The sequence below is a fragment of the Notechis scutatus genome, chromosome Z (genome assembly GCF_049901735.1).
Source record: "Notechis scutatus isolate UNSWTSFEM ecotype Mainland chromosome Z, rNotScu1.2, whole genome shotgun sequence".
NCBI lineage: Eukaryota > Metazoa > Chordata > Lepidosauria > Squamata > Elapidae > Notechis > Notechis scutatus.
The window spans coordinates 10,113,998-11,162,258 of NC_142025.1; the positions used below are offsets into that span (position 1 = coordinate 10,113,998).

Genomic DNA, 1,048,261 nt, shown 5'->3' on the forward strand with positions numbered 1-1,048,261 from the left:
GGAAGCTCAAAGGCAAGGCCCAAAAGAGGGTATACATACGCGCGCATGCACACACACACACCTCTCTCTCCATGTGGTCAGCTACCCAGGACTTCAAACCCATGTGGTCCTGTCCACCATTAAGCCAGCCTTCCAAGCAGCCTCCATGTTTCCAGTGTGTGTCTCCCCACTTGGAATTGAACCCAGATGGACATTTCTTCCAACAGCAGAAAACACAGTATCAAGTAATATTTAACACTTTTGGGGGACTGTAGGAAGTTAACACCCACCCCTCTCCTAGAAAATTGAAATATCCTAGGAAATATTAAAAAGGCAGAATATTTCCTCTAAAGAGTAGAAACTCAAGGCAGAAACTGACCCCCACCTTTGTTAATGGGTGGGCCATTAAGGCCTGGGCCAGAATACTTTACATAACAAAGATCTCCAGGTAAAGCTACAACAATTGCTCAAAAGCCCTTTCAGTGCATCATCATCCAGCAAGGCTCAACCAAGCCTGGGACTCAGGACAGCCTATAGAGTTGCCCCTGCATGGCCCCATGGGAGCTTGGCAACCAATTAGAAACAAGCTTCAATTCAAATCCCAACAAAGGTTATAAAATCCAGGCACTCTCAGCACCTCAGCCTTTTTTTTCTTGATCTCTTCCTTCACCTTGAAGCATGTGATCATCCTTTTCACTCTGCAGCTCCAGAGGCCATAAAACCTTCCAAACAGCCTTCATGTTTCCAGTGTCTTTTTCCCCACTTGGAACTGAACCCAGAAGGGTATTTCTACCAAGGGCAAACCCTAGAAAGCTGCAGGGATTAGTCGAGGCAGCCGCCGTGACTTAAAACGCGCACACAATAATTTAAAAAAATATTTTCTCCCACTCTCCTGGGCTTGTCGCCATCCTTTCCATGAGATGCTACTTTCGAGGCAGCCACTAGGGGGCAAGCGCAGCACTAACTTTCCCCAAGAGGAGGCGGGAAGGCGGGTAAACATTCGGACAACTTATTCCAGAACCTTCCGGAACGTTGAGGCCGTGACGAAATTCCTCGGCGGGTCTCCCTACCTCCCCTTCCCCGGAAGTAAGTTAACATAGACACGCGTAGTTTAGAGTGACTCGCCCCATGACTTCAGGGGAATTTCCGGATCCAAAACCACTCTTGCTTTCCCACACCCGCCCTCCTTTGTTGCCGTTTCCTTCCAGCCTTCTCGAGGAGGAAGTGAAACCGGGAAGAAATCCCAAGTTTCCTCACAGCTGTGACCGGGAACAGCCCCGTAAACAAGTTCCGGCCCAGAGCGGTGGGCTTCTTTCTAATGAAGCCCTTCCTTTCTGTGGGGCGAGGAATTCTAGCGGCAGAGCGAGGTAGCGGCCCTCCTTGCTCCTCATAGGCCTAAGGTGAGGAGGAAGGTTCAAGCATCCCTGTTATCCTCATCTCTCCGGCCCTTTCTCAGTTGACCTCCAATGTGCCGCTCTCAGCCCACCTCGAGCTTTAGAAAGACGTTGTCAGTCCCGGAAAAGGCACCTCGGGCCCTCTCTTTGCGGGAGTTTCCCCGGAAAGGGGTGTAAACCTCTTGTCCCGGAAGTCCTCGTATTTTTCTTCTCTCTCTCTCTTCGTATTTTTCTTTTTGTTAACTCGCTCTATAAACGCGCGGAACAATTAAGGACGGGGGTTCTTCCGCTGTCTGCGCGCGACGCACTTCCTGTTTGCGGCCCTGCCAGAAGCTGTGGAACTGCTCTTTCTTCTTCTGCTGCTGCTGCTGCTGCTCAGCGGGAAGGCAGGCGATCTCCGAGAGTTAGAAGAAAAAGAAGAAGAAAAAGAAGAGATCGGGGTGCGGCGATCGCTGCTCGCAAAGGGGGAAACGAGCGGGTGAGCGCGGAGGAGGCCAAAGGCGGGAAAAACAGTTACGGGTTGTCACCAATTCAGCGCGCCCGCGGGGGTGATGGTGTGGTGAGGTGGGGGGCGGTGTGGTGAGGTGGGGGGGCGACCCCACAGGGAAATTGTGGGGGGGTCGTCTCAGCAACGGGTTTTGCGTCGCCCTCCCCACCCCGCCCTTTTTCCACCTTTGGCTCGTGCTCTCTGCGGATTGGCCAAAGCGCGCCGCGCGCTGTGGAAAGGAGGGGAGTAGTCGTCTGCAATACAAGGGTTTTGTTTTTTTTTTGAGGGGGGGGGGAGGAGGATTAGTGACGTCCCGCCCTGCTTTCCTTCGGTGGGAAAACTTGGGAGGAGGCCGGCGCTTGCCTTTCTTCGTCTTCGATGCTTGCCTTAGATCCAGGTGCTTTTCTTTATTTATTTTATTTATTTATTTATTTATTTGATTTGCCAATTGTTTACAAGATAATAAGTATAAATGTATACATAGTTGTGAATACATGAAATGGGTACATATAAGAAAAATAAAAGAATAAGAATAGGACAGGGACGGTAGGCACGTTGGTGCGCTTATGCACGCCCCCTACTTCTTGCCGTTCTCTCCCTTCCCTTCTGTGCGGCGTTGCCTTTGGCCTCAAGGCGCTAAGTGGGCAAGAAACCAGGGGCTTTCTCGAGAAGCACAAAAGGGGCCTGGCCTGCAGGTGGGAGAGTCCGCCGGAGCAGAGTTTTTTTCCGAATAGGGTGCCTTTAAAGACGGCTGGGCTTCGACCCGGGAACTCTCCAGCCGACATGGGGTGGGAAACTCTGGGATTAAAGTTTAAACGTGCCAAGATTGGAAAAAATACGGACCTGGAAGGAAAAAGATGGCCATGAAGTGAAATGCCAGTACTGACTCGCCTATGGTGAAATTAAATTATATTATAAATATATAAATTAAATTATATATTTCTAATTAATCCACCTATGGTGAGATAAAAATGCCAAGATTGGAAGATTATAGGACAATTGGGCAAATGATGGCCATGAATAATTGAAATATCAGTAGGGGTGAATTAATTAGAAATATATAATTTATATAGAACAGCCAGTTAGTAGTAAATGATGGAACATTTGCTTGTCAGAGAATTCTGGGAGTTGAAGTCCACACCTCTTGAAAGAGGTATAGGTTGGAAAATGTTGCTTCAGCACCGTCCTTTATAAACGGGTGAAGAAGGGAGCTAGGGTGCTGCAACCAAACAAAAGGTTGTCTTATTTCAAGGGAAAGATGTTGAGGCAGGTAAAATAATGCCAAGTATCCATTCTTTTGGGGGGTAGGAGGTACTTTTTTAATTTCAACTGCTTTGTTTTTAAATGAAGTGCTTCACCTTGGGGTAATGCGGGTGGAAAGTTTGGGGTGGCTCAGGATTTGTTGGTAGGCCACAGGCAGCTGATCACAGGAGCACAACAAGGATTCAGTGCTGTTGCAACAAGGTAATGTGATGGTGTGTGGAATTTATTGCTGATAGCAGTGTTTCTGTGCGTTGCCCAATGAAGTGGAGGAAGGGAACTTTCTGTCCTTTTTACTCTAGCCAGGGTTAGTTTTTGTTCTTTGTCGTAAAAATTTCTATTGTTATAAGAAGGCGTCAGCCAGAAATGATTCTATAACACTTTGTCTATTATGAATTGATAGCTATTTTTTTCCCAAAGCAGTAAATGGTTTTAGCTGAAATGGGAAAGAACTATAAATTTGCCTCACACATCATACACATAGAATATTCACACATCATGCACATAATTATTAATATTACATTGAATGTATTTTTTTAAAATATCAGTGATAGAAATTCAGAGAATAGATGGCCATTAAAATTTCCTCGAAGTAGGAAAGAAACATTTTGTAGACAGGATTTAATGAGTTTTAATGCTAGATGTTTGTTTTATAGATAATATTACAACATATTTCAGCTAACACTACAATTTCAGTAAATAATCTGGAAGAAAAAATATACAGCTAATCCTTAATTTATGACCACAATTGAGGCCAAAATTTCTGTTGCTAAGTGAGGCATTTGTTAAGTGAATTTTGCCCCATTTTGCAACCTTTCTTGCCACAGTTAAGTGAATCACTGCAGTTGTTAAATTAGTAACACCATTGTTTAATGAATCTGGCTTCCCCGTTGACTTTGCTTGTCAAATGGTTGCAAAAGGGGATCACATGACCCCAGGACACTGCAAGTAGAAGTATATAAAAGTCAGTTTTTAAGCGTCTGGTCTGAATTTGGTCATATGACCATGGGGATGCTGCAATTGTAAGTATGAGAAATGATAAGTCAGCGCTATGTTGAATGGTCACTAAATGAACTGTTGTAAATTGAGGACTACCTGTATAAGTATTAAAAAATCTTCCTGTGTATTAAAAATACCCACATCCATCTCTATTCTGTCTAATAACTCTTGACAGTAATTGTTCTAAATAATACTTTGTTTAGTATCTTCATAAAGCTTCTGAATGATGTCATTTGTCCACATGGAATGAAATATGCTGATGACATTCAGTTGTCTGACTTTGCCTTGGGCTACTCAGATAATCCCAGCAAGTTCCTCTCTGTCTGGATGCTGTAGGGGCCTGCATAGGGAAGAATGGGCTTTAACTCAGTAAAGTGAGTCCAGCTAGCTATGGGATTTTAGCTCACCTGTACCTGGAATTGGAGATTTTGCACCTTTGCTTCTGGAGGGGTTTACAGTCCCCCACTCAGAACCAGTGTACACTTTGGGCAGCCTTCTGGGTTCACAGTTCCAACTCAAGGAGTAGAAGACATTTGTGGTCAGGCAGGTCTTTGCACAACTCTATCTTGTGCTCTGGTTGTGCTTGTTCCTGGAGCATGTTAGTCACCTCTCATTTTGGGTAGTGCTTTTTATGGGTTGTTCTTGAAAGCTGTCTGGAAGCTGTATTGGTCCAGAGGTCTTCTCTGAGGGTTTTTTCTTTTCTTTTCAGTTGTTATACCAATATCTTCACGGTTCACAGACTTTATGCACTCTTTGTGATGGATATTAGTTATCTCATAGTAATGGTATTCATGGTAGAAAAAAATAGTATGAAATTCCAGATTCTGCAGTTTTTTTCCTGCTAATTAAAGAAGCTTCGGTCAATTAGAGTCTTTTTATTGAAAAAAGATATAATTACCTTTTGTAATAGGCATATATAGCTTCTTCTCCCAGGTTGTTCTAGAATTTTTTTTAGCCTTTTGCAGATTGAATTTTCAAAAGGGTACAGAGGAGGGCACAACTAGTACAACATTCTTTTTCAATCTAAGATGTAATGTTAGAGAATATGTTAGCAGTTCATAATTCTGTTATTTTAAAATTATATGGAATAGTAAACTAATATTCCATGGAAAATAGAATTTGCAGAACCAATGGATTTGCAGTACCAGGAATTGTATAATTATTAATCTATGCTCTGAAGCAACCTTACATTCACATCTTCTTTGCTTTTGGTCATGTAAGTTTTGAAACAATGAATCATGTCTGATTTTGATGAAACAGAAGTAAATGACAATTTGTGCAATAGTCATTCATCTGCATTGCTGTATTGCTTCTTTGCCTTCAGTAGCTACTATTTTTTAGTGTATCATCCTTCCAGATGTCCATAGATATTTTGTGTAGTCTTCTCTCCCATAGCCCTTTTCTTAACCATCATTTTGCCTTTTAATAGCTATTCCTTCTATTTCTTGGCTCCTTCCCTTTTATTTGTCATATATTCTTCAGCCTCTTCTGACAACAGAACACACACACATTTTAGAAGAAACAAAGTACCTTGCTTTTTGCTCTCCCAGATCTGTTGCCATTAGTTATACTGATCAGTTCTGGACCATCTGGAGGCAACCAAATTGCCAACTTCCGATATAATACTAGGGACATATTCAATATATTATCTTAATTAGCAATGGCTCCTAATATGTAATTATTATTGAAAGATGTTTGTGAACAGCTGATTTCAATGAAACTGGATTGCCTATCTAGTTTCATTGAAATCAGCTGTTCACATCTTTCAGCATACGGTGTTGTAATTAGAAAAACTATTTAGGCTGTCTTCAGTATAGTTTCCAAGATGTAATTCTGTAATATTAGAAGAATGTTTACTTTTGTATTGAGCATTTGCAAGATAAATACTATTGAAGCACATCAATATTTACAATGTTTTAAATAGGTACAATACATTATTTGATATACATTGTCACCTAATTGACCTTGGCTGAGCGCAAAAATTTTAGCTGGCTTGCACATGCTATTTGTTAGCGATTTATACCGGTTTAATTATATCAGTTATCTATTCCAATATTCATGCTTGCTTAAAGCAATAATAATAATACTAGGTTTGCAAGTTAGATTTAGATATTGGAAAAAACGCTGGAAGCTTAAAAATTAATTTCATATTGCTGTCAAGAAAACTACATTCCATGTTCCTAATGTAATCAAATGTCACGTTTGACTTGGGAACTTGTATTTTATATGGTTACCAAGTTATTTCATAAGGAATTAGATTGTGAATGGATGCATTATGATAAATCACAATATTACTTCCTGTGGTTTGCTTTTTTGTTTTTTATCAACCAGTCTTGCACTTTTCTTCTCAGTAAAGGAAAAAGAGATCATCTTTTCTTTCTTTTATGGTAGCTTGCAGCATGTGGGAGCTACTGGGATGCATTTCTGCTGTTTTCCTAGTCTAATTTTTATGCAAATGAAATAAATTTTTATCTTCTGCACTTGATAGAAGACATGAGGGAAGGTGGAATTCTGGTGTCTGAAAGCAAAGTAACAACAGGAATTCTCCAGTGTATCTTTGTCTCATAGAAACATTGCCTAAATGAGGGAAGACACTGCCCCCCCCCTCAATAATGAGGGGTCCTACAGGATTGCCCATACATTTTAAGTGTTTGGTGGCCTTTCTGCATAACCAAAGCCCAAATTGGCCACATTGCTTGGTAATGATGTGATTATAAGCTTTAAGAATGTGTCACAACCCTAGGAAGAAGGCAGTGGCAAACCATTTCTGAAAAACTTGCAAAGAAAACTGCAGGGATTAATCCAGTCAGTCACCAGGAGTCAATAACTGACTCAACAGGACATTCCCACTCTCCACAAAAGGAGGGATTACTTTCAGGCCATACATTCAGTTGTGCACACCTAATTTCCTTTGGCTGCCTGAGGGAGAAGACTTGTTTGATGGTGCTTTCCCCAGAATTATTTCTCTTTAAGTCAGTTTATTTTTCTTTTATTCCCCATCTCTTCTTTCTGTACAGGTAGTGCTCGATTTACAAATGTAATGGAACCTACAAATTACATTTGTAACCCGAGGATTTGTTGGAGTGAATAACATAAATGAACGTGAAAACTTCCTGTTTCTCCTCTGAGTCGATGGTAGATTCCAGGTTGGTTAGGGGTAGTCTCTAGCCTCGTTGCTCTACAGACTGAGTCTGAGGACATGCCTCCAAATGCACAGGTCATTAAGTGCACATGATGGATCTTAGGGTGGGGAAGGCCATGGCGGGCTAATGATGAAAGAGGACATCTGCCTAAGATCATCCAAGGCCTCCCCTCGACCTACTGAGATATCTTATGCTCCCCACAATTGCTTCCCTGCCTATCCTGCCGCGTAGGGTTTCCACATGCATTGGGCCTTTGGAGACTCCCCTTGCGAAGATCTAGGGAGCTATCTCCTCTCCAGTTTCTCCGCCACAGTTTCTTTGCCTGGTCCCAGCGCTCCAAGAGCAGAGTGATGAGAGCAGAGGGAGAGAGGGATGGGCTTGCTCTGCTCGGCTTCTCTGACTCACTGGGACTGCCTGCTGCTTCTGGAGGGATGGGCAACCTCAGTAAATCTCCACCAAAGGCTTTCAATCTCAATGCAGAAAAATGTTTGCACACCAGGCTTCGGGGTAGTGAAATTGCAGATCCTTCCCTTCAACTTGCAAACACTTTTTGCATGGAGACTGCAAAAATTTTGGACTCTGTGATCTTGCAGAACTTCAGGCCTCCATTCTCTGCAAAACCGGATGCGTGCCTGAAGCTGCATCAGATCACGGCCCTTAGAAAAGCTCCCAGTCTTGGCAAGCAAAATATTTGAAAACCAATAGGAAGCTTTGAGGCAGCGAAAGTGCATCCTTACATGTAAGATTCTATAAGTAACTCTTATCATATGTCATTCTTTCATTATAACTTTTATCAAAACGGATAATTCTGGTACATGTTTAATATGGCTAAAACATGTAGATGTTAAACATAGTTTTACAAATAGGATGTTAGTATAAAATATTAAAATGTTTTCACTCATTATGGAAGCTTGCAAGCATCTGTATTTGTATCTCTGCTTGCTACTAATGCGGTGGTGAGGGCTGATGGTCCACGGGAGCAGCTGCAGCCCGCGCAGTGCAGGTAAGTTGATTACCTGTCCAAACAGCAGGCAGGGACAGGGGGAGGCATGTGATCTGGACATACTGTGTGGGCCGCAGAAAAGCCGAATGTTGATGGGCTGTAGTGGGCAAGTGGCCAAGGGAGGCTTGTCTTTGCATGGTAGCACCATCAGCAGACGGAAAAAGAGCCATGGAGGGAAGGCAGGCGATCCAGATGCATGGGATGCAGCACAGTCGAAAGTGGCCCGGAGCAGCCGGCCAGCCGCGGGAGGCTCGTCTTTGCACGGGGACACTGATAGCAGGCAGAGGTGCAGGGGAGAAGGCAGGCGATCCCAATGCGCTATACGGGCCACACGCAAGCTGAGACACAGGTGGAGGGGGCGGCCAGCTGTGGGAGCATCGTCTTGACATCTCTCAGCTTGCAGCCCATGTGGTGCGTCAGGATTGCCTGTCTTCCTCCCATGCCTCTGTCTGCTGATGGTGCTTCCGTGGGAAGATGGACCTCCCATGGCTGGCCACCAGTTCCGGCCCACCAACTTGGCTTTCCTATGCAGCGTGTCGATATCGCATGACTCCCCCCATGTGCCTCTCCCTCCGTCTGCTACTTGGACAGATAATCAACTCCCCTGTGCTGTGCTGGCTGTGCAGCACTCCACTGATCAAGGGGCCGACGGGCTGCAGTTGCTGCCGGACAACATCAGCCCTTGCACGCTCACCACATCTTGCCTGCATGCTGGGAGAGTGGGTCGCCCAGCCAGGCTGATCATTCTGATATCGTTTATCCCTGAAAATAAGCCATAATACTTACTTTGGAGGGCCCCCTCAAAATATAACACTGGGTCCTATTTTCAGAGCAACATGGTATGTGCTTATCAATAAAGGATAAAATGACATAATTCTGTTTCAGTTTTCCCTTATGAGGGTATGATTCATAAGGGTGGAGATATTAGATTATTTGAATTTGTGTTTGGTATTAAGGAAGATTGAAAATAATAGTCTTCTAAAGTAAAGGAAAATATTGTATTCGGAGAAAGATTTGCAGAATAACATTTTTTTTCATTAATAATAGTTTATCAACCTAATAAAATACTGAATTCTTTTTGTGACTTTTCTTCTGCTTTTCCTAGCTTTGGCATTAGATTACATTTCATTTGGTTAGCATATTCTTTGTTCTAATGTAACAATCATTGTAGGAAGCCTTTGGACCATATTATAAAAAAAGTGGAAGGTTTGTCAAGGATATGAAAAATTAGGATACAAGAACTAGTGTTATATTTTGGATGAAAATATAGCAATATAATTGGAAGATGCAGTAAAAGAGGCCCTATAGCAGTGGTGGTGAACCTATGGCACATGTGCCAGAGGTGGCACGCAGAGCCCTGTCTGTGGAAATGTATCCCGTTGCCCAGGTCAGCTCCACTGCATTTCTCCATAGCGTTTCTCTCCATCGTTTGCAGGGAAACAAAAGTTTTCCTGCAAACGACAAAACAAGCTCATAAAAGAAAAATATCTCACCTTTTGCAGAGCTGCTGGTGTTGGGATGCCTTGCCTCCCACCAGCCAGCTGGTCTTTGGATGTCTGCTGCGGGTGTGCGCATGCGCCCGCACTCCCGCACTTCGGGCACTCGATGCCTAAAAGGTTCGCCATCACTACCCTATAGCTAAAAAAAACCACCTCAGTTGTAATATTCTTCAGAAGAATATGATGAGTTCGTTTTATTTTTTTCTAAAAGTGCTCCTTATCTGATATCTTCATAATTTCAATGGAATAAGAAATTTTTCAGATTGTCTAGTTGAGCCTTCTCAATTTATTGGCAAAAGTTAAGACTCAGATACTATTTTACCTGATTAAAAACTTCATTAAAAACAGTTTTATTAAAAAAGATGCTAATTTTTGGGGGGTCACCAAGACCAGCAGTTCCTGGGCCATGGATTGGAAGCGGGGAATGGCATGCCAGGAACTAGCTGCGCATGTGAGCAAAGCCTTATCTGTACATGCACAGATTCCAGACAATGCACAAAACTCTGCTTTCCCATCTATGGAAGAACTGCCCTCCATAGAATCAGTTCCTGATGCCCAAAAGGTGGAGGTCGCTGATCTAGATGACAAAGCTCTTTTCCTACTATGATTTTTTTTTTTTTTTCTGGCAGTCATTTAACAATCCACATTTTCATAGGGCGCATCATACTTTTTAAGAGAAATTTGTGTTTTTATATTGAAATAAAATCTTGTTTTACAGGATTCTTACCCGAACGCAATAAAACATGGTGGATTATTATGAAGTTCTAGGAGTGCATAAACATGCCTCCCAAGACGACATTAAAAAAGCGTAAGTATTCATTTTTAAAGCTATGGAACGTAATATTGTATTCCTTGCATTAGCCGTTTTTTGAGGGAGGCTTTAAATCACATAAAACTGTGTGTGTATAAACAGTTTTCCCATGCTTCCTTTACTGCCACAGGAATGCTTATTTATATGTTTACCTAGAATTAAATCTTATAATTGAAATAATTATTGGTCACTCAGCCTGATATTTATTAGCTGCAAAAGATTGTTTAAAGCAGAAATATTTTAAAACATTGAAACAAATATAGTTGCAGAAAAAAATCATATGTCAGGAACTTATATCAAGAATAAATACCAACCTTACAAAAATTACTCCCTAGAAGTGGGACAAGTTTATTGATCAGCTGATAAATTGAGAAATTGGTGGGTAATACTGGTTTCCTAATCATTCCTTCCTATGTTTCATTAGTAGATCGATAAAATTATCAGAATAGAAGCCAGTAAATAGTTAATACTATAACTATTATGGCACTTTGTATCCTATTTAGAACTGCAGAGTATGGATAATTTAATTAAACAATTTAATAATTAAGGTTTTGTACTTTTTTACATATTCTGCTTATAGAATTTAGAACGCCTGTGAATTTTCTGTACTGTATTTCCCCCCTATTTCCTTCTATTGTGCTCTTTTGGGACTTGCAGTGCAAACCATCCAAATGGTTTATCCTTAGAGTAGCTCTTGCAGAGTGCTACAATAGGTCAAGATAATTTCTCAAGCTTGAGCAATCCATTAGGGGCAAATTATTATATTGATCATGCATTAGGAAATTAACATTTGCAATCAATATTTCTGTAGATGTTTAAAAATGTTAAAAATTCTTAGTTCATCAGGCTAGCTTGTTCTTCTATTATTTTTTATGCACTGTTGTCCTTGAATAAAGTATCTTTGGTTTTGATTTCAGATACCGTAAACTTGCGTTAAAATGGCACCCAGACAAAAATCCAGATAATAAAGAAGAAGCTGAGAGACAATTCAAGCAAGTTGCTGAAGCTTATGAAGTGCTGTCAGATAGTGAGTAATAATATGAAAGACATCCACCTCAGTGTGGAAGTTAGAATATGCCTAAAACTATTGAATATATATTGTGGTCTCAGAACGTCAAATAAATTCTGCAAGACTGGATTGGGTGGAAATGTTCTCCTCCTCTGGAATTTCCCTGAAAAAATAGACACATGCTGCACTGGATAATTGTACACAGTGTGGTATGGAGAGGGAAGGAAAGGAAGTTGCTGTTAAGATGGGGAGCAGGTGGGATATTTAAGGGAAAGATAATTTATATTTATATAATTTGTAAACAGGTAGACATAGGTAGTCTTTGACTTACAACAGTTTGTTTAGTGGCAGTTCCAAGTTACAATGACACTGAAAAATATGACCTATGACCATTTTTCATAGTTATGACCTTCACAGCATCCCCATCATCATATGATTAAAATTCAAATACTTGGCAACTAGTTCCTATTTATGTCCCAAGATCATGTGATCACCTTTTAGGAGCCTCTGGTGCAGTGGTTAGAGTGCAGTACTACAAGCTACTTCTGCTGCAGTTCAAATCTCACCAGGCTCAAGGTTGACTCAGCCTTCCATCCTTCTGAAGTGGGTAAAAGGAAGACCCAAATTGTTGGGGACAATATGTTGACTTTGTAAACTGCCTAGAGAGGGATGTAAAGCACTGTAAAGCGGTATATAAATCTAAGTGCTATTGCTATTTTGCTTCTTTCAGACAAGCAAAGTCAATGGGGAAGCCAGGTTCATTTAGCTGGGTTATTAACTTATCAACTGCAGTGATTCGCTTAACTGTGGCAAGTAAAACCATAAAATGGGGCAAAACTCACTTAACAAATGTCTCATTTAACAATGGAAATGTTGGGCCTCAATTGTGGTTGGAAATAGACAACTACTTGTAATGTAAATTATATAAATTAGGCCAAGATGAGCAGCTTGGTCTACTTGCACTCTCCCCTACCACCAATATGTCAGTTGACATTTTTAGCAAATATTTAGCAAATATCATATGCTAGGTTTTCCCAAAGTATAATCTCCCTTGGGGAGATGTGGAGAGAGCAAGAGAAGGTGTGAAGAACCTCTTAGTTGTAGATTGTTGCAATAAATCTATCTTTCCCAGAGTTTCATTGTATCCTTTTCATATCATTTGTGTTCACTTTGGTGTTTGGATTTTTAGGGGAGATGTATAAATTAAGATTGCAGATAGTCCTTGATTAATGATAGTAATAGGAACTAGAATTTCTCTTGCTAAGTAACATTGTAATAAAATGTGTGATGTTATGTGGGCAGTCCCCAGTTACTATTAAACAAATTACTGCAGGTTCTTAAGCACCTAATGTGACCATGGCTTCTGACTTCCTGCAGTCTTTCCCATTGACTTGTGGGAAAACAATAGGGAAATGGTGAACATGGGACTGCAGGGTGCTTTGTGAGCCAGAAAGTCAAGACCTGGTCATAAGTGCCAACTGTAAGTTTGAATGATACATTAAGGGTAGGTGAGATGATGAAAGATTTAGGAACTCCTGTGGTATTATTAATCTATAGGTCCTGAAAAAAATGATACATGTGGAACCTGTCATATTGAACATTTTGCTAACTTTTAACTGAATTTAAGAAGAAATAGTATTTTGCTGTATAACCCAGAATCAAATTATTTATTTGGAAAAAGATGTCAGTTTTGTCACATATTTCATCCTACTTAAGAATTTATATTGATGAATCGTTATGAATGAAATTGTAATGCATTCCCTAAAACTTTTTCATAATCTTCAGACTTATGGCAAATACCAAAGATTGATTTAAAAGAAGTACTCAAAGAAGAGGCTGGCTTGTTTTATCTTTTTCCTTTGGATCCTCAACCTGGTCTTTTAAAAGTCAGGGAATTTTGCTGAATAGGATTGTTACGCTTAGAGATGTTTAGAGGGGAATCCATAGAACAAAGCAAATATGAGATCTTCAAAATAGTTGTCTTGGATTTATAGTTGCAGTTTAAGTACTTCTTTTCTTTGCAGCTAAAAAGCGTGATATCTATGACAAATATGGAAAAGAAGGGTTAAATCCCAGTGGAGGTATGTAAGGATTTAATACTGGTGCTCCTATTTTTTTAATGTTAAATTTTTGTGAAATTCCTTATAGCTTTAATAATTAGAAAGGATAAAATATGGGAAGAGTGAGAAGATAAAATAAAATAACTGATAAAATAATTGCAATAAAGAAAGTTCGAACCTTCTTCTTTATATCTTATTTTCTTTTCTGTATTTTTTATTTATCATTTTTAAAAATATGTATTGTTTTTATGTATAAAAATTCTTCAATAAAAATTAATTTAAAATAGTAAATATTCATGGAACAATCTACCACTGGTTTTTTAATAGATGTGTGTACTGATTTAAATAGAACATTAGAAATTTAAATCTCGATTCTGGCTTAGAAATAGGGATTCTGATAAATATGACATGTCTAATTGATTTCAGTAGTCTGCTCCCAAGTATGGCTACATCTAAGTCAAATTTTTACATCCTATCCCTGATCTGGCAAGGATTTTGAGAAAGAAAAATAAGATATCACATGCTATGTTGAGCTTGATAAAATGACAAAAATTCAAGAAATACAATTATTGCAACAATTTGTTATTAAAATGGTACTCTTGCTAAATTATATAAGGGATGATTTATTATTCTGGAAAACGATATATTGAATACTCTTTTTATAGGTGGAAGCCATTTTGACAGTCCATTTGAATATGGCTTTACATTCCGGGATCCTGATGATGTCTTTAGGGAATTCTTTGGTGGACGAGACCCATTTTCTTTTGATTTCTTTGGTGAGTACTTTTAAATTAAATTTTCACTTTTCCCCCTACTTTTAAGAATTCTCATAATTGCTGTTTCTAATCCTCTGTGTATATATGTTGGCAAAAAGATACTCTCAGTATGTCCAAAATCTGATTTGGTGTCTTTGTTTGGATATGTTGGAGTTTTTTGAAGATTTGTGCAGTAAGCTGTGCCTATATCGGAAAAATCCTTTAAAATATTTCAGAATTAATTTCTTTTGATGGTATCCTTGAAATTGATTAATTCATAGAATCACAATGCTGAAAGGGACCTTGGAGGTCTTCTACTCTCAGGATAGGAAATCACATACCATCCTGAATAAATAGTTGTCCTGTTTTTCTTGAAAATTGCAGCCGTATCTTCAGGAGGCAGGGTGTTTCATTACTTAATAGCTCTAATCTTTTATAGATTTAGTTTTATAGATTTAGTTCAAGATTTTAGATGCAAGTTCTAATGCTTTCCAATGTATACAAAATTAGAATGAATTCACCTTTTTTCTCTGTTTGAAATGAATGGCAAATTACATCCTACATTCTCCTATTTATTGGTGCAGTGGTCAAGAGGTGAAGATGCTCACCTCCTACTCAGAAGGTTGAGAGTTCAATTATATGCAGCAACAGATATTTCTCCACCAGGGCACAAAGAGAAAATAACTGCTGTGAACCACACATAGACATCAGGAAGGTCATCCAGCCAGTAAACGTTCAGCTTCATTCAGTTGCCCTGATTCCACCCTGAAGCAAGGGATTAAGAGTCATAAAAAGGGGAAAAAAATCTTTGTATGTGGGGATATGCTTACATGCATTGAATAGGCTATTTGCCTATTTTCTGTCTATCTGGCATCCATACTAGTAAGAATACACTTAACATTTCTTTAAAAAGGACCACAGTATAAAACAGTGGTGGCTTACCTTTTTGGGCTCCTGTGCCAAAAATTGTGCTTGCAGTCACGTGCCAGCACCCAGAAGGCAATGCGTGCGAGGCCCCCATGCCCCCTGCGCATGCGCGCGTGATTTCCCCTCCTGCCTCCTTGCACTGCACCTCCCAGCTGATTTTCGGCCCATTTGAGGCCTTTTTCGGCCTCCTCAGCATCTTTGTAGGTTGAAAAAATGGGCCCGTTTCGTCACTTCCGGTATTTCCGGAAATACAGGAAGTGACAAAACGGGCCTGGTTTTCAGCCTATAAAGGCTGCAGAGGCTTCCCCTGACCCTCTGGGAAGCCAAAAAAGGCCTCAAATGGGCTGGGAGGTGCGCGCATGCGCAGTGAGGTAAATTTGCCTGGGGCTCATGTGCCCACACATATGGCTCTGTGTGCCACCTGTGGCACACGTGCCATAGGTTCGCCATCATGGATATAAAAGAACCAGAAATGTCACAATTCTACCGTTGCTTTTAATCAAGATGCAGAAGTATTTTTCCTCAAACAGGCTGATTTGAATAGCTTTAGTTTTAGCGGGTTATAGACATAAATACTAAAGAGAAAAATATTTCCCAGTAACTACCAAATTTCCCAACTAGAGCAAGACATTGTGACACTTAAGCATTGTAGTTCACAATTGAATGAAATGGCATATACACACACCATCAGTTAATCTTGATCAGTGGATTTCTCAATCGGGGCTATGTCAAGATGTCGAAATGTTGACTTCCGGTTTGAGCTTCTTCAGCGACAGACTGAAACCTCGATTCTGCAAGGCTTCAATCCGTGCTCGATGCTGGAGCGCCCCGAGCCGGCTGGTTTCGGGGCTAAGCCACCCAGTAGAGGTGGTTGAAGAGGGGGGGAGACTGCCAGCAGGGTTGAGGAGAGCCGCATCTCTCCTCCCCAGCTGGCCATTACTCCCTTTCCCGAAGGCAGTTGCAGCAGTGGTCAGAAATGGCCACCACAAAGAAGAACTCGACCGGAAAAGAATGTGCAGGAGGAAGATAAGAAGAGAAAGTTTTGGTTGACCGGGTCAAACAGCAAAAGCAACAAATAAGGTACCCTGGAATTGAAACTGTTAAAAAACAATAACATTGTTCCCTAAGAAGATTTTTAAGCTGCGAAGGAGAGAGAAAAGGGAAAAGATTTGGTTTTCTCCTTTTCCTATACTGACAGCTAAGAGATTTAAGCAAGAAACTGGAAAAAAAATCCACTTTGACATCAATAGGCATTTAATGCTGAAAATAAAAAGTCAAAGGGATAATAAAGATTTCTGGATAATTAAAAGCTTTTGAAAACAGGAAAGGAGAGAGGAAGAATAAAAGGGCAGGATCTGGAAGGGAGGAGACTGCCTGGAATTAAAAAAGAACTTACAGCAAAATCTCAAGAAGATTTCCAAAGATACATTCTAACTGAAATATCGCAACAAAAACCCCAGGAAGAGAAAGTCGAAAAAGAAATAAGAACATATAACTCGGGACTATCTGGATTACTTGATGATTTCTGGATTCTTGGTTATTGTTTTGAATGACTAAAATCAATTGGGTGGTTGTTTAAAACTTTTTAAAATGGCTCCACTTTTAGAAGAATTGAAAATGGAACTTAAAAAGTACAAAGAAGATGCACAAGAAGGGAGAGGTTCTTTTGGCTTCGTATTTCAGTTTTTAGAAATGGAGATTTGGAATTATGAGAAACAACAAGAAATGCCTGCAGAACAAGAAGATTGCGACGAAGAAGCCATCTTTAATGAACAAGTAATTTTAGATTGGGAAAAACAACTCCAAAAAAAATTAGAGTGAAAAATAAGTATAAAATCAGAGAGCAACAGAAGAGGGAAATGCAGAAGAGAGAATTAGAACTAGAGAGACAAGGGGGTAAAAAGGGGAGGGAGAAGATGAGAGGGAAGAAAGAAAGGAAAAGAAGTTATAAAGGACAGAAGCAAAATATAGAGAAACGGTCTATTTAGAGATAATGGGTGAAAACTTAATGGAAAAAGGGATTCTGCAAAGGTACATAAGATAGTATGGTTATATTAGAAGCAGAAATAATTTTAGAAAATATGAAACAATGTATGATTAAAATGTCTGATAAAATAGCTATCGTAATTCAGGGGAATGCTTGCCAATAAATAAATGTAACAAAAGGTATATTTAATGATTTATAAAACGTGAAGAGAAATAAGGGAAAAATTAATTATGGAGATTACATGTGTTTTTAAGGAAGTATGATATTTAATTGAAAAGTGTTAAAGATGTTATGGTTTTAATGATTATTAATGATAGAACTGGAATGGAATGAGGGTTTATAATTACATATATTTACAATCTTTCTTTTTTTTAAAGAATATAGTATGTATTATAAGAATGTGCCAAGCAGAATTCGATTGGAAGTTATGTATTATGTATTATATTGAAGGTCATAAACTTAAGGTATATATTGAAGTTTAAATAAGAGTTGAATGGATGTAATTAAAAGATATAAAGGTGTCATACTCCAATTAGTAACTACAGGAGAAAATTTGTTTAATGAGAAAAGATAATATGAAATTGAAACAGAACAGACAAAAGTATAAATATAATGATTTGATTTGAATTGAAATGAGATGAGATAATCAAAATAAAATTGAGAAAATTAAAAGGGGAAAAACTATATAGAAAATGTAAAATAGTATAAGATATGGAATAGAATACAAAAAGGAGCATGAAATTGAGTTTTGTGTCTGTATAAAGAAGTTCAACACGGGACCATGCTATTTTCAAAAAAGATGTTTTACTTGTATTTTGTGTGTGAAAACCCAAATAAAACTTTATTTTTTAAAAAAATGTCGAAATGTTGCTTGGAGATTGGAGGACACTTACTGTTTGTGGATTTTTTTCCCCTTACCTTGCTTTTAAAATTCAGCAGATAACAGTTTTGCTAGGTAGACTTTGGTAAAACTTGAATGCTTAAATGAAGTGGAAAATGTTCTTTTTAGAAAATTGACGTGGACTTTTCTGTTTTTGGGGTTGGTATAGAAAAACCTTGTTTGCTCTCTGATGGATAATATACTAGAGTTAGAGAGTGCAACTGGAGATTTTTTTCTGAGTCTTTTTCAATTGTAGATATGATCAACTGATTTTCTGTGTTGCAGTCAGGATAGATTTGAATAGCTTGACTTTTGTCCTTCTAGGCAGAAAAATATTTACTTTTGATACTTAAGAGATAATTTCTATTTTAATGTCTGGAGTCAGCCCTGAGAGCTTTGGGCTAAAGGTACCCTAAAACAGTGGTCCCCAACCTTTTTGTACCAGGGACCGGTTTCAAGCAGAAACATTTTTTCAAGGACCGGGGGAGGAGAGAGAATCTGACTTTGGTAGTTTGCTTGCAGACGTTTCATTACCTGACTAGGTAACATCTGATGTTGTTACCTAGTCGGGTAATAAAACGATCTGCCAGCAAACCACCAAGTTCAGGGCGCCTTGGTCCTGCCTCCCTCAGCCCCATCCCTCAGGTGTCTCCCTCCCTCCCTCCCTCAGGTGTCTGCCTCATTCCTCTCTCAGTCACTCTATCGCTCCTCCAGCAGCCCAGGAAGAAACTGCTTCAAAAAGCCGGGGTGGGGGGTGGGGTGGCTTTTCCTGTCGCCACAGCTTCCCGAGCGCCCGTTTCACCCCACCCCGCCCGCCCGCCCGCCGCGGTTCAATCCACAGTGCTCCGTTCTACCTGCCTGCCTGCCTGCCTTCTTCGTTTCGGAGCAGCTTCGGCTGATAAAAAGAGGCGAATAGTTATTATTCTCAGCGAAGCTGCTCCCAAACAACCAGACAGGCAGGCAGGCAGAACGGAGCACTGTGGATTGAACCATGAGCGAGCCGGGCGGGCGGGTGGGGTGAAAGCGGGCGCTTCGGGAAGCTGCGGCGACAGAAAAAGCCTCCGGCTTCTTTGAAGCAGTTTCTTCCTGGGCTGGTGGAGGAGCGAAGAAAGCGACTGAGAGAGCTGAGCCAGAGAGCAGGACAGGCTTCGGGTTGCTTCCTCCCTCCCCTTCTTTCATTTGTGTCCTTGATCCCGATCCCAGCAGCATTCACCGAAGGCGAAGAAAGCCGCCATTTTTTAAAATTTTTTTTTTCTTTGCGGCCCGGTAAAGAGTGCTCCACGGCCCGGTACCGGTCCGCGGCACGGTGGTTGGGGACCCCTGCCCTAAAATACTGAGAAATAACATAATTTTCACTAATAATTGCAGAGAGGCTATAGAACTTAAAAATAAAAAGTCTGTTTTGAAGTGAGTAAAGATATAGAAGTTAAAATCAAAGAGATTAAGTTATGTGGCCAGAGGTTATGAGGCTTGGGTAGATTTGTTTGATCTGTTCTTTAAGGTATTTATTCTCTAAGAAATATCTGCCTCTGTGATATTGTAATATCTGTCATTGATATTGAAGACTAACTGAAAATTTATTCATTTATTTTTGATGGGAATGCTTTTTATTACCTAAGACTGCAGGTCTTAGATTGCAGTATGCTGAGTTTGAAGAAAATTCAAAAAATTCAGATAATATAAAATATAGAAACCTGGTTGTTTTTGTGACCAGATATTCAGGGAAAATAGGAAGAGGAAGGAGTATTGCCTTAAGTTGTTTATAAAAATAATAAAGGTGGAATATAAATCAATCAATAAATCAAATTAAAAAATAAAAATGGATCTTATATAAAATGTTTTGGTTGTTGGATTTGTTTCGGTGTCCAAATCAAGCTGTAACTTTTGGGCTTAAAAACTTTTATTTTCATTCCAGGTAATTTGAATAATTTGCCTCAACTTTAGAACAAGGGATATATTGTCCTCCAGATGTTGCTCAACCAGCAGTGTTTAGTGCATATAATAAGCTCTCAACTTACGGCTTGACTCTTATCTAGGACCTCTTCAAAATTTTACATTATTATTTTAATTAGAAATATTTAAGAAGGAATAATTTTATCTAGTTAAAATTAGTCATTCTTCCAGCCCTACTTATGGGAACCCTGATGGATGAAGCTCTCAGATTAAACAAGAGTGTCTATTTCTGTTAATTTTAGTTACATCTTTTGATCTTGGCTGAAACATACTACATTGTTCTATTTTGGGACTGCTTAGGAAAGTGATTTTTTTCCCTTTGAATTCTAAATATAACAAACATGAAATTATTTTTCCTCTTTCCAATGGCATGGATATATTTTGGAGAAATTGTTCCCCAGAATTCATTTCCTATGTACAATAGGAATAAACATGGAAATGAATATGTTTAAAGAATAGTTTTAACTTAATTGATAAGTATGAATAATAAAATTGTCTAATACTTATTCCATTTATTCAGTAGTTGATATCCTAGTATTAGAATATGAATTTTGAGGATATCCAAAAAGCCAAGGGTATTTTTGGGTGATGAATCTGAATTTAAAAAATAGTTTAAAATTTAAAATTAGCAGTATTACATTTTGAGTATGAAAATGAAACAGGTTACACAAGAATTCTTAAACAGTGATGTGCTCATATCTTCAGAGAGTAGACAGAAATATTTAACTGTCATTCTTCTTCCTTCTTCCTTAAAGAACAAGCACATCAGATTATATAGCTTTAAAACTGAGCTTGGACTTCCGTTGAAATAGAACTTTTATTCACTGATGAATCTGAAAGTATTATCTTGCTAACCTTCTGAAAGTAATATATTTAAATTCATAGGAAGTTAAGTTTTTAAGAATATACTTGGGGACTTGCATTATTCAATCGTCTTTTATGTAATTACTGAACTACAATTGGTACTTTTCTTAGATACCTACTCATTGCTTATCAGTTGGCTGCCAGAGGATTCTAATGAAGGATCAGAAGAAAGGTCTATAGAGGAGCTCTTGGAGGAGTATAGTTATGAGTCGATAGGAGATATGGCAGAGGAGCTGGAGGAAGAGCTATATGAAGAGTATGATGAAGATTCTGTTGAGGCATTTGAAGAATATGAAGGATCTTTTGAGCTGGACGATGTGCTAGTGGAGGAAGAGGACTTTTTTGAAGGAACAGACGAGTCCTTAGAGGAGGAAGTGAGTTTAGTGTCAGAAGATTGGGTAGAAGAGCCTAGCAATATAACTGTGGAGGAGTTGGAAGAAGAAATAAGTATAGGATCAGAGTTGGAGGAATTTTACTAAATGAAAGTCTTTATATTAATAAATTCTGTTTTAAGCTATCTGAAATGTCTCTTCGCTTCTCTAATGGATGCTTACTTGGTATAATAAAAAGTCAAAACAATTTTGTTAATCAGCTAAATTTCAATGCAATTTTAACATTATTACAAACTTTTAGTAACTTTGAGAGCTTTTAGAGTCATTTTGTTGATTTCTAATTAGCAGAACCCTAATGATTATGATTATGGTATTGTAACTAGTCATTTTAAAACGAGAAAAAATTATACAAATTTGAAGCTCAGTTACAAGTAACTTTTTTCTAATTTTTTTCAAAGAAATAAGAACACTCTAAATATCAAATTAGCTGCCTTGTGTAGATGTACCAGGAATCTATTTGATTCATTTAAAAAAAAAACTCCTATAATTGTTCAGAAAAGTTAGTACAACAGAATAATGATACAAATAGCTTTGTTGTTACAAGCAATCAGAAAATATAATTTTAACCCTTACCCAGCTTGGATGCTAACAAGCATCTTTGTAAATCTTGCATTTTGTGCAGAACAAAAATAGGTCTTGAAACATGCTGGAGATATATATAGAATAGTCTTCCCTTAATTGTGATTCTTGGGATGGATGTCACATTTATTCTTTTTTTTTTTTGAACAAATTTTATTAATTTTTAAAGACATACAAAACATAAATACACAGAAACACAAAACATAAAAGCATAAAAAATCTCTTTTCTGAAAGTTGCTTAGTCCCGGTTAAAACTCTTGGTACAGACACAAATTCAAATTCATATTCATTTTACATACCATTCCATATCACATTTATTCTATTCTCATGCTAAAAGACACCAAACTATTACTCTTTTGCTTTGTAAATAAACAAAAGAACAAAAGTTCTTTAATTCCCAAAGAGCATAATTGGCTCTTTAACATGTTCATGTATCATATTTTCATAATATTGAAATACAAAATGAAACTGCTGGTTGCTGTAAATTAAATCATTGATTAAGATGGGTGGTCATAGAGATTGAGCAAACAATAAGTGAAGCTTTGTATTAGCATTCTAAAATCATTGGGTTCTATTCAGTGTCAATTGTTTATATATATTAAAGGTCAGCAAAGATTCATGTGGCACTTTAAAAATATCGTCATGTCTGTAGTTGAATGAAATTTTTAATAGGTGCAGCTGGGAACAATGTATATTTTCTTCTAAGTTTTGATGGAAAAAATTAAAAGAGGGACATATGTTGTAGAAACAATCTGAATAACTCAATAACTTCATTTCAGTTTGGTTCTTTATTGAAGATTTGTAAATGGATATTTTCTTAGTAAATCTAGAGATTATCAGTCTAGAGTAGATTACTCTGCTGTATATACAGTTTTAAATCAACCTAGCTTATTAAGGGGTTTCATTATAGAAAAAAATTATAGGCAATTTAACTTGAGTTTCTAGATTTCTAGATACAAAATATAGATGAAATTAATTGCATACAACTAAATGTGATTGTATATTTGAAGAATTATTTAAACTCCTGAGTTTCCCTAGGAATATTTTACGTACTCTGAAGTCATACTCATAGTAAAAACAAAACCTGAATTGAAAAAAATAAACAGCAGGTAACACATAAAAAATGTCTATTTATAGATCCATAATAGTGAGCAGTAATATAATATAGTTCATGGGTGCACAAGTGACCTTCATACTTTGTTCATGAGTCAATGTAATAAATTAGGCAGCTACACCAGTGGCTTTACCTGATAATATGCTGAAGTTCAATATATGAAGACTCTTGCTACGGGAATAGTATTTTATTTGAAAGATTCTTATGCTATTGGTGATGTTGGAAATATACTAAGATAGTACTAGTCATTAAAGAAAGCCAGGTCTACTACTACTAGTTATAGTTTAAGGTATTAATGCGGACTGATTTTCGTATTTTTTATGGTTGAAGACTTCCCTTTTATTTAATTATCCAGTGAAGCTGTTGGTCCTTGAGAGGTGTAACAGAATGTTATCTTAAGAAACTTGTATGTACAAGTATGAAAGTAAAATGAAAATGTACTGTTTCCCTTAATGTAAAAGGAGAGTTTCATGAAAATGAAAATTATTTGGATACAATGATTGGGATGACTGACCTGAAGCCAAGAGATCCACTTGAAACTAATTGTTGAGTTAAAAGGGCTGGAGGTTGAACTCTTTCATAAAAAAGAATAAATGCAAATCCATGAATTTGTTTGAAGCATCAAATATTAAAACTTTAGCTGCCTGGATAGGTACCTCTAGAAGTTGCTCATTTATTTTGCTTAATAATTAATTAATTAATTAATTAATTAATTAGATGGCTAAAACTAGAATCAGGGTGGATAAAATTGATGTAAAATAAAAATAAAATTGGATTTTTAAAAATTTAAATCAGATTTTAAAGGTAGTTTTTTGTTTTAGATGCAGTAATAATTTAATGTATTCAGCATAAAATGGCGCTTAGTTATGTAGCATGAAGCTGTATATTTTGCTAAACTCATTCAATGAATCCAAGCTCTGCAAGCTAAATAGGAAACTTTTATTTTGCTTGCAAATAATAATATTAAAGATTCTAACTACCATCAAGAATGAGTCCTTACATTTAAAGAGCACTTGTCATTTCACATCCATCATTGCAGTGCCTGTTAGTGGGCATCCACTCACCTGCCTGCCACATCCCTCACCTTGTGGCACTGCTGCAATATCAGCTGTCCCATTAAAGTGAATGGGACTGTTGGCGAGTCAACAGCAGGTCAGGAGCCGCTGCGGGACAGGAATGACAGTTGGTTTTTTAAAAATTATGATTTAAACCGAGTTGATTTAAATCAAGCCTTTTTACTAGTGATTTAAATCATGGTTTTATTTAAATCAATTGATTTGATTTAAATTTGATTTGATTTAAATCAAATCCACCCTGACTAGAATTGCATCATTTGAATGTTTATGGTAATATAATTGAAGTAAAAACCATTACAAATAATTCTAATCTTTGTATACATACTGTTTGTACAGGTAAAGCAATTTCTTTAGCAAAAAAAAAAAAAAACCCCACATGCAACCTACCTGTGGAATTCTTGCTCTTAATTAGATCCACCAATTGCAGTAACCATTTCCCCTATTGTTAATTTTTAAATTACATAATTCATCTAGGGACTGTTCAGAACCATGTTTTAAATGCGAATTTAATGTCTTGACGTCATTCTGAATATTTGATGAGATACACTTTAAACCATTTTAAAGACATGTATACCCATAAATATATTTCAGATCAGCTCATCTTCAGATATTCTAAAAATATAATAATAAACAGCTAAATTTTATGGTTTATGTTCCACTCTACTTACAGTTTGGTTCTAGAGTTTCAGCATGGTCCTATACAATAGCAGAAGAATGTCTTGCTATTTCTCTTCCTCTCTGCTTACAAGGTCTTTTTATGGTTTCATTTACTGATTTTAATACTTTTGTGCAATTTTTAAAATATTTATCTGGTTAAAACCTTATTAATCAGGATAATATAACATTCTTCATTGCAGCTTTTGTTCAGGTTCCCAAGTTCCTAAACCTACAAAAGAACATAGTTGAAGTGGGCAGTGAAACTCAAATGTCTTACTTTTTCACAGGTTGCTGTTTTCTTTCTTTTATTATAAAAATTACTCTTTAAATGCTGCAGTTCATGGCATATATCCTTGAGAGTTCTTGAAAAAAGGAAGGGTAGTGCAGTGATTAAACGTTCCAGGCTAGAAAGCAGAATATCATGCGTTCTAGTCCTGTCTTAGGAAGGAAGACAGTTGAATGACTGGTAAAAGAACTATTGTAAATTATGAGTAATACTTTTGTGTACATGAATATAATGTATTAAAATCTTTATGTGGCAATAATTATCAAATTATCAAACCTTGAAATAGATTATGCTGGAAATATATCTTAATATTTGAATAGAATTCTTTATTGGCCAAGTGTGATTGGACACACAAGGAATTTGTCTTGGCGCAAATGCTCTCTGTACATAAAAGAAAAGATACATTTGTCATGTATATCCATTATTAAATCGTTTACAACCATTTTCTTTAATTATTACAGAAATTCACCAGTTAATTCAAAACTTTTTAATTTTATTTGCAGAAGATCCTTTTGAGGATTTTTTTGGTAATAGAAGAGGACCACGTGGAAACAGAAGCAGAGGCGGTGGTTCATTGTTCTCTGCCTTCGGAGGATTTCCTGCCTTTGGGAGTGGTTTTTCTTCCTTTGATACAGGTAGGATGAACTTAATTACAATGTAGACATTGAAATGTGTGCAGTTCTCAAAAGTTTATATCCTGAAAACCTGCAAACTGTGATTCTGCTTTGGACACCGTTTATGCAAGCTAGAATTATAGGAATAGGCAGCCAAAAAAGAGTAGGAGTTGCTGAGATGGACCCAGTAATTTGAGTTTTTCATGTTTATTTCAAGGTTGAAGAGCCTTTGCTGCTCAAAAATATTACTGATTTACACCATTTGGCATCTCTGTCAAGCACGGGAATCAGCAATATTTGGATTTCCATATGTTTCCATACATTTCTATTCCTTCAAAGATGTAAAACATTATTTGGTATTTTGAATGTATTCAGAACATGGAGTATTACTTAATACTTCTCATTATTGATGAACAAATATGGTTTAAATAAGAGGCCTGATAGTTCCAAACATTGGTCCGTCCATTAATCTAAAAGCAGAAGTATGCCTTGACCAAATACATTTTGTCACTTTTTCTTTCTTAGCAGGTTTCACTTCATTTGGTTCTCTTGGCCATGGAGGCCTTACTTCATTCTCCTCCACATCATTTGGTGGTAGTGGAATGGGTAATTTCAAATCTGTATCGACTTCAACTAAATTAGTTAACGGCAGGAAAGTCACTACAAAGAGGTACAGTGATTTAAATTTAAATTTGTTAGTGAGTTGTTAATATTTCTTTTCATTCAAAACAAAACTAGAATATAGTAACTTTCACTAAGGTTTGACTCATTGTTTTTCTGTTGTGTTTGATTTTTTTTATCCTGGGGATAAGTCTAAATTAAGTTGGTGTCCCTGTGGCTGAAGTGCCTCAGATGAGCATCATAAAGAAAAAGTACATAGTGTGTTTGATTTGACTTGAAATCATAGTTTAAAAGGTAGCTCAGCTAAAAAATCTTGCAAGGATTTTGACAACCGGAGAATTAATTGCTTCAAATTTGTGGATAAAATGAAGCTTTCCAATGTAGTTTGCTCAGAAGTGGGATTCAGCCGGTTGTTAAATTTTTGCATAGTTCGGAGAACTGGCTAATCACACCACAGGCTCGCCCCACCCAACCTGCCCCGTCACTCCTTATCTCACCTTACCCACCTAGGCTTTTGCCTAGAGTCATGCCCACAGCATAGCAAAGCTGCTGCTCTCTGGCTCCCTTGCCTCAACCACGTGGCCCAGCTGATCTCTGCCTGGTGAGTCTTCCTTCGCTTCTCACCCAGCTACCTCCCACGCGGTATCTGCAGCCCAGCCTGTTTGCCTGCCTTCCCTGCGTTCCCCGTGGCCCAGCCTGTTTGCCTTTCCTGATGCCTCCCATATGGTCCCAGCGGCCCAGCCCACTTGTCTTCCCCAATGCCTTCCCCACGGTCCCCACAGCCCAGCCTGTTTGCCTGCCTTCCCCGTGTTCCCTGTGGCCCAGCCCGCTTGCCTGCCTTCCTTACTGCCTTCTCTGCCACCCAGCCCACCTGCCTGCCATCTCCTCCTCCTAGTTGCCCGCCTGCTGGGAAACAATGGATGCTGCAGAGACGGCAATTTGCTACATACCATTCCGAGCCCCTTTCCCCCCCTTGGGCTGACAAAATAAAATCCTATCTAAATATCGTGACTGCCTGCCAAGTCTTCCTGGTGCATGCTGGCAAAAGGAGTGGGGGGAAGGAGAAGGGCTGATGGAAATGCCCTGTTTAACACCACCATTGGGCTGTCTGCGCCATGATGAATTGAGATGGGGGGAAGCAAAAAGCCCACTTGGTCTGTACTTGTCAGCATGATGGCGAATCTCTCATCGGGCTCGCCGGTTCTGGCATTGGGAGCTTGAGGGTTAGATTGCACCCTAAAGTCTGTCTGCTGCTGCTCCAAGCCCGGCTCTGGCTGTAGAGGTCACCAGCGGGCGTGTTAATGCATGCAATATGCTGCCGCTAAGCTCCTTGGTTCCTCACATGAGCACTGGAAGTCCGGTATTCCTTCCCCGCCCAGTCAGCCTGCGCTCCCCTCTCACTCCAGGCACTGATTCCCCCAGCGCCCCACGTGCGCAACTCCCCAAAATATTTAAGAATTAGAGCCTAGGGGAGGCAAGGCACACTCATCTCTGTTTCCCTCTAGGACCGGCCTTGGAAAAGCCCGTCCTCACAATCAGACTCCCTTTCTTCCAGCACTCGTGCGAGGAACCCAGGGAGCTTAGTGGCAGCCTATTGCATGCTTTTCACTCAAAGGAGCCTGGGCTGGAAAATGCATGGTTGGGGCGGAGCTGTTAACAAGCTCCAAAAGGTTGCTGATACTCCAAGCCTGGGTCTGGCTATAGAGGCCACCAGCGGGCTTGGTATGGCATGTGAATGTGTGGGCGGGTTTTTCCAAAGGGAAACAGAGACGAGTGCACTTTGCCTCTCCGTAGCTCTAATTCTAAAAATTTTTGGGCGGTTGCGTACCTGGGGCGCTGGGAGAATTGGTGAGAGAGGAGAGCGCGGGCTGACTAGGTGGGGAAGGAGTACCAGACTTCTAGTGCTTGTGAGGGGAACCCAGGCTTGGAGTTTTTATTTTGACAGCCCAAAGGGGGGTAGGGAAGGGGCTCGGAATGGTACATAGAAATTGCCGTCTCTGCAGTATCTGCCCGCCTGTGCCGCCCCACCTTGCTGTAAGTGACATTGAGTTGGCCACACACACCCAGTCACATGAGCCCTCTCCAGCCATATCCATCTAGCCAGTCACTAAGAAGAACCGGTTGTTAAATTCCTTGAATCCTACAAGTCAGTTTCCTGCTCTAAGCTACCGTCTCATAGTTAATCACTATGGGCAAGATCTCTCTGTTATACTTTTACTGTTTAAAAAACAAAACAAAAACCAACACCCATTCTCTTCCGTGGATTTTTGTCCTGCAGAATTGTTGAGAATGGACAAGAGAGAGTAGAGGTTGAAGAAGATGGCCTGTTAAAGTCTTTAACAATAAATGGTAAGGAGCAGCTGCTACCCTTGGATAACAAGTAATTCATCGCACGCATTTAACAGAAATTTTAAGTTATAACAAGCACCCTTTGCGGATTAACAGGAACATTTTTTGAAGATTTCAGACGAACTCTCATTATACTATACGTAATCTAAAGTATTTTAAAATGGCTCATCAGAGCTCGTATGTCAGATTTTATGCGTTTTAATTTCTGGGACCACATGATTAGGACCATTTTAAAAATTGTTGTAAATTTCTGTACGCACTTTGCTTTATATTAAACATGATTTTAGGTAAGCCTTTACGCTATTGTTAGGGATTTGAATTGTACGATAATATTAGCATGAACCTTGCTTTTTGCTATTTTTTGTTTTTAGGTGTTGACATGTGAGCCAATTAATACTCTACTGTGAAGTTAACATTTCTGAGGCAAATTTAATTTCAAGCATTTAGCATTTATAGTGAATAATGTTAACATGTTACTGATGGTGCATTTCTGGTTTAAACAAATTAAGGATGTTTTTTTTTTTTTTTAGTTTTTGCATGATTGCTGGCAACTTAGCTTATTTTAACAAAAATGTGTAATGTTTAAGCCTAAGCTAATAAATTAAAACTATTGAGCTTAGGTATTTTGTCATTTTTTCTAAAAAGTTAAAAATGAATAAATGCTGATATTTGTGGTGCTTCTTTCTTGGGATAATACTTGTAGCTTTGATATGTGCCTGTGTAACTTGAAGGATACTAATTATATTTTGCTTTCAGCTCTTCCTGTGAGCTTTTCCTTTGCACACATTCTTTATATAAAACTTGGATTCCGCTTAATGTCAGACACAACATTCTGAACTAACACAAATATAATTTCTTTAAATTGGGTAAACTTTAACCTGATAATTTAAAAATTATTTTTTAAGACTAATAGAGGTCTTAAGTACAGTTTTATTACAGGTAGGTCTCAACTTACAACCATTCGGTAATGGCACTGAAAGAGGTGGTTTATAACCAGTCCTTGCATTTTGCACTGTCACAGCCTCCCTTTGGTCATGTGATCAAAATTTGGGCTCTTGGCAACGAGCATGTATTTACGACGTTATGTGATTGCCATTTGTGATCTTCCCAGCCAGCTTCTGACTAGCAAGCTCACTGGGGAAAGATGGATTCACTTAACAACCATGTGATTCACTTAACAACTGCAGTGATTTGCTTAACAACCATGGGAAAAGGTTATAAAATCAGGCATAACTCACTGCCTTGTTTAGCAATGGAAATTCTGGTCCCAGTTTTGGTTGTAAGTTGAAGACCACCTGCACTGTGTTTAAGTACAATTTTCACCCAGAGGTCTTAAAAACTATTTTTAATAATGCAATCGAATCTTGGAAAAACATTAGTTTGCTTTTCATTTTATCCAAACCAATGGATGACAGCAAAAGGACTCCCCCAAATTATGTTTTGTTAAGACAAGGCAACTTTACAAGGCTGCTATGATTTTGAGATACCGCCCTTTGGATTATTGCTTGCCCTTTCCTAAGGAGAGAGTGACATTCCTTGAGAAGATGGGCTTCCCTTTAAGAAATAAAGCATTCACTTACAAAATAAGGAGCGTTCAGCAGGCTTATGCTATAAGGAAATCTCAGTAACAAAATAACAATAGATAAAAATAATAAATACTAACATGGAAACACATTACCTATCTCCAGTTTATTTCTTTCAGAAGTAAGTGAGCAACAGATTTCAGATTAAGTTCTAAGCTATTCATTGGCTGTTACTGAATGTTGGTTAGAATTACTGAGATTTTAGTAGAAGTTTCAGATAAACTCACAGATCAGCTTTATCAAGTTGTAACTATCTGTGCACTTAAAACATGTATGCATACCATATGCATGTTCCAAGATTATGCTCAATCTAATGTCTAGTGACAATTGTGTTTAAAAAGCATTGTGCTTTCAGAGGGCTACCTGAAGGCCCATTAAAGCCCAAATATACATTTGTCAATGGGAGAAAATCTTTATATTAAAATTATTGGAAGTTAAAATTCTTTGAAAGAGTTTTCTTATAATAGAATTTATCTTGACTGGTGAGCTAGAAGAAACAAATCAGAATAAAACATGCTTCTGTTTAATTTTTAATTAAGTCTATGAAAATTGCTGAAGTATACCATGAATGAGCTATTTTTGTTGAAAATGTTCCTGTTTCTTAACACACACAGAACAGTTTTATATACATAAAAATTCTTCTACTAGGCAAAACTTACCAGGAAACAGAAGAGTAACTTACCAACTTTTGTGCTACTTCATCACAGCATAGTATATTCCACAATATATTCCCAGCAGCACACAGAGCAGGTTTAATATGGGCACTTTGGCTTGACTGGTGCATTGAAGTTAATCTAAGGCTCTGTGTGTACTGAAGTTCAAATATCAGAACTGTATATCAAAAATGCCAAATTATGCATCCTTCCCTCCTAATACAGTTTGACATCTTTGTTATGCAAAGTTTTTCCCCCATATCATTTGAAATTTCATCAGATATGGATTATTTATTTGCAAAGCATTCATCTCCAACCTTTAAATGAAAGCACAGCCTTAAGAGGGTTTTGTCAAAATACCTGATCAATTACTGTTATTAACAAACATACCCTATATGTGATGTTGCCTTCCAAGAACAGATATCGTCAGAATGCTGAATCCATTGCCAGTTAATTTCTGCATTTGCACTGCATGATCATAGCATTGACAAAGCCCTGGCCACCTGCTTGCCTGGCTTGCTTGCCTGACTTGTTTCAAATATATTGCCTACAGGTAGTCCTCACTTAGCGACTATGTTTGGAACTGGCAACTGTCGCCATGGTTGCTCAGCAGAAATTCATGTGATTGTGTCAGGCTAACTTCCTCTTTTGTTAAGTGAATCACTGGTCATTAGGTAAAAACATGTGACTGTGACTTACAACTTCTGCCTTCTCTATTAACTATGCTTGTTACAAACCAGTTGCAAAGCACACAAATGGCAATCGTGACTGAGAGATGCTGCAATGGTTGTAAATACACACTGGTTGCAAAGCATCTGACTGGCAGTCGTGTGGCTCTGCAATGGTCATAATTGTGAGAACTGCTCACAAAGCTATTTTTACACTAGTAACTATACAGTTGCTAAATGAGGCAGTTGGTAAGTGAGGACTATATTGGCACCTAATCATTTGGATCTAACTCTTAGTTACTAATCTTTCTGACAGTGCAAGCGGATCAGATTTTATGTTGCTTCTTTGTACAGAACATTAAATTTAACTGGATACATATGTTCTTGGAATGTCAAAGAGTGAAAGTCACACAGAGTGAAGGCATGGGATCTTTAAGGACATTTATTTGGTTCGTTTGTTTGCAATTCTCACATTCTGATGAATCTGTTGCTATAACCACATCGTGAAATATCATTTCCCAGTAACTGTTTATAAGCAAAATATTAGATTCTGCCCCTGAAAATTGCTGCTAGGAAAAGAGTAATGGGTGATATTATCCACTGCTTGAGCTAGTGAAGGAAGCATACAACTGTTTGCCTTTGATGGATTTTGATCTGATTTTGTGATAAAAGGAAGCACTGTGCATGAGTAATAGAAATATTATAGGATCTGAAGAGAATGCCTATAGTAGAGACACAATTACATCAACCAGGTTCTTTGAAGGCAAGAAGACCCCCTTCCAGGCATAAATATTTGCTCCAGCTGTCCTGGTTATTTCTTTCATCTGTAGGTCCTCCCTTCTACTTATATTTTTTTCTTCAGTTCTATCTAGTTTTCAACATATGAAATCCTTGGTTGATTTCTTGAGTGAAGCAAAATGCACTGCCTACTAAGCTTAATAAGAGGAACTAGACAGTTATTTGGTGCTCTCTGATCTTGGTTGTTTCCTTGCAGATGTTTCATTACCTTACTAGGTAACAACATCCAGATTAGGAAATAAGATTTTGATTTCTAGAGGACATGGAGTCTAATGTGGAGGGGAAGTGATAGAAGGATAACTTGTTTTTTTTCAACATTTTCTTAACTATAGCTCCAGAGGTACCAGACAAATGGGTAGGAAAGCACACTACACAAATCCTCCTTTCTGTTTACATCTTCCACCCATATTTCCATTACAGTACATCCTACTCTTTTCTCCCAGTAACCCAATTGTATCAAATTCTATAGTAAAAAGTTACTGTTCGTGAACAATCTTTCATACTGTGTTGATTTTTTAAATCTGAATTTTGTCCTGCCTTTACTGTTTTATAAAAACTCAAAGCAGTGAACATACATATTCCTATTTTCCCCACAATAACAATTCTCGCAGATAGTTCAGGCTGAGAGAAGGACTAACCCATCTGGCTTTCATGCCTAAGGTGGGACTTAGTTGCATCTAATTCTATTTAAATACCTGAGGCAAATCACTTATTTGTCTTACTAATTTCAACTGAACTTACGTCCATTTAACTTGAATGGACTGCATCCAGCCTGTTATTTATCACTGTATTTCAAAACACAGTGTTTTGGCATTATTTTGCCTTCAAACTTAGGTAAACTTCAAAATATTTTATGGACAGCTACTATTTTGATTTAAAAGTAGTCCCAAACAGCTGCTACAATCTATTTTTTTTAATTTGTTCTACTTCGAAATAGAGCTTGCTACCTTTAGTTCTGATACTCGGTTCTGCTATTCCATTGTCTACATTGTGAACAAAGTGCAGTTCTTAAGTGCATTTCATTAACCTGTCTTTTATCCAGTTGCTAGATTGAATGCTTTCGTTGTAACTTTGGATTGATTTCCGACAAGGTATTGCTAAATTGTTCGGTTTTTTTAAAAAAATGGGGTGTTTTTTTTTTTGGTAAAGGAAAAGTGTTTCTGCCAATTGTTTAAGAGAAAATTTTTTCGTTGTTGAATATTGTTACATTCATATTTGGGCCTTTTTTGTTCTGCCTGCTGAGCTATGGTTGATTTGTAATTGACAGTAATTGTAATTGTGTCAGTATATTTCAGTTACTATGCTGTAATGTATGTCTGGAGTATTTCTGTTGGCTGACTTATTTGCAGGATTGTGTCCTCAAACTCTTTTTTAAGTTGCTTAGCTTCAGTTTCTTCATCTGTAAAATTATTTTACTGACTTTAAAACATCTCACTGATTAATATGTGTTTAATAAAATGTATCAGGTTATATAATATCATGACAAAAGACTTTTGATTTAATATAATTTATTTATAGCACTTATTCCCAAGCAGGGTATTACTCTATGAAATATTAATTTAGCTTTTAATTGGGAATATTTTGGACTACTAGATCTCAGCTCCAAAAATCTGACCAATTGTTAGACAAAAGCAAAGAAACTGTAGAAATACTGTGCTATCCACTTATCTGGTTTTTGCAGCTCAAGTCTGGTAGTTCTAGAGGTGTTGAATTACTATCTTAAATAAGTAGAAATTCTTATTAGAATCTCTTCTGGCTCCTTTGTTTGGCTATCTCCTTTCCCCCCCCACTTTTGCTTGCAATTTGAAACTATCATGACAGTAGGATGCTGATGAATATTTATTTGATTGGTAGAAATAGCCATCTGTGCCTCAAAAAACTTTCTCACACAAAATAATAAACCAACATAAGATCCCTGGTACCCAGGCATAAACAATAACCCTGGTAATAGGGAAAAGCACACCAGCAGAATTCATCTACTATCTGATCCAAATGGCTAGGTATTAAGCCTTCCAAAAGGCTAACTTGGATTAAGATCACTTATTTGTTCACTTATTATAGCTACAATTTTAGACAAGTGATTGTGGATGGCAAACAATAATAAAACAATTAAAAATTACAATATCATACAAAAGCAAATAAGCCTGGTAGCCAAAAATTATGATCAACAGAGTTATAAATATAGCAGGAAACAAGGACATTCACACCCTTGGAATCCCTGGCCATGGCACACAGGTCTTCAAGGTCTTAAGGAGAGGTCAGTGGAGTTGGGGTTATCCTAATTTCTGGAGGGAGAATGTTAAAGAGGGCAGAGGCTACAGCAGAAAAACATCTCTTAGTACTTACCAGCTGACATTCCTTGGCTAAGGGATCCATAATATGCCCAACATACTGGATTGAATTGGTTGGATAGAAACAGCTGGGAGAAGATGGTCGCTCAGGTAAGGTCATCCCAAGCTATGAAGGGCTTAAAAAGTGACAACCAGAACTTTGAATTGCACCTCAAACCATATTGGCAACCAATGCAGCTCACGGAGTAGTGATGTTACATATGCTGAATGTCTAACACTATTAACTGTGCAGCCATATTTTGCATCAGTTGAAGCTTCTAAATGCTTTGCAAGGGCAGCCCCATGTAGACTGTGTTGCGGTAATCCAAGTAAGATGTCATGAGGCATTAGTAAGGGTGAGCAAAGAAACGGGGGAAAACTAGTGCTTAACCTTAAGATGCACAAAGGTCCTCCTAACTATGGCTGCCACCTTCTAGCAGGAACTATGTCTAGGAAATTGTGCACTGGGTCTATTTGGAGCAGTGCCACCCCATCCAGGAGAAAGAGGTAGAAGAACCTTGTCACTGGAAGGCCCAAAGGCCTAGTAAAAGCCCATTGCTCCTCATCCAGGCCTTTACAGCCTCCAGACATTGGAAAAAGACATCCACAACGTTGCTCAGATGCCCTAGGATGGAGATATAAAGCTGGATATCAACAGCATATTAATTATATCTCCACTCAAATTGTCAGATCAATTAGTGGCCTCACATTGATGTTAAATAGGAAAGGAGAGGGAACTGATCCTTGGAACACTCCACAAAATAGGGGCCACAGGCTGGCTCTCTCCCTTCTATCAACATCAATTGAAACTGACGCATGAGCAAAAAGGAGAATCAGTGCGGTATATTGCTGCTCACCACCAGCTCCTGAAGTCTGTCCAAGAGAACACCGTGATTGATAGTATTGCTGAGGGGTCAAATTCAGTCCTGTAACCTGGCCTGAACCCTGAGAGGAAAGGATCCAGATAATCTCTTACATTCTTAAGTCTACATCAGAAGACCTTTGATTAATTTGTTTTCATATTACACAAATGGTTTTTGCAATTTCCAAAAGAATTTTACCATAGGGAATGGAGAATTGTTCTCTGAAGGAAAACTAACACAAGCGCATTTCTGGCTTTTTGTTTCTTGGATCCTAGCCACTGCTTTCTGGACACCTTTTTTTAAAGCACAGAGTTATTTTAGTTACTCTGAAATTTGGTATATCAAGCCTCTAGGAAAAATATACATATTTAATGAGATGGAAAAATAATATTTGGTAAAGGCTGATCAAGATAAATAATTTCACTCATCATTTAGTATTCACAAAATACTACGTCTTGTCCTAACCATTTTGAAATTGCCAGTAATTTTGAATATTCACCTGGGAATAATTCTTAAATCGTCATTAGCAAAGACACTATTTTAATCAAGTGTGGTGTATAATTTTATTTTATAGTACTTGATTATATTAGACTCCAGGTAGCCTTGCCTTCCATTTGAAAGGGCTGCTGCATTCAGTAGTCATTTTGGTGAACTTAGTTACATTAGAGTTTACTGAGCAGCAGTAGGCAATAGTATTAACATTCACTGACAAGACAAGGCTGAAAAGTTCATTTTGTTGACTTAAAACATGAGGTTTGTATTAATCCCTTAGGCTGCCATGAAGAATTGGGGGTCAAGTTGCTGGGCAGCCTATTATTGTGTTTCATAAGAACCAACTTGAATTATGTGACACACTTCCTTAGGATAATTCTCAGCATGGCTTATCTATATAGGTTAATCTCAAATCCATCTCATCTGTGTTCCTGACATAATTCTTTTGGTTGCTATGGATTAGCAAGGAAATATATTCATCTGGTTTCTTCACTTGCTTTTTTTTAGAAAGAATTCTAACATGCTTGTAGTCATTTTTCCAATTCATAAACATTTGTGGTATTTTTTCTTTCTTTATTGACCAGTGACTTTAATTTTGAAGAATAAGAGTGGGATTTAGGTAAGATGAAATAGCCATAGAAATAGCAGAAATATGATTTCCATAGATACCAGGTCAAACTCAAATTTATCTGAATGTAGACTGCAATTAGAATAATGAACATATCATAAAATGGAATCATAAAATGCAAAGGTTGCAACACACCTTCTAGTCCAACACCCTGATCAATATGCCTTAAATGAAAAAAAAGGAAGTCTCGGTCCCGCATCCATCTTGAGACAGATGCCAGGCTGCCATAGTGGGGGATGGGCAAGCTGTGGGAACGGGAGTGTAGCAAAGGGAGTATAACCACAACGATATTCTATCACCAGATATCAAGGACAAACTGCTGGCATCTGGAGGGAGTGACTGAAATTTGGCGCAGTTGACACATTGAGAGTTTCGCAGCAATAATTCAGCGCCAGAAAAATAAACACAGATGGCTGATGCTTCATTTAACGTCTTTACAAACATAGGTAGATTTTACAAACCAGTTGTAGATTTCTCCAACATGGACCAAACTCAAACAGAAACATGTTGCAAGGTCAGAACAGAGCTCCAGTCTTCAGCAAGCAAGCAAGTTAGTTTTTTCTTCAATAGACACACTCAGAGCTTCACATTAGGTACAGAGTTGCAGAGCTTAACAGTAGAGCAATGCCTAGGCTACTTTTAGTTTCAGTTTCCAGCCTAGGCTAATTCTAGTTTCAGTTTCCAAAACAGTCCTCATTGGCAGATTTGGTTGCTATGCCTATTCATTGGCTGACCTTGTTACCATGCTCTATTCCAATTCATGAATATACTCTGACAACACAGAAGATTGATTGGCCAGTGTGACCTGGGAATCACTAAATGGGGCAGGGTGTGAGTTTTAGTATGGAGCGGGTGGGAACACAGGAATTCAGGTTTTCCCCAGAGGTGCCAACATGACTTCTCTAATAAATTCTTACTTTGATGGACTTGTCTTGGAGTTCTGAATTGTTTGGAGAGTTTACTTGGAACGCTGATAAGGAAGTATATTACCAGGCTCTCCAATACTTACGTAAATGATACTTTTTTAAGTTTGTGCATTATAAAAAGGATAGCCATATGAACTTCTCAACTATTAACAGTAGTTTCCTTGGCTGTTTTGTTGTTGTTGTTTTTGGAGGTTCTCTGCCAAAGATTGGATGGAATTCAAAATTAGGAGAGTCAAATCAGAGATCAGCTGACAAATTTCTACTAATATCATTGCTCTAATAAATGGATTTTCTGTGTGCAGAATTGGCATTTAGTCTTATGAAACAAGCATGTCAACATCTCTATATCCATTATCACATGAAGGAGAGGAGGCTCTATATAGACTCTTCCATAGCCAATGAAGTTTGGAAATATGTGTATGTGTGTGTTTAACAACCTGACATGTTGTAATGATGCATTGGTGATAGTTGAGAGCCTGGTAATATATATATATATTATATATATATATATTATATATATTATATATATATTCATTTAAGGCATACTGTTCTTAAGATTTTTTTTAAAAGAGGTGTAACATGCCTTTTGAACTATAACCGTATCACTTGGTACTTAAAAAGGCAATTAGCTTATTTTCTTCTGAACTGTCCATGGAACATTTACTTAAGATTGGGGCCATGGTAATACTTCTTTTCTTCCATAAATCATCTTGGTTGGATGCAAAAATATTGCCTTCCCAAATAACATACTTTCCTGTTGTAAGATCTCTCAAATAGAGTGATGAATTAAATTTCTGACATGTGTAAACTAAGTATAATATTGTATCTAGGCTTGGAAAGAGATCAAAGTTTATTCTGGGTGTGTTGATAAAAATTCCCCAAATTATTGCTGTCTCACACATCATGTTTAGGCCTGTTGATGGCAGTCAGCAAAAATTGGAGTTTGAAATAATGTTGTGGTATGTATGGAATAGTGGGTGATGTTCGTTAGTAGATGCTAAATAGATCCCACAATAAACCATAATCTGGAGCATTTCCTGCGAAAAAGATACCTTCCCTTGCTTTGCTCTTTGATCTGGAATAAGAGACATACTGCTCTGTGAAAGAAGTGGCAGAAATTGACAGTATGGATGGCACAGTTCACTAAGTATAAAATTTACTTGTCGGAGAGGACTTTCTGTTAGTAATGCTGATTGTGCCTTGGGTTCTTATTTGTCTTTGAAAAACAATGGGTTTTTTAAATACTTACCTTAAGCTTTGCCTAGCATATGATAATCGATGGTTGTTCTCAGGATAGTCCAGATAAAATTCTGCAAAGAACAGACAAATCACTTTATTTATGTTTGAAATGAAAGGTTCTGTAGATATGGAAGTACTATCATGAGGAATGGATTTTGTGTATTTTCATGTTTCTGGAACAAGAAAATGTTTTTTAAAAGATTGATTACATTTGATTGAGTGAATAGGCTTTGGTTGTTCTCATGTTTTGCATTCCAAAAGAACTATCCTACTCCATTCCTTCTAATTTTAGTCCAGATCTGTGCAACAGACCCCTGTTAAATATGGCTATGGTTAAATTGGGACGATACCAAATCAAAAATTGTTTGTGTCCAACTCTTTCAATTCCACTGATAGCTTTTTGGTAATAGAGTATGGAACTTACATGCTACTTAGGTATCACTGATTCAGGTTTAGCAGAAAATTGTAGTAAAGGTGTTCTAAAGTATATTAGTCTGCACTGTAAGCTACTGAATTCTGGAATGGAAAAGAACAGGGTTGTTGCTCCTTGCAGAAAAGCTAGATAAACCAGTCCTTGTTATTTTCAGCTGCATTTAGCAACATGCCATAAATATATATATTGTAATTGCATTGATTTTGTATGCAACACACACACACACACACACACACACACACACACACATGCACACACTATTTATAGACATTATGTAACTTTCTGTTATCTAATTCATTTTCTCTAAGATCTAGGACTAAGATTTTCTCGACAGGGAAAGGACAGACTGTGCTTTGAACCCAGCTGAGCAGAAGCAGCTCTTTTGAGATGAAACGAGAAAGGTTTTAAATGGGATACAAGACATCTTTTTACAGAATTGAGCCAGGATTGAAGATAGTGGAAGAGATTAACCCACCTCTTCAGATTGCTTTGTCACTGAAACAAGATGTTTAAGGAATCCTATGCAGTTCTGAGCATAATATTTGTTGTCAGATAAGGTGGAAGAGGGGATTCAGTGAGGGCTTAGCTTGGAGACTTTGAGTAGCTACAAACCTGGGCGTCTGTCCCCCAAGACGTGGTCATTCTCAGGGGAAGGCAAGCAAGCAAGTAGGCCGTGAGGGGTTTGTAACTGGGCTGTGGAAACAGCTAAACACGCATTCTCATTTGCATGAGCAGTGGGCAAGCATGTGCGCGTGCACTCCATTTGTTTGAGTGGCAGGTGTGCGTGCATGCCGCTTGTAGAAATGGAGTTGGGGAACTCTGATATAGATGATAGACATTGAAGTTATTCATTTGTAGCTCTAGTTGCTGGCATCTGACATTTGTCTTGTTTGAAAGTATTCTAGGTCTTGATGACTATTTGGGCTATATATGTCATCTACCGCTAATTTTGTCCTTTCCCTTAGAATTACTCTCTTACTCATCCCTAAAAATGTGTAGCTGAATGTACAATAAATAGATGGTCTCGAGTAGGACAGAACAGAAGGTTTTCTGGCCTCTCTAGATAAGCTTAATAGACTAGTCTTGCCAGTTGCACAAGTTATGAAGAAATGAGTTTGGCATTCTTAACTGTTTTTCCTGATCCTGCAGAATGTTTCAAGGGTGAGAGAGAGATATTGAGGACAGATGGTACAAGTTGAGGCTTGGTTGCTTATCAGCTGATATCTGGGTTTAGTAAAAAAATAAGGATTTTCAGACAATATGACATCTGCAGTCTGTACAGTGTCTGCCAGATCAAGGAAGAGTTCTGCATTCACTGGAGAGATAATTTGTTTTTTCTCAAATTATGAAAGCTCCCTGAAGAATATCACGTCTTCTAGAGGAAGCGAAATTACTAAGCTTGCAAACCTCACAGCCTTCTGTGGTTGAGGAAGGTGTGAGGAGCCCTGGGTTGCTGGTTTTTCAGGATGCCTCTTAGTGATATTTTATATGAAACCCTGGGGCAAGTGTTCTCTTAAAGGTTTGGAGCAGTAATTAGGAATATAAGGCTATTCAGCTATTTCATGTAGAATGGTTGAAAATAATTGGGACTAAAAAGCATTTCAAAGTACCATAACTTACTTGAAAGCTGATGACTAAATAAATATGGCTTAATTTTAAAAAAAATATTCGCTTATTTGCTCCTGTGATAAAAATCCAAGGGCTTACATAGTATCAGGGGTCTTCAAACTTGACAGCTTTAAGACTTCTGGACTTCAACTCCCAGAATTCCTCCTCCAGTCATGTTAGCTCAGGAATTCTGGGAGTTGAAGTCCAGAAGTCTTAAAGCTGTCAAGTTTGAAGACTCTTGTCTGTATCATGTCCTACTTGTTTGTTCTTATAGAGCAGGGGTGGGACACCATGGCCCGTTTATGATTAGTGGACTTCAACTCCCAGAATTCCTGAAACACAGGTCATAAAAGTGCCATGGGTCTCCACCCCTGCTATAGAGCACCGCAACCAAGAGCCAGTTTGGTGTAGTGCTTAAGACACCAGGCTAATAACGGGGAGATCTGGAGTTCTAGTCCCACCTTGGGCACAAAGCCAGCAGGGAAACCTTGGGCCAGTCACTTTGTCTCGTTTGAAAAATGTTGCCAAGAAAACGGCAGGAACTTGTTCAGACAACTTCTGAGAACTGGACACAATTGAGAAGAAGAAGAAAAAGTAGGGTATGGCAAATGTAGCTTTTTTTTAAAAAAACATATTGTTTAATGTAGGACGAGTGAAATATATGAATCATTTTATAGCGATATAGATTGCTGAGAACCGCCGTAGCAATACCAAATACTAAACAATTCAGAAGTATATTACAGCATGTTAAAATTATTCTTTACCCAAATTATGATACCATAAAAACACGTAGTGTCAGAGATGAAAAATCATATTTGTGCTGGTTGTGACAAATGCTCTGTTGTGCAGACTCCAACCTTCCTTTCCAATTAAAGTTAAGAAAAAAGTTAGAAAAGAAGCTATAATGTAGCTTCAAATGTTCAAAAACATTTGAAGCTATATTATATCCTGGGAGTTCACCCATCGTAAAGTTGCTAAAGTTAAGAAGCACTGAACTATAAGAATGCTTTCAAACCTAGCTTTAAAATTAGGAGGGTTGCTGGCATTTAGCATTCTTCAGTGGTGTTTATATTTTCTCAATGCAGAAATAGATGTTGATGCAGTCTTCCCCTTCCCCTTTCTCAACTTGAAGCTGAAAAAGAGCAGTCAGAGTCATGCCCAATTTTGCCAAAAATATTTCATTTTCTCTGCCAGACCATCATAATGAGAGGTCAGTATTGATCACTATTCTGTCTCATCCTAAAAAATGTTCTTCACTGTAGGAATTCGTTCACTGTGACCATGCATTTGTGTTTTATGTCTTAAAACTTCCTTCCTTCCTTCCTTCCTTCCTTCCTTCCTTCCTTCCTTCCTTCCTTCCTTCCTTCCTTCCTTCCTTCCTTCCTTCCTTCCTTCCTTCTTTCTATGTGTATTTTCCAGAGTATGAATCTGTATTGTGTTTGTAGTTCTATAATCTAAGTAACTTTGCATGTTGCCTAGTAAGCAGCTCCATACGGATATTCCAGATTAATGTAACATTCACCTTTAAGCATCAGAACTGGTTTATCTGCTGGGAAATGCTAACTTATTCACAATACCTGAAAGCATAGACATGACTCAATGCAAAGTTTCTCAAGTGAGGACATTTATTAGGCTACCACATTAATGGTGGCAATCTTCCCACATTTCAAAATGTTTCCCCTAGTTGATCATTTATTAGTTTTGTTATCCCACTAATGCATAGATCTATAGTCCTGACGTTATGAAAATAATAAGTAATAGAAGTAATATAATGACTTTGCATCATCAGATATTTGAAAAGAAGTTCATTTGGCTTCATTAGGAATATAAAGGACTTTCCAATTTTATTTGGCACAAAAGCATCTCTCTGCATTTTGATAATATCAGATGGAAGGAAGGAAGGAATACTTGTTCCAGTTTTCAAGAGGAATTAAACTAATGGAAATCAAACTGATCATAGTACAGAATTGCAGCATAAGTTCTGACATAACACTGATGCACATACACATTTTCCCCCCATGAGAGAATAAACTTCAGAAAAGGAGTAAGAAATAGAAAACAAAAGCAGTTAAAGGAATGAGAAAAGGTGTATTTGTTTTCCTTTTTTCCCCTTAATATATGGAGCCATTGATAGCCATTTGGGCAATGGTCAGTTGAGGCTTTCATATAATGCCTTTAGTGAGAAAATGTGTAGACTTAATACATTTCATTATTTCTTTGAAGAAAGATACTTCAAACAATGAAGATCAAACGGGTAAACACCTTTTTATTCTAATGAAAAACAGAAGTATTATCATAACCTCTTACACACAGGCCTTGAGAACAGGGATGTTAGATAAGCTCTCCTTCATTTTTTTTGAGATCCATTTTAGCATGCTGATTTTAATTTATAAAGCATTATAAAACTTGCTCAGCTTCATGTCGTACATCAGTTATACACCCTTTCCTGGAAAGGGCGGCTCTCTGCTTTGTTACTCATACTCTGGTCTTCTCCTCTTTAGAGTATTGCAGTGCAATCTGCAATCCTATCTGGAAGCTTCATCTGCTACAAAATTTGGTTATGGGAGCAATCTTGGGTGCCCAAAGATATGGTGTACGTTACACTTTTGCTGCGCAAGCTGCATCCGTTTGCTTTTGGTTCAATTCAAGGTGTTGGTTGTGACCTTTAAAGCCCCGTGTGTCACGGGGTCAAGTTACCAACAGAACTATCTGAGCCCCATCACATCAGCCTGTCCCACCTGGTCATCCGGGGAAGGTGTTTATGATCCCCATCAGCTAAAGAATTCTCACGGGGGAGGGGCAAAGTGGGGGTGTTCCAGGAACAGAGACTCTTTCTCTCTGCTATTGCCCCATTGTATAGAACATCCCCCCCCCTGCTCATTTCCCAGGTAAGCCAGGCCTCTATTCTCCTGGCCTTCTGGAAAGGCCTTGCTTGGCACTCCCAGAGAAATGGGTCATGGCCTTTGTTAGCATCATTGGCAAACAAAGAAGACAAACAAATATATTGAGTAACTGATATGGCCTTTAGCTCTCCATTTAAAATGTTTTATTTTTATTTTCTGTTGTGCTGTAATGTTCAAAGTATCTGAATGCAACATGCATAAAAGTCTGTGCAATGAAATAGGCAATTGCAGTACATTGTTTTTTAATATATTTCTAGAAAGTTAATGATAAAAATAAATAAAAAAACCTATAGAAATAAGAAACAAACATTTTAAATACATTTGATACAAGCAGGTTAATCAGTTGGAGATAGAGAGGAAAAAATAGCTTTCATATACAATATTCAGGGTCGTGGTGGCTCAGTAGCTAAGAGACTGAGCTTGTCGATCAGAAATGTCAGCAGTTCGGCGGTTCGAATCCCTAGCACCGTGTAGCGGAGTGGGCTCCCGTTACGTGTCCCAGCTTCTGTCAACCTAGCAGTTCGAAAGCACATAAAAATGCAAGTAGAAAAATAGGGACCACCTTTGGTGGGAAGGTAACAGCGTTCCGTGCACCTTCAGCATTTAGTTATGCCAGCCACATGACTACGGAGACATCTTCGGACAGCGCTGGCTCTTCGGCTTTGAAACGGAGATGAGCACTGCCCCCTAGAGCCTGAAACGACTAGCACGTATGTGCGAGGGGAACCTTTGCCTATACAATATTCACATCAGGAAAATCTGGATGAAGAGCAGATGCCTACAATTTATAATCAGTGTGCATTTCAATAAAATATGAATACTTGCATAGTTCTCAACATATGACCCATTGCTTAGTGACTGGTTGAAGTTACGACCAATAGAAAAAAGGGGACTTAAAACCCAGATTCAAAGTTCTGATGGTGAGACCGCCTCTGTGGTCATATGACCAAACTTCAAACACTTAGGAACACAGTCGTATTTATGGCTGCTTACATCATCCAATAGTCAGGACACTCTTTTTTTACAGTGGTTTTGCCTGAAAACTGGCGCCCATAGCAGAACACTGGTTTACTTAGTGACTGGTCCCTGGGATCCCATTCAGGTCCCCTAAGTACTTGCAAATGATTGGTTGAAATTGGATGTGTGATCTTTGACTTCAAGATGCAAATATAAGGGCAGAAGCAGGGGTGCCAAGTTTTCCATTCCCACTGTTCATAACCCTGAAAGCCTGAACAATTATTTTGAAATGGGATGAATTCACTTGGTCCCACCCTTTAGTGACAACTTTGTATCGTTCTGCAATTCACTAAAGTTGTGAGCGTCAAAGGCTGGAAAATTAAAGAATCTCTGTATATGTTGCCACTGAAAGGTGCTTTGTCACCACCTACTTAATTCCAGAAGGTAAGAACATACATAGGATTTATGGTGGGAAAAAAAAAACCTTTAAATTTATTTAATGATTTTACTTTTGACTTACTAGAGATTTTTGTATTAAAATAAACTTCCACTTTGCAGTCCTTGGCATAATGAACTGGTGTTAATAAAGCATTTTTGACTTTTTAAATTGAGACTCCCGGTGCATGGTTTCTATATATGATTTATGACATGTCTTATTGATTAATATTAAATAAATAAATACAATTTAAGGATAAGTGCCTTTGGAGGCCTGAAAGTGTCAATTATTACAATATTATACATAAAATTGGGGGTACATTGTCGATAGAAGGCCATCTTTTCTGGGAAATAGTGATGACCTACAGAATAGGAGTGGGCACCTCAAAGCTAAATATAGGTAGCCATGTTTCTACACAACTCCTATTGGGCCAATATCACAAAACATCAGCAGCTGAGAAGATAGGCGCTGATGGAAGGAATCAAGTTCCTGAACACATATTCCAGCAGATTTCTGAAGCAGATCACTTTCCTTTCCTCCACTCTTCTATTTCATCCTGCTGTTTAAAGAACCAGAAGTCTCATACCAGCTGTATTTTTTTAGGCTAAGAGCAGCTTTTTGAATATCAAATCCTGAGGTGTATAGCATAACATAGCCCCTAAAATACATTTCTCTGAGAGCATGTTCAAACTGGCAATAGATTTTAGTATTCCTCACAAATAAATTATGTTGAGCATTTTCCAACAGACCTTTACTATTAGAACCCAGGAATATAGGCTAGGACAATATTATTGGCAAAATAGGTGCAATCACATTCGAATTAATACTACACTGTCATCATTTTAGAGAAGGTTGCCTCTTGAAAAAGCACCTTTGGGACAACCATGACCCGGATGACTGAGAATCTCTATAACCCTCTCTATAAGTACTAATATACTTAATGTATATTACAGCTCAGTACAGGCAGTCCTCAACATATGACCACAACTGGAATCAGAACTAATATAATGCAGTAATTAAGTCAGCTGTGTCCAATTTTACGATCTCTTGGCCACAATCATTAAGCAAATCACATGGTCATTAAGCAAATCTAGCTTCTATTGACTTATCTTGTTGGGAGCCACCAGTGGGAAGCTCACAGGTGGCAATCAGGTAAGCCTGGGATATTGAAACTGTCATAAATACATACTGGTTGCCCGGTGCCCAAATTTTAATCATGTGACCATGGGAACACTGCAACAGTGCAAGGATTTAGTTGTAAGTCACTTTTTTCCAGTACTGTTGTAATTTGGAATGATCATTAAATGAATGGTCATAAGTAGTCTAGAATGAACCGATGTTAGGCTACTTTTTCATTCGAAATGTGTTTGAATATTAGTAGCTCGGCTTGGTGGTTAGGCTGTTGGTTGGAGCTCTGACCTTGGCAATTTGGTTGCAAACGTTTTGTCACCCTCTGAGGAGACATCATCAGTGCATTGTCTCCTTGAATGGTGACGAAACATTTGCAACCAAATTGCAAATTGCTAAATCTTTCATTTGTTCGACTGTATTTATCAGGTTAGCTCTAAGTGTGGCCCTATCTTGGCACTGAGGGATCTATGCTTAGATCCCGACATAATGAAAATTTGTGGAAATAAGCCTGTTTCTCTTTTTGGTGGAAGGAATCTACAAGGCTGAGTGGTTTTTATGTACGTTGTATTTCTGCAGCATATTCATGACAATGGGAGATAAGGAATGGTTGTTCTGTTCCTCAGGACTGTACATTTTTAGTATTCAAGTAGAGGAAAAGTCTTTTTAATGGATGAGAATCCATCTGATCGCATCTATCCACTCCCTACCAGAGACTGTCCTTGTCAACTAGGTAATTCAGCCCTTTTATAGATATATGCCCACTTTGGTGGGACGCAGTTGACACAATGTGGGAATTAATATTCTTGTGGTAGTGCAAGGATTTACTGATTCTGTCCTACCTAGCTACAAAGTAGAACATGGGCCTGGAAAAGCATTAATCCTTTAGAATTACAAGCACAGAGTTTGCTTTGTTTTGTTTGTGTTGGTACAATCATTTCACCATGTGACAAGAGCTGAACATGCTGAAATGAAACTTCTTCTTCTGACAGTAGAGACCTTTGGGAGACTGTGTGTCTTGCGAAGGTCCTTAGTCCAGCAGTGCTTTTGTTTGGCAAACTATTAAGCATTCTTCAACTGTTAAGCATTAGCTTGGTTTCAAAATAGTTTGCCTGAGGTTTACGCTTGCCAGATCAAATCTTCCAAAAATAGGAGCCTCTAACGAGTGCTGCAACAGGCTGTCAGAAGGTTTTTGCCTCATGGAGTTAAACATACCAAATGCTGTTTATTAGAGACTAACTCTGATTCTCTAACTATGAAGCCTCCTACATAGGAAGTTTATGGATTCTTCCTCCATGATTAAGCTAAGCTTGGAAACATTTATTTTTGGAAGAACTGTTTTAGTCCCATTTTTGCTAAGAGGGGAGGAAAAAATGTCTCATAGGAAGAGCGGGAATTGTCCAAAATATCTTCTTAATATTGCACACAGTTGTTAAGAATACTGTGAGCTGGTTTGAAAATGAAAGAAAGAAGAACATAGTTATTAAAACTTTCTAAAACTCATGAGAATTGAGGCTTGTCACAGAAATCATAATGCTGTTTTAACTCATTTGCTATATTAAGCCAGTATATTATAACTGCAGCTCATAGCCTCTTCTCCATAGCTCTTGGATAAATGTGATACATTCATATTTCAGCATATTCCACTCAGGTAGTGTTTATCAACCTTGACAACTCCACAACCTGTTAATTTCAACTCCCAGAATTCCCCAGCCAACATGCTGTTAAAGTGTACACATTTTAAAGTTGAAGTCGACAGACCTCATATCAAAGTCTTTGGCTCAGTTCACACAACATGCTAAAATTTGGCAGCCTTACTCATAGTTTTTTAAATAAATGGGGTTATTAAACAATATCTCACAAATCAAAGCCAAAAATCATGGTTAGAAGCCACAATGGCTGGGTTCATCCATCCCATTAAGCCAAAACTAAAGAAACCACATTACAACTTAGGAGTCAGATGAAACAAGAGCTGAATAGGAGACAGGAAGAGAGTTAGCATAGGCACTCCCTAGAATCTCCCAGGGTATATCTGTTGTGGTAAGATGCCTTAATCTGGCAATATTCTGTCTATTGGATGTAAGCAAGTAAAGAATTATACTTTGTTGTTCTATGATATTCTTGGGCTGGAGCTGACAATGTATTATAAATTAAATGAAATTTAATTTATCCATTATAAATTAAATGAAAATGTACTGTTCTGAACTCTTTAAATGAAGGGCTGGGGTAAATTATAAAATTAAGAAAAAAAAGATTATTGAAACAAGTCTGGAAATTTATTTATTTATTTTGTCAAGCAAGTATTAGATAACAGGTATATGTATAAACATGATTATGAGTGCATGAAGTGGATACGAATAAAAAGAAACATTAGGACAGGGACGGTAGACACGTTGGTGCGCTTATGATATTGCTTTGATATTTTTCATCCCATCATATCTTAGTTTCTAATGGAATTTAACAGAGATTTAACTAAGGCAAGATTCAAAGTAGATAATGCTAGTGGGGAGTAAGTGAAGTATAATTATTGGAAACTTATGGAAAAATGTTGATGTACATATATTCTTTGGTTTTGGGTATAAAGAAGAAATGGCATAGTAGCTTACGTATGATTTTTCAAAAGGAAAACATAACAAAATGCTATTCACCTCACTCCAAGGTCCATAATTTTCTACTGATGTTGACATTAGGTAATCTTCCTCAAACAGGAAATATAGCTAGCCTATCTGAACTAGTACCTTGTGCTGACCAAAATAATCATGTAGTCTGTGATAAAACCCTACTCATTATATTCTGAGCTGTTAATGACTTCCAGGAACCCAGAATAACAAACAGACAGTATCTGTACAGAGTAGGAATCGAAAAACCTGTGACTCCTATTTTTTCTTGTGGTCTTCAAACTCTTGTGCAAGGCCATGTCTTCGCTGGTGTCTTTAATGAAGTCCCTCTTTGTTTTGTTGAACCTTAGCTTTAATCCTTGAATGAAAAAGAAGAAAACTTTGTCATGGATTCTTCTCTCTTCTCTTCAGTGCTACAGAATTTATTCTGATGTTTGTTTTGGGAGCTTCTTTCCAATCTTATTTCTTCCATTGTGTTTGGGGTTCTATTGGATTAATCTTGGGTAGGAACTGCAGTACCGGCATTCATAGAAATGCATGAAACATTACAGAAAACTGGGATGGATCAGGGTGCAATGCAGACTGAACTTCCAATAAACGAAGGAGTAAATAATCTGATCAGGATATACTTCATAATTTTATTATACTGATATACTCGGGGATGAGGATATCTTGAATCACACTTATCCCAATTACAGAGATAATGGAGCTTATTTTTTTCCCCATTATTCCTTTGCCATTTGTCCCAAAAAGGATTCCCCATTGTTGATGTGGGAAGTCAAAAGAAATTTACCCTTTTAAAGTCCAGGGGAAAAATATTTAACAATAATTAAGCTGGAACAACAATAAGAAAGCTTTCATGATTAGTTATTTCTAAAGAAAGAATAGCTATCCATAATGGGAATCCACCATTTATAATCTACCCAAATCAAAACTAAAATTGTTTGTTTACATTTTTTTATGCAATAGTGAATATTTTACACATTCTCCAAGGGATAAATTCCAGTATTTAGGATTATTTTAACAAATGACCACTGCCTTTTAAAAAGCAATTAAATAGCTAGAAGGCTTATAAACTTCTAGCTTTTCAAACATTCCATAGATGTTTCTTAGATGGCTTCACTCTTTCTACATTTTGGTCAGGAACTTTTTGTCCTTGTGTGCAGTTCTTCTTCATAGTATATCTATAAGAGCAAATTCTTTTAAGAATAAGTCACAGAATATAATAAAACTGATGTTTTCTAAAAAGCAAATAGATTTTTTGAAATGTTGCCTTATTTGTAATTTCAGTGTTTGGTGGGTTTTCTTGGAATTTCAGACAGAGATTGTGTCTGAGACGGTGGATTTAATGTTCTGAAGAGCTTGCAAAAAGAATGTAGTTGACACTACTATAAATTCTAAAGGAACTCTGTTGGAAAACACATAGGAAAGTGGGCTTACAGCAGAAAGAAGGAGGCAGCAGACAATCTTTAGAAGGTGGTCTTCCGATTTCTTCCTAAATATAGCTAAAACCAGTCCAACAAGGACCTACTATTTTGACTTAAGTTGTTGCATTTTCACCCTGCTTTCTCAAATGAGCATTGTCTCCCAAGCCAAGCTAGATGACAGCATCTAAAGCACGCCAGAAAAAAAAAGGCTCAAAGCTATTGAAGTACAGTGAGAAGGCTAGAGCATATTCTGCTTTCCGATCTGTACTGTTTCTTAGAGCAAGATTTGGATTATTGGACTCCATCGGCAAACGTGGCCACTTCCACCACTTGCCATGTCACAATAGGATTTTCACATGCAGTACCTCAACCATTGAAAATATTGCTCATGTGTTGTTCATCTGTCAGTTATGTATATCCTTTAGGCTTAGGCACTTACAGTCTCTGTTGGTAAAAACAGCCCAAAGGGAACCGAATTACAGATTACTATATTTCCTCCTGGGCTCTCATGTACTGCACATATTATAAGCAGACTGTTAAGTTTATAATTCAAGCAGTTGTCCTATGAACCTGACACATTGAACAAATTGGAGTACCCTGTAAGGGATATTGTACTGATATATTTATATTTTATCACTTTATTTCCTCCTATCTACCTTATTCTGAAATTATATTATGTACTATATTTTATTTTATCAATAGGGCCTCAAGACTAATCAGTCAATAAACTACTACTAGGTCTACTATGTCTTCTACTACTATACTACTACTATTATTGTACTGTTGCCAAGAACACAAAATGAGTTTTTCCACGTGTTGGATTTGATTAAAAAAAAAAACCTCACCTGTTTGTGTTTGCCAAAGCATCCCATATTAGAAGGACATCTTTCCCCTCAGATTTAAAATCTAAAATAAATTAGAAGAGACAGAAGAGGAAACAATGCTTTTTCCTAAGGCCAGAATGATAGTAAGTACACTGGCCTTTACATTCACTTGCCTGGACTCACTTCTTATTATTGTTCAGGAGATGGATGGGGGTTGTCCTATTACTTTTTTTTTTTCCTTCTTATTTGGTGTAAGTAGGAAGAGAATAAAACATAAATTTCTGCTTTCCATCAAAAGAATAAACTCAGCATATTTCCACTCCCTACACACTCTCACTCCTTCACAATCTTTTAGCTCTGCAGTGCCTGGGACATATAGCATCATGATTTCTGCCAGAATAGTGAAGATTGGTTACATGCTGTAGAAAAGAATGGAAAGGCCACATAAAGTCTCCAATATTTGTTATTCCAAAATGAATCTTGATTGTTAAAATCAGGTTCTTTTTTCTAAAACTGAACCACAGAAATCTTTAGAAACATCTTCACTGTTAAACCGTTTAGTACAATGGTTGCCAACTGGTGGGCTGCGGCCCATTGGTGGGCCCCGAGAAAATTTTGGTGGGCCACCCTCAGAGCACTCTCCCCAAAGCAATTAATCCAGGCTGCACAAAGACACAAGGCTGCGCCACCCACATGGCCCACGGGAACCCACCCCGTCCACTCCTTACCCAGCAAACTTGCCTGTTTCTTTTTTCTGACCATCAGCTGTTCTACTCTGCCGGGAGATTTAGATTAGCAAGAAAGCAGGAAATCGTTGGATATCTTACTTTCTAGCTAGTCTTTAGATCTTCGGCTCTGCTTTTAAGCACAGCCAAACCTCCCTTAGGACTGAAGGTTCTATTATTCAGTGCAGACTCACGGCAAGCAAATTTTATGTGACAGACTGAGCTAGACGATGGCAGATAGATTTCTGAATGAATCCGTGATTCTGTGAGCAACTCAATCTGCCGGCCTGCTTTGCCTGATTTTGGGTAAAAGTTGCTCTTTTTTTAATGAAAAATTCAATATTTATATAAATATTTAAAATATTTACATACAGGCCATGCCCAGCCAGTCACATGACCACCAAGCCACACCCACAAATTAGGCCATGCCCACAGAACCAGTAAGTGGTCCCTGGGATTTAAAATTATGAGTTTGGTGGTCCCTGAGGTTCAAAAGGTTGGCGACTCCTGGTTTAGTATATTCCCGAACAAACATTTTGCTAGGCATCACCCATTTCTGTCCAATGATCTAAGGCTTGCTCCTTATTGTAATTTTGGTTGTGAATGGAGTCCCAAAAATCGTGAATTATCCTTGATTGTAATTTGACCACAACATAATTGCATAATTGTCAGACAGTTTTTCCTGTGTACATAGAACAGTGATGAGATTTTTCTTATATAAGAGGTATTTTCTTTGGCTCTGTGAGAGCTAAATGTCTGTCTGTCTGTCTGTCTGTCTGTCTGTCTGTCTTAGAAGTACAGGTATTCCTTGACTTACAATTTGTCGCTTAGCAGCCATTCAGAGTTCCGGAAGATTTACCTAGGAGGGATACTTATGATCTGGATTCAAAGTTCCAACTGTTTCCCTCGTGGTCACATGACGATTTCAGGCGCTTGCCAATATGGCTGCATTTGCAACCGTTTGCAATATCCCGCAGCACATGACCACAGTTTACAAAATTTTCCCAAAACTGACACTTCCCATAGTGAACCATTGATTTGCTTAACAACTGCAGTAATTGCTTAACAATGCTACAAAAAAATATTTGTTTAATTTAATGGGTAGGCTCCATTATAGTTGTAAGTCAGGAATTATTCGTAGGGAATGTTGTTGAGCTTTTCCTTATAGAACGTTTGGGACAAAACTTAATGCTTATTTCCATTCAGAGATAACATTTTCTCTCCTTCTCTAAAAATCACCCTTGTTGATCCATTCACTGGAGCCAATTTATTAATCTAAGCTTTCATTTTGCTTGTCTCTTTCAGACATAGCCTTGAAATATTGTTAATTTGGCCAAGTAATATTAATCTCGATATGTGGTTTGATATACTGTGTTTGAAGCACCAGCTTTAGGTCTTCTTGGACCGATGCATAGTTTTCTGTATTGGAGATTGTTTGATATCTCCATCTGGTTGCTGTGAGAGCAGAGTGGGGAGAGGAGCATGTTACAGATAAAATAAAAAGAATGCATGATTTATAAATTGTAACCTTGGGAGCTTGGCAAAGGGTACTTGAGAATCATTCTTGGGAAAGAAAAAAAATATATTGTTGGACAATGAGAAAATACATTGTTTTCAGGTTTACAACATGCAGTGATAAATAGTATACAGCTAAGGGTAGGATTATTTTTTCTCACAAGTCTACAAAACTTGCAATCAGTAATGGAAAGTATATCTTAAAATTATTACATCAATTGCCCCTTAAAGACTAATGAAGCTAATGCCACATAAACTTTTGTGGAGTATAGTCTACTTCAACCAAAGTTTAAGCAATATTAAACTTATTAATTTTAAGATACTCTGAGACTCTTCATTGTTGTACTATAAAATATTAAGACAGCGACACGTTTTGTAATCTTGAAGAGTGGCAGTGGGACTATTAAGAATGAGGTTTGGGAAATACATATAATTTTGTGGCCAATATAATGGAACTTTCTTGTACTCTTTTTAACTACTAAAGTAATAGTTGCTTGTATTAGAAATAACATATAAGGTGTTCTTGAAACTTAAAAATAAAGTGTTCTCTTTTTTTTTCATTTGCTTGCAAATGAGTGGATTTGAATGCTTATCTGATATGATTAATGTGGTCCAATCAGACCAAGGTGTGAAACACAATGTTGCCACACACAGGGAAAACATCCATCACACCTTGTGCTAAGATGATTCCTTTGCTATTTCACTCCAGAAATTACAAGCTCAGTCTTAATTCAACCATGCACCCTAAGTCTGAAATATCCTATGGGAATCTTGAAACTTATGTAGTATTAGAATTCATAGTTTTTGTACTATCACAATATATAAGCTTCTTCTTCTCCTCAAGTTGTACGCAGGTGGTGAATCTATGTATACTGAAAAATCATTTGTGCCTTTGACAAGCATTTCATAAGATGTATTTTTGGCAAATGGATATCTTCCCTTTCAACTACTTTGATAGCATACATGCCATGCTGAGTATGCATGTTTACAGAAACAGATGCTGTAGGGCCCATGGTTCTCTCTGAGCTTGATTATTTTCTTGCATACCTTTCATTACCCAACTAGGTAACATCATCAGTGCAAGAGGAGAATGGGGTTTGCTCTCTGTTTAAATAGCCACTGATATATAAACCACAAACCCGTCTCTTCTAGCACTGATTATATTATCTAGTTGGGTAATGAAACATCTGCAAGAAAACAGCCAAGCTCAGAGAACAACAGGGATCACTTAATTCAACAGAGCTATCTATATTCTCTTCTATCAGAAGCAAATGTTTCCTCTTGTTTCAGCTTGCTAAATTCTAGGCTGGAACCTGTAAAGTGGAGAGTGCTTTAATTTTCATATCCTCCCGTGCTTTTGGTTCCCAAGAGCATACTGAAATGTGAAGAACATGAAAAGGCAAATGACCCTATCCCACCAAAAGCTTACAGCAAGAGTATATGTATTATTAAGCTCATTTAAGTTAGTCATGGCACAGCCTGCTTAGTATGAAAGCATGGAAGAGTCCTGCTCAGGATAAATCCTGACAATTAAGCTTAGCAAATCCCAGGCCACTTATACATGGTACTGAACAGTGTGTAAGCCTGTGGTGAGATGGATGGCATACAAGTGTAACAAATAAAATAAATAGCATGGCCATTTCTTTAAAATGAAAGAAAGCCTATCTTTGTGCAGAAGTCTTGTCTCCAATAGTTCTTGGACATTTGGGGCTAATTCAGAAGTAGACAGCATTTACCTCTACCCATTTACAACTCAGCTGGTGCTTTCCAAGAAAGCAGAGCTTGGGATCTGTTTGCTAGCACTTTTGGAGTTTATACGTGAAAGGCGTTGGGAGAATAGAAACCTCCTACCCGAATATAGTAATTCCATTTAGTTGTCATTGCTTATATCCAGTCCTTTTTCCTTAAAACCTTTTGTAATGGCACTTGAGCAGAATATTACTACAACAAATAGAAGGCAAGAGAAAAGTCCCACTGAGGCCTTAGCAGCCCAAATATGACAACTAAAGCTGTGTGCTATAACCTTTTAAAAAAAAAGGAATATTTAGTCTATAACTGATATGAGCGGAATTTTGCTTCTGAAGTAAAATTGCCCGCAATAGAACTTGGCATTTTCAGCCAAGGGACAATCTTATCAAACACACCTTTGTTCAGAAAACACTAAAAACACACTCCTCTAAATACTGATTTCTTTGTTGATCTTCTTTTATTGTGCAATGTTGCCATCCAGTGGCTAGAAAGCATGATTCGTTCTATTGTATCACCTCCGAACACCAATTAATACAATAAGGAATATTATCTGGCCATTTGGATTAAAAACATTTGGCTGTTAATAGAATAGGCAGCTAGAATTGAAATTCTGAGAAATATGAAATATAGCCTCTCTGCAATTGAATTAGTTCATGAAAGTAAAAACATATAAATGTGGGGCCTTTTATTATGCTAGTAGCAAGTTCAGGATAATACCCACTACCATCATATATTGTAAGTACTTGTGTAGACGTAAACTTTAGATTTTTTTTTCAATCAGTCCAGGCACTATAGGAAATGAATGATTAATCTGTGTTGACTATAATTCATGGTTTGCTGCTTTTGGAGCAGGTTGAAAAAACATGGATCACAGTTAAACTCCCCTATGATTTTCATTCTGGTGTTTGCAGGGAGAAAAAAAACATTGTTCATGGATAGAGGTAACACAAAATTGGAGCAGAAGGATTAGTTTGTAAATATGTAATTTTGAAGCATATTCGTGGATTCCTTGATGCTTCTTTTGTTAACGTGAACTACTGCACTGATTTGGCTTAGAGATTCTACTCTCAATAAACTCTTAGCCAAGGGAATTTTCCACCAGACTGAAGAAATAACATGGAAACAATGATATCACCCAATTATTTAGAAACAATCCTGAGGTCTGTCATTACCTGTGAATTCATCAGTTTGTTCAAAATTGTCTTTTTAAGCCATTCTACAATTAAGTTAGACAATAAGAACTCGATGAAAGAGACAACTAGTTTTAATGTTAATATTTTCTGTTGCCTTGAGTTCTAGCTGTTAAAACTTTTAACTGGGGCAAAAAGGAATAAAGCCATGCTATTCTGTATTTTAATTTCAGGGTGATGTGGAAAAAAATACAGTTCTGAACTTTTTTTTGCAATTATTAACAGAGTAACAGAGTTGGAAGGGACGTTGGGATTTCCTAATCCAAGCCCCTGCCCAAGCAGGAAACCCTGTACCATTTTAGCTAATCCAGTTTCTTCTTAAAAACTTAAAAACCTCCAGTGTTGGAGCACCCACAACTTTTAAAGGCAAGCTTATATAAGGAGGCATGTGTAAGATAAAAGAATATTGCTAATTACTAACATTTTAAAACAATCCATATTCAATAATAAATAATACAATAGCTTTTTTGAATTCGAAAACAGACTATTTTGCAAGTCTCGCACATTTTGTTGGCCAGATCGTGGTAGCAAAATTATTGAGGCAAGAGTCCTTTTTAAAAAAATAATAATAATAAATTTCAGAAGCAAACATTAAATACATAAAGCGTAAAAGAAAAAGGGGAAATGAATAATAGTTAAAGTTAAAAAGTGCTAAAAATACGTCAATTTAGAAAAATAGTGTGGTTAGGAAAGATAACAACTCATTCTAGAGATAAATTTGCTGTTCCCAATGTAATGTTCATACCCTTTGATTTGCCTTTTCTGTTAAATGAGATACATACTTCCTCTTGTGACACTCAAAAGTTAGTCAGTTTTCAGGAAGTAAGAGATTGTAAATGAAACATTGGTTTCTGCCATCTCTTTCCACAAAATCTAAAAGGAAGAATGTCACAGTTCTTCCAAGATAGTGGGTTTCCTTCCCCCTTTTTTTCTGAAGCTGTCTGGTTGGCAGAGGAGGAAGTATCATCCTTAAAAATCCATTCAAGGAAATGGTGCTATAGAAGAGGGTTTCCAAGCTTGGCCACTTTAAGACTTGTGGACTTCAACTCCTAAAATTCCCCAGCTAGTGTGGCCAGCTGAGGAATTCTGAGTGCTAAATTCTACAAGTCTTAAAGTGGCCAAGCTTGGAGACCCTGCTATAGAATATTCTTTTGTTCATGAGCTTGTAGACTTTGCCATTATACTTTTTTTCATTTCATTGAATTAGAACTGAAAGTGAGAGAAAATAGCCTTGGGGAAAATATGCTGCTTTCATGATCAGAATTAAACCAATCAGAATTAAGACTAACATTTAATTTATATTTGACCAAAAGTTTTCATTTGAGCTAAGTAAATGACATCTCTGCATGTCTCTCCATTTTCAGTTGTAAGGGTCCAAAAGCATTGTTGGTCAAGCAAAAGGTTTTGAAAACTTGTTTTCAGCTTGGAATGTTTTTTTTTTATTTCTTAACATTATACAGTAACCACTTCTCTTTGCTGTGCTCCCTAGTTATTAACTCCTGCCTCCTCACCATCCTGGGCAGTTGATTCATGATTCAGCAAAGAAAACATGCACGTAATTTGGCACCACCTGGAATGACACCATGCTTAATCAGTATTATTAAGTGTGGTTAGGAACATGAGCTCAGCCATGTATTCGAAGTCTAACAACTCTTTCATTTCTAAAATGTTTCTTTCGTATTTAAATACTCTTATTTTTTTAGCCTATTTGACTTGTTCTATTTAATTTAGAACATACCGTATATACTCGAGTATAAGCCGAGTTTTTCAGCCCATTTTTGTGCTGAAAAATCCCCTCGGCTTATACTCGAGTCAGATTCCCTCTGAAAAAAAAAATGGTGTGGAGTCGCTGCCGCTGGAGCGGCCCAGTCCCGCCGCCTCGGGAAGGGAAAGGCAAAGCGCTTTTTGCCTTTCCCTTCCCGGTTGGCTGTTGGGAGTCGCTGCCGCCAGAGCGGGCCCAGTCCGCCGCTGCGGGAAGGGAAGGCAAAAGCGCTTTTGCCTTTCCCTTCCCGGCTGGGGCTGTTGGGAGTCGCTGCCGCCGGGCGGCCCCAGTCCCGCCGCTCCGGCGGCAGCGACTCCCAACAGCCCCAGCCGGGAAGGGAAAGGCAAAAGCGCTTTGCCTTTCCCTTCCCGAGGTGGCGGGACTGGGGCCGCTCCAGCGGCAGCAACTCCCAACAGCCCCAGCCGGGAAGGGAAAGGCAAAAGCGCTTTGCCTTTCCCTTCCCGAGGCGGCGGGACTGGGGCGCGCCGGCGGTAGCGACTCCTGACTCAGGGGGCCTCCGAGGAGGGGAAGAGAGTGACTCCTGCCTCCCGCTGTCATCATCATCTTCTTCTTTTGGGTTAGTGAATCAATTAAACCTTTCATGATAGTGAGATCGTTTCCCCAATTAATTATTTTTATTTTTGAAATTTACCAGTAGCTGCTGCATTTCCCACCCTCGGCTTATACTCGAGTCAATAAGTTTTCCCAGTTTTTTTTTTGTGTGTAAAATTAGGTGCCTCGGCTTATATTCGGGTCGACTTATACTCGAGTATATACGGTAGTTCAAAGAATGATACATTCATAAATCTTAGTCCTTTTGGGTATATGATGTTTTCTTTGATTTGGGCATCACTCAAATTCTTCTAACAGTAGTTTCCACATGAAGACCAAAAGAACATATGATAACAACTTTCAAGTATCACAAAGATTGTCATACTAAAGAGGGCAGGATCAGATCTACTGTGTTAACCCTACAAGGATGTAGGTTCATACTAGATGTCAGAAGGAACTTCCAAATTGTACAAGTGAATCAGACTGGCATAAGAAGTGGTGTGTTTTACCTTGCTAGAGATCTTCAGACAGGAGCTGTTATTGATACAATGATCCCATATTCAGCAAGGAGTTTGACTAGATAACTGCTGAAGTCACTCAGCTCAGTGAGTTTATGACAAACTTGTGTCGTCACATCGTCACGTGACTGTATCGTGACTTTTTCCCTTTCGCTAAAATGGTGGTGGTCATGGCTAGCGCGTGACACATCCGGCCTGTAGGCTGTGAGTAATTCTGTCTATGTCATTTCTTCTTATTTATAGCAAATATTCATATTTTGTTTGGGTTTGGGCTTTTTTTTTTTTTTTGGCTTTGTAATAGCTTGCCCACAAAGAGTTTCTCCTGGTTGGTAACCAATCTAGACAAATTCAAGATGTACAATATCTAAAATTCTGGTCCTTTAACCTACCACACTTTCTGACTTATTACAATAAAAGGGTACCCAGAATTGGATTCAGGAGCTTATGCATTTCTCAGATTGGAGGATAGAATCAGTTTAGTTGCTTCACAAGAAATGGAGCCTAGATTGTAAGATAGAAGCCACAATAGGTAGCAGGTTAGAGATGTATAGGTGGGAAGTCTGATATAACAACTATGATTCTTGTCTTTAAATCTTGTCTCATAAAATCACAGGGAGTCATAAAGGATTCTTTGGTTCTTTCCACCAATCTTACCAATTTGCATTCGTTTTTTTAATCTTTTCTTTTGCTCTACAGTTGGCTCTTTGTCACTACCGTGTTTCCCTGAAAAGGAGACCCTGTCTTTTTTGCCACCCAAAAAGGCACTGGGTCTTATTTTGGGGGGATGTCATCTACTGACTTACCTCACTTGCATGCATCACCCCCAGCCTCCTTTTTGCTGTCAGAGGCCTTCAGGAACTTCTTCTTCTGCAGCCAGCAAGGCTTTCCTGAGGGCCTCTGCAGCCGATAACAGAGCTCCGGATCAATCTGGAGCTTTGTTATCAGCTACAGAGGCCTTCAGGAAAGCCTTGCCAGCCTTGCTGGCTGCAGAAGAAATGGGCCGGCAAGGCAGGTGTTGGGGTGTGCGAGACCTGGCTACTACTGTCCAAAGGTAAGTAGTAGGGCAGCTCCACCACCATCCCGTCCACACCCTAGCTTAATTTTTACCCATCTACTCTGGAGTGGGCGGGATCTTAATTAGGGCTTATTTTGAGGGTAGGGCTTATATTGGGCGCATGTGGAAAAATCAAGCTAGGACTTACTTTCAGGGTAGGTCATATTTTTGGGGAAACAGGGTATTAGGGTGACCATCTTTTCTTTAAAAAAATCTTTTTCTTTTAAGAAAAAGACACCATTGTTAACTTCTTACTAATATTTCAGAATACTGGGTGCATATCTGAACTACCTGCTACATCACAACTTGTAGATTTTAAGATGATTTTTCTTCATATGGGTCTTATAATTCCACTTGGATGCTGTTCTCAGGCTGTGGCATTCTGTAGCAAGCACTCTTGTGGGTTGTATTATACCTTTTCATTGGTCTACCCACACTGTTGAAGGAACTGAGCATCTAGATGAATCACGGTGATTCCATTTGATTCATCACTATTATTGTGTGCTCATAGGTAGCTTCATCAGGAGTCAACCTGCAGTGTTTTCTCCTCTCTTAATTTCCTCCCCATTGTTCCAAATACACCAGTGTAGTTTCCGCTCACGGTGAGCGGGGTAGTGTCTTAACATAGACAAATGCTGCTTGGTTACACATGAAGAAACCGAAGCACGAAAAAACTGGAAGTGATTTGTTCCTTTCAACTTTCAACCCAACTCTGGATTAGGATTACAGACTTGGATGCAGAAGTGTCCAAAAGTCAGATGACATTGATGGTGATCAAGATGATGGTTTGATCAAGCCTTGTTTATTTGCAGTGCATCTCAAGCTTTTTGGCCACGCCCTTTGGCTATCTCTTAGATGGTGTTGACCAAACCCCTACGAACACCCTGCTTAGATGCTTCTTTGCTTTGCTTTTATTTTCCATGACATATGAAGTCTACCTGTTTGGCCAGCTCCTTCCTGTCTTGAATGGTTTTGTTTTCTTCCCTTCTTCAGGTGTCCCTAATGAAGAAGTTTTTGCAGCAGAATGTACCCGCAGAGGACAAAACGCCTTGCCTTTCCAGCCCGCTAATGTCCGTTCTCCAAAGTCCCTGAAGCCCACCACCCACCCCAAGCATGCCTTTCACTGTAATAGCGATGAGGATGACGACTTGGTGATGACCAACTGGGAGAGCCCCTTATATTCATCAGGTGTGCACAAAACGGGGCATGAGAAGCTAGTAAATAAACGGGAACTGGTGGGAAAACCAGGGGAAAAAGATTCGAGAAATAGAGAGGAACCGAAAGAGAAGAAGCGAAGGAAATTATGGGGCTGCATCCTGATTTAGAGCTAGCATTTCATGTGCGTTCTTTCACCCTCTGCCTTCAGAGGCACTTCAAAACGTTTCAAGTCCCATTCCCTCCCCAGCAAATTGTGAAAAATACCCAAGTAAAAATCCAGCCTCTATGCCCATAGCTATGAAGAGGTGGTTGCCAAGCTGCATTTTGTGCCTGTTAGTTGGCATTTTGTCTACTTTCCTTGCTTCAGATTCAGGCTTGGCAATTATTGAATAATCTGAGTTTTGGAGTGTGTGGGATCATCTTTTGTGTCTTTACTTTTTAAGGGTTCCCATCCAATCAAGACTTTTCATGGAAGGCTCACACGCATCTTTCTTTTGCAAATTTAAGTTGAGATGCAGAGCTACCTGCTCGGTATTTTATTCATTTCAGTCATTGTCAGATCTAAAATATCTAATTTTCGGATTAATGCTACAAGACTAACATTTTCTTTGGCATCCAGGAATAACAAGAGCTTTAACATGAGTAATCTATTGTTTATGCCCTATTTGTTTTACTGGCTGCCATCATAGGAGAGGCAAGAACATTAAATTGCTGTTTTATGAACATGCTGAAATGAGAAATTACAGCACTATGTACATGGCTACACAATCGGTTTACCTTTGCTCTACAGCTTAGAATTTCTGTTAGAAAATGGGTGGGTTTCCCCCCCACCCCCCAAGAACGCTCTCCCAATTTGCTATGTGGGGCATCCATTCTCCCTTCCAAGCCTTATGGAAATTGGGGAAAACTCATCTGTAGACCAAAAAGACAATAGGTAGTCTTTGTTTAGTGGCCCTATGCAGCAATGACAGCGAAGAAAAAGGAATCTTAAATCCAATCCTTACATTTACAACCTGTGTAGATTTGTAAGGCAAAGGAAAGTTGAAGCAAGATCATGGTTTCACTTAGTGGCTATTTTGCTTAATGACAAATTGATGGTCCTAATTGGAGTTGCTAAATGAAGACTATCTATTCCAGGAATCTTGGCCTACCCTCTGCTTACATATAGAAGAGCTGATGCAGCAAGCATTATTTATATACTCCTATTGCAGCTTGACAGCTTTTGATTGGTGACTCCAAATAGTTAGTATTCAGATCCCTGCACAACTTCCCACAACCTACTACTCATTGTTTTAAAACGCGGAACATACCACACTACAACAGATAGTGTCCATTCTATCAGCAGTGGACAAGCAAGGCGAGACGGGTTTGTGGAAATGACAATTGCATTCTTGCTGTGACTGTTAAAAATATTTAACTCAGTCTGTCAGCCCAGGTAGAAAGGTTATGGTATGTTTATTTTCAGACATAAAGAAAAAAACCTAGTAATTAAGGCTTTAAAATTCTCACATTTGATCAGGGCATTCATTCACCAGATAAACAATCATGATTTCTAAAGTGTGCGCCTCAGAAATAAGCTCCAGATGAATCCATTGCCAGGACTGGGAGGAATTTAAAGAAGTGACTGAATTTGCTGATCAGCTTTTTCCAGAATCAGTTATTAGAAGGTGGTATAGCATATTTATTAGTTGAACATCTAATTGTTGTCATCAGAATGTGACTAATTCAGTATCCAGCTAAAGCCACCCTTGAGTATTCATTGACAGGAATTGCTGTTGTCTTTAGGGAGCTGGTGGTAATTGGAAGAAGTAATACAAGCAGCCCTGACTTATAACCATCTGTTTAACAATGACTGAAAGCTAGAGCAGCAATGAAAAAGTGACTTATGATTTGCCCTCAAAGTTAAGATCGTTATACCACTCTTGTAGCATCATGATTGTGATTTAGGCACTGAGCAAGCAGCTCATATTTACAACAGTTGCAGCTAGCTTCTAACAAACCAAGTCAATGCGGGAAGCTGGATTTGCTTAATGACTGCATGATTCAATTAATGACAGTGTGATTCAGCTGTGTTAAAAAAGGGTTGTAAAATCAGGTCTGCTCAGGGAATTGCATTTCTTAGTGCCAAGTTGGGCTAAAAATCTGGGCTAACTACCTGTTAGATTCTCCTTTGCAAATTATCCAGCTGTCAGTCATAGCCCCAGCTTTGGAAGTGAAACTACTCTATTTTTGCTACTGACTCTTGCTAAAAATAAGTGAGAAATAGCTTGTAATAGAAATAGAAACTCAAGTATCAAAAGAAGAGTTGTGGGGTAGCTTGAAAGGACAAACTGAAATATTTGTTTATAGAGCAGTCTTTCTTTACTTGTCTTAACCATATATTTTTCTTTGGGGTAACGGAAGATTATAAATCATCATTTTCAAGATGATGATGACAATGATGGAGAAGAAAGAAATCCACTTGTTTTTGTATGTGGCATCTTCTCCAAAACGAAACTTCCTTTGCTTGCCTTTAATTTGCTTATGCTAACTGGTGAACGACCTGTAGCTTAGCTGAGCCACACTTTTCAGAAAGTTCTTAGGATAGAACTACTTAAAAAGGTGAATGTCTCTTGGTATTTAGAGATCACTAGTTCATGCAATGAGCTGAATTATGCCCAGATGTGAAGTTTTTAGAGAATTTTCCCAGCCTCCTGGGCACGAATTTTCCCTTTCCCCAACAGTATCATCCATCTCCTCCATGGTTATGGAGAGCAATGCATGGAAAAAAAGCTGGCTATACTTCATCTGCATCTCCTGTTTGCCCAGGAAAGGACAAGAATGGCCAAACAAAATTTTTTCATTCCTGTCCTTTCCTTTTCAACGGTTCACATTCTTCTGGAAGTATTGAAAGATGTACCTAGTTCATACCGTTTTGGCCGAGATTTAGAGTTCAATTCATTTTCCATGAAAAGGTCCATGACTAAAGCTCAGGCCATGATTCATACCATAGAATAAAAGCCATTGGTGGGATTCAAATAATTTAACAACCGGTTCTCTGCCCTAATGATTTCTTCCAACAACCATTTCACCAAACTGCTCAGAAAATTAACAACCTATTGTCTGAAGTGGTGCAAACTGGTTGAATCCCACACTGAATTAAAGTTTTACAAGATGGTTTCTTAAAAAAAAAAAAGGAAGGGATTTCTATGACAGGTATGCCTGTAGTGATGTCGGAGCTTCTAATATTATTTGAAGGTCCTACAGCAAAGATGTGCCTTATTGAGTAGAAGGCAACACTGTAGACCCAATATCCTTGCAGTTGCCTAAGAAATTTGCTTCTATGCCTCTTTTCAGAAGATCTGGCTCACATTTTGAGGGAACAATCTTTACATTGGGGTAGTTCTGCTATATGAACAATGTTTTACAAGCCATGTTTCCTCAGGACACAAAGAAGGCAGCAAGCGGAAGAAGCAGAAGCTGAGGGAGGAACAGAAGAAGAAGAAAGCGGCCAAGGCACCATATTAGAATGGATTCTGATGTCCCCAGATGCTATTCTTTTGTTGTTCTTCCATTTGATCCCACCCAGGTTCTTGGTGCATATATTTCTTACGGCTATTCTCACTTAGCAAACAAGATAACAGTTAAAATACACTAAAGTTGCACTATTATGCTTGAGCACCACATACTTGTTGAAGTTGTGATATAAGACACCCTAGTTAGAAACTCCATCCCTGTTAGAGTAAACCAGTATCAGGATGTCAGATACCATAAAATAGAGTAGATTTTGATTAAAATTGTTGAAGACATAGTAATGCAATGGGGCTGTTTCATCTCTTCCTGTCCTTCGCATGTTTATTCAAAGTTTGGTAAGGTTATTTTTTAAAAATAGCCATCATGAATTTATTTTTTATTTCTGAAGAAGCCCCAATAGAACCTTAACATATTTAAATTTATGTCCGATGGGATTAAATTATGCATTTAATCATACAGCTGAGAAATGTTTAGAGTTTTTTATTTTACATTTATTTACCCCCAGGGGAAAAGTGGTTGACTTTCCATTTTGACCTGTGCTATTATTTATGTATGTTGCATTACAAAGAGCATCCTGTAATGATTGAACTGAAAACATTCACAGTGAACTGTTTCAGGAACTAGATTCTTGTGAGCATGATATGACCCCCAAATTTCTATCAGGACAAATTATAGCTGGCCTTGGAAACAGCACGTAATTGTCATTGACTGGAAATAAGCAGTCATTGCAAATTGCGTGTATGCGCAAGTGGTATAAAATAAGAATCATAATTACATCTAGGCAGGCAAAATTCATTTTTTAGCACATGATACTATACGGCCAAATTGATCTATAATATCATTCGCATACTGGATATATCCAGATATAGCTAATTAGCTTGCATGAGTGGGTGGGGCATGCACATACATAATTGGAAATTTAAGGATATAAATATAGCAAGATTACATAATCCCACCTGTATACATGTGTAATATGCATGGTCCATGACTTCTTTTTAACCTCATAACAAAATACTAAGCCAGAACCTTCTTCCAAGCATGGTTACTATGAGCTGCCTTCCTGCTATTTAATCTACAAATTAAAATAGTTGAAAGTTTTGGTCTCCTTTTTTTAATTTCCCTTTCACCAATACATTGTGTTGCCTATTCTCTCTTATTGGAAAACCCACATTTTCTAGAGAAATTTAATTACAGAAATTTAATTACACCAAAATATTGTAGCTTAGGTCAGGAAGAAGGTGATGTAAGTGGACTTACGGTACTTATGTGGATTCAGTTGTAATGCTTCTATTATGAAAATGTAATCTTATGCAACTCATTAGGATATGTTTAAAAGGAACATGTCTGAATCAAGATGGAGAACCATTTTTTTTGTTATGGAAATACCACTGAATTGTTGTGCTGTGTGACTAATATTTAAAGAAATAAAGTAAGTTCCCTTATTACTTAGCTCTTATTTTTTTAATTTGAAATTTATTTATTTTTTTGAAAGCAGAGAATAACCTCATTGGGACATAAACACCAAATAGAAGATAATATATCTCAATCCATAAATAAAGTGTTGAATGTTTTCTGGTTTACACTAGAAAAATATTAATTGGGATTTTTGCTGAGATGATAAGAAACAATGAAAATGGTTGTGGGCCTAAAAATTAGTAGCTTTTATTTAACTGAAGATTTCTAAATATTAGACTTGCAGATAATCATAAAGCAGAAAATCTTACAAAATTTCCACAAATATTTAATATATTATTTATTTAATGTTATTTTTAAAGCTGACAGGTCAGGATGGTACCTATGGCTAAGCCTCTTTTTACTTAATACACCTAACAAAGAGCATAGTGTTGATGGCATGGTCACAGTTGCCACTATCTTGAAATTCCCACCATCAATTGATCGGTGGTGGGATTCAAATATTTTTATCACCGGTTCGGTGGGCATGGCTCATTGGGTGCGCTTTGCGCATGTGCACACACTTTGCATGCGTGCATGCGCCAAATGCACTTTGCACAGGCACAGAGGTGTTTGCGCAGGCGCAAAGGTGTTCTAACTCACCTCTTGCAAGCCTGCACTCTTCCGGTTGCTTCAGCAGCTGCCGCGCAGCACTCTGCTGTGCCACAAAAAGCAGCTGCGCTTCAAATTCAGAGGATAAAGGGGAGTATGGGAGCCCGGGCGGGCGGGTAGGCCCAACAGCAGAGCAGTGGAGAGAAACGGTTCGGTCTCCGCTGCTCATCGACACTACCGGCTTGGCCGAACCGGGCTGAACCGGTAGAATACCATCACTGCAGTTGATGCTTCTGATCCTAGAATTTCTCACCAAAGCAAAACCAAGTTAAGAGTTTTTAAAGATTTTGCAAGGAAAAGGGAGTGGGTATGGGAAAGAGGGAAAAAAGCAAATAGCCACTGATCTTTTAGCCACAAAGGGTTAAATTCAGAAGTTCAATAGCCTACCAACAATCACAGTCACAACTCTTGGGCAACACCCATTGGTTTAGGGTTGTCTAGCCATGTTTTAATGATTCAGTCATAATTGGCTGGGTTCCATAACAGACTAACTTGAAACCAGATCATGATTTAGTGCAGTCTGGGAATCACGATAATTTTCTTTTACCATGTCTGTGCAACGCCATTCTCCTCCAAAACAGCATTTAGAAGCTTAAATGTCTACTTGGTGGTAGATTTGATGGTTGGGCCACGTCTAGCTGGGAATATTGGTAAATTGTGGCCAAAGATGTACAGGTAATACTTGACTTAAAACCGGTCGCTTATGACCATTCAAAATTATGGTGGATCCGAAATAGGGGACCTATTGTTCAGAGTTTTGCAGCATAAATTCAGCGCCAGAAAAATAAACACAGATGGCTGATGCTTCATTTAACATCTTTATGAACATATTAAATAAATTTTACAATACCAGATTGTAGATTTCTCCAACAGGGAGCAAACTCAAACAGAAGCAGTTACAAGCAACTCAACTTCAGCAGTAGAGCAAGACCGAGAGAGAACTTCTAGTTTCACTTTCCAGGTCAGCTCCCTGTTTCTCACAAACACACTTCAGGCTTAGCAACACAGCCGCATTTACAGATTTTTGCTGAAAAGTGGCACTTCCAGTTTTTGTCAAAATTATGCCATGGATTTGCTTAATAACTACCTTAATAATAATACTTTAATAATATAAAGTGTTTGCTTTATGACTTCTGCAAAAAGGATTGTAAATGATTTTATGGCCATTACAATTTACAACCATGAAGGGCAGGCGCCATTACAGTTATAACTTGAGGGTGAAGTCCAGGCTGAGTAGAATTTTGGGAGGCCAACAGTTTGTCTGATTGACATCAATTGGAAAACATTTCAATCAGTCAATTTATCAGGACTATATGAAAATAAAAACAAACATTCCCACTTAATATATTAAACACCAGATTACACAAGACCACCTGGCATTTTAAACACAAACCATTCAATAGAACAATATATCAATATGCAAATGAGAGCAAATTACCTAATATACAGACTGGAGAGATATATATTTTGCAATCAGGAATGGGCTGATAATACAATGCCAAAGCAATAACCATGACTGACATACTGAAATAGTTGAGCTGTTACATCATACCATCACAATGGTTGGATTAATGCAACATGTAAACACAACTATGATGCACAATCTCCCAAAATTTGCTGTTGGACACATTACATTGCTGCTAGTAAAACCACTGAAGGTGAGTAGGAGAGAAGAGATCGTTTGAAGCCCAGAGGTTTTAGGTGATAGCAGAGACAATCAAATTTCTTATTAATTTTATTAGTTTCAAGTTGACCAACACCATAGACAATCTCTTCCACGATATCTACATTCAAATATAAGTAATTTTTAGACTACTGACTTCATCTCAGCTGTAAAATTACTTAGATACAATTGGGAATGTTATAGTTACAGCCTAGACCAGGAAGTCAAACTACATCAAGGAAAAAAGCAACCAATTTCTGTAGAATACTGTTGCCAAGGAAACTGCACGGACTTGTCCATGAAGCCACCAAAGACGCCTCCATTTAAAGGTTACTCTCCCTTTAGTCTCCTTCAACATATTGCACTCAAGTGTCTTTGCATACAACTCAGAGATTTGTCTGTTAGCAGGCAACAACAATTAATGAAGACTAGAACAGGGAATATTAATGCCTCAGCTGCTAAAAGCAGTGAGTCTGGAGATATTTCCTGTGATAATTTCCTATTAATAAAAGTGAAGCTCTTTTAAAAAATAAAATCAAATGCACCAAAAAGCAATACTTTGGCTTGTTTAACTTGTTTATTTTAAATGACTAGCAATATCAATGGTACTGTAAGTGCTGACCAGGTATTTCCTGCTCTTACCCATTTCTGTTGTGCAATATAGCATGAACTTCAAGGAAATGCCTGAAATAAACTTAATAATTTGGACCTCTCCCATTATCGCAGGCCTGAACACATACCCTCACATACATGTTTGATAAATGCTTAGAAACTTCACCACTTCTGTTTCTCTTGCGCCAAAAACTACTCACACAAAATTGCTTTGATTCTCTTACCCCCAAAAGTGTATGAAACAAGTACTTCAAGGCCTATTCCAATCCTTGTGCTGTTAAGAAGCTTCTCTTGAAGGTTGGAGTAAGGGTTCTCTGAGTTATTTCCAATATATTAAATCATTAAAACCGTTGTAGAGAGGAGAGTCAGAGAGGAAAAACTATTACAGATTAGATAGTTTGGAACAGGAAATTCTACTAGGATTAAACTGACCCTCTCCGACTTTAGTAAAATTACCCTTGTTCCCTGCTGAGGGTGGCTCCTTATGTCTTACTTTATGCCCTGTAATATGTCCAGCTCAACATCAGCTCCCTTGTTCATGCTGACCATTCATTCAAAGCTACTTAACTCTGAAAATCTGAAGATCAGCCAAATTCTTTATGCAGGCTAATCTAAAGAGTTCCCAAAGTGCTCCAAAGTGGATGAGCCAGCCATTCTGAAGTCTTTCTCTTTCCTATCACACGATAAAACGTACCCTGGACTTTTAACAAAATCTTGAAATGATGTATATTAAATGCTGTATAATAAGGCAGGCTCCAGACCCATATCTCATGAAACAGGATAATGCCAATTGGGAAAGATGGAAATCGCAGACATTGCAGATGGACATCTGGTTGTGACTGATTGTCAGCCCTTCAGCATCATGTAGCGGTAAAGTGGGCTCTTTCTGAAAGTGGCCTTAATTGCTTTTAAGTATCTCAGAATAGGAGGAAATTATTGACCAAACTGATTTTCAAATAACACAGCATCTGAAGGATCCTTGTCGCCTTGTGAGGTTGGTTGCTTTCTTGTATAAGAAATGTCTTGTAGACCTTTCATTACCCAACTAGGTTACACCATCAGTTCTAGTGAGTTTGGCATCAAAAACCCCTTATTTCAACCCTGAGTTACAAATATTCTCCTTTTTTGATACAGCATCTACAGTCCTTGTCTATACTAAGTTTAGAGGCCTGCCTGAAAGAGACAAAAATCCTTCCCCCCGCTCCCCCAAAAATACAAAAGAGAATGCAAGAAGCAAACTGCTATGAATTACTCAAAAGGATTTTACTGGATTTTTCTCCTGCTGTGGCTTTAACCCTTTGCTAATAATAAGCACTGAAGATATGTAGGTTTTTTTAATTGTCCAAGAATGGATCGCAGTTCAAAATGCTGCTTGAGAGTTTTATTAACTATACTGCCAATTTTCAGCAACTCTGGTTCAAAGATAATCCTAAGCAGTGGTGGGATTCAAATTTTTTACTACCGGTTCTGTGGGTGTGGCTTGGTGGGTGTGGCTTGGTGGGTGTGGCTTGGTGGGCGTGGCAGGGGGAAGGGTACTGTAAAATCCCATTCCCTCCCCACTCCTGGGGGAAGGATACTGCAAAATCCCATTCCCCCTTCACCCCACTAATCTGCTTTCCAGCTCCATTCTCCTGTGCAGGGCAACCAAAGAAGACCCAGCCGATCAGCTGGGACTCAATGGGAGGCAGAGAATAGATGGGGGCGGGGCCAATCTGAGGCGGCATTTGACGGTTCTCCGAACTACTCAAAATTTCCGCTACCGATTCTCCAGAACGGGTCAGAACCTGCTGAATACCACCTCTGGTCCTAAGTCTTGGTCATTTGCCATTTTTGTGGTTTTAATTACAAATTCCTGTTTAAAGACTATAGCAATCATATCAGCAATGCTTTCTTTCTCTCCCCATTCTTTCCCATTCTCCCAATTTTGATAAATAGTGGGAGTTGAGCCTTCAAGGCTAGGGTAGAGAAGGATATCCTAAATTGGTGTTTCTCAGTCCTGACAGTTTTGAAAATCACTAGACTTCCAACTTTTAGACTTCTCCAGCCAGTTGCTGACAGTTGAAGTTCAACCACCTTAAAGCTGCCCAAGTTGTAAAATCCAATCCTAAATCCAGTAGGATTACACTACCAGTGTAAAGTTGCTTGTGTTTCTTGGAAGTGGGGAGTGGATTTATCTTGTTTTTCAATTGCTCCTCCTTCCTGTCCATTAAGTGTCATGAAAAATCTACTTTGAAGTACAGATGAGTTTATTTTCATCTCAAATTATTATTCTTTATAATGGTGCCTGGACTCACTTGGAAGAGATGCAATGTGTAAATCATTGGTATACATACTGCATATCACATCCCATTATTTCAGTCCTTAAAAAAGTAAAGTGTGTGTGTGTCTAGGAAGTGAGATCTTGTCATTTCCACATGATATTTCCCTGGCATAAGCTATGCAGGACAGAATGCATCAGTAAGGTTTCAGAGATAACCTTACGTTTTCCTTAAATAAATAGGCAACAGCCAGTATCTTTTAGATGTCTTTTATTATTTTTCTGATAGTGAAAACAATCAACCAATGGAACAGAAGTTGCCTTCAGAAGTTGTGGGAGATTCATCACTGAAGGCTTTCAAGAAGAGACCGGACTGCCATCTGTCAGAAATAATGTAGGGCAGGGGTTGCCAACCTTTTGAACTTCAGGGACCACCAAACTCATAATTTTAAATCCTGGGGACCACTAATGAATTTTGACTGACTGTGGCTTGCTGACATTGGTGAGAGAGAGAGAGAGAGAGAGAGAGATAAGATCTAACCTCTCCCTCCCCCCCTCACACACACACACACACATACACACACAAACACACAGAGGTGGGGTGGAATTCAAATTTCTTAACAACAGGTTCTTGGGCAGGGCCTAATTTGTGGGTGTGGCTTGGTGGTCATGTGACTGGCTAGGCATGGCTTGTATGCAAATATTATAAATATTTATGTAAATATTGATTTTTTTATTTTAAAAAAGAGCAACTTTTACCCAAAATCAGGCAAAGCAGGCAGGCAGATTGAGTTGCTCACAGAATCACAGATTCATTCAGAGATCTATGATTCTGCCATCGGCTACCTCCACTGAAGCTTCAGTCCAAAGGAAGGTTTGGATCTGCTTAAAAGCAGAGCTGAAGATCTAAAGATTAGCTAGAAAGTAAGAACTACAACGATTTTCTTCTTTCTAGCTAATCTAAATCTCCTGGCACAGCAGAACGGCTGATGGTTGGGGGGGAAAAAGGAAAAATAGCAACTTAGTAGGCAAGTTTGCCAGGTAAGGAGTGAGTGATTCTGTCGGCCATGTGGGCGGCATAGCCTTGTGTTCCCGGGCAGCCTGGATTAATTGCTTTGGGGGGGTGCTCTGGTGGTGACGTTTCTCTGCAGACCACCAACATTTTTTCACCGACCACTAGTGGGCTGTGGCCCACTGGTTGGTGACTACTGGATTAGATGACCTACAAGATCCCTTCCAACTCTGTTAATCTGAGATGTGTGAAAATTATTTTTTCCTCCTCCTCCTCCCTTCCAATTCTGTTATTCCCTGAAGCTTCTGGGATAAGAGGCTCAATGTTTTTCTCCTCCTCCTCCTTCACGGTTTGAGACTCTGGCCTTGTGGTGAGAGGGAGGGAAGGGAGGGAGGGGGAGAGAGAGAGAGAGAAAAAGAGAGAGAGAGAGACCAAAGTCACCCAGCAGGCTTTCATGCCTAAGGCATTAACGTCTCCTGGCTTCTAGCCCAGACCTCTAGCCCAGATCTCCAGACCAAACTGGCTCTTAAACAAATTCCAGCCACTGTGTTGGGAAAATCTGCAAGGCATCATTATCTCTGAATGATTTCTTGTGTAAATGAGCCCCCATGTGGTGAACACACCCAACCCAGATGGGCAATATGGAAATAAATGCAGGGTTCCAGATGAGGATGGTTGAGTTGCACAACAGATCAGATTCCACACTGTTTCTCAACTTCTTAATTTTGCCGATATTCTGCTTGTGAAAAGAGTTACACTTAAAATACTTTTTTTGCACCCCATTTTTCCTTCCCAGAACTTTACATTTGTAAAATGTACTTCCTTTAGCATGTTGGTAAATAGTACAAGTTTCACCATCCATAAGAAAACTAGAGATACAGTCCCCAAACAGTGTTCATATTTCAACAAATTCAAGTCCAATTGTCAGCATGAACTTTTCAAAATAATTTCAGTATAAAGAACAATATTCTATTAAAATGTCAGGCTAGAGACAATATATCAACATCCTACTTATGAAAATCTAATGTACCTGTCAGTTTAGGTTGCTGTGCAAATATCACTAGTCAATTTAAAATATTATTGACAATGGTTCTAGTAGCTTCTTCCTATATTTGCAGAGTCTTGTAACAAACTTTATTGTAATAAAGTTGTAGTAAAGCTACTCCTTTTATTATTTTTAATTGGTATGCCAATCTTCCAGATAGTTTCCCCCCATATGCTTGCAACACTCCACATCTAATATTTACTCTGTTCTTTCCTCTTCCTATCCCAACAAAAAGGAGATTTTTTAACATTAAATGTTCTTTAAAAGGTAGAAAAATCATAGGGCCAATCTAACCACAAGAGTTAGCTTTGACAGCACTTCTCTCCTGTTCTGAAGAAATGTCTGCATATCTAAACTTACTTCATGGCTTGACTAGTCAGATTCTGTTTTTAGCAGATGCTTTCAAGGAGCTGTTTAAAAACATTCTGAAACTTGAGGTTGGGAGAGGAAAACATGTAGGCTGGCACACTCCTATTGTGGGTCTGCACTTCTTAAACCAGTTATATTTTTCCTGCAGCTGCTAAAGGACAGACACAGGACTTTAGAGGACAATTAGGACTTCAGAAAAAACAATGGCTACCAAACTGCCTTCCATCAAGGACCTGTATACTGCAAGAGTCAAAAAGAGGACTGTGAAAATATCTACAGACCCCTCACATCATAGAGTACTGCACACCAGAACAACTAAACACAAGGACAGTTTTTTCCCTAACACCATCACTCTGCTAAAAAATAATTCCCTCAACACTGTCCAACTATTTACAAAGTCTGCACTACTATTACTATTAACCTTCTCATCACTCCTTATCACCCATCCCCTCCCACTTGTGACTGTATGACTGTAACTTTGTCACTTGTATCCTTACGATTTATATTGACTGTTTCCTAGTATGATTTGATTGCTTATTGTACCCTATGACTATTATTAAGTGTTGTACCTAATGATTCTTGACTCTTGACGAATGTATCTTTTTTTTTAATGTACACTGAGAGTATTTGCACCAACGCAAATTCCTTGTGTGTCCAATCACACTTGGCCAATAAAATAATTCTAATCTATCTATTCTATTCTATTTACCTGCAGCACGATACTGGATAAAGTTGGGTTTGTGACATATGTGACATATTCCAAAGCCCTTTAAGCTCTTGGGATCCAATGCTTGGCCCTGTGATTTACTACTTCCTGAATCCTGGTCAGCAGACTTGAAATACTGGTGACCAAAGTGGAAAGGGCAAGCATCTTGCAACCAAGTTGTATGAGTTTTTCAGTTCCATCCAGTTGACCCCTGGGGAACAGAGATCCCTGGACTAGATGAATTCAGGGATCATCTTAAATTCTTATTCAGAAGGCTGACTGTCCACCTTCTTTGAAACCAAGAAGCACTCTTCTTTTTACTTCCTCATTCAGCTGTCCAAAAAATGCTAACCGCTGATAACTGTTCAATCCTTGTTGGAATCAGCTGACTACTGAAAGCCATTGTTCTAGGCAAATGCTTTGGATTCTTTTTAAAGCAATTGATTAATTTTTTTTATAGAAACGGAATCATTTGTTCAAATAGATAAACATTTGTTGTAACAGTTCTTTAATTAATTCGCACTATTTTAAACTAACTTGTGTATTTTAAAATATTTTAAATAATAAGATTTATTAGATGCACTAACATAATTATATATAATTAAGAAAAAAATAAGAAATACCATTTGCTACCAGCAAGAACTGGTGGGACCACAAAATAGAGAAAAGAAAAGAAAAGGAAGAAGCTAAATTGCTCTGGGACTTTAGAATTCAAACAGTCAGGCATCTACCACATAACACGCCAGATTTATTAATCAGTTGATAAGAAAAATAAAAAAAAAGTCTGCATAGTGGATATGGCACTGGTAAAGATAACAAAATAGAAATAGAACAACTGTGGCAAAAGAAAGCAAAGGTAGCACCAATAGTAATAGGAGACTTGGGCACAATCTCAAACAACTAGAGTATCACTTGAACACTATCGGCATTGACAAAATCACATCAGTCAATTGCAAAAGGTAGCTTTACTGTACTTGGAACAGCTTACATCCTGCAATGATACTTTAGTATCATCCAACATTAACACCTGTCTATCCCAGGTCCTTGGAAAGGACTCGGTAGGTGGACAGTAATGCCAAATCCAGCCTAAACATCTAGCTGACTGTGAAATGAAACATTATAATATAATTATAGCATTATATTTTTTTAAATAAAACCTTTTAACTCAAGTTACCTGGGTAACCAATTCATTGATTAATTATTCAACTACCATCTCTATGCTTAATCGCAATTCATTCTATTCATACTTTGATCAAGATTTAAAATATTCTTCGTATCAGTTCTTAACCTTCAATTATTAATCTTACTTTTCCTATTTTAATTTTAAGATTAAATATTCTACTCTCAAAGTCACAAAATCAGACCTTTTATTAAACTCTCTATTTATCACTTACCACAGCTCCTTTTGCAACCCAATACACTTAGCTCAGTCAGATGCCAGGTATGTTGCAAGGAGTTTAATATTAATGCAGTCATAAGTTGCTCACTTCAAACCAGTGTAAACTAGCTCAGTGAAGTACAATTAACAGGACTTTATTTTCTTGGCAATAATAGAACCTAAAGTCTAGCAGAAGGATTGTATTATAAGTTTCAGAGCCAGTGGCAATATTGAATCAAACACAATGTGTTTGCCGAGCATATACCTAGAGCATGCATATCAAACCCAATCTATTATTTGCAGCAAAGGGAAGACATAATATTCCCAAGATAAATTTGCTATGATGACTAAATTGTTTTTCTAGCTGAGATATGACAAGAATACAGCATCACAAATGCAAGACCATTTGTTAGGTGACCATAGCTGAGTTAAGAAAAACATATGTAGCAAGATGCAATTTTTGCCCCCCCCCCCCCAAAAAAGGAGGGGGGGAAATCTCAGCAAAAAAAATGCTGGATTGTTGATAGCTACAAATAGAGTGTTCAATTTCAAGGAAGTATTAAAAAAATTGCTTAGAGATGCCACTTTGATCGCCTATGGGACTAGGCGGAATGTGTCATGGCTAAAGACAAAGGAGGCACATGATGGACAATATGCAGCAACCTTGTGTATAAGATCCCTTTAGGAGAGGTAGATATCAAGGAATCAAGTCGTTAAGGATACAAAGAAAAATCAGACAAAAGAAGTTGGTACTGAACACATGGAAAACCCTTCTCCAAATCTCACCACCTCTGCTTTAAGTTTAGATGACCAGAAGGGAAAGACTAGCTCTTTCAAAAGAATGTTGTCAAATTCATTATTTCTATATTGTCAAGATCAACAAAAGGGTGATCAGCAGAAACAGAAGATATTTGTGACTGTTTTAAAATTGTTCCCATCCACAAGAACTTCCAGAAGCAGAGTCAAATGGTGTAAGTTGACCAACATTCAAAATTACTAGGTAGAGTTAGTACCATCAAAAGTTGAGCCTTCTAACCAACGCTAAACTTCTAACTATCACTGGACTCTTGTTTCTCCTCTTCAGTGCCTGAATTTGTGATTTCTAAAGACACAGTGAGCCCTCAGCCAGATCCTGGCAGTAGACAAATCTAGAAGACCAAGACAAGTTGAGTGACCTCCTCAGCTTTATTCATTCCACAAAGAAGAAGAATGAACAAATTCAGGAGAAACTGGGGGTTTAAAAATGGAACTGTATTTCTAATTAAACATTTAAGGATTGCGTCAATTATATGCTTTTACAAACATGCTTTCTCTTCATTGTTATCATTCCAGAATGTTGGCACAATGTCTTCCCACCCTCCTTCTCCTGGAAGAGAAAAAAGCTGTTTCTTGGCCACATTAAAGGAATGGTGTTCACTCAGACTTTTTTTTGTACTGGCAGTAAATAAAGCAAACTGGGTGGGACTTTAGAGAAGAAACTTCTGGTTTTTCTTTTTTGAGTTCAGCTCCAAATGTCCAATGCCATATGCTACCTCCGTCCACTATCCACAGGCATCTAGAGTTTGCAATTCTCTTTAAAAGGCTGGCCAAGTTTGCCAAATGCCAAGGGATTAAAATTGGCTCAAGAACCTGGCCTCCATCTGAAAATACAGATGAAGGGCTGGGCAAAGTTTGCCAGAAAAGTTTCCCCATCACAGCTGTTGTTGGCTAATACTATAATGCTATACAGTATTCTACCTCTTCCTCTCCAAAAAAAGATCCTTGAGATTTTTATCCATAGATTAGAATCTTTCATCAGCTGTTTTGGGAAGCGGGCTTATTGTTTTGCATGGGCTTTGGAGTAGCTGTACAAGACAATATAAGGTGGTATATAAGGAGGCAAGAAGGGAGACACACATTTCTTCTTCCCTCTTTTGGTTCCAATGTTGTGTCCAAAGGACTAAGTTCCATTTTCTTATGGGAAATGGCTGACTGGGAACACTGGTTGGTATTGAGATCTTGCTTCTTGATTCAGAATACAAAATAACAGATTGGAAGGGACCTTGGAGGTCTTCTAATCCAACCCCCTGCTCAAACAGGAGACCCTATACCAGTGGTCGGATTCCAAAAAATTTACTACTGGTTCTGTGGGCTTGGTGGATGTGGCAGGGGAAGGATACTGTAAAATCCCCATTTCCTCCCCACCCCACTAACCTGCTTTCCAGCTCCATTCTCCTGTGCAGGGCAACCAAAGAAGACCCAGCCAATCAGCTGGGACTCAATGGGAGACAGGGAATAGAGGGGGGCACGGACAGTCAGAGGTGGTATTTACCGGTTCTCCGAACTACTCAAAATTTCCACTACTGGTTCTCCAGAACTGGTCAGAACCTGCTGGATACCACCTCTGCCCTATACTATTCCAGACAAATGATTGTCTAATCTCTTCTTAAAAACATTCAGTGATGGAGCAGCCACAAAAATCTATTATACTTATTAATTGTTGTCATGGAAAGGAAATTTCTTCTTAATTCTAGGTTGTATCTCTCTTTGAAAAACTTCCATCCATTACTTCTTGTCCTGCCCTCAGGTGGTGAAGTGTTTCTACCCATCCCTGCTTGGATAGAAAACTAAAGGAGCTGGTCTGCCTGCTGGTACTTCTGTTTTCCCTGTTTCAAGCCACTGGTCATGGTATGTGGGAATGATTTTTGGAGATGGGGCAAGAAGATGCTTCTTAGGGAACAATCAGTTAAGAGGAAACACAAACCACAGGTTGATGAACCAATTACATAATGATTGGAGCAAAAGTCTTAGGAAGGACCATCCCTAAGTTATCAGGCTTTTAGGCGATAGTGGGAGATTTGTACTTTCAGACTTGCAAGATTCTGTTAATATAGCTTTATAACAAGGCAGAAGTAGGTTATCTGGATGTGTTTCCTGTCTTGTCTCCCTGGTAAGGCTGACATCAGCACAGTCCTCTAATTTCCCCCGAGGCTAGTGGTGACAAAGTCAAACAGATGTGTTACCCTGTTTTAGATGGTGTTCTGTCCTCACTCCATGTTAGTCTGTGTGCAGCTCGACCTGCAGCTAAACCCACCTATCCTCCAATAAAACAGACCATCTGCGTAGATCTGAATGTTTTATTGAAAGAACAGCATATGGTGAAATTGGGGAAAATAGGGATACATACAATGAGAACCAAATATAATATAGGCAGTATTGAGTTACCACTGAACATAACAATTAATAAATACAAGCAATTTAAAACTCACCAGCAATGCTCTGTGTATGGGATGTGGGTTTGTCCTTAGATGACCCTGTGCCACAGATTAAGATGGATTCTTCTTTGTGCTTCTGCCTTCCCCAAATGCTAAAGGAAATGGAGTCTGGCTTCCCAGCGTGCATTTGTTTTGAGAGTGCAGGCTGATGGGTAAAGAGGTGAGGTCAGTTTCAAACAATATACTTGGTATTTGTCTCTCTAGCCACTAGGTGGGCTAGAGAGCAACAACAGTATATAAAGATCATATGTTGGGCATATTTGTCCCTCCAGCCTCTAGATGGGGCTAGAGAGCAACAACAGTATATAAAAGTTATATGCTGGGGCGTGACAGAGGGAATTAAAGTGAAAAGGAAACACTGCTTTAATACCAGAATCTACGTATATTGAGTCCAAGTTAGAATGGACTCCTGGTGACTGCTGGGCTAATCCCTGCAGTTTTCTTGACAAAGTGTTTCAGAAGTGATTTACCATTGTTTCCTTCCTCGGACGGAGAGAAAGTGACTGGCCGAAGGTTACCCAACTGTCTTTCTGCCTAAGACAAGACTAGAACTCAGGATCTCCAGATTTCTAGTCCAGTGCTTTAATCACTACACTGAGCTGGCTCTAAATACCACTACAGCTGTCAGTGCAAAGAATCAGTCACATTCATAAAGTTGCAGTGTAGACAATATATTGATGCTTATACAATTATCTAGAATCCAGTCAATTATTGGTTAGTACTAAATTGGCACTATATAAGGATATATAAGGGTGGGGGCTGGACTTGGATCTCCTGGGGCAACACAAGGACTCTAAACCAATGGCATGTTTAACTCCACCTACAGCCTTGCCTGCTCTTTTCCTATAGTAGATAAGAACAATATAGCTCTCTCATCATTGATTCTCAATGGCCCAGAAAGTCAAGATGGTGGTTGCAATTGTGCATTCAAAGGAGTGCTTTTGTGACACATATTTAAAAAGTGCAGAGCTTTTATCCTGCTGTGGCAGCCACCTTTTAACTATTTAGACCAGGGATCTTCAAACTTGGCAAGTTTAAGACTTGTGGACTTCAACTCCCAGAATTCCTGAGCTAACATGATTGGAGGAGGGATTCTGGGAGTTGAAGTCCACAAGCCTTAAAGCTGTCAAGTTTGAAGGCCCCTGATTTAGACCATGCCTTGCCCACATCTTTCCTCTTGTGCTGATAGGCATGAAGTGAAGGCAAATTCATGGGAAAAAAGTGATTGCCAAGCCTTTTTGTATAATGATCAGATGCAACTCAGAAAAGGGCCCAAAGATTTAGTTTAGACATCCCTTTCTCGTGCTTTCCTTTCTTCTTATTAGTCTTCCTGTACAGATTGTCCTTGACTTATGATTGGTTGCCTAGTAACCATACAAAGTTAAAATGGACTGCCCTAGGAAATATTTATGACCCAGATTCAAAGTTCCAATGGCTATCCATTCCCATGGTTCCTTGATTACATTTTGGGCTCTCAGTAACTGGCCTGTATTCCGTGGACACATGACTGTGATTTATGATTGATCTTTTTTTTTGATGGAAGCTGTCATTTTCTTCTGTTTTATGGCAAAAAAAACTCATTGCAAACAATAGATTTACTTAATGACCATGACTCTTTATGGCTTTTGCAGTGGCATTTACTTAACAAGCATGCCAACAAGGTCATAAAAATTAGGCATGGTCATGTATGACTTGCTTAATGACTGGCACAATGGTGGGATTCAATTTTTTTTACTACCGGTTCTGTGGGTGTGGCTTGGTGGGCATGGCAGGGGAAGGATACTGTAAAATCTCCAGTCAGAGGTGGTGTTTGCCAGTTCTCCGAACCACTCAATATTTCTACTACCAGTTCTCCAGAACTGGTGAGAACCTGCTGAATACCACCTCTGGACTGGCAGGATTTACAACCATAATTACAGGCTTAGTTATGGTCATAAGTCAAAGTCTATCTGCAGTTTTTCTTCTCCTTCTCTCTTTTCTTTCAGCATCCCTACGTACTTCCTTTGCTACTCCATTAGTAGTTGGGTGTTGCAGACTAGAGGAATACGTCACTTGCAGCTTTCAGTCCAAGAATAAACCATCTGAATTAAGACAAAAACAATCCAGCATTTGGAATCAGAGCCTACCAGCGTATGCCAAACAACCCCTAACTATATTTTTCTTCAAAGCTGAAGCATCGTGCAATAAAGCCCTCGTTGAGACAGACTAGAAAAAATTTTGGGGAAAAATTGCACTCTCTCCTGACTTGTTAGAATAACCTTTAATAGATCAATAAGCTTACAAATCAGAAGAAAGGTGAATATCAAAACCCACAAAAGTATCAGACCTTTTATGTTTGAAATCTTTCATTAAGGTCACACAATTATTTAACCATGGCCTTTAGAAAAAACCCTCTACAATCAGAATTAAGCAGAGCGATTAAAATGCCATTTCTCTGCTACACTAAATGGCCAAGACCTCTTTTGATTAATTATTTCAAACTGCCTCTTTCTAGTTGCGGGATTCTGAAATTCACATTTACTTTCTAGATCAGGGGTGTCAAACTCAAGGCCTGGGGCCAGATCCGGCCCATGGGGTACTTAGATCCGGCCCATGGGGTACTTAGATCCGGCCCATGGGGTACTTAGATCCGGCCCATGGGGTACTTAGATCCGGCCCATGGGGTACTTAGATCCGGCCCATGGGGTACTTAGATCTGGCCCATGGGGTACTTAGATCCGGCCCATGGGGTACTTAGTTCTGGCCCATGGGACTGCCTGGAAATAGCAGAGGACCGGCCCGCGGTGCCTCTGTCAGCAAAAACGTGGCCCTCCTGAGCTCCATTTTTCCTGGCAGAGGGTTGCAGGAAGCTGTCTCAGCTGAAAACAGAGCTCAGGAACCCATTTTCTTGGGCCACAGCTGCCCCTGACATGAGTGATGTCAAACTGGCCACGCCCACCCCACCCAAGTCCCCGTGGTCTAACACAACCCTGATGCAACCCTCAATGAAATCAAGTTTGACACCCTTGTTCTGGATAAACTGCTCCCATTAGAAATAGTTGCATGGCACAGGGATAATGGCCTTTACTCTCATCTAAATCCAGTCTCTTAGGTATAAATTGCCACTCCCTTTGACTTTACCTAGAAGCGAAGGAGGCATTTTAACCATTTTTCTGCTTGAGTTTTACAGCAGACACTATATTGGACTTTTAAGGACATCAGCCAGACCTTGGTCCATGGTGACATCCCAGCTCATTGCAGGAATCCATACGTTGATCTTACTTTTAGGCAGAAAGATGGAGGATAAAGTAAAACATGAAGGACTAGATTTTTGTGAAAGATAGTCGACCTTACATCCTCAAAGTTCTGAGGGTCAAATGAAAAATAATAAATATATAAATTAAATGATTTAAAAATAAGCCCTATATAGCTTGGGACCAGATTATTTGAAGGTGTGTCTTTTCCTAGTCACACCCACACAATCCATGAGAGCAGGGAGGTAGGAAACCCATGTGTCCTCTCTCATAAGGAGGTACATCTAGTAGGACCAAAAAGAAGAGCCTTCTCCGTGGTGGCTCCCTCTCTGTGGAACATCATCCCTGAAGAAATAAAATTAGTCAACACCTTCCAGTGATGGGATTCAAATTTTTTTACTACTGGTTCTATGCCCATGGCTTGGTAGACATGCCATGGCTTGGTGGGGCATGACGTGATGGGTGTGGCAAGGGAAGGATACGGCAAAATCCCCATTCCCTCCCCACCCCACTAATCTGCTTTCCAGCTCCATTCTCTTGTGCGGGGCAACAAAAGGAGACCCAGTGGATCAGCTGAGACTTGGGAGGCAGAGAATAGATGGGGGCGGGGCCAGTCAGAGGTGGGATTTGCCGGTTCTCCGAGCTACTCAAAAATTTCCACTATCGGTTCTCCAGAACTGGTCAGAACTGCTGAATACCCACCTCTGCTTACAACCCAATTTCCAAGTTACAAAATCAGTCATCTGATTGCATTTTGGGTGCTCAGCAACAGCTTCTTACACTGTCTCAAAATCACATGACTGTGATTTTCGATGCTTTTTGCTGGTTTTCAGTGTTTACAGGTTATCCTTGACTTACCACCACAATTGAATCCAACATTTCTTTTGCTAAGTTAAGCATTTGCTAAGTGAATTTTGCCCGTTTTACAACCTTTCTTGCCACAGTTGTTAAGTGAATCACTGCAGTTGTTAATTTAGTGGCACAGTTGTTAAGTGGCTCCTCCATTGAGCTAATCTGAAGAAAGGTATTCGGAAGGCCAAGACTGATTATAAGAGGAAGATTGAGGCAGGTGCAGTGAGGGATTCAACAAATTACAAACCATCAAATGACCAATGTCATCCCTGCTGAGGGAGATGCTTCATTGGCAGAGGAACTGAATCATTTCTTTGCTCGCTTTGAAGCGGAGACATCAGAGACAGATAAAACACAACTACCAGCCAATTGTAGCCCCCACCTCATCGTGGAGGAACAGGAGGTGAGGAGCATTCTGAGGGCTGTGGACCCTAGAAAGGCTGCCGGTCCTGACGGTATCTCTGGCCGAGTGCTGAAAGACTGTGCTGATCAGTTGGCTGGAGTCTTTACCAGGATCTTCAATCGGTCTTTATGCCAGTCCACTATTCCACCTTGTTTGAAGGTTTCCACCATTGTTCCGCTGCCAAAGAAGTTCCCTATCAATAACCTCAATGATTAGAGACCAGTGGCACTCACTCCTATCATCATGAAGTGTTTTGAGAAATTGGTCTGCCGGCATATCATTTCTGGTCTTCCGCATACATTTGATAAACACCAGTTTGCATACAGAAGAAATAGATCCACAGAGGACGCTTTAGCCATCACTCTTCACACTGCTCTGACTCATCTAGAACAGTGGGGGGAGGGGGAGCTTTGTGAGGATACTTTTTGTGGATTTTAGTTCTGCGTTTAACACACTTCTTCCACATAGATTAGTGTCTAAACTTCTGGACCTTGGGCTTTCTAATTCAATCTGCCTTTGGATTATGGATTTCCTGTCTGGCTGCTCACAGAGGGTCAGATTAGGTAATCATACCTCTTCAGCCCTTATTATTAACACTGGTACACCACAGGGTTGCGTGTTGAGTCCCTTACTCTATACTCTTTATGTGCATGACTGCATTCCCACTCATGTTAGTAATACTACTGCCAAATTTTCAGATGATACAGCAGTGGTGGGACTTATCTCTGGATGAGTCTGCCTACCGAAATGAGGTGGACTGGTTGCTTTTGTGATGTTGTGCAGTAGCTCTTTTGAATTCTGCTGTATAGCGCAGTGTTGGTGTGGTGTCGGGGGTTTCCGGTTCAATGTGTGAAGGGTGAAGGATGTGTGTTTGTGTTTATTTTCATAGTCATGGTCATGATGTGCACTGAAAATGGTGTTTGATTTTGTTGTACAAGGTGCAATGACAATAAAGTAAACTAAACTAAACTAAACATTGACTTTGTTTGTCAGATATATGATCTTATAGACAACGATCTCTCATCCCTTGATTGGCAATTTCTATTCACTGGATGCAATACTGTTGAAGACCATTACAACATATTTTTACTTGAAGTCAAAAGAGTCATCAAATTATATGTACCAATAACAACTCCCAAAACCAGAAAAAACAGATTACCCATAACAATAAGGAAGCTTCAATCCAAAAAGAGATCACTTTGGTGGAAAAACAAATCTGGTCACGTTGCCAACTTCAAAAGCCAATACAAAAATTTATGCCACCAGATAAAGACTGAATGCACCAATTATCACATTAAACAAGAGGAAAACCTTCTACGCACCAATTCCACCTGCGCTTTCTACAATTTTGTAAACAACAAACTAAAAGACTCAAGGTCCATCCCACCCCTGAAAGGACCTAATGGTAAAGACTGCAATGATGACACCATTAAAGCCAACATCTTTAACACATTCTTTGGCTCAGTATTTGTAAACAGCAATGGATCATTCCCAGCATTTCCTAGTTGAACCACAGACAGCTACAATGATCTAATACATATCGATTTTACAGAAGACAATGTTGAAAAAGCACTAGGCAATCTAAAACCATCTCTATCTATTGGACCAGAGGGAATATGTGCCTACTTCTTTAAAAAGCTATCCACTGGAAGAAAGCAGAGCCTCCTCGCTAACGGACCATAGATCGTGACTCTCTGTGGCTATGGTCCGTGCTCTTTCGTTGGAGAGCCCCAATTATTACGATTAGGGGCTGAAGCTGCCTTGGAGGGGCGGCGGAGTAAGGGGAAGCGGCAAGCCAGGTTGAGGGGAGCCGCATTTCCCCCTCTGGGCTTGGTCTTTTTCCCCCTGAAGACGACTGCAGCGGTGATTTAAAATGGCCACCCCAAAGAGGAGGACTCAGCTGGATTAAGATTTGTGCAGGAGGGAAGAAAGAGGTGGATAACATCTGAACTGGGACAACTGGGCAATACAACTAAACAAAAGTACCCCGGGATTAAGGTAACATGGAATTTTTAAGAAAAGAAAAGTGAGCGGCGAAATTACAAAGGGACAGGGGAAAAAAAGGAAAATATTTTTTTTAAACAAATTTTATTAATTTTAAAGACAAACAAATCATCATTGACCATTACATACTTAAACCTTTTTCCATTATAAATTTTACAAGTCAAATAAAACCTTATTTTATACAATATAATTCTATTTTAAACCATTTCCATATGAGCATACAAATACCTCTTATCCAATTTCTCTTTACTTCTCTTTACTCTTATTCAATCTTATTCAATTTCACTATTATTATTTCATCTATTTCTTTCTGACTTGGTTACCATTATTGTCATTCTATATTTCTGCAAGGTTCTATTAATTCTCCCAAAAACATAAACACACAACACACAAACATATAAAAAATCTTTTAGGAAAGTAACTTGGCCCCAGGTACCTCTCTCTACATGAACTTCAATTATATTCATGCTCATCTTACATATCATTACCTATTTTATTTACCATTCTATATCTTCTATATTAGCTTCTCCACACATTTCAATCTTAATTCTATCTTATTTAATCCATCTTAATTTGAGTCATTATATTTGTATCTTTTGTCCATTCTTTATTATCCCCCTGTCTCATTCCTTATAATAAAAAAAAGAATTTCTCCTGAAATCACTAATCAGAGTATGATGCCTTTCTATCTTCCCCCTAAATTAATTAGATTAACATTTAAAATAACACCTAATACCCAATCTGATTCTGCTTGGTACATTCTATCTTCTTAATGTTTTTATTTTTTAATAATAAAAAATAATAATAATAATAAATCCAAAATGATTAAATACATAGTTAAATAGTAGATCTAAATATTAAATCTTATAATATTCCCATTGCCTTTTCCAAAATGCTACTATAATAATTTTATAATAACATCAATACCATAAACATATTAAACTCTTTAATTAAAACTCAGTATTCTAAACATTCCCTTTAATATTTTGTTAAATTTTAAAATCAATCATTTCTAAACATTTCAACATTTTAATCTCTTATCAACTCTTAAACCGTTCTAATTTTCTATTTCTAATACAAATGCTACAATACCATCTTATGTACCTTGCAGAAACTTTTTAAAAGAAATTGTACTTTACCCTTTGTCCCTAAAAAAAATTCCTCTTTTCCCATCTAATTTCAAAACTTTGTGGCTTTTCTCCACCTTTCTTTCTTTCTTCCCCCACCAGACCTTCCTACCCCACCTTCTCCTAGTCTCTGCCTTTGCCTTGCTGGTTTCCCTTCTCTGTTGTGTTCCTTTTTTCTAAAAAAGAAAATATTTTTGACAGCTAAGCGGGGCTTCGAACCGGGAAAGAAAGATGCTAAACTAAAGATTTAACTAAATTGGACTAAAATATTTTGGGAATAAACAGGCATAAAATAAAGGTGGACTTAAGAAAAATAATAAATAATAAAGTTTACTAAAGTCAAAAGTTTACTAAAGTTTAATAAAGACAAAAAATAATAATAATAAAGTTTACAAATTGGAGACTGGACTGTGTTGGAATATTGAGGTTCAAAAAACCCTAAATAAAAAAATAGGGGGAAAAGGTGAAGACTTTGTATAATGGAGAGTACCACCTTTTGACAAAAACTCGAGCTCAAACAAAAGAGAAAGCATCCTGTTTCTGAATGAAATATGTTGTCCACTAAAAAGAGATTTTTGTTTTTAATGTGAAAAACTGAATAAAATTTGTTAAAAAGAAAAAGCTATCCATTGCCAGAGCCAAACCTCTAAGCATAATCTTTGAAAAATCTTTCAGGACCAGCTCCTTGCCAAAACTAAGGTCACAAGCCACGGTCATCCCCATCTTCAAAAAGGGAAACCCCAGCCTAGTTGAAAATTACAGACCAATCTCTTTATGCTGCGTCACCTGTAAAGTCATGGAATAAATTATTAACCAATCCATCATCCTCCACTTAGAGACAAACAACCTACTCTCTAATAAATAATTTGGTTTCAGAAAAAAAAACTATCCTGCAATCTGCAACTCTTACACTGCAAAAACATATGGATTACACAACTCGATCAGGGCAAAGCAATAGACGCAATCTACATAGACTTCTGTAAAGCCTTTGATTCAGTGGTACACGAAACTACTCCTAAAACTAAAATCTTATGGTATCTCTGGACACCTGCATAACTGGATAGAAGCATTCCTGTCAAACAGACAACAAATGGTCAAAATTGGGAACATCCTATCAAATTCTGTACCTGTCAACAGTGGTGTCCCCCAAGGCAGTGTTCTAGGACCATTTCTTTTCATACTCTACATAAATGACCTCTGTGATCATATTAAGAGCAACTGCATCCTCTTTGCTGATGATGTAAAGCTATTCAACACCACAGACAATACTGCTACCCTTCAAAAAGACCTCAACTATGTATCAGAATGGTCAAACAAATGGCAACTTCAAATCTCAACAAATAAATGCTCTGTCTTACATATTGGCAAAAAAAATAATCAGAAAATAAAATACCGGCTGAATAGTCAAACTCTGTCTAGGACCTTGGAATACTCATCTCTAATAATCTAAGTGCTAAAGCCCACTGTAACTACATAGCCAAAAAGGCATTAAAAGTTGTGTAGCTTCTTCTCTGGTAATATCACACTACTAACTAGAGCATACAAAACATTTGCTAGACCAGTACTCGAATACAGCTCATCAGTCTGGAACCCACATTACGTATCTGATATTAGCACAGTTGGGAAAGTCCAGAAATATTTCACAAGAAGAGTTCTCCACTCCTCTACTCATTGCAGAATACCTTATGCCACCAGACTTGAAATTCTAGACCTAGAAAACCTAGAACTATGCTGCCTTCAGTCCGATCTAAGTATAGTATATAAAATCATACAATGCAATGTCCTACCTTCAGCTTCAACCATAACAATACAAGAGCAAACAATAGATACAAACTCAAGGTTAATCGCACCAAACTTGATTGCAGGAAATACGACTTCAGCAATAGAGTGGTCAATGTCTGGAATACTCTACCTGACTCTGTGGTTTCTTCCCCAAACCCCAAAAACTTTAACCTTAGACTTTCTACTATTGACCTCACCCCTTTCCTAAGAGGTCTGTAGGGGGCATGCATAAGCGCACCAACGTGCCTACCGTCCCTGTCCTATTGTTTCTTTTATTTTTCATATATGTATCCATGTATTCAAAACTATGTTTTTACTTATACCTATTATCTTGTAAGCAATTGACAAACCAAATAAAATAAAATAAATAAAAAGGTTGCCAAAAGTGATCACATGATGCCGAGACACTGTGACCATCATATATATGAATCAATTGCATCTGAATTTTGATCACATGGCCATGGGGATGCTCCAAGGGTTGTAAGTGTGAAAAAGGGTCATAAGTTACTTTTTTCAGTCCTGTTGTAACTTCGAACAGTCACTAAATGAATATCTGTAAGTCGATTACTATCTGTATTTCTATTTTCAAGCAAAAATGCCTGTTGGGTGTAATGGATTCACTTAATGTTCATGGTGTTTATTTAATAACTACAATACTTACTTTACTGTTACAGCATTCACAACCAGAAATGCCAGAATAATTGAATCATGTGCCACATCCACTTACCACCAATAATGACTTCGATTATGATAGAAAATTGAGGACTACCTGTAGGAATGTGTGAATACAAGAAATGTGAAATTACAGCTGCTACAATTTTCTATGCACAATTCTGGAAGCAAGAAATTGTACCACCAGAGTGTGTTGTTACAAAAAATTCTTTAGATTGTGCAGAGATGGACAGACTAACAATGAAATGGTTTAAGAATAAAAAGAAATCAAAATGGCAATTAAGTAAAGAATAAGAAACTATGTAAATACTTATATCTATATTCATATCTATCTATATTTATTTATATATTAAGTTGAAATTGTGTAATGAAAGAAATGTGTATATAGAAAGATGATAAGGAAAGATGTCTTGATGTTGATATAATGATGTATAAAGTTTTATTTTATGTTTTTAAATTTTGAAACTAAATAAAACTTACTAAACTAAAAAAAAGAAATGTGAAAATAATCTTTGAACAGAGTTCTTCTTTAACCTGTTTTTACTTCTTAAAGTTGTCACAAAAGTATTGTTAGTGGGAATGTAATCTAACCTTCCTAGAAAATAGGATTATTTAATATTACCATTTATAGTCTATATGTAATATTAGGAAAAGTTATGAGAATTTTGGAATATTGAAAATATTGGTGTAGAAGTAAGCTTTAGATTCACATATCACATTGGGCCATCAACAGGCCAGCAATGGCCATTAAAGATCCTTGTTTATCTGGCCTAAGTGTTCTTTTAATACTGATAGTCCTCAACTTATGACCAATTCTCACAGTCACATGATCATAATTCGGGCACTTGCAAAAAAGCTTGTATTTTAAACCATTGCAGCGTACTGAGGTCATTTGATCACATTTTGCCACTTGTACCATTCCAACAACTAGAGTCAATGGGGAAAGCTGGATTTGCTTAACCATGTGATTCACTTAACAATTCCAGTGATTTGCTTAATGGCCATGCAAAAAAGATCCTCAAATTGGGTGCAGCTCACTTAGCAACTGTCCTGCCTAGAACAGAAAATCTGGTCGCCATTGTGTTTGTGAGTCAAGGGTTATCTGTAGTTTTGCTCCCTCCCTCCCTCAGCACTCAAATGAGAATTTACAGTAAATGGTTTAAGAATGGTACTTTTTGTTCCCTATACTGCTGGAAGACATCTTCCCTCAACCTGGGACTCTTCAGAGATTGGATTGATGAGGCCAGATTGGTGGTTATCGTTCAGGACATTTTAAGAATACCAGGTTGCCCTCAAGATGTATGGACTTTAGATCGCAGGCTTTTTTCTTAAAGTGAACTCAATCAATGTGGACTTTTTTTTTGGTAAGAGAATTCTGGGAGTAGAAGTTCACCTATTTTAAAATGGTGAAGGTTGAGAAACCCTGCCCTAGAATGATATTGCTGTGGAAAGATCTCTGATCTGGCAATATCTCTAGATCTACTTCAAAGCGTTTATACATCTCCATCACTGACTGCAAGAGAAAGCCTGCAGTATAGACATCTGACTAAAATCTACTACCCTAAAATCGATTTTGCACAGGTATGGGATTACGTCCATAGCATCTTAGACGTTCTTCACCAGGGCTCCAAAAGTATTTATGGCTGCTACCTGAGAGCGAGAAGTGAGAGATTTCTCCAGCTCTTGCTGGCTTTCTGATGGTCACCTGCAGAGGTGACTATCTGTAGAGAAGTTTTGGTAGCTCTGATCCTAGACTTTGACTTCGTTCTATGACCTATAAAGCATCCAGTGGTCACTTTGTCTTCTGTAGTAAAGTTTTGGTAGCCCTGATCCTACATGCAGGCTTGGTTCTATGAGCTATAAGCAGCTAAGCCTTGGTTGAAGTATTTCAGCCTGAAGTTATAAGCTCATTTGAACACTTCTCCTTACAGAAACACAGTATATTGGCTGTTTTCCAGTTCTTTCTTCTATCTCAACCAAGTATGTGGAATATTTGTATGAAGGATTCAGGCCTGTGTTAGCTTTCCCATATGAAACCAGCCATCAGACAATACTCTAAACCTGGATTTGTCAGAAGGTTAGCAGCAGTCTCTATCATTTCCCATGAAAAATGCCACCATGTAATTATATTCTGTCATATTTAGTTTTACATATATTGACAGCAGCAAGGATTAGCTTTGCAAAGTACTGGAAAAATGAGAATACTCCGCCAGATGAGGAGGTAGTTAGGAAAATTCTAGGATGTGCTGAAATAGACAGATTAACCTTAAAAATAAGAGAGAAATAAGACTCTGAATACTACTTGATATGGAATAGATTCTACAAGTAGTTAAAGACAAGAGGTAGAAGTTAGAGGAAGAAAAATGGCGAATGTATGTATTAAAAACAGAGATGGTTTATATCTATAACTATTATAAGTACTAAAAATATGAATGAGTTAAGCATAAAAAGAAATCTATTTAAATTATTTGCTGATATTTATACTATAAGGGAGCTATCATAGTATCATTAGAGCTATTAATTTATGTGTTATTGTATTATTAATATGATTATTAGTTAATATTTACTATAATATTAGCTATAGTTTTTGTTCCTTGTAAATAGTATACTTGGACAAAGCATTGTATTCAAAAATGTTTATGAATAAAATTATAAAAAAAAGAAAAGAAAAATGCCACTTTTTGTTTTCTTCTCTGATGTAAGGCCTCCACGACTGAAACAACTTTCCCATTGGCTATATCAGTGTGGTTTTCTTGAGAACAACACTAAGATAATTCTTCTTGAATTTTTTTTCAGCTTTTCTGTCTAGCATATGATCCAAGGATTTTTTGATGGCCTCCCCTCCAAGTATTATTATCCAGATGTGATCCGGCTTAACTTTTTCAAACTTAATCAAGGTCACTTAGATATCAGAAATCTTAGAAGCAAACAATGAATTATTTTTTTGTTGCAGTTTCTGAGGAAGCCAGCAGAGGGACATGTTGACTACAGAAAAGAGAGGTTGAGAAAATAATTTATCTGGTATACAATAAAAGACTTTATTGCAGAAAAAGATCAGAGAATAAAAAAATGCTAGAATAATGCAGATTTATTAATAACAACCCATAGCTTTGCTTTACAGTATTTGCAGGGCATCTTCCTATATTCTCCCAGTCTCCTAAATCCCTGGATTTTCTTGCAAAATCCATTTGTGTTTTAACTACACAACTGACCCTGTTTTTAGTTTTTCCCACCTCAGGCAGCATTGCCTAAGTTTCTGTTGGCGGTGGTTTTTATTTTTTTAAACCATAATAAATATTACTAATTTGACATTAATATTGTCACTTGCTCTGCAGTCTGGGAATTAACTACTGATATACATAAGTAAAACATACAGTGGGGATCGAGTAGCAACTTTTCTTACCTTTAAAGTTCCTCTAGATCCTGATTTATTATTAGGGGAGTTGATTGTGACTATTTGTTGAACTATGGCTTCTTATGGTGTCCTAAGCTACAGTTCCAATTGTCTAGAACAGCATATGTCAGTTTTGGTTTTGTGGTTAAGGCATCAGGGTAGAAATAACAAGCTGGGTGACTTTGGGCTAGTCCCTCTCTCATCCCAATTCATTTCACAAGGTTGTCATGGAGAAAATAGGATGAGGAAGAAGGATTAGATATATTCACCATTTTGTGTCACTTATAAACCTACTAAAGGTGAGATAAAAATAAAATGTGAAGGATTAGATTCTTGACCTATTGGCTGAGGGTTAGAAATCTATGGTGGGCTTCCTGCCCATCTCCCAACTTCCTTAGAAGCTTATTTGTATATTAACAGGATCTATAGACTCTTTTGATAGATGCTTTCAGTGAATTTATATATCTGATGGATTCTGTCAAATCCATTATTCAAACTCATCTAGTATACAGAATATTCAAAGATGGGTACATGTATTCCCCTTGCAGAGAGGAGATTCTCTGAGACATGTTCTTTCATATCATATCTTTCATCAGAGGTTGTTTTTTTTTAATTACTTGGTGGGCAGGGAATCGCTTGACATTCCCAGGCATTTGTAATTTAATTTAATTTCAGAGTAAATAAAGCATGCACACTTCTGAACCAAGAGCTTAGGTGAAACAGACAGATTTCCAGCTGTATGTTAGCTTAAAGTACAGCCTGGTAGTCATGTATTTTTGTATTCAAAATAGTTAATTATTGGGGTGAAGCTGGTAATCTTGTCATAATAAATCTGGATTTCTTGCTGGTATGTATCTCATCTTTCTTCCCCTGCATCAGTAAAAAGGACCAAATTCAAATCATGTCTGAGGTAAATTCTTTTTTTACACACCTTGAATATATTCCCCAAATCTTTATAATCAATCTTATAAGGCAAAATGCAAAATATTCTTTGCATTGAAGAGACAACATGCAGCAACCTGAGAACTGTGCTGTATAAAGTGTGATAGCCAATCAAATGTGCAGGAAACCTACTGATATATACACCAGGCTAATAAATTCTGCTTTTGTCCCAGATACAGGCTTTTGACAGTTCCTGAAAACAGCTCCAAGGCTTTTCCAGATTAATGAAGGAGTGATAAAACTTTCACAGTCATAAATGCAATTCCAAATTTACTTTGATTTGCTGAAAACTACCTATCAATCTGATTCACATTGCCAAAGTGTAGTTTGTTGAATCATGGTTTGCTGAGTCAGTCACAGTTGGTTGTGCTCAACATAACACGAAGCCATAAATTAAAATTCTCAAAGAACCACAATGATTAGTTTTACACAGTCGTCCACGTCAAAGCATGCCACCCACTTTCCTTAGACACTGACATATATACACAAAAGGATGGGATTTCAATTGCAATGTCACACTTGTTTTTCTCCAGATTCATCTTTTCTTGGCAAAGATTCATAGCAAAAATATTTCTGACTTCATAAAATATTCTCTAAGAATGTGTACGGTTGCTTATCTTTCTGCAGGAGAAATGGTGAATCTAGTCAGGCTTTTCATTTGGGAACTGGGATCCTTAATGCACTCTGAACTTGGTGGCTTTCTCACAGACATTTCATTACCAAACCAGGTAATGTTATCAGCGCACTTTGTCCAGTGCTGCAAAAGGCAATAGTTGTCCCTTCTGCATGTAGTGTGATTTTTCCGACAGTCCAATGACTCAGTGAGATCTGAATTTCTTTGTATACGCCTGCGTTTTGCCAAGTATCAGGGCAGTCATCATTAAGCAGACTAGTAAATAAAAGGATTTTAAGCTTTATTCTTAACTCAAGCAAATAGATTTAAAAGCATAACTTAAAAGATCAAGCAAGTTGATACCCAAATCTCTTACAAGCCCCCTTAAGCTCCTTAATAATGGCAGTTAGAGATACTCCAAGGGCAGTCAGTTTTCACTGTACCAGTATTAGCTTCTGTGAACCCAACAATCAACAACAATTTTCTTTGCATTATTTCTCAGAAATGGTTTGTTTTTCCAGAAATAATAATAATAATAGTAATAATAATAGTAATAATAATAGTAATAATAATAGTAATAATAATGCAAAACTACTGTAGGACTTCCGAATACAGACTGACAAAGTTTTGGAACACAAAACCTTGGACATCATGATTGTGGAGAAGAAAAAAGTGTGGATTGTCAACATTGCCATACCTGGTGACAGCAGAATAAATGAGAAATAACTTGAAAAATATCACCAAATTATCAGGACTTGAGAATCGAACGGCAGAGACTCTGGCATAGACCAGGGCAGGTGGTTCCAGTGGTACTTGGCACACTGGGTGCTGTGCCTAAAGATCTAGGCAAGCACTTAAGAACAATTGGTGCTGACAAGATCACCATTGGTCAGCTGCAGAAGGCCACCTTACTGGGATCTGGTCATATAATCGGCTGAAATTCACGCAGTCCTAAACACTTGGGAAGTGTTCAACTAGTGATTTGTGATACAAAACCCAGCATGGTTTATGTGTATACTGTTTTACATTTACTGTGTATACTGTCATCTTTGTGTATAATAATAATAATAATAATAATAATAATAATAATAATAATAATAATAATAATAATAATAATAATAATAATAATAATAATAATAGTTATTATTATTATTTATTGATATCGCTGTACCAGGAGATGCCAGATTGCAGAAAAAGGAGTGGTAAAAACCACAATACATCGCCATCAAAACTAAGTGATTATGGATGAAATATGTAACAGTGATACCCATTGTTATTGAGGCACTTGGTACCATGTCTAAGAATTTTACAAAACACATCAAGAAATTGCAGCTTCCTGCAATAACACCAGCAGAACTGCAAAAAACTGCACTACTAGGAATATCGTACATCTTAAGAAGGTACTTGGTTAATACCTAGGACGCTGGCAGCAACCTATATCAACCATTAGCACCAGTCAATTAAATTTGTGATACAAATTTAAATGTTTAGTTGACTGAGTTTCATGTTTAATGAATAAAAGAGATAACAATAATAACAATAACAACAACAGTTGTTAAGTGAAAGGATCATGTAGTTGCCTTTCTTAACAACCAAGACAACTTACAGCATAGATTGAAGTTTATAATAGTTCATTGTTGTAAAGTAGGGGTGTCAAACTCGATTTCATTGAGGGCCACATCAGTCTTGTGTTTGACCTTGGGGTGTGTGTGGACGTGGCTAGGGTAAGTGTGGCCAGCTCAACATCACTCATGTCAGGGTGCCTGTAGGGGCCCAAGCATTCTGACAGCAAAAATGGCTCCTGAACTCTGTTTTTGGCTGCAATGGCCTCCTGCAACCCTCTGCCAGTGAAAATGGAGCTCAGGAGGGCTGCCAGTGAAAACAGAGCTCCATTTTCATTGGCAGAGGCACCACAAGCCAGTCCTTTGCTGTTTCCAGGATGGTCCCATGGGCCATATATAAGCACCCTGTGGGCCAGATCTGGCCCGTGGGCCTTGAGTTTGACACCCCTGTTGTAAAGGGGTGATAACTCTGATGGTAGGATGATTGAGTAGCTGTTACAGACTTTTCATAAAGATGAGATTAAATATCTTTTACAGATTCAAAATGGCAGCTCACCTGTTTTTATATATCATTTTGGACCATAGATGAGGTGGCTATGTATGCTTGTGTTTAATTTTAGTGCAGCAATAGAACAATCCTTGGAATTATTGTTAAGCAGGGGTGTCAAACTTGCATCGTCATGGCGGAGTCACATGACATATGGGGACTTCCCCCCTTTGCTAAACCGGGTGTGGGGCATGGCAGCATGTGACGCATCCAGCCCGCAGGCCATTAGTTGGACAACTCTTGTTGTAAAGTGACTCAAAAAATCTTGCTCCACTGTTGTCAGCTTTGGAAGCCATATTAACACTAGATGCTTCCACACTGCCACATTCTTGAGCCTGGGAAAATGGGAGGGGGGATTTTTTTGGAGTGTATGTAGTTAGTCATAATAACATTCTTTTCCTAAGTCAAGGTCATGTTATTTTGTGCATAAGTGAGAGAACGTCTCAAATTGGGATGGATGGTGACTGGGGCATGTGATGCGATGATGGGCGCAGGGGGTGGATTTGTAATTTTTTACTTATTGCAAGGAAACCCGGAACTTTCAGATATGGTATTCCCTAGATGTGCCAGTTTACTATCCAAATAAAATAAAACAGAATTTTGAGAAGATGTCTGTCTTGGAGTTATTTGTTGGAGTAGAGGTTTTCCGGAACACTGACAGCTACCTAATTGCATCTTGCAGCCTGATTGATCTGTTTCCAAGTAGGTTTTAATAATCTTCTCGCATCTTAACTGATACCTTGTTCTTCAAGGCTCTTTGATGGGTGATGATCTCAAGCGGAAGGTCAAAATAGGCATAGCAGCTGCCCATAGCATTGTGATTGAAGCGTCTCCATTTTGTAGAGTGACCCATTGCAGATGCTGCTGCTTCTGATCTGCCAAAACTACAGAATTTCTAGAATTCTGTAGTTTTGGCAGAAAAGAAAGAAAGAAAGAAACTTTGATTTAATTTTGAGAGAGAACAGGGAGGTAGAACTTGATTTATTTATATATTACAAATTAATGGAGAGTTACTGTTGCTTTAATTAATGGATTTCTTAAAACACCAGCATCATTTTATTTTCAGCTTTGCCTGGAAACCTGAAAAACTCTGAGGGCTTTGATGGGCAGGAGAGAACAGCTGTGGCTTCGTGATGTCCAAAGCAATTCTTCCAGATCAGTTTTGACGAATGGTGCCTCTGAAATACACCACCTCAGATGTCTGCTATGTTTCGGGATACATTTTATGAGCTCCCACCAGCATTGCTACAACCTAGAAAACTGTTATATTTGAGGTTCTGATACAGACAGAGTTAAGCCAAGAAATGTTTCTTGAAAGTAGAAAAAAATGAAGTTAACTTTTCCAATAATTCTCTCCCCTCAACCCTGCCGGTACTTTTATTTCCTGTCTGTGTTTTCAGCATTTTGGAATGACTTTCCTCAAGCCAATTAATCTTGAGTTATATGTATTCCTTGACCAACAACCACAACTGAAACTATAATTTATTTTGTTAAAGGCAATTGTTATGACTTTTTACAATGGTTGTTAACCAGATCACTGCAGTTGTGAAGAGAATCTGGTTTTCCCCATTGACTTGGTTTGCTGGAAGCAAACTGGGACGTTTGCAAATGACAATCTCCTGACCCAGGACACTATAACTGTTGTACATGCTGGTTTCCAAACACCCACATTTTGTTCACAGTGACTGTGGGGGATGCTATGTCAGTAACTACAAGGGCATGTTGTAGGTCACTTTTTTTTCAGTGCCATTGTAACTTTAAAGAGTCACTAAATGAATGGTTGTAAGTCAAGGAGCTGTAGTTTTGGCTACAACTATTTTGCTTCCTTTTTCTTTCCTGTCTTTCCTCTTTCTTCTTTCATTCATCAATGACACTTACATGATCAGTGCATGATCAAAACATGTGCCACAATTAAGAAATAAATGCTAGCTATGATTATTACTTCAGTATTTTCTTTCTGACTCTATAAATTGGCAGCAATCAATCTTTTGGGATGATAAAGCAGTGGGCTGCTCCGATTTCACAGGAAGAAATTTGGTACACGAGGCGTACATGGCTTTGATGCCTGAATCACATCAGGGCTGCTATTTCATTTAAAGGGCAATCCTCTTTAAAGCAAAATTTTGTATATAAGCAGGGATCCTGGGATTGATCCAGGAGCACTGAGTTTGTTCAGGAAGTAGAAATAAGAAGAAATGATGTTAGCTCTATTTTCATTTTGGGATTACAGGTTACAGATGGGCATTAGTTATATTTGAATGGGATATCAGTCCTTCTCTTCTGCTTCCTTCACCCTTTCTGCACAATTTTTGGACTAGTGGTGTTTGGTGGAGACTAAAACATATGAAGAACGGTTGCAGGAACTGGGCATGGATAGTCTAATGAAGTGAAGGAGCAGGGGAGACAGGATAGCAGTCTTCCAATATTTGAGGGGCTGCCACAGAGGGTCAAGCCATTTTCTAAAGCGTCTGTAGGCCAGACAAGGAATAATGGATGGAAACTGAACAAGGAGAGATGTAACCTGGAAATAAGGAGAAACTTTCTGACAGTGAGAACCATCAACCAATGGAACAGAAGTTGCCCTCGGAAGTTGTGGGAGCTTCATCACTGGAGGCTTTCAAGAAGAGATTGGACTCCCATCTGTCAGAAATGGTGTACGATCTCCTGTTTAGGCAGGGGATTGGATTAGATGACCTACAAGGTCCCTTCTGTTAATCTGCAGTGTCTTCCCTTCATTAAGGTTAGTTTATCATCTCTGTCACATGGAAACAAGAAAAACTAATCTGGACCACTAACTTGACAGGTTACTCTACTACAGGAGATTCAAGGAAAAACTTCTTTGAAATGAGATGATGCCTGTGTGTAGGTTCATTTCCCCATGAAGATACTTCTTTCACTGGGAGAGATGTTGTATACAGATGACTGTTTAGTCAACTTTTGTTTCTTGTTTATTATTCTAAACCTGACAGCAATACTGTCCTGATTTGTATGTCATTTATCAGTATTAACAGTAACAATGCAATCTCTCTTTAAAACCAATAATTTCTCACAAGTTTCTATCCTTGAATAGTTGTTGTTGTGCTTCTCCTGACTCTAATATCTCACTTTGATGCTCAGTTTGGTTAGCTGCTCAGTAACTAATTAAAATGCCTACCAGGATTCTCAGAAATTGATTTTTTTTTAGAAAAAATAAACTGTATGACTGTAATAATACTCTTTCCCCCCTTCTTTCAAGAGAGATTAAAAAAGAAGGAAAAAAAATCCTCTTACTTCAAAACATTGGTTTTTAGGCAGATAATATCATCATTAACTGCACTGTAAAACAAGTTTGTGCTATATAAACATGGAAGCAAGAAATAACTTTGGAACTGAATTGTCAGTAGCTACTTGAACTCTGTTGTAAATCAAGGATTGCCAATTCAGTGCTATGGTGCAGAAAAATGAATATTCAGAATTATTTCTGCAACCCAGCAACTTTGCATTAACATTTGCATTAAAAAAAAAAGTTTTACTATCTGGCAAGAAATAAAGCAATTGCTTTTCACGTTCTTGTGTTCTATCATCCAGCCTTCTACAAGTTAAAGCACAAAAGACACTCTTGATTTAAACTGAATTTCTGAGCGACATGTGGTTTTTCTGCCAACAAGACAGGAAAGATTCACCATTGACTTTTCCCTGAGATTTGTTTTAAACTTCCCATTCTAGCTTACAGCCCTTGTGGGGAGCTGAAATAGAACTCAGATTGAATAATGCCCCCAAATAACAAAATCACGTGTTTGGGCTTACTAATAGATAGTCCAAAATTATGATTATCATTTGTTGCTTGTGTGCACTGAAAGTTTATGCACCAGAGGCAAATTCCTTGTGTGTGCCCAGTCACACTTAGCCAATAAAGAATTCTCTATATCTATCCAACTATCCATCTATCCACCTATCCACCTATCCATCCATCCATCCATCCATCCATCCATCCATCCATCCATATCTATCTATCTATCTATCTATCTATCTATCTATCTATCTATCTATCTATCTATCTATCTATCTATCTATCTATCTATCTATCTAATCTATCTACCTATCTAATCTACCTATCTATCTATCTATCTATCTATCTATCTATCTATCATCTATCTATCTACCAATCTAATCTATCTACATATCTAATCTACCTATCTAATCTATCTATGTATGTATATCATCTACCTATCTACCTATTTAATCTATCTATCTATCTATCATCTATCTATCTATCTATCTATCTATCTCTATCTATCTATCTATCTATCTATCTATCTATCTATCTATCTATCTATCTATCTATCTATCTATCTATCTATCTATCTATCTATCTATCTATCTATCTATCTATCTATCTATCTATCTATCTATCTATCTATCTATCTATCTATCTATCTATCTATCTATCTATCTATCTATCTAATCTAATCTAATCTAATCTAATCTAATCTATCATCCATCAATCTATCTATCCACCATCTATCTCAACTTACAAACACAATTGAGCCAAATTTTTCCATTTCTAAGTTCACTTGTTAAGTGAGTTTTGACCTGTTTTACAACCTTTCATTCCACTGGGGTTAAATGTATCACTGCAATTGTTAAGTTAGTAACATGGTTCTTAAATCTGACTTCTCCATTGACTTTGCTTATCAGAAGGTCACAAAAGATGATCACAAGTCCCCAGGATTCTGCAACTGTCATAAACATGAACCAATTGTCAAGCATCCAATTTTGATCATGTGACCGTAGAGATGATGCAACTGTATTAAGTGTGAAAAATGGTCATAAGCCACTTTTTTCAGTGCTGTTGTAACTTTGAACCCTCGCCAAATGAATGGTTATAAGTTGAGATCTATCTGTACAACATTATGTCTCATTATTCATCACTGTACATTAGACCAGTTTTTACTGTATGTGCAGTGATTAACTGGAAACATTTCCAGCCTTTGAAATGGATGCCTCTGGATGCATATTGAGGCATATGACTGATCTCTCTGTTCCAAGTGCTAAGCACCATACAGCTGATTGGAAAAATTAAAAAATCCATGGAATTTGTGTAATCAAACCTGATTTCCATCCCCACTAAACAGGCTAGATAAGGAAATCAACTCCAGAGGCAGACTAAAGCTATTTTTATTGAGTGTGGTTATAAGAACAACAGAATCTTGCAGGCCTCCTTCTTATATCTGGGTCTTTTATATAATACTTGAAATTGTTTTATCCCTTATTGCTTTGGCACTGAAGTGTGATTGTCTCTGTGGAGTCCTGGATGCTTTCTGAGTTTGGTTATTTTCTTGCAGATGTTTTATTACCCAACTGGGTAACATCATCAGTGCTATGAGGGAGTGGTGTTTGCTCTTTTTTTTATATATATACTAGTGTTTTGCCCTGTCAATGTTTGTTTCTTCTTGCTAATTCCTTGATTGGGCTATACTGTACTCTTAGCTTTTTTGTCTTGGTTGGTAATTCCTTGATGTAAATACCGTGATTGAGGTATTCTTTTCTGCTTGATTATTGGTCTATTATTAATCTTGGTGTTAATCTCTGCTTATCTGAGTGTGGATTGCTGACTGGGAGGTGTTTTGGTCTTTTTGTTTCCTTTTGGCTTTTAATTGTTTCTTTTGAATGGTGTATAGATGTTGTTTATCTCTATCTGCCTGTTGATGGCTGACTTGAATGCCAGCCTTCCAGGGATTCTCTAGTGTTTTTTGATGTCATTCATATCTCTGTCAAGGCCATTATCCATAGTGCCATGTGTCATTTCCATGTTACTTTCTAACTATATCAACCATAATGTTCTAATATTCAATATTTGAACTGCTTTTGAACAATCTTCTGCAAAATAAATTTTGATTTTTTTTTCTGTCATGGACAGAAGAAACCACTGTCTCACTGTAGCCCACTAGCTTTGCACTAATTATTTTTATGCAATCCTTTTTCTTCACAACACCTTAAGATGGCGGACAACATCATAAACAATATTAATACCTAAAATATTTTTGGAATCACATTACCGCTTCTATCTTTGCTTTCTTTTGCCACAATTGTTCTCTAGTATTTCTATTTGCAGGTCTTTTATTTTGTGACACCCCCTCCCCCCAGTGGTAGTATTCAAATCTTTTTACTACAGATACTGTGGGCATGGCTTGGTGGACGTGGTGTGGCTTGGTGGGTGTGGCATGGCTTTGTGGGCATGGCTTTGTGGGCATGGCTTAGTGAACGTGGCAGGGGAAAGATACTGTAAAATCTCCATTCCCTCCCCACCCCATTAACCTGCTTTCCAGCTCCGTTCTCCTTTGCAGGGCAACAAAAGAAGACACAGCTGATCAGCTGGGGCTCAGGAGGCAGAGAATAGATGGGGGCAGGGCCAGTCAGAGGTGGTATTGTCCGGTTTTCTGAACTACTCAAAATTTTTGCTACCGGTTCTCCAGGACTGGTCAGAATCTTCTGGATACTGTTGTGTCCATCGTGGAAGAAGACTCGGAGCCAGTGACTTGGTTTCAGCTCTTTATTTGCTCCGAGATCGGCTCGGCTTGAAAAGGGAAAAACGGCGGCTTTTATTCTTTGGCCGCGGCGGCCGCGGCCAATGACACCGCTTTGAATCTCCCGCGATTAGTTTCCACCAATCGCGGGAGATTCTCGATGGGCCAATCACTGCGGCTTGCTCTGCCAATCAGCCGCGCGTCTTGTCCAATCACCGCGCGGCGTTTACGAGTATGTAAATGACTGTACAGAACACCCTCCCCTCTTGGTATGGTCCTACGTAACGTAGTCCCGTAAGTAGGCGGGGCTTCGTGCTTGCCTACTTGACCTGCGCAGGTTAGTTGGTGCTTGGCTCCCGGCCGGTTCGGTCGGGTTCTGTGTTGCTCTCTGCCTCGTTGATGGAACCGCCTGGAAGGTTGAGCCGGGCCTTTCGTCGCAGCTCCCTCCCGGTCTACCCGGGCTGGTTGAGCTGCGGTTGTTGCCGCTCCCGCCTGGTCTTTCTGGGCTGGTTGAGCTGGCCTGGCTGCTTCTTCCTGGTGAGGCTTCGAGCTGGCTGTTTGTTGGTGAGTATTCCCAGTTTCTTTCTGGTGTGGGTTGGTTATTGGGGTCTTCCCTCCCCTCTTGGTTTGTGTTGGGGGGGTCCCCTTCTTTTTCTGGGTATGTGTTCGTGTCTGTTTGCGTGTCGGTTGTGTTTCCCGTGGTAGTTCTTGACCTTAATTGGTCGATGTGTCGTTTCCATGCTCGTCCGTCGGTTGTCTGTAAACGGTACGAGCGGGGACCTGTCACTTGGGTTACGGTCGCTGGTATCCACAGTGGGTCCCCGGTAAGGTTCCTTGCGTATACTGCATCACCTGGTTTAAATGTTCGGTCTTTGCTTGAGGAGTTTGGGGTTTTTTCTGGGTTGTATGTGGGGTGCAGTCTGTCTAATGGGGACCTTAATTTCCTCCCCATTAATAGTTCTTCCGGGCTTTTGTTAGTTGTTGTGTTCGGGGTTATGTGTTGTATCAAAAGCATTTTATTTATTTTGTCTTGGATTTCCCCGTTTTCTATTTTCTGGATTGTTTTTTTTTTGTAAATTGAACCATCCATTCCACCCTCCCGTTCGCCGCCGGATGTGCCGGCACTGTTAATGCGTGTCGTATCCCCCGCTCTGCTAGGAATTTTCCGAATTCTAGCGAGGTAAATTGGGGCCCATTGTCAGATACGACGACGTCTGGGAGGCTGTGGGTTGCGAACAGCCTGCTGAGTTCTTTGGTAATGGCCTCCGTGGAGGTAGTTTTCATGTTGCTTACCTCCAACCAGTTGGAGTAAGCATCTACCGTAATGAGGAAGGTGTGTCCTTTTGTGGGTCCGGCAAAGTCTATGTGAATCCTGGACCATGGTCCCCTGGGGGTTTCCCATTCCAGGATTGGGGCGGCAGGGGGGCTAGGCCTGGTTTCCTGGCATCGGTTGCATGCTGCCACCCAAGCCTCGATCTGTTTGTCTATCCCTGGCCACCATGCGTAACTTCTGGCGAAGGCTTTAGTCCGCACGATGCCTGGGTATCCCTCATGCAGCAATTCCAATACCTTTCCCTGTAATTTTTCCGGAATGACAACCCTATCCCCCCAAAGTAAACAACCTTTTTGTAATGACAGTTCTGTTTGCCGGTTCCGAAATGTCCTGAATGTTTCGTCGACGTCTTTTTCGGGCCACCCCTTCACTACCCAATGTAACACTCGCGCCAGACGTTTGTCTTTATTAGTTTCGCGGGCAATGTCTGACGCGGTTATGGGTAGATCGGGCAAAGTCTCTATGCTAAGGGTGGTCATCGTGGGTGCTGGGTCGGTGTCCAGGTCAGGTAGCGGCGTGCGGCTCAGGGCGTCTGCGTGGGTGATTGTCTTACCGGGTCGGTGTATGAGCCGGTAACTGTAGGCGGCAAGGAATTCGGACCACCTTGTCATTCTTGGAGATAGAATGTTCGGGGTGGCCCTGTTTCCTGCCAGGATTCCCAGCAGCGGCTTGTGGTCGGTGACGATGGTGAACGTCCGGCCGTAGATGTATTCATGGAACCTTTTGACAGCGGCAACGATAGCCAGGGCCTCCTTGTCCAGCTGGCTGTAGTTTCTTTCTGGTTTGGTGAGGGTCCTTGAGAAAAAGGCGATGGGTGCTTCTTTTCCGTCGGTGATAGTGTGGCTGAGGACGGTGCCAACGCCGAAGGGTGATGCGTTGCATGTGACAGCTAGCGGTAGGGTCTCGTTGTATTGGATGAGGACAGCATCCGAGGTGAGTAGGTCCTTGGTTTTGTTGAAGGCGGCTTCCTCGCGTTTCCCCCAAGTCCAAGGGGCCGCCTTGTCCAAGAGCCTATGCAAAGGCTCTGCTGGTCGCCTTCTGTGGCAGGAAAACATTATAGAAATTAAGCAGCCCTAGAAATGCCTGTAGTTCCATTTTATTCTTCGGCCTGGGGCTTCCTTGATTGCTCTGATTTTTTTTCGGTTGGGTGAATTCCGTGCCGATCTAAAAGGTACCCTAGGAATTCGACCCTCTCGGTATGTAATTGGCATTTTTCCTTTTTAACCTTCAGCCCGCATTTTTGAATTTCGTTAGGACCTCCCTCAGGCGGCCCTCCAGTTCTTTTTGGTTGGCTGCCGACACCAGTACGTCGTCGAAGTAGGGCACCACCCCCTTGATTCCTTGCAGGAGTCTCTCCATGAGGCTCTGGAATATTTCTGGTGCCACACTGACTCCAAACTGGAATCTCTTACATCGGAAAGCCCCTGGTGGGTTACTATGGTTTTGCGCCTCCAGCGGTTTCTGCGTCGACCGGCAGTTGTTGGTATGCTTGCACCAGGTCGAGTTTTGCAAAAACCTTGCCTCCCCCAGTGAGTGTAGTAGATGCTGAACCACTGGGGACGGGATAGGCGCTCTGTTGTAATGCGCAGTTGAGGGTGGCCTTATAGTCCCCGCAGATTCTCACTGACCCATCGGGCTTGACTGGGGTGACTATGGGGTCTCCCACCTGGCGTGGTCAATTGGTTCGAGAACCCCCTGACTGACGAGCTTGTTTATTTGCTCGTCGATCTTGGGCCAGAGTGCGAAAGGTACCCGCCAAGGTTTTAGGCATCTTGGGGGAACGCTGGGGTCTAGGCTGAAAGAAATAGGGGGCCCTCGGTACTTGCCTAGGGTGCCGTCGAACACTTCCTGGAAGTCCCTTGCGAGTTGTTACTCCCAATCGGCTTCCCCGATGTGATCGATGCCCGTCACTTCGATCCCGAGTGGCGCGAACCATTGCAGTCCTAAAAGGCTGGGTCGGTCTCGGTCCACGATCGTCAAAGGGAGCCTTGCCTTTCGTCCCTTGAATTTTATTTCGAAATAGCCGGTTCTGACTACCGGGATGCGATTTCCCTGGTAGTCCTTGAGGATTAGTTTCTGGCTTTCCAGTCCCCTTCTTTGGATTTTGGGCACCAGGCGCTTGATTTCCTGCCATGCAACCATGGAGAGGTAGGATCCGGAGTCCACCTCCATCTTGCATGGCTCGCCCTCGATGCTCACTTCCACATATACCTTCCGGGCGTCTTCGCTGGACGAATGGCCGATGACGACCGTCTGGTGGGTTTCCTCTCTCTGCCGGTTCTCGCCATTTCGGTGGCCCCATCCATCTCTGCTCCAACGATTTTCATATTGGCGGTCTCTGGGCCTGGGTGGGGTGCCGTCTCGCCTCCGGTTGCTGTTCTCCCCCTCCGGGGGCTGTAGTTTTTCTTAAGTCGGCAGACTCGGGCGATGTGGCCTCTTTTATCGCAGTGCCGACATACCGCATCGAAAAATCGGCACTCCGATCGAGGGTGGTCGCCTCCGCACCCAGCGCATTGGGGTCCCGACTTACGACTCCGCCGATCGCGCCGGTCTCGTTCCATCTGGAGTCGATGGATGTCCTCTTCCTCATCCGTGGTGCCGGAACCAGAGTCGAGGTCGCCATGGTTTGTGGTAGTGGTCTCCCGGAGGCTTGCTTCGGCGCGTGTCTCGGTTGTCGTGCCTGCTTCGGTGGTCACAGTGGGGCTCCGCATTCGAGCCGCTGATTTCCGTGTCGCTTCGGCTGCGGTGGTGTCTGCGAGGACGTCGGCGAGGGCGATGTCACCTTTTGCCATCAGTCGGCTTTGCAGGACCGGATCTCTGAGCCCTAGGACGACGCGGTCTCGGAGTGCCTTGTCCATGTCCGTAAAGCCACACATGCCCCCGAGGTTCCGCAGGTCAGCCACAAAATCGCTGATGCTCTCGCCCGCTCTCTGGTCTTGCCGGTAGAAGTCGTGCCGCCTGATGAGGGTGGGCATGGTGGGGGCATAGTGGTTTCGGAGTAATGGCTCGAGATCGGCCCAGTCCATTGTTTTCACGTCTTCGGGTTTCGTGAGGGCTTTCGCCATCTTAAACACCGCGGGCCCGCAGTGTGTGAGGAAGACGGCTCTTTTCTTCTGCCCATTCGCGTCCTTTAGGTTGCTACTTTCGAGGAACAACAGGAATCGGTCGGTGTGCGATTCCCAATCCTCAGTAGCGGGGTTGAAAGGCGCTGGTGGGGCGATGCCGGCCATCTCGTTGGTCTTGTTTCCTCCGGACACGTGCTTTCGGGAATTAGGCTTGGAATCCCACCTTCGTCGCCAGTGTCGTGTCCGTCGTGGAAGAAGACTCGGAGCCAGTGACTTGGTTTCAGCTCTTTATTTGCTCCGAGATCGGCTCGGCTTGAAAAGGGAAAAACGGCGGCTTTTATTCTTTGGCCGTGGCGGCCACGGCCAATGACACCACTTTGAATCTCCCGCGATTAGTTTCCACCAATCGCGGGAGATTCTCAGCGGGCCAATCACTGCGGCTTGCTCGGCCAATCAGCTCGCCGCGCGTCTTGTCCAATTACCGCGCGGCGTTTACGAGTATGTAAATGACTGTACAGAACAGATACCACCTCTGTCCCCCTCCCAATTCTTTCTCTTCTCTTCTGCTGTCCCCAGATGCTGCCACTGTTCAATTTGCTAACATGCAAATCCGCCCCCTCCCTTGTTCCCCTTAACCAAATCAGGAAGTTTGAGCAGCCAAGAAGGTTGCAGAAACATGAATAAATTGCTCCGATCTTTTATCACCTTCCCACTATCAATTTTCGAAGAGTCAGAGAATGAAGGGGTTTAGAAGAAAATGTTCAATTGAAGGGGAAATTTGGTCCTGCTTGCTGAGTGAAAGGCACAGGCATGGAACATAACTTTTATGGTTTAGGACAATATATTTAATTTGATACTTTTGCAGATGCAGAGTTAGCTCACAGCAACTAACCCACTAAAGGGAGGCAGAAATAGAGGATTAAATCGTCCCCATTCTTCCCAAAAACTTCCTCTTGAGTCATAGCTGTGAGTGGGCAGAACAAGAAGCACCATCATTTGGAGTGGGCAAGCAGCTTTAATTAAATATTATCACGCTGGAGTGCTAGATTTTGTTATTCATGCAGCTCGATGTAATACATTTCCATTTTGCCTGTAAAATAATAAGGTGCACACAAAAATAGAAGAAGAGAACATTGAAGGCTATGAACCAAGCCAATTAAGACCAAAGTGAGAAAATTCTAACATTTGAAAAACTAGCAAGTACTTTTAAGCTTTAAAATGAACTATCTGCTCTGACTAATTATGCCTGATCATGATTCCTTTATAGGACAGGGAAATTCACTGTGAATCTAGGGCACCTTAAGCACCATTATATGCGTTGCGATATTCATGTCATGTTACTTTTGAATTTTGTTTGCAGATCAGGGGCTTGAAGAAAACAAGAGAAAACAACTTGTACCAAGAAATTTATCTGTTTATCTTTTTGAAGATGATCAGGAGCATGCTTTTTAAAATCCTGATAATGATTTTGATTATGAAATGTATTAGCTCTTTGAAAACTTCTAATGCATGAATATTCCCTGATACATAATACGGGGTATCCACAGGGAGATGAAAATTGTCAGGAAGATGGTTTCAACTGCACAAAACATTTTTTATGTGGATCATGCTCTTTAGTACATGATGAGAGAGAAGCACACATAATAATCACAAAAGTAGGATGATCCCATGGTTTTAGGCTGGGACACTTACCACTTCTGTGGTATTACTGTGGATAAGTTAGAGGCACCCAGAAGCAGGTAATAGAATGTTCCAGAATTGAACTGTTTTACAATTCGGGCTCTTGAAGTTCTCCCCTCATCTCTGATTCAGCAGCAGAGTGAGTTGGTGTGGACTTTGATGTCAATCCCTTCCTTGCCTTTCTTCAGAATCATTGCCAGTTCTTTGATTTTCCTCAAAAATAACGGTTGACCAAATTTAATAGATGTCAAGCACACTAAAACTGCCTCAGAACAAGGATAAAATGCTGCCTTAGTACCAGTTGGATATTAAGCCTTGTGAACTAAGGTTGAGATGAAGGCAGCATTATGGACAGGGTAGGTCAGATATAAAGGTACAGTAGCTAGGACATTCTTGCATCATGGTTAGTTACAGGTGAAGCCACAGCCCTCATTTGTAGTAGATATATAGCAATAGCAATAGCACTTAGACCTATATAACATTTCACAGTGCTTTACAGCCCTTTCTAAGTGGTTTACAGAGTCAGCATATCGCCCCCAACAATCTGGATCCTCATCGTATGACCTCAGAAGGATGGAAGTCTGAATCAAACTTTGAGCCGGTGAGGATCGAACTCCTGGCTATGGGCAGAATTAGCCTGCAAAGCTGCATTGTAACCACTGCACCACCATGGCTCCTAACTACTAACATTGTCACTGCCTTTATCTGTTTGTCTGTTTGTACCCACAAGTTAGCCTAAACAATGCACTACACTGCAATAACCTAATGTTGGCTAACTTAAAATTTGCAAGATCCATTACTCTGGTGGAACTGAAATTTCCATGCAGTTCAGACCAGTTTTATTCACATAGTTGTGGCCATTGCAGCATCATCACAGTCATGGTTTCATATGCTGCCTGCCAGCTTCCCACAAGCAGTCACTGGGGAAGTCAGCAGGAAGTTGCTTCCCCTTCCCCCTACTTTTTTTGTCCACTAGCGGTCTTCGATTTATCTGTTAAGGCAAGTAAATATTCACTTATTGAGGTTCATTTGCCACTATAATTATTTTATTATTCTGTTCTATTAATGATATATACTCTTTCTAGACAATCATAGGCCCACCCAGCATTGGGATAAAAAAAAAATTAGGTCAGTCTAAAATGCAATGTTCATTCTGGTCACGTCAGATTGTGCTACCTGGTCACATCCTTTTCTCAAACTTGTATGAACTTGCTTTAAACTTGTATGAACGTCCAATAGAAGGGGATATTTGTACCTTAGAATGGAACTGTGGAGTCCTTGGTGATCTCTGAGCTTGGTTGATTGCTTGCAGACATTTTACTACCTAACTAGGTAACATCATTAGTGCTACACCAGTGCTAGAGCAATGCTAGCTCTAATGATGCTACCTAGTTGAGTAATAAAATACTTGCAATGACAAAATGAAGTCTAGAGAGCACCAAGGATTTCACACTTACATGGCCTCATTCAGGGGTGGGATTCAAATTTTTTAACAACTGGTTCTGTTGGCGTGGCTTAGTTGGTGGGTGTGGCTTGGTGGTCATGTGACTGGCTGGGCATGGTCAACTCAACATCACTCACATTGAGGCACGCATCTCTTCACCTGGCCTCTCATGACTCTCATGCTGCAACAGTTGTAAGTGTGAAAAACGGTCATAAGTCACTGTGCCACTGTAACTTTGAATGGTTACTCCACACAAGCAAAGTACCAGCAAAGGAGGAAAAAAAACTCCAGAGAAGTTCCAGAGACAGGAAGTCTAGTCCTGCCAATAACGTAATAAGAGTTAATGGAGAGGCAGTTTCTGTAAGCAACACCAGAATGTTTCCTTCCTGCCTTCCTTACAGGATTAGGCCAGTAATTTCTTCTAACAAAAGGTTCTCCGAACTGCTTAGAATGTTAACAACCGGTTCTAGCGAATAGGTGCGAACTGGTAGAATCCCACCCCTGGCCTTATTTCATGGGATTCATGAAAGCAAGAATATTGAATTTCTTCTGATGCCTGCATCTCTGCTAGGGCTATCTTGAACTTCTTTTGTTGGAGATAATCCAGACAGCTAATGCATAGGGTCTTCTGTATATTGTCAATGGGAAAGATATATAGAAGGCAATTGGAATGGATGAGGGAATAGAAATGGTGTACATCCTACTTTGTGAATGGCATAACATGGTAATTCATTGTATTGAGTTAGTACTGGGATAGGATCTTAGGACTCATGCTCCCTTTCTAAAATTCCCTTATGTTATGCATTTGTTGCATTCAGCTCAGCACAACAGTAAGTTATCCAGCAAATATTTTGCTTTTCAAATTTACCTTGCCTATCAAAAGGATGGGTTTAACTGTAAAAACTGAACAGCACCTTTGAAGTCATTTATCCGTGATGTATGAAACATTTTTCAATTACTAAATGAGACATAATATATCCAAGGGATGACTCTAATCTCTCTGTTGTCAGAAACTCACTTTGAATTGAATTGCTTAAATATGGATTGACCAAGAATGACAGTTTGCTCTCTCCATCTGGCTTATGCCAGAAATGCACAATCAAATAGTGGCCCTTACTACATTATTCTGTGCAGTTATGGTCTATTAAGTAAATATTATCTTTCTCATGGATTTGTTGTAGCAATATGGTATACAGCCTTCCCTAATAAGCCATATGGTCTTCTAGAAAAATAAAATGTGTCTCTGGAAACTAGAAAATGATGCAGCTCCAAAGCTGATTTGATCTCCAAACCTTAATGGAATGAAGGAAGGCTGTAGCTTTGGCATTAGTTTAAAGTGCCATAAAATATTAATCAGCATTGCTATATATTTATACACCCCCAAAATATGTGTATTTATGATGTATTAAATGTGATTAAATGACCTGAAAAATACTAAATTTCATTTAATAGCTTAATCTCAGTGTCTGTAAGATGATTAAACTAGAAAACACAATTTGCTGCTGCTGATTGTGATTCCTGGTTATTGCTGGGTTCTAGGATCAAAATGTATCTGGTTAAATTCTACAACCTCAGTGAATCAAGTACATGAATTATTGGATATAACTTGTCCCATAAACTTTCCCTAGGTTATATCAGACTGTCCATCTAGCATGAAGTGTCTTCTGTAATGAATGCTTTCCCAAGAAAGATCTTTTCTATCATTACTACATGGTTTTAAAAACTTCTAGTACTACAATGCACTATGGACCTTTTGTATCCAAACATTTTTCCAACTGCTAGGTTGGAATTCCTGGTCAGACTAGCTATTTTCCCCTCTCTCTGTTTTGCTTATGAGAGCATGGTATTGAAATACTACATGTGATACCCAAGGCATGTTATAGCCACCAGAGGAATGCTTTCTACATTTAGACACATTAGTAGTTTTTCTGTAGCTGCTCTTAATGTTAAGAACTTGCAACTTTATAGAATCATATAAGTAGAAGGGACCGTGGAGGTTTTCTAGTCCAACCCCCCTGCCCATGGGAGGAGTCCTTATATTATCCCTGTCAAATGATTGTCCAAACTTTTCTTGACAACTTCCAGTGTTGGAACATCTACAATTTCAGATGACCAGCTGTTCCATTGATTATTCATTCTTGCTGTCATGAATTATTTCCAGGTTGGATCTTCTTCTGATAAGCTCCCATCCATTGGACAACAGTAGCACAGGGGCTAGAATTCAGTACTGCGGACTACTTCTGCTGACTGCCGGTTGCCTGCAATTTGGCAGTTCAAATCTCACCAGGCTCAGGTTGACTCAGCCTTCCATCCTTCCAAGGTTGGTAAAATGAGGACCCAAATTGTTGGGGGCAATATGCTGACTCTAAATACCACTTAGAGAGGGCCATAAAGCCCTGTGAAGCGGTATATAAGTCTAAGTGCTATTGCTATTGCTTCTTGTTTTGTCTTCAGGTACTTTGGAGAGTAAATTGACGGCCTCTTCTCTGTGACAGCCATTCAAATATTAGAAGACTGACATCTTCAATAGGCCCTGTCTTTGTTAGGCATACCATCAAAGAGTGTTTCAGATTAAAAAAAGAGGCAAAATAACTCTTCTATTCGTGCCTCCGCAGACAGAACTTTATATTACCATGAAGAATAAATGGTCTACTTACTTTCTTCACATGGAGAAGCGGGAAACAAAATACATTGATTAAAAAAAAAATCTTAACTGCCTTCCAATATACTTTGTCAGAAATCTTGTTGTAATTTATAATTTCTATGCTTCAAATAAAACACTCAAGAATATACCGACTGTCTTCTTATTTAGTTGGTTTTTACATATCCAAGCGGTACTTGTTATCTTGAGAGTTTCAATTAAGCAACAGACTGTTTAATTGGCAGACAGTCCTTAAAATCTCCTTTTCTGAATCTTAAATGGAATAAGAGAAGTTCTAACAATACTGCAATCTGTGGATGTGTCACAAGAGGTCCCCTTGGCCAAAAGGAAGGGCATTTTACACACACACACACACACACACACAGAGCTGGGAACTCATACGTAATAATTTCCATTTCTAACACCACATAAATACTTCCTCATGATCAAAAGATATTTTTTTTTTTGATATACTGATCAATGCCTGTTAAGTTTTGGATAAGAGTGGATTTTGATTTTGATTCCTTAATACAATATATTTATTTATTTTCTTTATGTATTTTTATTTGTCAATTGCTTACAAGATAATAGGTATAAGTAAAAACATAGTTATAAATACATGGATACATATAAGAAAAATAAATAAATATATAAAAGAAACAATAGGACAGGGACGGTAGGGACATTGGTGCGCTTATGCACACCCCCTACAGACCTCTTAGGAAAGGGGTGAGGTCCATAGTAGACAGTCTAAGGTTAAAGTTTTTGGGATTTGGGGGAAAAAAACCACAGAGTCAGGTAGAGTATTCCAGACATTGACTGTTGCTGAAGTCGTATTTCCTGCAATCAAGTTTGGTGCGATTAACCTTGAGTTTGTATCTATTGTTTGCTCTAGTGTTGTTATGGTTGAAGCTGAAGTATTCATTGACAGGTAGGACATTGCAATGTAAGATTTTATATACTATACTTAGATCGGACTGAAGGTGGCATAGTTCTAGGTTTTCTAGGTCTAGAATTTCAAGTCTGGTGGCATAAGGTATTCTGCAATGAGTAGAGGAGTGGAGAACTCTTCTTGTCAAATATTTCTGGACTTTCTCAACTATGTTAATATCAGATACGTAATGTGGGTTCCAGACTGATGAGCTGTATTCGAGTATTGGTCTAGCAAATGTTTTGTATGCTCTAGTTAGTAGTGTAATATTACCAGAGAAAACGCTACATAAGATTAGGTTAACAACTCTCAACGCCTTTTTGACTATGTAGTTACAGTGGGCTCTAGCACTTAGATCATTTGAGATGAGTACTCCAAGATCCTTGACAGAGTTTGGATCATCAACAAGGTCTTGACTATTCAGCCTGTATTTTATTTTCTGATTATTATTTTTTTGCCAATATGTAGTACAGTTATTTGTTGAGATTTGAAGTTGCCATTTGTTTGACCATTCTGATACATAGTCAAGGTCTTTTTGAAGGGTAGCAGTATTGCCTGTGGTATTGAATAGCTTTACATCATTAGCGAAGAGAACACAGTTGCTCTTGATATAATCACAGAGGTCATTTATGTAGAGTATGAAAAGAGTTGGTCCTAAAACTTTGCCTTGGGGGACACTACTGTTGACAGGTACAGAATTTGATAGGACGTTCCCAATTTTGACCATTTGTTGTCTATTTGACAGGAATACTTCTATCCAGTTATGCAGGTGTCCAGAGATACCATAAGATTTTAGTTTTAGGAGTAGTTTGCTGTGTACCAGTGAATCAAAGGCTTTACAGAAATCTATGTAGATTGCGTCTGTTGCTTTGCCCTGATCGAGTTGTGTAGTCCATATGTTTTTGCAGTGTAAGAGTTGCAGATTACATGATAGTTTTTTCCTAAAACCAAATTGTTTATTAGAGAGTAGGTTGTTTGTTTCTAAGTGGAGGATGATGGATTGGTTAATAATTGATTCCATGACTTTACAGGTGACGCAGCATAAAGAGATTGGTCTGTAATTTTCAACTAGGCTGGGGTCTCCCTTTTTGAAGATGGAGATGACCATGGCTTGTGACCATAGTTTTGGCAAGGAGCTGGTCCTGAAAGATTTTTCAGAGATTATGCTTAGAGGTTCGGCTCTGTCATGGGTAGCTTTTTAAAGAAGTAGGCACATATTCCATCTGGTCCAATAGATAGAAATGGTTTTAGATTGTGCAGTGCTTTTTCAACAATGTCTTCTGTAAAATCAATATGTATCAGATCATTGTAGTTGTCTGTGGTTCAACTAGGAAATACTGGGCATGATCCATTGCTGTTTACAAATACTGAGCCAAGAAATGTGTTAAAGAGATTGGCTTTAATACTGTCGTCGTTGCAGTCTTTACCATTAGGTTCTTTCAGGGGTGGGATGGACCTTGAGTCTTTTAGTTTGTTGTTTATAAAATTGTAGAAAGCAGGGGTGGAATTGGTGCATAGAAGGTTTTCTTCTTGTTTAATGTGATAATTGGTGCATTCAGTTTTTATCTGATGGCATAAATTTTTGTATCGGCTTTTGAAGTTGGCAACGTGACCAGATTTGTTTTTCCGCCAAAGTGATTTCTTTTTGGATTGAAGCTTCCTTATTGTTTTGGGTAATTTGTTTTTTCTGGTTTTGGGAGTTGTTAATGGTACATACAGTGTGATGACTTTTTTGACTTCAAGTAAAAGTATGTTATAATGGTCATTTACAGTATTTCATTCAGAGAATAGAAATTGCCAATCTAGGGATGAGAGATCGTTGTTTATAAGATCATAGTTGCCTTTTTTGAAGTTATCATTGGGGTTTCCGTCGTTGTGATGATTTTTGTGTGGACGTATGTTGAGACAAAAGTCAATCATGTTGTGGTCACTGTTGGAAAAGAGTTCTCTAATTTGTATTCAGTAAATTGAATTCAAACTATTGCAGAAGATGAGATCGAGGCAGTTGTTAAGTCTAGTGTTGTTGGTTACTAGTTGTTCTAGTCCCAGATTTGTTACTGCATTGTAGAAAGTTGCATGTGTGGGTTCAGTTGTACATTCGTTAAGGGTCCAGTTAATATTAGGTAGATTGAAGATAAAAGTGTGTGGGCAGGATGCTGCCCATGTTAGTAGTGTATTTAACTTGTTTGCATGTTCGATGTCATAATCAGGGGCTCTGTAACATAGTAAGAACCGAAATGTGATATTTAAGGACAGCTCACAGACGATGGTCTCAGGAATAGCAAGCTGCTGGGTAACTTGGATGTTTTTTAGATGTAGGGACTTTTTATAGAAGATAGCAACACCACCTCCTCTACGGATTTCATGATCTGATCAGTAAACATGATAGTCTTACTGTGGTAATGGAGTCAGGGAGAGATGCGTTGAGCCATCTTTCACAGACAAATATAATGTCGAATTTAGCCATATTTAGTAAGAGGAGAAATTCAGGTATTTTATTTACAAGGCTTCTTGCATTGAGTAGCTTGCATTTAAGACCAGTTGTGGTTGGAATAGAGGTAGTTAGGGGCGTGCGTGCCTAGTTTTAAGTGATGTTGGATTGGATGGGGTGGGGGTTGGATGCGGAGTTGTGGGGTGTGTGACTTTCTTTTGATGCAATCAGCTCTGTAGTCAATGTATAGGTCCTTTTCTCCATTGTCTAGACGGTTTTTGAGTTCTGTGCAGAGTTCACAGGAGCAGATTCTTTGCAGTATGGATAAGTCTGGTCTTGAGCAAAGTTTTTTGTGGTTGGGATTGGTTTTTGCAATGGCATTTATTGTATGAATGAATATGCGTTTGCTGGACTCATTTTTGCATACAACTCTACAAAATCTTGGGGCCACAGAGCCATCATTGTATTTGCACCCAGGGCCATCTCTGGTTATTTCAATGATATCTTCAGGAGAGATGTTTGTTGTATTAGAGTTGCTTATGATATCACGAACTTTGGTGGTGTCATCTGGTTCGTTGGTGTCTTCGAGACCAAATAAGATGGCATTTGGATGTTTCTGTTCACGTTCCATGGTGTCTTGGATGAGTAAGGAGATATTATTTGTGGAATTATTTGAAGGGATAGTAATTGTTTGTGGCTGTAGTTTGGTGGTTATTTTTGGTTGTAGTTGTGATTGTAGTTGAGGTAGTGGTTGTGGTTGTTGTGGGATTTGATTTTGAGCTGATAGGTACTCACTTATCTGTGCTCTATTTTTTTTTCAAGAGAGATTAGGCTTGCTTGAATAGTTGTTTCAAAACATGTTGCTAAGCGTTCTTCTATTAAGTGAATGAGTGATTCTATGCTTTCAACTCTGTCAGGTAGGGTACTCAGTTTGTTTAGCTTAGGAGAACACGATGGACATAGATAAAATAAGGTATCTGAATTTTTAACCATATCAGCTAGGTTTTTGTTTGCGTTTAAGCAATTATTATTATCTAATAATTTAATATTTAATAATATTAAATTATTAATATTTAATAATATTAAATATTATCCAGAGAATTTTAGTCAATGGATAATTCTATTTCTGTCTGAAATGTACATTTCACAAATGCATTACATCATGCAGAGGGTGCAATTCCATCAAAAGGACTATTTGGAGGGAGGTTCCCAAGTTTGCGATAGCGCTCTCTGTCTGTCTGTCTGTCTGTCTGTCTCTCTCTCTCTCTCCTTCCCTCCCTCCCTCCCTCTCCTAAGATTTAAGATTTCCAGGAGATAAGTGAAAATCATTCTGAAATTTTGCACTGATCATAAATTAGAAAATAAAAGATATAACAATAATATTGGACAAAACTAAGAACCGATTTTATTTAAATATGAAATTTTTAATGTTAAAAAAACTACAGATACTTAAATGATAAATTTCTCTTTCAGTACAATTTCACTGAGAGATGGTGATAAACCCTTCCAGCTAGGCTTCTAGGCAATACAATCCTGTATTATCAAAAGTAACATGGACAATATCAGACTTTTCTCCTTATGTCTTGGGTTTGGGTAGTGCAATGTAATCCCATTTCAAGAGTGACTTCTTCTCAGTTCCTCTGAAAGAAACTGGACAAGTGTGACTGATGCTTACAAAACATGTAAACAAAATATGGAATTGGGGAATGATGGTCAAAGAATTCTGATCCGAGGTCTATGTCTAAGCCCTATGCCATGTGGGAATGAAGGACAAAATTATCCCCTCTGGCAATTACAATGCCATAGTCTCCCCTTTTTTCTCATGGGCTGGAGAAAGGTAGAACAACTTAGCCAATATTGTTAATTTGGTGGCCACTTTGGTCACCCATTATCCATTGAATTACAATATGTCTAAAATCTGATACCCAGCCCATAATTAGCTAATACTCTTAATCACAGAGAAATACAGCAAGACAACCTAAGCCTTCTTCAGGTTGGTGCCCCCAGATAGGCTTTGGCGGCTGAAAACTATGGGAAATTGAATCAGTCCCATTTGGGAAACTGCCAGTGAGGAAGGCTGCCCAAATTTATAAGACCTCTATAATAACAAGGCATATCTGGCTTTGCTAGATATGCTTACTGTTCTTCTTTGTCTGTCCCTGCAATATTGATAGTGCTCAGCTGGGCCATTCCTTTCACTGTTTCGTTTCCCTTATTTGGTTTCAAAGGTGTCTTTGTGTATGGATAAATTAATCTCTATGACATACATAGCTGAGATGTAAACAGGGTCCTACTTTGATTCCGCGTGAAAATAGGGCTCATGCTGTTCCAGAAAAGGACATGCAAGTTTGCAGAAAATTGTGAAAATCAAAACGCTAATTATGAATCCAGATGGGAAAGAGGAAATTAAAATAAAGCGGAACAATAGACAGAAAAAAGAAGAACAAATGTCTTTCTTTGACTATCTTACGCAGCTAGCAGACATTTCTGAATAGAATCCAATCATTTTGTTGTTGTTGTTGTTGTCTGAGACTTATGCGGATGTCTGCATTTCTAGCCCTAGAAAATTAGGTTATATATTCCAAAGTGGAGAGGTGACTGCCATCTGCGAGTGTCTGCAGTTACTGAACACATGAAATTCAAGATGAGCACGATTCCAAGTTACTGACACAAGAATATGACCCATAGCTCAGGTTAGGCGAAAAGGATGACCTCAATTCCAGCTTTAGTTAGTTTAAGAAAGGATGTAATCGAAAAGAGTTAGAAATATATAGACATGAAAATTAAAATAGAAAGAAAGAGCCAATTGTATTAAAGCATATTGAATGTAGTTATCTAAATGTATCAAGGAACTTTATTTGAAAGATAATTTCAAGGTGGATCCTGAGCATCTCATGCAAAGTTTTTCCCCTTCCTTTCTTTTATCCTCCAAAGGCCAAGCATTTTGCCCTATAGAGGCAGGGCACAAGACCTTTCAATGGTGGAGCTGGAAGGGTAGTATTATCAGGACATGAGTCTTTCCAGGGAATCCCACAGCAGCATGATAAAGGTAGAGGACAACCATCCAGGGATGGAGATGCAGAGAATATAATACACAATAATACACAGGCAAACAATAGATACAAACTCAAAATCAACCACTCCAAACTTGATTGCAGAAAATATGACTTCAGCAACAGAGTGGTCAGCTCCTGGAACGCCCTACCTGACTTTGTTGTAACATCCTCAAACTCCCAAAACTTTAAACTGTCTACGGTGGACTCACTCCATTCCTAAGAGGTCTGTAAGGGGGCGTGCATAAGTGCACTAGTGGGCCTACCGTCCCTGGCCTACTGTTCCCATTTATTTGTACTCATTTATTATGTATATACTTATACCTGTTTATGTTTATGTTATGTTCATACTTGTTTTCTCATACATGCTTGACAAACTAAAATAAAATAAATAAATAAATAAAATAGAATGTCTGTGGAGCTTCACTTTTTCAAAAAGGCAACTGGACTTTGCTTTACCTTGAAGACATTTCACTTCTCATCCAAGAAGTTTCTTCAGATCAAGAACTTCCCCTCCAAGAAATTTCTTCAAGGAAAAACAAAGTCTGCTTACCTTTTGGAAAAAGAAAAAAGAAACAGCTTTGGGAGATGTAGAGAGATTTTGTCTTGGATCCATCTATTCCTCAGAGAAATGATCTAGCAAGTGAGGCAGGAATAATGAACTTCAAATGACTTTTAATGTTTCTGAATTCTCTGTTAGGCATCCAGAACTGTTTGTTCTGTGGTCATATAATTTTAAACAGCAACCAACCAACCAACCAACCAACTAAATAATCAATGATTATTTTCTAGTTTAGTTGTCCTTCATGCCTCCATATTTTCAGGTAATCTGTTTTATGACCGTTCAAAATTATGTTGCCACAGAATGGGTGTCTTACAACTGGTAAAGCAACCCCTGCCTTCATACCTGGTTGTACTGTCACCCCACAATCACATGACTGCAGGATGGGAATGTCAGCTTTGTGACTGGCCATGGCATTCCATAGTCATATGACCACAATTCGTTATATTTTTTGCTGATTTCTGGCCAAAAAACAACACCCATTCAAATGAATGGGTTTGCTTAATGATCTCTATGTTCACTTAGTAACCTCTGGGTTTGCTTAATAGCTGCTGTGAAAAAGAGTGAAAAATTACTTATGTGGGTATTTCAATTCATGGCCACAATGACTTATACCCATAATTCTGGGCTCGGTCACATACATGCACACGCATGCGTATGCATGCACACACATGTATACATAGATATGCATACACACATGCGCTCTAATTTATAATAAAATAAAAAATGCTTTGCAATTCTTACCTTGTTCCCAAATATAGACCTGTCCTGTTCGTGTTTGTTTATATCCTGCCTTTATTTTTAAAAATAACTCAAGAAGGCAAATATATCTAACAAATTTTTCTCCTCCTATTTTCCCCACAAGAACAACTCTGGGAGGACTTCGGCTGGGCTGAGAGAGAGCTCAAAGTCACCCAGGTAGCTTTCATGCCTAAAGCGGGATTAGAACTCAAGGATCCCAACTCTCTAGCTTGGTGGATTAACCACTGGATCACATTGGTTTCCTCCTCCTCCTCCTCTTCCTCCTCCTCCTCCTTCTCCTCTTCTTCCTCCTTTCTATCTTTGGTTGGATGTTACATTCATATAACAAAAATATAAACATGTTGAGAGGTATAAAAAAGGTTCTTGATAATTATAAACTATGGTTGGTTACAATAAAAGTATTGTTAAGCCACTGGAAGGAGAAATATAATTTTTATTCTGTCCTTTTGTGGTCATTTGGAGTTTTGTTACCAAATATGGGAGTTCAGTATTGCTGTACTGCTTTTTCTTTCTATGCTAATGGATTAATGTAATTGCAAAACCAATTCTTCCTAAACTGTTTGTTTTTCTGACCTTTTTTATGCAGAATGAATCATCTCCCTAAAGTCAAATTTCCCTTGCAAATTGAGACTCTATAGATAAAATGGTTAGGTGGCTTAATCATTCTTAATCATTTGCTGTGTGTAAGCGAAACTAGATATTTTTCTTCTATGTATTTTAGGTTGATAAATCTACTAGAGACACTGATTTTCTTTGCCTTGAGATCAGCGTTCCAAATTCTTATAAAATGAAAAATCTCAATGTCTATATTAAAAGGGTACACTTATTAGGTAAGTTAGTGCGTTACAAAATAGTGTATGAATTATGAAGTTTCAGATAAAATCTTTATCAGATAGTGGTTGAAGTACAGCTTGAGTCTTGCATAGGAATGATTTTCTTGAAAAATTTTGTTTATTATTACAATTGTTTCCTTGCTATCTATTTGAATGACAAAAAGTAGCTTATAATATAGGTAATCCTTGATTTATGACCTCAGTTGGGCCTGAAATCCTGGTCATTGAGTGAAGAGATTACCCATGTGGTTGCTTCACTTAATGTCCACAACCTTGGTTTACTCAATGGCAGTTGTTAAGTGACTGAATAGGCCAGTGGGTTGTTAAGGGAGCTTGGAGGTGTCTCAGAGAGTGGGGGAGGCCTGGGAGCCTCGGTGCCAGTGGTGGGATTCAATTTTTTTTACTACCGGTTCTGTGGGCATGGCTTGGTGGGCATGACTTAGTGGGCATGTCAGAGGAAGGTTACTGCAAAATCCCCATTCCCTTCCCATCCCACTAACCTGCTTTCCAGTTCCGTTCTCCTGTGCAGGACAACAAAAGAAGACCCAGCCAATCAGCTGGGACTTGGGAGGCAGGGAATAGATTTGGGGCGGGGCCAGTCAGAGGCGGCATTTGCCAGTTCTCCGAACTGCTCAAAATTTCCACTAGTGGTTCTCCAGAACTGGTCAGAACCGGCTGAATACCGCCTCTGCCTGGAAGCCATCCCTGATTTCAGAAGCCCGACGGTTCCACAAAGACTGGCGTTGAGCCACGCCGAGTGCAATTCTCTGGGTTTCATCCCTTTGATCATTCTAGGATACGCAACACCTTTTCCCTTTTGGCCAAACTATGCAGATTCTGCTCGCAGAAAGTGACCCAAAGATAGGAAAGGTGTCCCATGTACAAACAACTGTTTTCTGTTTTAGAAAGTTCTTGTGTGCCTCTGTGCAAATTCAAATAAGAGCTTCTGAAGAATGTCGAGATGCAGACCCAAGTTCAGAAGAAAGTAATTCTTGCTGGCCTCACTCAAAATTGCACTGCAAAGATCAAACCCAGCAGTTTGACTTGTGCCTGGAAATAAGAGGGAAGGAAGTCAGTTTGTGATAGAATTGCAACAACATGATTTGTGTTGCTTGAACATCTCTTAGAAGAAAGGCAGATACTCTAAATTCATTATAAACGCCAAGCAAATCTTTAAAGCAATGCAACCAATTTTGAACCATCAATCCAATAGATTGTATTTTTTAAAGTTAATACTGTATGTACATTTGCACCAATCACACTTGGCCAATAAAGAATTCTATTCTATTCTATTCTATTCTATTCTATTCTATTCTATTCTATTCTATTCTATTCTATTCTATTCTATTCTATTCTAGTGAAAACACTCTGGAGTTGTGTTCAGTTCCTGCTGATAACATGGAAACATCTATTTAATTTTCTTGGCAACAGGAATAAACTAGTTTGTCAGTGATTTTTTTAAAATTATTTTTACTAATTTCCAAGTCTAACCTTCAGTTCAGGAAATCTCTGATAGACTCCCATCCAAACAATAACCAGGACTTATGCTGCTTAACTTCTAAAACCAGGCAGATCAAATGATTACTGTATGATAAATTACCTGAGGCATTTTAAGTCATGGATAAGCAATCAGGACCCCATTATAATTTATATCAATAGACCAGGGGGTGTAAGCCAATCTCAGGGGCTTTGCTTCTGAGTTTTAACATAAGTAAAAAACACCCTTTGTCAAGCATATTTTATATCTACAAGAATTAACAAATTAAAGAACATATGACATTTTCCATATTTCCATGAGAAATTTGAAAGAGTCTTCCATAACTTTTTGTAAAACTTAACAATTCAATTCATTCACTTGCCACCTGATAAAGGCTAATGAAAAGTAAAATCCAGAGATATGGGGAAGACAACTTGTTACTTCTTCCTTCTTCAATATTAATCACCGAATGTAGATATAGATAGATAGGCATCTAATTCTGGTCCCTTACCTTGACAAGGCCTGGAGCAATATTTTAATTTTTTTAACAAAAGTTTTTTTTTTAAAAAAAACTGTTTCTGGTTTTTAAAAAGTTTTTAAAATCCCATTCAAAGCACCTAGCTTATTAATCAGTTGATTTCTGGAAGGAAACACAAATGGGAATTGGAAGCTTTCATTTGTAGACTTGATGATAATTTCCCATCGGATAATCCAGTGTTCTCCTCTAGATGATGTTATGTTTACTCAATGTGTCTGCAGAAAATAAGGTCTCGTTAAAACAAAACTAGCCTACTTAATTCTGAGCGGTTTCTTTAAGCAGAACTACATTGTCTGGTGTCTGGAAGGTTTGATTGCATCTCTTCAGAGGGAGCACTTTGGTTTTGAACTAGATTCTCTCTCATCCTTCTTTCCGTTTCATGATTTGCAGGTTAAGGAACCTGCAGGCTCATTTTCACTTGAAATACTTGTTTTTCAGTAATAGTAATTCCCCCTCCTCTCTTTTAAGGACTGAAAGTAAACATGCCATTTTCTCCTTTTGGTTCAAAAATAGCTCGGATTTCTACAGATCCCAGCCTCCTCCATTCTTGGGCATTTGTTTCCCCTCCCATCGCCTCGAAACCCCTGTGGGTTAAAGAGATTGGAGGGGGGAGAGCTTCCTCCTGACCTCTTCCACACTCCTGTTGAGCTAAAGGTCAGGGGTTATTTTCTCAAACTCCCTATAGAGAGCAAATGAAAGGTCATCCTCTTGAAGGACTCCAATCTGGAGGAGGAGGAGGAGGAGAAAGGAGGAGGACGGTGATAGTAACAGTGCAGTGCCTGCATGTGTTTGCGTTCCTTATAGCATTGCAAAAAAAGGAATGAAAACTATAGGTGAGAAATGCATTTGATCATACTGCGACTATTGTGTTTCCCAGCCGGGAGATGGACAAGGAAAGCATTTACCAGGTCAAGAAGAATATCCTTGTCTTACCCTTCAGCATGTAAATGGGGTTTCACTCTCACAGTTATGGTCGCCATCTTGACAAGGGAGGTACTAATGCCACTCTATAAAGCCTTAGTAAGACCACACCTAGAGTACTGCATCCAGTTTTGGTCACCACATTATAAAAAGGATGTTGAGACTTTAGAAAAAGTGCAGAGAAGAGCAACCAGGACGATTAGGGGACTGGAGGCTAAAACATACGATGAACGGTTGCAGGAACTGTGTCTGGCTAGACTAGTAAAGAGAAGGACCAGGGAAGACAGGATAGCAATCTTCCAATATTTGAGGGGCTGCCACAGAGAGGAAGGGGTCAAGCTATTTTCTAAAGCAGTGATCCCCAACCTTTTTTATGCCGCAGCCCGGTACTGGCATCAGCTGGGTGCCACGGCCCGGTACCGGCATCAGCTGGGCGCCGCCATCTTTTTTTGATGAAAAAATGCTTCCGGTGACCTCACCGGAAGCACTTTTTCATCAAAAAGATGGCGGCGCCAGCGCTCGGTGAGCTTTTCCGGGTAGAAATGGCTTTCTACCCGGAAAAGCTCACTGGAAGCTGGCACGCCATCTTTTTGATGAAAAAGTGCTTCCGGTGAGCTTTCTACCCGGAAAAGCTCATCGGAAGCACTTTTTCATCAAAAAGATGGCGGCGCCCAGCAACCAGCGGCCCGGTAGGACTTGTTCCGCGGACCAGTACCGGTCCGTGGACCGGTGGTTGGGGACCCCTGTTCTAAAGCACCTGTAGGCCAGACAAGGAATAATGGATGGAAACTGAACAAGGAGAGATTTAACCTAGAAATAAGAAGAAACTTTCTGACAATGAGAACAATCAATCAATGGAACAGTTTGCCCTCGGAAGTTGTGGGAGTGCCATCAGTTGAGACTTTCAAGAAGAGATTGGACTGCCATTTGTCAGAAGTGGTGTAGGGTCTCCCGCTTGGGTGGGGGGTTGGACTAGATGACCTATAAAGTCCCTTCCAACTCTGATTATCTGTTATCTATTATCTGACTTTTTTTTGACTCTCTCAACTCTCCCCTTTCCCCTACACTTCCAGTGTTGTTCTGAACCCAAAATTCTATGAAGTCCTCAACTTATGACCATTCTTGTAGTGATAGTTCAGAGTTACGATGGCATTGAGGACAATGACTTATGGCCAATTCTTGCACTCAAGACTGTTGCTGCCTCCCTCCCTCCAGTGACCTGATCACAATACAAGGAGTTTTGCAACAATTTCAGGGACACAAGCTTGACATCTGTACTCAAAAGTAGAGCAAAGTTATATCAGAGCCTATCGACACGGTGTGGAGATTTCAAAAGAACCATTTTTTGGGGGGGGGAGGAACCCAAAGACTTTTTAACAATGCAATTGAATGAGAAATTACTCAACTCACCTACATCGAAAGTATTTAGATCATCTCAGAAAATGTCAGCAAAGACAGGGTATTTTTAATACATTAGAATTGTCCATTGATAAGGTGCTTCTGATCTGACGAGGCAACTGATGATGTTTCCTAGTTGAGCAATGAAACATCTACAAGCAAACAACACAGAGGCACAGAGAGTACCAGGACTCCACGCTTCTAACCTGTCATGTTAACTGCAACCACATAATCCAGCTATTATCCTTCCCTTTCCCATTGCAACTTTCCCTCTCCATCTCAACTAGGGGTGGGCTTCAAAAATTTTAGCAAGGGGTTCTCTGCCTGGTTGCTGGTGGGTGTGGCCACAGTGGGCGTGGCCTAGTCAGCCTCCTGCCCAAGCTGGGGGGGGGATGTTTTTGCCCTCCACGGGCTCCAGAGGCTTTCCTCAAGCTTCCAGGAGGGTGAAAATGGCCTCCCGGGCTCCAGAGGAAGCTGGAAACGGGCTCATTTCTGGCCTTCCCGAACTTCCAGGAGACCCATTTTTCATCTTTCCTGAGCTTCTGAGCATGCCCTGAACTTACCTGCATCCAAAACGGGCCGTGTGGAGACTCCTAGGAGGGACAGGTGGGATGGGCGAGGCGGGGCCAGCCAGGAGTGGGATTTGGGGGTTCTCCAAACTGCTCAGCATCTTAGCTAGGGGCTCTCTCAAACTCCTGCGGACCCCCAGCAGCCTATCCTGATCTCAATTCCATTTAAAATCAAGTCCAGTCTGAAAAGTGCATGTCTATTCATACGATCGGTCACTCAAAAAAAGAAAAAAAAGAAGCTACCACATTCTTCCATTTGTTGTTTAGCTAGCACAACTTTAATCAAGAGTTCTCTCCTCTCCTGCATACTTTTCTTCAAATGGGCCTTGCTTTAGTCCATGCTGCTGTAGCCTTGTGGGGTTGTTGTGTGTTTTTTTGACATTCATTTTTTGGGAGAAAAGAAGAACCTTCAGCCGCTCCAGCAGAAAATGCCTTTGTGCTCCCTTTCCTGTTCCTTTTCTGCTTTATGTGTGGATGAATCGACTTTTAACTGATGCTTCATCTCCCACAAGGAACAGCGAAGCATCAAAAGGTTTCCTCTCCCTGTCACCCCTCTTGGCACTCTTGGGAGGTGGGGTGGGGGGGTGTAATGGGCACACACATTTTTGTTTTTGCCATCTTATATAAAGGGAGCAACAGAACAGAGGAAAATGTGTGTTTTGCTGAGTTCTTTTTCATTTCTCCAAAAGGGGAGGGAATTGCAACACAAGTGTCATTGCCCTGATTGCATTCCTCACTGAAAGAGTTGGTAAGGGTTAATTTCTTTGATTCTGCCCTATCAAAAGGGGAAAGGGGGAGGGGCTCTGCATGGCTGATGTGGAGTCTTTTCAGATTCCAGATTGCTCTGTGTCCTTTTTCTTTTTTCTCCTGCCTCCACCATATGCATAAGGGAAAAGCTTTCCCTTCCCTCCTCCTCCTCCTCATCTTCATCTTCTCCTCCTCCTCTTCCTCTTCCTCCTCCTTCCTTCCTTCCCTCCTTCCTTCTTATCATCCATCCATTATCTATCTATCTATCTATCTATCTATCTATCTATCTATCTATCTATCTATCTATCTATCTATCTATCTATCTATCTATCTATCTAACTATCTATCACCTATCACCTATCTATCTATCTATCTATCTATCTATCTATCTATCTATCTATCTATCTATCTATCTATCTATCTATCTATCATCTTCTATCTAACTATCTATCTATCTATCTATCTATCTATCTATCTATCTATCTATCTATCTATCTATCTATCTATCTATCATCTATCTATGTATCTATGTATCTATGTATCTATCTATCTATCTATCTATCTATCTATCTATCTATCTATCTATCTATCTATCTATCATCTATCTATCTATCTATCTATCTATCTATCTATCTATCTATCTATCTATCATCTATCTATCTATCTATGTATCTATGTATCTATCTATGTATCTATGTATCTATCTATCTATCTATCTATCTATCTATCTATCTATCTATCTATCTATCTATCATCTATCTATGTATCTATGTATCTATGTATCTATCTATCTATCTATCTATCTATCTATCTATCTATCTATCTATCATCTATCTATGTATCTATGTATCTATGTATCTATGTATCTATCTATCTATCTATCTATCTATCTATCTCTATCTATCTATCTATCTATCTATCTATCTATCTATCTATCTATCTATCTATCATCTATCTATCTATCTATCTATCTATCTATCTATCTCTCTATCTATCTATCTATCTATCTATCTATCTATCTCTATCTATCTATCTATCTATCTATCTATCTATCTATCTATCATCTATCTATGTATCTATGTATCTATGTATCTATGTATCTATCTATCTATCTATCTATCTATCTATCTATCTATCTATCTATCTATCTATCTATCTATCTATCATCTATCTATGTATCTATGTATCTATCTATCTATCTATCTATCTATCTATCTATCTATCTATCTATCTATCTATCTATCTATCTATCTCTGGAGGTGGAGAGAGGAACTAATCATGGGGCATTGATTCCCTGTTCTTTGAGGGATGGTGGTGGTGATGGTAGGGAGGATACTATAATAAAAACACCAGTGTTTTATTCCTTCGGCGAAGCTGTCTTTGTCTGGACAGCAATGACTATGGGCTGGTGAGAGATTCTAGTGCTACAGATCTTAAAGTTGAAGGGAGTAGAAATAATCATGTTGTACGTGACTTCACTATTGGAAATCCTAGTTCTAATGGCATCAAGCCTATTTTCTTTTGCCCTTCAAAAATAAAGCTTGAGTTGGGCAGTTGTCTCATGTGGCTACTTACAAAATGCAGATTAGCTATACTGAGCCCAGGCAAAAAAGTTAAGATGGGGACCATAACCATGCAGTTGAAGCTGCCCCTTTTTATGTAGGTATGGTTTTTGACACTCCTCTCCATGGAGACACCTTAAAAAGCCTGTAATGAAACAAAGCAAAAACTCCCACAAAAATTTATTTACATTTTTTTGTCTAGTCTCACGTCCATGCTATGAAATTACTAAACATATCAGCACAGAACTGGATCATGTCTCCATGGATCATGTCCTGAGTCCCTTGGACTTTCCTTTTATTCCTAGGCTCATCATGCTCAGGCTGAGAGTGAGAATACCAAGCAATGCCTTTGGAAGTCAACACACACAACAAGGGTGATGCGAGTGTTCTTCCATCCATCAGCAACCAATTCAGGCTTCTTGAACTCTCGCATAAAATGGTTTATAAATTGTGGAGATTTTGGGTTGATGGTCCCCAAAATGTATATTCTGCATATGTGCAAATTACAAGGCCTACAATGCTTGGCTGGCAGGCTGGAATTCCAGTGCCAATATATTTCAAGGACACTCAATTGAGGGAAAGCCAAAGGAAATAGTGGTAGATAGTTTTGTAGCAAAGATGCTTCCTATTGTTACAAAATGGTAGAATTCAAAAATATTGATTAATAGCAGAAGGTGATATATATCATCAACACAATTGTGGTAGGGAATCAGGTCTACCAATAAAAAAAAGAATATGTGGAGCTCAGAGTTGAACTGGGTGATTCTTGATGCTCTTTAAGTTTGGCTATTTTCTTGCAGAAGTTTTGTTGCCCAACTAGGTAACACCTTTGGTGTTGGAAGAAAGTGGGATTTACATTTCTAGCACTGATGATGTTATCTAGTTGGGTAATGAAATGTCTGCAAGAAAACAAACTCATAAAGTTCCAAGCACCCCACAAATCAGGACTAATTGGTTTGATCGATAGTATTTAATCTGCATTTTGGGTTCATTTTTCTAATAGCCAACACAATATTTGTATATTTTAAAATGTAATATTTTAAATCTGAAAAAAAAAAGATAGTTGCTAACCAGAAATGTATATGGTTTTGTAAAAGAATTTGGAGACTGCTAATGGAATTGCATAATTCTTCCTAATCAGATTAGGAATAAAATAAAAATAAAATGGAGCAATAAAGCAAAAACTACAGCTCTAAAAGATTAAATTCTTTAAGCTATTACTACAGTACAAAAACTACTAGGATAGGGATGCTGACTGGGGATTGTTGGATACATAATCCAACTGATCTACAGGGCCCTAGGTACAGAAGACATGCATTTTTAATGAGCTTCTGTAATGCCATTATCAAGGGTCATCTTGAAGGCTCTTGATACCTTCCAGTTATTTGGGACAAATCCTAGCAATTCCATCCAGTATAATCATTGACGGGGACTGTATCTAAAATCTTTGGAGTGTAATAAGTAACTTACATTGAGTTGTGACCTAAGATTTATGTTGAATCTTTGGAGTGTAATAAGTAACTTCTATTGAGTTGTGACTTAAGATTTATGCTGTTCTTGAGCAGTTAAATTAGAACTCCTTTCCCTTGTTATTTTTGGATGAAAATTATACTGTGGATTTTGTCCATCGCTGATCAAAAACACTTCCACCACTTTTTCTAACTTTTCCTCAATAGAAAGCTTAAAAAAAGAGGTCATTTTATAACAGTGAATTTTTTTGTCTTCTTCTAGAAAACTTTTTAGCAGCCTACAAGGATAACAAATTCATTAGTTTAAGTCATGCGATTCTGCTAGCTTATCAGAGAGCCCAGAAGCTGTCAAAGTTAAGGACAGAGATATGGGGCCACTTTAACCATCTGATGAGGCAATTTCTTATTTTAAACCGTGGATACCAAAGGGTTCATTAGATTAGCTTAATGAACAGTCATGGGCTGATGTATAAAACCCCCCATTTCATTAGTGTCTAATTGCATCCAAAATATGCAATTTCCAAATGCAGATACCCTAATAGGAAAATAAAATGTAAATGTTGCTTATAGAGAGTAATTAGGCTTTCAGAGTCAAGCTCCTAAGTTTGCTTTTATAACCAGGTGGTGCAAATGTTTTCATCTGAATGACAGTTGAAACTAGCTGAGGATGCTAAATGCATACACACTCTCATCCCCCAACTCCTAATAAATATTTCTATTTGGACATGGATGAGTATACATGGAACCCACTTTCTTGTGATGTGGCAAAGTACTTGGCAATTTCTTTTCATCTATGGCATCTAAAAAGTCCTGCTTGAAAAAGCACATATTGTATGAAATATGTAAAGGAAAATTGAAAAAAAAAAAGAATCCACTCATTCTTTGATGGTTTTAGGGCTCTGATCAATTTATGCATCATCTGGAAAGTTCAGAATAGACCAGACGGACCTAAAATATATTTTGAAACATCCTCAGCCAATTTTTAAATTTCTATTTTTTTTCCAGGGAGAAATGTGGATGCTGGAGAGGAATTTATGGAAGACTTTTAGTCTGTGACCCAAATCACTCAGTAAGATAACCTTTAGCAGCTTTCTTGAAGTGATAATGTTCAGGTAAAGATGATTTCATTTCCTCCAAAATATGTGATAAAAGATAAAGCCGTACAGAAAGATTTATAAATTCTCCCCCAACCCCTTTATAGCATACCATCATACACAGCAAGATCTTCATCTCCAAAAACAGGGATAAAAACAGCCTCTGGACTATTATTTCAACTTTCTTAGAGAAGATAAACTTTCAGAAATATGTAGAAAAAAAAATCTTTAATCAGAATCACAATGAATTTTGCCAATAATAATATTGCATGATTACAGTAGAACATTTTAATACTGTTGGAGAAAGACATAAGAGTGTGGATGAAACCATCTTTTTGGGTTTTTACAATTGAGGGTATTTTATAAAAGCATATTTAGCAAGTTTCAGGAAGCTTTTTCTGTCTCTCTTCATCTTTCCCATTGATTGTATAGTTCCTCTATTATTAAAATTACAGTTTCCACACACTCTTATACATTTTTGCTCCTTTGTTCTCAACAATGTCATTTCAGGACAAATGCTGTGTCACATGATGTTCAGTATAACATTAGCACCCCAAGGAAAATGCTACTAAAATTGTAATTACTAAAATAGCATAAATTAAGAGGATCAAAATGACAAGTATTTCAAAAGCATATAATTTTTGGATTTTGCTTAGCAGGAACTTGGTTATTGTGGCATTTTTGAGCTGCTCAACAGTCTAAGGATGCACTTACAATTTAAATGTCAACTAATATAGTTTTATATTCTGATTCTTAAAAGAAAGAAGAATGTTGTTTTCTGGGCAAGTATCCCATTATTGTTTTCCAAGTGTATTCAACCACACTGATGAAGCAGTTAGATTAAATAAGATAAAAGCTAATATTCTCTCTCTCTCTCTCTCTCTCTCTCCCTCCGTGCGCATGTGTTTAAAAAAAAAACTGCAGTCCCTATTGTGTACCCAAAGCACTCCCACCTTTTGACATGGGTTGCAACATGCATAAAATGGTGGGGCTTCATTTCACAGCAGCCATCTGAAGTTTTCGATGTCTTTCCTGACATGCTACATATAACATAGGCTGTACAATAATCTTATGAGCAGCTGCATTGGCAATAATACTATTTCGACTGTGTTTAAAGGCAACCACCCATAAATTAACTCAGAAGGGAACCGCCCTATTTTCACTGATATTCCTAGTTGCAAGCAAGGGGAATCTACCAATGGTGCTAACAATTCAGATACATGAAATATTTGCATGATTATTTTTGTTACATCTCTTTTGAATAATTCTACTTATGTGCCAGGCATTCAAGTCTCTTCCCAGGCACATTAGTGAAAACTCCTCTAGCACATTAATTAAAAAAAAAAAAGTAGGGCCGCAGCTGAATTACCAAAATGATGGCTGACAACATTTCAAGCTGATTTTCAGATTGGTCTGATTGGCTGTGTGGCACCAGAAAGCTTGATAGCAGATTGGGTCTTTTCACAGACGTTGCTAGGACTCTTGTTGCTAGGATCTGGGTTCTCTCTGAGACCCGCAGAAAACATGTAATGAATTATGGATGGTTGATTTTCTCAGAGAGGACTGAAATGTAATGCAGATGAGCTTCAAAGAACCCCATTTTTTCCCTGAACTCTGAAAAACAACCACAGAGTTTTAAATTGGGCATTTGCTAGTGCCCAATCAGAAAAGTAACTCTTGAATACTGACCTTAATTCTTACTCAGAAATGAAAGCCAAATCTGTCATGTATTCAAGAAAAACGTATAGAATTCATATTGAACTCTAACACCACTAGCTCTATTTCTAAAATTTACTAATTTTACTGTCCCTGTTGTTAGGGCTGGTGCATTAATCAGGAATGAAAGAGATCCTCTCTAGAGAGCTGAGTTATTCTCAGCTGAGATTCCAAATTTTCCATCTGGTTGCAAACCAATTAGCAGAATTTGTACATTCTTGGCATCTTTAGTTGACTAAGTTATGCCCAAATGTGACCTTGGATGTTTGCAGTTCCTGTCTTGATCAATAGCCAAAGACTTAGAAGTAGCTTTTTCTGCCGAAGCACTAACTTAAGAGCATTTTAACAACCCATGGAACCATTCTTTCTGACCTGGGCAACCTTTGCAAAACATCTGTTTCGAGTTTATGGGAATACGATTTTCTCCAGTGATTTTTTTTCATTCCATGTCTGTTACATTATACACTTTTTGGGGTGTCATCACTGAGGCCTGGAGTATTTAAAATGGTGGATGGCTGTATTTCAGGACTTTGGAAAACTGCCATTTTTTGCCCCAAACTGATAATATGGGACATTCCAGGGCTTAGGGGCAATAATAGCATGTGGGAATGTACTCGGGAGCAGAGGTGGTATTCAGCAGGTTCTGACCAGTTCTAGAGAATCGGAGCAGAAATTTTGAGTATTTCAGAAAATCGGCAAATACCACCTCTGGAGATTTTACAGTATTCTTCCCCTGCCACGCCCACCAAACCACGCCCACAGAACTGGTATTAAACAAATTTGAATCCCACCACTGCTCTGGAGACAATAGAAAGAGCTGCAGCAGAGGTGGTATTCAGCCAGTTCTGTCAGGTTCTGGAGAACCATAGTGAAAATTTTGAGTAGTTCGGAGAACTGGCAAATGCCACCTCTGACTGGTCCCACCCTCACCTCTTCTCTGCCTCCCATTGAGTCCCAGCTGATCTGCTGGGTCTTCTTTGATTGTCCTGCACAAGAGAATGGAGCTAGAAAGCAGGTTAGTGGGGTGGGGAAGGAATGGGGATTTTACAGTATCCTTCCCCTGCCACGCCCACAAAGCCACGTCACGCCACACCCACAGAACCAGTAGTAAAAAAATTTGAATGCCACCACTGAGCTGCACACTAGGTAATGGACAGAAAAGAGGCAACTGAATCTACAGATGGAAGAGGGAAATGGCAATTGCCTTAAAAGGGACTCTCTCTAGTTTCTTGGACTGTAAAGCTGATGGTATGAGATTTATATTCTGTTCCTAGAATTATGTTAATGTTACGTTGCAATAAAGATAAAGCTAGTAGTGCAGATCCACTTCCTGTCTACTTGCCTACTTTCAATGCTGTTGGGAGAGAGCAACAGGGATGGTGGGCCAGAATCCTACTTTGTTGTTGGTTATCTATGGTTCCATGACAAGCCATGCCCAATATGGCAGCCACATGAAATATTGTAAGGGTGTTTGGGTTATCGGTTCCTTCAGGAAACATTGAAACCAAAGATGTCATAAATTTTAGGGGATGTTTAACTTTTTTGAGAGATAGGAATGATCATCAAATGCTTCTCTATCTTGATTGTGGGCTCTCATTGTCTGTTCTCCTGGCCCAGTACTTGGCAAGAGGGGATTTTGCTACCTGCTTGGAAATTTAGGGCCCAGGTTTAGAGAGAGATTTAGTTAGCACCATAAATATTTTGGAAAGTACATTTGCTACATATAAACCAAAGCACCAGGATGAAGGACTATTTAGAGCTCATTCTTAAATACCATGGGAAGCCAATAAAAGGACCAGTTTTGGTGTAATTGGACATTATGATTCATGGAATGATTTTAAATATAGATGTAGATATATTAATGATGTAGATATAGATGATACAATTTTAGATATAGAGATATGTTGTAGATATATGTGATATAATTATAGATATAACATTCATTTATTCATTTTTATTTTGAACTTTGCAAGTTGAAGGTGTAAAATATACAAGATAGGATTGATTTCAGAATTATCCCCTTGAGACAACCAATGCTATTCACATGACCAGAGTAATCTATATTAGAAAACATTATACAGACTAAGATCTAGAAATTATGAATAAATCAAATAAAATTGATATATAAATAATCAAATAAAAGTATAAATCTATTGATGTAAAGTGTATAAAATAGCATATATACATGTGCACATATAAATAAGCCAACACAGCCACACTCACACACACAGAGAGAGATCTTGCTTATAATACAGAATACAGAATATTTAATTTTGTTCCAGAAACACTGAAAAATAGAGTATTCCGAATGCTGATCTACTTATTAATGATTGTGACATTCTTATGGCAGGCAAGACAGACTGTGTGTTGCTAGCAGCAAAACAAAGGCAGCTAGAGGTGAATTCTAAGAAAAAAAATAGTACATAATCTCTGATGGGTATTGTTCTTATTAGATACAAGGAAGTAGAGAGTGTTTATAAATATCTCTAGTATTTATACAAATAATATTATTCATTCACTCACATACACTGGACATAATACCTTGGAATACATTCTTGCTGAGATGCTTACTACCTCCAAACAGAGCAGTGTTTTATTGCTCCTTTTATGTAGGTACCATTTTGTTAGAAATCAAAATTGCTACTATTTTTTTTAAAGGCACCACAGTTGTTCATCTTGAGAGATGCTAAAGGTACCAACCCTCCAAATTGTTTTGAGTTGTGGATGCTATAAAAGTGTTATCAACAAATCTTCTCCATCATAGGCAGGAGTGGAGTATAGCAGTTATCTGATATGAATCTGGGATTTGGATACAGCTGGAGCAAGGTAGAACAGATCTTCATCAAGAGAGAAGCAATGTAAACAACCATTGCATGGTCTCTTTAGACAATATTATTGTATAGACAATACAATAATATGTGGATCTTTGGTTATTCGTAAAATTGGAAGTATCTTGGTGACGTTTCGACGAAATCTCATTCGTCATCTTCAGGCTTGTGTCCTCGGCTTTGTGCTTCTCGGAGTAATGTGAGCTTGCAGCTGCTTCTTCCTTTTAACTGCTGGTGGGGGTGTGACTTGATTGGGTGGGGCTTGGCTGTGTTCTGATTGGGTGGGGTGTGTTCTCATTGGTTGGGGTTTGGCTGTGTTCTGATTGGTTGGGAGGTTGGCTGTGTTCTGATTGGCTGGGGGTGTGTTCTGTTCAGGTGGGGGCTTGGTTGTGCTCAGGTTAGTTTTAGTTGCCGGGGGATTTGAGCTGGTGAGCTGTGATCCTGTTGTTTGGCTTCGCGTTCGTGGTCGTGCCACATCTTCATGGTGGGTGTCTGTTCGCTTCATGTATGGGTCGGAGGGCTTTGAAGCGGGTAGTGATGCAGCTGCGGTACGGCTTCTGGTCCGTGGTCGTGTCTCATCATCTGTGTGGGTGTGAGTCTGCTTTCTATGTGGAGGTGTGGTAGCATCTTGTGTGGCCCTCGTGGGTGTGGGTCTGGTGTCATTCTTCATGTTAGGTACTCGTTTGTTAATGAGGGCGGGTTTCCAAATGGCTGGTAGGCGGGAGGTATCACCTCGTTTATTCATGCTGTGTGGGCATTTTTCTATCTCTATGGCTTCTCTGATTATTCTGTTGTTGAAGTGTTCAGTTTTGGCGATAGTTCTGGTATTTTTAAAGTCAATCTCATGTCCTGTGGCTTTGAGGTGTTGGACCAGGGAAGAGGTCGGTTCTTTTTTGATTGAGTTCTTGTGTTCTTCAATGTGTGCACTTATTCTTCTGTTGGTTTGTCCGATGTATGTGGTGGGGCAGGTGGGGCATGGGATTTCATATACTCCTTGGTTTTCTAACTCGATTCTGTCTTTAGGGTTTCTTAGGATGGTGGATATTTTTCTGCTTGTGCAGAATGCTGTCTTAATGTTGTGTTTTTGAAGGATCTTGCATTTTGTCTGTAGTGCCTTTTATATATGGGATGAGGGCTTTGCCATTCTCTTGTTCTCTGTCTTGGATTTTGGTTGGGGTTTCTTTTTGGATTAGGTGGGTAATCTTCTTTCTTTGGAATCGATTGGCTGTTAGTACGTTAGTGAGAGTGTGTAGTTCGGTTTTTAGGTGTTGTTCGTTGGCTAAGCATTTTGTTCTGGAGATGAGTGTCTCAACTACGGAATTTATCTGTGCTGGGTGGTGGTGTGAGAATGCGTGTAGATAGCGGTTTGTATGTGTTTTCTTCTGGTAGATGGTGTGTCCTAGGGAGCCATTGGATTTTTTGTATACTAAGACATCTAGGAAGGGAAGTTGATTGTTAGCTTCTGTTTCCATGGTGAATTGTATTTAGGGTGTAGGCTGTTGAGGTGTGTGAGGAAGTTGTTCAGTTTTTCTTTCCCATGTGGCCAGATTATGAAGGTGTCATCTATGTATCTGAGCCAGAGTTTGGGTTTGTGATCATATTTTTCTAGAGCTTGTGTTTCAAAGTGTTCCATGTAGAGGTTTGCGATGACAGGTGAGAGGGGTGATCCCATGGGTGCTCCTTCTATTTGTTTGTATTTTTGTCCATTGTAGGTGAAGTATGTATTGGATAGTCAGTGGTTGGTCAGATCTAGGATGTGCTTGGGGCGGGGTTGTATTTGTTTTGGATGGCTGTCAAGGCTTCTTTTATAGGCACTTGGGTGAAGAGGGATATGACATCAAAGCTCACTAGTAGGTCACTGGGCTGTAAGTTTTGTTTCTTTATGATCTCAATGAACTGGAATGAGTTTCTTACGTGTGAGTTGATGGATTCTGCATAGGGCTGTAGTTGTTTGGTGAGAAATTTGGCTAGGTTTTGTAGAGGTGAGCCTATGGAGCTGACTATTGGTCTGAGTGGGGTTCCTTCTTTGTGTATCTTGGGGAGACCATAAAGCTTAGGGCATTTGGATGATTTCTCTCTGGGTATGATTCTTTGCTGGATTTCTTCATTGATGGGGGAGGCTTTTATTTTGGATCTGGTGGTTTTTTTCTAGGTAGGTGGTGGGGTCTGTGTTTAGGGGTTTGTATGTGGGGTCTTGGAGTAGGTTGGTTAACTTGGTTTGGTAGTCAGATGTGTTCATAACCACTGTCGCGTTGCCCTTGTCTGCTGGTAGGATTATTATGCTGGTGTCTTCTTTCAGGTTAGGTTGTGCAGTTTGTTCTTCTTTGGATAAGTTGCTTTTGGGTGGTTTGCTGGTGCAGAGGATATTGGTGATTTCGAGTCTGATTCTGTTAGCATCATCAGGGTTGGTTTTGGTCAGGCTGGTTTCAACTCCGCATATAATGGTTTCTGTGGGGATGTGTTTGGGAGCGAAAGCAAAGTTGAATCCTTTGGAAAGGACATTGGTTTCGGCTTTGGTGAGGATCTTGTCTGAGATGTTGTGCACTGTTTGTTTCATGTGTGGCTGTGAGGGGGGAGGAGTTTGTTTCTGGCGTTTTTGTAGTTTTCTGAGTTTGTTGGTGTGTGTGTTTGTCTTGAGGGTGGTCTGTGTTTCGGCTCTCCAGACAACGAGTTGTTTGGATTTGTCCCAAAGTGCGGGGTGAATCTTGTTGCTGAGTCTGAGGTGAAATGTGAGGAGATCTTTGTTGATTTGGCCTAGGAGGAATCTTTTTGTGTGAAGTTCATTTCTAATTAGGGGCAATTCTGTTCTTTTTAGGATGCGTTTGGTGGCTGCTGTGTTGGTATGGAATTTCAATTGGAAGCTTATGGGGATTAAATTTTGATCTCGGCAGTTGCGTAGGAATGCAAGGTCACATAAAATGGAAGCTCTTTGGACTTCAAGTTTTTCATAAGTCCTGGTCAGATGGTGGGTTTCCTCCCCGTAGAGGTGCAATATTTGTTTTCTGAGGTTTCATGGGTATTTGTATGTGGATCTTTGGTTATTCGGGTTTTCTCCTGCATAAAATTGGAAGTATCTTGGCGACGTTTCGACGAAATCTCATTCGTCATCTTCAGGCTTGTGTCCTCGGCTCTGTGCTTCTCGGAGTAATGTGAACTTGCAGCTGCTTCTTCCTTTTAACTGCTGGTGGGGGTGTGACTTGATTGGGTGGGGGCTTGGCTGTGTTCTGATTGGGTGGGGGTGTGTTCTCATTGGTTGGGGGTTTGGCTGTGTTCTGATTGGTTGGGGGGTTGGCTGTGTTCTGATTGGCTGGGGGTGTGTTTATTCAGGTGGGGACTTGGTTGTGCTCAGGTTAGTTTTAGTTGCCGGGGGATTTTTTACAATATTATTGTCTATATATTATTGACAATATATTCTTTCAGGTAGATGAGGTCTTAGCTGTTTATATTGGCCTGTGGGGAGAAACAGAACCAGCACAATGGATTTTGAACATGAAATAATTACCTCTTGAAAAATTTACAATGGGATGCCATTGTTAGTTTTGGAAGTAGCATCAGAAGCTTCCACGCTGCCACATTCCTGTGCCTGGGAAAGTAGGAAGGGGGAATTGCATGGAGCATATATAGGTGAAACTAGAAAAATTAGAATATTGTGCAAATGTTCATTTATTTCAGTAATGCAACTTAAAAGGTGAACCTAACATATGAGATAGACTCATTATATGCAAAGCAAGATAGTTCAAGCCGTGATGTGCCATAATTGAGATGATTATGGCTTACAGCTCATGAAAACCTGAAATCCACCATCTCAGAAAATTAGAATATTGTGAAAAGGTTCAATATTCTAGGCTCAAAGTGTCCCACTCTAATCAGCTAATTAAGCCATAACACCTGCAAAGGGTTCCTGAGCCTTTAAATGGTCTCTCAGTCTGGTTCAGTAGGAATCACAATCATGGGAAAGACTGCTGGCCTGACAGTTGTGCAGAAAACCATCATTGACACCCTCCATAAGGAGGGAAAGCCTCAAAAGGTAATTGCAAAAGAAGTTGGATGTTCCCAAAGTGCTGTATCAAAGCACATTAATAGAAAGTTATGTGGAAGGGAAAAGTGTGAAAGAAAAAGGTGCACAAGCAGCAGGGATGACTGCAGCCTGGAGAGGATTGTCAGGAAAAGGCCATTCAAAAGTGTTGGGGACTTTTACAAGGACTGGACTGAGGCTGGAGTCAGTGCATCAAGAGCCACCACACACAGACAGATCCTGGACATGGGCTTCAAATGTTGTATTCCTCTTGTCAAGCTGCTCCTGAACAACAAACAACATCAGAAGTGTCTTACCTGGGCTAAAGAAAAACAGAACTGGTCTGTTGCTCAGTGGTCCAAAGTCCTCTTTTCTGATGAGAGCAACTTTTGCATCTCATTTGGAAACCAAGGACCCAGAGTCTGGAGGAAGAATGGAGAGGCACACAATGCAAGATGCTTGAAGGCCAGTGTGAAGTTTCCACAGTCTTTGTTGATTTGGGGAGCCATGTCATCTGCTGGTGTTGGTCCACTGTGCTTCATTAAGTCCAGGGTCAACGCAGCCATCTATCAGGAGATTTTGGAGCACTTCATGCTTCCTTCCACAGACGAGCTTTACGGGGATTCTGACTTCATTTTCCAGCAGGACTTGGCACCTGTCCACACTGCCAAAAGCACCAAAACCTGGTTCAATGACCGTGGGATTACTGTGCTTGATTGGCCAGCAAACTCGCCTGACCTGAACCCCATAGAGAATCTATGGGGCATTGCCAAGAGAAAGATGAGAGACATGAGACCGAACAATGCAGAAGAGCTGAAGGCCGCTAATGAAGCATCCTGGTCTTCCATAACACCTCAGCAGTGCCACAGGCTGATAGCTTCCATGCCATGCCACATTGAGGCAGTAATTGCTGCAAAAGGGGCCCAAACCAAGTACTGAGTACATATGCACACTTATACTTTTCAGAGATCCGATATTGTTCTATGTACAATCCTTGTTTTATTTATTGCATGTAATATTCTAATTTTCTGAGATTGTGGATTTGGGGTTTTCATGAGCTGTAAGCTATAACCATCACAATTATGACAAATCATGGCTTGAACTATCTTGCTTTGCATGTAATGAGTCTATCTCATATATTAGTTTCACCTTTTAAGTTGCATTACTGAAATAAATGAACTTTTGCACGATATTTTAATTTTTCGAGTTTCACCTGTATAGTAGGCATAATAGCATTCTTCTTTAAGGTCTTTAAGGTTCTTCAAGGTCATGTTGTTCCTGCACCTAAAGAAGGAGTGGTTGAAGGGATGTTTTCTAGCTAGGGTGGATGGTGATTGGACCATGTGATGGACTGATGGGTGCAGGGGATGATTTTGGACTTTTGAATTACTAAGGGAAAACCCGGAACTCTCAGATTTGGGTTTTCCCAAATGTGCCAGTATACTACTTTAATAAAAGGAAACTTTGAGAAGATGCCTGTCTCGGGAGTTTTTAATTGGAGTTGAGTTTTCCTGGAATGCTGATAGCCACATGAAACTGAATGGTGGTCTCAGCACAAGAGGCTTGGCACATTGCTCTATTTTAGGCTTTTCTTTAGTCTATGATAAAATTTTCCAAATTTAAAGAAAGATTGGAATGATGCATTGCTTCAGTCTGTAAACAAACATCAACATCAATCTGTTTTTATCTCACAGGTAATTTAGCAACAATGTAATTTTGGACACCCATGATTTCAATTTAGAGTTGTTTTCTCTTGAATATCTAATTCAATTCCTTCCCTCCTTTCCAGGCACTATAGTTTGACATTTCTTTTTGAAGGATTTTCAAACCATTTCAGTTCAGTTCCATTTTATTTATGGTCCAAAGGTTCATGCAATTTCCTTGGCTCTTGTTCTAAGACTGGAAAGCACAAGTTGTATATTAAATCTGACATCTTGAAAACATTCTTCTGTTTTGTCCTTAGCACAACTTCAACATTGTGAAATCTTTGAATAGCACGAATCATTTCACTTAGAGATGCATAGGAGTGTCTTAAGCATTGAAGAATGGCTTAAACAAATGCACCTGAACTTTGGCAGCTTGCAAATGGGTGGACTTCAAATTCCAGAATTCCCGAGTCATGATCTAAGTGGTAGGCCAACAATGGTATTGGTTGAATCTTTACTCTCCTTTGCTGGGTCAAAAGAACCCCTATCCAAAAATGTCTTAAACACTGGTCATGTGGAATTGATTTTTGAGTAATATCTTTGCTTAATACACTAGTAACGCTGCTGTCATTACTGTTAAGCTGAAAATAATACAGCTAGATAAAGGAAGAATCCTCTACATCTTTGCTGATCATCTATGTATCTTGGACTGGATATATTAGCCCAGGCCTCTGTTTTAGCTATATTTGATTTTAAATATTAAGATTGTATTATACACATTATAATTTATTTGTGACTGGGCAATGATGTATTTTTCTTTATTCAGGTATATTTTCCTGCCTTAACATTTGTCTGAACTACCCATTACAATCTTTGTACTAAACTATCTTAATACCAATTTCCATAGACAGACAATGTATAATTTAACATATATATTTCTGAGTTTGGGGAGCAAGAAAGAATTGCAAGGGTCAGTTGGATCATCTTTTGCTGTACATCTTCCAGCTGAAAGATTTCAAACTGACAATCTCGTAAATTGATACTTGTCAAAATGTGATAATTTGCCATTCAATGGCTTTGCTAAAATCCTTCACTGGCATTGAGCACTATTTCTCCACTCCCACCAAATTGTCAATCAAAATTTTTTTCTTGGATCTGCTTTTTGAAAATCACAAATTTGCTTTTCTTTAGTTTATTTCAATTTAACTTTCTGTTTTGGTTTTCTACACAAAAGGCCAAATATATTATTGCTTAATTTTGCAATTGAGCTAAAAGTCATGTTGGTCCAATGTGTGCCCTGAGAGTCCTCTAACGTTCACCTAGCAGCATGGCTTTCATTGGTTGTGAGAGCTGTGAGCTGAAATCTTACATGTTTGGAGAACAGGGCAGAGGTGGTATTCAGCAGGTTCTGACCAGTTCTGGAGAACCGATAGCGGAATTTTTTTAATTTTTTTTTTATTAATTTTCAATAAACAAACATATACAAACAAAACATAAAACATGAAAACATAAAACTTCTTTTTGGAAAGCGGCTTAGTCCCGGGTTACATCTTTTTGTACAGACATAAATTCGGATTCATGCTCACTTTATATACCATTTCATATCTTATTTACCATTCTACATTTTCTATATAGCTTCTCCCCTCTTTTCACTTTCTTAATTCTGTTTTATTTATTTCATCTCAATTTAAATCATTATGCTTATATCTTTTGTCTGTTCTGTTTCAATTATCTATTATCTTTTCTCATTAACACAAAATTTCTACTGTAATCACTGATTGAGGTATGACACCTTTATATCTTTCCCCTAAGTTTAACACTTAAAATAATATATAATTTTCATTCTGATTCTGCTTAGTACATTCTAAAGCTACATACTATATTTTAAAATAAGAAAGAATAATAAGTTTATAATATAATTAAAACAATAATCCATAGCAAATTAAACTCTATCGTTAAGTCTTAAGTGTTTTACACATTTCTTTTAATATTTTATCCCATTTTATAATCATATAATGTTCCAGTTTTCTAACATTATTTAAAATATAAATACAATAGTCTTATGTACTTTTGCAGAATCTCTTTTTTAATTATATTTTTACCCATTATCTCTGAATAAATCCTGTTTCTTTACATCTTGTTTCAAACCTTTGTAACTTCTCTTCCCTTTTTCCCTTCCTTTCTTCTCCAATCTAGCCTTTTTACCCCCTTGTCTCTTGATCTCCACCCTCTTAATCTCCACCCTCTTCTGTATTCCTCTTTTCTGTTGCTTTCTGACATTGTATCGATTTTTCACCTTATTTTCCCCTTTTTTGGTTGTTTTTTTAAGTCTTAAATTCTCCATTCTCTTTCCCTTCTTTCCCTTTTCTTCCCCAGCTAAAGTTGCTTGTTCATTAAAGATGGCTTCTTCTTCATCCCAATCTTCTTGTTCTTGTAGTTTCTGATAGGTAGAAATCGCCATTTCTAAGAAATGGAAAACAGATCCAGAAGAGCCCTTCCCTTCTTGTTCCTCTTCTTTTAGCTTTTTAAATTCCATTTTTAATTCATCAACAAGTAATGCCATTGTGAAAAAAAATTTTTAAACAACCCAAATGTTTTTAGTCTTTCAAATAATAATTTCCAAAAGTCCCAAAGTCACCAAGCAATCCAAATACACGCAGACTGTTTCATTTAGCACTTTCTTCTTTTTATACTTTCTCTTCCTGGGGTTACAGTTCAGTTGCAAAGTTCCAATTAAAATGTATCTTTTAGAAGTCTTGTTACAATTTAGCTCTAGTCTTATAAGCTCCAACAAAATCTTAATATTAATTCTTTTCCTCTCCCTTCCCACTTATAGCAAAGAAAGTTTTTTTCCCCCCAGTGTTCAGAAATTCAGAAATCTTTATTGTCCCCTTGGCTTTAATTTTCCAATTTAATTACCTGCTGATGCCAAAACGGGTTTTTCCGATTTCTTATTCATCTGCTATCACCGTAAGGAAGGAGAGTGAGAAAAAACAAACTGTCCCTTTTTACTTTCGTTCGCTGCTTTTTCCAAGTCTTCTTTGGGAGCGATGTATCTTTAATGAAATTTAAATTCCAGGGTATTTAAATGTTACTTGTTATCCCGGTCAGCCAAAAACTTTCACTTCTCAGCTTCCTCCTGCACATTCTTATCCAGATGAAAGCTTCTTTGTGGCGGCCATTGCTGACCACCGCTCCACCGCTTTCGGAAAAGGGAGTTAAGCCAGCTGAGGAGGGGGGTTGCGATTCCCCTGGACCCCCTGCCGGATCTCCCCTATCTTCAGTTACCTCTACGGGGTAACTATAACCCCCAAATCCAGCTGGATCGGGGGCACTCCAGCGGCGAGCGCAGCAGAAACCGCGCATGATCGCGGATTCCTGCCGCTGCCGAAGCCTTGCAAACCGGAAGCCCCCGATAGCGGAAATTTGAGTAGTTTGGAGAACTGGCAAATACCACCTCTGACTGGCCCCACCCCCATCTATTCTCTGCCTCCCGAGTCCCAGCTGATTGGCTGGATCTTCTTTGGTTGCTCTGCACAGGAGAATGGAGCTGGAAAGCAGGTTAGTGAGGTGGGGAGGGAATGGGGATTTTACAGCATCCTTCCTCTGCCATGCCCACCAAGCCATGCTATGCCCACCAAGCCATGCCCACAGCCCCAGTAGTAACTTTTTTTGAATCCCACCACTGGAGCAGGTATAATAGAATAAGAGAGTTGGAATGTCAAGCCATTCCAGACAAAAGACTGTGCAATCCCTTCTTAAAACTTCCAGTGATGGAGCACCTCCAGTTTCTGAAGGCAACCCATTCCATTGATTCATTGTTCTTGCCTGTCTGGAAATTTCTCCTTAGTTCTATGTTGGATCTCTTCTTGATTAGTTTTGATCTGTTACTTCTTGTCTCGCCCTAAGGTCCTTTGTGGAATAGGGTGACTCCCTTCTTCTTCTTTATGGCAACCTCTCAAATATTAGAACATTGCTATCCTGTCACCCCCTAGTCTTATTTCTATATGCCTCCTGCTATTTCTGATGATGATTTCTCATGGCAAGGAAATTGAAATAGGGTGCTCCATTTTCCCATAGAAAATGGTGTTTCTTCTGCTGCTCATATATACTATGTCTAGTTAAAATTTTAGCTTCCTCAGAGTACACCAGCCTCTTTAATTCTCCTCCTAATTGACAATTTTCTCAAGAGATTTAATTCAAGAGTATTCCTCTTTCCCTTATATATCTTTGGCTTATACTAGGTCCATGTCAGGAAGACCAAGATATACATAAACATAACCCCTCCCCCATAAGGCAAGAAGTATAAACAACACATATTTGCTACTTCCTCACTGGAGAAACGGGGAGAAATGCACCAGCAATGGTATCTACCAGCTTTAACATGTAGAGCATACAGGAATGACCATACCATGAACCTCTAGTGGAAATTTTGAATAGTTCAGAGAACTGGTAAATACCCCCTCTGACTGACCCCACCCTCATCTCTTCTCTGCCTCCTGGGTCCCAGCTGATCGGCTGGGTCTTCTTCCGCTAGAGTGGGGGGGGATGGGGATTTTACAGTATTCTTCCCCTGCCACGCCCACCACTCCACATCACACCCACCAAGCCAAACCACGCCCACCACTCCACACCACACCCACCAAGCCACACCACATCACACCCACCAAGCCAAACTACGCCCACCAAGCCACACTACGCCCACTAAGCCACAGCACACCCGCCACGCCATGCCACGCCCACCAAGCCACGCCCACACAACCGGTAGTTTAAAAAAGTGCCTGGGACACTGCTACAATATTAAATACATGTCAGTTATGAAGTGGCTGGATTTTGATCATATGACCGTGAGAATGCTACAGTAGTTGTAACTGTAAAAAACAGTCATAACTCACCTTTTTCAGTGCCGTTGTAACTTCAAATACTTCACTAAATGAATGGTTGTAAGTTGAGGACTACCTTACAGTTCTCTTGCCCTCACCTTTGCAGTCCAATAGTTAAGACTGAGGGTTCCTTCTGAGCCTATTGCTGTGCCCACTGTGCAGCTGTGGGCTTAGCTCCCTCTTATTTCTCTAGGCAGCATCCCTTCAATTGATCCCATGATCAGTCCCACATACCATCATGCCATCTTAGTTAAAATGTCCTTGGAAACTATTCAAATGTTTGGGTTTCATCCAAACTACTGATAAGGTGAATCATCAAACCAGGTATAATTTTGTTATACTGTACTTCCTTTATTTTATAAAGGTATTAAAAATGACCCCCCATGTCAGGGGTGTCAACCTCAATTTCATTGAGAGACGCATTAGGGTTGTGTTTGACCTCAGGCACTGGGATGGATTGGCCAGGGAAGGCATAGTCAGCTAGACATCACTTGTGTTGGGGGCTCATATGGTGGCCCGAGCCAGTGGTGGTATTCAAATATTTTTACTGCTGGTTCTGTGGGTGTGGCTTGGTGGGTGTGATGTGGCTTGGTGGGTGTGGCAGGGGAAGGATACTGCAAAGTCCCATTCCCTCCCCACCCCACTAACCTGCTTTCCAGTTCCATTTTCCTATGCAGGGCAACCAAAGAAGACCCAGACAATCAGCCGGGACTCGGGAGGCAGAGAATAGATGGGGATGGGGCCAGTCAGAGGTGGTATTTGCCAGTTCTCCAAACTACTCAAAATTTCTGCTACCGGTTCTCCAGAACTGGTCAGAACCTGCTGAATACTACCTTTGGCCTGAGTGCAAAAATGGGCTCCCAAGTTCCGTTTTCAGCTGTGATGGCCCCTGCAACCTTCTGCCAGCAAAAATGGAGCTCAGGAAGACCACTCATAGCCCTCTCATGCTCCATTTTCAATGATAGAAGTACCCCAGGCCAGTCCTTCACTGTTTCCAGGGTGGCCTCATAGGCCAGATCTAAGCATCCCATGGGCTGGATCTGGGTCCTGGTCCTTGAGTTTGACACCCCTGCCCTATGTGTTCTTGGTACAGACCTATCTTGGAAAGTTGCATACATTCGTGCAGTGTTTTTCAAACTTGGCAATTTTAAGATGTGTGGACTTCAACTCCCAGAACAACCCAGCTAACATACTAGTTTGGGAATTCTGGGAGTTGAAGCCCACATATCTTAACATGTCCAAATTTGAAAAGTGCTGCAACTAGTGGGAATAATCTGGGGAATATTTGTAAAATGATGCCCACATATTAAAAATATGTAAAACTCTTTTCTATATTTACTCCTCTGTTGAATGTCTTATTTTGTTGACTTGTGTGTAGATATTCTATATTATGTTTTGCCATTTGCTCTTTTGTAAGGCTTTGCTTAATAAGCCCTTTCAGCTTTTAATTCATTCGTGCATAATTTTCTCTCCCCCCACCCCTGCATCGATGAACCTCCTGTGCATATTTTGGGGCCAGGTGATTCACTTCCTTCTGAATTTTGTTCTTGGTTTCTTGGAATCTTCGTGCTTATAGATGAATTTTTAGAGAATATTGCTTTAAATAAATAACCTTAAAATACATGAAATTAGCAGCAGGCTGACATTCTGGACCTATTTCCAGAAAATGAGTTTAATTAGCTTTGGACTACATATTTAAAGAAGTCACGGGGCTTAGCCATGGTAGGACATGTGTATCAAGGTTTGTCACATGGAATTGAGCAGCCTTCTATTTGCTATTCAAATTACATTTAGCAGGATTACATTTACCAATCCCTCAACATCGTTTCCTAAGTTTATTTCTAATGTCATGTTTGAACATGGAGCTGGTTTAGCTTACAAACTGCAAAACTGTGTAATCGTTTCCGAGACAACTGTTTTGAAATTTACTGCTTGGTGATTCTTTGAAAAGTTCTGCTCCTATATCTTTATTTTTTTCCCCCCAATATACCATGAAGAATTCATATGGAATTTATTTTTCGAATGTTAATTATTGCTTCTTTTAACTGTTCTTGCATATTTTCTCAGAGCTGGAGAATAATACGTGTATTGCTGTTATATTTTTGGAATGCAGATTTAGTGGATTGTACTACTCCCAGGTGCCTTTTACGAGGGCTTCAGATGTTGACTGAGAGGAAGAAAATAAAATGGAAATCTTGTTTCCTGTTTTACCTTTCAGACAATATCAAAAATGAGGTTTGCTCAGCTTCTTCCTTTAGACTTGCCTGCACTCCATGTGAGACGAGCTGGTACATTTTGCTGAAGGCGTTATCTTCACATTTATTTCTGTGATGAACAGATGATGTCTGTTGGGCCATGTAATCTACCACCCAGCCACTATTTTATCATTGCAGCCATCTTTTTGCCTTTCAATAAAATAATAAAACGTCCTATTGAATTGGATCTAAAGTGAAGTGAAATTAGCATTCTATTGCTGTGCTAACCAACCTCAGTTTTCCAAGCTAATTTCTTGGTTATAGCTATTTTTTCAATTTCTCTAGCTAATCTGCAATAAGTCTATGCACATGGAGAGTTTTCTCCTCAGTACTGATGGGCAGGGGTGGGATTCTACCAGTTCGCACCTATTCGCTAGAACTGGTTGTTAACATTCTATGCAGTTCGGAGAACCGGTTGTTAGGAGAAATTACTGATCTAATCCTGTAAGGAAGGCAGGAAGGAAACATTCTGGTGTTGCTTACAGAAACTGCCTCTCCGTTAACCCTTATTACATTCTTGGCAGGACTAGACTTTCTGTCTCAGGAAGTTTCCCCCCCCCTCCTTTGCTGGTACTTTGCTTGTGTGGAGTGACCATTCAAAGTTACAATGGCACTGAAAAAGTGACTTATGACCATTTTTCACACTTACGACAGTTGCAGCATCCCCACAGTCATGAGAGGCCAGGCGAGGAGATGCGTGCCTCAATGTGAGTGATGTTGAGTTTGCCACACCCAGCTAGTCACATGACCACCAAGCCAGACCCACTAACTAAGCCATGCCCACAGAACCGGTTGTTAAAAATTGAATCCCACCCTGCTGATGGGCCAAACATTATCTAGAAAAAGTGATATAATGAAGTTGTTATCTTCCTTAAATTCAGGGATTGTTCATTAAATCTTGAACATGTTCAATTCCGCCCCCGCAGGTGATATGAGAGGTTGGCTAGAGGGTGAACATGGAGAGGCATGACCATTGCTGGTAAAAATGATTATGAAATAATATTAATAGATAAAATAGTAGAAAATAAAGAAGCTAAAATCTCTGGGACTTTACAATGCAAAGATAGGCTTTACACTTAAGACAGGCACCTGCCACATAAGATCCCAGACTTAACAATTGTCAATAAGAATGAAAAAAAAAATGGATAGTGGACTTCCAAGTCCAGATAGCAATACCTGAAGATAACTGAATAGAAGAGGAAAAAACTGGAGAAGATAACAAAATACAAAGACTTGCAAATAGAAAAGTTGCTGTGTAAGTTATATAACTTTATGATTCTTTTTCCATAAAAATCCCTGAATAACAACTCTAATGTGAAGGTAAAGAGCATGATTCATATGTGACTCATATATCAGATTTATCTTATTTCCAAATATGTTCAACATAAGATGCTTAGAGCTAAACTACCAAATGCAGAAAAACTAAATACTGGAATCCTAAATCCATAGTTGTCACTATTATCAAATAATTCATAAAAAGAGGATCTGACTTAACTCATGTAATCTCATGTGAACTGAAAACTTTTTGGGGTAGAAAGTGGATTTGTAAAGAGTAAGAGAAAACACTGAAACGTTTTCTGTGTTGCAGGTTATGGAATTAATAGAAGGTAATATCTGTAGTTCAGGGTTGAATGGGGTCCTTGATGTTCTCTTAGCTTGATGGTTTTCTTGCAGGTGTTTCATTACCCAATTAGGTAACCGCATCATTGGTACTAGGGAAAGGGGTTTACTCTCAGTTTATATTCTAGTAGTTTGCCCTGTCAGTGTTGGTGGGAGTGTTCTTGGTGGTTTTTTGGTTGGGCTATTTACCATTAGCTTGTTTGCTTGTTCCTTGACTGGGGTACTTTTTGCTTCTTGATTGTTAGTAATGTTAATATTGGTATTAATCTTTGCTCATCTGAGTTTTGATTTCCAATGAGAAGGGTTTTAGATCTTCTTGTCCCCCTTTTGACTTATTGGTTATATTTTTTTTGAATGGCATGTAGGTGTTGTTTATATCTATGTACCAGTAGATGCCAGATTTGACAGAATGTCAGGATTCCTGGAGTTCTTTGGCATTTTTGGGTCAGTCTTGGTCTAGGATGGTCACAATTTCCCAGCTGAAACTATAGTTAAGTTTGTCTATTTGTTGAGAAATTAAGGTTTTTTTTATTATGCATTCTGACTGCTGGTTGATGTTCATGGATGTGTTCTGCTAGTCTTTTGCCTGATTGTCTTATGTAGGGGCTGTTGCAGTCCTTAAACACTATAGATGACTCCTGTTTTTTTCTTGGGGGGCTGCTGGCAGAGGTGGTATTCAGCAGGTTCTGACCAGTTCTGGAGAACCGGTAGCGGAAATTTTGAGTATTTCGACTGGCCCTGCCCTCATCTATTCTCTGCCTCCCATTGAGTCCCAGCTGATTGTCTGGGTCTTCTTTTGTTGCCCTGCACAGGAGAACGGAGCTGGAAAGCAGGTCAGTGGGGTGGGGAGGGAATGGGATTTTGCAGTATTCTTCCCCTGCCACGCCCACCAAGCCACGCCCACAGAACCGGTAGTAAAAAATGTTGAATCCCACCACTGGCTGCTGGGGCTATTGGTTTATTTAGGATATTTTGGAGGGCTTATTTGATTTGTCTGCTATGGTGATGCCATCTGATTGGTGGCTTCTGAGAAGTTCTTGAAATATGGCTTTGTTATTCTTTTCACAGCTTGTGTTGGTTGTGTTATCGTAGGTTGAACGGTCAGGCACTTTTTGGTAAAACTGCAGAGAGGGCCACTGGCATTAAAATGTTGTTTCAATCCACAGAAATGGGGATGGCAGGGGAAATGGTTCAGAAGAGACCCTACACTTATTTTCCAGAGAGTAAAAAGAAGAGGCAGGGAAATATGCTTTCAGTCTTGCAAGATTCTGTTCATGTAACCTTACAAAAAGGATAACACCAGTATCTTCTTGTCTAAAGTATTTTTAAGACGAAGACTTGAGATAGAGGTGGTGCCCGGGGATGCTGAGTTTCATTTCAACCAACATCCAGATAATTACAGGAAAATTTTAACCAAAAATATTGCTGAAAGGGTTTAATTTTCATTAAAATATTGAAAAGGAAAGCAGGGAGCCTGACAAGAAAATGGCTCAGGTACATTGGTACCCCTAAAGACAAGGTTGTATATTCTCCCCTGAGGAGAAAATCGTGCTCTGAAATATGTGCAAAGGAAAATGGAAGATCCTACTGTGCTGCCAATATTACTCCAAGGAATCAAACTGTGCTCTGTGGCAGTCAGCCAGGGCCCAAGCAATTTCAGTATAAATTAGTGATAATTTATTCTATATAGATTAAAGCCAAGAGGATATATTGGGTTTGCTTTTCAATATGTGTGAAAAAAAAGGAATCTGTCTTAAAGTAGATTCTGCATGCAAAAAAGAGACTTTATTAACTATCTTGAGACTTCAAGGTGATTAAAAAAATTAGTTGAATAGAATAGAATAACAGAATTTGGAAGGGACCTTGGAGGTCTTCTAGTCCAACTCCCTGCTTCGGCAGGAAACCCTACACCACATCAGACAAATGGTTATCCAATCTCTTCTTAAAAACTTCCAGTGTTGGAGCATTCATGACTTCTGGAGGCAAATTGTTCCATTCATTAATTGTTCTAAGTGTCAGGAAATTTCTCCTTAGTTCTAAGTTGCTTCTCTCCTTGATTAGTTTCCATCCATTGCTTCTTGTCCTGCCTTCAGGTGATTTGGAGAATAGCTTGACTCCCTCTTCTTTGGGGCAGCCCCAAGTCGCTGCTTGATGAGTAGACTTCCCTCATTAGAGAAAAGGTTCATGACTTGAGCTCTTTCAGGATTAAGGTTTTCTTTTGGAGGTGAAGCTGTGGCCAGAGGCTCAACTTGGGCTGGTGGACCAGATGCAACCTTCCTGGGGCAGAAGGATCGGTCTCAAGCCTTTATCAACATCTGGTTCAACTACAGCAATGGACTCTACTTTGGACTGCCCTTAAAGACTATCCAGAAACTACTGTTGGTCAAAGTGCCAGCCTGCATTCTTTTCAACTCCTGATAGTGGGAGAATATTGGATTGGTAGACCCCATATTGGTTTCTTATTGATTTTGGGGGTCCAATTTAAGGTGCTGATCTTGACCTATGATTCCACCTTCTCCTGTTACTATCGGTCAGAGCAGTTTAACCTATCAGAGAGAAACTGCTACTAATCAGGTAGTTGGAAGGATTTGGGGGTACTCCCTCCCTCCTGGGGCGGCTCCCTTCCCAACATTATGGGATAGCTTCCCTGTGGAGTTCAGAAATTTTGTGGTCTATAAGAAGCTGTTAAGAACTGAATTGTTTCAGAAAGCTTTCCTCTGATGTGAAACTTGCCGCCATTTTTATATATTTTATTTGCAATTTCTGTCATAGCCTATAGGACTTTATCTTTGTTCTATTGAAAGTGGTTTTTATTCGTGCCGTAGATTCTTGGTAAATCTAATTGGATTCTTGTGGCATAGGAATAAATAAAGAAAAAGATTGCAAAGAGCATGAATCTGAAGTCAGGCATGGAACAGCAAATGCAGAAGGAGTATCTACAAGGTCAAAAAAATCAAGACGGTTGATGCAACAATATGATCTAAGCTTCATCGGGTTTTTAAAATATGTTTGTTGCACTGTTGAGGTTGCCATCTAGACTTTTTTGACTACGTCCTGCAGACACACTTGAAATGTAGTTTTGCAAATATGAAGCAGTAGATTCTGAGGTAATCCTTCCCCTAAATTCATATATTTGCTAACGTTGGCTAACTGACCAGAAATGATTCCTCAACTTTTGGTGGATGGCTCAACAAAGAAGACCAACTGTTAAGCAGCAGGTGAATTCCATGTGAGAGATCAAGATGAAATGGATTAAAAATAAATCCTTGTACAGCTCAAAATATCTTTGATCAAAAACGTGTGATAGAAGTCAAAACAAAAGAGGACAACCCACTGATCAAGAAAAATAGTGGTGTTTGTTTTTAGCTTGGAAAGGAAAAAAGGAAAGGAAAATGTGTTGGGCTTACTTATGTTAAATTTGTATCCCACCTTCTGCCCAGGAGTCCTCCCCAACCCATTTTTCTCTATAATATCAACCCACATAGCTCTCCATCGACAACCATTCAATTAGCAATCATTCAAAGTTACAACAGCGCTGAAAATTATGACCAGTCCTCACTCTTATGAGCATTGCAGCCTCCCCGTGATCAAAATTCAGGTGCCGGTAACTGACATGTATTTAGGATATTTGCAGGATCCTGGGGTCATAAAATTGCCATTTGCGACTTTCCCAGCTGGCTTTTGACAAGCAAAGACAACAGGGAAAGCTGGATCCACTTAAAAACCATGTGATTCACTTAACAACTGCAGTGGCTTGCTTAACGACTGTGGCAAAAAGGTCATAGAATCAGGCATGGCTCACTTAATAACTATACTGCTTAGCAATGGAAATTCTGGTTCCAAGCTGAGGACTAGCTGTATTGTAGGTTGAGCTTAGAGCGTGACTGGCTGCTGTGGCTGAAGGCAGATTTGAATTTCCTAGAATGTATAGAATTGGACAAAGGTAGAGAGAGTAAATTGTTTCTAATATTTGGAATATAGATCTGTACATTCTACCAGTTTGGCCCAGTTTTGCTGAGCTGGTAGCGGCGATGAGCAGCGGAGACCGAACCGTTCTCTCCGACGCTCTGTGTTAGTCCCACCCGCCTGCCCAGGCTCCTATACTTACCTTTATGTCCTGCTTTTGAAGCGCAGCTGCTTTGCGCGGCAAAGCAATTGCTGCGCACAGCAGCTGCTGAAGTATCAGGGAGAGTGCAGGCTTGCAAGAGGTGAGTCAAAATGCCTCTGCGCTTGTGCAAAATGTGCATTTGGTGCGTGTGCGCACACAAAATGTGTGTGCATGCGCAAAGCACACCCACCAAGCCACACCCATCGAGCCAGTGGTAAAAATATTTAAAACACCCCACTGATCTAGTGATCAAAGATTCACATATCAAATATGGTGACTGATTCCTGCCTTCATTTTCCTTTTGGATGAATGGCTGGTAGCTTTATTTCTCTGCCAGGTTTTGAATGTGGGGACGAGATAGGAATCTTCTTGTATAGTTTTGATTATCCATTGAAGGATATTACAGTGTCTTTTCTTTTGATTCAGAAGAGACCTTATTTCTCAAATACCATTATTATTTGTGTTCTTGGTTTTCGATGGTTTCGTGGTATAAATGATGACATCCAATCCTTCTCTAAGGCCTCAGAGATTCAAATGCATTTCTCCCACTGTTTGTATCCAAGATATAATGATTAATAAGCTTCATGGGCAAGTGAAACAAATATGCTTTACTCAGCGCTGTCAAAGTGGGTAGTGTGCTTTGCTTGTTCTACTGGCAGAAACTTCATTTTCTTGATAGTTAATTAACCTTAGTTGGACTGCATATTATCAAAGGATGGAATCTAAAAATTATAGATAATCCTTGATTTACAACAGAGTTGGGCCTGGAATTTCCATTGCTAAGAGAGGCAGCTGTTAAGTAAGTTGCACCCAATATCATGACCCATGTTTGTTAAGTGAATCACCATGGTCAAGTGAACCATGTGGTCACTTAGTAAATCTGGATTTCCCATTGATTCATATCCACTGTAAATGAGTCCATTCACATTTTGTTGACGATCCTCTTCTTTTTCCTTCTGCCTTTTCCAGCATTAGAATCTTCTCCAGAGAAGCTGGGAGAGTTTGGGTTTACCAAGAAAATCATAGGGATACACCGATAAGAGGTCTTCGTATTGCTGAGAATGGGAGGGAGAGAAGAAAGCAAGGCATGCTTGTCCTGTGTAATCCCAATCTCTCCAGATTCAAAATCAAATCTTGATTTGAATCTTGTTTCTGAATCTTCATGAGCCAGTTTCTTAGTTTCTATGCATGGATTCTGTACATGGATCGGACCACTTTATAATGCCTTGGTAAGACCACACAGAGAATACTGCATCTAGTTTTGCTCACCATAATATATAAAAGATGTTGAGATTCTTAAAACAGTGCAGAGAAGAGATAATTAGAGGGATGGAGGCAGGTGTGGGATCCGACAGGGTTAACTACCGGTTCGGTGATTTACGATATGCTTCCCTACATGCTGCGCACACGTGTAAATCTTCGTCAGCTTGCTGCCTGGACAGCTGAGCAGTGCTGTGTGCAGGGAAGCAGCATTTGAAAAAGCAGCTGAGGTTGAAAAAGCAGGAAATAAACGTCAGGTAAGAGCGCAGGCGGGCGGGTGGGCCAAAACAGCAGCAGACATAGAACCGGTTCTATGTCTGCTGCTCTTCAGAGCTACCGGTTCTACAGAGCCAGACAGAACCGGTAGAATCCCACCCGTGGATGGAGGCTAAAACATATAAAGGAATTGGGTATGTCTAGTCTAATGAAAAGAAGGACTAGGGGTGGCATGATAGTAATATACCAGTGTTTGAGGGGCTGCCAGAAAAAAAGAGGCAGTCAATCTATTTTCTAAAACAACTGAAGGCAGGATAGGAAGCAATGGGTGGAAATTAATCAAGGAGAGAAGCAACTTAGAACTAAGGAGAAATTTCCAGACAGTTAGAACAATTAATCAGTGGAACAACTTGCCTCCAGAAGTTGTGAATGCTCCAACACTGGAAGTTTTTAAGGAGAGATTGGATAACCATTTGTCTGAAATGGTATAGAATCTCCTGCTTGAGCAGTAATTTGGATTAGAAGACTTCCAAAGTCCCTTTATCTCTTTTATTCTGGTTTTTTTCCCCCTCAAATCAATGTTTTTAAGCAAATTGAATTTAGAAATAGTCATTTGCTGGGAATTTTGGATGTTACAAGAACATTAAGATTTGGTAATTCTGATCCATAAAAAAAAAGTTAACACTGATGGTAAATTTCCTCTCAACGTTTGGACAATAAACCAGATTTTTCAAAGCATTTTTGGAAACATGACGATGCTACAGATGATAGCTGATCACACTGTGTATTTTTAAAGATTCTTCTGTGTGTTCTCAGATGAGTACATTCTTTTAATATTTTTAAAATGAGACCATTTGTTCTAAAGCCATTCTGGGTTGAAATCTTAGGTTTTGATTATATTTGATTTGAGGAGTGAGTGGGTAAATGATGATTTGAACAACCTGTAATTATACACTGTCACAGGTGACAGTATTACAAGGAAAAAAATGTGTTGGTATCGCAGCAGATATTTTTTAACAAAAACTTATTTAAAGGGTCATGTGGAGGGAATCTCCTTGGAAGGTGTCCAGAATGCGAGGCAAGAAGAACCACTGGAGACTTCAGAAGTTCATAGTCATAGTTCATATGACTCTGACTACATGTCACACTTCAGTGACATTGCAAATTATAGAGAAAGATTAGTGATGGTGGAAAGTAGGTTTAATGAAGCTGGGGATAAGCTTGAAAACCATCCAAGGAGTTTCAGATGGAGACGCCATTTCTGCAGTTGCCATAGAGTCAGCCTTTGGTGGGATCTTGAGAGATTGGCCTCACTCTTTTCATATCTTGATTTTGGATTTTATGGTCAAGAACTAGAAGTCAGATTCCAATGAATTGCTAGGAAACAGCTCCATAGCATGGGGTTGGGTTATCTGAGGGACCACTTTTCCCCTTTTATATCAGCCTACCCCCATCAGATCCTGCAAAGAACATTAACCAGGTAACATTAACCAGGGATCTACATGTGGTGATGTCCCAGGAGATGTGCCTTCTCTGCTGTGGCAGTCATCTTACGGAACATCCTTCCCTCTGAAATTAGATGGGCCCCATCCAAAAGGCCCTGATTATGTGACCAACCTTGGAACTCCAACCTTGGAGATCTAGATCAGGGCTCTGGCTGAGGAACTCTGGGGGTTGAAGTCCACAAGTCTTAAAGTTGCCAAGGTTGGAGACCCCTGACATAGATGGTCCTCCCTTCAGTTTTAGTTGTGCGTTAAGATATTTATTATGATGCTGTTTTTACATATTTTTTGTTTTATCTATTATGTGCTACCCAAAATCATCTTCAGTGAGATGGACAGCTATATAAATTTGGTTAATAAATAAATAAAATTGGTAAGAGAAAAAGTTGACAGAGGAGATATGGCAAGTTTCTTCTTTTTTTGGGATGTATTCAAGCAGCAGATAGATAGTCATCTGCTGGAGATACTTAAATCTGGATTATTATTCTTCCGATTCTAGATCAAAAGGTATTTTAATTTTTTTTTTAAATGTGATCATTATTATTTCAGATGGATTTTGTGTTCATCCATTTACTCTGCTGGTGAAGGCATTATCTAAAGAGACTTTCCTCAGACTGAGACATGACTTTGAATGGCTGGAGTTGTAACTCTGTGGGATCCTCAGCTTGGGCAAAGCTGCATTATCTGGTGGAAGAGATCCGAATCAGGCTTTGCCATAAATTGGATCCTTGCATCGAACAGATGTCATTGCTTTTACAGATGCTTCTCTGAATCCTTTGTGGTCAAATTAATGGGAAACCAAGCTTTATAATCTCCATTTTGAGTTTTTTTGGGGAACAGAGTAGGGATATACTTGTTCTCTTCTACATGTTTGACAAATAAATAAATAAAATAGATATGACTTTGTTCATATCTTTATAAATACCCTTTTTATTTTATCCATTAGTTCCCATTCCCCACCTCCAGAAAAGCAAATTTCTGACTTTGTTCAGGAAAGTTATGTTGATTCTGCCCAAACCCCATTTGTTCTTGCTGTGCCATCACATTAGGCTTTCTTCTCTACTCAACCTTCTCCCAGTTTATCTCCTTCAAATGGTTTCACAGTCTGACAATAACACCACCTACACATTTCAGCAGGAATGACAAAAAGGTGAATTGTGCAAGGAGGCTCATGCTCTCCTACAGCTGCTGCTTAGAAGCCAAATTTTGGAAGAAGAGGGAAGGTTAGGATTAATTATGGAAGCCCTCCCTCCCTTCCTGTCTCCTCTCTGCTATGTGGCTAATGGAGATCACAGACAAAAGTTGTATGTTGTGGAATTATCTGTACTTTCCAGAAACAAGTCCTACCACAGCACAGAATTGCTATTTTGCACAAATAGGGATTCTTTGAGAGGGAGGAGGGAGAGGGAAAGAGGGAGAGGGAGGGAGGGAGGGAGAAAGAGAGAGGGAGGGGGAGAGAGAGGGAGAGGGAAAGAGGGAGAGAGAGAGGGGGAGGAAAGGAGGGGGGAGGGAGGAAGGAAAGGAGAGAGAACTAGACAAAATTTAACAAACACCGCTCATTCTTTACATTTGGTTTTGAAATCTGTCACAGATATTAGATAAAGGATGGTACAAAATGACCTCTTTTTTCCCTCTCTTCGGTATTGATCCTCTTTCCTTTCCTGAGGGAAACATTTAAGAACATGATTGACTGCTTTAGAAGCATCACAAAGCAACCGATGCCAAACAACCATTTGGCTACTCTTTGTGATTCCCCCTCCCACCTTTCCGTCTCTTTCTGAAACAACCCCCTTTCTTTCCAGCTGCTCTCACTGGAGAACTTCTCCCCGCTTTTATTTCATAGACTACTCTCCATTGTATCCCCCCACTCCCCATTTAAGCTCTTATTGTTCCTTTTTCTGCTGGCCTCGGTCTCCTTGCAACTCTGTGCTGTTATCGGCACCGTTTACATCTCTGTTATGAGGGACAAAAAAGGTTGTCAAAGAAAAGAAGAGAGAAATTCCCAGATCAGTCTGGAGAAGGCAGAATCTCAAGAAGAGAAAATAAGTGGTTACCCACGAAGTCTTCTCCTGCATTTTACTAACACCCCGTGTATGACACTTTTCTCACAAAGGTTCCTGCATGGCTTGCCTAAAAAGCACTAATTTTATCCAGACCTCTGATCTCCATGGGGGATCCCAAGACTTGGGAAGGATGAGTTGGACAGTGTATGGAAGGCTGAGGGTTGGGCAGATGCCAATGGACCTGTTCCACAAAAGTAAGGCCTGTCTTATTGCATGTATGTGAAGACATCCAGGACCAAGATTAGGGATGTCAAACACAAGACTTGTGGGCCACATCTGGCCTACAATGTGGTTGGATCCAACCCATGGGGCTGTGGTTCGACACCCCTGAACTAAATTACCACTCCTTTTCCTAAACAATGGCATTTGAATGTTCACATCGAAACAATATATTAACACAGAGCATAGTGCACTGACAAACAACATAACTATGGTAATGCACAATGTAGCTGATGCACAATATAGCAATTTAATAACCAAATGAATGACAATTTACTAATTAAATATTTAATAGAAAATTACTTGAACAAATTATGGAATAGAAAATTTCCTGTTGGCTCCTTTAGACAGTCTAATCCAATTCCTTTGGGCTTGGCTGGGTTACCCATCCTACAGCAAAGCTCTTGTTCTGCCATTGGAATTTGACGACAGTTCTACCTTGAGAGCATTCTGGTCTATTCTTGGCCTGGTGATTCCTCCCTCCCCATTCTTTATATTTACAAGATTGGACAGACATTCATACAGAATTGGTTATGGTTTCCTGCTTGATAGGGGGTGGACTAGAAGACCTCTGAGATCCCTTCCAACACTGTTTTTCTGTAGTCCCATACTGCAGCAATGTCCTTGTGTCAGGCTTTTGGAGGCAAAAGTTGCCTTATTTGTACCGATCATTGTGAAAAGCAGAATTAAAAGTTGGAGAATTAAGTTAAAAATGGATAAGATAGAAAGTTGAATGTAGAAAATGAATAGATAATTATTGTCATATTTGCATGTAAAAGTGGTGAACCGGAATAATGTTGTGCACTGAAAAGAGCTTTTTTCTTCTTTGTTTTGGAAAAATTGAATAAAACTTGATTTTTTTTAAAAAAAAGCAGAATTAAAAGAAATGCATCCAGAGAATGTGTTGCTTCAGTGTTCTTTGGAGAGGAAGTGTTGGTCTGCAATAACATGGAGGAAGCTGGTGGTTGATGCTCAGGACTCCATGTTTGTATGGAGACTCTCTTGGCATGTGCGCCTCCTGGCTTCATTTATTTATTTATAGATTCTTTTTGATGCTCATTAAATTGAATGGCAAGGTGATATACTGCAAAGAGAATATATAGATATTTATTTAGTTGGAGAGCTACCTTGCAAGATTCAGAAAATAATTTATTTATATTTATATCCCACCTTTCCTGTTTTTATAAACAATTTGAACATCTAATTCTCTTTCTTCCTCCTATTTTTTCTAGAAGAACCCTATGAAGTGGCTAGGGCTGAGAGAGTGTGACTGGCCCAAGTTCACAAGATTTTGTGCCTAAAGTGGGACTAGAAGTTAAGGGCTCCTGGTGATTGGCCCCAAGTCATCCAATGTTTCATGCTTATGGTGGGACTAGAACTCACAGTCTCCTGGTGATTGGCCCAAAGCCATCTAGTTGGCTTACATGCGTAAGGCAATTAGAACACATCAAACTCCCAGTTTCTTGCTGGTGTCTTCACCAGAACTACCTTGCAAAATTCAGAAAAAGATAGCAAATAATTTGTTCATATGTTAGTTCAAAAGTGCAAACCATTTTTTCCACACAGATGGAAGCTGTATTCAGAAGCTACAGGTGTCCAGGATTGCAGCAATGTGCAATTTTGTTTTTGCTTTTTTAAATTTTATTTGGGTTTTTACAAAAACAAAATACAAATAAAACATCTTTTTTTGAAAATAGCATGGTCCCAGGTCATCACTTCTTCATACAGACATAAAACTCAATTTCATGCTCATTTTTATATTCTATTCCATATCTTATTACCGGTTTATATTTTCTACATAGTTTTTCCCCTCTTTTAATTTTCTCATCTCAATTCAAATCATATTTATACTTTTGTCTGTCCTGTTTCAATTTCATATTATCTTTTCTCATTAAACAATTTGTTCCCTGTAGTTACCAATTGGAGTATGACACCTTTATATCTTTTAATTTTATCCATTCAAACTCTTATTTAAACTTCAATGTATACCTTTAAGATTATAGCATTCAATATAATACATAACTTCCAATCGAATTCTGCTTGGTACATTCTTAAAATACACACTATATTCTTAAAAAGAAAAAATTATATATATATGTAAATAAAACACATATTCCATTCCAATTCAATTCTATCGTTAATATTCATTAAAATCTTAACATCTTTAACATTTCTTTTCAATTAAATATAATACTTCCTTGGGAACACTTATAAACTTTCCATAGTTAATTCTTTTTTTTCCATATTTCTCACTTATATTTTTATAAATCATTACTAATAATTAAAATGTTCCCATTTAATTCTCTCAATCACTTTAATTCATTTATTTATTAACAAACATTCCACTATATTTTATCCATCATTTTAGTCATATTTTCTAAAATTATTTCTGTTTGTAATATAACAATGCTATCTTATGTACCTTTGCAGAATCCCTTTTACAATTAATTTTTCACCCATTATCTCTAAACAAGCTTATGGTTACAATCCTTATATTTTTCCCTGTTTCTCTATTTCTTGTTTCTGTCTTTTACAACTTCTTTTCCTTGCCTTCTTCCCCCTCTTCTTCTCCCTCCCCTTTTTATCCCCTCGTCTCTCTACTTCTAACTCTCTCATCTGTAATCCCCTCTTCTGTTGCTTTCTAATATTATACTTATCTTTCAAATTGTTCTTCTTCTTTTTGGTTGTTTTTTCTAGTCTTAAACCTTTCACTCTCTTTCCCCCCTTTCCTTGCCCCCCCCACTTAAAATTATTTGATCATTAAAGATGGCTTCTTCTTTGTCCCAATCTTCTTGTTCTACAAGCGTTTCTTGTTGTTTCTCATAGTTCCAGATCTCCATTTCTAAGAATTGAAATACGAAGCCAAAAGAACCTCTCCTTCTTGTGCATCTTCTTTCCATTTTTAAAGTTCCATTTTCAGTTCTTCTAAGAGTGATACCATTTTAAACAACCACCCGGTTAATTTTAGTCATCTAGATGCAAAAACCAAAAATCACCAAGTAATCCAAATAATCCAAGGCTGTTTCTTCTTGCTTCTTTTTTCCCACTTTCTCTTCCTGGGGTTCTATTATTTTGTTGCCAAGTTTCAGTTAAAATGTATCTTTGAGGAATCTTGTTAAAATTTCACCATAAGTTCTTTTTAGTTACAGTTCAATTCCTTAGTTCCAGGCAGTCTCCTCCATTTTTCCAGATCCTGCCCTTTTATTCTTTTTTTTCCTCCTTTCCTGCTTTTAAAAACTTTTAAATATCCAGAAATCTTTATTATCCCTTTGACTTTTATTTTCAGCTTAGATGCCTATTAATGTCAAAGTGGATTTTTTTCAATTTCTTGCTTAAGTCTCTTAGCTGTCAGTATAAGGAAGGGAAGAAAAAAAACCCTAATCCTTTCCCTTCTCTCACTCCTTCGCAGCTTCAAAATCTTCTTTGGGAACAATGTTATTTAATTTAAATTCCAGGGTACCTTACGTTGTTGCTTTTTCGGTTTAACTCGGTTGACCAAAACTTTCTCTTCTTATCTTCCTCCTGCACATTCTTTTCCGGTTCAGTTCTTCTTTGAGGTGGCCATTTCTGACCACCGCTGCAACTGCCTTCGGGAAAGGGACTAATGGCCAGCTGGGGAAGAGAGATGCGGCTCTCCTCGACCCTGCTGGCAGTCTCCCCCTTCTTCACCACTTCTACAGGATGGCTTAGCCCCAAAACCAGCTGGCTTGGGGCGCTCTGGCAGCGAGCACAGATCAAAACCACGTACAATCGCGGATTTTGGTCTTTCGCCGAAGAGACTCAAACCGGAATCCTCAGCAATGTGCAATTTTGGAAGTCCCTAGAGTGGTACATGTAATGCCACTGTTGCACAAGCTATACTGGCTGCTGTTATGCAATTCAAGATGTTGGTTACTATCTTTAAAATTTTATGGCCTGGGTCCAAGATATCTGTTTTTCTCCAATGAGATTGGCCTGCCCACTCCTGCTGGGAGAAAGGGGGTGTACTGCAGATCCCACTAGTCAAAGAATTTCAGCTGGTGGGATTCAGGAGAAGAGTCTTTGCAGCTATGGCTCCTTCTCTTTGGAACATCTTGCCATACGACATAACATCTGCCCTCCCTCTTTAAGCTTCCAGGGGAAAGCCTTAAAATCTGGCCATTCCGGCTGGCACAGGGTCCTGTTCAGTGGTGGGATTCAAATATTTTTACTACCAGTTCTGTGGGCATGGCTTAGTGTGGTTTGGTGGGCATGGCAGGGGAAGGATACTGCAAAATCTCCATTCCCTCCCCACCCCACTAACCTGCTTTCCAGCTCCATTCTCCTGTGCAGGGCAACCAAAGAAGACCCAGCTGATCAGCTGGACTCAATGGGAGGCAGAGAAGAGATGGGGATGGAGCCAGTCAGAGGCGGTATTTGCCGGTTCTCTGAACTACTCAACATTTCTGCTACTGGTTCTCCAAAACAGGTCAGAACCTGCTGAATGCCACCTCTGGTCCTGTTTGCTAGAAGAGGTTGGTGAACTAATAGAGAAGGCGGCCCATCGCTCCCCTAAAAACCCTTGTATTTAGTTTGTTTTAATATTTGTAATTTTAACATGGTTTTGCATTTATAATTATTGGATATTTGTGTATTTTATCTTTCTGCAAGCTTCTCAGTCACCTTGAATAGCAAGATGGGTGGCAAATAAATTTGATAATAAACAAATAAACACAAACATAATGCAGTGAAGGGCATACCCTGTCTATACTTAACACATTCATAGTATTTTGTAGTTCTGTTGTGACATAGTTTGGGATTTGAATCTGCCTGTTTTCACAAACTGGAAGCCACCTTTTTTCCTTATACTTTTGAAGAGGGGCAGGATTTGCCATGCATGCACAGTTCCCACGTTCAAGCAGCTAGAGCCAGGGCAAGATGGCACAATGGTGTTGGCTGATATCCTCCTCTTTCTCTTTAATAGAAGAAACAGTTCTTTATAAGGATAGGTGATGAATCTCTATAGAGATTATGAAATTAGAGAAGGCTGTTTACCATCAAGTAACCTTCTATTCTCCTTCAGGAAATGCTTTGGAAAGAGGATGCTAATCAGCACTATCGCCCTCTTAAGATGCAGAGTGCTTAATTAAATGAGAATAGAAACTCTACCTTAGCTACCCAACTGTAGTGCTGGAATCTTGAGAGGAACATTAACAGAGTGTGAAGAGAATGCCAAGTAAGAGTTAAGTATATTTCACAAACCGGCTCTAAGAAGCAGAAGAGCTTCCTCATCGAATGCATTCTCCATCCACCTGATGCCAGCATGCCTGCTGATTATAATAATCCATGTTATTCATTTGGAAAAAATGGGCTGAATAAGTCTACTTTGGGATTTATTCCTAATAGCTCAAAACGGGAAGAAGGGCAGAAACCTGCAGGCTCCCGAGTATGATCCATTGCAGAAACACGGCTCTGGTTTCAGGATTAAGGAGTAGGGATCAGATTTTGGTATAAAGGGAGGAAGTATGAGAAGATAGTATTTGAGGTTCGGCAGAGGTTTAATTGCCCCCAATTGTTGAACAAGGTTTTTCAACCTTGGCTACTTGAAAATATGTGGATTTCAGCTCCCAGAATTCCTCAACCAGCCATTGAATTAAAGTTGACATGTTCAAGCTGTCAAGGCTGAGAAACACTGCAGTAGAGGGATACCTAGCAAGGACTTACAAAGGTTAGAAATACAGAATAGACCTACATGTTTAACCCTTGGCCAGGTGTACTATTTGTGAAGATGGGATGAATCACGCCCTTACTCAATCTTTATATTCTATTGCAGTGGGATTCCTCCGCTCCAGGCAAAAATGGAGCAAGACCTTCTTTGAATCTGTCCAAACTTTTGCCAACTATAAAAAAAATACTTACAGTACATTTGCACCCGAGTTTATAAAAGGTGCCTTCTGTGATTTGGGTTGCATAGAAATATTGTTGTTTTTTTTAAACCCACCTATTGAAAATGCCTCAAATGTTTTTTGCCCTCTTCTGATTCTTCTCCAAGTTTCCCCAAATATTTATTACAACAATATAAAGAACAAAACAGCCCTGGAGAATTGATAGCAAACAATGCCAATAAAGTAAAAGCTGTTTAATCCTCATAGTTTGCTTTAAAAACTGCTGTTCTGGCCAATCCAAAGTCCATTTAAGTCCCTTTAAGCTCTCTGTAAGTCCTCAGTTTCTTGAAAATGATAAGTTGGACAATTAATATTAGATCCTGCAATTTTCCCAACCTTTTATCTTGTAAGAGGACTGGAAATATTGAATCTTGTTTAAGAAGTTGAGAGTAAATGCTTTTGAGTGTGTTAGAACTATGATTTTCCAGAATTCCCTACCAATATCCGGAAGGATTCACAATTGTAGAAAGCATAGAATCATAGACTGGGAAGGCATCTTTAAGCCCATTGAGTTCAATCCTCTGCTTAGTACAGGAATCTAATCAAGCCAACCAAAGGCAAATGGCTTGAACACACCTTGCAAAGGAAATATTTTCACCTTTCTGCAGGTATATGGTGAGTCACCTTTCATCCATTAGGTGGGGTTCTGTGCATTGTAATAGTTGAATGACTGCTTACTCCATGGGGCCTTCCCAGTTAAACCAGATAGAAGACACAACCAGATGAGCTAGTTCTATTTTAGTGAAAAGCTATATTAACAGAAACATGCAAGTCTGACAAGCTACCTGCTGCCACTTTTAACTACCTGATCCATGAAGGTGTCTCATTCCTAAGTTTCTTTCTCTGGCTATTAAACCACTAAGGTTCCCGCCTCTCTAGTCGGATTGTTTTCTAGGCAGCCTTTTATTTCCTCATCCCCCAAGGCTGTTCACACATTTAATTACAATGGAGATCCCATTATGTATTTTATTTGCTGCAGTTTCTTAAAATCAACTACACAGGACTTACCTGGCGTTCAGTGGGACTCAGTTTCTGACACACCCATTGAAACATGCAGCCTCAAAAGAGGCTTTTTAAACAATTGCTTGGTGAGCACTTACTTTGGGAACTCTAGTATGGGAAAATGGGAAAATATTGGATGAAAACTAATCAAGGAGAGATCCAACCTAGAACTAAGGAGAAATTTCCTGACAATTTGAACAATTAATCAGTGGAACAACTTGCCTTCAGAAGTTGTGGATGCTCAATCACTGGAGTTTTTAAGAAGAGATTGGACAATCATTTGTCTGAAATGGCATAGAGTCTCCTGCCTAATCAGGGGGTTGGACTAGAAGACCTCCAAGGCAGGGGTGGGATGCTGGCGTTGTAACTGGTTTACTAATCCCGTGCTCTGTGCATGCATGCGCGCTCCAAGGGCATGCGCATGAACAGCTTTCAAAATTACTCACCTTCAATGTTACTTTGGGTAAGCTGAGGTGCGGCAATCAGTTCTGCCGCGTGAATCAGCTGAGCAGATATAGGTGAGTACACTGCAGAGGCGTGGGGGGTGTACAGGTCACATGATTGTCGTAGCGAACCGGTTCGGGGCCAACTGATCATCGGAGCTAGGGGTTCACCCAAACTGGTCTGAACCGCAGAATCCTGCTCCTTCCAGGGGTGGGATTCAAATTTTTTAACAACCGGATCTGTGGGCATGGCTTAGTTGGTGGGCGTGGCTTGGTGGTCATGTGACAGGGTGGACGTGGCTTGGTGGTCATGTTATTGGCTGGGCATGGCCAACTCAATATCATCGAGGCACGCATCTCCTCGCCTGGCCTCTCATGACTGTGGGGATGCTGCAACAGTCATAAGTGTGAAAAATGGTCATAAGTCACTTTTTTCAGTGCCATTGTAACTTTGAATGGTCACTCCACACAAGCAAAGTACCAGCAAAGGAGGAAAAAAAAACTACAGAGATGTTCCTGAGACAGGAAGTCTAGTCCTGCCAAGAATGTAATAAGGGTTAACGGAGAGGCAGTTTCTGTAAGCAACACCAGAATGTTTCCTTCCTGCCTTCCTTGCAGGATTAGGCCAGTAATTTCTTCTAACAACCAGTTCTCCGAACTGCTTAGAATGTTAACAACCGGTTCTAGCGAATAGGTGTGAACTGGTAGAATCCCACCCCTGGCCCCTTCCAACTCTGTTGTTCTGTTGTTCTGTTTAAAAATGCAGAAAAGTAGGTAATCATCAGAAAGGCTGAATTCAGTTGTCCTTCCAAGACTGCTTAGCAATGGGAGAAAAGAGTTTTTAAAAACTATGCCTTAGGAAGCTAGAATTGGCGTACTAACCTGTGCTGTTGATAACGAAGTGTCAAAAAGAGGAAAAAACTGTGAATAGAAATAGCTTTAGGTCTTATCCCCTAAATAACTGGATAACAGAAGAAAAGGGAGAGGCTGTATTTTCTGTATGATATACGGCATTCTTGTGTAAGATTTTTTTGGATTCTAATAGACTATTTTTACCTTCTCTGGAGAAAATCGAAATGGGCTTGCCCACAGCAGCCCATCTTATTTAATAACTTATCAGGCAGAAAACTGGAGATAGGGGAGAAGGAAAACTGAAAATAGGACAGTCCTAAGTCAAAAAAAAGAAGGAAATTTTTTGGAATAATCAGTTCTCTCAATTTTGGGAGGTTTGTAGCTCTTAAAATTGCTCCTGGAAATCTCATTCTACAATGCAGGAGAAAAAGAGTAATAAAGGTTGAGGAATTTGTGTTTTGTAATTGGACTATATGTTTTACATGTTTTAGCCTCCACTCCCCAAGTATCTTGGTTGCTGTTCTCTGCTCTCTTTCTAGAATCTCAACATCTTTTTTTACATTTTGGCAACCAAAACTAGGTGTAGTATTCAAAGTATGGTCTTGCCAAGACTTTATAAAGTAATATGAATACTTTATATGATCTCGATTGTATCCCTCTGTTAATGCAACCTAGGACTGTGTTGGCTTTTTTGGCAGCTGCACCACACTGCTGGCTCATATTTAAGTGATTGTCCACTAGGGCTCCAGTTTCTACTATTGAGTCACATCACCAAACTGACTCTCGTGTAGAATGGAAGTAGATTTATGTCTACCCTACTGTACACCTTGGAACTTCCTGGTCATCTCCTGTGCCAGCTGATTCAGCTTAATTTTTCTAATGATCAGTCCAGATTGGCTAGGTAGTGATTGGTTTAAGCAGGCACTAGGATTTAAACATTTCCTCAAGGGTATCCTTATCTAAAACAGAAAACAATAATCACCCAATAAGTAAAAATTATTATTGAATGTGGCACTGAAAGAAAGTTCTACAAACTTGACATCTCATTAACTATTAGTAGGACCAGCTCCGAAAGGTAAATAGATAGATAGATGAATAAAAAAATAAAAAAATGTCAGGTCGGCAAGGGAGCATGATGGCTCAGTGGTTAAAGATGCCACACTTGTCAGCTGGAAATCTGACAGCCCAGGTTTGAGACCCAAACGTTGCACAATGGGGTGAGCTCCCATTACTTGTCCCGGCTCCTGCCAACTTAGTGGTTCAAAAGCAGGCAAATGTGAGTAGATAAATAGGTACCACTTCGGTGAGATGGTAACAGTGTTCTGTATGCCTTAGGGCAGAGGCCCCAAACCTTTTGGCCCCCAGGGACTGGTTCCATGGAGAAAGGTTTTTCTGCGAACCGGAGGTGGCATGGTTTTGTGCGCTGCCTGCATCCCACTAATGGGACACTTGTTTGTGTGGTCCCATTTCTGGCATGCCACGACCCAGTCCTTGGTCCTTGGGATTGGGACTCCTGCCTTAGGGTACCCCTGCTGGTCACATGACTATGGAAGTGTCTGACTCCCTTGGCTAAGAAATCCAGGTGAACATTGCCCCCTAGTTGGACAAAACTGGACAGGGGGAACCTTTACCATTAATGTGTGCAAGGGAGGTCTTACTTGCTATATCAAGTTTCTTAACCTTAGCAGCCTAAAGATGTGTGGCTTCACTTCCCAGAATTCCCAAGTTAGCTAATTCTGTTTGATTTGCTGGGCACAGAATTCTGAATGTTGAAATCCATACATCTTTAAGTTGCCAATAGTGAGAAAAACTGATCTATGTAGCTGTGCACTGCACAATATAATACTTCTTTGGGGATAGCAAAACTGATGTGTTCATAGAGAATTGGAAGCAAGAAAAAGAGCTCTGTAAGGAATGTATTTTGATGGCAAAGAGTAGGCAAATTTTTATTTTGAACTGGGGATCAAGAGCTTTGCACAGGTCGATGCCTTGGGAGAGAGGTGCCAGAAGGTGTTGTTCCATTTTAGAAGGTAAAATATTTTAAGATGTTCCTGGTGGCTGGCTGGATTTGGGAATTAGGGATATATGTGTGTGTGTATACAGTATATTGTATATTTATGTATACGTATGTGTATCTGTGTGTGTCTGTGTATGTTCATCCACCATCAAAGAGAAAATTTCATATGCTTAGATTAGAGAGCCACTTATCTCTTCACAAATATACCCTGCTTTGCTTTTAATAAAACTTGCTAATATTTACTAAGCATCATAATGAGGATTTTATTTTCACTCTGAGATCTACTTTGTAGATTAAAAGTTATTCTGGCTTTAAAAAATGGTATTAAGGACAGATATTAGCATTGGTTGGTCAATTTAGAAAAACCTGGACATGAAACGCTGATGGTATTCTGCAGCTGCAGAAACAAGTTGAACCAAATGAAGGGATGAACTTTGGACCCGAAGCAGCAGATGGGGATGTCTCTGTTGCAGGTATATCAGGGCTTGAGGGAAAAAACATTTTACAAAGGTAAAGTGTAAATATCCCTCAACTGCATTCTTGTTAAGGTTTAAGGCTTTTTTGTGTGCGTGTGTTTTGTCCAAACCCTTCATGCTGGTTTGAAATCCTGGAAACTGTAGTTCAGATGCCCTGGAAAAAAAGAGAAAACTCAGGGTCTTAAATGCAAGAATTTTGCTCTGTGGCAGGGTTTATTTGTTTATTTAAAAGCATTTTTTTTTAAAAAAAATCCTGCTTTTCAGTTAAAAATGCTCCTGCAGAAGCAAAGAACCAATCAATGAAACCATTTCGTCTCTGCCTGCAGGCATAGCATCTGAAGAGACTCAAGTCAAAAAAAGAAACAAAGGGCTCGAGAGGAGGAAAAAAACACAGGTATCCCTTCTTGATGTTAAAAGTTCTCAGTCCAAAGCAACTTTTGTGATGATTTTTGTGTAGTTATGATGCTTAAAAGAAAAGAAGTGGTGATCAATGCAGACATGGAGAAATAGAACAGGGACTGTCCATGCTTATATTTTGTAAACTGATTAACAGGCTAGCAACATTGTGAGAATGTAAGCAAGAGCCTGAAGGGCTACACAGATTCATCTAATCAAGCATTCTGCATCCCACAGGGGCAAAACAAAGGAGCTTTATCTGCAAGAGATGAAATCAACACTTGCCTTCAGCCAAAGATGCAAGTGGAATGGTCCCCATCACAGTAGCAGCATGTGCTTATGTCCTCCATAAGTTTATCCCATTCGCCTTAGAACCTTAAGGGCCAATTTCCAACAGGATCTCCAGAAGTTTCCACCTACAAAGGCAGTATTTCTGAGTTTCTTTCCAGCTGAACTAACTTTCAAGCTATTTCTGTGATCAGTTCAAAAAGGATGGGTGATTATTTTTAAAACCTCGATTGGCTAGTGCCAAAGTATCTAAATCAATGTTTCTTAATCTCAGCAACTTTGGCCACCAGAAATCTCCCACAAACTCCTAGCTGGGTGATAATGCCTGCACATTTTATTGTTGCTGAGTCTGAGGAAGCACTGCTCTAAAGTCTTAAGTAATCAGCCAATGGTTTCCATAAGGTGCTGAACTATAGCTCCCAGTATCCCTTGCTTTGATTGTATGGTTGAGCGTTCTATCAGTCCCTGATGAAACAGCAATAATGAAATAGGACTCTTTATTATTGTTGTTATTCTGTTGTTCTTTTTCGCAAAGGACTTTACACTGTTAATATTCAATAGGATAGAGAAGGGTATTGTCTGTAGGCAGACAAAGGGGATATATTCTGTGTCCCAATACTTGAGTTAGTATGTTGAAAGGTTATGGGGCTTGGGAATGATTTGGGATCCTATTAGCAGAATTTGAGAGGGGGCTTATGGGTTTTATTAATGACCTCTTTTGCTCTCCTTATTCAATCACTTGGTGGAATTCATCAAGCATTTCGTCAGCATAGTGATACCTTTGTTGGGAGGTGGGTTTCCAGAAAACATATGTTTTTGTTTATTTATTAGAATAAATTAGAATTAGAATTAAATAATTTAACAACCAGTTCTCTGCCCTAATGACTGGCTGGGCAGGCGTGGCTGAGTGGGCATGTGACTGGGTGGGCATGGCCAGGATGGGCATAACACAGGACTCGTGTGGTGCTAAGACAGGACTTCCATGAGACCCTCCCTCACTCTCATTATGCAGGTAATCCTCCAGTTACAAATGTAATAGAGTCTGCCAATTACCTTTGTCACCTGGTGATTCATTTGATTGAATTACATTAAATGAGCGTGATCACTCCCTGCTTTCCCCAATGCATTTGTTAATCAAATGTGCAGGTCATGAAATGCACATGAGGCATCTCAGATTGAGGAACAGTATGGGGGGGGCTAGTGCTGGAGTAGACTATCCAAGGCCTCCCCCAATCCATTGAGACACCTCATGCTCCCCTGGGGTCCCCACAATTGCTTCCCCCACCTCATCCTGCCCCATTGGGTCTCCATAGACTGGCCCTACTTTGCTAGCATCTCAGATTCTACTTACTGCTCCCCGCCCCATTTCACATGGATTACTTACTTTTTGAAGATCTCCAGAGGTCCAGAAGAGGCTGACCCACTGGCAGAGAAGCCAAAGTGTTTTATTCAGATGACGGTGAAGCTGTAAGAATGAGAAAACTAAGGAAAACATTTTCATCAGCTTCTGAGTAAAAGACTTTTGCTTAGGGCCAGCTTCAGGGATTGAGGTTGCAACATCAGCCAATCAACAAGCAGCTTACTTCCTTTGTCTCATTGGGTTGAATGGTAAGCCCCTTGTTTATTGGCTGCCATGTCCCAATCCCTGAAGTTGCTCTTTCAAACTAGCCAGAGCAGCAAGCAGACTGGGCCCAAACTAAGCCTGCAGGCCCTCATGGCAGAGAAGCCGAACCCTTTTATTCAGATGGGGAAAGTCGTTTTCCTTACATCTCACATTCTTACAGCTTCACCAACTTCTGCATAATAGACTTTGGCTCCTCTGCCATGTGGGTCAGCCTCTTCGGCAGCTTTTCAAAAAGTAAGTACAGTAAAGCCATGGGAAATGGGGTGGGGAGAGCTGGATCAGGTCAAGGGAGCCTTCATTTCAGCTTGTAACAGGCCGGGGGAGCCCAAGGGAGGCCTGAACAGGGCCTGGGAGGGCTGGATCGGGGTCACAGAGGCTCCATTTTGGCTGAGAGAGGTCTACACAGGCCCAAACGGGGCCCTAGCAAGCTTGGGAAGTGGCCAGGAGATGAGACAAGCTTCCGGGTGAGGAAAGACTGAGAGGGAGGAGCAAGACTTCAGCTGGTTCAGTGAACTGAGCAAATGGTTAACAACTGGTTCTAATGAACCAGTCCGAACTGGCTGAATCCTACCAGTGCTTTCTCCCATTTCTCCATGTAACATTACTTCTTAGTTGTGGAATTCTGGGAGTTGAAGTTCACCCACCTTAAACAAGACGGTGGTTGAGAAATGCTGTGCTTCAACAACAATCTTGTCAGATTAGAAAATTGACAAAAATAGAGATGACTAGCCCAAACTCATCCAGTTTACTCTCATTCATGTCTGAGAGTGAATTTAAACATGGATCTCTCTCGTTAGCAGTTTAATACCTTAACCAGGTATTAATTGCACTCATTTAATCCCTTTCCTTCTTTGAGTTGTCTCTTAGTTACCACTTCTCCTAATTTATTGTTCCAGGAGAAGACCCAAAATTGCATCCAGTAATATTTATGATTGCCCAAATAACCATACTGTGCTTTGTTTTACTTCAATTGGGTTGTTATGCTTTGGGCATTCAATTATAATAAATTCATTACAAATAATCCATACTTCAGTTGACTCCAGTGCTCCTTCAAATAACAAAAGTGGCCCCTTTGGAACAGACATGAATGAAACAGAAGGCTAACCCAAGATTAAGAAAAGGTAAATATTAAGCACCATTAAATGGCATGCCAGAAAATATTTTAAAACTGATCATTGTTGCTAGGCAGATTATCTTTGTAGTTTGCTTATGATTTGCAGTGTTACCAGATGATAATGCCATCTGCAGGGTGTGGTTAATTAAATGAAGACGGTGGCCACAGAAGTGTAAATGAAGCTTCATCTTTGTTTTATGTGCATTGCATATAAAAGTCAAACAGACCTTTAAAATAAAGAATACTTATAGCTGAGAATTGAAATGAAGTTGAAATCACAACACTGATGACGTTACCTAATTTGGGTAATGAGACGTCCACAAGGAAAAAAAACAAGTTCAGAGAGCACCAAATGCCCATTAGACCTTTAAAATCACCATCACAGCTGTCATCTTGACTTTTGACCATGCTGTATGGTTACCCCCAAATGTGATAATAGGAAATAGAACCCTTTACTAACTTTCTGTTCTTCTTGGCTGTTTTGCTCAAGATCTCATGAGAATCTAAGCTTCACTCTCAAACCTCTCTGCCCTTTTTGGTAGCAATAATAATAAAAAATAGCACCTTTGCATGAGATGCAAGATTTAAGAATAAATTTTTCTCTGAACATAGTTAGATCAGCATTTAATACACGTGGGAGATGTTTTTAACATTAGATAAAATGCCTCCCCAGAAAAATTAAATTTAACCACTAGCAGAAATTACAAATAAGATGAACAATAAAAGGATCTTATAGTAACAGCACCCAGATGTTTAGAATACAGAAGAAGCCAGTCTAGTTGAAAGAAAAGTTACTGCATCAAGCAAATATGACAAGCTAAAATGTTAACCTACTTAGTGGAAAGTACCACTTACAGTAAGTCAAATCTACCCTAATATAACTAGCAGGTGGACATCCAATGGCTTGCCTTGAACATTCAACTATCACAGAAAATTCAAATTCAAAGCCCACATAGGCATATGCCTGCTTTTTAAGCCCTTTAGTAAACATATTTTAAGTTCAATTTAATAAATGAGAATTCTATAACCTTATTTCTGGACTGTAATTTATTTATTTCTGAGACAGTTATTTATTTATTTCTGAGACAGTGATCAAGATGATTTCCAAAGTGAAACATAGCAGAAGGTTCAGGCGGTTGCTGTTAACAAAATATAATCAAACGCATTACAATATGTAGCAGGAGACTCATTAGAAGACAGCAAGCAAAACGATCAAAATAGCTGGAGTCTTCTTTCCCTTTTTCAACTGTCAGAAGCTGCCCTAAATGACTAGGAAGGTATGTCTGGATCTAATTAGCAAAATTTAAATTGAGATCCAGTTGGATATATAATTATTGTGATAAATAAAACAGCCTTTTTGGTCAAAGATATCTTACACTTCTCTTTCTATTGTGATTGGTGCTGTAGAAGTAAAACAAGTGTTTGTCTTTGATGCTCCTTTAATTGCAATCATTTAACCCCACAGCCAGGCAAAGTGCCAGCATAACAAGCCATTGTAAACTCACAGGAAGAAAGCTCCATGCCATTCCAGTATGTCTTGGATACTTTATGTGAAGCAGCTCAAGCGCTGTTGCCAAGCTCCTTATTTATTTATTTTTTCCATAAATAAAACAGTCTGCTTAATTGTAATATTTTCCAGCTTGCGCATCTAAATCCATCAAAAGGGATGTCACCGAATGAAAAATATTAATGAGATCTGTGCTAAATTTGCAGCTTAAATAAGACGGCTTCCCTTATAAATTGGAGAGCTTCTGAACTGACCTCAAACAGCAGAGGAAAATCATCCCGTTTCAGCTGATTACTTAAGCAAATGTACTCTAGTTGCATTTGCCCAACAAATTTGAATTCCAATCATTTTGCATACATTTTCCAGCTATCTAATTGTCTGCTGGCCCTTCGGACTGATTATGCGACAGCCACGGCGTTGCCACCTTCCCTCTTTTGAAGCACAAAGAATGAAATGATTTTGTATGCAAACAGTTAAAACTCTCCAGTGTATTCCCATTTTCTCTGTGTTGATAAATTCACTTATGATGAGTGACAGTTGGAGGGTTTTGAGGGTCAGAATGGCGACTATTTCTGTGGCACTGATGGAAATGATAAACTAAATGCCAGAAGTGTCCCTGGTGCACTCTATGATGAATTGTGTGAAATGTCAGGGCCTAGGCAGGATCTATTAATAACTAAATATGATTGTGTGTAATGAACAGATATTTTCATGTTGATTGAAGTATGATTTCTTTTGATCCTCCAGATGTTGCTGCTTAGAAATTCATACTGCTCTTTGGCTGCTAAATGCATAATGACCTTTTAAAACCTTTTTAACTTAAAAAAAAAGACCCTTAGTGTTTTAAACGTAGAAGTCAACCTGGTGAGTTGTTTTTTTTTTAATGCAGGTTTGAAATTTCATTTTTCTTTTCTTTTTCTTCCTTTTTTCTTTTTGTCTTCTGATCTTCTTCTTTTTGGTCCTTTTTATCCACTCTGTCCTCTCACCAACTATTGTGGGAGAAGATGGGTTGTATGTAGAAAGAAAGGGAAGAAAAGCAATAGTTAAACTCACATGTTTTGATGATTGATTTGTTAGGTGTTAATTTTTAATCTTCTGCATATTTGTAAGTCTTAGGCCTGAAAACAGTCTTAGTCCCTGAACTTTCCTTAAGCAGAAGGACAATGCCCAATTTAATATACGTATAAAAGCAGCGTGTTCTTTTTGTGACTTTTTCAGACAAACTTAACTTTTATTAAGATTTCCTGGACTTCTGAAAACAAACAATGATTTGCAGTTTGTGCATTATCTAATTCATGCATAATTTGTGGGTAGCCAAAGATACCTTGAGTCTTATAGTAGATTGTGAGGGTTGTATCTGAAAAGTAAGCAAGTGATGACAAAAATATGCAACATACCTAAGAAAAAGGGAACAGCATTTTGAAAGGGCAGTTTTGGCTGCTATTTTGCCTTTTTTGACGAACCTTTGCAAACACCCCTGTACATTTAACTGTTTATGAAATATATATCTCATTACACAAAATATGCTGGGCTAACAACTGATCTCAAGGATTTGTGGATTATGAGCAAACTAGTTAAACAGGCAAAATGACCTGATCCATTATAAGTAAAATCAATAAATAAACTTCAGCTTTATTTTTTTTTTAAAAAAAGAAACCCTTAGGAGGTTTGCCCATTAGGATGGGGCTGAGAGACAAATGTTGTTTCTATTACATTCTTTATTTCCCTGACTGCTACAAATATGGCTGTGGGGAAATTTAATAATAGTTAGAGAATTACAGGAAATAATCCATGCTTAATTTCTTTCCACAAATGACATCCTTGAGGTTATAATTCGAGGCACAATCTTGTATGTTCTTTTAATTTCTTAGTGTTTTCAGCTTCCTCCATAAATGAGAAGAATATTTAGACCTGGGAGCAAACAAAAAAGCAGCGTCCTTTGATATCCTTTTTTCTGGCCATCTGAAGATTGAATTTAAGAAGGAGCCAGCAAGGATGTTTAGGTAATGGGTGGGGAGAGGGTTGAAGAAGATTAGCATCCAAGGTGTGTGTGATTTCAGGAGGCAATGATTTTTACTCTTGAGAGATGCCAAATGTGGGATTCAGCAACGAGTAAAAAAAAAGAGAGAGACTAAAATGGCAGATGTTTTCTTACAGGTGATCCTACATTGCTCTCATAACAACAGCACAACTCTGAGATCTGGTTCCATTTCTGCATAAAAGAAGACTATGCTAGGTTGTTCAGGACATTTAAAATGAAGAGGTGAAGATGGCGTCCTCAATAGTCCTTTGTCCCATGGTGGTACTTCCTTGAAGCTTTCAGGCAGGGGCAAGCAAGAGAAAGAGACAGCAGAATCCCTTGGCCTTCTGTTATGGCTCACCTAGACAGAGGCAGACATCAATAGAATCCTTTATGGCTGTGTTAAATCCCACAACAAATGGCCCTGCAATGGCCGGTGAGTCTGCACCCCACACTTCCCTGAAGTCAGTCGCCTTCAGTCACACAAACAAAAGCCAGTAAGCAACAAAACCAATTTCGCGAAGGCAAAGAGGAAGTCCAAAGAGAAGGTGCAAGCTCATGGGGCAAGAGCCAGAGTCAAGGTCCAAAGAAGGGCAAGGCAAGTCCATAAGGCCAAAGGCAAAGGCAAAGGCACAAACACAAGTCGAGGCTGAGTTTTTCCAAAGACAGGGGAGTGTAAGCCAAAGTAAACAATTGTTCTGGACAAAGACAAACTTAAGTCAGCCCACACCAGATGTTCCTTGTAAGGCAGGGAGACCTTCTCCCAAGCAGCCTCTATTTAACTAGACAATTCATAAGAAAAGGTATCAAGAAACCAATGTGGGTATTTGATCCAGAATAAATTAATCTTTTGGGACTATTTGGGATAGATAAATGCCATGTTAATTTTTTTATGAATTGATAACAACACTTTATTAACAGAGGGTTTGGAAAGTCTAATCATGTTCCTTTTCATGATTACTTCCTGTTAATTATTTTATCATTAATATAGCATATAGATGAGAGTTTACAAATGGATTTACTAATTTTAAAAAATGGGGAGGGAGGGGGGCTATTTCTCAAGGGGTGGGAACTTATATTGTAGTGATGTATTCAACATGAGGGGATAATGTGTGTGTGTGTTTGTGTGTGTGTATAAGGATTCTTCTTTCAGAGAAAGAATAAGCTTCCTTAATGAGGAAACTTGAAGTCTGACAAAAAAATTAATAAAGTGTTTGAATCTCTACCTAAACACAATGAAAGAAACCATAAAAATTAATGTAAATATATACAAATCAGAAAATCAGCCATAGAGGCAGTTGGTTTTTTTAAATCTGTCTTTACCATTGAACAATATTTTCCAACCATTCTCTCAACTTTAAAATTCAATTTCCAGAATTCCCCAGCCAGCATGCTACATAGCTGTTCAATGAAATTGATTGGAAGCGCTTTTAAAGCGGACAAAAGGAAACACAGCGTCATTCAGTGTGTAATTAACCTGTGAAATTACCTTAAGTAGTCATGACCACTTAACTACCTTAAGAAGCAGCCATGGCCACTAATGTAATTGGCTTTCAAAAGGAATTGTGTGAATTCATGGAAGGTGTGTCTATTAAGGATATAGGTCTTGAAGATTTGATTTTCATCTGTCCCCTTGTTGGACAGCAGGCTTCCAAGTACAAGTTGAGGGCTGTCATTAAACACTTCAGAGATTGCCAAATCTAAAGCACCTTTGATGAATGAGAGGTGTTCAGAGGGTGCTATAAAAAATCAAAATGGCAGCCAAGACTGTGATCAAAGCTCCATGTGTTTTTTATGTGCATTTTAAAAACCATATGCTGCAGAGAACCTGAAGAGAGAAATGCTTTATCAGATCCTGAAGTGAGCAAGGAATGGACTAGCAGATGGAAGTTCCTTTCAATTCTGATTTTGTAGTAATAGTCATCCTTCAATTTGCTCCCTTTTTTTGGAGCTGTAATATGCTAGGATGAATGACCAAAAATGTAAAGAAAAGACATCGTTGCTGGAGGATGATTGGGTAATGAAATAAATTTAAAAGATAAATATAAGGGAGACAAAAAGAAAAAAGCATCACAAATGGGACTGGTATACAATAGCTAGATATAACTTTCCAGTTGATTTTTATTTATTGTATATATAATTCTTCTATAAAATTATATATATATATATATATCCCAAAATAAAACTTAAGGTAGTATTTATCAAAATTACTGCTGATCAGTCCTCTAAATTTTAAGAAATAAAATCTCGTGAAATATATAACACATCCATATAAAGTAAAACAACAGCGCCCATTAGAGTAAAACTTAGTTTAGCAGTAATGCATCTTATACTACTAGTCACTTAATGAACGTCATATAAATTTAAGAAACATAAATCTTAAAACTCGTTTGAATATAAATGCTTTATTTAGCAGAAGGACAAAAAAAAGGTAGGTAACCTGATGTCCTTGGGTAATGGCATTTCAGCTCCTAATATTTGAGAAGGCTTTTTCTCATATCTCCACCAGAAATGAAGCAAAGGTTAGATGGTTAAGGGACTGATGTGGCAAATTCCAAACTGAGTAGGCTTCTACTAGACAATATTTCAAATGGCCTCAGGTGGAGTATATGCAGGTAATCCTTAATTTATTATCACAATTGGGACCAGAACCTCTGCTGCTAAGCAAGTCAATCATTAATAGAGAAGTGCTCAATTTTATGACCTTTTTTTGCTGTGGTTGTTAAGTGAATTACACAGTTGTTAAGCAAATTTGGTTTTCCCCATTGACTTCGCTTGTTGAAAGTCGGTGAGGAAGACAGCAAATGGCGACCATGTGACTCCCAGGATGCTGCGACTGTCCTAAATGCATGCCAGTTGCTAAGTGCCTAAATGTGATGATGTAACTGTGGGGAAGCTGTCATAGGTATGAGGACTGGTTGTAAATCTTTTCTTTTCCAGTGCTTTTGTAACTTGGAACAGCTGCTAAACAGTGAATGGTTGTTTACACTTTTCTATTGTTCTTGTTTAGAAATGAACATTAGCAGGCAGTGAAAGTGGTGCAGAAAAGGAGTTTGCCCAATTTCCTTTTACTGGTCTTAATGAACAACTCACCTTTAGCATTCAGGACCACTGGAGTTTGCAAACACTTTTGAAGATCCTCTCGTGCAGGATATTCTGCAGAAGTCCAATTTTCTCCAGTCAGTCCCTTCTGGGGATGTTGGGTGAGCAGGTTTCACATATTCCTAACCAGTTGACAGAAGACTGGAGAAAGATAAAGAAGTGCCCTATTCCAAAGGGTTATACTTTAATTTTCCTGTGGACATTGTGGAAACAGGCGTGTAACTTTTCTAGCTCTAGAGCAGGGGTGTCAAACTGACAGTCCACAGGCCGGATGTGTCACGCACAGGCCATGCCCACCCCAGTTCCGTGAAGGGGGAAAACATCACAAAACGTCGTGTGATGGCAGTGTGATGCCGTGAGTTTGACATCCATGCTCTACAGCAATTCATTGCATATTATCAGCTCCTCAGAAAGTGAGGTCAAAGAAAAAGATGTTTTGCAGGAATAAAAAGATACAGGGAGCTATATCGAATGACGGTATAGATTTACCCATATTTTCTGTCCTTCTTGCTATTTATCTCATGCTTCTAGTTTATTTGTCTTGTTATGTCTTAGTTTTCCCCCCCTATATTTTGTATAACAATGCTTAACCCAGCTGGGAATAGCACTATGGCTGTATAATCCACACACACAAAAACTGTATACAGAATGTATGATGGATCTCTCTATCTCTATTCTATCTATCACTACAGTATGTGTATGAATGTATGTATGTATGTATGTATGTATGTATGTATGTATGTATATGTATACACATTACACACATACACACACACAAAGACACATGTATGTATATTACACATACAATGTTACATATTATATATAATTGTGGTAAGTAAGATAGTGCCATCTGTATACACTATAAATCAGGCTTTCTTCAAATATTTCTTCTCTTCCGTTATTCTCTAATACAGCTTGATTAAACGAAGCATCTCATTTTTTCTAATATAAACAACAAATATCTAGCAACAGTACTTTTTAATTAGCAGCTTATTAAAAGTACTTTTTAATTAGCAACTTTCCGCCTTGTTTATGAAGACAGACATATTTATTAATAGTGCCTTCACCAGTGCTTCATGGTGGCATGAAAAACATTAACTGCCGAATGCAGGTTTCTATTGCCAAAGGAGCTGTAGAAGGTGGCAGAGGTCATCCCTGATGGATGTCAGACCTGACATATTACTAATTCCATTGGTTTGGGCTTTCTTGCCAGATATTTGTGCTCACCTTTGTTTAATCAAGAGAGATGGATTATGTCAGTTAAGGAGCTACTTGTTAAGAGTCTTCCTTGTGCAACCTTTAGTTGCAACTGCCAAGTCACTTAGACTTAGAGGCACCATTTGACTCTGTTCCCCAAACCCTGTCAGAACATTGCTACTCCAGGTAGAATCCTCATAATTTAGATCCAATGCAAGCAATCTGGAGATGCAGCTTGGTGTAGTGGTTAAGGCATCAGGCTAGAAATTGGAAGATGGTGGGTTATAGACCTACTTTGGGCAAAAAGCCAGCTGGAATGATCTTGGGCCAGTCCCTCTCAGCCCTTGGAAGTAGGCAATAGCAAACCACATCTGAAGACTTGCCAAGAAAACTGCAAAGATTTGCCTAGACAATTGCAAGGAGTCATACCTCACTTGAAGGCCACGGATATGCACACACAAGCAATCTGAGATGCTGATATGTTTAACTATTATAATAGACCTCCATACATTTTCTATTTAGGTCTCAACTCCAACTGTTTCTTCTTCCCAGAATACAGGAAATTGATCTGTGTTTCACCTGTGCTGGGTATTTGACTGGCTGCTATTCTCCAAACCAGATTGTTTTTCAACTGTATGTGAAGATGCTGGATTTCTTCATTTTGGGTTCTTAATATTAGGGCTGGTAGGCTTTTTCCAAGCCAAGGAGTCAATGGTGAGATTTGACTGGGCCTCTAGACTACATATCAACATTTGTGCCATTGCAGTCAAACACAGAAAATGATGAAAATTATTGATACATCCTGATGGGAAGATTGAGCTGTTTATCCATCAGCTAGAATAGAGCCTGGCTTTATCTGCTATTCCTTTTGCCCACAGAAGGGTCTGGCTTTGGGGATATATATTCCACTGCATGAAATCAAATCCTCAGTATCACATCCTTTCCCCATGGATTGAACTTCTAAAAGCCCACACTTCCAGATAGGAGGGGGAAAAATAGGTGACCAGCTTTCTCTGCCCATGTGAGGATCATTGCGTGTGGTGTTGGTGTCAGTTCAAGAGTAGAGTGAGATATGTCTCCACTCCTGCTAGATGAGGAAAACAATTGAAGTAGTAGATGGGATTTGGTTGGCTATTTTAGAAAAATGAGGACTGGCAATCCTCTGTAAGAGACATGACTAAGCAAAATATTAAGGCTGGATATCTGACTCCTGCAGAGTTCCATTCCTGCCATACATTAGGCATGGATGAACAAGCCAGCTTTCATTATCAGTTCCATCTCTCATGCTGGCTTTTGTGGTATAATAAAGAATTAGCTTTAGCAAATTAGATGAGAGAGGGAGAATTTAGAAATGACACCCCTGATGATTGATGATACTAATAAGCTGTATGCTAAGGAGATTCCCCTCGCCACCCCTCCTACTTTCAAATAACCTTTCTGTACATAGCAAAGAGCATGAGCATTTGGGTATAAAATGAATACTGAAGTTGAATGAGCAGTGGTGGGAACAGAAAGTGAAATACTATTTGGCATTTATTTCTGGGCTTTATTTTGCAGAATGATCTTGAAATAGTTTCTTTATTAAAACATTTATGTTACAGTGATTTTTTCCCCAATTCTGTAACAAATTCTGTTGAGTCAATGAGATTAGGCCACCTTGACACAGATTCTGTTTTGTTGCAGAATCTTTCCTGTGTTTTTCATTCCATCTTTTTTACTCTGTCTCTTGTGATTATTCAGTGCTTAAGTGCATTGAATGATGATCAACTGATGGGATTTTGCAGGGTTTTTCACTCTCCCCAACTGATTATGTGATTAACCAAAAAGAGACAGGATCCTTTCAGTCAATACTGCAAGAGCTAGTTCTAGCTGGATCAAAAGGAAACAGCCTAAAAACAGATGTTATTAAAATAACAAAGGGCAATAGCAGTTTTTCTTCATGCTCTAACCTGTGAGCCTTGAAGCCTATTTATTGTCTTCTCCAGACAAGAGAACGTAGCAAAAGAATTCAACTTTGGATTCACTATAAATGGTGCTTACCTTTAATATCCAGCAGCCAACAAATTTCATAATCCTTGCAATACGGTTGCTTCTCAATGTTGTTGAATCATTGGCCCTTCACTTCTAGTTCTAATATATCAGCAAAGAGAGTCCTGACAATCTCTGATTCCCATTGTGTTAATATTGGTTCATTTTTTCTTCCTTCAATTGCATGGAAAAAACAGGGGGGGAAATACTGAGGAATATTTATGCTAGAGCAACGCTTTGGATTTATTTTGCTTGCTCTAACATCCTTTGGCTGGATTGTGATGAAAGTAGATTCCCAGTTCGCCCTTCAGATTCAGATCTCTGCATAACCCTATGAGCTTTCTCTGCACTGCTTCCTTTTTTTTGTCCTTGGAGTCTGATCTTCATGTCTAATCTCTCTCTCTCTCTCTCTCTCTCTCTCTCTCTCTCTCTCTCACACACACACACACACACACACACACATCTATCTATCTATCTATCTGTCTGTCTGTCTGTCTGTCTGTCTGTCTGTCTGTCTGTCTGTCTTTGTGCATTCTGCTTAAATAAGAGTTGTTCTGATCCTCCTGTGGCCCAGGTTTTTTTTTCCAGTCAAGAAGACTGTGCTGGCAAAAAGGAGGAGGTGGAAGGAACATGCTGGGATTTTTTTTTAAAAAAAGGATAACTCTAGTGCTTTAAACATTTGTGTTTATGATATAAATTTAGATCTGAGTAAACTTCACACAGCATTAATGATACTCATCAAAAAGATTTGTGATATTCTTGGTTGACATTTTGTGTTTAGGACAGATGCTTGACTCAACATGTATCTGACTAGCATCAGTTATGAAAGTCCACATATCCCTGAATCTTTTATGATTTTGGTTGAAAATATCTTATATATGAAATAATCTAGTGATACAGTGGGAATAAATATGGTTTGCCAGTACAGAAAGAAATGGAATGATATCAGAATGGTATTAGTGTAAATTAGATCCAGTTTAAACTTAGTTTCTTTTCCCTGACTTCCTACCTTTAATTTTTTTGTTAATTATTTTTATTTCTTTTCTACATTCTTACCCTCCCTCCAAAAGGAATAGCATAATATACATACTCAAGCGAAACTGAATTATATCAAGATTGAAGGCAGATTGTGAGAGATCCACCATTATTATGGTTCTTAGTTGAGATGCAACTTTTACAAAAATGTTCAAACTGAGTCTTTGCTAATACTTTTCACTTTGAATGAAACTCAAGTAGCACTTCTTGTTTTAAATTTGTGGCTTTTAAGACTCCAAGTCTTCATTCCATATATTGTTTTCCCCTAGTTCTCTGCTTTGCTTTGCTGTGTGTAACCATTTATTCACTGCACTAGTAATGAATAACACAGCTGAGCCACCACACAAGCACATTGATGTTCCAAAGATTCTGCCTCCCAAATGTATTACTTATTTTTCATAGAACATTCATTGGCCACTTGGATCCAGTGGCAATAATGACTGAAAAAATCAGGGACCCTGAAGGATTAATGGGAAAGGCAGTAAACCAAGACAGAGTAATGGGACAATGCAATTATTTTTTTCCCCTGAATTGGGTGTTTTAATCTTGACTTTAGTCTGTAACTAACTGAATGATGCTTGGGAGCAACAATAACAGATGGCTACTTTACTGCTGGTTTTATCAGCTGAACCAATAACACACTCTGCGTGAGTTGAAAACACATACCACATCCAATTCCTTAGTGCTATAATCCTAAAATGAGCTAGTTCATGAAGGTTGTAATCCCATTATTGTCTTTAAAAGGAGAGATGAATGGGAGCTACTATCAAGGATTTTTGGCACTTGGATCTTCCAATAAAACTGGTGCTTCATCAAAGTTGTAATAATTCTAAGCTGTTTTGAATGCAAAATCTTGAAAAGAAGTCCAGGTAGTTTGCCATAAGTGGTTGACAGAGTGATGACCCAGGAGGTTTAAGATAGAGAAGGCGAATGGAGAATTTTTACTTAATTTACTTAACAACTATGACAAACATGTCACAACATTGGGCACGACTGCCTTGCTTAGCAACAAAAAGCCTGATTCCAATTGTGTTGAAGGCTACCTATAAATGTCCTCCTTTCCTAATTTTTTACCTCTGTTTTTGGAGATAGATATTTCTGACATGGGGAAATTTCAGGAAGGCTCAACACACAATTGAATGATGATTCCTCAAGTTTCAGTGATAGTCATCCTCTACTTTTCAATTCAGGGATTCCATCATTGGCTAATAACTTTTACAGCACAATCACTTCCCTTCACTCCAAAACTGCCAAAACTGTTTCCAGAGTGACATCCTGGGCATAAAACTGTTGAGAACAAATTGAAATTAATTTAGACACTGTTGTAATTACTTGTTCTTGCTAGCCTTTGTATCTTTTTCTTTGTTTAATGAACAAATGGTAAACTTACTTATGCAAAAAGGAGTTATTATATATGACAGTCCTATCAAAATACTGAGTACAAATTTTGTATACTGTAAGGACATTATACATTGTAAGTGTCCTGTCTAAATTACTTCAGGAGAGCACGAAGTATGGATTTAAACGTAGATTAAGCAGCCCAGTTTGCTCAAGGGAGCATATCCCTTATTACTGACAGTGGTAGGATTCAATTTTTTTTACTACTGGTTCTGTGGGCATGGTTTGGTGGGCGTGGCAGGGGAAGGATACTGCAAAATCTCCATTCCCTCTCCACTCCTGGGAGAAGGTTACTGCAAAATTCCCATTCCCTCCTCAACCCACTAACCTGCTTTCCAGCTTCGTTTTCCTCTGCAAGACAACAAAAGAAGAGCCAGACAATCAGCTGGGACTCAATGGGAGGCAGAGAATAGATGGGAGCAGGGCCAGTGAGAGGTTGTATTTGCTGGTTCTCCGAACTACTCAAAATTTCTTCTACCGGTTCTCCAGAACTGGCCAGAACCTGCTGGATACCACCTCTGTTACTGGAATTTTGTGTATCAGCCAACTGAAATTATCCATCTCTCACTCTTATTTCATCTGATATCATCTGCACATGTATTGTTTTGCAACCATGCAATGATCGAACACCATTTGTGCAATACCCCATTTTAAGGAGGTGGAGCAGTTATTGCAATGTTCAAGGGTGCCCTGTGTTTCAGCGAATGAGCTTTGGCTCTCTTTTAGCTGGCTGTTTTGTATTAAGCTCCTGGAATACATTAGTATGGTCGTAATTTTTTTCTTCTCTTGTCTCTTATATATTTATTTCAAGTATACTTCACACTTTAATGACAGATGTTGTTTCTTTCCTGTGCTTTGAGGGTGCAATGAACCCAGAAAAGGCTTCTCTGTGGCTTCCAGAAGTCAAAAGCTTTTGAGCTGTCAGTCTGAACCAGCTTTTCATTAATTCTCATTTGACGTGGTGTCTGGGGTCCAGCTTCTGTCTTCGCTGCAGTAAGAGCTCACAGCAGGCAGGAACAGCTTAATCGATTGGCAATATGGACACCAAGACAGTGTTAATTGGTTAGAACACTTCAAGCAGCCAGCAGGATTGACCTGATCAGTAGACACAGAGGAATTGATGAATTATAGTGAGGAGACAAGGAGGAGAATTAAATGTCCAATCCTCCAGATAAGAGGAGGATGAAGAAATTGAGGTGGGAGACCACAAGCAGAGGAATAGCAGTCACATTCTACAATATATAGGTACCCAAAGCATCTTGCACTCAAAATGAAGTTCCTTGGATATCTAGGGGACTCTTAAGTTTCGCAAAGTCAAGCCCCAGACTTGGGGCGTGCATAAGCGCACCATCGTGCCTACCGTCCCTGTCCTATTGTTTCTCTTATTCTTCTTTTATTTTTCTTATATGTACCCATTTCATGTATTCACAACTATGTATACACTTATACTTATTATCTTGTAAACAATTGGCAAATCAAATAAATAAATAAAATAAAAAATATGGTATAAGGCCACTGGGATGAATCTACTCTAATACAGAAATGGTACTATGCATCGTAGGTGCAAATAAGAACCAGAAATTAATTTATTTGTCAAAGTTTTAAAACTGCCCATCTACTTTTACTCTGGGACGATATACCAGTAAAAAAATATTAAAACATACAAATAGCGTAAGGAGGGATTAAAGATAATATTAGTTCGTTAAAAAGTGGAGGGAGGGCTTTCAGGGTGCTTAGCAAACTGTATGTCTGCCTGCTCTTCTGTAAGCCGCCAGCAAGGCCTCAGAGCCATGTTTTTTTACACCTTTCTGAAAGGCCAGGAGGGTGCTGCCCATCTCATCTCTAGGAGAATGTTCACAGGAATATATTTGTATATTAAGATAAAACATAGAATCATAGGACTGGAAGGGATCTCAGATGACTTCTAATCCCCACCGTGCCCAAGGCAAAAAAATTTACACCATCCTGGTCAAATGGTTGTTCAGTCTATTCTTTAAAGCCTCCCGAGATGGTGCGCCTAGAACTCCAGGAGGCAAGCTATTTCATTAACTAATTGTTCTTATTGTCAGCAATTTTTTTCCTTAGTTCCAACTTTGACAAGTTTCCTCTCACTGCTTCTTGTCCTACCCTTAGGTGCTTTGGAGAATAGTTGACTCCCCACTTCCCTGGGAGAGCACTTCAACTATTGGCAAATTGCTATTGAGGCAGCTCTAGTTCTCCTCATCATAAGACTAGACATACCTAGCTCATCACACAATTTAGCCTCCAGTCTTTTTATTATTTATTTATTTATTTATTTATTTGATTTGTCAATTGTTTACAAGATAATAAGTACAAGTGTATACATAGTTGTGAATATATGAAATGGGTACATATAAGAAAAATAAAAGAATAAGAGAAACAATAGGACAGGGACGGTAGGCACGTTGGTGCGCTTATGCACGCCCCCTACAGACCTCTTAGGAAAGGGGTGAGGTCAATAGTAGACAGTCTAAGGTTAAAGTTTTTGGGGTTTGGGGAAGAGACTACAGAGTCGGGTAGAGTATTCCAGACATTGACCACTCTATTGCTGAAGTCGTATTTCCTGCAATCAAGATTGGTGCGGTTTACTTTGAGTTTGTATCTGTTGTGTGCTCTTGTGTTGTTATGGTTAAAGCTGAAGTATTCATTGACAGGTAGGACATTGCAATGTATGATTTTATATACCATGCTTAAGTCGGACCGAAGACGGCGTAATTCAAGGTTTTCTAGTTTTAGAATTTCGAGTCTGGTGGCATAAGGTATTCTACAACGGGTAGAAGAGTGGAGAACTCTTCTTGTGAAATACTTCTGGACTTTCTCAATTGTGCTAATATCACATACGTAATAAGGATTCCAGACTGATGAACTGTATTCGAGTATTGGTCTAGCAAATGTTTTGTATGCTCTGGTTAGTAGTGTGATATTACCAGAGAAAAAGCAACGTAGGATTAGGTTAACAACTCTTAATGCCTTTTTGGCTATGTAGTTGCAGTGGGCTCTAGCACTTAGATCATTAGAGGTGAGTATTCCCAGGTCCTTTACAGAGCTTGGGTCATCAACAAGATCTTGACTATTCAGCTTGTATTTTATTTTCTGATTTTTTTTTTACCAATATGTAAGACAGAGCATTTATTTGTTGAGATTTGAAGTTGCCATATGTTAGACCATTCAGATACATAGTCTAGATCTTTTTGTAGGGTAGTAGTATTGTCTGTGGTATTGAACAGCTTTACATCATCAGCGAAGAGAACGCAATTGCTCTTGATATGATCACAAAGGTCGTTTATGTAGATTATGAAGAGAGTTGGTCCTAGAACACTGCCTTGGGGAACACCACTATTGACAGGTACTGGATTTGATAGGGCGTTCCCGATTTTGACCATTTGTTGTCTGTTTGACAGGAATGCTTCTATCCAGTTATTCAGTTGTCCAGAGATACCATAAGATTTTATTTTTAGGAGTAGTTTGTCGTGTACCACTGAATCAAAGGCTTTGCAGAAGTCTATGTAGATTGCGTCTATTGCTTTGCCCTGGTCGAGTTGTGTAGTCCATATGTTTTTGCAGTGTAAGAGTTGCAGATTACAGGATAGTTTTTTCTGAAACCAAATTGTTTATTGGAGAGTAGGTTGTTTGTCTCTAAATGGAGGATGATGGATTGATTAATAATTGATTCCATGACTTTACAGGTGACGCAGCATAAGGAGATTGGTCTGTAATTTTCAACTAGGCTTGGGTCTCCCTTTTTGAAGATAGGGATGACTGTGGCTTGTAACCATAGGTTGGGCAAGGAGCTGGTCCTGAAAGATTTTTCAAAGATTATGCTTAGAGGTTTGGCTATGGCAGTGGATAGCTTTCTTAAGAAGTAGGCACATATTCCATCCGGTCCAATAGATAGAGATGGTTTTAGGTTGCGTAGTGCTTTTTCAACGTTGTCTACTGTAAAATCGATATGTATTAGATCATTGTTGTTGTCTGTGGTGCGGCTAGGAAACATTGGGCATGATCCATTACTGTTTACAAACACTGAGCCGAAGAATGTGTTAAAGATGTTGGCTTTAATGGTGTCGTCGCTGCAGTCTTTACCATCGGGTCCTATCAAGGGAGGGATGGACCTTGAGTCTTTTAGTTTGTTGTTTACAAAATTGTAAAAAGCACGGGTGGAATTGGTGCTTAGAAGGTTTTCCTCTTGTTTAATGTGGTAATTGGTGCATTCGGTCTTTATCTGGTGGCATAAATTTTTGTATCGGTTTTTGAAATTAGCAACGTGACCAGATTTGTTTTTCCGCCAGAGTGATCTCTTTTTGGATTGAAGTTTCCTTATTGATATGGGTAATCTGCTTTTTTGTTTTGTTTTTGGAGTAGTTGTTGGAACATATAGTTTGATGACTCTTTTGACTTCAAGTAAAAATATGTTGTAATGGTCTTCAACAGTATTGCATCCAGTGAATAGAGATTGCCAATCGAGGGATGAGAGATCATTATCTATAAGATCATAGTTGCCTTTTTTGAAGTTACAATTAGGGATGACATCATTGTGGTGATTTTTGTGTGGACGTATGTTGAGGCAAAAGTCAATCATATTGTGGTCACTACTGGAAAAGGGTTCTTTGGTTTTTATTCCGTAAATTAAATTCAAACTATTGCAGAAGATGAGATCGAGGCAGTTGTTCAGTCTAGTGTTGTTGGTTACTAGTTGTTCAAGACCTAGATTTGTAATAGCATTGTAGAAGGTTGTGTGTATGATTTCAGTTGTACAATTATTTAGGGTCCAGTCGATATGAGGTAGATTGAAATCTCCAAGAAAGATAAAAGGGTATGGGCAGGATGTAGCCCATGTTAGTAGTGTATTTAGCTTGTTTACATGTTCGATGTCATAATCAGGTGCTCTGTAACATAGTAAGAATCGAATTGTGATATTTAAGGAAAGTTCACAGATGATGGTTTCAGGAAGGGCAAGCTCCTGGGTAACTTGGATATTTTTTAGATGTAAGGATTTTTATAGAATATAGCAACACCACCTCCTCGACGATTTTCACGATCTGATCGGTAAACATGATAGTCTCTTACTGTGGTAATGGAGTCGGGGAGAGATGCATTGAGCCATGTTTCACAGACAAATATAATGTCGAAGTTAGCCATATTTAAGAGGATGAGAAATTCAGGTATTTTATTCACGAGGCTTCTTGCATTGAGTAGTTTGCATTTGAGTCCGGCAGCAGTTGGGATTGAGGTAGTTGGGGCGTGCGTGCCTAGTCTTGGGTGATGGTGGGTGGTGGGTAGTTTTGGGTGATGGTGGGTGGTGGTAGGTGGTTGAGGTAGGGTGGTGGTTGAGGGTAAAAGTTGGGTATTGGGTTACGTGTCTTACTTTTGATACAGTCAGCATGGTAGTCAATGTACAGGTCCTTCTCTCCATTGTCTAGACGGGTTTTGAGTTCGATGCGGAGTGCACGGGAGCGGGCACGTTGCTGTATGGTTAAGTCAGGGCGGCAACGGAGGTTTTTGTGGTTGGTGTTGGTTTTGGCGAGTGAGTTTATAGTGTAAATGAGTTTACGTTTGCTTGATTCATTTTTGCAAATGATCCTGCACAAGCGTGGGGCCACAGAGCCGTCTCTATTTTTGAGCTCTCGGTCAATGCGGAAATGTCAAGTATTTCATCACCGGAGATGGTTGATGCTTGGTAATCTCTGATGATGTTTCGGACAGTTGTGATGTCATCATTGACAATGCTGTCTTCTAGTCCAAATAAGATGGCGTTTGGACGTTTCCGTTCACGCTCAACAGCTTCTCTGATGAGGATTGGGATATCAATATTTGTCTGGGTTGTGTTTATTTGTGGATTGGGTTTTGGATTGGATTGTGGTTGTTGGGTGGAGATGTGGTTTGTGGCTATTTGATGTTCAGGTTTTTGTGTTGTGTCTTTTTTTTCAAGGTTGGTTATTCTTTCTTTTACGGCGTCCAGGGATGCTAATATGGTGTTGAGGGATGTTTTAATGGTTTCGATGGTTGAGGATGTTTCAATGGTTTCAATGTTTGGGGATGTTTTGATGGTTTCGGCGGTATCATCTCTTTTAGACAGATCTAGTTTGGATATGCATAATTTGCAGAAATATGGAAACTCATTGGATGATTCTAGGTATCGAATCATTTGCTCAGGTAATCCCAAGCAGTCATGGTGAGTGTGTTTTTACACAGAGAACATTTGATGGAGTATTTATTATCTTTTAGATTTTTGCAGCATTTAAGGCATGTGCAGGAGTCTTGAAGTTCATTGGTGCAGGAGTCTTGTAGTTCATTGGTGGGGATTGTCTTCTCATTGAGTTGTGGTTTGAGGTAGGATTTTCTTTTTGGCATGGTAATATTGGTAAAATAGTACGTTGATTGAATTAATTAAATGAACAATTTTTATTCTATTCTATTCTATTCTATTCTATTCTACTGCTATTCTATGCTATTCTATGCTATTCTATGCTATGCTCTACCCTTGACCCTGGTTTCCCCCACTCCCTGGGTGTATTGTAATTCATATTCTCCAATGGGACACATCCATAGCCATAACTGAGCAATATCTGAAGTTTTGGAGATTCTAATTTCCAATATAGGATTTATGCATGAAGGGGAACTAGAAATAGATGGTAGAGTTCATTCTAGCTTGAATGTTGTTTTCATCCATTCAAATTTTGAAGCATATTGCGTTAACAATTAGAACAATCATCTGTAAGATAATAACTAGATGGCAGCAGTGAGATTCATAAGATTCTTAACCATCTGATGCCATCTAGTAGTTGACTAGATTTTTACAGCTCAGATATGGTAGCACTGATGTACGATACATATTTATATAGGTAGTCCTTGACTTACAACCATAATTGAGCCCAAAAATTATGTTGCTAAATGAAACATTGGTTAAGTGAGTTTTGCCTCATTGAGACTTTTCTTGCCATGGTTGTTAAGTGACTCACTGAAGCTTTTAAGTTAGTAACACAGTTGTTAAGTGAATTTGGCTTCCCAGTTGACTTTGCAAAAGGTGCTCACATAATCCTTGGGACACAGAAGCTAATGGTAAATATTAATCAGTTGCCAGCATCTGAATTTTGATTGCATGACAATGGAGATGCTTCAATGGTCAAAAGTGTATAAAATGGTCAAAAGTCACTTTTCTCAGTGCCATTGTAACTTTGAATGGTCATTAAATGAACTCTTGTAAATCGAGGACTACCTGTAGTGAGATACCAAAATAAATTTAGATGTTTATGTGAGTGACAGAGGAATGATATTAATTTTATCTTTATAGCTTCTGTGAAGGGTTATGGTTGGTTCTGGAAATGATCTATGGAAGCACCATTTAAATAAATAAAGCTCACATATATAACAATCTAATGTTAGAATAATTATAATTTAAAATTTAAGTAATTTAACTTTTGCCATTTTGTCAGCCAGGTTCTGAATCAATGTACCAGCCATGGAATAAAATGAAACCATTTTTAATTAGCAACTACAGTGATTCACTTAACAACTGTAGCAGAAAAGGTCACAAAATGAGCTACAAATTACTTAATAATTGCTTTACTTAGCAACATGAATTTTGGGCTCAATTGTGGTTGCAGGTCAAGGACTACCTATATTATAAGAATTTTTAAAAAGTTATAAAAATTCCTAATACTCTCTTTCCTCCTTGTTTTCAGAAAAAGCAAGTATTTCTGCTATTGTTATGTTCTAGACATGAATGGCTTATTTACGTTTGCCTTTGTGTTGTATTTGAAGTACCGCTTTTTCATTTTCCATATTTCCTTCTGTTAGTCATCTTTTCAAGGCCATATATGGGTATGGGAACATTTTCCTTTGATTCTCATTCTTTTTAAGAAGGATGTTGTTATCCCAACTTTGTTACAATGGCCCATTCTTCATTGACGTTCGTTTTAGGTTTCTAAAAAAAAATCTGTGTTTGGCATATCTATAGTTGAACGAGAATATCTGCATGATATCAAGCAGCTTAGTTAAAATGAAGGCAATTCCTACTGAGATAAATTTATTAAATAGGCTTTTTTTTCCTCATCAGACCTCTCTTTGAAGTTTGTATTGTCTCTCCCTATTTGCATGATAAGGAATCATCAAGCATTATAAGAAATGGGGTCTTTTAAAAGTAATCATAAAGATTCTTCTTCCATCCCCATCCTCCCAAATGTATAATTTTACATTCAGTTCCAAAAGTATAATGGAAGTGCCTTGGGGAATGAAACTAAACTTCCTGAAAAATCAAATGAAAAAAAAAAAACAGCTCCACAGCATAAGTATAGTTATTTTATTATCTCTGGGTGAAAATAATTGATGGGAGCACACATCTGATATAGACAATTTACAAATGAAGTCAATGAGGCATTCTGGAATTGGTTAAGAAGTGATTTGAGCATTAGTGTCCACATGAGTGGTAAGAGAGACAGCAAAAGATCCAAAACGGGACTTATTAAAGTGTGTTCAACCAAGATGCTACAACTTAAGTATTTAAGTTACAGGTGTGCAAATTAAATTAAGGTCAATAGCACTTATACATGACTACCATTAACAGGCTTTTCTAAAAGTGATTTTTAGAGTCCAGATATTGCCCACAACAATCTGGGTACTCATTTGGAAGGATGGAAGGCTGAGTCAACCTTGAGCTGGTTGGAATAGAACTTCTAGCTGTGGGCAGAGTTAGCTTGGCAATACTGTGTTCTAACCACTGTGCCATCACGGCTCTTAATGATATGTGGGAATGGCCTTGGAAGACACAGTGAGCTAAAGCTCCAGATTACAACTTAATTCGATCTACAAAGATGGGGATCCTGCAAGCATTGTGCTCAGGAAGGCACCTTCTCTGAGAAATACAGTTTCTATGGTCTGTATATGGGGAAGTTACTAGAGGAGAAAATCACAAAACTGTGTCTCACTTATTTTGGCCATATCATGTGGGGGAATTCATTGGAGAAAACAATTACACTTGGAATAGTCAAGTCCTCCATTGACCCTTGTGAGTTGATACTGATCACTTTGGAAACCCTGGTCTAAGGAGAGACCTTGCCCCAGGACCGAAATCTGATGATAATCTAAATTTTCAACCCCACAGCTTGGTCAGTGCCATACCCTCTCTCCAGACAAATGGACATATACATTCATGGAGAAAAGTTAGACAAATTATGTATTATCTTACAGAGTCACAGTATCACAAAATGTTAATATTCTGGCATTCGATCACAGAAGGAAGATAATATTTAAAGCTTATGCTACAATATATTGGGATTTTTGCCTAAAAACTAAAGCAAAAGAAATTTTTTGCCTAGAAATAAAATAAAATAAAATATTTAAGCAAGAGTCAAAATACAGGTCATCTCTGACAAGCTTTGATAATTCAAATTGCCTTCAGATAATAAAGCTCTCTTTGGTCTTTATTTCAAAGATTTACTGATGAAAGACCATGAATTTTGGTGGCCAAAAGTATTCAATAGCAGTGGCTTCTTTAGTTTATGAATGTGTCACAAATCATCTGGAAGTAAACAGAAATCTGGATGAATAATAAAATTGTATTCTCATATGACAAGGAATAGTTGAAACTAACCTATTATCCATCACAATAAGGGTATTTAAATTGACTTAAAGATTAACAGATGTGCAAAAATATATTCAAAAATCTCCCAAAGTATTCCTGTTAAGATGAAAAATGATGAAATGTGAGTCTACTTACTTCTACTAGTTCCCGTAGTTTCCTTGGTAAAGTTTTTCAGAAGTGGTTTGCCATTGTCTACTTCTAGGGCTGGAAAAGAATGACTAACCTACAACCATCCAATTGGCTTTGTACCTAAGATGGGACTAGAACTCATGGTCTCCTAGTTTCTAGCCCAGGGCTGTCAAACTCACAGCCCGTGGGCCAGACGCATCACATGCTGGCCACACTCATGCCTGGTTTAGGGAGGGGAAAAAAGTCGTGATATGTCACATGACGCCACGAGTTTGACATCCCTGTTCTAGCCTGATGTCTTAAACCACCACACTGAACTTGCTCAAATGTGATTTAGGTACATACAATTCTGAATCAGGTTATGACAGTCTCATCTGCATGAATTTGGAAATTTTGGGGTGGAAATATGTGATTTGAATATTCATATTTCCATTTTCCTTTTCATAAAAGAATTTTCTTCTCTAGGCTTGGCAAATGGTCTATGGGACTACTTTGTGCAATGCTCCAAGATTTTCCCTAGCTGTCTGTGTGGTTATACTCATAAAGATGGAGTTGACCTGAGAAGACCGTTGAAACAATCACACCAAGGGAAAAAAAGCTTCCTTACTACTCTGTACAAAGATGCCTTATTATGTCAATATGTTTCAAATGCCTTCTTCAAGCTTATTCTGCGGTCTGCACAAAATTTACAGAACAGTGGAAAAAGTTTCTAAAATAAATAACACCTTGCTGTACATTAATCATGTTGTCTCTTCAATAGTCATCTATTATCACTTGACCTTTCATCAGTGGATATATCTCTCTTTGTTTGGTGGTCCTTTAAAAAGGATTTTTTTTGTTCTTTCATTCTGTTTGTTATAGATGTCTTTGTAATTTGATTAATCAATTAATACTCGTCTCTAGGTTTAAAAGAACTTGTCATCCAGCAAAACTACAAAGACTGTTCCTAGATGATCATTTTGCTGCCAACTTCCTATTGTTATAACACCCAAATCCAAAGCTTATGATGCCTGTCTTATTAAATAATCTGATTATTTAACAGGGGGCATGTTCACTTGCAAATTGTTTCTTGGTTACATTTCTGCCTAGGGAGTTCTGCTTCATGTTTTTATTTATCATGAAAGTTTTTCTTCCACTTGTCAGCTTTTGCTGTTAGACTTGGTTGCTGCAGCCTTCTTCCTTCCATGCCAAAATTTCAAAATGATTGAGTTTACCTAACCTTTGTAAGCGTCCAGTTCCAAATGGTGATTCTTTTAAGCTGAGTTCTTTATTATTTCTATACCTATAGACAGAATCTTGCCAGACTAAGCACTCTACTATCTGTATATACCAGATACTCTGGGAACTGTTATTGTCTTCATCCTCTTTCTCTCACACAAAGTATCTCTACTGCATTGCCTCTTACTCCTCTGGAATGCAACCCTCCATTCTAGGACTCCATCCTACTATATTCCATCACTGTAAGAGGAAAATAGGTATTGATTAAAGGGCACTGGGAACATGCAAAATAGAGCAGAAGGGTGATACATTCACCACATTTGTCTGATGGGGTACCTAAATATTTTTGAGTAAGAGATCACCTTTGATTTTTCTTGATCATTCTTCTCGTATTCTGAAATAGCCATTCTGGAAACTGCAGAAACTTGGATTTTGTGTATTCATGCCAGCCTTTTGTAATCTGTTCAGTTTTGAACAATGCATAATTAAATGGGTGTTAATTTGAATGATTTGTAAATTATACTTCTAACATCTTGGAGCCCAATGAATACAGTTCCATTTTCAAACTGATATTTCTGCAGCCAGATTAGTTCTATAACACTACAACCAAGTTGTCCAGCTGTATATTTTTTTGGACTGTTCTCCTTGGTCCCTCTGGAAATGATGAAATTTATGGATCGCCTGTCTGAATTAGGACAATTATTAAATTCCTCATTGTTGCATTGATTCATAACAATATCCTATTTCATTTCTTCTTCCTACTTTTTTATTTGAATATATTGTTGTGCAAGAAATGATTTTGTGTTACATTTCTAGCCATCTTCTCTGTTTAAATATATATGTATTTAGTTCGTTAGTTGCTAGGAATCCATTCAAAATACATTTATTTTGTGCATCAATGACTTTGGCAACATGATTTGGTGTCATATAAAATTGCTCAACAAATGAGGATGATCTACCTTAATGTAGTTAAAAAGAGGGCCAGAGCAAATGTTCCAGAAACAACTATATGAATGGTTAGAAAAATTCAGTACCTCCCATAGTGAAGAAAATAAAGATATTAAGAGGCAAATTTAAATCTATCATGATTCTAGGATGCCATGCAAAGCAAATATTTCCATATCTTTTAGTTGCACAAAAAGATCTAAAATGATTGTTTTTTTCTTGCCTTTCTTGCACATTAAAAATTATATGAAGCAAAAATATGTTGTGCTCCCATCAGAATTGTCTGTTTTAGAGTCATATAATAATATCACATAGTATGGCAAATATAATCACTTAGGGTCTGGCTTCTAAATGTTTACAATCGGCAAATTAACTCAATTTGTAAAGCTCTGCGTGCTCACGCAAGCACCTGCTGCTTGTGCAAGTGCCCACCACTTGTGCAAGTGGAGTTTCATATGCACCTGCACATGCATGTTCACCACCCCCCTTGCACGGCCCGGTTCCGAACAGGCCACGGCCTGGGAGTTGGGGATTCTGAGCTATACCATGTAGTAGAAAAATTCTTTAATCTAGCAGATTTTTAACAGCAGATTCACCTTTTCCTCTTTCACATGAATTCTCTGGAAGAACCACTATATTGGATGCTCATGAGTATTTAGGACATGGGCTATCCAGTATGTGGTTAAAAGCAGTGGTGGGATTCAATTTTTTTTGCTACCGGTTTTGTGGGCGTAGCTTGGTGGGCATGGCAGGGGAAGGATACTGTAAAATCTCCATTCCCTCCCCACCCCACTAACCTGCTTTCCAGCTCCGTTCTCCTGTGCAGGGCAACCAAAGAAGACCCAGCCGATCAGCTGGGACTCGGGAGGCAGAGAATAGATGGGGGAGGGCCCAGTCAGAGGTGGGATTTGCCAGTTCTCCGAACTACTCAAAATTTCTGCTACCGGTTCTCCAGAACTAGTCAGAACCTGCTGAATACCACCTCTGGTTAAAAAGTTTCTCCCTTGTATTTAGGATATTGGCTACCCAGTTTAGTGTTAAAAGGTTTCTTTCTTGATTTTAATCACAGCTTATGTTTATGGTTTCAGACACTTGAGAGTTGTAATTCCCTTATATGCAATCTAATTTTAAAAATTTAGGGCTACATTGAATATGCTTGTGTTGACTTTTGATCCAAACAAATCACAGAAAATTCCTTCAATAGGCACTTAAACTGAGCACATATTCAACTTTTTCAGCCTGGTTCTATTGCCTTCCCATCTTTCCTTTTCCACTCCTGCTCTTTCTTCCCTGCAAATAATCAGTCATATGAGCAGTCTCATCTGCTCAGAATCCATGCAGTGAGAAGGATAAACAACACAACAGGATGTGATCAATCAGATCTGGCTCCATAATTATTTCATAGTGGGCAAAGTAAGGCAGTGGGAATTATTACTTGAAAAACCATCCAAAAAGAGAGTAACCTTTGGAAATTAACAAGAAGATTCAAACAGTTATGGCTTGGTTGTAGCTTAAAAAAAAATATGTGTTCCACGTGACTGTTCTTGTGGAAACTGAGCATATTTACAACTTTTGGTATGAGAATTTTGGGCTTCTTCCACCTTCAGGTTATGCTTAACAGTTATAACATGCATAGCAATAATGCTATCATTTATTAGCTTGTGAAAACACCTGATAAAATCCAGCCTAAGGATATCTACTCTTATTTTCAGGTAGTCAACAAAAGCCAACATACAGAATATGAATCTCATTTTGCTACATTCATATTCATAATGTTCTCTTTCATTTAGCTTTGAATGGGACATTGACTTCGGCAGTGCAGTATTGATGATAAGTAGTAGTCTATGAATCATGTTATCGTCCATGAATGTATCTGAACTCCTTAAAATGTTGTCCCTGTGAGTAACCTCTTTTAACAATTTCCACAGCTTAGTTGTATACTCAGAAGAGGTTCTTTCTTAGAACCATTCATCTTCATTGGATGAGTTGTATGGTCTAAAAAGCAGAAAAACATCATCCTTTCATTTTATTTAATCTCATAGACAACGGGAACCTTTAATTTACTTAATGTTTTAAATTTAAATACCTAACTTTATAATCATGGTCAATAAGTTACAAAAGAGACATATTGAAAACTCTTATGCAAGTGAAGAGCATTCCTCAGTTTAAGTGGACAGAAATCCTGATTATAGCTAGCTTGAAGCAGAAGTCAATGTCAGGTTGGACATTATGGGATTTATTTATGACACTTATTTCGGTCTCAATCCTTAAACAGATTGTAGTTGACATTTCTAGCTTATTTATAGATAAATTAGGGAATCTTAACTATTATACAGACACGGTACACTGCATGCAGCCATGTTGAAGCAAGCATGCGGCTTGAACTATTTGAGGAAGGATTAACATCATATTTTACCAAATCAATAGCATAAGGACCAAGCCGTACCCTCTGGAAAATTATTAGACATAAATTGTGTGTGCTAACACATGGTGTTAGTTAAATTGTATTAATAAGGGAACCAATGTAATCTTTATTGCAAAGAAAATGTTTCTAACCATGTTGATGCTGAAATATACCCCTTTACTGGGCATTAAGGAGTTTCAAGCTGGCTCATCATTTATTCCATATCATTATAATATGCTGCCATGGGTAATTCCAGCAGGCAAATGTTTGCATATCTTGTAATGTCTTTCCCCTTGTGGCCTGAGTTTGAGTTAGTGGACCATGTATTGTTGCTCCTCTTATTGAGAAATTGAAACTATTGATATCACATCTACTAGCAAGAATAAACTGGGAATGGCCAACCACATGAGTGTTTAATCAACTCTTTAGAAATGTACTCACCTATTATGAGTACATTTTTAACAGTGAAAATTAACTGTAATTATCCTAAGTATGTTAAATAAATGTTTGTATTTTAGGTCTGTCATGGAAGGATCACATGCATATAAAATGTTTTGTTAGGAATGTAAGCTACCTAAAAGCTATTTGGGTTGGAAATATATAAACCAGGATAGACATTTTAATACTGTCTCTTTAAGGGAATGCTAAAATTGTAATTAGGTGTGGTTTCTCAAATGGCCATAAGATGGAGCCAGCAACCTGGGTTTTTAGTCTTAGTCTTAGTCTCAGAAGAGAGTGTGTCTCAGTGAGTCTCTCTTTTTCCTTCTGTTGGACAGTATTGCCATTCCTCCTAATTGACTGCTATTCCTGGATTTGATGTAAATCTGATACTGAACTGTTTTTGATACTGGACTTTGTTATTGGATTATTCCTGGACTAAAAACTGACTGATCTTACCTGTGAATGACTTTGGACTGCCTATTTTGAACTTTGCTTAAACGTTTCTGGAAGTAAAAACCTACATTTACTGTACAGTGTACCTGTGTGCTGTGTGTGTATTATTCAAACACTACTCTCAAATACGTCTCCCTGTATGCGCTCATTCTCCTAATGGGGAATTACCTCAACATGTTTATAATATTACAAAATGTAATATTTCTGTGACTTCAGAATGATTATAAACATCTGATAATGACAATTCTATTACCAATGTACACATGCAACATTATATACTCTTAAGGAAGTTATTTTTGTACTAATGTCTCACTTTACATAAAAGGAGACTGATTTTTACATGTCAAGGATTATGTTCCTATTGATTTTATATATTAAAATAATAGAATAGAATCTGGAAGGGACCTTGGAGGTCTTCTAGTCCAGCCCCCTGCTCAAGCAGGAGAATCTATACCATTTCAGATAAGTGACAGTCTAGTCTTTTTAAAAAAAACCTCCGGCCCATAATAGTTGGGATAACATCCCAAGTTATTGAAAGTACTGACAAACCTCTTCTCAAATGCTAGTATGTCCAAAATGTAAACATACTGCTGTTTATAATGTTGTAGGATCCAATGAGTAAAGCAGAAGCAATTTTCTAATAATAGCTCACAAATCTTCACTATTAGCTTAATCAATACATACCACTAGATGACATATAGATTACAGAATACCACATTAACTAGGTTATATGATAAGGACACTCTTATTTTGAGGCTGTTGTAGATTTGGGCCCACTTCAGATAGACTGTATGGCAATACAGTACATGAAACCTGGTTGAGATGATTTGCCACCATGAACTGAAATATCATCAATATGCTGAAGATACTGGTGGTGATTTAAGGTGTTGCAGCAAATCTTGGTTCCAAAATCAGGACACAAGACCACGAAAGGTGGGAGAATACAGGTTTTATTTGCACAAAGTGTTCAGAGCATTAACATGACAGATTCTGAACCCCCAGCCCTTCCTGAGACAATACTTTTATACCCAATATGACATCAGCAAGGACTGGGGCGTTATTCGCATTGCATTTACCAAATAAGGACAAAATTACATACATATGAAGGAAGTATAAAGAGGAAATAACAAGTATATTTTTAATTTTCCGGTTATCTTACACCATCAGCTATTTTCCATGTTCACCCTTGTTTACAGTAACGTGGTTAGTTCAAGTTCCTTAGTTCAGCAATCTTGTGGGTTACACAATGTTATATTAAGCAAGGCTAAGCAAAGGACAGGGAAGCTGGGACCCTTGCTGAATATGACTTGTTGACCTATAATGAATATAAATTGTGCTTTATATCAGTGATCCCCAACCTTTCTTATGCCGCGGCCCGGTATCCCCAACCTTTTTTATGGCGCGGCCCGGTACCGGCATTAGCTGGGCGCCGCCATCTTTTTGACGAAAAAGTGCTTCCGGTGAGCTTTCTACCCAGAAAAGCTCACCGGAAGCACTTTTTCATCAAAAAAAGATGGCGGCACCCAGCAAACCAGTGGCCCGGTAGGACTTGTTCCATGGACCGGTACCGGTCCGCGGACCGGTGGTTGGGGACCCCTGCTTTATATGCTTTATATGAAAAGTGCTTTATATGCTCTTTTTCCACCGCTTCAAAGGGATGCCATGGCCAATCTCTCAGAGTGCTTGGAGGTGTTAAGGGCTGGATAGGGACCAATGGGTTGAAACTGGCAAGACCAGTTTGGGGTTCTTTGGTCCATGGAGAATTGCTGCCTTTGGACTTGGATGGGGTGGCATTGACCCAAACAGACCCAATGATTATCCTGGGAGCATTCCTGGACTCCTGCTCGAAGAGAAGTCTGACCAGGAGGGCCTTTGCGCAACTGTCCTTTCTTGGATAATACCTACTCATGTCACTCATGCTCCAGTCACCTCCCCTCTTACTACTGCAATTTAGCCTACATGCTCCAGTTGGTTCAAAGTTCAGCAGCCCATACAGTTCTGTGCAGAGCTCAGTGTGCACAGGTTCTCCTGTGGGAGCTACATTGGTTTATGATTTGCTTCTGGGTGCAATTTAAAGTGCTGGTTGTCACCTTTAAAGTTCTTCATGGCTTTAGTCTAGGTTATCAGGATTTGTCTCTTGCCAGTCACATCCATCTGACTCACTAGAGTGGGGAGGCAAGGAATGTTGCGAGTCTTATCCCCTAAGGAGGTACATCTGGTGGACCCAAAAGAAAGGCCTTCATTGTGGTGGCTCCCTTACTTTGGAATATCATTTCTTCAGAAATTAGACTGGTCCCCACTTTGACACTTTCATAAAGGCCTGAAGACTGGGTTGTGCCAGCAGGCCTGGGGAACTCAAGAGTGGGATGGAGCCCATCAAATGGCTCAGTTGATTGTGTTTTGTCTCCAGGGATGGGTGGGGATGGTTATTGTTTTTTTCCTTATACTGTTTTTATTGCTTGTAAGCTGCCTAGAGTCACTGTGACCAAATAGGCAGCTATAAAAAATTTTCTAAATAGTTACCTCTATGCTCATAGCTGCAAGAACTTACTGCATATAGAATATATAAAAATAGTGTTCCTTTGAATACTAATTTTTATGCTGTAGGAGCATTGCCTTTAAATCAACTAGCAATTAAAGATGTGATTTTTTAAAAATCACATTTATTTATTTATTTTGCTGACATAGTAAGAGATATAGTAAGAGCCGTTTTCTTCTTCTGAAGCATGAGTTGTAATGACTTGTTTCATTCAACTGTTATTATTCGTTCTATATTTACTTTTCTATAACACAAGAACTACATAAAGAAAAGGGCCACTGATCACAGCACAAAGATAAAGAAAAATATGGGATAACAACATCTCACTGTTAGCAACAGAAAAAGCTGCAAAGAGAAATATTGAAGGAAGAAAATAGCTGAGAAGGCAAAGGGTAGAGGTCCCTGGAAATGAATAGAATCGAGTTTTCAGAGATAAGCACATTTGGGAGATCCATTTGTTTAGTTTCAAGCCAACTCTTGAATCACACCAGTATTTCCCCCCACTGATATATATTGATTATGTGTTTTTTTGGGGGGATTTTCTTCTCTGGAGGTAGCACAAACTATTGTGTGTCTCTGTATAGATTTGTTTTCAAATTATATACATATAAATAACTTATCATATCAAACAGAACTCAAGAAATTGAAAATATCATAAATAGCATGGAGATGACCAATGTCCATAAATGCAATCTGCTAGAAAGGATTGCTATCATGACTCCACTTAACTGAAACAAAAGAATCATGGTTGGTGGATCATACTCATGGTTAAATTATCTTCTCTTAGTGCACAGCAGTCATTCCCAGGGTGAGGTTGTCCTTCGTCCTGCTAAATGTTGGGGAACCTAATGTTGAAAGGCTGATATACACAACACAACTATAACTTAGGGTAAAATGTGACATCTTTTTATGAGATGAAGACTTTAAGCCTTTGTTATGGGTTTTAGTAATTTAGGTTTGCCCAAAATTTAATGCTGCAATCCTATATTCCCCTAGAAATAAATAGGGCTTATTTTCAAGTAAGCATATATTGATCTCTACTGCACACTATGGAAAAAAACTTAAATTGTATATTATAATTTTCTATCTAATTTACCAAGACTGAAGAAACTTTGTTTAAAAAATGAATTATCATGGTGATTTCCCCAAGTATAAGTATAATCCCTAAATTTAGATTCCCTAAATATAAGTATAATTTAAAAAGGTATATATTTACAGCATATTTTATATTATTGAATTTGTAACCAAATTCATCAAACACTTGTGATTTCTACTTCAACAGGTTTTAGTCTTTTTATTAAAAAAACCCTATACCAATAATTATGTGTGGCTCTTACACTTGATTAATAAAGCACAAATTTACAAATTAAAGATAATATTGCAGTCATTTCTTTGTGGGTTGTGAAGGCAAAGGTTTATGCATCTATTTGAGGAAAGATGTACAATTAACATTTCTCCTCAGAGTTTTAATAATTGTGATGATGAAAGAAGACACTTCAAACTTTTTTTTTTTTAGTCTTTCAATACACCTTTCAAAATCCGGATTCACAATGGCATTCTACAATCCATAGATAAAATACTTAATTTTTAAAAAATAATAATTTGGTGCAGCAGCTGGCAGGTGATGCTCTGCTGGCTGGCAGATGTTTACTGCAGGAGCTGAGAAATGACTGTGTCTTTTGGGAAAATAGAATAAAATGGAACCTGTCCACAGCATATACCATTTTTCGAGCAATTGGGGATCCCTGTCCTCTGTCGGGAATGAGAAAGAGAAGCGCCTTTTACTCTTCCCTTTTTTCATACAGTGATATCAGTTGACAGTCTTCCCAAAGAGTGCACTTTTTAATAATTCAGGATAGCTCTGTGAACCAGCTGTGCCTTAGGCTCTGTGAACTTATTCTTTAGAAAGACGAGTAAAAGGTGGAACAGTATCTCCTACCAATTGCAAGAAAAGGTATATTTGTTTTCAACAAACCTGTGAACCAGAAAGATTGTAAATAAAATGCAAAAATTAATTTTTTATTTATTAGATTTGTGTGCCATCCAAATAAAATAAAAGGTAAAACAACCAACATTTCTTCAAGCTGTCAGAAACCTTGCTTAATATTTGCATGCACATTTGAGAAAGATTGTAGATTGGTATTAAAGCAGGTTCCATATTCATGTAACCCAACCTGTATACCACAACTATTACACCATAACCATTGGTTATCCTTCCTCTTTGAAAGCTATTGAAATCTTCAGACCTTTGTTTGAATATTGGCTTCACATTTTTCTTCCGTTTTGGTGATATGTTTGTTATAATTGCTAGTCTTTCTGTGTTTTATTTTTGTATGTTATTGCATTTTAAAAAGTCACTTTGACTGGCTTTTGCCTTAAAAGGAATCTGAGAAATAGTTAAATAATTATTTATTCAGGAATTGTCTGTGTTGTAATGTTGGACACATAGTACAGTGCTATCAGTTACCTATGATATACCACCCTGAGCGATGATAATGGGCTAGTTTGAGTTTACCCTAGTTTTCCTAAAGAAATTGATAGGATCTATTGTTTGGGGAGACAGTTGTATATATTAATCATATCAGAACCCTTCTGAATATATTTACCTTCATGTTAATTTTGAAATATTAACAAAATAACAAAATATTAACAAAATAATTGATGCATTACCTACTGTAGACGTTTGGACAATCATATCTCAAAAGATGATATGCAAATGCCTACTCTTCCCTAGCATGCAATTACCTCATTCCTTTTTTGTGTGCAAGCTATTAAGGAAAGTGAAAAATATGCCAGAAAGTTGCAGCAAGTGTAATTTTCAACAATGTTTGAATTACATTATATGATTTATGATCTCTAAATCAGCCAAGATACGAAGGATATAAACTGTGGTTTCATATTTTAGCTTATGGGAAACAACTAATCATAGTTTGCCTGTTGCTAAATGGTTGAAAGAAGACTTTGTTGCTAGGGGACTAGTCATTTTATGAGAGAGGCTGGTTTAAATTGTCTGGGCAAATTCAAATAGTAGAACCTTCTAGATCATGGGTGACAAACTTGACCATATCACGTAATGTATTGTGATGTATTATGCTGTTTCTGGCCTTTGTTGAGCTGGGGTGGGCATAGCCTGTGTGTGACGCATCTGGCCTGTAGGCTGCCAGTTTAACAGGCTTGCTCTAGGTGGTAAGAACAATGAGAAACAGAAAAAAAAATCCAAGATTCTATGCTTACCATGGGAAACCAGCCTTAATAGGCTCCTTTCAAATCATACTGAAATATTATTGGGATTCTAAGCAATTCAACATTGTTCTGGATCTTCTTAATGTAGGGCATTTGAATATGGCCTAAATTATTTCCTTCTAGTTTAGTAACACAATATTCCCAAGAATACTGTATCTTATAAAGAAGGACCGTATGTGATACTTGCCTCTTCAGAATATTTATCTTTATTTTGATGTAGAATAGATATTAATCTGCAAGGAATTCATATTATATTGTTTAATTCCAGTAAGCCTAATATACATTTTGACAGATATGACTGTAATTTTTGTCTTCCCCAATTGCTATTCTTTATTGTTAAGAATAAATTGTCAAATGAAAAGACATTTTTCTGCTTTTCTTTTACTTATTACTAGACTACTTGTAAAATGTTGATATTATCATACTACCATGTGATTGAATGTACAGAAAATAAATATACAAAGAGGATAAAGGAATCCACTTTGACTGCTCTGCAAGACTTATAATGAAACGTGAAAAGCATTTTATATATGTCACAATGTGCAGAAAAATACATACTGGTTAATACATCTAAATCTTTTTGAAACAATTCTTTAATTACTAGAAGGTTGTATTTAAGTTTACATCGAACAGTTGAGATAGTTGGGTTGAATACTCCAATTGCTGCTGCTACACGTTTTCTGTAGGTTTCAATGAAGCTTGCAAGAGAGAAGATGCCATAATAGCAGTTGGTGAATACTTATGTAAGCCCCAATGAAATTGTTTGATGAATTGTGCCCAAGAACTGCAATGTGTAATTTAATTCACAAATTGCTGTAATCTTCCTGGAAATGAATAGTCGTACTTTGGAATGAAATTCACAATAAATCCAGTAGCGTTAAAAGAAATAAATAGGTAGCATACTATACAGTAATTGAAGTGTATTTTTAGTTCACATTTCAAATAAATGTAATAAAATAAAACATGTCCTAAAAACCTTTCCATTCTCTTGAATCAACAAACGCTAGGCACATGGAAATGTTTTAAAAACATTATTGCATGTGAAAAGAAGCAATTGAGAGAGGAAATCTAAACATTTTCTTTTTCAGTATGATTCACAGGGCATTATCAGATTATTTTACAGTAGTAATAGTCCTGAAATAATTTACTTTCAAGAAATATAAGTGATAAAGAATGGAAAATCAGAAGGGAAAACAGATAATTTCACGTTTATAATTATTCTGCAAATTCAAGAATATATCAAAGAACTTGCTATAGTTTAAAAATAACAATGCTAGCAATTCAATCAGATAGAAGCAGTTAGAAGAATCTCCTTAAGATTTTTAGAACAGTGTACAATATTTGGTTGTTTAAAAAGATAAAAGTAATGTTAAGTTATAAAAATAGAAAGAAAACCAACAAGTTGTCAGCAGAGGGCTTTTAAAAATCTGTTGAGGTTAAATTATTTTTGCCTCCTTTCTTCCCATTAGGGCAGCAACACACAATAAAAGTTTGTTGTGCTTTTTGAACCTTGGGCTCCTACTAACTCGACTGACATTTCCTCCATAGCTGTTATAACCATGCAGGTCCCTGAATTGAGCTAAAGTTTTGCTTCTATTCATTACAGAAAGTTGAAAAAAACCACTTTGCTAAGACATAGCATGAAAGGCATAGTTTCTTTATATATAAATTGAACTAATGTTTATGAAAACGTGAGGAATTATATTATGGGCTTGCTTGGGGTCTTAGAGCAATCAGAATGATTTTAAAAATATTATTTTTTCCCACCCCCGTTTATATAGTTTTGGAAAACTTGCAAAAATGTAAGAGAATGCTATGTTGCTGGAGATAGATTGAATGCACTGCTTATCTAAAACAGTGTATATTTTCTACTAACAAGATGTGCATGTGCTTTCCAAGTGTGAAATTTAGGATTTCACTGATGTAAAAGAAGTAGAGGGATAGTTCTTGTCACTTAAGGTCTTGGTGTATTATTATTTCTGATTATCCTAACAAGAATAATATACAAATTTTGGGTTGAATTTAACCTGGCAATAGAGATTTAAAAATGACCAATCAAGATGTAGTTACAACAGCAGACACACAATTAGAATCAGGTCACATTTCCAACAACATTCACAGGGACCAGGAATAATGAAAGAGAGAAAGAGAGAGCGAGAGAGAGAGACCACTCAGCCACATTGGGAACCTCCAAGCAACAGACCACAGGCTGCTCACTGTGGAAGTGCCTTGAGTATTGCGTTCACTTCTTCTGCAACTGCTGTCAGGGCAAACTCAAACTGTTCCTGTGGACAGAACATTCAGAGTTGATATTCTGTGGCATTTCTAGAAATTTTCATGATGAAAACATTCAGGACATGACAGTTTGATTATTATTATTTAAAACATCACAGTTAGATTAGTGAGCAATCTTCCATATTGCTTGATCATTGTTATTAAAAATAACCTTAACTGAAAGAACCACTATTTAATACAGCAAGATGTTTACAGATATGAAAGGATTATGAACAATAAATAATATATGAAAATCTGGTCAGTATGGAGTGGATAACTGAACGGCAAGATATGAAAAATAGGTGTCAAACCTGTTTCCCAGATCTTTCTCTCCCTGTCACAAATCCCTAACAATATGAGGCATATTTTAATCCTTAGTTTTGGACTCCTAGTTTCTTTTTGGTCAGATATAGGTACCTGTAATCTTCACTTCAATAGTGGCGCTATTTTATTTAATCATGTGTTTCTGACTATTTCAAAAAACTGGATCATTGCTCTTTCTGATTTTTATGGTTTAACTCCCAGACTTGCCCTTATATATTCAATTTCATGAGTTATCTGGATTTATTGTTCAGGTAAAAAATAATGGAATTAAGTTATGGTTTAACCAGTATGTTAACCAACCAGGTTCTTGGGCCATCTTTAAAGTATGTAAATTCTGGTATAGCATTTTGTTTCTGCCACATGAAAAATGATCAAATATAAAACCCTCAATCCCTAAATTTTTGAAATTTCACTATTATTAATTATTATTATTATTAATTATTATTATTATTATTAATTATTATTATTAATTATTATTATTATTATTATTATTATTATTATTATTATTATTATTATTATTATTATTATTATTGAGGCACATTTTGAGTGAACATATACATTTTCATAGGACAGGAAAAAAATATATTACTCATACTCTTGCAATCTACTGTCATATCTCTATTTCCAAAATGTAGAATTCTTTCCTAATGGATAAATTCATTTCACACACACAGCATTGTACTTATTTATCTGAAACCTGGCAGTCTTATTCTATTCAGAAAATTCTATTGTGTATGAAAAAGCAAAAGCAAAATAGATACAATTACTTTTAAAAAGTAAGATAGTAAATATAAGTAAAAATAATATTTCTCAAAAGAAATTGAACTGGTTGATTATTGAATTACAGCTGAATTCTTATATTTTGGTAACCTATTGTTAATGTTAAATTAAAGGAAAGTTGATTAAATTTTAATGTTTTAACAATGTCAATGTTCTTCTGTTTATAAGGATTATGTGCGGTCAATAGGTCTTGTGTTAGTTACATCAGGTGAGGATCACGTCTTAGGGTTGATTTCTTTTTCATCCATTTATTTGTTTTCTCGGCTATCTATGGTATTCTTAGGAGTCTTCTCCAGCCCCAATGTTCAAAAGTATCAATGCTTTTCTATACTCCTTCAAAGTCCAACTTTAATTTCTATAAATTGTTACAGTTGCATGCTGGAACCTCGTTTTGTAAGCATGGATACATCCTGGCATCTGAATATCTCTTGTAAGGCCTTCATGGTTTTTTGATTTTTTTTACCAAGTGCTAGTCTATGCTGTATTACTTAATTGTTGATTTCTTTACTGTTGGTAATTGATTTTAAAAGGAAGAAGCTATTCAATACTTCAGTATTTTAATTGTTCTTTCTAAGGCTATTTGCAATATCTATTGCCCTGGCCTTTTTTATATTTAATTTTAGATCCACTTTTTCACTCACTGTGTTCTTTGGCTTTCATTACTAGAGATTGCAGATCATTTGCATTTTCAGCTATCAGAGTACTGTCATTGGCATAGGACAGGTTGATGGCATTTCTTCCCTCATTTTTAAAAAGTGGTAATGAGCCGAGTAATGCACTAAGTTCACATTTTTAAGATATCTTGGATGTTGACCACTTTACAATTCAATATTTCAGTATACCCCTTCCATCTTCATTTTAGCACATTTGAATCAGTTATTATTTGTCCATTAGTATATACTTTAGTGCACTATTTTAAGGATGGAACTTCCTTCTGAGTTCAGAAGTCTTTTGGAAGATTTTTTGTTTTGTTTTTTGGTCTATTTCCAATTTTAGTATCTTTATAAATTTATTTATTTACTTGTTTATATTCCACCTTTATTATTTTTATTTTTATATTTATTATTCAAGGCAGTGAACATATCAAACATGTCTTCCTCCTATTTTCCCTACAACAATCATCCTGTGAGGTGAGTTGGGTTGAAACAGTGTGGCTGGCCCAAGGTTACCTAGGTGGCAAAAAGGTTTACAGATATTTATTGCTTCTTGAGTCTTTTAACAGCTCTCAGAAATGGTTACCTTCCTAAGACCTTTTTGTTTCTTGTTTATGCTTTTCTTTATTATTGTCAATTTCCTCTGTTTGTTCTAATATTCATACTGCTTTCTTCTAATTCTTGATCTTCAGCTGATTTTTAAAAAATATTCATCCTTAACAACTTCTTTTAGTTCATTGCACAGTTTTGTTTTCCTATCCATGATGTTCAAAAGTGATTCTCTATATTCTCCTTAAAATGGTGGGATTGGAAGCATGCTGAAGATCATACTGTGAAAACTAGTTGCCTTTCTTTTCTTCTTTGGCTTATCTTGGAGCCTGTATACGAACAGTTTATGACCTGTTTCATAGATGGCCCCTGGTTATATTTTGGCTGTTTTACAGTTCTTTTAACCCTTTGGACCAATGATATAGTCAATCAGATTTTTGGTGATGCCCATATATATAAGTGGCATTTTGGTTGCTGGAAGAATATGTGAGCAATTAAAAAATAATTGGTTTGGCAGAACTTGATAAGTCCTTTTCCCGCTTCATTGCAATTTCCTGGGCCATTATAGGCCAAGTATTTTTTTCCTTAACATGTCCAAATTTTGCATTCTATTTTCCAATCACAAGCAACTTATTAGATTCCTGAGATTTTGAATTGAATTTTCATGTCTTGAGTAGTAAACAGTAATATCTTCTCCCTGAAAATGTTCAATTCCAATCTATCTCAATTTGCTGCTGCCTAAGATATCAATATGCAGCTGATGGCAACATCAGCAATTAGATGTGTTGCAAACAAAAAAGCAAATAAATAGCAAACAAGGCAAATAAAAAGAGCAGTGAGCTTTCTGCTGCAACAATGGAAGAAGGAGGATGAAAAAAATGGTGAAAAAGTCATTGTTTTGGTACTTTTTTCTCCAAAGAACAAACAGTTCATTTTTAGAATTGTCTGTTCTGATGGGAACACATTTAATATTAATGTTTGAAAGTTAAAATCAAAATGAGAACTAATTTATTTTAGAGGTTTTGGTGGTTTGGACTATATGATTCATTTCATTGCATGTTCCACTGTGGGAGAAAGAGGGAGTCAAGTCAATTACACTGTTTAAAACAATCTGTAATCTAGAAGCTAGAATCGTGCTGGTAGTTCTCAATTTACGACCATACTTGAGCCCGGAATTATGGTTGTAATCATGATGATCACTAAGCAGATCACCATTTCACCATGCCTAATTTATGACTTTTGCAGTGGATGTTAAGTAAATGCCATGATCATTAAACTAATACCATGGTTGTTAAAGGAACCTGCTATACTCAAAGGACATTTTTTGCCAGTTGGCTTAAAATTTTTTTTGCAGTGATGTGACCAAATGGCTGCAAATGACTATAAATGTGAGCTAATTGCCTAGTGCCCGAATACAATCATGTGACCAGGGAGGGCACTTGGAAACCAGGCCATAAGTAGCTCTGGGAAGGTCTGTTGTAATTTTGAATGGTTGCTAAGTGACTGGTTGTAAGTTGAGGACTACATGTAACTCTAATTATTTTTTTCCTGTAAATGAAATAAGTGAATGAAAAGGAAGCTGAGGAGGCAGATACATTCTGTGCAACACCTTTTTCTTAGTGAATTGTTTATAAATGCACATATAATGGTTATATTATATATAACTCTAAAAATGAAAACCTACTTGTGATGCAGCATTTTAAAAAATGCATTAATTTTCCATTATTGTTAATCTTGGAAATGATTTTATAGGCAAGAAAAATAAATGTAACTTAACACTCTAAATGTATTTTTGTAAATAATTTTATGCCTTTGATACAATTTAATTGTTTTTTTTAATCTGGCTTATAAAGCTATTAGTCAAATATCAAATTATGAGAATCTATTTTGATTTATACATCCTGCTGCTTCTATCTTAGTATTTTTATCATGAAAATTTTATGGGTATTTTTTGCAGATAATTTATTGGACCACAAATTTCTTTGACCTGTTCTACTTTCTTCAAATGTATCAATTATTCTTGATTAATTATCTTTTTTCAAAATAGCTTATGACAGAGGTGGGCAACATAACCCTTATATGACCTGTGGACTTCAACTCCCAGACTTCCTAAGCTAATACAGCTGGTTCATGAATTCTGGGAGTTAAGTCCACAGGTCATAAACCTGCCATAGTTCCCACCCCTTGGCTTATGGGAACATTTTTTGAATGTAACTGAGAGAAATAAATTCAGATAGATAGTTTGTTTTGGGTACTGTTTTATTTACTAATCTAAACATGTATTTAATTTCATATTAACAACAATAAGAATTTTACCAAAACTAAGAATGTGTTTATTTACATTATATAAAAAAGCTACATATGTTTAACCATATATAATTTAATTATACTTATTCCCAAATATCAGTATGTAGAATTTGTGTATTAGTATTTAAAATCGAACTCATTGTACCTTTGTCTGGACCATTCCAGGTCTTTGATCTCTCAAATGCTCCAGAGTAGCAGCAATATCAATTTCTTTAGCACCTGCAAAGTATGAAAAAAACCAGAAATATCAGTTGGGATATATTTAAAGCAATGATCACACATGGTGCATCTGCCAATCTTCTACTGGATTCTCTTTGGGCTTATAGCCCAGTAAAATATCTCTTGGTAGTCTTGGCAGGCTCATCAATTGGCATTCATAAAGTAAGGGAGAAAATCCAAGAGTAGCTTTTCTTAGTGTTAGCTATTTTTTTCACAATAATTATATCAAAAACTATTTCTTAAAGGAATATCTTTAATTATTGCTGTACATAAATGAATATGTATTTGTTAGCCTAAAAAACAGGGTTTAAAAATTACAAGATTTTTTGATTTTTATACTTGATACACTAACTGTGTGATTAACTATAGGATTTTTCAAACCTATATTTGAAAAACAATTGTTCAGGACTGTGATGGGGAAAAGAGGAACAATAATCACATTCACAAACTCTATATAAAGTGTAACTACTAACTACTAAGTAACCTAGCTAGTTGCCTGGTGATGGGGTGGGGAGGAATCACGTGACTGTGGGGGTGGGTGCAGTGTGATGTTTTATGGGAACCAGAAGTGTTTTATGGGCTGTAATTTGAAGACTTACTTTGAAATAATGTAATAACTAACATAGACACATGTTGAAACTGGGTCAATAAGAAATGGGTTAAGTCACCTGAACTCTATCATGAGGTTCACCTTTATAGACAAAACAATTCAGTGGGAGGAAAAAGTCTGCAGCAGAGAACTGCTTCCAAAGCACCAGCCATTCAGGCCAGTCATGTTAAAATGACAATTAACTCCAAAGTAAATATGTAAGCTGGTTTGCAAAGCTGATATTTCCCCTCCCACATTATAGTTACTAGTGGAAGTAATCTTTCATCTATACTAGCATGTAAAACAATGTTTCGTACACAGAAATTCTTTTTCAGATAGAAAATGGCAGCTCAACAATAGAGATGTTTAACATAAGCCTAAATCACCATTAAAATTGAGCATAACTGAAAATACAAACATGTATTCCAACCTCTTTGAATCCTGATAATTTGATAATACATCCATGTATTGGTGATGCCTTCTTTCAAGATGTTTTTGAACTTCCTAGTTTAGTCCAGAACCTAGTATTTCCTGAAGGTCTCCCAATCAATTACTAACCAGACCTGACTCTGCTTAGCTTCCAAGCCCAAACATGTTATCAATTATAGTATTATCGTGAAGGTAAGTGTTATCGATTATCGGAGTTCATAAAATATTAAGGTTAACAATATTTTAAAAGTTTATAAATGCTACCACTCTTGCAGAGTCAAATAAAAACCTCAATGTATAATTTTATGGTCTAATTTTGAATGGCAAATAGAAGCATGGGAAAACGCCTTCCAGAGAGAGGGGATTTCAGGGTAAGATAACATCTTTGTCTCCTAAGGAGGAAGAATATATCTAACTACCCATAACAGCTATCACAAAGGACAGGAATATACATGCCAAATGATTCAAAATTCTCAACAACACACTAACATAAAGTTGAATAAGTCAACACCTTATCTAACAGCTTTGATGAGAATGTGAATAAAGACTTATGTGCTTATTTTACAAAAAGCCAAATGTAGAAAACTAACCTGTTGATCTCAAAAGTTATTTTTCTCCAGAAATTGCTGGATAGGCCTCAACTACATTTTTTCAATCAACTTGCTCAGGATGGAGATTCAAGATTGACAGAAGGAAATATTTTTACTACATTGTATACTTAGTTAAAACTGTGGAATTTGCTGCCAATAGCTGTGGTAATGACAGCCAATTTGGATGGTTTTAAAAGGATTGGAAAGATTTGATGGAAGAGTATACCAATGGCTCCTAATTTTCACTACTGTTTACTGCTGCCACAAATAGTGGTTACAGGGACGTAAAAATGGCAAGCATCTCTTATCTAAATGTAGCATTAATTTATTCCAAATGCATTAAGTAGGTCACTGTATGAACCAAATATACTTCATTAGATGGGCCTATTATTGCCTGATCCAGCAGGACTCTATATTTATGAAGTTTCTGATGTCCTATTATCAAGAACATAAGCTAAAAGAGAACAATGAGTGTCAAGTGTCCTGATTCAGATATTCTGTTAGGTAGCATGACACAATCATCCACCTGTTCATTTTATGGCTGCTTGGATCTTTGGAGTGAAAGCAGAATAAAGCTTTCTTAGAAACAATGGAAAACTATCCTCAGAGAATCCTTACTCTTTATCTGGAAACAGAGAGTAGCAGATCAACTGAAAAGGCCTCAGTCTCTAACCCTTTAAGTAGTTGTTTTAATGGCAAGTAGCAAATCTGACTTGCTAAAATAGTATTTTGCATAGTATGGATGCCCCATAAGAATAGAAAACAATGTAGGAGAGAAATATCATAGAAGAAAGACTGATGGGTTATTAGATCACCTTGATGCAATGTATGTTCCCCTAGAACAAATGTTAATGCATAACCCCATTAAACAATTTCGCATTTAGGAGGGTGGAGCTGGCGTCGCGACGATACGGCATGCGATCTTGAAGGTCTGAGATCGCTGCCGATATCTTTGCTCCTGGACGGTCCTATCGGATCTAATCCATCCCAAAGAGATGGTGAAAGTGAAGAGCGCATCCTGTCAATCCCAGGGATACCACAAAGTCCCTGGTAGATCCAGGAGAAGCTCTTCTTGCCAGCGGCAAAGAGGCAGCCATTAAAGCTGCTGAAGATGGGACAGCTCCGAAACGGAAGAGAACAGAAAGAGAGAGTGTGCCAGTTTGGTGAGAACTTTATTTTTATTCTAAGATCTGAAAGGGCACCCTAAGGAAAAGAAAGAATCTGTAAAAGTTTTGACAGAAGTGATTAAGCGGCAATTTTAAACAGGAATGTCAAAGTAATTTTTTTTCTCATTGCTGGACTTTCTATACACGATCTTATATTTTGAAACTGGACTGGTTTTTTCTTTTACATCTATTTTTTTTCTCCTTTTTGATTTTGTAGTATTTTAGGCTAGAAGCTCCCTTTTAGTTATTTCTTTTTTTAAAATATCTTTTTCTTTTTTTTATTAATTCTTATTATATCTTGCTTGGAAAAGGAGGGGGAAAGTGAGAGCAAAGAAACTTTGTAACACTGCCAACTAGAGGCTTGAAAATATTCTATTTCCTGTGACCAGACAAAGCTGAGAAAGAAAGAACTGAGACTCTTTTTCAAGGACATTGCTATTTGATAAGATAGAGGGAAGAGCATGGGAGAGTATTATTGCAGGTGCTCTTCTGGGTTTCTATCAACAGCTGGAGTCTGGTGTTGAAACCTAGGGGGGGAAAAGTGATAAGTTTTTGGAGAAGAGAGCTATAATAAGAGCCTTGGATAATTAGACAAAGTGCAGTGTGCTCTTTTTACTTTTTCTAGTTATGCTATCCCTCCTCACCAGCTTTATTGTATTTCATTTTATCTTTTTTCTTGTAATAACTATTTGGGTTTTTGGCTTTGTTGGAGCTTGTCTTTGTTTTTCTTTTTTTCTTTGGAAGTCCAATCTCTACGTTTGCTTTTTATTTTAAAGGGAAAGCTTTAGTATTAATGTTTTTTTTTTTTTTTAAGGGAATAACCTTTTTTTTCCTTTCCTGGTATTTTTGTTTTTTCATCTACCTTTCTGGTTTATTCTTATGCACTCTTTTCTATTTGAGACCTTTCAATTGGATTAAAGTGTTGGAGAACCTGAAGAATTTTTCCTTTTTCTTTTCTTTTTTTTCCAAGCCGTTTTCTTCATCTAACTACTGATTGGATTAAGGTATACAAGAACCTGAAGAAATTTTGTCCTCCCTTTTTTTCTTTTTTTATTATTATTATTGGGCTTCTTTTTTCTACTATTTTTATTTTGAACTATAATTGGTTACTTCACAATTGGATTAAGGTTTAGAAGAACCTGAAGATTTTGAATTGCTTAAAATGAGTAGGAAATTTACAGCTCCTGTAAATTTCTTCAACTTCTACTTCTTCCTCTCCACCATCTGGAGGACAATGTTCAACACAGACAATGTTAAAGCAAGAAAAAGAACAAGAAAAAGTGACTCTGCAGATGATTATGCAAGGAATTCAAAATATTCAAGCAAGATCAGAGAATATTGAAAAGAGAATAGAGAACATTGAACAAAGAACAGAGAACATTGAACAAAGAACAGAGAACATTGAACAAAGAACAGGGAAAACCAATGAAAAAGTGGAGAACATCCAACAAATGATGTTGAAGTATGATGAGACATTCCAAAAAATTGAAGAAGATAAACAAAGAGACAAGAAGATTGGAGATATTGATAATAGATTAACGGTGGTTGAACAAGATAAAAGTGGTATGTTGAGATGGGAGATGGGAGAATTCTATCTTAGATTCCAAAACGTAGAGGAAGAAAAAGGACAAAACTTAGCTGAGACAATGATAGAAATACTGGCTGAAGCTTTGGAAATAACTCAAGAGAAGATGATGGATGGAACAGATGAGGTTTATCAAGTTTTCACAAGATATGCGATGAGAAATAGCTTACCAAGAGAAGTTCACATTAGATTTACAAAGAAAGCCATTAAAACGCAAATATTGCAAGTGGCAAAAGAGAAAACATTGAAATATAAAGACAAGGAGATTGTGGTCTTGAAACAAATACCCAGAAGAGTGAGAGAGATGAGAAGAGAATACCAATTCCTGACTAAAATGCTACTTAAAAAAGAGGTGAATTATAGATGGCTGATTCCAGAAGGTTTAATGTTCACATGGCAAGAACAGAGACATAGAATTGACTCAATTGAGAAAGCGGAATTATTTTATACAGAATTTTTTGGAGGGAAAGAGGAAGAGGCAGAAAAAGAGACCTCACTAACTGAATTCCAAGAGGACTGCCAAATGGTGACTGAAAAAGAAGAAGGTGCAGTAGGTGGAAAGGTGGAAGCCAAAGAACAACGTGAACTAAGATCTACGAGAGCTGTTAAACTTAACTACAAAATATAACCATGGAAGAGAAAAAAATGATTACAATTAATATAAATGGACTTAATTCAGCTATTAAAAGAAGGAAAACCTTTCATAAATTAGAGAAATTAAAATTTGATATAATTTGTCTACAAGAAGTACATATTAAAAAACAATATGAACAATTGTTGATACAGCCAAAATTAGGGAAAATATTTACTTCCTTGACACAATGTAAGAAAAGAGGAGTGGTTTTATATATTAAAGAGACCACCCCAGAAAAATTGATTTATACCGATGATGATGGAAGAATACTAATGGTGGAAATAATGGACAATAATACAAAAACACTCCTGATTGCAATCTATGCTCCGAATGACAAACAAGAAGAATTCTACAAAAAATTACATATGAAAATAATTGAACTGGTCTATGCTAATATAGTTATGATGGGAGATTTTAATGGAATTGTAGACAATATATTGGACTATACAGCACAGAAAACAATAAAGCAAAACAGAAAGACTCTCCCTAAATCTTTTTTTAAAATGGTAGATGAAATAAACTTAAAAGATACATGGAGAGAAAGAAATGCTAAAACTAAACAATACACCTTCTAGTCAAATAGACCCTTATCATGGTCCAGAATAGATATGATATGGATGTCAACAGAATTAATAACTAATATTCAAGAAATAAATATTGAAACAAGTACTTGGGCAGATCACAATCCAATGACAATTAAATGGAAAGGACAAAAAAGAAGGTCTAGATGGACGTTAAATAATATTATTTTAAAGGACTTCACACAGTGGATGGAGAAAGAATTGGCTTTTTTCTTTAAAGAAAACAAAAAAGAAGATACATCAATTCAGAATGTATGGGATACAATGAAGGCATATGTTAGAGGCTTGATAATAGACTATACAAGGAAAAGGAATACTATGAAAAGACTAGCCTCTAAGGCCTTAGAGGATGAGTATAAAAGATTTGAAAAAGAGCTACAGAAAATGCCACAGAAAAAGGACATCAAGCTAAAAATGGATATAATTAAACATAAAATGGGTCAAATAGAAAAAGAGGAATTAGCACAGAAAATTAGAGGTGCTAAACAGAACTACTTTGAAGACACAAACAAACCAGGTAGATGGTTAGCATACAAATTGAGAAAGGAGAAAGAATCAAGGAAAATATTGCAACCAAGGCCAAGTTTGCTATGGTAGTAAAGAGAAGAAGGAAATCATTCGAGACTTCTATGGGAAATTATATATGCAAGAGAATATTAATGAGGAAAGAGTTAAACAGTACTTACAGAATGCTAATTTACCTCAGATACCTAAAGAGATTGAAACAATGTTAGAAAGCAATATAACGATGATGGAGTTAACTGAAGCACTCAAGAAGCAAAATAATGGAAAGGCACCAGGCCCAGATGGACTTCCGGCAGAATTTTACAAAACATTAAAAAAATCGTTGAATCTTCCATTGCTAGAAGTTATGAATGAAGTTATGTTAAAGAAGAAGATACCTAAATCATGGTCAGAAGCCTATATTACACTTATTCCAAAAGAGGATCCATTACAAATTAAGAACTATAGACCCATTTCTCTACTAAATGCAGATTATAAAATTTTTGCTTCAATATTGGCAGAAAGACTTAAAAAATATTTAAATAATTTTATTCATCCTGATCAAAATGGATTTCTGCCAAAGAGACAAATTAAAGACAATATGAGAATAATCTTGGACACCTTGGAATACTATGAGGCACATCCTGAAAAACAAATGGCTCTGATATTTCAAGATGCACAGAAGGCATTTGACAATGTGAATTGGCGATTCATGTTATTATTGTTGGAACAGATGGGTTTTGCTAGAAAATTCATCCAAGCAATAGAAGCGATATACAATAAGCAAGCGGCAAAGTAATGATAGAGGGAGAACTGAAAGACTCTATCAATATAAGAAAAGGAACAAGACAAGGGTGCCCACTATCAACTTTGTTGTTTGTGTTAACTTTGGAAGTGCTAAACAGAAATATTAAAGATGAAAAGAATATAAAAGGAATGAAAATCAAAAAGGAAGAATTTAAGCTGCAAGCATTTGCAGATGATCTGGTTTTCATCTTAGAAGACCCTTTAGAAATAGCATCAAAATTGATAGAAAAGATAGAGACATATGGAAAGGTGGCTGGTTTGAAAATAAATCAAGATAAGACAAAGATCTTGACAAAGAATATGCTATTAAGACAAAAGGAAGAACTGGCAGACCTATTGAAAATTCAGGTCACGAATAAGATCAAGTACTTGGGGATATATCTGACAGCAAGATGTAGTACATTAAAAGAGAATAATTATATCAAACTTAAACAGCAGATAGCGCTAGATCTGGCGAAATGGGAAAATTTACAACTGTCACTAATAGGGAGAATTTCAACAATCAAGATGAATATATTACCCAGAATTTTATATTTGTTTCAAACAATTCCAATTAGGCTTGGAAAAGATTACTTTGAAGATTTAAATAAAATTGCGTTGAAATATATATGGCAAGGTAAGAAAGCGAGAATAAAGTTAAAACTTTTGCAAGATGCTAGAATTAGAGGAGGATTTGGTTTGCCTAATTGGGAATTGTACTACCAAGCTACAAATCTGATGTGGGTTAAGGAATGGATAACACTAAGAAATACTAGATTGTTGACATTAGAAGGACATGATTTGTTGTTGGGGTGGCATGCTTTTTTATGGTATAAAGGAACTAAAACACAGGGGTATTTTAGAAGACATTATATACGGGAGTCTCTGTGGTTAAACTGGGAGAAGATTAAAAGACAATGTTATTTGAAAATTCCAGTCTGGTTATTGACTATTGAAGCATTTTCTTATCCTATAATATACAAAAAGGAACAAACAGTTAGATATGGTGAAATATTGAATGAAAAGGGTGAACTCAAATCTATACAAAAGCTAGAGGAACAAGGTATAAAGATGAATTTGTTTTCATATGTGCAAATACATTCAAGGTATGATAAAGATTCTAAAATGGAAGGTTTCTATGATAAATTGACTGATTTAGATAAGATTTTGACAGGTACTGATGAAAAGGTGATTAAAAAACTGTATGGATATTTATTAGAAATTAAATTAGAAGTAGAACAAGTTAAAGAAACTATGATTGCTTGGGGGAAGAATTTTGGATATGGGATCGATTTAGAGAAATGGCAAAAATTGTGGTCTCAAAATTATAAAATGACAATGTCAACAGCATATAAAGAAGATTTGTATAAGATGTTTTACAGGTGGCATTTTCCCCCGACAAGAATAGCAAGAATGTTCAAGAATAAATCTGAAAAATGTTGGAAATGTCATCAGACACTTGGCTCATTTTACCATATGTGGTGGACTTGTGCGGATGCTAAAAAATACTGGACTAAAATCCACACGTGGTTGGAAAAAATGATGAAAAAACATATAGACTTGAAACCAGAGATATTTTTATTGGGAATTTTACCTGAAATATATAGTAAAGACTTGAAATACCTGATTGTAAATGTATTAACAGCGGCTAGGATTGTATTTGCTAAAACTGGAAAAATGAGAAAATACCATCACAGGAGGAAATCATTAAGAAAATATTGGAATGTGCTGAAATGAGTAGATTGACATTTGAAATTAGAGAACAAGAGGATAAACAATTTTATAAAATTTGGGATCTTTCCTATCAATGGTTAGACAATAAAATACAGTAATGAAATATGTGGACTTTTAGAAAATAATAAATATATAAAGATGTACTTCTTTCTTATTATATCTACAAAATGATTTTAGGATAGATTTGGGATGATAATATGAACTGTTATAAAATAAACTAAGTAAATTATGATTATCTTGTAAAACATGAATGAATAAAAGTATAGTCAAATGATTGATTAATAATGATACTAAGGTATTTAATTTTTGATTGAAAATATGAGATTATATGCAATGTAATTGTAATTGAAGACAACGAAATGGAAGCACAAAACAATTTGTAAACCAACCGGCACACTGTATGTACACATATGGAAGATAGCTTGATGTTTTTATGTTTTGTTTCTTTATGTTTGTTTTTAAAAACCAATAAAAAATAAAAAATAAAACAATTTTGCATTTACAGGTTGAATATGATTTGGACTAAATGTGCAAAATCAAAGACATCCTAATGGATTCCTGACAGACAGGACTAATGCTGTCAAACTGATTTACTTTTGCTTATGTCTTGAAGAAAGTAGCTGAGAAGGCACAACTGAAAAATATGATTAACAAACTTTTTGGGATGTGAACTGCATGTTATTTATCACACTGAATCCCATTTGACCATTTTCATTTCTTCCTGGTTCTCATAACTTGTGGATAGGCATACAGGTAGTCCTCAACTTATGACTGATTGAAGTAATGATGGATCCCCACAAGCTACTTTTCATCAGATAAGTTCCAGAGTTCTGACAGCTGCACACACTGCACAAATAACTGCATTTTAGATGCTTGGCAACTTGCTCCTCTTTATGGCAATTGCATGTCATGGTCATGTGACCATGATTTACAGTGTTTTTAATCTTTTCTGGCAAAAGAGCACTCACAGTACTAAATCGCTTAACACCCTCCAGAAAATAAATAAAATTGGGTCTGGTCAGGGGGGCATCTCAATTTACGACTGTCATCATTAACTGTATTATTTCCCCCCTATGTGCCTATGACAAGCAACATTTAGGCAGCCTTGGAAGCCAAGTATAGTGAGTTAATAAAAACAATGTTTTTGTCAGTAAAGTAGGAAGAATGTGTTGTTACCTAAATACATCTGCAACAATTTAATACTTAAGGCCTCTGTTGTGAAGCACATTTTCAGCATACATGGACATATGTAACAAAAGCTTATTGTACAGTAGAAGTGTAAAAATTCATTCCATCCACATACCTATTGCTTTAAATAAGAAAATGAAATTTAGAAGACAATAGAGGATACCTGGCTTTGTGCAAAAAGAAAAAAATAAGATTTTCATACACTGTAAGGAAGATGCTATAGAAAGGGGGTTGTTGGGAATTAGGAAAGATCATTATAAAACCATTATAATATTTTGGTTCATCAAGCATAACATTTATGAAAGACCTAAAGATTCATTTGTTTTCTATGTCCATTTTCTGTTTTATTTACCCCCACATTTGATTAGTGTTGATGTTTAGTATTGCTTTGCAATATAAATAAATTTGGAAAGAACTGCAATGTGAAGGCTTGTTAAAACTGTCTAGTTCAGAGGTCTCATTCTCGTGGCCCATGGGCCAATTGCGGCCCGCAGGACGATATCCTGTGGCCCCCACCGTGATATGAAAGTATAATATTAGTGTATAATATAAATATAAAGTATAATATAAAGTATATTATGCGGCCCAGCCTCACCCAGACTCTGCCTCCAGCGGCCCCCAGGTAAATTGTGTTTGAGACCCCTGGTCTAGTTAAATGGCATGGTTCAGCAACACAGCCCACAATTTGTGTCACCTTTAAGCTTTCAGCATCTTTCCTCAACTGCTTTGGCACATTCCTGTCTCCTAAGGCAAGCAAATCTTAGTGCTCTTTTGGCTTGCTCCTAACTGCAAGTAGTCTATGCTGTTGGGGAGCATAATTTCTGCTCGCTCTCATTCTCTCTCCATTTTATTAGTAATTCTGCATAAATTTGCTTCTCCCTTCAATAAGGTTTTATTAATTCTGGACAACTATACATTCTTCAGATGTTCTTCAGATGTTGTTAAATGACAACTTCGACAGCTTTGATTGGCATGTCTAATTGTGAGCAATACAGTTGTAGTTCAGTAACATCTGGAAGGCCACAGGTTTTCTGGATATTATTAGCATTTGCTGATTTTTATTGTTAAAGTAGTAGGAATTTCATGAAAGCAATCAACCTTGAAGAACATCAAGAATTACATTAGTTTCTACAAATTTCACATAGCATATAGCTTTGGTGACACTGATACCTCTTTTATCATTCTGACTAATGTCTATAAAGTATACTGACATATTTTCCTGTGATGAAACTATAAAGCATCCAAATCTTGTTCCAGCAGTTCCAGTATGTTTCAAAAGATTCAATGCTGTGAAGATGAGTAATTTTAAAATATATTTCTTATGATGAAAGAATTTGCTTTTTGGTAAACAATGTTATTTCTTTGTGGGTTCTTGCAACTATCTCTCTATCAATCCACAATCTCTTAAAGAGCTCACTGACAAGGAAGTCCATCCAAAAATCATGGAGTCAGTAAAGCTAGGGAATTGAGTAAATATTGGTAATTCAGGCTGATTTTGAGTTGCAAATGTCAAACTTAAATACACATGCATACTATTTTATGAAGAATATAATTCTTTTTCCTTTGCAACCACAGTTAATATAGGAAAAGAATCCTGTGTCTAAAAGCCAAGCTAAATTGTACAAAGAATCCTGTGAATAAAAGCCAAGCTATAATTAGATATTTTTTCAGAAAAACATTTAAACAATTATGCTACTGTAATAAATGACCCACATGTATTTCATTAGTTAAATAATGGAATTATTTTGTAAACCAATATTATATCACTTTAAGAATCAGATGACTATCCTGAGATTGAGATTGTCATCTAATAAAACAGCTGTAAGCCACACATGTTGAAAAAACTAGCTTCTCCCAATTTTTAGCTGCCGCTTCAAAAGTGACAGAACAAAATTTTTATTGCTAGTTTTTGTTAACTCAGCCCATAAAAATGTTTTTTGCATGTTCAGAGTGATTGCTTTCACAAGCTACTGACAGCACATAATTATCTGAAAGCATTTTAAAGATTCTAAATATATTAGCCAATTGTCATCAATTAATAGGCTTATCAAAATACAATTCCAAAATTTCTGCTATTAATTCCTTCCTTCCTTCGGTATTAAAGTAAAGAAATAAGCTTAATATTTCTTAATGTCTGGAAAATAACAAATTTTAAAAAACAATCATTGAACAAATCATGGTAAAAGATAGTGAACATTAGAAAGCATCAACTCTATTTAATTTTAATCCAGATAAACTTCCCTCCTCTATTTTTCTAATATTATCTATAATAATGTTTGAGGTTTCTAGGTTTATACAAATATGTGTGCATTTTAAATTATCTTTGCAGTAGTTATGTCTAATCTTGCTAAGAAATCGCTAAAATAGCTCAGTAGGGATCAGGTATGTCATGATATTCAGAAAACTAATAATTTCAACTGTGTTTTGCATGCTTAAGAATTCTGAACCTAAAAGGCAAGCTGGATCATAATGCAAATTTCAAATATTTCCACTGTTTTATTTATTCATGCTAGAGAAATATGTACATTTCAACAATTTCAACAGCAATGTGATATGGAGGATTCTTTTAAAAATATATTTTAAAATACAATATCTTGAATATCATACATATTTCTTTTAAATACATGCTTACCATTTACAATCAACCCCAACTTCATTGTTTCCATTTGAATATGGTTTAAGGCTTACATTAATTAAGTGATAGAAAAAAATTGCAACATCCATTATACTGAAAGTGTGCTGGAACTGATATATCTAATTGACAATTTGTCAGTTCACTCATGGATTACCTCTACAAATCTATAGGATTTTTTTTGTATGCAAAATAAAAGGATATATGTTCCAGTGAATACATATCTTTTGATTATATCAATGCACTTAAAATACCATTATATATTGAATTTGTGTGTATTAAAATGGCTTTTTTAAAAAAATGAAGACTCAGTATTTCCATGATCAAATACTATTATTAAATATGAAAGCAAGCAGCTATTTTTGCTGATTTTACTTCTCCAACCCCATTATGTGCTTGGTTCTAATGAGCTATAGAATTTGAAGTTTGAAAATCAATAAAATTTGAAGTATAAAGGCAAAGGTACAACAATACCATTTGTAAAAAGAGTCTTCAAACGCTTCTCTGTAATTAGGTCTTTAAAATAACTCACTCATACCTTTTAAAATATATTTTCGCTGAAACAATATATATGTTGCCAGATAAAATGTGGCAAAATGGCAAGGTCTCAGGAGATATTTCTTAATAAACAAGAAATTGGATCTTTAAAGTAAAAATATATATATCCATAATCACTTTTCAGTAGAAGCTTGAAAAATGCCTATACATTTTTCACATGTAGATTAGTGGGATTTCAGCCACAATATTACTAATTCAGATTCCCTAATCAAGCTTAAATTTGGGGGATAAAAATGTTTTAACACTACATATTCCAATGTGATTGAATTACTGGATTAGAAAAAAACAATTATAATTAAAATTAGTGTTATTAATATTCACCATATTTATATAAGCATAAGAGAAATGATGGAACTGAATTTCATAAAATTATAATTTTAACAAAATCTGGAATTCTAACTGCAATTTTTTAAATGTCTGTTTAAAATTAAATTTAATTGAATTCAATGAGACTTTTTTAAAAAACAAAAATGATTTTTGTTAAAAATAAAAGCTTTTCTCAAAATGTGACCACTTAAATGTGGGAAACAAACCATAAAAAATTATTTTCTGAAGAAAAGTTATATCAAAATTCAAAATCTTAAACACCAGTGTTTGTATAGCAGATATATGCATTTAAAATTATAATGAAAAGAAATACTATTTCATAAAACATTTTTAAAAATCACTGGTAAGTCCAAGAATTTTGATTGCTTTCTAGTTTCCAGCAACTGAAGCTAATTATTCCCTATTTGTTTGATTTTGAAATGCACTATTTCTCCTGTTAAAAATCAGAGAAGGGAACAGGAACTGACATTATTCTAAATTTCTTCTCCTAAAAGACCTTTTTTAAACAAAACAAACCTAAAGACCTTAATCCTTAACCCCCACCCCCCTTCTTGTTTTTTTTTTTTTTTTTTTGTAAAACATGTTCAGAGATGCTAGCAATGCAGCTGGGCTTAAACCAGAGTGCACTTGCATTTTTTTTTTGTTTAACATTGAAGGACTAGAGCTGGTGCACCACAGAAAAGCCATGGCAATGGTATTCTTTGATACTTGTGCAATTCATTCTTTTAAGAAAAGGAAATGGAAAGAAAGATTGGACTTCAGGCCTTTGATCATTTGAACAACACTGGATCCTTAACCTGGGCCTCAAACTTCTCAGGCCAGACAAAGGAGGAGTAGGCCTCACAGACCAGCCTAGATTCCTGGCAGAACAAAACCTTTGGTTGCCTCACAGTGTGACAGCCTGGGAAAGGCCCACCTCAGCAGGATGGGAGATGCCCGCTCTGCCCTTTGATCTTCCATTTAAACTGCCCATAGTCCAGGTCAGGGATTTCAGAGCACACACCCCCAATGGCAGAGGGGAGCAGGTCAAGAACAGAATGGGGCTCTATCCAATCTAAAAAAACCTTCCACTCTTTTCTCTGGCCAGTTTCACATGACTTACCTTGCATTGTAAGACACTAAACCCACACTTAAAATGGAATGTGACATTACATGCTACAATGGAGTCAATAAATGGCATTCTTCAGAACTCTTGCAACAAAATCAATCCTTCTCTTAAGTGGGTAAAAGAAAGAGGCTAGAAAATGTTTCTTGTTTACTATTCTATGCAAGAAATTGTATGCATTTTCCAATCTTGTTCTCATTGCTCTTATTGTAGTTTCTTATTGCTGCAAATAGGCTTTACAAATGTTTAATGTAAGTGGCCTATATTTTCTTTGCTGCCCCTCTCCACAATAAGTTTTATTTAGACTGAACAAAATACCACTTAAAATTCAAATGTTCCAACCATTTAAAATATTCTTTTTCACAATGAATGTACAATTCAGGGTATGCAAGACATGGGTACATGATTAGTTCATTTTTGATTTGTCTATTAATTCCTTAGTTTGCTGATGAGCATGTGGAAAAGAAACATTAGCTACTTACTATGTACAGCAAGGTGATAATATTAGAACCGAAAAGTGGGTCAATACTAAAAAGATTAATGTAGGATTATAATATCAGATTATAACTATAAGCTTGATCTAGTGGACAAACTGAATTTTCAATGAATTGAGTGAATAGTTTGTCCACTGCACCAAATTAGAATTAGAGAATTAAAATTAGAAATTGGATTAGAATTGGAGCAAAATTGGAAACATGCTGAGATCACAATAAATGTTCAATATGCGGAAGTTAAATGTGGTTGGCAGGCATTTGGCAAGCTAAGTGTAATTTTCAAGAACAACCTCTCCCTATGCCTGAAGATAAAAGTTTTTGATCAATATTTGCTACCTGTTCTAACATATGCCAGAGAAACACAGACACTTTTGTTGATACAAAAGCTATGAGTGGTGCAAAGAGCCATGGAAAAATACATGCTTGGCATCCTAAGACAAGATACGAAGATCCGTACATGGATTAGAAAACAAACAAAAGTATACAATATCATCAAGAGAGTAAAAGAATTGAAATGGAAATGGGCTGGTCGCACAGCAAGAACTGATGGCAGGTAAATTAAGGCAGCCATAGAATGACTTCCATTTGATAAAAAGATCCACAAAGGAGACCTAAAACAAGATAGACTGATGAATTCAGCAAGAATTGTGGGCCCAATGGGCAGGAGGAAGCTCAAGACCATATCGGTTGGAAACCTGTGGAAGTGGCCTTCATCTTGCAGCAAACAGACAATGACTAGAATGATGATGATGATGCAGATAGTATAAGGGTTGAGGGGTAGTGTTTCTCAATGCTTATAAAAATGTGCCTAAATGAGCATTTTCTGTTGATCACTTGGGTAGAAAGCTTATTTATTCCTACATTCCATATTGCAGATAATTTTGTATTCCATTTCAACCTAGATACCTTGGAGAATAATAATAATAACTAATAATCAGGAGAAAAGCACTGTAGAAAATTTAAATGTCTTATGTATCATTGGCATAACATTTTGAGTGCCTGCAGTTCATGTATAATTTTTTATTACATGATAGTTATTAATAACGATGGCTTTATTAATATTTATATGCCAGTTTTAAGATAAAAATAGATTTAAAAATTCCATGTGGCTAGCTAAGAAGTTAGGAGAGGGGCATATTCATATATGACACAATTGATGTGAACTTGTAATGGAAATGGAAGCAAATAATTTTTTTCTTTCCTTTAAATGCATGCATTTTAGGGTAAAATGATGCTACCCTAAATATATCATTAACAACCATGTGATAAACGTGTTTCAGTTTTCAATAGTTGGTTCACCTAAACACACAATTGTTGTCAAGATTTCAATGTAGCCATCCCAATAAAAAACAAATGATCCTTGACTCCACTGGTATTATTCTTGGAAGAAAAGCATCCATTGGTTCCATATGCACTACAGATTTAGGCAAGATGAAAGGATAAAAAATATAGACATGAATGCAGAAAATAGAAATGTAACAGTCTTATTTTCTAAAGTTTCTAGATGTTCTCTCTCACATTACTGAATTCCTCTCACATACATTTATCAGAAACAAAGCAGATATCCTGTCAACAACAGAAATCAAAACAGTACTGATATTTCTTCATCCAAGGGTCTCTGGATGACATACACAGAATTATAGTAACATTCATCGGCATGATATAATTGAATATGTGGATATAAAACAGCAATTCAGATGCGTTATTTTTGGCAGCATGGTGAGAGAATGCAGTATACCCTTCCTTTTACTATGTGATATAGTCCTTAAAAGTTGGTCTCCTGCACTTGCTATTGATTTTTCAAAGTCTACATAGATATTATTAATATAATAGTTAATATCATAATTAATCCAATACTAGTTAGAGGAAGGCAACAACATTAGAAAGGTTTGCTTTGTAGAAAAACAGGTTTGGAGAAGAAATCTGAAGAGACAGAAAGAAATGATACAAATGCCTGAACACGCATGTTAGGTATATAAGACCAAGGGAAAAGGTGGAGTTCCTCGAGAGAGAAGGATAACTTGAGATAGTTGAGGACAGTAGAACTAGTGAAGCAGTTCCATGATGTGCATTAGATCATGATGTGTAAAACAAATATTATATGCTGGATTTGTTGTTAATATTGAGTTTTTCTGGGTTTTTTAAATTTTTGTTTTTACAAAAAAAGTATTTATTTTTAAATATCCACTATGTACACTTTGGAATAATTCCCATAGAATTAGTGAGACCATGCAAAGTTCATTGTATGAAGTAAAATTAATATTAATTCAACATACACTACTCAACCAATATTTGATCAACATGGGAACAAAAGTGAAATCAGGTTTACCACAATACCATTTCTAAGTATGAAAAATCTCAAATACTACAATTGCTAGTCAATTTCATATAATTATAAATAATTAATATTTAAAATTAGGTAAGCTGTGAATCAGTAAAATTTAATTGCAAAGAAAAAAATGCAAAGGAAGCAGGCCATCCAAAAATGAGGTTTAAGTATTGGAAGTTCTCAAGCTTTCAACATTCACACTGCCAGCCACTGATAATAATTAATATATATGAGCACATTAAAAATTCTTACTTTCAGGAACAATTACATTTAGCATTTTCACTTTTTCAGCAATAAATTAGGAATTGCTAATGCAATTCTGGGAGATTTGTGCATAAGATAAAATGCATTTCTTTTTGGAAAATGGAGAGAAAATTTGGAGAAATGAACTTTTGGAAACGTCTGTTCTCCTTGCTGCTTCCATGTAGAAGAGACAGCTTTTGTCAGTAATTGATGGGTTTTCCAGGAGAAGTTTTTGATCTGAAGGGTTCAAAGTCTTTCTAAGCTTACACACATACACTTCCCAAAGAAAGGATGGGGTGGAATTGGAAGGGGGATTTGTATTGCTAGAATGGGCTTAAATATTTTTTCTTCCATTGCTTCTAAGAAAGGGAAATAGCTAAAAACAGAATACCTGGTAAAACAGAGATGAAAGAAAGCATAAAATCTTTCTTCCTGCCCAGTTGACAAGATTTAAAATTCCTAGAGACTCTAACATCAACCCAGTGGTATGTTAGTCTGCTGTAGAAGTTCTGGCATCAAGAGAAAGCCAGAAACAAATAAAAATAACCTTCGAAAATATATGTTGATTGTATTTGATTCACTACTGTAGTCATTATTGTAAAATTTAATGGCAAAAGCATTTAAGAAAATTACCTACTTTATTGGAAACAGTAATATGCAAAATAAGGATGAACTGAATTTTGGACTTATTATGTATAGTCCTTAAATATATGGGATTTTAAAGATGGGAGGATTATGAGATAATTCTCAAATGTTGTGGAGGCTAAGACAATTTTAAAAAATATTTGTGTAGCAGCACATCTCATATGAAGTGATTCTAGGTGGCATATAACCATTAAAATAAAATAATAAATATATAAAAACAATTGTTAAAATACAGACAATATAGCCATTTGGAACCAGATAGATTAGATTAACATAATGCTTGAATTTACAATATCTTTGGTTCTCTGGGACCCCTGAGCCTGATGACAGAGCCATGTTTTCAGGTACTTTTGGAACATTAAAAGAGACTAAACAACCAATTGTCTGGTCATTCTTCTTTCCAAATATAATATGGACTTGCATCATTTGCCTTCAATTCACAACTCTGAGAAAAGCTTCAGAGAAGTCTCTTCCTTCTCTTCCTTGGCTGTCCCATGGAACTGCTTGCTACTTTGTTGGAAGGAGGGAAACTATGGAGCAACAACTATGAGGAAAAATGTCCTCCATTCTGGCATATCCCAAGAGCCCCTTCTCTCACCCATCAACTGCCCGTGCCCCTCAGCTAGCTGGAAAGCATGGTGACTCTAAAGCAGATACAACTTTGCCAAATTTTGACCCTACAGAAGTCATAGCTCCTGGATTTTGGATGCATTTATAAGTTAGCATATTTGAGGTATGTTGATTCAAAATTGTTGCTCTGAAATGCCTTGTTTCACCCAATTGAAGGTTACAAAGTATCGGACACAAGAGTGAGTAATATAAAGACAGAGCTAAACTTACTTCAAGGGGGAGAATGTTCCATAAAATAGATGCCCTGGCACAGAATGCCAGTCTTCTGGGATCGGCCAGTTGTAAGCCCCTGGCAGATGAGATCTGAAGCATACCACCTCTGCCAGATCAAATGGGACAGGCAGATTAATTGGGCAAAGGTGATCCCTTAGATAACTGCGTCCCATGCTATGAAGAGCTTTAAAGATCGAAACCAGCATCTTGAATTGGACTCCAAATGCTTCTGGATACTCTTTAAGAGTGGACTTGATTTCATTTATATTAAAATTGAAACTAAATATACTTTATTTAATTTCTCTCTGGTCATATATTTTAACACAGGTAGTCCTTGACTTACAACAGTTCATTTAGTTACCATTCTAGGTTACAATGGCACTGAAAAAAGTGACTTATGACAATTTTTCACATTTATCACTGTTGCAGAATCCCCATGGTCATATGATCAAAATTTACACACTTGGCAACTGACTCATATTTATGATGGTTGCAAAGTCCCAGGGTCATGTGATCAACTTTTGTAACCTTCTGTCAGGCAAAGTCAATGGGGAGCTAGATTCACTTAACAACCGTATTACTAACTTAATAAGAGCAATGATTCACTTAACAACTGTGGCAAAAAATGAGGCAAAATTTACTTAACCACTGTCTTTCTGAGCAATTGGGCTCAATTGTGGTCATAAGTTGAGGTCTACTTATATTTTTCTCCTCTCACATTATAGCATTATAATTGGATTACATATTTCAAAAGTCTCTGAAGTCATCCACATTTTTTGAAGATTATGTGTAATCCTGAAGCCTTGATATGGTTGCTTTTGATTGATGACATTATACAAGCCACAGTTAAATAAATCATGACAATACAATGTATTAGTGAAATTATATTCCACTATTTTATTTCCATTTTCTATCCATGACAGTTTTGGCCCAAAATATTCCATAAAGTAATTATCACAGATCCAATAATCTAGCCTGCTCAACATAGATTGTCCTATCCATGTTAGTGACTGCAATCACTCACATCAAAACCAGTTAACTCTGACAATCTTTTGAGAGATAAACCAATTTTGATGCAATCTGATCTCAAGACTTCTCAGACTGCTCGCTTGTACTGTTATTAACATGTGATTGCCAGACCCCAGCAGTCCCCACCAACCTGAATTATTTTTAACCTTGTAATTTCTTGCCATTTTACCATTTCCTCCTCTGAAACAACCATCAACTACTGAGAACTGAGAGGATTTTATCTATAGAACATGCAAGTCAAACAGCTTTCTTTTTTCTATAACATAAGATTTAAGTTACCTTGAACATAAAAAATAGTAATAACAATAATAGGGTTGAATGTTATCTGGTCAGCAAAGTTTATGATCCATGGTCTTATGAGATCAGAATACTAAAAAGCAGTTTAAAAACAGTTCACTCTTTGATTGCAAAGCCTTCAGAATAATCACAGTCTACTTGACTAGCCAAAGTACCTCCTGCCTGAAACATCTCTTGCTGCCTCTGTTCATAAGCTGATCAAGGATGCACATAGTTCAGCCAGTTCTTTCTTAGTCAACTTTTCTAGCTGATTTGAGTGCCTTTGAGAAAAAGAAACAAAGCAGAAAACCCACAGAAGCATATGTCCATAAAAAAGCAAGCTTCAAGACTTTGCATAGAAATATGTGGCTTGCTGTTGCTAGGAGACAACCACAGCAAATTCTCTAGTGGCCAAAGTGAACGACAGTGTAAATGCTTCCTAGTGGCAATCATGTGTTCCACAAGACTTTGAAAACTTGACCTTCCTCTCAGGCTGGGGGGGGGGGCATGATTGCTGACCCCTGCCAGTTTTGGGATATTTATATTATTCCATTGTGTTCCCCCCCCCTCAATTTTGCCGGCATTTGCGGTGTTATTTTGCTTTTGCTTTACAAGACTGGGAATTTTAATACAGTATGTAAGCCACACAGAAATACTTGGAGTCTAGCGGCCTCTAAATCTTACAAAATAAATATATACAGTAGATAAGTAAACAAATAAATAAATCTAGTCACCCTCTAGTGGCCAGATTAAATAGCAACATATTTGGGAATTGCTGTAAGTTAAATTCAATCCAAATGATGTGGGTCACTGTTGATAAGTAACTTAGTAAAATTCCATCTTTCAAAAGCTTTACAGCAGTGAAACCCCAAACATAGACTATGCTGCTCTCCCAGGCCAGGAAAAAACAAAAATAAAAAAGGAGCCATGCTCAAAACAAGTCTGTAAAAGAGGTCTGTAAGGGGCGTGCATAAGTGCATAATCGTGCCTACGGTCCCTGTCCTATTGCCCTCATTTATTCATACCTATTTCCTGTATTCTTACTCATGTTTATACTTATACCTATCATCTTGTAAGTGATTGACAAATCAAATCAAATAAAAAAATAAAGTCTGGAAGACCCCAAGAAAAGAAGGAAAGCCCAAAGAAAGCAGAGAATGTTACAGAGCAAGAAGTTCTCCAAGGTTAAGATCAGCTTTGAACATCACTGAGAATCGTGGAGCATGGCAGTGCAAAAGATCCATATGGAACTTGAACATGCCTGGACCAGAAATGTGAACAATTTGAATGTAGAAACATAAAGAATCATAGGCAGTACGGTACAACCTTAGACATCTCAATGAGCAAGCATTATACTACACAAACACCATCCCACAAATTCTCAAGGAAATTCCATATTCCCAGTTAAATCTTCCCTCTCTTCCCATGATCTGAAAGTCTCCAGGACTTTCTGTACACATCTGCTACTCTGGGCAGTCCACATGCTCAAGTAATACCCCATTCTGTATTACTTGTATAGAGAGCAGAGGGCAGCATCTACTCACATATGTGGTTGAGTTCAATAAAAGGAAAGTCTCCCTTAGAATTGAGAAGAGCATGATCAGGTTCAGAAGCAGTTGAACCAAAAGCACAGGTGGAATGGAAGGCAGTTAAAATGAAGGTGGATCTAGCAGGCCAGAAAGAAAGGAAGGAAGCAGCCCAAACAACAATGAGACCTGACACACATTGCTGTCAAATGCTCATACAACTACCATACCAACACACAGTCATTGAAACATGACATAACTACAATCAGAACCAGAGGGGTTAGAAGGTCTGAGTATTAACAATGGAATTGTTTTCACAAATTGGACTAAAGAGTCCATTAGGTTTTGGGGCTTCATTAACAATTTCACAATTAAACTAAAGTAGCAGTGAATAAACAAGGAGGAGGTTCAAACTTCTGTGCCTGATATGTTCACTAATTTCTTATTTTGAATTTATAAGTAATTGAATATAAATAATAGGCATGCATTCATATCTGCAGAAATATGTAATGTTTAACATTGTATGATGTAGGAATGGTGTCAGTTTCTGTTAGGGACTCACGAAAACCCTTTGGTCAGGAATACCTAGTCTACTAAATTTAGGTAATAAAAACATGTAACTGATGGAATTCTTCACATTTCAGGCTGGGAATGATTTCATGATCTCAGAATAATCACCAAACCAGAAAAGCTATTGAATACAACTACATAGGTGAATGCAGCTGAAGATATGGATACTTATAGACTTAAGCAAATAATACTAATTATGTATCTTCTACTTTCTCTTATTTGAAGTTTCATAAATGATGAAAATACATAGCTTATACTTTTTTAAGCGTATGTGTCGAACCATTTATAAAAAAATTCTACAGGGAGAAAAATCAGCATCTAATTCAGGCAAGGGCAATTTCCCTCAAAATGTGTCTGAGGCCCTTCTATGAATAGGACAGAATATTGCAAAATTCTAAAGCAGCATCACTTTTTATTCTCACCTTTGACCATTTTATTGAGAACCATATCAATTAGGATGTAGGTTCCAGTTCTTCCTGCACCATCACTATAGACAATGAGAAAAAAATCTAATTAATTCAATGTGCACAAAATCCTAACAAAATTAGTGTTTATCTTGATATGATGCATATTTGAGTGGGGGACTAACCTGAGATGGAGGAGCACATCACATAATTAGGTAATAGTGATTGAAAAAACTTCTCTAAAAAATAAACTATTCATACATGATTATTTGGTTTGTGTGCATATGAACAGTAACACTTATTCCTCTAAAGACAAAAATACACATTTGGGAATAGTGTCATTTAATATTTTTACTTAACACAAATAAGTATAGAAAGCTGCATGCATAATGAACAGCTGTTCAACTTGGTCTGTAAGAAAAATCAAAAAGAGGAAAAAGCATTTTCCCCAAATGATAGCTTTCTCTAAATTTCCAGGAACTTTCCTGGCTCTGCAAGCTGACCTGCTTCTCCTCCTGCTGTGAAAAACCTTTTGTTATTTAAAGGGCATATTATTCTTCATGGAGAAATTGGATACTAGCCACCTGAGCCTGGAAAAAAGATATGGCTACTTTCTTCCTTTCATCTTTACAGAAAAACTGCTGCAATTAAAAAAGATGCTATTCATATTCTGCACATTATTTTTAACCTGCTCAGTTCAGGAATGACAACAAAGATGGAGATTTGTCATAGAAAGTGTAAATATGTCAAGATTTCTGATCTGAATAAAGTCTTCACTGCCTTCAAAGAAGGCCAGCTTTTATCTGGAAATGAGATGCTTTTTGTGCTATTGTGAGCAAACATTATTAAGATTTCAGCAATTTTCTTTTTGTTCTTTTCCTCAGTTTCTAACCTATTATGGGCCTTTTGACAATACTTCCACGAAAGAGAATGAGTCCATTAGAAGCTATTTCTGATTTTAATATTTTTTAAGATATAGAAGGTTTTGAGGCATTGCAGGAAGAAAAAAGATAGGACAACAATAGTGAAATGTGTTCAATTTGAGCGAAAAGTAATTTGCTATATCAGATTAATCAACCACAGAATCATGTGTCACTAGACAAGGGGCTCAAAATAAATAAAAAACAAAAAACAAAGAGACATTTTTGTTTATTAAAATAATAGATTTGGTCATAATAATATATAAATTTTTAAAAACCACATGCCTGCGCCTGTAAAAATCACTGACAAGATTATTTTAATGAATTTTTGGAAATAATGTGATTCTTGAATTAAATACTCAACCTGCATATTCAGATGATAAACCAAAATATATACAGTAATCTATTAGGAATCCATTTTCAGCTGGATTACAAAGTACTTCCTTTAGTCATACAGAATGACAAAAGTTATTTTACCATAAGTATTTCTATTCTATTCTATTCACAATATAAATAATGTTTCTTCTACTTCTTCAGGACTTGTTAAACTGTATGGCAAAACAGCCTCAAAAGATAAAGCCAGTCTGAATTTTCTACCAAAGATATAATTGTGAATAAAGAAAAGGGCTAATTTTGATAGTAGTATAATCCTATGCATATTTACCAAGAAGTAAATGTACAATTGCAGTACATATTAAACACATATATACATCTTCCTAAAAAGAAATAATTTCTGTAGTGGTTTGGGTAAGATCTGACCATTAGTTTTAGATAATTTAAGCTAAATCTTTTCTTAAGACATCATCAGTCTATTACATAAGAATTGTCAAGAATTTCTGCATTTATAAGAAACTCATCTCAGCAGAAAATATGAATGAAGTAGTTAGAATTAGAATGCATTTAATTTGATTATTAAATAAATCAATGTACAAAGCTATTAACATGTAAGTTTGATATGTGGTTTTTTTTAAAAAAAAATATACTTGCCTGCAATGCACAACTATTGGACAAGAACGGCCCCTGTAGCACTTGTTTATTTTTCTGCAATAAAACAAACACAGATGTTGATAAATATTAATAATTATCTAAGAACATATTTTTCATGAGTCATAAAATTTAAGGTTTTTCATGAGTCATAAAATTTAAGTTATAAAAACATATTTATTAAAATAACAGGTGTAATCCTTAAATATTATCTTGCACAAGAGTCACAGGAATTAGTAAGGGTGTTTTATAATGCTTACAGAATTATAATCTAGATTAATTTGTTATCAACTAAATCCTTCATTTCATTTTCACTGCTATTTAAATTATTATAGCTTGTTTAAACTATGTGAGTTTTAATATTATGTGTGAAATCACGCTTCTTCAACAATAAAACAAATTTTAGTTTAGCATAATTTGTGGTCCCAACATAGAGAATCATAATTTCCTCACAACCTTAAAATATCACGTTATTCCAAATGTTCCTTGTCCGTATATTCTCTTGATTGGTTGAACCAGAGACAGTGTGTGTTCTTAAACAGCAATAAAAAAGTAATAAAAGGGTGCTTTCTTTTTCTTCTGCATTTCCTACATTAATAATACAAATGACAACAAATCTGGCTTTAGTTAAAGTGTGTATTAACAGTTCACTTTCAGCCCTGAGGCAGTATTAGTAGAGTTCTGCTTCAAAAGCTAATACAGTTTCATTGAGAACTTTTGCTCTGAAAGGTGATACATACGTTCCTAAATAAATCAATGTTTAAAAACTAGTGTTTTAGGAATATATTTCTTAATTCACAGGACAATAAATGAAAAAACTTCCCTAATTTTGCATAGATAACTGCTAGATTTATATAGTACATTTTATTTTCTGATCTTTTCAAATATACAAATAAATATATTCTGAGACATAAAACTTAAATACCTGGAAACACAATTTCAGTTTGGACACACATGCACACACAATATTTCATAGGCATAATTCAAAATGTTGTTTTTAACTAATCCTAAATGACTTATTTTATTATTCCTCTTTTGTAGGTATACGTATATGTGTAAACTTACACATGCACACGTATATATCTAGCAACTAGTAGATTTCTTTTTTGTAGAAATCTTTTATCTATAAAATAAATATATACTTCCCTGTTTCCTAATTTGAGAATAATTGCCTCTGAGTAAAAAAAAATGGAATTAATAAATTAATAAATTAATAAATTCACATCATTTATTCCAGTTCATGAATGAAAAAATATAATTAGTTGGAAAAGACCAGGAAAGAATCAACTCAAATCAGTGTTAAAATTCTAATGATTTACAAGTTTACATAAAGAATATAACAAATCAATCGTTTTCCTCTAATGTAAGTATCTTCAGTTAAAGACAGAGAAGACAGAGTGAGAAATAACTGCATTTTGCTGAATAGGAGGAAGAAGAATGCTTTAGGAAAAGATCAAAATTCATTTTTGATGAGAATGAGCAGTTAGAGTTAGACATCAGAATGGAATAAAAATAAAGCTCTGTATAAATCATGCATAATTATGTAGGAAAATAATTTAATGTCAAATTGGAGATGTTATATAACGCTTAGTTGAAGCAAAGGCAATAGTAACTGATGCTGGCCTTAATAACAAGTATAACATTTCAAACAAAGGCTATATAGAACAATGACTTTGGGGCTGGGTTCAAGACATGTCAGAACAAAGAAAACAGATTTCCTATAAACTGATAGGTGAAGTTTGGAGTGGTTTGGTGGCTCTAATTTAAGATAGTTCATTGCTCATATAAAGGTTTTTTTTTTTTAAAAAAAATGTCTGTGAGATTAAAGGATAATCTCCTCTGTGCCATTGTGGGAAAGAAGTCAGCCCATTTAAATAAACATTCTCTTCCGTATACTAGGAATTCCACCATTAAAATGTACTAGTCACCACCTTTAAAACCCAATATGGCAAAAAGCCGGGCTACCTGTGGGAGCATATTTCCCTAAGGAAATCTACCTGTCCTACTAGATAAGATGGGCACATTTCTGGCTCCTTTCCCCTATACTGCCATCTAGTGAGAATCAGGAAAGATGCTTTTCCTATGGCAGCTCCAACCCTGTGGAATATTTTGCTCTCTGAAGTTTGGCAAGTGTTTGCCTTCCTAGCCTTCTATAAAGCACCTGGCTTTCTAATCCAAGCATTGGGAAAAGACCAGATAATCACACATCACCCTGGATTAATGCTATTTTTTTTTGTTTTTATCATTTTATGTTTTAATGGAGTGTTTTACAGTTTTTAAAATGATTTTATTGGAAGCCACCCCAGTTGCCTTAAAGACAGGTAGCTATATAAATGTTATAAATAAATAAATAATAAATAAATAAATAAATCCTCTTTGTGACTGTCACATCTATGTGCAATGTTAATTAAACAAAAAGCCAGTTGACATGGTAAATAAGTGGAAAAAAACACAAGGCCAACAATTTCAAATCCCAGAACACACTCTCTCTTTTAGCCATCCAGCTAATTGCAGTTTCTAATAATTCCTAGGGGGGTAGCTCTAGGGGTAAACAGAGGAAAGGTTTTTCTATCAAGTAACCATCCCCAATTTTGTAGCCTACTTTTAATTACTGTGATTCTATGCTATGCTCTCAAATAAAATTTTGCCTCAGCTTCAAACAATTCACCCCAAGTGTTCTTTTGAAGACTAGCAATCACTAGGCATCAGAGCTAAAAAACTACCCCGGTCCATGAGATTTGAACAAATCGATGAGACCCTGATAGGAGTAGCTCCCACCACACTCCTAACCGAACCAATAGGGTTAGAAATGGGCCACCACTGGGAAATGATGATTTATAGTGGTGCCAAAATGATGGAAGCAGTCATCCTAGGGCTGTCCTAGCTGGACAAATGGTATTAACCATCTAGTGGGAAGAGGAATTTGAGACTAAGAATAGACCCTTTCCCTCCCACCAACAACCCTGGAAGGGAGTTGTCCAGCACCCGAAAGACACTAAACAAAGTGAGAAATGAAAAGCCATGATGGAACAGCTACCAAGGACCCCCCAAATTCCCAAGGAATACCAGGACCAAGCCAGAGTTTTCAGTGAGACGGAATGTGATGCGCTACCCCTCCACTGACTGCGCAATAGAGATCTTGCCTGGCGCAAAGCTACACAAAATTGTACAAAGTACAAAGCCAAAACTGTACTCCATGATCCCTAGGAAAATAAAGGAACTAAAGGAGTACATTGACAAGGACTTGGCTAGAGGGTTTATACAACCAGCAAAATCATGTGTGGCAGCGCCAATACTGTTCAAAGAGAAAAAAGATGAGACAATGAGATTATGCATCGATTTTTTGGCCTCCAAGAGGCTCCTACAGTGTTCATGCAATTGATCAATAGTTGCTGCATGAGCACCAATATAAAGGGGTCCTTGTGTACTTAGATGACATTCTCATCTTCACTGAGACTATGGAGATCATGTTAAATTGGTCTGCCAAATACTTAAAAAACTTCTAGCAGCAAGCCTACATGCTAAGCTATCCAAATGTGAATTCCACAAGACCTGCCTTGACTATTTGGGATAATGGATCTCCAGTGAAGGGGTTGAAATAGATCCCAGATAAATCAGAGCCGTTCTGGAGTGACAACGCCCTTAGACCCACAAACAACTCCAAAGCTTCCTGGGGTTTGCAAACTTCTACTGGCAATTTATTCCTTCCTTCACAGAAACAGCCCTCCCAATCACTGAACTACCTTAAATGAGAGGAGGGGAGTAAAACCCCGACCAAGTCAACTCCTAAACTGAACTCTAAATGCCAAGAAGCCTTCGAGAAGCTCAAAAGACTTTTTGCCAAAGAACTAGTTCTCAAATACCCTGACCCAGTGAAGCCTTTTGTCATCCAAACAGATGCCAGTGACACAGCAGTGGCTGCAGTGCTCCTCCAGAAAAACCCAAGTGGGGGGATCTGCAGCCGTGCGTATACATCTCCCGGAAGCTTACTGAGGCCAAAGGGAGGCGTGGGAGAAAGAAGCCTACACAGTTTGCTGGGCTCTGCTAACTTGATGCCACTTCTTGGAAGGAAATAAATTGCCTTTTGAAGTATGGATTAGTCACAAAAACCTGGAGGCGCATATGACTCCATGGAAATTTTCACTCAAGCAAGTTCGATGGGCACAATACTTCAACCGTTTTAACTTCACCTTGAAGTACATCCCGGGGGAGAAAACCTTTTAGCAGATGCTCTGTCACAAATGCCACAATACAACAGCAAGTGCAAGGAGATAATCATGATTCTTCTCTTCCAGAAAGCGACCCAAGCTACGACCAGAACCTAAAAACTGAACTGTTGTCTGATCCTTGGTAGAGAGACAATAAAGAGCTACTAACCTCCGGACAGGGACTTAGCCTGGAAAGGATCTAAATTGTATGTCCCCAGTGCCCTTTGTCTTCACATGCTCCAAAGGAGCCACGATGCAAAGGAAATAGGACCCTGTGGATTCCTAAAAACCTTGCACTTTACAAGGAGGCAATTTTGGTGGCCAGGGATGAAGAGAGATGCTGAGAGCTATGTCAAGAGTTGTGTGGTTTGTGCCACTATGACAAAGCAACAAGGAAAGCCTCCTGGACTCCTCCAAGAAGTGACGGATCCATTGAAAGAAATCACCATGGATTTCATAGTGGAGCTTCCGAAAAATGGGGGAAACACTGTCATCTGGATAGTGATTGACCTCTTCTCTAAGCAAGCTCATTTCATAGCCTGCCCAGTCTCCTTCAGCCCATAAGCTAGCCAAGTTATTCTTAAAACACATACCGCCTGCATGGGTTCCCCAGGAAGATCATCTCAGATTGTGGGGTTCAATTTACAGATATGTTCTGGAGGGAATTCATTAAGTTAATTGGGTCCTGCCAAGGGCTTAGCTCAGCTTTTCATCTGAGCATGAAAGGGGCAGCAGAACAGACTAATGTGATGACAGAACAATATTTGAGGTGCCATGTCAACTACCAACAAACCAATTGGGTAGACTTGCATACAATATGGTAGCATACAATAATGCTGTACAAAACAGCACTGGGCTTATCCTGTTCCAAATAACAACAGGAATAGAGTTTGTTCCCATGCCGGAGCTTCCCCAGGAACCACCCTTCTTTATGATCCCCACCAAATGGATGGAATCACCAAGGAAAGCATGAGAAAACATGAAGCGGGCTCTAAACCCACAAAGATTGCAAAAACCCACAAAGCCCAAGCCAGCAAGCACCGATCCCCTCAACCACCATTCTGAGTTGGGGACCTACCTCTCCACCAAATATTTGAAGTTAAAACTGCCTTGCAAGAAGCTAGGGCCAAAGTTTCTAGGGCCTTTCCTGATTGTGAGAATTATTAAACCTGTTATCATAGAACTAAAACTCCCCCGCTTACTAGGGAAAGTGCATCCAGTTTTTCATAGCAGTCTGTTGAGACCAGTAATTGGGTCACTGCTGAGGCCAGTAGCCCGGGTAGATCCGAAATCAATTGTAGTGCAAGGAGAAACTCATTACGAAGTAAAAAAGATTTTGGATAAGAGAAAGCTGCAGTATCTAGTACAGTGGAAGGGATATCCCCTTTCAGAAGGCACCTGGGTAAAAAGTAAGGATGTGGAAGCGGATCGATCAACTAAAAAATTCTATGACAAGTACCCTCAGAAACCAAAAGAACTTCTTGGGGATGGGAGGTGAGGTTGAGGGTGAACTAATTCATTCTGTGCTTACACTTCCAGGAACTTCTTTTGATTTAAGAGGTAAATTCTGACTATCAACTCTGAATCAAGTCTGGCTAAAGTCATATTTTGCTGCTTCATAATTGCTTCATAACTGCCACACATGCTAAGGGCGGGTGGGGGGGGGGGATAGATAGACCATCTTCAGACATGAGTCTTCCAATGGGAACCAAGGTCATCCCAACAGGTGGCAGTTGAAGGAGGAGAGGAGTGATTGAGGAGCCTGCTGACCATTTTAATTGGACAATGTGACTTGGGACAATTGGGGAGGGAAACAGTTACTCTTTTAATTATGCTATTAGCGCAGGAAACTTCAGATTTGGTTTTCACTAACTGGACCGATATGATGCATCCAATAAGCATGTTCTTTGAGGGACCTGCCTACCTCGGAGTTCTAATTTTTTTGGATGGCAGTGTATGTGAGAGATTTCCCTTTCATGCTGCTCATAGATTGCATTCTGTGTCATTTTCAATTGTGCCCAAACTCCTGCAAGGTGTTGAATTGGTTTGAAGGATTCAGCAGATCATGAGAGAGATTGCATCCTCCAGCTTTATCTGGGTAACTGCCAACCTGGTCTTGGAATCCAAAAAGGAAAAGAGTGCCCAATAGAGATTCAGAAAATCTTCCTGAGTGCATGATGTCTGAAAATTGAAGGTAGAGAGGTGGTGGCAGTGCGGTCTCCCAGGCTCACAGTGCTTGCAAACTAAAGGTAGAAGGTAGAAAAGTGTACTTATTCCACAGAGTCCCCAACCCCAGGACACAGACCACTATCGGGTTGTGCCTATTTGGAATTGGGCTGCACAAGTGGATGTGCATCTTGGCTTGTACAAGCGGAGGGTTAGCATGTGCACACATGTGCACAGCTCAACTTGCACTAGTCAAGCTGTGAGCGCATGTGTGCGCGCACTAGCCTGCTGCTCAAGCAAGTCGAACTACATGTAAGTGCCAACTTGTCACTTGTGCAGCCTGGTTGCCTCTCCACCTTCAATTGGACCACCAAGTTTCAACAGTTGGGGACTGCTGCACTAGGAACTCTTTCCTGGTGTGTGACACTCCAAACCGTCGGAACACACATCTCACATAGAATGACTAAGCAAATCCTATATTGGAAATGTCCCCAGCTTCCCCTCTGAGAAAGTTGCTTGTTGCCTGGGACAGAGGGAAATTGCCTGTCCAGGCAGGAATGAAGAAAAGCCATGCATAGTGGTAGTATAGGAAATGGAAAAAATAGCAAATAGCAAACAAACAAACAAACAAAAAGACAAAAAAAATGAGGCTGATAATCTGTTTTCATCTGAGACAGGTGCTTTCAACTAACCTAACAGCTAAAGCCATCTCTTGAGCAGGAAGAGAATGCTTCTTTAAGTTGAAAAGGAGCTGTGGTGGTGCAATAGTCAGAATGCAGTACTGCCAGCCTTTTAATCCTTATCACCTCAAAGTTGAGTTATCCTTCCATCCTTCCAAGATTGGTAAAATGAGAACGCAGATTGTTGGGGGCAAAATAAACCACTTAGAGAGGGCTGTAAACCATTTAGAGAGGGCTGTAAAACACTATAAAGGGGTATATCAGTATAAGTGCTATTGCTGTTATTGAAGCAGAGTGAAAATTGCAAAGCAATTTCTATAGAAGAAAAACGTCTGTTCATAATGTTAAAGCTTAAGAGCTCTGGTCTATTCTTTCTTTCCTTCTTGTGTAAGCCTATTTTTCAGTTTTTGATGTATGTGAGGTGTGTGCCTTTGGAGTAAGGCAGAGTTGATGTGAAATGTTGATTGCATTGTTGGTAGCCAATGCACAAAACCTATAGGAAGACATATTGAGAGCATTCCCTTAGCTCCCTATTCTTATCTGACTTACAAACTGTCAAATACTTTGGAGGCTGAGAATGGGGGAGGGGGAACCTTTTGATTACTATCTTCTCTCTAAATGCATTTGGCGCTTTTTTATGGTATGGGAATACTAAAGGGAAATGAATAGCACCTTTATATATGATGCAGTTGTTTTGCCATTGGAGGAAATTACTGAAATAACCATTGCTCCAGTCCCTAGGTAAGTGATTCCCATCCTGTTTGGCCTATGGAACAAAAGGGGAGTGTAGGTTTTATCAGTTCTCTGAGGAAGGAATGTTTGAAATTCAAATAAAGTAGAACGTAAGAAATCCATTATTGATGGGAGGAGAACAGCTATTTGTACAATCTCTTCCTTCAGTTGCAACCCAGGCTTGTGGAAACCAAGAATTACCAATAGTTTTATATTGGTTTTGGTTTTCTAAAATCAAATATTACTTTTCAAAATATGGGAACTTCTGCCCCATAACCCAGCCTCCCCCTCCCAAATTTTAGCCCTATGTAAGGTTTTTTTTTCTACTTAAAGGTTTCCTTAACTGTATTCTTTCTTGCCTTCCTTGTAAAATTGTGCCTGTAAACCAGGGGTGGAATTCTACTGGTTCTGACCGGCTCGGGAGAACCGGATGTTAAAGTTGCAGTTGATTCACCGAACTGGTATTTCAACCAACCAGCTGGCCCCACCCCTCCCACCCCGCCCCTCCCAGGAGTCTCCACGTGGCCCATTTTCAATGGAGGTTAGTGCAGGGACCATGCGGAGGCTCTGGGAGGGCCTCTTTCCGGTTTCCGGAGAGCCTCCACAGCCCAGAGGAGGCTGTTTTCACCCTCCCAGAAGTCCGGGGGAGGCCTCTGGACCCTTGGGAGGGCAAAAAATAGCCTTCCCAGAAAAATCAGAAGGGGCAAACAGGCCTATTTCTGGCTTCCGATGGGCCTACAAAGGCCAGGGGAGGCTGTTTTCACCCCCTCAGAGGCCCAGGGGAGGCCTCTGGACCCTGGGGAGGGCAAAAACAGCATCCCCCAGGCTCTGGAGGCCCACCGGAAGCTGGAAACAGGAAGTTCTAGTAGGCCCCACCCACCATGTCCCCGCTCACCCAGCAACCGGGTAGCGAACTGGTTGCTGGGATTTTTGAATATCACCCCTGCTGTAAACTGTTCACATCACTTCAAAAAGTCTCATCTCAGCTGTCCCCCCCTTTTGTCCTAAATCTCCCTGTCTTCGCCCAATTTGCACATTCATTTCTATTCCCCATTTCTATTCATTTCTACCTGGGGTTGCCCTAGAGACTCTTACTTAACTAAACAAAAAAGGAAAGGGCATCATTAAGTATAACAGTTGACAACAAAGTCTGAATAATGCTCTATTGCAGTTACAGAACATTTTATTGCATTTAAATTTGCAAATAAAGTATGGGGATTTGAAGGAATAGGGAAACTTGGTGGTTGCATTGAATGGGCAAAACCTTTTTAAAAATGATGATGAGCTGCTCTTCAAATAGTTTATTTCTGCAAACTTCTAGGAGGGGAGGGCTTTGTGTGTTTTCATTTACTTTATAGTTCATCTCTGAGTCACTCACTGGTTTTCACAACCCCCATGCCTTTCCCCTAATTCTGTCCTCCCCTCCAAGCCTGAATAGAACTTGAGATTTCTAATCACTTCAAGGTGATCTGTTAAGAATTAAAAGATGGATGGGACAAGGTTTAGGTAAGACAAGACTTCATAGAGCTTCCATGAATTGGCATGGTCTATCTGAACTCAAATATCTTTTTAACAATTTCTGGCTTTGTAAGCAATGCAGATACTAATTGAATAAATTTCTATGCATAAATTTCCTTCTCCAAGATTCACAAATCACATTATTGGAGATTACTAGGAACAGGAAGGTACAGTACTAAATTTCTTTGCAGTTGAAATAGGAATATAATGGTTCACTTCACAGTTATTTGTATTTGCACATACCCTAAGCATACTCTCTCTACTTCTGAGCTTGAAGTGCATCCATTTGACTCTTCCTGGGGACTGTGGCAACAGGCTAATGCCTAAACCAGGTGCTCCATCATCTTCTGGCACAAGGTTGGAAAAAAACTCCTATCAAACATTTTAAAGGCTTCTTAAGTAGCAAATCTGCTTCCTGTTTCCTCCCTTCAATCCATCACTGAAAAGGTGGAGATCACTATGGAACCTGGCCATATTGAATTCCATTCAGCAATCTGTTGATCCTGTCCCAGTCTTTGCCTAATAATATAACTTCCCCCAGGAGAGGAAACTTTGCATTCTCCATTTGTGGAAGCTAGGAAGTTTTTCTGCTGGTGGTAACAACCGAGGAACAGATCTGAAAATGCCTCAAAACATCAATGTGAAACCTTGGAAGAAAACTCAGTAACAGAGTGCCATTACTAGGCTTGGATGTAAGGTCTCTCTCTCTCTCTGCGCATGTGTATATGTATATGGAAAACAACAATGGCCAATGTCTTTTTGACATAGTAGATTTCAATAGGAACCTATGTGGAAGACTACAATCACTTCAAGCTATTGAGTCTTAAACACTAAGCCTGTTTAAAGCAAGTCTGAGGGAGTCAGAATGCTTGCCTGGCCCTCTCCTGTGCCTCTTCTTCCTGCTGATCACTGCAAATACAGATAAGACCTACCTGCATTTCAGCTACCAGAATGCCATCACTGAATAGTAGTACAACTGTGGGATTATACACACAGACACACACCACAGTGTTATTGAGCAAATTTCTACCTCATCTATAAATTTCCCTCCTGTAAAACAGGAATAGTTGCAATCTCCTGGATAATGTTTCTGTAAACATATACTGTACATTTAAGTTTTTAAGAAATACAGTTTATATAAGAAATATTTATTTAGAAAAACAAATCCAACTATAGGCATTAATGCTTTTTAGGGTATAGTCTTCATATCTTTTCTTTTTATAAGAGATTATGGAGAGCAGCTTCTCTAAGCATAGTATTATAAAATAAATCTGTGACTTAGATCATTTTAAATAATAAAGTTAAAGACAGAAATCTTTAGCAGGAAAATCAGGCAGTGTGATACCTGCACTGAAGCTATTTGTTCATAGCCAATAATACTACCCATCCAATCCTCAGAAATATTTGCATGTTGCCTGGGAAGCATTCTCATTTTCAGAATGACTTCACAATTTTCAGTATTTCTTATAAGCCACCCAGCTTTTCTTCCAAATGACCAATGAGGAAAAAAACCTGGCACCTAGATTATTTTTCACTGCAAAAATAAAATAACATCTTCCTTCTTAATTCAGGAAGGCTGATGGCAAGGAGACACACCTGAACACCAGCAGGGAGAGAGACTGGGATAAGGCGAGAATCTCCATCAATGGAAAATTTTCTGCCTTGCAGCTCCAGCATTTTGTAGTGTAAAACTATCTTTGCAATACTAAAAGCAAAGTGGAGCTGAGTCAAAAGTTAATTAGCTCAGCTGCAGAAGATAACTGTACAGAAGGAGCTTTAGCCAGGCAGGTAGAAATGGCCTAAGGCTTATTAAGTAAAAGTGTTTGATCTAATGGAATAATACAACAGAGTAAATAACTGAACTGCATTTTAAAGAATAGGCATTATCTAACACTAAATACAAACTGAAATGAAATTGATCAGCAAGCAAAAGATGTAAACTGTCTAAATTTCAGGTGTGTGTGTATGTATACCTACCTATGTGTACCCACACACACACATATGCATACATACACACTATGGGCAATCTGTTTACACTTGTTATCCTTGGTATATAAAAGTCATTTTACTGTTGCAGTGACATTTAATACACAAAATGTGTAAGGAATGAAACAAATGCCTGGTGTTTCTACATTACTCTAAAATATTTTGAGACCATATATCTTCTTTCTATTTCATAGCAGCAAATGAATTAAAGCATTCATCAACACAGACTTGAACAGCTTTATTTCTGAAGATGGCTTGAGGCTTTAATAATTTTTTTCACATTTGTGCTCTCCATAATTCAACTTATCCGTTAATTTCTATTTGGCTCAGTCCATTGCTAAAATTCTGGCTATCTGATTAACTTATATATATCTTAGTTTTAAATTATGCTATCCTTTCAAAGATATGAATAATGACATATATCAAAACGCACATGGAAATAATAGCTTCAAATGAATTTCACTGATTGGAACGTTTTGATTATAAAAACAGCGTCATTTCCTTCAAATTTAGTTCTTCCAAATCCCACTAAAATGTATAAATAAAGCCCTGAATATTTAGTATTATTTTAATAAAATATATACATACATACATACACAAAGAGAGATGAAGAATTGACTAGAAAAAAATGATTAGTCATACAAACCAACCCTTGGTTCATTGAATAAAAAGAAATCACCATGCAACCATCAGCAACCAAAGGTCAAAGGTCCTTAGAGGCTCAGAAAAGGGGTTTCCTTAACGTCCCTGCAGCAGTCACAGTTTCCAATGATCACTTTTGTGACTATGCAACTGGGCTTATATTACTAGCTGCAACATCACAAAAATGACACTGGCAACTGCTAATTAGCTGGCAAAATAAGAATTTGACCATTTTTAAAGTGAGCAGTATTAATAAATGCCATTGCACACAGCAAGCAATGATAGCATAATATATATTTTAAGCAAAGCTCTCATGTGTGATGCTAATTATCTTTTAGCTTAGCAGTGTCCCTTTAAAGTGTAAATGCGCTCCCTCTGGGCTCAAGAAATATTTAATTACACACTATCAGTGCATGACTAACAAGCTGGTCCAGACTTAAAAAGCTTAGTCTATTGTGCAAAATGAAATTAGGATTCTGCAATCATTAAAGTGACCAGTATTTTGAGAAGAAGCAGCTTCACCTTTCAAACACTGCATTCTGTCTGGATATTTTAAGCTTACTGAGGGGAAAAAAAATCTTCCTTCCTTCATCAATATCTGAGAGCACAATATTTCAAACAATGAAGAGCTTTTAATCCCTTAGCTTTAATTCATCTATTTAACATAGTATAACCTATTCAACACAATAGTCTTTAGCGAGTAGGAACAAAAAAAGCACAAACTAGTTGTTTTCACTGTCCAACAGAATCTGCTTAATTAAAAATAAATAAAACAAAACAAATACATAGCTTTGAAGACTCTGGGGCAAATTTTTCTCGGTGATGGATTATGGTTCTAGGGAATGGGCTGTCTATATTAAATATCTCTACGTACAATACACTTAAAAGTAAATATGAACAGGTTAAAAGGAAATCAAACCACATAAAAAATAGGGATGGGATTGGGTTATGTTTTGTATGATTAATTTAAGAACCTAGTTCTATTGTAAGGCATTAATTTTTTCAAGAATGTAGAATAACATATTCAAATTGTTAAGATATAACTGTAGAAACAATTCTACTAAAGCAAGAAAATTAAGATTGATGAGAAACTAATATTAATATTCCTTAAAATTGCTTTTGGCACACAAAGAAGTATTTCATCTGTTTTGTCTTTTGAAAGATAATAGAATTATAATTTAAAAACAAAACAGAACTCATCCCCAAACACTTGTGGATAATTTGTAATGAAAATAAAAATAAATAAGTCTTACTGAAAGGATACACTTGGTTGTCTGATAAGATGCATATCCATAAAACTTTTAATAGCTTGTGTTTTTTTTCTTTTAAATCCAGATGGATTTCTTCAAGTCACTCTTTTATTTCCTTCAAAATGTCATTACACATTGAAGAACTTTGCATAAGGCTTGTGGATTTTATCCTTAGACACTGCAGTAAGAAGCAATTTTAGCCAAACTCTATCTTAGGGCTAGCATTCTGCTTATAGATAAGTACAGACTATTAGTTGGCAAATGTGTGTTGACTAGAAAATGAATACATGGAAAACAGCAGAAGATACCTGCTATAGTACAAGAAATGTATGGCACAATGACTGTGAATTGAACACAGATTAATCATCAATTTTAGAAATTATCTAAAATAGTTTGAAAAATTTCTCAAGACTTTGATTGATTGGGCTCTCAAGTCACTGAGAATTCTTAGCAACCACACAGACCTTCTCTGTGATGATCTTAAGACTGCTCATTGATCTAAATAATTAAATTAATGTTATCTGGATGAAATACTATACCTTGTGTATATGTAGTCTTTATCAATAACAGAAAAGCCTCTCAGGGGACATTTATAAACCATATAGATTTTATTAATCACTATTTTGATGCATATCATAATAATATTTATAAAGTGCTAATTCAACATGTTATACATTTATTTTAATTCTAACAGCATTATTTGGAAAAACTTCAATATAACATATTGAGACTTGCACATTTCAATATAATGTACTAAAATTAGCATTTTTCAATGAACCGTTGTGGGATTTTAATGAATTTGACTAGGTAACATTTCAGTGAACCTTAAAACTGATTCCTAGTGGAAGAGGAGTGCTTAGACACAGATAAGAGATTCAGAAATTATTTAAAATATTGAGATATAAAGAAAGAAATACTAATTCATTGTCCCAAACTATTTTCTCAATCACTTTAAAATAAATGAAAAAGAATTTAAATGTCATTAAAATAACCAACAAAACATGGGTGGGAAACACAAAGTGATTACATGTGGGAGAATGTAATTAATGATGTATCTCTGCATTACTAGGAGCTTGATGCGCAGATAAGTGCAAACAAGAGCCTTGAATCTGGGAGCTGGTAAAGAGGTTAAATTGGGTAGACTTGTATAGAAAAGATCTCTGTATAGCTTTTTTCTAATCTATGGAAATTCAGTTTGAGAGTATAGAACTGGGTGATGCTTAAGTATTCACCTGTCAATCTGCTTCAAAATAAAAAAAAAACTTTTGCATCTCCATTAGGCCTCAGTCATCTTAGCTGTGCTTTGATTATTCTAGATACAAGAAAGTATATTAGAGATGAAGTTGCTGAATGCCTAGAAAAATAGAACAATACAACATTGCCATATGAAAAATGAGCTTTATCTTGAGACAAACAAATATAGTAGCTTCGGTGTAAATTGCCATGACATACATAGATATTTCCACCTAATATGCTTGTGTATGTGTCTATTTAAAGAAAATAAACACTTTGTACTTACATGGAATTGTTGGTTTAGGTTTTTTTGCAAGTGCATTAATTATGATGTCATAAGTTCCAATTAGCAATTTAATTACTTATATTGGGAATGCTGGCTATTTATATCTATGTTATATTTATAGCAATGTTTCTTAAACTCGACAATTTGAAGATGTCTGAACTTCAAACCCTAGAATTACCAGTCAAGTTGCCACAGATGAAAAACATTGGTCTACATGATTTATAATTCTTCTATCATCCATTTTTAGAAGCAGTTGGCTTTCAAAATACTGGCTGACTGGTTTTAGAACTGTGATAGTAAATGGATCATTCTCTATGCCATATTTTACTATGTGAAACACTAGAAAACAGCATATTTTGACATAGGAGAAGGAAGAATATATTAAAATTCCTTAGTCACAGTACTCTATGTAACAAGTAAGTCCATGATTGCCTCATCATCAACTACAAATTGATTAAATTATTTTCAGGCAGTACACAATTTTTATAACCATTTTTTATCTTGGGAATTAAATAATTATTTCTACTGTACCTGCGAAAATCCAGAAGGGATCTTGTGGATGCAGGAACTTGTTGATCATGCCAGGTAAGGTAATGGAACTGGGTTACTGTCCTAGTCTCATTGCTTTGGAGATTTTTCAAGTAAAAACTTCTTACAAGGAAGTCTTCACACCAGATGTGTTCAGAAACCAGATTAACCTATCATAACATAAAAAGTGCAAAACTGAGTCAACTGTAGAATATAACTAAAAATGTAAAATTTTATATGCACTTAATTGGGGCATGACTGAAAATGTTTCAAATCAAAATGAAGTACACTGTATCAGTGATTTTATGGGAATTAAAGTAAAAATATATTTTTGATTATTTGCTTTGATAAAAAGAGCAAATATATATTTTGCTAAACACACTTACTATATTTTATATGGTTATTACTGCAGAAGTTAAACAGTGGGCATTTAAGAGTTACCGCTTCCCATCTCACCAGCAATAAATATAGCATCACAACCTTTCTTACAAATTATGAATCTGGTTGTTTTAAATTGAAAATGTATATGATGTTGGAGAGAATGTTAGGTTTGCAAATAGAAATGTATTTTCCATTTAACTCATTAAGCAGTTTAGGAAATCTAGCTTCTCTTAACTTACTCTATCCCATCTGGAATATTACAATATTAAAAGATATGTTAAATATAGTCTTCCAACTAACCCCCACAAATGAATTAACTAAACTGTTAGACTTAAATAAAATGTAAAACAGAATGATAAACTTTTAAAAATGAGATACATGGATGCATCATTTGCTCTTGGAAAAGTTGTAAGACTCAAGATATTTGCTAAGCAGCCTCTTATACTTATTTTAAGTATTTTGTATTTCAACCACAAACATTTGTGCTGCAATAATACTCACTTGTAAAGCAAATCTTTGTAGATGTAAAAGAGCATAGCTTTACTTGCAACACACCTTGATGTTTTAAAAATTACTTTCCGAATAAATAATGGAATGAGCCAATGGTCAAACTTAGCATCACAGTTTATGTATTCCCAATATAAAACTTCACATGTCCTTGCAAAAATAAATATTACTGTATTACAAAATGCTACTGAGCCACTGTCGTGGTTTATGCCACAGAAAAAAGGGTTTAAGCAGAAGCTTGTTTCTGTTAACCTTCTTAAATCCATATACTGCATCTCAACACAGTATCTAAAATTGGAGACACTACGGTAGTTCTTGGTTAACAATGATAATTGGGACTGGAATTCCCGTTACTAAGTGATGCTGCTGTAAATTGAAATGTCATGTGCATGCATTGCTTAGTGATGGCAATCTTAGCAGTTTTTGTTGCTGTTGTTTTGTGGATTATTAAACAAGGACCTTCTCATAACTTCCTGCCGGCTTCCAAAAACCAAAATCAGTAGGGAAGTCAATCAGAAGAAGCAAGTCCCAGGCAGTTTGCAAGTAGGTCTGTAAGTAGGTAAACGGTTACTATGGGTAGAATAGGGTGCATGGGGGTATAGTGAGGTGTGAGTGCAATGAAGCTTCGGATGGCTGTTATGGAGTGAGAGAGGGTGCTCAAGGGTGCGCTAACGTCAGGTGTGACACAAGCACAGCAAGGCTTGAAATGGCTGTGGTCGGGTACAGGAAAGCATGTGAGGGTGAGGCTGGAGCAGAAAGGTGTGATTGCAGCAAGGTTTGTGGTTGCTGCTATTAGGTGCAGGAGACTTACCAAAGTGACCTGTGCTTTTTCCTGCCACATTGATTTTGCTTGTGGGAAGCTGGCAAACAAAGTCACAAATGGCAATCACATGATTGTGGGATGCTGCAACTGTCATAAGTAATGCCCAGATTACAATTACATAACTATGGAAATGCTGGGATTACCACAACTTTAAGGATCAGTTGTGAGTGCCATTCCTTTAGCCCTGTTGTAACTGTGAGTCGCATTGCATGAGTTATTGCTAATAGTGGATTATCAGTAAGGAAATCACCCTCAATTAAGTCACTAAGTGAATTTGTTTTAAGGGTATGTTTGAATTTATTTATTTATTCTGTTTATGGCAATCTCCCTCATCCAGTAAAGAAATAAAGCTGAGTGGAATAGAAGAATGGCCTAAAATGTAAACCAAAGTTCCTGAAAACATTATAAAAGTAGAAATAGAAAAAATATGTGCTATCCTCAAGACAAATTCCTGCCCCCCAATCCTGAAATTTCAGCAATATAAGACCTAACAGTGGGTTTGCTTCTTCCTCATATGCAACGATAATGCTAGCTCAGGCAGAGTAGAGTAAGAGGAAATATTGCTGTATTCAATAGCTAGGACAATTTAACTTATATATGTAAAATTACTACAATTTGCCCATTAATTATCCAGCATTCTTTGCAACATAATCACAGAAAATAAGAACTTTCTGTAGTATGTTATATACAATAGTAATAATATGTTATATAGAGAACAAAATCTGCAGTTGATAAAATCACACATATACTGCAAAGGTCAGGCGAAGAGTTTTTAAAAATGTAAAAACAAACAAATGAAACAAACCCAGAAATCCTTTATAATAAAACTGAGACAATAGTCATGAAAAATAGGCTGAACAACACAGCCTTCCTTGCTGCCTAGGAATGATGTATAGATCAACAAACTTGGTGATTATAAAGCTGCTTATTCCTTTAGAAATTATATTCATCCCAATCTAGCACCAAAACGAGACAGTATTTTTAACTCATATAGCTTATGGTTACAAATCTTGGCAGAGAAAATTTGCTCCAATTTGCTTTGCAAAGCAAGTTGCTGTGATTACATCACAGCAATCTCTTTAAGTTCTCACTCTCTCTGTAAATAAATAGGTTTAACTTAAAAAAATTAATTATCAAAGAATAGAGATTTTGAAATATTGTGGAATTTATAGTAGATGTTAAATGTGTATAAGCTCTATACTATTATAAATGTTAACTCCCTTCTTATTTGTATTTTAAAGTCTTAGGAAGAAAATGCAAACTTTAAAAATCTTTGATACATTTACTTAAAATCAGAACAAAGTGGCTTTTCGGCTGAATATGCTATCAAAGATTTTCAATGAAGTTTAAATGATTAAAAAACACTCAATTTTTGAATGTTATGGTAGTCCTTAGTTCAGTTTATAGGCCCAATTCCATTAAACAATATTTTCCTCTGTACAAAACAAACTACACGCTTACTGTCAGGTTTACAAGCAGTTATTTTCTTTAAATACCTCATAGATATGGTAGAGATTTGACCCTTCATCTGGCCAATAGTGGTAGCACTGTTTGAGTCCATTTTCGGTGAGAGGGGTCAGCAGGACAATAACTACACAGCCGTTTTCCCAGACCATCTGCAGACAAAGAAAGACACCATGGTTACATTATGAGTGCCTAATTACTGCATGATGTGTTAATTACTGCACTCAGAAACACAATTGAGATTTATTCCATTCACAGGAAACGTATTTCATTTTCGACATTTTTCTGTGCAGCTGCTTCCAAATCATTAAATAAAATGGAATCATATCTCGTATGTTTCCATGAAATATTAAAGAATGTCCAAAGAATTTCTATAAATATTTAGATATATTTATATAAATATATTTTATATTTATAATATGTAGAGCATAAAGTTTATATATTTCCTCAAAACACATAGCTATTATCGATGTATGAAAGTAGGATAATTTCAACTATTTAATTATTCTGCTAAAATAGAAAAAAAATACAAAGGTTTGCAGGATGTTATTTAAGAAGACATTAAAAAAAGCTAAGACAGTGTTTCCAGATAGTTGTTGAATAACCCCCTCCTAAATTCTTAGGAATCACTCATCTGCATTATTAAGCCATACTTTGATGCTATATTTGTATGCAGTTTTGATTGTATTTTTATTAGCATATAAAATTACCTCATGAAAAGGAAACTGATCTTTGTGCAAAGGGTCACATTTATTCACATAAATGTTTATAAGCCATTGTACTGAGATGTAAATAGAGTAAACAACAAAAATGGATTGTTTGGATAAACAACATAAAGAGATTATATTCAATCCAAAGATTCGTTTTTATTTGTCTTAATTTCATTTGATTTGCAGGGCATTTTAAAACAAATATTTTGCTTAAAATACTTGACAGCATTAACCAAAGGCAAAACATACAAATCTAGCAATGCTTGAAAGTAATATATTTTTTTCTTTTTTGAAACATATCTGCCTTCAACTCAAAAATAAATTTTCAAAATTCTGTTGAAATCTTTGACTGTGCTTACATAACAGGCTAATCTAGTCACACATTAATCATAGCTCCATACCATTATCTAGCTTAATCATAGTTCCATACCATTGAATCTGGCATCACACAATCCCAAGGACATTTTTGGGGACATCTAGAGTTTGTTCCCAGTTCCATCAGTCCTGCCTCCCAGAAACCCTTGCATCAGGAAGGAACGGACCTAGCTTCATTTTGTAATGACATCTTCCTATCCACAATATATGTATGTATCAAAATAAGTATGATGGTCATGGCAATGTGATCGTACTCTACTCTTTTGAATGTTACATTGATTTACACACAGAAATAAGAGATAGAATCCTTATAGGGATACTGTGACTACCACATTTCCTGTTTTGAAACCCTTCCTGGTGCAGATATGACTATTACTTCTTCCTTTACTAGAGAAGCAGCAGTGAGTGTGGCTTAGGCAACACAACACATTAATCTTTCAGAAGAGCTTCTTCTGATTGCTGGAGTTTTTTGCTATGAGTTTCACAATGGAGCATTGAATTTTCATAGGAGTTCTAAATTCTATCTCTTCTTTACAGGTGCGAGGTATGAATTTAACTATTACCCACTTTCTAGAATTTAGGATTCATACAACCCAGGACTGGGAACATAATTGCCCAAACAGAAATTGAGATTAAACTGATTTTTCCTCTCTTGCTTTAATGCATTCACACAACAATTTTCCACAACTAACACAATGAATCCAGCCACTGACTTTGGATCATTTTTGTAGGTCCTAGGCCTGGAAAATGCCTGGAAGGAATATTTCTCTGTTATTGAAAATGGCTTGAACCTTTGGGTTTGAGGAACTGGACCTTATGACTGTGAGCTCAATCACCCGCTCTTTGCATCTAAAACTGCCAAGGAGGTATTGTGTGGGTGGATTCTAGCAGTAATAAATTCTTCTTTGAGTGGTTGTTCTTAAGGAGACACTGGTCTACCCTGTCCTCAATAAACTATTGCTGGATCCTATCATTTGCCCAGGAGTTAACATCTCCTTTGGAGAGGAAGTGATTGACAAGATTGTACAGCAGCTACAAAGGATTCTGGATGAACCAGGTTATGTGGGCCTGTTTAGTCAGGATTAAGAGCTGGGTATGGGACAGAAGCAACATTGGTTATGCTATTGGATGATCTCTTGACTCCTTAATGACCTTTGATACCATTGGCTATGGTATCATTTTGGATTGGCTCTGGAGATTGGAGGTGGATGGCACTATAATCATGCTGGTTCTCTGCCTTTCTCTTCCTTTCCCCTCAGTTCAATTCTAATCAGTGGTAATTGAAGGAGAGTGATCACACCCTTAGCCCCTGTTTTGTGGGATCCTGCAGGGTTGGGACTCTTTCCTATCCTATTCAACATCTACATGAAGCCACTGGATGATATAATCCATTATTATGGAGCGAGAGGTCATTGGTATAATGATGATATCCAACTATACCTTGCTGTCCCTTCCCACAGAATTAAGTGATGCTGTTGATATCACATGCTGGAGGCTCCAGGGGTCTGGAAGTGGAGCAAAAAGGCTTCTGCTGGACACTGACAAAACTAAATGGCTCTGGATTTTGGGGCCCTCCAGGTCATGCTTGGTACTGGACGGACTTGCATTTTCCCAAACATGTGTGATCTAGGATCTAAACTGGAAATCTCCTCTAAACTGGAGATTTCTGCTCAAAGAAAAGGTGGCAATCATGGCTATGAAGGCTTTCGTATAGCTTCGTTTTGTGTGTCAGTTGCACCTGTATCTGTACTGGAAGAGCCTGTATCAGTTGCACCTGTATCTGTACTGCTGACAGTCACTCATGGCCTGGTCATTTCCTATACAGTAGTATATATCTACTGTAATATGGTCTACAAGAAACTGTCCTTGAAGAAGATCAGAAAGCTTCAGCTGGTGTAAATACAGTATGACAGTTATGCATGCCCCTAGAATGGCTCATGTTACACTTCTGCTCTGCAAGCTGCACCATTTGCTAGTTTCCTTACAGGTACAATTCAAAATGCTTTACCTTTACCTTTAAAGCTCTCCATGGCATGAGGCCAAGTTATTTGAGAGACCACCACCACTCAGTACATCTGTCCATCCCATCAGATCTAGCTTAAGAGGTGTACTGTGGGTCCTATCCCAAAAAAAGATTTTCATCTGGTAGGAAACAGAAGATGAGCCTTTTCTGCCTGCACTGTGCAACATCTTCCTAATGCGAGATTGGCTTCATCCTTGATATCCTTCTGGAAGTCTTTCAAAATATGGCTGTGTTATTAGTATTGGAGATCTCAAATGGCTGCATTGTTTTTAACTACTATTTTTCTACTATCTTGCTGTTAATACTACTGATGTCTTTTTTTTTTAAATATTTTGATTTTATTATTATTTTTATTGTGCATCACCTAGATATGCTTTATTGTGAGATGCATGGCTACATAAATATGATAAATGAGTATGTTACATGTTCAGCAGTAAATACTGTATAAGAACTAGCTTTCTGCCTTCATAACCAATACTAATTGCACAAAAACGGAACACTCAACATTTCAAATACTAAACCCAGCTCCATTAATTTACATACTTTCTAAATTATTCACCTTACTTTTAAGGTATTAGTGCTAAACACATGCACATTCAAAAGATTGGAGAGAGAAGTTGGTTTTTCCAACATGTGACAATTTAATATGTCTTTAGAAGATACAGCAGCTCAATGAAGCCTTTACAAAAATGAGGAGAAACACTGTTTTTATGAGTGTAATAAAAGCACAATGATCTAGGTCATAAACTAATCATTGAGCAGTTGTCACCTAGGTATAATATTAGGCAAGCCTACTTATTCACAGAAAGGAAAGGAAAGGAAAGGAAAAGGAATTCTTATTCTTTTACAACCCTTCTTATTGGCTAAACATATATATTTCATTAGAGAAGCTGCCTCAAATTTCTTAAAATTTCCTTTGAGCATAAATCCAAATGAAGTTAATTTAAATGAACAATTTTGAAATTATCCTGAAGTATAATATTTCTTATATGTCATTTTATGAAGCAGCTGACACTCAAAGTTAATATTGTTGTGAATGCCTTGACTTCCATTACAACTATATGTTAACACTTTGATTTGTATAATTTTTCCATGTTTAAAACAGAATGATTTCTTAGCCTACTTCCTTGAGCTATTTGAGTAATACAAGTTTTCCTGCTTTATGTATTTCTTTCATTGTTATAAATAACCACATTCAACTCTTTGTTAGACGCTGATAATTTAGAGGGTTTATTTATTACATTTATAATTTAATTATTTGGAAAGGTAATCTAAACTGAAAAAATATTTTTTTGGATTACATTATCTGAAGCATTCTAACATTCATTCATTTTTTAGGGCAAGAACGTGAAATGTTATGTTTAAAATCTTATCTATCACATTATCTATCATTTTTTCTTTTAGGCCTTAAAAATTAATCTAAACCAGAAACAAGTTATAGCCTTCTTATTATATCTATTATATCCGAAAATGGCATTGTATCTTGGTCTTGCTCTATATGTGGGGAAAAAAGTAACCATTTTAGAATGACACAATGTGAGGATTGTTTCTTTCACTTTGATATAAGACATTTAATAGATCCTTCAAATTAATTTGGTTACAGTAACATAAAGATGAAAAGAGTAAATTGGCCTCTTCAGCAAACGTTAACAGGATTAGAGCTCAAATGATGGTTCCAAACTTGACTCCTGGATATATGTGATGTTCTCCACTGAGTTCAAAATCTGAGTCAAAAAGAGAGCAATATTACCTGGTGTTTGTGATTTGTATGCCAAAGGTTCTGTTTTGTCATCACTCATATATTGCTTGAAATTGTTAAATGTAGGAAAGTACTGCTGTTGCAAATTTTTTATTTAATTAGCCTAGACAATGATTTTTCAAATAGAAATTTGAACTTCATGCTTAATAAACATGAATTTTTCAATATGTTCAGATAATCAAAGAACAGAAAGAAATATAAATTTTCATAATATTATGGATGTTCAAATTCAAACATCTGGAAAAGCTAAATTTTATGTAAGCTAAGATGTATTTAATAATTCCTACTATTATAATTTACACCCCATTTCATAATTAGGGGGTTATATAGATTTACTTCTTATTACCAATTTGTAATTTATGACTTCACAGAAATAAATATGGGCTCAATTGTGACTGTGAAATATAACACTGGATAAATATCCAATTGAAACAATGACAAGAAATATTAAAAATGTTAATGAGCATTTTAAGGCTATTTTAAAATTTACTTTCCAGCTACTTTAAATTTTTTGAAGAATGTAAGACATACATCATATTGTATCCTTCATTTTCATTTAACTCAAGAGAAGTAATGCCAACAATATATCTTGCATTTCTAATTGGATGTAGCAAAACACGGTGAATGAAACCTTTGTTAGTTTCATGTACAGCCATTTGCTTCAGTGATAGGCCCATGGAAGTGATGGCTGTGCATACACATAAATACAATCACTGCTGACATATTTGAAAGTATTTGTGTGTATACACAGCCATCACTTCCATGGGCCTATCACTGAAGCAAAGTGGCTGTACATGAAACTAACAAAGGTTTCTTTGTGTGATCTTTGCAAAATATGGGACTGTTGTAATGATGTATCTCAAATCTAATCCAGATTAGGAAACTTTAAATGATTTGCAGAACTTGCTTCTTGATTACATGTTTGGCTCAACCTCAGGTTTCAGACTTTTGTTAAGATTTTGCAGATGTGGGGCCTTTAGTTGCTTTGAATTGTATTCCTATTAACAAGCAATTATGAATGAATGGAATCCAAAATATCCTAGAGAGGTTTAGGTTATCAACTAAGCTATATATATCACTCAAATATGCTGGTGCATATTATGTAGCTTAAACTAAGCAATATTATCAATTCTGAATTTAATAATTTACATTTTTATTTATTTAGAAATTTTAAGCACTCATTTAACTTTTCATTATAAACTCACATCTAACATAATTCTTAATGTTTAGTAAATATATTTGTGTTTAGAACTACAGCCATATATGGCGTTTGCAATGGCAACTGGATTAACAGTGGATATGCCAACTAGATATCAAATTCAATTAAAATAGAAGATAGAAACAAAAATATGTAAGTCACATTTTGCTGTTTTCCAAGAACAATTCTTTAGGCCAAGTGGGAAACTAAGGCATAAAAATTAATCCTGGCTACAAATCAAAGCACTGGGGAAGAGAGAATGCAGTAAGATAGAAAAGCAGAATTTAATTATTTTCTTTCGCTACACTAACTGGAATACATATTTCAAGAAAACAAAATGAGGGAATAAAAAAAGAAAAAAGAGCTGAACAATTATAGAAGTGAAAGATTTGTGAAAGCTGTTAGCCCTCTGGAATTAGTTTTTTAAATGAACAAAATAGCCTATTTGCACAATCCCCAAAACAAAATAATGCTTCCCATTGCCTACTTTCATTCTGTAAATTCCTGACTTTACTGCATCTTAGGATCCATATAAAGAAGCCAAATGTATTTGCTCACCCTGTCTCTGATAAGTTACTCAAGAATAATCAAATAGAAAGGCAAAGGCTTAATTTTCCTTATTTTTCCCAATTAAATAAAAGTCCAGTCAGATCATTGTATATGTTCTAGTATATAATTAGAAAATACAACATTGACTATGAATCTCTTATTGGACATCTGACTTAGTGACTCATTTTGGTTGGGGAAACATAGAGGGAAAATGTGAAGCAAAGCACTCTTCCTAGGCACCTGTACTTGTGCTCTCTGAAGCAATGTATTAAGCATGCATATCCATTTCCTTGAGATGTTTAATTATTAGGAGCCACTTTCCTTGGGGGGGGGGGGAGTTCTGTGTAAAAATGTACTTAAATGTAACTTTAAATAAAAGAAGATACAAAATTTTCTTTTCCATTTTTTTCCTGAGTTCACCCATCACACCAGCTTTCTCTTCTGTTGTTAGCCATCACTCAGCCAGCACAGGTGATGTTCAGGGTTGATGAAGCTCAATAAAAATTTGAAGAACTTAGGCTTTTCTTTCCTTACTTTAAAATGTAATGTATTATAAACTCTCATCGAAAAACAAATTAGGAACATATAACTTAAAACTCTGGGCAACTCTCCCAATTTGCTTGCAAATCTCATTCTCTTAGTTCTTAGGACTGTATCAAGAAAAGATATTTATGTATCTTCTGTGATTATGAAAACTCCCATAATACAACCAATCCAAGATGGTACCCTACAGATGTGTTACAAATTGAATTTTCATAATCAGCGATGATTGTGGGATGGGAATGGGGAGCAAGAAGAGTCACATAGATCACAACCGCTTCATGACACAACCACTACTCTTTTTGTACACAGATAGTCCTTGACCTACAATTGGGAGTCACAATAGAAACAACTAGCAGACTGTTACAACCATATGGAATCACTGTTGCACACTAATCGAAGCCCTCCCAAAATCTTAATAGTTTTAAACTGTGTTTCTCCAGTAGCACAAGAAGAAAAAACAGGAATCATCTATAACACACAGTTTAAGCATTATAAGACAGAGAGGCAGAAGTTTCGTAAAGTGCAGCTATGAACACCAACTAGCAGTAAAAAAAAAAAAAAAACTTGATGAAAACTCCTTGATTTCACAATGTATAGACGGACTTAATCAAAGTTTAAACTGTTTCAAATGTTTCAACTGGAACACTGTGAACACCCCAAATCTAGCTAATTTCAAAAAATGTTAAGAGAATTCCTGAAAGCTAGGTCCTCAGACAAGACAGTAATCAATAGGCTGATAGAAATAAACCACATTTACACGTTTCAAAAGATAGAATAAAAAAGCTAAAAAGGAAAAATAAATCAGAATACCTCTTTGCTAGCAATCAATGCCCATATAAACTGGGATTAACATCAGGAACAACAGCAGACATATAATCAAGCAACAAACCCTAATCAAGGAACTACTAACACAGACAAATCATCAAGCAGTGAACAACAGCCTAATCAAGGAACTACCAAGAAGAAAACAACATCCCAATCAACACGAACATAGCTTATTATTATTATTATTATTATTATTATTATTATTATTATTATTATTATTATTATTATTATTATTATTATTATTATTATTATTGTTACTATTTATAAACAAACAGAAAACCCCTCTTCCTTCTAGCATTGGCAATGTTAAATGGCTGCAGGAAAACAACAAGTTCAGAAAGTACCAAGGACCCCACAGTGAGATATCACATGTCCACATCATTTAGTAACCACAATCTCCACACTTCCTGTTGCTCTTGTTAACTGAGAATCATAGGTCATTAAATGAATATTCACCCCAATACAAGCCCTTATGGGCTTGGTTGCTCTCAGTTCTGAGCCTCAATAAGGTAAGCAGTACAGCCCTGGGAAAGCTTGTCAGGCCTTTGGAATCAGCAGCTGCCCCATCCCATCCCAGCTATAGTCCTGGACTCTCTTGCTCCAGCTGACCTTTGCTGTCTCCTTGCTCTGGCTGCTGACAAGACATGCCTGGCCTAACTGCCGCATCAGGTTGGAACTGGATTTTGCCCTGATGGAGTGGGGGAAAGCCAAAAGCAACTGTAGAATTGCAGTGCACTGGAATTCCCTTTGCTTTTGCTGCTTTTGGTTTTTCTCTTTTTTTTCTTTTTTGGAATACAAAGCCCTGTTCTGGTCAAATAGCCCCCACCTCATCGTGGAGGAACAGGAGGTGAGGAGCATTATGAGGGCTGTAGACCTTAGAAAGGCTGCTGGTCCTGACGGTATCTCTGGCCGAGTGCTTAAAGACTGTGCTGATCAGTTGGCTGGAGCCTTTACCAGGATCTTCAATCAGTCTTTATCCCAGTCCACTATTCCATCTTGTTTGAAGGCTTCCACCATTGTTCCGCTGCCAAAGAAGTTCCCTATCAATAACCTCAACAATTACAGACCAGTGGCACTCACTCCTATCATCATGAACTGCTTTGAAAAATTGGTCTGCCGGCACATCATTTCTGGTCTTCCGCATACATTTGATAAACACCAGTTTGCATACAGAAGAAATAGATCCACTGCTCTGACTCATCTAGAACAGGGCAGGAGGGCTATGTGAGGATGCTTTTTGTAGATTTTAGTTCTGCATTTAACACAATTCCTCCACAGACTAGCGTCTAAACTTCTGGACCTTGGGCTTTCTTATTCAATCTGTCTTTGGATTATGGATTTCCTGTCTGGCCACTCACAGGGGGTCAGATTAGGTAATTATACCTCTTCAGCCCTTATACAGGATTCTCTGAAGTGAGTGTATTAAAGTCTATTTTAAATAAACACATAATCATATATATACACAAGTAAGCTTATTTGGTATTTTATTGGAAATTCACATTATTATCAACATTTAACATGGTTTAAATACAAAGTTTTGCAAATGGAATTTACAAAAAAACCAACACTAAATTTACCTGCCAGAAGTCTGTGACAGTAGAAGGCAATGGTCCCTGGGCAGCTATATATGCAGGGTTTCTAGGATCATGGTCCATCTGTGGAAAAAAAAAGGGGGGAGAACCTAATTAAAATTGTTCAGCAAGAGAAAATGAATTCTGACATTCTGGATGAACTAAGTTAACTAGGAAAAGTATTTCTGCTATTACTTGAAGAAAACAAGAACTGTATTTCTTCCTTTATTAAAGGAACATTTTTCCTAAACAAATTAGTGGTAGTAATCTAATATTAAGATACCCAACAATTAACAATCTGGGTTTAAAATTTGCAGTATAGGATCATTTAAGGAACATTTGCTGATAAAATGCATTTATTCAAGAGGTTTTTAGTCTCATAGCAACATAGATGCTGCTTCAAACATTTTAAAGTATTGAGCATTAGGAATGTAGGACACATTTAAGTATTTCTTTTATTTTCATCATAGTATTCAGGGGCATAAGCATATAAAAACAAAGCAGAATTGAAGGAAAACCCCTTCAATCCTAACTCTTCTGCTTAGTTCATCTGATTAAAATACAGGCTTCAACCTTCAATAGAGGAAGTTCTGTTTAAAGAAATTAATTATTACATTTGCTTCAAAGAGTGGCTGAGCAGAAAAAAAAGGTATTTTCTCAAACAAAGCCATGAAGAGTAAAATAGGATTTTACGTGATTACAATGAATGTTTTCAAACCGATGGGTGTGTTTTCAGGTCCTAAATCTCTGGCCCCATTATCCTAATAAGGACAAGATCAATGTATGAGAATTAAACTATAATAAATACAACAAAACCATTGATAGTAACTCTTAAAAAGAATTAAATATACACACATGAAGAAGCACGGCTAATATTCTGCTTGTAGTTACAAGAACACTAGATCTCATTGAACAACTGCACTTATTAAATCCCCAAAATACAACAAAATTTAACACTAAATATAGATGAAAGAATTTAATAAACCAATGGGACATTTGCAAAATACAAATTAAAGCAGTCAAATAACTTTATATTTATATTTATATATTACATTATTATTATAGTTATTATAATAATGAGTAATTTTAAGATCCAAGTTTCAAATCTCAAAAAACAAAACATTTAAAATGCTGTTTTGAAAAGTTGCTGATATTCTTAGCAGCAGCTGTACTAAGAGAAAAACTAATAAAATTGAATACTTTTCCTTAAACTTTTCTCTTTAATTGAAATTTAACAGCAAAATTAAACAAAATGAAATTCTAGGACATCCTATCATGGCTTCATTATTACTGTTTTTAGTCTGTTTTTAGTCAGTTATAGATTCCTAATTAGGAAATATTTTCAGAAACTACTTGTAAAAGCAGTCAGATTAGGAATGCTGACTTTGTAAAGAACTTAGTCATTCTATCTATTTACATATATGTAATATATGCCACAGACTAATATTGTGTTGCCTAATTGATTATTGTGCTGACTACCTCCAATAAAAATACAACCTTATGGAAGCATTGCACATGTTGAAGAGGTTTTAGCCCTTATCCTCTCCTTCTGAGAACCCCTCCCTACCATAATATAAAAGTTATTAAAAATGGAAAATGATTTTCTTTATGCTAATATGTGAGCTTGAAGTCTCCTGTCATGATTAAAAGAATACATAGTTCTGTTATTGCTTATTTTAACATTCCTAGAAAGAATTTGGGAACTGAATGATTCTAAAATTTTACTTAAGATCCTTAGAGTCTACAGTCCTCAACTTACAACCAAAATTGAGCCCAAAATTTATATTGCTAAGTGACAAATTTTGCCCCATTTTACAACTTTTCTTGCCACATTTGTTAAGTGAATCACTGCAGTTGTTAAATTAATAATTAGTTGTTAAGTGAAACTGGCTTTCCAATTGACTTTGCTTGTTAGAAGGTCGCAAAAGGGGATCACATGGCCCCGGTATAGTGCATCCATCATAAATATGAACCAGTTGTCAAGCATCCAAATATAAATCACATGATGATGGGGATGCTGCAATGGTCATAAGTGTGAAAAATGGTTATCGGTGTCATAACTTTGAACAGTCACTAAACGAACTTTTGTAATTCGAGGACTACCCTGTATTAAATTTAAGATGGCATGACTTTACATGTACAACACTAGCAAAAAGTAATGTTTGCTCATTTAGCCAGGTGATGTTTGGCAAATTTAGAAATCTGTTCTGGTTTTGGACTAATTACTGTTAAAATCCATACTCTTATTTTGATACTGACTGCTGTAAACCCTGCTGGTCCATTAAGAAATACAACCCAGTATATGCATGTCAGCCCTTCCAAGTAAACATGACCAGATGTGTCAATTATACTTTAAGACCACAGTAGCAGAATTTTGCGAGTCTGAAGGTACACATTTTCCCACCAATTTTTAACTATCCGATCAGTTAGGACAGGTCCTTCCTAAATTTCTTTTTTTGACCATTATATAACTACAGGTTCCTCCCTCTTATGTCTGATCATTTCCTAAGCATCTCCTCCCTCTCTCCATCCCTCAGGGTCATTTCCACATACCATTACACCTAATATTTATACTTGCAACAGAATAATAGAAAATCAGTCTGTTGGAGAAGGCTAAGAAAAAACAATCTGTTAACGAGAATCATAACTAAGAGATATCAGGGCAAAGAGGTTATATTAATCATATAAAATTGGTAAATATTTCAAAGCATTTATGATAAGGATCTGCAATCAATAGGAAGAAAGCAGAAACAAAATGAAACAAGGAGCAGATTTTATGAAAATAAGTTGATACATTTTTTTCTAATCTGCCTATGAGTTGCCTCTTAGTATCGATCCAAGAATTTGAAAAATATAAATGGTGTAATATTTTCTGCATTGATAGTTCCATATTGACAGGAAGAGTATATGAGCCATGCTGAACCAGACCAAATACCTTATGAAGACAGCCAATTAACCCTACAACAGCCAATCGGAAGGCTTGAATAATAGAACATGAGCCTATTAGCATTTCTGCTCATATTTTTTAGTAACTAATACTGAGAAGAATAAATAGTTTTATCAACTATCTTTATTATTCAGTGGCAGAAATAACGAGCTAAAGGCAGTTTAAATAGTCCTCAACTTATTATCTGAATTGAACCCAAAAGTTATGTTGCTAAGTAAGACATGTGTTAAGTGAATTTTGCCCCATTTTATGACCTTTCTTGCCACAGTTGTTAACTGCATTTGTTAAGAACTGCAATTGTTAAGTTACACAATTGTTAAGAGAATCTGGATTTCCCACTGATTTTGTTTGTCGGAAGGCTGCAAAAGACGATCACATGACCCCAGGACACTGCAACTGTCATAAAGGCGAACCAGTTGCCAAGCATCTGAATTTTGACTATGTGACCATGGGGATGCTGCAATGGTCGTGGGAAAACTGGTTATAAGTCACTTGTTTCAATGCCATTGTAACTTTGAATGATCATTACATAAACTGATGTAAGTCAAGTACTACCTGTATAGACTTTGCCTTCCCATTTGGTATGATTTCTTCCTTCAGGATAGATTATAATGAAGTTGTAATATATATTTCATTGCAAATAGAGTACAAGTGCAATAGAGTGCAAGTGCAATGCTCAAAATAGGTAAAATGATGCAGAATAACAGAATTATTTAATTAATCATGAAGGCAATCTATATCTGTAATTCTGGCCTCTTGGGTAAACAGGTAGGATAAAAAAGTTGTATAGAAGTAGATGAATCCAAAGCATCTTATAATTAATTGTAGCATTCACATGTACAAATCATTCTCTATTGGGTAAGGGAAAAAATAGAAAAGGGCAGTAACAGCATTGATGGACATAATGATAAAGATCAAAGTATGGGATGCTCAAGGCAATATATAATAAAAGTTGGCTGAATTGAAACAGTTGCAGTAGAAAAATATGGTATTTTTTGCTTCTCAAAATTTTCATTATTGTGGCATGAAAAGTGACAATGTGAGCGAATCTGTCCACTTTTTTACATGATAACTATTATTAAGGACCACTTGAAACAAAACATAAGAAAGTTTTTAATTATAGCTATTTCTGCTATACAACATATTGTTATGTTTAGGGATCATGCTGAGGTATCTAGGAATCTAAGATGTTTTAATACCAAATTATATTAGTTTTATTTCAAACTGACCTGAAATAATTTAAAATTAGCTTGGTATTTGATATAAATTCATTACAGTAAATTATATTTGATTTGTTTGAAATTCTGATGTTAATTTTTACTGCATGTTTACCTTGCCCACAAGTTAACATTGTAGTGATAAATTCAGATTCTTATTTATAAAGAATAATTTATTTAATTATTTATTTTACCCTTCTGTTTTAACACATACTTCATGAATATTTATGTACACTGAAATAAAATCATTTTAAAAAACAAAATACTCAGCATTAAAAGAAAAACAAAAAAGGTCAAACCATACTGTGGATGTTTCATGATTGTTGTTGATGTGATTTTGTGATTGGAATGTGTTAACTACTTCAGACATTATAGGCTATTGTTGTAACTATTGGCTTTAGTCTTTCTATATTGCCCACAGTTTCTAAGTTGGGTGGTTGTAAAGTTAATTTAAATAAATTATATAATTTAATGTAAAAATATCCTACCTAAAAAGATACATATTTTCTGTATGATGCAATTCAATTCAAACCGTTTTCATACCAATTTAGGATATTTTTTTCTTCTCCTCTAGTTTGAAGTCACCAAAAGCCCTCCCAAATCTATCACGGTAACGGTGCGGAGGTCTGCTCTGTCACACCACCTTGGACATACCTCTTACTGCAATGCAGATTGACCCTCAGCCAATCTATTTCCAGCCTATCCAGACTGAAGCCCTGACTGATCATTCCTTTGACAGCCACTCAATTGGTAGACTGGGCCGGCTGTCACTTCGATAGCATTCAGGATTGGTTTAGCTATAATTTTTCTATTTAAAGTCATCTTTTTGGAGCAATCAAAAACACATCGTCCTAGCTGCTTGACTGAGTCAATTTCTGGGGACCCTTGGTAACAGGGGAGTGTCCTCACAGATCTGACAGACTCAGTCCAATCAGCTAGCAGCAACTGACAACCCAATCCTGGATGCTATCTCCACCACAAAGGAGAAGAAAATGTGCCCAAATCTTGAACATCTTCATTTAAAATAAAAGGAACAAAGATAATGTAAAAAATAAGATTAATTGTATTTCATTAAGTTTCTTTAAAAGAAGGTATTTAGAAGAACGAAATTAGAAAGGGAAAACTTTTTTTTAGAATGCAGAATAAGTGATAAACTATTTTTCAGTTTTTGTATTATTTTTATTTTTAAATACGGGGGGAAGTGATGCTATTAATTCATATATTTTGAAATGTATCCTCTGTATGTTATTATAGTATGTATTAGTTACATTGACACAATAATCCTCAGTATGTATTCACAATATTAAAACAAAGTATGTTGTGTTGTGTTTGAAAGAAATGTCAAGCTATTCACATTCTCAGTTGGCTAGTTCAACAGCAAGAAAACTGAGAGGTACCCTTTATTTTTTTAAAGTAGCTGTTGTTCTTCTCTTTCCCTCCAAAGCTCTTGAAGAAAAAACAAAATTCCCATTTATTTCCATGACCTCTGACTTATAAACAAAGGTTGCCTATTATTTACTACTGATTTCTCTGAAATTTAATGAGTACTAACTATAAATATGACAGATGTAATAGTGCACAGTCAGAGTTTCCTTGTGCTGTAATTGCAAGCTTTTTATTCAATTTCTGGCAGCAAAGTTATTACCACTGTATTTTATGATATTTCAGAAAATATGAAAAGCTTCCAACTTAATTTTATGCCAAGGAAATTTTAAGCATCTTTTCTAACTAGTTTTGCATTAGAATGTTTAAAGAATCAAGAGACTTCATTGGGTAGTTCTGCAGAGCTTGAACATGGAATATTTCATATTTTCTGAGAATGTGTATACATGTGTATACACTAAGTGGGAGTTGTAAGTGGTTCTGATAGAGAGATGTGGCCAGATGGCAAGTCATTATCTGGTGTAAAGAAGCCCTACCCCACTCTTCTAGTTCCCATATATAACTGTACTTATTTAGACTCAAGCCAAGATTGAGTGAGCCCCAGTTGGAAGCTGGACCACAGATCCTAAAGCTGGAAAATATACAATTATAAGTATACCTATGAAACCTTCTTTCCCAAAGCCTAGATATAACTGCATCATGTACCATTCTGGCTTTCTCAAGCATTTTGCACTCTGAAATAAACATTCTACTTCCATTCATATTTTTTAGTTTTAGTATTAATTCTTGGTTTGAGATATCCAAGTATTACAAAATCAATATGTATAACAAATCAATATGTTGCTGACATGATAATTAATGGAAGTTTTTTTTAAAAATGGGATGCCAATTTTTATTTTATAATAGATTTTTTTAACAGCAAAAAAATAAAGTTTCCTTGATTTTTATTTTTTTCCTGTTCACCACTGGCTTGTTACTAAAGTGGTACAAAGAAGACACGCTGAATTTATTATCTGGCCACAGAAACAATAACTTGTGCATATAGCTAAGGCTGATGACCTCCACAATTTTTCACCCTTCTTTCCCCTAATTTGGCACTGCAGCACACAATCAGGTTGAACAAGGAGCAGAGAAAATGTTCATCTCTGTTGCGGGGAAGATTATTGGAGAACTTACACAGAGGCAATTAGCTTTATTTATTAAATTTATATGCCATTCATATCATCTCCCTATTAATTGACTCTGGGAGGCTTACAATAATATCAGCTTTAGTTACCCTTGTGTTGTAGCCCTTGAATTTTGACTTTTGTTGGGGAAGGACAGCTCTTAGCTTTGGATAAAATTACTTCTGTAATTTCCTTATACTAGGATAGCCAAGTTAAGATAAAGAGAGCATTTAGCAGAGACTTAAAATGTTTGCAATTGTAGATTGATATTTCTGTTATCAATTTTTTGCCCACTCATTCTTTTAGCAATAGCACTTAGACTTATATACTGCTTCACAGTGCTTCACAGCCCTCTCTTTTGCAAATCAATTGGTCAATTTTTCTACAATAGAAGGTACTGCTGACAAATTATTGTATATATTATCGAAGACAAATAGATGGATTAAAATTTGATACTGTAAATGACACTCAATAATCCTGAAATGTTGTTACAAAAGTAATTATTGGAAAACAGAATAGTTTTCTGTGTTTGCTTCAGAATTCCTTTTATATTTGTGTGTTTTGTTATTGTTCAGCAAATATTTTAGGCTGGCTAGGTGTTTATAAGCAATTTCAGCCTGTAAAAACTGTAGCAGTGAAAATTAATTATAAGTAATATTGGTGGTATATTTTAATCTATAAGTGAAAAATCCGTTATTGTTTCCTTTTCTATTTTACATTCCTAGTTACTAGTTTGGATTTTTTTGATTAATCTAAATTTCATAGTTTTTAATCACCTGTAAATGATAATTAAATTAAAAAGATAGTGAAAAAATTATATTTACTGGGATTTTAAATCTCATCTAAAATGCACTTTTCTGCTACTCTGAATCAGTTCCTATCACCCAGTATAATTTACATTTACAAAGAGCACACATACACATATGTGCGTGCCTGCCCGCACATACAAACAATATTATCACTGTGAAATTGATTGCTTATCTGTAGAGCTTGCTTACAAAACAAAGCATCCTCACAAAATATTTTAAACATATTTTAAAAATGGAAGCAAGATAAAATAGTAAACATGCCTCATACAGTACAGCAATTTATTTCATCCAATGAAGGAATAATTTAATGCACTATAATTGAAGTAGAATATATTTATACAGCTTAGTGTTTGCTACAAAGTCTATTTTGTTATTGGAAAAAAATTGCAAGTAACAAGAGATTGCTTTCATGACACATGCATTTTAAAGCCAAATGAAGCAAAATTTTATTTGGGATTTAGTTTGTTACATATAATAATGGCTACAAAAATTGGCTGACATGCAAGGGAAAAGCTGAAATAATTCCCCGTAATGATGCATGAACTCTACGAAAATTTCACATTTTTACTGTGAGGCAGTTCACTTCTAGCAGGGCTTTTTATGCAATAATTTTTATATCTGAATAAATATGCAGCTGTTATTCTGTTGATGAGGATTAGATGTTGGATAATAAATCTTTCTGTGTCCAGAGCAGTTGGTAGCATATAGTAACCTTACTTTATCTGATCACAAGAAAGGCTAGTAATCTTCAGACTGTACGCTAAATAGAAATCAAAACAAACAAAAACCCAAAATAATTCAAATTACATATGAATTATTTTCAAGGAAATAATTGTAACAACTTCTTATAATCACCAGGAGTCAGTTTCAACTCAAGGAATATTACCTTTTTAAAGTTGATCTATGATATGTTTCCTAATAATATTCTGTTAATTGTGAAAAATCAGTTATGGGAAAAATCAAGTTGTCCTAAATTATTGAAGAGAAATGGTTATGTATGTGCTCCCTGTTGAAAGCACTTCATTTACTGTATGTTTTGGAGTATAAGGCGCATTTCCCCCCACAAAAAAGTAGGTGGAAATGTCTGTGTCTTAGCCTATTTTTAGCCTCCCAAAGTCTCTGCGCACCCTGTTTTTGCTCTCCCCAGCATCCAGAAGCACTCTGCAGGCCAAAAACACGCCCGTTTTTGGCCTGCAGAGTGCTTCTGGATGCTGGGTGGGGGCCGGGGGGGGGGGAATAATGGGACGCACGGAGGCAAAAAACTATTTTTTCTTGTTTTCCTCCTCTTAACCAAGGTGCATTTTATAGTCTGAAAAATACCATCTCTAAATTTGTACATACTAACATTGTTAGAAGAATGTATATTTCAACTATGGTAACTCTGAAGAAAATTTGCAACTAAATAACAAACATACCCCAAATCACAGAAAGAAGATAATGAAATTGTGTGGAATATGCATGATTACAAATTTTAGCTTGGACCTTAGGTGGCAATGTGAATACAGCCCAATTCACTTCAAACCAATATGGAGACTATCAGATTTAACTTATTCAGCTAAACTCCCATTGACTATTACTTAAATTTGATGTTTGAGAGCATAAAAACTGGCTAATTTCAAATAAGTAGGTAGAAGAGTCTTCATATTAGGCACTTGAAAAACAATTTTGTTTTTTAAATTCTAGAGTTCAATAATAAAGCATATTTGCACTTTCTGAAATGGACTTGTCACAGTACATAAATAGGTTTAGGAAGTTTGTATAAGCATACTTTTAGATTATAGAACTAAAATTAGCAACAAAAACATTTTCTTTAGTAAATATATAATTATTTCAAGGTACATGCAGATACCAGAGACTACAACCACGGCTTTCATCAAAATAAAACTTATATTTTTATTATAATTAATTAATTAACTGGATTATAATTAATCTTAATTCACTGTTCATAAGAAGTTTCTTTTATACTTACAATTGGACTTGCGTTGATGTAGTCTGAATTGTCATGACTATTTTCAGCTTTCAAACATATCCTGCAATGATCATCTTGCCCCGACCCCCAAAAAACATAGTTATTTATCCTGTGTTTATATGAAGAAATTAAAATATGCATATTAAAATAGCTATTTCAAAGATAGAACTCAAATAGAAAAAATATTTTTAGCTTGAAGAGAGAAATATTGTATATTTGAACTGCAGCATACTTGCTTTTAAACTTAGAATTCTCTGATTATTTTAGATAAAGCCCAAATAAAACATTCTTGTTGCTGTTAAAACAAAAACAGAAATAAAAACACCATATTGGAGTATGATACCAACCCATCTGCTTTACAGAACTGACTTATTTCCTTCCTTTTATTATTTGTTAAACTGAGATCCCACTTTTTCTTTAGGACAGAGGTAAGTGAGGATTCCCTTCATTTTATTCCCTGCAACAATAACCCTGTGAGATATGTTGAGCAGAAAGAAAACTATAGGCCCCAAATTACTCAGCTGACTTAAAACCAGGTTTCTTCCATCCTAATTCTTTAAAACTAAACCATTAAGATTTTGAAATGAAATGTATAAATGACATTGAGGGACAAGGGAAAGAGATGTTACCTAGAAAGCAATCAGAGAATAGAGGCAGAAGCCCTCATTGGTTTAAAGTAAAAGAAAGAAACTTAGAAAGGATCCATCTTGATGAATCAAGCAGTTAAAAGTAGCAGGTAGAAGTTTATATTTCAGACTTACAAGATAATGTAGCCTTATAATAAAGTAATATGACTTCATGTAGTTGTGTTTCCTGTCTGGTTTACCTGGGAGGACTAATATCAATCTTGCAAGTCTAAAAGTACAAATGTGATCCATTAGTGTGAGTCCTTCCTAAGTTTCTTTCTCTGCCTATTTAACCACTGGAGCCTCATGCAACTCTTAGCTGATTGCTTCCCAGGCAGCAACCTTTCCCCTTGTTCACCAAGAGTCATCCACCCATTCCATTACAGATATTTTATATTCCCATATCTCAAGCTCACTGAACAACTAATTAGAGAAAATAAGAACAGTATGATGTTGTTGATCTATTTGTTAGTATTGCTTGTTGGATGGAGCTATCAGATAGCATGACTATAATGCAAAAGCAAGATAATACATGACAATCAGAAGCATTGAAACATATATGCTAAAAATGTAACATCTCTTTCCCCAAGCATCTACATCACATCTCTAACTCTTCTGATGTTGCTAACTAATCATTAAAAAATCATTTTCATTAGCTATGTTGTCTGGAGTTGCTATGCATCATAAGCATGTATGGAGCCAAAGATTCCCCAATCCTAATGTAACTTTTATTCTTGTATAATAAAAAGGACGTTGGTACTTACCTGATACGCCCATTCTCTGTGAGCTGTGAAGAGCATCCAGAAGTGGGAGGTGCTTCAGTCTCTTCTGGAAAGGCTGGGCTTAAAACTCCGGGATGCTCCTCCTCCTCCACGGGACACCTCCTCAGCGTCCCCCAGTTTTGCGAAGACTGAGTGCCAAAGTCCGGAACTCATCACCTAATCTAGATCCCTGACCGGAACGGAAAGCCACCAGACGGAAAGAAATGGGTGGGGCTGGATGCTCTTCACAGCTCACAGAGAACAGGCGTATCAGGTAAGTACCAATGCCCTTTCTCCCATGAGCTGTTCAGACCATCCAGAAGTGGGACATACCAAAGCTTGGCCTGTCCTTAGGGAGGGACTCCGTCTGGATCGAAATCCACTCCTAAACTCTATGGACCCTCTGCAGGACTCTTCTGCCAAATGAAGCGTCCGCTGAGACATAGACATCAATTTTATAATTTCTGACAAAGGGCGATGGTGAAGCCCAAGTCGCCGCTCTGCAGATTTCGTCTATGGAAGCCCGAGTGGCCCATGCTGCTGATGTTGTCGCACTCATTGTCGAGTGGGCTGTAATGCCCTTAGGAACTGAGGTGGACTGGCATTCGTAACTTTAGCTATGGTGGCTCAATCATCTACCAATGGTCGTCGACGACACCCTGTGTCCTAAAGTGGATGGGTTGAAGGATAGGAATAGAGCCTTAGATTTTTGAAATGCCACCGTGTGGTCTAGATAGATGCTTAACGGCCTTTGAACATCAAGTCGATCACATTAATGCTCCAGTCTATGAGATGGTTTTGGACAAAAATTTAGAAGCACCAACTCCTGCGCTTTGTGGAAGGCTGAATTTACTTTAGGGATGAACGATGGATCCAATCTGAGAACCACTCTCTGTCCGCATGAAACATGCACAGGTCCTTTCTCATCGACAATGCTGCCAACTTGGAAATCCTCCTTGCTGATGTGATCGCAATTAAGAAGACCACCTTATATGTCAGGAATTTGAGACTAGCGGTTCTTAAAAGCTCGAATGGGCCAGTTGTAAGTGCAGTTAACACCTTGTTGAGCTCCCAAGTGGGATAGCAGTGAATTACAGGAGGTCGTAAGTTTGCAGCACCCTTAAGAAAGCTGCAGGCATGTGGATGGTGCACTATGGAACGAAGGTCACCCCAGGATATCACTGAAGCTAAGACCGCCACCTGTCTGTATAAAGTATTTGGAGAGAGGCCCTTGGTCAACCCCTCCTGTAAAAAGTCCAATAATTGTCCTATTGATGGGGCAGTTGGGTCGATCTTAGGCCCCCAGCACCAGCGACAGAAAGCGGACCACGTGGCCTCGTATATACGATTTGTAGAGGACCGTCTGGATGCTTGTATGGTGGCAATGGCATCCTCTGAAAACTGTTGGGTCCTTAAACGGTTCCGCTCAACCTCCATACAGCTAGGCTGAGCCATTGTGGGTCTGGGTGAAGTACCGGCCCTTGCGAGAGGGAAACCCTTGACGGTGGAATTTTCCAAGGTTGTTCTCTCGACAGGTCCTGTAAGTCCGCGAACCACGTTCACCTGGGCCAGTAAGGGGCGACCAATATCAGTTCCGCTCATTCCTCCAATAACTTCTGGATCAACCTGGGTATTACAGGGAGTGGAGGAAACGCATATAGAAGTCCGGGAGGCCACTGACATCGCAGAGTGTTGACGGCCTCCTCCCCCTGAGTCGGGTACCTTGAAATATACCGGGGCAATTGGGCGTTGAGGGGAGAGGCAAATAGATCGATCACCGGTTGCCCAAACCTCCGCACTGCTTCCTGGAAGAGAGACGGGTGTAGGCGCCACTCTGCCTGATCTATAGAGACCCTGCTGAGCCAGTCCGCTTGTGTGTTTAAGGCCCCTGCTATGTGCTCTGCCTTGAGCGACAACAGATTGGCCTCGTCCCACTTGAACAACCTGGCCGTCTCCAGCACCAGAAGTTTGGAGTGGGTACCCCCCCTGTCTGTTTACGTGGGCCTTGGTTGTGATATTGTCTGTCAAGATCAGAACGTGGCGTGATTGGAAAAGGGGTAGAAAACTGTGTAACGCTAGATGAACTGCTCGCAGCTCCAACAGGTTGATGCTTTGTGATTGTTCGGAAATAGTCCAACTTCCCTGTGCAGTGTGGGATTGGAAGTGAGCTCCCCATCCTACCAGGCTGGCATTGGTTGTGATCGTTGCCCTGCAAGGTTCCTTGAAAGGACACCCTTTGTTTATCGTGTTTTCCAACAACCAGCGTAGCGATCGGAGAACATTGCGTGGTACCTTTATCCGGACGTTGGAAGTGGCTCTTCCGGATCGCTGGAAAGGTAGCAGGAACCATTGCAGATCTCTAGAATGGAATCGAGCCCAAGGCACAATGGAAATACAAGAAATCAGTTTCCCTAACAGTTGAGACAGAACTGCCAGGGAAACCCTCTTTAAGACTCTGATCTCTCTGACTGGATACTATTCAACCTGTCCTGAGAGAGAAACACCTTGCCCTCCACGGTATCTATCACTGCCCCCAAATGAACTAACCTAGTTGAAGGGATCGAATGGCTTTAATCCCAATTTATGGAAAAGCCATGACCCTGAAGGGTCTCCAGAGTAATCTTGGTATCCAAATTTGCTTGATGTCTGGAAGATGACAAAATTAAAATATCATCCAGATAACATTGTAAACGAATAGATTTGATCCTGAGGGAGGCAGCCAAAGCCGCTAGGACCTTGGTAAAAGTCCTAGGGGACGAAGCCAGACCGAATGGTAGGGCGATATATTCGTAGTGCTGATCACAATAGTAAAATCTAAGGTATTCGTAGTGAGCAGGTCTAATTGGTATATGTAGATAAGCCTCTGTCAGATCTATAGAGGTCAGGACATCATTCTCTCTGATGGTAAGCAGAATGGACTGGAGAGTAGTCATTTTGAATTTTTGATAAACCAATGATCTGTTCAGACGTTTGAGGTCCAGAATTGCCCTCCAGCCCCCTGAACTCTTTGGGACCACAAACAATAGAGAGTAACAGCCTTGACCCCGTTGTTCAGATGGGACCTCTCTAATGGCCCGAATATGCAGAAGATGATCGATAGCCTCCTGCATCAACGCTCTCTCAATGGGGTCCGTGGACCTAGGGCTCCTAATGAAAAAGTTCGGAGGGGAGGATTGAAACTCTAGCGCCAAACCAAACCTAACAGAGTCCCTGACCCACGCATCAGAGGTGGAGCTGTCCCATTGATCAGCAAACAATTTTAGCCGCCCTCCAATGGGAGCTGCTGTCAAGGACTCACTTGGGACAACGAAAAAATCAGCCTCCGGTACCTGTGGGGTTTCTTCTGTTCTGGCCTCCCTGCTGACCTCTGTCGGAAGATTCCGACCTATCCTGTCTAAAACTGGGTCTGTAGCCTGATGTTCTTTGAGATCTGGGAACGTATGGGCCTTGATAGTAGGTCCGAAAGGAACCCTTTCGAAACGACTGGGGCGTTCTGTTTTCAGACCTCCGAAAAAGAGGGGGAAGCACTTTTTTCCTGTTTCTATTCTCAATAAGCAGGGGCTCCAAGACACTGCCAAATAATTTATCCCCCGATATTGGGGCTGATGCCAGCTTGCATTTATGCTTGGTATCCGCCTGCCAATGTCTGAGCCATAGCAGTCTCCGTGCTGATACGTGAGATGCTATGGCTCTAGACGAGAATTTGACTGCATTAAATGTGGCATCGGCGGAGAATTCTGCCGCTGCAATAATCTTAGCAATGTCCTGGTGGGCTTTGACATTTGACGCCGGCAATATATGCCTCAAGTGGAAGAGCCATCGTAGGGAGGACTGTGTAAAAAAGGACGCAGCTGTAGCTGCCCTAATGGCCCAGGCGTCAGAAACATGCGCCCTACAGAGTGCCAACTCTGCTCTCTTTTCCTCCGGTCTCAGGGCTTCCTCGGCCTCGTTGGGAAAGGTTGAAGAAGAGGCCAGTGCCACAATGGGCTCATCCACCTCCGGCATTTTGAGAAAATTTGAAAATTTTGGTGCCAAATTATAATATCGTTTATCATACCCTGTTGGGGCTGGGTAGGATGCTACTGATGCCCATTGATTTTGTACTAATTCAGCAAACATACGAGGGACAGGAATAGTTTCTGCCTCATTAGCCGGTTTTGAGAATATTAGATCCTCGGATTCGTCCTGAGACCCTGTTGACAATGGATGAGGGCTTAATGTGCCTAGTTTAGCGGTGTTCTTTGCTTTGAACAGTAAAGATTTAAAGAGGTGCGGACGAAAAAGGCCAGAAAAGGTAGGTTGGTCTGGAATGAGGCCATCGTCATCTGACATTCCTCATTCTTATGGGTCAGCCTCTGACAACCCCAAGTCCATCTGATGGATCGACCCCACCTCCATGGGAACATCCTGGTCATCTAATTCTACCTCCTCCCGAAGACCCTGGACTGGTATGTCAGGGATATTGGGGAATACCTGAGTTTGATGATGTCCCATATGCGCAAAGGATCGAGCAGACAGGGATCCTGCTTCCGAAGTAGCCAAAAAGTGTCTGGTCCGGATGGATTGCTGAACTCCAGCTGCAATGCCCCTTTGTATAGCCATCTCCATCCATTGCCTCATTTCAATGGGAATAGTCTCAGGTAATCCCTCCTCCTGTCTTAAACTGACAGCCGTAGGGATGAAGGTTGCCTCTGGGATTCGCCGGGCAGTGCTCATTGGAGGAGATATGCCTATGGGAGGCTGTCCAGAAATAGCCTGTCTGGACTGGGTGGATAAGTCCAAGGCCCCCAACAATGTACTTGGGCCCTGATCCGATTGTTGTGTCATAGCCATCTTGTCCGCCTCCCTGGTCCGTTTCTGCAACTGCCTTTCTAAGGCTTTGTGTCATCTATGGGCATCCTTATCCGCCGCCTTAGAGGCCTTTTTGGGGCCCACTGACTTATCTCGGGACTTATTTGGCTTGGAGTGGAAGACGTTGTCACCTTCCATTGTGGAGGACTGAATCTCGTGTCTCTAACTTTATTATTATTATTATTATTATTATTATTATTATTATTATTATTATTATTATTATTATTATTATTATTATTATTATTATTATTATTTGTACTTAGGGGTGATGCCTACCCCTGTGGTTGAAAGTAGAGCGCTTTCCAGGAGTGTAAGTCTATATATCTATATCTATATCTATATACAAACACACATATATATATATATACATATACCTATATCTATATGTAAGCCCATATATATGGGAAACAGTATCTAAGGGTCCCCAGCAAGGGAAACTCTCCAAGCGCTCCAAGCAAGAAATATTCAGGATCCCTGGTCCCCAACAAGGGAAACCAGCTATACAGGTCCTGGATGGATCCTTTTCTGTCAAAAACATCCCACTGTTTGAAATGGCACTTGAGGCTTCGCTCAAAAGCAATTGCGAGAGGGAAAAAAAGAAAATCCTGTTTAAGGACTAGCCTGCTTATCCAACGCTAGCAGGCTAAGAGAGAAATAATCCCAGGAAAGTGGAGTGGGAAAGTACTTGCCCCGGTCCCCAAGAAGGGAAACCAGCAGGGAATGGCACCTGTAATATTTAGGCGCGAACTTGAAGCCAGCTATTTAAAAAGGCGGCAAGGCAGAAACTCCGATGTTAAATGCCTGAGCAGTTTAACGAGCCACTGCTGCTGACTCCAAAATGTCAGACAAATGATCCTGTAAGGAGAAGTGAGCCGTGGCTGCGAGCGTTCTGGCAAGATCGCAAAGATAAGACAATCGGGGAATTAGATAGGCTAATTGCCTGAAGCGGCCATCTCAGACTGCCTGCGAAGTGGCAGGCTCCATCAGTCACAAAGAGCTGCTCTCAACTGATCAGGGGGATAACCTAATAGAGCCACAAGCCTTGAAATCGCCAGATTAATAGGGGGGAAAATTTGCAAGCTGAATTAACCCAAGACCAAACCTGAATCTTGACTAGCTGAATCAGAAACCGTTCCAGTCAGGGAGTGCACAACCTCTTACCACGAAGGCTGAGCTAAATCTGGGGGACGCTAAGGAGGTGTCCCGTGGAGGAGGAGGAGCGTCCCGGAGTTTTAAGCCCAGCCTTTCCAGAAGAGACTGAAGCACCTCCCACTTCTGGATGCTCTGAACAGCTCATGGGAGAACATCTCTTTTCATCAAAAGAATATAAAATTCACTAAAAACCAAGCATCCTCTTCACTGATCAGACTGAGTTTCAAACTAAAAATGTATTAATTAATTAATTTGATTTTGATACCAACAAACTTCAGATTGACTGTGAATAATCCTTACCATATCACCTTTCTGTATTTGGTGACTTTTGTAAACAATGAAATTTAGAATTTAAAAAAATATCTGCCCCAATGTTGCAGGTAATCTATATTACTGTAAAACACAGTATTTTTTGAATTGTAAGATTTATATACCATAATCTGACATACAGCAGATAGTGTCATCAGCTAATGAAATTGCCATTACCTATTGGAAGGAAGATATGGTGCTTTTAGACATACAAAGCCTTTTAGAAATGTGAACACCTAGATGGCTGTGCTTTCTATTGTAACCCAGAACATAGCATAGAAGCTTTGTAAGCTTATCTGTGGATGTCAACAGGCATTTATTTATTCTAAATGAGTAAGTTGTAATTGCAAACTGAATTAGATTTTTTCCTGATAGATGTAAATATGTCAAAAAGCTAAGATGAATTATCAACATAACCTCTATTGTATTCAACCAAACAAATGAATGCCTTTACACAAAGCTGCACAAAATATTACTTGCTATAATCAATGTAATGAAAAACAAAAATGTATTGTGGAAGTTGCACCAGTGTAAAAGATGTGATGCCCAGGGCAATGTATTATAACATTTTAACAAAATATCCCCTATTAAGTTACTTTACTAATACCTTTCTTTACCTGTCTCACAAAGATAAGAAAAACATTCCATATTAGATAAAGAGCGATGCAGTACTGAAAATATATTACTTAGTTTAAACTATACCTACATGCTAGTATAACTTGAGAGCGGTTTTTCTGGACATTTTCTTCCTTATGGGCAATGGTAGTTGCATTAGGCTCAGCTTGATATGCACAAAGTGCTTCCCACTCTTTTTCTAGGCGATTCTTGTTTTTCAAATGATCTTCCATGTAGGCCTGAAATTAAGAAGTCTAATCAGAAGTAGCAGGCTTAACATATTCAACACTTGCTATTTCAATCAACATGTAAATGAACTGTAAAGTAGAGAGCCAAATTGGTCTAGTGGTTATGATGCTGGTTTGGAAAAAAGGAGACTATGAGCTCCAGTTCTACCTTATGCATGAAAACTTCAAGGGGACTGAGCTAGTCATTCTCTCTCAGCCAACAATTAAAGCTCAGGTGACAAGCTAGTGAGTCAGTTTTTGAATAAACATAGTTGATCTGAAAAAAGCAGACCCTGCGCTTGTTGGGAATGCTAGGAAGAAAAAAAAAGTGAATGAACTGAAAAGCATTAAGGCACTTTGACTTGAATGCAAAGAAGTACTAGACTAGTTTCAATTGCATTTGCTGAACTGACCAAGATAGAAACATATTAAATGAACGAATGTTTTTGACTGAGTAGATATTTAATAAAAGGTTCCTGAAACTCAGCCTATATGGCTGCAGAAGAGTATCAAAATGAGCCTGTGATATTGTGCTAGAAGGCAGTTTTCCAAGTGTGGTCTTACCAATGCATTATAAAATGGTACTAAACTTCACATGATTTGATTTGATCCCTATGTTAATACAGTCTAGGATTGCATTGGCTTTTTTTTTTTTTTTTGTAGTTGCAGCTTACTACTGGCTTATATTTAAATGATTGTCCATTAGGACTCCAAGATCCCTTTCATAGTTAGTGCTATTGAGTCAGGTTTCTCCTATTCTATTCCTATACATTTGGTTTTTCTTGTCTAAGTGTAAAACCTTACTTTCTCACCACTGAATTTCATTTTATTACATAAGACCCAGTGCTCAAGTCTGTCAAGATCCTTCTGGACTGTGAACCTTTCTTGCTGGAGTGTTGGCTATTCCTGCCAGCTTGGTGTCACCTGCAAATTTAATGAGTTCCCTTACTATTCCCTCATCTCGATTGTTTATTAAGATATTGAAGAATACTAGGTTTAAAACAGAACTTTTGAGTACCCACTGTTTACTTCCCTCCATGTCAATATAGTTCCATTAAGGACTACATGTTGAGTGCAGTTTTTTAGCCAGTTACAAATTCATCTAGTGGTGATGCTGTCTATCCCACATTTTTCCAATGTATTAAGAAGTGCGTTGTGGCTTACTCTGTCAAATGCCTTACTGAAATACAAGTGTACTATGTCCACACCATTTCACCAATTCACTAATTTAATAACTTTGTCAAAGAATGAAATAATATTTGTTTGCATGATGTTTGTGACAAACCCTGTTGTAATTTTGCTTGCTTCTAGGTGTTTGCAGTCCTAGTGCAATAGTCATACTTTAATTTACTGAAATAGAATGCACATTTCTTAAAAATGTACCAAAATGAATCTAAAGAGTATAAATATAGTTGTCTTTTTTGTAATAAATATTGTCATTACAATCAATAACTAAAATAATTTATTCTTGAGTATTGAGTTGCCCAATGAGAATATGCCATTGCTTTGATCCAACATGGCAACTGACTAGCACACATTTATAAAGAAATTTTTTATTTCAGGTAAGCTGATTGTATCTTACTTATAAAATAAAAAGAGTAAGATAGTACTTATTATTCATTTATATATTGCCTTGGGATATTTATACATATATACTGTTGGGAGCTCTAGCATACAGAGTTCTTTCCTCCTGTTCTCCCCTCAACTGCCTTATAAGGTAGGCTGGACTGAGAGACACTGATTGACATTAAGTTACTCACTTAGCTTTCGTGGTTCTGAACTAAACATGAATCTTCCTTGTACCACTCCAACACCATGCACACAATAATGTGCTGGCTCTTTTTAATTTTAATCCAAATGTATTTCCATGGGGACAAAATATTATCAGATCACTGTACTGCATGGAAGTTTTGAACTCATTTATGGACAAGCAAGATAAAAACTGAGACATCAGAAGAAAAAGAGAATATAATAGAAATACAGAATTAATGCTAACAAGGTATTTTGGATTATAAGATTGTTTCAATGGAAAGAGGAAAAAATGCTGGTTCTGGAATACCATAATAATAGATACGTTTTTGGTGCTATGAAGCATAGGATTATTTTGATGTAAAAGGATTACCCCATTAGAATAAATGACATTTGGCTCACATAAGAGCAAAGACACTTATAAGAAAGCTTTTCAGAGATTATGTAACAATACACTGTGAAAACAAAAAGTTACACAAGATAGGCAGCATTTAAAATATTTCAATTTTCACTGGCCCAGTAAGCCTCCTACATTTATACAGAATCCAATTTCATTACAAATGAAGACTTCTGAGAACACCTGGATATGCCTTTGAAATTCTACATATGTTTATGTAGCAAAGAAGGTTACTTGATAGGCTTAATATATCTCTGGATCTGTGTTTTCAATAGCCAAAATAACAAAACCTAGTAATGCATCTTAGTATTGTCCTGATAGTAGAAGACTCACCTGCTGAAAAAAGTCCTTTCGGTACCAAATAAAATACTTAAGGCCAGTTCACACACAGAAATCAGCTACTTCAGAATGATGAACAACATTCATGTCTATGGTCTTCCTAATTCAGTTGTGTCAGTTCATATATTCAGTTCCGTAGATCAGTACTATCAAAAAGATTATATAAAATCTCTATGTATGAATTATGCCCATCTACGAGCTTCAACTCCCAAATGTTATGATTCCACAAAAGAATTGTTGGAAACATCCTTACATGGGTTTCTCCCAACTGCCAATAAGTTATGCCTGGAGTTTACATATGAATAACATTAGGATATAGGATCCTCAATGAATTAACTCATTGGGCTCATAATTCATTCTGTTTGTCACAGAAAATTGTTCTGAAGGTTCAAATATTTTCCTTCCATGGTAATACAGAAATTTGTATTCATACGACTTCAAATTCTAGAAAAAAACTAGAACAGATTTATCTTATTGACAATAATGGAGCTGAATGTGCATTGATATCTAATATTCTTTACCTGGCTCATGAACTACCCAGAAAAGAGAAGAAATACAAAATCCAGGGCTTTCTGTCTTCTGTTGGCATCTTTCTCTTCTGCCTTAGAGAACTTCTTGAATAAATGGCTTTGGCCTTAATCTTGTCAGCTGCATCTTTGCAAGCTGACCTAGACCTTTTGGAGCTAGGTTTTTTTTTGAATTGAGCTGATGTAGAGGCACTTTGGTGTTCCATGCTGTCTGCTGACACAGAGTGTTCAGCCATCTTGACAGCTTTAGCCCCAGTGAGACTGCCTCTTCGGAAGAACGTTGCGACAACGCTTTGCTCTGGTGAATGGCGAGGTGCCCAGGCAGTGACTCGAACCGTATGTAAGATGGATCGATCTGGGGCTCAGAGTGGTGGCGGCAAGACCAAAGAGCTGGGGTAGTTTGCACATGCACACATGTGGCTGCCTCTAGCGCGGTTAATTTGACAGCAGAGAGGCTGGCTGCTTAAGCTGGGGTGATCCGATCAGCTGGGAAGCGCTAAGGCCACAGGTAGCATTCCTGAAGTTACTCGGGTAAGCCAACTGAGAGTCTCAATTGAGGCCACCAGAGCTGCAAGGTTTAAAGAGTCTTTCAAAGCTGGACACCAGCTGTCAATCGGCACTGGAGTGCCGGGTGAGCAGCTTGGGTCCTACCTGAGAGGGATCCCGTTAGTGGCTGTTGAAATTAGCCAGCAGCCAAATAAGAAGGAAAGGCTGCGATCTCGGCAAAGTCAAATAGCCGGAAGCCGCGATAGCATTTTGACTGCACTTCACTTGCAAACCTGCCAACTAATTCCCTGTGTCGATGAAGAATCCGATGTCTTTCTGTCCAAAGTTTTTCTGAGCCAATCTTTGCCATGTCCCTATCGGGCCAAGACGGAGTTGAAAACTGGGACAGTAACAGTTGACGGAGAGGCGTGGCAAAAGATTGATGACTCCGTCTCTGGGCAGAAAGGCATATATCAATCCAAGTGTGGATTCTCCAATCAACGTGCTGGAGAAACAGCTGTTTTTAAGTCAAGAAAGTTGGTAATATTGAAACTCCCCCACCCCCAAAAAACTAGGAGTATTAGCTAGGTATTAGATGATGATCTTCTCCTGTTAGTCCCTCAAGTTAAAAAAAAAATCTATTTTTTTTTATATAACCCTCCAAGCAAAAAGAAAAAGAATTTCATTTTGTATTTTTCATCCAGAAAATACCATGTGGACTTTGAATAAGCCAAGAAGTTCATCACACAAGCACCTGTATGGCAATGCATTCCTTGAATAATGCCAAAACAATCATCTTATTTTAAACTGCCCTTACTGATGGTAAGTAGTAATTCTCAGTTAAAAATCTATATAATGAAATTGTTGCTCAGTTTGTAAATCATTTCTCTCTTTCTGTGTGTGTTGATTCTCAACCATTGCCTACACAAATCTTTGCAATTTTTGGCAAGATTTTTGGAAATTGTTTGTCATTGATTTCTTCCTAAAGTTGAAATAGAGAGACTGCTCTTAAATCTTTCATCTGAGTTTCGTGCCTGAGGCAGAACTAACATTTATGGTCTCCCAGTTTTCAGGCTGACCCCTTAACCATTACAATAAGCTAGCTCTCTTCAAATCATAATGTCTCATTTTCCTATTATTACAGCTACTGCAGACTTTAAAAGACCATGATATTATGATTTTTTAGATATTCTTTACTCCTTCATGGAAGAACATACTTGCTCCAATATGGTCAAATATTATTTTAAGTAATAATGATTGCTAAGATCATAGTAAACTATAATTACAGAGGCTGAAGCAAAGGCAGAAAACACATACACACACTATTATATTATGTACTATACTCTTTCAATGATGCAAAATTTTTCACCTCCTTTCGTATTAAATAATATACCAGTTGGAGGGATGACAAGGTTTACTGGGTTTCAATCATCTCTGTATAGAAGTTTCTTTTTTAAACAAGTATGAAAGAGAATTAAAATGGAGCCATTAACTTATCTCCAGCATCTTCCAGATAAATCAATCCACTAGAGGCAAATTAGCACTTTTGTATAAAGTGTCAGTAGCCATTCAGCATTTAATGTATGCATTCATACAAAGAAGCTACTCCCTTCTTTCCTCACAATTTCTGCCTTTGTATGAGATATTTTGCCCTTTTTACAGAATGCATTAAAATCTGTTTCCAATGAGGTAATCAAGGAAAACGTTATATGATAGCACATTGTTTTTTTTTAAAAAAAAACAAGTTTTATTAATTTTAAAAACAAACACAAATACATATAACATAAGACATAACATAAAGAAAATAAAAAAATCATCTTTTCTGAAGGTTGCTCAATCCCGGGTCAAAACTCTTTATACAGACACAACTTCAAATTCATATTCATTTTATATATAATTCATATCTTATTACCATCTTCACTTTTATATATAGTTTCTTTTCTCTCTTAAATTCTCTTAATTTTATTTTATTCATCTCATCTCAGTTCAAATCATAATATTTATTATTCTTTGTCTGTTTATTTCCTGCTATCCATTTGCTTTCTTCCTTAAAATAAAATAAAAAAACTTCTCCTGTCCACTAATTGGAGTATAACGCCTTTACCTCTTTCCTCTACATTTATAATATTTAATATAAAACACCTAACTTACATTGGGATCCTGCTTGGTACATTCAAAAATTATACAATATTATCACTACCAGAACTAATCTATTCATTAATATTCATATTCTTTTATAACATAAAAAACTTAGCACATTGCTTTTCAATTAATTAACATACTTTTGTGGGAGGACCTACTTTCCAATTATTCTCCCCCACATCACATATTTTAAATCATTATTTCATTAAGGTAATCCTCCTTCTCCTCCTCTCCCCAACATTCTTTTATACCTTAACCATTTTATCCATTCAATTTAATATCATATCTTTTTAATAATAGTTATATTTTCCACAATTATTCCCCACATCATATCTCCAATCTTTATTTCATAAAATGTTCCCCTTTCCTTAACACCAATTTCACTAAGTTATATTAAATATTTTACCACATTTTAAATTACACTTTATTTCCAACCTTCTAAAAGTTATTTCTAAGTACAAATATAAAAAACAATCTTGTGTACCTTTAGAATCCCTTCATCAATAAGATTACCCATTGTCTCTAAAAAAGATTTGTTTCTTTACATCTTGCTCTCTACTACTGAGGCCTCTCATCCCTTTTCTCCCTTGCTTGTTCTTCTCTCTGTCCTCATTACCCCTTCGTCTCTCCACCTCTCTTCCTCTCCAGCTTCCTCCCCTCTGCTGTTTTCTAACATAATACCTCCTTTTCATCTTATTTTTCTTTTTTTGGATTGCTTTTACAGATCTTAAAGTCTCTTTTTCCTTTTTCTCCTTCTCCTTTCTTTGCCCAGCCAAAGTGACTTGTTCCTCCAAGATGGCTTCTTCTTCCTCCAAATCTTCTTGGTATTCAATCCCTTCCACGTAAGCATAAACCGCCATTTCTAAATACTGACACAGAGTATCAAAAACATCCTTCCCTTCTCGCTTTTCCTCTTGAATTTTTTGACATAAAAGTTCCAAATCATCCACAAATGATGTCATTGTGAAGAGAAAAAGTTTTCCCAAACAACCACCGAGATGTTTTTAATCAAAGATAATTTTCAAAAGTAATAAAATCACCAAGCAGTCCAAGTAGATCATTTCTTTAGGCACCTTCTCCTTCCTCAATTTCTCTTTCTGGGGTTAAAATTGGATCACAAAGTTGCATTTAATATATATCTTCAGAAGCCTTGTTAATATTTATATCTCCTTAAAATTCCAGGCATACTCCTCATTTCCAAATTATAGTCCAGCTTTCACTCTCCCTTCCCACTCACAGCATAAAAAAAGAAAAAAATTTAAAAGCTTTTTTTTTTTAAGAAAGAAAAAAATCATTCAGAAATCCTTATCTCTTCAGTGTTTAATTATCTGGATTTTCAGATTTCTCTTACTATTCCACAGCTGTCACGTTAGGAAGGAGAGTGAAAAGAAAAAAAAAACTTTCCCTTTAAGAGTTCTATCCGCGGCTTGTAACTCTCTCTGGAAACAATGTAGCAACTTCTCCAACAGTTCTCCAATCCCCGGAGGTTCCTTGCTTAGCAACTTTATCCCGGACCATAGGCAACTCTCACAATTCTCCGATTCTCTTCCTCCTGCACATTCTTATCTGTCTGCAGGTTTCTTTGAGGTGGCCATTGCTGACCACTGCTCCTCCGCCTAGGGAAAAGGGGGTTTAGCTGGCTGGGGAGGGGGTCTGCGACACCCCCTACCCCCTTTCCAGATCCCTCCTGTCTTCAGCAGCCCCTACAGGGCAGCTATATCCCCCAAATCCAAGTGGATCGGGGGAACCTAGTCGATGAGCCCGGCAGGGATCGCACTGGATCGCGGAACCCTGTCGCCGCCGAAGCCTCGCAAACAGGAAGTCATGATAGCACATTGTTTTAATTATCTGTTCTCTAAAAAGCATCACAGGCACTGGCTGTCAATTTTTACCTCACTGTCTAGAAAATTGACTAAACTACATTTTTCAGTGCATTCCATCTGACAACATTTATGCCACAAACTATGCTTGGCCACCCAATATATGCCTACCATGGTATGGCTGATCACTCTATCAGGAGCTTTTATAGAGCAATTCATAATAGTAATCAATAAATGCTATCCTGGAAACCTATTGATTTTATGAAATCAGTATTTGAACAATGCAAACTAAGAATTATTTACCATATTTAATTGTACCTATGTTCTATGAGTTCTATGCATCTACATATGTGGACTATACATTGATGAATCTAGCCTCATTCAGATTTTCTAGAGCTTAATTAATTGCTTCCTCTTCCTGTGTTTATGTGTACTACATCAATGGGTAAAGCTCCTGTTTGCTTGCTTGTTTACAAAGCATTTGTTTAGTGACCATTCAAAGTTCCAACAGACCTGAAAAAGTGAATTATGAGTAGTCCTTGTAGTTATAACCATCATAGAATTTTTTTTGGCACTTCATTTCTAAAGACTTCAAACAGTTTACAATGATAATTAGTAACAAACCATCATTAATTAAAAACTACCATACATTCTTCAATTCCTACAGTTGCATATCAAATCCAAAGGAATAGTGAGATTATCTGGGATCCAGATAGGATGATGGGCTGTGTGAATTCAAAGACAATTACTATAAGATAAGCAACAAGTTCTAACGTAATATTTTCAAAGCGTTTATTTCTAGCGTGCATAAGCGCACCAACGTGCCTACCATCCCTGTCCTATTGTTTCTTTTATTTTTCTTATATGTACCCATTTCATGTATTCATAACTATGTATATACTTATACCTATTATCTTGTAAGCGATTGACAAATCAAAATAAATAAATAAAATAAAATAACTACTGTTGCAGAGTTGGGGAAAAATGGTAAGCAATATAACAACTTGATTCAAATGGAAAACATTATTAATTTGAGATAAAATGAAACATTTGGGTCTCCTCTATCCTGTCCCTATAAAAATAAAGAAGGGAGGACAGTGTCATAAGCCACACAGTTCTCCAGAATAGGTGTCATGGTTACTGAACAGATGTTATGGTTATTTTCCATAAGAGGACCTGAACTGGGATGGTAGTCTTGGGTTCAAAGTGAATAAATTAAAAAAAAAGGCAGTATAAAACTTCAAGTGTGAAATATTAGGGATCAGAGGAAAAAAATGTAAGACCTTTCATAAAGCACTTAATTGATGTAATAAAATAGGAGATTCTGATCGATGAGATAGAGCAGCAGGTAGCTTGCAAAACTCATCAAGGTGTGATGAGACTGCAGTTGGTCAAATATCAATTTATCTTTTTTCAGAAAGGGAATGGATTCAGACTGCAAGGCTCAAGAAGAAGTAACAGACACACTAATAATATATATTATATAATATATAATATATATTATATATTATATATTATATATTATATATTATATATTATATATTACATATTACATATTACATATTATATATTATATATTATATATTATATATATGTTTTCTTAAGTTTTTGCAGGTACTTACATGTATGGTATTCAGCTTTGTTCGGGTATTTTCCCATGTCATTATAGTTGTGCTTTTAAAGTTGTAGCTGTGGCCCTGGCTAATGCTACCCACAAACCCAAACTATGGTTACGATACATCGATGACACATTTATGATTTGGCCCCATGGAAAAGAAAACCTAAACAATTTCCTAACACACCTAAATAGCACACACCCCAAAATCAAGTTCACCATGGAAATGAAACAAACAAACAACTACCATTCCTACATGTACTAATCTACAAAAAAACAGATGGCACACTAGGACACACCATATACCAGAAGAAAACACACACTAACCGCTACCTCAACGCCCAATCCCACCACCACCCAGCACAGATAAACTCCGTGGCCAAAACACTAATCGCCAGAACCAAACGCCTGGCAGACAAGACACACATAAAGACTGAACTATGCACCCTGACTAAAGTACTGACAGCCAACGGCTTCCACAAAAGTAAAATCACTGGCTTGATCCACAAAAACACACTGAGACATAATGGAGACCTAGAAGATGAACAGACCTATGGAACAGCTGTCCTGCCCTACATAAGAGGTACTACAGACAAAATCAGTAAGATACTACACGGGCATCACATCAAGACTGCCTTCAAAACAGACAGAAAAATAGCAGCCATCCTTAGAAACCCCAAAGATAAAATTGACCTGGAAAACCAAGGCATATACGAAGTCCCCTGTGCATCATGCCCTGCCACATACATTGGACAGACCAATAGAAGAATAAGTAGCCGCCTGGATGAACACAAAAATGCAGTAAAAAAGCTGGAACACACTTCCTCACTAGTCCAACACATGAAAGCCACAGGTCATAGCATCGACTTCAATAGCACCAAAACCCTAGCCACTATAGAAAACCCCAGCCACAGAATTATCAGAGAAGCCATAGAGATTGAAAAAAGACCTGAAAGCATGAATAGAAGACATGACTCCACCAGACTGTCAATTATTTGGAAGCCTGCACTCACAAACAAAAAAATCTCCACACCACAAGCCAGGCAAACAACTGGGCACAAACAGATCCCCTCTGATACCTCCAGCTCAAACACACCCCAACCAGGCACCCAGATGAAACCTAGCTTCCTAATAAATGATAGCCGTCCATTTACTCGGAGCCAAGCTGCACTAAAAGGCTCCAATACAGGAACACAATGTTGCCAGCCAATCAAGACAAAAAAAGCCACAAAACAGACAGAAGATATTAGAAACACCAATCAAGCAGAACACAGCAAACTCCAAGACCAGTAAACACAGACCAAGACTCCCAACCAATCAGGATGAAGAAAAAACCATTCTGGCACAGCAGTAGGCTAGCCCCAAATTTAAAACTGAAACAACTGTAAAAGTCTGACTCACAGACGAACACAATACAGAAGCCTGATGATAGCAGATGAGATTCTGCCGAAACGTTGCTACAACTTTAAAAGCACAACTATAATGACGTGGGAAAATACCCGAACAAAGCTGAATTACATACATACATACATACATACATACATACATACATACATACATACATACATAATATAGGATTTTTCAAAATGGCCATCAGAGCATTAGTATTTCCTATATTGTTATTAACACTCTCTGATGCTAAGGAGTTCTATTCCCCCTCCCCACCTGAAAAGAAATCTGTTCCAAATGCAAACACAAGCAGAGGAGCGGAGTTTCAGTTTTAGTTTCACAACCGCTTTAGTACAGAACAGTGGAGCTAAGCCACACCCAGGCTCCTTGCTGTCTCCTTCTTGCTCACACAGCAAATACTGTTTCAGTTTCCAAACAGCCCTCAATTCTCTCACACACTGACAGGATGCTAGTGAGATGAATACCGATGGATGCTGGTAGGCAGAGGCACAATTTTTTCCTTATTTTCCTCCCCGAAAACTCAGCCGGATCATAGAGTTTTGTAGAGAAGCACGGGTATAGAGCTAGTCTGTCATATAATATGCAAAGAAGAGTTTATGTGTTCATGTATTACATATCTCTCCAATAGAAACTGGACAGTCTTGTTATGGTGGCATCCTTGGAAGGCCCAAAGTACCATCCAACTATGAGGGGCCTGAGTTTATTAGTATGCCATGATGGTTTGCATCTTTTTGTGTCTTTTTGTATCTTTTTGTGTCACGTGCAGAGGACTTGGAGATGAATTCCCCTTGGAGATAAGACATGAAAGCATCCTTGGTGAGGACATGAAAAAGTATGAAAGGAAACAGTGAAACTATCTGAAATCAGCCTCCAATAGAAGGATTTCTTGATGCAAAGCAAAACCAAGAACTATTTTATATCCTGAAGAAGCAAAAGAAAGGTACCATGTGTATTAGCAAATATCTGAAATGGTAGCCCATATATGATGAAGAATGACACAGACTTTGGTTCTTCCTAGGAAAGAAATCTTGTACACAAGCTCTTGGAAAGGAGGAAGTTACAGAAATCATAGGAAAAAGCCTTTTGCGGTATAGCAGCATTATATTTAGTGGTAGTTTATTGTTTTGCTATTGTTAAGTTTACATTTTTAATTACACCCCCCCCACCCCGTTTTATTGTTATAAACCTCCCAGAGTAGCTCCATGATGAGATGGGTGGCAAATAAATAGTAAATATCTATCATGAACTGGATAAGCTGTTAGGAAAGATCTGTGATCAACTTGAAAGGTTCTTATAATAGCAGGAAGATTGAAAGTATATGGTGAGATCATTTGGCATAGATATATATATTAGAATCAGTGGTTTCAAAAATACATATATTACAAGATCAGTCCGAGGCATAATTACATATTACAACCAGGGGTGGGATTCAAATGTCTTAACAACTGGTTTTGTGGGCGTGTCTTGGTGGTCATGTGATTGGATAGGCATGGCTTGCTGACTGGGTGTGGCTTGTGGTCATGTGACTGGCTGGACATGGCTTGTATGTAAATATTGTAAATATTTATGTAAATATTGAATTTTTTATCTAAAAAAGAACAACTTTTACGCAAAATCAGGCAAAGCTGGCTGGCAGATTGAGTTGCTCACAGAATCACAGATTCACCCAGAGATCTACCTTTCTGCAATCTATTGCATGAGGCTGCACTTAAAAATAGAAGCTTCAGTCCTAAGGAAGGTTCACCTCTGCTTTTAGATTAGCTAGAAAGCAAGAAATCCAATTTCCTGCTTTCTAACTAATCTAAATCTCCCAGTAGAACAGAACAGCTGATGGTTGGGGGGGAAGGAAAAATAGCAACTTAGCAGGCAAGTTTGCCAGGTAAGGAGTGAGTGGGCAGGGAGAGGCCAGCCAATGGTGCGATTTACCGGTTCTCCGAACTGGGCAGAATCATAACTACTGGTTCTATAGAACCGGTCCAACCAAGTAGAATCACACCCCTGATCACAACTCAAGAGGCTATGGAATAGAAGGACAAATGTACATTAACATATTGAGCTGTTTTAGAAGTCTAAGTCCATTGACTGGAATTGCCAAATTTTGTTAATAAAAGGAGCAATGATTCATAAGAGAGAAATGGCCTCTGGAAGTCAATTGAGCATGAAATATCCAAGCACAAATCTAGTGATCTTGCAAACAAGAGGAAATATTGATTTTGATTATGCCAAAGCATAATAGGGTTAAAAAAGGAAAAGACCTCAAATTTCTGTCCTGAATTGTCCCTTTGAAGATTAACTCCGGTTTTAAAGGGAAATTCATAACAACTTCAAAGAACAAATTGGGGGTTCTATTATTGACATCACTGGCAGTAACAGAGCTTGGAGAAATCTACCATAGAAAGGATCTCAAAGTTGTTGAGTTGGGAACAATGTTTTTTTTTAAATCTTAATAAGTGGTTTCCTCAGTATTTATCATAGTGCAGTGGAGGCCTGGAGAGTGAATTTGATCAAGAGACGAGGGCAACACCAGGCAAATTTGGAGACATGGTAAGGAGTTTAGAGAAAGAGGGGATTGTAACAATTTCAGAGTCAGCTACAGCTCTGATCTCACAAGGCTTAGAAAAGAGAACAATTGCTACAAACATATTTTGTAAATGCCTGATGATATTTTAAATATCTACAGCATACTCTTCACAACAGAAAAAAGCACAATTTATGTCCTTCTCAGGATTGAATTTTTTCTCATAACGTTTAAAACAAGCCCCTTAAAATCATAAGATGGAAAGCGAGATACTTGCAAGGATAAGATAAAATTCTAAGGAATTTTGAAGAGAAGATTAAGGAAAATAATATTTTCCTTAAATATTAAAGAATTCTGATAAACCAAAATGATTATCAGCCTAGAAGGAACATGATAAAGTAGCAGATGGAACAAACTGAAGAGGTTCAGTGAGAGCTTTATCTAGTTGTGTAGTAAATATGGGGACTAGGCCAAAGAATTATGTAAAATTGTTCTGATCACAGTTGTAGACAAATACACAATGAACATTTGTGAATCACAGAAATCACAATGCAAAGGAGCAGTTTTAATCAAACAACTTCAAACAAAGCCCTCAAAAAATAGAATCAAATGTTTTCTCTACTTCCTCCCTTTACTTAACTAAAGTACAGTATTGCAATTGCACGTGATAGTAAATGGCTATGTTTTTTCCTGCTATCAAAACAAACAAAAATACATCAATAACAGAATCTATCAGATCAGAATATTTATAATACACATTTTTTAATTTAGACTTTTGCTATAAAAGTAGAACCAGAAGCTCCATTTAGGAGAACTCAATACCCATAGTGAGAGAAATTTAAAACACCTTCCAGAAAGCAACATAATGAAATATTTACCTATGTGGAAACATGCATTCCATTTACTTAAATTAATATACTTGTGATGCAATAGCTATTGATGGCACAGATTTTTATGAAGTTTTGGTAATGGAGTTTTACAACATATAAAAGGATTATTAACAACCCAATCAACATATACTGGGATCAGTGTGTTTCAGACAAACATTTATTAATCTCCTTTCTTACAGTTCCCAGCTGCTGGAAGTACTCAGTAAAATCCAAATGAAATAGCTGGATACAATCTGGTATGGAGTAACACAGGACTTTATTTGACTTTTTCTGTGCTCTTGTAAAGCACCTGAAAATTACATCTTTCTGAAACTATTGTTAGCATTTCAAAAGAACAGTGTCATTTTTGTCTTTTCTCTCAGTGGAACAAGAAAGAGGAGGTAAAAAATATTTCAAAAAGCCTATAAATATGCCATGTGTTTATAATTGAGTTCAAAAGCAAGTTATAAACCTGATTTAAAAATAAATTGCTATTATTGGTGAACAAAATCCACCAAAGACTTGGCTTTGATAAGTATCCCACATTTTAACCCTTAAAATATTCCAAATAAAGCAATGAAATGTTACCCCTGTAATTACTTTATCTAAAACAATTTTTCAGCCAAAGGCAATATAAATATTCTTCCTTCTTTGTATCTTTCTTCTTTTCACATGAGAAATGCCCAGACATACACACACTTATGAAAAAATATTAATTTGGAACAAAGGCAGGTATTTTCCTTCTTTGTTTTGTTATTACTAAAATAAAAATGTCAAAATAAATGTACTGAATAGGGTTCTTGAATAATCAGTTGCCACCTATGGCTATGAAATTTCATTAACACAAGGTAGCAGGTGAAGAACTTTCATTTAAACAATTCTCACATGCAGTGTAGAGAGATCATAGTTTAGGATTACAGCTCAACCAAGGTGATTTAACTGAAGGCAATTTTGAAATCCATGTATTTTCCATATATACAAACATAGCTATTAGAGTATATGGGATATAATAAAATATAACCTTGATGAGGACCACAAGTATAATCTAACCATTTGTCTTATAGCCAAAAGCATTTTTGCCCTGCAAAATTAGGTTACTTAAGAAGCAGAAGATCTTTCTCTCAATTTGAACAACTGTAATACTTGACAAACATTTTTAGAAGTCCTATTGAACAAAGTAGATTTATGAAGACAGATGTACACACCCATAGTGGAAGATCACCATCTAGAAAATTTTATTAGTGAAGACTGGCCAAAACCAGATATGAGAATCAAATAGCCCTTTTGTGTAAAATTAATGTATGGGCAAAAAGAGATTATGGTAGCATGCCTTAATATTCCATAATTGATGTTATCTATCATTATCACTAGATTTAAATATGTTCTATCTTTCACTCACAGGATCAAGGCAGTGTTCATAGTACTCCTTCCTCCAGTTTTTTCCCCACACCAATAACTCTGAGGTCTCTGTACATGTAGAAATCCTGCTCCTATCCATGGGCATATACGTTTTTATCCTAATTACTCACTTCTTTTCTGCTTTTCTTGTTTCCATGTTAGATGATTTGTTTTAAAAAAAATATCTCATCTGGGAAGCAGAGTGAAATATTAGTAGAAGAATCATCTATTGGGGGTTCAATAAATGATCATATTATGGTAGACAGTAGCCTCCCCACAGTGACAGCAACTGTAAATTCTTTGTTAATTTGTTGGTCTAATAGAAAACAATAAGCTTAATTCTATGCTAACACTTACCTGAAACTAAGTTCCACTAAACTTAGTAAAGCTTATTTTTTTAGTATGTATATACAAAACTATATCTGCAATGTATATTTATGTTTAAAAATTATTTTTCTTCAAAGTGTTCTTGCCTCATTTCAAACTGTATCACTTTCCATCCAGATACTTTTAAAGATCTTTTTGATTTGCTGGTAAAAGACAGTAAGTGAATGTTTTAATGTATTTGTGTGTATTGTTTCCATTTCCTTTAAATGTTTGTTAGTTTATTTATAAATGGAAACACTTTTTAATTAAAAAACAAAATGGCAACATTTATGACTCAACTCACACCATTATTTTGTCTTCTTTTTGCTTTCTTTCTCAGCCATTTGGGAAATACAAAACCACATAAACATAATATTTATTGATTTTTTTAAAAATTTAGGCAATAGTTTTCTTCTACACATCTTCTAAAGCAATGCAGAATATTTTTCAATGAACAAAAACTATTGTAAAAATATAATAGTTCATTGATGACAGCACATAAAAGAACATTGAAATGTAAAATAAAAGATCACTGCATGGAAAAACTCTTGCAAATTAAAAGCTAAGAATATGATTTTAAAGAAACCCTGAAAAATGGTGTTTAACAAAGTAGCAGTTTGGTAATCAGGATAACTAGACTGCAGTAGCAGTCTGATAATAAGGGCAATACAAAAGATTATGATGCAGAGTTTAAAGTCTGATGTGTTTCAAATGGATTTTGACATGCTAATTATCAAGTACAAGTAGTCTTGAGTTACAATGCCAATTGGACCAGAAATTCTTTTGCTAAGTGATATCGTAATAAAATGTGATATCTCATCAACACAAGAAGCAATAGCTGTTACCAGTAGCAATCCTGGCAACTCCAGTTGCCATTGTTAGCCAAATCCCACTAGATGTTAGTTAAGGATCCACCCCGATCCAACTCATTCTTGCTTGGTTCCTCCCAGCCCCAAGCCTTGATAAGGTAGCCTCCTCTTCAACTTTCCCTCCCAGCTATTTCCCCTCCCAAACTCGCCTCCTTTTGGCTGTATTGCACTCCATTGTCCCTGCCGGACTTGTCCCCCTGTACTCATTGGCCCTGCCACCTCTGTTAGGCTTGCTGCCTGCCCCTATGTGGCCCTATGCTCATGTTAGAAATTTTGCAAAACTTCACAAGAAGACCCAAAGAAACAGAAGGAGGAAGTCAGCAAAGGTCAACTGGGGATGGCAAGGCTGACAGGGCCAACGAGTGCAGGGCATCAAGCTTGATAGTGGTGGCAAGGCCAGTGAGCACAGGGCAGCCAAACCGGCAGGCATATGAAAACAGGATGGCAGGACTGAAAGGCTTGGGGAGGGGGGTGAGGTTGGAATGGTCAACAAACCCAGCATCCAACTGTGATTAATTGAAAGGGACTTTGTCTGGTAAATATTGAACAAATTTTTCTCTATGCCCCAGCATGGGGTTCTCTGATCCATCTCTACTCAAGAGGATATGTGTCACCTGAGAAAGGGCTGTCAAATGGCTATCTCTAGATGCAACAAGGGAAGAGTAGTACTGATAACAGAGTAGTACTGATTATTACTGCTATAAGATAAGCTTTAATAGTGGCTCTAATCTGTGTTGTGTTTAGCTAGTCCCCTATTGAATGCTAACAATGCTGTAAATGGCTCTTCTCATTTCATCTCCTTTAATTCTTTCATGAATCATGGGGGAGTGGTAGGATCCATAAGCGAGAAGAGGTCATGAAGTGTGATCTAATCCAAAGCCTCAGCTGATTCCTATTCCAAGTAGTGACCTAGGCTTCAGATGGACAGGAATAGCCCACAGCTCCCTCTGAAATCCATAATAACCTGCCACTCCACTGTCTAGCCACTACCAATAGCTCCAGAGTGCCAATGCCTTAATTGGTGTCTCACAGGAGAGCTGCCAGGGTCCTGCTCCCAGCTGCCGCCACCAGACATACTGTCACAATGGACAGAAGACATTCTCCCTCATCCTCATGTAACTGGAATCACTCGGCATTGCTGACCAGCCACAAAAATTGCTTGGTCTTCTACCATCATTGGTCATAAAAACACCAGCCTGGCTGGCCCCAGTATCCAATCAAGGTTCTTCCAGCCACTCCTTCAACTCAGCTTCTGACAAACTCCCATCAAATAAAAAAGTTCATGGAAGGAGAGATGACAGTAGCAAAGAGCATCCAAAACCCAGATGGGCCACCTTTACAAGTGCTACCAGGTCCACAGGCATAACAAGTGCTATTAGCATGGCCTGTTCTTTGGCCCACTCCTCCAGGAACAGACTCTGAAACTGCTTTAACAGTTCCAAATTCTGATCCAAATCCAAGCAGAGCCTCAATCCAGGAAAATGCCAACCCAGACATTCTTCTGACATTCCATATGCCATGTAACTATGAATAAGTTGCCTGATTGGATAAGGCAATCAATGCAACTATACAAAGTACTTTAGTAGTCTACAATTTCTATTGTAGTAAAAACATGAATATCCAATACTAATTGTTAAGTTATAGGGAAACTGGTTATATTATCTCTACTGTATATTCAAGGTCTTCTTTAACCAACTAGATTTACATAACTCTAGTTTATAACTTGTCCTCTTCATATTTCATATCAATATCAGTGAGATTATAAGAAATGAGATTGCATCATTAGTATTCTGAAAATATCCAATTTAACCATTCAGGGTTATTATTTTACTGTAAGAAGGCATGTGGAACCTTTGAATCAGTTCATTTGGGTAAGGCTGAAATCTGAAATTTAATGGAATTCTGTAGTTCTGGATGAAGAGGATATAATATATAACCTTTTTTTGATTGAGGGTATGTATCTTCTAAATTATGAACTATACCGCTAAAAGAAGTTGCATTTAGATGGTAGCTAGCAGATTTTACCACTTAGCTTGCCAATGGTATTCTATCTAGAAAAGATGAATTTGGTCTCAGTTGTGCACCATCATTCAGCAATCTAAATGACTGCACTGGGTCTTTAGAATGATCCATAGTTTACAAATGATGCAAAACCTGGGTACTAGAGTATTGGCAGAACAAGTGAAAGAACAGAATCTTTCTATTCTATTCTAAAAAATCAATTTGAAATGGTAGTAGAAGTCTTTAAATATCTGGATTAGAGTTAGATTTCAGGTTGGATTTTGAAGACTGTATTTAACATCCATCATATTACTTTTTGACCGATTGTTAGCAAAGAACCAACAGTCACATTGTTTATCTCTATATGTAAGAAAGTATTTGTAAACCGAAGGATTTTAAAAACTGAAAACATAATTTCTCCTTTTATATTTCCAATCATATTTTTGTTAATTTATTTACTAAAGTAGTGTGATTGTATATTGTTATAATGACTTCCTCTATTTCTAATAAAAGCAATTTAGCTACATTCAAAACATAAAAGAAATGCATCATTGTATTTTGGGCAAACTTGAAGTTTGTAAATCCAACTTTATCATAAAGTAATCTCTAAAAAATTTGGAAAAACAAGAATGGTCCAAAAGGACTGAAAAAAATGCTTATTTTGAAAAGCGGAAAATACGGACAAAAGATTGGGAAGGTAAACAGAAAGAGATAAAGAATGGAAACACACATTAATAAATAGATAAATTACTGAAGAGGTTCACAATGAGAAGTTATTTTAATATTATATTTTCAGAAACAACAAGGAAGTTCCTATAAAATGAAAGAAAAATATAGCCAGATATATTAAATTAAGTTCAAAAGGAGAAGGGATCAAAGCTGTAGTCCAAGCAAACACTAAATGATACCTGACTTGGAAAAAAAAATTGGAAATCTTAATGATAGAATTAATATATTCCTGTGATAGGAGTGAAAACTGAATAATAATAGCACAACACACTTATGTATTATGGATTTTTATCTGTGTTATATGTTTATGACTTTGCATCATTTTACCAAAGCCACTTTAGAAAGTAGTATAATACGTAAAGTAAAAATCAGTACTTACTTTTGAATGTAGTTTTTTAAAAAATGTGTACAAAATACAATATCCTTTCTTTATTCAGAATACAGAAAAGAGAAAGCATGTGGTTTACTGAGTAGCAAAATGTAATCTAATAAAGATATTGAATAGACAAATAAATAAAAATGATAATTTATCTCCTGCTTATTTTTCTGCTTGTCTTTCCCAGATTACTCACTGCAATATTAGGGGTTGATGGGAACCAAGGTTAGATTTCTCCCAAAACAACTTGCACTGTTTCTTCTTTTGGGTCTTCGTCATATAAGAATTTACAGAAGTAATAATCTACTGGATTCAAAATTATATGCACTTATGGATATCTCAAGGCACATAGAAGAATAGCCTTAGCATGTTTCTACTGCAAGTATCAACTCTTTAAAAATATGTCTATGGATGTATAATTAGATGTCATATCAATTATGATATGATATGATAGCAGGTACATCAGTAATTTCCTTTCCTCAGAATTTTGTCTTCTCATCATATATTGCACAGTTAACCTGCAACTGGATCTGTCTAGGGTTTCTGATTACCTAATCTTCATGTTGTCAAAAAATATTAACACATTAATAAATATTTCTGTTGATAAACAGATAATTTCCTAAAGTATATAGGCAAATTCTATTTTTCTGAAAGAAAATTAAAGAGCCGCAAAAAAAAACCCCTTTCCCCGTGCTGTTTTTTCTTTGTCTGAAAAAAAGGACAAACACTTTTATCTCCACCTCATAGTCAGCTGGAAAACCTGCATAGTGTGGGGTTGCAAAAGATTAACATCTGGATTAAGTTGGTGGCAGAATGTGCATATATGCCAGACTTCTAAAATTGGACCAATATGTATAACAGAAAAAATTATATGGCTATTACATATTGTAGGCTATCTAGTTGTCCCAAACCAAGAGAAAAATGCTTCATTAAATGCAGCAATGATTTTGGCCCTTCCGGTTTGCGAGGCTTCGGCAGCGGCAGGGATTTGCGATCCAGCGCGATCCCTGCCGAGCTCACTGTTAAGGTTCCCCGATCCGTTTGGATCTGGGGGATATAGCTCCCTGCAGGGGCAGCTGAAGACAGGGGGATCTGGAAAGGGGGTAAGGGATGTCGCAGACCCCTCCCCAGCCAGCAAAACCCCTTTTCCCGAGGCGGAGGAGCGGCGGTCAGCAATGGCCGCCATGAAGAAACCTGCAAACGGATAAGATTGTGCAGGAGGAAGAAAATCGGGAAATCGTGAGAGTTGTTTCTGGACCGGGATAAAGTTGCCAAGGGATAAGAAAGTTTCCTGGGGCTTGAAAATTGCTACGGAGAAGTTGCTACATTGTTTCCAGAGAGAGTTACAAGCGACAGAATTCTAAAAGGGAAAGTTTTTTTTTTTTCTTCACTCTCCTTCCTAACATGACAGCGGATGGAATAACAAGAGAAATCTGAAAATCTAGGTAATTAAATACTGAAGAGATAAGGATTTCTGAATGTTTTTTTTTTTTAAAAAAAGACTTAAAAAAATTTTTTTTTTGCTGTGAGTGGGAAGGGAGAGGGAAAAATTGGATTAGAATTTGAAAATAAGGAGAAGATTGCCTGGATTTTTAAAGAGCTATAAATACTAACAAGGCTTCTGAAAAATATATATTAAATGGAACTTTGTGATCAAACTCCAATCCCAGAAAGAGAAAGTGAAGGAGAAAGTGCTTAAAAGAATTAACCTACTTGGATTGCTTGGTGATTTTACCATTTTTGAGAATTATCTCTGATTAAAAGCACTTGGGTGGTTGCTTGGGAAAACTTTTTCTCTTTATAATGGCATTACTTGTGGACAGATTGAAACTTTTATATCAAAAATATGAAAAAGAAAAGCAAGAAGGGAAGGACGTTTTTGATACTCTTTTTCAGTATTTAGAAATGGTGGTCTACACTTATGTAAAATTGAATGGACAACAGGACGACTGGGACAAAAAAGAAGCCATTTTTGATGAACAAGTGACTTTGGCTGGGGAAGGAAAGGAGAAAGAGAAAAAGGAAAAAGAGACTTTAAGGCCTATAAAAGCAATCAAAAAAGAGAAAAACAAGATGAAAAAGAGATATTATGTTAGAAGACAACAGAAAGGAGGAAAGCAGAGAAAAAGGGAGGTGGAGAGGCAAAGGGGTAAAGAGGACAGAGAGAAGAATAAGCAAGGGAGAAAGGGGACGAGAAGCCTCAATAGTAGAGAGCAAGATGTAAAGAAACAAAAGTTTTTTTAGAGATAATGGGTAAACGTTATTGATAAAGGGATTCTAAAGGTACATAAGATTGTTTTTTATATTTGTATTTAGAAATAATTTTAGAAAGTTGGAAATAATGTGTAATTTAAAGTGTGATAAAATGTTTAATATAACTTAGTGAAACTTGTCTTAAGAAAAGGGGAACATTTCATGAAATAAGGATTTGAGATATGATGTGGGAGGGGGAAATAATTGTGGAAAATATAAGTATTCCCAAAAGGCATGTTATTTAATTGAAATGGATAAAATGGTTAAGATATAAAGGAGTTGGAGAGAAAGATATAAATGAATGTCAATATTAATTAGATTGTGTTATTTCAGTGGAAATTTTTTTTTTTTGAAAGGAGAGATTTGAAGTAGGAGAAGCAGGAATACCTTAATGAAATAATGATTTAAAATATGTGATGTGGGGGGGAATAATTATGGAAAGTAGGTGCTCCCACAAAAGTATGTTAATTAATTGAAAAGTAATGTGCTAAGTGTTTATGATATAAAAGAATATGAATATTAATGAATAGATTAGTATTGGTATTGATAATATTGTATAATTTTAGAATGTACCAAACAGAATCCCAATGTAAGTTAGGTATTTTATATTAAGTATTATAAATGTAGGGGAAAGAGGTAAAAGGCGTCATACTCCAATTAGTGTACAGAAGAAGCTTTTTTTTTAAAGAAGAAAGATAAATCGATAGCTGGAAATAAACATACAAAGAATAATAAATATTATGATTTGAATTGAGATGAGATAAATAAAATAAAATTAAGAGAATCTAAGAGAGAGAAGAAGCTATATAAAAAATTGAAAATGGTAATAAGATATGGAATGGCATATAAAATGAATATGAATTTGAGTTGGTGTCTGTACAAAGAGTTTTGACCCGGGATTAAGCAACTTTCAGAAAAGATGTTTTTTTTTTTAATGTTTATATGTTTTGTGTTCTTATGTGTTTATGTTTGAATGAGCTAATAAAACCTTGGAGAAGGGTTAGAAAAGGACAATGGAGAGAAAGATAGAAGAAAATAAAGCGAGTTAGAAAGGGAAAATATGTGATTGTAAGGAAATGTGTTAATGTTGTAAAACTTTCAAATAATTTTTAGAAAAAAGGTTTATGTTTATCTTGTATGTTTTGCATGCTTTTAAAAATTAATAAAATTTGTTTAAAAAAAATGCAGCAATGATTTCATTAAATAATTGGATAAAATACAGGTAGTCCTCATATGATGACTCTCATTGGGGATAAAATTTTCTGTTGTTAAGCAAAGAGGTAGTTAGATAAAATATTATTTGACTGCACTACTTGGTGATATAATTTTAGCAATCCCATTTGTTCCTGTTGGGCAAGGATCACACCATTATTAGGATCTTATGCTTTTCCTCTCCTGCATGAACTGCTGACTCCATCTTATTGCCTCTTTCCCAGCTGGGCCCCTTTAGCAGCTGAGATTCAGCTACAAGTCCCCCACCCACAAACTCTCCAGGTCTGTGCTCTTTTGGCTACTCTACATACCATTGTTGCTCACTCCTGCAGCCCCCCCCCCACCCCCATTCTCTAGCTGATCTTCTCCATGTTCTTCCTCTTGCTGCTTGGATGAGCCCTGTAATACACAGTTAGTATTCCCAAAATTTATTATGTTATATGGTAATTATACCATATAACAACTTCTGAATCCTAACAACTTAATCAAAATACATTTATTTGATAACCTAAAAAACAAGGTTCACTGAATCGAACTGATACCATCTTAATATTAAATTCATCAGAAAAATGTAAAAAATATGTAAATTTCCATTTCCAGTTTAGTTGGACATTGATCACACATTAAAATTGTAAAGACTTTTAAGCATATTTATTTATGTATTTATTGCCAAAATTTCTACCAGATTGTAGAAGAGCAGGTAACCTCCCCATTCCCCCTCTCTCAGCCCAACCCACCTCACAGGTTGGAGAAGGAAAGAGGAGGAGGAAGAAGTATATGTTTGAGTTGAGTTACTTACAAAGTAACAAAGATGAGATAACAATCAAATAAATAAATAAAATATTAAAAATCACAGGAGAAGATTGAAGAAATATCTCTGAGTTATTTCACAAAGCAGAGGTACCAGATAGAACTCTTATTTCTTCCTTTCCCCCTGTGGGTCTATGACAATTCGCCATAGTCAACTTGCCATGACCAACTCACTACAGCTAACTCGCCATAGCCAACTCACTGCAGGACAACTTGCCATGGCCATCTCGCCATAGGACAACTTGCTGCAGGACAATAATTACACTAATATCAAAGAAATGGTGGAATAAAATAAAAAATGCAAAAGGAGGACAGAATGAAATGTGAATGGCAAAAATTAAAATTAATTTTTATTTATTTTAAATAATTAAATAGAATTGTTAAATTGTCCTGCAGCGAGTTGTCCCGTGGTGAGTTGGCCATTGTGAGTTGTCCTGCAGCAAGTTGGCAGTGGTGAGTTGACTACAGAGAGTTGGCTGTACGGAGTTGGCCATGGTGAGTTGCTGCAGCAAGTTAGCTGTGGAAATTTGTCTCATTTCCACCCCCACTTTCCAACTGGAACTGATTGGTCAGGAACCCTCACCCTGCCCTAATCCTTTGGTGATAGCCCAGAAGGATAACATGGTTGTTAATATCAAAAACTGCTCAGCAATCAATGAGGAACAGAGGGTGTAATTTCCCCTGAGCTTGATCTCTCTGAAGGTTATTCATAATGAGACCAATACAGTTACAGTTTGCAGGCTGCTTTCTATCCTGAGTTATGACTTATAAAGGTCCAGATAATCCACTTTCTCTAAAATCCTTTGCAACTAGGTACACACCACTTTCCCTACAACGTTTCTATGAAAAGGAAGATTGTTCAAGTTGATTGCCTTGAACAAAGGCTTCTAGATTGGATGTGCCATCTCCTTCTTCAGAGATAGAAAAAATATCCTTTCACTTAAAAAAAGCATTGATTTCTGCTCAAATTCAAGGTCCAGAATCATTAACAAATCATGAGAGGCAGGGATCCAACTGAGAATTGTTAGAATTCTCTCCCAGAGGGCCCTATTCATTTCTTCAGGGTTCAAAGACTTAAAATGATTCCAGGGCACTTTACAAGACAAGGCCTTGTCATCTCCATTCACTGCCCAGCTGGCATAAAGCTCATATTGGATTTGAAAAGTTTTGTCTATCAAATGCTGTGAAAATTCTTCAGAATTGTTTTGCAGAGTTTTTGACAATATTCCCTTAAATTGACACAATAACAGCAAAATATTTCTTGTCTACAACTCAAATCACCACTGTGTAGGTTCAAGATTGAACTTATAAAAAGACCACTTCAAAGCAACCCAATCTTTCATTCCTCTAAACAAGAGTCTTAGTTAAGCTGTCCCCTCCAGATTCTCAGAAAATTCCCAGAGAAATTTCTGAAAAACCAAGTGTATCTACGTCACATTTGGAATGGACTGCAGAGAAAGACTCATACTACAGAATTTCATAGCAATCAGATAATGATCTGTCCATAACCAGGAGCAAAGTTCAGTGTCTCCCAATTTTAAATCATTTGCTTCTTCCTTGAGACAAAAGATAAATACAGCATCCATACATCAAGTCCTCAATGGACTTCAACCATCGCCATGGTTGATATAGCAGTCATAAATAACTAGCACCCTCAAACTTCTTAATTGAGGAAGGTATGTTGAAATCCTGAAACATTATTATTAAGTTCAGGGAACTTTTCCACCACCTCAGCAATCAGGTTAAGCAGCCCAGGAAAAGGTACAGCTTTTGTAAGGAAAAGTCATCAAATACAAAAAGGGTATCCATACCACATCTGAAGTGTCCTTGCCTATTCTGAATACTGCATACACCTTAAACAAAAATTGGGGAAGTTATTTAACAAGAAAAGATGAAACCTTGTTTGACTTCTTTTAAATCAAATTCATAATTTAAAGAATTTATCAAGGTAGGTTTAGATAAATAGAGTTTGCTTATGAAAAAGAAATAACTAATTTCTTGTAATGCAAGAGGATTTGAGTTTCTTTGGATTCTTTATGAGTTTCCATTGGCATGATTCTTTCATAATTCTAGAGAACTTCGGTCATAATATTATAACATTCATTCAATTATATAAATAGACACGTTTGGGCTATCAATGTGACTTAAACCTGGAACCCTTTCATATTTCAAAATATGACTGTACAAATCATATTTCATCCGTTGAATTTATTCCCTAAGAATATTAACTTTTCTGAGGGACTATCTTAAATGGATTCATTGCCATATTATTATACATATATTTTAAATTAATTCTTTTTCCAACCCGCTTCAAAATATGTTCAGAAGATTTTCTAATAGCCACTTATCCCTACATATATCAATGATTGGAATTAGACATCATTGTTCCATGAGAACGATATACCACAGACTGCAGCTGCCTGGATTTATTATGAACAAATTCAGTAAAATAAAAACAAAAAATTGTCAATAAAGAAATGTTAAAGTTAAAATGATGGAAACAATAATAGTAAACATTGCAGGAATTTAAATCTTAAAGTTAAAATTCATTTATTAAATTTTATCTACTCTAATAAGAACCAGATTTTATTATAGTTTATTGATCATACAACATCCACAATAGAAATTACATTAATAATTTTATTATTAATATTACATAAAATTAATAGTACATCAAATACCAAATCTACAACAAGAAGTGAAACCAGAATAAATATGCCTAATAAGTATTTTTATTAAGTTGATGCTGTTGCTTTAAAAATTCTAGATTTGCTGTGCTTTCTGTAGTTCAAATAAATTCAAAAAAAGGTTAAAATGTTGCTTCAATGCCTTACCAATATCATGTGACCAGTGGAGATGTCCATATTAGACTGGACCGGTTCTTCGTACCAGGATGAAGTGCTGCTTCGAGTAGAAGGACTTGGAATAGGTCCATCGCTAAATTGTGAAGATATGCTATTAATACGAGAAGCATGTAGAGGTTCTGAACAATCTGATGTTTTCACCGCCATACGCTGACGGCATAATTCCTAAGAAACAGAAAGCAACAGAGGATTAAAATTTTAGCACTGAAGGAATTGACCTGTGAAAACATAGACTGAATTATCAATCTAAACTAAATACATATGGAATTCTGAAGCTGGAATGTACAACTCTGTGCCAGTTGATAAACACGAACATTTTCATGTTAATGTAAGTAAGACTGCAACCAGTATCATAGTCATATTTCCATAGTTAATACTTGATATATTTTAAAAAATGTATATTTGAAAAATATACAAATCAAAGGCTGAAATACAACTATTGCAACACTAATTGCAACATAACAACTGTTGCATGGCTTTGTCAAGGATATTTGGATTACAAAATGCACAGTTCTTTGTAGGAGTAACATTATATTTTTCCCTTTCTATAAAACACAGTATATTGTATCTGTGTGTAATGTACATCCATGATTACTGTACATTGTATGATTTAGTAGGATAAAAATGGTTATATTGGTAGATTTCTAACTAGCACTTAAAGAGCTTATTTTTCTATCCCACTGATTTGAAACAATGTTATTTTTGTGCATAAAATGTGCTAATTTCACAAAAAAAGAGCTTAGTACCAAATTTATGATCAGTATTTAAAAAAAAACCATTAGTATATTAGATTATGAGTTCAAATCTTCATAGTCATAGAAGCCACTAGGTAATTTTATACCAATCACCTTCCCTGACCTTAATCTAATTCGCAAGGATATTTCTAGATGGACTAAATGAGGAAAGTACAGTACCCATGAGAGAAATGCCTTTCCTCCATACATTGCATTATATTCCTTAGGTAAAAGACAGAATGCAGAAGCAATAAATACCAATAGCAAAGATATTACAAAGATAGCCAAGATGTACTAGTGAGAGAATGCAGAAAAAATATGAACTAATTCTTACCAGTGCATGCTGACCTTCCTCAAGAGGCAAATTCAGGAAGCCCCCATTGACAATTGCACAACATCTGCCCAATAACTTTTTTTCAATTCCCAATGGAAAGCCAAATGGGTTGCTGAACACAGAGACATAGGCTCTGAAGATGATCCCACAAACCTTCCTGCCCCAGGAGGAAATAGGTAATCCTGAACAGGGCTATCAGCTGACCATGCAATAAAGGTGGAGAAATAATGGTGTTTCACTGTTCTTACCAGGGCTTAATAGAAGCTCTAAAGTTGTGTCCTATTGGCTTTATCCCTCATTTTCCTCCATTTTAGGCGTCTCTTAGCCCTTTTCAGAATCTGCTGCTCCTCCATGAACTATGGGGTGTGTTGGGAGTGATGGGTCAAGAGAGGCTGCACAGGCAAGATCCTGTCTAAAGCCTCAGACATATTTGATTCCAGGATGTTACCAGGGCTTTGGAAGGACCATGTAGCAAAGCCCCCAGTTCCTTCTGGAACATCTATTTCATTTATTAGGCTTAAAACACTGTTGATGTTCAAACCACCATGAGGGTCATGCATGTAACAGTGAAAATGCTAAGATCTTCTCTGTCACTAAATAAACTGTTAGAATAAAAAAATATTTTGTACTCCACATGAAGCTTGTTTAATGATGGTTTGTTGAATAATCAAGCACAGGCTGAATTGTGAAGCTACAAACCACAAGATACAAACAAGGATGTCTGCTGGCTGGGAGAGGGAGTCAACATCACGTAGTAGGCTGACCAAGCAATCTAATCCCCCATCCCCTTTTTAACATTGTTATATACATTTCATAGGGCTTGTACATAAAAGGGGGCAATCATTATGTCACATATATTGTTTAGATACTGTTGTCTATCCTGACTGTTATCTAAATAAAACCAAAAAATATGAATAAATCCAGTCATACGTGCCTCTTGCTTTGTAATCCAAACATATTTTTTTTCAGCTGGAGCATATACATCATATTGTAGTGTGTATGTACATGCAAAAGAGTGCAACATTTTTAACTATTTCACCCATATTTTAAACTGTGCTGAAACTACAGTAATACCTATCTAAACTTAAGGCAGAGTCTGCTCTCAAGTAGCAATTAAAAGAATATATTAATATATGATTTGACGGTATTAACTGCTATCTTAGCAATCAGTGCAGTATTTCCATATAGTTATTATAAAACAAATAGGTAATACTGTATGTGCTTTTATGAGATGGAGAAACAATTGAAATATATTTTAGATTGTTAGATTTAGACTGAAACATAAAAGTTTTATAGGAGGTAGGATGTCTTATACCAAGGGTCTTCAAACTTGGCAAGTTTAAGACTTGTGGACTTCAATTCCCAGAATTTCTCAGTTAACATGACTAGAGGAGAAATTCTGGGAGTTGAAGTCCCCAAGTCTTAAAGCTGTCAAGCTTGAAGACCCCAGTCTTATACAATATCGCTGCAAATGGGAATTTTTCACATGACTCTATGGAGTAGAGCTATGATTTGATAAGAACTAAATGGAGGTGTGCTAACTGTTAAATTAGCAATCATATTCACAAAATAAATGCTGAATTAGTAATAAAATTGTTCTTATAGTTCATACCTGCCATTCTTCTAATTTACATTTTATTATTATTGAATTTATATCCCAGCTTTCTGTTTATCCAAACACCAAAAGCAACTCCGAACAATAAAAACTAATTATATTTTATTTACAGGCAAAAGGCCCAAAAGCAAGTTATAAATATAATCTAAACTTGACATTACACAAAAGTTTAAAAAGTAAAATATTTAACAAATAACATATAACAAAATTAAAGCCCCAATCCATTGATTTGTTATTAGAAGCCTTGTTTTTATAGTTATTGTTTAAAATCTGTTGTCATTGTAATTTTAGGATTTCTGCAAGTAAAACATTTTATCTACTCAGAAGTATCTCTTCCTGGTTTAGATTTAAAATCAGACCAGATGACTTCCTGCTGAAGATGTTTATAAAATTTGTAGTACCATGATCCACCATTTCAGAATCAGTACTGTTATAGGAAAAAAAACCTTTGGATTATGGGTATGTTTTGAAATTTACCACACTGTACAGCATATTTGATGGCAACAATTTAATCTGACTTTTGAAAAGGCTATTCTATATTTATTTAAATATAATCTATTCAAATATTTAGGATGTTGAAAAAAAAGAAACCTATCAAACTTAAAACTGGAGCATTTGTTCAAGAAGAGTGAGAGAAAGTGACAGTTGAGAAGTGTAGAAGTCTTGTTCAAAGAAAGCACTTGATTGTTGTTATTGTCCTATGAAATATTAGGATAAGGGAAACATGAAATGAAATAAAAGGAAATCAATGAGCTAAAAATGAAATAATTATCTCCATACTAATTTCTTTTATTTACAAGAACACAAATATATAACCCAGCACACATGCACATACACAAAGTAGATGCTCTATGAACTATGCAAAAAGAATGGCAGATACCATTTACTTTTGACAGTTCCAACATTTAAAAAAGGGACTTATGACTGCTTCTTACACTTACAACTGTTTACATTTTACCTTTTATGATAATACAAAATAAATATACTTAAAAAGAACAACTGGGGTAGTTATCCACATTTTTGATTTCTTCAAAATGAAAAGAATCTATTATGGACCTGGCAGATTTTTCTCAAGGCTACCATCCTGCAACATATCCCAAAATTGACCTGCTCCCTATGTCTCCTGAAAGCAGCCACAATTTTCAGCATCCTGACAATTCCTCGCAGAAAATGGAGGCTGCTTTTGGAGCTTCTGTTCCAGTCAGCTGGGCATTAGGAGGATGCTAACCTTTCCTGGCTCTTGTTATTTATTTATTTATTTATTTATTTATTTATTTATTTATTTATTATTTATTTATTTATTTATTTATTTATTTATTTATTTATTTATTTATTTATTTATTTATTTATTTATTTGATTTGCCAATTGTTTACAAGATAATAAGTATAAGTGTATACATAGTTGTGAATACATGAAATGGGTACATATAAGAAAAATAAAAAGAAGAATAAGAGAAACAATAGGACAGGGACGGTAGGCACGTTGGTGCGCTTATGCACGCCCCCTACAGACCTCTTAGGAAGGGGGTGAGGTCAATAGTAGACAGTCTAAGGTTAAAGTTTTTGGGGTTTGGGGAAGAGACTACAGAGTCGGGTAGAGTATTCCAGACGTTGACCACTCTGTTGCTGAAGTCGTATTTCCTGCAATCAAGTTTGGTGCGGTTTACTTTGAGTTTGTATCTATTGTGTGCTCTTGTGTTGTTATGGTTGAAGCTGAAGTATTCATTGACAGGTAGGACATTGCAATGTATGATTTTATATACCATGCTTAAGTCAGACCGAAGACGGCGTAATTCAAGGTTTTCTAGTTCTAGAATTTCAAGTCTGGTGGCATAAGGTATTCTACAACGAGTAGAAGAGTGGAGAACTCTTCTTGTGAAATATTTCTGGACTTTCTCAATTGTGCTAATATCAGATACGTAATGAGGGTTCCAGACTGATGAACTGTATTCGAGTATTGGTCTAGCAAATGTTTTGTATGCTCTGGTTAGTAGTGTGATATTACCAGAGAAAAAAGCTACGTAGGATTAGGTTAACAACTCTTAATGCCTTTTTGGCTATGTAGTTGCAGTGGGCTCTAGCACTTAGATCATTAGAGGTGAGTATTCCAAGGTCCTTTACAGAGCTTGGGTCATCAACAAGATCTTGACTATTCAGCTTGTATTTTATTTTCTGATTTTTTTTGCCAATATGTAAGACAGAGCATTTATTTGTTGAGATTTGAAGTTGCCATTTGTTTGACCATTCAGATACATAGTCGAGATCTTTTTGAAGGGTAGCAGTATTGTCTGTGGTATTGAACAGCTTTACATCATCAGCGAAAAGAATTATTTATTGGGAAGCTAACCTCTGCTTGGAAAGGCGGCAACTTTAGGACAAGCTTTTCAAAACTTTTCCCTTGCTTTAACTATCTCACCCCCAGAAAGCCACATCTCTGAAAAGAAAAGTAGAAAAAAAGGGAAAAAAGGAAAGAAAGAAAAGGAAAAGCTGGAGGTACAGATTCATGCTCTTTTCCCCTCCCCCATTACCTGCTAAACCTAAATTCCCTACTTCTATCATTTTTAAAAAAACCTTACCTTGACTCCAAACTGAAGAGTAGAAAGGAAGCAAGCAATCAAGGAAAATCTTTCTGTAGCTTTTCCAGCTTCAAATAGTTAGTTATAGCACACGTGCAGTAAAATGGGAAAAATAGGTTCTTATATCTCTCTTTTACTTTTTCTGTGACTGTCTGAAGGACCCAGCTAGGACTCGCCTTTTCTCATGTTGTCAAAAGCAACATGAAATAATATTTGCACAAGAGGGACAAGTCTTCCTTTATAAAATGTCATGTTCCCCATTAAAGTCAATATCAAATCACGTTTTAGGAATTTGTTTAAATTATATTTCTTCCCATATAAAAAGGGAAAAAATTTAACTTAAACATGTATTCTGGCTTTACTTCTGAACAATAAGTTCTGTATTGGATTCATAAATCACTCACTAAGAATCTGGTTTGGTTATCTGACCTAACCAAAATTAGGTGATGGCAGCCTTGGTTACCAATGATTATTTCAAAATAATTATAAAAATCATGTATCACACAACAAGTAACTGAAACCCTAAATATTAGAATACTTAATTATAGAATACTTAATTGGCCAAGCATGATTATACACAAAAAGAATTTGTCTCTGGTACAGTTTAAAAGAAACTGCAAACTAGAACTAACAAGTCTTATTAATTAATTCTCCTTACATTTATATGGCTGCCCATCTCATGAGATTCTCGTGCAATATCTTTTAGGTGACATATAAAACAACAATAAAACTATTTTAAAAACATTCAAAACTACAAAAAATTAACTGTTATAAAAAGCTTAAAAGAGAACATCAGATAAAGAATGGAGCCATTTAATTGAGTTACCATTCCCTTGTAATGCTCAGGCCTGTTGACATAACTAGCTTTTAAGGGATTTTCAGAAGCCTGGGAGAAATGGAACCAATCTCACTTCAGGGTGAATGGTGTTCCCCCAGGGCAGGTCCCATGGCAGAACAGGCTCCTCATCTCCTGGGTCCTGATGCAGGGCCTGAAACATTACCTCTTCTGTTTAACCTGATGGGATAGGCAGATGCAGTTGGGAATAGGCAGTCTCTCAATTTTACTGAATGTCACATCTTAAATTTGCATTTCATCTTTCCCACTGCTGTCCTCGAATGCTCAGTTTATAGCAGATCTTGAACTTCAAATGGCAGGATCTTTGAGGCTTTTGTAAAGCACAGTAGAACTGCACCACAGTACAGCTTTTGCATAGCTCTGGTTTATGCACTAACTGCAATTTTTCCTGAATCATGACTCTCTGCATTCAGTTACTTAAGCCCTAGTAATCTCTTGTCTGGAGTACTGCAAAGCTTTCTACATGGGCTGACCCTTAAAATCCTTTAAGAAGTTTCAAGTTGCTGCAAACTGCGGCAGCAAGACCTAGTCTTTGGGGGCCTCTAGGATAGTCCATATTACACCTCTGCTGCATTAATTCACTGGTCTGCTTCTGAGTGCAATTCAAGATATTAGTTATGACCTTTAAAGCACTTAATGTCATAAATCCAGGCTACCTGATAAACTGTCTTGTTCTGCTAAGACAAACCCATCCTATTTGTGCTGGCAGAGAGGGATTTCATAAATCAAAGAATTCCAACTATTGGGATCCAGAAGAAGAACCTTCTTTGCTGTACTGCCTGTCTTTTGGAACACCTTATCCTCTAAAGTAAGATCTGCCCTTGCCCTCCTATCCTTTCTCAAGAGCCTAAAAACCGGGCTCTACCGGTTGGCCTGAGGACTCAGTGGGGAATTCCATGCTGGAAGTGGCTTCTTGGATTGATGGCAGACTTTACTTCCAACCTTCCACCCCCCACATTGCTCTCTGCTCTCCACCTGGCCATCATGTTCTTATCATATTGAATTATTCTTATTTTCTTTTTCATTGTTTATTTCATGGTTTTTATTATTTTACTTCTGTTTTGTTTACACTCTTCATTTCTTCCTTTTAACTGTTGTAAGCTGCCTAGAAGAGCCCCAAGGTGAGATTGGCAGCAAATAAATAAATAACATAAAATAAACAGAGCTTTGTTTTCCTTTAAATCTCAAAGAAAAAAAATTGAGTAGCCAAATACTTTTGAACTGTCAAATCCAGAACAAGGACATAATGTGTATATTGCTTGCCAACTATTATCTAAGTGTCCACAGGATTCCATGCTTTCAGTAAAACACTTTTATACAACAGGGCTTAGAATCTGAGTTCCAATATTGCTTTATCATTGTCTTCCCCTATGGGCACATGTGTTTTTATCCACAACCTAACAATTCCATATTTACGAAATTTGGAACCAGGCAGATTTGTACCTCCTTTATGCAGGAGGTCCACACAGATGCCACCATAGGAAAGCAATTCATGTTTGGGCAACTGTGACACAAAAAAAGCAGGTCCATGAGTTCCTAAGGCAAATCAATAACGCATGTATTAAAATAATTAGCATCTAGATATGAATGGCAGAAAATAAGATTCTATAGGATGATTATCTCATGGAAATGGAAACTGGAATATGAAACTGATCACAAGATATTCAATGTACAATTCTTGTTTATAACATACTGGTGAAATATTTGGTTGTTGTTTTTCAAAGAAAAGGATAATCTACCTAAAGCTCTCTGTATTCAAAAGAATCTCAGTTAATATTTCTATTTGTGGCATATTCCATTTCTTTCAATTCTGCGTGAAAGGCACAAATTTCTGGCCATCATGTCAATCTTCCACTTTTCTACTATACTAAGTTAATAGTTTTTTCATCCCCTCCTTTCTCCAATCACAGACCCCTTTTGTATCAAGATAATCTTAAGAAATAGGTTACAAAGATACTATAAAGATACTATAAAGTAATCAACGAGTTTCCTAAATAAGTGAAAGTGAATAAGTGAAAGTTTTAACCACAATTATTCCATTCATATTACAGTAGTAACTGTAGCTCTGATGTAAAATACATTGTTATGACCCATACAATGTCAGATATTTTTATAAAAATTAAACTCTATCAAGTTCTCAATTCAAAATACGACCTATGCAAATAACAATAGCACTTACTTAAATACCACTCCACAATGCTTTACAGCACTCTCTGAGCAGTTTACAATGTTAGCATAGTGCACCCAACAATCTGGGTCCTCATTTTAACAACTTTGGAAGGATGGATGTCTGGGTACCCTGTTTTTAGATTTTACTTGCCCAATCAACTCCCTGATACTCTCCTGACGCTCCTGGGACAAGGACACCCTGCAGGAAATGGTATCTATTACAGCTCCCAGATAGAGCAAACTATTGGTGGGAGCAAAGTGACTCTTGGCCTCATTGACAGAGAAGCCATGCTCCTGGAGCACCTGAATGGTGATCTCCAAATCCTCTGCTGCTCAAGAGGGGAGGATGACTGGACCAGTATATCATCCAGATAGCACTGGACTCTGACTGGAATGGCCCTAAGGTGGGCTGCCAGGGCTGCCAATAGCTTTGTAAATGTTCTGGGAGCAGATGAAAGTCCAAAGGGCAAAGTCCTGTACTGAAAGTGCCTATCATTGTAGCAGAACCTGAGAAATTGTCTATGGGCCAGAAGAGTGGGGACATGAAGGTAGGCCTCAATTAAATCTATGGAGGTAAGAAAATCCCCCTCCCTAATTCCCTCCAGAATAGAATGGAGAGAGTGCATCTTAAACCTCCTGTATTTAACCCGACGGTTAAGACGCTTCAAATCCAGAATTGCCCTCTATCCCCTCGAGGCCTTTGGGATTACAAACAAGATGGAATAAAATCCCATGTCCTGTTGATCCTCAGGCATCGGTTGAATAGTCTGGATCTCCAGCAGATGCTGAATAGCTGTTTCCATGAGGACCTTTCTCTCTCTGTTTCAGAAACAGGACAACGAATGAAAAACCTCGGTGGTATGGATAGGAACTCTAGAGAGAGACCCAAATGGACCATTTCCAGGACCCAGGTGTCAGTGGTTACTTCCTCTCAATGTCTGGCAAACAAAGCCAGACGTCCCCCAATGGGAGAGTTGACAGTAGATTTATCTGGGGTGTCAGAAGGGATGACCCCCAGCCCCTCAAAAGGGCCGCTTGTTATTAAGTGGGCAATTTCTACCTGTCCTCTCCTGAGGTTGATCCTGCCTGGGGGTGAAAGGCCTCTGCGGTCTAGCAACCCCCCCTCCAGCTTCGGGTGTCCTACAGTAGGGACATCTGAAATAAGGCATCGATCGGAAGTCACCCCTCTGGATCTGGAAGGTAAGATCTTCCCCTTGTCTTTGGAGTCCACCAGCACTTTGTGGCCAACCTCCACTTATGTCTCATATCAGCCTGCCACTGCCTGAGCCAGAGCAGGCGGCGAGAGACTATAGCCAATCCTATTGCCTTAGAGGCAAATCTGGCTGCACTGAGGGTGGCATCAGCTGAGAACTCCATAGCTGCTAGGAGGTTATTTATATGCTAGTGTGACCTGACATCCTCAAGTGGAATTCTCTCTTGCAGCTCTTGTAATCAGATGAGAGATGCCCTGTTAAAAAAAGATGTGGCCGTGGAGGCCTCCACTGCCCATGATGCTGATGCGTTCTCTGTAACGTTTGTTCATCCCTCTTGTCCTCTGTCTTTAACAAATCCTCGGGCTCCCCAGGAATGTTAGAGTTGGATTGTAGGGCCGCTACTGGGGCGTCCACAGCAGGCACTTCCAGAGCTTTGGAGAGATCAGCTCCCACATTGAACAACCTTCTGTCCAGGGAGGAAGGGCATGGACTCGACCCAAGAGAAGACCACTGCTTTTGGATGGCTGTTGTGAACATCTTTGGCGCAGGGATAACATCTGCTGTTATGGTCTTTTCGAAAACAATGGGTCATTGGGGTCTTCAGAAAGATTTGTTGGATCCTGTGGTTCAGGAGCCATGCCTTGCCCTGTGGCATTCTTTGCCTTAAAGAGGAGCGACTTGTATATGGCAGGCTGGAAAAGGCCTGAAATTGTGGTTTCATCAGAATCAAGGCCCTCGTTGTCAGAATAATTTCTATCCATCAGCTGCCCCATGTCAGATGGGTTGGAATGAGTACTCCCAGCAGAAGCATAAGTAGTGGACCCTGAATGAATGGAGAGTTCATCCTCATAATGAGACCTTTGTCTCCTGCTATGCCTTGAGGAGGAAAATGAAGCCTCAGAAAGTGATCGCCTGGTTTGTTTTAAGACAGCTGATACACCCTGCTTCACTGCCTCAGCTAACAGAACCTGCATGTTAAATTGGAATTCAGGCTCTTGTCCCACTGAAGGACGAAGTCCCACTGATGTGAGAGTAAAGGTAGCCTCAGGGATCACTCTGGTTCTAAGGGCATCACATTCTGCTCTTCAGGTCCCCCAGTGGCTGCTTCTGATAAAACTCTCCTGTCAGATTGAAGAGACCTGGCTCCTCTTTGTAACGGTCACTCCTCGCTTTGGCGGAAATCTGTCATGGAGCTGTTAGGCACCATTTCTGAGCTCTTTTGGGCCCCTTTTTGTTCCTTAGCCCGCAATCTGTCTAGTGCTTTATCCCTGCGGCGCTCGCCCTGCTCAGCTGCCTTGGAGCTCTTTTGAGTCCCTGCAGCTCTATCCGTTGGCTTGGGACTTGCAGAGGAGGCTGAAATATTTGGGGCTGCAGGGCTGAGAGAGCATGATGGCCTGCGAGCTGTCTCCTCCACTCTCCTGTTCACGCGGCTAGCGTGTTGGATGGAATCCGCCTTGTTAACGATCCCCAGTGCTCAAGCTTGCTCAGGAATTATTGCCCTGTGGCTCTAAGGACATGAGAAAACTCCCCCAGACCAGTTAACCTGGAGAAGATCCGGCCGTTAATCGTGATTTTTATCTACAGCTGGTCTTTGGCCCCGTTTAAAGCACTGCCATAATAATTGCAGACTTCTGAGGCGGCCGTTTGAAGCTGCCAAAAGCCCTCCCAAGCCAAACACAGGGAATAGTGTGGATGTTTAGTCTAATACACCTCCCTGAAATACTTTACAATCGGTGCAGATTGGCCTTCAGCCGATCCATTGTCGGATAGTCTGGGCCAAAGCCCTGACTGATCTTTTATTCCGTTTTGACAGCTGCCTAAGTAGTAGACTGGACTGGCTGCCCAGGAAATAGCATACAGGATTGTTTTTTGAGTAATTTAGGCCTAATTTTCTATAGATTTGAGTTTTGTAGGAGCAAAAAAAATTTGTCGTCTAGCTAGCTAACCGAATAAATTTCTGGGGCACCCTTAGCCACAGGGGAGTGTTCTCAAAGATCTGACAGACTCAGTCCAATCAGCAAGCAGCGACGATAACCCAATCCTGATAACCCAATCTCCACCACAATGGAGAACAATGACATTTAATCATTATTAACTAATGTTCCACTTATTTCAGAGGTCTACCCTAAGGATAAATCTGGATTCAGTATACAGTATTATCAATACCCTTCTTGATACTTGTAGACCTACATCTGTAAGCTTGTATGTAAACTACCTTTTAACTCTTTAATTAAAAAACCCAAATATCATAATTCCATCTATAGATGAAACTTAAAATATGAGATGGGGACAAAAGTAAACAGCATTTTGAGAAATCATAGAGAATGAGATGTCTTGGATCAGGAGATCTCAAATTCCTTATTATATACATACATAGAAACTGAGATAAAACATGAAAAAACAGTTTTATTTCTTAACTATTATTCCATCAAATAAAAAGCAATATTAACTCTAAAAAACTAAAGTCAACACAGAATATAGTATCTTATATCTGACATATCCATCTTAAGATATGTTTGCATTGTTTTAGAAAGGTTCAATGAGATTCTTCTTGCTCCAGAACTTCCCTTTCTGTTTTCTGAATATATTCACTTAATTCCATTACTTATTTGCTTATGATACATAAGTGATATAGTCATACAATAAGATTTTTTTTCAATCAACAAAATACTTTATTTCCAGAATAATAGCACAATCACTATGAGCTGGACAAAAACTCATTTATTAAATACCTTCAGCAGGGGGCAGCATGACAACATTTCAAATACCCTGCTTGTAATTTTTCTCCCTTCTGACATAAGTTTAAAAAATTAAAGCACTGCATTTAATGCAGAATTTTTCAAGATTTGTAATGATGTATCGTATGCAATTATATTTTATTCCCTTATTATCTTATTATCTCACATGTGCCTAAAATATTGAAAAATATTCAGCCCTATTTTTTAAATGGTTTCTTGATACAGTAAAACAAAATGTTTTGTTCCTCTGATGTTTTTATGTTTATAATTTTATGAAATGTCAGCTATTTAAAACCAATCTTCTGATGAGCAGCCACTTACAATCATTCTAGTAACTAAATAAAAAGGAAGTACACAGACAGAACCTGGGGTCAAAACGCAAGATAGCAAACCTATTTGTAAACCTATTTTTAAGTTTCTCACTTTCCTTAATATTAACCAAAAGTAGATTCCCAGAATAGTAAGAACAAAGAATTACTGCACATCAATTTCCTTTATTGAAATGTTTATAGTTCATATAAAAATTAAATAATAACATTTTAAATAGATAATAGATAATAATAAATTTCAGACTAGCTCCTTTCTAGATTTTACGAGGGAGAAGTACATTTGGATTTGCAAGATTTTGTTTCTATGTTTTACAATAGAAGATTGCACAATTCAACAGGTTCCTGATCTGCTGTACCTTGAAGCCTCACATCTATCAGTAGTGACCGAGCTATCATTTTAGAAACTCAATTATTTGGAATCCTGTACTTTATAGACAATAATCAATACCAGTCAATACCAGTGTTATGGTCATTCCTTCTACTTAATTCACATGAAGAATGGGTAAAAGTTCCTAGAATTTGAGCGAAACAGATTCCTTTGCCAAACTGGATAGAGATGCCAAATAATAAAAAATATAAAGAAATTATTATTTACCAGAGCAACTATAGGGTAAGTATTAAACCTATTATGGGTCTTCACAGCAATACTGAAACTTGATATAAATTTGAGCCTCAGATTACTTATAGTAGAATTCACCACATGTGGGAGGGAAAATATAGACTAAATATTGTATGAATAGCAAAAACGGCTATATAATTTGAAAAAGAGGTAATAAATGTAGCTCAGATTTTCCCAATTTATCATCTGTCTGATTAGATTTTGTCTGCTTTTCATTTAGGAATTCAGTGTGCCACCACCAATTCTGAGAGATAAATTAGGCTGGGAGAATATGAGTGGCTCCAAGTGGCTCAGTGAGCTTCTGTGACTGACTACGCCAAGTTACCCAGTGAGATTCTATGCTCAGGATTACAACCTTGGTTTTCCCACACTTACTTTAACCATTCTACCAATGAGAAGGAAGACTGGTCTAAGTCTGAAAGTCTGAAAGTGTTTTCTTAAGACAAATTTTATTTGATTTGATTAGAGTAATAATTTCTAATTCCAAGTAATAATCAACTAGAGATAACAAATAGCAAATTACAATGCTTACCTTTAATCTTTGTCATTTGAAAATGCTGAGTTTATATATTTCTAAAGATTATACATGAAATATGTATTATTCCTGCCACATCCCTTGGTTATCATATAATCCTTGCCTGTCATTACTGATTATATATACCATTGTCTGATATTTGAGGTAGCCCAAGTAAAGAAACAGATGCCACAAAGTCTTTGTTTTATTACTGAGGTATAAGAGAAAGTTTGAAGCTTGACAAAAAATTTCTGTCCTCGGTCTCTTATACCAAAAAGAAATAAGGATTGCACAACCTTGAGTTTTTTCCTCATCCCTTTCTCTCTCTTAGGATTAAGCTGGTGTTCAGTTATTAATATCTTTTTCAAGGCATCTCCATTTTCCATTACATTCAGAAATATTTTCATTTTTCTCTAATATGAGTTAGAACAGCTAGCAAAAATAGTATAGCTGAAAATCCAACAATTTTACCAGCGGGGTTGTATAATTTACAACCAAATAAATTTTTTCCGCATAAATAGTGCTCTTTATAGTAGTGTGTTTTTAAAGAACTCAATTCTAAAAATATTCACTCCTCCTTTCAAGTTACTGTTCAGGAGTCTCACTGAAGCTATTATACTTGTGTCTAAATTATTACTGAAAGCACAAGAATATTCATCCTGTAAATAATAATAAAAAAGAAGAATTTCTTGGCCACTGGAGACTATATTACATCAGCACTTTCCTAGGAAACTTTAACAAAACATCTACTGTACACAAGACGTAAAATAAAATCTGCACTTGTGTGGCTAAGAATGTATGAACATTTACATTACTTTGTCTGCTTCAAAACATGTTATTCCAGAGACGAAAGCTATCTACAACTGGGGATCTTCTTCCTTGATTTGTTATATCTATAAAATGCAGACAGTAATATCATATTTAATTAGATGACTACAGCTTGTTTCTTCCAATCTCTATTTCAGTTTTAGGACATAAGGGTAGCATCTAATCAAACATTTTCTTCTCAATAGATCCAAGTAGTATCTTGGAGAGTTTATAAGCCAGGCATGAAGAAAATATTCTTTCCCAATTTGAATTGAAAAACAACTTGCTTCCAAGGATAGAGCCTCCAGGAAACTGAATACATAGGTCAAGTGAAGAGCAAATATCGTAAAATAATGAAATAATATCTCACTTTCCCATCCACTTGTTTGTTTCAGTAAAAGGAAATCTATACAAGCAATTGAAATTATTTTTCCTTCAGGCTGAGCTCAATTCCTGTGACTTCATGGGTACCAGGTGATATTTTTGGCAACAGTACAGAAACAGATTGACATTGTATTCTCCTGAGGATTTTTTTTCTTCCTAGTCTGGCCTACATCACTGGAATTTTCTGGTGATTTCCCTATCCAAGTACAAGTGAGAAGTACCACTGCTTTTTTATCAGTCAAAATCAGCAACATGCTGTCCCCTGGCTAAGCAATATACTTATTGGTACAAGTTGAAAAGCTTGGAAACATCAAAAGGACTGCCAGGAAAATGAAGGAAGTTCCGTACAAACTACCATGGTAAACTTATTCCAGAAGTGGGTATCACCATTGAAAATATTTTTTCCTAGAATGTATCAAAATACCTCATATGGTCAGGGAATGTGAGGAACAGCTCTAATAAAACATCCAAAAGGACAAAAAAATTACACAACAAAGACAATCCAGATTGGCTTTAAAGATGAATTAGGATACTGAACTGGTTAGAATCCAGTATATCTAGTGGAATATTGGCATAAGATCACAGCTCATAAGTATTCTGTCCATGGTTACTCACTTCCCCCAGTGGATTAGTACAATGTACACTATATGGGACTGCCCTTGAAGAACATCTGGAGACTGCAGATTTAGATTCGCACTCTGGGATCTACTATCTTATATCCATCCTTACCAGCAAGAAGGATTTGATTAAAAATAGTAAAATGATGGGAATTCTGGTGCAAGAGATTATGCAGTATTAAGAGGTTTTGATTTTAACAAAGAGCTCAGGAACAAAATAGACATAAACTAAGGATTTCAGAAAGTTTAATAGCTTCAATTTTCAATTTTAATAACTGCAAAATAGAAAGTACAATGGAAATAAAACTTTAAAGACAAAGTTGTCATAGCCACTAAGAAATATCTAAGGAAGCCAGTGTGTTAAATAGACAACTTACAAAGAAGATTAAACTAAAAAAAGGATGCTTATTGGAAATGGAAGAAAAGCTAATGATCAAAAATGTTGGAATAGATCAGGAGGATAAAGTAAGGCAGGAAATAAGCTAAGGCTAGAAGGAAGCAAAATCCAGCAATAAAAATTTATTCAAATATTTCATTGGGAAGAGGAAGACAAAGGAGATGGTAAATATTCTGATTACTCCCCAAATACAGAAATCTTTATAGAACCAAGAGCAAGGAGGAGAACGTAAGTCCTATTTTACCTCCGTCTTTACATCCAGAAGAAATTGTGATTTTAGTAGCAAAAATTGGCAACAAACGTAACAGGGGTGGGTGCAGGTCAGTATGAATGTGGTAAAAGATCTTCTAGTTGAAACTGAATGCCACTAAGTACACAGGCCCTGGGGAAACATACTTTAAAATACTGAAAACATTGGCTAAAGAATTGCTGGGACTACTGTCATCTAGGAATTCTGGGGAAGTGTCAGAAAATCCAAGAACAAAAAATACAACACTCTTCCATCCCTATTATCAAGAAATAAAAAAAATAAATCCCATCATTATCTGTGAGTCTAACATGAATACATGAAAAGGTGTTAGAGTAGGTAACAAAGATGTCAGATAAAAAATTTTTTTTGCAGATATGCCATTTGCTAAGGTATTGTCAAACATAGGACTTATTAGACAAATCATGTCTCCTTCCTTGTCAAGATAACTACTTGATGGACAAGAGGAATGAATATAATGAACCTTAATTTCAACAAAACTTTTTGAGAAGATTTCATTCTTACTGGCATTCTTACTGACAAGCTGTTTAGATATATGGTTTAGTTGACATTACAGTATGGTAGGTTTACAACTATAAGTAACCTTGGGGATTTTTCAGGCCCAGTATTATTCATTGTCTTTATTAACGATTTGGACAATGGGATTGATGAGAGAATTTATCAATGACACAAAATTCTAGCGACCATGCACGATGACAAATGCAACTAAATCTAATGTGGGCAATGGAACATGAGACAATGGTGTCAGCCAGCTTCTACAAGGCATACTACAGTTTTGAAGTGTATTAAAAGTAACACCATAAACCTTTTTGCCAGGGAGACTCTATTTGGAATATCATGCGTGATTCAGGGTATTGGTAGGACTCAGTGAAAGACAACAAAAATAATAGAGAGATATAAGGACATGCTAAATGAGAATACTCTGGAGCTTGCTCATTTTGAGAAAAAAGACTGAGCAGAATCATGGAATCAGTGTTCAAATGCAAGAAAGCATACCACAGATGGCAAATAATTATTTTCCACTAAAAATAGGATTAGAAATAATGGACATATGTTGAAGCTAAGTAGATTTTGCCTTGGTCATATAATTTATACAAAAGTGGAATAGTCAATTTATGAAGTCTGTGGGTTCTCCATACCTACAGGTTTGTTTGTTTGTTTGTTTGAAGAGGCTAGATAGCTATCTCTAAGATGATTTTTCTGAAAAACAAAGAGTTGAACTAGATGTTTCTTCATGCCAGATGCTCTAACTCTACAGTTCTATGGTGAATTCTATGATTCTATGTCTTTCCTCTTCTTCTCTAGATGACTATATCATGTTGGAAGTTATTTGATAATTATTATAAAAATACATCTCAGCTAAAAATCAACAGTACTATTTGAAACAACGAATTCCATAAGTCAATGTGTGAAACAGCAGTCTTCATGAATTATAACCAATTATTTCTAGAAAATCATTCTAATATTCAAAGAAAGTACAAAAATTTCTAATCTCTTCTGTGAAGGATGTCAGCTAAAATAAATTTGATTTTTAATTTTCAGATTCTTACTGAATCATAACAGAGGTATCTATGCATAAATATGCACATTTCTGCAAACATTCTAAAAATAGCCTGTTTTTTTAAAAAGAGACTTGTCTTTGCACATAGTCCTAGATCTTAAAAAAACAAAACAATATTCAGTACATTTATTTATGGCACTTGTTAGCCAGGGATCACTGAGGTGGCTGGCTGCCTCTGTGAAATGAATTTTTTCAGGCGGTGTTATCTTTACCCGCAGGATGTCTCCTTTCTTGTCCCTACACAGTTTATTCGCTAACAGGAATCGAGCCCCCGAGCTGCCGACCACAGCAGTTCACAGACACAGTGTGAGCCACTGTGGCCCCCTATATTTAGGACAGTACTGTTTGTTTGTTTTTAAGAGAATTGTAGTGAATACAGACTGACTGTATTCAATACAGTACAGGTAAGGAGTGGGAAAATTGCTGAGTGGCAATTTATTCTTTCCAACCTCACATCTCTTAAAGTATAAAAGAAAAAGGCCGAGTTGAGTACCAAGGCACACATACATGCATTTCCTGGGTCCAAAGTCCATACTGAGTTCAGAAGGCAAATAAATCACGTCAGGTTATAATGGGAATCAGAAAATAACAGCTATTTTAACAACTAATAATAGATTATGAGTTCCTACATTCCACTACATGTCTAAATATATATTATTTCAATCTAATTTCCACTATTTATTGAAAGATATAGAAAGTTTTTTTAAAAAAAAGTTTAGCCCAGGAGCAAAATTTTATTGACGTTTTACTGAAGCTGCGATTAATAAAACAGGAAAAGAAAAATACATGTTTCAGAGTAAAACTGATGCTGAAGTAATCAAAGGAGTCAACTTCAAAAGATTTTTTTTCTATGAGGAATATCAGATTTTTTTGAAAAAATGACAGCTACTTTCATGACACAATAAGCAATAACAGGTGCTAGCGTTTTATGTTCTTTACCATGTTTACTTGTTGTCTTTATATTCTTGATACAATAGAGCTCCAATTAAAATATTTCACACGTAGGTAGATTAATTATGTCCTCCAGAATTTTAAAAGCTAGGTAGGACTTTCTCTTCCATATTTCTTCCATCTTTAAACTATGTTGCTTTGGAAGTGATGCTTATTATATTTATTGCAGCATATTAAACAAACAAACAAATAAACATCATAGACACTGCACAACCTTAAATCACATCGCTACAGCCATATTTGGTACTAATTTCTTTGAGCCAAGACATCCAAGTAATCCCTACTACTGTCTGTTTTTCCAGTTAAGTTTTCTGTCTATGATCTAGTCTTAATGCAAAAATGCAGCCACTAAAAATACAGCAAGCTGGAGAGTTGCTTAACTTTATTTATGTATTCTAGAAGCAATGAAAAAGCAATTTTCAAATTTCAGGGAAAGGGCAGATGTTTCAATTTGTATGTGTGTGTGTGTATACACATGTGATACACAGAATTTAACTTTTCTTCAAATGAAACATATATAAAGGCAATGCCTTCTGTACACCTTTTATTTTGTATGACCCATTTGTATATATACTTGTCTTCGTACACATACTATATGCAGTGAAAGAAGATAACTAGAAATACTATTTTTTTGCCTGACTTTGATAAAATCAGGGCTAGGGTCTGATTTTACCTGCCTTTCTTCCCATTCCCTTTTTAGATTTTTTGAGGAAACTTGATTTTAGACACTGAGTTGTCCAAAGAAGCACAAAATACCAAGTTACTATTTAACTACGAGCAGATACAAACAGCATAAGCCTGAAAGAGATGACTTGCACAGATAAAATGACAGAACTTTGAAGGAATAATACAGTATAAAAGAATACAATGAGGAATGGGGATAGATGAATGAAAGGAATGGATTTGAAATGAAACACTGGAGCCTAAATTACAAAAGAGAACATTCTTGAAATGGGAAAGATGATGACAACAACTGGCCTCACAGAGCAAATCAGCCTCATTTGTTCCTCTCTTCCTCAGCACCTCTTCTCATCTGATCCTTCATCTGAGAGATTGATAAGTTCCAACAAATAATGAGAACATCAGTAGGGCAGAAAGAAGGATGTTCCATGTTAGAAATATCTTTAAAGATAATGCTTGACTTTCAACTTTCTCTTCTCTTAAAATTAGGGTGTATGCTGCTGATAGTTTGTTCTCACCAAGGGCGATAGAAACATGGGAGAAAAAATAAAACATGGGGAAAGGATTGATAGGGATATGTAAACAGAGTAGGAATATGCAAGCAGAGTAGTTTTGAGAAATAGACACTGGAATTATAGCAAAATAGAGTATATAAAAATAGTACTGTGTGTAGATCCAGATTCCCCAAAATGGTCAATATTGGTCTCCAAGAGTTGACTGGACTATCCATGACTGGTATTATTATTCATAATATCAATAGTTAAAGGAGCATTTACTAAATTATTTTCATACAAAAAATTTGTGGGTTGATAAAGAATCTGTTCATAAAGAGGATGATGAGCTGAAGAATTTGGAGTTCCTATTGAGATGATAAATTTTATAAATATTTAATAAGCCTTAAGTTAAAAAAAATCCTAAAAAGCTAAGCTTGGTACATTTACTAATCTTATGCACACAGCTTACGTGAAAATATAAAAGAACATACCTAGGATGGCAATTCTAAGAGGCAGGGGAATGAATGATGATGAGCTATGTATGTATCATGTGATCAAACAAAAGAGAGTGTTGTGAATATCTTAGAGCTAGATTTTGCAGAGCTATCCAAACAAATAGAGGGTGTTTGAATTACTTTTCCCAGATGAATTCCTATGGTGTTTTGGGACCAAAATCAGGTAGAAACATCATTAAGCTTCCTCAAACCTACACCTAGAGATATTCAGGAGGGCAGAGCCAACTTAAGAGCTCAGGCTGATAAATGTAGGAAGCCCAGAAAAGAATTCCTGGTTGAAGAATCAGTGGATAGCAATGGGACCCACAAAACTGCTGAGGAGAAAGAGTGACAGTAGCATTATCACATACTACAACATACATAAAAAACTCTTGTACCTGTAAAGTAAGCTATTATTGATAAGTATTTAATAGTTAAAGAAGCCTACAATTTAAACAGCTTCAAGCCTTCACTGTTCATAAAATCTTGTGAAAGTAGGGGTTTTTTCCAGTATGAAAGTATGCAGTTATGTAGAAAAAATGCATGGGTAAATCAGAAGAGAAGCAAAAAGCACTGGGAACCAGAGAAAGAAAAATTTTGGGAAGTGAAAATATACAGCATTCAATGTATATGCCTGAGGTATTCAATGCAGCAATATGCAAGTTCAGACTAAAGAGTAGTGATTCCAATCTTTGCCTACCTAGTTCATAAATGTTTCAGGATTTGTATTACCAAATGATAGAAATTTTGCACGTAGCAAAATAGTTGGGGTCTGTCTGTACCCTATGTAATAGTAACACCTATTGCAAGTGACTGATATAACTATTTGTTAATTGTTAAACTCAGAAAGAGTGAATTAGAGACTTACACAAACTTTTAGTACAATGAAAGGTAGAATCAGACTAACAGCTACTGCAAAATAAAATCCTAGCAATTCTGGCAAAAAAATTTGAACCAGGAGAGTGTTGGCTATTCTGGCTTGCCTCAAGGAATGAAAAAGAAAAGTGCCAAAATGCTTAACACCAGCTGCTTTCCCCTCCTGTCATTAAAAAGTAGGCCAAACACAAACGTCTAAATAAGAAAAGTTTATTTCATGAATATAAACATTCCTGCAAAGTCCAGGAGTGATTTTAAGGACAAATCTTGAAACGTCATGAATACTACCTTAATTTAAGTCTTTTTTTTTCCGTTTTTCAATTCCTGTTCATTTTCCTCATGACATTAATATGTTTTAATATATTAGCCCCATAAAATACGATATTGAATGGACTTAAATCGGCATTCACCAATTTAATAAATATATAAAACAAAGGAGATAAGTAGTTTGAGACTAATTAATATATATATATATTACATAGTATATACAATACTATATGCCTCCCAGATATCCGATTCAATTTAATTTGTTGCTTTTCTTTTTAAACATTTCAGTTTTCCACAAAGAAATGTCATTTTACAACCTATTCTTTTGCGTTTTTAAAAAATTAGAACAGACTTGTTAGTTCGAACTACACCAAGAAATCCCTGACATGGGAACCAATAATGGCATAATTGCAATTCCTGTTACTAATATTTTAAATTAGGAGTAATTAATACTAAAAACATTTTAGAAAATGAATTTGTGAAAATGGCAAAAAGAATTCTATTAAGGATATAATTTTTCTGCATGTGTTATATCTTAGAATTTCAAATTTCAAATAATGATATTACTCACCATGGCAGAAGCTTTTGATAAATATCATGAAAATGAAGTGTAAAAAATTAAAGCATTTTTGCATCAAGAATATCACATTTTACAACACAATATAAATGAACAAAATACAATCCTTTGTATTTTAGCTATATTGGTCTGATCAATTTGATACCAACAGATTTTATTTAAATATCAGGTTCAGACACTGCTAATAAGTATGTCCAACCATTCATGTAAATGCTTCTCTTTGATTCAGGCAATTAGTTTAATTTTAGTTAAGTTAGTGTAGTTAAACAGCATACACAGTAATTAATCATTCATGTCTATCCCACATGATGATGACTCTAATCTGGATTAATCATATATTCAAATATACATATATATTTTGTATAAAAATCCAGATTTATGGGGATTTTTTAAAAAGATGCGAACTGTTTTAATTCAGTGAGATTGCAAAATAAATATAAACCAGACTAATTCCATTCTGTCATTTGGACTGGGAGAGATATTTTCATGACAGAACAAAATTAAGTCAATACACTAGTTCAATAATAAAAAAAAAATCCAAGAAGCAATCCTACCATTTTTCTATCCACGCTCAGTTTTCCTCTTCTTACTTCACTCAGTGCACCTCCATAGATTCTACAAGTACATTCATAATGGAGTATTCGATAGGTCTCTCAAACTAGAACAATTCTCCAAGTGATACATTAAAGTGTTTCAGCATTTTGAATATACCAACTTGTCAGATGCTATTTGAACTTGCCTGCTTATTTTTGATGCAATTGCAAAATAATATTTTTCCCTAACTTTATACAGCTTATTAGATTCTAATTGCCTATAAAGTTTTTTATATTTTAGAGCAAGCAGATGTGTGTATAGTATGTATTACAATGCACATATGTTTGCACATACAAACACTTGATGTTTTAAAACGTATTTATAAGCTGCATACAGAAATATGCAGCTATTTAACATAAGAACTATTATTCATACGTTTAAACAAGTAAGGCTGGACAAAAGAATAAATACAAAACTTGGGATCTGCCTTGCTCTTGATTGAATCACCCTAAATATTATTTGAGTAACGTTACTAAGTTCAAATGAATAACGGAAGTTCTAAAACAAATAGTGTATTTCAGTATAAAGATAAGTATAGTGTGAGTTCAGTATAATATTATTTAGTAACAAGATTAATCTCCCTTAAAGGAAGAATATTTTATTGCCAATTCCCAATGTCCAAAGAGCTTGTGTCACTAATGAATGTTTCTAATAATGTTTCTAGAATATATATGTGTATGTACATATCCACCTTTTTACCTACTTATCTACCTAGTTAGCAAATAAATTAATTGGCTACCATCTTGCCCAGGATAGTATACTGGCAGGCAGGAATCAAAAGAAATAGTGCAGTTAGAACAATATAAACAGCTCTTGAAACAATGGAGCATCCCTAAAGAGCAACTGTCATCAATGCACACTTTCATTAATAAATTGCTCACTGATGATGACATCAATGACAATGAAAATATGCAATCACTATTAATGTTTACACATTGTTCCCCTTGCACTCCATGCTTGAATGCTTTACCCCCACAGTTACATACTATCATAGGGCTTTTCTTTCTTTCTTTCTTTCTTTCTTTCTTTCTTTCTTTCTTTCTTTCTTTCTTTCTTTCTTTCTTTCTTTCTTTCTTTCTATCTATCTATCTATCTATCTACCTACCTACCTACCTACCTACCTACCTATCTATGGAGGTTCAATTCTGTAAAATATCAAGTATCCCTTAAAGACATTTTAGTGGTTTCATCACCAACCTCCCAAAATCAAAGAAGAAAATAGAATTCCCAGGATGCTAGACTGGCTCTACTTATAGAAACTGAAAGGAAGCCATAACAGCAGCAACAATCACAGTAAGAAAACAAGTAAAGCAACACAAAGGGAGCAGTAAGAATCTGTTTTAATGCCATGATTCTGATGGTGTTTCAAACATATTGTTATTTGTGCAGCTAAGAAAGTATATGTATGATTATATAAAATGGACATAAAAGTAGATGAAGTTTGTGCACATGTAAACTGAACATATAATAATTAACATATCTTTGTATCTCATATGGGTTATGGAAAAAAAATACTTGCGAAATCAAGTTATGTATATATTTTCAAAAAACTAAGATGCATCTATTATGAGCTCTGTTCAGAAATAAAAATAATCAAGTCAAACAAAATTAATAACTGTATGACTATATTTAACAATCCCCAGTCCCTAAATACAATCTCAAATGTTCAAACCAATTTCTAATTCAGCTTACCTCATATTTTAATATATATATGCTGAAAAGTTGTTCCACGGTTGACAGATTTGATTTGTTTAATTTATTAACAATATCCTAAAGTTTTGGATCCTGTTGCCAAAGCATACCATATATGTATAAATATTTGTGTCAGGAAGAAAATAACTACTGATTGGTGCAACATAGACTTATGTTTCATCATATTTATTTTATTTCTCTATAACTAGGGTCAATGTGAACTCCACTGTTATTTCAAAGTGCTTTCAGGAGCTTATATGCCCATTAACTTCAGTTGATGTTTCACAATTGATTTCACCCTAAAAAAAATCTTGAATATTCTCTGATTATCAAAATAATTTACAATATTTTATCCTCCCTTTTCTCCTGCCAGTAGCACAATAATTCAAGTAGGATCATATCTTCTAACTATTGCCAAGGGACTATTTCTAACCAAACTCTCATGTTTGAATTGTTAATACCAAAGATAGTAAAGGCTTAATTTTTAAAAATAAAAATAGGCTCTGGTTTCTTTAACTCAACATCTGAATAACAGTTACAACTATTCTTGCCAGTTAAATATATCCAATTTATCTTCTACTTGATTTTCATCATATAGAAAAAATGATTAAAATCTTTAACATAATTTTCATTAAATCAGTAAATTATTGAGAAAGATCAAAAGAAAAAGCTGTACGTGAAATTTTTATTGTATATAGAACAGTTCTAAACATTATTTTTTAGAGATAAACGTTCCTTGGATCAATAGGCTTATTCTAGATAACTTAGAATCAGCCAATAAAAACTTGCTAGTAAGAAATGAGTTTCTTTTTAAAGGATTGCTTCTATGGTATTCTACTATTCCAAGACTAACAAGCTTTTCCCTTTTCAACACCCCCAGGCAAAATTAGAAAATGAGTACCCATAACAGTACTTTCTTTTTATGATAGAAACCCTATTATGCAAGCACCAGTTTTCTATGTTCTTTGTAACACTGTTAAGTCACTTTTATAGCCCCAGGTAACTCTGCCACACTAAACAGCACACCCATTAATCCAAACTTCCAATTATGAAAATCTTTTGAATGATCTCCCTGTGGCTATTTGAATACACGAAGTTGTCCTGTACTTGTTTTGATGAGGTGAGAGTAGGGGAGATTTCTATTCTCTCAATATTTTCACAGATTCTTTGTGAAAGTGAGCAAAACAATCACATTAATGTATATGAAAGGATTATTATTCACTAGAATCCACAGTATGAAACTTTGGCACTTATTATACCTGGGAGCAAAAGAACAGAGGAGTTATTAAATTACTATGTGGTAAAGACAACATAGACATTAAAATGTTACAACACTATTTGGTTAGAATCTTATATATGATGAATTTAAAAACAGAAGTTAGGTTGCTTCCCAAAGATGAGAATAAAACCCTCTTCCAAATACACTTTTAAATTCCAACTGTCAAATCAATTCCCTTATCACAATTGTTCTAACAATTAATGGGTACGGGACTACATTGATGATGTTAGGGAAAACTCAAGATCATAATTAAAATTTATTAGATCTGGGCTGCACTTCCTATACTCATTTACCACTAATTAAACCCTGTTGAATCTAGTGAGACTTACCTTTGAGTTGACACAATGAGGACCATAGTGTTAAAATGCTTTTCTTTTTTACAAAAGAAAAGTATACGGCATTATATCTTGGTTTAGCAATTTAAAAAAGATAATAAATGAAAATATAAGAATTGAAGCTTAAATTTCATTTAGCAATATGGATTCCTATTAAACAATACAAAACTCATTATCAAATCAATATCAACTTAACCAGTGTGCCCAAGAGAAATAGCAAAAGGGTCATTCCGAGAAACTCAAACAATTTTCCTGCTGGAAGAGAAAGATTTTAATTACAGATATTATTAACCAGAACTGTCACTAATACTGTATTCTGTTATTCTTTTGTTTATCACAAATAAGTATAATTACTTTCAAATTATTAATTTTATCAGCATTATTAGAATAAGATATGTTATATTGATTTAAATATATATTAAATATACCTAAAAAGTTTTCACCAAATGAATTGAACTAGTTTAATTGTTCATTGTTATTTATATATAGTTTCAGTATTAGTTTCCGTTTAGATAGCTTCATTTCGCTAGAAATTCTTTTCCTTGTCTTTTCCCCTCATAAGCTTTTCTCTGAACATTATATTATATCTATTTTTCTTCCTATACTTAAAATTAAAGTTAAGGTTTCTTCTTCTGAAACAGTAATAATTGGCATTTATTTGGACATATTTACTATAACTGAAAATGTCTTTGGATAACTAACTTATACTAACATAGTTAGTACAAGTATAAAATATGAATTGAGAAAATAAAAAATAGAGGGAGAAAGAGTGATATTTAAAGATTTTTTAAATGTATGCTTTTATATACTAGGATATGGAAGTATGTAAATTTTTCAGACAACACAATGTAAAAAAATACATGTAATGACACAAAAAGTTTTTAAAATATTTCATTATCTGAATGCACAATTCCCTGTTTAAAGATGTGTTTTAGCATTTATATATCAAAGAAGTTTCATAGCCATTGCTGAGTAATATATGGTTTGTTTAATTACATATCAATGCAGACAATAGAAGATATAGACTATTATAATAGGTGTTTCTCAGAAAGTTTCTGAAACATTAAAGTTCTATCTTAAATTGTTTATAATTTACTTCAGAAGATTTATTTATTTTCACACCTTCAATCTATTAAGTGCTACTTTCCCAGAATAAAACAGGCTTGCTTTGTTCTAGTTTCTACAAATGTATCAACATTATATTCCGATTTATCTGAATAATGCAGAAACTGACATCTCTACAGGTCAAAGTTCATTTTCCTATCAGACCTTCAAGAATTTAATGATTCAAAAAGAGATATTTTCAAATAACTGCATGATCATGCCTAATAAATAATAAATATTGTTATTTATTTACTGTGCAATGACAAATACTACGTATTAATCTTATTTTTTCCAGAGATATTTCAATTGGCAATTGCATATTTTAATGTTTCTAATTAAAGACATATTTACAGCAAACTACAAAAACAGACAAGATGAATAACCAGCAATAAAAAGCTGTTACAGTCTATCGGGGATTATTAATGGAAGAACACCCAATAAGGTATTAAAGAAAGATATTTACCTCAGCTATAAATAAATAAAAGCAGCATTCCCTCGCATGTGGGATAATAAATAACATTTAAGTATCCAACAAAAACAAAGAGCTGATGGAATAGAGAAAGTCACTTTTACCTGATAAGTGGCAGTAGCATCCGAGCTGGGATCAGAGCCTAGGCTTATCAACTTCTCCTTTAGTTTGTGATGAGAGCCATGGCGGAGGCAGTAGATCACTCCAGAAGTCATAAGGACTCCCAAAATGCAAGCAATGGAGAGGAGTGTCAGTATGATAAATTTGGTGGTATCTTTCTCTTCCTGAGCATGGTGAAGCAAAAGTTCCAGCTTGTTTTTCTACATCAATATAAAAAAAAAAAGGAAGGGGAGGGAGAATTTATTTATTCATTGTCCACTTTTAACATTTTTAATCCTGCTAGAGAGACAATTCTTAATTGAATGTAGCTGTTATTTTTATTAAACAGATAAATTTGTAGTGTTTGCAATTATTTTTGTCAAAACAGATCTAAATTCTTTGGAATTGATTTTTATGAGATCCTTCCACGCATTCCATATTTACATACATACTACACACACACATACACATGCACACATACAAGTAAGTTGAGTAAGTTTTGTTTTCTACTTATATATTTTGAAAAACACTAAATGGAGGCATTCTAAAACAAGAATCATTAAGTTTGGAGGTTGCAAATCCTTAAACAGTACAAAAGCAAAATAAAAAGCATTAAAATAAATGTAAATAGTCAAATTAACTGCCCCAAATAACTACCTTTTCTGCCTTTTAAATTAAAAAGATAACATCATTTTGATAACACTCACTGCATTGTTTATACCTTTTTAAAAAAAACAATTCAACTGTTGGATTGTGCAAAATTGGTTTTAGAAAGGACATATTCCAACAATAAGCTTCATCTATCTTATAGTTAGCTTTTCTCATGATACTTTTTATACAAATGGGAAGTGGATTTCTTCTGTTTTACTTATCATTCCAAATATCTGTTCAAATAATTTCTCCAAAAAAATTCTATTTGTTATTTTTCTTTATGGAGAATAATTTTCACATGGGAAAGCAAAATCCATCTTTTTCTTTTCCACCGTATTGTTCACAGAATGAAATAAAGTTTAGTCTTTCTCTTTTCTAAGGAAAAGGAGGAGAGGGAAAGGGAAACGTTTCAAACGTAATTCAATGTTGCCTTTTAAATTATGCGCGAGTCTCTATGTGCGCGCGTAGCAACAAAAAGGAAGAAATACAAAGTGATGCATTTTGTGCTTCACTCGAACAAAAGTTGTCCAATAATTTCCCCTCATTAGCTTCATTATAAGCTATATTAGCAACAATTAAAATCGCAACCTGACTATGAAAAGCCAGACACGGAAGATTGCAGGCGCGCTCATTTGGCCAGCGCTTCACATTTACCAGGGAAATGAATGGAAAAGCCCGCTCCTGCTTCAGCTCCAGCCGCTTTAAGATGCGAACAATTAGCCAAGTCCTCTTCACCGCCTCATTTCGTGGACTAACCACACGGATCTTTCCTCCCTCACTGCCAGGCCCGGCCTATTCATTATCACGCCTATCTTCAGTAATTTTCTGCTCTGCATTCAACTAGTCTACATTTAATTTCCTCCCAGAGAGCTACGTCCACAAGCGGCACTTATATTAAGCCTCGAGCGGGCTTTTTTTTTTATTCTTCACTTGCTTTCTCTTTCTCCCTTTTATTTCCTTCTTTTTTTCTCCTGCCCCTATCTTAGGGAAGCCGCCGAAGTAATTGGAACCGCGTCTTGGTGGGCTTGCCATTAATTAGCCTTCTTCTTAACCGCTAGTGACCCCGACTTAAAAGAAAGGAAGGCAGAAGCAGGTCCGACCGATTCTTCTGCGTCTTCTTGCGAAGAGCGAGGCTCGCCGGCGAGGAGGCGCGCACTCTCGCCCGGCTTCTCAGGGAGAGGCGGCCATCGCTAGCCGCTCGCGCCACTTTCACTGTCAAATGAAGCCGAACCTAAACTCCTCTCCTGCCGCCGCTCCGAAACGCTAGAGCAACCGGGAAGGACGTGCGTGCGCTCCCTCCTCCTCCTCCCGCCCCCTCACCAACGGGAGGAGTGTCTTTCCAAATCTCCACCTGTCTCGTCCCTTTCTCCAGGCGCGGAAAGGAGTGGGATAGGGACCCCAGAGCCGCCAAATCAGAACCGTCTCTCAAGAACAGGCGCTCGGCCGGGTGTCCTTAGGACCACTTTCATCCCGACGCCGAACTCCCTTTCGGTCGTGATTGCCGGGAAGAGAGCGGTTAAAGGAAATATCTTCATTGCGGCGGTGTTGGGAAAGGGGAGGGTGTGGATACCTAGCCTCCGTTTGGCAGAGAAGGAAGTTAAATTCCATCAGCCACTTCCCAGAACTGGAAGCGCCTCAACTGAAATAGGCTTACTTCGAAAACACAGCCGGAAGCAACTCGGTTGGGAAAAGTCCCTCTCGACCATGACGGGCTCTGCCTCCAATGAAGGCAGAAAACGACCTGTCTCAAGATCCCATGGACAACTTTGGTTCAGCCAGTCGAATTCCACGCCCGTTCCCTCTCTCCGCAAAGCGAAGTAATTGCAAAGAGGCACTGCCGAGCCGAGAACAGGGCTTCAGAGGATCCAATTTCTAATAAACGCATTATGTGCAGAGAAATAAATGCATGCTACAAACTGCGAATCGCGTTTTCCTAGGAAACCCCGGCCGGCTGTGCAGCCGGTTGCGGAAGGAAAGGAGCAAGGTATACGGTTGCCCAAAAGTTCCTTCCCTGCCCAGCAAGGTGGCAGAGTCAGTGTCCGTAGCAGTAACAAAGGAGGAAAGCCCAGCAAGTGGAGAAGCAGTCACGGTCCCGCTTTGAAAGCAGGCTGCAAAGAAGCTCTCTGGCTAAGCCTCCGGTGCGGGCGCGTTTTCTAATAACGCTTGCAGTCTGCGTAGACTGCCATTCCGCTGCGAGGCAACTTTTCTTTTCCAGCTGAAGCCAAGAAGGCTTCCGAGGCCGCTCTCCTCAAACTGGGCAGGGCGAGTATCCGAGAGAGGCGCGCTCTCTGGGTGCCCATTTCCCAGTGCCATCCAACGGCTCTCGAGGAAAAGAGTCTTTTCTTCAACTTCTCAAAGCTCTTCAAGCCAGATTCTCCCCCTCGCCCGGCGTTTGCTTTTCTTGGAAAGAGAGGTCCACTGTTGTGGGTCAGCCTTCTCCTCCCGTAGCATTGCTTTCTGGAGACAAGCAAGTCCTTGGGACTGCAGCCTAAAGACCTGGCCTTAGCTTTACCGTTAGCATTTCGCTGAATGGCCCCCAACCTTCTGGAAGTCGCCATTTCCGTTTAAACAGGAGCGTCCAAAAATTGGCCAGATTCGCCCCCTTTCTATCTTTCAGGCGGGGCGGTGCTGCGCAACGGATCCTTCCACTTTCCGGAGCGGCTGGACCAACTGCTTCGAAAGCATCCCAACGCTTCCCCGTCAGCAGTGCTGTGCAGCCACAGCAAAGTGAAGGGAAAAGCCTTCCTATTCTTCTCCAGAATTTGATGCGTGGCCGGGTCTGTGGTAGATTTAGCTCTCATCAGCACCTACTGCAGCGCAATTCGATATGTGAATCCCAGCTCTGAAAATAAGCCATCCTTGATATTCTACCGAGCCCGCCTCCCTTAAGTGCTGTTCAACAGTTGATATCTTAGATGGGGAGGAACTACGCGCGCCACTCCTATTTTGTCTCCATACTACCCTTTCTTTTTCTGTAGCGCGCACCAACACACCAATGGCGGTTGCTAAGGGAACTTTACGTTTGCATCTGTACCTCTCTTGAGGGTCTCTAAGATTCGGATCCTAAGCTCACACATCTTGGGGAATGTGGATACTCACTGGCTCTACAAGACAGGCTCCTCAGCAGCTGGGTGTAAGATTACCTTGTAATTAGTTTTTCTTACTACTGGCCTTTTTAAGATTTCACACCAAGCACATAATAGTTAGTGGAAACCCACCGAGTGCCACAAGCCTTTGTAACTAAGATGGCCTGTGCCTGCAAATCAAAGAGTTTCTAAGGACAGTTTCTAAGCGGTGTTACTCAGAAATAAGTTATTTATACAGAATCAGATAAAATACCTTGCCCAAGAAAGCTCAGGAAATTGTTTTTTTTTTTTTAATTCCCAGTCATGTGTATTTAGAATTGCAAGTTAAACATGCCTAGAATCAGACTGAGATTGATACATTCAGGAGATGCTATCTTACTTCACTGGTAATAATCCATAAAATGTTGAGAGGGAATCTATGTGTGTGTGGGTAAATAGGATTATTTGGAATACTATGTCTTCAGTGGAAATATTCAAATAAATAATATACCTTCAAGGAAGAACTGATTTAGTTTTAAATTCACACATGATGGTCCCTCTCCCAGCTTCAATTTCCTATCTATAAAATGGGACCAATATCTGTATTTTGCGAGTGGTTACAGGTGATGGAAATGCAGATTCTCCACACTTATGCATAAACAAATGTCTGAGAAAATTCTAAGTATTCTTAAATGTGAAGCTGGATGGGTTCTGCATTCACCTGAATGCAGGATAGATTTTGGCTTGAAGAACAATATCCCCTCTATGAGAAATGTTTAGGCTTCAAGATTCTAATTAGGAATATCTTCATACTGATAGCAAGTTATTAAGCAGGTACTGTGAAGAAAGAACACCTTTTTTCATCTTCAGCAGCACTATTTAAAACATACATATTCAAGTTTGCTACAGATTTAAGTTTGTTTTGTGATGGTCATTTGCATAACAAAATCCACCCCTCCAAATCCTTTGACCTGAATGGGTTTTCAGGCTGCTTTACAAATTGGTTCTTGTTGAAAATGAAGATACTGGGTGCTATTTTAAACAGGCCCAGAGTGTTAAACTCATCTCCTATGCCAAACCCAGTATATTACTTCAAAAAGAGAGAGGTGGAAGTGCTCTGCCTCACTTTTGCCTTTCAAATAAAAGCATTTTCCCTTCAAATTAATCAGCACTTTAAAGCAGCATCAGTGATGAAGTGACTGGGTTGAGGACAACTATTTAAGTTGCACACAAAGAAAAGAAATTACCCTATTTTTTATTTGAAAGTGGCAGAAATCTATTCAGGACTGAAATTTGGATGCAGATCAAATAAACATCTTTGTCAGAAAGGTCACCACAATTAAAAAAAAACAGAAAATAAGTGTAATGTGCACAAAAGGATTTTCTATCATACTATCTCCTACTTGTTCTATTTCTCTTGTGTATTTTTGTTTTTTTCAGCAGTTTGATTATTCTGAGATAGAATGATAAAAAGGCTAACTATAAAAGAAAGTTTATAAAAAGCCAGTTTGGTCTGGTAGGTAAGGCATCAAGTTAGAAGCCAGTTCTAGTTCCACCTTAGGTACAAAGTAGGTGGGTGACTTTGGGCTAGTCACTCTTTCTCTCAGCCTAGCCTACCTCAAAGAGTTGTTGTAGGGAAAACAGGAGGAGAAGGATATATTAGATATGTTGACTATCTTGAATTATTTGTGAGGATAATAAAGCAGGATTTTAAAAATTGAAAATAAAATAAATACCTAACATAAACAGAATTCTGTGGTCTCTGCTGTCTCTACTGACTCTGCATGTAGATGCAAGATTATTTGCAAATTAACCCGAAATGAGTGCATGTTAGTTTTATAGTTGGTCAGAAACTAAAGCCAGCAGTTATATAGAACTGCCTGCAATTTACAGTCTTTATTTAAAAAGTTTAAACAACTTTCAGATTCCACTTTAATTCCCCCTCCACATCACTAGCCCAACCTTAACAAAAAATTAACATAAGGGATTTCACAAAAAGCTTATAACTATTTGCTAAACTAGTCTGTCCTTGATGAGTTAAACCAGTCTGTCCTTGATGAGCACTTGCTCTCTCAGAATTCCTGTCTTCCGTGCAATTGCATTCTATTCTCTTCCCCCACGAACTTAATGCCGTTTAGGTGAAAGATTCTAAACTATTCTAATACTCCTTCTGTTTAGTTTTGCCTGGATTAAAATACAGATTTATCATTGCGGTAGGGGCTAGTTTTGACTTCAATAAGCCTAAGTATTTGGCAAGCTGAGTAATGTCATGTCATACAATAAGCCAGTTCAGTTATTAGGCAAGCTTTTGATGTCTATGGAATCTTTTTTTCATTCTAGTGCAGATTGCAAACGAAACTTCTCTTAGACTACTTAACAGTGAAGTTCCTTTCCAGTCTATTATCAGGGGGGAAAAATTCTGGATGAATGTATGAGGTTCCTTTTCTGAAAACTGGAGTGGAAAGTATTCTAGGAAAAGTTGATCACCTATGACCCTTTCATTGCACTAAACACTTGAGACAATTGGGACCGCTCCAGAATCCCAGCCCTGGGACATTTATACAACTTGTCATCTTTCCAACTAAGGAGAGGCTCAATTATTGAAGGACATTTACTAAAGCATCTTTAAAATTTCCAGGAAATTCTATCAGCACTCTGAAAGGTACTGGGACAAGCTTCAGACAGTATTAAGGAATTGCCTGAAAGATCATCATCAACATTAAGGCAGTGTCTGAACAGTGCCAGTATTTCATTCAATGGCTAAGCCACAGTTTAATAAATCTATTGTGGTAGATTACAAAAGATAAATCATAAGCCACAATATTTGGATTCACACAAGCTAAACCCAAGCAAATTATATTAAGGGCGTTTTATAAAGATTGCAGATACTTCCAGAATCATTCTCAAAAGTATGCAATATATATTAGACAACATATCAAACAATCATTTTACTAAAGTTAGGTTTGTGGAAATATGAATTCAGGACTACATAAAGGACGAATTATGTTCCAATTGAAGAAGTAGCAGAAAAGCTAGTAAATTTGTAAAAAAGGGTTTTTTTAAAACTGGAAAGTGGATGGGATTTGAATTTTAACCAAAATTCATTCTATAATATTCTTTACCCTAACCTGGTCAGATCAAGGTGCAGATGAATGAAAATTTGAATGAAAATGAAAGGTCACTGACAAAAGAGATTCGAAGTAAATTTTGTCTTGGGATAAAAGAATCCAAGAAAATCCAAAAGCAAACTAGATGACATTAGGAGGCAGTTTTAAATATGAAGGTGAAGGTTCTTTCTCGGAGCTTGTGGGTTGATTTCCTAATGGTTTGTTACCGGGCTAAGTAACATCTTCAGCAGAATTTAGGGGATGTCAGTATCAGTGGTCTTCTGAGTGTGTCAAGTGAGGGTCTTGTGATGGGTCAGGTGTGAGTCATCAGTGAGATTCTTGTGACAGGAAGTTACAAGTGTAATGTGCACATTGGGTCATCAGGGTCATTGGGAGGTGAACTGATAGCGGTGGTGTGTTGGGTTTGTTGAGGTCGGTGCTGTCTTTGGTTGGCTGTGTGGTTGATTTGGATTGTAGGGGCTTCATAAGCTAGTTGTAGGTCAATATGTCTATTGGTGGAATTGCTTGTGGAGTACTAGGCATTGATGAACTCATGAACATGGCGGGTGATAGCATGGCTGATGATTTTTATGTTGCTCCAATTGAACTCATGCTGTTTGATGTTGGTGTGGGTAGAGATTAAAGATTTGGATCATGTTGTTTGACTGCCAGCTGGTATTCATGGATCCTGGTTTTTAATTGACATGTTTGTCCCATGTAGAATTGGTTGCAATGGTTACAGTTAATTTTGTAGATTACATTGTTGTTTTCATCCTTCTGTAGCTTGTCTTTGGTTCTGGATAATTCCTGGGAGTGTGGCTGTGGGTTTTTTGGGCTATTTCTATTCCTACAGGTTGGAAGATTCTGGCTGTCATTTCCGATACTTTTTATGTGTATGGTTTTTGGATAGTCTTTGTGGAGAAAGACATCAACCAGATGTTCTGCTTTTCTTAGTGTTGTGATGCTGCAGTGTGCCCTGGCCCTTCTGAAGAGGGTTTGGACATAACTTATTTTGTGTACAGTGGGGTTGTTGCTTGTGAAACTGAGAATCTGGTCAGTGTGTGTGGGTTTGCGGTAGACGCGGGTTTCCAGTTCTCCATTGTCTAGTCTCTTTATGTCGATGTCGAGGAATGGGAGTCTGTTCACATGTAAATTTGATCCCAAGGAATTATTGAGTAGGTGATGTGTTTCTTCAAATTTGGGAGCATCTGATGATGAATAAGTTGCCATTGATATAGCGTGTCCAGAATTTTGGTTTTAACAATTTTAACTGTTCTAGAAATGATTCTCTGCAGATGACATAACTTAGAATACAATTCTTTGTTTTCCCACTCTACTGTCGGGAAAAAAATGCTTATAAGAGACATTATTATGAATCTCATAACTGTGAGCCTCCTATGTGAATGGTGTTTTTTTAAATAGCAAGAAAAAGAAGAGTGAGAGGAAAGCTGGTTTTCTGAAAGCCTGGCCTCCAAGCCAAGATCAGTATCCACCTCAAAGTCTCCTGTCTTAACATAAAAGAAGTGCGTAGAGAGAGAGAGAGAGCATTCTTTCAAAACCCAGGCAATGCTAATAATATTAAGCAATCTCTCTTCTCTTCCGAATTCAACCATCAAGTTTAGCCTAGAACCAATCTAGGACTAATCAGTTCTCATTTGAAATTGGGTGAAGCGAAAGAGGCAAAAATATTTTTAAAATATGTATGAATTTTACATGTTTAGATTATTCACATTTAGAGAAATGAGAGGCTGGAAGCTGAGATAAGAGTAGGGGAGCAGATAGTTGGATAGCAGGGGGAACCAATATTTTTACATATTTACATATTAATTTTAAAAAGTATGCTACCTTGATAATCAGTAACATTAATAAAACAAGAATATAATCCCATAAAACTTCACACAAAAAAACCCCATACTTCCCACCACAGTGCCACAACGTCCCAACTATATATTTAATGTTGAACTTTAATAGCTCAGCATTAAAGCAATCATGATTCCTTAATGACCTTTAGCACAACTTATGTTTGCAAAACCTGCAGCCATTTGATGCAGGCAGTGGGATCTCTAACAAATGCTGATTTAAAAGCCCTGACATTCCAATAAAAAAGCAACTGTATTATAAGTGCTTGACCACTATGCAATGTAAGAACTACAAAACCTGTTGCCCAAAGTCACTGTCTTGTTAATCAGAAAATTATTTCATATTGCATCAGAAAGCAATTTTGCAATATAGCACAACATCTGAATGCAGTCCTTTCACCATCCATCAGTGATCTTCTCCCTACAAGATTGAGTTCCATAAAACAAGTCAAAAGCAAGGCAAAGCTAATATGGCCAAATTGCAGTAGTATATAGGGATACTCAGATGCTTTCTCAAAGAGTTCTTCTTCAAAAATATAGGGTAGGGTAGAGTACTGAATGGTAGGGTAGGGAAGGGAAGGGAGAATAGAATAGAATAGAATAGAATAGAATAGAATAGAATAGAATAGAATAGAATAGAATAGAATAGAATAGAATAGAATAGAATAGAATAGAATAGAATAGAATAATTCTTTATTGGCCAAGTGTGATTTGCCTTAGTTCTTAAAACTAATAACTTAAGGGGAATTTTCTTTGGAAAGGACAATCCAGGACACATTCCAAATCATTCGTTATTTGCAAACTGTGCAAACATATTCCCATGTGGAAAAGTTACAGAACCTGTGATTAACACAACTCTGGATCAAAATAGATACTATCCTAGGAAAGTAATACTATATAACATAGATACTATCTTACATTGTCATGATAATCTTAAAAGCATTTTTCATTTTTGTCCTTATAAATGGGTTGGCTCTTTTAACAAACAAACTTTATTAGTAGAATTGCTATTCAGCCAAAGAGGAAAAACTGAAAGCCTACAAACTTTAAAAGCTATTGCTGACTAAAGTAAGGAGCACACTTGTTTAGTAGGTATTACCGGCAGATTTTATGTGAAGAAAAATATGTGCCTTCTTTTTCTTTTCAATAACAAGTTACCAGTAGAATTTAGTTGTGTATACTATGCTGAAGCTTTTTTCATATTTTTAAAGTTTTTAATTAATCATATATTACAACAGCTTTAAACACAAACAACATAAACTTGAGATTTCTTGAGAGGTATACAACTTTAAGATTTTGATTTTAAAATATGAATTTTAAAATCATATAAACTTAATTCTATTTTTAATTGAGAATACAGTCTAGAACCTAATAAATGGGAGAAGTCAGGCAGAAATAATCATGTATTAATTCTCTACATTACAAAATCTTTTCAGAAGCTATTATCAGAGCAAGAAGCATTGTGGTTGAGATTCAGGGTGGGAGAAATCCTTTGTGCTACTGAAAGCTATTGTTCCTCTGTACTGATGAAATTGTACTTGCAAATCTGCCATTCAAGCAGGCAAAAAAAAAGGAGAGGGGGGGAGAGAGTCCAAAGTGGAAGAAAAAGAGTGCCGATGAAATAATTATTTCTAACAATAAGCTTGAATTAATATACATTGACTTTTCTTTCCAATATACTGCAAACTAACATTTAAATCCAAGAGAAATTATCTATAAATACTAACCTGAAAAGTGCAAGTGTGCTACATTTTTCAGAATGATTCCACTAAAATCAATAGACTCTGTTTTGAGGTAATTAATTTATTGGGAGCACATTCTTGATTAAACTGAACTAAAATACATACCTAAAGTTTAAATTAACAATGACCTTTAAGTAGAATAGAGAAGAAAAAAAATTGTCCTTAGAATAAAAAGGTGCAAATTAACTATCTCATTAGGAAGGGCATTCATTGAAATCTTTACACTAAATTAGGATTTTTATTGCTTTGGACCTTATACTTTACAATGATACTCATTAGCATTTCATTATTTAATACTTTGATGGACCTAAGAGCATGTCCCAAAAACTTTGTAAAAGTTCTTATCAAATTAAATGAACTGATATCTCGTGAATGTGTGATGTAATATGATTGAACACAGGAACAAGGCCTGATGGTAACAACAGTATTTAGATGTAACAATGTTCTTTTTTTATTGACTACCAGATTCCTCACTAGAATAAGATCTCTTTAGTGTTTGAGTCTCATAAGAGATTCTTCAAAATTGGAAGAGGTTTTGATCCAAGGAGGGAAACAACGTCCTCATAGTTCTCTGTCCTTCAACATTTTGGATGTTGATCCAAAATAATTTTTGGCAGATGTCAGTTCATTATCTGAAACAAGGTCAAATGAATGCTTTCATGAAGACGGAAAATGGAGACAGCTGCAGTCAAAGAAGAAAGTAGTTTTCCTTCTACTATGAGACTCTAGGTTGGAAAGATTAGACAAAATTGACATATACAAAAAGCAGATGGATTTCTGGGAACTCCAGTTTATTCAAATCACTGAGAAAGGTCATGCCATGACCACAGATCTATTCATCTAAAGCGACACAATGATCCTTCCTCAACCTTCAACCCCACAAAGAACTGGAGAAGAAGGTACTTTATACATTTAAGAAGGATTAATATTTATCAACAAAAAGAGAACTTATTAGATTCAACAATTTTTCAAAGATGTCATCATGGCATTTTTTTTAAAAGAAAGAAAGTAATATGTTGCTTTCTCATTAAAAAGAGAAGTCAAAATAAAACAGAATGCAGCTACAGTTCTTTATTACCCCCATTTTTCAGGGAACTTAATTTTGTTACATTAGGACATTCTAAAATGTTAAAAGCATCCAAAAGGTTACAAGAAAGTTGGGGCAGGTTATATGTTTATATATAAAATTAGAAACTGTTATTTATTTTCCTAGCCATCTCTTATATCAAGCTGAAAAAGAAAAAGGAAGAAATGTTTGGTATGTGAAAAAAAGGTTGATTTTTTAAGACTTGAATTTCATTTGATACTTAATACATTTCAACAGGATCAGATCTGTTGAAATATGAGCATTTTCTTCTTGATTGTTTAGTTTACTCACAACTACTTAATTGTTTAAAGAAAAACATTTTTCAGGATATATTTTGTGTGCTTTATGTGTTAATACAAACATTTTACACATCCATACTAATCTGAATACTATCATATTTTCATTGTTTCCTATCATCCTGATGCTTCACAATATGTATTGTACACACACTATTTCCATTAATAAAATTTCATTAAAAACATACATGTTTTACATTATGAAATGACAGAAATCCTGAACTTAGCTCCACACCATCCCTGCCAATAACCAAAGCAACATAAATGAAAATTAAAGGAACAGATTGTGAGTTGATGACTACTGATAAGGAATCAGACATACAAACAAGAACAATGCGCTTGTTTATCAGCAGAGAAGAATTTCTGGGAGAACTGTGTATGAAAAAGGTTATGCCAAACTTTGTTTTCTACCTTGCAAGTCCATTTCCTACACAAGCTCAGTAATGATTGAGGGGAAACAACACTTTGCAGGTCTTCTCAATTTTCTGTGTGTTGCTATACAAGGAGCACAAACTAAGTACAGTACACCTTATGGAAAAACTGCCACTTCTAGAATCTATGGAGTAATTCTGAAGCCGATAATGGGGCAATGCAGTCAAGGATAAAAGAGATCTGGAAATCCTGAGAGAGATTTGTAAAAGGCTTCTTTCAATAATCTTTGGAAAAGGCCACCTTGGGATGCCAAGGTACACCCTTGGGTGAAAGGAACAGATCTCTTAAAGATGAACCCCTCACTCCACCTCCAGTGCCTACCATCCTGGGGGATTATTTTCCCCCCCAAGGGGAATCTCTTTTTTCCCAATCACCCCCCTCCCCTTCACACTCCGAGAAAGAGGGGAGAAACTCAAAGGAAGGACTGGGAAATCCCGCCTGGCGCTAAGGCGTCCTGGGTATCCAGGGCTAGTGGAAGATGAGGCGAGGGCGGCGGGAAAGGGCGCGCGTTTTCCGCGGCGAGAGGACTTTCATCAAGCCAGGAGGGGGTTTGGGGGGGATGGAAGCATCAAACTGTCAGTCCGGCCAGGCCGAGCCGAGCCGCTTCCTCCACAGCCCCGGGTCCCATTGGGCTGGCGTGATCAGAACTCTGAGCAGGAGACTTTCCCTTCAGGGCGCTCGCTGGAGGGACGGAGCTGCCGGAGGCGCCGCAGAGACGGTCCCTTACCTGCCGCCGTGACTCGCCTCTCCGAGGGGTTCCCCATCCCTAGAAACGGCCGCTCCAGAAGCCCCCGTTCTTCTTCTCCTCCTCCTCTGCCACGCTGGGCCCCCGTCCCCCTTCGCCTTTCGACGTCGCCAGGCCACCACACAAAGGCGGGAGGCGGCGCTGACGGGCTTTCCCAAGTCCCACGCGGGTCCTCCGGGGCGGCGGAGGGGTGAGGGGGGCGGCAACCCGCCTTTCTCGTCTGTAGGATCCCCCGGCGCGGCGGCCGCCTCCTCAGCGGAGCAGCTGTCCGTCAACGCGGGGCGAGAACCCCCTTCTTGCACGCGCGGAAACTAGGGGTGGGGAGGGGGAAAGGGAAGGGCGCGAGGACAAACGCCCACCCATCCTAACCGCCTTGCGCTGCCGCTCTGCCCCGCCTTTATATTCGCCCGCGCCGTCGGCAGCGAAAGCACATGGCCGGTCCAACTGGTTGCCATAGCGATGCCTCCTCGCCACAGGTTGCTGACAGCGATTGGCTGAGGCGGCCCGGGGCTCCTCCGAACGCCTTTCGCCTCTGCGCGAGGCTCTGAATGGGCGCCGCTTTTGTCACTCATTTGTCAAAAGCGGCTGGGGCGGTTTCTTTCTCCTTCCTCCTTCGCGTGGCTCCTTGGGCACACAACAAGCGCCGTTTTGGCGTGTGTGTGTGTGTGTGTCCGTCCCCCACTCTTGCCAAATAGAAGCTTGAAGGGAGAACAATGAGCGGAGCCTCTTTCTTTCCCCTCCCCAAGTTCCAAATATAAATGACAATCTTTTAAACGTGTACCACACACGCTATTTGCATGGAAATCTGGGGAGCGGGGAACGTCTCGTTCTTTAGTTTTCCTGGCAGGGATCTCTTCCTCTAAGCGGGGTGGGGTGGGGGGGAGACACCAACAGTTAGCGTCATGCCGCTAACTTGTTTTGATTTTAGCAGCAGCAGCAGCAGCGACATTTTAAAACGCAGCTTTTAGACATGCCAGAAATAGGATTGGTGCCACTATAATAAAATGTCCGCGCTTATCTGTCAAGCGCTGTTATTTGCCGAACTGTTGCTATTGTTGAGAGGAAAACTTCGCTTAATTTTATTAGTGTCTTGGGAAATGTTAAGTGATTGTAAAGTGCGAGACTAATTTCATTAGTGTTTGGAGAACAATTAAATCACCGGCTAATACCGCTATGTAATCGGTGTGGCAAAGTTTCTAAACTAAGAGCCATATTCTATCTTGCAATAGATCTTGGCTACAAATCATGTAAAGCAAGCGAGGATGCTTCTTGCTGAATTTGGTTACTTCTGACTCTTTTATTACATAGACCAATATTCTGCACTTAGAAGAAGGGACTAGGGGAACTATACATCTGGAAGTCCTACACATCTGGAGGTATCAAGTTGGAAAAGGCTGGTCAATTCTGCTAGGCAACAGAATTCCAAGGGGGTTCAGCAACTGCCCTGCAATCAGATTTTGGAGGCTTGGAGCTGCAATGTTTGACCACTCAAGAAAGAATCTAAGAATGAGTTTAATATCTTAAATGAACATTCGCCTTTGTCACTCTCACATTTAAATTCCTTATGAATCCCCTTTTACCACCATTTGTTCTATGTGGCCATTTTCCTGATGTTGTCAAAAATACAAATCCAGCCTCCCCTGACCTTTAGCTATGCAGACTGGAAACAATGAATGTGGTTATTCAACAACATCTGATTCCCTGTTTCTCTCTCAAATAATGTGCTTGATACAAAGTTGAGTGATATTTGGATGTATGCATGCATGTATGTATGGGGCCACATGTATATTGGGGTCACAACTAGAGATGTTTGAGAATGATGATAAGTCTGGATAAGACTGAGGAGGATCCCAGTAGCTTTCTTTTAGAGAAGCTAAATAACTCAATGTCACACACTGCCTCTAGGGAGCAAAATTATCTGTGTGCATGTGTGTGTATACATACACATACATAATCATAAAACACACACACACACACACACACACACACACACAATTTTGTTTACTAGCAGCAATATGTGTCGTTTGATGAATTATTTAGCTTCTCTAAAAGAAAGCTACTAGGATCCTCCTCAATCTTATCCAGGCTTCAGACAACACTCTCAAACATCTCTAGTTGTGGCCTCAGCCTGAACCTAATTTTTAAACCTATTCCACACTATCCTTGAATATTCCCACCAAGGACCCCTGTCCTTCTGAATTGCCTTGCAACTGTGTCTAATGCCTCCTGCAGAGCTTTGTAATGCTCTCCATTCTAACAATGCAGGGAACTTTGCTCAGCTGCTGTTCCCTCTCCACTTCTTAAAACTGGAGACTGGCAAAAGACTCCATCTCTCCAAAACAGAATGTTCTGCAAAATGGTGAAAAGTTTGATGTCCCTCATTGTGCTTTTCCTTTCAAAGTGTTTTGTGTCTCTCTTCATTTAAAAAAGTGTCTGTTCTTCAGCGGACTATGACTTTTATCAAACAGAGGAGAATAATAACATAATTGCAAATTATTATTACATAAAATATCCCAAATCTAAATCTCAGTTATTGCAAATGCTAGTTACTAGTTACTAGAGATGTCTTATTTATCTTTTTATTATTTCAATAGAGTATTTGTTGCCTTACCCACCCACCCCTGGCCCCAACCATTGCCAAATATTAGAGTTTTGAAGAATTCCATTTCTTATGGACATGAAATTGGCCTGGTGTTAAAATGTTGAGATAGAACTGTAAGTGCTGATTTTTCTCAAAGTCCAAGCACTAAAATGACATTTAGGTGCCCATCCTTTCTCAAGTGTAACATTTCTAAATCTGCCTATGCAGGAGCAAAGGAGGGAAGTGACAGGTCTACAGGTTAAGCCAAACATCTGTTTGCACAGTGTCTTTGAAAATCCCACAGCTGCAGCAAACAGGAGAAGAAAGGAAGAAAAGAAATGAATGAGGATGGGGGGGGGGAGAGAAGGCGCTCTTGTCAGATGCAGATGACAAGTCTTATGGAGGGCTCTTTAGTCTCTGGCACTTTCAAGCCATCACATTCCCCTCCCGCCTCCACCCCATTATTGTTTTCTCTCTTTGCTTCGACAGCTGGAGATGGCAGACTCAAGCACAGCAAAGTAAGCTTTTTCCTAACAAGCCCTTTTCTCTCCTTTTCCAGCCCCCCAGCTGCTTTTTTAGCTAGCTGCCATACCTCCTCGCCATGACTGTGCCTCACCCTTTATGGAAACTGCCTGTTGAATTGTCTCTTCTTTCCCCAATGGGAATTCTACTCCAGCATCCTCTAATCTCTCCCCCACATGGCTTGGCCTATGTCACCAATGATGAGAAAGGATGATTGACAGGGGAACAAAGAGAGTGTGTGCCAATTTGATCCAACTAACCTCACTGTTATTTCTATAAAACCAAAATTTTATGCTTTATGATTGGATAAGGTGCGAGTCCTATTTTATAGAGGAGCAACTGGAGATGTGATATGGTTATTGGCCCCCATCACTGAGGCAGTAAGTTCATACATTGTGCTAAGTAGGAGGAAAGCTGTATGTTAGTCTATTATAGCCAAAAATCAGAAGGACCCAGGTAGCATCCCAACTATCACAAGCTTTTTAAAAAACTTTTTCTTAGTTTTTGTGAGCTAAAGTTTACTAGGTGCACACAGTAGCTACACTGAAGTATTATTTGTGTTAAACCAAATGTACATTATCCAAGATTCTATTGTTTCCAATGTTATCTTGGACATTTCAAAGTAATTGTTTAGTCTACGGCGAGCCAAAGCACAGACTCTATATGCCAAAGACCTTCATCTTTGATATCAACATTAGGCAGGTGGAAACTTGTCTATAGCTACTACAAAGAGCTCTTCTACCAGTAAGGACACAAGATTTGCTTTTATATTTGCTCCATCTAAAAATAATAGTCATATTTAACAATCTTTGTTTAAATTCTGGATCAATTATCTCAACACTGTAACTACCACAACTGTCTTCCCAGTTTGCCATCAAATTATTGTGTATGTACAAAGATGACCTTAATATGAAATATTATCATTTGATATTCTTTACTTTCCTGGTAGTAAATATTACTCATCAATTAATTGTCTTACCAGAAAAGAGTAACTAACCACCGTGAAGTAATTTAATATTATATATAGATTTGAATGTGGCATGCATGCATGCATATATGTATATGCTACACATATTTACACCCACAAACACATGTGATAGGAGAATGACCCTTTAGGTTAAACAACCAAACTAAATTAATCCAGTCAGCACTGCTGCAGCTACTGCTGGTTCCTGGCTTCACTTTAAAATAATGGTAACAAATCTAATTCACATTGTGGCTGTCCTTGTATGATGGATAAAAAGGAAAACACTACTTTTAACCTCAGCATAGCTAAGGATGACATAAGCCTGTTTCACTAGTGCTTTATTATAAATGGTATGGCTGGGATGTGTTTGTGCATGGGAAGGTGCAAATGAGAAAATGGCCCCAGAAACATAGATGATGCACGCTCACTGCCAATATGCAATTCAAGCTAAACTATTTATTTAGTAATGCTGCTAGTACATTCATTTTATTTGATTGTGGTCGTGAATTGTTTTAAGAAAAATATTTTAAAAGATCTATCTCAAGGGTTATTTGTCTGCATTATGTATGTGTGTGTATATATACATATCACATTCTGACACATATATATTAATATTTTCCTTTGACTTGTAAGAAACAAAAGGTTAAAATTTCAGTGTAAAAATGAATACCACAAGTAGAAATAAATACAGCAGGAGACAATCCAAATTAAATTCCTTATTTTTAAACATCCATGCAAATCTAAAAATGAGAAATAATTCACTTAACCACACCTGACTACTCAGTGAGTGCTTACAGTCTCACTGGAGGAGAAACAGAAGGTTGGAATTAATAAATTCTGGGACATGCGCAAACATGTACATATATGCAAACAGACTCCATCTGCCTCAGAGATGAAATTAAGGTCTATCTGAGGAAATGGGCAGAAGCAGAAAACTGTCACCAGTAGCTGGTGATGTTAATTCTCTTCCCTCATTCTTTTTCCTTGCCTGTTATTTTGCTGGGCATGAAGCACTGGGAAGGAAGGAAATGCTCCAATACACGCTGACAGCTTTTTGCTACCCTCTCTACATGATAAGATTTTATGCAACTTAAAACTTCTTTGTCCTTGGTATTCATATATGTAAGGCAGTAATGCCACTGGAAATATTTTAAAAGCAACAAATGACTATACGAGGAGGTGCAATCATATTCGACTTTTGTACACATTACTATCCTGAGTCATAGTTTTAGTTGTTTCTTTGTAAGCATTTGGAAAGTATATTGTGATATTGTAATCTCCTTGCTCCATGTCAAAATATCTCTGGTTATTACATGCCTTCCTGTTTTGTTTATGCAAATTTCTACTAGAAAGGTTAACATTTAAGTCTAGCAGTTAAAATCTGTTCTTTCTTTTAAACTATCAACATAATTTTTAGCATACCATTTTCCACTTTGCAAAACTTTAACAGAAGATAATAGAAATTAAGGAGAAGAATTCAAGACTTACAAAGTGAAAGTTAGTCTAGCACATGTCCTTTGTGATTGCGAATGCTACTTTTCCCCTGCTTCCACACACAAGACATTAAATACAGCTAATTAAAAACCTACCCTATTCAATTGTTCCTATGCTTCTCTTAACTTCCCAACTAGCTTATTTTTCTAATTCTCAAGCATTTTAGATGATATTGCTTAACAGAGTCTTTTAATTCAGAAGAAAGAAATGGACAGGGCAGCTCCAAATTGTCAAAAAGAACCCGAGGATGGAACAAAAAGTAACAATTGGAAACTTATCAAGGAGAGATCCAACCTAGAACTAAGGAGAAATTTCCTGACAGTGAGAACAATTAATCAGTGGAATGGCTGACTTTCAGAAGTTGTGGTACTCCTTCACTGGAGATTTTTAAGAAGCGACTGGATAGCCATTTGTCCAGAATGATATAGGGCCGTGATGGTAAACCTATGGCATGAATGCCACAGGTGGCACACAGAGCCATTTGTGCCAGCACATGAGCTGCAGGCGAACTTACTTCACTGTGCTTGTGCATGCCTTACAGCCGATTTTCGGAGGGTTTGAGGCCTTTTTTCTGCAAGCTTTTCAGGCCGAAAACTAGCCCCATTTCATCACTTCCTGTTTTTCCAAAAATACTGGAAGTGATGAAACTGGGCTAGTTTTCGGCCTGCAAAGCCTGCAGAAGCCTTCCTCAAGCCTTTGGGAGACCAAAAAAGGCCTCAAACCAGCCCAAAATCAGCTGTGAGGTACAGTGCAGGTAAGGGGGTGGCGGGAGTGGGTGGGGATTGCATGCACATGCATAGGGGCATGGGGGGCGCACGCATTGCCTTCAGGGTGCTGGTACACAAGCGCAAGCGTCCAGGCACGCACACAATTTTTGGCACAGGAACCCAAAAAGGTTAGCCACCACTGGTATAGGGTCTTCTGCTTGAGCAGGAGGTTGAACTAGAAGAACTTTAAGGTCCCTTTCAACTCCGTTATACTGTTACTGTTAATTTTACTGTATGATACAGGCAGGACATTATCTAATATGCAGGATTACACTGGATCCCACCCAATTATACCCACATGGTAATACAGACCAACATTTTAGGTCAACAAATAATGCATTTCCAAACTTGAAGTAGCTGGAAGATATATGGTGGCATTTAAAGCATGGAAAATCATTATGTCCATGATAAAGATAAGCTTTCTTAGTGATAACAATTTAAGATGCACATTTAACAGTACCTTTAGGCGTACTGTACTATGTTGAGAAGACAGGGAAAGCTCTAGGGAGACAGCTAAGAGATGGCGGGTGGGGATGGAGAGATTAAGATTCTGCATATAAATAAATGAACAGCAATAAGAGGCTTTGGTGGCAGGAAAGGTGGACAGAGATTATTTCAGATGATATCTACATATGAGTTAGGAACAGAAGTATGTAATATTGTTTTTCAACCCCAGGGAATATCTGTTGAATGACAGCAAATGAAACTATCCAAAAATTATTCCCTTCCTCCACCCCCTAATTTCTTGCTATGAAGCAGCATTTATTTGTATTTTTGTTTAGAAGCAGCAGCCTATACTGAAAATAGAGGCTGAAATCTAGATTTTAAAAAATCAGTGCAAACATTGCACAAATTAAGGCAATGCATTTTCTTAGATTTTTTTTCTATAAAGCAGTACTTTGATGATTATTGCTAATAAGAGCAAGCACTTTAAATTAGCAGCCTGAATGTGTTTATAGAGAATATTTAAGTGCCTCTTATGCTAGATGCCATATGTATATATGTTGTTAGTAGTGTATAATTATGATATAAGGAGATAATGTCTCTACACTTTTTGACTTATGTACATAAAGCTGATACTGATTTTGGAAAGTCAGGAAAATCAGATTTTTGGCTGAACCAGGATGTGGAAAGAGGAATATTAACATAGCTCCACAGATCAACTTGTCTTCATGAACTGCATCTTTTGGGGCTTTTCACTTAGAACATCTTATAAAGAGTCCAGATAGCAATGTTTTCCAGCAAATGGAGGTAAGGGACTGAATAATAGAATAACCGCTAAGCCTTAGGAACAGTTGATGAGGAAGAATAGATTATGATGAACAGTCATCTGATTGTAGCACAAAAGAAGAAAGAAGACACTACACAATCTGATTATCTGGTTATATAGACAAGAAACTTAAACAGAGTTGAAATATGGGCTTAAACCACAATTGGTTCTGGCATGACAAGTTCAACTATTGTTATTTGCTTTCCTTGGCTTAGGGCTTAGTATGATGTGTTAAGCCATTTGTGTATGGCTTATTTTAAAATATAATTAAAGAAATCATGGCTTAGAGTATATGAATTTATTATAATAAAAAGGGGATGTTGCCATTTCTTTAAATCTTTGCAGAATGATATATTTTAAATAAAGCATAATAGTACCGTAATACTAAAAATGTCAATTTAATGGTGTAATGCTAGTTAATGCTTTGTTGCGATTAACCTTGAGTTTGTATCTATTGTTTGCTCTTGTGTTGTTAGGTTGAAGCTGAAGTATTCATTGACAGGTAGAACATTGCAATATATAATTTTATGTACTGTACTTAGATCAGACCGAAGGCGGCGTAGTTCTAGGTTTTCTAGGTCTAGAATTTCAAGTCTGGTGGCATATTCTGCAATGAGTAGAGGAGTGGAGAACTCTTCTTGTGAAATATTTCTGGACTTTCTCAACTGTGTTAATATCAGATATGTAATGTGGGTTCCAGACTGATGAGCTGTATTCGAGTATTGGTCTAGCAAATGTTTTGTATGCTCTAGTTAGTAGTGTAATATTACCAGAGAAAAAGCTACGTAAGATTAGGTTAACAACTCTTAATGCCTTTTTGGCTATGTAGTTACAGTGGGCTCTAGCACTTAGGTCATTAGAGATTAGTATTCCAAGATCCTTGACAGAGTTTGGATCATCAACAAGGTCTTGACTATTCAGCCTGTATTTTATTTTCTGATATATATTTTTTTGCCAATATGTAGGACACAGCATTTATTTGTTGAGATTTGAAGTTGCCATTTGTTTGACCATTCTGATACATAGTCAAGGTCTTTTTGAAGGGTAGCAGTATTGTCTGTGGTGTTGAATAGCTTTACATCATCAGTGAAGAGAATGCAGTTGCTCTTTATATGATCACAGAGATCATTTATGTAGAGTATGAAGAGAGTTGGTCCTAGAACACTGCCGTGGGGGACACCATTATTGACAGGTTCAGAATTTGATAGGACACTCCCAATTTTGACCATTTGTTGTCTGTTTGTCAGGAATGCTTCTATCCAGTTATGCAGGTGTCCAGAGATACCATAAGATTTTAATTTTAGGAGTAGTTTGTCGTGTACCAGTGAATCAAAGGCTTTACAGAAATCTATGTAGATTGCGTCTATTGCTTTGCCCTGATCGAGTTGTGTAGTCCATATGTTTTTGCAGTGTAAGAGTTGCAGATTAAAGGATAGTTTTTTCCTGAAACCATATAATTTATGCCATTTATGCCATGACATTATGGCACATTGTATCATCATTGTGGTTTTTATCAGACACTTATGATCATATCTAAAAATGTCTCTTAAGAAACAAAAAAATGTTCTCACGAGGCAATGTACCTGGAGAATTGGCTAGAAAGAAATCTTGCCCTTTCATGACTGGGACAGTCAGTTTGCTAAGATTGCCTTGGAGAACTAGGTATAAGATATTTTCTGAAGCAGAATCATGCAGAAAAAGGAAATTAAGAACTGCTGCATAATATAGTCTGCACTGCAGAACTTTAGAGTTTAGATTACCACGATTTTTAGATAACAGAAAAAAATGTACACTATTAATTTGAAGGCTATCATGGTCATTGAAAGAAATATAGTGTCAAACCTGATTGTATGGTGGCATGTTATTTAGTGTTAATAATATTGGCAGTCATAAAAGTATACAGGAAATGTGCCTATTTTATTTAAAGATTCCAAATTATTAAATCAATTTCACCAGCAAGATCTAATCTGAAAATGTAGAAGGTGCAGATTATATCTATACTTGCTTGATACACGTGCTTCACTACAAAACTATGTGATCGGGCTTAGTTTTTGGGGAGGAAAATAAGGGAAAAAAAGTTGTGCCTCTGCCTATCAACATCCATTGGTATTCATCTGGCTAGCGTCCTGTCAGTGTGTGAGAGAGTTGAGGGCTGTTTGGAAACTGAAGCAGTATTTGCTGTGTGAGCAAGAAGGAGACAGCAAGGAGCCTAGGCGTGGCATAGCTCAACTGTTCTGTACTAAAGCTGCTTGGTGCTATGAAGCTAAAACTGAAACTGAAACTCCTCTCCTCTGCTTGTATTTTGCATTTTGAACAGATTTCTTTTCAGGTGGGGAGAGGGAGTAGAACTCCTAAGCATCAGAGCGTATTAATAATAATATACTAAATCCTAATGCATTGATGGTCATTTCAAAAATTCCTTTCTTAGTGAGCACCTAGAAACCAAGAGGAAGATACATGCCAAATTTCAATTTTATAGGCTTTACAGTTCTGGAGATTTTGTGACGATGTGTGAGTGGTATTTTGCTTTTATATATATATAGATAGTTTAATTGAACAAAAACTCTCCATTGATCTTGAGATCTGAATTATCAGGTTTCCCATTTTCTATAGCACCTGCTAGGTAAACCAAGCTATCCTTCTTATATTGGAATTGCTAAGCCGTAAAATTCTTCTTAGCTCTTCTTAGTTATACTAGAAGATTAGAAGAGATTGTCCACCAAATCAAGTATCCAAGGAAAAGCAGGTAAAATCAATGACTCAAGTAAAATTCTGAGCAAGTAACTTTGACTGACTCACTCTTCTCATTTTATTGACTGGTTAGCCAAAGACAGTGGAACATCACTTGGCTTTGCTCTCGTTCAGTAATTAAGCAAAAAGCCCCGAATAGTTGTAGCAGACTTCCAGCAGACATTTGAGTCCATGATTTTGGGGACCAGATCCTATTAGGGATTGAGCCCAAGTACAAACACACACACACATACACATATCTAGATTTGAAGTTAAGACCATCACTTTAATAACTAATTGTGGCTTTGGAAGGGATCTTTGGTTTTATCTCTGCAAGAATAACACCGTGAGATAGGCTGAGATGGTACAGAATGATTGGTCAAAAATCATCCAATGAACTTCTGAGCCTGATGGTGGACTTGAACTTGGATTACCCCAGTCCCAGTCCAACAACATAAACATTGCACCATCTTGTCTTCCAATAAAATTTCAATATTTTTTTTGTTATTTTATCATTTAGCCCAATCTCTGCTTTCCCTTCTCTGTTAAATGAGCCAACAACTCTGCAAATACAAGTCACATTAGCTAAGCTCTCACTTCACACTAAACTATGATGCCATTTGCTCAGTTTAGCACATTATATAGACTTAGCTCTTATAGTTTGTAAACCATGGTTTATGACTTAATTTATTATGCACCCGACCAATTGAGATTAATTCAGTAACTCCCAACTGAACAAATCATTGCTTATTAAAATGTGCAAACTAGCCACTTTTCAATGTTTGTCTGGGAGGCTTTGCAAAAAACAGCATCAGAGAGTTCACTTGCAGGAACAAGAAACAAATAAAAATCTGATAACCTTTCAAAAGTTATGTAAAGGTTAGATGAAATTGCCTGCTTGCTCCATGTCAAAAGGTATCTTCCAATTTTAAGCAATTTTCAACCATCATTGGTGATACGTTCATGTTAGTGTGATGCATTTATTTCTCATTATCATCGTTGCCCCACACTCGTTCACTCTAAGCTTTATTTTATCTAGCTGGCTTTAAAGAACCATGTTTAGGGATTGGGTTTTTTGTCTGTGTGCAGATGATATCACAGTGTATTGATGCAACAGCCACATGATCGCTCACAAACAAGGCCACATAGATAACCACAGCAACCTGTATTATAGAACATAAAGCTGAGGACATCAAAGCGATGGTGAAAATGGTGTTGAGAATCAGCAGCCAGAGAATGTAGAAAGTGTCAGAATAATTTGGAACAATGTATATGAACTGAGAATTTAGACTCCTCTCCACTAGTGAGTATTTAAAAAAAAAGAGTAGCCTCAAGCTTCAGCAATTAGGAAGATACCAGTATAAGACTTAAGCCTGGAAAAATACTTCCCTGAACTCAGTCTTTTGAACATAAACTTTATTTGCATCCTTTTGTTTCCTTCTATTTTGTGGAAATGAATCTTTCATGGAGAATTATGAGCGGTCCTAAGTGAAGAAGTATTCTGAAAAATAATAAATGTGTTTGTTCATGAGTAAAAATAAAAACAAAACCCCAAATCTACAACTGGACAAAATCTTTATTAAAATGAAGTGAGTTCAGTTTTTGGTAAATTCATGGATGTGGTTTTCTTGTCCACAAATGCCAATGCTTTTATCTGGAATTGATTTGTAAAACTAGTTTATAAATCTGAAATTTTCTAATGATACTAACCAGGACTGATTTAACTTTTTAACTTTTCAGAATTAGCCAAAGAGCTTTTAAATTCAAATCCTCAAGGTCTCTTAAAGATCAACTTTGTGAATGTTTCTCCAGAATTTTTATACTTATGCGCAATTGATCATATGTAAATTTCCATTCTTACTTTCCATACAAATAGCAATCTTTTGACTGAAATAATAAACCATACAGATTGCAAGCACACCCTTATTTTTTACATGGTTTTTTCCTACAAGGTTCTTACAATCTTAACAATACTGAATATGTCTCAGATACAAGTCCATTTCAGTCTCCTGACACCTATCCTTCAAAAGTGCGATATATGATGTGGGCATTTATCTATTCTCTTGCTGAGGCAGCAGCAGATGGGGGAATGACGTGGGCACTTCTATTTTATGGTAATCATTCCTATCATTAATCTAGTTACACATTACCAAATCTTTTCTTCTTGTTTAAACCTAAAATCTATGGAACAGTTCACCCTCTTCTTTAAGAAAGGATTTGTCATTCTAAAAATGCAAGACAAAGATCCTAATTTTTTTTTTAACTAAACAAAGAATTTGGCCTAATGTTCTTTCCCCAGCCTTTCTGATCGGAAATCATCACAAAAGCAGGGATCATTTTCTCTAACTTCATATGGAACACATTCAATCACTAAACTTATGAAAAGAGAATGGAACTGCAGGTGTGGGTTAGCTCTAACCTTTGAAAACAAAGTTGGCATAGGAGGAAGGAATGAGAATATCTGGTGATAATTGATTGATTGATTGATTGATTGAATAAATGAATAAATGAATTTTTATGTCACCCATCTTGCCCTTAAGATGATTTTTTGATTAAACACCAACAGAAAAAAACCAAAGGGAATTTAATGAGTAAGTGCATATAAGGGATTTTAGAAAAGATTTGGACAACTAGAGTTTGGAGGAAAGTATTCATAGACAACCAAACACAAAAGAATCATTATGAATTTGTGTGTGTTGTGAAGATGAATCTAATATTATTGCAGGAAAGTAATTTTTGAAGGCTAGCTGAAATAAAAAAAATATGATTTCAGAACAGCATGGAAGAAAGGAAGGAAGGAAAGAAAGAAGGAAGGAAGGATAAGCAGACATTGGCTAGATTTTTAGGGTAATGTACAAAATTATTATTCTGCATAAATGACTAGATTCACACAGTAAATTTAAGCCATAAATCATAATGCATTAGATCTAAATTCAGCCATGTCAAGTAATCCAAATAAGCCAAGCTTTATTTGCACAATGGAACAGAAAGTGGACCTTTTGATGATCACTGAAAATTGGAAAGGGGTGGGGAGAGAGCCTGAGAACCATAAAATGGATAATCCACATTATATGTGTGAATAGGCCATAGGGATTGGGGATTCTCTTTTCAAGTATTTCTATCTTAAAATGAAAGGAAATCTGGCTGTTTTTGACAGTTATGAGCTACAAAAAGGGGATTTTTAAAATGGCCTATAGGCTTGTACTACTTATGGCTACCATATCTGGTCAGCGCAAGTCTGTCAAGGAAGAGAATTTTTGTATCCATTTGCTATTATCAAAATAATCACTCATATTTTTGCTGTCAAGATATCGTAGTCCAAAATCATCAATGCTACCATACAAAGATTTGTTATGGATAACCTCTTATCATTGAACAGAACAATCAAAGGCACAATTGAGTTTAAATTTGAGTTTAAAGTTCTGAAACCTAATCAGATAACATAAATCAGGCAATATTCTAAATTTTTTAGAAATAAAATTAAATAAATAATAATAAAAAATAACATTAAACATCTCAGATCCTATCAGGAGATACTTAAATATAGGTAGATTTGTTTTCCCTTTCATAATATGGACTACACAACTCAATCAGGGCAAAGCAATAGATGCAATCTACATAGACTTCTGTAAAGCCTTTGATTCAGTGGTACACGACAAACTACTCCTAAAACTAAAATCTTACGGTATCTCTGGACACCTGCATAACTGGATAGAAGCATTCCTCTCAAACAGATAACAAATGGTCAAAATTAGGAGCGTCCTATCAAATTCTGTACCTGTCAACAGTGGTGTCCCCCACGGCAGTGTTCTAGGACCAACTCTCTTCATACTCTACATAAATGACCTCTGTGATCATATTAAGAGCAACTGCATTCTCTTCGCTGACGATGTAAAGCTATTCAACACCACAGACAATACTGCTACCCTTCAAAAAGACCTCGACTATGTATCAGAATGGTCAAACCAATGGCAACTTCAAATCTCAACAAATAAATGCGCTGTCTTACATATTGGCAAAAAAAATCAGACAATAAAATACAGGCTGAATAGTTAAGACCTTTTAGATGATCCAAACTCTGTCAAGGATCTTGGAGTACTAATCTCTAATGACCTAAGTGCTAGAGCCCACTGTAACTACATAGCCAAAAAGGCATTAAGAGTTGTTAACCTAATCCTACGTAGCTTTTTCTCTGGTAATATTACACTACTAACTAGAGCATACATTGCTAGACCAATACTCGAATACAGCTCATCAGTCTGGAACCCACATTACGTATCTGATATTAACACAGTTGAGAAAGTCCAGAAATATTTCACAGGAAGAGTTCTCCACTCCTCTACTCATTGCAGAATACCTTATGCCACCAGTAGTTTGTCATGTACCACTGAATCAAAGGCTTTACAGAAGTCTATGTAGATTGTGTCTATTGCTTTGGCCTGATCGAGTTGTATAGTCCATATGTTTTTGTAGTGTAAGAATTGCAGATTGCAGGATAGTTTTTTTCTGAAACCAAATTATTTATTAGAGAGTAGGTTGTTTGTCTCTAAGTGGAGGATTTAAATTTAAATTATTGTAATTATTGTAATTATTGTAATTATTGTTGTTGTTATTATTATTATTATTATTATTATTATTATTATTATTATTATTATTAAATTATTGTATTTATGCTGCATTGTTATTTTATCTGCTGGGATTCATTAAATAATGTGTGGTATAGAAATAATTGTAATAATTACATCTATTAGTCTAAAAGCATCATCTTTTGCATGACAATGTCTTTCTGATTTCAGTACATAGAACTTGCTTTCATTTGGATCAATTCTGATATTTCATGAGCTTGTTTTCATTCAGATAATTTTTAATATCTTATTCTTTAGAATCTAAAGTTCATGCCCCAGTAAAACCTCAATCATATGAAAAACAATTCACATATTTTTTAAAATTGTTTTCCATTAAAGATTTTAAATTAGTAATAAATTGAGCAACAGGGTCTGATGTATCTGCCATTAGTTTGAGATGCTAAAATGTGAGTTCAAGTTTAGCATAAACTTCATATACTTTAGTATAACTTCCTACAAAAAGAAACAACAACCATACATGGGCAGCAAATTAAATATGTTAATCTAGCAGACATTGCATTTTCCTCCTATGTTATAGATTTTCATTCTAGCTGTTCAAATTCTGTGTGTATATACAATAAAATCTTTCTTTGGCAGACCATTTGGTTGTGCATGCTAAATAAAAGTTTACATCAATTACTTCAATTTATATTGTTTGTGTAATTATGTAACTGATGTAAAGAACAACATTGTCATAATGGGCTTAATGGATAAATTTTCAAATTAAAGGGCTTAGTCTATTAAATGGGGTAGTTCCAAACATAATTTTGTCTCATTTGGTAAACCAAATACTCTCTCTCCCTCCCTCCCTCCCCCCTCTCTGTTTTTCTTATATATTAAAGTATTAGATATTATATTATTTTTGTTATTTATGATCAGCATTCAAAATACAGTATATTAAGCAAAAACTTAGTTTTCTTTTATTTTGTGAATTTATCAAAGATTAAAAAGAATATTTCAAATAATGACTGATATGCAGCATGAACCTATATATTTTCAATCAGTGCAGCTTAATCTTAAATAGAATAGGATAGGATAGGATAGGATAGGATAGGATAGGATAGGATACTTTATTGGCCAAGTGTGATTGGACACACAAGGAATTTGTCTTGGTGCAGATGCTTTCAGTATACATAAAAGAAAAGGTACATTCATTAAGAATCAAGAATTATAAATCATAAATACATAAATAAGTATTCACAGAATTTTATGATTAAACTGCTATGCCCCATTTTTTCTGGAAGCTGAAGAGCAACATAAATAGTACTAAGGTCAAAATTATTGTGAACCATGAACCCTAAAATTACTGCAACCTAGATTTCAAAATGTGTTATGATCACTGGATTGTATTTGGCATAAAATATGTCAATCTATATAGCTTTTTAAACATGTCAGTAGAAGGGCTACATTTGATCAAGAATCATTGTATGAAATTATGGTTTTTAGCAGATGCTGTAAAACCACTACAAAAAGTATTGATATAAATCCAATAACTTGTCAAAGAGCTTTTGCATTATGTCTTGACTTACCCTTCGGAAGCCTGAATTCAAATCCCAAAAGCTGTAATGAAGCAATTTTGGAGATGCTCCTTTATTACTTTTTTCCCCTCTGCACCGTTTGTGTGCAATGTGATCATGAGTCTTGGTTTTCTGTTTTCATTTTCTACACAAATATCAGACTCTTGACCAAAACATTAACACTGTGGACTAGCCTTTTAGGATTCTAACTTTTAATTGGTTAGACATGTAATATTTTTCGTGTTTCATGTAACATAATTTGTTGTTGCTGTTGTTGTTTCGGATGCAAGTCTATACCGCTTCTTGACATCTATCAATCATAAGTCAGATGTATGATGCGGAGATTTGCCATTTCCTTTCACAAAGCAGCAGATTGGATGACACAGACACTTCTATTTTATGGTAATCATTCCTATCATTAATCTAGTTATACACTACAAAATCTATTTCTTTTTAACCTAAGGTCCATGGAACAGTTCCTGAGAGGGCAGACATGTCACTCTCCTTTCTGAAGAAAGGATCTGTCATCCTAAAAATGGCACACAAAGATGCTGATTTCAGAAATACCATGGAGAGATTGACTTTAAAATTAGATGTCACCATCTTCTCAAAGCTAAATTACTTTTCCTATTCATGCTGGGGTGATATTAGAATCTAACATCTCTTCTGTGTATTTTTCCCTACCTCAAACTTGTAGTAACTGGAAGTAGAATGCAGAATAAGTAGATAAAGGAACGAGCAGAAGAATCATTATCATAATAAGCTTGGTTACAATAAATAACTATTTGTCTCTTTTACTGACTTCTGCAACATAAGGAACTGTCAGTTTAAAGATAATTTGATCATTTCATATTTCATACAGAACAAGATTTCAAGAATGGAAAGGAGTTTATGACAATGTTTATAGCACTGGAAAGATATTCATTGCTTCATTTCTGTTAATATAAAGTCTAGACAAAATATGATATGATATATATTATATTGTATTTTATATATTATATTATGTATATTGTATAATATTATATTAATATAATCAACAAGAACAGGTGAAACCATGAAATGGGGAAAGTCACAGAAAATGAAGAAGCTAAAGTGCTGAGGGACTTTAGAATTCAATAGACAGATACCTGCCACACAACACCCCAGATTTAACAATTGTTGATAAGAAAGACAAAAAAAATGGATATTGGATGTGACAGAATAGAAGAGAAAGAACTGGAAAAGACAACAAAATACAGAAATCTGCAAACAGAAATAGAACAACTTTGGCAAAAGAAAACAAAGGTAAGAACCAACAGTAATAGGCACTTGGGTGCAATCCAAAAACGACTGGAGTGCCACTTGAACACTATTGGCATTGACAAATTCACCATCAGTCAATTGCAAAAGGCAGCTTTACTCTGTATGTACACACACACACACACACACACACACAAATGTGTGTGTGTATGTATGTGTGTGTGCCTATAGGCCATATCAACATACAGGATCTAACACGTATTACCAATAAAATTCTAAACAAACAATTTGAAATGAGAGTAGGGTAAAATAGAATAGTTATAGGATAAAATACAATAATTTAATTCATAAATATGTAAAATAGAATAAAATGATATAAAATTATATTTCTGTATCACCCCTGTATATGCTGAGCTTTACTCAGAACAGTTTACATTCTGTGATGATATCTGTAACATTATCAAACATCCACTTCTGCCTATCCTAAGTCCTTGGAAAGGACTCGATAGGCAGATGAAAATGCTATATTCCAATGTGAACATTTGACTGACTATATGACAAACAACAACAACAATAATAATGCTGTTCAGAAATCGTAACATTTTAGACTTCTTATTTGCTATCTTGACAGATGGATAAGATTAATTATTATATACAGTAAGTAATTATAAAATAAATTATTTTTTAAAAATTAAGTTATGTTTAAGTTTATTTAAACAGTAAGTAATTATAAAATAAATTATTTTTTAAAAATTAAGTTATCGTATCGTTGTTAGTGAATTGTCAATCACCAATGAAGACTTCATCTTCAACACAATATCACCTTTATTTCTTTCTTTTAGAATTAACTCCTAGAAGTCTTGGTTATTGAAGGCACAAATTTGTGCCTCAGTTGTTTGATAAAGATTGATTTTCCCTCATCTCTCTCGGTTCCAAATTTCAAGGAATAAGGCATTCAGTCAGAGGAAAATATAATTACATCATTTGGAGCAGAAGCATTACATCATATCAAAACTGACTGTGTAGACAGGCGTCCTGTAGGGAGGATGCAGTAACCTAGCAACTTTGGAGATGCGATTAACACTTCTTGACTCCCTTTCTCCCCCTTCTCATGTCTAAACTAGACAGGCCATGCACTTACAAGCATCCTTCTCCTGAGTTTTTATTTTTCTTTTAAAACAAGAAGTAACCTCTTGAGATTGTATGTCTGAGTGATGAAAAGTGGGGGCAGGGACTGGTTGCTTTTCTTCTCAGTTCCCGCTGTCCATTTTTTTTTTTTTCCTTTTCAGTGACAGAATTATTGGTGGATGCAATTCTTAAGAAAATAAAAGCTAGGAGGGAGACGATATAAGCTCCTTCTTGTTCCTCTCCTCCAAGTGCTGGCTTGGGCAGTGGTAATGATAGGAAAATGTGTATTGTGTTTGCTGGGAAATCTTACAAGGAAACCTTTCATTTATGTAATCTTTTATAGTCTACCTCTTCTACTGAGAAGCCAAAAGTGTCTAACAAATTATCTGTCGGTCTGTCTGTCCATCATCTGTCCATCCATCCACATTAAATTTATATGCCCACAGGCAACTCTAGGCAGCTGATCATCATAAAAGCAAGATAAAACATTGAAGCATTAAAACAATACATATTAACATTAAAACTGATTTTAAAAAAGGGAAGCAAGCAAGCAAGATGTATATGGGAAGGAGATGTGGCCTTATCTTAATCTGTTAGCCACCTCTGGAATAGCATGCCCCCATCGGGCCCCTAAAATAGTTGGCCTTTCAATCTCACCTTAAGGACATGATGTTCCAGAGGGCAGGAGCTATGGAGAAAACCATGCCAGCTGGAATTCTTTGACTGACAGCATCTCAGCATGCACTTTTGGCCAACTTGGATGGGGCAGATCAAGCCCATCGAGATGAGAGGGTTCCTCAGATACCCTGCACCCATGCCAAGAAAGGCTTTAAAGGTGAGAACCAACACATCAAATTGTACCTGGTGGCACTTGCAGAACAGTGTTGTAACATGGGCCACTCTAGGGGCCTCAAGAACTTTCTGTGCAGCTGCGTTCTGTTCCAGCGGTAGCTTCCAAAATATGGCGCATCCCTTAATATGGCACAGCAACATAACATGCGATACTAGATATAACATAAAAAGTTGCAATACTTCAAAAAAAAAATCAATGAAAACCTGGTTATCTTCCTTATTATGCCTATTGTCTGAAATATTGTTGTTTCTGCTTCCCAGCTGCTTCTAGCTGGAAAAAAAAAAAAAGATAAATGACTAAGATTCTATCTATATATCTCAAATCCCATCCTCTGATGTATGGAAATAATACAATGCTCCCATTTATGTCTGGCGAAAAAACAGCTAAAATGCACATCAGAAAATCAAACAGAACTATTTCTATATCTTTATTATTTTTTGTTCAGATTGATCGCTCAAGATAATTTGAAATATGTTGGAAATATCTGAACAAATTAACAGTGCCTAAGATGGATCACTTTTACAGGTATTCAAGTCCGAACCTATGAGTCTATTGTGGGATTAATTTGAATTGTGCAGCAAGCACACTTCTAACAGAAAAAAAGAATAGTTAGATGGATCAAGGTTTTATATGGCAGAGATTATCAAGGTTGTTGTTTTTTTGCCAGAGACTATAACTTGGATCTTTAGAAATGAAACTTTCCAGAAAGACTCTCTAAGGAACTCCCTAAGTCATTTTATTATTAATAACCACTTGGCTCCCAACCCATTCTGTCAGGCAGGCAGCAGAGAAGTAGGCCTGTCCCCACTTGCATTTAACCATGGCACAGCCATATGCTTAATAACCCTTAATATTGCCCTAAATTCATCTCCAAAATAAGACAGCTTTTTATTTTGTAATTTGACAACATATATAGAAAATGGAAGATAGTGGCAATCACTCAGGAGCAGAAATAAAGTTAGAAAGATTAAAATGCGCTAGGAAGTTAAGGTGACAAGCAAATCTAAAAGCAATAAAAAGTTTGGGGGTTATTTCAGGAGGGAAAAAAGAAGAAAGAAAAAGAAAGGAATGGACCTGCTGAAGATGGTGGGATAGTAACAAATAATTGGATAAAATAGGATTTTTCAACTCCTATTTTGCTAAACACAGCAATTGACAAATGAAGAGAGAGCGAACTGAAATTACTGTAAGTAAAGAAATAGTTATGGAGTGTCTGGCTATGTCTCTGGGACCAGATCAGTTACATTTAAGAGATTTAAAAGATTTGTGAATGTTTTCTTCCAACCCTCGTTCAATAATATTGAGGAAATCATGGAGGATGGTATTGTGCCAGACATTGTAGAAAGGCAGACACTCTTACCTTCAAGAGGGGGAAAAAGAGGGCCCAGTAACTACAAAACAGTCAGCTGGACATTAGTATCAAATTCTGAAACAAACTCAGTTTTTGAACATTTAGGTAAGAATACAGGATTTACAAGAAGAGGACATGCTGAATAAGTCACAAATGCAGAACCACAGCTTGTATTTCTTACTATCTTACAAGGACAAGCAAAAGGCAAATACAATATAAACTAAAACATCTTTTGGAATGTTTTGGATAAAGCCATCTGGATGGCCTTCCTCCACACCAGCACGCTAATTATACTGTTGAGATATGGTCAGTTAATATAAACAATGTAGTTTATTGGGCCACTGATTAATTCTTCTCTGTCGCTATTCAGGGTCAACTCAGCTTATAGTAAATGCTTTCTTACAAGGACACTTTAGACAGTTCTCAAGGGGTGGAGGATCTCATAAGTTTGGTAGTTAGTGCAGATCACATGTGCACGGCGGGGTAATCTTTACTTTGATGTAGAAAATATGATTATATTTGTAAAAGACGTCAAAGTAGGGATGTTGTTAAAGGAACAACATTGAGATTCAGAAACAAGCTAGAGCAATCAAAAACAATAAGATGAATTTCAACAGGGCCCAATGCGGAACCTTACATTTGGGAAGCAAGTTGGATGTGGGAAGAAATGTAAGCAAAGCAATCCAGAAAAGCCAAACAGTGTCCACAATAGCTCCTTTTTTATTGCAGTGTCCTGGCTGGTAGATATTTTCCCCCCAGATTGATAATGTGCTGACAAAGGATAAACCCATTATGGGTAGAAAACCAATTATGTTGTCTATAATGAATGTGGCACAAATCAAATCATACTATTTGGCAATAACCAAGAATGTCTGCAATAGAAACAGGTAAGGATAACAATAGCCATATCTCATTTTATGCCAACATTATTTTGTGCTTCCTCACGAATAGTTGGAGAGCACTTTCTCCACCATGGACAAGACCCTTCAGATTCTAGGCCAGAGACCAACCCTCTAAGATTCTTTAAAATCATCCATAAATCACATTTTCCAGGCTTCTGCCCTGGCTAAAGTCAGTATTCATGACTCTACTATTAGAAAAATCCCAGATGAAAATGGGATTCATGAAAAAGTAGCAAGATTGGGGAAAAATCAGCTGGATGATCTTGCAGATTTTATACAAATATTTTCTGGATATCTGAGTCCAAAGTACAACTTTCAGGATACCTGAATATTATTAGATTTAGCAGAAGGTAAAAACTGTATTCCACAATAAGAATCCCACGCTAATTCATTTGCTGCTTCAGTATCTGGATTTGCTATCACTGCAAGAAGCACCGGGTATCAGAAATTCTACAGGTGAATAATCTGGCTGTTTATTCAACTGAAGTCAAAGTGCAAGTGTGTCATGCAGTGAGAAAATTATCTCAAACATACAAGCAAGTCTACAAGATGAAGACAAACAAATTCAGTCTTTTGTAATGTCTAAGAAAATCTGGGTTTCACAGAAATATTGTCCATTTAATGCAAGGGCAAGCATGCAAAAACCTCTCAGATGTTATTGAGTTGAAACAGTGTGATATGCAGGAATGGAATCAAACTCCTACAGGGGGATATGAGAGAATGATAACCAATTATGGGAAATAAGGTAGACCTCAGGGCAGTGGTGGACCCAGAAACCCTTGGGTGTTGCCTTTTCCTTAAGTTATTACTAAATTGTAATGTATAAAATGACAGCAAAAGAGCAAGTGTAGAATAGTGATTAAGATGCTATCTTTGGAAGATTCTAGTTCTCCCTTAGGCAACACAGTTGGATGACCTTGGGCCAGTCACTCCTTCTCAGTTCCAAACAGTGTCAAGGTCTGTGACATGCCAGCAAAAAAAACCTTATTATATCATGTATTCATAACTAAGACACTGTGGTTTATATATTATGCTTTATGGTTAAGCCCAACCAACTGTGGCTTATTCAATAAACCATCTTTCAACAAACCTTAACATAGTACAATGCAAGAACCAAGTCTCTTCTGCTTGTGGAATTTATTCCAAACAGAACAGTGGTAATTGTCAGCTATGCATTCAGATGGATGAAAAAGCCTGATCCAAGGGTCAGAGGTGTGTGCACTTTTAAATCTATTGCATGGATCTCATTCTATTCCACTGCCCTGGAGTGAATTTACTCTCCTGTGATAAATTCTATTTTATACACAGAGTGTTCCATCTGTCTTCCAGCAGGAACACAAGCTAACTAGCAGTAGCCGTATTAAGCTGCAAAGAGGTCTACTTGTTGCTGACCTTTGCATGTATCACAGCACTTGTTCCCCCTCAGGGTGTTGTTGGATAAAGAGTCATATAGTGGCTGGATCGCAAAGCAAGTTTATGATTATTTTCTCCTTTGTTTATAAGCTCAGGAGAAAAACAGAATTCAAATAATATATTCCAAGTAGTCAAAGGGAAATCTTATTTTATAGGGTGAAGATAAGAATCCTGAGCTACAAAGCATGTTTTCCATGCTACAGTATCTGTCACAGATGCAAAAAGGTGTTTAACATATCCCTGACACCACGGTCCCAGGTTTCAAATATAAAGACTTGGCACACACTGAAGTGAATAACTAGATGATTTGATCGTTTGCCCCATATACGCTACCCAAGGAAGTTCAGAAGAAATGGAATTTTGGCTTATTAAGAGAAAAGCAATAAGGATAAAAGACTAGAAATCTTGTCTTATGTGAATGGATTTCCCTCCTGAGGGACAAAGTATTTTTAGTGTTTTGGAGGGGAGGAAGAAAGCAATATACTGTAGGTATTCTTAATGTCAAGTGGCAATCTTGGAAGAAGATTATTTATTTATTTATTTAGTCAAATAATTATTAGATAACAGATATAAATATAAACATGGTTATAAATACATGAAATGGATATGAATAAGAAAAAAAAGAAACAATAGGACAGGGACAGTAGGCACATTTTGGTGCGCTTATGCACACCCCCTACAGACCTCTTAGGAAAGGGGTGAGGTCAATAGTAGACAGTCTAATGTTGAAGATTTGGGGGTTTGGGGGAAAAACCACAGAGTCAGGTAGAGTATTCCAGACATTGATCACTCTGTTGCTGAAGATGTATTTTCTGCAATCAAGTCAGGCCAATCTCCTTATGCTGCGTCACCTGTAAAGTCATGGAATCAATTATTAACCAATCCATCATCCTCCACTTAGAGACAAACAACCTACTCTCCAATAAACAATTTGGTTTCAGAAAAAAACTATCCTGTAATCTGCAACTCTTACACTGCAAAAACATATGGACGACACAACTAGACCAGGGCAAAGCAATAGACGCAATCTACATAGACTTCTGTAAAGCCTTTGATTCAGTGGTACACGACAAACTACTCCTAAAAATAAAATCCTATGGTATCTCTGGACAACTGAATAACTGGATAGAAGCATTCCTGTCAAACAGATAACAAATGGTCAAAATCGGGAGCGTCCTATCAAATCCAGTACCTGTCAATAGTGGTGTCCCCAGGGCAGTGTTCTAGGACCAACTCTCTTCATACTCTACATAAACGACCTCTGTGATCATATTAAGAGCAATTGCGTTCTCTTCGCTGATGATGTAAAGCTGTTCAATACCACAGACAATACTGCTACCCTACAAAAAGATCTTGACTATGTATCTGAATGGTCAAACAAATGGCAACTTCAAATCTCAACAAATAAATGCTCTGTCTTACATATTGGCAAAAAAAATCAGAAAATAAAATACAAGCTGAATAGTCAAGATCTTGTTGATGACCCAAGCTCTGTAAAGGACCTTGGAATACTCACCTCTAATGATCTAAGTGCTAGAGCCCACTGCAACTACATAGCCAAAAAGGCATTAAGAGTTGTTAATCTAATCCTACGTAGCTTTTTCTCTGGTAATATCACACTACTAACCAGAGCATACAAAACATTTGCTAGACCAATACTCGAATACAGTTCATCAGTCTGGAACCCTCATTACGTATCTGATATTAGCACAATTGAGAAAGTCCAGAAATATTTCACAAGAAGAGTTCTCCACTCTTCTACTCGTTGTAGAATACCTTATGCCACCAGACTTGAAATTCTAGAACTAGAAAACCTTGAATTACGCCGTCTTCGGTCTGACTTAAGCATGGTATATAAAATCATACATTGCAATGTCCTACCTGTCAATGAATACTTCAGCTTCAACCATAACAACACAAGAGCACACAATAGATACAAACTCAAAGTAAACCGCACCAAACTTGATTGCAGGAAATCCGACTTCAGCAATAGAGTGGTCAATGTCTGGAATACTCTACCCGACTCTGTAGTCTCTTCCCCAAACCCCAAAAACTTTAACCTTAGACTGTCTACTATTGACCTCACCCTTTCCTAAGAGGTCTGTAGGGGGCGTGCATAAGCGCACCAACGTGCCTACCGTCCCTGTCCTATTGTTTCTCTTATTCTTTTATTTTTCTTATATGTACCCATTTCATGTATTCACAACTATGTATACACTTATACTTATTATCTTGTAAACAATTGGCAAATCAAATAAATAAATAAATAAATAAATAAAATAAATAAGTTTGGTGCGGTTTATCTTTAGTTTGTATTTATTTAGTGCTCTTGTATTGTTTTGGTTGAAGCTGAAGTATTCATTGATAGGTAAGACATTGCAATATATAATTTTATATACTATACTTAGATCGAACCGAAGGCGGCATAGTTCTAGGTTGTCTGGGTCTAAAATTTCAAATCTGGTGGCATAAGGTATTCTGCAACGAGTAGAGAACTCTTCTTGTGAAATATTATGCTTATCTGAAACTGAATTTAAAAAGAACTGTGGGCATGTAGGTCTGTGTATGTTTGTGGGAGTATATTTTTGATTCCTGGCCACTGCTGGACTGTTCCCAACAGCTTTCTTGGCATGATTTTGGAAGTTATCTGCTGTAGTCTTCTTCCCAGGGCTGAGAGAGTGTGATTGGTTCAAGGTCATGCAGCTGGCTTCATATCTGAGAGTTGAATTCTTACTGATTTCTATGCCAAATTGGCACTCAAAGAAAAGCACGAAGCAGAGAAATGTGGAAACAAGAAATCCATAAAGGAAGATGCAATCTGAGAATCATACACTGGAAATCACATTCTTAAATTGCACAACTAGAAAAAAAGATAATTATTATTAGAAAGTGAACAATTGCATCAAGCACTATCAGGTTCTGCATTCAGGCCCAATACTGTTACTATTTGATCACCAGTAGCATAAGAAAGAAGTGAGTAAACTTTTACAGTTTTGGATCTCAATTTCCTATTTGATTGAAAATATTGCAAGAGAAAGCAAGAGCTGGTAGGAAGATTTGTAAAAGGTGATTAAGTTCATAAATTCTACAATTAGCTTTCTGTTGTACACTTTTCCATGATACCACCTTTTCTGAAAATCAAAATAGTTACAGCAGATTTCTTAGTCCTGGGGATTGAACTAATGTGGATTTGAACTGCTGCCTTTCTTTTAAAAAGCAATAATCACAAATATCTAATGGGCATCAGGTAGCTTCTGGAATCTATCATCTGTCTGTCTATCTATCTATCTATCTATCTATCTATCTATCTATCTATCTATCTATCTATCTATCCATCCATCCATCCATCCATCCATCCATCCATCTATCTATCATCTATCATGCTCTTCAGGACTAAATAACCAATGCAATATCACTTCCATTCACCTTTAACTTTAAAATTGGTCAACCAACATAGCTTCAGTTGTTTTACCAAAGAAGAAATCAATGGAGATTAAAAATGCTCACATGGAGGTTTGGTGTTGATCCATTCTCCTATTAATTTAAATCATTTGGGAAAGCTTAAAAAGCAAACTAATTATTTTCTGTTTACAATTCTTGTGTAGAGCTAATACAAAGAGTAGCAGTTAGTCTATAAGGAAATGTAAACCTGTCCATTGACTGCTAAGTCACTCAACTTACACAGCAGCTGCAATTAAAAAGTTATTAAGTAGAGTCCCTTAGCCAGGGCTAGTTCTTGATGGCCATGTTAATACAATCCATTAGCCTGCTCCCATTTATAGCTAAGCTGGGGCCCTATCAATTTTTAATTGTATTAGTGTGAACAATGTCAGAACCAGCTGTCTAGACGATTAATGCAGCATAACTTTGACTAAGTAAACACATATGCTCTACTTGTTTTCTTTCAGTGTTGCTAGCAGTCTTCCATATTAAAACTACAATAAATATTATACTACTGTAATAATAGGCATTATTACACACACACACAAACACACACAGAGGGGGGATCATGAAGTCTGAGAAAGACTAATCTCATACAATTCAATCTAGTATTTTCCCAAATGCTTGAGATATATTAGAGCATGTTCACATGTTGCTCTACAGTGTGATTTATTTTACCCATGGTTAATTGGATAAATCATCCTGGCCAGCTTAGTACCCAAGGCTGAGCTACAAACAATGATTTACAAGCTATAGTAGCTGATTCATGCACTGAACTATATATGACTAGAATAGACAATTTCAGAAAGGAGGCTGCAGGTTTGTGCTAAAATCTAATGAAATATTCCTTAATGATCATTGCCTTTTTGTGGCAAGGAGCTTCCGTAGCTTAAAGAAGCCATGAGCTAAGTCATTGCAGGGCTACCCAAGTTTGACAACTCATAGAGGAGAATTCTGACAAAGCATGATCCACTGGAGAAGGAAATGGAAACCGAAGTAATGCCAGAAAAAAAATTAAGTGGCTAGGCCAAAGCTGAAAGGACACTCAACTGTCAATATGTCTGGTGATGAAAGAAAAGTTGATGCTGTAAAGCATAGGAACCTGGAATGTAAGATCTATGAATCAAGATAATCTAGATGTGGTCAAACATGACATGGCAAGATCAACATCTTGGAAATCAGTGAACTAAACTGGATGAGAATGGCAAATTTAATTCAGATGACCATTATATCTACTACTGTAGGCAAGAATACCTTAGAAGAAATGGACTAGCTCTCATAGTCAATAAAAGAGTGGGAAAAACAGTACTGGCTACAATCTCAGAAACTAAGATCATGGCATCTGGTTCCATCACATCCTAATAAATAAAAGGGGGAGAAATGGAAGCAGTGACAAATTTTATTTTGTTGGGCTCCAAGATCACTGCATACAGAAACTGCAGCTATGAAATTAAAAGAGGCTTGCTTCTTGGGAGAAAAGCTGTGACAAATCTAGACAGCCTATTAAAAAATAGAGACATCAACTTGCTGAAAAAGGTCCAAATAACCAAAACTATGGTTTTCCCAGTAGTCATATGTGGCTGTGAGAGTTGGACCATAAGGAAGGCTGAGTACTGAAGAATTGGTCTTTTGAATTGTGATGCTGGGGAAGACTCTTGAGAATTCCTTGGACTACGAGATCAAATTAGTCAATCCTAGAGGAAACCAATTCTGATTGTTCTTTGGAAAATACCAAAGCTGAAGCTCAAATATTTTAAACCACCAAATGAGAAGAGACGATTCATTGGAAAAGACCCTTACATTGGGAAAGATTGAAGGCAAAAGAAGAAGGGGACAGAAGAGGTGAGATGGTTAGATAGTGTCATTGATGCAATGAAAAGAAATTTGGGCAAATTCTGGGAGACAATGAGGGACAGGAGGCTTGGTGTACTATGGTTCACAGAATCATGAAGAGTCAGACACAGCTGAGTGACTGAACAACAACAAGAACAAAGGCTAGAATAGATATGGTAGATGAAAAAAAATCTCATGTTCATCACACAAATAAAAAGAAAACATATTTCTAGCTTAAGTTTAAAGGCATGCTTCTAATAAGAATTTAGGAACAGAAATGGAAAATAAGATGTATTTATGAATGGATCAAAAGGAGTTGTTTTAGAATCATATATACATATCTGAGCTACATGGAGGAATTGATTGAGTGAGATCTGTCTAAATTGGGTATAAAATGAGTAGCTATATAAATGTTTTAAATAAATTGATTAAATAACTAAACAGATGATGTAATCTATCTTTCTTTATATTTTCTAGGACCTTATTTCCCCTCCCCCGTTGAATTTCCTTACATTTTAAAAACCATTAAATCTTTGTGGTTTCCAAACAAGAAAAAGCCAGGTTGAAAAAGCAAATTAAATGAAGAAGAAATGTCATCAAAATGTATCAAAGCTCAAGCCTACATTTAAAATCTATTTCAGCATTGCATTTTTCACATGTGATCAATAACTGTTAAACACAACAAAGTAGTCTTTAATTAGTGAGCATTTATGAAGCAGAGCATTTATTTAATCCCAAATATATCCCTGCTCTTATAATAGTCTTTTTTCATGTTCCATAATCCATTGGGAGGGAAAACATTTTCAAACATTTCAGCCATATTTTAATTATTGATTAATCACAATCATTTAATACATTAAACAATTTTCTTTTCAGGGAAAATTTTGCTTTGGTGCCAGAATATGGATAAAAATGTAATTTGAGATTAACTGGGGAAACTTCACTAAGCCCTTGTTTATTGTCTTAAATGAACAGCGCACAGTCATTTGGAATCTTTAAAACAGCTTTTTGTAGATTATTTCAAATATAATCCCATTAATGATCATTTGCATTGATTGAAGGGATAGCTAATGACTAGACATTTTGATCAACATTTAAACAAATCCACCAGACACATCTAACAAGAAAGCATGTCTGGAAGAACACCAGACTCCATAGAGGTTATGCCATAGATACTTCTTCCTCTTCCAAGGTGGGTGGGTAAGTTGGAACTGAAGACAGATACTCTGCATCTGCCCAAGCCCAGATAAGGTACATTTCATAATCATACATTCCTCTTGAATATGGCAGCACCGACATGCAAATCTGCGCATTGTACACCAAACAGTATCATGGTTGCCAGGCAGAAGAAAGGTTGCTTGGAAAGCATCTTGATAAAGACAGCTACCTCTGCCATAGAAAGCATCAGCTAAACTAGATTGAATTGTCTTGAAAAGACAGTAAAGACAGGCAAGGCATTTTGTCACTGATGCACCTTTTTCAAGACCTTCCTGCTCTCTGCATTGGAATCATACTGACTCATCTAGAATAGCTTACTCCAGGATCACTTCTGGACTATGCTCTCTCTTGTCCTTCAGATCTTGATATTGTAATTTTTACTTTCAATTTCCAGATTGAATTATAGGCAGTGGTGGGGTTCAATTTATTTATTTTTACTACCGGTGCTGTGGGTGTGACTTGGTGGGCGTGGCATGGGAAGGATACTGTAAAGTTTCCATTTCTACCCCATCCCACTAACTTGCTTTCCAGCTCTGTTCTCCTGTGCAGGGCAACAAAAGAAGACCCAGCCAATCAGCTGGGACTCGGGAGGCAGAGAATAGATGGGGGCAGGGCCAGTCAGAGGTGGGATTTGCCGGTTCTCCAAACTACTCAAAATTTCCGCTACCAGAACCTGCTGAATACCACCTCTGATTATAGGCAAACATTGTCCTTTGTAACTCCTGTATGGCTTAATCAGTGTCATATGCAGCATTATCTCACAAACTCCGCCCTGTTTGCATATGTGTCTAATGTCATACCATATGTAAAAAGGGGTAGGGCTTGCATCCTAATACTGCAACTCTGCTCCTGCTATTCTGACCACCTTATTACTGGCCGTGAGATTGTCAGACATAACACTCTCTCAATTGCATCAAAACTCTGTTCTCCTTTGAATGAAATTTCAAAAAAAAAAATCTTTCACAAAGCTGAAGTCGAATGGATAGAAAAAAAGGGTTGGAAAAATCTTTATGCATGGCATTATATGATCCTATGTAACTAGTGTGGAATGCTATGAGTTAAGATGCTCTATTTCTCTGGGCAACTTTGAACAAATCACTGTGTAATAGTTGAAACCAAAATAGATTTTGAAAAATAAACTGGAACAGTAAGAACAATAAATCCCACAGCAAGCAAGATGGCAGAAAAAGGGGGCTTAACAGGAATGAATGAATGAATGAACAAATAAATAAATAGTGCGAAGTTAAAAATCCCAAGAAACATTTGCTGCCTTTTGACTTAGTAGTTTGGCAATGATTAATCAGTCATACCTAAATTGAACTGAAAAAAATCTAAGGAAATGAGGATACATGACATTCAGTAAGAACAGGAGACAGACAATAATCCCCCCCCCTTTCCTCTCATTAATGCAGTAGGGTTTATTTTGAATGAAGGCAGTATGAGTTTAAATTAAATGTCAAATATAATTTAACTTTAAAGCATGAAGTGCCTCACTGAGTTTGCGGAGGAACTGGCAGCCCTCCTGAGTGGTTAATTGCTACCCACCCAATAACAAGCTATAAAAAGATCACTCATTTTCACTCCTGAAATGCAGTCTGCTTGAGAAGAATGAGCTTACATATTTTAAAGTTGGAAAATATTCCAATATCAAGAAATGATGGCTGCAAAAATTGTTTTAAAATAAAAATGTTTCAAGTTTTCAAATAACTTTAAAAAGATGTATGTTCTCATCTTTAAAATTGCGAACAGAGCAAAGGAAGGAACATCTTTGATTTCTGAAACTCCTTTTTCCTCTTTAAAAATCAGCATAAGGAAATGAAAGCAAAATCAGGATAAACTAGTATGATTCACCTTATGACAACAGATAACTATTTTTTAAAATTACAAATGTAACAGAAAGTGCTATCAGCGATTTTTTCATTTTCATACCACATTGGTCTTCTCTCAATTATAATTTGACCCTTTGTCTTTTTAACCATCCTTGATTTCTCAAGTTCAGATAATTTCTTTCTCATACTTTCTCAACCTGTTTTGAGGACATATTTTGACGTATATTGGTTGACATGTAAATTTCTTTATGAAATAGGTGGAATTAAAGATAAAGTGGATGAGAGATCGATATAAACTCTTTTTCTCAGTGCAGTATTGAAAGCTGCACTGAGAAGGTACTGGAAAAGATAATCAAAAACAGATCTGTGAACATCTAGAAACAAAGTTATAATTAAAAGCCAGTGTGGGTTTATTAAAAACAGATTATACCAAACCAATCTTATTTCATTCACAATTTTTCTCTATTGGATAGGAAAGAAATAATTCCAGATTTTTCTTTAAAGAAGTCAAAACTTCTTTAAAGCCAGAGTTCACATAGCTCTAATATTAATTCAATGCCCCTTTTTTTGTCTGCTGCTTTATTGTGCTTTTATCCAGGAGTGGCCTCAAATTCAGTCAGGTATTGCATGGATACGTTGTAGGAAACTTGAACTAGTATTTATTTTATATATTTTCAAATAAATATGAATTATATATTTTCAGATTCATGATGGTCAGTCTTTATTATCTTTCCTTAAAAATGTGTTTAATCATAAATAAGTCCCATTTAAATGTTGAAGCTCATTCTGAAGTGAGACTGAATGGCTTTGAAGAAACAATCTCAAGTGTTTAACTCAAGAGTTAAAATTGTTTATTGCTGAAAATACATTCTTTTTCTCCCCATCAGCAAGACAAGCAGTATTATAAAGTTTGTTACTTTGCAAATTTTGATCAGCAGGATACGTGGAGTATTGAATCTGATAGCTTTTATTCTCTATTCTGTCCACCACAAGATAGTTTATAAAAGCTACTGAAAGCCTACAGGGAATCTATACAGTCTCTCCTATGGTGTGTTATACAATGGATTTCAGCAGCATTGATGAAAAATACGTTTTCCTTTTACACATCTTTATACAAATTGCTTCCTCCTTTTTCCAATAGGCTCATACTCTTGGGAGCAGGAGGATTTTAGCTAAGTGTACCCAACTATAGGCTAATGGGCTGTGTGTCCTTCTTTGGCTTTTACACACTGCTCGACATAAGTAATGAAAGCAGAACTGCAGTCATGAATCACAAATACCAATGTCTTAATATTGTCTTTCAAGTACAGAACAGACAAATACTGCTAAGGCAAGATGAGTCCCTTGGCTATCAGATATATCAAAAATAAACATTCTCTCCCCATAATGAAATAGCTCTGGAACAACAATTGCTGTTTAGTTCATCCATTCCCAACTTGATGCCTTCCAGAAATGCTGGCTTTCATTGTTGTCACTAGGGTTCTAGGACTTGCAGCCCAGCAGAGTTGAAGGATCTTATATTACAAAAGAGTGAATGCTACTCCTTTGAAAACATTGTTGATGTTTTTGTGTGCGTTGCTCCTTTTTTATAATGACAAAGGTGTCAGCTATGTATCAGATCTATATTTTGACTTGTATGTAAGCAAGTGCTATTAATTCTACATATTGCATTGAAGTCTCTGCTATTAGTGCTGAAAATGGTAATCCCATGGGTGTTCCTTTGATTTGTTGATATATTTGTCTGTCAAACTGAAAGCATGTGGGTAGGTAAAAGTCAGAGGTGGTATTCAGTAGGTTCTGACCATTTCTAGAGAACCGGTAGCAGAAATTTTGAGTAGTTTGGAGAACTGGCAAATACCACATCTGACTGGCTCCGCCCCCATCCATTCTCTGCCTCCCAAGTTCCAGCTGATTGTCTGGGTCTTCTTTTGTTGCCCTGCATAGGAGAACAGAGCTGGAAAGCAAGTTAGTGAGGTGGGGAAGGAATTGAGATTTTACAGTATCCTTCCCCTGCCACACCCACCAAGCCAAGCCACATCCACCAAGCCATGTCCACGGAACCAGTAGTAAAAAATTATGAAGACCACCACTGGTAAAAGTTGATAAGATCTATGATTCTAGCATTTCAATCTTGGTGCATTTGATAAAGATAAGTATGCTGTGCGTTATTGCTGTCATAGATTCCTTGGCTAATTCTGAATCTATGGATGTAAAAAGTGCTGTGACATTAAATGAGACCGTGTTTTCATCTTCAGCTGTTGTCAAGTCTTTGATTCTTTGTAGGTACTATAGTGGGAAGTTCATTATTTACTTCTCTTATGAGGTGTCCAAGATTTTTTGTCAATTCTTTATCAATTTTGTAGGTTGAGTTCCTGGTAGCATTTCCATACATATGATGGATCTTTTACAAAGATGATACCATTGTCATAATAAAAATGGATCATTAGAGAAAACACACATAATGATCAACAACATCTTCAATAGCAATAACATAGCATTTAGACTTATATACCACTTCGCAGTGCTTCACAGTCCAATCTAAGTAGTTTACAGAGTCAGCATATTGCCTCCAACAATCCGGGTCCTCATTTTATGAACCTTGGAAGAATAGAAGGCTGAGTCAATCTTGAGCCATTGAGAATCGAACTGCTGAACTGCTGGCAGTTGACAGTCAGCAGAATTAGCCTGCAGTACTGCATTCTAACCACTGTGCCACCATGGCTCTCAAAAGAATAAAATTTACCAAAAAGATAAAAAAAAATCTCAGAAATCACAAACATACTATGACAACTACAACACAGAAACCAATTAAACTTCTCCAAAACATACTAAATAAACCAAAAGATCCAGCAGCCCCAGAAGAAAAAGCAGGACTCATTTATAACAGACAAAGATTGCAACAACCACTATATAGGACACATGGGCAGAAGACTAGCAGAGTGTATCTATTTACAGCCACTAGCAGTGAGAAGACATGATGCAAACTCCTTAATTTTACAACTGGACAGACTTAATCATAGTTCTATCTAGGAAACTCTGAGCACCCTAGACCCAAGTCCAAAAACTCCTAGAATTCCTAGAAACCTGACACTCTGACAAATCACCCATTGACTGGGACATAGAGATAAGCAACAGCTATATACCATTCAAAAAGACAATCAAAAAGCCAAAATAAAAAAGACCAAAACACCTCCTCACAAGCAATCTGAGATGACAGTGATTAACCCCAAGGTTAACAGTAGACCAATAATCAAGTAGCAAACAACCCAATCAAGGAACTGCCAAACACCAAGGAACTGCAAACAAATGAAAAAATAATAGCCCAATCAAGGAACCATCAAGAACACTGATTCGACAAGCCATTAGTATATAAAATGAGAGTAAACCCCACTCCCTACTAGCACTGATCCTTTTACCTAGTTTGGTGATGAAATGTCTGTAAGAAAACAACTAAACTCAGAAAGCACCAAGGACCCCACAAACATATCACTTAATCAATACCACCAAAATGCCCACAAAAGTCTTTTTCAACGTTAAAACTATTCCATCTACATCACATTCTTCATGAGATATAAATGGAATATCTTCTCTTTAGATATGGGAACACAGACACAAAGGATCACCCAAATTATCATACATATAATATACATGTACAGTATATATAACTTCTCAGAAACAAGTTTCCTGCTTTCAATGCCTACTTCAAGGAATTCAGCATATCATGGTATGATCCAAATTTCTAAATCTCTATTGGCAGCTGCTATTGTTCACTAATTCTGTGGCCAAATGTACATTGTACAGTAGTATACTATACAAATAAAGGAGAATATTTGTAGCTCAGGGCTGACATAACGAGTACTTGGTGCACTCTGAGCTTGCTTGGTTTTTTTGCAGACAAATCATTACCCAAACATCATCAGTACTCTGATAACGTTACCTGAGTTTGGGTAATGAAACATCCGCAAGAAAATAAGCAAGCTCAGAGAGCACCAAGGACCCCTCAGTATAATGTACTAATGTAAGGTCCTTCAAATATGTTGGGCTACAACTCCTAGTAGCTAGTGACAGCAGTGAAGGCCAGCATTTCTGGTAGGTATCAAGTAGGGAAAAGTACATTATGTATACATTACATTATATAGTTATTATCTCTCTTTTTTTTAAACTCTGATGTGAAATTAGGCACTGTGTTTTGTAAATCATAGTTTATGGCTTACTGTATACTGTAAGGAAAACCTAGACAACTACAGTTTATTTAATAAACTACACAAAAGACTATACTCTGATTAAATAGTTCAAAATTGTTTGGTTTCATAAATATGGCACACCACAAACCATGGTTTACAAACTGTAACAATCAGATTCACACAAAATGGCAAGCCAAAGTAGAACAAATCTAATTCCAAATCATGTGTTGTACAAATCTTGTGAACAAAGTTTTGAGAACAGTGATGTTCTAAACATATTTAGTAACATACTTGTGGCATGAAATTGTTTACAACTGCTTTTCAAGACAGTATGCATTGAAGACTAAGGCGCCAAAGGAGGGTGGGTGGAAATGTTTGTAGGGTTGCAGAAGACTACACAGAATAAAAATCACTAAACTATCTATTCTCTTTATTTGTTTTTTTTTCAGTAAATAAAACATCATTGACTCTTTTCAACCATTCATTTGCATCAAAAGATTCATTTGCATTTGATTATCTAATTCAGAAAGAACCCTATATAATACAGCAGATTTTCCCTTCAATGAAACTATTATTTGGAGGGAAACTGCCTTCACAGAACTAATGCACTCACGTTTGATACTGGACATGCTTCATAGACAAAATATTTAGTTTTCAATATTGTACTTATTGTATTTGTTATTCGGAAGTGCACAATAATTACATTAGTAGGAAATTAAATTGAATCAAAGGAGTGCAGATTGGAACTGGGGTATTCCAATTATTTCTGTGGCAGCCATTCTTTTTCTGAGATTTTCTGAGATTCTGAACCTTGGTAGATTCCTTGGTTTGATAACAATTTATAAACTAAGAATGCTTTCCAAAATTAATGTGGTTCAGATATTTGAAAATATGCAGAAAACAAATCAGAGATTGAACCCATTTATCCTGTCAACAATTTCCACATATTCCACAAATTCAAAGTTGAAGTACCTATGCACATGCATAAATGACACAATGAAGCATTTTTTGAACTCTACAATTGAAGGGTACATTTTCCAAATATTATTGGCTTACCCTAAACCCAATAATCATGGAATAACTATTTGGATCCCTTGAAGAAAAAAGCAAAATTCTCCTCTGCCAATGAGATCTTCCTGGATGATTAGTAAAACCTATAAGGAAATGGCATTTCACTTTTCAAATACATTGGACCATATACTTTTCATATGTAAAGTAAAAGCCTTCCCAAATCACCATCCAGATCACCTCACATATCTTTTTCCTGGGGTACATGAATGGAACAACTTTGATTTCTTTGAATGCTGCTAAACTACAATATTGGCCAGAGCTATTTTGGCTTCTGGAACTGTTTCTGAGTGTCATCTGCTCCATGGGTTCATAGAGGAATAGGCTATTTGCATGAATGGAATTTTATATGATAAACCCTTATTTATGGTATGTGGAAATTATCTGAACTAAATGACTTCAGCTGCCACTCTGAGATCATCAACACTAGGATTGGTCTACTCTGCAAGAGAATACTGTGTCCCTGTATGACTTAATAGCTGCCATTCTAGTAAGTTAGATGCCAGACCCAACGATACCCTGAGGATTATAAATGGATGTATTAAACTACTCCGACTTTCTGCCTGCTATATAGCAACCCTAGCTTTACAAAGTCAGGATGAAATAACGAGAGACTACAGAAAAATTATGAACAACTCCAGGGGTGGGATGCAAATATTTTTACTACCAGTTCTGTGGGCATGGCTAGGTGGGAGTGGCCATGTGACTGCGTGGGCATGGCTTCTTTTTCTTTTTGGGTGCTGCACCATTTTTGGGCTCCTGGGCCTCAGGGAAGTCTCCTCTTTTTGCCCCCAGGAGGCTTCCCTGAGGCCCAGGAAGGCAAAATATGGAGCACGGGGTGGCTGCGCAGTACCCTCCCCCCGCACCCCTTTTTGCCTCCTGGGCCTCAGGGAAGCCTCCTGGGTGAAGCAGTAAGACAGCGAGGGGATCCCGGCACAGCTGATCATTGAGATGAAAAAAAAAGAAATACTGGTAGCTGTTTTTTTACTACTGGTTTGCCCGAACTGGGCCTGTTCTGTCACCAGTAAAGAGACTCGCAGACCGGAGTTGAATTCAGCTCTTTAATAATAACAGTAACTTCAACTGCAGTTGAACCGCAGCAGCCCTTTTTATAGCAGCTGCTTCATGGCTCGCAACCAATGACATTTAGTTAAACTTCCCGCCGCTATTGGCGGCCAATCAGGTACTAACGTTACTAACCAATTGTATCATTGCTTCTGTTAACCAATAGGAACATCGCCCTAGAAGTCTCTATTTAAATACAGGGCCAGACCGATAGAATCCCACCACTGAACAACTCACTCCTACCACCTTCCTGGAAGAGGCAAATCCAGGAAGCCCCCACTGGAATTTGCACAACATTTGCCCAACAACTTTATCTTCAATTTCCAATGGAAAGCTAAATGGATCATTGAATGCAGAGGCATAGGAAGACTTATAAATGACCCCACAAAAAGGTGCCAGACTTTGAACTATCATGTCAACAATGGACAAGCCTGAATAGGATTTGCACCTCATACAGCATTTGTTGGGAATCTCTGTATAAATGGGCATAGGATCTTCCCCTCAGTGTGACTCATGTCAAACTGTAGATCACATTGTGACTGGTTGTAAACTAAGGGCATGTACCGGTCCAATATCTGATTTTTAAAAAAATATAAATTACACTGCAGTTCAACAGTTAGATGCCTAGACATTGGTATTTGAACATAGATCTTTTTAATATTTATATTTTATTGGCGTTTACTAAATCTAGGTGAAATGTTAAATATATATTGCTAGTCCATGTATGATATGCCATACACTAAATAAATAACCCAACAGTGCAATGGGGAATTAGAATCATTGTGCTTATCAGAGCTATTATTTGCAATTTTTAGTGAAAAAATATATCATATATTAAGACACTTTTAAATACTTAAAATAGGTTGACAAAAATGCTGTTGATGTTCTGTCTTTGAGGAATAAAATCTATATTCCTAGGTAAATATTAATTTATTAGGCATTGTTGGCTCAGAAAGGTTATATCCGTAAAACAGAAGGGGAAAATATGCTGACCATGCAAGAAACTAAACTGTTTAAAGGTTAAGAAATCATAGGAAAGATGTTGTCAGAAGGAAGACAGTCTTAACAAAGGATAGTACAGAGGATTTATGTACATTTGTTTATATGGGAATTTCATGATGTACAAATATATCGTGGAAGAGACAGTGCATTGACAGAAAATTCACAAATTTTCATGTGCTGAGTGGATTGTGGCACCAAAGAACAATTTAGTGGAGCTTGAAATTTTAGACCTAGACACTACTCCGCCTTTGGTCTAATCTAAATATAATATATAAAATTATCCACTGCAATGTCCTAACTGCCAATGAATACTTCAGCTTCAACCACAACAATACAATACAAGAGCACACAATAGATACAAACTCAAGGTAAACCGCACCAAACTTGATTGCAGGAAATACAACTTCAGCAGCAGAGTGGTTAATGTCTGGAATACTCTACCTGACTCTGTGGTTTCTTCCCCAAACCCCAAAAACTTTAACCTTAGACTGTCTACTATTGACCTCACCCCTTTCCTAAGAGGTCTGTAGGGGGCATGCATAAGCGCACCAACGTGCCTACCGTCCCTGTCCTATTGTTTCTTTTTTTATTTGTATCCATTTCATGTATTCAAAACCATGTTTATACTTATACCTGTTATCTAATACTTGCTTGACAAATTAAATAAATAAATAAATACATACATAAATAAATACATAAATAAATAATTCAGGAACTGCAAGCTTTAAGTAACTGCTCAAATGTCTAAAGTTCTGCTTCAGTTCAGGATGTAGATCATAGAAAAACACAATTGTTTTTATTATTACCAGTACTATGGATTAGATTTGTTCAACTACCAAAGAAGAAGGGAGAAAAGGACAGAGGAAGTTTTTCCATTGGAAACAATATAAAGTGATTAGAAGAGTTATTTTGTTTTGGGGTACAATGGTCCAACCCTTCTGATCAGAGTTCAAAGAACAAAGCAAATGTCTTTTGGGAGAAAGCATAACACAACCTAAACATGAGTATCTTGGAGGACAGCCATTCTCCAGCATCTTTGCTCCATTTATCAGTGTACAATTACTGTCACCACTGTATGGTGTCATTAGGCATAAGTTTACAAGTGCCAGTTGGAACAAAAAAAAAAATACAGTTATGTTGGCATAATTTTTCATTATCATCTTCATTAACCAGGATTAGTGGGAGTAAGAGTTTATTCTTGCTCTTGTCATTGTCATGACAACACAACCAAAGCTTGTCTGCCAAGATTCTCCCCATTGCAAAAAAATGCTTCTCAACATCCTTATTATTCCGCCCATCACACACTCACCATGCCAAGGGTGATAGGCGCCAAAGAGGACACGGATTTATCCTCTGTGATTTCTTGTGACAGCCTAGTATGGTCTCTCAGCTTAAGGCAATTGCTCTGATTTCACAGTTTAATTACTGCTAATCTGAGGGAGCGTGGCCAATGCTAATGAGCCAGGAGCAATCAAAGTCATAATGGCTAAACTTGCTTTCATTCATCCTATCTCACCCCTCCCATCCCCACCCACCCCGAAACAGGCAAGATGGACCCGCAACTTGCAACATGCTGCAGTGGAAAGTTGGGGGAAAATTCATTATGAAATTGTTTCAAAGTGGAAATACAGCTTGCAAAATGCCATGGTCTTCCTCTGCCCAGTTTTGTTGAAGGACTGGGATGGAATATCTCCATTTGTGGCATAGATCTGCTACACAGGTCCTAAAAGACAGGGGCTATTCAAGGAAGATCAGGAAGATCCAAAGATGCACCACTTTGTAAGATCAGGGAAGTCTGATGCAGGTCTTCTAGCAGGTTCTTTTTTGGTGCTTTAGACAGTTTTGTCCAACATCTTTGTCTACTGAAAATGTGAACTGAAACATACCATCAATAAGCAGAAATTTACAAAATCTCTTGAGGATCTCCTCTTCTTGTAAAAAGAGAAAAAAAGAAAGAAAAGAATTTATATCCAAGTAGCAAACATATTATTTCTTACCCCTTTGCCCTTTCAAAACTGTTGTTCTTGCTGTAAGGGCAAATTCAAGAATTTCCATTGGGATGTAGCAGGAGAAGAGTCATGTTAATCTATAGTGGCAGAGGTGGTATTCAGCAGATTCTGACCAGTTCCGAAGAACCGGTAGCAGAAATTTTGAATAGTTCAGAGAACCGGCAAATACCACCTCTGACACCCCAACTATTCTCTGCCTCCTGAGTTCCAGCTGATCAGCTGGGTCTTCTTTTGTAGCCCTGCACAGGAGAACAGAGCTGGAAAGCAGGTTAGTGGGGTGGGGAGGGAATGGGGATTTTGCGGTATCCTTCCCCTGCCACGCCCACCAAGCCACGCCCACAGAACCAGTAGTAAAAAAAGAATCAATCCCACCACTGTATAGTGGCCAAAAATCTGAAGGCATGCATAGCACCTTTGTAGAAATTCTTATCGGAAAGCATACGATTCTGTCAGCTTGCAGCAATTTTGACCTTTACGTTTATTGCCCTCTACTTCTACATATTTTCCTTATGGTGAAACTCACCATCATTCCCTTATTTTATCTTTTCATTGAACAGAATCTACTAAGAGCCTTACAAGAAAGGAAACTGCCAACATCTCATTTAATATTCCTGCTTGGATCCTGTCTGTTGGAACTGCAATTAAATGAACCTAGCCTGTTTTCCATATGAATATCTGCCTCCTGTTGTCTCGCTGGGACACCGTAAGCAGTGACTGCAATGAAGATCCTCCACCACCAGGATGCTACGGAAATATTGTCAGTGTTTTCCCCATGTAGCTATAATAAGACAGCTGCAAAAGCCATCCACACTGCATCTCACAGAGTTCTGTATGCATACATTGGGTACCAAAGCTGCTTCTTTGTAAGCCTGAAGCAAGCAAAAGGATTTCAACTGCAACCATATTGGGGCACACTTTATGTGACCAGGGACACTTTGAGAAATAGTCCTCTGGCCACAAGGTCTCTCACCAAGCTTATTCATTTGAAAACTGAAGATCATTCCAGCAACAATCCTGTTAAACAATTATTTACACACACACACACACACACACACACACACACACCTGTGTCTGTCTGTCTGTCCCCCCTTCTTCCGTCTATCATCTATCTATCTATCTCATTCTCTTTCAGTGTATTTGTCTGTATATCCTACGTACAAAATTCTGTATTTCCAAATGCACACTTGGATTTTCTTCCAAGTTGATGTATAGCGCATTTCAACCTTCACAGACTGCAGAGCCAGAATAATAATAATTATTATTGAGTGGGGAGGAAAATAAATGGATGCAACCGGAGTGGAGTAACATCATACACACAGATAGGCTTAAATTTTCCAGAATCTGAGAGGATGGAATCAGTGGTGGGATTCAGCCAGTTTGCACCAGTTTGGGAAAACTGGTTGTTAATTTTCTGAGCAGTTTGGTGAACTGGTTGTTGGAAGAAATCATTAGGGCAGAGAACCAGTTGTTAAATTATTTGAATCCCACCACTGGATGGAAGTGAAGATTTTATTCTTCTTTTAAATATTTAATAAACATTTTACTTTAGACCCTTGCTTCAAAATGAGAGAAACCATATGGACGATGTTTTTTTAAATGGAAGAAAGAAAACTTTCAGACGCCTCTTTATTCCTGACATTCAGGTCCCTGGGTATAAAGAGGGATAATTATGCAAAAGGAAAGTGCACAAAGGAACACTATTTTATTATACTTTTGACTAATAGCAAAATGCAAAAATGAAGCTCTCCATACTAATGTATAATGTTTGTAAACTAAATACCAAGGATATTTTTCTTGCTTGTCTTGGGTTTTGATAAACAATTCACAAGCAATCTTACAAAAAGAATTATTTACCCCTAGATGTCTGTTTTTGGTGCACAATTCCTCCCTTAGAGACAGTTTACATACCAGCAATTGCTTAAACTAAGCTCTCTCAATTATAGTTTTTGGGATTCTTATCTACATCCCTAGTCTCTTAGTAACTATAACATGCAATTCTACTGATCCAGAGTTTTTCACATTTATTTGGTTTTTTCTCGATATTCATCAAACTCAAAATTACACGATTAGGTCACAGTAGAATTCTGGCTGATAAGAAAAATAAAATTAATTCTCTCCATCCAAAACAGAGTTTATTAAACAAATTTAATTAAATATTAACTGGAATAATAATCATTTCTGCATAATGCACAAGAGACAGAGATAACCAATGACAGTGCAGCTTGATAGAAAATGCTAATTAAAATACCTTAACAGAAGTAGTCTTATGACAGAGAATATTTCTTGCAATAAATGCTTGTTTTATCTTAAGTACTCACCCCCCCCTCCTGCTTTTTTGGAATTAATTTACAAGCTTCTCTGTCTTCAAAACAGAGGGTGTGGGGTGCATAATAAAAGGGTTTTTTTTAAAAAAAAACTGACAATATTTTTTTGGCCTTCTGGCATGAGTAAGTATAAGACATTCTGTTCTCTACCTAAGGCATATCTGACATTTTTTGTATATGCAAGACTATTACTGGACATTGTGGTCTAATCCTGTCTATAAGCAATTCTTGCTATATTCAGTGGAAAGAGCTCCATAGGAGCAGAGTTGCTCATATGAAACATCTTATTACAACCAATGAAATTTAGGTCTTCCAACAAAACAAAGATATGGTAGTTGAGCATATAGGGTTAGGGCATAGCTTTGATCAGATGGTCACAGCAAGCATCTTGAGTTTTTTTTTATCAGCTTATAACATTCTTGGAATGTGTTTAAATCTGGGGTGGGATTCAACGGGTGTTACTACCGGTTCGGTGATTATGTTTTGTGCATGCGTGTAATACACCTAAAGCTGTGCCGCCTGGACAGATGAAAAGCACTGCGTGCAGATGCGCAGCGTTTGACAAAGCAACTTATTTACTGCTTTTTCAACCTCAGCTGTGCCGCGCAAAACAGCTGAGGTTGAAAAAGCAGGAAATAAAGGACAGGTAAGAGCCCGGGTGGGTGGGCGGGCCAAACAGTAGCAGACACAGAACTGGTTCTGTGTCTGCTGCTCTTCAAACTACTGGTTCTTTAGACCCAGGCAGAACCGGAAGCATCTCACCCCTGTGAATAACACAAGATAATAATAAACGATTCTTTTTGTGTGAGCTTACAGACAATCAGCGTAGGATTCAGTTATTTGTATCATTTTTCCTTACTACCTACATCACCATTAATAGTTGCCAGAAAAAGAGTCTTCTTTAAAAAAAACTTGATCAAATAAATTCACTTTATATTCTTTCTTTTTATTTCTAACAGTCTCCTGCTTGAATAGGGGGTTGGACTAGAGACCTCCAAGATCTCTTCCAACCCTGTTATTCTGCTATTTGATTTCTCTTCAATTCTTCTATATCCCATCATATTTAATAGGCGTTTTTGTAGATCCAGTATGAAAATATTTTCTCTTGGTTCTTTATTTATATTTTCCTTTTAATTTTAAAATTTCAGTCAGGTTTTTTTTTCTTTATATTTGATAAAATGTCCTTTTCCAAATCATTCTCTTTGCTTATCATTTGTAATATCACTTTTGGTATTTTCTCTATTTTATCAGATAAAATCAGGGATGGGATTCTACCAGTTCTCACCTATTTGCTAGAACCGGTTGTTAACATTCTAAGCAGTTCGGAGAACGGTTGTTAGAAGAAATTACTGGCCTAATCCTGTAAGGAAGGCAGGAAGGAAACATTCTGGTGTTGCTTACAGAAACTGCCTCTCCGTTAACCCTTATTACATTCTTGGCAGGACTAGACTTCCTGTCTCAGGAATGTCTCTGGAGTTTTTTTCCCCTCCTTTGCTGGTACTTTGCTTGTGTGGAGTGACCATTCAAAGTTACAATGGCACTGAAAAAAGTGACTTATGACCATTTTTCACACTTACGAGTGTTGCAGCATCCCCACAGTCATGAGAGGCCAGGCGAGGAGATGCATGCCTCGATATGAGTGATATTGAGTTGGCCATGCCCAGCCAATAACATGACTACCAAGCCACACCCACCAACTAAGCCATGCCCACAGAACTGGTTGTTAAAAAATTTGAATCCCACCCCAGGATAAAATGTGTTCCATATATCATTCCTTCATTAATATTTTGATACTGTAGTTGATATTGTAGTTACTAATTTCTAGTTCCACTCTTCAAAGATCTCTAATTTTTCCAATGTTATAATGTTTTGTGTCATCTTGTAAGTCCCAATATTAACTGACATAAATAATATGTTTGCATTTTTCTTCTTTCTGCTTAGAATCTGGTGTCCAATTTCCAAAATTATAAAATAACGTACCTCTATTATGACTTGCAAAAGCCAGGCTCAAAATAAGTCTTTTCCATGAGAAGTTATTTATTGTTTTATTGTTAATTCTAACATCTTATACTAAAAAGTCAATATTCCAAATTTATCTGGATCCTTAATCCATTTATAACTTTTAGATCAAAACATTATTTAGCTTTAGCTGTTTATTTTAAATTCTTTAAGTTCTTAAGCTTATAATATTTTGTTATTTAGAGTTGATGATAAAAATCCTTTTTTAAGATCAAATTCCAAAAGAAGTAAAATATCTATTTTTTACATATCTCAACAGACATCAGAATAGCTTTTGCACAAGTATGGAAAACTAATATTCCCAATGAAGAACCAATATTACAAAAAAATACTGGAAAGTGTTGAAATGAATATGTTAACTCTGAAACTGAAAGAAAAAGAAGACTCTGAATATTTTTCAGTTTGGAATAAATGGTATGATTGGGTACCAAACAGAAATAAGAAATAAGACAAGAAACTTAACTGTAAGAGATCTTAAGAAAGTAAAATGTAAATATGTAAAATATATAAGAATATAAGAACAATAATTATAAAGTTATCTATTACTGCTAGATGAATGTAAATATAATGTATTAAGATATTTAAGATAAAAACCTGTATAGATGTCAAAGATACTGTTGAAAACATGATGTTTTATGCTGTAATAATGGAAACTTAATAAAAACATATTTTTAAAAACTCATCCTTTTTTTTCAAATCTCCCCTGGAATCCAATAGTGAGATAAGATTGTATATTCATATATATAAAATGTAAAGAAGACCAACAAACACTGAAGTTTCTGAACTTCAGTATTCAAACCACAATACTTTGAATACATTATGGGAAAATCCAACTTTATGTAGAAATCTATAAGGCTGGGAAAATGGAAGAAAATTAAAGAAGACAACCAGAACAAGAAAATAGATATTTGATTCCAGCATTATTGATATACCATTGGGACACCTGAAGGTCTAGGGTGGGAGGGAACCAACTGTCTGGAGAAGATCTTCCATGTGGTTGCTAACAGTTGACACAAACTCAATGGCACATAAACAAACAAACAGACAATTTTTTCTACAGCAAATAAACTAGTTCTACTTTTTCGTACTCTTCCATACTTTCATTGCTTAGCTTCTTAGTCAGGACTAGGTCAAACCAAGCATGGCTTTGAGAAGAATTACCCTATTCTGATATCAGCAGCCTGATATTTTTCTGATTAGTTTTGTGAGAAGTCATAATCTGATTTGAGGTCTTTGCATGCACAAATCAAAAACTATTTGTATATAAGATGAAAATATCTCACAAACGAATCCCACAAAATGCAGGAAGGCTTTGCTAATTAGAAGACTTCAATCTCCTATTAATATTTTTGGAGAAATCCTCTTTTCTCCAATCTGCAAATATTGTTATTCCCATTTTTGAACCAAGTTATTCAGGATAGCTTTCCTGTAAGGCAGAAAAAAATATAGAGAGAAAGTAGGGAACAACAAACATAATAGCTAAAATATGAGAACTTCTGGGAATTAGTTTAAGGATTTGGAAGAAAAAAGGGATAGCAGCTTACTCCGGAGAAGCTGGCAGGCTTGTATCCCTTCATGTAGCAATTTCTTATATGGTATTCTGCTCACTGGCATGTGCTGGTGTTATTGAAGTTGTATTTCTTCGATTGTTTGAACTAGTCCAATTTCTAAGCTATAATAAAGCTGCCGCCTTCTGTTATTCTAAACGAATTCTTTGGCTGCTGTTGTTTTTTTCCTCCAGGAAAAAGGTGAAGTGCCAGTGGCCCTGCCTCTCTTTTCCTCTTAAAATAAAGAAATCAGATAAAACAGACAAGACAAAGAAGGATGAGGTTAGTTTTAAGGCAAAACTAGTAATGGGAAATATGAAGGGGTTGGGGGATTAGGAAGGAAAAGAGAAGGCAATGCCGCCAGCAAACAAACAAGAAAAGTGAAGTTTTTTTTTTCTTAAAGAAAGAAGAAGGAGAATAAAACAGAGTTACATTTCATCTCTGCAATTCCCTTCCCTCTTAGAAAAAGATCTTTAACTGTCCCACGGAAATTTCAGATTAACTTGGGTGAAACTGTGAGAACGATTAGGAGAATCCTAATGTATTTTCATTCATTATAATCACTGAAGCCAGAAGTCTCATTTGACCTCGGCCAATATGATACAATCTTTGGAATGGGAAAGAAAGGGAGATCATCTAATATTGATACCTTCAACCAATTGACATTGCATAAAATAACAAGAGTTATTCGAGGCCTTGGCTTTCATTTCAGAGGTCAAGAGGCTGCAGATTCTCATCTGTTTTAATGCACCAAAATAGGTGAAGTATGGATATCAACAGAGATTTTAGAAATGTGCAGTGATATGGATGGAAGAGGGAAAGAAAGAAGTTAAGGACTTAAATTTAGATGCCTTAAAAAGAGCAAGCCTTGTGGAATGGTAAAAGTTACATATAATTTAGGATAAGAACATATTAATGGGAAAACTGGGATTTTCTGCTTGCTAAATTGGCTTTCTGTCAAGGCATTGGATATATTGTTTGGATTCATATAAGATATGACACTATAGTTTGTTGATTAAGTCATACTCAGCTGAAACAGAGAAATCATATGATTTTCCAAAATAAATACAAATAATCTAGTTGCTGTTCTTTTATCACTAGCACAATCAAAGAACAACAAATAAGATTGTCGACTTCAATATTCTAATTATATTCTGTAACTTATTCTGTCATCAAATTAAGATTTGATGTTCTGGCTTTTGTCAGCTGAATAAAATAACCAAACAAATGAATGCAAGTGTGTATTTTTACTTATAGTACATATCTTTTCCAAATGAAATAATTGTCAAAATAATTACAGATAGTTCTTGATTTACAACCATGATTGAGCCCAAAATTTATATAGTTAAGTGAGACATTTGTTAAGTGAGTTTTGCCCCATTTTAGCGATCTGGTTGTTAAGTGAATCTGGCTCTCCCATTGATTTTGCTTGTCAGGAAGCTGCAAAAGGGGATCATTTGATCCTGGACACTGCAACTATCATAAATTTGAACCAGTTGTTAAGCAACTGAATTTTGATCCTGGGGAAACAATCATAAGTGTGAAAAATGGTAATGAGTCATTTTTTTTCAGCGCTGTTGTAACTTTGAATGGTCATTAAATGAACTGTTGTAAGTGGAGGACTACCTGTACAACTGCCAAAGCTTTTCTTTAATATTTTTCTTCATCCTCAAACAGGACAATATGCAACATTTTTACAATAGCAACACCCAAAAATGGTTTGAGAATAAGCCAATTTGGGTTAGATTTTCGGGTATAAAAGACTGGTTGACATAATCTATTTAACAATGTTTATTCATACAAGGAATATTTTCCCAAATTGCAAATACATTTTGGGTTGACAGGACCTGATAAGACTGCCTGATTTTAGTAATCAACCATAATTAATTATTAGATCAAATTAGATCTTGTTTACTTCCATCACAGATTCAGAAATTCCCAATCCTTTTCAAGATAAACAAAAGCATCAAACTCACCCCACTTTTTCCCTCTATGGTGATTTCTAATTAGCTCTCATAATTCCAAGCCAATATGGTGCAGAATAATCTCTGAACATATTTACTAAGCATCAGGTTATGGGATTTATTTATTTATTTATCACTTTAATTTGGCTGTCCACCTTACAAAAAGCAGCCCTAGGCAATGTACAACAATTAATAAAAATAGCAATTGCATAAATGCTGTCAGTATAAAGACATAAAACAACCATTACAAAAATTAAATTATATTAAAATATACAAACCACACACAGGGAGAGACTGAATATAAGCATAGTGGAACCATATTAAGATGTTACTGGTTCCCTTGGGGCCCCCAGGTCTGGTGACACAACCAGTCTAGAAGATCTTCTGGAATGATAACAGGAAGGAGCTAATCTTACTTACGGGGGGAAGAATATTCCGTAGGGCTGATGCCATGGCAGAGAAGTTCCAGCCCCCAGGACCCATAAATGTAGTCCTTGGCAGATGCTATCTGCAACAAATGTTCTCTGACAGATCTAATGGGATGGGATGTTGTAATGGCCAGAGGTGGTCTTTCAGATAACTTGGTCATCATGTTACCCATGTATTTATTAAGAATGGCTGGAAATTCCAACATAACTAGAAAACTCCATGCTGTGGAATGCTCGCATAGATAACTCATTGGACGAAGATCTGCTAGTCAACAAGTTGGTGGTTAAGAGTAGAACCGTTAAAGTTGTCACTTTTAAAAAGAAATCTTATTAAATTAATCAGCTTTAGTTCATTAATTGATTAATCAGCTAGGCTATAATCCTTTAAGCCTTGGGGGAATAAGAATGAAAATGCTTAGGCAGCATTGTAGATCCGCATTAATTTTATAGGGGTAAAAATATTTTTTGGGAGAAACAATGTTTAATTGTTTCTTTCTATTTTATTTGAAAAAAAAAATCAAAATACAAAACTCCCACAATTTTTAAAAAAAGAAAAAACACAAAACAAAACATTGAATGAAAAGGTACATTAAAAGATAAAAACAACCAAACATATACACATATTATCCCCCTTAGCTGAACTCTGATTAATGCATTTCTGAAATATTAGTTTCAGAAACTAACTACCCCTGCAAAACACAGAAAAAAATTAACTACTAAATCTATTTGCAAATTATAGACCTGTGTCATCCATATACTATATGGCAAAATAGTTAAAAGGAAGAACAATAATAATAAAATAGACAAGGTTAAAGCTTCAAAACCCTCTGTTAAGAAATTGTTATTGTAATCAACTCGAATAAAATTTACTTCAGCGTCTTATCTATCCAAAATCCTCCCAAGAAATAAAGAGTATTCATCCTGGATCAAACATTCACATTTGTTTCTTATCAAACTTCTCCAAGTGAGGAATTCTTTGGGATACATATGATTCTTTCATTGATAACAGGTATTAGTTTCCAAACAGGAAAAGTAATGCATGATACAAAATCTATTTAAGGAATTCTCTGCTACAGATTCTGCTGATGGTTCCTATATTTGTAGACCTTCAAGAGAAGATAACAGTCAAAAAGATAACAGTGTGTAAAACTAACAATAACTATTAATAATAGGGCTTCATGGAACATCTCTTTTTAAAGGTATTATGTCCTTGGAAATAAATTGCTATGGGGCAACCATGGAACCTTGCCAGAGTCGTCTGGTGGCTGTTGTGAGCAGCAGTTGCTGGACTAGAAGGCTATATTATCTGTTTTCAAAAATACATTTTGATGTATTTTACTTTAATTAAAATAACTTGATGTACAATAAATTAATTAAAGTTAATTAAAGTTAGCTCTTCAGAGCCTTTCCCAACACCTGCTACCAAATATTTTAAATGCCAGGGATTAAATCTGGACTTTTTACATCCAAACACAACCTATGTTTCATCATGGAGTTTCAATCTTTTAAGTAAGGTTGAATATGCTTTCAGGTGATGGACAGTAGTTTATTCAGTATTAAATAGTTCAAATAGTTCTTTTCTAACTCTGAAGGTGTTAATTCCTAAAAACAATTGGAATATCTTATTTTAAACATTGTTCTCGGTTGGCAAGTTCTCAATACATATGTCTTCAATCTTAAACCCACACACATTTTTCATTTGTAAAATATGTGATTCAGAGAAGAGTAAGAAGCATCAATAACTTGTTGGCTTCCTCTAATCTACTGTTAATGAATAGAATTTCATCAATAGCAAGGTTGCACCTATGAATAAAAAAACTGGGAAATCTTGTTTTCCTCTAAGTGGATTTTTTATAGGAGAATAATTATACTCATTGTAGCCTCTGGACATCAATAGTATAAATAAGCTCTTTATGTCATCTACTGATGGGGTGATTAAGTATCCTTATAATGACTTGGCTTCTCTCCTAGACTACCAGAGCATGTCTATTGAAATGGCTAGAGCTACTATTAAAAGCCACTTTATTCTAGCCTGCTGATAACATTTTAAGAGGTGCTAATGGTAAATTTGATAACAGAAGAGATGCATATTAATAATTTTTAATTTATCATATAGCATCTTTATCATTCCTCAGTTTGTATTCTAAAAGTTGTGACTCTGCAGACACCTCCCAAATCTGAAGAGAAATCACATGGGAAAGAAACATAATCAAAAGTAGAATAAGTATGTAAGATGGTAATCAACTCCCAGAAAGTTCACAAAAAGCTACAGAAGAAAATGACCAATGGGTACTTAAAGACATTATTGAAAAAATGACTGAGTGAGAGAAGAGGGATTATTAGATCAGCAGCACATTGGCTGGAACTGGGGAAACTGAAAATAATGGAGATATATTGAAAGCAGAAAAAGGGGAACCATAAAATAATCTGGATGGGGGAACCTCCCAGTGGAGGTGGTGATTGAGTAACAACAGATCCTACCTCCCCTCATCTTGCCCGATAAACATAAACCAAACACAAGCCAGCCAGCCAGATTTGAAGTAGGTGGAATTCTGGTGCATCTTGTTTATTTCTTAGGAAATTATGAGCATAAAAGCTACATTAAATTTATTAGTCACGGAAGAAGGAAGTGCCTTCTTGTGAAGTGAAACAAAAAACTGAGAAAACCATCTTTCCCAATCCCATTTTCACAGATGAGAGCTGCATTGTACACCCAAAGACTACAAGATCAGGTGTGCAAACCCTGGATGACTACTAGAGGGCACCAAATATCTGTATTTTTTTTTTTACCGAAAGACGAGAATATGGAGCGTGGCTGTTTTCTTGCAGACATTTCATTAGCAGTTTAGATGACATAATCTCACCAGAAGACATAATCTCACAACACACAAGCAGATATAACTATAGTTTCAACTGAGAAACTATGAACATCCTAGACCAATCCAAGTCTTAAACTACTAGAGAATTCCTGGAAACCTTGCACTCAGACAAATTAGCCATCAACAGGCACATTAGAAATAAATAACAGCTAGGTACTTTTCAAAAAAGGCAATCAACAATCCAAAAAGGAAACAAAAAGATCAAAACACCTTCTCACCAGCAATCGACACCTAGATGAGCAAGGATTTATACCAAGACTAACAACCAATATTTTTTGGTCTAATGTGTGTGTATAAGATGTGGTTGCAGTATTAATATTATTATTTACCTCTTATTATTTTTACTTCCCACCTTTATTTCCTATACACTTCAGCATTATGATTTTTCACATTATTATTATGTTCTGTTGTTTTGCAGATACACTGAATGCTTCTGTACTGGAGACAAATTCCTTGTATGTCTAATCATATTTGAACAAATAAAGTGTAAGTAAACAGTACCCCAGTCAAGGAACCACCAAGAACACATTTATCAATGCTGAGAGGGCAAGCCACTAGTATATAAACAGAGAGCAAACCACTCAGACAGCACCAAGGAGCCAACTATATTTTTCGGTATATCTTTGCAGCCCAGGTCCAAATGGCAGGGCTATTGTAAAAGAAAGTGAACGGATTAATCAGATATTTTTCTTTGCACTTGTAGAGTTTAGACTGGGTGTATACGTGGGACAATTCCATATGGCACAAGTACATCATTATGATGAATACATGATCCCCTTCTTTTTTATTTTATTATGTAAGGCACACAAATAGAGGCATCTGCAAGGGGGGGGGGCAAATGACAAAAGTGGTGCTGTGATATTTGCAAGATAAGCTTTGCCCATTTGTGGATATGCCATGATATTTCATGCGTGTAAAAAAGAAAAGAAAGAAAAAGAAAGGTGCCTTATTTTGTTGTAAGTAATAAATTTATTTCACCAGATGTCCAGCCCTGTATGGCTGGAGCGTTCTAGTGGATGCAGCACTTCATAGACTCTCAGCTTATAGCAATAGCAATAGTACTTAGACTTATATACTGCTTTATAGTGCTCTCTCTAAGCGATTTACAGAGTCAGCATATTGCCCCCAATAATCTGGGTCCTCATTTTATCCACTCGGAAGGATGGAAGGCTGAGTCAACCTTGAGCCTGGTGAGGATTGACCTGCCAAACGGCAGGCAGCTGGATGCAGCAGAAGTAGCTTGCAGTACTGCACTCTAACCACTGCACCACTGAGGCTTAGCTGGAGCTGTGCAAAAATCTTGATTTGTTCTTGGTAAACATGCTGCTGAATTATGCTAATGCAAACATGATAAGGGATCATCTAGTTGAAGAATTTGTTATCCTTTATTTACTACAAACATGAACCAGCCCTCAGTATTTTAAACTTCTCTATTTATGCACTAGCATTGTATTATTCCTGGAACATAAATCAGATATTTGCAATCAAGAGGGGCAGGATGTACATGTGTGTAGTTATAAATTGTAAGTTTGAGTTGGAATATAAGACTGCTTATGTATGTGTGGTGTGTGCTTAACACACTACTCAATTAAATTTAAAAATGACCTACTGGGGAACTAACAGAGTTCTTCTATGATGAAACTGTCTCCTGTAACATTTGCTTTGCCAATGCACTTCTGCAAAAGTATGGCACAATCCAGACTCCATATATATATATAATGAAAACATTATATGTGGAGTAGAAGCTAGCCTAACCAAAATCAACCCAGATGCAGCCAACAAAATCAGACTTGAAGTCACCAACGTTCTCTGCTCCAGCAACCCACCCAGAAGCAACCTACACAGAGAAGAACAAAAAGCACTCACCAACCTGAGGAAAGACAGCAACATAGTCATTCTCCCAGCAGACAAAGGCAACACCACAGTCGTAATGAACACATCAGACTACCACTCCAAACTATCCAACCTACTCCAAGACCCCACTTACAAACCTCTGAATACTGACCCCACCACCTACCTAGAAAAAACCACCAAATCCAAAATAAAAGCGTCTCCCATCAGTGAAGAGATCCAGCAGAGAATCATCCACAGAGAAAAATCATCCAGATGCCCTAAGCTCTATGGCCTCCCCAAGATACACAAAGAAGGAATACCACTCAAACCCATAGTCAGTTCCATAGGCTCACCTCTACAGAATCTTGCCAAATTTCTCGCCAAACAACTCCAGCCCTACACAGAATCCATCACCTCACATGTACAAAATTCCTTCCACTTCATAGAAACAATAAAGAAACAAAACCTACAACCCAGCGACCTACTCGTGAGCTTCGATGTCATATCCCTCTTCACCCAAGTACCCATCAAAGAAGCATTGACAGCCATCCAAAACAAATACAACCCCCCCAAACACATCCTAGATCTGACCAACCACTGCCTAAACAACACATACTTCATCCACAATGGACAAAGATACAAACAGATAGAAGGAGCACCCATGGGATCACCCCTCTCACCCGTCATCGCTAACCTATACACGGAACACTTTGAAACCAACACTCTAGACAAATCCGAACACAAACTCAAACTCTGGCTCAGATATGTAGATGACACTTTTGTAATTTGGCCACAAGGGAAAGAAAAACTGGACAACTTCCTAACACATCTTAACAACCTACACCCCAAAATACAATTCACCATGGAAACAGAAACCAACAACCAACTTCCCTTCCTGGACGTCCTAATTTACAAAAAACCCAATGGCTCCCTAGGACACACCATCTACTGGAAAAAAAAACACACACCAACCACTACCTAAATGCACAATCCCATCACCACCCTGCACAGATCAACTCTGTAGCCAAGACCCTCATCTCCAGAACCAAACGCCCAGCTGACAAAGACCACCTGAGAACAGAACTACACACCCTCACTAACGTATTAATTTCCAATGTATTCCAAAGAAACACTATCACCAATCTAATCCGAAAAGAGATACCCCTAAAAAACCAAGACACAGAACAAGACAACGGTATCACACTCCTCCCCTATATCAAAGGCACCACAGACAAAATCAGCAAAATTCTCCACAAATACAATATCAGGACAGCCTTCAGCACTGACCAAAAAATAGCCAACATCCTAAGAAACCCCAAATACAAGATCCAGCTAGAAAACCAAGGAGTTTATGAAATACCATGCAACAAATTGCCCAGCCACATACATTGGACAAACCAACAGGAGAATAAATGCACACATCACAGAACACAAAAACGCAGTCAGAAGAGAAGAAAATACTTCCTCCCTCTTCCAGCACCTTAAAACCACAGGACATGAAATTAATTTCAAAGGAACCAAATTAATATCCAACACTGAACACTCCAGCAAGAGAATAATCAGGGAAGCCATTGAGATAGAGAAACACCCCCATAACATGAATAGATGGGACGATACCTCCCGCCTACCAGATATCTGGAAGCTAGCCCTCACCAACAAATGAGTCCCAGCCAAGAAAACCAACACCAGACCCAAAACAACATGGGACACCACCACCAATCTCCCTCATCAGACCCAGGCCCAAGCCCATTCAGAAAACAGACCACAGCTCCTTCGCCAGCTGTCGCACCCCCCCGACCCCAAAATCAAACAAGCTGACACACACCAAGAACACAGACCCAGACCCCAAACTCGAAGCCAGACTAAAACCCAGAATGTTCTATCACAGCCACCCGCTCAGGATATCACATCAGAAAACTCAGGAAATTACACCACAAGAACTCAAGAAGTTGCAACACAGCAAATGACCCAGGATATCACAGCACAAGACCAAGGATACCACAGCAATAAATCTCATAAGGTCATCACACAACCCATTACCCAAGCCGTTACTACACAGGAGGCTAATGGAAAAGAGATCAACACACAAACGACCCAGGAGATTACAACGCAGGACCCAGGATACCACAACAAAAGAACTCGCAAGCCCATCACACTACCCATTGCCCAAGCCGTTAAAACACGAGAGGCTAATGGAAAAAAGATTACTACAAAACAAACGACCCAGGAGATTACAGCATGAGATCCAGGATATTTCCACAACAAGACTCACAAGGCCTTCACACAGCCCATTATACCAACATCAACTCCATCAACCAATCAAGAGGCAGCAGCACAGCCAACCAGCCCAGCACACCAGCCCCCACCACCAGTATTTATAGAGAAACGGCAGCTCTGATCACACACTGCTTGCACTGGCATGAAGCTGAAAGCACCAGCCCGAGGATGGCGAGTGGGACCTTGCCGAAACGTCACCAAGATACTCTTAATCTTACACGGGAAAAGACCCGAACACACCTAGACCTACATACCTGTACCCGTGAAAATCTATGAAAACACTCTCTCTCTCTCTCTCTCTCTCTCTCTCTCTCTCTCTCTCTCTCTCTCTCTCTCTCAGGGATAGGTTTGCAGATAACCCAATTTTGAAGTGTATTTAGGGACCTAATATTTTCAGTATATATATATATATATATATATATATATATATATATATAATAAGCAATGCCATCAGTGGTGGTATTCTACTGGTTTGGCCCAGTTCGGCCAAACCGGTGGCTCCGAGGATCATCTGTGAGCGAACCATTTTGCTCCGATGATCAGCTGCTAGACCCGCCTGCCTGAGCTCTATTCTGACCTTTATTTCCTGTTTTTCAAGCTCAGCTGCTTTGCGTGGCACAGCGGATTGCCGTGCATCAGCTGTTTAATACACAGGGAGAGTGCAGGATTGCAGGAGAAGGTTAGTAGCAAACCCTCTATGAGCGTGTGCTCACCGAACCGGTTGTTACACTGGTTGAATGCCATTTATTGTGACCCAGAAGTGTGAGTTCTCTTTAGTAGCATCTGCTTCTACAAAGATGTTCTCCTGGAGATCTAAATGGCTTTACCCTGCTGATGTTTAGGTCTTTGGCAAGGGAGAATGAGATTGCTTGCTTCATTGTATTGCAATCTTTTATCTTTTATTGCAATTTCTTTCTCTGATTATTGTGAGCTACCCAGAGTTGTGAAAAATTGAATGATATACAACTTTAATAAATCATTACTATTATGGTTCATTGCAGAGTCATCCAGATGTTTAAACAGGATTTGGCATTTTTATCTATATAGCAAGTCTTTCCCAAGAACCAGGGATAGGCAGATGTTGTCTAATGATGTTAAAGGAGTCCTGCTGGTACAGTGATTAGAATGCAATATTGCAGGCTAACTTTGCCCACAGTCTGGAGTTCTATCCTCAAGGCTGACTCAGTCTTTCATCCTTCTGAGGTTAGTAAAATGAGGACCCAGATTGTTGGGGGCAACATGCTGATGTTCTAAACTACCCAGGGTAAAGGGGGCAGTATATCAGTTTAAGTGCTATTACTATTGCTATCATCACAGGATGTAAGCTGTTCCAAGTAAAGCTGCCTTTTGCAGTTAATTTATGATTATTTTGTCAATGCTGATGGTATTCAGGTAATGCTCCAGTTGGTTTGGAATTGCATTCAAAGTGTCAATTATTATTGATATTGTCTTTGCTTTCTTTTGCTCCAGTCAGTACTTCTATTTGCAGATCTTTATATTTTGTGATTTTTCTTCAATTCTTTCTTTTCTATTGTGCTGTTTCCAGTATTGTTACGTATCTATTATATTATTGTTAATATTACTCTCAAGGTAAAATGAAAGTATTATGTGCTACACAGTGCTGTGCAGTGCATTTCCAAATATCAAACCATATATTTTCTTTCTGATTGATCTTTTCTTTTTATTATATAGACTCCAAGCTTTTGGAGGCATGCATTTTCAGCTGCTGGGCTGATAGGGTGGTTAGCAAAATCCATGCCAGCTTGCTTCCATCCTTTTTCATTTATGCTACTGGTTCAGCAAGCACATTTGTGACTGATAGGGGGGGAAAATGAAAAATTGCAGCTTGGCTACCCAGACAGGAAACACAGAGCTTAGCTTAGCACCCATGACAGGGAATCAGTGGCTCAGACAGAGCAAAAACCTTATTGCCTTTTTCTATTTGGCTATAAAGCTCCAGTGTGTGTGTGTGTGTGTGTGTGTGTGTGTGTGTGTGTGAGAGAGAGAGAGAGAGAGAGAGAGAGAGAGAGAGAGAGAGAAGGAGGAGACGGAGAGCGCGAGCGCAATGTCATTCTATTCCACATTTAAACTAAATAAACCAAATAAACATTGACAAAAGGATTGGAGTCTATATTACCACTTATGGAAGAAATATCCTTAAATGCTAGCTATCTTTTGGCAGCTTATTAGTGTAAGTATTGAGGTTACATCTACAAGATCAACACTTGTTGTAGAATTGGTGTGTCAATTTATTATTTTGATTTCCTTTCCCTCTCCCTTACCATGTTCGGGGCATTTCCCCGAATGCTGGAGTTACACCTCTTCAACTTTACTTCCTGCCCTCATATTTCCAAGTGCATCAAAATGCTTTTAAAGGAAATTTTCACTTTATATTTCCTAGTTATATTCTGATACCACTGTAGGCCTAAACTTTTGAAGCCAACTGGGCTACCAGCCCAGTTTCTAGGGCTGGTAGTAGTTTCCTTATTCCTAGTAATTGTATCAAAGAGAAATGTGATTTTGCAGGAAGCAACTTTGTTTGTTCTGGTCGGTTTAAAATCTGAAGCTGTGTTGACTTTGCGCTCTGTTTGGCCTTGTACAACTAATTGGCAATTTAGTCATTGGCAGCATTTCAAGGGAGATAAAGGTGGGTGTTTATCAGCCTTATCCCAAAAAACTGCAGCAGACTTCTGTTGGACTATTCATAAACTGTTGGGACTCATTACGGGATGTGAATGCATATAATTCACAGCCATTAAAATAATTAAAAAAATGGTTTTGGGGGACAGCGTGTGATTGTTACTATCTCAGGAAGCCTTGGTCAGAACAAAACATCCAGTGGACTCCTTGGATGCTGAACTTGATTGTTTGCTTTAAGACGTTTCATTACTCAACTAGGTAATATCAGTGCAAGTCAGGTATCCATGGAGTCATCAGGAGTCTAACTTGACTCTAGGATACAGTTCACCTTTTGTAGATGTTCATGTAAGGCTAAAGTAATGGAATTTGGGAATTGTCAATTCTGTGCCTATTCACCAAAGGAGCAGATAAATTCAGGGTTCTTCTTTGGTCCCCAGCTGAACAAGCAGGATGCCAGAGCAAAGCAATAATTACTGAGCAGTTGTATTTGGAGCTGCTGGCATTGGCAAGAGTTCTTTGGTACTCTGTTTTATACACTTCCGGGAGACAACATCCTCATTGTTGAAGATACATATCACCAGGTGATCAGCTGTAACAAGAACATTCAGATCAGAGACACCACCGGAAGCCACCGGTTTCACCATCTCGAAAGCCTATACATTCATGCTAGTATATTCTGTGACCAGTAAGCAATCTGTAGAAGATCTCCAACCAATCTATGAGAAGATCTGTCAGATCAAAGGAGTCATTCAAAAAATCCCAATTATACTGTTAGGAAACAAGAGTGATGACCAGGGGTGGGATTCGGGCCTGTTCAGGTGAACTGGATGTTAAATTTACATCTGGTTTGCTGAACTGGTAGTTGAACCGACCGAATGGCCCTGCTCACCCCCTCCCAGGAGACTTCACACAGCCCATTTTGGATGCGGGTAAGTGCAGGGTCTGCACAGAAGCTCTGGGAGGACAAAAAACAGCCCCCCTGGAAGTTTCAGAAGTCTGGAAACAGGCTTGTTTCCAGTTTCTGGAGGGCCTCTGGAACCAGGGGGAGGCCATTTTTGCCCTCCCAGAGACCTGAGGGAAGCCTCTAGACTCAGGGGAAGGTGAAAAATGGCCCTCCTGGAGGTTCGGTAGGCCATGTCCACCATGGCCACGCCCACCCAGCAATTGGGCAGAGAACCAGTTGCTGGGATTTTTGAATCCCACTCCTGGTGATGACCCTCAAAGAGGAGTGGGCACTTTTGAAGGAGAAGTCCTTGCTGTCAGCTTTGAAATTTAGCTGCCACATTTTTTTTAGAGAGTTAGAGGAGTTGAAAAGTTCAAGGTTATTGTGTATGTTGTATTAAGAATTTCCAGTTGCAGTTAATTGGTTCTTGTGATTTATGAAGTGTAGAAGTGGGAGGAGAGAAGGTGGATTCTGTGTAACGCGCACTCGGGAAATTGCTTTTGACATGCCAGATCTGTTCCTAATAAATCAATTGGAGAGATAATGTCTTGGAGTGATTGATATCATGGATACTTTCTGGATGCCGTACACTTGCCATGAAATGGAAATGCTCCTTCATGGAGACCTCTGCCAAAATGAACTACAACGTGCAGGAGTTTTCTGAAGAGCTCCTTAATTTGGAAAAAGAGAAGAAATGTAGTCTGCAGGTGGATGGCAAGAATTCAAAGCAGCAGCAAAACAAAGATAAACTGAGAAGCAAATGTTATGTGATGTGACACCTACTGTGTGGCTAAAATAAGAATGTAGTCTTGATCTTGCAGGACATCTATCCAGAGAAAATTCTGATTATTGAAATTTTCAGAGGCTAAGTATATCTTTCAAAATGGTAGTGTTAAATGTGGGTTGAATCATTTGAATATTTACTTAAGGGTGGTTGGATTTTTCATGTTCCATTTTGCACAAGCATCAACTCTGCCTGCTGCATAGTCAATACTGTTCTGAGATGATAAAAGTGGAATAAATAATCTGAACCCTGCAATCTACTGCTACATTTTTATATTTTTTTCAATTTGCAACAATTTGCAATTCTTTTACAAATACTAATGTGAATAAGCAAATCACAGCAGGATTCTGTTGAGTAAACCAGTACAATTAGACAGTATATTTAATGCTTGCATATATTAGAGCAAAAAACAAATGCTTACTGGTAGAACTTAACCAGTTCTCTGGCTACTGTAGATTATTGTTTATGGTGGTCTTTCAAATATTTATAGGAAAGAAACTTTGTTCTCAAGTGTTCCTCATTATATGTAAATACTTTATATGTGGTAATTCTACATTGGCAAGTTTTTATGTGAATGATTAAAATTAAATGAGTTTTAATGTGAAAAAAATCAGCACAAGTCAGATTTGGGTTTGTTTATACACAGTAGCTTGCCCTGGCAGTGCTGGTGGGAGTGTAGTTTCCTTCTTGGTGGTTCATTGATTAGGTTATTGTTTTCTGTCTGCTGTTTGGCTGATGTTGATCGCTGCTTATCTGAATGGTGGTTGCTGGATGGAATGTGTTCTAGGCACTTTTTTGTTTTCTTCCTAGGATTTTTATTGTCACTTTTGAATAGTGTGTAGATCTGGTTTCTATCTATCTATCTATCTATCTATCTATCTATCTATCTATCTATCTATCTATCTATCTATCTATCTATCTATCTATCTATCTATCATCTACCTACTACCTACCTACTTTTCTGCCTATCTTGTCATGGGGCTACTCAAGGTGGCTTATAACACTAAAAAGGAAGAAATGAAAAGAATGTAAACAAAAGTAATATATTAGAACACTAAAATAAACAAGAAAAAAGATCAAGAAAAATACAACAATATATGTATTTTGATGTCTGATTTGCATGAATGCCAATCTTTTAGGAATTCTGTTTTTGGATTTAGCATGGTTTGGGTTGCTAATAGTTTCCTGGTTGAAACTGTGGTTAAGTCCCTTGAGTCTGTCAATGTATGGTAATTTTTGTCCTATCTGCTAGTTGGTGTTTGTGGATGCACTCTACTAGTCTTTTCTTTCTGTCTGTCCCATATAGTGGCTGTAACAGTCCTTGCACTATATGTTTTGGATGATTCCTGCTTTTTCTTCATGGGCTACTGAGTCTTTTGGTTTGCGTAAGATGTTTTAAAGAGGTTTAGCTGATTTATATGCTATGGTGATGCCATGTAATAATAGTTGGTCATTTCTGGATATCTTCAATATTTTTGATACATGGGAATATTATCCTTTCATGGGTTGTATTGATTTGCTATAAAAGGTAGTATGCAGGAATATCCACAAAGTATAGTCAGTAAAGTCGAGATGTTGATATGCAGCTGATATATTTGAAGTTCCGATTTTCTTTGTGTGTGTCATGAGTATGCATGAAAAATGCCCATGTCATGAGTATGCATGAAAAATATGTGAAACTTCAACTGACTTTTGTGGCTATCATTTGCCTTTTTTTGACCGTACCTTGTGGAAACCTCTGTACACCAGTCATAAATGATACTAACTGACTGAGCAAAATATCATTTTAAAATATTCACAGGCAAATTAATTCACTGGGGGCCTCTGAGACTTTAAAAATATTTATTTTAGCATAAATTTAGCTATATATTACTTAGCAGCAACGCCTGACATTTCACAGGCATGCTATTAACATGGCTAAGATCATGCAGTGAGGACATAGGAGTGGTGGCTAAGGAAGGAATGAGAATGAACCAGATCACCTAGAAGAGAGAAGACTTTTAGTGTGTAAATACATCAGTCCCTTCTTTTTATACAGATAGTAATCCCTTTTTCTTCTTTGGCTGGAACGTTTCCAAAAGCTCAACATGAGCAAAAGGCCAATGAAATGTTCTGTTTATAGGCTCCAATAATTGCATATTTAAGACTCACAAGCAGGTTACAGCTGGGCTTAGCCATGTGAGGCCAATCTCCAGCTTTTAATAACTAAAGACTGTTTTTCTAACATGGCTATGAAAAACCAATATAAGGAAAGCAGTTACAAAAGAAAAAGAAAAAAAAACCAGAACCCATCTCCATTAACAAAAGCCCAAAACACCCAAACCTTAGTATTACACATCACAGTGGAATAGAGTTTAATGTATATTTTAATGAAGAAGATTTAGCCTGCAACTATTTAATTTTCTTTGCAAAACACCTGAAATTATGTCTGTGTAGCTGAAGTGCCTCAACTTTCAGGGGGAAGGACCCTAATAGAATTTACTGTGTGTAGAAAAGAGGTGGGCAAAAGTCACTTTCAAGTTCATTTGAAAGTTATTCTGCAAAAAAAGAGAGAAATGGGTGGGATTTCACCAATTTCTTTTGGAATTTATCATATTTCAAAGTGAAGAGGGTCTGAATTTTAAATAATTTTCTGTCAAAAGAAGGATTTGTCAATCAATTAACAATCAAATACAGCCATGCACACAGACACACACTCATATATGCAAACAACTTGTGTAGCTCTATTTCTCATTGTGTCACCTGAGGGTTCCTATTTTCAGCTAAATTTGATTGCATGGGCCTTGATTGCATGGTTGAGGCCACCATATTAACCTTTTTTTCATCTAGTCTCTGCAGACATCCTTGATAGCCACGAAGGGAACAGTTTAGATCAGGGGTGTCCAACCTTTCACCTTCCCTGGGCCACATTAGAAGATGAAAATTTGGTTTGGGCCGCACATAATTAAATTAAATAATTAATTAAATTAAATTAAATTAATAAAATAATAAAATAAAATTATTATTTATTTATTATTAATTATTTATTAAAAATTATTTATTTTTTATTTTATAATTTTTTGGCCAAATTTTGCGGGGTGGGGGGGGAGGGGGGGAAGAAAGCTCGCCCGCCTCGCGCCTACCTCTCCTCCTGCAAATTATTTATTTTTTATTAATTTTCCGGCGGTGGCGGCAATAGCAGGAGGTGGCGGGGCGGGACTTTTGGGCTGCGGCTGCCCGCCTTTTCTGTTGCTCGCCTCGCCCGCCTCGCACCTGCCTCTCCTCCTCCTCCTCGCTGGAGCTTTCATGAAGGTTGGGGTGGGCGTTGGGCCGCATTACGAGGCGACCTGGGCCGCATGCGGCCCGTGGGCCGCGGAGTTGGACAAGCCTGGTTTAGATTGTGCTTTCATAATCACCATTTTGGTCTTCTATTCTCCTGTTGACCAGTTTGCCTATTTGGATGGATCAGGCCAGTGGTGGTATTCCACCGGTTCTGCCCAGTTCTGGAGAGAGAGCCGGTAGGAGCGATAAGCAGCTGAGATCGAACTGGTTCTCTCCACTGCTCTGCTGTTGGGCCCACCCGCCTGCCTGGGCTCCCATATTTCTCACCTTTATTTACTGAATTTGAAGCGCAGCTTCTTTGCGCAGCACAGAATAGTGCCGCACGGCAGCTGCTGAAGTGACCTGGATTGTGCAGGCTTGTAGGAGGCAAGTTAGAACAACTCTGTGCCTGTGAAAATGCCTCTGCACCTACGCAAAGTGTGTGCACGCATGCAAAGCGCGCCCACCAAGCCACGCTCACCGAACCGGTGGCAACAATATTTGAATCCCACCACTGGAGCAGGCTTTGAGAAGAACAAAATGTAGCACAAGATAAGAAGAGGTAACTAGATATAGAAAACTCCTTCTGGAGGAATTCCCAAAAAGCTTAAACACAGCAGGAAAACTAATGTGCAAATATTCCAAGTCATCCAGATGTTTTCAGTTGTTTATATTTTTATCGTTTACTAGTTTTCAGTATTACTTCTATTCTTGGTTGACACTGCGACACACATTCCCAAAGGTAGTAACTGTCCAAAGGGGAAAAACTTTTAGAAATTCATTTAGACAATGAATTAAAACTTCCATTTTGAAATATATCAGTGAACCAAGCTACTGTAGTTTTAAAATCATGATTTATGGCTCAAGATGATGCATGGATACATCCAGTTGTGGTTTGTTCAGAAAATTATTGTTAAATAAGCCATACTTACTAAAATAAATAATATCTTATATGCTGCCCATGTCAAATTCATGACTCTGGATACATAACAGTAGTCAAAACAATAAACAAAGGCATAAAACAATAAAAACAAGAGTATCAGTAATCTGCAGCCAAGATAAACAAAACCACCAATATCAAATCTTGTTTAGTCATAATATGATTTGTTTGTTTATGATTTAATCTAATTTAGTCAACATAGTTTATAATGGCTTCTCCATTGTATGAACCCAGTGCATTGCGGTTGATTCAGTAAACACACTGAAGCATAATTTAACAGGTTTTGCAAACCCAGCCTAGCCAAGAACATTACTATAGTGAGAGCAAAAACAAGAACTCATATTTTGTATTGCTGAAAATTGCTTATGTCTGCTGAAAAGAGGGAATACAATGCTGGACATTTATTTTCCTTTGTCAGGAAGGAAAATAGGTTTGCTATATATCTTTAAATGACAAAATGTTTTTACACAATTCTCTTCAAATGTTCTGGCACCTAGAAGCACATTTATTACAAAATACACTGTTATACACAGTGATGAAAGCAATTGAATTGCACTTAAAACTTCTGTTCGACTCAATTTTAAGACAATCAGAGCTGCATTATTTCAAAATATTTTGTGTCATGAAAACATCCATGAGGAATAATTATCAGTTTTATTTTGCTGAGTGACATGAATTGATAGTTGGGAAGGAACAAGAAGAAACAGAGTGAATGACTGGGTAATTCAGACAGTCAAGAATGCATAGTTCCAGGAGTATGCTTAGGAAAAGAGTTGCTTGTTTCCAACATAGGTTTTAAGTAAACAACTTTTCACATTTATCCAAGTGAAAAGAATTAACATATAGGTAGTCCTTGATTTATAACAAGTTGTTTAATGACCATTCGGCGTTACAACAGCATTGAAAAATAATACTTACAACCTGTCCTTACATTTATAATACATTGAATACAACCAGTTTCCCTATGGTCACATGATGAACATTTGGCCTAGTGCAATTAACAGAGAGATACAATCAAGATCAAGTGAAGTATTAATACCATTCTATAAAGCCTTTGTAAGACCACACTTAGAGTACTGCATCCAGGTTTGGTCACCACATTATAAAAAAAGATGTTGAGACTCTAGAAAAAGTACAGAGAAGAGCAACCAGGATGATTAGGGGACTGGAGACTAAAACATTTGAAGAACAGTTACAGGAACTGGGCCTGGCTAGTCTAGAGAAGAGAAGGACCAGGGGAGACATGATAGCAGTCTTCCAATATTTGAGGGGCTGCCACAGAGAGGAGGAGGGGGTCAAGCTATTTTCTAAAGCACCTGTAGGCCAGACAAGGAATAATGGACAGAAACTGAACAAGGAGAGATTTAACCTGGAAATAAGGAGAAACTTTCTGACAGGGAGAACAATCAACCAATGGAACAAAAGTTGCCCTCAGAAGTTGTGGGACACCATCACTTGAGACCTTCAAGAAGAGATTGGACTGCCATTTGTCAGAAATGGTGTAGGGTCTCCCATTTGGGCAGGGGGTTGGACTAGATGACTATAAAGTCCCTTCAACTCTGATTATCTGTTATTATTATTATTATTAGAATTAGCTAATCTAGTCTAGTTTATCCAACAGGGCTGACATCAATCTTGCGAGTATGCTGGATGTCTTGTTTTATTGATATATTTGTGTGAGAAGACATTAATTTTGCCTGATGACTGGAAAATGACTTCACTGTTTCCCCATAGAAAGGGAAGGGAGGTAAAAGCTAATGTCAACACTACAAGGGAATTAGCTTGTTATTTTGACCAACAAGGTGTGAAAGATTAAAATGAGTAAAATTAAAAAAGAAATTTTAAAGAGAGATTATAAAAGTAGCGACCAGAGAAAGTGAGAAAAAAAAAACTTTTTAATGGCTGAAAGTGGCATTGAATTTTGAAAGGAGGAAGCCAGAAGATACCTGTTTAAATTGGATAAATATATGATTTTGGCACTAAATAGGCATAATTAAAGCTGAACTTGAACATGTAAAAATTGATATTTGGACTTACCGGACTTATTGGACCCTTGAATTTTAATAGCCCTAAATAGAGAAGAAAAGTGAAAAAAAAAAAAGGGCAGAATTTCAATATAACAGAGTGCCACCTGGTAGCAAAAGAAAAATTTTGTGAGTCTTTAAAAAAAAAAAAAAGGCCTGGCTCCTTTAAAAGTTGAATTTGATATTATATTGGTTGCAATAAAATAGAGACCTTGGAAAATGGAAAGTGGAAATACTGAACATTAACATAAAAGAAAGAAGCAGGAAGAAATTACTCTGGGATTGTTTGATGATCTTGGCATAAACTTAAATTTATGGATTGGGACTATTTGATGAATCTGAGGAAAATCTAAAGAATATCTATATCTACATCTACATCTACATCTACATCTACATCTACATCATCTATATCTATATCTATATCTATATCTATATCTATATCTATATCTATATCTATATCTATATCTATATCTATATCTATATCTATATCTATATCTATATCTATATCTATATCTATATCTATCTACATCTACATCTACATCTATATCTATATCTTTGGTTATTCAGGTTTTCTCCCGCGTAAAATTGGAAGTATCCTGGCGACGTTTCGACAAAATCTCATCCATCATCTTCAGGCTTGTGTCTTCGGCTTTGTGCTTCTCAGAGTAATGTGAGCTTGCAGCTGCTTCTTCCTTTTAACTGCTAGTGGGAGTGTGACTTGATTGGTTGGGGGTTTGGCTGTGTTCTGATTGGTTGGGAGGTTGGCTGTGTTCTGATTGGCTGGGGGTGTGTTCTGTTCAGGTGGGGGCTTGGTTGTGCTCAGGTTAGTCTTAGTTGCTGGGGGATTTGAGCTGGTGAGCTGTGATCCTGTTGTTTGGCTTCGCGTTCGTGGTCATGCCACATCTTCATGGTGGGCGTCCATTCGCTTCATGCATGGGTCGGAGGGGTTTGAAGTGGGTAGTGATGTAGCTGCAGTACGGCTTCTGGTCTGTGGTCGTGTCTCATCATCTGTGTGGGTGTGAGTCTGCTTTCTACGTGGAAGTGTGGTGGTGGCATCTTGTGTGGCCCTCGTGGGTGTGGGTCTGGTGTCATTCTTCATGTTAGGTATTCATTTATTAATGAGGGCGGGTTTCCAAAAGGCTGGTAGGCGGGAGGTATCATCTCGTTTATTCATGCTGTGTGGGCGTTTTTCTATCTCTATGGCTTCTCTGATTATTCTGTTGTTGAAGTGTTCAGTTTTGGTGATAGTTCTGGTATTTTTAAAGTCAATCTCATGTCCTGTGGCTTTGAGGTGTTGGACAAGGGAAGAGGTCAGTTCTTCTTTTTTGATTGAGTTCTTGTGTTCTTCAATGCGTGCACTTATTCTTCTGTTGGTTTGCCTGAAGATGACGAATGAAATTTTGTCAAAATGTCACCAGGATACTTCCAATTTTACGTGGGAGAAAACCCGAATAACCAAAGATCCACATACAAATACCCACAAAAACCTCAGAAAACACACACACACACACACATATAGTTTAAAAATTGCAGAACTTTTTGGGGAGTTAAAAATGGAACTAAGAAATATGAAAGAAATTTTACATGAAAGAGGCAAGTCATTTGGTTCTGCCTTACAATTCTTAGAAATGGTGATTTTAGAGTATGAAGAACAACAAGGAGTGCCAGAAGAGGAGAAGCTAATTAAAGAAGAGGCCATCTTCAATGAACAATTGGAGCAACAAATATTAAAGCAAAGGGGGAAAAGAATGAGAATTGAAACCTGGGGATTCAACGAGGCATTTAAAAAGGGGGAATGTTTTGAAAATCAAACAAAGTAAAAGGAAACAGCAGAAAAGGGAATTGCAGAAGGAAGCTTTAAAGTGGGAGGGGAAAAAACTGGAGTAAGAAAAGGAGGGAAAAAATGAAGGAAAAAAGAAGTAATAAGAAAAAGAACCAGGAAATAAAGAAATATGGAAATCGAACAAAAATGAAAAGAAATAGTTTATTTAAAAGACATAGAGATAATAGTTAGATAAAGATTAAGAAAGGGGATTCTGCAAGGTGATGTGGTGTAGTATAAATATATTTGAAGTAATAAACTATTTAGAAAGTAGGAAAATATAGACTTTTAAAATGGAAAGATTGGAACTGATACCTTCTTGTTATTAGAATACTTGTTTTCACTAAACTATATATAGAGATAAATAGAATAAATGTGTAAAAGAGAAACTATGATAAATTTATTAACCATGTTTAATGAATTTAAGAATATAGTTGAAATGAATTATGAGGATTGCTGTAATGGATTAATATCAGTTTTTATGATTAATTGAATAGACTAATTTTTCTTTTTGAAATTATAAATGATTTGATGTAATTGAAGGGGAAAGTGCTATGTGGAATCTGACTTAAAAGATATGAGTTGTTAGGAGATTATTGTTATTAATTCTTAAAGTGATAATTATAAAGTTAAATGATTATTGGGAATTAACGAGGAACTAACCAAATGATATACAAGGTATAGGGGTGGCACACTCTTATTGGTAATTATGGGGGAAACTTTTTTGAAATGTTTGAATTGAGATGGAGTTTTTGAAATGATGAAATAAAAATATGCGATGAAATTGCAAACCTGACGAATAAAAGTATAAAGTACAATGAATATAAAGATATGAGAATTATTTAAAGTTAAAAGAAATAGGTTAAGAAATGAATTGAAAATATATAAAATAAATTTGAGGAAAGTATTTGAGAAAATTAATAGAAAGTATGTAAAGTAATGATAAGATATGAAATTAAATGTGAAAGATGAATATGTAATCAAGATCATGTTTGTATGGAAATGTGAAAACATGGAATCATGCTGTTTGCTAAGAAAAGATGTTTTTGAAATGTTAAAAAATAAAAACAATTTTTTAAAAAGTGTGCTTCTGCCCACTTTATTAAATAGAGTGAAAGTTGAGTATGTGTCAGGAAAAACATAACATTTCAGTTTAATGCAATGGACATAAAGTAGTTAAGAAGCAATAGCTTCATTTCTTTATCCAATGAAATAAATATTAAATATTATAAAACAAGAAACAATAGTGTCATGAATTGATGCTGAATAAATTTTGACTCGATATAAAAATGAGTGATGACTATCCAAGATAGTCAGTTCATTGGTCATATAGAAAAGAATGAATGGAATGAGAATTTCAAATAAATTTCAATGAATCAATTAGCATATGGAGGTGGTGGTACCCTAGTTTTAGCAGTATTTCTTTACTTTTCTCTTATTTCATGCATTAAAGACTTTGACTCTTTTCTGAGTTTTATTACATAAAGGAACTAACGTGATGAGTACATTACATATGTATTTCTGTAGGAATAATAAAACAGTGTTTCCAGTGTATGATCCTATCAACAATAAATTTAAAAAATAAAGTTGTGGTACAGTATAAAAGAATTCTGTCTATTTTTATACTCACTTTTCTGTTCTGCAATCATATAATATTTTTATTAGGCCCAATTATGTCCTCTGAATCTCTAATAGAGCACTTTCCCCTTCATTTCCAAACTTTTTACCATTCTCTATCAATTTCTTAAGGTAAATATCACCTTGGCTCAAGTTTGATTTTTGGTGCCTTCACAAAGAGATTCATGCAGTTTTCTTGTTGACAATATGAAAATATGTTGCCTTGGTCTTCTTCCTAGAAGGCCTACAACACAGAAAATTCCTGGTTGTCCCACCTCCAAGGTTATTCTTAGCCAGGATCAGCTGAATGTTGTGCTTGCAGCAATAACTATCATATTTTATTATTTTATTTTATTTTATTTTATTTTATTATTTCATTTCATTTCATTTCATTTCATTTCATTTCATTATTTCATTTCATTTTATTTTATTTTATTTTATTTTATTTTATTTTATTTTATTTTATTTTATTATTTTATTTTATTTTATTATTTTATTTTATTTTATTTTATTTTATTTTATTTTATTTATTTTTTTGATTTGTCAATCGCTTACAAGATAATAGGTATACGAATAAACATGAGTATGAATATAGGAAATAGGTACAAATAAATAGGGACAATAGGACAGGGACGGTAGGCACAATTGTGTACACCTCTTACAGACCTTTTAGGAATGGAGTGAGGTCAATAGTGGATAATTTGAAGGAAAAGGAGTGTGGGGATGTGACAATAGAGTGATGTAGTGTGTTCCAGGCATTGACCACTCTGTTGCTGAAGTCATACTTTCTGCAATCAAGTTTGGAGTGGTTAACATTGAGTTTGTATCTGTTGTGTGCTCTTGTATTGTTGCGGTTGAAGCTGAAGTAGTCATTGACTGGTAGGACATTGTAGCAGATAATTTTGTGTACTACGCTTAAGTGTAACCTTATTTAATATTAAGTATCAGGGCTTTGTGATGGTTTGTATGCAAGGGCAAAAACCTCTTTGGGTTCCTAAAGGCATCCACACAGCACCAGCTTTCCTTATCAGGGTGACTCTGGAAAAAGACATGCATGATTTAAAGAGCTGATGACAGATGTTTTGTACACACCTCAACATATAATGAAGTATCTAGCCCTTCATATCCAAAGTGCTGCTGTGCTCATTTTCATCTATATTTATATTAGAACGACACATTACCCTGTGTTATTGGCACGCTTCAGACCATATAGCAGCCTGGAAAGTTAGTTTGTAGTATAATGGACTTTAAGAAATCATGAACATGTCTACAATATCCAATATCTGTACAATTTGTTTATTGATTTGCTCATCTTCTCTTATTTTTATCCTCAAACAATCCTAAGAGTTAGGCTGGGCTGAAGAAAAGGGTATAGCCAAAAGTCATTTTATAACCTCTATCTTGAATGGAGATTTGTACCTAAATCTTCCAATTCTCAGCGTGTAACCAATAGGCTGCACAAATGGGATCTGAGTTTTGTATCTGAGTATCCATTTGGGGTGAGGCAAATAATATTTATCTTGCCTCCATCTATTCAGTAGTAAAAAGCCTACAGATATAATCATTTGCTGTATAGTTAAATATAAGAACATACATTTTTTTCTTGGTGTGTGTGCGGGTGTGGTTTACTCAAAATTTACTGTATGTTATTTTGAAAGAACCATTTCCTAGCATGTTGATTAAACAAAAGAGTAGATGAGATTGAACCACCAGAAAAAATAATCCCCAAGTACTCTTTGTACATATTCCCAGATGAGCTGAATAGACTCTAAAGAAAAACGTGTATTTTAATAACTTTTAAATCCCTCTTGCTCTGACACCAGCTTCAAAATAAACAGCAAAAGAGGCTGCAGGAAGCACTGTAACCTTTTCAATATTCTTCATTAAACTCTACCATCTATGGCCCCCTGAGTGAATGAATCGTCGAATCAATGGCTGCAAAGCCAACTCTGATTTATGAAAGACCTCACCAGGCTTTCTTCATATACTGTTTATTTAAGCACCAAAATGTCTTACCTATAGATCCCTAAGTAATTACATGCTGTGAGAGTTACACAGGGTAGCTTTTCAAACAGAGGAGGTGGCTGCATGCAGAACAAAAAAGACTTCCTGATGGAATTCAGATTTATTCTACCAACTGCAGGCAGATTTTGCTTTGGATTTTCATACCAGATATGCAGTATAGGTTGTAGGATTTTTTTAAAAAAATAATCCTCTAGTATGCATAGGTAAACTTTTAAAACTGGCTTACTTCTTCCTTTTCTATGGTCTTAACTTTTTCTCCTCTGTTACAGTTACTTCCTCATTGTTTTATCTTTCTGTTTATTTTGGAAATTCAAAGGAGATAGCAGTTTATAACCCCTTTACATAGGACTTTCTTCCTAGCCATTAAAATAGTACAGTTTTTTTAGCATCTGCTGAAGAATTCCATATTTGTACAAAGTGAGAGAACCTTAGCAGAAAGAAAAATTTAGACTCTCCTCCTCGCTAATGAAATTTCCCTGTTGCAAACTGGGAAGCTGATAATTTCAACAACTCTCTCTTGTAACCTCTATATCATGGTTCATTAACGTCCCCCAATTTATTTTTATTTTTAAGACTCAGCACAAGTCTTTCCTCACATTGCTATGTGGAAGTAGGCTCAGAGTTCACACAACTTCATCTGCATGAATTTATTTACATTGTCAACATTTTTGAGCAAATCTATATCCATTCCATCATAATGGAAGAAAAACATGTACGACATAATTTGTCTTTTAAAATTTTGCAGTTTGTTCTTAATATTTGAATAATTGTTTCTATGAGCATGGACTCAAATTAATTTCACTTACTAAAATATTCATCATTGTAAAAACTGTAGTATCTTTTTTCCTCCATCATAATTAAAGAAAGTGTATACTATTTATCAACTTTTAAAGTGAACTTGCCAAAACATTGTATTTTCTTAGTTAATCAAATATGACAGACTCCCTAGTATAATAGAGAACTATAACACTCCTAATATATGGAAGTTCTTGGACCTAATAATTTTTATTTATTTGTAAAATAAAGGGTATTTCTGTGCAGCTTACAATATAAGAAATGTAAGTGCTTCATATAGTCAGCTGAAAAGTGGTATTTCAGCTGTTGATTGGGTAGCCTATTTCTCAATGTCTTTGTTTTCTCAGAAGAGATTTCTTTTAAAAGATATGCACTAGGTAATTTAGCCTTATGTGAGACATATAAACAAACAAGCAGTCTGTGTCATGTTTGCATGGTAAAAAAATAAGGAAGACATAAATACATTTCAATATTTCAATAAGATAACACCTGTCATTTATTTGATGAATATAAATTACTGTGACAGATTACATACCAGAGTTCTGAAGGAGCTGGCAGATGTTATCTCAGATCCATTGTATAATATTTTTTTAAAAAAACTAGAACACTGGGGAATTACTAGAGGATTGGAAAAAGAACTGCTATAGTTTCCATCGTCGAACAAGGAAAAAAACAGACCTAAGAAACTTACAGACCTATCAGCATAACATCAATACCTGGAAAGATACTGGGAAAGATAATAAAAGACAGATTTGTGAACAACTAGAAACAAATAAAGTTATAACTAGAAGCCAGCATGGGTTTATTTAAAAAGATAATAACAAACTAATTTTATTTCATTCTTTGAAAAAGTGACTAAATTAGTAGACGAGCAATATGCTGTGGACATAGTGTACTTAGACTTCAGTAAGACATTCGACAAAGTAGACCACAACCTACTTCTTGATAAGCTACAAAAATATGGGATAGACAGCATCACCCCACCAGATGGATTTGTAACTGGCAGACAAACTGTACTCAACAAGTAGTCCTTAATGGTACTACATCTACTACACCTACAGGGAAGTAAGTAGTGGGCTACCACAAGATTCTCTTTTAGGCCCAGTACTCTTCAATAATTTCATAAATGACATTTTTTTTATTTTTATTTTATTTGTCAATCGCTTACAAGATTATAGGTATAAGTATAAACATGAGTAAGAATACAGGAAATAGGTATCAATAAATGGGGACAATAGGACAGGGATGGGAGGCACGATGGTGTCCTTATGCACGCCCCTTACAGACCTCTTAGGAATGGGGTGAGGTCAATAGTGGATAGTTTGAAGTTAAAGGAGTGGGGGTTTGAGGATGTAACAACAGAGTCAGGTAGTGCATTCTGGGCATTGACCACTTTGTTGCTGAAATCGTACTTTCTGCAATCAAGTGGTTAACATTTAATTTGTATCTGTTGCATGCTCTTGTATTGTTGCGGCTGAAGCTGAAGTAGTCATTGACTGGTAGGACATTGTAGCAGATAATATTGTGTACTATGCTTAAGTCCAACCATAGGCGGCATAGTTCAAGATTGTCCAAGCCCAAAATTTCAAGCCTGGTGGTATAGGGTATTCTGTTGTGAGCAGAAGAGTGTCTTCTTGTGAAATACTTCTGGACTCACTCAATTGTATTAATGTCCGATATACAGTGCGGATTCCAGACAGATGAGCTGTATTCAAGTATTGGTCTAGCAAAGGTTTTGAATGCCCTAGTTAGCAATTCAATATTTCTAGAGGAGAAGCTTCGTAACATTAGATTTACAATTCTTAATGCCTTTTTGGCAATGCTGTTACAGTGAGCTCTCGTGCTTAGATCATTAATTATGAATACTCGAGGTCCTTGACAGAGTGAAGGTCATCAACAAGGTCATATCCGCCTAGCTTGTATTTGGTGAACTGATTTTTTTTTAACCAATGTGTAGGACAGAGCATTTGTTGGTTGAGATTTGGAGTTGCCAAATGTTTGACCATTCAGACACATAATCAAGGTCACTTTGAAAAACAGTAGCATTGTCAGTGGTGTTGAATAGTTTTACATCATCCTCAAAGAGGACACAGTTGCTAATAAGGTGATCGCAAAGGTCATTTATATAGGGTATAAAGAGTGTAGGTCCTAAAACGCTGCCTTGGGGGACACCACTGTTGACTGGAGCAGGGTTTGATATAGCGCTCCCTATTTTTACTATTTGTTGCCTGTTTGACCGGAATGCAGTAATCCACTTATGAAGGGATCCGGAAATGCCGTAAGAGTTTAGTTTTAACAGTAGCTTGTCATGTACCACTGAATCAAAGGCTTTGCAGAAGTCTATGTAAATTGCGTCTATTGCTTTACCCTGGTCGAGTAGAGTAGTCCATATGTTTTTGCAGTGTAGGAGTTGTAGGTTGCAGGACAATTGGTTAATGATTGATTCCATGACTTTGCACAACACAGTGAGATTAGTCTGTAGTTTTCAACCAGGCTGGGGTTGGATTAGGGAATAGAAGGGAAATTCATCAAATTTGCAGATGACACTAAGCTGGCGGAAATAGCCAATACCTCAAAAAATACGCTCAGGATCCAAAATGATCTTGATAGATTTGAATAATAGGCCTTATTATATAACATGAAATTTAATGTGAGAAAAGCAAGGTTTTAAACCTAGATAGGAAAAACAAAAAGTATAAGTACAGATTAGGTGAAACCTGACTCAAAAATACTAACTGTGAGAGAAACCTTGGAGCCCTATCAATTAAATATGAGCAGTGTGTGGCGGCATCCCAAAATGCTAATAAAATCCTTGGTTGTATAAACAGAAGCGTAGAATTAAAATCACATGAAGTATTACTATCACTTTCTAAAGCCTTAACAAGGCCATACTTGGAATATTGCATCCAGTTTTGGTCACCACATTACAAAAAAGATATCGAGGCTTTGTAAAAAAAAAGTACAGAGAAGAGCCACTAAGAGGATTAAAGGCCTGGAGACTAAACATATGAAGAATGATAGCAAAGATTGGTTATGGCTAGTTTAGAGAAAAGAATGACTAGGCGTGACATCATAGCGGTATTTGAGGGGCTCCCACAAAGAAGAGGGTGTCAACTTATTCTCCAAAGCACTAAAGGGCAGGACAAGAAACAATGGATGGAAACCAATCAAGGAGAGAATTAAGGAGTTAAGAATTAAGGAGAAACTTCCAAACAGTGAGGACAATTAACCAGTGGAATAGCTTGCCTTCAGAAGTTGTGGGTGCTTCATCAGTGGAGATTTTTAAGAAAAAACTGAAATAGTATAGGATCTCCTGCTTGAGCAGAGAGTTGGAGGTCCCTTCCAGCTCTATTCTGATTTATTGATTTAAAATATCAGCAGTTCTCTGGAGCCCAAATGGATCCTTTCAGAAGACAAATTTCACAACATTAGACTGCTGCTAAAAACACACTACAGAATAGTCCAGTATCAGTATGAGCTTAAAATATAGAGAAGGGTTATACAGTTAATGTTTTTGTCTTAGTTTAAGATAGGCAACATAAGCACTTCTACTTCAACCTCCTGGTCCTTCCATTTTGTAAACTATGGAGGTATTGTTAACTAAACAGCATCTTACTTGTTGTAATCTAATACATATGGGACTACCGTGGTGCAACATCTACTTTTAAACAACAAACAATTCCAAACAGAAAGCCCAGGAATGTTGTGAGTTTAATGCCATGTACCAAAAACGATGTGTTGGATAATTGACAGCACTCTTACAAACTCACAGACTAGAGTACTGAAGGAAAAAGTATAATAAGTAAACTGCTTTTAAATCAATACAGGTTTATAGATTTGCCACGAAGAAAACAGCAGTGGAGATGTGGATCCAATGACAGCAGCTCATGACTTACTGACCACAAGGTGTCAACGGAATTTAGAGAGAGCACTAAGGATAAAATCGGTGTCTCTTCTTTGCCATTATAAATTTAAGAAATAAAGCCACCCAGAGCCGTCTTATGGATGAGATGGGCAGCATACAAATGTAATAAATAAAATAAAACCAAATACAATAATTAAATTGCCAAAAGGAAACTCTACTCAACTGGACCCTAATACTGGCTATTACTAAAAAAAAAAAAAAAAGTTAATATTTTTTACATGCATTTCAGTGTAAATATATTTGTGCACCAAGTCCTCATAACACCGTTTATTGCCAGCTGGGTTCAACAGAACAGAATTGAAATATCTGAGCTACCAGAAGAAATATTCCAAGATCTTACTATTACAGCAATGGGCCATCTCAAACTAATATACAACCTGCCAAATAAATTATGAACAATTACATACATTTGATGAGTATAACCTAATGTACATAATTAAACATGCTGTATTTAAAAGATGTCTCCACTCAGTACACTGCTGTGCATTCTGTTTCTCTACCATCTGCTTATCTCCAGAGAACCAAGTTCTTCTGTTTTCAGAGTGCCCAAATAATTAATAATAGGAGCTTACACGAGCTCCAATCCTTTCATTCTGCTTTAATTAATTTAATAACCGCTAGCCTTTAATTCCTCATTCATAATCACTAATGTGGTTTATAGTTACAATAGCCCAAGGAGGATTGGAATTGTTTCTTTAACACAGACATTTAAAAAACACAAAAATCAAAGGCTTTTTCTGTTGATTGGCTGTCCCTCCCAACCGAGTCCAGAATTAGTCCTTCAGTACGAACAAATCCTTCTTGGAGATGAGAAAAAAGGGGTCACTTGAATTTTGGGACTAAAGTACTAAATCCTGTCCCTGGGAAGCAGCAATTCCCAAATAATTTGGCAAAAAGCCCTAATTCCTATATATTTTGGAGATATTTTATAAAAAGCATTTTCTCTTGTTTCTCTGATCAGTTTGTGTCATTTCCTCCCCTCCCCTGTTTTTATAGTTACCTTCTAGTTGTGATTCATGTCATCTTAATTTTCATTTGATAGAAATAGTAGGAATTGGCGCATGCATGGGGAAGGGTAAAAAAAAAATCAAAACCACAACAGTGGTTTGTTTTTAAAAAAAAAAATCATATGTGTAGTTTTATTGTTTAATATTATAATTATTTTTTTACTTATTTTATAACTTGTAACCTGCCTAGCATCACCTTATAGGGAAGATTAGGAGCATAACAATTTAACAAAAAAAAAATAAAGTGAAGCGTTGTGCATTGTGTGATGTAAAAAAAAGGGGTGCAGTTTTGATCCCACCATTAGTGCCATCTTGACCTTTTTTTGCAAAATCTCTGCAAATGCCCCGTTATGAGTATAGCAGCAACCCAGGGTGACACTGCATCGGATGACCAAGGATTAACTTTTTCTTGATCAACAAACTTTTTTTAACCTTTAACAACAATTTGCATTTGTTATTTGTGTTAGAGGGGGAAAATTGCCACCCAAATCTTAGTTGGGAGGTGTCACTCTTAGAGCCTCAGTGGTGCAGTGGTTAGAGTTCAGTACTGCAGGCTACTTCTGCTGTCTGCCGGCTGCCTGAAATTTAGCAGATCAAATCTCACCAGGCTCAAGGTTGACTCAGCCTTCTATCCTTCCGAGGTGGGTAAAATGAGGATCCAGATTGCTGGGGGCAATAGGCTGACTCTGTAAACAGCTGTAAAGTACTGTAAAGCGGTATACAAGTCTAAGTGCTATTGCTATTAGGATTCTGCACATCTTTCAATTTTCCTCCTTACAGAGAATGACTAATGTGACTTAAAGGATTGCTATCTTTGCTGCTTTTTAATCTGATAACTTTATCCTTCTGGCTTGACAGTATCATCAGTATGTTGGGGATAAAATGACATACTTTACTTTCATGTCCATTTTCAAGAGTGTCAAAAACTGTCTCCATTTCAACTTTTTCCCCATTCCCTCCAGCATCATCTGCAAAGGTATATTTGTTTATTGCTGTCCTTTTTATTCTTCAGCTGCTGCTGCTTCTGCTTCTGAGCAACATATGTATTTTCTTCCATTCATTAAACTTGGCTTTTGTTGCTTTCCCACCCTTTAATCAGATTCTCTGGGTGATTTGATCAATCCTGCACAAGCCATCTTGAGAAGGGATGACATCATCAGTATCTCTGAAGCAACTGCCTGGGTTGCCACAGCCAATCTGAATATATGGCAGCCTCAGACAATTGACAATAGGAGGAGGGATGGCTAAGAGAAACAGCTCCAAGAAAATGTAACTGTCAAGGGAACTCAAGAGCAATCCTGAATCCCAGGAAGAGGATGGGAAGTTGAAGGGAGTCAGTATTTCAGATCTGTCAAGTTATTGACAGGAAAAAGGAATGTTATTCTAAACAACAAAAGAATAACATATCTATCCCAGTTGCAGGATTAGGGCCCCACCCATTTTTATATATTTCATTATATACTTTGACTTATGACCATAACTGGGACCAAAATCTCAGTTGTTGAATGAAGAGAACATAAGCAAAATGCCCAGGTGCTGCTTCACTTGGCAACTGCTATCCTGTCGCACCTAGTTTTGGTCATTAAGCAATTTCTGACTTGTTAAGCAGACAGAGCCACAGAGCTACCTGCTGGTGGGGAATTCTGGGAACTCAAGTCCAGACATCTTTAGAATAATGACTAAAGTGCAAAAGTGGAAGGACCAATTTTGAGTCAATGCATAGTGACAACCATGTATCTATGGAGCGATTCGTTCATCAAAAACTTTTTTTCCTCCTAATTTGTGGTTTATATTTCTCTCTTTTATGTTTTCATTATAAAATACACATCCCACTCAGAGAGATAGCATTCCTACAGGAAACACTGCCAACCATCACACAAATCTGTAAAATACAGCAGTATTTTCAATATATGGTTTTATTTTAAAAAGTCTCAATTATATACAATAAGCAGTGGCTGTCAGTATTTAATTGTCACTGCTCATTAGAAAATTCCACTTTAGTTTCTCTTAAACAGAGGCTCAACAGAAAATTGCTATCTATCTTAGCATATTTTAATATTTTGCTGGGCAAGAGTAAATAGCTGTAGCTGTTCGTTTATTCTAATTTTGCTTGCTATGGATATCATTAATCCACTTCAGCAAGGTTTTATTCTCTAAGAGGAAGTAGCCTGTGGTATTTCAAGGCCTATCTCATTGTAAAAAAAAATAGAAACACTCTAGCTGTACACCTCTCATATGGATAAAAATGTAATGGAAATTAACGCATATTAGTAATCCAGAAAAGAAGCATATACTTCAACAGATGAGAAGGAGAGAGAGAAAGATTGAGAGAGACAGAGAGATGAATGGTACATTTATCATTTTACTTTTTATATATATATATATATATATATATATATATATATATATATATATATATGTATGTATGTATGTATGTATGTATGTATGTATGTATGTATGTATGTATGTATGTATGTATGTATGTATGGTGTTCGGCTTGGTTCGGGTATTTTCCCACGTCATTGTAGTTCTTTTAAAGTTGTAGCAACGTTTCAGCAGAATCTCATCTGCCATCATCAGGCTTCTGTATTGTGTCCGTCTGTGAGTCAGACTTTTACAGTAGTTTCAGATTTGAATTTAGGGCAGCTATTGCTGTGCCAGAATGGTTTTTCTTCATCCTGATTGGTTGGGGTCTTGGTCTGTGTTTATTGGTCTCGGAGTTTGCTGTGTTCTGCTTGATTGGTGTCTCTAATATCTTCTGTCTGTTTTTGGCTCTTTTTGTATCTTGATTGGCTGGCAGCATTGTGTTGCTTTAATGGAGGCCTTTAGTGCAGCTTGGCCGGGTAAATGGATGCTATCATTAGTTAGGAAGCTGGGTTTCATCTGGGTGCCTGGTTGGGGGTGTGTTTGAGCTGGAGGTATCAGGGGATCTGTTTGTGTCCAGGTGTTTGCCTGGCTTGTGGTGGAGAGTTTTTGTTTGGAGTGCAGGCTTCCAAATGATTGACAGCCTGGTGGGATCATGAGAGATGATTCCACCAGGCTGTCAATCATTTGGAAGCCTGCACTCACAAACAAAAAAATCTCCACACCACAAGCCAAGCAAACACCTGGACACAAACAGATCCCCTGATACCTCCAGCTCAAACACACCCCAACCAGGCACCCAGATGAAACCCAGCTTCCTAACTAATGATAGCCGTCCATTTACCAAGCCAAGCTGCACTAAAGGCCTCCATTAAAGCAACACAATGCTGCCAGCCAATCAAGATACAAAAAGAGCCAAAAAACAGACAGAAGATATTAGAGACACCAATCAAGCAGAACACAGCAAACTCCGAGACCAATAAACACAGACCAAGACCCCCAACCAATCAGGATGAAGAAAAAACCATTCTGGCACAGCAATAGGCTGCCCCAAATTTTTAAAACTGTATTTATTTATGGATATAAAGATTTCTAAACATTTTTGATATTTATGGGTAGATTTCTAAACATTCCTTTATTTTACCATAACTATTTCTAAAATCTAAATGTTAGAGTTTGGGTGATTTTGAGTAACTGAAAAGTTTGCATATCCTTTTATGTAATTTCTGGTTAGAACTAGAACTAGTTTCAAGCTGGAAGTTGATGTGCATTTTTTTTATTCCCACAAGAATAGCTACAATTACCTTTTATATTTTTAAATACGTGTTTGACCATTAGAGGTTTTTTTTACCTTAAAGAAAATACTAGTTTCTATTTTATATCACAATCTACATACACAACTAATACTTCGCTAATGTTCTAGCTTCCTTGTTGCCTTAAATAATTAAAACTGAATCATAACAATTCATTAAAAGTAACAATTATATGCATATAAATCTTATCAGCAATTCCAAAGCTTGAGTCTTGGTGGCACAGTGGTTAGAGTGCAATACTGTAGGCTATCTCTGCTGACTGTTGGCTGCCTACAATTTGGCAGTTCAAATCCCAACAGGCTCAAGGTTGACTCGGCCTTCCGAGGTGGGTAAAATGAGGACCCAAATTGTTGGGGGCAATATGCTGACTCTGTAAACTGCTTAGAGAGGGCTGTAAACAGAGGTGGTATTCAGCAGGTTCTGATCAGTTCTGGAGAACCGGTAGCAGAAATTTTGAGTAGTTCAGAGAACCGGCAAATACTACCTCTGACTGGAGATTTTACAGTATCTTTCCCTTGCCAAGCCCACCAAGCCACACCCACAGAACTGGTAGTAAAAAAAACTGAATCCCACCACTGGCTGTAAAGCACTATGAAGAGGTATATAAGTCTAATTGCTATTATTATTGCTATTCTTAATGATTTCATAAAGTTTTCTTTTCAAAAAAAATGCAAATAACTATGTATCTACAAACCACAGATAACAAATTCATTCACTGGATATTTTTTCCTTAAAAAAAATAGTTTCTGTTCCTCCATCCTATTGCTAAGGAGAAATAATGATACATTTGTACTTGATGCATTTTGTATTTCTTTTAATTTTATACTTTTGTCATACTTCTGGTAGATAGAAGTAATGTTGCAGCTTGTCGAATTAGCTTGGAGTGAAGAGACCAATAATGTGAGAAGAAACCAAGAGCTGGAGGCTTGCGTTCATTTTCACACATTTATCTTTCAGAAGTGGTTTATACTGCAAAGTAAAATAGACATTTTCTATCCTTCTCACTATGGTTTTACTAGGAAAGAATTTTATGTATGTATACAAACACACACACATACACACAGAGAGAGAGAGACATAGAGAGACAGAAAGACAGCGAGATAGAGAGAATGGAGTTCAGAATTTAAGAAACATGAACATAATGAGTGGGTGAGATTCTACCAGTTCACACCTATTCGCTAGAACCGGTTGTTAACATTCTAAGCAGTTCGGAGAACCGGTTGTTAGAAGAAATTACTGGCCTAATCCTGTAAGGAAGGCAGGAAGGAAACATTCTGGTGTTGCTTACAGAAACTGCCTTTCCGTTAACCCTTATTACATTCTTGGCAGGACTAGACTTCCTGTCTCAGGAACTTCTTTGGAATTTTTTTCCCTTCTTTTGCTGGTACTTTGCTTGTGTGGAGTGACCATTCAAAGTTACAATGGCACTGAAAAAAGTGACTTATGACCATTTTTCACACTTACAACTGTTGCAGCATTCCCACAGTCTTGAGAGGCCAGGCGAGGAGATGCGTGCCTCAACATGAGTGATATTGAGTTGGCCACACCCAGCCAATAACATGACCACCAAGCCATGTCCACCCAGTCACATGACCACCAAGCCATGCCCACCACCTAAGCCATGGCCACAGAACTGGTTGTTAACAATTTGAATCCCACCCCTGATAATGCTGTATTGAATTGTTAGGGTTTTTTCCAGCACAATTGCAACACATCTTGAATTGAGATTTGGAATATTTTCTTCATTATAAATTAAAAAAAGAGGTGAGAACAGAATAAGATTTAAAACATGTAACAGCAATAGAAAATAAATGTGAGACCCTGAATCTATTGGTCTGTTACTACTATTTGATAGGTCCAAATGTTATTTCTGCTTTCACACAGGCATATACTGACTAGCAATAAATAAATAAAACCAGACCCATGCCTACTAAACTAATAAGACCAAGAATTAGATTCAATATAATGGCGATATCCATGCAGGGCATTTAATGTTCATCCTATCTTCTCATCATCCTAATCACGAACATTATCATACCATTCCATCATGCCATTCCTAAACACTCAACTAGAAAGCAATTTATTTGGTAACAATGCCTACATAGCATTATTGTAAATATCAGGTTTAAACTCCACATGCTGAATTTCTAAATTATGACTAATTATGCCTCTTATAAATTAAACTCCAGATACTTTTCAAGGACAGTTCCATGTAGAATATATTGCAGTAGTTAAGATGGGTGGTGACTCGGGCATGAGTCACTCAGAGAAGGTTTTGTGGTGCTTAAAATTGGAAATGTGTTTCTTCTGCATACATACATATAGGCATACAGAGACTTCCATATATCAAGGCAGTGTTTAAATTTTTTTTCTTTAAGAAGTTGCTTTTATGTTCTCCCTTATGCAGTGATAGGTTGTAAAGCCACAATTTTTGTGATTATTTCCCATGAAACCTGGATCAAATTAATTTTAAGGATCCCTTTTGCTGAAACTCATTGAGGAGCTAAATGAATGTGCTAACAAAACCACTATGGGGAGGGAGCATGAAAGCAGCAAAGGAGGCACCATTGCTCATTTGTTATAATAGTGATGGATGGTCCTTGGCCATAGAAAGGGCTGTTATTGCAACCTGCTTGACAGCCAGCATTGAAAGTTTTTGATCTATTAGCTTCTTTGCTTCTTCCATAGATTGCTCACGGTAAGAAATCCAAGTAGAATTTTGTAAGATATAAAATCATCTTGATTGAGGTATTTCTACCCTAATTGTCTTGAAACATAAAAGACATCTATGTAGAAGGAAAGAACAACATATTAATCACAGTAAAGTTCTCTCACAATAGCTTGCGAATTAGGAATTTCAGATCTATGTTTGCTGAATCAGACCACTGGTTTCTTAAGCCCAGTATTATATACACTTTATTGGCAGAGGTTTTTCAAGGTTTCTGAGGCTTTCTTGATATATTGACATCATGCCAAAAAGTCTGAGGCTTCTGACAGTCTAAGAATTTTGAGAGATGAGTCAAGAAGCCAACGATCTTTATGTAGTTCCATTTCTTTTGGATTAAGTGGTTCCTTATACTACCGTCTCTTTGTAAAAATATGACAAATGGAACATGCAGATAACAGATAATCAGAGTTAGAAGGACCTTGTAGGTCATCTAGTCCAACACCCCACCCAAGCAGGAGACCCTACACCATTTCTAACAAATGGCAGTCCAATCTCTTCTTAAAAGTCTCAAGTGATGGTGCTCCCACAACTTCCGAGGGCAAGCTGTTCCATTGGTTGATTGTTCTCACTGTCAGAAAGTTTCTCCTTATTTTCAGGTTAAATCTCTCCTTGTTCAGTTTCCATCCATTATTCCTTGTCTGGCCTATAAGCACTTTAGAAAATAGCTTGACCCCTTCCTCTCTGTGGCAGCCTCTCAAATATTGGAAGACCGCTATCATGTCTCCCCTGGTCCTTCTCTTCACTAGACTAGCCAAGCCCAGTTCCTGCAACTGTTCGTTGTATGTTTTAGCCTCCGGTCCCCTAATCATCCCGGTTGCTCTTCTCTGTACTTTTTCTAGAGTCTAAACATCTTTTTTATAATATGGTGAACAAAACTGGATGCAGTGCTCTAGGTGTGGTCTTACTAAGGCTTTATAGAGTGGCATTAGTACTTCCCTTGATCTTGATTGTATCCCTCTGTTAATACAACTTAGGATTGCATTTCTTACATGTAGTCTTACATGTAGTCCTTGACTTACAACTGCCATTTTATGACTACTTAGAGTAAAGAAGGCCTCAGAACAGGTGCTTTTCAGTCTGTAAAGTATTTCAACCCTCATTAAATGTCACAATCCCCCAATCATTTGGACACTTGAAAACTGGCTCGCCTTTTCAACCTATTGCAACATTCTTTAGCCATGTGATTTCAATGTATGACTTTTTTTCCTAGAGGCAAAAAATATCTAATGGGAAAAATGGGTTCATTTAAAGACTGTACCATTTGCTTATGCATGATTTGCTTAATGACTGCAGTAATTCATTGGCCATCACAAAAAATGTCAAAAAATTGACTCTGGTCATGCAGCTGTTTGATTGGGTTTCTGCTCCCAATTGTAGTCATATATCAAGAACTGTAATTGATCACTAAGGAAGATACTAAACTAAGTAAAATTTGTATATATTTTATTTAAGAATGACCATACAACAACTAGCAGATGACCTGAATGTGTTTTACTGCAGGTTTGAAAAGAAATGACAGCCACCTATCTCCACAACCCACATCTCAAACACACCAACAACAGCCAAGCCTCCTACAACTGGCCCCAATCCATTGGGCTCACAACCTCTGGTGATCACAGAAAAAGAAGTGCAAGATCTATTACACAGACAGAAGCCAGGAAAAGCACCTGGGCCAGACAAGATAACTCCTTCTTGCTTAAAAGTCTGTGCTGACCAATTGGCCCCCATCTTCACCTGAATCTTCAATAGATCACTAGAGATGTGCTATGTTCCTTCCTGCTTCAAATGTTCTACCATCATCCCAGTGCCAAAGAAGCCCTCCATCAAGGAACTGAATGACTACAGACCAGTTGCTCTAACATCTGTAGTTATGAAAATCTTTCAAAGGCTTGTGCTGTCCTACCTGAAAACCATCACGGATCCACTGTTAGACCCCATGCAGTTTGCATACCGAGCAAATAGATCAACAGATGATGCTGTTAACATGGCTCTGCATGACATCCTACAACACTTTGAATCTCCAAATACCTACGCAAGGGTCCTCTTTGTAGACTTCAGTTCAGCATTCAATACCATCATTCCAGACATTCTTTTAAGTAAATTAAACCAATTAGCGGTACCTGAACACACTTGTAAGTGGATCATAAGCTTCCTAACAGACAGGAAGCAGCAGGTGAAGCTAGGCAGAATCACATCCGATACCTGTACAATCAGCACAGGGGCCCCCCAAAGCTGTGTGCTATCTCCACTTCTCTTCTCCCTATATACCAATGACTGCATCTCAAACGATCCATCTGTTAAAATACTGAAGTTTGCTGATGACACAACAGTGTTTGGTCTCATTTGAGACAACAATGAATCTGCATACAGACAGGAGGTTATACAACTTGCCTCGTGGTGTAACCGGAACAATCTGGAACTGAACACACTCAAAACCATAGAAATGGTGGTAGACTTTAGAAGAAACCCTTCCATATTACCACCTCTTACAGTACTAGACAACACAGTATCAGCAGTAGAGACCTTCAAATTTCTAGGTTCTAGTATATCACATGACCTAAAATGGACACTTAACATCAAAAACATCATCAAAAAAGCGCAACAAAGAATGTTCTTTCTGTGACAACTCAGAAAACTCAAATTGCCCAAGGAGCTGCTGATACAGTTCTACAGAGGAATTATTGAGTCTATCATCTATACCTCTATAACTGTCTAGTTTGGTTCTGCAACCCAACAGAACAGACACAGACTTCAGAGGATAATTAGGACTGCAGAAGAAACAATTACTGCCCATCTGCCTTCAATTGAGGACCTGTATACTGCACGAGTCAAAAAGAGGGCTGTGAAAATATTTACAGACCTCTCACATCCCGGACATAAACTGTTTCAACTCCTTCCCTCAAAATGACGCTATAAAGCACTGCACACTAGAACAACTAGACACAAGAACAGTTTTTCCCTGAAAGCCATCACTCTGTTAAACAAATAATTCCCTCAGCACTGTTCACCTATTTACACAGTGTACACTACTATTAGTGTTAATCTTCTCATCACTCCTTATCACCCATCCCTTCCCATTTGTGATTGTAGGACTGTAACTTTGTTGCTTGTATCCGTATGATTTATATTGACTGTTTCCTGGTATGATTTGATTGTTGATTGTACCCTATGACTATCATTAAATGTTGTATGTTATGATTCTTGATTCTTAATGAATGTACCTTTTCTTTATGTACACTGAGTATTTACACCAAGACAAATTCCTTGTGTGTCCAATCACACTTGGCCAATAAAGTATTCTATTCTATTCTATTCTATTCTATTCTATTCTATTCTATTCTATTCTATTCTATTCTATTCTATTCTATTCTATTCTATTCTACTCTACTCTACTCTACTCTACTCTACTCTACTCTACTCTATTCTATTCTATTCTATTCTGTTCTATTCTATTCTATTCTATTCTATTCTACCATAATGTCTGATTCAGAATGCTCATGTCTTAATGATTTCTTTGAACTGAAACTGGAATAACTAGCACAATATGCAAATCTTTGAATGTTTGGATTAAGTGGATTGAAGAAAATAGTCACATAAGAATTCTGCTTCCCGAGGCCCACTTAAAATAGATCACTTTCTATATGTCTCTTAGCTCAGAGGTCACCAACCAGTGGGCTGGGGATCACTAGTGGTCCGCAAGAAAATGTTGGTGGTCCGCAGAGAAATGGCACCCCCAAAAGCAATTAATCCAGGCTGTGAGGGAACACAAGGCTGTGCCACCTACATGGCCTACGGGGACACAACGCTTGCATTGCTTGCATTGCGAACAACATGAGGTAGTGAGGGGAGAGGGGAAAGGGCAGAGGTGGGGAACTTGCCCCACTTGCCCCATGCACCTTGCCTGGCCACCGAGCTACTTCTTTCTACTTCTTTCTTCTGCTTTTGGCTGCACACAAGGAAAGCAGCAGAAGTCTTTCTTTCTCTTCCCCAAACTCTGAGTCTTTGGGACCCATCAAGGCATCCTGCTCCAAGAGGCTGCACTGGCATGACAAGTCTCACGAAGACACATTTCTGGCGGAGTTTGGGGGAGAGAAAGAAAGACTTCTGCTGCTTGCATGAAGCCAAAAGAGTTTCTCTCTCTCTCTCTCTCCCTCCCTCCCTCCCTCCCTCTTTCTCCCTCTCCCTCTCCCTCCCCTCCCTCCCTCCTTCTCTCTCTCTCTCTCTCTCCCTCTCCCTCCCTCCCTCTCTCCCTCTCCCTCTCCCTCCCTCCCTCCCTCCCTCTATCTCTCTCTCTCTCTCTCTCCCCAAGAATGGAGCTGGAGACAGTATCCTGCAATCCCAAACAAAGAATGATCGATCAGTAGGAAAACAGGATGAGGAATTTTTCCACAGACTTTATTTGGGATTTTTTCCAGAGTCTCCGGTCCGTGGTATTTAAAATTATGACTTTGGTGGTCTCTGAGGTCCAAAAGGTTGGCAACCCCTGTTTAGCTGATCAGAAAGCTTGGGCATTCATATTACATGTAACATAATCTCCTTTTCATGAAGGTGACAGCACACATATATAAATGCTGAAAGCCAAGCTAAGGGATGCACAAGGAATTTGTCTGCTATGTAACAAATAATTTACTGTGGATGGATTGTGGGAGGCAGGCAAAACCACAGTCTGCAGCCTGACCAATATATTACTTCTCAGCTCTAAAAAAAAGAATACATGGGTGTATTAATTGTGAAATTATTTATAATAAATGGGTTTATTTTGGATGTGAAATTAGGAAACCTGACACATAAAAAAAAGATAGAAGATGGAAAGGACACTTTTGATCAAAAATGAGCCTAGGTTTGCATTCAGATGCACCTACTTTTAAATTTCTATATTTAAAGAAGATAATCACAATTTTTTCTTCAAAAGATCCAAACCAAAAAGAATGCCACCCCCTCCTGTGCCTGTGAATTACACTCATCCCTGCCACTGAGCCACAAAACAGTTTCTCAGTTTCAATGGAATTGTGAATTATGAAAAAAAAAGAGCTGCTTTTCCGCTTGAGAAATAACTGTGAAAAATCCAATTCGGATATGGGTAAAAAAAAAAATCCCATCGTAAAGAATCAGGCTTCTAAATACTTTCCTTTTCAATATTGAATATTAGTTATTTCCATAAAAAAAATCAAAGAATGCTATTTCCAATTGTTCTGTATCAGCTTTTATAAATACTGATTTCCCCCCCAAACCGCCTCTATTTCCTCTAAATGAATATTGCAAGTGAATTCAAATGGTATTTTCCTCCCTGCAAGGGTTATCCTTCATTGCAGGCTCAGCATTCTCTAGAAATTTTGTACGTCACAAATGGCAGGTGGTGTATAGACTGTTCCTATAAGTTTAGTACTTTTTAATTCTTAGTTTATTTTTCTAAAAATCTAAAAAAATGGATGTTTAATAAAATTATATTTTATTTCAGGAGTATCATTAGAAGAATCCCCAAAGAAAATGGTCTCTTCCAGGGGTGGGATTAAAATTTTTTAACAACCGGTTCTCTGGGCATGGCTTAGTTGGTGGGCATGGCTTGGTGGTCATGTTATTGGCTGGGCGTGGCCAACTCAATATCACTCACATCGAGGCATGCATCTCCTCGCCTGGCCTCTCATGACTGTGGGGATGCTGCAACTTTGAATGGTCACTCTACACAAGCAAAGTACCAGCAAAGGAGGAGAAAGGAAGAGACAGGAAGTCTAGTCCTGCCAAGAATGTAATAAGGGTTAATGGAGAGGCAGTTTCTGTAAGCAACACCAGAATGTTTCCTTCCTGCCTTCCTTACAGGATTAGACCAGTAATTTCTTCTAACAACCGGTTCTCCGAACTGCTTAGACTGTTAACAACCGGTTCTAGCGAATAGGTGTGAACTGGTAGAATCCCCCCCTGGTCTCTTTTATGTTTTTGGAATCATGTTTCTGGGGTCTATATTGAAACATATAGACAATCAGGACATTTTTTTTTCTTTCTTTTTTTCAAAATATAATGTTCAACTTGTGGTTAATTGCTAAGTTTGGTTTCACTAGTGTTCTTATTTGCTTTGAGCTGTTTGGAAGAATGGCAGGATGTATATTTTAAATAACTTTTGAAATACATATAATTAGCACTTGAAGAGGCTTCTTAATTAGATTTTTGATATTTTTATTTCAGAGACCAATAAATAATATAAATTACATAACTTGAACTTATATTTCAAATCTTTTTTTAATTGTGAATCATAGATTATTAGAATTAATTACTCTTCTAAATTCATATATAATAAACAAAATAGACAACATTGTTTCTGCCCTATACTTGAAAAACTGCAGTTTTTAATCTGTGTGGTTACTGAAATATTTTAAAATTCTGTCACGATTGATCGTGAGCAAAAGCTATAACAAAAAAAATCCCAACATTATAATTTTTGTAAAGAAGCATCAGATCCCATTTAGTGTTACAATTACGAACACTTTATTTTTGCTCTTTTATCTTTAACACAGAAGAAACATTTGCACTAACAGTTCAAGCATTTCATAGCAAGTATCACCAATTCTTAACATTTCAGAAGAAGGAATCCAACTTTACTTAATAAGCAGATTCACCCTCTTTTCCAGAGAAGATTATGTTGCTCCTTCTGTTCTAATATGTTGTGTGGGAGTTACTCAATCTATACAAGAGCTGTACAACAGGGAAACAATGTTCCAGAATTGTTCTCAAATAGTTCAGAATTTAGCCCAGATATTTTTCCATTAAAGTGAAAAAAATATGTTCCAATCTACATTTCTAAAGGTGTGACTAAGTTGCAGGAGCAACTTCCAACTTTCTTCTGACTGACTGATTGATTGATTGATTGTGGGAAGTTGGCAAAGAGAATGGGAAATGACAATCATATGTCCATGGTTATACAGCAGCACAGCAGCAGCCACTCTGCCAAATTTTAATCTCACAGGAGTCATAGATCTCAGATTCTTTAAATTAGCCCATTTGAAGTATGTTGATTCAAAAAAAATTGTTGCCATATGTTGCACAATTTTACCCAATTAAAGGTTGCAAACAACCAAACCCGCATAAGAATCTTAGTAGCATATAGATAGCATTGGGCAGCCAATGGCCTTTCATGTGTATGTATTTGAAGACACAAAAGAAGTACCTTCATTGCCCTCTGTTTGGCCTATTTCCATTTTGTAAAATTCATTTTGCATTACCCATTTTCCCATCCACTATTAGAATTATATGAAAAGAATGAACAATATTAACCCTAGGTAATCTAGCTGTTTCTAATAATCGGATTTACCTAAAGTTCTTTAAAAACCCAGTTATGGTGTTCAATTTTTTTTAAACTACTGACTCTGTTGGGCATGGCTTGGTCGGAGTGGCAGGGGATACTGTAAAATCTCCAGTCAGAGGTGGTATTTGCCAGTTCTCCGAACAACTTAAAATTTCCGCTACCAGTTCTCCAGAACTGGTCAGAACCTGCTGAATACCACCTCTGAAAAAAACCCTTCAAATATCTGACTATCCAAAACAAATCTGAGATCTGAAGGAGCTATGGTTTAATAGTTCCCCACAGTTTTGTGTTGACCTGCTTTCATGGCCCTTCTAAAGATAGGCAGAAAGATATTACCCATAATTCATGTCAGGTCCACCATTAAACAGTATTTCCCATGTGAACTTTATTTTTCTCTGTAACAAATACCTATACATTGAAAAGCTTTCAAAAACTTTGTTGATACAGCTCCATATCAATATACATTCATTAATCTTACCTTTTCAGATTCCACAGGAGCCTAACTGGATATAGTTGGCCATGCTTGACTTTTTTCACATTTTCAAATATTCAACACACACCATTTCTTTTTTATATACAAAAGTTACACAAGTTGGAAGCTGATCCTCTCTCCCTTTTTAAGATTCACATTTTGTGGCTATTGACCACAATATTATTTGTTATAGGAGCTACAGAGACAGAACTTAGAACTGGTTCAGAGTTTAATAAACCCACAGGAACAAATAAAACACTGCTGGAAGAGACTTTGGCTATTCATTTTGACTGGGTTTTGAAAGAAAATCTCCAAGTGGACTATGGCACACAAAGATCATAACCATCAGATTGCCTTCCCCAGCCTGCATCTTGTTCCTGTCATGTCTAATCAGATTGTGAACATCTTGGGACAAATATAGGGATTGCTTGTTGGCTCCAACACTATCACAATAAATATGATTAAACACATCTATTGGCAGCACGGTTCAATATCTGTCTTCTGTATTTGAAGCATTCTATATTGAACTGTAAAAATGCACCTGAAAATTACCTCTTTGCTTGTGTGTGAGGTAGGTCAGACACTTAACTTGAAATTGAGCTGAGATTTCTCAAGATTATCCAGCCATACTACATCTACTTGTTATCTATAAGGGGAATAAATGATGACACCAATATGAAAAAAGAGGACACCAATGTGAAAACTCTTGGGTACCCTAGCTACTTTCAAATTAGACGCATTCCTTCCAAAGTTTTGAGAAACACTTCCATGTTATACACTTAAATTGCCCTATATAAATTTTATTTTCCCCAGACAAGTTTGAGAGTCTAATTTCAGAAGGCCCAAAGGATGGGCAGAGGAATCGTGATAAACTAGTATGTGTGTTTATTTTTTGTACTGTTTTTTAATCTAGTTTTATTATAAGTTAACTTGAAACATATGTTTCTTTTATTTTTCTTATATGTACCCATTTCATGTATTCATAACTATGTATAAACTTATATCTATTATCTTGTAAGTGATTGACAAATCAAAATAAATAAAATAAATAAAAACATCCAGATAGTGGTGCTATTAAGCAAGCAAGCATACAAACAAGCAAGCAAATTTTCCAAAGGCAGGATAAGAAGCAATAGGTGGAAACTTATCAAAGAGAGATCCAACATAAAATTAAGTTTCTGATAGTGGGAATAATTATTCAGTCTAATTGCTTACTTCCAAAAGTTATGAGTTCTCCAACATTGAAGAAGACATTGAACAACCATTTATCTGAAATGATCTAGTTTCCTGCTTGATCAGAAGGTTGGGCTAGAAGGCTTCCAAGATCCCTTCCAACTCTGTTATTCTGTTATTGTATTAAATAAATAAATAAAATGATACAGTGAATTATGTAATGGAAGTTATTGGTGCTTTCTATGTTGGTATTACCAGTGCTTGTTGCCAAATACACGAGAAACTACATTTCCAAAATTACATTTATTATCTTTTTAATGCTAAATAGTTACAGCTTAAATTATTTAATACAGCACCTATTGATTCTAAAAAGGGTGATAAACCAATTTCCCATCTCTCTCCAGTGAAATGAAGGTTGTTATATGTACTTACATGAATAATTCAGGCTTAACCCTAAGGCTTAAAATAAAATAATCATAAACAAGAAATAAATGGCAAGATGGTTGCCATGTTGTTATGCAACATACCTAGTTTCATATTTATCCTCTACTTTGAGTTATAGTAATGAACTATACTTGCCTATCCAGAAGCAAGTTATTATGCAGAATTCCAGGGTATAGAGCAGAGACTGCAGTTATTCTTTTTTTTTTAAATAGTTTTTCAATACAATATACAAAATAAGGAACAAATCAGAAAAAAATAAAAAAAAATGGGAAACAACGCCAAAGAAATCAGTCTGTTGCTTTTTCTAAACCATGCCTCCACATACAGCTAAAAGTCTTGCTGGAAAAAAATGTCATCAGGACACTGGTTCAGGCAATCACATGTATTGATAATTTCCTAGTTAAACGTTCTGTGTGTAGAAATCCAGCACACAAGTATGAACTTGGATGGTGCAGCTCCTTCCTCCCCCCCACCAATCAGTTTCTCTGAAGCCTGAAGAATTTGTTCCCCATCTCTAAAAGATGAGCTAATCAATTAAGCATTAGGAAATGGTTATTGTTGTTGGCATTATTCTTGATAAAGCTGGTGCAAGAAAGTTGATTGGGATTAATGGAGAAGACTTCACCTCTCCATCCTACTGAACCTGGTGCAGATTGTTGTCATGGAAGTATTTTCTTGACCTCGGCTAACCTGAAAATATGTGGACTTTGAATCCTGGAATTCTGGGAATTCTGGGTATTCTAAACCTTGAATGAGTGGGAGGAGGAGGAGGACCCAACTTGGATCCTTGTTGCTTGAAGCAGTGGAAAGTCTGTACTTCCATAATCATGCAAAATGCCAGCTGATTTTAAACCATATTACAAAAAAGATGGACAAGCCTCCTTAAGCGTGTTGGAGAGCAACAATCTCCAGCTCCAAAATACGTTGCATGGGAGTCAGCATGCTACCCACAGCAGCAGCAAACGCTTGACATAAATGGTATGAATGGTCAATCTATTCATCCAAATTCTATTGTGGATAAAGGAGTCTACCCCCCCCACCGCCAACCTTTTGCCTGATGTCTATGTTGATGTCTACATTGGTTTATGTTTTCCTTAAAAGACTGTTTTAATTATGACAGCTGCCCAAGATTGAATGAGATCGGCGCCATACAAATTGATTCAGCAAACAAACTCGCAGAGCGGATTTCAGGATTGAGATCTGCATTTGCTGTCATGGGCATCATGGCAGAATATATTACAAAGGATAAAGGATAGACCAAGAACAGAAAGAAATCTTGATGCTCCTTAATATTTTTTTTTTTTAAATAATGGTAAATATGTTGAACTAAGGCCAGTTCCTAAGTTACAATTATTTTAACACGATTCTTATCTCATTATGCATTTAACATGCTCCGTTCACCTTATGTTAAAAATTACACATTAGTAACAATTTCTGGATATCTCTGGGAACTGCTACCATGATTGTTATGGCCTTTTTATGGACTGTTATCCTTTACATCCTTTAAAAAAAAAAAAAGTTTGAAAGAGGAACTATAGACAGACCTTTAGTGTAGCAAAGTAAGTCTTTCTGATACCAAACAAAGCACACTGTAGGCATTGCATGTTAAACAAAGAAACAAAAGGAGACCCTGATACAGTGATGCTTCCATTGTCAGGGATAACAGAAAATAGACTTCAATCAATACTGAAATTAATTTCGCATTTTAAAACTGAAGCAGCCTTTGTGCTGGTCTAATCTTGATTGTATATAATGCATTAAACCACTTAGTCACACCTCATACCATGCAGTGATTGAGGTCATGGCCACAAATACACCCGCCACAAACACAATGAAAGGAAATGATGTTGCTCCACAAATTTGAAGCCTGGCAAGAATTTGGGGTGAACTATGAAGACAAGAGCCCAGCTAGTTAATATTAATACAGAAATCTTGTACAGAAACCTTCATTTTTGCAAAAATGAATAGTATCAGTACTCTAATATGCATAAATAAACATTTTAGTAGAGCTTTACACAAACTATAGTATTTGAAAAGTATTAGAAGTCCAACTCTCAGATTTTCAACCTATAGGCAGTCCTCAATTTACTATCACAATTGGTACCAGAATTTTTCATTGCTAAGCAAGGTTAATGGGAAGATCACAAATGGTGATCACATGACCCTAGGATGCTAGGATTGCCAAGTGTCCAAATTTTAATTATGTAACTGTGGGGAAGCTGCAATAGTCATAAGTACAAGGACATAAATACTGTCACATTTTTCAATGTTGTAACTTCAGAAGGTTGCTAAATCAATGGTCTAAGTTGCAGTTTACCGCTATTCATAAGTTGATTGTCTGCTTGTTTTATTCAAATGAAGTACGTAAACATCATGCTGATTGGGATTTCAGGTGTACTATAGATAACAGATAATCAGAGTTGGAAGGGACCTTGTAGGTCATCTAGTCCAACCACCCGCCCAAGCAGGAGACCCTACACCATTTCTGACAGATGGCAGTCCAAGTTCTTGAAAGTTCTTGAAAGTCTCAAGTGATGGCGTTCCCACAACTTCCGAGGGCAAGCTGTTCCATTGGTTGATTGTTCTCATTGTCAGAAAGTTTCTCCTTATTTCCAGGTTAAATCTCTCCTTGTTCAGTTTCTATCCATTATTCCTTGTCTGGCCTTTGGGTGCTTTAGAAAATAGCTTGATTCCTTCCTCTCTGTGGCAGCCCCTCAAATAGTGGAAGACTGCTATCATGTCTCTCCTGGTCCTTCTCTTTACTAGATGAGCCAAGCCCAGTTCCTTTAACCTTTCATTGTATGTTTTAGCCTCCAGTCCCTAATCATCCTGGTTGCTCTTCTCTGTACTTTTTCTAGAGTCTCAACGTCTTTTTTATAATGTGGTGACCAAAACTGGATGCAGTACTCTAGGTGTGGTCTTACTAAGGCTTTATAGAGTGGTATTAGTACTTCCCTTGATCTTGATTCTATCCCTCTGTTAATACAACTTAGGATTGCATTAGCTTTTTTGGTGGCGGCTGCACACACTGCTGGCTCATATTTAGCTGGTTGTTCACTAAGACTCCAAGATCCCTCTCACAGTTACTGCTATTGAGCCTGGTTTCACCCAGTCTATATGTGTACTTTTGGTTTTTCTTGCCTAAGTGTAGGACTTTACTTCTCTACATTAAATTCCATTTTGTTAGATATGGCCCAGTGTTTTAGTCTGTCAAGATCCATCTGGATCTTGAGCCTATCTTCTTGGGTGTTAGCTATTCCTGCCAGCTTAGTATCATCTGCAAATTTGGTAAGTTTCCCTTCTATTCCCTCATCTAAGTCGTTAATGAAGATATTGAAGAGTACTGGGCCTAAGACGGAACCTTGTGGCACCCCACTGCTTACTTCCCTCCATGTAGACTTCATTAAGGACTACTCGTTGAGTACGGTTTGCCAGCCAGTTGCGAGTCCATCTAGTGATGGTGCTATCTATTCCAGTTTTTTCTAGCTTATTAAGAAGTAGGTTTTGGTCTACTTTGTCGAATGCTTTGCTGAAATCTAAATATATTATGTCCACAGTATTTTGCTGGTCTACTAATTTAGTCACCGTGTTGAAGAATGAAATAAGATTGGTTTGGCATGATCTGTTTTTAACAAACCCGTGCTGACTGCTAGTTATTACTTTATTTGTTTCTAGATGTTGGCAGATCTGTTTTTTTATTATCTTTTCCAGTATCTTCCCGGGTATTGATGTTAGGCTGATTGGTCTATAGTTTCCTGGGTCTGTTTTTTTTCCTTTTTTGAAGATGGGAACCACATCAGCTCTTTTCCAGTCCTCTGGTAGTTCTCCGGTGCGCCAGGATTTTGAAAAGATATGGTGCAGTGGTTCTGAGATGATCTCTGCCAGCTCCTTTAAAACTCTGGGATGTAATCCATCAGGCCCCGGTGATTTGTTTTCATCAAGATCAGACAGGTGTTCTCTTACTATTTTTTTGCTTATTTTAACTTTTATTTCTAGTCTGTCTTTTACAGTTATGTTTTAGTGGGTTGAGCTATAGTTTCTTTTTGCGTGAAGACAGATGCAAAGAATGAGTTAAGCAGTTCTGCTTTCTCTCTGTTGCCTGTTACTTCCTTGCCATATTCTCTCTTTAGTGGACTGACTGTTTCCTTGATTTTTTTCTCGTTATTTATATGTTGGAAGAAACTTTTTTTTAATTATCTTTGACTTTTGTTGCAAGTCTTTGTTCGTTCTGAGCCTTTGCTATACTGACTTCGTCTTTGCAGATTCTGGCTATCTGCTGATATTCTGCCTTAGTTGTATGTCCTTCTTTCCATTTTTTGTTCTTGTCCTTTTTTTCTTCCAATTTACCAGAGAGATCTTTGTGTAGCCATGCTGGTTTCTTCTTGGATTTCTTGTTTTTCTTTCTCAGTGGTATTGTGCTGGTCTGGGTTTCTATGATCATACTTTTTAGAGTTTCCCAAGATTCTTGAGTTGTTTTCCCCTTTAGGATTTTCATCCATGGAATCTTTCCCAAGTTCTCTCTGAGTTTATTGAAATCAGCTCTTTTAAAATCCAAGACTCTGGTGTCATCAAGTTCTGTTGCTTGTGTTTTTGTAGGACATAAATGATTTATGCCATTTTGGCACCTAGTGTGTTAATAACCACAGTTTATACCACAAACTTTCGATTTCGATTTTCAGATCTTGATACGTTGTGATCTTTTCCAACTCTTTGTTATTCTTTGTTATTCTACTAACCCCTGGTATTGCAATATCAATTATCCACACTTTATTCTTTTTAACCATAGTAATATCTCATGTCTTGCACAGCCAGCACTTTATCAGTTTGTATTATTATTGTTAATAGTAGTGTAAAAATTACATTTACTCTGTTAACCTATGATATGGCTTCTTGCTTCATATTTACTCCACCACAAAAGGATTTTTGGGTATTCAGAATGATATGTTAGTTGAATCCTTTTATTTATTCCTGTCAAAATAAATCAGCTTATATGCATGTATTATTTTGTCTAAGCTGTATTAATTTTAGTCCTGACAAATTCACTATGCAGGATTGTGCAGTACTGTACATTTTCTTTAAATTCTACACTTGTTCTTGGCCAAACACTGATTCTAAACAAAGAACCATATCGAATGATTGGCTTATCTTTTTAAATATATTTTTAAAATGTTTAATTTCATAAAGTTAATACATTTTAATTTGATGCAAAGTATATAGCTTTTTTAAAATGTGGGCACTTATAATCTTCACATTCTACTGTTTAGATGCCTTAGAATATTAAATATAGATAAGAAGAAAAAATGGATGTTCTATCAATATTAATTACAGTTTCAGATATCATGTTACAGCATTATAATTATTTGACTTTTCTTCAAAATTAAATATAAGGAATGTATAATAAAATGAAAAAATAAAAGAAGAGTGTATTATTGTTTTATTGTATTGTTCTTTTGCAATAATAATTTCATCTTATGGTAAATTGTTAATTATTAAAATTTCCATCGTGTTGTGTAATGAATGTATGTATACATGAGTGTATGAGTATGTGTGTGTATGTACATATGGGCATATTAACAGGCATTTATGTAAACAAGTACAGATCTGTATGTATAAATTAACAAATATCTTTGTACTTGATAATTAAACCAAAATAAATGAACAAAACATATAGCAATTTTGAAACACTTAAAATAAAATTAAAAGAGGGAAAAAGGGGGAAAAAGTAAAAAAGAAATTTAATAAGTGATTATGCCTAGAAATCAATCTGAATATTTTTATATACTGTTCTGTGTCATGCATTGGATGGGATTCATTGTTGTTTTATTTTAGTTAGGTGGTCATTTTATGTAGCAAACAACCTCTCAAACACTGAGAAATCAAAAGTTACAGAAAAATACATAAATGGAGTTTAATAAGATATTAATTGGGCATAATATTATCTACTTTTTAAAAGAATGTTGATTAATTCTGCATCATTAGGATCAAAAGCCAGTCTCTGCATCGTTAACCTATTTCTAAATTTACTGCTACGGAGCAATCTGTAATTCTGTTCTTGTTATTTCACTAATAATTTATGCCTCAATGGAAATATAGCAGAAAAATGATCTGTTCCTAAACTTTGTCTTCAACTCTAAATGTTATTATGACTTAAACTATCCATTGTCATTATTAAAAAGAGGAGAGGCTACCTCTCTCAGCATCAGCTCTTATCTCAATTTCTGAGGAGACATTGTGACCCAGATTGTTGGAGGCAATATGCTGATTCCGTAAACCGTTTAGAGAGGGCTGTAAAGCACATTTTTATTTTTTTAAAAAAAGATGGAACATAAAAGTAGAAGTTTCTGGAACATAATCCTATTCTATTTCTATTCTTAAAACACTCCAAAATTGATATAGCTTTATATCAATAAGTTGTATGAGTCTCTAATTTGGGGAGGGGCTTTCTTGTCTCCTTTTTTATATTTGGGAACTATGATGCAAAGTTCCCAACCTTCTGGGATATGACCTATGTTGTCCATATATGTAAACAGCCTATCAGCAGTGTTGCCCACCAATCAATGTGAGTCCTGAAGAGTTCTGGAGTATGAAGTTCTTCACATAATATCTTACTGGGGTTTAGTGATTGTCCCTGATACTGATGGCCAAGGAGAGAAATTAAATGTTAAGGGCTGTCGATTCCTAGCTGGCAACTTGTCTATGAAAGGTTTTTTAAAACGAATAACACAAAGTAGCATGATAAAAGTTCAGTTTGGGATTTGAGTAGATATACCAACTATTTTCACCCAGGGTCGGGCTCTTTCAGAGTTCATAAAGCTGAGAATTGCCTTGATGTCTGCCTTGGACCATTTGACCCTCCTAGTTTGCCTCACTTCAAGATTAGCAAGTAAACTCATATTGTGCAATATAGGTAATCTTAAATCAGAAATGCCATTAAAGATAACTGCAATTGGTCACTATCCTTCCTCACGTAAACTCTGAGAATTTTGGTTTTGTCTATTAAGACACTTAAATAATCAAGGACACTATTAACATTCCTAGCATGGAAAGTAAAGGGATACGAAAATTGAATGTAAAAGTCAAGGAAATCCTCTTAGAATTGGCCACATTCGTTTTAGAGTCTCTGGAGTATTGAGATGGGCCAGCTGACAAATAATATGATGCTTAAATAATATGATGCTTAAATAATATGATGCTTAAATAGCCATAAACAAGCAAAGAAGCATTCTCTCTTAGTATTAAGAACTTCCAATAGCATCAGAATGGTTTTGGGGTGATTTATATTTATCTCTATGAAAATACATGAAAATATTACTATTATACCTTCCTAAGATGCTTTATCTTTTCAATGGTGTCATCTGCAATTTTCTGCTGAATGGATGAAGATGAGTTGCAGACCTTGATACTGTGCAAATTAAGGATTTGTCAGATGGTAAGTATTCATAATGTATCTGAATGTTAATAATAAATAAATAAATAAACAAACAAACTAATAAACAAACAAATTAATGCCATTTATTTATCATGTCAACCTGCTAAAACGCTCAGGAAACTGAACATACATTATTCTGCAACAAGTTAATTAAAGACATCCACCCTGAATTGTCAGCAAGAGCTGAGTATCCTAAGAAATTTAATTTCAGGAATACATGTTTCTGAGTAAAAAAAAAGTAGTTGCATTTTCACTATTGAAAAAAAAAAGCCAGATTGTATTTTCTATCATTAATAGAAAAAAGTACTAATGCTGAATTTAACTAAACATTACATTTTTCCATCTTTTTAACTGACTTCACTTATATATCATAGAACTTAGTTTGCCTTGAGGGACCCTGGACTGTCTCATTATAATAGCAAAGATGATAAATGTTAAACAGAATAAAAGAGAAAACATAAAAGAGAACTAAAAGTTAGGTACATTTTCCAGCAAACAATGCACTTTGTATACTAAACACAAGCCATTTCTCTGTTCTTTCTACACAAAGAACATTACCATACCATTTGATAATGACCTATCAAAACCTGTTCTTTGATTAAAGGCAGCTGCTTTTGATTACAAGCAATGAATCGTTAATTTGTACTCAGCTACTAACAGTTGGATCTGATCTATTATTCATTCTTCAAGATGAAATTCTATTTAGGCTTGAGTTCTGATTTTTTTTTGAAACTGTCTCTCTCTTGGCCATTAATAATTTTGTTTTGAAGTTTTCTCTCTCAGATTACATGATGGCCTTTCTTTGTACTGTTGAAATAATGCATTCAGCTCCAGCTCTGATTAGAGTGTCCATCTCCCTAACATGGACCTATTTAGGCTTCCAACCTTCATGCAATGCTCCTTTCGGTCTTCAAAATCCTACCTCTGAACAGTATGAAATGAGCAACACTCAACAGACAAGGATACATTTGTTTGTGAGTTATTCTGAAAATCATTGGTGTAATGCTTATCTTAATATTTATGAATATAATGTATAAAGTGCATAGAATAAGATATACAATGCATTTGTATGACAAATTACCTTTATTCATTCCCCAGATTTTCTAAATCAATTCCACATCATTAATTTCCTGCTAACAAGAAAAGAATTACTTTGTTACCGCTGGGGTACCTGTGATAACGTTCTGTTTTAGGCGCAGTACTCTTCTACATCTCAGAAACAATTTAGATTTAGATTTAGAACAACCCCAGAAGATAGGCTCAAGATCCAGATTGAGCTCAACAGACATGAACACTGGGCTCTATCTAATAAAATGAATTTCAGTGTAGAAGTAAGGTTTTACATTTAGACAAGAAAAACCAAATGTAGAGACATAGATTAAGTGAAATCTGGCTCACTAGCAGTAACTGTGAGAAGGATCTTGGAGTCCTAGCGGACAAACAATTATGAGTCAACAGTATGTGGCTACAGGGGGAAAAAGCCAATGCAAGATTGCATTAACAGAAGGATAGAATCAAGATCACATGAAGTATCTGCACTTTTTTTTTTATAAAGCCTTAGTAAGACCACACTTAGAATACTGCATCCAGTTTTGGTTACCATATGATAAAAAAGATGTAGAGACTCTGGAAAGAGTGCAGAAAAGAGCAACAATGATGGGCTGGAGGCTAAAACATATGAAGAATGGTTTGAAGAATTGTGTTTGTGTATATTAGTGAAAAGGACTGGGGTAACATGATAGCAGTGTTCCAATATCTGAGGCTGCCACAAAGAAGAGGGGTCAATCTATTTTATAAAGGACCAGAAGGTAAGGCAAGAAGCAATGGATGGAAACTAATCAAGGAGAGAATCAGCCTAGAACTAAGGAGATGTTTCCAAATAGTGAGAACTGTTAGGAATATAAGTCACCTAACAGGTATTTGGGTTAGAAATATATAAACCAGGATAAACATTTTAGTATGTCTTTAAGAGATTGCAAAAACTGCAATTGGGTGTGGTTTTTCAAACGGCCATAAGATGGAGACAGAAACCTGGATTGTTTAGTCTTAGTCTCAGAAGAGAGTGTGTCTGAGTGAGTATCTCTGTTTCCTTCTGTTGGAAAATATTGCCGTTCCTCCATTTCTTCTAATTGACTGATATTACTGGATTTAATGTAAGTCTGATACTGAACTGTTTTTGACACTGGAATTTGATATTTGGATTATCCCTGGATTGAAAACTGACTGATTTACTTGTGAATGACTTTGGACTATGTTTGGACTTTGCTTAAACCTTTCTGGAAGTAAAAACCTACATTTGCTGTACAGTGTATCTGTGTACTGTGTGTGTATTATTCAAACACTTCTCTCAAATATGTCTCCCTGTATGCGCTCATTCTCCTAACGGGGAATTACCTCAACAAGAACAATTAACCAGTGGAATGGCTTGCCTTCAGAAATTGTCGGTGTGCCATCACTGGAGGCTTTTCAGCTCTGTCCCTTCCAACTCTGTTATGATTGTTCAGTTATTTAGAAAAACATTTATCACTTCCCATTACAAATCTTGCAGGGGTTTTAAGTGAATTGTCTGCTTTATAACAGAAGTGACACAGTAGTCTAAAGAAGACTCAAAAGACAACATTTCCCTGATTGTAAAGTCACCCAGTCACTTTCTCTGTCTAGGAAAGCAAATAGTTAATAAATGCTTCATAGTTTCCTATTTTGAAATGTTCCATCATCAACTCATGGAACAGTGGATTTAACTATCTACATGTACCTTGGAAATTTTGTTTCAAAAGTGCAAATCTGAGATTGCATTTCTAGATATATACCTCAAAGACACCACTGCTAGTTTAACCCCAAGATGTTATAAAGTATTTTTCCTCTCATCAATAACTCTATTCACACATTAGAGAAAGGACTCTAAGAGTGTAAGTTGGATCTAGTGTAAGCAAGTCCAGCTGCTGGATCTGTTTCATGTTATTAACTTGAGCACACAACACCTTGCCTGAAAGACGGATTGACGACTGAAGTTAAAATGAAGCTAAGGATCAATATGTGCTGGCTTATTAACAGCAGCTCTCACCAAAATATAACATGTTTGATAGAAAACAGGAAAGTTAATGTAAATTGTGAAGTGTCAACATGTCCTGTTATTAGCTTTGTAAGGGCTAAGAGTGCTAGTCAGATACCTATAATCTAAGGACTGCTTAATGCAGTCAAGCTAAATCAAATGGAAACTTTCTCAAAGTATTTTATGAAATTCTCAACTTGATTTAAGTCTTTAATGAAGGTGATGGCAGTGGGTTTTTTTTTAATTTATCAAACCATAATGAATAATTATAGTACTATTCTTCATTTCTCTAAAGGGCTTTTTCCTAAAGGTAACATTCCAGTTGTAATACCCCTGACATTTCATTACAAAGTAGTAAAAAATAATTGTGGTTGGAATAAGAGGGAGAAACTAGCTTGCCATGGCTTCATATTATTTTAACAAGGGCAACCTATCCAAGGTTTTGGTTTCTTTTCTTTCTTTTCTTTTCAAAATGGCATAAATCACTTTACATCTTCCAACTGATTTAAGCACTCTGCAAGCCAACAATTCAAAACTTTGGCAAGGGTGATAAATAACTCTTCCCTGGCAATCAACTGAATGAAGAGAGAGAAAGATGGTATTGGAAACCAAAGTAGGAAAAATATGTCAGATAGCAAATAAAGAATGGAACAATCTAACAAGTATCCCTACCCATTAGGATTTGATCCTCCTAATCTCCTCCTCCAGCCCCACCCATAAAGGTCTTGAAGGCATTCTTAGATTCCCCAGTGATAAATGGCTCCAAGCACGCCCATTTACCCTGGGGCTAGAAGAAGGTGGCAATCTCTGAAATTTTTTTTCTGATCAATTTGATTAGCCACAGTCAACATGTAGCCATTTTGAATAAAGGGAACTAGTTTGTGAGACTACCCAAATAAATACCCTAACAATCTTGCATGGATCTCAAACAGATTGCCTTGCTTAATGTTCAGAACGATTTCTGGCTATATAAGGCTACTTGGAGAGGAAGGAGAATCAAACTGAAGTTCACAATGATTGGAGGTGGAGGATGTTGGTTTCTCCCTTAACCTCTGCTTTGGATATATTTCCTTTTTAAAAGAATATGTTTTCAGGACAGTTGTTGTGTTGCCAAGGACAGCTTTACTGTTGGAACTGCAACATCAAAAACCAAAGAACAGTTTTTATAAAACTAGACAGATGACAATCTAATCTCATGCAAATATTCAATTTTACCATTGAATTACTGTACATAATTTTTAAAGATTCTGATTCCAATCAAAAGGTGCTGTTTAGATTGTACTAAACTTGTTCACTGAATCAAACACAATTGCATTACAATATAATCAACTGAAATATACATTGAAGGAATAATATATGTCACAGTTCAAAAGGAAAGCTACATAAATGTTTTAAAAGCTATGCAATGTTCTAGTTTTATTGCAAACCCACAATGGAGAGGACAAAAAGGAACTAGGTTATGTGCTCAGAATATCTATAGGAAATGGAATGGCTGAACAGAGCTGCACAGTAGTTTAGCTATAATGGATTGTAGCATCAAAGATTACAAAGGCTATATAAATGTCAGATGTCCATTACTGGCTGCATGAGGTCTTTACGATAGAGTTTTCTATTAAGTCTTTGCATCACCACTTGCTCTAAATACTGCTAAAAAGCTAATCCATCCTGGTGGTATCTTAAATCTATAAACACAGCTCAAGATACATTTAAGCATAGCAACTGTTGTTGACAGTGTTGCAATGAAGACAAAAAGAAGAAAGACTTGAAATAATACCTCATACAGTGTCATGAGTACTCAACAGTCTGACCATGGTGTTAATACAATACTATTGCATGTTTTCTGAAATTCAAGTAATGGCTTGGTATCAGAATAATACACAGTTCCAGCATATTTATGCAGCTTCAGAAAAGCATAGGAAGTTACTTAATATCAGCTCAAGCCATTAACCTATCTAAATTAGTGTGAATCTGAAAATGAGGAGCCACTGCCTATATTTTTTCAAAAAGTTTTTTAATTTTTTAATTTTTACACATCTTTTTACATGAGCAATGTGATTTCAGATTATAACACTTGTATATAATCATACTTTCATTTCCACCAATCTTGTATAATATCATCACATATCATTATTCATTTCACTCATCTTTTAAGTAATTTTCCATTTAATATTTCAATCCATTAATTCAATATCAATATTTCATCCAAATATAAATTCCTAGTTCTTTATCCCCTATTATTTCCTTTTTCACCTTACCACGTATTTTATTTAACATTACACATCATTATTATTCTTAATTTTACCTAAGCCAATTATATGATATACAGTCTAAAGAGGGTAAAAATAAGAACCAATATATTTAGGATCCACATGGTATATCCCATCAATCTATCTAATTTGATAATTAATTCCCCAACTTTAAACATATAAACATTAAATAATCAACTGTATATTTTAAAACATGTATATTTTTAAATATCCCCCCTAAAATCATTAGAATGGCTTCTTAATATAACTCATTTCAACTTCACTTTTCTTCTAGTCATTAATAATCATATTTTCCCCTTTTCTAGTTGCCAAAATTTGTATGCTTTAATACATTTCACTTTTCTTATAATCATTAATAATCATATTTTTTCTTCCTTACCACTCATCCAAAATTTATCTATATATTTTCATACATTTCCATTCCCCTGTTTTAATCCTCTAATATAGGGGTTCATGACAACACACTTCATATACAGTTATATATATATAATTATATAATCCTAAAATGATTCCCATCAAATATTAAAACTAAACACCAATATACATTCCCATGTGGTATCCCCTTTATACAATCCCTAACCCTTATCTCTAAAACTCATAATTTTGGCTAGGTTTCTCTTTTCTAAGTTTCCCCAGTCTTTCTTCTTTTTATCTTCTAATTTTATTTTTATTTCCTTCTGCCTGTTGACCATGTTTCCCACCTCCTTTTCAGTTCTCTTTTTTGGAGTTTTTTCTTGTATATTCCCTTCTTCTTCTTCTTTTTAGTCTTGAGTGTCTTGTCTTTTTTATTTATTGTCTCTAATGTCAATGTCTCTGTTTTACATCCTTTTATATCCTTTGACAGTAATCCTTGTTCTTCATGCTCATCAAAGCTGTTGTTTTCCTCCCTTTGTTCTTCCGCAAGTTGAAATGCCATTACTTTACTCATCATTAATTCCACCAATCTCATTTTTTCTTTAAGCATCTCTCTCACATTTTGAAGCTCAAACTTAAATTCTTTGCTTATTATTTCCATTTCTTTTGTCTGTTTATTCTGTTAAAAGTCAAGTTTTTCTATTATAGTCCTTATCAAGAATCTCCGTTTGAAGCTTCTTGGGATCTTGTTACAACTAGTAATTTTCCACAGAAACACAAAAGAAGGAAGTCTTTAACCCTTAGGTGGTGCTCTGTATCACCTTCTTCTTAAAACTCTTTTATTTATAATTTACTTTTCCGTAGTATTAACATTAAATTTAACCAGTTCCAAATAAGTCCAGCATTTTATCCAATGCCTAATTAATATCCAATTCTGTATTATTCCAAATTTAATCTCTAATCACAAATAACTCTTTTATTTTCAGTTTTTCTTTACTTTATATTTTCCTCTTATCTCTCATTCACCACTACCATTCTTCCAAATGAGGGCTCTTTCTTTCTGTTTTTCGGGGTTGTCAAAAAGAATGTTTCAAAGTCTTTTATCCAGTTACATGCCACTCACCACTTTCACTCTCCAGCGCAAACTTGTGTCCCGGCAGCTTCCAGTCTTCAGGGCAGCCATTAAAGACTGCCGCTTCTCCCTGTCTTCTAGGGGAGTTTACCAAGCCAGGGAGGGGAGATGCGGCTCCCCTCGACCCAGCTGGCGGTCTCCCCCTCTTCCCCTCACCCCTACAAGGTGGGACAGATGGATCCGGTCCTTTAAGGACCCCTACAACAGGGTAAGCACGGATCTGAGCCACGCACAGTCGCAGTCTCCGATCCGTCATCAACCAGACTGCCACCAGAAGTCAGGAACCACTGCCTATTGTTGCACAGTATCAGAGATTGTATTCATCAGATTCTGACCAGTTCTGGAGAACTGGTAGTGGAAATTTTGAATAGTTCAGAGAACCGGCAAATACCACCTCTGACTGGCCCCGCCCCCATCTGCCTCCCGAGTCCCAGCTGATAGGCTGGGTCATCTTTTGTTGTCCTGCACAGGAGAATGGAGCTTGAAAGCAGGCTAGTGGGGTTGGGAAGGAATGGGGATTTTGCAGTATCCTTCCCCTGCCACGCCCACCAAGCCATGCCTACCAAGCCAGGCCATGCCCACCAGGCCATGCCCACAGAACCAGTAGTAAAAAAATTTGAATCCCACCACTGCACTGTTTGTGCTATTTTTGAAAACTGTTGGCTCAATTATCTGTATTTTGTGGTAAATAGATGAGATAAGAAAATCTCTAAAATAGATCACATTAAAAAAAATTAAGACCCTCCTACTTTCCCTCGAACTCACTAATGTTAAAAGTAACATGATTTTTTAAAAGATGAAAAATTTGAAGATAGGGAGTTAGCAGTTGCTAATACAGATGGGGATGGATGGATTTGTCATGAGGCCAGCTAGCTTATGGTTGTGGGGATCTCTATGTCCCCCAGCTAGGTTTTGACCCTTTATGGAGGGCCAAGAGACCTTACCTCATCCTGAAAATGTTAAGTTCGGAAGGTCGGGCCCATAGAGACGAGAGACTCTGAATAAGTGAACAACAGCTCTTTATTTACAGGCTAGATCCGAAAGAAAGAAAGTGCTCGCTGCGGCTCTTTTTATAGAGCTTGGCCGCGGCTAGGCTGCCAATGACATCGCTTTGAGTTTCCCGTGATTGGTTTCATCCAATCGCGGTAGACTCTTAGCGAGCCAATCACAGCCGTCTGGCTGTCCAATCAGATAGTTCTCTTTGTAGACCAATAGGAATGCAGGGTTCCAAGCCTGCTTAATATGGAACAGAAAACAAGATGTTCCACAATGCAGAGATAGTGCAAAGGAGGACTTCTTCCTAAACCACCCCAGTCAAAATTCTTCCCAGCATGAATGAGTGGGATAGACTGATGGGATGGGGGAAAGCTGGTTCTACAGGTTGCCTGGCTTGGCTTTTTTGGAGACTCTGAATAAGGTGACACCTTCTGAAAACATAATGCAGAACACTGCAGATGATTAGAAACCCATGTCAATTACTGTTCAGTTTAGTGGATCTTCCAGTGATAGGAGAAGATAGATGAAAAGGAACAATTTGAGCTCTTATCTGTGGCACAAGGATGTATAAAAGCTGTAACAAACTCTTCCAATTCAGCTAGAAAGCAAAAGTAAATGTAAAAGTAAAAGCTGTGGCCCCTACTTTATGGAACATCCTTTCCCCTAGTGAGGCTGGCCTCATCCCTTTTAGCTTTCCAGAGGTCTCTCTAGACCTGGTTAAGTCAATAGGCCTGGGAGCCCAGGGAGCTTGCAAAATATTGAGATAACACTAACTCCTGTTCTTCACCCAGTCTCTTTTTACTCTAAGTGTTATATTTTTTATAATTTTAAATTTTCTAATATTAAAAACACCATCCAGAATAACTTGATTATGTGATGGGAGATGATATGAATATGACAAATAAATCAATAGATAAATCAATAGTTGCTTCCATTTTTAACAATAAAAAAGAGCATTTCAGTAGAACATTATATGCTCCTGGAGTCACAGCCAAATAAGACATGTTTGAAATCATGATTAAACACCCATTGGTTTCTATATTGAGAAAGAGACTGCAAACTTAGAGACAGAATATAGAATAGATACTATTTGAATTTAGGAATTAGATTTTAAGTAGATGATTTGAAGCTTGAAATTCACATCTGTCCCCAAACTTTTCCCCCCACAGTCTTCTCAGATGGATGACATAGTTTCTCATCCTTTCAAAGTGGAATACAAAGAAGTCATTAAAGGTCCCCCCCCAAAAAAAAAAAAAACTGCAGAAAAAGAGTAGAAAATACAAGCCCTGAAAATATCATCTGCTCATTGCCTGTAATCAAAAGATTATTTATTCCTGGATGAAAAAATAAGTTGGATCTCAGACAACTCAGACAGAATAGCTCTCCAAATGCAAATACTGCTTGAAGTAGCAGTTATAGTGAAATACTGAAAATAAGACAGACAAGATGGAACATAGTTGAACAAACTAGAGTTAACTAAATCATAGATTGTTTTAAACTATTGTTGATTAAATAAGATACAGATACTGGCATCAAACCTCATCAGGACTGCTCATCTTTGCTCAAATATCACAGTGAAGAATTTTCTGTGCTGTATCTCTTTGCTGCTATTTAATTTTTGTCTGGTGTGATACACAATAAACATACACATCAACACAATAAACCAAGCCATAAACTATGATTTACAGTATGTGCTACAATCAGTGGTGGGATGCAACAGTTCTGTGATTGCGCGCTTCGTTCAAAAAGCACCAATTTGAACCTTGAAAGCTTATCTTCTAGGGCAGCCCTGGTAAGCAAAACAGCTGAGGCATGGGAATCCACTGTGCCGTGTGAATCAGCTGATTCACTCAGAAAGAAAGAAATGTAGGACAGGATAGGGTCAGAACTGATTGTCGGAACTACCGGTTCACTAGAACTGGTCCAAACTGACATTAGCCCACCACTGACTACAATGGTTAATTCTGTCTTGTCGGAATCTGATTCAGAGGGGAGAGGCTGAGCAGCTGACAGGGAATGGGAGTGTGGCTCCATTGGTTGTGGAAGAAACTGGGGAAGGGCACAGTCTGGCTGGGCAGAGCAGGGGAGAGGTAGAGCAAAGGAAAGGGAATTCAGAGGAAGATCCAGGCCCACCCCCCTCTTCATCCTAGGGCACACAAGGAAAAATGGAGAAGGGAGCCACATGAGTTGTGTGGCTTATGGGGAAGGAAAGAGCCCTGATTCCCTTCATTAGCTGCAGCTGGGAACACAGTGTTTAAAAAGGAAAGCTGTGCACAGCAACTTGTTGAAAGCAAATCGTGAGTTATCTGTTATCCTCGAGACTTATCTAGGTTCCTGGCATCTTTCCAACTATGTGTGTTTTGCTGGGCTTTGAAGTCTGCAATTCCTTCTCATGCCCTGTCAAGTTAATTGCTGCAGCGTGGTTTGTGTGGATTTTTATTTACAGTTTGTATGTACTTCATTTCCGGACTGAATTTCCTCCACTTAAAGAGGAAGTTCTTGGGAGAGTTTTTTCTCCAGCCAAAGGTAACCTGGACTTTGGGGGCAAAGTTGGAAGTATTAAAGGGACATTTCTTGCTTATTTGACTGTGTTGCCTTTGTGCCACGCCCTGGGTCATCACAGATTCATACAACATAAATTCAACAAACAAACAAATAAAAAGGCTAAAAAGAAGACAACCAAATTATATGATATTTTTCCAGAAGCTAAGGAGAGGATGATGACACAGATGTATATAGACGTGGCAATTTGAGATGGGAAAGTTCATATCTTCTAAAATCCATCTCTACAAGAGTGTTTTCAAGCTTAGGGTGGTTTATGAACTGGTTAATGCCATTACTTATCTGCTCCAATTCCTATAGCCCAATAAGGATATAAAAAGTGGGCACAGCTATGAGAAAACATATTGCAATTGTATTAATATTGTGAAATGTTCACATATCTTATGATTGATGGTCAGAATAATAGTCCAGCTTCTACTCTCCTTGCTCTTTCTGTGACATGCTTGCTTCTCATAGATGTAGAAACCATTGAAAAGAAAATTATTCCAAATAGTTTATAATTATTCATCATGTACTATCTTATCTTTTTCAAGAAATGGGGCTTGGGTGTTTGTATACATTGGTGTGTTATAATGTTTGCTAGTATACAACAGTTTGTGCGTGTGTGCAAATAAGCTAGAGATTTACACTTTTGTTTTTGTTTATTTGTTCCAAAGTGGTAATAAAGGCAATCAGGAGACATAAAGGATGAAAGATAGAGAACGAACCGTACTGAAAAATAGAATTCTGATAATTGCAAACAGCAGGGGTGGTGCTGGGCCTGCAGATCGAAAAGAAACAACCCATCACAATCTTTGCTTTTCCTGGGTAAGAAAAACTTGACATACTAATGGAAATCTCATGAATATACAACCACTTCCTTTAACAACTTTTTGAGACAATGGAAACAAAGGAAGCTAGACAAAATGCAGCTCTATACAAATTCTTTGTTGATTTAATGGATGGTAGTGTCACCTCACAAACTGTCTCTGTTATTGTTCACTGAATTTATGTTGAATGTCTGAACTGAAGTGACCTTAATATAGTATAGTATAGTATGGTGTGGTGTGGTGTGGTGTGGTATTGTATGGTATGGTGTGATGTGGTGTGGCTTGGTGTGGCATGTCGTGTTGTGGCATGGTTTAATAATGTAGTATAATTCACTATACAAATGAAGCACTTTATGAAATTGGACTCAAATGCAAGGTAACAAAAACACAACAGAACACATGATCAGCAACCAAACACCATTAGCAAAAATGGGTCATGGGCATCCATGGGCTTTCATAAGACCCCTGCAGCTGGGGTTGGGCTTAAAAAAGGTAAGATGGCAGTTGTCTCACTACTTTATCTGTGTAACATACATTACAAGAGGAGGAGGTTCGAGCATATGAAAGCACCTTGTTTTTAATGATTACCTCCATCCCACAAACACTCTGGCGTAAGCAATAAACCATGACTTAAACTACTGGCTGGGAGGGGTGGTAACTGAAATATTGAAGATGCAAATTCTGTGACAAAGTTGAGAAACCTAAGATTATTGGAATCAGTATTTCTCCATCCTCCATCCCCAGGCCTAATTCAGCATGCTTCTTGTGAGGATAGCTTTTATAAAATGACTTTGACCAAATCCAGGCATAGCCTTGTGACTTACGCAAGTTGAGCAGTGTGCATGCATATGCCTGCGTGTCAGCCTGGCGCTCACACAGGTCAAGCTGCACATATGCATGCTGGCCAGCCGACAATTCATGTGACCTGATTCCCCTCTCTATCCCCACTGGACTGCCAAAGCGCAAAGGTTGGGGACTATTGGCAAAGTACATGTTTATATAGTACTGCAGGCTATAACATCGATATTTTCTGATACTAATAACTAGATATCATTCTCCAAATCAATTTACAAAGCTAATTTTTTCTCCCCTCCTTTATTGGTTTGTATTCAATTAATATACTGCAAATTAGAAAGAAACTTCTTAAATCAAGAAATAGATAAAGCAGAGATGGACATCTTTTGGGTTTCTCAGAGCTGCCTATGTGGACAAAAGAAGCTTGGGTGTTAAAAGTTTAGGTGTTACTTCTGAAGCTTTCCAGAAGATAAACATTGTAGGTAGCTTTCTGCAGAAATTGAGAAACAAGGATCTCCATGATAAGGTAAAAAAAGTCAAGATGGCAGCTGCAACCTTGTGGTTGAAACAGTCGTAATGTTGAAATCCTCAGGTTACAATGACAAGTGTAGTAGTTAAAGTATTAGAACTTGAAAAAAATCCAGATTCAATTTCCTGTTTTCATAAGGACTATCTGTTGAATGTTGCTGCCTGGCCATGAAGTGGAGACAACCTTTTGCCAATCTTATATCAACTAAGTTAGAAAGCTTCAATTGTCAAAAAGCTATTCCAGGGTAAAAGAAATGTAAACGCACTGTAGATATATAGATTTGACAGCTAGTATATATATATGTTTTTAAAAGGAATGCTTTATTTATTACGCATTTTCTATTTATTTTATTACATTGTGACTAGGAGGAAGGAGAGCGAGCATGTGTTTTTGTCAAGCTTAAGCAGTCCTGCTATGTTTTTGCTGTATGTTTACAATTCTGCAAGATGCAGAGTAACAACAGTGCCTTTGATTATAATAGAAGCTGTAATAACAATATGACCCAAAAATGTGTTTTTGTTCACATATTAGCAACTTGGCTTTATTACAAGTCATAATTGTCTAAAACTCTTTTTTATTCTTTTTATCGCCTGCTACTAGGAAATCAACAATATCTTCTATGCTGTACTTCCCTCTACTGTTAATACAAAGAAAGGTGCTATACCAAAATGTATTGTAGTGTAAATAAAGGTAGACCCTGAGGTAACTCTTAACTGCAAGTATAGATCGTCAACATACAACAGACACTGAAATCAAGACAGCAAGTTCTGGTTTTATTTTACATCTTTTTCTACAAGTCATGTTTTTCTATTTCTGTTTGTGTACACAATTTTTGCACAAACTGCACAGTCCAGATTTTCTTTCAAACTATATTTACATAATTTTAGAACAGAAATTTTTAAAAAACCCAGTGAAAATTGTTATTTCAATCTAAATTAAATCTTTTTTAAGGAACAGGAAAATAAAGATATCTATAAAATATCTATTAAAAAAGGACAGGCATATATTTATTCATGAAAGAAAGAAAGAAAGAAAGAAAGAAAGAAAGAAAGAAAGAAAGAAAGAAAGAAAGAAAGAAAGAAAGAGAAAGAAAGAAAGAAAGAAAGAAAGAAAGAAAGAAAGAAAGAAAGAAAGAAAGAAAGAAAGGGATCCTCTGAAGTTTCAAATAAAAAATAAATGAAAACAAAACCAGATAGTTCATTTTCTACACTTGCCTGTTCCACCAATGATTTTGGGATCCCCTTTGTTGATCCCTATCCACCATCTATTGCCTCTGTTTTACTCACTCATGGGTAACTATGAGGGAAAGGGAAATAATGCAACTGCTACCCTACAAAAAGATCTCAACTATGTATCAGAATGGTCAAACAAATGGCAACTTCAAATCTCAACAAATAAATGCTCTGTCTTACATATTGGCAAAAAAAATCAGAAAATAAAATACAAGCTGAATAGTCAAGATCTTGTTGATGACCCAAGCTCTGTAAAGGACCTTGGAATACTCACCTCTAATGATCTAAGTGCTAGAGCCCACTGCAACTACATAGCCAAAAAGGCATCAAGAGTTGTTAACCTAATCCTACGTAGCTTTTTCTCTGGTAATATCACACTACTAACCAGAGCATACAAAACATTTGCTAGACCAATACTCGAATACAGTTCATCAGTCTGGAACCCACATTACATATCTGATATTAGCACAATTGAGAAAGTCCAGAAATATTTCACAAGAAGAGTTCTCCACTCCTCCACTCGCTGTAGAATACCTTATGCCACCAGACTTGAAATTCTAGAACTAGAAAACCTTGAACTACGCCGTCTTCGGTCTGATTTAAGCATGGTATATTGCAATGTCCTACCTGTCAATGAATACTTCAGCTTCAACCATAACAACACAAGAGCACACAATAGATACAAACTCAATGTTAACCGCACCAAACTTGATTGCAGGAAATATGACTTCAGCAATAGAGTGGTCAATGTCTGGAATACTCTACCCGACTCTGTAGTTTCTTCCCCAAACCCCAAAAACTTTAACCTTAGACTGTCTACTATTGACCTCACCCCTTTCCTAAGAGGTCTGTAGGGGGCGTGCATAAGCGCACCAACGTGCCTACCGTCCCTGTCCTATTGTTTCTCTTATTCTTCTTTTTTTTTTCTTATATGTACCCATTTCATGTATTCACAACTATGTATTCACTTATACTTATTATCTTGTAAACAATTGGCAAATCAAATAAATAAATAAATAAATAAATAAATAAATTTATATCTTCATGTTACACTCAATGATAAAGGTAAGCATAAAGCTTTTGTTTTATTATTTTGCTATTTTATATTAACATTTATTATTTGTTTTTTTTCTGTTTTATTGTTATAAGCTGCCGAGAGTAGCCCCACAGTGAGATGGGTGGCAAATAAATTTAACAAATAAATAATAATAAGAGAGGATCAGATGTTTTCTGTCATGTTGATGAAACTTCTATTTACTACGGACTACCAACAAATTCTGCTGTCCAGTTTATGACAGACTAAGCAATTTGTGGACTTTTGGTTTTGCTGTCATTAGCTATGAGAAGTTTTGGAAATCACACTCTTCTATCAGGTTCTATTTATCATTTCAATTTTCCTTCTTGTGGCCCACAGGGCAGGTGTGTCATGTCCTGGATACACCCACCCTCGGTTTAGTGAAGGGGGAAAAATTGTGATATGTCACATAATGACAATTTGTCATCACAAGTTTGACATCCCTGTCCTATGCAGTAGATACCCTTCCTAGCCATTCTTTCTTTATATAAGCAAGAAATGCTAACATCTATATCCCTTGGTGCTTGGTTCAGGAAGTAGGAAATCAAGTAAATCTATTGGCACATTTCTAAAGTATCCAACAAAATGGCAGTTGATGAAGGTGATCAAAAACTAGGGAGAAAGAGACCAGCCTGTAACAGCTGGTGAATTCCTTTCTGATCTTATTCAATATGAATTGCTTGATTCTGCCTTTGCCATAGTGAGTGATGAAGCATAACAGAACTTAGACATCTTGTGCCTGCTTTTAGATGCAGTCATCTTAAGGGGAAAAGGTCTACTTGAACAGTGGTTGAGTTAAGAACAATTTAAGCCTGTTTCATGTGGTCTGGGGAAAGAGAGGCAATGTCATAGAGGCACAGAATAAATATATTATTCTGGCATATTTGTGTTATTGTTAACAAGTCTAGAAAGTCACTGAGCATGACAGTTATAGAACATAATAGATATAGAGGTGCATCTATTGTAAACTCAACAAGCAGCTGATTTGATGCTTTTCAGGTATCTTGAGATAGAATTTCAAGAATGAGGAATGCAGAATACTAGAGTTAGAAGGAACCTTGGAGTTCTAGTCCAATCCCCTGCTCAAACAGAAGATCCTATACTCCATATGATTTCAGACAAGTGATTGCCCAATCTGTTCTTAAAAATCTCCAGTGGTGGTGCATACAGACCTTCTGGAGGAAGCCATTCCACAGATTAATTGTTCTGTAAGGAAATTTCTCCTTATTTCTAGGTTGGATATTTCCTTGATTAGTTTCCATTCAGGTATTTTGGAAAAGAGGTTGACTCCCTCTTTCTTATGGCAACTTCAGATAACAGATACAGATAATCAGAGTTGGAAGGAACCTTGTAGGTCATCTAGTCCAACCCCCCACCCAAGTGGGAGACCCTACACCATTTCTGACAAATGGCAGTCCAATCTCTTCTTGAAAGTCTCAACTGATGGCGCTACCACAACTTCCAAGGGCAACTTCTGTTCCATTGGTGGATTGTTCTAACTGTCAGAAAGTTTCTCCTGATTTCCAGGTTAAATCTCTCCTTGTTCAGTTTCCATCCATTATTTCTTGTCTGGCCTACAGGTGCTTTAGAAAATAGCTTGACCCCTTCCTCTCTGTGGCAGCCCCTCAAATTTTGCAAGACTGCTATCATGTCTCCCCTGGTCCTTCTCTTCACTAGACTAGCCATGCCCAGTTCCTGTAACCATTCTTCATATGTTTTAGTCTCTAGTCCCCTAATCATCCTGGTTGCTCTTCTCTTCTCTTCTCCTTCTGGGAAGAGGATGTAAATATGAACTGTGTTTGAATGGATAGAAGCACTCAAGCTCTACCTGAAGACCAAAAGTGCTGTACATGCCTCTGTGGGAGCATAGAGCAGCCTAAAATTAAGAGATTAATAGGTTGTTAATTTTTAGGAAGGTTTCCAAAATATATATGCACTGATCATATGATAATTATTAATATGCAGGTAATCCTGGACTTACAACCATTCGCTTAGTGTTGGTTTGACGGCACTGAAAAAAAGTGACTTATGATTGCTTGTCACACTTATGATCGTTGCAGCATCCCCATGGTCATATGATCAAAATTCAGATACTTAACTACTGGTTCATCTTTATGGCAATAGCAATGTCCCAGGGTTATGAGAAACCGTTTGTGACATTCTGACAATCAAAATCAATGAGGAAGTCAGTTTTACTTAACAACTGTGTTATAACTTAACATCTGGAACAATTCACTTAACAAGTGTGACAAGAGTGGTCATAAAATGGGGTAAAACCTAAGACTTAACAATGGAAATTTTGGGCTTAATTGTAGTTGTAAGTCGAGGACTACCAGTATGGACATTTAGGCAAAATGTGAACGATAGGGTCCTTGGTGCTGTCTGATCTTGATTGTTTTCTGGTAGATATTTCATTACCCAAGGTAACATCTTCACTGATAAGAGTATGAATTGTATGATCTGTAACAATGTTGTGAATTCAAAGGGTGAACATTCTTACTTAAGGTATGTATGTGTGTGTGTGTATATATATATATATATATATATATATATATATATATATATATATATATATATATATATATATATATATATATATATATATATATATATATATATATATATATTTGTTTTCTGAGGTTCTCGCGGTATTTGTATGTGGATCTTTGTTATTCGGTTTTCTCGCGAAGATTCAGTATCTAGGAACGTTTCGATGAAGTCTCATTCATCATCTTCAGGCTTGCTTCTTCGGCTCTGTGCTTCTCAGAGTGATGTTGAGTGAATGAGACTTCATCGAAACGCTGCTCAGATACTTTGAATCTTACGCTGAGAAAACCCGAATAACCAAAGATCTATCTATCTATCTATCTATCTATCTATCTATCTATCTATCTATCTATCTATCTATATATATATATATATATATATATATATATATATATATATATATATATATCAACTGATTGTTAATTTATGTTGTCTCTTATTGTGATAGTTTATAAGATTCAGTTATTGGATATACTGTAAGGAGGAAAAAGAGGAAAAAAAGTCTGTTTAAAAACAAATTATAGATTAATTTAATTTAATAAAAGTGAAGAATTTTACAAAACTTAACCTTACTTAGAGAAGGCCCATTAAAATAGAAGATACTTATGCAGCACTAGGAGAGAACATCAATATTTATGCATTCTAACTATGTTACTATTTACAGTAGAGCAATATATCAATTAAATTGGTTAGTAGTATTTTTCTACTAGCATTATCAAGATGTTGCATAACAAGCTAAATATATTAAACTAAGCAACAATAACAACAAAACTTATTTGAGTCAATACAGCAACATCTTAATGTGTGTCTTAATTTCTTTTTTAAAAAAGAAGCTGAGATATAATGTCTGCTCTGAAGATGGAGGATCCCACTATCTGGAAGTGATGCAGGAGAAATCCCTTCTCCACAGGACTGACAAATAGAATAATTATGAGCATATGTGCCAGGAACAGTTTGGATGGCATCTCCTTAATCGGCACAGACATTAATTTTCTTCTGGTACTTCCTGTGCCTTTTTACTCCTTCATTGACTAAACTCTGGCACAATTAAATATATCATCTGCTTAATAAAAAAGTTTCTAAAAAAGATAACAAAAATTAATTTTTACTTCCAAGCCTACTTTCTGCAAAACAACAGATAATGTAAAATACATTCAAAAGTACTAAAACTGTTCCAGATTAAGCAATCTTGACTATTTTGGAATCAAGCACAATACATTTAAAGATTTAATAATTGTGAGATTCTAAAAAAAAAATAGCGGTTGATGGTCTTTATAAGACACACAATATATTTTGATTCCCTAAACCATTAGTCTCTAAAGCATAGATTAGTAGATGACTTGAAGATTACTATTAGCTATTTGGCTAGATGGTAAAGGAAATTAATATAAAGAGTTGCTGAAATCTGGGTGCAAATTCTACCTCACACAAGGGTATCTCAACAGAAGAGAAGAGCATAGTCAGGGGTGGGATTCTACCAGTTCGCACCTATTCGCTAGAACCAGTTGTTAACATTCTACGCAGTTCGGAGAACCAGTTGTTAGAAGAAATTACTGGCCTAATCCTGTAAGGAAGTCAGGAAGGAAACATTCTGGTGTTGCTTACAGAAACTGCATTTCCGTTAACTCTTATTACATTCTTGGCAGGACTAGACTTCCTGTCTCTGGAACTTCTCTGGAGTTTTTCCCCCTCCTTTGCTGGTACTTTGCTTGTGTGGAGGGACCATTCAAAGTTACAATGGCACTGAAAAAGTGACTTATGACCATTTTTCACACTTACGACTATTGCAGCATCCCCACAGTCACGAGAGGCCAGGCGAGTAGATGCGTGCCTCGATGTGAGTGATGTTGAGTTGGCCACACTCAGCCAGTCACATTACCACCAAGCCACGCCCACCAACTAAGCCATGCCCATAGAACCGGTTGTTAAAAAATCGAATCCCACCCCTGGGCATAGTCACAGATTTTTATCTATGTTGCAATGCAACATGAAATTGAGAAAATATATGGTAAGTATGACAGTTATATTAAAAAGGGAATACAAGTAATTCTCAATTTATAACCACAATTGAGCACAGAATTTTGCTTGTAAGTCATTGCAGTCTTTAAGTGGGTCACTGTATGATATGATTCGATTTTATGACCATTTTTACAAAGATCATAACTGTGGTTGTTAAGTGAATCATCTGGTTATTAAGTGAACCACATGGTTATTAAGAAATCAAACATATCCAATGGCTGTGTTTGCTCTTTTCTGCTAGAAACCAGCAACAAATATCACAACTGAGATTACTTAGATGCTGCATATGCCCATAAATGTGAGCTGGTTTCTAAGCTTCCGAAATAACGATCATGCAACTGGTAGTGGATGTTGCAGCATTAATGTAAGTTCAAGGATGGATCATACCCAGTATCTTTGAACTCTGTTGTAACTTTGAACAATTGTTAAGCAAACAGTTATCACTTAATAACTGTGATAAGTTATTAATAACTCACTTAAGGACTGCTTCTGCAATATTTTGAATATCAAGAAGAAGGGATGAGGGGGAGAGGGAAGAGGAAGGCTAAGTGAGATTCTGTACAATGAATGCCCCCAGCAGTTGAAGGATTCACTATGCAACTCTCCAATATATTCTTTATTCCGCAACTCAAAGTTTATGGTAGGATTGAGTCAAATATGTAGTTAACTTAGAACTGATTAATGAAAAGAACATCACCATCAGTCAGGTTCAGTGGTACACAATGTAATAGATAAGATGAAATTGCTACAACCTCCTGATTTTTCACATCCTTTTCGACTGCATTAATAACCTGGGGACATTTTCTCAATTTCTTTCTTTTCAATTACACTGGTCACAAAACTGTAATAGATGTAGGTTGTATCATATAACTCTGAGTGTCTGGAAATAGCATCATAATCCTAATGAGGTAAGAAACTGAACGTACATCCAGTCTACAAAATGGGACTATTTCTCCCTTCCTAAGTCATAAATCTCATTGAAAACTACTTTCCAACCATTGCTTCTACCACATATGGGAATGTAGTGTATATGCACTTATGCTTTCATCTGAACAGTAATGGTTTCTGAATAGGTACAGTAAATAGTTTAAGTCTACATGTTAAACACTGTTAAATATCCATAATTCCATAACATCTGCACACATTTTTTTCCAATTTCTATCCTAGAAGGTTGACTGATTGATTAATTAGCAAGAGTTATATATGCTGGATGTGTATAGTGAGTCCAAGCTATGTACAATGTGAAAGAATATAAAAAGCAATAGGCATTAGGATGTAAATAGGATCAAAATCTAATCCATAAAATAACATTCTCAATGATTCATGATGTGTTCAACTCCAAGGTAAATAGAAACATTTTCATAATGGATGTAGATTGCTATAGCGTTCCCTGAAACTATGCTTTAGTTTTTAGAGAAAAGCTGGGTTCCAGTTAGCATGTAACACAATAGAAATTTCTTTTCCTTGAGTGATACTATAGAAGCACCTACAAGACAAGACATAATGAAAAGGATTATTAGAAGGATTTTAGAAGCTGGGTTGATTGGTACAATCTCAAACATCCACCACCTCCTATTACAAGCTTTTTAAGTCTAACACCAAAATTCCAAACCTGGACTTATTTACATAGTGTGATTACAATTGTTTTTCATTGTTTGAATGAAAATGGCCACTCTTTTCCTACTTTGTTGCTTCCATTAATTCAGTGGGTGGTCTATGGATTTTTTTTTATTAATTAATTTTCCTTTCTTTTTAGGTAAACTTCTGTGCCTTCATTAAATGCATACCAAGCAATAAGCTTTTAGTTTCCTGGTTTGAAGTTGCAAATAAATAGAAAACTTCAACTTGTCAATTTTCAATTATTGTACAATAGTTTGGAAATTTTGCCTTTTTTTTTGCAATCCCATCGGTCACTAGCAATCTACTGGAATAGAAAAAAAAATCAAGTTTGCTTTGACCCTCTTCTCATTTTGTAGAATTGAGTTCAGGAGTAGTCCTACTACTCTTTCACCATTTTTTGTAAACATGAAAAATGAATTTTGTATTTATTTCCTTGTATTCTATTCCATTCACGAAGATAGAAAGAATATAGGATTTTTCCCCCCCTAATATCTCTGCAGAGACTTTTTCCCTTGCCAGGAGCCAAAAACAGTCTGAAACACAAAACTGCAAGAAGCATATAGGCAAATCGGCTCTTAAGAAGAGCATAATTGATGCCAGTTGACAACAGAGGAACACATGATGTTAAAAAGGAACTTTTAAATATATGTACACTCCCTATAACCTTCACTCCTTCTATTATAATAAGAAGAGCAACATTTTCTTCCTCAAAAATATATTCAAAAACCTGTCATCTAAAAGAGTTTTGTATATAATACAGAAGTTCAAACCCACAAACATTCATATTAAATTGCTCCACAAATCCAGGATTTGTGCAGTTTCTTTATAATTTTCATATCAAACAAATGCTGAAATGGAACCTTCCCTGCCAAACAAAAAGGGTGTTGGTACTTACCTGACACACCTGTTCTCTTTGAGCTGTGAAGAGCATCCAGTAGTGGGAGGTGCTTCAGTCTCTACATGTGTAGGCTGGGCTTAAATTGTGGAACGCTCCTCCTCCTCCGTGGGACTCCTCCCTAGCGTTCCCCAGTTTTGGTGAAGACGAGAGAAATAAACGCCCTCGTCCTCACTACCCTAACAATTCGTTGGCCGAAACAGGGCCCCACCAGATGGAAAAGGGTTGGTGGATGCTCTTCACAGCTCAAAGAGAACGGGTGTGTCAGGTAAGTACCAACGCCCTTTCTCCCATGAGCTGTTCAGAGCATCCAGTAGTGGGAAATACCAAAGCTTGGCCTGTCCTATGGGAGGGACTCCGCCTGGCCTGGAATCTCCTCCTGGTCCCTGTGGACCTGTTGCAGAACTCTTCTGCCAAAGGAAGCATCAGCGGATGCAAACACATCAATTTTATAATGTCTAATGAATGGCGATGGGGAAGCCCAAGTTGCGGCTCGACAAATTTCAGTTATTGGTGCCTGTGTGGCCCACGCTGCCGATGTTGCGGCGCTCCTTGTTGAATTAGCTGTTATGCCCCTGGGGACCTGCAGGGATTGAGTCTGATACGTTTTCGCTATTGCAGCCCATAGCCAACGGCCTATCATAGAAGGTGAGACCTTGCATCCCTGAGTGTTGGGCTGAAAGGACACGAATAAGGCCTCCGTTTTCCTGAAAGGCGCTGTGCGTTTGATATATATTTGCAATGCTCGCCTCACATCAAGCCTATGCCATTGCATTTCCATCCTCTGGGATGGTCTGGGGCAAAAATTAGGAAGTATCAGCTCCTGTGCCCTATGGAAAGCCGAATTAATTTTGGGTATAAATGTAGGATCAGGGCAAAGGACCACCTGGTCAGCATGGAAAACAGAGATCTTGTGTGATAGACAAGGCTGCAATATCCGAAATACGATGAGCAGAAGTGATCACTACGAGGAAGACTACTTTATATGTCAGAAATTGTAGACTTGACGATTTCAATGGTTCGAAAGGGCCCTTAGTGAGTGCAACAAGGACCTTGTTAAGGTCCCAGGTGGGATAACGCTGTACCGCTGGAGGGCGTAAATTTGTGGCTCCTCGAAGGAAAGACCGTATGCGTGGATGATGGGAAAGAGAAATTAGACCTTCACAAGTGAGAACTGATGCCAAGGCCGCCACCTGTCTTTTCAACGTATTAGGTGACAACCCCTTGTCAAGTCCCTCTTGCAAGAACTCTAGAATTTGAGCCACAGAAGGAGAGGGAGGATCAATTCAAGACTCGGTACACCATTTGCAGAAACTGGACCATGTGGCATTGTAAATGCGAGTTGTTGAGGGGCGTCTGGTGGCTAGGATAGTGGCGATAACTCTGTTGGAAAACTTTTCACTCTTCAAACCACTCCGCTCAACCTCCATACGGTCAGGTGCAACCATTGAGGGTCTGGATGTTGGAGGGGCCCCTGAGTTAATGAAATCCTGTCTGGCGGGATTCTCCAAGGAGCTGATTCGGAGAGACTGCGGAGGTCTGCAAACCATGGCCGTCTGGGCTAGTAAGGAGCTACTAGAAGTAGTTCTGCCCTCTCATCTAGTAATTTCTGGATGACCTTGGGAACCAGTGGAAGTGGAGGAAATGCATACAGGAGTCCCGGGGGCCAACGACAGCGGAGCTAGTTGAAGTTCTCCGCCCCTTGCGATGGGTACCTGGAAAAAAAATCTCGGGAGCTGAGTGTTGAGGGGGGAAGCAAACAGGTCCACCACCGGCTGTCCAAATGTCCTGACCGCTTCTTGAAACAAGGAGGGATGGAGGCGCCACTCCGATTGATCGATGGTGGCCCTGCTCAGCCAGTCTGCCTGTGTATTTGACAGACCCGAAATGTGCTCTGCTCTGATGGAAAGTAGGTTTGTCTCCACCCAACGACACAATCGCTCCACTTCCCGCATGAGATGTTTCAAATGTGTGCCCCCCTGTTTGTTTATGTGAGCTTTGGCTGTTACGTTGTCGGTCAGTATGAGTATGTGCTGAGCGCGTATCTGGGGAAGGAAGCTGCGGAGAGCCAGGTGTACTGCTCGAAGCTCCAGCCAGTTTATGCTGCACGACTGTTCTATGGCGGACCAGCGGCCTTGGGTTGAAAGCGATTGGACGTGAGCTCCCCATCCAAACATTGGTGGTGATGGTAAGTCTTTGTGGCTCCTTGAAGAGACAGCCTCTGTTGATGGCTGGTCTGGTCCACCAGAGGAGAGATATGAGAACCTTTGGTGGCACCCTGACCTTGTGTTTGGAGTTGCTTTGGCCGGAGTGCTGGTACGGGAGCAGGAACCACTGGAGGGATCTAGTATGGAGGCAGGCCCAAGGGATGATAGAAATACATGAGATCATCTTGCCTAACAATTTTGATAGTTCAGCTGGGGACACCCTCTTAAGACCCCTGATCTCCTTAACTAATTGCTGGATGCTATTTTGTCTATCTGGTGACAGGTAAACCTTGCCTTCCACCGTATCTATGACAGCCCCCAAATGGGTTATCCGAGTCAATGGTGTTAATTGACTCTTCTTCCAATTTATTAAGAAGCCATGCTTTTGTAGGGATTGTAATGTGTACTGAGTGTCTTTGACTGCTTGATGGGCGGAAGGTGACAAAATCAAGATGTCATCAAGATAACACTGGAGTCATATGGGGATGTCCCTGAGATGAGCAGTTAGCGCTGCGAGGACCTTCGTGAAGGTCCTAGGGGCAGAAGCTAGTCCAAAAGGAAGGGCCACATATTCAAAATGGTGGTTATTATAACAGAATCTCAGAAATTTATAGGAAGGCTGAATAGCAACATGCAGGTACGCCTTCGTCAAGTCTATGGACGTGAGGACGTCCCCCTTTCTGATACCAAGTAAGATAGATTGCAGAATATGCATTTTAAACTTGCGATATACTAAGAAACAGTTGAGACGTTTCAGGTCTAATATCGCTCTCCACCCCACCCCCCCGGAACTTTTGGGCACCACAAAAAGATGTGAATAGAAACCTCGCCCTTGTTGAGTGGTAGCTACTGGTTGGTTGGCTCATATATCCAGTAGATGTTGGATAGCCGATTCCATGAGATTACGTTTAATCGGGTCTCTGGAGAGAGATTGATGACTGTCAGTCGAACCTGTCACGCTGCAATGCGAGCCAATTTGAGAGATCGGAAAGGAAGAAGGCTAACAACAAGCGGAATAACTGTCAAACCTGCTGCAACGCAAGAATATTTTCCTGTTTCGGCCAAGGAAGAATCACAAGCACTGCCTAACTCTCACGAGGCTGAGCAAAAACTGGGGAACGCTAGGGAGGAGTCCCATGGAGGAGGAGGAGCGTTCCACAATTTAAGCCCAGCCCACACATGCAGAGACTGAAGCACCTTCCACTACTGGATGCTCTGAACAGCTCATGGGAGAAAAGGCCTTTGGATGCACTCATTTGGTGCTGATCTGATGCACAGGTTTCTTTTATAAATTTTATTTTTTGAGTAATTGGAATCTTGCAGAAGAAGATGATTGTCAATCTTCCCAATACTTTGAGACCATCAGGCTGATCCTCCAGTGCTGGGCCTAGCATGTATTTCAAGCTTCTTTCTTCCTCTGCCATATGCCAACCTTATTCTCTCCATGAAAGTCAGTAATGTGGCAAAAAAGGGACAACCATGGGATAGATGGTACATTTATTTATCCATTTAAAACATTTATTTAGCTGCCCACTTTTTAGCCAATTTTGGGTAATCCTGATCAAAAATTAAAAGATGTAAAAATATTTTTAAAACCACAAAGTTCAACTTGTTAAAACATAAAACATTAAAAATAATAAAAACTTGTTGCCAAATTAGTTCTCATGTGCAATTATCTAGTCTTCTCTCAACACATGGGAGAAAAGCTGTTTCTTGAAAGCCTTATGGATAGTTAAAAGGGTGAAGACCTGCCAAACTACAAAGGGAAGAGTATTCCATAGGACAAGGGCTACTAAGGAAAAGGCAGGCTTCCTAGCTTCCATCAGATCATGGCAATATTGAGGGCAGGGACTAGAAGCATGCCCAGTGCCCACCCTATCTGACCTGATAAGATTAGTAGATGTCACATCTTTACTACAAGCCCTGTATAAGGTGGGAGTGAGTAAGTAACTGGGTGGGAATAGATTTAACTATGATAGGTTATTGCTAACCAAGTCAACCCAATTTCTACAATAGTTCTTTTAATAACATGGAAGAACTTTCCCCCATCTTATCTAGAGAAAGCCAAAATTTCACAGTCATAGACTGTGAAGAAGAAAAAGTAAAACCTTGAAGAATCCAGGCACAACCTTCTTGAGTAATATCTTTCTGATGTGTTGGAACTAAACTCAGGATGAGGAAATTCTGAAAATTTTAACATAAAGGAGTTGGAAAGCATTGGCCTGAGAAAGCTTTGGCATATATTTTCTTGGAATAGAATCCATGTCATCAGGTGTGTTATAAAGTTTTATGCTCAGTTACCAAGGATATGTTCGATCACACACATGGGTAAAAATTAGAGGAAAAAAGGCAGGCAGAAAAATCAAGTGAACACAAAAGCAATAATTTGTAATAATTTCCACATAATTTTCGAGAATGTCAATTTGTAACTGTTTTGATTCTATTGTAGTATACAACATTCATACAACATTAGATTGTCCTGCCCCTAATGGCCTTTCATAAGGGCTTGAAAACTTGGCAATGTGTCCTGTGGGTGGGTTAGAATATGTCTTCTTTTGTATAGATGATGTTAGATCAATGTTTTTCAACCTTAACAACTTTAAGATATGTGGACTTCAACTCCCACATGCTGTCTGGGGAATTGTGGCAGTTGAAGTCCACACAGCTTAAAGTTGATAAAATTGAGGAACACTGGGTTAGATCATGCCCAGTTGCTTTGTGTTTTTGTTTTATTTTATTTTCTATTATGTATTTCATATTTTTATTTCTTTTATTGTATTCCACTTAGAGTCATATAAAAGCAAGATGGATGGCTATATAAATAGAATGAATGAATGAATGAATGAATGAATGAATGAATGAATGAATGACTTCTTCCATTACTCTTCTCCAACAAAAGGTTGTACTGCCATTAATCTTGCAGGCATAATGATACATGGAATTTGAGTAAATTTTTTCAAAATCATCTGATCACATTTTGTGAAAGCAAATTTCTTAATTATTTTTGTTTTGCAAATTCTTAAATTTAACACTGTGTGGAACACGTTTACTTTCTATTCCTGGACAAAAAGCTAATTGCTGATCTCAAATACAGAATTAAGATCCCCCCCCCATTTCTTTAAAAAATAATCATAGCTATAGGTCACTAGTTTGGTCTAACATCTCAGGGTATAACCTAAAAGAGATGCACTAATAGCTACCAAAGTGTTTGACATTTAACTTCATTACAAAAGATGTATCATTACAGTAATATCAGATAGCCTAGTGAACTGAAATAATTGACAAAGAATTACTGATTGGCAACTTTCATAAGTAGTGTAGTATAGAATAATTCCCATGACTGCCAATTGATATTGTGATTCCCTAGGAAATAATAGTAGAAATATCTACCCATGAGATATCCTATAACAAGAACTACTCAATCTACTATCAAATTTGTAAGTGTCTCTTCTTCACCCAAATAATTCCCTAGTTTAAGCTTCATCAAACTCACAGTTGCAACCATATCTCTAAAATTAAACAATTATGAAGACAGAGCTTAAAGCAGTAGTTACACTGATTGTAGTACATGTGGCTGTTGGTCCGTATTAGTCCATTGATTTGTTTTGCATATTATATATCTAATTATTATGCAATATAAACTTATATGGATTGCAATTCTGTATCTTATTATCAAGGGACCCATGGAAATCAATGCTACTCAGACTTCAATAATCTTTAAAATCAGGGCATTAACTTTTGAATAGAGTAAATGGATTTCTTTGGAATAAAGGGAGGAAAATATTGCTCATGCTCTGTGTAAGATTCTTGCCATGTAGCATTTTTGGAGTGCTAATGGTAATGAGAATGTTTTGAAAGAGCAGATGCTGAATTTAAATAAAGAAGTGGAGTATTTTCCTTTGACAATGAATCACATATTAAGTGTAACATAGGTTTGCCATTGAGCCAAGAAAGGATCAAAAGAAAAGTAGTCAATTATGATGAAGTGTATCTGTGCGAGTGTGTGTGCATGTGTAAAAGTGTTGCATGTCTTTCAAATATCTTACAAATCAGAAACATTAGCCAAGCAAGTTTGGCTAAGGGATAGAAGCTGACAGAATGTACACTGCTTCGGTTTCTGAAAAGTAGCTGTTCAATTAGCTTGTGTATTCTTTATTATTCACAGTAAAGCAAAACCTTCCATGAATGGCTAAAGACAAAAGAGTAGAAACTAAAGGAAATTATACTTGCAAAAAGTAAACATTTCTATGAAAAAAATATTCAGGTAAATGTAAGCAAGGAGACAGCTGAGCAAAATTGCACAAATACACAATCTTCATCTCAGATGCAAATAAAGGAGATTTCATACCCAACATTTTAACAACAACAACAAAAAGAATGCCACAAGCTACAAATAACATATTTCACCCCTGCCCTAGAAGATAGGCTCAAGATCCAGATGGATCTTGACAGGCTTGAACACTGGACCTTATCTAACAAAATGGAATTCAATGTAGAGAAAAGTAAAGTCCTTCACTTAGGCAAGAAAAACCAAAAGTACACATATAAACTGGGTGAAACCAGGCTCAATAGCAGTAACTGTGAGAGGGATCTTGGAGTCTTAGTGGACAACCGCTAAATATGAGCCAGCAGTGTGCAGCCGCCGCCAAAAAAGCTAATGCAATCCTAAATTGTATTAAACAGAGGGATACAATCAAGATCAAGGGAGGTACTAATACCACTCTATAAAGCCTTAGTAAGACCACACCTAGAGTACTGCATCCAGTTTTGGTCACCACCACTTAAAAGAAGATGTTGAAACTCTAGAAAGAGTTCAGAGAAGAGCAACCAAGATGATTAGGAGACTGGAGGCTAAAACATACGATGAATGGTTGCAGGAACTGGGCATGGCTAGTCTAGTGAAGAGAAGGACCAGTGGAGACATGATAGCAGTCTTCCAATATTTGAGGGGCTGCCACAGGGAGGAAGGGTCAAGCTATTTTCTAAAGCACCCAAAGACCAGACAAGGAATAATGGATGGAAACTGAACAAGAAGAGATTCAACCTGGAAACAAGGAGAAACTTTCTAACAGTGAGAACAATCAACCAACGGAACAGCTTGCCTTCAGAAGTTGTGGCAGCTTCATCACTGGAAGCTTTCAAAAAGAGACTGGTCTGCTATGTGTCAAAAATGGTATAGGGTCTACTTGGTTGGGAGTTGGACTAGATGACCTACAAGGTCCCTTCCATCTGTGTTAATCTGTATTTGTATCAATGTCCTTCCATGTTATTACAGAAACACTATCATTTTTTTATATTTCTTCATTCTGAATCGCTGTCCCACCACCACTGGTGGTGGTAGTAATATATCCATATAGACAGTCATATATTAACCTGCAACCTCTGTAAGAATCTTCCTTTAACAAGTGATTTGCTTCTTAATAAGACTCAATCTAAATTATTTAGAATCTCAAGATTCGTCATATCCCAGAGTACTGAAATATGCAACAGTTGTTAGCAATGCTAACTTGTCTGAAATCACATGTAGTATTATAGATTTCTTTGTTAAATTAATGGATTGAAAGTTGGAATGAGTCTTTCCATAACCACGATTAAGGTGTTGCACAAATGATTTGTGTTGCCAAGAATCTGCATTAGTTTTCTTTATGCTCAAAATTATTATTTGATAGATGGATTCATCCCTTTGCCAGCTGTACTTATGAACAGAATTATGTTTAAACCACATATCTGAAACAAGCAAAACTTTTTCTAAGCTGGTTGTCTCTGGGCCAGTCTCTCTCTCTCTCACTCTCTCCTTCTTTGTCAGCCTGACCCAACTCAGAAGATTGTTGTTGAAAATAGGAGCATTATTTGCACCACCTTGATTTGTACAAAATATAGATGGGATAGAAATCTAATCAGCATCAGTCAAAATAGCCATCTTTTTCTTGATCTCCAAATGATCCAATCATTTTTCTTTACTCTTTCGCTTGTTCCACTCATCCATCATGTTATGTAGCAGAATAATACCACTCCCCCTGATTGCATTTGCTGAAAACATTCCACATTTTTAAACCAAATTCTTGGTTCTTCCATTGCCACCATTCACTGCAGCATAAAATACAAGCTATTCATCCCTACAGTACTTTCTTTACACCCACAACAATGTACATGGCATCAATTCATGTTTTCTGATATACATTCTGGCATAAGCTTTATTTCTTAATTCAACTCATATCCTCACTTTCCTAATGTGTATACCGTATTTTTAGATCCATAAGACACACTCCCTCCCCCCCCAAAAAGTGGATGGAAATGTCTGTGCGTTTTATGGAGTGAATATTGCCAATCCTTTGGTGAATGGCAGCCGGGCCACGGTGAAGGGGTCCTTTTACAGCGCTGAATCCTGCGTCTTCTGTCTTTGTCATTGCCCACCTCTTCTGTCTCTTTTCCACAGTACAGGAGTCAATAGGCAGAGGTGGCATATGAGAGGACACCTATCTGTAGGTCCTCTCAGGCTCCGGTTCAGAATATTTTTTTTCTTGTTTTCATTTTCTAAACCTAAGTGCATCATGGTTAGGTGCATTTATGGAATGAAAAATATAGTATTAATTCTGCTCCACACGATCAGATTACTGCCATTGAAATTTGTTCCCTTTTTTCTTAATTTAACATGCCTGTGATCTTCCTTCCTTCCTTCCTTCCCTCCCTCCCTCCCTTCCTCTTCCCTGTTTTGACAATGCTCAATTGAGAGTTGGTTGGTTCATCAAAATCAAAAGGGCAGTCAGAAACAAACCAAAGATCAGGTGTCGTATATCGGATCCAATGCAGCAACTGCAAACAAACAAAAAACCTATGTTGGCCAAACAGGAAGAAAACTATCAACCAGATTGCATGAACACTTCCTGGCCATCGAGAGACATAACCCTCTATCTCTCACGTCTGTCATAAAGATTCAAAAGAAAACAAATTCAATCTAACTGGGACCGCAGTTGTAACCCAGATGAAGTCAAGAATAGAAAGGGAATTCCTGGAAACCTGGTTTTCCACCAATAAATCAATAGACACTTTGACCCAATCTACCAACCACTTAGAATGAAAGAACATCATCAACCATAATCCCAAAGGCAGTATTTAAAGACCAATGAACAGCCACACTGCAAACAAAGTTATAAATTGACAGATCACAAGAAATCAGGCCAGAGGTGGTATTCAATAGGTTCTGAATAGTTCTGGAGAAGCAGTAGCGGAAATTTTGAGTAGTTTGGAGAACTGGCAAATACCACCTCTGACTGGCCTTGCCCTCATCTATTCTCTGCTTCGCACTGAGTCCCAGCTGAGCAGCTGGGTCTTCTTTGGTTGCCCTGCACAGGAGAACAGAGCTGGAAAGCAGGTTAGTGGGGTGTGGTGGGAATGGGGATTTTACAGTGTCCTTCCCCTGAAATGGGGTGGGAATGGAAATTTTGCAGTATCCTTCCATGCCATGCCCATCAAGCCACGCCCACAGAACTGGTAGAACATTTTTGAATCCCCTCACTGAATCGGACCACATCATATGATCAAATCAACCTGACATCATCAGAAGACATCCAAACAACAACACCAGCACTAATTTACATCACACAGATGGTACTTAAAAACAAGGACTGAGACTCAGCAAATACAGCCAGCCAATCACACAACCTGAAATCAGACAAGGACTCAGAAAGCTATTTAAAGGCCAGTGCTCCCCCATACAAGCACAATCCAAAGCGCACTGAAGATGTCTCCTCAAATGGGGATGAAATGTTTGCAACCCAATCGCCAAGCTCGGAGCTCAAACCAACAACATAATACCAATCAGAGCTACTAATATTCAAAGATATTTCTAGTATAAAACTATTTCTTTTCTCTTCTTGCACAGTAGTATGTACAATTCACATCCTTTCATTCTTTGAGCATATCTGCATTTGCCTAAGAAATATTTTGGTTATCCTACAAATGTAGTTTTGTGTATTCAAGCTGCCCCATCAAATGAATTACATGCTTTGTGAATACATTTATAGCTTTCACAGTTAAAACAGATTTCAATATATCTAAAATTTACTCTGTGCTGTGAAATATGTCCATTCTCCTCCTTTAACACTGGAAGCTAATATTTCCTGAATTTTGATGCAATCCAACTAACGTGCTGTCCAGGACACACCACCTGCCACTTTGGCAGGATTGCTTCCTACGACTGAACACATGGTGTAACAGTTAGGAAAGTAAAAATAAAGTAAGAGATGTAGTCTTAGTGTTGCAATCTTTCTCAGTGTTGCTTTTATTCCTTTTACTAAAAATACCTATTTTTTTTAAGAATGATCTAGTGTAAGATGAAAAATTATATGAGGAAATAAAACATTTGCCAAAAAAAAAAAAAAAAAGAGTGCCAATTCTGGATTTGGAAATGAATGCCTTCACAAAGATGGAAGACTAGAGCTTGTCAAGGATTCAAATTTACAACATTTGGAATGATGTACATTTTAAACATCACTTTTTTCAATCTTTGGCTAAAACCAATAGTATATGGCAGGGGTGGTAAATTCAATTTCATTGAGGGCCACATCAGGGTTGTGTTTGATCTTGGGAGAGTGGCCAGGGTGAACGTGGTCAGCTTGATGTCTCTTGTGTCGGGGTACCTGTGGTAGCCTGAGTGCTCTGACAGCGAAAATGGAGCTTGGGTGGGCCATGCCTGCCCCCCCCGTCTTTGGCCACAATGGCCTCCTGGAGCTGAATCTTTGCTGGCACAGGTATTGTGGGCCAGTCCTTTGCTGTTTCCAGGGCAAGAACATGGGCCAGATCTAAGTATCCCACAGGCTGGATCCGGCCCCCAGGCCTTGAGTTTGAGACCCCTGGTATATGGCATATACATCATCAGAGTCTAAGAATTTTGAGAGATGAGTCAAGAAGCCAACAATCTTTATGTAGAATAGAATAGAATAACAGAGTTGCAAGGAACCTTGGAGATCTTCTAGGAAGGAAACAGACAAATGGTTATCCAACATCTTTTTCAAAACTTCCAGTGTCTGTTGATGTTATTCAATCAGAAGAAACATGTATACCTTTCACATACTGTGATGGTCATATTACATGGAAAAATCCTCTTGGTTAAGCTTAGTTATTCTGTCAAGCCTTAAAGACCACACTCTCAGGCATTTGTTAAGAGAAATGAAGGAAACATTCCTTACTGTATTATGACGTATAAAATGTCATCTGGTCTTTTCATGGAAGAGGATTTTCTTTGTGGGAACAGTTTTTCCCTGAACTGGCTTCTCCCATTAGAATTAGAGAAGCACAGACTTATGGTGAGTCTATACATCTAGATCTTTGTTGCTTGAATGAAGTATGGGTTCATGTTCACTGAAGATGGGGAAGGAGTTACAGATAGCAGATAACAGATAACTGACTCTGTGGTTTCTTCCCCAAACCCCAAAAACTTTAACCTTAGACTGTCTATTATTGACCTCCCCCATTTCCTAAGAGGTCTGTAGGGGGCGTGCATAAACGCACCAATGTGCCTACCATCCCTGTCCTATTGTTTCTTTTTATTTTTTATTTTTCGTATATGTATCCATGTATTCATAACTATGATTTTACTTATACCTATTATCTTGTAAGCAATTGACAAAAAATAATCAGAGTTGGAAGGGACCTTGTAGGTCATCGAGTCCAACCCCCACCCAAGCGGGAGACTCTACACCATTTCTGACAGATGGCAGTCCAAGTTTTTGAAAGTTCTTGAAAGTCTCAAGTGATGGCGCTCCCACAACTTCCGAGGGCAAGCTGTTCCATTGCTTGATTGTTCTCACTGTCAGAAAGTTTATCCTTATTTTCAGGTTAAATCTCTGCTTGTTCAGTTTCCATCCATTATTCCTTGTCTGGCCTTCGGGTGCTTTAGAAAATAGATTGACCCCTTCCTCGCTGTGGCAGCCCCTCAAATATTGGAAGACCACTATCATGTCTCCCCTGGTCCTTCTCTGTACTAGACTAGCCAAGCCCAGTTCCTGTGACCGTTCTTCATATGTTTTAGTCTCCAGTCCCTTAATCATCCTGGTTGTTCTTCTCTGTACTCTTTCTAGAGTCTCAACATCTTTTTTAATGTGGTGAACAAAACTGGATGCAGTACTCTAGGTGTGGTCTTACTAAGGCTTTATAAAGTGGTATTAGTACCTCCCTTGATCTTGATTCTATCTCTCTGTTAATACAACTTAGGATTGCATTAGCTATTTTGGCTGCTGCTGCACACTGCTGGCTCATATTTAGCTGGTTGTCCACTAAGACTCCAAGATCCCTCTCACAGTTACTGCTATTGAGCCTGGTTTCACCCAGTATATGTGTGTACTTTTGGTTTTTCTTGCCTAAGTGTAGGACTTTACTTTTCTCTACATTGAATTTCATGTAGAGTTCTTGGAATGAGAGAGGGGGGAAAGCTCTTATGACTTTAGTTGCTAAAAGTTTAAAATATTTAAGACATTTTCTACTATATTGTTTGTATTTTGAGTTTTGTGGTAAATTGCAGCAAGACATTAAATACATTTAAACTTCAGTATTACTACCTGAGGGTAACTTATAAATGAATGGCCACACATTTACGGAAACCTCCTTAGATATATTGTGTTATTGATCTAATGGGTGAGGGAGCCTATACAAGCATTGGGGCATTCACAACATTATAAAGAAAATGATTGGGATAAGATAACTAACTTGGTGCCTGAAAACCCAAGAATGTTCAGGAAGATATGTGAGAAGTTAAACTAAGCTAACAGACAGGAAATCACTTGATTTAGTCTCCACACTTAAAATCATATTCTGTTAATGCTGTTATGACAGTCAAAAACAAGATTTTTTTTCTCTGTAAAATTAAATGTCACTCTTGATAGCATAATATTGGAAACATCATCCTTCCAAGTCCACACCAATACGTTACACAGAAAATTAAACCCTCTGTGTTTATTGAGTGGATAATGCAGTCTTCAAATGTGTGAGAACCCCTGCAAGGTGAGAAATTAAAAAAGGGAGTGCTATAAAATCTAATGGTATGTATGAAATACAGAAAAAGGTAACTTAATTGGTAATCAGAAGAAATCATAAAACTAATCATGCAATTAGTGTATTAAAAAGCCAGCATATGAGGTGTGTATAATTACCTGAAAACAATGGCATGGTGGATTCCAGAATTCGTGAATTAACAGTGATGTTGAGGGGGAGGGAGAGAAACTAAAAGGAAGGAAAGTTGTGTATATAGAAAATATACTGCTATATTTATTGATAGTTCCTTGTTTTGGATACATGCAAAAACACAGATCCCCTTATGTAGGAGAGTCACTGTAAAAAAATTCTTTTCAACTGCTAGAAACAACTGAATGGGCACTTAGTTGGGGGAACCAGAAGGGAAAACCTGCTAATATAGATGAGGAAAAAGCTATGAATGGGCAACTTTTTTTCAGTAGCCACCACCAGACATTTTCTATGAGAAAATGTACACGAGGAGAAGTAGAAAATGACATGACTTTATAAGATTGGATAAAGACCCCAAACTAAAACAAATCAAAACCCAAAGGGACTTCTCTCAGCTTAAGAGAACCCTATTTTTCCAGGGCTCCTGTTGAGCAGATATAGATTCAATTGGTTGAATTCAGATTAAGTGATACATAATTAAATTGGCGGAATATTTCTTCTGACTTGTCAATCAGGTTTGTTCAAAAGTTGCTTGTGATCACTTGTATATTTGCACCCCCAAAGTATGTGTTAGTGTGCATTTATAAGTCATATAGAACTATGAAAATAAGTGTTAATGTATTATCCCAAAGAAATAAACCAAGTAATTTTGTTCTCTTTAGACATCTGCATTTTGATCCTAGGAAGGGAATCAAAAATAGCACCTGAAATTTAAAAAAAAAAACCACACAAAAGATTCTCAATGGCAATGAAAACAAATCACCCAAACATGTCTCTTGGAAATGATATATAATTTTGCATTTTCACTCCATTTATAAATATTTTTTTTAAAATCTATTTTAAAAAGATGTATGCCTTTAGGGGAAAATGTTGCACATTATTAATTTATAAATTCTCTCAAAGATTAAGATATAAATGTCTTGATATTAACAAAGTGCAGAATAAACTGTGAAGTAAGAATTCTCTGTAACACCTTCATACCAACCCACTCTTCAGTTTTCAAGGAACCCTGTTTGGCAGAGTGACAATTAATTCAAGAGCCTACAGGAGTTTTCCCTAGGTTGGTGTCTTTCTGATATGTCTAATTTTCATTCCAAAAATCCCTCAGCGAGCATGACCAAAGAAGACTATGATTCAATACATATGCAGAATACCAAACTAGAGAATGATAGCCAAAATAAATAATCTGAAACCATAAAACCAAACTACTTCCATACAAAAAAGGGCCAGGCTTTGCTATTCCCTGTTTGTTAGATTGTGCAGAAACGTTATGTAAGTGATTCTGAATTTCCCAGAAACAGTGAGATATTTAAATGCATTGCAATGCAACTTCCACCTGTATTTTTTTTCAGTTAAGGAGTAAAATTAAAGGTAACTAATCTGGCTGAGAAAAACATGTTATCTATCCAGCTTGAAAGCTGAAATTAGTTTAAAATTATCTTAAGTTGCCTTATTTAATGTTCAGTTGTTCAGTTCAGTTTCTATGGTGAATGTTCAGTTTAGTTCAGTGGTGGGATTCAATTTTTTTTACTACCGGTTCTGTGGGCGTGGCTTGGTGGGCATGGCAGTGGAAGGATACTGCAAAATCTCTATTCCCACCCCACTCCAGGGGGAAGGTTACTGCAAAATCCCATTCCCTCCTCACCCCACTAACCTGCTTTCCAGCTCTGTTCTCCTGTGCAGAGCAACAAAAGAGGACCCAGCCAATCAGCTGGGACTCAATGGGAGTCAGAGAATAGATGGGGGCAGGGCCAGTCAGAGGTAGGATTTACTGGTTCTCTGAACTACTCAAGTTTTCCGCTACTGGTTCTCCAGAACTGGCCAGAACCTGCTGAATACCATCCCTGGTTCAGTTGTTTGAAAGAGTGATAGGTTTCCTTCTAGATATATCTGTTCATTTGTTTTCCTTACAAGGAAAAAGCTAACAACTCCCAGTTTCCCAAAACTATCAAAGCAGTGTGATGAATTAACTCGCTGATTCTTAAACAATATTTAAGTGAACGTGCCCTCTCCTCTCCTGTCCTGCTATCTATAAGAAACTAGGAGACTACCATCTAATACTACCTTTAGAAGAACATTGGTCCCATTACTATCCCATTACTACGGCATGAATATTAACTACTGTTCAAATGCATCAGTACTGTAAGTAGTTTGGAGTGGTGTTCATGACCTTCTAAGTAAATTTTGAGAGATTACAAGAGCTGTGTGTGTACATGCACACACATGTCTTTCAATCAGTATTGACTGCTGATGACTGCCTGAACAAGTCCCTGCAGTTTTCTTGACAAGATTTTGGAAATAGTTTTCTTTTATGGCCGAGGGAGAGAGACTGGCCCAAGGTCACACCGCTGATTTGGGATGTAAAGGGGGGCTAGAACTCACAGCCTCCCAGTTATTTTTGTGTGTGTAAGCAAGTACACAAAATTGGTTCCCATTTCCAAACCTATTTCTGATGTAAACATTCCACAGAAATTTTATTATGAATAAACTGATGTTCATTCAAAATAGGAAAATGATGTTTTCTTGACATCCGTAATTTTCCTGAAATGTAAAATTACTGGAAGCATGTGGCTTTTCTGATTACAAGGCTTGCTGTTTCAAAGCACACATGCATTCTTCTCCAATTCATCTCCTCAGTCTAGAATGAAATTATTCTCCCTTTTTGCCTTGGTACCTACATGTATGGGTGAATTTATGTATTCAACTTCCTGGGATTCTAAGCAGAGATTCATTTAAAGGTTGACCTATCTAATCTGGTTACCTTTGTCATCAGCTGAAGAGAAATATCATAGAAATCCAACCCAATAGTTTTCAGGACTTTTTCCAAAGTTCATCACATACAAGGTTTCTTTACATCTTTCCCCCACTTTCTCTACACATTACTTGAATTGCATCAACTGCCACATTATCTTGTTATTGCTAGCACATTCTGATGTTTCTTTTTCTACCTAATCTTGGATAAGATTTATTTTTTAAGTGGCCTGTCTCATGCTGTGAAAACAAGCTCCTCAGTGGAATGGCATAAACAGGATATCTATTTAAAAAAATAAAATTTCATCAGTGAAATTATAAGCCATAGTTTACAATACTAGATAAATCAAACAATTATTAGGTGGAAGTATATAGTGAAACAGCAATGGAAGGAAACAGGTGCTAAATACTTATTTGAAATTCATTTGCCAGATGGCTCCCAATTTTCAGGGCTTCAAAATAACATGCCATGTTTTGCATGTGCAATAATATTTCAACTTGGCAAAGACCTAATATATAACATGCCCCTTGAATGGGACTATCCCTTGAGAACTCTGCTTTCTGTATATTCATGTCATGTTTTTCCTGACGTGGAAGGCTATATTACATCATGGCTCCATTTAATCTACTGAATAATTTCAGCATGAAAATATTATTGATGAATAGCTGTTATTAAGATCAAATTTTCAACAATATCTATTTTAAGTTAATAGAATACAATCACTATCTTACAATTTCCCATCTTATGTTTAAACAGCAGCTTGTGTGCATCTTTACAAGGACACAATCATGCCATTCCTTCTTTTCTTCAAAAAGATACATTCAAAGCAGTGGTGGTATTCAGCCGGTTCACACCGGTTCACGCAAACTGGTAGCAAGGATTTAGCGTGGGTCACCGAACCAGTAGTAAGTTCTAGCTGGCCACACCCCCGACCTGGTCACCCAGTCACCACTAGCTCGCTTACCCTGCCTGCCTGATACTTGCTCACCCTGCCGACCTGACGCTCACCCATTAAGGTATTTCCCCCCTCCTGGCAATCAGCTATTCATGTGATCAGCTGTGCCGGGATTCCCCTAGCTATCTTACTGCTTTGCCCAGGAGGATTCCCTGAGGCCCAGGAAGGCAAAAAAAATGGAGGAAGGGGAGCCTTCTGGGAGCAAAAATGCCCCCCAGAAGCTCCCCTGAGGCCAGAAGGCCCCAAAATGGCGTGAGAGGAGGGTGCTGCATGCCCCCTCCAGGCTCTGTTTTTTTCTTCCTGAGCCCCAAGGAAGCATTATGGGAGCAAAAATGCCCCCAGGAGGCTCCCCTGAGGCCCAGAAGGCCCCAAAGTGGAGTGAGGGTGTGTGTGCTGCGTGCCCCCTCCAGGCTCCATTTTTTTCTTCCTGAGCCCCAGGGAGCTTCTGGGAACAAAAATGCCCCCCAGGAAGCTCCCCTGAGGCCCAGAAGGCTCCCAAAATGGGTGGGGTGGCTACAAAAAAGCAAAAAAAAGCAAAAGAAGAAGAAGCCACACCCACCCAGTCACATGGCCACGTCCACTAAGCCACGTCCACCAAGCCATGCCCACCAAGTCATGCCCACAGAACCGATAGTAAAAAGTTTTGAATCCCACCATTGATTCAAGGGTAGTATTCAATAGGATGATATTAATCTGAACAGCTGAGACAGAACCCTGCCGGGTTCAATTTGCACAACCAGGATGATTCTTTCTATAATGTCTGTTAAAACATTTTGATGGGAAAAGGCTTGATTTAATTTTTTGTTACAGGGGATTACTCGATAACTTCAGAATGAGTCCTTTTCCTATTCTTAAAACCAGTTTCAGTATAATGTAGATATTCTAAGATTTAGGGATAAATTCTGACACTGAAAATATTCCAGTATTAAATCTAGGGAAGTCATATTTTACTCAACATATGTTGATCTATTTTGAGAAAAATATAACACCAAACAATTTATGGAATTAATCAATGATAAAACATGGTTTCCTATAATAATCCATAGATATTTTTGATCTCAAGAGAAGTTATATTTTTATTCCAATTATTAATGTAGCCAGAATATAAACCACGTTATGGTACTGCTTTAATAACTTTGGTAATTATACCAAGCAATTATCCAAAATAGCCAACATAGCAACAACATATAGAAACAGTTTGTATTCAGTATCCACAGTATATTATTTTGAAATTGTATAATAAAGAGGTAAAAACTTGAAAATATTAGTGAGTCCTGCTCATCAAAACAGAGATTGCACATTATTTATTCATGAGCTAAATGTTACATTAAAAACATGTATGCTTACTAGATAAAAAACCTAAGGAAAAAGTAGACTTCTGGGTCTAATTCAAAATTGAATAATGGAGAAATAGCAGTAATAGTTATATTTTTACCACCAGGAAGGGTAAGTTAGTTTGTGAGATTTTATTAACCATGACCAAAACAATTTGCTTAGCTATTATGCTTTTTGATTGATTGAGGTTATGGGGAAGACAGTCTCGCAGAGAGAAGGGGTGTCAGCCTATTCCCCAAAGCAACTGAGAACAGGACAGTAAGTAAAATGTATAAATTCATCAAAGAGAGATCCAATCTAGAATTAAGGAGAAAATTCCTATCATGAAAACAATTGATCAGTGGAACGGCTTCCCTCCAGAGATTGCGGGTGCTCCATCAGTGGAGGTTTTGAGAAGAGACTAAACAATCACTTATCTGAACTGGTCTCCTGCTCCAGCAGAGAGTTGGACTAAAAGCCCACCAAGGTTCCTTCCAATTCTATTATTCTGAATTCTATATTTGCAGTTTTGATGTAGCAAATCTTTCTAGTTGCTCCTATGAATTGCCATCCTGGTACAGAATACATACTGTTATAGAGCAAATTATCAGCGGACAGGGCATAGAAAAGAATAAGAATTCATAACATAGCAGCAATATTTGAGTAAGGCCACATTATAATTAATTAATATTGGTGAAGTTAGACAAGGATTCAGTAAAATAAAGAGCTCATTGTGTGATTTGGGACTTAATGCTGTCTCTCACCTTAACCTATTTTATATAAATACAGCTAGGAGAGTTCCCCTGTAGGCTATTCCAAGGTTTCAGATAATGAATAAGATACACATAATCATCATCACTATTATTATAAGCTCTAAAATTCAAATTCACCATCATTAAATTACCTTCAGTCCAATGGATAATAATTGAATTGGTTGTCTTTGTGTTAATTTGTGTGTAATTATCTAAATCTATAAAATCACATTTCTTCTGTTACTATATCATCAATTCTTCTTTAAAACTGATCTAAGGTCTTCAATATCAGGATGATCATTTTGTATTTTTTTAGTATTTGAAAAAATGAGGTCCGTGAGGAATTGCAGTAAGATAAACCTGTGAAGACTCTTTGAACAGGTATATCTCCTACCACCCCAGGTGTTTAGTCTATAATAAAAAACAACTGTTTCCAGTGGTGACAACTCCAAACTACACCAGCCAGCCTTAAGGGAGAAGAGTTGGATGCAAAATTGTTTCTCTCTTTCATGAATACAATTTGCAAAGTGAGAGCATTTCACTGCTGTCCCCAAGCACTTCTCTGAGTTATGCTTCTCAGAACACCAAATCTGCTCACATCTAGCTCTTACAATGCAGTAGGGAGAAATGGCAATGACTTTCTGCAGCTAGCATGGATCAAGCAAAACATTCTCCTAATCATTCAGATGAGCAAACAAGACCATCTGAAAATCTTTATAGAACTCAGCAAGTGTCAAGTGAACTGGTGAATGACACGTATACCTACCTATGATCTCCTTACTGGAGAGGTCTATTCTTTAATTAAAGCCAGCTGGGGATGCTATATAAAATTTCTGTCTGGCATTTCTCAGGAAACACTGATCTCAATTATAAGTATGAAAAATTTGTACATATTCGTAAAAGATAAAGATTGAGAATGTGCATAATTCCCTGTTGAGAATAAAACAAGAAGTATTTTTGTTATGAATTTCTAAGATGCACCTGAGAATGTAGTCTTAAATATGCATGCAAGACATCTGAAAGTTCAAGTTTCCTATGCCAAAATTATAATTAGCTCTATCAGTCCCACCAAAGACACTATTAGGTAGCAAGGTACTTAGATTAAACTTGAAAATTTCATTAAGACGTTTTAAAAAATCTATCATTGTTATTATATCCTATCCTTTGGAGCAACCATGGTTAATTCACGGACTAGTCGATGTCTCTATCTTTATTTAATATACAGAACTGTACAGATAGACTTTCTTTATATTTTACTACAAATCTTATTGTGCAGCAAGCCATCATTGAGCTGGAATTACCTATTTGACCTTCTTGATTTAAAAAGCTAAGATGGGGTGTACCCAAAGACAGGGTACACCCACCTGGAAATTCCTATAAACCAGATTAGGATATTGGGGGGGGAAATACCCCTGGAGAAGGTCATAACCAACTATTTATGTGGTGTTGCTCCATAATTCACTATATGGGAGTATAGAAGTCATGTGATCTGAGAAAGCTTTGTCTTCGCGCAATCATTACAATCAATCACAAGAGTAGAAAAATCATTTCTTTTCTTAAATGTCCAGGTTGTTGAGACTTCATCAATCTGGATTTTTCAATCAAAGTGACTGGTCAGGCTGGCTAGTATTCTGGGATTTGTAGTCTAATGTTCAAGAGACTTTGGTTAGGGAAAAGTGATTTATGGGCACCCTCAAGTGGCAGCTCTCAGCTACAAAAGTAATTGGTTTGTGAGTGGAATTCAAACACATGTGAAGTGACAGGCATATGCAACACAATAACAGAAATAGAAGGGTGAAGTCCAATAGCTGCAGTCAGCAGCATCTAATGTCAAGATATAAAAGAAAATATTTTGCTTGTCAGAAAAATGTACTGATAAGCCACTTTTCACACTTCTTTGATGCAAACCTGAAATTCTCTGAAGTTGTGTGATTGTCATATTAGTCTGACCCATGCTTTTAATGAGGTCAAGGCTTGGAGACTTGGGATCTATGGGAAAACAGTTATTGCAGCTGAGTCCTCTGCATTTGATCCAAGTGCCAGACAGTCCAAATACCCCTTGCTATAAAAATAATTACACATTTTAAAGTATTACCTGTTTCAACACATTAGACATTGTTTTTCTCCAAACAACTGTTGCTAGGCAGTAACATCAGTCAATAATGAAACACATAGACATTTGCTGTATTATGGGATGCAGGGATTCATTTAAGTTGTGTAAACATTTTAACCTGGACCATTTTTCTAAGCTTGAAATACTTACTGCCAAGCTTACAAAGAGGTTATTAGAAAATATGTAATGCATTACAGGTGTTATTTCCTACTATTCAAACAGGTATTTCTGGATAAATCTTTATAGGATATTCTTCATTTTTAAAATGCACTATTTACAGAAAGAAAAATATCTGTCTTTGTCTTTCTGTCTGTCTCTCCTTCACACACACACACACACACACACACACACACACACACACACAAGACAGAGAGGGGGAGGATTTTTACGTTTATTACAACTTAATTTTCTAAAGTTTCTATTTTAAAAAAAGGATGTGACAAGACTAAATAAAAATTAAAATAAGGCACTTAAGGGATTATGGCACAAACATAATTGTAGGACACCAGGTTAGGAAAACTGTTATATCAATTCCCTGGGACACAATTCCCTTGAAATCAATTTTATGTTCCACTGAATTCAATGAGGCTGCACACAGCATATTCATAAATACAGATGAAACATTTATCAAGGGATTTATTGTGAAACTTTTTGAAATATATTTTGAGCTTTTTTATAAAGCTATATTTATGGTATTGATAAGTAGTGGTAAAGCTTTGTACAGAGGCAGAACGTATCTATTATATTCTTGGATATATTACATTTCTGGTAGTTTCAGCAACATGGGCTTTACTCTTAAAATCAGGTACAGGGACTAGGAGAAACAGCCACCATGCCATATAGAAACTAAGCAGAAATGTCTAAATCAATCCATTAGAAAGACTATCTTAATCTTGTAGGTTCAAAAAAGAAGTTTACATATAATAATGAGAATAATGAAAAAAAAAATTCTCTTTAATAGTATAATCCAAATCATTCAAGCATATGAAGGAGATTTAGCTGATGATATAATTTCAGATATCCCCCTACAACTTGCTCCTTCATGAGAAGAGAAGATGATGGAAGATATCCAAACTTTAATTTTGAAATAATTGCATCAAAATGCAGTTCTGATGATCAATTTGCACATGAACCTTTAACAAGGCAAAAGGGGTACAAAATACACCATTCATTTCTCAAGATGAATATAATCCCAATCCAAGATAGATTCCAAATAGCAGGAATTTAGAGTTGATATAATTATCTTAGATCTACAAATCTAAGCAAATATCACAAATAAGAAATACATATGGAGCTGAATATAAGTGAAGAAAGTGTGCAAATAAATTTTTAGTTTCATGGACTATTTAGAGTCAAATGATCTCTTTCAGTATAACATAATTTCTCTATTTGAACAATAAATTTGATCAAGGTCAGTGAAGTCCTAACAAGAAACCCAGGTGGTCAAATGAGAGCTATTAGAAAAGAGTAATTAGTTTTATAAACAAGACCTCCATGGTATAAATTATTGCACAGTAGTTTCTTTTTGGGTTGATTTTGTCTTGAACAGAGAAATGCTGACTTCATTATTTCTACCCACATGTAAAGAACTTCAGGATACTTAATAAAATCTTAAATAAACTATCCCAGAGGCACAATTCTTCTTGCAGAGTGCAGTTTAATTTATTGTTATGTAACAACAAACTAAGGAAACCCAAGAGAAATGGAATCACAAAGCAGCCAAGCTTAGATTTTGCTAAACAAAATGGTAAGATGTCAAAGACCAAAATATGTTTATAACATAGAATTCCATGATCAGGATCTTAGCATTTGTGTGTTTTATTTTACCAAATGTTATTAGCAACCTTGTTTTGGGGAAAGTGAATTAAGTCAACATGAATATGTGTTATACTTGTTGCATTATATGTTAAAAATATTTTCCTTTTGTTCAGTGGGAGGAATTTGAAAGTACATTTCATATTTCTTCCTTGTTCTCAGTGGAGTACAGACATTCAGAACATTGGTTTTAATAGCTGGTACCAGGCAGGTAGGGAAGGACTTTCATTGCCCTTCATTTTCCAAGACATTGTTGCTTTATTGAAAATAGTCCATTTTCCCCTCCTATTTCTACTTTATAACTCAAAGTTAATTTAACATTTGCTTGGTTCACGGAGCCTCAAACAACCTTGAAACATTCCATTTTCTTCTATTCTTTAATATAATTTAAAATTTCTTCAGTTCCAAACCTCAACATGCTAGCTTCTAACTCTTAGCAGGTGTATAAAGTAAGAAGCTTACAGTGAGAATTTTTCTCTATTTTCATTCAAAGATCTGAAGCGCTAACCCTGGAATCTGTTTACATGAAGAACACATTCTGTGATGGAAATCTAACTCAACATGATCCTAATTCTGGATTTCTTTCTTCTAATTCAGGACTGGCTTTCTTAGCCTAATTTAATGTTACCCTTAAGAACATACTAAAGTTGAGAGGGAAAAAAATAAGAAAACTTTAAGTGACTAAATTAGTGTAGCCAAATTGGTCCTATAGAAAACCATTGATATGCCTATAATACTTTTTTCAAAAATCTTAAATTTTCTCAAACAGTGATCTCTTTAAAAACATTTCAACAATTTGCAATTCAGTAGTCAATATAGAATAAAAATGAAAGAAGAATAGGAGAATTGCTCTCCATATGTTTCTCTTGTAAAGAAGATGAAATCACATTTAGTTTAATGGTATAGGACAAGATGAAGATTATTCTAGTCTGAATAAATTTGTACCAACACTTATATTTAGAAGACATGTCTAAGATATTAATTATAATGTGTTACTTTTTAAGTTGTTATGTCAGTATTAATGACTTATGGATAGTAAATAGGCAATCAGACAAAACAGTGCACTAAGCAATGGACTGGATTCATCAGTGCACTAAGCAATGGACTGGATTCACTCAATGACTTTATATACAGGTACAATTGTGAATGGTGCTTAGTCATTGCATAAGATTTGGTCAACATGCAAGTCATATATAATCCATGGACCCTATTCTCCAGGAAGGAAGGAAGGAAGGAAGGAAGGAAGGAAGGAAGGAAGGAAGGAAGGAAGGAAGGAAGGAAGGAAGGAAGGAAGGAAGGATTGCTTACAAAGATGTTGAATCATAGAGATAAGTAATACTGCAAAAACTCACATACTTGAAATTTTAATTGGTTGGTTACATATTGGATTAACAATGGGAAGGAGCAGTAGAAATGTCCAGTGGTCCAGGTTAAATGGAGCACTTTGATGAAGAGATTGTCCCTCCAGTGCCTTTCAGAATTTCCAGGTTACAAACAAAGGTAGGTGAGATCAGTCTCATAGATTTGGAAAATACCAACTTGAAAAAGATTAATTTACTGTAATTTACTGCAAAAATAGTTATCTGGTATTTTTCCAGATGTTTTAGGCTTCAGTTTTCCTAAACTATTCTTACTGCCTATGCTAGAAGGAAGGAATTTAAATCCAGAAGATCTGCAGGACATCATAATGTCAGCCCCATGGTTGTTTATTTATAAATTAAAATAACATCATCAAGGTCCTGAAGATATCTTGCTTCAACTCAGAGCCTTCAAAATTAAACACCTGCATGCCAGGCACCTGTATGCTAGAATTTCTAGGTCATCTGCTATACATAAGGCAGGCTTTTGTTTTACTTTTTTTTTAGGCTTGGGTTGTCAAGGAAAATTGTTACAAAAGGAAATCTTTGGAAAAAAAGAAAGATTCTAGACTCCAATGCCAGCCCAGTCTAAGAAAGCCAACTTTATCATTAGATTTCTCTCCTTTGTTTTTATGTAGAATTTTCTTGATCATCAATACCACCATTACATGACAGCCTAAATATTGGAAGAGGTATTATAATAATTATTTTAAAAAAAAGATGCACAAGAAAAAGAGAGCCCATGAAACAATTAAAGGGTTTAAATTTGAATTAAAATGAATTTGCATTGAAATCTATTTTACTAAGAAGCAAAAAAAATGACTCAATGTATATAAAAATTCTCCAAACACACTTATCACTAACTGGACTTTCTTGTTCTTTGAAGACGTTTCACTTTTTATCCAAGAAGTTTCTTCAGCTCTGACTGGATGGTGGAGAATGAAAGGATTTATATTCCTTGCAGACACCTGGTCATTTGCAGTCTTTTAGAGAATAGTTGAGGTCCCTTGGAGGTTTATCTGTGTCTCAGGGTTGACCTGAGCAATGCAATTGGGCATGGAACTTCTTGGGACTTCTGAAAGAATTGAATAGAATTGAATAGAATACTTTATTGGCCAAGTGTGATTGGACACACAAGGAATTTGTCTTGGTATAAATACTCTCAGTGTACATAAAGAAAAGATACATTCATTAAGAATCAAGAATCATAACGTACAACACTTAATGATAGTCATAGGGTAGAAACAACAATCAAATCATACTAGGAAACAGTATAAATCCTAAGGATACAAGCAACAAAGTTACAGTCCTACAATCACAAGCGGGAGGGGTTGGGTGATAAGGAGTGATGAGAAGATTAACAGTAATAGTAGTGCAGACTTTGTAATAGTTGAACAGTGTTGAGGAATTTTTTTTTTTAGCATAATGATGGCGTTAGGGAAAAAAACTGTTCTTGTGTCTAGTTGTTCTGGTGTGCAGTGCTCTATAGGTTCATTTTGAGGGAAGGAGTTGAAACAGATTATGTCCGGGATGTGAGGGGTCTATAAATATTTTCACAGCCCTCTTTTTGACTCATGCAGTATACAGGTCCTCGACTGAATGCAGGTGGGTAGTAATTGTTTTTTTCTGCAGTCCTAATTATCCTCTGAAGTCTGTGTCTGTTCTGTTGGGTTGCAGAACCAAACCAGACAGTTATAGAGGTATAGATGATAGACTCAATAATTCCTCTGTAGAACTGTATCAGCAGCTCCTTGGGCAATTTGAGTTTTCTGAGTTGGCGCAGAAAGAACATTCTTTGTTGTGCTTTTTTGATGATGTTTTTGATGTTAGGTGTCCATTTTAGGTCATGTGATATAGTAGAACCTAGAAATTTGAAGGTCTCTACTGTTGATACTGTGTTGTCTAGTATTGTAAGAGGTGGTAGTATGGGAGGGTTTCTTCTAAAGTCTACCACCATTTCTACAGTTTTGAGTATGTTCAGTTCCAGATTGTTCCGGTTACACCACGAGGCAAGTGTATAACCTCCTGTCTGTAGATTCATTGTTGTCTCGAATGAGACCAAACACTGTTGTGTCATCAGCAAACTTCAGTATTTTAACAGATGGATCGTTTGAGATGCAGTCATTGGTATATAGGGAGAAGAGAAGTAGAGATAGCACACAGCCTTGGGGGCCCCCTGTGCTGATTGTACAGGTATCGGATGTGATTCTGCCTAGCTTCACCTGCTGCTTCCTGTCTGTTAGGAAGCTTATGATCCACTTACAAGTGTGTTCGGATACCGCTAATTGTGTTGTAGACTGGAGATAGATGATTTGTATCCCTCCCCCTCTGTTAAGAGAGGGCTGTTCAGTTTTGACATAGATGGCCTGTTTGACCCCTCTTTCACATCAGCGGTCCTCTCTGTCCAAAATGTGGACTTTGCTGTCTTCAAAAGTGTGGCCTTTGTCTTTGAAATGCAGATGGACTGCTGAATCTTATCCTGATGGGTTTGTTCTCCTGTGTTGTGCCATGCATTGATGAAGTGGTTGTTTTGTTTCCCCAATTTACAGATCTAGACATGTTTCACTGCATTGTACTACATATGCCATGTTGCATATCAGTTTGTGTCTGGATGTTTTATCCTCGGGGTGGGCAAGCTTCTGCCTTAGTGAATTCTTGAGTTTAAAGTCTGCATGTATGTTGTGTTGCCTGAAGATCGTCCTGAGCTTTTCAGATATTCCTGCAACATACGGAATGACAATATTTCTTTGTTTATTGCTCTTTTCTTTTACTGTTATGGGGGAGCTCCTGCTAGGTCTTTTTGGGGATTTGATGAGGGCCCACTTGGGACAGCCACATGTTCTGAAGGCTTCCTTGATGTGTTTTAGTTCTTTTTCTTTCCCATCTTTGCTGATAGACAAGCCTTCAGCTCCGTGGTAGAGGGTTCTGATAATTCCCATTTTGTGATCCAGTGGGTTGTAAGAATAAAAATGTAATTATTGATCTGGGTGTGTGAGTTTCTGTAAACTTCAATGTTAGTCTCAGCTCTGGAAGCCATGCTAGAACTAGAAGCTTCCACGCTGCCACATTCCTGTGCCTGGGAAAGTAGGAGGGGGGGGATTTTAGAGTGTTGGTAGTTAGACATAATAGCATTCTTCTTTTCAGTCAAAGTTATCTTATTCCTATACCTGGAGGAGTGGTTGAAGGGATGTCCCAAGTTGGGACGGTTGGCGATTGGACCTTGTGATATACTGATGGGTGCAGAGGTTGGGTTTCGAATTTTGAATTACTAAGTGAAAACCCGGAACTCTAAGATTTGGGTTTTCCCAGATGTGCCAGTATAACTACTCTAACAAAAGGAAACTTCGAGAAAATGCCTGTCTCGGAGTTTTTAATTGAAGTTTGGGGTTTTTTGGAATCCTAACAGTTAGGGCTTCTGTCTTCTTTAAGGTGTACTGCACAGTCCAGGAAGGCTAGGCTATTTTCCTTAATATCTTTCCGCGTGAATTTGATGTATCTGTCCACAGAGTTGATATGTTTGATGAATGCTTCCAATTCCTGTGTTTTGATCTTGACCCAAATATCGTCCATATACCTTTACCAGTGAGTGGGTGGAATTCCTGTGTTTAAGGCTTTGGTTTCTACCTTTTCCATGTAGAGATTGGCCACAATGGGAGACACAGATAAACCCATAGCACAGCCATGTTTTTTTGCCTGTAAAAACCTTCATTGTGTTTAAAATGGGCAATGGTCAGGCTGGAAAGGGAACTTTTTATGATGTTCTGAAGACTCATCTGGGCCTTTTCCCCCCTGTAATACTTTTTAGAATGACTCTAAAATCACCAATGTCTAATTGGTCAATCACCAATCATTTTAAAGATGTCACCAATATTCTATCATCACTGGATTGTTTCAAAATTAGACACAATAACCTTTATCAGCAGATCGGCATACATTTATGATGCTTGCAGTATCCCAGCATCAGGTGATCATCTTTTACAACCTTCTGACAAGGAAAGTCTATGGGGATGCCAGATTCATTTAATAACCGTATTACTACCGTATATGCCGGCGTATAAGACGACCCGGCGTATAAGACGACCCCCCAACATTTCCACTCAAAATATAGTTTGTTATATACTCGCCCCCTCTTCCGCACGCCTTCCACTTTTGCACTTTTTTTTTTGGAGGCACTTTTGTCTACCGTGGAAGCGAGTCCGTGAAGCCGAAAGGAGCAGCCAGTCTTCTCCCAGCTCCCAAGGAAGCGAGGCTCGCACCGCCTGGGCTCCGCTGAGGTATCCGGCTGGGGCTGTCAGGAGTTGTTACCGCTGGCGCGGCTCCGCGCGGCTCCAGTCCGTGTTGCCTCGGGAGGGAAAGGCAAAAAGGAAGAGCCGCGGCAGCGCTTTGCAATGGCAGCAGCGGCTCCTGGTTTTGCCTTTCCTTCCCGAGGCAACGCGGACTGGAGCGCGCGGGCGCGCCAGCGGTAACAACTCCTGACAGCCCCAGCCGGATACCTCAGCGGAGCTCGGGCGGTGCGAGCCTGCTTCCTTGGGAGCTGGGAGAAGGCTGGCTGCCTTTCGGCTTCATGGGATTCATTTCCACGGTGCGCAAAGTGCCTCAGCATGGCAGCCGCAGTGCTTCCCAATTACTATTTGCCGGCGTATAAGACGACCCGGCATATAAGACGACCCCCCCAATTGGAGGCATCTTTTTCAGGGCAAAAAAGTCGTCTTATACGCCGGCAAATACGGTAATTTAGCAACTGCAGTGATTCATAACAACTCTGGCAAGAAAGGCTGTAAAATGGGGCAAAAATTCATATAACAACTAACTTGCTTAGCAGTGAAAATGTTGGGCTCAATTGTGATCATAAGTCGAAGACTACCTGTATTACAAGGAAAATAGAAGTTGCAAGTGATAAAGAATGATGACATGCAATTTGGAGAACTAAGAGAATTGGGGGGGGGGCTTGAGCTGCACAGTTAATTTCATGTCCTCTTTCTAGACTTTTGGTGAAGAATTTTCACCCGGCATTCCAGGAACAGGAAGAAGACAAATTCAGACGTCTTCAGAAGAGAGGATTCCAATGGCTATCACAAAGAGAAACAGGTGTGTGGTAGTGATAATTGACTCACTTCAAAGAAATTGAATTAGCAATTTGTAGACCAGGCAAAATGTGTTCTCTCCCAGGTGCAGATGTAATGAAGAAGGTGACCCAACTTATCAAATCTACCAACCACTATATATTTCACATTATAATAAATGATATTGCCACAAAGAGTCTGGAAAAACACCAAAGACCATGATGAGATAGACAGGAAGGCAAAACAGATTTCTTTTTAGATGTTCAGACTGGGTTTGGTATTTTCACCCTCTTATCCACCTCTTTTAAAGTATCTGGGGTAGGCAGATCTGGATGTTTGATGACATCAAACATCATTGCAGGATATAAGTTGTTCAATCAAAGCTGACTTTTTGCAATTGACTGATGGTGAATTTCTCAATGCCAATAGTATTCAAACAGCACTCAAGTTGTTTTAGGATTGCACCCAAGGTGCTGATTACTATTGGTATTACCTTTGCTTGCTTTTACCACAGTCATTTTACTTCAATTTGCAGGACTTTATGTAACTTGTTACCTTCACCAGTTTATTTCTTCTATTCTGCTCTCTCCAGCTATTGCCACATCCACTAGCCAGACTTTTTTTTGTCTTTCTTATCGACAGTTGTTAAAACTGGGATATTATGGTGACAGGTGCCTGTCTGTTTGAATTCAGAAATCATAGAGCAATTTAGCTTCATTTTCCACGACTTTCTCTATCTCATGGTCCCCCTCAGTTGTTGCTTGCAGGCCAATGATATTTATTGCAGATTTCCAGTGCACTATTATTTGTCAGGCTGCTGCATGTGGTAAGTTTGGGTGATATTGGTCAGCAGTTAACAAGTGGTCTACTGTTTCTTCAGCATTTTTGCAGGGATGGCATTTGCTATCTGTTGCTCCCATTTTTCTTGGTAGGCAGAGTCTGTTAACATCACTGTGTGGATGAAGGGCATTATTATTATTATTTTTTAAAAATTAGATTTTAAAAAGTACTTTCTTGAATACAAAGGATTAAAATATACAAATATACAAAAGTAAAAAATAAAAAATCATACAAATAAACACATTCTAGGGCATTATGATTAATCACCATTATTTTTCTGGTCTTCTTATCCAGGGCTTTTAGTTCTGCTTGAGTCTAATTCACTATGCCAGCAGTATATCTAAATAACTGGAATTGCTCAGGTATTGATTGCCTTAATGGAATTTCACCTGTTCAGTTTGGATTTTAAGATCTTCTTCGTTGTCTAGATGCCTTCATTTCAGAGGCATCTGATCAGTTCTGAAGAATCGGTAGCAGAAATTTTGAGCAGTTTGGAGAACCAGCAAATACCACCTTTGACTGGCCCTGCCCCCATCTATTCTCTGCCTCCCGAGTCCTGGTTGCATCTTCTTTTGTTGCCCTGCATAGGAGAACGAAGCTGGAAAGCAGGTTAGTGGGCTGGTGAGCATTGGTGGGAATCAATTTTTTTTACTACTGGTTCTGTGGCCGTGGCTTGGTGGGCATGGTAGGGGAAGGATACTGTAAAATCTCCAGTCAGAGGTGATATTTGCCGGTTCTCCAAACTATTCAAAATTTCTGCTACCAGTTCTCCAGAACTGGTCAGAACCTGCTGGATACCACCTCTGATGGGGAGGGAATGGGATTTTGCAGTAACCTTGCCCTGGAGTGGGGTGGGAATGGAGATTTTACACTATCCTTCCCCCTGCCATGCCCACCAAGCCATGCCCATATAATTGGTAGTAAAAATTTTTTAATCCCATCACTGCTTCATTTCTAATCTTTTTTTTTTTACTTCATTGTGCTTGATGTTGTCAGGTTGTAGGATGCCCAGGTATTTATAGTGAACTTTATCCAGACTTTTGATATGATTTCCATAGGATACCTTGATTCCATCAGTTTTCACTATTTTACATGGCAAGCATGACACATTTTCCCAGTCCAAATTCCATTGCAATACTTTGGTTGTATATATGGACAGTGTTGAGCAGCAATTCTATTGATGGTGTTTTTCCATATAGCTTCAAATCACCCATGTAAAGAATGTGGGATAGTCTGGCAGATGTTTTTGAAGTTTGATAGCCATGGCCTGAGTTATTCAGTAGTGTTGACAGAGGAATTAGTGCAATAACAAACAATAATGATGATAGTGAATCTCCTTGAAAGATTCCTCTGTTGATGTTAATCTCTTTCATTCTATCACCATTGACCAGCAACCATGTCTTCCATTCTGCCACCAATCTTTGCATAAAGCTTCTGTTGTTTTTACTGACTCCTGTTATTTCTAGGCACTTGATTATTCAATCATGTGGCAGGAAGTTGAATGCTTTCCTGTAATGAATCCTTATTACTTCCTTTCTTGCAGTTTTTCTGAACCATCTTGTCAATTAGGAGTTGATCTTTTGTTTCTCTGCTGTTTGGGCAGCTTCCTTTCTGCTCAGGTGGAAAGAGCTTATTTTCACTTAGATGTTGTTGAACCACACCAGTTAGTAATTTAAATGTTGTTAGTAAGCAGGTAATTGATCTGCAGTTGCCTAGTGCTGACCCTTTTGTGAATATCTTATTATCAGTTATGTTTTTCAATTTCACCTCCTCGCAGCATATTGTTAAACTGCTTGGCAACAAATGGATGTAGACTAGTCAGATGTTTCATCCCAAATTCATGTGATTTCATCTTTACCTATGCTGACCAATTTTTAATTTTCCTTGCTCTTCCCCCCTATTTCTGTTGTTATTACAAGTTCTTTCATTTCAGTTTCTTTTTCATATTCATCTACTTCCCTTACCCAAGCTGCATTCTTGTTATATTTCTTTGAGTTATCCTATATCTACACCCAGAACTGCATTATTTCTTCTTTGACAGGTACTGACTGATTCACTGCAGTCTCTCCATTGATGGATTGGTAGAGACATTTTTGATTAGATTAAAACTGAAGATTCTGCCTATAATTTGCATTTCACGCTTTGTATCTGCTGATCTTCTTGGCCACAACTGTTATTTGCTGCTTTATTATTTCCAATGCTTCTTTGATTTTTGTTTCTAAGTGATGTTTCTTCATTAGATATTCTTTGATCTTCTTGTTCTTCAGCTTCTTTTATTTCATCTGTTCTAGCTTGCTTGCATCTGAACTCAGCTTGCTGATCTTATGTTTTCAGTCTAATCTTCCATTTTGATGGTGCTTTAGCTTTTTGGATTTTACACCCGAGGTATTCAGTTATAACTGCAGTTGTGTTATACATTAGTTGGTTTTGTTTTTTACATTGAGATGGTGCCTATATTTGATATTGCAGTGTTGGCATCTTTTAGTGCTTGTGCTAGCTGTTTCTTAAGAAAAAGGTTCAATGCAGGGAACCCTATTCTTATGTTTTAATGCTGTTTTAGATGGTAAATTATTATTTGTTCCGGTTCTTCTATTTCTTTAGTAAGAGGTCTTTGTTCTTTCTCAGGCACAGTGGAGGGTGCCTGGTTTCCAAATGAAAACAATTGTAAATCACTGTCCTCTAATACCAACTCTCCCTTGTTTGCCTCTACAGTCTGAGTTACTTCTCTGCCTGGATAGACCTTTGCAGTTCTTTCAGTTCTGCTTCTGTTAATACTTTATTTCATATTATAAATTGAAGTTAATCTGCTAGCTTCTGTTCTGCTATTTCTGATTCTTAACATTGTTCTTTCCAAAATTGGTACATTCATTTCAAATATACTTTTCTTGTTGTACTTGATCTATAATAACAGATCATTATTTCTTTGTTTTCAATTATTGTATTTGCCATGGGTAAACACCTTTCCTTCCAGTAATTTTCAGCAGGGCACATTTTTCACTAGACGTCCAGGAACTCTAACATTGAGTGCAGCCTCTGGCAATGACTGAGCCAGTATGGCCTTCTATAATTTACCATATTTTTTATGAGAGAAGTTCTCTTTGTCAGACTCCTCTAATGAGACATGTCCAGTATGGTTGAATTTCTCAGAGCACACAAATCCCACAGGTACGTCAAAGATGATGATGATGATGATGATGATGATGATTAATCACACATCTAGCCAGATGTTCAGACTGGATTTGGCATTTTTGTCTGCCTATTATGTCCATTCCAAGGACTTGGGCTAGGCAGGGGTTTGGATATTTGATGGTGTTACACATATTGTCACAGGATGGAACTGTTCTGAGTAAAGCTGCCATTAGCAATCGACTAATAGTGAATTATCAATGCTGATGGTATTCAAGTGCTCCAATTTTTGGGAGGATTTCACCCATGGCCATTATTATTATTATTATTATTATTATTATTAAATCTTCAGTTTAATTCACAGACTGGGACTGGTAAAAACTTAACAGTTCAAGTCCTAACCAATAACCTAAGACTTGTTAAGATAATGTCTGAGTATATAGGCCTGTGTTGGCAACCCTTTTCAGCACCAAGTGCTGAAACAGGTACATGCACGTGTGCAGGGGAGTGCCAGAAACCAGAAGAGCAGTTTCCCATCGTGCGCGCATGGGTGCACATGCATGCTGGCCACCTGGTCTTCATGCGCGAATGAGCGCACTGGCCACCTGGTCTTCTGGTTTCTTGCATGAGTGCATGCATGAAGACCAACTGGCTGGCACTCATGCATGCACTGGGGAACTGCTCTTTCTGTTTCCAGCACTCCCACATGCGTGAACACCAGCTGGCTGGTGCATATGCGTGCACCAGAACCTGGAAGAGCAATGGGTGACAGCTGGTGTGCAGGGAGAGATGGCTCTTCTTGCCACTTCCAGCATGTGTGTCATAGGTTTACGATCACGGATATAGGGAGTTCCAAGTAAGGTGTTATTTTGCAAAGTCAGTTTATTCAGGTCTAATAAGTTCAAGAGTTCCAGCTATCCCTTTGGATATTGCTCCAAAGGCTCCTATTACCATAGGTACAACCATTGATTGCTTCCTCCACAATGACTCAATTTGCAGATTGCAATATTTCATTATTTTTTCTAGCTATTTCTCTTAAATTTGTGTATTCCAATATCAATGAACCAGACTTTTTTCTTTTTCCACAATAGTGATGTCAGGCATGATGTAACCCAGATATCTATCTGTTTGGATCCGAAAATTCCCCAATGGTTCATCACATAGTCAGCCAGATGTAGTAGTTGTTGTTATATGGTACCTATCTTGCCAGAGGTGACTCTAGATGGCTTACAATCATTCAACTTAGATACTATCAATACTGTGAATGAATCCAAATCACTGGTGTCAGATAGATTACATAGATTACATCCAAGAATACTAAATGCTAAAAGTGGCAGTGGCAGAACTCTTGGAATAACAGAGAAATGGTAAAAGATTGAAGAACATTCTAATCTTTTCAAAAATGGTGGGGAAGACTAGACTCAGAAAATTACAGACCAATCAGCTTGACATCAGTGCCTGGGGAAATTGTGGAAAAGATAATCAAGCAGTAGGTTTGCAAGCACTTAAAAAGGTACAGGTGATTACTAGAAGCCAGCATGAGTTTGTTAAAAATAGGTCATTCCAGACAAACCTGATTTTTTCTAAATAAAGTTATTAGATTAGTAGACCAAAAAGTGCTCTGGTGTATGTAGACTTCGTTGAGACATTTGATGAAGCTGACCATAGCTTTTTTGTAGATGAAATGGAATTATGTGGGATGAATGGTCCCACTGCCAGTTGGATTCACAGCTGATTAAATAACTATATCAAATACATGGTATAGTTTTATTAAGTAGTAGAACATCCTGGACTAGTGGTTGCTCTATCACTGAAACATTTCCCCTTTTTAATGTGTATATAATTTTTATTAAAAATTTAAAAGCATTAATAAGTACTAATGCAAATTAAATTAAAAGAGAGAAAAGAAGAAAAGAACAGAAAAAGCTAAAAATGTAATAAGACAAATGGAAGCTTTAAAAGCACTTTTCTCATTTTTATGCAAACATAAGGATGTTCACATCACCAATAAATGTAGATATTGCCCTTTCACTAATCAAAGAAATTAGTTAGCGAAGAAAGATCGTTTGCAACCATTCTTCTAGGATAGATGATGTCAAATCTTTCCATCTTTGAAAGTTCTCAAACAAAAGTTAAACAAGCATAGGCTAGACTGAGGATTCCTGCCTTGGGCAGGAAGTTAGAATAGAAGACCAATTCTATTCAACTCTGTCGTTCTAAGATATAGTATTTCTCAAATGTAAAAATGGTGTCCTATTGGTATTGATTTTTTAACAATTTGCCAATTCAACAAGCTGCACTGGAAGTCAAAAGAAATGAAATGCTGGCTTCAGATCTAGCACGTATCTAGCATCCACATGGTCAGCAAAATGTACAAGCATAAACAAAACACCCCAGAGTGACTTATCCTGCTGTTTGTAAATCATTCACATTTCATTAAGTATCATATCAAATGTTTTCTGACTGAAGGTAATTGTCAATAAAAGCTGGGTGGGCTGTAAAGAACTTGCAAATAATTTTAACCCTAGCATACTCAAGAAATTGTTGGAAAATGATGCATTAAATATGTTCTGAATTTATTTAAATATTCTACCTCTTTAAAAAGTCAGCTCTCCACAAGCAAGTATGTGTGTGTAGAGTGTCGTCTACAGCAGCAGATGCTTGCTTCAGCACCTGACAAACTGGCCACCTCTCGTGTTATCCCAGCATGTTCATGGCCTAGAGGACTTGGAGTGGGAGTAATTTCCATATCAAACCCAATTTAGATGAAACATCTTGGTTTAAAGAGAGAGAGAAAGGGAGAGAACGCCAGCGCATCAATAACCCTTTGATTAGATTTTTATCTCCTGAGCAGACAAATATGAATATTTATTACCATGAATGCAGATTTTTTTTCTCTTTCCATCACTCTGATCTTGAATATTATTCACCACTAATTTTATGAAAATTTGGGCAACATAATGTTTTTACATAAACTGACAGTTCTCAAGATAATCCCATTATTGTTTGGTGGAAAAATGAGAATTTCCACTTATTCATGTGTTAACGAGGGATTAAGTATTGTTTTCATCACCATAATCTAAAATGGGCTGAAAATTAAAAATGGAACATTGTATAGAAAAGAAGAGCTTTTGTGCAATAGAATTTGTTTGCATTCTCTTTAGGGGAATCTATAGATTAGCAGTTTAACAATCAGCATCTTTTATGTTTCAGCTGAAAATAGCATCATGGAATTCTCAATAGCATTTATAAAATAAATCCATTGTCTTTCCAAATGAGGGCTAACTTGGACACATAGGCACACACACTCACAGGCTGAAAAACAAAACAAAATAAAAACACAATATCTCTCACAGAAGGAAAATAAAACAAAACTCTATGTCTCCCAAGAATAATGGGTCAAGACTTCTCAGATGTATGACTAAGATTCTTGCCATAACTAAGAGTATTTTTCTTCATTTTTTCTATTCTCACATAATAATTTGAAAATAAGTGTTCTTTTTTTCAACATAATAAGAGAAATTTATTTATAAAATACTGTATGTTATTTTTTTTCTTGGCAGGAATCAAAACACCTCCTTAAAGAAATGGGTCTAATCTTTATTTATTCAAAGTTGCATGCTTTATTTTTCTATAGTCAAATAATTTGCAAGACATAAAATGAAATAGTAATGAAGATTTAACTGAAGCAATCTACCATAAATTCTCAATTCCTTAGAGGTTATGCAAATTCTGCCTGTTTTCTTTTAGAACATTACATGGAAGAACCATAGTGGTAGTAGACAAGTACAAGAAGAAAGTGGTATCATTTTTGTAGTGGTAGAATGATAGATGTAACAGTGCCAAGTGACAGTAACCTTGAGAAGAAGGACTATGAGAACCTGGAGAAGTACCTGAAGGAGGAACTGGAGAGGATGTGGAAAGTTATTTTTTATTTTAAAACAAACAATCCATCTTCCATTTAAACAGTGTGTTGTCTGAGTACAAACAGCTTGTGCAATAACAATTACAGTTTACACATATTTCTTGTATTGGTATTTTCTATTCTTACTTAATACTAATATACATAATATATCTAATCACTATAACTATCCTAACATATTTAATTCTATTAGCATATTTAAGATGCTAAGAGAGGATGTGGAAAGTAAAGGGAAATATTATCTCAGTGGTGTATGTTTGTGTAATACACACACATACACATATATCTACTTTGTGATCTAAGCTGTTCTGCTATGCATTATGCATTTTGTACATAGTTCTATTTGCGTTATCTGTTTTCCAATCAACTTATTGCAGTATTGTTTTAAAGACTCTGTTTCAAAACTGCTAATTTTCACTAAGCCGGTTCTCTTTTTGAACAAAGTACTATTTGTTTGCTCAATTCCTAACTAATGATTTCAAAGACTAAGTGGATTTCATTAGATGAGAGACCATCAGTCAACCCAAAGATATTTTCTATTGGGAAACCACTTCTGGATTTGTCTATGAAGATTCTCAATCATCCAAGTCATGGATGTCCCAAAGATGCTTTTCAAAAGACAATTGGACTTTCTTGGTTTTTTTCCTTGAAAATATTTTACTTGTCATTCAAAAAGCTTCTTCAGTTCTGACTGAACAGCACTCCAGTCCTATTCTTCAGTCAAAACTGAAGAAGCTTCTTGGATGAGTTGAATTCTGCATCATTACATTGAGAAACAATTTCTATAGAAGATGAGATATGGTATACAAAGAATATGTGGCTTCAAACAGAGTAGAAATATTTTTATTAAAGGAAAAGATATTTAGAGAAGCTATATATTTTTTTCATGAGAAATATACTTTTGAAGAACAAGTTGAGTACCAGTTAAAGAGGATATTTATAGCTCAAGGTTGAACTTCAGAGTCCTAGATGCTCTCTGAGCTTGTTTCTTTTCTTGCAGTCATTACCCAAACTAGGTAACATCATTAGGTCTAGGAAGTAGTGGGATTTGCTCTCAATTTATATTTTCATGGCTTGGGCTGTAAGTGTTAGTGGGAGTAGTCTTGATGGTTTGTTGGTTGAGCTGTTTATTGTTAGCTTGTTTGGCAGTTCCTTGATTGGAAGCCTGTCACTCTGAGCAATTGGCCATCAATGAGTAAATGGACATAAACATCACCAACAAGCCAAAACTACCCCACCAGCAATCAACACTCAGATGAGCATAGATTAACACCAAGATTAACATCAGGCCAACATCAAGAAGGAGACAATACTCCAATCAAGGAACTGCCAAACAAGCTAAAAGTGAACAGCCCAACCAAAGAACCACCAGGACCATTCCCACCAACACTGACAGGTTAAGCCACTAGAATACACATTGGGAGCAAGCCTCAATCTTAACTAGCACTGATGGTGTTACTAGTTTTGGTAAGGAAAGATCTGAAAGAAAACAACCAAACTCAGAGAGCACCAAGGACCCATCAAAAACTGGAGTATTTATATTATGAGAGCTCTTGCTGCTTAAAACAAAATCCCCCAATCTTCATTCTGCATTCATTTCTAGCAGATAGCAAGCCAATTTTTGTCATCAACATCAAGCACACTTTCCTTTTGCATTCTTTGGATGCATTCAGTGGAAACCATTTATTTAAAAACTGTTATTGCACAGCAAGAAAAAATATTAACATAAGCTGTGTGCATTGTTGTTTTCTTTTAATTAAAAAAAGCAAAAAGGAAACAGGGTGGGTGCAGTACTACAGTCATAAGGCAAAGCTCCCCTCTTCCATTTTGTGAGGCTGACTAAAAATTGAATTACTGCTGCTGCCATGGCAACCATTCAATCATTTCACAATTCTGCTGGTTTTAAAAACACATACTACGGTACTTCCATACAGATAAATTCATGAGCTAACATGGTATACTCCACAATTGCACTTTTCATAACATTCCAAGGAGCAACATATACCAGAATAAATCAATAGCTGTTTCTGCACTTTAGAACCCATTTGTAACTTTTTATCACCTCTAATCCCCTGTCATCTTCTTCTTATGCAAAATACACAGAAAAACAGATGTTAAGGTATTGGACTCAGAAGATAAGGGATTACAGAAGACAACTGACTTTGGCACTGAAGCTGCAACTTGTCGGTTTGCAAGTCAAAATACTTCTGTGCAAGATTCAAGATGGATAAACACTTTGATAAATAATACCGACAATTATGCTTGATGGCTATATGATTAACTTTAATCACCAAATAGCTTTTCTGGAAACCAGTGTCACCTTTATATATTTAAAATAAAGACAATATCTGCAGAACAGGATTACATGATGTTATTTTATGCCTCAAACTTCTTTTGTTCCAAAGAATTTAACATATATCCTTGGATATGAAGCACTTCAGTAGTTGTTTTGTCAGCTAGTAGATAAAACTACAGATCTAGGCACATTTGTGTGGAAATAAATACTTTTTATGTTGAATGTGCGTATCCACCATGATCCACTAATGCACTACCTATTAAACACAAACACAGTAGCTAATATGATCTATTATTAGTAGCTAATATGGATGATCTACAGTATGTTGTTTTCCTTTTATAAAGAGCAATTCCAGATTGGGCAATATCAACAGAATTAAGCATTATCTAACCTATTAGGAGCTATTCCAATTTAGCATTCCAATTAAAACCATGATAGCATGCCACCTGCTGTGGACTGCAGTAAATGACACAGATTCATCTAAGTATCGCCATCAAGCTGGATTGTGACCACCATCCAAAGCCAGTGGCTGTGTTTGAATCAATATAAATGACAATCTGTGCTTCTTGGACATTCTTCTTGTTAGTATCTGTGAGGGTTGATGTCTCAGGGGTTTGCTACTCTTACATGACTGTGAATACTTTCTTTTTATTTGTGATTCTCTTTCTAATTGTCCTTGAGCCATATAACAGTACTGCATTATATCTTGAAGATGTGTTTTCACAATTATCTGCTATGCTTCAGAGTTCCTCTCTTAATTACATCAAGGCAGATAATAATCTGACAGTTTGCCTCCAGGAGGCACCTCCTGGATCACAGAAATGTCTCTTCTGCATCTTTCAAGCACAGATGCCAATTCAGAAAAGGTCTGAGGAACACTTTGGCCAACCACAATAAAATGAGAATTTACTAACGTACTTAACCACTTGAGGGCTGATTACCTTTTGCAATAACATCCCAATTCTAAATACATTATTTTGAAGCAAGTGCTATTGATTCACTTACAGGGATGTTTTCTAAGAGTTGTGTTTTAGATGCACATGTTAATTAACAACCTCTTAAAACAATCACTTCTTTGACCTCAAAGAAGTTTTAAGATCAGGCAAATATCATAATTTCAAGAGCCCCGTATTTTAGCTGCATTTTAAATACTGATAAATTTAAAGAATACATTAACCCCATTTTCAATTTATATGCAGAACAAGTTATATGTAGAAACCAATTTTCATGTTTCCCTTTTCTCTGTTCATTTATTTTAATTATTTGAATACTATTTTAGAAATCAATATGGCCTACACAAATAATTAAATAGCAGTAAACTCACTAAAAAAGAGCAAGGAAAACTATAGCAACATTAAAATCAACAACATTAAAATCAGCAGGAAACCTAACATTTACCTAACCTATTTACAACTGAAACTACACCCTCTCTAACCCCCACAAGGAAGGCTCTGTTGAGTTCGATAGGCCATGGTTGGGTTTGCACATTGTGCTGGTGCCACAATATTGTTTGTTTGAGGTTTTTGTGTATGACATATCATCTTATTAACATGGGTTGCTTGATTGCTATGGAAAACCAATATCATACTGGTGATTGATTTTGCAATGGAAAGTTTTACAATGAAAAGACTGCGATTATCATTTAAGCTTCTTGCTCTTCTCCAAAGACATATTGTCCAGGACATTGGCCAATATGGGTATGCAATTCGAGCCTAGAGGTGATTCCACATAAGCAGATGCCCCATATTTTGCAATTGGTCCAGGTGGCTGACCAACTAATGTGTCATCCAGGAGTTCATAGTGTTCTGACAGGCTTCGTCAAACAGAATTAATATCAAACTTGTTTTAAAAGCAAAACCTATTTCATTGCAATGCTGGGAATTACTTTCATTTCCAGCCAGAACTAATTATAAACAGTTCCCCAAGATAAGCACACACCTTTTAGTGCTGTGGAATGTTGCCAAAAACAGAAGTCTCCAATTAATTATAACAGAAACCAACCAAAGTACCAGAAAAAACCAACCAGAGCTTCAAAGAGACTCAGAATCTATCAAACTACTTTGCTTCCTGCAAAGCTTTCTTCATTGAGGTCTGACTTTTATCCCTTATGGGAGGGGCAATCACCTCCCAGCCTTACTCCTGAGTCGCCCCTTCTGCTTCAGCTGCTCTCACCTTCTAGCAGCTCTGCGCACATGCGCACTGGGAACAGGCTCCCCTGGATCCTCTGCTTCACTGCTGCCAGACTCTGAAGGCTCCGAACGCAGGACCCCACTCCCAGTTGGTCTTGGCCTCATCCTTGCATTGGATGCAGGACTCTCATCTGAGTCCTCGCCAGACTCCCTGATTGGTCCCCTTTCTTACCTCACTGTCTGACTCCGCTGCCGTCTGCACCGATGCCGGCGAACCACAACCTATAGCTGGTTTTCTGAATCTCTCATACTTGATCAACACAATGCTAAGCATTTTTTTTTTAAATCATAGCTTGCTGGTTACATCATCATGACCTGATTTGTACTTAATATGAAGCCATAATGATTCCTTCATCAAGCTAATCTCCAAATAAAGAAATTATATTATAGCTGAATGCAATGTGTAAAGCCCACTCCTCTTTTCTCTTTCTCTCAATTCACATGTTTCTCACAATCATAGCTGCTGCTCTGTTAATATTTTGGTGCAACTGTTCAACACTGAAGGCAGACTTCCTGGGTCTATGGTGGCTAAGTAATCCTGAAATTATGGGAGCGGTAACTCCAGATGAATTGGAGGGGGTGAGGATGAAGAAAATTGAACTGAGTGCTTACAGCATTAAACAGCATCAGGCAGGTTAAGGGAAGCTGCAACATAGTTTGTAACATATCAATCACATGTACAATTAATAGCAGAGTCTGCAATCTGTTTTTGTTCTGACAGGTTGTATTTTTTTTTAATAAAAGATATGCCATGTATCACAGCATTTGTATAAGAGGAGTGTTGCCTTAAGAGAGTATGTCATATACATTAGAAATTTAAACAACCATAAAAGCACAGAAAATTAGTAAGCAGTTCACAAAAAAACATGGTCAGATATCAAGGGATATATTATCCTAAATTTAAATCTTGGCAATTCTGGAGTTGAAACACAGCATTAATTAAAACAGGTGGAAATAATCAACTCACTAATTAATTGCATTATTAATTTTGGGGGATCTTATTGCAAACATATGACAAAGCCATGAAAGTTTTAAAAACTGTAATGATTTATTTATATGGTTGATGAAATAGGACATTATGACAGAAGCAAGAATTTAATAATCAGAAAAATGTAAAAGCCTTTGGGAAGATTAACGCAATTTACCTACCAATACGGAAGAGAGTTAAGACTTCATCAAAGAATAAATCAAAGGATTTAGATAAGAAGATACGCTGCATTTACTTACCTTCTCCATGCCAATCTTCAATATTTCCAATCCTGTATCTTTTTCAAGCACACTTTTGTTGTCAGCTGTTAAGAAAATTAAGAATGGCATTGTTAAAGGAGTTGGGATGAATTTGCATCATATTCTTTCATCACTGTTACACATTTTCAAGTGCTCAGGTCTTTGTTTCACCATCCTCACAGAATCACTGTAAAATGGATTAGTATTCAATTTTACAGAGAATAAAAGAAAATATGAGCGGGAAAAAACCCAGAAAGCTCCCTCAACTACTCTATAAATCAGCAAGGCAGCCTCTTGTTGAAACTATAATTTTGTCAACTTTGTCATACAAAGTTAAATTCATTCATGAATTCATGAGTTCAATTCATTTATTGAGTCTTCTTCTTATTTTCAGTTGTTGATCTAAATGGAGTCAGATGGGACCATTAGGAAACTAGCTGACTTTAGCTCACATGGGCTCTTCAAAAGCTGGTTCTAGTTAACATTTTGAAGGTCTTCAGGAAATCTCAGGATTAAAAAGTGCACAGGGAGGTTGAAAACACATTTCCAGAAGAAGGCAATGGAAAACACTTTCCTATCACACAAAGAGAGTTGCACGGAGAGTTCATATAGTCAGAGAAGCTGAGAGTAATTCAGTCAGATTTTTACTGTTTTAATAAGGATACAAACCGTCATTCTTTAGGGAGGACAGTCCTCCTTTTGTAAGTTCTGTCCTCTCTCAAAAAGCGTCCTCTTACATGTCCTCCTTTTTGATATTTGAAGACTAATCTGTAAATCTCCGTATTTGATCGATGCCGATCCAATCTGTTGTGTGTGATGTGACGTATTTGTATTTGACATGACGATTCATCAAGGCTCGGTACAGTGCGGCGAGATGCAATTATGAGACGCATGCGCTCCACACAGGAGAATTGTTTTGAGAGAGTGTGCCGTGCGCAAGAGGGCGCCACGCACAAGTGGCTTTGTTTTTTTTCTTCAATTTATTTGTGTCTTCCTTTTCATTGTAAAAATGTTGGTCACCTTAGTTTTAAGCAACTCAGATCCAAAATTGTATGAAGCTCCCCCAAGTTTTGAATAAATTCCCTAAAGCCCCCTCAACAGTTATTCTGTCCTTTATAATTACTGACTGAATGTATAAAGGCAGATAGATAACTCTACAAAGCATCCATACAAAGTTCCTTTATTGGTTCATCAGTATCCTCATATATAATTCATGGTTACATCGAGATTCATCCCAATGTCCAAATGCATTGGGAATTTAGCATTGCATAGCTGAATTCATAGTGTAAAAGGATAGTGCTCTTTTCATCCCCATAAAGAAGGATCAAGGGAGTGAGGCACCAGCACGCTGCTGGGGTCCAAGCAAGAGTGAAGGAACCTCCCCCAACCCACCAAGGGTCACTTCAGTGACCAATCAGGATTACAGATGTGACCACATGACATGGACTACATTTCCCAGGATACCTTAACTACATTTACCATGATGCATTCCCTTAAGGGGACAGCTCCCAATTTCTAACTAACTATAAACTGTCTGGACAGCACAATAATTGTTAATAAATTGTATGAGAGAAGGTTTGGGTTTATTATCATTATTAAATATATGGTTACTAATAAGTTGGATTGTATTTAATTTACACCCACAGAGTCAACCTGGACCCCTCTTGCTTCAGATGAAAGATTAAGATGATACCCTGGCAATTTCTTACAAGAAGTTTGGATCATATGGCCAACTGGATTGTGCTACAGGATTTGGTGTGGAATAGCATTCTCTATCACACAGAGGATAGATGGAAAATACAGATCTGAATGCAAACTTTTCACATCCCCGTCCACTCCATAGTTCAACATCCAATTCCTCAGACCGCCTCAACATTCCTGATGGTAAGACTTGTTCCTCCGAACACTTTCTAAATAAGTTCAGTTATTTTCCAGGAGCATTTATTCAGTGTTACATGGATTTAAACACTCAACTAACATCAGCCTTATTTATCTTCCTAATTCCCCAGAAAGAAGGCTTAGTAAATGTTATTAAATATTTTTTGCATAAAAAGAAGGACAAACTAAGGCAGAGTCTTGAATCAGATCACCTTAGCCTCCCTGAATCAATGCTGCAGATTAAAATTCAGTACTTTGTCAACACAATGATTTCATACTATAAGCCTATGGATCTTAATATGTGCTCTTTGTAATATACACATACCATGTTAATCTGTAACAACAAACAGATCATGCAGCTGAGTTGATTTCAAACCCTCAAACAACTAAAAGGAAAATGCCTCAAACCCCACTGATAATGTTGAGAACCATTTACGAAATGAATTCTGCTATACAAATATCAACTATTTTTTCCGAAGAAGCACATATATTTCACATTTCAGCTTTTCAAGATAACGCCCAAAGGATATAGAAATGTCAGTGGGTTTTTTTTTCTCCTTATTCTCTAATCTTGAGTTTTTGCTTTTATAATTTTTTCCAAAATGTAAATTACATCATAGTCTTTAAGGAGTTACTGGTGGTTACATACACTGTTTGTTTCTTTGTTTATTTATTTATTTGTTTGTTTGTTTAGGCAGGTTATGGTGGAAAATTCCTAGTTCTTATAATGATCTAAAGTGCTTATTTTTTTTTAACCAATTTTTTTTACATGATGACATTATCTAGCTTTCTAAGAAAAAAATTGACAGTTAAAAAAAAAACAATGGCTGGGAGAGATTTGGAAGTCCTCAAAGGCAATTCAATAGATGATTTTAGCTTAGCTTAGAAGAAGGTTATGTCACAAAGTACTGCTTAGTCCTGTTCTTTGTACTTTTCAATTATGAATGCCTAATTTATTATGCAAAATGTTGTTATATCCTTATCCAACAGAGCCGTGGTAGCTCAGTGGTTAGAATGCAGTACTGCGGGCTACTTTTGCTGCCTGCTGGCTGCCTGAAATTTGGCAGTTCAAAATTTGGCAGTTTGAATGTTACCAAGCTCAAGGTTGACTCAGCCTTCCATTTTTCCAAGGTGAGTAAAATGAGGACCCAGATTGTTGGGGCCAATATGCTGACTCTGTAAACCACTCAGAGAGGGTGTAAAGCACTGTAAGCAGTATATAAGTCGAATTGTTATTGATATCAATGTTGTGATTGTTATCCTTTCCATTATAGTTTTTTTTTTGCCCCTTCCCCATTCCTTCCTTTTCCTCAGCTTCAAAATTCATATGTACTTGTTTAATCACCTGGAATTTCTTTGTTTGCTAATTGAAATTTGGAATTCAGCAATTTTGCTTAGCAGTATGCCTGCCCAACTATGGGAGGGGATCATGGTGAAGATGAAGAAAAGTCTTGAGCCAAGATAGATAAGAAATAACCATCATTGCTGACACTGAATGGAATCAAGCACATAATATCTCCACAACTATCTTTCGTTTAGCTTCTTTTTCTTTTCTGTTTAAAAGATTGTTGTTCAGATTAGATACAAATGGAAGAAAAGAAAATGTAGACCATTTGTTAAAGAGATGCTGTAAAATTGTTACAATTAAACATCTGCATCTATTTAGAGGAAGCCTCAGTCTTGTCTATTGGAGGAGTCTTGTGAAGTCTGTTATGGATGATTATGGCAATCAATTTCAAGGCTACAGTTCTTTCTGCTGGAAAATAGTTTCTCCTCCACTCCAACACACAGTGACAGAAATAAATTATGCTGCTCAGGAGGTTCACCTTTAGAGACTCAAAGCTCTGAGCTGTGGCAACCTCTCTATCTCATTGAACACTCAGCAACCATTGAGTTCTGCTGCTTAATAGAGCAAGGCCATTAACTTGTCCCCATTGTAATTTAGATCACAGAAGAGACTTCTACAGATTTTCCAGGTTAAAATAACTGGTATAAAGAGAGCAGGCGATATTATTGCACCATAGCTACGTGCTTAATTATATGGAATTGTCAAGTGCAAAGAATTATTCTGATAAATTAAAATACTAATTAAATAGACTATTGCTGAATTCTGAGAACATTATAAGGTTCCACTTCCTCAGGTAATTTGCATATCTTCATCGCTGAATTTAATTTTAATGGACTTCTTTTTAAATGTGTATTCAAGAACTGCTTGGGAATTTTTAGACACATGGGAATATTTTTAATTGTCTTAAAAAAGGAGCACCCATTTCTTTCATCTTTTCTAGAAATGTTTGCAATTCAAATAGTATTTTTAATAATTAAGAAAATGTTAAGGTGTATTGATGGGATTTATCATTTGTAGTAATGTATTTTCTAAACAATCATTTTTCAAATGTATCAGTAATAAAATTCAAAGAACAAGATCTCAATTCACCAAAGGTCTGCAGATGGAAATCTAGTATTTAACATCTGTGCTAAAAGTTTAATATGGTTCTATTTCTCTCAATACTCATACAAATCACATGATGTACAAAACCACACCCATGATTTAAATATATGGATTAATAAAAATATTTAAAGCATGTATTGTAAAAAAGCATGCTCTTTTTTCTGCATTATATACTTCTGAAATATGGTTGCATTCTACTTCTAACCACCAATTCTTAATTCAAGTAAAGCCATTTATTTTATTTTATTTTATTTTTACTTTGAAAAATATTTTCTTTTTATCAGAATGATATAATCCATCACCTTTAGGGATTCTGGAAAAATTAATGTAGTATGCATTTTAATATAAACTGAACTAATTTTATCTTCTGGAACACATATGATACACAATTATCCTTTGGATTTTGTATTTCTGTGAAACAGTCCCATAATGAGTCCCATAACAGTTCCTACAGGACCGGAACCATCAGACCCACCTCAGAGGATGGGGGAAGAGGGGGAGACTGCCAGCCTGGGTTGAGGGGAGCCGCTTGGTATACTCCCCTGGAAGACAGGGATAAATGGCAGTTTTAATGGCTGCCCTTGAAGACGGGAAGCTATCGGGAGTTAAGTGTGTGCTGAAGCGGGGAAATGGTGAGCGGCGTGTAACCAGATAACAGAAGCTGAACTTTTTGTTTCAATAACCCTGAAAAGCAGAAAAAAAGATTCCTCGCTTGAGAGTATAACAGCGGCGAATGGAAAACAATAGGACAATATAGGGTAAATAAAAAACTGGACTACAAAAGAGCTAAAACAAAATTAAAGATGGAATTGGGAATAATATACAGAACCTGGCATTAATTAGGCATTGGATAAAATGCTGAACTGGCTTGGAATTGATTATACTTTTAAAAAAAGCAATTGTTGAAATGGTTGAAAATTAACGTTAATATAACTGAAAAAAAGGGGGAAAAAAGAACTTTGAAAAGTGGAAGTGATATAGAGCGCCACCTAAAGGTACAAGACATTTTTTCCTGGATGACTTCATGGTAAATTACTGGCCTTTTAAATGCGTGAATGAGAAAAGATATGAAATAAAAGACTTTAACATAACAAGAACCCTAGAAACTTAAAAGAAAAAGGGGGAGATTGCAACAAGAGGACAAACGAAGGCAATATCTTGGGACTGTTGGGGGTTGACTGTGCAAAGGAAATAGAAGGACCAACAAGGAAAACATAAATACATGAAGTCTCTTGGCAAGGATTACAATCAACTTTAATAAGATAAAGAATAACTCAACTGATTAAAAAAATGGAAGAAGCAAGCAAAGAATTTATGTTGGAATTGCAAACGGTGAAAGAAATGTTAAAAGAAAGAAGGGGACGATTGGACATACTGGCAGAAAAAAGTAATGCAATTTATAGCAGAACAAAGAAACCCTAGGGAGGAGGAGCCAAAGGAAGAGGAAAACAGCCCAGATGGACATGAAGATTCAGAGACAAAAAGACATAAAAGGAATTAAATTATGCCAAAAGACATAAAAGGAATTAAATTATGCCAAAAGACATAAAAGGAATTAAAACTAAGACATTGATGACAGAGATAATAAATAAAAGAGAAAACATTCCCAAGAGTAAGCAAAAGAAGAAGAAGCTGTACAAGAAGAAATTTCAAAAAAGAGAAAAGGAAAGGATGGGAGGAAAGATGGGTGACTGGCAGATGGAAATAAAAGTAATATTAGAGAAAAAAAGAGGGATAAATAGGAAAGGCCAGGAAAACTTAGTAAAGGGAAAACTGGCTAAAACTAAAAGAAATGACAAGGCCAAGAGATTTAGAGATAAAGGTTAGATATAGCATAAAATGGGGATACCACATGGGAATGTATTTTTGTATTATATTTTTTTAGAAATGAAGACTGGGGATATTTGAAGGTTATAACTTACTGGGAATTACCTTAAGATTAATAGATAATTATAAATGAGAAAAATGAAGATGGAGTGAGTGATATTAAGAGGGTTCTATTGTTATCAATCCTTTCATTTATTTATTTATATATACGTGTGTGTGTGTGTGTGTGTGTGTGTGTGTGTGTACGTACGTACGTACATACATACATACAGACAAACAGACAGACAGACATGTATGGTATTCAGCTTTGTTCGGGTATTTTCCCACGTCATTATAGTTGTGCTTTTAAAGTTGTAGCGACGTTTCGGCAGAATCTCATCTGCCATAATCAGGCTTGTGTATTGTGTTCGTCTGTGAGTCAGGCTTTCACAGCCATTTCTGTTTTAAATTTGGTGCTAGCCTACTGCTGTGTTAGAATGTTTTTTTCTTCATCCTGATTGGTTGGGAGTCTTGGTCTGTGTTTATTGGTCTTGGAGTTTGCTGTGTTCTGCTTGATTGGTGTTTCTAATATCTTCTGTCTGTTTTGTAGCATTTTTTGTTGTTGTCTTGATTGGAGGTATCGGGGGGGTCTGTTTGTGCCCAGGTGTTTACTTGGCTTGTGGTGTGGAGATTTTTTTGTTTGTAAGTGCAGGTTTCCAGATAATTGACAGTCTGGTGGAGTCATCTCTTCTATTCATGCTTTCAGATCATTTTTCAATCTCTATGGCTTCTCTAATAATTCCGTAGCTGGGGTTTTCTATAGTGGCTAGGGTTTTGGTGCCATTGAAGTCAATGCTATGACCTGTTGCTTTCATGTGTTGGACTGGTGAGGAAGTGTGTTCCAGCTTTTTTACTGCATTTTTGTGTTCATCCAGGCGGGTACTTATTCTTCTATTGGTCTGTCCAATGTATGTGTCAGGGCATGATGTGGAGGGGACTTCATATATGCCTTGGTTTTCCAGGTCAATTTTATCTTTGGGGTTTCTTAGGATGGCTGCTATTTTTCTGTCTGTTTTGAAGGCAGTCTTGATGCCTGTGTAGTATCTTACTGATTTTGTCTGTAGTACCTCTTATGTAGGGCAGGACAGCTGTTCCATAGGTTTGTTCATCTTCTAGGTCTCCATTATGTCTCAGGGTGTTTTTGTGGATCAGGCCTGTGATTTTGCTTTTGTGGAAGCCATTGGCTGTCAGTACTTTAGACAGGGTGCATAGTTCAGTCTTTATGTGTGTCTTGTCTGCCAGGCATTTGGTTCTGGCAATTAGTGTTTTGGCCACAGAGTTTATCTGTGCTGGGTGGTGGTGGGATTGGGCATTGAGGTAGTGGTTGGTGTGTGTTTTCTTCTGGTATATGGTGTGTCCTAGTGTGCCATCTGTTTTTTTGTAGATTAGTACATCTAGGAATGGTAGTTGTTTGTTTCTGTTTCCATTGTGAATTTGATTTTTGGGTATATGCTGTTTAGGTGTGTTAGGAAATTGTTTAGGTTTTCTTTTCCATGGAGCCAAATAACAAATGTGTCATCGATGTATCTTAACCATAGTTTGGGTTTGTGGGTGGCATTGGCTAGGGGCTCTGGATTCAAATTCTTCCATGAACAGGTTTGCAATGACAGGTGACAGTGGTGATCCCATAGGGGCTCCTTCAATTTGCTTGTATCTTTGTCCTCTGTATATGAAATATGTGTTGGTTAAGCAGTGTTCTGCTAGTTCCATGAGGTGTTTGGGTGGTTGGTATTTATTTTTGATGATTTCTAGGGTTTTTTAAATCGGGAGTTGAATGAATAGTGAAACCACGTCGAAACTTACAAGCAAATCTTTTTGTTCCACGTGTAGATCTTTGATAATTTCCAAGAGGTGGTATGAGTTTTGTACATGTGAAGCTGCTGCTTCAGCATGGGGCTGTAGCTGCTTTGCTAAGTATTTGGCTAGGTTTTGTATTGGTGCTCCTCTGGAGCTGACTATGAGTCTGAGAGGTATGCCTTCTTTGTGTATTTTGAGGAGGCCGTATAGTTTGGGGCATCTGGAAGATTTTTCTCTTGGGATGATCATCTGTTGGATCTCTTTGCTCATGTTGCTGGTTATGATTTTCTTCTTGGTTATTTTGAAAAAAAGACCTGAAAGCATGAATAGAAGAGATGACTCCACCAGATTGTCAATTATCTGGAAGCCTGCACTCACAAACAAAAAAATCTCCACACCACAAGCCAGGCAAACACCTGGGCACAAACAGACCCCCCCCCCCCGATACCTCCAGCTCAAACACACCTCAACCAGGCACCCAGATGAAACCTAGCTTCCTAATAAATGATAGTCGCCCATTTACCCGAAGCCAAGCCGCACTAAAAGCCTCCAATACAGGAAACCCAATGTTGCCACCCAATCAAGACCAAAAAAAAACCACTACAAAACAGACAGAAGATATTAGAAACACCAATCAAGCAGAACACAGCAAACTCCAAGACCAATAAACACAGACCAAGGCTCCCAACCAATCAGGATGAAGAAAAAAACATTCTGGCACAGCAGTAGGCTAGCACCAAATTTAAAACAGAAATGGCTGTGAAAGCCTGACTCACAGATGAACACAATACACAAGCCTGATGATGGCAGATGAGATTCTGCCGAAACGTCGCTACAACTTTAAAAGCACAACTATAATGACGTGGGAAAATACCTGAACAAAGGTGAATACCATACACACACACACACACACACACACACAAATATATGTATGTATGTATGTATGTATGTATGTATGTATGTATGTATGTATGTATGTATGTATGGCATTCAGCTTTGTTGGGTATTTTCCCACATCATTGTAGTTGTGTTTTAAAGTTGTAGCAACGTTCGCAGAATCTCATCTGCCATCATCAGGCTTCTGTATAGTGTTGGTCTGTGAGTCAGACTTTACAGTGGTTTCAGATTTAAATTTGGGGCTGCCTATTGCTGTGCCAGAATGGTTTTTTCTTCATCCTGATTGGTTGGGAGTCTTGTCTGTGTTTATTGGTCTTGGAGTTCGCTTTTTCTGCTTGATTGGTGTTTCTAATATCTTCTGTCTGTTTTGTGGCTTTTTGTATCTTGACTGGCTGGCAACATTGTGTTACTTTATTGGAGGCCTTTAGTGCAGCTTGGCTCCAGGTAAATGGACTAGCGATCATTAGTTAGGAAGCTAGGTTTCACCTGGGTGCCTGTTGGGTGTGTTTGAGCTGGAGGTATCAGGGGGAACTGTTTGTGCCCAGGTGCTTGTCTGGCTAGTGGTGTGGAGATTTTTTTGTTTGTGAGTGCAGGCTTCCAAATGATTGACAGTCTGGTGGAATCATCTCTTCTATTCATGCTTTCTGATCTTTTTCAATCTCTATGGCTTCTCTGATGATTCTGTGGCTGGGGTTTTCTATAGTGACTAGGGTTTTGGTGCCATTGAAGTTGATGCTATGACCTGTGGCCTCCATGTATTGGACTAGTGAGGAAGTGTGTTCTAGCTTTTTGACTGCATTTTTGTGTTCATCCAGGCGGGTACTTATTCTTCTATTGGTCTGTCCAATGTATGTGGCCGGGAAAATACCCGAACAAAGCTGAATGCCATACATGTTAGTACCCGTGAAAACTTAAGAAAATATATATATCTTGTTGATGACCCAAGCTCTGTAAAGGACCTTGGAATACTCGCCTCTAATGATCTAAGTGCTAGAGCCCACTGCAACTACATAGCCAAAAAGGCATTAAGAGTTGTTAACCTAATCCTACGTAGTTTTTTCTCTGGTAATATCACACTACTAACCAGAGCATACAAAACACTTGCTAGACCAATACTCGAATACAGTTCATCAGTCTGGAACCCTCATTACGTATCTGATATTAGCACAATTGAGAAAGTCCAGAAATATTTCACAAGAAGAGTTCTCCACTCTTCTACTCGTTGTAGAATACCTTATGCCACCAGACTTGAAATTCTAAAACTAGAAAACCTTGAATTACGCCGTCTTCGGTCTGACTTAAGCATGGTATATAAAATCATACATTGCAATGTCCTACCTGTCAATGAATACTTCAGCTTCAACCATAACAACACAAGAGCACACAATAGATACAAACTCAAAGTAAACCGCACCAAACTTGATTGCAGGAAATACGACTTCAGCAATAGAGTGGTCAATGTCTGGAATACTCTACCCGACTCTGTAGTCTCTTCCCCAAACCCCAAAAACTTTAACCTTAGACTGTCTACTATTGACCTCACCCCTTTCCTAAGAGGTCTGTAGGGGGCGTGCATAAAGCGCACCATCGTGCCTACCGTCCCTGTCCTATTGTTTCTCTTATTCTTTTATTTTTCTTATATGTACCCATTTCATGTATTCACAACTATGTATACACTTATACTTATTATCTTGTAAACAATTGGCAAATCAAATAAATAAATAAATAAATAAATTATTATATTATATTATATTATATTATATTATATTATATTATATTATATTATATTATTATATTATATTATATTATATTATATTATATTATATTATATTATATTATTATATTATATATTATTTATATATTTATATATATATATATATATATATATATATATATATATATATATATTCATTCCAAAATATGCTAATGACTATTTAAATGATATTAGGAAAACAGAGAATATGATGATTTGGGCAAAATTATGCTATTAATTATATTCAAAAAGTGTGAATTAGGGTTATATAAATGCTGCAGGTTGAAATTGGTCAAAGGGAAGTAAAAGGGGAAATTAACTCTGTTTTTACCTTTTTTTCTTTGTGATATTCATGAAATAGAAAATGCAATTGATTATACAAAGGATATGAGAAAATAGAAAATATAATGAAATAGAAGGGATTATGTGAGAAAGTAAAAAAATTTATAATGAATGTATTATAATCAAAAACAGGGGAATGAAAATTTATTAAAGCTATATAGGTAAATTTTGGCTAAGTGGAAACAAAGGGGGAAAATTGAAATGATTATATGAATATCTCTGGAATATATATAAGATATATTGCAGATGGGGGGATATATCATGTGGATCTTAAATGTATTAATCTTACTTTACTTTTACTCATTTTTTCTTTCATTGACTGTTGAATTATATATTGGTCTTGAGAAAGTTATAGATGATAACAATACATAATGTAACATAAAATAGGTGGTAAGCTGAAAATGGAAATAATAGGGGATAAAGAAATGAAAATATATGTGAGGATGAAATGATTTTGACATTGAATTAATGAATTGAAATATGAAATGGAAATTTATTTAAAGATTAGTTAAATGGATAATAATTTGAGGTGACTATGATTATGTATAAATATTGTAATCTGGAATCATGTTGCTCACGTAAAGAGATGTGTAAAAAAAAAATGTTGATTTAAAAAAAAAATGCAACAAATACAATTCATCCAGGCTTCTGTCTTATAACCAGTAGGTGGGCTGCCACTAATTCTCCCCAGTTTGGGCAAACCAGTATCTAATTTTATCATTTTTAATTACCGGTTCCCATCCCTGGCTGGCCCTGACCACCCCTCCCATCCCAGGAGTCTCCGTGCGGCCCATTTTGGATGCCAGGAAAGTACAGGGGCCATGCGGAGGCTCAGGAAGGGTGGAAAATGGGCCTCCTGGAGGTTCCGGAGCCACCAGGGCCTGTGGAGGGCCATTTTCACCCTCCCAAAGGCTCAAGGAAAGCTTCCGGAGCCTTGGGAGGACAAAAACACCACCCCACCATCATAAGCAACTGGGCAGAGAACCGATTGCTAAAATTTTTGCAGCCTACCCTTGCTTATAACTATGGGTCTGCCAAAATTATTTGAAGAATCATTAATTATTAAATAATCATTGTTATTTTCATCAATAAGCTCTCACTGTACAGTTTATGTATCTAAAGTTGAAAGCAGAAACAATAGGCAAGACTCAGTGTTAGGAGAGATGGCAGAGAAGGAACTATTGATTTATTTTCAAAATAGTACACATTAAATAATTTATTCGATGTTTCATATTTCAATTATTGATTCTGAACTGAAGCTAAAATATGGGGTGTGAACAAGGAAATCTCTATCAAGCTACATCATTAATTTTATTAAAAGATATTATAAGTAAAATTGACCATGATTAAGTGATTGCTTTGAACTAATAAGTTTCTATGAAGGAAGGGGAAAATATAAATGGGAACAAAGGAAGAAAAAGATGGTTGAATCTTAAATTATTCTAATATTAGATATACTATTTCTGAAAATCAACATAATTGCTCTGCATATAAGTAGCCTGTCTTGTCCATGTTCTCTGAATGGATCACACACTATCCATATTCATAGTCACATACATAACTGCTATCTACTGGGTTCAATAAGTGATTCTTACTATATAGTTAATCTTCCATTTATGACTACATTTGGGGTGTGAATTTCCATTGTTAAGCAAGGTGGTTGTTAAGTGAATCGTGCCCAATTTTATGTCCTTTTTCAATGGTTGTTTAAGCAAATCACTGCAGCTGTTAAATGAATCAAGCAATTCTTAAAAAAATCTGGCTTCCCATTGATTTTGTTTGCCAGATGATGACTAAATCACAAATAGCAATCACATCATTCTGGAAGGTTGCAAACATTGAAAATACATGCCGAATGCCAGGTGTCTAAATTTTGATCATATGACTGTGGGAAAGCTGTGCCCTTTGTAACCTGTTGTCACATTTTTCAATGCTGTTTTAACTTTGTGTGGTAACTAAACAAATGACTGTAAGATGAGGATTACCTGTGTTCAATTTTTATACACACTTTAGTCATTGATCAGTATTGTAATGAATATAATCACTTTTGTAATAATTTTCAGGAATAAATTCTACCTTTTACACATGTAAATTAAGAACTCTATAAAGCTTTAAATTTAAAATCCTGTATTAAAATATAGTTGCCACTATAAAGCCAGCATTCATATATGGTACTGAAGTTTCAATGCCATGGATTGCATTTCTTTATCTTTTGTGTGAGGTTAATCCCTTTCAATAATAAATTGGGGGGAAAATAAGAATTTCATGACACATTCTTGGATTATGTTTTTCATTTTTAAGGACAATAAAAGGCCCAAAATCTTGCCTAAAGTTCATTTTGACTAAGTGTAGGAAGATACATTCTGTATAGTACATTATACATACTGTAAATAATGCAGTGTGTGTATGCATATATATTGATTGGCTAATTATATGTCATCCACTCAGGGTCAACTGTTAATGTCTACATAGTCTCCATGAATATCTTCTGATCCTTTGGGTCTTCCGGCAGTCAAACAGTGCACAATTGCTTTTGTAATTGAGCCCATCCACCTTGCTGCACTTCTTTTTCTTTCCACCTTTCCCAGGATTAGACTCTTATACATAGAGCTAGGCAGGGGTGGGATTCAAATTTTTTAACAATCGGTTCTGTGGGCATGGCTTAGGTGGTGGGTGTGGCTTGGTGGTCATGTGACTGGCTGGACATGACTTGGTGGTCATGTTATTGGCTGGGTGTGGCCAACTCAATATCACTCATATCAAGGCATGCATCTCCTCGCCTGGCCTCTCAAGACTGTGGGGATGCTGCAACAGTCGTAAGTGTGAAAAATGGTCATAAGTCACTTTTTTCAGTGCCATTGTAACTTTGAATGGTCACTCCACACAAGCAAAGTACCAGCAAAGGAGGGGAAAAAAACTCCAGAGACATTCCTGAGACAGGAAGTCTAGTCCTGCCAAGAATGTAATAAGGGTTAACAGAGAGGCAGTTTCTGTAAGCAACATCAGAATGTTTCCTTCCTGCCTTCCTTACTGGATTAGGCCAGTAATTTCTTCTAACAACGGTTCTCTGAACTGCTTAGAATGTTAACAACCGGTTCTAGCGAATAGGTGCGAACTGGTAGAATCCCACCCCTGGAGCTAGGTCTTCACATCATGTCTCTACAGTGAAATAATTAAACATACATACATACATGTATACATACATACATAGATGTACACATGCCCATCATGTCATACACTCATAGTACAAGAAGAATGAAATACTACCACCAGCATTTTAAAGGCATATTACAAAAAGAAAATAATTATTGCTAAATTTAATACCTTTCTACCCTTGCAAAACATTCTTGCTTCCACCACATCTATTCATTATTCCGCACATTGGCTTTTGATTTTTAATTTTCTTATCTCTCTCTGAAATTGTATCAATTTCCTTCAATCATGAATTTCTTGATTTTCTTCTCCCTCTCAATCCATTCATTTTTTTTCATACATTTGTTTTGCAATCAAATCCTCATTGTGTGACAAAACCACCTCAGTGTATATCTTTCATGTCTTTTCTTATCTTTTCCCCCCAATATTGATCTGTTTGAAATCTAAAAAATGCTATGCATTATTTTAAAAAGCATATGAGCCAATTATTTAACATACACCTTCACATTAAGAAAATTGGCCTTCGAATTTGGGGTTTCATTTTAAAATTAGTGGACTATGAGCCCATCTTTGTTTTAGCGTATGCAACCAACTTTTGGCTTGCTTTAGTTATATATCCTATATTGTTCCCGAAGCAGGGGAAACGGCTGAAAACTTTATAATTCTTAGATTGGCTAAGAACTCTGATAGTTCTGCTGGGAACCATTTCAAGGGAACCATTGGGGCTGGTCTGAGGTATAGTAAAAAGAGGATCCCAAAGAATTTCTTTAATCAGATGGCTCAAAAAGGTGATTTTGGACTAAGAATTCAGGAAAACAGAATAAATGAAATCCTGGAGGAGGCAGTTGTGACCAGAACTGAAGCAATTCTTTTTCTCCCAATATATTTTTCAGCAACCCCATTTAATGAGAAAAATGAGCTTTTTAGCTCTTGCTTAAACTAACACCAAAATTGTTGCTGATTTATATAAACAATAGAGATCTATAGGTAAATGTTAGCTTTAGCTTTCTATCCTAACCTGCTTTTTAATTCTCCCAGGAAATTCTCCATGTCCACAATTAATATAGAAGATTAGATTTTTCTCGACACCGCATTGTTTCCCTCTTCCCATCTTATTCCTTTTAAGCTAAGCACATTTGGCCATTACTTTTATTTCCAATTACAATACCACACTAGAGAGATTAATAATTCTAAAAACACCTTTGCCTAGCTATGTTACATGCACTAGAGTGACAATGTGGCTGAATTAAATGGTCAGACACAACACTGAAACACTTCCTTTTTTCATATTAAAAGGGATTTTTGTTTTGTCGAAGAGAAGGGCCAAGAGGTTGCAGAGAAAGCTATCTTTGCCCCGCCTTTCATATTCAAAGGCAGGGAAATATGTAAGACCTTCACATTTTGCTTGCTTCTTTTCTAATCTCTAGCAAAGCTGCAATGAAAACGGAGCCACTGAAAGGCTAAACTGCATGGTAATAACAGTGACAGCCTTGTAAATGTTATGTCAAATCCAATTTTCAACTCATTTTTCAAGTGATTTTAATTAGATATTGTTTCAATCTCTCTTGCATTAATATAATTTTTCATGGAAACATTTCAGCTTCTGATCTATTGAATGGGACCTCCCCCTCCGGACTGGAGCTTGATGCTCTGAATAATTTAAAATAAGGTTTTTTTGTTTTTTGTTTTAATTTACAGTCATTTTCAGCAGACTGTCCACATGCAGGCCAATAGACCCCAATAAAACTGACACAGAAAAAAACAGAATTGTTTATTTTTGCTAATCTCAGGGAAGCTCATAATTTAGCTTCTCCCAGCTCTTTCATAGATGTGAACATAAGACTGTAAAAGCTGGAATTGTGTGATAATGCCAGTGATTGCACACCATCATTTTCTTTCAGGTAGAACTAGAGCAGTCATCTAACTCAGGAGTCCCCAACAGAGGTGGTATTCAGCATGTTCTGACCAGTTTTGGAGAATCGGTAGCGGAAATTTTGAGTAGTTTGGAATCCCACCTCTGACTGGCCCCGCCCCATCTATTCTCTGCCTCCCGAGTCCCAGCTGATCAGTTGGGTCTTCTTTTGTTGCCCTGCACAGGAGAACGGAGCTGGAAAGCAGGTTAGAGGGTGGGGAGGGAATGGGGTTTTACAGTATCCTTCCCCTGGAGTGAGGTGGGAACGAAGATTTTACAATATCCTTCCCCTGCCACGCCTACCAAGCCACAACCACAGAACTGGTAGTAAACATTTTTGAATCCCGCCACTGGTTCCCAATCCAAGGTGCATGCCAGAAATCAGTCTGTGCAAACAAGCAAAGCCCCATCTGCAGGATGCAGGCAGCATGCAAAACCAAAACCCCTCTAGTCCACAGATAAACCTCTCTCCACAGAACTGGTCACTGGTGCCCAAAAGGTTGGGGATTGCTGATCCAACTGAAGGATTCCCAGCCAACAAATCATATTAATTTCAAACGATAAACTAAAAAAATAGCTCCAACCCCTCCCCCCATTCTATATATAACTGTCTATACCAGAGGTCTCATTCTCGTGGCCCGTGGGCCAATTTTGGCCCACAGGACGATATCCTGTGGCCCCCACCGTGATATGAAAGTATAATATTAGTGTATGATATAAATATAAAGTATAATATAAAGTATAATATTATGCGGCCCAGCCTCACCCAGACTCTGCCTCCAGCGGCCCCAGGTAAATTGTGTTTGAGACCCCTGGTCTATATAATGCCACTTTAAAAGAGTCTGTGGAGATTCTCAGTCATCCAGGTCACGGTTGTCCCAAAGGTGCTTTTTCAGGAGGCAACTGGACTCTATTTTTCCTTGAAGATGTTTCATTTCTCACCCAAGAAGCTTCTTCAGTTCTGAAGAAACTTCTTGGATGGGAACAAAATGTCTTCAAAGAAAAAATAAAGTTCAGTAGCCTCTTGAAAAAGCACCTTTGGGACATCTTGAAAAAGGCATTTCCCTTTGATATGATAAAGAATGCCTTTTTAAACAAAATGTTCAGACACCTTCTTCTGTTCTCCTTGATTTTTTAAAATTGATAATTCTTTACTTATAACCCTAATAGAGGACAAAACTTCCATCATAAGTCATTTTCCTGCCTCTAATTTTCTGGCTGAATATAGAGACAGGCAGTTCAACACTACAAAGGCTGCCATACAAAGTTATATTATTGGATTATATCAGGCATCCTCAAGGTATAACTCACAGTTATGTTGAGATACATCTAATGTCTAATCTTTGCATTAATAGTTGCCTCCATAGTGTGAAAAGATGGTTATCTTCATCCCATAGCCATATATCAAAGGAAGATTTCAGCACAATGCTGAGGTCCAGGTAAGAATGCCCAAAAATTCCCCTCAGCCCAACCAGAGGTCAATTCAGTGACCAATCAGGATTACAGATGTGACCATGTGACATGAACTACATCTCTCAAGAGGCATTAACTACATTTCCCATGAAGCATTCTCTTAAGGGGACAGCTCTCATTCCCAAACTAACTATATACTGTCTAACCAGCACAGTCATGATGTTCATAAATCAAGCCACTCATGTAACCAACCTAATTTTATAATTTTTTGTTTTGCAGCAGTCAAAAAGCGAATACTCCGGTCATAAAACAAGTATATTCATTTCTATGAGAGTTTTTTGCAGGAAACTATCTAAAAGACCAGAAACTCCAAAAACACATCATAAATCACTTGTAAAAGTGAGCTGGTTGCCAAGTGCCCAAAGTGTGGTCATATGACCATGAATAAGTGCTTCCATTGGAACTCTGGAACCAGATCATAAGTACCTTTTGGGGCATCCACTGTAACAGTCATTAAGCAACTATCATTAAGTTGGGGCTTAATTGTATGAGAAATAAATGTGATGGCACCTTTGTTAATTAAGTTGAAAGTGAATTATTTATTTGAAACTCTACACAATTAAAATCAAGCTCATCTTCTACTGATATCATGCACATGTCACACAATTATCTTCACAAAAATACAGAATTGGTTATCACTGCCAACTTCTAGGATCTTTTAGGATCTCTTCAGCCTACCATGTAGTCCTGGCCTTGCCTGATAGTCTCCCATTCAACCCTGCAGAACTTTTTGAGATCAGCTAAGGTCAGCCAGGAACTACCAAGCTGAGCATCACAAACTGACTACTAAATCAAAGATAGTGAATTTGTGATTCTGCAAAGTAGCTAAATGGAAATATGCAGCATTCAATTCAACAATAGTCAATACAAATAGGAAGTATAAGAGTTATAATCTAGCACAATAGCTAAATCTGTTCCCTCATTATTTCTTAAACAACAAGATTATGTTACTGTAATTTTAATAATTTTCCTGCTAACCTAGCAGTTCAAAAGCCTATAAATGCAAGTAAATAGGTACCACTTCATCGGGAAGATTGCTGTGTTCCTTATTTTCATGTTGGCCACATGATGACAGAGATGTTTCTCAATGCAGGTCCCTTGGCTGAGAATCAGAGATGAACACTGTCCATAAGTATCCAGACTATACAGCTTGATAATATACTACGTTTTTCCTGATATTGTTTTGTGGATTTCCCATGGGATCTTTCTCAAACTGAAATGTTTGCCAGATAAGAACTATTTTAGATGAAAGCAGAGCATTTCCCAGGAAACGTTCTCAAAATTATTAAATGAATAAATATTTTTTATTGAGATGGAAAACAGAAACCTCAAATCATCCTTCACTGTCTACGTATAACCCAAAGATGGGAATAGGCAGCCTTCTGCTGCCCTTTATGTCTTTCTGTCTGTTTCTATCTATCTATCTATCTATCTATCTATCTATCTATCTATCTATCTATCTATCTATCTATCTATCATCTATCTTTTTTTTCAGCTATACCCTTGCTCAGAGGAATGGAACACCAAAAGCCAGAATAGTTTCCAATCTCTAAGCATTGCAAATAGAACAATATTTGGCCCTGGGTCAAAGTTGATCACCCCTACCTTAATTTGAATGCTAGTCTTTCTTCAATTATGCTAATGTTCACCTTTGCCCACCATTTTCTTCTGTGGTGAATAAAACAGGTGTTTTCAGCAAGGCCAGACAGTATTTTTAATTAGCACTTACTCTTCCATACACAATTTCAGCCCAAACATCTCTCCACAAAAGCATATCATAAATTGTTAAAGTAGAGTTTGAAGGATAATAATCCTTTTGGTTAAACTGCCTAGGAATTTTTCTCCAAAATGCCTGCTGAGGGAAGACTCTACTATGACAAAATTAAATGCAAAGACTGTGTTCCACAGTCCACTGGGCTATGGTTTCTTTTTAATCAGGGTTTGCTGACTAGCTGTACTGACATGGTTGGATTCACACAGCATGCTAAGCCATGATTTAATTCTATACTAAAATGAAACAAGTCACATTATGTGCAAACCAAGTCATATAGTTGTACAGGTGAAACATGCCAGGATCAAATTTTCTGAATGAAAATTTAAAATTTTGGATGTAGATGCTTTAGTTATAGCATTGTTCCCAAGTTTGTCAACTTAAAAGATGTGTGGGTTTTACCTCCCAGAATTCCCAAGCTGGCTGTCCACAGTTGATGTCACACACATTGTAAAGTTGTCAAGCTCAGGAAAACTGAGTTAGATCCTGAGCTAGAGGAGAAATCTGCCAAGAAAGCCATTAGAAGCAGATATAGTCAAAAATTATTTATACAAGATTGAAAGGAAGAAGTTTGAAGATCCAAAAGACTTCCTGAAGTTTGCATGTTTTATTTCAAGAAACAAGGAAAGAAGAAAAGAGGAAAGCAAGCAGGCCTGCCTATTCTCAAATCCCAGCTGATGATATTTCAAATGCAAAATTATTCTGTTCAAAGACTGTTCAATCAGCCCCTCAACAATAGGACTGTGTCTGCCTCTTTGCTTCTTATTTTTATAGCTTGCATATATTACTTCTTTGGGGAGACCAATTATGTATCTCGATGATAGCATGTTTTTCAGAATGCATGAGAATTGCTTTTCAAAAGGAAGCTTAAAAAACTCTAATGAACAACAAAATGTATACTTCTGTTTCAATATTGCATTTAGCCACTGATCTGTTCCAAGTCAAATAAGGCCTCACTCTATAAGTCCATTTCAATAATAACCAAGCTTATTGTTTACTATTCATCTGCTAGTGCATTTATGTTCTCCTGGCAGAACCAGATTTGCCAGAGTTGGAAAAACATTTGAAATATTTCAACTGACCGGTTTATTAAATAATAAGTTATACAGATAATGTATTGGATCACCCACTAGAAAAATTGATTTGCTCTGCACTCCAAAAAGAAAAAAGAAAAATTATGTATTACTAGCAATGGCCTAACAAGATATACTATATACCTTTTGATGAAAATGAGTTATAGTAACAGGCTCACTGTTTCTCCACTCCAAGCATTTGCCTACATTTCTCTCTTTCCAATAGTTGCAGTTTCATGAAGGCTTAGGAAGCTCTTTTTCAAAAATAAAAAAGGATTTATTCTAAATCACAATGAAAAAATGAAAAAAAATCATTGTAAATGTCTTGCATTTGAAATACACAAACCCCCCAAGAATGCATGAGACCTGATTCTGTAGCATTCCTTTTCTTCTTCCTTTTTTCTGGTATGCAATTCTAGCTTGTAAACTAAATCTCTACTCCCCCCACACCCCATTTTACTGATTTCAATGGGTGTTGCAATCAGCTGTGAGAAAGAGAGACTGTTCATGGGGAGGAATATGGAACCTCAAAATATTAAAAATAGAAACACACATATAGAAGAATAGCAAATTTCACTTCCATATGTGATTAGCTTAAGGAAATAAAGAATAACAAAAAAATGACATTAATTTAAGCTTTAGGATAATCCCCTCCTTCTTGTTGAAAGCAATTACAGAAATCCCCCTACCACCACCATAATATACAAACACATTCTCTGCTCCCCCAAGCTGATGAAGTAAGAGCTCCACCTTCTGTTCTGAATCAACTTCAAAAAATCTTCATTGGTATAAATTTCAACTGTTATTGTTTTCTTTTAATAGGATTAACAGATGTCTGGCAAGAGGAGAATAGGTCTTCCTTTTGTCCTCATGTCCTCCTTCCAGTATGCATCGTCTTAAAATCAAATATTGTCCAGTTTTGAATAGCTTTTTTTTCAATCAAATGTTTTCACAGTAGTCATTCAACATTTGTCTATTGTGACCTTGTGAATTGTCTCTTTTCCCTTGCTCACTGTCAGACTCAATATCCTAGATTTATGTTAGCATTTGGCCAGTATAATAATTCCAGCAATTGGCTTCAATCTAGTCCCTTCAAATCTAAAAAGAAAAAACCAATACAGTCCTGAGCTGCTTTAACAGAAGGATAGAATCAAGAAGATAGACTAAAACATATGAAGAACGATAACAGGAACTGGGCATGGCTAGTCCAGTGAAGAGAAGGACCAGGGGAGACATGATAGCAGTCTTCCAATATTTGAGAGGCTGCTACAGAGAGGAAGGGCTCAAGCTATTTTCTAAAGCACCTGTAGGACAGACAAGGAATAATGAATGGAAACTGAACAAAGAGAAATTTAACCTGGAAATAAGGAGAAACTTTCTGATAGTGAGAACAATCAACCAACGGAACAGCTTGCTCTTGGAAGATGTGGGAGCACCATCGCTTGAGATTTTCAAGAAGAGATTCGACTGCCATTTGTCAGAAATGGTGTAGGGTCTCCTGCTTGGGTGGGGGGTTGGACTAGATGACATACAAGGTCCCTTCCCACTCTGATTATCTGTTATCTGTTAAGATCTGTGAAATGTTAGTACCACTTTGATACTAGTACATACTTACAATATTACATCCAATTTGGGTTGCCATGATATAAAAAGAATGTTGAGACTTTAGAAAGAGTTCAGAGAAAAGCAATGAAGATACAGAAGGATGAAAGAAGCAATGTAATCTACAAAACCAACTGTAACAATTGCAACCAATTTCACATGGGACAATCATCCTGACAATTAAAAACCAGGATCCACAAACACCAGCTAGCAGTTAAATGTCATGATCCCAATCCCCAAATCAACATCAAATAGCACTAGTTCAATTGGAGCAACCCAAAAATCATTGGCCACACTACCACCCATCACGCTTGTGAGTTCATTGAAGACTGGCACTCCACAAGCAAATCCATCAACAGACACATTGACCAACAACCAGACTATGAACCCTTCAGAATCCAAATCAACCACACAGCCAACCAGAGACAGCATTTGCACTCAACCAACCCACGCAAGATCCCACCAACCAGCACCTCCCAATGACTGTCACCTGATGTAACCTCCCCATCACAAGACTCTCACTAATGACTTACACCTGACCCATCACAACACCCATTACAAGATCTTCACTTGATACACTCACACCTGACCCATCATAAGACCCTCACTTGACACACACCAGACCCATCACAAGACCTACTGACCACATGAGGTCCTTATAAACAGAAGAACACTGACAATGACAACTTCTAAACTCTGCTGAAGATGTTACCTAGCCTCAGGGGTGGGATCTGACCGGTGTAACTGCTGATTTGGCGATTTACAATTTGCTGCATGCGCATGTGAAACGTTGTGAGCTGTGCTGCCCAGACAGCTGAGCAGTGCTGTGTGCAGGTGTGCAGCATTTGAAAAAGCACTATTTTCCTGCTTTTTCAACCACAGCTGTGCTACGCAAAGCAGCTGAAGTTGAAAAAGCAGGAAATAAAGGACTGGGTGGGCGGGTAGACCAAAACAGCAGCAGACACAGAACCAGTTCTGTGTCTGCTGCTCTTCAGAGCTACTGGTTCTACAGAGCTGGACAGAACCAGTAGAATGCCATCCCTGCCTAGCCTGGTTATGAAATGTTTGGAAACCACAAGCTCAGAGAATGAATCTTCATCCTCAAAAGCAATGAAGATGGTTAGGGGACTGGAGGCTAAAATAAATGAATAATGGTTGCAGGAATTGGGTATTCTAGTTTAATGAAAAGAAGGCATAGGGGTGACATGACAGTGATATTCCAATATCTAAGGGGCTGCCACAAAGAAGAGGGAGTTAAACCTATTCTCCAAAAGCATCTAAAGGCAGAATAAACAATAGATGGAACCTAGTCAAGGAGAGAGGCAACCTGGAATAAAGGAGAAACTTCCTAAGCAACTTGCCTTCAGAAGTTGTGGATGCTCCATAACTGGAGGCTTTTAAGAAGAGACTGGACAGCTACTTGTCTGAAATAGTATAGGTTTTCCTGTTTGGGCAGGGGGTTGGACTAGAAAACCTCCAAGGTTCCTTCCAATTCTGTTATCCCTCAGTCTGTAGATTACATGGTTTGCCATACATTTCTATGGTGGAATATGAGGAGCACCTTGTCATTGACTGTATGTTATGAATACTATATGTTCTCAAAAATAAATATTTGTTGGGAAAATATTGTGATTGTGATCTTTCTGAAGATGACTGGAAGGATCACTACTTTTCTAGATTCCCAGAAAAAGTTATTTTATATACATGTAGGCCCCCCCAGAGCTCCATTTTCACTGGCAGAGGCACCATGGCTGGTCCTTCACTGTTACCAGGGTCCTTCACTGTTTCCAGGGTGGTCCTGTGGACCAGATCTAAGCACCCTGCAGGCCACATCCGGGCCCCAGGCCTTGAGTTTGAAACCCCTGTTCTAAACAGTATCAGAAATTTATTTTTTATTTTTTATTCTCATCAGAGAGAGGGGGAGAAGGGAGGGGAGAGGAAGAGAGGGGGAGAGAGAGAGAGGGAGAGGGAGGGAGGGAGAGAGGGAGGGAGAGAGAGGAGAGAAAGGGAGGGAGAGAAAGAGAGAGGGAGAGAGAGAGAGGGAGGGAGGGAGAGGGAGGAAGATCATTCTCCAGTTTGGGTTATTGTTTTTTAGAAATTTGGTTCATCTTCTCTTTTTATTAAATTGTCATGAAGAACTGCAGATCCTCAAAAGATCTTCAAAGAAATAAAATCCATCATTACAATAATTAGGTTTCAGATTTCATTTTAAAACCAGTTAAATAATAATCAGTTGAAAATATGGAGACTAAATAATTTTAAAAAGCTTCATAAAAGTGTTCTGCAAATGGAGAACATCTGAGAGGTGATTCACTTGGTAGGATTCTGAACCCAGTTTTCAACCTATAAATCCATTTGACATCCTTGAATGAATTTGAAGAGACAGTCACTGCCATGGTTGAGGCTCCAGAAAACAGAGGCTTAAGATCTGGTCACAATATCAGAGCCAGTAAGTGGTTTTCATGTGCTCACAGTGCCAATTCAGGTCCTCACTGCAAGGAGAGATGCAGTAGGTTTGTTGGCGGATTCACGGGAGGAACAATATGGATGGAATGGGTTTTAACAGTATAATTGGCAGCTGAATTTCAAAGCTGATTGATATCATGGATACTTTCTGGATGCTTGACAATAATGGAGTATCAGAGAAACCGACTGGGACCGTGATGGCGGACCTATGGAATGCGTGCAGGGAGTGGCACTCAGAGCCATCTCTGCCGACACGCGAGCTGTCACCCCAGTTCAGTTCCACTGCGCATGCGCGTGCACCTCCCACCAGCTAGCTGATTTTTGGGTATCTGCCATCCATGCATGGGAGAGAGGGTACATGTGGGAGACGCGTGTGCATGCGCGGGGGGAAGCAGGGGGCGCGTGCATTGCATTATGGGTGCAGACACACATGCATGCACACACATGCACTTTCGGCACGTTAGGGCAAAAACATTAGCTATCACTGAACTAGGAGATACATTATTAAGTATGTGAATAACTATTTCATTATAGAGCTAGTTTGGTCTAGTGGTTAAGGCACCAAGCTAGAAAGCAGGAGACCATGAGCTCAAGTCCTTTCTTAGCCACAAAAGTCAGCTGGGTGACTTTGGGCCAGTCACCCTCTTTCAGCCCAACCCAACTCACAGAGTTGTTGTTGTGGGAGAAATAGGAAGAGGAATGTATACTGGATATGTTCTCCACCTTGTGTTATTTGTAAAAATAATGAAAGCAAGATACAAATAAATAAATAAATAACAATATTTCCCTTACATGATTAATATTTAGTATGGATCTTGTGCAGATTTTGCAATAAATTATGACTGCAGGTTTATAGAACACCCATATATATTTCTATCGCATTGGTACATGTCTGTGTATTCTTACTATTTCTTATATATTACACTCTTGTTTCTCATATTTTAAAATTCATTGTTATTTTATTTTAATAATTTTATACCACAAGAATTGAGGTGGTAGGTAACTACAATAAGAAGGCTGGGTCAGATTTCCTTCTTTTGTTAAGAATGTGTATTGGCATATGATGATACTTATCATTAACCATACTGTATATGTTACAAGATAAATATCCAATTATAAGATAAATCATAGAACAGAACAGAAACTTTATTGTCATTTTAAATGTATACTAATCTGCATACATTAAAATGAAATTTTGTTGCATTCAGCATTCAAAAAATAAAAACTATCCATTATGCATATAAACACACACACAGAGAGAGAGAGAGAGAGAGAGAGAAAGAGAGAGAGAGAGAGAGAAACATCACAATCTAGTTTGGAGGTATACATATACACGGAGGGGGGAAAGAATCCTGCGAATTAAGACAGATGGCATAAGGAACAAAACTGTTACAAAATGTAGTAATCCTGCTAGAAATACTTTGAAACCTCCTCCCAGAGAGGAACAACAGAAACAAACCATGAAGTGGGTGTGTGGGGTCTCTAACAAGCTCTAAGCTCTAAGCACATAGTGCTTATAAGCAGTATTTTGAATAACAGGAAGCAAGCTTCCTCTAATCTTCTCAGCTGTCCTTACCACTATTGAATGGGCCTTTCTGAGGCACTGCTACGACCAAACTAATCAGTGATGCAGTTTGTTAAAACACTCTCAATCATGCCTCTGTAAAAATGGCCAGGAAAGAAGGAGATGCAGAAAATACAAATCTTATTATATCCTCTGGCATATACTTTTCTTTCCTTGTATAAGACTTCCTCCTTTACTACCAAGTAACATTTTCCATTTATTTTCTAGCATTCAGGTGTCCAACTAACATTTAGCTAACTTAAAAACTAATTAGGGTAAGAACTAAGGTTAGATTTAGTGTTAGAAAATTACTGTGAATTCCCAGAGATATTGGTTAAACTGGGAAGTAAAACATAAAACAAATAACTTAAGAAAAAGCGATGACAGACAACAGGAAGGTGCCTACAGAGTCAACTGGAATCAAACTCAACTCAAGACAGATTTTACCATCAAATCCAATGTTCATTGTAGTTTGCTACACCTACACAGAAAAAGAATGAAAACTGATTGTTGTTTAGATTGTTGGGAAGCAACAGTTTTTGGGTAATTTGAAGAGCAATAAGATGATACTAGATATAGAAAATATCAGAAATGACCTTGGAGAAGGAATGCAGCAACAGTTAGCAAAGCATGATTTAAGCCAAGGTTTGAAAGAAATAAGCTGGCTCCAATCTGTTCAGTATAAAGAAAAAAGAAGGGACATACCGTCAAGTTTTCAAAATTCTGTTACTGTAGCCTATATCCATAAAGAAAAGTTCTGGTATTTTTGTTGAATCTGTTTTTTGACTTGACCTTGAATGGGTAATACTGGAGCAGGCAGTATCTATATCAATATCTTGTGATGATGCCTTTAGGAACATCAAACAGCAACATCTGCCTATCCCAGCTGTGTTTCTTTAAGTAGAACAGCTCTTAATGCTTTATTACAGAGGAGGACCACTTCAATGAAGAAATACTAATGTGAGAATGCATTCTGGCAAGGTTAGAAGAAAATACCTAGAAAGCAGACTGATCCTTAGCAATGGGGTTATAAATTCTATCCATATGATATCTACCCTATATTTTATGAGATTATGACCATTCCTAAAAATACTGGTTTGTATGAAAGGGATCCTGGACTTTTATGATCCATCTGAAATGTTGAGTCTTGAAGACTCTCCCAAAATGGCTACTAAAGAAAATCCTATTATCATCCCTTCATGATAGGCAAGGTCAAGAATCAAGAGCAGCTATGATTTTAGGAATGTGTACTTTATTGTTGTAGGGTCGAATAAAAGAATCTTGAAAGAACTCTTCTCTATTCCATCTCCTTCCAACCAAAATCAAAGTGGATTTATTTTGAGTTTCTTTTTCGTGCTTTATTCTTTCCCGGGACTGAGTAATCTTTTCTGAACCCTTTTCCCTTCCCTTCATGCCTTCCTGATTTCCAAGTTCATGTTTATATTCCATCACAGCTTCTCTCATATTTTGGAATGCTTGTTTGTTTTTCACCCTAAGATTGCACAGTTCAGCAGTTAGCAATTAGCATTGCAAATTAGTTAGCACAAGAGGTAGATAAAGAACTATAGACTCTACAGCCTGAAAAATTCACATAATATAAGTAACAATTATGAAAGAATAGCTATGGAAATAAGTTTTGTTGAAACTATAATTCCCATCTATTATAATATAGAGAATTGGCCACTGCTACTTGGGATACAAAAATCTTCAGCTTTTATGGAGAGACCAGGTTGGGGTAAAGTAATCTGTAGGATTAATGGAAGCTATTCATGCTAAGGAGCTGCTAGAAACTCCAGTACAGTACTCCTTGCAGAGAAAAAAATTAAATTGACATTTGATTTTTCCCCAAAGCGTCTCTATGCTATGATCATTACTTAACATAGGGTTTTTATTTATTGGTGCATTTCACATTTTCATTTCTTCAGTGTTACACTCTTGTCCTCTGGGTTCCTGTCATCAGCCAATAACATGTTGGCTGATGACATGCTCATTTTACATTTCCTATTTGGCCATTTTTATCCTATACACATTTTCCTAAACTGGATAAAAATCTGTAAACCAGGCTTCCAGAGGTTACTCGTTCTCTCTGTCTCTGTCAAAGATAATCACTATCAAATGCCTGTTCCTGCAGACAGCCAGTCAGGCAGGACAATTATGAAAGTGTCCAGATCTCCTCTTTATAAGACATATGAGGCTAAAGAGCAGAATGATTTCTGCAGTTGCAGGGGAGCTGTGCCACATGGTTAACACCCACCAAAAAGAGACAATCTATTAATTGGCATAATTAATCCTTAAATTCATTAAGGATAGATTAATATTGTTAATGAAATTTCACTCTGCCTGGTGAAAGAAAAGCTTCTTTATTAATCCAGCCTGGTTTTAATCCAGCCATGTGTTTCTTTTGACATAAAGACATATAAAGGAAGTTATTTATTTATCTTTTATTTATCTCTCTATATAAAAGCGAAATACCACTCACGCATTATCACAAAATCTCCAGAACTGTAAAGCCTACAAACTTGAAATTTGGCACGTATGTTCTTCTTGGCTTCTAGGTGCTCACTAAGAAAGGATTTTTTTTCAAATGACCACCAGAGCATTAGTATTTCGTATATTATTAACACGCTCTGATGCTAAGGAGTTCTACTCCCCCTCCCCACCTGAAAAGAAATCTGTTCCAAATGCAAAACACAAGCTGAGGAGAGGAGTTTCGGTTTCACATTTAGTTTCACAGCACCAAGCAACTTTAGTACAGAACAGTTGAGCTAAGCCACGCCCAGGCACCTTGCTTTCTCCTTCTTGCTCTCAATACTGTTTCAGTTTCCAAACAACCCTCAACTCTCTCTCTCACATACACTGACAGGACGCTAGCCAGATGAATACTGATAGATGCTGGTAGGCAGAGGCACAATTCCGCCCCCTTATTTTCCTCCCCAAAAATTAAGCCCGATCACATAGTTTCGTAGCGAAGCACGGGTACTGAGCTAGTGCATCTAATAAAAAGAAGGGACAGAACCAATATATTCTCATTTAACCCTTTAAGGTATTGCTTTGGTGGGATCATAATATTATATCAAATGACAGGAAAACAAATACAAGCATATTTTATTTCCAAATAAAGCCCCAAGGCATTGGGTAGCTCACTTTGTTACTCAGATATTGTTGTTACTCAGCTGATTATAAAAATCAGCTATTTTTATCCTAGTCAATGATGTAGAAGTGATGTTTAAAAGTTTAAACTACACTCAAGGAAATGTAGAAATTATATACTGTGATTCAGAAGTGGTATTCAGCAGGTTCTGACCAGTTCTGGAGAACCAGTAGCGGAAATTTTGAGTAGTTCGGAGAACTGGCAAATCCCACCTCTGACTGGAAATTTTACAGTATCCTTCCCCTGCCACACCCACCAAGCCATGCCCACAGAACCGGCAGCAAAAAATTTTGAATCCCACCACTACTGTGATTCTTGGAAGTAGTTTGTTTGAATTCTAAAATTCAAGAGCATTTAGTTTCTTCACTTTCTATTAGTAAGTGTATTTTATGGTCTTACCAGTTCTTGCTTGCAGGCAACTGATATTTCTTGCAAATATTCCAATGCACCATTGTTGTCACTTTGAAATGCATTTGTTTGTAGCCTAACAAAGAAATTACCTCTTGAGGGTTTTGCAGCATCTTCTAAAGAGACCATCTTCTATCTAGCATATTTGGCACATTGACCAAGGCATTTTGTACCAAAATTATAAGAATCATGGTTCATATTAAATCCAATTTAAAAAAACACAAATAACAGCAATGTAGAAGTCAGGCAGTTTATGTCATGCCCCTGGTGAAGACTGACTCTGAGGGAGAGGAGGAATAGCTGACAGGGAGTGGAAGTGTGGCTCCAGAGGTTGTGGAGGAGGCTGGGGAAGGGCAAAGGCCAGCTGGCCAGTCACAGGAGAATCTAGGCCCATCCCCTCTCCATCCTAGGGCACGTGGGGAGGAGAGGATAAGGGAAAGACATGGTCTACTGGGGAGGAGGAGGCCTTGATCCTCTTCATGGGCTGCAGCTGTGACAACTGGATAAGAAGACAGACATGCATATGGGCGAGTGCTGGAAACAAAGCGTGGAAGTATCTCTGGTTTATTGTTCCTATCTGAGTTTGGCGTCCTTCCCAGTCTGTGAATGTCTTCAAGCCCTTATCTTGCCTGGTTTGTGTTGTTTTTTACTCTTTATAATTTAAATGACATTTCCTCCTTCTTGTAACTGCTTGTGTGGGAGTTTTTTGTCTCCAGTCAAGGATATTTGGAGGTTGGAAGCAAAGTGAAGGAATAAAAGGGGCTTCACCTGTTTTTTGTGACTGTGTTTATTTTGTATTCCACCCTAGGTCATCACAGTTTATGAAATTTAGATATCTCATAGTCATGCACATTTATTAAGAAAACTTCACCTGCCTCCAGTATTTGACATTATTATGTGATTTTATTTATGTCATTTTTTTTCTGTCTTGAAAACAAATGAGGGACCTCACATGCTTCACTCTCCAACCATCTTAATTGGGTAGAAGCTATTATAGTCCAATAATCTCCCTTGTTCGATCCCCTCAAACCACCTTGCAGATGGAGAAGCAGCAATGAACAGATACCTTCTGGAGTTTCAGCGTCCTTATAAAACAGACTTAACAAGCTAAAATTTCTCACTAACTATAATCAAAGGCCAAATAATATGAATGCAACCAAAAGCAATACAACCCTAACCAAAGATTAGCAGAATAACAGAGTTGAAGGGACCTTGGAGGTCTTCTAGTCCAACCCCCCTGCCCAAGTGGGAGACCCTACACCATTTCTGACAAATGGCGGTCCAATCTCTTCTTGAAAGTCTCAACTGATGGCGCTCCCATAACTTCTGAGGGCAAGCTTGGTTGATAGTTCTCACTGCAGAAAGTTTCTCCTTATTTCCAGGTTAAATCTCTCCTTGTTCAATTTCCATCCATTATTCCTTGTCTGGCCTACAGGTGCTTTAGAAAATAGCTTGACCCCTTCCTCTCTATGGCAGCCCCTCAAATATTGGAAGACTGCTATCCTGTCTCCCCTGGTCCTTCTCTTCACTAGACTAGCCAGGCCCAGTTCCTGTAACCGTTCATTGTATGTCTTAACCTCCAGTCCCCTAATCATCTTTGTTGCTCTTCCCTAAACTCTTTCTAGAATCTCATCATCTTTTTATATCATGGCAATGAAAACTAGATACAGTATTTCAAGTGTGGCCTTACTGAGGTATTATAAAGTGGTAGTAACACTTCACTGATGTTGATTCTATCCCTCTGATAATGCAGCTAGGACTGTGTTAGCATTTTTGGCAGCTGCAGCAACTGCTGGCTTATATTTAAGTGACTGTCCAATTGGACTCCGAAATCCATTTTAGATTTACTACTATTGAGCCAGGTACCACCTATTCTACACCTATGTATTTGATTTTTCTTGCTGAAGTGTAGAACCTTGCTTTTCTCACCACTTAATTTAATTTTGTTAGATAGGGCTCTATGTTCAAGTTTGTATAGTTCCTTCTACATCTTGAGCCTGTCTCAAGAGCGTTGGCTATTCCTGTCAGCTTGGTGTCATCTGTAAATGTTCTCCTTCTATCCTCTAAATCATTTGATTTAATACCTAAGTTATTAAAGAGTACTGGCTCTAAGACAGAGCCTATAAGTACCCCACTGCATACTTCCTCCATATAAATTACATTAAGAACTGCACATTGAATGCAGTTGCTAATCCATCTTTTGTCCAATCCACATTTACAATGTTATTAAGTAATAGGTTGTGTCAGAGATGGTATTCATCAGGTTCTGACCAGTTCTGGAGAACTAGTAATGGAAATTTTGAGTAGTTCAGAGAATCGGCAATTACCACATCTGACTGGCCCCACCCTCATCTCTTCTCTGCCTCCCATTGAGTCCCAGATGATTGGCTGGGTCTTCTTTTGTTGCCCTGCAAGCAGGTTAATGGGGTGAGGAGGGAATGGAAATTTTACAGTATCCTCCCCCTGCCACGCCCACCAAGCTACACTAGACCCACCAAGCCATGCCCACAGAACCAGTAGTAAAAAAATTTAAATCCCACTACTGGGGTATACTTTATCAAATGCCTTACTGAAGTCCAAGTAAATTATGTCCACAGCATTTTGCTGGTCTACTAATTTAGTCACATCGTCAATTTCAGCCACTAGTTTTTGACTATATATTACTTTGCTGGGAATCTAATACTTTTGTACATTTTATTTTTGTCAAATAGACTGTAGATGAAATATGTCTGCAATGTATTAATAGTATTTTTTAAATAAGGGAATGCTTTGCATATTGAAGTTTTTCACTTTATTTAACAAAAGAATTTATTTAACAAAAGAATTTCGTTTGTGTGTTGTATATGCACAGATTAAATGGCATAGTAACTCTTAAAATGCTAAGTAGCAGAAATACCCATCTCTTCATAATAATTAAATCACATTTTACCTTTTTAATTGCCTGACCAATCAAGGGATCCTGGAAGCATAAGACCTAAGAGTGAAAAGGATCATTACAATTCCATATTTTAGTCATCAAGGATGATCCCAAGTGAGAAGAAATCTACTGTTCTGGGATAAAAGCTAGCTGTTTTGACTTAATTTAGTATTTTATTTCCATAGCCTAACTAAATGACAAGTGATCTCCTGCCAGAAGGAAATTAGAAGACTACACAAATAGAGAGGAGATTTAGTAATACTAATGCAAAATGCTGTGAACCATACAATTCCAATTTTCAGGCCTCCCATTTTAGTATATATGTAGATCTCCTTTGCATGCCCTGGGAGAGAAGATGCCAAAAATCTGGTTCCACAAAGGCCTCTTTTCCATGGCAATTGACTTCAAAGGGAAAAGATAATAGATCTAGTTACAGGTTGTTAGGATCGATCTAAGAATGCATAAGGCACTGGAGGTTAACAATGTCTCTGGTTAATTATGGTATTTTATTTCTACAGTTCTGGAAATCTTTGATTGGTCTGCTTTCCCTCCCACAAATCTCATGTCCAGTTGACCAAGTAAGATGCAGAAATAGACTGATATCAACAGCCTAATAAAAGTGCTTTATTCTTAATCATTGGATTTCATCATCTGATGTGCTCAGGAAATGCAAAACAGGAAAGTTAGCTTAATCTAAAGAGGAGGTGAAATTCAAGAGAGATAAATCATGTTTGCTTAGCATATAACTGGATAGTATGCATCAATCTTTTAAAATTATATAAGAAGAACCCAAATAAGGGTTTGATTTGGTACTAGAATTCTGATGGTTAAGAATTCTTCAATTCTGAAATCACAATAATATGCTTCCAGTGTAATGAAAAATTATTTACAACCAATATTGTTTTCAGAGCATAACAATGAAATGCTTTTTTGGTCTATTAACCTTATATTTTGCCAACTGAAAAGTTGGACAAAGGGTGAACTTTAATCAAAGTTTTGGTAAGTAAATGTGGTAACTGGATGAGAAAATCAGTTGTAACAAGACTCCCAAAGGTCTTGAAACAATCTTGCCAAATGATTATATGAAACTGTAATAATATGATCTAAAGATCACTTCCCAATAGAAAGCAGTATATTTATAGAGTGATGATCAGAAATTGCTATGAGGACGCAGACTTCACTAACTTTCCTCATTCTACAATTTTTTTCCTCTTCGGGACAATAGCAGAAAATATTGTTTACTTTCCTCAAAGATGAGAAGTTTCTTTAAGAGTTAAGCTTGAAGTGGCAATGCTTCCAAACAGAAATTTCAAAGAATCAAAACATCTGCAAGTCGAGCTAGATGTCTCCAATGTATAGCTACTAATGATGTGTTTAGGAGAAACAAACTATATTGAGAGAACAATACAGGTAGTCCTCAACTTACAACCACAATTGAGCCCAAAATTTATGTTGCTGAGGAATTTGTTAAATGAGTTTCGCCCCATTTCATGACTTTTCTTACAACGTTTCTTAAGTGAATCATTGCAATTGTTAAATTAGTAACATGGCTGTTAAGTGGTTTCCTCATTGATCTTGTTTGTCAGAAGGCCGCAAAAAGGGATCATATGATCCCGGGACATTGATATAGATATAGATACAGATACAGAAACTCAGAGTTGGAAGGGACGTTGTAGGTCATCTAGTCCAACTCCCCGCCCAAGCGGGAGACCCTGTACCATTTCTCACAAATGGCAGTCCAATCTCTTCTTGAAAGTCTCAACTGATGGCGCTCCCACAACTTCCGAGGGCAAGCTGTTCCATTGGTTGATTGTTCTCACTGCCAGAAAGTTTCTCCTTGTTTCCAGGTTAAATCTCTCCTTGTTCAGTTTCCATCCATTATTCCTTGTCTGGCCTATAGGTGCATACCTGTAGCTTGACCCCTTCCTCCCTGTGGCAGCCACTCAAATATTGGAAGACTGCTATCATGTCTCCCCTGGTCCTTCTCTTTACTAGACTAGCCAAGCCCAGTTCCTTCAACCTTTCATTGTATGTTTTAGCCTCCAGTCTCCTAATCATTCTGATTGCTCTTTTCTGTACTTTTTCTAGAATTTCAAGATCTTTTTTATAGTGTGGTGATCAAAACTGGATGCAGTACAACTTAGGATTGCATTAGCTTTTTTGGCGGCTGCTGCACACTGCTGGCTCATATTTAGCGGTTTGTCCACTAAGACTCCAAGATCCCTCTCACAGTTACTGCTATTGAGCCTGGTTTCACCCAGTCTATATGTGTACTTTTGGTTTTTCTTGCCTAAGTGTAGGACTTTACTTTTCTCTATATTGAATTTCATTTTATTAGATATGGCCCAGTGTTCTAGTCTGTCAAGATCCATCTGGATCTTAAGCCTATCTTCTTGGGTGTTAGCTACCTGCCAGCTAAGTATCATCTGCAAATTTGGTAAGTTCTCCTTCTATTCCCTCATCTAAGTCGTTAATGAAGATATTGAAGAGTACTGGGCCTAAGATGGAACCTTGTGGCACCCCACTGCTTACTTCCCTCCATGTAGACTTAGACTCATTAAGAACTACTCGTTGAGTATGGTTTGCCAGCCAGTTGCGAATCCATCTAGTGGTGGTGCTATCTAATCCACTTTTTTATAGCTTACTAAGAATTGGTTGTGGTCTACTTTATCGAATGCCTTGCTGAAATCTAAATATATTATGTCCACAGTATTTTGCTGGTCTACTAATTTAGTCACCGTGTTGAAGAATGGTCTATAGTTTCCTGGGTCTGTTTTTTTTTCCTTTTTTGAAGATGGGAACCACATCAGCTCTTTTCCAGTCCTCTGGTAGTTCCCTGGTGCTCCAGGATTTTTGAAAGATATGGTACAGTGGTTCTGAGATGACCTCTGCCAGCTCCTTTAAAACTCTGGGATGTAATCCATCAGGCCCCAGTGATTTGTTTTCATCAAGATCAAACAGGTATTCTCTTACTATTTTTTTGCTTATTTTAACTTTTATTTCTGGTCTGTCTTTTACAGTTATGTTTTTGGTGGGTTGAGCTATAGTTTATTTTTGTGTGAAGACAGATGCAAAGAATGAGTTAAGCAGTTCTGCTTTCTCTCTGTTGCCTGTTACTTCCTTGCCATATTCTCTCTTTAGTGGACTGTTTCCTTGATTTTTTCTTGTTATTTATATGTTGGAAGAAACTTTTTTTTTTATTATCTTAGACTTTTGTTGCAAGTCTTTGTTCATTCTGAGCCTTTGCTATCCTGACTTCGTCTTTGCAGATTCTGGCTATCTGCTAATATTCTGTCTTAGTTGTATGTCCTTCTTTCCATTTTTTGTACTTGTCCTTTTTTTCTTTCAATTTGCCAGAGAGATCTTTGTGTAGCCATGCTGGTTTCTTCTTGGATTTCTTGTTTTTCTGCAACCATTGGAATGCTGCAATGGTCATAAGTGTGAAAAATTGTCATAAATCCCTGATTTCAGTGCTGTTGTAACTCTGAACGATCACTAAGTGAACTGTTGTAAGTCAAGGACTACCTGTATAGAGTATCAGATGATCACAAAAAAGAGAGTAGCAAAAGAAAGACATTGAAGATACTGAAAGCATGGTTATGTAAGCAAGAAATAACTTAGGACTAAACCAGAGAGAATCTTTAATAGGCCGGCATGTCTCCAACATTCAACAATCTCAGAAGTATCTTGCTGGATCTAAGTTATACTTTTTTATACTCCCAACCAGTTTTCAGAACTTGGATAAGTTTTATGTTTCCTACTCAATATCTACAAAATATTTAAATTCTTTTTTAAAAAAAAATCCCTGAAAACAAGAAAAAGAATAAAGTTGTTTGTTTCAGCTCCATCACAGGCATAATATTAATTTCCCAATGAAGGATGTTTGAAAGAGCAAATCATTATGATTACTTGTTATTACTAATTAGATTTCATTTACCTTTAGTTACCATTTAGGTGCTCCAGGCATGTCTTCTCACTTATTTGGAATTATATTGCTGTACTTCTTTAGATACATCAATAAATTATCATGCCTAATTAATCTCACATAGCATTTTTTAACTAGAACTCTGAGACCCTGGGGAATTTGTACTTAAGATGGATTTTTGCTTTTGTTTTTAAAAAAGCCACTTCTGTTGAAAAGGAATTTATATGTGCTGACTGCATTTTACTTAAAATATGTACTTCATTAAGGTATGTGTGAAAAATTTGGAGCTTATAGTTCTCAGCATTTGAATATGCCTTGAACAATAATTATCAAAATATATATGAACTGTTGGTTAATAAGAATTCATAAGAATCAAGTTGGGAAAAACGGTGCAAAAATCTCAAAGCAGCTTGTAAGTATTTAAAATGATTTCTTAAGGGTTTCTCAATCTTTTCTTGGCAGAGCCACAAGTTTCTTATGGAGTATATGTGTGTATATACATTCTCTGAAATAAAGTTTTTTGTATTCTCGTCACCTATCTTATAAAATTCTTAAAATTATCCATTAAAACCCATCTTTATGGTTAAAGCATCAATTAAGCTTGATTATTTGTTCTGATTAAAGCCTAATGGAATTGAGGAATTATTTCAATTGAGAGGTTCTTAGTATTCTCTTCGTTGTTTTCTTGAAGACATTTCATTATACAAATTAGGTAAGATTATCAGTGCTAGTAAGGAGTGGGATTTGCTCTCAGTTTATTCCAAAGGTGCCATTTCAAAAGGCAACTAGCCTTTTTTGTTTTTCATGAAAAGTTGAAGAAGCTTCTTGGTTGAGAAGCAAAACACCTTCAAGCAATAGTAAGGAAACTCTATGGGGACAATCATGACCTGGGTGACTTAGAAGCTCCATAGGTATTCGCTCTAAGTTTATATTCTAATGTGGCTTGCCCTGTCAGTGTTGGTGGAAGTGATCTTGGGAATCTAGGACAATATGCTGTGGCCAATTCACCTCAAACAACTCGTCACAGCCAACTTGCCAGAGCCAGGTGACTGTGGCCAACTCACCAAGGAACAATTCACCCTGGGACAACAGTTACACTAATATCAAAGAAATAGTTGAATAGAATCATCAAAAAAGGATGCAAAAGGAGGGACAAAATGAAATGTGACTGACAAAAATTAATATATTTAAAAAGTTATTTTAAATAGTTAAATTGAATTGTTAAATTTTCTTGTGATAAGTTGACCATGGTGAATTGGCCCCAGAGAGATGGCTATGGGAAGTTGTCCAATTCCATGGTCTTAGGGCAGGGGTGGGCAAACTTTTTGGCTCGGGGGGCCGCATTCACTTTTAAAATTTGACAGACGGGCCGGGTCAGCACAAGATTTTTTGGGAATCGCCCCCTTCCCCCCTTCTTCTCCTCCTTCCCCTCCCTCGGAGGCCCCTGAGTCAGGAGTTGCTACTGCCGGCACGGCTCCACGCGGCTCCAGTCCCACGTTGCCTCGGGAAGGGAAAGGCAAAAAGGAAGAGCCGCGGCGGTGCTTTGCAACGGCAGCAGCGGCACCGGAGGTTCAGGCTCAGCGGCTCCTGGTTTTGCCTTTCCCTTCCCAAGGCAACGCAGGACTGGAGCCGCGCGGAGCTGCGCCGGCGGTAGCAACTCCTGACAGCCCCAGCCGGACACCTGAGCAGAGCCCGGGCAGAACTGCCTGTTGCTGCTGCGGGCACTGCTGCGGGCGTCTGGCTGCCCAAGTAAAGAACCGCACCAGCTCAGGGCAACTGTGAGGAGAAAGAGGGGAGAGGCAGAGAAGGAGGCAGAGAAGGAGGAGAGCACCTGGCCAGTTGGGGGAGGCTTCTTGTGCTGCGAAAGAGGCGGCTAATGATCTCCGGCTCCACTCTGCTTCTCCAACATCCGGCGCTGCCCTGTTCTGTGCGCCGGCTGCTCGGACTTGCTGGGCCTGACACAGAACAGGGTGGCGCCGGATGTTGGAGAAGCAGAGCGGAGCCGGAGATCATTAGCCGCCTCTTTAGCAGCACAAGAAGAACAGGGTGGTGCCGGACCATTGGAGAAGCGGAGCAAAGCCGAGATTAGTAGCTGCCTCTTTCGGCTCAGAAAGCTTCCCCCAACCAGCCGGCTGGTCTCTTCCTCCTCAGCCATACAGAACAAACAGACAGAGAAGGAGGAGAGCAGCTGGTCAGTTGGGGAGGCTTTTGTGCTGCCAAAGAGGCAGCTTATGATCTCCGGCTCCGCTGTGCTTCTCCAACATCCGGCACCGCCCTTCTTCTGTGCGCCGGCTGCTCGGACTTGCTGGGCCTGACACAGAACAGGGTGGCGCCGGATGTTGGAGAAGCAGAGCGAGCCGGAGATCATTAGCCGCCTCTTTGCAGCACAAGAAGAACAGGGTGGTGCCAGACCATTGGAGAAGCGGAGCAAAGCCGGAGATTAGTAGCTGCCTCTTTCGCGCAGAAAGCTTCCCCAACCAGCCGGCTGGTCTCCTCCTTCTCTGCCTGTTTGTTCTGTATGGCCGAGGAAGAGGAGACCAGCTGAGAAGCACGCTGCCAGGCGGGGGCCACGCAGCGTAGGGCAACACGCCACCGCCCAGCCCTGGCAAGGGAAAGCAGTGGGTGTTCCCCGGGCAGTGGCCTTGGCCCCGCTACCAGGGAAGCGGCTGCCCAGCTCCGTGTTGTGTGTGCAATTTTTGGCGCGCGCGCGGGTCTCTTTGGCCGGCCCCAATTTTTTTTTTCAGAGGGGAAATTTTTTTTTTCAGAGGCGGGCCATATTAAAATGACCAACGGGCCGGATGTGTCCCGCGGGCCGTAGTTTGCCCACCCCTGTCTTAGGGGTTCGTTGATTGAACTGTTTACTGTTGGCTTGTCTGACAGTTCCTTGATTGTGATATTGTTTACTTCTGGATTGTTGGTCTAATATTAATCTTTGAGTTAATCTATGCTCATCTGGGTGTTGATTGCTGATGGGGAGGTATTGGGGTCTTTTTGTTTATTAATTGTTTCTTTTGCATATTATACATATATTTTTATTGTATTTTATGAGCTTATTGATGGCTAATTTGTCACAGTTTCAGGCTTCCATAAATTTCCTAGTGTTTTTGGACTTGGCTTGGTTTAGAATGGTCACAGTTTCCAATGGTTAAGTATATCTGTATGTTGTGAAATTAAAGAATTCTCATCATGCCTTCAGACTGCTAGTTGGTGTTCATGGTTGTATTCTGCCAATTTTCTGCCTGTTTGCCCTATGTAGTGGTGGCTGCTACAGTCATTACATGTTATTACATTACATTACATTGCTACAGTCATTACATGTCATTACATGTCATTACATCCTTTTTTTTCTTTGGGGTCTCCTGGGTCTTTGGTTTACTTAGAATGTTTTGAAGGGTTTCAGTTGGCTTGTATGCTACACTGATTCCATGTACTTATAGTATGTTGATGGATTCTGAAATGTTCTTGATGAATGACAGTATTATTCTTTTTAGGGATTGTATTGGTTGTACTGTATAGAGTTGAGTGGTCAAGTATTTTTTTGATAAAGTTGAATGGATATGTTGGAATATGTTGTATAGATGATTTGTTCCTTTGGTTTCTTACTTTCTTTTTTGTTGTTCAGGGTTGCTGCAGTGAGTTTGTGCTCATCTAAATAAAGTCTTTAGGCAGCTTCTCTTGTGGAAAATTAGGTGGTTGCTTTGGCGATGGTGCACTTGGTTGGTGTGAGTGGTTTTTCTGTACGCTTGTCTTTTTATTTGCCATTGTGATCTCTGCTGATCAGGATGTCCAACAAGGATAGTGAATTGTTGTTTACTTTATTATAGTGAAGGTGATGTTTACATATCTGATCTATATTTTGGGTAGTGTTTGTGGAAGTGCTATGGCAGGACTCTCAACTCCCAACCCATTGGCCGGATGCGTCACGTGCTAACCATGCCTACATCCAGTTTAGCAAAGGGGAAAAAAGTCCTGACACGTCACGTAATGCTGCTGTGATGATGTGAGTTTGGCATCCCTATGCTATGGCTTCTAGACATTGCATAATGATCTCTGCTATACTGATGAAACTTCTAAAATGAGAAGCTTCTTGGATGAGAAGTGATAATTGTCCCTTGGATGTCTTCCTCAAGGAAAAAAATAGTTCAGTTTCCTTTTGAAAAAGCACCTTTGAGACAAGTATGACCTGGATGACTGAGAATCTCCAAGAACTATAAATCATGAAAGCAGTGATCCTATAAGTGTACCTTTAATTTGCCAGTAAGTTTGTCCATCAAATTAGAAGTATTAGTTAGGCAGAGGTTTATGAGATCTATAATCTTGGATGTTTCAATCTACTTGGTTGTCAGGTGTGCTGTGGAGCAATGTGGCCATAGATTATTTGGCTAATTCCAAATCTATGGACATGAACAGGGCTGTTACATCAAATAAGACCATGATTTCATCTTCATTTATATTCACATCTCTGATTGTTTGAAGGCACTGTAGTGGAGAGTTGATGGTGTTTTTGCTTCCTTTTGTGAAGTGCCCAAGCTTTTTTGTTATTTTTTTTGTGATGCTGTAGATAGAAGTCTCTGGTAATTATATGATTAGACATAAAGATATGTCAGCAGTGGACTATGGGTCCACTGCTTCTCATCCACCACTGTTCATCTTTGGAAATTTGGCACTCCTTAGTGAGGTCACTGGGAGTTTTCTTGATCCAGTTGTTACCAAGGATCCCTCATTTCAACCCTGAGTTACAAATATTCTTGTTTATTGTTTATTCTAATTGAAAGGGGAAAAGCTCTCACTACTGCAATTAAAGTGTACAAACAGTTACTATTTGTGCTCAGGTAACAATGTATATTGCATGCCCCTAACTACCTCAATTCCAACTACAGCTGGCCTTAAATGCAAGCTACTCAGTGCAAGAAGCCTTGTGAATAAAATACCTGAATTTCTCCTCTTACTAAACATGGTTAAATTCAACACCATATTTGTCTGTGAAACATGGCTCAACGCATCTCTCCCTGACTCCATTACCACAGTAAGAGACTATCATATTTACTGATCAGATCGTGAAATCCATAGAGAAGGTGGTGTTGCTATCTTCTATAAAAAGTCCTTGCATTTAAAAAACATCCAAGTTATGCAGGAGCTTGCTCTTCCTTTGACCATCATCTGTGAACTATCCTTAAATATCACATTTCGATTCTTACTATGTTACAGAGCACCTGATTATGACATCGAACATGTAAACAAGCTAAATTCACTACTAACATGGGCAACATCCTGCCCGCACACTTTTATCTTTCTTGGTGACTTCAATCTACCTCATATTAACTGGACCCTAAACGAATGTACAACTGAACCCATACACACAACCTTCTACAATGCTGTTACAAATCTGGGACTGGAACAACTAGTAACCAACAATACTAGACTTAACAACTGCCTTGATCTCATCTTCTGCAATAGTTTGAATTTAATTTACAGAATACAAACTAAAGAACCCTTTCCCAACAGTGACTACAATATGATTGACTTTTGTCTCAATATACGCCCACACAAAAATCATCACAATGACGTAATCCCCAATTATAACTTCAAAAAAGGCAACTATGATCTTATAGACAACAATCTCTCATCCCTTGATTGGCAATCTCTGTTCACTGGATGCAATACAGTTGAAGACCATTACAACATATTTTTACTTGAAGTCAAAAGAGTCATCAAACTATATGTACCAATAAGAACTCCCAAAACAAAACAAAAAATATTACCCATAACAATAAGGAAACTTTAATCCAAAAAGAGATCACTCTGGTGGAAAAACAAATCTGGTCACGTTGCCAACTTCAAAAGCCGTTACAAAAATTTATGCCACCAGATAAAGACTGAATGCACCAATTATCACATTAAACAAGAGGAAAACCTTCTACGCACCAATTCCACCCATGCTTTTTACAATTTTGCAAACAACAAACTAAAAGACTCAAGATCCATCCCACCTTTGATAGGACCTAATGGTAAAGACTGCAACGACAACACCATTAAAGCCAATCCCTTTAACACATCTTTGGCTCAGTATTTGTAAACAGCAATGGATCATACCTAGTATTTCCATGTCAAACCACAGAAAACTACAATGATCTAATACATATCGATTTTACAGAAGACAATGTTGAAAAAGCACTACGCAATCTAAACCATCTCTATCTATTGGACTGGATGGAATATGTGCCCATTTCTTAAAAAAGCTATCCATGCCATAGCAGAATCTCTAAGCATAATCTTTGAAAAATCTTTCAGGACCAGCTCCTGCATAACTGGATAGAAGCATTCCTGTCAAACAGACAACAAATGGTTAAAATTGGGAGTGTCCTATCAAATTCTGTATCTGTCAATAGTGGTGTCCCCCAAGGCAGTGTTCTAGGACCAACTCTCTTCATAGTCTACATAAATGACCTCTGTGATCATATCAAGAGCAACTGCGTTCTCTTCACTTATGATGTAAAGCTGTTCAATACCACAGACAATACTGCTACCCTTCAAAAAGATCTTGACTATGTATCAGAATGGTCAAACAAATGGCAACTTCAAATCTCAACAAATAAATGCTCTGTCTTACATATTGGCAAAAAAAAAATATCAGAAAATAAAATACAAGCTGAATAGTCAAGACCTTGTTGATGATCCAAGCTCTGTAAAGGACCTTGGAATACTCATCTCTAATCATCTAAGTGCTAGAGCCCACTGTAACTACATAGCCAAAAAGGCATTAAGAGTTGTTAACCTCATCCTACGTAGTAGCTTTTTCTCTGGTAATATCACACTACTAACTAGAGCATACAAAACATTTGCTAGACCAATACTCGAATACAGCTCATCAGTCTGGAACCCACATTACGTATCTGATATTAGCACAGTTGAGAAAGTCCAGAAATATTTCACAAGAAGAGTTCTCCACTTCTCTACTCGTTGTAGAATACCTTATGCCACCAGACTTGAAATTCTATACCTAGAAAACCTTGAATTACGCCATCTTCGGTCTTATCTAAGTATGGTATATAAAATCATACATTGCAATGACTTACCTGTCAGCTTCAACCATAACAACACAAGAGCACACAATAGATACAAACTCAAGGTTAACCGCACCAAACTTGATTGTAGGAAATACGACTTCAGCAACAGAGTGGTCAATGTCTGGAATACTCTACCTGACTCTGTGGTTTCTTCCCCAAACCCCAAAAACTTTAACCTTAGACTGTCTGCTATTGACCTCACCCCTTTCCTAAGAGGTCTGTAGGGGGCGTGCATTAGCGCACCAACGTGCCTACCGTCCCTGTCCTATTGTTTCTTTTATTTTTCTTATATGTACCCATTTCATGTATTCATAACTATGTATATACTTATACCTATTATCTTGTAAGTGATTGAAAGATCAAAATAAATAAATAAAAATAAAATAAATAGAAAAAATAAATATTGATAGTTGAGCTTGAATTGGTATGTCCTTAGTATTTCCATTGGCATGGGATGTAGCAATACAACCAAAGTCTTTGGTTGACTCAACAAGTGTAAATATTAATGGCATTCAGTATTTTTAATCAATTTTTAAAATTTCCGTCTTTTTACAATAGAAAAGTTTTGTTTTATAGTAAAATAAAAGTTAAAAGATTATCAATCTACCAGTAATACTGATGAAATTAAGACTGTCAAACATTATATGAAACATGTCTTGGTTACAGAAATGTCTGTATCATGTCTGTTATCAGCAAATAGCAAAGGTTTTTTTATCGAGTCATATTCAAATGTAGGGGTAGTGCTCATCTCCATTTCTTGGCCGAGAAAGCCAGAGTTGTCCAAAGATCCTTCTGTGATCATGTGACCAGCGTGACTATATGCTACACAGAACGCTGTTACCGTCCCAAAAGATTGCAGAAAAAACAATTACTACCCACCTGCCTTCAATGGAGGACCTGTATATTGCACGAGTCAAAAAGAGGGCTGTGGAAATATCTACAGACCCCTCACATCCCGGACATAAACTGTTTCAACTCCTTCCCTTAAAACGACGCTATAGAGCACTGCACACCAGAACAACTAGACACAAGAACAGGTTTTTCTCGAAAGCCATCACTCTGCTAAACAAATAATTCCCTCAACACTGTTCAACTATTTACAAAGTGTACACACTACTATTACTGTTAATCTTCTCATCACTCCTTATCACCCATCCCCTTCCACTTGACTATTTCCTAGTATGATTTGATTGTTGATTGTACCCTATGACTATCATTAAGTGTTGTACATTATGATTCTTGATTCTTAACGAATGTATCTTTTCTTTATGTATACTGAGAATATTTACACCAAGACAAATTCCTTGTGTGTCCAATCACACTTGGCCAATAAAGTATTCTATTCTATTCTATTCTATTCTATTCTATTCTATTCTATTCTATTCTATTCTATTCTATTCTATCCTATCCTATCCTATCCTATCCTATTCTATAGAAGTGGTACCTATTTATCTACTCAGATTTGCATTTCCAGCTGATAAGCTCAGTGTTTGTGCCATCATAATTGGTCAATATGCTTGGTGGCTTCATCATGCTCAGTGTTTGTGCCATCATAATTGGTCAATATGCTTGGTGGCTTCATATTTTCACTGGATGCTATTTGCATCCAGTGAAAATATGAAGCCACCAAGCATATTGACCAATTATGCAAACACTAAAAAAACAAAAATCCTACCTTACCACTCCTCATGTAACATTTTGGTTAATATATCAATCAATCAATTGATCGATCAATATTGAAAGTAATATAATTATTTTCTTGCCCAAGCTTAAGTCCTACAAAGCTATTAATTATAATCAAGAAATAGCAAACAAATCAGCTAATCTTGAGTGTTACAGTGTTAACATTTGCGAATCTCTGCCTTAAGGTGTCAGAAGAGTTTTAAACCTTAAAATAGGTGATGTTGAACAGTAGGAAGTAGAATGACCAAATGTATGTCTCCTGATTAATAAGTAAAAACTTCTGGCAAATATTTGAAACGCTATCATATGAAATTATATTTTTTAATTTCTTAAATTATATTTAAGGAAAAAAAACTTAACAGAAGATGCTGGTAAAAATATTCTTATTAAGCAAAATAAAATCTAAAACACATAAAATTTATATTTTTATCTGGGGAATTTGCTTTCCACCAAACCAAGCAATCAGACTAAGTCTATTTTGTTCCATAAGTATAGAAAAAGGAAAAGTGTCTCATCTAAGGATCACAATGCTCTTTTTAGTTTTCTTTGGCCCCATCTTGCCAATTTGTATGTCATCTTTGCACATAGCTCCCAGTGGGAAGGAAGCAGAAGAATCAAAGCTTTGGATTTAAAAAAATATGTTTTTATAAGACTCTTCTGCTCAGGCAGCAATTATAGAGAAGCAAATATACCTCTTTCTTTGATAGAGCAGCATATAGTTGCCAGTTGCTTTTCTTTATTGAATAAATTGTCAGTCTGAAAAAATAATGAATAGATCTTTTTTATAAGATTTGCAACATCTGCATTGATGCAATGAAAAATCAGAAGTTTTGAGAAGTTTCTCTGCCTGGTAAAAATGACTGTGAACTATTCTTAATCATATAACAATAAATTAATAAATCAGCAATTTGCCTATTAAATTGGATTATTCTGTCATAAATGTACCAGGACTAAAGCGCTCTAAACTTTTCGTGCTGATATTTATTAGAATCATAATTTTGGAACTCAATCTGGATTGGATTTTCTTCCAACATTCAGCTTTTGTGACTGTACAGTATCACTGAAAAGATCAATTGCTTCAAATATTCTAATCTCTGTTGTCACAGAAATAAACATATTTTGGCATAAATTTGTCATTTATTTCCTTACTTCAACACAGTGTCCACCTAATTTATTTATAACATCATCAAACCAACACTCCAGTTTCTTCTCGGTGGTTAAGCATGAGTTCACTAAGCATACTACTTAGCATTATCTCTATCTTTTTAAAATTTAATCTACATTTTTGTTTACATTTCAATTTCAAATTCATGCTGAGCCCTTACAAGTCTTATTTTCAACTAACCAACTAACATTATCTGCATGGTCAAATTGCTAGTGTTTCAACAATCAATTTTGATTCCAGCTTCATTTCTTCCAATCTTGATATATTTGCTATATAAGTTGAAACAGTTCTTTCTGTTCTTTTATGAAAAGATTTATATAAATTGGTTGGGTATTGATGAATTCAGTGGTGAATACTTCTGCGGGAGTGGGTGCTTCCCCTTATCTTAAATAAGCAATACTTAACTGCTATGGAAATTTTTGTCCCGTTTCCTTTTGGAGAAGATGATTGACTTACAGTTCTAGAAGGCCCTGAAAGACATACTGCTGTTAATGTGATCAGACCTGATTCTCTGACAAACTTTCTAATACTGGGAAAGGTGGAAGGAAAGAAAGGAGGATGACCAACAAGAGGGATGGAAAGCTGTTATAGTGGTGATGAGTGCATCACTGGAAGACTTGAAAGATCAGGTTAAGGACAGATCATCATGGACAAAATCAATATATTAAGTTGCTAAAAGTTTGATAACAGTCAATATACATCAATATGGTTGTAGCTGTGTTTTCATCTTTGTACGCTACCCACTACTCACTGTTGTGAGATGGGCAGCCATGTTAACCAAATAAGTAAGCAAGCAAGCAAGCAAGCAGGCAAAGAAAGAAAGAAAGAAAGAAAGAAAGAAAGAAAGAAAGAAAGAAAGAAAGAAAGAAAGAAAGAAAGAAAGAAAGAAGGAAGGAAGGAAGGAAGGAAGGAAGGAAGGAAGGAAGGAAGGAAGGAAGGAAGGAAGGAAGGAAGGAAAGAAAGAAAGAAAGAAAGAAAGAAAGAAAGAAAGAAGGAAGGAAGGAAGGAAGGAAGGAAGGAAGGAAGGAAGGAAGGAAGGAAAGAAAGAAAGGAAGGAAGGAAGGAAGGAAGGAAGGAAGGAAGGAAGAAAGAAAGAAAGAAAGAAAGAAAGAAAGAAAGAAAGAAAGAAAGAAAGAAAGAAAGAAAGAAAGAAAGAAAGAAAGAAAGAAAGAAAGAAAGAAAGAAAGAAAATTTTACAGTTCATCCAAGGCTATTTAAATTAATGGCAAAATCACCACCAATTGAAATACTGTGGAATAGTAAACTGAGGTCTTACTTTTTAAAATCATAAGCATCAGTTGGTATGCATGAAATTTATTGATAAAAGTTTGCAACTGCAAAGACCAAGAATTCCAGCATCAGCTGAAATATGTTTATTTTTTCTTTTCTTTTTTTTAAAAAACAAGTTTTATTCAGTTTTCCACATTTTAACATCTCTTTTTAGTGAACAGTATGATTACAGGTTTCACATATACATACAAATATGACTATAGTTACATATTCAATTTTTGTATTCAGTTTCTTATCTTAGCAATGCTTTTATATATTTTCCATTTTATTGTATTATTCCAAATACTTATCACATTATTTAATTCATTTATATTAACTTCATAATCATTATACTGTACTTTAGTACTTTTAAGTGTCACATTGGTATATTTCATCTTAAGTTCTAATTAAAAACAACAACACTTCTTCTATGATTTGGTTTCCCCACTAAAATATCAATATAAGTGTGCCACCTCTAAGTTACATATTCATTAATTTTCACTCCTTTTAAATCCCATTAAATATTTAACATTATTACCTAAACCATCAAACTTAATAATCCCTTTAAAACTACATAGCATATATAAATCAGATTCTGCATGGCTTTCCCCCTTTTTAATTTCATTAATTTTTTTCAAAAGAGAAGGACATATTATTCTGCTAATTCAAACAGTAAAACAATCCTAAACCCTAAGGTTAATTCCATTTCAGCTCTCCTCCTATATCATTTCATTTATTTCAATATATTTAATACACATATTCCATTAATTATTCCATTCATATTTAAGCCAACATTCCAATCCTAAAATTATTTCAATATACAATTATCTCTATGCATAAAGAAGAGAATTAGATTCCATTATCAAAAAAATAACAATTCTGTTATCAATCTATGTCCCTATTATGACTATAAATTTATTTATATTACCCCGATACCTTGCAGAATCCCCTTTCTAAATATTAATCACCCACTATCTCTGTGTCTAATTAAGCATTTTTTCCCAGTTTTTTATAATTCCCATATTTCTTTGTTCCCAAATCCTGTTTCTTGCCCCATCTTTCCCCTTGTCTTTTCTCCTTTATTCTTTCACTCCAGTTTTTATCCCCCTCTCTATCTATAGCTTTCTTCTGCCCTTTGAATTTCTGCTGACTCTTTTTCCCTTTTTTAATTTTTCAGATATTTCCCTTTTTTAAAATTTCTTAAATCTCCTATATTTATTTCCAACTCTTTTCCTCTTTCTTTCCAGAGTTCTTTGTTCTCGACGATCACTAAAGATGGCCCCCTCTATAATTTGCTCCGCCTCCTCTTCTTCCTTTTGTCTTTGTTGTTCATATTCTGCAATCACATTTTCAATAAATTTGAAGCAAAACCCAGCGATTCACCTCGTTCTTGTAGTATTTCTTTCATTTTTCTAAGTTCCATTTTTAATGCCAGAAGAGATATCACCATTTTACAATTTTCTAGTTAGCAATTTAATCCAAATAGTGTCTTTAAAGTTTATTTCCAGCAGTCAACTTTTTTCCCTTCCTCTCAAGTTTTAAGCCTCTGGTAGTCCAATGCCAAGTCCTTATCAGAATCAACAATTAATCCAAGGGCAGAATCTTCCTGTTTCTTTCTTTATTACAATGTTTCAATTTTTCAAACTTCTTGCTTTATTGTATCAATTTTCCATATAGTTTTAAGAAACAGAGTCTTTTAAAAGAAAAGCAAGTTAGATTTAACTTAGATGGCACTCTTTGTTATGCTAAATCTTCACCCCCTCTTTTCTTTTTCTTTCTCTTTTATTCAGAGCTTTTTAAACCACAGTTTTTTTAAAAAAAGATCAAATCTAATTTATATTAAATTTCCTCTTTAAGAATCTATAGTTCAGCTTTATTGATGCCTATATAGAATCAAAATATGCTTATCCAAGTTGATTATATCATTCCTTCCCCAGCTTCTACCTTTCATGGTTAAAAAACCCTACCGCTGTGAAAAGAAATTCGCATCTTTTTTTTTTCGTCTTTCTCTTCGCAGCTTTAAATTCTTTCTTAAGAATTCTTTAAAATGTTAATCCTGGGGGTATCTTCCATTTAATTATATTGTCCCATTCCTCCTGCTGTTCGCTTCTTTCACTCTCTCCTGCACAATCTTATTCAGTCCAATCTTCCCCTTCAGGGTAGCCATTTTAGGCCACCGTTTCAGGCGTCTTCGGGATGGAGAAATTGCCAAGCCGGGGGAGGGGATTTGTGACTCCCCTCTACCCAGCTGACGATCTTCCTTTCCTCTGCCACCCCTACAAGGTGGCTTCTGCCCCAAATCCAAAGGACCAGGGCTCTCCAATGCTGAAACACAGATCAAAGCCATGTACGATCACCATCAGCAGCCCATCTTTGGGATAGCTCAAATCCGGAAGCCAAATATATTTATTTTTTCTGAGTGTTCTGTTACCAAGAGTAAAAGAATGAGAATATGGATCCAGCAAGCAGGTGTTCCCTCTTCCAGATACACAGAGATATTAAAAGGCATGATTCTACTCAGAGGTGGTATTCAGCAGGTTCTGACCAGTTCTGGAGAACCGGTAGTGGAAATTTTGAGTAGTTCAGAGAACCAGCAAATACCACCTCTGACTGGCCCCACCCCCATCTATTCGCTGCCTCCCGAGCCCCAGCTGATCGGCTGGGTCTTCTTTTGTTGCCCTGCACAGGAGAACGGAGCTGGAAAGTGGGGTGGGGAGGGAATGGGATTTTGCAGTAACCTTCCCCTGGAGTGGGGTGGGAATGGAGAATTTACAATATCCTTCCCCTGCCATGCCCACCAAGCTACACCCACCAAGTCATGCCACGCCCACCAAACCATGCCCATAGAACAGATAGTAAAAACTTTTGAATCCCACCACTGATTCTACCAAAATTATGTCACACTAATTGGCTTGACAAACCTAATAATCCCAATCTGTTTTGTGAATTCATTTATTATGTTTTGCAAACTGTAGTTACTTAGCATATATGAATCAAGACAATACAGCAAAACATGGTTTAACAAATTGTGGCTTAGCCAAGTACAGTCCCCAATTTTAATTTAAAGGAAATTTCCTGTAGATATGGCTGGGATACATATGTGTGTGAAAGCTAAATGAGTGTTTGTTAATTTACTCCATCTAATTTTCTACTCTGCTATGAAAAGTTAACTTTTCAAAAATAATAAGCCAATTATTCATTAGTAAGAAGGCACTTTAACATTGCTCCTTTTCAGAGCACTATATTTAATACAACTAAGGTGGAATCAAAGTAAGAAAGGTTATAGGAGCAAATTATGCAATTCATAGTTTAACAGTTTTGAAAAGATAATGAGAAAGAGCCCAACTCCTTTATTCTTACACATTTTCTGGAAGACTGAGATACATTTCAGTTTATTCCCATTATCTGCATTAAGAACCCTTCAAAGGGCTTTCATTGAAAAATAAATATTGAATGGCATTTTTTCTATTTAGACTTGCCTGACCCTTCCTTTTTTGTGTGAAGGATATGAAATATTAAGATGGTCATCTTTTCCTCCTGATCAGTATGATAAGCAGCTTAAACTTCCTCATTAATTTGTGACTATGAGAAAAAATCAATATAATATGCAGTGAAATTACTGAGTGTTCAAATTCTGTAATTGTCAATTATTGATCATATGCAAGAATGAATAGGAACAGCAGGGGGCAACACTTGGTTGTTATTGAAGGAAGTCAGCACTTCCTTGCAAAAAGGCAAAGATACATTTAATGGAAGCTTCACAGGAACTTCAGTCCCTGACTCGAAGAGCCAGCATGAAACCAAACCTCTTCTACAGACAATCTACTTCATACATAAGTAAAGTATATGTTGTGTATTAATATTGTAGTTTCTAATTACAATTATCACATGACCATCTCATAGCCTGATTTAATCAACCATTCTATTTAAAAAAGAATTCTTACCAGGCCTGAAGTAATTTTACAGGCTATAGCACATCCTGAATATGTTCTCTGTAGGCAAGCATTTATAATATTGAGATGTTCTGTTAAGTATGATGTAACCTGATTAATGTGTTTTAGAAAGCTATGGTTTGCTTAGCCGAAATTCCTGACTCTAGAGCGGAGCGGAATGGAATCAGGGGTGGGATTCAAAAATCCCAGCAACCGGTTTGCTGCCCGGTTGCTGGGTGGGTGTGGCCATGGTGGGCGTGGCCTACCGGAACTTCTGGGAGGACTATTTTTCACCTTCCCAAGGGTCTGGGAGGGAAAAAAATGGCTTCCCCGGGCTCTGGAGGCCCACCGGAAGTGGGGAACAGGCCTGTTTCCAGACTTCTGGAAGGCCCATTTTCCCCCTCCCAGAGCCTTCGCGTGGACCCTGCACTTATCTGTATCACATGGAGACTCCTGGGAGGAGAGGGGAGGAGAGGGGTGGACGGGGCCAGCCAATCGGTTGAAATACTGGTTCGGTGAACCAGATGAAAACTTAACATCCAGTTCGCCAAACTGATCCTAACCGGTGGAATCCCACCCCTGAATGGAATGGAATGGAATGGAATGGAATGGAATGGAATAGAATAGAATAGAATAGAATAGAATAGAATAGAATAGAATAGAATAAACTTCATTGTCGCTTTAAATGTACACTAATCAGCATACATTAAAATGAAATTTCATTGCATTCATCTTTCAAAGAATAATCATTAACTTAACAACTATTTGTTAGTGACCATTAGAAATTACAATAACACTGAAAAAAGCACTTATAACCATTTTTTTTCACACTCATGAACCATTGTAGTTTCCCCATGATCACACAATCAAAATTCAGACACCTGGAAATTCATATTTATGAGGGTTGCAGTGACTCAGGGTCATGTGATCAACTTTTGTGATCTTCTAACAAGCAAATTCAATTGGAAAGCAAGATTCACTGATCAACTGTGTTACTAACTTAACAGCTGCAATGAATCACTTAACAACTATGGCAAGAAAGAATGTAAAATGGGACAAAATGCATTTAACAATTGTCTTGCCAAGCAATGTAAATCTTGGGCTCAATTGTGGTTGTAAATCGAGAACTACTTCTATAGTAGTAAGCCACAAAATTTACTACCCAAATCAAACTCTGAAAAAATATTATGGAGTATTACCTACGAATACAATCTGAAACAGATACTTCCAGGTTAAGGATGGCAAAAAAATCAATATTTGCTTTCAGGATTTGATTTAGTCTTATTGCTTATTATTTGTGAACATTATTTGTAACTGCTCTCCTACTGCCCCTCTGAAATGTTTAATTAAATCATGCATAGTAGCAAATTAATCTTCCATTTAGCAAAAATTACTAACATTTTGATTTAGTTTTAACATTAGAGCTTAACCTAACAATATTCTTTGAATATTTTCACAAATTGCTTATGAATATACATGCATGTGGAAGCATGGCACAGCTCATTAAAAATGAAATAGAAATTGTCTTTAAAACAAGGCATGCGTTCAAGGTTTGTGCACTAAAAGGAGAGGAGAGCGAGGACTCAGATGAGGGGCCAGGACCATTAGGGAATGGACTGCTGCCTTCAGAGATTGTGGGGGCTGGCAGAAGCGATGAGGAGCCTGTGCCAAGTGCATGTGCACACAGGATTGCTCGCAAGAAAGAGCAGCTGCAACAGCATGGGCGACTCAGGAGTAAGGCTGCAAGGTAATGGCTCCTCCTTCAAAAAGATAAAAGCCAGCTGTGAAGCGAACGTTCTTGGCAGGAAGCAAGGATGTTTTGAAACTCAGCCTCATGGACATTATAGTATTTTAAGTTGGTATCTGAAGACTCTTGTGTTGTGAAATATTTCTTATCTGTGATTCTTGGCAGTCTTGCACAGTTTTGGCAAGGTTTGTGCTTATCAAAGTTAATTAGTTTGCAGCAGCCTTTTAGCTGGGGATTTTTAAGACTCATTAAAAGGTTTCTGTCCCCATTGGTTATTGTTTGTTTTACTGGAAAAGGGTTTGGATCAGAAAAAAGCTACAGCTACACAATAGTTAGAATTTCTGGATTTATCTATTTATCTATCAGATCCAGATCCAGTGAACAGAAGTACAACTTGGAACTTGGAACTTAAAACAATCTACAGCAAAGTTGTGCAACCACAGGAATTATTATACAGAACAATGGTTGGAGGCCAGTATAAAAGGAGAATAGTATGATAGTGTGTGAGTTTGCATAGAGGTCCTCTTAACTTTGAAGTATACTGGATATCTTGCTTTCAAGGAGTTCCCTGTATTTGGCTACTTCCATATTTCAATCAACTTTTGTCTTACTGCTACTTTTGTCTTACTGCAATCAACTTTTGTCTTACTGCAATCAACTTTTGTCTTACTGCAACATCTAGTTAGCTTTGGCTGATCTAAGAAAACTCAGTATTTGGATGAAATCATAAGGAAGTGCTAAAGCTATAGGCTAGAACTGGAAAACAATCCCAGAAAACAATCCAAGAAAAAGGCCAAAATGTTTAAGATCTCTTCTATATTTTGTCTTTTAATTGATACATCTATGCAGTATGTATCATCTTATCATTGGAAATTTAACCCCACGTCTCAAAATTGAGTATAATTGAGTTATAGCCAAAGCAAAACACAGTAAGAAAAATAAGAAAAGTAATTGTAACCAAGTAATAGTGGTCAACAACAACAACAATAATAGTTGCAATAATAGATTTGCCTAACCTCTAGACCTCATGCCCAAGTTTTCAAGAACTTCTGAAATACTGCAGGTTTTTAATTTCTAAAGTAAAAGGTGCCAGTAGAAATATATTATGCAGAGGTGTTTGTTTTTTAAATCCATCCTCATCCTGGGAAAGGTGAAAGATGTTAATTATTTGGCTGGTACAAAAGGTCTTCTGGAAACTCAGGTTCTGCTTTTATAATGAATCCTATTAACCTCCAATTTGGTACTCCATATTATCTATTCTTTTAAGTATGGCCTATTCATAGCCTAAAGTAAAAAGTAACCTAGTTGAAAGATAAAATACTAGCTTAGATTTTATAGGATAGCTCCAGCTTGGAGAATAGTTTTCTGCCAATACAAGGGACAGTAGACTGATGGAGAAGAAATGGTTTTTAAGTCTACAATAACTGATTGTCATTTTCCAAGGCATAACTTCTAATGTGGGTATCTCCACTTCTCCATCTCCTGGAATGGCAATAATAACTTCATATATCGTGGCACAGATTCTTATCTGTGTTCTATATATAATCTAGGCTGATATTTTGGCTTTCAAGAATTTAAAATTGATAGGAAATATCTGTCTACCTGTGAAAAAAAGAAAGATAATTGATTAGTAGCCTCTTTTGCTTATTATAGCGGATGATAGTTTTCATTCTTCTAAGCCCTTTTGGAGTATAGAATATAAAGGGAATATTATCTGGATATGAAAGAATAGGCCACTTTGGCCAGTCAGTTTCGGGACATGGAAATCCAGGTTGTTAAGTATTATTGCCATCAAGTTCCTGTATAGATTGAAGAAGGAAGGTGTCACATGCATCCTTGATTAAATTCTTCCTCTATTGTTATTCTATCTGTGGAGTCTGAGAGGAGAGGGAAGAGATTTCTGTCATGTTAATAGTTCTGGATAAAGTGATACAGAATAAGTATGTGATAAAGAGTTGATTAATTTGCAAAAACAGGAAGGGAAAACATTGTTGAGCTTTCAAGTTTCTGTTACCATAAGCTATATTGATAAGATAAAATTCTAATACTTCTTGTATCTTGTTTCCCGACCTGTTTTACTTTGAAAGATGGACAGCAAGTGCCTTCAGGTCAGCCTTGATTCCTGACAACTGCCTGGAATAATCCCTGCAGTTTTCTTGGCAATATGTTTAGAAGTGGTTTACCACTGCCTCCTTCCTAGAGCTGAGAGAGACTGATATAGAGTCATCCAATAAATCCTGATTTAATATTTTGAGAGAATTACATTTGTACAGGTTTCTATACGATCTTTGAAATGATAAAATAGCAAGGCAACTGATGAGGCAAAGAAGAGTGGTAGTGCACATGTGTAGGAATACCTAGAAGCAACCTACAAAAACAGCTACACGCATCTGGAAAACATGCAGCCACTTTACTGAATCAGAGTGATACTTTTGTATGTGTTCCTGCACATTGTAAGGCACTTCCTTCACAAAATTTTTTCCACAGCTCTGCTAAGTATGTTAAATTGCACCCTACACTAATAATCAGTAATGAAACCTGTTCTAGTAACCAAGTTTGATATTTTTTTCTAACAGATTAAGAGCTCTTAAAATATATGAAAGTGTAGAAAATAATACATATGTAGAAACCATATTAATCATATGCAGCACAGTACTCGCTAAGTTTGATTTAGGGATAGGGTATTTGCAAATTTTGCTGCTATCATCCTAGAAATGATGAATAAAGTAGTTTTCTATTGAAGATGTCTCCTCTCATATAATGTAGTAGAAGGATCCTTTTTTGCCTTTCATTTGCTAGGAGAATCACTTAATAATGAACAAATGAATTGTATTTAATGAACAATGAATATAGGGTGCAAGTTTTTCTCTTAAAGAGAGGTACTTGATTTTGGAAGCTGTCTCATGGGTAACCAGTGTTTGTGTTTTGTTTGTCGTAAAATGATTGTCTTGTTTTCTTTTTCTTTTCCTTCTCGAATCCATCCAATTGTCCAATGTCTATTTTTCTTGACTCTAGGGATCCTCAGTGATCATGATTCATTGGGGTTTCATGGAGGGTGCAATAAAAAATGCATTAGGCATATTAAGCAGAGCCAAAACGTTTGAGAACTAAGCTTGCAAACTAGTTTTTCAATTTTTCTTAGCAAAAGCCCTCAGGTTCTCAGAATTGAATTGTAAACTTTATTACTTATGTCATCTATTATTCTGCAATTAAGATTTTATATTTAATTATTTCACAGTGTGTTTAAATGTGCCCATTAAAAACTGACATTTTTGATAAAAATGTCAATAATAGTTTTGAAACTTGCTCTAATTAAAATATAATCTATGTTGTTGTCAGCCATTTTAATGCAGTCAAAATGGATGGCATTTTCATATTTGTAAAATAAATCAGCTGTCATTATTTATCAGGGACAAAGTACTACCAGATACCAGTGATTCATTGTTTCTTATTACCAATAGCTAGGAATAGGTTATCAGTGTGGCATTTAATAATATATCTATATCTTTTGTGTGTTTGTTGTATAAGTGTAAATTTTTAAGGCTGTCATAGTTGATCATCTAATTCTGAGGAAATTATTCCTTTAAATTTGTCCAATTCAATGCATTATTTTAGGAAAGCTCTCTCCAAAATTCTTTAGTTTTTCACTTGCCTTTTTTTATAAAGAAATAGCTAGTTAAATCTTTCTCTGCGTATTAGAATGCAAATAACACGGCAATGAAATTTGACTTGACTCATATTTTCTTTATGTTGATTTTAAGAGTTCATAGTTTTTCTGGTTCATTTTTTGAAATCTAATCCAGTAATCTTTAATTTTAGGATTTGGTATCTAATTTTAAATCAGTGCTGCAAAATTCCAGATACCCATTAGGTGACAAACAAGGAGATATAGAAAACTCCAAAAATTTGGTGCCATGGGTTTTTGCTTGGATTTTCACAACAAATAAATTTCACAACAAATAATGTTTTCTAGTGGCATGCCTTGTGATTAACATTCATTTTTGTAATGAAAACAAAATAAAACAACTGATCCAAAATTCTAACCTTTTTCTATATCTCTCCTCACTATCTTTTTATTTTCACAGAAATCAAAATAGGAGGGTTTTCATTACATATCAATTTACAACTCAGAAATCAGGAACAGATCAATGCAAAGTCTTTAGCATTTTGCAAGTTATAACACATCTCTCTTTCATCATTCTCTGGCAAAGTGGTGGATATTATGCAAAGCATGTGGTATGCTTTCACAAATAATTTCTATGGAAAGCAGTAGTAGTCAGGCAGTGATACAAATCCAAGGTCACCTCATTACTAAAATTTGTTCCAGTTGTCATTAGACATATCACACTGTGTCAATCAAATCAGGAAAGAAATAAGAGATACGAGACATAATGCCAGTGATTAGAAATGAAAAATACTATCACATTCCAAGAATATTCTCATTGAATGAAGAATAGGTGCACAGTTTAAGAGTCTTATTTATCTATATTTGTAGCATCATTGTTGCTGGGATCTTTTGCCAGTTCCACACCATCATGTTATACATTTTTCTTCTTTATAAAGAAAAACATCCCCCCCCCCTCCCAAGATGCCCAGGGAAGTAAATTATCAAGATTGTACCTTTTCTTTGGTGCAGAAAAGGTCACATTGACAGAAGACAGGAAGAACTACTGAATTCTATATCGATAATGCATAGCTGGAGTTTTGTTAAAGCCCTTCAGCTGCAAAGCCAATCAAGAAAGCAACATTTACACCAATTTCCTTTGATGAGTTTTAACCTCAAGAATTGGAGATTAGTGTACATGATTTTGGGAAGTGAGATAGGAACCCTACAACCTCTTTTATTCAGGAATTCATTAAGGAAGGGTCTCTTTTGAATTTCTTTTTCTTAGGCTGATTGCACAGAATTTTTAAAATGAATCAATTAAAATCCCAACAATCAATCTTCTATGTTCAAAGCTGCAGTCAGTTCTCTTTCTTGATCCATTTCAACATTGTTTTGAGAAAACACGAGGTGTTTTGGATAACCTTGGGCATCTTTTCCCCATCATTTAGCTTAAATTCATAGCTTAGGAAAGTATTTCTGAGATTATCATTATTATTATTATTATTATTATTATTATTATTATTATTATTATTATTATTATTATTATTATTATTATTCATAATTGTAAAATAATAATTTGATTCAAATTCTTGCTTATATAAGCACCAAGACACCTTATAACAATAAAACAAAGTTTTTAAAATATATTCAATACAATAAGAACAAAGGCAATTCAGGTCAATTTAACTGATAAAAGTTTGATGAAAGAGATGTATTTGTATCATTTTCCTAAATACTGGGAGAATGGGAGCCTAACTCAGTTCTTGGAAAAACCTATGAATCACAAAGGAAAAAATCTTCTCCCATCTACCACATAATTGATCTCATACCATTACGAGCATAAGTGGTATTCAGCAGGTCCTGACCAGTTCTGGAAAACCAGTAGCGTAAATTTTGAGTAGTTTGGAATACTACCAATGATTGGCCCTGCACCCATCCATTCTCTGCCTCCCGAGTCCCAGCTGATTGGCTGGGCCTTCTTTTGTTGCCCTGCACAACAAAGAACAGAGCTGGAAAGCAGGTTAGTGCGGTGGGGAGGGAATGGAGATTTTGCAGTATCCTTCCCCTGTCATGCCCACCAAGCTATTCCACGCCCACCAAGCCATGCCCACAGAACTGGTAGTAAAAAATTTTTAATTCCACCACTGAGTAAGAGCATCTTCAAAATGATTCTCTTGCTGATCTAAGTAACTGGACAGATTCATAGCAGAAAAGCCTGAACTAGCAGAGGATTTTGGGAATGGAAGCCCAACCTCTTCTTACTAATACTAGCCTATGACTCTTTAGGTCATATTTTTCAGTAAAATGTCACATGCTTTGAATGGGAATGGATACCTACATTACTTGGTAGCATTTGGGATCAATGAGAATTTTTCATAACAATGTCTACTTCTCTAAGTTCTTGTGCAGTGAAGAGAATACAGATATAAATGCAGCCAAAAATTAATGAAACATATGTAGTCTCACAGATTAAATCTTGTATGGTATCCACCATATATACTGAAATTCACGGTATCTCAAATTTTAATGCTTTAAGATTCAGAGATTTAATGTAAAACAAAACATATGATAAAACGTCTAATCTACATACATGAAGAGAGAGGAAAAAACCCAGCACACATAGCCATGATGCTGCCAATCCTATTAAAAGATAAAATATAGAAACATTTTATATTATAGTACATGTTTTAAATAACTTTCTGGGTACTAAAGAAGAATATAATTAGTTTCTCATTTTCTTTTTTAAGTAATTTTATCCTGCTTGTACTCAAGAGAAAATAATATTCTCCAATGGTCAACTCCACCTAAATCAACTCAGATAAAATGTTTTTACAGCAACATTGTTTTCCAAAATTGCTGATACAGATTAATTGATCATGAAATAGAAATAAACATGCTGTTATATCTTTCTTGTGTCAGCTTTCCAACCAAACTCTCTATCCCAATCCAGCACTCAGAAACTAAGTCCATCCAAGTAAGAATGCATTAGAGAAGTCTTTTTGGCACATCTGGGGAAAACCCAAATCTGAATTCCCGCATTTTCTCCTGCTATACTAAACTCACACCCAGCCTCCTCAAGTCACACTCTCCAATCCACCTCCATTCTGAACTCCCGCCAAGTCCAGTCACTCCCCTCCAAACTCCAGCAACTTGACCTTGAGCTCTGGCGAAAGAATGTTGTTCTGGCTATCCTCCCTCCTCACTTCACTCTCATTCCAACAGTTACCCATCATCCCTTGTGGTAGCCTCAAATCTGATTCAAGATGGATCCAGGGCTGACATCTTGCTTAAATGAATCATAGCAGAATCCAGAGCAAAACTTGACACAGCCAACTTGCTGCAGCCAACTCACTATGACAGGACTATCTGTCCCGCCATAGTGTGGGACTATCACTGTGGGACAACTCGCCATGGGACAATTAATAATTCAATTTAATTATTTAAAATAAATAAAAAATATTTTAATTTTTGTTGTTCACATTTCATTCTGTCCCTCTTTTTGCATCCTTTAATGATTTTATTGCACCATTTCTTTGATATTAGTATAACTCTTGTCCCGCAACGAGTTGGCTGTGGCAAGTTGGCAAATTGGCTGTGGCGAATTGTCATAGACTCCTCAAAACACAGCACAATCCCAAGGGTAAAAAGTCTGTTTCTGGATCATTGTTGCTTAAGAAGGAGTAATCCAAAACAAGTCTTCATAGACTGATGACATAGATAATTTTCTCTGGAGAGGATGGTCACAATAAAACTTGAACTCAAACCATATAGGGTTTTATTGGTAATAACCAGCACCTTGAACTGAACCAGGAAACAAATTGATTACTGATGCAATGCAATATTACACCAATTGGACTATTGGTATAACTCTGTTTTACCCATCAGTATATGGACCATTGCATTTTGCACCAGATGAACCTTTTGACTATTTTCAGGATAGCCTCCAGAAGAGTGTGCTGAGATTATTCGGCTTCAAAGTAGTATTGGTATGAATGTCACTGCAGCCTACCATTCTGAAAAGGGTCATATTAGCTGAAGCTTCACTAGGCACAGAATCCATTTATCAGCAAAAAGACTTAGAATTCTTCTTCAGGGAAGTACAGTCCTATCCAAAGTTAGCACAGGAGGTAAATCACATTTTTGGACAAACAGCCATATTATTTTGCTGGGATTCAACACTTGGTAAGAGTATCCAGCAGAGGTGGGGTTCAGCAGGTTCTGACCAGTTCTGGAGAAGCAGAAATTTTGAATAGTTCAAAGAACTAGCAAATACCACCTCTAACTGGTCCCACCCCATCTATTCTCTGCCTCCCGAGTCCCAGCTGATTGGCTGGGTCTTCTTTGGTTGCCCTGCACAGGAGAATGGAGCTGGAAAGCAGGTTAGTGGGGTGGGGAGGGAATGGCATTTTGCAGTATCTTTTCCCCAGGAGTGGGGAGGGGATGTGGATTTTGCAATATCCTTCTCCTGCCACGCCCACCAAGCCACAGAACCGGTAGTAAAAAAAAAAATGTGAATCCCACCAGTGGTATCCAGAATATCTCCCTCCAACATCGAAGTCTGGCCACTGTCTGGAAGGGATTCAAATAATCTACTACTTCCTACAGGAACTTTTCCAGCTGCAATTAAACTATCTTCTCCAGAATGTTCCCTAAAAAGGAAATATAAGAGTTCATAGCATGTTTTCTAACATGGATGAAAGAATGAACAGCTTTTTAAAATAGGGACTTATCAGTGCCTTTTAAGGAAGGCAGGCGCTGTTTTGTAAAAAAAACAAAAAAACCATTAACTTTCCAACTGTAGCCACTTATTTTAAGTCAATGATGATTGGCTTATTAGAGTTTAAAGGAAAGGGGATTCTCAGTGCAGTATCATCTATTAATATTTGGCATTTTGATATCAGGTTTGACCCAGAAGAACTTCTGAGGAGGATAGGAAAGAGAAAGACCTTTTTGAAAGATCAGCAAGATTAACTGCTATCTTCCCCAGCTTTTACTAAGATTTTTTCTTCTTCTACCAAACTTTATTACAGAGATCTCCAAACTTGGCAACTTTAAGACTAGTGGACTTCAGTTGAAGTCGACAAGTCTTAAAGTTGCCAAGTTTGGGGACCCCTGTTTTATTATGACATATTTTCCCATTATACTGAAGAAATGCTTCATCACAAACTAGCAAATTACATCTGCCTAGAACTCCAATACTCCAAGAGAAAGGAAATGGTTAAAAAAATGCACATTTTTAAATCTCCTGGAGGATTACAATTGCTGTGAGTCACTCAGAATTATATACTTAAAATGGGAAGCTACATAAATTAAAACAACAACCAAACTTACAAATCAATTATATCTGCTGGTTTCTTCTTTCTGAAATTGCTACAGAATATTGATAGACTTCAGATGACTTTCAAAAGGCTCGTGCTAAACCTTCAGGGCCAAATTCACCGAGGTATAATGTGTGCCTTCTTCCTGCTGAAGACAGCATGTCTAAGGTCCAGTGTCTTCCTAGAATTCTATGTAATTTACAATTTGCACATTTGAAAACCTTTATAGCAGGAGAGAAACTATGACACCATAAAAAGAGAAACAGACCAGAAATTAAGCAGGTCCATTTCATGATTTTACATTATTAAATTTAATACTTTATTACTAACCTGATAAGTATCTTGGCAGCAACTCAGTAATTTAGAGTCAAAGTCAATTTAGACTAAAGTGATGCCAAAGTGATCAAGTTGATTAAAGCAAAACCCCTTATTGACTAGACTGAATGGGTAGTTTTAAAGTCTGTCTATGTAACAGGGATTATTTTAATGAACAATACGGTACTCTTTAGGAAGAAAAGCTGATGAGGTTTCTACAACAAAAATATCCAAATTGCTCATTATGAGGATTATTTTCAAAAGTAATTCTCCTCCTCTCTCATCTGAAGTTCCTTCAAGTTTTTCTTTTCTTGGGACAGTTGGGTGATGGATGACTCAACTTCAACTCCCTATGAAACAATGAATAGCTGAAAGATACAACTGAAGTGAGAGAAGTAAGCAATATTCCTTTTATGAAAGTAATACATTTAGTCATGTCCAGGCCTGTGTAACCCTCATGGATTCCTTTAACACAATATTGCTGTATCCAAAAAGCTTACTGACAATGTTGTAGAAAATTTTGAACAGGTTTTATTTCAAAATGTTACAACACACCAGCACATGAGTAGTTTAATAATGTCAAATTCACAGGGGAAATTCTTCCACCTGAATTGGTCTGCGGTTAAAGTTTTTCAAACCACATTTCTGACAATACTTACAAAACAGAGGAGGGTCCCAGGGGATTGTCCCTAGACCAATGTGTCCTAACTAAGCTTCCAAAACTTTCCAGTATCTCTCTTTTTTCTGTCCCAGCAGAATTTTCAATGGATTTGTGAACCTTCCAGAGGAAAGGCAAAAATACCAAACTCTTCCAGGTAATTTAAAGCACATACTAGAGTCAAAATAAAAACTGAAAAAGCCTCTCCAATCCAATGCCACCTTTATTTTAAATAAATTACATCTTGTTTTCACTCATATGTTTACATTTTTTTCTGCATTTGTTTCTAAATAAGGATTTTATTGTGACTTCGTCCCTTGATGTTCCTTTCATTCCAGTTGTTTGTTTGTCCTATGAAGCTATTTGATATGAATAATTCGTAAACAGTGGGTTTACAGAAAGCTCAAACTGCCCAATGAGCTGCTGATACAATTCTACAGAGGAATTATTGAGTCTGTCATCTGCACCTGTCTGGTTTGGTTCTGCAACCCAACAGGACAGACACAGACTTCAGAGGATAATTAGGACTGCAGAAAAAACAGTTACTACCAACCTGCCTTCCATGGAGTACCTGAATACTGTATGAGTCAAAAAGAGGGCTGTGAAAATATTTACAGACCCCTCACATTCCGGACATAAACTGTTTCAACTCCTACCCTCAAAATGACGCCATAGAGTACTGCACACCAGAACAACTAGACACAAGGACAGTTTTTTCCTGAATGCCATCACTCTGCTAAACAAATAGTTATGTCAACACTGTCCAACTATTTACAAAGTCTACATTAATATTACTATTAATGTTCTCATCACTCCTTATCACCCATCCCCTCCCATTTGTGACTGTATGATTGTAACTTTGTTGCTTGTATCCTTACGATTTATATTGACTGTTTCCTACCGTGTTTCTCATATAATAAGGCCGGGTCTTATTTTTTTTTGAGCCCCGAAAAAATGGCTAGGTTGTCTTTTCGGGGGTGACTTAATTCCCCCCCTTGCATCTTCGGGTGGGTGGGCGGCGACGGCTTGGATGTTGACCTCGGTGTTGGTGGGGCACTTTGTATCGGGGTCAACGCAGGCAGCACCATATCTGGGTGTGCAACAAGAGTACTTCCTAATGGCAAGCCCCCCCCACCATTTCGCATGTTTTAATATAGGCCTTAATTTGGGGGGAGGGGCTTAATTTCATTTCATGCCTATAAAACATGCTGGGACTTCCTATTGAGGGTGGCCGTATTGTTGGAGAAACAGGGTAGTATGATTTGATTGCTTATTGTACCCTATGGCTATTAATAAGTGTGGTATCTGATTATTCTTGTATCTTGATGAATGTATCTTTTCTTTTATGTACACTGAAAGCATTTGCACCAAGACAAATTCCTTGTGTGTCCAATTTCACTTGGCCAATAAAGAATTCTATTCTATTCTGTTCTGTTCTGTTCTGTTCTAGTCTAGTCTAGTCTAGTCTAGTCTAGTCTAGTCTAGTCTAGTCTAGTCTAGTCTAGTCTAGTCTAGTCTAGTCTATTAAAAAGCAGAGCCTTGGGAAAAAATGCAGAAATCTGTTCAAGAGAGACCTCTTTTTATCAGCAGCAAAGGAACACTGTATATTCAGAATTTCATTTTCTGAAAAACTGCTTTTAAGTAAGAATAAAACATCTGTAATTTAAATCTATTATCTGTTTTATATTGTACTTGACTCCATTGTTCAGCTGGAAACAACCCAACAATACTCTCAGCACCACAGCTTGTGTTTTAATTGCCAATGGAATAATAATTTCATTTGGACTTCCCCCATTTGAACTTATTTTCCGAGAATAGTGAACCTGCATCAACACAAAAGCATTTACCAGCTGTTTCTGAACATATGATGATCCTAATTCCCATCAAAGATCGTGCATGTTTCAGAACCAACATTTTCCCCATCTTTCTCAAATAGAATAATTATTCTACATAACCCAAACCAATCAAGAAATTAAGATCTGATCTCAGTTTCCTTTTCCTTCTAAAGTTTTGGAGAAAAAGAAAAAAATAATAAGCTTAGAAAAAAAAGTTATACAGGTAAGTCCTTAAGTTATGACCATAATGGAGATTGGAATTGTAGTCATTGAGCAAAGCAGTTGTTAAGCAACACATTACATTACCAATTAACACAACTGCTTTAATCCCAGCTCTATTAGTTACAATTATAACCCTGCCCTTTCCACAAATACTCTTTTGTCAGCGTTAGGATCCAGAAAATAATACTCTGCAACTAGACTGAATCAGTGTATGTAATCAGATATACAGCTCCACAATTTTTGCCACATCCTCAGACCTGATTTCTCAAGCTGATTCTTCAAACTCAAATCAGAAGAACCAAAGAATGTTACTCAGGTTAAACTATGCCAACTAAATCCATCCCAAAATAAAACCTTTATTCTCTACATGACTTGTAAAGGAATCCTTGCAGATTTTCTTGAGTTTCAACATCATTTGGAACTAGATGTTAAAAGCATGCACGCGCACACACACACACACACACACACACACACACACACACACACACACACACACGACTATTTGAAGATACAACAAAGACCATAAAGAAATCCTGTTTTATTGCCTTGCAACAGACACAAGAGTAAGCTTTCATTTCAGTTCAGTCATCTTCTTGTCGATATGTCTTTCCACGATGCTCCAGTCATCTCTTCACATGCTTCAGTAGTCTTGTTTAAATCGCAATTAAAAGATAAAATCTCTTCAAACTTTTTCATCACAAAATTTAAAGGTAAGGTAAGGGAACAAGGCATTCAGATGAAAAGTATAAAAACTGAACCCTGAAGTATTCCTTGATGCATGAGATGGCAAGGATGTCTGGCCCACTCTCAAAACTACAAATAAGGTACCCTATATGAGAACTAAGGAAGATCTAAGAGCTGTTGGACAGTATTACTTGGTCTGTTGTGTGGATGCTTGTGTTTTTAGGGGGTGGGGAACTTTGGTGGGTGGGGGTGTGCTTGGGGGTTGTCATATATGTGTGCATGATGAGTCTGGTCTCTGGGTGTTATGTGAATTTCATTGTAGGTGTATACTGTGTATATATGTACAATGACAATAAATTATTAATTATTTTCTTAAGAAAAATATTTATTTTTCAATCCATTTTAAGACAGATCGGAGGAAGCTCCACAACATGTCTGAAAACCTCCAATGCAAATTCATTGAAATAATGTATAACAAATCCATTTTTGGCTGTGTTTCATTTCTACATATCCCATCATATCCATACTTTTTTTGGAGTAAAAGTTATAACAGAGCTAAATACTTCAAAAATTATCTGCCCAACTTGTCAAAATAAAGGGAAATAGGATATTTATTTTATTTTTATTTATTTTATTTTGTCAAGCGATTATTAGATAACAGGTATAAGTATAAACATGGTTATAAATGCATGCAATGGATATGAATAAGAAAAAAGAAAGAAACAATAGGACAGGGACGGTAGGCACGTTGGTGCGCTTATACACGCTCACTACGGACCTCTTAGGAAAGAGGTGAGGCCAATAGTAGACAGTCTAAGGTTAAAGTTTTTGGGGTTTGGGGAAGAAACCACAGAGTCAGGTAGAGTATTCCAGACATTAACCACTCTGTTGCTGAAGTCGTATTTCCTGCAATCAAGTTTGCTGCAGTTTACCTTGAGTTTGTATCTATTGTGTGCTCTTGTATTGTTGTGGTTGAAGCTGAAGTATTCATTGACAGGTAGGACATTGCAATGTATGATTTTATATACTAGGCTTAGATCGGACCGAAGGCAGTGTAGTTCTAGATTTTCTAGGTCTAGAATTTCGAGTCTGGTGGCATAAGGTATTCTGCAACGAATAGAGGAGTGGATAACTCTTTTTGTGAAATATTTCTGAAATATTTCTTTCTCAACTGTGCTAATATCAGATACGTAATGTGGGTTCCAGACTGATGAGCTGTATTCGAGTATTGGTCTAGCAAATGTTTTGTATGCTCTAGTTAGTAGTCTGATATTACCAGAGAAAAAGCTACACAGAATTAGGTTTACAACTCTTAATGCCTTTTTGACTATGTAGTTACAGTGGGTTCTAGCACTTAAATCATTTGAGACAGTATTGTTCATTTATATCATTTGAGACAAATATGGACTAGTTTCTGTAACAGCAAACTTTTGGGTGGTTTTTTTTTTTAATGTTTCTTAAGTTGTTTTGTTTTACAATGTTAAAATTGTAAGCTGCCCAGAGTGCACTTGGTTGAGTTAGGTGGCTATAGAAATTGAATAAATAAAACGAACAGATCCATCTTCTCTCCTTTCAAGTTCAGAATCTACAGAAGTCTACTATTTGCTCTTTAGCTATGTCTGGTTATGCTAAAGACATACAATGGAGCTCGGTAAAACAATAAGAGATGGGAATAATTTTATTTATTACCACAGTTATAAACCCCTAATTTTACTTATGATCATTATTGGGGTGGTTGATGCAAGCAAGAAGCATACAGATCATAGATTAAGTTGTGATCCAGATACATACATGCCACCAAATCATTTTGTTTTATTATTCTTTTAAACTTATGGTTAAAGCTGATTTTGACTGATCTTGAAAAATAAATAGGATTAAACTGGAATATATTTGGAATAGCACATCAGAAATTTCCAAACTATAGGCTACACTGAAAAATGAAAAAAGCATTCCCCCCAAAAGATAATAATAGCAATGTTTCATTAAAATTAACCATCCAGCAATATCCAAGTAGTTACCAAGTGTCAAGCTTGACCGAAGAAAGTCTTTACTCAATCCCCACCCTCAGAATCAATTCAATATAAAATATGTTCCAGTTGTTTTTTCCCTAGACCACAGAGCCCCCTTTTAAGGACAAAGAATTAACTACATTGTGAACAAAGTTTAAGAGTCTTTAGAGAAAGGGCAAAGTGCAACGTTCTAAAGCTTAGAAATTAATGACCAAACAAGGGAAAGAGCTGATAAAAATACTGATAATCCAGGACTGACACACATGATTATGTAGAAATAGATTTTGGGATTGACTGTTAAAATCTGAACCTATTTGAAATTCAATGGCTACTTCAGCTTCAACCATAACAATACAAGAGCACACAACAGATATAAACTCAATGTTAACCGCTCCAAACTTGACTGAAGAAACTATGACTTTTGCAATAGAGTGGTCAATGCCTGGAATGCACTACCTGACTCTGTTGTAACATCCTCAACCCCACCCCCTTTAACCTTAAACTAACCACTATTGAACACACCCCTTTCCTAAGAGGTCTATAAGGGGCGTGCATAAGCGCACAATCATGGCTACCATCCCTGTCCTATTGTCCCCAATTATTTGTACCTATTTCCTGTATTCATACTTATGTTTATTCTTATATCTATTATCTTGTAAGTGGTTGACAAATCAAAATAAATAAAATAAATCAATTCTGCTAAAAGCATTTAAAGTTGTAAACTTTAAAGAAACTAATAATTGGACTGATAAAACTGTGTTCATAAGAATCATGAGGAACAACATGCAGATATCATTATTTTGTATTAACAGCTTTGTTCAAACTCTCTCAACTTTCAAGAAAATGAGTAGTCCTTGGAATAAACATGGGCTATTGAAAGGATTTGAAAGACAGATTGGAATGACGCAAAAAAATTGGAAAGAATTGAGAATCACTGCATAGAAAAAAATTAAAAACAATCCACATAAATACTTTTATATATTACAACTATTACTATTACATACTAAAATAAATACATGAACAAAAGAAGAAAAATTGTGCATGCGCTTGCATGTTCGCACTTGCGTGCCAGCACCCAGAAGGCAATACGCACCCCCCCACACATCCCCTACACATGCGTGTGTAATACCCACCTACCCCGTTACCTGCACTGCGCCTCACAGCTGATTTTCGGCCAGTTATCAGCCTCCCAAAGGCTTCAGGAAGGTTTCTGCAGTCTGAAAACTAGTCCCGTTTCATCATTTCCGGTATTTTCGGAAAAACAGGAAGTGATGAAACGGGGCTAGTTTTCGGCCTGCAAAGCCTGCAGAAGCCTTCCTCAAGCCTTTGGGAGGCTGAAAAAGGCCTCAAACCAGCTGAAAATCAGCTGTGAAGCGCGCGCATGCCCATTGAGGTAAGTTTGCCTGCAACTTGCATGCCGGCACAAATGGCTCTGCATACCACCTGTGGCACATGTGCCATAGGTTCGCCATCACGGCCTTATGCAGTACACATACAGAGAGACACCATTTCAGCCCATTGAAACTTGAAAGATTCTGTTATTACTAAAGTTCTCGAGATAGTTCAGATGATGAAAAAAAATGCTGCTTGGAGCTTGCTTAACTTTAATTAAAATCAAAAGATTGCTGAAAAAATTAGAGGTTCAGTAAGAAACCTAGTCCCTCAGCATATTTCAAGACGTTTTAAAAGAATTCATTTGGATGAAGAGCAATAATCCATGAAAAATAAAAGAATTCAATTTTTTCAGTGCTTAATCATTTCTTAAAAGCTCAAATGATATAATTAGAGTAATCTATAGGATAAAGTATGTGTAAACACATTCAACCCACATATATTTTAAAACTACTGTTTAAAAATATTAAACCATGGAAAATCACAATGCAAGCATGTTTAATGCAGTTTCTTACCAGATTAATAGGTATGAAATACTGTATATAAGATGTAGTAAGGTCATTTTTAAATGTATAATTTTGCCTAATTTTTAATGTCAGTGAATTGGTGGAGTTTCTACCAATGTGAGGACTTATTTAGAGTATGGCTACCAATTTGATGAGAGATATACACAGAGGATTTTTTTTTTTACACATTCCTTTCATCTAAGATTTAGTGAAAGCCTCATATTTTAGTTAGCAAAGTTAACAAAAGTGAACCAAAATAACAGAATGTTTCTCAATAAATATTTCAGTAGACATGTTTCATAGAAAAAAACAATAACTTTTTAATAAGGAATCAACTCTTCATTTTTTTCAAGTTTTCAGAATTATTCCTATTTCTTACCCATTAAGTTCATCAAATTATGAACACTTAGGTCTTCAGTTAAATAATTCAATATTGAACAGTGCAGGGGTGGGCTCCAATTTTTTTTAGCAAAGGGTTCTCTGCCCCTTGCTGGGTGGGCGTGGCCATGGTGGGCATGGCCTAGTCAGCCTCCTGCACCATAGCAAGGGAGCATTTTTGCCCTCCCTGAGCTCCAGAGGCTTTTCTCAAGCCTCTGGGCAGGCAAAAACGGCCTCCCTGGGCTCCGGAGGCTCTCTGGAAGCCGGAAACAGGCCCATTTCCGGGCTTCCCAAATTTCTGGGAGGCCTGTTTTTCACCCTCCCCGAGCCTCTGTGCACATCCTGCACTTACCTGCATCCAAAATAGTCTGCGTGGGGACACCTGAGAGGGGTGGGGCCAGCCAGGAGCAGGATTTGGGGGTTATCAGAACTGCACAGAATTCAGTTCCGGTTTGTCAGGCTTCGGCGGTGGCAGGAATTCGCGATTGTGCGCGATTCCTGCTGCGCTCGCTGCTGGAGTGCCTCCGATCCAGCTGGATGTGGAGGCTATAGTTATCCCGTAGAGATAACTGAAGATAGGGGAGATCCGGGCAGGGGTCTGGGGGCATCGCAACCCCCTTCCTCACCCAGCTTAACTCCCTTTTCCAAAGGCAGTGGAGCGGCGGTCAGCAATGGCCGCCACAAAGAACCTGTCAGCTGGACAAGTTTGTGCAGGAGGAAGTTGAGAAAGTGAAAGTTTTTGGCTGAACCGGGACAACAAGTAACATCTGAATACCCTGGATATTTAGCTCTCTAAATGATACATTGTTTCCCAAGAAGATTGTAAAAAGCTGCGGATGAAAGTGGAAAGGGAAAGTTTTTTTCTTCCACTCTCCTTCCCTACGGAGATAGCAGATGGAAATCAGAAATACCCGCTTTGGCAACAGAAGGTAACTAATTTTGAAAATTAAAGCCAAGGGGACATTAAAGATTTCTGAACATTGATATTTAAAAATCAAAATCTTTTTGCTATAAGTGGGAAGGGAGAGGTAAATGATTTATACTAAGATTTTGCTGGAGGAGACTGCTTGGAGCTTATAAGATCAGAGACTAAACTGCAATAAAACTTCTAAAAAATCATTTTGGAATTGTGTAATTGAACTCTACCCCAGGAAGAGAAAGTATTAAAAGAAGAAAGTGCTAAATGAAACAGTTTGTGTTGATTTTGATTGCTTGATGACTTTGGGACTTTTGCAAACTATATTTTGAAAGACTAAAAACATTTGGATTGTTTAAAAAAAATCTCACAATGGCATTATCTGTGGAAGAATTGAAAATGGAATTTAAAAAGAGATTCTGCAAAAGTACATAAGATTGTATCATATTTATATTTGAAATAGAGTTAGAAAATTGGAATATTTTATGTGTTAATAGAATATTGTAGGGAATGTGTAAAATGTCTAAGATTTAATAATAGAGTTTAATTAATTAATTTGTTATGGAACATTGTTTTTACTATACTATAAGCTTATGATGTTTTTTATTTTAAAATGTTACGTAGAATGTACTAAGCAGAATCAGAATGGAAATTATGTATTATTTTAAGTGTTAAATTTGGGGGAAATATAGAAAGACGTCATACTTCAACCAGTGATTACAGGAAAAATTTTGTATTAAAGAGAAAAGATAAATAGATAATTGAAAAAGAACGGACAAAAGATACAAGTATAATGATTTAAATTGAGATGAAGTAAATAAAATAGAATTAAGAGAGTGAAAAGAGGGGAGAAGACATATAGAAAATATAGAATGTTAAATAAGATATGAAATAGTATATAAGGTGAGCATGAATTTGATTTATGTGTGTACAAAAAGATGTAACCCGGGGATAAGCCACTTTCTAAAAAGAAGTTTTATGTTTTCATGTTACGTGTTTTGTTTGTTTATGTTTGTTTATTGAGAATTAAGAATGTTGGATGAGAACATATGAAATTGTAAATAAGACAGATGAAAGTATAAGTTTAATGAATAAAATTGAATAGAAGTAAAGGGAAAAATAGTGAGAACTTGGAAAAAGAGTAATAAGATATGAAGTTGAATACACAAGATGCATATTAAATTGTGTTTGTATGGAAATGTGATAATTTGGAACTATGCTGTACTTAAACAAGATGTTTTATTTGTTTTGTTAAAACTTAATAAGCAGTTTTTAGAAAAGATGTTTTATGTTCTTATGTTTTATGTTTTGTTGTTATGTTATGTTATGTTATGTTATGTTATGTTATGTTATGTTATGTTATGTTATGTTATGTTATGTATGTTGTTATGTATGTTATGTATGTTATGTTATGTTTTGTGTATTGTCTTTGAAAATTAATAAAATTTGGTTTTTTTAAAAAAAGAACTGCACAGAATTTTATCTAGAAGCTTTCCCAAACTCCTGTGAACCCTCAGCAGCCCACCCCTGGAACAGTGGCATTATAAGAACAATTGATGAAATAATATGTTATTTAAATATTTAAACAGTAGAAATGAGCCAAAAGGTATATGAGAGAACATTCTGGATGAACAATCATCTAAGATAAATATTCATTCATGTATTTTTAAATCTTTTCAAGTTGTCTCTTTATCTGTTGGACATTTCCGAATTCCTTTTTTAAATAGTAATTTTATTTGAAAAAAATTACAACCAAGTGTTTTTAAAGGTGCCAGCTAAGGTTTGAATAAAATGGCTACTTCCATATCTTCTAGAGCTCTATGCCTGCTGAAGACTGCTGCCTTGTAGTTTCCTGAAAAGAAGCAATTGTATGAAGCACTTGTGGGTTATCTCAAGTCTTTCCTTGTCTCAAGAGGAATTACAAAGACCCAATCTACTTCATTCTGACTCTTCATTCTGTTACAGTCATCAATTCTGCTTTCATCAGATCCATCTTCAGATTGATATTTTTTCTTCTGAAGTCAACATTCCCAAAATTCCTAACCAGTATGACTATTGGCAAAAGGCTAGGTTACAAAAGATTGCAGCACAAATTTAAAAGCATTGCTCTCAAATGACAAACTGTGCCATTAAATTCTGAATAATTTCTGTAAGGTTGATATAGGCAAAATTTATTTCCTACTTGGCATTGTGTCCATTTTCAAATAGTCAATACGGAGCAGAGGTGATATCCAGCAGGTTCTGACCAGTTCTGGAGAACCAGTAGCGGAAATTTTGAGTAGTTCGGAGAACCGGCAAATCCCACCTCTGACTGGACCCCCCCGCCCCCATCTATTATCTGCCTTCTGAGTCCTAGCTAATTGGCTGGGTCTTCTTTGTTGCCCTGCACAGGAGAACAGAGCTGGAAAGCAGGTTAGTGGGGTTGGGAGGGAATGGGATTTCGCAATATCCTTCCCCTGCCACGTCCACCAAGCCATGCCCACAGAACCTGTAGTAAAAAAATTTGAATCCCACCACTGATATGGAGCATAAGGTCGATTAACCTAAGGAATCCATACAGCAGGGAAAATAGAAACTTCTGCTTTATTTGTGATAATTCATGTCTATAAATATGTATTCAGTAAGGTTTAACTGACTGCAGACCCCATAGTTACAAAAGAGATGACAGGTTCAATACTCTAACTAGATCTTATAGACTTGGTCTCTTGTGCTGTATTTTCCTGTAGAATAATTCAATTCTAGCTTTCTGTAACATTATCAAAGAAAAGCATGCCCTTACAAAAATAATCTAATAGTGATTCCATACATTTGCAACAACATTTCAGGTTTACCTTCAATGACAAATATCTTTCTAAGAAAGAAAATACTCAGGCAGACAGCAAGATTTATTAATGATATATATTCTGTTCATAATATTTTAACATAGTGCAAATACATTTGGGGAACAGCAGCATAAAAATGATTATGTACATTATCAAAGTATTTTGCATAATAAATCAACAGGCATTGTTATTCACAGGCTACAAATAATAGGAATGTAAAGCCAAGGAAAAGTGATTTACCTAAATTAATTCCTACATATTGTAGAGTTGCTTTTATTTCAAGTTTTTATTGCTCTGTTAATTTTACTGTCTGGGTGCTCCCTTCATTCTGCTACATATTTTAAGATTTTTAATTGATTTTCACAATGCCTGTTTTTTTGTTTATATATTTATAGAGACGGTGTCTTCTGCAACTAATTCTTTTCCTTTATCAAAATACTGCTATTAATTTTTATGGTATCAAAATAACAAGCATCTGCAGCACATGGTAGAATTATTAAATGTTCCCCAAAATCACAAGCAGATTCCTGGACCTTATTACACATGACTATTTGACTAGGATCTATCAGGAAATTATTTTTATGAGTCATCAATAAGATTTCCCCTTCCCAAAGCTGTATGTTGCATAGTTTTGCTTAAGGCAAGATCTGGCAGACACTTTATAAAATTTGAATTGGGCCTTTGCTGTTTAGCTCTACAGTTACATCATTTGACTGAGAGAGGAAGAAATGTAATATGCAGTACAATGTGCAAATTGTTTTCTACTCTGATTCAGCAGTGGCTTGTTTGGTAGCCCAGGAGGTCTGCCTAGGCATGGCCTGATAAAAGTCTGTTCAGTTTGCTTGTTTGCTAAATCATACCTTCTGACATAATGTACTGAATTGCTTGCTAAAAATTAAGTTGGATCTCCATATATCACTAAAATAGGAGTGTGATGGCTCATGGGGTTAGGATGCTGGGTTGGAGGTTATCAAGCCTGTGTTCAAGGCCCGAGTGCTGCTGCGTGGCAAAGCGAGCTCCTGTCATTCACTTCAGCTCCTGACAGGGACATGAAAGGAGTCCCCACAGCTGTCCCCAGGGCAACGGTGATGTCACTGGCTAATCCTTTCAATCCAGAAGTACCTTAAATGGTGCCTCTGTCATGAACAATATGGGGGACTAGAATCAGAGGTGGGATGCTATTGGTTCGGACCGGTTCAGGCGTAACGGTAGCTCTGAAGAGCAGCTGTCATAGAACCGGCTCTGTCTTACTTGCTCCAAGGATCTTCAGTTGGGCCCTCCCACCCACCTCTGCTCCTAGGTCCTTTTTATCCCCTCAGCTGTTGGGCGCGGCAGAGCGGATTGCCCTGCTAATCAGCTGAGAGGCACAGGCGCAATCACCGAACCGGTTGTTATGCCAGTAGCATCCCAACCCTGACTAGAATAAACTTGAAACAAGAAGAGAACAAGACTCTAAACAAAGGAACTGGAGCTATGAACCATGTTTTTATGCTTTTTCTGGAGATCATTATCCTTATCTGACAGAGATCATTTTCCTTATCTGAAAGACTTCTCACTGTTTTCAATAGTCCAAAAGCAAGTTGGCTTGTCTTTTAAGAAACAACACTGTCTTGTATTTAAAATTGATTTCTTTGAAGGGTGAACAATTATTTTATCAATAATTCTTTTTGCTTTCTCTTTTTCTCCTTTGAGCTAAGATAAAAAGAAGCAAACATTATTGATATATTCTAACTTTAACTTCTTTCTCTTTACTTAATGGGCAATGAGCCCCCAAATTATACTATTCTATGAGTCCTTTTGAACATTTTGACTTGATTTATCAATAGCCAACTTTTGCAGTAGATTGCAGGATAGACAGCATCACCACTATATGGATCTGTAACTGGGTGACAATCTGAACACTGGTCCCTATCAAGCAAAATGCAATTCAGTGGTAAGACAAATAAGGTTTTATACTTAGGCCAGAAAAACTAAATGCACCAGTATAGAATAGGTTGTACCTGGCTCAACAGTAGTAACTGTGAGAGAGGTTTAGGAGCCCTAGTGGACAATCACTTAAATATGAGCCCAGCAATGTACTGTAGCTCAAAAAAAAAACCTGCCAACGAAGTTTTAGTTTGCATTAACAGAAGAATAGCAACAATATCACATGAGCCGCAGTGGTGCAGTGGTTAGAGTGCAGTATTGCAGGCTACTTCTGCTGATCACCATCTGCCAGCAGTTTGGCTCAAGGTTAACTCAGCCTTCCATCCTTCTGAAGTCAGTAAAATGAGGACTCAGATTGTTGGGGGCAATATGCTGACTCTGTAAACTGCTTAGAGAAGGCTGTAAAGCACTGTGAAGCGGTGTCTAAATGCTATTGTTATTGCCACAATATAAAAAAGATGTTGAGAATGAGAATAACAAAGATGATAAGGGGTTTGGAGGCTAAGACACATGATGAATGGGTTGCAGGAATTGGGTATTTCTAATCTAAAGAAGATAAGGATAAGGATTTGGACTGAGGTGATAGCAGTCTTCCAGTATCTGAGAAGCTGTAACAGAGAAAGGGGGTCAACCCATTCTCCACAGAGGGGAGAAAGAGAGGGATTAATTCTAGTCCCCCCCTTAACCATGAAAGTGGATGATTTTATTTATTTATTTATTTGATTTGCCAATTGTTTACAAGATAATAAGTATAAGTGTATACATAGTTGTGAATACATGAAATGGGTACATATAAGAAAAATAAAAGAATAAGAGAAACAATAGGACAGGGACGGTAGGCACGTTGGTGCGCTTATGCACGCCCCCTACAGACCTCTTAGGAAAGGGGTGAGGTCAATAGTAGACAGTCTAAGGTTAAAGTTTTTGGGGTTTGGGGAAGAAACTACAGAGTCGGGTAGAGTATTCCAGACATTGACCACTCTGTCGCTGAAGTCGAATTTCCTGCAATCAAGTTTGGTGTGGTTAACCTTGAGGTTGTATCTATTGTGTGCTCTTGTGTTGTTATGGTTGAAGCTGAAGTATTCATTGACAGGTAGGACATTGCAATGTATGATTTTATATACCATGCTTAAGTCAGACCGAAGACGGCGTAATTCAAGGTTTTCTAGTTCTAGAATTTCAAGTCTGGTGGCATAAGGTATTCTACAACGAGTAGAGGAGTGGAGAACTCTTCTTGTGAAATATTTCTGGACTTTCTCAATTGTGCTAATATCAGATACGTAATGTGGGTTCCAGACTGATGAACTGTATTCGAGTATTGGTCTAGCAAATGTTTTGTATGCTCTGGTTAGTAGTGCGATATTACCAGAGAAAAAGCTACGTAGGATTAGGTTAACAACTCTTAATGCCTTTTTGGCTATGTAGTTGCAGTGGGCTCTAGCACTTAGATCGTTAGAGGTGAGTATTCCAAGGTCCTTTACAGAGCTTGGGTCATCAACAAGTTCTTGACTATTCAGCTTGTATTTTATTTTCTGATTTTTTTTTGCCAATATGTAAGACAGAGCATTTATTTGTTCAGATTTGAAGTTGCCATTTGTTTGACCATTCTGATACATAGTCAAGATCTTTTTGTAGGGTAGCAGTATTGTCTGTGGTATTGAACAGCTTTACATTATCAGCGAAGAGAACGCAATTGCTCTTAATATGATCACAGAGGTCGTTTATGTAGAGTATGAAGAGAGTTGGTCCTAGAACACTGCCTTGGGGGACACCACTATTGACAGGTACTGGATTTGATAGGACGCTCCCGATTTTGACCATTTGTTGTCTGTTTGACAGGAATGCTTCTATCCAGTTATTCAGTTGTCCAGAGATACCATAGGATTTTATTTTTAGGAGTAGTTTGTCATGTACCACTGAATCAAAGGCTTTACAGAAGTCTATGTAGATTGCGTCTATTGCTTTGCCCTGGTCGAGTTGTGTCGTCCATATGTTTTTGCAGTGTAAGAGTTGTAGATTACAGGATAGTTTTTTTCTGAAACCAAATTGTTTATTGGAGAGTAGGTTATTTGTCTCTAAGTGGAGGATGATGGATTGGTTAATAATTGATTCCATGACTTTACAGGTGACGCAGCATAAGGAGATTGGCCTGTAATTTTCAACTAGGCTTGGGTCTCCCTTTTTGAAGATGGGGATGACTGTGGCTTGTGACCATAGGTTAGGCAAGGAGCTGGTCCTGAAAGATTTTTCAAAGATTATGCTTAGAGGTTTGGCTATGGCAGTGGATAGCTTTCTTAAGAAGTAGGCACATATTCCATCCGGTCCAATAGATAGAGATGGTTTTAGATTGCGTAGTGATTTTTCAACATTGTCTTCTGTGAAATCGATATGTATTAGATCATTATTGTTATCTGTGGTACGGCTAGGAAATACTGGGCATGATCCATTGCTGTTTACAAATACTGAGCCGAAGAATGTGTTAAAGATGTTGGCTTTAATGGTGTCGTCGTTGCAGTCTTTACCATCAGGTCCTATCAAGGGAGGGATGGACCTTGAGTCTTTTAGTTTGTTGTTTACAAAATTGTAAAAAGCACGGGTGGAATTGGTGCTTAGAAGGTTTTCCTCTTGTTTAATGTGATAATTGGTGCATTCGGTCTTTATCTGGTGGCATAAATTTTTGTATCGGTTTTTGAAATTGGCAACGTGACCAGATTTGTTTTTCCTCCAGAGTGATCTCTTTTTGGATTGAAGTTTCCTTATTGATATGGGTAATCTGCTTTTTTGTTTTGTTTTGGGAGTTGTTGTTGGTACATATAGTTTGATGACTCTTTTGACTTCAAGTAAAAATATGTTGTAATGGTCTTCATCAGTATTGCATCCAGTGAATAGAGATTGCCAATCCAGGGATGAGAGATCGTTGTCTATAAGATCATAGTTGCCTTTTTTGAAGTTAAAATTGGGGATTACATCATTGTGGTGATTTTTGTGTGGACGTATGTTGAGACAAAAGTCAATCATATTGTGATCACTACTGGAAAAGGGTTCTTTAGTTTGTATTCCGTAAATTAAATTCAAACTATTGCAGAAGATGAGATCGAGGCAGTTGTTTAGTCTAGTGTTGTTGGTTACTAGTTGTTCCAGTCCCAGATTTGTAATAGTATTGTAGAAGGTTGTGTGTATGATTTCAGTTGTACAATCATTTAGGGTCCAGTCAATATGAGGTAGATTGAAATCACCAAGAAAGATAAAAGGGTATGGGCAGGATGCAGCCCATGTTAGTAATGTATTTAGCTTGTTTACATGTTCGATGTCATAATCAGGTGCTCTGTAACATAGTAAGAATCGAATTGTGATATTTAAGGATAGTTCACAGATGATGGTCTCAGGAAGAGCAAGCTCCTGGGTAACTTGGATATTTTTTAGATGTAAGGATTTTTTATAGAATATAGCAACACCACCTCCTCGACGATTTTCACGATCTGATCGGTAAACATGATAGTCTCTTACTGTGGTAATGGAGTCGGGAGAGATGCATTGAGCCATGTTTCACAGACAAATATAATGTCGAAGTTAGCCATATTTAGGAGGATGAGAAATTCAGGTATTTTATTCACGAGGCTTCTTGCATTGAGTAGTTTGCATTTAAGGCCGGCAGTAGTTGGAATTGAGGTAGTTGGGGGCGTGCGTGCCTAGTCTTGGGTGATGGTGGATCGGTTGAGGTAGGGTTGTGGTTGAGGGTATCTTGATATCTTGATCTTGAACCAATCACTCTCTCTCAACCAATTCACCACACAGGATTGTTGTTGTAGGAAAACTAGGAGAAAGATGTGCTGGATATGTTCTCTGCCTTGAATTATTTGTAAAAAAAAATAGTAAGGGTTGAATACAGATAACTAAATAAAGTAGGAAGTGACTTCAATTTCATGGGTGCAGTCATCACATTTTTTTTAACCTCTCTCCCTCTTAGATATCCTGGTTGGCATTCTAATTTCAAAAACTACAGTATTTGAGACTTCTGGAAACTGTCATCCCTGTAAATCCTTTTGTGTACTTTAATATTTTACAAGCAGAATCTTATCTTTCTATGAATATCCACTGTTTTACTCTCCAATGCATATAATGAAAATGTGATCCTTTTAAATAAGTGCTAGTAATTTTTCAGGTTATAGTTATTTGAAAAAGAATTGGACTGAGATAGTAATACCACACATATTCAGGCTTTCCAAGATACTCCCACTCTGAATGTAGAAATGAGTATATATAGGATGTTCAAAGATTACCCCTTTTTATAGCTAGGGCGATTATTCCACTGATCTGGAAGGAGGAAAAAGGGATAATTCAGCCATTTTTTTAAAATTTGCTTTTACTATGAGGACATATTCTCTAAATTCTAGTTTTCTAATATTTAAATTGCCTAAATAAAAAAGCATGTTACAAGTCTGACATAATACTGCCTCCTCTTTTTCTTATAAAATATTTTTCTACCATACAATACAGCTCCATCTGAAAGAAATGAATGAAAATGTTAAAGAAGATCCTATTTCCCATAGCCTGGTGTAGACCTGTTTCTTTCACAGTGCAATTGTTGGCTTCCTGGCACTTCTGTCTTTCTTGTAAAATGGAGAAACGTATGTAGCCTACAGTTTTGGCCAGTCGCCTGGGCAATATTAAATTTGTATGAATAATTTGAAAGCTGATCCAATGTAATTCTCATAACAAAATAAATGCAGGCTTAGATTTCTTATCACCAATATTTGCTAAGTAATTAACAAATCATTACAGAGATTGCTTCAGGCAAGCTATTCTATGCAATCCTTCAATGCCTCTCTAATTACTGGTGCTTCATGGAACATATATAATGAAATTCAAAACTCATAATGGAAAATAGGAAGATCCATACAGGAAAATTTCTCTATCATTGCTGAAACAAAATCTCATTTATGTAAATAATTTTTAAAAGGAAGTCACTTTTCTTACATTTGGACACTGCACTCTAGACAAGAATAGTTGGTAAGTATGCTATATGGAATTAATACTTTCTTGAGGAAATTAAATTATCAGCATAAAGACCAGTCAGAATAAAATCTCAATGGATGAGTCACAAATCTTAATAATAAAAGGAATTTTCATTTTCAAGCACTGATACAATACCTCCTGGTTTAACTATTCCTTAATTAAGGTTTTTCATGCATTTGTTCATTTATTTAGCATGTTTCCTTGGACAATTTGATTCTTGAAACAATCTTCAATTCCTTAGCTAATCAAAATTTGCAGAATAATACCATGCCTAAATCAAAATTCTGTTTTATTGAAACTAAAACAGTTCCCAAGACATTGTTCCTATAGTATCAAATCAGTTATTATAAAATGTCTTCAAAAAAAGGAAAATTTCCCAATTTCCTTTCTGAGAGATGGTCATAAGCAGAAGCTGATTGCATATTCCACTTTGGTCTTATGTAATTAAAAAAATGAATAATTAAAGCCAGCAGACTAAAAAAAAAATCCATTCAGGTAATTTACAAAGTACAAGTAATGATCCTCAACTTACAACCATTTGTTTAGTGACCATTTGAAGTTACAATGACACTGAAAAAAAGGGTCTTATTATCATTCTTCACAATTACAACCATTGCAGCATTCCCATGGTGAAGGAAAAAGCAAAAACCCATCTCCGATAAAATTATAATCCTAAAGCGCACCAACGTGCCTACCGTCCCTGTTTCTCTTATTCTTCTTTTATTTTTCTTATATGTACCTATTTCATGTATTCACAACTATGTATACACTTATACTTATTATCTTGTAAACAATTGGCAAATCAAATAAATAAATAAATAAATAAATAAATACCTAGGCACAAGAACAATTAAGCACTGACAAATCACCATTGGTCAGCTGCAGAAGGGAATTGGTATTTGCAGACATTTGCTAGTTTATGAGAAGTAATGGAATTAGCTTAGCTAGTAAAATCCTCAGAACATGTTTGTTAAGAGTGGACAAAGCAATTGTGTGCACAAGAAACCCTAGGGTTGCAAAAACAGGAACAGATGATCATGCCAATATATATTTATAGGTTTTACAGACATGTTAAATGCAATGGTTTGAGAAAAGAGGAACTTGGGACGGGGGCTAATGTACTAATTATGGCATGTTGTGCTACTTGTTATTGGAAATTAGGGGCAAATGTGCTAATGATTGCATCAAAAGAAAGTCACACAACCCACAACTCAGCATCCAACCCCACCCCATCCAATCCAACATCACTCAAAACTAGGCACGCATGCCCCTAACTATTCCAACCACAACTGGCCTTAAATGCAAGCTACTCAATGCAAGAAGCCTTGTAAATAAAATACCTGAATTTCTCCTCTTATTAAATATGGCTAAATACAACATCATATTTGTCTGTGAAACATGGCTGAACGCATCTCTCCCTGACTCCATTACCACAGTAAGAGACTATCATGTTTACCGATCAGATTGTGAAATCCGTAGAGGAGGTGGTGTTGCTATCTTCTATAAAAAGTCCCCACATCTAAAAAACATCCAAGTTATCCAGGAGCTTGCTATTCCTGAGACCATTGTCTGTGAACTGTCCTTAAATATCACATTTCGGTTCTTACTATGTTACAGAGCCCCTGATTATGACATCGAACATGCAAACAAGCTAAATACACTACTAACATGGGCAGCATCCTGCCCACATGCTTTTATCTTTCTTGGTGACTTCAATCTACCTCATATTAACTGGACCCTTAACGAATGTACAACTGAACCCACACATGCAACTTTCTACAATGCAGTAACAAATCTGGGACTAGAACAACTAGTAACCAACAACACTAGACTTAACAAATGCCTCGATCTCATCTTCTGCAATAGTTTGAATTCAATTTACGGAATACAAATTAAAGAACCCTTTTCCAACAGTGACCACAACATGATTGACTTTTGTCTCAACATATGTCCACACAAAAATCATCACAATGACATAATCCTCAATTATAACTTTAAAGAAGGCAACTATGATCTTATAAACAACAATCTCTCATCCCTTGATTGGCAATTTCTGTTCACTGGATGCAATACTGTAGAAGACCATTACAACATATTTTTACTTGAAGTCAAAAGAGTCATCAAACTATATGTACCAATAACAACTCCCAAAACCAGAAAAAACAAATTACCCATAACAATAAGGAAGCTTCAATCCAAAAAGAAATCACTTTGGTGGAAAAACAAATCTGGTCACGTTGCCAACTTCAAAAGCCAATACAAAAATTTATGCCACCAGATAAAGACTGAATGCATCAATAATCAAATCAACAAGAAGAAAACCTTCTACGCACCAATTCCACCCATGCTTTTTACAATTTTGTAAACAACAAACTAAAAGACTCAAGGTCCATCCTACCGCTGAAAGGACCTAACCGTAAAGACTGCAATGACAACAACATTAAAGCCAACCTCTTTAACACATTCTTTGGCTCAGTATTTGTAAACAGCAATGGATCATGCCCAGTATTTCCTAGTCGAACCACAGACAACTACAATGATCTAATACATATCGATTTTACAGAAGACAATGTTGAAAAAGCACTGCACAATCTAAAACTATTTCTATCTATTGGACCGGACAGAATATGTGCCTACTTCTCAAAAAAGCTATCCACTGCCATAGCAGAACCTCTAAGCATAATCTTCAAAAAATCTTTCAGGACCAGCTCCTTGCCAAAACTATGGTCACAAGCCACAGTCATCCCCATCTTCAAAAAGGGAGACCCCAGCCTAGTTGAAAATTACAGACCAATCTCTTTATGCTGCGTCACCTGTAAAGTCATGGAATCAATTATTAACCAATCCATTATCCTCCACTTAGAGACAAACAACCTACTCTCTAATAAACAATTTGGTTTCAGGAAAAAACTATCCTGTAATCTGCAACTCTTACACTGCAAAAACATATGGACTACACAACTCGATCAGGGCAAAACAATAGACGCAATCTACATAGACTTCTGTAAAGCCTTTGATTCAGTGGTACACGACAAACTACTCCTAAAACTAAAATCTTACGGTATCTCTGGACAATTGCATAACTGGATAGAAGCATTCCAGTCAAGCAGACAACAAATGGTCAAAATTGGGAGTGTCCTATCAAATTCTGTACCTGTCAACAGTGGTGTCCCCCAAGGCAGTGTTCTAGGACCAACTCTTTTCATACTCTACATAAATGACTTCTGTGATCATATTAAGAGCAATTGCGTTCTCTTCGCTGATGATGTAAAGCTATTCAACACCACAGATAATTATGCTACCCTTCAAAGAGACCTCGACTATGTATCAGAATGGTCAAACAAATGGCAACTTCAAATCTCACAAATAAATGCTCTGTCTTACATATTGGCAAAAAAAATCAGAAAATAAAATACAAGTTGAATAGTCAAGACCTTGTTGATGATCCAAGCTCTGTAAAGGACCTTGGAATACTCATCTCTAATGATCTAAGTGCTAGAGCCCACTGTAACTACATAGCCAAAAAGGCATTAAGAGTTGTTAACCTCATCCTACGTAGTAGCTTTTTCTCTGGTAATATCACACTACTAACTAGAGCATACAAAACATTTGCTAGACCAATACTCGAATACAGCTCATCAGTCTGGAACCCACATTGCGTATCTGATATTAGCACAATTGAGAAAGTCCAGAAATATTTCACAAGAAGAGTTCTCCACTTCTCTACTCGTTGTAGAATACCTTATGCTGCCAGACTTGAAATTCTAGACCTAGAAAAACTAGAACTACACTGCCTTCGGTCCGATCTAAGTATAGTATATAAAATCATACATTGCAATGTCCTACCTGTCAATGAATACTTCAGCTTCAACCATAACAACACAAGAGCAAACAATAGATACAAACTCAAGGTTAACCACACCAAACTTGATTGCAGGAAATTTGACTTCAGCGACAGAGTGGTCAATGTCTGGAATACTCTACCTGACTCTGTGGTTTCTTCCCCAAACCCCAAAATCTTCAACATTAGACTGTCTACTATTGACCTCACCCCTTTCCTAAGAGGTCTGTAGGGGGTGTGCATAAGCACACCAACGTGCCTACCGTCCCTGTCCTATTGGTTTTTTTATTTTTCTTATATGTATCCATGTATCCATAACTAGGTTTTTACTTGTACCTATCATCTTGTAAGTAATTGACAAAAATAAATAAATAAATAAAAACTTTGCAAATGCAAGCTAGACAATATTAACAAACTTTGGTAAGGTCATACGTCGATCTAGGAGGCATAGGTTTAACGTGGGCTTATGGAGAAGTATTTATAAAAACTGTGCTATTGCAGGAATCGCCTTTGGGTAGGTCTATTGGGAATAATCCCCCTTACTTCTGTGCAGAATAAAGCATTTATAAATCTCCACTCTATTGTGTGGTTTATTGGGCATTGCACACTAAGCAGAACCAGTTTTCTGGGACAACAAAGGGGGGGAACTTGTGATATATCATATGATGGCAATATGTCGTCATGAGTTTGACATCCCTAGAAAAGAAAAGAAAATAAAAGACACTTTTAAAGTGTTCCTTAAACCAAAGGCAACTTTCCCAAGAGATAGGAAAAAATACACCTATTTAATAAGTTGTCCTCAGGTGCTATGTCAGCTCATTCTATCTGAATTCTTGCATAAACTATAATTAATCATAATTAACTATAATTAGCCAGACAACATAGTATTAATAGGCAGAGCCGTGTTTAAGTTCAAGTCCATAATGGTCATGAAACTTAGTTTAATGAATGTCACCTGGAGTTGATGGATATACCTCTATAGATATCTAACAAATAAATGTAAATGTATTTGTGGAAATATTTATTTATTTATTTATTTATTTGATTTGCCAATTGTTTACAAGATAATAAGTATAAGTGTATACATAGTTGTGAATACATGAAATGGGTACATATAAGAAAAATAAAAGAAGAATAAGAGAAACAATAGGACAGGGACGGTAGGCACGTTGGTGCGCTTATGCACGCCCCCTACAGACCTCTTAGGAAAGGGGTGAGGTCAATAGTAGACAGTCTAAGGTTAAAGTTTTTGAGGTTTGGGGAAGAAACTACAGAGTCGGGTAGAGAATTCCAGACATTGACCACTCTATTGCTGAAGTCGTATTTCCTGCAATCAAGTTTGGTGCGGTTAACTTTGAGTTTGTATCTATTGTGTGCTCTTGTGTTGTTATGGTTGAAGCTGAAGTATTCACTGACAGGTAGGACATTGCAATGTATGATTTTATATACCATGCTTAAATCAGACCGAAGACGGCGTAATTCAAGGTTTTCTAGTTCTAGAATTTCGAGTCTGGTGGCATAAGGTATTCTACAACGAGTAGAGGAGTGGAGAACTCTTCTTGTGAAATATTTCTGGACTTTCTCAATTGTGCTAATATCAGATATGTAATGTGGGTTCCAGACTGATGAACTGTATTCGAGTATTGGTCTAGCAAATGTTTTGTATGCTCTGGTTAGTAGTGTGATATTACCAGAGAAAAAGCTACATAGGATTAGGTTAACAACTCTTAAAATATACTACCACTCAGTTAAGAAACTTGGAATTTGATCCTGGCTATTGATTCAAATGCCGAAGGTGCATGCAGCGCTGGCTCTTTGGCTTTATAACAGAGATGAGCACCACCCCCTAGAGCTGGAAATGACTAGCACGTATGTGCGAGAGGAACCTTTACCTTTACCTTTATAGATTCAAATCTCAAGTTTTCCATCAATATTTGATATCTTCTAATCTAAATTAGCATCTTATATGTTGTTTTAATTTTTGATTGGGAACCACCCAGAGTTGGTAAGAAGATGAAGGGCTATATAAATGTTTTAAATAAATTAAATATCTTTCTTGCATATATATATATCTGTGGATGATTTTAATAAATTAGCATAAGTGTCCTCTAACTCTAAAAACACATACAATAGCAATTATGAAACAGGTTCATTATATAAATTTTGTAGTCAAATTAGGATTTCTAACCTACATTTCTAACCTACATTTATTTTAATGTATACATTTTTTATATTTGTGTTAATTGTGAAATTATTCCATTCCAGAAATAAATAATGCTTGAAGTAAGACTGCCAGATTGTGCAAGATTGTGATTTGTAAGGTCATTGCAGCTTATGTTAATAAATATGAAAAGGTTACCATTGTTTTATTTTGCAGATTTCCTACTGCCCTAAAACATAAAAAGCCCAAAAGGTCACTAAGCAATCTTTCTTAGCTAGCTTAGAATTTTCTAATCCTGCAATAAATTAAATAAAAGAATAGGTTGGCAGTATATATTCTACATTCAGAAAATAATTTTGCAAATGCTGTTTGGAATGTTTAGGTTTCCTGTAGGTTATTATAATAATATATTCCCAAAAGAAAAAGATCAGTTCTATCACTAAATATTGTATATTTTTATAATAGTTAAGATTCTTAAATACACTATGGGTTTATTTAAAAATCATCAGGCTAACTCTCTGAATTATTGGTATATTGTGTAATTATATCATTGTTTTTAACTTAAAGTTTTAGAACATGATTTAAAATAATTGAAAGTTACTGTGGGAAATCTTCATTTTAAAGGCTTGCATGCCAACTGAAAACAAACAAAAATCAAAACATTTAAGAACAAAATCAGGAGATCTACTTTATTTGCAGTTTGCTTGGATTCAATCCTAAAGCAACCAAAATGTAAGATAATATTTAGAGAAGTTTCAAAAAAAACAACAACAAATAATAAAAACAAATAATAAATACGCAGTTTGTAACACTGGAAACCAGAACATCTCTGCTTTTCATAAGAAATTAGTTATAAATATTACAATGAGCTGCTGACCCAAAAGAGCTGCTTCATGCTGAAGTTTTATATGGTAATTTAGCCAAACATGACGATGAAAGGACCAAATAATATATCACTTAGTCAATCAGATAGAGTTAGAAAAGGACTGAACAACATAACAATTAATTGAAAAAAATGAGAGATCCAGTTTGAGCTTCTTCGGCGACAGACCAAAATCTGCGATCGTGCGCAGTTTGATCTGTGCTCGCCGCTGGAGCGTCCCGAGCCGGCTGGTTTCGGGGCTAAGCCACCCCATAGAGGTGGTGAAGAGAAGGAAGACTGCCAGTAGGGTCGAGGAGAGCCGCATCTCTCCTCCCCAGATGGCCATTACTCCCTTTCCTGAAGGTGGTTGCAGCGGTGGTCAGAAATGGCCACCTCAAAGAAGAACTCGACCAGAAAAGAATGTGCAGGAGGAAGATAAGAAGAGAAAGCTTTTGGCTGACTGGGTCAAATAGGAAAAGCAACAATACAAGGTACTCTGGAATTTGAATTATAAAGAACAACATTGTTCCCAAAGAAGACTTTGAAGCTGCGAATGAGAGAGGGAAGGGAAAGGATTTGGTTTTTTTTCTTTTCTTCCCTATATTGACAACTAAGAGATTTAAGCAAGAAATTGAAAAAAATCTACTTTGACACTAACAGTTATTTAAGCTGAAAATAAAATGTCAAAGGGATAATAAAGATTTCTGGATTCTCAAAAACTTTTAAAAGAAGGAAAAAACAAAAGGGTGGGATCTGGAAAAATGGAGGAGACCACCTGGAAGTGAAAGGAACTAACAGTGAAACTTTAACAAGATCCTTAAAAGATACATTTTAACTGAATCTTTGTAACATAAGAGAACCCCCAAGAAGAGAAAGTGGAAAAAAGAAGCAAGAAGAAACAGCTTTGGATTATTTGGATTACTTGGTGATTTTTGGATTTTTGGGTATTGGATCTAAAGGACTAAAATTAATCGGGTGGTTGTTTAAAAGTTTTTAAAATGGTATCACTCTTGGAAGAATTGAGAATGGAACTTAAAAACAGAAAGAAGATGCACAAGAAGGAAGAGGTTCTTTTGGCTTCATATTTCAATTTTTAGAAATGGAGATCCTGAACTATGAGAAACAACAAGAAATGCCTGTAGAACAAGAAGGGCGGGACAAAGAAGAAGCCATCTTCAATGACCAAGTATTTCTATGTGGGGAAAAGAAAGGAAAGGGGGGAAAGAGAGTGAAAAATTTAAGATCCGAAAAAACAACCCCAAAAAAGAATAGTTTGAAAAGTAATTATAACATTAGGAAGAAACAGAAGAGAGGATTACAGAAGAGAGAATCAGAATTAGAGAGAGAAGGGGTCACAAAGGGAAGGGAGAAGAAGAGGGAGAAGAGGGAAAGGAAAAGAAATTATAAAGGACAGAACCAGGACATAGAGAAACAGGGAAAACGTACAAGACACAGAGATAATGGGTGAAAACCTAATTGAAAGGGCGATTCTTCAAGGGTACATAAGATAGTATTGTTATATTAGAAATAGAAACGAACTTTGAAAATATGAAACAAGTTTGATTAAAATGATAGATAAAATACTCATTGTAATGTAATGTTTAATAAATAAATGAAATAAAAAGAATGAGAGAATGAAATTAGGAAAGGAGGGGAACATTTTAATTATTATAAATGTGTTATAAAAATTTAAATGAAGAGGAATATGAAAGAAAAATGAAAAAAATATGGAAATATTATAAGTGTTCCTCAAAGTATGATATCCTATCAAAGATTATAATTAACATTAATGATAGAGCAGAATTGGAATAGAATAAGTATTTTATTTATTATTGTTGTATATATATTTTCTCTTTAAGAACTTAGTGCGTATTTTAAGAATGTACCAAGCAGAATTCGACTGGAAGTTATGTGTTATATTGAATGTTATAATTGTAAAGGCATAAATTGAAGTTTAAATAAGAGTTGAATGGATAAAAATTAAAAGATACAAAGGTGTCATACTCCAATTAGTAACTAATTGAATTTAGAAAGGAATGAGATAATTAAAAGTAAGATTGAGAAAACTAAGGGAAGAGAAAAATTATTGAGAAAATGTTAAAATAGTAATAAGATATGGAATAGAACACAAAGATGAATATGAAATTGAATTTGTGTGTGTATGGAGAAGTGATAACCCGGGACCATGCTATTCTCAAAAAAAGAAATTTTACTTGTATTATGTTTTGTCAAAACCCAAATAAAATTTTTATTAAAAAAAAACACAATTAATTGAAAAATGCTTGCTTACTTAGTAAGGAACTGAGCATGGCTTATCCGCCTCACTTCATGATCTTCCTGCTTGAAGTGCTTTAGTGAGAAATTTTCACATATGTTTGGATTCTAAGACACTTCAATGTAAAAATTAAACATGGTAAATTATACATATTTATGTTCATAAACTTAGAGTAGAACAAACTGGAATCTGCATTACATAATGGATATTAATACAGTGGATAAAGTCCAGAAATATTTCACAGGAAGAGTTCTCCACTCCTCTACTCGTTGCAGAAAACCTTATGCCACCAGACTTGAAATTTTAGACCTAGACAACCTAGAACTACGCCACCTTCTATCCAATCTAAGTATAGTATATAAAATGATCTACTGCAATGTCCTACCTGTCAATGAATACTTCAGCTTCAACCATAATAATACAAGAGCACACAATAGAAACAAACTCAAGGTAGACTGCACCCAACTTGATTGCAGGAAATACGACTTCAGCAACAGAGTGGTCAATGTCTGGACTACTCTACCTGACTCTGTGGTTTCTTCCACAAACCCCAAAAACTTTAACCTTAGACTGTCTACTATTGACCTCACCCCTTTCCTAAGAGGTCTGTAGGGGGAGTGCATAAGCGCACCAATATGCCTACCATCCCTTGTTTCTTTTTTTATTCATATCCATTTCATGTATTCATAACTATCCTTATACCTATTATCTAATACTTGCTTGACAAATAAATAAATAAATAAATGTCTTTAGGAAGTATTCTAGGAAATGGAAGAAACGGGGGGGGGGATGAATTTAATCTGTTTAAAAGTCAGAAAATGGAGTTGTCTGTATTAAAAGAGTGCCTATTGTGGGGGATAGAGTGATAATACCAAAAGCATTAAGGGAAGGTGTATTAGAAATATTACATGAGGGACACCCAGGTATCATGCGAATGAAAGCATTAGCAAGGAGCTATGTATGGTCGCCGGGCATGGACAAGGAAATAGAAGAATGGGTTGCCACATGCCAGCCATATCAGGAATCCAGACCAGCACCCCTTCTGCACCTTCACTAGAATGGGAGAACCCCAAATCACCATGGGCACAAATACACATAGTATTTTGCGGGGCCAATGCAGGGCCAAACATTCATCATAACTGTAGATGCATATTCAAAGGGGCTCGAAGTAATCCTCATGGCAACGACCACGGTAGAGGCCGTTATTAAAGTATTAAGGAAACTGCTTACCACCCATGGGTTACCGGACATAGTGGTGTCTGATAATAGGCCCCAATTCAGGGCAAATCAGTTGAAAGGATTTCTAGTGGAACAAGGAATTCGCCATGCCCTGTCCACCCCTGGACACCCGAGCACCAATGGTGAGGTGGAGAGGATGGTTAGATCAGACAGAACCCCTAGCCAAAATGGGTCCAGGGGATTGGCAAGCAAAAATAGACAAAATGCTACTGGTACAACATATCACCCTGAGTGCCACCACACACAGAGAAGTCCAGGAGAACTATTAATGGGCTGGAAATTTATTTGTACACATTTATTATGTATATACTCATATCTGTTTATACTTATATGTTATGTTCATACTTATACTTGTTTTCTCATACATGCTTGACAAACAAAATAAATAAATAAATAAAGTATTTTTCCTCCAAAGGAACCTACCATACTGAGATCTGCAAAGCCTAGTTAAGGAATTGGAGCTTATACACTGACAGAGCAGAAGAAGCAGTCATACTGTTATCTGGATGTACAATACAAAGAGCATTCAAACAACCTGGCTTCACACAATACTATAATATTTGCTTATTGTTATGTTTATAATCTTTCTCAGATGTTGCAAGTTAGGAGTTGCAGCTTAAACAATAAACCAGGGAGACCAAGCTGAATTCCTGCTGGACTAAGAAGTTCGTTGAGTGAGATCTTCCTCCCCGCTCCTCCACCTCCTTTACCCCTCCTCTTCATCCACCTCCTTCTCCTTTCCCCAATCTAATTCACAAGTTGATCATATGAAAGGACCTCTATATATGGATCATACACCTTGATCTTCCACAGAAACAGCACCGTAAGAACAAAAAATAACAAGAACAGAACTCCAAAAAAATAATATATGAGAAGAATGCTTCTGGTTGTTATACCTATCTTAGGTCTCTGTCTAATCAAGAACCATTTATCTTCTATAAACATTTCACCTCCAGGGTTTCCTGCATCCACAATACACTATTCTGATTAGAAAAATAAGAACAAAGTCAACTTTAAAGGACAAACAAATCCCATCATTAAGCAAGCAAAGTGCCTGTTACTGAAAGTGCTTTACATATAGAAGCTGTGATATCTGGGCCCTATGAGAAATATACTATGCAGCAAGAAATAACTTTTAAAAAAATATTTAAAAGATGTTGTTCATCTACAATAGCAGCATTTAGAATGTAATAATCATTTAATACCCCTGATCACAGTAATGCTATAATATAATCTACATGAGTTAGTATCTAATCATTAGAAATGAGTATCAGTACACATATACACATACACACTACCATCAGATTAGCAGCCAGACGGTAACTATGACAACAAGGGGTCAAGAAAGCTGGCCAGCATTCAACATTTTTTTTAATCCCCATATTTCCTTGCAGTGAAACACGAGTGCTTGCAACACTTTGATCCGCCCGTGTCTTTGAATGTCCATCTAGCACAGAGTAGAACTAAGCCAATTAACTTTTACAGAATTGGTAGAATTGCAAAGAACCTATCAAGGCTGTTTTTTATCAATTACTTCTCACCTCATTTTCCTGCAATCAAAAACTTCTACCTCATGCAACAACAAAAAAATAGGAATGCTAATTACAAATCTACTAATTGCATTTTCAAAGACACACAGCTAAGAGATGAAACAGATTGCACATGAGAACTAAGTTTTTCCATTCATCATGCCTCTTAAAGTAGCTCAGTAATCTATATTAAAATAGATATAGAATCTTAAAATCTCTCCTTCATTGTTCTCTGAATTTAGATCCTTTTTTACATTTCAGAATGTTGAGGAAAATTCCAGTTTCTAAAAATTGAATTCCAAACAAATTACATTAATGATTTGAGCAGCCAAGATTATGTCTACATGGCCATATTGTGATTCACTTTGAAAATGGTTTATATATATTTATAAGCACATTAATGAAATTGCTTAGAAAATAAAAAATGATACATGCTTTTTTGTTGTTTAATTTTAGATACCTTGATATAAATATTACATGCTTCCTGGGAGGTACAAGGAAGATTGAAGTGGCTCATAAGCAATCACTTGTTCCATAAGTCAACTGATTTTTCAAACACATTTATAAGTAAAATTCACATTTAAGAGTCTTTGCTGCTTTCTGTAAATAACATTAATTGCAGCTTTCAGATTCTTTATCAGAATCAAAGAAAAATAGTCTCATTTTAGTAACTGATATGCATAAAATCCAATATTCAAGTCAGAGGAACTTGACAAAGTGGAAGACAGAATACATTTTTTTTCAGAATATATTATTCCATTCTATTAACATCTTTTATTATACATGACTAGCAAAAATTGGCATTCATTTTAAAACTGAAACTTTTTCCTTTCTATTCCATAATCAAGTGGTCCAGTGTATGCAATCAGCAGCTACAAGAAAAAAAAATGTTGGTTCCTGGCAAACTGAAAATGTAGGTTTTAACAAATATAAACTGCATGACATGATATTGTGCAAGTAATCATCATTTAACAATGATTATTGGCATTGGAAACTCCATCATTAAGCAACACAATCATAAAACACAATGCCAGATGATCAAGCTGACTTACTAAGGCAGTTGTGGCAGTTCTAGTTGTGCAGAGGTGGTATTCAGCAGGTTCTGACCAGCTCTGGAGAACTGGTAGTGAAAATTTTGAGTAGTTTGGAGAACTAGCAAATACCACCTCTGACTGGCCCTGCCCCCATCTATTCTCTGCCTCCCGAGTCTGAGCTGATTGGCTGGATCTTCTTTGGTTGCTCTGCACAGGAGAACGGAGCTGGAAATCAGGTTAGTGGGGTGGGGAAGGAATGGAGATTTTGCAGTATCCTTCCCCTGCCATGCCCACCAAGCCACGCCCACTGAGCAGTAGTAAAAAAAACTGAATCCCACCACTGCTTCTGTGACCACTAGATAAATGCTACACAGTTGTAGCATCCTGCAGTCACATGATTGTCACTTGTGACCTTCTGCTGATTCCCATTGAGTTGTTTGTCAGAAGCTGTCAGTAAAGGCTACAAATTGCAACTGCATGAGTTGTGGGATACTGTATCTGTCACAACTGTGATCCAGTTACCAAACATCCAAATCACTATCACATGTGTTATTTATTGAATATTCATAGTTGTGTTAAGCCCTGCTAAAGTAAAACTAACCTTTGGATGACCCTAACCTTTCTGTGCCAACTCAGAAAGCTCAAGCTGCCCAAGGAGCTGCTGATCCAGTTCTACAAAGGAATGATTGAGTCTGTCATCTGCACCTCTACAACTGTCTGGTTTGGTTCTGCAACCCAACAGGACAGACACAGACTTCAGAGGATAATTAGGACTGGAGAAAAAATTACTACCAACCTGCCTTCCATCGAGGACCTGTATACTGCACGAGTCAAAAAGAGGGCTGTGAAAATATCTACAGACCCCTCACATTCCGGAAATAAACTGTTTCAACTCCTACCCTCAAATCGACCCTATAGAGCACTGCACACCAGAACAACTAGACACAAGGACAGTTTTTTTCCTAATGCCATCACTCTGCTAAACAAAGAATTCCCTCAACACTGTCCACCTATTTACAAAGTCTGCACTACTATTACTGTTAATCTTCTCATCACTCCTTATCACCCATCCCCTCCCACTTGTGACTGTATGACTGTAACTTTGTTGCTTGTATCCTTACAATTTATATTGACTGCTTCCTAGTATGATTTGATTGCTCATTGTACCCTATGACCCATCACTAAGTGTTGTACCTTATGATTTTTGATGAATGTATCTTTTCTTTTATGTATACTGAGAGTATTTGCATCAAGACAACCACACTTGGCCAATAAAGAATTCTATTCTATTCTATTCTATTCTATTCTATTCTATTCTATTCTATTCTATTCTATTCTATTCTATTCTATTCCATTCCATTCCATTCCATTCCATTCTATTCTAACTGTTAACTCCAACTGTTTTGGAGGGAAACTTAGAACATTCATATTTGGGTGGCTTTTTCACATACTATGATTGGTTAAGGTCCTGTAGGCCTAGAGTATAAATTACAGGGATATGCCTGCTGTTCCCCAGTTCCAGTTTGAGTCAATAAATGCTGTTGTAACTATGCTGGACTACTTCTTACCTACTGAAGCCCACTACACAATAGTGGCGATAAAGGTGGGATGCTGCAGAGGAGGGAGCTGCTGCTAACCAAGAGACTGAAATTACTGGGTGATAGGCTGGGTAACAATCCCCAGCAGGACTAGTCCTTACCCCTGCCTACCAGTAAGCCATACTGGAGGCACACTGAAATCACTGGGTGCCAGAGTGTGAAACCATGCTCCCTACCATGCCTGCCAGTAAGACACACTAGAGGTACAGACATACCTCGGAATCCATCCCCAGGACCCCTAAGTGCAGCCCAGTTCCAACCGCAGCAGTACAGGCATTAACCAGCACCACAGGAGCCTTCTCAAAATGGCTAAACTGGGAAGGCTCAATGAGTTCGATATTACTCACCTGGAACAGTGAAGCTCATACAACTATTTCTGGGCTAACCAGGTCACGGATGACGGCCTTAAGGCGGCAAACCTACTATGTGTCTATGGACAAGCTACGTTTAATATTGCTGAAAACTTGATAGCACCAGCAAGCATAGAGACTGTGGCCTACGTAGACCTCAAGAGAAAATTAAGGGAACATTTTGAGCCTAAAATCTCAGTCATCGCCCAGAGCCATGCATTTGAGCAACGCAAACAGAGATCCAGAGAATCTGCAACAGAGTTTGTGGCAGCCTTTGCCAAGCATCATGCCAATGCGAGTTCCCTGAACTGGAAGACCATTTCAGAGACAGGCTCATTTGCAGATACTGCACAGCAGTATGCCATGCCTGTGGAAAGCAAGGGCACATTGCCAGAATTTGCAGAGATCATCAGCGGGAAACAAAACCTGTGATGCAGCAGCGCAATGGGAAATGGCCCCCAAGACATAGCAGAGTTGAATACTGCTCAGGAAGGCATAGCATCCAATGCACAGGGGTCCAATGCTCCATCAAAAAGAAAATAAGACTGCAACTAAAACTGCAAGGGGTCCCATGCTACATGGAGCTAGATACTGGATCAGCCCTGTCCATTATCTCCTCTGCAACTTTCAACCACATTTGGCCATAGCTGATAGCGGGTCCTGCTCAAATCATCAAGCTTACTGCTAATGGATTTCCAGAGTTGCAGTGTTCCCATAAGGGGCAAGGCTACCATTGGAGTACAATTCAGAGAGTTCAAGGGTCCCCTCAGAATAGTGGTCATAGAGGGGCCGTTCACCAGCCTCATAGGTCTGGATTGGTTTGAGGCCCTGGGTGATGGATATCTATCAAACCCAAATAACCAATCTAACAGTGGTATGCAAACACTTGAAATTTTTAAGAAGAGATTGGACTGTCATTTGTCAGAAATGGTGTAGGATCTCCCACTTGGGCAGGGGGTTGGACTAGATGACCTACAAGGTCTCTTCCAACTCTGATGATCTGTTATCTGTTATCTGTTAATATGCTGACGTATTCAGCACTGAGCTCGGATAATACAAAGAGGCACTCAACCTCAATCCAGCAGTCACTCCAATCTGATTAAAACCATGCAGTTCCCATTGAAGCCTAAAACTGATGTGGAACTAGACAAGCTGGTGGATCAGATAGTGCTCCAACCTGTGGACTGTAGCCAGTGGGAGACTCCCATAGTGACCCCAGTTAATCCTAACAGGGACATTTGCATCTGTGCAGATTACAAGTGCACCATAAACAAGGCACTACAGCAGCATGCTTATCCTGTACCAGTGGTAAGCCACATTCTCGTCTCACTCCAGGGAGCTGAATCTTCACTAAGCTAGACCTTGCCCAGGTCTACCAGCAGCTACCAGTAGACAACGCTACTGCAGAAGTACAAACAATAGTCACACAGAGACTATTGCATTCAAGTGTGCCACTTGCAATTTGTGATAAGTGTAGTACCAAGGTTGTTCCAAAGTATTATGGAATAAACACTGAAGAACATTCCCAGTGTTTCTGCCCATACTTTCCTGACATCCTTATCATGGGGGAAATCACTTATTCGACAGTCCCACTGAAACTTTGAATGGTTCTGAATGAGTGATGTTGAATCATAACTATTTGTAAATTTCAAATTTAAAGAAAGAATTTCTTATATTTGTGAACTGAATTGGACTCTGAGTTCCAATACCACAAAGAGCTTGTTAACAAGATATGAAATATATAAATAAAGCATAACATTTTATATCTGTTCAGCAAGCCGGCAAAGGAGGACACTGATCCTGGATGCATCATAAGTGAAAATTGAGACTTCTCTGATTCCACAGCAGAGTATCAAATGTTTTGTTTCAAAACATCACACATTACTTTGATGGAATTATACTTTACAGCATGTAATCATAGCCTTCTAGAAGACAATTAGACTACCCTGCATGAGGGAATGGATCTTTCTATCTTTCTTGCCATGAGTTTTCTCCATTGAGGGTTCCCCAGTGCCTGGAAAAGTTTTCACCAAGATAAAATTCACTCTTATACCTTGGTAAAAAGAAGAGATTCTTTGAAATATAAAAGTGAACTCTCTAAAGTGCCTTACCATATGACTATAACATTCCATATTTCCTAACAATTTCTTGCTGCATTCAATGAATTTTTTTTGTATTGGTCTCTCCCAGTGAAACGTAGAATGAAATGTTTTATCATTAGAATTTGGTTTTATTGACAGTAGCTATTTTCAGCTGCTCTGTGGATTCTTTTGAACTTAAAATTTGGCAAGCTTTAAATGAACTGTATCAATTTATATTGTAACCTAATTATGCCAGCCCAATTTGGCTGATGTAGGAAGAGCCCATGAAAATAAATTCAGTACTGTATAAAACAAGAGACAAGTATTCCAGAGTCCAAATACAAGCTTCATGTGCTGAGATTGAATAGTTTTGCACATGACTGAGATGATATCATAATCTGAAGATTAGTCACTTAGGTGCCAACAAACTGTTTGCCTGAAGAAGCTGCTGTATGGTTTAAAAAATCAGGTACTAAGTGGTAGCAACAGATTTCCATTTCATTGTCAATGAAGACAATAAGGGACAACAAGGACAAATATGTACATATCATATTCTCCCATTTTACTCTACACCCCCCACGCTATGATTAGCATATGATCCTTTTCCATGTCCAGCTGATAATGATTGCTTTTTCCTGTAACTCATTTCCCTAGTTTCTCTTTTATATCAAATGCAACAATTAGTACTATGAGGGTCAGGGAATAAATGTGAAGGGTTAATAAGAATCAATCCTGGATTCAAATAATAATTACATAATGAGGTCTTTCACAGTGATGAAATGCAACTGTAGATTAAATTGTTCCCCTTCCCCTTCCCCTCCCCCCACATTTTTGTATCTGCCACAGAGAGTATATTATTCCATTGTTTGTGTTATAAAGGAGGAGTGATCATCACTGGCCTTTTCTATGGCAGTAATATAAATATACATTTGATATATTTGAGGAAAAGTTTATTTCAAATAAAAAAGCCTGTGCTACAGCTTGTGCTACTATAAAGTAAGTTTAACTGCTTTAGTATGCCAAATGCATATCATGCTGTGAACCATCACAGCAGTACACAGTATTGATTTAGAAAGAGACCAGAGGATTGGCAAGGTAGATAGGGCATAGTGTGCTCCCTGGGGCTTATGCATTATTTAGCCTTCATAGTTTCATCAGAAGTTGGTGCCTACATGGGTTTTTTAAAATGACAGAATTTCTCTTCTGCAGGCAAAGCAGTCTTCATAGATGAGAGAACAGTAGCATGGAACATACCAGAAACTGTACATCAGGACATTTTTCTTGGAAGAAGTAAGGAGAAAAGAGTAAAATAGACGACGGGTGCATATTGCATGGACTGGGGGTGGAAAGAAGCTCATAAATGGAAAAAAATGGGACAAAATGAAAGCGAATACCACGAAGGGAGGGGAACATAATTCAGCCTTCCACAGTCATTACTAATACATCCTTAGGACATCAAATTGAGATGGTATGTGCTAATTCATTCACTAGTGCTGCTTCTATTTATGACATGCAAGATACAAAAGAAGAAACAATTGGTTTTTTTTTTTCTTTGATGGGTTTGCTACTCTGTTTCCCACAAATAAAAATTATAAGCCTACTATTCTGGAAAGTCCAAACTGGCCTACAACAGAGGTGGTATTCAGCAGGTTCTGACCAGTTCTGGAGAACTGGTAGCAGAAATTTTGAGTAGTTTGGAGAACTGGAAAATCCCACCTCTGACTGGAGATTTTACTGTATCCTTCCCCTGCCACACCCCACCAAGCCACACCCAAACAACCGGTAGTAAAAAAAAAATTGAATCTCACCACAAGAATGACCAAATTTATGGAGGCTAAAGTCAAACACCCAGATTCCTTTCCCATCATTTTAGGAGATTTCAGTCAAGCAAATTTAAACCTCCCAAAATATTTCCATCATTTCAATTGTCCCACCAGAGACAAAAAATACTTTAGACCACTGCTACACAACAGTAAAAGATATTTATAGGACTTTACCTATAAGCATCAGAGTGGGACACTCTGATCACTGCATGATTCACCTTGTTTCTGCCTACAGATAAAGACTTAAAACCATGAAACCAACAATTAAATCAGTGAGGACTTGGTCTGATGAGGCAAAGCTGAAGCTCCAGGCTTGCCTGGCTGGCACTGATTGGAATGTTTTTAAAGATACCTCTGCACACCTAGATGAGCTCACAGATAAAAGGCTTCTGCGAAGACTTATGTGTACCAACAAGGAACCTGCGAATATATAGTAACAATAAACCTGGGCTCACAGCTAAACTTAAGCAGCTACGTTGTTCCAAAGAGGAAGCCTACAGAAAAGGTGACAGAATGCTATACAATCAGGCCAGAAACATATTAACAAGATAGATCAGAGCAGCAAAAAGAAGCTACTCTGAAAAGTGAAAGAATCAGTTCTCAACAAATGAACCAGCAAACATGTGGACAACTCTTAAAAACATCACTGGCTACAGCAAACCTCCTTCCCAGGAAGAAGGAAATCAACAAGTAGCAGATGACCTGAATGTGTTTTATTGCAGGTTTGAAAGGAAACTACAGACACCTATCTCCACAACCTCCATCTCAAACACACCAACAACAGCCAAGCCTCCTACAACTGACTCCAACCCCTTGGGTTCACAACCTCTGGTGATCACAGAAAAAGTGCAAAATCTATTTCACAGACAAAAGCCAGGAAAAGCACCAGGGCCAGACAAGATAACTCCTTCTTGCTTAAAAGTCTGTGCTGACCAATTGGCCCCCATCTTCACCCAAATGTTCAATAAATCACTAGAAATGTGCTATGTTCCTTCTGGCTTCAAACACTCTACTATCATCCCAGTGCCAAAGAAGCTCTCCATCAAGAAATTGAATGACTACAGACCAGTTGCTCTAACATCTGTAATTATGAAAATCTTTGAAAGGCTAGTGCTGTCTCACCTGAAAACCATCTTATTTTATTTTGATTTGTCAATTGCTTACAAGATAATAGGTATAAGTATATACATAGCTATGAATACATTAAATGGGTACATATAAGAAAAATAAAAGAAACAATAGGACAGGGACAGTAGGCATGTTGGTGTGCTTATGCACGCCCCCTACAGACCTCTTAGGAAAGGGGTGAGGTCAATAATAGATAGTCTAAGGTTAAAGTTTTTAGGGTTTGGGGAAGAAACCACAGAGTCAGGAAGAGTATTCTAGACATTGACCACTCTGTTGCTGAAGTCATATTTCCTGCAATCAAGTTTGGTGCGGTTAACCTTGAGTTTGTATCTATTGTTTGCTCTTGTGTTGTTATGGTTGAAGCTGAAGTATTCATTGACAGGTAGGACATTGCAATGTATAATTTTATATACTATACTTAGATCGGACCAAAGGCAGCGTAGTTGTAGGTTTTCTCGGTCTAGAATTTCGAGTCTGGTGGCATAAGGTATTCTGCAACGAGTAGAGGAGTGGAGAACTCTTCTTGTGAAATATTTCTGGACTTTCTCAACTGTGCTAATATCAGATATGTAATGTGGGTTCCAGACTGACGAGCTGTATTCGAGTATTGGTCTAGCAAATGTTTTGTATGCTCTAGTAAGTAGTGTGATATTAACAGAGAAAAAGCTACTACGTAGGATGAGGTTAACAACTCTTAATGCCTTTTTGGCTATGTAGTTACAGTGGGCTCTAGCACTTAGATTATTAGAGATGAGTATTCCAAGGTCCTTTACAGAGCTTGGATCATCAACAAGGTCTTGACTATTCAGCTTGTATTTTATTTTCTGATTTTTTTTTGCCAATATGTAAGACAGAGCATTTATTTGTGAGATTTGAAGTTGCCATTTGTTTGACCATTCTGATACATAGTCAAGACCTTTTTGAAGGATAGCAGTATTGTCTGTGGTATTGAACAGCTTTATATCATCAGCAAAGAGAATGCAGTTGCTCTTAATATGATCACATTTATGTAGAGTATGAAGAGAGTTGGTCTTAGAACACTGCCTTGGGGGACACCACTATTGACAGATAGAGAATTTGATAGGACACTCCCAATTTTGACCATTTGTTGTCTGTTTGACTGGAATGCTTCTGTTCAGTTATGCAATTGTCCAGAGATACCGTAAGATTTTAGTTTTAGGAGTAGTTTGTCGTGTAACACTGAATCAAAGGCTTTACAGAAGTCTATGTAGATTGCATCTATTGTTTTGCCCTGATCGAGCTGTGTAGTCCATATGTTTTTGCAGTGTAAGAGTTGCAGATTACATGATAGTTTTTTCCTGAAATCAAATTGTTTATTATAGAGTAGGTTGTTTGTCTCTAAGTGGAGGATAATGGATTGGTTAATAATTGATTCCATGACTTTACAGGTGACGCAGCATAAGGAGATTGGTCTGTAATTTTCAACTAGGCTGGGGTCTCCCTTTTTGAAGATGGGGATGACTGTGGCTTATGACCATAAGTTAGGCAAGGAGCTGGTCCTGAAAGATTTTTCAAAGATTATGCTTAGAGGTTCTGCTATGGCAGTGGATAGCTTTTTAAAGAAGTAGGCACATATTTCGTCTGGTCCAATAGATAGAGTTGGTTTTAGATTGCATAGTGCTTTTTCAACATTGTCTTCTGTAAAATCGATATGTATTAGATCATTGTAGTTTTCTGTAGTTCAGCTAGGAAATACTGTTGGGCATGATCCAATGCTGTTTACAAATACTGAGCCAAAGAATGTGCTAAAGATGTTGGCTTTAATGGTGTCATTGTTGCAGTCTTTACCATTAGTTCCTATCAGGGGTGGGATGGACCTTGAGTTTTTTAGTTTGTTGTTTACAAAATTGTAAAAAGCGTGGGTGGAATTGGTGCATAGAAGGTTTTCTTCTTGTTGATGTGATAATTGGTGCATTCAGTCTTTGTCTGGTGGCATAAATTTTTGTATCGGCTTTTGAAATTGGTAACGTCACCAGATTTGTTTTTCTGCCAAAGTGATTTCTTTTTGGATTGAAGCTTCCTTATTGTTATGGGTAATCTGTTTTTTTCTGGTTTTGGGTGTTGTTATTGGTACATATAGTTTGATGACTCTTTTGACTTCAAGTAAAAATATGTTGTAATGGTCTTCTACAGTATTGCATCCAGTGAATAGAAATTGCCAATCAAGGGATGAGAGATCGTTGTTTATAAGATCACAGTTGCCTTTTTTGAAGTTTTGTTTTTTTTGAGGATTCTGTCATTGTGATGATTTTTGTGTGGACATATGTTGAGACAAAAGTCAATCATGTTGTGGTCACTGTTGGAAAAGGGTTCTTTAATTTGTATTCAGTAAATTGAATTCAAACTATTGCAGAAGATGACATCGAGGCAGTTGTTAAGTCTAGTGTTGTTGGTTACTAGTTGTTCTAGTCCCAGATTTGTTACTGCATTGTAGAAGGTTGCATGTGTGGGTTCAGTTGTACATTTGTTAAGGGTCCAGTTAATATGAGGTAGATTGAAGTCACCAAGAAAGATAAAAGCATGTGGGCAGGATGCTGCCCATGTTAGTAGTGTATTTAGCTTGTTTGCATGTTTGATGTCATAATCAGGGGCTCTGTAACATAGTAAGAACCGAAATGTGATATTTAAGGAGAGTTCACAGACGATGGTCTCAGGAATAGCAAGCTCCTGGGTAACTTGGATGTTTTTAGATGTAGGGACTTTTTATAGAAGATAGCAACACCACCTTCTCTACGGATTTCATGATCTGATCGGTAAACATGATAGTCTCTTACTGTGGTAATGGAGTCAGGGAGAGATGCGTTCAGCCATGTTTCACAGACAAATATGATGTGAAATTTAGCCATATTTAATAAGAGGAGAAATTCAGGTATTTTATTCATAAGGCTTCTTGCATTGAGTAGCTTGCATTTAAGGCCAGCTGTAGTTGGAATAGAGGTAGTTAGGGGCATGCGTGCCTAGTCTTGGGTGATGGTGGATTGGTTGAAGTAGGGTTGTGGTTGAAGATTAAAGCTGAGTTGCAGGTTGTGTACTTACTTTTGATACAGTCAGCATGGTAGTCAATGTACAGATCCTTCTCTCCATTGTCTAGGCGTTTTTTGAGTTCTGTGCAGGGTACACAAGAGCGGGCACATTGCTATATGGTTAGGTCAGGGTGAGAACGGAGGTTATTATGGTTGGTGTTGCTTTTGGCAAGTGAATTTATAGTATAAATTAATTTACATTTGCTTGATTCATTTTTGCAAATGACCCTGCAGAAGCGTGGGGCCACAGAGCTGTCTCTGTTTTTGAGCTCTCGGCCAAATGTCAAGTATTTCATCAGGGGAGATGGTTGATGCTTGATAATCACTGATGATGTTTCAGACAGTTGTGATGTCATCATTGTCATTGATGTCCTCTAGACCAAATAAGATGGCATTTGGATGTTTCTGTTCACGCTCAGCAGCTTCTCTGATGCAGATTGGAATTATCATTATTTGTCTGATTTATGTTTTTTTGTGGCTTGGTTTATGGATTGGGTTTTGGTTGTTGGGTAGAGATGTAGTTTGTAGCTATTGGATGTTCAAGTTTTTGCGTTGTGTCTTGTTTTTCAAGGTTGGATAATCTTTCTTTTAAAGCATCCAGGGATGCTACTATGGTGTCAAGGAATGTTATTCGTGTTTCTATGGTATCAACTCTTTCAAACAGATCCAGTTTGGGTCTGCATTATTTGCAGAGATATGGAAACTCATTGGATGATTCTAGGTATTGAATCATTTGCTCGGGTAATCCCAAGCAGTCATGATGAGCGTATTTGTTATATAGAGAACATTTGATGGAATTTTCATTATCCTTTAGAGTTTTATAGCATTTAAGGCATGTGCAGGAGTCTTGGGGTTCATTGGGGATTACTTTCTCTTTAGGTTGAGGTTTGGCATTGAATTTTTTTTCTTGGCATTGTAGGTTTGTTAAGATGGTACATTGATTAAATTACTTAATGAAACAATTTTGGGTAATCAATATAGCCAATATCACACCAATCAACCAATTGCAATAATCTCTCTAGTCAAATAATTTTGCTAAGCAACAATCAGCCTAATCAATTAATTACACTAATCACTAATCAATTAATTACATTAATCATTAATCACCCTGTTCAATTAAATTCACTAAATCACTAATTTTACTAATCAATTAAATTACATGAATCTTGATCTTTCAAACTAATTAGTAATCACACCATTTGCACTAAACACTCTAATCACACTAATCAATTAAAACAAATCAATTAAACTATTAATAAATTATTTTATAGAAATTGATTATCTAATCATTGATATAGGTAATGAGGTAGAAAAGTTGTAAATTTTGAGGTAATGAATTAATCAGTGTTTGATTAAAGTAATGAGGTAGTGTTGAGAGTCTGCAAGGAAAGGGTTAATTGTTTTACTAGCAGCTGTTATTTACTGGGTGGGAGGAATTTATTGCTCCGATGGCTGCTATTACGCTGTAAACAATAGGCTGTAACAGAATGTTCAAAAGCACGCTGGATTATTGAAAGAGAGCAAAACTCACTGAATTAAAACACTTTAACTACAATCAATATGTCTCTGAATAAGATTGTTTTCCAATAGTTTCCTAAAGTTCTTCAAGTTGAGTAGTAGTAAAAATACAGTCCAGAAATTTGGGTTAACCAATCCAATCTGTCCTTTACTTTTAAAGTTACTTCTTTTTTCTTTACTAAATCTGACAGTCACTCCCAATCGTTAATAGCAGCTAATTTCCTCCTTTGAGCCCCACTTTCCAAGGAAAATTCCACTGCAGAAATTAGAGTGATTCTTACCAAGACTAAGCATGCTGTTACAAAATCTTTCCTTTCTTTTTCACTTCCGTCTCAGCTGCCTTCCCGGCTTCGATTCAGCCATGCTGGTGGTTCTCTTTTTAATTCGGATAGAGGGGTTTTCTTCGGGTCAGTCGAGGAGACTCTTCTCTCCACGTGAGCACCGGAGCATCCCTCTGCCTTTAGCACCAATCCAGGATGACCTTTGGCTCCTAAGAGCCTCAGGGCTTGAAGAAATTGGCGGGACTTCACAGAGCTGCTGCTCGTCTGCACCGCTTCGTTGCTTTGCTGGAATCCACTGTTAGATCCCATGCAATTTGCATACTGAGCAAATAGATCGACAGATGATGCTGTTAATATGGCTCTGCCCTACATCCTACAATACCTTGAATCTTCAAATACCTACAACAGGGTCCTCTTTGTAGACTTCAGTTCAGCATTCAATACCATCATCCCAGACATTCTTCTAACTAAACTAATCCAGCTAGCGGTACCTGAACACACTTGTAAGTGGATCATAAGCTTCCTAACAGACAGGAAGCAGCAGGTGAAGCTAGGCAGAATCACATCTGATACCTGTATAATTAGCACAGGGCCCCCCCAAAGCTGTGTGCTTTCTCCACTTCTCCTCTCCCTATATACCAATGACTGCATCTCAAATGATCCATCTATTAAAATACTGAAGTTTGCAGATGATACAACAGTGATTGGTCTCAATCGAGACAGTGACAAATCTGCATACAGACAGGAGGTTGTACAACTTGCCTCGTGGTGTAACCGGAACAACCTGGAACTGAACACACTCAAAACCATAGAAATGGTGGTAGACTTTAGGAGAAACCCTCCCACATACTACCACTTCTTACAATACTAGACAACACAGTATCAACAGTAGAGATCTTCAAATTTCTAGGTTCTATCATATAACAAGACCTAAAAAGGATGCCTAACATAAAAAACATCATCAAAAAAGCACAACAAAGAATGTTCTTTCGGTGCCAACTCAGAAAGCTCAAACTGCCCAAGGAGCTGTTGATACAGTTCTACAGAGGAATTATTGAGTCTGTCATCTGCACCTCTATAACTGTTTGGTTATAGAGGTGGTTTGGTTCTGCAACCCAACAAGACAGACACAGACTTAACAAAACAATTAGGATTGGAGAAAAAACAATTACTACCAACCTGCCTTCAATCAACTCAAAAAGAGGGCTGTGAAAATATTTACAGACCCCTCACATCCCGGACATAAACTGTTTCAACTCCTACCCTCAAAACGACACCATAGAGTACTGCACACAAGAACAACTAGACACAAGGACAGATTTTTCCCAAATGCCATCAGCCTGCTAAACAAATAATTCCGTCAACACTGTCAAACTATTTACAAAGTCTGCATTACTATTAATCTTCTCATCACTCCTTATCGCCCATCCCCTTCCACTTGTGACTGTATGACTGTAACTTTGTCGCTTGTATCCTTACAATTTATATTGACTGTTTCCTAGTATGATTTGATTGCTTATTGTATCCTATGATTATCATTAAGTGTTGTACCTTATGATTCTTGACTCTTGACAAATGCATCTTTTCTTTTATGTATAAAAGAAATTTGCACCAAGACAAATTCCTTGTGTGTCCAATCACACTTGGCCAATAAAGAATTCTATTCTATTCTATTCAAATTAAGAACAGAAAAGAGATTATGGGGGAGGCAAAGCATTACATGGTAGTACATTAAAATATAGCAGGAAAACAGATAAGAAGAAGGCATGGCAATGTCTTATAGCAGGAAAGTTGAAGAAAAATGGCCTAACCCAGCCTTAAGATAAATGCATACAAAGCCAGGATTGAGAAGACAGCAACAGATAGCAAGTGCCACTTCTGCAAAGAAACTGAAGAAACAGTGGATCATCTGGTTAGCTGTTGCAAGAAGACTGCACCAACTTTCTACAAACAACAGCACAACAAAGTGCAACAATCGTACATTGGAAGATCTGCAAGAAATATAATTTTCCTGCAAGCAAGAACTGGTGGGACCATAAAATATAGAAAGTCATAGAAATTGAAGATGCTAAAATGACTTGATACTTTAGAATTCAAATAGACAGACACCTGGCATAAAACTCCAGACAACTGTCTGGTTATGTGACAGTACATGAAACAGAAGAAGAGAAGAGAAAGAACTGGAAAAGATAATAAAATACAAAAACCAGCAAATAGAAATGGAACAACTATGGCAAAAAAGCATGGTAACACCCATAGTAAGAGGTGCTCTAGGTGCAATTCTGAAACAATTAAGAGGACCACTTGAACACCATTGGCACTGATAAATTCACCATCAATCAATCACAAAAGGCAATTTTACTTGAACAGCTTACATCCTGTGATGATAGCTATAAAACCATGAAATTTAACATCTGCCTATCCCAGGTCCATGGGAAGAACTGAATAGGTGGATAAAAATGCCAAATTCAGTCTAAACATCTGGCTGACTGTGAGACAAACTGTAATTATAACACCTGGCAAAACTACTTACTAATGAAAAATTGAACAAACAGAACAGCACCAGGCAAATACAAGTCTATTACTTGCTTACAAACAACTTTCAAATTGCTAATTGGTGTGTTAGCTGATGCAGTCCAACAGAATCTAGTCAAAAGCATACTCTTTTCACCCAAGTAGAAAACTGCCCAGATAGTTAGAGGAACAAAAGATCGGCTCCTAATTGACAAGACTATTTTGGAGAATTGCAGGAAAAGGAAGACCAAGTAGAATGGAGTTTGGATTGATTACAAGAAGGCATTCAATTCCCTGCCACATGATTAGATAATCAAGTGCCTGGAAATAACAGGAGTCAGTAAAAACATTAGAAGCTTTGTGCAAACATCAGTGACACAGCTGCTGATCAAAGGTGATAGACTGAGAAAAGTTAATATCAAGAGAGGAATCTTTCAAGGCGACTTGCTATTGCCACTTCTTTGACACTGCACTAATTCCTCTGCCAACAGTACAAGTCAAGCCAGGGCTATCAAATATTAAAAACATCTGGCACATCACATTTCTTTCACATGGATAATCTGAAGCTATATGAAAAATACCATCTCAAATAAAGTTGCTGCTCACATGCTCTATATATAGAGGTATTGCAATGCAGTTTGGACCGGACAAATTTGTCACCCTTACCATCTACAGAGAAAAAAATAGTGAAAACTGAAGGAATCAAGATGCCTATGGAAATAACATCAAGAGTTTGAATGAAAATGATCACTGCAAATACTTGGGGATCCTTCAAGCTGTCAACATCCATCACACGGAAGTCAGGAGGATGATTAGATTTTCAAAGAAAGTAAAAAATAAATAAATAAAATACTGTATATACTCGAGTATAAGCCTAGTTTTTCAGCCCATTTTTTGTGCTGAAAAAATCCCCCTCGGCTTATACTTGAGTCAGATTCCCCTCTGAAAAAAATGGTGTGGAGTCACGGCCTCCGGCGGCAGCGACTCCCAACAGCCCCAGCCGGGAAGGGAAAGGCAAAAAGTGAGGCGGCGGGACTGGGGCTGCGCCGGCGGTAGTGACTCCTGACTCAGGGGGCCTCCGAGGGAGGGGAAGAGAGTGACTCCTGCCTCCCGCTGTCATCATCATCTTCTTCTTTTGGGTTAGTGAATCAATTAAACCTTTCATGATAGTGAGATCGTTTCCCAAATTAATTATTTTTATTTTTGAAATTTACCAGTAGCTGCTGCATTTCCCACCCTCGGCTTATACTCGAGTCAATAAGTTTTCCCAGTTTTTTTGTGTAAAATTAGGTGCCTCGGCTTATATTCGGGTCGACTTATACTCGAGTATATACGGTAGTTACAAGTAATGCAATACCATTTTTAAAATAACTATAGAGATGAGCTGGCATTTTCCTGGTTTTCAAAGAATTTGAACAGCAATAAATCACTAGCAAGCTATTAAAACCTGGTCTTGAGGGATTTTTTAAATAGCTATGATCTGTTCATTGTTTTCAGAGGCTCCAGTTTAAAGCAGTGATCCCCAACCTTTTTGACGCCGCGGCCCGGTACCGGCATCAGCTGGGCGCCGCGGCCCAGTACCGGCATCAACTGGGCGCCGCCATCTTTTTTTGACGAAAAGGTGCTTCCGGTGACCTCATGGCTTTCTACCCGGAAAAGCTCACCGGAAGCGCTGGCGCCGCCATCTTTTTTTGATGAAAAAGTGCTTCCGGTGAGCTTTCTACCCGGAAAAAGATGGCGGCGCCCAGCAACCAGCAGCCCGGTAAGACTTGTTCCGCGGACTGGTATCGGTCTGCGGACCGGCGGTTGGGGACCCCTGGTTTAAAGCATATTTGCCTAGTAAATTCTAGACATAGAAAATCTGCTTAAATTATAAAATATATTATAGAAAATACTTCTAGATATTTTAATTTATTACATGTAGTAAATAAATAAAACAAATTGGTACCTATTGACATCTTTTTTTTAAAAAAAAACACGATTGTACACCCAGTAATTGCTCAGAGTTGGTATATAAACTCTTCGACCTGATAAGGTACATTTATTTATATGTTGTGTGTCCTTCCATAATAAAGAATTCCCTCCACTAATTAATAAAAATCATCTCATTCAAAGGTTATACACTATAGTGCTCAATGCGGGACAATAGGACAGGGATATGGTAGATTATGGTAGATATAGTAGATTGTGCGCTTATGCACACCCCTTACAGACCTCTTAGGAAGGGAATGAGGTCAACGGTGGTTAGTTTGAGGGAAAAGGAGTGTGGGTTTGGGGATGTAACAACAGAGTCAGGTAGTGCGTTCCAGGCATTGACCACTCTGTTGCTGAAGCCGTACTTTCTGCAATCAAGTTTGGACCGATTTACATTGAGTTTGTATCTGTTGTGCGCTCTTGTATTCTGGCAGTTGAAGATGAAAAAGTCATTGATTGCAGATAATTTTGTATACTATGCTTAAGACAAACCGTAGGCGGCATAGTTCTAGGTTGTCCAAGTTCAAAATCATAATGAAAGAATGAATGCACAAGTATTTTTGTAATCTCTGTACCTTATCTATTATGAGCTGTGTTTTTGTAACTAAATGAAAGTAAGAAACCTATATGTACTTGCTTCAAAATACGCTCAGGATTCTTGCAGTTTTATGGGAGGACTCACCTTTGCTCAGCACTGAATAAACATTTGATTTAGAGAGAGAACTTGGACTCTGCCTTCACATTCATGCTGAGCAACAACCAGGGGTGGGATTTAAATTTTTTAACAACTGGTTCTGTGGGCGTGGCTTGGTGGTCATGTGACTGGGCGGACATGGCTTGGTGGTCATGTTATTGGCTGGGTGTGGCAAACTCAACATCACTCACATCGAGGCACGCATCTCCTCGCCTGGCCGCTCAAGACTGTGGGGATGCTGCAACAGTCGTAAGTGTGAAAAATGGTCACAAGTCACTTTTTTCAGTGCCATTGTAACTTTGAATGGTCACTTCACATAAGCAAAGTACCAGCAAAGGAGGGGAAAAAAACTCCAGAGACATTCCTGAGACAGGAAGTCTAGTCCTGCCAAGAATGTAATAAGGGTTAATGGAGAGGCAGTTTCTGTAAGCAACACCAGAATGTTTCCTTCCTGCCTTCCTTACAGGATTAGACCAGTAATTTCTTCTAACAACCGGTTCTCCGAACTGCTTAGAATGTTAACAACTGGTTCTACCGAAGAGGTGCGAACTGGTAGAATCCCACTCTTGGCCACAACTCTTTTCCTGTTTAATAGTATCTATCCACCAATGGACTGGCATCCAGAAAAGAAACTATTTAACTTTTTTTGCAATATATCAAATCTTTTAAAGGGGCTGTAGATGAAAGGAAAGGCTATTTTGCAGTACACATGAAATTCTAAGGCAAAGAAAATTATTTTGCACAAAAAGTTATATCATTATATTTGTGCAATGATAGATTTAACCATAACAATGGATAATTTGTTTATGCCAAAATTTCAGAAAATCCTAAATGCCACAAGAACAATGAGATTTTTAAATTTGTTTAAGAAGTTTTATATAATTGTATTCCTTCATCGTTGCACATCTTGCTGTTAAGTATATTCCCAAGTATTTAACTTTCTTAACAATTTGAAAATTCACTTTTTCTGTCAGTTTTTGTTTTTGTGTAAGGTTTTTAACTATCACTTTAGTTTCTTCTCTGTTTATATTCAGTCCTGCTGCCTTCTCCAAACTCCTCTATCTCTTTTAATAGTTTAGGAGTTTCTCTTAACAGTTCTTCTACAATGAATACCAAATCATCTGCAAATACTTGTAGTTTATATCTTTCCTTTCTTCCCTCCATTCCTTTAATTTCTGGATTTTGTCTGATATTCCTGTTCAAGACTTCCAAATTAATATAAATAATAAAGGTGGTAGCAGCATCCTTGTCTTGTTCCTTTCTTTATATTAAAAATTGGCCTCAGTTGCAAATACAATCTAAATACGATTTAGATATGAAAAAGTATGGTTTTTATAAAAGACAAACACCATTTGATCAGACACTGTTAAACTCTGATGAAAACTAATTAAGAAGGTAAATCGTAAATCACCAAATCACCATAGTTACACCGGTCGGATCCCACCCCTGAATACAATCATGATAAAAATCAGGTCCCATTAAGTGATGAATCAATTTATGACTTCAATGACTTAGGAGTAGACATTTTGGACCCAGTTGTGGTCATAAGTCAATGACTACCTGTAATTAAAACACCTATGAGCAGCAGCATCTGCCTTTTGGTAAAAACATATAAAAGGCAGTTCTCTTAGACCAAGGGTCTTCAAACCTGGCAAGCTTCAGACTTGTGGACTTCAACTCCCAGAATTCCTGAGCTAATATGACTGGAGGAGGAATTCTGGGAGTTGAAGTCCACAAGTCTTAAAGCTGTTGAGTTTGAAGACCCCATGTGTTAGACAATAGAGGAAGCTGCTGGCATTAAGGTTTGTTCTCAGAAAAGTGTAGATGCTGTGGGAATGAAGGAGCAAGGGCTGGAATCAAGGAAGGAAAGGAGGCATAGCAAGAGAGAAGATTGCTGAAGGATCCATCAGGACAAGCAGGATAAGAAACATGACTGGACTGTGTGGTGGGAAAGGATAGAACAAATATTTAGGGGAAAAGAGCATGACCATGGTAAAAAAAGCATGACTGTTACGAACTAAGCAAACACGTTAGTTTAAAATCCTAAATAGTTTTGCTTCCACGGCAGGCTCGTAATCCTGCACTTCTGATTGGCCCGCGAACAGCGGATCGTGATTGGTCGTTTCTGGCTGATCTGATTGGCTGACAGCGGGTCGCCGCTGATTGGACGCTACCAGCACGGCAAACTCAAATCATTGGTTGTTGTGACAGCAGCCAGCTCTATAAAAGGAGCTGCTGCTGCCCAAGCTCTTTGCTCTGTTCTGAAGTCACTAATAAAGAGTTGGAGTCACTATTCGATGCCTCGTCTCCGTTCCTTGCGCCCACGCTCCAGATCTAACAATGACCATGGTAAAAAAAAGCATGACCATGGTATTGTATTGTATTTCCAAATGATTCAGCAAAGAATTAATTTTCTATCTTTCTCTTTTTCTCTAAACTAAAAACAAGCCTAAAATTGTGAGCGCTTTTAAGCTGCTAATAAATGAGTTCTATAACTTTAACAAAGTGGGCATACTAAAGTTATTTATTTTATTATTTATTGAACATAATTTTATGCTATCACTATTCATAATGACTCTCAGCAATTTGCATAGGGAAAAAAACCAAAACAAGTCCCATAAAAAATAAAAATATAACACTACAAGAACAGAAAGGAAATAAAAGACGGTAGCACCAAACAGATAAATAAAATCAAGTATTTTTATTTCATTTATTCGTCGACTTTTTATACCACCAATCTCCCTCACGGAGGGGCTCTGGACAGAGTATGTTAAAAAAATAAAAGCAGTATATAAAAATTCAAAATTAAAAAAGGCAAGGATGAATTTAAAATCCATGATAAAAATTAAAAGGTAAGGGAGAGGGGCTTTCAGGGTGTGAAACCAGCTCTCTGGTGGTGCACTCATACGTGAATCCCAAGCAAAGCCATAGAAGCATGTCTTTTCACCTTTCTGAACACACCTCTGATGAGACTATTTCAGAGGCATTGGGGGCATTGGTAGAGAAGGCCTTTTCCTGGACCCTGCCAGTCAGGTCTGCAACGTATACTCCCTACCTTACTAGATGGGATGGGCTAATCTAATGGGATAAAGACTATTCCATAGGTAACCTGGTTCGTGTCATGTGGGCTTAAAATATCAGATAAGTAACACTTGTGCAAATAAAGAACAAAACCATGACACAAGTGAAGGGGCTTGTATAGGTAAATGAGATATGTCCAGAAGGGTCTCCCAAGGCAAACAGGCTATGATGGATACCCCAGATTAACACTGATCTACCAACCCGCATTGGACCAGCATGGCAGATTATGATCTATTCCTTCCTTACATATATACGTATCAGTATATAGTGTGATATCCAGTTTGGTATTGTGGTTAAAGGTGCAGAATTAGAAACTAGGGGACTGTGAAGTTAAGGAACATCCATCTATTAACTGCCCTTGATCAGTGTGGCAGATAATGATCCACAATTTTAAAAAGTCTTTATTCTTCAGTGGATTGATTCAGACTGATAATAAAATGCATCTACAATAGCATCTTGTTAAGCAAAAGCCACAGAGTAATAGAAATTCAGCAAATACAATTTATTTACTAAAACAGCACTGGAACAATAAAATCATACTAGTTTGTAGTAGTGTGTGTATGTTTAAGTTACTGCCCCTTTCCTCTTCTCTGACATTGTTGTGGTTCGCCAGCAGCAGGTGCAGACGGCTGAGGTCTCGGAGAGCGAGGACTCAGATGAGGGGCCTGCATGTGATGCAGGGATGGGGCCAGGACCATCAGGGAGTGGAATGCTGCCTTTGGAGATTATGGAGGCTGGAAGCAGTGATGAAGAGATCCCTGAGGAGCCTGTGCCCAGTGCGGGTGCGCACAGGGCTTCTCAAAGGAAAGAGCAGCTGCAGCAGCACGGGCGACTTGGGAGTAAGGCTGCAAGGTAATGGCCCTTCCCTTAAGAGATAAAAGCCAGCTGAGAAACTGGAGTTCTTTGCAGGAAGCAAAGAAGTTTTTGCACTCAAGCCTTGTGGACATTTGGAATATCTTGGTTGGTGTTTGGAGACTCTTTGTGTTTGAAATATTTCTTAGTAATTTTATCTAGTGTTCTTGGAAGCCTTGCACAACCTTGGCAAGGCTTGTCCTTATCAGAGACAATTAGTTTGAAACAGCCTTTTAACCATGAAGGAACGGAATTCATAAAGAATCATTAAAAGGTTTTGCTGTTAACTCTGTTTCGTGTTTGTTTCCTTGGAACAAGGTTTGAGTCAGAACAGACATATAAATCACTGAATATGAAGCATTCCAGCTGGGAAGTCTTCATTTTCTAATTTTCTCACATTCCCAATTCACACACAAATATAAACGAACACACAAACATTCATACAAGAACATGTTTGATTAAGTTTGGCTCTTGCACATTTATACATAAAAACACATAAGGTACCACAAACAAACAAACTCCTGGCAACATCTTCAGGAGCCAGGTTTTCATGCATAAGCTAATTCAGAAGCATAAAAGCTTGGATTTAAATTCTTCTCAATGACTACCTGAACAAAGACTGAACAGAGGCAGGAAAGGTAGTATTACTCATGCATGAAGTGAGAGAATGAATATAGACATTTGCCTCTCTTTGTCTCTGAAGGCAAACTATTGACGAGAGATGCTCTCATCTGCATATGCAGCTGTCACGTCAGATTAGCTCATCAGGTAATGGAAATCTGGCCTCTGATCCAGAAAGGCTCCCTTTACACAGAAGAACTGAGACTGTTTCAAAGAGATTGTATTATCTTAGGCAGCAGCATTAAATTAATATGCGAATGTTTGCTACTGGACGAACTTTTTTTGTTAAATATTTCTTTGCGGTTCTTATGCATGTACCCTTTTCCTCAGAAGTGATTTTACATGAATTTTTGCTTATTGCTTTTAGATCTTTAGAAACTATGAAGGAAAAAAACCCCTTGGCATGAAACAAAATCTATTGGATGGGTGAAGAAAAATATAGAAAGCAGAATATATTACTCAAGCAAATACTTCACACAGCTTCAATTTATAATCTCAATTATATCAAAAAGCCACAAGTTGCCCAGGGTTACTTATATGATTATTTAAAGGGCTGAACAATGAAACATATCAGAGTAATGTAGTATCCATCAAGTTTATTGTCATGTTTTACAATTGGGGAAAATATAGATATTATTTTCAACACAAAATGTATAAATTAATTCATAATGAGAATTGCCTTTTTTCAATATCACAGATAGACTCTAGTTTAGGACAGCATTTGCTGTTTTCATTATCAAATAAATCAATGTGTGAACTTGAATTACGAGGGAGGGAGGGAGGCAGGAAGGAGGAAAGGAGAATGAAAAGATAATAAAGAGAGTGGTTAACAACATTACATCTTCATGCAGATAACTGGAGACCATGCAGTTTCCTTATTCTTGTGAGATGAAGTCAGTGTGTGTCCAAGGAAAAAGGCTACATTTCCAATTGCACCATGCTAATAGATGCTTTGTCTACTGAGGTAATACAGCACTTCTAATTTCAGTACTTCTAATTTTAATCTGAGTGTGTGGTGCTTCAAAAATTACCTATATTCTAAAATAATGCACTCGTTAAAGGTGCATTTGTATATGCGTTCCTATCTTGTTCCAAGGTATATTTTCTCCTTTCCAATGAGACTCAAAGCTGTGCATGGTGGTCTGACTAATTGGAGGCTCAAAGCTCAACTGCTAATTTCATAGGGTTCCAGAGAAAATGCTGATGAGCGGCAGATGAAGGGATCTGACAAATGATACCATAATGTTCAGTACTGGATTTTTCACACTTCAGTTTCAAGTCCACCTCTCTCTCTCTTTTCCCCACTCAAGAGTTTGTGTCCTTCATCTGGACTCAGGATGGACTTTTTTGTCCCTTCAATCCCATAAACTTCCTAGGAGGACCTGCTCAGAACTGACAGGTCCTCAAAAAAGGAAGAGAAATAAAATTTTGAACTATGTACATTTTAATGCTTTAAGCTTTAAACAGATGTTTTATATTTAAAGCACTTTAAAAAAAACTTTAAAAAAAACACACAAAATATATCAGAATATACAATGAATTAACCATAGAATAATCACATTTTTCATGAATAAATTTGGCAAATTCATTTACAATCCCACCTTAAGCCACCTTTTCAGGAGGAAGAAAATGACAAACCAATTGACTGCCTTTGGAGGACAGAGTTGTCATTTCTCAAGCTCTGTTCCATTTTAAATTTTTTTAAGGTCATGATTTCTCATGTTTTTAACAGAAGCCAGTTTTCCTTTTTTATCTGTAATTAAATCCACACGTTGTTATTCTCTGAAGGTCTTTGCAAATTGTGACTTGATGTTGTAGAGAAAGAGTGGCTTTAAAAGTTTAGTTTAAAAATCTCATTTATTATTCATTAATTTGCCTTTGAGTTTAGAATCACTATATTTAAATATAGAACATTTTGGCACATGCCTGATACCCAAGCTGTATTCCTCTATAGAGCAGGTATGAACAAGTCAAATTTTCAACTGAAAACTTTACTGAATTTAACTTAAAGGGATGTTCAGGGCATTAATACTATTATATACCAATATACCAATTATATACCAATAAATATATACTGATGGGTCATTCAGAGATAAATCTCTATTTGGTTGAATAGGAAATGTCTAATAGGAAGTGTTTTCTTTACAGAAAAGTAATATTTGTTGAGATATCTGCCTGTCTGATAATATTTCTGTGAAAAGGACAAGTCAACACATGCATGTCTAAGGTATTGGGGGGTCAAAAAAAGGGTAGCCATAACTGTGCAACTGAAGTCCACTCCTTTTAATTCATGGACTAATGAAAAGAACAAAATTAGTGTAGACAATTTTCTTGCTTTAAGGGAATTGTGACCAAGTCACAATTGATGACTGATGAACAAACTAAGATGGATCAAAGCAGTTTACTTCTGGATGGTTGAGAATCAGGAAACCCCAAGGCCATAGTTGACTGGGAAGTTGAAAAAACATATCAGAAAATGGCAGTGGCATGGTACTTCCTTATTGTTGTCTAGCAAACTAGACACAGGCTCAAGGGAATATTGATTTCTACTTAATAAGAACAAAGAATAATATCTAAAAGATGATGCTGTAGATCAGGGGTGTCAAACTCAAGGCCTGCAGGCCAGATCCAGCCTGCAAGGTGGTTAGTTAGATCTGGCCCACGGGCCCCCTGAGAAACAATGAAGGACTGGCCTGCAGGCCCTTGACCTGGTCCAGGCTGATGAGGTGCTGATCTGCAACCTGGTGATAGCCATCCAGACCGGACCTCGGCCAGCCTTAGATCTGCGGCAACGCCTCGGCTCCTTGCTACTTGGACAGCCAGTCCAGTGGCAGTGGGCTCCGGAACCACAGAGTTGGCCAGCTGATGGGCCTCAGCCTGCTGGAAACCATTGGCCCTTGCACACAAAGGATGGCAAGTGTGCGGCCATTTCTGGCAGCAGCTGTCCCACCCCCTGCGTCACTTCACTTCATCCTGCAAGACGAGCTGTCACCCACCAAATACCCCTGGATTCCCTTCCCAACACCAAACCCAAAGGCGCCCCCCCCCACATGAGCAATGTCAAGTTGGCCATGCCCTCATGTCCAGTCAGCTGCAACCACCATGGCCGCACCCCTCTCCCTGGCCTGCCCTGGACAACCACAATGCTGATCCGGCCATTCATTAAATCAAGTTTGACACCTCTGCTGTAGACAAAGTAATAAATGAATCAATAGTCTTCATTTATGGGAGCAATCAATTAAAATATACTTGAAGAGCTACTTCAGGATTTGGGATTTTCCCACCCATCCTTATTTACTGTGATTACAAGGAAAAAATAATAATAGGAAAAACATCATTGATGTACCATGCAAGGAGAGAAAAGAGCAGAATCTATTTAATGTTTTGTCAGCAATCTTCTCAGAATTTTTCAACAATTTCAGCCATAATGAAAATTGGGAGCCTCACATAAAATCAAAAGCTGCCAATATGAATTTGCCTTATTCTGTGGCAAATGAACGTTATGTACAAAATAAGATGTTTATTAACAAAAAGGCTGTCATGTGAATTTCCTAATGTTTCTCAAAGAAGCTTTAGTTTCAAAACCCAAATATTTCAATTTTTGCCATATTCCAAGACCAGCATGGATCACTACCATTCCTACCATTGCCAACGTTTTTCTTATAACATATTTTAAGCAGTAGCCACCACGCATATTGTTACAATTTTTCCACCTTCCTTAATTCTCGTTCTTTCCAGAAAATGAACTATTTGGAAAAATTGAGTTATATTTTATGCTAGTTTCACCCTTTTGTAGTTTACAATGGTAATGAGGCAGGTGTTACAAGTATGCAAACTTATTTAAATTTAAAAGAAATAATGGCACAAACTTCTTTTAATGAATGCTAAAGTGTCATCACACTCGATTCCTCCTACTGATCTAACTATGACATGAGAAGAGAAGCATGCATACTAATAACACCAACATCTTTTCAAACCCTAAGGCAGCCTTAGTTGTTTATTTCACATGCACGCACGCACACACACACACACACACACAAGAGAGAGAGAGAGAGTGCTGATTTGACTGCAGCAAAATACCTTAAAATTCATAGTATTAAAAATTTGTAAAAATACTTTAAATAGAAAAACAAATATCAGCACTGGATAGAGAAATATTCTTTTTTTCCATCCCGGTCTGTCTTTCACTTAGCGTGCTAAGAACCTAGAAGTTTATTCTAAGACAGATTATCCTCCTTTCATCAGAAATTTTCTGGACAACTGATCAATTCAGTTAACACCAGAAAAGCTCCATCATGGAAAATATATAGTGAGATTTTGTTCCTTATAAGAATATGTATAATATAATATAAGAATATATATTTACAGATCCCTCACATCCTGGACATAAACTGTTTCAACTCCTACCCTCAAAACGACGTTATAGAGCACTGCACACCAGAACAACTAGACACAAGGACAGTTTTTCCTCCAAACGACATCACTCTGCTAAACAAATAATTCCCTCAACACTGTCCAACTATTTACAAAGTCTGCACTACTATTACTGTTAATCTTCACATCACTCCTTATTACCCATCCCCTCCTACTTGTGACTGTATGACTGTAACCTTGTTGCTTGTATCCTTACAATCTATATTGACTGTTTCCTAGTATGATTTGATTGTTTATTGTACCCTATGACTATCATTAAGTGTTGTACGTTATGATTCTTGACTCTTGATGAATGTACACTGAGAGCATCTGCACCAAGACAAATTCCTTGTGTGTCCAACTACACTTGGCCACACTTGGCTCTTCTATTCTATAGGTGACATTAAAAAAAAATCATCTGAAAACTTTTTCAACAAAATTCCACTTCTCAATTGCTCACTTGATATGCCACCAGTGGATAAGCTCAGAAGCTGTGGACTTCCAGCTTGAAGGCCTTCGGCGACAGACAGAAATCTGCGATCATGCATGGTTTCTGTCTGGGCTCGCCGCTGGAGCGCCCTGAGCTGGCTGGTTTCGGGGCTAAGCCACCCCGTAGAGGTGGTGAAGAGGGGGGAGACCACCAGCAGGGTCGAGGAGAGCCACATCTCTCCTCCCCAGCTGGCCATTACTCCCTTTCCCGAAGGTGGTTCCAGCAGTGGTTAGAAATGGCCACCTCAAAGAAGAACTCGACCAGAAAAGAATGTGCAAGAGGAAGATAAGAAGTGAAAGTTTTGGCTGACTGGATTAAATTGTAAAAGCAACAACTAAAGTACCCTGGAATTTAAACTTACAAAAAATAACATCGCTCCCAAAGAAGAGTCGGAAGCAGCGAAGGAAAGTGAAAAGGGAAAGGTTTGGCTTTTTCCCCTTCTCTCTCCTTCCCTATACTGACAATTAAGAGACTTAAATAAGAATCGGAAAAATCCACTTTGACATCAATAGGCAATTAAGCTGAAAATAAAACAAGATGCCAAAGGGATAATAAAGATTTCTGGACATTAAAAATTTTCTTTTCATAAGCAGGAAGGAGAGAAAAAGAATAAGGGCAGGATCTGGAAGAGGGAGGAGACTGCCTGGAATTAAAAAGAATCTACAGTAAAACTTCAACAAGACTTCTAAAAGATACATTTTAACTGAAACTTTGCAACTAAATAGTAACCCCAGGAAGAGAAAGTGAAAAAAAAAGAGCAAAAAGAAACAGCTTGCGTGTATTTGGATTATTTGGTGATCTTTGGATTCTTGGTTATTATATTTGAATGACTAAAATCAATCAGGTGGTTGTTTAAAAATTTATACAATGGCACCACTTCTGGATGAATTGAAAATGGAACTTAATAAGTACAAAGAAGATGCACAAGAAGGGAAGGGTTCTTTTGGCTTCGTTTTTCAATTCTTAGAAATGGAGATTTGGAACTATGAGAAACAACAAGAAACGACTGCAAAACAAGAAGACTGGGACAAAGAAGAAGCCATCTTTAATGAACAAGCAATTTTATGTGGGGAAGAAAAAGGAAAGTGGGGAAAGAGAATGGAGAATTTAAGACTTAAAAAAACAACCAAAGAAAAGAAAAATAATTCGAAAAATAAGTATAATACTGGAAAGCAACAGAAGAGGGGAATACAGAAGAGAGAAATAGAGGTAGAGAGACAAGGGGGTAAAAAGGGGAGAGAGAAGAAGAGAGGGAAGAAGGAAAGGAAAAGAAGTTACAAAGGACCGGAGCAAGATATAGAGAAACAGGACCTATTTAGAGATAATGGGTGAAAATCTAACTGAAAAAGGGATTATGTAAAGGTACATAAGATTGTATTGTTATATTAGTAATAGAAATAACTTTAGAAAATTGGAAACAACGTATGATTAAAATGAGGGATAAAATAGTGTAATTTAGTGAAATGTTTGTGAATAAAATAATTGAAATAAAATAAATGAGAAAATTGAATTAGGAAGGAACGGGAACATTTTAATTAGTTAATGTTTTATAAAATATAAGTGAAGGGGGGAATTAACTATGGAAAGCTTATAATTGTTCCCATAGAAGCATGATATTTAATTGAAAAGTAATGTTAAAGATGTTAAGACTTTAATGAATATTAATATTAATGATAGAATTGAATTGGAATGGAATGTTGTTTTAATTATATACATTTATAATTTTTTTTTTAAGAATACAGTGTGTATTTTAAGAATGTACCAAGCAGAATCCAAATGGAAGTTATGTGTTATACTGAATGTTACAACTTTAGGGAAAAGATACAAAGGTGTCATACTCCAATCAGTAACTACAGGAGAAATTTTGTTTAATGAGAAAAGATAATAGATAATTGAAACAGGACAGACAAAAATATAAATACAATGATTTGAATTGAGATGAGATAATTAAAATAAAATTGAGAAAATTAAAAGAGGGGAGAAGCTTTGTAGAAAATGTAAAATAGTAATAAGATATGGAATAGAATATAAAAATGAGCATGAACCTGAATTTGTGTCTGTACGAAGAAATGTAACCCGGGATTACGCTACTTTCAAAAAGGATGTTTTATTTGTATTTTTTTTCTCTTTGTGAAAACTCAAATAAAATTTACAAAAAAAGAAAAAGAAGCTGTGGTTTTCAAATAAGGTATCCACTCCACCTCAGCACTTTGGGAAAGCGCAACAGCTCGGCACTCCTCTGATGATATGTACAGTCCTAAGTAAAAGAACAATGCAAATTCCATATATACCTATAATAGACTTTGAAACCTTACATTTAAAAACAAGTACTATCTGTAGGTGTTAATGGAAGAATATCCATGGCTACTCAAGTTACAGGCCTTACTAGGATTCATTCCCTTTGAATGTTGGGTTCAAAAAAGGAGAGTGTAAGAAAGTCATCTATATATGGCAGAGAAATAAGTTTGTGTTATCTTCTCTTGAAGATAGTGAATGGAAGTATAAAAACAAGAATTAAGTCAACAGAATTTGGGTTGGTAGCAGTAACAGCAGGTAATTGGACTGGAAGAAAAACCAAAAGTACACATATAGACTGGATGAAACCAGGCTCAATAGCAATAGCAGTAACTGTGAGAGGGATCTTGGAGTCTTAGTGGACAACCAGCTAAATATGAGCCAGCAATATGTTCAGCAGCAGCCAAAAAAGCTAATGCAATCCTAAATTGCATTAACAGAGGGATACAATCGAGATCTAGGAAGGTACTAATACTATCTATAAAGCCTTAGTAAGACCACACCTAGAGTACTGTATCCAGTTTTGGTCACCACACTATAAAAAAGATATTGAGACTCAAGAAAAAGTACAGAGAAGAGCAACCAGGATGATTAGGGGACTGAAGACTAAAACATATGAAGAACTGGGCATGGCTAGTCTAGTGAAGAGAAGGACCAGGGGAGACATGATAGCAGTCTTCCAATATTTGAGGGACTGCCACAGAGAGGAAGGGGTCAAGCCATTTTCTAAAGTGCCTGTAGGCCAGACAAGGAATAATGGATGGAAACTGAACAAGGAGAGATTTAACCTGGAAACAAGGAAAAACTTTCTGACAGTGAGAACAATCAACCAATGGAACAGCTTGCCCTCAGAAGTTGTGGGAGCGCCATCACTTGAGACTTTCAAGAATAGATTGGACTGCCATTTGTCAGAAATGGTGTAGGGTCTTCTGATTGGGTGGGGGGTTGGACTAGATGACCTACAAGGTCCCTTCCAACTCTAAAAATCTGTAAGACCTCCAAGGTCCCTTCCAACTCTGTTATTCTGTATTCTGTACTCATACTTCATACCATAGTCTTTTGAGACAGAAGAATGCCAAAGACTTCATTTATATGCAGGGTTTTTTGTGGTTTTCTATACATTTATATGCAGGGTTTTTGTGGTTTTCTATACATTTCTATACAAATGTTTTCTATGTACTGTTCTAAATATAAATTATGTAGCTTACAAAAAAATTCAGAATAAGGAGCAAACATATTATTTATCAATAATCCACTAATTATAGAATGTGCAACTAACATCCTTCTCTATCACATATCCAAATAAAATAGTCACATAATTCAATACAACAATATCCATATTTTTGACACCATTGTTTTGAATGCAAATAATGAAAACTTTACTACCTGAATCTTCTTCAGCTGAGCAGATTAGCATAAATCTTATATGTTGACAGTTATGACCTTCTCTCTAGCAAACACTTGTCAAAATTAATTACTTAGATGTTGGAATGGGTAAACTTTTGCCTATTTTACTTGTAAGTGATCTAAAACAAATAGATAGAAAGCTTTGGCAAAAGTTATATGGTTGGATCTGGTATACAAAATTGTTTTGTCAATCTGTTACAGCATTTAAACGTCATCATGATTTCTTGCCAATCAAATCCACCCTTATTAAAGAAGAAAGATTTATAAGACTGACTAGATGATTATTCCATTTCTATGACTGCTGTCACCACATATTTCTAGTATTGAATTATTTTAATGATAATTGGGGTTCCCCAATCCTCACTTGGTTTCTTTTTTTAAAAAAAAAATTTTTTATTAAGTTTCCAAATTTTAAAAACTATAAAACAAAACTTTATACATTATCAACATCCAGACATCTTTTGCATTTCCTCACATTTTTCAGTATATGTATTTACTTATTCCTTTACCATTGCATCTTACTCTTACTATAAATCAATATCTTTTATCCTTACATCTCAATCTTCTCCATGGTATATTTACATATTCCCTCATTCTTTTCCTAATTGCCATTTTGTTTTCTTTTTATTTCTAAACCACTCATACCAGGCATCCCAGGCCCTCTAATAAATTGAATCTTCTCTGTCTTTTATTTTCATCATTAGCCTGTCCATCTCTATACAATCTATTATTTTTTTAATAACCATGCCTTCCGGTGGAACCCTTTTTTCCTTCCAGAGTTGTGCATATGAAATCCTTGCAGCTGTTAATATATGTAACATAATATATCTATCTGTTTTATTGCATTTTTGTGTTATTATACCTAATAAAAAAGTTTCCGGATTAAATTCAATTTTCTGATTTGTGATTTCTTCTATCCATTGTCTAATTGTATTCCAATATTTTTTCACTTCCTGGCATGTCCACCAGGTATGAAAATAAGTGCCTTTTTCTTTTCCACGTTTCCAACAATTTGGGTCTGAATTAAACATTTTTGCCAATCTAGCGGGAGGAAGGTACCATCTGTAGAACATTTTGTATTGATTTTCCTTGTATGCTGTGGATGTAATTAGTTTGTAATTTGATCCTCACATTCTCTCCCAATTTTCCAGGTCTATATTATGGCCAACATTTTTTGCCCATACCACCATCGTCTGTTTGACCACCTCCTCTTCCATTTTAAAATCTACTAGAAAGTTATATATTCTTGAAATCATTTTCTTTTCCATTTCTTGTAGAATTTTATCTAATTGATGCTTTTCCATACAGAAACCAAATTGTTCTTTGTCTTTCTGATATCTTACCTGGATTTGCATGTATGGCCACCAATCTATCTTTATATTTTGTTGCTGTAATTCTTGTCTCATTTTTAATCTTCCTTGTGGGTCTAATAGGTCTTTGTAACTCCTCTTTTTTCCCAGATCCATTGCATTTGGGTATATTTGTGCTTCCATAGTTGACAACCAGTTCGGTATTTTTGTATAATGATTCTTTTTAATCTTGTTCCATGTCCGAATTAATGAATCTCTAATCATGTGTCTCTGAAAATATTTCATGCTGTTTACATTTCCCATCCCATAGGAAACTATGCCACCCTCTCTGCAAGTCGTGACCCTTCTATTTTCCAGGTAGATCCAATCTTTAATCCATACCATAGCAGCAGCCTGATAATACATTTCCCAGTCAGGGAGTCCAAAGCCACCCCTTTCTCTTTTGTCCTGTAACAATTTCATTTTTATCCTAGCCTTTTTCCCATCCCAAATAAATTTACTTATTATTCGATCTAATTCTCTAAAAAAGGTGTTATCCAATCTTATTGGTACAGTTTGAAAAAGATGTAGTATTTTTGGTAGGGTAGACATTTTAATTGCCTCAATTTTCCCCAGTAGTGATAGCTGTAATTTTCCCCACATTTCCAATTCTTTTTTGATTTGTATTATTAATTTGTCATAGTTATCTTTTTTAATTGAAGAGCATCTTGCTGTTAACCAAATAAAATATTTTACCTTTTTCACACTTTGCAGTCCCAATTTTCCTTCTAATTCTTTTTTTTTTTTTTTTTGCTTATCTTTTAAATTTTTAGTCAATAATTTTGTTTTGTTTTTATTAATCTTAAGGCCTGCGACCTTGCCAAATTCCTCTATTTTCTTTATTAATTTTACTCCCGTATCTTCTGGATCTTCCAGAAAAAATACTATATCATCGGTAAATGCCTGTACCTTATAATGCTCCTTTTTAATTAAAGGCCCTTTGATTTCTACATTTTTCCTAATGTTTTCCAATAAGTTTTCCAAGGTAAGAATAAAGAGAAGAGGTGACAGTGGGCATCCCTGCGTTACTCCCTTGTTGATCTTAAATGTTTCCGTTCTGTCACCATTCATTATTACACCGGCTGTCTGTGTCGTATAAATTGTCAAAATCAATTTAATAAATTTATTGCCAAATTGCATGCTTTTTAATTGTTGTATTATGAACTGCTAATTAACATTGTCAAATGCCTTTTGCGCATCAAGGAAGACCATTGCCAATTGTTTTCCTGGGTTTGCTTCATAATATTCTATTATATTCAATACCATTTTTAATTTGTCTATTCAGTAAGAATCTGTTTTGGTCGCTATGAATGATCTGATTAAGGGTTTTTTTCAATCTTTCTGCCATTATGGACACAAATATTTTATAATCAACATTTAAAAGGGACATGGGCCTGTAATTGTGAATTAATTGATGGTCCAAATCTTCTTTTGGGATCAATGTTATGTATGTCTCCCCCCATGACAGGTGATTTTGCTGTCGTCAGTACCTCATTATAGAGTTCTAATAATTGCATTTCTAATTTTCCTTGGAGCGTTTTATACAGTTCCCCAAGGAGACCATCCGGTCCCGGTGTCTTATTGTTTTTCTGTTTCAGGATTGCCTCTTGCAGTTTTCTTAATGTTATTTCCCTGTTTATCTCTTCTTTATCCTCTTCCGGGATCACAGGTAGCCCTTTTCCTTCTAAGTAATGTTGGATATTTCCCTCTGGTACGTCTTCCTTACTATATAATTCCTCAAAAAAACTTTTAACAATATGTTTTTTCTTTTCAGTTTGATGTTGTAGCGTACCATCAGCGTCCTTCAATTGTTGAATTGATCTTTTTTCTTTTTCTTTCTTAAGTCTATAGGCTAGCCACCTTCCCAGCTTATTCGTGTGTTCAAAATAATTCTGTTTTATCTTTTTCATGTCCTGTAACCATTCATCTTGTGATAACTTGTTCAATTTATGTCTAATCATTATCCTCTCCATATTTGCTGTCTTATTATGTGGTGTTTTTTCTAGTGTTTTTTCTAATTCCTTAAGAGTATCTAGTAGTTTAGATTGTTCTCCTTTTTTCCCCTTATATCTACATGTATTATATGAAATTGCTAAGCCCCTGATATATGCTTTAGTCATGTCCCATAGGTTTGGAATTGATGTTTTTTGTTTTTTGTTTTCCTTCAGAAAGAACTCCAATTCTTTTTCCATCATCTTGACACATTCTTTTCCTTTTAGGATCTCCTTGTTTAGCATCCATCTTCTGTTTTTTTTTCAATCCTTTCCAAATTATTTTAATGGGATTATGGTCCGCCCATGTGTTAGATTCAATTTCTATTTCTTTTATATTACGTTCCATTTCCTAATTTGTCCATAACATATCCAATCTTGACCATGATGCGTGTGGTGTTGAATAGTAAGTATACTGTTTTTGTCTGGATTTCTTTCTCTCCATATATCTTTTAATCCTAATTCTTCCGCCATTTGATAAAATACTTTTGGTAATGTTTTCCTTTTCCTTTTTTCCCTAGATTTTTGTTATTGTGGTCTTTTCCTAAATTTGCTATTGCACTGAAATCACCTAGCAGGCATATGTTCTCATATTCATGTTCTACTGATTTTCTGTATAGTTTGGTATAAAAATTTTCTTGTTTCTCGTTTGGCGCATGTATCACTGCAAATAACATTTTCTTATAATTTATATAAACTTCTAACATCAAAATCCTACCCTCCTTGTCTGCATATACCTGTTTTGCTTGTAAATGTTTCCTAATGTATATTGCTATCCCCGTCTTTATTTGTTGGGCTAGAGATACGTATAAATCTCCTAACTTTGGTGCTTCTAACAGTTTACTTTGATGTTTCTGGATATGTGTTTCTTGAAGGCATATAATATCTAAGTTCAGTTTGTGTAGTTTAGTTATCGTTTTTTTCCTCTTAATTTGTGAATTTAAACCCTTGATGTTAATGGAAATCAATTTGATTTCTTCCGCCATCTTACTCTGTAGTTGTTTCTTGTTGATGCTTATTTGGTGTCTCGTTCTTACGCCTTCTCTTTCCACTTCTTCCTGCTCTCTTTCCTCTTGTTCTGTTTCTCTTTCCTCCACACGATCTTCTTCTTGGCTCCTACTTTCCACTTCCTCTTTGCTGTTCTAGTCTTCTCCTGATACCACATATAGTTCAAAGAATTCACTTGCTTTTTCTATACTGTCTATTTTAAATTTTTATCCTACCATGATATTAACATTCCCTCTGGGATAAGCCATTTGAACAGGATGTTATTCTTATTCAGTTGGACGGCCCGGAATCTGTATTTCTTTCTATGTTCCCTTATTCTTCTTGGAATTTGTTTCAATGTTACAATTTCTGTTCCCTTAAATATCAATGGTTCATCTCTTGTCACTTTGTATGTCTCATCTCTCAATTGTTTCTTTGAGAATTGTATATGAACCTCTCTTGGAAGTCTAAAACGTCTTGTATAGTTGGTATATATTCTATATACCTTGTTGATTTCCTTTTGAAATTCTTGGCCCTCTTTTTGTAACACTCTGCTATGAGATCTGCCATTAATTTGGGCAAGTCCTCCCCCTTTTCTTCTGTTACATTCTGAAATCTGAGGAAGAAATCAGCCTTTTCCATCTCCAAATATGCAATTGCCTCTTCTAATTTCTTGTTCTCTCCCATTAATTTCTGTTCTATTGATTCTACTTTCTTATCTGTTTGTTCGACCTTTGCCTCCACTGCTTTCATTTTATATTCCGTCTTTACTACTGTTTGTTGGATTGTACTTATCTTCTAGTCTAGTTTCCATATTTTACCTTTCATTTCCCCCATTTCAGTTTTAAAGTCTGCGTGGTTTCTCACCATCGTTTCTTGTATTGTTATTAATGCCATTTGAATTGTTTGCATATTTGATACCTGACTTGCCTTGTCAGGATTCATCATGCCCTCTATGGAACATTGTCCTGCTGGTGATGTTATCGTTGATGTTGGGTTGGATGTTGTTTTCTTCCCAATCTTAGTGGTAGTTGTCATGGTGGACATCTTAGGCTTCCCAAATCTACCTATTTTCTTAAGAAAGTCTTTCAATATTATCATCCATTGTATCAACTCCCTTCTGCGTTTTCTATGTTTATTTCTTTCCTTTTATCTTATTCTAATCCCTTCAGTTTATCATTACAAGGTCTAATATACTTAATAATGTCTCTCCTTAATTTTATGCACAATATATATATATACATATGTTTTCTTAAGTTTACAGTTATGAAGAATGTAGCTATCTATGAAATAGGATACATAAATTAATTCTTCTTGCAAGCAATCAGCTATATATATATACACACACACATATATATATATTGCTTTAGATTTTTTTTCAATATACACTTTTGAATTTAATAGTTAGAAATTATTCAGCTTTCTTCTTTCTTCTTCTTTTCCCTCTCTTCTGCACACTGTCACATTACTTTCCTCATTTCCTGTTTCCTCCGTCCTCTTTAACTACTTAGTCACTTTCACTCTCAAATTGCACAGTCACAGCTTTCTATCAAAATGGTTCCACTCTCCGTTCAACTACAGTTCTCCATTAAAGTTCCAATTGTTCTCTCTAATGTCTCTTTTCTGCTCTACCAGTAATCAATCCAAATTGTAAAAATTTTGAGTTTTTATTCACAGAGTCTCAATCTTTTCTTCTGCGGTACTCTCTCTCAGCTGTTAAACTGTTGTTTCCCCCTCTCCCTTTCGCTCCGCTATCCCCCGCCAATTAGCTGCTGTATTCATTCTCTCCGGAGGCTCCCTTTGTCAAAGTCTTTCACAGGGCTCTCTCACCTCTCAAAAACTGTCCCAGTCAGCCATTCTGATGTCTTGTGTTGATCCACTTTCCTGCTTCCCGATCGCAGCTGGCTGTCACAGCTTCGGACCCTCCATAATGCCAGGTTTCTTTTGCGCTGGATTCAAAGGGCTTCCCCTCGTTGCAGTGGGAGGTTGCTTTCCTCCACTCTGCTCCTAGGTTTCCCTTTCTAACTCGTGTGTCTCTCCAAGCTTCACGATGCCTCTGAGAGCTCCCAAGCATGAAAATTTGGATGCAGGATTGCAGAGATACTCTCCTGCTCCGCTCCGCTGTGACCTCACCACCGGAACTCAATCCTCACTTGGTTTCATCCCTCTTAGGCCAACAGGTTCAGTAACAGCTTACCTATAGTATGTCTTTTAACGAATGATAGTGAAGCTAACCAAGGGAAATGTTACTGTGGTGCCACTTATGTAATGAAGCCAAAGTAAACACCATCATATTGTTAGGGATAACATTGTTTACCCTAACTGGTTTGGGTAAAAATAATAAATAAGTTATCATGGTTTGTTGGTTAAAGTGTGTATAACTTTAACTACAAGAATGTAATTAAGGGTGTGGTTGTAAAAGCACCATAAAAGAAGCAAGTCAATTGCAGCTCTCTCTCTCTGGCTTAATGATCCCTAATTACTGGATGGATTGATGACTGCGTTTTTCCTTACTGGAACGGAGGAGAGAAAGGAGTGTTGATTTCTCAACGGAGAGAAAAGATAATATGGACTGATTTATTGTAAGTGAACTGACATTGACTATTCAACACGGACTTTGCAAATTGAGTATCCCTGATTGGACTGACTGAAATGATACATGACTAATGGACCGTTTATTTTGACTATGCTATAATTCCTAATGGAATAAACTATATTTTTGATAGCACAAGCGTATCTGCTTTTTACTGCGTGTTAACTAAAATACAAACTTATCTCACACATTTACCTGTCTGCCTATCTGACTACGCTACACATTCTGTTTAGTTTGTTTTCCTTAACACTCGTTGGGGAATTCAGGCTTTAACACTGGTTATGGGCCCAGTAGACTGCAAAGTCAGTTTAACTAGGATAAAAAACAGGTTTATTTAAAAAGTTAGATTTTGTGTTGTTACACATTACAGTAAACAGACAGCTGTGTTTTTATTAATTATAGTTTTATATCCATATATTGAAACATGGCACAAGTCAGTCAACAAAGTTTGTCCCTTATATCCAAGCTGGATGGAACAAACTATGTTTCATGGTCTATGAAATGTAGTCTACTTCTACGAAGAGAAGGTCTGTGGAACATAATTGAAAACCCACCAAACGTAGAGGAATGGGATACTGAAAATGAGGAAGATAGTCAAAAGATAGAAGACTTTAAACAGAAAAATGAACAAGCTCTTTGCATCATAGGACTAACACTATCTGATCAGCAACTTGTTCATATACGCGGAGAGCAAACAGCTGTTGGGTGTTGGCAAAACTGAAGAAGGATTTATGTCCGAGATAACGTTGGTGCTCACATAAATCTAACACGGAAGCTTTTCCGGACGCATCTCCAAAAGAATGGTGATATGCTGAGTCATTTGAATACTATGAAAAGAATTTTTCAAGAACTGCACGAGAAGGAGCTTATTTTCTCTGAACTACACCAGGTCTACATAATTCTATCTTCATTAGATGAAAGTTTTGATGACTACATAACTTCCCTCGAAATTTTACCTAAAGAAAGCCTAACTTTAACTGATATCACTGGCAGATTGATTAAAGAGGCCAGAAGAAGGCTTGAAAGAGATCAGTTAAGGAGGGAGCAACCTCAAAAGGAAGATAATGAACCTACTGCATACGCAATTAAAAAGTGTTTTAATTGTGGAGGAAGAGGACATTTGGCAAGATTTTGTAAGAAAGCAAAGCACCAGAATGCAAGCCAGAATACTGGAAGTCATCTAAGAAAAAATAAAAATTTTGAGTTAGCCATGTATAGTAATGGAGTTGTAAAAAATAATTTATGGGTGGTTGACAGTGGAGCATCCCACTGTATAACAAATGATAACAAAAAATTTGTAAAAATGTCCATGAGTTCACAGCATATCTCATTGGCAAACGGCTGGAAAATGAAAGCAAAAGGTGAAGGTATTGCATATTGTTCTTGTATAAAAGAGAATGTAAAAATGTTATATGTACCTCAACTTAAATTTAATTTGCTTTCAGTTAGAATGTTGGTTAGATTAGGATACGTAGTTACCTTTAAGGGAGATACTTGCTTAATTGAAAAAGAAGGTAAGAAAATTACTGCATCTTTAAGAGGTGAATTGTATGTGTTAAATGATAATGGTTTAGAGGTGGCTAACACGGTTTATGATAATAAGAAACCTCATGATGAATGTATTCACTTGTTACACCGACGGCTAGGTCATTTAAATTTTAAAATGATTAAGAGAACTGTTCAACTATCTAAAGGAATAAGTTTGAAACCTTGTAATAAGTATTTGCAATGTTCTGCTTGCAATCAAAGCAAAAGCAAAGTTATACCGGCAAATAGAGTTGATGGATTTACTACCAAAGAGCCTTTAGAGGTAGTATTTGCCGATATAATAGGTCCTAAAAAACCAAGTGTAGGTGGTGCTAGATACATATTAAGCATAATGGACCACTATTCTATGTATGGTTTCTGTTTTCTAATGAAGAGAAAAACTGAAACGTATCTAAATTTCTTTAATTGGTTAAAATTTGCAGAGAGGAAAACTAAAAAGAAATTAGTAACTCTTATAATAGATAATGGTGCGGAATTTACAAATAATAAATTCCAGAATAGAATTAGGATGGCAGGTATTCAACATAAAAAGTCTGCACCATATAGGCCTCAACATAATGCCTTTATAGAGAGACGAGGCCAAACACTGCAATCAATGGGACGGACTATGTTATCTGATTCAGGATTACCTGACAATTTGTGGGGAGAAGCTATAATGTGTGGTAATCACATATTAAATAACGTTGTTAATTCAACAACAGGTGAATTACCATTCACACTGTGGCATGGTAGGAAACCTGATTTAAGTTACGTTCACACATTTGGTGCACCAGCATGGGTGCATATCCCTACACAACTCAGAAACAAAGGACAGCATAGAGCTAAAAGATTATTTTTTGTTGGATATCAATCAAACCATAGATCTTATAGATTCTGGGAACCAGGTACATCTAGAGTATACTGCAGTGCTAGTGCACAATTCCTAGAACATATAGGATGGAATAGATTAGAGCAAGATTCAGATAATGATGTAATTATAGAACCCTACAAGAGGCAGAAAGAAAAGACTAGTTATAAGAAAAGTCCAATTAAAGAAGAAGTCCACGAAGAGCAAATAGAACCAGAACAAGAGGAAATAATTGATCAAGAAGAGATAGATAATCAAGAACAGGAAATAAAGGAAAGTCCACCTGTAAGTCCTGTAATACCTAGACGCACAACACGTGTAACCAGACCACCTGAAAGGTATCAGGCAAGTATAGTTTGCCAAGTAAATAAAGTTCCTAATAGTATAGATGAACTTAGGATGTATCCTGTAAAGGATCAGGAGAATTGGCAAAAGGCAATGGAAAAAGAGTTAAATTCATTAAAGGAAATGAAAGTATATGAAGATACCAAATTACCTCCAGGAGAAAAATCCATTGGGTGCAAATGGATATTCAAAGTAAAGACTGGAAATAATGGGACAGTTACTTATAAGGCTAGGTTAGTAGCTCAAGGATTTAATCAAAATGCATTTGATTATGATGAGGTATTTGCACCAAATTTAAAGGCTACAACTTTAAGAGCAGCTTTAGTGTGGGCAGCTAAGAAGAATTATATCGTTAACCATTTAGAAGTAGAAACTGCCTATCTGCATGCACCATTGCAGCATACAATATATTTGAAAAAACCAGTTGGTATAAATCAGGCTTGTCCAACCCGCGGCCCACGGGCTGCATGCGGCCCAGGTCGCCTCGCAATGCGGCCCAACGCCCACCCCAACCTTCGAGAAAGATCCAGCGAGAGGAGGAGGAGGAGAGGCAGGCGCGAGGTGGGGCAGGGCGAGGCGAGCAACATAAAAGGCGGGAAGCCACAGCCCAAAAGTCCCGCCCCGCCACCTTTTGTTGCTGCTGCCGCCGCCGCCGCTGCTTCTGCCGCTGCCGTTTCTGCCCCCGCCGCTTCTTCCCCCGCCGCCGCTGCTGTTTCTGACCCCGTCGCCGCCCCCACCCCGCCGCTGCTTCTGTCCCCACTGCCCCCCACCCCGCCGCCGCCATTTCTGCCCCCACCACCGCTGCCGCTTCTTCCCCGCCGCCGCCGCCGCTGCCGTTTCTTCCCCCGCCGCTTCTTCCCCCGCCGCTCCCGCCGCCCCCCACCCGCCACCGCTGCTGCTTCTTCCCCAGCCGCCGCTGCCGTTTCTGCCCCCGCCGCCGCAGCTGCTGTTTCTGCCGCCGCTGCCGCCCCCACTCCACCGCCGCTGCTGCTTCTGCCCCGCCGCCGCTGCCGTTTCTGCCCCGCCGCCGCTTCTGCCGCCGCCGCTTCTGCCCCCACCGCCGCTGCTGCTTCTGCCCCGCTGCCGCTTCTGCCCCCGCCCCGCTGCCACCGCTGCTGCATTTGCAGGAGGAGAGGTAGGCGTGAGGCGGGCGAGCTTTCTTCCCCCTCCCCCCACCCCGCAAAATTTTGCCGGAAAATTAATAAAAATAAATAATTTGCAGGAGAGGTAGGAGCGAGGCGGGTGAGCTTTCTTCCCCCGCAAAATTTGGCCGGAAAATTATAAAATAAAAAATAATTTTTTTAAATAAATAATTAATAATTTTATTTTATTTTATTATTAATTTAATTTAATTTAATTTAATAATTTAATTAATTATTTAATTTAATTATGTGCGGCCCAAACCAAATTTTCATCTTCTAATGTGGCCCAGGGAAGGTGAAAGGTTGGACACCCCTGGTATAAATGATAATAAAGCAAATAGCAATGATTGTTGGAAACTCAAAAAGAGTCTATATGGATTGAAACAATCTGGCTATGAATGGAACCAATATACTGTGAAAGAATTAAACAATATAGGGTTTAAATCTGGTTTAGCAGATCCATGTATGTTTAAAAGAGAAAATAATGGAACGGTGTCATTATTGTTATTATTTACAGATGATATTGCTTTGATTACTAAGACCAATAATGAAGCTACTGAGATTATTTCATTATTAGCCAAAAAGATAAAATTAAAGCATTTAGGTGAAATTAAAAAGTATCTAGAAGTATCTAGAAAAGAATTAGCAGGTGTTGTCTATGCATGTATGTCTTTACAGTATATTTATTTCCATCTTATTTCTTTAAAGATGTGTACTATTAGGCAAATGTCCACATACCTAGCAACTATAAAAGCTGCAATATGACTATGTATAAAACAAAGTAAAATAAAATCTGATGGATTTCATCCTTCCAATGCTTATGTATTTAACTATTCATATACATTGGAATTTACATTGGAATTTAATTAATTTGAAAATAGATCTCAACTTCAACTGATTTTATTTTTTTAAAAAGTATTTTAAAAATAAAGATGTGATTATATGCAGAGTTGTTTAGAAACAGGTTTTTGGTTGTACAAATATTATTTTTTTTCCTTAGGATTATCACTGGCAATGTTGCCAATAATTCTCAAACTGAATAGGATATTGTACAAATAACTGGAAAATGTTACATTCAGGCTTTGCATGCTTCTAAAATTAACTAGGATGGTGGCGCAATGGTTTGAATGCAGTAATGCTGGCTAACTCACCGCTCACTCTAGGAGTTTGATTCTCTTTGGCTCAAGATTGACTTGGCTTTCCATTCTTCCAATATTGGTAAAAATGAGGATGCAGATTATTGAGGGTAAAATGTTGACTCTATAAATAGCTCAAAAAGATGCTATAAAGCACTGTGGAACAGTATAAAAGTCTAAATGCTATAATTCAGAATGCTTTCAAACTTTGTGCAAGCAAGGAATCTTATTGGTATGCATTGAAACAGTGTCCTGGTGAATCTAAAAAACAAACATTACTGCTTTAAGAAAATAAATTAATTAAAGATTCTTAAAGCAGCAACAATTTTTTCAGTTGCAAGAGAAGCTTTAAAAATGGAAGACTGCTGTGATTAACTAACATGAAAAGAGAAAATATAAGTATATAAGAAGTTAATAGTTGAACACAAGCTTATCTGATTTCGATCAGATAAAATCCACTCCTCATCTGAAGTCATCACTACTAAATTACCAATAATTTACTCAATACTTAAGCTTTAAAAAGCTCTATTAAGTTGAAGTGGGCACTTAGAAATTATTTTTAATTGGTTTTAATGGTAGAATTATTGATTGTTTAGTTTTTGTTTTAATTGTGTGAGCCTCCCAAAATCACATGAAGTGAGACAGACGTATATAAATAAATTTGCATTACAGCAGATAAAGATGCTGTGATAAAACCAAAACACATCATTTAATACATTGGGAAGGACTTATATAATGAACATTTTAATTCAGGATGATAAAAACTACAGAAAATGTAAGTAAAATATAAGATTATTATTATTTTTGTAATTGTCATCATGTGTTGCCATTTTCATTATTGATTACAGCTGTTTTAATAAGCTTATTGTTTACTTGAAAACATTGTCTTTGGAAGAAGATGTACCCCAAGGTGATATGTGTTTCAATTTAATATACACTGCTTAAAAAAATAAAGGGAACACAAAAATAAGACATCCTAGATCTGAATGAATGAAATATTCTTATTAAATACTTTGTTCATTACATAGTTGAAGGTGCTGACAACAAAATCACACAAAAATTATCAATGGAAATCAAATTTAACAATTCATGGAGGTCTGGATTTGGAGTTACACTCAAAATTAAAGTGGAAAAAATCACTACAGGCTGATCCAACTTTGATGTAATGTCCTTAAAACAAGTCAAAATGAGGCTCAGTAGTGTGTGTGGCCTCCACGTGCCTGTATAACCTCCCTACAATGCCTGGGCATGCGCCTGATGCGGTGGCGGATGGTCTCCTGAGGGATCTCCTCCCACACCTGGACTAAAGCATCCCCCAACACCTGGACAGTCTGTGGTGCAACGTGGCATTGGTGGATGGAGCGAGACATGATGTCCCAGATGTGCTCAATTGGATTCAGGTCTAGGGAATGGGCGGGCCAGTCCATAGCATCCATGCCTTCGTCTTGCAGGAACTGCTGACACACTCCAGCCATATGAGGTCTAGCATTGTCTTGCATTAGGAGGAACCCAGGGCCAACCGCACCAGCATATGATCTCACAAGGGGTCTGAGGAACTCATCTCGGTACCTAATGGCAGTCAGGCTACCTCTGGCGAGCACATGGAGGGCTGTGTGGCCCCCTAAAGAAATGCCACCCCACACCATTACTGACCCACTGCCAAACCAGTCATGCTGGAGGATGTTGCAGGCAGCAGAACATTCTCCACAGCATCTCCAGACCCTGTCACGTCTGTCACATGTGCTCATTGTGAACTTGCTTTCATCTGTGAAGAGCACAGGGTGCCAGTGGCGAATTTGCCAATCTTGGTGTTCTCTGGCAAATGCCAAACGTCCTGCATGGTGTTGGGCTGTAAGCACAACCTCCACCTGTGGACGTTGGGCCCTCATACCACCCTCATGGAGTCTGTTTCTGACTGTTTGAGCAGCCACATGCAGATTTGTGGCCCGCTGGAGGTCATTTTGCAAGGCTCTGGCGGTGCTCCTCCTGTCCCTCCTTCCACAAAGGCAGAGGTAGCGGTCCTGATGCTGGGTTGTTGCCCTCCTACGGCCTCCTCCACGTCTCCTGATGTACTGGCCTGTCTCCTGGTAGCGCCTCCATGCTCTGGACACTACACTGACAGATACAGAAAACGTTCTTGCTACAGCTCACATTGATGTGCCATCCTGGATGAGATGCACTACGTGAGCCACTTGTATGGGTTGTAGACTCTGTCTTGTGCACCGCCAGCATTCAAAAGTGACCAAACCATCAGCCAGAAAGCATAGGAACTGAGAAGTGGTCTGTGGTCACCACCTGCAGAACCACTCCTTTATTGGGGATGTCTTGCTAACTGCCTATGCTTTTCACCTGTTGTCTATTCCATTTGCACAACAGTATGTGAAATTGATTGTCAATCAGTGTTGCTACCTAAGTGGACAGTTTGATTTCACAGAAGTGTGATTGACTTGGAGTTACATTGTGTTGTTTAAGTGTTCCCTTTATTTTTTTGAGCAGTGTAATTTGTAGATAGGTAATTTAAGGATTAAACTCTCAAATGTAACTGCTATATGCACAGCAATTATGTAAATTACAATTATACATATAATATATCTACAAGATCTATAAGACTGTCCCACAGAGAGAAAATGTGTCTTATTGACAGTAGTTATCTACATTTAGTAAAGAGGAACCAAAGAAAATCAGTGATACAACCTTTATATGAATGCATATTGTTCTTTTATGTTAAGTACGGTAGTGCTTCCAATATTGTCAGTAATCAATTTCTAGAAGAGACAGGAAAATCTGAGAATATTTCCAAGATCTTGAAACTAGATTACAAGGGTTTTTGTCAAGCCAGAAAATATTTTCCTATCTAAGCAAGACAAGTGGTCAATATAGTATTGGTAAGTTCAATTCCATACATAATTTTTAATGAATTTGGAGAAAGGGAATACCTGGAAAATGATAGTTTTAATCAGAGGTGGGATTCTACCAGTTCGCACCTATTCGCTAGAACCGGTTGTTAACATTCTAAGCAGTTTGGAGAACCAGTTGTTAGAAGAAATTACTGGCCTAATCCTGTAAGGAAGGCAGGAAGGAAACATTCTGATGTTGCTTACAGAAACTGCCTCTCCGTTAACCCTTATTACGTTCTTGGTAGGACTAGACTTCCTGCCTCAGGATCTTCTCTGGAGTTTTCCCCCCTCTTTTGCTGGTACTTTACTTGTGTGGAGTGACCATTCAAAGTTACAATGGCACTGAAAAAAGTGACTTATGACCATTTTTCACACTTACGACTATTGCAGCATCCCCACAGTCTTGAGAGGCCAGGCGAGGAGATGTGTGCCTCAATGTGAGTGCCTCGGGTGGGCATGGCTTGGTGGCCAATAACATAACCACCAAGCCATGCCCACCCAGTCACATGACCACCAAGCCATGCCCACCACCTAAGCCACACCCACAGAACCGGTTGTTAAAAAATTGAATCCCACCCCTGGTTTTAGTGGATTTTTTTCTTATTATCATACTCCATTTTTATGGAAAGTTTTGCACATCATAACACAAGCAAATTCCATATTTATAGAATTTAGACTTTTTATGTTGGCAAGAATAAAAATATTTTCTTAGCTTTTCCTCTATAAGTGCTGTTGCTAATTGTCTTCATAGAAAAGTAATAACTATCATACATGTACAAAAATGGCCTTGATGGATCTGTTAAATTGTTGGAACTTATACATGGCTATCTACTAGCAATCAAGTACAATATGAAAATCTACTAGATTATTTGCTTGCAATGTTTTCAACACAATTCTCTTTTCAAGCAAGAAATCTACCCATGAACCTTGCTGTCCACTGTTCATATTTCAATTGTTTTTCAAGAGATTTGCACAAATTTTACATGTAACCCAGGAATGTCTATACAATATAGTCAAATAGTCAACAGAGTCAGTATGATATAGTGGTGAAGAGGCTGACATAAAAACTAGGGGACTGTAAGTTCTAGTCCCACCTTGGACATGAAAGCCAGCTTGATGATTGGCTTTGGACCAGTGGTAGGATTGAATTTTTTTTTACTACTGGTTCTGTGGGCGTGGCTTGGTGGGCATGGCAGGGGAAGGATACTGCAAAATGTCCATTCCCTCCCCACCCCACTAACCTGATTTCCAGCTTCGTTCTCCTGTGCAGAGCAACCAAAGAAGATCCAGCCAATCAGCTCGGACTCGGGAGGCAGAGAATAGATGGGGGGGACAGTCAGAGGTGGTATTTGCCGGTTCTCTGAACTACTCAAAATTTCCTCTACCGGTTCTCCAGAACTGGTCAGAACCTGCTGAATACTACCTCTGCTTGGACTACTCACTCCCTCTCAGTTCAATCCTTTTTATGGGAAAAACAGGAGGCAGATATGTTTGCTATCTTGAGTTGACATATAGATATAAACAAGTGGATAAAATAATCTAATAGTAAAAATAATGATCATGGCTGAGGCAGTACAACTGAATTTCCACATTTTTTATGAGATAGACATAAATATGAATAGATTCTTGATTAGTTGTAGATACTGCAACTTTACTAATTTTCTTAATCGTGCCCTTCAGGTATACCTGTTAAATACAGCTCATAAAGTAGACTTTTAAAAATCTCATTTTAATCTTTTTGTACCAAATAGTAGTAACAATTGTTTTACTGCTGCAAAGAGAAGCTGTGATCTTGCATGGATTGTTGGATTGTACCTCCTATATATGTGTTTGCCTTACAAGTTGTATATTGGCTATGCAAAAAGTTTCAAAATTCTATATAAAATATGGAATCTGGAAAAACATTTTTTCATATTGTCTAAAGGATATTTATGCTGGACTATCATTTAATATTGATATTAATAGCATTGATATTAATGCTCAAGGTTCGTTGGGCAGTCCGGTTTGAGCTTCTTCAGTGACAGACCGAAACCTCATCTCTGCGAGGCTTCGATCCGTGCTCGCCGCTGGAGCGCCCCGAGCTGGCTGGTTTCGGGGCTAAGCCACCCCATAAAGGTGGTGAAGAGGGGGGAGACTTCCTGCAGGGTTGAGGAGAGCCACATCTCTCCTCCCCAGCTGGCCATTACTCCCTTTCCCGAAGGCGGTTGCAGCGGTGGTCAGAAATGGCCACCACAAAGAAGAACTTGACCGGAAAAGAATGTACAGGAGGAAGATAAGAAGAGAAAGTTTTGGTTGACCAGTTCAAACAGTAAAAGCAACAAATAAGGTACCCTGGAATTAAAACTATTAAAAAACAATAACATTGTTCCCTAAGAAGATTTTTAAGCTGCGAAGGAGAGAGAAAAGGGAAAAGATTTGGGTTTTTTTTCCTTTTCCTATACTGACAGCTAAGACACTTAAGCAAGAAATTGGAAAAAATCCACTTTGACATCAATAGGCATTTAATGCTGAAAATAAAAAATCAAAGGGATAATAAAGATTTCTGGATAATTAAAAGCTTTTGAAAACAGGAAAGGAGAGAAAAAGAATAAAAGGGCAGGATCTGGAAGGGAGGAGACTGCCTGGAATTAAAAAAAGAACTTACAGCAAAATCTCAACAAGACTTCCAAAAGATACATTCTAACTGAAATATCGCAACAAAAACCCCATGAAGAGAAAGTCGAAAAAGAAATAAGAAGATATAACTCGGGACTATCTGGATTACTTGATGATTTCTGGATTCTTGGTTATTGTTTTGAATGTCTAAAATCAATCGGGTGGTTGTTTAAAACTGTTTAAAATAGCTCCACTTTTAGAAGAACTGAAAATGGAACTTAAAAAGTATAAAGAAGATGCACAAGAAGGGAGAGGTTATTTTGGCTTCATATTTCAGTTTTTAGAAATGGAGATTTGGAATTATGAAAAACAACAAGAAATGCCTGTAGAACAAGAACATTGTGACAAAGAAGAAGCCATTTTTAATGAACAAGTAATCTTAGATGGGGGGGGAGGAAAGGGAGGAAAGAGAATGGAAAGTTTAAGATTGGGAAAAACTATTCCAAAAAAAAAGTAGAGTGAAAAATAAGTATAAAATCAGAAAGCAACAGAAGAGGGAAATGCAGAAGAGAGAATTAGAAGTAGAGAGACAAGGGGGTAAAAAGGGGAGGGAGAAGATGAGAGGGAAGAAAAAAAGGAAAAGAAGTTATAAAGGACAGAAACAAAATATAGAGAAACGGGGCCTATTTAGAGATAATGGGTGAAAATTTAATGGAAAAAGGGATTCTGCAAAGGTACATAAGATAGTATGGTTATATTAGAAACAGAAATAATTTTAGAAAATATGAAACAATGTATGATTAAAATGTCTGATAAAATAGCTATCGTAATTCAGTGGAATGCTTGTCAATAAATAAATGTAACAAAAAGTATATTTAATGATTTATAAAACATATGTGAAGAGAAATAAGGGAAAAATTAATTATGGAGATTACATGTGTTTTTAAGGAAGTATGGTATTTAATTGAAAAGAAGTATTAAAGATGTTTAAGACTTTAATGATTATTAATGATAGAACTGAACTGGAATGGAATGAGGGTTTATAATTACATATATTTACAATCCTTTTTTAAAAAAAAGAATATAGTGTGTATTATAAGAATGTACCAAGCAGAATTCGATTGGAAGTTATGTATTATGTATTATATTGAAGGTCATAACCTTAAGGTATATATTGAAGTTTAAATAAGAGTTGAATGGATGTAATTAAAAGATATAAAGGTGTCATACTCCAATTAGTAACTACAGGAGAAAATTTGTTTAATGAGAAAAGATAATATGAAATTGAAACAGAACAGACAAAAGTATAAATATAATGATTTGAACTGAGATGAGATAATCAAAATAAAATTGAGAAAATTAAAAGAGGGGAACAACTATATAGAAAATGTAAAATAGTATAAGATATGGAATAGAATACAAAAAGGAGCATGAAATTGAGTTTTGTGTCTGTATAAAGAAGTTCAACCCGGGACCATGCTATTTTCAAAAAAGATGTTTTACTTGTATTTTGTATGTGTGAAAGCCCAAATAAAAATTTATTTTTTTAAAAAAAAGGTTTGTTGAGATACTTCCTTCTGTTTCTTGAAACTTTCGAATGGAAAAGGCCATCACAGACAGGCCCATCATACATGGTTACCCAACAAATGAGTTTTGAAAGAACTGCAGCAAAAAAACTGGCAATGGCAAAATCCAATACCAATAATATTATTTCTATAAGCTATAATATTGTTTTGTTCTTGCTGATTTTGATTATTTTAGACAGTTTCATTCTATGGCCAAGAGGCTACTATGGAGGCATATGAGGCAGCCACAAGAAATAGATGATGCCTGAACTACAAAAATATCAAGAGAAAGACTAAAAACATTGACTACCCTTTTACAGATGTACAGAAACAAATTACAGTGGAGTTTAGAAATACAACAAGAAAACAGCATCCAGATCAGCACTTGATAGTTTAATGTAATATAGTTATACTAATCCTTATAAGGTAAAACTCAAAGAAGAGACAACAATGAACTCCTAATTAATTTATGCCAGTAAAAGTCAATAAAAAACATAAACCATCTCAACATAATCAAGTAGAATTCCAAGCAGGATTCTGATAGGAAAACAATTTACAATCAAGACCATATTCCAGAATGTCTATAATCAAATCTAGAGTGCTTTGCTGTACCTTTTTTCAAGAAGGAAATTTAGTTGTCAATTTGTAGTACTTACCATATGTAGGTTATGGGAATTGTTAATTTTATAGCAAAAACATGGTTATGGCCTCTATACTCCAGACATAAAAACCTAATTGTAACCATTCTTCTGTGCTAGGCAATTATACAATTTGGAGATCACCAGGATCAAATATTCATTAAACAGTAAATATGTTTTTGCTTCATAAACAACATTATGCGTTCTCTTTCACTATTATATCGAAGATTCCCCTCCACTTAATTCAATTATTTCACAAATAAAGAAGTGTCAGGCATTTCTAACTGAATGAGAGATGCTACTTAAGATTTTCTATTTCAGCTACCACTACCTCTTCAAAAGCCTATTCATTAAACACCAATCTTCTGATGAGAAGAATTGTGCCTATCTTTCTAATTTAAAATATAGGTGGGAAATAGTTGCATTCAAAAATAAAGATTCTTACCTGCTATTCTGACAACATCAGCAGTGGTGATACCAAGATCATTTGGGTGTACTTTGAAGGTCACAGCTGGCCCCAACATGCTACAAAAAGGGATTAAATTAAGGAATTAATGCAAGAAATTGGTAGCCAAGAAAGATAAAACATATGTGTCCAAGGATAACCATGCCCTTTTTATTTCCTTTTTGAAACTAAATACATAGATATTTGAACTAAAACATGTAAATCATTTTAACTCTCTCACTAAAATTAGGGTTCACAAGTTCATTATTAAGGGGAAAAAACAGAATGCAGGGCCATCATGGTTCAATTTTTATTCATTACAAAACAAAAATCAATCTTGCCTTTAGTTATGGCATTCTCTGATGGACTCCTATCTAAGTATTAACCAGGTCTGATTCTGCTGAAATTGACAATAGCTTTTTAAAGAAGATACAATGACATCAAAATGATGCTATGTGTTTCAACAATAAAATAAGTTACTTTATAATAATGGTTATATGCCAAGTATTATGTATTCCTTGAATCATTTATTCAATGATATCATAAGGATGTTATGTCATGTTATGTTATATAGTCATTATAACTGTTGAGAAGAGTTCATTCATTTTTCACCATTGAATTTGAGACTCCCTGCCTGAGACAGGGACCAATTTTATTCCTTTTTAAGTGATGTTCTTTATTAGAATGTATTCACCTATACCTTAATGGTGAACCTATGGCATGCATGCCGGAAGTGGCACATAGAGCCACTTATGCCAGCACGTGAGAGGTCACCCGGAAGAGCACTACTGTGCATGCACGCATGCTGCCCACCCGACAACTGATTGTCAGGTATCTGGGGCGCATGCGTCGGGGATGTGGGGGTGTGGGAGATGCATGCGCATGTGCAGAGATGTGCAGGGCATGGGGGATCTCATGTGCATGCGCAGAGACACATGGCATGTGGGGGGAATCACATGTGCATGTGCAGAGACACGCGGTATGCTGGGGGGTCATGCACACATGTGGGGGACCCCACACGCATTGCCTTCTGGTTGCTGGCACGTGAATGTGAGCATGTGTGAGTGCATGCATATTTTTCAGCACGGGAGCCCAAAAAGGTTACCCACCACTGACCTATATCCATACAAGTGGAGGTCTCCCATTGATGTTTATAAGAAAAAAAGATACAGTAATGGATAGAACTGGACATGCTATCTTTTATTTACAAGTGGAGACATGATATAAAGAACTAGTGTCTCTAACTAAGAGGGATGGGCTTTTAAAAGTTCCAACCAGCCTAGAAGAGGCAATTGAGAGAAAACTATTCTAAATAATATTTTGCTGCATTAGCTTCTAACCTACTTAAACCAATGTGTCTTTCAGTGAACTTCCATGACTGAAATTGGACCTAAACTTTAAGTTTCTCCAGTCCTAAACTAAAACTTTACTCATTATACCACATAGACATGGAGTGAAATGCCGTGATACATTTCACTTCTGATCTTCAAAGCGTAGGAAGTTCGTTCTTAAAGAAAATATTGATAACACTATGTGTATCATGTGTTTATGATATCATATTTGGAAGAATTAAATATAGCTAAAACAAATGCTATCCATGAATTACAAATCTATAATTAAGTCACAATTGTTTATTTTACAGTCATCAAATTCTATGGTAAATAATTTCTGATTCTTGTATCGGAGCTCAGTATTAAAATCAATAAAAAGGGTATAATAGAACTAGAGTCTAGACATTATTTACATTTACAGCTAAAATATTTCTGTAGAATTTGGCTCGATATTTTTTTTTACCAAGTGAGTAAATTTCTAGTAATCATTTCCTGCACTGGAAAATAAAATAAGAGTCACCAGATTCAAGTACCTCAAAATACACTATATATGTGGCAAATAAGCCAGCCTCTAAGCTCTGTAAACTTTCATTGGAATATATACAATTTCCTTTTCTTTCCTCTCCTCTCCTTTCCTTTCCTATTGCTCTCCTTCCAATTAATTCCTAAACATTTCCCTCTCTGTTAATGGCATGCTAGTATAATTGAAGAAAACTGTTCATTTTTATGCCTTACTTTTATCAATCAACAATAGAAATAGAAAACAGTTTCCTCACCCAGATTGTTCTTCCTTTTTCAACTTCACCTCTCCCACCCTTGTTTTAGCAAATAATCAAAAGCTTCCAATATGCATTTCATTTATGGCTTTAATGGAAAGTTTAGAATGGAATGGAATGGAATAGAATAGAATAGAATAGAATAGAATAGAATAGAATAGAATAGAATAGAATAGAATAGAATAGAATAGAATAACAGAGTTTGAAGAGACCTTGGAGGTCTTCTAGTCCAACCCCTTGCCTAGGCAGAAAACCTTACACCACTTCAGACAAATGATTGTCCAACCTCCTCTTAAAAACTTCCAGTGTTTGACTATTCACGACTTCTGGAGGCAAGTTGTTCCACTGATTAAAAAAATTGAATCCCACCACCGTATCTAGTAGTAGGTTATGGTCTGCTTTATCAAATGCCTTACTGAAGTCCAAGTAAATTATATCGACAGCATTCTTCTGGTCAACTATTTTTGTCACTTTGTCAAATAATGCAATAAGATTAGTCTGGGATGATCTGTTTTTAACAAACCCATGTTGGCTTTTGGTTATTACTTTGTTTGCTTCTAGGTGTTTGCTGATTTGTTGCTTATCTTTTCCAGAATCTTCCCTGGTATTGAGGTCAGGCTGATAGGTTTGTAGTTTCCTGGATCTATTTTTTTCCTTTTTTGAAGATGGGAACTACATCAGCTTTTTTCCAGTCCTCTGGCAGTTCCCTAGCGCTCCACGGTCTTTGAAAGATATAGTTCAGTGGTTCTGAATGATTATTTTACCTCCATGTAGATACTGAACAGCAATGTAAAACATCGTGGCTATAAAATAATATTCAGAAGAGAGAATAATTGCATTTAAAATTAGATACATTATGTCCACTCTATGCTTAATTTAAATTCCATAACATATTAGGATAGTTACTAGAAAGTGGTATTGCAAGATTATTTTAACCCACAATGTTTTACATTGCTGTTCAGTATTTATATAAAGATTCAGAATGTGGAGGTAATGTCTTCAGAATACAGATGATACTAAGCTCTATTTACTTTTTACTCAAATCAGGCAAAGCTGTGCAAATGCTTGGCATCTGTTTGCAAGGTATGGTTTATCACTTATTAAAGGTAACAGTTCCCCTTTCCAGTCATGGCTAGGGAGAAGTGCTCACCACCATTTCCTAATTAAGAGAGACAGTATTCCATGGTCATGACACTGGCATTACTATACACCAAGGTACAAAGAATGATATTCTATACCAACCAAAGTGATACCTACTTCTCTCCTCACCTTTGTTTTCAAACTTCTAGGTTGAAAGGAGCTGGGGCAAGGAACAGGAGCAGTGGTGGTATGCTACTGGTTTGGCCTGGTTCACCCGAACCAGTAGTAAAAATTGCTAGCGGTTTGGCCAAACCGGTAGTTAAAAAAAGCCCACCACGATCATCTGAGAGGAGAAAGAAGAGAAAAGCAAAAGATAGGCCCTCCCATCCAGCCCTGCCCTTTTCTCTTTTTTCTCCTCTCAGATGATTGGCACTGCAGGCCTCAGCTGGTGTGTGGAAAGCTGCGTATGAGCTAGGTGCGTACACTCATGATCACTGACCCAGTAGTGAAACAGCTAGGATCTCACTGCTGAACAGGAGCTCACATGATCACATGATGCTCAAATCTCTAGCCCAGTCTGTTAGCTTTCCAGCTGACAAGCTTAGCGTCTTTAACCCCTAAGTCATCACAGCCTCTTATTTATTACTTGGGTAGTCAACCTGATGCCCTTTATCCAAAAGGAAAGATTTACCCACCAGATTCTCATAATGAATCTCTACTATGGAAGAGGTTAACCAACCATACAAGGGCCAATAAACTGAAGCTGAATTCAGGCATGTCAGAGTTTCTGTATATAGATAATTCTCAGGTTAGTAATTAGGAAGTCAGCTTATTATATATAATGTAGGGACAAATGAATGGTTTGAGAATCTTTCTAATTCCAGTCAAATTACAGAGGGGCTCAGGGACAAGGAATACTCTGTCTAGTTTCAGTTTATTCTTCATCTATTTCCCACTGGTAAAATATATTCTAAAAACTTCACAATTGGATTACTACAGTATTCTTTACTTAGAACTACCAGTAATCATGTTCAAAAACTGATGTAAAGCACATGTTCGTTTGCTAATTTAATTGCAGTTCTTAACTGCATTTAATTGTTGTTCTCAAAGAACTACACAGGTGTGAAGTACTAAAGGTAATTCAAGAAACTGATGTGAGTTTATGAAACCTTAACTGGCCCAGAATGTGTAGCGTCCTGGAGCCTAGTTATACTGTACTGATGTGCAAGAGCTGATGGTTAGATTTGCTGAATTTTGTGAGACAGTTGAAAGCAGAGCAGAATTGTAACACCCAACACACTGTTCAGCAGTTTGACAGTAGTGCAATGAAGCCAGCTGAACCAGTTGGTATACATTTATAAGCACACCACTGTTCAGGATCCAGGTGTTTAAAAGAGCTCTTCCCAGAATATCACCCAGTCTTCCTCATAGTTCTACTAAAGGATCTAGATCAGAGCTCAGCAGACAAAAGTGCTACAGAATTCCATTTGTGAGCATGAAAATCTTCCTCTGTTAGTATTCAATTCTTAGTGATCACATAGGTAAACATACTCAAGGTTCAGTGGTGGTATTCAACCAGTTTGGCCCGTTTCTGGCGAGCTAGTAGGAGCAATGGGCAGCAGAGACCGAACCTGTTCTCTCCACCACTCTGCTTTTGGGCCCACCCACCTGCCTGGGCTCCCATACTCACTTTTATCTGCTGAATTTGAAGTGCAGCTGCTTTGTGCGGCACAGAATAGTGCCACGCGGCAGCTGCTGAAACAACCGGGATCGTGCAGGCTTGCAGGAGGCGAGTTAGAACGCCTCTTCCCCTGTGCAAAGTGTGCATTTGGCATGTGGATGCATGCAAAGTGTGTACATGTGCACAAAGCATGCCCACCAAGCCAAGCCCACCGAACCAGTGGCAACAATATTTGAATCCCACCACTGTCAAGGTTGATATGTTCTGAACCTGGCTATTTAGATTTTCCCCATGATACAACCAGCACCACTATACAGTAGTTAAATTTATCTATCTTGCTACTGATTATCCTTTGTATTTATTTCGTTTTTCTCAGCATTATAGACTTTTCACATTATGTGCCCAGAATATGATAACAGAGCCTGATCGTTTGTGTCCCGAGTGAGAATTCTGGATTGATTTGTCCTATAATCTGTTTGTTTGGGAAGGGGGTTGCTATCCCTGACATTCTCATAATATATAAAGCACAATCCTTTTTTCTATCAACATACTGCTAGCATATCTGTCACCAGTCCCATTAGTTTCCTCCACCTGGCATCACTAATATCAACAGCATATACTCTAGAAAAAAATCTTATGAATTCAAAATTCCCTAGCTTGCATACTGTAGATAGTTTTGTTAATGCTAAAAAGAAATAATATCATGAGATTATTATGAAATTATAGTTTACTTATTTCTAGTGTCTAAATGTGGTTTCAAGGTTATTTTCTCAAATAATTTTACATTACAGTAAAATTATTACAAAACTCATTATAACCAAAAGCATGTTATCTCCATGTCAGCCATGTTTTAATTTTGAATAGAAAAAAAAACTTTGGAAGTTTTAGCCATACATTGCTAGTCAGGGGTGGGATTCTACAGGTTCGCACCTATTCACTGGAACCGGTTGTTAACATTCTAAGGAGTCCGGAGAACCGGTTGTTAGAAGAAATTACTGGCCTAATCCTGTAAGGAAGGCAGGAAGGAAACATTCTGGTGTTGCTTACAGAAACTGCCTTTCTGTTAACCCTTATTACATTCTTGGCAGGACTAGACTTCCTGTCTCTGGAACTTCTCTGGAGTTTTTTTCCTCCTTTGCTGGTACTTTGTTTGTGTGGAGTGACCATTCAAAGTTACAATGGCACTGAAAAAAGTGACTTATGACCGTTTTTCACACTTACGACTGTTGCAGCATCCCCACAGTCATGAGAGGCCAGGTGAGGAGATGCGTACCTCGATGTGAGTGATGTTGAGTTGACCACACCCAACCAGTCACATGGCCATCAACTAAGCTATGCCCACAGAACCGGTTGTTAAAAAATTTGAATCCCACCCCTGCTGCTAATATATAATTAGTTAATTTGTATAAAAAAGTCATTTATATTAATTTGAAATTCTTCATTCTCCATTTCTCTTTAAGCAGTGCAGCAATGTTAGCATTAGCATTCGCCTAATTCTATCGTGCAATGGAAGAATATGAGTTTCTCATCAATGACCAAATTGAAAAGCAAGATAACGAATGGGGAGCATGGGTGCACAATCAATAGAAAATTGTTTGCATCATTTCAGTCATAGAGCCACAATTAAATTTATAAATGAGACCACTTTAAGTACTTATAGATTATGGATTGAATCTCAGATGACCACACTTCTTGTCATGTGGTTCCTCATTAATAAAATATAAAGGAAGATTGTAGTCAAATGAAGTGACTGCTATACGCTCTAGTGGAAAAGAATTTAAGAAGTATATACTGTAGAGAAAGCTAAATTCCAGAAGGAAGAATTATAGGCAGAAGGAAATAACATGACTTTAAAATTATATCTTCAAATGTCAAGATTAGATAAGAAACGATCTAATCAGCTTCTTCTGTTCTGAAGAGTTATTCAGATATGTGTGTACCTCTCTCTCCCTCTCCCCCCTCTCTTTCTTTCTCTCTCTCTCTGTGCATGTGTGTGTGTGTGTTTCTATTCATCTGACACCATGGAGTGTGTAAAATCATTTCTAATTATCTAGAAAAATATGAAGGACTTATAGTAAGTATTGGGTAAGTAGATATTTCATGTTTAATTAAATGTCAGTTAGTTTTCTTGCTAAAATGATAGCAATTTGGATAGTGAATTTTTTAGATTGTATATTAAGAACTGTGGAATTTCACTTACATCATGAAACAATTTAATACAATCTCTTTAGCCAAAAATAAATAATACACATATATTCACTTTTCGTACTTCTAAATATGGACTTGATGCAAGGAAAAAGAGAAAGAGAATATAGCCAGTGACAAATATGATGGATTTAACTGGAGATGGATGCAATACTGGAAGCCATAAACAAGTTGGAGACAGATATTTATAGAGAAAGTCTTGTGATGAATAAGAGTTGACACTAACTTGTCAGCATATAATCAATAAATCAACAAAAACATACATGTTTCCTTTTGAAACATGTTTTTATTCTTTCTAAAATATTGCTTATTTCTATTAGATTTTACAACTAAGTAAAATTAGCAAAATTATTTTACAAAATAGCAACAGCACTGAGACTTAAGTACCACTTCTCAGTGTTTTACAGCCCTCTCTAAGTGGTTTACAGAGTCAGCCCAACAATCTGAGTTCTCATTTACCAACCTTGAAATAATGGGAGGCTGAAACCTTCAGCTGGTGAGTATCAAACTGCTTAACTGCTGGCAGCCGGCAGTCAGCAGAATTAGCTGCAGTACTGCATTCTAACCACTGGGCCACCACAGCTCTTAAATATAAGAAAATTTCAATTTTGGCTTTAACTATTCTAATAGATTGCCAGTAATTTCTAGTCATGTTGATTTTTCTAATTTGTAACTTCTTATAGCAATAGCACTTAGACTTATATACTGCTTTATAGTGCTTTACACCCCTCTGTAAGCGGTTTACAGAGTCAGCCTATTGCCCTCGACAATTTGGGTCCTCATTTTACCCACCTCGGAAGGATGGAAGGCTGAGTCAACCTTGAGCCTGGTGAGATTCAATCTGCCAAACTGCAGTGGGAGTAGCTTGCAGTACTGCACTCTAACCACTGCACCAATGAGGCTCATATTATAGCTACACATTGCGTTTGAAGGATGGAGAAAATGAGCTTTTCACAATCAGAATACTTATTGATATAATGGTTCATATATTGCTTTTAGAAGTGGCATATCTCATAAAACCAGCTTTTTTGTTTCAAAAGTTATTGTTCTTGTGCCTTGTTGATAGGCATATGATTGACCACTATTAGGAACAATTAGGCCAGTTTTAGGAACCATCAATAGAAACAAAACTATGGGCTAGCCAGATTTTTTTTTTTTAATTCAAGGACTCTTCCTACATTCTCGTATTGCAACCAGGTTTTATGTATGCTTTGCAAATACTGGTTTAAAATACATCTTGCCTTTCTAGTGATAAAGATTTCTTGCAATCTTGCATGGACCATTCTACAGTTCAGATCAATCAAATTTCTGCACATTTGATATGCAAACATACAGCTTTTCCCCCTTTACATCTTCTTCCAGACTGAGTTGAAAGGGGCAATCAAATAACATCAGTAACAGATTTCAGTAGATTTCAACAAGGTACTTTAGTTTTTCAATTTGGACCTCATAAATGATGAAAAATTCTGCATGGTCTTTTTTCATGTGTTGTCTTATTATACAGTAAAAGCATTACTGTATTTTGAACTGCTCAATTCTCACCTCAAATACTGTTTATGTCTGGAGAGAACATTGTAAGAAAAAGCCGTATTTAAGAAGAATAGTCACAAGATTTATAATAAGTGTGCAATGCGTTATTAAAAACAGACAGGAGAACACTGAGTCTATACAGAGAGAATATGATAGCATTTTTCAAGCATTTGAAAGGATATCGTTAATATTATTGTTGATATATTTGTTATTCCACATTGTAAGATGCAAACTCTCACTGGCTACTAGGGAAATCGCACTAAAACTAAGAATTATTCAACAACCTTGTTTTTCTTCTGTGAAGACTGAAGATGAGAAACATACATTTTTCTATGCACACACCAAATCTATTTATTAAATAACCTATCTTTATATCCTATTACATTGCAATCAAACAACAGAGGCCACAGGTATTCACAATTCAATTATAATATTAGAGCTATCATCCTTTTTGCCTGCTTGCATATTTATATCATGTTAATATCTCTTTAATGATCTCTAATAATTTAATACAAATAATGGAATTTGTTTTACACATAAAATGGTATCTATTACCTCAATAAATTAACCACACCAATATTTTAATAAAAAGCACCAAAGCAGAAGCAGTTAATGGCAATAGAGACTGTAACACAAATCTTAGCAATACTCTTTCTTCTATCAAACATCCAATATATGAAATACTTTTTTTGAAAAGTTTCAAATCTATGGAGTATAAATATCTGTAGGCAAGGGTGGGATTCAAATTTTTTTAACAACCGGTTCTGTGGGCATGGCTTAGTTGGTGGGCGTGGCTTGGTGGTCATATGATTGGGTGGGCATGGCTTGGTGGTCATGCTATTGACTGGGCGTGGCCAACACAATATCATTCACATCAAGGCATGCATCTCCTCACCTGGCCTCTCAAGACTGTGGGATGCTGCAACAGTCGTAAGTGTGAAAAATGGTCATAAGTCACTTTTTTCAGTGCCATTGTAACTTTGAATGGTAACTGCACACAAGCAAAGTACCAGTAAAGGAGGGGGGAAAAACTTCAGAGACGTTCCTGAGACAGGAAGTCTAGTCCTGCCAAGAATGTAATAAGGGTTAACAGAGAGGCAGTTTCTGTAAGCAACACCAGAATGTTTCCTTCCTGTCTTCCTTACAGGATTAGGCCAGTAATTTCTTCTAACAACCAGTTCTCCGAACTGCTAAGAATGTTAAAAAACGGTTCTAATGAATAGGTGCGAACTGGTAGAATCCCACCCCTGTCTGTAGGCTTTACTAATAACCCTATTCAGCAAGACAACTGAAAAAGCAGACTAAATCTTATACAATAATAAATATACTCTAAGGTACAACAAGACTGTTGTTTTTGATACAAAAGATGAGTACCTATTTGGAAACATTTGCAAGATCGTTGAAAGCATTATGGACTGTTCAGGAACGTATGTACAATAGTCTTCTCTTATTTATGTTGATAGATATATTGCATAGATTTTATTTTAAACTAATCTCAGATTTGAAATGTCTGTAAACTATTTCTCTTCTGCCAGTTTATTCTTGAAGCATATGATAGCAGCAAGAAGAATGAAAGTGCTTTCCTGTTTTGTATTGATTGGACATCCAGTATTTGTCTTGTGTTTTGTTACTAGCTGTAGTAAGATCACAATCAGGCCATGTTGATTATCTAAACAGTGATACTCTTTTCCTAACTCTGTCACTTATACCTACTACATTTCTATCAAGGTAAACCAAATTATGCCAAGAGCAGAAAGGAAGTACGAAATAATAAGCTCAATAAAAATTAAAGGCAAGAGATATAAAAAAGAAAATTAAATCAAATTTAAATCAATACTGTTCACCATACTTCTCCATATCATTCTATCTATTGCTGTTTCTTCAACATTCATACACCATTTCATTGCCTTTTGTTTTTTAAACTTCTCACCTTTCCTTTTGAAAAAATCTATTTAATTCCATCTAGCCATGCCTTTTTTTAATCTTTCTCTTCCTGTCAACCCATTCAATTTCCTTCACATACTTGTTTTGTAATTCAATTCTCATATCTCTCTATGTGACCAAACCATTACAATATACATATTTTGTATTGGTCATTCACTTTTGTAAATTTTGTAAAAATAAATATAAATTTAATCGGTATTAGTTCATCCTTAATGTTATTTCTCTTTGCTTTACTATAGACACTTCTTAAACAACCTATTCCCATGGAGTTCTTTTATTTGTATTTGTACTTGTATTTTTCCTGACACACCCAATTCTCAATTCCAAATAATAGGGTGGATAGATGCATGCTTTTTATTGCAAGATGCACTTGCTGGAAACCATCCTCAGGAAACTTCTCTCTACTGGAATAACTGGAATATACCCTACTGAACTCCATCTTCCTAGACATACAATTCACAATGGAAAAACAAATGACTAGACAGTTACCATTATTAGATATGCTTGTCAACAGCAAGGAAGATGGAAGTCTAGGAATTACAGTTTATTGCAATGCCGCCAACTTTCCACACATTCTTAGTTTCAACAGTAACCATCCACTGCCACACAAAAAAAGTTGTGTCAGAACACACTATATAGTAGGATGAGAACCTACGATAGTATCCTGCAAGTTAAACAGAGAAAAGGTACCTATGTGAACAATTCAGGCAGAATGGGTACCCACAATCATTTATTACAAGATGACTGTGCAACACGCAAAGGAGAGAAAGGAAGAAAGAAGTTACAAGACCAATTATGTGGCATACCCTGCCATACATCAAGACATTTTGGAAGTAGTAGAATGAAGCTTCTGAGATTTGCAAGTGGACATCGCACAATGCCTAGAGGCTACCATACAAGGACAAATCATGCATTGCAAAGATCGCCAGGAGGTGGGAAATACTTCTAATATAATCTACCAGATCTCCTTTGTTATTGTCCTTATGACTACCATGTTTCCCTGAAAATAAGACCCAGCCCCCACTGCCCTGGCCCCAGCCCAGCCCAGCCAGACTCCCCACCCCTGGCATGTGCATAAGAGGCAGTGAGCACACAGGGGGCGATGATGTCTGGCAGCAGTTGTAGCCCTTCAGCCCCTTGGTCAGCGCACTGTGGGACTGAGCAGCCCAGGTGAGCCATTGCCCCCTGTTCATTCGCTGCCTCCTGTGATGGCCAAATACCTCCAGGGATGACAATTTTAACTAGGGCTTATTTTGGGGGTATGAATAGTCTGAAAAAACATAATGCTAGGGCTTATTTTCTGGTTGGGTCTTATTTTGGGGAAAACACAGTATATAGGACAGACAAGGAGAATGCTAACCATCATATTGCAAGAACATAAGTGAGTGGTTAGACTAGGAGACCCAAACTCATTGGTAGCCTCACATTGCAATGAACAAGGACATACATTCAATGTTGTAGTTTCTAAGATTGTTGATTGTGCTGGTGGGCAATTACCAGCACAGGGGTAATTATTGAAGCCTGAGAAACAGGCACTTTCTCAGTCAACAGAAGTGCTAATTTACCACTAGCTTATCAGGTATTTAGGAACTGAGGGCTTGGCAGCACAAGGAAACAACAGCCAATTGCCTGCTATCAACACTCCAATCAACCAATAGGTAGGCACACATAAATATGACTCACAGAATAACCCAAAGCACATATTCCAGTAAAGAGTACTGTAGTTCCTTGAGGATAGGTTCCAACTCAAGTTTGAAAGCTCAGATGACTAAACCTCTGGTCCCAGTGACCGACCAGATTGGATGTTGCAACATTATCCTGGGACGCACATATTTACCTTCATTCATGCTTTTTATTTACTTCTTTTGACAAATATTTATTCCTTACAATGGACTATATGTAATCTATTATCTTTCTAGTAGCATTCCAGATCACAATGTATCACCATTTTCTATACAAAAAACTGAGAAAGGTGGTTATCTCCACAGTCAACAAAGAAAAATTGAACACTTGTTGGAGAGATATAACATAAAAGATTGTATTACTGCTCCAACACCTTTGAGTACAGATTTTCTTAGACACTAATATTTATAGCATTTATTTCAGCCCCATTCTTATACTGTATGTAACACTATCACAATCTCCAAAAGTACTGGAAGCCAATGCCTGCCTGCCTGCCTGCCTGAATAAATGAATGGATGGGTGAATGAATGAATGGATGAATGGATGGATGAATGGATGGATGGATGAATAGATGAATGGATGAATGGATGAATGGATAAAACAAAACATTCCTTCCAGCATTCACTCACATTCTCTCCCTAAATCATTTCATTGTTTTAATTTTGAATTCCATTCACTCTGCTGGAAGCTCCTTGTTTAGTTATTTTCACACACTTTAAAAATATTTTTATTATTATTTCCATTGAAATAATAAAATAATAAAACTGCTCTGCATTTTCTGTCTTGTTTATTCTTAATCTTTCCTTCCTCTCTGACTTACATTTTTTTGGCTATATGTATATGTATATGTATATATATGTTTTCTTAAGTTTTCATGGTACTTATATGTATGGTATTCAGCTTTGCTCGGGTATTTTCACGTCATTGTAGTTGTGCTTTTTAAAGTTGTAGCGTTTTAGAATCTCATCTGCCATCATCAGGCTTCTGTATTGTGTTCGTCTGACCAACACAATACAGAAACCTGATGATGGCAGATGAGATTCTGCCAAAACGCTACAACTTTAAAAGCACAACTACACGACGTGGGAAAATACCAGCAAAATAAATATATATATATATATATATATATATATATATATATATATATATATATATATATATATATATATATATATATATATATATATATATATATATATATATATAGTATTCAGCTTTGCTCGGGTATTTTCTTTGCTGGGTATATATATATATGTGTGTGTGTGTGTGTGTGTGTATGTATATGTGTGTGTGTATGTATGTATATATGTGTGTGTGTGTGTGTGTGTGTGTGTGTGTGTGTGTGTGTATACAGTATTTTTTATATTTTTTCAACATTTTTTCTTACATAAATTTCTTCCTCATCATCAGCCTCTCTCTCTCTCATTATTATTTTATCTAGCATCCTTTCTCAAATTTCCTATTAACTCCACACATTTCAGAGGCACGCTGTTGGTAATTCTTTTCATTCTGTTCCAAGAAGCTTTTACATTCTCCTTTCTTATATCTACTTTCCATTTATTCTCAAGGGAAATCAATCTATCTTCTATTACTTTTTCATACAGGATTCCTTTTTTTTAAAACAGTAGTCCTTTACTTTTCTTCAGTTTTATTTTTCCCTTTTCTTCCATGTCTATGTTTTCACTAAAATCCATTCTTGACACTCAGATCCAGAACCTCTAATCCCTTTCCATTCTTATTTCAGTTTTTTTATCAGACAATCAAGTCAGTCATGCTTTTAGATTAATATTTTTATTTGCAATGCATACTTATGAATAAACATATTCTTAAACCACATATTCAAAACAAAATACATTTTAAAAATAGATACTCACTAAGCAATCACTATTAGCATTCATTTTTATTTTCCAAATGACTTATTTTTATATGCTCCCTATCTCAACCATATATTTATGATTTTTAACAAAATATCACCCCACACCCCAATCACCTATATTAGGTATATAATTTTTCCAAAAACTCATTCTTAGTTTTTCTATTACTGCCATTCACTAGAGCAGTGGTAGTCAACCTTTTTATACCTACTGCCCACTTTTGTACTCTGTTAGTTGTAAAAATTTTCTCTAACTGCCCACCGGTTCCACAGTAATGGTGATTTATAAAGTAGGGGACAAAACCCCTACCGCCCAACATGAAAGCTGGAACACCCACTAGTGGGCGGGAGGGATCAGGTTGAAAATTCTACCACTGCACTAGAGCATAACAAACAACTATCACCAACTAATGAATTCCTATTTTCATAACTATCCATAATCAAGACAATATCAATTCATATTTACTGACATACATTTATTTATTTATTTATTTTATTTATTTTATTTTGTCAAGTGATTATAAGATAACAGGTATAAGTATAAAAATAGGTATGAATACATGAAATGGATACTCATAAGAAAAATAAAAATAAACAATAGGACAGGGACAGTAGGCACATTGGTGCACTTATGCACGCCCCCTACAGACCTCTTAGGAAAGGGGTGAAGTCAATAGTAGACAGTTTAAGGTTAAAGTTTTTGGGGTTTGGGGAAGAAACCACAGAGTCAGGTAGAGTATTCCAGACATTGACCACTCTGTTGCTGAAGTCATATTTCCTGCAATCAAGTTTGGTGCGGTTTACCTTGAGTTTGTATATATTGTTTGGTCTTGTATTGTTATGGTTGAAACTGAAGTATTCATTGACAGGTAGGACATTGCAATGTATGATTTTATATACTATACTCAGATTGGACCGAAGGTGATGTAGTTCTAGGTTGTCTAGGTCTAGAATTTCAAGTCTGGTGGCATAAGGTATTCTGCAACGAGTAGAGGAATGGAGAACTCTTCTTGTGAAATATTACTGGACTTTCTCAACTGTATTAATATCAGATACGTAATGCGGGTTCCAGACTGATGAGCTGCATTCAAGTATTGGTCAAGCAAATGTTTTGTATGCTCTAGTTATTAGTGTGATATTACCAGAGAAAAAGCTACGCAGGATTAGGTTAACAACTCTTAATGCCTTTTTGGCTATGTAGTTACAGTGGGCTCAAGCACTTAGATCATTAGAGATGAGTACTTCAAGATCCTTGACAGAGTTTGGATCATCAACAAGGTCTTGACGATTCAGCTTGTATTTTATTTTCTGATTTTTTTTCCAATATGTAAGACAGAGCATTTATTTGTTGAGATTTGAAGTTGCCATTTGTTTGACCATTCTGTCAAGGTCTTTTTCAAGGGTAGCAGTATGGTGGTGTTGAATAGCTTTACATCATTGGCGAAGAGATTAATGTGATCACAGAAGTCATTTATGTAGAGTATGAAAAGAGTTGGTCCTAGAACACTGCCTTGGGGGACACCACTGTTGACAGGTACAGAATTTGATAGGACGCTTCCAATTTTGACCATTTGTTGCCTGTTTGACAGGAATGCCTCAATCCATTTATGCAGGTGTCCAGAGATACCATAAGATTTAAGTTTTAGGAGTAGTTTGTCATGTACCACTGAATCAAAGACTTTACAGAAGTCTATGTAGATTGCATCTATTGTTTTGGTCTGATTGAGTTGTGTAGTCGATATGTTTTTGCAGTATAAGATTACAGGATAATTTTTTTCTGAAACCAAATTGTTTGTTAGAGAGTAGGTTGTTTGTCTCTAAGTGGAGGATAATGGATTGGTTAATAATTGATTCCATGACTTTACAGGTGACACAGCATAAAGAGATTTGTCTGTAATTTTCAACTAGGCTGGGGATGACCATGGCCAGTGACCATAGGTTAGGCAAGGAGCTGGTCCTGAAAGATTTTTTAAAGATTATGCTTAGAGGTTCAGCTATGGCAGTGGCTAGCTTTTTTAAGAAGTAGGCACATATTCCGTCCGGTCCAATAGATAGAGATGGTTTTAGATTGCGTAGTGCTTTTTCAACATTGTCTTCTGTAAAATCAATATGTATTAGATCATTGTAGTCATCTGTGGTTCGACTAGGAAATACTGGGCATGATACATTGCTGTTTACAAATACTGAGCCAAAGAATGTGTTAAAGAGGTTGACTTTAATGGTGTCGTCGTTGCAGTCTTTACCATTAGGTCCTTTCAGGGGTGGGATGGACCTTGAGTCTTTTAGTTTGTTGTTTACAAAATTGTAGAAAGCGCAGGTATATTATTGCCTTTTATACATAATTAAACTGCACCTTCACCTCATTGCATCTACTTAATTTCACAAAATTACATTATTCATATTTATTACATTTTTCTCCTTTCTCTTAGTTTCACAGATATACAACATATCTATTTTTCATTAATTATGTTGTTTGAATTCCATTTTAGATATTTTACATTTATATACTGTATACATTTAATATACTGCACACATTTAATATATTGCATATAGTGACTATTGATTTATGGTTTGTTTTTTATCCACCAACCAAAATTATGCTGTTTGAATCGGTCAGCCTTATAAATTTCAAGATTAAATAAGAATTCATGCTTTTTAGCAGGAATTTCTCTTCCTCAATCGTATCATATTCCATCTAACTTTCTCCATTGCTTTGGTTGATTAAGGCTTTCACATAATACTGTTCATTAATACAAGTGAAGATTAAGTTATCAGATATAGTTGTAGTGATCCCACAAGTAGCATTTCATAACAATGTTAAAGGCTGCGTTCTCTTCACTGATGATGTAAAGCTATTCAACACCACAGACAATACTGCTACCCTCCAAAAAGACCTTGACTATGTATCAGAATGGTCAAACAAATGGCAACTTCAAATCTCAACAAATAAATGCTCTGTCTTACATATTGGGGGGAAAAATCAGAAAATAAAATACAGGCTGAATAGTCAAGACCTTGTTGATGATCCAAACTCTGTCAAGGATCTTGGAGTACTCATCTCTAATGATCTAAGTGCTAGAGCCCACTGTAACTACATAGCCAAAAAGGCGCTAAGAGTTGTTAATCTAATCTTACATAGCTTTTTCTCTGGTAATATCACACTAATAACTAGAGCATACAAAACATTTGCTAGACCAATACTTGAATACAGCTCATCAATCTGGAACCCACATTATGTATTTGATATCAATACAGTTGAGAAAGTCCAGAAATATTTCACAAGAAGAGTTCTCCAGTCCTCTACTCATTGCAGAATACCTTATGCCACCAGACTCGAAAATCTAGACCTAGAAAACTTAGAACTACGCCGCCTTCGGTCCAATTTAAGTATAGTATATAAAATCATACATTGCAATGTCCTACCTGTCAATGAATACTTCAGCTTCAACCATAACAACACAAGAGCAAACAATAGATACAAACTCAAGGTTAATCGCACCAAACTTGACTGCAGGAAATACGACTTCAGCAACAGAGTGGTCAATGTCTGGAATACTCTACCTGACTATGGTTTCTTCCCCAAACCCCAAAAACTTTAACCTTAGACTGACCTCACCCCTTTCCTAAAAGGTCTATAGGTGGCCTGCATAAGCGCACCAACGTGCCTACCGTCCCTGTCCTATTGTTTCTTTTATTTCTTTATTTTTCTTATATGTATCCATAACTATGTTTTTACTTATACCTATTGTCTTGTAAGCTATTGACAAAAATAAATAAATAAATATATATATCAAGTAAAAATGAACAATACTCATTATTCTGATACATTTTGGCCAATATCCTAGAAATTCAAGCAAAGCCAATTCCAAGAGTGCTCACATAATTTAAAGCAATTAGGACCTTTAATATACTACAGTATTTTGCAAACCAACGTATTACTGCCCATATCCCACCAAATAGAGGGAACATACAATATACTGACTTTATGTATACTTTATGTATACCCTGCCCCTGAATTAAACTTTTTGCATGTTGTAGCTCTCATGGGTAAATCTGTAAGGTTGAATGCATTCTTGAACCAACTGCCAGTGACTTGATTGAATAATCCTCACATGTGTTTTTTTTCCTCTTTTACATCATTTTTAATGTGACAAGCCATCTCAAGACAATAGAATCACTGAGGCAGTTGTACTTTGGTTTGTTTTTTGGCTGTCACATCATAGAACAAATTCCAATATTGATGTAGAAATTTAGGAAAAGGAGACATTAAGAAAAAGATTTCTACTGCACATACTTGATATCAGCAAATGCTGTCATCTGGAGCTTCAGAAGACCAGCAACTTCCTTTATTAAGTCCAAACCTTTTTCTTCACTCAGAGGGCTGTTGAAAAGAAGCAAGAAAATAGCATTACAAAAATGGATCTCATCAATACACGAGAGACTAAAAATCCCCAAAGATGTATCACCTTAGCCTGTTAGGTAGGTTGAAAGGCGATGCTTACAGTATTCCTGTCACATAGTGATTGCAATATCAAGGGAAATGGGATCAGGTGCTTCCCCAGGCATGATGAATCACCTGAATTTTCCAGCAATAAGACAAACAATAAGGTGTAAATGGAATTGTTAGGAAGTGTAATGGGTCCAATGATGCAGGGACCAGTTCATCTTGGTCCTCAATAAAAAAAATGTAATGTGGTTTAAAAAGAAAGAGAGGAGAAGGAGAGAAACAATGTAAGAGAAAAATGGCAAGATGAAGCTAGTGACAAACAATGGAGGCCAATTGCAAGCCTCCATCAAATCGAGGAGGAAAAATCTACCTCCCCATTCATTAGTTGCTAAATGAATTCTTGCCATGCAAATGAAAAAATCGTTATAAATTCAAGAATTAAAAAATGAAAACTAGTACACCATCCTGCAGGCAATAATTGAAGAGAAGACATACATCTGGTGATTTGCAAAGATCTTGTGTTCAGACTTTTCTGAATATTTTATTTTATTTTTAACAGGACGATGGGATAGCAATATGTTGTCTCCAACATTTTAAATCAGCTAGGATTGCAGTACATTTGTATAATTCCAGCAACTAAGAAAATAGGGTATTCAAAACAGATGTATGAAATAATATAGCCTTTTCCACCCTCATACACATCTCAGTATAGAAATGTTCATGTTATATTACAAAATGATATTTGTAACAACAGTAGTTTAAATTAAGGAGGGGAGAAAAATTACGCTCGAAGAAAGATACTTCCATTTTTCCTCCTTCAGTCTTGTGCCTTAGAAATATGTTGACCATATATTTGGATAAGAATGCAAGATATGGCAAATAGCAATATTATTACTGTCTGCCATCCAAAATCACTCTAATAGTAAATAGAGTGGCACACTAAATAAATACATAAACAAGCAAATATAAATAAATAATATATACTGTTAAGCAAGGCAGATGATCTGAATGCAGCTCTCCTGAAGCATATGATTCTCACCCACTTTCTGGGTGTTACCATAAAAGAGGACCTGACCTGATGTGCTCACATTGCAGTACTGGACAAAAGGGCCCGGCAGAGATTATACTACCTGAGACTTCACAGAAATCAACAATTGAATGAAAAACTGCTAGTGACCTTCTACCACTGCACCATAGAGAATATCTTAACTTACTGCACCTCTGTATGGTTTGCCAATTGCACAGTGGCAGATAGGAAAGCTCTCCAGAGGGTTAATGTCATTGCCCAGAGGATAATTAGTTGCTCTTTCTCCTCTTTGGAAGATCTTTATAGCTCCCGCTGCCTTAAGAAAGTTCAAAACATTCTCAAAGATCCATCTCATCTTGGGTACCCCTTTTTTGAACTATTACCATCTGGCAGACAGTACAGGATAATAAAAACAAGGACAATTAGGCTGAAAAACAGCTTCTATTCCAGGGCAGTAGCTCTTTTGAATTCTACTGTATAGTGCAATATTAATGCAATATTGGGTTTTTAAATTCAATGTATAGCATATGAAGGATGTGTGTTTGTGTTTATTTTTATAGTCATAATGTACACTGGAGATGCTATTTAATTTCGTCGTATGAGATGCAATGACAATAAACTAAACTAAACTAAACTAAACTCAGGAATTAGGAGACAACTTGGGAAACCACAAAGGCCTTTCAACTGAGTTAAAAGTTAAAGTGTGCATGTATAGAAAAAGGTAGAGAGAGTATGGTCATCAAGAAACTGTCTGCAGTGAGGTGCTACCTCGTCACTATCTTCTCCACATCCCCTTTAAGGAGATGTAAATAGCTAATATCTGCAGGAAAAGAATCAAGCTCTATTACAGAAGAAACATGGAATCATAAGAAAAGTAACAACAAGAAGAACAGGCAAAAGTGCTTTTTTTTCCCATTTATGTGCTAAATAAAAGAAAAATTATAAAGAGACGATGGGGCAAAAAATAGAGTTTCTCTACCAAAGAGAATAATGTCCAAATGGGCCTATATAACACAAGAAAAAACAGGCAGCATCTGACTCTTATTGTCTTGTGTTAATTGTTAAGACAAGATAAGTCAGAATCTTGCAGTTATAATTTGAAGCTCCTTTCAGAAACTAATCTTTCAGAAACTGTCATCCCTTTGAGGCAAGGCATTTCCAGAAAATGATATTCCAGGGAAGCTACTTTATGGGCTGTTGGTTTGAACTCCAAGCTTGACAATTTGGTTGCAAACGTTTTGTCATCATTCGAAGAGACATTGTAATGCATTTTGAATTGTGCTAGATAAAGCTACTTTATCATTGTAGAATATTAATCTTAATCTTGTAGAATATTGATAAAGCCTTGAAAGCCTGTTCAAATCCATCAGTGTTCTATTTTTAAGGACCAAAAAAAAAAAGTTTGGGGTGTTTTGAGTGTGATTCTCACACTTCCTTCCCAAGGCCAGGGAACTACTTTTTTCTCTCACTTCCACTTCCCCCCTCAAGGCCAAAATTAAATTCTTGACAAAAATTATGAAGAAGAAACACAGCTAGAGAACCAGAAAAAGCAAATATATCTCCTGACTAGAGGAAAAGGGAAGAAGTGGGTAGATATAGATTGTTTACATAAAAATAGAATTATTATCAAAATTCTTATTGAAATAAATGATATCTATGGAGTCTCATTAAAATTAATCAATCAAGTCTATCAGTTTTTAATTATTGCAGTGCCAATATTGACCCATTTATTATTATAAGCAAGATGAATGCTATCTAAACAGTGAAGCATACAATTTGCATACTAGACAGAGAACTGATGCTCTTAATATGTAGTTTAAAGCGCTTTAATATATATAGTCCCTGAGGGCATGTCTATTTATATAATATTCTTTGCTTGGATTACAGGTATGACAAAAAAATCTTGATTTTTTTTCAAATATACATTTCCTATCAAAGAACCTAATAGACATTTGGCTTTATACAAATACATGATTCTCTGCAGGCTAGATTTAAATATATATTCTTTGACTTTATATAATTCAATTATTTTGCCATGTTTGGAAAAAAAAAAGAATTTTGGTATTTTCTTAAGGGAAAAAAATACAAAATCCTTCTTATTCATATAAAAAGCCACTGCTTTCTGGCTTTCACTGAATTGAAAGAACTATGGTACTTCTCAAAATACTGTGAAAGCAGGCTATTGCCATGACACCACAGCTTGTGTGTTAATTAGATCTTTCACTCCTGAGAACAGTGGTTCAAATCTGTGGGGATGACAGGTGTCAGAGATCAGAATAAGTTTTTTTAAAAAAAAAAAAAAGCCATGCACACATTCACACATAACAAAACACTGTGGTGTTATATTTATCCAAAGATGCAGGAAAAGTTGTACAATATGTTGTTGGCATTAACCGGACATCATTTGTATGCATAAAACTATATTTCTGCAGGCTACAAATCAAAATGAAGTGCTAAAATGAGATGTAAAAGAAGAATGGTAAGGGGATTCAAAGCCTTTGTGCTTACTTGCAACAAGGTTGAAAAACCCGTTCTGGAAGACAGAAAGGAACAATGACAACATTGACATTTCCTCAGCTTTAATTATTCTTATGGACATGAGTTAAGTACAAATGAATGACATGTAGGTGCATATTCACTCCGCAAAACACAACTCTTGGCTCTGTGGAAATCGTAAATGAAGATTATAGCTATTAGACTCTTGCTTTTGATGGCCAAATTCTCAAAAACAATGTTAGTTTATAGAAAGCATACAGAAATAATGCCCCCCAAATATCCCCTTTATATTATTTACTTGATTTATTTGCCACCCATTTCACCTCAAGGCAACTTCTGCCTAATTTGCAAGTTGTACGCTTCACTGATATTTGTCATTGTTATTCTGCCTAATTTCTGTGCTTGCCTAGTTTTTAGAATGAAGCTTATCAATGCATGATGCAACAAGGGATTTTGTTTCTCAATCAACTTGTCACAGTGCCCGAGGCTGAGTAGGGCTGAGAAGGAAGGATGGCCCAAGGTCATCCAGCTGTCTTCTGCGCCCAAGGGAAGAGTAGAAGCAAATCTGATCTGTTCCCTTTCCAAATTAAGCCACAATTTTAGCCCTCTGTTTCTATGACATGGTCCAGAAACAAGCAAAATATCATGCTGCTGCTGGAAATGGAATAACCAAATAATTTATGTGGCAGTTTATGAGTGACTCAAAAATGAATTATTTTCATCTTAGCAGGAAAGAGGAAAGCAATGGATCTTCACTGACACCACAAACAGAAATCACACTTTCCTCTCTACACAAGGAAATTGGGAAAATTCTACCGTGCTACACTTAAATTATACCAGCCATCATGCCAGAAAAAGCCAAAGGAACATTTCTACCTAAAACCATTTATTTTTTAAAAACATGAAATAAAAGAATAGAGAAGAAGCAGGTAATCAATTAAATGTTTTGTGGAAAGAACAAGCCTCTAACTTCAGCATTATAATCAGCAAAAGAGGAGGCTGGGTAGAACTCTTTGTGGTATACTACTCAGACATGGTGTATTTATGTTGGTGAAAGAGGGCAAAGGCCCAATGAACTACTGTAGTGTCAAAAAAGATATAGCACAATATGTATCAAGACACTGAAACTGAAATGTATTCTGAGTTTATTTGCCTCATGAAACATTAGTTATAGGTTTCTGTTTAAGGCTCATTTATATCCTTCCAAAAAGAAGTTTTTGCTACCTTCACAAATCAAGCACATGTATAATTTTTATTGTGCATTTCCTTTTCTTCCTTCAAGCAGTTCAGAGCAGCATCTTTTACTCAGAATTTATTTGAAGCATTTTAATGCACTCTTCTTTACATTTAGGCATCTCCAATAAAAAATATGCATAGGGTCCCATTTTATTTCCACGTCAACATTATGGCTAAGTGAGCCTGACAACTGGAGACTAACCCTGGAGCAAACAAAGAGGAAAGTGAGGATTTGAACCTTGTTTTAATCCCATGTTCACTGCACACAGCAGGATCTCATTACAAACACTGACTGATATTTCATATGAACAATTGTCATAGCAGCAAAGCTGATACTAAATATTATTTTTTGTTTTAATGGGAGGTATGAAGTGAAGTGCATGGGTTGATTTTGTGATCCAACAGAAATATTGTGATCAGTACAAAACCAGGTTTACCTGCAGGTGTCTGGAAGTCTGATGAGACTTTCCATGGTTGCCTCTCTCTGCATCAACCAAATATCTAAACCTCTTTCAGAAATCGTGTAATGTATATGAATAGAAACACAGATCCCAGATCCCATCAGCAGTAGGAAAGATCATTTACCCATTAGCATGACCACCAGGTGGTCATCTAAGAAGACAAGGGATACAGTCCATAATTCTCCAATCTATTGTATTATCACTGAATGTCAGGGAACTTATGTATCATTGTTTGGAGATGATTGCATAGCTGTTTCATTTATATACTCAGCAAATGTTTGTTCAGGCTAGAAGGTGCTCAAACAGCAAAGCATAGAACAGGAAGTTGGATCAACCAATCAACCTGCAAGATACACACCTCCACATAACATACAGTTGGGATTTGGGAGCTGTGCACATAGGCCCATCTGCAGCCATATGCAAAGTACATTTACCCATCATCCTTTTCATAATGCAAATATGTAGTGATGCCTACATGCAGTTGTGGATAACTCTAAATCAAGCTTTAGCTGGAGCAGTTGCTAGGGGCAAGCTAAGTACCCATCACAAATAGCCAATAAATAAATAGCATACAAATACACGATTGGGCAATGAAATGCAAAGAACCGGTAGCCATCTACTGTAAAACCAGGTAAGACTGTCTAAAACAATCTTACCAGGTTTTATAAAATAATCTTAAATGACTATTTTCTTAAAGTACAATTTTCTTTTTGCCCAGGAGTCATTATTGTGTAATTCAGTGTTTCTTTAGGAGAATAACACTCTTTGCACCACTCCATTATCTTATAATACATGTTCTCTATCACCAACAGTCAAAGTTAATCTCCAATAAAAATAGTGAAGACTGGGAAGCAATGCATACTAAGCTAACAATGCTGCATAGCTTCAATTGCCTTTCTTTTTCATATATTCAATCTACTCCAGTTAAAATAATAAAAACAGAAATGCAAAGTGCAACATATTATTTTTCTAATTTGTGTCAGAAGGAAACAATGGACAAAAGTAAATTCTTATACTTTGGGGCATAATTAAAAAATATCTGTAATGGAGTTCCAATATTATAATATTCTAACGAAAAGGTTTTCAAATTCTGCTTTCCACTTCAAATTCCATTTTATCTGTAACAACTTGTTTATGACACATGTACCCAGGTCAGAGATGGTACATCATTTAAATTATGTTTTACATAAAATAACTCCAAATAAGTTATTCTTTCTTACTGACTTTGTCATTGGACAAAAATAAATCATTACTGATATATGTTTCTGACATACCAACAGATGGGCTGTTCTGCTAAGAATCTCCAGTTGAGCATATTGGTCTTACATTTAGGCACTCCGACTCTCAACCTATTCAGGATCTTCCAAGTAGTGTGAGAGAAATCAGATCCTTCAGCCATATTGCCCTTTAACATTATTCCTTGCTCGACAGTCTCCTCCCTCTATCTTTTAATTTGTTCTTATGTACCTTTGAGAATATTTGCTCTTGCTATAAAGCTGTTCCTAGATCTGAGTCAACTGGCTTGGGGCATATATCTGCTCAGAGGACATCAAGGGTCTTTCTCTTGCTTAGTTCTCTCAGCGTTTGCTGCAACCTCTCTCATGATCTTAGCTGGTTCCAGTGAGGAGATATATTTTCTCAATTGATGTAGGTTTGAGACATCCTGTTACTAAACGTGCTGCTTCATTAATAGAGATATCAACTTGTTTTGCATATGCAGATATGCTCCACACTGGAGCAGCATATTCTGATGCAGAGAACTAAAAGCCAAAGCTGATGTGCACAATGTAGATAGATGAGATCCCCATTTGTAGTTTATCCATTTCCTAATGATATTGTTCCTTGAGTTGACTTTAGCCTTAGTGTTCGGGCATTGCTGTTTAAAGGAGAGAATCCTATTGAGGGTCACAACGAGGTACTTGGTACACTTTGGTATTGGCCAGTGCTATAGATGGTACCCTTGCCCTATAATATCCAACTCTCCTCTTCCATCTCGATTTCAGAGGTCTTTGGGTCTTTGGGTTGGGCTTTAAATGGTTTATACTGTAATCTTCTTCTAATTCTTCAGGCGCTACCATAAGTCCCATCTATCTCAACAAACATTGATCTTTATGCAGCCACTACTGTATTGTCCGCATAGATAAATAGACATGTGTTATTGGGACTGATTGATCATTCATATATATTTTATACAATACACTTCCTATGTCAGCTCATTCTTACTATTCAGCATCATATAAAATCTCCGGTTTTGGGGGAAGCTTCCAATGACCCTGATAAAGCCTACTATGCCCAGTGTTATTATTTAATTTGCATAGCAATATCCTATGTTTAACAGTGTCCTGTGTTACAGTTACATTGATGAAAGCCACTCCAATAATTAGCTTTCTTTTGAAACCATCCTCAATATATTGCATAAGGTTTAGGATTTGGCCACAATGTGACCTCCATGCTCTAAAACATGCTTGCTCCCTTATGATATTTTCAACAATAAATTTTGATATATGACTAAGAATCATCCATTCCAATGCCTTGTAGAGATGGCGGAGGAGTGATACTGTCAATAAGTTTTAGATTATTTTTGCCTTTGCTGGGATTCAGTTAGGCAGCAACTCTAGACTGCGTCCATAATTTTGGGATCTTAAAATCACCAATATAGTTGTTCATCAATTACAGAAGCCACTCAAGAGTACGGGGACTAAACTGTTTTATCAGTTCTGTTCTTATGTCATCAATACTTGCTGCTTTATTCATTTTCATAGTCTTTATAGTTTCCTCCAGCTCAAATACCACAAAGGGAGTATTTAATAGCCCCTTCTCTTCTTCTTTTGTTCAGATGGCTTGTTCCTGCACGTTTTTACATTGCATTTTTTCCATTCTTCAACAACAGGTTGGCTACTTGATCTGCTGTTACCTCGGTATGATTTTGCCGTGGTTGGGTTCTGTCTTCACCTAGATTTTCAAGGAATTTTCAAACTTGTCTGCTGTTCTGTTCCATGTCTATTTCTCAACTAACCCTGACTATTGCGATTTTCAATTATCAGCTACTGTTTGTATCAGCTCTTCTCAAACTTCAACTGTGTCTTCCCAGAAAGGGTCCTGATTATAAATCAATTATTATATTTATGCTTCTGGGTGTATAGTACTGTAGGCTACATAATTCAATACAAGAAAATGCAATGCAAGCAAAATGAGATCCTTCACATACGTAGAATTCCAGTTAAATATAAAAAAATGGCTATCAAACTAATTGTTAAATAAGTAGGTTGAGTCCCCTTGTTATACAGGACAAGCAGAAGCTGGTTATTCAGGAGTCTCCTCAGGGGAGACTTCTCAGGGGAGGACTTCTCCAAAAAATCAAGATGGCAGTCACATCCATGTGACTGAAGCTTGATTCCCCCCCTTTTTTACATGATTCACAACAGACATAAAAAGGGTGGGGATTCAATTGCATGATTGTGACCATCTTGACTTTTGACCCTCTTCATGAGGATATCTCTTAGTTCAGCCAACATATATTAATTTAACACAGATTCTTGCATTTAAGCAGAAGATTGGGGCTCAAAAAGCTAATGGAAAGATTATATGATTATATGTATAAAAGACAACCCTAATTGTGCTGCAAAAATCAGTATTATACAGCAGCAAATAATACACCTGTTCTGTATCTCTTTCGTACCATATAACAATTACATGATTTTTATAGCCCATTCCCCACCATCCAGTCAAGAGTTGAAGAAGCTTCTTAGATGAGAAGTAAAACATCTTCAGAGAAAAACCCGAAAGTCCAGTTGCCTCTTGAAAAAGCATCTTTGTGACAATCATGACCTGGATGACTGAGAATCTCCTTGACATATACCTTTGATATGATGAGCCATTCCTGGTTTATGGACATTCCAATGGGATAGATAGAACAAGTCATTTTAATATTGTTCAAATTCCATTCACATGGTGGAACTAAGACGCTGAGTGAGAACACTCTGTATGCTTTCCTGCCTCTCATGTTAGCAGCTAAATGCTTGCAACAGGTTTAGCCCCTCTGCCATGGGAAATAGTTACCTTCCAATCCATGGGTCTAAAAACAAACCCAAAGTAATACCAAATGTGAGTTTCAAGCTTTCCACCTTTCTTCCCTGGAAAGATAAACAATCAAAGGAGTAAACCAAACAACAGGAAGATAAAAAGCAAGGAAATTCAAATTACAGCAGAAGATTGAGCCATAAGGCACAACGTTCAAGTCAACTCCAACAGTGTTGTGAAGTGAATATGGAGTTAACTAAACTAAGTATTGTTGATATCAACCTACACCAAATCTTCATAGGCAATAAAAATGGTTGCTTTCACTCTCCTTGCTCAGAAGGCAGGTAGCTTCTCTGTGGTCCTTAAAAGCCAATGAATTGGCCAATCTGAAAGCCAATGAACAACAGCTGCATTTTGAGATTGTGCCACTAATCACAAGGGAAGAAGTTTGAAGCAAGATAATCAGGGAACAGGGGAAAAAGAAACAGAGATTCAGAAAGAGAATATCCTGAGGTAACAGAGCTGAAGTTATTAGAATATGAGAAAGCCAGAGGATATAGCAAAAGATCCTCAGGCACAACAGTCCTGTGGGAAAGAAGAAAGTTAGGACATGTTCTATTATGCCTGCAAGGAACTACCTCTGCTCTGCCAAGACTTTTTCCATAATTAGAAGCTTTAATTAGTTTGAAAATATAAGTCAAGATAGAAATTATATTAGAATAAGGATGGGGAACGCAATCTGATTTAATGGCCATATATCCCACCTCCTTTAGAAAGCTAGGTACCATTAGAAAATAAGACTTAACAGATGGTAGCCTCAGCCATTAAGTCACCTACTTTTTAATACAAAGGAAACATCACTTTACAGATCATCTTGCATGGAATAAAGTGTCATACAAAGGCATTTGCAAGAGGTTAAAAAAAGTTAAGAAAATAGTTATGACTGCATGATAGTTCCTTTCCATTTTTACATGAATGGCAACGCACAAGAAAAGGGGAAGAGTTTATGCTGTGGCCTCTCTCTTGACTTTTTTTATATAATAATCATTCCTAGTAATATTTATATTATGAAGCAGAGATGTCTTTTGCCAGACCAGTTCACTGAATGACGCATTTTCACATCATGAAGGAAATACTCTGACTCAAAAGGAAAGCTATATTTGGTCACTTCTTTACATATTTCAAACATTTTTTAATTTCTATACTTTTCTCATTTTCTAGGTGGAAGTGAATGTGCATAAAATCATCCCATCTTTCTTCTATATTTTTAAACTTAGTTTTAAAAATTTTTTAAATTCTATCTGATTATGTCTGATTATGTCCTTCAAGTTGGGCCAGAGCAAGAAAAAGAAGCAGAGGGTTTTTAGGAATTATACTTTATTATACTAATCAAAGTCAAGAGTTATTTTGAGTTTCTTTCTACTTTAATCTTTAGACTGTGTAATAGATTTTCCAAGACCCTCCTTAACAACTTCTTCTTCCCTTTCCCCCCCCTCCTTAATGGCTCTCTCATACCATCAACAAAGTCAATATAAAACCATCCTTATTCTAGTATTAAAAAATGAATTAATACTGGGTTTTCAAAGGTAAAAGAGAAGTCAAGAGTATGGGGGTTAGTACAGTTCAATAAACACAGAACATCTTGTCAAACACAGTAGTAAGTGTGATGGAATTAATCTTTCTGCAATTTTTGTCTGTGTAAATAAAGCAAATATTAATATCCAGGTACTACATAACACCTACTGAATTATGACAAAAGGGAAAAGATTAAGTGAGTCTTAAACAGTAATGAGAATAGGATTGTTCTCATTTCCCAATACACTTGTCAAATCTGTCTATTAAATTAATTCTATTTGATGAGGGACACTTTTGCCCAGTTACACCAATATCCATGATTATTAGTGCATGCCAGATCAGTTTCTGGTCCAGCAAGAACTAGACCCACTTCAGAGAAAATGTTTTGCACATCAGCTAAAAAGCAGGAATCAGATATAGCTTTTCTTCTTCATAGTGATTTCCTAAAACTAAACCTAGAGTGCCCAAAGGTAGCACATTACCTTCCTATGTCAGTTCAGCACAAGAAACTGATTTTCTATAACTGGGAGAAAAATATCAGAGTCACAGTTCTGACAAAAACTTTATGGCTATTCTGTTTTACATGAATTCAGCCTATCTAATTATGGATGAAAGTGTGAAACATTTTAATCAAATAATTATAATACTATTCCAACTCAAATAACCATGTCTGGAGCATCATACACTACTTAGTACTATCGACTAACTTATAAATAAAATTTGCTACAAAATGTTTTGTTTAAACAAGCAACATATGCCCTCCAATTTAATTTTTCAATAACTAAATATAATTGATATTGTTAAGAATGCTAGTCACCTAACAATTGGGTTGGCAATACATAAACCAGGATAGTCATTTAATACTGTTGTATCTTTAAGAGAATGCTATAATTATGATTGGCTGAAGTGCCTCCAACAGCCATAAGATGGAGCCAGAAACCTGGTTTGTTCTCTTCATTTCCCTATTGCCTTTTGCCTGATCGTCGTTCTGCTTGGATTGCTGTGAGTCTTGCAACTGTTCGCAAACTCCATTTACTGAACTTTGTTTATGATACTGGACTTCGTTTTTGGATTATCCCTGGACTGATTGTATTGAATACTACCTGCTTTAACCGTGTATGATTTGGACTGTTTGTTGGACTTTGTTTACCCATTTACAGGAAGTAAAACCTACCGTGTTTCTCCAACAATACGGCCTCCACCAATAGGAACGCCCAGCATGTTTTATCAGCATAAAATCAAATTAAGCCCATCCCCCCAAATTAAGGCCTATATTAAACATGCGAAATGGGGGGGGAATGGCGGGGGGCTTGCAGTTAGGAAGTACTTTTGTTGCATACCCGGATATGGTGCTGCCTGCGTTGACTTTGGTGTTGGTGGGGCACTTCATATCAGGAGACCTTCCTCCACCATTGCTTTCCCTTCTCCCTTGCTGCCGCGGTGTTTAGAGCAACACCGCGGCATTTGACGCAGCCACGCGCAGCCACGCGCAGCCAGCCAGGGCTCCTCCCTGCAACGACACCCTACTACCAATACGACAAAGCCTACCCTGCCCGAGAGGGCAACCCAACCCCATGTGGGGAGGCGACTCTCCCGGGGCCGCAGCACAGGATCGGCCCACCCCAGGAGAAGCACCCAGCCGCCATCCCTGCCTGGCGCTGGGCAAAGTGCAAAGAGCTTCACCTGGGATGCCCAGCGCAGCTGACAGGCGGGCCCTCCTGCCTGGCGGTGGAGCTCTCGCCAAGGCAGCGAGCGCCTCCCTGCTGGACCCTCTGCTCATCCCGTCAGGGCTGCGCCAGAGCCGTGCAGGCTGGGCAGAGCCAGGAAAGCAAGCCGCAGGTGCGTGCCTGCCTGCCAAGCGAAAGAGCCAGGCCGACCCAAACTTGGGTTCCTTCCCAAGTCCCTCCAGCCCGAATCTGAAGGGGCCACCGGGAGAGGCCGCCTGAGGCAGTGATAGCGCCCACCCATCCGTGGACAGGAAGCAAGGCGATGGCCTGCGCTGCATCTTCCTCCGAGTTGAGCCCCGCCGAGTCAGCGCCTCTGCCTGATGCCCATTCTGCTTCAGCGTTTGGAGCTGCTGGCACATTTGGAGATGTGTGGGGATGGGGACGGGCTGGGCGAGGGGTGGAAAGGACAGGCGGCTTCGGGCTCTCTCCGCTGGACAGGGAAGCAGCACTGCCATCACCTTGCCTCCCTGTCCACGGACAGGTGGGCACTATCACTGCCTCGGGCAGCCTCTCCCAGTGGCCCCTTCGGGTTTGTGCTGGAGGGACTTGGGAAGGAAGCCAAGCTCAGGTTGGCCCGGCTCTTTTGCTTGGCAGGCGGGCACACACCCATGGCTCACTTTCCTGGTTCTGCCCAGCCTGCACAGCTCTGGTGCAGCCGTGGCGGGATGAGCGGAGGGTCCAGTGGGGAGGCGCTTGCTGCCTTGGTGAGAGCTCTGCTGCCGGGAAGGAGGGCCCGCCTGTCAGCTGCACTGGGCATCCCAGGCGAAGCTCTTCATGCTCTGCCCGGCGCCAGGCAGGGATGGTGGCTGGGTGCTTCTCCCAAGGTGGGCCAATCCTGCGCTGCGGCCCCAGGAGATTCGCCTCCCCATGTGGGGTTGGGCTGCTCTCGGGCAAGGGAGTCTTTGTTGAAGTAGGGTGTCATTTTTAAAATAATTGGCTTTACCTTCGAAGGCAAAGGGAAGGCGGCGGCAGGAGCGCCTGAAGCCGAGTTTCTCCACCGGGCTCCAGTTGCAGGGAGGAACCCTGGCTGGCCGCACGTGGCTGTGCCAAATGCCACGGCATTGCTCTAAACGCCGTGGCAGCAAGGGAGAAGGGAAAGCAATGGTGGCGGAAGGTCTCCCGATACGAAGTGCCCCACCAACGCCGAGGTCAACATCCAAGCTGTCGCTGTCCGTCCACCCGAGGATGCAAGGGGGGGATTAAGTCACCCACCAAAAGACGGCCTAGCCGTTTTTTCGGGGGTCAAAAAAAAATAAGGCCTGGCCTTATTTTGTGAGAAACACAGTACATTTTACTATTCATTGTACCTGTATGCTGGTTGTGTGTTATTCCTCACCACTCTCACTACGTTTCCCTGAGTGCACTCATTCTCCTAATGGGGAATACCTCAACACTGGTTATGGGCCCAGTTCATACCAGACTCAGATAACTGAGAGTTAGTGTGAATACACAGTACCGTATACAGACAGCTGTTTATTGTTTAATTGTGGGTTACTGTCCTGGTAAAGATGGCACAAGACCCGTCAACAAGTCTATCACTGATATCCCCGTTGGATGGAACAAACTATGTTTCCTGGTCTATGAAGTGCAGTCTACTTCTGCGTAGGGAAGGGTTATGGGCTGCAGTTCAGGATCCACTGGATGTAAATGTTGGGATCCAAATATTGAGGATGATGCCAAAAAGTTAGCTGACTTTAAACGGAACAACGAATGAGCTCTTTGTATAATTGGACTAACACTGAGTGACCAGCAGCTAGTCCATATTCGTGGAGAAGAGTCTGCTGCTAGGTGTTGGGAGAATTTGAAGAGGATTTATGTTCATGAATTGTAGGTGCACACATACATCTTACACGCAAACTGTTTAGAGCACGTCTTCTGAAAGGTGGAGATATGTTAGCTCATTTGAACCATGAAAAGAACTTTTCAAGAGCTACATGAAAAGGAACTGATTTTTTCAGAGCTACATCAGGTTTACATCATTCTTTCCTCATTGGATGAAAGTTATGATGATTACATATCTTCACTGGAAGTCCTGACCCGAAATGAACTGACATTGACTGACATAACCGGATGATTGTTAGAAGAGGCAAGACGAAGGCAGGATAGAGACCAACTGAGACAGAAACAACCACAAGAAGAGGATTTGTTTTCAACTGCCTATACTGTTAGGAAATGTTTTTCTTGTGGGGCTAGGGGACATATAGCTAGATTCTGTAAAAAGGGCAAATGACAGAATACTGGTAATAACCAGAAGGCTAAGAAGTTAATTTAGCTATGTCTAGCAATTCAACTGTAAACCATGATTTGTGGGTAGTTGATAGTGGAACATCGCAGTGCATTACTAGAAATAGAGAGAGGTTTGTAAAGATGTCCATGAGTAAGCAACATGTATCATTGGCAAATGGATGGAAGATGAAAGCATCTGGTGACGGTCCTGCATATTGTTCATGTGTAAATGAGCATTTATCTGTGTTATATCTACCTAAACTGAAATTTAATTTGTTATCAGTAAGGGTTTTGGTTAACATTGGTTATGTAGTAACCTTTAGGGGAGATAACTGTATAATAGAGAAAGAGGGTAATGGTGTTACTGCTACTTTAGAGAATGATTTATATGTGATACATGATGACCAGTTGCAGGTGTCTAACTCGATTTATAACAATGTTAAGCCACATGACGAAAGTATACATTTACTGCATAGACGTCTGGGGCACATTAATTTCAAGATGCTGAAACAAACTGTCGAATTGTCAGAGGGAGTAAAATTAAAACCCTGTAGCAAGTACTTAAACTGTAATGCCTGTAATCAGGAGAAAAGCAAGGTTACTCCAGCAAATGAGACTGAATGGGTTTAAGAACCTTTAGAGGTTGTTTTTGCTGACATAATTGGTCCTAAAACACCCAGTTTGGGAGGTGCCTTCTATGTTTTGAGTATAATGGACCATTACTCATGATACAGTTTCTGCTATCTCATGAAAAACAAAACAGAAACATTCCAACATTTTTTTTAACTGTCTAAGATTTGCTGAGAGAAAAATGAGACTTAAGGTAATTACTTTAGTAACAGTTAATGGGACTAAGTTTATTAATAATAGATTCCAAACAATGTTGAAATTGGCTGGTATTGAGCATAAGCATTCTGCACCTTACAGGCCACAACATAATTCGTTTATAGAATGAAGAGGGCAAACATTACAAGCCATGACTCGCACTATGTTATCTGACTCAGGTTTGCCTGAAACACTGTGGGGTGAAGCCATAATGTGTAGCAATCATGTGTTAAACAATGTGGTGAACACAACAACTGGTGAATTGCCATTCACTCGTTGGCATGGCAGAAAACCAAATTTAAGTTATCTACATACATTTGGAGCTCCAGCATGGGTGCATATTCCCTCATAAGTAAGACAGAAAGGGCTAAGAAATTATTTTTCGTAGGTTATAAGGCCAACCATAGATCCTTTAGATTTTGGGATCAAGGTATGTTTATTGTAGCGCTAGTGCTAAATTTCTTGTGCACGTTGGGTGGCATAATCCAACAATGATGTTGTTATCGACACCCAAGTAGTCCCTAACAATGAGATAGTTAAAGCATCAATAGCCATTAAAGAGGAAGAACAGGCACAGGAGGAAGTAGAAGAACAGGAGCAGGTGGAACAGGAGAGTCCACCAGTAAGCCCTAAGTTACCTAGACGTTCAACCTGTGTAACACAACCACCAGATAGATATCAGGCTAGTATAGTATGCCAAGTAAATACAGTTACTGCTAATTATAATGAACTGAAACTGTACTCTGCTAAGGATCAGGCTGCTTGGCAGGAAGTAATGGATAAAGAACTGAAATCTTTACAAAGCTTGAAAGTGAAAATGTCAGGTTACCACCAGGTAAGCATGCCATAGGGTGTAAGTGGATTTATAAAATTAAGACTAGTGTAGATGGGACTGTTACCTATAAAGCCAGGTTAGTAACACCAGGGTTCGATCAGTCAGCCAATGACTACGATGAGGTGTTTGCACCTAGTCTGAAGGCTACCACATTACAAGCAGCATTAGTGTGGGCAGCTAAAAATAAATACACAATAAACCATTTAGATGTAGAGACGGCATATCTTCCTGCACCATTGCAACACACTATATATTTAAAGAAACCTTTGGGTATAAAAACTGATAATAAAACTGATTGCTGGAGATTAAAAAGGAGTCTTTATGGCTTGAAGCAATCAGTCTATGAATGGAACCAGTGCATAGTGAAGGAATTAACAAAGATAGGTTTTGTAGCTGGCATGGCTGATCCATGTTTGTTCAAAAAAGAAAGTGATGCTGTAGTTTCATTGTTGCTATTGTTCACTGATGACATAGCATTAATCACTAAAACTGAGCAAGAAGCTAATGGGATTATTTCACTGTTAGAGAAGAAATTTAAAATAAAACATTTAGGAGAGATTAAACAGTATCTTGGTTTAAAAATAGATAAAACTAGGGGAGGATAAAAAATCTCACCGGCAGGTAAAATTAACCAGTTACTAAATAATTGTAAAATAGAACTTTGTAAACCGACTAAAACACCGATGAGCCAGAAGTTTAGCCACAGTGATGTGCAAAGTCCTGTTTTTGATAAAGATATTTATCAATCTTTAATTGGTAGCTTATCTTATTTTAGTAATTGGTCTAGGCCAGATATAGCATATAGTGTTAACCAATTAGCCAGGTTTAATACTGAACCTACTGAAAGGCACTGGCAAGCTGCTAAGCATGTGTTGAGATATCTGAAACAAACAATGCATTATGCATTGTATTTGGAGCCTAAGGATGAACTAAGTTTAACTGCATATGTCGATGCAAGTTTCGCTATAGACGTACCTATATGTAAATCAACGTCAGGTACAGTATTATTAGGAAAGGTGTTAATTGGATGGCGGTCTATTCGACAAAAACATCTAAGCTTGTCAATAATGGAGGCTGAATTCTCATGTTTGTCTCTATTATGTACAGACTTAGTATGTTATAAACAACTAATGATAGACATGGGAATTGATGTAAATGAACCTATAGTTGTATGTGAAGACAACCAATCAGCAATTTAGATGGCTTCCAATCTCGCTGTAAAGACAAGATCAAAACATACCGATCTACAATATCTAAATGTGAGAGAATGTGTTCAAAGTAAAATGATTACACTGGAGTATTGCATGTCAGAGAATAACATTGCAGATCATTTTACAAAAGCCCAAGGCACTGTAAAACATAAGGCTTGCTGTGAGGAATATGGACTTTAACTGTAAGATTTTATATATTGTCCTACCCAAAGGGGAGAATGTTAGGAATGATAGTCACCTAACAGTTGGGTTGGCAATATATAAACCAGGATAGTTATTTAATACTGTTGTATCTTTAACAGAATGCTGTAATTGTGATTGGCTGAGGTTCTTCCAATGGCCCTAAGATGGAGCCAGAAACCTGGTTTGTTCTCTTCTTGCATTTCCCTATTGCCTTTTGCCTGATCGTCATTTTGCTTGGATTGCTGTGAGTCTTGCAACTGTTCGCAAACTCCGTTTACTGAACTTTGTTTATGATAGTGGACTTCGTTTTTGGATTATCCCTGGACTGATTTTATTGAATACTACCTGCTTTAACCTTGTATGATTTGGACTGTTTGTTGGACTTTGTTTACCTGTTTACAGGAAATAAAACCTACATTTTACTATTCAGGGTATCTTATCTGTATGCTGGTTGTATGTTATTCCTCACCACTCTCACTACGTTTCCCTGAGTGCACTCATTCTCCTAATGGGGAATACCTCAATGTTAATTAAATTACTGGATTATTTGAGAATTCTAAATATTGTTCCTTAAAAATATGGAGTTATATGGATTCATTAAAAACAGAACATGCCAAACATTTTTTTTCATTCTTCAACTAAGTGACTAAATTGGTGGATCACTCAAATGCTGTGGACATAGTGTATTTAGATTTCAGAAAAGCATTTGATAAAGTATACTATAACCTAGTTCTTGGCAAACTAGAAAATGTAGCATAGGCCCCACCACCACCTGATGGGTTTGTAACTGACTAACAAAGCATACTCAATGTACAGCCCTCAAAGAACCTACATCCAAATGGAGGGAAGTAAGACTGGATACCACAAGGTTTTGTTTTAGGCCCAGTACTTTTCATTATCTTCATTAACTAGATGAGAGATTAGAGGGGAAACTCATCAAATTTGTAAACAACACTAAGTTGGAAGGAGTAACCAACATCTCAGAAGACAAGCTCAAGATCCAAAAAGATCTTGACAGACTTGAATATTTGAACATGAACTTCGATGTCGATAAAAGTAAGGTTTTACATTTAGTCAAGAAAAACCAACTGTATAGATACAGACTAGGTTAAACATGGCTTAATGCCAGTAACTATGACAGGAATCTTGGAGTCCTAGTACACAATCACAATCACTTAATGAGCCTACACTACAGTCTGTGGCAAGAGCCAGAAAAGCCAATGTAATTCTAGGCTGCATTAATAAAGAAATAGAATCAACATCATATGAAGTTTTAGTACCGCTTTACAAAGCCTAGTCAGATCATACTTGAAATACTGCAACCAGTTTTGGTCACCACAATATAAAAGATGTTGAGACTCTGGAAAGAATGTAGAGAAGAGCAATAAAGATTATTAGAGGTATGGGGGCCAAAATAAGAATGATTGCAGGAAATGGATATGTCTAGTCTAGTGAAAATAAGGTCTAGGGGTGACATCATAGCAGTGTTCCAATGTTTGAGGAGCTCCTACAAAGACATGGCAGTCAAACTATTTTCCACAGCACTAAATGGCAAGACGAGAAACAATGAGTGGAAACTAACCAAGGGGAGAAGCAACCTAGAACTACGGAGAAAATTCCTAACAGTGAGGACAATCAACCAATGGAATAGGTTGCCTTCAGAAGCTGTGGGTGCTCTATCACAGGAGGCTTTCAAAAATATAACTCTTTGTCTGAAATGGTTTAGGGTATCCTGCTTGAGCAAGGGTTTGGATTAGAAGATCCCTTCAAGGTCCCTTCCAACTCTATTATTCTATATTCTAAGTTTGTGTTTAGTTGTTGTTCTGTAAACGAAGTGCATATTATTCTGAAAAGTTACATCCTGACTTTGTGGGTCAGGCTTCTCTGCCAATATAACCTGAATCATTCAAGAACATTTTATACTATTAGCTTTGTTCTTTCACTAAAATCTTTTAGCAGAAAATAATGAGCAGCTTCTGGTCTAATAGCCCTTTCTTTCATTAGATTCTCCTTGCTATGAATTAGAAACTCTGAATGTCTCAAACACTATAATCATTACAGACCTACTATGAGAGATAATCACATCCCGCTATCTCATTTTTTAAACTATCATCAAATCACTTGAGGCTTGCTGGGGCACAGTTTGATTGTTCCATGCCTCACTGATAAATGGTTGGGACAAACACAAATAGAACCTATAAAATTAAGCTAGTGTTTGATTTATCCCCATAAATCTGCTTTATCTTTTTAGAAAATTAAATCTTGCATATTTCTTTAACACCTCTTTTCAGAAGTAGTTTTCTGGCAGGAGTTCATGGAATGATTAGAAAACCATGCAAGGTAACATATGATTTCATATCTTATCTCTATATCCATATCTATCTATCTATCTATATCTATCTATCTATCTATCTATCTATCTATCTATCTATCTATCTATCTATCTATCTATGATTACATATCATAAAGTACTGTAGGTAAACAACCTCTAAATAAAGAATTCCAATTGCTGTAAATGTGTGAAACAATTCTACCATTAAAGAAAGGAACATGTAAAGTCTTCAATCAGTTTTCTCTCCTTTTAAAATTTTAAATTTAGAGGAAAAAAGACAAGTTATGGCAAGGTCATTTCCTTTCAATTATTGAATCCACAATTTAGATATGAATTCTTTTGGAAAAGTCATTGAGTTTTTTTTTGTTTTTTTTTTTGCCATTCCTGATTTGGATTTGATTAAATATTTGCATATATACAGTTTTGATGCCTACAAATTACTACAAATTCAACAACAGCACCATCTTAGGAGAAAAATGCACAAGCAGCACCAATGGCTTGATATATAGGACAGTGTTTCTGAACCTCATTAACTTTGAGATGTATGAACTTCAACTCCCAAAATTCCACAACCAGCATTATGAAAGAATCCTGGGCTTGAAGTCCACATATCTTAAAGTTGCTGAAGACACATTGATACAGAAAATGATTATCTGTGGCAAAGATAAAACACCAGCCTCCTTTTGACTGAACCACAACAGCAGAGCATGAATATCTCCATACTCAGTGCCTGGTTACCAAAACTGTGGTGTTGATGAAGAAGCAAATAGAAAATGGAGAAGAGGAAGATGGTGGTTGTCAGATGACTGCAGAGATTATTATATCATGCTTGTATAAACAAACTCACCCCATGCTTGTACTTGGCCGGACTCAACTCAAACTGCTACTCCAGAAGATTTTATATCATTTTATATCATCATGATAGGCATTTTATTTTGAATACTTTCAGCTCTTAGTTTGGACTCCTGAGGTTCTAAAGCAGAGATGGGCAATTGATTTTCCCAAAGGCCAAATAAGGAACTGGGACTTTTGTGGAGGGCAGAGCCAGTAGTCTGTTCAGTGTTAATTTTTGTCGCTTTATAAAAAGAAATAAATTATATGGTTTTGATTACTGTGAAAGTGTGTAAGCACACATGCATACATATTTGCATAAATTGGGAAAAAATAGCAGTCACCTTCAAAATAAAAGGAATTCAATTGTACTGCATATATAGTGGACACTTATTTACATTTGATTTCTAATTTCCTATTGACCTCACATGGGTCAGGCAGGGGCAGCCAAAGGACCGGATATTAATTTGGCCCAGGAGCTGCGAAATGCCCAGGTTTGCTCTAAAGTATGGTTGTCCAAATTTTGACTTGCCTGGCCACACTGAGTGAAGAGGAATAGTCTTGGGCTACATATAAAGTATATAATATAATTAATGTATATAAATACCATTAAAATCACATAGTATTAAAAGTTTACAATTTTATGGGGCTGCATTACTGCCCAGAGCCACATGTGGCCTGTGGGCTGTGAGTTGGACATAACTTCTCTAAAGCATTTTTGTTTTCTATCCGTTACTGTGATGACCTGGGGTGTGGCACAAAGGCAACACAGCCAGATAATCAGTAGGAGTCCCTTTATGAGCTCCAACTTTGCCCCCAATGTCCTGGTTACCTTCTGGCTGGAGAAAAACTATCCCAGGAATAGACTTTGGCTGAAGAGGATCAAGTCCAAAAAGTGGTCAACAAAAACTGTAACTATAAGTCCAATCAAGGCAAGATGAGGTAATTAGTCTGCAGGGCAAGAGAAGGAATTCTAGATGTGAAGGAACGGCCATAATTCAACATGGTTGGGAGGATGCCAGGAACACAGATAACCAAAGCCAACACAAGATAAACTCATGCTTGTTCCCCGCAGACGCCGCACTCAGCATGCATTTCTTTCCCAGATGTGGCTAATGAAGGGAATCAGGATCCTTTCCTCCCCTGTAAGCCACTCAACCCACATTGCTCCCTTCTCCGTTCCTCCCTGCATGCCCTAGGATGAAGAGGGGGTGGGCCTGAGTCTTCCTTTGAACTTCCTCTCCCTTGTTCTACCTCTCCCCTGCTCTGCCCAGCTGGACTTTGCCCTTCCACAGTTTCCTCCACAGCCAACGGAGCCATACTCCCACTCCCTGTCAGCTATTCGTCTTCCTTTTCAGATTCAAACTCTGTCAGGGGCATGACAGAGACTGGGGAGAATAAACTTAAGCAAGTGCTCTACATTTTGGTAAGTCTTTCCTTTCTGTTACTCATTGATCAACTCTCCAATTGTCTACAGCAGAGTTCCCCAACCTTTCTGGTTTTGCAGACTGGCATGGGGAAGGGGAGGGGGAATACTTCTACATGAGTGGCGGACATGTACTCAACTATTGCTCGTGCAAAGGGGGATGTGAATGGCCCAGTTTTGAACAGCTCATGACCCAGTAGTGGGCTGTGGCCTGGAGATTGGGGACCCCTGATCTAGAAGATCCTCTGCCAAACAGCCAAGCAGGAAACTATGTTAGAATAAATGTAAAAATTGTCTTTAAAAAATCTTTGATGCTGGATTTCAGCAGTCACTGTGCTTCTCAGTCTGTCAATGTATTTATATCCATTTGAAATTCCATATAATAATAAAACAAAATCCCTGAAGTTCCTCCCTAGACCCTTGTTAATATTCTAAGTAGTAACCAAATAGTAATAAATAATTCTATTATTACTGAAAAACCAGTTTGCCATCCATAATAAAACCTAGCTCTTTTTAGAGAAATGTCCCCTTTAAAAACTGAGACAAACACTGAGATTTTTTGCAAAAGGAAATGGATTGAAGGCTTGGAAAGAACTAACATCTTGGGGTTTCTCAAGGGCTCAGCCAATTTATTCAATATTTGTTTATAGGAGTATTACTTTCAAATTAATACCAGTTCACTAAAAGCCATTGTTGAAAGTTTGTTGAGAAGGCAATGCATGATCTCTAAACAGAGAATCAAGTGCAAAGATAAACCAGTCAATGAATTTCTTGTGTTCTGTATCTAGATGCTTATGTGAATAGCATGGGAAGTATTATATTATAACAGGTACATAAAAGGAATTTATCACTTTTATGCAGGATTCTTTATTCTGTATGCATAAATAAATAAATATTAATGTCTAAGGCGACTGTACAAGATTTCCATTGGATTCAGCTTTGTGTCTTGAATATCAGCTAAATTGAAATTCAAGGGAGTTGCCGAATGCAACAAGCTTTGTAGGTTCCCCAACATTTCTGGTTTTGCAGACTGGCTTGGGGAAGGGGAGGGGAGGATTTGTATTAGGTGGGCCATATCATGCCAGGGATAGCATTTCCCAAATTCCGTTCCCTAAGATCTTAAACAAGCCAAGAGTAATGGTTGTAAGAACCCTGCAATTTAGCTTCAGCTGGCACCAATCCATTTTTTCCAGCTTTGTTTCCTCTCAGGCTTTATTAGCTACTGAACATTCATAAGCTTACTTCTGTTTTGACAGGGCAGCAAATCTCTGCTTGCCACATGTTATGCACTGCATACCTTCCTTCTCCTCCTTCCCCGTCATAAAATAGGTGTGAAATTTAAACCTTTTAACTCAGACAGATTCAAGTCCAGACCAATTTATAAAACAGATGACACTTTGCAAAAATCAATTTCAGTGGTCAGACTATGAAGGTCAATGGAGATTACATATCATGGAAAAAGTAACAGGAATGTAGGAGTGAAGGAATATCAGCTCTCCAGAGCAATTATGGAAATGTGACACTAACAGAAGCAATACTTGACTAGTCTTACTTCAGATAAACACAGGATCCGCCTACATCACTGAAACAGTTGAAAAGGAAAGAATAGGGTATGTTTTAGCAGATTTTTTTTCCTTTGCATTTTTCTGCAAGTTTTCTAATGTAGCTTCACTGTATTGAAAAACAAAGCTGGACGTGGTAACCTTTCCAAATTATCCAGAAAATTTGTAGTAAGTGAAACTAAATAGACAATTTCACCAAATTTTTTAAAAGGCATGCAAACTTGTCCAACTATTTGCCAAAGGCAAGATTCTCAATTTAAGAGGGACAATAGTATCCCTACTGAAAAAAAGGCCCTAGAGGAGGACCATCCTGACAGTTTCTCTGGGGATTTAATAGAAGTGTGGTAGGTAGGTGATACAGTGAAAGACAGAATATTCACAAACTTCATCCTTATAATTAACTGCAAGAACACACATACACAGAGAGACCTGTTAGTTATATGCATTCAGCAGGCCTGAGAAATCTATATTATATTATATTATATTGTAATGTTGTTATGTTATATTTGCATTATATTATATTTGCATTATATTATATTAATGTAATATATGGCCTAGTCTAGTGGATAACTGAAATAGATCCGGAAACAGACTGAAAACTAGTGCAGTTCGTGAAGCAGAGGTGTAACACGTACATGCTAAGGGACTCACATAATTGCATGTATCACTACATTTTGCAGCACCTTAAGCTTCTGGATAATCTTCAAGGGCATCTCCATGTATGGCCCATTACAGAAATCCAAATGGGAGGTGACTAGGAACAGGCACAACTGACACATGATGCAAAAATATGATTATGCCCTAAGTTAGGGGCTTCATAAGGAAATACTTCAGAATTCTTACTTCTGTTTTCTGTGAAGTTTTATAAACCTCTGCTATCTGCTGAGGATAATGGGAAGCCACATCTCCCTTTCCTGAGAGACATGCCTCCTAACTTTTGTCTGTGCATTTAGTTACATACTACTATTCCTCGTTTGTGGTTTGATTCCTGAATTTTTTTTAAATTTTTCTTATTTTCAAAAGAACTAAATGAAGCATTACAGATGAGATAAAAGTAATATGCAAGTCAGCATTTTTAGGAAGAAGTGTAAACATGAACATAAGTTTAGTGTAAGCATACATTTTTGATGAATGTTGGAGCCAGATCTAAATTTCAATCTTAATCAAGATTTTAATCTTAATCTCTGACAACTTGTTAAAGATTTGAACATTTCATCACATCATGAGTTTACCTATCATCAGCCTGGAGCAAGTTTACTACAACACATAATATACAAAAGTTAGGAGGGATGTCTCTTCAGATTCTGGACAGCACATGACAACATGCAAGTGAAGAACAGATTGAATAGAATTGGGCCCAGCACACCATCCTGTTTTACCTCATTGGAAATGGCAAACGCAGATGATGTATCACTGTTGTAAATAACCTATCTTGTCATCAAAGAGTAGCTGAATTAATTTCACAATTTTTCTTGGACATCCCTAACATCTCAGGATGATCCAGAGAGCTGTTTACAGTGTCAAATGCCTTTTTCAGGTCAATGAAGATATTAAAAGGGTCGCTGGTCCTAACCTGATACGACCTTTCTCTTTGTGTGGAGATAGCATTCAGGATTGGGTGGGTGATCAGTCTCTGCCTGTGATTGGACTGAGTCTGTCAAAACTTTGATGCCACTCCCTCTGCTGCTAGGGACCTCCCTAGAAATTGGCAAAGGAATAGTGACAGACTGACGTGTTCTCCTATAAGTGTAATACACACCATTACATTCGGAATGCACCACAAAAGGGTGGGACTGAAAGAGAAAGGTCATATCAGGTTAGGACCAATGACCCTTCTCCATTGTGGTGGAGATAGCATTCAGGATTGGGACATACCAAAGCCGGCTGTCCTACGGGTGGGCCTAGTGCGGTCCGAGTCCCTTATACAGAATGGACCTTTTGCAGAACCCTCTGTCCAAAAGCTGCCTCAGCAGAAGCAAATGAGTCCAGTTTATAGTGTCTGATGAACAGAGAAGGAGAGGCCCAGGTAGCCATCCTGCAAACCTCCTCCAGAGAGCCTGGGTGGCCCATGCCGTCGATGTTGTCACGCTTCTTGTTGAGTATGCTGTTATCCTTGGTGGAACTGCAAGTGTTTTGTAGGCCTTGGATATGCAAAGTCTTATCCATCTCCCCACAGTCGTTGGAGTTACCTTGCAGCCCATGGTGGAAGGTTGAAAGGAAAAAAGGGGGATTCAGACCTCCTGAAGGACGATGTCCTCTTGATGTAAATCCTTAATCCCTCCGAACGTCCAGAGTATGCCACTGTCTTTCTAATATGTGCACAGGATGCAGACAAAAGTCAGGTAAAATTAGTTCTTGGGATCTGTGGAACCACGAGTTCACCTTTGGCATGAACGAAGGGTCTAGTCTTAACACAACTCAGTTGGTGTGAAACAACAAAGGTCTTTCCTGATAGACAAGGCTGCCAGGTCCAAAATCCTTCTGGCAGAGGTGATCGCTACCAGAAAGGCTACCTTACAAGACAAAAATTGCAAGGGAATTGGCCTCAGTGGTTCAAATGGGGCCTCAGTCAGTGACTGCAGTACTTTAGAGAGGTCCCATGTTGGCTATCGATGAACCACTGGAGGCCTTAGGTTTGTAGCCCCGTTCAGAAACCTGCAGACTGTGGGATGTCTAGACAAAGATTCCACTCCCCTCAAGGATAGAACAGAGGACAAGGCTACAACCTGCCTCCACAGAGTTTTAGGTGAAAGCCCCTTGTCCAGACCCTCTTGGAGGAAGTCCAGCACCTGGGCAATCGAGGCCCCAGAAGGGACAATGTCTTACTTACAACACTGAAAGCTTTCCAGGTTACATCATAGATGCAGTTGGTGGAGAGTCTCCTGGAGGCCTGGATAGTTCTTATTACTCTGGAGGAATAATTGTCCTGGATCAGAGATCCCCGCTCAATCTCCAGACGGCCAAGTGAAGCCACTAGGGCTCTGGATGCAAGATTGGCCCCTGGCTGAGCGACACTCTGTCCTCCGGTATCCTCCAAGGTCTGGAAATGAAAAGGTTTACTAAGTCTGCAAACCATGGCCTCCTGGGCCAATGAGGGGCTACAAGGATAAGCTCTGCTGTTACCATCAACAGTTTCTGGATGACCCTCGTGATCAGGGGCAGAGGAGGAAAGGCATACAGGAGCTCCTGTGGCCAAGGGCTGCATAAGCGATCGTTCCCTCCGCCCCCAGAACTGCAAATCTGGAATAGAATCTTGGGAATTGCGTGTTGTCCTGGGAAGTGAAGAGATCCACTGCTGGGCATCCAAAGCGCTCTGACAGTTCCTGAAACAAATCGGGATGCAAATGCCACTCCGCATGGTCAATAGTGGCCCTGCTAAGCCAGTCAACCTCAACATTGGCCACGCCTGCAATGTGCTCAGCTCTGAGCGATACCTGGTGTCTCTCTGCCCATAAACAGTGCCTCCAGCATCAGAGATTCTGAATGAGTCCCCCCTTGGCGGTTAATGTGTGTCTTGGTAGACACATTGTCAGTCAAGATTAGGATGTCCTTACCTGAGACCATGTCCCCTAATTATCTCAGAGCCAGATGGACCGCTCGAAGCTCTAACCAATTGATACTATGGTCCAAATCTGTCTGTGACCATTGTCCTTGAAGCACCCTGGATTGAATGTGGGAACCCCAGCCATGAAGACTGGCATCTGTGGTCAGCACTAACCTGTTCGGTTCCTTGAATAGGAGTCTCATGGAAAGCACCTCAGATGACCACCATCTTAAAGATTTAAGGACCAACCGAGTTAATCTGACCTGTAAGAGGGAACAACTCCTACCTGTCTTCTGATAAGGTAGAAGGAACCATTGGAGTGACGTGGCATGCAGTCTAGCCCAGGGCACAATAGGTAATGCAGGATATCATTTTCCCCAGGAGGTTAGAAAGCATAGCCAGGGATACTCTAGGTTTAGATTTCACTTGTCCAATTAACTCGGTGATACTCTCCTGACATTCTAGGGATAAGGATACCTTGCAGGAAATAGTATCTATTACAGCTCCCAGATGGAGTAAGGTATTGGTGGGAGTGAAGTGGCTTTTGGCCTCGTTGACAGAGAAGCCATACTCTTGGAGCACCTGAATGGTGATCTCTAAATCCTCTACAGCTCTAGATGGGGAAGATGACTGGACCAGTATGTCATCGAGATAACACTGGACCCTAACTGGTATAGCCCTGTTAGGAATGATAGTCACCTAAAAGTTGGATTGGAAATATATAAACCAGGAGATTAATTTAATACTGTATCTTTAAGAGAATGCTGTAATTGTGATTGGCTGAGGTTCCTCTGACGGCCATAAGATGGAACCAGAAACCTGGTTTCTTTCTTCTTGCATTTCCTGTTTTACCGTATTTGCCTGATCGTCGTTCTACTTGGATTGCTGTGAGTTTTTGCAACGGTTAGCAAACTCCATTTACTGAACTCTGTTTATGATACTTCACTTCGTTTTTGGATTATCCCTGGACTGATTGTTTTGAATACTAACTGCTTTAACCATGTATGATTTGGACTGTTTGTTGGACTTTGTTTACCTGTTTACAGGAAGTAAAACCTACATTTTACTATTCAGTGTATCTGTATGTTGGTTGTGTGTTATTCAACACCACTCTCACTATGTTTCCCTGAGTGCACTCATTCTCCTAACGGGGAATACCTCAACAAGCCCTAAGGTGGGCTGCCATGGCTGCCAATAGCTTCGTGAATGACCTGGGGGCTGAGGAAAGTCCACAGGGCAAGGCCCTGTATTGGTAGTGCCTCCCATTGTAGCAGAACCTGAGGAATTGTTGATGAGCTGGGATAATAGGGACATGGATATAGGCCTTCATTAAATCGATGGAGGTAAGGAAGTCCCCCTCCCTAATTCCCTCCAGGATGGACTAGAGTGAATGCATCCTGTATTTCACCCAGTGGTTAAGGTGCTTCAAATCCAGAATTGCCTTCCATCCCCCCGAGTCTTTTGAGATTACAAACAATATGGAATAGCATCCCATGCCTTGTTGACCCTCAGGCACTGGCTGAATAGCCTGAATTCCCAGCAGGTGCTGAATAGCTGTTTCCATAAGGTTCCTTCTCTCTGCGTTCCTAGAGATAGGGCAACAAATGAAAAACCTTGGGGGCATAGAGAGGAATTCTATAGATAGTCTGGAGCAGACTGTCTCCAGGACCCAGATGTCAGTGGTTACTTCCTCCCAACGCCTGGCAAACAAGGCCATATGTCCCCCAATGGGAGGGTTGGTCTCCATTTTATCTGGGGCATCGGAAGGGATGACCCCCAGCCCCTCAAAAGGGCCGCTTATTGTTAAAAGGACGATTTCTACCTGTCCTGTCCTGGCTTTGTTCCTGCCTGGGGGCGAAAGGCCTCTGGGGTCTGGGAAATCCCCTCCTGTTTTGGAGGTCCTATAATAGGAGCGTCTGGCATAGGGAGTTGGTCTATAATCACTTTTTCTGGACTTGGATGGCAAAACCTTCCCTTTGTCCTTGGAGTCCACTAGGACCTTGTCCAGAGCCTCTCCAAACAATTTATCCCCTTTAAATGGGACCGTGGCCAACCTCCACTTGTGCCTCATATCAGCCTGCCATTGCTTTAGCCAGAGCAAGCGACGAGAGGTCACTGTTCCCCCTATTGCCCTGGATGCAAATCTGGCAGCACTTAGTGTGGCATCAGCTGAAAATTCTACTGCTGCCAATAGTTTGTTCACATGCAGGTGTGATCTGACATCGTCCTGTGGAATTTTCTCCTGTAGCTCCTGGAGCCAGATGAGAGAGGCCCTGTTGAAGAAAGATGTGGCTGTGGAAGATTTCACTGCCCATGCTGCTGACAGGTGTGTTCTCTGCAACATTTGCTCAGCCTTCTTGTCCTCAGCCTTCAGTGAGTCCTCAGGCTCCCCAGGGATGCCTGTGTTGGCTTGCAGGGCTGCAACTGGGGCATCAACATCGGGCACTTCCAGGGCCTTGGAAAGATCACCTCCTACATTAAACAATTTCTTGTCTAGGGAGGAGGGGCTTGGACTGGACCCGAGGGACAACCACTATCTTTGGATGACTGTGGTGAACAACTTCGGCACAGGGATGACATCTGCTGTGACTGTTTTCTCAGAAAACAATGGGTCATTGGAGTCTTCAGAGGGGTCTGCAGGCTCCTGCAGTTCAGGGACTAAGCCTCACCCTGTGGCCTTTTTGGCCTTAAAGAGGAGAGATCTAAAGATGGCAGGTTGGAACAAGCTAGGGATAGAGCCTTGGTCAACCTCGTTGAGGCCCTCATCATCGGAATAGTTTCTGACCATCAGCTGGTGACTGTCAGATGTGATGGAGTGGGAGCTTACAGCAGGAATATACACACCTGATTCTGTATGTAGAGAAAGATCATCATCATAATGAGACCTGTGTTTCCTACTGCGTCTGGATGAGGAAGTAGAAACCTCTGAGGGAGAACCTCTGGTCTGTCTCAAGACAGCTGACACTCCTTGCCTCACTGCCTCATTTAACATAGCCTGCATATTAACCTGGAACTCAAGTTCCTGTGCCCTAACTGGTCTGATTGCAACTGACATGGGAGTAAAGGTTGCTTCTGGAGCCATTCTGTGCCTCTGATCAGTGACTGTCAGTTGCTCTGTTGCTGGGCAGACAGAGAAGAAATTTCTGATCTCAGAAGCCTCAATAGATTCCTGCTCTGCAGTCCTGTCAGTTTGCAGTTGCCTCTCTCCTCTCGATAATGGATGTTCCTCATTTGGGTGGGAAATTATGCAGGGCACCATTTCCTCATCATTTTACTCTTTCCCTTGAGCCCACACTTTATCCAGCACCTTGTCCCTGTGGTGCTCATCCCTCTCTGCTGCCTTGGAGCCCTTTTGGGTTCCTGCAGCCTTGTCCTTTGGCTTGGGGCTGTAAAATGAAGCCATCTGTTCTGGGGCTGCTGGGCTTAGAGAGCGTGATGGTTGTTGAGCTGCCCCCTCCGCTCTCCTGACATCACGGCTAGCCTTTTGTGATTCTGCCATCTCTGACTCCAACGATCTTACTCTGGAGTCACCCTGATCATGCTGCAGGCTTTCACTTTCCTAAACCTACTCTCACTACCTGTACTCTTCGCTGCAGGTCTTCTGCCCCTTTAAAGGCTACCACGGTTAATCTCAATGTCTCCAACGGCTGAAACCGCTGGGAGCCTCCCAAGCCAAAGTGCGGGAAGGAGGTGAGGATGGTATTCAAACTCCTCCTGCAACCAGAACTGTAGTACCTTGTAGATCGGCCCTCAGCTGATCTGAAGTCCAACAACTGGGGCAGAGCCCCAGCCATGCTACAGTTTGACAGCTTTCAAAATGGTAGACCGGTTCCGGCTTGCAATAGAATTCAGGATTGGTGTTTTTATTCCTATTTTTCCAATCAATTTGAAAGGATTTGTTAAATTTGCTAGAAGAAGAAATTAACACATCGTCCAACAAGCTGACTGAGTCAATTTCTGGGGAGGTCCCTAGCAGCAGTGGGAGTGTCATCAAAGTTTTGACAGACTCAGTCCAATCACAGGCAGAGACTGATCACCCACCCAATCCTGAATGCTACCTCCACCACAATGGAGAACAAAGAGGCTTGGTTTGCTTGATATACTTCTTTTGGACTTGCCTCATGACAATCATGTCTTCTATATTCTGTTGTGGCACTGTGTCTCTGGAAAATTCCTTTCCAAGACAGTAATAAGTCTGTTCAGGAGAATGCAGGCAAAAATCTTTCCTGCAATGAATAGCAGTGAGATACTTCTGTAGTTTCTGCAATCTCATTTGCTTCCTTTGTTTTTATAGACAGCTCCAATGAGGACAACTTGGAAATCATCAGGTATTTTCACTATGGATCAAATGACTTCCAACGTGTCTTAGATCTTGGCAGGAATGCTCTCCTGCTTTGTTGCTTTATTTGAATTCATCTTGACATCATTTTTGTGATCTCAGTGTTTTTGTCTGTACTTTTGACTGCAGATACTTAAATTTGCCTCTCTTTTTTTTGAGACAGATGATGGATTGTTCTGCAAGTCGGCATAGACTTTATTCTTGGCCTGTAGGCAGCTGAGGTAGTCTCATGGTCTTCATCAAACCAGTCTTGATGTGCCCTGGTTTTCTGTTTGAATACAGTTGTTGCAGTCTAAGTGATGACATCTTTAAACTGCATCCACTTTTCAGAACAGGTTCCTACAAGTAGTAAATTGCCAGATAGTTTTTCATTAACTACATCTTGTAAGTGTAGGACTTGGTCTGGGCCTTGCAGTCTGCCGATGATGAATGACTTTCCAACAGTCCTTGAGTGCTTGGCTGCTTAGGCTATAAAGGGGCTATGTTTAGGACCAACTAGAGCAGCCTCTGATCTGTCCAGCACTCAGCACCTCATATGGTTAGGGTATTGATGGTGTATTTAAGATTGCACTGATATACCAATGACATAATCAAGTAGATGCCAATGATTGGACCAGGGATGCATCCAGGTAGTTTTGTATTTGTTTGCATAGCTTAACATTGTGTTAGCAATGCACAAGTTGTGCTCGAGACATTTACTCAGAAGCAGCAGGTAATTATTTACTTTTCTAACCCCATGTTTTCCAAGGACACCATCCCGATTGTCATTGTCTGTCCCTATCGTAGCATTAAAGTTGCCTGGAATGACTGATTTTCACTGGCAGAAGTTATTCAAATAATCTGGTCCAAGTTCTCATAGAAACCTTCCTTGTCTTCATCTGGACTTGTGAAGTTGATCCATGAATGCTGATAGTGGTGAGATACTGGCACTTGCTGACAGGAAAGTGGAATTTTATAATGTGTTCATTTATTTCAAAGTCAAGATGAGATGAGTGGACCCATCATCAGAATGACCATATACCTTGCCAGTAGTGTACTGAAATCAGGAAGAGATCTCAAGATCAAGCTACAAAGATGCTGTAAAAAGAAGCCTATGTCAACCAAGGAAACGTATAAACTATGGCTACTGGCAGAACCCACTGATGACCCCCTTTACCACCACTGAAGCTTCCAATGGCTTTGAAGTTAGGCAGTAGCCAAAACTGATACAAAACCATCAGTAGTGTCAAAGAATACACACACACCCCAGTTACTATAACAATGGACTTCCTTTGCTTTCATTGTGCTAAACTCTGTGCTTCCAGATTGGAATTGCAGAACCACCTTTCTGTCCACAGATTAACCAAACCACGTCTTCTTCTTCAAACCCAAAATATTTATATACCCATTTATATTGGTATATAAATATCCCACAAAGGCATTTTTTTGTGCAGAAAACATCAGATGCTACCAGACAGGTGTTGTTTACAACTACCCTCATATCAAGTCAATTTTGTAGGTTTGTCATTTCACTCCTTTTCAAGCCTAGTCTTCATTTAATAGACTGCAATAGATCTACTGATATCAGTGGAATATACTCTAAGTTATTACTGTTTATTGATTACAGTAGTTCTGTTTTAACTATATCTAAATCTGAACTCAACCTATATTTGGGGAGTTCTATTTTGGACAAAATAGAATTTGTGTTGTTAATTGAAGACACAATATTTTAGAACTGTTTTGCTGAAAAATAATTTGGAGAGGATTTTGTCTATCAGCAACAATATAAATCACTATAGATTACAAGACTGTACAAATCTGAAAGGCTGCCTCATAAACTACAAGAGTTCTTTCGCTAACAAGCTGCCATTTTGACAGGTCTTCAAGCCACCACAAATCTTTTCTTCAGCATAAGGAAAATATTTATGCCATTTCCATGGCATAATTAAAATACCTGATGTTTTCTGTAAAATCACAGGATTGGGATCATGACTGTGAATGAATCATCTCTCATAATATTTTAAATATATTGCAGAATACTTTTTTTAGTCACAGCTGAGCTTACAAAGTAAAACAAGCTTCAAGTTATTAACTCCCTACATGTAAGTTCTCTTTTGTCAACAGAACACTGGTTTCTTCTGAGAGTTTCATTTTTTTATTACAACCAATAAAATTCTAAGATACAAAAACTACAATGTAGAATTTCAGGAGGAATAGCAGAATTAAAAAGAGGGATACTTATCTGGAATAATACTCCTAATATCTCAAAACAGAGAACATTATAAGAACAACAGAAACAAAGGCAGAATATAAGGAATAAACAGCAGGATGACAGATTAAATAGATGGAAAACCAAAGCTATGCATGGACAGCGCTTGAAAAACATTGAAGGAAAATGTGATGACAACTTGACATGGGCATGGCTTAAGAGAGGAACCACCAAGAAAGAAACAGAAAGTTTAATACTTGCAGTTCAAGAACAAGCACTACAAACTAATGCCATGAAAGCAAAGATACAAAAATCCACTGACAATCCAAACTGCCAACTTTGCAAATACGAAATCGAAACTGTTTCACATTTAATATGTGAATGCAGCAAAATTGCACAAACTGATTAACAAAGCTAGACACGACCAGGTTGCTAAATTAATCCATTGGTCATTATGTAAATAATACAACTTGCCTGTACCCAAAAAGTCATGGGAACAAAAAGTGGAAAAAGTTATCGAAAATGACAACTACAATGATCTAATAAATATTGATTTTACAGAAGACAATGTTGAAAAAGCACTACGCAATCTAAAACCATCTCTATCTATTGGACCGGATGGAATATGTGACTACTTCTTTAAAAAGCTATCCACTGCCATAGCCGAACCTCTAAGCATAATCTTTGAAAAATCTTTCAGGACTAGCTCCTTGCCTAACCTATGGTCACTGCCCACGGTCATCCCCATCTTCAAAAAGGGGGACCCCAGCCTAGTTGAAAATTACAGACCAATCTTCTTATGCTGTGTCACCTGTAAAGTCATGGAATCAATTATTAACCAATCCATTATCCTCCACTTAGAGACAAACAACCTACTCTCTAATAAACAATTTGGTTTTAAAAAAAATATCCTGCAACTTTTACACTGCAAAACATATGGACTACACAACTCGATCTGGGCAAAACAATAGATGCAATCTACATAGACTCCTGTAAAGCCTTTGATTCAGTGGTACACAACAAACTACCATTAAAACTAAAATCTTATGGTATCTCTGGACATTTGCATAACTGGATAGAAGCATTCCTGTCAAACAGACAACAAATGGTCAAAATTAGAAGTGTCATATCAAATTCTGTACCTGTCAACAGTGGTTTCCCCCAAGGCAGTGTACTAGGACCAACTCTCTTCATACTCTACATAAATGACTTCTGTGATCGTATTAAGAGTAATTGCATTCTCTAAGCTGATGATGTAAAGCTATTTAATACCACAGATAATTATGCTACCCTTCAAAAAGACCTCGACTATGTATCAGAATGGTCAAACAAATGGCAACTTCAAATCTCAACAAATAAATGCTCTGTCTTTCATATTGGCAAAAAAAATCAGAAAATAAAATACAAGCTGAATAGTCAAGACCTTGATGATCCAAACTCTGTCAAGGATCTTGGAGTACTCATCTCTAATGATCTAAGTGCTAGAGCCCACTGTAACTACATAGCCAAAAAGGCATTAAGAGTTGTTAACCTAATCTTACGTAGCTTTTTCTCTGGTAATATCACACTACTAACTAGAGCATACAAAATATTTGCTAGACCAATACTTGAATATAGCTCATCAGTCTGGAACCCGCATTACGTATCTGATATTAACCCAGAAGTGAAAGTCCAGAAATACTTCACAAGAGTTCCCCACTCCTCTACTCATTGCAGAATACCTTATGCCACCAGACTTGAAATTCTAGACCTTGAAAACCTAGAACTACACCGCCTTTGGTCTGTATATAAAATCATACATCGCAATGTCCTACCTGTCAATGAATAGTTCAGCTTCAACCATAACAATACAAGAGCACACAATAGATACAAACTCAAGGTTAACCGCACCAAACTTGACTGCAGAAAATACGACTTCAGCAACAGAGTGGTCAATGTTTGGAATACTCTACCTGACTCTGTGGTTTTTTCCCCAAACACCAAAAACTTTAACCTTAGACTGTCTACTATTGACCTCACCCCTTTCCTAAGAGGTCTGAAAGGGGCGTGCATAAGCGCACCAACGTGCCTACCATCCCTGTCCTATTGTTTCTTTTATTTTTCTTATATGTATCCATGTATTCATAACTATGTTTATACTTATACCTATTATCTTGTAAGCAATTGACAAATTAAATAAATAAACAAATAAATAAATAAATAAATAAATGCCAGATGTCGCGGTTGTTGAAAACTGAAATGTACAATTTATTGATATCACTGCACCAGAAGACGCTAGAGTCAAAGAAAAAGAACTAGAAAAAATAATGAAATATTGCAACTTGGCCATCTAAACTACACAGTTATGGATGAAACACATAACAGTGATACCCATTGTCATCAGGGCACTTGGTGCCATGTCCAAGAATTTTACAAAACACATCAAGAAATTGCAGCTTCCTGCAATAATACCAGCAGAACTGCAAAAAATTGTGCTAAGCAGAACATCATATATTTTAAGAAGATACTTGCTTGATATTTAGGATGCTGGCAGCAACCTGTATCAACCATTAGCACCAGTCACTGCTATTTGCATGGGTGGGATTCTACAGGTTCTCACCTATTCGTTGTTAACATTTTAAGCAGTTTGGAGAACCGGTTGTTAAAAGAAATTACTGCCCTAATCCTGTAAGGAAGGCAGGATGGAAACATTCTGGTGTTGCTTACAGAAACTGCCTCTCTGTTAACCCTTATTACATTCTTGGCAGGACTAGACTTCCTGTCTCAGGAACTTCTCTGGAATTTTTTTTCCTCCTTTGCTGGTAGTTTGCTTGTGTGGAATGAGCATTCAAAGTTACAATGGTACTGAAAAAAGATACTTATGACCATTTTTCACACTTATGACTGTTACAGCATCCCCACAGTCATGAGAAGCCAGGCAAGGAGATGTGTGCCTCAATATGAGTGATATTGAGTTGGCCATGCCCAGAGAATAACATGACCACCAAGCCACGCCCACCAACTAAGCCACAGAACTGGTTGTTAAAAAAATTGAATCCCACCCCTGGGTATTTGTGATACAATTTTAAATGATCAGTTGACTGAGTTTCATGTTTAATGAGTAAGAGATGATGATGATGATGATGATGATAATAATGATGATGATGAAGAAGAAGGAGGAGGAGGAGGAGGAGGAGGAGGAGGAGGAGGAGGAGGAGGAGGGGGGGGAAGAAGAAGAAGAAGAAGAAGAAGAAGAAGAAGAAGAAGAAGAAGAAGAAGAAGAAGAAGAAGAAGAAGAAGAAGAAGAAGAAGAAGAAGAAGAAGAAGAAGAAGAAGAAGAAGAAGAGAGAACTGAAATAATGTAATTAAACAAAGCCAAGTTCCATTGAATAGCTCTTTATTTGTTTCCTCAAAAGCAGAAAAATGAAAAGGGAAATATTAAAGAATAAATGATCTTTAATAGTGAGATCTGTGTAAAATGCTTTAGTCTTTAAAAAAAGGAAAGAAAGGTTTTGACAATGATTCAGCTCAAAGTTCACTGGCCTCCATAAAGTTTTCTTTAAAAAATTATTGAGTTTAGGAAGAGATATAGAATTAACTTTCTAATTCAAATATGAACTTAATAAATTAGGGAGAAAAATATCATATATAATATTGATTATGTTTACTACTGTGAAGTCTACAATTTAAAACACATATCTTTCAAGCCATCAATACTTCTTCTCTGCAAATCAATAGATCAGTAAAGGACAATGTGTGAAATAGACATATAGTCTTCTTTTTAAATGTTTACATAGGAAATATATTAGCTATTACTTTTTTAGCAAAGCAACAAGGGAGAGATATTAGCTGAGAAAATAATATTTTATTTTTTTCCCAAAAGGGGAAAATATGGACATTCTGGAAATTTCTATCCAACACTCCTCAAAGATACCAGATCAGGCAAATATGATCTAGCTATATTTTTGGAAAAATATGGTTTAAGAGGCAGTGTGCAAATATATTTAGAATCAAATTTTAAATGATTATTCTATCATCAATGGACAGCAAGTTCATAAATAAAATTTTAATATCCGTACTTACTCTTTCTTTGTCATGATGTAGCCATATTCTTCCACTTTAGAAGACTTTGCATCTAACTTGAGGCCTTCTCCGATCTTTTCTTGAGTTGCTTCATAAACACTTTCATCTTGAAGCCACATATTCTTAATCCAGTGATGAAGCTCACTTGGTTCCTTGGACCTGGGTTCAAACTCTGCTTTTTGGGGGGCAATTAGTTCTCTTGAGAAGGTTTCACTCTTCACATTTTCAATCCCAACCTTGACTTCTTCAGATGAAGACAAAAGATCTAAATCATCTGATTTTTTCATTTCTGTTTTAAAGGATTCTTTGGACAAATATGACCTTGACAGATTTTCAGGAACTATATTTTTACTCAGGAAATCTGGTACTTTTGAATCTAGATGGTCCTCCTATAATAAAAAAAACAACAAATTACACCTGATTTATTATAGTTGCTTGTGTCTAATTCATCAGTTCAGCTTTACAGTAGAAAATTTACAAAAAGCTTATGCTATAATAATTATTTAAGCAGTTTTATATTGGAAGGCTTTCTTGAGGATGAAAAACTCTGGAATTCATCTAAGCTGAAAGTTAACTTCAAACACATCCTAGGTTGCAGTAAAGAACAAAGAAAAAAACCCCACTTTTCAAGTCAATTGTATTTTATTTTTCAAGAGGCCACACATTTTGGGACATGTTTCCAAACACATCTCCTTTATGGGTCTCCATGAAAACACTCAGTGTTGTTTGCTAGCAAATTCCTAAACATTAATTCATAGCTTGGAAGAATTTTAAAAAACCACATTTTAAGCAAAATGGTTTTAGCTGTATAGAGTACAGTGAAAACTGTTTTTAGCTATGATACATCACTTTCCTTCAGCTCTTACTGATACACACTATCATTTTTTCAATGCTGAAGAAAATAATATGCTTAAGTATACTTTATAGATTTTGAGCACAGGAAAACTGCTATGAAAACCAGCTATTTTCCTATACAAAATACATTTGCTAGCTCCATTGCTAACAGAATGTTCCCAATAATGTCCTTTACCCAAATTATTTAATCCAAGCTGGATAACTATATGTTCTCCCACAGAATATTTTAGCAATGAACTCTATTAGCATTATTTTAGGGACAATATTCTACTTAAGAACTAAATCATTTTGATATATTCTGCATTCCTTTGGGTTTTATTGGTCAGAGGGGAAAAACATTCTGAATAGGAAGAATTTAGATTAAATCACTACAATCCTAAACAAATTTATATGATTTAATCAAATATATTGCTAATGGCACCAGTTAAACCTTCCAGCTACATTAAATATTTTAATTGTTTTAGTTATACTGAGTACTTGCAGTAGTGACAAATCAGTAGAATTAGGTGTGCTTACATTCATCATGATGAACCTTCATTGGCATTGCCTTATTATCCTAGAAACTCTAGCCCTATCATTTCTCCTATACATTAAGAAAAAAATATACAGGAAAAAAATATTTGTGTATTTGTGTTGTTAACTTACCTCTTTTTTAACTTCAGCATCAATGTTCCATGCCCCCTTATCTGTGGAAGCAAGCATTTATTGTGAGACATAAAATACAGACATTGTTTTGGTTTTTTTTTTGGTACAATGTGACATTTTTATTGTACAGTAAACATTACAATGTTGTGGCTAAATGACAAAAGTAAAAACATAGATCAAGTTTGTCACTTCAACTCCATTTGCACACTTTGCTAATGCAAGATCAATTGAAGCCATGCTGTAAGAGTGCATTACATTAATTAGTTCAATAGTAAGGCTGACAAATTTACCTCTGTTTATCAGTGCCTGGAAAAAAAATCAATAATTTGTCCTGCTAGCCTAGAAAAAAATGTTTACGGTAATAAATGAGAAACTGTAGTGGATTTATGACTCAGGTGTTTCTCAAGAAAAGGCTCTTCTTGTGTCTTTCACTTCACACTTAGAAGTAATTACTTCAGAATTATAGTAACACCACATTATTAAATATTAGAAATGGTTACTGGATTAAAAAGAAGACTCAACCTCAAACCCACTATATACTTGTTTCTATCTTAGATAATTTTTGTTAATTTTAATGTTTAATATTGCTGGTTTTATCTGTTGCAAGCTTCCCAGAATTGCAAGATAGGTGGCATATAACTTTGATAAATAAATAATATAGAAGAAACATTCTATTGCACAAAGTAAGCCAGGAAAAAGAAAATCTACAGTATAGTAAAAGATGTTTATGCATTGCTATGAATTAAGAATAAACTAATGACAGATCCTTTGAAGTTCATGTGTGCTTCACATATAAGTAACAACGATGATAAATGGACAGATACATACATGCACATGCTATCTAGATTCCTAGCATATGTTTCAATGAGCAGTAATGCTGCAAGCTTTATTATCTGTATGTTGCTTAGAGTCTTCAGAAACAAGCAGCACAGACCAAGGTAATAAAATTAAGTAATAATAAGAAACCCCTGAATTCAAGAACACACCATTCTTATAGAACAAGACGTGTTCATAAGCTTGAAAATTATTCTCAAAAACATTTGCTTTTTGTATCTAATGGATGTATCATTGGGGTAATTGAAATGTTTAGTATCGTTTGGATAATTGAAACTTAGAAGATACATTGCAATCAATGGGGATAAAGCTAATTATGACTATTTAAGTCCTGTTGACTTCAAGGGGCTTCCTTTTTGTACCACTCAGAACAGATCTAATCCTACATATTTGGAGGATATCTACTAATCCTCTACCACTCTATCACCAGAGGTGAGAACTGATTCCAACCTTTTGGTCTCCAAATATGTAGGATAAAAGTATTAATAAAGGTATTAAAACTTGCCTTTGCTGGTTGGGCTGTGGCTTCAAGAGGGCACTCACTGCTGGAAGTGGTTGATGAAGTAAGAGTTCCTGTCTCTTAGTTCTGGTTTCAGTATAATTTTTGAAATCTTAATCTATGTAGCTTTAATGTCTTAATATTCCAATAATTTTTTCTACCTGTTTTATAACTCATAAGCTACCCAGAATCACCTTACAGGGGAGATGGGTGGCTTAAATTTTTAATAAATAAATAATTAAATAATATGCAATAGTTAATTCCAAATTGAATCATATTTACATTAGAGTTAAGTATATAAAGCTCAAGTTAATCAGTATCACTAAAACAACAAAGAATGATCACTAATTTTAAATGCAATACTAGTTTTAAGGGGTGCATCTATATCTAATGCACTTATGCAGTCCTAACTTACACTTTTTCCATTCATCCCCTGAATTTCCACTGCAAATGTTCCAAAGGTTTTAATTACTGGTAGTCCATGCTCAGATGCAGAAACTTCCTTTAAAATCAGTGGGTAAGAAGGAAGACCACTTAAGACTTTTCTTTGTCCAAAATTTTTCCTTCTGAAAGACACCACCCAATCCTCACATTACCCTAATCCTAGCTCACTAATACAAACGTCTATGAATGAACAGTGTCACAACTTCATTTGTATTCGCTTATTATCTGGATCAAATTACAACTGAGTGGTAATTACCAGTCCCATTCTTGAACACAGCATAATCATAACAAAGGAAACAGGAAAGCAGGAGAGAAGCTAAGGTATCTTTTCTCCTGGTAGAACTTTGCAAGGTATTTTAATCTGATTATGTAAAAATTTAAAACAAAGGAAAGCTACTGTACTGAATATAATACCTCGCATGTGGAAACCTTCATTCTCTCCCATTTCATATTTTTTCTCTCCTTCTGCATCCACTCCTGTTGCAGTTCTCTCTCCTTCAACCTTCCCAGGGGCATTGTTCTTTTCTCCATTTGTATCAACGATTTGAACAGCTTCAGCAATGATATCAGCCATCTTGTCTAGCTCCAATGAGCTCAACTTATCTACATCTACATGGTGTTTCTTCAGGTCTCTCAGAACATCTTGAATAAATATTTCTTGAAAAAGAGGGGAGGGGAAGAAGCTTGATTACTTATGAAAAGTTTAATATTACATATAAGAAAAAGAGAAGCAAAGCATTGCTGCTTTAGTTGCAGTCCTCAATAGGAAATATTTAATTATCTACCTTATTCAGTGCTAATAGGTATAAATAATACCCTCAGAAATATTTTCTTTTCTTTTTCCCAATATGTTTACTGAATTGATTCAATTAAATAAATTTTTAAAATTATTTTCTTATATAAGTAATTGTATAATGGCAAATAATGCCTACTAAAAAAAAGGATTTGACATTAAGTGATAGTGAAATATGCTCATACCCAGACCAATAATCTAATATTCCTGAATACAATAAAACAATTGCATGTAACAATTATTCTATAAATAGACATTTACTTCATTCTACATCAGGTGTCCCCAACCCCAGGGTTGCGGCCCATAACAAGACCGTTGGCTGTTTGGAACTGAGCCGCAGAAACAGTGGGTGAATCTGCACGTGCATTCCCACGTGTGAGCAGCAGGTGAGTGTGTGCATGCATGCTCCATTTGCGCAAGTTGCAGGTGTGTGTGCCTGCCACTCTCACAGAACCATGCCCTCTTCCCCAGCTTTAAACTAGAGACTGATTACTACTCCCTCCTCATGCACAAAACCAGTGACTTTGGACTGATAGAATCTAGGTAATATATAATAAATGCTTATCAAGAGCAATAATCATACAATGTAGTATATCTTGAAAATAGGAATGACAGTAATAGCTATGCCAGCAATAGAATATATATCTTTATTATACAAGTTCTTGAAAGTTAAAATATTAACAATTTATGTCAATACATTATTGCTCTTTTTTCAGCTATGTATAATTAGCACCACTGCTTTTGAGTGGAGCCCACGAGTTTCCTGTATTTTAACCTATGCCTGAAAGCAGTGAAAAAGTGGGAGAATTCTACAGCAAGCAGCTCTTGAACTTTCTCTGTTTAGCTTCCAAGTTTTGCTGGTCTCCAAGAAGACTTATTATTGTCTGAACATAACAACACTTTATTCCTCATCTCTGGATGTATAAACCCTGATGTATAAAACTACAGGATGTGCCTTGAGCCTGCATTATGGGGATTCTTTGGTCTAACGATTCTGCCATGAATGCCTCTTGTAATACTGTCTTTGGATTGCTTAACTATTCTGTGAATCCTTCAAGACAAAGCACCAGAAGAGTGTTGCAAAAAGATGTAAACCCCTTCTAAAATGAAAGGAATAGCTCTAAAACCTCATTCATTCCACCCATTCCAGTCATCTCATCACTTTACTGAACCAATCACCAGGAAAACAAGCAAGCAAATATAAATTCTTATTATCTTCATTACTCCCCCCCTCTTAGGAAAGGAGGAAGAGGAGGAGAAGGAGGAGGAGGAGCTATGTTGCTTTGCATGTACACTGAGAGTCTTTGCACTGACAATTTCCTTGAGTGTCAATCACACTTGGCCAAATGAAGCATTTATTCCCATATATTATACGAGAATATAATATAATATATGGGGCAAATACATATACTGGTATTTGTCCCATGTATTGGAAAACTTACTTAGACATGAATTTATAATTAAGATAAAAGAAATATTAATATCCATTATATTTAAATATAAAAATGTCTTTGTGCTTTTAAGAATTCATTTGAATCCATATCAGGAAATAAGAAGGAAGAAGATATTTAGTTTACAATGTACTAAAGGACTAACTAGCCAAACTAATTGTACATGGGGTGAAAATGTAGCATATATGATTAATTTGTAACTCCACGTATTATATGAATCCTCATCATGGATAATGTTAAGTATGCATGTGTAATGCTACCCTAGCCATTTTGAAGGTAAATATATCACTGAATATTAAGCAATTTTAACTCAGGTTCCCTTTCTCCCTCTTTTTCCTCCATTTGTTTCCACATCTTAGGCATATGATTTTAAATTTACTTTCTCACATTCAAGAAAAGACTCTGAATCAGGAAGTCAAGTTCTACAGTAAACTTAATTCAGATGATTTCTAAGTCTGAATTCTAAAATCTTACCTGGTAAGATTATCATAGTCAATGTTGATATAATTAAACAATTTGGTATTAATCCATTAGACATATACCGGTAGTATTTCAAGGGACCAAAGTAGACTTTGGGAAACTTTGAGTTCTACTCTTCCTTAGGTATGAAAGTTAGCTGTGTGATCTTGGGCCAGCCAATCTCTCAGCTCAACTCATCACACAAGGTTGTTGTGGGCAAAACAGATTAAGGAAGGAGTATTAGGTATGTTTGGCATCATGAGTTATTTATAAAAATAGTAAAGGCGACACACAAATCTATTCCTAAAGCAGAGCTCTCATACCAGATTTTTTTAAGCCCGCTACATAAATCTCAGCCATCTTAAGAAGACAGCACAACATCCCTTAACCTGGATACAATAAATTCAAAGATAAGTATTCTGAAAAACTAGTAGCTAAAAACTATTTTGAAACTAGTAGCTTGTTGTAAAATAGGATCAAGTAGGAAAAGCTCACAATGCTACCTCAAACATTTATATGTCAAGCATAGGCTTATTAAAATAAATTTTAACATTTCTTTATAGAGTTTGCTTGTTTGTAGCATTGGTTCAATTTATGTCGCAGCTAGCTGTTCAGCAAAATCCTGGCTGCTGTAAAATAACTTGTTTCATTCTTATTCCCTTTCACTTCTTTTCTTATTTTCTATTAGGCCTTATCTCTCTAGTCCCACCCCCAAACCTCATAATCTATATAGCAAAGCAAAGTTGCAATCTCAAGCAAAATAAAAATAAAGGGAAAGAAATGAAATAGAAAATGAATGGCCAACGGCCCAACTCCAGAGTCCACTAAACAGCAGGTCTTTTTAATTGAATAAGTAAAACCAAAATAGAGAGGGGGGGGGAATCTTCTTTGCCTATAATGTGCTGTCTCGCTCTGAGCACTCACTAGGATGCAGCCCATTAAAGGAACATCTTCTGGAGATAAACTTCTTATTAAAGGTAACTGATACCTGTATGTAAAACCTAGCCCTTGCCACCAAAGGATGTATTCCTGCTATTATGAAAAAGTATTTCTCCAAAGGAAAAAAAAAACCTGTACATTTGTGGTATATATAGCAATAGTTCTGAACAATACTCCATACATTACAAATATATAAGGTTTTTAAAAGCTGGCAAAAAGAGCTGGGTATGTTTGGTATATGAATCATCTTAAAAATGAATATATATTATTAAATGAAGGAAAAGATAATGTTAAAATTTCTTCATTTGCAGCAAAGTCCAAATTTACAAAACAAAATAATTAAACGTTTGTTTTTTAATGCATTCACAGCATTATATCTAGACACTGCAAAAGTTTTATCAGATTCCATTATGCCTATGGAAGTCTAATAGACAAAATCCAATACATTCTGCAGCACATTATTCTCTGTAACTGTTAAGTACCCAGCTCTATGTAGACTCCTGCTAAGAAAGGTGAAAGAGGACTGTACATGATAATGAAACCAGCATGGACATTGTTTGCATTAACGGTAGACGTGTTCCGGAGGTGTGTGGTGTCACCCATGCCTGCATTTACATTCCATTTTGCTTTTGAAAGCTATTATCAGACAGGTGCCTCACCATGAATGCTGTCACTTTAGGCATGTCCTCACTAGGCTTTCTTCTCACTAAAGAGAACACTTCAATTGATTTTGTGCTTTCACAGCAAAAGAAAAGGAAAGCATACAGTACAACCAGCAAGTTATGTCAATTTGAAGAAAATAAACTTCTCAATGTCCATGCATATTATCAACCCCTGGTTCCAAGAAGTTCTACAAGAAGCATGGGTAACCAGGATCTCATTGATTCCCTATTTGCCATAATTCAATGTGGAACACAAAAGCCCATTCAATTGTAGTACAATTTATCTGAAGCAATGGTGGGATTCAATTTTTTTTACTACCAGTTCTGTGGGCGTGGCTTGGTGGGCGTGGCAGGGGAAGTATACTGTCCATTCAGAGGTGGTATTTGCTGGTTCTCCAAACTACTCAAAATTTCCACTACCGGTTCTCCAGAACTGGTCAGAACCTGCTGAATACCACCTCCAACCTGAAGAGATGTGACAAAAAAGATCTGTATATGAATATCAAACCTGGATGGTAATTTCAAACTGGCCGTTTAGGACTTTACACTGTAGTTCTTCACTGAAGAAACTGCAATTCTGAAGCAGACTGAACAATTACAGTAATTGTTATCATCCTTAACTATTGTTATCTCATCCCATGGAGTAGGCTTTGGCTTAAATCTTGTTCAGGCTTTGGCTTAAATCTTGTCCACCCTGAAATGTATACTGCCCCTCTCCTGCAGCTCAAAATCATCAAGCTCATTAACACGAACCTTTGAGATGCCTGTCTATCATTATTACATTTCCAACTAAGCAATTTTTGAATTGAAATAAATTCTAAAGAATCCCAGGGTTTCCTGAACACAGGTTGAAAATCAGTGAATTAAAAGGAAACAAAAATAAAAACAAGATGAGCATGCTTACATGGATAATGTATATGAATCCCTTACCATCTATTGGAGTTAGAGAAAGCTTCAAATCATTCTGTGTAGATCCAGACACCAATCCTGATACTGGCCTCTGTAGAAACTGTGGTTTCATCTCAAAACCTGCTAGCTTTTCTTTGGATGTTATTCCATCAAATTGGTCAATGTGAAGAGGTTTAACCCTATTGTCATAAGGATAAATTCCTTTAGTCCTGCTAACAGATGAATCTCCATCAAGGTTTTTGGCTGATAACTTCTGAGTGATATATGCATTAAGTGTCATCAATAAATCTTTCCTGTCTAATTTTTCTTCAGGTTTTAGTTGAAATGTATCCATCTGTGATTTGCTGAAGCTCCTCGCAGGAATGTTTTCAATATACTTTGAATGGACAGGTACAGAAAAGGTCATAGCAGGTGTTTTTCCTTTAGAATTCTGCATCATATAATTGATCATGGACCTTGGTGGAATGTTGCCAACCTAACAGGAAAAAGGTAAATTGCATTAGAATTATTCTTAGGTTAATCCATTATATTCCACCAAAATGTTGATTATAACATTCAACTCTGTAGGAATGCACATAGTTGATTCTTCTGTTTTGGGCAGGAAGAAGATAACCTATGTTATATTTACCAATGGATTCTTTTCAACCTGTATATATAATATAAAAACATTCCTTACTGTTTACTTATTATACAGTAGGCGTATGGATACAATATATTTTTCCTATATTTAAAGAGGGATTTATGACGCCATTGAAATACTAATCTCTTAACTGTTTCATCATTCTAGTTTTTGAGCATTTAGAATAATAGGAGCTTGATCTTAAGTTTAGTTAAAATTAAAATCCTCATGTTCTTTGTTTTTTTTTAAAAAAAATTATTGGTTTTTAAAACAAACATAAACAAACAAAACATAAAAACATCAAGCCATCTTCCATATATATACATACAGTGTGCCGGTTGGTTTACAAATTGTTTTGTGCTTCCATTTCGTTGTCTTCAATTACAATTACATTGTATATACTCTCATATTTTCAATCAAATATTAAATACATTAATATCATTATTAATCAATCATTTGACTATACTTTTATTCATTCATGTTTTACGAAATAATCATATTTTACTTAATTTGTTTTATGACGGTTCATATTATCATCCCAAATCTATCCTAAAATCATTTTGTAGATATAATAAGAAAAGAATACGTCTTTATATATTTATTATTTTCTAAAAATCTACATATTACATTACTATATTTTATTGTCTAACCATTGATAGAATAGATCCCAAATTTTATAAAATTGTTTATCATCTTGTTCTCGAATTTCAAATGTCAATCTACTCATTTCAGCACATTCCAATATTTTCTTAATGATTTCCTCCTGTGATGGTGTTTTCTCATTTTTCCAGTTTTTAGCAAATACAATCCTAGCCACTGTTAATATATTTACAATCAGGTATTTCAAGTCTTTTCTATATATTTCAGGTAAAATTCCCAATAAAAATATCTCTGGTTTCAAATCTATATGCTTTTTTTGTCATTTTTTCCAACCACGTGTGGATTTTAGTCCAGTATTTTTTAGCATCCGCACAAGTCCACCACCTATGGTAATATGAGCCAGGTGTCTAATGACATTTCCAACATTTTTTGGATTTATTCTTAAACATTCTTGCTATTCTTGTCTGGGGGAAATGCCACCTGTAAAACATCTTATACAAATTTTCTTTATATGCTGTTGACATTGTCATTTTATAATTTTGAGACCACAGTTTTTGCGATCATGTTCTTTGTTAAAATGCAAAGAAACTTCCAAATCCATGAAAATGAAATAGAAATATGCTAAAGAAATGGAAAGAACATATCAGCAGTTTGTAGGGTCACTGAAGAGTTAAAGGTTATGAATACTGTTTTATTAAAAATAACAAGAAATCCAAGGAAGGGGAGGAAGGATTGTTATTAATGTAACAGTAAGTTTTAAACATTAAAAAAAAAAAACCATGTAGTCACCAATGATTAGTAATGATTTGATAGAACATGTCCGCCTTCTCAGGCAACGTAGGCAGGGAACAGACTAGATGAGCTAATTCTGCTTTAATGTAAAGCTACATTTACAGAATCTTTCTGTCTAAAAATACAAATTTCTCACTATCTCGTTTTATAGCCTGATACATTAGGGAGGATCTTTTTTCAGTTTCTTTCTCTGCCCTTTGGCAGCTTTGGACTCCCAGTCCCTTATCTGATTGCTCCCTAGCCACCATTATCTTCCCACCCTCCCAAGGTCTCCCAAAGTCATTCACACATAACATTATGTCATGTAATCAATCAATCGAAATTTAAATAACTTAAAGACAAAACATTTTAGTTGTTTTCTTATGTATTCTTAGACATTATTTCAATAATATAATTCATATCCAGAATGGTATAAAGTATAGACGAAATAAATATGGGTTGAAACTAAATTAATGCTGGTTTGCAGATGGATGTATAAAAATTGCATTTTTGAAGTTTATTTCCAGAAATTCAGATGCTAAACATGTCATTGTTGTCCAATTCTGAATATCACCTTTCCCCCAATTATTCCTGAAGGAGGAGGATTTTTTGGGGTAAGCAATGAAAGGGAAGGTGAATGGGAAGAGCTGTCAGAAGCTCCTTTTCGGAGAGATTGGGGTTCTTTCGATATCACTTTTTCCATTATGATTCCACTTTTCCTATGACAAGACAACTAAACCTAAGCAGTCATCTAAGGCAGAGTACTCTGTTCCTATGATGCAAAACCTTATAGAACACAGAATAGCAGGATTTGAAGGGACTTTGGAAGTCTTCTAATTTGCAAAATATACAATCTGGGTCCTTAAAACCCGATGGGTTTTAAATGCAGAGAGAAAAGTCTCAACATTCTAAAATACAAGGAATTTTTTTTAAAAAAAATCCCTGACATTCTTGTAGCAAACAAGTCTGTTGACAAGAACAAGACAGAAACCTCAAGCAGTCATACACAAATTGGGTGGAAGTGTCAATCCCAGGCTAAGCTGGTATCAAGAGAACAGCTTGCCAGGTCACAATCCAGCAGTCTGAAACACTATTCAAAAAAAAAATCCTAATTAAAAATATGATATAAACAATAATAAAGCCTAACTGGAAAATATCCTCATTTCTGGCAATCAATCCAAAGTCACAGAGGTTGAAAATATATATGTTCATATTGAACCTGCAGTTGCAGTATTAAATTTTAAACAATCACTGGCAAGATAATGTCTGGACAGAGGCTTAGTATTATTCAGTATTTCCTGTCATTGCTGTAGGGAAAATTCACTATGTTATTTTTCATTGTGAAACAGTGGAAATCAAGTTCAATGATATACCAGCCGAACAAAGTAGGACAACATAGACCATATAGTAGTGCTTAAAAGTTTGTGAATCTTTGAATTTTCAATATTTTAATATGACCTAAACATTTCCTAAAACATAATATCCTATGGAAATAACGTTCCACAGAGGGATGATGAAATCAAACATAAATTGTTGGCCTAGAGCTTTATTTATCTATTACTAAATCTATTTGGCACCCCAAAGGTGAATCTGAGTGGCTTACAGTGCAATAAAATATGCAAATATAAATATAAAAACAGATTAAAATTATGAAAAAAAATCATGAAAATATTTACATTTGGCAAAAAAGCAAAGACTACATTCCAACATAAAAACCTTATCTCATCTGTGAAACATGGTAGAGGTAGCCCTAAACTTACCTGCTTAGCAACAGTCAAACAGTTTACAACAGACACTCTCCAAAGCCACTTATGACTTGGTTTTGAAGTTCTAATAGCCTCTCACCCTCTGAGGTCACAAGGTCGCATTTTGGGCAGTTGGCAAACAGTCTGCATTTACAGCCATTTGCAGTGTCCCACACCACATGACCACAATTTATTACTTTTTTGCCAGAAACTGGCCTTTATTTCCAGGTGTTACCCAATAGGAACAAGGGATTTGCTTAACAAATGTGGCATTCACTTAGAGACTGTGGTGTTTGTTTATCCATCACTGCAAAAAGGACACAAAATTGGGTGCAGTCACATGGTGATCTGCTTAATACATGATTTGCGACAATAATTCTGGGATGAATTACAGTTGTAAATCAAATATTATCTCAGTGTGTTATCATGGTTTCGGCTTGGTTTGCTACCTAGTATTTAGTATTTATTTGATTTGTCAATCGCTTACAAGATACAGGTATAAGAATAAATAGTTTTGAATACATGAGATAGAAACTTATAAGAAAAATAAAAAACAATAGGACAGGGACGGTAGGCACGATTGATGCGCTTATGCACCAGGCCTCTTAGGAAGGGGCTGAGGTCGATAGTAGACAGTCTAAGGTTAAAGTTTTTGGGGTATGGGGAAGAAACCACAGAGTCAGGTAGAGTATTCCAAACATTGACCACTCTGTTGCTGAAGTCGTATTTTCTGCAGTCAAGTTTGGTGTGGTTAACCTTGAGTTTGTATCTATTGTGTGCTCTTATATTGTTATGATTGAAACTGAAGTATTCATTTGCAGGTAAGACATTGCAATGTATGATTTTATATACTATATTTAGATCGGACCGGAGGCGGCATAGTTCTAGGTTTTCTAGGTCTAGAGTTTCAAGTCTGGTGGCATAAGGTATTCTGCAATGATTAGAGGAGTGGAGGACTCTTCTTGTGAAATATTTCTGGACTTTCTCAACTGTGTTAATATCAGGTAAGTAATGTGGTTTCCAGACTGATGAGCTGTATTGAAGTATAGGTCTAGCAAATGTTTTGTATGCTCTAGTTAGTAGTGTGATATTACCAGAGACGTAGGATTAGATTAACTACTCTTATTTGGCTATGTAGTTACAGTGGTCTCTAGCACTTTGATCATATGAGATGAATACTCCAAGGTCCTTGACAAAGTTTGGATCCTCAACAAGGTCTTGACTTTATTTTATTTTCTGATTTTTTCTGCCAATATGTAAGACAGAGCATTTATTTGTTGAGATTTGAAGTTGCCATTTGATTGACCATTCTGATACATAGTCAAGGTCTTTTTGGAGGGTAGTAGTATTGTCTGTGATGTTGAATAGCTTTACATCATCAGTGAAGAGAACACAGTTGCTCTTAATATGATCACAGAGGTCATTTATGTAGAGTATGAAGAGAGTTGGTCCTAAAACACTGCCTTGGGGGATACCACTGTTGACAGGTACAAAATTTGATAGGATGCTCCCAATTTTGCTCTGACCAAGCAGCTTGCCATCATAGAGGGAATCACAAGTTCTGAATTATATCTGCAAATTGTACAGGAAAAATATCAGGATGTCTGTCCATGAACTGAAGTTCAAAAAAAATTGAAGCAAAACATGCAGGTTGAACAACCAAATAGTATCTAAAACAGAAAAAAAAAATGTTTTGAAATGGCCAAGTCAAAGTCCTATTTTTAATCCTTTATAAATATTGTGGAAGGACCTGAAGTGAACAGTTCATGCAAAGAATCCCACCAACATCCCCGAGTTAAAGGTATTCTGTGAGGAGGAATAGGCTTCCTCCAAGCCAATGTGCAGGAATGATCAACATTTATCAAAAACATATAGTTGCAGTTATTACTACCCAACGGGGGCCCACTATTTACTGAAAAGTTGCAAAAAAAATCAGTATCACTCATCATGGGATTCTGTTGGTCAAGAATTTTCTTCCAGCACAGATAGTCTCTGGAATGGTATTGATTTCCATAAGGTAGCTGAAATAGGAGCTGATTGTCATGATTTTTATCAGAAATTTGGCCGATTCAGTTTCAGAATATCTTTTTTGCAGCTATTTTATTGCCCGGGCAGTCCAAAATTACTTCATTGTAAATTTAGCTCACTTTCTGTAATGTTTAGATTTATAGGGATTCTGAAATTATCTGTGGTTGAAGATCAGTTAAAATAATTATTGTATATTTTGCAGGATTTTGCAACCTAAAAATTTAAGGGATTCAAAACATACTCTGATTGATATTATATTTGTCAGGCATGAAAAAGTAAGCCCACGTGTGAAGATTCAATTGAACTGATTTATTGATAAAAGCTTATGCAAGAAATCTTCTCAACAAATAGTCAGCACCTGGTTAGAATTAGGGCCAGTGGCAATAAAGGATGGGTTGGAGTTAATTCTTTGTCACTACATAAGGATTCTAGGCTGACCCCACATTTTACTCCTCCCACTGGTTTTATTAGTCCTTCTTCAATATTCTAGCCAACGTCCCACATTTGTAGAATAGAAGATACATAGAATGATATAGAAAAAGTTATATTTGGTTCAAATTTGTATCAGGCAACAAAAACTTTGATGTTCTCTGAACAAGATCATCTAGTAGATTTGCTTATTGTTATTACACAAAGGATTTATATATTGGTATATGAGAAGCTCTTATGAAAAATAATGCTATATTAGAAATACTGCCAGATGATCTGGTGCACAGAAATAAACCTAAATGATAACCACAGAAAAAAATTAAAAATTGTGTTTGTCAAAAGATGATTTAATATCAAAATAATATTAAAGCTCCATCAAAGTTTCTTATTTAAAAAAACTATGCTGTAATTAATTTAAGTAAATTTATTGTATGGCAATGTGAATCATGCAAAATGTTAGTCATGACTTAACCTAATGCAATAATTTGTTCTAATAGGAAATAATAGTAATTATCTTAGTTTGGAAGCACTTTTCCATTCTAAATCCATGGTACGTTTTGATAATATACTGTATAATATAGCAATTACAGAATGTCCCTTTCAATTCCATAATGGAATAAATTATTGAATGTGCTTTGAGCAGATAGAGTTAATATTCACTGAAGTTTTCATACAAATATTTCTAAATTATTTGTTAAGTTGAACCATCACTTGAATGAGGATAAACTTTCTTTTTTCATATATTCCAAAATATAGTTTTGTTGACCCACCATGAATGATGTAAATGACCTAGATAATATTTCATATGAACAACAAAAAGAACAGAACATTATCTTGAAATATAAAGTCAGATTGACTATGACATACCACCCATTAACTTTAGATAAGCAAGTGACCCGTCAGAAAGAAAATGTCAAAGAAGTGCACATTATTTCATTCCTTTCAAACTGGTGAATATTAGACTATCCACATTTAAGTGGCTAAAATAGTTTCTCAGAAGTCATAAAAAATTGTGGTGCACTACATGAAAAAGTAACTACTAGAAGTAATTTAATTATCTAGAAAGTACATAAGACACTCAAGAAAATTCACTCATATTTAAAATGTCACTAGTTAAAATTATAAGCAAACTTTATTTTACATGAAAGAGAAACAAGTCAACCGAATGACACCTTTTACTCAGTTTACCATAATCTTTTTATGAAGAAACTTGGTTTGCCAGCTTTCTATCATTACAAGAGACTGTGATACTATACATTAAAGTCTCAGAAAGTGACCTATGTTGCATAAGATGATGATGTCAGTTTTATCAGGTAGACCAGACAGGAAACATGATCAGATAGGCTAAATCTACTTTATTGTAAAGTTACAGTAACAGAATCTTGGAAGTCTGCAAGTACAAATCTCCTGCCATTGCCTTTACAATGGAAACCAAGGAGCCTCCCACTGTCCAATTGTGATTATGCACTCTCTTAGTTGACCATTTCGTGTGCAGCACCTCTTCACTCTATTTCCCCAGGACTTTCCCATATACTATTATAGATTAAAACAATGAATGGGTTATTATATTATTTATTTAAGTTTGTCTATTTAAATAATGCTGCCTTGGAGAATTCGACAAACAAAATACTGAAGTTATTACATTACTGTTTAAAAAAAATCTGCCACAGGCTTATGTGATAAGCCATCTATTTTTTGAAAAAGAATAAAATTAAACTACTTTACCTCAATTAAACTACTTTACCTCAATTAGGGACTTAAAAAATTAAACTACTTTACCTCAGTTAGGGACTTAAAAATGTATTTGAAAGGAGATATTTGGAAGGAAGTATTCATTTTAAATGAGAAAATAATTTTTGAGACTAACGACTAGTGAAATTTTGTTGGAAAGTGCTCAACTTCATTCCACTTTTTCAGAAGGGCTTGTCAAAGAGAGTAAAATTAATTGGTTTTCATCAAAGAAATATCCAATGAGATTAAATCTTGCACTTCTTGTTCTGCATAATTTTGCCTTTGCATATTTCCTACTAGCAAGGTTTAGCAGCTTGTAAGCAGTTTTCTTTCGTAAATATTAGAAGAAATATTTTATCAATATATGAAACTTCCAATATACTATATAAAAGCTTAATGGACACCATTGCAATTTGAAAATTAGTATGGTGTAAAGGTTAAGTTGCTGGCGTAGAAACCAGGAAACTGTGAGTTCTTGGCCTCCCCTTAGGCATGAAAACCAGCTGGGCAGTCACATAACAACTCTAACTAGCAATTCCGCCGTAAATGAAGTGGATGCTGCTTTCTAGCTGGAAAGAGACAATACTATACTCAGTACCATAGTTTTGCCTTTTTTGTGCTTCCTAATCACTTTCCAATTCTTTGGAATGCTCAAGTGCCTGCTTATTGTCTCATACAGATCAAAATTAATGCAATCTGCAGGGGGAGGGAGCAAGGAGTAAGGATCAAGCAAAGACAAGAATACTTTCATTTTGTCCATCCATCTTGGCACAGAAATTGGAGAGAAAGAGAGTTCAAGAGAATGCTATAAACTGTTTGCATAACCTATCCATTTCCTCAGCCCAGATTACTGATGCAATTGCATTGCTCTCAATGTACGGTATATAAGAACAAACAGTTTACTCTCTGGAAATCCCTCTATCTCCTCTGCAGGAGGGAGAACAGAGATCAAGCATAGGAGAACACATACTGACTATAATAATGATCAAGTATCTGAGGGATCCTGTAAAGGTCATAAATGGTCTTATACTCCATAAAGTATTTTTTTTCAGCACAATTATTACTTCAAACGAAGTTATTGAATGAATGGTCGATAAGTAAGGACTACCTGTAACAAGTATGTTCACCACCTTGAGCTAATAAAAATGTATTACCTTAAAGGTAAGATAAAATCTAATAATAGTGCAAATTGTGCAAAGAAACAAAATAAACAGTAGCTCATGCACTCAGCTGGCGCAAGAAGATCACATAATCTGATTATAAACAATGACATAACACAATCACCAAAATGATTCACTAAAATATTTGTAAAAGATATGTGCCAGAAATGAAAAATTGGTAGTAACACAGAGTTGAAAAAGTAGTCAAATAGAGCAGGTTGAAATAGAGCAGGTGAGATTTCCAAATACATACTGATAAAGTATTGGCTCATAAGACAAAAAATATAAAAAGAAGAAAAGGAGGAAGTGTGGATAATTGATGTGGTGATAACAAAGATAGTAGTATAGAAAAGAGAGAATTGGAAAAGATCACGAAGTATCAAGATCTGAAAATTGAAATTATGACATAAACCAGCCATGGTGGGCCTAATCGTTATTAGCATATTGGGTGCCACACTCAAAAATCTTGCACAGCACATAGAAAATCTGCACACTGACAAAATTTTCATCAGTCACTTACAAAAGGTCACTTTGCTGGGATCCATGCATATATTATTCCAATATATTATGACAGTAGTCCCCAACCTTTCTGGGTGTATGGACCAGCAACAGCGGCAGCGGGGATGATTTCATGCATGCAAGCTACGTCCTGTACATGCACAAATGATGCCGCTTGTGCAGACCAGTTCCCAACAGGATTGGCACCAGTCCTTAGATTGCCTGCATTATGGCATCCTAGGGTCCTGGGAAGAACTCAATGCATATGAAGGCCAACACTAACTAAAGAACTGGCAGTGTGAATTCACACTGTTGTGAACAGGTAATATAACTTGTTCCAAATTAATAAAGATCATAAAGTGTTGCAATGTTTTTGGAAATACAACAAGGCTTTTGAAAATTATGTCCTTTTACTCTTCAAATCAATATGCAATATATGCTTTACAGGACAAATCCACATTATATGTTGTGCTCATCACCCTTACTTTTGATACAGATTTCTCTGAGTTAAGAGAACCTAAGGTCTATTTTATGGAAACTAATCTTATCTTACATTTCCCCTTTCCTTTGAGTTTTCCCACTTATGAGTCGAGGAATTTGTATTTACCATTTAAAGGAATTAACTTTACATGCACTTTTATTTTCATAGTTAGATATGGAATCTTGCCTTTCTATCTCAGCAATTAGTCCATTTGGGTCTATTACTGTTTTGCTTTCTTAAACATTTCTTTTTTATTGATCTTAAGACTAAAGGCTCCGTTGGAGATTGTAATCAGAAGTCACATATACAGACCTGTTTATCACAAGCTCTAGATAGGGGTATCCCTAAATAGTTATTAATATTAGTTTGCATGATTTGGCAGCGAATCTCTGGTTTGATCTTGTTAGCAATTTCCTCTTCTTATTGCTGAAGAACTTGCATAGTTCTTAGGCAAAAGAACAAAAAAAAAAAACAGTCATGTGTCTAAAATAAAATATAAAAATAAAATAAAATCTCCAAAATTAAAATTGCACAACTGGATTGATGTATTATCAAAATGAAGGTTTGATCATGAAGCAGCTGAGCTGATTGAAATCCTGCCTGATTGCAGTACGTCATAGGAGGGCTATTAGTCAAATAATTTTTTAAATGTTAGTGTTTATCAGTGTGAAGAATTTGAGCCCTAGAGAGTACAGAGATTATATTTTAGTCTTTCTTGTTAGTTTGTTGACCACTAAAATTGCCTTCCACCAAATACTGGAATAGAAATTTTACAAATACTTTAACTAGTGATAAATTAGAACAGTCACCGCTTTGAAACTTTGCACCAAAAAAACCCTTGAAAAGTTTAATATCTCTTGCACCTTCAGCCATCAATCCTTTTTACAGCCTATTTTTAGGAAGATTAAGAAACATATTTCTAATTCCCTTTTGTAGTTATGGGAATGGGTTGCTACTCAGCATTCTGATGGGGGTACGGTGGAAATATGCCAAGATATATGATCACTTTCTCTGAAGAAATCCCCAATCTTTACATCTTAATGGTCCAGCAGGGAGGAGAGGGGAACCAACCCACACAAGAGGTGTACTGGCTCATGTATGCATGTATATGCACCAGCCCATTTGTGCAAGTTGAGCTGCGCATGTGTGTGCCAGAGGTGGTAAACAGTAGGTTCTGACCAGTTCTGGAGAACCAGTAGCAAAAATTTTGAATAGTTCGGAGAACCAGAAAATGCCACCTCTGACTGGCCCCGCCCATCTATTCTCTGCCTCCTGAGTCCCAACTGATCGGCTGGGTCTTCTTTGGTTGCCTTGCACAGGAGAACAGAGCTGGAAAGCAGGTTAGTGGGGTGGGGAGGGAATGGGGATTTTGCAGTAACCTTCCCCCTACCACACCCACCAAGTCACGCCCACCAAGCCACACCCACAGAACCAGTAGTAAAAACTTTTGAATCCCACCACTGGTGTGCGTACCAGTCCATTGCACATGCAGATCAAACTGCATGCATGTGCACCGTTCCACCACTTATGCAGCCCAGCTCCAAAGAGGCCTCAGTCTAGTATTGGGCTGCAGCCCAGGAGTTGGGGATCCCTGCTCTAAAGCACTGTCAACAGCTATGAGTGAAAAGTTAAGGGGATTAAAGGACATTGCAGAGGATTAAAGGACATTGCAGTCCCAAAGGCATGGTCCAGAATCAGTTTGTGGAAAGCTGGTATCTAATATTTCCCAGGACAAAGACTGATGAGAATGAGAGGATGGAACTTGATGATGCCACAGGGAAGTATTGTTAATAAACACAAAACTGCACTTACAGTGTTGCTGTTTTAATTCCTGGTTGATCTGCGTTACAATTAGTATATTTTATTATCAAAAACTATTCAAGGTGTGTATGACCTAATCATATGATCTTCATACTAAAAGTTTGTAGAGATTCCCAGTCATCCAGGTCATAGTTGTCCCAACTGTGCTTTTTCAGGAGGCAACTGGACTTTGTTTTTTCTTTGAAGATGTTTCACTTCTCATCCAAGAAGTTTCTTCAGCTCTGACAGGATAGTGGGGAATGGAAGGATTTATATTCTTTGCAGGCAGCTGTTCATTTGCATCCTTTTAGAGCAGAGGTGTCAAACTAGCATCATCATGGCGGCGTCACATGACATATCAGGAGTTTTTTTTCCCCTTCACTAAACTGGTTGGGGGCGGGGCCATCACATGACACATCCGGCCTGCAGGCCACCAGTTTCATAGAGGCTGTTTTAGAGGCTCATCGGAGCACTTGGAGGTTTATCTGTGTCCTCAGAGTTACCTGAGTAGTGCTCCTGGTTCCTGTATTCTGCAGTTTTTCCTCTGGAAATCCAGTTGCCTCCTGAAAAAGCACCTTTGGGACAACCATGACCTGGATGACTGATAATCTCTACAGATTTTTAGCTATACAATTTGGGATGAACACCCTTTGAGTGGTGTGGGAGGAGGAATGGATTTACAGAGGAAAAATTGCAGACTGCAGGAACTATTTGCACTACTCAGGTGACCCTGAGGACACAGATATATCTCCAAGTGCTTCAACAACCCTCTAGAACAGGGGTGTCTAACCTTGGCAACCTTAAGACTTGTGGACTTCAACTCCCAGAATTCCTCAGCCAGCAAAGCTGGCTGAGGAATTCTGGGAATTGAAGTCCACAAGTCTTAAAGTTGCCAAGGTTGGACACCCCTGCTCTAGAAGGATGCAAATGACCAGCTGTCTGCAAGGAATATAAATTCCTTCCATTCCCCACCATCCAGTCAGAGCTAAAGAAGTTTCTTAGATGAGAAGCGAAACATCTTCAAAGAAAAACCAGGAAGTCCAGTTGCCTCCTGAAAAAGCACCTTTGGGATTCTTCATACTACAGAAATCTTTATTTTTACACCCTCCCTAAATGCTATTTTATTATAGAAATGCATTAACTGCCGTTCATGACATGTCTTCCATTTCCTTGGCTGCACTAGAAAATATTGATATATTTTTTTTGAATTACATGCATAAAATCATTTAAATGATTTTCTATTCTCTTTTACTTATCTCTTGCCAACTTCAGAAACAAGGGTAACATTAAGCAGCCAACAGCTCTAAGAGTAATTGCTGTTAATATATCATGAAACCACCAACAATTTACAAGGGAGGATAGTTCATCATGCTAAGACTCTTACATAACCTTTTTTTCCCACTCTGTGATACGCACTGAAGCTTTGAAATAATTCTAAAAGCTACTTCAGAGGAACCTGCATAATGAAGGCTGCTAATTAACACCTTCTAGTTAAAGGCATCATACAGAATACAGATGATAAAATCCCCCCAAAAAGGAGGGGAGGATCCAAGATTCTTTTTTTTTTTTGATGAAATCTAGTAATGATTTTACCTTTGAAGCCTGATTGTACAATTGCTACATAATGGGATAGATTACAGGCTGATTACCAAATGAGGAGCAATCTATTTTGCTGTAAATGCAGTTAAAGTAGAAGGCATCTACCAATCATTTGTTTTATCACAGTGTGTGTTATGGAAAGGAAAATAGATAAATACAACAGCTTTTTTCTAGGGAATGCACTTATCTTCAGCTTCATTTCTCAACTGAAATGTCATAATGCCCCCAGGGCTGCTTTTACTGCTACTATAACATTGTAGACATCCACATTAGTCTTCCTAATCATCAGTTTCTGTCTGGAGCTACTTCCTGCTTAGCCACCCAGTCCTATTGTTAACATGCTAGATGGAAGATTCACAACTGGCTACCCAACCACAGAAGTGGTATTCAGCAGGTTCTCACCAGTTCTGGAGAATCGGTAGTGGAAATTTTGAGTAATTTGGAGAGCCGGCAAATACCACCTCTGACTGGCCCCACCCCATCTATTTTCTGCCTCCCAAGTCCCAGCTGATTGGCTGAGTCTTCTTTTGTTGCCCTGCATAGGAGAACAGAGCTGGAAAGCAAGTTAGTGGGGTGGGGAGGGAATGGGGATTTTACAGTATCCTTCCCCTGCCACGCCCACCAAGCCACTCCCACCAAGCACCCCAACAGAAACAGTAGTAAAAAAAATGTAATCCCACCACTGTACCCAACTCTCTCCCAATGCTTTATATAAGAGTACCTATACACGATTGCTATAGCATTTCCACATGGCAATCAGCAATCACAGTATTTGCTCAAGCCACAAGATTTCCTTTTAGATGAAGAATAGTACATCTTTTAGTAAATTCACATTTGTCTGCTTATATAAACACTCAACTATATGTGTGTGTTTAAATCACAAGAAATTAAATCCTACAGATTTTATTTATACCCTGCCTCTTATTATTTGTAGAAATAGCTCAAGGTAACAAACATATCCAATACACTTTCTTCCTCCAAGTTTCCCCACAACAATCATGGGAATGGGCTGGGCTGTGCTGGGCTGAGGGACAGAGAGTATGACTGGTCCAAGGTCACCCAAGGGACTTCATCTATAAGGCAGGACTTGAACTCACAGTCTCCTCCTTGGTAACCTCATGCCTTAATCACTAGACAAAATAGTTTCAGTGCCCAGCAGGTGTCTATGGAGATTCTCAATCATCCAGGTCATGGTTGCCCCCAAACCATGCTTTTCCAAAAAGAAACTAGACTTCCTTGGTTTTTTCTTCTTCTTTTCCTTTTCCTTTCTCATGCAAAAGAAGAAGCTTTTTGGATGAGAAGCAAAATGTTTTTAAGAAAAGAAATCAAGAAACTTCAGTTGACTTATGGAAAAGCATTTTGGGGGGCATCAGCATATGTTTATGCTTCTCTGAAATGTATGATAAATGGTACCACATGGCCATAAACATTTATTTAAAATGAAAGTGTCTAAAGAATTGGGGGTTTTATTGGACTTACATACTGAACAGATAATAATAACCTATGTCAGAGATTGGTTAAGCTTAGTTCTTTTAGCTGGGAAAGGAAGGAAAGCGCAAATTTCTATCATTATCACCTTTCAAGACGCTACTCCTAATTTAGCCAGGTGGAATGAAAACATTTTGAAGAAGGCATTACAGCTGCATGTTATCTAGGGAATCACTGCATATTAAGCAGGTAGCACTTATAATCAATATTCTAAGCTAACGCTTAACAGTTATCATATTTAGTGTTTCATATCACTTTGCCTTAAAAACACTTTATAAATCTGTGCAGGGGTGGGATTCAAATTTTTTAACAACCAGTTCTGTGGGCATGGCTTAGTTGGTGGGCATGGCTTGGTGGTCATGTGACTGGCTGGGTGTGGCCAACTCAATATCACTCACATCGAGGCATGCATCTCCTCTCCTGGCCTCTCATGGCTGTGGGGATGCTGCAACAGTCGTAAGTGTGAAAAATTTTATTTATTTATTTATTTGATTTGTCAATTGTTTACAAGATAATAAGTACAAGTGTATACATAGTTGTGAATATATGAAATGGGTACATATAAGAAAAATAAAAGAATAAGAGAAACAATAGGACAGGGACGGTAGGCACGTTGGTGCGCTTATGCACGCCCCCTACAGACCTCTTAGGAAAGGGGTGAGGTCAATAGTAGACAGTCTAAGGTTAAAGTTTTTGGGGTTTGGGGAAGAGACTACAGAGTCGGGTAGAGTATTCCAGACATTGTCCACTCTATTGCTGAAGTCGTATTTCCTGCAATCAAGTTTGGTGCGGTTTACTTTGAGTTTGTATCTGTTGTGTGCTCTTGTGTTGTTATGGTTAAAGCTGAAGTATTCATTGACAGGTAGGACATTGCAATGTATGATTTTATATACCATGCTTAAGTCGGACCGAAGACGGCGTAATTCGAGGTTTTCTAGTTTTAGAATTTCGAGTCTGGTGGCGTAAGGTATTCTATAACGGGTAGAAGAGTGGAGAACTCTTCTTGTGAAATACTTCTGGACTTTCTCAATTGTGTTAATATCACATACGTGATAAGGATTCCAGACTGATGAACTGTATTCGAGTATTGGTCTAGCAAATGTTTTGTATGCTCTGGTTAGTAGTGAGATATTACCAGAGAAAAGCAACGTAGGATTAGGTTAACAACTCTTAATGCCTTTTTGGCTATGTAGTTGCAGTGAGCTCTAGCACTTAGATCATTAGAGGTGAGTATTCCCAGGTCCTTTACAGAGCTTGGGTCATCAACAAGATCTTGACTATTCAGCTTGTATTTTATTTTCTGATTTTTTTACCAATATGTAAGACAGAGCATTTATTTGTTGAGATTTGGAGTTGCCATATGTTAGACCATTCAGATACATAGTCTAGATCTTTTGAAGGGTAGTAGTATTGTCTGTGGTATTGAACAGCTTTACATCATCAGCGAAGAGAACGCAATTGCTCTTGATATGATCACAAAGGTCGTTTATGTAGATTATGAAGAGAGTTGGTCCTAGAACACTGCCTTGGGGAACACCACTATTGACAGGTACTGGATTTGATAGGGCGTTCCCAATTTTGACCATTTGTTGTCTGTTTGACAGGAATGCTTCTATCCAGTTATTCAGTTGTCCAGAGATACCATAAGATTTTATTTTTAGGAGTAGTTTGTCGTGTACCACTGAATCAAAGGCTTTGCAGAAGTCTATGTAGATTGCGTCTATTGCTTTGCCCTGGTCGAGTTGTGTAGTCCATATGTTTTTGCAGTGTAAGAGTTGCAGATTACAGGATAGTTTTTTTCTGAAACCAAATTGTTTATTGGAGAGTAGGTTGTTTGTCTCTAAATGGAGGATGATGGATTGGTTAATAATTGATTCCATGACTTTACAGGTGACGCAGCATAAGGAGATTGGTCTGTAATTTTCAACTAGGCTTGGGTCTCCCTTTTTGAAGATGGGAATGACTGTGGCTTGTAACCATAGGTTGGGCAAGGAGCTGGTTCTGAAAGATTTTTCAAAGATTATGCTTAGAGGTTTGGCTATGGCAGCGGATAGTTTTCTTAAGAAGTAGGCACATATTCCATCCGGTCCAATAGATAGAGATGGTTTTAGGTTGCGTAGTGCTTTTTCAACGTTGTCTACTGTAAAATCGATATGTATTAGATCATTATTGTTGTCTGTGGTACGGCTAGGAAACATTGGGCATGATCCATTACTGTTTACAAACACTGAGCCGAAGAATGTGTTAAAGATGTTGGCTTTAATGGTGTCGCGCTGCAGTCTTTACCATCAGGTCCTATCAAGGGAGAGGATGGACCTTGAGTCTTTTAGTTTGTTGTTTACAAAATTGTAAAAAGCACGGGTGGAATTGGTGCTTAGAAAGTTTTCCTCTTGTTTAATGTGGTAATTGGTGCATTCGGTCTTTATCTGGTGGCATAAATTTTTGTATCGGTTTTTGAAATTAGCAACGTGACCAGATTTGTTTTTCCGCCAGAGTGATCTCTTTTTGGATTGAAGTTTCCTTATTGATATGGGTAATCTGCTTTTTGTTTTGTTTTTGGAGTTGTTGTTGGAACATATAGTTTGATGACTCTTTTGACTTCAAGTAAAAATATGTTGTAATGGTCTTCAACAGTATTGCATCCAGTGAATAGAGATTGCCAATCGAGGGATGAGAGATCGTTATCTATAAGATCATAGTTGCCTTTTTGAAGTTACAACTAGGGATGACATCGTTGTGGTGATTTTTGTGTGGACGTATGTTGAGGCAAAAGTCAATCATATTGTGATCACTACTGGAAAAGGGTTCTTTGGTTTGTATTCGGTAAATTAAATTCAAACTATTGCAGAAGATGAGATCGAGGCAGTTGTTCAGTCTAGTGTTGTTGGTTACTAGTTGTTCAAGACCTAGATTTGTAATAGCATTGTAGAAGGTTGTGTGTATGATTTCAGTTGTACAATTATTTAGGGTCCAGTCAATATGAGGTAGATTGAAATCTCCAAGAAAGATAAAAGGGTATGGGCAGGATGTAGCCCATGTTAGTAGTGTATTTAGCTTGTTTACATGTTCGATGTCATAATCAGGTGCTCTGTAACATAGTAAGAATCGAATTGTGATATTTAAGGATAGTTCACAGATGATGGTTTCAGGAAGGGCAAGCTCCTGGGTAACTTGGATATTTTTTAGATGTAAGGATTTTTTATAGAATATAGCAACACCACCTCCTCGACGATTTTCACGATCTGATCGGTAAACATGATAGTCTCTTACTGTGGTAATGGAGTCGGGGAGAGATGCATTGAGCCATGTTTCACAGACAAATATAATGTCGAAGTTAGCCATATTTAAGAGGATGAGAAATGGTCGTAAGTCACTTTTTTCAGTGCTATTGTAACTTTGAATGCTCGCTCCACACAATGGAGGGGGAAAAAACTCCAGAGAAGTTCCTAAGACAGGAAGTCTAGTCCTGCCAAGAATGTAATAAGGATTAACGGAGAGGCAGTTTCTGTAAGCAACACCAGAATGTTTCCTTCCTGCCTTCCTTACAGGATTAGGCCAGTAATTTCTTCTAACAACCAGTTCTCTGAACTGGTTAGAATGTTAACAACCAGTTCTAGCGAATAGGTGTGAACCTGTAGAATCCGACCCCTGAATCTGTGGCCTAAAATAAAGTATTGCCCCGTTTCCATAATATAAATGGTGCTTACATAAACATTATATACCTGTGATGGTGAATCTATGGCATACAGAGCCATTTCTGCCAGAACGTGAGAGGTCACCTGGAAGAGTCCCACTGCACATGCGTGCGTGCCCCCCCACCAGCTAGCTGATTGTTAGGTATCTGCCGTGCATGCGTGGGAGAGATGCGCACAGGATTGCATGCATAAAGGCACGCAACCACTTGCATGCACACACCTCTGTGCATGCTTACTGGGATAGCTAGAACTCCAAGGACCAGCCATAATCACGATTTATTCAGCACCACTGTAATCTTGAATAATTGCTGAATAAATGGCCATAAGTCAAAGATTGCTTTTAATGGATTGATTTCTTTAGGAGTTGTTATAAAAGGCAGTCCCTAAGCTATTGGCTAAGGCTGGATGAGACAGTGGAATAATGGATCAGAGCAGCATTCCTAAGCAACATAGATCAGGAGTGAGGAGGTATTCCCTCACTCAGATTCTTATCCTTGCAGATGCATAGGCCGTTCGCACATTGTTACCTTTAATGCAATACTTATTTCTTACCCAAGTGCCCCATTTCTCGCCACGGCTGAAATATTTAAACAACACATATATTTCTGTATCAAAAGATGAGCATATGAAATGATGCAGCCATCTCCCCAGTTTGCCTTAATCAAATTGGTTAGTAACTTACTGAGGGCAGAATCAACTGTAGTATTTTAAGAATGGAGAAAGAGCAAAGAAAACTGGAAACATATGTTTCTAAGTATGTCCTTTAGCAGACAGTATTGTACTGTGCTTTTAAAAATGTGTATTCCAGGACTACTTTTTATTCTATAGACCCAACACCTCTGTGTATCTGTCTCCAAGGCAACACAGAATAATAATAGTGAATGGTGTCATCATAATACATTTCCTTACTAAAGAGCTCCAGCATAGAGAATGATTTATGGATTCATATGACATCCGCAGCTTCACCAAAATACCTCTTGGACACATTTTCACTTTTCAACAGCTTCAAAGAAAATCCTCAGTTCACTGGAGTTTCAGAAAGAACTAAGCCAAAAGCACCAGAGGCAAATGAAAGCATTAATTAATTCATAAACTACTCTTGACACATTTTTGCTGGATTCTTTCATTATGGCTAGCACATCTATTATCTTGCTCCTTAAATTTTGAATTGTTGATTTTATGCAAGCTGATAACATATTTTCTACATTCAACAGGGGAAAAATCCCTTACTTTTCATGCTTTATTTTAGAATATTGATCCCACAAAAAGTCTTCGATTCTCTTTGCATGTACTTGATGTAGAAGACGACCAGGTGGAACCCGAGAGTGGAGTCAAAGATGTCATCAGTTTGAAGTCGTTACATTCCTACAAGACACCCAAGTCCAGCCCCTCCCCTCCCCCACAAATTCTATTAAGCCTTTTCTGGCTCCAATTTGGTTTGACTATTAGTAGATCAGATTCTTTCCTATAGTTAGCATGAAATAAACTTTTAGTGCTTTGAACTCTACTCCTGTTCCTGATTTTTCTGTACCTGCCACCAGATGAAACATTTCGCTATCTGTATTCTATACTGCATGTTAATATGCCTCCTATTCTTTAACTGGTTTCAATTCTTTTCTGCCTTTATGTCATCAATATGTTGTCAGATTCCATCACTTCATTACCATAACCTCCATAACAGCAACAATCCTTGTCATTTCAATTTATTTATCTATTCTGGAACTTGATAGGCTTCGTTCACACATAAGATTGAATACCAAGTTGATTTGCTAGTTTCAGATTCTGTCTAGTGCTATGCCACAGCATAGGATAAGGTTGTACAATACACATGCATATTAGTAAACCAGAGAAAGAGGGTGTGTTCTGTAAATAGAGTCTGTATTTTATCTGAATAACACTTGCCACAGCTGTGGAGAATAGCAGAACTAAGAGGAAAGGTATTACAGCCTGAATCATTAATGCAATGGGAAGATTGCATCTTCCCTTATCTCCTACATCAGGATGGAAGCTGTTCTGGTTTAACCCATAAGCCAGAAAACAAACAGATACTGTGAGTTGTTTAGCCCTTCTCTGCCATTAGAACATTCTAATTCTAATTATCAGTTGCCATAGGACTGAACTTCTGAAGGAAAGAAGATAGATGGACAATACAATATAAGAGATAAAATATTCAATTAAGATAAAATAATAATAATAAATCACCATACTAAAATAATAATAATAAAATCACCATACTATGGAATCAAGAATAGACATTATACTTTGGTATCTAAGGAAGCTAGCCATAACTGCTTCTGATGTGGCCACAATGAAATCATTCCAGTTGCCTTGAAATTTCCTGAAGAGTCATTCTTCAGTTATATGTATTATAGCTTTTTCCAGAGCACCACAATCACATTGCAGGATCTCGGCCATTCACCACTTAAAGAGCTTTGCCTTAGTACTGATTCACCACTTAAAGAGCTTTGCCTGACCTGTACTGATTCTATTCAGGTGGCTCCAGATTTTGGGGAGAAACTACATTCCTGGAAGTAGTTTTTTTGGATCTGCATGATATCTCATTGTGGTTATTAAAAGTTTCCCATCTTAAAAATGTCTTCAAAGAAGAAAAAACAAGAAAGTCCAGTTGCCTCCTGAAAAAACACTTTTGGGACAACCATGACCTGGATGACTGAGAATCTTTTTGCCCATCTTAAACATCAATCTTCATCTAGATCATAAGACTGTGATATGTTATCCCAAATTGGTTTCCTAGACTTATGCCTAGTGAGAGGAAAAGAATGTAATATTTTGTGCATTGGAAGGTCTCTGGGAGTCAATGGCATGTTTACCTTATTCCACTCTCAAACTATCTGTTGTTGTTGCCTGAGATCAGGAGGAGCAATGTTAGAAAGAACATAGAGCAGCAGTGTGTTTCAAAAAATTTTTTACCACCGGTTCGGTGGGTCTGGCTTGGTGGCTGCACTTTGCACGTGTGCACACACTTTGTGCATGCATGCACCAAATGTGCACTTTGCACAGGTGCAGAGACGTTTTGACTCACCTCCTGCAATCCTGCACTCTCGCTGTCGCTTCAGCAGTTGCCACGCAGCAATCTGCTGGCCACACAAAGTAGCTGTGCTTCAAAAGCAGGACAGAAGGTGAGTATGGGAGCCCAGGTGGGCCCAACAGCAGTTCCTCAGAGAGAACCAGTTTGGTCTCCGCTGCTAATCGGTGCTACCAGCTCGGCAGAACTGGGCCGAACCGGTAGAATATCACCACTGACATAGAGCCATGAGAATGGTGTGGATTTAAGGGTTCCAGATATTATTTCTATTGTGCCATTAAGGTGAACATCAATCTTATTGGTATGATAACTTCTTTCTCATATATGTGCTCAGTCTTTGGCAACAGAGTATACTCATGATTGTGCCATTATACACAGTGCTTTCTCTTGTGCTCTCCAACCTGTTCCCATGATTTTCCTCATCAAGTTGTTCCTGGTTGTCAATTACTTCAAGATGTTTTCCCAATGTAAAGCATCAGTCAAGGAACTTTCTGAGATGGTTTGGATGGTAGTAGTATTTTATCCTCTCCCAGAGGTGTGATTCAACCAGTGTAACAACCAATTCAGTGAGTGTGTGCTTCGCCCACACCAGTCTGAACCGGTAGAATCCCACCCCTGTTCTTTCCACAAAAGGATATGTTTAACTCTTTCTTTGTTGTATGATTGCTTTGATGGAAAGTGGTTGTCCCTTCTTTCCAGGCCGGGTTCCACACAAAGAGAAGCTGCTGTAAGCAAATTCTGGCTCTCGCTTCATTTATCAAAGCTGGTTTCTAAAAATGACTAAAAACTTCCATAGCTTTTATTGATTTGACTGCAGCTTATGGCATGGTATGGCTTGATGGTTGGATGCTCAAGCTGAAGAAAACTTCAGCTGTCTTAAAGTATTCTGTCTTAAAGTAACAGGCCTTCTGGAGAACATGTTTTAAAAACCTGATACTTCAAGGTCACTGTAGGAAGCACTAGTAAATCCTTTTCCATTAAGAATGACTTGCCACTGGGATCAGTTCTAGCCCCATTCCTAACTACGTATATATAGTGATTTTCCAGAAACCAACTCTGAAAATCATTGCTATGCAGATAATGTGGAAATAGCTATCCAAACCAAGGATTTTGAGGAAGTAGAATACATTCTCACTAAGGATCTGAGTTCCTAAGTCAATATTATGAGAAGTGGAGGCTATGTCCTAACCCAGATAATAAAGGTTGCTTGGATAGTGCAACAGAAGTATTATAAATTGGATTTGGAGGATAAAGAAGGTAAAAGGCACTGACTTAGTCATCCGGTAAGTTCAAAACTCAGCTATTTCATCACAAGATACCTGATTATTAACATTTTGATATATTTGTTTCTGTAAGCCAAATCCTTAGGCACATATCCAAACTGTAATGTCCTGAGTAAATCCTTCTTTTTTTAAAAAAAATATTCCTAAAGTTTTACATGAAGAATGAGGACCATCAGAAACTCTTCAAATGCCGACCATTGATTCTATTTAATTTATTTTTAATATAAACAGATGAAATGGGAAGTTGGCACAATGAAAAGCAATGCATTAACTTCAAAATCATATGCAGAAAATAAAGGTCCCATTGGGATATTCATGAGCATCGTGCAGACTAATTCACACCTATTGATAAATGGTATTTTGTGAATTGCTGTATCAGTCATTTTGTGAGCGTACCTAATACATGGATTCAAAATTCTAAGTATACAGCAGAACCTCTGCTCACAATCATATTTCCTTCCATAACTTTGGTCTCAACCTGATTTGGTTGAGACCTGAACCAGAGGTGGTATTCAGCAGGTTCTGACCAGTTCTGGTGAACTGGTAGCAGAAATTTTGCGTAGTTCGGAGAACTAGCAAATACCATATCTGACTGGCCCAGCTCCCATCTATTCTCTCCCTCCCGAGTCCCAGCTGATTGGCTGGGTCTTCTTTGGTTGCTTTGCACAGGAGAACAGAGCTGGAAAGCAGGTTAGTGGGGTTGGGGAGATAATGGGATTTTGCAATAACCTTCCCCCAGGAGTGGGGAGGGAATGATGATTTTACAGTATCCTTCCCCTGCCATGCCCACCATACACATGTCCACACACAGGACCAGTAGTAAAAATGTTTGAATCCCACCACTGCCCAAATCTAATTTTGGAAATTTGGCACTTACAAAAAAATGGTGCAGTTGGGGAAATTGGCCATGGGGAAAAAGTTATGTATGTTTTGGTCAGAACCCAATTTGGTCGTGGTCAGAAGCATTCGTGAACAGAGGTTCTACAATACTCCCACTATAAACTGGGTCACTTTTCCACAAATAGATTGTAACAGCAAAATGAAATAAGCTCTTTTACCTTAAAAGGGGATTTGTTGGCATTTATTGTTGAATATAAATTTGGAGTGCCAGACTGAGAAAGAATATCCAGGTAGGTAAGGTATTGTTGAGGGGTATTGGCAAAGCTCACATCTTTTTCCAAATTCATGTCAGGTGCCTGTTTTGAAATCCTAGGCAACACAATCAAGGTAAATAACATTATCTGTATTCAAAAAATACACAATAGATTTTTAAAAAATAACATATAACCTGTGTTATACGGTACATGATTTATATTTTCAGGGAAGGGAAGAGAATAGTGGCATCATTAAAAAGTAGAAATATGCCATGGCAAAAAAAAATCATATTAATAATAAGCTTTTTTTTAAAAAAAAAAATAGAATAAGTCTTTAGGCTAAAAGGAAGAAACAGATTTATGAAATAAAAAAACAGTTTGACAAAATAATTTGACGGAACACATACCAACTGTAAAGCATTTCAGCAAAGTTTCAATCTCTGTTGTGAATAAGTGTTTTTAAATCTCAGTTTTAGGGCTGTTATCACATGAACTGTTTTTTTTTTTTTAAAAAAAAACCTATTAAACATTCTCCTCTTGTTAGGAAATTCTTAAAGGGAGCACTCTACTCTTTGTGGGTGTGTGAGTGTGTGTGGGTGTGTGTATTTCCTAGAAAGTATCATCACAAGGAGTTGAGTGCTACCCTTAATGTTTTATATGTATGTATGTATCTATATATGACATTCCTAGAAAGTATCATCATAAAGAGTAGAGTGCTACCTTATATAAATATTGGGTAATTGCCATTTACAAACTTCCCAGCTAGCCTTCCAACCAAATCAATGGGGAAAGCCAAATTATTTAACAATCACATATTCAAATTAGCAATGTAGTTAACAACCGTGGTAAAAAAGAAAAAGATAGTAAAATCAGGTGTGATTCAATTTAATAACCAATTTGCTTAGAAAGAAAAATTCTGGTCTCAATTGTGATCAGAAATTGAGGCTTATCTATGTTTTCCCTCTGTAATCTTATTCTTATCCATGTTTTCCATTTAATTCATTTAGTACTATATTTTAATTGTAGATCTTATCGTGCACCATCCAGAATCAATCCAGAATTTGTGTAAGATGGGCAACCATATAAATTTGACAAATAAATAAAATGCATGAAGATATACCTGGTTGAATCTTCAGGATCTTCAGATGAGGATGTTTCCAGATGCCAGTCATGGGTCTTAGGGAGATTAGAAAGTTCACGGGCAATAATATGCTGTGTATAATCATCATGCCATGTAAACCCTGCAAAATAGTTGCAAAAATACTGATCCAGAAAGTTGAGAATTTGGCAAACAAACCAGGAAAAAAAAAACATACTGATCTTGCACTACATAAGAAATTATCACAATGCATTCAATGTTGGTAGGCTTTTTTTAATAAATCAATTTCCTACTTGTTTTAGAAGAATAGCGACAGGATTCCTTGTTCCTGCAAATTATTGGGCTATCTGTACCGAAATACTGACATTTTTAATGTTTTTTTTCTGAAAAAGGCAGTGGGTGTTATGATGAGATTTTAAAAGATTATATTTAATAGAATTTTAGCATTTTCTTAGTCACAGAGGAACTATAAAGCAAGCAGCTTTATTGTCTAATGTGGTTACTTTTCTTTAGTTACGGAAAAGAGCTGGAATGAATTTCAGAGCTGAATAGTGAGATATATAATGAAAAGTTATTTCTCAGAACTGTATCTCATTAGGTTCGTAATATATTCCAAAATATATCACCATTTTATATGATGTTGCTGGAACAAGCTAATAATATCTGGGCATGAATTACACTGAAAACTATAACCATCAACAGCAGAGTAATCTATCTAGGGATCAATGTGTGTTTATTTTACCTCAACTAATAGTTTTAAACAAGGTCAAAGTATCATTGTGAAAGTAAATTCAATGCAATTATGTATTAATTACATCCCTTATTAATCTCATGGTAATTATACTTAGAATAATGATGTGATCCCAAGAATAATTACTAGTTTGTAAATGTTATGATTAACATTTTTAGCTCATATAGGATTACCACCTGGAATTATCCATAATGATTTAATATGTCTATATTATTACCAATATTGAAATTCAACTTTCTGATATCTTATTGTACAATGAAATATTAATCACTGATATTGCAACAGCAGTGTTAATACTTCTTGGTCAATTAATCTGAAGAGCAGCTTTATATTTTATAAAAAAATATTCATTTATTAGCACTAATCAGTTTTAATGAGTACCTCAAAAAGAATGTTCAGTTCCATAGGATTTATTTCCATTTGATACTATATAACCTGTGAAACAATAGGTCTAAAAATACACACAGTAATATGGCAACGGTTTGATGAACTTTGACATATATGTCAACAAACAAAATACAAACAAAAAAATTAAATGTCATTTTCACTTTTATTTTACACTGCAGGCATTGGTTTACATTAAATATTTAGCCTAAGCTGACACAATGGAACAAAGACAACAGGACAATGAGTTGTGAAATGACTATTAGATAGAAAACTCTATTTTAGAAATTCCTAAGGAAATAATATGTCTTGTACAGCTTTCTTTTTCAGTGATATTATTTTAACACCTGAGCTTTTAAACAGTATTCAGAATCTTTTAATTTGCCAACTACAACATCATTTTCATTTCCAATAGCTCCTTGTCTTTATAGGTAATTTGTAAAAAATTAAAAAACGGTGGAAGATTGCACCCCAAGATTTTCACTTTTATTTCAATATGCACCCTTCCTAGAAAAAAAGGCAAAAGTTTGGGAAGAATAGATGAAAGTAAGAATTGAGAAAAGTAGGTTTAAAAAGTGTGAAACAGTTTTCTTTTTTTAATGGAGGATATTTTATCATTGGTCATACTCAATATAGTAGCTATACTTGTAATGAGCAAGGCTCATTGCGTGTGGTATCTTGACTGTGTAGCCTAGTGCAGCTTGAAATTCCAAATGTGCTTATCAGACACAAAAGGCGACAATGCCTCAACAATTGTGAAAAGGTTTAAAAAAAACTTCTGAGAATAGGAAGAGACCAACTTTGATCAAATATAATACCAATCTACAGTTTAAAGTTATACAAACTAGCCCCACCCATTCCTTTCTCTCGCAATATATTGAATTCTACCTTTTATCTAGCTGTACAGGTAGTCCTTGATTTATGACAATGATTGAGCCCAAAAAATTTCATTATTAAGCAAGACAGTTGTCAAGTGAATTTTGCCCCATTTTACGACCTTTCTTGATACAGTTCTTAAGTGAATCACTGCAGTTGTTAACATTTCTGACACAGTTGTTAAGGGAAACTGGCTTCCCCATCGACTTTGCTCTTCAGACAGTTGAAAAAGGGGATCACATGGCCTCTGGACACTGCAAACATCATAAATACATGCTAGTTGCCAAGCATCCAAATTTGAGGATGACTATGGGAATGCAGCAACAATCATAAGTGTGAAAAATGCTCATAAAGTGCCATCTCAAGGCTGCTCAGCATCACCTGGTGCTGAGATGGGTTGCAAACGAATTTAATAAATAAACAAATCGATTTCTTTCGGTACCTTTGAATGATTTCTAAGCTAATGGTTGTAGGTCTAGGATTCCCTGTAATTTTTTGTTTGATCTCTAATCAAGTTTGTTTTTTATCTTTTGTTCCATACCAGCATGGTGAGTATTACCCTTTGCACCAAAAAAACAAAATTAAAAAAAAATCTCTGAAGATTCATCTTAATGGCTCTTTATTGCAATTTTAATTCCAGCTATTTTAACCATCTGTTTTACTAACTACACAGAGATTAAAAATCAATGGAAAGCAAGGATAAAATATTTCAAAAACTATCCCTCTTTTATAGCTGCACTCTTCATGATGTGTGGTTAGGGCTAAGCAGATCTCTAAGACAATGCTTCATTTTGACAAAAAAATCCTTCAAAACTTATTCACAAAGGAGCCCAAACACAGATATGCATAGTTTTAGTAGCAAAAAATCCATGTTACTTCACTTCACTATATCCTTAGCCTCTTCTGACATTTACAACATGTTGATGTTTAGATGTTGCTTCTGCAACATCTCTCTTCTCCTGGCGCAGATAAACATCTACAAAGTACAAAGCATCATTCACAAAGATCCATGGGTAGCACGGAAAAACAATCAGCTACATTCTTTAATTTGTTTGTTTTGAGGAGAAAATCTCAACCCAGGATGCTCAATAAAATAGCTTTCACAGGAGCATTAACACCAAGTAAACACCCAGAATCAAAGTTAAGTCTGATAAACAATAGCAATATTACTTTGCAATTTCCCAACCCTTTGTCTCTACTATTATAAGCTACTGCTTTGCTACAACTCAATTACATCAATTTAACACATAAGGTTATACAGGACTGCAGTTTTTCCATGTTACTAATGTAGAATTGTTCGGTAATACTACCAATTAAGAATCCCTGCTGGAGCTCTGCCTTTGGTGAACATCTTCCTACTGAAAATTCCCACCAATGAGCAATGAAAAAACAAGCAGCCACATTAAGGAACCTAGTTAAGGCAGTAGTCCTGAAAAGTTATTAATTAAAACAGAGAAATACAAACTGAAACATTATATGATTAAATAGCAATTATTGAAGAAATGTAAGATATCTGTCACATGAAGCAACTAAAGAGTTTTATGGAAACTTAGAAATGAAAACTTTGATTACAACAGAATTGTACCAGGCATCATGAGGCATGGCAAACACCCTCCAAAAGAATCTTACATTTTTTTTTCATGCTATTTAGAGTATACAGCTATTATATTATATTATATTATATTATATTATATTATATTATATTATATTATATTATATTATATTATATTATATTATATTATTATATTATATATTATTATATTATATTATATTATATTATATTATATTATATTATATTATATTATATTATTATATTAATTATATTATATTATATATATTATATTATATTATATTATATTATATTATTATGTTATGTTATGTTATGTTATGTTATGTTATGTTATGTTATGTTATGTTATGTTATGTTATTATATTATCAGTGTAGTGTAGTGTAGTGTAGTGTAGTGTAGTGTAGCGTAGTGTAGTATAGTATAGTATAGTATAGTATAGTATAGTATAGTATAGTATAGTATAGTAGGCACATTGCAAGGGTCTGCCGAAACAAAAAGAGCTATAGTCCAAAAAGACGAGGCAGTACCCCCCCCCAGAACTAAGGAGAAGCCAACCGGAAGTCGTTGGAGCCGGGAAAATAGAAGTCAGCGACTCAACGAGAAGGAAGAAACATATCAGACGATTATTATTGGGAATGCCAGAGCAACTGATACTAAGAAGGTTCGAATAAATGTCCAGATAGAAGGAGAGCCTTGCGAAATGGAAGTAGACTCCGGCTCATATCTGTCAATGGTATCATGGAACACGATAAAAAACTTGATACCAGAAATACGACGAAAAGAACTCGAAGAGCAAAGCCTGACGATAAAAGACTACCAAGGAAACAAGATTCTGGTAGTGGGATTGGGACATTTCAAGGTAAAATTTAAGAAACACACTGAAATTCTTCCATTGACCATCATTGACCGAGACCGCCCCAGCCTGCTTGGTTTAGAATGGTTCGCGCCCCTGGGAATCGAAGTGACAGGAATCAACAGCGTCACCGTGACAGACTGGGAAAAAGACCTGATGGAGGAGTTCCATGACGTATTCGACGGGACCTTAGGCAAGTACCGTGGGACCCCTATCTCATTTTGCCTAAACCCGAACATAGCCCCCATCAGGCTAAAGGCCAGACGCGTTCCCTTTGCGTTAAAGCCAAAAATCGATGAGCAGCTAAACAAACTCATCGCACAGGGGGTGTTAGAGCCAATCGACCATGCGAGATGGGAAACCCCGATTGTGACTCCCGTGAAACCAGATGGGTCCGTGCGCATCTGTGGTGACTATAAGGCCACCCTGAACCATGCATTGCAGTAGAGCGCATATCCCGTTCCAGTAGTCCAGCACCTTTTGCACTCATTGGGGGGAGGAAAATTTTTTGCAAAGCTCGATCTCGCGCAGGCATATCAACAGTTGCTGGTTGATTCCGAGACGGCAGAGGCACAAACTATCGTAACACATAGGGGGGCCTTTAAATGCAACAGATTACAATTTGGTGTCAGCGTGGCCCCCAGCGTTTTCCAAAGCCTCCTCCAAGGACTAAAAGGGGTGGTTCCCTATTTTGATGATGTATTAATATCAGCCGGAAATAAAAAACAACTAAAGGACCAGTTAAGGGCAATCTTGCAAAAGTTTAGAGAAGCAGGACTCAAGGTCAAAAAAGAAAAATGCCAACTTGCCACAAATCAGGTTGAGTTCCTAGGATATCCTATTGATGAAGCAGGAATCCACCCCACCGAGAAAAAAATACGAGCGATAAAAGAAGCACCCAGACCCAAAAACAAAATGGATTTGCAGGCATTCTTGGGACTCATTAATTTTTATAATGTCTTTTTGCCGCAGAAGGCAACAATAGCGGAACCACTGCATAGACTACTCGATAAAAAAAGCCATCTGGAAATGGGGCCGACAAGAAGAAGCTGCATTCCAAAGAATTAAGGACTTGATTACATCCAAATCTGTATTGATCCAATACAGCGACATGCTACCACTGACTGTCACCTGAGACGCTTCACCATTCAGCGTAGGCGCAATACTTAGCCACATACTACCTGATGGCAGGGAGGCGCCAATCACCTTTTATTCCAAAACGTTGTCCAAAGCTGAAAGAAACTACAGCCAACTGGATAGAGAAGCCTTGGCCGCTATCTCGGGGGTAAAACATTTTCACGCATATCTTTATGGTAGGACATTTTCTTTGATTACCGACCACAAGCCACTGCTAGGAATCCTGACCGGAGACAGGGCCACCCCCAACATCCTGTCTCCAAGGATGACAAGATGGTCAGAATTTCTTGCAGCCTACAATTACAAGCTCGTCTATCGGCCAGGAAAAGCCATACCCCACGCCAACGCATTGAGCCGCTCACCTCTACCAGACCACGACCCAGCTCCCACCACACACCCCCTGCAAATTGAAATGATATCGAACTTGCCCATCACCGCATCGGACATTGCAAGGAAAACTGCAAAAGATGCACTAATGAGCCGACTCCTGAACTGGGTGGGGAGGGGTTGGCCGGAACACGACAAAAATGAGACTTTTAAACCGTTCAAAAACTGGCAAACTGAGCTGTCAATTGAAAAAGGATGCATATTGTGGGGGGATAGGGTTGTTGTTCCACGAAAGTTGCAAGAAGACATGCTGAACATGTTACATGAAGGACACCCAGGCATGGTAAGAATGAAGTCCCTGGCCAGAAGCTATGTCTGGTGGCCAGGAATAGACAAAGACATTGAAACCTGCGTCAGAACATGTAATAAATGCCAGTCGTCCAGACCTATCCCCCCCTTTAGCACCGGTCCTTGACTGGGAGACACCCAGAGGCCCCTGGTCAAGGATCCACATAGACTTTGCTTGACCCACAAAGGGATATACATATTTAATCATCGTCGATGCCTACTCGAACTGGTTAGAGGTCAGCATCATGAGTTCAACAATGACTGAAGCCGTCACTAAACAACTAAAGAAACTCTTCGCCACTCATGGTCTCCCAGATGTAGTAGTATCGGACAATGGCCCACAGTTCACAGCTTTAGCTTTTGAACAATTCCTCGCAGAACAAGGCATATGACATGCTCTGACAGTGCCAGCTCATCCGGCTGCGAACGGAAGGGCAGAACGCATGGTTCGATACATGAAAGAAGCATTAGAAAACTTGAAGGAGGCGACATGCAAGACAAAATCAACACCATGCTCACCATTCAACATATAACACTGTGCACATCAACAAACAATGGCCCAGCTGAACTTTTAATGGGCAGAAAATTGTGATCATATTTGGACAGACTACACCCCACCTACAACCCTGAGAAGCCACCAGACTCCTCCAGTAAGTACCGCACGTTTATACCAGGCGACCTGGTATACACGAAAAATCTTACTGGAGACCCATTGTGGTTACTGGCAACAATAACACAAATAACAGGCCCCCGGTCGTACCGATTAGAAACGACGGACAGCCGAACCTGGAAAAGGCACATAGACCAACTACGATCTCGATACCTTGAATACAACACCGACACAAACCGAAACATAGAGCAAAGTCACACAAAACAATCAATAATTAATAATAAAACTAGAGAGGAGGGGAACCTTCAAATAATAAAGAAAAGGAAGACCCTCTCTTAACCCAATTAAAAACAGGTCACAAACCAGCAACAGAAAACCCAAGAACAAATAAAAACTATTTACCATTAGGCGAGTTTGAAAGAAGAGAGCTGGAGGAGAACCAGGAAAGAAGCAGCCGAGCTGACTCTACCTGCCTGAGTTTGCCAGGAGGGAGCGACAACCCAACCAACCTAACAAAGCACGGCGTGAGCGGCAGGACTGGCTCACCCCTCCAGAAAGTTCCGGAGAGAAGAACAGGAGAGACGGTGATCCTGTCTGAACCAACCGAGATCAACGCAGAGACTGAACTGCGCAGGTCAACTAGGACCCACAAAAGCCCCGCCTACTTACGCGACTACGTCACGTAACGTTGGATCAAACCAAGAGGGGAGGGGTGTTGTATACTTCTTTTACATACTCGTAATACTGCATTCCTATTGGACAAATACTGCCACCCAGCGATTGGTAGATAATAACAGTTATGATTGGCTGCCTAAGCGGCGGGAGTTTTAAATAAATGTCATTGGTTGTGAGCCGCGAGCAGCCGCTATAAAAGGGGCTGCCGCGGCTCGACTTTAGTTGAAGTTACTAACAGTTAAATAAAGAGCTGAACTCAACTCCAGTCTCGAGTCTACTTTGTTCTGGCAATAGAACATTTTATATTTTAGAATAAATTGGATTAACATAAGTATTTCTATCAAAGTTTGCAGGGTATTTGCAACCATGGAGCTTTTACTAGTAGGCTCTTATCCATTAAAAAGACATTTCATCTTGAACAATTAAGCAATTTTGGTTCCTCCATTCCCCACACTTGAGCCAATATGAAATATTAAACAATCAAATATTAGAATTCTAGAACCCATGCCTCAAAAATCCAGCAAATTAGCTGCTTGAAAATCAGTTTCTATTTGACTACTGTATGTAATAAAGTGGTATGTTAGTTTTCTCTGCAGTTTCCATTTAATCTCCTGTTTCTTTGGCTTGCTATTTTATTTTGGTGAGGAAATACTTGAAACTCTCTATGGTGATTCTCCTTACGCAATTAGAGTTCCCATGCTATGTGTACTGCAAATTGTTAATTCCCCTGTTAGGTGTCAGGAAGCCTGCAGAATTTGGTGTGTGTGGCTTCTATCTTTGTTTTCACAACAAACAAGTCAATGCACAGACATAATTCTCTGCTAGCTACCTTCCCACATTCTTTATGGAAGCCTCATTATTTCCAGTCCCTGACTGGAAGCTTAAGAAAAGCAAATCTAGCAATGATCAAATATATTAAGGGAAGTCTTGTTAAGAGGACTGGGGTGGGAAAGAAGCAATTTTCTGTACTAGCTATTTATAAACGCAGTAGAAAAACAACTTTCCTGTTGAATTTTCACAGCTATTAAAACACATTTTTACTATTCCCTTAATTCAATATTTTATGCATGGTAATATTTTTACATAATTAGCACAACTATTAGCCCAATGAAGCCAAATAATTGTGGTGAAGCTGTTCAACCTTTATTTATTTATTTTTTATTTATTTATTTGGTTTGTCAATTGCTTACAAGATAATAGGTATAAGTAAAAACATAGTTATGAATACATGGATACATATAAGAAAAATAAAAGAAACAATAGGACAGGGACGTTGGTGCGCTTATGCACGCCCCCTACAGACCTCTTAGGAAAGGGGTGAGGTCAATAGTAGACAGTCTAAGGTTAAAGTTTTTGGGGTTTGGGGAAGAGACTACAGAGTCGGGTAGAGTATTCCAGACATTGACCACTCTATTGCTGAAGTCGTATTTCCTGCAATCAAGTTTTATTGTAGAAGGCAAATGTTCAGATAATATAAATGTTATTTACAGATAAATGGGGTATATGTTCTGTGCTGGGAGGAGGACGAGGAGGAGGAAAACAAGGAGAATGAGGAAGAGGACAAGGATGGTGAGGATGAGAAGGATGAGGACAGCAAGGAGATGATGATGATGATGTTGATGATAATGATGAGTCCATGACTGGATGTACTTTTGGTAACTTTCATTCTCTTGGAGGTACTTAGCACCCATGTTTATAGAGTCATCATATTGCCCCTAACTATTTTGGTCCTCATTTTACCCACCTCAGAAGGATGGAAGGCTGAGTCAATCTTGATCCTGCTGAGATTTGAGTTACCAAATTGCAAGCAGCTAGCAAGCAGCAGAAGTAGCCTGCAGTACTGCACTCTAACCACTGCGCCACCGTGGTTCATGAAATGAAAACTATATGATATTTCATAATTCAATCACAGTATTATACCATTATTTTGGTCTTTAAAATACTATGTGCATTTTTTTACTCTTTACTATTCACTCTTATCTTATACTTTTCTCTGAGGTTGGGTTTCTTCTTGCACAAGTTTTATTATTATGCTAGATAACATTATCAATGCTGTTGATAATGCTGTTGTTGAGCCACGGTAGTGCAGTGATTAGAATGCAGTACTGCAGTCTGCTTCTGCTGACTGCTGGCTGCCTGCAATTTGGCAGTTCGACTATCACCAGGCTCACCCTTCCATCCTTCTGTGGTGGGTAAAATGAGGACCCAAATTGTTGGGGATAATATGCTGACTCTGATGATAGAGAGGGCTGTAAAGCACTGTAAAATGGTATATAAGTCTAAATGCTATTGCTGTGACATGAAATTAAGTTTGGTGGCTGATTTTCACAATCCTTACATGTTATAAATGACTTCTCTTTTATTTTCTTTTGCTACTGGGTCTTTCAGTTTGTTTAAGGTGTTTTTTTTTAAGGATTGTGTAGATTTGTAGCTATAGTGATAGCAAGGGGTTGTAGTAACCTGCTAGTAGTTCTGATTCTTTTTTTATGCACAAAAGGATTAAATCCTCCCAAGGGCTGATACTTCATGTCAGAGCAAACAGAACACCAAGAGTCCAATAACCTCAGCTATATATATTCTCTGCTTTTGCAAATCTCATATCCTTTTTCTCAAATTTCCCCACCATGTATTTCCTTATTATAAATTACAAAAAGTAGCTATACCAACATTGAAACATAGCACATATCTCTAAACAGGTGCAGGGATAATAATTCAATCTTCATGACCCTTCTGGGCTCTGTGATTGCCACAATGAAGTCAATTAACTTCACTGGTAGCCTCTGAAGTGGCCAACTGTCTTCAAAATCGGATTGAGGCCACTGGCTCATTTTAAACATTATATTAAAATAAATGGAAATTTGGCACAGCTATTTCAAAAATATACAGCTTAAAAACAAAGCCAGGTATCTTCAGAGAAGGCATGCCTCAATTACAAAATATAGGCATGCAATCTTATTCATACCACATCTTTGTTATGGGAATGTGGAAAAGGGCTTCTTTAATGATCTGCATGTTCACAAGAATCTTTCATGCCATATTGTGCCTCAGATTTTAGTTGAAAGAAAGGAAATTAGTAGTTGCACATTAGTTGTTTTGTAGAAAATGAGTACACTGGCATCTACAGTAAACAAAGTAAGGATTTAAATGGATTTATTTTCCCACTCTTTGAAGAAAATTCCCTAGGATAGCAGATGATGGAGGTTCTAGATCCAAAATTTTCCATAGATTGATTCTTATTTGCCTCGTCCAACAGACAGTGAAGGAGGATGCAACACATTTCACTGTTAAAACAACTGCTAGGCATAAAGCTACATTTGTGACAGAACTGATGATCTGATCAGACATGACAAGCCAAATTTCTGGGTTGATAGATTAATGGCAGAACTGATGAACTGGGAATACAGACCAATTAAATGTCTAAGCAGAGAGCTAGGTTAGGTAAACGAATGACAGAACCAGTGATCTGGTCACATAAGCCAAGCCAAAGACCAGTTATCTGGAAAAGGCAAGACAGAAGAGACAAAAATCATTTATTTGACAACTCACCAAGGAGCCAAGCAAGATTGACAGGCCCAGCTTCTTGCTATTTGGAGTATATGATACTTGATGAATTATCAAAAGGTACTTGCCACCTTTTGGATAACTTCATTGTTAATGCTCCTGTATGAGTATAAGGAGTCTTTTGATGGACCAGTTAGTTCTTTCTACCAATCCTTGATCCAGCAGAAATATTACATACTCTTCTTTTCCTTGTAGTTTACACCACATACTTATAATCAGAGGTGGCATTCAGCAGGTTCTGACCAGTTCTGGAGAACCAGTAACAGAAATTTTGAGTAGTTCGGAGAACCGGCAAATACCACCTCTGACTGGCCTCTCCCCCATCTATTCTCTGCCTCCCAAGTCACAGCTGATTGGCTGGGTCTTCTTTGGTTGCCCTGCATAGGAGAACGGAGCTGGAAATCAGGATAGTGGGGTGGGGAGGGAATGGGGATTTTACAGTATCCTTCCCCTGCTATGCCCACCAAGCCATGCCCACAGAACTGGTAGTAAAAAAAATTGAATCACACCACTGCTTATAATATACTGGTTGCATTATTTCAATGCAAGAACATGTAAACTAGATTGCTTAGAATGACATTTCCCAGAACACCTTGCCATTCACTATGGCAAATCCAGTCCAACAATCCAACATTGGAGTCATGTCGGGTGTGCAGTAGTTAAGCTGCTGGAATGGAAGTGGAGAAACCACAATAGCAACATTACTAATTGTATAAAGTACTAGGTGGGCATTTAATGCACTAAAGTTGCAGAAAGAGTGCTGACTATTTTCTTCTTAACCATATAGCACCACCGTTCATATGGATCCTGGAAGATCTTGGAGACTTGACAGGTATAAAGGATAGAATAAGCCTGTCCTGCTATCCAAAGGAGAACAAGACTGTGTTTAGGGACCTAAAACAAATCGGTGTTGGACCGGTCCACCTATAAGAGAATCACCTCACTGCAGCCTCAAATACCTTTGGGGGGTGGGTAAGGAAACCAGTGGTGGGATTCGAACATTTTTACTACCGGTTCTGTGGGCGTGGTTTAGTAAGCATGGAATGGCTTGGTGGGTGTGGCTTGGTGGGCATGGCAGGGGAAGGATACTGTAAAATCTCCATTCCCTCCCCACTCCTGGTGGAACGTTACCACTAGTTCTCCGAACTACCCAAATTTCTGCTACCAGTTCTCCAGAACTGGTCAGAACCTGTTGAATACCACCTCTGGGGAAAACACATCACTTACAGAGCAAAAAACAATTTTAACAGTACCAAGGTTCTTTTAAGTTGAAATATATAGGGAATTCATGAAAAAAAAGATTGTTGTAGCTATCTATGCTATGGTTAGGTGCAAAGATCCATGCAGTTAAGCACAAGAATTCATGACATACTGAATTACCGTGCTCCTGGCTCTTATTATCTGAAGGCATGGGGCTGTTGGGGCTGATCAAGTCCTCCTTCTCAATATTAAATAAAATCCCATTGCTGAACTTGAAAACATCTAAAATTTATCAACATCCTCAAATGTCAAAATGTTGACATTCATTGTTCTGAACATTTATCAATTATTTGATAAATTATCAAACATTTGTCAATTATCTTCTAAGCAGAGATTCTGATCTCTTTTACAAATCAAATAAATAATTGGAAGCAAAAAGAACTGTTTTAATCACTGTGGTGTAGAATGCCATCATCCTTGAGCAGAAAATGCCTTCTGGGTATAATTAGTATCTCTCTAAGGCAGCAGCAGCATAAAGTGAAATAAATTGCCAAATATTTTGGGCTATAAAGCAAGGAGGATATGTATGTATTCTTCTTCCAATAGTAATGCAGTTGTACAATATACTTTGGGGTGCTAGTTTTTACAATCAATTATACAATCAATTGTAAGGTGATTGTTTATCAAAAAATAGGAAATAGACTGTTCTGAACAAATGCAGCACTATACTGAGCAATGGTTCAAATAACATAGCCTCACATTGCTTCCAAAAACACTATTAATTATATATGTATACTTTATGATCAAAATAAATTTCTCTTCCTCCTCCGATGAAAGAGAGATTCAAATCTAGGATTGGGATGAAGTAAAGGCTCATCAGCAACTAATTCTTTCCTTCAGCTTTCCTACCCCAAATAATGCAAAATACAAATAACTTAGCACCAGGATACCTGCATGCCTAATTCATCTGCTCCAACCCAGGGATGGGATTCAAATTTTTTAACAATTGGTTCTGTGGGCATGGCTTAGGTGGTAGGCATGGCTTGGTGGACATGTGACTGGGTGGACATGGCTTGGTGGTCATGTGACTGGCTGGGCATGGCCAACTCAATATCCCTCACATCGAGGCACACATCTCCTCCCCTGGCCTCTCAAGATTGTAGGGATGCTGCAACAGTCATAAGTGTGAAAAATGGTTATGTCACTTTTTTCAGTGCCATTGTAACTTTGAATGGTCACTCCACACAAGCAAAGTACCAGCAAAGGAGGGGGGAAAAACTCCAGAGATGTTCCTGAGACAGAAAGTCTAGTCCTGCCAAGAATGTAATAAGGGTTAACAGAGAGGCAGTTTCTGTAAGCAACACCAGAATGTTTCCTTCCTTCCTTCCTTACAGGATTAGGCCAGTAATTTCTTCTAACAACCAGTTCTCAGAACTGCTTAGAATGTTAACAACCAGTTCTAGCGAATAGATGCGAACTGGTAGAATCCCACCCCTGCTCCAACCTGAAGTAGCCCCACCTACTAGATGATCCAGGGGCAAATTTGTAGTCCCACATTTATAGGAAGTAAGAGAAAGCTGAAGCTAGCAGGCACCATTCCTCAGTGACAATTTTGGAGCTGTCTCCTCACACAGATCTGGTTAACCCACTCCTTGATAACTTCCTAATAGTTTTCAGGAAGTTGTTTTAAAATGTGCTATTTCAGAGTGAGTGCCAATCATGCTACCTAGCTTTCATATTTATATTTATTTGTTCTCATTTTTATTATGCTCGTGTTTTTTTGTTTGTTTATGATTTGGAAATTAAACTTTTAAACACTGTGGGTTTTTTTTAAAAAAAATCCTTCTTCTATTGTGTTAGCCAATATTTTCCAATGCTACAGGATATAAACAAAACCAAAAAGCACTGCCCCCTACTGTTGAAAATAACTGGACAGGGGAAACATTTACCTTTGTGATACCAATAACCTTCAAAAATATTTCATTTCAGTTATTAATTCACTTATTTAGCTCACAAATGTATTTTGTTAAATACATCTAAATCTATTGGTACATAAAAATATGTTTAATTCTTCTATGTCTTCAAAACACATTAACTTATCCATTTGGGATTTAGTTTATGTTCTCCTTCACCCATAAGAAGAAAAAGAAAGGAAAAATAAGTACTAGCCATAAAAACTGGACTGCCACTTATCCATATTTTACAAAGCAATGTTACATGTTGCAGTGCAGTACACAAGCACCAGATGTCACTACAAGTAAAGCACCATAGAAGAATTTTGATAGAAAAGAATAAATATCTAGGCATGGAATTTTAGTAAAACCTGAAATAAAAACATGTCTGCCTATTAATCACCAGGACCTGTACATCAAGAACTTTCTCATCAGATACTTTGAGGGAAATATATTCAATATTTTATGAATTTTTATTTAACTAGCACTGCCTAAAAACAAACAAGTTATAGGCATTTTGTTTTAAAAAGAAAGCAAAAGAAAGCAATTTAGACTTATAGAATAGAATATAAAAGTTGAGATTAATTTTGGAGGTCATATTGTCTAGTCCCTGCCCAAGACTGGAATTCTTTATTAGATAATCCCAAGCTTCTGTTTAGCATTTCAATAAAAGTGAGGTCACCCTTTTTTAAGGAGGTCTTGTTCTACAGCTGAACAGATCTTACTTTTGGGAAATTGAAGTCACTGGCCTAGCTCCTATTATTAACCAGTAGAAAAAGGACTGTTATGCATTTGTGGTTGGAATTAACCACAAATGCTTTCCAAGAACTGTATAGTGCTTTAAAATAAAATTTAAACCAATGGAATTTGTCAGGAAGGATGACATATATTTCAGAAATAGTGAGTATGAAAACTGAGTCTCAAATATTTAAGAGTTATCTAAGTTTACTTGAGTCTTGAGCAACCTAATATGTTGGGTCATTTTCTATCCTACCCTGTACATATGTACTCCTTTCCAGTGAGATTCCATTTTTTAAATTACCATTTCTGTGGGCGTGGCTTGGCAGGTGGGGCGTGGCTTGGTGGGCATGGTAGGGGAAGGTTACTGCAAAATCCCATTCTCTCCCCACCCCACTAACCTGCTTTCCAGCTCCATTTTCCTATGCATGACAACAAAATAAGACCCAGCCAATCAGCTGGGACTTAGGAGGTAGAGAATAGATGGGGCAGGGCCTGTCAGAGGTAGTACTGTATTTGCTGGTTATCTGAACTACTCAAAATTTCCACTACCAATTCTCCAGAACTGATCAGAACCTGCTGAATACCACCTCTGCTCCTTCCCTTTGTAAATTAAAAGGAACACTTGCTTATGAATAAACTATCAGCCAAAACAGCACATTTAAAACCTTAGCTAAGGCATATACTATTTTATTTCCCTGTCATACTGTCATTTATAACTACAGGCTACCTCCCCCTTTTTGCTCTTGTAGCAACCTATGTGCAAACCTGGTAAGTAATTTTTGCACAATTCATCAATATATAATGAACATTTATATAAAATGTTTGACAAACCCAGATTTTTTTCTAAGAGGGATAAATTGTCTACCTCTTTTCAACTGAATATTTTCCAATTTACATACATATCTAATTCAGGTACGGCGAGTTGGGAGTTTTTGAACCTATGATTCCCAGCATATTTCAAACATATTCCTAAATCTTGCTGATGCTTCCAACTAGTAAATGAAATTGGCTTAAGACAAACTTATTTTGAGCTAGAATATAATGCAGAAGAAATGGGTTAATAATCTGCTTTGCCTCTTTTTCCTGTTGATTCTATTTCTTAAAATAAGTATATGATACGTTGCCATTTAAGTTTTAGCAATGGCTTTCAGAAACATCATTTCTCTTGACACTGTATGTGTCATAGAGAAAACACCTCATGCAGGACAGTTTTGTTGCAGTGTTTTGCAGCTGAAACATTCCAGACATTTTGAATTACTCCATGTAGTAGTATGTAATAGGAAATGGGAGTCCTTGGTGCTCTCTGAACTTGGTTGTTTTCTTGCAGATGTTTCATTACCCAAACTATGTAACATCATCAGTACTAGTAAGGAGTGCGGTTTGCTGTCAGTTTATATTCACTCTGGCAAATCAGTCATCAATAGACAGATAGACATTAACAACATCTATAAACAATGCAAAAGAGACAATCAACCAGCCAAAAGGGAACAAAAAGATCCAAGCACCTGTCCACCAGCAATCAGCACCCAGATCAGCATAGATTAACTCCAAGGTTAACATCAGACCAATGATCAAGTAGACAGTATCCCAATCAAGAAACTGTCAAAGGGCCAACTATAAACAGCCGAACTAAATAATATCTAAGACAGACCCCCACCAACACTGAGAGGGCAAGGCACCACAATATAAACTGATAGGAAACTTCACTCCTTACTAGCCGTGATATCTAGTTTATTTTTTATTTATTTATTTTTAATTATTTATTTGATTTGACAATCTCTTCCAATATAATAGGTATAAGTATAAACATTAGTAAGACTATAGGAAATAGGTACAAATAAATGGGGACAATAGGACAGGGACGGTAGACTGTGCACTTATGCATGCCCCTTACAGACTACTTAGGAATGAGGTGAGGTCAATAGTGGATAGTTTGAGGTTAAAGGAGTGGGGGTTAGAGGATGTAACAACAGAGTCAGGTAATGCATTCCAGGCATTGACCACTCTGTTGCTGAAGTCGTACTTTCTGCAATCAAGTTTAGAGTGGTTAACATTGAGTTTGTATCTGTTGTGTGCTCTTGTATTGTTGCAGTTGAAGTTGAAGCAGTCATTGACTAGTAGGACATTGTAGCAGATAATTTTGTGTACTATGCTTTAAGTCCAACCATAGGCGGCGTAGTTCAAGATTGTCCAAGCCCAAAATTGGATAATGAAATACGTGTTAGATAATAAAACATCTGCAAGGAAACAAGCAAGCTCAGAGAGCACCAAGGGCCCCTCATTTCAACCCTGAGATAAAAATATTCTCCTTTATTGGCAAAAGGAAATGTATATTTGGTCCCTGTTAACTTGATTTCAATCATTCCTGCAAATAAGCTGTTTATTTTTTCCTCAGTTGCAAGTTAAATCTGAAAATCCAAAGTTACAAAAATATAGCCCAATTGTTTTTTTTCAAATTCCAAATTAATTTGGGCTAGAGAAAAACCCATACCTGTTTCTACTCTCTCAGACTGTGGCTGGTCTTATTATCAGCCACAGTGAAGTATTATAATTCACATGTATGTGAATGATATACTGCATGTGCTCTAGGAGTACTCTTAACTTTATCTAACTGGAAACATGTAATCCAGGAAAAAGAATCTCAGAGTTCTGATTACAAGTATTGATTAGAAGAAAGATGAAGGTTACAACACCTAGTGGTTTGCTTGCAAACAAGATATGTATGTGTGTACATGAATGTATGCATACATGCAATCTTTGAACAGTCTCCTTCTGATTTCTGGATATCAAGTGGAAGAGGATGCCATTTTTTGTGAATGAGGAAAAATCTGCTTTAGTTCACTCTTCTGGTAACTGCTATATCTTTTATCAATCTTGGATCTGACTCACAATTGTGGTGGAATGTAGTCTGGATTTCTAGGAGGGAGGCTCCCAGAGTAACTTCTTTTCTGTTCTTCACCTGTAGACAGAATCTTGCCAGACTAAAACAATTTTTTTTTTAGCCATCTGGAAAGCAGCCTCCCACCACCACCTTCCTGAGAATTCACACAATTTCCACAATGATCCTTTATGGTAGGTTACACTGTCTCACTTAAATTACTCAAAAACTCCCATTTTTTAGAGTGGACTTGAACTTTTAATTTTAGCTCTGTTCGGCTATTAGGTTTCTTTCGCCGAAACAAAGACTAATAGTGCTGCAGAAATATATTCTCATCCCTTCCATAACTTTGCATGGTCACACAGACTAAAATGAGGCTGCACAGTACTTGGTCTTTGAACTGCAGTCAAGGATTAAAACCAGGTTGGATTTAATTTTATTTGCATTTGCATTTAATTGAAAGTAAATACAATAATTCAGTTTTTCTCCATCCATGTGTTTATATTATTATCTTTCCTTTCTGTCACATTAAAAATTGCAGCTTTTTTTTTTTTTAATTCCTGAGGGCTTTGAGTAGGGAGGGTCACAAGCAGACCACAAAACTCAGGTTGTAGCAGGTGACTTGTGTCTGTTTTGTCTCCCATGGAAAGATCAAGCAGAAATGGAAGCAAATCCTGATGGCCATACTTTTTATCCCCATACCTCATTTTGGTTAATGATTATTAATGTTTCGCTAACTCATGATGGAATATAACCTCAGCTGTGATTTCCTAGCATCCTGTAGCTAAACTGTGTGTGATAGACTAATCAACATATGAGGCATTTATTCCCCTCTCACAAGAACAAACAAAAATGACCTGAATACTGCTGAAATAAAGCATCCAGAAAGTGATATCTTTACAGAGGACTATAATACAATCAAATATATTCTACATGCAAGTTGAAAACTATGACAGGGAAACTAAAAACAATATGTTAAATTATCAAGATGGTCCTGTTCTTATTAATTACTCTCCAACTATTTATTTAATCCAATGCAGTTTGCCAGGTATTAAAATAGTACCTTTGCTTAAAAATGAAACACGTGTCTTAGCGATTAACATGTCATGGATTCCCTTTCTCCACACAACAGATGTTAAGCTAATCCATGTAGAACAGATCAGAAGTGAAAGCATGCCCTTAATAAAACGTCTACTGAATATTTGCGTTCACTCTGATGACTAAGTGCTAGTGAATCTTCCTACATTCCTTCTCACAGTTACGTGTTGAAGCGTAACGTTTACTGAAGCAGCTATTCTTGCCAAGGATATATTGCATTAATAAATCTTCCAAACAAGCCCCAGTAAATGTCACTTCTGCTTAAATGTTCAGCAGAAATTGGTGACAAGTGATGCTTCCTTTGCCCTTGTGGAACTCAACTGTTCGGATGTGTATCCTAATAGAGTTTCTGCCTGAATTAGCCTTCAATAAGTTTTCTGCAAGCTGGTTTGGAACGCATACAAAACAAAAGGCTTGTTAAAATTCAGGCCCCAAAGAAATAGGACTAGGAAACCATTAAATGATCAAAAATTTGCAGCGTGCAAATTCAATAAATGAACTAATTCAGTCCCTTACAGCTGCAGTGAAACAAGGATGGGTGTGAAACTTTTTTTTCAAAGAAAAAAAGTGGCATGATCTTTATATATTATATTTATCTAAACATTCTACAGGGGTTCATAAACAGAGGTGAGAACTACATCAGAAAACTACAAGGTTGTTGTAACTCAGGTTGAATTCAGATAACCAAGTTTAAAATTTGAACTTTCTGTTCTTGAATACTTGCCATCAGAAAAATATTATGTTAAAGATTTTATTGTGAACTTAATGAAGTTAATAAAATAGCTAAATCCATCTGGTATTAGGATGGCAATGTGTTTCAGTATAATATGAAGAAACAAAAAATGGCAACAATTTAAAGTGTCCAAGCGTAATGTTCTTATGATAATATCATAAATTTTCTTTATTTATAAGGAAAGGACATAAAACATGAACTATAACAACTTCAGAGAACAATGTTACAAAGTGAATAATTTTAAACTGATATCAGTTTTGAAAACAAAAATGGATTCATTTTATAAAGTTTTATATGCATGTTAGTCACACATGAACACCCCAAATTTAGAAGAATAGAGCATAGCAAAAACTATGCAAGAAATAAAAAGAGGAAAAGTGGAAGCAAAAATAACTAAAATGGGGAAGTTGTGGACCACACGTTCAGAAAGATTCACTCTTTTTTTAAAAAAAAAATAGACTCATATCTGTGCTTCCTATTCTTAATCAGGTCTAAGGTAAGGCTTCAGTTCCTTACATGCTTATTCAGAAATAAAATTTTATAAACAACTTTTCAATGACAGAAGAGGGTGATGGGACTTATCACTATTCCCATTTTATCCTATTTTTTTAGTTCTTTTTATTTCTGTCTACTAAACATGGATTTGTTTATACCTTGCATTAAGCTATAGGGTTTGTGTGGCTGACTGAACTACAGACACACACACACACACACACACACAAGCACACACACACACACACACACACACATACACACCACCTTGCACAATATGCTAAAACTAAGCAAAACACGATGCACAAAGCACAATGAGTAAATCCAGACAAGATGACTGGGGAAAGTTCTCTGCCTTATTTCAGGCATGAGTAACAATGTAGTAGAGAGTTTACTCTTTTAAGCCTATTCTTGACTTATTCTACTGTGTTCCATAGGGTTCACAAACTTTTAAGCACCATTGTACATTGAAGTTAAGAAATAAAGTAAGATCATGATTCCAGCCCCCACTCCCTCAACCGTATTTTCCTAGAGAAGAAAAAAGTTATACAATAAAATTATATACTTCCCCAGATGGGAAGTTCTTTTGAAAATTAGTTTCTTGTTCATCTCTTGCCAGATGTTGGATTTAGACTTTGCCAGCTGGCTCAAATGCAGCCAAATATCAAAGGGCATCTAATATTATTTTAGAGACAAAGAACACTGGCTGGTTGTTAAACGACTTTTGATAAGAACAGTTGTTATGGCTAAGGTTTTGAGAACTGGTACACTCATTGTGATTCAACTTATACCTGCTGAGATTTTATGAGGACTTATCCAGATGTTATGAAGACTCAGATGTGTTTATCACTTACAGCAGTCCTGATTTTTCTGTTATGAGCCAGAGCGTATACTATTCACTCCAACTTAAGGAAATTACAGAATCTTACATTTACACATATGTAAGATATATGTGATGGAAGAAGAAGAGAAGAATATGTTTGCTATCTAAACTTCCATACTGAAGAGAGGTATGGCAAATATGAGAGGTCATTGTGGATCTATCCATTAACTGGAAGTGGCTCAAATCCCTGAATGTCATTTCAAGATTCCTTATGGTATACATTGAATTTCCTTAGAATTCAAGGTATACCAAATACCAGAAATCTAAAACCAACCTAGCTATATACTAGAACCTTGCATGCCCTCAACAGTTTCCATGCATGATCAAAAATTAAACTAAAGTATTACTGAACAACATTCACAGTGATACAGTTTTTTTAGGGTTGGCATCAACAACTGTAGCTAAGATTTAATTGCCAATTTGATGGCGAGATTCACATTTTGCAACAATCGTAGTCTTGATTCATTGGCTAAATAAACTCAATAAGCTGGAGTCACATAATAGAGCCCATAAGAAACAAACTGCATTATGACTTTACATGATAAACAGTCCTAATATGAAGAACGGTTACATATAACTTAAGTGGTGGCATATTCCTTCACCTGTTACCTCTTGATAACAATTACCATATTAATATTCCAGTATTCTCATTCTGGGATCAGCACATCAACCTTTTCTTTAAAAAAAGGAATAATAACCAAGGTAACTTCTGAAAACAAAGGTCTCTAATGGAGAGACTCTGAGAAATTCATCAACCTATCCATAGAAAGGATAGTTATTAAAGGTGATGCAATATTGAGCTTTTATCAGCCGCAGAGATAAAAACCCTCTGCTAATTTTTCAACACAAAATTCATATTCAGAAAAATAATTCAAAGTATCATCACTCGACACCATTAAGAAATGGAGGTCAAATCTGCCAAGTTGGAGAAGGAGGAGGGAATGCTTTTAGTGGCCACACAAAAGAGAAAATGGGATCAGATCATTAGAGAATGCAGTGACATTATTTAAATGTCCTTGTTAATCAGGCTCCTGACACAAGAAATTATACTTGGAGAATGTGATCCTCAGAGCCTTCTCAGCATGGGCCAAATCTACTTAATACTCTAAATATGCTGAGTGATAATGAACTTATGGTACATATCTTCATACTAGTTTTCCCCTTTTCTTTCTGTTTTTGAACTTGATATCATTCCGTATAGTAATTTAAGCTTTCGGATCTTGAAAAGGCAGGAGGTTCAGTCTCAACAATGAGCTGCTTTCAAGCTTTGTTTTATTTATAAGAATGGGCAACCCATAAGCCAAGATATTTTTTCTTGCTTTTAGAAGCCCCACACTTGAAAATTTTGAGCTAGGAAACCAAAGGCATGTAAAACTTTGAGGAAAAAGGGAGGAACATTGGGTGGGGTGGACTTTGAAAAAGATTACAGGTAGTCCTTGAGTTACAATCGAGCCTAAAATTTATGTTGTGAATTGAAACATTTGTTAAGTGAGATTTACTCCATTTCATGGCTTTTCTTGCCAATGATTGTTAAGTGAATCATAGCATTTGTTAAGTTCATAACATGATTGTCAAGTGAATCTGGCTTCCCCATTGACTTTGGCTTCTCAGAAGATCACAAAAGTTGATCACATGACCCAGAGACAGTCATACATACAATAGTCATAAATATGAACCAGTTGCTAAGCATCTGAATTTTGATCATATAACCATGGGGATGCTGCAACATTCATAAGTGTGAAAAACGGTCATAAGTCACCTTTTTCAATGTCATAACTTTGAACAGTCATTAAATGAGCTATTGTGAGTCAAGAACTACCTGTATTCAGTCCTGAGAAAGAGGAAAATGTGAGAAAGAAACTCAAAATAACCTCACCTTGATTCTTTTTAAGTATAAGAGGGAACCAAGAAAAACTTGGATAGGTTTTCAATGTTCTATTATTCTATCAAACTAAAATACATACCTGACATCAGGGGTGGGATTCTACTAGTTCACACCTATTCGCTAGAACTGGTTGTTAACATTCTAACCAGTTCAGAGAACTGATTGTTAGAAGAAATTACTGGCCTAATCCTGTAAGGATTAGAGGGGGGCGTGCATAAGCGCACCAACGTGCCTACCGTCCCTGTCCTATTGTTTCTCTTATTCTTTTATTTTTCTTATATGTACCCATTTCATGTATCCACAACTATGTATACACTTATACTTACTATCTTGTAAACAATTGGCAAATCAAATAAATAAATAAATAAAATAAAGGAAGACAGGAAGGAAACATTCTGGTGATGCTTACAGAAACTGCCTCTCCGTTAACTCTTATTACATTCTTGGCAGGACTAGACTTCCTGTCTCAGGAACGTCTCTGGAGTTTTTTTCCCCCTCCTTTGCTGGTACTTTGCTTGTGTAGAGTGACCATTCAAAGTTACAATGGCACTGAAAAAAATTACTTATGACCATTTTTCACACTTACGACTGTTGCAGCATCCCCACAGTCTTGAGAGGCCAGGCGAGGAGATGCGTGCCTCAATGTGAGGGATATTGAGTTGGCACGCCCAGCCAATAACATGACCACCAAGCCACAACCACCCAGTCACATGACCACCAAGCCACACCCTCCAACTAAGCAATGCCTACAGAACCGGTTGTTAAAAAATTTGAATCTCATTCATGCCTGACATCATTGCTATATCTATTTACTGACCTGGAATACCTTACAGATCTAATGGAAACATGTGAACATGATATTATATGCCTCAAAATAGCATGATATGATTTAAAATGAAGTTGTATAAAATTTTGCCTGAAACTCATATTTCTGTTAAGGCTCACTCATTTTATGGCCCTTGAATATTCCAAAGGTTTACCATCCCTGTACTAAAGAACTTTCAACTCTTATTTTAAAAAAAATCAAAGTCTTAATTTAAAAGAAAATTCAGAATATTAATATTCAATTCCATATTAGAATATAAAAGCTCTGATACTTCCTTCATCAAATCACAGAAGTATAACATACAGAGGAGTGAAACCGAACTAAAAGGCAAAATCTAGTTCAGTCCAGAATGGATTTATATTTTTGCATTAATCCTGATTTGCATGTTTACTGAATAAATTACATGGTTTGAGTTCACAAAACAAAATAAGCCCCAAACTGTACACCGTAAATCACAATGCTTGGATATTCATAGAACATTAAGCACAAAGAACAGAAAATTATATTATGGCTTCGTAGTACAATCCATGAACTCATCCACAGACATAAGCAAAGCCGAATGAAATATAGCAGATTTTAGCACTGTTCCTTCAAAAATAACCTGGAAGCTCTGATCTTTGGGGATGTGAGTACAACATCATGATTCACACAGAAAAGGATCAGTCTTTCTTTATCAGTGTGGTGTTTTTTACTAGCTCAACATGGCTGAACAAGCCATGGATGAAACATAGTGTTGTGGCTTAAGTGTGCTGGAAATCAATCCTATCTGCTCTGTAAAGGGCAATCTTGAAGTATTTCTCCATACAGAATTATGAAACAGAATCTGCTATCAAAAGATGTGGTACTGGCTACCATCGTGAACAGATTTGAAATCTGAGAAATTCATGAGCCTAGCAAGCTGATTTTCCTCCATCTTCATCCTGTGCTAAACAAGAGATTTGGACTCCTCCATGAAACCTCCCTCTAAAAAAGCTCTGTAGTTTCTTTATCCTTGATTACATATAAGCGATGTACAGTTCAAGATTATTTGAACATTAGAAAGCATGAATGCCACGGGCTTAAGATTAGGTTCCTTCCTCTTTTTGTTTGGTGGGAGTGGTAGAGAATCATGCAAAATGGATGCTGAAACATCCCTAGGATTGGTTAGTTGTGTGATTCAAATGGGCTGAAAGTAACAGCATATTTGAGCAGATTGGCTTTTTTGATATCTAGCAAATATGAAGACATCACGTCATCTTCTTCATAATATTGCTAAAACTCCACTGAATTACCTCTAAAATTTGGTTTGACATTGCCATAACATTGCAACCCAAGATGGTAGTTGTTACTCTGATGTTTTTCGGACAACAAAGTTTATTTATTTATTTATTTATTTTTGTCAATTGCTTACAAGATAATAGGTATAAGTAAAAACATAGTTATGAATACATGGATACATATAAGAAAAATAAAAAAATAAAAGAAACAATAGGACAGGGACAGTAGGCACATTGGTGCGCTTATGCACGCCCCCTACAGACCTCTTAGGAAAGGGGTGAGGTCAATAGTAGACAGTCTAAGGTTAAAGTTTTTTGGGTTTGGATAAGAAACCATAGAGTCAGGTAGAGTATTCCAGACATTGACCACTCTGTTGCTGAAGTCGTATTTCCTGCAATCAAGTTTGGTGCGATTAACCTTGAGTTTGTATCTATTGTTTGCTCTTGTGTTGTTATGGTTGAAGCTGAAGTATTCATTGACAGGTAGGACTATGCAATATATGATTTTATATATTATACTTAGATCGGACCGAAGGCGGCATAGTTCTAGGTTTTCTAGGTCTAGAATTTCGAGTCTGGTGGCATAAGGTATTCTGCAACAAGTAGAGGAGTGGAGAACTCTTCTTGTGAAATATTTCTGGACTTTCTCAACTGTGCTAATATCAGATATGTAATGTGGATTCCAGACTGATGAACTGTATTCGAGTATTGGTCTAGCAAATGTTTTGTATGCTCTAGTTATTAGTGCAATATTACCAGAGAAAAGGCTACGTAAGATTAGGTTAACAACTCTTAATGTCTTTTTGGCTATGTAGTTACAGTGGGCTCTAGCACTTAGATCATTAGAGATGAGTATTCCAAGGTCCTTTACAGAGCTTGGATCATCAACAAGGTCTTGACTATTCAACTTGTATTTTATTTTCTGATTTTTTTTGCCAATATGTAAGACAGAGCATTTATTTGTTGAGATTTGAAGTTGCCATTGGTTTGACCATTCTGATACATAGTCAAGGTCTTTTTCAAGGGTAGCTGTATTGTCTGTGGTGTTGAATAGCTTTACATCATCAGCGAAGAGAACACAGTTGCTCTTGATATGATCACAGAGTTCATTTATGTAGAGTATGAAAAGAGTTGGTCCTAGAACACTGCCTTGGGGGACACCACTGTTGACAGGTACAGAATTTGATAGGATGCTCCCAATTTTGACCATTTGTTGTCTGTTTGACAGGAATGCTTCTATCCAGTTATGCAGGTGTCCAGAAATACCGTAAGATTTTAGTTTTAGGAGTAGTTTGTCATGTACCACTAAATCAAAGGCTTTACATAAGTCTATGTAGATTGCGTCTATTGCTCTCCCCTTCTGTTCTGACCTCACTTAATGTCCCATCATACTGATACCATCTCCATTTTTACCAATTCTGCAATGCATTGCAAACTAAGAAATAAAGAATCAGAGAAGTTACATTCTTACAAAAACAAAATCCATTCATTTCTTTCCATGCCCAAGGAAAACAAAATAAATTGCTTCCTTGGTTCCACTTCATTATTTTAGATTTTGTGTGTTGATCTACAGTGATTCCTATGAAGATTAACTGAAAAAGCATCAAGGTAGTTTTCCTCTTGAAAAACCTGAAATTCAAGAGCTAGGATACACAAAGAGGCAGGAGTTCCTGCAAACAGAATAATGGGCCAAAAACTTCAGAAAACTGCATCATTTAAAAAATACGCACTATTTTTCAACTATTCCCTGGCTGAGCAACAAATAAAAGCACAAGCACACAATAGATACAAACTCAAGGTAAACTGTACCAAACTCGATTTCAGGAAATACGACTTCAGCAACAGAGTGGTCAATGCCTGGAATACTTATTATTTATTTATTCATTTATTCATTTGATTTGTCAATTGCTTACAAGGAAATAGATATAAGTATAAATATGAGTAAGAATACACGAAATAGGTATGAATAAATGGGGACAATAGGACTGGGACGGTAGGAATATGATTGCTTCATATACATTCTTTGCACACAAAAAATGCCATACCATACCTTCATACCCATACCAGAGCCATACCAGAGCAGTTGAATCATGCAAAACTACACCAAAAATAATGATAAAATATAATAATAAATTATCTGGAAAAACCAAGTCTTAATTTCCAGGTGGGATATAAAGCAAGGAAGCTCAAACTGAGAAAGACGAATGATGTTTTTAGGGAAGGAGAAAATTTTGGCAGATTAAAATAGGAGGAAAAAACAATGAAATGCCAATCCCTTATTCCAGCCTGATTTTCTGGTTTGCTTTTGCCATTTCATATTTTTTTTCCTAACTTCTCTGTAGAAATGATGTAGCACAGAATTAGAGGCCATTTCCTACTCAATGCCTGTATGGCCCCGTGACATGTTGACAGGTGCTGTACATAATTTGATGTGTATTTGGGAAGACACAATAAATATAAGCTGAAAAGGTCATGTCTAACCCATGTATCTTTGGCTGTTCAGGCCACATCTCCCTTAAAATGTCGCTTGGAAAGAGTGCTAATACACAGACACTCTTTTGATTCCTGAAGAGCATAGTTTCAGGGAAACAGTTTAATGTCTTGTTAAGGATTTCTGCTAGGAAAGAATTTTTTTGTTATGCAGGCACCCAAAGGGGCAGTCATCTGGCTGTGAGGAGGACACTAGCTCTGACTATTCTGTTTGAAATAAAGATATCTAGGAAACATGTAATTATTTTTGTTCTCTTCAAAAAATTATAAAATAATTTTTTTAACAGCGGCTAGGATTGTATTTGCTAAGAATTGGAAAAACAATAAAATACCTATGCAGGAGGAAGTTATTAAGAAAATTATGGACTGTGCTGAAATGAATAAATTGACATTTGAAATTAGAGAACAAGAAGATAAACAATTTTATACGATATGGGATTTGTTTTATTAATGGTTGGATAAAAAGGCATGGTAATGTAATAGACCAGATAATTTTGTGTTAGAAATTTAATAAATTGATATAAAACAAAATATAGACATATATAACCACTGGTTGAAAGTATAACATAAATTTTAAGATAAAACTTGGAACATCTCGTATAAAATGACGGAATAAATAGTTTAGTCATGGATGATTAATACCTGATAAATATATAAGCATATGTTAGTTCGACAATGTGAAAACTGATATAAACTGTGAGTAAATGATGACAAAAGGATAGCACAAAAGATTTGTAACCAACTGACACACTGTATAAAATGGAACATGGTTTTATGTTTTCATGTTTTGTATGTGTATGTTTGTTTTTAAAAATAAAAATTCTTTTAAAAAAATATTAAATTTTTTTTTGATTACCAGAAAAGTGCCGTAATCCAGCTCCACTGCTTAAACTACACTTCATACTTTTTAGGATCAATATTGTATTTCCCATTAGCATAATAAGTCCATTATATACCAAATATGAAAGAGGTTAAAGAAAAAATAAAATAGGTTAAAGAATCCTAAAAGAGTACCACAATTCCATATATTATTTACTCATATATAACATGATTAAAGACTTTATATAAAGCTTCTGTTCTAATTATGTTGAGATTTTCATCTCTTGCCCATTAATTTTTGGCAATTAATGTTGAAACATCTCCTGTATGTACCAACCCAATCATGCATATAAACTATTGACCACTTAGTATAGAATATTTAATCTAATTACTGCTTAAACTAATCCTAAAATGATTTTAAATGTCATGTGCCAAATGTCATGTGAGGCCTTCAATCTCATGGATTATCCTGAAATATTGCCTTTGCAAATAATGTTATCCTATAGGCCAGTGAAATTATCACCTCACACTGTATTATTTATTTATTTGATTTATTTATTTGATTTATATTGCCGCCTATTTGCCCATGGCAACTCGAGGAGGCTTACACAATGTAAAATCATATTTAAAACAAAAAATAAAAACAAAAACAATAAGAACTAACAAAAAGAATCAAATAAATTAGTAAAGTACAATAGAACAAAATTTGGGAAAACAAAACAAAAACAAAAACCAACTCCCATCCCCCCACCCCAATGACAGCGGGTCACACTAGACATTTGATGGGTTCCATCCCTCTCTGGGTTCCCCAAGTCCACTGGCAAAACCAGGTCTTCAGTGCCTTTCAGAATAGTATCAATGAGGGGGCCATTCTAATCTCTGGGGAATGATGTTCCAGAGAGATGGAGCCACCACAGAGAAGGCATTTCTTCTAGGTCCCACCAGGTGTATCTCCCTCAGGGGTGGGACCCGCAGCATTCCCAACCTCCTCGCTCTAATGGGTTGGGTAGATGTCACTGGCAAGAGACGTTTCCTGAGATAACCCAAACCCAAGCCATGAAGGGCTTTAAAGGTGACAACCAGCACCTTGAATTGCACCCAGAAGCAAATTGGCAGTCAATGTAGCTCCTGCAGGAGATGTGATACATGTGCACACTGGGGTCTGCATAAAACCATGCAGGCCACTGCATTTTGCACCAACTGGAGCTTCTGGATGCTCTTCAAGGGCAGCCCGATGCAATAATCAAGACAGGAAGTGACCAGGGCATGAGTGACTATGAGTAGGGACCACTGATCCAGGAAAGGGCGTAACTGGTGCACAACCCACAGTTGCGCAAAGGCCCTCCTTGCCATGACCACCACCTGCTCTTCGAACAGGAGTTGTGAGTGCAGGAGAACCCCTAGATTACGCACAGGGTCTGTTTGGGGTGGTGCCACCCCATTCAAGACTAAAGGTGGTAATTCTCCCTGAACCAATGAACCCCAGACCCAGAGCCACTTGGTCTTGCATGGGTTTAGTTTCAACCCGTTGCTCCCCATCCAGCCCTTACAAGCCTCCAGTCACTGCGAGAGGGAGGACACAGTAACACTTAACTCACCACGGGCCGAGACATACAGCTGAGTATCATCAGCATATTGGTGATACCTCAGTCCATGGTGACGGATGATCTCACCCAGAGGTTTCATATAAATGTTGAACAGGAGCGGAGAGAGTACTGAGCCCTGCAGAACCCTGTAAAGCAGTGGGCGAGCTCTCCCCTCCTATCAACACTGACTGAGAGTGGCCGCAGAGGAAGGAAGTGAACCAAGACAGCACAAGACCTCCCACTCCCATCTCCTGAAGCCGTCCCAGGAGAACCCCATGGTCAATGGTACCAAAAGACACCGAGAGGTCAAGTAGAGCAAGGATGGATGCACTACCCCCATCCCTCTCGTGCCAGAGATCATCCAAAAGTGCAACCAGGCCTGTCCCAAATCCAGGCCTGAATCCTGACTGGTAGGGATCGAGATAATCCATTTCATCCAGAAACCTCTGGAGCTGCTGCACAACCACCTTCTCAACAACCTTCCCCAAAAAGGGAAGATTGGAGACAGGTCAGAAATTATCCAACCGGATGGAATCCAGCGATGGCTTCTTAAGAAGAGGGCAGACCACAGCCTCCTTAAAGTGCTGGGGCACTGTTCCCTTCTGTAGAGAAGCATTAATCACCGCCAGAGTCCACCTGCCTGTCACCTCCTGGGAAGCTTTCAGAAGCCAGGAGGGACATGGGTCTAAAATATAGGTGCTCACGTGCATATTCCTTAGGATCCTGTCCACTTCCTCAGGAGCAACAGGGTCAAACTGTTGCCAGATAACAGGGCAAGAACCTGCCTCAGAAGGTTCCACCGGATCAGCAACCACACCGGCATCTAACTGGGAACCAAGTTGAGCGATTTTGTCTTCCAGAAAATCCGCAAATTCCTCAGTGTGCCCCTTCAGGTGGACCTCAATCTCCTCCTTCCCTAAGAAGAGACAGCTCACCTTAAAGAGGGTCACTGGGCGATTATCTGCAGATGCAATTAGTGTGGAGAAGTATTTACACTACCCTGAACTTACAATATCCTGAAATATTGCCTTTGCAAATAATGTTATCGTATAGGCCAGTGAAATTCCACCTCACACTGTTTTAGTTCTGTTCTATCCTCTAAGGTCCGCATATGAGTCTATAAACTTTGATAATTTGTGTTTTAATTCACTTAAGAACCAGAAATTCAATTTTAGTTGCTAAACCAAAAAGTCTAATAAGCATCACAATGGAGGGGCATCAGTTTTTTTTTCATGTTTCATGTTTCTCTGCATTTATTTTATTTATTAAATACATTTGTCATTGAATACATAATCCTAAAATCGCAGACTTTGGTGCTTTTTGCTAATAGTGGGAAAGAAAATATTTTTATTGTGGTTTACCAATAGTGGGATTCAAATTTTTTTACTACGGTTCTGTGAGCGTAGCTTGGTGGGGGTGTGGAATGGCTTGGTGGGCGTGGCTTGGTGGGTGTGGCAGGGGAAGGATACTGCAAAATCTCCATTTTCTCCCCACCCCACTAACCTGCTTTCCAGTTTCGTTTTCCTGTGCAGGGCAAACAAAAGAAGACCCAGCCAATCAGCTGGGACTCGGGAGGTGGAGAATAGATGGGGGTGGGGCCAGTCAGAGGTGATATTTACCGGTTCACCAAACTACTCAAAATTGGTACTTGCTACTGGTTCTCCAGAACTGGTTAGAACCTGCTGGATAGTTTAGACCATAAAGAGGCTTCTTTTCTATGGATAATTCCACACAGAATTATCAGTTTTATCTGTGATCTCCCATGAACTTTTTTGAATCTTTCTCCTTATCTGCCAAACAATTCAGCTGATATAATAGTTCAGCCCAATTCATATATGGATGCATTGCTCCATTCTTCTATCTACAAATACTGCTTTGCAAAATTTTATAGAACAGACAATGCAGGAACCTCCAGTATCAATTCACTTATCAGTTATCTCATTCATCTTGCTGATGCTTAACTTTTAAGTGTGTTTCTATTCATTTTTAATAGTCTTTGAGCTTTCCCAATACTTGCAGCTAATTAGGCTTCAGACTAATTCAAGTGTCCTTTGGTTTACTTTAATCAATATTTCCTACTAATCTGATGCAGAAATTGGATTTTGGAAATACTTATATAAAATCAGAATCTATTACAAGTCAATTATGTTGCTTTTTCTTTTTTCAATACAAATAACAGTGCTGCCTCTGCTATCATGCTCAAGTAGTCTGAAACTATATAACCTCTACAGTTTGAGATACTGAAAAGAATTTAAATATTCATTTTATAGTGAAAAGCTATGCATATAATGAACTACAGGTTTTCCATAGAATATTATTTGAATCTTGATCTCCATTTCTTGTTTTAAAAATCACTTTGATAGTTTCTACATAAAATAAACTCTTGGTCTTGAACTTTTTGCTCAAATATTTTTAACAGTCAGCTTAAATTATCATAAAATATAGTGAAAGTGTTTGACATATTTGTCTAATATTCCCATTAAAGTTCATTAGTTGTTTTTTTTTATAAGACCATGTAATGCTTCATAGGTGAACCCAATATTGCACTTTGGAATGCATGTAATCCTGACAAAAGATATAGCTGCTTTAAAGAGTTTCAGATTTCTGTTCCCATATACCCTGAGTCCTCACAAGTTCCACAATTCCATGTTCATATGCACTACTGTCTATTTAGTAAATAATATTTTTGTGTAAAATAACACATATGTTATTCCCTACTTAATAGAAATGACTTTTTAAATCAAAATGTGCAAGTTTATATCCTCTTTAAAAAAATAGTTCTGTCCACCATCCATATCGTTCCAGGCTGGGTTGAATCAACTATTTCTTAACAGGAAATAAATATGTAAAAATGTGACATCAATTATTAAAATTTCAATTACAGCACACACACACAAAAAGGCAGGAGAAGCCATGCACAGCAGAAATGACTAATTTGAAAAGGGAATAAAGTATATCTGCCCAGATAAAGTGAAAGGCATTTCATTTCTGGAGAATTTATTCACATCTTAACAAAAGAGAAGCTGGAATCCATGTACGATAGCATCTTTCTGCTTTCTCTTTCAAGACAAAGGGTTGGTGCCAGGAATGTTTTCATATTCAGATCCTTCTATTATTAGTTTTTCTTATTCCTTCTATTTGTGTTTGACATTGCGTCCAGTTATTCCACTAAACCCATTCTTATATTCCAACCCCAGTCATTTTTAGCCTCCCTCTCTCTCTCTCTCTCTCTCTCTCTCTCTCTCTCTCTCTCTGTGTGTGTGTACATATAGAAAGATGTATATATTTTTCAAAACTATGTGAAAATAAACAAGATTGACTATACCCACTTTTCTTTACACAACAAATAAAATACACAACTGAGCTTGGAAGAAATCTCATGCATACATTGTTTTTATTCTTTTTTTTACAATTCAATTTACACCTCATTTGTTTTATGCTTTTCATTGTTTAATATTGCAACTATTTTGTTCTACTTCTGAATTCAAGAACCTTTTAATGACTATCGATGGAGTTATTCTGAAACAGCACATAAAATTAGCTAGTACAAGTAATTGTTGCTTTTAACTCCTAAACAAAAAGGATGAAAGTAAGCATTATCAATCACTCACCCTTTGGGTACTGGAGTTAAAAATTGCTAAAACAGTTTACTTCTCCAATAATTCATTTACATTACAACATAGTATATTTTGTAAACAAAAAAAAATGAGCTTGAAAATTCTGGATCTGGGAACCATGAATGCATTATAAAAAAAAATGTGTTGTCTGGTATGCCAGAAAATCTTCCTGGAAAAATGGCTAAACTGCAGTCCTCAAAGATGTTGGGAAAAGATGACCCACAAAGAAATCAAGGGATCATTCAAGGACATTTGTCTGTCTCTGTGTGCCCAAAAGCTCAATTTCTTTGTACTTGTTCTCTAACCAAAGAAAACCGCTGGACAAATAGCAGCTCCGAAAGAGGAAAGGATTTGGGGATGTTTCAGAATTTGTTTAACCTTTTTTTTAAACCATGATTACATGGGGTAGATTTCAAATCTGAGGCCAAAAATGCTTTAGAATATGTGAGATCTTTCTGTAATTCATTAAAAAGGCTACATATTTTTTCCCAAGATCACACAGCTGTATAGAATGCATAGAATAACAGAAGGGACCTTGGAGATCATCTAGTCTAACCCCTTGCTCGAGCAGGAGAGTCTATTCCAAATATTAGCCTCTACCTAGGATCGAACTCACAGCCTCCTGATTGTGAGGTAAGAACTCCACCTCTAGGCCACCAGAGCTGTTCTTCATAGCTTGAATACTACCCTGAAAAAAAATTGCATAAGGCTCCCAAACAGGTGCTAGCTTGCATACCCACAAATGTTCCAGGGCACTTTTTAACTTTTGAATCCAAATTGCTCCTCACGTTTATTGGAGGCTCAATCAAATGTTTTATTACTACGTTTGTCTAAAAAAATATTACTTAATAACTCACTGTCAGACTAGAAAATTATATGATCTTGAGAGATACTATGGGCCATAACAAATGAGATTGAGGGGTTGCTTGCCTACCTTTAGAAAAAGACACAGAAACATGCCAGGGAATTGCAAAAAGATTAAGAAATGGCCTGTCACTCATATCTGTTTTTCCTTCTAACACAGACTTCTCAATTGATCTGCACCACTGTTCTGCCACATAGCTCCCCCTACCTTTGTCCCATCTGCTTTTAGAAATTGACTAAATATCTGGAACACCTTGGTATAATAACCTGAATGACCATTAACTGATCCAAATTACTTAAGGGAGACTAAATTCTAACCCTCAAACCCATCTGCAAACCATTCTGTGGCCAAAAATAGCCTCCAAAATGAAGGTGGCCTTTCCTATAAAGGAGAGTGTTGGAACATATCCATTATAATGAAAATGTAGTCCATTACAATTCATAGTGAGCTTTGCGTACAGCTTCCTAATCTTTTGAAATCTAGTGTTCCAGTTCACTTCAAAACCATTAATGCATGCTCAATATCTCTTTATCCAGAGATATTTTGTAATCTACTGGCTTAAAAAAAGAATTGGAAATAGTAACTTTGGGAAGATTTTGCAACTTATTAGTGGTCTTTTAACCAGAGCAAAATCTTTAAGCAGAAAAATTCTTGCCTTGGAGCTAAAATTGCACACAGACTCTGCTAGCAATAAAGATGTTTATTGGCCAGTCCCAGAAGTGATTTTTTAAAATGAAAATTCAGTAGGATGCTTCGTAAATGTGAATCTGCAAAAATCCTCATATGAGTAAGATCTTGATAACAGAGGACAAATAGAGTTCTAAAGTGATACAAAATTCCAAATATACATTGTCATTTTCATTAAAGAATTGTGGGGAAAAATGGTATTTAAATCAAAATATTTGCAAGCAGTAAAGCATGCCGTGAACACATGCTTTTCTATATAAAAGTGAGGGCTAGCAAGGTAAAAAAAAAAAATCAAAGAGTTTATGCCTAACAAGTTCTTTTGTAAAAACTAACTAGGTGCTTACAATAGAGCATCCTGAGAAACAGGTGGCAAAACAATTCCTTACAATACAAGGGCAGGAGAAAGTAAATAAATACACCTCAGAACATACATATATACATACATACATACTCACACAAACACATACACACACACACATACACTCAGGTAATCCTCAACTTATGACCATTTATTTAGTAACAAAGTTATGATGACATTGAAAAAATGATAAGATCAGTCTTTACACTTATGACCATTGTAGTATCTCCATTGTCATTTAACAACAGGCATGTGTTTGATAATATATGATAAACCGCCTGGGAAAGCCAAAGGGAAATCATCAAAACTATAAAAAAGCGAACATTAGAATATTTTGGAGGTGTGATGCAACACCCAGAAAAATACGGCCTACTTCACTTAATCCGTCAAGGAAAGATTGAAGGTAAATGAGGTCCAGGCAGAAGAACATCATCATGGCTTCAAAATGTAAGGGACTGTTTTGGAAAAAATTCAACACCACATTTTTATGTGGCTGTTGATAAAAATAGGATGGCAACATGATCACGAATGTTCTATGATGGATATGGGGGGAGGAGGAGGAAGAAGTAGAAGGAGGAGGAGGTGGAGGAGGAGGAGGTGGAGAAGGAGAAGGAGGAGGAGAAAGAGGAGGAGGAGGAGGAGGAGGAGGAGGAGGAGAAGAAGAAGAAGAAGAAGAAGAAGAAGAAGAAGAAGAAGAAGAAGAAGAAGAAGAAGAGGAAGAAGAGGAAGAAGAGGAAGAAGAGGAAGAAGAAGAAGAAGAAGAAGAAGAAGAAGAAGAAGAAGAAGAAGAAGAAGAAGAAGAAGAAGAAGAAGAAGAAGAAGAAGAAAGATTATTTAAGAAAGATGCAACTTAGAAGTATGAGATATTTTTTGACAGTAGAACAATAAATCACTGGGATGGTTTGGCTCCAGAAATTGTGGGTGCTTCTACACTGGAGGTTTTCAAGAACAACTTGGGCAACGATTTGTCTAGAATGGTATAAGATCTCCTGCTCAAATTGAGAGTTGGACTAAAAAACCTCCAAGATCCCTCCCAACCCAATCCAAGGATCCTTCCATTCCCCTCCAATCAGTTAGAACTGAACAAGCTTCTTGGATGAGAAGCAAAACATATTCAAGGGGAGGGGGGAACTAAGAAATCCGGCTGCCTTTTGGAAAAAGCACTTTTGGGGCAACATACCTCATTTACTATGTGATATATGAGACTTGCATGATTTGAGAATATCCACAGATACCTGTTATTCTATGTTCTATGCTCCCTGTTCCAATGCAGTTAAGCACAACTATTAGATACTCTACTCTAAAGCATGAAGGCTGCTTGTATTTTCTATAGGGCAATGCTCAAGTAATTCAGAGCAAATTCTAAAAGGAAAATCACCATTGTCCATTTCTTCTTGCATATCTTTATAAGTAACCTAGCCTCACATCAAGATTATATTAGCTGAAGACCAATTCATTTTCTAAGCTCTTAAAAGGTCACTCAATACTTAGTTAGGTTTAAACTAATGATTCAAGCTCAATGGCTGAAAATTAACATTTCTACATCATGATGTATTCTAATTATAAGACATAAAAATGTACATTAACAGGACAGCCATAAATGCCACAACACAAATATATCACATAGTAAATGAGCTAATTAGCACATAATTACTATCTATTATCAATTGCTGTAGTGGGTATGGGGGTGGTGTTTTCTAGAATGAAATACTTCATTTATTCTGGCTCTATACTTTATTTCCATTATTTGCTCATACAATACAGGTAGAGATAACTGGGTATTTTCAGAAAATTTTTTTAGTTATACGTATTTAGATTTATTACTATTTGTTTGTTAAATTTATTTGCCACCTATCTCACTGCCTACTGCCTACTCTAGGTGGCTTACAACAATAAAAGGGAAAAGAGTGTAAACAGAAGTAAAGTAATAGAACAATGAAATAAATAATGAAAAAGAAACATAACCAGAGGTGGTATTCAGCAGGTTCTGACCAGTTCTGGAGAACTGTTAGTCGACATTTTGAGTAATTCGGAGAACCGACAAATACCACCTCTGACTGGAGATTTTACCGTGTCCTTTCCCTGCCACGCCCACCAAGCTACACCCACCAAGCCATGCCATGCCCACTAAGCCATGCCCACAGAACCAGTAGTAAAAAAAATTGAATCCCACCACTGCTCAGGAGAAAACAGAAAGAGCTGCAGCAGAGGTGGTATTCAGCCAGTTCTGACAGGTTCTGGAGAACCGGTAGCAGAAATTTTGAGTAGTTCAGAGAACCGGCCCCACCCCCATCTATTTGCTGCCTCCCAAGTCCCAGCTGGGTCTTCTTTTGTTGCCTTGCACCGGAGAATGGTGCTGGAAAGCAGGTTAGTGGGATGGGAAGGTAATGGAGATTTTGCAGTATTCTTCCCCTGCCACACCCACCAAGCCACGCCACACCTACCAAGTCACACCCAGAGAACCAGTAGTAAAAAAATTTGAATATCATCGCTGAACATAATGAGAATTTATCTATATGATAACCAAAAAGGCTTAGCTGGATCATTAGCACTGCCTTGTCTCTGATAATATTATAAAGATATACTTATTCTGTTCCATCAAATTTTCTGCTATTTTTAAAAGGAATGAAAATATTTAAAAGGCATTTAAATATTTCATTTTAGAAGTATCTGGGCATGACTTTTCCAATAAACATTTTCTGTACAAAATGTTTCTTTTATATAACATCTTCCAGCAATTAGAGATAGATAGATAGATAGATAGATAGATAGATAGATAGATAGATAGATAGATAGATAGATAGATAGATAGATAGGCAGGCAGGCAGGCAGATAGATAGATAGATAGATAGATATAGATAGGCAGACATATATAGCCATAGATATATATATAGAGAGAGAGATATATAGATATATCTTCTTCTTCTTCTTCTACCTTCTTTCTTCTTCTATCTATCTTCTTCTTCTATCTATCTATTTATCTTCTATCTTTCTATATTATTTATTTATTTATTTATATTCATGCTACAGCATAACTCTGGAATGCCTCAAGCAATTTCAACCAAACTTGGTACACAAATGACTTACCCTCTGGAAACAAATACTGTGGGAGTAAGACACCCCTAACACTCCTCAAGTGTGCCTTAAAATGGCTTCTGTCATGGCAATGGCTTCACAGGTCTCCATCTTGTGGAGAAATAGAAGAATTGCGCAACAGACAGTACAACAGTGTGAGTCCTGACTACAGGATTTTTGTGTCTAATACAGGATTGGGACAAATAAATACCCAGGCAATGCTGGGTTATCAGCTAGTATAGAATTTTTACACACACACACACACACACACACACAAACACACACACACACACTTTTCCAGAGGTGAAAAGTCCCAGAAAATAGATGAGCAAGAATAACCAAAATATATAATTGTATTGTTTTAGGAAAAGCTTCATTCAACTCTGAATCTAGACAAATCATCAGTACAGCCAAATAATATTGTTCAACTGCTTATCAATTTGGAAGTCTGGGTAAGTTGATTTTATTTAAAAACATAATTGGTTTAGATCCATAGTTTAATGTGTGATCCCATATAATTTAGTTTAGATCCAGTTTCTTCTTTAATATCTGATGATATTACAAATATGTGAAAACTTTTTCATTTATTCATATTGTTTCTGAAGGTGAAACACCACTAGTTTGTACAGCGTTTCCTCATAAATTTTGCCTTTTGGAACTTTTCATCTTCTTCAAAGTCTTGCCTAATTATTATTCCATCTGCCTTCAATTTACCATGTCTTCAATGTAACAAACCAAAAATATATTATAACCAACCATTTAGAATCAATGTGGTGCTGAACTTAAATTTCCATTAGTCATGAGCTCAGCCACTGAATTGAGGTCAATGAGTTCCTCTCAGCTCAATTTACTGCACAGGTCATTATGAAAATAAAGCTGGAAGGTACCACATACATCACAGATGAAGCTCCTGTGAGGAGGACAGAAATACACATAGCATAATGTATGAATAATACACACCGAGTACATTCCACTGCAGATACAATTTAGATTTGTACATTATATTTGTCTGTGAGGTATGCAATAGCATACTGCGTCTAAGCATTGTTTTCCTACCTGTTATATGACTTCCAGATATACAAGCTGAACTTGACAGGCAATAAGTTTTGACAGATAATGCACATATATCATTTCTCAAGTTGGGGATAGAAGTGAGAAAGAAACTTGAAACAGGCTTTATAATCTGGCAGAAAAGGAAAGTTGGTTTGAAAAAGTTTTGGGGGGAAGAAGAAAATGACTAGTTATGTCAAGTTCTTAGGTTTCGATACTTCTGGCTGTTAAAAATTTGCCTGTTCTGAAATGGTCCAAAATTCACCCAGAGGAACAAGGTAAAGAGGAAGATAATTTAAAAAAGAAAACAATGTGGAATCATGTCTACTTGACACAGAGTTGAAGGAGAAGAGGGTCAGAAGAAGGCCAGCATGACCTAATGAATTCTAAGAAGCAAAAGGTTTTAAAGATAGCTACACCCAAATCTTACTGTAAATTCAGTACAATGACAATAGCAGAACTTTATTTTTGCAAACAATTAATTGCTGAATAGTGTGAGCAATTACCACCATACAGATATTTACTGTTTTCTACTGCATACCAAACTTTTTTATACAGTAGAGTAGATGCACTATTAAAGGGAGTTGGGAGAGAGGCCTGGTTATATATCTGCTTAAGCCAAATGCCATTTACATGATTAGCTTGGCATGACTGAAAGAGAAATCAAGATTTTCCTGTCTGTATTAAAAAATAAAGAAAATATTTACAAAATATACTTTACAAACTGGAGTTATGCATCTACTCTAGTTGGATAGAAATAGCACTTAGACTTATATACCACTTTATAGTGCTTTACAGCCCTCTCTAAGCAATTTATAGAATCAACATATTTCCCCCAACAATCTGGGTCCTCATTTTACTCATCTCAGAAGGATGGAAGGCTGAGTCAACCTTGACCCTGGTGAGATTTGAACTGCCAAATTGCAGACAGCTGGCAGTCAGCAGAAGTAATTTGCAGTACTGCACTCTAACCACTGCGCCACCGAGGCTCTTATTTTGGACTGGATGAAGTCCAAAAGTTGTTACAAAGCGCTACAGCAGGTGTGACGAGCCTATAGATGGTAGGTTGCAAAGGCCTTTTTCTGTATCTGTGGCTCAAGGAGCATTTTAAAATGAGGCTGATAACATACAACAATAACTTACTAATTAAGGCAGTATTGTGTTATCATTTTTAATTTTGTGGGGAATATAAAGGTTTTATTAGGTTTTATGCATCTATTTTGTGTCAATAAAAGATCCATTTCCTCAAAAATGGATCAAAGAAATAAATACTGCAGCCTGATTATATACAGTTGCCACACTTTTTATTGTCCTCAACAAAGAAGGGAGGGAGGAGGTTGCACAACTGTCCTGATTTAAATGTGTTGCTGAGCTATAGAGGTAAACAAACAGTTCTATATTTGTATGTTAATATGTGACCTGACCGTTTCCTGATTCCATCATAAACTTCCTGTTCAGAAAGTCAATTCCTCCTTCAGTTGCTGGCAGCTCTCTTAAGAAAGGATCTGTCATCTTTGTTCTTTCTCTTTCTCCTTCACACAAACAATCAGCCATCTTTATCCACCAAAGTAATTCTCAACTTCAAATAATATTTATGTACAGTAACAAATTGTTAGGCTATAAGAGAGCTAGGCGGCAAGAATAACTATTGATATTCCATAGTGGTCTTTTTTTAAAAAAAATCTGACTGAGAATAAATTCTCCAGCAAAAAGCACCTTCTTTTTCCCAGTCATTGTACTAGGTATTATTGCTATACAGATAAGTTCACAGTTCTTATTTACTGTGCAAATCAGCCTGCAGTTCCATTCCAAAAAATAAGACAGAAAATCACCTTTTGATCAAAATTTAAGAACATACATACAAATGGAACAACATATATTATCCCTCACAAACACATTTGATAAATATATATCACAATACTTTAATATTTCTGTACCCAATTTCTTACAGAGATGTTAGAATCTATAGAAAATTGGGGAAATACAAAAAGAATCACTTGTTGTCCAAGAATTATAAAGATCAATTTTATCACATAACTAGTCTGAAATGTATCTCTAGGTTTATTACTCAAGAGTAAAATAGAGGCCAAGGTTTTATCAGAGCACTCCAGGAGTTAATCAGTTCACCAATGCAAGAATGACTATATCACATTCAATAACTGCTTTGAGGATGTCTATTATCTGTAGGCAATTAGTTTTGCCTTTATGTCCTATATTTCATTTCTCTCTAATCTCTCCTATCACAGCCCTCTTACCAAATAAGAATTACTTTATCTAAGGTTAATAGCTTGCACATCTGATAGAAAGAACTCTAACCCTTACACCTTCCTAAGTTTGTTAGTCTTTGAGGTTGTCTCAAGACTTTACACTTATTCGTCAGAAAAACAAAGAGCTCTTTTCTCCATCATAAAAATGGAAAATTGGAACCTATTGTATTTTATCTGGACAAATAGAGTAGATTTAAGTTATAGGTACTGGATGAAAAATGTTGGGTCATGGATCAAAATGGATATGAAATAGAATATTTGCCATTTAAAGATTATTATTGGTGGTGGTTTCTTGTTTCTACTTCTACAATTTTAGACTAATTTATTAGCAACTGTATGAGGAATTTTTTTACATAAAATCCCTTTGATAGTCTGGTGAAACCTACAGATATAATCTCAGAAAAATGTATATAAAATGCATAAAATAAAATACAAGCTACAAATTGTTTTGTAAAAGAAACCTTTTTTCCTTCTGTTTGATCATGTCCAAATCTCAGAGACTGCCTGGACTTAATCACTGGAGTTTTCCTGGCCAATTTTTTCAAAAGTGGGTTGCCATTGCCTGCTTCTTAGGGCTGAGAGAGAGTGACTGGCACAAGGCCATTCAGTTGGTTTCATGTCTAAAATGGGACTAGAACTCACATTCTCCCATGGTCTATCTGCTCTAATTTGATGTGTCAGGGTTCCAAGTAATACACCCATGGCAAACACTACTCCAAGGCAGATAGATTCCTCAAAGAATAGTTTTATTGGATACTAGCTCGATACCCGTGCTTCGCTACGAAACTATGTAGTCGGTCTTAGATTTTGGGAGGAAAATAAGGGGGAAAAATTGTGCCTCTGCCTACCAGCATCCATTGGTATTCATCTGGCTAGCGTCCTGTCAGTGAGAGAGTTGAGGGCTGTTTGGAAACTGAAACAGTGTTTGCTGTGTGAGCAAGGAGACAGCAAGGAGCCTGGGCGTGGCTTAGCTCAACTGTTCTGTACTAAAGTTGCTTGGTGCTGTGAAACTAAAAGTGAAACTGAAACTCCTTTCCTCTGCTTGTGTTTTGCATTTGGAACAGATTTCTTTTCAGGTGGGGAGGGGGAGTAGAACTCCTGAGCATCAGAGCATGTTAATAATAATATATGAAATACTAATGCTCTGATGGTCATTTCGAAAAATCCTTTCTTAGTGAGCACCTAGAAGCCAAGAGGAACATACGTGCCAAATTTCAAATGTGTAAGCTTTATGGTTCTGGATATTTTGTGATGATGTGTAAGTGGTATTTCGCTTTTATAGATATCACATTAGCACAGTTCTGGTGAGATGAGATGAAAGAACTGAGAGAGTACATGATGTTTATACCAAACTAGCTCTATAAAAGAAATGAATTATACTCAAAATGCAGTTATCAAAATATTTTTAAAAATAGCAAATAGATATGTTTTTCCATTAAATCAATAACTTGATGAGATAAATTTCAGTTAGTTCAGAAAATAAAGTTGTAGTATTTTTTCCCTTCCGGGTTTCCAGATCTCTGAAACCTATAGACCTTCAATTAGACTATGGAGTAAGAATTCCTGATCTAAAGTGGGATTTGGTAGCAGATCTCAAGCACCATGATGTCATTTTTTCCAATTCCGGTTTTAAATGGAGATACCAAGCTTGGAGTGTCAGACATCTTTGATATCAAGAACAATCTGCACAAGTGAGTTATAGTCTTAATCTAGTTTCTTCCTAGAACAATAGCCTTTTCAAACAAACTTGTTTGTTTGTTTGCTTGTTTACTTACTTACTTATATACTTATGATGCCCTTAGATTAATTTTGACTCCTGGTTTGCCTGGACTCATCACTGTAGTTTTCTTAGTGAAGTTTCTCAGAAGTGATTTGCTATTGCTGAGCAAAAATGACTGGCCCAAGGCAGCCATTTTGACTCCTGTGTTTGCCTTTGTGGCTTTGTGCCTATGGCAGGGCAACCCATGATCTCCTGGTTCAAACCTGATGCTTTAATCTGGGGGGGTGGGGAGTCAAACACAAGGCCAGCAGGCTGGATCTGACCCACAGGGTTCTTAAATGTGGCCCGTGGCCTGGAAATAGCAAAGGACTGGTCCAGTGTGCCTCTGGCAGCCAAAACCTGGGGGCGCCATGCCCTGTTTTGGCTGGCAACGTGCTGCAAGAGGCCATCCAGACTGAAAACGGTCCATGGGGGCTGCATGGACTCCCCATGTCCCATTTTGGCCAGCAGGGTGCTGCAGGAAATGTCCATCCCATCTCCCCCACCTCCGGCCAGCCCACAGTGGAGAAGTACAATACTACTCCGGCCCTCAAAGAAATCCACTTTGACCCCTCTTCCTTAATCACTACACCAAACTGGTTCTCATTAATTTAGCCTTATAATAATGATCTTAGAAAATAATTTGTTGATCCACTCATATGAAACTTGTTTTGCTCTGCTATCACATTATATATATTGCATCTTGCTGGGAAGGGAACTTTTACTGTTTTTCTGAGGATTTTATTTCCCATTACCAGAAAACATGGAGAATTCTATCACACAAATCAACAGCAGAAATACTGATACAAAGAAATAGATATTTAAAACAAGATCAAAAAGTAAAATGTGCCTATCTATTTGCACATACTTCCATTACTTTTTAAATGGTTTAGTATTATTCATAATACTTTTATGTTTATAACTGGACATATCAAAAGCTTTCCCACACATTCTTATTCTATGCTGGGCTCTTAAAAACACTATTCAAAAGGAATGAGGAAAAAATTAGCATTTAAAAAGGATCACAGAAAACCAGCGAAAGCCATAAACCAAAAAAAGAAGATATATGAAATACAGAAAATGAATGGGAGAGAGAAAAGAAATGCATTTCATTTTGGATTGGCAATTCATATGAGAGACACGATCTAGCATCTTGCATAATTTTAGATGGTTTACATAATCATTTTGGGGGCATTATGGGATTTACACGAAGGTAATCTGGGAAAGAACCCAATACATAGAAAAACACAGCATCTACAATATAGCTCGTCTTCAAGTTATAACAATAATTCAGGCTGGAATTTCTGCTGGTGAACACCGCAAGGTTCTGGGAATGTTTACCTTGAAAGGGATTTCTTTATGCACCATGGAAATCTACAGCTGCAAGAAGCCGCCAGACCACAATGCAGCGTGAAAACATAGCTGCCTTTTGAGACTCCAGTGGCCCCAATCTGGACCAGCAATGCGCTGTGTGTGAAACCAGGGCCACCCATCCAGGGAAGTCTCAATCACTTCTGTCTGACTTGGCAGCATAGCACAGTGCCAATCCCAATTGCCTTCACCAGCTTGCACTGTCAGTGCAGGGGTGACAGTGCAGGGGTTGTCTTCAAAAATTTTAGCAAAGTATTCTCTGCCCAGTTGCTGGGTGGGTGTGGCCATGGTGGGTGTGGCCTAGTTGGTCTCCTGCACCAGGGTGGAATAGTGGACATTTTTGCCCTCCTGGGGCTCCAGAGGCTTTCCTCGAGCCTTCGGGAGGGCAAAAATGGCCTCCCCGGGCTCCGGAGGCTCTCTGGAAGCCGGAAACAGGCCCATTTCCAGCCTTCCTGAACTCCCGGGAGGCCCGTTTTTCACCCTCCCTGAGCCTCCACGTGGGCCCTGCACTTACCTGCATCCCAAATGGGGACTCCTGGAAGGGGAGGGGTGGGCGGGGCCAGCCAGGAGTGGGATTTGGGGGTTCTCCAAACTGCACAGAATCTTAGCTAGGGGCTCTCCCAAACCCCTGCAAACCCCCAGCAGCCCAGCCCTGCCTGATATCCTGTACTCTGCCACCCCAGCTGATTTTTGCCATCTTCTTTCTCCTAGTACTGATAAAGCATGGCCACCCTGGTCCTTCATGAGCCATCAGATGTCCATATAAGGCCATTTTTCAAAGATCTCATGAGAAAACCACAAGAAAGCTTCAAGCAACCAGGAGCTGCCTCAAGAAGGGCAAGGCCTGATCTCACAAAGACCTTAGTTAATTCAGTTTTAATCAGGGGTGGGATTCTACCAGTTCGCACCTATTCGCTAGAACCGGTTGTTAACATTCTAAACAGTTCGGAGAACCAGTTGTTAGAAGAAATTACTGGTCTAATCCTGTAAGGAAGACAGGAAGGAAACATTCTGGTGTTGCTTACAGAAATTGCCTCTCCATTAACCCTTATTACATTCTTGGCAGGACTAGACTTCCAGCCTCAGGAACGTCTCTGGAGTTTTTTTTCCCCTCCTTTGCTGGTACTTTGCTTGTGTGGAGTGACCATTCAAAGTTACAATGGCACTGAAAAAAGTGACTTATGACCATTTTTCACACTTACGACTGTTGCAGCATCCTCATAGTCATGAGAGGCCAGGTGAGGAGATGCATGCCTCGATGTGAGTGATGTTGAGTTGGCCACACCCAGCCAGTCACATTACCACCAAGCCATGCCCACCAACTAAGCCACACCCACAGAACATGTTGTTAAAAATTTTGAATCCCGCCCCTGGTTTTCGTCAACACAATTATCACAGCCTATATGCTAATAATAGACCATGGAGTTCAAAAGCTTTAAGGCAGATGAGAAAAAGACTTAATAAACAGCATAGTCCTCAGCTCCTAGCCATCGCGCCTCTTTTAAAGAACTATTACTACAAAAATGTGACAGACTGCTAAAACTTAGATAAAGGTAGTGTTCAAACTTTTGACAATATTTTTAAGTAACTGATTTCTATAGCATATAAAAAAGTATGTGAGAGAAAAAAACAGATCTTATCTTCCCTTGAGTTCACAAATACCGTTTCACAGTTAAATAAGTCCTTACCAAAGAAGGCAGCTATCACAAATTAATTAAGTTTATATACTTTGATATTATTAATCCTTGCAATACACTATAAACAAATACAGATCTGGATTTAAGGAACACTATGGGAATGTCACATATCTATGACATTTATATATTTGGTTTCAATTCTGGCATTTCTATAAGGCAATTGTGGCTTACCACACCTGAACAGCTCTGTGTAATAGTAGTTTTTCAATATGATGCAGGAGGAAAAATAATAAGCAGCTTTTACCAAGAGTAGAAGATTGAAGATAGAAGGGAAGAGAAGGAAAAGTAAAGGTTTTTAAAGCCATTCCCAAACGAAGTGGTCCCAAAAAAAAAAAAAAATCAATTTGTAATTATCTGATAAAAAAAATCTAAAGGCTTTTCTTTGATAAGGGTGGTAATACACAGGACCATAATGTGAATTATTTCGAAGAATAAAAGACGCATTGTCTTCATGACCTATATAGCTGTTAGTAAGCTTTCACTCAAAATTACATTTTATACAGCTCATGAATGGCTTTTCCTTCCTCTTGTAAAAGTGGGGGGATGGGTTATTCCATCTGGTAAGCTTTCAAGCTTAAGCGAGATTCAGGTTTCTTCCTACTTTGATGCCATTTTGCCCTTCTGAAAATAAAAGCGCTGGCTTTGCTGAAAACGTGGCACTTTGGCAAAACAAGCTGCCCTTTCAGACAAGAATTGGAATAAAACAGAGAAGTTTGACTTGCTACTTCGGCAGAAATTCAACTTCTTAAGATTTTTTTTTTAATAAAAGGAAAACAGGCAATTTAAGAATAAGATATAAAACTACTATAGTATAAAATAAACATATAGTTGAATATGCAACAGAACATTCAGGGGAGTGGAATTCATGCTCTGCAGACACATACTAAAGACAAAAGCATGTAGATTGTATATCTGATTGTATAATCTGACATGGTATATGAATTTGAGGTTATTTCAGTTTTCATGTTGGACCTTCAATTATTCCAGTAACAATAGTTATTTAGAGTTTGTACAAATTTCTTATGTGTCCAATCACATGACCAAATCAATTATTCCATTCCATTCCATTCTATGGTCTCATATGCCAACAATAATATTCCTGAAATTGAGCAGAGGTATCTATTCTCCAGCAGTTACATAAAAACCTTGCCCTTGTTCTAAGTAGTTGAAGAAATCTTCTGCTAAATGTGTACAGTGACAATTCCTTATGATCAAAGCAGTTTTAGATAAGAATAAATAAACTATTTATAAATAAGGGTTCTCAAGAGTTAACACACTTAACCTCTGAAAAGTTGCTGAGTAATGTCTATGGCTGTTCGTTGTCTTCAGTAAATCCGCTGCTTCTGCTCCTCCTCCCATCTCAGACAGTCTTTTTTAAAGATCAGTTTTTATAAGGTAGGGGCAGTCTATCCCGCAGTCTCACCTCTGAGTATTTAAATCTTTTTGAAGTTAAAGTCTAAATAATCCTCTCGAACATTGTGAATCTTCCCAGTTCGCTCATTACGATCTCCGTCCTCTCCTGGAAATCTCCCATGCCCCAGTCACTCTCTGTTCGACCTCACCTCCGCTTCCTTGCCACTTTCTCAGGGCTCCGATCGAACTCTCTGTTACTATTTACGAGTCTTCTTCCACACTTTGTAAGTCGCAGTCACACTTGCACGATCTCTTCTCCGGTATCTGCCACAATCTGTCACTCAGTCGCTTCCTCCTACAGCTGGCTGTCAGGACTTCAGGGCCGCCATTAACGAATGGTGGGCTCTGGTTGCTGGGCTCCAAAGGGTCTCTCTTCGGCATGATGGAGGTCGCCTACCCCCAAACCATGCCTCGAGTATCTCCACTCTGACACGCTTCTCTACGAGCTTCAGGCATCCCAAAGGATCACACTAGCAACAAGTAAATGGGGTGAGGAGCCAAGAACACCTCTCTCTGTCCCTACGTCATCACCGGAAGTCCTTCCTCTCCAATCCCTAAATATCTTTTTTATAAACTCGGTATTTGAAATATCTTTCTTTTAAAATATGAATTTCTGTTTCCTAATCATGATCAAATGAAAATGTATTTGTCACAATTCTATAGTATGGAATTCTGCAAATTCTCTGAACTTGATTGTTTGCTTGTATATTTTATTACCCAACTAGATAATATCATCAATGCAAGTGAATGTGGATTTGCTGCCTGTTTATATGCAGTAGTTTACCCTGCCAGTTTTTTGGTGAGGGAGGTAGTTTTCTGCTTGGTGATTTCTTGATTATTGTTTTCTGCCTGACTGGTGTTGATCCCTGCTTATGTGAATGTTGACTCTTGGAAAGGATGTGTTCTACTCTTTTTATTTCCTTTCTAGGCTTTTTATTGTGAAAACCATGGTGGCACATGAGCCACGGTGGCACAGTGGTTAGAATGCAGTACTGCAGTCTACTTCTGCTGACTGCTGGCTGACTGCAATTTGGCAGTTCGATTCTCATCGGCTCAAGGTTTTCTCAGCCTTCCATCCTCCCAAGGTTGGTAAAATGGGGACCCAGATTGTTGGGGGCAATATGCTGACTCTGTAAACCACGTAGAGAGAGCTATAAAGCACTGTAAAGCGGTATATAAGTCTAAGTGCTATTGTGCTTTTTAAATGATTTATAAATGTGGTATATCTTTATAGGTCTATTGATGGTTGATTTATTTGAATACCAAACTTCTAGGAATTTCATAGCACTTTTGAATTTGACTTGGTTTTTAAAAACATCTTAAACAAACCAAAATATTCAGTAGTCCTAAAAGGGGAAAAAACAGGTCTCATCTACAGGTAGCCCTCATTTAACAATAGTATTAAAGCAATTACAAGCACAGTTGTGGTTTCACTTAGCAACTGCTTTGTTTTAACAGCTAAGTTGCCAGTCCCAATTGTGGTTGTTAAACAAGACTACCTGTACAGGAGTGGGCAGCCTGAGCTCCGTCGCTCCTCCTTTCCACTGCTTGCCCTCTCTTGGTCATCCTGCCCCCGTTCCTCTCTACTAACAAACCGTCCCAATCCTGAGGGGCCCTGGACTGCCTCAGCCTGCTCTTCCCCACATATCCTCCGAAGCCAATGAAGCTGCCCTCTCAATCTCCATTGGCTCTAGCTCCTGCTCGTCCTCCTCCACAGATTCAAGCCCTGACAGGGGCATGACAGGTGCATGGAATGCTGTTATCTTCCCATCAGAGTGGTACCTATTTTCCACTTGCACTTGCATGTTTCTGAACTGCTAGGTGGGCAGGAGATGAGGCAAGTTACAGGAGCTCATCCCATCGCACGGCAGTTAGGTTTTGAATGCAGGCTGTCGACTTTCCAGTTAACAAGCTCAATGTCTTTAACCAAAGAATCATAGAACTCTGCAGTATCCTCAATTCTGCATTACAGGAAGTCCTTGATGTAGGACCATAATTGGGCCCAAAATTTCTGTTGTTCAGTGAGACACTTGTTAAGTGAATTTTGCCCCCCTTTACCACCTTTCTTGCCATAGTTGTTAAGCGAATTTGGCTTCCCCATTGACTTTGTTTTTCAGAAGGTCGCAAACGGTGATCACATGACCTTGGGAGACACTGTAACCATCATAAATATGAACCAGTTGCTAAGCATCTGAATTTTGATCAAGTGACCATGGGGATGCTGCAAAGATCGTAGCTTTAAAAAGTTATCATAACATTTTTCAATGCTGTTGCAACTTTGAACGAACTGTTGGAAGTCAAGGTCTACCTGTATAATGAATAAATCAGAAATGTGGGGATCAAATCTAAGATGGGTTGGGCCCCAATCATCATTTTGGTAGGAGATTTCTCAGACATACCAAGACTGTAAGCTGTAGAGGGAAGTTGAAAGAAGAAATTCTGGAAGAAGACAATGGCACCCACATTGCATTAATGCCAAGAAAACAATAGAAATGCCTCAAGCTTGACTTAATATTAAGTCTTTATAGGTAGTCTTTGTTTAGTGACCACAGTGGTGACCAGCAGTGCAGTTATTAAGTGAAGTAGTTATTAAATGAAAATAATGATTGTGTACATGATCTTACTTCAGCTTTCCTTTGCTTTACAGATCTGTGAAGATCATAAATATAGGAATTCGTCTCCAAGTTACGTTTTCCATTACTTTCATAACTGTGAATAGTCGCTGTCCAAAGCAGTCAATAAAACAAGGACTACATGTATCTTAGGTGAAGAATGACATGGAATAAGAACTTGATTTCAGGAAGTGTTATTCAATCCATGCAATTATTAGATGTAGCACCACTATAATAGAGTTTTAAGAGAAATATTAAAATTAATTCAGCTTGGGGAGGTTCACTTCCAATCTACTTCTCAATTTCCCTCAATATTTTCCTTCAACTACGTTATTCATAACTCAATACCTTAAGACTCAACAAATGTGGCTCAAGAATTACATCTATTTGAGTATTTTAACAGGAGAAAGCAAAATGGCATCTCTTTTACCTTTGATTCTGCCTAAGCACCACCCCAATATTCTGACAGCCCAAGTTCATAGTAGGCAAAATGGATTACTTAAAAAAGATACTCAAATAACAAAATTCTCTCCAGTGCAGTTGGGAAGAGATTAAATGACATGCAAGAACATGGTTTATCATTCAAATTAAGTTAGGATGTTATTTCAGACCTAATTGTATTCACAGATTGAGCGGGTGCTATAGAAGATAAGTTTAAATGAAAGATAGCAGAAGAAAGAAAGAGAATAAATAAGAAAGAATAAATAAGAAAGAGAAAGAAGGAGGGAAAGAAGGAAGATGTGCTTTATATAATCAGATTCTCACTGAGGTTGGAATCATCAAAAATTTACAAAGCTGGACTTCCTTCAACTTCATTTCAATAATATACAATATGCCCAGGAGTTTGTGGCTATTCCTGTAACCAACACTTAGGTTTTCTATTTGCTTTTAATTCTTGGCTTCCTTTAAATCAGTGGTAACTCTCAGTTATGTCAATGAAAGAGCAAAGGAGATGGCTTTTGTCTAAAAACTTCCAACAAACTGTTCAAGCATGATGATCCCATGTACGGGCAGCCTTCAACTTATAATCACAATTGGGGCTAGAATTTCCATTGCTAAGCAAGTCAATTAAATGAGTTGCGCACAATTTTAGGATTTTGGGTTGTTAAGTTAATCCTTGCAGTTGTTAAGTGAATGACGTAGTCATTAAGCAAATCTGGCTTTTCCCCATTGGCTTTTCTTCTCAGAAACTGCCTGACAAGGTCTCAAATGCTGATCACATGATGCCGAGACATTGCAACCATAGTAAACACATGCCAGTTGCTAAACACCTGAATTTTGATCCTATATTTGTGGAGATTCCGTGAAAATTGTTAAATGTGAGGTCTGGTCATGTCACTTTTTTCAATGCTGTTGTAATTCTGAATGGTAGGTAAACCAATGGCGATCAGTCAAGGACTATGTGTACCAGAAGACTGTGAACATCCAGGAGACAAAATTAACATATTATTTAAAAGATTAATGTACTGTGTGAAAAAGTTTTGCCTACACACATGCAGTATGTCTCTTGCTATAACAAGACAATCACTGTAAGCATGTCTTTTAACAAGTAAGACATTTCTAACCTTTAGAAAATCTACTTGTCTTCATTTGATGAAACTTTTATACTCTGTTTGAACAAAGCAGGAGAAAATATTGAAAGTGCCAAACATTTTATATGTTCCTGAGAATTTTAAACTAAATAATACTTTTATTAAAATGACATCTAAAAGCAGACTTTTTTTTTTTTTGCTCTGATTCAATGCCAAGTATATTGGTTGGATCATCAGACTTCCATTACTGCTTCTTTGGAATAAGTCTTATTGATTTGAGCCCGGCTCCATGAGATGGAATGAGCTTCTGTTGCTTGATCCCTAATTCCTGCTCACCCAGCAGTTTGAAACAAGGGAGTACTGCAAGTAGAGAAATGGGTACCACTTTGGTGGGGAAAACCTGGATGCATTCATGTGTGCAAAAACTGGAAGCAGATGCTGAACCTGACTGGTGTGAGCCATATTGACCTGAGGCATGGCAAGACCAGTGGAGGAGCCTGGAAGAGACAGCAACCCAAGTGGCACTAATTATCTGATGTAAAGCTAGTTTATCCCCAGCGGAGCACCAAGGATAGGTGTGTAAGCATTGAACCAGAGGTGATATTCAGCAGGTTCTGACCAGTTCTGGAGAACTGGTAGCAGAAATTTTGAGTAGTTCAGAGAACTGGCAAATACCACCTCTGACTGGCCCTGCCCCATATATTTTCTGCCTTCCGAGTCCCAGCTGATCGACTGGGTCTTCTTTTGTTGCCCTGCACAGGAGAACGGAGCTGGAAAGCATGTTAGTGGGGTGAGGAGGGAATGGGGATTTTGCAGTAACCTTCCCCTAGACTGGGGTGGGAATGCAGATTTTACAGTATCCTTCCCCTGCCACACCCACCAAGCCACACCCACCAAGCCACGCCTACAGAACTGGTAGTAAAAAAGTTTGAATCCCACCACTGCGTTGAACAAAATGAATTGGCATTCTATGCTGTCAGGACTGCAATGTGTGTGCAGCAATGTATAAGTTCTCCTGACATTGCCTGCTATATGCTAAATAAATAAACAAATAAGATCCTGTATATCCCAAAAGATATTCAGATGTTGTAATGTACATCTACAGTGACAAAAATCAGGCAATGTTTCTCCTGGAACAGTCTATAAAGATGAAAATTGGATTTTGGGATTAGACTTTGAAGAAATAGGACAGAAAGAATATTGATACTTTTGAACTTTGGTGTTGAGAAGACTCCTGAGAACAACCAAAAAACCAAACAGGGAATCATTCAGCAAATGAACCCAGAATTTTCACCCAAGACACAAATAATTAAACTCAATTTATTCTACTTTGGGCACCTAACTGTGAAAACCTAACTCTCTGGAGAAGATTCTAATATTGGGGAAAGTGGAAGGAGGAAAACAGGATGAGCAGAAGGCTTGATCTACAATAAAAGCATCATTGGAAAACTTGAAAGTCCAGATGAAGATTAGGATTACATAGAATAGAATATGGGATACAGAATAATAGAGTTGGAAACGATCTTGGAGGTCTTTTTGTCCAACCCCCTGCTCAAGTAAGAGACCCTATACCAGTGGTGGCTAACCTTTTTGGGCTCCTGTGCAGAAAATTGAGCACACACTCACATGTCAGCACCCAGAAGGCAATGTACGCGGGAGGCCCACGTGCATCTCTGTGCATGTGCACTCATCTGCCATGCAATCCCGCCCCCCACCAGATACCCGACAATCACCTGTCAGGCGGGTGGCACGTGCGCATGCGCATTGGGACTCTTCTGGGTGACCTCTCGTGTGCCGGCAGAAGTGGCTCTGTATGCCACTTCTGGCATGCATGCCATAGGTTTGCCATCACGGCCCTATATCATTCTGGACAAATGGTTGTCCAATTATTTTGTCAATTGCTTACAAGATAATAAGTATAAGTATAACATAGTTATGAATACATGAAATGAATACATATAAGAAAAATAAAAGAAATGGACTTCTGGTTTAAGCTTCTTCGGCGATGGACCGAAATCTGCGATCATGGTGGTTTCGATCCGTGCTCACCGCCGGAGCTCCCCAAGCCGGCTGGATTCGGGGCTAAGCCATTCCGTAGAGGTGGTGAAGAGGGGGGAGACTGCCAGCAGGGTTGAGGAGAGCTGCATCTCTCCTCCTCAGCTGGCCATTACTCCCTTTCCTGAAGGCGGTTGCAGCAGTGGTCAGAAATGGCCACCTCAAAGAAGAACTCCACCGGAAAAGAATGTGCAGGAGGAAGATAAGAAGAGAAAGTTTGGTTGACCGGGTTAAACTGAAAAAGCAACAACATAAGGTACCCTGGAATTTGAACTATAAAAAATAACATTGTTCCCAAAGAAGATTTTGAAGCAGCGAAGGAGAGAGGGAAGGGAAAGGATTTGGGTGTTTTTTTTTCTTCCCTTCCTTATACTGACAGCTAAGAGATTTAAGTAAGAAATTGACAAAAATCCACTTTGACATCAATAGGCATTTAAGCTGAAAATAAAATGTCAAAGGGATAATAAAGACTCAAAAACCTTTAAAAGCAGGAAAGGAGAGAAAAGGAAAGAATAAAAGGGCGGGATCTAGAAAAATGGAGGAGACTGCCTGGAACTAAAAGGAACTTATAGTGAAACCTTAACAAGATTCCTAAAAGATACATTCTAACTGAAACTTTGTAACAAAATAATAGAACCCCAGGAAGAGAAAGTGGAAAAAAGAAGCAAGAAGTTTTGGATTATTTGGATTACTTGGTGATTTTTGGATTTTTGGCTATTGGATTTAAATGACTAAAATCAATCGGGTGGTTGTTTAAAAGTGTTTAAAATGGCATCACTTTTAGAAGAACTGAAAATGGAACTTAAAAAACAGAAAGAAGATGCACAAGAAGGAAGAGATTCTTTTGGCTTCGTATTGCAATTTTTAGAAATGGAGATCTGGAACTATGAGAAACAACAAGAAACGCTTGTAGAACAAGAAGGTTGGGACAAAGAAGAAGCCATCATTAATGATCAAGTAATTTTATGTGGGGAAAAAAAGGAAAGGGGGGAAAGAGAGTGAAACGTTTAAGATTTGAGAAAACAAAAAAAAAGAATAGTTTGAAAAATAATTACAATATTAGGAAGCAACAGAAGAGAGGATCACAGAAGAGAGAATTAGAAATAGAGAGACAAGGGGGCAAAAAGGGGAGGGAGAAGAAGAGGGGGAAGAAGGAAAGGAAAAGAAGTTACAAAAGACAGAAACAAGATATAGAGAAACAGGGAAATGTATAAGGATTGAAAGTATAAGCCTATTTAGAGATAATGGGTGAAAATTTAATTGAAAAAGGGATTCTGCAAAGGTACATAAGATAGCATTGTTATACTAGAAATAGAAATAATTTTAGAAAATATGAAACAATGTATGATAAAAATGATGGATAAAATACTTATTGTAATGCAGTGGAATGTTTGTTAATAAATAAATGAAATAAAGTGAATGAGAGAATGAAATTAGGAAAGGATGGGAACATTTTAATTATTATTAATGATTTATAAAAATATAAGTGAAGAGAAATATGGAAAAAAAAGAATTAATTATGGAAAGTTTATAAGTATTCACAAGGAAGTATGATATTCAATTGAAAAGAAATGTTAAAGATGTTAAGATTCTAAGTAATATGAATGATAGAATTGAAGTGGAATAGAATGAGTGTTTTATTTACTATTGCTATATAATATATATATATTTTATATATATATATATATATATATATATATATATATATATATATATATATATATATATATATATCCTCAGAAAACAAATATATATATATATATAATACAATATATATAATACAATATATATAATATATACAATAATAATTAAAATGTTCCCATCCTTTCCTAATTTCATTCTCTCATTCACTTTTATTTCACTTATTTATTAACAAACATTCCACTGCATTACAATAAGTATTTTATCCATCATTTTAATCATACATTGTTTCAAATTTTCTAAAATTATTTCTATTTCTAATATATATACAATATATATACAACCCCCCCCCCAAGCACATCCTAGATCTGACCAACCACTGCCTATCCAATACATACTTCACCTATAACGGACAAAAATACAAACAAATAAAACAAATAGAAGGAGCACCCATGACACTCACCTGTCATCACAAACCTCTACATGGAACACTTTGAAACACAAGCTCTAGAAAAATATGATCACAAACCCAAACTCTGGCTCAGATACATAGATGACACCTTCATAATCTGGCCACATGGGAAAGAAAAACTGAACAACTTCCTCACACACCTCAACAGCCTACACCCTAAATACAATTCATCATGGAAACAGAGGCTAACAATCAACTTCCCTTCCTAGATGTCTTAGTATACAAAAAATCCAATGGCTCCCTAGGACGCACCATCTACCAGAAGAAAACACATACAAACCACTATCTACACGCACTCTCACACCACCACCCAGCACAGATCAATTCCGTAGCCGAGACACTCATCTCCAGAACAAAATGCTTAGCCGACGAACAACACCTAAAAACCAAACTACACACTCTCACTAATGTACTAACAGCCAATGGATTCCAAAGAAAGAAGATTACCCATCTAATCCAAAAGGAAACCCCAACCAAAATCCAAGACAGAGAACAAGAGAACTGCAAAGCCCTCCTCCCATATATGAAAGGCACTACAGACAAAAATCAGCAAGATCCTCCCAAAACACAACATTAAGAAAGCATTTTGCACAAACAGAAAAATATCCACCATCCTAAGAAACCTTAAAGACAAAATCGTTAGAAAACCAAGGAGTATACGAAATCCCTTGCACCGCCTGCCCCACCACATACATTGGCAAACTAACAGAAGAGTAAGTGCACGCATTGAAGAACATAAGAACTCAATCAAAAAAGAAGAATCGACCTCTTCCCTGGTCCAACACCTCAAAGCCACAGGACATGAGATTGACTTAAAAATACCAGAACTATCACCAAAACCGAACACTTCAACAACAGAATAATCAGACAAGCCATAGAGATAGAAAAATGCCCACACAGCATGAATGAACGAGATGACACCTCCCGCCTACCAGCCATTTGGAAACCTGCCCTCACAAACAGACGAGTATCTAACATGAAGAATGACACCAGACCCACACCCACAAGGGCCACACAAGATACTACCACCACACTTCCACGTAGAAAGCAGACTCACACCCACACAGAAGATGAGACACGACCACGGACCAGAAGCCGCAGCTGCATCACTATCCGTTTCAAACCCGTCCGAGCCATACATGAAGTGAACTGACACCCACCATGAAGATGTGGCACGACCACGAACGCGAAGCCAAACAGCAGGATCACAGCTCACCAGCTCAAATCCCCCAGCAACTAAGACTAACCTGAGCACAACCAAGCCCCCACCTGAACAGAACACACCTCCAGCCAATCAGAACACGGCCAATCCCCCAACCAATCAGAACACAGCCAAACCCCCAACCAATGAGAACACCCCCCCACCCAATCAGAACACAGCCAAGCCCCCACCCAATCAAGTCACACCCCCACTAGCAGTTAAAAGGAAGAAACAGCTGCAAGCTCACATTACTCTGAGAAGCACAGAGGAGAAGACACAAGCCTGAAGATGATGAATGAGACTTCATCGAAATGTTGCCTAGATACTTCCAATCTTACGCGGGAGAAAACCCGAATAACCAAAGATCCACATACAAATACCCGCGAGAACCTCAGAAAACAAATATATATACATATACATATACCTATACATATATACATATATATATATATATACATACACATATGTAGGTCTAGGTGTGTTCGGGTCTCTTCCTATGTAAGATTAAGAGTATCTTGGCGGGAGAAGGCGGAGTCTCGTCGCTGCGATACAGCTGCTATCTCGGGGCTCTGAGATAGCTGCTGATATCCCCACTCCTGGTCGGTCCCCACGGACCTAAACCGGCCCTGTAGAGACGGTGATAGTAAGGGGCGCGTTCTGTAGATCCCAGGGACATCGCAAGTCCCTGGTTGATCCAGAAGAAGCCCTTTTACCATCGGGCGGGGAGGCAGCCATTAAGCTGCTGAAGTTGGGACAGCTCCGGAAGGAAGAGACAAAGAGAAAGTGTATCGGCTGGTGAGGGTTCTTTTTTTTTTTACTTGGGACTTAAGGACACCCTAAAATGAGAAGGAATCTGTAAAATTTTTGACAAAATTTGACTTAGCGGCGATTTTTTCTTTAAGAATGTCAAAATGAGGCTTGGGTTTTTATTTTTACTTTTTTTTCTCTTCACTGAACTTCTATTGCGATCTAGTTAATCAGACTGGTTTTTTCTTTTATATTTACTTGCTTTTTTCTCCTCTTTTTGACTGTTTATATTATATAAAATAGAGGCTCCCTTTAGTATCTTTTTTAAAAAAAATATATATATACATAAACATATATATATACTCTTTCTTTTTTAGGCTTTTTTAGGGAGGAAAAGGGGGAGAGGTTTTAAGAAATTTTGCAACACTGCCAACTAGAGGTTTGAAAAGATTTTATTTGAAGTTGAGAGCTGGGAAAAGAAATTCTTTTCAAGGCTACTGAAGTGATAAGATAGAGGGAAGAGTGCTGGAAGATGTTTATACAGGTGCTCTTTGGGACTTCTATTATCAACTGAATATTTGAAGCTTGGCCTTGAAATTTGTGGAGAAGCCAAATAAAAGCCTTGGATAAATAAAAGGCAGTGTGTGCTTTCTTTTTTATTTTTTATTAAGTTGGTTTATCCTCTCCTCTAACCCCACAATATTTTGTAATATTGGTATATTTATTTTTTATTTTACCTTATTTTTTTATTTATTTTTAAAGGAGAAGCCTCGGAATATTTGCTTTTCGTTTTTATTTTATTTTTTACTGGAATATTTGCCTCTTTATCTCTACTTTAGACTTGTTTTTATGGCTATTTTCCATTTTTTGAGGTCTTTTAATTGGATTAAGGTGAGAAGAACCTGAAGAACTCCTTTTTTTTTTTTTTTTTGCTTATTACCTTTTAATAATGTTGGGCTTTATTTTGTCTTTTTTTCTCTTTATTTTTAATTTTTACTTTTGAATTATAATTGAGTATTTCACAGCTGGATCAAGGTCTTGAAGAACCTGAAGAATTTCTCTTTTCTAATTTTGGGCTTTTTACTTTTTTACTTTTTACTGGTTTTTTTTTTTCCTACTTGGTGTTTTCTTTTTTCCTAATTGGATTACAATTGGCTACCTTATTAACTGGATTAAAGGAGCTGGAAGACTTTGAGCCACGGAATGAGTAAGAAAATTTTACCTTTGGGCAGTTCAACTTCTGCTCCTGTCTCCCCATCAACTGGAGGACAACTTTCAATAATGGCGAAGCAAGATAAAGCACAAGTGGATTTAATGACGGTTATGCAAGGAATACAAGACCTAAAAATGAGTATGGAACAAAGAATGGAGAGTATTGAACAAACTATGGAACAAAGAATGGAGAGTATTGACCAAAGAATTGGGAAGATTGATGAAAAATTTGAAAATGTTCAACAGATGATGGTGAAACATGATGAGAGAATCCAAAAAATAGAAGAGAAAGATAAGCAAAGAGATGACATAATTGGAAATATTGATAGCAGATTAACAATGGTTGAACAAGAAAAAGTGGGATGTTGAAGTGGGAGATAGACAGGTCAGAATTTTATCTTAGATTTCAAAATATTGAGGAAGAAAAAGGACAGAATTTGACTGCTGTAATGATTGAAATCTTGGCTGGAGCCTTGGAAATAACAGAGGAAAAGATGATGGATGGGGTAGATGAGATATATCGAGTCTTCACAAGATATGCGATGAGGAACCAACTACCAAGAGAGGTCCATGTCAGATTCACCAAAAACTATTAAAACTCAAATATTACAAGTGGCAAGAGAGAAGGTGTTGAAATACAAAGACAAAGAGATTGCGTTTTAAAACAAGTACCCAGAAAAGTGAGAGATTAGAAGAGAATATCGATTTTTGACCAAAATACTATTGAAAAAAAGAGGTGAATTATAGATGGCTGATTCCAGAAGGATTAATGTTTACATGGCAAGAACAGAGATATAGAATTGATTCAATTGAGAAAGCAGAAGCATTCTGCAAGGAATTTTTCGAAAGAAGAGAAATGGAGATAGAAAAAAGAGAACATCTTAACTGAACTTGAAGAGGACCAAATGGGAACGGGAAAAGAAGAAGGCGCAATAGGTGGACAAGTGGAGACCAAAGAACAATGTGAAGTAAGATCCACGAGAGCTGTTAGACCTAAGTATAAAGTATAACCATGGAGGGAAAAAAATTGATTTCCATGAATATAAATGGACTGAATTCAGCTACCAAAAGAAGAAAAACTTTTTGCAAATTAGAGAAGCTAAAATTTGATATAATTTGTCTACAAGAAGTTCACATTAAAAAACAACATGAACAACTATTGGCACGATTAAAATTAGGGAAAATATTTACTTCTCTGACTCACTGTAAGAAAAAAGAAGAGTGGTTTTGTATATTAGAGAAACCATTCCAGCAAAACTGATTTATACTGATGAAGACGGAAGAGTATTAATGGTTGAAATAGTGGATAATAATACAAAAACGCTCTTGGTTGCAATTTATGCCCGAATGATAAACAAGAAGAATTCTATAAAACTTACACATGAAAATAATTGGACTGGACTATGTTAATATATTTATGATGGGAGATTTCAATGGAATTGTAGACAATAAACTGGACTATACAGCAAAAGCAACACGACAAAATAGGAAGACTCTCCCTAAATCCTTTTTAAAATGACAGATGAATTAAACTTAAAAGATATATGGAGAGAAAGAAATGCTAAAATTCAACAATATACTTTTTATTCCAATAGACATTTATCATGGTCCAGAATAGATATGATTTGGACATCAGCAGAATTATTATCTAATATTCAAGAAACAAATATTGAAACAAGTACGTGGGCAGACCACAATCCAATGACAGTTAAATGGAAAGGACAAAAAGAAGATCTAGATGGACATTAAACAATGCTATTTTAAAAGAAAAAAACTTTACTCAATGGATGGAAAAAGAATTGGCTTTCTTCTTTAAAGAAAATAAAAGGAAGATACTTCAATACAGAATGTTTGGGATACAATGAAGGCATATGCAAGAGGATTAATAATAGACTATATAAAGAAAAAGAACATTAAGAAGAGGCAAATGATTAAAGCTCTAGAAGATGACCATAAAAAACTTGAAAAAGAATTACAGAAAACGCCACAGAAAAAAGATGTTAAACTTAAAATGGATATAATCAAACATAAAATGGATCAAGTAGAGAAAGAAGAACTGGCACAAAAAATTAGAAGTGCTAAACAGAACTATTTTGAAGATGCAAATAGGCCAGGTAGATGGCTAGCATATAAATTGAGAAAAGAGAAAGAATCAAGGAAAATATTACAGTTAATAGACGATCAAGGTCAAATTTGTTATGGTAATAAAGAGAAAAGGCAATTATTCAAGATTTCTATGGACAACTATATAAACAGGAGGATTTTGATGAAGGAAAAATTAAACAGTATTTACAAAATGCTAACCTACCTAAGATATCTGATGAAACTGGGAAAATGTTAGAAAGTGCTATAACAATGATGGAACTAACTGAAGCACTTAACAGACAGAACAATGGAAAAGCACCAGGACCAGATGGTCTCCCGGCAGAATTTTATAAAACATTACAAGAATCGTTGAGCAGTTCACTGTTAGAAGTTATGAATGGTTATGATAAACAAGAAAATACCTAAAACATGGTCAGAAGCTTATATTACACTTATCCCAAAAGAAGGGGTCGACCCATTACAAATTAAGAACTATAGACCTATTTCCTTATTGAATGCAGATTATAAAATCTTTGCTTCAATCTTGGCAGAGAGGCTTAAAAAATACTTAAACAACTTTATTCACTCTGATCAGAATGGATTTTTACCAAAGAGACAAATTAAAGACAATATGAGGGTAATCCTGGACACATTGGAATATTATGAGTCGCAACCTGAAAAACAAATGGCTTTGATATTTTTAGATGCGCAAAAGGCATTTGATAACGTGAATTGGAGATTTATGTTATTATTATTGGAACAGATGGGCTTTGCTAGAAAATTTATCCAAGCAATAGAAGCCATATATTATAAGCAAACGGCAAAAGTAATGATAGATGGAGAATTTACAGACTCTATTAATATTAAAAAGGTACAAGACAAGGATGCCCATTATCTCCTTTGTTATTTATATTGACTTTGGAAGTGCTAAATAGAAATATTAGGGAGGATACAAACATAAAAGGAATGAAAGTTAAAAAGGAGGAATTTAAATTGCAAGCCTTTGCCGATGACTTGGTTTTTATCTTGGAAGACCCTCTAGAGACAGCTTTAAAACTATTGGAAAAGATAGAGATATATGGTGAGATGGCTGGCTTGAAAATAAATAAAGACAAAACAAAGATTTTGACAAAGAACATGCTGTTAAGACAAAGAGAAGAGCTGGCAGACTTATTGAAAATTCAAGTTACGAACAAAGTTAAATATTTGGGGATATATTTGACGTCAAGATGTTCTACACTGAAAGATAATAACTATATTAAACTTAAACAGCAGATAGCATCTGATTTGAAAAAATGGGAAAACTTACAATTGTCATTGATAGGCAGAATTTCAACAATTAAGATGAATATTTTACCTAGAATTTTGTATTTGTTCCAAACAATACCAATTAGGTTAGGTAAGGATTACTTTGAAGAACTGAATAAAATTGTGTTGAAGTATATATGGCAAGATAAGAAAGCGAGAATAAAATTAAAACTTTTACAGGATGCTAGAATTAGAGGAGGATTTGGCCTCCCTAATTGGGAGTTGTATTATCAAGCTGCAAACTTAATGTGGGCTAAAGAATGGATAACATTAAGAAAGACCAGATTGTTGGCATTAGAAGGACATGATTTATTATTGGGTTGGCATGCTTTTTTATGGTATAAGGGAACTAAATCACAGGGTTACTTTAGAAGGCATTATATACGGAATCGTTATGGTTGAATTGGGAGAAAACTAAGAAACAATGTTATTTGAAAATCCCAGTTTGGTTATCAACTATTGAAGCTTTTTCTTATCCTATAACCTATAAGAAGGAACAAACAGTTAGATATGGGGAATTATTAGATGAAAAGGGTGAACTTAAAACGATGCAAAATTTAGAAGAACAAGGCATAAAGATGAATTGGTTTTCATATGCGCAAATACATTCAAGGTATCTTAAAGATTCTAAAATGGAAGGATTCTATGATAAATTGACTGATTTAGATAGGATTTTGACAGGTACTGATGAAAAAGTGATTTAAAAATTATATAATTATTTGTTGGAAATTAAATTAGAGGAAGAGCAGGTTAAAGAAACAATGATTGCTTGGGGGAAGAATTTTGGATATGGGATTGATTTAGAGAAATGGCAAAAATTGTGGTCTCAAAATTATAAAATGACAATGTCAACAGCATATAAAGAAAATTTGTATAAGATGTTTTACAGGTGGCATTTTCCCCCGACAAGAATAGCAAGAATGTTCAAGAATAAATCTGAAAAGTGCTGGAAATGTCAACAGATACCTGGCTCATATTACCATATGTGGTGGACTTGTGAGGATGCTAGAAAATATTGGACTAGAATTCGCATATGGTTGGAAAAAATGACAAAGAAACATATAGATTTGAAACCAGAGATTTTTTTATTGGGAATCTTACCTGATACATATAATAAAAACTTAAAGTATTTGATTGTAAATGTGTTAACAGCGGCTAGGATTGTATTTGCTAAAAATTGGAAGAATGAGAAAATACCTTCAGAAGAAGAAGTTATTAAGAAAATATTGGAATGTGCAGAAATGAGTAGATTGACATTTGAAATTAGAGAACAAGAAGATAAACAATTTTATGAAGTTTGGGATCTTTTTTATCAATGGTTGGATAATACAATATAATAATAAAATATTTAGAGATCTAGGAAATAATGAATATACATTTTTTGGGGGGGTGATAATACTTTTATAATACTTTATTAAGATAGATTTGGTATGATTTTATGATTTGTTGGGAAAAAATTAACTAAACTATAGTTATCTCGCTTAAGTATGAATTAGTTAAATTATAGTCAAATGATTGTTTAATAATGATATTAGGATATATAATTGTTGATCGATAATATGAGTTATTATGTAATATAATTATTATAATGACTATGAAATGTATGCACAAAAAGGAGTGGTAAACCAACCGATACACTGTCTGTGACAGTGACACAAGATGCCACCACCACACTTCCACGTAAAAATCAGACTCACACCCACACAGAAGATGAGACACGACCACAGACCAGAAGCCGCACTGCAGCTGCATCACTACCCACTTCAAACTCCTCTGAACCATACATGAAGCGAACTGACCCCCATCATGAAGATGTGGCACGACCACGAACTCGAAGCCAAACGAACACAGACCCAGACCCCAAACTCAAAGCCATATTAAAAACCCAAAATGCTACATCACAGCCACCCGCTCAGGACATCACATCAGAAAACTCAAGAAATTACACCTCAAGAACTCAAGAAGTCACAACACAGCAAATGACCCAGGATATCACAGCACAAGACCAAGGATACCACAGCAATAAATCTCACAAGGTCATCACACAACCCATTACCCAAGCTGTTACTACACAGGAGGCTAATCGAAAAGAGATCAAAACACAAACGACCCAGGAGATTACAACGCAAGACCCAGGATACCACAACAAAAGAACTCACAAGCCCATCACACAACCCATTACCCAAGCCGTTAAAACACAAGAGGCTAACGACCCAGGAGATGACAGCACAAGATCCAGGATATCTCTACAACAAAAGGCCATTACACAGCCCATTATACCAACATCAACTCCATCAACCAATCAAGAGGCTGCAGCACAGCCAACCAGCCCAGCACACCATCCCCCACCACTTGTATATATAGAGAGATGGCAGCTCCGGTCACACACTGCTTGCACTGGCACTAAGCCGAAAGCACCAGCCTGAAGATGGCGAGTGGGACCTCGCCAAACGTTGCCTAGATACTTCCAATCTTACGCGGGAGAAAACCCGAATAACCTAAAGATCCATATATATATATATATATATATATATATATATATATATATATATATATATATATATATATATACACATATACATATACATATACATATACATATACATATACATATACATATACATATACATATACATATACATATACATATACATATACATATACATATATATATATATATATATATATATATATATATATATATATATATATATTGAATGTTATAATTTTAAAGGCATAAATTGAAGTTTAAATAAGAGTTGAATGGATAAAATTAAAAGATATAAAGGTGTCATACTCCAATTAGTAACTACAGGGGAAAGTTTGTTTAATGGGAAAAGATAATATGAAATTGAAACAGGACAGACAAAAGTATAAATATAATGATTGGAAAGACATTGAAACTTAAATATATAATTGAATTTAGATATGAGATAATTAAAAATAAAGTTGAAAAAACCAAGGAAGGGGAAAAATTATGGAGAAAATGTTAAAATAGTAATAAGATATGGAATAGAACACAAAGATGAATATGAAATTGAGTTTGTGTCTGTATGAAGAAGTGATAACCTGGAATCATGCTATTCTCAAAAAAAGATGTTTAATTTGTATTATGTTTTTGTGAAAACCCAAATAAAATTTATATTAAAAAAGACTACCTGTACAATGCAAGGACCACAACAGCCACTGTGTATGAAAAAAATAAGATTATCAGAACACATCCACAAATACCAACTAGCTATCAGACAGGATAACAATTCATATGGGCAGATTCAGCCACTCTTAAGTGGGAAACTATTAGCCTTTTAGACCAAGCCAAATCACAATGATTCCATGATTGTTATTTATTTAAAATATAAAAGAACAGAAGCAAGAACATTTAGAACAAGAATACAATGTCAATCAAAACATCATATAATTATATTTCTTCTGATAGATGTCCAGAATCGACTGACAAGACATATTGGTATATATGATTAATGTTGATGTTTGTTTTTATGATAATTTTAAAATATATAAGCAGAATAATGTATTAATACATTATCCTGCTTATATGTTTACCAACTTCTATATCTCTGTTCTATGCTGAAATTCTTGTGACACATAACTTTTTCCACAATCCTTTTGCTAACAAAATTGGGATTACTAAACAATTGTAATTGTTCAGAAACCAAAATTAGTAGAATGGTAAACAGCAGAATAACTTCACCAAAGTAGCCAGTTCTTTCTATGGTACTTTTCAAATATTTTTTATCATTATTATATTTCCTTATTGTGTTATTAGTTTAAGATGGATTTTTTTAAAAAAGAATTTGTATTTTAGAAGTTTTTTGTAAGCTTGTCCTATATACACCTGACAATATTTGATTCTCAATTACTTCATGCTTTATTAATAAAGAATACAAAAAATACAAGCTAACTATCTGCAATCCTTGGAGTTATTGGCTGAACAGTTCCATTTGTGTTTCTTCCATCCTGGGTCTTTAAATATAGCATACATAAATCCTACGTGTATAAATTATGCACATCATACAAGTACTTTGAGAGGACCCTACAAACATTGTCCTCACAAGGCAAATTATATGAGCTCTCATTAAGCAGTATCAGTGATGGATGCAACAAACAGCTTTAGGCATTGGGAATGTAATCTATGGTTAGTAAAAACTATTAGTGAAAAGAAAAGCTCATTTACAGCTTTCAGAAATCAGCAGCTATCAGTCTCTCCCATGTAAATGAGCTGAAAGGAGTAGTATTCTGGGATGGAAAACATTCTGCAGAGTGTAAACGGGAATGTACTGCTAATCATTTCTCTCCCTCGTGGGTACTTTAGCTCTGCTATGAATAGTGTGTATAGCTTGAACTGGTTATCTAGTAATAGCACTTCATTCCCTTAGAGACATAGGAAGTGAGGGAGGGGGCATTGATCAATGTCAAAACTTAAAATTTACATATAAAAGAATAGCATTATTTCCCACACACACACACCGCTCCTAAACGTTTCATAAATTGCAACTAGGAATGCAAATTTAGATATCCCCATCTTCTCTGAAACATTTTGCATACATTAAATTATAGAACATCATTCTCACATCACACTAGAAGGACTTAGAGTTGTTTAGTTAAAATAAGTGCTTCTTGAATAGTGCAAACATAAAAGGAAGAGAAAAAAGCAACAATAGTAGTTTTAGGAGGGAAATGTTGCATAATGTTTAAAATTCCACGTCTGTTTATGTAGGATCTGATTCAAGCTTCATAATAAACTTTCTAAAACAAAGGGAATAAAAGGGTTCAAATGATCTCATGACATACATTCCAATGTTTATTTAACCCTCAACTATTAACCCTGCATTAGTGTGACTCTTTTTATGTTGATTTTTATATTGCTCTTTTTTTAACAAAATGCTTTAATTGAGTGATGCCTTCCTAGAGGCATTGTGTAATCTAAAAATGTAATAAATACAGTCAGTAAAATGAAAAAGCAAATCAAATATCACCTGTGGAAAAAATTACATTCAAACTTTGGTGAACTTTAAGTTGGATAAATAAATGAGGAGTAATTTGGATAAAAGCAAACCAAATTGTTCTTGCCTTCAAAGAACAGAACACAGGGAAGTCACCAATAATGATGTTTCATATGAATCAACATTTGCATAATTTTCCCCGTGTATTCTATGTAAGATAGTAACTAAGGACATATTCTGTGTAAGATAGTAACTGAGGGCATATGAGGAGATATTTGAAACCCTGAAACTGTGTGAAAATATTAGGGTCTACGATCATGTTACCAGAGAAATGAAAATAGCTTGGGCTCTATTACAGGATAATTTACATGAAAATAGTGACATACTTCAGGACTAAGGACTTTCCTGGTATGGCACAAACGTATAAACCCATGGTTTACTGAATCTGAGAGTATCCTAATAAATAACTTATATGGATTTGCTTGACTTGGACAACTATCTATAACCATAATCTTTAATTATTCACAGTTCTTAAAATGAAAAAGTAGAAGTGGCATTGAAGTCATTACTTAGGATGGACTGCTAGAATGACACTGTAAATTATATCAGCTGCATTCTTTGTTATTCAATATCCAAAGCAACATACAGTTTTATAAATGCTACTATGAAATGCTGCTGTATTATTTTTATCCTACCTGACTATTATTATGTTGGCATTAGGTTGGCATTAATAATTTATAAGAGAGTCGGATTAGTGTAGTAGTTAAGGCACCAGACTAGAAACTACACTAGAAACTGTCCGGTCCTGCCATAGAGATGAAGGTACCTGGGTGAACTTGGGCCAGTCAGTCCCACAGCCCTAAGAAGGAGGCAACAGCAAATCATTGCCTAAAACCTTGCCAAGAAAAAAGCAGGGACTAGTTTAGATAGTCACCATAAATGGACATTGGACTCAAAGGCATGCACATATACACACACATAAAACCCAGTTACTAGTTTGGTATTTATTCTGCTTATCTTTTAACAATAAGAGTTTTTAAAATAGTGATCAAGGAGTTTTTTAACAGTGGCCAAGAAGTACCATGAATAATCAATCAATTAATCAATCAATCATCTCCCTCCCTAACACCAAAAAGGGGGAAAAACTTAGTAAAACTAAGCACTCCCAATTCCAAAGATACTGTGGCAATGCAGAATAAAAAGCAAAGGAGGTTTTCCTTGAAAGGTAAGTGATGAAACCAGAAGTAGGTGATGATACTATTTTATGGATAACTTCTATTTTAGGAAATGGTTTATGGTATACAGATATGTTTTATGCTAACTATGAAGAATAATGACATATATTTCCCATCAGGTTCTCCAAAAGAAGTGAGAGATCCAGCCCTTACCTACTGCTTTGCGGGGTCACGCAGGGCTCGGTACTCTCTCCACTCCTATTCAACATCTATATGAAGTTGTTGGGTGAGATCATCCCTCACCATGGACTGAGATATCATTAATGTGCTGGTGATAATCAACTGTATGTCTTAGCCAATGGGAGTTAAGTGATGCCATGATCTCCCCCTCGCAGTGCCTAGACGCTGTTAGGGGCTGGATTAGAAGCAAGGGATTGAAACTGAACCCTGGCAAGACTGAGTAGATCTGAGTTTGGGGTTCTTTGTCCCATGGAGAATTTCCACCTTTGGTCTTGGATAGGGTAGCACTGCCCTAAACAGATCCTGTGCATAATCTGTCGGCTCTCCTGGACTTGCAACTTCTGCTCAAAGAGCAGGTAACAGTTGTGGCCAGGAGGGCCTTTGTACAATGGCGGATTGTGCACCAGTTACGCCCTTTCCTGAACCAACAATCCCTGCTCATGGTCACTCATGCCCTACTCACCTCCCATCTTCACTATTACAACACGTTCTACATGGGCTTGCTCCTGAAGAGCATCCAGAAGCTCCAGCTGGTGCAAAATGCAGTGGCCCACATGGTTTGTGCAGACTTCAGTGTGCACATGTATCACCTCTCCTGTGGGAACTGCATTGGTTGCCAATTCATTTCTGGTGCAATTCAAGGTGTTGGTTGTCACCTTTAAAGCCTTTATGGTTTGGAACAAGGTTATCTGAGGGACCATCTCTTGCCAGTTAAGTCTACCTGACCCACTAGATGGGGAGGCAAGGAATGTTGTAGGTCCCCTAGGGAGACACATCTAGCAGGACCCAAAAGAAGGGCCTTCTCCATGGTCGCTCTCTCTCTCTCTCTCTCTGGAACATCATTCCCCAGAGATTAGAATGCCCCCACCACTCTAAAACTCTTTCAGAAGATGCTGAAGATCTGGATCTGCCAGCGGGCCTGGGGAACCCAGAGCAGGACGGAGCCCCATAAACAGGGGTGGGATTCAAAAATTTTAACAACCGGTTCTGTGGGCGTGGCTTAGGTGGAGGGCGTAGCTTGGTGGTCATGTGACTGGGTGGACATGGCTTGGTGGTCATGTTATTGGCTGGGAGTGACCAACTCAATATCACTCACATCGAGGCATGCATCTCCTCACCTGGCCTCTCATGACTGTGGGGATGCTGCAACAGTCGTAAGTGTGAAAAATGGTCATAAGTCACTTTTTTCAGTGCCATTGTAACTTTGAATGGTCACTCCACACAAGCAAAGTACGAGAAAAGAAGGGGGGGGAAACTCCAGAGACGTTCCTGAGACAGGAAGTCTAGTCCTGCCAAGAATGTAATAAGAGTTAATGGAGAGGTAGTTTCTGTAAGCAACACCAGAATGTTTCCTTCCTGCCTTCCTTACAGGATTAGGCCAGTAATTTCTTCTAACAACCGGTTCTCCGAACTGCTTAGAATGTTAACAACCGGTTCTAGCAAATAGGTGCAAACTAGTAGAATCTCACCCCTGCCCATAAATGGCTCGTATGAATGTGTGTTGTTGCTGGGATGGGGTTGGAGGGGGGACTTTTATTTTATTGTTTTATTATTTTTATTTTTATATGTTGTTTTTATATCTGTGTAAGCCACCTTGAGTCACCATGTGCAATTAGATAGCACTATAAATTTTCTAAAATTTTCTAAAATAAATATATGTAAAAATTTAAATATGCTGTCGCAATAGAAAGATATACCTTACTGAACAAAAGTAGAACCATATATCCTGTTTCCAATTTTCCAAGAGCTAACTTTGGTTAATCAAAATATCAGTTTCTGCCTCCTGTGATCTACAGGAATTGACCACCTTCTGTTACATTACACACAGGATTCTAGACTGATCAGCCAGTAGAAATTCAGGGATGACATGAACATCTTTTCATTTTTTTTAATGGGAAAAATATCTTGCCATTAAAAAAATTATCTTCCCATTAAAAATATTTTTAATGGGAAAAAAATCTGAAAATTGTCCACCTGTAGAAGTATTGAATTTACCAAAGCTGACATAAATATTAAATATACAAGAGCTGAAATAAGTTTCTAAGGATTTTCTTCAATATTAAACAAGTGCGTACATTAGCAAAGTTTTACAAACACCTGAAAACTTCTTTATAAGAATTAACCTCAAAGCCACCCAATACCCATGTGACTAGTTTTCTCCTATATAATGTGCTTTTTATATATAGTCAATGTTGGTGTTGACTAGGATCTGTAGCTGGACCCATATGAGCTTATAAAAAAAACTGATAAACTGAGGATGGCTCCAACACTATATGTTTTAATGCCTTTCCCAAAATTCATTGAAAATTTTCTTTTGCTGTTTGTTGCCTAATCTTTTAAGCATTTTTAAATATAAATTTTATTTTGGGTTTTCACAAAAACATAATACAAATAAAACATCTTTTTTTGAGAATAGCATGATCCCGGGTTATCACTTCTTCATACAGACACAAACTCAATTTCATATTCATCTTTGTGTTCTATTCCATATCTTATTACTATTTTAACATTTTCTCCATAATTTTTCCCCTTCCTTGGTTTTTTCAACTTTATTTTTAATTATCTCATATCTAAATGCAATTATATATTTAAGTTTCAATGTCTTTCCAATCATTATATTTATACTTTTGTCTGTCCTGTTTCAATTTCATATTATCTTTTCTCATTAAACGTAGTTACTACCCTGTAGTTACTAATTGGAGTATGACACCTTTATATCTTTTAATTTTATCCATTCAACTCTTATTTAAACTTATGTCTTTAAAATTTATGCCTTTAAAATTATAACATTCAATATAGTACATAACTTCCAATCGAATTCTGCTTGGTACATTCTTAAAATACACACTATGTTCCTAAAAAATTATATATATATTACAATAGTAAATAAAACATTCATTCCATTCCAATTTAATTCTATCATTAATATTAGTTAGAATCTTAACATCTTTAACATTTCTTTTCAATTGAATATCATACTTCCTTGTGAACACTTATAAACTTTCCATAATTAATTCTTTTTTTTTCCATATTTCTCTTCACTTATATTTTTATAAATCATATAATAATTAAAATGTTCCCATCCTTTCCTAATTTCATTCTCTCATTCACTTTATTTCACTTATTTATTAACAAATATTCCACTGCATTACAATAAGTATTTTATCCATCATTTTAATAATACATTGTTTCATATTTTCTAAAATTATTTCTATTCTTAATATAACAATACTATCTTATGTATCTTTGCAAAATCTCTTTTTCAATTAAATTTTCACCCATTTAAGCATCTTGATTTATTTTATTCTGGCTAAGAATCTGACCTTTATTTAAATCCAGCTAAAGGTAGACAGATAAGTGAAAATTCTTAAAAAGCTATGTTCCCAAAATATTGATGAAATATTAAACTCTAGCATCATGAGAATTTCCACTGTAGGCTAGCTTTAGCAATATATTGGGAGAGCTGGTCTACTCCATCATATGTTATTCTATACATTCTAAGTACTTTTTATATATTTCATAATTTAAAAAAAAAAACTAGTTTGGTGGCTCAAGTGGATGAAATGCCAGACAGGAGATTAGCAAGCCTGCGTTCAAGACCCAGGAGCTGCTGTGGAGTGGGATTGAGCTCTCATCCTTCATTCCAGCTGAGGACATGAAAGGAGCATCCAAATGGGCATCCCTGGGGCAATGATGATATCACCAGCTAATCCTTTCAATCCAGAAGCACCTAAGTGCTTCTGACTTGAATGCAAATAACAACAAAGAGTTTAAAAAGAGTGTCAATGACATCCAGTCCAAATTCCTGCTCATTACAAGAATCTAGATTTTTTTTCCATATTTTTTTTATTTTATTTTTATTACAAACATATCTTCTTCCACTTGATGACATGTCATCAAATATTTTGTGCAAATACAGTTAATGTTCACAATCATATTCATAACATAGTATTATTCTCCAGACTTATCTTGTTATACTTATTGTACTTAATATCACTATCTCTTTATCTTTCATCTTAGCTTATTTATTTCTATCAACGAAAAATATCTATTGTCCTTCTTAACTAATCCATTAATTATATCTAGCTCTCATATTTTTTCTCTAACCATTGATAGAATAGTTCCCATACTTTATAATATTCAGTTTGCTGTCTCTCTTTAATTACAAGTGTTAATCTATTCATTTCTGCACATTCTAGTATTTTCCTAATCACATTCTCTTCAGTAGGAGTCTTTTGAGCAAATACTATTCTCGCTGCAAGAATCTAGATTAAAGCATCATGGCAACGGCGATATATTTTCTTAAACATTCTTCTTTCTGGTTCTATTATCAAACTACTCTTACTCCTAAGATTTGTTTCCTAGTTACATGAAACTGTAAGTAGTCAGATGGTATCATTACATGTTCTAAGTCTAAAATGAGAGAGAAATCTGGATCCACTTCTGAGTCACACTTCTGTCTTTTAGCAACTGCCATGCATACATACTATATAAGTTCAGGACTAGTTCTTGAGTTACTAAATTCTTTTGGATATGTCTTCCTAAGAATTTCAGAAACTATTGTAACTCCTATGTTTAAAAAAATCTTCAAATCCTCTTATATTTTCTGTGTCTTCCTTCCTTACATAACAGACTACCTGGCTGTCTTGTTTGAAAGAGTTGGCTTGCTTCCATCTATCTTTTGTGTTTGCAACAGTCAAATTTTTTATCATGTACTTTTACTGACATCGGAGAACCATTTCTCACAATTATACCTTTCAAGTGCTCTATTCCAATCAGGAGAATCATTCTGCCAGATTCCAGAAACACCTATGAAATCATTACTGCCTTCCTATACTAGAAGTTCAAATTTAATTTCTTATTTCTCACAGCATAAGAATTAAAAAATAAATAACAAGGATACAATTGTTACAAGTCCATGGCTTTCTTGAGTTTTTATTAAATAATCCGTTTTTATTATCTTACTTTTGACTAAAAATATCCATCCATCTCTTCATTTTTTTATTCTAGACTCTGCCTCCAATATTCATAGGATTCATTTTGAAGCCCTCTCAATTATGCTTCAATCAAATACTTTCTTCCCAGTCTTTGTCAGTCATAGTCCATCCTGTACCAATCATACATCATCCAATTAATGCAGATCACACTCCCAGAATATAATGTCTTCCACCAACATTATTTTCAGTTATTCATTTTCAATATTCTGGCCCAAGATCTAAGAAAGATGAAATGAGAACACTATCTGAGCCTCTAAGGTCTTACCATTTCTTCTTATAATTTTGAAGTCTAAGATAATGCAGTTGCAGCTTTTTTTAATGACATCATAGTCAAAATTGTGGCATTATTGCTCTAATGCAAGGGTCTTCAAACTTGGCAAATTTAAGACTTGTGGACTTCAACTCCCAGGATTCCTGAGCCTAACATGACTGGAGGAGGAATTCTGGGAGTTGAAGTCCACAAGTCTTAAACCTGTCAAGTTTGAAGACCCCTGCTCTAATGCAAAGACTGGGGATTGATTGCGTTACTTTGCAGGGTTTTTTTCTATATCTGCCCCATGATGGATATTGCTTCATGAATTATGAACCATAAATCTGTTATCCAGCAAATTGATGTGAGTATTCCCATATTTTGAAATGTTTTCTTTTTGTAATTTTGATATAAAGACATATATTCATTTAAAAATCCAACGAAGTTAAAAAAAATATTTCTTTTAAATAAATCTGTTTCCATTGCAAAATAAAATCAAGTTTTTTCATTCTACAAACAATAAACATCGCCTTTTTGGCAAAGCTTAGCTGCATTATTGATTATTGTTATTTCTTATGCATTGCGGCCATAATACAAAAGAAATAACAAGTGTGAAATATAATACTGCCTATTAAAAACCTTCTAAGAAGCAACAGTTAAGAGAAAGGGCAAATTGCACTAGTTTTTTCTTAACATGTCTTTTTTTTCAGGAACACAAGTGTTATTTCCGTCATCATCATGACTTTACACACATTTTTTTTTTTTTTTTTGCTATGCTATGAGAAATTTTCTATTTTTTTCCCCAGGCTTTGAAGGCTGCACATAGCTACTACAATTAATTCCAGACTCATGCAGCTGCTTCCTAAGTTGCTTCCAACCTTCTCCCCAACTACAAGCATGTCCTTTAAAAAGTTGGAGCTCCTTTAATGATTCAGAAGCCAGATATTAACATATGTGCAATTAAAGTGTAATCTAATGTGGGCATAGGAGAAAAAAATATTGTATATAAAAATATATCAGCAGGAGAGATAGAATTATGGTGGTGGGACTCATCTCCAGGGGGGATGAGTCTGCCTACTGAGATGAGGTGGACCACTTGCTTTCGTGGTGTGGAGACAATAACTTGGTCCTCAAGACCAAGGAGCTTATAGTGGACTATAGAAGGAACAGATCAGACATCCAGCCCTTGCTTATCAATGAAGACCAAGTGGTCAGTTTTAAGTTTCTGGGTGTTACCATAAAAGAGGACCTGACCTGGGGTGCTCACATTGCAGTATTGGTCAAAAGGGCCCAGCAGAGATTATACTACCCGAGACTTCTCAGAAAACAACAGCTGAATGAAAAGCTGCTGGTGACCTTTTACCACTGCACTATAAAGAGTATCTTAACTTACTGCATCTCTGTATGGTTTGCCAATTGCACAGTGTAAGATAGGAAAGCACTCCAGAGGGTTAACGTCATTGCCCAGAAGATCATAGCCCTCTCTCCTCTTTGGAAGAGCTTTATAGCTCCTGCTGCCTTAGGAAAGTTGAAAACATTCTCAAAGATCCATCTCATCCTAGGAACCCTTTTTTGAACTATTACCATCTGGCAGATGGTACAGAATAATAAAAACAAGCACAAATGGGCTGAAAAACAGCTTCTATCCCAGGGCAGAATTCTTTTGAAAAGTTGCACTGTAAAGTGCAGTGTTGGTGCGGTGTCGGGGGTTTTCAATTTAATGTGTGGGGTGTGAAGGATGTGTGTTTGTGTTTATTTTCATGGCACTGAAGATAGTGTTTGATTTCGTTGTACGAGGTGCAATGACAATAAAGTAAACTAACTAACTAACTAATTAACACTGATGAAACATAAAGAAGGAAAGAACAGAAAAACTGTATTGATAAATAAAGGAAACCCTTCCTTGGCTTGTCATAAATAATGATGAAAGGGTCACCATGATAGGCAGCAAAAGAAAAGAAAAGAAAAACACAGTTTTAATAATTGCATCAATATGACAGGATAGCTGGTTACAGGAAAAAAACAATGTAATTGAGAAGGCCAATGCTACAATAATATAAAAATGAAAACGAAATACACTGTTACAAAGAAATGGAAAAGTAAGGAAATAACTAAGAGGCAGAGAGCAGAAAGAAAGTATTTTCATGACATAACATCGAAAAGATAATGTGCTTATCAAAAGACATTTGGGGGTGAAATTAGTAAAAGAAGACAACACGAAACTTTAAAAGGTAGGTAAGTCAATTTACTGTGATTTAGATAAGAGAAGTGATGTAAGTTAAGAAACTGTACTTCTAAATAAAGAGATAGAAAATCTGAAATAAAAAAACACACAATATACATTGTAATTATTTCTAGAATGTTATGTTTTAAATAAATATAAAACCAGCTTGTTTTTCCAGTTCTAGAAATTGCACTCTATTTTCCCATTAAAGTAATTGCCATGAAGTATTCTTGGTATAAGAGCAATAGTCCAGAATTTATTTTGTCTCCATTCAGGTTGCAAACTGGTGTCTAACTACCATTCTGTTTGAAAAGTTCAACTCCTGAAGAAAGATGTCAGAAAGATCCACCCAATTAAATCAGAAATGACCTGACAATAAGACTGAATTTTACAACTTCAACTTCAAGCACTGTATACTGAGTTTTTTCCTGTTGTACTGTAACCTACACAAAAACATGTCAAATGATGGATGAAATACTGTCAATCTATTGCACATGGAAACCTTTTTTTATATGCTCTTATTTTCCACACTGAAAATAATCCACTGGGGTTTGCTTGAAACAATATTTTATCTCTTTACTGTAGTGTTATTGTTTACCAATAAAATCAAATATTAAAAAAGAAGAAAATGCTTTCAGGAATAGAAGTGTATTTTTAAGATGTCCAAATTCTTTCCAAACACTTTAAAAGAGCAAATTCAAAAATTATGAGATGTCCTTTTTGTTCATTTTTATTGCCAATTTTTGAAACTGTTTAAGCAAAAAAGAGCTGACTGAAGAAATCCAGATTTCAGTCCCCCAAAACAAACAATAGTTTATTCTTTTAAACTGAGGCAATAGATAGATTTCTGGTTAATTGTAAAATAGATAAAGTCAAATCTTTGTTCTTCCATAATTTTTTTTTAAAAAACCTGCATATTGTCTGCATTATTTCACTTTTTAAATAAAGTTCCAGTCTCAGATTAAGCTTTTAAAGATAGTATTAGAATAATAAATAAGTGTTGCATTACTGAATGTATGTAATTAAAGCTTTTCTTGACATTATTTTTCTTAAAAAGAATTTTGCTCAATTAAGAAACATTTTATACATTTAAAATGTTCCTTTATACAAAGAGGAAGTGGTATCCTTTTTAGTTCAGTTCTAAAATTACAGTGAATGCCTAAAATGGTTATTCTTCCTCAATTATTAACACATAAAATGGATAAAAGTGGTGCTAAAGCTTCCACAATAATTCAGAAAAAAAAAATCCTCTCATTGTCCATCCAGCCTTGAAGAGCTGCTAAAAGGTATGTAAGGAGCACATTAAGTTCGTACAAAAGCAAAGTACAATCCTCAAACTCAACTACTGTAGCAATTATCAGAATTACAGGTGAGCTAAGATATCTCATTATGGGATTTTTATTGCAAAATCATTTTACTTAATTCACACATTGACACAAGCAGAGAGTCCAAGCATCAGCTACAATTTTTAAACCCTACTTTTTTTATTTTTACACTCTTTGTGCCTTGCTTCCTACCTCTAAAGAAAAGAAATGTGGGCTGTAATTATATTAGATTACCATCTAGAAACAATCTTATTTAGTTAACAGATTCTCTGTTACAAAATAGCTAACAGGTGAAACAAAAACTTTGAGAATCTAGATGTATCTATATATTATTATATTACCCAATCTCCAAAGATTCTGGGCAGCTAAATCTCATCATTAAAAAAAACTTCAATTAAAAAAAACACAGGAATTTTAAAAAGTCAAAAAATCAAATCAGAAAATTACACCAGAATTACTGTTACCTCCTCCTGTGTCCTATGCTAGACAAAACAGCTGGATAGTAACAAACATCTCTGCAACACATAACCAACCGTAAAAGATTTTTTTCCCAGTTTATGTACAGTAATGTAAAAAGCTAATATGCAACTTTGATGGATTAAATTATTTTCCTTTTTATCTGATTATAACAACATGTATTTATAAATTTATAAAAGATTCCAATCATAAGAGGGATTCCAGCTTAAGACTTACAAGTAAATGTGTGATATGTGTTATAAATGAATAGCTAACATCTTTTCCCAAAATCATTCCAACAAATATACAAATATTAATGGGCAAGATAGGTGACAAGTAATAAATAAAGGGAGGATGGACCAGGTTGAGCCCAAGAGACAAGTTAAATGCATCATCAATCTTGAGTCCCTTCGTACCCACAATAGATCTCAGTCCAGTCCACATTAAAATCCATTATTTGTTTATTTGCTACCTATTTGCTTTGACCATTAGTAATTCAGATTCTTGTAGAGAGTTTTATATTCATTTGAACTACCTGGAATTCCTGCTTTTCCCATGTTTGGCAGACAGATGGATAGATGAATGGATGGATGGATGGATGGATGGATAATGGAAGTTTGCATTAGATGTGTATGAGTTTCCCTCCATCATTTTTCAATTTGAACAAAATTCTCTGACTAGTGCAAATGTGCCCACTTCCATATTTCTCTTTTTTCCTCTTCCTGTGCATTGATACTTTAATCTTATTGATACTTAAGCAACAGCAACTTTGCTCAAATATTCAACTATCCCTGAGAGCTCAGGCATAGATCCAGGTTTGGGTTCAGTAGGGCTAAGCTGCATTTAATTTTGTTAGCACCTATTTGTGCTGAATGTAGCTTCTTCATTTCCATCATATTATCATCCTGATTATATAACAAAAAGAGAATTTTGTTGAGGATTCAACAAAAAGAAGATGCGTTGGGAATGTAAAAGGAAGAAACCGGAATGATGTTATTGTGTGTATCTGTCTGTCTGTCTGTCTGTCTGTCTGTGTGTGTGCATAAATGACAGAAAAAGACCAACCCACCTAAATAGGAATGCTGAACTTTAGCTCCTACGTAGGCATCATCATAATTTTCACTGCATATTAGAATGAAATCATTTGAAGTAGTACTTTCTATAGTTTAAATCTTACATTGCTTCCTCCCCTTTTTCCACAGCTTAATGGACACCATGCTTTGCACTTCTGATGTTTGGTATGAGATGGTGCTTACTTACTGATGTGGTTGGCATTCCTGTTTATTCCACTTCAGAATCCTATTTTATGTTGTATCAGACACTTAATATCTTATGGGATTTACATTCCTAAACATGGCAGTTCCAAATAGACGACAGCCTTTTTAAACTTAGTCTCCTTCCTCATTCTGGTTCTGAATGCCTACAACTCCTATTCCTGTGTTTTGAATATTGCAATAAACTACTGCTGAATTATTATAAAATCAAACCTAATTTAATTGAAAATTCTTATGTTTAGCTTATATATTTTCATGACTGATATATTATACAATTACTGATATTATTCTTTTGTTTAATGACCATTATTTTATGTTCAGGGAAAAATCTGTGTCAAAATGTAAGTGTTGTTACTTAGATAAGTGAATAGGTAGGACAAAAAGAAAAAATAAAGGTAAGAAGGAATGACATGGACAATTGCTATCCTGAATCACAGAATCCCATCCTGGATCATTTTGTTTACTTGTTGGGATATCTGAATTGCTTCAATGAACATGTATGTGTCTACATTATCAATTTCTAATCCTGGCCTCTTCTGATAAATAATATATATGACCTATGGCTTAATATATATATATTTATATATATGACCTATGGCTTAACTATACAATCTTTAGTGCTCTCTGAGCTTGGTTGTTTTCTTGCAAATGTTTAGTCACAAGATGTAGTCACCAGACTTGGTAATATCTCCACTGCTTATTCCCAGAAAAAATATATTGAATACTGAATTTATACTGAATTTACAGAGAATTTTATTTAGAAATCACAGAATGAGACAGCAGAAGGAAATAAGAATGCACAAGGTTTGATACAAACCAAGAATTAATTGTTTCCTATTATGCTGAAAGATGATCAGATGATCATAATATGGCTATCTTATGATTCATTCTCTATTCCTAGTGGAGATGCCAATTTTAAGTGAAGTGTGCATGGCGTACCCATATTACACATGAATTTGGGATAATAATTAACCTATGAAGATGCAAAAAAAAATTGGCCACATCTCGCTTTCTCTCAAGCCCTTTCCACCCCAATCAGAAAGTATCAAGAATACTTGCAGAATTTCAGTGAATAACAGCTGTGCAATTTTCAGTAGAATTTTAGCCAGAAATTAAATTAAAGAAAAACCCCAGCCTATTTCACAGCTATTACCATTCTGTTCTAATACCCAAGTTCAGTACTTGGCTTTAAGAGTTGTTTTTTTAAATGAACTGACCTTGATCACAAAAAGGCTACTTGTCATTGATGTAGAAGATACAAAAGACAGATGCTATATTTTATGACACTGTGCAGATGGAAAACAAATGTGTTTTTGTCTTTTATAATACAGATAACATAATTTTCAAAAGAAAGAGATGGCTTGCAGGTACACAAAGAAGAACAAAAGATTGAGGAAATTTTGATTTTCACTTTTTTTTCATTTCCATACTGATTATAATAACGCAGGGAACATCAGACAGAGCACCATAATATGTACATGGGAACAAAGTGATAACTTATACAAAGCAGCAATCAGCTCCAGCATATTTAGATGAAAATGAAACATTTCACATAAGTTGAAAAATCCTTTGATTAAAAGAAAAGCTTTATATCAACACTAAGTAGAATCAACTTCGTATTAGAGTCTGCAACTTGTGAAACTAAAGTAGCCTTTTTTTGTCTTCTGAATTAATCAAAATGTTTTAGTATTTTTATTGATAATGAACATCTTTGATCCTTGCTTTGATCACAATAAAAATCACTAATTTGGAATTAATCAATGGCAGAATAAAGGGAAGAAAACACAGATGGTAATTGTAAGAGCAATAAAAGTGAATATCTTATTAGCAGAGAAGACATAGATCCAAATGGCAGAAAATGAAACTTCCACAGAACATATGAAAAGGAAAGGGATAAATTAGTTGCTGTTTGGCCGTGAGCTGACATAGCCATGTGTGTATATGGTGATGTACTGTATGTATGATTTGATTCATTACAGCAGATTGGTTTCACTGAAGTTATTTGCCTCAACGTGCTATCAATGTTTGTTTGGATGGGAGATCACCAGGGAATACTACAATGGTAGGTTAGACTAGAAGTCAAACTACATCTGAAAGAAGACCGTGGCGAATATTTCCATATTGTTGCCAAGAAACAAAATGTGGACTGTGTCCACAGAATCAACAGGAACTGAGTTCAATTCAAGGGAGGATTTTACCATTACTCTTTAACATACTATAGCAGTGGTTCTCAATCTATGGTCCATGAACTAATGGGGATTGCAATGTCATCTCAGAGGATCTGTGAAGGTTTGAGGAAATGTTATGATTTAAATCTTGAGTTAAGTCTTGCAGGTTGGTCCTGAGCCATGGTCCATGGCCACTAAAAGTATTTAAAAGGGGTCTGTGGTGAAAAAATATTAAGAATCACTGCATTATAGGTTTGGGACCAGCAAAGGAAGTCACTTAAAGAAGTATATCCCTGGAATAAGGCAATAAACAAAGATGATTAATGCAGACATGAGAAAGGATGCCTTTCTGGCAGTTTTACTTTTAATCTACTTACATCATCCCCTTCCCCCCTCTATAAATGATAATGTAAAATAAAGATGCTGGAAGTTAAAACACTGGCTTAGATTTTTTTTTAACAGGTGTCTATATTGTGATTCAAATATTCTGCAACGTACCTCTGTGCAGCAGCTTCTCTAAGACAATTCTCAAACGATGAAGTGTTGATGGTGAAATTTCATACTTGTTTATTTCTATCACTGGAACTCGCTGACATTTCCCAAATACTCCATCTGGAGAAGAAAAGGAGAAAAGGAAGAGATGAATAGAAAAGGAAATAATGTTATTCTATGTTACTTCTAATACATCAAGAAATTTGTTATTATCCTTTTATAATGTTTTCCACTTCCATGAAATGCAAAATAAACTGTGAGGCATTTCTATTATCACCCTTTCATTCCTTTTTACCTATGCTCCCATCCTAAGCAATGCCAAAGCAAAAAAAATAAAGATTCCTTGTGAAAACCAAAATTCAAAGGAAATACTGATGTTTGTTCTCAGAAGTAGTAATTTCTCTCTCCCTCTCCCTCCCTCTCCCCCCACTCTCTCTTTTAATACAGAAAACTCTGGAGTGGTAAATGAATGTTGAATCAATAATAGGCAGGCAAAGCTAGCTTAATGTAGCGCTGTCTAATGAATGCAATAAAAGGGAGCTGCACACACAACAATGAGATATTAATGAAACCTAATTTATTTAGCTCCATTCCATTTGCCTAAAATGACAGACTCTTCTCATCAAACTCTTTTCATATCACACCTTCTAATTAATTTAGGTCCTAATTAGTCTTTATTTAGAGAATTGTTCATTTCAAGACAAGCTTCCTATGTGGGGAGAAGATAGGCAGTGGAGGGGAGTTCAAACATGAAATTACCTTTCTCCCTTCCATACAAAAAACTAATTTAGAGCCTAGGTGTTTATAACACCTTCTGACCATCTGCAGCTCTAAAACATAGAAAGAGAGATGCATTTATTGTTGTTCTCTCCTGTATACAGTGATCCAAAGAAAACCATTCAAATGCAACAAGTTTAATTAGCATGCTGTTCTTTGTACAGCATGTTTTAATTTAGTAATTATTGCAGATATTGCATTTATAATCAAAAGGGACAGTTAAATTTGACTAGAAGAACCTAATATTAAGAATTAATTTACAAGTATCTTTTTCTGTGGGATTTCAACCAACCAACGAAACAATTTGGAAAAAATCTGTTTTCACAACGCAAGCAGTACATCTGTAATTTATAAAATGCAGATATTATTACACTGATACAGACCTATATTATACAGCATATAGGTTTATATCAGGGCAATTACTTCTGCATTTTAAGACTGGAATAAATTATTAACCTACAATTGTTGGGAGGCAAATTAAAATAAAGAAATCATGAACTTTCACATCATATTTCCAAAGTAAAATGTCACAGAAATTAGACCCCACTTTATTTGTTTTATCAACGACAAAGGGGTTTCTCACAATAAATAAAAAAATCATGCCATTCCATATATTTTGTATTAGAAAAATACTTCCTAGTAAGGACATTTTCATTCCTTACACAAAATGATTCTTTAATATTTCGTAGTACAGCATTAATCGTATATCAATGATAACACAGAATATCTACCAAACTGCAGCAACGTCATACCAATGTGCCCCCTTTATGGATCCAAAAGCTTCTTTTATATTCAGTATTGATCAGTCAGGTAGCAATTCTGAATCAGGCAACAAAAAATCTGAATATTTAAACCTAAAATATACTGTACAGATTTTGAATTATATTGCAGAGCAGTTTTTCTCAAACTTGACACCTTGAAGATGTGTAGGCTTCAACTATCAGAATTCCCCAGTGAGCCCAGGGGAATTCTGGGAATTGAAGTCCACAGATCTTCAAGCTGCCACGGTTGAGAAACATTATTACAGAAGATCACTAAAAAGGTGGGTGTAAAATATTTAACTTTTAGCTGTTTTATCTTTACAGTTTGTCAGACTTGCTAATAAACACATTCTTTAATCAATAGATTCCAGGGCACTCTTAAAGGGTTTAGAACAAACCTGCCTGAAAAGCCATTCAGAATTTTGAAACTGTCTCTATCCGAAGTTCCTCGGTAAGAAATCAAGTCCACTCTATAGGGAAGACAGTCAGAAAGGGGGAAGAATATTGTGTGTCTGTCTCTCTGTTTCTCTTGACTCTGTGTATGTATATCAGAGGTGGTATTCAGCCAGTACGGACCAGTTCTGACGTACTGGTAGAGGAAAGTTTGAGTAGTTCGGAGAACCGCCAAATACCACCTCTGGTTGGCCCACCCCACCCCTGCCCTTTCCTGTCCTATATTCCCTTGTTTTTTACCTCAGCTGATTCGTGCAGCAGAGCGGATTGCTAAATCTCAGCTGAGCTAAAAAAACAGCTCCCCTCACTAGCGCTGACACAGAGGGCGGTTTTTGAGTACTACGCACGCTCTCATAGAACCAGTGGGGGGGGGGATGTGGAATCCTACCACTGATGTATATGCACTATAGTTTTCTCTATATTGGGGTGTTTAATAAAAACACCCCAAATTATTTTATAAAACATTGCTATGATTAAATCTAATTCCACTTAAGATCTCCTTTTTCCCTAAGAAAGTATTCCTCGTCTTTCCAGAGGCAGAATTTTGGCATTTTGTCAAAGTCATTTTGTACAGTGAGATGGGCAGCATATAAATTTATGGGCAGCATATAAATTTAGTTAATTATGAATAAATAAATTAAATAAATAAATAAAATGGCACTCACTAAGAGTACAGCCATATGTAATGAGTAAAAAGGTCCCTCTTGGGTTCAAACCAGCCCCTCCTTTGATATCTTTGGTTCTGATGTAACTGGTGCCCAGGCATGAGCAAAAAATTAAGCTGTTGCTGCTGCTGCTACTACCACCAACCTTTCATTGTGAAGTGAAAATACTGAAAATTAGGAGAGGGGAGATCTGAGAAAGTACAGGATGAGCTTAACATCTAACTTGGATTAGCTACTAGACCAGATCGCCAAGCACTGTATTTCTCTGACAGAATAGAATATTTATAAGCTGCGGTCCTTGGTGTTCTCTGAACTTGCTTGGCTTTTTGCAGTCATTTCATTATCCAATTAGGTAACATTATCAAAATTAGAGAGAATGATATTTACTCTCATTTTATATACTAGAAGCTTGCCCTGTCAGCACTGGTGGAAGTGAACTTGGTGATTCCTTGATTGGGCTGTTGTTTACTGTTAGCTTGTTTGTCAGAGTTGACAGTTTCTTGATTGGGGTATTGTTTGTTTCTTGATTGTTGGTCTATCATTAACAACTAACAGAAGCGTGATTTAAAAATTTAGTGGCTCGCCATTACACCCAGGGTTGCCAGACTGGTTTTTCTAACACAAAATTCCAGAAATTTGGTCAGCATTCATTCAATTTGGTCAGCATTCATTCATTTTGCTTTTTGGCTTTTTAGCCACCAAAAGTCTATGTAAGTCTATGTACTTGCCCACCAACTGGCAAGTAAAAAGTGTGTGAGGAAGGCCATCTCAGGATCAATATTTTCCTGGCTCCGCCCACGCCCCCTGCGAGGGAGACAACAAAGGCAGAAAACCGGTGCTTTGTGCAGCACTGTCGCCACGGGATACTTCCCTTTCAAATGCTGACTCTCCATATCGCTCCTCACCATACACAGCACACCACCTTTGCCCTAACTTGTCTAATAACCCCTGCCAGAAATGCTTAGCTGAGAGGATATTTTTCTCTTGAATCCTCCATTAAAAGGAAGGCAAGAAACAGAATGGCAAGAAACAAAAACAGAACAAAATAGCACCTTCTTGGTGCTACTGAGCTAATCAGGGCAGAATTATTGCTTTCAAACAAATGTGGCGAAATCTTCACTGCATCTCCAGAAATGCTTAAAAAAAACAAAAAACACCTTCACATTGGACACAGTTTATGTCATTTATTTCAATGGGGGGGATACTAATGACCTGGAGCTTGAAGATTTTCATATGATGTATGAAAAATATATTAAAATTGGTTTAGCTTTTTTCAGATTTTTTTTTTAGTATTGCTTGATTTTAAATTCAAATTCAAATCTAGCAACTCTGATTACATTTTATATTCCCTTCCCTAATCGTTTGGCTCCACTCTTTCGTATTCTGGTTTTGTAATTATGGAGACTCCTCGCTTAGTGACCACCTGTTCAATGTTCCTCAAAGTTCTGGCCATCACAGCATTCCTACAATCATGTGAACACCATGTACAATTTCACTGGCAGCTTCCAACAGGCAAAATCAATGGGAAAGCCAACAGGAATATACAAGTTGCAGTTACATGATGCTGCACTTAATAGCAATAGCACTTAAGACTTATACACTGCTCCATAGTGCTTTATAGGATGGAAGGCTGAACTTCAAGTCCCATCAGGATTGAACTCCAGGCTGTGGGTAGAGTTAGCCTGCAATACTGCACACCAGGGCTTAACAACCTCTCATGATTCACTTAATGATTACAACAACTGCCAGAATTACACCCATTTGTCAGTATAGTCATATGATTTTTAGTTTGTTTGTTTTATCACTGCATCTTTGAGCTGTATGCATTAGAATTCATAAGAATTACTGTCTATTTTCCTTTATGTGGTGAAAGAATTTCTTTAAAAATTTGTTTTATTGTTCTTGTCCTAAGAACTGTTGCTTAATTTATAAATAAGGGATAACCCAATAAGGCAGAGTTTTTCAAACTTGGCAACTTTAAGATGTGTGGATTTCTTCAATAAAGCTAGCTGGGGAATTTAGGAAATTGAGCCCACAGATTTTAAAGTTGCCAAGTTTGAAAAACACTGCAATAAGGTATTGAATGCACTCACCTAATTTTACAGCCTATAATCCCACATGATAAGAAAACAGTTTTATTACAAGAACGTGATTCCTGGTTTGAAGTGAGATTGGCACTCTCACCTAAATACTTCTTAAAGGAGCTGTTCTCTTCCAATGAACAGATCACTCTATATTTCAGCATGCAGAATCATCTTTATTCCAAGACTTTTGGGCTTCAAGTGGCCCATAATGGTCTTAGAATTTTAAAATCTTGAATACATTCTAATACATGTTTTGTTTGTGAAAGTGCCCTTTACCCAAGTTGACTGATCATGCCTTATGGCTCCTTTGCATTGTGTGCAAACCAAGTCATGATAATTAAGAAACAGGATTAATATAATTCAGAAACCCAGTCAAACAATTCAATCCTGTTTAATTATAGGTTTAATTAGAATGTACTACAGAAGGGGGGATTTGTTTGTCTTGTTTTTTGCAAATAGTTGCAAATGAACCTTCAGAGTTGCTTATTGAATATTTTAAACAAAGGAAATTTCTATATAAAATTATCTTTCAATTCATCTTTTACCAAAATATTTTATCATTTTACCTTTCTTAATTATGGGCTGGGTTAGTATAACATGTTATTTATTCTAAAATGTGGAAGGCTAGTTTATTATTTAGGATGCCAAGCAAACTCAGACACAGTGTTAATTCAAGAAATACAGTAATCCATTCTTCAATTAATCATGGAATGGAGTGTTTGAGCCACCACAGTCATTGTTTCAATAACAAAAAATGAGAAATTTTGTACTATACTTAAAACCATCAGAATCATCATACTTAAAACCATCAGAATCATCATACCATAGATGCAAAACAATGATAATACCACTAGATGGCAGCAAAGCTCAGAATTATCTAGAATTCTCTTTGCTGCCATCTATTGGTCTGAATGTTTGTGGTCTGGTAGCCCTATTCCACATATTACAATACTGGTAGGCAGTGGTCATTAAGCAAACCATTGCAGTCACTAAGAGAATCTACAGTCATTACACAAATGCCATGGTTGTTAAGCAAACCAATAGTTCACTATGCACATAGTTTTGCCAAAAATGGAAGTGAGTGCCAATTTTTAGCAAAAGCATCATAAAATGGGGTTACGTGGTTTCAGGATGCTGCAAATGGCTATAAATGCAGCCATACTGCCAAGCACCCGAAGTTCAGTCACATGATCACAGAGGGGGCTTGACTATCAGAACTTCAAATCTAGGTCATAAGTCCCCTTTTTCAGGTCAGCCATAGTTTCAAATGGTTGCTAAGCAACAGTTGGAAATGGAACGCTACCTATATTACATGCAGTAATGGAAGAATGAGGCCTTTCTTGACCACCATTTCCTCTCAGCCTGAAAACAAGTAATTTGCAATTACAAGTTGCTAGCAAATGCCTCATAGCCAGTTACTATCCTATGTGTATTTTAAATTCAATGCTTCAGTGTTTAATAAAAATGATTATTCTTCGAAATTATACCTCATATTGCCATTGCTTTCTAACCTGTTGTAGTTTCAATTAATTACAAATCTGTATTTTAAAAAATTATTTAACCATGTTTATCTGACCCACAAAAAATTCTAATCAGCAATAATTTGTTGGCAAATGTATTACTCTTAACTGCAATGTGCTTCTGGTCCTAGAAATATCTAATGCATCCGCCTTCAGACTTCTGGTGAATGATATTCTGTATTATTCTTAGAAGATTTCAAGAGGTTTTTTCCCCTATTTGGGATGATTCATCCATGAATTGCTATTCAGATCCGCTGAATCTCGCAATTTTGATTCAATGAAGTGTTAAAGAGATGGTGTGGCTTTTGTATTAATGTTGTATTCTAATAAAAGGGAGAACTTATTTCCTCTACTTCAGATTTAACATTTTCTTACCTAGATTATATATTTATGGCACAAAACCATTAAACTGTTATAAACTGTGATAAAGCAACATTATTTGGATATTTTGGTAGTGCAATAAAGAACACACTTTTTTTAATGGACTATGGACTACTGAGGTGATTGATTAAAAATACAGCTATTTTTATTTTTTTCCGTATATTTATTCATTTCTAGCATTCCAGTGCCTACTGCAAAATAATGTCATTGAACTAGCACCACCAATGTTGTCCTTAAGTTGCTTGAGACTGAGATATTGTCCTATTAAACATGTTCCAACAAAAGTACCACTGATTATTATATATTAATAATCCCATCTTAAACATGTATTCTGACAGACACCAGAGCTTTGATATGATTGACCAGCATCCATAAATCTATTATGAAATGAAATGCCTTTTGGTTTGTAGTAGTAGAAGGGTACCAGCCAGAATATTATCTTATGGAAATGAGCAGCCTTCCTCAAAAAACCATAGCAATATATGTTTTATTCTGGAACAAGAATAAAATAATTTAAGCTTCGATGCAGTGAGTTGAATGGAAGCAGAGATGGTTAAGGTAGTGCCTTAAAGTCTTCCCAGACAACCTGGCATCCTTTTCCCTGCTGGATTCATAATGGGAGTTACTGGTTCACATTTGAGAACAGAAAGACAGGCATCAGCCAAGCAGCAAAATGGAGGCAGGTTATCTATGGCAGCTAATATCTTCAATCAACAGCTCCCAGCCCTGCTCAACAACCGTTGCCAAGTAACAGGCCAAGGTACCCTTATCAGCTTCCTAATGTTTCATTGACTATTCAGACAAGAATAGAAAGCGGTGACATGGAAGCTTATAAGCTGCACAAAATAAAACTGGCACATGATGGACAGGAGAGGAAGAAAAATCTTTTAGCCTTCTCTTTATCTGGATTATCAATGGATATTGCTTTTAAAAAAAAAAACAGTGCGTTTTCTTCTCCTCTCATTCTAAGCCACAGAAACAAACAATCTGTGCTGAGTGAGGAGAGGGACTTATATTTGCATAAATAAGATTCTTCTAGTTCTCCTTGGTGAATTGCTTATTCACATCCAGCAATTTCTTTTATAGAAGCTGTTTCTCAGGTTCCTGTTTAGGGCCTATCAGAGCATTTGTGTCCATTATTTCTAAAAAACACTAAATGCCAAATCACAATATTGTGTTATCTATATCACTGATTCTATCATAGACTGGTACATATTATCCATCTGAGTTGTCACTCAACATTTTTCTTTTTCTATTCTAGCTTAGACCAAAACTTTAAAAAAAAAAAAATCTTCTAGGATACTTTTAATAAAGTTTGAACACTTTGCTTCCAGTACACTAGGTTTAATGATTGGAGGAGTAGAAACTCAGTGGTCATCATTCTCTCTTCAGAGAAATAAATGTCTTAGCTCTGCATTTTTTTGAAGCTGCTAAACCTCACATTTTGATATAGGTATTCCTCGAGTTACAAACATTCAGTTAGCAAAAGTTCAAAGTTATGAGATCCCCACCAAAAGTACTTACAACTGGATCCCAAAGTTACATATATTGCAGCACTACAGCGGTCGTTTGCCCTTACAAACAACTGCAGAAGCCCTGCAACATGCTCCTTTGGCGCCACACCTTAGTGCCCCGTGCTGCCCATGCTCCTCTCCTGTACGGCTTTGGGTGCCGGAGCCCTTGTTCAGAAAGGCGCAGACGCATGGGTCGGCCTCTCTAGCGAGTCCAAGCCTCTCTCACAAGCAGGCGCTGTCCTGCCCCACCACTTGCTGGAGCAGTGCCTTGGAGCTGGAGAGCTTGGTGCACCACTGCCCTGCCCCCTTCATTTGCCGGACACACTCCAAAGCTCATCTCACTCTGGTATCACCACTCCACTTTTGGAGCGCCAGAAGCAAGCAAAGAAACCGCAGCAGAGAGGCTGAAGGGAGACAGCTCACTAGATAATGGAGGTGAACTTTGAAAGGTGAGTCTCCACAGGCCCAGTGCAGGTGAACACCCGGCGGGCAGGATGGTGGGGAAGTGTGAGGTATTTCAGTGGGTCGGGAGACGCCTTGGTTGGCCAGAAGCACTCGGGCTCCCATGCTCTTCCCCACATTGAGATATCTCATGTGCACTTAATGACCTACTCATTAGATTAACAAATGCATTGGGTAAAGCAGGGAGGGATCACGTTCATTTAATACGATCAAATTAATAAATCCTCGGGTTACAAATGTAATTGGCAGGCTCTATTACATTTGTAACTCGAGGATTACCTGTATGTGTGATATAATAGTCCTCAACTTATGTCTGGGCACTTAAAGACTATCTGAAGTTATAACAGATCCTCCCAAAAGCTACTTACAACCCATTTTCAAAATTATGACAGCGACCCCCTCTGTCATCAAATTCAGGCGCTTGGTAACTGGGTCATCTTTACAGCCATTTGCAGCATCCTGCAGATATATGACCACAATTGGTGACCTTTTTTACCAGATTCTGGTGTTTAATTTAAGTTTCTGGCAACAAAAAGATGGGAAAAATTTATTCACTTAATTGCAGCTTTGCTTATCAACCATATCGACCAAAAGTGTCAAAAAATATCAGATCTAGTCATGTGATGCCTCATCTTATGATTGCAATGACTTACAACTTTAATTCCAAACTCAATTACAATGGTAAGTCAAGGACTATCTATCTATCTATCATCTATCATCTATCTATCTATCTATCTATCTATCTATCTATCTATCTATCTATCTATCTATCTATCTATCTACTTACCTATCCATACAAAAGGTAAAGGTAGTTGTTTCTGGCTCTAGGGGGCAGTGCTCATCTCCATTACAAAGCCGAAGAGCCAGCATTGTCCAAAGATATCTCCATGGTCATGTGGCTGGGATGACTAAATGCTGAAGGCGCACGAAACGCTGTTACCTTCCCACCATTTTCCTACTTGCATTTTTACATGCTTTCGAACTGCTAGGTTGGCAGAAGCTGGGACAAGTAACGGGAGCTCATTCCATTATGCAGCACTAGGGATTCGAACCGTTGAACTACCGACTTTTCTGATTGACAAGCTCAGCATCCATACATATATATTCGTATTTGTGTGTGTGTGTGTGTGTGTGTGTGTGTGTGTGTGTGTGTGTGTGTGTGTTCGCGTGCACATGTATGTCTATATATCAGTGTGCCAGCAAAGAAATTCTGGAAGTTAAATTCCACCCATCTGAAAACTGATAACGTAGAAAAACACATATTAAACGTTGCCAAAGCTGAGAAACATTGAGCTAAAGTATTCTGCACTCTTCAAACTATTAGAATGATCTGCCTAGAGATCAAGTCATTTGGAGAGGAACCAATCAAATTACGCTAGCTGCATTTTGAAGCAAATTCATTAGGGATGTTTTCTTTTATATACAACAAGGCTCCCGTTAGCCAGACATCTATTATCTGCCACAATTATCTCAATTCCCTATATATTCACATGTAGCCCCACATCAAAATAAGCAAACATAAGCATTCTTGCTTAACCAAACATCTAACTATCTGAATGTTTTTGTTTTCCTGACTACTTGGAAAAAACAAGACTTAACTGAAGTACAAATCAGCAGCCTGAAAATGTATCTCTACCATAATCCAACAGGCTGGCCCATTATAATCAAGTAAAACAGCTTAATGTGAAGATACAAAATAACGTGGGTCTTAAATCTAGCATTATTAAGTCACCTTTTTTTATAAACATAGTAAAACACTTTGCGTAAGGGTGGATAGGGAGTGTCTATATCTTTCAAATAATTTCTGCTCTTCAGGTCTGGTGTTTTAAAAGCTTCAGGATAATTTCTGTAAAACCAACATGGATCATCTTTAATTACTATGTTGCAACTACGGTTATTTAAAACCACAGTCTCAGAATAGTGGATGACAAACATTAATGAGCAGTAATGCACACATGGTATTGTAAATGAAAGGATAATGAAAGCAATTCATTTGAAAATTAAAATATGATTAAGAATGGCAGTCTGAACCAGAGCCCAGATGTGTGGAAAAAAGCATCTAGCATGCAACCAGACTCTCATTAATTTAAGGACCTTGTGAAATTGCTTTCCTTTCTCTGACAGTTTTTAATATACAGTAAGTTAGCTAACAGAAAGTATGTGTAGCCCAGACACAGTAAATGGAGAGATTTAGAGATATTCAGAAATGTATGCTCTCAATTCTATAGTTCAACTTCTACTCAGTCATTCATAACACAGCATGCTTAGAAAAATATATTACTATATTATATAGTTTAATCCATGGGATAAACCAGTAAAAGTCACAATCTTCATATTTAAATCAACACTACACCTTCCCTCTCCTGATTCTTTTTCAAGATCCAGTTCCAGATCATCTAGTATAATGGTATCATTTTAACAGTTTGATATCAAAACAGGCTTATTATTATCTATTTGTATAGATACTATTTGCTGTTAGAGAAAACAAGAGGATGTCCCATCATATTACCCATCACATTTTACAACAAATTGTTTTCATTACCTGAAGTCCATCAATTTTTAAGTAAACCTATAGCAATTACTTCCTTTAATGGGGACATATTTGAACACTTAAAATAGAGATACCAGGCGCTGAAGCCTCAAGGAAGATAATTCCCATTATTCCTTCTTTTTTTAAAATGGCTAAAAGACATACAATATGACCTGAATTAAAGGGAAATGAAGCAGAGGGGAAATGATGAGAATATAAGACAATAAAACTAATCACTTAATATTCCCCTGGGACCAAGTCATCTCAGACACCCACAAAAATATCTATAGTCCTCAAAACACTATCCCCAGTGAATTAATTAGTCAGAGGAGGTCAGTTTTAGTTATAGTAGCTATTTAATATGGTCACAGGATGTAACACAAAACTAGAATCTAATGTCTGAAGTGAGAAGAAAAACTACTGAACTTTCAACATTATAAACTCATTGATTATGGCTTTTTATTCCAGATCTGTCTCATATTGACAGTTTGCATTAAAGATTTTGCTGTGAAAAATTAGCATCCAAACCAATGCAAAACAAAGATAAATAAGACGAGACAGAATCTTTATATTCAATCTATGCAAAAGATGCTACATTTTACCAATACTGAAAATTAGACTTAAACATCCTATGCAATATTTATTATGGTTGTATGTAAACGGGGGCAGAAAAGCCATACTGTAAAAATAAAGAACATGATTCTGGGTAATTTTTAAATCACAGAAAACTACTAGAATGAAAGTCATGAAACATAGTGTTTGGAAACCGTAACTTGTTCAAAACTAATAGGCCCAATCAAAAAAAAAAGAGAGACAGAGGAAGGTTTATATGTATAGACATCATATGCCCATGAAAAAAATATCTCCCAAATGGAGTTTCTGTGGGAAATATTTTAGCATGATAAAAGTTTTAAGAAAAAACATGTATTACCATTATGGGAATTTACTACACTCCATCTACCCAGGCAGAAAATATTGATGTTATCTTTATAATCAATTCACTGAGTTCTCAAAAGAGGCAAGCTAAGCACAAAGAGATGGCTTCAACTAACACAACAGATGCTGAAAAACTAACTCAGCAAAAGTGGAAGGTTCAATAGAATTCTGATTTATTTTGCTGATAATTCAAAATATGGAAACAAAATAAGAGGACCAGCTATCCTGGGCCTATTTTTGACCAACCAAGGCAAATTAATTGATTAAAGAGATTGGCTGCCTTGGGAAAGGGACCACATCTTGTTGGATGTCAAGATAAAGAGAGGAGGAACAGCTGAGAGAAGTTTTAGATTTCAGAAAGTACTCATATTTCAATGAGTAGGTAGATGGTACGACATGAAATCTTAATGGATAAAAAAATCAAAAAGAAGAACTGAAGATTCTAAAAATGAGATGTGGAAAGTCTTCAGTGTGTGTCTGTATTTGTGTGTGTATGTGTGTATATGTATACACACACATACATACATGTGGGGAAGTACTAACAGAATAACAGAGTTAAAAGAGGAAATAGGGAAAGGAAGGGGAGTATACTGGATGACTTCTTTATATCTATTAGAACAGGCAGAAAGCTCTTCTTAACACATTTGAAGAAAAATATGCCTTTAAATTGTGGAGCTGTAGAAAACTGTTAAGATATTTTGAATCACAAGAAGAAATTATTCAATACTAAATGAAGGGTGCTCCTTCCTCCACCAGGCTGCTCTTAATACAATAATGAGGCAAAACTTCATTAGTGTTAAAGCAAGAGAAGATCCTAATGGAAAACAAAATTGAAAAAGAAGCCAACAAACGGGAAAGTGCTAGATACTATCACTGATGAGAGAAATATGAATTTACAAGAACTCCAAGAAGCAGTTGTTGCCAAAGAATCCTGGTGAAATGATGTCTATTACTTGTTGGACATGACTAAACATCAAAAAGGAAACAGAATACACAGTTCAGGACTGACATAGAAGGAATCCACTCTGCCACCAGGAGCTAATTCATGTCTCCAGACTGAGATGAATTATATCCCAGGATGTGAAAATAATTGGCAGAAGTATGCTCAGAATTGTAATTTTTGGGAGAATTGTAAGTTCCAGAAGAACAGGTGAGAATTTATAAGAGCAGTATTATTGGAAAGGAGCATATTAAGCTCAACACTGAAAAGTAGACGAGGTTCAATCTGTGAAAGTACAGAACAATGAGTTTAACATCTAATTTGGATTAGATTGTAGAACAGGTGGTCAAGCATTATGTCTCCAAACACTTCCAGGAGGCAACACGGAATAAGTCAAATCAGTCTTTCCTTATTTTCTTTTATTACAAGAGTGACATTTAATAGAGCAAGGGAATACTATGTGTATAGTTAGTAATATTATGTATGTAATTAGGAAAGTTTTTGACAGGATTTCTTCTAATATATTTATGGAGAAGATGGGTAAAGGAAAGTTACATGCTACTGCAGTCCAATTCAGTTGCAACTCGTTGATCAAGTAGACTCACCAAGTGCTTGAAAGTAGTCCCACATTATTCCAGAAGACAGTTCCCTGCAGGGAAGTATTGAATGGTATCTCCATAGATACTCAGCTCATTATTATTCAAAATTGTACAGAGAATAGAATGGAAGGTTGCTTATTCCATGTGCAGATCAATCTAGGATAGAGGTGTCAAACTCAAGGCCCATTGGTCAGATTCAGCCCACAGGATGGTTAGATCTGGTCTGTGGGGCCACCCTGGAAACAGCAATAACCATCCTGTGGTGCCTGAGCCTGACCCAGCCTGACCGGGTACTGATCTACATCTGGTGGTGGCTGGCAACATGCTGTGGCAGCCAAAAATGGGAGCTTGGGAGGGCCACACACTGTTTTCATTGGCAGCGTGCCAGCAAAACAAACTACTAGAAAAAGTGGCATTTGATCACAAGGCAAGGAGGGATCAAGAAATGTTTCCCTTTTTGCATTTGAGCATCCAAGAAGGAACAGGAAAGGAGAAAGGAAAAGAGGAAAGACAAAGAAAGGGAAGGAAAAATGGGAAGAGAGCAAGGAAGGAAGGAGAAGGAAACGGAGGAAAGAAGAAGAAATAAAGGAAAATAAAGAGGGAAGGAAAAAGAAGAAAAGAGAAAAAGGAAGGAAGGTAGGTAGGTAGGAAGGAAGGAAGGAAGGAAGGAAGGAAGGAAGGAAGGAAGGAAGGAAGGAAGGAAGGAAAATTATAATGAGAGGGAGGGAGGGTATGGATTCCCCCAGCCCTGCCCAGGCCACCACAGGTGCCCCTGACATGACTGACAGTGAAGTGCCATGCCTACCACAGCCATGCCCACCTGGCCCTCTCACGTCAAACACAAGCCTGATGTAGCCCTCAATGAAATTGAGTTTGACACCCCTGATTTAGGGAGATTGATTATTAGGGTTTAGAAAAGGGTTTTCAAATTTTTTCTTGGGGCAGAATCTGTTAGTTGTTTTTTTTTAAGTCAACATTTCTAATCAAGAAGCAAAGCACTAGAGATAAAGTACTGGCTAAGTTCAAGTCAACTTCTCTCCATTGTCCTTATCTTCTCATAGTAACTCTCATAAGTTTTTATAAAATCAGTGGTTGAACTAAAATTGCCTAGGGGCAAAAAAAAAATCACACTGCAAAATGATTTTACAGAGTATGAACACTAAGCCATATCTGGTAGGTTGATGTTCAGCTGACAAATGCAATATCTGAGAAAGAAAGAACAATTGCAAAAATATAAGATTGGGGACCTATCTTGTAGCAATGCATGCAAGAAAGAACTAGAAGTACAAATGGACATCAGCCAAACATGAGCAAGTAATATGTATGTGATGCCATAGCTAAAATGGCCCAGACAATCAGAGATTGCATTAAAAGCAGCTTTGTTTCCATGGACACAAATCATAGCTCTGCACTTATTAGATCCTAATGGTAGCAGTTGCACATTAAGAAGAGGTGACAAGCAGAGGAAAAGACTACTTAGAAGAGTGGTGGACTCCCCCTCGCCCCACCATGGTCTACATCTGGTGTTTTACACTGGTGGGCCATGAGAAAATTTTGGTGGGCCGCAGAGAAATCTCAACCCCAGAGCACTCCCCCAAAGCAATTAATCCAGGCTGCACAGAAACACAAGTCTACACTGCCCACATGGCCTGCGGGAACCCTCCCCGCCCACTCACTCCTTACCTGGCAAACTTGCCTGCTAAATTGCTATTTTTCCTTTTTCCGACCATCATCTGTTTTGCTGTGCCAGGAGATTTAGATTAGCTAGGAATAGGGGTGGGATTCAAATTTTTTAACAACTGGTTCTGTGGGCTTGGCTTAGTTGGTGGGCGTGGCTTGGTGGTCATGTGACAGGGTGGACATGGTTTGGTGTTCATGTTATTGGCTGGGCATGGCCAACTCAATATCATCGAGGCACACATCTCCTCGCCTGGCCTCTCATGACTGTGGGGATGCTGCAACAGTCGTAAGTGTGAAAAATGGTCATAAGACACTTTTTTCAGTGCCATTATAACTTTGAATGGTCACTCCAAACAGCAAAGTACTAGCAAAGGAGGGGGAAAAAACTCCAGAAAAGTTCCTGAGACAGGAAGTCTAGTCCTGCCAAGAATGTAATAAGCGTTAACGGAGAGGCAGTTTCTGTAAGCAACACCAGAATGTTTCCTTCCTGCCTTCCTTACAGGATTAGGCCAGTAATTTCTTCTAACAACCAGTTCTCCGAACTGCTTAGAATGTTAACAACTGGTTCTAGTGAATAGGTGCAAAATGGTAGAATCCCACCCCTGGCTAGGAAGCAGGAAATGGTTGGATTTCTTGCTTTCTAGCTAGTCTTTAGATCTTCAGCTCTGCTTTTAAGTACAGCCGAACCTCCCTTAGGACTGAAGGTTCTATTATCCCGTGCAGATTCACGGCAAGCAAATTCTATGTGACAGACTGAGCTAGCTGATGGCAAATAGATAGATCTCTGAATGAATCTGTGATTCTGTGAGCAACTCAATCTGCCTGCCTGCTTTGCCTGATTTTGGGTAAAAGTTGCTTTTTTTATAAAAAATTCAATATTTATATAAATATTTATAATATTTACATACAAGCCATGCCCAGTCAGACACATGACCACTAAGCCACACCCACAAATTAGGCCACAGACCTGGTTAGTGGTCCTTGGGATTTAAAATTATGAGTTTGGTGGTCCCTGTGGTCCAAAAGGTTGGCGACCCCTGTTCTAGAACATTTTAATAGACCATTTACACTTAATATAAAGAGCAGTTAAAGAAACTCAGCTAGCCAGCTGGAAAGCTGACAATCCAGGTTCAAGACCCAAATGTGACATGACAGGGGAGGTCTCATTGCCCCAGTTCCTGCCAACTTAGCAGTTCGATAGCATTGCAAATGCGAGTAGATAAATAGTTACACTTTGGTGGGAAGCATTCCATGTACCCTGGTATATAGTCAAGCTGGCCACATGGCCACAGAACTGTATTCAGACAGAGCTAGTTATCCTCAGCTAAAGAAATGAGCACCACTAGAGTCAGAAGTGACTTGTTAGCAGAAAATTCTTACCTCATCCTTGCCCCTATAACTAGATTATTTTGGACTAAATTATTTTTGTGGTCTATTCACTTAACAAAGCTGTGATTTTATTTTTTTTTAAATAAATAAACTAAATAATTAGCTATGTTAAGTTAGAAAGATCTCTGCATTTTAATATACAACTTTTCATATTTTAATAAGGGGAAAATGCAAAAACTCCTAATTTACTTAACAAATCATTTCACACTTTTCCTTAATGAAAAGTCTTTTATTTGTACGCTAGATATAAAGCTCGGGTCTTTTTCAAGAGGTTACTACATTTTAAAGTATTATTCAAATTTACAGATTATAATTATGGCCTCTATATCTAGCCCTTAAGATAGTAACTCAACCCATCGAATTAAATGAGAACAATACTTCGTTTGAGCAGATGACAGGGATTAAATAACAATGAAAAAGGCATGAAGATGCAAAGAAAATCCCACCATTACTTAAACAGTGTATTTTAATTCTTAATAATACCCTTGGGATAGAGAAAAGAAATGTTTTTCTTTTTTTGTCTGTAAGAAAAGCTCCATATAAAAACTCACGTGAAGAAAAGATGAAGCTCTGGGAAAAATGCCAGTGTGCTGCACAACATTTATGGAAATGGAAACTGGATGTCAAATTGACGTGTTGACCTTGCAGCCTTAGCTTATCAGGGATGAAAATGGCTTCTGAAATAAAAATTTGGCTGTAATTTGCTAATGCTCTTTCTAAAGGGCTGAGGGATTTTCTACCACAGCTGAACAAGAATGCTATTAATTTCACAGCATTAAATAGCGTGTTTTTAAATTCCATTTATTTTAGGCCATTCAAATATGTTTTTTCTAGCTTTTCTCCTATGCTTTAGGAACAGAAAAGCACACTTATGTTTCTAGTAAGCAGGGAAGGAAACAACATATATAATAAAAGATAGATACCTTACAGTAAATAGTTTGATTTCCTGAATGTGTTTAGTTTTCCCCTTATTCATTCATATTGAGTTTGATCCGTTTTTGAACAAGGTGAGCTAGAAATGGGACATCCAGTTAAAAAAAATCTATACTGTTTTGAGAAAACCTTCACATTTACAAGAAGCAGAAACAGTGGCCTAAAATTGAAATATGTTGACTCTTCCTGTATTAAAATAGAAAAGTCTACTTTGTTTTTCAGCCTTCAGCAAAAGTACAAGAAAAAGTAGCAGTCTTGCCAAATATGTTGTATTTTCTATATATTTGCTTAAAGAGTATGGAAAAATGGAGTCTTGCATTAAGCCATAAAATCCAACACAATAATGGTTCTGGAACTGAGGGGTGGGAAGACACCTTTGACTATTGCCTTAGAATTATGCAAAATATGATGAATTTGGGGAAGAGGAAAAGGAGGTAGAGAAGGAGGAGGGTTGTATATTCTGCACTATGTTATTATGTTGATAGAATAATGTTGGGATTTATATTCAAAATCAAAGTAAATCTGTTTGGTGTCAAAAAAAAAGGATGTAGGTATACAAGTAGTCCTCAACTTATGTCTAGTTGCTTAGCAAGCAGTTGAAATGACAATAGATCTCCCCAGGTCTATTAATGACCCAGATTTAAAGTTCCAATAGCTCCCCTCAATTGCATATTTGCATTTTGTGTTCACAGCAACTGAGCTACATTTACAACAGTTTGCAGTGTACTGCTGTCACATCACTGCAATTTACAACATTTTTTGCCAGAAACTGGCATTTACTTCATTCCCAGAAATCAATCATTCAATTTTTATAATATTCACAGACCAACATTACAGATGAAAGCAATAAAAACAACAGTAAAAAAGAAAAAAGAAAACCAAACGATGGATAAAATTATATATTATGATTGGTGGTAGATTATCAGTGGACAGTTAGAGTCTGCCTAATTTTGCATATAGCGTAACAGAATTTGGCCACATTCAGAGAAACTACTTCATACCGATTTGATAACAGTAATGATAACAGTAAAAGAGATAAGCATTTCCTGGATCTTTGTTAAGTAAATTATTATAAACTGGGTCTGTGAATCTTTACCAAAGATGTCTTATAGCAAAACATGAGCTGTAGTTTCAATGCCCCCTTGTCCACCATTCCAGTAATAAATGGCTATTGAGGACAATGTATTTGTTTAATGACCATGGCATTCGTTTTACAAGCACAATGTTTGCTTAACCACCATCACGAAAAAATTGTAAAGTCGTTCAGAATCACATGATGATCCGTTTAATGACTGGCTGATTTATGACCAAAGTTCCAGGCTCATGTACAATTGTAAATTGAGATTACCTGTAATCTCTTCCTTGTGAAACCTCTCTTTTACATAATTCAGAACTACTTTAAATATTACATTGTTTATACATGTGGATAAAATTTTTATTTAACTATCCAAAAGCAGAAGAGTTCCTTATATGCTATAGATAGATGTGATTTTCTGCTGACAACACCCACAAGTTTTTTTTAATGATCTAGAATAAAATGGTAGTTTCAGGGTACCACAACTGTCAAAGCAACGCTGACCACAGAATGGAATTCTCTCCCTCCCCACCCACCCACCCCCCGCCTCTCTCTCTCTCCCTCTCTCCCTCCTTCTCTCTCTCTTTCTCTTTCTCTGTCAGTGAGTGAGTGAGTGAGTGAAATTTGTGTTCCTCTTCCTGGTTTGAGCAGGGAGAAGTTCTTTAACATTATTTAATGAGCTGCGGTGGTGTAGTGTACCATTGCAGGCTACTTCTGCTAACTACTGGCTGCCTGCAACTTGGCAGTTCGAATCTCACCAGGCTCAAGGTTGACTCAACCTTCCATCCTCCGAGGTCCTTAAAAATGAGAACCCAGATTGTTGGGAGCAATAGGCTGACTCTGAAAACTGCTTACAGAGGGCTGTAAAGCACTGTGAAGTGGTACATAAGTGCTATTGCTATTATTAGCTTTAAAAACCATTTTTTTAAAAACAAGCTGTGAATTAAGATTTTTAAAAGAAAGAGTATAATTGAAGCCAAATTTTAAGAATTTTCAACAAAACTACTCATTACTTTTTTTTAAGGTGAGAAAAATCAATAGCATTGAAATTACCAAGAGTAAAGACTGAAGTTGGTTTTTGAAACTGCTTAAATAACATATTTGCAGTGGCAATGTACTGAAGTTCTCTTATTTGTCTCCTCCTTTTCAATGTAAAAGCAATATACTGTAGATGTTTATTACAACCTTAGTTTTTTAACATCTTTAAAAGTACCCTAACATTGCCAATTGAAACTTAATAGTTTTGTATTCAACATATTCTGTTAATGATATTAGTTTCACAAAGCACATTAGTATGCAGGGTACTCCAGAGAAAATCATGTGCTGAACTTCATACATTTAAAATTAGACAAGAAACTCTACAGTTCTCTTGACTCTTTAGGCTGCTTAACAACTTGAGAGCTAGAGATCATTCCGAATGTCATTATATATCAAAAAGATGAAAGATATGCTCCCCTGTCACCTCTGATGTACCATTTACAGAACACAATTTAATTGTATGTTGTAGCAATGCCTGCCAAGAACCACTGTCACTGAGGACACAATAGATTGGCACCAGGCACTGCAATAGAACTAGCAAACGTAGAGAGAATAGCAATGAAATAGATAGCAAGCACATATGGTAACAGCTTTTCAGTGCAGAATGAAGTGAACATAAAGATAAATTTAAAAAGCAGGAAGAACTTACAAATCAATATTGAATCAAGAGGAACAGTGGCATGAGCAAAGGAACAAAATAAAATTCCTCCTCCTTCTCTGTGTTTCCCCTGTGAAAATTCAGCTCAGGTTTGTAGAGTGTGCACACATTTTTGTTGTTCACGAACCATGGACCATAGCATGCCAGGCCCTCTTGTCTTCCACCATCTCCCAGAATTTGCCCAAATTCATGTTCGTTGTGTAGATGACACTATCCAACCATCTGTCTTTTTCAAAAGGCAACTGGATTTTCTTATTTTATCTTTGAAGATGTTTCACTTCTCATCCAAGAATCTTCTTCAGTTCTGACTGAATGGTGGAGAACGGAAGGAGTTCTATTTCTTGCAGTCTTCTGGTCATTAGTATTCTCTCTGAGAGCCATTGAGGCCTCAGAGTCACTTGAATAGTGCAAATGGCTGTGGAATATTCTTGGAACTGCTGAAAAGACTGAGTTGTAAACAACAACACCTGTGTTGATATACTACCACATATTTCCTGTTTACAACACAATCCAATGAGCCCTCTCATCTCATTAGGTGGCCAAAATACTTGAGCTTCAGTATCTGTCCTTCCAAAGGCAGTCAGATTTCCTTCAGGAATAATTATATACAGGTAGTCCTTGACTTGCAGTTCATTTAGTAACTGCTGCATCATCTCCATAGTCACATGATCAAAATTCAGGTGCATGTCAACGATTCTTATTTATGACAGTTGTAGTATCCTAGGGAAAGGTGACCACCTTTGATCTTCTGACAAAAACAATGAAAACGTAAGTATGTGTGTGTATGTATGTATGTATGTATGTATGTATGTATGTGTGTATATATATATATATATATATATATATATATATATATATATATATATATATATATATATATATATATATATATATATATATGGTGTTCGGCTTGGTTGGGTATTTTCCCACGTCATTGTAGTTCTTTTAAAGTTGTAGCAACGTTTCAGCAGAATCTCATCTGCCATCATCAGGCTTCTGTATTCAGCTTTGTTCAGGTATTTTCCCATGTCATTGTAGTTGTGCTTTTAAAGTGTATACAATACAGAAGCCTGATGATGGCAGATGAGATTCTGCTGAACGTTGCTACAACTTTAAAGAACTACAATGACGTGGGAAAATACCGAACCAACCGAACACCATACATGTAAGTACCAGCGAAAACTTAAGAAAACATATATATATATATATATATATGTTTTCTTAAGTTTCATGGTACTCATGTATGGTGTTCGGCTTGGTTAGGGTATTTTCCCACGTCATTGTAGTTGTTCTTTTAAAGTTGTAGCAACGCGTTTCAGCAGAATCTCATCTGCCATCATCAGGCTTCTGTATTGTGTCCGTCTGTGAGTCAGACTTTTACAGTGGTTTCAGATTTAAATTTGGGGCAGCCTATTGCTGTGCCAGAATGGTTTTTTCTTCATCCTGATTGGTTGGGAGTCTTGGTCTGTGTTTATTGGTCTCGGAGTTTGCTGTGTTCTGCTTGATTGGTGTCTCTAATATCTTCTGTCTGTTTTTGGCTCTTTTTGTATCTTGATTGGCTGGCAGCATTGTGTTACTTTAATGGAGGCCTTTAGTGCAGCAGCTTCGGGTAAATGGACGGCTATCATTAGTTAGGAAGCTGGGTTTCATCTGGGTGCCTGGTTGGGATGTGTTTGAGCTGGAGGTATCAGGGGGATCTGTTTGTGCCCAGGTGTTTGCCTGGCTTGTGGTGTGGAGATTTTTTTGTTTGTGAGTGCAGGCTTCCAAATGATTGACAGCCTGGTGGAATCATCTCTTCTATTCATGCTTTCTGGTCTTTTTTCAATCTCTATGGCTTCTCTGATGATTCTGTGATTAGGGTTTTCTATAGTGGCCAGGGTTTTGGTGCCATTGAAGTTGATGCTATGACCTGTGGCTTCCATGTGTTGGACTAGTGAGGAAGTGTGTTCCAGCTTTTTGACTGCATTTTTGTGTTCATCCAGGCGGGTGCTTATTCTTCTATTGGTCTGTCCAATGTATGTGGCCGGGCATGATGCACAGGGGACTTCGTATATGCCTTGGTTTTCCAGGTCAATTTTATCTTTGGGGTTGCTAAGGATGGCTGCTATTTTTCTATATATTCTATTTTTCTATATATATAATTTGTTTTCTTAAGTTTTCGTGGGTACTTACATGTATGGTATTCAGCTTTGTTCAGGTATTTTCCCACGTCATTATAGTTGTGCTTTTAAAGTTGTAGCAACGTTTCGGCAGAATCTCATCTGCCATCATCAGGCTTCTGTATTGTATACACTTTAAAAGCACAACTACAATGACATGGGAAAATACCTGAACAAAGCTGAACCATACATGTAAATACTTAACAAGAAAACAAATATATATATTTGTTTTCTGAGGTTCTCATGGGTATTTGTATGTGGATCTTTGGTTATTCGGGTTTTCTCCAAATATCCTTGATTGGAAACAAAAAACTCCCTCACAAGCAGTTACGAAAAGGAGGAAATGCCGTTTAAACTAAAAATGCCTATAAAATTATAAAGAGTATAAACAACACAAACCACACTGAAGCAATTAAGGGAACCAGGCAAGATAAGGGCTTGAAGACGTCCACAGATATCAGAGCACACACTGGGAAGGATGCCAAACTCAGAGAGGAATGACAGACTAAAGATATTTCCACGCTTTGTTTCCAGCACTGGCCCATACACATGTCCGTCCTTTTAAACAGTTCTCACAGCTGCAGCCCATGAAGAGGATCAAGGCCCTTTCCTCCCCCATTCACGTCTCTCCCTTATCCTCTCCTCCCTGCATGCCCTAGGATGGAGAGGGGATGGGCCTAGGTCTTCCTCTGACTGCTCAGCAGGTCTCTGCCATTCCCCAGCCTCCTCCACAACCTCCGGAGCCACACTTCCACTCCCTGTCAGCTGTTCCTCCTCTCCCTTGGAGTCAGTCTCCAACAGGGGCATGACAAATTCTGTTCTGTTCTATTCTGTTCTGTTCTGTTTCTATTCTGTTCTATTCTCTATTACAGGTAGTCTTCAACTTACAAGAGTTCATTTAATGACCATTCAAAGTTTAACAGCACTGAAAAAAGTGACTTATGATCATTTTTCATAGTTACAACTTTTCCAGCATCCCCATGATCATGTGATCAAAATTCAGATGTTTGATAACTGGTTCATATTTATGGCTGTTGTTGTGTCCCAAAATCATGTGATCCACTTTTGCAACCTTTTGACAAGCAAAGAGAGGCCAGATTCACTTAATAGTCATGTTACTAACTTAAAAACTACGGTGATTCACTTAACTGAGGTAAGATACATTGTAAAAGGGGCCAAAATTCAATTAACAAATGTTTCACTTAACCACATAAATTTTGGGCTCGGTTGTGGTCATAAGTCAAGGACTACCTTTATAACAATTGCTAAGTAATACCACACTTTCCACCTTACACTGAACAGATTTATTAAACCTGGTAAGAAATATTAAACTGAGAAATATTTGCCACTTTAAGTTTTTTTAAAGGCAATATTTAAATAAAATAAATATAAATACATGTTGTTATCTTTCTCTGGGATTCAGAAACAAGTCTGGAAAAGTCTAATGTAGCAAATGTTGAACCAAGCTTACATAATTTTTTTTTCCTTTTGAATCTTGCTGAAAATCTAAAAAGAACACACCTAGCCATGGGCAGTAACCCTGCATACACCTTTACTTCCTGCCAAGAGTTGCAAATTGCTGTACCATGAAATCTCACAAAGAAATATCTGTTAAAGACAAGTCCCCTCAGTCAGCAGGAACTGATGCCTTTGTAGGAATGTGGCAGTGATGCTTCCTAAAATATATTCAAGGTAGGCTGTTCACTTTTGTTCATCTTAAATCAACTTTCCCACTTTCTGTTAAGATTTTGTTTTCCATTGTCAAGATGTGATGCACACCACAATTCTGCAAATCTTACAGTCATACTATTTCACAGTGTCTACCGATGTTTTCTTTTCTTTTTTTTTATCATCTTTCCACAATATCACATTGAGGAAAAGTATTCACTGTCATTTCTGCATCTATGAGTCTTGCAATTCACTACCATTCACTATACATTCACTATTCATTATGAACCTCACCCCATTCCTAAGAGGTCTGTAAGGGGCGTGCATAAGTGCACAATCGTTTCCTACCGTCCCTGTCCTATTGTCCCCATTTATTCGTACCTATTTCCTGTATTCTTATTCATGTTTATACTTATACCTTTTATCTTGTGATTGACAAATCAAATAAATAAAATCAAATAAATAAAAAATACATTGAATTGTTACAGGTACACCTGTTCTTCTAATTTCCTATGTAGTACACCCAGAGAAAAAGATACATTATAGACAATCCTCAGCTTGTGACCACAATCGAGGCCAGAGTTTCTGTTGATAAGCAGAAATTATTGTTAAATTAAGTGCCCAATTTAATGATCTTTTTGCCACAGTTGTTAAGAGAATCACTACAATTGTTAAATGAATCTTGAATTTGTTAAATGAATCCAGCTTCCCCCACTGACTTTGCTTGTCAAAAGCAGCTGGGAAGGTTGAAAATGGTGATCACATTAACCCGAGAAGCTGGAATTGTCATAAATACATGCTGGTTGCCAAGCACCCAAATTTTAATAAGCTCATGGGGATACTGGAAATATGAAGACCAAATGTTAAGTTCCTTTTTTCAGGGAGGGAGGGAAGGAAGGAGGGAGGGAGGGAAGGAAGGAAGGAAGGAAGAAAGGAAGGAAGGAAGGAAGGAAGGAAGGAAGGAAGGAAGGAAGGAAGGAAGGAAGGAAGGAAGGAAGGAAGGAAGGAAAACCTAGTATAATTTAGTAATAGTAATAGCACTTAGACTTATATACCGCTTTACAGTGCTTTCTCTAAGTGGTTTACAGAATCAGCATATTACCCCAACAATTTGGGTCCTCATTTTACCCACCGCGGAAGGATGGAAGGCTGAGTCAACCTTGAGTAATACTGGAAATAAAGGGCAAAACCCTATTTTTTATGGGGGGGAAATCAACATGTGATCTAGAACAGAGGTAGTATTCTGCAGTTTCTGACCAGTTATGGAGAACCGGTAGCGGAAATTTTGAGTAGTTCGGAGAACTGGGAAATACCACCTCTGATTGGCCCTGCCTCCATCTGTTCTCTGCCTCCTGAGTCCCAGCTGATCTGCTGGGTCTCCTTTTGTTGCCCTGCACAGGAGAACGGAGCTGCAAAGCAGGTTAATGGGGTGAGGAGGGAATGGGGATTTTGCAGTAACCTTCCCCGAGGAGTGGGGAGGGGAATGGAGATTTTGCAGTATCCTTCCTCTGCCATGCCAACCATGCTACACCACGCCCACCAAGCTATGCCCACAGAACTGGTAGTAAAAAACTTTGAATCCCCTCAACTCTAATAATTTGGTTTCCTTGATGCGATTTATTCCATTCCATTGCAATGTCCTTGTTCCCTCATTACGTGGGAACTGCACTGCACCATAAACATACATTATATAGTCAAAGTACCTACAGATAAAATTAATTAAACGGAGCTGAAAAATATGAATAACATTTGGTAGTCAGTACATCAGTCTTGGTCAATCATGGCATGCATTATTGCTATCATCCTTGAGAATGATGGTAAAACCAGGGGTGGGATTCAAATTTTTAGCAACCAGTTCTGTGGGCGTGGCTTAGGTGGTGGGCATGGCTTTGTGGTCATGTTATTGGCTGGTTATGGCCAACTCAATATCACTCACATCGAGGCAACACATCTCCTCCCCTGAGCTCTCATGACTGTGGGGATGCTGCAACAGTTGTAAGTGTGAAAAACGGCCATAAGTCACTTTTTTTCAGTGCCACTGTAACTTTGAATGGTCACTTCACACAAGCAAAGTACCAGCAAAGGAGGGGAAAAGAAACTCCAGAGAAGTTCCAGAGACAGGAAGTCTAGTCCTGCCAAGAATGTAATAAGTAATAATAATAATAATACTTTATTTGCGGTCACAGACCAAAACACAAGTACAACGAAAGAAGAACATGGGAAAATTAATCATGAACAATTGGTCACCAAAAACTTGACTAAGGGGAATTACAGCATTCTCCTCTAATGGTTACAGCTCTTTAAAAAAATGGAACCCAAAGAAGTGATATATTAGGAGCCATCCCCTAGACAATATAAGAACAAATTACTAATGTTGGGTTGAGAAGGGTCTGTTTCAAGGAGAGACAGTAACTTAGATCTGCCTGCGTTATACATAGGGCAATATAAAAGGACATGCTCCACAATTTCAACCTCAGCTCTGTCACAGGGGCATAGCTGCTTGTTAATCGGGAGCCTCTTAAATCGCCCATCCAGTAGTGCTGAGGGCAGAACATTAAAGCGAGCTAGGGAGAAAGCTCTTCTAAACTTGGGAATGGTTAGAGTGTAAAAATAGGAAGCCATCCTCAGTCCGTAATTATTAAATTGGCTGAAGATCAGAGAGGAGCAAGTTTTGTTAGCTCTGGCTCATAGATATTGCAAGCCAATGTCCACAAGCCATTGGACTACCCTAAATTGGGGCCATAATCTCCCAGGGCATCCCCTGTAAAACCTAGCAGGTGTAATTTCTTCATCAGCTCCCTCTCGCAATGAGAAATATGAGTGTCAGCAAACGCCAGGAAGAGGTAGCTACCAGGAACTGCCAGAAAGAGCACCTGAAACCACCATTTAAAGGTGTTAATCCACACCATACATTCGACTGATCGAGTGCCCAGTTCCAGATACATCGGAGCAAAACCAACACAAGGAGGAAGACCCAGAAGTTTTCTAAAAAAAGACAGCCTGGGTTCTTTCAATACAGTCCTTGAAGCCCCGTATCCATATGGGAATTCCATAAAGAGTTTGAGCCAAAGTTTTGGCTTTGTAAATACGCAGAACAGAAGGAATAAACTGGCCTCCTTGGGTATAAAAAAATCTTAAAATCTGAGGCTGAATTCAGCACCTGGGTTCAATGTCTAGTCCAAGCACCGGTGTTCTGAAATTGAATACCTAAATACTTAAAATGGAAAACCTGCTTAACAGCATTACCATTGATAGCCCAGTTATACAATTTCTGGGCTCTAGAGAACACCAATACTTTGGATTTGTCGTAATTAATAGACAAGTGGTTCTCAGCACAGTAGGACCCGAATGCAGAAAGTAATCTTTTCAGACCTGGCCTTGACAATGAAAGGAGGGCCGCATCATCAGCATAAAGGAGAAGTGCGATCTTCGTAGTTGACAACTTTGGGGCGTGGGACTCAATACATCCAATGTGAAAGGCCAAGTCAGATAAGAATAAATTAAACAAAAGAGGAGCCAGAACACAACCCTGCCTTACTCCGTTCTTAATCGGGATAGGATTTGAAAGTTCTCCCTGCAGACCACACCTGACCTGATTAGAGGTCTGGTTGTACAAGGATCTCATTAGGAACAGAAGACATCTATCGATAGAACTTTTGAGCAGTTTTGACCACAATAGTCCCCTAGGGACTGAGTCAAACGCTGACTTTAGGTTGATAAAAGCAGTAAAAAGTTTGCCACCTGGTATGATAGTATATTTATCAACCAGGTGCGCTAAGACAAAGCAGTGGTCCAGTGTGGCACAGCCCGCTTTAAACCCAATCTGTTCAGCACCAATAATATTGGACTCCTCAACCCAGGTGAGGAGCCTACGTTGGAGATATTTAGCATACAGTTTCCCAATGATGGAGAGCAGGCTTATGGGGCGATAGTCAGCTGGATTGTTCCTATTTCCTCGTTTAAAAACTGGGGAAAAAATTGTAAGCTCCAGGAGGTAGGGATGCTGCCAGAGGTATTGATATGCATGAAGAGTCTTGCTAAGAGAGGAATCCACCACTCGGGATTGGATTTTAGCAGATCAGGGGGTATAGCATCAGGGCCAGGGGCTTTGCCTGACTTGAGTTCGGAGATAAGCTCGGTAATCTCAGCATGAGTCACGGGTTGCCAGTCAGGAACTGCAGGAGGCAGCTGTGGCCTAAGCACGGTCAAACTTGTTGATGCCTGGAAAATTGCCAAGAAATGGTTTTCCCAATCTCTGTTGGAAATACAGCAGAGGGGGAGTTCTTAATGATCCAGCAAGGAGCTGGCAACAATTTGCCAAAATAATTGAGTGTTCTTCTGCTGGATGGAGAGGAGAAGTAGATCCCACTTCTCTCTCTCTTTAGCTTTCTTTTTCTTAGCAATCAGTCCTTTATACTCTTGCTTCAAGTGATAGTAATCCTCTGGTGGGCATTTATCCCCTCGATTACAATAGAGCAGGTAAACCCGATTAATCTGGTTCCTGAGCAATATCAAGGGTATTGATAATGGAAGAATTAAAAGAGGAACAAAGGGAACATTGGAAGACAAAATGCTTCCTACATTCCTATCTACATTTGCTTGAACTCCTGAAATAAAAACATAAAACATTCATTAAAAAAGGAAGAAAGGCATTACAGTTTGAATTTTAAAATCTATCAACATCTTCCAGTAAACTAAATCATGTGGTATCCCTCAAGTTCTGCTGTGCTACCTGATGGTCAGGAGATTTTTCCTGGAAGAGCTGAGCAAAAAATGCCAGGAATATACGCCAAGAATATATAATCCCAGCAGACTCACCCAAGGCATGATGGTCATCCCAGCTGCCCAGCTAAAGCAAGCAGGCAACTATTTTGGGCAGAACTACAGAGGAAGATGCTAGAGGCAGATGGTCACTTTGAAGACAATGGCAAAAGCATAATTTCACACTGCATGAGAGAGAAAGGGTAGTGATAAATTACTCCTGTACTTTACCAAGATAACCATATAGATAGACAGAATAAAATGTTTGAAGACATAATGCTAAATAATGGACCCTCAACATTGGATGGCAGTTTTAAGAATAATGGTGTTTATGACTTGGCTAGATTAAAGCTTTTGGATATCTATTTGCTGATGCTGCTATAAAACCTGAAGCTGCTAAGAATTATAATGGAAATATGGAATATATGAAGTATGAACATGGGAAAGCAATACAATGAAAGATGAAATGAATCCAGTACACACCAGATACAAGTACTCACCCTTGACTTATGAATGGTTGATTAGCAGCATTCGAAATTATGATGGACACCTCCAAAAAAAAGGTACATATGACCTGGATTCAAAATTCCAGCAGGTGCTCCCCCGTGCAGTTAGATGGCCATTATTTTGCACACTTAGCAACTGCCCTGCATTTATTGCCATTTGCAGTATTTTGCAGTCACATGACCATAACTTACGATTTTCTTGGTCATAAACCAGCACTTACTTCCAGTTTCTGGCAAAAAACACTCATTGCAGACAATGGATTCTCTTAATAACTGTGGTATTCTCTTAAATAACCTCTTAAATAAAGTGTTCACTTAACAACCATGACAAAAATAGTCCTAAAATCAGTCATATCATTTGATGAGTTATTTATCAACTAGTATGTATGTACAGCTGTAATTCCAGGCTCAATTACAATAATAAGTTGAGGACTATATGCGTAAGTGTTACCTCTTAGACATTTGAAAATTGAAATAGACTGGAACTGGATACTTTCAGTCTGAATATTGTATTATTTACTAGTCAGAACAAAGAAGGAATAGCATTGTTTGCATAATGTGGAAGGCTATAACAAGGACATTATTTGGGTACAATGCAATCAATGATCAAATCGTATCAATTAGACTTTGCAGTGAACCTTTTAATACCACTATTAAAATGCATGCCCTAACCATTGATGAGATTGAAGAATTATATGGTCACATGCAATCTGAAGTTAACAGAATATGCTGCTTTTGGTTGAATACTGAAAGTCAAAAGATGGAAATATTAAAGAGGAAAATGTAATTGGACTGGGTGGCTTAGGAAGCAGAGCTTAGCACATGGCCCACTTGAGCTCCATTTTCCCTGGCAGAGGGTTACAGGAGGCCATCACAGCCAAAAACAGAGCTCGGGAGCCCGTTTTCGCGGGCAGAGTACTCAGGCCACCACAGGCACCCCCAACATGAGTGATGTTACGTTGGCCACACCCACTCTGGCCACACCCACCCCTGCCCCCTGAAGTCAACACAATCCTGATGTGGCCCTCAATGAAATCGAGTTTGACACCCCTGCATTAAGGTGTCTAGCCAAAGAGATGGTAACCTGTTGATAAGCAGTTTCAAAATCTCATAAATAACAGAGACACAACACCTGCTTCTTATGTAATGTGCAATTTTAAAAACATGAAGTTAATGCAATGTAATTACAGAACTATACAAGAGCCCTATTGCAGCTGATATAAGGGCCTTGAATTCAAAATAATGGCAATTATGTTTAGTTTAAAATGCACGCAAGTGTTTAAAATCCATTCAAGCTATGCAGATATCTATTGTCTACACTGCAAAACACTGTTTTATTTTACAGAGCCAATGGAACCATTAGCTTAGTTTGCTGCCCAATTATACCAAGTCTTTTTTGATCAACTCTTTCATTATTTTTGCCAAACTGTATTATCTTTATAGTGTTGTCGCCCCAGGTAAATGTGCTTCATTAGAAATAAATAAAGAAGCAAATATATGACAATAAATTCCTTCAAAAATTGGAAATACCTAACACAATCTTTTATAATAAATACAGATACTGATTATTTTAAAAGTCTACATACAAAACACCCTTCTTCCCAAACTTTGGGAAAATATAATTTATATGAAAACACACTATAAATTTCCAGGTTCTCATTAGATAATTTCTGCAAAATGTTTATTTATTTTTTTCATAAACCTTGGCACTCAGAGGCAGATGCCCTGCTGCTGCTGCTTCCTGCTAATGGATGAACTGAATTGCTTGAAAACAGCAAAATGAAACTTTTCATAAGATAATGACAATAAGAACAGCATATTTTAGATAGCACTATTTAAAATAAATGGTCTTGTTTTTTTTAAAAAAATAAACAATTTTCAGTAAATGTTAGTGTTAAGTAGTCTTTTAAATAGTGTTCAGATATTTCATAGTTTGATGTCACAACTATTTTGGCATTTAATACAGAAAAATGATACCAGAAGAATCCAAGATATGTAATAATGCTTCATGTTTTATTGTGTTCATATGGTATTTAGATATTTTAGTATAGCTGTAAGATGATTCCAAATAAAATATTGAAGACAGCAGCTTACCGGCATTAAAACTGTTTGGAAGGGGAGACTAGGAAAATATCAAAATATAGCCAGAGGATGTTGTTTTTTTTCTACTAGACAAGCACTAAGAACTTTGATAGTCCAATTAGTTCTTTCCAATAACTCTTATTCAACCAGTTAACCTCAATTAAAGGTCTTCTACTTTCTAAAATTACTTCAACACTTTTTGTTTACTGATCCTTATGAATCAAAGTATTTGCCACTGCCTTCTTCTAAAATACTTGTTCAACCTCGCATAATCTTCGCAGGGGAGATCAACAGTTTATCCAACTCAGGTCTGACCCTATTTAGCTTTCTAAGAATAGTCAAGGCTGCCCAAAATACCAACATTTATTTGGCCTTGAGTTTCAATTTATTAGGCAGCACACCACCAGATAGAATAGTAGTTTTTAATCAACTTCTCATCAGTGCCTGTTAGGATTTTATCTAATTCAGTCAATTCCATATAAAACCCAGGCATCTTAATGTCTTTTTCATACCTTGTATGTATTTGCAAGTATGAGTGCCAATTTATATTTATCCCTTGTAAATCAAATTCTTGCTTTGTTTTGAGTTCACCCTTTTCGTTTAAAATTTCATCATATCTAATTATGTGTTCCTTTTTAAATAGCTGTGGATATGAAAAGGCTTCTAAAGTTGATAACCAGACTGGTATTTTCAAATAATGATAGTCTCTTAACTTTTCCCAGGGGGCGGGGAGATGCGGCTCCCCTCAACCTGGCTTGCGGCTTCCCCTTACTCCACCGCCCCTCCAAGGCAGCTTCAGCCCCTGATCGTAATGATCGGGGCTCTCTGCCATTATTGAAGCAAATATTTTATAATCAGCATTTAGCAGGGATATTGGTTTAGTTTTTTTATTTGTTGTGGGTCGGTATCTTCTTTTGGTATAAGTGTAACATATGCTTCTGTCCATGAATCAGGTATTTTATTTATTGTCAAAACTTCATTCAATAGTTCCAACATTGTAGTAGAAATTATTTCCTGAATTGTCTTATAAAATTCAGCTGGTAGCCCATCTGGGCCAGGAGCTTTTCCAGTATTTTGTCTATTTATTGCTTCTTAGATAGAATAGTAGTAACTGGCTGACTAACCACACTCAAGGTATTCTCCCTAATGGAAATGCATCTATCTGGTGGGAAGTAGACAGTGGAATACTTCAAGGCTCTGTCTTAGGTTCAGTACTTTTCAATGTCTTCATAAATAATTTAGATAACACGATAGAAGATTTGCAAAAGATAAAAATTTGCAGAAGGAACCAAGCTGGCAGAGAAACCAACACTCTAGAACAGTAGTTCCCAAAGTGAGCGGTACTGCCCCTGGGGAGGGGTGGGATGCCTTAGGGGGGCGCTGAGAGGCAAGGAGGCTGGCAGGGGGCGCTAAGAGGCAGCAGGGGGGTGCTGGAGGTGAGCGGCAGGGCACAATTCAGGGATGAGAAAAAAACCCGCCGCCACCGCATTCGAGGCAAGGCCCGCAGGATCATCCAATTGTCTTGCACGCTCTGGTGCAAGGGACTCCACCCCAAACGCAGCATTGGGAAAGGAGAACAAAGCCAGAGTGGCTTTGCTCTCCTTTTCAAACATCCCTCTGCTGCTGTGTTCGGGGCGGTGGGGCAGCGCCCCGAATGCAGCATTAGGAATAGGAGAGCAAAGCCAGAGTGGCTTTGCCCTCCTTTCAAACATCCCACCGCTGCTGTGTTCGGGGCAGCGGGGCGTTGCCCCGAACACAGCATTGGGACTAGGAGAGCAAAGCATCCTGCCGCCGTGGCGTTCCACTGCATTGAGCCCCTTGCACCAGAGGCACCTGCCCAAGCAAGTCCAAACGGAGCAGTGCACGAAGTCAATGAGGTGAGCCTGAGAGAGGGAAAGAGAGAGGGAAGAGAGAGAGAGAGAAGGAAGAAGAGAAAGAGAAAAGGAAAGAAAGAAAAGGAACAAAGAAAGAGGGGGATGGAAGGAAGGGACAGAAAGAAAAGAAATAAAGAAGGAGGGAGGGAGAAGAAAGAAAATGAGATATCTATTCTAGTCCAATCATCTGCTACAGCAGGGTTAGGTGTGTGTGTGTGTGTGTGTGTGTGTGTGTGTGTGTGTGTGTGTGTGTGTGTTCTCCTTGTAATTTACCAATACATTTTGGTTTTGCCTTCTTCAGAATTGGCACCGTAATACATCGGAGAAAAGTAATTTTTTAGGATGGAGATCTGGTCCAATGGATCCTGTTTAAAGCCTCAACAAAATGTGAGAGCTTCCTGATAGTCTTCGCCATGTTTCATCCGCAAAATCTTTAATTAATAGAAGCCAAAGATGTTTCAATGTGCTGGCAAAGATGCTGGCAAAGATGTTTCAATGTGGAAAAGGGCCTCTAAACTAGGCCTCATTTCAATCTGATGCATCAGGTCTCTCTCTCTCTCTCTCTCTCTCTCCCTCTCTCCCTCTCTCCCCCTCCCTCTCCATCCCTCCATTCCCCACCTTTCTTTGTCCCTTTTTCTTTCTTTCCCTTTTCTCTTTCTTTTCTTCCTTCTCTCTTTTCTCTCTCTCTTTCCCTCTCCCAGGCTCACCCCATTGATTTGGTGCACCGCTCCACTCGGACTTGCTTGGGCAGGTCCCTCCAGTGCAGTGGGCTCAATGGGGTGGACCTGCGGGGCCGGCACCTAGAATGCGGCAATGCCAGCACGTTTGAAAAGTAGAGCAAAGCCAGAGGTCAGTAATTTTTGCTGCAAAGAATCACAAAAGCTTCTGGGTTGTGCACAAGAAGGGACACACATGTCAATGCAATTCAGCAACATAAAATAAAGAAATACAAATAAAACAAATCAACAAGAATCAGCAAAACATCTCTGATTAGATTTTATTCACTACTAGAATCTAATCAGAGATGCTTTGCCGATTCTAGTCCAATGACCTGCTCCAGTAGGGTTTGAAGTATATGTGTGTGTGTGTGGCTGTCAAAACTCCAAAAATAGGTCAAGTAGTTCTGGGGAGGCCAGTCATAAATTAGAACACTTGCTAAGCAACCGGCCATTAAGTGAGGACCACTTGTATTTGGTTTGCCAGTCACCAAACCACACTCACTCAGTCATGTGACCAGCAAGCCACGCCCACCCAGTCATGTGACCAACAAGCCACACCCACCCAATCACATTACCAGCAAACCACACCCTCAGGTCACGCCCACATAAATTTGAATCCCGCCCCTGGGTGGGGGCATTGAGGATGAGTTTGTCGCACCAAGGGGGCGGTGGACTGAAAAAGTTTGGGAACCACTGCTCTAAAAGATAGAGTTAAGATATCGAAGGGTCTTGATAGACTTGAACACTGGGCCTTCCTTAACAAATAAAATTCAATGGTGGGACTACTAAGCTTCTACATTTAGGCAAGAAAAACCAAATGTACAGAATAGGTAGTACCTAGTTCAATAATAGTAACTGGTGAAAGAGATGCTGGAGTCCTAGTGGACAAATACTTAAATATGAGCCACTGGTATGCTGCAGCTACCAAAAAAGCTAACACAGTCCCAGGCTGCATTAACCGAGAGATTAAGATCACATAAAGAGTTAGTACCACTTTATAATGCTTTGGTAAGACCACACTTGGAAAATTGCATCAAGTTTTGGTAGCCATGATATTTTAAAAAAAATGCTGAGACTCCAGAAAAAGTGCAGAGAAGAGCAACAAAGATATTAGGGGACTGGAAATAAAAACACATGAAGAATGGTTGCAAGAATTGCAGGTTTGTCCAATTTAATGAAAAGAATGACTAGGGTGACATGATAGCAGTGTTCCAATATCTAAGGAACTGTGACAAAGAAGAGGGGGCTCAACCTATTCTCCAAAGCACCTAAAGGTAGAATGAGAAGCAATAGATGAAAACTAATCAAGGAGAAACTAATCTAGAACTAATGAGAAATTGCTTGACTGACCACTTAATCAGTGGAAGGGCTTACCTTCAGAAGTTGTGGGTGCTCCATCCCTGGAGGGTTTTTAAGAAGAGGCAAGAGAACCATTTATCTGAAATAGTATAGGTTGAGCAGGAGAGTTGGACAAGGGGATTGGACAAGAAGACCTACAAGGTTCCTTCCAATTTCTATATTGGGTCTGCTATAATTAAATAACCCATTCTTCGTCTCCTCACTTGATATTCTGATAACTGTATTCCAAAATATTTGGAGGTATACAGATTGGGAAACATTGTCCTAATTTTTCTGATCCTTAGTAGGAACTTAACAGACTAAAAAAGTTTAACCGCAGGATAATATAACAGAATCAGTATAAAATTATAAAGTAGATAGAAATAATTTAATATTATTCAGTAATTATAATGCACTCTCATGTATATAGAAATTTAATAAATAAATAAAAATAGAAAGAGGAAGAAAAAAATGTGCATATTATCACCGATAGTTGTTGAATTGATTTCCTCAAGTACACAGAACAAGTCAGCTAAAAGTTTCATAAGCAATTTTAATTTACCCATCACTAAGATAAGTAGTCTGATTTACTATTTGTTCCCTTAGGTTTTACTAGAAGCAATGCAATTAAACTTTTCAGAAAAATCAGAGGATTTTTTTTTTCTCCCGACAAGATAAAATCTTTACCTAATCAACTTTTCTGGATTTACTCCAATCTGCACATTGATTTTATATTGTTTGAGGCCTTCAGTATTGCAGACAAAATTAGAAGGCATATTTAAACAAAACTGTATTCTATGATATTGTGACAAGTATCTTCTATTCCTGACAAAATACTCCCTCTACTGTACAATTGACAGTGTTACAAAAAGGTATAATAGTCTGAATAACTATATCTTTAAAAATTAAGGAAAGTTGTTGAGAGTGACGTTTAAGAAATATTTAACTTTTCCTAGAGTGTAGTTTGTATACAATATTACATCAAGTATTTTAAAATGCCTAAACTCCTTCAGTTGTACTCTGAGATAAAGGAGAATATTTGTAGCTCAGGGTTGAAATGAGGGGTCTTTAGTGCTCTCTGAGCTTGGCTGTTTTCTTGCAGATGTTTCATTACTCAAACTAGGTAACACCACTAGGGCTAATCCTAGCACCGATGATCTGAGCTATTTTGGGTAATGAAATTCCTGCAATAAACAATCAAACTTTGAGGGCACCGAAGGACCTCTCTCTTTGAAATAACTTCCGCCTGCAATGAAATATTCCTGTAGGGATTGTCCTTGACGAATGACCATAATTGAGTCCAAAATTTCTGTTGCTAAGCAAGATAGTTGTTAAGTGAGTTTTGCCTCACTTTGCTACCTTTCTTTCCACAATTCTTAAGTGAATCACTACAGCTGTTAAATTAGTAACACAGTTGTAAAGTGAATCTGGCTTCCTCATTGACTTTGCTTGTCAAAAGATCGCAAAAATTGATCACATGGCCTGGGGACACTGTAATCATCATAAATATGAACCAATTGCCAAGCATCTGAATTTTTATTAAGTGGCCATGGAGAGGGTCCAACAGTTGTAAGTGTGAAAAATCATCATAAGTCACTTTTTTCATTGCTGTTATAATCTTGAACTGTCACTAAACAAATTAGATTGGTTGGTTACCACAGAGCAAGAGTATCCAACCTTGGCAATTTTAAGATTTGTGGCATTCTTCAACCAGTAGGGCTGGCGAGGGAATTCTGAAGTTGAAATTCACAACTCTTAAAGTTGCCAAGATTAGACACTCTTACCATAGAATTGTGATGGCGAACCTATGGCACGCATGCCACAGGTGGCACACACAGAGCCATTTGTGCGGGCACGCGAGCCCCAGCCAAACTTACCTGTACTACACATGTGCGTGCCTCCCAGCTGATTTTCGGCCCACTTGAGGCATTTTCACCCTCCCGGAGGCTCGAGGGAAGCCTCGGCAGCCTCGGGAGGCTGAAAAACGTACCTGCTGGAAATACCGGAAGTGCCAAAATGGGCCCGTTTTCAGCCTTTGGAGGCTGACGAGGCTTCCTTCGAGCCTCTGGGAAGGCCAAAACGGCCTCCCCTGGGCTCCAGATGCCCTCTGGAGGCTGAAAACGGGTATTTCCATTATTTCTGGAAGGCCCGTTTTTCTGCCTCCCGAGGCTGCAGAGGCTTCCCTCGAGCCTCCAGGAGGGCGAAAATGGCCTCAAGCGGGCCGAAAATCAGCTGGGAGGCACACACATGCGCAGTGCAGGTAAGGGGGTGGGGGTGTTGTGCTCACATGTGCAGGGAGCAGGGTTCATTGCATTGTGGTGTACCGGCACGCACACGCTTTCGGCACACCACAACAAAAAGGTTCACCATCACTGCCATAGAAAACCTAAAAATTAATGTTCTTTAGAGCTGATTCATCCAACTTGTATCCAAAGCTGATCATACTGATGAGGAATATATGAGATATATACCTAGCATAAGATGGACATTGCTTCTTTAGAATACCTGATAAGTAAACAGGTTAGAATGAAGCTTTATTTGAGAAAAGTACATTTTAAATATTATTAATATGGGGAGAAGCTAACGAATTCTAAGGAATTCTATTTCTTTTCGTTGTTGCTGCATCATGGAAATTTAGGACCTGTTACTAAAAACTCTTCTTATTTAAAAAAAATAGCTTTTTTGCATCTTGAAGATTCTTATCGCATTTATGAAATTATCATTTCTTAGTCCTAAAATCTTGATAAAAACTATTTTCATTATAAAAGATAATAATTTATGCAAGGAATACTTTTGGTACATCATAGCTAGACAATACTTAAAAACAACCACAGGATGGCAGAAAGAGCAGCTAACAAAATCACCAGCTTCGTATAAATTTCCAGGATAATAGGTGCCTGTTAAACCAATTCAAAGAGGGGGTGTCATATGCAAAGCCAATACTGACTCTACAGAGCCCTCTGCTGTTGAAAATAATAGAATTATAACATGAAATATGCCACCAGGTTTTTTTTTATATACCTTCTCAGCTAACTACAATCAAATAATCTTTAAAACAATTATGCAGAATACAGAGTTATCAGAGGACTATGATATAATTACAACTTTGCATTTGTCCCAAATAATATGTCAGCTTCCTACAGAGAGGACAACAGTAATAAGATGGAAAGGAAGAAGTTTAACCTTTCACCATTTCAAAATAATCTTGACAAATCTCCTCCTAGCAGCTATCATTTGCATAAAGAAGAAAGACTAGCAATTAGCTAGTTTGAATCCCTGCATCTGCTATTTATATTTGGCTAAACATTCACGTCATCAAAGTCATGTCTAAACCATAGAATGTAAGGATTGCAAACATTTCATTACCAGACTAGATAACATTATAATGATGATGATGTTACCTATTCTGATAATGAAACATCTGCAAGGAAATAACCAAGCTCAGAGAGCACCAAGGATTCAGATAGTTCAACCTTGAGCTACAGAAATTCTCTTCTGTTGGAATGTAAACTTTGGACTGACTCTCCCAACCTCTTCCCAGTGCAGTAATCAAATAATAAAACTTCCCTGACAGATGGCATCAGACCTGGTTTCATTCCTTTAAAACAGGACAGAAGATTAAATTTCCATTTCTTTCCGTTTCTAGCAAAAAGTCCAAAAGTGGTTTTCAGGTACAATAATAGATATTTTCTCTAAACAAAGTAATCATTTTAGCTTCATGATCCATGTTTCCCGTCTAGAAATGTCTACTATTTCTAAGACTTCTACCAAAGTCTTGCTACTATTATCAAAAACAAAATCCCATGTATCTCTAAATATTTCTATCCCCACTTCTATATGGTAGCCTTCCAATACTTGAAGGCAGGGTGGGATTCTATCAGTTCGCACCTATTTGCTAGAACCAATTAACATTCTAAGCAGTTCAGAGAACCAGTTGTTGGAAGAAATTACTGGCCTAATCCTGTAAGGAAGGCAGGAAGGAAACATTCTGGTATTGCTTACAGAAACTGCCTCTCCGTTAACCCTTATTACATTCTTGGCAGGACTAGACTTCCTGTCTCAGGAACATCTCTGGAGTTTTTCCCCCCTCCTTTGCTGGTACTTTGCTTGTGTGGAGTGACCATTCAAAGTTACAATGGCACTGAAAAAAGTGACATAACCATTTTTCACACTTACGACTGTTGCAGCATCCCTACAGTCTTGAGAGGCCAGGGGAGGAGATGCGTGCCTCAATGTGAGTGATATTGAGTTGGCCATGCCCAGCCAGTCACATGACCACCAAGCCACGTCCACCAATTAAGCCACACCCACAGAACCGATTGTTAAAAAAATTGAATCCCACCCCTGCGTGAAGGTAGCTACAGTATTAAGTTGTGGGATCCTTGGTGCTCTCGGAGTTCGGTTATTTTCTTGCAGACATTTCATTACCCAACGAGGTAACACCACATTGTGTCTCCTTGCAGGCTTTGCTACTCTAGATGGGATGTATCTAGCAGTTCCACATAAGTTTCTGCTTCTAAGGTCCTTGTCATTTCGATCACTCTCTGAGTTAGTTCTAAAAACTATTAGGTGGTAAAAACATTGATCTACCTGACTAATCACACATTTGACATTGCCACTAATAAACTTTGTGTTACTGCAGAATTATTTCTCACAATAAACTGAATCCATACAGGATTATTTGTATAAAAACAAAAATAATGGTTTATTCTCTCATTATTTCTCAACAGTTATTTATTGCATGTCTCATACAATTTATCAACATTTTTTAGCTATTAAAATGCACAATCTTCCCTTATCCCTCAGGAAATAAAGCTTTCTGCCATGCTAATGATACATGGCTTTCTATTACTGAATAAAGATTATTAATTATGATCTTCTAATTCAAAATATTCTCATAAACTAATTTCATATCTCCTCTAATTAAAATTCTACAGTATACTAATAGGATAAGCTTTGGGAATATGAAAATCCAAGTAAGGAATACTGATGTTTTCAAAGGATTTCAGCACACAAAAAGGGTGTATTAGTCTTACCAGGTAGACCAGACAGGAAATATAACCAGATAAGCTAACTCTACTTTATTGTAAAGCTACATTAACAGAATTTTGAAGTCTGAATATACAATTCTCCCACCATCACTTTTACAGTGCAACAATTTAAGCAGGATCCCTCCTGAGTGTCTTGCTCTACTCTTATTCAGGGGTGTCATCGTGGCATTGTCACATGACATATTGTGACTTTTTTTTCCCCTTCGCTAAACTGGGCATGAGCATAGCCAGCACGTGACGCATGCAGCCTGTAGGCCGTGAGTTTGACAGCCCTGTTCTTATCTGATCTGATCCTAGGCAACATCATTCCACACAAGTTCATTACTACATACCATTACATCCTTCCATAAAACTTATTTCTTCCACAATTTTTGGGATAGCTTCTCTACAATGGATATCTTGGTCTTACCCCATCCATATGCACCTGAATCTGTGCAAGCAAATTCCATATAGTCATCTCTACCTGCATGAATAAGTCCCAAATATTGCCTCACAGCTGGAAGGCTCAATTAGCCATTAAAGGGTTAGCTGTGGTTATCTACTAGCTGAAGAATATCCCAAAGGTGATTTTTCAAAAGGCAACTGGACTTTCTTTCTTCTTCCCTGAAAACTGAAGATGCTTCTTGATGCTTCAAAGAAAAACCAAGAAAGTCCAATTGCTTTTTGAAAAAAACACCTCTGAGGCAGCCATGATGATTGAGAATCTCCATAGATATTTAGCTGAAGAATACATTTCTAGTCTTTTCTTATATGTGTTTTCTCATAACTTTTATTCTAAGTACACATTACCTTCCCACAGCCTATCCCCAGAATGCTTATAATTTCATGGGCTAGAAGAGGCTCAAAAAACATTAAGAGAATAAACCATGGACACAACTTGCCAACAAGAACTACATTCACAAACCAAGATTTACTGATCTTGGAGGAAGATCTGCAGATCTTTCCTTCCTTCTATTTCCTAAACCAGTTTCTCAAATAAGATCTCGTTTGCTTCTTTCAGCTGTTTAAGAGCAGATTCTGAAATATTAGTAGACATTGACTTGCAGTCATTCACTTAACAACGTTCAAAGTTATGATGGTCCTGAAAAATGTGATTTATGAATCATCCTAGCATCTATAAACTTCACAGCATCACCATGGTCACATGATCAAAATTCCACCTTTGACAACCGGCTTGTATTTACAATGTTTGCAGTGTCCCACTATCACATGATTGACATTTAGAACCTTCCCAGGGGGCTTCCAACAAGCACTGGGGAAAGTTTAGTTTAGTTTACTTTATTGTCACTGCACCTTGTACAACAAAATCAAACACCATCTTCAGTTCACATCATGACCATGAAAATAAACACAAACACACATCCTTCACCCTCCACACATTGAATCGAAAGCCTCCGACACCGCACCAACAGTGCACTATACACCAGAATTCAAAAGAGCTACTGCCCTGGGACAGAAGCTGTTTTTCAGCCTATTTGTCCTGGTTTTGATTATTCTGTACCAGATTCATTTAACAACCATGTGATTTTCCTAACAACAGTGGCAAAAAAAGTTTACAAAATCAGACTTGACTCACTTAATGACTGCATTGTTTAGCTACAGAAGTTCCAGTTCCAATTGTGGCCAAGGATACCTGTATCCCATATAAAGAACACATCTGCCTTTGAAGATGGAGAATGATAAAAGAAGCTGCCCATATTTTGCTCCATGATACCCTAGATACAGATTACATCACTAGATACATCACACCTTTCCCAGGCCATCATCAAAGCCAATCAGTGCAATGCCATATCTCTGTTGCCTTCAGCAAAATGATTTTCATCACACACAATCACAAATAGAAGTTGACATGAAATCAGATTTCATATCCTTGCTTACCAGTAACCTGATTATTAGCTGATCACAATTTAATTTAATTCTTATCTGTCTTGGCATGGTTTTAGACAGCAAATATATATGTTTAGTTATATTACGCATCCTTCAATAAATGATCCATTGTGTTAATGTTATTAGTATTACTGAGTGTCTTATCTCCCTGATCTTTAGTGGTAATAAAATTTCTTCTTCAATAATAAACAATATTAAATTTCTGATTAATTTTAGGTATATAATTTAACAATTTTAACATTTAGAGTAGCAATTTTTATTATTAATCATTTTTGCATTAATTCTATTTTATGAGCTGTATTTCCTAGCTCAGATCACTTAACAGCAGCATTATCATTTTATCTCTTCTGAAATTCATGTAGAGCTGTAAAGTTTTATATCATTAGGTTAGTAATATTAAGTTTCATTCTCTGATGTCTGTAAGCTTTGTATCACCATGATTATATGTCAGTTTATGATGTTTTTTGACTGAAGTAAAGATTTTGGCTTTGGCTATTTAATGGCTTAATAAAACTTTTGTTAGTGTTGCTAGATTCCCTTTATGAATTAGGATTCATGGATAGAAAAATCACCTTTAACCAAAGAAAATAATGTAAAACAGGCTTTTTCGTTATTATGTAATAGGTAAATATTTCTCATCTTAGCAAGCACTAACATTGTACAGTATCTAAATTTTTAAAAAAAAAGGTTTTTTCTAAAATCACAATCTCTTGTAGAACCCCAGTTGACATAGGCTACCATAAAGGAATCTCATATTGTATCTGTTCCCATTATCTCTGCCCACAAAGAGACAGTTTGGTCTAGTGCAGTGGTGGGATTCAACATTTTTTTACTACTGGTTCTGTGGGCGCGGCTTGGCGGGTATGATAGGGGAAGGATACTGTAAAATCCCCATTCCCTCCCCACTCCTGGGGGAAGGTTACTACAAAATCCCATTCCCTCCCCACCCCACTAACTTGCTTTCCAGCTCTGTTCTCCTGTGCAGGGCAACAAAAGAAGACCCAGCCGATCAGCTGGGACTCAAAGGCAGAGAATAGATGGGGGTGGGGCCAGTCAGAGGTGGGATTTGCCGGTTCTCCAAACTACTAAAAAATTCCGCTACCGATTCTCCAGAACTGGTCAGAACCTGCTGAATACCACCTCTGGCCTAGTGGTTAAGGTACCAGGCTGCAAACTGGGAGGTGATGCATTCTCATCCAGCCTTAAGCATGAAAGCCACCTGGATGACTTTGGGTCAATCACCAGGAGACTGGGAGTTCTAGTCCCACTTTAGGCATGAAAACAACCTAGATGACTTTGGGCCAGTCACCCTCTTTCAGTCCAACTCACTTCACAGGGATGTAGTAGTGGGGAAATAGGAAAGGAAACAGTATTAAATGCGTTCATTTTGAGTTATTTATAAAACTAATAAAGTTGGGATAAAAATAAATAAACAAACAATTCTGAAATGATAACATTAAGGTCAGCAACGGTATTTTAAAGGTAATATGTAGAACAGTCTCCCTAACCTGATTCAACTTACAGTGTACAATATTCCATTCCCACGTAGCATGGCTTTTGTTATGATGTTTTTCTCAACTGGAAGAAAAGGAAGCACTTTTCTGTTTGTCTAATTCTCCAACTGGACATGGGGGAAATTACTGTCTAAATATGAACATATCTAATATTGCATTTTTAAATCAGTACAAACTTATGATTACAATGGAGCTTGGAAGTTATGGCAGTCATAAGTCAAAGCACCCACATGGCAAACCCAATTTTGCAATCATTTTTTTGTGGTGATCATAAAGTGAATACCATGAATAGTAAAGCTAACATGGCTGTCATAACATTCATTCATTCCTACATATGTACTTTGCAAACACTGCAACCAGCCATAAAACTGAGCTAGTTGCCAAATGACTCTGTGTATTTGTGTGTGTTTGTGCGCGCGCAGACATGCACATACACACTGGACTTTATAAATCTGGAACTGGGTCATAAGTAACTTGGGGTGTTGTAATTTCAAACGGTCAGTAAGGAACTGATCCTTAAGCAAGGGCTACTGTAATTAATGGGATAGAAACCAAATTATTATTCTGAATTAGGATATTCCCAATCTGAATTTGCAAATAAATTTCTCTCCTTATGGGCTGATAAGGGCATTAATATTTTAGATAACCAAATTGCCAACCAAGTTTTAAAATCATTTTGAGTTAATAAAAATATTTTTAGATTATTTAAAACTATAATGTGGCAGTGCAATCTGTTTAAACATTTAGAAACTTCTAAAATTCCTGAAAGAGCCAGTTTAGTACAGTGGTTAAGACATCAGGCTAGAAATCGGGAATCCATGAGTCCCATAGAGTCCCACTCTGGACCCAAACCAACTGGAAGACCTTGGGCCAGTTACTTTTTTTCATCCCTAGCAAAAAGGCAAATGGTAAGACACTTCTGAAAAACTTTGCCAAGAAAAATGCAGGGACTTGTTCAAAAGTCTCCAAAAATCTTTCATAATTGTATGGGGGAAAAATATCTTAAGTTAGTCAGTGCTATCGGTATTTTTGTAGACAATTAGGGATTATTTTCTGGTGATTAGTTATTTGCAAGAATTTTGGAACAAAGGATTAAATAATTAACAGTTTTAAAGAATATCAATAAAATGATCCTTATGATCCTTAAAATGATATTAATTCAGCAAAATGTTTTTCATGTTTATTAGATACAGTATCTCAGAGAATGTTTTAAAAGAGCTAGCCAAGCATGTAAAATTATGGAAGGGAAGTTTAAGCATATAATACTGACATAACAGATACTCAGAGTTGGAAGGGACCTTGTAGGTCATCTAGTCCAACCCCCTGCCCAAGCAAGAGACCCTACACCATTTCTGACAAATGGCAGTCCAATCACTTCTTGAAAGTCTCAAGTGATGGTGCTCCCACAACTTCCGAGGGCAAGCTGTTCCAGTGGTTGGAACATTTTAGCCTAGGTCCGTAAATTCATTTAATGGTTGAGAAGACGAAGATAGTTAGGCCTGGGTTAAATGTAATTCTGAAAATATACAACAGAAAACTGGTATCTACCATAATATGAAGATCTACAGATTCATTGAGGTTATGGGGAATATTATGTATTATTATGAAAAATCAGTGTCAACCTGCATTACAGTGGATTGATTTTTGTTTGCCTGGTATAAAAAACATAACAACAGATTATTCAAGATGATGCCTTAAATAGGAAGGGATCCATTCAGAGTTTAACTATCCTTTACCTATTTGATCATGAATAAGATGTTTGTGATATTACTCCTCTCTTTTTATGAACTGGCTCTTTATTGCTGTAATGGAAAGATTAGTTAAATCTACTCCTTGTAGTTTTAAAAATTAAATTGGTGTTTTCTGTTTTCTAAAACCACAGGTAATTCTCAACTTACTTTATTAAGTAAATACTACAGTCATTTTTCTTTATTTCTTTATATTAAAGTAAATGGAGAAATGTTTTTAAATCATTCAAAATTGGCTCACCACAATTGAAATTTTGGACCACTGTAAATTTTGAACAATTTTTAAAAGCTGGAGGGAAAATCAGGCAAACTCAGCTTCATTCAACCAATCCTAAATACATTTTAAATAAATATTGCATGCATAAAAACCCCTTCAAAGAAGAGAAAATCCATTGCTTCTTATTACAGTAGCAGAAGAAAATAGATCAGTGACATAAATCTATCATTTTAAAGACTTTTCTCATAAATCGGGAGCAGTATTTAAAAGAAATCAATATCAAACATATACAACTCTATATAAAAAAAAGAAATAATTGTTGAGATCCATGATATTTGCCAAAGGAAGTACAATAATGAATGCTATTTTATTCACTTCTCAATTCCAGTCACATCAAACTAGCTTGGTAATTACTGTCAGTAAAACTGTAGGTTTTTGCAGTTCAAATTACTCAGTCACCAGATCATTCCAAAGGGATTTCTGAAAGGTTATAGAGAGAGGCCATTTTCAATCTTGTATTCAGCTACATCAGCTTCAGCCATTAAGATAAACATTTCAAGCAGAAGCATAATTACAGAGAAAAAAAACAGGCAGTGCATCATCCCCTATGCTGCTTCCAGACACACATTCATATCTGCGAAGCTGAGTCTATACAGTGATCATTTCACAGCTAAATAGTAGACAACGTTGAAAAAGCACTACGCAACCTAAAACCATCTCTATCTATTGGACCGGATGGAATATGTGCCTACTTCTTAAGAAAACTATCCGCTGCCATAGCCAAACCTCTAAGCATAATCTTTGAAAAATCTTTCAGAACCAGCTCCTTGCCCAACCTATGGTTACAAGCCACAGTCATCCCCATCTTCAAAAGGGAGACCCAAGCCTAGTTGAAAATTACAGACCAATCTCCTTATGCTGCGTCACCTGTAAAGTCATGGAATCAATTATTAACCAATCCATCATCCTCCATTTAGAGACAAACAACCTACTCTCCAATAAACAATTTGGTTTCAGAAAAAAACTATCCTGTAATCTGCAACTCTTATACTGCAAAAACATATGGACTACACAACTCGACCAGGGCAAAGCAATAGACGCAATCTACATAGACTTCTGCAAAGCCTTTGATTCAGTGGTACACGACAAACTACTCCTAAAAATAAAATCTTATGGTATCTCTGGACAACTGAATAACTGGATAGAAGCATTCCTGTCAAACAGACAACAAATGGTCAAAATTGGGAACGCCCTATCAAATCCAGTACCTGTCAATAGTGGTGTTCCCCAAGGCAGTGTTCTAGGACCAACTCTCTTCATAATCTACATAAACGACCTTTGTGATCATATCAAGAGCAATTGCGTTCTCTTCGCTGATGATGTAAAGCTGTTCAATACCACAGACAATACTACTACCCTACAAAAGATCTAGACTATGTATCTGAATGGTCTAACATATGGCAACTCCAAATCTCAACAAATAAATGCTGTGTCTTACATATTGGTAAAAAAATCAGAAAATAAAATACAAGCTGAATAGTCAAGATCTTGTTGATGACCCAAGCTCTGTAAAGGACCTGGGAATACTCACCTCTAATGATCTAAGTGCTAGAGCTCACTGCAACTACATAGCCAAAAAGGCATTAAGAGTTGTTAACCTAATCCTACGTTGCTTTTTCTCTGGTAATATCTCACTACTAACCAGAGCATACAAAACATTTGCTAGACCAATACTCGAATACAGTTCATCAGTCTGGAATCCTTATCACGTATGTGATATTAACACAATTGAGAAAGTCCAGAAGTATTTCACAAGAAGAGTTCTCCACTCTTCTACCCGTTGTAGAATACCTTATGCCACCAGACTCGAAATTCTAAAACTAGAAAACCTCGAATTACGCCGTCTTCGGTCCGACTTAAGCATGGTATATAAAATCATACATTGCAATGTCCTACCTGTCAATGAATACTTCAGCTTTAACCATAACAACACAAGAGCACACAACAGATACAAACTCAAAGTAAACCGCACCAAACTTGATTGCAGGAAATACGACTTCAGCAATAGAGTGGTCAATGTCTGGAATACTCTACCCGACTCTGTAGTCTCTTCCCCAAACCCCAAAAACTTTAACCTTGGAATGTCTACTATTGACCTCACCCCTTTCCTAAGAGGTCTGTAGGGGGCGTGCATAAGCGCACCAACGTGCCTACCGTCCCTGTCCTATTGTTTCTCTTATTCTTTTATTTTTCTTATATGTACCCATTTCATATATTCACAACTATGTATACACTTGTACTTATTATCTTGTAAACAATTGACAAATCAAATAAATAAATAAATAAATAAATAAATAAATAAATAAATAAATAAATAAATATATTCAAATTTTGTGTGCCTCCCTTTAGAAATTATATACGTAGTGCTTCGTTTATGACCATAATAAAGCTTGCCCATTGGTAAAGCAGGTCATCACATGATCGGATCCTTTTTTGCAGTGGTCATTAAGTGAAAGCCACAGACATAAAGTGAACACTGCGGTTATTATGCAAACCAATTGTTTGCTATGGGCTATTTTTGCCCAAAATTGGAAGTAAATGTAATATATCACAGTCACATGATGCTGCAAGAAGTTGTAAATGAGGGCTGGTTGCAGTCATAGGACCAGAAAGGCACAGCCTTATTAATTTCAAAACTGGGTTTTATCTTTGAGGGGGAGGAAATCCATCATAACTTTAAACATAGTAAAATAGAAGTCATTCTTCAGACGAAGAAGTTGGTCAGCTAATAAATTCAAATAAATTTATGATGTACATGAAATGTTGGCTTTAACATACATCAAGTTCTTCTCAAAAACCAAATCTGTCATAATGTACTTGTATAGTATATGTGTGGGTCCGAGCAGTGTGTCCTTTGCAACTGACAGATTAGAATTTGTCAATGCACATATTTTCTAAGCTATTTTCTGTTCACAACAATATAAAATCTCAGCTGCCAGTTCTTTCCTTCATAATGCATTCATAATACTTATCTGGAGATGGAAACTACAAGCATGCTAGACAAACAGTCTACTCTATGCTATCCTTTCAATGCATATTCCTCATTATGTCCCTTCTTACTCTCTTCTAATCCCTTCCTCTCCAATACATGTATGTACAAACATTAATTTCCTTCTTGCTAATTATTCCAACATTGGTGTGAGCATTCCAAAGGCCAGGGAAGTGAACGGTGGGAAGAAATAAAAGTTGAGATAAAATCATAAGCACAGACACAGTCACAGCATAATCACAATCACTTAGCATCTAAGTTGCCTGCCCCAATTGTGGTCACTACATGAGAACCACGTGTATGAATCCTAACAAATTTTGTATTCTCATACTGCACATCTAATTTTGTAAGATTTACTATGAATTAATAGAGAATATTGCATTTGTTAGTTTTGAGATATGGGCCTTGATTTTTCTTGCCTATTGAATGTGTTGTATTTATTGCAACTGCTACAAAAAAAAAAAACCCTCTGAATAACTGCCATTTGTAAGTTAATCAGCTATAAATGGTTCATCCTTTGTACTAAGTCCGCATGCTGAACTTTAAAGCCAACAGCATATCTGAGAAGAAAGATTCAGAAAAGGACGTATTCCCGTCAATGAGCTATTAGCTATGATAGCCAAAAGCATTAGCTAAGGTAGTTCAAAGAAAAGTATATAGAGCCTCCCTCTTTAAAGGTAACATGTCTCTAATCAGCAGAGTATTAAAGCAGGGGAGGGACAAATAATGGACAAAACTATTTCTTCATGTCTTCTTTTTGTCTTGTTCTAACATTGCAAGACTGTCTCTCCCCCAAACGACTCTACCCATCCTGCGAAATCCAGCAAGAGAGGCATTCTCAGGATCCCATCTGTTTGGAAGCTCCATCTGTTGGGAAAGTCCCCAGAGGACAGCCTTATCTGGACATCATTTCCCTGGATATTAAAAGTGCCATGACCCTACTGGCCTTCCACCAGTTCTTAAAAATCTGGCTCTGTTGTTGAACCTGGAGCCCAGGTTGTGAGATTGAGCCCATATCTTGGTTTGCATTAATGGCATGATTAGTTATATATCAGCTCCTATATTTGTTATTTATTGTTTTCTCTGATTTTTTAAACCTTGTTTTTATTCTGTTAGCCATCTAGAATCATATGCTTGAGATGGATGACCATATAAATAGAAAGACTGGATAAATAAATATTGTTTGGAAACGTGACAAAAATGTAACACTGAGCACCACTAAATTTCTTCCCATAATCTTAAATGTGTTAATATCCATTATGTAGGCTGCTTGTGCAATGATGGTTCACATGAGAAGGTTTTATTTTTTTGGCTGTATTGCTTTATGAACACCCTTCAAAATAAAATCCAGGAACAACAGTATGATTTTAAAAAGGAACTGGTATTTTAATAACTTTTTTTTAAAAAAAATAATGCTTTTACATTAAACTGTAATTTAAAAAAATTTTTTTTCCATTAGAAATGTTTTGAGTTACCTGACTTCAAACATTTGAGAAAAGAAAAATAAGACTTTAAAAGAGATAAAAGAATTATTGCTTTGATTCAAATAATTATTGATGATAAAAAAAATGTATGAAAACAATAAGCCCATTCCACAGTCATAATGAAGTATACGGATTATAATTACAAAATTCCTATCTCCACTATGTTCTTTCTTGTCTTATAATTTATACATAAAAATTCATTTACATTAATTTGACTTGATTAAATTAAGAAGTGTGTCCATGTTTTCTTAAAAACATAGAGTTGCATTCAGGCATAGAAGATAAATACATGCAGAAGTAATTATTTGACTAAGTCTACACATTCTTCAAGAAGGCAATAAGTTTCTTATTTGATTTACAGTCTTCATCTCTAAAGCCATCCCTGTTATAAGAAATACACCTAGGCTCTTTTAATATGTGTTGTGATCTATTTCCAAAAGGTAAAAATAGACTATGATTGGTAGCCTTTGGCCAGTCGGACTGCAAGATATATAATAGCATCAGCAGGATGTCAAGTCATAACCTATTTCTAATTATACCTAAAGATAATTAAATAAATGGATAAATGTTGTTCAAATGTGGTAGAAATGAATCTCTGCTGAGGGAAGTGCAAATGGCTATGTAAAAAATTGTGCCCACTTTATTCCGTAAATAGAGAATTGGGTATATCAGCAAAAACAAATTGGGCACAAAAGGATACTTAAAAAGTGAGTAGGGCAGAACAAGAAGACCAAGACTCAAAAATGGATGTGTGTGGAATGAATGTGAATTGAATACAAATATGGAAAATCACCTACATAACAGTCCTGGATGTATCATTAATAAAGATCAAATTGCAAAAAAAAAAAATCAATGAAAATTTATGGGTTGAGAAGAAAACAAAAAGTCACAGAATCATATCATGATTGGGTGCAGTTAATAAAAATTGTCCCCAAAAAGAGGTAAGAAGTTTGAGGAACAAAAGGCAATGAGTGAACCAGAATACAGATTATGGCGGGGGGGGGAAGCAAAGATAAATATTAATAATTGAGCCAGTTTGTTTGAGTGATTAAGGCATCAGGCTAGAAATCCAGAGATGGTGAGTTCTAGCCTTAGTCATGAAAGCCACCTGGGTGGTCTTAGTCACTCTTTCCCAATCCAACTCACCTCACCGGGTTGTTGTTGTTGTGGAGGCAAAAAAGTATTACGTATGCTGAGTTCCTTGAATTATTTATAAAAATAATAAAGGTGGGATGCAAATAAATAACTTGCAGAGTTAGGAAGACATGGAAATGGTTGCAAATGGTCTTATTGCAAATGGTCTTGATGTAAAGCAAATTACTCTACAGTTGTTAGTTTCCCTTTTCTCTCCTCTTTGCCTCTCCAAGCTAAAGAGTTCAGAAATAATCTAAGAGGAAAATAGCATTGGTTGCTTTAAAAACCAGAACACATTTCAAGGACAGTAATCATCTCTAAGGAGAAGGAAAGAAAAGCATGAAGGGGAGATCAAACACCACTGAAGCCTTTAGATGAAAGCAGTGCATCGAAGCCTCATATTGGGATTTTCCATTAACAACTCTTCAGCTCAGATTTTATGATGAATGCTCAAGTTGAAAAAGGCACTAGCCTAGTTTTCTTGTAAAAAAACCTCTTTCAATATAGCAGCATAATTTGTTCTCATGACTACCCCCCATTTTTGCAAAGATCACATCAATGTGATTAGTCATTTGAATTCTTATTTAACTTTTTTTATGACACACTGAAACACATTTTCAGAAATATGTGTTGGGAACGGTAGAGAAGCAGAGTAGAGAAAATATGAATAAGATCAAGGAAATGAGCTTCCAAGATAAGGAAGGAAAAACTATAGACCTTATTATCACTATTAAAAATTAGAAAAACCAACAGAACAAACCAATAGAAACAATACACTAATGAAAAACATATGAAACAATTAACTCAAATGGACTTCAAAACCCTTTTTAAAAAATATCTCCCCTTTCAAGTATGGATACAAAAAAAAAAACTATTAACATATGATGCCAATTAAGAGTAAAAGAACTTCATTTTTGTTAAGTACATCATCAAATAAATGTTTTAATAAACAACAGAATAATGCACCAACAAAGTGATAAAAAGGTTCCTAAGTTTGGCACTATTTCATTTATAAAAGCAACGAAATGGAACATTTTATATCCACTCAAACTTGTTCAGATAAAAATGTTGTTCCAATTATCAGATAGGGATCAAACACTCCAAAGTGAAGCCTTTAGCCTACAGAAGATTACTGAGTTCCTCCCATTCAAAATGTGAATTACAGTGGATTTAGTACAAGTTGTTAGTGATTTTCATTCCAATGGCACTTTCCTGAACTTCAGAAAAAAATGAGATTTATAAAGTGGACTTGGATAGCTTGTTTAGAATTCTGTGCTTCTTTTAATGCATTGTAGTTGCTACAGTAGAAAATACTTTCTGACATATTTCCTTCTTTTGCAGAAAATCCTTTAAATAGAAGTTATGCCACAATTTGTTCCATTTCAGAAGAAAAGTAAGTTGCACTATAAACAGATGGCTGGGTTCTATCTGAACAAGCATTAATTATGCAGTTTTAAGATAGCTGGAGTATTTTTGCACAATATTATTCCTAATAATAAAAATAAGGTTTCAACAAAGGCAAAGTTTTAAAAAATCCTACTTCAACCAAAGAACATCTGCTTACTTTTTCGCTTGCTTTCTGTCAATACTAAATTTTAAAATAATTTCAAAAATTCAGTTGAAAATGATGCAGCTATATCAAGGTTTTAGCATAAATTTAAGATTTTTTTTCTTGTTTTCAGAAAAAATCTGATACAAATAATTTAGGACATACTTTAAAAGTACAACTTGCATGACACATTACAATTTTGAAAGTAAAGTTGGAAAATAAAGTGGAAAAGGAAAGACAATTCTGTAAATTAAAATTTATAAAAGTTTTGGGTTTTACTAAATTGAATGCTTGAGAATCTCCAACAGCTACTACATTGTCTACCTAAATTATAAAGTTTTAGTGGATGATGTTACAGAAACAGGCATCAGAAATCTATCTATCTATCTACCTACCTACCTACCTATCTACCTATCTATCAACTTACTGTTCTTTATTTATTTTATCCCATGTATATTATCTTTGTAAATAACTGAAGACAGCCAATATATCTAATACTCCTTTCTTCTCCTATTTTCCCCACAACATCCCTGTGAAGTGTGTTGGACTGAAAGAGAGAATGACTGGCTTAAAGTCATCCAGCCAGATTTCATGCCAAAGGCAGGACTAGAACTCACAAACTCCTGGTGATTGACCCAAGGTTATCCAGCCTACTTTAATGCATAAGGGAGGCTAGAACTCATAAGCACAATTCAATACAATGATACCAGAGTCTTAGATTTTTAAAAGAGCTGATTTTAACAAACTCAGGGAGAACTCGGGAAAAATTCCTTGGATGAATATCCTAAAGAGGAAAACAGCTCAAAAAGCATGGGAATATCTGAAAAATATGGTCATAAAAACCCAGTCCAGCACAATACCACTGAAAAAGAAAAACAAGAAATCTAAGAAGAAACCAGCATGGTTGTACAAAGACCTCTCTAATAAACTGAAAGACAAAGAGGATAAATACCAAAAAATGGAAAGAGGGACACATAACTAAGGCAGAATATCAGCAGATAGCCAGAATCTGCAAAGATAAGGTCAGAAAAGCAAAGGCTCAGAATGAACAAGATTTCCAACAAAAGTCAAAGATAATTTAAAAAAAGTTTCAACATATAAATAACAAGAAAAAAAAATCAAGGAAACAGTCAGTCCACTAAAGAAAGAAGATGGCAAGGAAGTAAGGGGCAGTAGAGAGAAAGCAGAGCTTTAATCTATAGCCCAACCTACCAAAAGCATAACTGTAAAAGACAGACTAGAAATGACAATTAAAATAAGAAAGAAAACAATAAGAGAACACCTGACTGGTTGAATATAAATCACCAAGACCTGATGGATTGCATCCCAGAATTCTAAAGGAGCTTGCAGATGTCAACTCAGAACCATTCTACCATATCTTTCAAAAATCCTGGAGCACCAAGGAATTACCTGAGGATTGGAAAAGAGTTGATGTAGTCCCCATCTTCAAAAAAGGAAGAAAAAAAAACAGACTTAGGAAACTACAGCCTGACATCAATACTCAGGAAGATACTGGAAAATATAATCAAAAAACAGATCTTTAAACATTTAGAAACAAATAAAGTAATAACTAAAAGTCAGCACGAGTTTGTTAAAAACAGATCATGCCAAACAGATAATGCCAATTTTATTTCATTCTTTGACATAGTGACTAAATTAGTAGACCAGCAAAATGTTGTGGACATAGTATACTTAGACTTCAACAAGGCATTTGACAAAATTGACCACAACCTCTTCTTTTTAAGCTAGAAAAAAGTGGGATAGTTAGCATCACCACCAGATCAATTTGTAACTGGCTGACAAACATACTCAATGAGTAGTCCTTAATGGTGCTATATCTACATGGAGGGAAGTAAGCAGTGGAGTACCACAAGGTTCTGTCTTAGGCTCAGTACTCTTCAATATCTTCATAAATGACTTAGATGAGGAAATAGAAGGGAAATTCGTCAACTTTGCAGACAATACTAAACCAGCAGGAATAGCCAATGCCCTAGATGTTAGGCTCTATATCCAGATGGATCTCGACAGACTTAAACACTGGGCCCTGTGTAATATAATGAAATTCAACGTAGAGAAAAGTAAAGTCTTACACTTAGGCAAGAAAAACCAAAATTACACATACAGTTTAGGTGAAACCTGGTTTAATAGCACTAACTGTGAGAGGGATTTTGGAGTCCTAGTGGACAATCAATTAAATATGAGCCAGCAGTGTGCAGCAGCAGCCAAAAAAGCCAATGCAATTCTAAATTGCATCAACAGAGGGATTGAATCAAGATCACTTGAGGTACTAATACCACTCTATAAAGTTTTAGTAAGACCACAACTGGAATATTGAATCAGAATCAAAATAGAGTTGGAAGGGACCTTGGAGGGCTTCTAGTCCAGCCACCTGTTCAAGCAGGAGATCCTATTCCAGTGATGGCTAACCTTTTCCATGATGCGTGCATGTGTGTGCGTGTCTGCACTCATGATGCATGCACATGTACATGCAACACCCCTGCATACCACATGCCTCTGTGCATGTACATGCATCCCCTACATGTGCATCTGCCCCCATGTATGTGCGGCAGATACCCGACAATCAGCTGGCTGGCAGGGGAGCACGTACATTGCAGTGGAGCTCTTCTGGGTGACCTCTTGCATGCCAGCAGAAGTGGCTCTGTGTGCCTCTTCTGGCACGTGTGCCATCATGATCCTACACCATTTCAGACAAGTGACTGTCCAGTTTTGGTTACCACACTATGAAAAAGATGTTGAGACTCTAGAAAGAGTGCAGAGAAGAGCAACAAAGATGATTAGGGGACTGGAAATAAAAACATATGAAGAATAGTTGCAAGAACTGGGCTTGGCTAGTCTAGTGAAGAGAAGGACCAGGGGAGACAGGATAGCAGACTTCCAATATTTGAAGGGCTGCCACAGGGAGGAAGGGGTCAAGCTTCTTTCCAAAGCACCGGAAGCAGACATGGAACAACTGTTGGAAACTGATCAAGGAGAGATTCAATCTAGAAATAAGAAGAAATTTTCTGACAATGAGAACAATCAACCATGGGAAAACTTCCTTTCATAAGTTGTGGGTGCTCCATCCCTGGAATCTTTCAAGAAGAGGCTGTACAGTCATTTGTCAGAAATGGTATAGAAGGTTGGACTAGATAATCTGCAAGGTCCTTTCCAATTCTGTTATTCTCTTCTGTTTTGTCTCCTGATGATTGGTCTGATTCTATTCTGATTCCTGGTGATTGGTCTGATGCCTTAACTACTAGACCAAACTGGCTGTCAAACTCTTCTCTCCTGAAACATAATAACAGCCACTATCCAGCCAAAATCTCCAATTTAGACCTCTAACCATACACATTTTCGTGTGTGTAAACATCTCTCAATAATTTGACTCATTCCATTCATATAATTAACATTTATCATGGCTTAACTGCATATGGATAGCTTTTTCTATTCTGACTATATAACATACTTATCTCATGATTAAAGTTTATTGTACTGCATCTCTAGCAAAAGCAATTGAGGGGGTACACATGTTGACAAATTCATAAATACATTAAATGAATCTGCCATTTTGCTAGATTCTCAAGTTAACTCCTGCAGTTTTAATGCAGAATAAATTACATATTGGTTTAATTTATTTATTTGACATATAAGCTAAACTTTCAAAAACACTTTCTGAATGAAACATTATCCATTAAAAACAGATCTCTTTTAAATGACAAGAAGAGAAATGTAAAAACAAGACTACGATGATGAAGTTAGCTATTTATGTAGTTTGGGATTAAATAGTAGATACTTGGTGTTCTCTTGGTTTGTTTCTCTTCCTGCAGCTGTTGATTACCAGGCTAAGTACATCATCAGGCCACTGGTAATGAAACATCTGCAAGAAGCTTGAAAAACACAAAAAAACCCCAATGCAGTAAACTTTTTTTTTATTTGAAGGAAATGAAATTAAGCATTCCGAATTTACAAAATAGTTTTCTGAGTTTGGTCAAAGAATGATAATCTAGTAAAAATGGTTATATTCTAAAAGCACATTACAAGTAGTCCTCAACTTAAAACAATTTGGACCAGCATTTCCGTTCATAAGCAAAGCAGTTATTAAGTGAACTTTCCAACCTTTATGCTATGTTGTTAAGGAAAATCACTACAATTGTTAATGAATTATGCAGTTGTTACACAAATCCAACTTCTCCCATTGACTTGTGTTGGAAGCCAGCTGAGAAGATTGTGAATAGAAATCACATGACCAGGACATTGCAACCATTGTAAATACATTCAGGTTGCCAAGCACCCAAATTCTGATCATGTGATTGTAGGATTTCTCTGAGTCATAAGTGTAAAGTCCAGTCATAGATCATTTTTTCAGTGCTATTGCAAGAACAAATGGTCACTACATGAATGATTGTAGGTTGAGGTCCATCTTTATATTAGTTCTCCAGAGCCCTTTTTAATATTTGTTTTTCTCTTTGCTGTAAAACATTTCAATGGAAGAGAACCTAAACATTGCATTGTGATGGACTTATCCTAAGATACTCTGTAGTTGTGTTTGCAGCAGTGGTGGGATTCAAATTTTTTTACTACCGGTTCTGTGGTCATGGCTTGGTGGGCGTGGCATGGCTTAGTGAGTGTGGTAGGGGAAGGATACTGCAAAATCTCCATTTCCACCCCACTCCAGGGAAAGCAGAGGTGATATTCAGCAGGTTCTGACCAGTTCTGGAGAATCAGTAGTGGAAATTTTTAGTAGTTCAGAGAAACGGCAAATACTACCTCTGACTGGCCCCACCCTCATCTCTTCTCTGCCTCCCATTGAGTCCCAGATGATTGACTGGGTCTTCTTTTGTTGCCCTGCACAAGAGAACAGAGCTGGAAAGCAGGTTAGTGGAGTGGGGAGGGAATGGGGATTTTGCAGTATCCTTCCCCTACCACGCTCACCAAGCCACCCCAGGGGTGGGATTCTTCCAGTTCACACCTATTCGCTAGAACCGGTTGTTAACATTCTAAACAGTTGTTAGAAGAAATTACTGGCCTAATACTGTAAGGAAGGCAGGAAGGAAACATTCTGGTGTTGCTTACAGAAACTGCCTCTCCGTTAACCCTTATTCCATTCTTGGCAGGACTAGACTTCCTGTCTCAGGAACGTCTCTGGAGCTTTTTCCCCCTCCTTTGCTGGTACTTTGCTTGTGTGGAGTGACCATTCAACATTACAATGGCACTGAAAAAAGTGATTTATGACCATTTTTCACACTTACAACTGTTGCAACATCCACACAGTCATGAGAGGCCAGGCGAGGGGATGCGTGCCTCTATGTGAGTGATATTGAGTTTGCCACACCCAGCCAATAACATGACCACCAAGCCATGTCCACCCAGTCACATGACCACCAAGCCACTCCTACCACTCCTACCACAACAGAACCAGTTGTTAAAAATTTTGAATCCCACCCCTGAGCCACATCCACAGAACCAGTAGTAAAAAAAAATTGAATCCCACCACTGAGGGGAAGGATACTGTATAATCCCCATTCTCTCCCAACCCCAAGGTGGACCTCAACCTGCTTTCCAACTGCATTCCCCTATGCAGGGCAACAAAAGAAGATCCAGCCAATCAGCTGGGACTTGGGAGGCAGAGAATAGATGAAGGCGGGGCCACTCAGAGGTGGTATTCCAAACTACTCAAAATTTCCACTACCGGTTCTCTAAACTACTCAAAATTTCTGCTAGCAGTTCTCCATAACTGGTCAGAACTTGCTGAATACCACCTCTAGTTTGCAGCAGTGACTTCAATAAGAGTATGCAGATAGCATAAGTTCAGTTACAGAATAGTAATTGATATAACTTATAAGTACTGTAATTTTTTTTCTTTATTTCATAACCAATTGGCAACATTCTAGTCCTAAATTTATCCTGTATTATTTTGAGCTTTCCAGTCTCATGCTGTCAAACCATTTTAATTGATTAAAAAAATTCCAATCTATTTACTGATGTCTCAGAGACTCATTCTGTGGTCAGATATATGTCATAGGGATCCTAATCTGCACCCATTCTCAAGGAAGGGATAAAATTAAAGCAAAGGAAAGAGAATTACCTAGCAACTGGCAATGCTTCACATTTAGTAAATAATGAATATAAAACATGAAAATACCAAGGAGTGGAATTTTTTTTTTTTTTTTGGACATAAATGTTTAGTCACATACTAAGTTTATCAACTATTGAAAGAAAAATGATTTTTCGGAGTCAAATGACATGAAAACAAATTTTTTAATTCAAATATGATCCACAAATGAAATTGTGGTTAAAGAAAAAAATAGACAGAGCTGAATTTCAATCAATACATTTGAGGTTTGACTATAAATGTTTTGGGTGCAGGCTACTTATTACAATATTAATTTTGCTTATTATTAATACGTCTAAATGGTATTCTACCATGGTTTACTCTCATTAGGTTTCAAACGTTTTTCTAAATGTTAATATATTAACACATATTAAAGCAAACAACAAAAATAGTGCAAACAGTCCTCTTGACTGACTAATTTTCTTGGCCTTTATGGACATGTTGCTTTCTAACATTCAATGATAATTACATTGAGCCAAGCAATTCTGCTATTATTTCATCCTGGGTAATCATGTCTATATATTTAATAACTCCTTTTTTTTCTGCCTGTGGAAAAATCTTTCACCATTATGTATTGATTATTCTCCACAGCAAAAAAAAGACTGACAGAATAAGGGGCAAAGTTAAATTCCCGTTCTGTTGAAATGAAATTCAGCTGAGAAGCAAAAAACAACATAATTTTCAGCACTGCAACCCATTGAGGTTTGATTGCTCTTAAGCCTCCTAATTATAATATATCAGTATTAAATGTCTCACTGAGCATTATTTTATTTTAAATTGCAACAACTCTCATATTTAGGGGGGCATATATACATTAAAATGTTTAATTTTTCTGAAGCCTCTTTTCAATTGCTTCCTGATACAGCTAAATAATCTACTCCATTAATATGTAACAGCCATCTGCCTCAAAACAAAACAATTATTCCTACAAATATAGCAATATGTCTTCCAATTAGACAACTGCCTGAGAAAATCTATAGCTTTCACTAAAAGTATAAAACTTTTATCATGCAAACTAAAAATATTATTGGAGTTGACATCATATTTTCTTAACTAAATCTAAAATAAAAAGTATAAGATCTCATAGAATTGAGAAAATAGCAATAACAATAGAACTTAAGATTTATATACTGCTTTATAGTGCTTTTATAGCACTCTCTAAGTGGTTTACAAATGTCAGCATATTGCCCACAACAATCTGCGTCCTCCTTTTACTAACCTCAGAAAGATGGAAGGCTGAGTCAACCTTGAGCTAGTCAGAATCAAACTCCTGGCAGTGGGCGGAATCAGTCTGCAATACTGCTTTCTAACCATTGTGCCACCAATGCTCATCAATAAAGATGATTTTTTTTTCTGCTCTCAGTACAGGAACTGATCCAGTATAAGTCAAAGACACATCTTCAAATTATGTTTGTGGTGGTTCTTTCACTGTTTCTATAATTATGGAAGAAAAATTCACTCTAACTGGCCTAGACGCAATAAATAGATAGTCCTTCATTACCATGCTTATCATGGTCATAAGTTGTGATGGTCATAAAGTGTGTCATTCTAACCATTTTTTGCAGTGGTTGTTAAGCAAATGCCACTATTGTTAAATGAATCCATTTTTGCCATGAGGTCTTTTGTCAAAAACTAGAAGTAAATGCTAGCTTTCAGCAAAAACGTTATAACTGATTGCTGAAGTGCGGTCACATAATCCGGTGTGTGTGTGTGAGAGAGAGAGAGAGAGCCATCAGAACTTCAGAACTGAGTCATAAGTACCTTTTGGAGGAAGTCTGTAGGAACTTCAAACAGGTTGCTAAGTTACCAATTGTAAATCAAGGACTACCTGTGGTTTCAGGGTGCCAGGAATCTTTTTATCTTTTCAAATTGTGAACAAACTAATTCCTAAATTGAATGTACCCAACAGGCTTCTCTTCCTTTGCCTGCAGCACAATCACAACTGTGGTTCTAGTCAGAGGTGGGCTTCAAAAATTTTAGCAAAGGGTTCTCTGCCTGGTTGCTGGGTGAGCATAGCCATGGTAGGTGTGCCCTAGTCAGCCTCCTGCACCATGGTGGGGGTGGGATTTTTGCCCTCCACAGGTTCCAGAGGCTTGCCTCGAGCCTCCAGGCGGGCAAAAACAGCCTCCCGGGTGCTGGAGATTCTCTGGAAGCGGAAACGGGCCCATTTCGGCCTTCCCAAACTTCTGGGAGGCCCATTTTTTTTGCCCTCCCTGAGCCTCCGCGCACGCCCTGCACTTACCTGCATCCAAAATGGGCCGCATGGGGACTCCTGGGAGAGACGGAGTGGGGTGAGGGGGGCCAAACTCCACAGAATATCAGCTAGGGGTTCTCCCAAACCCCTGTGAACTCCCTGGTTCTAGTCCTACAAATAAAGTATTCTATTTTTATATTTGATCTATGGATTTGGAATTGAAATTTTTTTCTAAGCAATGTTTACATGTTTTTTTTTACCTTGGCCAATCTTTTCTATTCTACTTAAATCTGTAAGATAGCACAGGCTGGGGTCATACAGCACTCAGACAAAAACAAATGAAATGAAATAAGAACTTAACTGTGGCCCAGCATCTGTGAACCAAGTCTCTAAGTCAAGAGAAAAAACCAATTATAGAAACTAGCATTGTGTTGCAATGCCGGACTCACCTTAGTTATTCACTGTGATTTTTGGGGTGAAATAGAAGTCTTGGGATGGTTAAGAAAAAATATGCAACAAAGGGGAAATAATTATACCAAGACTATTAACGAATTTTCAAAATGATTTAGGTTTTCCCTGTTTTATTTTGAAAAGTGTAATCATTCAAACAATAATAATTGCTTAGTACAAAATTAAGAAAACTAAATTGTTTGTTCAGGTCTACACAAATAGCTGAGCAAACTCATTAGGTCTAGAGTTGAATTATTACTATCCTTGATTGGAAAGAACAAACAGACACAAGAGAATTCACCAGTGATCAAAAGATGGAAACTGTCTACACAACTGAAACTCACCTCTTATTTTACATTATTTCACATAAGAGCTGTGGTGGTGCTGTGGTTAGAATGCAGTACTGCAGGCTAATTCTGCTGACTGCCAGCTGACTGCAATTTGGCAGTTTGATTCCGACCAGCTCAAGGTTGACTCAGCCTTCCACCCTTCCAAGGTCAATAAAATGAGGACCCAGATTATTGTGGGCAATATGCTGACTCTATAAACTGCTTAGAGACGCTGTAAAGCACTGTGAAGTCTAAGCGCTATTGCTATTAGCAATATATAAGTCTAAGTGCTATTGCTATTAACAATTTATGAAAAAAGGGATGGGACTTCTATCACTTTTACACAGACACATACCCACACACATAAACATACTCCACAAACACCTCTATAAACTTTTTACAGTAAATCTATATGCGAGAATAAAGGCTAAATTAAGAATAAAGACTAACCAGTTTGTCATGATCTCTATTGAGCAATGATGAGTGTGTATAGACATGACACACATTCCTAAAATTTCACTAGGGCTGCTGAATACCTGATGAGAAAGAAGCTAATCTATTATCCAAAATACTCAGAGTCCTTGTGCTATTTTTCCAGCCTAATACAGTATATCCCCCCCCACCACAAAGTTAAAAGAAAAATTCACATATATTCAGTTGTGGACTGTGCTATCTCTTCTCTCCCTACCAGACTATTCCTCTTCTTTTCCCACATAAGTTCTAACTGAATACCAGCTGGTAGGACCATGTTCTGTGATGCTGGCAGATAATTTTGGATCTGCATGGATAGCCCAGTTGAAGTGCACCCAGAGCGTTTGAGGGCTGTTTGACATAAGTGTTCGCATCTTGCCAACACTTTAAGAACACTTGGTTGGGAAGAGACTTTGGAAATCATGGGGAAAAGGGGAAATTCACCTGCATTTCATCTGCTGGGGAGGAATTGGCATTAACTGGAGCTGTTTTCTTTCAAGTGCCATAAATCTTGATGCTTATCCATTTTGGTAGATATCTGATAAGAGCACTTGCCTTGTACAAAACAGAAAATAAGTGACATTAAATTCTGTGGAATATGGAGCTAGTTTGTTCTCCGAAGAACAATTTCTTACAATGATAATCTGATACTTTCACACATCACAGAATCTGCCCCAAAAGGCAGCCACATAACTAACTGAGTTGCACCAGGAAGCAGCTGATTCTTTTTTTTAATATTTTTTTTATTTTTATATTTAAAAAATATCTCTTTTGGTGAACAATGTGGGTCTAGGTTTTTACATTTCAATACAAACATGACCATAGTTACATATTCATCTTTCGTATTCAATTTCATGTCGTATTATTACTTATTCCATTTTCCTTTAAATATTTTCAAATATTCTTATATTCATTACATTTATTTTATCCAATTCCAATTTATATCATAACTTATTTCATTTTTCTTTAAATATTCTCATATCTTGTTTTACAATGTTATCTAAGATTCTTATTTCATTTCTACATTCATTACACATATTTACTTTTATCTGTCACATTTACAATTTTATTACATATTATTCCATTCATTGTTCAATAGGCTCCATCCTAATTCTAATAATCCAAAAGTTGTCTCCTTTAATTGTCAATTCGTGTTTGCTACCCCTTTGTCTTATACAGTCCCCCAATTTATTCTCTTTAAATCCTTATAAAAAATTTACCATAATATAGTCATTTTTAATTATCATATTCTACATTAATAACAATAATTTCCTAACTACTAAATATTACACACACCACACATACATACATACATACATACATACATACATACACATATATATATATATGTAGGTCTAGGTATGTTCGGGTCTTTTCCCGTGGAAGATTAAGAGTATCTTGGTGACATTTCAACGAGGTCCCACTCGCCATCCTCAGGTGCTTTCGGCTTCGTGCCAGTGCAAGCAGTGTGTGATCGGAGCGGCCATCTCTCTATAAATACTGGTGGTGGGGGCTCTCTATAAATACTGGTTGGCTGCACTGCTGCCTCTTGATTGATTGATGGAGTTGATGTTGGTATAATGGGCTGTGTGATGGCCTTGTGAGTTTTGTTGTGGAGATATCCTGGATCTTGTGCTGTAATCTCCTGGGTTGTTTGTTTTGTAGTGATCTTTTTTCCATTAGCCTCTCCTGTTTTAACGCCTTGGGTAATGGGTTGTGTGATGGGCTTGCGAGTTCTTTTGTTGTGGTATCCTTGGTCCTGCGTTGTAATCTCCTGGGTGGTTTGTGTTTTGATCTCTTTTCCATTAGCCTCCTGTGTAGTAACAGCTTGGGTAATGGGTTGTGTGATGACCTTGTGAGATTTATTGCTGTGGTATCCTTGGTCTTGTGCTGTGATATCCTGGGTCATTTGCTGTGTTGTAACTTCTTGAGTTCTTGTGGTGTAATTTCCTGAGTTTTCTGATGTGATGTCCTGAGCGGGTGGCTGTGATGTAGCATTCTGGGTTTTAGTCTGGCTTCGAGTTTGGGGTCTGGGTCTGTGTTCTTGGTGTGTGTCAGCTTGTTTGGTTTTGGGGTCGGGGTGTGTGACAGCTGGTGAAGCAGCCGTGGTCTGTTTTCTGGATGGTGGTTGTCCTTCGTTTATAGGATGGGCTTGGGCCTGGATCTGATGAGGGGGATTGGCCCATGTGGTGTCCCATGTTGTTTTGGATCTGGTGTTGGTTTTCGTGGCTGGGACTCATTTGTTGGTGAGGGCTAGCTTCCAGATGTCTGGTAGGTGGGAGGTATCGTCCCATCTATTCATGTTATGGGGGTGTTTCTCTATCTCGATGGCTTCCCTGATTATTCTCTTGCTGGAGTGTTCAGTGTTGGATATTAATTTGGTTCCTTCAAAATTAATTTCATGTCCTGTGGCTTTAAGGTGCTGGAAGAGGGAGGAAGTATTTTCTTCTCTTCTGACTGCGTTTTTGTGTTCTGCGATGGATGCATTTATTCTCCTGTTAGTTTGTCCAATGTATGTGGCTGGGCAATTGTTGCATGGTATTTCATAAACTCCTTGGTTTTCTAGCTGGATCTTGTCTTTGGGGTTTCTTAGGATGTTGGCTATTTTTTGGTCAGAGCCGAAGGCTGTCCTGATATTGTGTTTGTGGAGAATTTTGCTGATTTTGTCTGTGGTGCCTTTGATGTAGGGGAGGAGTTGTCTTGTTCTGTATCTTGGTTTTTTTGGGGTATCTCTTTTCGGATTAGATTGGTGATAGTGTTTCTTTGGAATCCGTTGGAAATTAATACATTAGTGAGGGTGTGTAGTTCTGTTCTCAGGTGGTCTTTGTCAGCTGGGCGTTTGGTTCTGGAGATGAGGGTCTTGGCTACGGAGTTGATCTGTGCAGGGTGGTGATGGGATTGTGCATTTAGGTAGCAGTTGGTGTGGGTTTTTTCCGGTAGATGGTATGTCCTTGGGAGCCATTGGGTTTTTTGTTATGTATGTATGTATGTATGTATGTATGTATGTATGTATGTATGGCATTCAGCTTAGTTCGGGTATTTTCCCACGTCATTGTAGTTGTGCTTTTATATATATGATTTAATTTGAACATATCAAAAAAATTAAAGTCAAGTTTCCTCTTCAGAATATTTAATTCAATACAACTTCAATCACAGATTGATGTCACACTGTTAACAAAACCAACAGTGGAAAAGAGTGGGGAAGACTTGTAAACCTGTTATAATATTAGCAAGAGAACAATATCATCTTTAAATCTGATCAAAATGAAATACTGATGATTGCTAGTGGCTAAAAATACAACATTTCTGTCCCCTGGAGCACCAAATAATCCCAAAGGTGGTGTTAAAAGAGATTTGACTGACAGGCTAGGAAACTCCTTCACTGCAAACCTTCTTTGCTCCTGGCTAAATGGTTAATTGGCTGAATACATTCCCCTAATGACCTATTTTTGGCATAAAGTAATTCAGGCATACAAACAATAAATAACATTATGCTTTTAAGGTTATTCAGTGAGTCTACCATGAGATTTACCTTTGGAGTTGAGCACATGAATGGGTCTCAACACAGAAACAGTGTGTGTTTTCTTTTCAAAGCAGCCCACATATTGATTTTTTGATATGCAGATTATGGAAAGAAATTGCTTTTGGATCCAGCAGGTGCTTTAAACTGAGGTTAATGAAACCGGGATGCACATAAGTCTGTTTTTTGTCTATTAATATCTTAGTTTCTACCTCTCTAGTAAACAAGAACCACCTGCTCCAACATTGGAATGTCTTACAGCTCTCTGAGGCATAGCCATTTGTGAGGCAAGTCAACCAATAAACAGTTCATTTGAGAACCTTCTATGAGTAGAACAATGTCAGGTAGCTAAAAGACCAAGAATTACAAGTTGGCCATTTATTACAAGTAGCAATATATATTTAGAACTCAACACACACTCTGTTCAGATGTAAATTATTCAGATGAACAGTTCATTGAATCATTGCTTGTTTTTCTTTAAAAATAGTGGAGAAGGTCATATCTGACTGACTTTCACCTCCAAAAGATCATACCTGCATAATTACAAGTTGTAGGTACAGCCAACAGCCCAGCAAAATGTAAGACATTGAATCTTCTACGCAATTGTATAAAATATAGTCTTTGGTCAGTCATATTAGGACTGCAGAATGTAATTCTAGACTGCCTCAAAACCTATCCATGCTGTTCTCTAGTCCAAAATATTCTTTCAGTATTTAGGTTTTGCTATATTACTTCATACTACTGAATGTGTTGCTTATGTGGGTTTTACTTGATGGTATGACGAGAGAAAGAGAGACAAGTCATCTCCCAATGAGATTTTTCCTCAAAAATGCAACTGAACTGAGATTTTCTTTTAAAAAGTGCATACGTATCTTTCCTTCCCTTCCCTCCTCTCCCCTCTTGTCCTCTCCTCTCTTTTTCTTGACCAAACTATTCCCGTTTCCTTTTTCTAGGCTATTTTTCAACTTACCAGTCAAGCCTACAACAAGTCCTAGGATTTCCTGTGCAACAAAGGACGATGCTGAATTGGTCTTCTAAGAAACATATGAAGAATCAGAGTCCAAAAAATATTCTCAAAAATAACTTAATGAAGCAAGGAAAAGTTAATTTCAACTATATTAATAGTTTCACTTAATTCAAATGGAATACACTTAACACACTAGTGTTCATTTTCTTATCAATTGTTCAACAATTTGACTTGGCAACTTCGGAAGGAAGTCTGTGAATCTGTTTCTTGCTAATGGGTAGGCCTATAATGGATAGGCCTCTAATGGGTAGGCCTCTAATGGATAGGCCTCTAATGGGTAGGCCTCTAATGGGTAGACCCTGAAAGGCCTGGCAACATTCCCCCAGAATTTTGACTTGTTCAATTTATTAAAGATGTATTAAGATATCTAACTATCACAAATACTCTCAAAGCCACACTCCCTCTGGATTCTAAATAATAATTAAGTGCATAAATGCATTGCAAAATGATTTGTATTAATTACCTCTTCTAATTTTACTTCTTCTAATTTTAAAACCAAGCTCATCTTTTTCCAATTTAGCTTTCCTTAATATAAATTCAGTATGTAGGTTGAATAAATAAGGGGAGACTATACAACTTGGTTGCAATACTTTTGCCAACTTGTTACTATTTACCTTTGTGTTTTGTTCTGATCAATATAAGCAATAACATTCTTCATATAATTAACTTTACTGGGAAATGCTGAGATTTGCTGCATGCAGGAAAACCTTCTAATGGAGAACAGAAATGTGGTGAAGGAATCTGAAGAGATATATTTATTTCACTATCCCTATTTTCCGTCAAAAACTTTATTTATTTATTTAGCATATGGCAAATATATGAACTCAAATGTAGCTCAAATGTCAATATCCAGTTCATCCAGCCATTCAATGACAGGACAGTCCATGCTGAAAAAATCAGACACTGGGCTGGTGAAAGCTCCCAATGGACACCCAGACACAACGTGATGGATATTCTGCCATGGAGCACCACAGTCACACTGAGGGGCAGAGACAAGACCCCATTCAAACAATGAGTCTTGGCAGACACATGCTGGGCATGGATCATGCTCAGGGCTGACCAATGCTGGCAAGGAAGTCCAAAACCCGGCACCTCCCATGCAGGACCATCCACACAACTGTCTATATCTGAGCTCCCAGCAGCATATCCAGCCTTCCACTGTGCGCCAATGTCAAAGCTGTCAGACAGCTGCTGAGCGAGTGCCAGAGACAGCCCCCTGGATCCAAGCCTGCCAACCATTAGATGAGGAAGATCAGTTCGCCTGAACTGTCGAGCCCAAAATTGACATATATGTAGCCATTTTATTTAGCTCTATATCTTAATCATATATTCCTTTTGGAAACCTGACACTTGTGGTGTTTCTCATGGTGCACCCTGGGTAGCATGGAAGTGTGAACTAAACAACTAGCAACAATTGGCAGCCAGACTACATTGAAGAATTGGCAGTTAATGCAGCTACACATCTTTATAGAACTCTTGGCTCTCTAAATGCATGAAAACCTGTTGTCATGCCCCTGTTGGAGTCTGGATCAGAGGAGGAAGTTGAACAGCTGGCAGGGAGTGGGAGTGTGGCTCCCTTGGCTGTGGAGGAAACTGGGGAAGGGCAAAGTTCAACTGGGTAGAACAGGGGAGAGATAGAACAAGGGAGAGGGAATTCAGAGGAAGACCCAGGCCCAACCCCTCTTCAGCCTAGGGCACGCAGGGAGGAACAGAGAAGGGAGCAACCTGGGTTGCATGGCTTATGGTGGAGGAAAGGGCCCTGATTCCTTTCATTAGCTGCAGCTGGGAACACAGTTTATTGAAAAAGCATGCTGCGTTGGGAGCAAATGTGACTTTATCTTGTGTTGTTGTGGCTTATCTGTGTTCCTGACGTCTTCCCAACCATGTGAGTTTTGCCGTGCCTTCAAGTCGGGAATTCTTGCTCCTGCCCTGCCAAACTAATACTTCAGTTTGGCTTGTTTGGACTTTAAGTTACAGTTTGTGTTTGCCATATTTTGGACTTAATTTTCTGCAGTCAAAGACTGTTCCTGGGAGAGTTTTTCTCCAGCAAGAAGGTAACCTGGATATTGGAGGCAAAGTTGGAGATAATAAAGGGACTTTTATTGATTATCTGTGTTGCCTTTGTGCCATGCACCGGGTCATCACATCTGTCTGGAAGAATGTAAAATAATAATAAAAAAAGAACAGCACATCTATAAACTACATTCATGGTAAATTAGATAGAAAAAAAGTGTCTTGGTGCTATTTACAGTTTATATAGCAATCATTGTCTCTAAACATATGAGAATATTCACTTAGAGTACGCAGAAGTCATAGGAAAGAAAAACACAAATAGGACATCCCTAACCCAACATGGGGGCTGGAAGGCAAGAGGAGAAAACAGTGAAGGATGGGAATTCACTAAGGGCCCTGTTGCAAGCAGCACCTGAGTGGAGCAAAGTGGCAAAGTGGCTTCCCTCGTCCACTGCTCTTATCCAGGACCTTTACTCCTGCTTGGCCACAGCAAAGACCTAGCATTTGTCTTGGAATTAGATCCATCAGCTCCTTTGAATCTCCTCCTGGCTGGATCCAAGGTGAATCAACAGAATACCTTCCTGGCTTTGTATGCCTTTCAAGTTGCAAACAGTTGGAATCTTCACTCCAGTAAAGTAAAGAAAAAGTGCACACAAATGGCACCTGAATGTTGTTTTCAATGTGTATTCCACATAGTGTGCCTGCTTATTGTCTTCTAAACCCGCTTTCTCTTCAGTAAATGTAAACACAAATATTAATTTCCTTCTTGTTAATTATTTATCGCCCAGATGAGCACTGCAAAAGGATGTAGGGGTAATTAAAAGATGAGCAAAAGTGGGTTTGTCGGCTTCGCGAGCGGCAGGGATTTGCGGCTTGCGCGATCCCTGCCGCGCTAGCCGTTTTTGGGGCTCCGACCCAGGCGGGTGCGGAGCTAGGCTGCCCTGCAGGGGCAGCTGAAGGTAGGGGATCCGGAGAAGGGTTTGGGGTGTTGCAGACCCCCTCCCGGCCAGCAGAACCCCCTTTTCCCAGGACGGTGCAGCGGCGGTCTGTAATGGCCGCCACAAAGAAGCTGGCAGCCGGGTAAGAATGCGCAGGAGGAAGTGGAGAAAGTGCTTGAGAGGAGAAAGTTTTTCTTGGTTCCTAGGACTCTAAGACATATTTAACAAAATTCCTGAAAAGTATGACTTTCTGAATGATACCTTCGAGAAGAGGAAAAAGCGGCAGTTTAATGGTGCTGAAAGGATAGCTTACCCTCTTTTTTGCGGAATAAAAAGTGAACATTAAGAAACCTATTTTTTTTAGGTGAAAACTGGCTCTAAGCGGTGAGTGGGAAAAGAGAGGACTTAAAAAAAAAAATTTGTATGCTAAGACTTTGTTGGAGGAGATGCCTTAAGGATTGAAAGACTAAAATATATTGTAATAAGACTTTAAGAAACAGATTTGGACTTTCCTTTTCTTTAATTGATACTACCCCAGGAGGAGAGAGTGGGAACTCTGTCTTGGTTTGGACTGACTGAGAACTTTGGGATTGTCTTATTTTTCTTTTGGAATATTTTGGCTGTTGTAAGAGAAAAGAAAAGAAAAGATTTATAATGGCTTCTTCTATCGAGGAACTGAGAAAAGACTATGAGCAAGCAAAACAAAATGGTAAAGCTGGTTTGAAAGAAGCCTTCCTTTTTTTTAGAAATGGCGCTTATTAATTATCAACAAACATTGCAACAGATGAAGACAGCAGAAGAAGAACAAAGAAAGGAAGCCATCTTTAATAAATCTCAGAACTCGACCAAGAGGGAAGGAAGAGGAAAAAGAAGAGAAATAAAGGACTTAAGATTTTAAAAACATTTAAGAAAGGGAAAAACAAGGTGCAAAATCAATATAAGGATGGTAAACAAAAGGGAAGAGGAATGCGACAGAGAAGGGAAGCCAGTAAGGCAGAGGCTAGAAGAAGGGGGCTAGAAGGGGGCTAGAAAGGTTTGTTGGGGGAAGAAAGAAAGAGAAAAGGTGGAGAAAAGTTACAAAGTTTTGAAATTAAATGAGAAAAAGAAATTTTTTTAGGGATAAAGGATAAGTATAATTTCTTCAAAGAGATTTTGCAAGGTACATAAGATGACATTGTAGTATTGTATCAGAAATAGAAAATTTAAATGGTTTGAGAGTTGATAAGAGATTAAAATGTTGGAATGTTAATAATGATTGGTTTGAAAATATAATATGAGGGGAGATTTAGAATATTAAACTTTAATTAAAGAGTTTATTAAGATTATGGTATTGATGTTATTATAAAACTTTCATTATAGTATTTTGTTTTTAATATTTAAATCTATTGCTTAACTAGGTATTTAATTGTTTTAGATGTATTATTCAGTTAGAATGTACCAAGCAAAATCGGATTGGGTATTTTAAAGATTAATTTGATTAATTTAGTGGGGAGATAGAAAGGCATCATACTCTGATTAGTGATTTCAGGAGAAATTTCTTTCTTTTTAAAAGGAATGAGACAAAGGTATAATAGAGAATGGACAAAAGATATAAATATAATGACTCAAATTAAGATGATTAATTAAGATAGAATCAAGAAGAGTGAAATATGTGGAGAAGTTAATATAGAAGACTTAGAATGGTAAATAAAATAAGTAATGATATGTAAGATGAGCCTAAATATAATTGAAGTCCATGAAAAGAGAGATACCTGGGTCCAAGTTACTTTCTAAAAAGATCTTTTATATGTTTTGTGTGTTGTGTGATTATGTTGTTTTTTTTGGGGGGAAATTAATAAAACCTTGTAGAAATATAGAATGAGAATAATGGTAACTAAGTCAGAAAGAAGTAGATGAAATAATAATAATAAAATTGAATAAGAGTGAAGAGAAATAAAGGGAAATTGGATAAGAGGTTTTTGTATGTTTATATGGAAATGGTTTAAAATAGAATTATAGTTTACCTGACTTGTTAAATTTATAATGGAAAAAGGTTTAAACATGTAATGGAAAATGATGACTTGTGTGTTTTGAAAATCAATAAAACTTGTTTAAAAAAAAAGAGACAAAGAAAAAGAGTAATTTATATAATATGAATTTCAAGTTAAGATGAGGAGGGAAATGAAAATGAAATGTTATAACTGTAAGGAGGTAACTTAAATTTTTAAATAAGATTTGGAAAAAAGATACAAAGGTGTACAGTCTAGTAATTACAGGGGAAAATTTGTTTTATGAGAAAAGATAATATGAAATTGGAAACAGGACAGAGGAAAGTTAAAAACTTTGATTAGAAAGATTTTAAAAATTAGAAAAAGATACGTAATTGAATTAAGAAAAGAATGAGATAATTTAAAATAAGGCTATAGGAAGTAAAGAAAGGGAAAAGCTATTGAAAAAATTGTGAAAATAGTTATAAGATATGAATTAGAATGTATAAGATAAATATGTATTGAGTTCATGTCTGTATGGAGAAGTGATAACCGGGCCACGCTGCTCTCAAAAAAGATATTTTATTCATATTTGTATGCTTTGTGAAAACTTAAATAAAACTTTTATTAATAAAAAAAAAAAAAGATGAGCAAAAGTTGGTATCTTGAATCATCTTGTCAGTTTTGAGCTGAAAGTACAATTGTAGTCATGTGATTAACTTTTTTCAACAATATTTTTATTGAAGTTTAAATTGTAACAAATGTAATGGCATGTACCTGGGTTGCCGGTTCCAATCCAGTCACTGAATGAGGATTAAAGCAGTATGCTGCTATAGAACTAATTCTGAAATCAGGGACTTTTACCAAATTAATAAAATAGTTCAACAGAATAAATTAATGCCCATGTCTGCTGCTCCAAATGCAAATTTGGAAGCCAGATTACAGTCCAGAAATAGCCTTTGTGACAAAGTTATTAACATCAATGCAATATTTACTGTTGTTACCCAGAGATCCTGTACAAAGATCAAATATTCTGACCTTTGTTTCTGCACTATCTAAGTTAGCAGATAGAATAGAAATATGAATATTTGGGAGGAAAAAATTTAGATATTATACAGCAATCAACACTTGTACAGAATATGAGGGAAAGAATGTATTTGTTCTGGACCCTTTCATAAATGCTAGTTTTCATAGGAATATTTCTTTGAAACACTGAAGTAACAGAACAAAACCAATCTTATAATTCTACAACTTTGTCTGTTGTAAAAAATTATTAAACAAATATCAATTCAAAAATTTTAAATTGTTCCATTTATTGAAACTGTGCACTAAATATTTATAAACATTTATTATTTAAATGATTTCTACAGCCACCCATGTCCTGGCAATGATTCTAGGATTAAAATCAAACCCGTCCCAATCAACCATCTAAAACCAAATGTCCAACATCAGATAAATCATTCTAATTATGGGGGGAAAAACAATAAAAAGCAATCAGCTAGCCAGGTTTTCTCAAACCTGATATATTATCCAAGAGTTTACACATGTAGCCTTTGGCCATACAAAAGTAATGGGCTGTACAATTCCTTGCCTTTAGAATCTATAAAATCATTTTTGGCTTAGTACAATGCATGAAACCAATTATGACTTCTTCAATAAACTGTGGGAAAATGCTGTGTTTTGCACACCTCTGCAATGTCTAATGTACTTGGTGTTTCCCTCCATGTTTCAATAAATTGCTTGTTCTTCACAGGGTTTGACATTTGACACAACATAAATCTGAGAAAGGATGTCTTCTTTCTGGTGGTATACTGATTTTATAACTACAAAATAATAACTGTAGCTATTCAATTTAAAAATTGAATGTAAACTTTTTTTAAAGAGGACATAATCCATTTAAGAGTTATTAGAAATGAACAAATAAATAGCAGATGACCATGTTGGCAAACTATGGCGGCAACACATTGTTATATGGTTCTCAAACTTCAACCTGCAAATTGTTCTAGGTGGCAAATGGGCACCCATTGGAATAGAATAGAAAAAGTCAAGATGGCACTGACATACAGAATAGGGCATGGCTTGGATCACATGTTTATGGTGCCATCTTGACACGTTTCACTGGATGACAACAGATAGAAACATGAATGTGCTTGTGATGGGCTGCCACGTTTTCCAGATATCTTCTGCCACAACTCTTCCTTTTCTGTTGGCAAGGAGTTATACCCATATGAGGGAATGAGCAGCCCAGGAACAGCCCCACCCTGGCACAATATTATCCATTCAATGCGCACCCAATATATACCCTAAAATGAAAAGTTGTCTGATGTCAACCCTACTAGAAAAACCAGACCAGAAAATAAACTCCGCTGAAGGGCTAAATTTCCTTTTATTGAAAATAGCTAAAATAGCAGACTCTTGCATATCTGATTATTCTATCCCTACTCCTCTGTCTTCCTATAGTTCGGGGAATTAGGGAGGCCACGTTATTCTAGACTTTAAAAATGTTTCAGCCCCCCTGAATAAGATTTCCTGCATATCTCACTCAAGATTAACTCAGGTGTAACAATCTCTTTACTCTCTGTATCTACCTCCATATCTACTCTGAGGTTGCCTTACAATCTTTAAGTTGCTTTCCTATAAAAGTAATCTAAATTTGAGCTAAATTTTCATGGCCCTTTATTGAAAGACTAAAACATGACAAATTGAAGGCATAACCTGGTCTCCCACCCTCTCCTCACCCTCTTAAAGAGAACTGCCAATATCATTTTTATTTCTTAACAGAATTGGAAATAATTTTCAGACCGAGTTGCCCTTTCCAGCAGCAGGTGAATCCTGCCAAGTTTCAGATGATTAGATTCAAGGACTTTATGTTGTTATTATATAAAATCAAACCAGGTATTGGTGCAACCGTTAATGAAAAATATTGCCAGATAGGTGTCCAAATTGAAACAGTGGGAAATTGTTTTGCTTTGAAGTAAATCACTTATTTTTAATATATGACATATAATTTATTTAACCTTAATACATTTCCATTTAATGCATACTGTCTTTCTCTTCGTCTTCAAAATAGTAGGTTTTTGTTTTGATATATAAAAAGATTTTAGTGTTGTGATCCTTGGTGTAACAAATTTGTCCTCATGAGACCATCTAGAGGAGGGGAACAAAAAAATCAAGATGGCAGCCATGAAGTCTTGCCCCATTTAACGTGCCATATGCCAAATAATGATGAATTTTTTTTAAAAAAAGAACATGGCTTCAATTGTATAGTGACAGCCAACATCATGTCTCGGTGCTCAAGTGTCTCTTGTGAGTTGAAAGCCCTTATCTATTGAATGCCCTCCTCCACACATACACACACATGTCCTCTCACTAACCATCTTTTGAACTAACTGAGCATAGGCGGTAAAATTCAGCAGATTCTGATCAGTTCTGGAGAACCGGTAGTGGAAAATTTGAGTAGTTCAGAGAACCAGCAAATACCATTTATGACTAGCCCCGCCCCCATCTATTCTCTGCCTCCTGAGTCCCAGCTGATTGGCTGGGTCTACTTTTGTTGCCCTGCACAGGAGAACGGAGCTAGAAAGCAGGTTAGTGGGGAGGGAATGGGATTTTGCAGTAACCTTCCCCCAGGAGTGGGGAGGGAATGGGAATTTTACAGTATCCTTCCCCTGCCATGCCCACCAAGCCACACCATGCCCACAGAACCGGTAGCAAAAACAATTTGAATCCCACCACTGTAACTGAGCCAAATAGAACCTCAATTTCATTCATACAGACATAAGAGCTCTAAATTGGTCTCTCTAAATATTAAGAAAACTGTTTCCTGGAACAGGGTTACCAGAGGCTCAAAAAACCATACAGAAGAAGGCAAGAAAACTACATGACCTTCTTTATGAAGTCACCTTATCTAGTTTTGGTAATGAAATGTCTGCAAAAAAAAAACAAGCAAGCTTAGAGAGCACCAAGGAACGTTCATGAACTCAGGCAGGCCGGACAAACACAACCAAAAGACTGGATATGACCCAGAGCCCACAAAATGCTCAAGTCTGCTCCTAGCATAGATTTGTCAAAGCCCCTCTGTAGAAAATGCACCAAAAGTAGAGCTTCTTATTATACTGTGATGGTACACCATATTTAAACACCTACATTCTTTGCAATATTTTAGGACCAATTTCATGATTTCACAGCAGAAGAAGGCAGGAGGTGTAAATACAAAATGAGATAAAATTGTCACTGGGCTGGGAATTACTTCTTTACCTGGCATGCCCGATCTGGAAGAATTACTTAATTATTTAAGGTAAAATTTAGGTAACCAGACTGTGAGCAGCACGCATGTATTATTTTTTTTAAAAGAGGAATGATTATAGATCTTGCTTCTGCTCTCCCTTCTAGGGCAGTCTATCAGTCTGTAATCATTGTTACAGAACATCAAACTTTCATTGCCTACTAAATGAACAATTTACTTGCTGGAACACAAATATATATATTTTAGTTGAATAAGCATCAGTGTACAAAGCAGCTTTCAGAAAAATATGCACATAATTCGGAAACTTACCATTTACACAGATTTCATAAGTTTTGCAGAGATCGTCTTCAAAAAGGCAGCCTAGGATGCAACAAAAATACTCAATCAAAATGAGATCAGATTAGTTTGAACTATAATCTTTCATTTCTGGTTATAAAAATCAAGGCAAAACAAACATTAATTTCAAATTAAAAGTACAAGCTAGAAAGTGCTAAATAAGAAGGACTGAAAGGGGAAAAAAAACAGGAACCAGAATTCCTAGTTTTAAAAGATTCATTTTTTTCAGACTATGCTTTCACAAAACATTTTCACCGTTACCACTAACAGTGGTAACACTAACAACTTTGAGGAAACATTCCCATTTATGTCAGAAATATTTAGGGATTGTTTCCAAAAAGAACATACTTGATGAAGCAGCAGCATAAAAACATATCTACTGGATTATGATAAGGAGTCCCTTTTAATCTAGGACTTTTATTTTTCAAAATAGGATGCCTACAAGCAGAAGATAAAGACATACACCTCTCTCACCATTCTTCCCTTCTAATTGAATTTGGGGGCATATTACTCCTAAATGTTGAATCTGCAAGGCTTAATTGTTCTGTCTTTCATGAATTTGTTCAATTCTCTTCTTTAAAAGACATTTGAGTCAGTAGCCTGCACTATGTTCAGTACTGATGAATTCCACAAGTTAATGCCTTGGATGAAGGTCTTCCATCTTAAATCTCCTTCTAATCAGCTTCACTGGATGATTTCTGGTGAGAGAGGTGCATGTTTTTATCTTCTGCTTGTGAGCACCCTACAATGAAAAATGAATGCCCTAAATTAAAAGGGATTCCATATATTTTTTTCTCAGATCCATGCATTATTGTATATACTGTACCTTGATCCTCTCCATAGTCTTTTTTTTCTAAGCAAAGATAGCCTTTTCTTGCCAAGAAGATGCTGGAGCATTCCAATCACTTTGGCTACCTACATCTTCTTCAAATGTAGCAACTAAACTATATGCAGTATGTGTAAATCCCTCCTCCAGTGATTTGCAGCTCCTGTATATTGAGTGGACATTTTCACGGAACAATCCACTATGATTCTGGTGTTTTTTTCTTCTATTATCAGTCATTTGGCCAATTGAAGAAGAAAAGAGTATTCCCCCAATTATTTTTCAATAACAATGCAAGAATCACAATTTCCAGTATCATAATTTCATCACTTGAAGAGGTTCCATTTTTGTCATCCTAGTTCTCAGGAAAGGCAGATTTGACTGAACCTCTGTGGTTATTTGTTTACACATTTCACTTCTTATACTAAATATTGTCTTCCATTTTGCTACTGAAGTTTAAACAGATTGCTTTGGAGCACATGTGTAACTCAATACCTTTTAATTTTACTCAGTCACTTTTGTATTAACATCTAGTAAGCAATCAATAAGCACAGGAAAAATTGATTATATAATGCTGCACTTTCTATCTGTCAACAAAAGTTAGCAATTACATGCTGATTAGAATGAGGTATCTGACGCAATTAACAATAAGGTATGTGTCCTGAATATCAAATTAATAAATGTATGCATAGCAAACTCCAATACTTGTTTTCAGAAAGAAGCAGATTAAAATGGCCTTAAAGTCTCCTCAAAAATACAATATTTAGTGGAATTTTTTTATATAAAATGAAGCTGAATGTCACTCATTAGCCAAGGATTATTATAAATATCATTTGATTTGGATTATAATTTCCTAAAACATTAAGTTACAGCAGATTTCATTCTAAATATCTGGTCATTAATTGTAATTCCTATAATAAACAATATGAAGACAATACATAATTTCACGATAATAGAACCATCATATCTTGCAAATTCTCTAGTCGTTGAATGAATTACAAAAACTGTACTTCATATTCTAACAAACAATCCTTCGCAATTACCTTCCTAAGTAAAAAGAATTAAAAATGAACCTAAGAATTACCTTAAATGACATTAAACTATACAGCAATTTCAATTTGGTTCTTAAAAAGTGCTTTGGAATGATACAAGTGATGCTAATAGCTATCTCTGCTCATTAAAGCAGCTCAGTCTGCAAGCTCTTTAAACCACCAGCCCAATTTCCAAAAGAAAAGTCACAGCTGTTTACAGAATTGCAGATTGATGCACTCTCTCCAGTATATCTTTTGGAAAGGAATCCAAAGTACTTTGATCCTAGAAAACACAGACACACAGAGAGAGACAAATAAACAAACTCACAATTCCTAAGAGAAAAGAAGATGAGAAAGTGTCCTGAAAACTTTAAATTATCTGAATAAGGAAGGAGAAAACAGGATGAAAAAAAGCAGATTATCCATCCTCTTATCACTATAGCTCACTTTGGTGACAATTCCACCTTTTGATTCAGCTTTTAATCCTCCATGTACTAAAGACGTATAAAATGATTCAATGCTTCAAATTCTTATCTGTTCCCATCCTTTCTTCAGTGACAATGGATTTGTAATATGGTAGATGTACTCCTCAACATCTCACAATGACCCTGTGCTTTCCTCATCCCTAAATTCTCCAGAGCAGAAGGAGAAAAGGTGGCACATATTCAAGTATTTCTGGCTGCCATAAGTAATATATGCCATCTGCTCTTATAAGTGATTCAGTGTTCATGCTCTTCAGAACAGGGAGAACACAGTGTGCCTGTAACTTTATTTGGCATTTAGGTAGAGAAATGTTATATAAAAATTTTAGTTCTCTAGGCTGTTGTAAAGTACAGCTTGGGGAACAATTTCACACTAAAAATCTATAAAACAATTAAGAGACTGAGGAAGGGTAGGATGCATATCTAGTTTTCAAGGGGAATTTTGTACAAGATAAACTGCAGGGCTTATATGTATTTATTTCCGTTATCCTTATTCTAGTGTTACACACCTTAAATTACTGCAATGTACTTTGCATGGATTTACCTTTGAAAGCTTCAGATAATTCAGACTACAGCAGTTCAGTGATCTATCTTGGAGTAGAAAGACCTAAATCATGTTTTTTATTTATTTTTATTTTTTATTTATTTTATTTTTTATTTATTTTTGTCAGTTGCTTACTAGATAATAGGTATAAGTAAAAACATAGTTATGAATACATGGATACATATAAGAAAAATAAAAGAAACAATAGGACAGGGACGGTAGGCAAGTTGGTGCACTTACGCACGCCCCCTACAGACCTCTTAGGAAAGGGGTGAGGTCAATAGTAGAAAGTCTAAGGTTGAAGTTTTTGGGGTTTGGAGAAAAAACCACAGAGTCAGGTAGAGTATTCCAGACATTGACCACTCTGTTTTCTGCAATAAAGTTTGGTGCGGTTAACCTTGAGTTTGTATCTATTGTTTGCTCTTGTGTTGTTATGGTTGAAGCTGAAGTATTCATTGACAGATAGGACATTGCAATGTATGATTTTATATACTATATTTAGATTGGACCGAAGGCGGCGTAGTTCTAGGTTTGTTAGGTCTAGAATTTCGAGTCTGGTGGCATAAGGTATTCTGCAATGAGTAGAGGAGTGGAGAACTCTTCTTGTGAAATATTTCTGGACTTTCTCAACTGTGTTAATACCGTATCATCACCACCTGGCTGGACTACTAACAACAGGGCAACCTTTAAAGGCCACTCAGGATCTTTAATTGGTACAAAAAATAATAATGCATGTGCTTCCTAGCACTAAGCTTCATGATCATATGGAATCATCTACCAGAGAAGACAAGCCTTTGGGAAGCACATTAAAACACAGCTCTTCTCAAAGTTATGATGTAACTTGAGAGAGGGGCAGGAGAGGGAGGGAAGGAGGGAGGGAGAGAGAGAGAGAGAGAGAACAATGGAAGTTACTTCTAGAATAACAGAATTGGAAGGGACCTTGAAGGTCTTCTAGTCCAACCCCCTGCTCAGGCAGGAAACCCTATACTATTTCCGACAAATGGTTATCCAATCTCTTCTTTAAAATTTCCAGTGTTGGAGCATTTACAACTTCTGGAGGCAAGTCATTCCACTGATTAATTGTTCTAATTGTTATGAAATTTCTCCTTAGTTCTAAGTTGCTTCTCTCCTTGATTAGTTCCTTTGCTTCTTGTCCTGCCCTCAGGGGCTTTGGAGAATAGCTTGACTCCCTCTTCTTTGTGGCAGCCCCTGAGATTTATTTATTTTATTTATTTATTTATTTGATTTGCCAATTGTTTACAAGATAATAAGTATAAGTGTATACATAGTTGTGAATACATGAAATGGGTACATATAAGAAAAATAAAAGAAGAATAAGAGAAACAATAGGACAGAGACGGTAGGCACGTTGGTGCACTTATGCATATATATATTGGAACACTGCTATCATGTCACCCCTGGTCCTCCTTTTCATCAAACTAGACATACCCAGTTCAAGCAACCATTCTTTATATGTTTTAGCCTCCAGTTCCCTAATTTTGTTCTATTATTTTCTGCTATTCTTTTTCTTTTTGCACTTTTAGTTTTTTTTTTTTCTTTCATTTTTTCCTGTTTCTTTTTCCCTTTTTTGCACTATTTTAGTTTGTACTAGTCTTTTTCTTGTATTTAAAATTTTCAATAACTTTACATTTGAAAGTATCTTTCCAAAAAGTCTATTTAATTAGTTAACACCACAGCATGGTTTGAATGCCCTAGTTTTAACACCATCCTTAAAATTCATCATGGTTTTTTTGCAAATGATTTTTATTGTTTTCCACCAGTACAAATCGTATTTACATTTTCAACAGCATTTTGCATCGACATACAATTTTATCATATATTTTCTATCATCTATTCATAAACCTCACCAATGTTTATCCTTACTTATATTTGTTATTAATATCTATCTTTATTTATTTTATATATCTACATATCTACATATCATTTTCTTAAGGATTCTTCTATGTAATCTTCACTTTTCATTCCTCGTCTCTATTTTCTAACTATTTGTATCATCTATGGCAAATTGAGTAATAATCGGATTCTCTTTTTTTCCTTAATTTTTAATGTAAGCATATCTATTTCTGCATAATCTGTTATTTTTTGTAAGACTAATTCTTCTGTTGGAACATTAGACCCTTTCCACGTTTGCATATAAGCTATTCTAGCTGCTGTTAGAATATGTAAGATTATGTATTTTATCTTTTTCAGATATTGGTCTTTGATTATCCCCAATAAATAGATTCTGATCTGAGTTCAATTTGATATCCTGTACGTAATTCCTTGCATCCAATCTTTGATTTTGGTCCAATAGATCCTGGTAAAAGGTACCATCAACTTGTTGGCACTTCCAACACTCGTTGCAGAATACCTTATACCACCAGACTTGAAATTCTAGACCTAGAAAACATAGAACTATGCCACCTTCAGTCCGATCTAAGTATAGTATATAAAATCATACATTGCAATGTCCTACCTATCAATCAATGCTTCAACCATAACAATACAAGAGCAAACAATAGATAGAAACTCAAGATTAATCACACCAAATATGATTGCAGGAAATACGACTTCAGCAACAGAGTGGTCAATGTCTGGAATACTCTACCTGACTCTGTGGTTTCTTCCCCAAACCCCAAAAACTTTAACCTTGTACTGTCTACTATTGACCTCACCCCTTTCCTAAGAGATCTGTAGGGGGTGTGCATAAGTGCACCAACATGCCTACCGTCCCTGTCCTATTGTTTCTTTTATTTTTTTATTTTTCTTATATGTATCCATGTATTCATAACTATGTTTTTTACTTATACCTATTATCTTGTAAGCAATTGACAAAAATAAATAAATAAATACAAATAAAATAAATTTTGGGCTGGTATTTTAGTATATTTTAGCTAATCTTGCCGGGCTAAGTGCCATCGGAAAAAAAAAACATTTGATATAAATTTTCTTTATATGTTGAGGCTGTAGTTAATTTATAGTTTATGTTCCATAATTTTTCCCATTCTTCTAAATCTATATTATAACTGAAATTCCGCATCCATGCTATCATAGTATTCTTAACCGTTTCCTCTTCCATTTTAAAATCTAACAAATATCTATATGTTTTGGATATAAATTTTTGTTCCGGTCCAATTAAAATTTTGTCTAATTGATTTTGCCCCATGTCAAATCCAAATTCTTCTGAGTCTGTTTTGTATCTGTTTGAATTTGAAGATATGACCACCAATTGATTGTAATTCCCTGTTCTTTAAGTTCTTGATTTGATTTTAGTTTCCCTAAGCAATTGAAAAATAAATAAATAAAATAAAAATATAATTTATCATTTTCTCTAAGTCTAATCTATTTGGGTATATCATGTCCTCCATGGCTGACAACCAACATGGTATTTTCATATAATGCTTGTTCTTAATTTTCCTCCATATCTTCATTAGTTGAATCTCTTATTAAGTGTCAGTTTAAATAGGCATGTGTTTTGCCTTTTTTCTCCCACAAATATGTGTGCCAATCTTCCTGGAGGTCTTAACCTTCTATTGTTAATATTCTTTTGTCTTTTAATTTAACCCAGTCCTTAAGCCAATTTAATATCACTGCCTGATAATATAGTTAAAATTCATCATGTTTTTTAATTGCACTATTGTTCATTGGATTTTTTCTATCTGTAAACTATGAAGAGTCACAATTGTGGCAATTTAGCAATAGCCATAGCACTTAAACTTATATACCGCTCCACAGTGCTTTACAGTATTCTCTAAGAGGTTTACAGAGTCAGCATATTGCTCCCGACAATCTGAACTTGCTGGACTTGGAAGGATGGAGAAAGCTGAGTCAACCTTGAGCCAATGGGGATCAAACTCCTGACAGTGGGCAGAGTTGATCTCCATTCTAACCACTGCACCACACAGTGCAGTGGTTAGTTAAATAAATACATAAACACTTAAATGAATGGTTTCTCAGTAGCCTGTTCAGTGAAACAACTGGTTAACTCCAGCTCTAAATTACAGAGCAGGTTTACACCAGGGATTATTAAGCAAGATTTTTGGGGGGTTTATCATTATTATTTATTTGGATTACTTCAATGCACTTACACGGAACTGTCCTTGAAAACAATCCAAAAGTTTCAATTGGCCCAGAATTAGTAGAGCGTATAGTAATGGGGGCCCCTAAGCTTGTATAGAATAGAATTCAAGTGTAGTTGGACACACGAGGAATTTGTCTTGGTGCAAATGCTCTCAGTATACATTAAAAAAAGGGAGCTAGGAAGTAGGCCTTTTCTGTGGCAGCACCTGCCCTATGGAACACTGTTCCCTCAATTTTAGCAGGCCTCTGAGCAGGGGTGGGATTCAACCGGTGTTACTACCAGTTTGGTGCTTGTGTTTTGCTGCATGCGCGTGTAATACGAGGAAAGCTGTGCCTCCCGGACAGCTGATAAGCACTGCGCGGGGTGCACAGCGTTTGAAAAAAGCCTTTTTTACTGATTTTTCAGCCTCAGCTGTGCCATGTAAAGCAGCTGAGGTTGAAAAAGCAGGAAATAAAGGTCAGGTAAGAGCCTGGGCGGGTGGATGGTCCAAACAGAAGAACCAGTTCTGTGTCTGCTGCTCTTCAGAGCTACCAGTTCTACAGAGCCGGGGCAGAACTGGTAGCATCCCACCCCTGCCTCTGAGCCTTTTAGCCTTCTGTAAGGCTTCGAAGACTTGGCTTTTTTCCCATGCATTAGAAGAAGACTAGATGATCACTTTGAAATGGATTAGTGCCATGTTTTTTGTTGCTTTTACTGCTTTAATCAGTGTAGTTTTATAGTTTTTCAATGAAGTTAGATTTTTTGGGGGGGAGGCAGCAACCCAGAATTAATTGAAATAATTGGCTATATACATTTTAAATAAAATAAATAAATATATTTATTATACCTCCCACTTCAAAAGACTCTGGTGATGTTGGAGGTTTCTCTACAGCCAAGCTGATGCAGGGGGAGTTATTATTCTGATGATAATAATAACAATGATAATATTATCAGAGTAGAAGCATAAAGAGTTAATTAAGTTTGACCCAACAAGGTAATAAATAAATACAATATAAGAGGTTGTAATTTTCCATAGTATAGACTACCATATATAGCTTGTGTATTATATACTTCGTTTACTTGCCTAGAGTTAGTATTTTAAAATATAGCCATACTATTATATAGCTAGAGGACAGCCATATTTGACCAATATGTGACCCCTGGACATACCAGCTCCTGGCTTAAGATTCGTACCAGGTACTGAATTATACAGAAAAACAAGATAGGAATGCCAAGAAGATGAGAACTGACTGGGATTAGAGTGGGTGGGTGATTAGCAACACAGGTCTAACTAATCAATTTTAGTGTTTAGATAGAATACAATATATGACATAATCTCTTATAAAGTAGAACACTATATAGATTATAAAAAATATATTATACATTTATATGGAATAAAACTATTTAGAATTAGTATCTTAACATATAGACACATTAACCTATAAGGGGGCTTATTCACTCTTTCTGTATCTCTCTTCTTAAGAACAGAGCTAACAAGGGAAGCAATTAATCTGTTATCAAGTCTCCATCAACAAAGGGAATAGTCAACCCAGGCTTGATTGGACAAGAATGTATATAATTTAAACCCACTTTGACAACTCCCTATCTCAAAGTTGTTTTACTTAATTAAGTAACTTTCTCAAATGTTGCTTTTACTTAATTGGTTTCTCTCCCAAATGTTTTTATAATTCTTGTGTAACAAGGTCAACTGATCAAAGGGATGAGATTGATTGATTAGAAAGTTTGGGTGATAGTAAGGGCTTAACTAACTTTATATTTTTAGGGGTAGTAGGTGGTTGGAAAGCTAGGAAAGACCTGTGGCCGGTGAGAAGGATGTATAAAAATATGCTGAGATCTGTAATTCGGTATGGACTTTTATCGTGCCAAAGAAATCTCACCAGCTTTTTGCAAACAGCTTTCTAATAAATCTTACTTCTGGTTGATCCAAGTATTATGTGAATTTGTTACCCACACTGAGAACAAAAAACAACCTGAATACAAGAGGAATGAAATTCTATCAGCAATAAAATCAAACAAGTAACTCATATCATTGATTTTAAAAAAAAATCCAAAAAATACAATTTCTCTGAATTTAACACACATAAGCATCTATTTGGAATATTCTTGGATTAAAAGAAAAGAACATTAGTTTTTATTATGATACCATGGTAGCATATTTTGTGCTACACTCCCAGTAGCAAGACACAAATGACAAATTTGTTCTACTTTCCAGAACAATTTTGTGTCAACACACAAATAAGATCTAGGTCACACCTAAGATCTAGGTTTCTGCTTAGATAGTTTATTGAAGTACAAGAGTGGAGAAACTAAGCGTACTTGGTCAGAAATATCCTTCATTTTTCTAAATGTATAGTTTTATAAATTTGCTTCTAAATTTATTCTAGGGATAAATAAGTATACTTTCAATATCACTACCACTAAAATGATAAACATACAGTTCTGTTTTATTAAGTCTTCTGATTCAGGCGTGATAAAGGTGGGTATTATATCCTTTGTTTCTTTCACTCACAGGAACAGTGAATTCTGAATAACTAAAACTTTCTACAATAACCTTGTACAAAAATAAATAGTACAGGATGTAGTACTCCTTCTGGTAAGAGGAGTTTCAGCAAAATTTTGCTCCAGCAAAATTATTTACCAAAAGATGAATTGCTTCTCTAAAACAGGAGTCCCCAATTCCCAGCCCGTGGCCTGCTACTGACCCAACAGCCTTCTGGGAACCAGGCTGCACAAGGGGCAGGCAAGCACACAAAGTTCCATTTGCACATGTGCAGAATTAAGTTGCACAGACATGAAACCATCCCTTCCCTCTGGCACCTGCTATTGCTGCTACTGCCGGTCTGCAGAGCTGGAAAGGTAGATACAGATGCAAATTAACAGAGTTGGAAGGGACCTTGTAGGTCATCTAGTCCAACCTCCATGCCCAAGCAGACCCGAAACCATTACTGACAGTTGTCTTGTTGAAAGCTTCCAGTAATGAAGCTCTCACAACTTCTGAAGGCAAGCTGTTCCATTGGTTGATTACTCTCACTGTCAGAAAATTTCTCCTTATTTCCAGATTGAATCTCGCCTTGTTCAGTTTCTATCCATTATTTTTTGTCTGGTCTTCAGGTGCTTGGAAAATAGGTTGATCCCCTTCTCTCTATTGCAGACCCTCAAATATTGGAAGACTGCTATCATGTCTTCCCTGGTCCTTCTCTTCACTAGACTAGCCGTGCCCAGTTCCTGTAACTGTTCTTCATATATTTTAGATTCCAGTCCCCTAATCATCTTGGTTGCTCTTTGCATTTTTTCTAGAGTCTCAACATCTTTTTAGTGTTGAGTTTAGTGTGGTCACCAAAACTGGATGCAGTAGTCTAGGTGTGGTCTTAAAGGTAAGGTAAAGGTTCCCCTCGAACATACGTGCTAGTCGTTTCCAGCTCTACGGGGCGGTGCTCATCTCCGTTACAAAGCCGAAGAGCCAGCACTGTCCAAAGACATATCTATAGTGACTCAGTGGCTAAGACGCTGAGCGTGTAGATCAGAAAGGTCAGCAGTTCAGCAGTTCGAATCCCTAGTGCTGCGTAATGGAGTGAGCTCCCATTATTTGTCCCAGCTTCTGCCAACCTAGTAATTTGAAAGCATGTAAAAATGCAAGTAGAAAAGTAGGGGCCACCTCAAGTGGTATTAGGGCCTCTGCTCTAAAAGACCTACAATTCTCTATTGCCCCTTTTTTACACTTCTTTCCAATCTCTGACATCCTCTTGCCTCTTGTGCTCATAAAGAAATTTCCAGGTTTTACTTGCATTCTTACTCATACAGTAATCCATAATTTCATCGCAGCAGGAAACACTGTTTTCAGCATGGACCATCTGGCTCTTTAGACCTTCCAGAACTAGATTCCTCCTGTCTGTCTGGCACATTCTCTTTTTTGCCTTGAAGAATGAGGTCTCTCACTGATGCCATTAAAAAGATACTTTATCTGCCTTGTACTTAAATTCCCTACAGCTGTAATGCTTTCCATCAAAGAACTATAAAATATATGAATACCAATAAATATATAACAATATGATTTCATTCTGTCTCCATTTTATTCCATTACTGCATTTATATCATGTTTATTACTCAGGAGTGGGCTTCTGCACCACAGTCAGCCTCCTGCACCACAGCAAGGGAGGGGCGTTTTTGCCCTCCCCGGCTCTGGAGGCTTTCCTTAAGCCTCTGAGAGGGCGAAAACAGCCTCCCCAGGCTGTGGAGGCTCTCTGGAAGCCAGAAACGGGCCCATTTCCAGCCTTCCCAAACTTCCAGGAAACCTGTTTTTTGCCTCAAGCCTCTGCACATGCCCTGCACTTACCTGCATCCAAAACGGGCCACGTGAGGACTCCTGGGAGGGGAGAGGAGGGTAGGCAGGGCCAGCCAGTAGTGGGCTTTGGGGGTTCTTTGAACTGCACAGAATCTTAACTAGGGGGCTCTCCTGAACCCCTGTGAACTCCCAGCAGCCCACCCCTGTTTATACTTATATCCTGCTTTTCTGACAATTCCAGGCAACAGATATATATTTATCTGGATATCCTATTCTGGAGATGATTAGGTATCTTCGTTTCAATGGCTGCTGTTATTTACTGTGTGCTGAGATCACACAATATCATACTGCTGGATCCTTGGCATGAAGTAGAATACTTGCCATACATTTCATTAAAACTTTGCAGAAGCATGATTAGTTTTAAGTCTCCTAAGACCTCAAGAATATGAACAGTGTGATCAAGGTAATCCCGCTTTGCTCCATTCTTCTATAAGGATGGATTTTCATTCAGCAGTAAGGCTGTTCCTATTTTTATGCCTGAATCTGACTGCTCTTGTACTTTGTCCATCAAGAAAACATGCTTAAAATGCACTATTCATGTATCTTAAAAGCCCTGCGGGAGATAAACTGCATCACATTTACAATCTGCTCTGAAATGCTAGAGTTGGGTTACCCTATCAACTCCCTTCATACAGGTGAACATGACTTTGCTGTGCTTAATATATGATTGCTCCTTAATGAAATCAATGAAGGCAGAAGTAACATCTGACAGCTGAAGGTAAAGCAAAAATCTGTTACAGTATTAGAGAAGGAAAATGGGGAGAGGAGACTGTCAGAGCCTTCCATGTACAAAATAGATGCACAAATCATTGCAAAATATTGAAGAATTAAAGGGGTAAGTCAAAGTGGACTCTGCCTTATCTTTGAACCATGAAGAGAAAATAAATATTTATTATCCACCAGAATAATTTTTCACTACTAAAAAACAATTATATTACCGGTTTTATTAAATAACATGTAGGTATTCTTTATCTGGCCCAAAAGCATGTTTTCCAGAATTAAGCATGCAAATGTTAATTAATACAGTGTATTAATTATTGGAGGTTATCATTAAGAAGATGCAATGCATTTGTAATTCAATGGAACTACATATACATGCATCTTCATGAAAGGAAGCATGCAGTAGGGTATCTCCAGGTTCTGTCTTGTGTCCAGTACTCTTCAACATCTTCATCGAGGAACTAGACAAGGGGATAGAAGGAGAACTCATCAAATTTGCAAATGACATCAAGTGCTAGGGAATTGCCAACACTTTGAGAGATAGACTCAAGATTCAGAAGGATTTTGACAGGGTATGAACATTGGGCCCTACCCAGCAATAGGCAATTCAGTGGTGAGAAAAGTAAGATCCTGAACTTGGGCAAGAAAAATCAAATGCATAGGTATAGAATAGGCAATATTGGCTCAACAGTAGTACAATAGTAACTAAGAGAGGGATCCAGGGGTTCTAATGCATCACTCTTTAAATATGAGCCAACAGTGTGTTGCAGCTACCAAAAAAGCCAATACATTTCTGGGCTGCATCAACAGAGGGACAGCATCAAGATAACAAGAATTGGTAGTACCACTTTATATTGCAGTAGTGAGACCACACTGGGAATATTGCATCCAGTTCTGGTCATTACAATGCAAAAAAAGACGCTGAAATCCTAGAAAGTGTGCAGAAAAGAGCAACAAAGATAATAATGAATCTGGAAGATAAATGATGAAAGGTTGAGGGAGCTAGGTACAACTAGTCTATCAAAGAGAAGGATTAGGGATGACATGATGTCTATCTTCCACTACTTGAGGGGCTGACACAGAGAAAAGGGGATGGACTTAGTCTCCAAAGCAGGACAAGAAGCAATTGGTGGAAGCTTGTTGAACAGAGATCCAACCTAGAACTAAAGAGAAATTTTCTGACAGTGAGAAGAATTAATCACTGGAATAGCTTGCCTGAAGCTCAGACTAAATCTGTTATTTAATGATGCTGTAGAAGTGGTTACATTTTTTACTAGGAACTCTTATTTTAGAAATGGGATAGAGAATATTGAAAAATTCGAGGTATTTTGCATCTTTGCTGTGTTCTTTTGCTGATGCTATTTAAATTTTCTGTGCTTAACAAGATGAAGAAAACTTTTCAGAATACTGAAGCCACAGTTCTACTGCAGCAACTTAGATTTTAAGAGCACTGTACACATCCCTAAAACTGCCCAAATAGTTGTCATCAATAAACAATCTTTGTTTGTTTGTTTATTAAATTTCTATGCCCCTCTCTAATTTATTGGTGCAGCCACTCTTTGGATAAAAATTGCCAGGAAGTACTATGAGTGTGATTAGATTGAAAATAAAAAAATAAAAAACGAGTAGCAAACCATTTTTTATTGTTGTCAATAAAACTAAATGAACATGTTTTATTTTATTTATTTATCAAATTTAGATACTGTCCATCTCAATTTTAGAGTGACTCTGGGCACTGTAGTTAAAAGTATAAAAGCATAAAAACAATATAAAGATGCAATGTAAAAGGAATCAGTAAAAGGAACTAAGAACAAAATTAAAGTAAATTAAAAGCACCAACCATTACCAGAGTTCAGAGGTGGTATTCAGCAGGTTCTGACCAGTTCTGGAGAACTGATAGCGGAAAATTTTGAGTAGTTCGGAAAACTGGCAAATACCACCTCTGACTGGAGATTTTTCAGTATCCTTCCCCTGCCACGCCCACCAAGCTGAAAGTGGTTGGGTGAGCAATTGTTTTTTAAAATTCCTGATCAAAATTGGACATTTTTTTAAAGATAATAGATGATCACCAGATTTCTAGAATGGATTCCAGATGCAAATGGCAGAGAACTTTACAGATGCCACTTAGTATATACTCTGAATTTGATTTGTTCGATTCTTCTCTAATTTCAGACACCCTTAAACTCATTTCATGGTAGTATACATAAATACACATATACAATAATGTTGTATTTCTGCAAAACTCAAGTTTATTATCTCCAGACAATTGTGTTTATATATTGATTCTCAAACCTTTTTAAATGGTTGCCTTAGTTTTAAATATCTGTCATCTTGCTCTGAGTAGGCTTTAATCATGTTATTTTTGAACCATTCTAGAAGTATGCCATATTCTCAAATTGTGCATAGAAGCATCTCTGGCACTTATGATTCCAGACAAAATGTCTCTATGCCATTCCCAGAGGACCAATGATGTCTTTGTAATAATATCTGAGCACCCACAGCAAAGTTAACTGTTGCCACATTACAACATTGTGTAATTTGTGAAATGAGGTCGTAACAAGTTTACAGTGTCCCACCTTCCCCAAACAATATGCATCATAAGCAATTGAACTTCATGATTACCCCAAAGGTTAACTAAATTATCATTCTTACTTTGCATAATTCCAATCAGCTTAATCTCTGCTTAATACTGCCAACGTTGCATGAAATCATTCTGATATACATTTTTGCTGTCATAAAAAAGCAGGTTTTCTTAAACTGGTTTAGAAACTGCATTTTTCAAAGACTAGAAAGTTGTGCATAAACTTTTCAAAATCAGGCACCCTTGAGGTATGCTGGGACTGTACATTTAAGGAATCCCAATCAGCTAGTGGTGAAATTAAAAAAAAAAAATTCCGCTGGTTCTGTGGGCATGGCTTGGTGGGCATGGCAGGGGAAAGATACTGCAAAATCCCCATTTCCTCCCCACTCCTACGAGGTTACTACAAAATCCCACTCCCTCCCTACCCCACTAACCTGCTTTCCAGCTCCGTTCTCCTGCGCAGGGCAACAAAAGAAGATCCAGCCGATCAGCTGGGACTTGGGAGGCAGAGAATAGATGGGAGCAGGGCCAGTCAGAGGTGGTATTTGCCAGTTCTCTGAACTTCTCAAAATTTCCACTACCGGTTCTCCAGAACTGGTCAGAACCTGCTGAATACCACCTCTGCAATCAGCCCAGCTACATCAAAGCAGGACCTTGATTCTCTTAAGGTCTAAGCAGTGTAGGGGTGATACCAACTCCTTTCCTTCCTCAAATCTAGTTTTTGTGAGCAAATTATAATTTGCAACATTCAAGCACAACAACAAACTACAACTTGCCGAGAATTAGAGACCCAGAAACTCATGCATTTCAGAAACAGTGGGGATGTCTGACTTTAGAATCAACCCTGCTTATTCCTACATGGGTTAAAGTAGAATTCTGTTTATAAAGAAGCTACATTTAAACATTTTATCCTGTCCTTTAAAGTATTCAGAATGGTTTACAAAACTCAAACTGCAATTACAATCATCAAATACACAGCCAATGCACAACACATTCAAACGAGAAATGTAACCCTATTAGTAGAGATTAAAAAAATATTTTACACTATTAAAAAGGCTCTCTCCTTCACTTCTAAGGAAAGAAATGACACACGCGAACCATTTACGAGTTTTGTTTTGGCCACCATACAGTAGTCAAAACACCAACATAATAATGGTCAACTGTACTTCCTAAGCAATTCTGTATATATCATCAGCAATGAGTAGGTAAAAAAACATTCAAGAAATAACAGCAAAATGGAGCACAGGGGATCCAAATGACTTTATTGAGAAACAGGTCACAGTTGTTTTTCAGAAGTTTCTCTGTGATCTAATAAGTACATTAAGATGTTAAACAGCTGCAGTAGACCTAACTGTTGCCCACTGTGCTAAATGATAGCTATTTCGCCATGATTTGTTGAAGTTCAAAATTAGCTGCTTCATACATAGTGCTAAGCCATAAACCAACTTTTTAAAATGACATCTATTATCTACATTATGGTAATTTGTGAACCTTGTTTTTAAAGCAGACTCAAGTATTAACCATCAATACTTAATGACACTTTAAGAAGAAGTAGTAGAATGATGTCTCAGCTATGATTATACAAGGTCATATTTGATTTGTTGCTTCCTCCCATCTGTTCTTTTGTTCCAACAAATTAGGAATCCTTATGGGGAAGGAAGGAAGGAAGGAAGGGAGGGAGGGAGGGAGGAAGGAAGGAAGGAGAGGAGGGAGGGAGGGAGGGAGGGAGGAAGGAAGGAAGGAAGGAAGGAAGGAAGTCATTCCATCTCACCTAATGGGATCAGCTGCCCCAAGAGAGCCAAGGAATTTTATTAGTGGAGTCAAGAAGAGCCTCCTCTGCCACAGCCCTCAACCTTTTGAACATACTGCCACAAGAGGGAAGATCTGCCTCCCTTCTGGCCCTCCAAAAGGGCCTTAACACCTGGTTCTGCCAAATGGCTTGGAGCCCTGATGAGGGCACTCTATGCTGAAGATGGTTGGTTGAGTAAGAGACAAAAGGCCACTCTTATGCCATCTGTGCTCTTGCTTTTTGGGGTTTATTTAATTGTATTTAATTCTAATGCTTTAAATGGTTTTATGTTTACCCTTTAATGCCATTTGTAAACCACACAGAATCATTCTGGATAGTGAGATGAGTAGCACATAAATTTAATGAATAAACAAACCATTACACAAGCAACACTGAAGAATTATAAATCTGTGAGCCTAAAATTCTCTACACACGTTCATTTAAGTCATCAAAGAGATTTCAGTTCTATGGAGCTAGAGTGCATGCAATTATCATGCAATAGGGGTAGATAAACTAAAGGAGAGAAAATCAGCAAGCATATGCAGTAAAGTTCAGAACCAAGTCAGCAAAGGGAGATCTGCCCTAGTTCTAGCTTTTCTAACCTTGATTTATGACAAGGTTTTACTCCCTAAAAAAAACAAGCTTGCTATTTTATACACATTTAAAACGCCCACCCAACATTCACATTTTTCTTCACTCATGGCCTTTTCCATAGGTGTTAGATCTGCTGACACACATACATTGCTTGCATTTCATCACATTGCAATATGTGTGCTGAAGAAGTTCTCTTAAGATGCTTTTGAAGTGTTCTGTGAAGATTAAAACTTCCACAGAAGAGCATTAAGTGAGAGACCAAAAGGTCTTAAAGTAATAAGCAGGCAGAAATTTACAAGCCCTATTCACACATCTAATTAGCCATGGGTTTAGTGAATGAGACAATATCATGCAAAGCTTTGGTCCATTATTTAGAAATCGCAATGGTGGGCCTAATTTAAGGGCCAGTTAAGCAAAAAGCAAATAAAACACATTATGGCTTATTTCAATTTCAATCTCTGAAGTTATTGAGAGAAGGGAAACCCTGGGATACGCAAGGACTGGTTTTTTTAAAAAGTAAGCGAGGTAGGATATAAATTGTGGAGCAGCAATTGTTGTCAAAACATTTTTGACACAACCCCAATGGATACTCCTGGATAAGACCATTATAAAAATAAATGGATATATTTGTTTTCTATAATTTTACTGCATTTGCTTCTGTAGTGAGCTCACAGTATTCTTGATCGTTGAACAAAATTTTATACACTCCTGATCATTCCCCTAAAAGTAGCATATTTTTAAAAAATTATGCTATGCTATGGGGTGAAGAAAAGTGGATTATTTGAGAAATGATTGGTTTTTTGGAGTTCTGGTTAGGATTCATAGTGGGTTAGGATTCATAATCACCCTTGAATGAGAGAGAGGACAGTTTTATTATGGTGTTTGGGAGCCAGAGATTGAAATTGTGATGGCAGTAAATTCTGATCAGCATAGCTTTTTGAATAAAAGAGAGCAGAGATGGTATTCAGCAGGTTCTGACCAGTTCTGGAGAACCGGTAGCAGAAATTTTGAATAGTTTGGAGAACCTGCAAATCCCACCTCTGACTGGCCCTGCTCCCATCTATTCTCTGCCTCTCGAGTCCCGGCTGGGTCTTCTTTTGTTGCCCTGCACAGGAAAACGGAACTGAAAAGCAGGTTAGTGGGGTGGGGAGGGAATGGGATTTTTGTAGTAACCTTCCCCCAGGAGTGGGGAGGAACTGGAGATTTTGCAGTATCCTTCCCCTGGAGTGGGGTGAGAATGGAGATTTTAAGCATCCTTCTTGTGCCACGCCCACCAAGCCACACCACGCCCACAGAACTAGTAGTATTTTTTTTTAATCCCACCACTGAAAGAGAGGCCATGAGATCACTCACTTGCACTCCAGAAAGTGCTTCTCACAGATAGCAGGAACTGAGGTTTTTGTGGTTGGATTGTAAACTTAATAACTGGGAGCAGAGGGATTTCATTCAAATTCATAGCCATAATGCAGCCTATATGGACACAATGTTCCCACAAGTGTCTTTCTTCAACACTTTTGGATGTAACTAATTTATAATTAAAGAGAGATTTACTGAGCAGCAGTATAAGAAATGTTGGTGACTCAACATTCTTTCTGGGTTACAAAGGGAAACAAATGCTTTTAAAGATTTAAAAACTTTTACAAAAGACTTAACAAGAAGTAGATGTAACAAAATTTAAAATGGATAGAGTGGATAATTATTTTGAAACATTTTTTTTTATGAAAGTGCTTTTGGATGAATTGGAAATAAAATAAATGAACCAGAATGTCATGAGAATGCTTTTTGCTTACTGTTTCATTGGAAAATAAATGCAAAAGAAACTTAATTATGATACAGAGAACACCCATAATTTAAAATCAGAATTGATGTGAAATGTGTCTACAAGCAGAATTTAAATTCTGTTAAATTTTGAAGTCCACCATCTTACCCAATGAATGGCTTCATAACTGTACATTAACAGATTAACAGAGTTGAAAGGGACCTTGTAGGACATCTAGTCCAACCCCCCGCCCAAGCAGGAGACCCTACACCATTTATTTATTTATTTATTTGTTTATTTATTTTATTTATTTGATTTGTCAATCGCTTACAAGATAATAGGTATAAGTATATACATAGTTATAAATACATGAAATGGGTACATATAAGAAAAATAAAAGAAAAAATAGGACAGGGACGGTAGGCATGTTGGTGCGCTTATGCACGCCCCCTACAGACCTCTTAGGAAAGGAGTGAGGTCAATAGTAGACAGTCCAAGGTTAAAGTTTTTGGGGTTTGGGGAAGAAACCACAGAGTCAGGTAGAGTATGCCAGACATTGATCACTCTGTTGCTGAAGTTGTATTTCCTGCAATCAAGTTTGGTGCGGTTAACCTTGAGTTTGTATCTATTGTGTGCTCTTGTGTTGTTATGGTTGAAGCTGAAGTATTCATTGACAGGTAGGACATTGCAATGTATGATTTTATATACCATACTTAGATCAGACCGAAGACGGCGTAATTCAAGGTTTTCTAGGTTTAGAATTTCAAGTCTGGTGGCATAAGATATTCTACAACGAGTAGAGGAGTGGAGAACTCTTCTTGTGAAATATTTCTGGACTTTCTCAACTGTACTAATATCAGATACGTAATGTGGGTTCCAGACTGATGAGCTGTATTCAAGTATTGATCTAGCAAATGTTTTGTATGCCCTAGTTAGTAGTGTGATATTACCAAAGAAAAAGCTATGTAGGATGAGGTTAACAACTCTTAATGCCTTTTTGGCTATGTAGTTACAGTGGGCTCTAGCACTTAGGTCATTAGAGATGAGTATTCCAAGGTCCTTTACAGAGCTTTGATCATCAACAAAGTCTTGACTATTCAGCTTGTATTTTATTTTCTGATTTTTTTTGCCAATATGTAAGACAGAGCATTTATTTGTTGAGATTTGAAGTTGCCATTTGTTTGACCATTCTGATACATAGTCAAGATCTTTTTGGAGGGTAGCAGTATTGTCTGTGGTGTTGAATAGCTTTACATCATCAGCGTAAAGAACGCAGTTGCTCTTTCTGACAGATGGCAATCCAGTCTGTTCTCGAAAGCCTCCAGGGATGAAGCTCCCACAATTTCCGAAGGCCAGCTGTTCTATTGGTTGATTACTCTCACGGTCAGAAAATTTTTCCATATTTCCAGGTTGAATCTCTCCTTGTTCAGTTTCCATCCATTATTCTTTATCTGGCCTTCAGGTGCTTTGGAAAATAGCTTGACCCCTTCCTCCGTATGGCAGTTCCTCAAATATTGAAACATTGCTATCATGTCTCCCTTGGTCCTTCTCTTCACCAGACTAGCCATGCCCAGTTCCTGCAACCATTCATCATATGTTTTAGCCTCCAGTCCCCTAATCATCTTGGTTGCTCTTCTCTGCATTCTTTCTATCTGTTTTTGGTTTAGCATATTATGGTATGTAGTTCCTTACAAAACTTGCTTTATAACTGTGTTATATAGATCCTGAAAAGTCTGAATCCTTGACAAAGACTAAACTACACAATAGGAAGTTCACCCATACAGTGACTACAATTGCTGCAATTTTGTCACTAAAAGCTGCGATCATTAAGTGAGACATTACATGATTGTGATTTTACTTCTCCCTTCTCTGTTAACTCTGCTTGTCTCAAGCCAGTTGCAAAGCACACAAGTGGGGATTACGTGACCATGGGATGCTGTAACTCTTAAATTTTTTTTTAAAGTCGTAACTTTGAACAGTCATTAAATCAAAGAACAAGTGAGGACTACTTGTATATGAGTAGTATTTATAAAGAAAAGAAACAGCAGGGCTGAAAACATTAGGCATGAATAGAGATATTAATATTTCAATAACTTATCTTCACTTTTCTGAAATTTTTAATAATTTATTTTTTCACTTTTCAGACTTTTCTACTTTGGCTACAATTACTCACTTTTGTGTTCAGTGAATTCATTCTTTTTCTTTTTTCACATTAAGTATATAGAACAAACCTGTTCTTTTGAAAGTATTACTTAGAAGCTGTTAAAACCTTGCCAGAAATCCCAAGCTAAAATATTCAATTTAATTTTCTCATATTGTCTTTCATTAATTAAACAAATTATTATTTTGGTGTAAAAATGATAAGAAACTAAGTAGTACTATCTACAGCAGCTAGCAATACATTAACCCACTCCTTTCACCCCTCTGACTATAAAAGCCTTTATATTTATTTCAAGCCTTTTCATTCTTTCCACCCACACCATTACTTTTTTTAGTTTGCCATATCCTAATATTCAGCACTGAAAAACAGGTAAAATATAATCTGAAGGCGTTGGAGAAAATTAGAATATGAGTTCAATATTTTCTTCAATTTAACAGTAGACTTTGATAATACAGTAACAAGAGAATTGCTAATTGAAGTTTTGGAAGTCTATCCTCACGCATAACGTTTTCTTTCTGTTATTCCTTTTATGAAAGAAATGGCACTTATGGTCTCTGCTATTTATGAATTCTTTTTGGTATGAGTCATTTGTATAGTGACCTCTTTCCAAAACATTATAATGTTCATCAGTAGGGAACATCAATGAAAAAGAATATGCACATAATGTAGCAACTATATTTCTACATTGAAGCAGATTTGCATATATAATGAATATCTGCAAAACTGTGAAATATCAAATAATGAGTAATAATGAAAAAAAGCTTATTTAAGCTTGTGAATCAGAATTCACAAGCTAGCCGCAGTGTTTGCTAAAGAATATATCAAAGCACATTTGTTAATACCAAAGCCTTGTTTGTTAATACTGGAGACACATTGGCTGAATTAGAAATGTTATTAAAGAGTCACTACTGCTTGTCATTTTCTAACTGTACTTCAAATCTAACCCTTTGCCAACTACCCCATCAAACCTTAATATTCATGCACGTATGCTCACACCCACATTCACCCATGCTGATAAAAAAAAAAAATCAAGATGGGGAAACAAACTTAATATATTCCTGTATTACAGAGTAAAATGATTTGTTGGCAGTTTTGACATATTTATCCTTTCAACTTATGGGATGCTGGCATCATTAAGAAAGCTAACTAAAACCTTTGAAAATTGTTTTCAGGAGCTATTGAAGCCTTGCCAATATGTTGAAAATCTCAGCTTACAATATTCAGGTTTATTTTTCTCATAATATCCTTTATGAATAATAGGAAAATCTCCTTCTTGATGCAAAGTTCCCCAAACAATTAACTAATTAACAAAGAAAGGACAAAAAATATAATACAACAAAAACAAGACAATTGTAGGAGAAGGCAACTTAAGGCTTGACAAAGCTTTTAGAAATCTCATATAAAGCTTTTTGAGGAGTTACTCAAACAACTGGCTTTTAAAACAAGGAATTGCAAAGCTAACATGTTGCCTAAATCAGGGGTCGCCAACCTTTTGGACCTCAGGGACTACCAAACTCATAATTTTAAATCCTGCAGACCACTAATTTGAATTTTGACTGATGGTGGCTGCAGGAAAAAATTCCCCACCCCATTTTCCTACCGATCAATCATTCTTTATTTGGGATTGCAGGATACCATCTCCAGCTCTGTTCTCAGGGAGAGAGAGACTTTTGTCTTCATGCAAGGAAAGCAGCAGAAGCAGCAGAAGTCTTTCTTTCTCTCCCCCAAACTCCAACAGAAATGAGTCTTTGCTGGTGCAGCCTCTTGGAGCAGGATGCCTTGCAGGGTCCCAAAGACTCATTTCTGGCGGAGTTTGGAGGAGAGAAATAAATTATTTTTCTGCTTTCCTTGCATGCAGCCAAGAGCAGAAGCAAGAAGCAGAAAGAAGCAGCCCGGTGGCCAGGCCAGGCGCATGAGGCAAATGGAACAAGTCCCTCCCGTCCTATCCCCACTCCCCTCACTACCTGGTGTTGTTCACAATGCAAGCGACGCAAGGCTTGTGTTCCCATGGACCATGTGGGCGGTGCAGCCTTGTGTTCCCATGCAGCCTGGATTAATTGCTTTGGGGGGTGCTTTGGGGGTGACATGTCCCTGCAGACCACCAAAATTTCCTCACGGACCACCAGTAGTCCCTAGCCCACTGGTTAGTGACCACTGGCCTAAATAACCTTCCAAAACTGGGGAAAAGGGGGTTGATGAAAAGTACATCATGCTTTTTCTCTCAGATTTATCATAATATTCTATACCATATGTTGGAGATTTGAATTTAGCAGGAGCCCCTGTTAGAGACAGAGATTCTGGTCATAGGGAAAGCTGAAAAAAGACAAACTATACAGCAAAATGTCCCATAACAAAAAAATAAAATAGAACTGAATTCTATTGAATAGAATTCATTAATAGAAGGCAGCACATGGGCCTAATCCAATTTAGGAACTGCTAGCAGACATTACCTTCTGGTACTTTGAAAAATAAATTGACCCCCTCCTCTTTGTGACACCCTCTCAAATACTAGCAACATGATATTGCTGTCATGTTCCCCCTAGTCCTTTTCTCTAGACTAGCCAAACCCAAATCCTGGAACCATTCTTCATATGTTTTGGTCTCCAGGTCTTTAATCTTCTTAGTTGCAATTGTTTGCACTTTTTCCAAAGTCTCAGTATCTTTTTTTGTAATGTGGTGACCAAAAATGGATGCAGTATTCCAGGTATGGTATTACTAAGGCTTTATAAAGCTGTACTAATACTTCGGCCTGTTTATACAACCAAGGATTGTATTAGCTTTTTTGATGATCTGCACAAAATTCAAAAAAGGGAAAACTAAAGGTAAATTATTTATTATAAACTTTAACCATCCTCTTTGGGAATTCTGCAAATACAAGACATCAGAAGGGCAGGAACACCATAAAAAGAATTGTATCCAACTGAAGCCACAGGGTTTTCAGGTCATCTTTAATTTGCTTCACTCATGTTTTCTCCGCTGCTATTTGTCATGCCGTCTGCTGTGTAAGCTGCTTTCTCCACAGTAGTTTGTAAGGAAAGCAATGTTCTGCCATTTTGCATCCATATCCAGCCAATCTTAATCCTTATTTTTGTATATTTTACCCTGTATTGCAGGTTGACACAATCTTGAAAAAAAAAGTGTACGGAGGCTGTTGTGGACAGTCACATTAATTTTATTTAGGTCTGCTTTTAAAAGTGTCCACCTTTCAAATCCACATAACAAAACTAAAAGGCAAGGACTCAGCTATAGCTTAGTTTTCACAAAATTATAGCTTAGTTTTCACTTAAACATTTCGTGTCCTCCAATGGCCCCAGTTTAATCATCTAAAGACAGCAGTAGATTGTTGTATATTTCTGCTTTTGAAACTGTTTTCTGTTTTTCCAGCAACAACCCAAGACATTTGAACTAGTTATTTGCTCTATTTGGGCTGTACTGAGATAGACAGCAGACCTTGACCCATAAGTTGTCAAAATCTTTGTTTTGTTAGCATCAAATTTCAGGCCATATGAATGGGCATGTTTAAAATACCATACAACGTGTCAGTGATCTCTGTGACAATACAGTCATTGTCACATCATGTAATAGGGTTTATCATGCCTCTTGCCAGCTGTCAAGAACTTTCTTCAATGCAGCAGTCTATGACATTGAGAAGCAGGAATGAAATTACAAATTGTTGCCCCATATCATTTTGAATTGGGAATTATTTTGAGAATCCATTTCAAACGCAAACATAGCTGCTAGAATTGCTGTATTTTCTTGCAGTAGGCTTATGGTTTTTGTTGTGCTTCTTAGCATTACTATTTATGAACAAAGATGTCGATTCCATGAATGCTATCTAATTCTCCATTGAAGAAAGTTGTTGACAGGATGGGGACCCAGATTGTTAGGGGCAATATGCTGACACGGTAAACCAGATTTCAAACTCAAGGCCCACAGGCCGCAAAGGACCAGCCCGTGGTGCCTCTGCCAGTGAAAATGGAGCTCTGGAGGGCTGCAAGCAGCTCTCGTGATCTCCAGTTTTGCTGGCAGTGGTTGCAGGAGGCTGTCACAACTGAAAATGGAGCTTGCAAGGGCTGCACCGCAGGCGTCCCCAACACAAGTGACATTGAGCTGGCCACGCCCACCCCAGCCCTCCGATGTCAAACACAACCCTGATGCGGCCCTCAATGAAATCAAGTTTGACAGCCCTGTTTTAAACTGTTTAGAGAGGGCTATAAACAGTGGTGGGATTCAAAAATTTTTACTACTGGTCCTGTGGGCGTGGCTTGATGGGCATGGCAGGGGAAGGATACTGCAAAATCCCCATTCCCTCCCCACCCCACTAACCTGATTTCCAGCTCCATTCTCCTGTGCAGGGCAACAAAAGAAGACCCAGCCGGGACTCGGGAGGCAGAGAATAGATGGGGGTGTGGCTATTCTGTCTTGGTAAATTTCCATGAAACAAAATCTTGCTTAGCACAGAGCAAAGTTCACTAAGCTGACAGGAAAAGAACTGACAGGAAGAAGCTGAAGTTGATAAGATTAACTTCACAAAAGTCTGTCGGATAAAAGATGTGTATTCGGTATCAGTCACGAAGTATCATCACAGAAGCTTGTGTCAGATAAAAGATGTATATTCAGGAAAAAACATGTTTATCAGTAACAGTCAAAAAGTTTGTTACTTGTATCACGTAGCCTGGTCTCAAAGATAAAGTTTGTAATTTCTTTGTCTTTCTGTAATCCCTCTCACCCCCCCTCTTTGATTCAGTACAATAAAAGGGGACAGCGCAGAGCAATCAAGGCTGCCTGAACAATCCATCTGTCTCAGGCTCAGCCGGGACAATTCCATCTGCCCCAGGCAATGCGCTGCCTCACCTAAAGAAATCTTCGTCTTGTGTTCTTTTTTCTTTCCGCTTTTGCAATCACTCTTGCGAGAGTCCCGCAATCACCCTGGCTAGGGTTCCGCTGAACGCTTACTCTTAACGCTTTTTCTACGCTGAATGCTGCTGCTCAATCTCACCCTGGATAGTGTCCAGCAGACGCTCAAACTCACCCTGGATAGGGTCCTGCTTTTGCCAAACTTCGCCCTTGCGAGGGCTTCTCTGTATCTCACTCTTGCGAGGGTCCCGTTCTGAGAGGAATTCAGCAATCAACCAGAAGATCGAAATAAAGGATCGGTCGCTCGACGCGACAGCTGGGGCTCGTCCGGGATCCCTTGATTCGTCCGGGATCTCTTCGACTTTCTGGTTCCAAGGTGTGACTTCTGGCTAGAGGTGCATCGCCTTCACTCCCATTGCTACGCACCTGGCATAGGTTTCGTACGAATCGTAAGTAATGGGCTCCTCACTTTCTCAAGTTTCGTCAGGGCACAGGGACGAACTTTATAGTCTAGTGAAGAAGGCTAATTCCTTTCAGAAAATTAATGGTACAACTGTGTACCCAATTTCGAAGAAATCTTTAAATAAATTTATAATTTACATTGAGGCGCACTGTCCAGCCTATCCATCTGCTGGAACTCTTAGCCATTCTCAATGGGAAAAATTAGGAAAATATTTACATGAAATTCCCAGAGCTCCCATGGACATACTTATCTCTTGGAGAGCAATAATGGCTGCTTTAACAATTGTTTATCCTTCTTCTAGTCTTCCTGAAACATCTTTTTCTCCTGTTTCCTCTGATTCCCCCTCTTCTCATTCAAAAACTTCTAAGCCTCTTGCAGCTCATCTTGATACAATTTCTTCCTTACCACCTCCTTATCCTGACATTTCTTCCCCTCCTCCTTCCTCTCCTTCTTCTCTTCCTGACTCTTCCCCTATGAAACCTGTGGGAGGAATTATAACTAATCTTCTGTCATCACCTCTGTCTTTAGAAACAGAAGATCCTTCTGCTTATCCTATGACTATCATCCCTGGAGCAGCAGGAGGCAATATTCATAGCAACATTGAGTTTAAAGTTTTAAAAAATATAAAAGATGCAGTTACAACTTATGGATTACATTCTCCTTTCACTAGGGGAATACTTGATTCTTTGGTTACAGCTAATACAGTTATGTTACTGTATGATTGGAAAATGCTTTTTTCTATGCTTATGACTCCAGCGCAATATGTTGTGTGGCAATCTGAATATGAAAAAGGTATTGAGGCTGAAATTCGTAGGGGTTTGCCTGCTGGAGTAACTGTAGATCATTTACTGGGGAAAGGTCAATCCTCCACTCTAGCACAACAACAAAATTCTCCCCGTCGCAGTTTTGCCATTATTCATATGTGTGCTATGAATGCTTTAAAGCGAGTGGATGATTCAGATTCGCAGTCCACTCAAGCATTTTTAAAAATTATGCAAGGTCCTGATGAGCCATATGCTTCATTCATCAGTCGGCTTCAGACAGCCCTAGATAGACAGATAGATAATTCTGTTGCCAAACAAGAATTACTTATAAAATTGGCTTTTTCTAATGCAAATCAGGATTGTCAAAAAATTCTACAGCCAGTCGCTAATAAGCCAGGAGTGACATTGGCTGAGTTTTTACAACTCTGTAGAATTGTAGGAACAACTACTCATAAAATGGATATGCTTGCTACTGCAATCACTGCTTCATTACCAAATTCTAATTCTGCTTCTACTTCTCCTCCTGATGCTTTTGCTGTAACACGCAATGGCAATTGTTTTAACTGTGGCAAGCCAGGACATTTTAAAAATCAATGTCGTATGCCAGGAGGTGGAGCTGTTCTTCGTGGCCAAACCAGAGGTCCATCTTCCTCATCTAAGCCAAAAACTATCTGTCCTCGCTGCAGGAAAGGTTATCATTGGGCTTCACAATGTCGTTCTAATCCTTCTCCCTCTCAGCCTTCGGGAAACTAATTGAGGGGTCTTCAGCTAGCCCCGCCACAAAGGCTGAATTACCTGTCACAACATTCCCTGTGGTATTGTTAGAGGATCTTGTGTATGATGATCCTGGTGCTGTTTTTACTCTTCCTTTAACTACAACGCTTCTCAAACCTTTACCTCCTTCCACACCTGTCTTGCTTATTCCCAATTCTTCTCTTACAATAGAAGGTGTGGTTGCAGCTCCTTACTTATATGATTCTTCTGCTCTTAATAATCTTGCATTGGCTGCAATAGGAGATCGTTGCTTTTCTTTAAAAAAGGGAACAGTAGTGGCTACACTTATAATTTTGCCTCTTTTTGAACCACTTTCTTTGTTTGCATTACAGCAGCCTGTTCAAGCTTCAAAACCAACTCTTTCTGTTACACTCAATGGTCGAATTTTTGAAGGTCTGATTGACACCGGTGCAGATGTTTCTGTTATTCGTTCTTCTGAATGGCCCTCTTCTTGGTCTCTCACAGAAGCTTCTTCAGTGCAGGGTGTAGGTGGAGCTCAAGCTGCTAAGGTCAGCTCTCATTGGCTCTCTGCTTCTACTGAGCATTCTACTTTAACTGCTTATCTTAAACCCTATATTCTTCCTCTACATTGTAATCTATGGGGACGTGACTTACTTTCTCAATTTCAGGCTTACATTCAGATACCATAGTTTTTCTATTAAAATGTCTATTTTTCCTTTATCTCTTACTCTTAAAACCTCTATTCCTGTTTGGGTGGATCAATGGCCTCTTACAAAAGAAAAATTGGAGGCTTTACATCTTCTTGTTCATCAACAGTTATTAGAGGGACATATTGAACCATCCACCAGTCCTTATAACACCCCAGTATTTGTAATTAAAAAGAAATCTGGCAAATGGCATCTCCTTAATGATCTTCGAGCCTTGAATTTAATTATTCAACCCATGGGGCCACTGCAGTGTGGTCTGCCTAATCCTAATTTGATCCCAGCTGGATTTGATCTCATAATAATAGATTTAAAGGACTGTTTCTTTTCTATACCTCTGGCACAAAAGGATAGGATCATCTTTGCATTTACAGTATCAGAGCTTAACAACTCTAAACCCACATCTAGGTATCAATGGAAAGTTCTTCCACAAGGTATGCTTAATTCACCAACTATGTGTCAATATTTTGTCAATGAGGCTCTGCATCCTTATAGATCTCAATTTCCAAATTTTCTTGTATATCATTACATGGATGATATCTTAATTGCTGCTGATGGGCCAAAGGGGACGGTTCAAAAAACTTTCCGATCCTCTTGACCACATTAGCAAAAGCAGGGTTACATATAGCACCTGAAAAATCCAGTCTCACTACCCAATGCAATATTTAGGTCACAAGGTTTTAGCTTCTACAGCATCTCCACACATTCCTTCACTCACACTTTCACAGCCAACAACGCTGGTTCAATTACAGCAGTGCTTGGGGGTTATTAACTGGGCTAGACCATATCTTGCTCTAACCACACAGATGATATCACCACTCTTTCAAGCACTAGTAGGATTGAAAAATCCTGCAGATAAGGTCTATCTTTCAGATCAGCATCTAGAAGCTTTAAAACAAGTAAACACAGCCCTAGCAACTCAATGGGTAAATCGTGCACTCACAGACACACCACCTTCTCTTGCTATTCTTTCCACTCATCAACTACTGACTGCAATAATTGTTCAAATATCAAATGCAAAAAATCTTCATATCTTGGAATGGTTACATCTACCACACACTCCAAAAACATCTATTTTTACTAGAGCAGCGCAAATGGCTTCTCTTATAGAAAAAGGGCGTAAGAGAACCAAAGCCCTGATGGGAATGGATATTTTTACATTGTATATTCCTTTTAAGATCACTCAATGGGAACCTCTTTTTCAGACTTCCACAACACTGCAGGACGCGTTGGAAGATTGGTGTGGCCAAGTGTCGTGCCACCTTCCTTCTGATTCACGATTGCAGGTGTTGAGGACAGTTCCTTTTGTTTTACAATCACCTTTTGTCCAACAGCCATTGAAGGAAGGCTTAACTGTCTTTACTGATGGTTCAAAAAAATATTGGAGCATGTACATGGTATGAAAATGCTCAATGGCATAAACGTTTAACTACTTCACAATCATCAGCACAACAAGCTGAATTAGCTGCTTTCCTATTGGCGTTGTCTCTTTTTTCACAACAATCTTTAAATGTAATATCTGATAGCATGTATGTTACTCAGATGGTTGCTCATATTTTTGATGCATATATTTCTCCTGTTACCCCTCCCTCTCTAATGACACTTTTTTTGCAGCTTCAGACACTGTTGAAAAAACGAGGGAAACCTTTATTTGTAGCCCATATCAGAAGTCATCAGCAATTGCCTGGATTCCTAGCAGAAGGCAATCATATGGCAGATGAGGCTTGTAAAATTATGGCCTCCTCTCCCCTTCTCCAGCAGCTTTCACCTGGGGAGAGTCATGATTATTTTCATCAAAACAGGAAAGCCCTAGTGCAACAATTTGGAATTACATATCAAGAAGCCACAGCAATAATTCAACAATGTCCAACATGTAGCCTGCAGGCCAAAGGTATCCCTGAAGGCGTTAATCCTAGGGGTACTCAAGCCTGTGATACGTGGCAAATGGACATCACTCATTATCCTCCCTTTGCTCCCTGGAAATACATTCATGTATCAGTAGATACATATTCAGGGTTTATTATAGCAACATTGCAAAGAGGAGAGGCTACTAAAAATGTTATTAATCACTGTATTCGGTCATTCGTAACGTTGGGATGTCCAAAAATTCTCAAAACAGATAATGGTCCTGCTTATGTCAGTTCTCCCTTTGCTGAGTTTTGTCATAAGTGGGCCATTACACATAAGTTTGGCTTACCCTTCAACAGCCAAGGTCAAGCGATTGTGGAGAGATCTCTCATTCGAGCTCGCCATCTTGGGTATCCTGCCTTCATCGCTGACAACTCCATCTCTAAGCAGCCTGCATCTCATGCCATTCCAAGATTTGGCTATCATCGCATTCCTCGAAGCATACAATCATCTTCTGCAAATGAACATCAACCTCAAACTTACACCTGGACTATCCTTGATTTTCAAGGAAAAATTTTAAACACCACCACTAATTATACTAGATGGCCATGGTTTCCTCAGCTTTTCATGGATTTTGCTGAAATGGGGACAGGAGTAGAAAAATTTGCAGACAAAAAACTACAAGCTGATAAATGGGACAAGCAAGGCTCCTGTTCTCCAGCACCTGCTGACAACTTTAGATTATATTTTTGCCCTGCTCACAATACTGGTACTTCTCGTTCTGCCTGCGGTGGGGTAGTTGACAGATATTGTAAAAAATGGAGTTGTGTATCCACAGGTCATATCTGGTGGGAAGCACCTACCAAAAATGACTATATTCATATTACCCGTGCTCAAGCACATCTTCCCTGCTCTCAATGGCCTTGTTGTGCACAGAGAATAAATCCACTCAGAATCACTTTTACTGCACAAGGAAAGACACTTGCAAGAAAACAATGGATGGTTGGGTTTACTTGGGGAGGACGTCAGTGGGATGGTCAAGGAGATGAAGGGAATAATTTTTCTCCTTGGTTAACAACACTATTGTCTGCTTTAATGGGTCCTCTTGTGTTATTGCTTCTTGCATGTACTATTGGTCCATGTGTATTAGGACGTTTACTTACATTTCTGAGGGATCGTTTGAATACACTTGACAATGAAGTTAATAATACTCAAAAAACAGTTAGCTTTCTCACATCTTTCATTGAATCAAAAGATCTTGTCAAAAAACCTTTGCTGGAATGGTACTCTGACCAAGAGTCAGAGGAAGAAATAGACACTAATGACTCCTTTTCTCCCAAAGAAGTTTTGTTAACTCTGCCAAGCCATGATTTGGGGGATGAGGACTTTTCCTCGTATGAGTTGGTTCTGCAAGGCACCAACAAACCGAAGGGTTTGTTGCCACCTTATGGGACTACTCGGGAGGAGAAAGGACTCTACCTAGAATCATGAGCACAAAAAATAAAGAAAAGGAGGAATTGTGGCTATTCTGTCTTGGTAAATTTCCATGAAACAAAATCTTGCTTAGCACAGAGCAAAGTTCACTAAGCTGACAGGAAAAGAACTGACAGGAAGAAGCTGAAGTTGATAAGATTAACTTCACAAAAGTCTGTCGGATAAAAGATGTGTATTCGGTATCAGTCACAGTATCATCACAGAAGCTTGTGTCAGATAAAAGATGTATATTCAGGAAAAAACATGTTTATCAGTAACAGTCAAAAAGTTTGTTACTTGTATCACGTAGCCTGGTCTCAAAGATAAAGTTTGTAATTTCTTTGTCTTTCTGTAATCCCTCTCACCCCCTCTTTGATTCAGTACAATAAAAGGGGACAGCGCAGAGCAATCAAGGCTGCCTGAACAATCCATCTGTCTCAGGCTCAGCCGGGACAATTCCATCTGCCCCAGGCAATGCGCTGCCTCACCTAAAGAAATCTTCGTCTTGTGTTCTTTTTTCTTTCCGCTTTTGCAATCACTCTTGCGAGAGTCCCGCAATCACCCTGGCTAGGGTTCCGCTGAACGCTTACTCTTAACGCTTTTCTACGCTGAATGCTGCTGCTCAATCTCACCCTGGATAGTGTCCAGCAGACGCTCAAACTCACCCTGGATAGGGTCCTGCTTTTGCCAAACTTCGCCCTTGCGAGGGCTTCTCTGTATCTCACTCTTGCGAGGGTCCCGTTCTGAGAGGAATTCAGCAATCAACCAGAAGATCGAAATAAAGGATCGGTCGCTCGACGCGACATGGGGGCAAGGCTAGTCAGAAGTGATATTTGCCAGTTCTCTGAACTACTCAAAATTTCCACTATCGATTCTCCAGAACTGGTCAGAACCTGCTGAATACCACCTCTGGCTATAAAGCACTGCGAAGCGGTATAAAAGTATAAGTGCTATTGCTAAGCGCTATTAGCACTGTTTATATTTCAAGATCCTTAAAAATTATGAAAGATATTTTTTGTAGCATATCTAAGTAGAAGCCAACATCAGAGGTAATATAATAGTGGATTTCTGCATTGAACCAGATATGATTAGATTAGCATTTTCCAAACTCAGCAACTTCAAAATGTATGGACCAACTCCCAGCATGCTATCTGGGAAATTCTGGGAGTTGAAGTCCATACACCTTCAAGTTGCCAAATTTTGAAAACATTAACTAGATAATCTCCATAGTCTCTTCCACTCTTTACTTTCTATTGTTCCATTTATTTCGGGTATGTCCATAAGGCTTATATCCAGGACCTAGGTAAGAATTTCACATTTAATCATGTGAAGGCAGAGATTTCGCTGTGCTCAATACAAATTCAGGTAGTCCTTGACTTACAACAGTTCGTTTAGTGGCGTGTGAAGTTACAGTGGCACTGAAAAATGTGACTTATAACTGTTTTTCACCCTTACAACCATTGCCGCATCTCCATGGCCATGTGAACAAAATTCAAATGCTTGCCAACTCACTTGTATTTATGATCGTTGCAGCATCCCAGGATCATGTGATCACCAGTGGTGCGATTCAAAAAATTTTACTACCGGTTCTGTCGGCGTGGCTTGGTGGGCGTGGCATGGCTTGGTGGGTGTGGCATGGCTTGGTGGGCGTGGCATGGCTTGGTGTGCATGGCATGGCTTGGTGGGCGTGGCATGGCTTGATGGGCGTGGCAGGGGAAGGATACTGCAAAATTCCATTCCCTCCGCACCCCACTAACCTGCTTTCCAGCTCTGTTCTCCTGTGCAAGGCAACAAAAGAAGACCCAGCTGATCAGCTGGGACTCGGGAGACAGAGAATAAATGGGGGCAGGGCCAGTCAGAGGTGGTATTCCAAACTACTCAAAATTTCCACTACCAGTTCTCCAGAACTGGTCAGAACCAGCTGAATACCACCTCTGGTGATCACCCTTTGCAACTTTCTGATAAGCAAAGTCAAGATGAAGCCAGATTCTTTTAATAACCATGTAAATTAACAACTGCAGTGATTGACTTAACAACTGTGGCAAGAAATGTTGTAAAATGGGGCAAAATTCACAATAACTGTCTCGCTTAGAAACCAAAATTTTGGATTTAATTTTGATTGTAAATTGAGGCTACCTCTATATTTTTCAATCCTCAAATGTAGATAAAAATTAGCAATCACCAATATTAGAAGAAAATGCTCCATTGTTGTATATTCCTTTTTTAGTACAAACAATGGCCATAAAGGTTTGCTTCATTCTAAACATCTTCTGCATTGTAAGCACAATGCAATATAGAGGGAAAAATATTTTTTCTTATTCTTAACAAATAAATAAATATGTTTAGTTACTGTGTACTGTATTAATTCTGAATAAAATGACTTTTTGTGCCTAAAACAAATCAGAGGCTTATAGAAAAAATATTTTTTCCCCTGTGGACTCAATTTTTTTTTAATTTAGCAAATGCTTGACCTTATTCCTATCTTGCGTATTTTCAAACCTATGAAGTTTTATTCACAGTGACTGCAGTATTAAAGAATACGGATGTTTGCAAGAACAAGATGATGGGAAATTGTGAGCGAATATTCAGTGCAACTAATAATTTATTAACACTAGATGGCCTCCTAAATCACAAAGAAATGATTGTACATTGCAATCAAATTTTAATAAGATCTATTCATAAGGAAGATAGTTGTGTCCTTAATTAATGAGAAACATTTTACTATCGCTCCTTCTTTTAAAGCAGCCTATAAACCAGATTTTATGTGTATGAGTGTGTGTATCTTCACTAAACAATCTATAGCTGTTAATTTTCCATTTATTTACAAAACGAAAGATTATTATAACTTTCTCTTTGGTCATAAAGCCTGTTTTACTTAAAGCACAGCATGGAGAGAAATAATGTGCTTTAAATTCATTGTAAGCATTTTTAATAAATAAACAATGCCACCCATCTTATTATGCTAAGATAATGAAGGTTTTCCTTCTCCTAATCAGAAAATTAAATCAATACATCACTTCATGCAGTGGGAAGTCTGTGGACTTTTCTTGCCTCCTTCTTGCCAAACAACACAGTACACATTCAACTTTCATGGAGAAAGCAAATCTCCTACCCATTAACCAAGCTTTGAAATTTATAAGCATAGATCAACAAATTTCTTATACCGCAACATAAAAATAGGACAAGATAACAATTAGAAATAAACCGATATTGCTAATTATTAGTCATAAAATTTATTTACTATATCAGTCTCTAGAAATTCTGTCCTCTGCTGGAAACGCTAAGTAGCATTTGTCCTTTATCACTGCGTAATTGCTGCTAGTGTTGCCATTACGTTTACCTATATAGAAACAAATAAAGTTCCTTTCCACCACAATAGCAATAACTGAACATGCCATGTACAAAGAAAACCAGGGAAATGAATTAGTACAGTGATCCCCAACCTTTTTTATGCCGCGGCCCGGTACCGCATCAGCTGGGCGCCGCGGCCCGGTACCGGCATCAACTGGGCGCCGCCATCTTTTTTGATGAAAAAGTGCTTCGGGTGACCTCACTGGAAGCACTTTTTCATCAAAAAGATGAGTGGCGTTAGCGCTCGGTGAGCTTTTCGGGCAGAAATGGCTTTCTACCTGAAAAGCTCACGAGCGTTATGCCGCCATCTTTTTGATGAAAAAGCTTCCGGTGAGCTTACCCGGAAAAGCTCACCGGAAGCACTTTTTATCAAAAAAAGATGGCGGCGCCCAGCAACCAGCGGCCCGGTAAGACTTGTTCCGCGGACCGGTACCGGTCTGCGGACCGGCGGTTGGGGACCCCTGAATTAGTATACATATCAAAATGTTCTAGGACAGAGATGTCAAACTCAAGGCCCGGGGGCGAGATCCGGCCCATGCGGGGTGCTTAGATTTGGCGCATGGGGCCTCCCTGGAAATAATGATGGACTGGTCTGCGGTGCCTCTCCCATTGAAAAAGGAGTTTGCGAATTACCCCCAGCTCTGTTTTGCTGGTGAAGAATTCAGGCCACCATAGGCGCCCGGCTCATGCTGGCCATACCCATCCCGGCCCCTCGAGGTCAAACACAACCTTGATGGCCCTCAATGAAATTGAGTTTGACACCCCTCTTCTAGGATAAGAAAGTGATCTGTTGCATTTGAAAGTACATACAAGGAATTGCAATGCAGGAAATTCTCAATTTATGACAACTGAGACCAGCATTTCCATTGCTAAACAAGTTGTTTGTTAAGTAAAGCACACCTACTTTTGCCACAGTTGTTAAGAGAATGACATGGTCATTAAGTAAATCCAGTTTTAATTTTGCTTGTCAGAAGCCAACTGGGAAGGTCACCAGTGGTGAACACATAACCCTAGAATGCTGCAACTGTCATAAATATATGCCAACTGCCAATTGCTTGGATTTTGATCACTTCTTTATACACGGACATTTTACATTAAAAAGATATCATTGGAATTATGTCTTCTGAAGTATAATTAAAATGTGCAAAGTTATATATTCTCAAACATACCAAATGATTAAATTCAAGGCTAATGAGAATGTATGAGCTTAAAAATGCGGACTTCTGCTGTTTTAAAATTAATCTTTTTTGTTTTGTTTGAGAATTACATTAACTTAGTATCACATTAGCAAATATTTGTTCTTTACGAAATAAAAATAAAAAAGACTTTTTAAAAAGTTCCTTTCTTTCAACCATTCTTTATAATAATTGTATGTGGAATTCAGAATTGGATATCGCAATACTTGCAAAGTCCACTGACTTTAATTCTCTATAGCAAGGGTGTCAAAGTCAAGACCCATGAGCCGCAGGTCCAACTCACAGCTATCCTGGTCTACTCAGTGCGAAGAGGAAAGATCATGCTAGCGTGGAGGCGGCCCAATCTACCCAATGCGAAGAGGAAACATGCCAGAAATTTGGGGAGTGGTGTCAAGCTGGCCATGCCCACCCAGTCAGCCATGTCTGCCCTGCCCCCCACCAAGGTCAACCACAGCCCTAATGTGGTCCTCAATGCAGAGGTAGTATTCAGCAGGTTCTGACCAGTTCTAGAGAACTGGTAGCAGAAATTTTGAGTAGTTCGGAGAAATGGTAGCGGAAATTTTGAGTAGTTTAGAGAACCAGTAGTGGACATTTTGAGTAGTTCAAAGAACCGGTAGCGGAAATTTTGATTAGTTCAGAGAACCGGTAGCGGAAATTTTGAGTAGTTTGGAATACCACCTCTGACTAACTCCACCCCCATCTATTCTCTGCCTCCCAAGTCCCAGCTTATTGGCTGAGTCTTCTTTTGTTGCCCTGCACAGGAGAACGGGGCTGAAAAGCAGGTTAGTGGGATGGGGAGAGCATGGGGACTTTACAGTATCCTTCCCCTGGAATGGGGTGGGAATGAAGATTTTACAGTATCTTTCCCCTGCCACACCCACCAAGCCACACCACAGCCACCAAGCTATGTCCACAGAACCGGTAATAAAAAAATTGAATCCCACCACTGCCTCAATGAAATTGAGTTTGACACTCATGCTCTACAGCTAAATTTATCCTCCATACTTGGGACTGATAGATTTTTATTTTTAGAAGAAGAGTGAAGTGGAAGAGAACATATCCTATCAGAGAAATGTTGGTTATAAATATTATATGATTACATTCAAAAATATTGTATCACTTTAAAATAGGAACAAATAGGAGGAAAAAATTAGCAATGAAATGTTTCAAATGTTTTTAAAAGCATGGAAGATGAGGTTTATATGGTTTATGCTAAACAGATACAAATGACTTTGGGATACCCTACAGGGAGTCCTTGAGTTACAACCACAATTTGGAATCAGACTTACTATTTTTTCTAAACAAAGCAACTCTTAAGTGAATCCCTGCAGATGTTAAATGAATCAGGTAGTCATTAAGCAAACTGAGCTCTTCCCTCATTGATTTTGTTTATCGGAAATCAGCTTCTAAGTCAAGGACTACCTCTATAATTAAAAGGTATAAAAAAACCAGGAAGTAGATTTTTGTATTAATCACGTGTCAATCATGTGAGAGATTTCTACAATACAAATATAACACTATCTTCTATCTGTGATTCTCAGTTTGTTAGAGACACTAAAACAAATTAATGCATGACCAGCCAATAGATTCCTGATACTTTAAAAAACTTGTCTGATCCAGTAAAAACATAATCCCTATATTTTTAAAGATGCAGCAGATACTCTGATGTCAAATGCAGATGAAAGAAAAATGTTTTTATGTTCACTATCCCTATAGAAGCATACAGACAGTCAACTATGGTATAAAACTGAAAAACATTTTTTCCTATGGATACATAAAAGGCCTCCAGTTGGGAGGAAAGTTTAATCATCCTCCTGATGTCCAATTATGAAGCTTTTTTCCCCTACATCTCAAAATAGCTTAGATGTGAGCTCTGGAAAGTTCAAAGCAATGAGGTAGAGCTTTGATTTAAGACAGGTATTTAGGTTATGCTAAAAGTAGTGCTATTAGCAAAGTTTATGATACCTCGGTGACTTTGTTAAGTTTCTGTCTGCACTGAGCCCATTTTTATTTATCTGTTTTATTTATCTATTTATCTGGGTAGGGTTGTGGTTATTTCAAAATGTTCAGGAAAAGTTGGAAGACAGAAATAGAAAAACTAAATACAATGAAACTGCAAATACACCACCTGGAGGCACCATATGTAATTTGGACAAACATACTTTTTAAAATAAATAAATAAATGACATAGTTAAAACTAATTAAATGAAATGGTTAAGGTGCTGAACTAGAACCTGTGAGATCATCAGTTCTAGTCCTTCCTTAGCAGTGTTGAGATTCAAATATTTTTACTACCGGTTCCATGGACGTGGCTTGGTAGGGGTGGTGTGGCTTGGTGGGCAGAGGAAGGATACTGTAAAATCTCCATTCCCTCCCTACCCCACTAACCTGCTTTCCAGCTCCGTTCTCCTGTGCAGGGCAACAAAAGAAAATCCAGCCAATCAGCTGTGACTGGGGAGGCAGAGAAAAGATGGGGGCGGAGCCAGTCAGAGATGTTATTTGCCAGTTCTCTGAACCACTCAAAATTTCTGTTAACGATTCTCCAGAACTGGTCAGAACCTGCTGAATACAACCTCTGTTCCTTAGGCATTAAAATGGTCTGAATGATTTTGAACCCCTCACATAATAATGAGCATTGTTTATTTACATTGGCAGAATAATTGTTTAATACTTAAAAAAAATTAAATCATTAAATCCAAAGCAAGTGCTGTAGGGTTTCCTGCCTAAGCAGGTGGTTGGATGAGAAGACCTCCAGGTCCCTTCCAACTCTGTTTATTCTATTCTATTCTATTCTATTCTATTCTATTCTATTCTGTTCTGTTCTGTTCTGTTCTGTTCTAATTCTATTCTATTCTATTCTATCCTATCCTATCCTATCCTATCCTATCCTATCCTATCCTATTCTATTCATTACTTCTGTCTTAACTGCTTTCTTTTGATTTGGGGAATCATGCATTATTTTGAAATCACTGCTGTGATAATGCAGTGATTTTCTCAGTGTTTTCTTTGTGCATTTAGCCTTTCTCCATAAGATGAATATAGAATATTCTTTTTCATAACTATGGATGTGTTCATTAATATTTTTGATTTTATGGATTGCTTTGCTTCTTAAAATATCTGAAAACCCAGGAAGTTTTGAACAGGCTGGTATCTCACAAAGCAGTGCACATTCAGTTTCTCTGCTGGGTCACATTCTTCATATATTCAAGATCAGCCTTGCAGTTCTAAATCATACTAACCTTGTTTCATCCTAAAGGAAGTCCACATACAAGCATCCAAAAGACATTCTGCCTTTTCCAGTGTTCAACTGATCATTCTTGTTTCCATATTGCATTTACAGGGGCATAGTTGAGAGTCATAGCCATGATGAAATCATAGAATTGTAAAGCTGGAATGATCTACAAGCAGAGGTGGTATTCAGCAGGTTTTGACCAGTTCTGGAGAACCGGTAGCAGAAATTTGGAGTAGTTTGGGATACCAGTTCTGACTGGCTCCACCCCCATCTATTGTCTGCCTCCCAAGTCCCAGCTGATCGGCTGGGTCTTCTTTTGTTGCCGTGCACAGGAGAACAGAACTGGGAAGCAGGTTAGTGAGGTGGGGAGAGAATGGGGATTTTACAGTATCCTTCCCCTGCCACGCCCACCAAGCCATGCCCACCAAGCCATGCCACGCCGACAGAACCGGTAGTAAAAAAAAATTAATCCCACCACTGTCTACAAGGATGACCTAATCTAATCATCTATAAACTTTAAATTTTGTTTTATGTACACTGAGAACATATGCACCAAGACAAATTCCTTGTGTGTCCAATCATACTTGGACTTTAAAGACTTCTATTCTATTCTATTCTATTCTATTCTATTCTATTCTATTCTAAACCTATTAAATCTTCCATAAGAATGGTTGTCTAGCCTTTTGTTAAAAATTCAAGATGGAAAACCCATAACCTCAATAAGCATATTATTCTGTTCTTGAAATGACTTTATTGTCTAGATGTTCGGTATTGTGGTTAAGTGTTATCTTTATTAGGTATTGGATGTTATCAGAGGTTAATCCAATCTCTATGCAACCGAACACTAAATAAATGAAGTGTCAGTAAGACGAATTAAAACTGATTCTTACTATTCTTATCTAAAATAGTAAATTTGTCATTATGAAAGAACAGCAATAATGGATTTTAATATTCAGAAGTTCTGGAAAAACTATTCTTATGTTGACTTACAAAAATGTTAATGAAATATCAAGAATTATCAATTAAAGAATTGTCCTGCAATGCTAGGCAATCATTAATCTAACATGACTACTTCATTCATAGACAAACTAGATTTCAAATGTTCTTGCTTTACAGGAGCAGAAATCTATTAATTTTTCTCAATGAACCTGAAGTGTTGTTTTTTGCAGGAGTTCCATATTCATATCTTAGCTTACTGGAGCAGGGGAAGGGAGAGGGAAATAAAGTATAATTTTGAAACGCCTTTCTTTGCTATCTTTTTAACATGAGTTTTAATACGAGAGCAAAAGTCAGTGTGACTAAAGGGGGATCAAAAAGTTCCATGGGACGGGACAACAACAATAACAACAACAACACCAACAACAATAATAGTAGTAGTTGTAGTAGTAGTAGTAGTAGTAACAACCTATGAAATGTGTGTCATGACATCACAATTCAAATCTAATAATTTTACTTGTGAACAAACATGAAAGGCTGAAGAATGAAATCATGAAAATCATCATGAAATCATGACACTTTTTGTCATTTCTTTTATCATTATGATTAGTAACGGATGCCTATAAACAATATTCTGGTTTGAAGTTATGTACCAATATTATCCAATTAATTGGATTTGAAAACAGTTTTTAAAATCCAAGAAGCAACAAACTTTTTAAACTCTTGAATTTTGCATAAGCAAAATAGTTATGTTAAATAACAGTAATCCAGCATTACTTTTTCTTTAAATAAAAATAAATATATAATCCCTTACAATCTAACAATTCTGCAAGATCTTTATGTAACTCGTTTGTGAATGTTGACATTTTGAGACAAAATAATGCTTAATAAGTATATAACGTGACTTTATAATTAAAAATTATCCTAACTGTTGACCTCCAACACATTCCCAAGATCTGTAACCTTTATAGTCAACCACTAGTGAGGTTATTGGAAGTGTAACTCATCAAAGCAACAGAGGGTTGGGTAAACCCTATTTCTTGGTTGCTAATGGAAAAAATAGAGGGGCAATTTCCAAGCAAGCTTCAAGAAGGTCTTAAAACTTTTTTTAAAAAAATCTGTACTGATTCTATGAATATTTTCCTATGCAAAATGTTCTTCAAATTAAACATCAGGACTTTTGTTCTTTAATTGTGAAACTATTATCCAGATGCAATTATATTAAATATATCACAGAGATATATTTTGGCCTGTTTGATCTAGCAGTTAAAGGTATTGGATTAAAAACTGGGAGACTGTGCCTTCTACTCCTGTCTTAAGCATGAAGCCAGCTGGATGAATTAGGATCTATCATTCTCTCTCAGCCCTGAGAAGACATGAGCAAACCACCCAACAAAATTTGTCAACTCTTCCAGAAATATTCAGTGACCTAAAAAGAGGGTGATGTTTTCATTGTCAAAGTGGGTGGAACCACAGAGGCAGAAAGGTGTTATTAGGGCAACTTGCCCTGCTGTAGGACAACACAAAAGAACACAGGAGATTGTTTCTACTGCAAACAGTGCACAAGGATTGTCACTCTTGTGCCAGGATGTCATTAAATCTTTTTCCTCACAACATAGATGGAAAAATATTCTAGAAAGAGAGAAAGAGGCTTTAGACTTTATGGGAAGGATAATAATTTTTTGCACTATATTGAATCATCTCCCCAACAAATCTTCTGCGTAAATATCTAAGTTTTGCCTACCAAATATCAATGCTGAAGACTCTTTCTTTCAGCTCTGGCCAAGCTCACTCAGAGCTAAGCAAAACCAAGTAGTGGATTAATTCTCACATTATCTTGCAGCCCCCATGCTCCAAAGAGCCATCCTCCTATTTTAAGCAACAGCTCCATTTTTATAGGAGGACAATGCTGCAATCCTCTCCCTAATGCAAGTGGGCTTGAATTAGATCTTCATACTCTTGTTTATTTCTGCAGTGACGAGTATGCTAGTCATCAATTAGCAGCAAAACAAAAATAGTTGCCTTCTTTAAGAGATCTGTTATTTAATTATGGCCAAAATCTATATGGAGCCTACTCTTCTGGTTCCAGCCACTACCACTCTTGGAAAATTCATCTTTCATGCTTATCAAATTAAGGGTTTCAAATATTTGATCATATCTTTCCAAGGCTCAGAGACCTGGAATCAACAGCAAAACAGCATCACTACCCCATATCATGCCTGTCATAAACTTCTAAGCTCGGTTGTGCATTTTATCAATCATAATGGCAATGATCATATTCCTGCTGAAATAAACACATTCTGAGCAAAGTCATTATCCACATGTCATATAGAATGCAGATTAGATACTAAAATAAAATAAGTTATGTGACAGGAGGCAATCCAAATATTTGAGACCTACACTGTGAGTCCCACATCTTATATCAAATTCTTTCCTGAGAGTGGAATCTAGCCTAAATTTTTTTTTGGAAATGCAACATTGCTACTTGAAATTTGGGGTTAAATTACCGGTTTTTTTCTGGAAGCGCAGCCATCTTGCACTAGCAGAGTAGTTTTATGTCCTTACAAAAGATAAGTATTATCGCAGGCTTAAAGCATAATGGATTATATTAAATTTTGATTATATTTCCAAGCAAGAATTCATTTATTACTAAAACATAAATAATGTACCTATGAGCAGAGTTTAAAATCTTGACCTTCTATTTGCAAGATCACATGTTCCTCTTCTACCTCTTGAATAACTATTGTAGATGGTGAAATTTCTCAGTCATCTCTTTATAGCCTTCTTTCTAAAGCTAGAATCCTCCAGATGTAATGAACTTCAACTACAGGACATAGAAATAGGTCTGACAGGAAATTTGGGAGCAGAAAATCAACACATTTTGTTAACACTTGGATGAAATTGAACAATTTCATCCAATCTCATCATCACTGTCATTACCACATTGGCCATATCCTCTTCTCTATGTAATCTCATATTGCTGAGATGTCATCTCCAGAAACAACTTTCTCCAGTTGTTTCTCCAAAATTGGAAAGTATATCCATTCTTCCTTTCAATTGTTTATATTCTTGATTATCTTCCTCTGATGTTGATCATCACTCTTGTTTAACATATTTAAAAGCATAAACTTATTACATCCAACTGGGAAAATTGTTGTTTTTTTTAACAACAAATGCTGTGGAGATATCTACAACAGAAACTTATGATTTGGGTGAATGTGATCTAATTATTGGGAAAGATCCCAGTTAAAGTTAAAATTTTAAGGAAAAGCTTTATAATTAAGAATCAACCCAGAATATTTTATCCTGGATGGACCACAGATTATTTATTGCAAAAAAGATATTTAAAAACACATTTTAGCTATGTATCATTTTTTGTTGGTCAGGTAAGCTTTTTACCTCAGAACTCCACTCCAAAATCAATCTTACCAACTGGAAATCCACCTTCTTCATCCTGAACACACATGTTGTCCCACTTTCCATAACATCCCTTTTCAATTCTTCCATCCCTGCTGTTCAAAAACTCTCCAGAATCTAGTTCCTTAGATAGCTGCACATTTTATTATTTGATTTCCCCAGGTAGAGCATGGAACAACTAAAAGAAGCAGTACAAGATCAGAAAATATGGAGAGACCTGGCCCATAGAATTGCCAAAGAGTTGGACACAGCTAAATCGATAACATCATCATTATCATCATCATCATCATCATCATCATAACCAGAGGTGGTATTCAACAGGTTCTGACCAGTTCTAGAGAACCAGTAGTGGAAATTTTGAGTAGTTTGGAGAACTGGCAAATACCACCTCTGACTGGCCCTGCCCCCATCTATTCTCTGTTTCCCGAGTCCCAACTGATTGGTTGGGTCTTCTTTTGTTATCCTGCAAAGAAGAACAGAGCTGGAAAGCAGGTTAGTGGGGTGGGGAGGGAATAGGGATTTTACAGAATCCTTCTCCTGCCACGCCCACCAACCCACGCCCACAGAACTGGTAGTAAAAAAATTTGAATCCCACCACTGATCATAACATTTATGTAGTAGTATTGCTTCTTCCTGCCCTAAATGTTATCTATCTGTGACTTTTTCAAGTATTGAAGTGTAATTTCCTCTTTGATACTGTATGTGTCCTTTTTAATTATGTTAATTTTGCATGCTGAAATGCTACGTTCTTCTCAAAAGCTTTCTTGTGACCTCCCAGTTTTGGAAATTAGACAGGTATCATCACCTGTTTTCATTGCCAATACTTTTCTTAGAGACACTTGTGTGATTTGAGTCCCATGACCTACCTAGTCTTCTTAAATCTTTCCGTTCCTCCTGTCTTCAGACTACCAGTTTTTTGTTCTAAAATTTTCTTTATTTTTTCTATAGTTTGATTGCTTTTAAATGATATATTGTTGCTTTAACCATTGTTAAATATACCCCCCTCTCCCCCAAGAAATCCCTCAGAGTATGGCATTTTTCTCATTACCAGATTTTATTACACAGAATTATTACAGAAGATAATTTTGTCCAAAAAAACAATCATAAAAATATAAACATTATTTCCATACAATAGGAGAAATGCTTATTGTCTTTATTTTTTCCTGGAATTTTAATCTCTCAATTAAATAAAACAAAATAGATTGAGTTTTATTGTTGAAACTTGAGTTGTTTTTTTTTAAATTTAAAGGAAAATGAGTTGCAAATCAGTTTAGATGTATAGACTTTTATAAAACTAAACAAGAAAAATTATACTTGTATATCCCAGTTATTATCTTCAATTCATATTCAATAGTAGAGTAAGATAAATAGAAATACCCCAAGATACTTCTATCAATTAAAATATACCATCAAAAAATATCCAAATGCATTATGTATGTTTCTGGGAAAATGAACCCTTTCATATGATCTAAGAAAAATAATCTGGGGTCAATCATAAATGGAGCCATGGTCAAGATCTTCCATAAATTGTCTGTCCATTCTTTTTGTAAAATGTTCTCCTTAATTCTTTTAAACTGTAGCTTGAAACATCCTGAAAATAATCCTAGCTTAATTTCAATTAGCTTATCTTTTTAGCCTAGAAAACAAACATTAAAATGAATTATTTCAGAGTGCTTTGAACAACAATAGAACTTTGAACAACAATGTATAAATACTGATTTATCTGTTCCTGATAAGTCTTGTAAAGCTGTACAAGGACAAAAGCTGAATTAACTTGCTCTTTCATAAAAGAAGAAGAAGAAGAAGAAGAAGAAGAAGAAGAAGAAGAAGAAGAAGAAGAAGAAGAAGAAGAAGAAGAAGAAGAAGAAGAAGAAGAAGAAGAAGAAGAAGAAGAAGAAGAAGAAGAAGAAGAAGAAGAAGAAGAGCTCAGCTTATAAAGGTTGTTATGAAACTGCAGGTTCTCCCATTTCTTCTTAAAAAAGAATGGTGTTTTTTCCAATATACTGGAGTAAACAATTACAACAATAACTATGAATCAAATGTTTGGCATGTGATATATGGAATTTGGATTTAATAGACCTTTGTCAGTCATTTTTAGGCACCCTTGATATGATTTTTTAAATGGAAATGACAAGATTCATTCATGAAAATCAGTTACCTGCTTATTATGGGCAGCTGTAGACTAGCTCCATGCATTGCATTATGTGCATGATGGGGATTGTTTGATTTTATTGGGTTATGTGAATACGACCCTTAGAACTTGCAAACCACAGTTTCTGACTCTGCTTGTTCTGTGAACTCAAGCAATTGTGTCTTATACAATGATACATGATTAAGAATGTGTGAAAAACCTGTGTAGGGCTTTAACTCTTAGACCAGGGATATCAAACTCAATTTTATTGAGGGCTGCATCAGGATTGTATTTGACCTCGGTGGGGGCATGGCCAGAGGGGGCATGACCAGCTCGACATCACTCACATAGGGAATGCCCGTGGTGGCCCAAGTGCTCTGCCAGCGAAAATGGGTTCCTGAGCTCTGCTTTCAGCTGCAATGGCCTCCTGCAACCCTCTGCCAGCGAAAATGGAGCTCGGGAGGGCTGCCTATGGCCCTTCCAAGCTGTGTTTTCACGGGCAGAGGCACCACAGGCCGATCCTTCACAGTTTCCAGCATGGCCCCGCAGGCCTTGAGTTTGACATCTCTGTCTTAGACTGTGATAGGAAGACTCGGTTTCAGGCTTCCTGTCAACCAATGAAGGATTCAGAGCCAGTAAAGACCATAAAGTAGAAACATGGGATATGTTGAGTGTCTTGGAAGAACAACCTACAAATATAGGAACCATTTAACCAAATTACTTGCCCAGTTAATTTTTTGACACTTCATTCCCAAACACACACACACCTCCCTTCACACACACTTCTACACACACACACACACACACCCAAGATGCTCTTTTAGCAAGATCTTCCTGTGGAATCTTCATGATACGGTCTATTATTTTATAAATTAGATGAACCTGATTTGTTAGATTAATATTAAGACTGCAGTTAAAATCTAGGATTACAGTTTGAAAACTTCTAATTCCTGAAACTCAACTACCATGAGAATCAAAGAATTGAATGAGTGAGATGGTTTTTTAAAAAGATTTTAAGAGTTAGCATTAAGAACTATTTAAAAGGAAAGGAGGCCTGAAATATGTTTGCTGAATATTCCAATGCAAGTATATTTGAAATTTTCTTAATTTAGGAAGATTATTTAGTGATTACTCTTTATTAAATCTGATTTTGAAACATTTCTTACAGTAGCCCAAACACTGATCATTAAAGATCTCAACATGTGGCTGGATTGTTAAATAAGATTTCAGTAGGAAAGGAGAGCTTGTCAGAATTCTACCAAGGCTATGAATGAACTATTTGGTTTCCTAAGTCACTATAGTTAGGCTCACATAATGTTAAGTTATATGCCATGATATACAAACGACTGCAACTATTTCTGCACTGTAGAAGCCAAAACCACACTATGTTACAGCACATCACAATTCATGAATATGAGCACTAGGAATTATTTGACTGGAAAGTCTGAACTCCACATGAATGAGATAAAAAGAACAGAAAGAAAGATGCATGAATGAAATTTAAAGAAGTAAGAAGTTTTCATCTCATTATAAGAATAATTAAGTTATAGAAATGACACTACTTGGTTTGGTTAAAAAATGGAATAATCACCAGAAAGCATGCTGACTCTCTGGTAGAAATAGTGGGTAGCCCAAATGATTCCACAGTATAATAGGATTTTATTTTTATAATTTGTCCTTGAGTTGAATATATCAGGCAGATTTCATGCCAGATTTAATTCAGGAGGAAAAGTTCTGAATGGACAAAGCAATGGCAAATGCATGAAAGAAGCACTCAGTATGAGGAGGCTTTAGTGAATAATCATGTAGTAAGGATCATATATGAGATTGGAGTCAGTAGGTATCTTTAGCATTTTCAAATTATTTATAACATCTTTAGAGAAGTGCAGTAAAGCCTTTCGATAGATATGTACCCTTTGAAACCAGTTTGGCATTTAAAATTAGTTTCTGTAACAGCAGACTGGTATCCAAATGAGCCTGTTTGTCTGAATTATATTTCCTGAAGGGGACATATTTAATCTTCAAAGGCACAAGAGACCCTTATTCCTTGTGTGTCCAATCACACTTGGCCAATAAAGAATTCAGTTCAGAAAAGCAGCTGGTTTAGGCCTTTTTGGATATATGATGCACATGTGGCAGTGCCAAGCCAGAACATGCTTTATGATCAATCACCCTGATGGACTTTAAGGAGACCTATTGTAAGTGTGTGCATAATTAAGACCCCTTAATTTGAACTAGTACTGTGTGAGAATTGGGGGTGGGGATAATACAGAAGGGGGCTGCTTGGAACGTGAGATGAGCAACATCAGAAACAGGTTGGGTTTCACCAAGAGCTACAGGCAGGAAGGAACAGGTAGAGAACCAATTGTGATTAGAGGAGGTGAGTGGAGGAGGATAAATAGGATTCTGATTATAAGAAGAAAACTGGGCATTGTGGACCTCAGGAGGAATTGAGGAGGGGGAGGGTTAATTATAAAGGGGAGGAATAAATTATTCAAGGCAAGTGGGGAGGGGAAGGGAGAGAGAAGGGACGATTTCTGGCCAGGATGCCGTTGGCAGGAAAGATGTCAAGGGCCTGCGGAGAAGCTTCGGTGCGCGAACGAAGAGCAGACTGTAAATGGTCCCCCTTCCTCTCCCCTCCGCAGCCTCCGCAGCCGCCACGGGCTCTCTTCAGATGTCCAAGGTGGCGGCTCCCCTTCCCGTCCCCTCCGCCGTTACTTTCCCGCCGGCGGCCGGGCTAGGCGGCCTGAGTTCACCTGTCAACGACCCTTTCCCGCCCTCTCCGGCTTCTCCTGCGGCGGCCGTGCCTCCTCCTGCCCGGTTTTCGGCCGCGCGCGCCGCGTCTCCCCTTCCTCACCCACTCGGCCGTCCAACCCGCCCGCCGGCCCAGAGCTCGCCACTCACCGAATTTGGCCTCGGCCGTGGCCGCGGCTCCGGCGCTAGTGCGCAAGAGGGGTCGGTACCGGGCGACGAGGAGGAGCAGAAGCAGATGCTGCAGCAGGCGGCCAGGCAAGCGGGAGCCGAGCGACCCCATGGTCAAGCGTGGCCCATGGCAATCGCCCGCGGCTGCCTGGTACTGGCCCCGAGCCCCGGCGGACAACTCAGTCCATGCGCACCTCTGCTCGCTGGGCAAGGCTGGTGTGAACAACCACCCGGCTCCGGCGTCTCCAAGACCCAGGACAGCGACCAGCGCCGTCCCTCGCCCGCCTCAGCCCCTCCCTCTTTCCTTCCACCCCGCAGGCGCCTCCTCCGCTTCCCTCGCCCCGATCGGCCGGCGAGCTGGGCTGCATCTGTCGACCCGCGGCTGCCCGAGGCGTTCCTTTCGGGGGCTGGAGAGGGGCGCGGGTCCCCCGACCCCGCCCCAGCTCCCCGCTCCCCTCCCCCGGTTGAACTGTTCCAATTCGAGGCGCGGGTGCCGAGAAGTCCCTCGACCAAAATGGAAGCGCCGGCTCCGGCACTTTTGACCATGCCTCTACTTGGTAGCCTGACGCCTCGCCCCGCCCCTCCCGGCTGGACAACCCGGGGCCTTCGGTTGAGGAGCCCACGGCCACGTTCCCGCTTCTTGATGCCTCCCCTCTCCTTCCCTCCTCACCCCACCCAATGCTTGGATCTGTCGCCACATCCTTCTGCACCCTCAAAATTGTACCGCATGCCCTTAAATACCATTATTGTCAGAGTACAACATGTGTACAATAAGATTGGCTGAGCCTCCCTTCGCGCACCCCCACCAACACAATTCACAGTGAGGACAGAAGTCCCTAAACCAATCCCAACCTTATTACACTAAGTGTACGCTTTACTAAGTAAGCAGTAACACCTATTACACTATGTGTTATCAAAAGGGCACAGTGCCTTCCTGCCTGCTGCCTTGACTGGGACATTCACTTGGGAAGAAGCACCATTTTGTTTCAGGAAAACACATTTTGAAAGCAGGACTACCCTGTGTGTGAGACTGCAGAGGACCAGGCTCAGCACCTCCTTAATCCCTCCTCCTTGCTGGTCCTAAGCAGGTGCAACCTGGAAGTAAGAAGATGCAATGCAGGGGGAGGATGCACGCAACATCTGGTCAGAAGAAGTCAAGCTGTGGAGCTGGCATTGTGTTTGGAGGTGCCCTAGTTTTGGGGGAAAGGATGTCATGCCTTATTTGATTTTGCAAAGAGTACACCTTTCTTTGTGGGTGAAAATATAAATTCAACACAAAGAATACACCGTTATCATGTTTTGCAGCCTCTTATCCAAGAGGTTATTGGGTGGGTCTGATGTCCTGGTAGTGGCCATCAGCTCCTCCTCTTAGCAGGTTCCACCATAGAAATGATTGTTCAAAAATGTGGGACATCAGAAGTCATTATTAAACTTTTAATGTGGCATAAAGGTGGAAAACAGATCAAACTGAAGGTTCTCTGATCAATTACATCTCATTTGATTTACAAATGAAATGTAAATATAAAATCAAACTAGACTTTGATTCTTACTCTCAGCTGTGGTCATTAGGCAATAGATGTCTATCAGATCTGAGGGTGAGGAAGAGGAAAATTGTGGGGAGGCAGAGAAACTGCAAGCTCCTTTAACCACACTACTGTGTAAAACTCCAAGGTGTATTGGTAATGCAACTCTAACTAAAGATAAATCATCTTAAAATTCGGTCACTCAGGAGTCAAGTATGTTTTGAATCAAATATGGTTCTATGTCTATGGAAAATGTGAAAATACCTTCCATCGATTTACAATACATCCCAGTCTAATCTTCCTTTGGATTACCTGGTGTTCTCCCAACCAGCCATCAATACTTCAGCCCAGTGCTGTCACCTAGTGGGCAGAAATACCTGCGATTTAAAAGCTGACAAGTGGACCAGAAGCCCCAAAGATGCTTCCCAGCATTTTATATAATCAGATTATCAATATTTGATAGGAAACAGACTGCAAGAGTTCACTACCATGTTGAGTGTTTATGACAATCAGTTACTATAGAAATTGTCTCCTGGGTCCATCTGTGGATGTTTAAAATATCAAAGAAGGAGTATGAAAAATTCCAAAATACAATTTTGTTAACACATGACCTAATAATTTGCCTTGCATGCAACCAGCATTTGCCTAACTAACCTCTTTTCACCACCCCCATCCCAGTTTAAATTCTACATCAAATCATTCTGTACAACTGATGAAATAAACTACAGCTTAGAAAAACCTCCTTATGGCTCTTAATAAAATGTGTTTGTTGGAAAAGATGCTACCAGACTTCTGATTTTTCAGATAAAAATCCTCCTCCACTACCACCACCACTTAAAAAAGGGTTGCAGTTTTGGCAACACAATTGGAGCCCCCTCATATGTATATATGTATGTATGTATATATATGTGTGTGTATGTATATATGTGTGTGTGTGTGTATGGTATTCAGCTTTGTTCGCGTATTTTCCCACGTCATTATAGTTGTGCTTTTAAAGTTGTAGCAACGTTTCGGCAGAATCTCATCTGCCGTCATCAGGCTTGTGTATTGTGTTCGTCTGTGAGTCAGGCTTTCACAGCCGTTTCAGTTTTAAATTTGGGGCTAGCCTACTGCTGTGCCAGAATGGTTTTTTCTTCATCCTGATTGGTTGGGAGTCTTGGTCTGTGTTTATTGGTCTTGGAGTTTGCTGTGTTCATCCTTTTCTTAGGATGGCTGCTATTTTTCTGTCTGTTTTGAAGGCAGTCTTGATGTGATGCCTGTGTAGTATCTTACTGATTTCGTCTGTAGTACCTCTTATGTAGGGCAGGACAGCTGTTCCATAGGTCTGTTCATCTTCTAGGTCTCCATTATGTCTCAGTGTATTTTTGTGGATCAAGCCAGTGATTTTGCTTTTGTGGAAGCCGTTAGCTTTCAGTACTTTGTGGAAGCCATTAGCTGTCAGCCATCCTAAGAAACCCCAAAGATAAAATTGACCTGGAAAACCAAGGCATGTATGAAGTCCCCTGTGCATCATGCCCTGCCACATACATTGGACAGACCAATAGAAGAATAAGTACCTGCCTGGATGAACACAAAAAATGCAGTAAAAAAGCTGGAACACATTTCCTCACTAGTCCAACACATGAAAGCCACAGGTCATAGCATCGACTTCAATGGCACCAAAACCCTAGCCACTATAGAAAACCCCAGCCACAGAATTATCAGAGAAGCCATAGAGTTTGAAAAAAGACCTGAAAGCATGAATAGAAGAGATGACTCCACCAGACTGTCAATTATTTGGAAGCCTGCACTCACAAACAAAAAAATCTCCACACCACTAGCCAGGCAAACAACTGGGCACAAACAGATCCCCCCTGATACCTCCAGCTCAAACACACCCCAACCAGGCACCCAGATGAAACCTAGCTTCCCAATAAATGATAGCCGTCCGTTTACTCGGAGCCAAGCTGCACTAAAAGCCTCCAATACAGGAAACAATGCTGCCAGCCAATCAAGACAAAAAAGCCACAAAACAGACAGAAGATATTAGAAACACCAATCAAGCAGAACACAGCAAACTCCAGGACCAATAAACACAAACCAAGACTCCCAACCAATCAGGATGAAGAAAAAACCATTCTGGCACAGCAGTAGGCTAGCCCCAAATTTAAAACTGAAACGGCTGTGAAAGTCTGACTCACAGATGAACATAATACAGAAGCCTGATAATGGCAGATGAGATTCTGCCGAAACTTTAAAAGCACAACTATAATGGTAAAATACGCAAACAAAGCTGAATACTATACATGTAAGTACCCGCAAAAACTTAAGAAAACAAATATATATATAAGTATCTCAGTGAGGCCCTTGTTTTCTGAGCTTGGTTGCTTTCTTGCAGCCATTTTATTTTGCATTTCTAGCACGGATGATGTTACCTAGTTGAGTAATAAAATGGCTGCAAGAAAGCAACCAAGCTCAGAAAACACCAAGAACTCACAGTTCAACCCTAAACTACAAGTGTTTTCTTCAGTGGTGGGATTCAATTTTTTTTACTACTGGTTCTATGGGCGTGGCTTGGTGGGCATGGCAGGGGAAGGATACTGCAAAATCCCCATTCCCTCCCCATCCCACGAACCTGCTTTCCAGCTCCATTCTCCTGTGCAGGGCAACCAAAGAAGACCCAGCCGATCAGCTGGGACTCAATGGGAGGAAGAGAATAGATGGGGGCGGGGCCAGTCAGAGGTGGTATTTGCCGGTTCTCCGAACTACTCAAAATTTCCGCTACCGGTTCTCCAGAACTGGTCAGAACCTACTGAATACCACCTCTGGTTCTCTTCTATTGGTATAATAATTCCTGAAATGAAAAAACATTGGGGCTCCCTAGTGTATATATTTGTTTTATGGGGGAAGCTTTTATCTTTTATGTCTTTGTTCTTTTCCCCTTTATGGTTATAGTTTGTATTTTACTCTGGGTTTTTTTTAACTTAATAAAACTGTATGAATGTAAACCACTTGGTGCTTTTGCCAAGAAAATTTCATTAAAGTACCCATAAGAAGTTTATCCTATTCTATTCAGTTACTGTTGTAGGTGAACAATAAGAGAAGGTATGTATATACCACCTTAAACTCCTGTACAAGAGGCAGAATAGGTAGCTAACAAATGAATTAAATACCTTTTCAAAAGCTTGAATAAAAATTATTTCTAGGCCTACTTTGAGATCATTAAAGCTGTCGAATTCTGACTTTCTCAAAATAGAACTTGCCAGGGTCTGAAAGAATGAGTAAGTAGGCCAGGAGATAGGCAATTGCTAGCATTTGATGCTTGAATTGATGTGTTGCTATGAATATTACAGTTTATTACAGTTTTGGCTTAGCACATTGTAATCTTACAAGAATTGTTGTTTGTTGCGTAATTAGGGTTAAAACCTAATTTGCTTTAATGGATAAATCCAGCCTAGAAACAAATTAGTAGCCAATGTCCTATTTTTAACAGAAAGATACTGTGTTATCCTTTGGGTAAATTGCATGTAATCATTCATCTGCAAATATAAAATCTAGCATCAAAGTCACTGAATTTAAAATGTATGGGTAATAACTGCATGCAGCAAACAGCACATTGCATGTAGAATGTAAACTATCCAGATTTAACACCCATTTATTCATGATTGTTATCTTTATGTGAGTTTCCTGGATATACGTTTTGCAAAATAATGGTAAGCACTTTTTAAAAGCTGTTTTTTTAAAAAAAAGTTTAGATAAAAGCTACTGTAGAAAAGTATGCAATTTTAATAAGCTATGCTGAAAATAGGTAATAGAAATTTTAAAAAATTGCAAAGATAAGCAATACAGAAAGGACATAATGAAAAATGGGTTTATGGAAAGGTAAATTGCTGGATTTTCATGGGCTGAGTGAACCATATGGCTGGCGGGGGTATGGGGAGGCTAGTGTGAAATGGGGGGAATATTCCAGCAGCATACAGTAAACAGTGAGAAACAGGATATTTATTACTGGTATTATCATTAGTTACAATTTACCATACTACAGTAAACATCTGCAAGAAAACAACCAAGCTCAAAAACCCCACAGTTCAACTGTCACATACAACTATTCTCTTCTAACTTTGTCCCTTATTTATGTACAGGTAGTCCTCATTTACTAACTGCCTTGTTTTGAAGATGGGTGGGATCAGCTTTCCTTACATTTATGATTATTTTGTGTCCTGCAATAATCCATTTCTGTGCAAACCCCATTTCTGTGCTACACAGTTGGCTTGTGGAAAAGCAATGGAGAACACAGAAATAAAATTGCAAGCGGCAGCCATGTGATTTTCCACTTAGTGACCTTGGCATTTCACAACAGAGTTGTAGTCCATATTGTGGTCACTAAGAGAGGACTGCCTGTAAAAGACCCCACTGTAACCACAATCTTGTCTTTTGTAAAACCATACTCTGCAGACACTCGTCTACCAGAAGGAGAAAAAAGTTAAATAAACCATTATGCCAACAGGATGCCAAGCTGGATTGCTGCTACCCTGGGGCTCCACCTGATATGTAGCTTCAGCAATTTGTTCCTAAATCGTGACTCTTCTGTTGATTCTTGGCTTTGAAAAGAGTTTCCAGCTGCCTATGGTTGGACTTAAGCATAGTACACAAAATTATCTGCTACAATGTCCTACCAGTCAATTACTACTTCAGCTTCAACCGCAACAATACAAGAGCCCACAACAGATACAAACTCAATGTTAACCACTCTAAACTTGATTGCAGAAAGTACGACTTCAGCAACAGAGTGGTCAATGCCTGGAATGCATTACCTGACTCTGTTGTTACATCCTCTAACCCCCACTCCTTTAACCTCAAACTATCCACTATTGACCTCACCTCATTCCTAAGTGGTCTGTAAGGAGCGTGCATAAGTGCACCATCGTGCTTCCCATCCCTGTCCTCTTGTCCCCATTTATTTGTACCTATTTCCTGTATTCTTACTCATGTTTATACTTATACCTATTATCTTGTGATTGACAAATCAATTAAATAAATCAAATAAAAAAATAAATGATATCGACAAAGTTCTGCTCTCTACAGTTCAACTCTGCTTAGGATGGGATGGTTGAATCTCAGGGTCTGTCAGTGGGTACAGACAAGGCATCCCAGAGAACTGGTTGGGATGGCTGCAATCAGAGAGGGATCACTGGCTCCACCAACTACTGGAATCACTTACACCACATCTATTCATCCCTCAGTGCCTTCCCTATCTTTCTCACCAAAGGACATGTCCAGCAGTAGCCTCATAAACCTTCTCTTTCCAGAATAGAATCAGTGGTGCGCTTCAAAAAAATTTACCACCGGTTCAGTGTGCGTGGCTTGGTGGGAGCACTTTGTATGCACACACACACTTTGCGTGTGCATGCTCACCAAATGCGCACTTTGTGCAGGCGCAAAGGCGTTTTGACTCACATCCTGCAATCTTGCACTCTCTCTGTCACTTCAGCAGCTGCCACGCAACAACCTGCTTTGCTGTGCAAAGCAGCTATGCTTCAAAAGCAGGGCATAAAGGCAAGAATTAGTAGCCCGGGTGGGCAGGTGGGCCAAACAGCAGAGCATTGGAGAGAACCGGTTCGGTCTCCATGCTCATCGGCGCTACTGGCTTGGCAGAACCAGGCCGAACCACTAGAATAACACCACTGAATGGAATGGAATGGAATGGAATGGAATAGAACAGAACAGAACAGAACAGAACAGAACAGAATAGAATAGAAAAGAATAGAATAGAATAGAATAGAATAGAATAGAATAGAATAGAATAGAATAGAATAGAATAGAATAGAATAGAATAGAACAGAGTTGGAAGGGACCTTGGAGGTCTTCTAGTCCAACCCCCTGCCTAGACAGAAAACCTTACACCACTTCAGACAAATGATTGTCCAACCTCCTCTTAAAAACTTCCAGTGTTTGACTATTCACGACTTCTGGAGGTAAGTTGTTCCATTCATTAATTGTTCTAAGTGTCAGGAAATTTCTCCTTAGTTCTAAGTTGCTTCTCTCCTTGATTAGTTTCCACCCATGGCTTCTTGTCCTGCCCTCAGGGGCTTTGACTCCCTCTTCATTGTGGCAGCCCCTGACATGTTGGAAGACTGATATCATGTCTCGCCTAGCCCTTTTCATCAGACACTAGACATACCCAATTCTAGCAACTGTTCTTTATATGTTTTAGCCTCCAGTCCCCTAATCATCTTTGTTGGACCTCTCTGAACTCTTTCTAGAGTCTCAACATCTTTTTTACATTATGGTGACCAAAACTGAATGCTGTATTCCAAGTGTGACTTTACCAAGGCATTGTAAATAATTAACACTTCATGTGATCTTGATTCTTTCTATCCCTCTGTTTATGCAGCCTAGAACTGTGTTGGCTTTTTGGGTAGCTGCAGCACACTGCTCACCCACATTTAAATGATTGCCCACTAGGTCTCAAGATCCCTCTCACAGTTACTACTATTGAGTGAATTACTGCTAATGAAGTTACTCCTATGCAGCGAATGAAGCCCTTTTTTCCACTGTAGTGAAACCAAGCAGGAGAAAGATCTCTCCCATCCTTCCAATCCCACCCCATCCACAATTTGTCACCAAAAGAGATGCCAATGCACTGCACTACCTCCTTTTCACCACCAGACGATGAAATAGGAAATGCTAAAGAAACTGTAAATGTTGTATGCACCATCGATCCTAGCTAGTGTTTTGGGATCAGAACTCTCTAATTCAGTGTTTCTCAATATGAGCAAAAATAAGAGGTCAACTCTGGGTGCTGAAATCCACTTTTTTTTTTTTTTTTTACAGTTGCTAATGTTAAGAAGCACTGCTTTAGTATGAGGATTTGGTACACCCCTGTACCTTTGGAGAAGTCAGGATTGTGGCTTGGCCATTGTCAAGCTTTACAACACCAAGAGACAAGACAGGGATGAATTAATAGGTCTTCTTTTTTATTAGCTGTTTGGCAATTAGGTGGCCATATTAATTGATGGAATATAATGGAACTGATAAGCTCATACAATATCTATGCCTTATTTGTTTTTATTTTTATTGTATTTTATTTTAGGTTTGTAAGATTGCATTCTTGACCTTTATCATTGCACTGCAAATGTTCTAATTTCTGTTTTCTTTGTACAGGCCACCAAGAACTTTTTCGTTATTTATTTTTATTTAAGTAAATAAAATGTTCCTATTATTACATGTATTGCTTTATAGTATATATCCGTGGTGGCGAATTGTGGCATGCATGCCAGAAGTGGCACACAGAATCATTACTGCCGGCACACGAGCACTTGCCCAGAAATGGTCTACTGTGCATGCGTGCACGCTGCCCACCACCAGCTGATTGTCGGGTATCTGGGGTGCATGTGCAGAGGCGTGCTGACGTGCAGGAGACACTCACGCATGCACAGAAACACACAGTGTGCATGGGGGAGGTTGCATTTGCAGAAGCACGCAGCGTGGGTTGCGTGGGTTGAGTGTGTTGTGCAGATTACATGCGCATGCGCAGGAGGCATGGGGGGGCGCACGCATTGCCTTCTGAGTGATGGCATGCAAGCACGAGCAGACAAGCGTGCATGCAATTATCAGCATGGAAGCCCAAAAAGGTTAACCACCACTGGTATATATTATATAATATGTGTGTATGTGTGTGTGTGCATATATATAAAATATAAAATGTTATATCCATATGCAGATATGGCATTATAATATTTATATGCATAGTATTTATATAATATATTTATGATAAAGTAGCTGTGTTTATTCAAAAGACTAATAAGACTAATAATAAGACTAATAAGGTTAAAGACTTTAACCTTAGACTGTCTACTATTGACCTCACCCCTTTCCTAAGAGGTCTGTAGGGGGCGTGCATAAGCGCACCAATGTGCCTACCGTCCCTGTCCTATTGTTTCTTTTATTTTTTTATTTTTCTTATATGTATCCATGTATTCATAACTATGTTTTTACTTATACCTATTATCTTGTAAGCAATTGATTAAATAAATAAATACATAAACAAACAAACAAACAAACAAACAAATAAATAAATTGGTGTTTTCCAGATGGTAGATGCCATAAAAAAAAACCTCAGTACTTTATAGGAATAAAAGAAATAACGCCTATCTTTTTCCAGGTTCTCTCAAATATTTGAACTGCCGCTTGGGGACATCTGGCATGAGGGATTTAGAAAAGAAAGCACATTTAGTTCAGCCACCCAGATTTATACAAACTCATAAACAATAAGGAAACTCTTGTGCCAAACCCAGGAGATTTGAGACTGGCTGGCATGTCAACTAGCATTAAAGCTCACAAGCCTTTTTAAATCAAAATATTTTACAGTGGAAACCACCAGACCTGAGATAGTTACCAAAAGGATTTCTTTTTCTGATAACTGCCTTTAAAAAAAAAAGCTAGAAAAATCAATATTGCTATTGGTTTGTATCATTTTTGTACTGCCTCAATTTGACTATAGAATGTGCAAAGATTCTCTCTGAAAGTTAATACGAAATAAAGGAGGTTGTATATGTCAGTCATCCATTCAAACAAAGAGAGAAAATGGCAATATATTAAAGCAGTCTTGAATAAGAATGAAAATTTCATCGCAGTGACTGCAGCAACTAAGGCAAACTCAACATCTGCAATGAATATTTGTGCAAAGAGATGGGGAGCAAAATACTGATGGGACAAGTTATTTTATATAAATAGAAAGTGAATCCCACTCCCTTTTTGCACTGATGCCATTACCTAGTTGGATAAGGAAATGTCTGCAAATAACCATGCTCAGAAAGCACCAAGCTCAGACTCCATTGTTCAACCCTGAGCTAACGTTTTCTCTTCTATAACCATAATTTTCACCAACCTACAACCCTATAACCAACCTGATATGCTAATTAGACCCATTGACACTTGAATGGGAGACCTCACCGGAAACCAGAGATTAGGCATAGTATAAACCGAGCATTCATTCATTCATTGGAGCTTGGAACTATGACTTCTTAAAACAAGATATAGTGTCAGTATGTGTGTTCATATGGTTGTGTGTGCGTATATATGACCTCAGAGTAAGTTGTGACTCCTAGCAATTGCCTGGATAAGTTTGTATAGGTTTGTTAACAATATTTTCAGAAGTGGTTTCCCATTGTCTGCTACTCAGGGCTGAGAAGGAATGACTAGCCAAAGGAGTCAGTTTCCCAGTGTTAGCCCAATGATTTAACCACTACACAAAACTGGAAAGTCATACTAACACAATATCCAACATGTTTATTTTCTTTTATGCTCTCCTTCTTCAAAACTAATGCATATAATATAGATGTTGGGTGCATGAAATACTACACACAAAGATAATATATTATGTCATATGTGTCACAGCTAAAGCTGTTTCCTCACTCTTACCAAGTGTAAATCCAGCTTATCTTTCATGGAAGATAAAGATTCCCAGTTGTACTCCTTTCAACCATTAACCAGTTTCCTGAAACCACTATTTTTGAAATTATTCAGAAGAAACAAGATAATGGGATTTATTCACACATCATGGCTGATATATATAGTCCACTATTTTGTTTCTTCTTTGTTTATACATATATGTGCATGTATGCACGTAAGTATGTGTGTGTGTGTGTGTGTGTGTGTGTGTGTGTGTGTGTGTGTTTTCTTAAGTTTTCGCGGGTACTTACATGTATGGTATTCAGCTTTGTCCGGGTATTTTCCTACGTCATTATAGTTGTGCTTTTAAAGTTGTAGCAACATTTCGGCAGAATCTCATCTGGCATCATCAGGCTTGTGTATTGTGTTCATCTGTGAGTCAGGCTTTCACAGCCATTTCAGTTTTAAATTTGGGGCTAGCCTACTGCTGTGCCAGAATGGTTTTTTCTTCATCCTGATTGGTTGGGAGTCTTGGTCTGTGTTTATTGGTCTTGGAGTTTGGTGTGTTCTGCTTGATTGGTGTTTCTAATATCTTCTGTCTGTTTTGTGGCTTTTTGTGTCTTGATTGGCTGGCAACATTGTGTTTCCTGTATTGGAGGCTTTTAGTGCAGCTTGGCTCCAAGTAAACAGATGGCTATCATTTATTAGGAAGCTAGGTTTCATCTGGGTGCCTGGTTGGGGTGTGTTTGAGCTGGAGGTATCGGTGGGGGGTCTATTTGTGCCCAGGAGTTTGCCTGGCTTGTGGTGTGGAGATTTTTTTGTTTGTGAGTGCAGGCTTCCAGATAATTGACAGTCTGGTGGAGTCATCTCTATATATATATATCAGCTTATCTACCTACCATATCTATCTATCTGTCTGTCTGTCTGTCTGTCTATCTATCTATCATCTCCATGATGTCTCTCTCTATATATATATCTCCTCTGCATATCCTCTGATCCATCCAACATCATAATAATGTTCGCAGATGACACAATGGTGATGGGTTTTATAAGTGGAGGAGACAAATCAGCATACAAGGAAGAAGTCCAGAAGGTATCCACATGGTGTTCAAAAACAACTTACATTTAAACTCTAGCAAGACAAAAGAGATGGTGCTGGATTTCCGGAAGCACAAAGGAACCTGCTCCACTGTATATCAAGGGAGGCTGTGCAGAGAGGTTTTTTTTTTTCAAATTCTTGGGTGTCCTTATTAGTCAAGACCTCACCTCAAAAAACAACACATCCCTGGTGGTAAGGAAGGCTCAACAGAGACTTCATTTCCTTAGAGTCCCGTGGAAAAATTGGGTGGAACAACGGCTGATGACCTCTTTCTATTGGTCCATGATAGAAAGTATCCTTACATACTGTATAACAGTGTGGTACGCTGGTTTAACAGCTGCAGACAGGAAGGTACTACAGAGAGTGATTAATTCGGCACAAGAAACCATTGGTTGCCCCCTAACACCACTGGATGACATCACCAGGACTCGTTGCTTCAGCAGAGTAAGGAAGATACTTAGGGACGATTCCCATCCTGGTCAGTGTCCCTTTTCACTTTTACCATCAGGCAGAAGACACAGAAGCATAGCCAGTTGGATAAATTTTATCCACGGGCTGTCAGACTCCTAAATACAGGTACAATCACTCCATGCATACATCGAAACATATGACTGGTTTCTCCCTAATTACTTGTATAACAACTATTTTCTATGTTATTCATGTTGTATTGTACTTTTATTATGGATAGCACCAGCAGAAGCTAAAATAAATTTTGTTGTATATATGTACAATGACAATAAGTGTTTATATATATATATATATATATATAATCAGCTTATATGTATATGTATACATTTATACATATACATGTATATGTATCAGTTTATCTATCTACCTACCTATCCATCCATCCATCCAGCTATATCAGCATAAGACCGTGTGTGTGTGTGTGTGTGTGGTATTAATGAGGGACATCCTTGTTTAAACCCATCCCCTTAATTTTATTCATATAGTTTTTTTTTACAAATGTTGATAGCGGAAGCTACACTAATTTATGTACCTGAAGTAATCTATATTTGCTGATCTAGTAAAGATTATTTGAAAATGGTGGTTCAGCCTGAGAATATAATAATATACCAAATACATTTTTGAGAGCTGGAAACTTCTTAAGACTTACCACTGTAATGAATCGCAAGAGGACATAAGATACATTTAAAATCTAGTCTTGCATTGTTCTAGAGTTTTATCGCCAATTAAGATGAATTCATTTATCATCCAGATGGGGAAATGTTGCAAAATTGTTTTCATAATGGTAGGAGTGGATTGAGATTTCCTGCAATATTTGAAGAGATTCTAATATTCTGAATAGCTCATTAAAACCACATCAAAATAACTCTCTTTGCACCTTAAGTCGGTAAACACATTCCATTGTCTTTCTTGCCAAGTAGCTGACTGAGGGAAGAAAAATTGAGAAATTTTGCTTGATTGAGCTCAGTGAAGTATTAAAAATATTGATTTTTTTTTTTAGTAACTACCAGTAGTTTGCAATATGATATTTTGTTCTCAAGGCTACAGCTAAATGATGATGTTTCCACAAAGTAATGAAAAAGCAGCTAGAAAATACCATTAAAAAGGAAGTTTCTCCTATTTCTGAAAGTGTAGTTAGTAATTACCTAAGAGAAAATCTAGAGAAGAACTAAGAGTTGTATCTAATGAAAATACTAATTATAAGTGAGAATTAACCACAGACCTGAGCATCTGTTTAATGTTTACTCTAGGATATTTTCAGTACAGCCAATCTTAACTAAAAACGCTTTCAGGAATTATTAGGAATGAAGGAGTTTTTTGGGAAGTCATTTGCAGGTTTACCATCTCCCTAGAGAAAACAAAATTAAAACCATAGAAATGCTTTTAAACCTGACTCCCCTCTGATTTAGACATCAGAACAAGTACATGAATATGATATCTGACCACAGTCTAGCACAGGGGTGTCAAACTCAAGGCCCACAGACTGGATCCATCCTGTGGGGTCCAGCCTGCAGGATCCAGTCCGCAGAGCCGGCCTGGAAATAGCAAAGGACTGGCCTGTGGTGCCTCTACTAGTGAACCTCCTACAGCACTGTCGGCCAAAATGGCAGGCAGCTCCTCTGGGCCCCGTTTTGGCTGGCAGGAGGCTGCTGCAGGAGGCCGTCCAGGCTGAAAAAGGGCTGCGCAGGGGCTGCTCATGGCCGCCCCCGTGCCCTGTTTTGGCCAGCAGGGTGTTGCAGGAAGCCATCCAGGCCAAACACAAGGGATATGGGAGCCGCCCACAGCCACCCTGCGGTCCGTTTTGCCCAGCAGGGTGCTGTAGGAGGCCAACCAGTCCATCTCCTTTCCCACCCTGTCCGGCCCACAGAGGACAACTACAATGCTGATCCGGCCCTCCAAGGAATCCAGTTGGACACCCCTGGTCTAGCAGAATGTTTCTAATCCTCATGCTTGTTGGGGAAGTCTGCACATGTTAAAGATACTCTAGTGTATAGCAGCATTATGATAAGCTTGTAACGAAGCCTCTTCTCTTCCTTCCCATTAAGTCTCTCCTAACTCTTCTTAATGTTAACAATTTAAAAAGACAAATCAGAATTGGTGAATCATGATGTGGTTGGTCCTTTAAAATATTTTTAACTCTACAGATTTCAGATTATTTTGCAACTGTTCAAAATTACAATGGCACTTATAACCAGCCCTCACATTTACAACCATTGTGCTGGTGAAAATTTCCTGAGTTCGTTCTCAGCTGGGACACAACACAGACGTTGAGAAAAAATGGATACAGAAGCCAGCTGCCAGAAAGTGGGATTTTTTTTAATGTAGGAAGGCAAGAAGCAAAAAGTGACACGAATGTTCCTGGTTTGCAAGCAGCTAAGTGTAGATCTTATGCTTATTTCCCCTTTGAAGCTCCTGCAGTTTGATGGGTTTTGATGTGCTTCCGATTGCCCTGGGTTTTGTTTCCCTGGGTTAATCGTGATCTCTCCTCTTTGTGTTTTCTTGTCCTAAGGGTTAATCCTCTCATTGGGCAGGAAAAAGGATGTTGAGTTATTTTTAGCCTGATTTCTCTTATCTTAATGGCTGTACTTAGGTATTTCTGTTATCAGCTCTGTTGTAAGGGCTGCTCTGAATTTTCCTTTCAGCTGGTGCTTCTTGGTTTTCTTAAAGGGGGAATGGTTGGCTTGAGTCTCTTGGCACTATTTTAATTTGGGCACTTGGCCACTGGTACTTATGACATTTGCAGCATCCCAGAGTCATCTGATCATCATTTGCAACCTTCCCAGGCAGCTTCCGATAAGCAAAGCCAATGGGTGAAGGGATCCACTTCACGAATGTATGATTCATTTAACTGCAATGATTAGTTTCAACAACAAAAAAGATTGTAAGATCAGACAGAACTCACTTAACAACCACCATGCTTAGCAACGGAAATTCTAGTCCCAATTATAAGTCATAAAACTACTTAGTTTTTATTTGCCAAGTCATTCTTTGAATGTGCATGTCTTCATGATATGCATTTCCAGACTTCTGAGTTGTTGTGCAGGTACAATAGCTCTACCAAGTTGTTATGAGTTTATTAATTCCACAGAAAATGTTACTCATTCTTACCCTTGTTATAAAAAGAACATGACTACCTTAAACAGGATGGTGCAGTGGTTAGAATGCAACGTTGCAGTTCGTTGCTCACTGCCAGCAGTTCGATCTTGACCGGCTCAAGGTCGACTCAGCCTTCCATCCTTCCGATTGGCAAAATGAGGACCCAGATTGTTGGGGGCAATATGCTGGCTTCACTTAGAAGGCTGTTGGGATGATCTGGGGCGGGGGGGGCGGCGGCACAAAGGCAACACAGCCAGAGAACAGATATTTTATTTGCCCCAACTTACCCCCAACGTCCCGTTTACTCTCCAGTCTGGAGGAAAGCTCTCCCACAAACCTGCAGTAGTTTCTGGCTATAAATACTCCAGTCCAAACGCTGTAAGCAGGCTGACTCATCAAGCAGGGCAAGATAATGAGTCCAAGAAAAATCATAATTCCAGCAAGGCAAGATAAGCACGTAGAAGCATGGCAATAATTCAATCACCAGGAGGAATGGCAGGAATGCAGACCACACCTCTCAACACTAGATGAATTCAGCGTTTGTTCCCAGCAAACACCCCTCCCAACTACCTCTCTTTTAAACTCCATCCCCAGGGGTGCCTTGTGAAGGGAATTGGGGATCTTTTCTTCCTTGTAAGCCATGTCACCCATGTTGCTCTCTTCCCTGCGCGCCCTAGGATAAGGAGGGGATGGGCCTTGGTCTTCATCTGAGTCCCTTCTCCCTTGTTCTACCTCTCCCATGCTCTGCTCAGCCTGACTTTGCCCTTCTCTAGTTTCCTCCACAGCCAATGGATCCACTCTCCTGCTCTGTCAACTGTTCATCTTCCCCCCTCAGATTCAGACTCTATGATAGGGGCATGACAGCTGTAAAGAGCTATGAAGCAGTATATAAGTCTAAGTGTTATTGTTAGTGCTATCTGCATTGTTGTTAGTGAAGGGTTAATGGCCATATTAAAAGAGAATGGTCAAAACCATACAAAGTCCCAGCTTTTTTAACAGGTGCCATAATTTTCCCAGTGAGAAGTAATTCTAATATTTTGTCCTAAAAAGGAATATTGGTGAGAATCACCACCAAGTTTTGGGCTATAGGACTGAAGAAATAATTTCACAGCCAGCCTGGAAGTGACCTCTTTTCAGAGAAAGTAACCGGCATAATTTCTTGACTAAATATTAATAATAAATATTCATGTACAGAATAACTGTACATCAACTCTTTTGACATTTTCTAGTTTCGCTAATGAAATGCATCCAAAGAGAAGCAGTTGGATGGACCAAGGCTTATATTGAAAAAGTACAGCAGCTGAATTAGAGTTAGTGCAAATGATTTTACCCATGAAATATTGCAATGAGTAAGAATTCTAAATCAGATACAGACAAAATTCCAATGACCTAAATCCACTTCAAGTGGCAAAGTGGCAAAGACATTATATCCATCCCAGAGTGGTATTCAGCAGGTTCTGACCATTTCTGGAGGACCGGTAGCAGAAATTTTTAGTTCGGAGAACCGACTGGAGATTTTACAATATCCTTCCCCTGCCACGCCCACCAAGCCACGCCCACAGAACCGGTAGTAAAAAAATTTGAACTCCCCACTGATCCATCCCACAGAGTAGGCTCCAAAATTTACCTTTGCTTATTTGGTTATTTTTGATCTAGCTTTTTTCACCAGCATCTATAATGTTCTATTTACAATTAAAGGTGGTCTTCAACTTAATATTTGAAGTTATGAAAAAGTGACTTATGACCAATCCTCAAATTTATAATCATCATAAAGTCCCCACACTCATATGATCATAACCAGCTTACTTTTGTTATGGTGGCAGTGTCTTGAGTTTATCAGATTGCCATCAGTTAACCTTTCCTTGATAACAAAGTCAACGGGTTTCACTTAACTGCAGTGATTCATTTAATGGCCACGGCAAAAAAAGCACATAAAATCAGCGTCGTCGCATGCCTCACATATAGCTTAGCAGATGTTCCTATCCTAGCTGTGGCCACAAGTCAAGGACTACTTATATAAGGATGCTTTTTAAAGCACTAAACAGTGGCATTTTTGTAGCCTAAGCTTCCAATCATTGTCAGCAGTAGACTAACAAAAAAGGCTAAGATTTTTTCCACGCAGTTGTGCTCAGAAAGGAAATGGTCCTATAAATCTGCAGACAATGCTTCTCCTTGATAGCATGAACAATAGACATTTTTTAGAGCAGAATGGCCTCCATTAATCATTCCAGGCAACAAAAAGAAAAAGGAAGAGATAGGCGTATTGCAAACAATGGGAAGAACAATTCAGGCTGTTTGGTTTAGAGTGTAGTTGTCTCCATGGATTTTTGAAATACTCTTGATGTCACACACACACACACAAAAGGGGGTGAAGATGACAAGAATTGCACATACTTAGAAGTATCGTTTACAAATCAAGGGAAATAACCATTCCAGCTGTACTCTGAATGGGTCGAGCTGAGTCACTGTTCTTTAAACCATAGAAATTAAGATATAGAAGAAAACAATACAAGCAAACTGAACAAGTTTAATCTTGCAAAATAGACGTAACTCTCAATTTATGACTGGCTGAACCATACCCATTATGAATAATTGGCTTACTTAATGACCATGTTTCTCAGTTTCACCTAATGTCCATGGCGATTCCCTTAACAACTACCACAAAAAAAGTTTTTAAAAATAATAATGAATCAGTCACATTACCCAGTCTCCCAAATTCTGATTATTAGTAACAAAAGATCAAAGGGTCAAATTGATAGCTCAATGGTTTGGATACAAAATTATGACTGTGGGAAATGTGCCGCCATTTTGTAACAGGATTAGATTCTAGAACAATTTGTCAGCTTTGGAATCCCTATTAAAAGCTGCCACACTGATACGGAGGATGGAAGGGGGAGGCTGTTGGTATTTGAGTAATTTTTAGTAGACATAATAGATACGTTAAGACTATCAAGGTCATTCTTTATGGCGCAGCAAGAATTGTAGTTGAAGGGTGATTGGTTCACATGATTGATGATGTGGGAGAAAATGGGTGGGTGTTGATTGATTATTGTGGGAGGTCTGGGAGGAAACTTTAGTTTTCGAAATCTCACAGACGTGCCAGGTTTTTTGAGAATATGCCTGTCTCGGAGTTACTGATTAAACCGAACAATTTCTGGAACCCTGACATTTATCTTTGCAAAATGTTAAGCCTACAAGCCTTCCTAAACGAATTTTAAATAAAGCTTGAATAAACTTCAGCGGAGGGCAGATGAAGAGCAGGATCATAGTAGGCTAGAGTGCTCCCAGCACTATTGCAGCAGAAGATAAATATGAATGGAAGCAGAATGAGTTAGGTTGCTCTGGTATTTATATAAAACTGTATGCAATGGTAGTATTCTACCGGTTCAGCCGAGCCAGTAGCAGTGATGAGCAGCAGACACCGAACCAGTTCTCTACACCACTCTGCTGCCCACCTACCTGGGCTCCCATACTCACCTTTATCCACTGCTTTTGAAGCGCAGCTGCTTTGTGCCACACGGCAGCTGCTGAAGCAACCGGGAGAGTGCAGGCTTGCAGGGGGTGAATTGGAACGCCTCTGCACCTGCGCAAAGTGGCGTTTGGTGCGTGGGTGCATGCAAAGTGTGTGCAAGCACGCAGAGTGTGCCCACCAAACCACACCCAATGAACCAGTGGTAAAAGTTTTTGAATCCCACCACTACCTATATGGATACATGTGTAAGATAGAATTGAAATACGGTGTCCTTCCCTATTTCTCTCTGATGACCCAGGCAGTCAGGCACCCCTTTTCTTCTCCATGTTTCCAAGTCCAACCTATTTCACCCACAGAGATTATCATACAAAAAGCAGTCTTATATAAAATTATCTATTATTGTTATTATTCTAGAGATCCTTATAGAAACATGCATGAACAACTATAGAGTGTCTTCTTTCAATAATATTCCTTACAGATAGCATGTATCTTTTATTTAATGCTATATAAATAATCAGGGAAAGGTTTTCTAAAACACATACAAATGTAACACTTATCGATGACTCTTTAAAGCAGCTATGTCTTTTCTTATAATGATGCAATTTCCCCTTGATCCTAGAAGGGCACGACTCCTTTAAAGTTGTAGAAAAATTCCATTTTCCCCTTCCCACACAATTTAAAGCACTGTTTTGAAAAAGAATCCAAAATGCTACAAAGTTATAAAGTTTAATTTATTCATTATCATCAATTATTGGAATAAAAATGTCTACTATCACTGATCCTATCAGCAGCCACAATTACTCAATGTTTAATATATACAATCCTTTAGCTAAGTATTAGTACCTGAAAATATGTGCTTTCTGATTCTTAAAAAATAAAATTTAATGAGAAAAGTTCCGACTATTCAAAGCACAGATTTCTTTAAAGCAGGAGTGACCAACCTGCGGGCTGCATGATACCCTGAACAGCTAGTAATGCTGTGTGGCTATTCTGTCTCAGTATTTTTCCATAAGAGAAATCCTGCTCAGCACATATACCTCTCAGAGCAAAGTTCACCAAGCTGACAGGAAAAGAACTGACAGGAAGAAGCTGAAGTTGATAAGATTAACACAGAGGTCTGTGTCAGATAAAAGATGTGTATTCGGTAAAACATGTTTATCAGTCAGAAAGTTCATTACTTGTATCACGTAGCCTGGACTCAAAGATAAAGTTTGTAACTTCTTTGTCTTTCTGTAATCCCTCACCCCCCTTCTTTGATTCAGCACAATAAAAGAGGACAGCGTAGAGCAAGCTGGCAGCCTGAACAATCCATCTGTCTCAGGCTCAACTGGGACAATTCCATCTGCCCCAGGCAATGCGCTGCCTCACCTAAAGATATCTTCGTGTTGTGTTCTTTTTTCTTTTCGCTTTTGCAATCACTTTTAAACTCACCCTGGATAGGGTCCTGCTTTTGCCAAACTCGCCTTGCGTAGGGCTTCTCTGTATCTCACCCTTGCGAGGGTCCCGTTCTGAGAGGAATTCAGCAATCAACCAGAAGATCGAAACAACAGACCGGTCGCTCAACGCGACAATGCTGCCCCACAAAATCATAAACTGTCAAACATAAGAAATCAGGAGCCAGAGTGGTTCAAATGAACACATATTACATGCGAATATTCTGTAAAAATCTGAATTGCTAATGGTCGACGTAAAATGGATAAAAGCTTATGGAATTCAAGGAGGGGTGGACACTCTTATGGGTGCGAAAGAACTGGAGACTTATGATGCACTTGGCCCTTCCCTTGGGCTCAGCCTGATTATCTCCTACAGAAATTTAACATTATTAAGTAATTTTAGCAGTATTTATACACATTAGCTATATTTGATATTTTATATGCGGCCTAAGACAAATCCTCTTCATTTCATGTGACCGAAGCAAATTAAAAACTTGGTCATGTTTCCTTTAAAATATATGTACAAGGGATAATGAGCACTTACAGTATAAAATAGTAGCATTTTAAAAAATCTGTACCGTATTTGCCGGCGTATAAGACGACTTTTTGCCCTGAAAAACATGCCTCCAAGTGGGGGGTCGTCTTATACGCCGGGAGGACTCCGACTCCCACTTCGAGCTTGAGTTGCAGCCGGGAGGGAGGCTGGGGGAGCGGGGTGTGTGTGTGTGTGTGTGTGTGTGGCGGGTGTCACTCGCCACGCGCTGCGCAACCTTTCCCCCTCTTCCTTCCTTAGCGGTGTGGGGAGGAGAGGATTCAAGATCCTCACGTGCGGCGTACTTTTCTTTTTCTTTTTTCTTTTGCATGCAGGTTTTGCATGCGGGCGGCTGTAGGTTAAGGATGGGGAGCCCCGGGTGGGTTATCAGGTTTTACGGTGCTTCCAACATGTGCGAACAGTGGGAGAGCGGAGAAGAGAGCGAGCGAGCGCCCGCTGTGTGAAATCCTGCCGTCAAAGCAACACTGGGGAGGCAGGGTATAAATTTACCAGGTTAATGTAGCAATGGTGATTAATGCCCAGAACATTGTTTGCGGGTATTGGGGTGTGTGTGTGTGTGTGGTGGTGGTGAGGAGAGGTTGTCCTTTGAATGCGGAAAAGTAGGTGTGACCTTGTGTAGGAAAATAAAGAGATCCTTTTTAGCGTGTTTGGCTTCTTTGCCTCCCCTCGTTCGTTTTGACGTGGAGATAATGGCCTTCGGGCGGGAGGGGAAGAAAACGGTAGCTGGATCATTTCAAATTTCACTTACTCTCCTGCCTCACTTCAATATGTCTGAGCGACTCCAGATACTGGAAGACTTTTTTCAATGAAAGTGTTACCTCCATATTTTTTTTTTAAAGAGGGCCACTTGGGGAAAAAAAGATTCTAAGGAATTCCTTGTTTCTTGATTAAAGAGAAGGCATTGAATATACTGTTCCTTGGCAGCCTTTTCAGTGTCCGGGTTTTTGGTGTGTGTGTGTGTGTGTGTGTGAGAGAGAGAGAGAGAGAGAGAGAGAGAGAGATCAGCTGTATTGAGAAGAGAATGTTTCCTGTGTTCTCATTTTATTTACAACATATTTTACGCTTAATGGTAAGCAATGAAAAATATTTTTAAAACTCATTTCTAAACTCCATAGCTATTTGCATATTCTTGGTTCAAAATTGGATTAGCTCATTTCAAAATTGTCCAAAGCAGAAAAGTGCGTCAAAAAAAAAAAAAGTGCAAAAGTGGAAGGTGTGTGGAAGAGGGGTAGTCTTATACGGCGAGTATATAACAAACTCTATATTTTGAGTGGAAATGTTGGGGGGTCGTCTTATACGCCCAGTCGTCTTATACGCCGGCAAATACGGTAATTTTTTATAAAATTAATTTTTTGAACCACAATGGTTTTTTTAACCTACAACAAAAATATTAAAAAAAACAACAGTTAAACAATGTTCTATTTTACTTGAGACACAACACTATAAGGCATGTAGTTCCTTTTTAAGAAGATCTTGCTTCCCATTCTCTTGTTTCTATGATCTAGGACCTAGCATTTCATTCACAATGCCCAAAGCAGCTTTACAGAGCAGTCTGAAAAATAAGAATAGTGAACAACTGTATAAGGTACGAATGATAGTAAGCACACTTATTTTTCATTAGCTGTAATAACGTGTGATACTGAAATATCACCAAAAATTAATTATTTTATGACTCCATTATTAACACTAGGTCTATGACTTAATGTTCCTGTTTGCTTAATGCTCTCATCCATTTACAAGAACAGGCAAAAAAAAACTTCGTAAAGAGATGGGAGTTGTGTGTATGCCATAAGTAGAAACTCTCTCCAAAAACCTACTTCACACTGCATCTCCAGATAAATATAGTGTCTGTATGTAATAGTTAGCATAAAGCAGCCTCTAAAATTGGACTGGACTGGACTAGAATGGGAACTCTTTATTGGCATTTGTCTGGTTGACTTTGATGGATCCAAGGTTGCCAAGGGATTTCAAATTTCCCATAACAATGAAATAGTGGCCAAGCTCACAAATCTAAGCAAGGATTCTTAAAAACATTCCCGATTGGCTCAGTCATTGTGACTTGATTTGCAGCTTTAAGCTTTGATAATCCAATTAAATCAAAGTAGAAGAACATGACACATTAACCTGGCCTTCCCAACTTGTGGAGCAGAACTGCAGAATTCTCCATTTAACATAGCCATTACTTGAGACTCAGGAGTTCATAAATGTAGAAAAAGCTCAGATTTGGGACTGCTGGCTTGTGATTTGTATTAACCAGCTCATTAACTATTCTGAGTTACCATGCTGAACTGTGGTTTAACATGATGAAAAGAAATTTCTTTCTTCTTCTCTAATGCAACAAAAAGAGGTGTATGCTTCACATGAAATTAATCATAGACGTTGCTCAGCTTCTAGGTGAAAACCCAGTACTAATCTACCAATTTAGATTCAGAAAATGCATTTCAAAACATTCATTTCTTATTCTTCAAAAAAGATAACTGAATTCAAAATAATTCAATTGTTATTATTGCACCTAAAACCAATGATATTAAGCTATTAACAATACTGCATCGTTTTAATAGTCCAGAAACCATGCATTACCCCCAGCACAAATAAACAGAACTTTTTAAAGATATAAAATCCCTTGAAATTACCTTTCCAGGTCTTCCTTGGTAATTTCGCTGTACATTGTTATTTTTTTCTGAAGAATAGCTGCAATGGCCTTTATATAGGAAGGTTTTTGATTACCTGTCAAAAATACGTGATTATGTTGAAGACTTTTGAGTCTTATTGGAAAAGAGAAATATATTTGTTCTCTATTGCAGCAAATTAAGATTTCTCTTCTTCTCAAATAACATGTTCTAAACCTATCACTGGTAGTCCTCAACTTACAACTGGTTATGACTTGTCTGCTTTTATGCCATTTGCAGCAATCCACACTCATGTGATTGAAATTGATATTTTTGCTGGAAACCAGCATTAATTAATTAATTTTTTACCCCATCTTTTTTACTTCACAGTATAATTAACCAGGACAGCAAACATACACAATACTTCCTCCTCCTCCTCCTATTACTTCCAGTTTCCAGCAAAAATCACCCTATAATGAACAATGAGTTCACTTTACAACCATAATGTTCACTTAATGACTGCTGCATTTGTATGGTCACATGGTGACCCACTGTACAACCATCAGAGCGTAAGACTGAAATTGCATATTCTATTGCAGTCATAAATCAAGGATTACCTACACAGGTGAAAATCAAATTAGAATATCGTGAAAAAGTTCATTTATTTCAGTAATGCAACTTAAAAGGTGAAACTAATATGAGATAGACTCATTACATGCAAAGCAAGATAGTTCAAGCCGTGATTTGTCATATTTGAGATGATTATGGTTTACAGCTCATGAAAATCCCAAATCCACAATCTCAGAAAATTACATGCAATCAATAAAACAAGGATTGTACATAGAACAATATCGGACCTCTGAAAAGTATAAGTACTCAGTACTTGGTTTGGGCCCCTTTTGCAGCAATTACTGCCTCAATGTGGCGTGGCATGGAAGCTAACAGCCTGTGGCACTGCTGAGGTGTTATGAAAGACCAGGATGCTTCATTAGCGGCCTTCAGCTCTTCTGCATTGTTCGGTCTCATGTCTCTCATCTTTCTCTTGCAATGCCCCATAGATTCTCTATGGGGTTCAGGTCAGGCGAGTTTGCTGGCCAATCAAGCACAGTAATCCCATGGTCATTGAACCAGGTTTTGGTGCTTTTGGCAGTGTGGGCAGGTGCCAAGTCCTGTTGGAAAATAAAGTGCTCCAAAATCTCCTGGTAGACGGCTGCATTGACCCTGAACTTAATGAAGCACAGTGGACCAACACCAGCAGATGACATGGTTCCCCAAATCAACACAGACTGTGGAAACTTCACACATCTTGCAGTGTGTGCCTCTCCATTCTTCCTCCAGACTCTGGGTCCTTGGTTTCCAAATGAGATGCAAAAGTTGTTCTCACCAGAAAAGAGGACTTTGGACCACTGAGCAACAGACTAGTTCTGTTTTTCTTTAGCCCAGGTAAGATGCTTCTGATGTTGTCTGTTGTTCAGGAGCGGCTTGACAAGAGGAATACGACATTTGAAGCCCATGTCCAGGATCCGTCTGTGTGTGGTGGCTCTTGATGCACTGACTCCAGCCTCAGTCCAGTCCTTGTGAAAGTCCCCATCACTTTTGAATGGCCTTTTCCTGACAATCCTCTCCAGGCTGCGGTCATCCCTGCCTGCTTGTGCACCTTTTCTTCCACACTTTTCCCTTCCACATAACTTTCTATTAATGTGCTTTGATACAGCACTTTGGGAACATCCAACTTCTTTTGCAATTACCTTTTGAGGCTTTCTCTCCTTATGGAGGGTGTCAATGGTGGTTTTCTGCACAACTGTCAAGTCAGCAGTCTTTCCCATGATTGTGATTCCTACTGAACCAGACTGAGAGACCATTTAAAGGCTCAGGTGTTATGGCTTAATTAGCTGATTAGAGTGGGACACTTTGAGCCTAGAAAATTGAACCTTTTCACAATATTCTAATTTTCTGAGATTGTGGATTTGGGGTTTTCATGAGCTGTAAGCCATAATCATCTCAACTATGACACATCACGGCTTGAACTATCTTGCTTTGCATGTAATGAGTCTATCTCATATATACTGCTCAAAAAAATAAAGGGAACACTTAAACAACACAATGTAACTCCAAGTCAATCACACTTCTGTGAAATCAAACTGTCCATTTAGGTAGCAACACTGATTGACAATCAATTTCACATGCTGTTGTGCAAATGGAATAGACAACAGGTGAAAAGCATAGGCAATTAGCAAGACATCCCCAATAAAGGAGTGGTTCTGCAGGTGGTGACCACAGACCACTTCTCAGTTCCTATGCTTTCTGGCTGATGGTTTGGTCACTTTTGAATGCTGGCGGTGCTTTCAATCTAGTGGTAGCATGAGACGGACAACCCACACAAGTGGCTCAGGTAGTGCAGCTCATCCAGGATGGCACATCAATGCGAGCTGTGGCAAGAAGGTTTGCTGTGTCTGTCAGTGTAGTGTCCAGAGCATGGAGACGCTACCAGGAGACAGGCCAGTACATCAGGAGACGTGGAGAAGGTCGTAGGAGGGCAACAACCCAGCATCAGGACTGCTACCTCCGCCTTTGTGCAAGGAGGGACAGGAGGAGCACCGCCAGAGCCCTGCAAAATGACCTCCAGCAGGCCACAAATGTGCATGGGTTGCTCAAACGGTCAGAAACAGACTTCATGAGGGTGGTATGAGGGCCTGAGGTCCACAGGTGGGGGTTGTGCTTACAGCCCAACATCATGCAGGACGTTTGGCATTTGCCAGAGAACACCAAGATTGGCAAATTCGCCACTGGTGCCCTGTGCTCTTCACAGATGAAAGCAGGTTCACACTGAGCACATGTGACAGACGTGACAAGGTCTGGAGACGCCGTGGAGAATGTTCTGCTGCCTGCAACATCCTCCAGCATGACAGGTTTGGCAGTGGGTCAGTAATGGTGTGGGGTGGCATTTCTTTAGGGGTCCGCACAGCCCTCCATGTGCTCGCCAGAGGTAGCCTGACTGCCATTACATACCGAGATGAGATCCTCAGACCCCTTGTGAGACCATATGCTGGTGCAGTTGGCCCTGGGTTCCTCCTAATGCAAGACAATGCTAGACCTCATATGGCTAGAGTGTGTCAGCATTTCCTGCAAGACGAAGGCATTGATGCTATGGACTGGCCCACCCGTTCCCCAGGACTGAATCCAACTGAGCACATCTGGGACATCATATCTTGCTCCATCCACCAATGCCACGTTGCACCAGATTGTCCAGGAGTTGGGGGATGCTTTAGTCCAGGTGTGGGAGGAGATCCCTCAGGAGACCATCCGCCATCTCATCAGGAGCATGCCCAGGCATTGTAGGGAGGCACGTGGAGGCCACACACACTACTGAGCCTCATTTTGACTTGTTTTAAGGACATTACATCAAAGTTGGATCAGCTTGTAGTGTTTTTTTCCACTAATTTTGAGTGTAACTCCAAATCCAGATCTCCATGGGTTACTAAATTTGATTTCCATTGATAATTTTTGTGTGATTTTGTTGTCAGCACATTCAACTATGTAATGAACAAAGTATTTAAGAAGAATATTTCATTCATTCAGATCTAGGATGTCTTATTTTTGTGTTCCCTTTATTTTTTTGAGCAGTGTATTAGGTTCACCTTTTAAGTTGCATTACTGAAATAAATGAACTTTTGCACGATATTCTAATTTTTCGAGTTTCACCTGTGTTTCTGAAGACTGAAGGCTCATTTCATTGTTCATCAATGATTATACCAATATTTTAATATACTTTTTAAAAAAGAGTATGTGCCTAATCTTTCCACAGCATTTCCCAGTCCACTTAAGTGTTTATTGTGCTGAATAAGTTGGTATATGTAGCAAATCTCATTATTTCACCTGAAGGTATACTACCATGTTTCCCTGAAAATAATACCATGTGGGGTTTTTTTGCCACCCAAAAAAAGGCACCAGGTTTTATTTTGGAGGAATGTCGTCCATGGACTCACCTCATTTGCACCGTCGCCATGGAACTTCTTCTGCAGCCGGCAAGGCTTTTCTGAAGGCCTCCACAGCCGATAACAGAGCCCCGGATCAATCTGGAGCTCCGTTATCGGCTGCAGAGGCCTTCAGGAAAGCCTTCCCAGCTGCAGAAGAAATGGGCCAGCAAGGCAGGTGTCGGGGTATGCAAGGCCTGGCTGCAACTGTCCGAAGGTAAGTAGTAAGGCAGCTCTACCACCCCCATCCCAACCCTAGCTTAATTTTTACCCATGCACCCTGGAGTGGGCGGGGTCTTAATTAGCACTTGTGGGGGGGGAGGTAGGGCTTATATTTGGCACACATATAAAAATCAAACTAGGACTTACTTTCGGGATAGTCATATTTTTGGGGAAACACGGTATTTAAAACAAATGCTACTGACCCTATATACAGCCTAGTGAAGTTTCGTGGTTTTCCCTGAAGCGAAGCAAAAAGTAATCACTTCAATTCCTTCACCCTGAACCACCAAAAGCACTTTGGAAATCTAGAAACTGGAATTAAGCTTGTACAACTCCATTGGATTAGAGAGATGGGGCTATTACTCACCTTTAATTAAAGCAATAATGTACACACTAGTGGTAAGGCTAATAATTCCTTCACATTCTTCAGATTCAATGTATTCCAATAATTCATTCAGAAAAGACCTGAATAAAATATGCATGAAATATACAAAAACATGAGCTATACAGAAATTTAAGACAGATTAACAAAGTATGAATTCATGACCTTGCAGAATGTTTAAATTTTATAACCTTTTATGAAGTCTTCATAAGACTGTTAGACTCAGATTCTAGAAATTTCCTTCTATTAGCTCTCATATTGCTGTAATCAGCAGCTTTCTGAAGCACATTTCTTCCTCAAAAGATATTGCTTCCACCCTTAGCATTTAAGCCATTATCCTCTCCCTTTCACAATCTCTACTGCTGCTGCTGCTTCTAACAAATTTGAAAGAGGGGAATGGAACAAAATAGAAGACATTTTATTTCTAGAATTTAATTTATGCTTTTGAAAAAGTAAGGGGGTTCTGGAATTGAGAATCACAAAATCAGCAAGTCTCCAGAAATCATAAGCTATATTCAGATGCAGGAAATAGCATTCCATATTTATTTAGCTGCACTGATGCTTTAGAAGCAATTTTGCAACATCCTTTCAGTTAAAAAAAACACCCTGTTATAATAGATAGATGATAGATAGATAGATAGATAGATAGATAGATAGATAGATAGATAGATAGATAGATAGATAGATAGATAGATAGGAGGGAGGGAGAGGTTGTTATATTCCAACTAGCCTAACCACAGCGCTCAGCTTTGGAGCATAACCTAATTGGCTGGAATAGCATCACAGATAATCTAAAAACTTGTTAATGTTATCAACATCTTATATTCCAGAGTAGTTATATAACAGATGTAGGTTTTTGTAAAATCAATTTGCCTCAGACATTGCTCTATAGTAATACTCAGAAATACTAATTATTTCAGTGTTAAATGTAATAAAGATGCTTGAATGTTTAAAATCTGTTGTTTTAATAGCATTTAATGAATCTTCAGTATAAACTACTACTAAACTGCAGCTCTTATTTTAAGAAAGATTAGTAGACTGAAATTATGAAATTCCAGTTCTGTAGAATATTTTCAGTAGTTCAAAAAAATAAAATAAAAATAAAAATCCAACTCAAAATCAGAACTGCATATAAGTTGGTCAATGCTAGCATGCCTATTGAGAACAGAAACAATACTGTGGGAAAACGGGAAAAATTGGATCAAGAATCCCCACCTATAAAAGACCTTACCTAAGCACATTTCCTGATTTATTCACAATCGTCATTAAAACACTTGAAAGTGGTGGGAGATCTAAGAATGTTTTAGGTTTTATTAGTTCTTCTGCATGTGATACCTAAAACAAAAGAAATATGAAGAAGTGCTTCTAGAAAATCAGAAGGCAATAAATAGAACAACAATTGGCATTTGATATTACTGTCCTTAGTCTTTTATGATCCTTGAAAGAGCTACAGTCTGGAAGGAGGAGAAGACAGGCAAATAATCCTGTGGGAAAAGAAATAACAGCAGCAAAGCTGCAATTGTGCTTTCTGGAAGGCATGTAACATCAGCCCCCTTTGAAGGCTAAAAGCTTGACTGACAGCTCAGCACCTGTTAGTCTTGAGGCTTGGGGGAAAAGGGGTTAGAGCCAACCATTTTCTGCTCAGCCCCTTCACACCATCAGGATCAATTCCAAAATATTTAGTGAAGTTTTTGTTTTTTTAACAGACGTGCATCCAATAAGGGCCATTTTAGAATTTGAGAGCCCTCATTTCTACAGGTACAGAAATTTATAATAATAATATTTTATTTGCGGTCACAGACCAAAACACAAGTATAACAAAAGAAGAACATGGGAAAATTAGTCATGAACAATTGGTCACCAAAAACTGGACTAAGGGGAATTACAGTGTTCTCCTCTGATGGTTACAGCTCTTAAAAAAAATTTGGAAACCTGAGAAGTGATGTATGAGGAGATATGAAGGCAGAATGTGTTTTAGAAAAGGCTTTCAAAACTACACTATCTTGGCAAACACAGCATTAGCTAGAGTCTAGAAGCCACGCAAGAGGACCTTGCTCTGATACAGTCTCCCTTCTGAAAACAGGGACTGGTTTCAGGATAAAAATTGTCTTCCATGAACTAGGAAGGGATGGTTTTGCACTCAACCTAGATCCTACGTATGGGCAGATGAAGCTTCACTCACTTGCCCACTGCTTGCGTGGCCTGTTTCCTAACTGGCCATGAGTCAGTACCAGTTAGGGGCCTCTGCTCCAAGGCATCTGAAAATCACATGAGCATTCTCATGCGATTTTCTGAGCCTCCAGAGACCCCTCTATTTAACTTTTGGAGGTTGGGAGAGGAGGAGAGTCGAGTCTAGGACCGTGATGACGAACCTGTGCCACCCAAGCCATCACCCGGAACAGATCTACTGTGTATGCATGTGTGCCTTCTGCCAGTTGATTGTCAGGTATCTGCTGCTCATGCGCGGGAGGGCCGCATGGGAGAAACACATGCGCATCTGCGGGGCACGCAGGGGTAAGCTGTGCATGCAGGGGGGGTCGCACGTGCATGTGGGGGGGGGGTCACGCACACATTCCATTATGGGTGCAGGCACACGTGTGCATGCGCACATGACATCAAAAAGGTTAGCTATTGGTCCAGGAGATGAGAGTCCAGATAGGCAGTCAAGAGGCCTCTTTTGTCTATGGTGGAGTGTGTGTGTGACACAGTGAGTCAAGGTAGGCCTTTTCTGAATTTTTAACATGCCAAGCCCAAAAGATATACCAACATTGAACTAACTTGACATGATGGGAATTATTTCCATTTCTAGCCACTCCTGGGCATTCTCTCCCCACATATTCCATACTGAAAAGACCTTGCCTGAAAGACATTGCCTGAGATTCTGTGTGAATAAGGAATAGTTCTCACCATAGTGATTTTAAGAAATGTGGACTTCAAGTCCCAAAGTTCTCCAGCCACCATAGCAACTTAGTTGTTGCTTGTTTGGCTTTCATATCCAGCAAGATCAATTGCTAAATTCACACATTACAGCAAGCCATAAAACGTACCTCATAACCCTATGGTATGGGTTCTTATAACAAGCTAAGACCAAACAAAGCACAGTGGTACCCTAGAACTTCTCATTAATTGATTCCAGAAGGGGCAACAAGTACCAAAAATGACAAGTACCAAACAAACCATAGGACTTACCACGTGAACTTTGGTTTCGGCCGGGAAGGACTTTATGTCTGTCCCTTTTCCTATGTCAGTGACCTCCCCAGCATGACTGACTTCCTGCCCACCCCTCTTGGCCACCCCCCACTTCCTTTTGCATTGACCTCCCCGGCATAGCCAACTTCCTGTCCTTTCCTTGTGGCCATCCCCCTCTTTCTCTCACAGTGTGTCCAGTACCAAATAAATGACAGGTACCGGGACAACATTTTTGCCTCAATGTGCACTGAGGCTAAATTTGACAAGTAATAAAGTAATAAGGCACCACTGTACATTATAGCACAATATGCAAATTATGTCACTATGATGTTGTCTCCCCCTGATTATTTTTAATTATGACTCAAAGAAGGCACATGATATAGTTATACTAGTGAACCTCAAGAGGTCTGATCTCCATCACAGCTGATAAACCCTTGAATATTTGCTTAGACGAATGTTTCTCACTGGAACCTTGAAATTATGAGGATGTCAACTCCCCCAATTCCTCAGCCAGCCTTCTGAGAGCACACACATCTTCAAACTACAAAGGTCGAGAAGCACTGGCTTAAACCCATTCTTAGATGCACACACAGCATATCTGCCAGAATAGTAAAGCAAAACATGTTACCTTTTTTTTCAAGCTGTAATTTATCTCAACCACTACTGCGGCCAAAAGAGAAGAAATAATTCCTTGATAAACCACTGGAAAAATCAACACGCAGGACTGGACTACGTGTACAATTTCTCCAAGATGCTCTTGAGCCGAGTGAATTAACTGTGGGGGCGGAAAAATCAGTTTTATAGTCAACAAGCCTATATGATACCTATATGTCTTTTAAAGAAGCTGAGACAAAAATGCACAACTACGCAGATTAAAACATACAAGGCTTCCAGAAAAGTTTTTAGTTTAAAGGCTGCATTATTTTCTGATTCTTTCCTAAAAAACTGCAGTAAAATACTTCTATTTTCATATAGAAATAGGTCTCTCTACTCTGAAGGGACCAGGCAAATCTAGCATCTGTCTAAGCTTTTTATATGGACACATTAATAGTATTTGTATTTCTCAATTTACAACCACAGTTGGAACTGGAATTTCGGTGCTATGTTGTGACAGTTTTAAGTGGAGACATCCACATGACTCTCAGCTTTATTATTGTTTTAATGGTGATCGTAAGTCCATATCAATTCTCCCAAATAGGTAATTTTCCTGGAAATTAGCAACACCTCCTGCAAATCGCAATCACATGATTGCAGGACATTGCAACCAGTTGTAAATATGAGCCGATTGCCAAGTGCCTGAAATGCAGTCATATAACTGCTGGAATGGGGTAGGGAGAGTGCAATATTTAAGATGGCTGGAGATGTTTTATCGGCCATAATGCACTCTTTCCAAGACGGTTATAACTCTGTATATAGCCGTTAAACAATTGGTCATTAATTGAGGGCTACCTGTATCTACTTTCCCTTATGTCACTACAGCACAAACTTCAAAAGAAACAACCAAACATTCCAATTCTCCCAGGGCTATTTAAAGGAGGCTAAAATCAATATCAGAGTCCAGGGGCAATCATTTTATAGAATTATTTTTCAATATAAAGAGGTATTAAAAGGCTCAAGAAGAAACAGTCATGAATCTTTATAATCTGAAAAAAAAAAAAACTGAGGCTGAGAAAAGAACTTAATAGCCTTACAACGAATTGGAAATATGAAAGGCAGGTAGCAGAGACAATAAAAGATGACATTAAAGAAACTATGTAGCACAATTATCTAATAAAACAATTGAAAGTCCTATCATGGCATCTTGTGCATGTGCTGTCCCTTTAAGAAGCAATAATTTTATTTCTCAAACCAATGTTATCATCTATGAAAAGTTATCCTATCATCTCTGAAACTTAAAGGGTTTGGGTTTTTTTTTTACATTCCTACCCTGCCTATTACTGGCCTTTTTACAAAATGATTTTCAAAGAAAACTAAAAAAAATAAAGCAAGGGTAAGTGTTATCTCAGAAAGTGTGGGATTGTATAATGATCTTCATGTGGACTTGTCAAAGCTCCCACTTAAAACACCACCAAGTTCTGAGCGATTTTAGTTCTGTCACAAAATGTCACCCAATGTCAGTTTTTTCATTAGAAAACTGAACACCTTTGCTAATATGAGTTGGTTAGAAAGTAATTGCATTTTGGTATTTTAAAAGGAAGAGACAGTCTGAAATATACGAGAAATGTTCAAAGCAAAACTTAAAAGTCTGGAGCTACGGTGGAGGACCATTTCTCTCAATTACGGCTGCAGAATTCTTTCTTTTATAAACAAGAATCAGAACGGGATTGATTATTAAAACTAAGAACAATTGTTGAAATAGAAAAATTCAAACCAGGGGAGTGGGGGAGGGCGGGGGGGAAGAGAAGGGGAATACAAATATGGCCAAGTTCAGATGCAATCGGTACCTGGATCCCTTCTTCTTCTCGACTTCTGAGCCTAACCGCCATAGACTCTAGAATTTTCTGGAACATTTTCTGAACATTATTTAGAAGTTCTGTCATACAATCAGTGTTGACGATGTCACAGGCTAAGGAAGCTTTAACAATCTCTCTCAGGATAGAAAGCAACATTGGAGTTAAAACGTAGCCTTTTCCTAACAAAACAAAACAAAACAAAACATGGAAAACAGAAAGCACACTCTAAGGTTGTATCTTCAAAAGTGTAGTGTCTGGATCAGAAAAAGAAATTGAATCTGCCTATTCAGCACTGATTAGACCACCCCTTCCATTTATCTCTGCAAACCCTATTTTTATTTATTTGTTTTATTTATTAAATTTATGCTTTGGGGAAATGTTGAACACACTGGAGGGGATCCCTGGGAGAGGAAAGAAGGTGATAAACAACCAGGAAGAAAAATATTATCAAGACACATGGAGCAGGCTTAATGAGGAAAAGACTAGGAGCTACCTGAAGGTGGAGTAGAACTGTTCAGAATAGCAATAGCAGTTACACTTATATACAGCTTCACAGAGCTTTGCAGAGTCAGCATATTGCCCCCAACAATCTGGGTCCTCAGAATTGTTATAGAAACAATGGGTTAAAATGACAGAGAAATAAGTTTTGGTTGGGAGTCAGGAAATAAATCCCATGAGCTGCTCAAAAGTGGAGCAGCTTGTCTTGGGAGGCAGTAAACTCTCCTCTGCTGAATATGTTCAAATACGACACTTGTCATGGATGCCACAGTATGGATTCCTGGACAGTGTGAGGAGTACATTAAATCAGGGGTCTCCAACCTTGGTAACTTCAAGGCCTGTAGACTTCAACCCCCAGAGTTCCTCAGCCAGCTCTGGGAGATTGAAGTCCACAAGTCTTTATGTTGCCAAGGTTGAAGACCCCTGCACTAAATGATTTCCAAATAATCTTCCAATCTTATATTCTATGAAATGTAAGGTTGGAAGAGTCTACTTTCCATTCTATGAAGAAGTAAGATATATAGCAGACAGTAAACTTAGTTATTCCATTCCAAATATATTGTTAGAGTTTTCCCCAATATGGACACTTTTCAACTGTTTTCAACTTCCAGAATTCTCAGCATCAGTCTTGATGTTTCAAATTCTGAATTTGAAACTCATATATCTAGAGGGTCCACTAGGAGGAGGGCAATGAATTTATTAATTCCTGGAAGTTGTTGAATTTGTATTGTTTCAATAAAGAGACAGTTACAAAATAATGGATAGAACCCGGAATCTCTTAAGAAAACAGCAACACTTCAGTTACATTTCATCATACCGTGTTTCTCATATAATAAGGCTGGGTCTTATTTTTTTTTAAGCCCCGAAAAAATGGCTAGGCCGTCTTTTCGGGGGTGACTTAATTCCCCCCCCCCTTGCATCTTCAGGCGGGCGGCGACGGCTTGGATGTTGACCTCGGCGTTGGTGGGGCACTTCGTATCGGGGTCAATGCAGGCAGCACCATATCCGGGTGTGCAACAAAAGTACTTCCTAACGGCAAGCCCCCCCCCACCATTCCCCCCCATTTCGCATGTTTTAATATAGGCCTTAATTTGGGGGGAGGGGCTTAATTTCATTTCATGCCTATAAAACATGCTGGGACTTCCTATTGGGGGAGGCCGTATTGTTGGAGAAACAGGATATTATTTTTCATACATATCATATGCTGTATGCCATGTTTGACTTTAAAAAGCTAGCCTTTTAGTGGTCTAAGTACTGCCTTGAAGATTAAATATTCCAAAAAACACACGGGAAAGCACACTAGCAGTAAAGGCTGATAAATCTATATCATATAAGTTTGAGAATTTTGTTATCTGTTACTACATTTATAGATTGTGATGTCTGTCACTGATCTTATACTATCCTAATAGTTTTGGGGTAAGACAACATCAGTCTTTACTATCTGTTAGGCAGTATAAATTTCATACAATTGTATAGAAAGGGGGAAAAATACAATATGTATATATAGATATATATATATAAATCATACTTCTGTATATGATCCTAGATGCCAAGTTCAGAAAACTAGCTTGAAATTCGAAATCACCAAGTCCAACAGCTATAAGATCTTTGCATACTGCTAGGTAAGTCTAAATACAAAAACAAAAAACAGGTATGTTTTACATTTATAAACCAACAAAAACTTACTTTTTTTATACTTCTAAAATAGAACAGCTAAGATTGGGTCATTTTTTTCAGGTGATTTATTAAGAAACAAAAGTTACTAGTTCTCAATAAAGTAGAAAATACTAAAAGTGATTTAAATGCTTTCATCAGATTTATTTTTAGAAATCCCAGTTTCTTAATGTTATACCAGCCCTGCTGAAGGAAAAACAATATGGATTTTGCAAGAGGGAAAAAAACATAGTTTTTTTAAGGTGATTTTTTTTTAAGTGTGTCTGTAAGTGTATGTATAAAGGTGACCATGTAGATAGATGGGTTTTCAAATACTTTTTATAAAGTTTCTCATCAAAAGCTTTTGGGCTAACTTAGAGACCATGAGATAAGAGGATCCCTCATTTTATGAACTGTTAATTGGTTAAAATGCAAAAAACAAAGAGTAGGAACAAAATAGATTTTTTTTTCTCTGTAAAGGTAAATCCATGAGAACAAATTCTTCACTTAATTCTAAACAGTCATAAAAGACCTTGATTTTTAAGTTCATAAGCACTGCAACTCTTCCATAGCTAGTTAAGCCTGCAAATAATATCACACTATTCAGAGTGGTGAAAAACAAGAATCAGAAAACCTCCATAATAATCTCTTTAAAATGGATGGAGAGTCAACCAAAGGACAAAGTTAATTGAATTAAAGATATGTACATGGGAGAAAAGACTCTAATTTCCCATTTACACAAATGGGGTCTGGCCAGCCACAGTGAAAGTGTCGACCGAGTATAGAGACGGTCCTCGATTTACAACCATAATGAAGTTTGCCCATTAGTCGAAAGTCAATATGGCCATAAAATGGGACAATTACATGACTAAATCGATTTTATGTCTTTTTGCAGCAGTCATTAGATCAATGTGACGGTTGTAAAATGAACACTATGGTCATTAAGTGAATGCTGTCATTATTAAACAAACCAATGGTTCTCTGTAGGTGCAGTTTCATCGAAAACCAGAGGTGACAGCCATAAAATGTAGTCACGTGACTGTGGGACACTGCAAATGGCCATTATTGCGGTCATATTGATGGGCGTATAAAGTGCAGTCAAGTGCCAATGCCCCCCACCCAACTATTGAAATTTCCAACTCGGATCAAACATCCATTTTTGAAGGTCTGCATTAACTTTAAGTGGTTGCTAAATGATTGATTGTAAGTCTAGGACTACCTGTGAAAAAGGCAAATTCCATGCTAGGAAATTTGACGGGATTGAAAATAAATACATCAACTTTGTAATTTCTTCATACAAATTTGTGGTACATCAACCCTGCGAGTAATGTGAAGAGTTCTAATTGTCATGTCTGAGAAAGGGATTTAAAAGAGCTGGAATGTCAAACCAGAGCAACCGAAATGATCTATGCAAGGAAAGAACAGAAGCCTAGAAATCATTAGCTTGAAAAGAAAAGAAAAGAAAACTGGGAGGGAACATTATCAAGGTATCTAAAATCAATTCTGACAAACGATTCCGTAAGCTTGAAACCAGCTTTCCACAGGCACACACCCCAGGTGATCACATACAGAGAACACAGTGAAGAACAAAGGATGCCCCAGCCTTGTTATCACGTTCAATGTATGCGCCAGTCACAATCGCCCTACCTGGTTGATTGCACAGGACTGTTAAAGAATGAAATGAAAGGAGGGAGAAGTGAACAAGGTTGAACTCCTGGAAGAAAACTGTAATGTAAATACAATGAATAAAATAAAATAATGTGTTTCTGATCAGATGGAAAACTAAAATGCAGAAGTAGTTCTAAATCCTCGGTTGCCTCTGAACTGGGAAAACAAACAATGTTTTGGGTTACTCTAAATTTAATACAGTTTATGATGGGAGTGATGTCTACACTGAGTCAGACAGATTACTCACAAACAATTAAAGCCAGCTTGTCTAGCTGGGTGCAGCTTATCTCACAGGGTTGTTGTTGGAGGGAAAAATAGGAAGAGGAAGGAATATTATGTAAGTTCACTGCCTTGAGTAACTTATAAAGTAATAAAGGCAGGATAAAAATCTAATAAATAATATATCACTATACTAGCTCTATACTCGTGCTTCGCTACGAAATTATGTGATCGGGCTTAGTTTTGGGGGAGGAAAATAAGGGGGGGGGATTGTGCCTCTGCCTATCAGCATCCATCGGTATTCATCTGGCTAGCTTCCTGTCAGTGTGTGAGAGTTGAAGGCTGTTTGGAAACTGAAACAGTATTTGCTGTGTGAGCAAGGGGACAGCAAGGCTTAGCTCAACTGTTCTGTACTAAAGCTGCTTGGTGCTGTGAAACTAAAACTGAAGCTTCTCTCCTCTGCTTGTGTTTTGCATTTGGAACAGATTTCTTTTCAGGTGGGGAGGGAGAGTAGAACTCCTTAGCATCAGAGCGTGTTAATAATATATGAAATACTAATGTTCTGATGGTCATTTCGAAAAATCCTTTCTTAGTGAGCACCTAGAATACATGCCAAATTTCAAGTTTGTAGGCTTTATGGTTCTGGAGATTTTGTGATGATGCGCAAGTGGTATTTCACTTTTATATATATAGATATAAGGAGCATGCTAAATAGGAAACCAATACACACACACACACAAACAGAATACCTGAATCACCAGTTGAGAGATTTCACTGGATGGCTTCAAATAACCCTCTTCTTCCTCTAACAAAAAATGAGGCAGAATGCTGTTTTCTATCCAGGTCCCTATCTTTTCCAAAGCTGACAGATAATTCTGTTTTTCAGAGACAAACTGTTAAGAGAAAGAAACATATCCAGCTACAATGGAGTTGCAGGATTCAATATTCATTCTACTCAAATGGACAGAGCTCTTTGATTTACAATACCTGATGTAAAAGATGTATACTGAATCTACAGTAAAGGCTAAGGGCTCTCACTGCCGTTGCTTGATAAAAACCACAATATTCTGGGCTGCCCTCTCGAATATAAGAATCTAGCGCATCCTACAAATTGGGAGAAGAAATATTTCATGTTTAATATTAAACTAAATTATATCGTTAAACATTTAAATTCTTTTTAAAAAAAAATAAAAAATCCCACTATGGTTAGGTGGTTTGAAATATTGATATCTTTCCCGTTTCGTTCAAATTTGTAGATGTTCTATTTATTTTGAAATGTTTTATATTGTTTTTTGAAACATAAACGTCCAGTATTCCAATAATTAAAAGTATATAATAAGAGCCTCGGTGGTGCAGTGGTTAGAGTGCAGTACTGCAGGCTACTTCTGCTGACTGTCAACTGCCTGAGATTTGGCACTTCAAATCCCACCAGGCTCCAGGTTGACTCAGCCTTCCATCCTTCCGAGGTGGGTAAAATGAGGACCCAGATTGTTGGGGGCAATAGGCTGACTCTGTAAAGAGCTGTAAAGCACTGTAAAACGGTATATAAGTCTAAGTGCTATTGCTATAATGCTGGGATCATATTTGATGGGGGTTGATCTTAATTTTTGCTTTTTATTTTAACTGCAATGACCTCGGTGTTATGCTTTATATTCTCTAGTTCCCTAATTGCAATAGGGCTTGACTGTTTTTAAAAGCAGCAGAGTAGCTGCACATTTAATAATAAAGAAAACTGGAAGTTAGTTGCACAGACTGCTCTCCTTCTAATTGATGGTTTTGTAGGACGTAGCCAGTTCAGTGCCATTGATGCAAAAGGTCAGTCTACCAAGTTTGCTTCTGAAATGGAGGTTTCTTCTGCCTCCCCCAAATTTTTGCGCTTCCCGCCACATTTTTAAAAAGAGCGGGGAAAAAATAATGACTGAGCCCTATCTAAGAGGAAAATGTTCTGCCCGTACAGGATTTTTTATACCTCTCAGTATCATGTCCACCCACAGCAACTTTAGAGTCATCCTAAAGCAGAAAACAAATTTCACACCAGACTTGGGTATAAATATCCAACCCAGCATCCAATCGGTTCAACGATCAATAAACAATCCAATATTAATGCACTGTGGAGTTTTAAGAGTTCATTTCATGAAGAGATTTTATTTGGGGGTTATTCTCACGTCAGCACATTCTAGTCCCTATGTAAAGGCAGATACTGGACTGGAGCCAGCAGCACACAAGATATGTGCATGGATATGAGATTCCCTCATATCATGCAGAGATCTCTGTTCTACATGGCCAGGTAATGTTATCTAAATCAGCACTGCCCCATTTTGGCATGCATACTGGGCGCAAGGAGATAGCCCTTTTTAGGAAGAACAGCACACCTGAGTCAATTGACTGTTTGCTACATTTAGCAATAGCAATAGCATTTAGACTTATACATTGCTTTATAGTGCTTTAGAGCCCTCTCTAAGCGGTTTTACAGAGCCAGCATATTGCCCCGAGCAATCTGGGTCCTCATTTGTTGGAAGAAACTGCTTAAAACTTTATTAAGCACTTATGGGACAAATACAGATATTCCTCAACTTATAATCATTTGTTTAGGAACCGTCTGAAATGATAAAGGTGCTGGAAATAAAATGTCCTCACACTTATGACCATCACAGATCCCTACTGTCATGTGATCAAATTTGGGGTGCTTGGCAATCAGCATGTATTTACAAAGCATCCCAGAACCGTGCAATTACCATTTGCAACCTAGACATCTTCTAACCAACGAAGTCAATTGGGAGATGGCCCGATTCACTTAGTGGCTGCATGATTTACTTAACAAATGCAGCGGTTCACACAACAGCCATGGGGGGGAAAAACTTAACAACCATCTTGTTTAGCAATGGAAATTCTGGGCCCAGTCCTGCTCATGAGTCAAGGACTACCTATAAAGGACACCCAGGAAGAAATCAGTTGCATGTAAAGGAAGCATTATTAGGAGAATCCATTAGAACTGCTTCAGACAATTGTATAATAATGGTGGAGCTGACCTTTCCGCATTCAAGAACGTTCAGAAGCTCATTCAATTTTTCTCTGGAGAGGGACAAAAGGCAGTGTCGGTTCATAGAATGAGTCAGTAAATATTCAAAATAATCAAGGGCCAGTTCCGGTTTGGACTCAACTGTTTCTTGGATTTGTACTCGCCGTTGAGTCTTATTAGTCTAAGAACAGGGAATAAAATCCTTTCATTTGTAAGCATGAAATAGAGAACAATAAAACCAACCCACTCCAGAAGCTGCACAAATCTGTACAGCATACCTCTCTATTCCTTGACTCAGCCGTGATCCAATCACAGATTAATTCAAGGATATCTCCTAATTTTCCCCATCGACACAGACAGTCAAGCAGGATAGAATACTTCTTTTCAATCACGCCGTTTTCCATTTTCTTCAGCTTTGAAATCACACCATAACTACCAACCGGTAGAGAAAAGGTGATGCATTAAATTAGATCAAAGAGAAAAACCTGTCTCCCAAAAAAATCTTTCCAGCCTTTCAGCTATAGAATTTCCGTTCCCACTAATCAAACCTTGAGAGCCCTCTTTTCAAAGAAAAGCTTTTGATCTACATTTTTGGCTTTACAAAATAATAAGCCATACCTGAATGTAGGAATAGCAGTAGGTGGGATGAAAGATGCCAGAATAATTATTGGAGACACACAACGATCATCCTATGAGAAGCACACACATACAAAAATCCATTATAAATCTTTGTTAAGCAGAAGAATTGAGAGTACATTAAATTGTATCCCTGTATTTTAAAGCATAATAAGCTTTCAGAAAGGTACATCAGTAAGTGTGAGCCTGACACTTATTAAAGCATCTTCTTATACAGCAACACTTACCCAATAATTTGGGCTGTCTAGATTGTGCCACAAACATAAACTAACAACCCTATTGGAAGTTACATTCGATTTGGATGAAAATGTTCGCAGCCGGATAATTGCATTTTCATAAAATTATAGTAGTCCTGTATTTTAAAAAGAGCCTACTCATTTTAGATCCTTTAATAATAAAAGCTCTGGGCTGAAACATTTCTCATGTCTTAAATTAGAATAAGATCTATCAAATGTAGATGAAGATTGCAATTACTGTATCAAATAAGAGATATCTACAACGAGGTATAAGCAGAGTTCATAGAACACTGACAGAATTATTTTCCTTATTCCTGCCCACTGATCAAAAATTTCTTATCCTTTCCCCAATCTCAAAATTATGCTTCTCCCTATCCCAATCCTTAACTTGGGCCTAGTCAGAGATTTTCCTAGAAAATGCTACAGTTCTTATAGTTTCATCTCTTTTGTGAATGGCATTAAGCCTTTGCAATTCCGGCCATTATATTGGCAATGTGCTGCTAAGTTAAACTCATGTGTTTAATGACAATATATGGATTGCTCCAGCTCATGGGAACAAACATTGTGGGATCCGAAACTAGTAATGTTATTTGATATTTTGTTCTCAACTGTCAACCACAGTTGGATAATACTCATGTAAAGAACAAATTAAATAAATTTTTTCTGACATTTACCTTAAATATTTTAAAATATGTTGGTAGCACAGAAGCAAACTTTTCAACAATGCGATTTTTTGCTTCTTTATTGCCATCAAGTGGTTTCTGAATACTCCTCCAGAGAATTACAATAATTTCAAGCAAGCCGGCCATGGAACGTATGTCATCAACCGAAAATAAGTTATCTGTTACCTGAAATGCAAAATAGATTTTAATTAAGGAGGTGCCATTCTTAAATTATACGTCTCAAATTAAGGTTACTTTAAAAATGGAATAATGTGTATGTTAAGACTTGCATTATTTAAGGCAGAATCAGTACTCCTAGGGGTGCTCCCAGGGGGAGTAAAAAAAAAAAAGGGAGTCACGACCATATAATGTTATGTGAAAATCATCTTGGGAAACAGAAGGAAGAGCTGTAGATGAGGCAATGGTCTGACAAGCAGTATAAAGTCTGCAGAAGGACAGGGAAGTATCAAGCATCTTAGAAGAGACTCTCCCTAATTTTTTAGTCTGAAAAGTGAGAGGGGAAGAGATACAGGTAGTCCTCAACTTATGACCAATTGGGGCCAGAATTTCTGTACAGGTAAATGATAACAGTAATTGTTCAGTGAGTTACATCCAATTTTACCTTTTTTTGCTAGAGTTTTAAACAAATCACTGTAGCCGTTAAGTAATCCTACAAAAGTTAAACCAATCTGGCTTCCCTCATTTACTCTGCTTGTTGGGAGCTAGCTATGAAGGTCACAAATGGCGATCCCATTAACGTGGGATGCTGCAATTGTCATAATTACATGCCAGTTGCCAAGTGCCTGAAAATTTTGATCACGTGACAGTGGGGATGTTGCTACAATCACAGGTGTGAGGACCAATCATTTTTTTCAGTGCCACTGTAACTCTGAACAGCCGCTAAATGAATGATTGTAAGTCTAGGACTGCCTACATATTTTGAGAGTTGCAAGATTCATGTCAGAATTGGCCGGACAAAGTAGTCCAGACAATAAGCAGACCAAGAAGCACCACCAATAACTTTATTTTAAGGATACATTAATGGATCTGTGTGAAGTAATCAGTTCATTGCCATCTCTAACAAACCTGCAATGAATTATATATCTTGTATGAATTATATATTTTGTATGATGATGTCACAAGTCATCACCATACAAGATATATAATTTACTTGTGACATCAGACAAAATATATAATTTACACCATCACCTTCTTGCTGATAGATATCATCTTGATATTTTAGAAGGTAAATGAACAGGTAGGTTGACATCAAAAGCACAGCCTACATCAGCTTGCTATCATGATTGCCAAAGGCAGTGTTGATTGGGAATTTTTATTCATAAAAATTTATAATTATTAACTAACATTCCCCCAAAATAACATAATGGCTCATAGGCAAACCTGCTAGATTATGCACTATGTCACAACTCATGAAGTTACTACCCACTCAAAGCCAGATTGAAATTTAAGCAAACCCTTTAATACAATTTATGTAAGATCCTCTTTGAAATGGAAAACTATAATGCTGAGAAATATTTTCATTAGCTAAAGCAGCAAAATATGCTAGCTGTATTAATCCATAGAACATCACAAATCCACCTGTCATAAAACCATTTTCAATGAAAACATTGTTCTTACGCTCATGTTTTCTTTCTCACTGTGCTCATCTCCACTCTCGGATTCCTTTAATTGCTGTTGGATACACTTGTTCAAACAATTCCGAATGGCAAGCATAAGTTTAGCTAGAATTAAAGAGCAAAGTATCTCAGTTGCGACAAGTGTCTCTGTGGACATAAAGCTACTGGCCCAAATATTGCTTCATTTTAAAAGTAGCGTACTATATGTACACTTCAGCAAAATAAATAAAAGCAATTTAATAAATGTATACAGCTGTTTAGATTAATATTTCATCAACCGTTTTTCTCATTAGGAACTTCCAGAATTTGTAAATAGTTTTGAGCATGTTCACATCTGTATAACCTAAAACCACATCAGAAAAAAATATTTAAAATGGGACTGTAGTTATCCCTCAAAAGCTAATATGTTGAGGAAAAGTTAAGTACTGTTTTCATTTTAAAATATGCCTGTCCAGTAATTAGCAACTTTTATGCATGCGTTACAATCAATTTGTTCTTCTTTCTTCCCAACGCATTCAGTTTAGCCCAGAATTCTTCAGAAACAATTACTGTCCTTGATCATTTACAAAAAAGCAATAGAGGGATTCTTTGTGAATGTGTGGAAATATAAATATAAGTGTTCAACACACAAGCGTGATGGAGCATGCCTATTAGTCATAAGAGTCATGAAATGGGTCAGTCACATGGCTAATGATTTTTCAATGTTTCTGTGACAGTTATTAAGCAAACTCTGTGGTGGTAAATGCAAAACCATGATAATTAAGTGAACATTATAGTTGTTGAGCAAGCCCACTGTTCTCTATGGCGTGATTCTGCAGCAAAACTATCTGTCAGGGTTCCAGAAAACCCCTTAAAAACTCCAAGTTTTTCCTCCAAGTTTCCTTTTATTGGTGGTTTACTGGCACATCTGGGAAATCCCGAATCTGAAAGTTCTGGATTTCCCTCCAATAAGTAAAAAATTATAAATCCATCCCCTGCACCCATCATTCTATCACATGCCCCAATCATCATCCATCCCAACTTGGCACATCCCTTCAACCACTACACAGCCAGGTGCAGGAATAACATGACCTTGACTTTAAAGAAGAATGCTATTATATCTAACCACATACGCTCCATAACACCCCCCTCCCCCAATCTTCCCAGGCTCAAGAATGTGGCAGCGTGGAAGCTTCTGATGCTAATATGGCTTCCAAAGCTGACACTATCGTATAAAATGTGGTCATAAATATGGACATGTTGACAAGGGCCTGAAGTGTGGTTATGTGACTACAGAAAGGGGGAGAGTAGGTCACAACTAGTCATTAGGTCACTAAGGAATCAGCCGCAAGTCAAGAACTACCTGTAACACACCAATACTTCCATATCCCAGGTGAACATCTCAAAGGTTGCTTTCTACAGAATTACCTATATTGGTTGGACTAGCATATTCGTGAGCGTATTGATAGAATGTTCTAGCTGCAGATGCATTCATTTGGATGAGTGTCACACAACGTTCACACCACACTTCTGGTTGACTGATGGGCAAGAATGAGTTGATCAGAAGATTTACTAGCCGCCGTGACACAGGCCGTGAATCAATCTCAAGGCGAGTTAAGAGGTGCTGTACAGGACAAATTTTCCAAAACTGATTGGAGAGGATGGGAATGGGAGAGAAACAAAGTTATTGTGATTAAATTTGATAGGTGAAGTACCTTCAGATGAACTTCCTGCTGAATAATTATATAAGATCCTGCATTCTTAGACAAGTTCATAAACTGTCTCTTCTGTCCACAAATTTTTACAAACCTGTTCCTTGAAAAGCAGCCTACATTTTGCAACATCAATTTGTCTTTTACTGTTCAGGAATCAAGACAGTTTACCTGCCTTTACCTGCATTGTACTCATTGATTTTAGATTAGCCATTTGTAGACAGAACATCATAGCAATATTATGTCAATGTCCAACTTAGAGCTGATACTATATGCAGTTCTCGACTTAGACTACAATTAGAACCAGAATTTCAATAGCTAAGTGAGGTTATTGTTGTGTCTGATTTTACCTTTTTGGCTACAGTTGTAAATCATGTGGTTGTTGAACAAATCCAGCTTCTTCCACTGACATTAAAGCTGCCTACAAAAGTCACAAATGGCAATCACCTGACCCTGTAACACTGCAACTGTTGTAAATACATGCTAAGTGTCCAAATTTTGATCATGTGACCTTTGGGATGTTGCGATAGTCATGTGAGGACCAGCTGTAAGGGACTTTTTTCACTTCCATTGTAACTAAATGAACTTTTGTAAGCCAAATACTACCTGTAATTGGGGTCTACCTGTATTAGATCGGAAAAATACTTTGTTTTCCAACCATGAAAATAAGCATAACTATTTGTTCCTTCATGGCCAGAGTTCTTTTGATATTGCCTCTGCTAAGGTAGCCTATATTTAACCAAGGGATACTTCAAACTTTGCATTCTGACTCAAAAACCAGTTCATTGTTCAGAATTAAATACTGTACAGCTGTATTAGAATAATTGCACATCTTCCAAGAATGAGGTCTGGACCATAGAGACTTCTATTAGATAGAATATTTTACTGATCTGATCTTCACTGATCTGGCTTATTGATATAGGGAATAAATCAACAATATAACCCTGACTTATTTTCTGCCCTCTCAGGTTATTCAGTGACATCTCAAACTCATGCCATCCTTCAGCAGGATGCTACTTTACAACTAAAAATAATTTGAATCTCTTGCAAAGAAAGAGCACATGATTTCAAAAAATAAATCATCAGAAATATAATCAAATACTACCGTTTAACTGTTACCTTACTACTGGACCTGCCATAAAGATAACTGCTAGCAAGACTACAGGGAAGAAAGAATATTGTAAGTTCTTTCTTATTGATTAATTTAAAAACGTAACAATGGCAAATTGTTTGGGGTGAAAAGTTAATGAATTCTTTGGACTATTTTCCTTTTAAAATATTGATGAATGCACCCACTTCAGAATAAATTGCCTAGTTTCTGTCTGCAGCCTAGCAAACTAATTTATCCCACCTTTGCAGCCTTCGTGGCCTTAATTTTCAGCAACATATCAACGTATGCCACCCTAACTTTCTCTGAATTGTCATGGAGATTGTATTTCAGGATTGGCAGAAGCTGTTCCAGTAATGGGTGACTCAGTATATTGTCCAAAATTATAGGCAAGCACTGGAAGAGAAACAGAAAAACATCAATAAAAGGTTATCACAAGAAAACAGGGCTACTTGCATTGAATCTATTCTACCTGCCAAATACCTGAAGCTAAGAGGACAGAGGCTGGGGAATGAAAAAGAGGCAAGACAATCCATTTTTATTAAACATGTCATTTAAATGCAAAGTAGCATGTGGGGTGATGGTACAAATTCTCTATTAATTCTTTTCAAGAGAATGTGCTAGTGAAGCAGAACAAAAAGATCAGATATACGGATAAAGGAATCTTGAACTAATGATTTTAGAAGGTTCTATGTCTAGCTTTTATGTTTTATTTCGGGTTAAGGTGCCCATTGATCCAGAGTTCTTGAAACAATATTGCTTAGATATTAAAATTCTAATGAAATATAGCATCTTTTCACAGTTCACCAACACTTTGCAGCATGCTTTTGATTTACAATATGCTTTCCGTGGCCCTACTTTGAAGATTTTTCTTTTTCTTAAAAAGGAAACGATGCTACAATACCCAACCTAGGGAGGTGAGTAGATTCATCTTAGCCAGTGGAAGCTTAAGTATACTCAAGAGCAACAGCTTTGATGATAACTTTCCTAAACACAGACCGTCTGTTGGGCAATGTAATGTATGGAAAAACAACAACAATCAAGTTCAGAGAGCACAAGGACCCTAAAGATCAATTTGCTGTGATAATCTGCACTTAGATAACATCTATTGCAGCAAACCAACATCCATAACCAGAATTTGGTGTTGTGCAATGATATAGCCTACGATGTTCAGAACATTATTTCATGCTGACCAGAAGCTACTAGAGTCCTCATTTTACAATCATCTGTCTAATGACTGTTCAAAATTACTATGGCACTAGAAGAAGTGACTTACAACTAGTCCTCACCCTTACGACCACTGCAGGATCCCCAAGGTCATATGATCATAATTGAGGTACTTGGCAACTAACGTGTATTTATGACAGCTGCAATATCCTGGGTTATGTTACTGCCATTTGTAATCTTCCCAGCCGGCTTTCAACAAAAAACGTCAGTGGGGGGAAGCTCGAATTGCTTAAGGACTGCATGATGGATTTAATAATTTCAGTGAATCACTGAACAAAGATGTCAAAAAGGTCATAGAATTGAGTGCAACTCACTTAACTGCCTTGCTTAGCAATGGAAATGATTGTCCCAATTGTGGTCATAAGTTGAGGACTAGGTATACATGCAAACTAAAGCCCAAGTGCATTAAGCAAGTGAACATTTGCAGTTATCTTGCATGATGTACCATATTTTTCAGACTAGAAGATACACTTCCCGCCCTGCCCAAAATGGGTGGAAATGTCTGTGCGTCTTATACAGCAAATATGGGCCCATTTTTGGCCTTCCAAAGCCTCCGTGCATCCCGTTTTTGCCCTACCAGCATCGGGGAGGCTGAAAACAGGACCCGCAAAGGCCTCCAGAGGCCCAAAATAGGCCTGTTTTTGGCCTGCAGAGTGCTTCTGGATGCCGGGAAGGGCAAAAATGGGGCACACGGAGGCAAAAAACTATTTTTTTCTTGTTTTCTTCCTCTAAACCAAGGTGCGTCTTATAGTTTGAAAAATACAGTAATTTTCTTCAAGGAGAGATGGTAATGGCTAAACAAAAGATGCTTTATTTACTCTCTTACTTTAAAAACGGCACATCGGACATCGGCAGAACTTGCATCAAAAGCAAGATCTTCAATCAAAGTTTGCAGAAGCTGAGCAAGCATCACTTCCGGAATCATCTCCCAATATCTATACGTTACTTTACTAACTGCAAGTACTCCTGTTGAACGGATTAAAGGTTGAGGATCGTCTAAAAGAATCTGCAAATACAATTCAAGTAAACAGCAACAATGCTATGATATTCACTCTATTTTGCATTTAAATTTTTCTATTTTGCATTTGCATTGCTCCTTGTCAACAAAATGCTGGAAACTATCTCATTATTAACTTGAATTGGTTTCATCTTCTGGTATCTTTCCATTAGCAGAAGAAACAATGAGCAGATGGGCAAAAAATTAAGCTTCCCTTTCTGCAGCTGTATAAATCTGATCTGGAAAATTCAGCAATTACCCCTTGGACCTGATCTAAGGAGGTTACATGTAGAGAAGAAGGGAAGTGCTTATAATTCTGGATGTTGTCTAACATTTTTAGAAATAATGTACTAGTTTTGTAGCCTGCCATACCTATAGAATATCAGAGTTCCCATAGTACAAAATATATTTATATATCAGAACCAATAAACACTGAAAGTTTTTAAGAAGAGATTGGACAACCATTTGTCTTAAATAGTACAGGGTTTCTTGCCTGAGCAGGGGTTGGACTAGAAGACCTCCAAGGTCCCTTCCAACTCTTGTTATTCTGTTATATATAACTTACTGCCTTCAAGATATCTCATAATCTGTACTTTATTTGTTACTACTAGTACGATGCTCATCAGAAATTTATATTCTGAACCAAGAAGACTATATAGTGCAGAAGAATGAAATAGTATTCAGTATTCGGCTGAAAAGTTTTGGATGTAATTCCCATGCTAAGAAATATAGAATTATTCATTTATATTACCCCCCTTTTCCTTTGAAGCATATAGAAAAAGAAAATCTAACTGACAATGAGAAGGAGAGGAGAGGAGGAGGGCTATCCAAATAATGAGACACACAAAAATTAAATAAAACTTCGTAGGAAGAATTTAAAAAGTACTTACAAAAAGTTCATCAAATTGCCTCTGGATTTCCTTTTGCAAATCTTCTCTGTTAAACCTGGGATCCAGAATAGGGAATGCATCACTAAAAAGTAGTGCTGCATTTGAACGGATCTCAGGATTCCTGGCCTGATAAAATACATGTACAATTTAATTTTAAATTAAATTTAGTCTAGCTTTTGAAAATTATCTGGTCAAAAGTAGGACAGTTTGATAGAAATACGTTACCTTCAAAGCTCTCCAAAGAACAGGTTGATAAAGCCTATAAAGAACTTCTTCGACTCCTTCGCGACGTTTATTTTGTTTGTGGAAATAGCTCAGTATCTAATAAACAAAAATAAATAAAAATAATTGAAGAGATTAGCTCCAACCAATTTTATTCAGCTCTTGAAAAATATGACTCACATGATACCTATATATGAAATTTGCAATGTTCTGCAGAATAGATCTCTAACATGTGTATGGTATATATTTGCTTTCCCTTTCAAGTAACATACATAAATGAAATACAGGTGTGTCAACCAGGAAGAGAATCTCACACAACTAAGTCTTGGTAGCCAAGCAACCTTTCCATCTGCTAAACGACAGGCTGTCCTAAATCAAGAATTCTTTCAAAGCTGATGTTGAGAAGGAATCCCAAAAGGTGGCCTGGAAAGAATGGCTTGAAATAACAAACCCCTCACCTCTCGCACTTTAGCATGTAGGGGGGATTTCCGGGGAAGATGAACTGCATGATGCATGAAATCCTGAATGCAGCTATATTCAATTACCTGAAATAAGAATACACATCCTGCTAAATATTCAAAAGTTGAAAAAAGCACTTTAAAGAAACAATCATGCTGACTTCCAACTTGCTTCCGCAATGCCCCTTTTACAAAGCACATTAAGACTGGGTCTTTTCAATCAATTTAACTATAAGGAGTCTTTGACTTATGGCTGTAATGGACCCTCCCCATTACGGTCCTAAGTCATAACAGTCATAAAACAGATCAATAATGTGAATGACGCTGTTTTACTATGGTTTTTGCAGCAGTCATTAAGCGAGTGCCGTTATTATAAGTGTGAACATCACTGTCATTAAGCAAAACCATTGTTTGGCATGGCAAGACTTTGTTATAAATCAGAAGTATCAGTTTTAGACAACAAGTGTTGTAAAATGTGGTCATATGACTGTGGGACATTGCAAAAGGGCTGAAATGCCCAGGAGGGGACCATCAGAAATTTGGATCAGGTGTTGTGGCCCGCCGGCGGCTGACGGAGCTGGCAGCAGAGTCGGACAGTAGTGAGGAGGTTGGGGAGGAACCTGGGCCATTCTCGGAGGCTGAGGAGGGCTCGGACGAGGGCATCGGAGGCAGAGATGGGGCCAGGGTAGGCTGGCAGTCATCAGTTGCCTTCACTCAGACAGCAATGAGGTGGGGGAGTTTCTGGAACCGGTTCCCAGCCTGTGCATGCGCAGAGCTACCAGAAGACACGAACATTTGAGAAAGCAGGGTCGACTCAGGAGTAAGGCCACATCTTGGAGATGATCGGCCCCTCCCATAGGACATAAAAGAGGAGCGAACAGGAAGTGACCTTTTGCAGGAAGCAATTAGTTCGTCTCTTCAATTCAAGCTTTGAAAAGTTCTGTTTGACTCTGTGTCAAGTTTGGCCTTGCCCTGCATTTGGCAATTAGTTCTCTGGCAGCATTCCAAGTGCAATACAGTGGGTGTTTATAAACATTCCCCTGAAAGACTGTTTGTGAAGACTTGCAGGCTGTGAATGAATGTAATTCACAGCTGTGGCAATAAAAAGAGGTTTTGCTGAAACTAAGATTGCGTTTTATGCTTTCTTTCTTTTTTGAAAACAATTTTATTGATTTTTTACACAAACAAACAAAACATAGAACATAAAAACATAAAACATCTTTTCTGAAAGTTGCTTGATCCCGGTTAAAACTCTTCGTACAGACACAAATTCAAAAATCATATTCATTTTATATACCATTCCATATCTTACTACCATTTTTAATTTTCTATATAGCTTCTTCCCTCTTTATCTTTCTTAGTTTTATTTTATTTATCTCATCTCAGTTCAAATCATAATACTTATCATTCTTTTTTCTGTTCTATTTCCAGCTATCCATTCATCTTTTCTCTTTAAACAAACTTCTCCTGTACACTGATTGGAGTATGACGCCTTTAACTCTTTCCCCTAACTTAATAATACTTAATATAACACTTAACTTATATTGGGATTCTGTTTAGTACATTCTAAAATTACACAATGTATTTTATAAGAAAAACAACAACAACAACAAAAAACATATTTATAGGTATATAAGACCACTATCAATGCCATTAAAAACTAATCATACATATTAATACTCATTTATATCTTAAGCATTTTATTCTAAATACACATATAAGAACACAATCTTATGTACCTTACAGAATCCCTTTTTCAATTAAATTTACCCATTGTCTCTAAATGAATTTTGTTACTTTAAATCTTGCTTCCCACCATTAAGGCTTCTCATCCCTTCCTTTCTCTCTTGCTTATTCTTCTCCTTGCCCTTTTTACCCCTTTGTCTCTCCTCCTCCCTTTTCTTCTTCTGCTTTCCCCCTTTCTGTTGTTTTCTAACCTTGTATCCACCTTTCACCTCATTTTTCTCTTTTTGGTTGTTTTTTCAAGCCTTAAAATCCCCTTTTTCTTTTCCTCTTTCTCCTCCTCCCAAATAGAATCATTTGTTCATCAAAGATGGCTTCTTCTTTGTCCCAGTCGCCCTGCTGCGCAGTCAATTTTTCATAAGTACATACCGCCATTTCTAGAAATTGAAAAGAGTGCCCAAAGTATCTTTCCCATCTTGTTCTTCTTTTTTATATTTTTGATATTCAATTTTTAGTTCATCCACAAGTGATGCCATTGTAAAGAGAAAAAATTTTTCCAGAACAACCACCCGAGTGCTTTTAATCAAAAATAATTCCCAAGAGTACCAAAGTCACCAAACAATCCAAATAAGCTATTTCTTTTAATACTTTTTTCTTTCTTCCATTTCTCTTCTGGGGTTGCTGTTTGATCAAAAAGTTCCAATTAAGATATATCTTTTAGAAGTCTTATTAATATTCAATAGCTCTTTAGAATTCTAGGCAATCTCCTCCTTGTTTTCAAATTTTTTGCTCCAATTTTTTTCCCTCCTCCCTTCCCACTTACAGCAAAAAGATTTTCCTTTAAATGTTCAGAAATCCATACCTCCAATGTGGGTTTCCCGATTTCTCTTAAAGTTCTATCGCTGTCACGTTCGGAAGGAGAGTGAAAAGAAAAAAAGCTTTTCCTTTAATTTCCATTCGCCGCTTAACACATTCTGGAAACGATGTATCTTTAATAAGTTTTAACTTCCAGGGTACTTTCACTGTTACTTTGTCCCAGTCAGCAAAGATCACTTTCATTTCTTCACAGCTCCTCCTGCACTTTCTTTTTCCGGCTGAGCTCTTCTATGTGGAGGCCATTGCTGACCGCCGCTTAGCTGCCTTTGGAAAAGGGGGTTTAGTCGGCTAGGGAAGAGAGGTGCGATATCTCTCGACCCTGCCAGACCTCCCCTGTCTTCGCCACCTTCTACGGAGGTGGCTTAGCCCTGAAGCCAAATGGCTCGGGGCACTCGGGCAGTGAACACAGGCAGAAACCGTGCACAGTCGCGGATTCTTGCCTGCTCCGAAGCGCTGCAGACCGGAAATCCGTGTTTTATGCTTTCTAAGGAAGCCTAGATCAGAACATCTGGTTTCAGATAGTTGTAACCTCAAGCAGTCACTAAGTGAACAATTGCAAGTCAAGGACCCCCTGTATGTCTTGAGCCTGCCTCTATTGAAATATAGTTACCAGCACTAGGGACAATTTCATTTTTTTCTCCATTTTAGGATATTTGCTTTGCCTTTCTGCCAAGATGTTGAAACCACCTGTCATGCCCGTCAGTCTGAATCCGAGGAAGAAACCGAACAGCTGAGAGGGAATGGGAGTGTGGCTCCGTTGGCTGTGGAGGAGGCTGGGGAAGGGCAAAGTCCGGCTGGGCAGATCAGGGGAGAGATAGAACAAGGGAGAGAAAGTTCAGAGGAAGGCCCACCCTCTCTTCATCCTAGGGCATGCAGGGAGGAACCGAGAAGAGAGCAACGTGGGTTGTGGCTTATGGAGGAAGAAAGGGCCCTGATTCTCTTCATTAGCCACACATGGGATGAAAATTTATAAGAACTGAATGCTGACTGCGGGGGCAAACGTGAGTTTATCCTGTGTTGTCATTGCTTATCTGTGTTCCTGGCGTCTTCCCAACTGTGTAAGTTTTGCCATGCCTTCACATCTGGAATTCTTGCTCCTGCCCTGTCAAACTAATTACCTCAGTTTGGCTTGATTGGACTTAAAGTTACAGTTTGTGTTGACCATGTTTTGGACTTAATTCCCTGCAGCCCAAGGCTGTTCCTGGGAGTTTTTCTCTAGCCAGAAGGTAACCTGGACATTGGGGGCAAAGTTGGAACTAATAAAGGGATTCTTATTGATTATCTGACTGTGTTGCCTTTATTTTTCTCTGGTTCATTTTAGTAGTTTAGTTTGGGGCTATTTATTCTTTTTTCAATGAAGATATACAAGCAGACCTCGACTTACGACCGGTTACTTAGAAAGTGTTCAAAGTTACAATGGACTCCCTGGGAATATTTATGATCTGGTTCTGAGGGCTGCAGTCACAGCAAACCCCCATAGTAAGTGTTCAGCAACCAGCCTGCATTTAATGGCCATTTGCAGCATCCCACATTCACTTGACCATGTTTTACATTTTTTCTGGAAAAAAACGGGCATTATTCTGGTTTTCAGCAAAACTGGCCCCACAGGGAACAATGGGTTCACTTTATGATCACAGAATTTATTTAACAACCACAAAAAAAGGTTGTAAAATTGGATCAGCTGTATGTTGACCAGCTTTACGATCATCACGACTTGCAATCGCAATGGTCAGGCTCCATTACTGCCATAATTCAAGCACTACTTGTAATCATCTACCAACAGGAATTATTTATTCATCTACCATGCTACCACAGAAGTCACTCACCTCAATTTCAACTTACTTAGGTTTAATGCTTAAATCTAAACCATAGTTAAGATCATAATACTAGGCTCAAGAAACATTTGGGTGTCTGAAGAAGCGACAGCAGCAGTGCCATCCCAAAATAGTTACCCAAGGATAGGTCTATTTACAATTTAGGAGTTCAACCTTTTTTTATTAATGTTTTAATTAATTACTTTGAAAGGTTTTTTTTTTTAAAAAAAATTGCTTTTTCCTTGGTAGAGGCTGGGCGTTCATCCTTATCCATGCAGTTTCTATTATCTTGCATATAGATAGTCTTCAGGTTCAGACTGGCAACCATTTGAAATTACAACAGAACTCCTTGGAGGTACTTACAATCACTGTACAAAAGAGACTTTGATTGCATGGTCAGCGCCACTATTCTAATCACCATCCCTCCAGATTCCCTGTGACCCACACAGGGGACAAGCCATCATTTGTTCTCATCAATCCCCCTTTTAAAAGTAACAACTGCCAATTTTCCTAAAAGCTCTTTTGCAGATAAAATAAAGTTCTGCAATATTCATATCCAGTTTTTTATATGTATGGTATTCAGCTTTGTTCGGGTATTTTCCCACGTCATTATAGTTGCGCTTTTAAAGTTGTAGCAACGTTTGTTTATATGTATATATATATGTATATGTGTATGTATGTGTGTGTGTGTGTGTGTGTGTATATATGTTTTCTTAAGTTTTGCTGGTATTACATGTATGGCCTTTCAGCTTTGTTCGGGTATTTTCCCACGTCATAGTAAAAGCACCACTACTATGACGTGGGAAAATACCCTAACAAAGCTGAAGGTTATTATACATACATACATATATATATGTATGTATGTATATGTATATATGTATATATATGTATATGTGTATGTGTGTGTGTGTGTGTGTGTGTACACACACACACACACACACACACACACACACACACACACACACATATATATATATATATATATATATATATATATATATATATATATATATATATATATATATACACATATCTTTGGTTATTCGGGTTTTCTCCCGCGTAAGATTGGAAGTATCTAGGCAGCGTTTCGATGAAGTCTCATTCATCATCTTCAGGCTTCTGTCTTCAGCTCTGCTTCTCAGAGTGATGTGAGCTTGCAGCTGCTTCTTCCTTTTAACTGCTAGTGGGGGTGTGACTTGATTGGGTGGGGGCTTGGCTGTGTTCTGATTGGGTGGGGGGTGTTCTCATTGGTTGGGGGTTTGGCTGTGTTCTGATTGGTTGGGGGTTGGCCGTGTTCTGATTGGCTGGAGGTGTGTTCTGTTCAGGTGGGGCTTGGTTGTGCTCAGGTTAATCTAATCTAAGACTAACCTGAGCACAACCAAGCCCCCACCTGAACAGAACACACTTATATATATATATATATATGAGTTTTCCGGAAAAGTTTTCCTTCGTGTAATGCTAAGACAAATTTGTTTTAACCATGGTTTATTGAACAAGCCATAATTGCCTGGGCTCCCATGTCAAATGAAAACAGGAAATCCATGTTTTAAAACCCCAAATACATTGTCTTCATACCAATAACCATTCAAATGCAAGCTTAGTATGTTACATGAATCCAGCTATTTGCCACTGTGAGACACCTATAAAGGTATCCTCAACCAATGACCACAATTGGGAGAATTTCTGTTGCTAAGCAACAGTGGTGTGGTGGTTATTAAGTGAATCACACTCAATTTTACCTTTCTTTTTTTTGTTACAGTTGTTAAGCAAATCACTGCAGTTGTTATGTGAATCACATGGCCATTAAATGAAACCATGTATTGACATTGCTTGCCAGAAGCCCCTGAGAAGTTTGCAAATGGTGATCTCATGACCCTGGGTCCTCCAGCTACCACAAACACTTGCTCAATTTTGATCACATGACCACGGAGATACTGCAATGGTGGTTAAGTGTGAGGACTGGTTCCACTTTGTGTTCTGTTATAACTTCAAATGGTTCCCATGACAGCAAGGACGAGGGCAAAAACGACCCAATGGTGAGTGGACCGGTACCCCCTTTCGTCTTCCCAATATGGCTCACAGCCCCAAAAACAGGGACTCAGGGGACTTTCCAAGCCTTAATAGATTCAGGCTGCACTAGATACCTAATCAACCTAACCACGGCTCTGAAACTGGGGATTAGAGCAAAAAGGTTGGCCCACCCGATCTGGTTCGAACAGGCCAATGGTTCCCTATTGGGAGGAGCCTATGCCACACACTTAACCGAATCAGTGAGGCTAGAGCTAGCGGATCACTGGGAAACAATTCAATTGTAGCGGCCCCCAAAATGACAGATGCAGTAATATTGGGACTCTCCTGGCTAGACAAGTGGGCAAAAATGTAAATCAAGGACTATCTGTATTGATATGAACACTGAAAGTACTCCCACATCTGGAAAAGAAACATGTTAATTGTTTATTTTTTGCTTAAACCCATTTTGTAATGATAATAATTATTCTGAAGCTTTATACCTCTAGTATTTCCCCTGAACTTTTCTTCCAGGCTCTGAAGTAAACCTCAGCAACATGGTTCATCTGGGACCTGGGTCAGTGAAATAAAAGACACAGTTCAGTGAACTTACAGGTGTTTTTTTAGATTCAGAAGGCATCCAGGCCTTTTGCAAATTCTCCCCCTAAGTTAAAATTCTAGTTCAGCACTTTTGAGAGCTGGTAGAATATAAAACAATTTGGCTTAAGCCTCGGGATTTTATTTTATTTTATTTTTTGTTACATTCCTATAGCCTCTAAATCTAAAATTACTATATCTAATAAGTGCTCTGTTCAAGTCTCTTCAAAATCTCACTCTGCATCTTCTAATAATACATTTATTTTCTAATATTTGTGAACACGTGCTTCTAACATTTTAGCTCTTCTTCCTACTTCTTCCTAATCACGGTTGAGATAAATCCTAGTAATATTCCGCAAGGCTCCTTAAAAACAGCTACCTTTAAAGAAGCATTTGTCATCTTCACACATTCGCCATTTTACGTACCCAAATAGGTAAGGCGAATCTCTCTGCAAATGGAACACTAAGCATTTTTCTGCGAGTTATTAGCATGAGGGTGGAAGTTCGTTCTCTGAGCTTGCGGGTTGGTTTCCGAACATTTAATTATCAGGCTAGGTAACACCTTTCAGCTTATTTATTTATTTTTATTTATTTACTGAATTTATATTGCTGCCTATTTGCCCATGGCGACTCGAGGCGGCTTACACAATGTAAAACCATATTTTTTTAAAATATAAATAAAAACTAACAAAACGAATCAAATAAATTAATAAAGTACAATAGAACAAAATCTGGAAAAATAAAATAAAAAAATCACCCAACTCCCACCACCACCCGGCCCCGATGAGAGCAGATCACGCGAGCCATTTGATGGACTCCATCCCACTCTGGGTTCCCCAGCCCCATTCAGACAATATCAGTAAGTATTCTTCTATTAATAAGGACTTCAAGTGTGGGGATGTCAAGTGAGGATCTTATAATGGGTCAGCTGTGAATCATCAGTGAGAGTCTTGTGATGGGGGTGGGGGGGTTGTCAGAGTTTTTTCATGAACTGGAATAGAGCTTAGTAAGAAATGAACGAATAGGTGTGGCAACAGACCAGCCAATGGGAGCTGAATTGGAAAGTGAAACTGGAAGTAGCCTGGGTTTAGCTCTAGTCTCTGCTCTCAATTCTGAAGCTGCTGGTGTGTTTTGCTTGTGTTACACTGGAACAATCTACTATTGGTATTGTACATTTTACTCATATTATTATGTATATAAAGAAGTTAATGAATCCTGTTGAATCAGTCATCTGTGTGTGCTTTCTGGATTTGAATTTCTGCTGCAAAATAATAGATTACATCAGGTCAGGGTCATTGGGAGGTGAACTGTTGGAGCGGAGTTGTGTGGGTTGTTTGAGGGTCGGTGCTGTGTCTGGCTGGCTCTGCAGTTCATTTGGATTCTGAGGGGTTCGTAGGCTGGTTCTAGGTCAATGTGTCGGTTGATGGAATTGCTTGTGGAGTGCCAGGCTTCAATGAATTCACTAGCATGGCCAGTGGTTTTTATGTTACTCCAATCAAAGACCCACACTTGACACACCCAGAAGAACAGTGACATCCCCTAAACTCCACTGAAGATGTTACCTAGCCAGGTAACGAAACGTTCGGAAACCAACCCACAAGCTCAGAAAATAAACCTTCACCCTCATCCTACACCTGAGCTACAGATATTCGCCACTATTGCAAAGTTATTAGTGTTTCAAATTGGTAAGCAAAGACGGGCAACGTGGCAAATTATACAGATTGAAGGACTTGCCCATTGCTGAAACACCAGAATTAAAGAAACCCCCAACTCACCTTCTTGGTAGAAGAGAAGCTTACCTAGGAAAACACAGGAGTTGATTTTTAATAGTCCCATGTATCAATTTAATGAAATTTACATTCCATGTGAAAAGAAAGCTCAAGAATCTTCTCCCCTGGAAAAATAGCCAGACAATATCACTTCTTAAGTAGATACAAACTCTTTTAAATTCAGTAACAGGTGGTTCTTGACTGACAACCATTTGTTAAAGTCACCAAAGTTACAACACTGAAAAATTATCACCATTTTCCAGCGTTGCAGCATCCTCATGATCTTGCCCAAGGAGCTGCTGATCCAGTTCTACAGAGGAATTGTTGAGTCTGTCATCTGCACCTCTATAACTGTCTGGTTTGGTTCTGCAACCCAACAGGACAGACAGACTCCAGAGAGTAATTAGGACTGCAGAAAAAACAATGGCTACCAAACTGCCTTCCATTGAGGACCCGTATACTACATGAATCAAAAAGAGGACTGTGAAAATATTTTCAGACCCCTCACATCCCGGACATAAACTGTTTCAACTCCTTCCCTCAAAACGACACTATAGAGCACTGCACACCAGAACAACTAGACACAAGGACAGTTTTTCCCAAAAGCCATCACTCTGCTATACAAATGATTCCCACAACACTGTCCAACTATTTACAAAGTCGACATTACTATTACTGTTAATCTTCTCATCATTCCTTATCACCCATCCTCTCCCACTTGTGACTGTATGACTCTAACTTTGTCGCTTGTATCCTTACGATTTATATGGACTGTTTCCTAGTATGGTTTGATTGCTTATTGTACCCCATGACTATCATTAAGTGTTGTACGTTATGATTCTTGACTCTTAATGAATGTATCTTTTGTTTTATGTACACTGTACACTTGTGTATCCAACCATACTTGGCCAATAAAGAATTCTATTCTATTCTATCTTGTGATCAAAATTCGGGTGTTTGGCAACTGGCGTGCATTTACGACAACTGCACTGTCCTGGGGCTATGTGATCAATATTTTTAAACTTTCCTGCTGACTTTCAACAAGCAAAGTCAATGTGGGAAGCCAGATTCACTTAACATCCACATGATTCTCTTAACAACTGTGTCAAAAAATTTATAAACTCTTACCGATTGCCTTGCCTAGCAACAGAAATTTTGGGCTCAGTTGTGGTCGTAGATTGAGGACTACCTCCTACATTGTAGTATTCATACTGCTAGGCTAGAATCATTGGACTTCATTCTTCAGTAAATATTATTAATACAAGTATCCTTCATTTACAACCAGTTGTTTGACAACTATTTGAATTTATGATGGATTTCTCCCAGGCTACTTATGAGCCAGGTTTGAAGCTCCAATTGCTGGGGAAATGACTTAGATTTAAAATAACTTATTGTCACTTTGAATGTACATTAATTGGCATACATTAAAATGAAATTTTGTTGCATGCAACTCTCAAAGGGTCTCCACCTCTAATATACACTAAATAAACATGACTAACTAACTAAATAATACATATACATATATGACACAGAGAAACAACACAGTCTAGTTTGGATGTATACATGTACATGGTGAGAATAACAAATCTTTTGAGTTTACCAGAGGGATGGCATAGGGAACTGCTAGAAATACTTCAAAACCTCCTCCCAGGGGCAAGCAACAAAAACAGACTGTGAAGTGGACATGTGGGATCTCTAAGTATACATCGTTTATAAGCAGCGTCCTGAATGACGGGAAGTTAACTTCCTATGAACTTCTTGGCTGTCCTTACCACTCTCTGTACGGGCTTTCTGTCTGAGGCACTGCTGCCACCAAACCAAACAGGGATACAGTTTGTTAAAATGCTCTCAATCATGCCTCTGTAAAAAGTGGCCAGGATAGAAGGAGAAAGATGTGCTCTCCTCTTCTGACGCAGGAAATGCAGTTTGTCTGTGGTCATATGATTGCTTTGGAACCAGGCCACAATTATGGGCATTTATAGTATCTTGCAATCACATGAACATGATCTTATTTTCTTTTTTTTCTTTTTGCTGAAAACCAGTGTTCACTTCCAGGCTCAAGTCAAAAATATCCACTGTAGACAATTTTAACAACTTTAGCATTCATTTAAAAACTGCCAAAACTGCCACATTTGCTTAACTGCCAAAAATGGGTTGTAAAATTGAGCATAGCCATGTGATGACCTGTTTTAATCAGCACAACTTACAACCATAATTCCTGGGCCCAATTATGGTCATAAATCAAGGATTATCTATAGGATTAGATTGTACAACATGCTCTGGAAAGCTTTTAAATATACTCACAATGAAGTGTGCAATTACAGACGTTTCTAAAAAACATTAAGCAAACAAAATGTAAGCACCCAAAAAGTTAGCTTTCCTTTTTTCAAGAAAGCAGGGAACCCTATCTTGCATTATTCAGGTTTTCGATAACATATTTAAATTACACTCCTTCTTTAAAGTTTCTTTTCCAGATATATCTGCACTGCAGGAAATTAATTTATTTAATAAATTTATAAGGCCACCCATTTTAATTACATGACTCTTAGGAGCGAACAATTATAGCAAAATAAAAACAATAAAAATGCAGCCAATAATTAAAAATATAAATAACACAACACAGTATAAAATATCAGCCTATTCTACCCAACGAGTTCACCATTATGGTATATATATAAGAAGTCCACACGCATTAAAAATACATAGATTCGTACCTCTTCTCTTTTAATGTAGCCTGGGCTCATAAAGCAGTGAAGTAACAAATCTTTAACTTCATTACTCTCTTCTGAGTCATAATCAAAACACTGCAGAACCAGTTGAAGGTGACATAGGCAGGTTATATGTGACCCCTAAAGGAGACGAGTAAGATTATTCCATGTCACTGATGAGGCAAGAGACATAAATTGGCAAAAAATACAAGGAGGAATGCCAAGTGTTGTGATCATCAGTGTTATGCACGATATTCACGCATAAGCTAGGAGCATCATCTGGTTGGGGCTGATCCGGTGGATGTTTCCCATGAACAGCTTCTTGCTGGGAACGTAAATTTTGGAGCCTAGATGCTTTGTTACTCTAACCTGGCATATAATTCAACCCAAGGGATATATCATTTATTACCTACGCATCCATTCCTGCCAATGTTTCCAAAAGCATCTGACTTCCTTCAGGTTTATCCAGAGAAAAGGAAATTAACCTCCTTTAAATGAGTCACGGTGTACATTAAAACACAAAAGTGGCGCTTAGTCTATCTCAAACATATACATATAATTTTAGGCACTGAACACATATTGCTTACCACAATGGTTTTCTTCTCTAGACTCTTCTTCAGAAACATCAAAAAAGCAGTTTTGCCAAGCTGTTCTTTTCCTTCTAATCCCTTATTCCACCAGCATTGCAAAAGGTATTGAATGGCTCCCGACAGAGATGTTTCAGAATCCGGTAGTACAGGAAGGATGCCTGTAACAGTTATTTAATGAAAATGCAATGGATTTGGGGGGTAACAAAAAGAATGTAATCTTCATATGCCTCTAAAGCAGTGGTGGCTAACCTTTTTCCGTTGCATGCTGAAAGTGTGTGCGTGTGCCTGCACCCATAATGCAATGCATGTGCGACCCCCCCTGTGCATGCACACATGACCCCCTGTGCCATGCGCCTCTGCAAAAAACACCGTTCGTGCCCCCCTGCACATGCATGCACGTCTTCCGCATGCACATCTCCCCTCGCGGCAGATACCCATCAGCTGGCTGGCGGGGGGGCCGTGCGCGCATGTGCGGTGAATCAGTTCCAGGCGACAGCTCATGTGCCGGCAGAAATGGCTGCGTGCCACTTCCAGCATGAGTGTCATAGGTTCGCCATCACGGCTCTAGTTTTCCCATGACTCTTAGGAATCAACTATTTTTATGATAGTTAAAGACCAACTTTAAACAGTTGCAAAACAGGGACTACCCATATCGAGATTTATAAATGTTTAAAGTTATGACAGCAATGGAAAGGATGTTTTGCAGCCAGTGAAGCAACCCTGGCTGCTGTAAATGATCATGCCACCTCCACCCACAGGCGCATGACATGTTGTGTGTGTGGGGAGGGGGGGGTTAGGACCAGTCGTTACTTTTCACCCTCACATGACTGCAATTTACTATGATTCTTGCCAGTTTGTAACATATTTTGCAAAAAAAAAAAACCAACCCATCCATTCAAATGAATTGGGTTTACTTAACAATTGCAGTGTTTGTTTAATGACTGCCACAAAAAAAGACCAGAAAATTACTTCCAGTCACATGGATGCCATGACTTATCAAGACAACAACTTATGGTCCTAATTTCAGGTTCAACTGTGATCATATGTCAATGAAAGAAACAGAATGTGTGTGTGTGTTTATCTGTATGTGTAAAGTAAAAACAAATTGTAGAATTAATTGAGCTTATTGATTAATCAGGACTGCATTTTGCATATGATATAGCAGAACTAAGATATGTTTAGGTAGTCATTAACATCTGAGACATCACTATGCCTACTGTAAAAAAAAAACCCTTTTAGAAAGTTATTTTAGTGTTAGAATTACTATGCCTATATTTACATATTCCTTAAGAAATAGCCTGGTTCATCATGCAAAATTAATGCAATTCTGGATAGATTGGTGTCCAACCAAATTTCTTTGATTCTGAAAAATTAACCATAATGTTTTCCAATCTGAAACTCATTCAATCAAAGGAGCATTTAGCTTGGAAATCAGGCCATTACTCAAAAATTCAAGTAATAAACACATCAGCAGATTCAGTATTTACATCAACATTTTAGACTACTTGCTGGTAAGAGAATCTTCAAAACAACAAGAGCTAAGCATTTATGAAGAATATACAATCACTCTAAATTGCACCACTGAAGCACAACCTCGATAAATTAAAAGTATTTTAAGAAAATATGCAATTCCATGGGAAAAAAGCACAAGCATCAGTCCAAGACTACTGTCAGAGGCATACAGATTATATTCATCATACCCACAATACATACCATTTAATATCACAGCACATTCTAAAAGAGCTTTGATGTCAATATTTTCATTTAATGTAGGAATGGATGCAGTGAGTACAGTTGTTACACCTTGAATCACAGCTGTAGTTTGCTGTTGAAAATTCAGAGACAAATAAAAAGAAAGCTATAGACTTTAAAAAGATACAAAAGTATATTTTTTAAAAGAGAAGCTCAGAAGATTCAACAAACACATTTTTACAAAATATCCAGCAAATAAAGATTTTGAAAGAATTATTGGCTTGGTGTTATTCAGATATAAATTCATTTGTGTTAAAAATAGCTAAGTGTGTCCTCTATAGTCAATAAACATTCAATAAAATATACTCAATAAAGCTCCGGATTATCTTTGTGGTTTTATACTTCCTGTTTTTATTGGGGTGAGTTGAATATTGCTTCAAAGAATATTGCATAGCTATAATAAATTAAATAAATGAATATAAATATAAATACCTCTAGCAAGAAAATCAAGAAATACCCAATTTAAATGGGCAATAATTAGCTAAAACCACTGTTTCAGTCTGAAGTAAATAGTCATATTATTTTTTTAAAAAAAGCTTGAACAATATCTAAAACCCAGAACATGGTTCAGTCATTTTTTTTTAATTTTTTTAGCTTTTTTTATCCCACCTTAATTGCTTTATAATGTGAAAATACATAATCCTCCTTCCTCTTCCTATTTTCCCCACAATAACCCTGTGAGGTGGGTTCTGCAAAGAGAGACTGGTCTAAAGTCAGCCAATTAAAGTTTCACGCCTAAGGCAGCACTAGAATTCAGTCTGCTGGTTTTCAGGGTAATACCTTCACCAGTACACCAAACTAATCTTAAGTATGTTACTTTTAAAAGGATATGTGCACCCAAATGTTAAGCAACTAGCATATTCAGGGCAAATTACCTGTGCTGCATTTTTTTCAGTTTCCATGCTGTCATCCTTCATTCTTTGCCATTCTTCTACGGGATTATCTAGCAAAACCTTTGATAACAAGCTCTTTAATCTATTCCACAATATCTCCTTTTGCTTTCTTGATAGCTCTTGAACCAGTTCACATAGATCAAAGGGATCTGATGCATCCTCCTAAAAATATAGACCAAGAATAGTAGATTATTTCATACTACACATCATTATATTGTAAAATCAAGTTTTGAGCTTTAAAAAGCCACCAAATACCCATTTAAAAAAAAAATAGAAATTCAACTTTTATATTTTAAAAAAATCTTAATTATATCCCTACAATTACACATGTCCACTTGGATGAGCTTTCTTACAGGTAGTCTTTGATGGTACAGGGCAATAAAAACAAGGCCAAATAGGCTGAAAAACAGCTTCTATCCCAGAGCAGTAACTATATTGAATTCTACTGTATAGTGTAATACTAATGTAGTATCAGGGGTTTTCAATTCAATTGTATAGAATGTGAAAGATGTATGTTTTTGTTTTATTTTTATAGTTTTCTTACGTACAATGTGCACTGAAGATGGCATTTAATTTCGTTGTACAAGGTGCAATGACAATAAAGTAAACTAGTATTGACTGACAATCACAATCGGGACCAGAAATTCCATTGTTAGGCAAAGTGGTTGTTAAGTGAATTGCACCTAATCTTATAATCTGGGCATGGTTGTTAAGTGAATCACTGCACTTGTTAAGTAAATCCAGCTCCCCCACACACACACACTTTGCTTGTTGGAAGCTGGCTAGGAAGGTTACAAATGTCAATCACATGACCCCAGGGATGCTGCAATAGTAATAAATACTTGTCAGTTCCGAACCATCCAAATTTTTATCAGATAACAAAGGGGATGCTGCAAGGACCAGTTATAAGTCACTTTTTTCATTGCAGTTGTAAGTTGGAACGATTACTAGAGAGTATCCATGGATGGATTCATAATTGGCTGACCAACTACACTCAACATGTAGTCCTTAATGGAATTGCATCTACATGAAGAAAAGTATGCAGTGGGATATCCCAAGCCTGTCTTAGGCCTAGTACTCTTCAATATTTTCATCAATAATTTAGACCAGAGGTCTCCAAACTTGGCAACTTTAAGACTTGTGGACTTCAACTCCCAGAATTCCTCAGCCAGGATAGCTGGCTGAGGAATTCTGGGAGTTGAAGTCTACAAGTCTTAAAGTTGCCAAGTTTGAGGACCCCTGATTTTGACCATAGGATAGAAGGGGAACTCATCAAATTTGCAGGAAGCTGGCAGGAATTGTCAACACTCCAGAAGATGGGCTGAAGATACAGATGGATCTTGACAGACTTGGGTCGATCTAACAAAACGAAATTCAGTGGTGATAAAAGTAAAGCCCTACAAGACAAGGCAAGAAAAAACAAATGCAGTTATAGGATAGGTGGTACCTGGCTCAATACTAGTAACTGAGAGAGAGACAATCACTTAAATATGAACCAGCACTGTATCACAGCTGCCAAAAAAGCCAACACAGTCCTAGGCTGAATTAACAGAGGGATAGAATTAAGATCATGTGAACCATTAATACCACTTTATAATGCCTTGATAAGGCCACACTTGGAATACTACACCCAGTTTTGGTCGTCACAATATAAAAAAGATGTTGAGACTCTAGAAAGAGTGCAGAGAGGAGCAACAAAGATGATTAAGGGACTGGAGGCTAAAACGTACAGGTTGCAAGAACTGGATATGTCTAGTTTAATAAAAAGGACTAGGGGAGACATAATAGTAGTGTTCCAATATCACAGGGGCTGCCCCAAAGAAGAGGGAGTCAAGCTATTCTCCAAAGCACCTGAGGGCAGGACAAGAAGCAATGGGTGGAAACTAACCAAGGAGAGAAGCAACCAAGAACTAAGGAGATATTTCCTGACAGTGAGAACAATTAATCAGTGGAACAACTTGCCTCCAGAAGTTGTGAATTCTCCAACACTGAGGGTTTTTAAAGAAGAGATTGGACAACTATTTGTCTGATATACTAAGTTGTTACTTTGCATATCAATGCTATCTGATGATAAAATAAAATGCTAACCAAAAGAAAACTGAACAAAAAACATTCCTTTTTCAACAACAAAAAGTGCAGTATCTAAAAGAATTTCATTTCAAGAAATCATCACTTATGCCCAAAAGAACTCTAGATAGGTATTTCATTATCACCTCTGACCAACTTGTTTGGTTGATATATTTTTTATTGAATGTAAGCCCACCAGCAACTTAAATCTAAATATACACTTACATGAGGAATGAACCTCTTTTTCTTAATATTTATTTTCACTTGTTATAATGAATCTCAATGAAACACATAGAAAAAGAAAAAAGAAATGATCCCCCTATGGCTATTTTATTACCTGTAAATGATCTATTTACCAAAACACTTATTTTTCAAGTAAGTTTTTATAGGGTGATTTCTTTTGATACTCAGATTTAAGTCTAAGCTGAAAAAAGTCTAACTTAAATAAAAATAAGATTCAAGAGCAAGGAATTAGAAACCCACACAAAAGAACTGGTGTTATTCTGGTCTTAATACTGATTTTTTTCTAAAAAAAACCAAACAAACAAACCTCCAGAGAAGTTCGACAAAACAAAGGATTGGCAAGTTTTCAGTCCTTACTCTAATCCCATAGTGGCAAACCTATGGCATGCATGCCAGAAGTGGCACACAGAGCCATTACTGCCAACATGCGAGTACTCGCCCAGAAAAGGTCTACTGCGCGTGCGCCGCCCGACAGCTGATTGATGGGTATCTGGCGCACATGCATGGGGGTGCAGCGGTACGCAGGAGACACTCGCACATGCGCAGAAGCACAGGTCATGCAGGTTGCACACGCATGCGCAGAAGACATGGGGGGGTGTGCACATTGCCTTCTGGCACATGAGCACAAGCAGGCAAGCACGCATGCAATTATCAGCATGGGAGCCCAAACAGGTTAGCCACCACTGCTCTAGTCTAACATGGAGGAGGAGAGATACTGAAGGGAAAGGGAAAATACTTCAGAAAAGACTAAAGGAATGTCACCTGAAGTGCCAGTAAGATATGGTCAAAAAATCAAGATGTTACCACAATAGTGTGATCAAAGCTCCACCTGTTTTTTATATGGGTAAAGAAGGTTGAGTTTCTCCTCCCCTCCAATTCTGGACACAAAAAGTTTAGCCATATTTACTTACGTGAAGCTGGATGAAATGCAAAAACTCTTTAATGGAATCCTTACATACAGCCTTTAGGAAAACCTCACGTTTTGTCATGATATACTATTTGTAGTTCAGATGTCTAGGGGGAAAATATTGTAACAAACAATAAGACAATTAAATGAATTGCAATTCAGCCAAATTTCTAATTTCATAGGATACTAAGTTTATTACCAGATCAAGATTTCAGTTCTAAGCTTGTGGAAATACACCTCAAAATGAATTAAAATAATTTTGCAGTATTAAATTTAGTAAACAACCAACCAGCTGGTCAGCCTTCAGATAAATAGATTTTAATTCCCAGAATTTCTAACAATCCCTGGGAATTTTCTGTAAGTTCCTAAAAAAATTGGTGAGTTGCAAAGAAATCTGTTACTGTTCCCCTCTCCTTCCCACCCAAGATAGCCACTGGTTTGTTTGTTTTTTTTAAAAAACAACAACAACAACTGTGTGTCTAGCAATTACCATAAGCTGAGCAAAGAATGAAACAGCTTCTTGGAATTGCACTTCAAAATTTTGCAACTTTTGAGGATAATGGGATCTGGCATTCTATATAGACATAACCATCTGCCGTGGGGAAGACTTGTAGACTTCAACTCCCAGAACCATCTGCTGGTACAGTTGATCACTATCTGACAGAAAGCTCTTCCTGATGTGATTTGAGACAGTGTCACCAATCACAGACAAACTCTAAGAAAAAAATAACAAAACATGATCAGGGAACTGCTATCTGTTACAATATAGAAATAATGTTGAAAGACATAACACTGATTTTTGAAGAATCATATGTAAACTGAAATATTTGTTTAGGAAAGAGGCAAGAAACTTTCAATTTGCTTAGTACTTCACCTAAGTGTTACTGTATTGGGTTGTTGGCCCTCAAGTTTTCAAAAATATGCATACTTTTTAAACATGCTAGATTAAAAATTTGCTCAGGAGCAGTTTACCTCAGAAAGTGGCTCTAATAATGGCTTGCAATCTTCTACCAATTTTGCTGTTCTGCCTTTGAGGTAGCAATATCACTTAGACTTCTACACTGCTTCATAGTACTTTACAGCCCTCTCTAAGCGGTTTAGAGTCAGCATATTGCCCCCAACAATTTGGGTCCTCATTTTGGAAGGATGGAAGGTTGAGTCAACCTTGAGCCTGGTGGGATTTGAACTGCCAAACTGTAGGCAGCTGGCTGCAGGAGTAGCTTGTAGTACTGCACTCTAACCACTGTGTCGAGGCTCCTACCACAGAGTAGCTAGTAGATCAAACTTTATTTTGCTAAAGAGCTGACTAGAACAAAACAATTAACAAATTGTTTAACAGTAAAAGTTGATCAAATATAAAACACAAAGTAAAAAAATAATGCATTGCATAGCTTTTACTCTTCAGAAAAAATATATAAAAAGCATACATTCTACTCCTGTTTATTTTTTATAAGAAAAACATATTTATTCTCTAAATTCCTTCTATGAGAAGGAATTAAATTTCACTTCTCACTGATGTTATTTCTATACCAATTCTCTATGTCACAATCTGGAAATGAATGTCAAAGTTATATACCAGCAAAGCAAAGTAAAAACAGCATGGTAGAGATAAATTCATAATCCAACCATAATACTTTAGTTTAAAAGACACAAAGATCCAGAATCTGTTGAAAGGTTTTTTTAAAAAAAACTTGTCAATGTCTGCGAGAATTACCCCCGAGGCTTTCTCTTGTAGCAAATATATCCATTATAGTTTCAGATCCACAAATTATCCAGTTTATTTATTTAATTTATTTTGTCAAGCGATTATAAGATAATAGGTATAAGTTTTATTGTATTCCATAGAGCCAGACAAGGGCTACACCCAAGTCTGCACATACCCAAGTACTTGATCGCCTACCTAGGTCAGAAGCACAACTACACATGCACGCATGTTGGAATCACACTAAGGAGGCCTTAAGTTCACATCCTGGGCACGAGGAAACTCACTTAACGAAAGCCCTTCTCCGTCTCCCCCCTCCTCCTCGTAGATTACCTCAATACCCATAATCCGAGACCGACCATCAGGAGTACTGAACACAAGCACACTCACCCGCTTTTCTGGCTCGCCTTGCTGCAGGCTCTTGCGGGCTTAGTAACTTGAACGCCTTTTATTTACAGACTCTGGAATATGGGATTCGCTCCCTACCCCAGCCAAGTCCGGCTTCAGTTCAAACGGACGCTATTTCCACGGACTGCCTGGATCATTTTCCTGCTTCTTTCGTATTTATAGCCGACTCGATTTGGCGCTTCTCGCTGCCAGATTCAAATTCTCCCGCGATTGACACTGCTAAAGGAATATCACTGAGCATGCGCGCGCAACTCGCGACTGCCCTCTAAGGGAGGAGGAGGAAGAAGAAGAAGCAGCGGAGGCTTGCTGCGCGTGCGCACTGGATATTTCTTTCTTTCTTATTTACTTACGTATGCCGGGCGCTGTTGTAGATGACGGTTTGTTGCTTAAGCCTGATTTCCCCCGATCGGTGCCCTCCGGATGGGATGGACTACAACTCCTATGATCCCCATGCGTAACTGTAATGCAAGCCAGAAATGTATAACAACAACAACAACAACAAAAACCCTTCACTATTAATTTGGGTTGAAATGCAATACATCGACGTCTTGCTCAACTTTGGCAACTTTAAGACGGGTGGACTTCAGTTCCCAGAATTCCTCAGTTATGTTCCTCGGGCTATAATTCTGTTTTGTTTTGTTTTGTTTTAAAAGATCCCTACGTTACCCATGGTGATTCTGAGCAGTAAAGACAACACCAGGGCTTGGTAAATTGCTTTGTGATTCAGGCCAGATTTCCACTTTTTGCTTATTTTATGCTGGTAAGATTTCAAGGAATAATGTGATAATATATCAGACATTAATACAATTGAGAGAGTCCAGAAGTATTTTACAAGAAGAGTACTACACTCCTCTGTTCGCAACAGAATACCCTACACCACCAGATTTGAGATTCTAGGCTTAGACTACCTTGAACTAAGATTGGATTTAAGCATAGTACATACAATGATATGTTACAAGTCTTACCAGTTAATGAATATTTCACAACAACACGAGAGCACACAACAGACACACACACACACCCCGCAGGTGAACTAAGGCTGGACAGAAGCACCTGGTTTGTGCAAAGCTGCAACCAGATTTTGGGGGTTGTTTAATGCATCATCTTAGTCTAGGACGGTGTTTCTCAACCTTAGCCACTTTAAGCTAGGTGCTTCGCTCCGAAGAGAGAGGGAGGAAAGCCCGAGGAGCGCCGGCCGGGAGGATCGCTGAGCGAGAGCGCTCCAACTGTGGCTTTTCCCTCGACTTCGAGAGTTTCCCTCGACTGCTGAGTGAGAATCTGACTTTTCCCAGGAGCGACCCAGCCCAGAGAACGATCATCTTGGAGTCGGTGAGAGCCCAGAGAACGATCATCTTTGGAGTCGGTGAGATTCATCCCATCCTTGCAGGGCGGTGAGCACTGGGAGCTGTGAGACTGTCTCCAGAAGTTTGCAGCTAGGGTGTGAAGCAGACTGCCTCCTCCCTGCCGCCCCCATTTCCCTCTTCCCTCCTTTCTCCTCGCCAAATTGCTAATCCGGACTCCAGGAGTGATAGAAGCAGAGGTATATTAAAGCCAGGAGTGAATGCTCAATACAAATCTGAGTCTACACAGTAAAAATATAAACTGTTTGAATTTACCAGTGCAAGATGTGCCTCTTTCTCTTAAAAGCAACAAACTTTGATAGTGTATTCAGTTAACTAGGAGGGGCCCAGAAATCTCATCCATCAAGGGAAAACAAAAACAAATAGTTTCCTGTGAGCTGTTCAATCTTTCCTTCACTGGATAAAAACCCTTGGAACATTGTGTTACAACTTCCTGTTTACAGAGTAATAGCGATCTGCTATTCAAAGAGCGATAAATTCCTCTCATCCTCATTCAGCTGCCAGTAAAACAATTAACCTGCTCCTTGCAGACTCTTAATACTACCTCATTACCTCAAAACTTACAACTTTTCTACCTCATCACCTATATCAACGATTAGATAATCAATTTCTATAAAATATTTTATTAATGGTTTAATTGATTTATTGTTTTTAATTGATTAATGTGATTAGAGTGTTTAGTGCAAATAGTGTGATTACTGACTAGTTTAAAAGATCAAAATTCATGTAATTTAATTGAATAGCAAAATCATTGATTTAGTGAATTTAAATGAACAGTGTGATTAATGATTAATGTAATTAATTGATTAGTGATTAGAGTAATTAATTGATCAGGCTGATTGTTGCTCAGGAATATTATCTGACTTGAGAGATTACTGCAATTGATTGTTTGATGTAATATTGGCTATATAGATTACCCAAAATTGTTCCTTTAATTAATTCAATCAACGTACTATTTTAACAATCCTACCATGCCAAAAAGAAAATCCTATGCCAAACCACAACCTAAAGAAAAGATAATCCCCATCAATGAACCACAAGACTCCTGCACATGCCTTAAATGCTACAAAAATCTAAAGGATAATGAAAACTACATCAAATGTTCTCTGTGTAAAAAATACGCTCATCATGACTGCTTGGGATTACCTGAGCAAATGATTCAATACCTAGAATCATCCAATGAGTTTCCATATTTCTGCAAATCATGCAGACCCAAACTGGATCTGTCTGAAAGAGTTGATACCATCGAAACCATTGAAACATCCCCTACCATCGAAACCATTAAAACATCCCTCAACACCATAGTAGCATCCCTGGACGCCGTAAAAGAAAGAATATCCAACCTTGAAAAAAAAGACACAACGCAAAAAACCTGAACATCCAATAGCTACAAACCACATCTCTACCCAACAACCACAATCCAATCCAAAACCCAATCCACAAATAAACACAACCCAGACAAATATTGATATCCCAATCCTCATCAGAAAAGCCGTTGAGCGTGAACGGAAACGTCCAAACGCCATCTTATTTGGTCTAGAAGACATCAATGTCAATGATGACATCACAACTGTCCGAAACATCATCAGAGATTATCAAGCATCAACCATCTCCGCTGATGAAATACTTGACATTTCCCACATCGACCGAGAGCTCAAAAATAGAGATGGCTCTGTGGCCCCACGCTTGTGCAGGGTCATTTGCAAAAATGAATCAAGCAAACGTAAATTCATTTATACTATAAACTCACTCGCCAAAACCAACACCAACCATAAGAACCTCTGTTGCCGCCCTGACCTAACCATACAGCAACGTGCCCGCTCCCGTGTACTCCGCGATCGAACTCAAAAACCATCTAGACAATGAAGAGAAGGACCTGTACATTGACTACCATGCTGACTGTATCAAAAGTAAGCCACGCAACCCAATACTCAGCTTTTACCCTCAACCACAACCCTACCTCAACCCATCCACCATCACCCAAGACTAGGCACGCACGCCCCAACTACCTCAATTCCAACTACTGCCGGCCTTAAATGCAAACTACTCAATGCAAGAAGCCTCGTGAATAAAATACCTGAATTTCTCATCCTCCTAAATATGGCTAACTTCGACATTATATTTGTCTGTGAAACATGGCTCAATGCATCTCTCCCCGACTCCATTACCACAGTAAGAGACTATCATGTTTACCGATCAGATCGTGAAAATCGTCGAGGAGGTGGTGTTGCTATATTCTATAAAAAATCCTTACATCTAAAAAATATCCAAGTTACCCAGGAGCTTGCCCTTCCTGAAACCATCATCTGTGAACTATCCTTAAATATCACAATTCAATTCTTACTATGTTACAAAGCACCTGATTATGACATCGAACATGTAAACAAGCTAAATACATTACTAACATGGGCTGCATCCTGCCCATACCCTTTTATCCTTCTTGGTGATTTCAATCTGCCTCATATTGACTGGACGCTAAATGATTGTACAACTGAAATCATACACACAACCTTCTACAATGCTATTACAAATCTGGGACTGGAACAACTAGTAACCAACAATACTAGACTAAACAACTGCCTCGATCTCATCTTCTGCAATAGTTTGAATTTAATTTACGGAATACAAACTAAAGAACCCTTTTCCAGTAGTGACCACAATATGATTGACTTTTGTCTCAACATACGTCCACAAAAAATCACCACAATGATGTAATCCCCAATTGTAACTTCAAAAAGGCAACTATGATCTTATAGACAACGATCTCTCATCCCTTGATTGGCAATCTCTATTCACTGGATGCAATACCGTTGAAGACCATTACAACATATTTTTACTTGAAGTCAAAAGAGTCATCAAACTATATGTTCCAATAACAACTCCCAAAACAAAACAAAAAAGCAGATTACCCATATCAATAAGGAAACTTCAATCCAAAAAGAGATCACTCTGGTGGAAAAACAAATCTGGTCACGTTGCCAATTTCAAAAACCGATACAAAAATTTATGCCACCAGATAAAGACCGAATGCACCAATTATCACATTAAACAAGAGGAAAACCTTCTAAGCACCAATTCCACCCGTGCTTTTTACAATTTTGTAAACAACAAACTAAAAGACTCAAGGTCCATCCTCCCTTGATAGGACCTGATGGTAAAGACTGCAACGACGACACCATTAAAGCCAACATCTTTAACACATTCTTCGGCTCAGTATTTGTAAACAGCAATGGATCATGCCCAGTATTTCCTAGCCGTACCACAGATAACAACAATGATCTAATACATATCGATTTCACAGAAGACAATGTTAAAAAAATCACTACGCAATCTTATCTATTGGACCGGATGGAATATGTGCCTACTTCTTAAGAAAGCTATCCACTGCCATAGCCAAACCTCTAAGCATAATCTTTGAAAATCTTTCAGGACCAGCTCCTTGCCTAACCTATGGTCACAAGCCACAGTCATCCCCATCTTCAAAAAGGGAGACCCAAGCCTAGTTGAAAATTACAGGCCAATCTCCTTATGCTGCGTCACCTGTAAAGTCATGGAATCAATTATTAACCAATCCATCATCCTCCACTTAGAGACAAACAACCTACTCTCCAATAAACAATTTGGTTTCAGAAAAAACTATCCTGTAATCTGCAACTCTTACACTGCAAAAACATATGGACGACACAACTCGACCAAGGCAAAGCAATAGACGCAATCTACATAGACTTCTGTAAAGCCTTTGATTCAGTGGTACACGACAAACTACTCCTAAAAATAAAATCCTATGGTATCTCTGGACAACTGAATAACTGGATAGAAGCATTCCTGTCAAACAGACAACAAATGGTCAAAATCGGGAGCGTCCTATCAAATCCAGTACCTGTCAATAGTGGTGTCCCCCAGGGCAGTGTTCTAGGACCAACTCTCTTCATACTCTACATAAACGACCTCTGTGATCATATTAAGAGCAATTGCGTTCTCTTCGCTGATGATGTAAAGCTGTTCAATACCACAGACAATACTGCTACCCTACAAAAAGATCTTGACTATGTATCTGAATGGTCAAACAAATGGCAACTTCAAATCTCAACAAATAAATGCTCTGTCCTACATATTGGCAAAAAAATCAGAAAATAAAATACAAGCTGAATAGCCAAGATCTTGTTGATGACCCAAGCTCTGTAAAGGACCTTGGAATACTCACCTCTAATGATCTAAGTGCTAGAGCCCACTGCAACTGCATAGCCAAAAAGGCATTAAGAGTTGTTAACCTAATCCTACGTAGCTTTTTCTCTGGTAATATCACACTACTAACCAGAGCATACAAAACATTTGCTAGACCAATACTCGAATACAGTTCATCAGTCTGGAACCCTCATTACGTATCTGACATTAACACAATTGAGAAAGTCCAGAAATATTTCACAAGAAGAGTTCTCCACTCTTCTACTGTTGTAGAATACCTTATGCCACCAGACTTGAAATTCTAGAACTAGAAAACCTTGAATTACGCCGTCTTCGGTCTGACTTAAACATGGTATATAAAATCATACATTGCAATGTCCTACCTGTCAATGAATACTTCAGCTTCAACCATAACAACACAAGAGCACACAATAGATACAAACTCAAAGTAAACCGCACCAAACTTGATTGCAGGAAATACGACTTCAGCAATAGAGTGGTCAATGTCTGGAATACTCTACCCGACTCTGTAGTCTCTTCCCCAAATCCCAAAAACTTTAACCTTAGACTGTCTACTATTGACCTCACCCCTTTCCTAAGAGGTCTGTAGGGGGCGTGCATAAGCGCACCAACGTGCCTACCGTCCCTGTCCTATTGTTTCTCTTATTCTTCTATTTTTCTTATATGTACCCATTTCATGTATTCACAACTATGTATACACTTATACTTATTATCTTGTAAACAATTGGCAAATCAAATAAATAAAATAAAATAAATAAACAGATATAAACCAAATGTAAACCACTCCAAATTGTATTGCAGTGTAGGAAGTTAGCACCCACCCCTCTCCTAGAAAATTTAAATATTCTAGGAAATATTAAAAAGGCAGAATATTTCCTCTAAAAAGAGTAGAAACTCAGAGGCAGAAACTCACCCCCACCTTTGTTAATGGGTGGGCCATTAAGGCCTGGGCCAGAATACTTTACATAACAAAGATCTCCAGGTAAAGCTACAGCAATTGCTCAAAAGCCCTTTCAGTGCATCATCATCCAGCAAGGCTCAACCAAGCCTGGGACTCAGGACAGCCTATAGAGTTGCCCTGCATGGCCCCATGGGAGCTTGGCAACCAATTAGAAACAAGCTTCAATTCAAATCCCAACAAAGGTTATAAAATCCAGGCACTCTCAGCACCTCAGCCTTTTTTTTCTTGATCTCTTCCTTCACCTTGAAGCATGTGATCATCATTCCTTTTCACTCTGGAGCTCCAGAGGCCATTAAACCTTCCAAACAGCCTCCATGTTTCCAGTGTCTTTTTCCCCACTTGGAACTGAACCCAGAAGGGTATTTCTACCAACAGCAGGAAGTATGATTTCAGCAACAGAGTGGTCAATGTCTGGAACTCATTACCTGATTCTGTTGTCACATGATCACCCCCTCCCCACTTCTTTACCCTCAAACTAACTTCTGTCGATCTCACCCCATTCCTAAGAGGTCTGTAAGGGGCGTGCATAAGCACACAATCGTGCTTACCGTCCCTGTTCTATTATCCCCAATTATTAGTTTCTATTTCATGTATTTAAACTTATATTTATTCTTATTTCTATTATATTGTAAGTGTTTGACAAAACAAATAAATAAACAAAAATAAATGTGTGGCAGGTAATATGTCAGTCTTATCAACAGAAATTAAAAGTGTGGGAACTGGACATCTATTAGCATCTTGCCATATAGAAATCTCCAGAATAACATGAATTGTACAATATTTGCAGAATGAGATCTTGCTGAAATAACCTGTTATTTGTAAGTGGGTGGATAGTTGAAAATGAATTACCTAAACGTGGGCTCAGTCTGTCTTTGTGGCTGTCTATCTATCTCATCAACAGGATCGTTCTGTGTAAACAACAGAATAGGAGCAAATCTGATGAAAGAAAGGCTTGAAAATGAGCCTGATACAGCTGGGAGCCTAAGTAGAAAAATGCAGGTCATCCTTGTTTAGTGACTGCCTCAGACAGTGACCATTGGCAGTTATGATTGTGAGGAAAAAGTACCTTTGCAACCAATACTCATGTGTATGCATTTTGCAAGGCTGTAAAGCAAAAGAAAGGGAGATAAAAAGCACAGTCAGTTTCACTGTGTGACCACTTTGCTTATTACCAAGATGCCAGTCTAAATTGTGGTCACTAAATGAGGACTACTCATTCCCCCAGTCTATTCCAATGGAAACTCTGTTGGACAGGAAGTTGGAATATTGCTGGCCATTCCCCTTCCTCCCCCATCTCGGATGAAACACATCTGTCCTCTTCTGTTTTTTTTCTATCAGACCGATTGACAGATAGCAGGGGCATCTACAGGTGCAAAGATTCAACTGCATAATTGGGAGCACCATCTTTATTTTATTTTTGACACTCCACTCCACAGATACTCCTGCAGAATGGAGTCCTAAGTACTTCATTTCTTTCCCATTTCTGCTTGGATTGAGGAAAATATTAGTCTAGCAAAACAAGTAACAAATTGATGGTGGCATAAATTAAACTGCAATGTTGTAAGTTTTTGGCTTAGTGGGAAGTATGAACCCTAACCGTATCCATTCAAGCAAACCACTGCAAAATACCCAAGCACTAAGACTACAAAATATAATTTCAGAAACGGTATAATAGTTAAGGAGCTGCAAAACTGATTTTCTTTTTGCATTAAACTACACATACGCACACACACACATTAAAGCTCTCCCACCTGAAACCAAAGAATGTATATTCTGTCTGGGAAGCAGGTGTCAGTCTTATGACTCAGAGGTGGTATTCAGCAGATTCCAACCGTTCTAGGAGAATCGGTAGTGAACATTTTTAGTAGTTTGGAGAACCAGCAAATACCACCTCTGACTGGCTCCTCCTCCATCTATTCACTGCCTCCTGAGTCCCAGCTGATCAGATGGGTCTTCTTTTGTTGCCCTGCATAGGAAAACAGAGCTGGAAAGCAGGTTAGTGGGGTGGGGAGGGAATGGGGATTTTGCAGCAACCTTCCCCTGCCATACCCACCAAGCCACACCCACCAAGCCACACCCACAGAAAAAAAATTTGAATCCCACCAACTGTTGTGACTGTTGGGTGGCACCATCATGTTCTTCTCTTAAACCTTCTCACTGGAATCTTAGTAGTCTGAACATAAAAATCAGAACTGAAGAGATAATGGCCAGAATTATTTCTTTGAATGGTATTTGACAGTGCTTCATGAACTTGCCGTCCAAGCATCAGTATTTATAATGTGTCCTTACACAGCAACAATTTTGCACGCTGGTTGGAATTATGGGTGGCTTTTAGATGGATCTCACACTTCCTATCCGGCTCCTATCAAATCTAGTGAAAGTAGTCTTGTGACTTCCATTCTCACAAAGGTTGCTGTGAAACTACAGATGCATTTTTGCTTGCTGATCATTCTTTCATCAATCCCTCTGTAGAAAGTTAGCACCCACCCCTCTCCTAGAAGAATGAAATATTTTGAGAAATTTTAAAAAGCCAGAATATTATATTTCCCTGAATGAGAAATGGAGAAACATGCTCTTGGAAAGCAGCCCCTACCTTTCTTAATAGCCCTCAGCAAATGTCAGCACTTAAGAGATAAAGAGATAGATAGCTCTATTCATAAGCAAATACCCTCACCTAAGATCCAAAGAAGGTAGGATTAGCCCTCAGCCACAATAGGAATTGCCCAAAGCCCCTTCATTGCACCATCTCAGTTACACCACCCCCAGCACTTCAAACTTCAACCAAATTTAGCTCAGACAAACTCCTAGGATTTGTACATGGCCCCATGGGAGATTGACAACAGCCATTAGAATACATGTTCTTGCACAGGAACAGGAAGCTCAAGTGAAAAGTCCAAAAGAAGGTATAAATACTCCCACTCCCCACTCCATGTGATCAGCTGCCCAGAACCATCCATATGCTTCTGCTTCATCAATACATGGATACCAGTCAGCCTCCAGCCTCCATTTTGTCTTGGAACTGGAATTTGATATTTCTTCCAACACCTCTTTTTCATTTCCTTAACCGAGTTCTCTTCCTTGTTCACAATGAGGTTAAAACATCTCAGAACAAGTGTGGGGGAAACTTTGTGAATGACACTGTAAAAAGTCCTCACACTTACGACTGTCACAGCATTCCTATGGTCAAAATTCAGGCACTTAGCAACCAAGGAGTATTTATGATGGTTGCAATATCCCAGGGTCATGTGATTTACCATTTGCATTCTTCCTAGCTGGTTTCCAAAAAGCAAAGTCAATGGGAGAAGCTGTATTCGCTTAATGACCACATAATTCACTTAACTGCAATGATTTGCTTAACCGTGGCAAAAAGTCATAAAATTGGACACAACTCACGTAACTGCTTTGCATAGTAACAGAAACTCTAGTCCCAACAATGGTTTTAACTTAAGCACTACCTGTAACAAGAAGGCGGTTAGGGAAATAGGCTTGTTTACGTCATTGCTAAGTTTTTATTTCCATTGTGAAAATGTTCTTATTTTGGTACTGCATTTGTTTTCAGTATGTACTGTGCCGATTCTTTTTCTCTACTTCTATTTTAAATTTCTTTTTTTTTTTTTAAGTGTCAGAGTAATTAAACTTACCCAATGTCATTGTGCTCTACATAGCTTTTGAAAAGTATAATTTTCCCTTCTGGGAACATTGCATGATTCATCTGTATTTTCTTTTTTTTTAAATTGCAATAAAATTAGTTCAAAATATGATTCATCAGCTTTGAATATCGGGTGGACTGCCCTGCAGGATTATGTGTCAGGGCTGTTGACCTAAAATTGGCTGATGAATAGCTGAAAATAATAGCATCTAATTTATGAAAAAAAATTGTCAAGATTCCCCTCCCCCCTTTTGTATTTGTTTGGTGGAAAGTATGGCTGGTTTACATTTGTGCTGTCTTTTGAGGGCAAAACTCTATTTTTCCAGGTTCAGTGTTATCAACAGATATCACATCCATAGCCCAAATTAGAGACATCAGAAAATGATCATCAGCTAAAATTTTTGCCTTTCTCCAAGTTTATGGAGAGAATTGTTATTCATTATACCCTGCAGTGCCATCTAGTGCTATATTTGAATTACTTAAGTGACAGAAGAAATTCTCCATTTCCACATGCAGTGTTTGGCATTATGCATGGTGCAATCAAATACGAAACCTCATTTAAAACAATAAAAAGAATCAAATAAATTAATATAGTACAATATAACAAAATCACACCCCAACTTCCAGCCCCTGCCCAGCGATAACAGATCACACGAGCCATTTAATGGGCTCTTTAATAGCCAGGCCCGTTGGCAGAACCAGGTCTTCAGCGCCTTCTGGTAGGATATAAGAGTGGGGGCTGTTCTAATCTCTGTGGGAATGATGTTCCAGAGAGAGGGAGCCACCACGGAGAAGGCCCTTCTTCTGGCTCCCACCAGCTGTATATCCCTGCCTCCCCACTCTGATGGGTCAGGTAAATATGACCGGCAAGAGATGGTCCCTGGTCCCAAGCCATGAAGAGCTTTAAAGGTGACAACCAGCACCTTGAATTGTACCTGGAAGCAAATCGGCAACTAATCAGCTCCCGCAGGGGAGGTTTAACATGTGCACACCGGGAAACTGCACAAAAGAGCATCTGGAAGCAAAATGCAGTGGCCCGTGCATTTTGCACCAACTGGAGCTTCTGGATGCTCTTCAAGGGCAGTCCCATATAGAGCGTGTTGCAATAGTCAAGACGGTAAGTGACTAGGGCAGCCCACCACCCATTGATCTATAAATGTGGGACCAAAACAGAACTGGAGAAAACAATACGAGCGCTGAAGAACAATAAAACACCTGGACTAGATGAAATATCAGCAGAACTCCTGAAACATGATGGCAAGATGGCCATTTATAAGACTACTAAACTATTATATGATAGCTGGCAAAATAAACATGTCCCAGATGATAGGGGGGAAGGTATCATTATCAAGATACCCCAAAAGGGTAACCTAAGTGACTGTAACAATTGAAGAGGAATCACACTTCTCTCTGACCCTGGAAAAGTGCTATGTACTCTCCTACTTAAATGACTCCCAAACAAGATTGAACAAATTATGCTTGAAGAACAAGCTAGATTCAGACAAAGTCACTCATGCAGTGAACAGCAAAATCACTCACTGTAAAATATCATTGAACAGAGAAAAGAATACCAAAAGCAGTGATAATTAACTTCATTGATTTTTAAAAAGCATTTGACTCTGTCAATAGAGTCATTATGGAACACATTACAAACATATGGTATCTCTAAGAGGTATGTTAACATCTTTTAAAAAAAACCTTTACAACAGCACTAGATGCTATGTAAAAACTGAAAATGGCAATGCTGACTTCTTTGTAATTAATATCAATGTAAGAGAGGGTTTTATCCTATATCCATTTTTATTTCTGATTATCATGGACTATACCATGAAAAAGGCAATGAATAAGTTGGATTTTGGCATTCCATGGAATAAACAAGGCAAATTGACTGACCTTGATTTTGCTGATGACATTGCTTTACTTGCAAACACTAAGACACAACTGAAAGATATGACACTGGCAATTGACGCAGAGACAAGTAAAACGTGCTTAAAAATTAGTGAAGACAAGATCATGCTGATACAAGCTGGCAATGTTCAAGAGAACATTTCAATAACATTAGTAAGACAGGCCTTAAAATTTGTGAAACAATGTAATTACCTTGGTAGCATCATGGATACAGATAGGAGAACAGAAGCAGATGTGAAATGCTGAATAGCTAAAAAGCAGCTGCTATCTTCCAACAAATACGCTCAATATGGACCACATCTGCTATAAGCACAGCAACCAAGATCAGATTATTTAACGCCATTGTCATACCAACTGCCCATCTATACCAACGAGACCTGGAAATCTATAACAAGAATTATTCATAAGATCAGCATCTTCCAACAACGTTGTTTCAGAAGGATTCTTCGTATCTCATTTTGGGACCATGTCCCAAACGATGAAATTCTACAAAGAAGTAATTCCCAAACACACTCTGTGAGACTAACAGAATGAAGAATGTGATTTGCTCCGCATAAGTGAGCAATGTTCAATGAAAACCACAATCAATAGGATACCACTAGATGGTCTGAGAAAAAGAGGAAGGACAAAGAAAACCTGATGTCAAACATTTTAGGAAGATCTGAACAACATCAATCTTAGATGGAAGAATGCAGAGACTGTAGCTGCAGACTGAAAATTGTAGAGTACATTTCTATTCCAACGTGCTTAGCACAGGACATGATAATAATATATGAATGATAGATCTACAAATAACAGAGCTGGAAGAGATCTTGGAGGTCTTCTAGTCCAACCCCCTGCTCAGGCAGGAAGCTCCATCTATACCATTTCAGACAAATGGTTATCCAATCTCTTCTTAAAAACTTCCAGTGTTGGAGCATTCACGACTTCTGGAGGCAAATTGTCCCACTGATTAATTGTTCTAACTTGAAGAAATTTCTCCTTAGTTGTTGGTCCTTTGCTTGATTAATTTCCTGGTGGTGAGAAAATTGTGGTGGTCCACAGAGAAATGTCAGGCTACGCAGGAACACAAGGCTGTGCCACCCACATGGCCCATGGGAACACAAGGCTTGCGTCACTTGCATTACAAACAACACAAGGTAGTGAGGGGAGGGGGAAAGGGCGGGGGGGGACTTGCTCCACTCATCCCACGCTCCTCACCTGGCCACTGGGCTGCTTCTTTCCGCTTCTTTCTTCTTCTGCTTTTGGCTGTATGCAAGGAAAGCAGTAGAAGTCTTTCTTTCTCTCCCCCAAACTCCGCCAGAAATGAGTCTTTGGGCCCCTTCAAAGCATCCTGCTCCAAGAGGCTGCACTAGCATGACAAGTCTCACAAAGACTCATTTCTGGTGGAGTTTGGGGGAGAAAAAGAAAGAGTTCTGCTACTTCTGCTGTTTTTCTTACATGAAGCCAAAAGTCTCTCTCTCTCTCTCTTCCTCCCTCCCTCCCTCCCTCTCTCCCCCCTCTCTCTCTTCCTCCCTTCCTCCCTTCCTCCCTCTCTCCCTCTCTCTCTCTCTCCCCCTGAGAACAGAGAACAGATCACTAGGAAAATGGGGTGGGGAATTTTCCTGCAGACTTATTTTGGAATTTTCCCAGGGTCTTTGGTCCACAGGATTTAAAATTATGAGTTTGGTGCAGAGGTGGTATTCAGCAGGTTCTGACCAGTTCTGGAGAACTGGTAGCGTAAATTTTGAGTAGTTCGGAGAAGCGGCAAATACCACCTCTGACTGGAGATTTTACAGCATCCTTTCCCTGCCACGCCCACCAACCCATGCCCACAGAACTGGTAGTAAAAAATTTTGAATCTCACCACTGGTTTGGTGATCCCTGAGGTCCAAAAGATTGGCAACCCCTGCTCTGGAGAATAGGTTGACCCAGGGGTGGGATTCAAATTTCTTAACAACCGGTTCGGTGGGCGTGGCCTAATTTGTGGGTGTGGCTTGGTGTTCATGTGATTGGGTGGGTGTGGCTTGCTGAGTGGGCATGGCTTTGTGGTCACATGATTAGCTGGGCATGGCTTATATGTAATTTAATTTAATTATATGTAATTTAATTTTTTATTTTAAAAAAAGAGCAACTTTTACCCAAAATCAGGCAAAGCAGGCAGGCAGATTGAGTTGTTCACAGAATCACAGATTCACTCAGAGATCTACCTTTCTGCCATCTGCTACCTGAGTCTGCACTGAAAAAATAGAAGCTTCAGTCCTAAGGAAGGTTCAGCTCTGCTTTTAGATTAGCTAAAAAGCAAGAAATCCAACGATTTCCTGCTTTCTAGCTAATCTAAATCTCCTGGCACAGCAGCACAGCTGATGGTCTGGGGGAAAAAAAGGAAAAATAGCAACTTAGCAGGCAAGTTTGATGGCACGCACGCCAGGTAAGGACTGAGTGGGCGGGGAGGGGTAGGGCCAGCCAGTGGTGCGATTTGCCAGTTCTCCGAACTGGGCAGAATCATAACAACTGAATCTATAGAACTGGACTGACCAGGTAGAATCCCACCCCTGGGTTGACCCATCTGTCAAGATGGCGGCTTAAAGCTGCCATTCAATATAGATTAATTGAGATGCAAGTTTAGTGGCTAATTAAATATAAATGCACTTTAATTAATGTTGTAGATGTCCTATTTGAATAACATACTGAAGATTAATGCTGGTAAGGAGCTTTCTGCTGGACATTAAGAAACAATGGTGGTTTAAGTAAGGATCTGATCTGCTTAACATCTCCCTTATTACAATGGCTGTGATCCATTCTTTTCTATAAATTTTATATCAAAGATCCTGAAACCAACCTGTAAAAATTAATCTGCTCATCTAGTGTCTATCATACTTATATAAACTTCAGAGTTATCGAACAGAATGTATAGCTTTGGTGGATATTTCTGCGCTTATCCATCCACAAAATGGCTACTCATAAGCTAATGAGAGAACCATTATCTTGTGTTACTTTTCCTTCTCACAAAGCTGCTGCTAATTCATTTTGTCTTGTTTAGACTTAGGTTTCCTAAGAAAGCATCAGGGTATATATTCCCCTTATGGTCTTCCAAAATCTAGATGGAGTCTAACTAGATGTGCTACAGCAGTGATTCCCAACCTTTTGTTCAACTTCATTTCTTTAAATACCTTTTGTGACCACTAAGACTTAACTCAAGATTTAAATCATAAGATTTCTTCAAGCCTTCCTGTGGTGACATTGCACACCCTGCCTCCAGTGGTCCATGGACCACAGATTGAGCCATTGTGCTACAGTATTACAAACAAACACATAAAGGTGGAAGCTAATTATTCACTCTTAGGAGGCCTACTGAGATGACCACTGACCCGGTTACAGTAATGTCATTTCCTAAATTATATTTGAATTTTATAAAACACCCACAGCCAAGAAACCATTTCACTATTTGAGAGTGGATGGCAGTTTCCCCCCTCTTAATAAGTCTCCATATTTGTAGACCCAAAAGAGCTGTTGCCCAAAGATTTGCAGGAAAAAGTTAAAAATGCCCTCAAGGACTACCATCAATTCACTGGAACTATGTGGTTCTACCTGCTTTAACGAAGGAAGGGTGTATCTTTCCCTGAAGAATTTGTGTTTGATCATATGCATCCAATCTCCAACATTCCCTTATTAGAAAAGGTTGTTGAGATGGTATTGGTAAATTACTTATAGAAGATGCAGAAGGAAGGATCTAGAATCTTTTCTTCCAGGATTCAGGCCTGCTCATGGGATAGAAAACACAGTGATCACACTTGTAGATGAATCAGATCTGGATTTCAGCAAAGAGAATGTACGTGTTTGGTAGCCCTTGATACCATCAATGATGGTACCCTTCCAGGCTGCTTGTAGTCAGTAGGACTTCAAGATGCTGAGTGGGGGGCTTCTACTTTGTACCTGAGTGAGGGACTCCATGTGATGTTCATGGAGATGCAAAGATGGGGTCCTTATAGCTTCATTGCTTGGTTCTCTCTCCGTGGTCCTCTCCCCCATGTTATCTAATCCATTGGTTTGAGATGAGGAGTTATCCAGAAACAGGTAACAATGGATTGCTACCTCAGGCTGAGGTGGAGATGCCCTGGATGTGATGAAGTCTATAAAGGTCTGGATTGGACAAAATCCAGGATCAAATTAGTGTAGGTCAGTAAACATTGGTCAATAATATAAATCCCCTCCCCATTCTTGACAAGTTTGTATTCCTCTCAAAGTCTTGTTTCATGACTTGGAAGATCTTCTTGAAGTCTTCATTTCTGATGAAACAGCAGGTAGAAATTGTGAGCAGGAGGCATTTTTGGATCGTGTGCC

The 1,048,261-nt window shown here is 37.6% G+C and overlaps 3 protein-coding genes, 1 long non-coding RNA gene and 1 pseudogene across 20 annotated transcripts; 3 read left to right on the forward strand and 2 right to left on the reverse strand.

Annotated features, from left to right (window-relative positions):
• The first annotated feature begins 955 nt into the window (after window positions 1-955).
• DNAJB6 (DnaJ heat shock protein family (Hsp40) member B6) lies at window positions 956-66,393 on the forward strand. Of its 12 annotated transcripts, none has more exons than XM_087948454.1 (10): window positions 956-1,065; window positions 10,483-10,572; window positions 11,493-11,602; window positions 13,609-13,665; window positions 14,310-14,420; window positions 25,618-25,749; window positions 26,257-26,398; window positions 28,628-28,698; window positions 61,271-61,465; window positions 64,860-66,393. In XM_087948454.1, the coding sequence occupies exons 2-10, from the start codon at window positions 10,508-10,510 to the stop codon at window positions 64,940-64,942; spliced, it is 966 nt and encodes a 321-aa protein (XP_087804580.1). In that variant the 5' UTR covers window positions 956-1,065; window positions 10,483-10,507; the 3' UTR covers window positions 64,943-66,393. The 12 variants fall into 12 exon arrangements, with proteins under 12 accessions (XP_087804580.1, XP_087804584.1, XP_087804577.1 ...); XM_087948451.1 differs by having other exon boundaries at window positions 987-1,065; window positions 26,254-26,398; XM_087948453.1 differs by lacking the exon at window positions 956-1,065 and adding an exon at window positions 1,103-1,379.
• A 141,153-nt stretch (window positions 66,394-207,546) lies between these two features.
• On the reverse strand, window positions 207,547-961,465 carry PTPRN2 (protein tyrosine phosphatase receptor type N2). 3 transcript variants are annotated; one of them, XM_087946244.1, is made up of 23 exons: window positions 961,154-961,465; window positions 912,209-912,259; window positions 835,504-835,617; window positions 753,001-753,121; window positions 751,845-751,995; window positions 727,835-728,288; window positions 723,015-723,257; window positions 720,824-720,864; window positions 719,324-719,712; window positions 681,065-681,151; window positions 662,668-662,747; window positions 518,618-518,682; window positions 339,327-339,542; window positions 311,648-311,842; window positions 284,792-284,939; window positions 276,387-276,460; window positions 266,902-266,979; window positions 257,375-257,494; window positions 254,171-254,337; window positions 238,942-238,995; window positions 237,053-237,117; window positions 214,194-214,267; window positions 207,547-209,446 (listed from the first exon to the last, which is right to left on the reverse strand). In XM_087946244.1, the coding sequence occupies exons 1-23, from the start codon at window positions 961,281-961,283 to the stop codon at window positions 209,375-209,377; spliced, it is 3,189 nt and encodes a 1,062-aa protein (XP_087802370.1). In that variant the 5' UTR covers window positions 961,284-961,465; the 3' UTR covers window positions 207,547-209,374. The 3 variants fall into 3 exon arrangements, with proteins under 3 accessions (XP_087802370.1, XP_087802372.1, XP_087802371.1); XM_087946245.1 differs by lacking the exons at window positions 276,387-276,460; window positions 284,792-284,939 and having other exon boundaries at window positions 208,076-209,446; window positions 961,154-961,448; XM_087946246.1 differs by lacking the exons at window positions 751,845-751,995; window positions 835,504-835,617; window positions 912,209-912,259; window positions 961,154-961,465 and having other exon boundaries at window positions 753,001-753,086.
• Window positions 411,675-412,943, forward strand: LOC113420820 (GTP-binding protein Di-Ras2-like; annotated as a pseudogene).
• Window positions 961,466-983,514: 22,049 nt separating the features above from the next.
• On the reverse strand, window positions 983,515-1,032,049 carry NCAPG2 (non-SMC condensin II complex subunit G2). 4 transcript variants are annotated; one of them, XM_087947805.1, is made up of 29 exons: window positions 1,031,932-1,032,042; window positions 1,030,234-1,030,458; window positions 1,029,748-1,029,850; window positions 1,026,509-1,026,688; window positions 1,025,595-1,025,706; window positions 1,023,879-1,024,039; window positions 1,023,298-1,023,432; window positions 1,020,614-1,020,708; window positions 1,018,721-1,018,790; window positions 1,011,838-1,011,924; window positions 1,011,383-1,011,478; window positions 1,011,158-1,011,283; window positions 1,010,097-1,010,276; window positions 1,008,287-1,008,439; window positions 1,006,652-1,006,871; window positions 1,005,246-1,005,349; window positions 1,003,620-1,003,793; window positions 1,002,692-1,002,762; window positions 1,002,352-1,002,505; window positions 1,002,084-1,002,254; window positions 1,000,042-1,000,158; window positions 999,804-999,947; window positions 997,043-997,142; window positions 995,008-995,195; window positions 993,192-993,338; window positions 990,606-990,709; window positions 989,360-989,457; window positions 984,821-984,914; window positions 983,515-983,739 (listed from the first exon to the last, which is right to left on the reverse strand). In XM_087947805.1, exons 3-29 carry the CDS (start codon window positions 1,029,823-1,029,825, stop codon window positions 983,682-983,684), a joined length of 3,417 nt encoding a protein of 1,138 aa, XP_087803931.1. In that variant the 5' UTR covers window positions 1,029,826-1,029,850; window positions 1,030,234-1,030,458; window positions 1,031,932-1,032,042; the 3' UTR covers window positions 983,515-983,681. The 4 variants fall into 4 exon arrangements, with proteins under 4 accessions (XP_087803931.1, XP_026536708.1, XP_087803934.1 ...); XM_026680923.2 differs by having other exon boundaries at window positions 1,031,836-1,032,030; XM_087947808.1 differs by lacking the exon at window positions 1,030,234-1,030,458 and having other exon boundaries at window positions 1,031,932-1,032,049.
• On the forward strand, window positions 983,692-1,000,091 carry LOC148128765 (uncharacterized). The gene is made up of 3 exons (XR_015746049.1): window positions 983,692-983,772; window positions 997,061-997,136; window positions 999,941-1,000,091. It is a non-coding gene; the product is annotated as an uncharacterized LOC148128765 (long non-coding RNA).
• Window positions 1,032,050-1,048,261: the final 16,212 nt, after the last annotated feature.

Bases quoted from the DNA above. Each gene is read 5' to 3' on its own strand.
- DNAJB6 (XM_087948451.1), top strand. From the start codon at position 10,508: ATGGTGGATTATTATGAAGTTCTAGGAGTGCATAAACATGCCTCCCAA. The intron at 10,573-11,492 runs GTAAGTATTCAT...TTTTGATTTCAG, and splicing joins CAAGACGACATTAAAAAAGC to ATACCGTAAACTTGCGTTAA. The intron at 14,421-25,617 runs GTGAGTACTTTT...TTTTATTTGCAG, and splicing joins ATTTTCTTTTGATTTCTTTG to AAGATCCTTTTGAGGATTTT.
- PTPRN2 (XM_087946244.1), bottom strand. From the start codon at position 961,283: ATGGGGTCGCTCGGCTCCCGCTTGCCTGGCCGCCTGCTGCAGCATCTG. The intron at 723,258-727,834 runs GTAAGGGATTCA...CTCTTTTTCAAG, and splicing joins TTCTCTAACTCCAATAGATG to AAATATTTATTCAAGATGTT. The intron at 209,447-214,193 runs GTACAATGAGTT...TTCTGTCCACAG, and splicing joins CTGGAATGGTCCAGACAAAG to GAACAGTTTGAGTTTGCCCT.
- NCAPG2 (XM_087947808.1), bottom strand. From the start codon at position 1,029,825: ATGACAAAACGTGAGGTTTTCCTAAAGGCTGTATGTAAGGATTCCATT. The intron at 1,018,791-1,020,613 runs GTAAGCTTCTCT...TCACTGACCCAG, and splicing joins CAACTCCTGTGTTTTCCTAG to GTCCCAGATGAACCATGTTG. The intron at 989,458-990,605 runs GTAAGGTCTTTT...TATTTTATTCAG, and splicing joins AAATCAGGAAATGTGCTTAG to GTCTTTTCTGAATGAATTAT.